At 46.8% G+C, this 950,789-nt stretch overlaps 349 protein-coding genes across 349 annotated transcripts; 168 read left to right on the forward strand and 181 right to left on the reverse strand.

The window, feature by feature from the left end:
• Window positions 1–6,348: 6,348 nt before the first annotated feature.
• On the reverse strand, window positions 6,349–6,998 carry N7471_001018 (oxidase ustYa family protein; the record flags this gene model as incomplete). The annotated part of the gene is made up of 3 exons (XM_057273739.1): window positions 6,349–6,627; window positions 6,692–6,828; window positions 6,881–6,998. 3 exons carry the CDS (start codon window positions 6,996–6,998, stop codon window positions 6,349–6,351), a joined length of 534 nt encoding a protein of 177 aa, XP_057141918.1.
• A 1,087-nt stretch (window positions 6,999–8,085) lies between these two features.
• Window positions 8,086–8,277, forward strand: N7471_001019 (uncharacterized protein; the record flags this gene model as incomplete). Its single annotated transcript, XM_057273740.1, has 1 exon — window positions 8,086–8,277. One exon carries the CDS (start codon window positions 8,086–8,088, stop codon window positions 8,275–8,277), a length of 192 nt encoding a protein of 63 aa, XP_057141919.1.
• A 1,162-nt stretch (window positions 8,278–9,439) lies between these two features.
• On the forward strand, window positions 9,440–10,913 carry N7471_001020 (Zn(II)2Cys6 transcription factor domain-containing protein; the record flags this gene model as incomplete). Its single annotated transcript, XM_057273741.1, has 2 exons — window positions 9,440–9,496; window positions 9,606–10,913. The coding sequence occupies 2 exons, from the start codon at window positions 9,440–9,442 to the stop codon at window positions 10,911–10,913; spliced, it is 1,365 nt and encodes a 454-aa protein (XP_057141920.1).
• A 1,282-nt stretch (window positions 10,914–12,195) lies between these two features.
• Window positions 12,196–14,136, reverse strand: N7471_001021 (GMC family oxidoreductase; the record flags this gene model as incomplete). Its single annotated transcript, XM_057273742.1, has 1 exon — window positions 12,196–14,136. The coding sequence occupies one exon, from the start codon at window positions 14,134–14,136 to the stop codon at window positions 12,196–12,198; it is 1,941 nt and encodes a 646-aa protein (XP_057141921.1).
• A 4,136-nt stretch (window positions 14,137–18,272) lies between these two features.
• On the forward strand, window positions 18,273–20,122 carry N7471_001022 (uncharacterized protein; the record flags this gene model as incomplete). The annotated part of the gene is made up of 8 exons (XM_057273743.1): window positions 18,273–18,531; window positions 18,583–18,671; window positions 18,724–19,078; window positions 19,130–19,394; window positions 19,450–19,537; window positions 19,600–19,714; window positions 19,771–19,800; window positions 19,866–20,122. The coding sequence occupies 8 exons, from the start codon at window positions 18,273–18,275 to the stop codon at window positions 20,120–20,122; spliced, it is 1,458 nt and encodes a 485-aa protein (XP_057141922.1).
• A 1,095-nt stretch (window positions 20,123–21,217) lies between these two features.
• N7471_001023 (uncharacterized protein) lies at window positions 21,218–22,315 on the reverse strand (the record flags this gene model as incomplete). The annotated part of the gene is made up of 1 exon (XM_057273744.1): window positions 21,218–22,315. One exon carries the CDS (start codon window positions 22,313–22,315, stop codon window positions 21,218–21,220), a length of 1,098 nt encoding a protein of 365 aa, XP_057141923.1.
• A 609-nt stretch (window positions 22,316–22,924) lies between these two features.
• N7471_001024 (uncharacterized protein) lies at window positions 22,925–23,860 on the reverse strand (the record flags this gene model as incomplete). The annotated part of the gene is made up of 4 exons (XM_057273745.1): window positions 22,925–23,106; window positions 23,164–23,503; window positions 23,583–23,653; window positions 23,713–23,860. The coding sequence occupies 4 exons, from the start codon at window positions 23,858–23,860 to the stop codon at window positions 22,925–22,927; spliced, it is 741 nt and encodes a 246-aa protein (XP_057141924.1).
• Window positions 23,861–24,669: 809 nt separating this feature from the next.
• Window positions 24,670–25,113, forward strand: N7471_001025 (uncharacterized protein; the record flags this gene model as incomplete). The annotated part of the gene is made up of 1 exon (XM_057273746.1): window positions 24,670–25,113. One exon carries the CDS (start codon window positions 24,670–24,672, stop codon window positions 25,111–25,113), a length of 444 nt encoding a protein of 147 aa, XP_057141925.1.
• Window positions 25,114–26,405: 1,292 nt separating this feature from the next.
• N7471_001026 (collagen-like triple helix repeat-containing protein) lies at window positions 26,406–27,740 on the reverse strand (the record flags this gene model as incomplete). Its single annotated transcript, XM_057273747.1, has 2 exons — window positions 26,406–27,436; window positions 27,659–27,740. 2 exons carry the CDS (start codon window positions 27,738–27,740, stop codon window positions 26,406–26,408), a joined length of 1,113 nt encoding a protein of 370 aa, XP_057141926.1.
• Window positions 27,741–28,498: 758 nt separating this feature from the next.
• Window positions 28,499–29,212, forward strand: N7471_001027 (uncharacterized protein; the record flags this gene model as incomplete). The annotated part of the gene is made up of 1 exon (XM_057273748.1): window positions 28,499–29,212. One exon carries the CDS (start codon window positions 28,499–28,501, stop codon window positions 29,210–29,212), a length of 714 nt encoding a protein of 237 aa, XP_057141927.1.
• A 2,080-nt stretch (window positions 29,213–31,292) lies between these two features.
• On the reverse strand, window positions 31,293–31,660 carry N7471_001028 (uncharacterized protein; the record flags this gene model as incomplete). The annotated part of the gene is made up of 2 exons (XM_057273749.1): window positions 31,293–31,545; window positions 31,623–31,660. The coding sequence occupies 2 exons, from the start codon at window positions 31,658–31,660 to the stop codon at window positions 31,293–31,295; spliced, it is 291 nt and encodes a 96-aa protein (XP_057141928.1).
• A 2,304-nt stretch (window positions 31,661–33,964) lies between these two features.
• N7471_001029 (Aldehyde dehydrogenase N-terminal) lies at window positions 33,965–35,494 on the reverse strand (the record flags this gene model as incomplete). Its single annotated transcript, XM_057273750.1, has 4 exons — window positions 33,965–34,570; window positions 34,612–34,966; window positions 35,030–35,395; window positions 35,451–35,494. The coding sequence occupies 4 exons, from the start codon at window positions 35,492–35,494 to the stop codon at window positions 33,965–33,967; spliced, it is 1,371 nt and encodes a 456-aa protein (XP_057141929.1).
• A 990-nt stretch (window positions 35,495–36,484) lies between these two features.
• N7471_001030 (Oxoglutarate/iron-dependent dioxygenase) lies at window positions 36,485–37,696 on the reverse strand (the record flags this gene model as incomplete). The annotated part of the gene is made up of 3 exons (XM_057273751.1): window positions 36,485–37,407; window positions 37,460–37,561; window positions 37,621–37,696. 3 exons carry the CDS (start codon window positions 37,694–37,696, stop codon window positions 36,485–36,487), a joined length of 1,101 nt encoding a protein of 366 aa, XP_057141930.1.
• A 1,070-nt stretch (window positions 37,697–38,766) lies between these two features.
• N7471_001031 (cupin domain-containing protein) lies at window positions 38,767–39,156 on the forward strand (the record flags this gene model as incomplete). The annotated part of the gene is made up of 1 exon (XM_057273752.1): window positions 38,767–39,156. The coding sequence occupies one exon, from the start codon at window positions 38,767–38,769 to the stop codon at window positions 39,154–39,156; it is 390 nt and encodes a 129-aa protein (XP_057141931.1).
• Window positions 39,157–39,374: 218 nt separating this feature from the next.
• On the reverse strand, window positions 39,375–40,334 carry N7471_001032 (uncharacterized protein; the record flags this gene model as incomplete). The annotated part of the gene is made up of 2 exons (XM_057273753.1): window positions 39,375–39,984; window positions 40,034–40,334. 2 exons carry the CDS (start codon window positions 40,332–40,334, stop codon window positions 39,602–39,604), a joined length of 684 nt encoding a protein of 227 aa, XP_057141932.1. The 3' UTR covers window positions 39,375–39,601.
• Window positions 40,335–43,614: 3,280 nt separating this feature from the next.
• On the forward strand, window positions 43,615–43,818 carry N7471_001033 (uncharacterized protein; the record flags this gene model as incomplete). Its single annotated transcript, XM_057273754.1, has 1 exon — window positions 43,615–43,818. One exon carries the CDS (start codon window positions 43,615–43,617, stop codon window positions 43,816–43,818), a length of 204 nt encoding a protein of 67 aa, XP_057141933.1.
• A 518-nt stretch (window positions 43,819–44,336) lies between these two features.
• N7471_001034 (uncharacterized protein) lies at window positions 44,337–44,670 on the forward strand (the record flags this gene model as incomplete). Its single annotated transcript, XM_057273755.1, has 2 exons — window positions 44,337–44,447; window positions 44,491–44,670. 2 exons carry the CDS (start codon window positions 44,337–44,339, stop codon window positions 44,668–44,670), a joined length of 291 nt encoding a protein of 96 aa, XP_057141934.1.
• Window positions 44,671–44,742: 72 nt separating this feature from the next.
• On the reverse strand, window positions 44,743–45,012 carry N7471_001035 (uncharacterized protein; the record flags this gene model as incomplete). Its single annotated transcript, XM_057273756.1, has 1 exon — window positions 44,743–45,012. The coding sequence occupies one exon, from the start codon at window positions 45,010–45,012 to the stop codon at window positions 44,743–44,745; it is 270 nt and encodes an 89-aa protein (XP_057141935.1).
• A 672-nt stretch (window positions 45,013–45,684) lies between these two features.
• N7471_001036 (zinc finger MYND domain-containing protein) lies at window positions 45,685–46,849 on the reverse strand (the record flags this gene model as incomplete). Its single annotated transcript, XM_057273757.1, has 2 exons — window positions 45,685–46,229; window positions 46,714–46,849. The coding sequence occupies 2 exons, from the start codon at window positions 46,847–46,849 to the stop codon at window positions 45,685–45,687; spliced, it is 681 nt and encodes a 226-aa protein (XP_057141936.1).
• An 899-nt stretch (window positions 46,850–47,748) lies between these two features.
• N7471_001037 (uncharacterized protein) lies at window positions 47,749–47,940 on the forward strand (the record flags this gene model as incomplete). The annotated part of the gene is made up of 1 exon (XM_057273758.1): window positions 47,749–47,940. The coding sequence occupies one exon, from the start codon at window positions 47,749–47,751 to the stop codon at window positions 47,938–47,940; it is 192 nt and encodes a 63-aa protein (XP_057141937.1).
• A 9-nt stretch (window positions 47,941–47,949) lies between these two features.
• Window positions 47,950–48,424, forward strand: N7471_001038 (uncharacterized protein; the record flags this gene model as incomplete). Its single annotated transcript, XM_057273759.1, has 3 exons — window positions 47,950–48,130; window positions 48,194–48,287; window positions 48,337–48,424. 3 exons carry the CDS (start codon window positions 47,950–47,952, stop codon window positions 48,422–48,424), a joined length of 363 nt encoding a protein of 120 aa, XP_057141938.1.
• A 962-nt stretch (window positions 48,425–49,386) lies between these two features.
• Window positions 49,387–51,071, forward strand: N7471_001039 (uncharacterized protein; the record flags this gene model as incomplete). Its single annotated transcript, XM_057273760.1, has 5 exons — window positions 49,387–49,556; window positions 49,664–49,783; window positions 49,823–50,048; window positions 50,096–50,571; window positions 50,738–51,071. 5 exons carry the CDS (start codon window positions 49,387–49,389, stop codon window positions 51,069–51,071), a joined length of 1,326 nt encoding a protein of 441 aa, XP_057141939.1.
• Window positions 51,072–51,870: 799 nt separating this feature from the next.
• N7471_001040 (uncharacterized protein) lies at window positions 51,871–53,384 on the forward strand (the record flags this gene model as incomplete). Its single annotated transcript, XM_057273761.1, has 2 exons — window positions 51,871–53,072; window positions 53,135–53,384. The coding sequence occupies 2 exons, from the start codon at window positions 51,871–51,873 to the stop codon at window positions 53,382–53,384; spliced, it is 1,452 nt and encodes a 483-aa protein (XP_057141940.1).
• Window positions 53,385–53,999: 615 nt separating this feature from the next.
• Window positions 54,000–55,118, reverse strand: N7471_001041 (uncharacterized protein; the record flags this gene model as incomplete). Its single annotated transcript, XM_057273762.1, has 4 exons — window positions 54,000–54,254; window positions 54,306–54,630; window positions 54,681–54,710; window positions 54,760–55,118. 4 exons carry the CDS (start codon window positions 55,116–55,118, stop codon window positions 54,000–54,002), a joined length of 969 nt encoding a protein of 322 aa, XP_057141941.1.
• Window positions 55,119–56,515: 1,397 nt separating this feature from the next.
• On the forward strand, window positions 56,516–60,034 carry N7471_001042 (DEAD/DEAH box helicase; the record flags this gene model as incomplete). Its single annotated transcript, XM_057273763.1, has 1 exon — window positions 56,516–60,034. The coding sequence occupies one exon, from the start codon at window positions 56,516–56,518 to the stop codon at window positions 60,032–60,034; it is 3,519 nt and encodes a 1,172-aa protein (XP_057141942.1).
• A 1,322-nt stretch (window positions 60,035–61,356) lies between these two features.
• N7471_001043 (UDP-glucuronosyl/UDP-glucosyltransferase) lies at window positions 61,357–61,768 on the reverse strand (the record flags this gene model as incomplete). Its single annotated transcript, XM_057273764.1, has 2 exons — window positions 61,357–61,544; window positions 61,603–61,768. 2 exons carry the CDS (start codon window positions 61,766–61,768, stop codon window positions 61,357–61,359), a joined length of 354 nt encoding a protein of 117 aa, XP_057141943.1.
• Window positions 61,769–63,015: 1,247 nt separating this feature from the next.
• N7471_001044 (uncharacterized protein) lies at window positions 63,016–64,422 on the reverse strand (the record flags this gene model as incomplete). Its single annotated transcript, XM_057273765.1, has 2 exons — window positions 63,016–64,071; window positions 64,132–64,422. The coding sequence occupies 2 exons, from the start codon at window positions 64,420–64,422 to the stop codon at window positions 63,016–63,018; spliced, it is 1,347 nt and encodes a 448-aa protein (XP_057141944.1).
• A 607-nt stretch (window positions 64,423–65,029) lies between these two features.
• On the reverse strand, window positions 65,030–66,747 carry N7471_001045 (cytochrome P450; the record flags this gene model as incomplete). Its single annotated transcript, XM_057273766.1, has 4 exons — window positions 65,030–65,233; window positions 65,318–65,452; window positions 65,527–66,482; window positions 66,531–66,747. The coding sequence occupies 4 exons, from the start codon at window positions 66,745–66,747 to the stop codon at window positions 65,030–65,032; spliced, it is 1,512 nt and encodes a 503-aa protein (XP_057141945.1).
• A 1,912-nt stretch (window positions 66,748–68,659) lies between these two features.
• Window positions 68,660–70,856, forward strand: N7471_001046 (Zn(II)2Cys6 transcription factor; the record flags this gene model as incomplete). The annotated part of the gene is made up of 4 exons (XM_057273767.1): window positions 68,660–68,764; window positions 68,834–68,931; window positions 68,998–69,994; window positions 70,050–70,856. 4 exons carry the CDS (start codon window positions 68,660–68,662, stop codon window positions 70,854–70,856), a joined length of 2,007 nt encoding a protein of 668 aa, XP_057141946.1.
• Window positions 70,857–71,832: 976 nt separating this feature from the next.
• Window positions 71,833–73,480, forward strand: N7471_001047 (FAD-dependent oxidoreductase; the record flags this gene model as incomplete). Its single annotated transcript, XM_057273768.1, has 4 exons — window positions 71,833–71,971; window positions 72,088–72,656; window positions 72,710–73,050; window positions 73,168–73,480. The coding sequence occupies 4 exons, from the start codon at window positions 71,833–71,835 to the stop codon at window positions 73,478–73,480; spliced, it is 1,362 nt and encodes a 453-aa protein (XP_057141947.1).
• A 1,954-nt stretch (window positions 73,481–75,434) lies between these two features.
• On the reverse strand, window positions 75,435–77,197 carry N7471_001048 (Major facilitator superfamily domain general substrate transporter; the record flags this gene model as incomplete). The annotated part of the gene is made up of 4 exons (XM_057273769.1): window positions 75,435–75,819; window positions 75,884–76,427; window positions 76,486–76,882; window positions 76,946–77,197. 4 exons carry the CDS (start codon window positions 77,195–77,197, stop codon window positions 75,435–75,437), a joined length of 1,578 nt encoding a protein of 525 aa, XP_057141948.1.
• A 2,468-nt stretch (window positions 77,198–79,665) lies between these two features.
• On the forward strand, window positions 79,666–81,219 carry N7471_001049 (purple acid phosphatase family protein; the record flags this gene model as incomplete). The annotated part of the gene is made up of 2 exons (XM_057273770.1): window positions 79,666–79,798; window positions 79,856–81,219. The coding sequence occupies 2 exons, from the start codon at window positions 79,666–79,668 to the stop codon at window positions 81,217–81,219; spliced, it is 1,497 nt and encodes a 498-aa protein (XP_057141949.1).
• A 342-nt stretch (window positions 81,220–81,561) lies between these two features.
• N7471_001050 (uncharacterized protein) lies at window positions 81,562–82,981 on the reverse strand (the record flags this gene model as incomplete). Its single annotated transcript, XM_057273771.1, has 4 exons — window positions 81,562–82,008; window positions 82,089–82,297; window positions 82,354–82,777; window positions 82,847–82,981. The coding sequence occupies 4 exons, from the start codon at window positions 82,979–82,981 to the stop codon at window positions 81,562–81,564; spliced, it is 1,215 nt and encodes a 404-aa protein (XP_057141950.1).
• Window positions 82,982–83,650: 669 nt separating this feature from the next.
• On the forward strand, window positions 83,651–85,462 carry N7471_001051 (GMC family oxidoreductase; the record flags this gene model as incomplete). The annotated part of the gene is made up of 3 exons (XM_057273772.1): window positions 83,651–83,681; window positions 83,741–84,454; window positions 84,513–85,462. The coding sequence occupies 3 exons, from the start codon at window positions 83,651–83,653 to the stop codon at window positions 85,460–85,462; spliced, it is 1,695 nt and encodes a 564-aa protein (XP_057141951.1).
• A 2,139-nt stretch (window positions 85,463–87,601) lies between these two features.
• Window positions 87,602–88,198, reverse strand: N7471_001052 (glutathione S-transferase family protein; the record flags this gene model as incomplete). Its single annotated transcript, XM_057273773.1, has 1 exon — window positions 87,602–88,198. The coding sequence occupies one exon, from the start codon at window positions 88,196–88,198 to the stop codon at window positions 87,602–87,604; it is 597 nt and encodes a 198-aa protein (XP_057141952.1).
• Window positions 88,199–88,730: 532 nt separating this feature from the next.
• Window positions 88,731–89,213, forward strand: N7471_001053 (SRPBCC family protein; the record flags this gene model as incomplete). The annotated part of the gene is made up of 1 exon (XM_057273774.1): window positions 88,731–89,213. The coding sequence occupies one exon, from the start codon at window positions 88,731–88,733 to the stop codon at window positions 89,211–89,213; it is 483 nt and encodes a 160-aa protein (XP_057141953.1).
• Window positions 89,214–89,840: 627 nt separating this feature from the next.
• On the forward strand, window positions 89,841–90,906 carry N7471_001054 (NmrA-like family protein; the record flags this gene model as incomplete). Its single annotated transcript, XM_057273775.1, has 3 exons — window positions 89,841–90,453; window positions 90,508–90,673; window positions 90,735–90,906. The coding sequence occupies 3 exons, from the start codon at window positions 89,841–89,843 to the stop codon at window positions 90,904–90,906; spliced, it is 951 nt and encodes a 316-aa protein (XP_057141954.1).
• Window positions 90,907–91,075: 169 nt separating this feature from the next.
• On the reverse strand, window positions 91,076–91,988 carry N7471_001055 (uncharacterized protein; the record flags this gene model as incomplete). The annotated part of the gene is made up of 2 exons (XM_057273776.1): window positions 91,076–91,113; window positions 91,448–91,988. 2 exons carry the CDS (start codon window positions 91,986–91,988, stop codon window positions 91,076–91,078), a joined length of 579 nt encoding a protein of 192 aa, XP_057141955.1.
• A 673-nt stretch (window positions 91,989–92,661) lies between these two features.
• On the reverse strand, window positions 92,662–95,497 carry N7471_001056 (uncharacterized protein; the record flags this gene model as incomplete). Its single annotated transcript, XM_057273777.1, has 2 exons — window positions 92,662–95,138; window positions 95,200–95,497. 2 exons carry the CDS (start codon window positions 95,495–95,497, stop codon window positions 92,662–92,664), a joined length of 2,775 nt encoding a protein of 924 aa, XP_057141956.1.
• A 793-nt stretch (window positions 95,498–96,290) lies between these two features.
• Window positions 96,291–97,187, reverse strand: N7471_001057 (DUF3716 domain-containing protein; the record flags this gene model as incomplete). The annotated part of the gene is made up of 2 exons (XM_057273778.1): window positions 96,291–97,125; window positions 97,174–97,187. 2 exons carry the CDS (start codon window positions 97,185–97,187, stop codon window positions 96,291–96,293), a joined length of 849 nt encoding a protein of 282 aa, XP_057141957.1.
• Window positions 97,188–97,992: 805 nt separating this feature from the next.
• Window positions 97,993–98,205, reverse strand: N7471_001058 (RNA recognition motif domain-containing protein; the record flags this gene model as incomplete). The annotated part of the gene is made up of 1 exon (XM_057273779.1): window positions 97,993–98,205. The coding sequence occupies one exon, from the start codon at window positions 98,203–98,205 to the stop codon at window positions 97,993–97,995; it is 213 nt and encodes a 70-aa protein (XP_057141958.1).
• A 128-nt stretch (window positions 98,206–98,333) lies between these two features.
• On the reverse strand, window positions 98,334–99,179 carry N7471_001059 (DUF3716 domain-containing protein; the record flags this gene model as incomplete). The annotated part of the gene is made up of 1 exon (XM_057273780.1): window positions 98,334–99,179. The coding sequence occupies one exon, from the start codon at window positions 99,177–99,179 to the stop codon at window positions 98,334–98,336; it is 846 nt and encodes a 281-aa protein (XP_057141959.1).
• A 2,571-nt stretch (window positions 99,180–101,750) lies between these two features.
• N7471_001060 (HNH endonuclease signature motif containing protein) lies at window positions 101,751–102,872 on the reverse strand (the record flags this gene model as incomplete). The annotated part of the gene is made up of 2 exons (XM_057273781.1): window positions 101,751–102,515; window positions 102,573–102,872. 2 exons carry the CDS (start codon window positions 102,870–102,872, stop codon window positions 101,751–101,753), a joined length of 1,065 nt encoding a protein of 354 aa, XP_057141960.1.
• Window positions 102,873–104,084: 1,212 nt separating this feature from the next.
• N7471_001061 (uncharacterized protein) lies at window positions 104,085–105,961 on the forward strand (the record flags this gene model as incomplete). Its single annotated transcript, XM_057273782.1, has 5 exons — window positions 104,085–104,177; window positions 104,245–104,589; window positions 104,719–105,106; window positions 105,172–105,348; window positions 105,504–105,961. The coding sequence occupies 5 exons, from the start codon at window positions 104,085–104,087 to the stop codon at window positions 105,959–105,961; spliced, it is 1,461 nt and encodes a 486-aa protein (XP_057141961.1).
• A 1,405-nt stretch (window positions 105,962–107,366) lies between these two features.
• On the forward strand, window positions 107,367–108,051 carry N7471_001062 (uncharacterized protein; the record flags this gene model as incomplete). The annotated part of the gene is made up of 3 exons (XM_057273783.1): window positions 107,367–107,640; window positions 107,698–107,906; window positions 107,962–108,051. The coding sequence occupies 3 exons, from the start codon at window positions 107,367–107,369 to the stop codon at window positions 108,049–108,051; spliced, it is 573 nt and encodes a 190-aa protein (XP_057141962.1).
• Window positions 108,052–108,363: 312 nt separating this feature from the next.
• N7471_001063 (uncharacterized protein) lies at window positions 108,364–109,269 on the reverse strand (the record flags this gene model as incomplete). The annotated part of the gene is made up of 1 exon (XM_057273784.1): window positions 108,364–109,269. The coding sequence occupies one exon, from the start codon at window positions 109,267–109,269 to the stop codon at window positions 108,364–108,366; it is 906 nt and encodes a 301-aa protein (XP_057141963.1).
• A 425-nt stretch (window positions 109,270–109,694) lies between these two features.
• On the forward strand, window positions 109,695–110,337 carry N7471_001064 (hemerythrin domain-containing protein; the record flags this gene model as incomplete). The annotated part of the gene is made up of 3 exons (XM_057273785.1): window positions 109,695–109,784; window positions 109,843–109,986; window positions 110,053–110,337. 3 exons carry the CDS (start codon window positions 109,695–109,697, stop codon window positions 110,335–110,337), a joined length of 519 nt encoding a protein of 172 aa, XP_057141964.1.
• Window positions 110,338–110,832: 495 nt separating this feature from the next.
• Window positions 110,833–111,180, forward strand: N7471_001065 (uncharacterized protein; the record flags this gene model as incomplete). Its single annotated transcript, XM_057273786.1, has 2 exons — window positions 110,833–110,896; window positions 110,957–111,180. The coding sequence occupies 2 exons, from the start codon at window positions 110,833–110,835 to the stop codon at window positions 111,178–111,180; spliced, it is 288 nt and encodes a 95-aa protein (XP_057141965.1).
• Window positions 111,181–111,706: 526 nt separating this feature from the next.
• N7471_001066 (uncharacterized protein) lies at window positions 111,707–112,114 on the forward strand (the record flags this gene model as incomplete). The annotated part of the gene is made up of 2 exons (XM_057273787.1): window positions 111,707–111,780; window positions 111,922–112,114. 2 exons carry the CDS (start codon window positions 111,707–111,709, stop codon window positions 112,112–112,114), a joined length of 267 nt encoding a protein of 88 aa, XP_057141966.1.
• Window positions 112,115–113,345: 1,231 nt separating this feature from the next.
• N7471_001067 (uncharacterized protein) lies at window positions 113,346–114,250 on the forward strand (the record flags this gene model as incomplete). The annotated part of the gene is made up of 4 exons (XM_057273788.1): window positions 113,346–113,504; window positions 113,696–113,744; window positions 113,807–113,961; window positions 114,038–114,250. 4 exons carry the CDS (start codon window positions 113,346–113,348, stop codon window positions 114,248–114,250), a joined length of 576 nt encoding a protein of 191 aa, XP_057141967.1.
• Window positions 114,251–115,550: 1,300 nt separating this feature from the next.
• On the forward strand, window positions 115,551–116,058 carry N7471_001068 (uncharacterized protein; the record flags this gene model as incomplete). Its single annotated transcript, XM_057273789.1, has 2 exons — window positions 115,551–115,770; window positions 115,826–116,058. The coding sequence occupies 2 exons, from the start codon at window positions 115,551–115,553 to the stop codon at window positions 116,056–116,058; spliced, it is 453 nt and encodes a 150-aa protein (XP_057141968.1).
• Window positions 116,059–116,755: 697 nt separating this feature from the next.
• Window positions 116,756–118,962, forward strand: N7471_001069 (uncharacterized protein; the record flags this gene model as incomplete). The annotated part of the gene is made up of 2 exons (XM_057273790.1): window positions 116,756–117,322; window positions 117,409–118,962. 2 exons carry the CDS (start codon window positions 116,756–116,758, stop codon window positions 118,960–118,962), a joined length of 2,121 nt encoding a protein of 706 aa, XP_057141969.1.
• A 1,453-nt stretch (window positions 118,963–120,415) lies between these two features.
• N7471_001070 (NmrA/HSCARG family protein) lies at window positions 120,416–121,492 on the forward strand (the record flags this gene model as incomplete). Its single annotated transcript, XM_057273791.1, has 3 exons — window positions 120,416–120,589; window positions 120,694–121,105; window positions 121,164–121,492. The coding sequence occupies 3 exons, from the start codon at window positions 120,416–120,418 to the stop codon at window positions 121,490–121,492; spliced, it is 915 nt and encodes a 304-aa protein (XP_057141970.1).
• Window positions 121,493–122,059: 567 nt separating this feature from the next.
• Window positions 122,060–124,054, reverse strand: N7471_001071 (cytochrome P450; the record flags this gene model as incomplete). The annotated part of the gene is made up of 5 exons (XM_057273792.1): window positions 122,060–122,240; window positions 122,439–122,596; window positions 122,652–122,762; window positions 122,824–123,719; window positions 123,796–124,054. 5 exons carry the CDS (start codon window positions 124,052–124,054, stop codon window positions 122,060–122,062), a joined length of 1,605 nt encoding a protein of 534 aa, XP_057141971.1.
• Window positions 124,055–124,607: 553 nt separating this feature from the next.
• On the reverse strand, window positions 124,608–126,930 carry N7471_001072 (MDR family MFS transporter). Its single transcript, XM_057273793.1, has 5 exons — window positions 126,630–126,930; window positions 126,122–126,544; window positions 125,650–126,041; window positions 125,234–125,584; window positions 124,608–125,147 (listed from the first exon to the last, which is right to left on the reverse strand). Exons 1-5 carry the CDS (start codon window positions 126,840–126,842, stop codon window positions 124,826–124,828), a joined length of 1,701 nt encoding a protein of 566 aa, XP_057141972.1. The 5' UTR covers window positions 126,843–126,930; the 3' UTR covers window positions 124,608–124,825.
• Window positions 126,931–136,268: 9,338 nt separating this feature from the next.
• On the reverse strand, window positions 136,269–137,557 carry N7471_001073 (Zn(II)2Cys6 transcription factor domain-containing protein; the record flags this gene model as incomplete). Its single annotated transcript, XM_057273794.1, has 2 exons — window positions 136,269–137,381; window positions 137,441–137,557. The coding sequence occupies 2 exons, from the start codon at window positions 137,555–137,557 to the stop codon at window positions 136,269–136,271; spliced, it is 1,230 nt and encodes a 409-aa protein (XP_057141973.1).
• A 1,123-nt stretch (window positions 137,558–138,680) lies between these two features.
• Window positions 138,681–140,153, forward strand: N7471_001074 (uncharacterized protein; the record flags this gene model as incomplete). Its single annotated transcript, XM_057273795.1, has 1 exon — window positions 138,681–140,153. The coding sequence occupies one exon, from the start codon at window positions 138,681–138,683 to the stop codon at window positions 140,151–140,153; it is 1,473 nt and encodes a 490-aa protein (XP_057141974.1).
• Window positions 140,154–140,407: 254 nt separating this feature from the next.
• On the reverse strand, window positions 140,408–142,123 carry N7471_001075 (cytochrome P450; the record flags this gene model as incomplete). The annotated part of the gene is made up of 2 exons (XM_057273796.1): window positions 140,408–141,927; window positions 141,988–142,123. 2 exons carry the CDS (start codon window positions 142,121–142,123, stop codon window positions 140,408–140,410), a joined length of 1,656 nt encoding a protein of 551 aa, XP_057141975.1.
• Window positions 142,124–142,365: 242 nt separating this feature from the next.
• N7471_001076 (cytochrome b5-like heme/steroid binding domain-containing protein) lies at window positions 142,366–142,863 on the forward strand (the record flags this gene model as incomplete). Its single annotated transcript, XM_057273797.1, has 3 exons — window positions 142,366–142,447; window positions 142,498–142,664; window positions 142,720–142,863. 3 exons carry the CDS (start codon window positions 142,366–142,368, stop codon window positions 142,861–142,863), a joined length of 393 nt encoding a protein of 130 aa, XP_057141976.1.
• Window positions 142,864–143,263: 400 nt separating this feature from the next.
• N7471_001077 (uncharacterized protein) lies at window positions 143,264–144,438 on the forward strand (the record flags this gene model as incomplete). Its single annotated transcript, XM_057273798.1, has 2 exons — window positions 143,264–143,610; window positions 143,682–144,438. 2 exons carry the CDS (start codon window positions 143,264–143,266, stop codon window positions 144,436–144,438), a joined length of 1,104 nt encoding a protein of 367 aa, XP_057141977.1.
• A 176-nt stretch (window positions 144,439–144,614) lies between these two features.
• Window positions 144,615–145,555, reverse strand: N7471_001078 (uncharacterized protein; the record flags this gene model as incomplete). Its single annotated transcript, XM_057273799.1, has 2 exons — window positions 144,615–145,357; window positions 145,417–145,555. 2 exons carry the CDS (start codon window positions 145,553–145,555, stop codon window positions 144,615–144,617), a joined length of 882 nt encoding a protein of 293 aa, XP_057141978.1.
• A 589-nt stretch (window positions 145,556–146,144) lies between these two features.
• On the forward strand, window positions 146,145–153,780 carry N7471_001079 (uncharacterized protein; the record flags this gene model as incomplete). The annotated part of the gene is made up of 9 exons (XM_057273800.1): window positions 146,145–146,354; window positions 146,424–146,568; window positions 146,639–146,907; window positions 146,958–147,320; window positions 147,381–148,341; window positions 148,394–149,871; window positions 149,928–152,786; window positions 152,855–153,551; window positions 153,620–153,780. 9 exons carry the CDS (start codon window positions 146,145–146,147, stop codon window positions 153,778–153,780), a joined length of 7,143 nt encoding a protein of 2,380 aa, XP_057141979.1.
• A 304-nt stretch (window positions 153,781–154,084) lies between these two features.
• N7471_001080 (uncharacterized protein) lies at window positions 154,085–154,961 on the reverse strand (the record flags this gene model as incomplete). The annotated part of the gene is made up of 4 exons (XM_057273801.1): window positions 154,085–154,223; window positions 154,276–154,353; window positions 154,407–154,561; window positions 154,587–154,961. The coding sequence occupies 4 exons, from the start codon at window positions 154,959–154,961 to the stop codon at window positions 154,085–154,087; spliced, it is 747 nt and encodes a 248-aa protein (XP_057141980.1).
• Window positions 154,962–155,430: 469 nt separating this feature from the next.
• N7471_001081 (Endonuclease/exonuclease/phosphatase) lies at window positions 155,431–156,921 on the reverse strand (the record flags this gene model as incomplete). Its single annotated transcript, XM_057273802.1, has 1 exon — window positions 155,431–156,921. The coding sequence occupies one exon, from the start codon at window positions 156,919–156,921 to the stop codon at window positions 155,431–155,433; it is 1,491 nt and encodes a 496-aa protein (XP_057141981.1).
• Window positions 156,922–158,007: 1,086 nt separating this feature from the next.
• On the forward strand, window positions 158,008–160,354 carry N7471_001082 (Zn(II)2Cys6 transcription factor; the record flags this gene model as incomplete). The annotated part of the gene is made up of 6 exons (XM_057273803.1): window positions 158,008–158,312; window positions 158,448–158,906; window positions 159,003–159,247; window positions 159,300–159,434; window positions 159,485–159,584; window positions 159,643–160,354. 6 exons carry the CDS (start codon window positions 158,008–158,010, stop codon window positions 160,352–160,354), a joined length of 1,956 nt encoding a protein of 651 aa, XP_057141982.1.
• Window positions 160,355–160,529: 175 nt separating this feature from the next.
• Window positions 160,530–161,519, forward strand: N7471_001083 (PhzF family phenazine biosynthesis protein; the record flags this gene model as incomplete). The annotated part of the gene is made up of 1 exon (XM_057273804.1): window positions 160,530–161,519. The coding sequence occupies one exon, from the start codon at window positions 160,530–160,532 to the stop codon at window positions 161,517–161,519; it is 990 nt and encodes a 329-aa protein (XP_057141983.1).
• Window positions 161,520–161,667: 148 nt separating this feature from the next.
• On the reverse strand, window positions 161,668–163,395 carry N7471_001084 (cytochrome P450; the record flags this gene model as incomplete). The annotated part of the gene is made up of 2 exons (XM_057273805.1): window positions 161,668–163,202; window positions 163,254–163,395. 2 exons carry the CDS (start codon window positions 163,393–163,395, stop codon window positions 161,668–161,670), a joined length of 1,677 nt encoding a protein of 558 aa, XP_057141984.1.
• A 274-nt stretch (window positions 163,396–163,669) lies between these two features.
• Window positions 163,670–165,172, forward strand: N7471_001085 (Cytochrome b5; the record flags this gene model as incomplete). Its single annotated transcript, XM_057273806.1, has 2 exons — window positions 163,670–163,900; window positions 163,964–165,172. 2 exons carry the CDS (start codon window positions 163,670–163,672, stop codon window positions 165,170–165,172), a joined length of 1,440 nt encoding a protein of 479 aa, XP_057141985.1.
• A 440-nt stretch (window positions 165,173–165,612) lies between these two features.
• On the reverse strand, window positions 165,613–166,103 carry N7471_001086 (uncharacterized protein; the record flags this gene model as incomplete). Its single annotated transcript, XM_057273807.1, is given in 2 exon segments — window positions 165,613–165,940; window positions 165,958–166,103. Coding segments are annotated over 2 exon segments (474 nt in total), but the record flags the coding sequence as incomplete, so codon positions are not given.
• A 672-nt stretch (window positions 166,104–166,775) lies between these two features.
• On the forward strand, window positions 166,776–168,763 carry N7471_001087 (Dehydrogenase multihelical; the record flags this gene model as incomplete). The annotated part of the gene is made up of 3 exons (XM_057273808.1): window positions 166,776–167,431; window positions 167,507–167,772; window positions 167,820–168,763. The coding sequence occupies 3 exons, from the start codon at window positions 166,776–166,778 to the stop codon at window positions 168,761–168,763; spliced, it is 1,866 nt and encodes a 621-aa protein (XP_057141987.1).
• Window positions 168,764–169,321: 558 nt separating this feature from the next.
• N7471_001088 (lactonase family protein) lies at window positions 169,322–170,653 on the forward strand (the record flags this gene model as incomplete). Its single annotated transcript, XM_057273809.1, has 2 exons — window positions 169,322–169,713; window positions 169,822–170,653. 2 exons carry the CDS (start codon window positions 169,322–169,324, stop codon window positions 170,651–170,653), a joined length of 1,224 nt encoding a protein of 407 aa, XP_057141988.1.
• A 514-nt stretch (window positions 170,654–171,167) lies between these two features.
• On the reverse strand, window positions 171,168–172,989 carry rfeD (uncharacterized protein; the record flags this gene model as incomplete). The annotated part of the gene is made up of 5 exons (XM_057273810.1): window positions 171,168–171,848; window positions 171,903–172,316; window positions 172,391–172,542; window positions 172,605–172,773; window positions 172,876–172,989. The coding sequence occupies 5 exons, from the start codon at window positions 172,987–172,989 to the stop codon at window positions 171,168–171,170; spliced, it is 1,530 nt and encodes a 509-aa protein (XP_057141989.1).
• Window positions 172,990–175,223: 2,234 nt separating this feature from the next.
• On the reverse strand, window positions 175,224–176,222 carry N7471_001090 (type 1 glutamine amidotransferase; the record flags this gene model as incomplete). The annotated part of the gene is made up of 1 exon (XM_057273811.1): window positions 175,224–176,222. The coding sequence occupies one exon, from the start codon at window positions 176,220–176,222 to the stop codon at window positions 175,224–175,226; it is 999 nt and encodes a 332-aa protein (XP_057141990.1).
• Window positions 176,223–177,517: 1,295 nt separating this feature from the next.
• Window positions 177,518–178,922, forward strand: N7471_001091 (TauD/TfdA family dioxygenase; the record flags this gene model as incomplete). The annotated part of the gene is made up of 4 exons (XM_057273812.1): window positions 177,518–177,820; window positions 177,884–178,149; window positions 178,225–178,485; window positions 178,559–178,922. The coding sequence occupies 4 exons, from the start codon at window positions 177,518–177,520 to the stop codon at window positions 178,920–178,922; spliced, it is 1,194 nt and encodes a 397-aa protein (XP_057141991.1).
• A 672-nt stretch (window positions 178,923–179,594) lies between these two features.
• N7471_001092 (uncharacterized protein) lies at window positions 179,595–179,825 on the forward strand (the record flags this gene model as incomplete). The annotated part of the gene is made up of 1 exon (XM_057273813.1): window positions 179,595–179,825. One exon carries the CDS (start codon window positions 179,595–179,597, stop codon window positions 179,823–179,825), a length of 231 nt encoding a protein of 76 aa, XP_057141992.1.
• Window positions 179,826–180,468: 643 nt separating this feature from the next.
• N7471_001093 (anaphase promoting complex subunit 2) lies at window positions 180,469–183,304 on the reverse strand (the record flags this gene model as incomplete). Its single annotated transcript, XM_057273814.1, has 2 exons — window positions 180,469–182,757; window positions 182,816–183,304. 2 exons carry the CDS (start codon window positions 183,302–183,304, stop codon window positions 180,493–180,495), a joined length of 2,754 nt encoding a protein of 917 aa, XP_057141993.1. The 3' UTR covers window positions 180,469–180,492.
• Window positions 183,305–183,861: 557 nt separating this feature from the next.
• On the reverse strand, window positions 183,862–184,365 carry N7471_001094 (V-type ATPase assembly factor PKR1; the record flags this gene model as incomplete). Its single annotated transcript, XM_057273815.1, has 1 exon — window positions 183,862–184,365. The coding sequence occupies one exon, from the start codon at window positions 184,363–184,365 to the stop codon at window positions 183,862–183,864; it is 504 nt and encodes a 167-aa protein (XP_057141994.1).
• Window positions 184,366–185,467: 1,102 nt separating this feature from the next.
• N7471_001095 (sugar porter family MFS transporter) lies at window positions 185,468–187,383 on the forward strand (the record flags this gene model as incomplete). Its single annotated transcript, XM_057273816.1, has 5 exons — window positions 185,468–185,993; window positions 186,073–186,545; window positions 186,597–186,942; window positions 186,998–187,074; window positions 187,138–187,383. 5 exons carry the CDS (start codon window positions 185,468–185,470, stop codon window positions 187,381–187,383), a joined length of 1,668 nt encoding a protein of 555 aa, XP_057141995.1.
• An 842-nt stretch (window positions 187,384–188,225) lies between these two features.
• On the reverse strand, window positions 188,226–190,858 carry N7471_001096 (uncharacterized protein; the record flags this gene model as incomplete). Its single annotated transcript, XM_057273817.1, has 3 exons — window positions 188,226–188,714; window positions 188,783–190,480; window positions 190,541–190,858. 3 exons carry the CDS (start codon window positions 190,856–190,858, stop codon window positions 188,226–188,228), a joined length of 2,505 nt encoding a protein of 834 aa, XP_057141996.1.
• A 530-nt stretch (window positions 190,859–191,388) lies between these two features.
• On the reverse strand, window positions 191,389–193,557 carry N7471_001097 (glycoside hydrolase family 15 protein; the record flags this gene model as incomplete). Its single annotated transcript, XM_057273818.1, has 3 exons — window positions 191,389–191,601; window positions 191,675–191,739; window positions 191,793–193,557. The coding sequence occupies 3 exons, from the start codon at window positions 193,555–193,557 to the stop codon at window positions 191,389–191,391; spliced, it is 2,043 nt and encodes a 680-aa protein (XP_057141997.1).
• A 1,042-nt stretch (window positions 193,558–194,599) lies between these two features.
• N7471_001098 (putative nucleotide-sugar transporter) lies at window positions 194,600–196,454 on the forward strand (the record flags this gene model as incomplete). The annotated part of the gene is made up of 2 exons (XM_057273819.1): window positions 194,600–195,049; window positions 195,114–196,454. 2 exons carry the CDS (start codon window positions 194,600–194,602, stop codon window positions 196,452–196,454), a joined length of 1,791 nt encoding a protein of 596 aa, XP_057141998.1.
• A 389-nt stretch (window positions 196,455–196,843) lies between these two features.
• Window positions 196,844–198,898, reverse strand: N7471_001099 (DNA-(apurinic or apyrimidinic site) lyase APN1). Its single transcript, XM_057273820.1, has 5 exons — window positions 198,301–198,898; window positions 198,204–198,240; window positions 198,023–198,142; window positions 197,832–197,966; window positions 196,844–197,782 (listed from the first exon to the last, which is right to left on the reverse strand). The coding sequence occupies exons 1-5, from the start codon at window positions 198,698–198,700 to the stop codon at window positions 196,933–196,935; spliced, it is 1,542 nt and encodes a 513-aa protein (XP_057141999.1). The 5' UTR covers window positions 198,701–198,898; the 3' UTR covers window positions 196,844–196,932.
• Window positions 198,899–199,118: 220 nt separating this feature from the next.
• N7471_001100 (putative checkpoint protein kinase (SldA)) lies at window positions 199,119–202,928 on the forward strand (the record flags this gene model as incomplete). Its single annotated transcript, XM_057273821.1, has 3 exons — window positions 199,119–200,108; window positions 200,215–200,647; window positions 200,701–202,928. The coding sequence occupies 3 exons, from the start codon at window positions 199,119–199,121 to the stop codon at window positions 202,926–202,928; spliced, it is 3,651 nt and encodes a 1,216-aa protein (XP_057142000.1).
• Window positions 202,929–204,809: 1,881 nt separating this feature from the next.
• N7471_001101 (uncharacterized protein) lies at window positions 204,810–205,949 on the reverse strand (the record flags this gene model as incomplete). The annotated part of the gene is made up of 1 exon (XM_057273822.1): window positions 204,810–205,949. The coding sequence occupies one exon, from the start codon at window positions 205,947–205,949 to the stop codon at window positions 204,810–204,812; it is 1,140 nt and encodes a 379-aa protein (XP_057142001.1).
• Window positions 205,950–205,959: 10 nt separating this feature from the next.
• N7471_001102 (uncharacterized protein) lies at window positions 205,960–206,784 on the reverse strand (the record flags this gene model as incomplete). Its single annotated transcript, XM_057273823.1, has 1 exon — window positions 205,960–206,784. One exon carries the CDS (start codon window positions 206,782–206,784, stop codon window positions 205,960–205,962), a length of 825 nt encoding a protein of 274 aa, XP_057142002.1.
• A 1,974-nt stretch (window positions 206,785–208,758) lies between these two features.
• N7471_001103 (cytochrome P450) lies at window positions 208,759–210,668 on the reverse strand (the record flags this gene model as incomplete). The annotated part of the gene is made up of 6 exons (XM_057273824.1): window positions 208,759–209,195; window positions 209,308–209,919; window positions 209,975–210,043; window positions 210,108–210,210; window positions 210,262–210,378; window positions 210,444–210,668. 6 exons carry the CDS (start codon window positions 210,666–210,668, stop codon window positions 208,759–208,761), a joined length of 1,563 nt encoding a protein of 520 aa, XP_057142003.1.
• Window positions 210,669–211,539: 871 nt separating this feature from the next.
• Window positions 211,540–212,403, forward strand: N7471_001104 (putative pyroglutamyl peptidase type I; the record flags this gene model as incomplete). The annotated part of the gene is made up of 2 exons (XM_057273825.1): window positions 211,540–211,653; window positions 211,714–212,403. 2 exons carry the CDS (start codon window positions 211,540–211,542, stop codon window positions 212,401–212,403), a joined length of 804 nt encoding a protein of 267 aa, XP_057142004.1.
• Window positions 212,404–212,845: 442 nt separating this feature from the next.
• N7471_001105 (MOSC domain-containing protein) lies at window positions 212,846–213,991 on the forward strand (the record flags this gene model as incomplete). Its single annotated transcript, XM_057273826.1, has 1 exon — window positions 212,846–213,991. The coding sequence occupies one exon, from the start codon at window positions 212,846–212,848 to the stop codon at window positions 213,989–213,991; it is 1,146 nt and encodes a 381-aa protein (XP_057142005.1).
• Window positions 213,992–214,362: 371 nt separating this feature from the next.
• N7471_001106 (DNA-directed DNA polymerase POL5) lies at window positions 214,363–217,713 on the reverse strand (the record flags this gene model as incomplete). The annotated part of the gene is made up of 6 exons (XM_057273827.1): window positions 214,363–215,262; window positions 215,312–215,611; window positions 215,666–216,474; window positions 216,542–217,121; window positions 217,188–217,562; window positions 217,660–217,713. 6 exons carry the CDS (start codon window positions 217,711–217,713, stop codon window positions 214,363–214,365), a joined length of 3,018 nt encoding a protein of 1,005 aa, XP_057142006.1.
• A 5,165-nt stretch (window positions 217,714–222,878) lies between these two features.
• On the forward strand, window positions 222,879–224,721 carry nimT (putative tyrosine protein phosphatase MIH1; the record flags this gene model as incomplete). The annotated part of the gene is made up of 4 exons (XM_057273828.1): window positions 222,879–223,129; window positions 223,198–223,265; window positions 223,319–223,541; window positions 223,608–224,721. 4 exons carry the CDS (start codon window positions 222,879–222,881, stop codon window positions 224,719–224,721), a joined length of 1,656 nt encoding a protein of 551 aa, XP_057142007.1.
• Window positions 224,722–226,372: 1,651 nt separating this feature from the next.
• Window positions 226,373–227,885, forward strand: N7471_001108 (uncharacterized protein; the record flags this gene model as incomplete). The annotated part of the gene is made up of 2 exons (XM_057273829.1): window positions 226,373–226,482; window positions 226,562–227,885. 2 exons carry the CDS (start codon window positions 226,373–226,375, stop codon window positions 227,883–227,885), a joined length of 1,434 nt encoding a protein of 477 aa, XP_057142008.1.
• An 857-nt stretch (window positions 227,886–228,742) lies between these two features.
• N7471_001109 (CwfJ domain protein) lies at window positions 228,743–230,689 on the reverse strand (the record flags this gene model as incomplete). The annotated part of the gene is made up of 2 exons (XM_057273830.1): window positions 230,505–230,689; window positions 228,743–230,450 (listed from the first exon to the last, which is right to left on the reverse strand). Exons 1-2 carry the CDS (start codon window positions 230,516–230,518, stop codon window positions 228,743–228,745), a joined length of 1,722 nt encoding a protein of 573 aa, XP_057142009.1. The 5' UTR covers window positions 230,519–230,689.
• Window positions 230,690–230,900: 211 nt separating this feature from the next.
• N7471_001110 (uncharacterized protein) lies at window positions 230,901–238,772 on the forward strand (the record flags this gene model as incomplete). The annotated part of the gene is made up of 1 exon (XM_057273831.1): window positions 230,901–238,772. The coding sequence occupies one exon, from the start codon at window positions 230,901–230,903 to the stop codon at window positions 238,770–238,772; it is 7,872 nt and encodes a 2,623-aa protein (XP_057142010.1).
• Window positions 238,773–239,201: 429 nt separating this feature from the next.
• N7471_001111 (DNL-type zinc finger protein) lies at window positions 239,202–239,807 on the reverse strand (the record flags this gene model as incomplete). The annotated part of the gene is made up of 1 exon (XM_057273832.1): window positions 239,202–239,807. The coding sequence occupies one exon, from the start codon at window positions 239,805–239,807 to the stop codon at window positions 239,202–239,204; it is 606 nt and encodes a 201-aa protein (XP_057142011.1).
• Window positions 239,808–240,102: 295 nt separating this feature from the next.
• Window positions 240,103–242,746, forward strand: N7471_001112 (cullin family protein; the record flags this gene model as incomplete). Its single annotated transcript, XM_057273833.1, has 5 exons — window positions 240,103–240,147; window positions 240,204–240,486; window positions 240,546–240,592; window positions 240,646–242,516; window positions 242,575–242,746. 5 exons carry the CDS (start codon window positions 240,103–240,105, stop codon window positions 242,744–242,746), a joined length of 2,418 nt encoding a protein of 805 aa, XP_057142012.1.
• Window positions 242,747–243,138: 392 nt separating this feature from the next.
• sld5 (putative GINS DNA replication complex subunit Sld5) lies at window positions 243,139–244,028 on the reverse strand (the record flags this gene model as incomplete). The annotated part of the gene is made up of 2 exons (XM_057273834.1): window positions 243,139–243,774; window positions 243,852–244,028. 2 exons carry the CDS (start codon window positions 244,026–244,028, stop codon window positions 243,139–243,141), a joined length of 813 nt encoding a protein of 270 aa, XP_057142013.1.
• Window positions 244,029–244,665: 637 nt separating this feature from the next.
• Window positions 244,666–245,221, reverse strand: N7471_001114 (resistance to Congo red protein; the record flags this gene model as incomplete). The annotated part of the gene is made up of 3 exons (XM_057273835.1): window positions 244,666–244,975; window positions 245,039–245,146; window positions 245,196–245,221. The coding sequence occupies 3 exons, from the start codon at window positions 245,219–245,221 to the stop codon at window positions 244,666–244,668; spliced, it is 444 nt and encodes a 147-aa protein (XP_057142014.1).
• A 651-nt stretch (window positions 245,222–245,872) lies between these two features.
• On the reverse strand, window positions 245,873–247,821 carry N7471_001115 (uncharacterized protein; the record flags this gene model as incomplete). The annotated part of the gene is made up of 3 exons (XM_057273836.1): window positions 245,873–246,859; window positions 246,913–247,498; window positions 247,553–247,821. 3 exons carry the CDS (start codon window positions 247,819–247,821, stop codon window positions 245,873–245,875), a joined length of 1,842 nt encoding a protein of 613 aa, XP_057142015.1.
• A 2,470-nt stretch (window positions 247,822–250,291) lies between these two features.
• Window positions 250,292–252,264, forward strand: N7471_001116 (uncharacterized protein; the record flags this gene model as incomplete). The annotated part of the gene is made up of 6 exons (XM_057273837.1): window positions 250,292–250,751; window positions 250,804–251,044; window positions 251,106–251,121; window positions 251,179–251,346; window positions 251,398–251,551; window positions 251,627–252,264. 6 exons carry the CDS (start codon window positions 250,292–250,294, stop codon window positions 252,262–252,264), a joined length of 1,677 nt encoding a protein of 558 aa, XP_057142016.1.
• A 423-nt stretch (window positions 252,265–252,687) lies between these two features.
• On the reverse strand, window positions 252,688–254,396 carry N7471_001117 (unc-93 family MFS transporter; the record flags this gene model as incomplete). Its single annotated transcript, XM_057273838.1, has 3 exons — window positions 252,688–252,955; window positions 253,014–253,717; window positions 253,773–254,396. The coding sequence occupies 3 exons, from the start codon at window positions 254,394–254,396 to the stop codon at window positions 252,688–252,690; spliced, it is 1,596 nt and encodes a 531-aa protein (XP_057142017.1).
• A 707-nt stretch (window positions 254,397–255,103) lies between these two features.
• On the forward strand, window positions 255,104–256,534 carry N7471_001118 (N-acetylglucosamine-6-phosphate deacetylase; the record flags this gene model as incomplete). Its single annotated transcript, XM_057273839.1, has 2 exons — window positions 255,104–255,543; window positions 255,620–256,534. The coding sequence occupies exons 1-2, from the start codon at window positions 255,175–255,177 to the stop codon at window positions 256,532–256,534; spliced, it is 1,284 nt and encodes a 427-aa protein (XP_057142018.1). The 5' UTR covers window positions 255,104–255,174.
• A 477-nt stretch (window positions 256,535–257,011) lies between these two features.
• On the reverse strand, window positions 257,012–258,705 carry N7471_001119 (GMC family oxidoreductase; the record flags this gene model as incomplete). Its single annotated transcript, XM_057273840.1, has 2 exons — window positions 257,012–258,393; window positions 258,459–258,705. The coding sequence occupies 2 exons, from the start codon at window positions 258,703–258,705 to the stop codon at window positions 257,012–257,014; spliced, it is 1,629 nt and encodes a 542-aa protein (XP_057142019.1).
• An 876-nt stretch (window positions 258,706–259,581) lies between these two features.
• On the forward strand, window positions 259,582–261,142 carry N7471_001120 (betaine-aldehyde dehydrogenase; the record flags this gene model as incomplete). The annotated part of the gene is made up of 2 exons (XM_057273841.1): window positions 259,582–260,063; window positions 260,128–261,142. The coding sequence occupies 2 exons, from the start codon at window positions 259,582–259,584 to the stop codon at window positions 261,140–261,142; spliced, it is 1,497 nt and encodes a 498-aa protein (XP_057142020.1).
• Window positions 261,143–261,673: 531 nt separating this feature from the next.
• N7471_001121 (uncharacterized protein) lies at window positions 261,674–263,220 on the reverse strand (the record flags this gene model as incomplete). The annotated part of the gene is made up of 4 exons (XM_057273842.1): window positions 261,674–262,543; window positions 262,595–262,743; window positions 262,815–262,876; window positions 263,216–263,220. 4 exons carry the CDS (start codon window positions 263,218–263,220, stop codon window positions 261,674–261,676), a joined length of 1,086 nt encoding a protein of 361 aa, XP_057142021.1.
• An 837-nt stretch (window positions 263,221–264,057) lies between these two features.
• On the forward strand, window positions 264,058–267,157 carry N7471_001122 (putative beta-N-acetylglucosaminidase; the record flags this gene model as incomplete). Its single annotated transcript, XM_057273843.1, has 4 exons — window positions 264,058–264,107; window positions 264,307–264,425; window positions 264,487–266,996; window positions 267,047–267,157. The coding sequence occupies 4 exons, from the start codon at window positions 264,058–264,060 to the stop codon at window positions 267,155–267,157; spliced, it is 2,790 nt and encodes a 929-aa protein (XP_057142022.1).
• Window positions 267,158–270,287: 3,130 nt separating this feature from the next.
• Window positions 270,288–272,160, forward strand: N7471_001123 (acid phosphatase phoG-Penicillium chrysogenum; the record flags this gene model as incomplete). The annotated part of the gene is made up of 2 exons (XM_057273844.1): window positions 270,288–270,436; window positions 270,528–272,160. 2 exons carry the CDS (start codon window positions 270,288–270,290, stop codon window positions 272,158–272,160), a joined length of 1,782 nt encoding a protein of 593 aa, XP_057142023.1.
• A 729-nt stretch (window positions 272,161–272,889) lies between these two features.
• On the reverse strand, window positions 272,890–277,411 carry N7471_001124 (cleavage/polyadenylation factor CFT1; the record flags this gene model as incomplete). Its single annotated transcript, XM_057273845.1, has 7 exons — window positions 272,890–273,973; window positions 274,030–274,105; window positions 274,159–274,357; window positions 274,417–274,782; window positions 274,841–275,008; window positions 275,061–275,374; window positions 275,434–277,411. The coding sequence occupies 7 exons, from the start codon at window positions 277,409–277,411 to the stop codon at window positions 272,890–272,892; spliced, it is 4,185 nt and encodes a 1,394-aa protein (XP_057142024.1).
• Window positions 277,412–277,970: 559 nt separating this feature from the next.
• On the forward strand, window positions 277,971–279,840 carry N7471_001125 (uncharacterized protein; the record flags this gene model as incomplete). The annotated part of the gene is made up of 3 exons (XM_057273846.1): window positions 277,971–278,520; window positions 278,581–279,588; window positions 279,656–279,840. The coding sequence occupies 3 exons, from the start codon at window positions 277,971–277,973 to the stop codon at window positions 279,838–279,840; spliced, it is 1,743 nt and encodes a 580-aa protein (XP_057142025.1).
• Window positions 279,841–280,019: 179 nt separating this feature from the next.
• Window positions 280,020–280,961, reverse strand: N7471_001126 (uncharacterized protein). Its single transcript, XM_057273847.1, has 4 exons — window positions 280,563–280,961; window positions 280,451–280,509; window positions 280,327–280,391; window positions 280,020–280,266 (listed from the first exon to the last, which is right to left on the reverse strand). The coding sequence occupies exons 1-4, from the start codon at window positions 280,863–280,865 to the stop codon at window positions 280,202–280,204; spliced, it is 492 nt and encodes a 163-aa protein (XP_057142026.1). The 5' UTR covers window positions 280,866–280,961; the 3' UTR covers window positions 280,020–280,201.
• A 345-nt stretch (window positions 280,962–281,306) lies between these two features.
• Window positions 281,307–282,963, forward strand: N7471_001127 (Atg14 domain-containing protein; the record flags this gene model as incomplete). The annotated part of the gene is made up of 2 exons (XM_057273848.1): window positions 281,307–281,931; window positions 282,005–282,963. 2 exons carry the CDS (start codon window positions 281,307–281,309, stop codon window positions 282,961–282,963), a joined length of 1,584 nt encoding a protein of 527 aa, XP_057142027.1.
• Window positions 282,964–283,059: 96 nt separating this feature from the next.
• On the forward strand, window positions 283,060–284,841 carry N7471_001128 (putative ZIP family zinc transporter; the record flags this gene model as incomplete). The annotated part of the gene is made up of 3 exons (XM_057273849.1): window positions 283,060–283,381; window positions 283,436–283,615; window positions 283,679–284,841. The coding sequence occupies exons 1-3, from the start codon at window positions 283,336–283,338 to the stop codon at window positions 284,839–284,841; spliced, it is 1,389 nt and encodes a 462-aa protein (XP_057142028.1). The 5' UTR covers window positions 283,060–283,335.
• A 186-nt stretch (window positions 284,842–285,027) lies between these two features.
• On the reverse strand, window positions 285,028–285,793 carry N7471_001129 (sugar O-acetyltransferase; the record flags this gene model as incomplete). Its single annotated transcript, XM_057273850.1, has 3 exons — window positions 285,028–285,332; window positions 285,412–285,623; window positions 285,690–285,793. 3 exons carry the CDS (start codon window positions 285,791–285,793, stop codon window positions 285,028–285,030), a joined length of 621 nt encoding a protein of 206 aa, XP_057142029.1.
• Window positions 285,794–286,070: 277 nt separating this feature from the next.
• On the reverse strand, window positions 286,071–287,835 carry erg10B (acetyl-CoA C-acetyltransferase). Its single transcript, XM_057273851.1, has 5 exons — window positions 287,660–287,835; window positions 287,547–287,596; window positions 287,412–287,487; window positions 286,856–287,348; window positions 286,071–286,788 (listed from the first exon to the last, which is right to left on the reverse strand). The coding sequence occupies exons 1-5, from the start codon at window positions 287,722–287,724 to the stop codon at window positions 286,273–286,275; spliced, it is 1,200 nt and encodes a 399-aa protein (XP_057142030.1). The 5' UTR covers window positions 287,725–287,835; the 3' UTR covers window positions 286,071–286,272.
• A 156-nt stretch (window positions 287,836–287,991) lies between these two features.
• On the forward strand, window positions 287,992–291,141 carry N7471_001131 (U5 snRNP component Snu114, putative; the record flags this gene model as incomplete). Its single annotated transcript, XM_057273852.1, has 4 exons — window positions 287,992–288,011; window positions 288,061–288,206; window positions 288,268–290,496; window positions 290,579–291,141. 4 exons carry the CDS (start codon window positions 287,992–287,994, stop codon window positions 291,139–291,141), a joined length of 2,958 nt encoding a protein of 985 aa, XP_057142031.1.
• A 267-nt stretch (window positions 291,142–291,408) lies between these two features.
• On the reverse strand, window positions 291,409–292,101 carry N7471_001132 (iron-sulfur cluster assembly protein CIA2; the record flags this gene model as incomplete). Its single annotated transcript, XM_057273853.1, has 2 exons — window positions 291,409–291,782; window positions 291,891–292,101. 2 exons carry the CDS (start codon window positions 292,099–292,101, stop codon window positions 291,409–291,411), a joined length of 585 nt encoding a protein of 194 aa, XP_057142032.1.
• Window positions 292,102–293,841: 1,740 nt separating this feature from the next.
• Window positions 293,842–297,082, forward strand: N7471_001133 (Zn(II)2Cys6 transcription factor; the record flags this gene model as incomplete). Its single annotated transcript, XM_057273854.1, has 8 exons — window positions 293,842–294,139; window positions 294,204–294,248; window positions 294,305–294,820; window positions 294,888–295,229; window positions 295,284–295,565; window positions 295,622–296,175; window positions 296,237–296,688; window positions 296,758–297,082. Exons 1-8 carry the CDS (start codon window positions 294,085–294,087, stop codon window positions 297,080–297,082), a joined length of 2,571 nt encoding a protein of 856 aa, XP_057142033.1. The 5' UTR covers window positions 293,842–294,084.
• Window positions 297,083–298,285: 1,203 nt separating this feature from the next.
• Window positions 298,286–298,516, reverse strand: N7471_001134 (CDC26 family anaphase-promoting complex subunit; the record flags this gene model as incomplete). Its single annotated transcript, XM_057273855.1, has 1 exon — window positions 298,286–298,516. One exon carries the CDS (start codon window positions 298,514–298,516, stop codon window positions 298,286–298,288), a length of 231 nt encoding a protein of 76 aa, XP_057142034.1.
• A 197-nt stretch (window positions 298,517–298,713) lies between these two features.
• On the forward strand, window positions 298,714–299,876 carry N7471_001135 (uncharacterized protein; the record flags this gene model as incomplete). Its single annotated transcript, XM_057273856.1, has 2 exons — window positions 298,714–298,840; window positions 298,951–299,876. The coding sequence occupies 2 exons, from the start codon at window positions 298,714–298,716 to the stop codon at window positions 299,874–299,876; spliced, it is 1,053 nt and encodes a 350-aa protein (XP_057142035.1).
• A 199-nt stretch (window positions 299,877–300,075) lies between these two features.
• On the reverse strand, window positions 300,076–300,986 carry N7471_001136 (ribosome-recycling factor; the record flags this gene model as incomplete). The annotated part of the gene is made up of 2 exons (XM_057273857.1): window positions 300,076–300,423; window positions 300,525–300,986. The coding sequence occupies 2 exons, from the start codon at window positions 300,984–300,986 to the stop codon at window positions 300,076–300,078; spliced, it is 810 nt and encodes a 269-aa protein (XP_057142036.1).
• Window positions 300,987–301,139: 153 nt separating this feature from the next.
• Window positions 301,140–303,701, reverse strand: hscA (putative Hsp70 chaperone (HscA)). Its single transcript, XM_057273858.1, has 7 exons — window positions 303,577–303,701; window positions 303,460–303,510; window positions 303,279–303,405; window positions 303,015–303,180; window positions 302,248–302,955; window positions 301,702–302,182; window positions 301,140–301,643 (listed from the first exon to the last, which is right to left on the reverse strand). The coding sequence occupies exons 1-7, from the start codon at window positions 303,620–303,622 to the stop codon at window positions 301,375–301,377; spliced, it is 1,848 nt and encodes a 615-aa protein (XP_057142037.1). The 5' UTR covers window positions 303,623–303,701; the 3' UTR covers window positions 301,140–301,374.
• Window positions 303,702–303,984: 283 nt separating this feature from the next.
• N7471_001138 (uncharacterized protein) lies at window positions 303,985–304,569 on the reverse strand (the record flags this gene model as incomplete). The annotated part of the gene is made up of 2 exons (XM_057273859.1): window positions 303,985–304,418; window positions 304,473–304,569. 2 exons carry the CDS (start codon window positions 304,567–304,569, stop codon window positions 303,985–303,987), a joined length of 531 nt encoding a protein of 176 aa, XP_057142038.1.
• A 153-nt stretch (window positions 304,570–304,722) lies between these two features.
• On the forward strand, window positions 304,723–308,112 carry N7471_001139 (alanine--tRNA ligase; the record flags this gene model as incomplete). The annotated part of the gene is made up of 6 exons (XM_057273860.1): window positions 304,723–304,936; window positions 305,024–305,169; window positions 305,234–305,260; window positions 305,331–305,366; window positions 305,431–307,839; window positions 307,939–308,112. The coding sequence occupies 6 exons, from the start codon at window positions 304,723–304,725 to the stop codon at window positions 308,110–308,112; spliced, it is 3,006 nt and encodes a 1,001-aa protein (XP_057142039.1).
• Window positions 308,113–308,326: 214 nt separating this feature from the next.
• On the reverse strand, window positions 308,327–309,069 carry cyp3 (putative peptidyl-prolyl cis-trans isomerase; the record flags this gene model as incomplete). Its single annotated transcript, XM_057273861.1, has 4 exons — window positions 308,327–308,518; window positions 308,589–308,726; window positions 308,778–308,923; window positions 309,024–309,069. 4 exons carry the CDS (start codon window positions 309,067–309,069, stop codon window positions 308,327–308,329), a joined length of 522 nt encoding a protein of 173 aa, XP_057142040.1.
• Window positions 309,070–310,303: 1,234 nt separating this feature from the next.
• Window positions 310,304–311,710, forward strand: N7471_001141 (E3 ubiquitin-protein ligase RNF103; the record flags this gene model as incomplete). The annotated part of the gene is made up of 2 exons (XM_057273862.1): window positions 310,304–310,458; window positions 310,534–311,710. 2 exons carry the CDS (start codon window positions 310,304–310,306, stop codon window positions 311,708–311,710), a joined length of 1,332 nt encoding a protein of 443 aa, XP_057142041.1.
• A 667-nt stretch (window positions 311,711–312,377) lies between these two features.
• N7471_001142 (DUF3844 domain-containing protein) lies at window positions 312,378–313,802 on the reverse strand (the record flags this gene model as incomplete). The annotated part of the gene is made up of 4 exons (XM_057273863.1): window positions 312,378–312,965; window positions 313,035–313,178; window positions 313,238–313,416; window positions 313,469–313,802. 4 exons carry the CDS (start codon window positions 313,800–313,802, stop codon window positions 312,378–312,380), a joined length of 1,245 nt encoding a protein of 414 aa, XP_057142042.1.
• Window positions 313,803–314,253: 451 nt separating this feature from the next.
• Window positions 314,254–315,945, forward strand: N7471_001143 (uncharacterized protein). Its single transcript, XM_057273864.1, has 4 exons — window positions 314,254–314,490; window positions 314,555–314,868; window positions 314,919–315,054; window positions 315,105–315,945. Exons 1-4 carry the CDS (start codon window positions 314,360–314,362, stop codon window positions 315,733–315,735), a joined length of 1,212 nt encoding a protein of 403 aa, XP_057142043.1. The 5' UTR covers window positions 314,254–314,359; the 3' UTR covers window positions 315,736–315,945.
• A 945-nt stretch (window positions 315,946–316,890) lies between these two features.
• N7471_001144 (cyclin-dependent protein kinase regulatory subunit CKS1) lies at window positions 316,891–317,993 on the reverse strand (the record flags this gene model as incomplete). Its single annotated transcript, XM_057273865.1, has 6 exons — window positions 316,891–316,927; window positions 316,990–317,048; window positions 317,102–317,246; window positions 317,298–317,446; window positions 317,529–317,535; window positions 317,974–317,993. 6 exons carry the CDS (start codon window positions 317,991–317,993, stop codon window positions 316,891–316,893), a joined length of 417 nt encoding a protein of 138 aa, XP_057142044.1.
• Window positions 317,994–318,112: 119 nt separating this feature from the next.
• N7471_001145 (bromodomain-containing protein) lies at window positions 318,113–320,204 on the forward strand (the record flags this gene model as incomplete). Its single annotated transcript, XM_057273866.1, has 6 exons — window positions 318,113–318,357; window positions 318,548–318,732; window positions 318,784–319,045; window positions 319,109–319,607; window positions 319,686–319,754; window positions 319,804–320,204. The coding sequence occupies exons 1-6, from the start codon at window positions 318,280–318,282 to the stop codon at window positions 320,202–320,204; spliced, it is 1,494 nt and encodes a 497-aa protein (XP_057142045.1). The 5' UTR covers window positions 318,113–318,279.
• Window positions 320,205–383,124: 62,920 nt separating this feature from the next.
• Window positions 383,125–384,206, reverse strand: N7471_001146 (putative mitochondrial folate carrier protein Flx1; the record flags this gene model as incomplete). Its single annotated transcript, XM_057273867.1, has 3 exons — window positions 383,125–383,714; window positions 383,782–384,021; window positions 384,089–384,206. 3 exons carry the CDS (start codon window positions 384,204–384,206, stop codon window positions 383,125–383,127), a joined length of 948 nt encoding a protein of 315 aa, XP_057142046.1.
• Window positions 384,207–384,703: 497 nt separating this feature from the next.
• Window positions 384,704–385,249, reverse strand: N7471_001147 (mitochondrial import receptor subunit TOM7; the record flags this gene model as incomplete). The annotated part of the gene is made up of 4 exons (XM_057273868.1): window positions 385,074–385,249; window positions 384,962–385,008; window positions 384,876–384,904; window positions 384,704–384,837 (listed from the first exon to the last, which is right to left on the reverse strand). The coding sequence occupies exons 1-4, from the start codon at window positions 385,098–385,100 to the stop codon at window positions 384,704–384,706; spliced, it is 237 nt and encodes a 78-aa protein (XP_057142047.1). The 5' UTR covers window positions 385,101–385,249.
• Window positions 385,250–386,877, forward strand: N7471_001148 (U2 snRNP complex subunit HSH49). Its single transcript, XM_057273869.1, has 3 exons — window positions 385,250–385,499; window positions 385,549–385,924; window positions 385,994–386,877. The coding sequence occupies exons 1-3, from the start codon at window positions 385,480–385,482 to the stop codon at window positions 386,684–386,686; spliced, it is 1,089 nt and encodes a 362-aa protein (XP_057142048.1). The 5' UTR covers window positions 385,250–385,479; the 3' UTR covers window positions 386,687–386,877.
• Window positions 386,878–387,226: 349 nt separating this feature from the next.
• N7471_001149 (DUF2015 domain-containing protein) lies at window positions 387,227–387,678 on the reverse strand (the record flags this gene model as incomplete). Its single annotated transcript, XM_057273870.1, has 2 exons — window positions 387,227–387,546; window positions 387,624–387,678. The coding sequence occupies 2 exons, from the start codon at window positions 387,676–387,678 to the stop codon at window positions 387,227–387,229; spliced, it is 375 nt and encodes a 124-aa protein (XP_057142049.1).
• A 391-nt stretch (window positions 387,679–388,069) lies between these two features.
• N7471_001150 (uncharacterized protein) lies at window positions 388,070–389,204 on the forward strand. Its single transcript, XM_057273871.1, has 5 exons — window positions 388,070–388,239; window positions 388,325–388,419; window positions 388,503–388,526; window positions 388,608–388,729; window positions 388,825–389,204. Exons 1-5 carry the CDS (start codon window positions 388,197–388,199, stop codon window positions 388,994–388,996), a joined length of 456 nt encoding a protein of 151 aa, XP_057142050.1. The 5' UTR covers window positions 388,070–388,196; the 3' UTR covers window positions 388,997–389,204.
• Window positions 389,205–389,780: 576 nt separating this feature from the next.
• Window positions 389,781–391,281, forward strand: N7471_001151 (malate dehydrogenase; the record flags this gene model as incomplete). Its single annotated transcript, XM_057273872.1, has 9 exons — window positions 389,781–389,793; window positions 389,840–389,871; window positions 389,925–390,035; window positions 390,086–390,173; window positions 390,232–390,609; window positions 390,658–390,742; window positions 390,793–390,937; window positions 390,994–391,130; window positions 391,278–391,281. 9 exons carry the CDS (start codon window positions 389,781–389,783, stop codon window positions 391,279–391,281), a joined length of 993 nt encoding a protein of 330 aa, XP_057142051.1.
• A 329-nt stretch (window positions 391,282–391,610) lies between these two features.
• Window positions 391,611–392,401, reverse strand: N7471_001152 (trafficking protein particle complex subunit; the record flags this gene model as incomplete). The annotated part of the gene is made up of 4 exons (XM_057273873.1): window positions 391,611–391,742; window positions 391,797–391,886; window positions 391,977–392,094; window positions 392,178–392,401. The coding sequence occupies 4 exons, from the start codon at window positions 392,399–392,401 to the stop codon at window positions 391,611–391,613; spliced, it is 564 nt and encodes a 187-aa protein (XP_057142052.1).
• Window positions 392,402–392,410: 9 nt separating this feature from the next.
• Window positions 392,411–392,763, reverse strand: N7471_001153 (uncharacterized protein; the record flags this gene model as incomplete). Its single annotated transcript, XM_057273874.1, has 2 exons — window positions 392,411–392,538; window positions 392,709–392,763. 2 exons carry the CDS (start codon window positions 392,761–392,763, stop codon window positions 392,411–392,413), a joined length of 183 nt encoding a protein of 60 aa, XP_057142053.1.
• An 82-nt stretch (window positions 392,764–392,845) lies between these two features.
• On the reverse strand, window positions 392,846–394,803 carry N7471_001154 (transcriptional regulator family: Zinc finger MIZ-type; the record flags this gene model as incomplete). Its single annotated transcript, XM_057273875.1, has 6 exons — window positions 392,846–393,308; window positions 393,373–393,598; window positions 393,656–393,761; window positions 393,831–394,147; window positions 394,205–394,528; window positions 394,659–394,803. 6 exons carry the CDS (start codon window positions 394,801–394,803, stop codon window positions 392,846–392,848), a joined length of 1,581 nt encoding a protein of 526 aa, XP_057142054.1.
• Window positions 394,804–395,209: 406 nt separating this feature from the next.
• N7471_001155 (DUF2423 domain-containing protein) lies at window positions 395,210–395,696 on the forward strand (the record flags this gene model as incomplete). Its single annotated transcript, XM_057273876.1, has 3 exons — window positions 395,210–395,393; window positions 395,448–395,483; window positions 395,563–395,696. 3 exons carry the CDS (start codon window positions 395,210–395,212, stop codon window positions 395,694–395,696), a joined length of 354 nt encoding a protein of 117 aa, XP_057142055.1.
• Window positions 395,697–396,248: 552 nt separating this feature from the next.
• On the forward strand, window positions 396,249–399,201 carry las21 (mannose-ethanolamine phosphotransferase LAS21; the record flags this gene model as incomplete). Its single annotated transcript, XM_057273877.1, has 7 exons — window positions 396,249–396,445; window positions 396,507–396,551; window positions 396,615–396,903; window positions 396,970–397,097; window positions 397,149–397,519; window positions 397,583–398,575; window positions 398,639–399,201. 7 exons carry the CDS (start codon window positions 396,249–396,251, stop codon window positions 399,199–399,201), a joined length of 2,586 nt encoding a protein of 861 aa, XP_057142056.1.
• Window positions 399,202–399,306: 105 nt separating this feature from the next.
• On the reverse strand, window positions 399,307–399,902 carry N7471_001157 (uncharacterized protein; the record flags this gene model as incomplete). The annotated part of the gene is made up of 2 exons (XM_057273878.1): window positions 399,307–399,664; window positions 399,718–399,902. 2 exons carry the CDS (start codon window positions 399,900–399,902, stop codon window positions 399,307–399,309), a joined length of 543 nt encoding a protein of 180 aa, XP_057142057.1.
• An 808-nt stretch (window positions 399,903–400,710) lies between these two features.
• On the reverse strand, window positions 400,711–403,609 carry N7471_001158 (putative meiosis protein MEI2; the record flags this gene model as incomplete). The annotated part of the gene is made up of 14 exons (XM_057273879.1): window positions 400,711–400,916; window positions 400,967–401,069; window positions 401,123–401,202; window positions 401,255–401,298; window positions 401,359–401,387; window positions 401,440–401,457; window positions 401,529–401,559; window positions 401,617–401,635; window positions 401,688–401,754; window positions 401,821–401,856; window positions 401,910–402,146; window positions 402,221–402,661; window positions 402,716–403,409; window positions 403,476–403,609. 14 exons carry the CDS (start codon window positions 403,607–403,609, stop codon window positions 400,711–400,713), a joined length of 2,139 nt encoding a protein of 712 aa, XP_057142058.1.
• A 1,075-nt stretch (window positions 403,610–404,684) lies between these two features.
• On the forward strand, window positions 404,685–407,645 carry N7471_001159 (Rab GTPase-binding exocyst subunit SEC15). Its single transcript, XM_057273880.1, has 9 exons — window positions 404,685–404,839; window positions 404,900–405,892; window positions 405,977–406,108; window positions 406,164–406,265; window positions 406,315–406,424; window positions 406,485–406,620; window positions 406,674–407,123; window positions 407,182–407,432; window positions 407,492–407,645. The coding sequence occupies exons 1-9, from the start codon at window positions 404,792–404,794 to the stop codon at window positions 407,568–407,570; spliced, it is 2,301 nt and encodes a 766-aa protein (XP_057142059.1). The 5' UTR covers window positions 404,685–404,791; the 3' UTR covers window positions 407,571–407,645.
• A 668-nt stretch (window positions 407,646–408,313) lies between these two features.
• On the reverse strand, window positions 408,314–409,463 carry hapE (CCAAT-binding factor complex subunit HapE; the record flags this gene model as incomplete). The annotated part of the gene is made up of 5 exons (XM_057273881.1): window positions 408,314–408,316; window positions 408,373–409,008; window positions 409,064–409,120; window positions 409,224–409,237; window positions 409,379–409,463. 5 exons carry the CDS (start codon window positions 409,461–409,463, stop codon window positions 408,314–408,316), a joined length of 795 nt encoding a protein of 264 aa, XP_057142060.1.
• Window positions 409,464–410,244: 781 nt separating this feature from the next.
• N7471_001161 (Fcf2 domain-containing protein) lies at window positions 410,245–411,195 on the forward strand (the record flags this gene model as incomplete). The annotated part of the gene is made up of 3 exons (XM_057273882.1): window positions 410,245–410,384; window positions 410,440–410,590; window positions 410,821–411,195. 3 exons carry the CDS (start codon window positions 410,245–410,247, stop codon window positions 411,193–411,195), a joined length of 666 nt encoding a protein of 221 aa, XP_057142061.1.
• Window positions 411,196–411,360: 165 nt separating this feature from the next.
• N7471_001162 (purine-nucleoside phosphorylase) lies at window positions 411,361–412,669 on the reverse strand (the record flags this gene model as incomplete). Its single annotated transcript, XM_057273883.1, has 7 exons — window positions 411,361–411,405; window positions 411,458–411,737; window positions 411,788–411,990; window positions 412,041–412,105; window positions 412,176–412,255; window positions 412,312–412,390; window positions 412,447–412,669. 7 exons carry the CDS (start codon window positions 412,667–412,669, stop codon window positions 411,361–411,363), a joined length of 975 nt encoding a protein of 324 aa, XP_057142062.1.
• A 518-nt stretch (window positions 412,670–413,187) lies between these two features.
• Window positions 413,188–414,336, forward strand: N7471_001163 (mitochondrial 37S ribosomal protein uS10m; the record flags this gene model as incomplete). Its single annotated transcript, XM_057273884.1, has 5 exons — window positions 413,188–413,238; window positions 413,293–413,501; window positions 413,560–413,604; window positions 413,672–414,096; window positions 414,182–414,336. 5 exons carry the CDS (start codon window positions 413,188–413,190, stop codon window positions 414,334–414,336), a joined length of 885 nt encoding a protein of 294 aa, XP_057142063.1.
• Window positions 414,337–414,784: 448 nt separating this feature from the next.
• On the forward strand, window positions 414,785–416,166 carry N7471_001164 (tryptophan--tRNA ligase MSW1; the record flags this gene model as incomplete). Its single annotated transcript, XM_057273885.1, has 5 exons — window positions 414,785–415,171; window positions 415,242–415,322; window positions 415,377–415,492; window positions 415,541–415,659; window positions 415,718–416,166. The coding sequence occupies 5 exons, from the start codon at window positions 414,785–414,787 to the stop codon at window positions 416,164–416,166; spliced, it is 1,152 nt and encodes a 383-aa protein (XP_057142064.1).
• Window positions 416,167–416,874: 708 nt separating this feature from the next.
• On the forward strand, window positions 416,875–418,467 carry N7471_001165 (uncharacterized protein; the record flags this gene model as incomplete). Its single annotated transcript, XM_057273886.1, has 3 exons — window positions 416,875–417,060; window positions 417,136–417,454; window positions 417,527–418,467. 3 exons carry the CDS (start codon window positions 416,875–416,877, stop codon window positions 418,465–418,467), a joined length of 1,446 nt encoding a protein of 481 aa, XP_057142065.1.
• Window positions 418,468–419,528: 1,061 nt separating this feature from the next.
• N7471_001166 (uncharacterized protein) lies at window positions 419,529–420,007 on the forward strand (the record flags this gene model as incomplete). The annotated part of the gene is made up of 2 exons (XM_057273887.1): window positions 419,529–419,559; window positions 419,757–420,007. 2 exons carry the CDS (start codon window positions 419,529–419,531, stop codon window positions 420,005–420,007), a joined length of 282 nt encoding a protein of 93 aa, XP_057142066.1.
• Window positions 420,008–420,638: 631 nt separating this feature from the next.
• On the forward strand, window positions 420,639–421,684 carry N7471_001167 (uncharacterized protein; the record flags this gene model as incomplete). Its single annotated transcript, XM_057273888.1, has 3 exons — window positions 420,639–421,132; window positions 421,183–421,441; window positions 421,490–421,684. 3 exons carry the CDS (start codon window positions 420,639–420,641, stop codon window positions 421,682–421,684), a joined length of 948 nt encoding a protein of 315 aa, XP_057142067.1.
• Window positions 421,685–421,964: 280 nt separating this feature from the next.
• N7471_001168 (N5-glutamine methyltransferase family protein) lies at window positions 421,965–423,116 on the forward strand (the record flags this gene model as incomplete). Its single annotated transcript, XM_057273889.1, has 2 exons — window positions 421,965–422,254; window positions 422,312–423,116. The coding sequence occupies 2 exons, from the start codon at window positions 421,965–421,967 to the stop codon at window positions 423,114–423,116; spliced, it is 1,095 nt and encodes a 364-aa protein (XP_057142068.1).
• A 637-nt stretch (window positions 423,117–423,753) lies between these two features.
• Window positions 423,754–424,876, reverse strand: N7471_001169 (sterol desaturase family protein; the record flags this gene model as incomplete). The annotated part of the gene is made up of 2 exons (XM_057273890.1): window positions 423,754–424,537; window positions 424,608–424,876. 2 exons carry the CDS (start codon window positions 424,874–424,876, stop codon window positions 423,754–423,756), a joined length of 1,053 nt encoding a protein of 350 aa, XP_057142069.1.
• Window positions 424,877–426,059: 1,183 nt separating this feature from the next.
• rcoA (uncharacterized protein) lies at window positions 426,060–428,389 on the forward strand (the record flags this gene model as incomplete). The annotated part of the gene is made up of 8 exons (XM_057273891.1): window positions 426,060–426,180; window positions 426,365–426,446; window positions 426,522–426,847; window positions 426,914–427,449; window positions 427,520–427,990; window positions 428,047–428,179; window positions 428,236–428,311; window positions 428,365–428,389. The coding sequence occupies 8 exons, from the start codon at window positions 426,060–426,062 to the stop codon at window positions 428,387–428,389; spliced, it is 1,770 nt and encodes a 589-aa protein (XP_057142070.1).
• Window positions 428,390–430,534: 2,145 nt separating this feature from the next.
• On the forward strand, window positions 430,535–432,177 carry N7471_001171 (C2H2-type zinc finger protein; the record flags this gene model as incomplete). Its single annotated transcript, XM_057273892.1, has 4 exons — window positions 430,535–431,269; window positions 431,347–431,400; window positions 431,476–431,649; window positions 431,761–432,177. 4 exons carry the CDS (start codon window positions 430,535–430,537, stop codon window positions 432,175–432,177), a joined length of 1,380 nt encoding a protein of 459 aa, XP_057142071.1.
• Window positions 432,178–432,645: 468 nt separating this feature from the next.
• N7471_001172 (NCBP1 family protein) lies at window positions 432,646–435,736 on the reverse strand. The gene is made up of 7 exons (XM_057273893.1): window positions 435,611–435,736; window positions 435,452–435,546; window positions 435,261–435,367; window positions 434,937–435,204; window positions 433,986–434,881; window positions 433,747–433,928; window positions 432,646–433,691 (listed from the first exon to the last, which is right to left on the reverse strand). The coding sequence occupies exons 1-7, from the start codon at window positions 435,669–435,671 to the stop codon at window positions 432,832–432,834; spliced, it is 2,469 nt and encodes an 822-aa protein (XP_057142072.1). The 5' UTR covers window positions 435,672–435,736; the 3' UTR covers window positions 432,646–432,831.
• Window positions 435,737–436,717: 981 nt separating this feature from the next.
• Window positions 436,718–438,268, reverse strand: N7471_001173 (GSK family serine/threonine-protein kinase; the record flags this gene model as incomplete). The annotated part of the gene is made up of 7 exons (XM_057273894.1): window positions 436,718–436,851; window positions 436,904–437,108; window positions 437,158–437,351; window positions 437,417–437,765; window positions 437,853–437,936; window positions 437,997–438,169; window positions 438,223–438,268. 7 exons carry the CDS (start codon window positions 438,266–438,268, stop codon window positions 436,718–436,720), a joined length of 1,185 nt encoding a protein of 394 aa, XP_057142073.1.
• Window positions 438,269–443,278: 5,010 nt separating this feature from the next.
• On the reverse strand, window positions 443,279–444,492 carry tom40 (TOM complex pore protein TOM40; the record flags this gene model as incomplete). Its single annotated transcript, XM_057273895.1, has 3 exons — window positions 443,279–443,386; window positions 443,457–444,104; window positions 444,181–444,492. The coding sequence occupies 3 exons, from the start codon at window positions 444,490–444,492 to the stop codon at window positions 443,279–443,281; spliced, it is 1,068 nt and encodes a 355-aa protein (XP_057142074.1).
• A 726-nt stretch (window positions 444,493–445,218) lies between these two features.
• N7471_001175 (bifunctional fructose-2,6-bisphosphate 2-phosphatase/6-phosphofructo-2-kinase) lies at window positions 445,219–447,522 on the forward strand (the record flags this gene model as incomplete). Its single annotated transcript, XM_057273896.1, has 11 exons — window positions 445,219–445,232; window positions 445,419–445,607; window positions 445,670–445,705; window positions 445,763–445,860; window positions 445,914–446,083; window positions 446,148–446,228; window positions 446,283–446,390; window positions 446,438–446,557; window positions 446,612–446,986; window positions 447,040–447,216; window positions 447,271–447,522. 11 exons carry the CDS (start codon window positions 445,219–445,221, stop codon window positions 447,520–447,522), a joined length of 1,620 nt encoding a protein of 539 aa, XP_057142075.1.
• Window positions 447,523–447,660: 138 nt separating this feature from the next.
• Window positions 447,661–448,114, reverse strand: N7471_001176 (ubiquitin-related modifier 1; the record flags this gene model as incomplete). The annotated part of the gene is made up of 3 exons (XM_057273897.1): window positions 447,661–447,778; window positions 447,832–447,996; window positions 448,053–448,114. 3 exons carry the CDS (start codon window positions 448,112–448,114, stop codon window positions 447,661–447,663), a joined length of 345 nt encoding a protein of 114 aa, XP_057142076.1.
• A 220-nt stretch (window positions 448,115–448,334) lies between these two features.
• On the forward strand, window positions 448,335–450,807 carry N7471_001177 (Elongator subunit ELP2; the record flags this gene model as incomplete). Its single annotated transcript, XM_057273898.1, has 3 exons — window positions 448,335–448,370; window positions 448,409–448,462; window positions 448,522–450,807. 3 exons carry the CDS (start codon window positions 448,335–448,337, stop codon window positions 450,805–450,807), a joined length of 2,376 nt encoding a protein of 791 aa, XP_057142077.1.
• Window positions 450,808–451,391: 584 nt separating this feature from the next.
• On the forward strand, window positions 451,392–452,097 carry N7471_001178 (uncharacterized protein; the record flags this gene model as incomplete). Its single annotated transcript, XM_057273899.1, has 4 exons — window positions 451,392–451,412; window positions 451,467–451,525; window positions 451,701–451,788; window positions 452,032–452,097. The coding sequence occupies 4 exons, from the start codon at window positions 451,392–451,394 to the stop codon at window positions 452,095–452,097; spliced, it is 234 nt and encodes a 77-aa protein (XP_057142078.1).
• A 711-nt stretch (window positions 452,098–452,808) lies between these two features.
• N7471_001179 (putative ABC transporter) lies at window positions 452,809–453,708 on the reverse strand (the record flags this gene model as incomplete). The annotated part of the gene is made up of 2 exons (XM_057273900.1): window positions 452,809–453,518; window positions 453,576–453,708. 2 exons carry the CDS (start codon window positions 453,706–453,708, stop codon window positions 452,809–452,811), a joined length of 843 nt encoding a protein of 280 aa, XP_057142079.1.
• Window positions 453,709–453,933: 225 nt separating this feature from the next.
• Window positions 453,934–455,429, forward strand: N7471_001180 (tRNA dimethylallyltransferase; the record flags this gene model as incomplete). The annotated part of the gene is made up of 2 exons (XM_057273901.1): window positions 453,934–454,039; window positions 454,098–455,429. Exons 1-2 carry the CDS (start codon window positions 453,947–453,949, stop codon window positions 455,427–455,429), a joined length of 1,425 nt encoding a protein of 474 aa, XP_057142080.1. The 5' UTR covers window positions 453,934–453,946.
• Window positions 455,430–455,723: 294 nt separating this feature from the next.
• On the reverse strand, window positions 455,724–457,302 carry N7471_001181 (DXO/RAI1 family decapping nuclease; the record flags this gene model as incomplete). The annotated part of the gene is made up of 9 exons (XM_057273902.1): window positions 455,724–455,884; window positions 455,935–456,234; window positions 456,289–456,459; window positions 456,512–456,615; window positions 456,669–456,676; window positions 456,733–456,760; window positions 456,823–456,854; window positions 456,924–457,166; window positions 457,228–457,302. 9 exons carry the CDS (start codon window positions 457,300–457,302, stop codon window positions 455,724–455,726), a joined length of 1,122 nt encoding a protein of 373 aa, XP_057142081.1.
• Window positions 457,303–457,729: 427 nt separating this feature from the next.
• Window positions 457,730–459,022, forward strand: N7471_001182 (protein GET4; the record flags this gene model as incomplete). Its single annotated transcript, XM_057273903.1, has 4 exons — window positions 457,730–457,773; window positions 457,859–458,112; window positions 458,232–458,384; window positions 458,436–459,022. The coding sequence occupies 4 exons, from the start codon at window positions 457,730–457,732 to the stop codon at window positions 459,020–459,022; spliced, it is 1,038 nt and encodes a 345-aa protein (XP_057142082.1).
• A 101-nt stretch (window positions 459,023–459,123) lies between these two features.
• Window positions 459,124–459,959, reverse strand: N7471_001183 (uncharacterized protein; the record flags this gene model as incomplete). Its single annotated transcript, XM_057273904.1, has 3 exons — window positions 459,124–459,224; window positions 459,292–459,360; window positions 459,422–459,959. Coding segments are annotated over 3 exons (708 nt in total), but the record flags the coding sequence as incomplete, so codon positions are not given.
• Window positions 459,960–460,297: 338 nt separating this feature from the next.
• Window positions 460,298–461,579, forward strand: N7471_001184 (replication factor C subunit 4; the record flags this gene model as incomplete). Its single annotated transcript, XM_057273905.1, has 5 exons — window positions 460,298–460,383; window positions 460,440–460,660; window positions 460,717–460,816; window positions 460,870–461,292; window positions 461,354–461,579. 5 exons carry the CDS (start codon window positions 460,298–460,300, stop codon window positions 461,577–461,579), a joined length of 1,056 nt encoding a protein of 351 aa, XP_057142084.1.
• Window positions 461,580–461,779: 200 nt separating this feature from the next.
• On the reverse strand, window positions 461,780–463,680 carry N7471_001185 (amidase; the record flags this gene model as incomplete). Its single annotated transcript, XM_057273906.1, has 5 exons — window positions 461,780–462,688; window positions 462,764–462,958; window positions 463,015–463,287; window positions 463,358–463,379; window positions 463,436–463,680. 5 exons carry the CDS (start codon window positions 463,678–463,680, stop codon window positions 461,780–461,782), a joined length of 1,644 nt encoding a protein of 547 aa, XP_057142085.1.
• A 358-nt stretch (window positions 463,681–464,038) lies between these two features.
• Window positions 464,039–466,401, forward strand: N7471_001186 (CeGAL family transcription factor; the record flags this gene model as incomplete). Its single annotated transcript, XM_057273907.1, has 5 exons — window positions 464,039–464,189; window positions 464,252–464,343; window positions 464,397–465,398; window positions 465,452–466,049; window positions 466,135–466,401. Exons 1-5 carry the CDS (start codon window positions 464,076–464,078, stop codon window positions 466,399–466,401), a joined length of 2,073 nt encoding a protein of 690 aa, XP_057142086.1. The 5' UTR covers window positions 464,039–464,075.
• Window positions 466,402–466,683: 282 nt separating this feature from the next.
• N7471_001187 (uncharacterized protein) lies at window positions 466,684–468,567 on the reverse strand (the record flags this gene model as incomplete). Its single annotated transcript, XM_057273908.1, has 3 exons — window positions 468,147–468,567; window positions 467,798–468,094; window positions 466,684–467,742 (listed from the first exon to the last, which is right to left on the reverse strand). Exons 1-3 carry the CDS (start codon window positions 468,384–468,386, stop codon window positions 466,684–466,686), a joined length of 1,596 nt encoding a protein of 531 aa, XP_057142087.1. The 5' UTR covers window positions 468,387–468,567.
• A 362-nt stretch (window positions 468,568–468,929) lies between these two features.
• On the forward strand, window positions 468,930–470,864 carry N7471_001188 (glycoside hydrolase family 32 protein; the record flags this gene model as incomplete). Its single annotated transcript, XM_057273909.1, has 2 exons — window positions 468,930–470,439; window positions 470,506–470,864. The coding sequence occupies 2 exons, from the start codon at window positions 468,930–468,932 to the stop codon at window positions 470,862–470,864; spliced, it is 1,869 nt and encodes a 622-aa protein (XP_057142088.1).
• Window positions 470,865–471,194: 330 nt separating this feature from the next.
• Window positions 471,195–473,086, reverse strand: N7471_001189 (putative amino acid transporter; the record flags this gene model as incomplete). The annotated part of the gene is made up of 2 exons (XM_057273910.1): window positions 471,195–472,010; window positions 472,061–473,086. 2 exons carry the CDS (start codon window positions 473,084–473,086, stop codon window positions 471,195–471,197), a joined length of 1,842 nt encoding a protein of 613 aa, XP_057142089.1.
• A 295-nt stretch (window positions 473,087–473,381) lies between these two features.
• On the forward strand, window positions 473,382–474,530 carry N7471_001190 (cytochrome b5 reductase family protein; the record flags this gene model as incomplete). Its single annotated transcript, XM_057273911.1, has 1 exon — window positions 473,382–474,530. One exon carries the CDS (start codon window positions 473,382–473,384, stop codon window positions 474,528–474,530), a length of 1,149 nt encoding a protein of 382 aa, XP_057142090.1.
• A 212-nt stretch (window positions 474,531–474,742) lies between these two features.
• Window positions 474,743–476,134, reverse strand: N7471_001191 (O-phospho-L-serine:2-oxoglutarate transaminase; the record flags this gene model as incomplete). Its single annotated transcript, XM_057273912.1, has 2 exons — window positions 474,743–475,312; window positions 475,370–476,134. 2 exons carry the CDS (start codon window positions 476,132–476,134, stop codon window positions 474,743–474,745), a joined length of 1,335 nt encoding a protein of 444 aa, XP_057142091.1.
• Window positions 476,135–477,532: 1,398 nt separating this feature from the next.
• Window positions 477,533–479,608, forward strand: N7471_001192 (glycosyltransferase family 1 protein; the record flags this gene model as incomplete). The annotated part of the gene is given in 4 exon segments (XM_057273913.1): window positions 477,533–477,881; window positions 477,941–478,841; window positions 478,907–479,066; window positions 479,078–479,608. 4 exon segments carry the CDS (start codon window positions 477,809–477,811, stop codon window positions 479,606–479,608), a joined length of 1,665 nt encoding a protein of 554 aa, XP_057142092.1. The 5' UTR covers window positions 477,533–477,808.
• An 821-nt stretch (window positions 479,609–480,429) lies between these two features.
• N7471_001193 (uncharacterized protein) lies at window positions 480,430–480,819 on the forward strand (the record flags this gene model as incomplete). The annotated part of the gene is made up of 1 exon (XM_057273914.1): window positions 480,430–480,819. The coding sequence occupies one exon, from the start codon at window positions 480,430–480,432 to the stop codon at window positions 480,817–480,819; it is 390 nt and encodes a 129-aa protein (XP_057142093.1).
• A 1,920-nt stretch (window positions 480,820–482,739) lies between these two features.
• Window positions 482,740–484,703, reverse strand: N7471_001194 (tRNA modification GTPase; the record flags this gene model as incomplete). Its single annotated transcript, XM_057273915.1, has 3 exons — window positions 482,740–482,758; window positions 482,820–484,363; window positions 484,425–484,703. 3 exons carry the CDS (start codon window positions 484,701–484,703, stop codon window positions 482,740–482,742), a joined length of 1,842 nt encoding a protein of 613 aa, XP_057142094.1.
• A 776-nt stretch (window positions 484,704–485,479) lies between these two features.
• Window positions 485,480–487,492, reverse strand: N7471_001195 (formin homology family protein; the record flags this gene model as incomplete). Its single annotated transcript, XM_057273916.1, has 1 exon — window positions 485,480–487,492. One exon carries the CDS (start codon window positions 487,490–487,492, stop codon window positions 485,480–485,482), a length of 2,013 nt encoding a protein of 670 aa, XP_057142095.1.
• Window positions 487,493–487,551: 59 nt separating this feature from the next.
• On the reverse strand, window positions 487,552–491,002 carry N7471_001196 (Diaphanous autoregulatory; the record flags this gene model as incomplete). Its single annotated transcript, XM_057273917.1, has 2 exons — window positions 487,552–489,766; window positions 489,819–491,002. The coding sequence occupies 2 exons, from the start codon at window positions 491,000–491,002 to the stop codon at window positions 487,552–487,554; spliced, it is 3,399 nt and encodes a 1,132-aa protein (XP_057142096.1).
• A 1,220-nt stretch (window positions 491,003–492,222) lies between these two features.
• On the forward strand, window positions 492,223–492,904 carry N7471_001197 (uncharacterized protein; the record flags this gene model as incomplete). Its single annotated transcript, XM_057273918.1, has 2 exons — window positions 492,223–492,345; window positions 492,470–492,904. The coding sequence occupies exons 1-2, from the start codon at window positions 492,319–492,321 to the stop codon at window positions 492,902–492,904; spliced, it is 462 nt and encodes a 153-aa protein (XP_057142097.1). The 5' UTR covers window positions 492,223–492,318.
• A 593-nt stretch (window positions 492,905–493,497) lies between these two features.
• Window positions 493,498–494,862, reverse strand: fdh (formate dehydrogenase (NAD+) FDH1; the record flags this gene model as incomplete). Its single annotated transcript, XM_057273919.1, has 4 exons — window positions 493,498–494,383; window positions 494,439–494,614; window positions 494,680–494,706; window positions 494,860–494,862. 4 exons carry the CDS (start codon window positions 494,860–494,862, stop codon window positions 493,498–493,500), a joined length of 1,092 nt encoding a protein of 363 aa, XP_057142098.1.
• Window positions 494,863–497,821: 2,959 nt separating this feature from the next.
• Window positions 497,822–498,700, forward strand: N7471_001199 (alpha/beta hydrolase; the record flags this gene model as incomplete). The annotated part of the gene is made up of 3 exons (XM_057273920.1): window positions 497,822–497,882; window positions 497,949–498,325; window positions 498,386–498,700. The coding sequence occupies 3 exons, from the start codon at window positions 497,822–497,824 to the stop codon at window positions 498,698–498,700; spliced, it is 753 nt and encodes a 250-aa protein (XP_057142099.1).
• A 228-nt stretch (window positions 498,701–498,928) lies between these two features.
• N7471_001200 (sucrase/ferredoxin-like domain-containing protein) lies at window positions 498,929–500,078 on the forward strand (the record flags this gene model as incomplete). Its single annotated transcript, XM_057273921.1, has 2 exons — window positions 498,929–499,318; window positions 499,383–500,078. The coding sequence occupies 2 exons, from the start codon at window positions 498,929–498,931 to the stop codon at window positions 500,076–500,078; spliced, it is 1,086 nt and encodes a 361-aa protein (XP_057142100.1).
• Window positions 500,079–500,365: 287 nt separating this feature from the next.
• N7471_001201 (leucine--tRNA ligase NAM2) lies at window positions 500,366–503,387 on the forward strand (the record flags this gene model as incomplete). The annotated part of the gene is made up of 3 exons (XM_057273922.1): window positions 500,366–500,863; window positions 500,944–501,084; window positions 501,135–503,387. The coding sequence occupies 3 exons, from the start codon at window positions 500,366–500,368 to the stop codon at window positions 503,385–503,387; spliced, it is 2,892 nt and encodes a 963-aa protein (XP_057142101.1).
• A 2,238-nt stretch (window positions 503,388–505,625) lies between these two features.
• On the reverse strand, window positions 505,626–505,967 carry N7471_001202 (uncharacterized protein; the record flags this gene model as incomplete). The annotated part of the gene is made up of 2 exons (XM_057273923.1): window positions 505,626–505,840; window positions 505,901–505,967. The coding sequence occupies 2 exons, from the start codon at window positions 505,965–505,967 to the stop codon at window positions 505,626–505,628; spliced, it is 282 nt and encodes a 93-aa protein (XP_057142102.1).
• Window positions 505,968–507,794: 1,827 nt separating this feature from the next.
• N7471_001203 (uncharacterized protein) lies at window positions 507,795–509,796 on the reverse strand (the record flags this gene model as incomplete). Its single annotated transcript, XM_057273924.1, has 3 exons — window positions 507,795–508,622; window positions 508,669–509,155; window positions 509,474–509,796. The coding sequence occupies 3 exons, from the start codon at window positions 509,794–509,796 to the stop codon at window positions 507,795–507,797; spliced, it is 1,638 nt and encodes a 545-aa protein (XP_057142103.1).
• A 1,235-nt stretch (window positions 509,797–511,031) lies between these two features.
• Window positions 511,032–512,175, reverse strand: N7471_001204 (SDR family oxidoreductase; the record flags this gene model as incomplete). Its single annotated transcript, XM_057273925.1, has 2 exons — window positions 511,032–511,994; window positions 512,053–512,175. 2 exons carry the CDS (start codon window positions 512,173–512,175, stop codon window positions 511,032–511,034), a joined length of 1,086 nt encoding a protein of 361 aa, XP_057142104.1.
• A 209-nt stretch (window positions 512,176–512,384) lies between these two features.
• N7471_001205 (Sec1 family protein) lies at window positions 512,385–514,276 on the reverse strand (the record flags this gene model as incomplete). Its single annotated transcript, XM_057273926.1, has 3 exons — window positions 512,385–513,023; window positions 513,079–514,104; window positions 514,166–514,276. The coding sequence occupies 3 exons, from the start codon at window positions 514,274–514,276 to the stop codon at window positions 512,385–512,387; spliced, it is 1,776 nt and encodes a 591-aa protein (XP_057142105.1).
• Window positions 514,277–514,491: 215 nt separating this feature from the next.
• On the forward strand, window positions 514,492–516,633 carry N7471_001206 (lysophospholipid acyltransferase). Its single transcript, XM_057273927.1, has 4 exons — window positions 514,492–514,568; window positions 514,627–514,671; window positions 514,723–515,841; window positions 515,897–516,633. Exons 1-4 carry the CDS (start codon window positions 514,547–514,549, stop codon window positions 516,379–516,381), a joined length of 1,671 nt encoding a protein of 556 aa, XP_057142106.1. The 5' UTR covers window positions 514,492–514,546; the 3' UTR covers window positions 516,382–516,633.
• Window positions 516,634–517,245: 612 nt separating this feature from the next.
• N7471_001207 (putative serine-rich protein) lies at window positions 517,246–519,411 on the reverse strand (the record flags this gene model as incomplete). Its single annotated transcript, XM_057273928.1, has 1 exon — window positions 517,246–519,411. The coding sequence occupies one exon, from the start codon at window positions 519,409–519,411 to the stop codon at window positions 517,246–517,248; it is 2,166 nt and encodes a 721-aa protein (XP_057142107.1).
• A 1,209-nt stretch (window positions 519,412–520,620) lies between these two features.
• Window positions 520,621–522,211, forward strand: N7471_001208 (CAAX prenyl protease RCE1). Its single transcript, XM_057273929.1, has 4 exons — window positions 520,621–520,789; window positions 520,846–520,886; window positions 521,001–521,381; window positions 521,441–522,211. The coding sequence occupies exons 1-4, from the start codon at window positions 520,738–520,740 to the stop codon at window positions 521,987–521,989; spliced, it is 1,023 nt and encodes a 340-aa protein (XP_057142108.1). The 5' UTR covers window positions 520,621–520,737; the 3' UTR covers window positions 521,990–522,211.
• A 586-nt stretch (window positions 522,212–522,797) lies between these two features.
• N7471_001209 (uncharacterized protein) lies at window positions 522,798–523,858 on the reverse strand (the record flags this gene model as incomplete). Its single annotated transcript, XM_057273930.1, is given in 6 exon segments — window positions 522,798–523,007; window positions 523,139–523,154; window positions 523,165–523,490; window positions 523,515–523,664; window positions 523,682–523,762; window positions 523,814–523,858. 6 exon segments carry the CDS (start codon window positions 523,856–523,858, stop codon window positions 522,798–522,800), a joined length of 828 nt encoding a protein of 275 aa, XP_057142109.1.
• A 5,287-nt stretch (window positions 523,859–529,145) lies between these two features.
• On the reverse strand, window positions 529,146–530,888 carry N7471_001210 (GMC family oxidoreductase; the record flags this gene model as incomplete). The annotated part of the gene is made up of 1 exon (XM_057273931.1): window positions 529,146–530,888. One exon carries the CDS (start codon window positions 530,886–530,888, stop codon window positions 529,146–529,148), a length of 1,743 nt encoding a protein of 580 aa, XP_057142110.1.
• Window positions 530,889–532,348: 1,460 nt separating this feature from the next.
• Window positions 532,349–534,434, forward strand: N7471_001211 (catalase; the record flags this gene model as incomplete). Its single annotated transcript, XM_057273932.1, has 11 exons — window positions 532,349–532,382; window positions 532,434–532,563; window positions 532,635–532,658; window positions 532,711–532,921; window positions 532,991–533,083; window positions 533,136–533,143; window positions 533,197–533,320; window positions 533,377–533,664; window positions 533,720–533,804; window positions 533,869–534,297; window positions 534,358–534,434. 11 exons carry the CDS (start codon window positions 532,349–532,351, stop codon window positions 534,432–534,434), a joined length of 1,503 nt encoding a protein of 500 aa, XP_057142111.1.
• A 528-nt stretch (window positions 534,435–534,962) lies between these two features.
• On the forward strand, window positions 534,963–536,665 carry N7471_001212 (uncharacterized protein; the record flags this gene model as incomplete). Its single annotated transcript, XM_057273933.1, has 4 exons — window positions 534,963–535,371; window positions 535,427–535,731; window positions 535,791–535,912; window positions 535,966–536,665. 4 exons carry the CDS (start codon window positions 534,963–534,965, stop codon window positions 536,663–536,665), a joined length of 1,536 nt encoding a protein of 511 aa, XP_057142112.1.
• Window positions 536,666–536,832: 167 nt separating this feature from the next.
• Window positions 536,833–537,126, reverse strand: N7471_001213 (uncharacterized protein; the record flags this gene model as incomplete). Its single annotated transcript, XM_057273934.1, has 2 exons — window positions 536,833–537,053; window positions 537,117–537,126. The coding sequence occupies 2 exons, from the start codon at window positions 537,124–537,126 to the stop codon at window positions 536,833–536,835; spliced, it is 231 nt and encodes a 76-aa protein (XP_057142113.1).
• A 4,464-nt stretch (window positions 537,127–541,590) lies between these two features.
• Window positions 541,591–542,085, reverse strand: N7471_001214 (uncharacterized protein; the record flags this gene model as incomplete). Its single annotated transcript, XM_057273935.1, has 2 exons — window positions 541,591–541,739; window positions 541,803–542,085. The coding sequence occupies 2 exons, from the start codon at window positions 542,083–542,085 to the stop codon at window positions 541,591–541,593; spliced, it is 432 nt and encodes a 143-aa protein (XP_057142114.1).
• A 358-nt stretch (window positions 542,086–542,443) lies between these two features.
• N7471_001215 (uncharacterized protein) lies at window positions 542,444–546,925 on the reverse strand. Its single transcript, XM_057273936.1, has 10 exons — window positions 546,726–546,925; window positions 546,593–546,673; window positions 546,420–546,535; window positions 546,307–546,361; window positions 545,649–546,250; window positions 545,000–545,597; window positions 544,344–544,926; window positions 544,122–544,294; window positions 542,574–544,073; window positions 542,444–542,526 (listed from the first exon to the last, which is right to left on the reverse strand). Exons 1-10 carry the CDS (start codon window positions 546,828–546,830, stop codon window positions 542,494–542,496), a joined length of 3,846 nt encoding a protein of 1,281 aa, XP_057142115.1. The 5' UTR covers window positions 546,831–546,925; the 3' UTR covers window positions 542,444–542,493.
• Window positions 546,926–547,262: 337 nt separating this feature from the next.
• On the forward strand, window positions 547,263–563,377 carry N7471_001216 (uncharacterized protein; the record flags this gene model as incomplete). Its single annotated transcript, XM_057273937.1, has 3 exons — window positions 547,263–553,247; window positions 553,318–559,818; window positions 559,883–563,377. 3 exons carry the CDS (start codon window positions 547,263–547,265, stop codon window positions 563,375–563,377), a joined length of 15,981 nt encoding a protein of 5,326 aa, XP_057142116.1.
• Window positions 563,378–564,141: 764 nt separating this feature from the next.
• N7471_001217 (FAD-binding domain-containing protein) lies at window positions 564,142–564,477 on the reverse strand (the record flags this gene model as incomplete). The annotated part of the gene is given in 2 exon segments (XM_057273938.1): window positions 564,142–564,394; window positions 564,413–564,477. The coding sequence occupies 2 exon segments, from the start codon at window positions 564,475–564,477 to the stop codon at window positions 564,142–564,144; spliced, it is 318 nt and encodes a 105-aa protein (XP_057142117.1).
• A 264-nt stretch (window positions 564,478–564,741) lies between these two features.
• On the forward strand, window positions 564,742–565,898 carry N7471_001218 (short-chain dehydrogenase/reductase; the record flags this gene model as incomplete). Its single annotated transcript, XM_057273939.1, has 3 exons — window positions 564,742–565,075; window positions 565,101–565,395; window positions 565,502–565,898. The coding sequence occupies 3 exons, from the start codon at window positions 564,742–564,744 to the stop codon at window positions 565,896–565,898; spliced, it is 1,026 nt and encodes a 341-aa protein (XP_057142118.1).
• Window positions 565,899–566,072: 174 nt separating this feature from the next.
• On the forward strand, window positions 566,073–566,267 carry N7471_001219 (uncharacterized protein; the record flags this gene model as incomplete). The annotated part of the gene is made up of 1 exon (XM_057273940.1): window positions 566,073–566,267. One exon carries the CDS (start codon window positions 566,073–566,075, stop codon window positions 566,265–566,267), a length of 195 nt encoding a protein of 64 aa, XP_057142119.1.
• Window positions 566,268–566,631: 364 nt separating this feature from the next.
• On the forward strand, window positions 566,632–567,036 carry N7471_001220 (Acyl transferase/acyl hydrolase/lysophospholipase; the record flags this gene model as incomplete). Its single annotated transcript, XM_057273941.1, has 1 exon — window positions 566,632–567,036. The coding sequence occupies one exon, from the start codon at window positions 566,632–566,634 to the stop codon at window positions 567,034–567,036; it is 405 nt and encodes a 134-aa protein (XP_057142120.1).
• Window positions 567,037–567,405: 369 nt separating this feature from the next.
• On the forward strand, window positions 567,406–568,440 carry N7471_001221 (aldo/keto reductase; the record flags this gene model as incomplete). The annotated part of the gene is made up of 1 exon (XM_057273942.1): window positions 567,406–568,440. The coding sequence occupies one exon, from the start codon at window positions 567,406–567,408 to the stop codon at window positions 568,438–568,440; it is 1,035 nt and encodes a 344-aa protein (XP_057142121.1).
• Window positions 568,441–568,922: 482 nt separating this feature from the next.
• On the reverse strand, window positions 568,923–569,884 carry N7471_001222 (DUF3425 domain-containing protein; the record flags this gene model as incomplete). The annotated part of the gene is made up of 2 exons (XM_057273943.1): window positions 568,923–569,686; window positions 569,743–569,884. The coding sequence occupies 2 exons, from the start codon at window positions 569,882–569,884 to the stop codon at window positions 568,923–568,925; spliced, it is 906 nt and encodes a 301-aa protein (XP_057142122.1).
• A 629-nt stretch (window positions 569,885–570,513) lies between these two features.
• On the forward strand, window positions 570,514–572,238 carry N7471_001223 (FAD-binding oxidoreductase; the record flags this gene model as incomplete). The annotated part of the gene is made up of 5 exons (XM_057273944.1): window positions 570,514–570,612; window positions 570,659–571,129; window positions 571,185–571,618; window positions 571,677–571,891; window positions 571,958–572,238. The coding sequence occupies 5 exons, from the start codon at window positions 570,514–570,516 to the stop codon at window positions 572,236–572,238; spliced, it is 1,500 nt and encodes a 499-aa protein (XP_057142123.1).
• Window positions 572,239–572,937: 699 nt separating this feature from the next.
• Window positions 572,938–574,139, forward strand: N7471_001224 (TauD/TfdA dioxygenase family protein; the record flags this gene model as incomplete). Its single annotated transcript, XM_057273945.1, has 3 exons — window positions 572,938–572,998; window positions 573,071–573,650; window positions 573,710–574,139. Coding segments are annotated over 3 exons (1,071 nt in total), but the record flags the coding sequence as incomplete, so codon positions are not given.
• Window positions 574,140–575,000: 861 nt separating this feature from the next.
• Window positions 575,001–576,047, forward strand: N7471_001225 (alpha/beta hydrolase; the record flags this gene model as incomplete). Its single annotated transcript, XM_057273946.1, has 1 exon — window positions 575,001–576,047. The coding sequence occupies one exon, from the start codon at window positions 575,001–575,003 to the stop codon at window positions 576,045–576,047; it is 1,047 nt and encodes a 348-aa protein (XP_057142125.1).
• A 31-nt stretch (window positions 576,048–576,078) lies between these two features.
• N7471_001226 (uncharacterized protein) lies at window positions 576,079–576,304 on the forward strand (the record flags this gene model as incomplete). The annotated part of the gene is made up of 2 exons (XM_057273947.1): window positions 576,079–576,147; window positions 576,194–576,304. The coding sequence occupies 2 exons, from the start codon at window positions 576,079–576,081 to the stop codon at window positions 576,302–576,304; spliced, it is 180 nt and encodes a 59-aa protein (XP_057142126.1).
• A 169-nt stretch (window positions 576,305–576,473) lies between these two features.
• Window positions 576,474–577,621, forward strand: N7471_001227 (Short-chain dehydrogenase/reductase SDR; the record flags this gene model as incomplete). The annotated part of the gene is made up of 5 exons (XM_057273948.1): window positions 576,474–576,564; window positions 576,623–576,671; window positions 576,721–576,786; window positions 576,850–577,290; window positions 577,345–577,621. The coding sequence occupies 5 exons, from the start codon at window positions 576,474–576,476 to the stop codon at window positions 577,619–577,621; spliced, it is 924 nt and encodes a 307-aa protein (XP_057142127.1).
• A 181-nt stretch (window positions 577,622–577,802) lies between these two features.
• N7471_001228 (DUF3425 domain-containing protein) lies at window positions 577,803–578,381 on the reverse strand (the record flags this gene model as incomplete). Its single annotated transcript, XM_057273949.1, has 1 exon — window positions 577,803–578,381. One exon carries the CDS (start codon window positions 578,379–578,381, stop codon window positions 577,803–577,805), a length of 579 nt encoding a protein of 192 aa, XP_057142128.1.
• Window positions 578,381–578,728, reverse strand: N7471_001229 (uncharacterized protein; the record flags this gene model as incomplete). The annotated part of the gene is made up of 2 exons (XM_057273950.1): window positions 578,381–578,532; window positions 578,647–578,728. The coding sequence occupies 2 exons, from the start codon at window positions 578,726–578,728 to the stop codon at window positions 578,381–578,383; spliced, it is 234 nt and encodes a 77-aa protein (XP_057142129.1).
• Window positions 578,729–580,902: 2,174 nt separating this feature from the next.
• Window positions 580,903–581,897, reverse strand: N7471_001230 (glutathione S-transferase family protein; the record flags this gene model as incomplete). Its single annotated transcript, XM_057273951.1, has 4 exons — window positions 581,805–581,897; window positions 581,592–581,751; window positions 581,310–581,543; window positions 580,903–581,225 (listed from the first exon to the last, which is right to left on the reverse strand). The coding sequence occupies exons 1-4, from the start codon at window positions 581,853–581,855 to the stop codon at window positions 580,903–580,905; spliced, it is 768 nt and encodes a 255-aa protein (XP_057142130.1). The 5' UTR covers window positions 581,856–581,897.
• A 1,326-nt stretch (window positions 581,898–583,223) lies between these two features.
• N7471_001231 (OPT family oligopeptide transporter) lies at window positions 583,224–585,946 on the forward strand (the record flags this gene model as incomplete). The annotated part of the gene is made up of 7 exons (XM_057273952.1): window positions 583,224–583,514; window positions 583,568–584,128; window positions 584,230–584,346; window positions 584,399–584,950; window positions 585,013–585,190; window positions 585,260–585,549; window positions 585,608–585,946. The coding sequence occupies 7 exons, from the start codon at window positions 583,224–583,226 to the stop codon at window positions 585,944–585,946; spliced, it is 2,328 nt and encodes a 775-aa protein (XP_057142131.1).
• Window positions 585,947–586,269: 323 nt separating this feature from the next.
• On the forward strand, window positions 586,270–586,710 carry N7471_001232 (uncharacterized protein; the record flags this gene model as incomplete). The annotated part of the gene is made up of 3 exons (XM_057273953.1): window positions 586,270–586,303; window positions 586,372–586,451; window positions 586,516–586,710. 3 exons carry the CDS (start codon window positions 586,270–586,272, stop codon window positions 586,708–586,710), a joined length of 309 nt encoding a protein of 102 aa, XP_057142132.1.
• Window positions 586,711–586,836: 126 nt separating this feature from the next.
• Window positions 586,837–587,193, forward strand: N7471_001233 (AMP-dependent synthetase/ligase; the record flags this gene model as incomplete). Its single annotated transcript, XM_057273954.1, has 1 exon — window positions 586,837–587,193. The coding sequence occupies one exon, from the start codon at window positions 586,837–586,839 to the stop codon at window positions 587,191–587,193; it is 357 nt and encodes a 118-aa protein (XP_057142133.1).
• A 1,508-nt stretch (window positions 587,194–588,701) lies between these two features.
• Window positions 588,702–589,142, forward strand: N7471_001234 (uncharacterized protein; the record flags this gene model as incomplete). Its single annotated transcript, XM_057273955.1, has 1 exon — window positions 588,702–589,142. One exon carries the CDS (start codon window positions 588,702–588,704, stop codon window positions 589,140–589,142), a length of 441 nt encoding a protein of 146 aa, XP_057142134.1.
• Window positions 589,143–589,816: 674 nt separating this feature from the next.
• N7471_001235 (alpha/beta hydrolase fold protein) lies at window positions 589,817–590,175 on the reverse strand (the record flags this gene model as incomplete). The annotated part of the gene is made up of 2 exons (XM_057273956.1): window positions 589,817–589,972; window positions 590,065–590,175. 2 exons carry the CDS (start codon window positions 590,173–590,175, stop codon window positions 589,817–589,819), a joined length of 267 nt encoding a protein of 88 aa, XP_057142135.1.
• Window positions 590,176–592,440: 2,265 nt separating this feature from the next.
• On the reverse strand, window positions 592,441–592,928 carry N7471_001236 (mannoprotein; the record flags this gene model as incomplete). Its single annotated transcript, XM_057273957.1, has 2 exons — window positions 592,441–592,524; window positions 592,590–592,928. 2 exons carry the CDS (start codon window positions 592,926–592,928, stop codon window positions 592,441–592,443), a joined length of 423 nt encoding a protein of 140 aa, XP_057142136.1.
• Window positions 592,929–595,557: 2,629 nt separating this feature from the next.
• On the forward strand, window positions 595,558–603,736 carry N7471_001237 (type I polyketide synthase; the record flags this gene model as incomplete). The annotated part of the gene is given in 15 exon segments (XM_057273958.1): window positions 595,558–596,132; window positions 596,186–596,699; window positions 596,757–596,880; window positions 596,935–597,047; window positions 597,097–597,535; window positions 597,606–597,666; window positions 597,678–598,057; window positions 598,109–600,255; window positions 600,308–600,404; window positions 600,456–601,399; window positions 601,451–601,732; window positions 601,779–601,853; window positions 601,910–602,247; window positions 602,315–602,792; window positions 602,852–603,736. The coding sequence occupies 15 exon segments, from the start codon at window positions 595,558–595,560 to the stop codon at window positions 603,734–603,736; spliced, it is 7,452 nt and encodes a 2,483-aa protein (XP_057142137.1).
• A 2,570-nt stretch (window positions 603,737–606,306) lies between these two features.
• N7471_001238 (GMC family oxidoreductase) lies at window positions 606,307–608,323 on the reverse strand (the record flags this gene model as incomplete). Its single annotated transcript, XM_057273959.1, has 3 exons — window positions 606,307–606,770; window positions 606,843–608,132; window positions 608,203–608,323. The coding sequence occupies 3 exons, from the start codon at window positions 608,321–608,323 to the stop codon at window positions 606,307–606,309; spliced, it is 1,875 nt and encodes a 624-aa protein (XP_057142138.1).
• Window positions 608,324–608,356: 33 nt separating this feature from the next.
• N7471_001239 (uncharacterized protein) lies at window positions 608,357–608,687 on the reverse strand (the record flags this gene model as incomplete). The annotated part of the gene is given in 2 exon segments (XM_057273960.1): window positions 608,357–608,463; window positions 608,474–608,687. The coding sequence occupies 2 exon segments, from the start codon at window positions 608,685–608,687 to the stop codon at window positions 608,357–608,359; spliced, it is 321 nt and encodes a 106-aa protein (XP_057142139.1).
• Window positions 608,688–608,972: 285 nt separating this feature from the next.
• Window positions 608,973–610,286, forward strand: N7471_001240 (flavin monoamine oxidase family protein; the record flags this gene model as incomplete). Its single annotated transcript, XM_057273961.1, has 1 exon — window positions 608,973–610,286. The coding sequence occupies one exon, from the start codon at window positions 608,973–608,975 to the stop codon at window positions 610,284–610,286; it is 1,314 nt and encodes a 437-aa protein (XP_057142140.1).
• A 548-nt stretch (window positions 610,287–610,834) lies between these two features.
• N7471_001241 (flavin-containing monooxygenase) lies at window positions 610,835–612,832 on the reverse strand (the record flags this gene model as incomplete). The annotated part of the gene is made up of 3 exons (XM_057273962.1): window positions 610,835–612,135; window positions 612,198–612,470; window positions 612,730–612,832. 3 exons carry the CDS (start codon window positions 612,830–612,832, stop codon window positions 610,835–610,837), a joined length of 1,677 nt encoding a protein of 558 aa, XP_057142141.1.
• Window positions 612,833–613,089: 257 nt separating this feature from the next.
• Window positions 613,090–614,475, forward strand: N7471_001242 (saccharopine dehydrogenase family protein; the record flags this gene model as incomplete). Its single annotated transcript, XM_057273963.1, has 1 exon — window positions 613,090–614,475. The coding sequence occupies one exon, from the start codon at window positions 613,090–613,092 to the stop codon at window positions 614,473–614,475; it is 1,386 nt and encodes a 461-aa protein (XP_057142142.1).
• A 1,057-nt stretch (window positions 614,476–615,532) lies between these two features.
• On the reverse strand, window positions 615,533–617,027 carry N7471_001243 (uncharacterized protein; the record flags this gene model as incomplete). The annotated part of the gene is made up of 4 exons (XM_057273964.1): window positions 615,533–615,717; window positions 615,790–616,114; window positions 616,174–616,418; window positions 616,499–617,027. 4 exons carry the CDS (start codon window positions 617,025–617,027, stop codon window positions 615,533–615,535), a joined length of 1,284 nt encoding a protein of 427 aa, XP_057142143.1.
• Window positions 617,028–617,956: 929 nt separating this feature from the next.
• Window positions 617,957–619,229, forward strand: N7471_001244 (alpha/beta hydrolase; the record flags this gene model as incomplete). The annotated part of the gene is made up of 4 exons (XM_057273965.1): window positions 617,957–618,174; window positions 618,222–618,367; window positions 618,455–619,032; window positions 619,092–619,229. 4 exons carry the CDS (start codon window positions 617,957–617,959, stop codon window positions 619,227–619,229), a joined length of 1,080 nt encoding a protein of 359 aa, XP_057142144.1.
• A 72-nt stretch (window positions 619,230–619,301) lies between these two features.
• N7471_001245 (Zn(II)2Cys6 transcription factor domain-containing protein) lies at window positions 619,302–621,979 on the reverse strand (the record flags this gene model as incomplete). Its single annotated transcript, XM_057273966.1, has 2 exons — window positions 619,302–619,587; window positions 619,640–621,979. The coding sequence occupies 2 exons, from the start codon at window positions 621,977–621,979 to the stop codon at window positions 619,381–619,383; spliced, it is 2,547 nt and encodes an 848-aa protein (XP_057142145.1). The 3' UTR covers window positions 619,302–619,380.
• Window positions 621,980–623,700: 1,721 nt separating this feature from the next.
• On the forward strand, window positions 623,701–624,276 carry N7471_001246 (uncharacterized protein; the record flags this gene model as incomplete). Its single annotated transcript, XM_057273967.1, has 1 exon — window positions 623,701–624,276. One exon carries the CDS (start codon window positions 623,701–623,703, stop codon window positions 624,274–624,276), a length of 576 nt encoding a protein of 191 aa, XP_057142146.1.
• Window positions 624,277–628,909: 4,633 nt separating this feature from the next.
• Window positions 628,910–633,038, reverse strand: N7471_001247 (uncharacterized protein; the record flags this gene model as incomplete). The annotated part of the gene is made up of 7 exons (XM_057273968.1): window positions 628,910–629,126; window positions 629,342–629,432; window positions 629,490–630,484; window positions 630,567–630,929; window positions 631,005–631,554; window positions 631,735–631,815; window positions 631,937–633,038. 7 exons carry the CDS (start codon window positions 633,036–633,038, stop codon window positions 628,910–628,912), a joined length of 3,399 nt encoding a protein of 1,132 aa, XP_057142147.1.
• A 1,843-nt stretch (window positions 633,039–634,881) lies between these two features.
• Window positions 634,882–635,319, reverse strand: N7471_001248 (uncharacterized protein; the record flags this gene model as incomplete). Its single annotated transcript, XM_057273969.1, has 1 exon — window positions 634,882–635,319. One exon carries the CDS (start codon window positions 635,317–635,319, stop codon window positions 634,882–634,884), a length of 438 nt encoding a protein of 145 aa, XP_057142148.1.
• Window positions 635,320–636,823: 1,504 nt separating this feature from the next.
• Window positions 636,824–637,243, reverse strand: N7471_001249 (uncharacterized protein; the record flags this gene model as incomplete). The annotated part of the gene is made up of 1 exon (XM_057273970.1): window positions 636,824–637,243. The coding sequence occupies one exon, from the start codon at window positions 637,241–637,243 to the stop codon at window positions 636,824–636,826; it is 420 nt and encodes a 139-aa protein (XP_057142149.1).
• Window positions 637,244–643,953: 6,710 nt separating this feature from the next.
• On the reverse strand, window positions 643,954–645,171 carry N7471_001250 (uncharacterized protein; the record flags this gene model as incomplete). The annotated part of the gene is made up of 5 exons (XM_057273971.1): window positions 643,954–643,996; window positions 644,053–644,109; window positions 644,169–644,295; window positions 644,353–645,042; window positions 645,102–645,171. 5 exons carry the CDS (start codon window positions 645,169–645,171, stop codon window positions 643,954–643,956), a joined length of 987 nt encoding a protein of 328 aa, XP_057142150.1.
• A 1,413-nt stretch (window positions 645,172–646,584) lies between these two features.
• On the reverse strand, window positions 646,585–648,129 carry N7471_001251 (putative nucleoside transporter; the record flags this gene model as incomplete). The annotated part of the gene is made up of 1 exon (XM_057273972.1): window positions 646,585–648,129. One exon carries the CDS (start codon window positions 648,127–648,129, stop codon window positions 646,585–646,587), a length of 1,545 nt encoding a protein of 514 aa, XP_057142151.1.
• Window positions 648,130–650,388: 2,259 nt separating this feature from the next.
• Window positions 650,389–650,936, forward strand: N7471_001252 (Mitochondrial inner membrane translocase subunit Tim17/Tim22/Tim23/peroxisomal protein PMP24; the record flags this gene model as incomplete). The annotated part of the gene is made up of 2 exons (XM_057273973.1): window positions 650,389–650,811; window positions 650,895–650,936. 2 exons carry the CDS (start codon window positions 650,389–650,391, stop codon window positions 650,934–650,936), a joined length of 465 nt encoding a protein of 154 aa, XP_057142152.1.
• Window positions 650,937–651,852: 916 nt separating this feature from the next.
• N7471_001253 (uncharacterized protein) lies at window positions 651,853–652,345 on the forward strand (the record flags this gene model as incomplete). The annotated part of the gene is made up of 3 exons (XM_057273974.1): window positions 651,853–651,957; window positions 652,013–652,132; window positions 652,190–652,345. 3 exons carry the CDS (start codon window positions 651,853–651,855, stop codon window positions 652,343–652,345), a joined length of 381 nt encoding a protein of 126 aa, XP_057142153.1.
• Window positions 652,346–652,549: 204 nt separating this feature from the next.
• N7471_001254 (uncharacterized protein) lies at window positions 652,550–655,647 on the reverse strand (the record flags this gene model as incomplete). Its single annotated transcript, XM_057273975.1, has 4 exons — window positions 652,550–653,254; window positions 653,321–654,136; window positions 654,191–655,374; window positions 655,443–655,647. 4 exons carry the CDS (start codon window positions 655,645–655,647, stop codon window positions 652,550–652,552), a joined length of 2,910 nt encoding a protein of 969 aa, XP_057142154.1.
• Window positions 655,648–656,520: 873 nt separating this feature from the next.
• Window positions 656,521–657,269, reverse strand: N7471_001255 (uncharacterized protein; the record flags this gene model as incomplete). Its single annotated transcript, XM_057273976.1, has 4 exons — window positions 656,521–656,940; window positions 656,991–657,056; window positions 657,121–657,147; window positions 657,204–657,269. The coding sequence occupies 4 exons, from the start codon at window positions 657,267–657,269 to the stop codon at window positions 656,521–656,523; spliced, it is 579 nt and encodes a 192-aa protein (XP_057142155.1).
• A 15,113-nt stretch (window positions 657,270–672,382) lies between these two features.
• On the forward strand, window positions 672,383–676,265 carry N7471_001256 (uncharacterized protein). Its single transcript, XM_057273977.1, has 15 exons — window positions 672,383–672,753; window positions 672,813–673,163; window positions 673,220–673,269; window positions 673,338–673,837; window positions 673,889–673,944; window positions 674,001–674,179; window positions 674,244–674,416; window positions 674,467–674,493; window positions 674,551–674,911; window positions 674,972–675,056; window positions 675,112–675,170; window positions 675,235–675,454; window positions 675,525–675,642; window positions 675,699–675,790; window positions 675,845–676,265. The coding sequence occupies exons 1-15, from the start codon at window positions 672,663–672,665 to the stop codon at window positions 676,168–676,170; spliced, it is 2,688 nt and encodes an 895-aa protein (XP_057142156.1). The 5' UTR covers window positions 672,383–672,662; the 3' UTR covers window positions 676,171–676,265.
• A 2,897-nt stretch (window positions 676,266–679,162) lies between these two features.
• N7471_001257 (uncharacterized protein) lies at window positions 679,163–679,636 on the forward strand (the record flags this gene model as incomplete). Its single annotated transcript, XM_057273978.1, has 1 exon — window positions 679,163–679,636. One exon carries the CDS (start codon window positions 679,163–679,165, stop codon window positions 679,634–679,636), a length of 474 nt encoding a protein of 157 aa, XP_057142157.1.
• A 1,716-nt stretch (window positions 679,637–681,352) lies between these two features.
• On the reverse strand, window positions 681,353–681,722 carry N7471_001258 (uncharacterized protein; the record flags this gene model as incomplete). Its single annotated transcript, XM_057273979.1, has 2 exons — window positions 681,353–681,362; window positions 681,412–681,722. 2 exons carry the CDS (start codon window positions 681,720–681,722, stop codon window positions 681,353–681,355), a joined length of 321 nt encoding a protein of 106 aa, XP_057142158.1.
• Window positions 681,723–682,824: 1,102 nt separating this feature from the next.
• Window positions 682,825–683,583, reverse strand: N7471_001259 (polysaccharide lyase family 20 protein; the record flags this gene model as incomplete). The annotated part of the gene is made up of 1 exon (XM_057273980.1): window positions 682,825–683,583. The coding sequence occupies one exon, from the start codon at window positions 683,581–683,583 to the stop codon at window positions 682,825–682,827; it is 759 nt and encodes a 252-aa protein (XP_057142159.1).
• Window positions 683,584–685,025: 1,442 nt separating this feature from the next.
• N7471_001260 (uncharacterized protein) lies at window positions 685,026–685,409 on the forward strand (the record flags this gene model as incomplete). The annotated part of the gene is made up of 1 exon (XM_057273981.1): window positions 685,026–685,409. One exon carries the CDS (start codon window positions 685,026–685,028, stop codon window positions 685,407–685,409), a length of 384 nt encoding a protein of 127 aa, XP_057142160.1.
• A 368-nt stretch (window positions 685,410–685,777) lies between these two features.
• Window positions 685,778–688,064, reverse strand: N7471_001261 (uncharacterized protein). Its single transcript, XM_057273982.1, has 4 exons — window positions 687,710–688,064; window positions 687,584–687,654; window positions 686,953–687,530; window positions 685,778–686,740 (listed from the first exon to the last, which is right to left on the reverse strand). The coding sequence occupies exons 1-4, from the start codon at window positions 687,848–687,850 to the stop codon at window positions 685,953–685,955; spliced, it is 1,578 nt and encodes a 525-aa protein (XP_057142161.1). The 5' UTR covers window positions 687,851–688,064; the 3' UTR covers window positions 685,778–685,952.
• Window positions 688,065–688,992: 928 nt separating this feature from the next.
• On the forward strand, window positions 688,993–690,325 carry N7471_001262 (uncharacterized protein; the record flags this gene model as incomplete). The annotated part of the gene is made up of 5 exons (XM_057273983.1): window positions 688,993–689,193; window positions 689,263–689,367; window positions 689,420–689,641; window positions 689,692–689,834; window positions 689,899–690,325. 5 exons carry the CDS (start codon window positions 688,993–688,995, stop codon window positions 690,323–690,325), a joined length of 1,098 nt encoding a protein of 365 aa, XP_057142162.1.
• Window positions 690,326–690,687: 362 nt separating this feature from the next.
• On the reverse strand, window positions 690,688–692,092 carry N7471_001263 (uncharacterized protein; the record flags this gene model as incomplete). The annotated part of the gene is made up of 2 exons (XM_057273984.1): window positions 690,688–691,758; window positions 691,811–692,092. Coding segments are annotated over 2 exons (1,353 nt in total), but the record flags the coding sequence as incomplete, so codon positions are not given.
• Window positions 692,093–692,711: 619 nt separating this feature from the next.
• N7471_001264 (RraA family protein) lies at window positions 692,712–694,097 on the forward strand (the record flags this gene model as incomplete). The annotated part of the gene is made up of 1 exon (XM_057273985.1): window positions 692,712–694,097. One exon carries the CDS (start codon window positions 692,712–692,714, stop codon window positions 694,095–694,097), a length of 1,386 nt encoding a protein of 461 aa, XP_057142164.1.
• Window positions 694,098–694,440: 343 nt separating this feature from the next.
• Window positions 694,441–695,392, reverse strand: N7471_001265 (HpcH/HpaI aldolase family protein; the record flags this gene model as incomplete). Its single annotated transcript, XM_057273986.1, has 4 exons — window positions 694,441–694,703; window positions 694,754–694,989; window positions 695,039–695,190; window positions 695,243–695,392. The coding sequence occupies 4 exons, from the start codon at window positions 695,390–695,392 to the stop codon at window positions 694,441–694,443; spliced, it is 801 nt and encodes a 266-aa protein (XP_057142165.1).
• A 1,443-nt stretch (window positions 695,393–696,835) lies between these two features.
• Window positions 696,836–698,077, reverse strand: N7471_001266 (Globin; the record flags this gene model as incomplete). Its single annotated transcript, XM_057273987.1, has 1 exon — window positions 696,836–698,077. One exon carries the CDS (start codon window positions 698,075–698,077, stop codon window positions 696,836–696,838), a length of 1,242 nt encoding a protein of 413 aa, XP_057142166.1.
• A 696-nt stretch (window positions 698,078–698,773) lies between these two features.
• Window positions 698,774–699,874, reverse strand: N7471_001267 (nitronate monooxygenase; the record flags this gene model as incomplete). The annotated part of the gene is made up of 1 exon (XM_057273988.1): window positions 698,774–699,874. One exon carries the CDS (start codon window positions 699,872–699,874, stop codon window positions 698,774–698,776), a length of 1,101 nt encoding a protein of 366 aa, XP_057142167.1.
• A 538-nt stretch (window positions 699,875–700,412) lies between these two features.
• N7471_001268 (CoA-acylating methylmalonate-semialdehyde dehydrogenase) lies at window positions 700,413–702,037 on the forward strand (the record flags this gene model as incomplete). The annotated part of the gene is made up of 2 exons (XM_057273989.1): window positions 700,413–701,567; window positions 701,624–702,037. 2 exons carry the CDS (start codon window positions 700,413–700,415, stop codon window positions 702,035–702,037), a joined length of 1,569 nt encoding a protein of 522 aa, XP_057142168.1.
• A 1,114-nt stretch (window positions 702,038–703,151) lies between these two features.
• On the forward strand, window positions 703,152–704,221 carry N7471_001269 (GPR1/FUN34/yaaH family-domain-containing protein; the record flags this gene model as incomplete). The annotated part of the gene is made up of 5 exons (XM_057273990.1): window positions 703,152–703,420; window positions 703,475–703,575; window positions 703,627–703,746; window positions 703,799–703,974; window positions 704,054–704,221. The coding sequence occupies 5 exons, from the start codon at window positions 703,152–703,154 to the stop codon at window positions 704,219–704,221; spliced, it is 834 nt and encodes a 277-aa protein (XP_057142169.1).
• Window positions 704,222–705,989: 1,768 nt separating this feature from the next.
• On the forward strand, window positions 705,990–706,434 carry N7471_001270 (tautomerase family protein; the record flags this gene model as incomplete). Its single annotated transcript, XM_057273991.1, has 2 exons — window positions 705,990–706,115; window positions 706,168–706,434. 2 exons carry the CDS (start codon window positions 705,990–705,992, stop codon window positions 706,432–706,434), a joined length of 393 nt encoding a protein of 130 aa, XP_057142170.1.
• A 359-nt stretch (window positions 706,435–706,793) lies between these two features.
• On the reverse strand, window positions 706,794–707,021 carry N7471_001271 (uncharacterized protein; the record flags this gene model as incomplete). Its single annotated transcript, XM_057273992.1, has 1 exon — window positions 706,794–707,021. One exon carries the CDS (start codon window positions 707,019–707,021, stop codon window positions 706,794–706,796), a length of 228 nt encoding a protein of 75 aa, XP_057142171.1.
• Window positions 707,022–707,603: 582 nt separating this feature from the next.
• On the reverse strand, window positions 707,604–708,467 carry N7471_001272 (uncharacterized protein; the record flags this gene model as incomplete). The annotated part of the gene is made up of 5 exons (XM_057273993.1): window positions 707,604–707,756; window positions 707,780–707,790; window positions 707,865–708,167; window positions 708,231–708,368; window positions 708,413–708,467. 5 exons carry the CDS (start codon window positions 708,465–708,467, stop codon window positions 707,604–707,606), a joined length of 660 nt encoding a protein of 219 aa, XP_057142172.1.
• A 27-nt stretch (window positions 708,468–708,494) lies between these two features.
• N7471_001273 (uncharacterized protein) lies at window positions 708,495–708,774 on the reverse strand (the record flags this gene model as incomplete). The annotated part of the gene is made up of 2 exons (XM_057273994.1): window positions 708,495–708,687; window positions 708,752–708,774. The coding sequence occupies 2 exons, from the start codon at window positions 708,772–708,774 to the stop codon at window positions 708,495–708,497; spliced, it is 216 nt and encodes a 71-aa protein (XP_057142173.1).
• A 25-nt stretch (window positions 708,775–708,799) lies between these two features.
• Window positions 708,800–709,123, reverse strand: N7471_001274 (uncharacterized protein; the record flags this gene model as incomplete). The annotated part of the gene is made up of 3 exons (XM_057273995.1): window positions 708,800–708,898; window positions 708,932–709,037; window positions 709,086–709,123. The coding sequence occupies 3 exons, from the start codon at window positions 709,121–709,123 to the stop codon at window positions 708,800–708,802; spliced, it is 243 nt and encodes an 80-aa protein (XP_057142174.1).
• A 3,203-nt stretch (window positions 709,124–712,326) lies between these two features.
• N7471_001275 (serine hydrolase domain-containing protein) lies at window positions 712,327–713,580 on the reverse strand (the record flags this gene model as incomplete). Its single annotated transcript, XM_057273996.1, has 3 exons — window positions 712,327–713,007; window positions 713,048–713,436; window positions 713,490–713,580. The coding sequence occupies 3 exons, from the start codon at window positions 713,578–713,580 to the stop codon at window positions 712,327–712,329; spliced, it is 1,161 nt and encodes a 386-aa protein (XP_057142175.1).
• A 995-nt stretch (window positions 713,581–714,575) lies between these two features.
• N7471_001276 (uncharacterized protein) lies at window positions 714,576–714,972 on the forward strand (the record flags this gene model as incomplete). The annotated part of the gene is made up of 2 exons (XM_057273997.1): window positions 714,576–714,681; window positions 714,779–714,972. The coding sequence occupies 2 exons, from the start codon at window positions 714,576–714,578 to the stop codon at window positions 714,970–714,972; spliced, it is 300 nt and encodes a 99-aa protein (XP_057142176.1).
• Window positions 714,973–719,551: 4,579 nt separating this feature from the next.
• N7471_001277 (uncharacterized protein) lies at window positions 719,552–719,794 on the forward strand (the record flags this gene model as incomplete). The annotated part of the gene is made up of 1 exon (XM_057273998.1): window positions 719,552–719,794. The coding sequence occupies one exon, from the start codon at window positions 719,552–719,554 to the stop codon at window positions 719,792–719,794; it is 243 nt and encodes an 80-aa protein (XP_057142177.1).
• A 3,485-nt stretch (window positions 719,795–723,279) lies between these two features.
• On the forward strand, window positions 723,280–724,125 carry N7471_001278 (uncharacterized protein; the record flags this gene model as incomplete). Its single annotated transcript, XM_057273999.1, has 1 exon — window positions 723,280–724,125. The coding sequence occupies one exon, from the start codon at window positions 723,280–723,282 to the stop codon at window positions 724,123–724,125; it is 846 nt and encodes a 281-aa protein (XP_057142178.1).
• Window positions 724,126–728,701: 4,576 nt separating this feature from the next.
• On the reverse strand, window positions 728,702–730,344 carry N7471_001279 (Peptidoglycan-binding Lysin subgroup; the record flags this gene model as incomplete). The annotated part of the gene is made up of 4 exons (XM_057274000.1): window positions 728,702–730,005; window positions 730,061–730,138; window positions 730,185–730,247; window positions 730,296–730,344. The coding sequence occupies 4 exons, from the start codon at window positions 730,342–730,344 to the stop codon at window positions 728,702–728,704; spliced, it is 1,494 nt and encodes a 497-aa protein (XP_057142179.1).
• A 525-nt stretch (window positions 730,345–730,869) lies between these two features.
• On the forward strand, window positions 730,870–731,592 carry N7471_001280 (uncharacterized protein; the record flags this gene model as incomplete). Its single annotated transcript, XM_057274001.1, has 2 exons — window positions 730,870–731,403; window positions 731,434–731,592. The coding sequence occupies 2 exons, from the start codon at window positions 730,870–730,872 to the stop codon at window positions 731,590–731,592; spliced, it is 693 nt and encodes a 230-aa protein (XP_057142180.1).
• Window positions 731,593–731,825: 233 nt separating this feature from the next.
• N7471_001281 (uncharacterized protein) lies at window positions 731,826–733,562 on the forward strand (the record flags this gene model as incomplete). Its single annotated transcript, XM_057274002.1, has 1 exon — window positions 731,826–733,562. One exon carries the CDS (start codon window positions 731,826–731,828, stop codon window positions 733,560–733,562), a length of 1,737 nt encoding a protein of 578 aa, XP_057142181.1.
• Window positions 733,563–734,155: 593 nt separating this feature from the next.
• Window positions 734,156–734,921, forward strand: N7471_001282 (LysM peptidoglycan-binding domain-containing protein; the record flags this gene model as incomplete). Its single annotated transcript, XM_057274003.1, has 3 exons — window positions 734,156–734,425; window positions 734,475–734,807; window positions 734,859–734,921. 3 exons carry the CDS (start codon window positions 734,156–734,158, stop codon window positions 734,919–734,921), a joined length of 666 nt encoding a protein of 221 aa, XP_057142182.1.
• Window positions 734,922–735,405: 484 nt separating this feature from the next.
• N7471_001283 (uncharacterized protein) lies at window positions 735,406–737,024 on the reverse strand (the record flags this gene model as incomplete). Its single annotated transcript, XM_057274004.1, has 3 exons — window positions 735,406–736,525; window positions 736,580–736,638; window positions 736,692–737,024. Coding segments are annotated over 3 exons (1,512 nt in total), but the record flags the coding sequence as incomplete, so codon positions are not given.
• A 755-nt stretch (window positions 737,025–737,779) lies between these two features.
• N7471_001284 (uncharacterized protein) lies at window positions 737,780–739,990 on the reverse strand (the record flags this gene model as incomplete). The annotated part of the gene is made up of 3 exons (XM_057274005.1): window positions 737,780–738,275; window positions 738,340–739,642; window positions 739,693–739,990. 3 exons carry the CDS (start codon window positions 739,988–739,990, stop codon window positions 737,780–737,782), a joined length of 2,097 nt encoding a protein of 698 aa, XP_057142184.1.
• Window positions 739,991–740,475: 485 nt separating this feature from the next.
• On the reverse strand, window positions 740,476–741,438 carry N7471_001285 (thioesterase family protein; the record flags this gene model as incomplete). The annotated part of the gene is made up of 1 exon (XM_057274006.1): window positions 740,476–741,438. The coding sequence occupies one exon, from the start codon at window positions 741,436–741,438 to the stop codon at window positions 740,476–740,478; it is 963 nt and encodes a 320-aa protein (XP_057142185.1).
• A 2,612-nt stretch (window positions 741,439–744,050) lies between these two features.
• Window positions 744,051–745,635, reverse strand: N7471_001286 (cytochrome P450; the record flags this gene model as incomplete). The annotated part of the gene is made up of 2 exons (XM_057274007.1): window positions 744,051–744,469; window positions 744,531–745,635. 2 exons carry the CDS (start codon window positions 745,633–745,635, stop codon window positions 744,051–744,053), a joined length of 1,524 nt encoding a protein of 507 aa, XP_057142186.1.
• Window positions 745,636–747,419: 1,784 nt separating this feature from the next.
• Window positions 747,420–748,418, forward strand: N7471_001287 (4-hydroxybenzoate octaprenyltransferase; the record flags this gene model as incomplete). Its single annotated transcript, XM_057274008.1, has 1 exon — window positions 747,420–748,418. The coding sequence occupies one exon, from the start codon at window positions 747,420–747,422 to the stop codon at window positions 748,416–748,418; it is 999 nt and encodes a 332-aa protein (XP_057142187.1).
• Window positions 748,419–748,899: 481 nt separating this feature from the next.
• On the reverse strand, window positions 748,900–750,652 carry N7471_001288 (cytochrome P450; the record flags this gene model as incomplete). The annotated part of the gene is made up of 4 exons (XM_057274009.1): window positions 748,900–749,080; window positions 749,136–749,791; window positions 749,848–750,486; window positions 750,554–750,652. The coding sequence occupies 4 exons, from the start codon at window positions 750,650–750,652 to the stop codon at window positions 748,900–748,902; spliced, it is 1,575 nt and encodes a 524-aa protein (XP_057142188.1).
• Window positions 750,653–751,156: 504 nt separating this feature from the next.
• On the forward strand, window positions 751,157–753,099 carry N7471_001289 (class I adenylate-forming enzyme family protein; the record flags this gene model as incomplete). Its single annotated transcript, XM_057274010.1, has 5 exons — window positions 751,157–751,472; window positions 751,532–752,271; window positions 752,333–752,427; window positions 752,479–752,597; window positions 752,687–753,099. 5 exons carry the CDS (start codon window positions 751,157–751,159, stop codon window positions 753,097–753,099), a joined length of 1,683 nt encoding a protein of 560 aa, XP_057142189.1.
• A 202-nt stretch (window positions 753,100–753,301) lies between these two features.
• On the reverse strand, window positions 753,302–754,692 carry N7471_001290 (putative MFS multidrug transporter; the record flags this gene model as incomplete). The annotated part of the gene is made up of 2 exons (XM_057274011.1): window positions 753,302–754,522; window positions 754,579–754,692. The coding sequence occupies 2 exons, from the start codon at window positions 754,690–754,692 to the stop codon at window positions 753,302–753,304; spliced, it is 1,335 nt and encodes a 444-aa protein (XP_057142190.1).
• A 1,161-nt stretch (window positions 754,693–755,853) lies between these two features.
• On the forward strand, window positions 755,854–757,861 carry N7471_001291 (class I adenylate-forming enzyme family protein; the record flags this gene model as incomplete). The annotated part of the gene is made up of 5 exons (XM_057274012.1): window positions 755,854–756,163; window positions 756,226–756,968; window positions 757,073–757,167; window positions 757,230–757,351; window positions 757,443–757,861. 5 exons carry the CDS (start codon window positions 755,854–755,856, stop codon window positions 757,859–757,861), a joined length of 1,689 nt encoding a protein of 562 aa, XP_057142191.1.
• Window positions 757,862–761,382: 3,521 nt separating this feature from the next.
• On the forward strand, window positions 761,383–762,657 carry N7471_001292 (MFS-type transporter sphD; the record flags this gene model as incomplete). The annotated part of the gene is made up of 1 exon (XM_057274013.1): window positions 761,383–762,657. One exon carries the CDS (start codon window positions 761,383–761,385, stop codon window positions 762,655–762,657), a length of 1,275 nt encoding a protein of 424 aa, XP_057142192.1.
• A 360-nt stretch (window positions 762,658–763,017) lies between these two features.
• On the reverse strand, window positions 763,018–764,814 carry N7471_001293 (uncharacterized protein; the record flags this gene model as incomplete). The annotated part of the gene is made up of 2 exons (XM_057274014.1): window positions 763,018–763,769; window positions 763,842–764,814. 2 exons carry the CDS (start codon window positions 764,812–764,814, stop codon window positions 763,018–763,020), a joined length of 1,725 nt encoding a protein of 574 aa, XP_057142193.1.
• Window positions 764,815–767,122: 2,308 nt separating this feature from the next.
• On the reverse strand, window positions 767,123–767,974 carry N7471_001294 (uncharacterized protein; the record flags this gene model as incomplete). The annotated part of the gene is made up of 3 exons (XM_057274015.1): window positions 767,123–767,341; window positions 767,392–767,520; window positions 767,576–767,974. 3 exons carry the CDS (start codon window positions 767,972–767,974, stop codon window positions 767,123–767,125), a joined length of 747 nt encoding a protein of 248 aa, XP_057142194.1.
• A 295-nt stretch (window positions 767,975–768,269) lies between these two features.
• On the reverse strand, window positions 768,270–770,146 carry N7471_001295 (CoA-acylating methylmalonate-semialdehyde dehydrogenase). Its single transcript, XM_057274016.1, has 2 exons — window positions 768,977–770,146; window positions 768,270–768,904 (listed from the first exon to the last, which is right to left on the reverse strand). The coding sequence occupies exons 1-2, from the start codon at window positions 770,117–770,119 to the stop codon at window positions 768,497–768,499; spliced, it is 1,551 nt and encodes a 516-aa protein (XP_057142195.1). The 5' UTR covers window positions 770,120–770,146; the 3' UTR covers window positions 768,270–768,496.
• An 845-nt stretch (window positions 770,147–770,991) lies between these two features.
• N7471_001296 (uncharacterized protein) lies at window positions 770,992–773,079 on the reverse strand (the record flags this gene model as incomplete). Its single annotated transcript, XM_057274017.1, has 1 exon — window positions 770,992–773,079. The coding sequence occupies one exon, from the start codon at window positions 773,077–773,079 to the stop codon at window positions 770,992–770,994; it is 2,088 nt and encodes a 695-aa protein (XP_057142196.1).
• A 1,889-nt stretch (window positions 773,080–774,968) lies between these two features.
• On the forward strand, window positions 774,969–775,786 carry N7471_001297 (uncharacterized protein; the record flags this gene model as incomplete). The annotated part of the gene is made up of 3 exons (XM_057274018.1): window positions 774,969–774,995; window positions 775,019–775,359; window positions 775,432–775,786. The coding sequence occupies 3 exons, from the start codon at window positions 774,969–774,971 to the stop codon at window positions 775,784–775,786; spliced, it is 723 nt and encodes a 240-aa protein (XP_057142197.1).
• Window positions 775,787–776,409: 623 nt separating this feature from the next.
• N7471_001298 (TRAPPII-specific subunit TRS120) lies at window positions 776,410–781,031 on the reverse strand (the record flags this gene model as incomplete). The annotated part of the gene is made up of 3 exons (XM_057274019.1): window positions 780,789–781,031; window positions 779,747–780,717; window positions 776,410–779,676 (listed from the first exon to the last, which is right to left on the reverse strand). The coding sequence occupies exons 1-3, from the start codon at window positions 780,952–780,954 to the stop codon at window positions 776,410–776,412; spliced, it is 4,404 nt and encodes a 1,467-aa protein (XP_057142198.1). The 5' UTR covers window positions 780,955–781,031.
• A 465-nt stretch (window positions 781,032–781,496) lies between these two features.
• Window positions 781,497–786,801, forward strand: N7471_001299 (histidine kinase-like ATPase domain-containing protein; the record flags this gene model as incomplete). Its single annotated transcript, XM_057274020.1, has 3 exons — window positions 781,497–781,624; window positions 781,687–785,461; window positions 785,485–786,801. The coding sequence occupies 3 exons, from the start codon at window positions 781,497–781,499 to the stop codon at window positions 786,799–786,801; spliced, it is 5,220 nt and encodes a 1,739-aa protein (XP_057142199.1).
• A 945-nt stretch (window positions 786,802–787,746) lies between these two features.
• On the forward strand, window positions 787,747–790,164 carry pabA (aminodeoxychorismate synthase pabA; the record flags this gene model as incomplete). Its single annotated transcript, XM_057274021.1, has 1 exon — window positions 787,747–790,164. The coding sequence occupies one exon, from the start codon at window positions 787,747–787,749 to the stop codon at window positions 790,162–790,164; it is 2,418 nt and encodes an 805-aa protein (XP_057142200.1).
• A 422-nt stretch (window positions 790,165–790,586) lies between these two features.
• On the forward strand, window positions 790,587–791,725 carry med6 (mediator complex subunit MED6; the record flags this gene model as incomplete). Its single annotated transcript, XM_057274022.1, has 3 exons — window positions 790,587–790,677; window positions 790,733–791,094; window positions 791,162–791,725. The coding sequence occupies 3 exons, from the start codon at window positions 790,587–790,589 to the stop codon at window positions 791,723–791,725; spliced, it is 1,017 nt and encodes a 338-aa protein (XP_057142201.1).
• A 430-nt stretch (window positions 791,726–792,155) lies between these two features.
• N7471_001302 (Helicase C-terminal) lies at window positions 792,156–793,203 on the reverse strand (the record flags this gene model as incomplete). Its single annotated transcript, XM_057274023.1, has 5 exons — window positions 792,156–792,277; window positions 792,374–792,693; window positions 792,749–792,879; window positions 793,111–793,115; window positions 793,167–793,203. The coding sequence occupies 5 exons, from the start codon at window positions 793,201–793,203 to the stop codon at window positions 792,156–792,158; spliced, it is 615 nt and encodes a 204-aa protein (XP_057142202.1).
• A 1,565-nt stretch (window positions 793,204–794,768) lies between these two features.
• N7471_001303 (uncharacterized protein) lies at window positions 794,769–795,173 on the forward strand (the record flags this gene model as incomplete). The annotated part of the gene is made up of 1 exon (XM_057274024.1): window positions 794,769–795,173. One exon carries the CDS (start codon window positions 794,769–794,771, stop codon window positions 795,171–795,173), a length of 405 nt encoding a protein of 134 aa, XP_057142203.1.
• Window positions 795,174–796,320: 1,147 nt separating this feature from the next.
• N7471_001304 (LOG family protein) lies at window positions 796,321–797,212 on the forward strand (the record flags this gene model as incomplete). Its single annotated transcript, XM_057274025.1, has 2 exons — window positions 796,321–796,361; window positions 796,516–797,212. 2 exons carry the CDS (start codon window positions 796,321–796,323, stop codon window positions 797,210–797,212), a joined length of 738 nt encoding a protein of 245 aa, XP_057142204.1.
• Window positions 797,213–797,467: 255 nt separating this feature from the next.
• Window positions 797,468–798,367, reverse strand: pre5 (proteasome core particle subunit alpha 6; the record flags this gene model as incomplete). The annotated part of the gene is made up of 3 exons (XM_057274026.1): window positions 797,468–798,091; window positions 798,159–798,270; window positions 798,330–798,367. The coding sequence occupies 3 exons, from the start codon at window positions 798,365–798,367 to the stop codon at window positions 797,468–797,470; spliced, it is 774 nt and encodes a 257-aa protein (XP_057142205.1).
• Window positions 798,368–798,768: 401 nt separating this feature from the next.
• On the forward strand, window positions 798,769–799,359 carry N7471_001306 (Vps55 family protein; the record flags this gene model as incomplete). Its single annotated transcript, XM_057274027.1, has 3 exons — window positions 798,769–798,807; window positions 798,864–799,077; window positions 799,226–799,359. The coding sequence occupies 3 exons, from the start codon at window positions 798,769–798,771 to the stop codon at window positions 799,357–799,359; spliced, it is 387 nt and encodes a 128-aa protein (XP_057142206.1).
• A 474-nt stretch (window positions 799,360–799,833) lies between these two features.
• On the forward strand, window positions 799,834–801,304 carry N7471_001307 (uncharacterized protein; the record flags this gene model as incomplete). Its single annotated transcript, XM_057274028.1, has 2 exons — window positions 799,834–799,885; window positions 799,935–801,304. The coding sequence occupies 2 exons, from the start codon at window positions 799,834–799,836 to the stop codon at window positions 801,302–801,304; spliced, it is 1,422 nt and encodes a 473-aa protein (XP_057142207.1).
• A 232-nt stretch (window positions 801,305–801,536) lies between these two features.
• Window positions 801,537–802,578, reverse strand: N7471_001308 (UPF0220 family protein). The gene is made up of 4 exons (XM_057274029.1): window positions 802,457–802,578; window positions 802,025–802,285; window positions 801,827–801,924; window positions 801,537–801,746 (listed from the first exon to the last, which is right to left on the reverse strand). The coding sequence occupies exons 1-4, from the start codon at window positions 802,553–802,555 to the stop codon at window positions 801,683–801,685; spliced, it is 522 nt and encodes a 173-aa protein (XP_057142208.1). The 5' UTR covers window positions 802,556–802,578; the 3' UTR covers window positions 801,537–801,682.
• Window positions 802,579–803,446: 868 nt separating this feature from the next.
• On the reverse strand, window positions 803,447–804,156 carry fes1 (Hsp70 nucleotide exchange factor FES1; the record flags this gene model as incomplete). The annotated part of the gene is made up of 2 exons (XM_057274030.1): window positions 803,447–803,692; window positions 803,755–804,156. 2 exons carry the CDS (start codon window positions 804,154–804,156, stop codon window positions 803,447–803,449), a joined length of 648 nt encoding a protein of 215 aa, XP_057142209.1.
• A 1,830-nt stretch (window positions 804,157–805,986) lies between these two features.
• act1 (actin) lies at window positions 805,987–807,735 on the forward strand (the record flags this gene model as incomplete). The annotated part of the gene is made up of 6 exons (XM_057274031.1): window positions 805,987–805,993; window positions 806,109–806,139; window positions 806,343–806,398; window positions 806,542–806,572; window positions 806,671–807,442; window positions 807,505–807,735. 6 exons carry the CDS (start codon window positions 805,987–805,989, stop codon window positions 807,733–807,735), a joined length of 1,128 nt encoding a protein of 375 aa, XP_057142210.1.
• Window positions 807,736–808,609: 874 nt separating this feature from the next.
• Window positions 808,610–808,900, reverse strand: N7471_001311 (uncharacterized protein; the record flags this gene model as incomplete). The annotated part of the gene is made up of 1 exon (XM_057274032.1): window positions 808,610–808,900. One exon carries the CDS (start codon window positions 808,898–808,900, stop codon window positions 808,610–808,612), a length of 291 nt encoding a protein of 96 aa, XP_057142211.1.
• Window positions 808,901–810,339: 1,439 nt separating this feature from the next.
• ade1 (bifunctional aminoimidazole ribotide synthase/glycinamide ribotide synthase) lies at window positions 810,340–812,904 on the reverse strand (the record flags this gene model as incomplete). Its single annotated transcript, XM_057274033.1, has 3 exons — window positions 810,340–811,943; window positions 811,996–812,523; window positions 812,625–812,904. 3 exons carry the CDS (start codon window positions 812,902–812,904, stop codon window positions 810,340–810,342), a joined length of 2,412 nt encoding a protein of 803 aa, XP_057142212.1.
• Window positions 812,905–813,756: 852 nt separating this feature from the next.
• Window positions 813,757–816,656, forward strand: N7471_001313 (Pet127 family protein; the record flags this gene model as incomplete). Its single annotated transcript, XM_057274034.1, has 4 exons — window positions 813,757–813,954; window positions 814,008–814,698; window positions 814,753–814,816; window positions 814,868–816,656. The coding sequence occupies 4 exons, from the start codon at window positions 813,757–813,759 to the stop codon at window positions 816,654–816,656; spliced, it is 2,742 nt and encodes a 913-aa protein (XP_057142213.1).
• A 1,032-nt stretch (window positions 816,657–817,688) lies between these two features.
• N7471_001314 (uncharacterized protein) lies at window positions 817,689–821,579 on the reverse strand (the record flags this gene model as incomplete). Its single annotated transcript, XM_057274035.1, has 1 exon — window positions 817,689–821,579. The coding sequence occupies one exon, from the start codon at window positions 821,577–821,579 to the stop codon at window positions 817,689–817,691; it is 3,891 nt and encodes a 1,296-aa protein (XP_057142214.1).
• Window positions 821,580–822,543: 964 nt separating this feature from the next.
• Window positions 822,544–823,786, reverse strand: N7471_001315 (uncharacterized protein). Its single transcript, XM_057274036.1, has 2 exons — window positions 823,446–823,786; window positions 822,544–823,389 (listed from the first exon to the last, which is right to left on the reverse strand). The coding sequence occupies exons 1-2, from the start codon at window positions 823,536–823,538 to the stop codon at window positions 823,021–823,023; spliced, it is 462 nt and encodes a 153-aa protein (XP_057142215.1). The 5' UTR covers window positions 823,539–823,786; the 3' UTR covers window positions 822,544–823,020.
• Window positions 823,787–823,962: 176 nt separating this feature from the next.
• Window positions 823,963–824,788, forward strand: his3 (imidazoleglycerol-phosphate dehydratase HIS3; the record flags this gene model as incomplete). The annotated part of the gene is made up of 2 exons (XM_057274037.1): window positions 823,963–824,281; window positions 824,373–824,788. The coding sequence occupies 2 exons, from the start codon at window positions 823,963–823,965 to the stop codon at window positions 824,786–824,788; spliced, it is 735 nt and encodes a 244-aa protein (XP_057142216.1).
• A 347-nt stretch (window positions 824,789–825,135) lies between these two features.
• On the reverse strand, window positions 825,136–825,909 carry N7471_001317 (uncharacterized protein; the record flags this gene model as incomplete). The annotated part of the gene is made up of 2 exons (XM_057274038.1): window positions 825,555–825,909; window positions 825,136–825,443 (listed from the first exon to the last, which is right to left on the reverse strand). Exons 1-2 carry the CDS (start codon window positions 825,886–825,888, stop codon window positions 825,136–825,138), a joined length of 642 nt encoding a protein of 213 aa, XP_057142217.1. The 5' UTR covers window positions 825,889–825,909.
• A 608-nt stretch (window positions 825,910–826,517) lies between these two features.
• Window positions 826,518–828,166, reverse strand: N7471_001318 (glycosyltransferase family 32 protein; the record flags this gene model as incomplete). The annotated part of the gene is made up of 4 exons (XM_057274039.1): window positions 826,518–827,206; window positions 827,260–827,619; window positions 827,673–827,828; window positions 827,888–828,166. The coding sequence occupies 4 exons, from the start codon at window positions 828,164–828,166 to the stop codon at window positions 826,928–826,930; spliced, it is 1,074 nt and encodes a 357-aa protein (XP_057142218.1). The 3' UTR covers window positions 826,518–826,927.
• A 2,012-nt stretch (window positions 828,167–830,178) lies between these two features.
• On the forward strand, window positions 830,179–830,442 carry N7471_001319 (uncharacterized protein; the record flags this gene model as incomplete). Its single annotated transcript, XM_057274040.1, has 2 exons — window positions 830,179–830,232; window positions 830,308–830,442. The coding sequence occupies 2 exons, from the start codon at window positions 830,179–830,181 to the stop codon at window positions 830,440–830,442; spliced, it is 189 nt and encodes a 62-aa protein (XP_057142219.1).
• A 1,672-nt stretch (window positions 830,443–832,114) lies between these two features.
• derA (putative ER-associated proteolytic system protein Der1) lies at window positions 832,115–832,861 on the reverse strand (the record flags this gene model as incomplete). The annotated part of the gene is made up of 1 exon (XM_057274041.1): window positions 832,115–832,861. The coding sequence occupies one exon, from the start codon at window positions 832,859–832,861 to the stop codon at window positions 832,115–832,117; it is 747 nt and encodes a 248-aa protein (XP_057142220.1).
• Window positions 832,862–833,362: 501 nt separating this feature from the next.
• On the forward strand, window positions 833,363–833,993 carry N7471_001321 (histone H3 family protein; the record flags this gene model as incomplete). The annotated part of the gene is made up of 2 exons (XM_057274042.1): window positions 833,363–833,531; window positions 833,647–833,993. 2 exons carry the CDS (start codon window positions 833,363–833,365, stop codon window positions 833,991–833,993), a joined length of 516 nt encoding a protein of 171 aa, XP_057142221.1.
• Window positions 833,994–834,642: 649 nt separating this feature from the next.
• Window positions 834,643–836,912, reverse strand: N7471_001322 (uncharacterized protein; the record flags this gene model as incomplete). The annotated part of the gene is made up of 4 exons (XM_057274043.1): window positions 834,643–836,137; window positions 836,186–836,301; window positions 836,425–836,535; window positions 836,595–836,912. 4 exons carry the CDS (start codon window positions 836,910–836,912, stop codon window positions 834,643–834,645), a joined length of 2,040 nt encoding a protein of 679 aa, XP_057142222.1.
• Window positions 836,913–838,273: 1,361 nt separating this feature from the next.
• Window positions 838,274–839,479, reverse strand: N7471_001323 (uncharacterized protein; the record flags this gene model as incomplete). Its single annotated transcript, XM_057274044.1, has 1 exon — window positions 838,274–839,479. The coding sequence occupies one exon, from the start codon at window positions 839,477–839,479 to the stop codon at window positions 838,274–838,276; it is 1,206 nt and encodes a 401-aa protein (XP_057142223.1).
• A 1,026-nt stretch (window positions 839,480–840,505) lies between these two features.
• N7471_001324 (putative hydrolase, alpha/beta fold family) lies at window positions 840,506–842,242 on the forward strand (the record flags this gene model as incomplete). The annotated part of the gene is made up of 6 exons (XM_057274045.1): window positions 840,506–841,282; window positions 841,337–841,497; window positions 841,554–841,634; window positions 841,689–841,812; window positions 841,865–841,993; window positions 842,057–842,242. 6 exons carry the CDS (start codon window positions 840,506–840,508, stop codon window positions 842,240–842,242), a joined length of 1,458 nt encoding a protein of 485 aa, XP_057142224.1.
• Window positions 842,243–842,462: 220 nt separating this feature from the next.
• Window positions 842,463–843,131, reverse strand: loc1 (the record flags this gene model as incomplete). Its single annotated transcript, XM_057274046.1, has 2 exons — window positions 842,463–842,744; window positions 842,820–843,131. 2 exons carry the CDS (start codon window positions 843,129–843,131, stop codon window positions 842,463–842,465), a joined length of 594 nt encoding a protein of 197 aa, XP_057142225.1.
• A 314-nt stretch (window positions 843,132–843,445) lies between these two features.
• On the forward strand, window positions 843,446–844,516 carry N7471_001326 (NADH dehydrogenase [ubiquinone] 1 alpha subcomplex subunit 6). Its single transcript, XM_057274047.1, has 4 exons — window positions 843,446–843,576; window positions 843,683–843,744; window positions 843,918–844,064; window positions 844,243–844,516. The coding sequence occupies exons 1-4, from the start codon at window positions 843,534–843,536 to the stop codon at window positions 844,360–844,362; spliced, it is 372 nt and encodes a 123-aa protein (XP_057142226.1). The 5' UTR covers window positions 843,446–843,533; the 3' UTR covers window positions 844,363–844,516.
• Window positions 844,517–844,715: 199 nt separating this feature from the next.
• N7471_001327 (DNA-directed RNA polymerase core subunit RPC19) lies at window positions 844,716–845,462 on the reverse strand (the record flags this gene model as incomplete). The annotated part of the gene is made up of 4 exons (XM_057274048.1): window positions 844,716–844,895; window positions 844,962–845,038; window positions 845,157–845,248; window positions 845,349–845,462. 4 exons carry the CDS (start codon window positions 845,460–845,462, stop codon window positions 844,762–844,764), a joined length of 417 nt encoding a protein of 138 aa, XP_057142227.1. The 3' UTR covers window positions 844,716–844,761.
• Window positions 845,463–846,616: 1,154 nt separating this feature from the next.
• N7471_001328 (SDR family oxidoreductase) lies at window positions 846,617–847,641 on the reverse strand (the record flags this gene model as incomplete). Its single annotated transcript, XM_057274049.1, has 5 exons — window positions 846,617–846,685; window positions 846,752–846,869; window positions 846,936–847,038; window positions 847,127–847,555; window positions 847,605–847,641. The coding sequence occupies 5 exons, from the start codon at window positions 847,639–847,641 to the stop codon at window positions 846,617–846,619; spliced, it is 756 nt and encodes a 251-aa protein (XP_057142228.1).
• A 521-nt stretch (window positions 847,642–848,162) lies between these two features.
• N7471_001329 (Zn(II)2Cys6 transcription factor domain-containing protein) lies at window positions 848,163–849,413 on the forward strand (the record flags this gene model as incomplete). The annotated part of the gene is made up of 1 exon (XM_057274050.1): window positions 848,163–849,413. The coding sequence occupies one exon, from the start codon at window positions 848,163–848,165 to the stop codon at window positions 849,411–849,413; it is 1,251 nt and encodes a 416-aa protein (XP_057142229.1).
• Window positions 849,414–849,710: 297 nt separating this feature from the next.
• N7471_001330 (uncharacterized protein) lies at window positions 849,711–850,171 on the forward strand (the record flags this gene model as incomplete). Its single annotated transcript, XM_057274051.1, has 2 exons — window positions 849,711–849,838; window positions 849,886–850,171. The coding sequence occupies 2 exons, from the start codon at window positions 849,711–849,713 to the stop codon at window positions 850,169–850,171; spliced, it is 414 nt and encodes a 137-aa protein (XP_057142230.1).
• Window positions 850,172–852,150: 1,979 nt separating this feature from the next.
• On the forward strand, window positions 852,151–853,607 carry N7471_001331 (uncharacterized protein; the record flags this gene model as incomplete). The annotated part of the gene is made up of 2 exons (XM_057274052.1): window positions 852,151–852,353; window positions 852,407–853,607. 2 exons carry the CDS (start codon window positions 852,151–852,153, stop codon window positions 853,605–853,607), a joined length of 1,404 nt encoding a protein of 467 aa, XP_057142231.1.
• Window positions 853,608–854,374: 767 nt separating this feature from the next.
• On the reverse strand, window positions 854,375–855,477 carry rrp36 (putative pre-rRNA processing protein; the record flags this gene model as incomplete). The annotated part of the gene is made up of 2 exons (XM_057274053.1): window positions 854,375–855,292; window positions 855,343–855,477. The coding sequence occupies 2 exons, from the start codon at window positions 855,475–855,477 to the stop codon at window positions 854,375–854,377; spliced, it is 1,053 nt and encodes a 350-aa protein (XP_057142232.1).
• A 536-nt stretch (window positions 855,478–856,013) lies between these two features.
• N7471_001333 (NIF domain protein) lies at window positions 856,014–858,290 on the forward strand (the record flags this gene model as incomplete). The annotated part of the gene is made up of 1 exon (XM_057274054.1): window positions 856,014–858,290. One exon carries the CDS (start codon window positions 856,014–856,016, stop codon window positions 858,288–858,290), a length of 2,277 nt encoding a protein of 758 aa, XP_057142233.1.
• Window positions 858,291–860,076: 1,786 nt separating this feature from the next.
• Window positions 860,077–860,363, forward strand: N7471_001334 (uncharacterized protein; the record flags this gene model as incomplete). The annotated part of the gene is made up of 2 exons (XM_057274055.1): window positions 860,077–860,144; window positions 860,195–860,363. The coding sequence occupies 2 exons, from the start codon at window positions 860,077–860,079 to the stop codon at window positions 860,361–860,363; spliced, it is 237 nt and encodes a 78-aa protein (XP_057142234.1).
• A 774-nt stretch (window positions 860,364–861,137) lies between these two features.
• Window positions 861,138–861,362, reverse strand: N7471_001335 (uncharacterized protein; the record flags this gene model as incomplete). The annotated part of the gene is made up of 1 exon (XM_057274056.1): window positions 861,138–861,362. One exon carries the CDS (start codon window positions 861,360–861,362, stop codon window positions 861,138–861,140), a length of 225 nt encoding a protein of 74 aa, XP_057142235.1.
• Window positions 861,363–862,338: 976 nt separating this feature from the next.
• On the reverse strand, window positions 862,339–863,928 carry N7471_001336 (putative translation elongation factor eEF-1 subunit gamma; the record flags this gene model as incomplete). The annotated part of the gene is made up of 3 exons (XM_057274057.1): window positions 862,339–863,339; window positions 863,643–863,844; window positions 863,899–863,928. 3 exons carry the CDS (start codon window positions 863,926–863,928, stop codon window positions 862,339–862,341), a joined length of 1,233 nt encoding a protein of 410 aa, XP_057142236.1.
• A 237-nt stretch (window positions 863,929–864,165) lies between these two features.
• N7471_001337 (mitochondrial 37S ribosomal protein uS9m) lies at window positions 864,166–865,160 on the forward strand (the record flags this gene model as incomplete). The annotated part of the gene is made up of 2 exons (XM_057274058.1): window positions 864,166–864,997; window positions 865,069–865,160. The coding sequence occupies 2 exons, from the start codon at window positions 864,166–864,168 to the stop codon at window positions 865,158–865,160; spliced, it is 924 nt and encodes a 307-aa protein (XP_057142237.1).
• Window positions 865,161–866,600: 1,440 nt separating this feature from the next.
• On the reverse strand, window positions 866,601–867,946 carry N7471_001338 (uncharacterized protein; the record flags this gene model as incomplete). Its single annotated transcript, XM_057274059.1, has 3 exons — window positions 866,601–866,692; window positions 866,752–867,018; window positions 867,277–867,946. 3 exons carry the CDS (start codon window positions 867,944–867,946, stop codon window positions 866,601–866,603), a joined length of 1,029 nt encoding a protein of 342 aa, XP_057142238.1.
• Window positions 867,947–871,742: 3,796 nt separating this feature from the next.
• Window positions 871,743–873,002, reverse strand: cnaB (calcineurin regulatory subunit B). The gene is made up of 5 exons (XM_057274060.1): window positions 872,717–873,002; window positions 872,594–872,646; window positions 872,463–872,536; window positions 872,029–872,363; window positions 871,743–871,977 (listed from the first exon to the last, which is right to left on the reverse strand). Exons 1-5 carry the CDS (start codon window positions 872,832–872,834, stop codon window positions 871,967–871,969), a joined length of 591 nt encoding a protein of 196 aa, XP_057142239.1. The 5' UTR covers window positions 872,835–873,002; the 3' UTR covers window positions 871,743–871,966.
• Window positions 873,003–873,291: 289 nt separating this feature from the next.
• On the forward strand, window positions 873,292–875,230 carry N7471_001340 (uncharacterized protein; the record flags this gene model as incomplete). Its single annotated transcript, XM_057274061.1, has 4 exons — window positions 873,292–873,450; window positions 873,567–874,052; window positions 874,109–874,405; window positions 874,463–875,230. The coding sequence occupies 4 exons, from the start codon at window positions 873,292–873,294 to the stop codon at window positions 875,228–875,230; spliced, it is 1,710 nt and encodes a 569-aa protein (XP_057142240.1).
• A 417-nt stretch (window positions 875,231–875,647) lies between these two features.
• Window positions 875,648–877,469, reverse strand: N7471_001341 (ribosomal lysine N-methyltransferase). The gene is made up of 3 exons (XM_057274062.1): window positions 877,247–877,469; window positions 876,526–877,130; window positions 875,648–876,470 (listed from the first exon to the last, which is right to left on the reverse strand). The coding sequence occupies exons 1-3, from the start codon at window positions 877,395–877,397 to the stop codon at window positions 875,763–875,765; spliced, it is 1,464 nt and encodes a 487-aa protein (XP_057142241.1). The 5' UTR covers window positions 877,398–877,469; the 3' UTR covers window positions 875,648–875,762.
• Window positions 877,470–877,714: 245 nt separating this feature from the next.
• kae1 (O-sialoglycoprotein endopeptidase) lies at window positions 877,715–878,896 on the forward strand (the record flags this gene model as incomplete). The annotated part of the gene is made up of 2 exons (XM_057274063.1): window positions 877,715–878,066; window positions 878,154–878,896. 2 exons carry the CDS (start codon window positions 877,715–877,717, stop codon window positions 878,894–878,896), a joined length of 1,095 nt encoding a protein of 364 aa, XP_057142242.1.
• Window positions 878,897–879,458: 562 nt separating this feature from the next.
• Window positions 879,459–880,928, reverse strand: N7471_001343 (putative Snf1 kinase complex beta-subunit Gal83; the record flags this gene model as incomplete). The annotated part of the gene is made up of 3 exons (XM_057274064.1): window positions 879,459–879,506; window positions 879,560–880,136; window positions 880,189–880,928. The coding sequence occupies 3 exons, from the start codon at window positions 880,926–880,928 to the stop codon at window positions 879,459–879,461; spliced, it is 1,365 nt and encodes a 454-aa protein (XP_057142243.1).
• A 323-nt stretch (window positions 880,929–881,251) lies between these two features.
• On the forward strand, window positions 881,252–881,772 carry N7471_001344 (uncharacterized protein; the record flags this gene model as incomplete). The annotated part of the gene is made up of 2 exons (XM_057274065.1): window positions 881,252–881,425; window positions 881,509–881,772. The coding sequence occupies 2 exons, from the start codon at window positions 881,252–881,254 to the stop codon at window positions 881,770–881,772; spliced, it is 438 nt and encodes a 145-aa protein (XP_057142244.1).
• A 613-nt stretch (window positions 881,773–882,385) lies between these two features.
• On the forward strand, window positions 882,386–884,867 carry N7471_001345 (fungal specific transcription factor domain-containing protein; the record flags this gene model as incomplete). Its single annotated transcript, XM_057274066.1, has 4 exons — window positions 882,386–882,577; window positions 882,639–883,282; window positions 883,419–884,497; window positions 884,608–884,867. The coding sequence occupies 4 exons, from the start codon at window positions 882,386–882,388 to the stop codon at window positions 884,865–884,867; spliced, it is 2,175 nt and encodes a 724-aa protein (XP_057142245.1).
• A 244-nt stretch (window positions 884,868–885,111) lies between these two features.
• N7471_001346 (2,4'-dihydroxyacetophenone dioxygenase family protein) lies at window positions 885,112–885,654 on the reverse strand (the record flags this gene model as incomplete). Its single annotated transcript, XM_057274067.1, has 1 exon — window positions 885,112–885,654. The coding sequence occupies one exon, from the start codon at window positions 885,652–885,654 to the stop codon at window positions 885,112–885,114; it is 543 nt and encodes a 180-aa protein (XP_057142246.1).
• Window positions 885,655–886,697: 1,043 nt separating this feature from the next.
• Window positions 886,698–887,701, reverse strand: N7471_001347 (uncharacterized protein; the record flags this gene model as incomplete). Its single annotated transcript, XM_057274068.1, has 2 exons — window positions 886,698–887,381; window positions 887,441–887,701. 2 exons carry the CDS (start codon window positions 887,699–887,701, stop codon window positions 886,698–886,700), a joined length of 945 nt encoding a protein of 314 aa, XP_057142247.1.
• Window positions 887,702–889,672: 1,971 nt separating this feature from the next.
• N7471_001348 (Pfs NACHT and ankyrin domain protein) lies at window positions 889,673–894,743 on the reverse strand (the record flags this gene model as incomplete). The annotated part of the gene is made up of 3 exons (XM_057274069.1): window positions 889,673–892,625; window positions 892,680–893,523; window positions 893,627–894,743. 3 exons carry the CDS (start codon window positions 894,741–894,743, stop codon window positions 889,673–889,675), a joined length of 4,914 nt encoding a protein of 1,637 aa, XP_057142248.1.
• A 4,097-nt stretch (window positions 894,744–898,840) lies between these two features.
• Window positions 898,841–900,161, forward strand: N7471_001349 (putative aminotransferase; the record flags this gene model as incomplete). The annotated part of the gene is made up of 3 exons (XM_057274070.1): window positions 898,841–898,873; window positions 898,930–899,390; window positions 899,447–900,161. The coding sequence occupies 3 exons, from the start codon at window positions 898,841–898,843 to the stop codon at window positions 900,159–900,161; spliced, it is 1,209 nt and encodes a 402-aa protein (XP_057142249.1).
• Window positions 900,162–900,544: 383 nt separating this feature from the next.
• Window positions 900,545–907,465, reverse strand: N7471_001350 (type I polyketide synthase; the record flags this gene model as incomplete). Its single annotated transcript, XM_057274071.1, has 9 exons — window positions 900,545–900,595; window positions 900,671–903,016; window positions 903,082–904,704; window positions 904,764–904,848; window positions 904,902–905,020; window positions 905,076–905,099; window positions 905,158–905,736; window positions 905,795–906,148; window positions 906,203–907,465. 9 exons carry the CDS (start codon window positions 907,463–907,465, stop codon window positions 900,545–900,547), a joined length of 6,444 nt encoding a protein of 2,147 aa, XP_057142250.1.
• Window positions 907,466–908,289: 824 nt separating this feature from the next.
• Window positions 908,290–909,777, reverse strand: N7471_001351 (cytochrome P450; the record flags this gene model as incomplete). Its single annotated transcript, XM_057274072.1, has 4 exons — window positions 908,290–908,699; window positions 908,752–909,345; window positions 909,396–909,555; window positions 909,604–909,777. 4 exons carry the CDS (start codon window positions 909,775–909,777, stop codon window positions 908,290–908,292), a joined length of 1,338 nt encoding a protein of 445 aa, XP_057142251.1.
• A 671-nt stretch (window positions 909,778–910,448) lies between these two features.
• On the forward strand, window positions 910,449–911,892 carry N7471_001352 (uncharacterized protein; the record flags this gene model as incomplete). The annotated part of the gene is made up of 3 exons (XM_057274073.1): window positions 910,449–910,648; window positions 910,702–911,439; window positions 911,490–911,892. 3 exons carry the CDS (start codon window positions 910,449–910,451, stop codon window positions 911,890–911,892), a joined length of 1,341 nt encoding a protein of 446 aa, XP_057142252.1.
• Window positions 911,893–913,842: 1,950 nt separating this feature from the next.
• N7471_001353 (uncharacterized protein) lies at window positions 913,843–915,552 on the reverse strand (the record flags this gene model as incomplete). The annotated part of the gene is made up of 4 exons (XM_057274074.1): window positions 913,843–914,086; window positions 914,148–914,987; window positions 915,041–915,282; window positions 915,337–915,552. 4 exons carry the CDS (start codon window positions 915,550–915,552, stop codon window positions 913,843–913,845), a joined length of 1,542 nt encoding a protein of 513 aa, XP_057142253.1.
• Window positions 915,553–916,138: 586 nt separating this feature from the next.
• On the forward strand, window positions 916,139–916,568 carry N7471_001354 (DUF427 domain-containing protein; the record flags this gene model as incomplete). Its single annotated transcript, XM_057274075.1, has 3 exons — window positions 916,139–916,219; window positions 916,269–916,455; window positions 916,534–916,568. 3 exons carry the CDS (start codon window positions 916,139–916,141, stop codon window positions 916,566–916,568), a joined length of 303 nt encoding a protein of 100 aa, XP_057142254.1.
• A 440-nt stretch (window positions 916,569–917,008) lies between these two features.
• Window positions 917,009–917,268, reverse strand: N7471_001355 (uncharacterized protein; the record flags this gene model as incomplete). Its single annotated transcript, XM_057274076.1, has 2 exons — window positions 917,009–917,065; window positions 917,122–917,268. 2 exons carry the CDS (start codon window positions 917,266–917,268, stop codon window positions 917,009–917,011), a joined length of 204 nt encoding a protein of 67 aa, XP_057142255.1.
• A 2,377-nt stretch (window positions 917,269–919,645) lies between these two features.
• On the forward strand, window positions 919,646–923,700 carry N7471_001356 (uncharacterized protein; the record flags this gene model as incomplete). Its single annotated transcript, XM_057274077.1, has 3 exons — window positions 919,646–919,730; window positions 919,791–919,941; window positions 919,998–923,700. The coding sequence occupies 3 exons, from the start codon at window positions 919,646–919,648 to the stop codon at window positions 923,698–923,700; spliced, it is 3,939 nt and encodes a 1,312-aa protein (XP_057142256.1).
• Window positions 923,701–925,138: 1,438 nt separating this feature from the next.
• Window positions 925,139–928,492, reverse strand: N7471_001357 (uncharacterized protein; the record flags this gene model as incomplete). Its single annotated transcript, XM_057274078.1, has 7 exons — window positions 925,139–926,436; window positions 926,492–926,969; window positions 927,022–927,350; window positions 927,407–927,685; window positions 927,792–927,957; window positions 928,012–928,309; window positions 928,365–928,492. 7 exons carry the CDS (start codon window positions 928,490–928,492, stop codon window positions 925,139–925,141), a joined length of 2,976 nt encoding a protein of 991 aa, XP_057142257.1.
• Window positions 928,493–929,635: 1,143 nt separating this feature from the next.
• On the reverse strand, window positions 929,636–930,265 carry N7471_001358 (alpha/beta fold hydrolase; the record flags this gene model as incomplete). The annotated part of the gene is made up of 1 exon (XM_057274079.1): window positions 929,636–930,265. The coding sequence occupies one exon, from the start codon at window positions 930,263–930,265 to the stop codon at window positions 929,636–929,638; it is 630 nt and encodes a 209-aa protein (XP_057142258.1).
• A 1,923-nt stretch (window positions 930,266–932,188) lies between these two features.
• Window positions 932,189–932,470, forward strand: N7471_001359 (uncharacterized protein; the record flags this gene model as incomplete). Its single annotated transcript, XM_057274080.1, has 2 exons — window positions 932,189–932,243; window positions 932,307–932,470. The coding sequence occupies 2 exons, from the start codon at window positions 932,189–932,191 to the stop codon at window positions 932,468–932,470; spliced, it is 219 nt and encodes a 72-aa protein (XP_057142259.1).
• A 164-nt stretch (window positions 932,471–932,634) lies between these two features.
• N7471_001360 (uncharacterized protein) lies at window positions 932,635–934,128 on the reverse strand (the record flags this gene model as incomplete). The annotated part of the gene is made up of 1 exon (XM_057274081.1): window positions 932,635–934,128. One exon carries the CDS (start codon window positions 934,126–934,128, stop codon window positions 932,635–932,637), a length of 1,494 nt encoding a protein of 497 aa, XP_057142260.1.
• A 2,162-nt stretch (window positions 934,129–936,290) lies between these two features.
• N7471_001361 (uncharacterized protein) lies at window positions 936,291–936,557 on the reverse strand (the record flags this gene model as incomplete). The annotated part of the gene is made up of 1 exon (XM_057274082.1): window positions 936,291–936,557. One exon carries the CDS (start codon window positions 936,555–936,557, stop codon window positions 936,291–936,293), a length of 267 nt encoding a protein of 88 aa, XP_057142261.1.
• Window positions 936,558–938,014: 1,457 nt separating this feature from the next.
• N7471_001362 (uncharacterized protein) lies at window positions 938,015–938,485 on the reverse strand (the record flags this gene model as incomplete). Its single annotated transcript, XM_057274083.1, has 1 exon — window positions 938,015–938,485. The coding sequence occupies one exon, from the start codon at window positions 938,483–938,485 to the stop codon at window positions 938,015–938,017; it is 471 nt and encodes a 156-aa protein (XP_057142262.1).
• A 1,033-nt stretch (window positions 938,486–939,518) lies between these two features.
• Window positions 939,519–940,055, forward strand: N7471_001363 (uncharacterized protein; the record flags this gene model as incomplete). The annotated part of the gene is made up of 3 exons (XM_057274084.1): window positions 939,519–939,537; window positions 939,595–939,749; window positions 939,813–940,055. The coding sequence occupies 3 exons, from the start codon at window positions 939,519–939,521 to the stop codon at window positions 940,053–940,055; spliced, it is 417 nt and encodes a 138-aa protein (XP_057142263.1).
• A 1,135-nt stretch (window positions 940,056–941,190) lies between these two features.
• N7471_001364 (lipase family protein) lies at window positions 941,191–942,271 on the forward strand (the record flags this gene model as incomplete). The annotated part of the gene is made up of 4 exons (XM_057274085.1): window positions 941,191–941,278; window positions 941,326–941,491; window positions 941,541–941,877; window positions 941,942–942,271. 4 exons carry the CDS (start codon window positions 941,191–941,193, stop codon window positions 942,269–942,271), a joined length of 921 nt encoding a protein of 306 aa, XP_057142264.1.
• A 505-nt stretch (window positions 942,272–942,776) lies between these two features.
• On the reverse strand, window positions 942,777–943,096 carry N7471_001365 (uncharacterized protein; the record flags this gene model as incomplete). The annotated part of the gene is made up of 2 exons (XM_057274086.1): window positions 942,777–942,952; window positions 943,006–943,096. 2 exons carry the CDS (start codon window positions 943,094–943,096, stop codon window positions 942,777–942,779), a joined length of 267 nt encoding a protein of 88 aa, XP_057142265.1.
• Window positions 943,097–944,571: 1,475 nt separating this feature from the next.
• Window positions 944,572–945,174, reverse strand: N7471_001366 (uncharacterized protein; the record flags this gene model as incomplete). Its single annotated transcript, XM_057274087.1, has 1 exon — window positions 944,572–945,174. One exon carries the CDS (start codon window positions 945,172–945,174, stop codon window positions 944,572–944,574), a length of 603 nt encoding a protein of 200 aa, XP_057142266.1.
• Between the last annotated feature and the right edge of the window lie 5,615 nt (window positions 945,175–950,789).

Genomic DNA, 950,789 nt, shown 5'->3' on the forward strand with positions numbered 1-950,789 from the left:
TGCAGAGTAAACAGTTGTCAACATATCGTTTCACATCGGTAACCCAACCTAGCCAATAGTATCGGTTAGAGATCAACTTTTTCAACTTCTCAATTCTAGGGTGGGCTATTAATGGTTGACGATATATATCGTCCAGTAGTCTTACACGCAAATCCTGATGATCTGGAACTTCTAGTCGACCTTCATATAAGAGCAATCCTTCTTATAGAGTCCATCTCTTATTACCAGCTTTAGCAATTTGTCGGAACTCATCAAGTTCGACACTTTGACGGTTTGCTTCTTTCACTCGCTCAGTGATTTCTTGCGTCTACAGATCTTCTAGATCGATAGGAACCAAGTCAACTAGACGAACACCTTCTTCGAGACAGTCTTTAGGTAACATGGTAAACTATCGGCTGTTATCGGTGTAGGGTAAATCCTTCCGTGAAAGTACGTCTACAATGATATTCTTCTTCCTAGGGCGGTATTTAATTAAGAAATAGAATTGCGAGAGGAATTCACTCCATCTTACTTGTCGTTAATTCATCTATCGAGTCGTTATAAAGTATTCGAGAGACTGATGATCAGTGAGGATTTCGAAACGATCCTTCCGTGAAAGTCCTTCTAGTTCTGGTCGCCATTCTTATAAAGCGCGGATAATTGCTAGCAGCTCCTTATCCCGTACTTCGTAATTCAACTCAGCCGGTTGCATTGTTTTTGAGTAGAAAGCCACTAGGTGCTAAAAGTCGCTTTCTTCGTAGTACTGGGATAGGACTACACCTAAAACACCGTTCGAGGCATCTGTTTCAACTCTTATACGTCGAATCGGATCGTAATGTCGAAGAACTGGTGTATTAACCAATTTCTTCTTTAGAAGTAGGAACGCGTCTTTATAATCGGTGGACCATTCGAACGGAACATCTTGTCTAGTCAACCGGTGTAAAGGCTTTGAAATAGCGCTATATCCCTGGATAAATCGACGATAGAAGTTATAGAATCCGAGGAATGACTATACTCCTTTTACGGTGGTGGGTGTTATCCATGACTAAATCACCTTGATCTTCTCGGGATTAACTATAATACCATCCGTGCTCACAATAAACCCTAAGAACTTGGTCTTGCTCACTGAGAATTCACACTTTGGTAGTGCGACTTAAAGGCCTGCTTCTTTCAAACGTTAGAGCACTTCTCTAACTTAACGACGATGATCTTATATGTTCTCGCTGTAAATCAAAATGTTATCCACGAAGGCGATTGCGTATTCATCTATACACTCTCTAAGAACGTTGTTCATGAATCTTTGGAAGGTCGCTGGACCATTTGTCAATCCAAACGGCATGACTTTATACTTGAAAGACCCGTATCTTATACGGAAAGTGGTGAGTTCTTCAGCCTTCGGAGTTAGACGAATCCGGTGGAAACCTTGCTAAATATCGAGTTTTATGAAAATCTTGGCTTTACTGGTTCGCTATAGTACCTCATCGATCAAAGGTAAGGGATAACAGTCTTTCTTCGTGATTGCGTTTAACCTTCTGAAATCCACGTAGAAGCGAAGTCCTCCACCCGGTTTCTTAGCTATTAAGATCGGCGATGCATAGGGAGCTGAGCTAGGGACGATAAAGCCTTTTTTCAAATTGTCGAGTATGTATTTTTTCGCTGCCTTCAACTCGTCGAGAGAGAGTTTGTAAAGAGGACAATACCTAGGTGTAGCTTCTGCCTTAAGAATGATATCGTGATCTACTCTAGGTCTATAGGGTGGTAGTTCGTCGGATTTCTTCTTCGAGAAGACTTCGGCCAAATCGTGGTACTCTTCTGGAAGAGCCTATAGGATTTCTTCGATTTCGGGATCCTTAATCGGGGTGCTCTTCATATCAATGATATGGTCAATCTCGTAAAGTGAAGTGGCAAAGATTTCGACTTCTTTATCTATCTTTCCTTTTTCTTAGAGACGGTTGAACCCCGCACGTCTAATGGCACTTATATCGATTGGAGGAAGCTCCTCATTTGACTCCCTATCTCTAGAAGTTGTCACCTTGACTTCATCGTTTAAGTTTCGAACCATTTTCCTCTATTCCTCCGTTTGCTAATGTCCGTACTAACGCTCTCTAGCATGTCGAAATTCGCTCTTCTCAACTATTTTTTGGTCTTTCTGTTCAAAGAGACGATCTTATCGATCTGCGTCTGCTTGGTGAAAGCTATCATGCTTAGGCTTCTGAAGTATAGCAGTTGGTATTAGAACTGCTAACTTACTCGCTATATCATCGAAAAGAGTCTTCTCATCCGGCCAAATCATTCGGTGTCGACGACAATCAAGTAGGATATCATGTTCTGCGAACCATTTTCGACCGAGGATCATATCGTATCTTCCTAAGTCTATAAGGAGCATAGGAACCTATCGTTATATTCGTCCGTCCACACAAATAGTGAGAAATGTGATATAGGTAATCGGTTCGCTAGGGGTTCCGTCGAAGCCCCGGACCGGACATTCTTGATCGAGTCGTTCTACTCGGATTCTAAATCGCTTTCTAAGTAGTAAAATCGTTGCTAAGTTTATGAAGATATAACCATTTGCTCTGGTGTCACCAAGTGCTAAAATAGAAAAAGAGCGTCTATTATGCATTAGTTGAGTGTTAAAAACTAAACTATCTCTAGGACCTCCGATTAACTTTTATAAATCCAGCGAGTAAAGTGAGACCTTACGACCACCTAGGTAGGAGACTTCGCCTAGGCACTAGCTTTTCCCTAGTCGTCTTCGAGTTCTTGAATTTCGACGACACGTGGAGTTGGAGTGATAGCCGCGACCAAGGTATTCGACTTCTTCTTTGGGCATTCACGAGTCATATATCCTTGTTCTTTACAGTTAAAGCATCGACCTTCCTTTATAAGAGTCTCTCGTTCGGTAGCGGATAAACTGGTAGATATAGCGCTTCCTTCACGCTTCACATAGGGAGTGTATTGACTAGTGGCTATTCCGGTTCCACTACCACTCCTAGTTGGAACGGTAGAACGAGAACGGGAGGTGTTCTTCGATTCTTGCTATAGGTTGATTTCGTGAGACATACTCTAACAATTCTAAGTGAAGGTTTTAAAGGGAACGGAGTCCTGGTTCACGGCCCATATCACTTGGCTTTGAAGCAGGTATGGAAGTTTTAAGTATAGGTCGCGCTTTCGGTTTTCTTCGACGATAACAGCCTCCTCGGCAAGCTGTATAAATTCAGCGAGGAAATCAGTGAAGCTGTCCTTCGGTTTCATCTTCAGTTTGTGGTACGTAGTGTAGGCTTCGGCACGACGATTCGGGTTCGCGAAAACGGTTTTCAGATGAGCGATCATATCGTTAGCATTAGCGTATAGGGCACTCGACTTAGCACTCAGACGAGGTGCGATATATAACTGAGCTTTTCCTTCATAACGACTCTGTATATAGAGCTTGCGATGAACTGGCAATGGGTAATGATCTACATTTGCCTCGAGCTTCTATCGGACGACGGTTTCCCATGTTTTAAAACGAACTTCTTTACCATCGCTAAGCATTAGAGCGTCAGGCATCTTAGTGGATTTGTGGGTAGCAACGGCCTCCACAATCGGTGCGCCGGAGCTAGTCTGGTTCGAGTTCTGCTACAGACTCAAGAGTTAAAATGTAAGACGATCCCTCTCACAAGCCGTATGATCACGATGAGTAACTACTTCCTCTCTCTCTTAAGTGAGCTGAGTGATCAGGATTTCGGTTTCAACTTTATCGGCTTGGAGGACAGTCACTTCGTCCTCGAGATCTCGGTTTCTCTCTTTCAGCTTAGTGTATTCACGAGCAAGTTCATAGAATCGCTCTTTGGTCGGAGTCTTATATAGTCGTTCGCGCATAGAAGAACCTTCTCCAGCATTGTCATCTTTATCAAGTTCACCAGTGTCAACTAGTCTCGGGGTTTCGGGATCTTGAGCAACTGCTTCCTGCTCAATACTATCTTCTTCATCTGGCACAGCAACAACGGGTTGCTTACCACGGTTCGTGGGTGGGTTTCGTTTCGGTCCGACCATTTTGATTGGTGGATTTTGAGTTCGAGGTCGAGTCAAGTCTTGGCTGTACGATGCCAAGGAACGAAAGTGGAGATGAAGCGGGACCGAGACCAATCACAATGATGGTCCGTACGGTCGTGCTGCTTTGTTTGGAAATGGAAGTGGTACTTAGTATTATGTTACGAGCTAGTTCTTTGAACAGAAAGAGTGCATTCAACGAAAATACTAAGTACAGAGAGAGAGAAGAGAAAGAAAAAGGGGATTGGTTGGCCCAAGGCCTTTTGTGGGGCCTTGGTGCAAAACTTGCAAACACCATCCTCCAAGTGGCTCAACCTGGCAGGCGGTCAGCAACGGCAGAACTACAGTCGTCAACTCTAGATCGTGACAAGGTCAACTTTTTTTATATAAATGAGGGCCGATGAGGGCCGCTCGAGGGCGGCCCTCAGAGGGCGGAGGGTCGGGCGAGGGCAGGCAAGTATCAGCCCTCCGCCCGCGAGGGTCGGGCGGAGGGCGGGAGATGCCGGCCCTCTAAATGTTTTTAATGAGGTCTAATTATCATAATAAGGAATGGGAAATATTTGGAAATTCTGGTGAATTAAGGTTTATCTTAGATATCTTAGTATGAAAACTAAGCTTTATAACGCGTAAACTTATAAGGTAGTATCGTCGCGATAACGCTAGCCTTTTATAAATTCGGGATTAATTATCACCTAACGTATTAAGCATCCCCTTTCCTTACTCTATTTAAGATAAAATGAAAGGTGCTAATAATTATTAGTTAGTTTTAATATAATTAGGAATAATATTCATTAAGATATAAACCCTATAATATAAGCATTTATTTGACTTATAATAAGCACTTAATTCGATGATAGCCCCTACTCTTACACCCGAGCTAGTAAATAAAGAGAGAGAACTTCCGGTCTACACGCGTACTCTCTTATATATATAATCGTGATAGTTATCTATAAATAGGTGTTAAAGTAGGTAATCTATATCCTTTCCGTTAACTAGGAAGCGCTCTCTAGGTTTTATAGGGAGCTTATATTTCACTATTAGTTCGGTTCTAATAAACTATTGTTTTTTTAATTAGCTACGAGCTCTAGAAAAGGATAATTATTACCCCTTACGTTAAGAACGTCGTCCTTAACTTCCTTAGGAAGGGATTAAGAAGTTTCTCGCTCCCACTTTAACGTAAAGCTAGTGAAGTGACTATAAGCCGAAGTTTAAGACGGAACTTTTTTATATGATTTAATATACAACTCTACGAAAAGTTTTAGAAGCTTAGGAGTCGGAATAGGTAGGTTAGGAAAATCTAGGTTAGTAGACTCATTACGAGAAATCCTCTATCTACTAATAATTAGGAACTAAGATCGGTAAAATATAAGTCAAACGTATAGAGCCTAATTACTAACTATATAGTCGTATTTCTCTAGTGTAGTAGGCGCTAGCTTAGGGTGGCATATAGTATTACCCTCTTTTTCCTTCTCGTCTTAGTATTCACGTATAAAGCCACGTGATATAGAACGTGTAAGACGCTGTCGAATACTAAGATTGAATACATGGTGGAAACAAGGTATAATACCCAGAAAATCATGTGACAACTGGTACCACCCATACCATACAAAAGTGCATATTACAGTTAGTCATCTATGTCCGCCCAGATTGTTGAAAACGCGGGTTTTGTCATTTTAGTTAGTTAGAGATTCCAATATATCTGATTTTGCCCATACGTTGTCATACAGCCAGATTTCTGTCAGACGCTCCTAGAGTGCTTTCGGGATATTCTATTCGGAGAACATATTTTGAGTGGTAAAGAAAATCAAAGAAAATCATGGCAGAGTAACAAAAGGGCCTTTAGGCTTGTATTATATATTGCTCTTAGAGCGGGTATAGGCTTGGAGTGAGTTGGCCCCTATCACCCTTAGGGTGAGAATTGTCACCCCGTTCTCACCTCTCTCACCCTAGTCTTAAGACTTCTCACCCATATCACCCGCACTCACCCTAGAGTGCCGCTGAGGTGCTAAGGGCGCATTGAGTATTGACTGTGCAGAATAATGGGCTTAAGTACGGCTGAGCGGACGGGAAGCCCTGTTTTCCACACCCTATGGTCGTATGTAACATATAACGTGTAAGAGAGAATTATAGTATGTAACTGGTGATTGGGATGACGTTTGACCTTGGAGCCCTAAATAACTCTTGAGGCTTACCTAGGTGAGAAGAGTCTAGCATCAGCCCTCCATATTCTACCGCACAGCATAGAACACTCGAATGTCGTAGAACACGAAAGTGACGTGGTGCGGATGGCTCTTAAGCTTCACCTCGGGAATTTTGTATGGGCAGTGTGAATAGTCAACTTTAAGACTCCTCTGTTGGCACAGCGTGCATCTCCATCCATTCGGTTAACTTATTGAATCGGCGACATTTGTGGTGGGTCGAGAAATCTGCCTCGGCCCCTAGCGGCTTCGACTCATCCAGCCTCACCAGCACGGGCGTCACATCACCTGCACACATGAGATGAATACGCAGCGTCTCGATGCAGTGGTCGACATGTATTCTTGACATCTCCGGCGATCTCTGAAATCCTTCCGGTGGCACTTCGTAGGAGTCTAGGTACGTGTATTGTCGAATCAAGTTCTAACACGAAAAATCAAAATCAGTCACCCAAATCAGATACATAGGTAGGTCATTATCCACATACCAGACAATGTAGCTGATGGAACACTTCTACGTTAGCTTCGGCGCCTCCGCCATATTGCATGGGTGTTTGCTTCCAATTCGTATCCACCGACCGATTGAGCGAGGATAACTTGTTTAAAGGAACGTTGATGTCGTTATCTAGGCATCTTTAGCGGGTTGACCGGAGGCTAAAATCTACTGTAATACTTACGTCTCCAAAGACGATCCCATGCGATTTCTAACTTTGGAGTCGGCGATCCCCGATAGATAGACTCCTGAAGGAACTCGTTCGCCCAGTCGACCTCGTAATATTCCACTGCCTCTAGCATTGGGGCTAAAATGGTTGCAATTAGTAAATCTTTCAAGGGGGTTCGGATCACTCGACCAGGCAACTTAGAACCCACAGTAAGATGATAACTGTATCGCACATTTATGATCACTGGGTGCAAGAATGATGAGCGATGCAGCAAATAGCAAGCAGGCCCCTCCAAACAATGCAATAGAAATGGCCGTTAGGAGCGGGGCCTGGCAGCAACATCGATGGATGTGGGATTTCTTTATCCTGCTAAGAGCCAAGTTCTGTTGCTCTCCACGTTCTTCCACTGAGAGGTCTTTTTGAGATTGCGATACCCTCATATAAGACGATGCGGCCACCATTTCGCTTTTTGTTCAAATATTAGATGCCTTTTCCTCTTAAGAGTAAACCTGTGGGGTGTTAGGAAGTAACTATAACAGAGTGAAAGAAGGAGCTGGCAGCTTCGGCCGATTATCTACCACGACTCCCAAAGCCTGAAGTAAGTGAGAATCCTCGAGATGCTTATTGAAAGCCTTACAAGGGTCTGCCATTCTGAATTTGGCTAGATATCCCGCTACAAATAAGTTATCTATCTTTCCGCATGAGGCATGCATAATTTCTCCTCTCCAGTGGAATCCGTATCTACCACTAGTCATACAACCGAAGGACGTGTGGCCGTATCACACAACTGCGTACGGAGTATTTGTTTTTATTTAGCGCTTGTGGGCCATGCAGGTTTACTGGCATTGATGTTCATGCATTGTAACCCTGATTATCGTACTAGAAATCATGCCCAAGAGAACATCCCCGTAATGGTGTTGCCAACCCTGCAATTGACGCCAAACGCTGCATGTTGGTATCAAGATAGCAAAAATATGGTGACACCGGCTTCCCTGCTAGCCTCGTATTTCTCAATCATAAAGAGAGCATTGGTGGAACATGTACTTCTGTCTAGTTAGGTATTGATAGGTCACTCCAGTAAGTGCATTTGCTTCTGGACTTCAGAGACGCGACTATAAAGAGCGGCTATTTCCTATGCTCTTTCACGCCCAATCTGCTTTTTCATTCTATCCAATATACACACATATCAAAGCCTAGATTTTCTCTCTCATATTGTCAAAATGAGATTCTCGTCTGCTTTGCTTGTTATGCTCTCTGCTTCTTTTGTAGTTGCAGTCCCTGTTAGCTCACCCAAGGAAGAAGCCGCTGCGGCTTATTGGTTCAACAATGCCTACGTGGAGACAAGCTCTCCTGAGGAGGACGCCGCTGGCGCTGAGCGGTTCGGCAAGGCCTACGTGGAGGCGTCGAAATAAGCCACAGCAAAGGTTGGCTTATTGTCTATTACCTTTTACTGGAATTGGTTGCTGACTGGAGCACTAGAGCTCAGCCTGTTGGTACACCTATTGTGCGATCATGCCGAGTAATTTAACGTGACGATCGATGTATGACAACGGGCTTTTATGAGAGTTTGAGGGCCTTCCTTTCATGAATATGAGTTCTCATTTACGTTGCAGTACAAAGCCATTCATTTGATTTGAAATTTCTCGTTTTTATCTACAAGTCGTTCACAGGTGCTATTTAGTTATTCAAATAGCTGCAGATAAATTTCAACCCATATCTCGAGGTACACGAAACTCGATATTGATGGCGACAGACAGAAAGGCCCATTGCAATGTTATTTGGCTATCTCAAAGTGTATTTCTTCCGGCACTCCAATTCATCCGTAATTGCATCGTTGCGTTGTAGCTTCGTCCCTTATGGTGGGACAGGGGGAAAAAATACAAAAAAGAAGACCGAGTGTGGAACACGACAACCTGATTTGCAACCAGACATTCGAACACTAAATTATCGGTGCAGCAGCAACCTAAAACGCTAGGCTATCGGGGCTGATTAGTATTTATTTTAAGGTCTAGAAAATAGAGCATAAATATAGCTAGCGTCACATCCTAAGCTATATATCGTCTAGGGTAAATTGGCGCAGCACGAGATAAAGGATGTCTCTTAGAGGTACAGTGACGGTCCATAGTATCAATGTTATGCGGGGTAATCCGGTTTCGAATATGCCAGTACAGTGGTATCTGTGGTGTCCCCAGGCACCAATCTCCGCAAGAACCTTAATATTTTTCTACTTGGACATTACCATGTAAAATATTTTCGAGTCTACAGGGTAGATAAGATCATGAAAAGCACAATGTAATGTATTGTGGAGTTGTGTGTTAAACTACGAAAGTGAGATAGGAGGAAAGGAGATGGTAATCTACCATGGGATCATGTGATCAGAGATTCGAACAAAATAACAATTAAATCCTCGGCTTTTAATATTTTCTGCCGGAGCGGTGTGGTGAAAGCCTAGTTAAGGGAGAAAGCCCCCCTATTATGCCCATCTCATATATCAATTCGAGGTAGAATTTCATACTATCAACCCTTTAGTTCCTAGCTATCTTGTGCGCTCTGGGACAACCAGATAGAACAAGAATGGTGGGCGTACCTCATAGTAAAGGATGTTTGCAGTGTATAAGCCGCAAGGTCAAGGTTAGTGTTGATATATTGCAGTACCATGTCATTCCGAACCTCTCATCCGTTTTCTCTGCAAGAGGAATCTTAACAGAAAGTCCGGTAACATGAACTAAAGCATACATAGTGCGATAACAGTCGTCCGGAATGTCTGCGGTGTATCAACTGGGGTTCGGAATGCCCGGGCTATGATCGTGGTCACAAATTCAAGGACCAGACGCGATATATAACCCTAAAACACGGTCGACCAACAATGGACGAGGCCTTTGCTCCAAATTTGACCTACGAGGCGATCAATGTCCAAACGCAGGAATCATTCGAAGTATGGTTGGACTACCATTTTCCAAGTTACCTCGCTTCCTTCAACTCCCGCGTGGAGATGAATTGGATGAGGTTTATACGAAGCAGGTGGTCCACATTTCCCCAGGAACTGATCTGGGCAGTCCGCGCCTTAACTTCTTTGCGCATGGGGGCGGCACGAGGCAATGAAGAAGCCATAGTGTGCGCTCGTCATATGTATGGTCGGGGTATAAACCATCTGGCCTCTCTCCTACATACTCGGGCCGCACTAGCAGATGAGACACTTGCAGCTGCGATTTTGCTAGGGGGCTATGAGGTTCTAGATGGTAGTAGTGATCGCTCGTGGATCATTCATTCACATGGCATCCGTCAGCTGTTCTGCGCCCGTGGCCCTTCAGCACATACACATGGCATGGGTCGGACTCTTCTCATTTCTTGGCGGCCTTACCTAGTCGCAGATGCCTTTATCCATGCGGAGCCTTGTTTCTTGGGTGGTTTGGAGTGGACGTGCGTATCAACTATCCAGGAGATTCCCAGGGCAGAAGACCGGTGGCAGGAAAGTAGTCTACTGGGTCAGACGATGGACTATGCATTTAATGAAGTCGCCAAATGCCCTGGATACTATGCAATGACAAAATACTTTACGACGTCGGACACATATATCGATCAATCCATACTGACTGGCCTGGTGAGCTGTATTCTCAAATCAAGAGAAAGTCTTGTTCAGTTTCACGGCATGCTCATGGAAACGGATCCCCCAGCGTCCTTTGTTGGAGTGATTCCATCGACTTACGCAACAACCCTGGTACAGGGAACTCGCGATGGAATCAATTCTGCTGTCGCACTACTCGACCAATTAATGACGTTGCTTAAGTCTCATCTAAATAGGAGAACCAAACCTATATTAATGGCAGACTTCGATGATAAGCGCCAGGAAGACCCATGGCGTCTTTTTGCGGGAGTTCAGGCTCCCAGAACCAATACGAATCAATCACTCCTTTCTCGAGATCAAAACGACCCGAGTTTAAGTATCTATGCTATCAGGGATCAGTTGGATAAATTTTCGTTAACAATGGGCATGGGTAGTCTGGTACCAGATGCATGCGGTTGCCCACAATTCTCAGCGCATATCTGACGGAACATCATTCCAGACCCTTTCTTCTCATTGGCCCTGGTGCCTTCTCTTTGCAAATAATCTGGTTCGGATCGACCTCACCTCATAAGTACGACATAAGTACGACATGGATAGTCGAGTCAATGGAACATAGCGAAAAGAAATCTACAAAGACACTTCGTGTTACCCTTCAGATACTGAGCCCCACAACTTAGGTTTCAAGGGGCATAGAATGTAGCGCCATGATAGACATACCAATCAATTTTTGTACAAAAAGACAAAAACATACAACAGTGAGGATTCGCTGGTGGTCACCCACCCAACTACTAACTCACCGGCGTGTGGCTTAAGTACGGCTGAGCGGACGGGAAGCCCTGTTTTCCACACCCTATGGTCGTATGTATTAGGTTACCTGTGGGAGAGAATTATAGCATACAAGACTAGAAGTAATTGGTTGGCTTGTAAATCTTGGTCAGAGAAGGTTGTTGGGTGTGTGAGCGTAGTACTTTGTAGCTGGAGTGGACAGTTTCTAATGTCACTTACCAAAGACTGGTCTCTATACAATGTAGGGGGCCGATTAGTCCTTACCCTTGTCTGAGAGCTGGCTCAGTTGCACGTCATGAATCTCAGAACCAAGCAAGGGCGTAGCCTCCTCGACCTCGGCCTGGCCCTTGAGTAGGAGGTTTGGGGAGGAAGCATCGGCGCCTTTGCCGTAGTCGTAGTGCTTACCATGCTCAAGAGGATGGTATTTGAAGGGCGTTAGTTGTGATAGCCATGGGGCATTCGAGCCTTATTCATGAGAACCCTGTGCTTCAGTGCCAGTTGATTTGCCCTAAAATTCTATAATTTATAGACTAAAGGATTGATTTATAAATTTTTTCATTTTCGCATGTCTAGGGGAATAGACAATTGAATTTTACTTCCATATTCATACTTTCTAGACAGCCTTTACGTGCTGGATTCCTTTAGTTCCACTGCATTAACTTAACTAGCGCATCTTGCTTTTCAAGACAACGCGATTTGCCGACCTCGCTGTCGTCATTAAAGCGAAGACTATGCAAATGTTTCGAGTAGTAGACAGCATGTAAATTGTGAATGAATCAATCCTCCGGCAAGCTAGGTAGAGAAAGTCAAGAAATATGAACTTATCCAGCAGGATTATGTACAAGATCTTTGTATTTGATAAACGACCTATTAAAAATATATAATAATGAATGGGCTCACAACCGTCAGACCAAACATATTTCCATCCACAAGAACCAAAAAGCTCCAAACTTGGTGTATATGCGTACATCTAAATCAATTAAGAGCTAGCCTCAAGCTCGCTCAGAATCTCATCAGCAGCCTTCTCGGCAACCATGTAAGTAGACACAGCGGTGAAAGTACCGGGGATCTTGGGGTAAACGGAAGCATCAACGACACGAAGACCAGAGACACCGCGTACACGGAATTTGGAGTCCAAGACAGCTCTTGGGTCATCGTTGGCACCAATGGGGCAAGTGCAAGAGGCATGGTGGCCCCAAGCGCCATCCTTGATGTAGTCCTTGATATCTTCCTCGGATTGGACATCAGCACCGGGGAGAACCTCGGTGACGTTGACGAGCTGGCGCTTGAACGCGTCACGGGCAAGCTCGATGGCTTCGTAGAGCGCAGTGAGATCAGCATCGTAGTCGCCGACACCGGTGTCGAAGTAGTTGAAGGTGATCTTAGGCATGTCGAGGGGATTAGCGGACTGGAGAGCGACGGTACCGGCGGAGTTGCGGGGGTGAGCCTTGAGAATAGCCCAGGTGAACCAGTTGTGCTCGTCAGTCGCGTTGATGCTGTAGTCGGGGAAGTAACCACGGAAGTTGACGGGGCCACCGAATTCGAAGATGTCGAAGTCATCGCCGGCCGTGGAACTTTTGTACAGCATAGTGGCGGCGAGACCGGGGGATGAGTAGATGCCGTGGTCGCCAAGAATAGGAGTCTCCCAGTCCTTGATACAAGGGTCGTCCTGGCCGCGAATGCTAAAGGTGCACTTGTCCAAGCAGGAGAAGTCCTCCTCAACCTTGCCCTGGACGGAGATCTCATAGTGGTCTTGGAGGTTGGTGCCGACACCGGGGAGATCCTTGATAACCTTGATGCCAAACTTCTTGAGTTCTTCGGCGGGTCCGACACCACTCAGCTTGAGGATCTGGGGAGAGTTGTATACTCCGCCGGAAACGATGACTTCACGAGAAGCGGTGGCGGAACCGGGGGTACCGGGAAGAGCGGATTTCGACATGGGGCTGGCCTTGTAGAGGTGCTCGCCGTCGAGGAACTCCACACCTGTGGCGCGCGGTGGGGTTTCGCTCTCGTCGAAGGTCACCTTAGTGACGTGGGTGTTCATCCGGACATCAAGAGGGTACTTCTTGGAGCCATCGAAGTTCTTGGCATCGCGTACAGCGATGATGAACTCGCGGGGACCATTACGGTGGGCATCATCGGTGGCAATAGGGATCTGGTAGTAGCCGGGCTCGGTGTCACGGGTCTTCTCATCAGCATTAGCATCGCCAAGGAGCAGAGTGCCAATGTTCATAAGGTGATCGGTGAAGTTACCAAGCGCAAAGGCACCACCGGTGAGCATGCTCAGTAGCTGGGTATCCTTCAACACAATGCTGAGGGGAGCGGTTTCAGTCGATAACCAGCCGTCGTAACCGTGGCCCTTGGCTGCCGGAAGCGAGTAGCCGTTGTTCTCCAGCTTAGTGAAATATTTGCGCATGTTGTCGGGTGTCCAAGAGTTATCGCCGGTGATAGTCTCAATGTATTCAAAGTCAGACTGGTGGGGGTAGACTGCAATTAAGGCGTTGTGGGCAGTGCAACCACCGAGGGTACCTGTACGAGGGTAGAGAGTTCCCTTCAAGGTCGAGCCCTCGGGAGGGCTCAGACCGGTGTATATCCCGCCATCAGGCGTATCGTAGCTAGCTTTCCAATCGCGAGCCTGACGCTCTTCGTCTTCGTAGTGGTGAACGAAAAAGTTCCACGCAAGCTTCTCGTCCTCGGAGGCTCTGGCGGAGTAGGCAGGGATGGTGTAGTTGTAAGTTTCACCCTGGTCATCACCAGCCTCAAGGAGCAGTGTCTTGTGCCCGGCTAAAGCGAGGCGGGCGGCCAGAGGACCACCACCAGCACCAGAACCGACAACGACATATTCATAACCGGTGATGTTAACGGCCTTGGCCAGGCCGGACGTGGCGACCAGCAGGCCAAAGATATAAGAAAGAATCATATTGATAAAGAATGACTATGAGTGAGTTGGCCTTCCAAAAGAGGGATCATCCGGCTTTTATGCACCGTTTTCCCCCTAAACAACGGGGATGTTCGCATCGTTCTCCATTTTTACCAAAGCCGTTGAAGACTTGGCCAGCGTGCCGCGGCCGCCACTAGCCCATGGCGATCAACACGCAGGTAGCTCAGCCTAGTACTTTTCCAGGATCAATTCCCGAACGATCATCGGTAGTTTAATTCGCACTTCGTACATTACTGCTGATCATCAAACCGTATCCACAATTTTCGGGGGTTTCTCCTTTCCTGAACAAAGCCTGGCCGGCAGTTCGCTCTGCCAAGACATTGCGGATAATTTTTTTTAAAGGAGATTCATTGCAATCCCTGTCATCCATAGGCTCAATATGTTATATGCCAGGTCCTAATCAAAAGAGTGCAGTCAATTTAAGATACTATAGTTAGGGAGCGAAGGAAGAGAAGTGGAGGGAGGGCTAACCCAGAAGGGCAAAGGTAGCAAACCCTACTTCTGCAAACCATGCAAACATTCCATAAACGAGCAAACAAGCCCTGGAGTGGACAAATAAAGAAAGATCATCTGCCATGTGACAGGGGTACGACAGGGGTGACATGTGTCACGGCCCTTACCGAGCCCACCACGGCCAACTCCACCCGAACCAGCAGAACTGCCAGGCTATACATGTCAGACTCCATTTTCACTATCCCTGAAGAAGACTATTTTCAACGGAGAAAGAAAGCGGGTATCTGATATTGGCCAGCGTCTGTACTGCGCAGAAGCAGAGCTCAGCCACGTGGGCAGCCTTGGCTGCTTCCTGCTAGATTCAATATGAGTGTCGCTCTGCAAACGTCTGGTGGATATTGTGAAAAGAGGATCGCGTATCAACTGTAAGATGTGCGACACACGTTCAATTGACAGAAATGGGAGTAGTTCCCCAGGAAGAAATCAAAAAAAGCTTACGAGGAGAGGGGCGGTGCCTTTCAACTACGTGACCTTGTCTCAATGCAATCACCTGCCCGTAAGACTTCACCTTGAAAGATTCATAAGGTCCATGATCTACCAATCAACAAAACTGTTAAACGTTCACTGGTAGGCTCTCCTTTTCAAGTAAATGTAGCTTATAACTGAACTTAATCTGAGCATTCAATAAAAGCTTTCTAGAGGCAGTCTCTTTATGTTATGTAGCCAGTGAGTCTGCATGACAGACAAAATTTATCAGAGGCGAGATAGGTCTCGGTCAACCTAAAGCTCGCAATTTATTTTACCAAGGAACATTCGAAGCTATCAAATTAAACCTCGAAGAGTGGTCAATATCTGCCATTGGGAGAGGTAAGAGCGTAACCGATGTAGCAAAGCAGCCCGCCTAGTGAGTAGTCGGACGAAGATCAGCAGACCACAAAGACGACACGGGTTGGGAAAGATTAGACAAGCTTAACTTTGTTTGACCTATCGTCAAAATAGATGGTTATCCATGGGAAGGTTCCAAGGTTGCTATAGACTTCAAGCCATTTGCGGTCGTGACCTCATGACATTGGGACATAAATCTCGAGTCTCGATTAATCTGCAGGTACCCCTGAATACGGTCGAATACCACTATTTATGACATTGCGGCGTTGTGTCATTCGAACTCTCTGCTGTGCGGGCGGGCTGTCAAATCCTGTCAACGTGTGGGTGTCCGACTTCCTATGGAAATACGGAAGATCATCACATGCATGAAGTAGAGTTTGTAAAGCATAGATATTAGGCTGGAAGTCCCTTACTGGGAAAGGAAATAAATCACCAACTAAATATCGAAGAGGATGGGGACCGCAGGAGATGGCTACTGAAGCCGGGAGGGTACGACAACGTATCTCCAAGCAATGCGAGGTTATGGAAGTGACACCGTTCCCACGTTCATAGGGTGATTATGATAGGATTTCAGTACCCAACGGGATGTCCCGTCTGAGAGGTTGGGGTATGGATTTGTTTTCTTATTTTGTTTTTGTCTCTTTTTGTTGATACTGACGAGTGGATCTTCAGATAATGGTACAATGGTTTTGCCGTGTCTAAACTCACTACGGAGTACCAGGAACTGACACACTTGTGGAACTGACACACTTGTGGAATGTGACCACACTCCCATCCAGGACGATCATTTTGACATTCAGTTTTGCAACTGCAAAACCAAATATTTATTTGACACAAGTAATTGCTTGGAGGATGACCTTGGAAACAAAACCGAAAGAACACTAGTAGCTACACGCCTACAGTATTTACCGAGTCCGCCTTGGCCTGAGTTATGAGTGAATTTATTCTCAAAAGACTAAAGTAGTAAAGTAGCAAAGTAAGAGCAACCCTTTGAAGTACATGCGGAATCCATACTAAACTATTCTGGACAAAGGCTTCCATGGTAAACCCTAAATTTTAGTTGTGGCGGATTTAACCTTCCATGAATCAAGTACATACCAGTATATTTTGGGAAGGTGAAAGTCAAATATTATGTTTTCTTTTACTGGTAATTGGACTCGATCACATGGGCATGGTTGAATAGGGCATAGTAGCAATCCATTGCCAAAGGCCGCAAAGGCAACATATAATGGACCCATCCTTCCCTTTCTTTCTCCGAATTTTCCTTCCTGCAACCATCCTGTCCAGCTATCCAATACCCCTACCATCGTTACCCATCTGCTTTATCATGACTCTTCCATGACTTGAAGATAATAACGTCCTTTCACTGAGTTTGAGGGTGAAGAACGCAAGGCACTCAATGCCTTGAGCATATTGTATTTATAGTGCAGACCAACCCGAGCCTGAGACTATCAGAGTCGGAATCGCACGAGCAAACTGACTGGGTTCCGGTAAGAGTACCTCGTCTGTCTTAATCTGACCAGTCCCTATCCAGATAGGTTGTTCCCTGCCGCCCTCGGATTATGAAGCCTATTCGCCAGCATCCATAGGGGACTTCGACAAATCTGGCGGCACAGAAGAACCAGGACATCCGACCGGGGGGTCGGTTTGAGGTAGCTGCAAAGATTCTGAGGTGACAGCCGAGTGGCCGAGTGAAAACTTCAAATCGTCGACGGAGACGTGATGGACATCGAGCGAGTCTGAAACTTGATCACACTCAGCATACAGGTTCGCCAATCCGTCACAGGTCCTGGATTTGCAACGAAGGCTAACTCGCGTTACTACAATCCAGAGAGCTATTGGCTACAAAGACCACTAGAGACCACGACCCCAACTGAGATTCTGCAAGACGTGTGTCTGCAGTGCCCGACACGCAGCGACCGCGACCCCGACCCCGGCGAGAGTGAGACTTGCTAGACGTGTGTCTGCATTGCCCGAATCGCAGCGACCCCGACCCCAGCCCGAGTGGGATATTGCTAGATGTGTGTCTGCATTGAAGCCTGAGTGCACAGCGAGCGAATATCATACGACACCCGGGTTAGCTCTCACAAGGAGTAACTCGGCCGGTCTTCCTAGAAGACCGGGGTCCCCTGGGAAGCAGCAGGCTCTCAGGGGATCCAACAGCCGCGAGCTTGGACCTCTACGTGGTGCTGTTGACTAGTAGCCTTTTGGTGAAGCCAACGAAAGCTCATATTCCTTTCCCCTTTCCATCCCTCTTACAGTATCCTGCCATTTCTAGACTGAAGCATCTCTCGGAATAGACAGGGGAGACTACACAGTTCCTTGGTCCTTATTCTCATGAAATAGACGGAGAATCATGTTCCGTTGCCCGCTAGCCTGCTCGATACATCCAATAAGATGATTGGAACTTACAGGGGTGCTTGGCATTTGGGAGCCTTTTCCCGCGTTGGTAACAATTATTTTCATAACACCAGGATAATGTAGTATGCATGAATGGGGCATCTGGATGCACATTTGGATTATATTGACTGACTATGCATGTATTACGTACGTACCTTCTAGGCGCAAAAAGGGGGTATAACAAAGTCATCAGGGGAAATATTTCGAAAGCCAAACTAGTATTCATGCCAAGATGAATAAAACAACGTCTTCTTTTTACCCCGCAATATCGGTATAATAGAGACCGACAACTAGATGACGCTATAAAGTAACTCGAATTTGAAAATTGACATAGTTTCTGACATCTCAAGGAAATCAGTTGGCACGACATCATCAAGATGCGACTGTTATCGGTTTGTCTGGCCACCCTTCTGGCTGTCTCGGCCAAAAGTAAATACATTGTCCCGGGAGGTAGATGGCGCGACACAAATGGGAACTTCATTAATGCGCACGGTGCCGGAATCACCTTTGACCAGAAGTCCGGCCGCTTCTGGTGGTTCGGCGAATATAAGACAGAAGATGAGCCGGAGGGGGGAGGCGTCTCTGTTTATAGTTCGGAGGATCTGAGTACCTGGAAATCGGGGGGACTGGCCCTAGGTGACTCTCCCTGGCCCTGCTGGAGATATGTTGATATTCTAACACGTACAGCTCCAATCAAGGGACACCCTTATATCGCTCCAGGTGGTGTTATCCAACGACCTAAAGTGGCCTACAGCCCGGAGACTGAGGATTATCATGTATGCATGCAAACTTCTTTTATTTTATTGCATTTTGAGGCTAATTGAACAGATGTGGTGGCATGCAGATAACTCCACCTACGGGATCCTTCTCCAAGGCCACGCGGTGTCCTCCACGATCGCCGGGCCGTACACTTTCGTTGACGCAACAGCGCCCCTTGGAAACTGGTCTCAGGATTTTGGCTTGTTTACCGACTACAAGGACGGCCGATCCTATGCCCTCTACTCGAACGGGGATAGTCAAGATGGACGAGATGTATACATCTCCAGCATGAACAATAACCTCACGGCGCTCGATAAGGTCGTGCATCGATTCCCAAAATTCGATCTTGAGGCTCCTACTATTGTGCAGACAGAGAAGAGCTACTGGGCACTTATGAGCCATAAGACGGGATATAGGCCGAACAGTAAGAGATCCACTTCACGATCATGTATGGATTATTTGACTAACGTTTCAGACGTGGTGGCATTTCGGGCCGACTCGCTAAGCGGTCCCTGGTCGCAGCCGTTTATTGTTGCACCGTTGAATACTAGGACTTTCAACTCGCAGTCTGGATACTCGCTCAGAATCGAGGGGACGAAAAAGACAACGCACCTATACATTGGAGACCAATGGGACTCCAATTCTGTTTGGGACAGTCGTTATATCTGGTTACCAATTCAGACTGATGAGTCTAAGAAGACTCTCGAGTTAGAGTGGCACGATGTTTACGATCTTGATGTGTACGTATCCTTTTTGTGATTTTTCACTATGGCATACATACTAACTGAACACTAGCAAAACTGGGGACTGGAAACCTGTCAAAGGAACAACATACACTGCGAAAAAGGCAAAGACGCACGGTGATACATATAAGCAAGAAGCTGTGAGTATAGTTCTACTATTTCAGACACCAGACTAACTGTGGCTAATATGATATTCTGAAAGAACTTTGCTACCGATGGCATTATTCTCACTGGAATATATGGGAACGACAGCACTGTTACGTTTGAAAATATTGAGGGATCTGGAAAACCCCAATGGGTGTCGTTCTACTATCAAAGTACGTTTGTGATTTTTGATTTCTATCTCCCTATCCAATACTAACATTATTATTAGACACTGACGATTTGGGTTTCGGCGACCAACGTAATTAAACTTCCCTTGATGTCTAGAGCTAAGTCATGGTTCTGATATTCTAACACGTTCAATAGCAGGAGGTACCCCAGACAGAATCGGCGGTTCATGGCAACTACGTCGGATTAGCAGTGTGGTGGTCAACGGAGACCCTTCGAGCATACAAACTCTATACCAACGAGATACCCACAAAGGTGTCATCCTCTCCACTCCGCTGCAGCTGACACTGAAAAGGGGGAAGAAGAACACCATTACAGTCGGGGGGCTATATAATGGGTTTGATTACAAGGGTGCGGATTTGGATCGGATAATTGTGTATCCTACTGAGAGGTAATATTGGGGAGATCTACGTGAGAACGTTAGTTAGGAAAGGTAATTAGCAATCTCTAGACCTATAGTCGCAAAAGGGTGTTTGACCACAGTCGTTTTTTTTGTCTCTAAGACTGGGGTATATATATCGGCTAGCCTCAGTATGTTCTCTGACGATTCAATCATTCATTTCCCCGCTCGGTCGCTCGCTCTCCCGGGCGCGGGACACCTCATATGTTCGGTGTCCGCCAGGCAAGTCAATAATGGGATCGCGACTTAGTTCTCGACCTGTCTATTGCGAACTTACCTTTCTTACGCGTGATGCTAAACTTACTAGTTGATTCTCAATCACTTTCATTATATGATTTCTTCCTTCACATAATATGGTACATACGACCATAGGGTGTGGAAAACAAGGCTTCCCGTCTGCTCCGCCGCACTTAAGCCACGTATTTAGTCTTAGGTCACTAATATAATCAACCCTACCATAAATAATAGCCTCCAGGCTAGCCTTCGCCCTACTGTATAAGAGAACTTCACTATAAAGGGAATCGATATTAATATATTAACATGTATGTCTAAGTTGGTAGCTCTAGCATGTCTAGTCTCTACCGTTATATCGGCCGAGATATATAACTAAGGTATTAACTCTCTCGCCCTAATTTTAGCTCGATGTACTATAAAGGCTATAGATCTACTAGGATATATAAGTGCCTACTATATATATATCTCATACTAGGGTGTCGAGACCTGGGTAAACTATATCCGATTCCTTTCAACACTCCGTATAAAGATAGAGGACTCCTTCTCGCCGATTTGGGTAATCGCCTAATTTGGGACTTTGAGGTTAGGCAGAGTAGCAACCTCAGCATGTAATTGCTAACTACAGCACAAAAGCTGGTAAATCCGTAGGAAATTATACAACGGAGAGAAAGTTGTAACAAGAAGAAGAGAGAAATGAGAGGGAGAAAAGAGACAGAAAATAGTAGGTACACAAAATGTAAACAGAACTAAGAGTAATAAAATCATGAGGTCCGAATTGCAGCCATCAACTTCTTCCAAATGTGCCAATATCGGAATGCCCAAATGTGCTGCTTGATCCCCATAGCAAGTAGATAGATCAATTGACCACTGGCTTAGGCACAGTATCTTCGAGGTTTGCACCCTCCCCTTGGGCAATACCTGTCTGGTCACTAGGCTTTGGCACATTGTCATCGTACTTTGCATCATCTCCGCTGGCGATTCCGTTTTCTGCCACTGGAGGTATAGAGTTCCCAAGTGCTGGATCCTTGCCATTGGCAATTCCATTTTGGACAGCGGGGGTGGGCAGATTTTGATCGAAATTTGCGCCATTCCCATCGGCAATTCCGTTGCCGCTCGTAGGAGGTACAGTCTCTTGAAACTTTGCACCATCTCCTTTGGCGATTCCTCCAGGATGTAGGCCTTGATCTTTCCCTGAATCTGGCTTTGCACACCCTGAAGTACAAGGGAGCCCAACAGGGCCCTGTTTTCCATCAGCACCAGGGGGACCCCTGACACCCTGATCACCCTGCTTCCCTTGAGGCCCTTGCTGCCCCTGAGCACCCACTTGTCCCTGCGGCCCTGGAGACCCCTGTGGCCCTTGTGGACCAGCAGGTCCCTGAGGACAAATACTACAAACCTGTGGCTGTACAGGTTGAGGCAGAATAACTGGCTGTATAGGTTGAGGCTGAGTGACTGGCTGTATAGGTTGAGGCTGAGTGACTGGCTGAGTGACTGGCTGTACAGGCTGAGGCTGAATGACTGGCTGTATAGGTTGAGGCTGAGTGACTGGCTGTATAGGTTGAGGCTGAGTGACTGGCTGAGTGACTGGCTGTACAGGCTGAGGCTGAGTGACTGGCTGTATAGGTTGAGGCTGAGTGACTGGCTGAGTGACTGGCTGTACAGGCTGAGGCTGAGTGACTGGCTGTATAGGTTGAGGCTGAATGACTATATGTACAGGTTGAAGCTGAATAAATTGCCCACCGGGAATAACCTGGGGTGGGTACAGCATATGATGTTGCTCAAGTCCAAATAGCGGTCCTTGACCGCCCATATTCAGCATACCGATGAATGAAGGTTGCTGGGGTGGGAGGAAATTTGGCAGGCTAGGACCGCCGAGTGAACATATGCAGGGTCCACCTTGGCCATTTCCAAATTGAGGGAAGGGATTTTGCATGCCGACTATTGGTTGCTGCATTGAGTTGAGGCATGGTTGTTGGCCTGGTTGAGATAGAGAGACGGGCGTGCATAGTGTGTTAGATGTGCAGATGTAGGCGACTTGAGCCAAGGAGAAATCAATGAATATGAGGAATGCGATTGAAGTCGTTGAAGTGTCTATAATCTTCATTTCCTCCTTGATATGAAATGTTAGATAATGGGTGAAAATGTGCTGGATTAGGGCTTGGTGAGTTTGTATTGACAGGAATGAGTAGCTCAATATTCGCAGTTAAGATGTATCTATCTAAAGTATGTAGCAGATAAGTAGAAACGAATAATAATCTTATAATCTTAACGGATGGTTACAAGCCGGAAACGGGCATACGAAAGTTATGGGGACCAGTTGTTGACACGACGAGACGGCCATTTCCGTGTCCGAGAGGCCACATACCACGTTGCATGCACGTCGCACAGAGCATCGGAGTGTGGAGGCATTACAACGCTAGGGGCAGATGAAGACGGATTTAGTGAAAAATACTCCGCCAAAATATTCATATGAGCATTCGTGAATGTAAGAAACTGCGTAGTAGAAGTCCAATAGTATGATTCTTGCTCAGTTTCCGTCGAGATCCTCCTTAAGAAAGCGATCCTAACTAGTGCTGTGTAAGATATAACCATACTTGTCCTGCACAGGAATGACAGGCAGCTGCATAGTCTTCTCATCAACTGGGTTGAAGAACAACTTGTTGGCATAGTCCTTGTATCTATTGACTCGCTCCAAATCGTCCGGCCCGACACCATGAGGGAAAATGAAGATCTGTGGATGAGGACCTGTTTCAAGTCAGATAGAGGAAAGGTATAGTATGAAGAAAGGTAAATTTTGCATACGTGGATCCTTGGAGTTCTCTCTGCTCTTTTTGTAATACTCCTGATAGTCTTGCATCACCTGGCCGAAATATGCATGGGCAGTGAATGCATTCTCGAAGATCAGAACCCATTTGGGACGAACCTTCTGCCCGACACTCTGCATGCCATATGCATAGAATGCATTGAGGCGACCTGCTATCAGGTCTTCTTCCGCCTTTTGCTTTGTATTCTTGTCGTTCTTTTGATTATCCTTGATCTTTTGCTTCTCCTCCTCAACTGTACTGTTGTTCTCTCTAGCACGCCTTGCGGCCAGAACGTCGATCTTTGCTTCACCCTGCTGGCCTCCTACACCAACGAGTTTCTGTCCGTAGTCATTTAATTAGCCTTCTTTTATCGAGATCTTTGAGTCATATAGTCATGCATCTCTCAGTATAGCGTACCTTTTGATTGTCTAGGTCAAGATTGAGAATTTGATCAATACCAAGACCCTGAACTGTCTCTCCCAAGCCCCCTGCCGACAGGTTAATACGTCTTTTATCCATTCATCGGTATAGGGATGGGAGACCTCACCTGTTGCACCAAGTCCAGGTAGAGCCTTACCAAGCCCTCCACCACCTGCGCTGTCCGCTCCCGGCACATCCAGGCCACTCACTACTCCAAATAGATATGCTAGAAGAAGGCCAAGGGCCGTGAGTTTTAGGCTGGAAAGAACAGGCATTTTACCTATAAATAGCTCTTTTTCCGTGATATAAAAGGCAAAATCCGAGGGGGGAGCTCGGGATATCTGTAGTTCAACAGCCTTAGGATAGAAAGCGGCTTATAATAAGGAGAAAGACAGCAGCACGGTAAATTCTAAAAATGGGGGTAAGTCTACTGCCTATCTACAGACTCACACTGTAGATTGTCATGAATCATAGAATATAAATAAATGGGTCACGTCATACAACTCTGTGAGCGTTAGAATTTGACAAGACGGTAAATTAACTATATGTACTATTGCCTTCCCCTTCCAATCACATAGGTGAGTTAGCCGGTAGGCTTATAGGGCTTTTAAAGAGGTCGTAGCTGAGTGGGTTTGGAGCCCTAAAACGTCCTTCCCACTTCCACACCACCTTGCATCCGTCATTCTGAGTCTGTTTTCGGCAGTATGGGCCGTCTTTAGAGTTGAAGAAACATAGACTCGTATGAATGGATGTTGAAAAAGGGTCTTGGACCGAGCCGAAAGTCATACTTAATCCTGGGTCCGTGCGCAGCCCTTAATGATAGGGATGGGTATAACGTAGGGAACGAATGCGGCTGTGACAGCTTGTGACAGCTCATCTAGACCTGGTAAGTTAAACTTTGGCAACGGATATGCCGGATACTTACGTGGGACCAAGGGAAGAAAAGTATAAATCACCGCATTTATGTCAATGGACAACCTTTCTTTCCTCAGCCACAAGGGTGTTCCTATCACTTCATTTCCCCATCACTTCCCGTGCAGAAATGCAGGCCAATTTCCTTTTACTATGGGCTTTTATTTTTAATATGCATAGTGCCACTGCGCAATTCTATACTGGATGTATTGCTCCCCCTTGCTACCCACCAGGGTACGCCTCTTACTGCAGTGTTGTTCCCAATACACCGTTATGTCTTAGTCCTGGGAATTTGGGGGGGCTCCCCTTCCTCTTGGATGGAATGGAAATGGAATGGGCTACCAAGAATATCATAATCAGCATCTGTATCCTCATCATCAAATACGGCCACCGCCACCACCTCCGCCGCCGCCGCCTGGATACCAACATCCTTATCCTGTGCAACAACCCTATCCACCACCACCACCACCACCGCCGCCGCCGCCGCCGCCTGGATACCAACATCCTTATCCTATGCCTCCTTATTATCCTATGCCTGCTCCTTATCCCCTTTACCCACAACCACCCCGAGAACCAGATCGTCCGCCAGCTCCTAAACCTGATTCATGCCCTGTGAGCTCTGAGTGCAAGAGGGGGGACAAGGGCGAGAAAGGAGAAAAGGGAGAAAAGGGAGAAAAGGGAGAAAAGGGGGATAGAGGTGAAAAAGGGGAATGTGACTGTAAAATAAACAAATGAGGGATTGTGGAAAGCACTTAGAGCTACATATGAATCTCCCACAAAGATATTGTATCAAACAATCACATGTTTCTTCTTTAGACTGAGAGAACACCAAGTGCTCTCAATAAGCTGTTTGAAAGGCAACTGAAGAATGGCCGTTTGATATTGGGTAATTGTCCAAACAAAAACTGCCTTTATCTCTTTACAATAGCATAGTGACACCTATATGATATCCGCTATGCATAATTTCTACTTCCAAATGTTCTATGGCTTGTGGGTGAGGTTATGCACTCCGTTTGCAGATTGAACGCTGTAAAGCGCCTTTCAGGTGCTACAATGCTGATATGACTATGATAAGTGGATGATTTCATAGAAGGTGGGGTTAAACCGTACTTGTATGCCCAGTTATAGGATAATGTTCACTAGGAAAGCAATGTGGCTTCCTAATTACATGTGTCTTTATTCCCTCACTATATCAACAGTACCTCATACTTCTTCCACCGAAGAAGCTGGGTATAGGGACATTACATGCAGAACAGAACGTCTTGATTAATGCTTCTATAGTGGTATGAAACGTTTGGATAGGCATGCCATGCTATGTTATATTATGCATACATTACATTCGAAAACAAGCCCCCCCCCCCCCCCCCCCGGGACTAAAGCTTGTGGCATATGAATGGCAATAAGAATGGGGTGCGAGAACATGCAGATATGCCATAAATCAAATTTTAAATTACAATAATATTTCCGAAACTGGCACCTGCAACATTCCCCGGTATGCGTTAGTCCGGTCCGGGCCATGCTGATTTACAACGCGTTCACTGCCAACGAACATTTCTGGCAAGTCACCCCCGACTATCAGCCACGGGCCATTAAAAATGAATTTCAGATTCAGCTGAAGCTTGAAACGTTGTTTACGAGAGGGTCCCCATGGCTGGACTGAGCTGCATGCATCACTGGCAGCAACCGTCATTGATTCGCCGAGGATGTGGAACTAGGCTCTAAGCTAAAGTCTATTAACTTTTGATTCCGGCCATAATATAGCATTCCTCGGTACATGTTTGTACATGGCGCTGGTGGAATGCAAATGTGGCACAAGTCTTCAACGATTTAGAATTTTCTAGCTAAGTTACTGCATGAGAATGAAGGACATGACCTATACCAATACTCAGCTAGTATTTTCAAAGCCAATTAGCCCCTATTCATAGCACGAGCGACCCAATAGATCCTACTCTCTCCTCTATCGTTTTCAAACCCTGACTCCTGCCTGTCAGAAATTGAGCACTTCTGTGTAGGCCCTGTTGGTGCAATAACTCTGCAGGTTGACACTGAAGAGCATAGTGCAAGACATTCAAAAAGATTTTTCTCCGCACTCATTGTTTTCACGGGGTTTTTGAGCGTGTCCCTCTTGCTTGTGCAGAAGATTTCATATTTGACGCCACCCACATCCAATGTTGATTCATGGATATCTGGGCATTCGCTCTCTCGCGCCTTCTTGATGTTTTGTGGGATATCTTTCGATGGTCGAGCCTGCATTGCGACAGCAACAATTCCTTCAGGTGATGGGGCTGTTTCGACATCACGATTGGGGTTCCATGTGACGATGGAGCTGCCGCTAGCGCCAACTGCTTCACAGCCGGGCAAGGTTGAACAAATGACCATAGCCTCTTCAAGATGATGAGTGTTGAATACACTGTACTTTTCCCCAGCAATGACTCGCCGACAGGTTATCTTATATGTTACGCCACCAACCTTGACTTCTTTGCCATCGGTATTTGACTTAGGCTGGCAAAGCCGAAGGGTTTCGAGCTCCAAGAGTGACAAGTCTTGTTGAGTTGTGCTATTATTAGGACGTTGGTTGCCACCTTTGTCGTCCTTGTCATCTTTGTCGCCCTTGTCACCTTTGTCACCTTTGTCACCTTTGTCGCCTTTTTCGCCTTTGTCGCCGTTATCACCCTTGTCGCCTTTATCACCCCTGTCACCCTTGTCGCCTTTGTCGCCGTCATCTCCCTTTGGTCCATATTCACCTTGTTTCCCCTCTGGGCCCTGTTCACCTCTCGGCCCTGAATCACCCCTGTCCCCTTTAGGCCCAGGAGGACATTTCTTGCAATTGTCATTTGGTGGCCGAGGCCAATTGGGATTTGGCTGGGGAGATCCCTGTCCTTGATGTGTAAGGAAATGAAACCATGCATCATAGTAGCTCCGATCGGGGTATCCCGATCCTAGATGATTGAGTTAGTTCCCTGCACCTGGTGGTGGATGGAGAAGGACTCTCAGTACCAAAGGGATGTTCAAACCCGGGAGGGTAGAAAGGGGGCCTTAAGCCAGAAGGGCCGAATCCATTCACAGGCCCTGATAGTGGATGGAAATGGTAGCCAGGTTGAAGAGGGTTCCGATAGCCGGATGGATAATGGTAAAAAGGGTTCTCTGTCCCAGAATAGTACCCGGGTGGATATATTTGACTCCCGCATGGCTGAAATCCAGTGCCACCCCCGTAAGGATAATGCGGACAGTGTGCAGCACCATCGTTGCTTGTATGACAAGTGTTACCTGCACATAGCTGTACATGGATGGTGGAAATAAATGATATCAAGATCAGCAGGGATCTCATGGCTCAATAGATGTGGTTTGGGGTAGGGAGAAATACAAAAAGGAAAAGTCAAAGATCAACAATTGGGGAAGCACAATGATAGATTTGAGGTATTTTATTTGTTATTGAAGTAACAGCAGGATTTCAAGCAGCCATTGACTAGTAATAAGTCAAGGGCTAAAGGACGACCTGCCTCTCATTTTAGGCGCAGAATGCATCATTGGGAAGATTGATCATGATTCATCGAGTTTGTTAGAAGCTGCAAACAACATTAAATACCTTCATATTTTCTTGAATGAAATTCCTTTGATTGACCCCACCTAACAATGAAACCATAAAGGTTTTGAAGAAGCTCTGATTTAACTTTGTCCCAGAAAAGGCTTTCTGAACATGCATGTCCTTATGACACTAACACTTTACAACCATCACTCGCTATACCTACTTTCTGCTGCAGTCGTACCATGGGGATATCCAGGTGGAAGTCCTAGCTTTACGCATGATGTCAGTGTACCCTAAAGCTCGCTAATCAGTTGTCTTTTGATATTTCCACTGGTTGGGCCTACGCCAGAATATTTAAACCCGTCCTTTTTCCAGACAATAGACAGGCAGATTAACACTCTAGCAGCACATAACATTACCAACAACTCCTTCATCCAACCAGTCCCCAATCCTACCAAGTGGTCATTACGTCAATATGCCTCAACTATCTCTATACCTCAACTTCCTCCTAGCATTTTTCCTCATTCATCCTGTCCACAGTGCTCCATCAACCCCAATTCTACCCCTCCCGGGCCTCCACAACCTCTTCACCCCATGCCATGATTCTCCCATGGCACCAATCCAACCACAAAAGGACGAGCTAGGCCTCTATTATGGCAAATGCTACCGACTTGAAAACAACAAAAAGCAGAAGCTAGGCTACCAACAAGGCGCATACTACCAGTATGACGCAGACGATAACCGGCGCCCATTCCGCATCTGCCGCTCCACCCGAGGATCTTGCAAGCGTGAGCAAGACGACCAAAATGTGTACAAAAACGACCGGTTTTATCTCTGGGATGGGCACGGCTCGGCTTGGTCCAAGGGTCCGACCTGGATTGGTTTCAGTGGAGTGTTTTTGTATCCGAATATTTACCGCGACATCGAGAACTATATTGCGCCATTCAAGGCGCATCAGAGTTGTGATCGCGATAATTTTATTCAGGGGGATGATTTGGATGAGCAGAAGAACAAGTGTTTGCTTTGTGTTAATTTGAAAAACAGCTACAATAACTACAATGGGCTGGCGACATACCCAACAGGATATATTTACCAGACCGCGAATCCAACTGATTGTGTTTATTGGGTGTTTAAAGAGGTGGATTGTCCGGATGATGATTATATGGTGGAGGATGAGGAAGAGCTGTGAAGGAACTTCGGTTGGTTCTATCCGGTGCGGGAAAGGCTATTTATGAGGGAGATACGTTCAGGCAAATGTTGTTCACATTGATTGATTATATGACATTTTTTTTCTAGTTAAAGTTTGTCAGGCTGATTAGTAGTGCTTTCAAAATGGGTTGATTAAGCTTCTATTGTTCTTTATCAAGTCTTTTGTATATAGCATGGACAGATTAGATTATGTCGTGGATTTAGAGTAGGTCACCATCCCTCTATCTGCTAAGAAGGCTATTAATACCACACGTTTTAAATGACCCTCGAATGTTTAGAGCGTTTCGCCAGTATTAAGGTTCTAGAGTGTGATCGAATTATTCTTATAGTCGGAAAATAATAGGTTTTGACTTTATAGGTAGAAGTTTATAGAGGTTAATATATCTATATTAGGCTTCCGCACGACCCAATTTGGGTCGAAGGTCTTGACCCAAACCCTCTGGGTCTGGGTCGAAAGCTTATAACCCATACCCAACCCAGAACCAGTGACTAGGGCCCCAGAAAACCCAGTTTAGGTCCAGTTCGAACCAGTTTTTACATAAATAGGCGTCTTGGCTGTCATAAACCTGCAAATCAGCAGAATTATACACATAATTAGCGTGCTTGTTTAGTTTGTAACCCAATTTGGGGTCCCAGACCCAGTACTGGGTTACCTTGTCCGACCCAGACCCATTACTAGGTCGAAGGGCTCGACCCAAAACCCAACCCAGACTGGGTTGGGTCTGGGTTGGGTCTGGGTTTTACTGGGTCGTGCGGAAGACTAATCTATATTACCTTCGAGAATTTTGAGCTCTTCACCTATATTAGTATATAAAGCGATATAGCGCAATATCAGCTAGGAACAAGGCGCTTATATCCTTATCACTATCCTTATTATGTGTAGACCTTGACTTTATTTCCGTTAAAGGTAATAGTTATAAGCTTCACCAAGGAATTCCCGTACTATAAAGCGTTTGATCCTTTGAAATACTTCTACAATTTATTTCATGACTAACTAGTATACTAGCTTGGACAAACTCCCTAAATTATTCTAGAAAAAGTTCCTATTATAGATATGGTTGTATAAAGCAACGCCTTGGCGTCGCGCGACCTGGGGCGATTCTCACCCTAATTCTCACCCTGTCTATAGCGCACTTACCCTTCTCAACCCCGGTCGCGCGACGCTAAAGCGGGGCTCACCCATTTCTCACCCGGGCAACACCCACCCAACTATTGACCGCACATAAACCACACGCCGGTGAGTTAGTAGTTGGGTGGGTGACCACCAGCGAATCCTCACTGTTTTTGTTTTTTTGTTTTTTATAAATTGTTCTGTTACCACTACTCACTCTCTGTGCATGGAAACTATCAATGCGCCCTCGCCAAGCGGCACTCTATCTAAGCTGCTAAGCACAACATATAGATTTAAGCTCCGGGGCACTTGTTTTACTGTACTATAATTTACTATAATTTACTCTATTCTTGAAAAATATCGAGAAAGATCTCGAGGAACGTATAATATATACTACATTATGTATACTTATAGGTAAGTATTAAAGTAAGAAGGGACACGAAGATAAATATTCTCTACTACCGCGAGCTAGTGCCTACTAGACTAGAAAATTAGGATTATATAGCACTTAACTAGACTCTATTAGTTTCAATCTTATATTTTACCTTATATTCTTAATTATTAGTAGATAGAGGTCTAGGGGGGTTTAGGAATCTGTTTGGTACTAAGCATCATGACTGCTAACGATACATCATTTTTAGATGATCGATGCAATAGAACAAGCATGCAACCAACTAGCTATGTGGAATATCTATGGCACAAAGTATAGATAGTGGCTGCGAGAATATGTTATGAGCCTACAGATGAAACTTACTTGAACTAAGCTTAGTCAATTGGAGCAAAGATAGCAGTAACTAAAGAGCGTGAGGATATAGAAAAGATTGTGCACGATCTTAACATATATCCCAAACATCGACTGGCACGCAAGGCCTCTCTTTCCGGCCCAACTTCCTCCAATATAAAAGTGCCACGTAGAGCGATGGTTAATTCTACCAAAGCTTCCTCAGATTTAGATGCAGCACTTCCAGGCTCCACTAGGGCATCCGAAGTCCCAGAAGACACTTCTTCTGTTGGACGGGCAGTTGCCCTTGTAGCACATAGCCGGCTTGCTGGATGTACCTTGCTGGTAGCAACCGAGGTCTCGAGCCTGGACGGCTTCGGATCTCTCGATGAGAGGCTCAACTGCCTCAATGGATTCGGCGGCCAAAGTTTCTGTGATTGTCAGCAGGATGCGAGGAATGAATAGTAGGGGTGAACTGACGCTGGGCGGTGAAACTGGGAAAATTCGTGTTAGTCTTACATCTCTCCCCTGTTCATATCAGAATAAAGAATGACATACCCGAGGATGGCAAGAGCGACAGTGGAACTGAACTTCATTTTGGTAGTGGATAGTGTCTGGCTTCTCACTGATATGACTTGAATTGTAGGATTTGCGATTTTGGATGATGAATGATTATGAGCAAGATTCGTGGAGAGGACGTGTAGTATTTATACCTGACAGTTGGACATCCTGCTCTGCTAATTGAATACAATCAAACGTAAATGTCCGGCCACATAGAATGTGAATACGATTATTTTCATCACGAGAGCCAATCCGGATCCTACGTAGGGTGCCCGATGTTGAAACTATGCAAGTAACCACCCACTTCTCGTATCCGACTTCGCCGCCGGTGTTTAGACTGGCTTTTTTACCTGTCTGAGTATTATCTTGCGAAATTCACGAAGCCCAGTGTAACCTTTGGCTCGTTTTACAATGCATTGGGCTCGCACATTCGTTTTCTTGGCCATTGCACCCACTATAACGACCGTCCCGCAAATGCCATTTCTATATTTGTTATGCTTTTAATGAACCCATACCTCGCTATGCGTCTTTTGTACTTTTTCTTTTACAATGAACATATTCCAGGTTACCCATACAACTGTCAGTGCCGCTAGTTTATGGGCAGACGTGCCTGTTGATCAAGGTGGCTTTGGTTTGCATTGTACGGCTTGCGGGGCGCGAGGACTTGGCTGAAGCGGAGTCAATCTTGGCATCTCAACCTTCCTACAACAGGCCAATCCTATCGTGGCCTGTAAGAATGATCTACATTCCTATTGTCGTACCAGCACTTAACTCGTATTGTCCAACCTATTGGAGAACTAAAGCGAAGCCCTGACTAGACTCAATCAGGTTTAAGGGATGCCAAATAATCACATAGAATAGTTGTTTTCCCCCACCCGATATTCAGCCGTTTGGAGAGAGTTACATCAGGGCTGCAGTATAATACGAGTTCTTGACTAAGAGTTTCCTGCACATTTCCCAGACAGCGATGACAGGTGGACGCGCCACATATCCTCTACATTCCCACATGTGTAGTGGTAGAAATTCTTATCCAACCTGTGTAGCATCGTCTAATTTGTATCTTCCTCAATACAGCCCTCCATTGACTGATGACCGTGTGCTAGTTGCTTATCAATTTAGCCGTTGAGGTCTGGTTCTCGGTTCCTTGTATACTACTCCCTCGTCAACAGAGAGATTACCTGGTCAATCCTCTTCTCCAGCGAGTAGACCCCGATATAAGAGATTCTCGCCGTTCAAAGCAATTCCCATATGCTGGTTCCATATGTCGCAATTTGGTTCCCCTTTTAGACTGGGAACCAGATCGGTGAACTTGGGGTCCGTTGGACCGCGTGATTCAGTCATCTTGACTGAGGTGTAAACGTAGATGTAATCGAATCTTGATTGTGTCAATGAATGGAAGGAGGGGTAGTCAACGTTGACTACGCTAGAAGTGAAGTCGAGATTCACTGTTCAGACTGCGAGCCTCCGATATCGAGGGTTTAAATGATGGAAATCCCAGGTTGAAAATACTTGTCGAGAGATGAAGATCTCAGATTGATCGAGGATACTAAGGGTTAAAGAAAGCCTCAGAAAGGCTTATTCCGGTAAAAAGGAGGCTATTTCCAGATCTTGAGATGCTGACATGATGGCGTTGATGAAATTCGATGAATATCGATGATATTAATCATGAAAAGGATATATGAAGACGGAAGCGATACAAGCTGCTGAGAAGCAGAGATGAGAGAGTTATGTAGAGAAAACTCTGTTGGCGAGGTTGCTAGGTAAACAAGCAAACACCACCCGATTATGGTTTTGCCCCAAGATGGCAACCTCGCCGCCTAGTAGAAATCTCTGTGTAGGGACACTACATGTCACCCTGTCAGGTTCGACATAACAACGTAAATCTGAGACTATTTGGACTACCTAAATAGGTAATTCTCCAGGCTTGGCGAAGGTGCGAATTGGTGCTTGTTGGATGTGGATCCCGAGGTTTCAGCTGGATCGTGTAGGGCTTGGCACGACCCCGTGCACTATACATAGCGCCGAGGATATTGATCAATTGTGATATTGGTTCAATAGCGAGTTCCCCGGGCTCATAACCTGAGCGAGTCTACTAGTTAGTAGGAGAGATCACGAAGAGACAATACGATGATATTGTTATATGTGTGTAGCTGTAAAGCTATGTGCAGTGAGACAGGATGAACGAAACACTGAACTAGTATTATGGAGAGTCATGTGGCCTATGGGAAATTCAAACACTTGAATCAACGGCTATACCTACCTCCATGTAACAGCATTCATGAATGCACGAGGATGAATTGCACGTTCAACCAGACAATAAGGGGAAAAGGTCCTTCTGTCTAGGTGATGTTCATCAGAATAGCCTTAATATTAGAATATGCCTCCAATCCTGCCTGTCCAAGCTCCCTCCCAATTCCACTTTGCTTCACACCCCCAAACGGCACCCGGAAGTCACTATTATTGGTAGCATTAACAGACACCATACCAACCTTGAGTTGTGGCACAATGCGGTGAATCCTTGCATTGTCACGAGTATAGATAGCAGCAGCGAGGCCATAATCTGTATCGTTGGCCATTTTGATAACGTCCTTCTCATCATTGAACTTGATGAAGACACCGAATGGCCCGAATATTTCTTCTCGGTACACGCGCATGCTGGACTTGACATTCCCCACAACAGTCGGCGAGATGAAATACCCTTTGTTATTCGGTCTGTTCTCTGCTACTGTACCCCCTGAAACAATAGTAGCGCCTTCTTCCTTTGCAGCCTGGACATACGCCAGGATCTTGTCGAACTGCTGTTTCGAAACCTGGGCTCCCTGGGACGTGTTATTGTCAAATGGGTCGCCTATAACGTTGACACTAGTGGCATAAGCGACAAATGCGTCCATGAACGAATCGTAGATGTGCTCGTGCACGAAAACTCGAGATGTTGCTGTGCATATCTGGCCCATGTTTCCCATCACGCCAAAGTGAGCGCTTTGACGGCATTTTCGAGCGGGGCGTCGTCGAAGATAAGTAGGGGACTTTTGCCGCCAGTTTCCAGGGTGATATTCTTCAATGTTTTGCTAGCTAACTTCATAATCTGCTTGCCGGTAGCTGTGCTTCCGGTGAAGGCGACCTTATCGACTTCAGGGTGCTGGACGAGTGCGGCGCCGGCTTCGGATCCGTGGCCTTTGATAATGTTAAGAACGCCTGGCGGGAATCCGGCTTCTGCAACCAGGTTGGCGAAATACAGAATCGACAGTGGTGTTTGCTCCGAAGCTTTGATGACAATCGTATTGCCGCAGGCAAGGGCTGGACCAAGCTTCCATGAAGCCATTCCGATGGGATAGTTCCATCTACGTTGCATAGATCAGTCAAATGGATTTCCATCATATCCTGGGAGCGAGGGAACCACATACGGTATAATCTGGCTGCAGACACCGATAGGCTCACGGACTGTGTACGTGAACTTTGCGCGAGACGTCTCGATGGTCTGACCATAGTTCTTGTCGGCCCAACCTGCATAGTAGCGCAAGACACTGCACACTTCTTCTATATCCCCCAGGGCCTTGCTGTAGGGCTTTCCATTATCCAAGGATTCAATGGTTGCAAGAACTGTTTGGTTACGCTGGACAATGTCGGCAAGTTTCATCATAAGCTGCCCGCGCCCAGTGCCGTCTGTGCCATGCCATGCCTCGCTCTCAAACGCTGAACGGGCTGCACGGACTGCTGAATCAACATCCTCTTCCGTCGCGGCATAGACTGAAACGATCTCAGACTCGGTTCTACCCTCAAAAGATTTAGTAGTGATATAGGTGCCCGGTGTTTTTGTAAACTTACGTCGGGTTGATAGAGACAAGCTTCTGGCCGTTGCTTGATGTCATCCATTTGTTGTTGATGAACAACCCGAGGGGTTGCTCATAGGTGACCCCATTCGGAGCGGTGACCTTCTGGAATAGATTTTGATTGCATTTTGACAACAGGGTCGTGTAGGGACTTTCAATGACTGCAGCTTCTCGCACCAGAAAAGAAAATATTTCACAGACACTTGGATGGGAGATGATGCTCCATAAGTCTTGTCACACTTTAAAAAACAAATAATCCTGGTTTGCAAAAGATATGTACCCCCCTTAGTAACAATTCTGTCCATGTGGATCATGTTGATCTTTTTTACTAGTATCTTTCTTGTTTCATAGCAATCGAGTACTGTATTTTATACTAATTACAGATCTCTCTCTCTTCTCTCCTGGCTATCTAGATCAATGATAATACTAAATAGGAAGGCTTGATCTTAATGATTAATAACCTGACCTTCTAGTATGATCTCATTGATTGATTTTATTGCTTGCAAAGTGGTATAAAAGGCATATCCCCCTTCAAAGTAGCAGTGAGGTAATAGTATAGTGGTACATGCAATACACAACGCTAGCAAGGATTAGGGTAGTCTTGGCCGATCCACATGGACAGAATTGTTACTTTTGGGGTGGGGGGGGTACAGTATTCGTAAATACGCCTTCAGTGACGTGGTCTCCTCATGCACGAAAAGGATAGTAAGCAACCCTTGATCTCCAACTTCAGCCCGTGCAGCTGCAAGTAATCGAAAACTCTCCGATTCTTTCCTTGCCATTCATATACGTGTTCTTATTACTAAGTGCATCCCACTTTGACTGTCTATCTGCGAGACACAGGAAGGTCCAGAAAGTTCTAATGAGACGAGAGGATGGAGGAAAACCAGTAATATGTGTGCGACTATGGGAAGAAACTATATCTATAAGCTAGTTAGTTAACTAAGTCAAACACCTAGGTGGTGGCCTAAACCATGAGGCTCTCTCCCTCAACAAGTTCCATTAACTAGACAAGACGAATCTTCGAAATTAATCATGGAAATGCTTCACCGAAAACCCAGCCATCTGTGTTCCCGCATTGGGATCTGTAGGCGATCGTGACCAATTCTTCATGATCCGCGCTCGCGTCCACTCTGGAGCGGGGATATCAATTTCATTATTCTTGCCCTCCTCGTAGTACCCCAAGCGACGTAAGAGGGGACTATCAAAGCTTTTCAAAACCAGTCGATCGCTAGGCCGCACAAAGTACAGAAGTCCTAAACGGTCCTGCGCCTGTTGGTCTTTGGGAGGTACCGTGACGCGATGCACGCCACTTTTCAAGTACCCGTTGGAGAGGATGGACAGCATATCAGCGATGTTGACAGACAAGGTGCCTTCGGGAATCCGAATCCACTCCCAAGGGGAATCATCGTACTTCTTGACTTGGAGGGCTGCAACAGGCTGCTGAAAAAGGAACGTAATTGTGCCGTTGTCAGTGTGACCGCGAGAATAGAGGTGCTTGAACTGCTCGTTCACCTCTGCCGGACGGGCGCGGTACATCATGTAGCGGAGGCCGCTATCACAATTCGACTCGTAAAGATGACCTTTTGAGATCTGGTCTTCGGGGAGCTCCAGGATTATGGCGAGAAGCTGTAGTAATTTGTACCCGACATTCTCGTGGACGTGGTGATGGAAGCGTTCAATCTCGCTCCAGTGCTGACGGAATACTTCTGGATGTTCGCGTTCATACTGCGGCAAGAATTTCATGATGTTGTAGAATTCAATGTTGTCCCATAGCCCCGGGAGGACCTGGATAGATCCCAGTGGCCGGTAGCCATTGTATATGCCCTCTTCGAGAGGTGCTCGATAGGACTTACGCAGGTCCTCCGGGAGGGCGAAGAATTCGCGCCCGATCGCGTATTGACGATTGATTTCGTCTTGACTTAAGCCGAAGTTCGTGACATAGAAGAATCCTTTTTGTGTTAGAACCAATAGAACTCTGCTGGTTGACAGGGGCTTACTTACCTTCGTTGTGCGCCGCATCTTTCAACTGAGCTGCTAGTCTTTCTTTACCTCCAGGTTTATCGAATTCGCCAAGATCTATGATGGTCAAGTCTGCATAGTTCACTATTTCACCATCATATATGAGCCCAAGAAAAGGAAATACCGATTAAATTAGGACTTACAGGGCTCTTCGCTCTCTGGTGGATGGGCATATGGCTGGAGGGAACTGGGTTGAGTCTGGGTTGTTTGCGTAGCCATATCCTTGGAATTGAATGGTCCTGACTGGAAGGGCATGGAAGGGCTGGTAGGAAGTAAAACAGGTATACCTGACAGTAAACTTATATCTACAATATCTAGCAATTACAACATAGGCGTAAAAAGTGGAAAGAGGGAAACACCGATCAGTGCTATGAGAAACTAAGGCGAGTTGCATACATCATGCAGCTCAATGTCATCAATGCCTCCTCAATCAAAAACAATCGACGTAAATTGAGGGATGCTCCAGCTCGTCCCAACAGCTAATCCGTCTATCGACAGTTACTTAAGTAGTCGGTCATGTTTCTTCTCCTCTACAGACACAACAATCATTATTGTTCTGTTGAAATTGACCTCACGGAAGCAGATACCTCGCAGTGCAGGACTCGCACTTTTCTGACTTACAATCCATATTCCACTAGGATAATAACGCAATTGTGGGCCCGTAATAGTTGCTGCAATTGTCTCAGCCAGCCACGAGGACAAGTATGGCCTACGATCTCTGATTCAGCCAGCCACGGGGAAAAGTATGCAATCATTGCCAAGAACCAGGTACTGCATGTGAGGAAAAAAGATCGGCAAAATACATTAGTGGCCTAGAGTGCAGATGGTGCCCGTAACTAAGGCCAATCAAGTCATTGTGCCCTAGATGTTGACCTTTATTTGGGAAGCTCACATGCTTCACGGACCTCAGTGAGGAGGTGGATGCAGGATCAACCCGTCCCTACGTCATGCGCTAATGTACGAAGTAGGCCATAGCCACAAACAGTGGGGATGTGGGTATTTGGGACCTATCCAAGTTTTTATAAATTCTCGATTACCGTACGTGGACGAGACCTATAGTGCATGCGTAATAAATTGGCCGGTCATCAGCATTAGCGCTAGTATTATTACCCAAAGTCTTTTGTCGAGGGCAGAGCGATACGCGGGGTCCAGCCTTTGGCAAACTATTACAAAAACATAATAAGAACACACAGTAACGGAGATTCTTCGAAGTATCAGACTAAATCCATCTTCACCCTCCTCATCGTGTCCATTTGTCCACTACAGCACCCGACTGTTTAGAGTCCATAATGACTATCATTACCGCAGCCCAGTCGCGCGAACCCTCATTCACAAAAGAAACTCTGGGGACTTTCAGCGGCGATGTGTATTTCAATCACCTGCACAAAGACGAGCATGTATCAATTCTCGATGTCAAGTTTTCTCCATGTGCTCGGACACATTGGCATGGTCATGAGAAAGGCCAACTCCTTGAAATAACCACTGGATCTGGGTGGGTATGTGATAAAGGACAGGAGCCCCGGAGAGTCAAAGCTGGCGATACTGTTTGGTGCCCCCCTGGTACGATTCACTGGCATGGGGCGGATGAAGGCAGTTCGATGATCCATCGTGCAATTTCATTTGGGGGCATGGACTGGCAAGATCCAGTTTCAGAAACCGACTTGAAGGGTACCCATTAAGTAGGCACAATTTTCCCATTGTCGTTGTCGTTTCCCCACTGCGTCGGATGCTGACCTGCCCAGCCCTGTCAATCTTGGTACGCCCAAAAATATGTTTGAAGTCAATGTAATCTACACACCGCCCGGAACGATGGGTAATCTGTATGTAAATTTCAAGAAAAGCCAATAAGCGAGGGGACAAAATTAGCATTCTCTACTCAATCCGTGAGCAGTGCTGGTTCAGCTGTGCGATACCTGAACTTCTGCCATTGCAAGAACATAGACTTTATGATTAGAATACACGAAATCATTTCATATTCTCCATAGCCATGATATACATTCCCGATGAGTGGAGATAGACAGAGAGGGGAGCGGAAAAGGGAGCGAGGAAAACATGCCAATAGAACTTGAAGCAGCAACCCGGACAAATTCAAGCTTCACCTTTTATATTGAATCGGTAGGGGGGCTATCGTAGTAAAACGGACTGAACGCCATTTGCAAATAGCAACTTGGCATATATATAATGAAACCATCGGAAAAGCGTTGTTCCCGATGGTCGATTCCTCTGAGGGTTGCAATGGAAGCCTTGTAGCTCGAGCTGCACCAGGGGCTTACCGCTTGTGGGCAGTAGCCGAGTAATTTGGAAACGGTGACAACCCGCAAATTGAAACTCATCTGACCCAAAGCCATAATCAATGTAGCTGGTGTACTGGCCTGATGTTTTCAAGGATATTTGCTTGTCCAGTACTTTAAATGCCCCGAAAAGACAGCTACCCACTGGAGGGAAGTTGAGAGTAGAAAGCTCGGAGGCATTCCAGATCCCTATTGGGCTGGAATCGTCTTTAAAGCCTGTAGATCTATATTAGCAAGTGAACAAGCAAACTCAAAAAATTATCACCTGTATAACGCGCTGGTAACAACCTCCAGCCCCCTATTCGTAGTGCAGTCCTTTCGAACCCGAAGATAAAGCCACCAAAGAACCCACAACTAAATAACGCTAGTACTTCCTCGTCACTGAGTCCGGCTACTACAGACTCCGGAAATACCTGACTGACAGTATCCGTGCCCGTTACATGATGGCGTGGATTGACAAATTGGAAGGAGGAGGATGCGAGGAACTCGGATCGCACAGACAGAGTAGATTGAGAAATGCAAAGAGATCGAAAGAAAGAAAGACGAGGATACCACCGAGAAACCATGTGTAGTTCGAATATGGTATGGATAGGTAGGTGGGTTTAGGCTGTGTTGTCTGCCCGGAATAAGATAACTAATTGATGAGAGAGAGAAAAATTAATATTTATAGAAGAAGGCTTATTGATTCGACCTTTATTAAGTACTCATGCACATAGCTAGGTGTGAGTCAGAAGTGTCTACTCGATAACTAGACGGAAGACTGTAGACCCGGTACTACCCGGAGAGAAGTGGATAGTGTCAGGTAATTGGTCTTTGCCATGAGCTGGAATTTAGACATCAGAGCAAACATAACTTGGTAGTAATATTCTAATTATTCTACGAAGTGGGCTAGGGATGTTATTGATTTTATAATATCCTATTTTAACTGAATATTGTGGAAAATGAAATAGTACATAAATTAACTAAAGCAATTATACACGCCAATTAAATATTTTTCTTTGGTTGTACGTGAATTGTGCTCAAAATCTTCAACATTACCGAATCATTCAGTCTGCTGATTCTCACCCTACCTTCTCAACCCCCCCGGACGCTTGCAAGACAAAGTCACCAATTCATTATAAATTTCTACTGTATATTTAGTTCATTTCAACACGAATTCTGATACATACGACCATAGGGTGTGGAAAACAGGGCTTCCCGTCCGCTCAGCCGTACTTAAGCCACACGCCGGTGAGTTAGTAGTTGGGTGGGTGACCACCAGCGAATCCTCACTGTTGTATGTTTTTCTTTTTTTCCAACAAGAATAGTTGGCCGCATATTCGGCCTTGTCACATCTTTTTGGTAGTCTTTTTGGGGGCTCTTCTTAGTGGTTTTTTTGGTGTCTCCCCTTGTTAGTGCATTGGTCGATCCTAATGGGATATGTTATATAATAGTCAAAGTGAAGGCGTAAGCTGTTGATGAGAAGTCAATAAGCCCTGTGTTAATGTAATAAGGTCTTGAGATCTGGCGTGGATCGCCACAATGCGGCGTATTACAAAGACTGGCGCCGCGGCGAAAAATTGTGAAACCATGATAATAAATTGGTAGGCTCTACCGGCATAGGACATAAGAAGCACAACTGATTAATGGCCTACAGGTGGATCATACTCGCGTAGTACACAACGGATATATATGTCATTGTCGTGGAGGCGCCCAAAGAATACCTGGAGTATATAGCTTAAGGGACCACGCCTAGAAATCTATTAGACCTGAGCTTTCCATATCCGATGACCTAGAGTTCCATGAATAGATTATGTCGACAAAGGTCCGATCACCTACGCTTTCACGACGATAGATTGGAATCACAGCTGTTGAACGCAACAATGGGGAGGGAAAGACGTGAAGACATATCAAATTCCTTGCCACAGTCTGGAGGTTCTTGGTTGTGGGTCTGATCGTGCGGTTTGAGGTGGCAACGGGCTTTCGTCCCAAGCGCTGGGATACGCACAGTCTAGCGGCCGTGGGATCTCCAAATATGCAGTTTGGCAGACTATGTTGGGGCTTGTAGCACGTGGCTCACAGTCATCGAGGTTTGTATCCTGGATCGTGAATGTTAGCCTACAAAATGCCAAGCAAGTCGTGGTGGGAGTGCTACCTAGGTAGATTGATGATTATGGGGTAATCGGACGCCAGCGATATGATGGAACCGGTGGACACAAAGAGGCTGTCAAAGGTCTGTGTTAGGCAATGTCGGTCACCCCATAGATGCCTTTGTCTAGTCATCTCATTGGTGCCTCCATGTGTTTGCAGACTGAGCCTGTCTTTGTTAGATGACAGCCTTTGTTTGGCAGGGTATAAATCCCCTGCTTCAGATAGAATGAATAGATCATGATTCTTCTTCCTCTCTCTCCCCATAGTTAGTAGCCCAACAGGTTATGACGCCCTTTTTCTTCCTCTGAACCCTGAATCATCACTTAGTTTCATCAATATCTCATCACTTCCATCAAGATCATCAGTTATCTTGACATCTTTCATTAGGGTGAGCACTCCAGAGTGCTGTACCATCAATATTTCCACCAAGAATAGCACCGGAGGTGGTATATCTTGTGTTGGAAGCTTCACTTGTCCACTAGGAATAGCACCGGAAGTGCCTTTCATGCAGTATCCCGACAACTGAGCACTGAATGCTCCATTTTCAGATCATTTTTTCAAAGATCTATCACGTTGATTGAGATTATCATTCATCGTCAATATGGCTGACGCTCAACAACAACAACAATCACCGCCGGTCGAAGACGACAACAACGACTGGCACAATGACAGCGAAGCACCCGAGATAACCAACCAATCTGTTGGCTTTCCTGACATGGGAAGCTTCAACCTCTACAAAATCACCCCGCCTCTCAAAGAAAGAGAGGACCTTGACATGTGGATTGACAAGATCGAGAAGATCCTGGAAGGACACAACCTGCACAACTTGATCAATAGCTCGATCCCCAGGCCGATGAAAAGAAACCCCGACGGCCGGAAATGGAAGACTCTATCAAAGCAAGTGAGAAGCTGGTTGTCTAGTAGTATAGATAACGACTTGATGCAGGGAATCAATAGACGCGGCAATACATTGAATTCGCCGACGAACTTTTTGACGAACTGAAGAAGCATATGAAAGGAGAAGGACATAGTGCTTTAAAGAAGGCAACGTTGAAATTCAGATTCATCCCCTCCCCCCTTTCTTTTTCCTCTTCCTCTCTTCCTCTCTCCTCCTCTCTCCAGTTCTATTTGAAACCATGGCAGAGTAATATATATCTAGCTTTCCAACCCCCCAAATTCAACGCGGGGCCATCCAGCTCCCCCCAGGGGACTGGGCCCGGCTTGCCCGAACTCTTTCCCCCTATGACTCCTGAATCATCACGTGAAATACGCCCTTGAACGCACGGCTATTTAACATTCCGATCATTGATCTCCTGATCATCCGTCAAAGGCTGAAAAAGCAGTTCGTCGATGTCCTTGACGCGGAGGTATTCGCACGTATACTGTTTAAACCAACAGAACATATTGGCAAGAGAAATAGAATAGTGAGTGTCACGGAGTTTGAGGGATTGTTCCATCTGAGACGAATACATCACTGACATTCCGACAGTCATGGAAGACCCAGGGCCAGATCATCTCCCAGAGGGGAAGTTGCCTCAAGCGCAATCAAAGAGTCACTACCATGGAGGTTGAAGAATTGGGCTGTTTGAGATCAATTCAAAAGCGATGTTACCAGCGCGAATAACAATATCAACCAGTGGATCTCACAGTTGATAGGATCTGCGTCGCTCGGAATAAACTCTAAGCTGACATTTTAACGGATATAAATATTCCTACATGGAACAAACCAGGCCAGGGGTGAGGCCATCTATAACCCCCGCTCCCGCCCCCGCCCCCCGACGGCAGAATGATGCCTGGTCTGTCAGAAACGAATCCGAAGGTGAGGAGCTCACACACCTCCCTCGACCTGCGTACGGCAATATGAACGACGCCGACTTGGATGTCGGATATTGGGCCCGGCGGGCGAAAGCCTGCCAATAGAGTGTCGCCATCAAGCAGCTTACCGACGACAACAGCCTTCTCAGTAGGATCATCCTTCTGCCTCCGAAGCGCGATGTGGTCCTACAGGGCTAAAAGAACCAGAGAAGAGGGTATTTGCACGGGCCAAAACTGGACGAGTAGCTGGCGCACTATGCCTACAACATTGAGGCTCTGCTCGGCTTTGTGGTAGGGGAGAGGGTCTACGGAAAGGCCGCCTGCAAACATTACAGGCAGTTTGATGGTCGCTTCGCCGCTTACGTGCGAATTACTGGCAAGAAGCAGTGTGCTGGATGTCACTGGGGCTTCTAGTCTCACCGGTGTAGCTTTCTGGAGGACGCACCGCAACAATACCAGTCAAAAGAGGCTAAGCCGTATGGCCAACTTGTCTCCATGAGGAATGACTTTATTGAAACATTGACAAAAGCATGGAGGGGTTGGAAGACGTCAAGAAAGCTCTCGAGGCGAGGTAAACTGCCACAGGATTGCAAATGGTCATGGAGGTGATTCGATATACAACCATGGCGCTTAAGAGTCAAAAGGCGAGACAGAAAATTCACTTCATGCGCTTTGGTTCCTGGGCAATCATACTGCACCAATTGCTTGTGGCCAAATCAAGCGGAGCGCTGCGAGTTTGATACAAGCACCGAATGTATATCAAAACGATCTACGAAGACACCGAAGAGGAACATTGAGGAGAAACCACACGAGGCCAATATGCCGGCGAAGAAACGCGGAGTTTTGGGTGAACTGGACAGCATTATAGCCAGTATGGAGCGGAACGTATGCTGCCAGAGAGAAACATTCGAGGCTGAAAAGGAACAGTTACGCAAGATCAAGGCGCACCGTCAGTAAATCGTGGAAGAGCCAGAGCTTTGAATCTCTTATAATATACCAAAAGCAAAACAGGATAATTCGATACCCTCGTCACCTTGAGGTCCAGCCATACCTGTCCGTAGAATTGTAGTCGTTGTAGCCTAAGCGAACAGTTGAATCTTGGGAAGAGCCGAAGAAGACTTTGTGCAGGCCTGATCGGCGGGAAGCCTTTCCCCCCACAGTGTGGGCTAACAACGCATCGGCGGTATATAAGAACTGTGTAATCTGGCCATTGAAAGCCTCGCCGTCGACGATTTTGCGCTTGTTGTTCTTGGAGTTGCTCTGAAGCATTGGCTCCCTTAACAAAATCATACCCACCATGCGGTGTAGTAGACTGCTTTCTATGTGTAACGCGTTGAAACACCTCCCCTATAGGGCTTCCTACACTTTTTGCCTAGAAAGGTGGACCACTCTCTATATCCCTAAACGCCCCATATACCGGGTCGGGATATTTGATTCCGTTCTTTAGCCCGTCGGGCGGATGTTCGGCGATCGGAGCGGGGGCTTCTAGAGCCTCTTCTAGTTACATTCTACTGTCAAACTGTTAATATCATATTCTTTTTGAGCCACTAAATTCTACAAGTTCATGGGACCCACTACTATGGCTGCTGTGGCCTCAAATATAATCTGTTATATGCTTATTGTGATTGGGCCTCGGATCTTTGAGAGTGAGCCTTTGTTCAAAATATCAGAAGTGCGTTCGTCTTGGGCCATTGACTTCTTGTAACTCCATGAGGCTCTTACCAATGTACCCCGATCTTGATCAAGTGAGTATGAGGTAATATAATCTGAGTTGAGTGTTGGATGTGATGATATATGCATGTTTCCATTGTGTGGTCCATATGGATTATTGCCATTTCTAATATTTGGTTATGTTTCTTTTAGGAAAAGGGCCTTCCCAGGAGCAATTGCACCTATCACGATAATAACGGCGACTCCCATTCCTCGACTCTGCCTCAATAGCCACTTTCAAGTATCCTAAGTAACTTGGAATCAGAATGCATCGCCGTGGACTATCGCATAAATGATCTCAAGCGCGCCAAAGGTCTCATTCCACGCTTGCCAGGTCGACATAATAGTCGCTTGCATCTTCTCCTTACTTCCAGGCGAGTACATCGAAGGCGCAGCATTCAAGTTCTCGTCAGGGTTAATAAGCTCCGGCCAAAGGTACGGGTTCGCTTTGTTGACAATGTCGTACAGTTTGCGAATCTGAGCCTTAACCTTCTCAATTCCAGGCTCAGCTTCAAGACATGTCAGATTGGCAACGTGTGGATTTCTAGCGATTGTCGAATCCTTGAGTTTCATCATCCCATCCATGATCTTGCGGTTCTTTTCTGTTGCTGTTTCATATGATCCATTGGCTCTATGGGTGGCGAGCAAGACGAAATACAGCTTAACTTTGACGAGAACCAGTGCAACGATGTGGGAAAGATCTGGTCTTCCACAGAGGAAAAGGTCGATCGGCTCAAGTGGATTTGCATCCTTGATGTCCAGGTATGGCAGGGTTACATCGCCCCAATCGTACTGGGGGTCATTGGCTGATGTTGCCCACCATTTCAAGAAATCGTAGCATTCCTGATCCTTGTTCAAGCGTGTTTGAATATCTCTCATGTCACATGACTCTTCATAGTACAGGTAGTCCAGCTTCCTACTTTCCTCCTCTTCTTCTAGATAGTTCTCACCACTTACAATATCATCATATTGTGCATTCTCATGCTCTCCTCTACCCTGTAGACTCAAACAAAGCGGATCATTAAGCCAGGAACGAGATCTCTGGATCCAATTCTATCGCCACGGCAGAGTCGCAGGTTCTCCATGAGGGCATCGAGCTGCACTTGAACTGATTTGACATTCCTAACGAATATCAGAGCAGCTCTGTAATCAAGACGAGAGTTCATTAAGGGCGTGTAGGGAGAATTTTCCAAAATCGACCGACATCATATATAAAGTCGTCATCTGGATGATCGCACAAAGCCTGTTCTTTGGCTTCCATGTCAACGCGACACTTTTTGATCCTATTACAATCAGATTTGTGAGCTGCGCGGTGGGCAGTTTGATGCTCAACACTGCAGTATAGCATCACTTTGCAGCCAGAGCAGAGGCGGAACCCATCGTTTTTCCCGTAGAGGCCACAGCCAGAGGGAAGAGCCACTTTCATTTGAGACATCTAAAAGGGTTGAAATAAGGAGGAGTGAGATGATACGGTGATGGGAAGAGGGTGTAGAACGATGATAAATGATGAATTCGAACCTGTAGATCAACCTTCTAAGGTTGTAAGATGAAAAACAATATGATAGTGTAACAGGTGATTGGTGGATGTCGAATACCATGGTAAATGCGGGGTAGTTAATTTACCCGGAAAAACATGAGCCAAATTCGGGATCCACACAGAAGTCCACGGGTCCCCGGGTGCATATATTGTTTACTAAGCATGTCTGTTGGAATTCCTGGAGATTTCCATATAACTATCTGAATTTTACCATACATTGTCGTACTGCCAGATATTTGTCATGTTATTATTCGTTGCTCTATTCAAATACAAACGGTCTGAATTACACATAATACATAGATCGCTTTTCCTAATTTCACAATATAGTATGTATCCTATTTCTAGATGGCTGGTTATGGATATATATAACCCACACCTTCTATACTATAGGACGTTGTTTTTCAACTTCTACCTCGTAATCCGTAAGGGGGTGCCTTAGGCACGGGGAGAGATACTTCTATAAGCACCCCTAGTATTAAAGACTAGATTAAGCTACTCATTCGTTTTGAGGCTCAGAACTACATAATTGTATTTATTATTGTTTACTCTATTGAAACGTAAACGGTATTTCCCTATAGTATTTCAAATATTTAGCTACATAATCCTTATACATAAGCCGGTCGCCATCGACTACGAGACAAACAAAGGTGAGGCTGAGCCCACGAGCATCACCCCTGGGAATATAAGAACAAAGAGCTTAGCGGGTTCCAGGTAATATTGATTCATCAGCCCTTTTTTTTACTTTAACTTGGATAAGGTGCCTCACTTCAATACGCAAGCCTCCAACCATGTATTTCCCACCAGGACCACCACTAGGCGAACTTCGCGTTGCCAAACCATCTGACATCATGCGACTTGGAATTATTGCGGCCGCAGGGTTTCATTATTCGCCCCTTTCCCGATGGGAGAGACCTGATCACGAGGATTTCCCCGAAGACACATTGCTTTTATATCGTACACAGTTCAGCGAGGCTCTCTAGAAAGTAGAAATGATTATCCTGGATGCCGAGGACGCTTTCAAATCCAATGAAGACGGGTCCACAGAAGCCATAATCCCATCCAACAACGGCTGGACGCCTCCTTCTGATGGTAAAAAGGTGATTGTTGGAGTTGCGAGCATCAAGCTAGAGCCGTCGTCGAAGCGTCTCGGCCAATTCAACTCGAATGAAGGTACAGGAAACCCAATAATCAAGACTTATTCACCTGGAAACAATATCTGATAAGTCCCTGTAGGTAAACACCCAGAGCTACCGCCAAACCTAGGCCGTGACCTCAATAAGAAGCATTACAATTCCTGGGGTCATATTTCTAGTGCTACGAAGAAGAGGTTGGTCTTAAATTTTACTTCACCTTGAGCATTTCTAACCATGACTCAGATACTGCCTCGGATTCTTGATAATGGACATGCTCGTCGTGCACCCTGCCTACTGGAAGCGAGGCCATGGGACTAAGCTTGTTAATTAGGGTATCGCCCTTTCCAAGCTCGATAACGTCACTCAAGGAGTGGGCGCCGCCGAGATGGGAGCCAAGCTGTATAAGAATCTTGGATATACTTCCATCTGCGATATGGCGGAGGAGGGCGATGAAGATGATCCTAAGGGAGTTTCTACTGAGCTCCTCGAGTTCGTTCCATAGCTTGCGTTGCCTTAATCAAATGAATCCTGAGTTCCCTCCAGATGCCACGGCAGTTATAACCAGCTGTGTAGGCTGCTTACCATCAATAGTGCAATACATCTGACAGGGTAAGAAACGGTCTCACGAGCGTGTTTCGCACACAAGTCTAGCCCTTTCGGTAATAGCCTCAATATCTGGCAAAATGTTATGGTAAGGTTATGTTATCCTTGCGCATCCTGTAGAGAGAAGGGAAAAAGAAGAGGCTAGATGAGCGACTTTCCCCAATAACGTCATTTTGGATGGAATTTATGTACCCAGAGTGAGCAGGGCGAGTGCATAATAGATAGGGTGAGAGCTGGCACACAGGCCACTCAGCCATTCTGTGGATATGGCAGAGTATTGGACATGTCTGTGGCTCTCAAGCACTGGTGTTTTGACATCTGCAGCCACAGAGGTTTGTTGATTGGTTGACAAACAATTATGTCTCAAAATCTCCTGTGACACATAGTTTTCGATTAAAGTCGGTACACGATAGGACAGAAATCGCGAACGACACTGCATCATCGTGTCTCATCCACAATGAATCTCCTTTCGCAACGATATATTTTCGGCGTGGCCAAAAGGTTGGGGTGCAGATTGATCGGTCCGGGTTCGGCCTCCCCCACAAATATGCGGATGTCGGACCGAAGTTGTGGGGTCCCGGAGAAAGAGCTCGGACACTTGATATTGTTTATAAAGTGATGGACCTGATATTTCCTATAGGCTTATCTGTTTCTTTTGAGACACCATTCCTTGACATATCGCCTCACACTATGGCTGTTACTTTTACCACAGATCCAAATGGCAGAGATGTCTCAGTTCTTCGCAAGCCATTATTTGCAGCAGACCCACCATTGGGCGCAGATGGAAGACCGATGATACAGAAAGTGTTGATCGCCAACCGTGGTGAAATTGCCTGTCGCATTATCCAAACATGCATCAAGTGAATATCGCATCCGTTGCGGTATATATCGATGAGTAGGTGCTCACGCTATCTTGAACTCATGCCGCCGACATATCATCAAGGCCGCTGCTAACATGATTATCCAGAGATGCATCCTCCCGCAATACGTGTGAGGCAGATGAAGCCATCAACATCGGCAGCATTGACCGCAGTACTCGCAACCCGTTTCTCGACATCGAACTACTAGTTCAAACGGCTATTTCAACGTGTGCTCAAGCTGTTCACCCAGGATATGGCTAACTGAGTGAAAATGCAGAGTTTGCCCAGCGCGATCACGATGCAGGTCTTATCTTCATCGGCCCCAGCCCTAGTGCCATGTCTACCCTCGGCGACAAACGATCGTCAAAAGATTATTTGCACGCTGTCCTTGTGATGAATGGAGATATTAGAGGGCTCCAGGATCTATTTGCCTCCAGGAAAGCATCACCCTTCGACCGAGTCGATAGCCCGAATGGGGAATCACTACTTCATGTAAGCACTTTGAGCAAGTAACGCATTGACTTACGACGCACTGACAGATAACCAGGTTTGTCAGCCGCAAAAATAGGACTGAGATGATATCCTTTCTCTTGGACCAAGGAGCTGAATTGAACTCCTCAAAACATCTGCCAATTTGCAGCCAAGCATACGAGTCAGCGTCTACCACACCTGAGTTGGATTCATTGATTCCATCAATGCGTGTCGTGCTCCGCCATATAGATATGAGCCATGAGTTTACGGAAGAATGGGTAATCTATGTCTTCAATACATTTTACGGAACACCAGAGGAGGTTGCTTTCTTATTACAGCACTTTTGTCCTTCTTTTTACCAAGTATCAAAAGAGATCCGTCTCCGAGTGGCCATTTCCCTAGCGAGGTGCTTGACGGAGCGCTGGATGCCCGTTGATTTCACATCAAAGATTATTCAAATGGTCTTAAGAATGGATGCGTTGGAACCTGATGATTTCAAGTTTTGCGAAGGAATAAGTTCAACGCTAATTCATTGTATAGCGAGGTAAATTGGGGCTAGTCAACGACGTATTGAAAGACCGGATGGGGTCCGTGAATATGAATCGCAAATCGGCGCTTGGATTGACCTCTGTCATGAATTTCTGAGTGTTGGAATCGACATACATCATCTAAACGATTGCGGAACAACACCCTTTATATCATGCATCGAGTGATGTCTGTCGGATTGGGTTCAGTTCGCGCCCAATCAATTTGCCATCCAACTCTGGTTGGAAAATCTGGAAGCTGTTGGTATTGATCTGGGTTGAATATGGCAAAGCGGAGGATTTCATTTGGAAAAATCGGATGATCCGGCGAGAATTATTTATGTGGGATACAACTCTGGTAGTGGCCTCAACGATAAGAGTGATTGGATTTTCCTATGGCGCCTCTCCCAAAGATTGGCATCTATGGCTGTCTGACCCAACTGATTGTTTCGTGGGAGAATTTTGGGATATGATTGCGCGGCCAGTGGAAGTGATGCCCGGTTCTTGGCCGCAAGAATGAAATCTATAGGTATCGTGATAAACTGCACCCCCTTACATGTATCTAGCTAGCAATCGCAGAGCCGTCGAATTCGATATCGTCGTGGCGGGCTAGATCGACTAGGTTGAAGGCTGATTTGTTGCCCGTTGTTGTTAGGTTGAAGGAGATGGCTTGGTTGAAGATTTCGTCGAAGGCGGTTGGGAGGTAGTTGTAGGCTTTTGAGACTGCTGTGCGGAGGGTTGCGAGGTCGATTTCTTTTCCTGAGCGTTGGGAGGTAGTTGTGGTTTGCGAGGGCGTTTAGACCTGGGCAGGGGGAGCGGCCTGTTTCAAGTTGGTTTAGTATTTCTGTATGGGTGAGTGAGGTAGGGTTGGGTACTTGCTGGGGGGAACTTATTTGGGCTTACTAGGTAGCTCTATCAAATACTTTATGGTGGGAAGACACAGTTGGGTTTATACCCAGAATCGAATCACAAGATCCTTTCGTTCGAAATGTGTCCCTAGCAATGTTTAATCATCGTTTGTCTACGAAATATGATCATGTTTTATTTCCTTATCAGTAGAATGATTTCGACTATGATTAGTACCAGTCAGACCCTCTTCTATAATGGCAGGTGGTCAGTTACTGCCTCATTTGAGCACATGCCTAATTAGTGATGGAGCCTTTCTCACCTTTTACTTTGTTTACCTTCTTCCTCTTCCTTTCTTCTTCCTTCCACTACACCTCATCACCTTGATTAAGCCCTCAACAACATACCTGTCTCGTGTTGTCTCGTGCTGTCTCGTGCTGTCTCTTTCCTCTACTCTCCATCAGAACCAGCCCATGACGGGCGGTTCATCGAAACACCCACCAACAGACCCGACATCCGCGCCCAGTATGGATCAGTCGACTGGTAGCAAGCGTCGGTCGTCCTATGGCCTGCGACCGCCCAAGCCCGAGGAGAATAAGATGGAGCTGGGAGTACCTGACAGACCCTATATATGGTCGAAAGAAGCAACCAGGGAAATGATTACTGAGCCGAGGCCCGACAGACCCCATGGTCATAGCCTGCCCCTTGGGGAGCAACCGCTGAACGTTCCATTACGAGAGCTATCGGGCTGGAATTCGGCTTCCAAAATTGGGACCCAGTACGGCCATTTCCTCACCACAAAGATCCTCTGGAAGTATTCCCAGGTTGAAGACCTGGCAAACATGAATACTGCGGTCTGCGAGGCTCTGGATATCCCCAATTGGGCAAAAGCGACGGCTTATGAGTATGTCTCCGGTTATGAAGATTGGAGTCGGTTTATCGATCACATCGCCAAATATCCGATCGCAAAGCCTGGAAACCCCATTCTCATTGGAGCATTCTCGAATATTCGAGATCAGCAGTCGCGAATAGAAGGAGCTTGTGTTGAGTTGTTTGGAGACAGACCACCCTCCCCGATTGCCAAAAAGCGCAGAAGAGTCACCAACATGTCTTTCCCCGGCCAGCTCATGACGAGCGGCACGCCCAATGCCTCCCCCGACCAGCTCATGACGAGCGGCAGTACAACCCCCTTTACCGCGGAAAAACTGGAGCGGATCACAAGGAGATTACAAAACCTGACTCTAGAGAGCAGGGAAACCGATAATACTGGAGGTTTCACGGCGCTGGTGACTTCCATTGGAGTAAAGACGCCGTTTGGCAATTCCGAAGCCAAGAAGCGAACGCATGAAGCGAAGATCAATATGAGCTTCGTCAATTTTCTTTACACAATCTGCTTATTACTGCCGACCGAGTTGAAGTGGGACAGTATCCAGCATCATCTCAAATTGCATGTCGGTGAGGCTGAATACAAAGCAATCGTCGATGGTGGTCTGGTAGATCCCGATGCGGAAATGCAGGTCTTACTTGAAGTCAAGGCTATGCATCTGTCATCGAGTTCGGTAAAGGAAGTCTTGATGCAACAGGGACTTGAAATGCTAGCATGGATTACCACAACGCTCGGTATTCAAGGGTCAAAGGGACCAAGAGTTCAAATAATCGATTCACCGATCAGAAGGTAGGTTTGATCATGATCACTATACCAATGCTTGAGAAACATCGCTAATCAGTTGCGTATAGATGGGTGATGTTAGCACAATACGCTACACAGATATATTTTGTTGTCGCTGAGCTGCATGAAGAGTACATCGAGTACCTGGTTAAAGGCACACGCTCTAGGAACCCCTTCGATAGGAACGCACATCTAACAATGCGGCTACTGGGACCCTTCAGCATTTATTCCGCCGAAGAGATGCGGGCCTTTGGTTTTCTTGTTGTCGCGCTTACCGTTGTCCAGCACCGGGATTGGAAGAAGAGTAAGGAGGATTAGATAGGAAATGAAAGATATATTCTTCCTAACATAGACTCCAGGACCTTGAAATCAAAGATACATATTCCCCTAATTTGTTTGAGTAAACCCTCTTTGGAAAAAACTACAATTCCCCCTTCTGCCCAGAATCATCATGGGAGACAGTGGCAACCCCTGACCCTTGTCCCAAGGACCCAGTTGACGGGACTAGCTGAGTCAACGCCTGGCTGACGCATAAGCCACCGAGGAGACCATTAAGTCTTTCAAGTCGTGACCACGGCACACCTCCCCTCAGGCGGCTAGTTATCATCACGGCACGAACTGGCGGTTATCCAACTTCCGCAAAGAAATCACAAACTTATATGTTATCCCGGGAAACTGGTCCGTAGATCTCGCCCACCATCCACCTGAGCAGTTCATAGGCAATTTATCCTCGACACCACTGTATATTTTTCAGCTACATTACCGATTTTCTTTGATGCAATTACTGGTACTAAGGTGACAGGTATAATGTGAAAGCCATCACGAAAGAAGGATTCTTAACAGGGTATTCATTTTCTTAGAGCAACGTCAACCTTGAAAATAAGCAAACCAGGATATCCAGCAAAATCAGCCAAGCAAAATCATCCCAGCAAATCAATTGCCACAAGTCCTTGGAACATTTGCAACGGTGTTTCCTTGTGGAATAGGCCATGCCCATTTTAGAAGCAGGTTCAACTTCTCCAGAAAGTCTTTTCTGTCAACCATATCAAAGTATTTTTCCCCGTAAGCAGGCACGGCAATCATATGTCCTAGATCTAGGAGCTCCGAGAATTGAACATGAAGCTTGCCATCAAAATATGATTGGAACATACGGCATCCGCCAAATTTGTCCATCAGAAATACTAAATGCTAATGATATGTTAGTAAAAGACTAACGATACCCAAGAAGGAAAGACAAACCGGGAAAGTAAAGTAGCACTCGTCCGACCGATCCTCATCCGACCGACTTTCATCCGACCGATTCTTATACGACCTTTCCCGATCAACCTTGGTCATTTCTCGGTGGGTTAATGCGGCGATCGCAAAGAGCTCCATCGAGGAAGGCCGTTTATCACCACATTTCTCCTGGTTGCGGAACCCGACTATTGAGCGCTGGTGGCCCTTGTGCTCATGGCAGCTCAGTGAATCCAGAGGAAATTCCAGCTTCTCGGTATTTGTACATTCAAAGTCGAGAAACTTTCGGCAGACTGAGAGTAGTGCATCTCCAAGAAGAAAATGCGTGTCACTGGAGTGCAAGTTAGCATTTGAGAGATATGAGATACTTCATCCACTAACCGGTCTACTACCCATCCGCCATTGGGAATCCTAGAAGACTATTAGTAACAAGTTTATGAAGGCCAAGACGTATACAAACCCTTCATGGTGAAATTCCTTGAATGAAAAACCACTCCCTGTAAAGGTAAAATAGTTATATTGATCGGTCATCATATCTGGAAACATGACCATCTCGAATGACTCAAGAATCCATGGGTTGCGGAGAGAACCTGGCACTTCAGACCAGCTTGCAATCTCTAGGAAGGGTGAAGCTGCTAGATCTGAATCGAGAACATCTCGAAAATCAACCCGAGGTAGGAAGTAGCTTGTAACCGATGGCGAAGAAATTGTACCAGTGCGGATATCAAACTGATGAAAATCGACTCCGAGGTCTGAAAGCTGCTCGTCTGTCATAGGAAGCTTCCTATTTTCGCGAAGGGTATTGTAGATCCGTTCCATTGTTCGAAACTGGCTTTTAGCGCAGTTAGATCTTGGAGTGCAAGAGAAGTAGAGAGTAGAGAGGAGTGTAAGAATAACGATGGACGCAGTATGTTTGCCGCCTTCCAAACAGGTCATGTGAAATTCGGCTATCCAATCACGTTTTCCTGACCGATTTTTCTGAAAAGTTCAACTGGTATTGATGACGTTTTGGCCTGGAAGGACTAATAAAAGACTATGTATCGTAGGTTGCTACGTTGAGTGATTACCAAATCCACCTTGAAAGGTGTCGGAGCTGTGTCCAGCCCGGGAGGTGCCGCTTGTATACGGACCGTGGAACACTTCCATGGTTCTTCTCCATATCATATTCAATGCAGAAGTATCACCATTCCCCAAGAGTTTACGGGCCTTGCTTTCGTGCGTTTGCCTCTTCTTTTCCGTAGCACGCATCGTCGGTATCTTCTTGCACCTCGCTGTCGCTATCCATACTCCATTACTCGATCCCCCCTTCTCACGATTCCTTCTTTCGGAGCCCTCGCACATCTTCCATACCATTGTACAATCCTTTATCTGGCTCCACTAGAGACATCATGCAACCAAACAGGTTCTGCCTTTACCTCCGATGCAATCGATGGAACTATATCTTAATCTCTTCGGCTCCAGGTAACACTGTAAATGGTAGAATGTTGTGAATAGAATAGTATTCAGAGAAGACAAAGGAAGGGAACAGCATCCAAGATGCTATTCACCACCTATTCAGTGAATTATCTCACTTCTCATTCATGACATGGTATTGTATTCACTCCCTATTAGTGACTGACCTCTATTGAGTTACCTCTCACTTGTCATACTCATTGTTCGCAGCCTGCTATTCACCGTTGACAACTTTGGGTGCCTTGAGCTCAGTCTATAAAAGCCCCCGCTCCCACCATCCTTCCTCTCTTCTTCCTCTTCTTCTTTATCACTCTCAATGATCACTCTTCATCAACTCTTCAACTCAACTCTACCTACAGCTGACAGACCTTGTACGTACATACTCATTCCTTCTTGTCCACCCTGAACTCATGTACACTTCAACTCTTGTGACTCACTTGTCTCCCTGCCTTCGGTGAAGCTGCACAACAACAGCTGCAGTGGAGCGCATCTCAAGGACCACGGCTTCATTCAAGACCATCTCACTCCACATCAATTCCACATTCTCACAGCAAGAGTCTGGATCCAGTTCTGACACGTTTCATCTAGTTTTCAGCTCTTTTCACCTGAGTATCGCGATCCACCCCTCCACTCTCCGTGATCTGCAGTCGTCCGTGAAGGACGACTCTCAACAAACCTCAACACCTTTCATCCGATTACAATTTTCGTCTAAATAACCGACGATCCACTCTATTCAACGCAGCTTAAGGGAGCTTGCTTTCATGATGACCACCACATTCAACTTTTCTAACGAACTGAAGAGAGATGAGAGGTGGTATGATGGCTTCGAGCCACATAAAGTGGACATATCTTCCCTCAAACGGAAGAGTATGTTACAGCTTCGAGCTCGTGCCTGGACACTTCACCAGTACCAGATTTTCTCTCAGGATGTTGTCTGTGGACTCATGTTCTGGTATGCTGGCGGGAAAGAGCCCACCCACATTCATTCTCGTCCCGATGCGCAACTGAACTTTTTTATCTCTGGTGGTGTGGAGATTCCTCACTTGGGACTCAATTTGCGCCTGAGATACAAAGACGATCCGAAGTCGAAAAAAGATCAGTATCTGAAACTTGCCATCATATGGACCGCGTGGGACGGAAGTGACCTGCATCAGAGAGAGACAACAACCACCCCAGAACGGGCAAGCGGCCCCGGAACAGAGGACCATACCTTCTCCGCCAGACTGCGTCAAGTGAGTCTCACACCAATCAGCCTCACGGAAGCGCAGGCCAGCTCTTGCCAAGGAAATGCCGGCGCAGATGGATACCAGGCTCGCTGGGCATCCAAGGTTGTCCCCTACGTCTATGGGTTTGATGTAGCCAAGTCATCGCTGGAATGGTTTAATGAGGCGCAAAAGAAATCCATGGAACTCTTCATCAACGCTTCATACGGGGATCGTTTCAAGCTGTACACGCGGGTCCGGGCTGCTGCTCTTCGTGAAAACTGGAACACGCTTAAGTCTATGCCGATGCTAACCTACCCGCCGTTTCCACTCTATGATTGCCGTTGGCACACCCAGGCGAAGAGATTCGAGAGAATGGAAGAAATCCCTGACATTGACGACCTCCGTGTCCAAATTCACCATCGAAGACGAGAGCGAGACTGGTCTCACATTACCGCAGAGGGCCATTGCTTCACCGATAAGTTCGAAATACCTGGCCTTGACGCGGATAAACACATCACCTTTATCAACGAACGCGAGTATCAGGCAATCAAATCTATTGGGCTGTTACGGGAAGTTGCTGCAAATGAGCGTCGATATGATCACCAATTCAATCGCGATTACACTTTCGACATGATTCCGGCCTCTGAGGTTGAAATCGCAGCGACTTCATCATCGACTGAAACATACTATGTCGCATTCGAAATCCAGCCCCAACAAGGAGACAGTGACGTGGAGCAAACCCTGCAACTCCCAGATGTGGGAACGCCGGTGAGAGTCACACCAAAGGGACGCGACACAAAGCAAAGCAATAAGCAGATTTGGCCCTGGCCGAAGCCGAAACTCGCAAAGTCATCTGGAGCCCAGCCATCGGCCAGTGGAGAACGAACTTTGGTTGTCGGTATGAGCCGCAAGTCCCAGCAATCTTATTCATCCGGTGGTCCATCCAGCCAACACACTGCTATCGCTCGACAGGGCCAATCCTCCCCCGGTAAATCCCATTTCGGAAAGGCATCCAAAACCCCAATTTGGCACGGCCACGTCGTTTCCTCGTCCTTAGCAGACATAAAATCGCTCGGTGCGCCAACCAATCTTTTGTTTGCCAAGATCCACAAGCCTCACGATGAAATGTCTCGAGGTCGCGTTTTGAACATGACAGCCCGTGTTACCTTTGGACAGCCAAATTTACCGCGAGTGGCACCCAGGAAAGCAATTCAGAATGTCATGTGGGGCAATGAAGGCCTTGGTATTCCAACGTCTAGCAAGATGAAGGCGTTGTTTTTGGCGCATGAAAACCACGTCATGAAGTTCTTGCCGCCAGACAATGAAAACCTTGATGATACAAGAATCCCCAGCTTCCTCAGTTGGCTGAAGGATAGTCGAAATCCATTGCAAAAGAGAGCAATTCGAGAGGCTCTGTCTCCCCATGGAGGCTTCATGAAACTGATCACGGGACCGCCAGGAACAGGCAAAACGGCTGTCTCCACAGCCATCATCAGGTATTGCTACGTTACCCAAGCACCAATCCTAGTGATCTGTGGACAGAATCAAGGTCTCGATGTAGTAGCACAACGTTATTCGTCTCTTTACGAAAATGACAATGCCAATATCTCCCAAGTCTATCGACTGGGAACAGAGTTCGCTGAATCAGTGGATATGCATTTCAAAGAGGATCAGGAGCTCACAACGCATCGGGTGTCTGGTCTGCGTGAAAATTTCAAAAGAGCTGTTCATGAATTGAGCCGAGCAGACATCGCTGAAAGAATCGTTGGCAGTCTTGAAGCCTCCCTCACCGGCATGGGTGTAAACCTGCAGCACCTCTCCTTGGGCAGGTTCATCATGTCCCGCGTTAAGAACGAAATTAGTTTGCAGGGTTCGCCAGGGAGGGAAACAAATCAAGAGTCAGAACTGCTCATGGAATTTGCTTGCTGGCAACAAGTCATACGGATGATGGACAAGCTGCAGGTGGAGCCAATCGATCCAACAAGCACGAGCGCCCACAATTTCTCTGCTGAACAACGAGAGCTGCAAGCCGGCTTCCAAAAGCTGTGGGGAAAGCTCCAGGAGTTCTATCTTAAGAAGGCCCGTGTCGTCTTTTGTACCGCGAACACCGCGGCGCGACATATCCTTCGTGGGTTCCGCCCTCGCTTTGTTTTGATTGAGGAGGCTTCGCATATTTCAGAGACAACTTGCTTGGTCCCAATTATGGCTAACTACGTAGGCCTGGAGAGGGTCATTTTGAGTGGAGACACAGCGCAGCTACCACCGACTGTTATCTCCAGGAATGAAAACGAGTGCGGCCAGATCGAACAAGTCTCCCTTTTCGAGAGAATGATTCTCTCCGGACATCCCGACATACAACTGCGAACGCAGTACCGTATGATGGCTGGAATTTGCAAGTTCGTTAGCACGGAATTCTACAACAGTACTCTGGAGACCGTGGAGTCAGCTCCGAATAGAGCGACGTCAAAAACCCTCTCAAATTTCATGGCTACTCGATACAAGTGCTCGCCAGGTTCCTCGTTTTTCCTCTCTCTATCTGGCACAACAGTCGTCCGACGTCAGGGAGGAACCTCGGTCCTAAATCCCGAGTATGTGAGTCATATTGCTGACCTCGTTGATGCTCTGGCCAAGAAGGTTCCCAATCTCCCGCAGGAGGACATTCTGGTGCTCTCGTATTACAACGAGGAGCGCCGGGTCCTATCTGAGCTGCTTCAAAAGCTCGGCCACTCAAAGGTGAGTGTTAAAAGCGTGGACTCCTCACAGGGCTCCGAAAGCCCTGTGGTGATACTTTCAACTACTCGGCCAGGTGGGCAATGGGGTCTGGGGTTCATCACAGATCGGAAGAGAAGCTGTGTCGCATTGAGTCGTGCTCAAAGCTGTCTCATTGTCGTTGGATTTGAGAAGATGGGAATGGCCACGCAAGTTGGCTCAGGTCAGGGATTCCAGGTCTGGGAACGCCTTGTGAAGCAACACGAGCAGACTTCTACTTTGTGTCGCGTGAAGGGTAGTTCAGCCCTTCTCAAGCAGCAACTCGGGATCTCCGAAGGAAGTTCTGGATATGAGCGTGCTCTTCGTTGAAAAGGTCCGGGCGATGAGTCGTGGTGGCGCGATGGAAGGGTTAGCAGATGGGCTCGTTAGGTGAAAATGGATGAGGATGAATTTCGCGTTTTTTTATCTTTCAGAAAGCTTTTATTCTTAGTCACAGCTGGAGATGAATTATTTGCCAGTTTTTATCTATTCATATGCTCTATGTAGTCTGGCCCATTTCAAGCTTGAAGCTTCTCTATTTTACGCTACGACACCAAGGAACGTTCTGAACGGCGAGCGGCAAACATAGAGCCGTATGAACCTTTTTTCACCTCTGAATTATATATCTCGAAATCCACATTGCATTCAATTGCAAATCAACAGCGCCGGGAATACATTTTCATAATCAAAAGGTGCGAACATACTTCCTCAGTACTTGAACCCTGATAGAAACATTGATTACGAGTCTGGGTATATGCGATCCAATTCCAACTTGATCTCGAGTATGTCAGTTGTCAGTTGCTTGGTAACCAAAAGCATCAAACGGTCAGAAAATATGCTCCTGCAGGCGCGTGTAAGGAGCTTCGACTCTAGGGATCTCACTGAAAGAGTGGAAAAGAACGTAATCGACATCACTAGTCGAAGACATTATTCGTTCTTGGCGAAAGTGATAGGTTTGTGCCAGAAGCTCATTTTGTATAGTGGCTATATTTGTTTGATTATCAATGCAAGCCTGACAGACCGGAATCTGTCCCACACCCTTGTGGGAGATCCTCCTGTAGATTGATCTGAGCGAATCCTCGGGGTCACTGAAAACTACAAGAGTCTCTCAATCCGTCGGACACGATGGAAAAGATGAACTATCCGATTAATTAATTGTAACAAGGGTGATGGATTGATCAAAATAAAAGAACTACTGAAACAAATTGAGCGGGGCAAGGACCCACGCCCGGAGAACGAGAGCGGTGATCCCACTAAAATACATTTTCTTTTTCTGTTTTCTCTTTTCTCTACCCCTGCAAAGCCCTCTCTTTCTATATCGATGATGTAAGATCCATGCAATGAACATGAACGATCTCGCTTCATGGACGAAATCAGCTCCGGAGATAAACCTTAGCAGACTCTCCCCATATGGTGGCCCTCTTATAGAAGTGAAACCCGGGCGCATTCCCTTCCTTCAATCCATCAATAGCATCTGCCAGAGCATCGCAAAGCCCTTCGCTCTTTATTTCGGTGAGGGTATAAAGATAAGTCTCAAACGAGAAAAGTAGCGCGCGAGTTTCTGGTAGACGGTGCAGCATCTGTCGCTCACAACGAACACGAGCCTGGAAAGATTTAGTACGGCCATGCAATAGAGGGCTGGAATATTAGGCTCACGATTTCAATGCGAATGCCTTCAGTATCTCACCTCGCTCTTCGTGGGTCATTTGCATTCTGCTCATCTGATAATACCCATTTTTCAGTCGCGCACTTACAATAGCCTTGCGCGTTTTTGTCCGAAAAGCGGCCTCAATGCTTTTCGTAATGCCCTGGAAAGGGTATGCCACCAGTCTAAGACCCGCTTGAACCAAACACCCAAGTTAGTTTGATTCTGCTGCAAAAGTGACGACATTGCTTACTAGACGGGACTTTTGTGGCAAGTCCAATGGATCCCTTGGCGAACCCCTTGACAGCACCTATAGCACCTTCTTCCCTTGCTCCGTTGATAGGTTGTGTGATAAGTCTAGTGAAACCATCCGATATCCCATCAACGAAATTTCTACTAGTAAACATAGCCCTAGACATCCACTTCTGAATGGCGCCGTATTCCTTCGGTGTATCTCTATATAATCGAGGAACTTATCTAAATCCCTCTACTGCTGTATGTGGAATGTCGACTACTATCCCTTTGAAGTAGTGCCCGGTGAACTTTCTAAATCCTTTCATGGTCGCTCCTACTATACTGCCTGTAATAAGAAAGCCATTCCTATTTTAAGTAGACTCATTTTGAGTAGAGAGGGACTGGTCATCGTGCGAGCTTGCTTTATCTATGATAGATGCCCTTGTTGAAGAAGGATCTCGTGAAAGTGAGCTACCGGGGAATGCCGGAACTGGTAACCTTCTAGCTGACGGATTCGGGGAGCGACCACGTTTATATTCTTTGTATAAGTTATAGATTATATCGGCGGTGTTTTGTAGTATTATAGATCTAGTAGCTGTAGTCGCTACCAATATTACGGGGTCCTATCGGCGATATTCAATAATGATTGGGTTGACGAGATACCTAATTCGCTTAAAATTAGTATTACTATGGATTAGAGGCACTAGGAGTGCTTATAGCTATAGATTTTTCGAGTCTATTTTTAAATGCTCGATTAAAATATGCAAGGCTTCTTTAGATAGCCTTATGGACCTTTTACCTTTTTTATATATCCACACTACAAGCAACCAGGTGATTTCATCAGCTTGTATTATAGCAAGCCTATTGCAAGTGATACTGCACACTCTTCGAATAAAAAGGGCTAGTATAGCATCAAGCTCGACAAGGCCACCTCGATTGACCGTGTTGTGTTCATAGAGGATCAGACGAATGGCCAAGTGATTCGGTCATTCAAAGTACATGCGAAGATCGTTTACGGTCAAGATGCCAATAGTGCCACAGATGTACCTTTCAAGCTTGTTTCAAATGGAATAAGTATAGGCTATAAGAAGATTGATAGATTTGACAAGGCCATTTCGGGAACAGAAGTTTTGGTCAACACTACATATGTGGATACTCAAAATGGCGATTCGTTTCGCTTTATCTCTGTGATTGATTAGTCTGAAATGACACTTCAATAGACACGACCGGGTGATTATTTAAGTTCATTGAGGACTGTAATCCGAATCATCAAGTCCATAGAATTATTTCTTGGACACATGAAGAATACATATGTTTTTGACCTCAAGGTTTATAATCCCACTAAAATGTAGTGGCACTTGCGTATCAGCCATTGTTAGATAGTCCGCAATATTCACTAGGTCTGTAGGGTGCAAAGGTAGGTTGACAGAGGTTACAAGAACTTCATACGCCTCGCAACATAAGTTCCCCCACCCACAACGCCTGTAACGCCAGTGAAAGCAATCAAAGATCCATATCCACTCCCATATCCATACCCGGCGTTCCCCTCCCACGGCATTCCCTTGATAAGAGCCTCACTAAGGGGCCCGGAAACCAAATTCCCGACGCCTCTTCCGGCCGCGAGACATGCAAAGACCATGCTTGATTCAGCGGAGGGTTTGTGGCGCACTACCTCGCGCATAATACCAGGCCAGGTGCTGGTGTATGAGCCTGCGAAGAGACCGTATACGATTGAGAAGATGAACAGAGGAGCAAGGGACGTAGAGAACCCCCAGATAAGAAAGACGCCGATAGAGGATCCGACAGTTGAAATCAGGATGCAAAGCGTCACGTCCAGCTTGTCGATGATAGCGCCCATAAGCACGCAGCCGACAACGGAGGCTAAGTTGAAGAGTATAACAGTCAGTGCTTGGAGGGAGGTCGAGGCACCAAGCATGCCTGCGTAAGTTGGGAGGTAGATAGATGGTAAGAAAAACCCGAGCGCCTCGATAGTATTGCAAAACTCGAAGAGGGCAAACGTGGACGTAAACATGAACCGGAAGTTCGGGGGTGACGGACTGGGTTGGTTATCTGCAATCGGCACGCGCGGTTTGACGAAGTAGACCAGCGGCGCAGTGAGAATAAACAACACAACCGCGAAGCCACGCAAGGTAATTCGGAACCCGTACTTGCCCAGCAGCTGTTCCATGACAATAGGGAGGACGACACCGCCGATTCCAGTGCCGGCCCACATGACGCCGAAGGCGAGGCCCTTTCGTCGGTCGAACCACTCTTCCATGAGGAGGATGCAGGGGGCGTAGGCGATGCTGCCGCCGAGTGCATAGAAGATTCCTTGAGTTACGATGAGGTGATTGGTATTTGTGGCGAGGGAGCTTAGGCCAAGAGCGGCGCACATTAGTAACACACCTAGACCGCAGCCGAAGCGTTGATATTTGGGCCATTGTCTGTAGGCGGCGAAGACAAGAGGGAGGTCGAGATACATGATTCCCTGGCGTATAACTATAGGTTAGCTCGGGTTGGGTTGGAACATGAGATATTCAATTTTTACCATAGCGCAGGTTCCGACAACGGCGATATTACCGGAGTCCTTGAATTGGGGAATATCGCTGTAATACGCTTGGAAGACGCCATAGGTGAATGCAAATCCCCAGACGAGAGCCTCCATAACGAAGCACGCAGCGAGGAACAGCCAGGCATTCATTCCGCCATCGATGGGCGGGAGTTGCGTGCCATAGTCAACATTTGACACGTGAGTACCGTCAGCCGTCCCCTCTAGCGGAGCTTGAAGCCCCTTTTCAGTCTCGTTTGTTGAGGAGTATGAGCCGATTACTTCCTCCATTCTCAGAGCCAGGGTCGACGGCGACCGAAGAAAGAACAAGTAGGGATATATTCCCTAGGCGACGAAACAGAATCTGTGAACTGGTTCAAATGCTAGAAAATTCAATAATGCTTAGCTCACGATAAAACACATGTTGGAAGGAATCTTGGAAGGTTTCAGGAGCCAATTTAAGAAAGATAAGATGCCAAGCCGCATAGAGCAATCATCCGCAGGGCGTGGACAGGATCCATCATCCCGTGGTCGTGTCATTGACTGGACCAATCAGCGTTGGTTGGGAAGACGCATATGTTGTAGGTAATATGCAAAGGTACCTAGTTAGGTATCCACTAGTGATTAGTAACCATGGAAGACACCCGTGGACTCGGGGCCACATCCATGGCTAACTCCAGGTAGAGTTAACCCGTGGACATAGTAGCTCTATTAATAATCTCATATGGGAATGGTCTCCTCAAAGATTCGTAGGTAGGCAATTCCAATTTCTCCACAATCACAAAAGGAGGCCAGAAGAACTCATGTTTCTTATCTACCCAAAATGTGCTCCGCCAGAGATTAAAGAAAAATATCCCGCTTTCAGTAGTTCTTCGCTATCCTAAGCCCGCGCCAAATCTCAAGACCGAGATGTTTTTGTCTCATGTTCTCTGTCAACGATTCTTACTTGAATATTTGGCTTGACAAACCATCCACTACTAGTCGTCCACTGGCTGTCGCCGGTAGGGACAAAGTCAAACCGCCGCACGAGCTGCGGTAAAAGTTTTGTCATTTCGAGGAGTGAGATGTTCTTGCCGATGCATGTTCTTGCACCGGCACCAAACTGTAGACCGTATCAGAACGACTCCCATTTTTTTCACGTAATACCATCGTTTGATACCATCAGACAGCAAAAGAAGGGACGTACCGCCAAGAAATATCGATCTAAGAAGGCAAGTTGTTCTTTGCCAACCAACCAACGCTCAGGTCGAAACTCGTGTACATCTTTGCCCCAGATGGTTTCATCGCTATGGATCACCCATGCATTCACGCCCACCACCGTCTGTCAGCGATTGTATGGTTAGTAGTTGTCTCTGAATGGGGTTGGGCAGCTTGTCGGAGTTGCTTGGAACCTACACCTTGTGGGAAGTGTCTACCAGCGATCTGTGCGCCGCCCTCAGGAACCACTCGGCTGAGAATCTGGCCGACTGCTGGATGCAGCCTCAATGCTTCTTTAATGGTAGCTTGCAAGTATGAAAGCTTTTGACCTTCTTGGAAAGTAGCGGGGTCAGAAAGATTTCCTTGCCCCGTGGCCGTCTCAATCTCATCACGGAGCTTCTGTAAGCAATCAGGATGCTTCATGAGGAAGTAGATAATAGCACTCATGCTGATGCCAGTTGTGTCGGAGCCAGCGCCGATGTTGGCACCGATCACATTATTGATCGTGGTCTGATCCAGCTTGCGAGCGTTGTTCAATTCGACACACTTCGCCAGGAAGTCCTTGCGATCGCTGGTACTGACGCCCTTCATTCTGGCACCAATCTCACTCTCTATAACTCTTTGTATGACTCTCCAATGACTCTCGATTGGTACGAGGTTTTGAAACCAGTGGTACCATAGATGAATCTCAGGAACAAGCCCCACCATGGAACCGTAACTTATTGACCCGACATGAACAGCATGCAGAAGTCTGTCCTTGTCGTGGCCGACTTTAAGCAAGCCAAATGATCGCCCTAGGGTTATTTCACCAATTACATCGAATGCGTAAAACTGCATCCAGGTGAATAAATCGAACGCCTGACCGTGCTGGGCATGGTCGGCCAATGCGGCCATGAATTCGCCACCCACTTTGTCTACGAATGGCTCGTAGGACACCAAAGAGCTCATGGCGTACAAGTTAGAGGTCCTCTTGCGCTCTAGCGCATGTTTCTCATTGCTTGTCTCCGAAAAGACGTCCTTGTGGTCCATAGAAGATGAACCAAAGGGGGTGTAAAATTCAGATTTGCTGAACTTTGAACCGGGGCCGTAAATGGTGCGAATTGCCGTCGGGTCGCTAATGCTGTAACGATTAGGTGCCAGCCGGACAATAGGGCCTATAAGAATTTAGTTTATACAAATCTCTGTTGGGTGAGGCGACCTACCATATTGTTTATGCAAAGCAACTGTGACATGTTCCAATTGGCCTTGCCAGTTCTTGTACAGCTCCCACAAACGAGTATATCGCGCGAGTGTTGGGCCTTTGATATCCCGGAGAGTGCTGAAAAGACCCACAGGCAGATAATACAGGATCAAAAGGGCGCTTGCTGCGGCGATGAGCACCGGCACATCATATGGCAGGTATACGAGTTGGGAAATCATATTGCGAAAATTCCAGTGCCAGTGGAAACTCGGACGATAGAATACAATAGAACTGAGGTAAATCAGAATCATTATCTACATAATTAATTACCATCTACCGCAAGTGGTTTCCGATGATTCCGCGGTGAGGATGTACAAAAGGTGGAGATGCAGGACTCTACGGAACAGACCCGCGGAAAGCATCAACCTTGGAAACGACGTCGGAATATATTCGCAGACTTGAGACACCTACGAGCGCTCGGGTGTTCACGGAAATAACAGTCAGCTCATTCATTGAGCTTGACCTTCGTGTTCGATAAAGAGCATTATGTGTTTCCTAGCAATCCTGGAGGAACACCGAAGGCAAGATCGATGACGTCAAGTTTGGACTAGACAGATAGATTTAGGCGAGGGGGTTTTGTTTATATGCTCGTTAGATCTTCTCTTAGAAGCTAAAAACTTTTTATAAAAAAGATCAAATACATCCGTAAGCTGACATCGGACATGTCAATTTTTGAAGGGTGGAAGCCTTAGTTCATAACTGTTTCCTAGAATATCTCACCACCTGGCCTCAACATCTTTTCGAACAACGCCTGCCTGCTCAATAGGCACACATTCGACTGATTTGGGAGGGTTGAATTATCTCTATTTACATGAGATTTATAGTATGCATATAGCTAAGGCGAGGGTTCAGTATAAACGGTATTCACCTCTCTACCTGCCTATCCACTGCAGCATGCCCTCTACAGCCAGCTGAGTTGTCCCTAATTTGGGACATTTGAAGGTCATAAACTTATCTGCAAGGTGCCTAGGTGAGGTCTACATACAAAGGATACATAATTCCCCGGTCTGGTCAGACTGTATCCAAGCAGCTCCAAGAAAAATTCACAGGCCGAGTTTAGGTATGCCCTTGATGTTGCCGGGTTACAACATAGAATATGATAGTCACCGTAGCGAAGACACACAATAAAGCAGGAGAGGAAGAGGAATCAAGATCTGTTCGATCTACCTATTTATTGCCATGGAGCTCTCTTTATAGCTCCATGGAGACAAAGGGAGGTCTGACAAACTAGAGCAACCAAGCAATCAAAGCCTCGCTGCCTTGCTGACTTGCACCAACCGGCCTTATCGATCAACTTGCTCATAAACCATAAGGGTACCTACGTAATCATACGACGTCATTAGGTATGTAACTCCCCTTGTTTCCTTTTGTTTCTTTGCGTTGCTTTTCAAAGGTTCTCTTCCTCTATTCCCGTTCGTTCTTGTTTGCTTGGCTCTTAGCATAATAACGTTCTTTTAAAGGTAGAAAACTTCGTTGACACTTCCGAGAGAGGAGACTAAATTCCGTTCATCTGACAGAGAATCGAAGTCAGTGCTGATTCTTTTAGCTGATCAGTCGGTTGCCTGGGATTGGGCTTTGTGTGGGTGATTAGAATACCAGAGCTGGTCACTCATGAAAGGCGACTATTAGAACAAGTCCGTGGTGCATTCTGGATGGGCTCTTATCCACTATATACACTTCAAAAGCGGCCGACAAAGACTCTTTGATATTCGGTTCACTCCAGCCCAAAGCTTCTTTTGTCTCGACCCGTGTGGGGTACACGGGTATACGGGTAACGTCTTGCTCTGTTCCAGGATTGCTAGTTATATATATTGCGAGGGTCCAAGGCTGTTGGTAGATGAGGTCAGCGATAGCCACGTGAATCTGTTTATTTTCAAACTCAATACAAGTGGGGCCGTAGATGACCCCTATTTCTTCGTTCAAGCTGACCCCACTTTCGTTCTGCATAAAGATGACGAGCCTGGATTAGTTATAATATGTAAGGAGTGCGGGGAGTGGGTATCCGGCGCCACCCTTAAAAGCGGAAGAAGCGGGCTCATCCCCTCACCGTGGCTTAAGATTTCTTTTTCTGTCCTTCAATTTTATGGCAATATGAAAGTTGGCACATCTTCAGCTCCAACTCGGAGTAAAAGGTCGCCGGGCGCTCTTCGCGAGCCCCGGCCTCGGAAAAAGGGAGAAGTATGCAACAAGGGCCTGGTAGGTTCTGTCCCCTTCATGCATTATTAAAAGGCTAGGCTACTTACTCTCAATAGCTCCCTGTGCAAGGTACGAAAGGTTAAGTGCAGCGGCAACCAACCGTGCAGCCGGTGCGAGGAGCTGCATAGCAAATGTACCTACAACGAACCATTTCAGGCTGATATTGAGTATGCCCCTTGGATATGATGGGCTGTCATCCCAGTCGTTGATTCTGTAAACTAATCACCAGGCAGCAGCTTTGACCGATCCCCGGCCGACCAAGACCTTGAGGTCACGGTCGCGCGAATGAACAGGATCTGTGATCAGATGCAACAATCGATGGGCCGGTTTGGCCTAGCTTATCCGAGCGGGTCCTACCTACAACGAAGACAAGCGAACGACAACGTACCCCAGCCGAGTAAACCCCTCACCCCTACGGACTTCCGACACAACTTGAGTCTCACGCGAGATGCTATAAGCGCAAAGGGCCTGCCATCTCCTCTACACTCCCAATATGGCCCTCACTCTGTCACTAGAGACGCATTAAAATCCCCAGACGCTTTGATCAACTTAATGCAAGCTGCACGACCCGTTTTGGAACTCGGCCACGAGAAGGTCACTCAGGTTTTTACAATATTCAAGGACGAGATCTACCCTCTATATCCTTGCATCAGCTTAGAACTTGGCTATGAGGCTGTCAACGGTGTCTTTTCGCTTTTGAAAGATGCTTCATACGGGGTTACGTTGAACGTGGATATAATCGATGTCGAAATCATGAAAGCGGTTGTGGCAATCGTCTTGCTGGTTAGAGGTGACACAGAAAACCCACTGGCCTCTGATCTTGAAGCCCAGTTGGTGTGGGGTGTAGATTCGTGTTTCGATCAAGTGAAGCCCCAGGTTGAGGATATCGTCATAGCAACTTTGCTGGTAAGCTACTTAGCCCGTCTCCAGATACGCACGTCCTCTGCTGATAAATGGGGATTCCTGGTTCTCACACAGTCGATTTATTTATACCTCAAGCAAAGACCAGTCAAAGCATGGCGGTTAGCTGGAGTGGCCGCGAAGTTGTGTCTCGAGCTCGGTCTCCACCGAGAAACGTTCTTTGAAGATCTTAAAGTGCTCCCACAGCGGATTGTCGACTGGAAGCGTCTGTTCGCCTGTGTTTATCGTCTGGATAGGCAATGCAGTTTCTATTCGGGCCTACCGTGGACACTACACGACAGAGAGATCAATGTCTCTGCACTTATAGTAGTAAGGCTCTCCATTAGTATATTAGAGTATATGCAGCTAACATGTCCGGGTCTAGGAACCACAAGAGTCCTATATATCATCTATGATCTCCTTGGACAGAAATCTCTCTGAGATATGGACTCTCGTCAACGCTCCGTCATCTCAACCTAAAAGTAATAAAGAACAGATTGAGTTCCTCAACTTTCAACTACAAAAGCTTGTCGACAAGATGCCGACAGAAGAATTCAAGTCCCTAGAGCCAACGGTAGTTCCACCATCATGGCTACAGGCTGAACTGAAACAGTTTTACCGCCTTCGCGCGCACCACATCGGGATCCTCGCACATATTGGGACATCCGGCTCAATACGGGATTCTATATCTGACCCAAAGTTGACTAGAACTCTAGTGGCTGCAGCTGCACAATCGGTCGATCTGCACGTGGAAATGGTTAATACGGGCAAAATTAGCCCACTCGTGTTGCTCACGGCGATGAAACTGCTCCTGGGCTCTCTATCTATTATGCTGTTTGCTGTCTCGCACTATCCTGAGGAGTACGAATCGCTGTATAGCAAGCCCTTCCAAGCTGCTATTGATATTCTTAGTGACGTGCAGAACTACATCAAAGATCCGGACCTGAACATCTGGGGTACCTTGGAGGTATTGGAGAAGATTGTGGAAACGAGTCAGACGTCACAATCTCAGAGGTCAGCGCCGTTGATCGATCGCAAGAAAGCCACTAGCAACGTCTACCATGGAGAGGGCTTCGGTAAAGGGAGCTTGTTTGAGGAACTCCCTACGCCGGACTCGGAATTGTTCTCCATGTTAGGAGATTTCAATATGGCAGCAACTGATATATCACACATTGGCAATATATTTGGGTAATCGCAGCAGAAAGGGTTCAAACTGAACACCCGGTTCCTGCCCAGGTGCTTGTGCTATGTACATATTGATGATTAGTCTACGGAAGCTTGAATGTCACGAGGCAATTGATATTCTCCCTAATAAATGATATATGTACATGCGTACCTTTTTACAGTCTACTCCGTAGTACGGAAAGAGATGTCAATGTCCTTCTACCAACTGGTGAAGACGGGAGTGCTGACCGGTCGGGAAGCCGGCGGATATTCCGACTATGATTTGTGCACAACTTCAGCCGAGACACCCGTTTACCGTCGGACCTCCAGACGAAAGTGGTACTAAGGTGCATGTTCTAGCTCGGAGGAAAATCGAGAAGCTTCTTCCAAGAGGATATTTGTTTATACTAGAGGTATTTTGTGTAACAGGAAGTTGATCGTCCTTGGCTAACGAACTTTGTGACCTCGGGAGTTCCGAATGCCGCTTACTAAGAGGAACCAGTCGCCCGGGCGGGGCCCTGGGGATTGTTACCTAATTAGGTATGTAGCTGTATTGAGAGCATGCACCTTTTGTCTACGGAGGGTGTCTGGCCAGTTCCTTTTCACTTGGTACGACAGTCTAACACTTTTCTTGAATTGTCCACATCTGAATCATGTTTTCCACGCTCTGGATAACAGTAGATGTGGATTCTCATTTGACTTCTCACTTGCCCGCGCGGATATAACTATTGCTTTTCCAACATTGTTTCAGTACTTAGCTAATTCCGCGGGATATTCCACGATATTCGGCCCGTAGTTCGGGATCCCTTGGCTAGCGCTAACTAGATGTCCACCCGGGTACGGAGCTGGCCTCGTCCGCTCCGTGTTCATTCCCGTGAGATCCGACTTCTCAATGCTTTTCTGTATGGACCATATATATTAGAAGCCGACCCAAAACAAAGTATTCAAGTCAAACAACAACTTTTCCTTCAAAGAGTTACTGGTCAGCACCGTCAACATCAGCCATGAAGCGAGAACAAGACACCGGAATCTCCATTCTTGTTGTTGGAGGTGGCATTGCGGGTTTAACCTTTGCTATTGAGGCTCATCGGAAGGGCCACAGTGTCCGGATAATCGAACGGCGACCCCGCGGAGAGACTTTTGGTAAGCACAGAACAAACAAGAAGCGGTTGTCGACTTCCTCCCAGACTTGAGATGAATCACCAAAATATAAATTGAACGTACTGGCTGACCAAGCGGCACATCGACTCTTGATGCAGGCGAAATGATCGTGATCACGACTCCAGCTCTCCATACCCCAAAGAAATGGCCGGGCTTTATGGAGCGGGTGAGGCAAGAGTCCGTTGCTCCAGTGATCAATATGAAGAAATTCGACGGCACCCTGATCGGGACCTTCCCCATTGGTGACCCGAACAACCCATCCCTAGCTATCTACCGTTCAAAGCTGCATAATGTTCTCCACGACTATGTCTCGCAGCTCGGCATACCGATCGAATTCTCCGCGACCGCTTCGGATTTCTTTGAGGCAGAGGACCATGGTGGTGTGATCCTGTCCGACGGCCGCAGGCTCACAGCAGACGTAGTGGTGGCTGCCGATGGAGTCGGCACCAAATCTTGGGCATTGGTTGTCGGCAGTAAAGATGCCCCCATTAGCTCGGGATTCATCATGTATCGAGTCACCTTCCCCGCGGGACCGGCGCTCGAGAACCCAGTTATCGCGAAGGAGCTTCAAGGATTCAAGGACCGTGCATTCCTTCATGCCGGGCCCGGGGCGCACGTCGTTACTTGCAAGTCGGAAAATGAGATTTGTTGGCTGCTCACTCGCAGGGTATATATATCCACGCATCAAGCTTGATCTAATTCGATATTAATGTCATTTAGGAAGACGGAGGTGATGACGACGAAGACTGGGCCAAAGCCGCGTCAATTCAGAAGGCCCTCAAGGCCGTCGAGGGCTGGGAGCCGTTCATGACCGAGATCATTAATGCGACACCCAATGGCACCGTTCTTGAATGGAAGCTGGTTTGGCGTAACCCTCAACCGCGGTGGGCATCACCTGGCGGGCGCGTTGTCCAGATAGGCGATGCCGCACATCCATTTTTGCCTACCTCGGCTAGCGGCGGGACTATGGCCATGGAGGATGCGTATTCCCTGGCCGCCTGCTTACAACTTGCTGGGAAGAACGACGTGCCTGTCGCAACGAAGGTGCATAACCACTTGAGGTATGTAATGAAGCCGTGAAGTCTAAGCATTTGTGGCCAGTCCTGGATTAAATACGCACAGAAAGGGATTACCTAGGTAGATATTACAGAGGCTAATCATACACGCGCTGATGACAGGTTCGAACGAGTCTCTTGCGCTCAGAAGATGGGATTCAAGAACCGCGAGGTATTCCACAATACTGATTGGGATGCCGTCGCTAAGAATCCGGAGGTTATGGGCAAGATGGTCGGAAACTGGCTGGTGCATCACGACCCAGAGCAGTACGCGAATGAGAACTACGGCAAGTGTGCAGAGCACCTCCTCAGGGGTGCACCATTTGAGAACACAAACTCCGTCCCTGGCTACACGTACAAGCCGTGGACAGTCCAGGAACTCCTAGACGCTTCGGAGAGAGGCGAGGTTCTTCAAGATGAAGGAGACTGGTCCTAGATAGATAGTGAGCTTAGCACAATAACCAGGACACTACAATTGATAAAAATACCTCGGAATCGTTATACCGCATGATGCAGCATCTCGAATGCTACAGTGAAGTGGGAATAGGAGAATCCTTGCTTGGCAAACACCTTGTTCTGGGTTAAAACCTAGGATATTCCCAACCAGGTGTCGCGTTGAACCCTATTCGTGGCGTCCAGTGACTCCATTACTATCGCTGGGTAGGTCTAATACACCGGAAACCCGATGGAAATACACTCATATATTTTTAAAAGTAATGGAGTGGTAATCGAAAGGCTACGTTACACTTTAAACGTAGCAGAGTGTAGGTATCATTAAGTGTATCCTATGAGAGAGTGACATGCTACTATATAGATATGACCGGAGAGGCCTCCTTCAGAACATTGTTACTCCGAGGCTCGGATGACCTTCTTTAGCACACCGATGTTCACCGTCTCACTCGAGGAAGGACTAGTCTCCCATGGGGGAGAATGCAATTCTCTCCGTCAAACCTTTGTGGAAGCCTATCACCACCCTCATGGCGCATTGGGGGGTATAATCCCGGAAGTATTCACAGACCCAATCTCAAGAGTGATAGTTTGCCCCTTGCCAAACAGATATGCTGTTGGATATAGGGGGATGAGCACACTGTAGACTTTGCCCGAAACAACGGTCGATTTGGAAGCAATGGCCTGACTGAGAACACGCTCCTGTCTGGATTTATTTGCAGCTTCGTCGCGGTGAGAGAGGCGGAAATACCCCCTTGCGAAATTGTTCATTGGCTCACCGTGGTTGCCAAGAAGAGTAATGGTCTTTCCATTTCTGTCAATCGCACGAATATAGATGAACAGGTCCAGGTCCTTCGCTTTTGTGCTAACCCGAATTTGTATAGAAGTGCATGCCTCTGTGGTGAGGCTGTGACAAGAATAGGAAAAACCCACTAGCCCGAGCGAATTGCACAGCGCATATTCCGACGCTGCTAGAAGCTCCCCAGATAAGAAGCGCGTCGGCGGCTTTCTGCTTTCGGGGTTGTTAGCCAGATGCGTCTTGAGGGAGTGAAAATCTGAAAAGATTGTACAATGCATCAGCTGCAGTCATAGCGACCACGGGTAAGCAGGCGGCATGCTCCAGGGCGAGATTTGAAGGAACCGAGAAAGCCATCCGCTCAGGACAAATCATGTGGTTTTGGTGTGACCCGTACTTAAGCGGCCGGCCTAATCATGTCGGGGTATAACCAGTTACGGTTTCTCCAATTCCGAAAGCTGAACCAGCAGATGCCTGGATGACTTTCCCGCAGAAATCATACCCAAGGCAAGCAGGGTAGATGTCCAGGAAGTTGGCATGCTTGACGTCCGCTGGGTTTGCACCTGAGAAAAGTGTCTCGACCAAAAGTTCTCCATTGCCCGGTTTGGGCACTCCGATGTCCCGACGGACCCCAAAGGCTAGATTCTCATCGACATGGAGTGATGTGTTCGTGGTTTTATTATCAGTTCCAGGTGCATAGTGCTTTCAGCACCTAGCCGACTCCATTACAGACACTAATGGACATCAATGCAATATTTTTCCGTTCAACCTCGTCGAATATTTCAGAAGCCATCTGACAGTCGAATTCCATCTTGCCTTGACAGTCCATATTAGGCTCTCGGTCGGTCTCCGCTATTAGAAAAGCGCAGGTGGATTTTGAGCACCGCGAAGGATCTTGAATCAATCTGAAAGTCCGTTGGATTGCATTTGGGGAACATGCTGCCATTTTGGATCAAACTATGATGAGACAACTACGTAGTAGTGGATTTCGACAGTGACGTTTCTGAATATTTCGGGTACTTGCACGCTGAAACGAATCTATCTAACTATCTATCTATACTAAGGAATCACATTACCCGCGCTAACATTCGGATCTAGACCTGCAGTCATCATATCAAAGCCCAGGTCGCACCATGACACTTTCCTCTCAATATACGTACTCGAAATTCGGGTTTTGTTTATCAGTCAGATCAGCAAAGGCCGTGGAATCAGCCATAAGTTCAGCCTCGCCCCCTCTCTCCCGCAATTCGTCGCGCATCTCCTGCTTCCGTCGGTTCTCCCAGATAAAAACGTAGCGAAGCACAAAGAAAAGCATGAGCTCAAGGCAGTTGGCAACCAGCAGAGAGCCAATCCCCAGGGGGTATGCCGGCGCTTGCTCAGATTTGTAAAAGAAGGGACTAGCAATGTTGCCTATGCATGCTCCAAACCATATCATACCGGATACAATCATTTTCTTCGACTGTCCACCAGTGTTGGAGGTAATAAGGGAAAGAGATATCACGAAGGAAGCTTGATAAGACCCAGTGAGATAGCTAGATATTGGGGGATTAATCGGTGACTGATTTTTAAGCGCAAGCTTCAGTTAGATAGACTCACAAGCAGATCAGTCGGCCGACGTATGCATTATGGGGGGCAAGCAAGAAGCCGAGGGCGCCCGCAATAGTCGGGATCATGAACAGTGCGCAGACTAAGGTACGGCTATTCTTCGGCATGTATTGGTTGGCATATGCTCCAAGCACAATCCAAATGACCACGATTACTCCCTGGGGTATACCAAGAAGTGCCGTATTGAGTGTATCGAATCCGAGGCCTTGGATGACCAAAGTGGAAAAGTTGGATATTCCGCCGTTTGGAATGTTGGCAACAAAGCCTAAGATGGTGAATAGCCAAGTCTTATAATCAAGATATGCCTCTTTGACTTGACCCCAGTTAACCTTCCGTCCCTCGATACCGGTCTGATTTGATCGCAGTCGTGCAATCATCATGAGCTTCTCATCACGACTGAAGCCCCAGAATGTTGCTGGCGAGTTAGGCAACAGCAGACCCAGTGCAATTCCCCAGGCAGCGCAAACAGCGCCGATAATGAGAAATTCGTAGCGCCAGGATTGAAGACCACCTTTGATATTGCCGATTCCATAACCTAAACATCACAATAAGCGTTTACTACTCAATTTAGTACAATCATGAATGAAACATACCAATAAGACCGCCGCCGGCGACACCGATACCATTCCATAAATAGTATGCCGAGATACGCCAAGGTTGCTCGGCACGGGTGTAGTATGTGGAGACGACAAGCATAAACGCAGGATCAGCAATCGCCTCAAACGCGCCAGAAATGATCCGGAGTGCCGCAAGTGCGCCGAAGTTCTGCGATGCAGCCTCGCACATAAGAAGCACGCCCCACATGAAGATATTGAAGGCGAGATACCAAGCCATCCGGCTCCGTTGCATGAGGAGGTTAGACGGGATTGCCCAAACTAACCATCCAAAATAAAAGATACTTGACAACCACGAGTATTCTGTACCGGATAGATGGAGGTCCTCTTTGATGCCAAAGATTGCTGCGTAGGAAAGTGTCGTCTTGTCGACATACTATTAAAAACAAATGATGTTAGCTGTGCCCTAAACAGAACGAAGATGATACGACAAACATACATAAAAGAAGTAGCATATGCCAAGAAGTGGAATGAGGTGCAGGTCAAGCTTGCGTTTCAACCTCCTTTCTGCCTCTTTATCGATGGCCTCATCATTAGGATATCTCTGAATTGCTTCGAGATATAGTTCACTATCTTCTCCTTGGTTGATTTTGCCTGCCACCGACAACTTGAGGTTCTCCTCTATGTGCTGGACATCCTGTCCACTCTGCGGGTCCAGTACCTTTGGAAGGTTTTCTTTCTTGTCCTCCATACCGAAGCGCTGAGCCTTTTACTCAAGATCGGTGTTCATTGGTGTAATCAGTGGAAGGGGTACTGAAGAATAATCATCTAGCAGTAACAATATATAGGACGACCAGCACAATATGGAGCCCCCGCTTAGAAAGGTGGCCATCGGCAATCGAAGTTGGGCACAAGCCTCATTGGTGGAATAATCTTTGCGGGGATGTGGGATCAGCGCAAGGTTGGGGTCGAGTCATTGGGGCGACTGTGCTTCACTTTGTACACTGCAAGGAACTATCTCTGTGTGTAACATAGAGGGATTTGACAGCTTGCAGCTTTGATGAATTCCCCTGTGGTTATGCTAATCATGACAAATAATCATGATTATAAGAGCAGAATAGGAAAAAGGCGTTTTTCCGATAGGCTTTCAAGCCGTAGCGAAGTCGGACAATGTCCGAGTACTGATGCCAAAACGATTACAATACGAAAGCCAACGATGACATTCCTAGCTCGCGCTCGTCCCCAGATTCATCCGAGTACATATTGCAACTGTGCGCCCCGCTGGGGTATTTCAAAGATATTAGAATAGGCGTATGTTTTTCGATAAGTATATCTGTAGCATATGGAGGTGGGAAACGTGCACGCGCAGCCTTGAGTTGCCATAGGCGGCCACAATGTGATATAAATATCTTAATTCCATGTCTGCGGTTAGAACCTCCGCAATTTCTAGTTATGGGTGGGGTGTAGATATGTGTGGGGGAATTGCGTTGGAAAAAGGAACGTGGGGGCCGGGGAATTCCCCAGGTGACGGCCACTGCCGAAAAATGGTTATGATCGGGAATAATTGTCGAGCAACCGCCTCTTGCAGCCACAATATCCACAATGGACCTTTTCAGCAATTGGTGACAGAGATCGGCATATGAATTAGTCCTTCGGCGTTTGGGTGTCACCAATAGTCACATGAACCGGCGTCGATAGTATCAAGCGGTCCACCCGATACACCCTAAAATGGGTCAGAAAGCTCCAATAAAGCCACTGGGAAATTCAGCTGACCGAAGAAGTTGGCTTTCATCCAGGATGGATGGATCTTTGTCGTTAGTAAGCCAGCCACTACCCCTGCCCAGAGCCAGGGTGCCGGTCTTCGCCAAGAAAGCCAAGAAACCCAAAAATCCCAACCCCTTTAACCCAACACCCGGGGTTGGATTTCTTGGCGAGGACCGGGTAGAGGCTCATCTCATCCAGTCTTTCGGATTTTTGGATTTTTGGATGACCTCTCTATCAACTATATATAGTTAGTTGTATCTATATGATAGAAATTTAGATGATACACCGGCATGTGGTGATGTTATATTCGGGTTTAGTGGTCGAGATGATTCTAGTTTATATCGTTTGCAACAGCGATATCTGATACTGTTAGTAGACCGCTCAATTGCCACTCCCGCTGACAGCTGGGATGCGGGATGTGAAGGCACATGAGATGTATGTGGTAAGGTTGATCTTCGTGGATGGCAGATATTTGGTTGTGGAAGTCACATCTCCCTGAGCATCCAAAGATATCGAGTTACTACCCTGGTTGTTGAAAATAAAACTGACAAGGAGAGCGGAGCGCAGAGAATGCATTGTAGTCGGCTTCCTTTGATCTATGCGATGTGCTTCTTCAGTTGCTCAGTTAACGCCAGCTCTTGAATCGAATATTCAGCGTGATTTTAGACAGCTTGATTTGGGTGTTGCAAGATGTCATCCTTTCTTCTAGTGCAACCAACACTCAAAAGTCCATTCGGTTAAGATGTCTGGGACCCAGAGATCAGACCTGGCTTTTGTTGTTTGCTGTCTCCGAGCCTAGAAAAGGCTCATGGATCACGTGCCATTTTGGTTGTTTATGCCTGATCTGTCAGGCCACAGAATGGCTGCACGTGTTTGTTTGAGAGGGTGAAAGCATCTCTTCCTCTCCGCTTCCTCCTCTTGGTTCTTGCTCTCTGCACGCACTATGTTGTAGACACCACGTGCATCACTTTCAGAAATATGTGTTTCAGTAGAAGTTCATAATAAGCAATCACATGCGCAAATTAACAAATTTGACACTATATTCCCCGAAAAGCCAACGGATCGATCATGTTTTCACACGTGCACACTAAACCAGGTCGGCCTATAAGTTTCCTCCGACATCTAACCATCCGTCGCCGAAAGTTGGCCCATCTCCGAATTTTCGCTCTCTATTGTATCTACACTAATCCTACAAGGCTATAGTGGATATTTGTGCCAAACGAAAGTCGTGGATGCATGTGAAAATGCATAAAAACTATCTGCAGACTGAGCGACGTGCGTTGCCTTTTGGGCATGATTGGCCCTGATTGCATTTCATCTAACGCAACCTTGAAAATATGTTATGCTTACGGTGCCTGAGCCGAGACACGAAATTATATATAGAGCTGAATCATGGAGTGTTTGTGACATAGATTTAAGATTTCAGATTCTGTGAATCAATTGCATTATTTGGCTATGGGCGGAATTTTGTCGCTCAAATTGCTGCCCTTCGTGGCTAGCTGCGCCTTTGCTGGTTTCAAGTATCCAGAAATTCCTACAGACTTGACTACACCATTCCAGCAACGATTGACAGTCTATGGACCTGATGGTAAGAAAGCTGCTAGGTATAGTGAATTTGAATGAGGACTGACTTGTTCGTCTGTAGCTGTGTCTGTTGGTTGGAACACCTATGCAGAACTGAAACAGAGTTGCGTGTATTATGGCTTGTCAGATAGCAACCTGAATACCAAAGCTTGCTCATCCTCGTCGACCACCTACGATCCCTCCCGGACGTGGTCGAACGTCGCCGTCCTAACAGGCCTGACCCCCGCGACAACCTACTACTATAAGATCGAGTCCACCAACTCGACAATAGGCCATTTTCTCAGCCCTCGCAAGCCCGGAGATAAAACTGCCTTCAATATGGACGTGATCATTGATCTAGGTGTCTACGGCAAAGACGGCTTCACAAGCAAAAACACAAAAAAGGACACGATCCCAGTCATTGAGCCAGAATTAAATCACACCACAATTGGTCGCCTCGCGCAAACAGTAGACGACTACGAGCTTGTCATCCACCCTGGAGATTTCGCTTACGCCGACGACTGGTACCTCAAATTCTCAAACCTGCTCGATGGCAAAGAAGCCTATGAGTCCATTATCGAACAATTCTACGACCAACTCGCACCAATCGCAGGTCGCAAGCTCTACATGGCCAGTCCGGGAAACCACGAAGCAGACTGCTCAGAGATTCCATACTTGAATGGCCTCTGTCCAAAAGGCCAAAACAACTTCACTGAGTTCATGCATCGGTACGAGAAAACCATGCCCCGGTCTTTTATCTCCTCGTCATCCAACGCAAGAGCCAAAACCTTGGCGCAAACGGCCCGAAGCCTTTCAAACCCGCCCTTTTGGTATTCCTTCGAATACGGCATGGCCCATGTCGTGATGATCGACACCGAAACAGATTTCCCTAATGCACCAAGCGGCAAAGATGGCTCCGCCAAGCTGAACGGCGGGCCGTTTGGCAGTGCGAACCAGCAAATCGAGTTCCTCAAGGCTGATCTCGCTTCGGTCGACCGATCTGTCACGCCCTGGCTAATCGTCGCCGGGCACAGACCCTGGTACTCAACTGGTACATCTTCGAACGTTTGCGGTCCCTGCCAAGAGGCGTTCGAGGGCCTATTTTACCAGTACGGCGTTGACCTCGGTGTTTTTGGCCATGTGCATAACTCGCAGCGGTTTATGCCTGTTGTCAATGGTACCGCCGACCCCAATGGCATGCAGGATCCCAAGGCGCCCATGTATATTGTTGCTGGGGGTCCGGGTAATATTGAGGGCTTGAGCGCCGTTGGCAGTAAGCCTGCTTATACGGAGTTTGCGTATGCCGATGACTATAGCTACAGTACGCTTAGGTTCTTGGATGAGCAGCATTTGCAGGTCGATTTTGTGAGGTCTTCTACTGGTGAGATCTTGGATTCTAGCACTTTGTATAAGAAACATGCGACCGATTTTGTGGAGCAGTTATAAAGGTTTGAGGATAAAATATATATCGCATGTGACGAGCTAGTCTGTGTTAATGAAATCCTGTAATTTCTTTTTCATTAGGAAAATACGTAGTATGAAGACCTAATCCCGTAAAGAAGAGATAGAGTGCATTTTTATACGGAACCTAGTATGCAAAGAAAGGAAATGGAGAAAGAAATAAAGAAACCCTATCAATGCTAAAAATTCTCAGATGCCATCCAGTATCCACAAGGATCCACCCCATAAATTATTTATATACACCTTGGTCCGTATAACCCTATATTCATCAAGAATCTAACGGAACTAATTATTAAAGTATAACATCTCATTCTGGATATGTGGCTGTCATCGATGCGACACCTGACTCTTCCACTCCTTCGGGGGCGTTGTCGAACTACCCACGCCGGACCCTTCCTGGAAGGCCCATGGCTCACTCTGCACGACAGTCTCCGAGACAACAGTGATATCCTTGGAGGAAGGCTCGGACTGAGCGAGAATATGCTCATCGCTGCCCCATGCGGAACTCTGCATATGCGTCGGCGCAGCAGCGCTCGTCTTACTCTTCTTAGTATCGCCTTCGCCGTGGTTTGTCAAGGTCTTTAAACCTCGGCTGGAGAGCTGGTATGGCTGTCCTGATTTTTTCTCCGAGGAACTGAAGACGTGGGAGAGACCGATCTTCCTGAAGCCTTTGCGGATAAGTGGTTGAATGATGGGCAGGTTGGAGACAACGATTGAGACAAATGTCTCACGACAGGCCCATTTCGAGCCAGACAAGGCGCCATCAGGGCTGGACTATAGTACATGTGTCAGGTATATGGTAAATAATAGGCGTGTGTTTCTGTATAGGTATATTATTATTGCATGGGACTTACCTTCATAATCGTAGCGGCCCGAATAATTCCCGCTATCATGACAAATGTAGCGCCAGAAAATAGAGCCATAAGAGGTATCTTTCGTTTCAGGTTGAGGTTGACAGTCCAGAGAAGGGGGAGCGGGATTAAGAGAAGATAGATGTCAGTGACAATGTTGAGTACCACGACAACGAAAACATAAACACGGGAATTGGTTGGCTGACAGAGATCTGTGAAAATATAGTAAGATAAGAGCAGTATTATATCTGATGGCGGTGTAACTCACTGCCGGGGTCAGGGTAAATTTGCCAAAACGCATGGAAAGGCTGGCATGACAGCAAGATGGACAATGCTGTTGCGACGTATGTCACACCTAGAATGATATATCCCAGCCGAACTCGGGTGGGGGAGGTGTTGGAGGCCAGTCCTGTGATATGCTTAGCGCATTGGTTATTTATATCCAAGGTTATATGTGAAGCGCACGTCAATCGAGAGTAGAAGACTGCCAAGCTAAATTTGACCAACCAGAGAATAGCCACGTATAATGACCATCCAATGACCTGGATTTTGGATCCAGCAACACGGTTGGACCACTCAGTCGAATGAGGGTCGAGATTTGCTCGCTGCTCAGACGTCATGTAGCTATTAGTCATGCCCTGGAATTTGGCACCGACGAGGTACGCCGCTACTGTTTCAAGTATGAAGAGGATCTATCCAAGAGCATCATGTTAATTATACCTTCTTTCAATGGTGTTTACAGGACAGGCGAAAGAACATACTCCCGCCAATGGCATGAGATAATCATCAAGTTGGAAATTAGACGGCCCAACGAGCTTCCATCGTACTCCGACACGCACTAAGATTGTTATAAGAGCCAAGGACAACAAGGTCCATGCCTCGACATTAGCGGGCATTCTTGCGAGTCGTCGGTAGTCAGAAAAGCAGAGGACGAAACAACGGAAGATGAGGACGGGAGTTGGAGGGAATTAAAAAGAAAGGGCTCCAGCGAGACCGGCCCACTGGGAATCTCCGGGACGTAAAGATCTACAATGCACGGAGTAATGTTTATACAACTAACTAGTTTGGCAGGCTAACCACATAGTGCGAATGTCAACCCCCTGGAAGATCATCCATGTAAATTTGCGTCACCTCCACCAGCTCCACCGGCTCCACCCCGCCTAAGAGGGGCAGACCCCTGTAATTGGCGCGGGGCCGACGATCCGTATACCTAACACGGGAGGCATGTCCAGACCCACAGGCCATGCCTCGAAACCGTTACAGGCATTGAATATTGTGGGAATATGTTACGAGCTTACTTATCATTGGCCAATTCGTGAAGCAGCTTGGTCACGACGTTATACTTTGTAGAGCTTCAAGAATTCCATAAATTACCACATTAGGAATAGGGTCCCCCTATTGTTCTCCGCTGTTCTCCGCTGGAAATCACGTATTTATTCTTCCTTTCCTCCGAATAATTTCAAACCCAAATTTCTTTATTTCTTTATTAGTGCTAGTCTTTTTGGTGATTTCCAAGGTTCACTCCCATCCAACATCCACACCGTGTCACCAGGTCATTACGCACTATGTCCACCTTTGACTTTATTGTCGTCGGGAGTGAGTGACCTTGATTTGGCCCAAATTTCATTAGCCCTAGCCTTTAACATATCTCGTAGGTGGCCCGTCCGGCTGCGCCCTCGCCGCCGGCCTCGCTAATTCGACCGCAAAACCCCGCGTCCTCCTCCTCGAAGCAGGCGACAACAAGGAAAATCGCAACCTTCGTGTCGACGGCCAGCGATGGCTCACCTTCCAGGACCAGTCAATGAACTGGGGATTCAAGACTACTCCGCAGGCGGATTGCAACAACCGTGAGATCGACTACAGTCGCGGCCGGTGCATGGGCGGGTCAAGCTCAATCAATTTCGGCGTTTACAGTATCGGCGCACGCGACGATTACCAGGAGTGGGCGAGAATTGTTGGCGATGAGACTTTCGCGTGGGGAGGTGTTCAGCAAAGGTTTAAGGGTCTGGAGACGTTCCATGGGGAAATCCCCGAGGGCATAGATAGAAAGTATGTGGATCCGAAGATGGAGAATCATGGAAGTGAGGGCCCGTTGCATGTGGGCTTTGCGCGGGAGTGGGAGCGAGATTTAACAGACCTCTTGGATGTCTTCGAGCAGGCTGGGTTTCCGTTGAACCCAGATCATAATTCGGGGAATCCGATTGGAATGTCGGTGCTGATTAGCTCGGCGCATAAGGGGTTGCGCTCAACAGCGGGTGATCTGGTTAAAGAGAAGCTGGATAATTTGACTATTGTTACTGGGGCCCCTGTGCAGCGTGTCCTCCTGGAGGGGAAAAAGGCTGTTGGCGTTGAGTCGAATGGGAATAAATGTGAAGACGCGAGCCTACCCCTGCTGCGAGTGACCTAGTTACTAATAGTTGTGCACAGACTACGCCACAAAGGAAGTCGTCCTATCCGCCGGCGCGCTAAATGACCCCCGGATTCTGATGCACTCAGGCATAGGCCCCGCCGCCCAACTCCAGCAATACGAGATCCCCGTCGTCCACGATGTACCCGCCATCGGCCAGGGGCTCCGCGACCATTGCTTCGTGCCGATGGTGAACACCCGCACAGAAACTAGCACGGACCGAAAGGCCTTTTATGGTGACAAATCCGCCATGGACGCCGCGCAGAAGCAATGGGAAGAAGACGGGACAGGCCCTTGGGCGAAATTTGCCTGCGAGCTGGGCATCGGCTGGTTTAAGCTGACCGAGCGGCTCACTTCCTCGCCAGAGTTCAAGGCGCTCCCAGCAGACGAACAGAAGTATCTTCTACAAGAGACCGTGCCGCACTATGAGGTTCTCACCCATTTCCCCGTTCATTGGGTCATTCCGGATTTCCCGAACGAGGCTTTGAACTACTCCTGTCTGCTCGTCTTCTTGTTCAACGCGCAGACTCGCGGAGAGGTCACATTGCAATCATCAGATCCTGACTCTCCGCTCTCTTTCAACCCCAAGTTCCTGGCCCACCCGTTCGACCGCCGACTCGCGATCGAGGCCTTGCGCGACTCGTTCCGCGTCGCCAAGCACGAATCCTACACAAAGGATAACGTGGCAGAGCTCGCAATGCCCAAAGGCGAATCAGACGAGGATCTGCTGGAGTACTGGCGGCAGAACATCTCGTCCAGCTGGCACATGACAGGGACGGTGAAGATGGGCAGGAAAGGCGATGTGGACGCGGTTGTGGATCCGGATTTCAGGGTGACAGGTATTGAGAATCTGCGTGTCGCTGATATGTCGGTTGTGCCGGTGTTGGTGAATGCGCATGTGCAGGCCGTTGCGTATGTCACTGGTGCGATTTGTGCGGAAAAGTTAGTGAGAGAGTATAGCCTTGGTTAGATTCAAAAACACCTATCAGTGTTGGTGGACCCTAGTCAATACGGATTCCCACTCAGTATAAATTTTACATTGTGTATGGTATCCTTGTATCAAAGGTACACATGTTTTTCTCAACCCTCTGAAAGTGAAGTTTTAATTTTGTGGAAAGCCAAACTTGGAAAATGGTGTTTGTTCCAAGGTTCGTTCAAAGGTTGTTATCCGAGGTGGAGAACTTTCCAAAGTTCTGGGTGCCAATAAACTTAAAACTTTTGATTATTCCTATTGTTGTCACCAGTAATATATAATGGGGCAGCATAATACATACTAGATCATACTAGATACTAACCGCATATGTAGGTCGGTATATGTGGCGTGGCGTAGGGGATTATACCAATTGGGTAAGTGGTAGGAAGTTTACTTCGTATGCGTATGCACATCAAATCTCGATTTCAACGGGGGATCGTCGGAGAGCAAATTACGAAACTTAAAGGGGTTTCTAACTTGGCGAAGGGTCTTGGCATAGGGTTATATAATGTGTCATTTTTGCATTATATTCCTGGTTATACATAGCAAAATCCTTCGTACTGTTTACACTTTCTCCCACCTTTTCACGCCATCTAGCTAAAAAAACCAAGAAGGGGGAGAAGGTATCTAAAAAAAAGACATCTAAAAAGACCACCGAAAACATGACAAGGCCGAATAATAAGCGGCGGACTATTGTTGCAATCCGAGGTTCCGAGGTCGAATTATGTATTATCTAAGCAGATCAATCTACCCTAGGTTCGTGGTAGGAGCGCAAATTCATCAAAACTATCGACGTTTACCAGAAAGTGGGTTTGACTGTACCCACCTAGGTACATAGCGGGGCTAGCAATTTAGGCGATCTGAGAGTTCTCAATATGTACACTTATCAGCCAGCACAGTACATATCTTGTCGGCTTATTGTTAGAGCAGCGTTGCACTTAATTTAATATTAGCGCGTACCAGAGCAGCCTACGTTACCTACATTGTATAATTTAGACTGTGATAGAACCCATAAGTGTCGAATACTCCCGCCCAGGAACCAACTCAGGACCCATTGTGCGGCCTGCGTCACAAAGCCGCTAATGCATCCTAATAAAATAGTGTTATTTACCACTGTTCTAGTCACCTCCATTAAAATCTGAAACTACATCACATAGTAAATTTAAGAAAACTATTTCCTAGATGGATAAAGCACTGCTAACAAGTTAGCATCGTTATCAATTTCAAGTATTCACGACTATATGAAGTGGGTGTTTGGTGTTTATGTGATGCTGTACCTGGTTCTATATATTGGTGCCAGTCAGCAGTACATTTTGCAGCAGCGACTGCATCGCTCAAATGATCGTGTAGTACATATACAACAAGTCGGGTCACGATCACAGGCTATCACATGCTAGATGATCGTTCTTTGTTGGGTTGTTTGCTTAGTTTGTACTTGGTTAGTCATACAGATAGATGCCCGGACCCAGGTGTTTGATTGTTTCCAAGGTTTGACGAAGTGGCCTTCACCTTTGTATACCTTTGGCAGCTTCTGGCGACTTCCCAAAGCAGAAGACCAAGTGAATAAGTTATCAACATAAAAGAACCCAAATATTGCGTCAATTACTAAGTGTAATGCTAATGAGTATCGAGCTCCGCAGAATCATGGGCAGGAGCTGCAGGCAAGGTTAAACAAGGATGTTGTTGAGTCTGATGGGCCAGTCTCTTTCATCGACATCTCGAGGTTGGGAAGGTTGCTTACATGATTCACAATACTGCTGTTTTGGGTTCTCGTGCTGGTCAAGGCTCCGAGGCTGTGTCGCAGGGACATGATGTCCAAGAGTCGCCGAATAGCAAACGACCGAATGAAAACAACGTGCCTGATGAAGTCACCAAGAAATGAAGGCTGAAGGAGGACAAAGTGGAGAAGGCGGAGAGGCGAGAAAAATATGAGACTTGAGCACTGAGAAATGAGGAGTGTATACCTTGAAGGATTTCTTAGTTGGTATGTATACTGTGTTCAATATTCACTCTTGCAATTTCTTCGTCATTTATCTCTGCTATACCATTACTGCGCAAGCTAATGTTGAACTCTAGTCAAGCCTATCTCATTGTGCTCTCCGGGAACAATAAACCTGCATATAGATAAATAACCTATCACAGCTTCTTGGGCGCCTCAGACTTCACACCCAGCCCAGTGATAACCGAAGGCCGCGACTTCAACCTACTCAGCCATGCATGAACATTGGGAAATTCCTTCTCCAAATCAACTCTATCGCCCGCCGCCCACGGCACAACCTCAAACCACGAAACAAAAACAAGATCCGCATAACTGCATTTGTCATCCACCAGGTACTCGCGGCCCTGCAAGACTCCATTCAGCACACCTGAGACACGGCGAATCTCATTGATGTACCGATCAACAGCAGACTGCAGCTGTTCTTGATGGTGGATTTTGAACCACACAGCTTGACCAAAATATGGGCCCTGTCCCGATGCTTGGAAGTGGAGCCATTGTTTGGCATGGTAGGATTCCGGGGTATCAGCTTGGAAGCTGATCACCCTGTTCTTGTCGTATTTCTCGACCAAGTATTCGATAATTGCTCCAGATTCCCACAAAGTGATTCCCGTGTTAGGATCTTCAATCGCGGGAACTCGTCCGTTGGGGTTGATCTTTTCGTATGCGGGTTGTTTCATCTCCGGGAATTCGAGGAGCTTGATTTCGTACGGAATTTTGAGTTCTTCAAGGACCATCAGCACTTTTTTTCGGGTTGGGGCCAGCGTGGTGGCCGTAGAGGAGGATGGACTTCATATTGAGTGAGAAGAGGAGAATTGGTAGTAATCCGGTAGATGTAGTAGGCTGGTAGTTGGTGAGTTTTGAAATCTCAGCGATTCAGCGTGGTTAATTTATTCTTTTATTCTTATCCCGAATTCGCTTCGGTCTCGCTTTCGGGGTTGGATTATACAACAGACCGAAGCTGACAATAAACCATGGGCGATTCTAGCTCAGCTCCAACCATGGTACAGTTGAGGCGGTAGTAGTTGATAGGCCAGTTGCCTCCTGGTGGATCCTAAATCTGATTAGTGTTGAGATCCGAGCTGTCCACTGCCACACCTCGCTCTTCGGTCTATGCTGACTGTGTCATTACGCGATACGACTTACCTTCCCAGCACTCGCGACCTTGGCAACACCTTTCTCGTTTTTTACTTCCTCTACATATAACACCTTTCAAATATCCACGGTGACACATTCCACCCAAGTACTTCAAAAATTGATCATATCACCATGTCTACACATAACATCGCCTTCACTGCCCCCATCAACCCCGCTGGCGCGAGCCCAAAGCTCCACCAAGACCAAATTTGGGCGGGGCTTCGCCTAAAAGTCCGATCTGCAGAAACCTTCGTCCCGAAAGCCATCCAAGCCACCACTGTGATCTCCGACTCAATAGATCCAACCACGGGGAACGAAGTCACTGTTCGCGAGGTCATTTTCGTTGAAGATCAGCGCAAAGTCCAGGAGACAGTCACAGCGTACAAGCCTTCCAGGGCCGTCTTTGTCCAGCCTGATGGCAGCACCATTGTCAATATCGTTAGCGAGGGCGCTAACGGGGAGCTCTACATGACCTACACCTTTGAATGGAGACATCCAGGGGCCTCCAAGGAGGAACTCGCAACATTTTTGGAGAAGGAGAAGAATATGAGTAGGATGGCTGTGGAGGGGACGGTTACTGTTCTGCGGGAATTGGCCAAGAATGGGAAGATCTGAGGGTTAACAAATTACATTTGTATGCTTAGTGGAGAGTTTGTCAATAATACATCGATTCATATATTTGAGCTTTGGAAAGACTGACACCAGAAAACCGGTTGGGATTTAATTGTTTCCATGAATTATTGCTAGATACTAGCTCCAATGTGGTTTTTGCTTTTCCTTTGCTAATATGTTCTGTTGAAAGAGGAGTATATGTCTTCTTGCGAGGTAAGCCTAGATACCAACGCTAGTGGATCAAATTGCAATTCGGCATTGCTCGATTCTCCAATGTGATTATATGTTCTAAACGCATGTAGTATATGGCCAACCATATAGTGGACATCGACTCAAGTTAGAACCCAGCGACTTCATCTCCGATGAAGCATCCTGATAGTTACACGCCACTGTACCACAAAATTCAATGTGGGACCCCCGGCATTGTGGGGTCACCTCTAATCTCCAGTTATCTCGGCATTGGCTGCAGCGCCGACGGGACCGATCTGTCAGCCGGGGATCGCAAGTCGGCGCTCCGACTCTCCGAGTCGCGCCGTACCTTGCATAGTATTTTTTTTATAGCTATATTTAAATAAACAATGTTGAGGACATTTTCGGAGCTGTGAACCTAAATTCTACAAGATCTTCAATATGACTCCTATCACAGTTGGTATTGCCGGTATTACGGGCAAATTCGCCCGTTGCGTTGTTGGTCACCTTTTGAAGCACCCGAACGTCACTATCAAGGGATATTGTCGCGACCCAACTAAACTTCCCGCTGCCCTCCTTGCATCCCCGAGAATTAGCATCACCCAAGGCCAATCAGACGATAAAACGGCTTTGCAAACATTTGCTAAAGGAAACGATGTAGTGGTTTGCTGTTATCTCGGTGACCACAACCTCATGATCAACGGTCAAAAGTCGTTGATCGATGCTTGTGAGTCTGAGGGAGTCAGTCGCTACGTGGCAAGCGACTACAGCCTAGACTTCACGAAGCTAGAGCTTGGGCAGCTTCCCGCCAAGGACCCCATGAAGCATGTTCAAGAATATCTGAAGAGCAAGAACGTGCAAGGAGTCCATGTTTTGATTGGCATTTTCATGGAAACTTTCTTCACCACTTTCTTTAATGCCTGGAATGCCAAGGAATCCTCATTCTCCTACTGGGGCTCTGGTGAGGAAATGTGGGAGTCAACATCCTACGACAATGCGGCCCAGTTTGTCGCAGCTGTCGCCCAAGATCCTACTGCGATTGGTGTTCAGAGATGTGAGATACCCCTTCTCAATCTATGTACTTGGAATGAGATACTAACCTTTATAGTCCTCGGCGATCGTAAGAGCATTCAACAAATCGCTACGGCATTTGAAATCCAGTACAAGGTCAAGCCACAGTTGAACAGACTTGGATCTCTGGACGAGCTCTACACACATATGCAACAAGTCAGAGACAACGACCCAAACAACTTTATGGCGGCTTGGATTCCTCTGTAAGTTGTCAAATATGTGAACTCAAGCCTGAGAGATTCTAACATGCCTTGGATATTCTAGGTTCTATAAGTTTTACTGCACCAACGGACAGACTTATCTCACCCCAGATGTCGATGCTTCCAAATATTCCGAAGTCCCACGACTGACCTTTAACGACTTCTTCAAACACAATTCCCCAGACTCTCTTTCAACTGCAGCTTGGGGTGTTGGTTCGAACGTCTCGGCACAGTAATGGGGGCTGCACAATGAACGCTGCATTGTACAATTGGGTTCAGCACTGACGTAGACCTGAGAGACAACATGAAAATAAAATAGCTCCTACAATAGTCAGATTGAATAGTGGTAGTATAAAATTCCCACATAAGACTGAGCTCCTTTTAGTGTGCATTGACCCTTGCCACTTAGATATCTGTAGCGATGAAGTCACTTGCCCCGAATCCTTTCCTATATAAACAGACTTCGGTGCTCCCTAAGAAGTTCAATTTCTATTTACTTGTGACACGATTTCCAGGATGCCAAGATCAATTTCTGTTGAGCTACTAACTATGGGGAAAGAGAGGAAGAAGAATCATGATCTATTCAACCTATCTGAAGCAGGGGATTTATACCCTGCGAAACAAAGAAAGACAGGCTCAGTCGGCAAACAAATGGAGGCATCAATGAGATGACTAGACAAAAGCATCAACGGGATGACCGACATAGTCCAACAATTGCAATTATTGCCGGTGCAGGGCCAGGAACGGGCAGCGCCATTGCCCGCCGGGTATGCATACCGGCGGGGTAAATGTACTGTCTGTGCTGGGCCCAGCTGGGAATTGATCTTATATAAGCCTTATCTTCAATCCCACCTTTCCAAGGTTCCTCTGCTGTTGGTAGGTCCTTGGCTGCCTGCCTTGCGGGCGGTGATTGTTGGTACGACTGTCCGTCCGGGAAATTCTCTCGGGCGACGCTCATACCGAGCCACTGGCTGTAGCGACGGTCCAGTTGCTGCATGAAGTTGTCGACCGTTGTGGTCTCGGTGGGCTCTGGGATGTCGCGCTGTACGGCAGGATCGATCTTCACCCAGATCATGCGAAGTTGCTGCGTGGTGTCGCCGAAGCCTGCAGCCTGTGCCATTCGCAAGAAGTTTTGCGCCCACGCGGATGCTGGACGCGCGTGTCTCACGTCGATCCAGAAATAGGTGGCTTGCTGCAGTTGCACTGTGGCCGTGGTTGCGTGCGGTTTGAAACGTCTCTTAAGGGTTGCGAACCATCCTTCAGGGTGGTTCACGTCGACGCTGGAGACGGAGATGGTGCCGGTGATAAGCTTGGTCATGGTGTCGATGAATATGACGACGATGGTCACAGCGACCACGATTAAGGATGACCACAATGATCACGGTGACGATGAAGATAACCACGACGGTCTCGGTGACGACGACGATGAACATGTGGCTGCATAGACTGTGATTCGTGTGGAGACTTTTTCTGGGGCGCTTGTGCCCTTATGGTTCCGTTCTTCTTTTTTTCTTTTTTTGTATTTGAACGTTTTGTTGATCCAGTCCCTTCTGGGAAGCTCGTTCTACTCTGTCACAGAGTAAATAATGTAATATCGTGCTTTTTTATTGGTTCTGCATAGCTGTAAGCTCCTAAATAGCCGCAAGTGATCATAAAATGGTCATTAATATCTACCTTTTTCTTTGGCGCCCTTTCATGCATCTACCTCGAAAATCTCCTTAGCATCAAGACATCTCTTGCCTACTGCCTGGGATCATAGATAGACATGTTCAAAAACGGCGAGCAGCGGCTCTTTCACCGCGCATACCTCGCTGCAATGTGATGTGAATATGATTTATGACTGCATTGTTGGTGTGGCAATATATTAGGTATATATATATACATGCTATATAATTTAATACCTGCTCGTCTATAGATAAACACAATGATGATAATCCCTCTGCAGCCATGCCTCACTAACCGTTATCGATGCCCTGAAATCCACATCAGCACTAGTGGCCCCTCAAGCGCTTCTTCTCTGGTTGATCCGCTGCTTTCTCTGCTCTTTCGCCCTCTTCCCCAGTGTACACATCACGCTTGCGAGATTTGTTGAGTACCCGTGACTCCCTCACAATTGTTTCAAATTGTGTCTTTTCATCAATCAAGGCGTTGGCGTCCTCTGCAGTCATATTGTGCTGCTTGGAAGTCAAATGCGCAAGCATCTTAGACCGTCTGGCCCAGATGACTTTAGATTCGCAGCCGTCTATTATGCAAATCTGCTTGACCCATCGAAGTACGGACGGAAGCGATGGAAGATACCGACGTTGCTCTGTTTTGTCGGTAATATTGTGGGCAGAAGCCAGGTGATAGGACAGTGAACTTTGAGATTTGAAGCTCGTGGCGCTCTCGCATCCCGGATACAGACATGAGCTGGGCCAGCGGCCACTGTGACGGGCAATGCGGTGCTCCTCGTATCGGTGCTTTGTTGTATAGATGGTCAATGGGTCGCAGCCATGCTCACATGGCCTCGCCGCCCAGTCATGGGTGCCTTTTATGTGGACGTTCAGAGTTTTCTGGGATGTAAAAGTGCTGTGACAGCCTTCGCGCGGGCATTTGAAGTGGGAAGATCCATCCTGGCGCTCTCTTATAGTCTCAGCGAGAGCTTCGCTGCAGACATCTTGGTGCTGCCCGAGGGAACGCTTTTGGGTAGTCTGAAACGGACAATTTGGCGTCTTCTGGCAGCGGTAGATATAAGGGGTTGGGTCGTCCCGAGAATGGCCTCTGACTGAAACCAAACCTATTGTGTCATCGAAAGGTTTGCCCGATGAATAGGATGGCCACTTGCGTGCGAAGGTTGTGGAATTGACGACGTTGATTCGCGCGTAGTTGTCAATGAAGCTCTCAGCACTGGGGGCTTTCGTTCCGTCATCCGCACCGAGTAAAATCCGATCGCCCTCTTCTTCAATTGAGGTGATGTCGTTGTGGCCAATTGGGCCAGACAAAGTCGCTTCGCTAAGCTCATCGCCTTGTGTTGCGAATAACGTAGTATGCAGAAGGTGGAGATCCATAGCGGGCACTTGAATTTGTTCAAAAGAGTCATCTTCGAAAAGGGCTGGGTCGATGTTGGTATGGGTGGGAATTTCGGAATTGGTTGGGACCGAGACTGTCGATGGAGGCAACTGACGGGCATTGATAGCGCTGGCGGTTCTAGAAGCAAGGGTGACGAGATTTCTAGGTTCCGGCTTCTGTTGAAAGGGATTTTCGGGCTCGGCGTTCATCTCGAAACTCGCAAGGCGTTCGCGCCGGATGATTTTCCTGATGCGAATTTTATCGCTTGAGTCTTTGTACTTCTTCCCTTGTCCACCACTTGAAGGTTCGTTCCTCTCTTTCCATTCTCGGACCTCTTGATCAGTCACGGGAGCTTTGACTAGATCCATAGCCGATGTGGAGCTAAAACGTGGCTCTCGACGATGGGGTTTAGACTTGTTCGCTGCACGGGCATTGTATAGCTCTTGCGTGTGGCCCCCAACGTAATTTTCAGTAAGACCCTTACTGAACGACGTTGTACTGTGCTGCATGACCTGACGGTGTTCGTCGGTAACGTACCCGAAAGTTTCGTTGCTCTTTGGGAGGTGAGCGATGTCCCGTATAGCCCCAAGCCTTGTTGCATGTGTATAGACACGACACAAGATGTTCGATACCAGCCCCATTTGTTTGATTGTTGCAAGAAGCTGGCCGGGACGGGCGGGTTTAGCCAAGTCGCAGCGTATCGAGCTATCATGCGTGAAGGCTGGTAGCACGGGTAAGGTTGGCTGTGTCCATTCGATCAGTCGGTCCGGTCTGATAAATGCTCGGTCGAGGACCTCTGGTAGTGTATTTCCATACACTAGTCCGTTTCGTAAAGCGTGAACAAGAAGCCAAATAATTGGACAGACGTGCTGGCTTTCGGTCTCGTCCAGCGTTCTCAAATAGTGAACCACATCTGCATTGCGGACGTCTTTAAACCCTTTTGTGCTTTCCAGTGTGATAACGCCTCGAACATTGCGGAGGTTGGTAGTCTCCCCCTCAATGGTGAGCTGGATATGACGAAACAGCAAGCATTCGAGATTCTCGTATTTTGGGGAAAGCGCCAGATCTCCGGAGCGGCAACCAAGCGCACCGACTAGCGTGACTGCAAGGCACTTGGCGACGATGATGTCCCAGCTAACGCACCCCTTGTCCAGGTAGTGCTCAAGGAACGCTCGAACCATCCGGGATAGTGTAACAAAGCCCAACCAGGTACGCTTTCTCCAACTGCCTTTTGTCAGACGGCCGGCTTTGACGGCATCGTCGATGAAGGTCTGTAGTCGAAGTGAATCATGACGGGTGATCTTGAACCCATCGCTCTCGGCCCAGGTGAAGTGGCCATAGACCAGAAGTATTTTAACAGCGTTCGTAACCAGTTGGACGTTTGGACCTGGCTTGCCAGTATCAGATAGCTTCACAATGCCTACCATGAACGATTTGTTAGCTAAACGGACGGTAACGAGCGAGAATGGATTCATTCTTACTAATGATTGAATCAAAGAAGCGTATCAGGTCCTCTCCAGTAAAGGGAACGGAGGGATCCTGGCGCAGAGTGTGTTGGCGATAAGAATTGAAGCGCCTCACCCATAGATCCTGTTTCTCGCGGGTCCCTGGAGCTCCATGGCCGAATTGTAGCTGCTTCACTGTTCTTTTTGATGCAAGCCGATTTCGAGCTGAATTCTCTATTATTGAATCAATAGAATCCTGTCCGATGAGGTAGCTGCGTTTGTCATTCTCTGGGGACCCGAATTCGACATCAGAAGAGTTGAACTCGTCGTTCATGGTGATGATGGTTCCACTCCCTGAGGAGTGGGAGTAGTTCAAACAAATGCCTTGGTGTTAGGAGAGCTCCTAGTGTGTAGCGAATCAGACAGTAGGCAGCCACAGCTCATACACAGTGTGAGTACGTGACTGTTGTTCGCACCCAGTGGTAATGTAGTGGTCGTGTGGAGGGAGACGCTGAAAGCAGAGGGGAAGCGTAGGAGCTGAAAGCTATCTAGAGAAATTGGTGCTACCATGTCTACAGCGCGGCAACCATAGATTAGCCAGAGTGCCCTGCAATCGGTCTTACCGCTGCAACTACATAGCAACCAACCACTCTCGTTCTCTCAATTTTTATCAAACACCAGCTCTAGAGCTCCAGCATAACCACCAAGCGTCAATTCTCCCAGCAGCACCAGCTCCAGAGCTCCAGAATTACCCCGAAGCGAAAATTCTCAATGCCATATACCTCCTTTGCTGCACTTTACACTTCTACTTATCGCTCATGTTGTGCTTAGTGAAGAATGTGTTTCATTGCGTTTCAGCCATAGGGGCTCCATTTACACTGGCAGACGCCAGAAACCCTTTAAGAATAGAAAATGAAAACATAAAACGCGGTGGAACTCCTCAATTTCCTCCTGTAGATTGCTCACGGTGGTCAAGCTGGTCTGGCGACGTGCTGCAAGTCTCGGGTGACTACCGGTAGAACTGCCGAATGTGATCCTCCATGCGGGTAAGAATAGCCTCAATTTCCTCCTGTAGATTGTTCACGGTGGTCAAGCTGGTCTGGCGACGTGCTGCAAGTCTCGGGTGACTACCGGTAGAACTGCCGAATGTGATCCTCCATGCGGGTAAGAATAGCCTCAATTTCCTCCTGTAGATTGTTCACGGTGGCCAAGCTGGTCTGTACGGTCCGGCCCTGGGTCCTTCCCCGCTGGGCGACGCGCTGTAAGTCTCGGGTGTCCCTTTCGCGTAGGACGCGGCCTTGCTGAGCGACGAGGGCGGAAGTAGTGGTATTAAGGGTACTCCACGCGGTCGAATTCGACGTAACACTCTCTTGAACACTGTCGTTGCCTCGCTTGAGTAGGTTGAAGGCGGCACGTAATTCAACAATGTCCTGCGAAATTGTAGCGCGGTCTCGGTTGCTAGAGCCCCGGGAGCCTTGACCGAACTGTCTGGAGATAGTTCGTTGCGCGGACAGAGAGGATTCAACCTGGGCTTTAGAACATTCGTAATTGTCCCAGTAGCAGTTAGCACACTTCACATGGCCATCTGCAAGGTCAACGGTGACGCAGAAGGGGAAAACTCCCCTGTCCCGCTGGCAAGTGTCACACTCCACATCGGCAATCCGACCAACCATGAATATATACATGGCTTCGACGTGTTTGAGACTACTACCGAGTTCGAATTCGAGGGCTACCCCAGTCATAGGAACACCGTAACGAAGCATAGGCTCACGGCGGGGTTGGCGATCGACCAGCTCCCTAAGCAATGCTGACTTGATAAAACGACCTTCTACCGCGCAAGGAAATGCAAGTTTGACAAGATGGTCGGCCCAGTCGCCCGGGGGCTCCTCGCGAGTCCCGGTGATCGGGGCGGGAAGGGAACTGTCCTCACCGAGGCGGTGATACGCGGGACCGGGGGCCCGGCTAGAAATGTTAGTGTAGCTCCCTCATAACTAAGAAGAGGACCCTTACAAGGAATTATCCATTATTGAATAGTCGAAGATAGTAGGGGTGCTTTTGTTGAGGCGAGGGAGAGAACGGAGAAGAGAAAGAAAAAGAAGAAGAGAAAGGAAAGGAAGAAGAGAAAGGAGACCAGGATAGTGGTTTAGAACAACAATAGCAGTCATTCCATTCTTACATACACCAGCAGACCCACTGACCAAGAAGCTCAGTTTCCCGAGGTCACCCTTTTCTCGATATTATTTCGACGTTTAACAAACTAACATTATGCCTAACGTCTACACCCTTGACTACTCGATCAGACCAGAAACCTGCACCTTCAAGCGCGGTATGGAGGACAGGAGGACAGGCTGGCATAAACTGGGTGGTATGGTTTGGTCCTCTATATGCCCAGGATCTTACGTCCATATCTGATGGACTATCTATGTTGTTTGCTAGGCCCGTTCTTGGCCTATTATTATGTGTCTGTTATGTGTCTGTTATGTGTCTGTTATGTGTCTGTTATGTGTCTGTTATGTGTCTGTTATGTGTCTGTTATGTGTCTGTTATGTGTCTGTTATGTGTCTGTTATGGGGCTGCTATGGGGCTGCTATGGGGCTGCTATGGGGCTGCTATGGGGCTGTTATGTGTCTGTTATGGGGCTGCTATGGGGCTGCTATGGGGCTGCTATTGGGCTGCTATAGGCTGCTATGTATCGGCGTGTGTATCCCCTGTATCCTCTGTGGGCTGGCCAGATGTGTATATCTCACAGTGAGTGGCCTCCACCAGGTATACAAAATTTCCAGTGCTAATGAAAGGGTAGTCGCAAAAATGCATGTTTCAATTTGCAGATTATGTAAATAACTGCCACGATGATTCCTCAAGATTCCGATGATTCCTCAAGATTCTTCGTCCGGTACTTCTTGGCCTGCGCCTGGGGAAAATCTCCTTGCCATTGAGCAGCGACTTGGCTTGCACGGCGCTGTCAAGGCGATCGAAGTTGACAAATCCGCAGTTCTTGTGAGTTAGAACACGGGCCGACTCGAACTCGATCTTTCCGTACATGCCTAAGATGGCCTCCAGGGACTTAACAATAGTGGGTACCGGAATGATAACAATCCAAAGTGCCCGGGTAGGTCCATCCTGGTTGTTCTAATCTGCCATCCTGTCGGCGATCCATAGCAGGAATACCGTTACCGCCGAGATGCATCAGCTGAACTGCCTCGGACAAGCATGCTTTTGAAGGTGGCCCTCAGTGCCTTGCGCTCCTTCTGCGATGCCTTGCGCTCTTTCTGGAATGACTTGCGCTCCTTCTGCAGTGCCTTGCGCTCCTTCTTGAACGCCTTGCGGTCTCTCTTCATAGCCCGCATAATGTCTTGGAGGGCTTTCAGATCGTTATTCCCAGGTGTATTGGCCTCTGAAGCGTCGTTCACCCGTAGGTCTAGCACATTGTCCTGCTTAGTCGTGTTCACCTCTGAGGCATTATTCCCAGGTGTATTGGACTCCGGGGTGTCGTTGTCCCGCAGTTCCTGCATATTGTCCTGCTCAGAGGCATCATTCAAGCTGCATCTGTGGTTTTGTTCTCGCCAGTGGCAGCACGTGCAGTGCTGTTGTCCGGGCACCCAGACGCACGATACAAACTTTCCATCGCCCTGTGTGCAATTCACGCATTCCTCTCCCGGCTTCATCTTTTCCCCTACTGCGTGGGCCAGGAGGGCTTCGCCGTTTGCGAGCCTCTTTCCCACTTGTTGGTCGAAATGGGATCCATGCACGCATTTCATCTTTCCTCGTTTCATTGGTTGACGAAGGATTGGCTCTCTTGTCAATTCCATACCCCGGAGGGAGTATAGCAGGCTTGTTGGGTTTGCGGCTGCCTTTCTGGTTCTTGGCCATATGCATTGCTTCGCCCTGTTGGCCCAAAATCCGGGGGGGCCCTCCACATCTTGCTCCGTGCCATATACTGGGTCTTCTATCGTGGGGATCTCAAGCTTCTGAGCGAGGGTACCCTGGGCCTCGAGGCCTTGGTCTGAATGCCCCATTTCTGCCGAACGTTAGTGTTTTCACTTCAACTCACTGCCTGCAACTCCCCAACACTCACAGTGTATCCCCTTTGCGAGTTCCTCTAATGCGCGTATGAAGAATAGATATATGAAAGATGTGTCAATGAGTGAAAATGGGAAAAAGTATATGCATGATCTTTTAAAGAGTGAGAGTTAGAGAAGTTGAATAAACGATGTTCTGAAGGTAAAATGTGAGAATAGCTTCAAATTTGATATGGGTAAGTTCCAACTGATTGCTATTTCCTCACTTCAGTAAAAAATCATATATGTACGCTACATTCTTCTACTAATTCGTACTTTTTCGTTATCTACTTATCATCAGATGAAACCAGTTATGGCGCACTAGGGGTTAGAGACCGCCGCACCCTGGACCCAATCTTATAGCGCTTAGTGTTCAAAACACCTTTTTGGAAGGCGTTGATGCCTGAATGCCTTATTTTAGAACAGCAGAAAAATTAAAATAGAAAATAGACTAGTAATCGGGCCTAATTATTTTGTGCCGGCATGTAGTAAACCACCTGAAAAATGGAGATGCATGGATTCGTATGGGATGAAAAGGTTCGTTTTTTTTGGACTTGAAAACTACCCAGAAATGTGGAGATGCATGAATTTGTATGGTATCAAAAGCTTTATATTTACATACTGTATAGAACGATGTAGAAAGCGGTGCTAATCCAGGCATTTAGGCATCAAGTCACTTACTAGAAGGGGGCAACTCTCCAGGTAGCTACCTACATATGTACATATGTAAAATGATAAGAACAAGAATTTCAACCGACAACCTTAGTAACCATAATGTGCACTTTCGTGTGGGATTCGCCAAACCAATATGATATATGATTTTCCGGGTAAAATACTCGGTATTCCATTAGGCATATACTAGGATTCAGCCATGGTATTCGACAAAAACTTTAATTATGATCTATTACTATATAGTTACACCTACTAGGTACCCGGAGGGGGGGAGTTTCTGTTGGTTTAAACGGTATACGTGCGAAGGGAATGATATATGTATTTATTTTGAGAATAGGAAGAGAGAATACGGTAAATGCTGATGTATCTTCAGGTTGCAACCGAAAGGAAGTAAGAATAACCTCAAGTTCTGTAATTTCTGTCAAATTTGGAGCCCATGACCACGGTTTTTCTCACTCATGCAAATGGGTCCCATGCCTTAGTTGTCTATCTGGCAGTGGATGCAATTTACCGGCGCTCGTTCTTTACAGATGGACTGCAAATACCCAGAGACATCTTTGGCCTGTCTTTATAATACCATTGATGCCGACCTCGATAGTGATATGAACTTTGATTTGCTTCTCCTACTCGCAAGGTGGGATGGTGTCATGTTACAATTAACCTGAGTTGGGGACAGAGCGAAAGACATCTTACGAGAATAAAGCTAATTCTCATTTTCGCAGATCACACGATGATCTCATTGACTGCAGAGGAAGAACTTTTGGATCGCCCAGTCACTCGATGTCAGCTTCATTCGTTTCGTTTGGTCTCAGTGGATCCGCATAAGGCATCGACCGGATCTGCGCAAAACTGAGACAGCAAAGAGGTGATGGATCTGAAGTGTTCAAGATTCAGAACCAGCAATGTCTATTCGGCGCGGCAATTCCACCTCTTGAGTCCTCGAATTTTTGCATCCTCGATCTCCGGGTCTGTCCTATCCACTAAGCTAGGTCAAGCTTCCGCGAGTTCCTCCTCAATCTTCCAGTCGACAATGTCCAACACCGCTAGCATCACCAGCACTAGCAGCTCATCCACCTTCCCCGACCTGCTCATCCAGGAGCTCCCCATATATCGTGACCATATCAGTATTGGCAATCCCTTGTAGAGGGACTGGGCGCGGCCATCGAGCAAATCAAAAACAACCACACCTCATCCCACCAATCCGAAGCGAATACGTCCGCGTCAAGGACATCGACGAACTGCTTTTTCAGCCTCTGACGGATGATCAGGAGATCTTCTGAGTCATGAGGACCTCTGTTCAGTGTACTCAATGCCAAATTCTATAGAACTACGTCAAACGCCCAACACGAGAGCCGAAGAAGACTTGGGAAGAGTTGAAGCAGATTTGGGAAGACCTCCTGGGCACACCCCACACATTACTAATACTCTGGGGAAGGTCCAGTCTGGGTTGGGTTTTGGGTCGAAGGTTCCGACCCAAAATGGGTTCTGCGGAAGTCTACTCCCTACGTTGGTCACTAAATAAAACAAGAATGAACGAGAGTGGCACTCTAGCCTTGTCGAGAATGTCGTGGTCACAACTTGGAAGTTAAGATCTAGAGTGAAAACTAGGAATTCATATCAAAGGGTTCAATTGAAGACTAGAATACAGGGTAAAAGAAGAGCAATAGAAGAGGACTTAATGGGAGTGGCTTTCGGCAGCCGTAGACAGCTGAGTTGCCGTCCGGTGACCGGACCGGAACACCGTGTTACAACTTGGCAAACGTTGTGACCACAAAGGGAATAAGAAAAAGAAAATATAGTCTCGGCGCAATGCAGAGAGACCAGGCATACGAGCATAGCGATGAACTGGTAGAGCCGTTAATGATGAGCAAATACAGGAGCATAGCGACAAATGACTTCTTGCGTGGTTAGATCGGGTCCTAAAACCCACTCGTCTTTGAAAGCCCGGCCGCGGTTCTGCTGGTGGTTGAAGTTGTTGCCATCTGTGTCCTCGGGCTTATCCATCCTGGTCGGATCCTGTTTAACCCTCTTGCTTTCAAGTTGCCCCTCGTCACCATCCGCGGGTCGCTTCTCGCCTTGATGGTCTGGTAGGGGTCGACTGCTCCGGATGTTGACTGGGTTGTCTTCTGTCGGCCGGAAGTATAGATCACGAAGTGTCTGCAGTTGATTGACTGTAGCTTCGTCAAGGGAGGTGATCCTCGGACTCCCGAGGGCCATAATGCCTCGTCGCAACGTTGCAATTGGTGCCCCATGCCACTGTTTGGAAGTCGTAACGCCGAGATCCTCCGGAGAGATAAGGCCTGGGTGTAGGTAATCTTTAAGAAAAATTCGACGGTAGAGTCCACTAGTCGCACCTTCTAAGATCTTGTTGTTCTTCATCAAATGGTCCTTGTACATGACACTCGTTGGGACCTTTCGATCAAGAACGCTGCTAGTGGTAGATCTCCGCTTTCTATCATCAAGTTCAAAATCGATAAAGTACTTCAAGTCGGTCGGTATGAATATGAAACCTGGGTCGTGATCTCGATCAAATTGCGTGTGACAGCTTCCACAGAGCGGGATCCCATTTGCTGCCGATGTCAAGCTGAAGTCGATGAGGCCCGCGTTCAACCAAAGGTCCACCTATCCAAACATGGTTAGCCATATTCCATTCGAACCAGCAGCAATAGTATCACGCACCTGCTTGTCTTCTTTTCCGATCACATGGCAGATCTGAGGGTCTGTAGACTGACACACCCAGCAGGAATCTCCAGCGAGCCGTTTGATCTCAGTTTTTGTGGCGGTCGAAAAGACGTCAGATTTCGCACAAGACTCAGTTGATGCCAACGACATGGCAGAGGAAGATTTTGTGTGCCTAGATGCAAGAGACCTGGCGGTATGAGGGCGACGTGAGGATGAACTGAGCTCAGATGATTGTCTTCGGCCGCCTGGCGAGGGTGGCGGTGGCATTGCCTCACGCTCGGGACCTGGTTCAGTCATGTTTTGGTCAGTTGTGTTGTGTTTCATCGAGAGGGATGTGTTTGGGGTCACCTACACCAGAGAAAGGAAGTTGGAATGGTTTGGTACACAGGTCGGTCCTTCCTCGAAGCAAGTCATGATGGTGAGGTAGTCGCAGCTGAGGGACAGAACCACGGTTCCGAGGCTGAATATAGCCAAGGCAAAGTTCACGCTCATCTGTTGACGATGAACTCACATCAACTAGGCGTAAGGCGGCAAGAGATCACCATGGGGTCGATGCACAAGAATGTAACTACACAGTAGTTCGAACTCCACCATGTCGCGGGAGAAGGTACCTAGATAAGAGGGTTTTTGACCAGCAGATATTATATAATCATGGGGGTGTGGGCCAGGGGTGTAAAAACTTATGTCCAGTCACTGTACCTCGTTTGATGTACGAGGACGCCCAGTCCTCAAGGTGTCGGCAGGCCGGAGCGGTGGAACGAGGAAGTCATCACGTGACTTCGTTAGAGCCGACCAACAAGACTCCGAAGCTCATTCGAACTGCGTACCAGCTACGCCACAGATATAACCATTCCAATCCGCATCAAGACATCTTCGAACCATTGCTTCTGGCACGCATTCGGTTCTTCACAAGCCGGTACCACGCCTACCAAGGGCATCGAACACGGGACTTCTTGATCCTCCAGACTGGGCCTTTGAGACGACGTGTCAGCTGAAGAGGGCAGTCAAGGACTTCGTCCGCCTTACAGGCAGGCTGACGACCGGTCTCACAGACGGCTTCCCGGCATCCCTGACTACAGCGAACAGCGAAGGCCCGGCGCCTCGGACGCCGAAGCCGGCTACTCCAAGGCCAACAACACCGCCTTCAAAAATGTCGTTTCACACCTTCTCGTTAGTTGTTTTTGGAGGCCGGGTGTTCGACCCGGCTTGCAGAAGCTGATGCCGTGTGTACCCGCTTGGCCCCGCGGATCGAAAGATCGTCGACGATATGTTCGATCGACTCCACAGAGAGGGCAAATGGGTGGTCAACACGGCACGCACCTACCGGGTTCCCTGTTTTCGTCGTGCACCATAAAGTGGTCGCACCGGATGGGACTGTCGTCGACAAGACTCGGCCAGTCGTCGATATCTGGGGTCTGAGAAAAGCCTCTCAATTGGACATCTACCCAATGCGGACGCAAGACGAGATTGTTCGCATGTGCCAGGGCGCCAGGTTCATTTCTGTCCTGGATGCTAAGGGTTTTTTTCTACCAATGGCGTGTCAAACCTGAGCACGGCGAGCGCCTAGCGGTCATCTCGCACAGAGGTCAGGAGTATTTCAAGGTAGCGATCATGGGCTACTGCAACTCAGTCGCCTATGTCCAAAGACAGACGGACCTGATCCTAAAAGGCTTCTTTTCAATGGTGCCGCATATACCTCGACGACATTGTCGTCTGCTCCACGACCTTCGTCGACCACCTTTCGCATTTACATCTTTTGTTCCGACGGCTACAAGACTACGGTATCCGGCTGGAACCCAAAAAAACGTTACCCCCGGCACTACAACGGCCCCGCGTGACTTTACGCCCGGGCACGAACTACAATTCCATCTTCGGCCCACGACCGTTCTCCAGGTCTATCTTTGGGCCGCGACCGCCGTCCACGTTCGGCCAATACCGGGAGACCACCGACCCCTCTTCTCCGTCGCAGGCAGCGAGCGTTGAACCGCCCCTAGACGCTGACGACCACAGGCTCGTGCCAACAAATCAAACTCTTGACGACAACGAAACCCTAGCTCAGATCTTTCAGGAGAGCTGCAGCATCTACAAAGACGACGAAAGCATGACATCGTTACAACAGACGGCCCAAACGGCTCTGCCGTAGGCCGCAGACACCCAACATGCCGTGCAGGATGCACCGGCACAACAATCCAATCCCCTTCACCCCACCGTCGAAGACGTCACCGGACAACAGGGGCAAGCTACGCCGAGTGAGGTACCCTCCGAGAAATACCCACCCCACTCTACCCCCCAACTCTCGAAGGCTGTACGACGCCATACGCCGCCATGTTTCTCCACAACAGTTCGCCAACATCACGGCGGCCATGGCAGCTTCGCAGCCAGAGATAACGCAGACAGCCACCCAGGTGTTCCCATAACCGACAATTCAACCACAATCATACCGCGCGCAGCATGCCCTGCCACCCACGTCGGGGCCACAGACGTATACGGCGCCGACGGTTCCGCTGTGGGCCACGTCGTACCATGCCCCGGTAGCCGCGACTACCACCGGCATGGAAGATCCACCCAGTAATTAGCGTGCAACACTTGGAACCAGCCCCGTCCCCAGATCCGTTTGACCGCGAACCGGCGGATCTAGAGCCGGCGTACGACAAGTTCCCTGACGAGCAAGATCGTCACGACGTGGCCGCCGTCCTGGACATGCGCGTCCGTCATCTGGGACGGTATAGGACACTAGTGAAAGAATACCTAATCCAGTGGCAAGGAGAAGCACGTGGGTCAAGGAGCGGAACGTCATAGGCGCAGAGCAGAAGATAGCAGAGTTCGAGGAGCGTCGACGTACAATTGACACGGCGCAAGACCAAGCAAACCCGGCTTAATTGCCACCAGTCACCCCCATTATCCGCTTACTTAGAAATATCACTTAAGAAAACGATCTGCCCCAGAGACAACCGCGCCGGACGCTAAAAGACCTATCGCCGTCCAGCGATAATGACCAAGCGACCAACTGGACTGCGCCGACCTCTGAGGTCTGCCGCCTTATGGGCGGGTTCAGCGAGGATATCGTACTCATGTGCGATAACGTAGACGGCCTCTCCAGACGGCTACATTACATCAACAAGACCCAGGAACTTCTAAGCACTCCACGGGCCAGGCAGATCCTGCAGGTGGCAGACGAACCCGCCAGCCTACACGATGAATATGAAAACGCAGCCACCGCCATGAAGACACAGTTGCAGGAGAATGGCAACGACGTCGCTGGTTACATCCTAGGCAACATCTTGCGCTGCATTCAAAAGGACGCCGCCACCATCTTGGCCGGGCGCCAAACCGACCAATCCCCATCAACGACGCCAGTAGCAACCAAGCGCCCGACCACACAGTGACGGCACAGGACACAGCGGCACAGACCACCGAGTCCGCTACAACGCAGGAAGACGACAACCACACTGAGTTCGGCACAGACGAAGGGGGCCGCGAGCAGTCTTAGATCGATCGTCTTGGTACAGTTTTAAGATGGTGCTCTCGGACGCTGCGTCCCGGAGGATGGTTCTTACATGGTTCTTACACTTGCTATTACTTTTGCGCGAAAAGGGTTTACGAGCCTTTCTGTGCTGCCGGACGTTGCGTTCGACCGACACAGGTATGGCCTGGAAGACGGTTCTTTGCTAGCACCTTTATGGTTCGAAGCCTTTCTATGATCGCGGACGTCGCGTCCAACGAACATAGGTATGGCTTGAGGAGGACATTCACACTTACGTTTAACACATTTGCAATTACATTTCGCATGTACTTAGTTTTCACGGCCCACTTGCAACGCAGGCCGTCTATGAGCGTCGACCGAGGACGGTCGACACCTCAGGGTGTCGGCAGATGTCACTGTCAGGTGACTCTGCCACGTTGACGACCCCTGCTCATAGAACAGCCGTGGTAGACATAATGAATACATCATCTTTGCTTCCCCTTAGCTTTCAGCGCTTACAAGAAATGTGGAGATGCATGAATTTGTATGGTATCAAAAGTTTCATATTTACATTACACTGTATAGAACGGCGTAGAAAGCGGTGCTAATCCAGGCATTCAAGCATCAAGTCACTTACCAAAAGGAGGCAACTCTCTAGGTAGCTACCTAGATATGTACATATTGTAGTGGGGGACATAGTCCTCCCTCACTATGTATTGGCCTTGCCTGCCCTTCCTTTCTTTCCAAGGTTTTGAAGTTTGGTTATGTAAGTATCGATGTACAGAGGTTTAAAGTAGCAGATAGTTACAGATTGACAATACACACTCCTACACCCATCTGAATTCACTTCCTGGACTGCCGTCCCAGTTCTCTTTGTATGCTTTGGTTGGTATGAAGCTGAATTACGAGTGCTGAATCGACCCGTATGCCAGAGAGCATACTGCCTAGAGCGTTCCCCTCTTCAATATGTACATAACTAGTTATATAAAATGATAAGAACAAGAATTTCAACGGACAACTTTAGTAACCATAATGTGCACTTTTGTGTGGGATTCGCCAAACCAGTATGATATATGATTTCGGCTTCGCTGGCTAGGGGTAAATGATATGTACCATGGACCTTTTTCTCGCTCTCTGATAGCTTAGGTAACCTAGTGATCATCCATAGAATGATATTGATTAATCCCTCTAGCTTTTATAATGTCTTTATAGAATAGTTCCTAGTATCATGAATCTTACTAGTTTACTACCCAGTGGTACTACTTGCTCGATCGCAATCGTCTCTTGACCCTTTGGTTTCTCAAATTACGCAAAGCGGCGGCTCTGCCATGGGCGTCCCTACGGACGTCAGCAACTCTACAAGCATGACCTCGACAATCGACCAAATCAAGGCCAAGTTTGGTCCTGATTTCACAATCGCCGCGGCCATTTACAACGTGGCAAGCAAATTCACGAGAAAACCTTTCTTGGAACAAAGCCAGGAAGACTTTCTCGGGAGCCTTGAGCCATCTGTTAAGGGTGCTTTTAACTTCGCCCAGGCTACACTGCCCCTGATGCTCAATGCCGAAAAGGGACAGTCTCCGCCCACTCTCATTTTCACCGGTATCGGATACTTTTCCTAATTGATTTGACCAAACATTTTCTTACTAATTCTAATAGGCGCAACGGCTGCACTGAAAGGAGGATCCGGGCTTTCCGGCTTTGCTATGAGCAAGTTTGGAATCCGTGCTATGTCACAGTCTCTCGCGCGTGAATTCGGCCCGAAGGGTGTTCATGTCTCACATGCGATTATTGATGGCATCATTGACACCGAGAAGACCAAGGGCTATCTTAGTGATGTCCCAGATGGAAAAATCGATCCTGAATGGGTAAGTGAAATGGGATCTAAAGGCGACCAGTTCTCACACTAATCAACAATCACAGATTGCGGAATCTTACTGGTTTTTGCACTCACAGCCAAGGACTTCGTTTACTCATGAGATTGATCTCAGACCGTATGCAGAGACTTGGTGAGAAACTAAAGATTGATCAGGATGATTGTCTTTTATAACCAGTGCCTTTTAATTGAGAGTGATCTTTATAGTGTAACCAATCGAAAGCTTATGCAGCTAAAGCGAGATGTAGTGCCAAACTAGGAAATTGATTCAAAAATTAAAATACAAAATTATGATATCCTTACCTTAGTGAGAAACACAAGCGACATATCACCAACCAAGCCAGCGCCGACCACATTATCACTCGCAATTAATAGAACGGACATCTAGTTGGACAGATGTTCAACAGATAGACACGTTCCAATTACCTCTCCAAAATGCTGACAGACACTCATGCCTTGTTCTTATGCTCTCGGAAGAAATCCTCCACTTTAGTCCAAGTCAGGTCGGGGTATCGGTCATTATCGAGCGGGTCAAGTTTCCCGGCCCCAGAAAACATATTCGCCATGTACTGCATGCCCTGCCAAGCAGGGAATACATCATTCTCACCACCAAACAGACGCATAACCCGAATCATGAATTCCATGGATCCCACGGTCCCCATCCATGAGGGCTTATATTGCGTACCTTCGACATTGGTCTGCGCCTGGGCGATGTCCTTCACGTTGACGGTATCGCTAGCAATGCGAAGGAAATTGGGCGTGGGGTTGGGGTCTGCGGCCACAGCAGCTGTGTACGCAGCCGTGTCCACCATGGTAGTAAAATCGAGCAGCTGTGTCGTCTGCCCGATATATGCGACCTTACGGCTCTTATGATTGATCATGGGCCAGTCGCCGACCAAGAGATCCATGAAGCCGCCGTTGAGTATACTCGTCCATTTGATACCGGACTTCTTCAACTGGGCATGGAACTCGCGGCGGAGGTCGAGGTTGCGGTTGGATCCAGGCTTTGTCTTGGTGAAGTCAAGAGAAAAGTCCGAAGGGATGAATCTAGGCACCTTTGCGGCTACAGAGGCCTCGAGAAGTTTGCCCTGAACGCCGTGGATGACATCTCTCAATCCCTGGAGCGTAGACACGACACACATGGCTCCATTTAGTTCGCGGGTCAGAGCTGGGACCGCGGAGAGATCCACCGGGGCGATGGTCACGCCGGCGTCACGGAGCTTTTGGGTGCGGGAGGGATCGGTGTTGGGGCGGACGAGAGCTTTCACGGCCACACCTCGTTTGATCAGTGCCATTGCGACAAGCTGGCCTAGACCACCGGAGGCACCGGCGACGGCGACAAATGGCGAAGTCATTTTGGTTCTCTTTATCGATCAGCTAAGGAAAGCGCCTTTTTATCTGCATAAATAATTCTAAGCTACTCGATTACCACGCAAAATTTGCCTTCAAATTCTCAACTCCAAAGGGGCTCGCTAGCGACTTAGTCATGACGGTGGTTCGGGCCCGAGATGAACCCCGGGGACCCGAAGTGGCCACGCTCATAAATAGAGATCTTATTGAAGATAGAATATAGCGAGTCATGCAGAATCTGATTATGTCAACTCGGCCTATCGCCTTTATGCGATTACCGATTTACCAATTCCATTCTTGGTTCCTTTATCACACACCAAGAACCAGGATTCAAATCAGGTCTGGTATCACATCATTACAAAATAGAAATAAAAGAGGAAGAGTATCGACAGGAATTATCCCGACTATTTATCAACTCTCCCACTTCACAATGGCCAGTCACTCCTCCTCGGGTCTTCCGCCCCTAAGCGACCATGAATATAAGCTATACAACCGCATGGCGGATAATATGCAAGCATTGGTGCGTGCCCTGTCTACAGCGTTTATACTCTAAACGGTTGCGCTAATTAACTCCACAGCATCAGTGGTTTCGTGTGCGATGGAACATAATTTACGACGTGGCAGCATCATCACAACGCCCCGCTGGCATGTCTATCAAGAGCTACCTTAACATGTGTTTGGAATTTTGTGAAAATCTCGAGACACACCACAAGATTGAAGAGGTAATAACTCATAGAAAACAGTTCCTACTTGATGATACTTGGCTCGGTTGAGTAACAAATTTGCAGATCCGTGTCTTTCCATACCTCGCGACGCGCATGCCTGCTTTTGCCAACCGGGATCAATTGATTGAGCAGCATAAAGTCATTCATAAAGGCCTCGAAAGATTCGAGTCGCATGTTCGCAATTGCTTACAAGGTAATGCCGATCTACGGTGGAATGAGATTAAAGGGATCTTGGATGCGTTCGGAACGACACTCTGGGATCATTTGGACGATGAGGTCAGGGAATTGGGGGCTGAGCAGACTCGGAAGTACTGGTCAAAGGAGGAAATGAGTAGAATGCCGATGTGAATTATATTATCACCAAATATTAGAGATTCATAAATATTGAATTTGCACTCCAGCATTGAACAGAAACATCAAGGGATTATGCTAAGGGGAAGCTTTGCGTTATCTCATTGATCATATACAAGTTACCAGCTTTTCGTTCACATGGTGATAGGAGTGCTCGTTGTTCGGTGTTTACTTTGTACTGCACGATCTTATATACTATGTAACCGGCCCATACCGGCTCTCGTAATTTTGGTAGTGGCTTTTGTGGCGAGGGTCTGTAACTTTCGTAAGAGGATTACAAGAGCACAGACCTCAGACATTTAGTCGGGGCTCGGCATTACAGTTGAGGCCGATGTATTTATCGGAAGGCTGGGTCCACCGGGACCTTTACCATCAACATTAACAAACCTTTGCCCGTTGTATCTTATATTGTTCTACAATAATAAGTGGATTTAGAGGAAATTTCTCATGCCTCTTCCTATGAGAAATATCATGAAACCTATCCCAATTATAATGTGCGGCAAATCTGCGCATGTTGCCGTTGGTGTGAAGGAAGGCATCAGACCGGCATATGAAGGTGAGCTATTGACTCCAGATAGTTCTGTTTTGATCATTCCAATAGCTAACCAACTTAAAGCGCTCCATGTGGTTCAGTCTGTGGAAGCTGGGGTGAGGGACATTCCATCCCTTTTGGAAGGACTCGCTCCTCCATCCAAGGAGTGGGCAAACCTTGGAACTCAGGAGTACGGAAAAAAGTCGCAGCAGTCGTCGCTGGAGGTGGATACAACAATGAGGACTTTGAACGGCTACGAAAGGCTGGGGAGGGGAAAAGCAGTATACCGTGGCTGCGTCACGATATAAGCAAGGAGATTGACCCAAGGCAACCTAGGCCCAAAGTTGGGGTTGACTACGGCGAGCAGGTTGCGAAGAAAATTGTGAAGTGCTTACAAGACCTGGAAAAAGATAAAAAGATGAATAAGGATGGTGTATATTGGTTTTAGGCAATATTATACAACTCTTTCTTTCGAACAGAGCTGGATTCACCTCAGGTGAACACAATACATTCCGGCAGGCTTCCAAAATAATTCTCAAGCTGCCAACAGGATAGTTCTCCTTCTCCTCTCCGGCCTCTCGACTTAATGAAAAGTTTCCCCGCCACTCACATCGAAAATTTGTCCACTGATAAATGAAGCCTCGGGGCTGGAAACTAAGCAGAGAAGGCGTGCGCAATGTCGTCGGCAGCAGACGGCCACGGATCATGAAAAAAAAGTCTGGCTCCTTGCTTGAAGTACGATACGGGCCATTAGGAAACTTGAGGGCTGTGTTTATTAGCCTCAAGTGCCCACTGAAGGGGTAAACTGTATTATTTACTCGTTCCAGATTCTCCATGGATCATCTCCTCTTCGTATCGCGCGATAGCTCCAGTTATACCCCAGTTGAACAATTGATTGTAAAGCCACGGTTGGATGCAGTTTTGTATTGCTGTAGGCATAGTGAGCACTCTTAGCACATCCGCCGTGCTGTTGTACGTCTTTCTAGTAGTGCTAATTTTAGTGAGACGATACATAGAGGTAGTTATAGTTTCTAGGACTTACCGCGCAGAAACACCCTCGTCAAAGACCTCGAACGCAGTGTCTTCCTAGCCACGAGGGACGTCGTGGAAGACAAATTCGCGGTATTCCTGCACTTGGGCAATGGAAGCGAGGCAATCTTTGAAAGACTCAAGATCTTCGAAGTCTTCGCACGATTGCTGTGTGATCAACGAGGATGGCTGAGGAGGAGGGGTATCGTCTGACATGGTGAGGAGAGTAAAGGTGAACAGCAGCAGGGTTTTGTGAAGTGGAAAAGGACCCAGTTAGTCAAAAGGGAAAGAACGTCGTCAAACTGGAAAGAATGTGGACTCTGGAAACCTGAGGTAATGACTAGGGCCAGAATGAATCACAGCCCCCGATGCTTGGGTTATCAAGTTGAGGTGAGGTGTATAGGCAGGAGGTGTGGAAGGAAGAAACGAGACGATGCTGTAACTTGCTCCCCCCCTTCCGGGTACCTAGCAGGTGTAACTACATAGTAATAGATCATAATTAAATTAAAGTTTTTGTCGAATACCATGGCTAAATCCTAGTACATGCCCAATGGAATACCGAGTATTTTACCCGGAAAATCACATATCACCTTGGTTTGGCGAATCCCACACAAAGCGCACATTATGGTATTATGGTTACTAAGGTTGTCCGTTGAAATTCTTGTTCTAATCATTTTATATAGTTATGTACATATGTACATATGTAGGTAGCTACCTAGAGAGTTGCCCCCTTTTAGTAAGTGACTTGATGCCTGAATGCCTGGATTAGCACAGCTTTCTACTCCGTTCTATACAGTGTAATGTAAATATGAAGCTTTTGATACCATACGAATCCATGCATCTCCATTTTTCAGGTGGTTTACTACATGCCGGCACAAAATAACTAGGCCCGATTACTAGTCTAGTTTGATTTTTTCTCCCGTTCTAAAATAAGGCATTCGGGCATCAACACCTTCCTAAAAGGGGGTTTGAACCCTAAGCGCTATAAGATTGGGTCCAGGGTACGGCAGTCTCTAACCCCAGTGCGCCATAACTGATTTCATCTGATTATAAGTAGACAAGAGAAAAAAAGGGACGAATTGGTAGAAGAATGTAGCGTACATATATGATTTTTACTGAAGTGAGGAAATAGCAATCAGCTGGAACTTACCAGTATCAAATTTGAATCTATTCTCACATTTTACTTTCAGAACATCGTTTATACAACTTCTCTAACTCTCACTCTTTGAAAGGTCATGCATATACTTTCTCCCATTTTCACTCATATACGCTCAAAAAGAGGGTGTGATCCATCTGACTGGACTCCCGAATTCCACACCTGATCCGTTGTGATCAATCCCGGCTTCAACGGAAGTACCGCGCACCAAGCCTATGATAGCCGCCCTGGCTCAAGGAATGTGGACGACGAGGTGTGGATAATAGGTCTGTATCCAGATCTCTGTATATGAGGAAGGATAGCACGAGTGAGATGAAAGGCGGCGTCAAGATTTACCGACATCATGCGGCGATAGGTTTCGGTCGTCATGTCGTTGAAAAGATAGAACAGATAGATTCTAGCAATGTTGGCAAGGATGTCGATCTTTTGGAATTGACGATCTCTGCCGTAGGTTTTCTAGGTATAAATACCTATCCCCTCACCTTTCCTTTCCTTTCCTTTCTCTCTCCACTCTCTATGCTATCCGTCCGTCTTTTTCTTTTAGCGCGTAGCAGAACCCCTGCTAACAACCCGTTTCTAAGTGGGATTCATCCATATGATTACCTTTTGAATACTACTAAACACTAATAACCCTATAGAATCAAAGGTTAGTCCACCTCTTCTTTTCCCTCTTCTCTTCCCTTCCCGGTAAGATGAACGAGTAAGACCCTACTCGATTCCTATACGAGCTACACTAATACCTCGAGTAGAGCACCTGCTGTCCCTAGGCGACGTGGAACTCCCACCAGGCGAATGGGCCGAGTATGCTATCTCCCTTCTATGGGATGCCGCGAGACGCGGCACCTACGTCCGAACCGACCTCCTCGCAATCCTCCGTGGCCATGAACTTCAACGCGAGGTGGTGGTCTGAATGCCCCATTTCTGCCGAACGTTAGTGTTTTCACTTCAACTCACTGCCTGCAACTCCGTAACACTTACAGTGTATCCCCCTTGCGAGTTCCTCTAATGCGTGTATGAAGAATGGATATATGAATGATTCTACGACAGTCAACCAACAACTCGTCTTTAAACGACGTGATCTTCTTGGGCCAGGGTATGATAATCCCAACGGTTCCCTCTTCTTCGATCTTGATCTTTTACCAGACTTTGCAAGTCGTGCTCTTGAACGTATGAACCTTGTACCCGCCATTTAAAGGGGTTTCGGCTTCGCTGGCTAGGGATAAATGATGTGTACCATGGACTATTTTCTCGCTCTATTAGCTTAGGTGACCTAGTGGTTATCCACAGAATGATACCGATTAATCCCTCTGGCTTTATAATGTCTGTATAGAATATTTCCTGGTATCATTAATCTTGCTGGTATACTATACGTATTTTAGCGATGTTGCCCTGGCCATGTCCGAAAATCAAGTTATGGCCGCCTAAGGCGTCACTCACACCACTACGAGCAAAAAAGCTTGAAGATATCATGCCAGATTCTATTCTCTGCGAAACATCAAAGATAGATGACAATAGACAAGCGGCTAGTGGATTGGAAGACATGTTTAGGGGTATGAAGTATGGGTTGAATGAGACAACCGAACTTTGTTTCTTGATGAATAGCTAACCGCAATCACAGTTCCATGAAACGACTGCATTGTTAACAGATTTGTGGGTGACTGGGTTTATTAGATACGACAGGACTCGAGACTGCGACATGGATAATTGGAAAAGTCGGATGCAACCGAGAGAAATACATTCGGACGTAAAGATTCTAGTTCGTACAAAAAGGGTTCAGTTTGCTTAATTCACGTGACGGTAGTGAGGGTAGTAGGATGGACCGTCTTGCTACCATGCAACAAACCCACTAACTCCTGTAGGTGGGTTTGGTTGAGCGCGTAGTTTTGAGGATAGGCTGGATGTGATTGAGATAAATCAACCACACTAGGCTGGGCATAAAGTTTCTGCCCTGAAGCAAATTGAATTGGTGGTCGGGAGATAAGAGGCACCGAAACGGCCTCAGCCACGCTAGTTGAGCTGGTCCGATGTGTTTCTATGTCGTTAATCGAAGAATGACGGGCACGAATGTGTCGAGTGAGTGTCACTAACCTATTCAGCACTCAGTTGATACTTAGGTAGGAATGAGATTATTAGATAACACATACTTGCGACCAAACAACTTGCCACAGCTTTCCCAGGCGAACGGGTTCTCCCGGGCGTGAGAGCGCAGATGTCTCGTCAAATGTTCCTTTTTGGAAAACAGGTTAGAACACAATGAGCAGGCATGATTGCGTCTTGACTTTCCCATATCAGCCATAGAGGTGCGGTATGCAGCAGAGAAGGTGTTCACGATTTGGCCTTCGCATTTTGTCAGCCGCCGCTCTTCGGCATTCTGTTCTATGCCGAGCAACACACGCCTCAAGAAACTATTGTCTATTTTTGTTTTTCGTCTCGATATATATCCAGGTCAGTGAGCGTGAGCCACACAATTTCTCAATTTCTTTCTCTTTCAAGATGGCTGACAAGAAGCTAAAGGATAACCTGTCGCGTGTCAAAGCTCCGTCTCCTCTAGGCAAGTCGATCTTTGTCGGACTTCGTTTGACAGATGCAGTTTGGCAATACGCATTTCTCCATCGTGGTTGGGCATCTCGGCTAGTTAAACGACTTGGTGGAATGCTTCTACAGGTTCTGGATGCCTCTAGTGGCCGGCTGAACCCTTACTACCAGTCTTGTTGTCATTGCCCTCATCTCAGAGCAAGAGCTTTCTAGTGGACTAGGCCTCGGTATAGGGTCCTTCAACACCGTCTTCAACTCGACAAACATCCTTCTTTCCGTCTGGTCCCTCACCTCCCAATCGCCTTCCGATGGTTCCCTTCGTGTCCAGCTCACGGCCTCAGTAGCTATCGGCGTTTGCGCTTACACTATCGGTATCTTGACGGAGTTGGTATCCGAACTCCAGCCCCGTCCCTTCAAGAAAGACACTAGCAACAAAGGAAAGCCGTATAGAGGCGGACTGTTCTAGCTCGCGACAAATATCAACTACGGAGCCTATACATTGTGGCGTGCTGGATTTGCGCTGGCAACTGGAGGCTGGGCATGGGGACTATTTAACTTTTCCATTTTCTTCTATGACTTCGTTACTCGTGGAGTCCCAGTCCTCGACGAGTATTGCACTCAAAGAGTATACTTGTTTCCCCCCCCGGGGGGGTTAATCACCTTGTCCTCTGATTTACTTGCTTACCATCGGATTATTTGTACGGAGAGCCTTGGACAGAAATAAGAAATAAAAACACGCCTTCATTACCGCTTGTTGCCGGGGATATATTAAAGAATACAAAGAGGAACTGAGGACCAAATGGATCAAATGGATCAAGGTTGGTTGTGTATGCCCGGGGGGTATAAATGGGCCAATAGAGTCGAGGGGATTGGCCTGTCCAATGTTTACACAATGAATTTTGAATTATTTCAGTGCCATTCCTTTTTTTGTAGTACTCATGTATAACAATTCGATTATAGGTGATAACTACCAGTAGCCTATTGGGGGTCCGGGGTGAAGATCCCCGGGCTCTACCTAGGGCTCCGTGAATAATTACATAATCAAAGAACGGGCCCGCGGGCACAAAGCCGTGGACGTCATAAAACAAATTATTGCAAGGATTATATCTTGGCGTTTCAAACATCTTCAACTCTCTCCAGGGTCAAATCATGATGCTTACCAAATGGTCCAACCAGCCAATCCTGTGAACTCCAATCTTCCCCGCGAAGGAGTATCGACCTTACTCCATCGCAGTTGCAATGCCTGCAATCGTAGGAAGGTCCGATGCAACAAGAAATCTCCGTGCGATAACTGCGTGAGACTCGGATTTGAGTGTACATTTCCACCACCTGGACGCAAGGCCCGGACAAAACCAACAAAAACATCTAAGTCTGAGTTGATCTCGCGATTAAGCCTATTGGAGCAGGAAGTCCAGAAGCTCGGCGCGCAAAACGTTGGGGGTGATATCCCTGTGGACAACCTGGAATATCAGGACATCGAAGAGACCCCGGAGAGCAGCCACACTGCAACTTCAGGGCCATTGAAGGCCCCTGTGGATGTAGAAGCGGAGGCTGAAGAGGGGGTTGAAGAGGAGGGAACTGGGATCCATGGGGGTCATGCTTCACCAGCGCCGGCCCCCGGCACATTGGAAAACACATTGGGACACCAATTTGGACGGCTGGTCATCGACAGAAGCAGTGGGACAAGCCGATATGTTGACCATCGGGTTCTGACAGATCTGGGAGATCAGGTAAATTGTGCCCCTCTCTCCCTACGTATACCGTATCGAGGCTTTACAAACAACTTGCTGAGTTCCTTTCGTGATCGGCTCTGAAGATTAAGGAACTACGTGATGCTTTCGATTCCCCATCATCGCCCACACCATCGTTCGAGGAAGATACTTCATCTCCAGGTTCCACTGCGGCGTACTCGGAAACACATAGCCCTTTCATATTCGGTTATCGTTCTTCAGTTTCTTCGCTACTCGAATACCATCCGTCGCCAACCGTGAGCCATCTACTTTTGGAGGTATTCGAAGAGAACATAGCACCTATAATCTCAATCATTCACAAACCAGCTTTGAGGACCCTTATCCAAACATCATGCACAAATCCTGAGGAGCTTGATCGAAGCTCGGAAGCATTGGTCTTTTCTGTGTACTTCGCTGCAGCCTCGAGCATGACACCGGAACAATGTCTCTCCAAGTTAGCTGAAGATCACGCTGTCGTGGTCAAGCGATACCGCTTCACTGTTGAGCAGGCTCTAGCGCGCGCAGGCTTCTTCCATACTCACAAACTGCTTGTGTTGCAAGCAGCCGTCCTTTTCTTAACCTGTGCTTGTCATCCAAAAGACACACAATTCGTGTGGACCATGATAGCCGTGGTTACCCGGCTTGGGCTTGGTCTAGGGCTCCATCGTGACGGTAGTCACTTTGGCCTTAGTCCCTACGAAACAGAAATGCGGCGCCGAGTCTGGTGGTACATTTATCTATTAGATGTTCAATCATGCGAGTTTCAAGCAACGAGTCCCCAGATTCGAGAAGGGGACTACGACACGCGATTACCGTTGAATATAAACGATGATGACTTGTCTCCGGATATCGTGGATATTCCGCAAGAACGGACTGGCTTTACGGAAATGACATTAACCCTGGTCCGCTGTGAGATACTAATCTCCCGTCGCAAATCCATGCAAATGACAAGCCCAGGGCCTGATGGACCGAACATTTTGTTTAAGAACCGCAATCTTGCAATAGATGAGTCCAAGCGGCTCCTTGACGAACGATATCTCCAGTTTTGTGACCTCAGCATCCCTATTCATTGGGTGGCAGCAACGATTGCACGAGTTGCACTTGCAAGGCTATGGCTGGTTTCACATTTCTCGCTCCTGACCGCGCAAGGCTTCGAAGCAAACAAGTGGCCCGACCGATGCGAAATTCTTATCTTAACGGCCATCGAGGTCCTCGAGTTCGTCTATTTGCTTGAGACCAATGAGAACACCGCCAAATGGTCCTGGCTTTTCCAGGGGTATGTGCAATGGCAACTGTTTGCATTTGTTTTATCGGAACTCTGTGTACGCCAGGGCTCCTCGTTGTCCGATCGTGCGTGGACCGTTGTAAACCGGGTTTGGGAGCGGTGGAATCAGACAAGGACTCACAAAGGTGGGCTGATCATGCGACCACTCGAACGTCTGATGAAACGGGCTTCTGCGATGCGGACTCGTCAGCTAAATTTGGAGCTGGCTCCTTCTATTGGTCCCAACCCGACCGACATGGAAATCGCAGACTCGGTAATGATGGATCAATTAGACGACTTGCCTGGTGATTTTATGGCTGTGGATGCCGCATCCTTGGACATATTCAGGGACGTGGTGACTAATTTGGGGCTATGACACGGCGATGGGCAATCCACTGGCCGGAACATGGCTTGGTGTAAAGAAGGAAGGGATCCTTGGGGGACTACCGTATGCATGGGCGGAATCTAATGGATACCTAGAACTGGTTAGTTTGTGCCCGGTCCTTCGGGACTGTTCTGAGTCCCGACTATAATTAACGTGTATTGCCGATCCCGAGGCCCCGATCTCGGAGACTGATGCATCATGTACGGGGTTACTTCGTACATAGTTAACACTGCCAAGCTGCACATCTAGCCCATATACTAGATTTAGAAGCATTTATCCCACTAAAACACTATTACGTTAATAAAACTACAAGTAGCTATCTAGGTCTATCTAGAATGTCTTTCGTGGGCAGCGCGTAATTCACTGTTTTCGTTTGCCAAAATTGTGACTCCTTGTATTGCGGTGCTAGCAGCCTTTCACTGCCCGATTAAGCGCGCGAACGGACGGGCTTAGTAGACTCCTTGGTCTCTCACGAAGTAATGCTTTTGAAGATACTTACCGACGTTGCTGCTTTGGCGTTTGAGGTGTTAGTCGAAAACACCGTAATAGAGCGGATATCAAGAGGCTGTAGAGGAAATGATGAATATACGATTTGTAGACTGGAATTATATCGTTTTAATTGTAAAGTTGGTTGAATTTTGGTGTTACTTAATTGACTTCCGTGAGAGTATCAAACGTCGATACCCTCCCTCAAGCTTTTTGGGTCATCAAAGGTCTGTATGCTCGCACTCATCCTGAAGCGCTAGTCGATTGCTCCCCTAGTTCAGTCAATATATGACAATTGGCGCATGTCTCGCTACGCATATTTATACCGCGGAGATCTCTCTGCCTTGGTGCCTCGAATTCAAGGATCCAAGGCTGCCATATTATGGCCTGAGGCACCACACGTGCCGAGATAGCTAACGTAAATATATACGTCATCCTTGGGGCACGTGAAGAACTGAGATCTACGCTCGGTGCTCGGGACTGGCCTCAAGGCCGGGGGTGATGAAGCAACAACCACCCAGCTTCCCATCTTAGACAAATCAAATGCGAAATTGTCGCTGTAGTTTCGCTCCCGTGGGTTTTCTCACGAGGGGTGACAATATGACAGGCCTTACGATAACGCTATACGAGGGAGGTAACCGTGAACTTTTACAGGCCTTGCCACGTCCTCGGCCGTCCAGATCCCGATCGACCAATTCCTCAGCTTCAGGTTACTGCGGGGTCTTGCTAAGGTGGTCGGTTTCGAGCTGACGCCGAGCTTATTCACTGATATATTTGCCCGAGAGGGCTCATTCGCCTGTGGCCAAATTTAGCATTTGGAGCTGGACATTAAAATTATAAAAGCTTCCTCGATTCCTAGACTACCTGGACTATATCTTCAACTCACACTGACTGCTTTACTCTGCCTCATATCGCCCAAGTTTCTCTATCCTCTAAGCAAATTTATCAATTCTCCGCCATGTCTAAAGTCATCACTGTTTTCGGTGCCACCGGCAACCAGGGTGGTTCCGTGATCGACGCCATTCTCGCCGATACCCAGCTCTCGAAGGAATTCAAGATCCGGGGTATCACCCGCGACACCACCAAGAAAAAGGCACAAGACCTGGCCAAGCGCGGTGTTGATGTTGTCTCGGTAAGCTTGGATGTTTATTTTTATTTTTATTTTTTTATTCTTCGGTTCTTCCTTGCTCGTCATGTTGGAACATTTATCATGGGTATAGACTGACACTCAAACAGGCCGATCTGGGCTCTGTTGACTCTCTCACCGCGGCGCTGAAGGGATCCCACACTGTGTTCCTCGTCACCAACTACTGGGAGACCATGAACGCCGACATCGAGTACTCCCAAGGCAAGAATGTCACTGATGTCTCCAAGGCCGTTGGTGTTTCCCACCTGATCTTCTCATCTCTCCACCATGTCACGGAGGAGACCAAGGGTCGTCTCACCAATGTTCCTCACTTCGATAGCAAGGCCAATATCGAGAAGTACATTCGTGCTTCTGGCGTTGGATGCAGCTTTGTCCTTCCCGGTTACTACATGAGCAACTTCACCCAGATGCTCGTCCGTGCTGAGGATGGGTCGTACCAGCTCTTCTTCCCGGTTGGAAAGCAGGCCCAGTTCCCTCTCTTTGATGCTGCCCAGGATACAGGTACGACCTCTATTCACTCCCTTCCTCTTTGATATACATTAGCTCACATATCCCCTAGGTCTCTTCGTGAGAGCTGCCCTCAAGCACGGCAACCAGCTAAAGAACAAGCAGATCTTGGCCGCTGCCAAGTACTACACCCCGGAGGAGATCGTGGACACCTTCTCCAAGGTCACTGGCAAGAAGGCCGTCTTTATCCAAGTCTCTGCCGAGCAATACAAAGCCTCCCTACCTGCGGCTATAGCTGATGAGTACCTCGAGAACCAGCTGTTTGTGGAGGAGCCTGGTTACTACCTCGGGGAGCCCCTCGAGCCCAGCCTGAGCCTTCTCGATGCTAAGCCTACCACCTGGGAGGAGTTTGTGAAGAAGAACGTCTCCGCTTGGAAATAGGCCACCTGAAATCGGAATTTGATGTTAATCTGTATCTATCTATCGTTTAACTCAACGTCTTTGATGTGAATTTGCTCAAGTGTTAATTAAATATCAAGTCATGATTATTCAACGAATTTGAATTCGTCAAAAGAAGTACCACTGTATGATATGTAGTCACACAGATGCATATGCAAGGGCAAGAGTCACACTACACTATAAAAAGAAATGGAGGGGGAAAACATGACTCCAAATTACTCCAACATCCATCTTTCTATATGTGGTGTTGTTTCTTTCTCGGTAGTTGAAAACAACCATCAGCGTGGGACGCCTTATACGTCAAAACGCGATCGTACATCTACCTCTCTTGCACAAAGGCTAGAAACCAGTAATAGATGGCATTCATATCAATTGGACCGCCTTGCCCGATAACTCTACGACCTCGACGTATAGCCTTCGATACTAACTCTCATAAACGCGATCAATCAATGTGTTCATATTGATCCGTCCACAGGTGTCATGAAATTCATGACCAAGAGCCCACTTCCTGAGGATTGCCTCTTCACACCTCGACTATTCTCCTTCCTCTCAACCCCCCAAGGCATCGCGAGTAATTTTGACCCGGATACCAGGGCTCGATAGATCAGTCACACCGATGAAACAATCATGGGAGATTTCCACGTCTCGTTCCCAGATTGTGTCGTATAGCTCGAGTTCAAACCGCGTGATTAGATGGGCGATTGTCAGGTATAACTCCGCGTGTGCCAGGCTAATAATGTAGGTTAGTTATTATATACCATTATACACTGATCTCGCTTTCGGAAGAGAGATAAGAAGGGATGGAAAGAAGAAGGCGAAAGGAAAAGGAAAGGAAAGAAGGCGAAAGGAAAGGAAAGGAAAGGAAAGGAAAGGAAAGGAAAGGAAAGGAAAGGAAAGGAAAGGAAAGGAAAGGAAAGGAAAAACGTACTTGATTCCCAAACAAGATCTCGACCCCCGTCCCCATGCCATCAGATATCGCGGCTTCAGCTTGGGGTCATCAATCCATCGCTGTGGATTGAAGCGGAAGGGCTCAGGGAATATTTGAGGGTTTGTGTGGTGGAGGTAGAGGGATTGCATGACAGGTGTCTGATCATAATATCTTTTAGTAATGTTGCGTCTGGAGTAGAAAATGTATACTCACGCCCCGTGGAATCACCCATTGCTTGTAGACAAGTTCCTCTTCCGTTGCGATGCGTGGCATGCGGCTCGAGGCGCCATGAGCTAGTCTGAGACCCTCATTGATGACGGCCGACTGATAGAATAGCCAAACGTTAGTCCTCTAGCACAAATAGACGGCCAAGGTAAATTCATACAAAATAAGGCAAAGCCTCCAGTTCCGTCAGTGTAACAGGCGAATCAGCCGCCGGCATGACAGTACTCAACTCAGCGCGTAGCTTGTCCAAGACATCCTTGTTATGCAACAGATAATAGATCATTACAGCCAGGTTTCTGGCCGTAGTCTCGGTTCCAGCTCCAAGTGCGAGACCAGCCTCCGCATTGAGTCGCTCCGGCGTCTTCTCACTCGCCGGTAAGTCACTGTTCACAATATCCTGAAAGATAGTCCGCGAGTTAGCAGATAACAGACCCTCCTTTTTCGAATTGCCACCTTTCTTCCGACGTTCTTCCGTGGCAACCTGAATAATCTCAATCGGATACTGCAGTTTCTTGGTGAGATTCGCCGTCTCAGGACTAATCCACTTCACAACCTCCGGCGACAGATTATTCAACAGCGGATTCATGAACCAGCTAAACTGCCTTCCCATGGGTCTCATCAATCCCACTGTCCGGAATGCCTCAAGCCAATCTGAACCCCAGTCTTCGCGACCGAGATTACCTATGTCGCCGCCAAGCGCATACGACGAGATGACGTCCATGGTCAGCGCGGCCGTGGCATTGGTCAAATTGACCACCTCACCGCGGGCAAAAGAAGCTGCCAGCCGGCTCTCAAGGCGCTTGACTTTCTCAACTACCATACCTTCCAAGGACTGGATAGCACGCTTGCTGAAGAAGGGGTTTAGGGCTGCGCGTCGCACACGATGCAAGTCGTGGTCCATGGATTGTAGGAGCGACCAGCTCATAGTTCCAGTCTTGGATGCGTGCATGTACCAGGTGTCACGGTCGCGCTTGCGGCGACCACCGGCGTAAATGTCATCAAAGTAGTCTGGGTCATGGATGTGGATGTGGTTCGGGTTGATGCGCACAATAGGGCCTAGCCGTTCTTTTAGTACACGGATACACACTAATATATATATATATTGGTTCTCAACCGGTTCAAGGGAATTTACCGTAGATGTCATGAAGCTCCTTGATCTTCCAGAGGTAGCGATGCTTATATGGCCACAAGTCATAGTATGCCTCGTACCAGAAGCTGGCGGCCGCAAGCTTGGGGCCGGGAAACTTGGCCAGAGGGTGAAGGGTAAGACGATATACATAGAGCAGAATTGCATAGAATGTATATGAGACAAGGAAAAGGCCAATGGCACTCAACGTGGTGAGAGATCCAATTTGGCCCAGGAGGCTTGATTGGGGGGTGTCGTTCCCCATCCTGCTTAATCTTGTGGAGATATAAAGCTACCGTTCAGCTTCAACTCTAGTAGAATTATACTCTCATTATGGCCATTTAGTTGGCGATAGATAGTTCTTACTTGAGCATATCACTTCGCACTATCCCATATTCACCCAGAGCCATCATGCAATTTGTCAGATTGTGGGTTGATCAGCGCATCGGAAGCTACTGAAAGAAGCAGCTTCCGGGCTACGGCAGGGTTTGGCGTGCGAAATTTTGAGACAGGACATCTACCATATGCATCAAGTGTATTCAATTAATAATGTTCGTGCAGATATTGGGATGCAATTCTCATGAGCTGTCAATATGGTGAGGATATAACCGCCGTGGCTCAAAGCGTCCATAGATTCATGTCTAAAGCCTCAACATCCAATTAACTTATTACAACCTTCAAACTTGTTCATTGTATATATCTCGCATTTAGTTCTACAGTATCGGATTGACTTTCATGTTGCTGGTTATAGTAAAGGAATCTGTAACGATTGATATCATCTATATTGGTTTCCTCACTTGTTACTTGGCAATAGGAACTTTTATGAAATCAAATTTTTTTTCTTTAGATTTTTAACCCAATAAACCATGTGTGTAAGTGACTATTAAACGATTCAAGATATAAATAAACAAAAGAAACCCTCTAGAGAGCGTGGGCGGGATACAGACAAGCCATACAAACTCCGCCAACAACCATCAATGACTATCCAAAACCAATCTCAAGTCCAACAGTATGATCCAATATACTATGCCAAGCCTCAAGCCTCCACTGACGGTGACGCCGACGCCGACTCCTCCTTAGTCTCCTTCTCGTGCCCCCGAATTTTACGTCGCTCAACGGTCAGAGCACCAATGATACTAATGCAACATAAAGCCAGAGGCAACAACCACATATCCACCATTGCCTTATTAAAGGCATTGAGGATGGTGGTCTTGTCTGCCCCGTGTAGCCCCTTGGTCAGAGTGGTGACACCTCCGCTCATGATTTTACTGGTGTCGATACCGGAGACATGTGTCTTTTCGATGTTTCGGTCTAGATGATTGATGAAGAGGGATTGAGCAACAGCAGTGAGGATTGCACTGTCAAAAATATGTCAGTAATTTTATCCCTTTAACCATTTTCACCTTTCGGTTCATTTCTGTGGATAGATTCCAGCAACACTTACCCTGCCATAGTCTGAACAAACATCACAATACCTGATCCAATCGGAATATCCGCCAAATCAAGCACATTTTGGGCGACCATAACGGGCGTTTGAGCGGCAAGACCCATACCCAAGCCATAGATGATTTGGTACCCAATCCATTTTCCAGTGCCGATGTTAATCGAAAATGTGGTGAACAAACCTGCTCCGAGGGAGATGAACGTGGAGGAGAAAACAAGGAACGGCCAGATGTACCCCACCATTCCGATTAGAATACCACCAAGCAATGATGATACAGCATTGGCAATGACCAGAGGAAGGGTGTCCACACCAGAGCCGAAGGGACTCGTTCCTAGAGCTCCTTGGAACCAACTATAAATTCGTTAGCGAGTCTGTCCTCTTGCAACATGGAAGGCATGGAGTGGGCTGAAACATACATTGGAATGTAATAAAGCAGCAAGAATGAGGCACCACTTGAGCAGAAGCAGAAGAGACAAGCGGCGGCTACACTGCGTTGTTTGAGGACACGTGCAGGCAACATACTCCTTTCATCTTGCCAGAGCTCCAGAGCGATGAATGCAATTCCCAGTAAAGCAAAAATGACGAGCAGAGCGATGATCCTGCCACTATTCCAGGGGTAGGTAGCCCCACCCCATTGCAGCGCTAGAAGGAGACATATGACGCTTCCAGTGAGGGTAATGAGGCCGATGAAGTCGAATCCCTTGAAGAATTCAACCAGAGAAGGAGGCTTGGTCTGGGGCTTGGGCGGGCGCACAAACAGCAGGAAAATGCCATAACTGAACGCGCCAATTGGAAGATTAATGTAGAACTAGATCATTCGAGCTGGGTTAGCCTAGATTACAAAGCAAGTTGAATTCCCCCGAGGGGAAGATAATGGATGCAACTCACATTCCATCGCCAGGTGACATGCTCGGTGAATGCGCCACCAATCAATGGTCCAGTGGCATATCCAATGCCCATTGTGCCACCGATCAATCCCATGAACAAAGGGGCCTTTGACGGATGGGCAATGAAAGGCACAAGAGAAAAGGTGCCAACGAGCAAGCCCGAGCATCCAATTCCTGCCACAGCACGGCCGACAATCAGGGCTGGAGAGTTTGGAGCCGCGCCACAAATGGCCGAGCCAGCCAAGAAAAATACCATGGCCACTGTGTAGATATATTGAATGGGGTACCAAGTATAGAGCTTTCCATACAGCAACTGCGTGATGGACGTGGTCATAAAATACACACTACTGTACCAACCAATGTCTTTGATGGAATTGAACTGGTCGGAAATCACGGGGACTGCTGTTGCCAGGACGGTGCTGTCCTAAATATGAGGAATGTAAGGTCAGTTTATGACTCGTATACAAAAGAAATATATATGTAGGATGAGGATGAATGAATATACTCACCAAAGTAATAACAAAGATGATTAGGCATAATGAAAAAGTAACTAATGCAAATTTGAAAGGGCCTGGAAATTGCTGCTCCGGTGCAGCCTCAGCTTCAGTGCTTGTGTCTGCTGGGTTTTCAGACGCTTTGGAATCTGGAGCTGATGTGCTATCAGCACTATCAGCAGCGTTGAAGGGCGTCTTTTCAAGGACGTGGTCGTCAGGAGAAGCCATGGCAGGAGAGGTAACACTTGTCACAATCTTCAAATGACTAGGTAAAACTAAAACTTTTCATGGTGTAAACAGCAAAGGTCGAGCAAGAAACTTTCCTATGTACTCTGTACATTGCCAGGGGAGATTGGATTTATAATCGGAGCGCTTAGAAATCCACCCCAAAGAAAAAAAAGAAACAACGTGCAGGGGTCTTGCAAGGGTACAAAGGGTAGCAGCACGATAGAATATGTGAACGGAGGGTTTTGATTGGTTCAAGTCTAAAGTTGCCCATAGATGAATTTGCTTAGTAACTCCGGCTAAATCCATGGATTTTCGCGGGAGAAAAGCTTGGAAGTTCCACCGATCGGCGGAGGAACCGAGGTCAACTTACCTACACATGTAGTATGGAGTAACCTAGTCGAATAAAAGTCAAAACCAACTGTCAACCACTGCTAAAAAAAAAAAAGACAACTGGAGAAGATCGATGAGATTGGCTGAACAAGTGATACCTAATCTGACCATAAACATCCTTGTCACTTTCCCCCCCCCTTTTTAGCTGGACCACTATAGGCTGACCTGCAGCTGTTTAGTGGATCTCTAGGGCTGTAATTTCCTCCCGAGACTGCTTAGGTAAAGAGACTATAGCTGAAATGAGTTTAGTCTTGACCTGCGATTGACCCAAACGGGAACCTTCCGAGCTGATATACCTAGGTACCCACTAGGAAGGTTCCGAGCCTCAATAAGGTGAAACTGCAGGATAATGACACCTTGAAAGATATTGGAGAGGCCACCAATATTTCGTATATAGAGACAACGAGTATGAGAGATAGGATTATTAATGTCTATCATAAAAGTCTATGCCCAATCAACGAGAAGCAGGGAATAGAGTGGTGTGATTTAAGCAATTAACACAGAACGCACGATGACCATAGATTCTGGACCCGATGCGGCCCGACGCGACACGTATACCAATGGAAGGCACCAACCTAAGCCTGAGACAAGCACTATGCCGATCGCCATCATTGGCATGGCCTGCCGGTTGGGTGGAGACGCCAGCAGCCCGTCTAAGCTATGGGAGATGTGCACTTCGGCTCGAGATGCCTGGAGTCCTATCCCACAGGAGCGCTTCAACGCTAAAGCACTATACCATCCCAACAGGGAGCGAGTCGGTCGAGTAAGTCACTTTCCAGCTCCTTCTACTGTGTGTTCTTTAACAAATATTTTTTTTCCTAGAATCACGCGGTCGGCGGGTATTTTCTTAACGAAGATGTTGCCCTTTTTGATGCGGGATTCTTCAATTTCTCCGGGGATGTGGCTAGTGTAAGTCGAGTTCATCCGGACGGAAATCTATCCCGATTTCACTATGGAGGCTGATCAATGGGCTCGTAGGCAATGGATCCCCAGATTAGACTGCTACTTGAAACCGTTTACGAGACCTTGGAAGATGGTCAGTTTATTCCTGTCCCGATCGATTAATATCTCTACTCCGGGAAATTGTCCTAACCGAAGAATGCAAATGCATAGCCGGAATTCCATTGGAAAAGATCGCTAGCACAGACACATCGGTCTTCACCGGCTGCTACGGCAAAGACTATCATGACCTACACACAAGGGATCCGGAACAGTTCCCTGCCTCATTCCTAACGGGAAACGGTACGGCAGTTTTATCCAACCGGATCTCCCACTTCTTCGACTTGCAGGGTGCTAGCATGTCCATTGATACGGGCTGTTCAGCCGGCATGGTCGCATTGCACCAGGCGTGTCAGACGATCCGATCAGGACAGTCATCAATGTCTGTAGTAGGGGCAACCAGCACCATGCTGAACCCGGATCTCTTCGTTATTATGTCCACACTCGGGTAGGAACCTGCACCGTTTTGCCTCCATTGGTAATCTCCTTGCTAGAGATCTAACTAACGAACCTCATTAGGTTAATTGGCGCCGACGGGAAATGCTACGCCTGGGACTCACGTGCCGAGGGATACGGCCGAGGAGAGGGCGTAGCAGCATTTCTCCTGAAGCCTTTAGACGAGGCCCTTAAAGACGGCGACCACATTCATGCCGTGATTCGGGAAACAGGGTTAAATCAAGACGGTAAAACGACAACGATCACGTCACCGTCCGTGGAGTCCCAGGTGAAGTTAATTCGAGATTGCTATGAGCGTGCGGGATTAGACCTTTCGGATACAGGTTATGTTGAGGCACACATGACCGGTACTAAGACGGGAGATCTGGCGGAGGCGCAGGCACTCGCGAGGACGTTTGGCGCGAGTCGGGAGCCTGGAGATTCTGTTCTTGTTGGTTCAATCAAGACTAATATTGGCCATACGGAGCCAGTTAGTGGATTGGCAGCCTTGATTAAGGCGGTTTTTGCTGTGGAAACCGGGGTGGTGCCTCCTAACCTGAACTATGATAATCCCAATCCGACAATTCTCCTAAAAGAGTGGAATCTCCAGGTGAGTTTTCAATTCCAGATGATAGAAAGAATGATCCAAGCTCATGTTGTCGACAGGTACCTACTTCGCTTACTGCGTGGCCGAGTGACAAGCCTCGCCGAGCCTCCATCAACAATTTCGGATATGGAGGTAGTAACTCTCACGCGATTATCGAAAGAGCCCCAGCAGTGTCGCGCAAGTCCGACCGAAATGTGGTTGCCATCGCGAATGGTCACCATCACCAAAACGGCAACAATCACGCAGAAGAAGAAGACCCAGCAAGGATATATTTCTTGAGCGCAAAGGACTCCACTGCTGCTCAAGGAATGGCCAACCGATTCTCTGAGTACTTACGCGATGCCATCAAGAAAGGCAATGCACCATCTGCTGAGGATCTGGCATATACGCTAGCAAATCGGCGATCGCGTCTTCCCTGGACAACTGCAGTCAGTGCCAGGAGTCTGGAGGAATTAGCGGATCGTTGGGCCAATTCATCGGTCGCCGTTACTCAAAGCTCCAAGCACCCAAGACTGGGGTTTGTGTTTAACGGTCAAGGCGCGCAGTGGTTTGCCATGGGACGAGAGCTGATTGGGGCATATCCCGTGTTTCGAAGCAGCCTAGAAAAGGCGGATCAGTTGCTGCGAAGCTTGGGGGCGAGTTGGTCCCTACGCGGTAAGTGCTTCTGGCAATCGATGTTTCTGCTCTCGTGCTAACATAGAGGTATAAACTTACAGATGAGCTCATGCGTGACTCCAAGACGACCAGGGTGGGCGAAATCAATCTCAGTCAGCCGATCAGTGTGGCCCTGCAAATGTGCCTGGTCGACTTGCTGAAATCATGGGACATCACTCCTTCAGCGGTGACGAGTCATTCCAGTGGAGAGATTGCCGCTGCCTACGCCGTTGGACTTCTATCCTTCAGCGAAGCCCTGGCTGTGGTTTACTATCGCGGCGAGCTAGCCAAGAAGCATCAGAAGCTAGCATCAGTCAGCGGCGGGATGCTAGCCGCTGGCGTCAGTCGGGAGCGGGCAGAAAGCTACATCTCGAACACCAGTAGTGGCCGTGTTGTTGTCGCTTGTGTGAACAGCCCAGGCAGCGTGACATTGTCTGGCGATATGGACGGTATCGATGAGGTAGCTGCACTACTAGAAAAAGACGGGCTGTTTGCCAGAAAGCTCAAGGTACCTTTAGCCTATCACTCTCATCATATGCTCAGTATGGCCCAAGACTATACGGATGCTCTTGAGAAGACTCTGTCAACGGCCAATCCCACCTGGAACAAAGATATTCTGTTCGCATCCCCCGTCACGGGCAAGGTCGAAACGACGGCGGACGTCTTCACCCCCGAACATTGGGTCCGTAATTTAACGAGCCCAGTCCTATTTAGCCAAGCCTTCGAAGACATGTGCTTTTACCAAGAAACGCAAAGCCCAACCTCGCACTCACGAAATGTGGACATGGTCCTCGAGATTGGAGCCCACAGTACCCTCGAAGGACCAATCCGACAGATTCTCGGCGAAAGAAAACTGCCATATGCATCCTGTCTCAAACGATCAGTAAATGCGGTAGAAACCATGCAGAACTTGGCGGGCGAGCTACTGGGTGAAGGCTATGGCGTCTCATTGGAAGCTATTAACTTCCCACGCGGAGGCAGCGGTACCTTTGTTCCTGGTCTGCCAACGTATGCCTGGAATCACTCGACCAGATACTGGCTAGAGCCCAGAATCAATCGTGAAATTCGACAACAAAGTCTTCCGCCACATGAGCTACTTGGAACGATATTGCCTGGCTCCAATGGGCTGTATCCGACTTGGCGCAACTTCCTTCGCTTGTCGGATGTCGCATGGCTCGTCGATCATCAGCTGGACTCCAATATCGTTTTACCCGGTGCTGGCTACGTCGCCATGGCTATTGAGGCGATCCGGCTTCTTCAGAATTCAGACGGAGCCTCAGTGACTGGGTATCATGTTCGCGATGTCGACATCCTGAGTGCCTTGATCATCCCGGAGTCAGGGACGACCGGAGTCGAGATTCAATTCAGCCTACGGCCGTGTAGTGGCAAGGTCTCGCCCAGTAATGAGGGTTTCTACGAGTTTGAGCTCAGCTCACCAGGACCGCGAGACACCTGGATTGTGAACTGCCACGGCTATGTTTCCGTCGAGACCACCGAAGCACCTGCGCCCTTGAACCTCCCAGAAGAGGGCCTGTTCTTCCCCAATGGATCGAAGATTCAGAATATCGAAGCTAAAACTGTCTTTGCTGGGCTCCGTGAAATGGGATTATATCATGGCCCAATTTTCCAGAATCTATATGACAGCCGTGTCGCCGCCAAAAAGGCCGTGACGGACATGGTCATCGCGCCGGTGGCTTCCGAGGCAGATGAATATATTCTACACCCGACAACACTTGATTCAATCATTCAAGCGACCTACAACGGCTTGCCTAAGGCCTCTCGTCAAGGATTCATGGTGATTCCTCGAGCAATAAAATCCCTTTTTGTGCCCCGTGGATTTAAAAGGCACGGGGGTGACAGGCTTCAAGCTTTTAGTGAGCTTCAACAGTCAGCTAAGACCGGCTTCACATCTTCGGTGACAGTGCGCAGTATCGGTGATGCGGTGGCGACGTCAGCAATCCATATCGAAGGGTTCTTTGCTCAGGCGGTACCAAGAGGTATCATTGACGATTCCAAGGAGGAGACGCCATCCATCTGTTACAAGAGCGTATGGGAGCAAGATATTACACACGGTGTAAATTCTTCGAGCCGAGAAACTATGAAGATCGAACTAAGCGACCAAGAGCGGGACTTCGAGCGAAAGCTGATCCGCGCATCCTATCACTCAATCCACGACGCAGTCGCGGAACTCGAAGGCGAGGAGCAGAGTGGCTGGGAATGGCACCATAAGATCTATTACGGCTGGATGAAAGAGATCGTTGCACAGGCATCTCGTGGGGAACTGGCCCCTAATAGTGCACGGTGGGCAAAGAGCGGCAGGGGAATGAAGCTGAGACTCATCGATGAGTTAAACGCTGGTGATGCCTCTGGGAAGCTTGTCGTGCGTGTTGGTCAGAAGCTGGCTGATATTGTCCGTGGGCATATCACCCCGCTCGAGCTTATGATGGAGGGGGGCTTGTTAAATGAATATTATATGGCTCTCCCTCGCCTAGAGAACCGCAGCTATCACCATCTCGCACAGATCGTTCAGCTATATGCTGCCAAGGAGCCTGGGGCCAATATTCTGGAAATTGGTGCAGGCACCGGTGGTGCAACAGGGACAGTCCTTGGAGCATTTGAGGCAAAGAGCCACGGCCCCGGTACCCTGGTAGGCTCTTACACGTTCACCGATATTTCATCAGGTTTCTTTGAAGCAGCTCGGCGCAAGCTTGCCGCCTGGAGTGGCATATTAGATTTCAAGAAACTCAATATTGAGTCAGATCCCTTGGACCAGTCCTTTACCTCCGGAAGCTATGACCTTATTGTCGCATCGATGGTCCTTCACGCTACTAAGAGTCTCGACCGGACCATGTCCCATGTTCGGAGGTTGTTGAAGCCCACCGGCAAACTTCTGCTCATTGAGGCGACGCAGGACAGCCTGGACAGCCAACTTATCTTTGGAACGCTGCCTGGTTGGTGGTTGAGTGAAGAGCCCGACCGAAAAATGAGCCCCAATGCCTCCCTAGAGGTATGGGATACGGTGCTCAAGAGGACAGGCTTCTCAGGAGTTCAGTTTGAGATTGGCGATTGCGAAGAGAAGGAGTTCCAGTCCACCAGTATTATCCTCACAAGTGCTGTGCCAGACTCCAAATACCCTACTTCCATATCCATCATCCACAATGAGCAAAGCTCTGCAGACTGGCTCGATCGTTTGGGTCAAGCTATTCAAGCAGAAACACAGGTTAACCCCACAATCGAGACTATCGACGACATTAAACCAGACGGCAGTACGGTGTACATTGTTGCATCTGAGTTGTCTCGCTCTTTTGTGGAAAATATTAGCGAGAGTTCCTTTACGAATCTCCAGAAATTACTCGTCAACAGCCGAGGCACTTTATGGCTCACCCAGGGGAGTGTCGTAGATGCGGAGCAGCCACTTTTTGAACAAATATCCGGTCTCCTTCGAACTCTAAGACAGGAAGATTCAGGCTCGCGACATATCCGACTCGATTTTGAACTGGATGCAGAAGAGTTGACAGATAGCCATGTCCGCCACGTCGTCGAGGTTTTTCAACAGGGCTTTGATTTCAGCGTGGCTCCAACAGACCTTGAGTGGGAGTACGGAGTGAAGGATGGAGTTCGCTATGTTCCTCGCGTGTATCCGAATGGGGTACAAGATGCCGAGGTGCTGAAAGATTGGACAGTTCCAACACCGGTGTTGGCTTCCTTCCAGGCCCCTCAACGAACACTCGTCTGGAGCGCTGAGGCCTTGAGCGAGGCGCACTTTGCGGAAGTAGCAGATAACACAGACCTACCGGAAGGGATGGTGGAGGTAGAAGCCAAGGCATTTGGCCTCAACCACCGTGATATATCGTCGGCCGAGAATACTCTCGTCGGACATGATTTCGCAGGTATTGTCAAACGCCTGGGGCCTTCTGTTGAGAACAGTGATCTTCGAATTGGTGACCGTGTGGCAGGGATTGCCCAGGGAAGCTTTGCCAACAAAGCACAGGCGCTTTATACCAGTGTAGCCAAGATCCCCGAAAGCGTGGGATGGGCAGAAGCTGCTGCACTTCCGTCGCCTTTCATAGCGGCCTACTACGCACTGATCAGTCTTGCTGCTCTCCAGTCCGGGGAGTCTGTACTCATCCAGGATGCTGCCAGTGACGTTGGCCAGGCTGCGATAGTCGTCAGTCAAAAATTGGGCGCAACCATCTTTACACTCAGCAAGTCTTCGGCCGAGGCAGAACATCTCACCAAAACACACCATCTTGCGGCTGGCCACAACTTCTCCAAGGATGACACCGGTCTTTCTGCCATCATTGGGGCTCAAACCGACGGCTTGGGGGTACATGTTGTCTTCAACGCGCTATCGGGTCCTCTGGTGGATTCAACATGGGATTGCGTTCGTCGTTTTGGTCGATATGTCGACCTGAATGGCGGCTCCCCCCTTCATCCAAGGCCGCTCAAAAATGTGCTACCTACAGTACCTTCGATGTGCTTCAAGTACTTGAGTATCGAGGATCTGCAGCACAAGCAGCTCTCGTTGAAGGCATCCGCATCTCTCACGAGAGGACAGAAGTTCCCATATTACCCCTTGTTACTTGGCCAATCAGCGACCTTGATCGGGCATTGACTCGTCTCGAAAGCCAGGACCAATTAGGCAAGATAGTAGTTGTACCTGGCGAGAATGATCAGGTCAAGGTTAGTCTATCAGACTCTTCTATTTATGTTTATTGTCACAGGATACTAACACCACTCCTCAGATTCTTCCGAGACCGAATATATTCTCCCTTGACGACACAAATAGCACATACCTCATTGTGGGTGGTTTGGGTGGAATCGCCTACACGGTGGCCTCTTGGATGCTGCAGAAGGGGGCCAAACATTTGGTCATACTTTCTCGTCATGCCGCTCAGCATCCCAAGGCGGCTGAGCTTCAGGCCGTCGCAAAATCTCAAGGCAGTGCCTTACAAATCCGGAGTTGCGATGCGTCAAACGAGGGAGACCTATTGGCCCATCTGGCCGAAGTTTCTCAGAGCTTCCCCCCTATTAAAGGTGTAATCAACGGAGCCATGGTGCTTGAGGTAAATATCACCTCATATTATACTCTTGGCAAAACGCGTGCTAACTGAGCGAATAGGATTCCATCTGGGAACGCATGACACATACCCAATGGCAACGCGCTGTTGCGGCCAAGGTAGCCGTGACCACTAACCTTGACCGATCACTATCGAATCTGTCATTCTTCATCCTACTTTCATCTCTGACTGGTGTGATCGGGTCCGCTTCGCAAGCCAACTATGCAGCCGGAGGCGCCTTCCAAGACTCCCTGGCCCGCCACCGAACGGCCAACAGCCTCCCTGCCGTTGCCTTGGACCTCAGTGCCGTCGAGTCAGTCGGGTTTGTGGCGGAGACAGGAGATGATGCGCGACAACATATTGAGCGACTGGGCTCCGACTCAGTCAGCATCGAAACAGTGTTGCAATTGATCGAGGCCGCTATCCGGGATCCACTTCGCCAATCTCCCGCGGAGAGTCAAGTCATTGTGGGACTCACATTATGGGACCGTCTAGCTGAGGACACTGCCACGAGACGTGACCGACGATTCAGTACCCTGCGAGTGGGTAGTAAGCGGGCGACAGCAGATGCCGGGATTTCATCCGGTGATGAAGCTGGGGGGAGCAATTCCTCGGCAGCCTTGATTCGGAAACTGGCTGAAGGCAACCTAGCAGCCACAGAGGCACAAGGGCTCTTCCTTGATGTCATCGCTGGTAAGCTGGCTAGTATCTTCAACATCGATGCTGCAGGACTTGACCGAGAGGCTCCGCTGGCGCAGTTTGGTGTAGATTCTCTGGTGGCAGTGGACCTGCGCAATTGGCTCGGGACGTCGGTCAAGGCGAAGGTGTCAATCTTTGAAATTTTGCAGAGTCCGTCGTTGCGAGAGTTTGCGAGTTTCGTGGCGCAGCGCAGCGAATGGATGTCGCGAGGATGATTTATATGTGCATAGACCGCAGACTACTTTCCTGTTGCAAGGTTACCTAGGTGGAACCTCAATGAAGATAAAGTTTACACGAAAACTCTATTAAGTGGAGTTGGTCAACCTAAAATTTCGTATTTATATCCGGGGTGCAGACAATTTTTAGACCAATAATGAGTCAAAAATGAAGAGAACAATGTTTGTTTGGCGGCCTGTTTGTTGCTTCCTCGTGATCCAACCATCCCGCCACTATATGATTATTGTATAAATTCATGGTCTGGTTTCGCCTAAGCGAAGATTCTGCATAATGAGTTAGGTATATATCAATGTATATATATATGTATGTGTCTTCGAAAAACATGCTCCAACAGTCTACAAAATATCATCTACCCTCCGATGTCCCACGAATAGCCAAGCAAATCCTCGACGCCGTCTCCTCCGCCGCTGCCACCTGCTGCAATGCCAGCCGATTCGACGCCAGTTTATTTTTCATTAAATGCAATAACTGTCTTAGCTCAGTCAAATGCATTGCACCCAGCTCCTGGACCAATTTAAATCGTTTTTCGGAGGATTCGATGCGATATCGCCCGACCCAGATGGCCCCATCTAGTACCTCCCCCGTGGATCCATTCTCCCATCCCAGCGGCTCGGCCCTTGACGGAACCACCTCCCGCGGTTGACCCAGGCATAACCGGCCAATTTCTTCGGCGATAGTCACCAGTGACTGAGCGATAGTAGCTAGAAGAATGGAGTTCTGGGAGTCGGTGCTGCACCTCCCACATGAGATTGTCTCTTGGCACGTGCGAACAGCTGATCCTAGACATAGCAGCTGGATGTCGACACCGCCCGAGTCAACTTGTTGTACCCCAAGTTTCTCTAACAGCTCGACGAGGTTTGACAGGCAGTTGCATTCCCGCATTAAGCCCATGGATAGGCGCTCCCCTATTCCTGACCTGTCTGGAAACGCAGCTCCATCGGACAGGGTACGGGTGGGAGCAGGTCGGGGCGGCATAGTTGTCCCATTTGATAGGTGAGCCGGGTCGGTGAGAAAATTTGCATCACTTGTGGAAAGCTGCGATGATGAGGACAGAAATTGACTGTCTAGGGCGGGGTCCACGAGATAGGATGTTTTGTCTGGGGTAAGGTTGTCGCCGAGGTCGAAGAATTCCGATCCCTCGAGATTCATGAACATGCACGTGTCTATATCAAAAGGTGTGTCATAAGTCAAAGAATCTTGTTGCTGTGCAGAGGATGGCCGAGTTTGGAGGCCAGGCATTTGTTGGTCCTCTGAGCTGGTTCCGTTGACGGAACGAGACCGCAGACGAGACGGAGAGTCAGACGCGGAAGTAGAATCAGGTGGAGTCCACTGCTTGTTATTGCATGCCCTCTTGGGTTGGGTGCCATTGTTGCCAAAATTCATCGTGTAGGTGCATGGGATTGAGGACGCTCGACATCGATCACAAGCGCCACCTTCACCTTCCCCGCTGCATTTGAGCTATTCAACCCGATATCAGTCAGTCATCTTCTCTGGTGGAAATACGTATTCAGACACACCTTGCGTGAGCGACATATATCACAGGCTACGAGCGTATATCCGCGAGCATCTTGCCCGCGTCCGGCGGTGGAGAGACTGACGTGGTCGTAGTGGCTGGTCTGCTTATTCAATCGCATAGTGCCAAACATTCTCTTTCGCACTTCTCGTATCACTCTATTTCTTGTATTAAGACCAGTAAGCCGAGCCGATCAGGAACATGAAACGTGATGGATGAATAGAAGCTAGAGGCACTGGTGATCAATATATCTAGATTAGACTCCTGAGTAGCTTTCCCAGCCAAGTTGTGAGATCTATAACCTCTTATTAGACATAAGTCGCGGCTTCTGGTAATCTTGTACTTAAGCCGGGTGGAGGGAGATCTCCCGCCGAAAAAAACAGAAACTCGGGGGCCATAAATGCCGCTTTCCCATAGGCCATCGCCAGTACGATGTAGACTAGTCGCAAACTGATAACGTCGACGCCCACGGACCCAGAGGTAATCAGAGAGTAAGCACTAGATAAGCAGCTCCCGCAAGGACACCCGACTGTGGCTTTTTATGTTTTTCCCCAAGATGCATTGATTAATTCTTGTGGGTGGAGATTGGGGAAGGCCGGTACCACCTTTAAGATGAAATACAACCAAGACCCTATTTCCTGCAATGAGGAAAGGATGAATACGGGGGAGCATTTGTTTACGGAGTGGCTGTAGACACTAGCTCGAATATATCTCTTGAAGGTTGCATTCTAAGCCTTAGGGAGGCCTTGGCAATCACCTGCAGAATGAAGGGATTACTAATACGACATCTGCACCTGTGGGCACCTGCCGGTGCCTGGTGGGCACAGCCCCCAAGGATAGGAAGAGCCAATAGAAACTGCAGAAGTGTATCCAACAATTGTACAATGACAATAAGAAACTCTTAGGCTAACGGCAATAGGCTCTACAAAGTGCAGGAGGAGCCGTGCGCATATTCATCCATTTCGAGTAAAAGATTGGGAGGCAAATGTATGACCACGTTGTTACATACATTGCACCATCACCCCAGACTTTCTGCAGGGATTCAGTTCGGCTACAACCCCACAACCGGAGAACCTTTTGAAAGTCCTATAGGTTGATTATAGGATCCCTGCCTATTCGGAATGCCCCAATTAAGCAACATCCGAGGCGATTTGGTATGAATGCACTGGGTGCCATCGCTTTATTCACAGGAGGAGTGAAGAGTGAATTAATATCCCAGAGCATAATTGGTCACACCATCAACTATGGCGTCTTCGGCAAAACTCATTCACGTACCCCTCAGCCCACTCGACCACATCCCGCCTCAGAATTATGTGAAGATCGGCCTGTATCTGCCCCTCCGACCAAGTGTCCGTGCCGAGGATGCGTTTCACAATCTGCAAGATGGGTTGCACCGCAGCTTTATGCAGATTCCGTGGCTAGGCGGCAAAGTCTACTGGCAGCATCAGGATGCTCCCGGCTGGCGGCCTAGCCAGTTAGAGATCCGATACAACCCCATATCCCCAGATAGCCCGCGACCCTATCAACTCAAGCTTCACGTACTAGATGCTTCATACGAGGATCTGCAAGATCGGGGGTTTCCGACAGATGAATTCTCCGATGAAGATCTGCTCTGGGCTCCCTTCTTCGCTGACATCAACGCCGGCGCAGAGGTTTTCGTTGCGCAGGCCAACTTCATGGAAGATGGATGTCTACTCACCATGTCAACATGTCACCCATCTGCCGACGGCACCGCCATGATAACCATCCTGAAACTATGGGCGCAACACTGCCGTCGTCTTCAGGGAGAGACAGACGACGAACCGTTATTCGACATCACCCCGGAGAGCTCCGATCGCAACATTTTAGATCGACTGTGGAAACAGGAACAAAGCTCCCATTCGACGGAAGAAATGGACCCCGCAGCATGGCATATGGTGGGTCTGGACCATCCTAATGATGCCAAATCTATTTCGACTTCCTCCCCACCGCCCCCGGTGCCATCACCCGAGACCCCATCACGCGTCATGCGCTCAGCCGTCTTTTACATACCCGCGGAGCGCTTCACAGCCCTGCGCGCGCAATGCACCAAGGACAATGGCGGGGCGAGCGATCTCTCGAGCAACGATATTGTGACAGCTCTAATCTGGCGCAGCCTGATGACGGCGCGGCAAGCCGCGCGATCGAGCGAGGATATCACGAGCACGCTCGCAGAGCTCGAAATGACCGTCGACGGCCGTCCTGATTTCTCTCACTTCCTGCCCGAAACGTACCTGGGCAATGTGGTACTGATCAACCGGCCGACCTTACCGCTTGAGAAATTAATCGACCCATCCACGCCGCTAGGGACCGTAGCACAAACAATTCGAGACACTGCGCGCGTAATCCACCATGAGAATATGATGGACGCCTACTCCCTCCTTCGAGGGGTATCGGACTTCAGCGAGCGCAAGCTGCGGTTCACGACGGTTGAGGGCTCGTCGATGCTGATCACGTCGTTACTGGCGTTTCCTATCGAGGAGATCTGTTTTGGGGACCAATTCTTCGGACGTGGGGGTCGGCCCGAGGCCTTCAGGCCATTGATGAGTTCTTTTAATCATCTCTTCCGGATTAGTTTTATTTTGCCGAGGGCGAGAAATGGTGGGGTAGAGTTTGTAGTTAGCCTGTTTGACGAGGAGATGGGGGCATTGGAGGGAAATGAGGAGTTCTCAGAGTATGCGGTGCTGTTGTCGGATTGATTATTTTTTAACAGTGGCTTCAGATGAATGGTTACATCAAGGTATAAACTCGCCTAGTATGCCCTCTGGAATGTGCAGAACGTAGTCTGACACATGAGCCGATCTTCTCTATCTAATCAATCTTCTCGATCTAATCAATCTTCTATGGAGTAAACTAGTGTATGCTAGCAGAAAAGAATAGTATACCAACAATATCCTCCTCTATTGGTAAATGGAAATGCAAACTCAAGTCAAAAGCAATTCCATTGTCCATTCTACGCCCCCTTATCGGGCCAACTAGTCCGCCTGACAGCCCTCACATAAGAATTAATCGGCCTGACAACCAAAAATTCGGGATCATACATCATAGGTTCTTTTGAAACATCACAAATCTCATATCTCAGCACCAACAAAGCTAACACCAGCCTTGCCTCCACGTGGGCAATATTAAACCCGACGCATCCGCGTGGTCCCGCTGCAAAAGGTGTATATGCCAAGCGATGTTTCTTCACATCCGCCGCTAGCCAGCGGTCCGGATCAAAACGATCTGGATTATCCCAGTAGTCCTGGTGTCGGTGGATAGAAGGGAAAGTAGGGATAACGACTGAGTCAGCCGGGATCAGCCATCCGCCGGGGACTATGACGTCCTTTTTAGTATTGCGGGCTGTTTGAAAGGCGGGCCCGTGGAGGCGGAGACTTTCTTTGACGAAGCGGTCAAGGAACGGGAGGTTCATTAAGTTGTCGTAGGTCCATTTTGTGTCTTGGGTTACGTCGTGGTCGATAAGTTCCTGTAGGATTCTTTCTTGTATGCCGGGGTATTTGGTGAGGGCATAAAGAAGGAGGGAGAGCATGGAGGAGGAAGTGGTGAGTCCGGCGCCTAGGAGGCTGACGATGTTGGAGAGGAGGTATTTGTGGGGTAGCTTTTGGCCGGCATCGTCGATGGCGCGCTTGAGATAATCCGCTATACACGTGGACTCTAGTGCTGCTTGTGCAATGGGTAAATCTGGGGCATCAGGTAAGGGCCATGCGGCAGCGGCTTGGTCGATGAGTGCCCACAGACGCTCTTGAACAATGGATAGCCGGCGTGAGGAACTGAAAGGCAGGTACTTAAACCATGGAGGACTGAGAGAGGTCTGCTTCATCAGAGCTAGATACTCGCCCATTAGTCGGATTATCTCGTGCGGGTGTGTGTCGACAGTGTCAAAGTGGCCGACATCCTGACCTAGGATAACCTTGCAGACAATTTGGCCCCCTAGTTTGAACATGTACTGGTAGGTATGCCACGCTTGTTTGCGGTCATCCAGTTCATCAAAAACGGCAAAGGAGGCCTCAGCGGCACGTTGTAGCGTCGGGACGTAGTGCTTAGCCGCTTTAGTGGACATACTGGGAGGCACAAATCGGTGGGCCATTTTGAAGGCAGGAGCAGCAGTGTCGCAGGTGAAGAGTGCCGTGTTGTCGTTCATCCAAAAAAGCGGATGGTTGGAGTTAGACGTCTTCTTGGTGAAGAATTCATTTTCGCCTAGGACTATTTCTGAGACTCTCGGGTCATTGGTGAAGTAGACGGTCGTACCCATGTTGACCGTCTTGATCACGCTCCCATACCGCCGAAAGAGTCGATCATGGTTGCCGATGTGGTCAGGATGAATCTCGAAATAGCTTCCAACAAGGGGAATTTCAGGCGGGCTAAGAGGCTCCCGAATAAGGTGGCTATCGACGCGAACCCCTATTTTGGTCGTCGTCTGGCGGATCTCGTCGATGGTAGAGAGAAGGCCTGATTCGCCATGGAATGAAAGAGCTGTAGTTCAATATCTCAGCCTACTGTCTGTGGCTTCCTTGAATACCAGTATACTCTTACATTTGGAGTCTGCGATTGAGAACAATTTGGCAATACCATATCGCAACTCATCTAGAGTCTCCACCCCTGATACATCTACCGAGGACGGTATTTCCTCTGGCGAACGGCCCCCCAGGTAAATCGATTTGGCGGACATCGTGCATTCCAGTGCTAGGGATCAACTACAATCTGAAACAAGCACCAGATAATAATAGTCTGACGTGATAGTCGTATAAACTGCCCGGTTCTTTGATACGCAGTCTTCGGAGCCTTCCGCATTAGGGCACCGAGTATGGATCGGAACATGCCTGAATAATCCATAATCTATCCCACGCACCCATTGTATATCGACTTCTCTAGCCATCATTCTATGACAAAGCCCTAGCTTTGGAAAGCAGAATGACAGTGAATAACTTTAGCCTGGAGCAGATAGCCCAGCACAATACCCTAGAGGATGCGTGGGTCATCATCCACGGGAAGGGTCAGTCCATCATTCACTATTAGTTGTATGAGAGCTAACCGACTTACAAGTCTACGATGTCACGACCTATCTTGATGACCATCCTGGGGGTCGGAATGTTCTGACTGAGGTCGCTGGGACAGATGCAACGGATGACTTTGATTACGTGGATCATTCGGATGACGCCCTACGGAAAATGGAAACCTTTCAAGTCGGAATCCTCTCAGGCTGGACGAAGGTGAGCTTTTCTATTTTTTTTTTCAAGATTGGTACCTTTGAATTTCATGCTGAAGGTCTCGGCGGTAGACACCGAAACCCACCTTTGCCGAATCGCTGCCGGTCAGCGCGAAACCAACAGCGTCGAAGCCAACACGACGCGGTCCCATATTCACCTGGGCACTGGTATCCGTGTGTGGCTTGATACTACTAGGATATGAATGGCAATCTACTGCAGCGGGAATTTTGAATAACAACTATGGGTTTTGGTCCGGTGTTGCCGTGGCGTTGGTAGCCACGATGACCATTGGGGGAGCTGTGGTCCTTTCAGCAACAAAAAGGTTTTTTGACCATGGAAAAGGGGTATTTCAGTATAAACCGTACTATGACCAACCTTCTCTGCCATAGATATAATGCATATAACAAATGTTGATGACAATGTATCCAAAATTTAATCTGATTAATGAAATCATGTAATAAAATACGGACAGGGATTACATACATACATACACCTTGCCAAAAATAGTCACCTCCGACACATCGAAATGTTCCTGAGAAGTACATAAGACCCAGATTCCCGTTACTTCGACTGGAGGCCTTTTACCAAAGGGAAAAATCACTATGGCAAGCACCGGTTCTCATACATACTTCCTCGGCCTCGCCGCATATGGCTTCGATGCCTTGTGGGGCTCCATGATGCGCAATGGCGCCGTGCAAGCTATTGGAGCCATCAAATCAACGGGAATTCTTCCCAGCGGCGACAGTCTGGTTACCAATATGACGGGAGTTCCGTCGTTGGATGGGTTTCTTTTGTCTCCGGTAATCTTCTACGATACCCTGATGTATGAGAGGCATCCAGTGCATCGATCCCTACTGGTTTCTCTGTTCACCAGCATGCAAGCGACTGCCATAGGGATGTTGATTAATGGAATCAACATCGATAAAAATGTAAATATTTGGTCTTTGGTGTACGTATAGCTCAACTTGAAGCTCGGATTACCATTTCATTAAGTAATAGAACTAACTATACGGACTTTAGAGAGCACACAGCCTGGGGAATCTTCAATCAAGCCTATGGCGCTGCATTTGTTTACCCCTTGTATTGCCTTGCCACCGTTTACAAAGCCGTCCAGTCACCAACTGAAGGGGTAAACGAGAAGAAAGAGTCTGGAGAAAAACATTTGCCAGATATCGCCGACCGCGAAGCAATAGTATACACCAGCATTGCCATCGCCGCCGCACCCCTATGGCTTCTTTATCCAGCGTTTTTTCAGTGCAGTAGCATAACTCGCCAGCTCTTGATAGCCAGTTACCGTGTCTCTCCCGCTTTACTGGCTTCGCTACATCCTATTTTGGCCTTCATCCTACGTCGGCTATGGCCTGAGAAAACAGTTACAGCGGATAAGGCTCATTCTCAAAAATTGGTACAAGCTTCATTGCTAGTCGGGGCTACTACAGCGGCTCTGGGCCATCTATATGCTATACTGACAGGAATACTGTCCCATCGCGCATCCTTCGCTCAGGTATTCTTCCCGTGGGCAGCTGGGACTGGGCTAAAATGGAGCGCCCAGCAATTCCTACAAAAGGATATCTTTGTCATAATTGCCACTCTGGCCCCTTATTCAGCTCTCCTGCTACGTCCTAATAGTGGGAATGTTCCCACGGAGAAAGAATCGGCCCGCAAGAGGTGGACGGAGCGGATCTCCAACATGAACTTCATGCCGCGAGTGGTGGTTTTGACTGGGCTTGCATTCATTTTTTCTCCTGGGTTTGTATATAATTTGTCGATGGCGTAGTAGCAGAGTCTGTGAAATATCCTGAGCCTCCAAATAAATAGTTGTTGTGATATATATAGTCAACGGATGGGACTGAGAGGATCTAAATGCACGGAAATATTTGATGGAAATTTTCATTCCATAGACGTAAAGGCGAATTTAAATATATAATCGAAAGCAAAGATCGTTCAACTCATCTAAATCTTAAATCCAGCCCGATGCAGCGCCGTCCGATCCCTTCCTCGCTCGGCAGCCCACTCGATTGACACCGCTAGATCTTTTATCTCATTCACCTTCAAAGGCAGACTATGTCCACCCTGATGGCGGTGGGCGCGTAGCATTGACTCATCGCATAGTCCCTGAACGATTCGAGATTGATGCACCATCGATGTGTTATCTTTCCTTCCCGTCACATGTACTGTGGGAATGCTAATGCGGTCTTTAACCAGCATGGGATGAAAAAGCCGCGGGACAGAATCTACGTCGAGAGTCTTGAAAAAGTCCAACTCAATGGTCGGCTTTTTGATCCCGATCGCCTTGATCGCCAGATGAACGAGGGCGAGGTACTCGGCGAAGACGCGTTCGGTTGGTCCAACCAACTCGAAGTCGCATCGCGGAAAATCGGTTCTGAATGCGAACGGCGAGTGTTCCACCAGATTCCGAATCAAGCTCTCGAGGCAGCTAGGGTCGGCGGCGCATGCTCCCACAGAGGAAATTAGGACTGCGAAGCTAAACGCCGCGGGAAGATTGGGCTCTCGCGTCTGGCGGTCGATGATATACGCAGCGGCGATCGATGCCCCTTGACTAAAACCTAGAACTCCATCAAAGGGTCCATTTTCCTCGATAAAGTCATCTAAGTCCTCGAGGGCTTCTTGCATCTCGGCGGGTGAATAACCCGTCACATATGAGTAAAATGGACCAGAGAACCATTCGGGCATGCCTTGATTTACGTTAGCTTGTTGTTGAGGGGTATGAAACTGGAGCCTCAATAGTACATACCCGGTCCACGATTGCAGGATACTGCACCGTCGAAGAATGTGAATTGGTAGGTTTGTCCCAGTTGGCCGGCCAGCGGACTCAACTGTTCCTTGAGCATAGCTCCCGAAGAGCCCACCCCGTGTAGTGCAAGAATTCTCATTGGGAACGATTGTATACAGGCTAGTATGGGGAAGAGACTATCAAAAGCATAGAGTGTTATAATAACAGTGTGGGAAGGGAAGTGTGGGAAAACCTCAACCACAAAAGCGTATAATCAACCAGCACAGCCCCAACTGGTACCTAACATTGCCAGCGATAAGCGGAACATCAACTGGCTTATGCCGAAAATGGCGATATCTGTTACTTTCCAGAGCTAAATCTAGATAGTATGAGATTACCAGCACCAATCGGAACGTGCTGCAGGGGTATTGCTCAAACCTGGCCGATCGGATATTTCTAAATTGGGTAGCATCCGAACTAGCCCTAAGTCAGCCATCTACCTCGGTATAGGCTTATGTCGGTACAGTCATGATGGCTACATGCTAGCCAGTTATGAGGGTTACAAGAGCTCCGTATGACAGTCCAATATAGATTCCTGGTTAAGTAAAGTTATTCAGGAGTACCATTTCTTTTGCCGGGCAGCAATACTAAAGCATACATTTACCACGTGGAGCCTCACAACAGCCCCCCTGTCGCCAATAGAGCTTACATAACGACAAGTTGCATGCAAAGAATAGACATTCAGAATCATGATCTTGACGCCTATCTCATCGGAGAATGGCGGAGGTGATGATCCCATTGTCGTGGTGGGTACGGCGTGTCGTCTCCCTGGGGAGGCGACCTCCCTCCAAGCATTATGGGATATGATGAGCAATGAACGAACGGGTCATGTACCTGTTCCAGCTGAGCGATGGGATGCAGATGCCTGGTACCATCCAGATCCAGATCGAAAGGGCGCGGTATGTCTGCTACTAGCGTTTTTATACCACAATTTCATTGCGCACAAACTTATTGAGCTACCCGCATAGATCACATCAAAAGCCGGATTCTTTCTAAAAGAGGATATTGCAGCATTTGATGCACCATTCTTTTCTGTCACATCTAAAGAGGCAGAGGGAATGGACCCGGCTAAGCGACTTCTTTTAGAGGTATCATATGAGGCTTTAGAAAACGGTACGTGGATTTTATGAGAAGTATACCAAGACTTAAACTCGATTCCCTTCATACTAACTACCTACCATAGCTGGGATGCCGATGGAGAGGGTGGCTGGTTCGAGAACTGGCGTCTATGTTGGATGTATGACGAGTGACTACGAAGATATGTCCACTCATGACATTTATGACCTGGCACATAATGCCGCAGCTGGTGTTAGTGAGGCCATGACTGCCAACCGCGTCTCGTGGTTCTTCGACTTCCGCGGGCCTAGTCTTACTGTTGATACGGCATGTTCATCGAGTCTGTACGCACTGCACCTAGCGTGCCAGTCGTTGCAACTCGGTGAAACAGATATGGTATGCCGTCATCCCCAGAAACCTTCGTTTTGATCTAATTGGTTTTACAGAATCTGGTCGCAGGCGTAAACGTCATTTTATACCCCAATGCGATGAGCCAGCTAACGGCTATGCACATGCTTAGCCCCGAAGGACTCTCTCATTCATTTGACCACCGAGCTAATGGGTATGGTCGCGGCGAGGGAACAGGAGTCATAGTTCTCAAACGTCTTTCTGATGCGCTTCGAGATGGGGATGTAATTCGTGCCGTTATCCGGGCCTCGGCTACCAACGTTGACGGGCGAACACCGAGTGTCACGATGCCTAGCTCAGAAGCCCAAGAAGATTTGATTCGCACGACTTATAAGCGAGCCGGGCTTCCGATCAGCGAGACATCCTATGTTGAGCTTCATGGTACCGGTACGCCGGTAGGAGTATGTATCTCAGCCCAATCCGAAGGAACTAATTCCAATATGAAATGCTAATGTATGCAGGACCCCATCGAACTGTCTGCCATTGCAGCGACATTCGGCGCTTCTCGGAGTCAGCCCGTCTATGTGGGAAGTATCAAGCCAAATGTCGGCCACACTGAAGGCTGTGCAGGCATTGCTGGTGTGCTGCGTGCCATCGCCTCCTTGGAAAAGGGGGAAATCCTCCCCACCGCTGAGATTGAAAAAGTCAATCCACGGCTTACATTTGATGACTGGAATTTGGCCTTGCCCTCAAAAGTTTTGCCATGGCCTGCGGTAGGAACTCGTCGCGTTAGTGTCAATAGCTTTGGCTTCGGAGGAGCCAATGCACATGTTATCATGGACGATGCATACCATTACTTGAAAGAACACGACCTCACCGGATTTCATTCGACTACACTTCCAAAAACAGATGAACTGGAAGAGGCAAATGGCCAAGCTAGTGAAACAGCGGCCAAGAAGCTCCTGGTCGTCAGCTCTCGAGACCAACAGGGACTGCAGCGAATCGCAAAACAGTATGGAAGCCTGAATAAATATCAGCCATCTGTCGCAATTTCTGACCTAGCTCATACCTTCTCTAATAAACGCTCGTTCTTCGATTACCGATCTTTTGTCGCTGCGGACACATTACAAGAACTTTCTCTGCGACTGGAGCGGCCACTGCCGATATTTCGGCGCCCTACCAAGTTAAATGGTATTGTGTTTGTCTTCACGGGTCAGGGTGCCCAGTGGGCTGGCATGGGTAAAGAACTCATTGACTTCCCTGTCTTCGCCGAAAGTATTACCAAGAGCGGAGCTTATTTGACCTCCCTGGGCTGTTTATTTGATCTGCGGCAGGAACTACAAAACACATATGATAGCAAGATCGATTCTCCGGAATACAGCCAGCCTATTTGTTCAGCTGTTCAAATTGCCTTGGTAGACCTACTGCGAGACTGGTCTATTACACCTCGCGCGGTGATCGGGCATTCTAGTGGAGAGATTGGTAAGTCCGGACTTGCTCTTCTCGTCGACAATCTGCTAACAGAGACCTGCAGCGGCTTCATATGCGGCTGGAATCACTACTCACGAAGATGCAATTAAGGTCGCATATTTCCGTGGGATTTACTCCCTTCGCGTTGCAGAGAGCTCCCGACGAGGTGGCATGCTGGCTGCAGGAATCTCCGCCGAAGAGGCCCAAGAGTACCTGAAGGCAGTGCCAAAGGGAAGCGTGGTGACAGCATGTGTTAACAGTCCAAACAGTGTTACCCTCTCAGGGGACGTCGACCGAGTCACTGATCTGGAGAAGCTCATCTCCAATGAAGGGAAATTCGCCCGCAAGCTTCGCGTATCGACTGCCTACCACTCGCCCCATATGCAGAGTGTTGCGAGCGAATGTTTGGCTGCCATGGATAGATCAGGCTTTTCCAAGCCCCAGAAGTCTTCTGTATTGATGTTCTCATCGGTGACGGGAGCCCTCGTGGACCCTCAAACAGTGGATACCTCTTACTGGATTCGCAACATGTGCCAATCGGTCCTGTTCTCCCCGGCTCTAGATGCACTTCTCACATACTCGCCCAATCGACGAAGCACTCGTCGCTTGCCGTACAAGTGGAATTCTGTCCTGGAGATCGGCCCACATTCTGCGCTCAAAGCGCCCATCGTTCAGACCATGGAAGGAGTCGAGAAGAACCTTCCTGCAGATCTTCCCTATATTTCCATGCTCACACGAAAGGAGCATGCAATTGACACTGCACTCAAGGCCGCTGGAGGACTGTGGGCACTTGGAAATCCCATCTTGCTAAACCGAGTAAACCGGGAGGAGGGCGATGCCAACACTCAGACCTTAGTAAATCTTCCTCCATACCCCTGGAATCATGAGAACCGTTATTGGCATGAAGCGAGCAACACACGATCCGAACGACTCAAGAAACAACCTCGGTCGGACCTTCTCGGCGTCCCTGTCCCTAATCAGAACCCCTTTGAGCCGCAATGGAAAAATTATCTGCGTCTGCGGGAGAATCCTTGGATTTCTGACCACGCCATCACCGGAACAACATTGTATCCCGGGGCTGGAATGTTGATTATGGTCCTGGAAGCGGCTCAGCAGATCGTATCTAAGGGAACAAAAATTGAAGGAATTGAATTTATCGACGTTCATTTTGAGCGTGGGCTAGTCGTCCCAAGCGAGGGCGCTGTGGAGACACGCCTCAGCATCAATCTGTCCGAGGGTAACGATGAGAGCCACGGCTTTGCCATCTTCTCGGTCACGGGAAATTCTAGCTGGACCAAGCATTGCTATGGCTACTTCAGTATCCAGAAGAGCAGTGATGGCGTTCAAAGCGAATCAGCTACGCTAGACTGGGAGCGACGGCTCGGTCAGCTTCATGCCGTCAAGAAGGACGCATCGCAGACGGTCAACATCGATAAACTCTATCAAGATCTCCACAAAGTGGGTATGGAATACGGTGATACCTTCCGCAACCTGACCTCTTTGGCGGCCACTCCAGATGCGAGCCAATGCTACGGGACTGTGGTATGTCTTCATTTCTGTCAATCTGATACAGAGCAATTATCTGACTGGCCTGATAGAAAATCCCCGATACCAAGTCTGTAATGCCATTTGAATTCGAGTACCCTCATATCATCCACCCCGCTACATTGGACGCGATCTTCCATTTGATGGTCCATGTTGTGTCAGATGGAGGAACGTGGACGGATGCAGCCGTACCCTATAGACTGCAAAGGTTGTTCATTGCGACTGATCAGCCCCAAAATGCTGGCACTCTATTCTCGGGATACGCCGGTCGTCATAACAAGACTGACAACGGCCTCCTGGGTGCAGATCTAGTTGTGTCAGATGAATCTTGGCAGACACCCAAGATCATCGTGGATGGATTATTGATGAAGAAGGTCACTGCTTCTGGGCCAAGCTCTAGTGAAGCTAGAGAAAACGAAATTGCTAAGAGATGCACTGTTTTGACGTGGGAGCTGGACCCCACTAGTTTCGTTCACTCTCCTGACTCCTCTTCTCTCTCCATTGAGAACATCAACACATTGCAGGACTGGCTACAGATTGAATGCCACAAAACACCGGGACTGACAGTATTGATTGATGGCAACGCGCTGGGGCCAATACTGACGGATGAGCTGCTTCCTTTCATCTCCGGGGCCTCCCAATACCGCACTATATCACAGCTCACCATCACAGGATCGAACGAAGAGACCTTGGATCCCTGGCGCAAGGCCATTGCAGATGTTGAGGCTGATTCCCAAGTCACATTCCACGTTAGTGGGAAAGAATCTGGCTATTCTCTCGATGATGCCAAATTCCATTTGATCATCACCGCGTCAAGTGGACACTCGGCGGAGTCATCCGCTGCACCTTGGGTCCCTGCTCTCCAGCAAGAAGGTCGTTTGCTTATATTGTCTCAAGGGAAGCCTGATTTGGGTGCAGAGAAACCTGTGACCAACGGCTTCTCGTATCCAAAGGTCCAGGCTCGAAGCATATCATTGAAGGCAGGAACCATAGACATCATCGCCGTGCCGCGAGAACCCTGTCTTAACCGGGGAGGAGTCTGCCTACTTCTTCCGAGAACGTACATCGATTCCCAGGCTGCTTCTCTGGAAATAGAGCTGGAAAGAAGTCTTCTTAATCGCGGGATCTCTGTCCGAAAGGCGTTCGCAGACATGGCCGACGATCTCACTGATCAGCATATCATTTCCCTTCTAGACCTCGGTCAGCCTGCTGGGTTTTTGTCTCACTGGACAAAGGACGAATTTGAATCTTTCAAGACTCTGTTGAACACTGTCAAACATTTATGTTGGCTTTCCCGTGCGGGGCAGATGCTGTCGCCCGGTGAGGCTGGGCTTGGCAGTGCTCCCACGACTGGGTTCCTTCGCGTCCTGCGAAATGAACTGCCACAGGTCACCATCACACATGTGGATCTGACAACGAGTTTTAACTCATCCAAGGCTGAGGCAATCCTGAACCTCTGGATTCCTCTTTCGCTAGATGAAGCCGACTCCGCTGATCTGGAGTATGCTGAGTGCAAAGGAGAATTCTATATTCCCCGTACGGTACCTGCGCCATCGTTCGATTCGGAGATTGCCTTAGCGACAGGAGCTGCCCCTGCCGAACCCACATTACTTGGGAGCGCAGGCCATCTCCAGCTGGTAAATGAGGAGGGTGCTGCTCTTGTATGGAAGCTTTTGCCCGGGTCAGAGACCAAAATCTCAGCAGAAGAGGTGGACATTAAGGTGACCAATGTTTCCACCACCGTCGGTCGTTCTTTCACTATCTCCTCGCCGCAGGCGCTCTGGACTCAGACGACTGGCATTGTTTCTGCGTGCGGCTCGAGTGTTTCCGAGTTATCCCCGGGTGATCATGTCGTTGTCCTGGGACCATCAAACTGCCAGAATAAGCTGCGGGTGCATTGGTCCAAGGCCCACAAAGTGCCCGTGGGAGTCGCCCTTGATGCGGCGGCAACGACCATTTGGCTCTATGCGCTAGCTCTATACATTCTCGAGCATGTCGTCCGTCTTCAGGTCGGTGAGAACATCCTCGTTTGCGATGGCTTGACCCCCCTCACTCAAGCCTTGCTCTCACTATCCAGCACAACCGGCGCAAATATCTTCACTACGGTGTCGAGCCAAGCTGACAAGAAGATCATTGAAAGCCTGGGTATTCCTGTCAATGTTATCGTGGATTTCAATTCAACTGGAGTATCATCTTACCTCCTCCATGAAACCGGCGGTCGAGGAATCGATGCACTCATTGCTCCGGCACACATTGTCACCAAGGACCCATCAGCCTTTATGGCAGACTTCGGGCGAATTGCGACGATTATCGGAACAGGAGATGATCATGGCCTGCCGCGCAGTCTGGGAAGAAGGAACCTGACCTACTCGTTGGTGCAGCCAGCGCAGATCCTGGAAGAGCACCCGGAAACCGTTACGCGATTGTTGAGAAAACGCGCCAGTCTGTTGAATGCTGTTTTACCCGCCTCCAAGTTCACACCTGCCCTACAGGTATTCTCTGTATCTCAGCTCCCTGAAGCAGCAGAGCGATGTGGCAGCTCAAAGGAGGATGGTATCGTGTCTGTTGCGTTTGCTGATGATGCGTTGGTTCCCGTATTACCCCCTAAGCCACAGACACTAGAGCTCCCTGCAGATGGCACATATGTTCTAGCGGGAGGGTTAGGCTCGCTGGGCCTTCGAATCGCCAAGTTGATGGCCCAGCATGGAGCTCGCCATATCGTTCTTCTATCTCGCTCTGGAAAAAATCCCAAGTGGGATGGGGAGATTGCGGTTGTGGAATCGATTGGAGCGTCGGTGGAGGTGCTCAAGTGTGACGTTACCAAGGCGGATGAGGTAGAAGACGCAATGAACTCGTTATACCTGGTCGGCAGAAGGATCCGTGGCGTTGTGCAGTGTGCCATGGTCTTGCAGGTAAGTACTTCGATTTTTCCCGAGCCCGAAGAATAGGGACTTTCAACTTACCGTGGTCCAAAATTCAGGACAGTATATTCAGCACAATGACCCACGACCAGTGGCAGAAGGCATTCACCCCAAAGGTAGCAGGGACATGGCATCTTCACAATTCACTCACCACCACGATTGACTTCTTCATTCTCCTCTCATCGGTCGTATCGGTCATTGGCAACGTCTCACAAGCCAACTATGCTGCCGGAAACGCCTGGATGGACGCATTTGCCCACTACCGTCGCAGTCTAGGCAAAGCCGCCGTATCTTTGAACGTAGGTTTAGTGCGGGACTCGGACCACACGATTGACGGAACAAACATGGACTCGTACCTCGATCGCTTTGGTCACATGGCCAGTGTCAGCACGACACTGGATGAGCTAGATATTGGACTCTTGGCCTGTATGCGCGGTCATACGGCGGATGGTTCCCCCATCCCGCCTCAGGTGGTGTACGGCATGACAGATGTGCTGCGTCGCGAGGGACCGGTCGTGGACCAGTGGACTCGCGACCGTAAATTCGATCATCGCGTTTCCAGGCTCAATAGTTCCGCAGGGGCAGCCACGGGCGATGGCGCGTCCGGGGCTGAGGTGAAGGCAGCCCTGGGCAATGCAAAATCCGGACCAGAGGCAGGGCAAGTGGTGATAGATGCATTCAAGAGGCTCCTGGCTCCTGGGTTGGGAGTCCAGCCGGCTGCTATTGGTGATGATCAACCGATGTTTGAGCTAGGAGGTGAGTTCCATCCCAGCGTATGATCGATCCACTAGCGACGAGAAACCTAACCCATTTCGCACCCTTAGTTGATTCGTTTAAAGCGGTGGAAATCCGCAATCACGTCTTCCGGGAATTGAAGAGCGAGATATCGGTCTTTGAGATTCTCAGCTCCAAACCGTTGGAGGAGTTGTCCATCCTCATCGCCATGAGGAGTCAGCTGGTGACGGCCGAGGCAAAAGCAGCATAGGCCTTTTTAGTTGCCTGTTTTGCAGCCAATTTCAGGTCCAATAACAAAGTAAATTGTGTCAAAGAAGCCGTTTATGGCCAATCATTGATTGGGTGTTCATTTGTCTGGTTCGTAGAGTGGGTCTTGGGGACTTGTAGTCGCAATGTCATTTAATTGGCACAACCCCATTCTGACTTTGGTGTTGTATTGTTGACAGGCCCCTGCGCCTGTGCTAGAGCCGCAACAGCAAGGAAACATTGCCTCAATGGCACACCTGGTGTAGCCAGGAGATCGCCCAGGTCCGTCTTGAATTTCACTTCGCTGTTCACCAAGTCCACCCTGTGGGATCCTTGACCCAGTCCGTCTTCGGAGATGGCTTGGCCAAATGAAACAGAACGTAGGACTTGTCATGCCACTCTTCGTTTGTATCAGTACGGCCCGCGCCTCTAAAACCTGAGAAATGCCTAATTGTTGTCAGCTTATAGTGCTCGCTACTCAACAACGGATAGAGCGTACATATCCCCGGTGGCCTTGTCATAGATGATCTTCGACATGGTTGACATAAGCGGTAGGTAACCATACTTCTTCAGCGTTCTGGTTTTCATATCAATTAAGAGCACGCTAGGTGGAGAGTTCTGTAAACTTACGGGAAGGCTTCACGAAATTTAATGCGGATCGCTTGGCGTGACTCAAGATCTAGCTCCCAGAATTCCTCTGCGTTTAGAGGCTCCCCAGGGACTTTGTCCCAGACCACATAAGTGATATAACCTCCCGGAACGATACTGTCTTCGCCTTGCTCTCCCTCTTGGTAAGCAAGAAGGAGGCACAACGTCGCATCCCAATTTCTTGAGCTCTTTCAAGGCCGTCAACTCAACGTGTGACTGTGGCTTAGCAGCCTGCTTTCGTCGAATCTGAAGGGTTTGATATTGAGTTCCAACGACAGGAATTTGAAGATAAATCCGCATAAAAGCCTTCTTGCTAGGGTCTTCCTTGCGATGGCATAAAAACTTAGCGGCCGCGAACGGATGTCCAAGGCCATCAGTAACGTCCTCCTGCGTCATCCACTGAGGTCGTTCAGAGAGCTTCTTGTCGATCACCCAGGTTTGGCGGGGCAGGTGGAAAGGCGGCTCGGACGGTGGATCGAGAGTGACGTCCGTGCCTTCGAGGCCGCACAAGAACTCTGCAGTTTCGGGATTGTCCATGCTGGCTTGATGAGTTTTGAGTTTTGCGATGGATGAATACGTATTATTGGCGAATAAATGCCTAGTAAAGCTGTCGTTTGGATGGGAGTGAAGATGGTGAGAGTTGTTGATGGGAAAAGTGATTGCAAAACAGAAATGCAAAGCTTATTCGTCTTCCCGCCCTAGCCCCAACCTTGGAAAGGTGCGCTAATTATATAATAGCCTGTAGAGTATGACAATAGTATGACAGTACTATTGGATCTTTCTATTATATGAATATACGAATTGGTTGAAGATGACTATGATAATTATTATTTCTATATTTCCATTCTTTTGATTTCTCGATCTCAATATACATACAGCTCTCCATGCCGAGTGAAGCTGCGCCTTTGATTCATTGCAAGATAGCTCTCCCTGTGCGCAAGGAGAGCAAAAACACCACCTCAAAAAGCGGAAGGTCTGGGACGACTTCAAAAAAAACCATTGAATGTTAAGTTGAAATCTTAAACGTGACAAGGACGCCCTTGTGATCGGTGGGCCACTCGTTATCGAAGTGGTCCGGCTCGGGCTTAGGGTCGCCAACCATGTAAGTCTCAGACTTCTCGGGAGTCAGGTTTCCCTTATAGTAGACAAAGTCGAGGCGGTCCATAGGCTCCTTACGGCCATTGTAATCATCGTTGTTAAGATAGATGGGAGACCAAGTGTTGGCGGGGTCAGCGGCAGGATCTGGATGGAGCTCGCGGTAGGCGTCGGTCAAGCCGGCGTCAATAGGCACCTTGGAGGTGGGCCAGTCAAACTGCCCAATGCCGCAGTGAGAGGAATTTGTCGCATCGGTCCAGTCGAGGTGAGAGGGCGCATTGAAGTCGCCGGTAAGAAGCACGGGGACTTTGTCAGCGTTGTCGAGGGCGTCCGCCATAGCGCCGATAATGGCTTCAATCTGACGGATGCGGCTGGCCCTCTTCTCAGTGTCCATTATGGCGTCGGCGTCTTTTCCGTCGAAACAAGGATCATAAGGCCCATAGGGGTAGGCGTAAGGGTGGCAGTTGTGGATGATGACCTGATTATTGTCACCGTCGAGAGCAACTCGCACAGCAACACTGGTTTCGGTGACTGCGCCGTACTTTTCAGATATGGGATACCGGCTGATGATGCTGGAATCCCCGCCCTGCCACGATTGCCAACCAAGCGCGTCTGCAATCTGAGTTGCGTGGCCATGGGTGCTTTCTTGGAGACCGACGATGTCAGCACCAGAGTTGGCAATGGCTGAAATTTGCTTGCGGTTGTAGTCGTCGACCTTAGTGCCTCCGTACCAAAGATTCAGGGACAGAACTTTAAGCTCAGTGACAAGGGGTTTGCCAGAGGCAACTACTGGAACAGTGACGTCGACTGTGGCAGTAGATCCGTCAGAAGTAGCAGCCCTAATGGTGATCTTGAAGCTACCACTGCCGCTAGGGGTTCCGGAGATGATACCATTCTCGGATACACTGGCCCAGTCGGCGTCAGAGCTTTCCTTGCTGTACTTGGTGTTGGGGTTCGGGGCGTGGTGTAAAAGGCCGCTCACACGAGCTTCAAACTTCTCTCCCTCACGGGCATTCTGAGTCGTGAATTCTCCAACATTAAACGAGATAGGTCCGTCACCGGAAATAAAAACGTCAATGGGACCAGCAAGCACCGTGTACCCACTATCAACCAGGAAGTAGGCTTTATAGGCGCCCCAGTTGAGGTGGGCGTCATCAACTCGTTTGGTTTCTTCCGACTCCCGCATCCAGTCCCAATATATGGGGTCCTCTTTGCCAGGACCCTCGCCATAAATACTGTAAATACCGATCCAGTTATTCTCCGAGGGTCGATCGGTTTTATAGTGAAAGGTGAAGAAGGGACCATCGACAAGTTCGAAGGAGCTGCCGCGCCTTGAGAGGGCAGCTGAGGCAACGAGGGAAACCCCGGATAGAGCTGTGAAGAGGATAGATTGAAAAAGCATGGTCTTTCGTTTTCTGTGCGTGATAGAGGGACAACGATGGTAAAACAGGTTGTCTAGAAAGATGGGGTCTCACCCCTCTTAAGCAAAACAAGTAAATCGCTCGATGTACCCTGCCTCTCAGCGTCTAGATTTATGACGATGCGCTCAATCTTGTTCGCTTGTACAGCGAAGATGGCCAGGTTGGTGGCGAAAGGATCAGCGCCTGGTGCAGCCTTGAAGGAATCAGGAACAATGCAGCAGTCTGATGTTGTAGTACAACGTATGGATAAGGCAGAATTGTAAATACGTGACTTCCAGCGAAAATTGAGTAAGATGAAGCAGTCAGAGATATTGGGATCCGCAAAGACCCCAAAATATTACTTGTACATATGCAGCTGATGTGGGATTTTCACCTGTCTCTACAAAGTACTTAGCCCGAGTAGCTGTGGAGCCCAATGCCCGGTCTGTGGACAACTAAGATTGTTTAAAGATGGCTCGAAATATTATATATCTAGTACTTTGGGGCCAAAACCATCGAATATAAATCACAGATATACCGGTCTATTGAAGAGAAACCCTTTCACTCATTGCCCTCCATTCGTCAAAGGCCTTCTAGATACAATCATCATTCCAGGCAGTTGTTAACTTACTGGGATTTCTTTATTTACATATACATCATCGACGCGATCGCCCGGGCAACGGGAAGTGATTATGCGCTAAGGTGGCCCTAGGACCCAGTACTTGGCATTTATTGGGCGCCACAACTATTAAATAATCCACCTACATATCCATGGATGTACAAAAGTACTTTCTCCAAATAAAACACTGTGTCAAGGTCACATTATACTCTAAATAAAGCAAAAATAAGGTAAAGTATAGTAAAATACCACAAAACTATATAAAATTCCCAATTTGTAGGTAAAAGTGGGGCAACCAGATGGCGGTCAGATCTTTCAACAAATCAGAACAGAGTAAATGTCATAAATGTCACTCTCCCTGATTACCGAGTTCACGAAGTCTGCAACGAATTTGTATATGAAAGGAATATACACAAGTTCATTTTGAATTATTGCCCGTCTTTGACATATCCTGCAAAGATCTCTCCATATGGACCCATCCAATTCCCAGGGCTCAAATCAAACCCCATATCCATACGACACAAACCACATCAGTGAACTGCTTAAGCGCAAGCGCCGCACCCGCGGCATCAAGTCATGTTTCCCTTGTCGTCATAGGAAAGTCCGCTGTGATGGTAATATGCCATGCTCTAGTTGTGTGCAGCGTCATCACCCAGAGCTATGCTGTTTGCCTCCTAGCTCAGGGCATCAGCCGCCTGCTTCCGATGGGAGGGCTAGCCCTTTATATATGAATAGGGATGGGGATGAAGAAATGCAAGGAACTAGCACTAACAGGTATGATTCAACACTTTTTACCCTACAATTTCCGGGCTCTTGTATTGCTTTGCGGTGTCTTCGGACGCCATGGAGATACGATAATATCTGATACCTTCAAGGGCTTAGAACAATCACTGACAACGGAACCAACAGTATTTCCGGCGAAGGTCAATCAGTATATTTAAATGAAAATAACAATCATGCCCCGGGCATTGATCTTATTCTCAACCGACTTGAGAAGATGGATAAGCAGATCTCTTCCCTCAAGGAAGAGCTTCGACAGACCCGCTCAAGTGCTGGGTCAGGCACAATTTCCCAAGCCAACTCAGCATATGCTGCATCACCATTTATGGGGAAAGGCTCTACACTTGCTAAATATCCCGGAAAGCACTTTGTCGAAGACGCCACCGGCGCTACCATCTTCCTGGGCAGCCATTCGGATCCACCAGTCGCTCTGGGATGCCGACAAGCTGGGAGTGACCCAATGCTTAACGATGCAATGCTCTTGGACCAACTTGTTCCGCGGACATATCCGTTTACGAACCTGTGGAAGCAAGAGCCTGGGGCTGGTGAGATCTGTGAGACTTTGCCTGACGAGTCGGATATTATCCGGTATGTATTACGGCTGACGAATGAACGGTTATCATTGGCTGCTCACATAATACTGGAATAATTGCTTGGATATTTGTACTGATTGAATGGTCTCAGATATTGGCAAGTCTATCAAACCAACGTACACCCCTTTTACCCAGCGCTGGTGACCTACGAGCAATTCAATACCTCGCTATTTGCGTTCCTAAACAGGCGCACAGTGATATTGCTGGAAAATGAGACCTCAAGATTAGATGACGTGGATTCCTCATGGCTTGCACTACTTTTTGCTGTGCTTGCCTGTGGAGTGCAGTTCTCGAATGATCCCATCAAGGAACGGGATCTACGCTGCAAAGTGTTCAGTAAGTCCAACGCGAACCCTCTTTCTTCCACATATGCATCTAATTGTTTCAGTCTGCTCATCTTTCCAATGCCTCCGGGCCTCAAATTTCTTCAACAACACGAACATGAACCAGATCCAGGCCAAGGCGTTGATCGGAAATTGCCTGCGCAACAATCTCGATACAAACAGTGCCTGGATTTTGATGGGTATGTGTCTCATCCAGTCAGAACCAGATGACAGGACTAACTAGTTACAGGATCAACGATACGTCTTGCGCAGAGTATCGGACTACACGAAGAAACAGCTTCAGACACGCAAAGTTCCACCGTGGAACAATTCCAGCGACAACGCCTATGGTACGTGCTCAACATTTACCAAACTCGACACAATAACTCCCATTAACTCAAACTCCAGGTGGATGCTGTTATGGCAAGATACTTTCCTCTCATTCACCTACGATCGCCCACCAAACATAAACAAGCTAAGCAGCAGCATCCCCCATGACCCAGACGCAGGCCCGGGACGGTCCTTCGCAGAATGCGTCTGCGCCATATGCCAAGTCCTCCTTGAACGCGCACGACAAGACAACACCGAAACTCCCGCCAAAACTATATCCTTCAAAAGCCGAATGGCAGCTATATTCGAGGATGCCGCCCCATTCCTTCGCGACAAAGTCCACTGTCGCAGCCTGCAAGATCACCTCGAGCGTCTAGCCCTGAATATCCACATCTGCTACACAATCTGTCGTCTCTGCCGGCTGATTCTAGACACTAAATCCGATGAGGCTTATAGTCCGGCTGTGGATGTCGATTCTATCAAGGTGGAATGTATTGACTGTGCTTCTCAGGCTGTTGGGGGTTTCTTGGATATGCACCGTCTTGCGGCGACGGTGTGTCGCTCATGGGCGTTTGTTCATAATGCTGTTAGTTGTGCGCTCACGCTTCAGAGCTTGGTAGATTCTGGTCCGCAGCGCTCGCGTGCTGATGTGCTGGTTAACCGGTTGATTGACGTTTTAGAGCGCGAGGAACAGCAGTCTGTGTGGGAGGATACGGATACTAATGTAAGATACTTTGGTCCGTATTCTCGAGCTTTGAAGGCCTTGCGGGAGACTAGTGATGGCCAGTGAACATATGGGATATCATATACGAGGTAGCATGAGCGGGGGCTTGATCCAAGACGGAAGAATGTGACGAATACGAGAGGAAATACGAGAAAGATTTCTAATTTCTCTTATAATAAAGGAGTCTCATCAGCTGCATTAAATAGGCTACATTTTGTTTATTTTGTTTACAAATCCCGCAATGTCTAAACTCCGCTACTATATAATCGACGTCTTCTCATCCATTGCCTACCAAGGCAACCCCCTCGCAGTGGTAGACACCACATCCACTACTCTCACCTCGACTCAGATGAAACTGCTAGCAAGACAATTCAACCTATCCGAAACCACCTTCATCTGTCCCCCAGCAGACCCCAAAGCTACCTGGCGCCTGCGATCATTTCTACCCAATGAAGTAGAGGTTTTTGGGGCTGGTCACAACTCACTCGGTGCCTGGTGGTGGATTGCAGATTCAGGGCTTTTGGGAGACATCGCACAAGATACAAAATCCAGTCAGATCTACTTCCAACAACTAGGCAATAATGTTCTACCGGTTGAGATGTCGCGATCAAATCTAGGAGATCTTGTTGTCTCCATGCGCCAGGGTCAACCGCAGTTCTTGAATCAGCATACCAACCATCAATCCCTTGCTACATCTCTTGGAATCGACGCCTGTGATATTGGACTAAGATATTCCGATGTTATACTCGACCGGGCAATGGTGGTTACCACTTCACCTGCTCGTCATCTCTTGGTTCCAGTTCGAAGCCTTGATGTCCTGAAAAGTGTCAGCTTTACCGATAAAGAGGGGATTTCGAAGGAGCTTGCTAGTACTGAAAGCTATAACAGTGGGATATATGTGTTCACATCTGCAGAGAATGATTCCGAATCAAAGATACCGAGATTTGAGGCCCGTTTTTTCAGTCCGGGGATGTCAATGGAAGACCCGGCTACGGGTTCGGCTGCTGGGCCTTTGGCTGCTTACTTGTGGGCGAACAATGTCCTGACTTCTGTGGAGAATGGAGTATCTCGGGTTGAAGTTGTGCAGGGTGTACAGACTGGCAGGAGATGTTTCATGAACTTGAGTATTGAACCGAATAATGAAGATTCGGTTAGCATCACGATTTCCGGAACTGGTGTGCTGGTTGCCGATGGAAATATTATGATTCCTAGTTCTGAGGTTTCGTTTTGAGAGAGCCTTCGTTACGCAGTCATAAGATATCAAATGTTCAAAGTGTAAATTCTTCTATACATAGCATTACCTGCCATGTAATAATCTAATGAACAATAACCAATCCGTATCAACGCCAAACCAACCTAAATAATAGTGCTCCAACACTCTAAATAGTAGCAGTTCTCTTTTTAGCGCGAACATAGAAGTTCAAGGGCCGAATCAACTGGAACTCAGGATCATACTCGACAGCTTCAAGACCCTCGCGGGTAAACTCATAGCGCGAGACAAGCTCCGACAACAAGATTTTAACCTCAAGCAGCGCAAAGTTGAATCCAATACAGCCACGGGGCCCCGTACCGAAAGGAATGTAAGCGCAGCGATGCTTGTTCTTAGTCTCTTCGGCAGTCCAGCGATCCGGATCGAAGCGGAAGGGATCGCGCCAGACTTCAGGGTTAGTGTGGATACTGTACAGGTTGGGGACAATAACGCTGTCAGGAGGCAGGCGGTATCCACCGGGCAGGACAACGTCGGTTTTCGTCGTGCGGCCGGGCTGGAAGGAGGCATTGTGCAGGCGCTGTGTCTCCTTGACGAAACAGTCGAGGAAGGTCAGGCTGTGGGCAAACTCTGGTGTCCATTCGACGGTCTTGTCGGTGTTGGCGACGCCGCGCTCACACAGTTCCTCGTAGAGACGGTCTTGGGTGCCTTCGTAGCTGACCAGACAGTAAAGCAGCCATGACATCAAGGCAGAGGTGGTTGTGAAGCCGGCGCCGGTGACGATGAGCATGTTTGCGACGATCAGGTCTTCGGGGAACTTTTGGCCGGATTCGTCGACGGTGTTGAGCAGGTAGTCGACCACGCAAGAGGCTTCGACTGCGGCTTGGTTCATGGGCATGCCGTCAATGCCGGAGCCCTTGACGAGGTCGATCTTCCCCTGGAGGAGGGAGTAGATTGTGCGCTGGACAAGCTTTAGACGGGCGGGATCGCCGAAGGGAAGGTGGCGGTACCATTCACCTCGGGAGGTGATCTTCTTATTAAGAGACAGTAGACTGGCGATGTTGGTGACGATCGGGTGCAAAGAGGCGTCGACATCGGTGAAGTGTTCGAAGTCGGTTCCCAGAGAGAACTTTCCAATAGTTTGCGATGCAAGCTTCACCATGTACTGGTATACATTCCAGGACTTGCCGCGGGCATCGAGTTCATCGAAGACTGCGAAAGACTTGCGCACACACTCCTGCATCAACGGGATGTAGTGGCGCACTGCCTTGGGACCCATCGCTGGTGGTAAGAATTTGTGAGCCAAGCGCCAGTTCTCAGTCTCGGTATCTCCGATGAAGATTGCTGTGTTGTCCTTGACACCCCACAGAGGGTGGTTCTCGTTGATCTTCTTGGTCATGTAGACCGACTCGGTCAGGGCAACGGCTGCAACTTCGGGGCTATCGGTCAGATATGTTGTCTTGCCCATGTTGGTAGTCTTGATAACATGGCCGTATTTGCGGAAGAGTCGGTAGTGGTTGCCCAGATGGTCGGGGAAAACCTCGTAGAAGCTGCCCACGAGTGGGAGACCCTCGGGTCCTTGGGGGCTCTGAACTGCCTGGCCATCGACACGAAGACCGATAGGTGTGGTTCGTGATGAGGATGCGCTAAGGATTTCATCTACTGAGAAGAGTTCTTGTTCGTTTTCTCCGAGGTGGAAGGTCAAGCCTGATCACGTTAGCATAAGGAATGTCCAATATATTGACTCGCAACCCATACCAAGTGGTGCAGCGACATGAAAGGTAGCTCCTACAGCACGCTTGACCTCTTCAATCTTCCATTTGGAATCGAGAGTTACAGGCTGTGCTGTTGATACTTCATCTCCGATCAAGTAGAACACAGGATCTAGTGCGACAGGCATGATGAGTTTTAGTTAATATTTTAGAAGACAATTCATTCGAACATTATCATCTTAAATATCTTCACTCTCTTATAGGTAATATCCGAATTATCCAGTGGAACCTTGGATCTTCATTAGAATAAGACGATCTGCGGTAAATCCGACCTTCGGGCGAAGTTCGTACGAGAATGTCCGATATAGGGGATTGACATATTTTATATTGACATTATACTGACATAAATTTATATAAATGGTTTGGGGGACTTCAAGTTAAGCCTGTTAATTATCTCACAAAATGTGCACCCTTGAACAAGTTCAAAAACATAACAAGCCAGACGACGCCTGGATTGTTCTTCACAATAAAGTCTACGATGTCACCAAATACCTCGAAGACCACCCTGGTGGCAGGGCCATCTTGATTGAGGTCGCTGGCACAGATGCTACTGAGGCATTTGAAGAGACTGGTCACTCTGACGAGGCTCGTGACGAGTTGGTGCAATATCATGTTGGCGACCTGCCATCAGAGGTATGTGCTTCAAACCCTATCAGACCAACATATAGAGAACTGAACTAACCTGACTTGATTTAGGAACACGCCGAATCAATCGAGATCTACCGTCCCACCTTTGAACAAGTTGCGCAGACAGCCGTTGTATCTGTCAAGCCCTCTCCAGGCCGCGTTCCCTCGTTGGCCCTCTCATTGCTCAAACTTGGCATGACTGGCGCTTTAGGAGGCGTGGCTTTCGCCGGCTACAGCAACGGATGGGAACAATTTGCCCCGGTCTTCAAGAAGCTGTCGGAGAGTGCCTCAACTGTTATGGCCAACCGCCCCAACCCCTCCGGCCAGTTCTGGTCCGGATTCGGAATCGCCAGTGTCGCCCAGCTGTCCATCACCTTTGGAGTGGCGATGTGGATTTCATCCAAGTTGGACGTCCAGCAAGAGTTCACCCATCACTTGCCCCATCGCACATCTCGCTCCGACAGACTCATCTTCCGCAAGAAGGCCCCATCAACTATCAAGAAGGCTCCCACCAAGACCCTCTCCACAACCCCCCTCGACCCGCGGCAGTTCAAGAGCTTCCCTCTCACCCACAAAGAAGTCGTCTCCCCCAACGTTTATCGATTCACCTTCGGCCTCCCCAATAGAGACGATGTCCTCGGTCTCCCCACAGGCCAGCACATTGCCCTGCGCGCCACCATCAACGGAAAGAGTGTCTCCCGTTCTTATACACCCGTCTCCAACAACACCGATCTGGGCCGCATCGAGCTCCTCGTCAAGGTATACTCCCAAGGCCAGATGACCAAGTACCTTGAGCAAATGAACATCGGCGACACTATCGAGATCCGCGGGCCCAAGGGCGCAATGCAGTATACCACCTCCTACGCGAACCACATCGGTATGATTGCTGGTGGTACCGGTATTACCCCCATATACCAGCTGATCCGGGTGATCTGTGACGACAAATCCGATACTACCAAGATGAGCTTGCTGTATGCGAATAACACCGAGGAGGACATTTTGCTGCGCAAGGAGCTGGATGAGTTTGCTCGCGAGAATCCGGACAAGTTCTCTGTGCAGTATGTGCTCTCACAGGCTGGTGAGGATTGGACTGGTCATCGTGGCTTTGTCTCGCAGGATCTGATCCAGACTTACTTGGCGCCGGCTGGTAAGGACAATAAGATGTTGCTGTGCGGCCCGCCGCCTATGATTAATGCGATGAAGAAGACTCTCGCTGGGCTAGGCTGGAAGGATCCAAGTGCTGTTTCCAAGGCTACTGATCAGATATTCCTTTTTTAAAGGCTTTATGATAGTATCCGGCGTTGGGTGGGATCTAAATTGCATGAAAGTTTTGAATTCGATATAGACATAGAGATACAATATCAGCAATTAGTTACATCTTCAGTCTCTAGCTCACTTCTTTTGTATACATTTGGTGGTTTTGGGTGGCTAGATATCTTTATTACGGCCTGGTAGCACGCATCTTCACATCCAACGTGAAGATGTTACCAAGTATATCAAGTTTGATGCCTCACTTTGATCTCTTAAAAATGACGACGCCGTCTTCTCAACCCTCCGATATAAATCACATTCTTCCTCCGCGCTTCTAGAGGGATTACCCAACTGGATCGACTGATACTAAGTCACTAATAGTCAATATTATTAAGTGAAGTACAGGCTACGAAGTCTGGCTAGGGCCCTGGAGTTCCACCCGCGACAACAAGCCGAACATAATGCACTCTCAACCAATGCTCCATATCCTCCGTACAATTGCCCGTCCGATCAGTCGTAATGTTTTCAATAATGCCTAGCATTGTCGGCGCGAAGATGAAATGCGCGCACGTCCCGATCAGTCCCGCCAAAAACAACTTCCGACTGCCTTTCGAAATGGTCACATCGCTCACATTCAGTAGGGTGAGGACTGCCGTCGCCGTAGAGATGGTAACCATGTTCAACCCAATAAGAAGATAGATGTTCTGATCGAAGACGCGCTGGAACCAGCGTGGAAGCAAGGCATTAGATTTGGCGCGGATCGGGGGGTGGGTGAAGGCGGAGTAGAAGAAGAGGCTTCGCAGCCCGCATACATGAGGGGCCCCGTGCTGGTGACCAGCGGGGTCAGGAGGAGGAGTTTACGATAGTCTGTGAATAGTCCGGAGGCCACTTTCGAAGCTCTTGCTTGAACTTGAAAGGAAAGCAGTGGGTTTGGAGTGGGAGAGGGGGGTGGTATCATTGTTTTCTCTGGGGCCACCCTTTCTCCTTTTGATAGTTTGGTTTTGCAAATAGTAGGTATAGAGTTATCAATTTTAACAGCTAGTTTACACCGGACTGAACGGCAATAGTTCCTGTGTCCAACAAAATAAAGAATCCGCAGCATCTTCAAGCTTGTTTAGAATCAACGTTTTGCAAGTTCCTCCGAACTGTTTCCGACCTGTTTCCGGGATGATTCCGTCGCGAATCCGAGCCGAAAAGCGTTTCTCCATCCGAATTCCCTCCGATGTAGGTAAATCCCGAATGAATCTACTTCTCGAGGCATTTTATTGGCCTTGACAACACTACAACACTACAGCCGTGATATCCGCGAGTCTTTCTTTTCTTGGGAACTCATACCTATGATGCCGGCTTCCGGTAGCGGAGCCCTAACTTGTCCAATGGCCTTGGGATGGTATATTGCGACCCAAGTGTATAGAAAGCCTCCTCATGATTACCATCGTAAATTCCGATCCTAGATTGAAAAAGAAATATATAAAAGAGCCTCTACTCAACTGTTGCCCTGGTTATTTTGTCCTATATAAAGTCCACGCTTTTCCCCCTCTCCACGTCATATCTACATACCTTTGATATACCAACACCCATCTACATTGCCACCTCCCTCCCCTCATACCCCTACCTACCTACCTCCAATATGGGTGTTAAGCCCAGAACCGACCGCCCCGTCGCAGTCATCGGCGCCGGCGTCCTCGGCCGCCGCATTGGTTGTGTCTTCATCGCTGCTGGCTACCATGTCCACATCCGGGATACCTCGCCGGCGGCTCTCCGCGATGCAGCAGAGTACATCGATCACCACAAAGCCGAGTTCTCGTTGATGCCACGCATTCACAAGGCACGCGACGAAGATGATGAGGGAAAAGAGGACGACCCCAAGGGTGGGGCCTCCATTTCCCAGGTTGAACTCGAGTCGTATACGTCCGCGCCCTATAGTATCTGCAAGACGTTCACCAATCTCGAATCCGCTGTTTCCAATGCTTGGTTGATTGTCGAGGCTGTGCCTGAAGTCCTGCAGTTGAAGATCGATACTTTGGCGGCTTTGGATAAGTGCGCTCCGGCGGATTGTTACATCGGCTCCAACAGCTCCTCTATGAAAACAAACTTGATGCTTGTCAAGGTCTCCGCCAAGCGCCAACGCAAAGTCTTCAATATTCACTTCGCTATGCCTCCTTCTATCCGCATGGTCGAGCTCATGACCTGTGGTAAGACCGATCCCGCGATCTTCCCTTACCTGGAGACTGTGTTGGGCGAGTGTGGCATGCTGCCAGTGACAGCTCGCCGCGAATCGACCGGGTATGTATTATTCTTTCAAAAACAAAAAGAAAACCTCCTATATCAGCACATCAGACTGACTCGAGAACTATATAGATTCATCTTCAATCGCATTTGGGCAGCAGTCAAGCGCGAAATCATGCAAATTCTTGCCGAAGGCGTCAGCGACCCCAGCGAAATCGACCTACTCTGGGAACACATGTTCAAAAACGGCCCTCTCCCCTGCCAACTGATGGATCAAATCGGCCTCGACACCGTCGCCTACATCGAAGACAACTACATCCAAGAGAGGGGACTCCCCTCCACAGCCGTCGACTGGATACGCAAAGAATACATCGAGCAAGGCCGCCTTGGCAAGAAGAGTGAAAAGGGCGGCCTCTACCCCCACTCGCGAAATCCTCTTCCGCAGAAGCATCCCCAGCACACCCGCACAGCGCCGCAAAGGACATCTACCTGCTGGACGTCGGGCTCGGCGGAAATACCAAGGATGTCTCGCAGGTGCACTCGAACGGCAAAATCCTGCGCCTCAACCTCGCAACCCAGAAACTCACCCCCGTCGTCGTCGGTCAGAACCTGCCCGACGGCATCGACGTGTCACTGGAGACGCAGCGCGTCTTCTGGACGAATATGGGCCGCAGCACGGCCGCCTGTGATGGCTCCGTCTGGTCGGCTGAAATGGACGGCGGCGATATTGCCTGTCTTGTCCCCGTTGGAGAGGTACACACGCCCAAGCAGCTTGCGGTTAACGAGTTGCGGAAACAAATTTACTTCTGTGATCGTGAGGGTACAAGTGTGCATCGCTGTGATTATGACGGGAATAACCACGTTATTCTGGTACAGCGCCGTGTGGAGCCTGGCTCGAGTCTGTTGGAGCAGATGACGCTTTGGTGTGTGGGTATTGCTGTCGATGCTCAGCGCGGTCTCTTGTACTGGACACAGAAAGGACCTTGCAAGGGTGGTCGTGGTCAGATCTTCTGCGCTGGCTTGGATATTCCTGCCGGTGAGACTGCTGAGAATCGGACTGATATCCGGCGTCTGTGGAACAACCTCCCTGAGCCTATTGATATTGAGTTGGATGGCGACAGTCAGACTCTGTACTGGACAGATCGGGGTGAGCACCCTTTCGGTTGCACGCTAAACCGCGCGTATGTTGGTGGTGAAGAGATGGATATGGAAAAGGTTATTCTGGCGCGTCACTTCCACGAGCCTATTGGCTTGAAGTTGGATAAGGCGAACAACATTGTGTATGTGGCTGACCTAGGTGGTAGCCTGTACTCGGTGTCGTTGGAGGATGGACTTAAGACTGAGCTTGTGCGCAATGATGTTTGCTATACTGGGTTGACTCTTGTTTAGAGAAACATATATATGAATATAGAATAGATTTCATTTCGATCTACCCCCTGTTTCAATAACGGAGAGAACCCCCACGCAACATGGGGGTGAAACAAGCCAAGCAAGTAAGAAATACATGCATAGTACGTTGCATTTCTAATAATATATGCATGTAACCGCGATAAAAGTGGTGATCTCGTAGCTTTATGACGATGTGGCTGGGGAAGAATAAATACCCAATCCACTTAACCCTAATTAATTCCGAAGCCATGTATGTATGTAGTTTTAACTAGTCAACATGCACGATATAAGCAGAGATATGCACAATATGCATAGCTGAAACAGACTAAAGCAATACAACCTAAACGCAATGTCACCCTTTCGTCCCCTCTCTCCCCCTGATCCATTCCTGCACTGCCAGGGACTGCCGATCCCCCATCGCGTCTTTCCCGTACTTTGTACTCTTCTCCCCCCCCCCCCAAAATCTACGGAGTACATCCACTCCATCTACTACTACCTATATACAACTATCCATCCCACGCCAAATTGCATAGGTAGCAACACCTATCAACCCGCAAAATGCATCTCCAAACCCTCCTCCCCATCCTTTCCGCCTTAGGAACAACAACAGCAGCCATTGCCTCCAAACCAGCCCACCTCTGGGCAACCCACTACAATGGCAACGTCTACTCCCTAACGCTGAATAACAATGACCTCTCCCTATCGCAAACCCTCCACACCTGCGGCGACATGCCAAGCTGGCTAACCCTAGACACGAACACGCGCACCGTCTACTGCTCCGACGAGAGCGGCACTGCCGATGCTTCCACGCACGGCTCGCTGACAGCCCTGCATGTCAAACCAGACGGCACGCTGCGCGAAGACGCTGTCGCGAAGACTGTGGGTGGCGGCGTGAATAGTGTTATATATGAGTCGGATGCGGGGAAGAAATTTATTGCAATTGCGCATTAGTATGTTGATTGTTTCTTTCTTTCTCACCCACATTCCCACGGTCTTGGTCTTGCTTTGCGTTGATTATGGTTGTTCTGGATGTGGGCCTTATACTAACAATCCAACAGTGAAGGCTCGGCCATCTCAACCTTCGCCTTACCCATCAAACAAAACCAACCGGCCCTGCAAGCCTTCCATTTCAACTTGACCAGACCGGGCAAAGTCGCCCAGCAGGACTCGCCGCACCCGCACGAAGTCTTCCTCGACCCGACCGGCTCGTTCATTGTCAGTCCGGACTTAGGTGCGGACCTGCTGCGCGTGTACGCGATCGACGGCCCGTCGGGCAAGCTGTCAGAGTGTCCGAGCTTGAACATTACCTTCGGCAGTGGGCCGCGACACGGCGTGTTCTGGACGGATGGCACCGACCGTTCGGCCGGGGTGACGCATTCGCGGAAGATGGCGGCTGTCGGCGAGACAATGTTGTATCTTGCTAATGAGATCGGTGGCACGCTGATGGTGTTTGATGTCTCGTATTCGAGGTCTGGGTGTTTGTCTTTTGAGAAGACGCAGACTGTGGTGCCCTATCCCGGGGGTGTTATGCCTGAGGGTGCGACGCCGGCTGAAATTAGTAGAATTGGGGATGAGTTTTATGTCTCAATTCGGAGTGATCAGGGGTTCGAGCCGAGTGATTCCATGGTTGTGCTTGATCGGTCGCCGGCGGATGGGTCTGTTGAGTTGCGGGACTCGTCTTCTGCATTTGGCAAGGTGCCGCGGACTTTTGTGATTAATCGGGCCGGGGATCTGGTTGCTATTGGGAACCAGGCTTCTGCGACGGTTGCGATTGTGCGTCGGGATCCGAAGACAGGAAATTTGGGTGAGGAGGTTGCTTCTCTACAGGTTGGCGAGCCTGGGAAGGTGGGGACTGCGGAGGGTCTCAGCAGTGTCATCTGGGATGAGTAGATTGGTAGTTATATAAATCAAGAATTGGATGGTGTGGGAGGACACAGCTGCCTCCCACGACCACAGCTCTCCTCTATAAACAGCGCAGCAGAATGAAATCATTGCAGTACAAGTTCGCATCACATGAAAGACTTGAAAAAGCATCAAAAGCATATACCTCATGACCAAAAGATGTGTCCACATGAACCCAGAATGCGGAAAGAAAGAAAATGTAGACCTTTGAATGTTGAAGACCAGCTTCTTCGGGTTTTTTTGTTGACTGTCGGAAACCTGCACCGAAAAGACCTGGTCTGGAAAAAGCAACTCCTGCAACATCGTCTGATGGATCCTGCCAGCTCGTAGTGAAAAAAAAAAAAAAAAAAGAAAACCAGAAAACCAGAAAACCAGAAACCCAGAAACCCAGAAATGCCGATCGAATGATAAAGAATAAATGACAATATAGGAATGAACGTGTATCAAACATCAGTCGTAAAATGCGTAATGCCAAAATTGTAGGCGGTCTTATTGAAGTCGTTCACTTGATGTCGATTTGGAAGGCCTTCCATTTGCCTCCCACCGTTCGACATCGTGGACACCCGCGAGGACCAGGGTAACTTGTTGGTCCTTGTGACGGGGCGTTATTTAATGGCCCATTGCCTGGAGTTCGGAATGAGGCGGGCGGACTTGAAATGAACATGCCCACGCAGTCGCGGCAGACTCCACAGATGCACTCCGTACAGGCATAGCACTCATTCAGTGCGGAGGGTCGTTTGCACTGAGCGCAAAACACCTGAACCTCTTTGTTGCGGAAAGACGCCGGAGTAGGATTGGAGAATCGGTGGTGTTGGCGCTGGGACATGGACGGGATAAGATTCATAACTGGGCTGGAATCAGAGTTTATGGATGGCGCGACTCCCGAAACCGATGACGCAAAATTTCTGCCAGATGCTGAAGACATGGAATCGAGCGATGATTCAATAGATGGGAATGGTTCCAAGTCGCTCTCACGGCTGCGGTGGTTCTCGTATGGTGGCGGGGTCAATGATTTGTGCAAAGGCGAGGCGGCGTATGAATGCGGTGGAAATGGCCGATGTGAAGAGATAGGAGGCAATCCTCCAGATTGGAAAGCGGGTGGAAGCGAGGACCGATTTTTCACCCCAGAGGGAGCAGACGTCACGTTGGAAAGTAGTGGGGCAATCGTCGGAGACCGACCAGCCTTAAATTGGCCCATCAGCACCGAAAAAAAGTCCGGAATTGCGTTCAAACTCACCTCTGAATAGGGCTCATCGTCTACTTCGGTTGCCGACGTCGCGGCTTCAATCAAATCCTCCCAGCGCTTGCCTTGCGCCCAGGCCGCGGTTTGCGGCTCTGCTGAAAGGGCTTTGCGGTCACCGAGGCTTGGTCGCCGCCCGAATTCCTTTGACTTGGGCCGATCCTGCTTGGGCTTCCGGGCAGATTGGGTGATGGAGGATTTGCGTGGGCGGCAAAATTTGTCTCTCCGCTGGATTGGCGGTAATGTGGTTGAGCGACCGGGCGGGGAGTGATTGAGGATGGATGGAAGAAGCTCGCGAGGACGAGGCGTAAACGGCGGAAGAGATTCCTGCTTGAAATGGTCGCGGAGTGGGGGAAGTTCAATAGCTCCGCGCATGCGAGGATGACTCAAGTCGGTATCCGAATGGGTATCCTGGGGAAATGCGGGTCAGTGCCACTGTGGAGAGACTCAGGCTTCGAAGCCCACAACAGCCCGGAGCGACAAACCATGTCTGTATCCCAGTCCGAGGCCAGTCGATGGTGATGCAGTTGTGCCAGAGCAACCGCTGCAGTGGCTGCAGCTGGGTGGGGTTCATCCATAGCTCGAGGGGTAGCCGGGGAGCCGTCAGCGACATAGATGTCCCTTTCGGGCGCCACATCTGTGGGTAGCCGTCAGTATGTGTAGCGAGAAAGCAAGGCAAGAGAAAAGCAAAAGACTAACCATGAGGTCGCCGGGGTTGAGCGGGTTCGGGGGGTGACAGCTGCACCCGTTGCTCGAGCGGGGTGTTCACCATCATCAGGAAGCTCTCCTCGGTAGCCGGGAGCTTCGGGATGTAGTGATTCGGGTGCGCACGTCGAATGTGCTCCTGCATGGAGCGGTAGCGTTTTTCCTAGAGCACCAACCGGATTAGTTTATGTTGAACTCAAGAGTTGCACGGGTCATATAGCTTTCGCAGGCCAGGTGATAGGTGGGGTTCGGGGGAAATACTCACGCCTAGACATCTTTTGCGACAATTGGAACCATCGTTGTTCTTCAAGGGACAGACCACCTCATTATTGGCATCGGTTACCGAGAAAGAGCTAGTTAATGAGCTTCGAGGAGGCATGGTGCATATGTTCATCCGAGATCCCGAGGGTTGAGATAAAAAAAGGAGGGGCGAATAAAGAGATCAGCCAAGCACAGACAGGGTTTATGTGAACAATAGACAGAAATGCAGTTCAACATGCTCTGTGTGTAAAAGAGAAGAAGGGGAAGAATTGGAAAAAGGGAAAAAAAGGAAAGAGGGCGGCTCATACATTCAGAGTACTTCGAGGGCTTGTGGGTGAAAGTCACTGGGGGTATTACGGGTAATTACGCAGAGTTCGCCTTACTCGATTTTTTGCTCCGTACTTCTTTTTTTTTACTATGGGCTTTTTATTATTATTTCTTATTCTAAATTCCAGTTCTGGTAGTTCTATACATTCTAGTCAGGAACGGATTTATTCTGATCTACTTTATAAAGTCGTTACTCTACAGCTCGCATACGTGGCTATCGTCCCTATCGAGTATCGATAACCAAAAAGAGGGGCGTGCAGCTCTGAGCTTCCCTTGTAAGAAAAAACCCCCATTCTTGGAATGTTCCACGCTATTAAAATGAAATTTAAATGAAATTAAAGAGGGAAAATTGGGAGGGGAAAAAAAAAAAAAGGAAGAAACCGTACGGTATAGACTGGTATTTAAATACCGAATAGCACGGCTTTTCGGAAACCCCGGTGGAACACCGAGCTCTAACGATTTTCATTGCATTTTTACATTCTCTACATTTTTTCATGTGACATCTATGGATGTTTCTAATGTTTTATTCGGACAATTAATAAAAGATATCTATACAAAGATATAATTCACAGCTTCGGGCAAAAGGAAAGAAAAAAATGTGTCGCGATAGGCGCTATCAGCGGCCCCTCCGAAGCTCTCCCCAGCTCCTGAGCTTCATTCCAGAAGGGAGGGAAGCTCCGGGTGGCGAACTAGCGCCACGTTACAGTGTAATATTACGTTTGGTATTTTTCGTTTCCACGGTTTTATTTTCTTTCTAATTTTATACTATACTATTACTACTAATAGTATAAATAGTCTAAGATTGAACACAATGCAAGCAACTGAAGAAGCTGGAGGGGAGGTGTACTCACGATGTATGCTAAGCGCGTGACTCATATACCCTACCCTACCCTACCTAAGGATAACTTCTAGGCATAACTATTCACTAATGTACTATATATCTCTCGAGTATCATTCTATAAGTACCTGTCTCAGCTCCGACCTCCTCCGTTTACCCTTAGCTCTCTAATCGAATAAAGGCACAGGTTTCCAGATTAGTTTAATGCCTAAATACCAAAATACCCCCAATACCTTGTATAACCAACTGCCGATGAAGAACATCCCAAAGCAGCCTGATTGGCCCCAAAACTCCACTGAGTCACCAATTACCTCCATCCTCATTGGTTGCAACTCACACGCCATCCTGGTTCTGGGTGGCCGTGCAGGGGGGATCAACGGAAAAGTCTGAGATTTCAAGTTCAGGGTTTTGGTATGCTGTATGGTTTACGTTGTATAAGTACTATGTACTAGTAATATCTGCTAATAGTATGTAGACCTCGGGAATATACAAAATAGTACAATAAAGCCGTTATCAGACCTGTACAGTATATATCCATACACTGGAGATGTCAAGCATGTCACGCTCCACTTAATATAACAAGGTGGAGAGCTTGCGAGTCGAGACTTTATTCTGGACAGCTATTAACACAATGTATCTTCCTAGGTTATCTGCATCGCTTAGAATTCATGTAAGGTGCGTCTAGCTTTCATGCAGCTTATTATTATACTCCATTGTCCTACCTCTAATTCTATCCGATCTCTCGGATCTAACTATGACCATTGTACTCCACCTCGTAATCCTATTTCCATCCTTGTTTAGAAAGACCGCATTGATCCCTTCCTGCAGACCAGCATACCAGCTGCGTGTCAGCCATACAGGGTCCAACATCTTCATGGTAACCCATTATGTTGCCACTAAGGGGTGGCTGAGAGCTGACCAACTATAATTGTATACTCGTAAGTCCTGTTCGGGTCCCATGCTCGGCACCATCTGAAACCCTTGCCGCGCGATTTGCCTTCAAGGGATTCAACCTGAACAAATCGCTCAACCGCAGAAATGCAGAAACGCAGATACTAGCTTGGACTCAATGTACCCAATACTGGATAGAAAAGCGTAGCTCTCCAGCTAATACCAGCTAATACCGCTAAATACCATACATATCCAAGCATGGTCACATCTCACTTCGACCGTAAAAAACCCCCCAATCAATACTGGGGAGGTGTAGTACCACCACCACACCCCATCAAATCCACATCCTCCCCAGCAAAGAATAACAAAACTGCGTCAGCCGCAGCCTTAGCATCATCATCATCCTCCAACCCAGGAACCCCCGAGCGATAAATCTGCTCCAAATACTCTCCCACAACGGTCGCCGACCAACCCGCACGACGCCCAAACTCTTGCGCAAGCTCCCCATTAACAAAAGTATCGAATTCAAAGTGACCCTGGTACGTCAGGACCCGGCCAGGGTTATAAAGACCCTGAATTGCGCACTGCGCACTACTCCCGATACTAGACCACGGTGCCGGCAGCGAGACTCCCGCCTGGTTCGCGGCAGCTTCAGCCTCGGGCGTGGGCATCACCACGTCGCTGTGGATCAGCTGGATGCGGAATGGGCTCTGAGCTGTGGCGCGTGCGAGAGGCGGGAAGCGCGCGGTGAAGGAGGGATGGAGGGTGATGGGCTGGATGCCCATTTCATAGCCGGCGGGGGAGTGCGCGACGTGGAATGTTGATGTTGGTGCGGTGTTGGGGTTTGCGTTGGTGCTGAGGAGGGCTTGGGCGATTATCTGGTGCCCGAAACAGGAGCCGAAGATTTTTATGTTTGGGTAGTGGATGTGCACTGTTTGGAGGTAGGATTGCATTGCGTGAATCCAGGGTTGGTCTTCATAGGCTGAGGATGCTGAGCCCGTGATTAGGATTGCGTCTATTGGACTCAATGGTCCGCCGGCGTGAGGCTCGCCTGGGGACTGAGGTTTGGTTCGTAGGGTTTCCAGAGGAGGTAGGGACCCGCCTACGGCATCGAAGGCTGTTACATGGACAGCCAGCTGACCTTTTTGGAGGGTTTCTGGTGTTATGTTTAGGCGTTGAGCGGCTGCTTGCAGGAGGACGCGGAATTGAGAGCTGTATAGACCCCGCGCTCTGTATACTGAGAGGCAGGGGATGTCGGCATCTAACACGGCCACGTGGATCTTGTGTTGGGCCATGAGTTTAGGTATCGTCTATTCAAATGAACGCAATGTACCGAACGAGAGAATGTGATATGCGAGTCTACAAATATAAAAACCGAAAAACTTCGATGTCAAAGGGCGTAAGGTTCGCATCGCCACGCCCGATAAGGATTTGAGTAATCTAGTGGGGCTTCCCAAAGAGGAAACTGAATCCTTGTCTGCAGAAGACCTGATGAAGAATAGCATCAGGGACGACTTCAAAAGAGACAGAAGTCAGAAAATATTTAGGCTGAATGGAAAGCTTGAAGGAGACAGTGAAAAGGAGAGATAGTAAAAGAAAAGGAAAAATTTGTTGAAATAGTGCATCCAAAGACCATTAAGAGGTAAAATATCACGAAGTGCGAAAGCAAGAACAATCTTCATGCAATGTTCGAAGGTGGCTATATAAGGAGGTAATCATTTTAAGATATATTCATGGATATGGCGTGAATTATCAATTATGACAGAAGAGACCACCCGAGTGGTTAAGAATCAAGGAACGGATCTCTGACATGTGCTTCCCCAAGCCCTAAGACCAACTCATATTTAAGGTAAAACGTGAAGAGAACTTAAACCCTCTCGTCCGATAGATTATCTCATGTATGAGTCCCAAGGTCGATAGATGAGATCTGCCTGGAGCACTTCTTCTTTTGGATTTAAACAACCCGACCAGCCGGTTCATGCACGACTGCCGGTGCGATCGGCTGTAGTCAGAATATGTTGTGCCAGAGGATAATGGGATAACCTTAGTCTATCGGCCGAGACTGTGACTGGTTGGATGTTAGAGATGTGCATGATGTACTTTGTATATTAAGTATGTACTGTGTGAATAGCCTTAGGGGTAGGTACTAGAAGGCTCGTGTATCTCTTATTTCAACGTCAATTGCTATATTACTACTTCACTTCACAACTAGGAATTTAGCATATTCCCATCTTCTATATACTATTTATTTTCTTATTTCTCTTCAGCACAACATATATGTACTTCCGAAATATCTCGAAGCCAATTCGTGATCCCCCACTGCCATCACAACATCCAACCCCGCAAATTGCGCCATCCCGGCCCTTCAACCCCCAATCAGCTTCACTTCTTTAGTAGCGGCACTCATTCCGCTATACAAGAATACTCTTTGGATACTACCTAGGTATTTCGTAAAATTATCGGATCTCGTCACGCCATATAATCCACTACATTGCTCACCATTTACATAGAAGTGACAATATATAAATATAAACCAACGGCCCTGCATTTATTGCTTCATCCGTGCATATTTCCCTCTTTAATAACCATCATGGCTCCCGCTGCTACCTCCTCTCTCCCAACTGCCCCTCACGACCTTACAGGGCCCATTTCATGGGATCTATTCCCAGATGGACTAAAAACCACCGGCCAACATCCCCCACTATACGACCACATCATCCCCTTCGACAAGTTCCCTAAACAAATCACCGGCTCAACAGTCTGGAAGGCCGAGGACTACCGCGAGAACCCAGAAAAATGGACACACGTCTTCACCCAGGACCAGATCGATGAGCTGAGCTCGGCATCGGATGCTTTCCTCGCATCCAAGACCCCGCTGACCGGAATCTCAAAGGTGAGAACAATACAATCCATATCTAGAAACCTATAAAACCAAAACTAATCATATCTTCAATAGACCAACTTCCAACTCCCCAATCTAGCCGCCTACCTGCACGACCTGCGCTCAGACCTCATCGACGGCAAAGGCTTCATCCTCTTCAAGGGCTTCCCCGTCGAGAAATGGGGCAACCACAAGTCCGCCGTGGCATACATGGGTCTCGGCACATATCTCGGCTACTTCGTCAGCCAGAACAGCCGCGGCCACGTCCTCGGCCACGTCAAGGATCTCGGCGAGGACTCGACCCAGATTGACAAAGTGCGCATCTACCGCACCAATGCTCGGTTAGTTTGATAGTCTCAATCTCCAGTGAATGCGCATTCACAAGCAACGAACAATCAACTAATCCCCAAGCTCAGCCAATACTTCCATGCCGATGACTCCGACATCGTCGGCCTCCTCTGCATCGCCAAGGCCCTCGAAGGCGGCGAATCAGACCTCGTCTCCTCCCACAACGTCTACAACGCCCTCGCCACAGAACGCCCAGACGTCCTCAAGACCCTCACCGAACCAATCTGGTACTTCGACCGCAAGGGCGAGACAAGCAAGGGACAGGAAGATTACATCCGCACCAGCGTGATATACCTCGAGCGCGGCGAGAACGCCCGTGTCTACACAAAGTATGTCTCACCAGCCCGATCCATAGCCACCCCCACCCATAATCTCCATTCCAGTGTCTGACAATAATACCAGATGGGACCCATACTACGTCCGCTCCCTCAGCCGCTTCAGCGATGCAGGAATTATCCCCCCGCTGTCAGAGGCGCAACAAGAAGCCCTGCGCGTGCTGGAAGAAACCTGTGTACGCTTGTCGCTGCACATGATCCTCGATATTGGTGATATTCAGTTCTTGTCAAATGCGCACGTCCTGCATGCCCGCACCGCATACACGGATCATGCGCCCCCTGCCCCGCGTCGCCATCTTATGCGTCTTTGGCTGGCGACGCCTGAGAATGAGGGTGGCTGGAAGTTGCCGTTCTGGGATAGTAATGAGAAGAAGAGGGGTGGGATTCAGGTTGATGATCAGGCTCCTGTTGCGCTTTTGGATGCGGAATGAGGTTTAGTCTAGTCTGGTTGGTTGCGGGGTTTATAGATTTGAATGATACCTTTTGTCTTTTTTTTCCCTTTTTTCTCTGGGTTACTTGAGGATTGGTGGGTCTTTCCCATATCATCGCGGTATAAAAGTAGTTTCAATAGTATTTAAAGTACTCTCAAGGTAAGAGCCTTCACTCCTAATAACCAGGTCCAATTCGACGCCTCTACCGTTCTTCTAGTCTTGCCTTTTCTTTGTTTCTTGTGATACCTCCTATCCTATTGCTACTGTAAGAATAGTCGGCCGCGTACGCAATAGTAACCTAATTCATTTGACTTGATATGATTTTAGAGCCCTTATATTTGAGAGAATTCTGAGATATCTCTTATCTAGGAAAAGCAAGAAACCGAAGAACAAAAGGCACATGAATGTGGTTTAATGGCAGACCACCCCAGGGCAAGCCCAACGTCTGTTCTGGATTGGTCGAAGAAAGAGCCCTGGAGCACTGGAGAGGATATTAGTAGCTACCTGGGCACTTCTTGGAGGCTCGACAGTCCCCAGATTATCGTCTCTTGTTCTTATTTTGGGTTCCTTAAACCACTGGGTATAAATACCCACCTGTCCGAAAATCCAGCTCCTGTACTTCGACTTCGACCTATTATCAAGCTATTCTTCTTCTTTTACTACCTCGGCTTAATGGTCTCTACGCACTCCGTCTATACCATTTACTGGTGTCAGTCTCGCAAGAATGTGGACAACCACGTGGAATGTCCACCACCGTCCAGACCGTCACCATCCAACAGACAGCGATTAGGACCACACACCATACGCTTCCTACAGCTACAGAAGTTCCCTTTTATGAGTTTGAGTGCTATGCTCATTTTCAAACTTGCCAAGAAGAAGGCCACACTAGAGGAGGTGGCATAAGTTCAGAAGGTTGTACGCCAGGCTTGGCCAGTCCGTTCTAGTCCCTAGCAGCGGGGCCTACGACACCGCCACGAGTACTAATGCCCTAGAGGTGTCCCGCCTGGTTAGTCGCACTCGATGTAACCACGCCGCTAATATCAGGAACATTGTCGAATCATTCCACGATCTCACCTCAAGAACCAACTCGAGACCTACGTGGAAGCATCTTAACCTCCGCTCAGTCTCAACGAAGATACGAAGGTGACCACGTTGATCGGCAATTCGTATAGGTGCTTCACTGGGCCGACGACCTCGCCGAACCAGAAGCCGCGGTACGGTAGGGCGTTGCCCTTTCTTCCGGTTTACGGTGAGTACTACTTACTTCGCGGCACGTACCTATGCCATTATCTCTGGCAGCTCAACAGAAAGACTAAGCTTCAAAGAGAACGACCCCACGACAGTGTCCCTATGGAGGCCTAAGAATCGTCGCCTCGATGACGCAGGCGTTATTTACGCCCTGTTGACGGTCCCCGCAAGGTATAGAACCTCCGTTGTATGGATTTACCTAATTGAGCTAATGAATCATTCATAAATCATATTCTTGTAAGGGTATTTTGTACATCTGTTCCAGCAACGCCAAAGGAAGAAAAAAAACCCCTCTCACTCGACAGACGCCCCGTAGCCGATGCTAATGCACGATCTTGTAATTACCCCCGTTAACAATCTCTAACTTGCCCTTCGAAACCATACCACCTAAAAACTCGCGCAGCTCCTCGTTGCTGAACGGGAACCCGCCAGGAACGGCTATCTTCAGCATCATGACAATGCGATTCAGAGCCATAGGTCCTTGATTCGTGAGCATGCCCACAATAAACTGCCAATGCACATTCATTTTCTCCATGGCAGCTGCCTCGGCGGATTCCTTTGCTGCTGCGGCGGCTGCTGCTTCAGCCGCTGCCGCTGCGTTGGCCGTGTCGCCTGCTTCGCTGTCCGAGGCGTCACTGTCCTCGCCGGCTCCGTGCGCATGGTGTCCCTCGTCCTCTGTGGGGAGGATTTCCAACACGCGGAAGGTGTCGCGTTGTACTTCGGTGAGAATGCGTTTGCTGACCCAGAAGAGACAGGCGCTGCGTACGAGGGGAGGTGTCATCTCGAGCTCGTCGGCGAGTTCCGGGATTGTTCTTGTGGCGGGTTCGCTCGAGTCGGACTGGAAGGCATAGATTACGGTTGCTTGCCAGGTTGTCACTTCGTCTTTGAAGGTGTGGTTCTCTAACTCCAGCTCGACGGTGACCTGACCCAGGCCGTTGCGCCACATGAGCTTGCGTGAGTCCTTGCGCTTTTCGAAGCAGGTCGCGTACCGCTCTTGTAGTTTGGTGATTTCATCGGGGACCTTGAATTCTTGTTCTTGGAACTCCGGCCAGAAGAAGCGTGACAGAATTTTGGCGTGGAGTTTTCCGACGCCTGCTTGCTTCCGATATCCGGACAATATCTGATCATTCCGCACGGTGAGGTCGAGACGTCGCGAGTCGGAGATATCTTTCAGCATCACCTCACATGCCTGTAGTGCCGAATCACCGAATCGGACCTTCAGGAGCTCTAGTACTGTAATTTCTTGGTCGTAGTTCTGGCGTTTCTGGATGAGGCGGTCTGCGAGAAGAGTCTGCATTTCCTTCACGAAAGTCTCCTTCGAGTCGAATAAGCTAATCAGACTGTCAATGACATCTGCGCTCTTCGACTTTTTGTAGTCGGGAGCGGCATCAACTGGATCGGGCAACCAGTACAAATCGTCATAGTCTAGCTCGCTCCTATTGTTTTGCATGGAATGCTGATGGACCTTGGTCAGCTCTGCCGCCAGCTCTGCCAAGGTGTCGCCACTAGCTGTCGGTCCATCGGCTGTCGCGGGGTCCGCCAATAGACCACTAACAATCACCTTGATGGTGTCCTCGCGGTCTCTCAAGTATCGCCGGATTGGTCGAGCGATTCGATCCAGCAGAACACCCTTGGGGTCCAATATATGGAATGCTCGAATGATCGAGATGTAAACCTGCAAGATCTCGACGGTAGAAGCACCGGGATGCAACAACCGCTGGAGCAAGTTTATAGAAAAGAAATGCGTCACATACAATCGTGCTATAGACGAGTTGTTTGTGAAACGTCGCAGATCCTCCACCGCTCCGCTGCTTGCAGGCCAATCAACAACCACATCGAAGAGTTCGCTGACTCGAAGCTTTCCCAGCCGGGCAATACCCATCACTCGCCACTTTTCCACGTCGCGAAAGCTCACTTCCATAGCCCCAGATTGAGTTCCAGCGGGGTCAGAATGGATGATGGCCAGAACCTGCACAGCGAGCCGTGCATAGACATTTTCAACCCATTGTTCCAGGTGTTGCGGCGCGGTCGAGGGTGACTCCCATTCACCAGCATACGCGGCACGAATGAAGTCTCCCATCATGATGTTCATCACGTTGGCGAACACCTTCTGGGCCTGGTCGCCGCCAAGCCCGACAAGCTGCAGGCCGTTGAGAAACGCTAAAAGTCGATCCCGTGCAATGGTCACACAGCCATCTTCGCCTTCGACCATCATGTGTGCCTGGGCTTCGGGTGATTCTTGTCTCCAGTCTTTGTACGAGACAGAGTATGCCCTTTCCATCTCTGTTCCGTCGAGACTCATTCTGTCCGCATCGAAATCTTCGTCCAGGGTATCAATACCTAAGATAATCACAGCATCTTGCGTAAGCTCTCTGGCAAGAAGCGGTGAAATCTTCTTCCATGGTAGACTGTATTGGACCACCGTATGAAAGGCACGCTGTAGTTGAGCCAAGAGGCCTCCTTGGTGGGGAGTAGTTATCAATGGAAGTAGGTGGTGTACGACGGGGGCGAGATAAATTCGACGCGCAAGCTGTAAGCAGTCCACGATTGTCCGGAGCAGACCTTCTTCCCCGGGGGACTTTAACAACTAAAAGGCCGTTAGCACGGACAGACAACCAAATCCAAACGACGTACAGCGTCCATACCTTAGATAGCCCAGTCCGAAGATTGACCAGAAAATGCCTCCGAATATCATTCCCATACCATTCAAACAATGTCCAGGGAGAAGTTCGCATAAGATACTCTAGCGCCTCGGCCGTCTCCTTCGACGGAGGGCTAAGCCGGTTCCATTCTTTCAATGCCTGACTCCCGTCGGTGTTCCGGAAGTTGTAAAGCAACTCGAAGCCCAGATTGGGCACAGATAGAAACTCTTTCGCCGTCTGCCGCGCCTGGTTTAATGTGTCTTCTTCTGGAGATGCAGCGTCCGTCGACCCCCCAATCGTCGCGAATGAGGTTGATTGCGAGTCTGCTTTGAAGGTTGACGAGGAGTCGGTTGATTCTTGGAACGATGCGACTGGTGTCTGCTCGCGTTGGAAATCCCAGGTCGACTTCGGGTGAGCTTCGAGAGACGCGGGGGAGAAGACGGAGCCGCAGACGCGCCTACGTCCCACATTGAGGGGTACGGTTGAGAGCATTTTGATCAAGGGACATCGGGCATTGTGAGATACAGCTAGTGTTTTTTTTTTGGTTGCTGCTTGGGTCGTGTTCGATGGTTGCCTCTGTTATGTTGCGACGGAGTTCAATGTTTGGATTGGAGGCAGATCACGTGGGTGTTTTGCTCAAGCTTCAGCTCCACCGGTTCTGTTTACTTTGTTTTATACAGTCGATGGGAGTTGTTTTGGATGTTATTGTTAATGAATGTATTCAGAGAGAAGGAGGATATTAAGCTCCTGCCAGAATCAAAACCAAGCGCGAGCTGCTGTAAACTGCACAATCTACATAGTATGGGGTATCGCTCCGAAACAAACAGACAAGAGGGCATTGCGTATATACGAATCCAAATCCGAAATCAAATCCAGGTCCCAGTCAAGGCATGCAAAAGGTCGACACAGAGTTTGCATCACCATAAACGCGTCCTACGCATTCGTTGAGGAGTCCGGGACCTGGTGAGCATGCAATGTGCAACCGTGTTCCACCGACAGTGTAGATATTTCGAAGCAAGGTGTGTGTATCCTTGAGTGCCAAGTATCCCTCAAGATTTAGTATCATCAACCTTCTCCCACTCGCTATCAGTGCTCCCATACCCAGACCCCTCACCACCAGTGCTGGGTCGCTTCTTAGGATCGCGTGCCGTGGGCAGCAACTCGGACGTTGCACTCCCGGTCGCGACAGCAGCAGACTTGTCATCTGTCTTCTTGGTGACGAGAGTTTCAGTCTCCGTTTCGCTGCCGGCGCTTTCTCTGACAGCGGGACTCTTCCGCGTCTTTGCGTCATCCTCCTCTTGTTTTTGTTTTTCCTTCTCAGCTTCCTGCGCCTGTTGGGCAAGTTGCACCTCGGCAGCGAACCAGTTGATGGACCACCATAGTCCAGCACTGATGATAGATAGGGCGACGAAGTGGAGGCTGTAGGTGGCTAAGAGGAGGGCGAGGAAGATAAGCTGGAGTGCGGCGAAGGTGACGTTGGTCGCGATCAGGAGGGTCGGGGTGGGTCCGGGGGTGAAGATGCTGGACCACAGGTCTTCCATGAAGGAAGCCATTTTCAAAATGAAGTGGGAAATCTGTAGGTTGCAGGTTGAGAGTGGGCGGGGGTACCGGGAACTGGAATCCGTGGGGGGAAAATGGTTACCGGAATGGACACCGCTCAGGTTGGGAAAGTGGATGAAAGGTGGACAACGAATTCCGATTTTTATCAAAAGGTGGAATTTTTTGGAAAATCTATCCGTTCTCCCCCGTGGGGAATCTGGTCTGAATATGTCTGGATATTATCTAGAATGTATTCTACCTATCTTTATTCTTAATTCAGTCAGATGAAGGGATCAGGCCTATGTCTTACACTATACTATAACATGACTACCATCACGGGATAAGATCGGCTCACAGTCACTTGACTTTCCGAAGGCATGTCCGGCCCGAAAATGATAGAGTTCGACTATACCTAGGTACATATGTAACTTCGTATGTTCCAAGGTTGTACTTGGCACCACTGTGATAGGTGATGGGTGAATCCCTGTGAGTGTTTGAACTAGCTATATCAATAGACACAATATAGAAAGGACATAAGCTTATTTCAACTCTGAATAAAGTGAACATGTCTAGGGCTCAAAGCAAAAGTACAATATTACACGGATGAGCCTGTCTTTCATGACTTGATCTATGCCTATTTCGTATGCAAAAGATACCCGGTCTGGCCAGACACAAGATTGCTCTAAGAACCTTATCTCTCAAAGGCCGAGTACAGACCCAAGAGGAAGTTGAAACGTCCCTGAACAATGCCAATAGCCGCTGCCAATTGAAGACGTGCTATTATGTGTCTTCTCCGTGTTTTCCCCACAATCGCAATAGCGCCGATCCTCCCCAAACCCGCCAACCGAACCGTCTACTCCGTCATCTACCCCGACTTGTATCCCACGCCTTTGCCTCATTGGCTTTCCGGACCGGGGACCCCCCGACTTCCTACTGGACCCGATCCACGGAGGGAACAAACCTTGTATACTATCCCGGCTAGGTTACTAGGGAAAATGGGTATAAATATCCCCGGAGTGCCTCCGAGGTAGAGTTGGAATATCAGAGCGTTTTGCCGCTTCGATCAACAAAATCATCTTCTAGTTTCTTCAACTTGTCTCCAAATCTTCTTTCAAAATGGCTGACGATATCCCCGTAACGAAAGAACTATCCCATGATCCAGTGGTAGAAGGCTTCTCTCACCATGCCGACAATATTGCCTCAGACCGCGAGCCCTATGGCCCACCCGGTCTGCGTGGCCTAGCAGCTAACCCATTCGTGGTCCTGTGTGCCGCCTGCTCAACGCTGGGTGGTTTGCTCTTTGGTTACGACCAAGGTGTTGTGTCGGTGATTCTGGTCATGGACCAGTTCTTGACGGAATTCCCGCAGATAGACGAGGGGAACCCAGGCTCGGGCTTTGCGAAAGGATTGTTGACGGCGATGATTGAGCTGGGCGCTTTGATTGGTGCTCTCAACCAGGGCTGGATTGCGGATAAGATCTCGCGACGGTATTCAATTCTCGTCGCGGTTGCTATCTTCACTCTTGGCTCTGTGCTTCAGACTGCTGCCTATGGTTATCCTATGTTGACGGTGGCACGGCTGATTGGTGGTGTCGGAATCGGAATGTTGTCGATGGTTGCACCACTGTACATCTCCGAAATCAGTATGTCTTCCTTTTCGGAGGGGGGTTTTTTTTCCTTCCTCACACATGTGATATCAATGCTTATTCCATCTCCTATTAGGTCCCCCCGAATGCCGTGGAACCCTGTTGGTTATGGAAGAATGGTGTATCGTCCTCGGTATTGTGATTGCCTTTTGGATTACTTATGGCACACGGTACATGGTCGGTGAATGGGCCTGGCGCCTCCCTTTCCTGCTCCAATTGATCCCGGGTTTTGTCCTCGCTGCCGGTGTATACGCTCTTCCATTCTCGCCCCGTTGGCTAGCTTCAAAAGGTCGCGATGAGGAAGCTCTTGACAGTCTTTGCAGACTCCGTTCTCTGCCAGCCTCCGACAGACGCGTTCGCCAGGAACTTATGGATATCCAGGCCGAAGTGCGCTTCCACCAGCAAATGAACAGGGAAAATCACCCAGATTTGCAAGGTGGTGGCACAAAGAACTCCATTCTGCAGGAGCTTTCATCGTGGGCTGATTGCTTCAGGAAGGGCTGCTGGCGTCGGACTCACATCGGTATTGGACTGGGATTCTTCCAACAGGTGAGCTATTTATATGTGGAGATAATCGACGTATGCTAATAATATGGATAGTTCATCGGTATCAACGCTCTTATTTACTACTCTCCAACCCTCTTTGCGACGATGGGTCTCGACAAGAGCATGCAACTTATCATGTCCGGCGTTCTCAACATTGTCCAGTTAGTGGGTGTTACTACCAGTATCTGGACCATGGACGTTGTCGGTCGTCGCAAGTTGCTTCTAGGTGGTGCAGCCCTCATGGCTTTATCCCACATTATTATTGCTGCTTTGGTCGGGATTTACTCGGATGATTGGCCGTCCCACAAAGCAGAAGGGTGGACCAGTGTGGCCTTCCTACTATTCTACATGCTTTCCTTTGGGGCTACCTGGGGTCCTATCCCATGGGCTATGCCTTCTGGTACGTCTCTTTCTCCTTCTATCCTGTTAATAAGCCATCAATCTGACATTTTCAGAAATCTTCCCTTCTTCCCTTCGTGCCAAGGGTGTTGCTCTTTCAACTTGCTCCAACTGGCTCAACAACTTCATCATTGTAAGATTCTCGTTACCATTATTTGGTCGCTCGATGTGTCAAGCATACTAATTACCTCTGTAGGGTCTCATCACCCCGCCTCTCGTCCAAGACACTGGCTACGGTGCTTACGTCTTCTTCGCCGTCTTTTGCTTGCTCGCCGGAGTGTGGACTTACTTCTTTGTGCCAGAAACCAAGGGCCGAACCCTCGAGCAGATGGACCATGTGTTCAAAGACAATTCTAGCGAAGAAGAAAAGGCCAAGAGGCGCGTGATCGAGAACGAGCTGATTCGTGCCCAATATGAGAATGTGCATCGAGAGTTTGCATAAACCAATCTGTCTCACCATAAATATTTCAATTGAACACTAGCGCACTCTCTTCAATACCCATTGTTTCATATTACTTAGCATAAACAAGGAAATCCTACGATATTATGATTACATGTGTGGAAAGCAAATAAATCATCAACCCGACACTTGCCCAGCGTGGCCGATACCTGAACCGAATCGGTGAAAGCTTAAACTTCGTTGCAAGAACGCTACATCGTGGCATACAGTACCTATATGCAGGTATATATGGTTATATTCTGGGGAATTGTCTACAAAGAGAAGTATACTTACAGTGCTGTACCTCACCACATAAAGCGCTTCTATGCATCTGTACCCCTGTAGACCTTTAGTGGCGTCTACCATTATTTCCAGTATCTGTAGCACAATGTACCACTCTCGGTGTTAAGCAATCTCTCAAGTGTAGCATTAGGAGCAAGCTTGCCAATGTTGACCTCGAAGTCAAGGGACATGCGATTTATAACCGTCTTTTTGTCGGTGGGACCGCATTAGGTCATGTCATTGTCATTGAGATCAAAGGCTAGTTGTGCCAAGTATACTTTATCACATTACTATTTGCAGCAGCACTAGAGCTGGACGTTCTACATATTGTATATACCCCCATCGCTACCACGCTACCACTTTGACCCACTTAGTGGCCCCACTCAACACAACCTTAAACTCAAAAAAAAAAAAGTGTCATTCCAAGGTTGACAAACAACTTTAGTGCTAAGCTAAACAGCCATGGTATCTCCCAAGGTCGTAGGTGCAAACTCTCTGTTCCCCCTTAAACGCCGCAAATGGTCCGAACGACTCCTGATATAAGAATGCAAGCCAAGATAAGATCACAAAACACCATGACGCGCCTTGAAAATTGATACCTTTTCATCGTAAAATAGAATCTCCTGTAGCCGGTACCGAATCGGCGAAGCACCCTGTTCTTCGTCGGGTTCGGTGTCATAGTCGCCCGGGTCACTGGAAAGGAGGTCTGTGTCAGCGGCCCCCGAGGCATCGTCGGAATCATCGCTGTCTTCTTCAGATTCGTGGTTGGGGTTGGCCCACACTTCATCCTCATCTTCGCTGTGTGCCGGGGAATGATCAAGCGCCGGATTGTCGTCGAAATCTAGTGGGTTATCGTCATGTCTTGCTTCAAGGATTTGGTAGCATTTGATGTGGAGACCAATGTAGGCGATCTTCAGATCTGGACGTATGCTGACGATGTCCAAAACTTGCAGCGCAAGCTCTTTCAAGTCGCGGTGAACGGTATGGTGAATGTGTGGTAGATACAAAGCACGAAGCTGGGGCATATTCGGCAATCTCTGGAGGAAGAAATGCTGCGGAGTCATCATTAGTACAAGGAGATATGGTCGAAAATATCCAATGCTGGTGGTTAATCTCTTACCCAATCGCGATAATGCATCGCCATTCCCAGCTCTTTCAACTGCGGCATCTTTCCACTTGTGACAAATGATACCATGTCGTGGTTGAACATCCACTTGTGCCATCGCGTGCGCGAATATCCGGCGCCAATTATACGGTCAGTAGCGTCAATCAGCACCTTTCGCAGACTCTGCCTGTGCTTTCGCAGAATGTGCTTGTAAATAGCGTCGATATGCACGGCAGATTCATGACCTGGGGCTTCATGCAAATAAACACTCTCCAGGGTATTCGGAGCGAGCGCATCCTTGATAAACAGTATAAGATAAGGCGAGACAGTGTCCGTGCGAATATGTTTCAAATTTAGTGAATATTCAACTGAGCTGGCGCTTGCTCGACGTTCTGCATCCTGTGGACGTTTTGCCGGCATCGCAGGAGGAGCATACTTCCGACGGAGAGCCCTCCAAAGCTTTTCATGATCCTCGCATCGCATGATGGTGAGAGTAGTCAATCCAGTCCAGTCAACAGCCGGTAGTAGTGTTGGCACAGAAAGAGGTACACGTTCCAGCTCGAGTATTTTGAGGTAAAGTATCTCACCGTCGGGTTTATAGGAGGGTGGCTGTGAGCGGGCACTCCGGTTGGGCACTCCAGAGCTTGGTGGGGACTTTTTGTCCTTGGTGGTGCTAAGAGGCTGCTGCTCGCCACTTGGAGTCAATGGAGCCGCGCTTTCGGTAGAGTTTGGTGACTTGTTTATCGAACCCTCAGATGGCATCGACTTATCTTCAAGGGAGGCAGTTATAGCATTGTCCTGGTTTTTGTCAAGATGCGGCCGTGTCAAGATGCCAAGTACACCATCCGCTCTAGGCCAACTCGTTGAGCCATCAGAGTCCTTCCCACACAGCAGCCACGGACTCATATGGGCCTTTTCAGCAATACCAATTCGGAGTTCGGACAGACGGGGACGTGACCGCTCAATGAGAAGTGCCAGCTCCTCCACATAAGCGGGTTCATCTATGTCAAGAACAGCTACGCTCTTAAGCGGAGGCAGTACTGACAAGGAAGGATGTTCCACATGTTTGTATTTCTGGAAGAGCCTCGTTGCCGCCGCTGACGAACTGCGTAAAGCATTCTCCGAATTGTCATGCCAGCGCACCCAAATGCGCTCCAGGCGACAATCATGTCCTGGCCGATCTGCCAACGACGCAAGCGCCAGCCAAATTTCGCGGACCACTCCAGTCGGCATGTCCCAAACAAAGGCTTCGAGATTCACCATCCGTGCAACTGCTAAGGCGACCAGCGTCCCAAGCATCTTACCCACTTCTTTGGTCACCGAGTATTCTTGTACCCAGCTGAGCGGGCCATTTCCAATAGAGAATGTGCGGGTATACTGTGCATAATGATTGCCTCGTCGCGACCGGAAGCGCACTCCGTTGTTCCCAGGGTCCGGGTCCGGCTGATGATGGAGGTTATCGCAACCACAGTTCGCACAACTATTTTTGATTTGGCCAGACTGAAACAGCGGCAGACGATTGAATACATCCTCGCCCATGACCAATGTGGACAGACCATAAGACAGAGCATCCACCCCCGAGTAGTCATCTGTTGATGGGTTCAGCGACTCGGGCCAGACGATGTCGAAACGGGAGTACATGTGCGGAATGGCTAGGGAATGAAGAGCTGAGCATGTAAGAGCGAGCGAGGTCAGGTCAGTCGTATGGGTCACCTATTGTATACCAGAACTGTTAGCTATCTATTCACGATCTGCGGGGAAGACCGGTGTTACCTCTTTGATGATCTCCTTCAAAATGTCCAAAGGTAAGTCCAGCAGCTGCAGAGGGTTGTTGGCCATTTCCGGTTCTGGGGGGGTTTGATTTGGGCCTTCTGTGCGGGGAGTTGTTGGAGTCGCGTCCTGTTCGAAGGATTGATTCAAGCCCTCTTGCTCCAAGCGCAACTTCCCCAAAGCCAGTGTCAGATTCTGCTTAGCAGCACCTTCAAGCTCCCTTGAAGCAGTGCTTGGGCTGGAAACAAAGTCCTCTTCATCCGACGACAAGGCAAGATCGGCGTTAGGCTTATCAGCCCAATCCAAGCTGGCGCCTGCCATTAGACAAGTGGGGATTGTAAGATCACGGGAGTAGTAAGGCACGATGGGTTGGCGAAGAACATCTCCAGCTAGAAGCTGAAGAGAAACACACCCCGGCAGTTCCTTTGTTCAGATATGTTTGTTTTGCACGAAGACAGTCAAAGATGATAATAAAGAGAATCTGGGGTAGCCACACATGGAGCTCCCGGGTGATCATCTGGTCCATTATGTAAGCATTTGCCTCCACCTGGGTCAGACGTGAAGTTAAAGAATAACTGACCCTTTCATAAATTACATTTAATACAGACCCTCGCAAGCGATGGTCTGTAATTTTGGTAAATTTTGGTACAAAAATGTAAGGGCCGGTTATATGCTATATTGAACTATATTGGCTATGAATTGCAACTGAAATACCGAAAAAGGAACAAAGTTGTATTCTGTTTTCTAACTGTAAGCAAAAATTATAGAATTGCATTAAACAATTTTTTTTTCCAAAAACAACAGTATCATAGTCAGTCTATAACTGCCACCGACTTGAGCGAGAGATGACTCTAGTCACCAACTCGTCCAACTCTTCCCAGATTAATTGCAGCGCTGACACATGCCAGGTGGCTGAAAGCCTGTGGGGAGTTGCCCATCTGCTCACCAGAAATGGCAACTTCTTCAGAAAACATGCCCAGGTGATTCGCGTAGGACAGGATGTTATCAAAGTGCGAAAGTGCGAGTTTCCAGATGTTTGGAATAGGCACATCATATTTGGCAGCCTGGATTTCCAATTCCAGTCCAGGTCAGTATAGTTCAATGTTTCTTATTTGGGGTTGGTTCCATAAAACATACACGAGCCATGGCTTCGACAAGCCAGAAGGTTACCATGATGAAGGCACCCTCACCTCCTGCCATACCTGTGCAGAGTATCAGGACTCATTCCAGAGTTATAGTAAAAAGAGATACCTACCGTCGTTGGCTTTCTCGTGGTCATATCGGAACACCATCTTAGCGCTGGATAGACCCTCCTTCTCGGGGCTTTGCAAAATTCTCTTCAGCGTGCTGATGAATCGCGGATCATTGGGCGCAACGAAGAATACCAAGGGCGCAATCAAGATGGACGCATCCAAGACCTCGCGACTCTCATAACTCTGGCAGAAATGGCCACGCTCTTCGTTGTACCCCTTGGTCATGATTTCATCGTACATCTCGTCACGGACCCTAATCCATTCAAAGCGATCCGGGCATGGCAAGCTAGCACGCTTCTCCGCAAGGCGGATTCCGCGATCCAGGGCCACCCACATCATGATCTTCGAATAGATAAAGTTTTGGATCTGGCCACGCGATTCCCAAATGGACATATCCTTCTGGTTCCGAACACCGACGACGTAGTTGATCATACGCCGGATAGAGTTCCATTGGTCATAGGTGATGGGATTTCCGTGCTTGTTGTACAGGTAGATACTGTCCAACAATTCACCATATATGTCCAGCTGCGTGTGGAAGACGGCAGCATTGCCGATGCGAACAGGCTTGCTGCCTTTGTACCCATCGAGGTGGTCCAGTTCCACCTCGGGGATGTCGTACTCGCCCCGGATAGTGAACATCAGCGGCAAGAAGGGTTTCTTGCTGTTGGGGTCAATGTCTCGCGAAGCATGCGGGAAGACCCGCTCGAAGATGAAGTTGACATACGCCTCCGCTTCTTGGCTGTAGCCCATTTTGAGAAAGACATACAGCGTGAAGGCTGTGTCACGCACCCAGGAATACCGATAATCCCAGTTCCTGGCGCCTCCCACATTTTCTGGGAGCGAGAAGGTGGGCGCCGCGACGATTGCACCCGTCGGTTTGTAGGTCAACAGCTTCAGAATGAGGAGACTGCGCTCGACTGTCTCTCGGTAATGACCACGGAAGGCACACTTGCGTGTCCAATCGGTCCAATAGTCAGAAGTTTCCTCCTCCATTTTCAAGAGGTAGGCTGCCATGGTGGCTGAGCTGGGGACAGCTTTCTCGGGACTGTGCAACACCAGATGAATTGTCTGACCCTCCGACAGACGGATCCAGGCCACGAATCCGCGGCCACGGAGGCCGTCTCGTTCTTCCAGTCTCAAAGACGCCGAGGGGAAACCAAGCTTATCTGGCTCCCGTGAATCGGCAAAGATCTCGAGTTGCAGCCGCTCTGACTCACTCTCGAAGTGGATAGTCTGCAGCCGGTGCTTGAACAAGTCGTCTTCCAGCTTTGCACGGGTGTTGTGCGATTCTCGTGCATAATTAAAAGCTGGGAACAGCTGCACTTGCACTTCCATCGAGCCACGGCTACACTCCAGCTTTCTCACCAGGCCCGAGTGCTGCAGTCCCGACTTGAAGCGATTGGTCCCCGGTTCATTGCAAGGACAGTATCCCGACAACAACCGGGACGACTGAGCACCCTTTTTAGGCGTGACGGGAAAGTAGTCCAGCAATGTCGCGACGCCATCCTCGTTGGTCCACCTGGTTTCAAGCAAGTTCGAGTATGGAAGATACCGCTGCTTGCTGTGAGCATCTACCACCGTCTTGTAGGGCTTCACGGAGAAAAACCCTCCTTTCTTGTCGTCCAGCAGGCTACAGAAAATGGTAGGAGAGTCAAAGACTGGCCAGCACATGTAATCCAAACTACCGGCCTTGCTAATCAGGGCACAGGTGTGCATGTCTCCGATCAGGCCGTAGTCCTCAATAGCATTGTACGCAGGTTCACTCATGGTGGCAACGCGATTGAACCAGCAAGAAATCCGATGCAAGTTCAGAATACCAGTGAAGCTTTTGATGAAGATCAAATGCTATTTTGCAGCATCAAACCAAAGAAGATGGAAGAGAAGAAGGTGGTGAAGAAGAAAAAAATTGAACCCAGATGAGGTAGATGCAATACCTCCCATTGTCACTCATCATCGGAACTTATGGGAGACACCACGACATGATGATGATAATGGTTGGATCTGAGGTCATGGCTATGCCGGGTGGATTTAGGGCTTCTTCTTCATGGGAGATAAACTTGATGAGCTCGACCAGAGACAGATTATCGTTTTCCCAAATAGACTCATCTTGAGACTAGTGAGAATCTGGCCTTTTCTGTCAACAACAGGCCCATATCAATCTCAGGTCACCGAGCCAAGTGAAATGATTAAGGGAGGTTGGACTTCCATACACTGCTCGGAGTCAAGGTCGGAGGTTTCAGTCCACCAATGAGAATCAAAACCAGAGAAGATTCCTTAGCCTTCTCAAACTGCTCAAACCAGTCAATATCGGAAATATTGAAATCCTGAAATCCTGAAATCTCGAAATTATTCCACATATCTTTTTCCCCTTGACCCCGGATCGACCGGACAGCGGAGACCGGTATTAAAATGTGTAACCAATGAGAGTGTTGTTGAAGGGGAAAGGCGAGAAAGGAGAAGAAGAGACCTGAAGGGAAATGAGAAACATCACCGCCCTTCAATTTCCCCAATTTTTGCCATTTCTCTGAATTCCTTTGGACTCATTTTTTGACCTGTTCTCTCATTTTCATTCCTTTTTATTTCATTTTCTTGTTTTGAGCTTTCACTTGGATTTTCCAAGTTAGACTTACTATCAGACTCCTCCCGTCTTTGTTTCTTTGTCAGCATATTCCGCTGCCCAGCTGCCAACTCCCGAGGCTTTTTGCCCTCGTGCACTGTTGTGTGACACTCTTATTCCATCCACGTTAATGGAGATACATCTCAGCTCCGCTCTTTTACTTTCTACCTCGTAACTGTCCCAGTTATTAGAATGGGGCTCTCCGCCGGCACCCACCACCGTCGGCGAAGCTCCATGCTTACCGGGACAGGGCGGGCCTCACAACCAATTTCGACAGAGCGCAATGACACACTCTGGTCGCATGGAGATGGAGGAAATAACAAACGCGAGGAACAAGAACCTCTGACTGCCGAAGATGACACCGATGCGTCCGATATCTTATCCGCTACAGAGACTCTGGAGCTGGACCCGATGAGTTCGGATGATGACCAATATGACGAGGAAACCGGACTCACAACACATCAAAAGCGTCAGCGACGTCGACGGCGAAAGCAGCGCCGCAAGTTGGACGCTCGAATCGCAGACGTCAAGGGCCAAGGTTCTATTCGCGAGATTCTGTCGGACAGAAACGTGGTCAAGAAGCTGCTAATCAACGGCGGGCTGATCTTGCTATGGTATCTCTTCTCGCTGTCCATTTCAATAGTGAGTGGTTCTTTGGCAGTGGTTTTGCAAGTCGAGAAGGAACTGACAATTGTCGTGTTTGCAGTACAACAAATGGATGTTCTCCGAGAGCGATATCGTCTTTCCTTTCCCTCTTTTCACAACGAGCTTGCACATGGCTGTCCAATTCTCTCTCTCCGTTATAATACTCTGGATCTTTCCATCGCTCCGTCCACGACAACCGCCAGGGTCTGCGGCTACATCTCCCATTAATGGCCCCGAAGAACCACAACCTCTCATGTCCAAATTGTTCTACTTCACTCGCCTCGTGCCGTGTGGTGCAGCCACCTCCCTTGACGTTGGACTCGGAAATATGTCCTTGAAGTTCATCTCTCTTACTTTCTTAACCATGTGCAAATCGTCTGCACTTGCCTTCGTCCTGTTATTTGCTTTCCTTTTCCGTCTCGAAACACCTTCAACAAAATTAATCATCATCATTGCCACAATGACAATAGGTGTCGTGATGATGGTCGCTGGAGAGACAGCTTTCAATGCGCTTGGCTTCGCACTCGTCATTGCGTCAGCGTTCTTTTCGGGCTTCCGATGGGGTCTAACACAAATTCTATTGCTTCGCCACCCGGCTACTTCAAATCCATTCTCAACTCTCTTTCTCCTGACTCCTATCATGTTTTTCTCGCTCATCACCATCGCGCTATCTATCGAGGGTCCTCGTGAGATTTACCAAGGATATCTCGCGCTCGCCAACAAACATGGGAACTTATTTGGCTCGTTCCTTCTGATTTTCCCTGGAGTACTTGCATTCTGCATGATTTCCTCCGAGTTTGCGCTTCTAAAGCGTTCCTCGGTTGTCACACTGAGTATCTGCGGTATCTTCAAGGAAGTAGTGACAATCAGCGCAGCAGGCATTATCTTCCACGATAAGCTCACAGCGGTCAATGTGACCGGTTTGATCGTCACTATCAGCAGCATCGCTGCGTACAACTACATGAAAATTGCAGGAATGCGCAGCGAGCTACCGGAAGATGATTCATGGAGTCGCGAGTCGAGTCCTACATCTGACACCGATGAAGGTGAGCATAGCAGTGGCGATCCGGAGGATTATCGTCGAGTTGCCCATCAGGACTCCAGCATCATTAGCCCTGCACCGGGTGGTTACCTCAACGATGATCCCCAATCATCATCGTCCGGTGACCAACGGCGCTCCTTCCGAGTGCGCTCCAGTGGTGCCAGGCGCGGTCTCTCAATTTCGACTTCTATCATTCTAGAAGATGATGGCCTGCCTTCTCCTCTTAAATCAGCACCTGCAACGATCACTACAATGGCTGAGGCAGGGTTCCCTCACTTACATGCCCCTGATCGCGAAGCATCCCCGGGCGTGCAATCGAGCTCGTCTGTTTCGCCCATTCGGAGCCAAAATTTCACCTAGCACTAACATTTCACACTCATTCTTAACTACTCCTCTCTTATCTTCATTTACCTATATTGCACATGCATGTAATGATTTGTTTTCACGTCGCCTATACTCTCTTCGATCTTGGATGGTCTGTGACCTACTCGAAAAGAACCTAGTGTGGCTGTTGGAATCGCATGTCTACTCTCACAGATATGAATTGGTCGAACTCTCGATTGACCAGAACACAATTTCTTATTTCTGTTTGCATGAAAGGGTTGTTCGGATTTTGGCTTTGGCTTATCTGATACCATCAATTGAATTTCTTACTTTCCACAGCTATATAAAGGTTGCATCTTTGCTGGTTTTTATTTGAGACCTTCAAGTGTTGTAGTGATTTTGTACTTCATTATTATTTAGTCCAAAGAATGATGTAGAAAGTACAAAGAAACCCAGCAAGTATTCCTCATCACATTGGCAAACCTATGCTCTGAGCTCAAGAAATAATACATGTCTACTCCTTCGCAGCGCCACCCTTCATCATGTCCATAAGACTCTTCTGTCCCTTGGCCTTTCCAGGTCCCTTCGCTTTCTTTTTCTCGTCCGCCTCGAGCTTACGATCATACTGATCCTGGTGTTTCTCGCGCTCTGCACGACCCTCCTCCGAAAGGCGAGCCTCAAGAGCTCGGAATTCTTCTCCCTCAGGGTCCATACCAATCAGCGACTCAAGTAGTTTGATCTCACCCGCCCACACACCCGGATCGGGAACAGCAGCTGCACCCGCACCAGCAGGTCTCTTGGGACCCTTCTTTGGTTTTTTCTTCTTTTCAGACTCGCTCTCACTGCCATCAGCTGTATCGTCTCCAGTAGCTTCTTTCTGCCCCGGGACACGGTCAATAGGCGTCTCAAGGACCATAGGCAGCCCTTCAAACCGCGACTCGTTCATGACATTGTGGAACGCGCGCAGACCGAGGAACCCCGTGCCGATATTGGCGTGCAGGTCGCGCTTGCTTCCGCGCGGTGCTTTTGAGTCATTGAGGTGCAGAGCTCGGAGGAACTGGATTCCGATTAGTTCGTCGAATTCGTCGAGGAAGGCTTTGAATCCGGCTGGGGATGTCAGGTCGTAGCCGGCGGCAAAGCTGTGGCAGGTGTCGACGCAGATGCCAATGCGGGAGTGATGCTCTTTCGGAATTAGAGCTAGCAAGTCACGGAATTCGGACAGTGCACCGCCAATTGAGTTGCCGTGGCCGCACATTGTTTCCAGGACGGGAATTACGGTCGTCGTTTCATTGATGGCCTGAACTAACATCTCTGCCAGGCGGGAAAGTGCTTCGGGCAGAGGTGTCTGATTGGTACTTCCGGGGCTTGGGGGTGTTAGTATGAGCTGAGGTGGTTGGCAGACGGTCGACTCACTGGAAGTTGTAAAGTGTAATTCCAAGTGCCTCGCACCGGCGCAGATCATCCAGGAAGGAAGTGTATGCTTGCTTGGATTTGACTTTATCGTTTTGAGCCAGATTGACAAGGTATGAGCCATGAGGAAGAACGTGTCTGGGTAGCAGATGTTAGTGATCCATTCGGGTCCAATCAAATAGGGTCATATTCACTTGGCTGCATCATAACCCTTTTCTGCGCAAAGTTTACGGAATTGATCACAATGGTCGTCCTGGAGAGCTGGGTTGTCCCATTTGCGCTGAGACTTCAAGAACAAGGCGAATGCATTTCCTCTAATTGTAATATTAGAATCAATTTCAAACATGGATGAAATTGGAATACCCTCAAACTTACCCAATATTCTCGGTATTATGTATGGAATTAAAGATACCTGCTCGATAAGCATTGAGTTATTATCGAATGGAGAGGATGAGTTATCCAGAACACTGACCTTTTGCAGCACTGACGTGAGCGCCAACGAACATACGGAGACCCTTAGTCCGCGGTGCCAAAGGCATACTCTCGAGTTCTTGGTCTTTCTTAGACTTTCTCGCCGTTTTAGGTTTGACGCCTTCGTTGGACTTCTTAACTGGTCCCTTCTTTTTCTTCTCCTTGGCAGTATCAACCAGGGGTTTGTCGTCAGCCTCTTTTTTCACTGCAGGAGTAGATTCTTCAGCCTCTGACTCTGAGGCTTCTGGAGAAGAGAGTTCTTTCAAATTCGTAGTGGATTTCTGTCGTTTGGATCGTCTGGGTGGCGAGAGCTCAGATGTTCCATTGCTGAGGTTCCGTTTATGGTTGACTTTGGATCCAGAGTCTTCGCACGTTGGCGAGTCAGATTCTTGGCAACACATAGCACTGAAAGTGTCACAGTGTACAAAGTCTCTTGAGCTGGGCGGGTACCCTGATCGAAGACCTGAAGAAGTTGATATTGCCAAGTTTCGTGGATCAAGTTGGGACCCAACACACTCTAAAGACTCACGATGACCGAAATACAGATGAAGTCTGTGATCCTGGAACAAATTAGAGCTTGTAGAATAGCTTAACTTGAGTATTCTATGCTCCGATGCTGTCAGTAGAGTATAACGCAAGGAATCCATGGAAGTACTTACCACGTGACTGTCCCCCTGGCAACAGTCATGTGATGTTTATCGATAACCAAAGAATCTCCTTGCAGCCCCGCCAGAGTTATTGCTTGCCCTCTTTGAACTTTTGGTCGTGGACAGAATCTGGGATCTGTGTGATCTCATCTCATCTGTCATTGTCGCTAACATGGCAGCCTCTGACGAGTTGGTCGATTTCGATATCATCGAAGCACAAAAGGAAAACGTCCAATCACTCCCTGGTGGCCGATCAGCCAGAGAACTCGCCCGGATATTTTCAGCCGGCAGCAACGGCGACAAGATCCCCTCGCCATCGCCAAATGGCACCAGGACCATCAACGATGCTATGCGCCAAGAATTCGAAAGTGAATTGCAGTCGATAGGAGAATCGGACGATCCACTCGATGTTTATGATCGTTATGTCAAATGGACCCTGAACGCATATCCGTCCGCACAAGCGACCACAGAATCCGGTCTTCTCCCCTTATTGGAACGGGCAACGAAGTCATTCCTTTCGTCCTCACACTACAGAAATGACCCTCGGTATCTACGATTATGGCTTCATTATGTGCGACTCTTCTCCGATGCCCCACGCGAAACATTTGCATTCCTTGCGCGTCATCAAATCGGTGAAAGCCTGGCTCTTTTCTATGAGGAATTTGCCGGGTGGCTAGAGGGTGCTGGTCGGTGGTCACAAGCTGATGAGGTGTACAGGCTCGGTATGGATCGTGAGGCGCGACCAGTCGAGAGATTGGCACGGAAGTACAGCGAGTTTCAATTCCGATACGACCAGCGTCCACAAGATACCGGGCCCTCGTCGCCTGCTTTGCCGACTGTCCGTCCCGCGCTGGCCGCCAAGATGAACCCGTTCGCGCCATCAGATGACTCTGCTGACCCGCAAGGTCCACGGCCCTCGCCTCAGACGGGTGGTCCCGCTAAAACCAAGTCCGGAAAGCCTAAGATGGCTATCTTCTCAGATGCTGACTCTGCTGCGCCGGGTCCCGCAACTGGCGGGTCGACAAAAGGATGGGAAAGCATTGGATCGATTCGGGACCGCAAGAAGGAGAATGAAGTGGAGGCAAAGCCATGGGCAGGAGAAACCTTAAAGGTTGGGAAGAAAGCAGCGCCAACACAAAAGATGGCTATCTTCAGGGACGAGGTGAGTTCCCATTTCAGGGTGCCCTTTCCCTCTTCAGACCTCCACATATTTACGATCACAGGACTAATTGCTGGCATGAACCTATGGTGTTTTATTATGTATTCAGTCCAATCCAGATCTTCCTTCCAAAGAACCAATGCCACCCAAAGAAGTACCCGAACATCACGTAAGGGAAGCAATTAACCCGCGGACCGGCCGACGCGAACGTGTATTTGTCGACTTGGAATCTGTATACCCTGACCGCGCCAACCCTGCGCATGAGATGAGTTTCGAAGAGCTCAGGGCGGTCAAGCGTGGCTGGATGGGCAAGAATTGGCGGCAACAAAAGGAGCCCTTGCAACAGATCTCTGGGAATGCAGGCAGTATCGAGTCCCTGCTAGGGAAATCTCATTCGCCAGAGGAATTGCCAGAGCATTTAGGCCAAAATCTCACCACAGCTAGTCACGCTCAATCTCAACATCAAGACGAAGGCCATGGAGGCAAATCTGGCAAAGCGAGTCGTACCAAAATCAAAGGGGAAACAACACAGACACAAACAGGTGAGTTGTATCAGTTTTTCATTTTTGGGCAGATTAAACTCACACCTGTGTAGTCAAAATGAAGTTTGACTCCCCGTCCAATAATAAAAAGGTCCGGCGAAAGAGTACTCGGGAACCGACCATGACCATGCACACTCGTGCAGCGACGGATGAGATCTATAGCATTTTCAATCAGCCATTGAAGGCAGAGACCGAAGATGACGCAGATAGCTTCTGCGGTAGCGATTACGAAGATGACGACTGCGCCAGTACTGAGGATAGTACAGGCACAGGGCACATATCAGCGGCCTCGAGCGACTTTGGAGACGAGGAGACCCAAACGTTCCACAAATCCTACGATGACACCGACTATGCCAACACCACACGAGCTGAGAGCGTCGATGGCGATGGCAGCGATTGGACGGAGTTCAACCCAGATCGTGATATCCCGGATATTGAAAATGCTGAAGTCACCTCACATTCTGTCGTTAGTAATGGAGAGGAAGGTAGCTCGACACAAGGAACACCGGAGAGGAAAGTATTCATACCAGAAATGCCCGAGGACTATGCTCCTCCATGGGGGACCTACCGTGACCCTGCGATCATGGCCCAGAACCGCCTTCCCTTTATGACACCTATCGTGGAGCGAACGGAATCCATTCCTTCTCTGACAGCCGCTCGAAACAGCATTTATAACGCGAAAACACCTTCGAAGCCTCGATCACCGGCTGGTAACCTTTTGCTTTCCAGTCCACTGGGGACAAATACGCCATACCAAGGAGATCATACTATTGCGTCTACGGCTGATGTACCATTCAGTCCCGTGGCCTTCAAGGCCCTCGCGCCCAAGCTCCGGAGACGGGAACCGATAATTAGGGATGCGCAGTGCAATCCGACTGACAAGGGCATTCGCAACACAATTCTCAATTCCCTGGAAAAACCACTTGCGACGTACACGGGTTATCATGGTCATGTTGATGATAGCAACTATGCTTCGATGATCCAGAAATTCGTCAAAACTAACACCAGACGATCAAAGAGTGGCGGGGATGACGCATCTGACACTCCTATCCTCGAATTTCCAGGAGCGGAGCGAAGCTACATTATCAGACGTGAGCTAGGAGCCGGTGCATATGCCCCCGTTTATCTCGCCGAGAGTGTCGACAGTCTTGAATCCTACGACTCCGACTCCGATGATAGCACAAGCCCTAACGGCAAAACTTCCCAACTGAGAAAGTCAAACGCTTATGAGACTCCCCGGTTCCCCTTCGAAGCAGTCAAGGTCGAAAATGGACCATCAAGCGCGTGGGAGTTTTACATGATTCGCACAGCTTATAGCCGTCTACGACAATCTACGGATCATTCTCGCGCCACCGATAGCATTGTTCGCGCACACGAACTGCATGTCCATCAACGTGAAAGTTTCCTGGTGGAAGATTATCGAGGACAAGGCACCATACTCGACCTCGTCAACATCGTCCGCAATGAAGCCATCAACCCCAACCATACTTCTGAAGGCGGTCTCGAGGAGGCCCTAGCAATGTTCTTCTCCGTCGAGCTATTCCGCACTGTCGAAGCACTCCACGCCAACGGCGTCCTCCACGGTGACATCAAAGCCGACAACTGCCTCGTCCGCCTAGACGACCACAATCCCAATGAACCACCCTCCAAGGCCCTCTCCCTGCTCGACCTTGATGCCGATGAAAGCGCCTTCGATCCCCGCGAAAGCATCCACTACTCCCCAAGCGGCTCCCACGGCTGGCAACAAAAGGGCCTAGCCCTGATCGACTTCGGCCGCAGCATCGACATGCAAGCCTTCTCGCCAGCCGTGCAATTCATCGCTGACTGGGAAACCGGTGCGCACGAGTGCAACGAGATCCGCGAGATGCGCCCCTGGACCCACCATATCGATCTATACGGTATTGCCGGCGTGATCCATGTCCTGTTATTCGGCAAATACATCGAATCCACCGCCATCGACGGCAACAACGAAAACGCATCATCCCGCACCTATCGCATCCGCGAGTCTCTGAAACGATACTGGGACCGTGAACTCTGGGCGGGTGTCTTCGATCTCTTGCTGAACCCCGGCGCCGAGCGCTGGCAGCGCATCGAGCGCGAGAACGGAGTCGATGCAGGTCTGTCATCTGCGCCTATTCTACCTGTCTTGCATTCCATGCGGCATGTTCGCCGCGGCATGGAGGAGTGGCTCCTTGCCAATGCCGAGAAAAAGGGTCTTGCTCTTCAAATTCGGAAAATTGAAGTTCTGCTTGCTGAGCGGAAGAAGAAATTGGAGAAGTGATTGTTTTTTTCCGCTTCTTGTTGTGTTGAATTCCCCATTGCAGATATCTTTATAACTTATACCCCCCATCTTCTTCTCATGTTAGCTGTTGCTTGTTACTCTTCTTCTGGTTTACTATTGTTTGTTGATATGTTTGTCTGATCTGTAGATAATATCTGATATTGATTCTTTATTACATTAAGGCTAGCTATTCATTGATTATCCAAGGATCTTGAGTTCGTCTTGCTCACTTCTGTTGGAAACTTGCGCAAGTAATGTAAGTATAACAAACCAAGGGTGAACGGACGAAACTAGAGCTTACCTAGCTAGTATAGATGGGACCTAAGGCCGGTCAAGCCTGGTATAAAAGAGCAAGCATAATTCGTATGTGTTTCAAGCGAGAGGCGGTCTATCCACTGCCAAGTGCACATTGAGAATCTGTGATAAAAGTGCAGCCCGGCAAGAATTAGGGGATCTGCTCGAGTAGCCAGGTACAAAGTCACGAGGTAATCGGTAACCTACAACCGAAAAAACAAGATGAAAATGGAAAAGATGATAATTCAATTGGCGGATCAGTTCGATCAAACAAAGCCATTGCTCTAAAAGATCAACCCTCGCAGAAGAAAGATAAATCAGGAAAAAAATAGATAAAACGGCCAAACTCTCACAAGCTCCAGAGGAAGATCACAAAGATCCAGCAAAAAAAGGCTCTGAAAAAAAAAAGACAGACATCCATACGCCATGAGACGCAGAAGAGGCAAGAAAAAAGACCGGAGAAAAAGACACGCGATTATCCGGATGCAAACCCAATAAGGCTCGCCACAAGGGGAATCATGGAGCGCGAGCTGAATCAAATCGAGAATCGAAAGCATGGGGTAAATCGTGAATCACCAATCAAGAAGTGCAATTATCCGGGAAATCAGCTTCAAGATTGAGATCATGAGATGCGAATTAAGAAGAAATGGGGATCGCTGGCAAAAGAAAACCAAACACCTCGCTTGCGTATCAGGGATGTCGTTGGTCAACTGCAATATTCATGCGCGTTCGTTTCGTTTCAGTTCGTCTATGTACTTGCATATGTATCGTTGCACATTCGCTTTTAGGGGGGTTTGCCATCTATGTTGACTGACGAGGGTCAACATAGAGGCAGGGAGTCGTTTCCATGTGTGACGGGTAATTCGAAAGGCGACCACTGTCAGGTCGGGTCGCATCTCCAAAATAACATGATCGGAAAGGCATGTTGTACCATGTAGGAGATGCAGTGGATGAACGACTAGACAAGGTCTGAGAAAAGAAGATAAAAGAGATATGTAAGGAACGTGGGCCGCAAAAATAGCGAACGGTTGCTGATTGCTGACAGCAGATGTGGGTTTTCGGTTGTTTTCAACTTTTTTTTGTGTGTTTGGGTTATTTTGTTCGAGGTGAAAGCCCCGTTGGAAGAAAAGGAAATGAGGTTGGGAGTGAATGAATGATGAAACTGTGCTAGTTTCACGAGTAAAAGGTGCGAAACACAACCACACACACATACAAGGTGGTTGTTGTTACGAGACAAACGAGGTCAATGTTCGTAGGCAGGTAACCAACAGCCAGATGCCGATGTACTGTGCGGGTTTCGACCAAATGAAAAGCGGAAAGACCCATCACTTTTTTTGGATTTTTTTGTCGTTAGGTGGTTCGGTATTGCGATTTTTTGAGGGTTGAGCGTGAGGGAAACGTTCAAACGTATCGTTACAGTCGTGGATGGTGTAGCTGTCGTTAAAAGGCTGGAAATGCAAGGGCCGTACCAGGGCCCTGTCGGTATCTCGTTCAAGTCATAATGCAAAGGGGATAAAATCTCGCAAAGAAATCGACGCCACGATGAAACGGATACTTGGAAATTCGACAGCAAAAAAAGGCTGCAACTTAGTTGCGTGTGAATGGCATATTCAAGATTTGCCGGCGGATGCGCTCAGCATCAGAAAGGCCATCTTCTGACGCATTGTATGGCAAAGTACCCAGGGCTTTATCGTGTACTTGAGCCGGAGAAACCTGCATGGGAGAAGTATTGTCATCGGGTCCGACATATGAAGGGCCACCGCTCGAGAATGGATCAGACAGTGAAAGTGCTTGTCTAGTGACCCGCTTCGGGGCTTCGCGACGCTTGTGTCCTCCTTCGATCCGGAAGGGTGAGCCAAGGCGTTTAATGTTTTCACCCAGGTCTAACAATGGGTTCATGGGGGGTTTCAAAACAGGTGTAGTCTCCTCGGGTTCAATTGGGCCCGAGTTGAGGGACGAGGGCGGAGAGAAAAGTTGATCCATATCTCTGGGATTGACAGCGCTAGTAGTAGCTCCACGATTGCGAATGCGGATTCGACCATGGCCCATGTCTTGGAACTTATTGTCACGAACATAGTCCTCCAAGCGACGTTCAACTTCTTGATCGGAAGGATTCTTGTGCTCCCTAGATACGCTCGCGAATACATCGTCAGTATCGGGCAAAGACTGGTCGAAGTATGTGTTGCGTCGGGCACGATAACCCGGAACATGAACGGTCTCACGTCGAGCATTGGGATCATGGACCTGGCGATTTAATCCACCGGGGCCCCAAGTGCTGTACACGAATGGAGATCCCAAACGAGGAATGCTAGGGGCAGATTCGACACGAAGATGCTGACTAGGAGTCTTGGCCACTGGTGGCTCGACATGAGCAGACACGGGGTTGTTAAACCAGTCCGTAGTCGACGGCAAGTCTTGTGTAACCCGAGAAAGTGGAGTCGGCTCGGAGGAGGTGACAAGAGAAACGCCGAGGTCACGAGTAGTGTAGGCCGAGTTATCAGCAAAGTCTTTAACGCGGGTATCGGTAGGAGGGCCGAACATCTCGGTAACAGGCTCGGGAGTGCGAGACTGCATGATGCGCTGATAGTGGGGAGAAATTGAGAATTTGCGTCGACATAGCATCTTGAGGCGTCGTCGAGTCTTGGAGTCAGACTTGGGCCAGGCTGGTTGCAACTCTTCGTCCATGGCCTTGGGTGTAGAAATTTCAACAGGATCAACAGACTTCATCGAGACAGATTCAATAATGCGACTGCTCTTTTGCCCCCATGTCTTCTTGGCGCGTCGCGCAACACGCGAGGTGACTCCCAGAGAGGGGGATACTGCCAGGGGTCATCTTGAATGGGGTCATAGTAGGGTCTTGAAGGTAGATTTGATAGGTATTCCATAAGTGGGTATCCATCTCGCGGGTCCAGGACTTCTTGGACACTTTGACATTCGCCGACTGCTTCTGGGGTCGCGAAGGCGACTCAATCTCGGGTTCTTTGGACATCTCTAAAGGGAAGTACGAGTCAAACAGGTCGCTCTCGACACTAGTGAAACTTCCTACAGACGGTCGCGATGCGAACGTTTCAATGGATTCAATCGAAGAATTTGAGAGACTCGAGCAGGCCGAGTCTGGGCGCCTGATGTTGTTTGGGCCAGGCGTCTGGTCCCACGATGGCCATGGGTTGCCAGTGTCGCAGGTGTCAAAAGGCGTGCCGCGGATCTGCGCAGGTGGCGTCTTAAAATCCATTCGCACGCGAGGAGGCGCAAGATATCCCTCATCGTTGGCAAAATCACGAAATAAAGGCGCTTCGAAGTTGGTAGTCGATTGGGGCACTTCAATTGAAGGCAGAGGAACATCGGAGCCATGGAATTGGAACATATCCATGTCCATGCGAGCGCAAACATTGGTACCAGCGCGAGCCCGAACTCTGGGTAGACGGCCGCTGGAGATTGAGTGGCGAGGTGGAGGAGGCACATTCATAGAGGTACTAGGGCGCTCGGGAGTCTTAGGTTCATTGTCACCGAGGGAGAAGGTAAAGTTCTTCGGCAGAGTGCGCGAAAGTTGACGTTGAGCCATACTGGCGATCTTGCGGTCTTGCGAACCGCAGAATGTGGATCAATGCGACTTCTGGAAGGAAATTGAGGACGTGTCGGGGGAAGTTGAGAGAGTAGATGAGTTCGGCGCGGCTTCGAGTCGAAGCGCGCAGCGTCGCGTCAATGTCGTGAATCGTGAAGGGGAGAAAAAGGAAAAGATGCAAGAGCAATAGATGCAGGAGTAACGTGAAAATAGAAGGAAAAAAACCGAGGTCTCGGTGTGCGTGATGTGCTTCCTGAGGAATGCGGCAACTTGAAATCGGGGATCACCAGATCACATCTGCGGCTCCATCCCGTCCGAGTAGTAGGGAATGAAGGATTTCGTCATTACCCGGAAAAAAATAACACAAAAGAAAAGAATCTCCTCAAACGGAGAAAGGTGCGAGAAAATATCTCGCGATAATGGTGGAAAAGGGTTGGTAGAGAGAGAGAAGGAAGAAGAGGAAGAAGATGGGGGGTTTGGGCGTAGGGTGAGGCGGGAGGAGTACTTGGTACCTGTGTTCCCCGTGATGGACTGCCCACTGGACTTGGTACCCGGTACTTGTGGACTTTGGTTAACGGCCCACTGTGAAAATCTTATGCGTTGTTCACTAAAACTTCTTAACATGAAGTCTTTCAATTGATTCTAATTTCTTCCTTTTCTTTACAGAAGGATGTTTTGTTTAGATTTTCTTGAGTCTTTCCTATATAGAATGGCTGTGGACACATCTGGGCCTTGCTTGATGCATGCAACTGTGGACAAATAATTTGGCCGGGCTTTGGAGAGAACCACCTTGGGAGGTAAGGACACCTTGAGCAAGTAACCAGTGCTTTTTGCTCTAGCTTTGCTCTCGGCTTCGAAGGTACAAGGTAGGCTGTAAGCTGTAAGCTGTACTCTGTACTCTGTACCCTGTGTTGTACCTAGGCCTCATAAAAGAGGGGGCTGGTGTTTGGGATCAGGTACCATGTACGGAGTACTCCGTATGGTAGATCGGTTCTCCATCTTCAAGACATCGTCTCCAGCCGTTCACTCCATACCTGCAAGGGCTCGTACAGAACAGAACGGAGAACGGCCAGGCTGCGTATAGAAGTGCAGCTGATGGTCGTCTGCACTGATATTCTTCAGCTCATTTTTCTTTTTTTTAACTTCCAATCATGCTTGGAGTGGCTCGGGCCTCGGAAAGTAAAAGACCTTCTCTTTTTCCCTTTCAACGTGAATTGGTTTGTTGCGTTCAAAGAAACCCGGGAAAACCATATTGGTACGGGTACCTGGTGTACCGTAGATCAGCGGTCACATTTTCTCATTGTGCGGTCTGGATCTCTGGAGCCCTGGAGCCCGAGCTACCCAACGAGAGACAGGGCCAAAGGACCCATATAACCCCATTGGGACGGGGGTGGTGGAGGCGTTGCGGTTAGAGAAGCTTCACGTTCATCTTTCCCCACTGACGCCCGACGCGTCCAACACACGTGTTGAAAATTACGGTATACTTACTGTATACTTACCAGTCACGTGGTTTTCCAACATTTGAACCCTAAAAGGGGCCATCTACTTCCTTTATATCATTACTACGGAGTATATGTATAACTTACGCACCCTTGAACATTCTGCATTGAAACATGTGATTGTTGCTGAATCCTCTGATTCAGGGATCCATTCTCAACAGATTTAGTAACAAAGATCTCATCTCGCTTACAATGAATAGCCACAGTATACCCGCAGAACTGTGGGCCAGATGCCAATCAACTCCACTTTCGAACAGCCGAGTATTGCCTATCTACTTCGAAGACTTGGACTTGACCTTTTTCAATGACTCGATAATATTCCAGGGGCACTCAATAAAAAGTAAGAAAGTCCAGCTTGTGCCACACCTCATAAATAACATCATTTCCATATTGATTAAAACACACAAAACCTAGCGATATCCAATAGTTATGTATAGAACGACAGTGGGAAGAAGCCCCTACTTAGAGCCATCCACTACTCTCCTAGGAAACTTAGGTCAACATCCGACTCACGCGATCGGAACAGAACCTGAACTCGTGGGTCGGTGATAGACTCAACACCATTCTCAATGTTCGGAGGTCGACCGCCGCTCTGCAGTTTCCAATCGTACTTCAGGAGCAAATGAAGAAGCATAATTTTGGTTTCATTGGCAGCGAAGAACCGGCCAGGGCAGGCGTGAACACCATGGCCGAAGACGAAGTGCTCGCTTGTCGTCGCGACAAACTGATGCCTATGTTCGTTGCCGGGCTGCTTGCGTTTGTTGTAAAACCGGTAACCATCATAAGTGGCAGCATTAGGGTAGACACTGTCATCTTCCAATGTTTTCGTAGAAACAAACATGTTGGCGCCTTTGGGGATCACAGTCCCATCGGAGAGCACAATCTGCTTAAGGGCGAGGCGGTTCATGGAAGCTATTGTGGAGTGTCAACAAGTCATTCTTTCGCAAAAAGAGGTTTGAACGAATAAGCGTCGAATGAACATTCAAAGATATCGAAAGATATGGAAAGCATGCGGATAACTTACTCAATGAGAGTGGGTTAGTACGCTGCGATTCCTTCATCACACTGTCCATCAACTTCAACTTGAGCAAACTAGTCTTCTTCAGAACTTCATCCTCGGCAGCAACCGCACGAATCTCATCACGCAGCGGCTGGATGTACTCCGGATACGCCGCGAGGTCATACATGACGTTAGTTAACAAGTTCGACGTGGTATGAATGGCCGCCAGCGCCAATCCAACCTGAGCACAAGACTGGTCAAATGTCAGGTTATTCCGGGCTTCGGCGGTCTCGCGATACCAGTCCAAAGCGTCAGGTCCACGAGGTGGATCATCTGCAGGGAGTTTTCCCGCGCGAATCAACGCCCGCCTATCTATCTCGCGGCTGATTATGGAGCGAGCCATTTCCAAGTGCGTGCGTAGCTTTTGGGTAGAGGGCAAGAACCAGTGTACGACCGGATGGAGAATGGATGGCCATTCTCGTAGATCGCGCATAGCCATAAACGCATCGATGGCATAGTTCACGGAAACGTCGATCCACTCATCATCGTGGGAGATGGTCTCTCCAACAAATATCAGAGAAGACAGGCGGGCTACCATGTACGGGACCTTTTGCGCGAGGTGGTAGGGCTTCCATTCTGCCAAGAGAGGAGGCGTCAGTGAGAGGGTTGCAAATGGGGTGCTTTAGCATACCATCGGTGGGGGGCAAGGATTCCTTCAATATCGAACTTGACTCCTTTGAGAGCCGAAGTGAAATGGACCCTGTTCAAATGTAAAAGGTAAGTCAATTCTGTCTCTCAGGTGAGATATATCAAAACATGCATACCAAGAGCCTGGGTCAAACTGGTCCGCACAATCTCCACGGTAGCTTTTAAAGCAGTGCCATTATGAAATGGTTCAAACCCAGCAATTCGATTCTCAAAAAATGTCTACTAGCAAGTTAGCCATGGTCACGAATTATTTCCGGTTTCATAACCTGCCTTTTTGATGGAGTCATCAAAACTCAGATCTGGGTTGTTCTTGATTTCATCGACAAACTTCGGGTGCAATACAACTATCGGGCTTGTGGCTCCGATGATCTGGAAGACATTGACTCCCTACAAAGGCCTGTTAGTATATTTGAGGGTATATGATGCTGTCATCTATTCCTGTTAAGACTCACCTTTGCAAAGCCTTCAGCAATTAGCCCACGACATGACCGAGTAAAGCGTTGCCGGGCCTTTTTGTTGGTAAAATCCCCCCACGTCTTCCCAACCAAAGGAATGTCTCTATGGGGAATCTCGTTTGCTATGTCTGCCCAAACACTTGTTATGAACACCGCCACTAGGGCGATGCACACACTCTGTACAACATAGGGACTGTTGAGCAATTCAGTGATGACTGCCATAGTAAATGTCAAGACTGAAAAGGGGGAAAAGGGAGGACAATAGAAGCGACACCCCAGGTTTCTACAACATAAGACCTGATATTCTCCGAGGACTTTCTCATTTATAATAGTTCCCGAGCCATCAGCCAGTCAGGGAAAGTCCATTTTTCTCCCAACCGACCTTGGACTAGATATTCAGACCAGGGGGGCCCACATAAGTATCAAATGCTGCCAAGTTGAACCGAAGCGAGCCAAAGCCAAGCAACGTTGGAAAGCGACAGGTCCAATAAAATCTACAACACTGACCAACTATTTTCACCAGAACGTCAAAGCTCCAAAAAAAAGGTATTCTTGGCCCACATCGATGTATAGTTACCTAGCCTAAATGCGAGAACGAGAGCCAAATTAAGCGATCCTTACCCGAACAGGCAATTCTTGAATGGGGTCTCTATTCCGTCTGGATCCACTTGCATATGCAGATGTTTTCCAATCTATAAGCGTGCCAATGATAATAGAAGGCTTGCAAAACCTGCAAGTTGAACGGTAGAATCGTTAGAGTGGAAACCAGCTCTGTACTCCGTGGTACAAGAATAAGAAAGTCTCGGTAACCCAGCACTAGAAGAGAAATCTCTTTTGGAGATCGGACAAGCAACACTAACAAAGATCTAACGAAGATCTAACAAGCTAATGAGCTAATGACCTACAACATATGATAAGCCTAAAACATGAAGTCCTAACTGGCTGCCACTGATATAGCTTAACGGAATTAGGCTAGTAGAATCCATGGGTTGCATTTCGCCAAGACCCCGCATTCATCTCAGTGTCTTCCAAGGTTAAACTTCCCCGCTTCAAAGTCGTCTTCTTCTCAACTTTCACATCGAGAACCGTGAATATGGGTGACTCCGGCACCGCTGCTCCGTATATACTCCCCACCCCTGTCGGCAACAGCCCGCCACAGCCCTCGGCCTCGCTTAAAGAGATATCCGTCCTGATAACAGGCTTTGGTGTAAGTGATCTGCACTTCGGATGCTGCTCGTATCCGACCCGAAACTAACAGTGTAACCAGCCCTTCAAGACCAACCTCGTGAATGCGTCATACCTGATCGCTTCATCTCTTCCATCGTCTTTTCTTTTCCCGTCGCCTAAGGACCATGACTCGGACCCGCGTCGAGTCTCACTCCATGTGCATCCCACTCCAATTCCAGTAGCATATTCCACTGTTCGAGAGGCTCTTCCTTTAATTCTGGAGGAGTTTGCTGCCTCTCATGGTGGTCGCAGACCTGATCTCATTATTCATATCGGCATCGCAGCTCCGCGGCAATATTACTCCGTCGAAAGTTTGGCTCACCGAGATGACTATAACATCACCGATGTCGATGGTCGCCCCGGCTATGTGGACGGCGAGAAGCGATGGAAAGGGTTGGGTTTGCCGCCGATTCTGACCCCAGGTCGTGCTACAGATGATCCCTCCTCTGCTTCGCCTTACCAACCCGACGACCAGTTCCTGGAGACGTGGCGCTCGTTTGCTCCCGAGTCGGATCTCCGGATTTCCAAGGACGCGGGTCACTACCTGTGTGACTTCATTTTCTACACCAGCCTGTCCTTGGCCCAATTACAGGGCCAGGACCGCAATGTCCTGTTTCTCCATGTCCCTGGGGCGTCTGAGGATGCGAATATTGAGCAAGGCCGGGTTGTCACACTCGCCCTAATTAAGGCAATGGTCGCGTGTTGGTTTGATAAGAAGCATTCGACATAACCAGATTGCAGCATCGCAGTCCCTTTTGTCTTTGACATATACCCCTTCAGGGGTCTACCTAGGTGCATGTTGTTGGTTGTTTTTAAAAGCCAGTATTTGGCTTCAACGGTTGCTTTTCCTGGACTTACATGCATTATCAGTTCCTTGCCATCTCGTTTATTGCATATTTACGCGCGCACGGTGTTTGCGGGCGGCATTCCCCAGATACAATGTGTCTAATTTAGTTCTATCATACCTAAGGCAGCTACCATATATGAATAATAGGATAAGGCCATATCAACAGAACACTATAATAACAAACTGAAGGTACCACATCTCCCTGACCTAAGCACCTCACAAAATGCTGTAACATCATATGAAAGGCGGCACCCCTTGGCAAAAACAGACTTGTCACCTCGGTAGCCTGTATAACCCTAACACCCTCCCAAACCAAACAGCAAGCATGCTCCAGTCGCACAACATGGCGTCGGCGGTAATATTAGGCCTCATACTCCTAATTCCAATTATCCTGATTCTTCGCTTCACAGGATGGCCCAAATCAGTCCAATCGCCAACCAAACTTCGCCTATGGCGCCAGCGCCCCAAACAATCCAGCGAGATCGTCTCGTTGCGCATGTACCCCATAAAATCCTGCCGAGGCCTAGAAGTCCAATCAACAGTCCTAAAACAGCACGGTCTTGACCTCGACCGCCGCTGGATGCTCATCGACGCATCCTCAAATACTTTCCTAACAATCCGCCAAATCCCCGACATGACTTGCATCCGCACCGCCCTAAGTGCTGACGGCGACGAGTTGGTCGTGAGTATCCCAAAACCTGGACCCAATGAACCTACCCAAGATCAAGACCAAGCGCATCAATTCCACACAATCCGGATCCCTTCCCATCCATCCCCACAATGGCTAGCGAAAAATACAAATATGGGCCCCGTCCACATCTGGGGCACGGAGACAGACGGGTACAGGTACAGCGATGAAATCAACGCCCCTTTCTCCGCCTTCCTGCGCTGCGACGTCGCCCTCGTCTACAAGGGCCCGACCCCGCGCGTACTGAAGGGTAACGGTGCCCCCCGCCGTCTAGGCCGCGTCCAGACGACTGGATTTCCAGACGTGCATCCGGTACTGATTGCGTCGGAGTCTTCGCTAGCAGAGCTCAATGTTCGTCTGGGAAGGGTGGGCATGGACCCGATTACTGTCGAGCGGTTCCGTCCGAATATCGTTGTTCGCGGCGGGGCGCCGTGGAGTGAGGATACGTGGAAGTTGGTTCGCATTACTGGTCGGAAGGCTGGCGGTGTTCTTGGTGATTCTGCTGGTGATGGCAAGGCTGTTATTCAGTCTCCGCTTGATCTGGATATTGTGGCTCGCTGTGCGCGCTGCCAGGTGCCTAATGTTGATCCAGATACCGCGCTCAAGCATAAGAAGCAGCCGTGGGATACGCTTGTTTCGTACCGTAGGGTTGATGAGGGGATGAAGTACAAGCCTTGTTTCGGGATGTTGAGTGCGCCGCGTAATGAGGGGGCTATTGAGGTTGGCATGAAGTTGGAGGTTTTGGAGGAGACGACTGAGCATCGATACATTACTGGTTCCTAGGGGAGTTTTTTATGATTCGTTGTGATCTGAGGTAGCATGTAGAAATAGAATAGGGCATTGTAAGTTCAAAAGTTGAAATGGCAAAACATGACATATTTTTAATCCCCCCGGTCTTCGTGATATATCTTGGAGTATATCCATGGGCACATCTTTTCTAGGCTTGGTAATGGATGTCCTTTTATTTGAATACGACTCTCCAAGCTGATGTTTAGTTGATACATATATTCGACGATAGATCCTGATATAAACATCGGGGAGGTAGTGATTTGATGGTGGACCACATAGAACCCCTGAATAAACATGATAATGACATTGACATTGAAAACTAGGGACAGATAATACTCGCAATCTCTATACAAAAGAACCCAACCTCACTTCAACTGTTTGCTCGCAGAGACACACCAGTTATTCCACTCTGAAAAGAATGACGGCTGCACATGACACTTAGTGCTCATGAGCTGATCCTTGCGAGTGGCAGCGTAAACATCCACAACGCCCGCAATAGCATCCTTATCATGCGCAACAAGCACTTTAGTAACAAGCAAACTAGCCTGGCTGCAAGCATTCGCATGACCCATAGGTCCACTGTGGCTAGCCTCCTTATGAACAGACCGGAGCAGCTCCCAGAGCGCCTCCGCCTGCGCATCGTCCTCGATCTTCGGGAGCGAATTGCCCTTGCACACCTTCGTATACTCGCGCAGCACTCCGTTGGCCTTGGTGGCGATCTGCTTCACGCTGGTCCGGCGAGATAGTCGGAGCAACGGCAGGAGGATATCTAGCGCGAGCGGGCGGGTGTGGCTCTTCTTCACGAAAATCTCTAGCAGGTCCAGGACGCGGTTCTTGAAGTTCACCATGTTCTCGCGTGCGTCTTTCTTGTCTTTGCGGTGGGAGGTTTCTTGGCGACGCGCGCGGAATACTTGCACCAATTTGTCGTCTAGCTCGTCCATCTCGTCGTCGTTCATGTCGGCGTCCGAGTCGGACTCGTCTTCGTCTGCGCGGTGTGTGCCGAGAGCTGCGGCTAGTTTTGCTTCGAAGGCGGCGACTTCCTTTGCGTCTTCTTCGTTGTCTTCTTCTTCTTCTTCTTCCTCCTCGTCGTCGTCAGAGTCGGAGCCGGAGCCGCCGGCTTCGATGACCTCGACATCGCTGTCGAGCTCATCCTCGTCGACATCCATCATCTCGTCATCGTCACCTTCTCCTTCTTCCTCGCCTTCATCGTCTTGCTCTTCGAACATCTCTTGCTGTCCAGCGAGACTCTCCTTGGCCTCCAGAATCTGGGTCTAGTTAGAAAATGTATGTTTGACAGAAGTTGAGGCTACATACCGAGGTCAAAGATTCCAATCCATTCTCGGTGATCTGGTTAGCAAATGCGCCAAAGACCTGCTCACTCATACGACGGAACAGCTGCGATTGCTTGGATGCGAAACTGAGAAGGATCTCAACCAACGCATCCGAGGCGTCGCCGGCGTCTTCCGTCTTGGTTTCCTTGTCACCCAGGAACTTGGTATAACAGAACTCCAGCTCATCAAGCATGGATACCGCGTCTGCGTCTCCGTTGTACACCTGCATGATAGTCATAGAGTAAAGCAGCTTGAATGCGGCCATGCCCTTCTCCTTCTTCTCCTATGTCATAGTCAGTATAAGTGGTCAAAAGGCCTACGAGGGGAGAAATCATACCCTGCTGGACAACTTCTTCAGAGATTTGAAAGCAGCCTTCACGGATTCCGACAGCTTCTCATCGATAGCGATGATGAACTTGCCGAATTCGCCAGACTTGGCTGCATCGCGAATTTGCTTCACCACGGCATACGGGAGTGTAGCGGCGAACTTTTGGTTGGAAATAAGGCTGTTCAAGCAGGAGTTGATTCGATTGCGCAGGAGTTCTTGTGTCGCCGATGAGAGAGGAGGCTCAGGGGCAGTGGAGCCCTTGCCGGCATCCATGAAGTACGCAAAGCGCACGAAGATGGACAGAATCTGCTCAAGGCTCGCTTGGAGGTCTTCGGCATCGTCTTCGCTGGCAGAAGCCTTGGAGCGTACAATTGTCAAAAGGAGACCAGCGACGAATTGACGGTTGGATGCGGCGGTTTTCTCCTCGGTTGTGCCGGGATTTTGAATAAGTCGTTCGAAGAATGGGACAATCTCTTCCAATGCCTCGTGGTTGGCTTCGGCAACAATCTTCTCGACCGTCTTGGTCTTTGTAGCCTGGTCGAAGTTCAGCGTGCCGCTGGTTCCCATCAAGCCACGGATGGCCGCCGCTGCGAATTCAGGCTCCTTGGAGACACGGGCCTGAATTGCCTTGGCCACCTTAACGGCCATTCGGTGCAAGTACCGGTCCTCCACGGCGAGCTGGTTCGTCAAGCATCGCATAAGATTCTTGGTGAAAATCTGAGAGGCCTGCTGTGACCCGCCATCGTTGAGAATTCTGTTGAAAAGAAGGAAGCCCCAGTATTTACGCTCGTCCGAGGACACAGCAGCAAACAATCCATCTGTAAAGAGTTTTTTTGTCAGTTCCATTTGTTCCACGTATAATTGCACCGCTGGATAGGTACTCACTGTCCACAACCTCAGTCCAGAAATCAGCGAAGGTCATACGAGATTTCTTCGACTTGTCCTTCGCCTCAACACTGGTACGGGACAGAACCGCATCCCAGGCGAAGTGAAGCTTGTTGTTCCAGACACCAGAGGACTTCGCAGTGTTCACCTTAGTCTCGCCTTCGCTGGGCGCAGCACCCGATTCCTTCATGATCTTCGACATGCTGCTGCGCTCCTTCGTGTCCAGGGGATCGTCATGCTTCCAGACCTTGCTCGGGAAGGTGGCATTGGGGAACATATCCTTCGCCGCCAACCAGATAGCAACACCCTCGGGCGACCGGGCGAGGTCGCGCACGCAGAGCTGTTCCAGCGCAGACTGGATGTACTTGGGTTCCATCTTGCGCGCGGCCAGGTCATAGACACACTGGTAGATAATCCATCCACACTCTTCGCGGATCCATGGCTTCTTCTGTGCGAGCTCGAAGACAAGATCGACGACCTGGGTCCATTGCTCGAAGGGCACGGTGGGCTGGAATAGAACGGAGGATTTAATGATCGCTTCAGCGCCGAAAAGACGGCCAAAAAGGTGGTCGCGTTGTTCCTATATGAAACGAAAGAATATCCAAATTAGCGCATGCGACGTTTTAAATCATGTGTGGCCACCAACCTGTCCCGACTCACTGCCGTAGGAACTCGACTGAGACTCCCAGAGGTTCAGAGCATCGGAGAAGCCGAAGCGCGATGTCTCTCTCGGCGTTGAGAAGACCTGACTCAGAATCTCTGTCAAGGCAATTGAGAATCCGATTCGAGCAGCTTTGCGGCTACTGCAGAGACCGCGGAAGAGTCTTGACAGCACCTTCTGGATCTGTTCATCGGCAGGGTTCTGGTCCGGAGTAAATTGCGACACTAGGGCTTGGGCAGCCTTGAGTCGGATGTCATCCTTTTCGCTAGCAAGATCCTCGTAAAGTTCCACCAGCTTCACGTCGACATTGTGAGGTTCGCGGCGGCGCTTCTTTGAACCGGCGAAGGGGGGGGCCCATTGCTGAGTCCGGGGGTTTTTTGAGATGGCGGATAGGTGCGAGGTTCAATTAACGATCGAATTATCCGCTCTGAGGCCTTGACAATGGAGATCTGCAAACCAAAGGCACGTTTAACACTCCTTGCGGCCGTTCCAGTTGCTTAGAAAAATTCATGCTTTAGCCTATTTAGGACTAGTGTGTACCGATAAGCCGATAAGAATTTTGATGCTCCAACCTTGGAAGAGACCGGGGTTGAACGGGCAAACGACCTCTTTAAACGTGCATATTTACTAAAGTCTTTAAAAGGATATCTAGAACTCATGATTTATTGAGCATGTTAGGAAACCAAGAGTGGTGGTGCGAAGGTATGTAGAAAGGTTCTAGGGTATATATAGATTGTACCATCTGACCCATTCTCAGCAAGACCAACATCTGCTCACAGCATCCTGGAGGAAGATTCAAAACCACCAATTCAAATGCTACCTCCCCAGCCTACGATCCTAGCCAAGTAAAAAAAACCAGCCCCCAAAGCCACAAGACCTAGACTGTCTCCAAGTATACGGAGTACTCCGTAGCTCAAACGTACTTTGTAGCCCCTGGAAGCCGCAGCAAAGATACCTCAAAAACCACGCAACAGATCGGGCATGGCAACATGCAACCAGCGTTTCAATAGACAAAATAGCATGATGTATTCGAAGCTGTCAGAGAAACCGGGATCAAAAAGAAGTCCGGACTGATTCAGGGGTAATGACGAATCCCAAAAACGAGATCACCAAAGTTCCAGGCCATCAACCTCAAACCAGCCCAGACGCAGAACTATCGTGTTGTCAAAGGCAACCGGGAAACCAGCACCCATTTATACAATCGCATGTCGCCGAGGAAAACCCGCTAATTGCGCTGGATCCGAGCTTCAGGATCCGGGCTCCGCTTGAGCTGATTTCGCGGATGCACCGACCCGCCTCGGGCTGATCTGTATACGAGTATACCGGACAAAGCGACAGTATTGGTAGGTCGGGTCGATAGGGAAAGCAGGAACCATGCATCAAACTATCAATTTGGCTTGGGCGAGGCCATTTGACATCTGACAGGATCAATATTATGGAGTGGGGAGAAAATTACCTCTGTATCAGAATTGATGTGTTGGAATGGATGGGGGATCGTCTGCCGTGGATCTGCATGGTTTAAGTAGTTTTTAGTTTTAGGTAGTCGTCGTGCTAGTAACATGTGGAATGGATTTCGTGGGAATTGCGCAGGTGGTTTTGATGTAGGCGGATGGATCTCGGAGTGATAATATATGGAGTCCGGCGTCTTGGTGGGCCTGGGAGTCCTGGCAACCGTTGTGATAGATGGAGAGTCGGGTGTCAGATTTTGCGTTTTTTTTCAGGGGCTTCGTGGGTTGCCTGATTATGCAACTGCCACCATATTATACGGCTTTGTGTGATGGCGTTGTGAGACTTGGGAGGTTGTACAGAGGTTCGAAGTGGAATTTGGTTGGAATTTGGTTGAGTACTGGGATTGGGGAGTGCACACGGTGTTTAAGTAAAGACGGGCTTGGCTATGGGTTTAGCATAAGGTGGTCTGGACACAGTTTAAAAAAAAGAATATACTATATTGATCAAAAGAGGGTATTCTGTGCTACGAAAGAAAGTCTGGACCGGTAGAATGTGGTTGTAGAATATACCAGTCCAGTGGCGTCTAAGTAGGCCTCTCGATCTATCACGCTGGGCGGGTGCATTTGACAGAGATATGGACCGCAATCGGAGCTGTGTGATATGGGGAGTCACCAGCTTCCAAATAGGGAGTAGGGCATCGCTAAGAAGTGATAGCACCGAGAGAGGGGAGCTGACAGGCACGAAGCCGATGAGGCGGCGCATAAATGGCCGGGGGGTGCCAATAGCGGCGCAGATCGGGGTCTCCGAGCCGTGAGAATAATAATTTGACAAATATAGAAAAGACCAAGGGAAATATAGGGTAAGGGTATTTCAAGTACTGACGGAGCGTATAATACCAAAATACAGATCAAATCCTCGTTGAGAGAGGTCGGAAATCTTGATCTGGGAAGTTTCTCTTTGATGTCATGTGCGATCACGGGACAACGCATTAGTTTCGTGGAAGCTGGTTTGCTTTGTTTACTTGAAGCTCCACGCGCCATCAACAATCAACAAGATCGTGACATCACAAGAAGAGGGGAAAAAACTTGGAACACAGAGGGGGAAAAGGCCTAGACAACCCTAACCATGCAGGTCTATCTGGCAAGGACACGAGCTGAAATGTGATGAACCCCGCAGCGACGAAGCAGTCGGCTGGAGAGCTGACATGACTGGCCCCATCGCACATGGCGTTGTGATGCAATTGACCGGTCACATAATCGGGGTCCTCTCCGACCCCACCTTAGCTGCGACTCTGCAGCCGTGGCGCAGACTTAAATCGGAGCAATTGGGCTGATACAGTCAGCATATGAGAGTTTCGCATCTGCAAGCGCCTGGAAAGAGGATGCTTTCTGATTCGTGAATATCTGTTCCAGTGTTATGGTCAACACATCAAAACAACGACGCGACCCCGAGGCACCTCCCACCCTTGGAAGGTTTCAAGACTGAGTCTTTAACTTCCAAGATTAATAATGAGTATTATTAGGACATCAGGTTTGCAAATGTGCACGGAGCACAGATTGATGTTCCGTACCTAGGTAGATATGACGTAGAATCACGGGCCAATAGAATCCTCCGAACGCGTCGTGAAGTTGCACACCGCATCGTCTGCCACGGGGGGAGAGGTGTGTAACAATGCCTTTGAGATATGCATATACAACATACAACATAGAGGGCAGCCAATTGTAAATATTGATAGGACCGGGGGTTGATGCATCTCGGATTGATCGGATATACCAGGATGACCCAGTGAGGCTTGAGGTTCCCGTGTTTCACGAAATGGTCTAGAATAGCACACCGTGGGGTGCAGTAGTGAATACTGAGCCGAGTGTCCACTATGAGTGGATGACTATAGCCGGCTCCAGCGACGACTCCAGTTTCATATAACATGCTTTGTACAAAGTACACAGCCGACGGTGGCGAATCTGAGATCTTGCTGTACGGAGTAAATATCGCATCTGATAGCCCGAATGGGACCCGACTGAGATCTGTGATAAACTTGTTTAAGGTGTTGACGAACCATGGTCTGCACAGTTGGGTTGTCACGTCAATCGCATAAATCTTGACCCATTGTCCTTACTGCCGTTAGTAGTAGCCCTAGCTCTGGAGCAATTCAGATGCAATTGCTCTCGGAATTGCTCTGGTTGTCAGGTTGTAAAAAAAAAGTGCACTGAAGGCCATCAGACGGGAAGGTTTCAATAGAACTACCCTTAGGCAATGAATGTATATTGAAGTCAAACATCCTACCAAGGGGGATGGAAGGGATGCGCGACATTGGAGGTCATCGCGAACCCTTGATCAACAAGAATGCCGGTACAAGTAAGGGCAGCACGGGTATGTATGAGCAGAGCATTATAGCGTCTTCAATGTCAAGGAAGAGGAAGAATGAGATAATCTACCATTCCTTACTCGATACTACGTTGTACGTTAATTGAACTGAAATTTAGTGCGATATACCGCAATGTTCTCCATACTCCGTACGGAGTACAACATACAACATAGAGAGATTCCAATCTCAGATCGGCTCTTGATATCACCTAATAGGGCCAAGATAGTGCGAACTCTTTTTTGTTATTTTCGGAGATGACGAGATCTTGAGATTCCACGCCCGCTCCGACGTGGCCAATCAATACCTCGGTAAGATGATCACAGGGCTTCTTATCGGGCTAGTTTGAGTCGATCGAGCACTATATTGCACTATAATTGTGTGAATGGATCCAGTTTGCAAGTCGGGGTATTTCTTACAATTGAAGCATATCGTGACGTTGGAGTCAAATAAAAAAGAAGCCGTTCAATCGAAGCGCCCTTACTTCCCATCACTTGCTTCCTATCACTTGCAGAAGCTTTAAATTTTTTTTTCTCCCGAGAACAGAAAAAGTGGATATTTTGTATGAGACTCGATCTCTTTGGCTCCGTTTTTTTTTTCAGCTCACCTGTGGTTCATTTGGTGACGGGCACGGGAAAGAAAAAGTTTTTTGGTGGATACTAGTACTATTCTGCGTAAGAACCAAGGATTATGGAAAGGAAATTTAAGTATACGGTAAGTAATAGAGAGACAATCCTCCTTCCATAGAGCAGGGGAGACAAAGCTAAACCCAAGACATTATAGGGTGAGTAGCTATACTCCGTACATACATAGGTACTCGGTAGTAAGAAAATGGATGAGCTGTGATAGGCGCTGGGTTGCTGCGGCAAGGGAGCCCCGGGCAACCAGACCAAAAAGTATTTGGCCCCTAGCCAGAGCATGGGGACCGTCTATCCTTTACTCTCTATGGTTACTACCATTGCATACCTAGTCTTTTTTTTCCCCAGTTTGAAATATATATATATTTTATTCCTTTTTTGGTTAACTTGGCATATTACCATACAGGTTTATAAGGAACTAGCTGTTTTAGATTCCCCATACCTTTATTACTACCATATTACTGCCAGATTACTCCCAGATTACTTCCAGATTACGTCTATTACGTCGATTACGTCGATTACCTCTAATACCCATCCCAAATCTAACAATCTAAACCTTTTTTTTAATATTAAAAATTCCCGGTTACAGGAAAATCGGAGCAGTATTACTCAATACTTGTACATTCGGAGATCCTCCCCACCTGCGTTGCCCATTGCAACAAGCCCATCCCTTCAGCTTCACGACTTCTTTCTTCAAACCGCTTTGTTCCTACTTTTTCTCTTCTTCTTAACTACTCTCGACATCCTCACTCGACATTGTGAGAATCAATTTTGTTATTCAGTTCATTCGCCGAACACATATCATATCATATTGTTGGACCTTCCCCTCAGTCCTGCAGCACCCACGAGCTGCCCCCGACCCCTCCAATCACGACCGACATATTCACCATATTCACCCCCCAAAAACCTCCGATATCTTGCCATGGACCAATAAATCCTGTGTCTTCACAAATTACAACTCTCGCCGTTGGTGGTTAGGGTCTGGGACCTGGGTTTTTTTTTTCCGGACTGGTTGTCACGGCGATCGTGGGGACCCATAACGTCGAAATTGCAAACGTGGAGACGTGCGTTGAGACTTTTTTTTTGAACCTCAGTTTGTAGGACCTAGTACTGGATAGACATCTGTGGCTAGGGCCTGATTTGATTGCCTTTGTTCCATCTGTTCCGGTTGCTTTCCCAGAAAACTGTACAACGTCGGCTTTTTGGTCCAGTTGCAATCCGTCGGCCATGGAGCACTCTTCGCCTCTCGCTGCCATGCAGCCTCCATCAGTCATGTTCGGCCATTGCTTTCATTCAGAAGCACCGACTTCTTATCCCCTGGGTTCAATGTCCGGGTTTGGTGGGAACCCGTTCAATTTCAAAGAATTGTCGATGAAGAAGTCTAGTTCGGACTACTTTAACATGAAACCCATTCGAGGTTCTTCCCCCACAGCAAGCTTGGCTGCTGATCTTTCTCAGAACTTCCATATTGATCAAAGGTATGTGGAGCTTCTTCCATGGTTTCATGAGGTTCAAAGGAACAAATCCCGGCTAACTCTATATTTAGTCCCCAATTAGCCACCCCACGGCGGTCTTTGTTCACAGCTAGTATGCTCGGTCAAGCCAATGGACGTGGTAAGCAATGACCCAGAATGACATGGCGGAGTAATTACTGATACGTTATATAGATGATGTGATGACCACCCCACCCCTCCCATCATCTTCACCAGCTCCGGCTATGGACGTTATGGAAATGTCTCCACTGCCTCACAAGCCTGCATTTTTTGTCACTGCCGAGATCGAGATACAGTCTCCCACCCCTGGGGGCAGTCCTATGGAATCACCAATGGTGTCTCCGCTACCAAGCCCTCTCCAAGCGTCTCCAATGGAGTCTCCTCTATGCCCACCTGAGTAAGTGCACGTGATATTCAGCCAGCCACCAAATCAGTTCCGCTAACATGAATTTCTATCTGACAGGAGAAAGCGGCCCACTTTCCTGCGTCCTAGTCTGGCCAGGAGTAAGGCTCACTCTTTCCAGCTTGGACTGCCCCGGCCTGCGCCGGAGAGCAAAGCACCGCCTTTCCGATTTGGAACTGGAGCCAAGACATCTCTTAGCACCTCCACTTCTTTGGAAGATATGTTCGGGGATTCGCCTCCCCATGAGCGTCCAATCTCTCGCAACAATTCTTCCACTCACCTGGCGCTGCCCCGTATGCGGCCATCACTCCACCATGCCCGTAGCACCGGCTCGCCTGCCCCCAGTTCAATCCGCAAACCATCTCATCCTTTGATGCGTCCTCGCAAGCAATGCCGGCGATCATTGAGCATGTTTGAGAACCCAGCAGATGTTATTGCCGATAAAGAGGCCAAGGTAGCGACAAATACACCCGTCCAGTCCATTAGTGACATTTCGAGTCCGCCCAGCATGAAGCTGCCTCACTTCATCCCTGAGGATCGCGCGGACTCTCTACCTCGCATCGACAAAAGCACTCTTCTGGAACTCATGAACGGCAAGTTCAATGACCAGTTCGACAACATTCTCATTATCGACTGCCGCTTCGAGTACGAGTATGAGGGTGGCCACATCACTGGCGCATTGAACTATAACGACAAGGAACGTCTCGCCGGTGAACTCTTTAGTGTCCCCCAGGCTCGCACTGCGCTTATCTTGCACTGCGAGTACTCTGCCCACCGGGCTCCCATCATGGCCAAGTACCTGCGTCACCATGATCGCGCCATCAATGTTGATACTTACCCTAACCTGTCATACCCCGATATGTACATTCTGGATGGTGGATACAGCTCATTCTTCGCTGAACACCGCTCTTTCTGTTTCCCTCAGAACTATGTCGAAATGAGTGCCAAGGAGCACGAATTCGCTTGCGAGCGTGGACTTGGCAAGGTCAAGCAGCGCTCCAAGCTGAACCGCGCCCAGACTTTTGCTTTTGGTGAACAATCACCCCAAATGGAAGACAGCCCAACTGGTCGTTGCCGACTTGGCGACAACGAGCGAAACCGCTATCTAAGCTCTCCTTTTTCTCAAAGCCCCGTCCCTGCCCGGACTCCCGGCCGCCGGATGCTTTCCTACTAAATCGACTAGTAGCTTTCCTTTTTTGGTGCATTGCATTTTTTTTTCTTGCATATGTGTTTTTTCTCGTCTTGTCCTTGGAGCGTGGTGTTTGGCTGATGCATTCCAAGATGCTTTATGGCGGCTTTTTCTTTTCTTTTCACCCTCAACTTCTCTCGACCATCTCAGTCCTGCTGAGGTCTGATTTGTGTTGGCGTGCTGGATCACCTGCGCTATTTACCTTTTCCCTCATCTCTTTGATACCTGCTATCAGTATCGTCCTCTCTTTCGCTGGCCCTGTTTACCTCATGGGTTCCTGCTTTTCCAATATTTCCTTTGCGTGGCATTCCGCCGCATCTCTCTATGACCATTGCCCCGGATCTTCCTGGGTAATCGACTCTCATGACCCATTCGAATCTGAGTGTTCCATTTCATATGTCTATTTACGACCTCGCAACTTCGAACCCGAAAATGCGCACGAAAACGCGGCCTATCATCGCCAGATTTCCATTTTCTCATACCTCTTCCGTGGGTCCTTTTTCCCGCGAAAACAATACCCCCAACGACGATTTTCATCGAACATTGTGCCGACACTTTGCCATCTCCTTTTCTCTCCGAACATTCTTTTGACACCATTATCGCCCTTTAATCCATTATTTGGTCCTTCTCTGTACAGACTTTTTACTGTGGATGAATCGTCATTCCACGCTGTACCAAATCTGCGTCTCGATGCTCAACAGTCTCTTTACTGGCTGAATTCTTCAGGAGCATTTGTATTTCAATGCATTGTTCGATAATATCCCCCTTTGAACCGTGTCATTGGGGTAGTGCGGAGGATCTTGAGGATGTAATATTGCATCGAGAGTGGACCTTTACAGCTGTACATAACGAGAATTGTCTGTGTATTACAGGCAATTTCTCTCTGGATGTGTTTCCTGAGCTTTTAATGGTCTGGAAAGGGTAATCGGAGGAGACAACCAGTTTACAAATGTTTGATTTCCCTTTGTGAGAATGAAAAAAAAAATATTCAAAATACCTTCAAGTTCTCTTAAAAAAAATTAAACTGATCGACAGAGTCCGTTAATGAGGATTGTCGTTTCAAGTCCTTTTGGTGAATGTGATAGGCGGAAAGCGGGGGGAACTATGGGGTTGTGCCTCCCTGTCAAACCTCCTCGCTCGAACTCTTAGTGTTTCAGCAATTTCACTCTCTCCCTCTTCAAGGCTCTTCTCCAGTGCAAAGCGCCCATTTGGCCGTTTCCATCGTTTGGAGACCCTGCGCCTCATCGTTCAGTCGTTCCTTGGATCCCTCTCTAGGGTCTCACTCCACAGTCTTTATTCGTCAGTGTTCTATTTTGGTAACTTGCTGCCTGTTCGATCCACCATCTTGAACTAGCATCTATTTACTACATACGGACGTCTTCGCTCATTGATATTTAATTTACGGTGTGACTTCGCATCTACTCTATTATCGCAACACTCGGACGCGCGCCCCCTCTCGCTACCTCCGAACCCGGCACGATTGTACATCTCACTCATTCGCGCTACAGTTCACACTGGACTGCGTCTAGTTTCAATCAGATTGGTTCGGAGAATCTGGCCCAAGGCTGTTCCTCAGTCATTGGCAATCGAATGATTCCATTTCTATCGCCTTGCGCACCCGCTATTCATTTCCAAGATGAGTCCAGCAAATATTACACTATGGGCCCGAGACACCGCGAGTGATCTCGAGTCGGTTCCAAACACCTTTTCTAGCTGGGACACATGTATGGCTAAATCGTACTGCAAGTGAGTTCCTTCTGAGGGATGTGCGCCCTCCCTTCCCATTTGCGCATGGTCTGGCATGATACTAATTAATTGGCGCAAGGTGGCCGGTCATCGTTGGTATCATCATCGGTTCGGTGGTTCTACTCGCCGTGTTAGGTTGCATCGTCAATTGTCTCTGTTGCGGCTATCAATGCTGCAAGTGCTGCTGTAGCTGTTGCTGTCCGTCAGGCAGGCGCAGGAACAAAACGCCTAAACACTTTGATGACCCTCCGTTCCACCAGCCTCCACCACCAGCTGCAAATCCGGTCTATCAATCGCCACCAGCCCCACCTTCATATCGGGGCGCGCAACAGAGAGCGCCCTCGTTCCGCGGCGGGCAGCAGACTGCGCATTTCGACGCGCCTAAGTCTCCGGCCGCTCATGTCAATGAAGACGCCCTGCCTGAGATGCCTACCTGGGCCGGTGCCGTTGACAAGCATGTTGAAGACCCGAATCATCACGACGACGTCGAAATGGAGCCATTGAATCCCCCGGACCGAAAGCAGGGTGCCGGTACACCTGGTGCCGCTTACTCTGACTATTCACCCAACCCAACCATGGGCGCGGCCGCGGCGGGATACAGAGGATTTGGGCCTACCGATCCGCGTGCACGTCGGTCTCCCGGCCCGGGAGCAGCATTGAATCCCGTTCAAGACCCCTATGGCCGAAGTTCGCCAGGCATGCCTTCCCCTGGGGGAGCCATTGATCCTTATGCGAGAAGATCCCCGGGCCCGGCGGCACTCAGTGCTGCCCAGGATCCATACGGACGACGTTCCCCCGGCCCAGCAGCAGCGCTGGCTGCCACTCACGATCCGTACGGGCGGCGCTCGCCTGGTATGTCACACCAAGCCCCAGCACCTGGCTATAGCGCCGCAGCCCATGATCCCTACGGTCCGCGCTCTCCGGGCCTGACATCGCCTGTCGGCGCACCAGTCCACAACCCTTACGACCAGCAACAATACCAAGACTCGTACGACGACCACTCCTACGGCGCAGGCAATGGCTACCACGCCGTGACCGCACCCTCCCCTGTCGCTGCATACAAGCCGCACACCAATTACAGCCCCGTGCCAATGGCTTTCTCCCCGTCCTCGGAGATGGACCATTCCGCAGCCGCGGCCCCAACACCAGGTTTCCAGCGCCAGCCATCTTTCGGCTCTAGCCAGTATCCCCCAACATACACCTCCCAGCCTCCATACCGCGGCTTCTCTCCCGGTGCTCCTTCTTCGCCCCCTCCTGCTTTCCCGGCTCCTTCGCCTTCAGAGTACACTACCTATAACCCCCACGCCAACACCACCCCCATTCCCGAGTCCGGCAACACCAGACCTCCGAGTCTGTTGCAGAGCGGTAAAAAGCCTACCGTCAATGCTTCTAGCAACTTTTGAGTATGACCCTCGTCGATCGAGGCGGTTTCATGAACAGAACGTTTCTTTTTCTTTCTCTCTCACGTTTTTCTTTTGATACCATTCTCAGGCTGTATTTGGTCTTCTTTCTTCTTACATACTTACGTACCATGATCCCGGGCTAAATTTGGGCTTGAGATTAAAGAGTTTTCCTTTTCTTTCATCATTTCCTTCACTTGGACTCTTTTGCATCGACTAGTTCGATACTCTTGTATGGCAGCCTTTTTGGGACAATTTGCACTTTAGCCTAGCAGAAAATGACCCACCCTTTGACTCATTTTGGTGGAATTGATGATACTCCGAGCTTTGAGAAGTTCTACGTAGTTGATTGGGATATGCTGGGTTTGCACTATGTAGACGTGGTAGGTGAAAGTAACAACAACAACGTATGGCCACTTGACTGGCCTCGCACTGGAACCTATGGATCAGGCGTTGATTCTTGAGGGGATCGTGATCTGGGCCTAGGACTGTTAGGCTGCGATTGGCCGCGCAGGCATCTTGGCACATCGAGCATCCGAGCATAGCCCAACAGGTTTGGCACCGCTAGAATCTTTGTTGGGGGCATTATCAAGAGATATTTCTTGATGTTTTGCATTTCTAACCGGAGCAGCCTGGGAAGACGCGTTAATATGAGGATCTCTTACATGCGTTCCGCGCGGAATCTGTAAGATTTCCGAATTTTGGCTTCAGTTTTGAACTCATTTGTCACATTTCATCGTACTGTACACGAAGAGGAAGCTTTCTAAAGATGCTCCCCGTCGAAAGACTCCTTGATCACCATATCACACATTTGTCATGCGTGAACCTGGGAAAGAAGAAGAAATTTGCTGATCTCAAATTCACTCCTCAATCTCCATTGCGAAATCATGTTTCTTAAAAGCCTCCTTGAAAGCCTCCGCATCCTTCGCCTCCTCGTCGTCCGTCTGCACACAATCTCTCCAGTTAATACGCTCATCTAGATAGAGCACCTTACCCATAACTCGACGACCAAACTGCAGATCAAACCGGTTCTCCGGCAGGATTTTCATAATGATAACATTCTCTTCTCCAGATTCAGTCTTCCAAACGCCTTTGTGCTCAGGTGAAGACCAATTATCGGCTTCGGCTTCGGCTTCACTGCTGGGCGCAGGCGTCCAAATAAAGACTCGGAAATAATCAATCATATGGTGATTGTGGATTTCGTCCGGGTTTGGCACGGTCTTGAACGTCGAATATTCCAGGTTCGAGGCTTCCTTCTTGAATGCCATTTCCACAAGCCGAGAGCGGATCTTCTCCACTGGCATCGGCAGGAATTGCCAATGTGTGTGGATACCGTTCGAGCGGCTGACTTCCCATGTGACAGCACCCAGCTTGCCTCCTGATCGCTCGTTCAACATTTGGTGCAGGGATTCACGATACCGTTGCATCTCGGCGAAGGTCGAGGCTCGGATGGCCGGGTCGAAGATTAGGTCGACGGTCGGGCTGTGTTCGAAGGGGATGATGAGCATATGGCCCGGGAAGCCCAGGGAAGGGTAGAAGTTGGTTGTGGGTAAAGGTCCTTTGGCGGTGGTGACGTAGCTGTCATTGCCGATTGAGGTGATGAGATGGGTGGCGATGTTGGGGTTCGAGAGGCAGAAGAAACAATTCTCTGGGCCTGGCGGAGGGGCGCGTTCTTTGTGTCGGCGCTGGTGTCCCGGATCTCTATCTTTCTCGGAGGGGGCGTATCGCTGGTATGATTCGTTTTGGCTTGGGAGAATTTTGCGCTTGCTTTGCGCCGCCGACCAAGGGCAGATGGTGGAGCCTGTGGGGATGATGTTTGGGAAAGGTGCTGTTGGGTCCAAGGTAAAGGCATAAATAGCATTCTTCGTCGAGCCGAAAGTAGGCAACGAGATAAACCGAGTGAGTTGGTAGACATCCTGACCCTCCTCCGTTGGCATGTGGAAGAAGGGTTCACGCTCGAAGAAAGCACCGTCTGACCGAGAAAAGTGATACCGGGGCTTCAGGGTTGCGCAGACATCAGCAATGCATTGTAATTCAGATGGCACAGTCTCCTTATCCCCAGAGACCTCGCAGCTAGATCCTAGACGGACATCCTTCGGCCATTGATTGGTGATAAGAATGTCTGTTTTGTGAATCCCAAAGAGTGCACGAGCATCGGATTCACTGTATGTCGGCTGGAACTTGCCGCTAGCATTGCTCTCGGGTTTGGATCTACCCTCTGCCTCTCCCATGGTTCCACCGAGAGCGACAATACGGATACCATCTTTTGTCTTCAGGGTTCCTCGCTTTCCCAGGAAGAACAAATTGGGGCACACTTCATCAGTAGCTTCAATCTTTTCGACCACTTGAGGGGGAAGTGGTCGGTTACCAAGGGTGAAGTAGGTTGGGCATGCCACGGTGATGTTCCCCTGTATCAAGGCGGTAATATCTTCGAGCTCGTCTTCAGTCGAGCCATCACCGAAGAGGTCGCCAAGAATGATCGCAAAGGAGAAATCTTGTTTTGACTGCAGCTTGGCTAGCTTGGTGAACACGGGCTGTATCTGACCGTTCAAGCTGCCAATGACAATACTACATATGGATTGGGTTAGTGACTGTAATACATGCAGACCTGAACATACATACCATTTGGGAGCCATTTTTGGGTCTGTCTTGAGGGTAGGTTGAGTTGGTACAGGAAAGGGTTGAAAAAGACCGGTGGAAAGTTGATAAAAAGATGGTGGAAAATAGGAAACAGGAAGACGGGAGACCCCGAAAAGGATGGAATTTTTTTTCAAACACCCAACTGTCCAAAGATGCTACCAGAGATCAACTACATGCGACTAGATGCAGGATAGAACATCTCGGGTTCTCGAAAGCAGGAGCTTGGGCCATCTTATCAGCACGTGACGTACGTAGATATCTGCTTCGGAATAATAAATTCCCGTCCCGAAGAACTTTTTTGTATTCCATGCGGACCAGCCAAAAAAAAAGTGACCAGTACCTTTCTCACGAACAGTGCTGCTCGTCAGACCCGTCAAGATGGTGGGGACAGGCTCAAAACCAAAGCCTGTTAGGCGCCTGAAAACGGGCACCGAAACCACAAAAAACCACCGATTCGAGGGCTTTTCATCACGGATCACCAAGCTCAAAATCGACCCGATCCACCGCGTGCGCCGCGCCAGTTTCGGCGAAGATGAAGACGAAACATCTTCTTATTTCCGAGCAGCCCTCGATCACTGGTTCGAGATGAACCTTTCAGACAACTTTACACAATTCGTACGGCGTGTCAACCCTCTTTCCGAGAGCTTTGCGCAAGTTCTGTATCATGAAGAAAAGATTATGGGTCTATTGGTGGAATTCATCGAGAAGAGAGACCAGCTCTCGATGGAGCCGCTATTGAGCTTGCTTGCGCAATTCGCTCGGGATCTGGGCGTCAAGTTCGAAAAACATTTCGCTACGGCGGTGACACTGGTGTCGTCCGTTGCGGCAACACATCCGGATATTGAGGTCGTTGAATGGAGTTTTACCTGTCTTGCATGGATCTTCAAATTCCTTTCTCGTCTGTTGGTACCGGACCTGCGACAGCTGCTGAGTATCATGACTCCATATCTCGGAAAAGAACGACAAAAGCCATTTGTGGCGAGGTTCGCCGCTGAGTCGATGTCGTTCCTTATCAGAAAGGCCGGCCTTGTTTATTACAAAAACAAAGCACCCCTCGAGACTGCCGTCTCATTCCTCTTTGACGATATCTCGAAAGCCGCCGACGATAACAAGGATACTGAGAACTACAGGGAAGGTCTGATGACGATGTTCTCTGATGCTATCAGAGGAGTCAACAACGGGCTTCACTCCAATGGCATGGATATCCTCAATTGTGTTCTAAGTCAGATCCCGCCGACTAGTAAGAATCACAATGATCCTGCAGAAGTTATATTTGGTCTGGTCGTCAGTCTTGTCCACGCCACGACTCCCGATACCTTCGGACCCATCCTCGACACGGCCAAGGCTTATATCGAAGATCGCTCAAAATCAACCCTGAATCCCAACCTCTCAGAGTGCTGCCGTATAATATTCTTGCTTGTGACAACTCGCAAGGGTGTCAGAATCCAAAACTGGAAGATCGTTCATCAGATCCACGTGTCCCTGCTTCAGCAGGTGTCGAAGTCTGATGTATCATCAGCAACGATATCACAGATCCTTACAAGCGTCGCATACGCCTTTCAGATGTCCCCCATGGACGAGTTGCTACCTTTCCTTCGCCCTATTATGGACCTGGTGTCCACAGGCCCGCTTTCGAAATATTTCCTATTCTTCTGCGCAACATTCTCAGAGTGGGGATCAGAGCGATTCCAGAGCTTGCTTCTTTCGCCTTTCCAGAAGTTTATCAACTCATCATGGCAAAAGTCAGAGTGGGAGACTTGTTTCACCCTGCTACGCCTGCATGAGGCTGGATGCATCACCTCCGAGACCTCGCAACCTGGCTATATTTCCTGCCCAGATGCCTTCAAATCTCGCATCACTGATTCATTGGAGTACCCCACAAAAGATGAAGCATTCTTGAATGCGCTGGTGAAGCTCCCAGCCGCCATCTCTTTGTTTGCAGATTCTGCTACAATGTCCAAGATGGTTTCTAAGCTGCATGGTAACCTCCTATCAGCGTTCCAAGATGGTGCAGCCGAAGGCAATAACGCCCAGACGAAGGGCCTGGTGTTTTTCCTTGGTCAAGGATTCAAGACATATGTCGAACTCGCTAACAAAGTTGGAGAGCTGGACTCGAGTCTCTTGAAACCGATCATCGCCACTGCTACAAAATTCTCCCGCCTGCCAGTCTTTTTGGAGGGTGCCCTTGCTTTCATATCCTCTCTCCCAGAGTCCGCGGACCTTGAACATCCCACCCTGGAAGACTTTGCCCAAGACTTAATTGTGAATCTGGCAAGCCCGTCGCACAGGCTGAGGCTGGTATCTCTTCAGATTCTACGGGAATTAATTGTTCGCATTGCCAAAGACGACCCCTCTCCCGTGGAATTGGCCATCGAAGTCGAAGAAAGCCCGCTGACAATGGACTCTGTGAGAACCATCTCTATGCATATCCGCAAACTTGCAATTCTCTACCCCCAAATTGCTCACCGCAGATGGATGGCCACCCTGGTCCCTTACTTTTGTTTCGGATTGTTCTCCAAGAAGTTGGCCCCATTGTGGGATGACTCTGCTGCTGCATTGAAAACTATTAGTGAAAATCCCCAGGGAGAGAAGATCGTGTCCGATTTGTCCATCCAGTGGCTGTCAGAACGGGATGCCGAAGCGCCCAGCGACGCTCCAACAGAAGACGATGAAAGCTCTTTCGTCAAGAGCCACTTCAAGTGTTACAATGTTGCGAAGGTCGAAAAAATACTCGCCGCAAATACCAAGAGCACAGAGGATCCCTATCATGTCCTATCTCAACAATTCAAACAGGACCACACAGTCGCAGACATCCTTCCCGCTTGTCCGCGAACCCATGCACTTCGTGTCTTGAACGCTGCACCGGGCGTTGCTGAGAAACGCTCGCGCCAGATTGTGCCATTGTTCTTGTCCTGGGCATTGCGTGAGGATCAAGATGACGCGCCCCCAACTGGCGAGGCGAAGATCGAAGATGCTGAGATTGGTGATGCTGAGACTGGTGATGCGCAAGTGCGTTGGGGATTCCGGGATCGATTGTCCATGCTTGCTTTGTTCGCGCGGTTCCTCAACCCCATTGTCTTGTTTAAAGCACCCGAGGTCCATGCGGCAGTTCTGGGACTCCTCTGCCATGGTAACTCCGACTTGCAGAAACATGCGCTCAAAGTCCTTTTCACGTGGAAAGACCCAAATGTGCGCCCATATCAGGAAAACTTACTTAATCTCTTGGATGAGGCCAGATTCAAGGATGAGCTTGCTGTGTTCGTGCATGTCGGCGACGAAGAAAGTCTAATTCAACAAGAGCACCGCGCTGTTCTCCTCCCCGTGGTCCTTCGACTACTCTATGGTCGAATGATCTCTAAGGCTGGTTCGGCCGCCGCTGGCCAAGCCGGTAGACGAAAGACCATTCTTCGAACTATCTCGCACCTCTCAGAGCATGACTTTGGACTTTTCATGCAGCTCTCCTTTGGTCCTCTTGCAAACGTGCATGTTGTCAAAGCCAACGATGAGTGCGATCCGACTGCCTTCCAGGAAGAGTTGACAAGCCCAAGAAGACAGCTGGGTCTGCTTAAGCTGATTGATACTGTCTTTGAGACCCTTCAAACCCGTATGACTGAATTTGCATCGCAGACGATGGATGTGGTTGTCTACTGTTTGGTGCGAGCATGTCGGGCGATTTACAACGAGGGTAGCGATCGCCCAGATGAACGCCTCTTGCCTGTGCTCCACAATATTCGTTCAGCGTGTATTCGCTGTCTCAATCTGGTCTTCTCGATTGTCCCGAACCAGGATTGGACTCCCTACGTCCGTATCATCTTCAAGGAGATGATCGACAGCAGACTGGATCAGTTCCCTATTGAGACAGCACAGGGTGTTTCAGGCCTTCTACGATTGTTCTCCACCTGGGCCGCTGCCCCAAGGTCAACGTTCTACTTGGTGCAACACAATGAGAAGGTCTTGACTAAGGTGATTGACTGCCTCGCGGTCGAGTCTGCCCGCGATGAAGTCAAGAACTTTATCCTGGATGAGGTTCTCATACCGTTGGTTGAGCAGTCTACGGGTAAAAAGTTGCAGGAAACCGAAGAGATGCCTGACTTCCCAGCCGAGCAAATTAAATCTGAAGTCCTCTCTCCCTACTTGGAGCACGCTCTCTTCCATCTCGGTCGTCTTCTCAAGAGAGGCCCCTCGAAGCCCGTTCTTTACTCCGGAGTCAATGCCCTTTCCCTGATCGCCCCCTGCGTCGAATCTTCCAAAGAGACCGCTAGTCTTGTCGGAATTACGACATATATGCTTCGTCAGCCCGCGGATCGTGTCAGCCCCCGAACCAAGTCTGGTTTGTTAAAGATTCTCGAACACTTTTTGCCCTTGTGGGACCCCAAGGAAGATGCCGAGCTTGCCCAACAAGTGTTTGATGCGGTGTGCTCGATGTTCGACTACTTCAAGGATGACGCGAACAGAGAAGTATTGGCCCGGGTTTTTGGTGCTCTTGCTACGCAGGACGAGAACCTGAAGATTGTTGCCGACTTGTGTGCAGATCTAAACTCTCGCTCAACTAAAAGACTTGAACCCGATTATGCGAGACGTTTGCAGGCTTTCAGAATAGTCAGCGACGAACTGTCTCAGACTTTGAGCGCGAGGCAGTGGAAGCCTCTTCTCTACAACATGCTTTTCCATTTGAGGGATGAAGATGAGCTTGCTATCCGATCCAGCGCCTCCTTTGGTCTCAGACGATTCATCGACAGAGCGTCCACGGAACCAGACGTAGACTTTGAGGCACTTATTAATGATGTTCTGTTCCCCTCTTTGCAATACGGCATCCGTCAGAAGTCTGAACTTATTCGCTCCGAGGTCGTCGCTGTCATTGGTTACTTCGTCAAACTCAACCCCACCAGACCATCTGTGCAGGACATGCACGTTCTTCTCGTCGGTGATGATGAGGAAGCCTCTTTCTTCACCAACATTCTCCACATCCAACAGCACCGCCGGCAACGTGCATTGCGACGTCTGGCTGGAGACGCAGCTCAAGGCAGCATTCAGGCTACGAATCTGGGCACCATTTTCATTCCCCTCATTGAGCATTTCATCTTCGAGGATGCTGCTGATGAAAATGCCCATAACCTGATTGCCGAAGGTGTTGCGACCCTTGGCGTTCTCTCAGAATGGTTGGAATGGGGTCAATTCCGAGCAAACTTCCGGAGATACCGCAGCTACATGACAAGCAAGCCTGAAAAGGAGAAGAACATTCTCAGACTGCTGGGCCGCATGTCCGATGCGCTGTCTAGCGCAATGAACCGGAAGAAGGGGACAGAGAACGAGACTGATGGTGAAGTTGACAAGATGGATGTTGTCGAGCAGCCCATGTGCACGCTCGCCAAGAGTGTTCCTTCTCTTGCGAAGGTTTCAACGGAATTGACCACAAACTTCATTCCTTTCCTGACCAAGTATATCCACCACAAGCAGGAGAAGGAGATGAGTATGCGTCTGCCAGCGTCAATTACGACGGTCAAGCTTCTCAAGATTCTCCCCGAGGAAGAACTGGCTATTCGTCTCCCGCCGGTCCTGCTGGATGTCTGCACAACCCTCAAGAGTAAAGCACAGGATTCTCGTGACACTGCACGCAAAACACTCAATGAGCTCGCTCTCCTTTTGGGTCCTGTTTATTTCGGCTACATCCTCAAGGAACTTCGTAACGTTCTCGCACGAGGCTACCAGCTTCACGTTCTCTCATTCACCGTTCATTCCATGCTTGTGACCACCACTGATCACTTTAAGCAAGGAGATTTGGATTACTGTTTGAAAGAACTGGTTGCGGTCGTGATGGATGATACTTTTGGCACAGTCGGCCAAGAAAAGGACGCCGAAGGATACACCAGCAAAATGCAGGAGGTTAAGAGCAGCAAGAGCTACGACTCTATGGAGCTTCTTGCTAAGGTCTCAACTATCAGCCAATTGTCAAACCTGGTTAGGCCTCTGCAGGCACTCCTACGCGAAAAGCTCAATTCGAAGCTCGTCAACAAGCTTGATGAGCTTATGCGAAGAATCGGCATCGGTCTTCTGAGAAACCCTGATGCCGAAAGCCGCGATATGTTGGTCTTCTGCTACGAGGTCATCAAAGAGGCCTATCGGGATAATGCCCCAGATGCGGGCCCAGCTGCGCCCAAGACCAGGTACGAGGAGCGGTTCTTGATCCGATTGCAAGGAGCCAAACGGGGCGAGCACAGGGGTACGACATCTTCTCATGTTTACAAGTTGACCCGGTTCTCGCTGGATGTGCTTCGTGCTATCCTCAACAAGTTCAATTCGTTGTTGACAGCTTCTAACTTGTCGGGCTTCATTCCCATTATTGGTGATGCCCTTGTTCAGTCTCAGGAAGAAGTGAAGGTTTCTGCTCTCCGTTTGCTCTCCACGATCATCAAGCTTCCGCTGCCAGAAATCGACGAGAATTCACACGTCTATTTCACCGAAGCAGTCAAACTTGTCAAGGAGTCTCCTAGCACCAACTCCGAAGCGGCACAGGCGTCCCTGAAGTTGATTTCTTCCATGCTACGTGAACGAATGGACACCAAGCTCCGTGACGGACATCTTGCATACTTGCTCAAGCGTCTGGCCTCCGACATTGAGGAGCCAGATCGCCAAGGTGTGACTTTCAACTTCGTCCGCGCAGTCATGTCCCGGAAGCTCGTCGTTCCTGAGATGTATGAGCTTATGGACAACGTCGCGACCATGATGGTGACAAACCAGACCCGGTCTGCCCGGGATCTTGCCCGCGGTACCTACGTCCATTTCCTGATCGAGTACCCGCAGGCAAAGAGTCGCTGGACCAAACAGCTCGCTTTCTTCGCAAAGAACCTGGATTACAAGCATCAGTCGGGACGGCAGTCTGTTATGGAGGCGATGCACGCACTCCTTTCAAAGACCGGCCCAGAATTGGCACAGGATATCATCAGCACCTTCTTCCTGCCTATCGTGCTTGCTATGGCGAACGACGAGTCACCGGAATGCCGCGAGTTGGCGGGTACATTGCTAGGAGAGTTCTTCAACCGTGCGGATCGGGAGCAGATGAAGACTATCCTTACTCCCCTTCGGTCGTGGTTGGAGCAGACCAACAACATGGCTCTATGCAGTATTGGATTGCAGGCCATGCGGATCTACTTCGAGGCCGAGCAGACCGAGAAGGATAAACAGGCTCGTTTCGTCATTGAAATCCTCCCCGGCTTGATGCAGCCTGTTCTTGATGACCATGAGAATGGCAATTGGGAAGCTCTTTACTATGCCCTGCAACTTTTCACAAAGCTTTGCAAGACGGCTTCCACGCTTGCTCTGAGCCCGGAATGCGCTTCTATCTGGACTTCCGTCCAAGAGTGTTTGTTCTTCCCCCACACATGGGTCAAGACCTGTGCTGCAAACCTTGTAGGCTTGTGGATGGCTGATCTGGCCAAGACAAATTCCACTGATGGTTACGCTTCCCTTCCCTTGACTGGAAGTTCCGGTCTCGCCATGGACAAGCCGGCCATGCTGCAGCTTCTTCGTGCCAGTCTCCGAAGTTTGCGCACCCCGGGCATTGCCGAGGAACTTGCTATGCAGAGTGTACGCAATACTGTCTTCCTTGGACGTTGCTGTTCCCAAAACGGACTCGAACTTCCAAAGCTGGCAGGCGAAGATGTTGAATCCGAAGATGAGGACGAGGATGAGGATGCCGGCAGTGAAGCTGAAGCAGAGGCAAAGGAGGAAACTAAGGTGGAATACAATAGATCTGCCATCCACTACATCTTTAAGCAGGTCTCCTCCCTTTTGCGGCGGGAAACTATCTCCGGCCGAGCAAACGCTCTCATCCCCAAGACAGCCTCTATCACACTCCTTGCCGCGCTCATCCGCCACATCGAGGTTGAGCAGATCCGTCCTTCTCTGCGCGTCATTCTCATTCCCCTCCAGCATCTGACGGATCCATCCATCCCGGCGCCACGCTCCTCGGATGAGGCCTTCCAGAACACGTACAAGTCTCTCGTCTCCAACTGCCACGAGGTCTTGGATCTTCTCCAGAAGAAACTCGGCACCACCGAGTATGTGGAGCAGATTTCTAGGGTTCAGGCGGCTATCAAGGAACGTCGTGAAGGACGACGGGCGAAGCGTCGCATCGACGCTGTTGCTGACCCTGAGAAGCACGGACGTGATAAGATGAAGAAGAACGAGCGGAAGAGAGACAAGCGCCGTGAGAAGGGCTTGGAGCACCGTGGAAAGAGACGCGGTTGGTAGAAGATTTGGCATTTATTTGCATGTCTCATGGCATGTCCCATGAAATGGTGTTATTGGCATACAAAAAAATGGGCGTTTTGGTGGAATGGATTACTATATTATACTTGCATTGTATATACCTTTTCAGAACAATTTGATTTCTTCTGTACAAATCTCGTGTTTTCTCAATATATGTAGACTTTTTGAAGATCGAGTTATCCTTGAAATTAAGGGAGTTGACTGAGAATCCAGTCAAAGTGATTTCTAATGTACAAAGTCTCCAATATATCCTTTTTCTCGTCGATGCTTGGATCCTGCCATGCTGAGAGTAGAGAGTCTTTCATCGCCATAATATACACGCCTTTCCAACAAGACAAACAAAACACCGGATATGCACCGAATCCACCAAATCCACCAAGAACCCATGCAGGAACCTCACTTCAAATGAACTCAAGTCGACTTATCATCATCGCGTGCTCCCAGTATCTCCTTACCCTCTAGGTCATAACTCTTCACAGACCCATCTTCCCAGAATTCCAGGTTGCCCTCTGTATGGCCGTGGGTCAATGTCTGACCCTTCTCCTTCAAAAGATCTTCCAAGGTTGTCTTCTTTTCAAAGAAGACACCAAGGTGATCACTCATGACATGGCGCGAGTCACATGAAGGACATTGGATAAGGACAGTTCCACGGTGGTAGCCTTGTTTGGACATGCGGTGCGCAGAGCGATGACCGCACGGCTTGCAGGTGAATGTAATGCGGTAGGCTTCCTCATCCTTGCGACGCTCCTGGTTCTGTGCTTCCCATTCTGCCTCTTGCTCCGTCTGGCTCTTGGGTGATTCGGTGAGAGGGCGAGGAGCGCGGGAGTTGTATCGGAGTTGGGTCTGGGCGAGTATGCGCTGCGAGCGAGGGAGAAGAGATGATGGGCGAGCTGAGTGTAGAGAGAGGGATCGTGTTGAGAGGAAGCGTGAGGATTGTGTGCGCGCAACAGTAGTGTATGACTGTGCTTGCGACACAAGGGCATTCAATGGGCGGAGACCCGAGGTGAAAAGGCGCATGGTGATAAGTGTGTGTGAAGGTATTTAGAAGCTGATTGAGAAAGAATTTCAAGAAGTTCAAAGATAGTAGAGATATCTGCAACTCAAAGAGAAACTATTCAGGAAAGCCTCAGACAAAACTCGAAAGGAAAAAAAAAGACACTGGTGAAATGACGATGCTCGGTCAGCGACAGACGGAACTTTAGAATTTCCGGGGTTGACCTCCGCGGAGAGAAGAGCGCAGTTCTCCTTCACCTTTTTTTTTCTTGAGTTTTCTATTTACTCACTTTCTCTTGATTTTACTGTGGCCTTCAAGATGGCAGCAATGAGGGCTCGTCATAAGATTCGAGCTCCCCGAAGGGTTCGTTGACACCGCGGGGTCAAAACTATGAAGCTATCCACTAACTATACTTCTAGGGAGTCTCCCATGCCAATACCGAAGATTTCGATTCTATATGGACAGTCCTCTCATCATCATTGACTGAAATCAATACTAAAAATGCCTCAACCCTGGCATTCGAAGAGATCTACCGGCATGCCTACAAGATCGTGTTGATGATGCGGGCACCTGATCTTTACGAGCAAGTCAAACAACTGGAGCAGGACTGGCTGAAAACGAACGTCCGAACACTCATTGTCGATTCAATTTCTTCGAGCCTCGTGCGTGCGCAAAAATCCGCCGATGCGCAGGACCAGTCGAGTGAGAGGAGGAGGAGGCGGGGGAGAAGTTCCTCACTGTCCTAAAGGATGCTTGGGAAGATCATCAATTGGGCATGGGCATGGTTACCGATGTTCTGATGTACATGGTAAGTTTCTTACGCTCTAAGGTATTATTACAATGCTCTAACTTCTTACGCAGGACCGTATGGTAGCAAGCCGTACTCACCCACCCATCTACGTGGCCTGCATGGCTCTATTCCGAGACCATATCCTGCGAGCTCCCGTCCGTGCCGGCTCTTCTTTGACTGTTATGGATGTGCTCGAATCCACCATACTCTTCATGATCCAACTGGAACGTTCTGGGCACATTATTGAGCGGCCGCTCATTCGGCATTGCATCCAAATGCTGGAGGGCCTCTACGAAACTGCTACAGAGGAGGAGAGCTCAAAGCTTTATCTAACTGAGTTTGAACCAGCCTTTCTCGAAACGAGTAAGGACTTCTACCAGGCAGAAGGGCAACGGCTGTTGGAAATGGGAGATGCTGCCACGTTTTGCCGACTCGCAACCCAGCGGATCGCTGAAGAGGAGGAGCGGTGCCGTTATGTGTTGTCGGTCACGACGGAGCCAAAGGTCCTTGAGTTGCTTGACGAGCAGCTCATTCGGAACAATATTGACGAAGTCGTCAATCTCGAGGGAACCGGTGTCCGGCGCATGCTAGATCACGATCAGTTGGAGGGGTTACGGAATGTTTACATGCTCAATAAAAGAGTTGACAAAAAGAAGCAAGCTTTGACGAACATGGTCAACAAGCGGATTGTGGAAATGGGAAAAGAAATCAATGCTTCGTCTATACTCTTACCACAAGCCCCAGCCCCATCGGCAGAGAAAGATGGTGAAAAAGAGAAAAAGCCCGAGAAGGGGAAAGACAAAGAAAAGCCTCAGAATCAACAAACTATGTCAGCAATCCGCTGGGTCGATGACATTCTCGGCCTCAAGCGGAAATTTGATGACATTTGGGAGAATGCCTTCGCCTCCGACCAGGGCATGCAGGGCTCAATTGGGGCCAGCTTCGCCAACTTCATCAACATAAACTCACGAAACTCCGAGTACCTGTCTCTCTTCTTTGATGAAAACTTGAAGAAGGGGATTAAGGGAAAGACAGAAAGCGAGGTAGACGTTCTCCTGGACAACGGTATCACACTGTTGCGCTACATCAAGGACAAGGATCTATTTGAGACCTATTATAAAAAACATCTATCACGCCGTCTTTTGATGAAACGGTCTGTCAGCATGGATGCAGAGAGACAGATGATTTCCAAGATGAAGTTGGAGGTCGGTAACCAGTTTACTCAACGCATTGAGTCCATGTTCAAGGATATGACCATCTCGGAAGACCTTACCACCAATTACAAGGAGCATATTGCGCGCAGTGGTGATCCGGACCAGAAACCCGTGGACCTGGAGATCAACGTTCTCACCAGTACCATGTGGCCGATGGAAATAATGGCAAGCAAAGAGGGAATGGTCCAATTGCCTTGCATTTTCCCACGGGAGATTGATACACTGAAGCAAAGCTTTGAGAGGTTTTATCTCGACAAGCACAGTGGCCGCAAACTGTCGTGGCAAGCTAGCATGGGCACTGGCGATCTTCGAGCCACTTTTTTACGCTCCAATGGCAAAGTCCAGCGCTATGAACTCAACGTGTCAACATACGCCATGGTCATCCTGCTATTATTCAACGACATCCCAGACGGCGAAGCTCTCACATACGACGAAATCAAAACTCGCACACGAATTCAAGACCACGACCTAATCCGCAACTTGCAATCGCTCGCGGTTGCCCCAAAGACTCGAGTTCTAAAGAAGGATCCTATGAGCAAGGACGTGAAGCCCACGGACCGCTTCCTTTTCAACCATGATTTCCACAGCCCCTTTGTGAAAGTGCGTATCGGAGTTGTCAGCGGCGGTGCGAACAAAGTTGAGAACCAAGATCAACGCAAGGTCACTGAAAAGAAGATGAACGACGAGCGCAACGGTACCATCGAAGCTGCCATCGTCCGCATTATGAAGTATGTCTCTTTCTCCATATAACCCTCGTATATCATCTGACGAACTAACCTTTGGCAGACAACGCAAAACGCTTACTCATTCTCAACTAATGACCGAGACCCTTTCGCAACTCTCCGCTCGCTTTGTTCCAGACGTGAACATGATCAAGCGTCGCATTGAGAGTCTGATTGACCGCGAATACCTGGAGCGAGTCTCTGAAGAGCCACCCACCTACGGGTATGTCGCATAAAGTCAGACCATATCATTGATCGTGGCATCTGCCTTCTGGTCTATTCATTTGCTCTTGTTTGTTATGATTTTATGATCTGGGGTGTCCTCGCATCTCGGTGTTTGTGTGTTTGCTTTCCAGGTTGTGCTTGCGTTTCTCTGAGCTTAGCGATTGGCGTCTTTTAAGGGATTGAAGGAAATGAAATATTTATAGAAAACCATCTGATTTGATGTTTGGTGTTTACTGCCTTTGGCAGGACATGCATAGTATCTCTCAACTCTCTACATCGTAGAAGTCCCAAACATAGAAATAAGAAAATATATCATAAAATATGTTGTAAACATCCAAATAACGCCACTCCGCTATGATGAAGTCGAATATCAAACCCCCAAATCCAAAAAGATTCAAAATAATCACAATAATTCCACCTCCCCTCTCCCCCAAGCTCCCTTCACCCCTTCCCATCTCACAACCCAAACATCCCCCATCCGCATCGTAACCCCCGTCTCATATTGCTCCTCCTCCCCGCCAACAACAACAGGAACCTCCGCCCCAAGACACCGAACAAAAACAACCTCCTTCAACTCCGGCCCCTGGATCATACTCGTTCCACCGGCATTATCATCCAACCGCCTCAGCTGCCGCGGGAACGCCCCCATAAACGACCCCGCATAGTGGCCCGCCAGGAGCGTCTGGTGTGCATGCAGGAACGACGATTCCGGCTCCGACAGCGGCGTCAGATCCGTCAGTTCTGATATATCCGGCACGGAGTCCTCGGGCTGTTGGTTCGGGTTCTGCGAGGAAGCGGTTGATTGTGTTTGCGATGCGAGGGGGTTTTTGTTGCGCGAGGCGAGCAGGACTAGGTAGTGCATGCTGTATTTTGTTATTTTAGCTAGTCGGGCTCGCAAAAGACTGCGCACTATGTATTGGCTGCGGGCGAGGTCGGTTTGGAGGATTGAGAGGCGGAGGTTGAGATTGGGGTTGTGCGTGTTTGCGGTTGTTGGGAGGGTTGTTTCTGACGACGCGGCTAGATCTTCGATTGTTTCAATCTGTAGGTGCCGGATTATATATTAGCAATATGTTTTAGGGAGCATTGCTGTGTAGCTGCTATGTAGGTGCTGTGTACCTGTATCCGCACGCGGTCCATTATCCGCTCCATCAGTGGCGCCGGCCACGGCAGTACCTCCGACACGGCGCGTTCGGCTACCCAGAAGCGCGTGAGCAGCTGGTGATCCAGAGCTGCAGACTCCGGGCTGGCACCTGGACCGCGGTCCACCGACGCGAGAATGTCGTCGATATCCATGGGCTTGGAGGTTGTCGCATTGAGGAAAATGCAGGGCGGAGCGCGATATAGGGCGGAGATGGGGTGCCTGGGGCACTAATCAGCCCGCTCTATCAAGATATCAATATAAATACATGTTCATGTATCTGCAAGGCTGGTTTACAGTCGATAATTGAGTTGTTGAATTGGCGAGTTCAACTAGCTCGATCTCAAAGCATTTGCCAATTGGACCTTTTGTTCTGAAACTGGGTGATACTGGGTGATCGACAACTTGTACGATATCCCAGTGAATCAATTAGAGCCAGCCAACTTTGAAAGCGCAATTCTAATCTGTATCCTTTTATTCAAGCCCATTTGGCCGTTCAAGATATATCATTAGAGAGAACGATGTACGAGAGAACTCAGAATTTCATAAACCGCAAGTCCCATTCTTTCAGGGATCTAAATGTGACATGAAAGACATGAGGAAGCATTAAGTAGTAAAAGAAAGAAAAAAACATCCACCCATGCGGGTATGCGATCAAATAAAAAACAAGGCCATATTTCGCAGTTGACAACGCCGTAAACCATTAACTTCCGGCACATTTATCGAGAGACATGCAATATCGGAAGACCTTTAAAGCCATGTTCATTAAGCTTTGGAAAGATGCGCATGAGTCTAGTCCTTGCGGCCATTGGGTGGCGGGCCAGGAGGCGGCGCATATCCGCTGGCACCGTACGCATTCGGAGGCTGCTGCAACTCGATTCCTTGCTGCTGTGGTGGTGCGTTTTGCGCGCCAAAGTAGCCGTGGTGCTGAGGGTTCGGGCTGTATTGAGGGGGCGCGTTTTGTTGGTAGTAAGGGTCGCCGTAGGGGGGTTGCTGGTAGATGGGTTGGTTTGGCGGAGGAGGTCCCGGGGGAGGAGCCATCCACCCAGTTCCTGTGAGAGGGCGTTGGCCATGAGTTCGGCGGCGTCGTGCGTTGAAGCATCTGGAACAAGGCTTGTTAGGATCGAGAGATATCGCACGGAAGAGAAGGGGGTGTAGAACTCACGCGAAACTGAAGAAAAGGAGGAAGGCTACACCGACGATTACGGCGAACGCTACCCAGCGACCCCAAGAGTCCCAGGTAGAATAGCAGTCATTACCCCCATAGTAAGAGCTGTAAGGGATCAGTAAGATGTCTCTTGAGGGGTCATCATAGTACTCACCAGTATCGAGGGTATAGGACTGGCATGAGGGGCTAATTATTTGACAGAAGAGATGTGAAAATCCGAAATCTAGAGAGAGAAGAATGCAATCTCAAGGATGTGAGATGTTCGACGTCAACGGGGGCTGGTGGGAGCGGTGGGTCCTTGGCACTTTAGGCTGCAGTTTCGTGCTGAGAAGGTACTGTGACTTGTCTGGCCACTTTATTTTGTATGGTGATGTTGGTATCAGTACTTAATACTTTGGAAGGAAATTGTGCTTAGATGAAAGGAAATTAATAAGAATAGAAGAGGAACATCATTCCAATATCATTCCAATATTATAGAAAAAAGAAAACAAAAGACCTTGGAAGTGAAAGAGCAGGGTGGCGCAGTTGGGGGGCGCAGGGCTGACGGAGACACACGACGAATTGGGGGACCTCGGGACAGACCTCGGTATATACTATTATAGGTTATATTCTTATATTCTTATATTCATATATTAAATATTGAATATGCACAGGGCTGTGCATATTCAGGTTAATTCTCTATAATTCTCTATAATTCTACATCTCTATTAAGTGATGATGTGCTTCCTCAACCTTAAGCACAGTCAACCAATCTAGATCGATGCTCCAATGCAATCTGTATAATAACAAAGTCAGCAATTATTAACATACAAATCCCTTTTATTAATTTTATTAACTAACCGGTGGAATCGATGGCGGCACAGCCGGCAACGCAGTGATACTCGACCCGAGTTCACTTTTCAAGTCTAAACTCGCCTCTCTCTCAGCCACCCCGTTAGCGTCCTCATGGGTCATCTGCACCGATAGAACATGGATCCGGGGTGACATGTCAGGTTTCGTTTTGAATGAGTATGTAGGTAATACGTCGAATGTCTCCTGTACCCAGGACATCTGCCTGTCCAGGTCCGGCCCGGAGAGGCTTGTGTCGTTGCCCTTATTTTCTAGGGTAGAAGACTTGGTTCGGAAAATGCTGCTGGGCCAACCTTTCGTCTTGGTGATCGGGAGTGTACAGCAAGCGTTCTTGGATACGCTATCCCAGGCTTCGATCACGCGGTCCGTCTTGAGGAACTGGGATATCTGTTCCTTCATGGTCTCTCCGCCGTTGAGTTTGTTGTGGGCCTCCTGTCGTGCTTGTGTGGGTGATTGGACTGTGGATTGTCCGGTTCGAGGGCGTGGGGTGGTGCAGAATGCCCGGAGTTGTTCTATGGAGATGTTGCGTGAGAGTCGTGAGGGTTGTGAAGGTGCTGTTTTCGGTCGACCTTGGGCCAAGCCGATTTTCTCGCTGGCAGATCGTTTGGGTAGGAAGGGCTTGGAGAGCTTGCGTTTAAGCCTTCCGGATGTCGATGGAAGGGGAGGTGGTGCTTCCTTGGCGCCTGCGCCTGCATCGGCTTCTGCTATAAGAGCACTGCATGATTTGGCCCGACTCATGATCCTGCGCCGAATGCCATCGCTCGGGATGGGTAGGTCCGCAGGGGTGTGGGTTTGATCTTTAACTGTGGCAGGACTCTCAAACTGCGTGGAAGCCGTTGGCGTCCTCTTTGGCTTCGATAATGGATCGCGAGGAAGAGGTTTTTCTGATGTGGGCCGTTCTTTATCAAAGAGTCTTTGTTTGACTGACTTGTTTCGATTTGCCTTGCTGGTCTGTTTAATAAACGATCGCTGTGATAGTTAGCGCTGGAAACTAAAAACCAACCAAGGGCCTGTCAACTTACCACATCCTTTCTACTCGCTACTCCCACTCGTCGTTGCATTTCTGTAGTCGCCAAGCCAAGTTGGGCCAGTGCCTTTTGAAGAGCAGTGCCCCGTCGACGAAGTTTGGAGATAGCGACAATCCAACCCTCCATATTGTCCATCATGGCCTGATGAAAAGCCTTGAGGCTCTCGGACTTGAAGCAATCTTCGTCTGTGAGTTTCCGGAAGTGGAACCACAGTGCACCCATGGCCTCCTTTGCCTTTTGTAGGTCTTTGAGCGAGTCTGTGATGGCAAGGGTGAATCTCTCAATGGAATGTTCGATCTGATCATTATAGGCGACAACTGATAACCGGAAATTCCGGTCTTCCAGCATCTCATCGAAGACATCGAGGTTTCCCAGCGGTAGACTGAGATACTGAATTCGAGTGCGAACGTCTAGTCGGACGATCAAAAAGTCTTCGGTGGTCCTTTCCAAAAAACCATCCAACTCATTCACATGTTTCTGTAGAATCTTCATGACTGAGACTTCGGATTTCGCCAGGCTCTTGGCTAGGAGATGAACTCCAAAGACCATTTGGGAAATTAATTTCCAAAAAGGATGATATCTGCATGGGTTAGTTCAGTCCGATCATCATACTTGACGGAGTATGAATTCTCACTTTTCAGAGGCCCTTTGGCGCCATTTTCGCCCACAAAGCCGCTCGTATTCATCATTCTCTAATAGATCGCGCCGCCGTGTTTGGGCGTCAATGTCAACGACCCATTTAGTTCCTGAGCCATCGGTTGTTTCGATAATTGATTCCTCAAACGGACCCTGGAGCTGAACAATGGGATGGGATGGGTAAGGACTGGATATCTTTTGGGTGACTGGTTGCTCGTCCTCAACATCCTCGGACGTGTGAACAGGAGGCTCCGGCGTAGAATCCATGATCTATCACACGCGCACGGTGTCCCAAGTATACAACGTAGACAGGTCTCCAAAGTCGAGGATTGCACACTTTAGATATAAGAAGTCCCAAGTTGCAAATTAGACCGCAATAGTTTTGAAGCTTTGATATACTGCAATGCCCTTATCCATTTATAAAATCACAATCGCAACCAGCCCAAAGTGGCTCATGATGAAGATGGGCTGGACTGGAGATGGCTGGTGTAATCATGCAAGGTATTACTTTATATCGGATTAGAAAGATAGAGAATCAATAGAAGTGGATCTGACTTACTCTGAATAATCGTGGGAAGTCTGAGAACAGTTTTCACCAGTGAAACACAGTTTACATGTAAATAGGGAGAGAATAAACGATGTTATGGCCCCTTTCAACAAAGAATATCGGAGAAGATGCCATGAGAGAAAATCACTACCTATGTTGTAGGTACTCCGTAACATAAATTCTTTTTGCCTAAATTTTAATCTTTTTTTTTTGGTCTTTGTTTATTATGGGGCTGTTATTACGTGGTAGGGGGGTTGACGCCCGTCTTTGTTCGGCATATTTCCACTTATTTCCCACTTGACACACGAAATTAGCCAATGACCATCCACCGATGCATCGTGGAAATGAATCAAATCAGCTGCAAGAGCTGGGCTGGGGACGATCTGGGAGTCTGAGACCACGGCACTTAATTTCGGATCAATGGCTTTTCCGGTTTTAGTTCCCAGGCCCTATAGAAGACCGTCTTCTTCTCCCCTTGCAAAGTACACACTGTGCAGGGTCATCCTTCAAATACCCATGGATTGTTAGGAGTGTGAAACATGGCAAATACAAAACTTGGCATGATGTGGGACATCAAGGCAGTTTGCGATAACCTTACTGTACCAAATTAAACTCTCGTAGTTATTTATAATCCTTGAGTTCTCAATCAAATAGGAAATGATATGCGGGAAGTCTGGCCATTCTAGTGAGATCGGCAACTCTAGAAGCAGTCCATTTTAGAACTCGATGACTACAAAATATCATACAATACAATTGTTTCGATTAAGTGAAGGCCTCAGGTTTCTACATAGGTTCCCATATGGTGCGGAAACTTCCACTTTGTATAGTACAAAAGCAACATATCACGTACATCAAATCATATATAGTTCTGTCATATTCTCATGCATTATGATTATCTATTGTACAAATGGAAATCAACATACTAACCATATATACGAAACCATATATAGTTCTGTCATGCTATCATACTAGGTACTGCTTCGTTTGCTTGCTTTGTCATCTATATGGGTATTTGATTGGTTTGCATTGGAGTAACATTATCCTCTCGGGGTTTTGTTTCCCCCACTTCTCCTTATCTCTCTTTCTCTCTCCATCTTTTATATTTTTTGAATTGACTGCACTCTTTATTTAAAGAACTGACACATAACGCGTCAGATAAGCTTTTGGTTCGTCGACTCTAAAATCCAATTCCAAGTCTATCGACTAGCCTGTTTTGCCCTGTTTTGGCCTTATATCCAAGAACCTTCCCACTTAGGAACGACTGGCTTTGCGGTAACGCTCCTTGGCATTGGCTTTCAGCTTGGCTGTGAGAGCCGCAACCGCGCTGGTGATGGAGCCAAGGTATATAAACATCGCTTATTGTGACTACAATCTACAGTCTAGTCCTCTATTCACGTCAAGTACATCGGCTTTTTCATATTTCGCAATAGCATGATCACAGTAACTACTTCACAGCCATGATTTTACTAACCTACTACTCATATCATTGATATGGCGGAAATTTTATATAGTAGCATGACTCTGGATGTTATCGATATTGCTACGGGTATTCAGGTGAGCACGGTTGTCTTGTTGATTCAATGACTACGTAGGTAGTATATAATATATATGATCGCGTGTGGATTGGCTGTTGATATACATGCAGCGAGCGGCGATCGTTTGGTTAATATAGGAATTCTGGAGTGCAGGTAATACCACGTTTATATGGCGCGATGTTATTCTCCTAAATCATCCATGGATATAGTATTTCACAAAGTCCCATAAACACAGCACGTCATAATCATTTTCTTTGCGAAAAAAAAAAACATCCTTGTCTCGTTGGAGCCTACGGAGTACAGCTCTTGGCAGCCAATTGAGATCCCTGCTCCTTTGTTGTTAAAGACACAACCAACAGGGTACAGCCTAGCGCAGTCGATCTTTTCCCTTCCACGCCCAACTCGGTCGAATGACTGAACTTCCAACAACTCCTAGTGGAGCTTTGACTCTTTTCCCCTCTTAACCGCGATGCTACCTCCCCCGGAGCTCCTACGGAGATCGATTAAATGCCCGGATTACCTTGCAGCTTTTTTCTCCGAATTGCGTGAACTCGTTATGCACATATGTAGTTTATTTCCCCTCTTCTGGGACTATAAGTATCCCCGCAAGTACCCCCTGTAACCTGTACTTCTCGTAACGGTGAAATAACCCATTATGCGTGTCTCCCATTGGATTCCATTACTCCCGGCTGTAGCGGCGCTTGCGGTGCCATCGGATGGCTTGGAGGGCTTGGAGGCCTTATTCCGCCGCCAGCTGCCCAAGCACCCAACAGACGTCAAGACTATCAAGACGGCTAATAATGTCACTATTCGCTATAAAGAGCCTGGAAAAGAGGGCGTTTGTGAAACTACCCCGGGTGTCAACTCTTATGCGGGTTATGTGGACCTATCGCCCACAGAGCACACTTTCTTCTGGTTTTTCGAGGCTCGCCATGACCCTGAAAATGCGCCAATCACCTTGTGGTTAAACGGTGGACCGGGTAGTGACTCTTTGATTGGATTGTTCGAGGAATTGGGTCCTTGTGGTGTCAACAAGAATAATGAATCTTATATCAACAAGAACTCGTGGAATGAGGTCTCAAATATGCTATTCCTCTCTCAGCCATTGGGTGTTGGTATGAAGATATTTCTATTCTCTTTCTAAACATCTGGCTAATATTATCATAGGTTTCTCCTACGCCGAGAAAGCCGCCGGCACCCTTAACCCTATCACAGGTGCATATGAAGACCCGTCCTTTGCAGGCATTGATGGCCGCTACCCGGTCATCAACGCCACCGCAATTGATACGACTGTTCTCGCTGCCAAAGCTACCTGGGAAGTCCTGCAGGGATTCCTAGGTGGTCTCCCCAAGCTGGACTCGAAGATCAAGTCCAAGAGCTTCAATTTGTGGACAGAAAGCTATGGAGGGTGAGTTCGCTCTAGTGCCTTTAAAATATATGTTGATGTATCCATTACTGACTTCTTTCAGACATTATGGCCCTGCCGTAAGTCGACTGCCTCTCTAACTCATATTCCATTCGCGAAAGTTCTAACACTGGCAGTTCTTCGATCACTTCTATGAGGAGAACCTTAAGATTGCCAACGGCACCCAGGATGGCATTCAACTCGACTTCAACACTTTGGGTATCATCAATGGTATCATCGATGAAGGAATTCAAGCCAAGTACTACCCTGAATTTGCCGTGAACAACAGCTATGGCATTAAGGCTGTAAGTCTTCAAAGGTACCACGATATAGTTTCACACTAACAAAGAATATAGATCAACGAGACAGTTTACAACTACATGAAATTCGCCAACGAAATGCCAAACGGCTGCCAGGATCAAATCGCATCTTGCAAACTCACAAACCGCACCTCGGTATCCGACCTCGCACTTTGCACCGAGGCAGCCAATATGTGCCGGGACAACGTCGGTATGTAGACCGTACCCATATACCCTGACTACATATAACATCTACCCAAGATCGCTAACAAAACCCGCTATCCAGAGAGCCCCTACTACGTCTTCAGCGGCCGAGGCACCTACGACATCCGTCATCCGAGCGACGACCCAACCCCAGAAGGCTACTACTCAAACTACCTCGCCAAAGACTCAGTAATGAACGCCCTAGGCGTCGACGTGAACTACACACAATCCAATAACGAAGTCTATTTCGCCTTCCAACAAACCGGCGACTTCGTCTGGCCCAACTTCCTTGAAGACCTAGAAGACATCCTCTCCCGCCCCGTCCGCGTCGCCCTCATCTACGGTGACGCAGACTACATCTGCAACTGGTTCGGTGGCGAGGCCATCTCCCTCGCGGCAAAGTACAAGCACAGCAAGCAATTCCAGAAGGCGGGCTATGAGCCCTTCCTCGTCGATGGTGTCGAGTATGGCGAAACGAGGGAGTACGGTAATTTCTCTTTCACCCGTGTCTATGAGGCTGGTCATGAGGTGCCGTACTATCAGCCAGAGGCTTCGTTGCAGCTGTTTAATCGTACGCTGAATGGGTGGGAATTGCCTAGGGGAGAGAAGAAGGTGAAGCATAATTCTGGCTCGACTGGGCCGAAGTCGGCGACTCATACACAGTCTTCCGTGCCGTTACCTACAGCCACGAAGGCTCCTAGGTTCGGTGAGTTATCGTGAAAGAGGTCCATGGGTGGACCTAACTGAATATTGATAATATTCAATAGCATTGTGGGTTGGGATATTACATTATGTACGCATTGAGATAGACTACTCCCCCATAACTATAGCAGACCTAAAGCATACCCCGAATGAGGGCCACTGGCATCCAGAGAGCAGAGCTAACCCAGATAATGTACAAGATCATTAAATAAAATGGAGTTGACTGACGTTGAGTATTTGTTGAATATGATCCTCACGGCCCCGTGGTGTAGTTGTGGGGATTTCGCGAGTATAAAAAAAGTCACACGCCTCGTAGACGCGGGTATTTCATCACACTGTAGTGAGAATAAAGGTGATTCAAGAAGGTGATTAAATCAAATATTGACCGCGTGGTGATACATATGATCGGCGAGGATTGTTGGGTCCCTCACCGGCAATTCATTATTTGGTGGTGGTCTCCTCGTGAGAGTCGCGGAGAGTCTCGGTAGGAGTGTGGTTTTCGGCATGAGGCTTATCCATATCAGACATTTCATTGGTATGGCCCAGGACCTCGGCGGCGGTTTCATCGGAGAATCGCAGATCGTCCTCAACGGCAGTGCTATCCTTGACCTTGAAGAAAATCACAGGTGAGGCAACAAGCATACTACCGACCAGCATACCCCAGCAAGAGGCGAATTCTGTCATGTATGAGGTCTCCTGTGCATCCAAGCTGAACGGATGTTAGTTACGGGAAAAGTAGAGAGGAAAAAAAAGCAGGGGTTGCTTACCTCCACATTCCGGCAGCGCCAGCAGACTGGATGCCCTTGTAGAAACCAGCAAAGTTGGCCAACTTGCGGCTGTTGTTGGAGAGAGAACCCATGTACCAATAAGTGCAGGTCTGGAAAGCGGCGTCGTAGAATCCGTAGAACATGTACAGGAACATAGGTCCAATGTAGCCACTATCGGTGAAATCCGTGCCGAGACCCTTGGTTTCTCTGGTATAACGCTTCTGGAATGCATACCCTCCACCCCAGATGGCCATGGTGATAGCGAGCAGAATGCCAAAGTTGAGCTTGGCGCGCCACGGACGCGAGAGGCCCTTCAAATCCAACAACTGGCCGAAGACGAACGCACCCACCATCTGCATCAGCCAGTACAGAAGACTGTTCAGGGCTCGAGTGCGAACATTGAAATACGCGAGATTGACTGCGTTGAAATGGTACGCGTAGAACCAGTTGCTGGCCAGAAACATGGGGAACATCAGGACAATGTACGAATCGTGGATCAGTGTCTCCCAAAGACCCAAAAACTCAGACTTCCAGGTTGGGTTCTTGATCACAATAACGCGCGAGCCGTCCTTGCGCTTGACGTGCTTGCAATCGACGAGACACCAACAGAGAACGGAGCCAATGGCCATCAGAACAAGGAAGGCAATGTAAGTGCCATTGTTGACGTTGCCGGAGGTCGAGTGCATATTTTGGCCGAGAGGGACCTGTTGATATTAGTATATTGTTTTGGTGAGATTCCAGGTGTGCAAGTGAACGTACCAAGCTACCAATGACACCACCCAAATTGAAAATCACCCAGAAGATAGCAATGTATTTTCCCTTCTCGTGTTCATGTGGATAACTCAACATGACCGCACCCTGAGCACACCATAGCAGACCAGCACATACACCGAGCAAGGCTCCGGCGAAAACGAGGAACCCTGCATTTTCGTTGATATTGTATGAGAGGAGCGAAGCAACGTAAAGGAAGTACCCGAACCCACCCAGGGAGAGGGTGAGTCGCAGACCAATGCGATTGGCAATGGAGCCGGCGAAGAAACCGACGACTGCAAAGGTACTGTATAGTGCAGTGTTGGCGTTGTTCACATCGTGGGTGTTGATTTGACCGCCGCCACCGAGACCGCTAACTGCATTGAACATTCCAGGACATAAAAAGCAGACAAATGATACCAGATATAGTTGCATCTCCGGTGAGGCAAAGTAAGGAGCCTCCCATTTGCCTATCTTGAATAGTGGCTTGTACATCCATGCAGGTCCTATCACCGCTTGGTCCACGCCTGACTCCGGGTCCTGCGGAGCAGACACCGACGTAGACATTGATGCATGTTGTTCTGTCGGCAGCTCTGCGTGCTTCTCGGCTTCTTGCTTCTCCGGCTCAGTCATGGTTGTAGGGAACAAGATCTACAGGGGCAAAAGCCAAAAAAAAATAAAAATTGTAGAAATCAACAAGCGAGTCAAGGGGCCCAAAGAATGTTCTCCACGTGAGAAACAAGCTGAAGAATGGTGAAGAATGTAGATACTAATCTCTTCGCCAAGGTAAACTCTGAAATAGGAAGAGGATTTTTTAGGACGAAGCTAAGGCTTTTTAGTAGACAAACTAATATAACCGAGTCACACGACTGTCTTATCTTAGGATCCATTTTTCTCAATGCGACATACACACGGTATAACCGATGTTGAGGGGAAGGTTGCGGGGATAAGAAAAGATGGAGTCATCATCTGGAGAAGGGAAATTAGAAAAGTGTCATAGTGACATATTATAATGAAAGGTGAGAGACGTTCATCCACTTTGCAATGCGACGAAGAGAGATGTTGCATTGAAGAAAAAGGAAACCCGCATGCGGAGTGTAGCATGCGGGGACTGGATACGGTTTTGTCAAAGCCGGTTATGGTAATTTACGGGCCGAGTATTAATATGTATGGAATATTACACTAGTACAATAGTACAATAGTACAGCAACTATGTACTATCGACTATGTACCTCCGTACTATACTATATTATTATTGTATACCACATCGGCATGCCGAATGTCACGCAGTCTACGGTTACATCATCGTACCTGGATCTTTATGTACTGGGATTTTCCCCCTCTTCTTCTATCTGTTTTCTTTCGAGCTACCTAACTTGATCTGATCTGATAGGAACATTTCCAATAAACAATGCCGGGTAAGACTTCTACCCCGCGCATTACCAAGTTCACCAACTGTCGCCTGGTGTGCGGCTTGAACTTGGTTGAGCAAGATCTCTGGATTGACTCTCTGACTGGAAAGATCCTGAAGGATCAAGAGGCTTTCTATGGATTGCACCTGTCCCCCGATGAGATCATCGACCTTGGTGGCCGTATCATTGCCCCGGGTATGATCGATGTCCAGTTGAACGGTGCTCATGGCTTTGATTTCTCCGTACCCTGTGAGACAAAGGAGAAATATGACGAGGGTTTGCACATGGTAAACCGTGGATTGGCCCGAACCGGTGTCACTTCCTACCTGCCGACACTCGTGAGCTCCACCCCCGAGGTGTACTGGAAGGTAAGCAACTCGAACTTCCCCCCACGAACCCCCCCCCACCAAAAAAGGTATTAATCTTCATTCTTCATTCTTTCAGGTACTCCCCTCCCTCGGCCCAACGGCAGCAACCCATACGCCCCAAGATGGCGCCGAGTCACTAGGCGCACACGCCGAAGGCCCCTTCATCAGCCCCGGCCGTAACGGCGTCCACAAGCCCGAAGTGCTGCGCGCCGCGGAAACCTTCGACGACCTCATCCACTGCTACGGCGCTGACAACATGGGCAGCGCCAGCCCAATCAAGATGATCACAGCCGCCCCCGAAGTGGGCAACATGATGGCCCACATTCCCGAAATCGCCAAGCGCAACATCATCTACGCAATCGGCCATTCCGACGCAACTTACGAGCAGGCTGTCGCAGCCACGCACAAGGGCGCCCGCATGATCACACACCTATTCAACGCCATGCGGCCCTTTTACCACCGCAACCCAGGTATCTTCGGTCTGCTGGGACAGAGTGAGCGCCGCAGGCCGTTTTACGGTGTTATCGCCGACGGCATCCATTTGCATCCCACTTCCATCAAGATCGCGTACAATGCGCACCCGGATGGGTTGATCTTGGTTACCGATGCTATGCGTCTGTGTGGTCTGCCTGACGGTGTCTATGAGTGGACGAATGGGGAGCGGATTGTTAAGACCGGTGCGCGGTTGACGCTGGAGGGCTCTGATAAGATTGCTGGGTCTTCAGCTACACTTATCGAGTGTGTTAACAACTTCCGTCGTTGGTCGGGTGCGTCGACGGCTGCGGCTATCAATGCTGTCACTGCTGCGCCGGCGCGTCTGCTTGGCTTGGAGGGTGTGAAGGGGTCGTTGGAAAGCGGTGCGGATGCCGATCTCATCGTGTTGGGTGAGATTGAGGATCCCTTCACTGGGCCGACCTTGACGGTTGATCAGGTGTGGAAGCTGGGTGCTAAGATCCACGACACTGACAAGGCTGCCGCTGTGACTGTATGAGGTGGTTTTCGATCTTGGATGCGATCTGTTTCTTTTTCGGGGTTCTTTGGTTTTCGTTATTCCAGTCATGTGTTCAACAGCTCTTTCATCTTGGTTACAGGCGTTTTGAGGTTGTGATTTCTGCATTGAACATAAAATGCAAGCGCATGGTCATAGCGCCAGCTCCATCTTCAGTGCGAATCTTTACTTAGATTTTTAATTCCCAAATTTTTCCAAAACTTATATTCGGATATCAAGTCTATCCATCATCAATTGTATATGTGGCAGATAAATAAAAGATCCAGGTCTGTCTCGCAGACTCTGGGGAGAACCAGACTCGGAAAGATGCCCACATTCAAAGGCGATCCTCCGCGCCCGACTCCGACGGAGCTATGCGCCGCTCGCTCATATGCTATAATAAAACCAAAATAGGACCAAAATGAAGAAATAACCTTTTTACATGCATATCAGATCTTTGACGCGTAAGAAGCCCCTGCTTTACAGACGGGGCTGGTTGCGAGACCAACCGGCCTCGCCAGCAATCAGCTCGGCGGCACGCTCACCAATGGTCAGGACCGTCAGCATAGGGTTAATGCTAGGCATGTCAGGGAAGACACCGGCATCGGCAATACGGATGCCCTTCAGGCCGCGGACCTTCAGCGTGGGGTCCACAACCGCCATTGGGTCGGTAGCAACGTTACCCATCTTGGTAGTACCAGCGGGGTGGTACACGGTGTGGGCGACACGACGGCCATACTCCGACAGCTCCTCGTCAGTCTGCACCTTAGGGCCGGGGGCAACCTCGCGCTTGATCCACTCCTTGAAGGGAGACTGCTTGGCAATCTCACGAGCGGCCTTGAGACCCGCCACGATGGTGGCGGCGTCATAGCCCTCGGGGTCGGTGAAGTAGCGGAAGTCCAGCGAGGGCTTCACGGAGGGGTCGGCGGAGGTCAAGAAGAGACGACCGCGGGAGCGGGGGCGGGGAATGTTGGGGGTCATGCAGAAGGCGTTCAAGGGCTCGTCGTAGCCGAGACGAGTGGTGTTAAGGGTGAACGGAATCTGGTAGCAGTGCATCATCACGTCGGCGATCTTGCCATCGAATCCGGCGGCATCGGGCAGCTCGCGGCGCAAGAAGATACCGGCGTCAGAGTCCATGGTGGTCATGTTATGATCCACGGGGCTGTTGAGCTCCCACATGATGATGCTCTCGGGGTGATCCAGCAGGTTCTCACCAACACCGGGGAGATCCTTCACAACGGGAATGCCGAGTGCGGACAGCTGCTCACGGGGACCAAGACCGGAGAGCATCATCAGACGAGGGGTGTCGACAGCTCCGGCACACAGAACGGTCTCCTTCTTGGCACGCAGAGTGTGCTTGACACCAGACTGCAGAGTAACGTCAACACCGGTCACGGTATCACCCTTAATGTTAATCTTGTTAACCCAAGCGTTGGTGAGAATGGTCAAGTTAGGACGCTTCTCATCACCACGGAGAATGGGGTGGATGTAGGCAACACTGGCACTGCTGCGGCGGCCATCATCGGGGTTGTAGGAGATGTTGAAGAAGCCGACACCCTCAGTCAGCTCACCGGTCTTGCGGATGTCATCGTTGAAGTTCTCAATGACAGGGATTTTCATGGCGCTAGAGCAGGCCTGGATCCAGTCCTTGCACAGCTGGTTACGGTGGCGGGCATGCACCGGCTGGACAGTGTTGCGCAGGTTATCAATGATGCGGGTGAAGGTCTCGAAGTCCCAGCCCTTGCAACCCTTGGACACCCATTGACGGCAATCATACTCGAAGGGACGGAAAGAGATGAGAGTGTTGTGGCTAGAGCAACCACCCAGGACCTTTGCACGGGAGTGGCGGATATGACTGTTACCTGCGGGGACAGTCAGCACAAGGTTATTTCCAAGGTTAGAATTTTTAAGGAAAATTGTGTCTTACCCATGGGCTGCTCGGTGGTACCGTAGTCGTAGTCAAGCTCACCTCCGAGCAGGCTGAGCCATTCCTTCAGGTTCAGAACGCGGTCGTCCATGAAATCACTGGGACCTCCCTCAATAACCAGAGTCCGCTTGTTAGGGAGGTACTCGGCGAGGCGTGCTGCGATCACACAGCCGGCGGTACCGCCGCCAACGACAATGTAGTCGTAGCTGTTAACATCGACGGCGGGGAGCTCGTTAGTGGTGGCCATGTTGAATACCGGGAGGAATAGGTAATGTCCGATGGGGTGAGGAGAAGATTGGAGAAGAAGGGACCGCCTTTTACTAAAAGAGAATTTTCAAGAAGGCTGTTCGGGGGGTGGTCTGATCGGAGAAAGGCCTTGGATCCAATTTCTGGTGATTGCCCAGCTTCCCTTCATTCTTCTTTTTTTTTTTTTTTTTTTTTTTTTCTTTTTACCGTTAGACTCGGCGAACCTTGGGGGCCTCTGAGTGGTGGCGATCGATAGAAGTGGAGAGAAGTCAGAAATGACCCGGATAATGAGGTCCACCGACTCTTAACGGCCTAGTATGTACATATCGGCATACTTCCTATATTCAAAGTGTGTCCGTTGATATGTGCAGATTAGAGAAAAGAGGAGGTCCATGATAGGAATTCCCTTCCGATGATAGGTTCAAGAAGATAGAGCGTACGTAAGTTTTCGCCTGTGCTTGGCTAAGAAATGCCATTCTTAGTATGAAATTCCCGGGGGGAGGGACTTTCGAGCCATAGAGAGCAAGTGGAAGAAGTTTAAGACGAATCTGGTCAAAGATAACCTAGTAACCCCGCGCAGAACTAATGTTCAGCCCATTTTCAAGCCACCTTCAGCCGCTGACCGGAATGGCGTACTTAGTACTTGGCTGTTACGTATTAATTATCCTAGGCAGCCGAGTACCGAGTACAACATACCTAATCAAAGGTGCGTTCAACATAATGTACATAACCGCCCCGCTTTTTTTTTCTTTTTCTTTTTACGGAGAAACCTATAAGGCGGTGTAGGTTATTCTTTCCCGAGGTCTCTATCACTTCTCTTATCTCTAGGTTTGTTCCCGTATTACCTTAAGGTACCTTAGTTATAATTCATATCATCATGTCCCTCTCATTCCCACCTCGTCAGCTCTATTACGACGGCAAGGCCCAAGCTGCGACCTCCGGCAAATCATTCCAGACTATCAATCCCGCCACTGCAACTCCGTTGGCCGATATCCAGATTGCCTCCAACGCGGATGTTGATGCCGCCATTGCTTCTGCCGATCGCGCATTCCCCTCGTGGGCGCAGACCCCGCTGATTGCTCGCGCCCGAATTCTCCACAAGGCCGCTGCTCTGTTACGGGAGCGGAACGATGAAATTGCACGCATCGAGACTTTGGATTCCGGCAAGGCCTTTACTGAGACTAGCACCGTCGACGTCACCACTGGCGCCGATGTTTTGGAGTACTATGCCAACTTCATTGGTGGAGGTGGTCTGAACGGCGAGACTACTCAACTCCGCGAGGATGCCTGGGTATACACTAAGAAGTCCCCGCTGGGTGTGTGTGCCGGCATTGGAGCTTGGAACTACCCCATCCAGATGTAAGTTCTTCAATCCTGCGTTTGCAACAGCAAAGAAAAAGAAGCTGACTTGGATATGTTTTAGTGCCCTTTGGAAATCCGCTGCCTGTTTGGCCGCCGGTAACACAATGATCTATAAACCAAGCGAATACACCCCACTTCACGGTCAGACTCTCGCAGAAATCTACTCCGAGGCCGGCCTCCCCGACGGTGTCTTCAACGTGATCAACGGTGCCGGTGATGTCGGTGCCTATCTGACTGGTCACCCACTCATCGCCAAGGTCTCCTTCACCGGCCAAGTGGCAACCGGTATGAAGGTCGCAGGCGCCGCCTCGGGCAGCATGAAATACGTGACAATGGAGCTAGGCGGCAAGAGCCCCTTGATTGTCTGCCCGGATGCTGAGTTGGAGAGCGCCGTCGATGGCGCCATGATGGCCAACTTCTACAGCACAGGTCAGGTCTGCACCAACGGCACCCGGGTTTTCGTTCCGCGCACCATGAAGACTGCTTTCGAGAAGAGCCTGCTCGAGAAAATCCAATATGTGCGGGCTGGCCCTCTCTTTGACGAGCAGACCAACTACGGTCCCCTCAGCTCCAAAGCCCACTACGACAAGGTCGTTGAATACATTCGCCACGGTATTGAGTCTGACCGCGCTACCCTGCTCTGTGGTGGTCTCGAGAAGCCCTCCGTGCCTAAGGATCTGCAGGCCGGTTTCTGGGTCCAGCCAACCGTTTTCACCGACTGCACTGACTCTATGAGAATCGTTAAAGAGGAGATCTTCGGTCCCGTTATGTCCATCCTGTATTATGACACCGTCGAGGAGGCCGTGCGACGCGCCAACACCACTGAGCTCGGTCTTGCTGCTGGTGTCTTCACTAAGGATTTGAACCAGGCTCACCGCGTCATTGACCAGCTGCAGGCTGGTATCACTTGGGTAAACACGTGGGGCGAGAGCCCTGCTGAGATGGCCGTCGGTGGCTGGAAGAAGAGCGGTCTGGGCGTGGAGAACGGTCGCCGCGGTATTGAGGCTTGGCTGCAGAACAAGAGCACTCTGGTTGATATGAGCGGTGCCGTGGTCAGTGTCTTCGCCAAGCTATAATGTTAATATATCATGCAATGTACCACCCAAAAGCAAGGAGCATAAGATGTACAGAACATAGAATAATTTGAGCGCCACAATTTTATTCTAGCTCTTTCTATATACTCATTCTATTACTCTGCCATCTATATGTATTTCCGTGCTGAAAGTCTACATAGAAAGGCCCCGACAAGGTTCCAGCACTCTTTAACGTATATATGTGGAATGACATCACGCTACGCAAGTACGTATAAATTTGAAAATTTAGATTAATTGTACATAGCTTGAATTATCCATAGTTAAAATCTTTGATAATATCACTTGACTCCTAGAAAACGCATCGCATCTATCAAATCGGGAATAATCGAAATGACCAGCGAAACTCCTTAGATAACACCCATGGATCCTGTAAGCTAAAGCAGTAAAAGAGACCATGCAAAGATGAATTGCAAAGACAGAACCCATATTTCCCGTTCTCCCATAACAAATTAAACCGAAAAGAGAAAATAAAACACCGAATGAAAATGCCACAAGTTCGAGAGGTCTCCACCATCAGAGTGTGGTAATTCTGGTGCCCATGCGGTCAAAGATAAGGTCGCTCTTCAGCGCACCATCAATACCGCCAATGGCCGAGTCGACCAGACGCGAGGACATGCTATCTGGGGTGAGCTCCTCTTCCTCCAGTGCGCGGCGTTGCAGCTCAGTGTTGATGCGGAGGTCCTTGGGCACCTTCTCGGGAGTGCGATCGGGAGTAGGCTGCTGGGACTTGGGTGTCTTAGTTGGTAGTGGGGCCGGGACGTAAGTCCGAGGACGGTAAACGAGAGCCGGTCCCTGGGTCCGGGCATCGGTGCCGGCCTGCTCGATCGATTCGAAGTACCGCACAGTCTTGACCTTGAGTTCGAGAGTGGCGTCACGATCGCAGACGATGAGCGGGTGCTGGTGCAGCTGCAGAGCGGAGAGGGTCCACATGTGGTTCACGCCATCCTCGAGGCCCTTTTGCACGGCAAAAGCCTTGTGGGCTCCGGTGGCTACAATCACCACTTCACGGGAATCCATGATAGTCTGAATGCCAACAGTCATAGCCATGCGGGGCACCTTGTCCGTGTCGCCGCCGAAGAAGCGGGAGTTTGCCAGGATGGTGTCGTAGGCCAGTGTCTTGACGCGCGTGCGGCTGTTCAGCGACGAGCCCGGCTCGTTGAAGGCGATGTGGCCGTCTGGTCCGACTCCGCCCAGGAAGAGCTCGATGCCACCGTAGCGGGCGATCCGTGCTTCGAATGATGCACACTCGGCTACAAGATCGGTCGCGGTGCCGTCCAGGATGTTAATGTTCTGCGGTGGGATGTCCACGTGGGAAAAGAAGTGCTTGTACATGAAGCTGTGGTAGGACTCGGGGTGATCGCGAGGCAGACCGACATATTCATCCTGTATTGGGGATCAGTTGGTTGATTTCTTCGTGATTGTTGTTGTGCATACCATGTTGAAAGTCACGACATTCTTGAAGGAGATCTCGCCGGCGCGATGACGCTGCACGAGGATCTTGTAGATGAGCTCAGGGCTGCTACCAGTAGGCAAACCAAGCACGAATGGCTGCTCGGGCGTCGGGTTGAAGGACTTGATGCGGCCTAAGATGGAAGAGTTAGTCTCAGCATGGGCTGTGCATAACAGCGCATCGATGATCTGGGCTTCGGCTTACTGATAATGTAGTCTGCGATATACACAGACACCTCACGAGAGTCTTCTCTGATAATGACACGCCTATATCGAGAAGCCAGCAGGTTAGTATAGAGCCAGAATGAGATATATGAAAGATATCACCCACATGATTACGTCACGACTCTTTGGATTGGAGATAGGGCTAAGAAGTATGGGAGAAGAAGAAAGGGAAGGAGAAAGCTATCTAAGGGAAAGAAAAGAGAAGATTAAGGGAAAAGGAACCATATGGGTTACAGTCTCGGGTGTACGACACAAAAAAATAACGTCGTATAGAGAGAGAGCCACGTGCGATACGGTTGCCTCCTCTATGACTGGGCCTAAGGTAGGGTAGGGTGTAGGGTTCTTTGGATTGGGTGACTTGGTTGACGTTCTACGGGTTACCGCATCTCGGACAGGGAAGATTCCACCTCAGATAGCTATTGACTTCATATCGGCCGATTCCACGGTTTCGATCAAAAGGTCCACTCGGGTGTGTTCCATGTGGCCCAACAATCAAACCAAGAGTACGATGACGCCGGAAAAAAAGGAAACAGGCAGTTTGATTGGAGTATGGAGCTCCATAGCGCACATGGTGGTCTGAAGGTTCCATTTGAGAAGTGTAGGAGTTGCATCCGGTGATGTCGGTAAAAAGCTGGAGAGCATACAGAGATATAGTGCTCAGTGCAACCCTGGACGTTGTAGCGTCGTAGCCCGGTATGGTATTGGTATTGGGGGCGTATGACACGTGACTGGGAATTGGATCCGGATTACAGTTACATACCGATCACGTGATTATCGTTTCGGGTGTACATACTAGTAGTATATATATCCATCGATGGATAGTATTATGATTATCAATAATCCATACTAGTATATATGAATTATGTACTTCATATTTACTTCTGAATATAAATCATACATAACTATATGTACATAATGTAGAATATGTCAAGGTCCCGTGACCCTTCTAACAGCGGAGAATCCATGGATACTAAGCTCACTATCTCCTTATCTCTCTAGTCCCAATTCTTCCCCGACATTTGCGGCTCTGGGGGAGACAAAGCTCCCGAGGTCCATTTTTTGACTCCTGCAACCCTTTTAACCCCCTGTCACCTGACTACGCGTGCACTGGCTTCATATTCCTTACCTGTCAGACGTTTGCGGTGTCCACACCTTGGATCTCCCGACACTGCACCCTCTGCATCCTACCTCTCTGGGCCGCTGCAGGCATTCCTCCTCGGGCCATGGCCCGGAAAGAGGACATGCTGCCCCCGGGTTGGGACGACCTAGATAGGTATGTCGATCTTCTTTTTCCGCTTGGCTCATCCCCTATCGGCGTTAATCTTCACCCCCCTTCCCCCTTTCCCAAAAAATCTGCCTGTCAGGGTATCTCCCTTCACTGTGGAACCTAACTGTCAATCTGGGGATGAGGGTCATTTAGACTATTTCCACTTTAGGAAATCTGACACCTCAGGTACGCTGACATGGCATAGGCAGATGGGTCAGCTCTTTATGATGGGCTTTGATGGAACTTCGGTCAATCCACAGATTCGATCACTCATTGAGAATTACCACCTGGGCGCCGTGCTGCTATCTGCTAAAAATCTGAAATGTATCTTTTAAAGGAGCCCTTCCATCACTAGCAACTTGGACAGTCACTGACGCGTTTACAGCGGCCGAGGATACAACCAGATTGGTTCTGGAATTACAGACCATTGCGCGTGATGCAGGCCATCCCGTTCCGTTACTAATTGCCTTGGACCAAGAGAATGGTGGTGTCAACAGTTTATATGATGAGATATATATTCGCCAATTCCCTAGTACCATGGGCATTGCAGCCACTGGGTCCAAAACTTTAGCCCACGAGGTGGCTGTCGCGACAGCACAGGAGCTCAAGGCCGTTGGGGTCAATTGGATATTAGGCCCCGTTTTGGATGTTTTGACGAATGTGCGAAATCAACCATTAGGCGTTCGTACCGCCGGCGATGATCCCCAAGAGGCGTCTCAATATGGTGTCCAGTTCATGAGGGGGTATCAAGAAGCAGGTTTAGTAACCTGTGGAAAACACTTTCCATCCTATGGTAATTTGGAATTTCTCGGTTCCCAGACGGATGTTCCAATTATTACGGAATCCCTGGAGCAACTCAGTCTTAGCGCGCTTGTACCCTTTCGCAACGCTATAAGTCAGGGCCTGGACGCCATGATGGTGGGCGGTGTCTCATTATCATCTGCTGGGATGAACGTGATGCACGCCTGCCTGAGTGATCAGGTGGTTGACGAGCTGTTGAGAAAGGATCTCCAATTTCAAGGGGTGGTCGTTTCCGAATGCTTGGAAATGGAGGCGCTCACACATAACATTGGAGTAGGAGGTGGCACAGTGATGGCGAAGAACGCCGGCTGCGATGTCATCCTTTTATGTCGTTCATTCCCGGTCCAGCAAGAAGCCATCAATGGGCTGAAACTCGGCGTGGAGAACGGTATCATCGGCCGTCAGCGAATTGAACAATCGTTGCGCCGCGTTTTGGATTTGAAGGCACGGTGTACTTCGTGGGAACAGGCACTGAACCCTCCGGGGCTTTCTTCACTTACACAGATGCAACCCTCGCACACCAACCTTTCCACCCGAGCCTACAACTCTTCCATCACAGTGATGAGAGATAAGAATAATTTACTTCCGTTGTCCAATGTCATCGAGGCAGACGAGGAACTTTTGCTTCTGACTCCGCTAGTCAAGCCACTCCCAACATCAGCGGTTTCTCTCTCGGTCGCAGAGTCTGCACATGGGTCACTAGATCCATTATCTTCCGAACGAACCTCCTCGATTCTGAGTGGGGAGGGTGTCTTCAAAGAACTTGGACGATCACTCTCGCGGCAGAGGAACGGGCGTGTGTTGCACACCTCCTATACTTCCAATGGCGTGCGTCCCATCCACGAAGATCTCATCCAAAGAGCGAGTGCTGTAGTCGTTGTCACGGCAGATGCAAATCGCAATCTATATCAGCAAGGGTTCTCAAAACACGTCTCCATGATGTGCCAATCGCAGTATACCTCATCTGGCGAACGCCGCGAGAGGCCATTGATTGTGGTGGCAGTTAGCTCGCCATATGATTTTGCCATGGATTCCTCAATCGGTACTTATATATGCACGTATGACTTTACGGAAACAGCCCTCCAGGCACTGGTCAAGGTCTTGTATGGCGACTTGACTCCCTCAGCGGCCCTGCCCGGCTCCATTGGTCGAACGCAGAAGATTCATCAGTCTCGACAGCACTGGCTTGTCGAAAATTGGAATGAGGATCGCGACTCTTTCGCGTTGGATGCTCTGCTCGACACTATCCGTGCCGATTGTGCACTAGGTCAACCATCAGAACTTCTTGGAGCCACCACTAGCAGCTTCCTGCTACGAAAGGAGGATATCGACGAAGCCCATTTCGTTGTTCGGAACAGTAGTACGCATGCCCTCTATGGGTTCTGCGCGACCTACTTCTTTCGGTCAACAGGCACCGGTGTGCTGGCATGTCTGATCGTGGATCCCTCTCGAAGAAAACTATCAATCGGACATTCTCTCCACAGCCGCGCGATTCGGACTCTACTACAACGGAGCGGGATGAAACGCTTCCAGCTAGGATCCCGATTACCAGGGATCTATCTTGGTATCCCGACCGTCAACCCTGTTGAGCGCAAGCGGCTACGGCAATGGTTCGCGGACATGGGTTGGAACACCGCGCTTTCGCGACCAGTGTGCAGCGTGATCCTGCGCAACCTGTCGACATGGGTGCCCCCCGAGGGACTCACTGCAACCCTGCAGAGTGCCGAGGTCACGTACGACCTCGTGTATGGCTGGGACTTTGCGCCCGCGATCCTCAATCACATTAAAACATATGCGCGGCAAGGGGTGGCCGACATCTACCGCATGGCTCTAGGCGGCGCGCCTAACTGCGGGATCATCCGGGCCAAGCGGCCCTCCGACGGGGTTATACTCGGGAGTATCGTGATCTACAATGAGCGATCTGCCTTGGCGGAGCACATGCCCGTGCTGCGCGCCACCCAGGCTTCTGTCGGAGGCATTTCGTCTCCGGTCATTTCTCCTTGTGAAGATTACTCTACGGTAATGCAGGGCCTGATCCTGTTGGCTATCAAGCAGATCCGGAAGTTGAGTGCCAATGCCGTGGTCATGGACTGTGTATGTTCTTCACTTCCTTTATGTTTCGTTTATCCTCTAACAAAACCTAGGTTGACGGCGACGGGAACTTTGACAATCTCTCCACGATGGGCTTCACTATGCTACACAGCTTTGAGGAAGTGAACTGTGACGCAGCTACGTGGACGATGATGCACGCGTAGTAGAAGAGACCAGACTTGATTCGATTTCCGCTTTTCATTTTCATTTTACTCCTTTCGGTTCTGTTTTCCTCACGTCTTATGATATCCATATCGCATTGGGTTTGGCATTTATTTTCTCCTGTTTTCTCTTTGTTTCTTTCTTCTTTTTTTCAATTGGATTTGGTCCATTTTCTTTGTTTCACACGCTCCGGTAACGGTTTCTTCCGAGGAGTTTCTTTTCACACATATTTTCTATTTTTTGATTCTTTGGGGGACTGGTCGGGGGTAGGACAGAGCCTTGGAAAGTCCTGGCATCATTTGGTCCAATCAAATAAATACTTCTATGATCACAGGGTTCCCACTGGCGATTACCAGAGATACACATCTGGATTATAGATGTGGAATATTCAAATGTTATGTATATCTTCTTTACAGATGGAATGAATCGGTCTACATCCATGGACCAAGGAAAAACCCGTGTATACTTCGTACCAATGTAGTCCGTTATGAGTTCCACACTTCCAAACTTCCGGGAGTATGTCCAAGATTAATTAAGCCTGTGGAAATATTAATTCTAATTACCTTTAGCCTTCAGAAGGCATCACAATTAAAGCCGAGATCTTACTGGACCGGAGGTCCGTTGGAGGTACCTAACTTGGCTATACTACTAGATTTATGTACTCCATATTCCGTACTATGCACACATCTAACTTCAGGGTTTTATGGGGGAAATTGTGGGAATTGTGGGAATTCTGGGAAGGGCTTAGAACGGAACTCCGCTTTGGCGCCGGAGACAAAAGTCAACCCACTTTTTTTTGGTCAAAAAGAATAAGAAATGAAAAACAGGGTCTCTGTTATGAGGGTAGTATTTTGTTTTTGTCTTAGTCTTGATTGTTCAAAATGTGACATTAGAAGGGAACTGGTATATAAAGAGGAACTATTCTCTCTCTTCCCAAGGTTGTGGGTTTCTATATAAAATCAAAGAATCGAAACCCCAAACGGGTTTCTCGGGCCTCGGGGCCTAACTTTGACCCGGGCCAATGAGTTTCATTTCAGAGTTTTGAACCAATTTAGTTTTCTGTTTGCGTCAAAAAATCCCTCAGTTGTACAAGCGGAGCTTCTTTTTTACTCTGAACTAGGAGTTTCCTAGAGGTTTACATTCCTGATCTATGATCCCGGGAATGTTGCAGAGATATTCTTCGGGTACAGTGGTACATACCCATAGATACAATGAAGCTTTTCGGGATGGCCCAAACCCAAAGGTTCGGCACCATTGAAAGACCTCGGAGCTTCCAGCCCTCCAACCTTGGAACATTAGAACCTTGGAACGAGGGCGCCATGTCCAACCGTGCATGGCTCCCGTGGTCACAACCTTGGTATACTTTTATACTTAGGCTGCATCGGGAAACGCGCCGGAAGAAGAATTAAAAAAGGAAAAAAAAAGGAAAAAGAAAAAAATGAAAGAGATCATCACCTCGGTAATAATCAAATCGGGTAAATGCACAGACTCTTTGCACATGCGAGAACGAGGAAGCTTCTCTTTTACTCTCTCGCCACTCAATCTCCCAGTCTCTTACCGTCTGACAACCCCCTGGAGCTGTATCTCCTTCCACAACGGATTTTGTTTTTATGAAACATAGAGGATTTTCCAAAATTACTAAAGAAAAAAAGTGCACATGTACCGTGGATAGGAAATACACATATTGTACTAACAAAGTATATGAAGTATGAGCTTTGAGCTTTGAACTTTGTACTCTGTAGATCCACGGACATCGCCGGGTCCGAAACCAAACAGTTCCTCAAGGCTACCGACCTCGGGAGGTACATAGGTACTTATCTAAATGCTCAAAATATTACATGCATGATAACATTGCAGATTGTAGATTGCAGATTGCAGATTGCAGATTATTATTGCCGTTTCCAGTGGGGCGCTAATAGCCAAAAGTACAGGGTCCAGCAGAGTAAACCCCGGGGGGGGGGGAAAACCGCTTTCTGATTCAATGTACTCCGTACCGCATATTCTGATTGGATGTCGGTTGGCCCCTACAGCTGCATGTCAGACGGTCGATGATGATCATCCTTGAGGCGAATGTGATCGCATGGAATTATGTAGATGCAATTCTACATGCCTTGATTGGAATACTGGAACAATTATAGACAACTATATATTCATTCAGAACCTACACAGTAGACACAAGGTGCATTAAATACTCCATTCTCCCAATATTCCAAGGTTGACTCTAATATTATTATTAATATGTGGCGTTTTCAGGAGGGTCGACCCGAAGCAGTAGTACCTTAATAGGCAGGTGGGTATGTGTCGTTAAAGTGAATTTAATCTCAGATTCTACAGACTACTTGCAGTATCAGACTAGGGAGTACCCCGTATACAATATAGATGCTATATTGGGAATTATTATATATAACAATATCAACTTGATCTTCAGGGCCCAGCGAGAGATGATTGCCGAGAGCCGGCGATCAAGTCTTACCCCATCGGTGTTGAGGGATTTGCATGTTAATTGTTATTGGATATGATTGTCTGAGATACTCCGTACTACTCCGTACCGAAAATGATTAAAAAGATTAATATAAATGTATTTAAACATTAAACATTCAATATTAAACATAGTATTAAACATAAAACATAAAACATAAAACATTTTATCTATAGAAATATAAAAATAATAAAAAGGATGACTCAGCGCTGCGTTCGTTCTCCGCAAAAACTGCGGCTCCACTATTCCCCGAATCCGTTGATCGTTTGGGTGCAGAAGGTCGAGATTCCTCTCCCTCTCTCTCTCTCCGGCTCTGGTGATTTGCTCTTTCTCTCTGTACACTCTAATACCTCTCCCTATACCTTCTATCCACTATAATCCTGTTCCATTTCCGTCTCAAATGTCCTCTCCGCCTTCACTCCCGCCTTAGCCTATCTTTCCGCTCCGTTGCTTGCAGCATTCCCCAGGTCTTGTCTACTCATCCTTGGCTTCTCTTCGACCTCTTTCTCTTGCCCTTTTCCTCTCTTTATTCTACTTCTTTCCTCTCTCCTCTTTCTCCTTGCTCGACTGCCTTTATATAAGAGGCAATCCTATAACTCTTCCTCCCCCGCATCGTCCACGGGTGTGCCTCCGTATCGCATAACCTCTTTACCATGGAGGGCTTCGATACTATGGCGATGCCACCATACTTGGCCAGTCCATTGTCACTTGGGAATCTGCAGAGTACCGACTATCTCAATGCGATGTCCGGCCTGGATCTACCGGATCACCGTTCTAACTTCGATTCCGAGACCTTTGTTAGGTGGGTGATTAGATCTCCAAGTGGGACGAGAGGGGTGGATCATCCACTCCGCTCGACTGTGAAATTGTTTTGCTAATTTGATATACATTAGTGAGGATCTCGCTAACTTCGCGCCTCCTAATTTGTCACATCAACTGAGGCGGTTCTCTTCCGCATATGATGACCCTTTCACCGAGATGGTGGCGCCCTTTGACCCAGCGCCCCAGGAACAACCCCAAGACTCGTCGATCGACCACAACAACAAGCTGTTAAGCTTCTCGCTACCGGTATATCACTTTACGCTCCTTGACTATTCCATGCGCCGTACCTCCTTATCGGTGTCGGCGCAGTTGCACGGGATGTTCTTTCTCGCCGAGTCTCCCTATACAACATCCCCTTCGGAAAATGCCCCACCACAACAAGGTGCCGAGTTGACGTGTTATCGTCGCAATTTGTTCCAAATTACCGGTTCAGTAACTTTGCCCCGCGGGATGCGCTATATCATGACCGACCAAGGCGGCCGAATTCCCATCCTTGCCCAGGAACTCACCGTATCAGCCACAGAATCCGTGGAAGGAAACCCGGTGAAGATTATCTCGGTGCCATGGAAGACCCCCTCGGCGGCTGCCGCTAATTCTGGCACGGCGCCCGAGGAGAACAATCCTAGCACTGGTGCTAAGATTGAGAAGGAGCCCCCCCCAATTCCCTTGGACATCATGGCGGGTCAGGACCTGGACTCGGATTACGCAACCTTCCCTATCGCTTGGAAACGTCTACAATTCCGTGTCGCAACCGCCAACAATGGTCGCCGAAAGGAGCTACAGCAACACTTCGTCGTCCGACTCAAGGTGGTCGCGACTTTGTCCACTGGCGCGAAGATCCCCATCTCAGAGGTGCAATCAGGTCCCGTCATCGTTCGTGGCCGCAGCCCACGCAACTTCCAGTCACGCAAAGATCTCCCCCTTAGTGGGAGTGCTGCCGCTTCGCGAAAGAATGCTCAGGCCAACTCCTCGAATTCCGCCATGAACCGCACGCCAACAAGCGACTCCGTCCCGCGTCGTGCCAGCGTGACTCCAGCCAAAACGAAGCCAGCCGCCCAGAGCAGCTCCCCTGAAACAACGTCCGTTCCCCCGCCGAGCATTATGCAGCAGACCAAAGCGACACCGGATTGGACTCCCATCCCACAGTCTACCTCTAACAATGTCATGTCTCATGCCCCAAAGTCCATGTTCCGTCATTCCAGCCCGGAGCAACTCTCCCAGGCGACGGACTCGCATCGCCGAGTCAGTTCCACAACAGCGGCCGCTGCACCAATCAATTTGTCGCTGCTAGACGAGGAAGAAGGCGGTGACCCTAATCTCCATCTAGACCAAAAGATGATGTCCCCTTTCGCTGCCGAGTTGTCACATCAGCGATCGCTAAGTCTCGACCAATCTGCCCCGCCTTCTAAGATGCGCAAGCTCTCTCATGCTGTCTCTCAGACCCCCTCGCGGAGCGTTGCTTCATCAATGCCGTTTCTAGAGACTGCCAACTTGCCCCAATCATTTGCATCGTCGCTCCCCTTCCCGAACGAAAGCACTGATCTTCTTTACGAGTACTTTCCCCTCGGGATGGATGACTGGCAAGCCCCCGTTGACGCTGTCTACCGACCACATGTAGTGCATCACACCAACATGCCGGAGATGAAATTCGTGGCCTCCAGAGGCCGGAGCAAACGGTACTTTGCCGCAGAAGATGTGTTCTGACCTTCCCAGGACTGGGATGTTGGGCTAATGGCGCTGGGTGGTGTTTATCTTTTCCTTCTCACATCTGCATTGTCACTCTGGGATGAGGTGTTTCTTGACTTTTTTTTTCTTTTTGGTTTTACTGCTTTTTTAGACTTGACTTTGTGTGTTTGGCTATAAAACACAGAGCACAAAACATGGTTGATTCCAAGCTGACCTGCCGGATGTGTTACTGATATTGATGCTCATTGAGGGGGCACGGATGATTCTAAGGAACTGATTCTCATCTTTGAATTTGAATCGTGCACGGCGAAAATGGCGAATGCGGCGTGCTGAGGTGTTTTGATTTATTCTCTTTTGTTTTGGGGAGTGGTGGATTTGGGGATTGGATTTGGGATTTACTAGGATTTACTTGGATTACCCACGTTGGGACTGGATTGGGATTGGCACTGCGGTCTGTTTTTGTTTCTCTTTTTTATCTACTTTTGGTTGTGGTTTAGTTATATCCCATTGTCTTATGATATCACGCTATTTACTTGATCGTGGTGGGGTTTCTTCGGTGCAGGCTGAGAAAACCTTCAGCTATACATGTTCTCGATATATTGAAATTCCATCTAGGGTTGACTACTTCTCTTTTATCTTCAAGAGACGTAGACATAATAGAATCAAATTGCAAGAGTAAGCTCACTCAGTGAGGCGGTTTTTGTAATTTCCTTAAACTAATGCACCGAAAGGCGTCTGTTTCCGGCATCATAGATATCCGAGTCCATCACCGCCAATAGTCTCCAGATCAGCCTTGATCTCCCACTCCGTCGCGCCGACCCGGCCCGCAATCTCAGCCTGCCGCTGCTTACCCATATTTAGCCATAAACGTAATAGATTGCCATCAACCATACCCCGGCCCGCAGCGCCATCACTTTCAATAGCCCGGAAAGCACGCGCGTTCAAACCGGCAGGATGGTCGACAGTGTTGATCAGCTGAGACTGTAGTGCTGATAGTCGACGGTATGACTCCTCAGCAACCGACGTCACAAGGGCCAAAGACCCGTTTTGCGAAGCGATGAGAACTTGGTGTTTGGCAAAGGTCTCATCCACGTCCATTGCTTCTTCGGATGACTCGGTGAGCTCCGATGAAACTGCTGTGCGAGGCAGAAGAGTTACCGATGATGCAAAGTTGCCGGTGTAGAATTTGCTTCGGCTGAGGAGTCGATCGCCGTTGGAGGACTTGGGGTCTTCTGGGTCGTATTGCAGGACGTGCAGGTTGCAGTCGCTGTCAGCGACTAGCATGTATAGCTTGTTCCCGTCCGGGAGGAAGTCGGCTGCCACCACCTCCAGGTATTCGGGGTCTTTGCCGAAGAGTGTCATTCTATATGGCTCCTCTGAGTAGCCGGCGAACCAGAGTCCTTTCACGGCATCTCCCAGGATAACCATGCCCGTGCCCTTGAGCTCTTTCGCGACATTGACGTAGCATTGCATGTCCATGAACGCAACGGGAAGAAGGCTCCCGTCTTCTTTGAGACCGCGGACCATGCACTTCTGCCCCTGGGCCACGATTATGAACCCTTGACCACCGATGCCAGACAGTGCCGTCACTGCCCCCTTCACTGACTCCTTGCCAATTAGCTTGAGTTTGCGGCCTGTCTCTGGCTTTTCGGGGTCTGGGGCCACTTTGATCACATCAAAGACATAGATCGTCCCGCGAGCTGGCATATCTTCCCCTTTAGCAATGGCGGTTCCGACGACGATTAGATCCCTCCGCTCGTGCGTATTTTCCGAAACCTCAATGTTCACGTTTTTCACCGCTGTCACCTGCTCATCGGGATCCAGAGGGTAACTATAAATATTAGTTCGGACTCGTCACGTCTCAAGTTTTGTTGGGTGGGGGCTTACCTGTCAATGATGGTCCATGTCTTGGGACTAACAACCTTGATACTGCTCTCGGGGATTTTCGGACAGAATGATAGTTCTTGGTATTAAATTAGCACAGCGTGATGGGAAACGCTTGAATCAGTCACGAACCTTCATTCCGCCACTCGGGGTGGAGGTCATCACCCTCCGGCAACTTGAAGTCTCCCTGGCGGCTTGTGCCGAGAACATACGTCTCGGAAGATGTCGAGTAGGCCAAGAAATCGACTTGCTCTTCAATTGGAATTTTGCGCAATGTCCACGTATAGTCAAATTGAGTTTGGGGGGGTAGTTGACAAGCCCGGATACAGCTCTACAAAGAGAGAATTAGTAAATGTAGATGGCATCACAACTGTGAATGGAGAGTCTCACCTGAGAATCAATGTAAATGAACCCATTTTCACAGCCAGTGTCGGCCGAATCAAAGGAACTTAGCCAACGTGTAAAGCCTCCTCGCAGACGAATGATGTGCGGTGAGCTCTTTGCTGTCCTGAAGACAAAGCTTGACGAAGCTCCCGGCATAAAGATGGTGCTAAATCCTGAAATATTAGGAAGAACCCTCAACGGTCTGAATCGCTGTTTCTTCTGTATTTGAGAGGATATTTCCCCTGAAGGGCTTTTTGGTAGAACATGATTTGACTCTCGGAATAATTGCAAGCGACGACTCGATCCATGACCAGCATTTGCCGGGACTAGGCTTGGTTTGTAGAACACGAGATCGTCGTTTTCGGTTCGAACCTAGAATGTTTGAGTTAGAGAATATAAAAAAAGTCATGGACTGACAACAAACTCTTACAATCAAATAAGGTGAAAGGCTAGAACTATCACCAAGATTGGCAACAATAAATTCTGTCAGGGTTTCCCGAGTATTAGATCGTTTGGGCGGCTCAGTCGACAATACGGGTGGTAAGCAGTCGACGCCTTCAATGATCGCGATCAACTTCATGTCAGAAAGTCGGAAGATCTGTGTTGCAAGTCAGCACCAATGTCTGAATTTTTCTTTCGCGACAACCTACTGATAGCTTATACTCCAGATTCAATAGGAATAGAAGCACCTCGCCTTCTGAAGAGTCCTTCGACGATGGGCCTGCAACGCTGAATGACTGTGAATTATCGTGATAAAGACATCCGGAGCGCCATTGTGATGAGCTAATCTCATTTGAAAGCGGAACTTCATCGAGGTCACCACTCTCATCCGCCTGCAGAAGCAATACCGATGAATCATCCCGAATAATCACAAGATAAGGATCAATAAAGCTTGCGCTCACAGCCACGCGCTCATCACTGGTGTCTTCATCCCAAACGGGGTAAATTTGTGACAATCCGAGGTCTGTAGAGTTTCACCATTAGCTTATGCAATGTTTGCTAGCGCACTGGAGAAGAAAGTACCTATGTCGTAGCTTCTGACTTCATTCCGCAGAACCTGAACCAGACGAGTATCGCCTGCCAAAGATCCAATATCAACCGTACAGTCTTCGTTCGGGTTGAACTCGGGTGCCTTAAAAGGCTTCAAGCTTTGTTCCTCCACCACGAAGACGTCGTTCACCTCCTGCTCCGAATCTGTAGACCGAGAGATAACCACGTATTGACAAGAGGGGTTGTCTGTGCTGGAAGCCCCTCTCCTTTTTGTGACGCTTGCTGACCAAACACCGTCCGCATCATCGACTTTCAAAGACATGGTAGTCAAAGGATCAATTTCGCGCTTGATGACTACTAAGCCACCGCCTCTGTCTGAGCCCTGAGATGCCACCAACTCCAGTTCTGCGGCAACAGTTTCACTTGTAGCTTGGCTTTTGCGATTCGTATTCGAGAAAGCTTTGCCCAAAGTGATGTCCCTCAGTGGCCCAATGCTAGGGAGTTGATCGTTCAGTCGAAAGTTATAAAACTTGGGGGTTGAGTTGTCGGTTCCCATGCGATTATCGACTTGTGTCGGCCCAGGCGCCGAGGAATAAAGGTCGTCATCCTCCATCTGGTCATCATCATCCGACAGATCATCAAGACCATCGGCTGTTTGTTTTGACTCAAGCCGAGCTTTTTTCGTAGAGGCGGATGAATGCGACCATTCTAGGAGCACCGAGTCTGCATCTTCGCTGCCGATAAAGACGTTTCCATCCCCGAGACAGGTGGAGCATGAGGCGGCCGACTTCAAAATATCTCCACCTGCATGCGCCGGAAGGGAGTGAACAGTGATACCGGAGACAGACCGACCATCAAGTTTGAATTTGATCAGTGCCATGTCGCCGGATGCAAGTGCCAGGAGTAGGTCACCGCTATCACCGCCAAGTCGCTCAACCACGCAGCCTTCGAGACGGAACGCCAAGTCCGATTGGTCGGTCATTGAAAATGAAGAAACCTGTCTTGAAAATTCGTTGACTCCCACCGCATTGGTTTTACCGGCTTGGTCCACATGAACAATTTCATTTGAGCCAAGAAGCAAGGCACCTCCTACTGGAAGTGGGAGTGCCACGACTTTGAACAGATCACTAGGAAGACGAGATACCGAAAGAAGGGTGGTAGAAGCTCGCTGCTCAAGGTCCAGTGTAAACACAGCGTAGAATACCACGTCCTTTCTTTCATGAAGAAGGGCAGTCGAGGCTGCGACTTGAGAATATAAGATTCCAAACGTCGGCTCCCTGTATTCGTATAGGAACGCAAGACTTATGGGGTGTAGCAATGAAGGATCTAAGGTAGTCAATGGCAGGACGAAAGACGAGGAGTAGGGTGTTTGGTGCGCTGGTTCTTCTTTGCTCTTCTCGATCTGTGCTCCTCCACCAGAGTTCTGATTTGGGTGTTCTCCGTCAAGCTCCGAATCGTAGTCATCCATCACCAAGTCATCACCCGCCTGATGGAAGGGCAAAATCGCGAGGTTGCGAATGCCAAAGTTGTACACCGCGCATCTACTGCTTGGGTCAACGCTCAGAATGCTCCCACACTGGCTCAGGTCAGGCACCCAGGGGCTGCGGGTCAGATCATCCCGCTCATAGTAATGGATGGAAATTGTTGAGATTCCATGACGCTCAGGGTCCCACTCAATCAAGCTGAGCTTGGCATTGCGAACTGCAATCAATATGGCTTCTCCGCCACTCTTGGTGTTCAAGATTTTGACTCGGCTTAAATCAGTCACGGTTCCGGATAGCGGGTATTCTTTTTCCAGTACTAATTTCGTTTCTGGTTGAGAAAATTGTGAAGAATGAGGCTCTGAACCTTCTTTCTGTGGTGGTTGAGAGGAGACGACCTTAACGAGCGAGAAAACCTGCAATAGAGAGGTTCTGACAACAATCAAATTGCTGGCGGTTGCTGAGGTGAAAGGAACTGCCAAGGCATGGGTGACCCCCGTGGGGGGTAATAGCTCTGTGTAGCACTGCATTTGAAGATTTCGTCCACCGTCAAAGCTCGTGAAAGGCTTGATACTGCTAGGAAACCGCCAATGAGCTAAATTGTGTTTTTGATATGGCCTGAGATGCACATTGCAATTGCAAACCCAGGGGCAGAAAACCGAGATTGTGAAGCCTTGTAAGCACAAAAAGAGATAACACAGATAAAAATTTCAATATAAACACGAGAAGCGATCAAGGTCAAGATCAAGTTGATCTCTGCCTTGTGCAGTCAAGTTTGTAGCTCCTTTGAAGCGGAAGCAAAGCGGAGATGGGAGTGGGTCAGCTGACTGGTCTGGCAGAATCGAGCGGTCAATATTTTCTGCCTGATAAAATTTTACCGCCCTTTGCTGTAGAGGCCTCAAAATGGTTTAGCGTCGAATAATCAATGACGACACAGGCGATCGCCAGCTTCGGAAAGGGAAGATCATTTTTCTTGATTTGGTATTAATTGTAAGTCTCATTCCTGGCATCATTCCTTCAGTGTTTTTCTGGGAGTGTTGATGCAGACCTCACAATCAATGTGCACAGTGTGAACTGCTATCCTTCAATATGGCACTCCTTCAGACTTCCCTTATCTGGGCTGTGTATGGGGTGGTGGTAGCTATTCTACTGGCAGTGGCGTCAGTGTTTATCTATGTCTACCAAACTCCCCGCGACCGCTCTCCTTCAGTTACTCTGGCTTGCATTATCTCAATTACCTGTCTTCTCGCAACAGTGCTCTTGCTGCCTGTCGATGTCGCTTTGGTATCATCGACTACGTCGTCCAAGCTAGGCCAGCGAAAGGACTGGGCAACACAGGATGTGGTGGACAGAATCACTTATTCCTTGACCATCATTTATTATCTTCTTTACTCCTTGGATGCCTTGCTCTGTCTTCTGGTCATCCCCTTCACATATTTCTGGTATGAGGAATATGATGAGGTTGCGACCGAGGAAGGGGACCAGACTTTGGGCCAACGGATTTGGGGTGCCCTCAAATACACGCTCTCATTCGTTGCAGTCGTTGTGATCTTGTTCCTAGTTGGTTTCTTCGTCCCAGTGTCACAGGGAAAGAATGACATGGATCTGGATTACTTCAAGCGCTTACTGACCGAAAACCGTGAGTATTCGAGTATCCTGGCGTTGAACAGAACTGTGAAGCTGACATAACTTTGAAAAGATGGCGAGCGTGCTCTCACTTTCGCTCTTGGTCTGTTGATGACAATTGGACTCTGTCTTTATGTCTTATACACATCCGTGGGACTGGCCCTTCTGCCAATCAGCTTGATCAAGACTGCACCATCAATCTCTAGTGCTACCTTGCGAGCGAGCACTACGCAACAACTTGACATAAACCAAGAGCGGCAACGGCAGCTGGAGGGACGATGTGCTGGAGATCCCGAGCTTCTGTCGTCCAAGGACCGCCGAGAACTTGATACACTGGTACGGGAAGAGAGAACCCTGATTCGACGCCAACGTCTAGCCGAAGAATCCCAAGGCGGAGGCCGCAGCTGGTTGATAAGGGCATGGTACAAACTCGGGGCAGTGCTCCGTCCCTTCAAGCTCCTGGGAGGCATCTTGCTGCTATTCATTGCTTTCCTCACGTGGGTATCCATGCTCTTGACGGCAATTGACAAAGCAAAGAACTCGATTTGCAAGCATCGTTGTGGATACATTCTCGCACATGTCAACATCTTTAACCCCGTCAACTGGGCACTTGTTAAATCCGCCAGGTTCTTTCCCATTGACTATGCTATATTCACAGCACTTATATTGCTGTTTTTCTGCAGTTCTGTGGTTGGAATTGCTGTGGTCGGAATCCGCTTCCTATGGATTAGGATTTTCCAAATCAGAAATGGCCACACATCTCCCCAGGCCCTACTCTTAGCCACCGCCATGTTGATGCTGATTATTTTAGCGCTGAATTATTCCATTTCGATGATAGTAGCCCCCCAGTATGCCACATTCGGCCCACAGACATTCTGTGATCGCGCCCCGGGAACCTTTATCGGAAAGCCAGATTGCTCAAACAACAAAGAACTTATCAAGCCATGCTCAGAGTTGGCAAAGAATCCTGCTGCGCAGCAAGTCTGCACACCTAGTGTTGTGAGCACTTTCTTGAACCGGGTCACCCTGAACTACCCATTCTTTGGAGTAGTGTTCTTTTGGGCTCAATTCCTCTTCCTAGGTAAGTCTAAATACTGTTGCCTTCCTACCAGAATTCCATGTTCATTGATCTAACACCAACACCACAGCCTTATATCTGATTGTCTTTGTTACTTCCCTTCTCCGTTCACCTCGGTTGGACGAAGCGCAACTCGATGACGATGCAGAGGAAGCCGAGGAGGAAGGTTTATTGGCCAATACCGGCAGACGTTTCAACGCCAGCTGGCAAGACATCACAGGGAGAGCTGCCCGGAGTGAACGCTCTCGGGGATAACCGCTGGGGCCTTACAAATGACGGTGACTACCTAGGTAGAGTCCGAAGCCTCGTAGTCACCGAGACCACGTGATAAATTAACTTGTAATTCTTTTACCTGCAATACTGATTATTGGTGATGTTCCAGCAGTCCCATTTGAATGACTCCAAGGATTTCGATAGTCTTTTTCTTTATTTGTAGTACATTTGTTTTTCATTTTTCATTTTTCATCTTAAGCCATCATATAAGTGAGGAAATACATAATGGATGACTTTTTGATGGCTTTTTGCATACTGATTCAATTCCTGTCTTGGAAGATCGATTCCCTGGGGGAAGGGTTACATAAACTCATAATTCATAAACATCGTATCGATCATGTGCCTAAAGCTTCATTTGATCGTTTAGCAAGGCGAGAGCATTTTGGAAAGCCTTTACTACTTCCGCATCTTTAGACATATGAGCGATCAGACCTTGTTTTCAAGTCAAAAGGACAAGAGGAGACTTACAATGCTTCTTTTTGTTTTCCACATTGATTTCGGAATTTTGAACGTGCTGCATTTGGGTCTTGAACCTATAGAAAGTTAATTATTCGTTCATTGATATATTAGGCCAAATCTGGGTTGATCGTACCTTTTCAAAGCCCTGTTCTCATCTTGCGAAACGGTAGTTTGAGACCATGCCATGAAAACCTACCGGTTGCTCAGACACGAAACTGCAAGTAGAACGTGCTTCTGTAACTTACTTCAAGAAGCTTGGCTGTTCCAACACGAAGATTCTCTTCGACTCGGCTGTGTTCCTCCATTGCATCGGCATATTTCCCCTGGAGTTGTTCCCAGTTGCAGTCCTCAAGTCCTTGTGTCAACCCAGAGACAAGTGGGATCTCATCATGAATAGGGGCAGATGTAAGAGCTTCAACTGGTGATTGAGCGCTTTTGTTCCCTTGGAAGCTCCCACTGCCTGGAGGGCTTTTGCTTCCTTGACTGACACGGGGTGACATTGTCCCCCGTCGAGGGATTTTACTGGTCCTGTTTGGTGTTGACTGCATATTGGATTGGCTGGCTTGGTATGAAGATGTGTCAGAACAAAGCCATATCAAAAGCAATGATTGTTTTCAGTGGAATTTGGAGTCACTTTTGTTTTGATTCGTGGATGTTCCTATCCAACATTGAAATGAGAGATAAGATTGCGATAACGGAGTGTCAGGTGACGTCGACAAGTGCATGTGCACATCATCCCGTCTTTTCTTCTCTTCCTTTTCTCTAAAGAAATATTGGCTAAAGGTGATGTCTTGAGGCCGGTCGTATCCTTTATATCAGCATATTATTTGAGTCATGTGGGATTTGCATCTCTTTAATGACCCCTTCTCACTCCTCTATATGGTTCTCGGCGGCGACTCAAGTAGCACCAATAATTATCCTGGAACGCAACATGGAAATTCCCCTTACGCTCTCAAAGAACAGCTGAAAATAAAATCAAATTGTCTGCGATGAGCTGTTCCATATGCTCACGTGCCCCCCATTCCCGCCTTTCTTTCCACTGTCCGACATGTGCCCGCAATCAGCTATATCAACTACGAATCGACAGCACTCAAGTTCTTCTGGAGAAAGAAGTCCTTGGAAAGCAAATCGAAACCGCTATTACCTGTGGTAGCTCCTGGGATAAGCCTTCCCCGAATGGACAAGACCTGCTCGATACGGAAGCTTGCTCTCCCCGCTGGGTCCTGCAGATGATAAGCACTCGACATGCAGTGTCTTTGGCAAAAAGGGAGTTGGTTTCGCATCAGCTTGAGGCTTTGAAATTAGAGGTCGAAGCCAAAAAAGCCGAGATTGCCAAGCAAAAAGAAGCCCTAGCTCGCAGACGCTCAGATGCTGAATCTGCCAAATTTCAACTAGAAGAGCGGGAAACTGGAATCCTGGCGGGCGTTCAAAATACCAGCAAACGGGCGGAGCACGTTTGGCATTCCCTCCATAGCAAGACGGCGGAGTCACGTATTTATCTTTGCCGAGAAGTTGCCAATCTCTATGGCCTACGGAAGGCTACGAAGAAGGGCCAAGGTCGGGAGACATATGTGCTTGGATGTGGTTTTATCATTGACTTGAGGGATATGAATGGCAAGTTTACATCGCCCCGATGTCGCTTTCAAGCAGTTATTCATCCCGTGGAATACTAACAAGGCGAGTACAGGTATTCCACAGGAACAGATATCCACATCTTTTTCTAACATCGCTCATCTTCTGATCATTGTCTCACACTATCTCTCCTTGAGACTTCCCGCGGAAATTACACTGCCTCACAAAAACTATCCTGTGCCTACGATCTACACCCCCTCAGCATCATATCGCTCGCGCGACAGTCACGATGGAGCTGATTACCAGTCTTCGTCGAGTCCAGCTGCATCAAGGACGGTGGACCCGCGCACCCACACACCACGCCCGCGGCCTCTCTTCATTGACAAGCCGCTACCCCGGTTAGCGAAGGAGGATCCCGCAACATACGCCTTCTTTCTCGAAGGAGCCACCCTCCTAGCATGGAATGTTGCATGGTTATGTCGAACTCAAGGAATAAACCTCTCATCGGACTCTTGGGAGGAGGTCTGCGATATTGGAAAGAGCTTGTGGCAACTGCTAGTTGCTCCACCAGCCCATCCTTCAACACTGATGCGAGCTTTTGCCGGCCGAGAAACGCAGACACAAATGAAATCTGCCAAAGACTCTCCCAGAACCACGATTCAGCGGACAACTTCTTTTCCCATGTTGGGTCACTATTCTCATGGCACGGCACATTCTTTCCTGGGAGCATCGGAAGGAGTTGAATTCATGCGAATATGGAAACTCCCAACCCCAACCAAGATTGTAGATAAATTGAAGTCCAATCTTCTAGGGGAAATGGCCAGTGCGGAATGGGAATTACTAGAAGAAAAAGAATGGGATGATACGTCCATGGATTCCCCTCAGCCATCTGTTCCGCAAAGCCCCAAGGTCATTGTTTCGGGCTCTCAATCCGGATCGGTGGAAACAGACAGAACTACTTCAAAAACACGTTTTGGGAGGACTCAAGGCCATGAGGATGCCTCTTCCTCGCGACCCAAAGGCACCAAAGGATGGACTAAGGTAGCAGGTAGAGGACATGGATCGGCTGTCTAATATTTATTCCATGTATCACATATCATTTCCTCACTTCCTCACTTCATTTCAATAAATTACACAAATCCCAGGACTTGTATTGCCCACGTGGGAGCCCTGGAGGTATCCAGTATGTATGACTAAGCGAAGGGGCAAGAGTTGAGACTCACTTTATCGCGTGTCCGAAAACCACCCTTGGCCTTTCTGGTTTAAAATTATATCTATGCTTGTGTTATTGTCTTTCTCCCCGATCTACTATTCTGTGCAATCTCATCTTTGTCTTAACTCAATTGCGTGACTACCTATATCTCTTCGACGTTACCTGGCCTACAAACATTCCCCTCTCCAACTGGGGATGTGGTTACAGCTCAACAGATTCGAGACGATACCAAAATGCAGAATGCCCAGGACTGGCAGACTGCAAAGGATTTACCCTCAGGTTAGCCATCTTTAAAAATTGATCGTGGTCGGTTTCTAACCAAGTTCCGAGCAGACTTGAAGCGTGCCCTCTCCGCAATTTCAGAAATCCCCGATGCTCTCTTGCGAGCAGAACTTCTTCGGCGAGATGGAGCTTCAGATGATACGCCGGCATGCGGATCCAAACAGAGGGGGGCATATAATACCCCGTTGCATGTTATGGCACTGTTCCTCATCCTTGGGTTGAGTACATTCGGTATGCACTAGCTTCTCTCGGATCTCCCAAGTTGGCCATTGCTAATGGCTGAAACTACAACAGCTTGCTCTTTTCCGGTTCTGGCGCGCCGTTTCCCTCGTCTCCCAATTCCCCGTCGGTTCCTCTTTATATCAAGACATTTTGGAACGGGTGTATTAATTGCGACGGCATTCGTCCATCTGCTTCCCACAGCATTCGTCTCTCTGACCGATCCCTGTCTCCCTCGATTTTGGAGTCAAACATATCGTGCTATGCCAGGGTTTGTTGCAATGATATCGGTCTTTGCAGTCGTTATCGTGGAAATGTTCTTTGCGATGAAAGGCGCAAAGCACGTGCACGGAAGCGAATATGATAATCTCATTGGTGAGGTTGGGCGTGACTCAATACGTGATGGGGGAAGCCCAGATGTCGATTACTCGAGGCTAGAGGCCCTGCAGGTTTCAGATGATATCAATCTAGATAGCATGGGACACAACTCCAAGTTGCGGGCGACGAGAGCTTCGGGCTCGTCCCATGAATCGGACCGCCTTCACCTGGCGGACTCATCACCGGATAAAGAAGACGACGAGGATGACCTTGATGGGCTGGATGACTACATGGATGACGACGGACTCATCAGTGGACAGGCAGCCCATGCTGCGCGGTCACAGTCTGTCCACCGGCATCGACCCCGTGTAAGCGAAAGCCACCGACAGCAGACTGACACAGATACGCCAATCCAGAATCCGCAACGTCAGCTTCTACAATGCCTGCTCTTGGAAGCTGGCATTTTGTTTCACAGCATATTCATCGGAATGGCGCTCAGTGTTGCAACTGGCACCTCTTTCGTCGTCCTGTTAATTGCAATCAGTTTTCATCAGACCTTTGAAGGTTTTGCCCTGGGGTCTCGGATTGCGTCACTCATACCGGATCTCTTCGCTCCGAATTCAATGAAACCATGGCTTATGTCACTGGCATACGGAACGACAACTCCCCTTGGCCAAGCTATCGGTTTGGTTCTACACAATCTCTACGATCCAGCCAGCGCAACAGGCCTGCTGATGGTTGGCATCACCAATGCCATTAGCAGCGGTCTTTTGCTCTTCGCGGGCCTGGTGGAACTCCTCGCTGAGGACTTCCTGAGTGAGTCAAGTTATGAGACCCTCAAGGGCAGACGACGTGTTGAGGCTTGTGTGTCTGTTGCCTGCGGTGCTCTCCTCATGGCATTCGTCGGAGCCTTTGCTTGAAAGCTTAATTATTGTTCTGTGGGATTTCTCGATTATAATGTCGGATAGATTAACGAAGCAAGCGATCTTTCCTTTCTCTAAGTGTATACCAAATAATACTCTATTCATTTCAGGAATTATATGTGGATATATACTACATCCCGGGGGATTCTCATGGAACACATGAGACACACTTGAGTCATCTTTTCATGCCGACCTAATGACTCGAGCAGGACTACCCATTGCAACACTCAAAGCTGGTATATCCCGTTTCACCACGGAGCCAGCACCGATGGAAGATCCATGGCCAATGGTGACTCCAGCCAGGACCGTCACATTAGCTCCAATCCAGCAATCATCTCCAATAACAATGAGTCCCGTAAACTCCAGTCCTTTATGTGCCTTTCGCGTTTCGATCCCCGTCTCGTGTTCTCCCGTGATGATGTTGACATTAGGCCCAATCATGACATTTTCCCCAATGGAAACTAAGCCACAGTCCAGTACAGTGAAGACTTGAGGGGACTTTAGATTTGGTTGTTTTCTTCCACAACAGAAGTTCGACTCAATGAAAGTTGGCATAGAATCCGCTACCTATACTGATATTGCAACCATAATCCACGAATAGCGGAGGCTCAATGTATACTCCTGGCCCAACACGACCAAAGAGGTCTCGAAGTATGTCTTCTCGCTGAGAGACTACTTGCGATGTGGAGGCTTCCAATAAAAGCGGTGCGTTGAATATCGCCATTAAACGTCTTGCTCGAGACCTGCCCTCTATGAGTTCGGGGCCTAGAGGGTTGTATCTGTATATAAGTTAGAACCCTTTGATTTTGGATTGAAGTCTATACTAGAAGAGAGGTATCTCTTACAGCATCCCCGATATCATTCGTTCATATTCCTCTCCCCAAAACCGATTATGGAGGGTCTTAGCCTGCTCAATGCTCTCATTGTCTTTTTCGGTTTTAGGTATCATGGCTGAGGTCCTAAACGGTGTGGGCTATCGAGGGTAATATTCTCACCTGGGCAGAGTGACTGCTTTATAAGTATTCCGGGACCATCAAAATAACTCCATCTCTATTTTGAAATATATTGGTGCCGTCCAATGTTCCAGTGACCAATGGGTGTAGTAGAAATGGCAATATAGAATACGAACTGAGTGCTTTGGCGTTAGAAGTGCTGGAAGATCGGCCCTCAAACCCGACTCTGTCTTCATCTCAGACCAACACGAAGCAACCAAGTGGAAAGCAGGATATAAACACACAAGGATATTTCATTAACTATTCTAGATACCGAGAAAACGGTACTGATACTGCGAATGTTCGTCGCTGCAGGATGGGGTATGTCTGCAGACAACCGCCGAGTATCTTCCCCGTCAAAAATGGACTTGGTATTTCATATGCAAAGATAGAAGGTCGTTTCACATCTCCGTTTTTCGTTAACAGAGTTTACTCTTTAAATGGACTCAATCACCAGGGCGCTGGCACCGCCACCACCGTTACAGATACCAACGCAGCCAAGCTTGCCACCCTTGGCGCTCAAGACACCGAGCAGGGTAGACACAATACGGGCACCACTGGCACCGAGAGGGTGTCCAATGGCGACTGCACCACCGTGGATGTTGACCTTGTCCTCGGAGAGACCAAGGAGCTTCAGATTGGCAAGGGCCACAACACTGAAGGCCTCGTTGATCTCAAAGGCGTCGATGGAGTCCTGGGTCACACCGGCGTGCTTGAGAGCCTTGGGAATAGCCAAAGCAGGAGCGGTGGTGAACTTGCTGGGCTTCTGCTCAGCATCACCCCAACCCAGAATCTTGGCAATAGGCTTCAGACCGAGCTCCTTCACCTTAGCCTCGGAAACCAAGACAACAGCGGCGGAACCGTCGTTCAGGGGCGAAGAGTTGGGGGCGGTCACGGTTCCAGTGCCGGGGATGAAGGCGGGCTTCATGGCGCGGAGCTTCTCAGGGTTGAGCTATAAGCCGAAAGGAATGGTCAGTCAAAGTCACAATAATCTAGCGCAGAGAACAAGAGGTACTCACGTTCTTGGGCTCATCATCCTGAGAAATAGTCACACCAGGCTTGCCACGGAAGCCGGGGATCTCAATAGGGGCAATCTCGTAGTCGAAAGCACCGGCCTTCTGGGCAGCCTGGGCCTTCTCGTAGCTGCGGATAGCATAGTCATCCTGCTGGGCACGGTTGAAGCCATGATCCTCGGCGCACTCCTCGGCAGCAACACCCATAAGATCCTGCTTGCCGTAGGCATCAGTCAAACCATCCTTCTGGATACCGTCAACTAGGGTCTGGCTGCCAAACTTGGTACCGCTGCGAGAAGTTTGGAGGTAGTGAGGGGTGTTCGACATGGACTCAGTTCCACCAGCGACAACAATATCGGCGTTTCCAGTCATGATAGTCTGGGCACCGAGAATGATGGCCTTCAGGCCAGAAGCGCAGACCTTGTTGACAGTGGTACAGACGGTAGAATCGCTAAGGCCAGCACCGATGGCGCACTGTCTGGCGGGGTTCTGTCCAACACTATAAACGAAAAAAAAAAGGTCAGTCTCAATTGCAGTATAGGATGTAGCAAAGACAACTTACCCAGCAGACAAGACATTACCGAAGAAAACCTCTTCGACATCAGAGGCATTGATACCCTCAGCCCGCTCGACAGCCGCTGCAAATTATTATTAGCATTGAAGATGGGTGTGGTATTATTTGGGGTATATGCCATACCCTTGATGGCATGTGCACCAAGCTGGGGAGCAGTCAAGCTGGAGAGGGAGCTACAGTAACCAATGTCAGATCAAGTCTTCAGGGGAGGAAAAGAAGAATAGAGGAATGCTCACCCCAGAAAAGAGCCCACGGGAGTACGGGCAGTAGAAACGATGTAAACGGGAGGAAGAGAAGACATTTTGGGGGAAAAAAGTGGAAGTGGAGAGGATAAGAAAGGATATACAAAAGTAGAGAGAAGTAAAGTAAAGATCCAAGAGATCAAAGAGGGAGGGGCATCTATAAGAGTAAATTGTATGGTGGGGAGTGAGGAGCTGTACGGTGTAGGCACGAGTACTCCAAAAGACGCTCGGACCAAGTGAAAGTTGAGATCCTCAACTTCTCCGGCACGCGTCTGGAGCTACGCTCTTTTTTTTTAACCTTCATACGTTCACTTTCTCTTTTCATTATGGATGACCTCTATGATGAGTATGTTTATTCAACTCTCTAAATCCACAATCTTACTAATTGTACCTAGGTTTGGTAACTACATCGGCGATGCGGAATCCGACGAGGAGCATCATGAAGATGTCCAGCCTCAAGCCTTCAAGTTCGATGAGGCTTTCGATGATGATGAAGAAGAGGAGGAGGAGATAAATGATCAACAGTTGATGGAAGTCGATGGTATGTCGATATGTCTTATTCAAGGTCTGCAATTTCACTAATCTTGCGCCTTCTTCCGCAGAGGGTCCTTCGAATGCGGTCATATTGCATGAAGACAAGCAATACTACCCCAGCGCACAACAAGTCTACGGCGAGGATGTCGAAACTATGGTCCAGGAGGAAGATGCCCAGCCATTATCAGAGCCCATCATTGCCCCCGTCCAGCAGAAGAAATTTGCGATCGCAGAGACCGAACTCCCACATGTACACTTCTCTCGGGAATTCATGTCTGATCTCCTGAGCTTCCCAGCACAGACAAGGAACGTCGCAATTGTTGGTCACCTGCACCATGGAAAGACTGCTTTCATGGATATGCTGGTCAAACAGACGCACGACCTAACAGAGCGGCTGGAGAAGCGCACAGGACGGAAGAGGGAGGAACAACTGCGATACACTGATGTTCATTTCCTAGAGAGAGAGCGCGGTCTCTCAATCAAGTCGGCACCGATGAGTCTCGTTCTCCCAAGCACCAAAGGCAAATCTCACCTGCTCAACCTCCTTGATACCCCCGGGCATGTGAATTTTGTCGATGAGGTGGCTGCCTCTATCCGCCTAGCGGATGGTGTGGTACTGGTTGTGGATGTTGTCGAAGGTGTTCAGGCGAACACTGAGCAAATTATCAAGCATGCAGTATTGGAAGATCTTCCCTTGACCTTGGTCGTCAACAAGATGGATCGACTCATTCTCGAGCTCAAACTTCCTCCCAATGATGCCTATTTCAAGTTGAAGCATGTGATTGAAGAGGTCAATACGATTATCGAGAACATTTTGCCAGGGCAAGGCGAGCGACGACGACTAAGCCCCGAGAAGGGCAATGTTGCATTCGCATCAAGCTCGATGAACTGGTGCTTTACATTGCAGTCATTTTCCCGGATGTATGCAGACAATTACCCGAGCTTGGACGCGACAGAATTTGCCGCGCGACTTTGGGGTGACATCTTCTACAATCCCAAGAGCCGAAAGTTCACTCGCAAGGGAGTGGAGGAAAACGCAAAGCGGTCATTCGTCAAGTTTGTCTTGGAGCCGGTCTACAAGCTCTACTCTCACACACTAAGTGAGAGTCCCGAGGATTTGAAACAGACTCTGGCTAGCGTCGGTGTCAATTTGAAGCCATCTCAGCTCAAGACCGATGCCAAGGAGCTGCTCAGCCTTGTCTGCGAGAAATTCTTTGGGCCGGCCACTGGCTTTGTGGACATGGTTGTTCAGCACGTTCCTTCCCCGGTGGAAGGTGCCCGAAGAGCATTGGAGCGATACTACACTGGGCCTGTGGATACCAAGATTGGGGCCTCAATGGTTGCTTGTGATCAAGACGGACCTTTGGTTATCCATGTCACCAAACTCTTCAGCAGTACCGATGCCGGAAGCTTCTACTCCTTTGGAAGAATTATGAGTGGCACAGCGCGGCCTGGTCAGCAGGTCCGTGTCCTCGGCGAGGGCTACACGCCGGAAGACGAAGAAGACATGGTGGTAGCAACCATCTCCGACACGTGGATTGCGGAGACGCGTTACAACATCCCAACCAACGGTGTCCCTGCCGGAAACTGGGTTCTTTTGGGTGGCGTGGACAACTCCATTGTCAAGACTGCGACGCTGATGCCCCTGAAGCTTGAAGATGACGAGGAGGTCTACATCTTCCGCCCGATTCGGCACATGACTGAATCAGTGTTTAAGGTCGCCGTTGAGCCGGTCAATCCATCAGAACTTCCCAAGATGTTGGATGGATTGCGGAAAATCAACAAGAGCTACCCCCTCATCTCAACCAAGGTTGAGGAGTCTGGTGAGCATGTGGTTCTAGGAACTGGCGAGCTTTACATGGACTGTGTGCTCCATGACCTCCGGAAACTATACTCAGAGATGGAGATCAAGGTCTCCGACCCCGTTACACGCTTCTGTGAGACTGTGGTGGAAACCTCTGCCATCATGTGTTACTCAATCACTCCGAATAAGAAGAATAAAATCACGATGATTGCGGAGCCTTTAGATGATGGGATTGCAGAGGATATTGAAAGTGGTAAGGTCAGTATCAAGGACCCCATTCGGAAGGTTGCTCGATACTTCGAGGACAATTACGATTGGGATAAGCTTGCAGCCCGAAGCATCTGGGCGTTTGGACCGGATGAAATGGGCCCCAATATTCTCCAAGATGACACTTTACCCTCTCAAGTGGATAAGAAGCTTCTCGGTACTGTTAGGGACTCTATCACTCAAGGCTTCAGCTGGGGTACACGGGAAGGCCCTCTTTGTGAAGAACGTAAGTTTTGACTTCCCCCTCATTCGCCAATGATCTTGCAGTCTCGGCGCAGATGATGAATGTGACACTAATTGAAGTTTAGCCATTCGAAACACAAAGTTCAGGCTCACAGACGTGTCCCTGGCCGATCAGGCTATCTACCGCGGTGGAGGCCAGATCATCCCTACAGCCCGCCGTGCTGTATACTCGTCGTTCCTTATGGCATCTCCGCGTCTCATGGAGCCGATCTATTCTGTCACAATGACAGGACCTGCAGACTCCGTGGCTTCGGTGTATACAGTCTTGTCCCGCCGAAGAGGTCACGTCCTGTCAGACGGCCCCATTGCGGGAACGCCTCTTTACTCCGTGCGTGGTTTGATCCCAGTGATTGACTCATTTGGATTTGAAACCGATCTCCGGATTCACACACAAGGTCAAGCTATGGTAAACCTTGCGTTTGATAAGTGGAGTGTGGTTCCTGGTGATCCACTGGACCGTGATGTCAAGCTCAAGCCCTTGGAGATGGCCCCTGCCATGGCCACTGCCCGGGACTTTGTCTTGAAAACACGGAGGCGCAAGGGTCTGGCCGAAGATGTTACTGTGAGTAAATTTTTGGAGCCGGAGCTCTGGAAGGGTTTGAAGGAATGTGGCGTGCTAGACTCATGATCTCAAAATTTTCACTACTCGAAATAGGGTTGGCTACGGGGGAGGGGAGTCCTTTGATCCGGTGTAAACAATCTTATGGTAGCAAAGTTCATATGTACTTCTAATACTCAATCCAATGCACGTCATTCAAAATCTAGAAAGTCATTCATCGTAGGCGGTCGTCACACGAGAGGGCCTGGTCTATCTGCCGGTGATAGGTCGTTACCTAGGTATTTGCATCACCAATGGAATCAGACCCCGCTTATAGTACAAGGGGGATTTGAAAGCTCAGTGGCAAGTCTCCATCATTTTGGCAATGACCCCCATCAACGCACCATTCTCCAAGGCCGCGGCAACCCGCTCCTTATCGGCGAGCTGCTTGTTGACTTCATCTCCGGTACTGTGTGTACCTTCCTTAATACGTACATCCATTCTGAATCTTGAGGGGAGAGACTGTTCCAGACGAACGCGGACGCCAAGACCGATGACGGTTGCGAGACTGCAGTGAGTGATTGTGGGCGTGATAAGTACGGTGACAGTTTGCAGAGGCGAATCAGGGACGTCAGGGAGGGTTGGCTTGATCGCGATATCTGGGAGAGAGACCACGGCTAATTCACCGAGCGAGATGGGATGTTCCGGGTCGGAGATTGACGAGATGAGATCTGATCATTTTAGTGTTAGTGGACTGAGCTAGGGAATCATCTCCGGGGACATATAGGCTTTTTTTTTGCTTTTTCTTTTTCTCGGAGATGTATATGAGAGAGTCTTACCATATATTTCCTGTTCATCAATAGGCTCCTCCAGCAGGTTGTCATCCTCTGAGTCAGATGACGGGGCACTCTCGAAGTCTACTGGGGCGAGGGGCAGGGCCGATGTGAAGATACCAGCATATTCAGACTTGCGAGTGACGGTGGGTCGCAACCGCGTGGGGAGATCAGCGGCATTGAGGATCGTGGGGTTTGAATTTTGCATTTCCGCCATGATGAAATAGGGGGTACAAGGACCAGGTAGAGTGTGATCGAGTCAGGTAGTGGTAGTTGAGAGGGGGAAAATTGCCGATGCGATAACGTTTATCAATCACGTTCACGTGCGAGTCCTCCAGGCTCGGTAAGGACTCTGTACGGAGTACGAAGTACAAGTCTGTACAGTCTTTACTTTTTCAAGGGTTTTAATATATTAATATATACATTCTCAGAGGTTTAATAGTCATAGAGGATATAGATGCACTATTCCCTATTATTAGGGATCTATTATTAATATTCCTATATCCCTAATAATAGGGCTAAAGTACATACTCTGTACTCCGTATGTAACCTGACAATCGCAGCGGCTCGGGATGATCGACAAGCCGAGTTTGGCTTTAAAATCATTTTTTTGTCCGAAGTCTCCCCGGCAATTTTGGCCTAATTCTACTAAAGGTTTCACAGAACGTGTCTTTTTCCAAATAATCGGGTCTGTTTCAGAAAAGTTTAGGGTCTTATTTGTTTATGTGTTTATTTCGTGCTCATTTACTTATTTGCTTTTTCTATGTGACACGATTACATCATGCACGAGCTATATAGGTGTACTCCATATATCCGCCTCTATATAAGTACCTGTACATAATGATAATCATAATAGCATAAATAAACAACCCTGGAAGGTACTACTGATTCACTAAGGTAACAGTATCACTCCTAAGTGGAGACACTCTCATCCCTTATTCACCTACTATATAACCCTACTAGTACCTTATATATGTATGTTGTATGTTATACGACTAAACCAACTGGAATAATTACTTGCTGTATCTTACTGAATAAATCAAGTATTAGATCTCCATAATCTACATATGTAAGTACTAAAATATATAGAACACAAATCCAGATCGCCCCTCCACCCTGGGAAAATCCACAGCGGCGGGGGCGCTATTGGATCCTCTTCCACACTTGGCACCGGGTACCTCCCACCCCTCAGCTTCTGATCTTCTCTCTCTCTCTCCCTCTCTCTCTCTCACACAAGCTTTAATTTTCCCCTTTTCTTTTTTTTTCCTTCTTAAAATACTACAGTCTATTCGCCAATGTCCCTATGTCTCCACTTGTGAACCTGGGTTGCTCTTCCTAATGCTCCGCGCTTCTTTCACATATTCCCTCCCAATTGAGATGCAATGCGCCAGACTCATTGATTCGAATGCGGAGTACATTGCGACATTAATATCGATGGATATGCACCCGAAACCCTTCCACTTACCCGAATTGTAAGCAGTTGCCTTTTGGGGCTTGATGTGCTTCTATGTGATCTTATTTGACCTGCATTATATGTGTGGGAACCGACGCTAATTCGCTCTGTACTTATTGCAGCAATCAACTATTTATTCACCACATAAATTCGAGCCCCAAGGCAACCTGATTTTCTTTCTGTGTCCAGCCTCACGCACTTGATATACGTTGCATTCGGTTTGCCGAGAGCGCAAATCTTCCAAACCACAACAGCCTTGCAGAACATCTGCACGTCTTGGGACTTTTGCGACTTCTGCCGATCAATTTTCCGCGGAGCCTCGGCAAGTCGGTCGCAGCCTTTGGACAACCTGGAACCTGGCGTCTGTCATTGAACAGCGTCTCTAGGGCTTGTTGCAACCATAACTGTGGTCTGCCCCGATTAATCCGCTTGGGCCTCGACTAATCCGGCATCCCGCGATCCTGCCTTTGCTCTTCATTCGGCCTTATCGTCTCTTGGCGCAGTTGGATCACTCGCGACAAATCCCCATCTCGCAGAGCGAGGTTCGACTTCTACCTTCTCTCTCACATACCGACAAACGTCCTTCAATATCCCGAGGCAGGTCCTTGTGGATAGAACTCCCAGCACAGTCTTTTTTTCTTCTTCCTTTCTTGATACCCTGATAGCCCCAATACGAGCTTGAGTTACCTCTACCGTCACACTCTACACCGTTTTACAAACCCGACACTTGTTATCAAACGGGCAAGCATGCAAGGTTATTCGTTTGCGCCCCCAGCGGGCCCCCCGAGAGAAGGCCAGAAAAGTATGACTCTTAAGCACCATCCGTTCCTTGCATGTTGCATTGGCAACTAATCATTCATCGGTAGACTATGTATTCGTTGATGAGCATAACCGACATAAGAGGCTGAAGGGTATGAAATGCGTCCATCACAAGTCAATAATAAATACTGACAAGCCTGATGTTTAGTGATGCGAGCCTGTAATGGTTGCCGGAAAAGGAAAATTAAGTGTGACGCAGCTACGACAAATACGTGGCCTTGTTCTGCATGCACTCGTCTAAAGCTGGTCTGTGTCCCTCCGACCATTGGGCAAGATGGAGACTTTCTCCCTGATGGCCAGGGCGAGTCTACTCTAGAGACCGGAGGACCCTCCAGCGCACCCGAGGGTTCTCATACATTTCCAGTGGCCCCGGTCTTCAAGGACAGCAGTCAAGCAACCATGAACACTATCCCCCCGTATGATCAAATGAGCATGTATTCCCAATTCGTCCCTCCTCAGGCTCAACCCAGCATCTACAACGATATTCAGTCAGCCCAAATGGCAATGTCGCACCAAACTTTTCAACAGCCTCAAATGTTTCCGGGGCCGCAAACTCCGTCTATGGGATCATCAGACCGGAATGTGTATGCTGATAACGATCAGTCGACTGCGGAAAACCTCAGTGATGTACTTGGGGAGTTGAAGATTGACGAGAGTGGGATTGGTATGGCATATTGCCCTTCTACCGATTTTCCCGCGACTAATAGCTAACACTCCACCCCCTTCGATAGCCCCATACATTAGAAGGCAACGCACCGATCGAATTGAGCCCGACGCTCCTGTCCAGGACGACGTTGAAGAGCAATTTCCACCTCTCAGAACCGGATCGGGCGTGACGATTCGAATTCCCCCTGAGCTCATGCCTGCAGAAGACGACGTTATGGCTTATTTCAAGATCTACTTTGATGAGATACATCCCTATGTTCCTGTCGTATCTCGTGCCCACCTGTACTACCAATGGCAGCATGATCGCCATTCCATTTCTCCCCTTCTTCTCGAGGCCCTTTTTGCCTGTGCGGGCCGTTTATCTGATGAGCCCGCAGAAGGCGCTCAGTGGCTTGCCTTGGCTAACAGTGAGTCAATACTGAACATTCGTCCAGCCATCTTCAAAAACTGACATCTCCTAGGGCACGAGACTAGCTTTATGGATGTACCGCGTCTGAGTACTATTCAAGCATTACTTCTGCTACTAAAAGCAAGGGAATCTTTGCCAAAGAAAGGGTACTATTATCGGTCCTGGCAGACTGTCAAAACTATTGTCTCAATGGCGAAAGATTTGGACATTCACGAACATTATAGCAATCATGCTGAAGGCAAGCCGTGTGGACTCGGTCCAATTGAGTGCTTGGTGCACACCAGAGTGTGGCAGGCTCTCTTGGTGGTTGAGGTGATGATCGGTGGGCCCCAAGGTAAGTCTATTCCATCCCATCCTTTATTAAAATCAACCAGCTTCTGATCAAAGTAGGCCGTTCGGATTACGGGGTCGATCCTGAGACGGTGGACATGCGTCCGACGCTAGATATCAGAGGTCTCGATCATTACGAGATCGACCGCTCAAGACAATATGCCTATTTTGTTCGCAACGCACATCACATTCGCATCATTACAGATATCTATCACAAAGTCAAGAAGCAAAAGGACTGGGGCGCAGATGCCCGATTTGTACAAAGCAACCCGCTTTTCGCAGATTGGCTTCGCAACCTTCCTCCAGACCTACAGGTCAATTATCCTGCCGATGGCTCTCCACCGTGGCTTCCATCTCATTTTGTAGGCAATATGCATTCTCATTGCCACCTCGCCATTATTATGCTACATCGCCCTCAACTTTTCGCTTCTCAATCTTTTGCAGCCGGCGGTGAATGGAAGATCCATATGTCATTGTGCTACTCCTCGGCAAAAAGCCTCTGTCGACTACAAGAAGCCATCTTGCAAAGGTTCGGGCTACCTGGCCTACTTTACATGCAAAGAGGCATCAATTTTGCCATATATTGTATCCTGACTTGTACGATGCTGCACCTGGTAAGCATTCAACAATTTGTGGGGGTTTTCTTTCGTAGCAAAGCCATTCTAATACGAGCAGGTTGCAATTACCTCTCCCGATCCCGAGTTCAATTCAGATGCCCGTGAATTCTTCACCCGTCATATGAGAATTCTCGAGACTTGCTCCACCGCCTGGCCCATGCCCGAGATTCAAGCTCAGATCGATTCATTAAGACTGGCTTTCTCCGCCGACATGCATCGTCCTTTCGAGTTGAAGCCCAGTTTCCCATACGGGAGTCCCTCGGAGCCCTACCATCCCAGCCCACCTATGGATGCGCACTACCATCCGCACTTGAATCATCTGCAATCCAGAGTGCGTTACAATCCGCTTCCGGTAACCCCTCCGATTTCGGCTGGTGCTGAAGACTCGAAGTCCGACACATCTTCTCAGATACAATCCCTCGGAATGGTTGCCCATCAGCCTCCAACAACTCATCCTCTAGATGCCCCTTCGGTCGATGAAAACCACTGGGACCCGACCCGAATCATTACGTACGTACATGATTCACTTTTCTCAACAACGCGACTCTCGCTTGGTCTCTTACTAATCTTTCTCTCTAGTCAATGGGACATGGCCTTCTCCGTGAACCCCTCTACCGTCAGCGCAAACTCCCCGCCAATGCCTATAAACAATTCAGTGCCGGGTGTACAAAATGTTATGAATTCCCAATACCCCATCCAGTACGAGACACCTAACAAAGTACCCTCTGTTACATCTACCCAGTCTCTCTCGCCTTCCCAGTTCCAGGCACCCCCAGTTGTGTTTTCGGCACGAGACTGGCAGCAAAGTGTTGCTAGTGTGTATGACCCACAAGGGCTGAAACGGCGATGGAATTATCCAGTTGATGTTAGCCCTGACAATATGTCCAAGCGCCAAAGAGGATGAGACGCACAAATACCCAAATCATCTATGGTCTTGTTTCTCTCCCATTCAGTCGCCCGGATTTTCCTCTTTTTTGGCCTGCTGGTTCTTGTCTAACTATCCCAGGCAACCATTGCTATTGTTACTTTATATTCCCTATATTCTTTTGTTATTTGCGATATCTTCCCCAGTATTTTTTTTTACAATACAAGCGCCAGGGCATATAAGCATGGCTCAATGGGGAAAAAGGTTGAGGTAGAGAGGTCCAACCATCATGACGTCTAACCGGCTGGGATGATAGTTGATGCATGAATCCTGCTGTACATCATAAGCTTGCTTCAATTGGTCTCTTTGGTAGACTGGATTCAGAAAAAAATCAAAGGTTATACATAGAAAAGTCCATTTCACAAATTAAGCCTTTTTCACCTTTTTCTGGGGTCCAACTAACAAACTGAAGAGGAGAAAATATCTATAAAGACATACAAAAAGACTACCATAAAAAGACATTATTTAGTATTGGGCATGTCGGTAGAGCAGTGGTAAAATAGCACTTGTTCTATACTCGAAGGGATTCTCATTTTGTCCTCTCTCATCGGTATCTTTGCTTTTTTGTCCATTGTTAACCTACAGCCTCTGATCAGAACAAACAAGTCTCGAAATACGCCAAGGGAGAGAGGTCACGCAGAGCATCAGTTCTTGCCAAGATGTCCGATAGATGTGATCTAGATAAACAAAGTAGTATGCAATGTTTTCTGTTTTGTCGAGAAGATATTCCAATATGCCATCTCACTTCTCCATTGTTGAATCGACGTCCTAGCCAATGGGTCACCATATGGGGAAATAGTGAGATGTGCTAGGATATTGGTAGATGTGGGCAGAGGGAAACCCATATCCTAACAATGTCATGATTGTCTGGTGCTTAAAAGGCACCACGCTCTATGATTGTTCGATCGTTCGCTGTCGTACGCTGTCATACAGGGAAGATGGTGTGTGATGGATGGGATAGGTGTTATGTTTTCAATGCGAAAGATCCTGCACTATTTGGTTCTTGTTAATGATGAATTATGTGACCTAGAGAGGGATTCAAGTGATTCAAGGGTCAAGAAATACATGCAAGCATATCACGATTGGGTTATGTACCTCATATCCAAGTGTCGTGGTGTGGAACAAGTCATTCATTCCAACATGCAACGGTGGTCTAGGGGTTCGGGGTGGCGGTGTAGACAGTCAAGCACGTCGACTAATGCCTATTCTTTCTTCACGAGTCCGGACAATCCTAGCCTTGTCACCTGGAAGTGGTTTCAGCTCATCGCTGGGGTCAAGGTTGACATTGGAGGTCCCCTTTGCGTGCTGTTCTGGGTGTTTGTTTTCTTCAGACAGTTTGCGAAGTCTGGCTTCTTCAAAGGCAGTAATATCCTCAGAAGTGATAGCAATAGCTGTTGGCTTTCGACGAAGCATTTTGGCAGTGAAAGGTATTGCGATTGCAATGAATCAAAGGAAGACTTGACGATGGCCTGTGTTTACTTGGAGCGGAGCCCAGAAGGCGGTACCTCACGTGACTGTAATTCTTCATTCAATCTTTCCGCGTCGAACAGTATTGAGTCCTCTTTACCAAAACGTTCTAGGGACACGACCTGGTTCATTCAGAATACAATATGTTTCGGCCACAGTTGAGGCAGATCTCGCTGCACTGTGAACGGGCAAAACTCGGTCTTTCTACACCTGCTCGCCAGTTCTCCTATACTCGTACAGTGGCCGCCGAAGATCGAAATCAGCCATCCGGTAGGTACATCCAAGGGAATCAGGCATTGAGCAAAGATAAATGCAGTTGTGCAATTGCGCCTCAAATATTTGGGCCATTGGGAGTTTGGATTCTAACACACGCCCATTAGACAACCGTAAACCCAATACCCGCCCTCCACCGGCGCAACTTACCTACCGGCCTCGCAATCCCAATGGCCCTCCAGCTCGCACCAACCAGTATCAAGCTCGTCCTCCTCGAGTGATTGACGCTAGATCTTTTGCGGCGGCACGAGCTAGCGGTGGAGAGCAACCTAAGATTATCCGCAGCCCGAGATCGCGCGACGTTCGAGGCGGCAACCAACCCCCAAATCGCAAACCCAACCTCTCCGCCAGAGCCGCCAAAGCTGCCAAATTTGGCGCCAAGGGTAACCGAAATGGCCCGCGCAAGAATGCAAGATCTTCCGAGGATGAGGAGGGCGAAGATGCCGCAGCGGCGAATATCGACCAAGTTCTGCAAGAGCAAATCATCAAATCACGGCCAACCCCTATTCGCTATGAGCCCCAGGAGATCAACTACTCTACTTTGAAACAGACCTGGCCTTCAATTCCCACAGACGTGAACTCGCGCTCGGCTGCTGTCTATGAAAAGCTTTCCAGCCTAGGCGGCCGCGTTGCCAATGGTTATATCCCGCCCTATGAGCTTGGAAGGCGCCTATGGAAGGGCCAGAGCGTTCTGTTCGACAACGAGAATGAGAAGGCCGAGGCTTTGGAAGAGACCAAGCGATTGGCTCAGCTTCGTGCCGATCGAATTTCACAGCGCAAGGGTGACCTTGTGGAGCCTCGGAATGTCGAGTTTAGTCCCCTCGACGCAGAAAACACCAAGTCTCTCATGGAAATGTTTGTTCAGGGGAACTATCCCCCATCTGAAGTCGGGAAAGATGGGCATGCCGTATTGGGAGAGGTGTCGAAGAACCTCAGGAACAACGGGACCTACCAGACAACCGGAAAGACCTCACAGTTTATGGTCAAGATTGAATCTCTTGTCTCTGCTGGCCGCAAGACCAAGAGCGTCTAAGGATATGTGAATTAGTGCTAGAAGTGATTTGTATTATATTTGTTTCGTTGATCGGGTTCATTTTCCTATATTCTCCCCATATCTTCCCCAATTATGCCTATGGCCTCTACCTAGATTTACAAAGTCTTATTTTACAAACGCCCATTGCCATAGACTATGGTTTTTCATAATTTTTCCTTGCCTTTGCCAATTGGGCTTCTTATGCCTGTTCCAATGTCTTCTTGGCCCCTTCGAATGCATCCTTCACCTCCTTTTGGCCCTGGTCTGTAACCTTCTCCATCTGATCGTGAGCTTTGCGCACGTCATCTGGCCGAGCTAGTTTCTTCTTCTGCATATCCTGGAGACGTTTATGCATGGCACCCCTAGAGTCACGTACTACACCGGCAGCCTTTTCGAATGCTTGCTTGGCAGCTTGGACGTTCTTGTCCCGGGATTCTTTTGTAGGTGGTGGGATAGGAATGTTAAGCTGGAGGGCGTTGTGAGGATCGGGCTGTGGGGTCAAGGAAAGGTTTGAGGAGACGATCGCTGAAGTAAGAGGTTTCAAATGCTGCTCAAAATGTATTAGAGTTAGTTCGTTGGGACAGCAATAGAAGGCTCACGCCCCAGCAAGGAAAGAAAAATCGGAGTGGTCGAGCATCATGAACTTACATCCTCTTCGGCCGCCAATAGAGTAACCATGCGTCCTCCCTTGGGCACAACCTGCGCCAGATCTCCTAATTTGATCGAATCTTTGCTGTCTTTGCTCAGCTGGACTCTCAAGCTTTCTAGGACTGCGGTATTGAACCGCCCTCCTGCACGAAGCTTGGACAGATCATCTTTTAGCCGAGCAACAGCCGTGGAAATGCCATTGTGTAATTGTGAAAGATCAAAGGGATCTTCGGAAGGAGCACTAGAGCTTTCCTCTGGCTCAGATGCAGAAGCAGAAGCTTTCTTGGCCTTGTCCTTTTTTTTGTATAAGGCAGGCGAACTGGCAAACTCACGCCGGTTCAGAGGAACGGCGCGCTGGGCTCGGGGTAGGAGACATAAAGGCCGAAACGCTTGAGTCCCTTGAGGGTGTGCAACAAGACGAGGGCAAGAGGAGCGAATTGATTGGGTTATAATACGTTGCATGGTGGAAGCGATTGTTGTAAAAAGTTATAAGTGGAGGCGCACAGTTCAAGAAGTCTCTCTCACGTTACCCGCCCTTCCGCCTCGTGGCCAAAAGAACACACATATTACCATGTCGAACTACCAAGTATTCCCAATTATTACAATGAGAGGAGATCATCACAATGTCATTAAATTGCAGATGGCGAACTTCGTCTACAAAAAACAAAACAAATCATACTTTTCAAGAAAAGAAAACTGCGCCCAAGTTGCCCGGCTTCATAAACAAAGCGTGACAGAGACCAACTCTGCCCAAGGTCTACATGGTGCAGATTCCCTGAGAAGTAGAGTCCCGGGAAAGAGGAAAATTCGTTGGCCATAAGTCTATGTTCATGTCTTCCCATGTATGCATTTACCGTGTGGCCATAGCCTTGGTGATCAGACGCTTGAGAGCAAGCTCCTTCTTCTTGAGGTCCTCGGGAGTGGAGTCCTCAACCTCGAGCTGGGCCATGGCGTCGCTGAGGGCGGACTCAATACGCTCCTTGTTGCCGCGCTTGAGCTTCATGGACATGCCAGGGTCGGAGACAATCTCCTCAACACGGGAGATGTAAGACTCGAGCTGCTGGCGAGACTCGAAGCGCTTGGTGAAAGCCTCATCGCTAGTCTTGAACTTGGCAGCATCTACAAATTGTTGAGTCAGTATATAGTCAAAAGATTACAGTCAGCAGGAGAAACATACCGTCAACCATCTGGTCGATCTCGGAGCTGGAAAGCTTGCCGACAGCGTTGGAGATGGTGATGTTGGCAGTGCGGCCAGAGGTCTTCTCAGTGGCGGTGACCTTCAGGATACCGTTGACGTCAACCTCGAAGACACACTCGAGAGCGGCCTCACCGGCACGCATGGGAGGAAGGGGAGCAAGAGTGAACTCGCCCAGGGAGGTGTTGTCAGCACAGTTGGTACGCTCACCCTGGTAGACGGGGAACTGAACAGTGCTCTGGTTGTCGACAACAGTGGTGAAGGTGCGCTTCTTGATAGTGGGGACAGTCTGGCCACGGTTGACAACGGGGGCGAAGATGTTGCCCTCCATGGCAACACCAAGGGAAAGAGGAACAACGTCAAGAAGGAGCAGGTCGGCGGTCTCGGCCGAGGTGGCCTTGCCGGAGAGGATACCGGCCTGAACGGCAGCACCGTAGGCAACAGCCTCATCGGGGTTGATGCTCTATAGAAAGAAAAAGATAAGTAACTGGTGTTGACGTTAGATCAAGTAGTGCTGTTTTGTCTTACCTTCTCGAGCTTCTTGCCATCGAAGAAGTCGCTCAGGAGCTTCTGGATACGAGGAATACGGGTGGAGCCACCAACGAGGACGATCTCGTCAACCTTGTTCTTAGGCATGCCAGAGTCCTTGAGGACCTGCTGGACGGGGTCGAGGGTGCCAGAGAAAGCCTTGGCGTTAAGGTCCTCGAAACGGGCACGGGTGATAGAGGAGTTGAGGTCCTCACCGTCGAAGAGAGAGTCAATCTCGACAGTGGTCTGGGTAGCGTTGGACAGGGTACGCTTAGCACGCTCGCAAGCAGTGCGGAGACGACGGAGAGCACGAGCATCACCGGAGAGATCCTTGCCAGTCTTGCGCTGGAACTCCTTCTTGAAGTGCTCAAGGAGGTTAGTATCGAAATCCTGACCACCAAGGTGAGTGTCACCAGCGGTGGCCTTAACAGTGAAGACACCACCCTGGATGTTCAGCAGGGACACATCGAAGGTACCACCACCGAGATCGTAGATGAGGACGTTGCGCTCCTTCTCAGACTTGCCGGCGCCGAGACCGTAGGCGATAGCGGCAGCAGTAGGCTCGTTGATAATACGGAGGACGTTCAGGCCAGCGATGGCACCGGCATCCTTGGTGGCCTGACGCTGGTTGTCGTTGAAGTAGGCGGGCACGGTGATGACAGCCTTCTCAACCTTCTTGCCGAGCTTGATCTCAGCGACCTCTTTCATCTGTTCTCAACCAGTCAGCAAACAAATCCCACAAATATGAAGTATATATTTTGCCATACCTTCATGAGGACCATGGAGGAGATCTCCTGGGGAGAGAAGATCTTGGTCTCGTTAAGGTACTCAACCTGGACAACGGGGTTGCCACCCTGGTCGATGACCTTGAAGGGCCAGGACTCGACATCCTTCTTGACGATGGGGTCCTCGAAGCGGCGACCGATCAGACGCCTGTTCCATTTGAGTCAGAACGAATTTGGAATTGTGGAGAATGCGCATATCTCGAATTGATAGGCTGCGCAAGATTTTTTATTTTTTTTCCAACTCACTTGATATCGAAGACAGTGTTGGCAGGGTTCATGGCGGCCTGGTTCTTGGCGGCATCACCAATCAGACGCTCCTTGTCGGTGAAAGAGACGAAGGAGGGGGTAGTGTAGCTACCCTGGTCGTTGGCAACTGATCAAATAGTCAGTATTTGAGAGAAAGATCGAAATTTTGGGGAAAGCGTACTGATCTCGACATTAGTGCCCTCGTAGTTGGCAACGCAAGAGTAGGTAGTGCCTATAGAAAAACAAAAAAAAGGCAATTAGCAGCTGTGCGATCGAATTTAGTAGAGCAAAAACACACCAAGATCGATGCCGACGGCACCGTCGTAAACCTCAGAATCGGCCATTATGAAATTTTAGATGTGATTTTGAGGGAGGGATGGGAAGAGGGATGGTGGGGGAGAGAGGAAATTTTTTTTTATCAAGCCGAGTGCATATTTAGTCGGAGCCACACAAAAAACCAGAAAATTTTTCGGGAGCGGTGAGTCACGTGGTTCCGGTTATCTTCAATACTCATACCGTGTATATTACATACTAAATACATATGTACTACGTCCCCAAAATAGTTAGTTAATAGTCAGTTAACTAAATGCAAAGTACTACAATGTACATCAAATGCACATTATATACGTTTGAATACCCAAAAGGTACACAATTATACAATTATACACTTCGCTAATCCTTATTACCCATATTGCACTTCAGAACTTCAACTATCAATATCCATTGGATCATCATATAAATCTTCCCTAACTTTGTTCTCTCTAGCTCGTGCTCGAGATTCAAGAATTGCCCTTCGAACATTATCTTTTTCCTTGGGAACCGTGAGGGAAGCTGGTTCCGTATAAAGAACAAGTTCTTTCCCTGAGGGTATCGAGTCGGATAGAACGGATTGAGGGACTGAGAGGACTTTCTCCGCGAATGGTAAAAACACCAAACCAGGAGAGTCGGCTTCCATTAATTCTTGATCCAGGTTGTAAATGTAAGTCGTATGCTTGGTGTCATCCAAGATCATTGCATCGTTTGGGGAAGAAAGCTTTTGGTTATGTTGGGTATGTTGGTGATCAATGTAGTCATGTTGATGCTGGTTATGCTGAATATGCCCCTTGGGTTTGGCCCGAGCGGAGATTGGCACGCTATTATCTACAAATATGTTAACTTGACAACTTCCACAACTTTTCAAGTTCAATTGCCTACCTATTCGTAGGTGTCCAAATCTCTTCGTTAACGGTTGCGCGCCATCGGGGTCAGCTTCGGCCGGGCGCTTCTTCCCGTGACCTTCCTCACCCGCCATCCACACTTTCTATCTGTCTCTCTCTCTCTCTCTCTCTCTCTCTCCCTCTCTCTCGAGTATTTGGAAGTGCGTGATAATATAAAAAAAAGGGGGGGGGGAAGAAGTGGTTGAATTAAGTGCACAGATCCGGGGTCAAGTTCATTTCGTTGCTCGATGCGGGTTTCTGGGGTGGTGACGAACGGGGAACGGGCTTTGACTCATCTCTTTCGCAGAAATCAACCCAGAACATTCTCCCTTTGTTTTGTTCGCTCCCTGTCAACCAAACCTCCCACATTCGACAGGATGAGTTCTCTAGGTTCGGAATGGACTGCTCAGCGAGTCCGAGACACATTTTTAGATTATTTTAAACAAAATGGCCATACATTCGGTACGTTGAGCCCATTTTTTTTTTTCCCGCCTACCCCTCCACCCCCGCCAACGACATGGACTGACCTGAAGTAATTCTTGTATACAGTCCCTTCTTCCCCTGTCGCTCCTCTATCGGATCCAACTCTTCTTTTCACCAATGCGGGAATGAACCAGTTCAAGTCCATCTTCCTGGGCACTGTTGACGCCTCGTCGGACTTTGGAAAGATGAAGCGCGCAACGAACTCGCAAAAGGTATTGGATATTTCACTATCACCAAAATATCCGACTTGGAACTGTTGCTGATACAATTAAATAGTGCCTCCGTGCCGGTGGAAAACATAACGTGGGTGTGCCTTGTAAAACCCTAGAGGGCTCTGAAGAGGGGCTTTGGTACACTGACTGACCTGACACAGGATCTGGATGATGTTGGCAAGGATAGTTATCACCATGTCAGTGTTTAAACCCTACCCGCTTGCTATCATTCACCGGAAGAAGTGCTGACCAAGTCTCTAGACCTTCTTTGAGATGCTCGGCAACTGGAGTTTTGGCGACTACTTCAAGAAAGAAGCTATCACTTATTCGTGGACCCTATTGACGGAGGTCTACGGGCTAGATCCCGATCGCCTCTACGTTACTTACTTTGAAGGTAATGAAGCGGGTGGATTGGAACCGGATCTGGAAGCCAAAGAGCTATGGAAATCGGTGGGCGTTCCTGAATCTCACATTCTTCCTGGAGATATGAAAGACAACTTCTGGGAAATGGGTGATCAAGGCCCATGTGGACCTTGCAGTGAAGTGCACTATGATCGGATCGGTGGGCGCAACGCTGCTCATCTCGTCAATGAAGACGACCCAAATGTGCTGGAAATCTGGAACAACGTCTTCATCCAATATAACCGCGAGTCGGATAGCTCCTTGAGATCCCTTCCCAACAAACACGTTGACACCGGAATGGGCTTCGAAAGACTAGTGTCCATTCTCCAGGACAAACCTTCCAACTACGATACCGATGTCTTCACTCCGATCTTCCAGGCTATCCAGAATACCACTGGGGCCCGGGAATACCGCGGCCACTTTGGCGCCGATGATGCCGATGGAATTGACACCGCCTACCGTGTTGTTGCAGACCACGTGCGGACTTTGATGTTCGCTATCTCGGATGGTGTCATTCCCAACAACGAGGGCCGTGGCTATGTGATTCGCCGTGTCCTACGCCGAGGAGCTCGGTATGCCCGGAAATATTTCCAGGTCGATATTGGGAATTTCTTCGCTAAGCTAGTGCCGACTGTTGTGGATCAATTGGGTGAAATGTTCCCTGAACTCAAGCGCAAGCAGCAAGATGTCATCGAAATCTTGGACGAGGAAGAGTTATCATTTGCCAAGACCTTGGATAGAGGTGAGCGGCAATTTGAGCAATACGCCCAACAGGCCAAAGTTAAGGGCACCGATATGCTCCATGGTGCCGATGTTTGGAGACTGTACGACACCTTTGGCTTCCCTGTTGACCTGACTCGAATCATGGCCGAGGAACGTGGTCTCCGCATTGATGATGTCGAGTTTGAAGAGGCTCGCTTGAAGGCGAAGGAAGCCAGCAAGGGTCAGAAGAAGGCTGCCGAGAACACAGTTAAGCTTGATGTCCACGACCTAGGCAAGCTGGAGAAAATGAACGACGTACAAAAAACGGATGATTCGCCTAAATTTGGCCGAGGTAACATCACTTCTCACGTCAAGGCTATCTACCACGGGAAAGCTTTCCACAATAGCACTGACGATGTTCCTGAGGGGGCACAGCTTGGCGTCATTCTCGACTGCACGAACTTCTATGCCGAACAGGGTGGTCAGGAAAATGATACAGGGAAAATCATCATTGACGGACAAGCGGAGCTTGAAGTTGGCGATGTACAGTCTTACGCCGGATACGTTCTACACACCGGCTTCATGAAATACGGATCATTCACTGTCGGAAATTCTGTCATTTGCGAGTACGATGAACTCCGACGCTGGCCCATCCGGAATAACCATACCGGAACACATATCCTGAATTTTGCACTGAAGGAAATCCTAGGCGATGGTGTTGATCAGAAGGGTTCCCTGGTGGCCGCCGAGAAGCTTCGATTTGACTTCTCCCACAAGAGCGCAATCTCTGACGCCGAGCTCGAGAAGATCGAAGCCAAGGCAACTGATTATATTCGACAGAACTGTGCTGTTTACTCTCAAGAACTTCCGCTCGCCACTGCCCAGCAAATTTCCGGTGTTCGGGCCGTATTCGGCGAGACTTACCCCGATCCTGTTCGTGTTGTCTCTGTCGGTGTGGAATTAGAGGAAATCCTAAAGAATGTCAAAGATCCCCGTTGGCAAGAAGTCAGCATTGAGTTCTGCGGAGGAACTCATGTGCAGAAGACAGGCGATATCAAGGATTTGATCATCCTGGAGGAGAATGGCATTGCCAAGGGAATTCGACGAATTATTGCCGTCACTGGTGAGGATGCACATGAGGTGCAGAGAGTTGCCGAGGAATTCGGACAGCGCCTTGATCGGCTCAACGCATTGCCTCTGGGTTCCAAAAAGGAGCAGGAGGCTAAGCAAGTCCAGGTGGATCTCAACCAGCTTGCAATCTCCGCCGTCCAAAAGGCCAAGTTCCGCGAACGTTTTGCCAAGATCAATAAGCAGGTCCTCGATGGCCAAAAAGCCCAACAAAAACTGGAATCGAAGAAAGCGGTCGACACTATCACCTCCTATTTCGAGGCTCCTGAAAATAAAGACAAGTCGTGGCTTGTGGTCCAGCTTCCGATTTCTGCCAATGCCAAGGCTGTCAGTGAATCTCTCAACCATGTCAAGTCTAAGATGCAGGGCAAGAGTGTCTATCTTTTGGCGGCCGACTCTGAACAAGGTCGGGTTTCACACGGATGTTACATTTCTCAGGTGAGTAACAGGACATATCAGTCTTACCCTTCATGGATTTGGGGAAAACAGATGGTGAAATATTACTACTTATGGATTCTTATACTGATTTGGACATAGGAACTGAGTGACCAAGGTGCTTCGGCAAGTGACTGGGCAGCCGTCGTCTCTGGCACCGTGGGAGGAAAAGCAGGAGGAAAGGGGCCTACTTCCATTGGTAACGGTACCAACGCTGACAAGGTCGAGGAGGCTATCTCACTGGCTGCGGATTATCTGAATAAGTTCAAGCTCTAAACCTGAGGACAGGATTCTGTGAACACTTTTTTTTTGGTTCGGAGGTATCACGTCTGTGCCGATCACTATGAAGTATCAAAAAAGTTCCTGGTTACTAAAGCCATATGAAATTGATATATCTCCATGATTCAAAGTCTTTTCCTGCATTGTTTGGAGCTATGGATTTGTAGGACATGGCTGTTTCCTGGATATCAGCCCATTTGTGTAGTTGTTATTACATCTCTCCACATTGTACAATCGTTACATCTTGGTTGGGCTTGTCTTTAGTGGTACGGGTGTGTTCAAGCATCTTAACGATATCCATCCCATCAATCACCCGGCCGAAGACCACATGCTTGTTGTTCAAGAATGGTGTGGCCGTAGTTGTTATAAAGAATTGGCAACCATTGGTGTTTGGGCCCGAATTCTGTTGCTGTTAGTGAAAAGTCCTTTCTAGGTAGACAAGCCCCCCCAAGTCTCGAGGTGTTCAGACTTACAGCCATACTTAATAAACCGGGACGGTCATGTGTGAGGGTGAAATTTTCATCGGCAAATTTCGAGGTGCCGTAGATGGTACATGACCCAGTCCCATCGCCATTGATGAAATCTCCACCCTGGATCATGAAATCTTTGATCTGCAGCGAGCATTAGTTTCACATCGATATCTAAGGAGCTTTATCACATGCCACTCGATGGAATTTGCTCCCCTTGTAGCCCTGGGGCTGTCCCTTGGGGTTCTTGCTCTCGCCGGTGCAGAATTGGCGGAAATTCTCTGCGGTTCGTGGGGTGACATTGGCAAACAACTCCATTTTCACTCGACCTAGAGATTCGCCTGTATGGGATTATATTACTTAGCAGAGTTCGCCATGTCGTCAGGTTACTCAGGTGTCTATGCCACCAGAGCTGATATGCAAATAGCGAAACCGACTTACCTCCAAGGGCAATATCAAAGAATACCACTGGATTAGGTTCGTCCATAGTGAGACTTGGGGGGCGGGGAGTGCAGATGTGGAGAAGGAAGTTTGCATTTAGATAGATCTCTGATGTCCCTCGCAGGTGAACCAGGGGTTTCGGGAATTACGGAGCGGTGTAGCGGCCATGTGAGACTTTATATTGACCACCTTTTCTAGGATATATATGATTATATATTGTAGTAGGTCTTTCTTCTTTCACTTTAGAACTAGTAGGAAGTAAGGTAATTGGGCTTTTTAGATGGAGGACTATATACTACAGAACTACCTTACTATATCAACATTTCTTACCTAGGTACAATTTGGTTTAAAATTATAAGAATTCTAAGCATCTTTAAAAACCGATGAATTGATATAGATTTCATCAATTACAATGCACTTGAGGCTATTTGTTTATAAATTGGTGGGGTTACTAAATATTACATATCATACGTATACATACATATGTAGTACCTAAACCAGCTGTATTTACAGTACCAGATAGTCGCCGGCCATTTTATGTCCGTTAAAGGTGGCTAAGCAGTAAAAATATGCAATACCCAACAATTTATTTACAAATAAATAAAAGAAAAAGAAGAGAGGGGGAAAAAAGGAGGCAGGTAAATAGCCCTGCTCTCATCCCCTGTGCATGTATTCAGAAGTACCTTACACCTCTGATTCAGTTCTAAACCCCTGTCAATCAGAGGTATCCGAGACTTTAACAGTACGAAGTCCCGTGATTCATAACCTCAGGCGTCAGACTCCGCATGCATCCTTAAATCAACCAGGAGCCTGGCCTCCATCCTGCCCTGATCCACTCTCTCTCCATCTCTCTATCTCTCTATCTTCCTTTCTCTTTTTCTCTCTGTCCCTCTATCTCTCTTCACCTCTGCCCAGGTTTCTTCTGGTCTTGCTACTGATAATGATATGAGATCGACCCTCGGCATTCACCTTCTCTTCGCAGGAAGTTCTGTGTGTTCTGCTTACGGTTGATCATCCATGACAGGCCATCAAGTTTAATCTCCAAATATTGAGTCTATCGCATGGGGTAAATACTCCTGGATCGTTTCTATCCACCTTCTGCTCGCCTCGGACTTAATCTGCTGGAGTCTAGCCCGAAATTTACATACAGGGTTGCCCTGTACACACAACTCAAGGCATGAAGGATCGACCTTGGGGCAACTGAGACTCCAACAATAATCGAGTGACCGCGTTCCGAGTGGGATCAGTGCGGTCATTTTCATATCACATTTCTAGTCGGAATGTCTTCAACACCAACATCAGCCTCTAGCAGTGCTGCCACCACTACTGCTAGTAGCGGCGGAGAGGGTTCGGGTTCGGGTTCGAATAATGCTACAAGCTCACCTTTATTATTCTTCGTCGCTCTTGGGTTTGGTGTTGTGTTCACAAATCTATGGTATGTCGCTTCATATGCCCTCTGTCCAGGCCAGCCTTCCAGCATTTCAGGTATGGCATCTGACGGTCATCGCAGGATCATTGTTGGAGTCAAATACTGCTTTCGATATAACCAACGCAACCGTCAGCTCCGCAGTGAGGAAGTAGGAGAGCCCATAGACTTGGTCACCATGCCACGAGCTCATCGCAGGAGAAGGGAGAAAAGGCTAATGACGATGGATGAAGTCAACGGGCGGTTTCCACTTGTCAAGTACAAAGTGTGGAGATCATCTCGGGCCAACCAGGGTCTTTCAACAGAAGGAGGTATCACAGCTCCGAATAGCAGACCACAGAGCCTAAAAGATGAAAGTGATATCATGGCGACAGCGGTTGGGGTTCACACGGCTGCAAATTTACCCCCCACCAAGAGCCATGGACGGGTGGATTCCAATGATACATCACAAACTCCCATTCAAGACCTACAAGATGACCCTCCAGTGCAGACTTCGGAGGAGAAGGGCCCTACAGTATCTGGGATGCCTTCTACTCAGCAATCCACTGGTGCAGGTATCCAGAAAGAGAAATGGCAGCATTCTTTGACCAATGAAAACATGAACATTGATCTTGAGGACCATGATGATGGTGCCTACATTCGTAATGCTGTTCCTGCTGATCTTCTGCCCAACCCTGGCGATTCTTGCGCGATTTGCCTAGACATCATCGAGGACGATGATGATATCCGGGGACTTGCATGTGGACATGCTTTCCATGCCTCATGTGTCGACCCCTGGCTGACTAGCAGAAGGGCATGTTGCCCTCTGTGCAAGGCCGATTACTATATCCCCAAACCCCGTGCCCAGACTGAAGCACAGTCTGTCACAGATCGCCAGGGCCGTCGTACAGCCTCGACCCACCCGGATGCAATTCTCAGACCTCCTCGAGTTGCTTGGAACGGTGGCAGGGCAAATGGATTCCGGGTCCAGATGGGATTGCCTAGCCGAATATTTCAATCGACATCTCCAGAGGAAAGAGACATATCGCCAACTCGAGAACAGGATGTGCGGAGTGGGCATGACCAGCTTTGGGACCCAGTCCATGCCTCGGGTTCTTCGGGTCAGTCCACGTGGTCTCGATTCATTCCCACTCGACTCCGCCAGATTTCCTTCCATTTGCCCTCGTCAAGAAGACCACCACCTGCAGTTGGGACTTCGCCTGTGGATCCGCTGCCTTCGGAAGGACGCACACCTCGTCAAGTCGAAGCTGGTACCACATGATACATCTTTGACTATCCTTTTTCATACCCCTTCACGATTTGACTAATCTTCAAAATCACTTTCATGCCGTGACCACATCTGGAATGTTGGCTGGAGTTTTTCCTTGTTTATTATGACTTGATATGTGTAATTTATCGATTTCTGCGCAACTTGGACTGGGGCGCATGTGAATCATGGGGAACCTTCATTCTTTCAGCTGGTGATTCACGAATTGTCTTTTGTCTCCCTTTTACCTTATTTTATGCCATGAGGAAGTTTGTCCTATGGTGGTACTGGCAGACACAGTGTTTCTCAGCCGATTCTTGGTCCATTTAGCGGGCTGAATGGGTTGTGTATTGGTTGAATATCTATATATCTCTTAGTGCGCAACACCATAGTACATACATAGTACTGTTTTGTACATGCCATACAATATATTCTTTTGATATAGTCGAGTGCCCCCTAAAATAGTTTGCGCCACCTTACATGTATGTACTGCTGCATTAAACCAGAAGTTTGCCCTTGATGCAGTGTAGGGAGTAATCAGAAACGAAGTAAAGCAAAATTTGCTTAGATGTTGAGGGATAAATGAGGTAAAGAACATGAAGCCCTGCCCCCTAAAAAGACGGCAAAAGGGGAAAAAATAAAAGAAAAACACACCCTAACACCTATACAGCTTTCCATATGCTCACATCTGAGACTTGGGACCTCCTACACCAGCACTAATGACACTGGGTAACTCCTGTGAGCCCATACTGAAAATCATTCCAATCGCACTACCAACCAGAACGATGGCAAGCAGACTGACGCCCGCAACGAGGAAGAAAGGTGAGCTGATGTCTCTTTTCTGGCAAGCCGGCCCACCCCACTGAACTGTCTTGGTGGTGCCATCGCTATTCCGAACAACACTTTGCTTGCATTGGCATGCATAACAATTGCCCGTAGTTCCCTCAACACCCGAGCCGTATTTCAGATAGCAAGAACCGTGTCCGGAGCAGTCATTGGTAGATTCAGCACACGAGGAGTTTGAAGAATGACAGACAGGCGCTAGGGTTGACTGCAGCGCAGAATTCTGCATCGACCTCCTGAAGGCATTATGTTGGGTGACTGGTGCCGATGATTGCTTCGCGCCTCGGCGGATGAGTCCTTCTGAGTTAACACCAGCGGGTAGAACCACGGTCGTGATTTCCCGGTTGCTGGTCGACGATATTTTAGCTAGGTGAAGAAGCAATGTCTCTAGGCGCTTGGTTCCAAGAAGAGAATCACCAGAGGCATTCTGCAATTGGTGACGTGGAATCAGAAATCATTCAAATCATTCACTAGTCAGGTAGGGGAAACTCGATACCTTAAAGGACAACTTCAAAGCTGAGTCCTTGTGATCCTTGCTTATCCAGGATTCCACCGAATCAACTAGTGTAAGGAAGTCACGGGCAAGCATATCAGACCCATCAGCAAACATGGGGTCCCTAGATAGGCATTCCTTAGGAGTCTGGTATAATTTAAAGATTAGCGAGGGAACCTGAAAATCGTTAGAGATGGCTTTGCTACCTGGGATGTCGATGATGCAGCCCTGATAGCATCGTTGTGGTATGTACAGATTTGTCCACGGTCCCCTTTCGGAGTGGGGCTGCTTTGGATAAATGATTCCAGGAGATCAAATCCAATAAAGGGAGAGGAAATTTGAGGAATATGAAGATGGTTTGGTTGGGCTTTTTGCATGACTAGGGCTGCAGGGACATTAGCTAAAGTTTCCAGACAAGTGAGTCCGCTTCCACTTACCAACTTCCTGGTCGATCCCTTCCAGAATAAATATGCTTTTCTTAAGAGCAATCCCCTCAGTAGCTCCCCCAAACAGAGTGAGATCATCCCGAGCAAAATGATTCAAGCGGTTCACAGTGTCTGCATCCACCATTCCGAGGACCGATGCTACAGAGGACTTCATGCGAAGCTCCAAGACAAGCCGGGCCTCAGCTTCTGATATTGTTTGTTGTTGGGTATTAGCAGTTGGGGAGGTTGCAGTCTTGGGAGGAAACGTGAAGATTGTAGCATCCAGTGCATTTGCTTGCAATGCACCTGTTAATGCCAGGGCAAGGAAGGCGGATACCCAGCGCATATTGCTAGAATCGGGAGGGCCGGAGGTAAAGCAAGACTATTTTGGCAGACGTGACGATGCCCACATCAAGATTCTCCTCTGGCGGTATCTGGAGTTTTGTTGGATACAACAGCGAGGAGTCAAGGACAGAATACCATTTGGCTACGGACGACTTGGGGGCATCCGATAAGATATCACTAAGCTATCACGTGGTCTAGTATTTAGTATTAGTATGTACGTTCGTACCTTGTGTGCTCAACCAAATATTACCGGTACATGCAATGTCCAATGTCATCAATTTCTAGCCCAAGAGTTTGCTCTGGTAGTAATACTATTCATTCTGGGAGATCATCATATGTACCTATATGTATGTAGTAGTTACGTGTATGGTAGGCCGCCGATGCTGCAACACCGCAATGTTACATAATCCACCAAACCGCCGAGCCCTTCGCCGTTGACAAACTCGCAACACAAATCCTCGTGCATATCAGGCTTCAAGTATTCTGTCCATTCCTTTTTTTTTTTTCAAATTGAGATGATACTCTAGTGAGAATCATTGCAGGGATTGGCTTTTCCCAATGCTCTGGCTCAGGTATCTGCTTCGAAGTCCTCACGCACGCTCGTCTCTTTTCAGTTCTACACACGCTCGTTCCAACTTCTCGAAACCGCAAAATGTGCGACATGTGAGGTTTAGACGGCCTTGGATTAGGTAAGGAGCCCCCTTTGAAGCCAAATCAAGGGCTCTTTGGTCAGACTGACGTAGAATCTCACAGGTCGTTCATATCAAAAGGTCTCCTGTACGGCACCGCATTCCACCTCTGGAGCACCTTCGTGCTGATACGATTTGATGACGATACCGACGATGCTGATCTACCTCCCGTGGCCAACCTAGAGGAGACAGCCCCGCGTCAAACCTCCTTGGGAAGCGGCGAAATCACCGGGAAAGAGGTCGAAAACGAGGGAGTGCTGTTCATACCGCTTGCCTGGTCCCGTTTGCAACAAGGCGAGCTATACACTACATCAGATCCAGAGTGGCAAGAATTTGTGAAGTTATCCAAGGATCGGAAGAAGCTTCAGAAGCTTAGGGGTGAGAAATCGATTCAATCCCCGCTCAAGATCGTTCGCTTACGAGTTTAGATGAACTCGCCACAATCGTTTTAGATAATGCGGGGAGGCAGATGTCACAGATACTCGGGGAGCCTCTCTCCCTCACAGGATTCTGGCTTGTCCATCAGTTTCCAAACCGTGCCCCTCCTGGATATGTGCGATCGGGGTATGTACTGCTAATATCTAAAGAGCTTGTCTTATACTGACAGTAGGCAGGGTGGAGATTAAAAACAACAGTATATCGTGGGTTGCAAAGCCGATGGACCCCGAGATAGGTGACAGGTTACAGAACTTCATGAAACCAGTTCATGTTGCTCTAGCAATCAGAGATGCGTATCTGGTACTATTACTAAGGCAACTGGATCGTTTCAGGAAACCCGCAGGGGAGCCGCTGGATGCCTTTGATTTGTTAAATGATTCTTCTGCCTGGCCTGGTGACAAGAGAGGGAACTGGGTTGGACAAAATGATCAATCTAAGCTACAACCACCCCTGACCGACGGGCTCAAGGAAAATATGCCCCCTAATACTGAGAATTCCAACTATCACCCATCCTCCCTTATATCTTTATTACAGCGGCTACCGTTACCAGACCTCGGCCCGGGGTCGGATCTGCACTTGGCATCACAGGCATTCAAATTACGATTGAACCACGAACGGGCCCAAATACCAGGGTCTGCTCGCCGCGGAGCCTTCTTTATCGCGGGCCCAGTTGGGTTGAAGGGACCTAATGGGTTTTGTCGATTTGAGGTGAAAGGCGAGTATGATCCAGCCAAGCGTGAATGGCGAACAGTGGAAATGACGCTGAAGGATCTGAACATGAGGAGACAGAAGGCATTAGGAAGTTGATCACATATACCCTGGGATTTTAAGGGGTTTTCATCTCAAGGGCCAAGCCATATATGTCTCCCTTCAGGTTCACGGAATGTGTGTTGAGCTCAATATTCACCTTGCCCTCTGTATGAATATCATGTACATACATGTTTTCCGCAGTGATTTAAGGAATCACCACAAATTCAATATGCATAAGCAGCCATGGCTATAAGGGTTATTAACATACTGTGCCCGTGTCTCGCCCAGATGTGGATATCTAAAGTACTAGGAGGCCCGCCTCTTCGATGCAAACAAAGACGACCGAACCCGGGCTTAAATGGCCTTTTCAAGAAGTTATTTACAATATGCATATATATTCTATATTAGTGCTGAGACGTTGTAGTACCTATAGTACCCTGTATTATACTTAATCAGCTCAAGAGATCCTCTTTTCAGTCACTACCTAGTACAATACACCATGTTCTTCGAGTGTGATAAATTAGATGCGCAGCCAAAAATGCCATGCGGCCAACTAGCAAAAGTTGCAGGCAGCGTGGGAATGAATGAGAGAGCCTTGGAAGAAGTTACTTGATTTGCTAACCATAAGCGAAATACCTAGGGAGGCAACTAAAGCTGGAAACCAAATGACTAACGACATCAAGTGGATGGTCCAGGTATTCAGCTATCTGTCCATCCCCTTTGTAGATACTTGGTTTGTTTTCCCTTTAGATTGACTAGAGGGACCAAGCAGAGGTCCATGTCTCGCCCACAGCATTCTTCAATGTAGGATGACTTGACTGGGATGATATTTCAAGATTCTCACATCAAGTTAGGGGAGTGGGGAAACTCGACATAATTAGCAGCCTCACCACTGTCTAGTAGGGAGAATGACTGGCCAAAAAACGCGATTTAAGGGTCACGCTAGAACAGTCCAGGTGTCTGTGATAAGACAGACATTGGTCTTCCATATGGTATAACAGATAGAGAGAGAGCCTGGTCTAGCGTGTCAATGAAAATGGCGGGCAAGGAGAAAATGAAACTTGGTCTCATTCCAGAACTTCAATTATGAAGCTTTTGTGGACGCTAATGAGCAATATTGCGAACGCGTGTGCCTGCCATGAACGAAAATAAAGGGATGTCTTCTCAACTGCTCATATTTTCCAAGCACAACGCCGCCAATCAATGGCTAACCTATTGTTGCAGAGGGGGTTGGTAGTTAAGAGGGCGCCTACACGACGGTTAGTGATACATCCAAGGGAGTAGTTAGGGAGTAGTTCGCAAATAACTGACTTGAACAATAAGATGTGAGGTTCAGGTTCATGCACCTCATAATGCTCCCATCCCAAGCTCTGCGCGCACGTTGTTAGAACCCATGCACATCTTCAAGTTATGTTCAACATACTTGTGTAATACCCAGGGCTCGCCATTCCTCCTCCCAAAGCAATTTCAGAGTCCCCTTAGAGCTGTCAAAGTAGTCCGTGGGAATTTTTTTGAGCATATTCTTTGGGAGCTGCACATGGCGGTACTCGAATTTGTCATCGTTGTATCTATATGGAGGAGTCAATGGAGAGTCTACCGCACTGGTATGGGGTCCTCACCTTGCCGAGTAGTGAATAGAGTCCACAAATTCATCAAGCTTCTCGCGCTCCGTCTCCAAGAGGAGACGGGGCTTTTTGTTGCGCCTAGCTGGGTCGATGTCCATTGGGATAGTGGAATGGGAAGGAATGGCAGTATGAAGATCTGTCGGCTATACAGATTATCAATATCAGTCTGTTCCGTGTGTTCAAGCAACAAGGCCAGTAGATAAGTAGCTTGAGGATGCGACTCACAATGTGGCTGAATGATTATCGCATGTAGCGACAACTGCAAACGTACGCTCGCAGGGCTCTTGTAGGGGCCCTAAGGTTGTATAAGATGATCTGATATCGAGAAATCAAAGGTACCGGGGATGAGGTTCAGGTGAGAATAAGAGTGTGACGCGATAGAGAAAATAGTAGGTGTGAGTTGTCGAAACAACAATCACCGGACTTGTTTTGCGGGACTCGGGAAAATAGTGGGGGAGGGAAACAACCAATGGGTGCCTCAGGTGTCAATCCAATCGCCGCTGATTTTATCACGTGATCGTGGTTAATACATACAGAGTACTAGATGAATACAGTACGAAATTGGTACCAAAGTTACATTGTGGTAAAAGCCGGTATGCTGTATTTGCACTTCAATGTTGTTTTGACATGACATGTACGGAATACATGCGGACTCCGTACAAACATTTACTAGTAGTTGATACCTGTCATTATGGTTCCATTCTGTATTATATAATACCCGTAGACCCACCAGTCTTACCTAAGGCGGGATGACTCCGTCCACGGGTGGACGCGTCTGCAACACGTCTGAGACGAGGAATGTCTATGCGGATATCTCCCTTTGCCATACTCTATCACTACTTGTAATTCTTTCAATCAATTTGACCCTTTGTTTATTAAATCTGTATTTCCAGTCCCCCTGTTCTTCAGTCACAAATTACTATCTTCAATGTGTGACTTGACTCGCGATTTGGGACGTTATCAGAACTAATCCGAGATGACCTCAAAACGACGGGCGGCTGCCGCAGCTTCCCCAGATATGAAGTTTCGTAGAACGAAACGCCGAAAGGTTTCCGTAAGTATCAATTTATTACATTAATACATCCATGGATATCGATTGGCCCTTGACACTCGAATGGAGGCCACTCGCAGTTCGACCTACACTGTTCATGTCTAATTACTGTCCTATGTCGTTGCTTTGCTTTGCGCATATAGATCGAATCACATGTTTCAATCGCTAATTCAAGCTGCGGTGCGTGTGATAGGACGATGATCTCATTATTCCCGAAGAGTCCAATCGTGCGTCGTCGCATCTAGACTCAGAGCCACCAGGGGAAGCAGATCGAACCGCGGAGTCGCAGGCCGAGTCCGAGGCAGATTTTCAAGGTGATAGTCTCCAGACTGCACAGGACAAGATTATGTCGGAGTTGACCCGGCTCAAGGATTCTGAGTAGGTATCACTGATCCCGATCCTTTTCTTAAGGCTGATGCCCCGAACTAGTGGCCAGGAGGTTTCTTACCCGTTTATTGGGAAACCAGACCGGAATCTGTACCGGGATTATTATGAGATCATTCAACATCCCGTGTCCTTACGAAGCATTCAAAAGAGAGTTCGTGGTACAGACAGTAGGAAGAATTTATCCAAAACCACCGCATATCCTACATGGCAGTCCTTTGAAGAGGAGGTCAGCTATGTATGGCGAAATGCTAGAGAGTATAACGAAGACGGCAGCGATATCGCTATTCTCGCGGGAGTTTTGGAGGTAGGCTTATACCGCGACGGTCTTGCCACCTGTCCCCTTCGGCATGCTGACATTGGAGCCTAGGATCACTTCCACCGACGGGTTGCCGAAGCCAAAAAGCTTGTTCCGAATCCCCTTGAGGTAGATGCAACCCCCGAGATGTCTCGCGTGAAATTGAAAGTGGGCACTGCTGTGCCTCCAATAGCGCAGAGGTTAACCTTGAAAATGCCTGGGCAGAGCTCCGATACACTATCCAAAAACGATGGACAACCCTCCGATGTCACATTCAATAACGAATTCCAAGGCCATAAGCAAAATATTGCCGGGGCTGGATTATCAAGTGAAGAAATCAGTAGATCTCCTCGAGGAAGGTCTCTTAGGGGGCAACTTGACAGTCCCAGGTCGAGCACCACAAACACACCATCTGGCTCAGAGGAACAACATAACAGTTCCATGAGTGCGCAAGGCTTACTGAGCTCGGTGACCAACGCAACCACTCTGGCAATGTCCACTTCGCAAAATCCCCCCAATGCGTCGTTTGATGTCTCTTCGGATGTCACTCGACATTCATCTTCGGCTTCAGGTACGTTAGGCTTAGTAGACATTTTGTCGCCTGGCGAGAGAGTTGATCGGCTTCCGGCCTTTGCTGACCCCTTGTTAGCCCATGCTCCCTACCAGCCGCATTTTGGTTCATCGCCTATAGATTCGCTTCTGAGGCGATCAGGCCAAGGTTTGACTCCCGTTGAGAATTACAGGACTTCCAGCTAACTAAAAACCAGACCCAAGGATGGCTTTGATTCGCAATGTTCGAATTCTTACACATGCCTCTTTGTCGTTGGAACCGGACTTCTGCCTAGATGTCCCGCCTTCGTCACTTGTTTCGCAACAGAATATCACAGTCCATCTTCCTCCGTCGCATAATATACTAACGGTCAGGCCTCGTTTAGCGGCTAGTACTTCCCAGCGACAAGTAAAAATTGTTACGCTCATGGGTATGCAGCATCTTCACTCATCTGGTGATGCAACTACACTTTCATATGATATTCATCTGCACCCTGGCATGACAAAGGTTGATTTGGAAGCTATTGCTGGGCCGGCTAGAGGAGTCCCAAAATCTGGCCCCCCTGGGTCAGATGTTGATTATGAACGTGTTACTCTATTCTTTAATCTGCTACGTTAATAGTTATGTCAAATAAATCAAAGGTTATATATAGAAAAGTCCATTTCACAAATTAAGCCCTTCCCCGCCTTTTTCTGCCGTCTACATAACAAACTGAGAATGAGGAGAAACCTATAAAAACAGGTGAGAAAGGCTACGGACCCAGCATTTGGACTAGTAACACAAATCGACTAGCGACTTCGGGTATGTCCGCCGCTGGCCGCTATTATCAATTAACCGACCCTTACATTTTTTACCAAAATTACAGACCCTCGCAAACGAAGGTCCGCCACCCATACATATATAGTACGGATCACCCAATTAGCACATTTTTTATATATTATATACTTCAACCACCATTTACTACCTTACAACATAGCAATTTAATTAATTAAAAATAATAGATAAATCAATTAGCCATTTTACTACTATAATATAAAAACAATTTAATCCCGCCGGCCTTTTTTAGCTCTTCTATACTTCCTAATTTCGATTAATACCTTCTTCCACTTCCGCTTCATCTTTTCTTAATCGGCCTTCTCACTTAATTTATATTCTTTGTACTTTATCTCTTTAACCTAGGTGGAATTAATAATACTAGTGATTTATATATAACTGCGATAATTATTATATCTAGTATGGCGTGCCCCTATAATAGCCTAACCAAATTCCCGCTATAGCTAGAGAGCTAACGTAGCCTACGCTTTAATACCCTTTGTAAGCTTTACTGGCCCTTCTTTAAAACGCTAAGTGGTAGGACCGTACTAATTAAGACGATAGCTAATTCTTCGAATTCTCTTAGCTATTTTATAGTGCTAAATTCGGTATTTTAAAGGCTAGTTAATAGGGTATCTAACTAGGGTAAATTACTATAGTATAGATCGCACGACTCTAATTCATTAGTAATAAGCTTAAATATATACGGCTGGAAGGTTTTTTTGTCTAATTTCGCTAAATAAGTATAGGAATTCATCCTTCGAGAATTTAGGAGGTTACAGGGGTTAATTGTAGGAAGGAAAAACAAGATAAAATGTAAGAAGGCAAAGAGATTTAAAAGGTGGTATTTTTAATTGAAGTGTATTCAATATAGAGATGTCCTATATGTTAGAAAGATTATTATCTCGGTGGTTATGGCCTATCATATTTAATATGTTACATATAATAAAAATGGATAATAATATTTAAATATGTTACATATAATATGGATATTAATATTGTATATAGTTAAGTTTAATGCTCCTAATAAAATGTAAGTGATTTAGTATATAACTATATAATGCATTTTAAATCTACTATTATAACGATAAGACATTTAATTAGATCTATCTAGATCTATTTTTAAAAGAGATAAATAAGACTATAACTACCGAGATAATAATTTTTTAGAATATAGTTAATATCTTCTTTATATTAAATATACTTTAATTAACTAAATATAACATTTTTATGTCTTTACTTTCTTACCTTTTATCTTTAGTTTTTCCTTCCTACTATCTAACCCCTATAACCTAGAGGTTATAAGCCCGGCTTATTTTTTTATACTAGTATTACCTTATTAATCTAGTAATTACTTATTTTTAACTTTTATATATAGAAATATGCTTTTTCTTTCTATATAAATCCTTCTCTATAATAATTAATCCTTTTCGAACTGCCGAACTACGACTAACTATATACTTTAATAGTAAGGTATATAATATTATAGCCTCTCTTAAAAAAGTATAAATTCTAAAATTATATAGCTTAGAAAATTACTCTATCTAGTATATTAGAGTAAAAGCTATTTTAATTAAGGAAGATTTAGTAGGAGCTATTTATTAAGCACCTACTATAAGTAATAAAAATAATAGAGCCCTCTCTATTATTAAATTACTATATAATAACGGCCTACTACTATATATTAAAGATATAATAGATATAAAAGAGGTATAGGATAAACTCTAAGATATTTATAATCTCAAGGGATTTACTACTAAGCTTTTAACCTTTAAAGAATTCTTTAATATTACCTTAGATAATTTTTATATTATAGAAGAATATTTTAATAAGGTTAAAATCTTAGTAGATAATCTTATAAGTAAAGAAATTATACTACTAAAGTAATTAGTAATTATATAGGTTTTAAATAGTCTTAGTAAGGAATATAAAATAATTATTTATTTAATCCTTATAAAAAGATGTCGAATACTAAGATTGAATACATGGTGGAAACAGGGTAAAATACCCTGAATATCATGTGACACCTGGTACCACCCATACCATACAAAAGTGCATATTACAGTTAGTCATCTATGTCCGCCCAGATTGTTGAAAGGGCGGGTTTTGTCATTTTAGTTAGAGATTCCAATATATCTGATTTTGTCCATACGTTGTCATACAGCCAGATTTCTGTCAAAAGACCTAAATTTATATACTATAGAAATGCTTTTTTAAGCCTAATTAATAAATTAAGTGGTATTAAATAAGTGAATAATAAGCTTATATTTATATAAAGGAGGATACTACTAGGACAGCGATTTTACTACGTACTAGGATAGTGGTCTAAACCCCTTTTAGGAAGGGCTTTCTTGGCACTTCATTCTTAATACAGATGCCATTTTCTATAGTATCGCTATAGTAAAAAATATAGCCTTCTAACCACCCTAGCTATATAGTACTTCTATAATAGCTCTATATTAATTCCCTATATTATTAATTAATCTAATCCCCGCTAGTTATCTATACATTTATTAAATTATATAATCTATATAGGGCTAATTTAATATAAATTAAAATTAGCCCTACTTCCTACTACCACTACTACTATTTAATCCGATTTTTTAAAATATAATTTTAGTACTATTAAAAAGCCCTATTAATTCTAGCTACCATATTATTTTTTAAATATTAATTAGAGCTATATTTATAGAGTAATAGGTAGTTAAAAACTATAGATTTTAAGAAAAGGGGGAATATAGAGTTTTTATCCTAATTCCCTACCTAAAATAGTCTTTATTTTTAAAGATACTTCTAATTAATAGATCTTACGCTCAGAGATCTCTATTATATAACTACTTATCTTTTACCTATATCTTTACTTATAATATATCTTTAACTAAGTATACCCCTAATCCTACTACTAAATATATAGGCTTATAGCCTATACTACTACTACCTACTAACCGATCTTTCGCTAATATATAAGAAGCTATAGATTAGATTAATAACTAGATAGTAGTATAGGGGTATAGCGTTTTAAAAAAGTCGTTATAAAAAAATATTAAGGGTTTCGTACCTACTATATAGCTTCGCAACTAATATAATAAGCTATATAAAGATCGTTATACTAAGAAGGTCCGGAAAACTATATATCTTTCTACTAGCTACCCTTTTACTAGCGAGCTTTATCGAAATAACTTTACTAGTCGCCATACTATAACTGTTACTAGTTATACCTATAACTACCTAGGATTACTAGCGTTAATATAAACTACCTACTACTAGCGAGAGATACGATAAAACCGGCTAGAGATTATTAGGTTAATAGAGTAATACATTCTAAATTACTTTATCTTTAATTCTTATTATATAATAGCTACTAATATCTCTAATACTATTATTACTAATAATACTACATCACCTACCATATGTTGTTACCCACTCCACTTTTTTCGACTCCCCATGCAAAATATATATATCACTTTCACAGTATATAGCACCACCATTATATGGTCTATAATATTATAATTAAATTTGAAGCTTGCTTAATAATAGCACAATAAAAATTTCGCTTAATATTTTGTATAATAACCCCTGGCCTTCCGTACTGCCCTCAAACGTCTACCCATACTCAATATCAGTGCATCTATCTTCGACTGAGGTAATGCGTTCCATGCAACCACCAGGCATTTTTTAAAATTAAGCCAGTCTGCCTTCGATCTTCCCTGGTCAATAAGCTCTGGAAAGATCTCAAAGAGTTTTTGTTTTAACTAGCGCCAGACCGGTTCAATCGGGTTTAAATCGGGTGAGTGTGCGGGCCAGTCTTCGACGTATACTCCGTGAGTTTCAAACCACTCTTTCGTGTCCTTCGCTAGATGAATCTTCGCGTTATCTTGCTGAAATACTATCCCGGGTGTGTAGAATGGTAGCAGACCTTTTTCGAGCGTTTCCATATACGATTTTGTAGTATAACCCCTCCCCGAAGGCGAGTCTTCGTCCCGTTCCATAATTATTAATTCTGTTCGACCTCTAAGCCAGATTCTAGCCCAAACCATTTGTGAAATATCTTTAACGTGAACCTTTGCATTCACAAGATCTTTTCGAAGGCCCTCCGAGGTCGTACGGAAGCACCATTGTGGTCCAAAGTTCGAGGTTCGTTGCACCGAACACTCGTCCGAAAAGATCCACGATTGGAAGCTTTCCCGCCGCCATTTTCTTGCGAATCTTAGCCGTTTCTTAGCAAGAGGAGGCTTAATTGGAATCTTCTGTCTCGATCGCCGTTTTCCGAGTCCGAATCGCTTTAAAATTCGACGTATAGTGGAGGGTGACGGATGCTGAGCTGTAGCAGCACTTAGCTGTTTATAGGTCCAAAACGGATGCCGACGTGCCTGTAAATAGAGATGATGGCAAGCGCGCTCACTAATAAGTGAGGGACGGCCGCTTTTTTCGCGATTTTCAAGCTTTTCGCCTTCCGAATAGCGCTTAAGCGTATTGAAGATTGTCTTGCGCGTACAGCCAAAATCATTAGCTAATTGAACCTGCGTTGCACCATTACTATGAGCATATATAATAGCTGACCTTTGTACAGTAGAAAGTTGCGCCTTTTTGCTAATTTTCGGTCCTATTTTCATTGAAATCGGAGCAATGTGGGAGGTGTAGGAGGGAAAAGAAAAACGTGAATTGGTTGTTGGGCCAATATAGTGGGGTGGGGTGGGTAACTACATTTGACTAGTATCTGTACCTCTAATACTACTACCTCTAATACTACTACTATTAACTAGGCGAGCTATATAATAAAGAGAGATATAAATAATATAAAGTAGCGCTAGTAGGAAGCGAGGCTTAGATTATATATTATAATCTAAGCACTACTTAATTAATTACTATAGGATAGTAGCTAGATTATACGGTATACTATTAATAAATCCTAGAGGTTAAATATACTAATTGTTACTAGCTAGTTCTTTAAATAAAAAGAGTGCATTTAACGAAAATACTAAGTATACAGAGTAAAAGAAAAGGAAGAAGAGGATTAGCGGGTATAAGGTCTTTTATAGGGCCGTAGTATAAACTATATAAACACTAGGCTTCTCTAGAACCCAATTGGACCCGGACCCAACCCAACCCAACCCAACTTTAGGTTGGGTTTTGGGGCCAAACCTTGGACCTAAGCTGGGTTCTAGGTTATTCTAGATAACCTAACCCAACCCCTAGGTACCCAATTGGGTAACAAATATAATAAATATACTAAGATCCTATAGCTATATAACTTATATATTTTAGAGCTATACTTTTATATATTTCACTTTTAACTTTTATCTCGAATTTCGACCTTATAGCCAGATTAATATAATATTATATTTTAAATTCATTTATAAAACTATAATCCGCACTCCGATTTCTTAAAGAATAGATTATTTATAAATAACCCTAATAATACTTAAATATATTATCCTCCCTATATTTCCGCTTTCTCCCTAAGACCCGGATTTAGGTATTAGTCTCTAGTAGTGCTAGCCTATCCTTATCTTCCTTATCCTAGGCCTTATTAACGTCTATTAGGTTATAAGACCTATTATCCGGCTCCTTAGTATCACTAATAAGATCTATCTTAATATTATTAGGCCTATCGTCCTTTTCTTCTTTTACTACTTTAATCTCGTTAAGAGAAAAGAATCTTTCGAGCCCTTTCGCCTCCTACTCTTTAATATTAAACCTTAAAGTATAAAGAAATATTATTAGCTCCTTAATTATTTCGGACTTTATACTACTATTAAGGTATTATATCGCTTTATCTCCGACTAGCTTTACCTATAATTTATACCCACTTAATATCTTATTAAGCCTCGAACTTAGCCTTAATATAATATAAGAGCCTATCGCGCTTAGAGTATTCGATAGATACTCTTAATAAGGAGTGAGAGCTACTTAGAAGGCGCTCCGGTATTTATCCCGCTATAACTTATCCTAATCATCTAAAAGGAAGAATTAGAACCGATTATTAGGAGCTAGTATAGCACTAATCGTATAGATATATCCTCGAACTTTATCTATCTATAAGTAGTACTTATTTAGCTTTAATCGGCTAGCTTTAAGAGACCTAAGTATATACTTTTTCTATAGAACCCGCTTCCGCTAGAGCTACTTTATTAACTTTTTAAGATACTTAAATAATATATTATAAATTTTAAATATAAGATATAGTATTATATCCTAAGTCTTTAAGATCTTAGTTATATATTTAAAGAATGGCTTAGTGAGATATAGTAGATAGTCGATTTAACGCTATTCCTTATTATTTAGTAGTATTTCTTTATAGTTATACTCTATATAGAAGGGTAGAAAGACCGCACGGAGTTTTTTTACTCGATAAAGTATTAGATATATTAAATTCTACTAAGTCCTTATATCTTATATTAGGATAACTTTAGGCTCCTTTATTTAGAGGCTATTAAATATCTTATACCGTTAAGGGCTTATATAGATATATATCGCGAGATAGCGGACCTTATTTAAGGTATAAGAGATCTTATAACTCTACCGCTTTATATTAGTCTAGGCTAATATTAATTATCTTTCGGTCTATTTAGTCTAAGTAGTATTATTTAAAGGGACTACCTTAAGATAATCTAGAAGCTAGTTAAGACTAAGCTAAATAATATAAGTAAGGTAAGGAGTTTAGATAATATATATATTATTAGGTAAAGCTTACTAGAGGGAATTAGCTAATATCTTATTATTAGATATATTATTAGTTATTAATCTAAATATCCGATCTTCTATCTTATATTTAAGTAATATATTAAGAAGGATATTACTAAGATTTAAGCTAGTATACGAACCGGAAAGTGGCTTAAAATTAAGAAGAACTTCTCGATAAACCTAGTCTATATTAATAAAATAGCTAGTTATAGCTATAAATACCTATAAAAACGGAGAAGTCTAGTAATTAAGTGTAATAGAAATCTTATAATTTAGTGGTAGTAGTTAAAAGATAGCTTATTAGCGGTCTATAACTAGGCCTTATAGTCGCTAATAGATTATATTTATAGATAGGATTATTAGAGGGGAGGGTATAAAGCGAGCCTTATAGATTAGATTATAGAAGGTCGGATACTTAATAAGATAGAAAGGGAGCCGGTTAAGGGTAAGAAACTATATAATCTCTTCCTCTAACTCTAGTTATAAGAAAGGAACGGTAGTTAGTATTTATTACTATTTAAATTAGAATATATTAGTATAGTAGGAATAAAGCGATTATTAAGAATATACTCTATTTTTTAGAAAACCTATAATATCTATATCCTTCCGCCTAACGGACCTTTAATAGCTTATAGATTTTAGATACTTTACTATAGTCGATATACTATAATAGCCTATTTAACCTAGCCTAATAGAACAAGGGTGCTTAAGAATATTCTTATAGCGCTTATATATAACCTTTAGTACGCTATCTATAATCTAAGTAACTTAGTAGAACTTACTCTAAAGAGTAGACTAGTAGGCTATATCCTAATAGATCTTACTTTTCCTCCTATAATTAGTTTATAGCTACCACTCAACCTATTTAGTATATTCTACTATATTATAAAGAAAAAACGCTTTTCTCCGGTCCGGTCTAATATAGGTAAGAGAGGGAGGAAGAGGTAGAGGGTGATCTAGTCGAAGAAAATCGTAGTAAAAGTTAGGTAGTATAGCCTAGCTACTAGATAGAGTTACTAGATAATTAGATAGTATAAGGTAGGATAAATTACCTATATCTCTATTATAAATTAAGGATAGAAAGTTAGAGTGCTAGCTTTAAGATATAATAAGGCTTTTAAGATGATCGGAGATATAAAAAAGGTAAGGGGGAGGGGGAATACCTATAATATTAGATAGACTAGCTTAGATAAAATTATTAAGTAGAAGAGAAAAGGAGGTATATTAAAAGGAATATACTAAGATAGTTATTAATTAGTTAGATTATAGATATTTATATAGGTCTAACCTAATCGGACCTAATAAATACCTAAGAGAACCTAATAAATACCTAAAAGAACCTAAGCAAACCTAATTCCTCCCCTAATTCCTTCTAGAGATCCTTAAAAATATTTTATATAGGTAGAGTAGGATATACTTTATCTTAGTAGTCTTACTAGGTTAGCTAAATAGCTATTATAATAGATAAATATACCTAAATAAAGAAGACTAGCTTTTATTTTATATAGAAAAATTAATGATTTAGAGTAGAAATTAATATATTTAAATTTATATTTCCTCTTATTAAAAAATACTACCACTTCTATATAAGTTAAATATATATTTCTCTATATTCCTAATAATATTTTGCCTATTTTAAGCAAATAGTACTATAAGAAATAAATCTATAATTCTATAAAGTAAATAATTTAAAACTAGGCTTTCTCACTTCTATTTTGTAGAGATTACTTAAAATTTCCTACTATAGTAGGTAAGGTTATTAGTAGGGAAACTAGAATAAGTATAAAAAACAGTATTTTATTTCGATAACTTCGTAGGGTTATAAACGCTAAGAGCTCTATTTTATACAAAATTAGGTTTTCCTAGGGCCCTAATAGGTACCTAGTATTAGGTCTTAGGTTGGGTTAGGTTATAGGAGTCGGACCCAAAACCCATATAGGTTGGGTCTTAGGTCCAAAGTTTGGACCTAAGTTGGGTTTTGGAGAAGACTAATAAACACTATCCTCTAAGTGTCTTAACCCGATAGGCGGTTAGTAGCGGCAGAACTATAGTTATCAACTTTAGATCGTATCACTAATTTCCTTAATTTTATAGGTTTTCCCCTATACGAATACTATACTCTATACCTAGTATATCCTTAATAATATCGAGAAATATATAAAACCGGCGATCTATAAATACATTAAGAATATACTCCGAATACTTAAGGGTAGGGCCTTTTAAATTAAATTGAATAAATAATAGGAGACTATAAAGATAAAGTAGCTCTAGATAGTATCTATATATAATATTAACGATATAGATACTCTCTAGGATACCTTTCGGGATTACTATAATGATCCTATTTTTAATACCTTTATTAGTTATCTCTCTATAGAGTAGCTTTCCCTAGTTTCTAGTTATCTAAAGGCTTTTTTATACTATTATATAAAGCACTACTTCTACCTTAACGAAACTACTACTTCTTAGGTTAAAGGTAAATATTAAAGCTTAAAAGAAACCTTTAATTTAGTAGGATATAATCTCTATATTATAGCTTATTTAATTAGTACGGTAGTTATATAATAAAATATTTATATACTCTAGAAAATTAAATAGGAAAAAATCGATTTTTAGTTATTACCGCTCTCTATTTTTAAAGATATTAAACGTCTTATCTTATATAAGGCGATTAATCGGACTATAACGTATTTCACAAGCGAGTGGCCACTACAAGCGAGTGGCCACCCCAACCAAATATATTAATTTCAAATGCATATACCTCAACCAAAACTCCATTAAATTAAATACACTAAATTCATCTATCTAGCTGGGCATCTATTGATCTTATGCCCTATTTCTCCACAACCACTGCACTTTGGTGGCGCCCGTGTACGTGGTTGTAAAGCCGGCGAAGGGCTTCTTCGTGGAGGGGAGGAAGGTGCTTTATCTGCTTCCACCGGCTCAGTAATCAATTGAGAAGCTTCTTGAACTGTGAGCCCTACTTCAGCTGGTATCTGCTGTCGGGATCGAGTACGCTTTTGCTTCTGCTTCTCGTTGGCGGCGCGTAATTCCTTGTTTTCTTTCGCGAGTAAGATAGCACCTTGCATTGTAAGACGGAAGCCTTTTACAAGCTAGTTTAATACACGATCTGACGGGCTAGGTGGACTTCGAGATCTTGTACGAAGTAAAGCTTTGATTGATGAAGTCTACCGACGTAGTTCTTTCTCTATAGCTGGCGTTTTTGGTGTAAAATTTCGACTTGATTCACTACCACGGCTAGGAGGGGGGGTAGGCGTTCGAAGCCGGATATTAAGCCTTAAAATCACTTGATCTAGTGCAAATGGCACTAAACCGGTAGCTCGGAAGCTGCTTTTAATTGTCTTCGGTTTAAAAGCTTCAATTCGTGCCTTTAGGTATGCTTTAAGAAAGTCAAGTTTCTCAATATGGTTGATCCCGTTCCGCATCTTCGTTTCAACCGCCCGACTATAAGACCGTTTTAAGACCGCAAAATAGCCGACATCGAGAGGTTGTAAAAGATGGGATAAATGAGTAGGCATATAAATTAGTATCACCTTATTTTGCTCGCAAATTTGATCAAATTTCGGCGTTAAATGACTTCTATGTCCGTCAAGTATTAAAAGCCGATACCCCCCTTCGTACGTGAAGAAGTAGTAGGAATAAAGAGCTTTTCAAGCTAGCGAAGTCCAATTTCATCCGAAGTCCAACCATTAGGACTCACTTCAAAACGCCAATCGTTAGGAAGGCCGGTAAACCAGGATTTAAGGAAGACCTTTCCTTTAAAAATCACACACGGAGGAAGCACCCAGCCAGAAGCATTCGTACATTCAATCACCGTCACCCACTCTCGATTTCTAGGTTGTTTAAGTGCTCTCCGCCCGGAGTATTCACTCCTCGTAATAACCCTCGTAGGTGTCGTTAATCCCAAAGCAAAACTAGTCTCGTCAAAGTTATAAACATCATCGGGGTCGATCCCAAATTAAAGGATTGTTTTTTGAACTAAATCAAACCACTCCCTAATGATTTTCGGGTCTTCACATTTCGCGCGCTCGTAGTTATACCGTTTCGAGAATCGGGAGGAGAGAAGAGGGTGCCTTTTAACAAAATTCGTAACCCAATTTTCGCCGACCGAAGTAACCGGGGTGGTTCCACGTTGTTGAAGAAGAAGATTGGCCATCTCTCGAACCATAGAAGGCCGGGGCGCTGATCCACGAGAATCCATAGAGAGTATCCATTTTTGAAGTGATTCCTCTTCAGTTATAGTCAATTTATGCGAATTGGCGCGAGAAATCGCGCGGTGTTGCATTCCATTAATTCGGTTGCGGAGAGTTGTACGCGGGACGTTAAAGGTACGCGCAGCAAGAGAAATAGAGCTGATATCTCCATTTTTAAAAGCCTGGATAGCTAACAAAAGCCTACCCTCTTGCTCTATTGAATTTCTAGAGGATTGAGAGCGAATTGGTGGCATGGTGAGTGGTTGAAGAAGCAGGGTTTAAATTAACTGACGCGTTTTGGTTGGGGTGGCCACTCGCTTGTAGTGGCCACTCGCTTGTAGTGGCCACTCGCTTGTGAAATACGTTAGTAATATATACTAAGTATTATATAGTACCTAGTTTAATATATAATTATTTACTACCTAACTATATAGGCCTTACCTTAGTAGGTAGAGGCTTACTATATAAATATACTATTTTCTCGGCCTAAAAGAGGGGTAAAGCCTCTTTCTAGCCGATTTCTACCTATATTAGTATTTTAATACCCTAGATATTAATAAACTAGTCCCTATTTATTTATATATCTATAATCTAGAGGTTATGTAGGGTCGCGGCTATCTAATAGTAGTATCTTAGTACGCTTTATAATTAACTTAAAATAGAATACTATTATCTTCTTAATCTTTAAATTTAATATAGTAAGATCTAATCTTTATAAAAATACTCCGATAAGGCGAGGAAATAGTAGTATAGCGATCGGAGTAGGAAAGGCGAGCGAGATAGCTTTATAATAATAAAATAATATAAAGGGAGACTACTAATAATAAGCTTAGTTAATAAGTATAAAGAAGGGTAGCCCCTTATACTATATAGTATAGAAGGGGGAGGGGAAGGGGAAGGGGAGGGGAAGGGGAAACTAAGGTCTCTTTATTAGTAGGGTTTTTAAAAATAACCTCTATTTTCTTATTTATATAGTAAAAATACACTTTAAATTTAATACTTTTATTTATCGAAATATAGAGTATAAAAATATAGGTTTTACTATAAGGGACTAGAATTATCTATATATCTTCTATATATAGAGTTTTTATTATAGGATACTCGGCTAACCCTAGTAAATTACCCCTATATAGATTATATGATTTAATAAAGGTATAGATAGCGGGGATCGGATTAATTAATAATATAGGGAATTAATATAGAGCTAGGGTGGTTAGAAGGCTATATCTTTTACTATAGCGATACCATAGAAAATAGCATCTATATTAAAAATGAAGTGCTAAGAAAGCCCTTCCTAAAAGGGGTTTAGACTACTATCCTCCATCTATAATTAGGACTATTCGAAATTAAAGAAAAATTAGGATTAGTTAATTATCGCTTAAGGCTACCGAAAGTATATAAAAACTCTATCTAGTATTTTATATTTTATTATTTAAATCTATACTAAATAATATTAAACTTATAATAAATATAGAAATTAAAGAAGAAACCGAAAATAAATATAAGGTTAAAGAAATTCTAGAAATAAAATAAATAAGCGGAAAGCCTTACTATCTAGTAAGGTAGGAGAGGTATAATATCTCTAAGAATATATAGGAATCTATTAAGAACCTAAAGGGCTATCTCTAGCTAGTTTAATAGTTCTATTAGAAGAATCGCTAATTAGGAAGGCTAAGTCTATCTCCTTTAAAATAAAAGGGGATAAGGGACTAAATATCTAGATTAGAATAGGATTCTCTAATATAGTAATAAGAATCTAAATATTATACACTTTAATAAGACAATCTAGCTTAGCCAGGTCTTTAATAAATAGAGGATCTTTAGTATCTAACTACTCTATAATTACTAAGTTATAATTTAATATCTAATTACTATAATCCTTAAAAAACTATTATTATTTTTAAAGGCGAAGTATTTTTAATACCGCCTAATTTATTCGCTATAAATATTTAAGCTATTATTTTTAGGCTTACTCTAATTCTACCGCTACCTTCTAACGATTATATTAGTATAATCTATTTTTTTTTATATATCTTATTAGAAACTATGTAGTAAGGAGATAATATTAAGAAAAAAAATATTACTAACCTAAAAGGGACTATAGATTAATAAGTCTTAGAGATAACACTTCTAGGAAAGGGGGAGATAATATTATAGATATACTAGTTACTAATTAATTATAGGGGTTATAACTACTAATGGGCTATTAAGAGCTAACTAAACGATCTATTATTAGATTATATATAATATCTTATACCTTATAATACCTAGATATTTAGAGAAAAGAGAAACTATAATTATACTTAGTAAGTAAAAGTATAAGCCGCCCTAATTAGACCTATCTCTTAGGGGTTTTCTATTATATATATTATTATCTATAATAATATAGCCCTACTATTAAAGGAGCTAGAACCGGCCTCCTATTAGCTATCTCGAAGTATACCTCTTTAGGTAATACCATAGTTAGCTATTATATAATTATAACTTCTAAATCTACTCTATAGGGGCATATCTAGGACTTACTAGTAACTCTAGTAGTAATTCTAAAGGAGTCACTTAGGAAGTAGGATATAAAAGATATATAAGGACACTCTCTTATATACTTAGTTTAGTTCTTCATCTTTAATTATATATTATTACTTATATAACCGGGTCGTCGAACTGCGGCCACCGCCTTCGCGGTGTCCGGGTTCCCGGGTCTAATTGCATTCCGGGTCTAATTGCATTTTTTCCCAACCACCTACTTTTAAAAATTTACTACACCCTCAATTCTTTATATTATGTCTCCAGATTTAGAAGACCGTATTACCAATGCCTTAGCAGCTTGCCATGCTAAAAAGAAGCCAAATGTCAAGGCCATCGCCGAGGAATTCGGCATTAGCTACGGCATGTTAAGAGGACGGCTTAAAGGTCGCAAGTCTCGAAACGACCGTACCTCACCCAACAAAGCATTGGAAACCGAGTAAGAAAAGGCATTAATTCTATGGATTGATACCTTAGATCAGGCTTATTCTCCACCATCTATAGCCCAAATTCAATGTGCTGCTTTACAAATTGTTCGGCGTCACGACCCCGCCCGCACGCTCGGAAAAAACTGGGCTTACAATTTTATTGCTCGTCTACCACCACGCTTTGAGCATCTTACCCAAAAACCAATGGAGAAAGCACGGTTTCAGGCTACGGAACCTGGTTATATTATCACTTGGTACGATCGTCTACAAATTACGCTCAAAAGCTATAACATTAGCCCGAGAAATCTATACAATTTCGACGAAACCGGGTTTCGAATTGGCGAAGGGAAGGCTTAAAAGGTTGTTTCAGCCCGGGGCAATTCATATAATAGTACCGGTGGTCAAGCCGAATCGCTTACCGGTATTGAATGTGTCTTAGCTACGGGTTGGGTTATGCCGCTATGGTTCTTAGTCAAGGGACAATTCCATATGGAAAGTTGGTTTATCGACACCAATTTACCAGATAACTACACAATTTGTCCAACCCCAAATGGCTGGACTGATGAAATCATTAGTTTTGCATGGCTCCAAGTATTCGATGAATTTACATCATTGCGTATTAAAAAGGGGGAATATCGTCTTCTTTTAATAGATAATCATGGTTCACATTTGACCTATGATTTCATTGAATTTTGTTGGAGAAAACGCATTATTCCTTACTACTTTATTCCACATACAACATATGGTTGCCAACCTCTCGATGATACACCTTTCTCGGTCTTGAAGCATTACTATAAACAATATAACAACGAGACTGCTTTTTAGGGTGGTGATGCGAAATATAAAGCCAATTTTTTCGCGGGTATTCATGATATACGCACACGATCATTAACCGAGCGGACAATTCGACACGGGTTCCGAGAAACTGGTATTTGGCCGATTAATTCGGACAAAGGCCTTAAGAAATTAGGCTTGGATAACGATGATCTTCCCGAAATGCCTGGTTTTATAGTTCATGATATTGCTTCCGGAACTACACCACCCCCACCATCAAGTTCACTACCAAATTCACCACCTACGATAGTTCAAAAACTCCGAAAAGCGAGTAGTAAGGTCGTGAAGCATATACAAAACGATACTACAATTTCTCCGAAGGTGCGGGATAGCCTTACTCGCATTTTAGAAGGCGGGCTCGCTCTTGCCGAGGTTGGTGCTTAATTCGCGGAGGACAATGTTCGCATTTTACGACGGAAAAAACAGTCCGATACTGCTAGAACAAAGCGTAGGCTTCCTGAACTAGGCCCTCGCTTAGTTAAGGACTATAAAAAACATATATCTGACCGCGCCGACCGAGAAAGGCTGCAGATGTTCAACCGATCTAAGAAATCATGGCGGGATGCAGCTATTTTGAAAGCAATTGAGGACGGCGACATTGAAGATTCAGGAGAAATTCAGGGCGAAACAGGCGCAGAAATGGCCAATGAATGGATAGATGGCCTTTATTATGTTGATTTAGAAGGCGAACCTATTTAAATTCAATGAATTAGTTGGTGTTGGTGGACAAAAATGCAATTAGACCCGGAATGCAATTAGACCCGGGAACCCGGACACCGCAAAGGCGGTGGCCGCAGTTCGACGACCCGGTTATACCTTTAGAAATTTAGTGACTCTTTACTTAATTATAACTTAATAATACCTATAAGTAGACTAATACTCTAGTATAGATCTACTCGGCGCTCTACCTAGTATCGTTCCTTAATACCTTAATAGGACCTACCCTATAGTAAGGCCTATTAGGCAATAGTACGGTTAAGAGAACAGATCGTTAACGTTAGATACCCGAGAAGTATAAGGCAAGTATAACCGAACCCTTCTAACCTAACTATAACTAGTTAGTAGTGCGTAGACTTCGCTATAAATCGCAATTAGGGCCAAACCCTCGCCCCAACCCCTAAACCGCGTTAGGTGCGGTTTGGAATCGGCTAAACCGTAACCGCACTACAGTTTTTAATAGGTTCTGTTAGGGCCCCAAAAAAACCATTTAAACCCCATTTTTGCATAATTTTGTATAATTTCATATAAAATTCATTATAATTAATTACCGTATTATAATCTACTAGTACCGATGATATTTTTATCACCTATAATCTTAAATTACTACTAAATTAATGATATATTTAGATTTATATATATATAAGATTTACCAAAATTACTAGGCCTATAATTAATAAACCACTTAGGGCCCTAAGAACCATTGCGGTTTAAAAGTAAAAACCTATAAACCGTTGCGGTTTATAGCGAAGTCTAGTAGTGCGTAACACTACTATTAGGATATTATTAAAAAAGCGATTTTCTACCTTTCTATCGCCGGCGTAGTCGGTATATAGGAACCGCAAATTCTCACGTAGTTTTCGTGATATTAGGCTTTATCTACTTAGATATAGAGTTAAGAGCTAGTAGAAGCTATTTCTCTATATCTCTATTATTTTTATGCATTTTTAGTAGTATAGGTAGTGAGGGGGTAAAAGTGTAATTTTTAAAAAGAAACGTTACATTTAGATAGAGTATTTATTATATATAGTTAGCGGACCCTCGCTTACGAGGGTCTATAATTATAGTAAAAAATGGAAGCGCTATTACTAGCTAGTTCTTTTAATAAAAGAATGTATTTTAACTAGAATACTAAATATAGAGAGTAGAAGAGAAAGAAGAAAAGGATTAGTTAGCGTAAGGTCCTTTATAGGGCCTTTATATAAACTATATAAATATAATCCTCTAAGTTCCCTAACCCGGTAGGCGGTTAGTAACGGTAGAACTAAAGTTAATATATCTAGATTATAATATAACCCCTAGCTAAGAACGTATTTAGTCCCTAAAGACTAGTTTATTATTATTAATATAATCGTTTAGAAAGTTATTATACTATACCGCTTTAATCTATTCCTATAGATATAGGGGACGGCCTAGTTTTAATAGGTATTAATTATAGAATTCTTATAATTTCTATAGTATATATTTAAAATTACTAGTAGAGTACTATTATAAGTCTATATTATAATCTAGCTATTATACTTAGTATTATAGCTTTTAGTAGTAAGTTCTTATATTAAGTATTTTTTTAACTTCCTACTTATCTTTTTTATTAATTTCTATTAGTAGGGGAGGATTAGGATATTATTCTTTTAGCGGTTTGATTATTATAGCCTTCTATAGTTTATTTAAATAGAAGATAGGGTGTATTTAAATTAAATCTAGTAAGTTGAGTTTATATAAGTTCCTAACTTTCTTAATAATCTTATATAAACTACTAGCTAAATAAGCTAGCTTCTAATTTAAATAGATAAAATACTAATTTACTATTATAATAAAAATATAATTATCTATACTAAATTCCTCTTTTTATTAATATTTATTTACTTATTAAATCTATAATTACTAGAATTTAATAATTTACTTTTTAGTTTCTTTCTAGATATTTTATAATTAAGATAGTATACTTACTATATCCTACTTATTCTATATTAAAGTATTCTAATCCCTTTAATTAAATAATATAGCTAATTTATATTTATATTTAATAAAAAAGGGATTATTTTATTATATTCTAAAAGAGGATTAAAGCTATAAAGTTAACTATTAGTAAGATCTCTAACTAGTTATTCTAGTTATATTCGATATATAAATATAGTCTTTAAGCTATATATTAGTTTATAATCTTACTTTAACTATTAGTTAGGGGATAGTAGGCTATTAATAGTTTTCTTCTAATCTTAAATATATAATAGAATTTAGCCTAGAATTCTAAGATAAACTAACCTCCTCTATCTAATATAGTTATTTTTAGAATACTAATAATTTAAATAATATTATTAATAAAAGTCGAGCTATATTTTTTATATTTATATCTTTATAATAAAGGATAGATACTAGTCTTTTATTTAGATAGTTAACTATTATAAAAACTATATTATATCTATAATAATCTTTTAAGAATAAATAAAAATCTATTAATATTTATTATTATAAGCGATCTAAAACTAGAAGAGGATAAAGTAGTCTAAACGTCTTATCTCTCTATATTTTTATTTATTTATAGAGTAAATAGTTATTAATATATCGTTTTATATTAGTAATCTAATCTAGCTAACAGCATTAGTTAGAGATTAACTTTTTTAACTTCTTAATTCTAAAATAGGCTATTAATAGTTAATAATATATATTATCTAGGAGTCTTATATATAAATCCTACTAATCTAGAACTTTTAGTTAATCTATATCTAAAAGTAATCTTTTTTATAGAGTCTATCTCCTATTATTAGCTTTAGTAATTTACTAGAACTTATTAAGTTCGATACTTTAATAAATTTACTTCTTTTATTTATTTAATAATTTCTTATATCTATAGATCTTCTAAATCGATAAGAACTAAATTAATTAAATAAATACTTTTTTAAGATAGTCTTCATTTAAATAATATAGTAAACTATCGGCTATTATTAATATAAAATAAATATTTCTATAAAAGTATATCTATAATAATATTCTTCTTTTTAAAGCGATATTTAATTTAAAAATAGAATTACAAAAGGAATTTACTCTATCTTACTTATTATTAATTTATTTATTAAGTGATTATAAAGTATTTAAAAGACTAATAATTAGTAAGGATTTTAAAATAATCCTTTTATAAAAGTCTTTTAAGTTATAATCGCTATTTTTATAAAACGCGGATAATTACTAAAAGCTCTTTATCTTATACTTCATAATTTAGTTTAGTTAGTTATATTATTTTTAAATAGAAGGCTATTAAATACTAGAAATCGGTTTTTTTATAGTATTAGAATGGGACTATACCTAAAATACTATTTAAGATATCTATTTTAACTCTTATATATTAAATTAGATTATAATATTAAAGGACTAGTATATTAACTAATTTCTTCTTTAGAAATAGGAATATATCTTTATAATTAGTAGACTATTTAAATAGAATATCTTATCTAGTTAGCTAATATAAAGGCTTTAAAATAGTACTATATCTTTAGATAAATTAATAATAAAATCTAAAAAATAAATATACTCCCTTTATAATATTATTTATACTTATAATAAACCTTAAGAACTTAGACTTATTTATTAAGAATTTATACTTTAGTAATATAATTTAAGGACCTACTTCCTTTAAATATTAGATTACTTCTCTAATCTAATAATAATAATCTTATATATTCTTACTATAAATTAAAATATTATTTATAAATCTTTAAAAGATCGCTAGACTATTTATTAATCTAAATAGTATAATTTTATATTAAAAGACCTATATTTTATATAAAAAATAGTAAGTTCTTTAGCCTTTAGAGTTAGATAAATCTAGTAGAAACCTTACTAAATATCGAGTTTTATAAAAATCTTAGCTTTACTAGTTCGCTATAATACCTTATCGATTAAAGGTAAGGGATAATAGTCTTTCTTTATAATTACGTTTAACCTTCTAAAGTCTATATAGAAATAAAGTCCTCTACCTAGTTTCTTAGCTATTAAGATCGGCGATATATAGGGAGCTAAGCTAGGGACGATAAAGCCTTTTTTTAAATTATCGAGCATATATTTTTTCGCTACCTTTAACTTATTAAGAGAGAGTTTATAAAGAGGATAATATCTAGGTATAGCTTTTACTTTAAGAATAATATTATAATCTACTCTAGATCTATAGGGTAGTAGTTCGTCGGATTTCTTCTTTAAAAAGACTTCGGCTAAATCATAATACTCTTCTAGAAGAGTCTATAGGATTTCTTCGATTTTAGGATCCTTAATCGGAGTGCTTTTTATATTAATACCCTATTAAGTATCTAGAAGGTAGATAAAGGGTAGAAGAAAATATTTAAGCCCTAGAACCGGATTATATACGCTATTTTACCTCAATTTATAAGTTAGTAGTAGGAATACTTTAAAGATAAATATAATAATCTAATCTTCTAGCTATTAATTAATTATATTTAAAAGGCGTAGCTTAATAACTACGCTAAGCGGGTTCTGGTATTAATTAATAATCTTCTAGTTATCCTATAATATTTTAAGCGAGTTATTAAGCTTTAATTTATTAAGATTACTAATAAGATTTAAAGGCTAACTAATATTTTATAATTATACCGCCTACTATCTAGATAAATCTTTTTTAAAGCTATTTAATATACTAAAGATATTTATAATAGATATCTTCTAGAAGAATAGGAAGATAAACCTCTAATTCTACTATTATATATTTATAATTCGAAGAATATATCTAGCTTCTTAAGAATAAGAGCCTTAACCCTAAGCTTTTCTACTAGTATTAGTATTTATATAGTATATCTACTCTAATAATTAATCCTATCCTTCTACTCTAAGATCCTCTTTAGATTTAACGATAATAGCGTCTATAAAGAGCGAGGAACTTTATTATCTAGTAAGCTATTTAGTTAAATATCTAATCTTTAGTAGATCCGCTTATTTAAGATTAGAATCGATTAACCTAGCGAGACCCTTTAGGGTTCGAATATATACTCTTATAGGAAAGTAGATATAAACGCGGTTATAGATAGGGATAGGGATAGAGATATAGATATAGATATAAAACTACTAGTACTAAACCTATAAGCACCGAAGGATAGGGATATAGTTAAGAATAGAGATACGGAGGAAAACGCGCGCGGGGGGGTATATACGAAGTAGGATAATTAATATATAGATTTTTATAGTAGGAATTAGATAGAATATACGATTTTTTATTATTAAAATATAGGGCTTTTTACTATATAAACTAGAATTATATAGTAGTAGTAGAGTATATAGTAGAAAAGTATAGTAGTATTTAGTATCGCACCCGACTAAGAAGGCGGTAGTATTAATACCTAATTCTTCGGGTGGAAGGGGAGGGGGGTGGCTATATCAATCCCCTTATATTATAGCTATATATTTCGATTAGCTTTCCTATTATTTAAATTATTATTATAGCTCTCTATCTATTATATACCCTTAATATTAGGCTTTTAATCCTCTTCTTTATTATTACTTATTAGCTTAAGAGTTTTAAGCTAGGGTATTACTTTCTAAGTTTAATCTAATTATATAGCTTTTATAATAGAAAGATATTTCTTTATAATATCTATCTCCTTTTACTTAACCTTAAATTTAATAGCGAACTAATAAAGTATTAATCTTAAATTATATTTAGTTTTAATTAACTATAATAATAGTAATAAATATTATAAGTATAATTAAATAATCCTTTAACACTTATACTACCAGCTAGAATTAAAAAAATATCTTATACTATCCTTATAGGAATAGGAAACTTATATTTATACTCTTTCTAGAATATTTAGGGCTTCTATCTTTTAATCCTGTATATAAGATACCTTATAATCTTAGTATCTTTAAGATTTAAAGGCTTATTTTATAGCTAATTCTAAAAAGTATAAGCGGTATTAAAAGTATAATAATTATTATTTAAGGCCTCTCTAGTATTACCTTATAAGACTAAAATATCTAAACTATGGTAAATTATCTCTTTATATTAATAAAACTCTCGCTAAAAAGCTCTATAATAGTATTTCATATAGTTAATTTTATCTTATTAGTCTAATAATATAAAATATCGAAGTTTCTTTAATAGATAAAAGATTATTATAAATATATAGATGTTACTATATAATTTATAATTAGTAGTAGGATAATACTTACTTTAAAAGCTTCCTTTTTATAGTCTAAAGAGCCTAGAATATACGTTTTTTCTAGATAAATCCTTTATTCTTTAACTTACTCTTAGCTTTATTAAGATAAGAGAAAAGCTTATTATAAATACTATAGATATTATATATAGTAATATCTTTAGTCTTTAATAATATAGTAGTAAAGTTAAAGAAAGGCTTTAGAAAAAGAAGAAGATATTTAATCTATCGCCACTCTTTTTAATCGAGTTTAGAGTAGAGATATTAATAATCTATATAATACTAATTATAGAATAGTTATAGCCTTTTAGTATAATTAAATATTATAAAGATTAAGTTCTATTAGGTTTAGATATCTTAAATAGAGATTAAATAAGGCTCTTTAGTTTACAGAGCTATAAATATCTACTAGCGCTATAAGCTTATTTAAGCTTAACTAAATTATATATATAATATATAGAATTTAGAAGATTAAAGTATCCGATCGCCTTTATAACTAGATAGTCTTTTAGATATTTATTATTAAAGTATTATTATTAGTTATATTATCTATGACTTATATTATCTATAGTTATAGATAATATATAATTAGTAATTCTATAATAGCTAAAAAACTAAGTTATAATTTTATTTAGATTCTTACTAGTATATAATCTATAAAGATACTTAAATCTAAGAAGAACTTTATAGTAATTCTAATTCTAATTAAAGAAGTAACCTATAATAGTTATAAATACTTACTAGAATAGTAATATCTAATAATTAAATACTATTAAAAGTCGACTTCTATCTAAAAATCTTCTAAATATCTCTTTATAGATACTTTCGACTATAGAGTTAAGATAATATTATATATTTTATATAAATAGGATATTAATCTTATTTTAGGCTTATTAAATAACCTCTATTAGATTTTTAAACTAGATATATTTAATAATTTAAAAGAGAATATAAATAATAGAGATAAAGTCTAATATCGCTTTAATTAGATACTCCTAAAAAGGAGATGGGCTTTATAGGAGAGTTAGCTTTAAAATAGTATATAAAAATTAGTAAAAGAGGTATAAGAGTCTAAATTATAAAAGAATAATATACTATCTATTTTAATAGCTAATTAACCCTCTATATAGGCTTCCGAGTATAGATACCTACTTTAATATATATATTTATTAGTAATAACCTAGTTTAGCGATCTTTTAAATAAATATATATATAAAGATACTTAGTATATATAATCTTTAGCTTGTTAGTCTTTTTATATAGGGAATTGATATATCGATACCCCCCGGCCTGAAAATTTAGTTACCGCCTTCTATATCTGGTGCGACACCGAATTCTGCCACCACTATATAATTCTAGTTTATATAGTAAAAAAGCATATATTTTAATCGTAAATAATCGTATATTTTATTGATTTCTATATTGATCTACTCTACAAATTGTATATACTTCTTTTTATATACCTCCCCGCGCGCGTTTTCCTCTATATCCTCGTCCTCTACCACGTCCCTATCCTCTAGCCTTAGTATTACTACCGCTAGTTTTACTACTACTTATTCTATACCTACGTCCCCTTCCCCTTCCCTATCCCCGCCCCTATCCCTATCTACCTTCCTATAAAAGTATATATTCGAATCCGGAGGGGTCTCTTTAAGTCGATCGATCCTAAGTGAGAGGGTTAGGGGAAGACTATATAGTTTACTAGATAGCTTACTCGCTAGAAATAAAGTTCTAGGCCCCTTAAGGTCGCCCCTATTATCGAACTAGGAGAGGGTCTTAGAGTAGGAGTATAGGGTCGATTAGTAGAGTGTTCTTAACACTATATAAATACTAATACTAATAGAAAAGGTCTAGTTCGAGTAGCTTCTTCTTATTATTATACCGCTTTAGTATATAGATATATAGGAATCTAGAAGTGCCCTTTAAATTATAGGTATAAACTAAAGGAATTTAGGGTTTATCTTCCCCTTCTAGAAGATACTATATATAAACCTCTTTTATAAGTTATATTACCTATAGCGATATTCGATTTATAAGAAGCGTATATAATAGTAGAACTCGCTATATTAGCTTTACTATCCGCTATATAGTAATTTTATACTTAATCTTTATAAACTAGCGGTTAACTACACGCTTAAAATTACGGAGTACTATAAGTAAATCGTTAGTCGATACCTAGAGATCTTTCTTAATTAACTAATAAGTAGCCTCTATATAAGAGGTAGTAATCTTATTAAGATAAAGGTATTTCGATGTATAGAAATAAAAGAACTACTTAGGGTAATTATCGATCTATTCGGTCTATATATAATCGAGAAGAGGATTAAAAATTAGATTAGTATATCTCTCTTTAAATACTACCTATTATATATTAAACTTATTAAATATAATAGTATAGACGACTTAGTTCTATCGTTTAAGTATCTATTTCTATCCCTTATCGATCTTTTTTTAGAGTTCTTTTACTTTCTAAGTCTTTATATAGCGGTAGGAGGTAGAACTAGTATTCTAAATAGCGGAATTAGCCTAGATAGCGGAATTAGCTTCTTAGAGGGCTTACTTAAGTTACTCTATAAGAAGTGGGCGAGTAGCCTTTATAATTATCATATTTAAAAGTTAATACTTCTACTATTATAATCCTATTAATATAACATGTAAGTGATTTAAACTATACAATGCATTTCAAATCTATCATTATGACGATAACACATTTAATTAGATCTATCTAGATCTATTTTCAAAAGAGATAAATAAGACTATAACCACCGAGATAATAATCTTTTTTACAACACGGTTAATATCTTCTTTATATTGAATATACTTCAATTAACTAAATACAACCTTTTTATCTCTTTACTTTCTTACCTTTCATCTTTAGTTTTTCTCTCCTACCATCTAACCCCTATAACCTCCTAGAATAATATTTATATTAATATACTAAATATAAATTATATCCTTAATAGTAGGAAAGATCGTTTTAATAGTATTTATTAAGGCTTTTTCTTTATTAGTTAGAATTATATAGGGAGTATCGAGGCTAAGGGATTTATATACTTTAGTAAGGTAGGAAAGTATAACTTCGTATATATCCACTTTCTTATCCTATATAAATATAAACCTAAGATAGAATATTAATCCTATTAAAGTAAAGCTAATAATATTAAGTAAAGGAAGGCTATATTAATTTATCTTATAGGTATAGTCTATTAAGATAACCTAAGGGTTCTTCTAAAGTATTATAACACTTAACTTATATAAATAGAATAAGGCCGATATATAGTTATTATTATTAACTTTTTACTTAAAGATCTAATTACCTTACTTTAGGAGCTCTTATAGTAACGCTTAGAGAGGTATTCTACTAATAAGAAAGATATCACTTAGCTTTTTCTAGGTATTATAGATCTTATACGGAATAATAGCACTCTTTAGATCGGCTTCGCGTATATTAGTAAGGATCTAGCGTATTATATAGCCCTACTAAAGCGTATTCTTAACCGTATCCTTCTTATAAGTGAGCTTAAGCGCCTATTAGATAAGATAGGTAGATAGCGGTAATAACTAATAGTTATAGGTAGGGTTCTTAAGGGTTAGATACTAAAGGTTTAATTGGAGATTAAAGCGAAGCGTAATAGAAAAGGGGTATTTAAGTATAAGTGTATAAGTATTACGCCTTTTTACCTAAAGGGAGCGATTAGGCTAAACCTTTCGACTATAGTTATAGTATAGGTAGACTATCTTTTTAACCCCTTTCTTCGTAACCTTTAAACTTTAGGATATAACTATATAGCTATATAAGCGCGCGAACTTATTAATAGCTATAATCGCTTCCTTTAGTATACCGAATTACTAGTTAAGTAGGGGAAGCGGAAATATAAAGGTTTAGGAGCTTAGTATTATAGGAGGAGAGGACTTAGGACCTTAGTGCTTAGCGCGGTAATTAGCTAGGCGGGTAGAGACTTAGGGACGATCTCCAGATCGGAATCTAGATCTAAATCTAGATATTTAAGGCCTAAGGAGGCTATATTATCGATAGTGACGATACATTTAGCGAAGAAAGTGATAAAAAAATAGGTAGGAAGAAGGCAGGTTAATATATATAAACTAGAATTAGAGTATCAATTTATTTGATCCTATCTATATATATATACGGGGTGTTATATAATAAAAGTGACTTAATTCTTATATAGGGTTTATATATAAATTGTAGGTATCTGCCGTATTACTAGTATTATTTAGGGAGTTTAACACTAAGGCGGTGTAGAAGGCGGTCAGCTAGACCCTGAATTTTCAGGCCCCAGGGGGGGGGGGGTCGATATATCAATTCCCTTTATATATATTTTAGTTAAAGTTATTTTAGATATTAGATATATTTTTTCCTATCTAATAGATAGAGTCTTATATATTAGATTTTAATTTAAACTTAATAGTTAACTACTATTTTATAAAGCTCTTATAAGATTTATATATTTCGCTATTAGATTTAAAGGAATAAAGGATCTAATACTTCTAAATATAAGGGCTAATATAAAAAACTAAGGGGGAATAGTTAGAGATAAAACTTATAATATAGATATTAATAGAGTTTAGCTACTAATAAAATTAGAGATATTATTTAAATAAAGTAGGTAAGGATTTAGATCTAGATCTAAATTAATATAAAAGGAGTACTAGGACTAAGATACCTATAAATAAGATATATTATACTTGATTATAGATTATATAGAAATAAAAATTTAAAGAAAGAGAGAGAGAAATATATATATAGGACTAGCTAAGAATATTAGGCGTATAGTAGTCGCGATTTATAGGCGCGTTTTCGATATATCTCTAACTTTTAATAGCGATAATTTGCTAATTACTAACTACTAGTATAGATATTTAAAGATATTCAAAGGTATCTATAATATATGCTTAATTATCTTTAGATATTAGTTTTAAAAGAAAATAAAATCACTAAGTCATATAATATTAGAACTTCTAACTAGGATTTCTATATAGTATTATAAGAAAATATAGTCTAAAAATTTAATATAATTTAATAATAGGCTTAGACCATTTATTTTATATTAAACTTATTAGATTTAACTAAGAATTAGCGATTTTAATTATATATACTCTATTTAGCTAAGATACCCTATAATACTATATAGAGCTAATATATATTTCTATTATAAAGTATAAAGAACGATAAAATCTTACTTATATCTTCTAATATATACTAGAAAATAAAATCGACACTATAAAGAATAACTAAATAATAAATATTATATAATATAAGACTACTACTTAATATTTAATTAAGGAATAAGGTAAATAAGGTCGTTATTATAGTTAGGACCGAATATAAGTATCTTTTATTCTAAATATAAATTAATAAGCTATATAAGAGGTATATAATTAAGTGAGAGTTATACTATTGCGGATATCCGCAAAATATCCTTATATCCTCGCGGATATATATAAATAATAATACTAAATATATTTTAATATATTAGCTATATATAAAGATCCTATATATATACGTAACTTAATAACTTAATTATAAGAATATATTAAAATTAAAGAAATAGGACCTATATCTATATTCCTAGGAAATAAGATACAAATAAAAAATAAAACCCTATATATTATACAAACTAAATATATAGAGAAACTACTAACTAAATTTTAAACATACGTTTAATAAATATTTGTACTGGAGTCTTAGGCTTTATTTTAATTTATAAATAGGCTTTTTTAGATAATAATATCACGCTTTATTATTATAAATACCTATTAGTAGTATAGTATAAATATTAGTATATATAAATATCGTATTATAAATATATTTTTAATATCGTATTATACTATAATTAATAGTATATACTATATCTTAGTTCTATATATTATAGAAAAGGTTTCTAAAAATTTAAAATTTAAAATCTATTCTTTAGTAGAATCCTTCTATAACCTATCTAGCTTTATAGCGATATATCTTAGTTTTATCTATAATATATATCTTTATATTTTAAAGGATTATAGATTAGTTTTATCTTAAAAAAACTACCTTCCTTATATAGATATTACTCGGCCCAAATGCTTGGCCCAACAACCCAAACGGGTTGTTGGGCCGCACCACACTAATCATAATTTCACACTAATTATAATTTAAACCAACCCACCTATTTCAAAAAATTCCTATACCACCAAATATACCTAAAAATACCTAAGAATTGGAAGATCGCATTCAAATTGCCTTATAAGCATATGCTAAAATGGAGAAGCCAAAAATCGCTAAATTAGCGCGGGAATTCGACGTTCCGTACTAATTGCTTTATAGCCGGGTGTAGGGTCGTAAATCTCTAAAGTGCCGTACTAGCCCTAGTAAAGCACTAGAGCTAGAGTAATAATAGGTATTAATTTATTAGATTTATACTTTAAATACTACTAATTTACCGCTAACTACCGATATAATTCGTGACTACGCCGTCTAAATACTTCGCCGGTATAGTATAGAGCGGGGTCTTAGTTATAACTAGGCATACCGGTTTATTAAGCCCCTCCCCGATAACTACCTCTATATTAAGTAAAAACTAATAGAAAAAGATCGGATAGAAGTAGTTACACCTAGGTATTTAAATGCTTAGTACGATCGACTTGCTAATACCCTTTAGTAATATAATATTCAGCTAAAAAATCTATATAACTTTAACGAAAGCGGCTTTTATATTAGCGAAGGGAGGTAGTAAAAGGTCGTCTCTACCTATAGAAAATATACTAATACTAATATTAGTACCGGGGGCCCTACTAAATCCCTTACTACTATTAAATGTATTTCCGCCGATAGTTAGGTTATACCACCTTAGTTTTTAGTGAAGGCTATAGTTTATATAGAGAATTAGTATCGTGAAACTAACCTTCCGGATAACTATTAGGTAGTACCTACCCTAAATAGTTAGATTAATAATATTACTACTTTTAAATGGTTACAATCTTTTAAAGCTTTAATAAAAACCCGGGTTATAAATGGTGAATTCCGTATACTTTTAATAGATAACTATAAGTCTTATTTAATATATAAATTCATTAAATTTTACTAGGATAATTTAATAATTCTATATTATTTTATACCCTATACGATATATATATACTAACCGCTTAATAATATTCCTTTCTAGGTGTTAAAACACTATTTTTAAAAGAATAATAATACGGCGGTTTAATAGGGTGGATCGGTTAAATTAAAGTCCGATTTTTTCGCTAATATCCACTAAATACGGCTTTTAAATACTAAAAGCCGTATAATATAGTATAGCTTCGTCGAATATAGAATCTACCCTATTAATTCCGAAAAAGGCCTTATAAAAATGGGGTGGGAACTAGAGCTTCTAACTAATCTAGTTCTTCAAATCTTCGACGGCGATAACCCTCCTCCCTAGTCAAGCTTAGTATATAGTTCGCTAATTAAAACTATAGAAAAGCTCCGGTCCCGAATCGTTAAATTCAAAATAAAAGGGCCTAAAATTGAGTCATTTTCATTAAAGATATAGCGTCAATTAGACCCTATTTTATAGGGTGGTCTTACCCTAGCGGAAGCGGGCGCCTAGTACGCTAGTGACAATGTCGAAATTTTGGACTACAAAAATCGCCGGGAAGCTAAAAAGTCGAAGCGATAGGTTAATATAGGTGGCGCTCAATCTGTTTATGATTCAAAAAGGCATATAAAAACAAGGGATAAGGATAAAAGGCGCCGAATAATTCACTAGGCTCGAAAACAGTATATAGCAACTATAACTGCTAGAGCTGCTCTCTCTATACAACAGCATGAAGAAGATGAGATCAATAGCTAGGGGGGTAAAGCGGAAGCTAAGGAACCTGTACAATATAAATTTATCATAGATACTATAGGTGAATAGCTTCAAATTGAAGGTTTTATTATACAGCTCTTCAAAAATTATGATCAGTATGAAATTATGATTAGTGTGGTGCGGCCCCAAACCCCGAAGGGGTTAGGGGCGAAAGCGAAGGGCCGAGTATATCTTATAGTATATATATTTTATTAGAAGCTATTTTATTATAGACGCTATTTATTTAATATAAGGTTAGTATTACGATCTAAAGTTGATAACTATAGTTCTGCCGCTACTAACCGCCTATCGGGTTAAGACATTTAGAGGATAGTGTTTATATAGTTTGCACTAAGGCCCTATAAAGGACCTTGTTAAAATACACTCTTTCGTTTAAAGAACTAGCTAGTAATATAATACTAAGTACTACTTTTATTTTTAAATACGTAGTACGACTATGTAGACTATTATTATAATTAGTCTTAGTCCCGCTTTATCTCTACTTTCGTTGTAAGCTTAGTATTATATAGCTAAGATTTAACTCGATCCCGAACTTAATCTCTAACTAATTAAAATAGTCGGACTAAAACGAAATATATCTATAAACTATAGTAAATAACCTATTATTACTATATTAGATAAAGAAGATAGTATTAAGTAGGAAATAGTTACTTATAATCTTAAAACCTTAAGATTAGTTAATATTAGTAAACTTAATAAAGATAATAATACTAGAGAGGGTTCTTTTATACGCGAACGACTATATAAGACTCTAACTAAAGAGTAATTCTATAAACTTACTCGCGAGTATAATAAGCTAAAAGAAAAAAATTAAAATCTTAAAGATAAAGTAACTATCCTTTTAAACTAATAAAATTAAAATCTTAAAGATAAAGTAACTATCCTTTTAAACTAATAAAATTAAAACCGAAATCCTAATTATTTAACTTATTTAAAAGAGTGAGGAAGTAGGTACTTATTATAATTATATAATTTATAAAGGAGATTATCTTATATTCTAACTTTTAAGCTTATAATAAAACTTGAATTATAATAGCTCTAACGTATTAATTATAAAGGCTATTACTATTTATAAATCTACTAAGATATCTAATACTCTAATATTTAGTTGATAGAAATCTGGCTGTATGACAACGTATGGACAATTTCAGATATATTGGAATCTCTAACTAACTAAAATGACAAAACCCGCGTTTTTAACAATCTGGGCGGATATAGATGACTAACTGTAATATGCACTTTTTGTATGGTATGGTTGGTACCAATGGTCATATGATTTTCTGGGTAATATACCCTATTTCCACCATATATACAACCTTAGTATTCGACACACCCCCTAGTTTTTGGAGATTGATTTTTCTGGCTCTATATCATATTTAAAAGTTAATACTTCTACTATTATAATCCTATTAATATAACATGTAAGTGATTTAAACTATACAGTGCATTTTAGTTTAAAAATGCAACATTACAAATAATGATTTAATAATATAACCATACAATGTAAAATATAATATGAACATACAATGCATTATGCAACATTACAATATAACCATACAATGCATTTATTAAAATGCAACATTACAAATAATGATTTAATAAATATAAACCATATATGAATTTATTAAAATGCAACATTACATATGATTTAATAATATAACTATACAATGCATTTTAAATCTATCATTATGACGATAACACATTTAATTAGATCTATCTAGATCTATTTTCAAAAGAGATAAATAAGACTATAACCACCGAGATAATAATATTTTTACAACACGGTTAATATCTTCTTTATATTGAATATACTTCAATTAACTAAATACAACTTTTTATCTCTTTACTTTCTTACCTTTCATCTTTAGTTTTTCTTTCCTACCATCTAACCCCTATAACCTCCTAGACTCTAAGAACTGCCAATTCCTTCATTTCTGGCCTTTCTTTAAAATAGCCTCTGTTTTCTTAAGATAACTAATCTCTTTTCTCGTTGATCAGTTGACTAATCTCTCTTTCTTTCAATCTCTCTTGTTAATTAGATGACTGATCTCTCGCATACCGATTATCTCTCTAAAGATCGCCTACTTCTATTTTCGATCCCGAATTATACGTATATTTAGGAACTAGCTAGTATCTAGCTCTCTTAATTCCCACTACTTTTTTATTTCTTAATCTAGATTAGTAGCTTTCTTTATATAGACTAGATCTAGGTGGTTTACTATAATGATATCGTCTATATAAAAGAAGACGATAATACTATCGGCGGTAAAAATATAGGGATCTTCTAGAACTAGAGTAAGGCCTAGTTTTACTAGAACCCTTATTACTTCTTACTACTATAGTCTAGATAAAAGACGTAGGCCGTATAATACTTTATAGAGTAGCTAGTAATAGCCTGATTTTTTAAAGCCTAGCGGGCACTTAGTATAAACCTTAGTTTATAATACTAAATTTAGGAATATAGTAATAATATCTCTCTATACTATATTAAGATTAAATGCTACCACTAATACAAATATAGCTCCCGTAGTTTTAACGGTAAGGGTAGTAGCTCTCTTTTCCTCTATAGATAGCCACTATAGATCTCCTCTTATATAGATTCTAGCTTTATATTTCTCTAGATAGCTATTAGCATTAAATTTGTAGGTAAATACCCACTTTAATAGTAATACCTATATACCTTTTATATTCGGCGTTAGAATATGACTTAGTGTCCCTTTCTTATCTAGTGTCCCGACTTCGAAGCTAGCTACCACTTTAAATTCCTTACTATATAGATAGGCTTCTAATTCTACCTAGTTCTTTAGCTCTAGTGGCAATTGATCTCTATAAAGCCTAGCCTAGCCGAATCTTGCTCTTATACTTGTTATAAAAGTATAGAGTATGCTAGGTGTTTCTTTTTAGTGGGTTTCTAGAGATAGGTATATATGGTTATAGTCTACCCTTGGTTTTCTATTTCTTCTTCCGGTAATAATATTTGATATATTAATATCACTAGATATATCCCTTAGTGCTAGTGCTCTTTCTTCTAGCTCTCTATTTAGTGACGGTTAGGATAAGAGTTCTCGTTAAATCTATCTTTACACTTCCTCTTCTTCTTCGTCTATCTCCACTTCTACCCCCCTAGTTTCGATCGATAGTATCATTAAGATCGAATCTAGCGACGATGAAGGCTCGTTCTAGTTAGGAAACGGCTAGTTTAGGGTATATATAGGTAGAGTAGGGGTCGTATTCGATAGAATCGACGGCGACGGTAATGAATTTAATGAATTTGGCGACGGTAAGGTTAGTGGTAGAGGTGGAGAAGATAGAATATTCGCTAGAAAGCTTCCTAGTAGGCTATCTATGCTTGCTTACTCTCTATTTGTTAACTACCTAGGCGTTAATCCTAATATTGACTATAGGGTTAAAGGAAAAATAGTATCTATTTTTAAAAAGGGCGCTAATAGCGTTATCTCTCTAGTTTCTAGATCTCCATTTTTATTAACTATCTCTATATCTTTATTTATTTCTACCTCGCCGGCTTTATTTCTAGCACCCTCTCCTTACTTAGTATACTTAGTTTGTTCGTATAGTGCGATCCTCGCTACTAATATAGGTATCTTCAACCTAGTATTTAGTTTATCCTAGGCTTCTTCTATTATAAGCACTATCGGCTAGTTATCTTAGCCTTCGACTAGATAGTCGATTAATATGCTAATAGCGTTTTCTTCTGTTAAAATCGGCTTACTAGGTGAATACTAGCGGGATTTATTAATAATAGTATCTCTAACGACGTCTATCCTTCCTATTCCGGTTACTCTTCCTTTCTATAGGAACTATACTTTGTATAGGTTCTTTAATATATATCCTATAAGATAGCCGATCTCTACTCTTAGTGCTATTTTATCTGACTACACTCGCTTAATAATTCTTAAATATACTAAGCTGCCGTATATCCTAAGATTTAATAGATCGACGGTTTAAATTCTATCTAGCGCGGTATACTTTATAAGCTCTTTCTAAGGTATAATCTATTAGTTATTATTACTTAATTTCGTTAGGGTACGGTTTAGTATATATACCGCTATATATATAGCTTCCGGCTATAGTTTAGGTGGAAGATTAGTATCTTAGATCTAGACCCTTACCGTTCTAACTATTATACTCCTAGATCTCTCGGCTGGACCGTTTATTTCTAGTAAGCTAGGTGGTGAATGCTTAATAGTGTATCCTTCGGCTTAGATTATAAATTTAACTTTATTTCTAGCACTTCTTTCGTTATTATAGTGGAAGACCCTAATCTTAATCTTTAGCTAGTTCTTAATTAATACTAAGAACCGCCTAACTACTATCTAAGAGTCGTTTTTCTTAATATAAATGAATATAAAGTGGTATCTAATACTATCTAGGTAAAAATGCGTTAACTAGATATATCCGTTATATACTAGTTTCAATTGAACTAGATCGAAGTACACTCTTCCAAGTACACTATATATCTATCTAATTCGGCGTTAAGATATCTTTCTAGGTGTATCTACTAACTAGTAAGCTTTATATACCTACCCCTTAGGGTTAGGGTTACTACTAGTTATATTTATACCCTCTATCATTTCTACTAATTTAGTAATACGCTCTAGTCTAATATAACCTAGGCGTTTATACTATATTTCGAAAGTAGCCTCTATTTTTAGCTCCTATTCCGATTTCTTAGTGGTAAAAGCCACTTCTTCTTACTTTATTATTTAAAGCTCTTTTTCCGGGTGTAAAAGCTAGGGTAGTTATTAATCTTAATAGATCCTAAATACTAGCTTTCCGCTATTAATTATCTTAATATAATTGCTCCTAAAATTCATTAATACCCCCCCACCTTTATTATCAATCTATAGGATATTAGATTACTATAGAAATTGGGAGAGTATCTAGCATTCTTTAGCTCTAATTTGACTAGTTTTCCGTTAACTAGGCTGACTCTATAGATAACTATAGTGCTAACGCCGTCTATTTTCGTCTCTATATCTCCTACCCGGACGCTACTTTATACACCTACGAAGGTTTGAAGTAACCGACGATCGTTATATATATACACTTACGACCCGGTGTTAATAACCTATCTTTCTTTTACCGGCTTTATACCGTTTTCCTAGGTGGATATAACCTTAGTAGAAGGAGCTTTAGTTTGAAGAGCTTCTTTCTATATACTCCTAGCTAGAATAGTATCTATTATAAAGAAGCTAAAGTTATCGATTTCGAAGGTTATATTTATATGCTTTAACTTTTCTTCTTATCTTTTCTTCTTAATAAAGGCTTTCTAGGCTGGGTTTATATTAATAACTACGTTATACTTCTTTTTAGCACCTATATTTGGCTTATATAACGAAGGACGGTCGACCGTCTTTATAGACGTCCTAGCATTTCTATATAGGATGCTTACTAAAGTTTTTACTATATAGGCATTATTTCTTCTATATTAGTACGTTTTCCTACCTAGCTTCCTTAGCCTTTAATAGTTTAGGCTTTGCTTCTTTATGGTTTTGCTAGGTTAAAAATGCCGCTTTCGATAGGCTCTTTTATAAAACCTACTTTATATAGGTGATTAACTAGTGAGCTTTATACCGAGTAATAAGCTTACTAAATTCAACCTTCCTACCTTCTAATATTACTAACTATTAATTATAAAAGTATAGTGATATAACTGATATAGTTAGTATCTAGGAAGTGTATATTAGTATCCTTCGCTTTAGTGATACCTACCTTTATATATCGAGTATAAAGGGTTTCCTAGTTTAATAGCTATATATTAATATCGGTATTTCTATCTAGCCCTCGGTCTAGATTTCTCTATTAGTGACGAAGCTTAGTAAGGTATATTAGATCGTAGTCTAGTGAGAATCTTAACCTTAGATTTTGAAGCAATTTATATGCTAAATCCTAAGAGATAATAAAGGCTTAGAAGCTTAGGTGAATGCTATTTCTTATAGCTATAACTATAATGCTTAATCCTTTCCTCTTCTTTATATATCTATTATCGGCGATCGACCAAACTAACTACTTAGCCTTTAAGTTCTTATACCAATCTTATCCTAGCGTCGTTACTCGTTCTCGAACCTCTTGAGATTAGGTTCTTAAGGTTATATTAGAGTAGCTAGCTCTTTTTCTTTTAAAGGATCATATAGCTCCTAGACGTTAAATTGATCGGCAATTCCTCTAATATTAGCAAGCTATAGTTCCTATATTGTTATATCTTATAGGATAACGCGGGTAGAGGCCGCGGAGAGAGTATAATCTGCTATTCGTTGTCTTTCTCGTAGACAGAAATCCGAAATGACAAAACCCGCGTTTTCAACAATCTGGGCGGACATAGATGACTAACTATAATATGCACTTTTTGTATGGTATGGTTGGTACCAATGGTCACATGATTTTCTGGGTAATATACCCTGTTTCCACCATATATGCAACCTTAGTATTCGACATTTAGTAATAGTAAAGAAGTTTATTTTAAAACCTAAGAAACTATTATTAAATAAAAGCTTAAAATAAATATAGACTACTATTTACTACTAGTTTATTATAAGTTCTATATATAAAGTCGATATAAAGGAAAAGCTTAATTATATATTATATTATACCTAAATATTAAGCTAAATACCTTATACGCAAATATGAATAATATAATCGCTTATCTAAAAACTATTTTTATAAATCTAAATTATTATACTAAAGCTTATACTATATATTATAAACTATAGATAAAACTAAAGGATAGCTTTACTAATTTCCTTACTAAATTTATATAGCTTATTAAAGAGGCTATTATTATTAAAGAAAACTAAAAGTATAATCTATATTTAAAACTTTTATACCTACTTTAAAGCTAAGTAATATAGGCTATTAATTAGGATTCTATTTCCTTTAAAAACAAAATTTAAAACTATTAGAGTATATCTTATAAAATTAATCTTTAGTAAGAATTAAAGAATACCTCTTATTTCTATTCTATTATTCTAGATAAAAGTAATAGAGGTACTAGAATAGCTACTAGTTAATATATTCTTTATATAAAGTATAAAGGAAGTGCTATTTCTACTAGTTTATTGTCAAGAATACTAGTTTTTAGGATAGTACCTATTAGTTAGGTAGGTAATATAGAGGAGAATAGAATGTATTCTTTATATATAGACTAATCCTTACTAAGGGGAAGTTATAGAGATGATCTAGTTCGTATAGATCTCTCTACCGAATTATATATATATTCTATATACTTCTTCTAAGAAGTGTGGCCATTTAATTCTCGCTACCTTACTAAAAGATACGAAGCTCTTAATCGCCCTTAACTACTAGATATCGCCTTTTTAGTAAGTATTTATAGCGATTATAGGGTAGGAAAGAAAAACTAAAGATGAAAGGTAAGAAAGTAAAGAGATAAAAAGGTTGTATTTAGTTAATTGAAGTATATTCAATATAAAGAAGATATTAACCATATTCCAAAAAAGATTATTATCTCGGTGGTTATAGTCTTATTTATCTCTTTTGAAAATATATCTAGATAGATCTAATTAAATGTGTTATCGTCATAATGATAGATTTAAAATGCATTATATAGTTATATTATTAAATCATTATTTTGTAATGTTGCATTTTAATTTATTAAATCATTATTTGTAATGTTGCATTTTTAAACTAAAATGCATTGTATAGTTTAAATCACTTACATGTTATATTAATAGGATTATAATAGTAGAAGTATTAACTTTTAAATATGATACCTAGATATAGTGCTTTTAAATATCCGAAAGGTAGTTTAAGTCCTAACTAATCTTACTCTTAGATCTATAGTCGGTTTATAACCACTATTCTACCTAGTCGGTATAACTTATTTTATTATAAAGTATATATAGCCTTCTCCTATTAGGTCTAATATATTTAAACGTTGAAGGGGCTATAAGAGGAATAGACGGTTAGAGGAAGGAGTTTTTAAGTATATTAAAAGTCTATTAGCTACTAAAAGGGGTAACGTATTTCACCACCGAGTGGCCACCCCACCTAAAAAGTGTCAATTAATTTAACCCTTTCTTCTTTAGCCACCCACTATGCCACCAATTCGCTCCCGATCCTCTAGTAATTTAGCAGAGTAAGAGGGTAGGATCTTATTAGCTATCTAGGCTATAAAGAATCAAGAAATCTATAATATTGCTCTCGCTACCCGCACTTTTAATATACCACGTTCAACTCTCCGCAACCGAATTAATAGAATATAATACCGCGCGTCTTCACGCGCTAATTTATATAAATTGATAGCAATTAAAGAGGAATCGCTTTAAAAATGGATTCTATCTATAGATTCTCGTGGAGTAGCCCCCCGGCCTTCTATAGTTCGAGAAATAGCGGATCTTCTTCTCGTATAGCGTGGAACTACCCCGGTTCTTTCGGTCGGCGAAAATTAGGTTACGAAATTTATAAAACGGCATCCTCTCCTTTCCTCCTAGTTCTCGAAACGGTATAATTATAAGCACGCGAAATATAAAGACCCGAAAATCATTAGGGAGTGGTTTAATCTAGTTTAAAAAACGATCCTTTAATTTAGAATCGACCCTAATAACGTCTATAACTTTAACGAGACTAGTTTCGCGTTAGGATTAATAGTAACCGCGAAGGTTATTATAAGAAGTGATATATACGGTTAATATAAAGTTTTATCACCTAGAAATCGCGATTAGTCGACTATAATCGAGTGTACGAATACTTCGGGGTAGGCACTTCCCCTATATATAATTTTTAAAGGTAAAGTCTTCCTCGAATCTTAGTTCGACGGCCTCCTAGGAGATTAGCGACTCGAAGTTAGCCCGAACGGATAGACCTCTAATAAAATTAGACTTTAGTAGCTTAAAAAGCTCTTTATTCCTTCGACTTATTTATATACGAAGGGGAAGTATCGACTTCTAGTACTCGATAGTCACGGAAGTTATTTAACCCTAAAATTCGACGAAATTTATAAGTAAAATAGTATTATACTAATTTATATACCTCCTCACTCCTCTTACCTTTTATAACCTCTCGATATCGGTTATTTTATAGTGTTAAAACGATCATATAGTTAGCTAGTTAATATAAAAATAAGATACGGAATCAACTATATCGATTAACTTAACTTCCTTAAAGCGTACTCCGCCGTACGAATTAAAGCTTTTAAATTAGAGACTATTATAAATAGCTTCGGAGTAGCTAGTTTAGTACCTTTTAGACCCGATCGAGTGATCTCGAAGCTAAATATTCGTCTTCGAACCCTAACCCCCCCTCTAAGCTAGGGGAGCGAATTAAGCTAGAATTTTACACTAAAAACACTAGCTATAGAGAAAGAACTACGTCGATAGACTTTATTAATTAAAGATTTACTTTATATAAGATCTCGAAGCCCGCCTAGCCTATCAGATCGTATATTAAACCAGCTTATAAAGGGCTTCCGTCTTATAATATAAGGCGCTATTTTACTAGCGAAAGAAAACAAGGAATTACGCGCTAAAAACGAGAAGAAGAAATAAAAGCGCACCCGATCTAGAAGGCATATACCTTCCGAAGAAGGCCTCTCAGTTTAAGAAGCCTCTACTTTAATTATATAGACGGGGGAAGCAATTAAGGCACCTCTCCCTAGCGCCGGCATATAGGGAGAATCGGCTATTCAGCCACATACGCGGCCCCCCCCGGGGGTGTGGAATATGCAGATTGCCAGGGTATAGAAGAGAAACATGTCCAGATAGACCAATTAGTTAATTTAATTAATTTAATGGTGTTTTGGTTGAAATAAATGCATTTAAATTTAATAGGTTGGGATAGGGTGGCCACTCGGTGGTGAAATACGTTAGTAGGGTAGTTAGTTAGAGTAAGATATACTAAATTATCGAATTCTATATTATATAAAGATAATATAAACTCGGATTACTAACTTTAGGATATCGTAATATAAGTAAAAAGTATAATAGTAAGGGGTAAGAACAGAAGGATAAGGGGGGATATATTATAAAGTGTTAAAGCTCACTATACTAATATAATAGGTAGATAATAAATCTATATATCGAACGAAAACACTCACTAGGTTCTTATTAGATAAATAGTATAGATTAAGTGGATATAGCCTATTAAAGGCCTATTGAAAGCCTATAAAGCCTATAAAGCCTATTCCTAGCCTATTCCTAGCCTATTTAATAGCGATTTTCTTAAAAATATTTCACCTAGTCGGATAAGGGATATCTATAAACGTGTATAATTCGCGTACTAGGTAAGTTATTAGATATATTAAATAAGGATAAAAGAAAAGAGAAAAGGGGCTTTCTTTTAATATTAATTATATAGAAAATAAAGTAAGAATAAGAGATTTTTATTTATATTTATATTTATTCTAGAGTATATATATACTCCCCTCTACTATAAATATATATTTCTAGTAGTCTATAGTTAATAAATACTCGAATTAATATAATACCACTATAAGATAATAAATATAGATTTTTTATTAGTAATTAATAGAATATAAAGCCTACTAGCCTTATATTTAGAGTATTTTTATAAAATTTCCAACTTATTCTAGTGAAAATATAGTAATATTGAATAGAAAAACTAGAATAGTTATAAAAAATAGTCATTTATTTTAATGACTTAGTGGCTTTATAAACGCTAAGACTAGCTTTTTATATGATTATAGGCTTTCGTGGGGGCCTAATAGGGGACTACGATAGGCTAGGGGTTAGGCTTTAGGCCTAAAGGTTCGACCCCCGGCCCACTATAGGTTAGGCTTTACGGAAGCCTAACTATTTTATCTTTCTACCTTTAATTATAAATTCTCCTACTAAATTTTATCTTATTTAAATATTAATTATAAGATCTTTTATTTAGGTTTATTAGAAACCTTTAGATTTATATAAAATATAGCTCTAAATAGCAATTAAAGATTATAACCCTATTTAAACTAGAGTTTAAAACTATTAAGACTTTATTATAAATTATAAGGGTAACCTTTATATTTTATAGATAACTCGGTAGGTAGCCCTTATAACCTATAAATATATAGCTAATTAGCGATAAAATTAAACTAACGTAGGTCTATAGATATAATATATCTATCTATAGTAACTAGGATACTAAAATCTATAGTTAGTCCTATTATATATTTATTTAAAGTCTATAGTTATAAAAAAAGAGTATATTTTTAATTCCTTTATCTATTACTTAATTATATTAGAAATATATGTAATTATTATATTTTAATGTTCGCTTTTCTCTAATTTATAGTTATCTCTTTATAATAATAATAGTTAGCTTAATAATACCTTATTCAACTTTACTAATAATCTATTAGTTCCTTAGCTCTAGATATTTAAATCTATAAGGAGCTAAAGCTCTTTACCTCCTTCCGATTTCGCGCGATCTTTATTACCCCCTTCTATCCCTAATAACCTATAATAGGTTAGTCCTAATTATATAAAATAATACGGTCTTTAGATAATAGAAGATAATACCGACTTTATAACCTAATAAATCTATATATATTTTAGGAAATAGAAGAAGGTAAAGTAAGATAGAAAATATTCCGCTAAATACTAGGGTAAATTCGACTAAATAGCCGATATTTATAATAGAAAACCTTATATAATATATAGGAATTATAGTTAACTCCTTAATTAACTAGGAGCTAGCTATAGTAGAAGAGAGATGCTATAGACACGCGAAAAATGCTACCGACACGTTAGCCGCTAGGCTACTTTTAGTATACCTACCGCTAGCCGTAGTTTTTAACTAGCTTATATAATTTAATATAGTATCCCTATAGTATTTTTAATAGCTATTAAATGATTTATAACCTTACTATAACGCTATCTAAGTATACCTATTAAGCTTTCTATATTATTAGTCCTATATGAATTATAATTAGCCCTACTTCCTACTACCACTACTACTATTTAACCTAATTTCTTTAAAATATAAGATTAGTACTATTAAAAAGCCCTATTAATTCTAACAATTATAGTATTTTTTAATTATTAATTAGAGCTATATTTATAGAGTAATAGGCGGTTAAAAACTATAGGTTTATATAGAAGAAGTGTAGGGGAAAAGGGATAATTTATAAAGGGGGTACCCTATTAAAATTTAATTCTACCACTTTTATATAATTTATATACTACTAAAAATATAGTTTTTAAGGATCTAAAAACGGTATATTAAATATAGATAGCTAATTTATATAGATTAATTATCTCCGGTCGGTTTATTCCGCTTTTTAGGGGTAAAATAGAAGGTTAAAATAATAGGTTTTAGGATAATAAAAAAAGAAGGGGGGGGGGGGGTGGGGGTAGAGTTTTTATACCGAATAATCTAGGAACTATCTTTAGGTAGATAATAGTTCTATCTTAGTTTTAATATAATATAGTAGGTTCGGCTACTTTAGTACTATCATATTAAATAAAATAAGCAACATTGTAAATAATGATTCAATATAACAATGCATTATTAAAATATAACCATACAATGCATTTTAAAACAAAAATGTAACATTACAAATAATGATTTAATATAATATAACCATACAATGCATTATTAAAATGCAACATTACAATATAACCATACAATGCATTTATTAAAATGCAACATTACAAAATAATGATTTAATAATATAACTATACAATGCATTTTAAATCTATCATTATGACGATAAGACATTTAATTAGATCTATCTAGATCTATTTTCAAAAAGAGATAAATAAGACTATAACCACCGAGATAATAATCTTTTTTATAACACGGTTAATATCTTCTTTATATTGAATATACTTCAATTAACTAAATATTAGCTTTTTATCTCTTTACTTTCTTACCTTTCATCTTTAGTTTTTCCTTCCTACCATCTAACCCCTATAACCTCCTAGAAGTACTAAGCTTATAATCTAGTCGTCTATTTAAAGCGTCTATTTAGCTATTCTCTATCCCCTTATAGTATATAATTATAAAATCGTATTATATAAGAGTTTTAGCCTAGCGCGTTTATCGTCATATAAGGACCTTTATAGTTATAATAAATATAAGGTTCCTATAATTGGTTTATACTATTATAGTATATTTTACTCCTTTTAAATATACTCTCTAGACTTAAAATACTAATACTATAGCTAATAGTTCCTTATTATATATATTATAATTAAGCTTTATAAAGATTATCTTTTTAGACTAGAATATAATTAGTTAGGAGGTCCTTTTTCTTCTTAAGTTAGTCTAGCTTTAAAAGTATAGTCTTAGGCGTTTATTTCTAATATAATTAGTAGATTATAATTAAAAGTAGCTATAATTATTTATTTATTAAATAGTTTCTTTAGTTTTTAAAACGATTTTTCTATTATATTATCCTATATAAATATCTATCTCTTTTTTTAGTAGTAGCCTATTTATTATATTAGTATACCTATCGATAATTTTCCGATAGTAATTTATAAGTCTAAGGAATTATTATACTTTTTTAATATTTTTAGATATAAGCTATTCTATAATATTTTTAATCTTATCTTCTTTTATACCTAATTTATCTAGGCTAATATAATATCTAAAGAATCCTATTTCCTAGATATAAAACTTATATTTCTTAAGTTTAAAAGTACCCTTTATAGCTCTTAACTTATATAGTACTAGCTTATTATATTTAATATAATCTTTAAGCGTTTTAGAGAATATTAAGATATTATCTAAATATATAATAACGAAGATATTAAGATACTCTTCTAATATACTAAAGATAAAGTACTAAAAATTACTAGTATATTAATAAAGCTAAATTATATAATTATATACTTATAATATCTATATTTAATTCTAAATACTATTTTCTACTTATAGCCTAGTTTAATCCGAATATAATAATATATATTAGTAATATTATACTTTAAAAATTATTTTACTCTTTAAATCCGATCCTAAATCTTATAGATTAAAGGTAATAGATATTAATCTTTAATAGTAATCGAATTTAGATATCGATAGTCTATATAAAGTTAAAAACTCTTTCTTATCCTTCTTTAGTATAAAGATAATTAGATATCCTACTAGTAATTTAGAGGCGCGGATATAATCTTTCTATAGATTTTTATCGATATAATCCTTAAGTACTCTAGATTCCTTTTAAAATAGTTAATAGATAGATTTAAAAGTAGGTTCTCTACCCTCTATTATATTAATCTTATTATTAAAGATCTTATATTCTAGTAGTACTTTATTATTTAGGAGGTTATAGGGGTTAGATGGTAGGAAGGAAAAACTAAAGATAAAAGGTAAGAAAGCAAAGAGATAAAAAGGTTATATTTAGTTAATTAAAGTAAATATTATTCAATATAAAAAAGATATTAACTATATTCTAAAAAAAATTATTATCTCGGTAGTTATAGTCTTATTTATCTCTTTTAAAGATAGATCTAGATAGATCTAATTAAATGTCTTATCCTTATAATAATAGATTTAAAATGCATTATATAGTTATATTATTAAATCATTATTTTATAATATTGCATTTTAATAAATTCATTATACGGTTATCTTTATTAAATCATTATTTGTAATGTTGCATTTATTAAAATGTATTATATGGTTATATTATATTATATTAAATGTAATGTTGCATTTTAATAATGTATTGTATATTATATTATATTAAATGTATTATAATAAATCATTATTTGTGATATATACATTTTAGTTTATATTATATAGTTTAAATCACTTATATGTTATATTAATATGATTATAATAGTGGAATCGTGGAATTAACTATATACAATATTATAGTCCACTTTTATTTAAATATGATATATTAGCTAGTACTATAAAGATATCCCTAAACTCTTCATATTCGTTTAGAATCGTAGATTTATCGCTAGTTATATATAGCTTTTTATATTCAATAATTATATATTCCGCTAACTCTTAATCGGATATATCTAGTAACTATTCTATTATATCTAAGGCGATACCTATAACTAATGTCGAATACTAAAGGTTATATATATAGTGGAAATAGGTATTAATACCTAGGAAAATCATATAACTAATAGTACTATCCATACTATATAAAAGTGTATATTATAGTTATCTATATCCGTACAGATTGTTAATAACGCGGGTTTTGTCATTTTTAGTTAGTTAGGGATTCTAATATATCTGATTTTGTCTATACGTTATTATATAGCCAGATTTCTGCTAGTTATAAGCCCGGAATCGTTTAATAATATGATCTATATTTGTTAAGCTTAATAAACCTCGCTATCGCCGGTTAATACTAAGTTGAAAATTTAACCACCTACCGTCGAAGTAGCCCCTAAATCGAAAATCGGATTTCTATCTATAAAAAAGATAATAAATGGCAGATTATACTCTTTCCGCGGCCTCTACCCGCGTTATCCTATAAGATATAATAATATAGGAACTATAGCTTACTAATATTAGAGGAATTACCGATCAATTTAACGTCTAGGAGCTATATAATCCTTTATAAGAAAAAGAGCTAGCTACTCTAATATAACCTTAATAACTAGATCTTAAAGAAGTTTTAAAAGAAAGTATAAGAATAGAATTAAGATTAGTATAAAACCCTAAAGGCGAAGTAGATGATTTAGTAGATCGCTAACGATAAATATCTAAAGAAAAAGAGAGGATTAAACACTATAGTAATAGCTATACGAAATAGTATTAACCTAAGTTTTTAAGCCTTTATTATCTCTTAGGATTTAGTATATAAATTACGCCGAAAACTAAGGATAAGATTCTTACTAGACTATAATCCGATATACCTTATAAAGCTTCGCTACTAATAGAGAAATCTAGACTAAGGGCTAGATAGAAATATAGATATCAATATATAGCTATTAAACTAGGAAACCCTTTATACTCGCTATATAAAGGTAGGTATTACTAAAGTAAAGGATACTAATATTTAATTCCTAGATACTATATTAGTTATATGACTATACTTTTAAAACTAATAGATAATAATACTCGAGGGTAGGGAGGTTAAATTTAGTAAGCTTATTACTAGGTATAAAGCTCACTAGTTAATCACCTATATAAAGTAAGTTTCGAAAAATAATGTCGAAAGCGGCTTTTTTAACCTAGTAAAACTATAAAGAAGTAAAGCCTAAATCGTTAGGAAAACTAGAGAAGAAATCGCTAAACGAAGATATACTAATATTTAAAAGACCATACCTATATGGTAGAAATCTTAGTAGGCATCCTATATAGAGATACTAGGATATCTATAAAAAAGATAGGCTAGCTTTATACTAGATTAATAAAGACCGGAAGAAGAAATATAAAGCTACTATTAATATAGACCTAGCCTAGAAGGTATATATTAATAAGAAAGTATAGGAAGAAGGGTAGTTTAAAATAGATAAAAAGTAAGTAAATATACCCTTCGAAATCGATAACTTTAGCTTCTTTATAATAGATACTATTCTAGCTAGGAGTATAAAGAAAGAAGCTCTTTAAACTAAAGCTCTCCCTACTAATATTATATCTATCTAAATGACCTAAGAAAACGATATAAAGCTGGTAAAAGAAATATAGGTTATTAATACTAGGTTATAGGTGTATATATATAACGATCGTTAGTTATTTTAAACCTTCGTAAATATAAAAAGTAGCGTCCGGGTGGGAGATATAGAGACGAAAATAGACGGCGTTAGCACTATAGTAATCTATAGAGTTAGCCTAGCTAACGGAAAACCTATTAAGATAGAGCTTAAGAATACCAGATATTCTCCTAATTTCTATAGTAATCTAATATCCTATAGATTGATAATAAAGAGGGGGGGGGGGGGGGGGGGGGGTATTAATAAATTTTAGGAGCAATTATATTAAGACAATTAATAGCGGAAAGCTAGTATTTAGAATCTACTAAGATTAATAACTACCCTAGCTTTTACACCTAGAAGAAGAGCTTTAAATAATAAAGTAGAAGAAGTGGCTTTTACCACTAAGAAATCGGAATAGGAGCTAAAAATAGAGGCTACTTTCGAAATATAGTATAAACGCCTAGGTTATATTAGACTAGAGTTCTAGGAGGTTATAGGGGTTAGATGGTAGGAAAGAAAAACTAAAGATGAAAGGTAAGAAAGTAAAGAGATAAAAAGGTTGTATTTAGTTAATTGAAGTATATTCAATATAAAGAAGATTAAAAACCATGTTATAAAAAAGATTATTATCTCGGTGGTTATAGTCTTATTTATCTCTTTTGAAAATAGATCTAGATAGATCTAATTAAATGTGTTATCGTCATAATGATGGGTTTAAAATGCATTGTATTGTTATATTATGAAATCATTATTTTGTAATGTTGCATTTTAATAAATGCATTGTATGGTTATATTGTAATGTTGCATAATGCATTGTATGTTCATATTATATTTTACATTGTATGGTTATATTATTAAATCATTATTTGTAATGTTGCATTTTAGTTTAAAATGCATTGTATAGTTTAAATCACTTACATGTTATATTAATAGGATTATAATAGTAGAAGTATTAACTTTTAAATATGATATCCCCCCTTAATGTATATAATAATTATTTATTATATAGATTAGGTTTTTATATATATTTTTAGTTTGTTAATCTTGCTAGTTCCACAAAGCTCTTATGTAGATTTAAAGGCACATTTTTAGTAAGAAAATCAGCCAATTGATATTTAGTAGGGATATATATTAATGCTATCTTTTTATTTAATATAGCTTGTCTTGTAAAATGGAAATTTAGATCAATATGTTTTGTCCTTTTGTGGAATTTAGGGTTTTCAGCTAATCTTTTTGCAGAAAGGCTATCTAGCAATATTTTAGGAATTGAATGGGTGTATTTTAGTTGTAGGTTTGTATTTATATAATTAAAAATACTACTTAGATAGATAGCTTCTTTCGTAGCTTCCCTAAGTGACATATATTCAGCTTCGCAAGTGCTAATAGTAGCCGATTTTTGTAATTGTGAATTCCATGATATAGGATTATTAATTCCAATATTATATGATAAGCTAAATAGATATCCTGAGGTAGATTTTCTATCATTTAGATCATTTGCCCAGTCAGCGTCACAATATCCTTTTAGTATTAAATCACTACCGGAGCAGTCATAATTTAAACCGAGCTTATCTGTATATAGTAAATATTTCCATATTTTTAATAGAGTATTAAAGTGATCCTTATTTGGATTACTTATAAATCTAGAGCAATAGATAGTTGCAAATGTCATATCTGGTCTAGTTTTTAGTACTAGATATAGTAAGGATCCCACTTGCTTTTGATATTCAGTTATATCCTTCGTATTAGCTTGGTTTGTATTTTTATATAATTTTATACCTGGCTCTCCTGGAATTTTAACCGGTTTAATTTGGTTATTATTATATATATTAAATTTAGTTAGTAGTTTCTCTATATATTTAGTTTGTGTAATATGTAGGGTTTTATTTTTTATTTGTATCTCATTTCCTAAGAATGTAGATATAGGCCCCATTTCTTCAATTTTAATATATTCTCGTAGTTGTGTCATCAAGTTACGTATATATATAGGATCTTTATGTATAGCTAATATGTCATCTACATGACATATTAAAATACATTTAGTGTCATTATTTATATATACGCCTTCATCGTAAGGTAATACTTTGAAATTAAATTTTAATAGTGTATTTGATAGATATTTATACCAGAGTCTTGGACTTTGTTTTAAACCATAAATAGCCTTCTTTAAATGGCAACATTGCGATTTATCATTATAAATACCTATTGGTAGTATAGTATAAATATTAGCATCTATATTAGCATGTACGAATGCATTTTTAACATCGTATTGTAATATAACCCATCCTTTATTTATTGCTATAATTAATAGCATATGCCATGTCTCCGTTCTACATGTTGTAGAAAAGGTCTCTAAAAAGTCAACACCTATTCTTTGGTGGAAGCCTTGTATAACCCATCTAGCCTTATAGCGATAAGTCTTATTTCTATCTGTAATATATGAATCTTTTATATTTAAAGGGTCAGAAATTGGTTTTTTCTTAAAAACCCATCTTCCTTTAATAGGTATTATATCTTGTGGTATATTAATTTTATCATATGTTTCTTGAATTTCTAATTCTTTAACTTCTTCTAAGCAGGCCTTATACCATTCCTTATTTTCAGGGCTCTCCATTGCTTCTTTAAAAGTATTAGGTTCTAATAGAGTTGAAGTAGTTAGGAGAAAACCAGTAGTATTATTAATACTTTGAATTAAATTTTCTAATTCAGTATCTTTTATAGTATATAAAATCGTATTTTCTTTATATGGAATTTGAACTTCTATTTTATGATTTGGATCACTAGCTATTTCGTTATAATCTTTATATAATATAAGATTATGTATATTATTAGGTTCATTATATTTTAATTCTTTAGCTATAAATTTATTTTCGCATATAGATGAATCTCTAGTCCAAATTGCTTTATTTTTATTGAAATCCTATATTTTATAGTGATTTGTATCGTTAAAACCTATTAAGATAGCTTCATCTTTTCTCGGTTCTAGCTTTGTTTTATATTTATTTGTATGGTAGTATATTGTTGATCCCCATACTCTTATATTTTTAATATATGGTTTTACACTATTATATAGTTCATATGGAGTTTTATAATTTAGTGATTTATATGGTGTTCTATTATATAAATATACGGATGCTTTTAATGCTTCACCCCATAGATAGGTGGGTGCTCCAGATTGAATTAATATAGCTCTTACTTTATTTAAAAGGGTTAGATTAATTCTTTCAATTAAACCATTTGGTTCTTTTGTATACGTAGGCGTTAATTTGTGCATTATACCATATTTTATTAAAGCTATTTTAAACTTCTTATTAACGTATTCTTTTCCGTTATCTGTAAAGAACTCTTTTATACGTCCATTTTTATTATTTTCAATCTGAGCCTTTAATTTTTCAAAAGCATCATATGCTTCATTTTTCGTCTGTAGTAGGAATACCCATATAAATCTAGACTTTTTATCTAAAAATGTTATATAGTATTTCTTTTTATCATATGTGGTGGGTAGTGGGCCACCTAGATCACTATGTATTCTTTCAATTAAATCATATTTAATTGGATTATTACTTTCTTTATTTATATATCTATTATTTTTAGATAGTAGGCATATTTTACATTTATTAACTTGTTCTGAATAACTTGCTTTTGTTATAGAGATATTTAAGAACTTCATAAATGCCTGTAAAGATTCAAAAGAAATATGTCCTAGTCTTTCATGCCATTGTTTTATAAGAGAGTTCTCAATTCTATTAGTTATTAAGATTTGTCTATTTAGTTTTGGTTTATAGGACATATTTTTAGTTATATATAGATTTTGTATCTTTTTTCCAATAGATATTAATTTATCTTCTTTATATAACATAGCTTTTTCTTTTGTAAATATTGCTTTTATATTGTTTAATTTATTTATACTTAGTAAATTTATTCCTAATTCTGGAATATAGTATACTTCTTCTAATAAATATTGAAGTCCTGTATTTGTTTTCATTATTATATTTCCTTTATATTTTGCATTTAAGGTATTAGCTTGTCCCCATTTAACCTTTATATTTGTAGTTTCATATTGGTAGAAATAGCTTAAATTATAAATTGTATGAATTGTAGCAGCAGTATCAATAACGAAATTAAACATTAAACCTTGCTTATAGGCTGTGTCCCCTTTTAAACAATCTGGTTTATATTTAGTTTTTAATTCATTATTATAAATTAATGGGCTGCATACCTCATTTTCAGCAACGTCAAAATCATCATCAGATATAGTTGAAAAATCTGGCATCGTTTCATCTTCCTCAATTTCTGTAGTGTTAGTTGATTCAGTTGAATCAACTATAGAAATAAGGGCATTTTCGGGTTTTTTAGGGTTTTTTGCCCTTTGAAACTTAGGTTTTTCAATCTTATAGTTTTTTATAGTATTGGTTGTATTATTGTTTTGACGGCGGGGTTGCCAGCTTTGTGGGGCTTTATCTGGAAATAGAAACCAGCAGTTGCTAGTTGTATGTGTAGTCAACTTGCAATGCTCACAATAGGGGCTATTATAAGGTTTTTTTTTCCATGAATTCTTAGCTTTAGTTTTTTGTGTAAACATAAGCTTATTATTCACTTGTTCAATGCCTCTTGATTCATCAATTAGGCTTGAAAAAAGCATTTCTGTAGTATATGAATTTGGATCTTTTCGTAAGGATTGAACAATTGATTGTATCAATGTTTCATATTCCTCACTAAGACTATTCAAAACCCATGCAATTACCAATTGCTTTGGTAGCATAATTTCCTTGCTTGTAAGGTCATCTACTAAGATTTTAACCTTATTAAGATATTCTTCCATGGTATGAAAATCATCCAAGGTGGTATTAAAGAATTCTTTAAAGGTTAAAAGCTCAGTAGTAAATCCCTTGGGATTATAAATATCTTGGAGTTTATCCCATGCTTCTTTTGCATCTAATATATCTTTGATATATAGTAGCGGGCCGTCATCACAGAGTAATTGAATAATAGAGAGGGCTCTATCATTTTTATTACCTGTAGTAGATGCTTGACGAATAGCTCCTACTAGATCTTCCTTAGTTAAAATGGCTTTTACTCTGATACACCAGATAGAGTAGTTTTCTGAGCCACGTAACTTTGGAATTTGGACTTTTTCAAGAGAGGCGATGATACTATATACCTTGCTATCAAAGTATATAGATAGTCGTAATTCGGCGGTTCGAAAAGGATCAATTGTTATAGAGAAAGGTTTATATAGAAAGAAAAAAGGATCTTTCTATATATAAAAGTTAAAAAGATAAGTAGGGGTAAAAAAGAATATAGGAAGTTACTAGATTAACAAAGTAATACTAGTATAAAAAATGAGCCGGGCTCATAACCTCTAGGAGGTTATAGGGGTTAGATGGTAGGAAAGAAAAACTAAAGATGAAAGGTAAGAAAGTAAAGAGATAAAAAGTTGTATTTAGTTAATTGAAGTATATTCAATATAAAGAAGATATTAACCGTGTTGTTAAAAGATTATTATCTCGGTGGTTATAGTCTTATTTATCTCTTTTGAAAATAGATCTAGATAGATCTAATTAAATGTGTTATCGTCATAATGATAGATTTAAAATGCATTGTATAGTTATATTATTAAATCATATGTAATGTTGCATTTTAATAAATTCATATATGGTTTATATTTATTAAATCATTATTTGTAATGTTGCATTTTAATAAATGCATTCATTGTATGGTTATATTGTAATGTTGCATAATGCATTGTATGTTCATATTATATTTTACATTGTATGGTTATATTATTAAATCATTATTTGTAATGTTGCATTTTTAAACTAAAATGCACTGTATAGTTTAAATCACTTACATGTTATATTAATAGGATTATAATAGTAGAAGTATTAACTTTTAAATATGATATATATAAACCAGAATTATATAGTGGTGGCAGAATATATGGCAGAAAACTCTATAGTGGTAGGAAAGTATGGCAGAATTTAGTGTCGCACCTAATCGGGAAGGCGGTAGTGTTAATGCCTAATTGTTTAGGTAGGGGGGATGCGAGTAATAATTCCCTATTTATATAGTACTTAAAGCTTTTAATCTATTTTTAAAAGTTAGTTAATACGAATTTTAGTAACGTATTTCACTACCGAGCCGGCCACACCACCGAGCCGGCCACCCCACCTAAAACGCGTCTATGAATTAGCACTTACTCAATTCAACCACCAACCATGCCACCAATTCGCTCCCGAAGCTCTAGAAATTTAATAGAGTAAGAGGGTAGGATTTTATTAGCTATCTAGGCTTTTAAAAATCAAGAAATATCTTCAATTCGTGAAGTGGCGCGCCGTTTTAATATACCACGTCCAACCCTCTAAGACCGACTACGCGGCTACTAATACCGCGCGATTTCGCGCGCTAATTATTATAAATTAATAGAAACTAAAGAGGAATCGCTTTAAAAATAGATTCTCTCTATAGATTCTTATAGAGTAGCCCCCCGGCCTTCTATAGTTCGAGAAATAGCGGATCTTCTTCTTTAATAATATAGAACCACCCTAGTTATTTTAGTCGGCGAAAATTAGGTTATAAAATTCGTTAAACGGCACCCTCTCCTCTCCTCCCGATTCTCGAAACGGTATAACTACGAGCGCGCGAAATATAAAGACCCGAAAATTATTAGGGAGTGGTTTAATTTAGTTTAAAAAATAATCCTTTAATTTAGAATCCACCCTAATAACGTTTATAACTTTAATAAGACTAGTTTTACTCTAGGAGTAATAGTAACTATAAAGGTTATTATAAAGAGTGAATACTATAGCTAAAGAACACTTTTATAACCTAGAACTTAAAAGTAGGTAACTATAATTAAATATACGAATACTTCTAGCTAGGTGCTTCCTCCTTATATAATTTTTAAAGGAAAGGTCTTCCTTAAATCCTAGTTTAAAGGCCTTCTAGGCGATTAGCGCTTTAAAGTGAGCCCTAATAGTTAGACTTCTAATAAAATTAGACTTCGCTAGCTTAAAAAGCTCTTTATTCCTACTACTTCTTTATATATAAAGGGGGGGGGGATCGGCTTTTAAAACTTAATAGATATAGAAGTTATTTAACACCGAAATTTAATTAAATTTACGAGTAAAATAAGGTAATACTAATTTATATACCTACTTATTTATCCTATCTTTTATAACCTCTCGATATCGGCTATTTTATAGTCCTAAAACGGTCTTATAGTTAGGAGGTTAAAACGAAGATACGGAATAGGATTAATTATATTAAGAAACTTAACTTTCTTAAAGTATACCTAAAGGTATAAATTAAAGCCTTTAAACCGGAGATAATTAAAAGTAGCTTCTAATCTACCGGTTTAGTTCCTTTTTCACTAGATTAAGTACTTTTAAAGCTTAATATCCGGCTTCGAATACCTACCCCCCCTCTAAGCCGGGGGAGCGAATTAAGCCGGAATTTTACACTAAAAACACTAGCTATAGAGAAAGAACTACGTCGGTAGGCTTTATTAATTAAAGCTTTACTTCGTATAAGATCTTAAAGTCTACCTAGCCCGTTAGATCGTATATTAAACTAGCTTATAAAAGGCTTCCGTCTTATAATATAAGGTGCTATCTTACTTACGAAAGAAAATAAGGAATTACGCGCCGCTAATAAGAAGTAGAAGTAAAAGCGCACTCGATCCTAAAGGCAGATACTAGCTAAAGTAGGGCTTATAGTTTAAGAAGCTTCTCAATTAATTACTAAGCCGGTAGAAGCAGATAAAGCACCTCCCTCCCCTCTATAAAGAAGCCCTTCGCCGGCTTTATAACCGCGTACACGGGCGCCACCAAAGTGTAGTGGTTGTGGATAAATAGGGTATAAAATCAATAGATGCCCAGCTAGATAGATGATTTTAGTGTATTTAATTTAATGGAGTTTTGGTTGAGATATATATATTTTAAATTGGTAGGTTGGTTTGGGTGGCCGGCTCGGTGGTGTGGCCGGCTCGGTAGTGAAATACGTTATATTTATTAGTATAGTAGGAAAGAGGAATTAGTTATTTTAATTATTATTTATAAGATAATAAAAGAACGCTAATATAAGAATATTTAGCTTAGGGCTAAGAATATTTAGCTTAGGGCTAATAATAGAAAGAGCTTGATAAATAGGATATATATAATACTTATACTTATAACTTAATATTTAGTACCTTTAATACTATTTCTCCTTCTTATATTTTTAAGGTTAAAAATACTTATAGAGTATATAAGATCCTTTACTTTAAATATAGTACGCTATTATAATAGACTAATTTTAAATGCTTTAAAGTCCTTCATAACTTATAATATAAGGGTAATAAGCCTTAGGACTTTATTAGCTATTTTAAAAAAGCTTCTCTTTAAGATTTATTAATATAGTTTAAAGCTAGATACTACTCGGCCCTTCGCTTTCGCCCCTAACCCCTTCGGGGTTTGGGGCCGCACCACACTAATCATAATTTCATACTGATCATATTAAACGGTCGAGGGTAATAACGTATTTCACCAGCGAGTGGGCCACCACTAGCGAGTGGGCCACCCATCCTAACCTACCGATTTTAAATGCATATATCTCAACCAAAACGCCATTAAATTAATTCAACTAACTGATTTGTCTATCTAGATATATTTCTCTTCTATGCCCTAGCAATCTATATATTCCACATCCCTAGGGGGGCCGCGTACGTGGCTAAATAGCCGATTCTCTATATATACCGGCACTAGGGGGAGGTGCTTTATCTGCTTCCCCTAGCCTAGTAATCAATTGAGAAGCTTCTTAAACGGAGAGGCCTTCTTCGGCGGGGATCTACCTTTTAGATCTAGCTCGCTTTTACTTCTACTTCTCGTTAGCGGCACGTAATTCCTTATTTTCTTTAGCGAGTAAGATAGCACCTTATATTATAAGACGGAAGCCTTTTATAAGCTAGTTTAATACACGATCTAACGGGCTAGGTAGGCTTTAAGATCTTATACGAAGTAAAGCTTTAAGTGATAAAGCCTACCGATATAGTTCTTTCTCTATAGCTAGCGTTTTTAGTGTAAAATTTCAACTTAATTCACTACCCTAGCTAGGGGGGGGGTAGGTGTTCGAAGCCGGATATTAAGCTTTAAAATCACTTGATCTAGTATAAAGGGCACTAAACCGGTAGACCGGAAGCTACTTTTAATTGTCTCCGGTTTAAAAGCTTCAATTCGTGCCTCTCGGTATACTTTAAGAAAGTTAAGTTTATTAATATAGTTAATCCCGTTCCGTATCGTTATTTTAACTTTCCGACTATAAGACCGTTTTAAGACCGTAAAATAGCCGATATTAAGAGGTTATAAAAGATAGGATAAATATATAGGTATATAAATTAGTATCACCTTATTTTACTTACAAATTTTATCAAATTTCGGCGTTAAATAACTTCTATATCCGTTAAGTATTAAAAGCCGATACCCCCCCTTTGTACGTAAAGAAGTAGTAGGAATAAAGAGCTTTTTAAGCGAGCGAAGTCTAATTTTATCCGAAGTCTAACTATTAGGGCTCACTTTAAGGCGCCAATCTTTCGGAAGGCCGGTAAACTAGGATTTAAGGAAGACCTTTCCTTTAAAAATTATATATAGAGGAAGCACCTAGCTAGAAGCATTTATATATTTAATCACTATCACCCACTCTCGATTTCTAGGTTATAGAAGTGCTCGCCGACTATAGACTTCGCTTCTCGAAATCACCCTTATAGTAGTAGTAGTAGTTAAGCCTATCGCGAAACTAGTCTCGTTAAAGTTATAAACGTCATTAGGGTCGATTCCAAATTAAAGGATCGTTTTTTAAACTAAATTAAACCACTCCCTAATAAGTTTCGGGTCTTCACATTTCACGCGCTCGTAGTTATACCGTTTCGAGAATCGGGAGGAGAGGAGAGGATACTATTATACGAATTTCGTAACCTAATTTTCGCCGACTAAAAGAACTAGGGTAGTTCCACGCTTTTAAAGAAGAAGATCCGCCATTTCTCGTATAGAAGAGGGCCCGGGGGGGGGGGGGGGGGGGGGGGGTGCTCTATAAGAATCTATAGAGAGTATCCGTTTTTAAAGCGATTCCTCCTTAGTTTTAGTTAACTTATAGTTATTAGCGCGTGTTTTAGGACGAAAGGTATCACCGGCGAGGCGGCGTTATAAGGTAGAGCGGGGGACTTCGAAACGGCGCGCCACTTCACGAATTAAAGATATTTCTTGATTCTTAAAAACCTAGATAGCTAGTAAGATCCTACCCTCTTACTCTATTAAATTTCTAGAGCGTTGAGAGCGAATTGGTGGCATAGTGGGTGGTTGAAGAAGAAGGGTTTAAATTAATTGACGCGTTTTGGATGGGTGGCCCACTCGCTGGTGAAATACGTTAGTCGACAAATTAGATTAAAGAACGGCTAGTAATTTCGACAGTTAACTAATAATATTATACACTATAGAATATAGAGTACGGTAGGGTATATAAGGGTAGTTAGAATTAACTAGTAAAAACTCTAATCTATAGGATTAAAAGCGGGGTAGTACGACGTAATACACTAATCGGAGGAAAGGGGCTAGAAAGGCTTATAGTAAACGATGGCTTTAATAGTAAAGGGCCTTATAACCTAAGAGAGAGAGAGTCTAGAGATCTACAATAAAGAATAGTAGATAGCTCTAGAAAATCTCTAAATACGTGGAGAGAGGAAGAAACTATCTATAGGCTATCTAGGACTAAAAGGCTAGGAGCAAACAGGGGGTCACGTGACATCTAACAAATAGGCTATATACCTTATTTTTAGTAATATTAAAATTATTATTAAATATAGTTTAAAAATCTAGTATCGTTTAATCTTCTTTAATTTTTATAGGATTAGTTAATTTAGTTAAATTAACTATAAAAATAAGGGTATTTTCGGGTTTTTTTATTTAACCTTATAGTTTTTTATAGTATTAGTTATATTAGTTATATTATTTTAATAGCGCGGTTACTAGCTTTATAGGGCTTTATCTATAAATAAAAACTAGTATTTACTAGTTATATATATAGTTAACTTATAATACTTATAATAGGGGCTATTATATATTTTTTTCTTCTATAAATTCTTAGCTTTAGCTTTTTATATAAATATAAGCTCATTATTCACTTGTTTAATATCTCTTAATTTATTAATTAGGCTTAAAAAAAGAATTTCTATAGTATATAAATTTAGATCTTTTTATAAGGATTAAATAATTAATTATATTAATATTTTATATTCTTTACTAAGACTATTTAAAATCTATATAATTACTAATTACTTTAGTAGTATAATTTCTTTACTTATAAGACTATCTACTAAGATTTTAACCTTATTAAAATATTCTTCTATAATATAAAAATTATCTAAGGTAATATTAAAGAATTCTTTAAAGGTTAAAAGCTTAGTAGTAAATCCCTTAGAATTATAAATATCTTAGAGTTTATCTTATACCTCTTTTATATCTATTATTTTTATTACCTATAGTAGGTACTTAACAAATAGCTCCTACTAAATCTTCTCTAGTTAAAATAGCTTTTACTCTAATATATTAGATAGAGTAATTTTCTAAGCTATATAACTTTAGAATTTAGACTTTTTTAAAGAGAGGCTATAATACTATATACCTTACTATTAAAGTATATAGATAGTTATAGTTCGGTAGTTCGAAAAGAATTAATTTTATAGAGAAGGGTTTATATAAAAAGAAAAAAGGATCTTTCTATATATAAAAGTTGAAAAAAATAAGTAGGGGTAAAATAAAATAAAAGTAATTACTAGATTAATAAAGTAATACTAGTATAAAAAAATAAGCCGGGCCTATAACCTCTAGGTTATAGGGGTTAGATAGTAGGAAGCAAAAAATAAAGATAAAAGGTAAGAAAGTAAAGAGATAAAAAGGTTATATTTTGTTAATTAAAGTATATTTAATATAAAGAAGATATTAACTATATTATAAAAAAAAGATTATTATCTCTTTTAAAAACAGATCTAGATAGATCTAATTAAATGTCTTATCGTTATAATAATAGATTTAAAATGTATTATATACTTATATTATTAAATCATTATTTGTAATGATATATTTTAGTTTTAAAATGCATTATATAGTTTAAATCACTTTATATATTATATTAATAGGATTATAATAGTAGAAGCATTAAATTTAACTATATACAATATTATAGTCCACTTTTATTTATTTAAATATGATAGGCCCTAATTACGGTTTATGGCGAAGTCTATTTTAGACTATAACCCTAATTTCTAATTATATATTAAAGATAGCATTTAGAAAGGGAGGTCTTAATAGTACTTACACGCCTTAAAAAACTAAGGAAACTTGGAGAGATACTATAGAAATATAGGCGAAGTACTATAATAAATACAGTCAGTGGACATAAGTTTCTACACCCCTGGCCCCACACCCCCATGATTATATAATATACTGCCGGTCGAAAACCTCTATGAATTCATACTATGAAATCTAGTATGGCGTATACCACCCCTAGCTCTCAATAATAGCTTCCACTCGGTGCGGCATCGTCTCAGAGAGATACTCTAAGTGCCGTAGCTCCAATTCATCCCATGCCTGCTACGCCGTCGCCACCAGAATCTCCTTTGTAGTGTCATTGTTCCGTATATATAGAAGATCAGGTCGAAGCTCGTATATCTTAGCTTTTAGTAACGCCCAGAGGTTCTCAATTAGATTTAAATTAGGGGAATAAGGAGGCTATTCCATAACTTCAATCTACATTTCAGCTAATGCATCCCGTACAACATACGCGGTATATGTAGGAGCATTATCATGCTAGAAAATGCTATCTTGATTCACGATCAAGATAGGTAGGATCCGGCGGTATAATTCCTTAATAACTAAGCTAGTAATACTAGTACGCTTAGCAGTAGGATCCCTAAATAGTGGGATAAGCCCCGTACGCCGGGTAGCGCTAGAAAATGTAGCCTAAAACATCTACTTCACTTGTTTCCCCCGTGAAGGTAAGCCTTAATATTGTCCCTCTGGGAGGTTATAGGGGTTAGATGGTAGGAAGAAAAAACTAAAGATGAAAGGTAAGAAAGTAAGAGATAAAAAGGTTGTATTTTAGTTAATTGAAGTATATTCAATATAAAGAAGATATTGACCATGTTCCGAAAAAGATTATTATCTCGGTGGTTATAGTCTTATTTATCTCTTTTGAAAATAGATCTAGATAGATCTAATTAAATGTGTTATCGTCATAATGATAGATTTAAAATGCATTGTATAGTTATATTATTAAATCATATGTAATGTTGCATTTTAATAAATTCATATATGGTTTATATTTATTAAATCATTATTTGTAATGTTGCATTTTAATAAATGCATTGTATGGTTATATTGTAATGTTGCATAATGCATTATATGTTCATATTATATTTTACATTGTATGGTTATATTATTAAATCATTATTTGTAATGTTGCATTTTTAAACTAAAATGCATTGTATAGTTTAAATCACCTACATGTTATATTAATAGGATTATAACAGTAGAAGTATTAACTTTTAAATATGATAACCTTTAATAGCTTATAGATTTTAGATATTTTACTATAGTTAATATACTATAATAGCCTATTTAACCTAGTCTAATAGAATAAGGGTACTTAAGAATCTTCTTATAGCGCTTATATATAACCTTTAATACGCTATCTATAATCTAAGTAATTTAGTAGAACTTACTCTAAAGAGTAGACTAGCGGGCTATATCCTAATAGATCTTACTTTTCCTCCTATAATTAGTTTATAGCTACTACTTAACCTATTTAATATATTCTACTATATTATAAAGAAAAAACGCTTTTCTCCGGTCTAGTCTAATATAGGTAAGAGAGAGAGCAAGAGATAGAGGGTAATCTAGTCGAAGAAAATTATAGTAAAAGTTAGATAGTATAACTTAACTACTAGATAGAGTTACTAGATAATTAAATAGTATAAGGTAGGATAAATTACCTATATCTCTATTATAAATTAAGGATAGAAAGTTAGAGTACTAGCTTTAAGATATAATAGGGCTTTTAATAGGATTAGAGATATAAAAAAGGTAAGGGGGGGGGGGGGAATACCTATAATATTAGATAGACTAGCTTAGATAAAATTATTAAGTAGAAGAGAAAAGGAGGTATATTAAAAGGAATATACTAAGATAGTTATTAATTAGTTAGATTATAGATATTTATATAGGTCTAACCTAATTAGACCTAAGAGAACCTAATTAGACCTAATAAATACCTAAAAGAACCTAAGAAAACCTAATTCCTACCCTAATTCCTTCTAGAGATCCTTAAAAATATTTCGTATAGGTAGAGTAGGATATACTTTATCTTAGTAGTCTTACTAGGTTAGCTAAATAGCTATTATAATAGATAAATATACCTAAATAGAGAAGACTAGCTTTCATTTTATATAGAAATTTAATGATTTAGAGTAGAAATTAATATATTTATATTTATATTTCCTCTTATTAAAAAAATACTACCACTTCTATATAAGTTAAATATATATTTCTCTATATTCTTAATAATATTTTTCCTATTTTAGGCAAATAGTACTATAAGAAATAAATCTATAATTCTATAAAGTAAATAATTTAAAACTAGGCTTTCTCACTTCTATTTTATAGAGATTACTTAAAATTTCCTACTATAGTAGGTGAGGTTATTAAGAATATAGTAGGGAAACTAGAATAAGTGTAAAAAATAGTATTTTATTTCGATAACTTCGTAGGGTTATAAACGCTAAGAGCTCTATTTTATACAAAATTAGGTTTTCCTAGGGCCCTAATAGGTACCTAGTATTAGGTCTTAGGTTAGGTTAGGTTATAGAAGTCGCACCTAAAACCCATATAGGTTAGGTCTTAGGTCCAAAGTTTGGACCCAAGTTGGGTTTTAGACAAGACTATCTAAGGCTATTTTATTAATACCTTAGGACCTTTATATAACGTATCTTATATGCGAGCTGCGCACACAAGCGAGCTGCGCAGCTAAAATACTATAATAAATGCGATATGTGCTATACTCACATCTCAACAACCAACGTTTGTTTATTATTTTTTTTCAAAATGCCGATGGCCAGTGATAAGTATTTTAAGTATTATATATCAATTTTGAATAGATCGAAAGCGTGTATTGTTATGGTATCAAAAATTACATCTTTAAAGCCTCTGAATATATATATCTCAATCATCAAGTTCTTAAATTTCCTGAAACTTCCTAAAGTGACAAAATACTGTATAATAAGCATTAGTCTATAAGGAAAACCTTATATAGACATGTATTGTTAGGATATCCAGTTGTAATTTATCGCATTTAGTATGTGTATCGGACTGCGCAGCTCGCTTGTGTGCGCAGCTCGCATGTGAAATACGTTATAGAGTTCTTTTATTATTATAGGGATATAATAACTACACTTCTTAGAAGAAGTATATAGAAGATATATAGAATTAGAATCGTTATCGTTATATATATAATTCGGTAGAGAGATCTACACAAACCAGATTATCCCTATAACTTCCCCTTAGTAAGGATTAGTCTATATATAAAGAATACATTATATTCTCCTCTCTATCATTATATTACCTGCCTGACCAATAGGTACTATCCTGAAAACTAGTATTATTGACAGTTTTCCTACCGGGCGAATCCACTAATAGGGGTGGAAGTCTGCCTAGGTGAGGCTCTAACCCCTCTCCTAGGTATGGTTAATACGATAAATATATTAAATACCCCTAGTATTCACTGATTAGCCTAAATATTCCCTCTAGATAGCTAGTTTAGCTTCACTTAGTGGTATTCTATCTCGATTAATCCTCTCTTCTCTTTTCTCTTCTCTTTTCTCTTCCCTTATTTATACTTGAAATTCTGAATAAAATATACTCTTTTCTTTAAAGAACTAATAGGTAATATATAATACTCTATTTAGTAGTTAGGATATAATCTTAATCTATATATTATAGTAAGTAGTATCTAGTAAGTAATTTTAAGAATATACCTAAGAAAATTAAGGAATTCTATACTTAATACCCTTCGAAGCCTAGCCCACTATCAAAGCTAATAAAACTAGATGAAAGCGGTATAAGATAATAGTATACTATATAATTATAAGGATAAGAATAAGCCGGCATTTAGGGACTAAATATAGTTTTAGCCGGGGGGTATATAACGATCTAGTTCAAGGAGATATGATTCTACTAGATAAGACCGTCTACCTAGAAAGGAAGTTAGGTTTTTATCTAACTAGTTTGCATTATTTGCACGTGGGAGACCCTATAAGAGGTTTCGCTTCGACCAATCCTTTCCCCTTTCTTTCTTTCTTTCGTCCCTTCTTTATACTTAGTATTCTGAATGAAATGCACTCCTTTTCTCCAAACAACTGGCAGGTAATAGCCCAGGTCTCCCTCTCCGCTCCGAATACTACAAGAATGCAAACCACAACAACTGACAACCGGAAAAAGCAGGCAGAAATCCTTTAGGTCGTCACAAGGAGGGGGCGGTAGGGAGAGAGAGATGTAGACATCTACCTAAGTTAGGTCCCTGTCAGGTGGTGCGTTCGATATGCATCCTAACAAGTTAAATTGTAAATCGATGAATATACCGGAGGTTGCTGTAGACTTAATCTAAGGCAGGTGGTCTCTAGTAAGATCAAATTGATACAAGCATGAGCAGGAATTAGTAGGAAGTATTCCATGGATTTTGCGCCAGCCGGGATAGGTAGACCTTGGTATTCTCATATACCAGGAAGGTCACCCACGTGCTTGGAAGTACCCGGAACAGATTTGGACCAAGACCCTTATAAAAACCTGCGATCCCTTCTTGGGCCCATACCTGGGAAAAGACATCAATGGCCCCACGGTAGATCAGATGGGCCTCGTAAGTTTGCAACCGGGACCTAATTACTTGGTAAGGATACGTTACACTGCCAGCGAAGACTTTTGATAGACCGGAGATGGCAAAAAAATCAACATTACCCAGCACCCGTTCGGCGCCCACATGACTGCTCTCAATTGAGCCCATGGTATTCATCGACCGCAATCTGAAAAGTTTCAACTGTTCGTATGCCATAAACTGAAGGGCACCATGGCTGACGCCAAATAGGGCTGGTATGAGGCCTCGGTAGAAGCCTGGTATTCCTTCCATCTGGTATATTTGTTTTGCTCCAGAGGCAAACGAAGAATATGCCCCTGGGGCATGGGAACCCGTTGACAACATGCGAGTTTTAATCACCCAGATTGGATTGGTGAGGACCGACGTAATCACGCCTATGGAAATCCACAGGTTAATCGAGGAACGGCAAACGATGCTGAATTGGACATGATATGTGGATACCTGCACTGCCAGATGCGAGAAGATAATCAGACGATGTGAGAATCTGTTCTCTATCCTTGCGATAGATTTGAATCGTATCCTTCAAGCTGCTGTAGCATAAAAAGTACAAACCCCAGCTGGTGGAGTTTCCGATAAGATTGGGGGTAAGTCCCCGGTAGAAAGCGGCACAGCCACCCTCATGATAGAAGATCTTGCGAATGATTCGCAGTGAACCCCCAAATCGGGAAGATGATCGATCGACTAAACATACCAAAACAGAGTTAGTAACTCTAAACCCCAAGGGAACCAAGATAACATCGAAGCTTGCCTTGTAGCCTTGTTTTGACCATGTCAAGAGGATGTAGCGACAGAGTTGACACGATTCCCGCTGTGAACCCTGCTACGGTCTCCACAAAGGATGACGAGAAGCCATCTTGTCTAGTCATGAACCTGCCTTAGACGAAGATAGGAAATTCGAACACACAGAGCCAGAGACAGAGATAGAGACAAGGAAGATTGTGTATGGAGAACGTTGACAGAGAAGGGGAGGGAAGATAAAGAGAGAAGACGAGATGGGGAGAATATTCCCAGAATATCAGAACATGTGACCGCCGAGTAACTCCGTACATACTAGCCCTCCAGGGCTGCACTATAACATACCAACGTCCAGAATTTCTTTTTTAGATTTCTTTATACAAAGATCAGCTGTTTATTCCGAATTATTACAGGGTTACAGCATTTCCGTACCAAAGCGGAAAAATATTCGGCCAAAGACTTAAAAATACAAAATCATCCAGCTTTCACAAGCTTCAAGAAGTGATATCCAGATATTGAAACCCATCATCCCTCACGGAGAGACTAATCGAAAGGTTGTTCAAGAATATACTGGACCATATCCATCCCATCCATATATCCCGTATCATTTCTCCAGTCAACGCGTAGTTTACGCAAGAGGCGAGAACAATCTAGGTATCAGGTTAGTCATAACAGCTAGAATCCAAGGAGTTGAAGCGTACCTGAACAATGTTGGCTTGGGCTCGCTATAGGTGTAGCCTGTTTTTTTGGGGGTTTTGTTAACTTATTGTGTTGAGAACGCCAAAGAGGTATATACATACCCAGATAGACAATCAGAGGCAAGTATCCGCTAGATGGTTATCGCCGGTCAGCTCGGAGGATGGCATGAAGGTGCTATGAGGCTCACTAGTGAATTGCAACCCGAGAAATATCAATGACCTTTGAGACGCGCTCCTAAATAGAATAAAAAGAGAGAGTTAGAAACCCGGTCTCAAGGAGGATCGGGGGTTGCAACTAACCTTGGTCTCCTCGGAGAATTGAACCATTCTGAGTTTATGAAAGTGAATTTGGGAAGGGTTCCAAGGAGATCAACAAGAAGATAATTTGAAATTGGTTCAAGATCGATTCAAGTGAATAAGTGGGAGATGTGGTTGATAGATGAAGTGGAAACAGGGAGGATTTGCGGAATCAAAAGTTTTCGGAAAAGGTCACTGATCATCCCTCAGCTCCGGCTTTCCTTCACTTCAACACTTTCACACCTCATTACCTCTCCACTTCCACTCAAATTAGTCTACTTTGTTGGTCCAAATTTACCAAGACTTTCACAGCTTATTGATTTATTTTACTTGGATCTTTGAGTCCTTCTCCTTTAGGGGGAGCTTTTTTCCCATCTCTCTCTCTCTATCCAATTAATTCACTGGCACCATGTCTAACGCAAGGCATTGGTAAGACCCTCTCTCCCCACCACAGGGTCCCGATGCTAATTTAACCTAGGGAACAAGATAAAGAGGCAACTGTGTACATCGGAAACCTTGATGAACGGGTCTCCGACAGCCTAGTATGGGAGCTGATGCTGCAGGCTGGGCGCATCGTTAACGTCCATCTGCCTAAAGACCGGGTCACGCAGTTACACCAGGGGTATGGATTTGTTGAGTTCATCAGCGAGGAAGATGCCGAATATGCATCGAAGATCATGAATGGAATCCGTCTCCATGGCAAGCCTATTCGTGTTAACAAGGCATCAGCCGATAAACAAAAGACTGTGGAAATTGGCGCAGAGCTGTTTGTGGGTAATCTTGATCCTATGGTTGCCGAGCAGGTTCTCTTTGATACATTCAGCCGGTTTGGCAATCTTGTCAATCCGCCTAAAGTGAGATCTCCCCCTAATACAAACAAGATGGACACTGTTAACAGCCTTTTTTATTTTTTATCATTACAGATTGCTCGTGATGACAACAATCTCTCTAAGGGATATGGATTTGTTTCTTTTGCCGATTTCGAATCCTCGGACGCGGCCATCTCCAATATGAATGGCCAGTACCTGATGAACAAACAGGTTTCGGTACAGTATGCATACAAGAAGGATGGGAAAGGCGAGAGACATGGCGATGAAGCGGAGCGAATGCTGGCAGCCCAGGCTCGCAAGCATAATATACAGCCACCGACCCAGCAACCTTCGCAGTTCCCTGGCGCTGCGCCAGGCGTATCAGCAACGCCTGTCATGTCGAACGGCGACAGCTCTCGACCCTTGAGCACAGCCCCGCCACAGACACCCGATCTAGGCATGAACCGGGGTATGCCGCCAGCTATGCCGCCAGCTATGCCCTACCAGAGTGCACCCCCTCCAATGCCCTACCAGAGCGTTCCCCCTCCAAACCGACATGCCCCACCTCCCGTCCCTTCACTCAATACTCCACCCCCCGGGCTCCCAGCCCGACCTCCGCCTTCCCAAGCTGGCTACGGCGGTCCACAGACCTTTTTACCACCTGGATTCAACGGTGCAGGTCAACCGCCCTTCGTCCCACAGGCTGCAGCTCCCCCTGGGTTTGGGCCGCCTGGATTTGGACCTCCAGCTGGGGCCCCTTCATTGCCACCGGGCTTCCAACAGCCCGGATACGGAAGCAGTCGGTGATTCCTGGTGGCCTTCAGTCTTGAGACCCCCTCTCCTCCCAAAAGCTATGCCCTTGTCACTATACGAGGTTTGGGGGATTTTTTTTTTTGATATGATTTGATGACCCAAGGACCAAAGCGCTGGCCCATGTGTTTGATGTTCTCCTCTTGCTTGGCTACCTCGAACGTGTTTAGTGTTTATGTGGGGTTTTTGGTGGGGGGGAGAGATCAAACTGTGCCTTGGCGCTGGCTGGCTACTGGCAGCGCTGGATGGTCATATGTAATATTAAGTGTCTATTGGACACGGACAAAACAGACAGACTTGTTGTATTTCGATAACATGTCAACTTAATAGGTTTCAATTGCCAAGGATCATTCACAGACACAAGAAATGCACCGACCAAAGTGGTAAACCGTAGTACCCCAAGCGCTCCGACAGCACAGATGAGATATTACTGGGCAAAAGCCGTGATCTCTATTTGTACGGGTTCTGCTAGCGAGATGTCCGCTCGGACAATGGCCAAGAAAGCACGCTAGGACTGGTGATATGATTGTAGGCGAATCACGAAAATGAGACGAATTTGGGGTCCCTCGGCCGGCCGTCAGGTCCGATGTTATTCTTTGCAAACCGTTGCTCCGTGTAGATCCGCCGTGCTTCATCGAAATTGACCTTTCGACTCTTCATAATCTTCATCACTTCGGACTTTGCTCGTTGATCCAAGCCAGCCCTCGAATCCCCGTCTGCAAGATTGGCAGTAATGTCGAATTGTGACGAGCTCAGGCCGGCCTCGAGATCGGCGGTAAAACTTGAGGGAAGGCGATGATAGAGATAATCAGGCACTTGGACTAACGGGATCCATCGTGACCGAGTGAGGTATAACGCTACAGTGCAATTAGACCCAAATTCGTTATGAATGATTGCTTTGTTTCCTTTGGAGTTGGAAAGACACTTGACTTACCTGTCCCGCCGATGATAACTGAAAAGAGTAGGAAATAAAAGAGAATGTAGGTCATGATGATGAGTGGTACCGGTGAAGATTCCGGCGTGGAGTTGTAACTTAGTATAGAGCTTTGCGATATTGCAGTGTAAGGAGAAGTTAGCACTCCTGAGAGTATATCGCCAAAGAAGAACTAAGAGATGACGTGTCCCATCAGGCAATTAGCCGTTGATGAAGAAGGCATAGGAAGATTAGAGTGGTTGTCACTAGAGAGGAGAGTTTTGGAGGGGGCAACGTCAGCATCGCCGTTCATATTATTGGCAGCCTGGAGGTCGCCGGAAGCTCTCAGTTCTGCCTTGCTGAACGGGCAACGAGGAATCCAGGCATTAAGGCACTAAGGCACACAGACACTCAGGCATACATAAATCAAGGCATCAAGGCATCAAATCTATTCCTAAAGTAGCCGCCTTAGCGAGACCCCGTCCAATCTGAGGTCTTGGCATTCGAGACACACACAATTTGATCGACGTGAAGACGGTTTTGATAGCGATTTCGATCTTTCAATTCTCCAACTCAACATCCCCTCTCATCACAATGGCCTCAAACATCTCCAACGATCTGGTCTGGCAGATCACCCGTACGTCCGACCCTCCGCATTTTTCCTATTCGAATTTTTGTCAAAGCTTCGAAACCGAACTCTAGCTCATCAATCTTTGGAATAGGCAACCAGAACTCCTTCCTGGTTAACCGCAACTCCGGCGGTGGCTCCCAGTTCTCCCGGGACCCCCTGAACCTGCTGAACAAGCACTCCTACAAGGTACGGGCCTCGGGGATTAGACGGAATAGATGATCCTCTCCGGGAATGCATGGCTAACGACGGTCTCTTTTGGCGCATTATAGTATGCCGGTTATGCCAACACCAAGGTAATTAAGCTTTACACTGCTGGTGTTTTCCTTTCTTTTCTTGAAACGAAAGATCTGTGGCGCTAACCATTTTACCTTCAGGCTGTCGGTGTCCAGGCTACTGAGAACGGTGTCGCCGTGACCACCAAGAAGCCCAGCAACCCCCAGCAGCCCGCTCAGAACCTGGTCACTGTGACTTACGGTCCCAGCACCTCCACCCGCAAGTAAGCGAAACCCGATTTCGATTTTTTTTTTTTTTTCAAGACATACGGTGTATGTTGCTTTCACGACCTAGTGCTAATCATTATCTGCTCTCCAGGATCTACAAGGGTGTTGCGGACAAGACCGCCAAGAACAGCTACCGCGCTGATCTCCGCGAGGAGGCCGTCGCCCGTGTGAGCGCCGTCCGCCGCTCGCAGCTCCCCAAGAAGGATGCTCCTGTCCGGAAGGCCCGTGGCTCCAAGGCCACCAAGGCCGAGGAGTCTGAGTAGATTTGTCTCGAGATGAGGCTACATTGTGGACCATGAAGGACCGGGGATTTGGGGAGAAGACTTGATAGGCGTATGTAAAACGCCATGCTGGACTTGGAAACCATGTATTCTAGCAGTCTTACTCCTAAGGACAGGGGAAAAAAAATCAGTCTCCTGTCTGAGACCTTCCAAAGCAAGAGAAAACAGATTTTCCGCCCAAAAAACAAGAACAATTTCCTACTACTAATCGGAACGGAAAATAAATCAGCCAAGGGTATAGTAAAATTGATTCACAACCGACTGGTCGGCCCGAGCCACAAGGTCCGGGTTGTATATGAGAATATATAGTCCGCCTTTTCCCGATATCACAACCCGGTAGTCCCGGGGAAGTGTGGAACAATCTTAAAGGGACGAGAATTGCCGGAGAAAGTCTGGAGAAAGGTCCAGAGCTTTTGCTCTGCCTTTTGGTGAAAGCATTCCTTATATAGAGAGAGATGAGAGAGACAGAGAGTATAATAGGGGATTGAAGGACCTACATTGAAAAGATATAATAATAGAAGGTAGTAAAGATATAGCAAAATAAAGTAAAATAAAGGTGAAGCAAGGTAAACAAAAGTACAGAGTAAATAAAGGTGAATTTCGTCACTTCACATGTGGAAATCCAACACTCCGTATTCCGGGGTTGCCCCTCTCAGCACTTGCCCCTCTTATAAATCGGCCGGTCCCCTCTCTAAGCTTCTCTCCTCCCCATTTCTCCCCTATCTTCTTTCTTTCTCTCTCTACACATACACACATATAATTCACCATGGTTAAAGCTGGTATGTTATTCAACTGTTTTGTCTATCATTTGCTGATTCGTTGTAGTTGTTCTCGGAGCTGCTGGTGGCATTGGCCAGGTATGTCTCCCCTCCTTTCAATACTTATGAGCCTCAGCTAATCCATCCTCTAGCCTCTCTCCCTCTTGCTCAAGGCTTGCCCTCTCGTTGATGACCTTGCCCTCTATGATGTTGTCAACACCCCCGGTGTGGCTGCAGATCTCTCTCACATCTCCTCGGTCGCCGTACGTACTCACCGAAGCATTGTGAATAAGCCTGCTAACAAATGGTCTAGAAAATCACTGGTTACCTCCCCAAGGATGATGGATTGAAGCTTGCTCTGACCGGTGCTGACGTTGTTGTCATCCCCGCCGGCATTCCCCGTTAGTAGATCCGCAGATCGGGATGTGGTGTTTTGCTAACGTCCATGGTTACATCTAGGCAAGCCTGGTATGACCCGTGACGACCTTTTCAAGGTCAATGCCGGAATTGTGAAGGGTCTCGTCGAGAACATCGCCGAGTTTGCCCCCAAGGCTTTCATCCTCGTTATCTCCAACCCTGTGAACTCCACCGTCCCCATTGCCGCCGAGGTCCTCAAGGCTGCCGGTGTCTTCGATCCCAAGCGTCTGTTCGGTGTGACAACCCTGGACGTTGTTCGTGCCGAGACCTTCACCCAGGAGTTCTCCGGCGTGAAGAATGCCGCTGACGCCACCGTTCCCGTTATTGGTGGCCACTCTGGCGAGACTATTGTTCCTCTGTTCAGCAAGGTTTCCCCCAGCTTCCAGATCCCCGCTGACCGTTACGATGCTCTTGTCAACCGTATGTGAACAGTCCTTTCCGTGGGAGGCATTTGCTGATATTTCACAGGTGTCCAATTCGGAGGTGACGAGGTCGTTAAGGCCAAGGACGGTGCTGGTTCCGCTACTCTGTCTATGGCTTTTGCCGGTTTCAGGTATGTTTCACCCACTAATCCGGAGCTACCATGGTGCTTACCAATATTAGATTCGCCGAGGCTGTCATCAAGGCTTCCAAGGGCGAGAAGGGCATTGTTGAGCCTACTTTCGTCTACCTGCCCGGTGTTGCTGGTGGTGATGAGATTGCCAAGGCTACCGGTCTTGACTTCTTCTCCACTCCCGTGGAACTCGGTGTAAGTCTTCAATTTTCCAGTGTATTAAGACAACTAACTGACAATGCTCAATCCAGCCCAACGGTGCTGAGAAGGCCATCAACATCCTTGACGGTGTGACCGAGCAGGAGAAGAAGCTCCTCGAGGCTTGCATCAAGGGACTTCAGGGCAACATCGAGAAGGGCGTTGAGTTCGCCAAGAACTCCCCACCAAAGTAAGGCCCCCCCCCCCCCCCTGTCCGTTGTGCACCATGTATATCGGGTGGGTCTCTTTGTGTCGGTAGATTTCTCGCTGGTTTCTCCACGGCTGCGATGACACCGGAAAATGGCAGAGCGTTGCTAATCAATATTCTCCCGGAAAGATAGGCTTTAAAATGTGAGACCACGAGTTTATGAACAATGAGCAGACACGAGTAGTGTACGGTCCGAAATCAGATGGGTAGGTTTGGCACACAAATATAGTATCCAACCTGCAAATGGAAAGAAGTACAGGTTTCACTGTTCATATTTGCGCGTTTTCGGTATCCTGTCTCATGTAGCCAAGAGACTTGGAACGATCAATGATCCTTGTAGTAAACTGAAGGAACTGCAAGGTCTTTTGCAAGATGGAACTGTCATAAGTCATAGAGTAGGCGTAAATTGGTTGAGTAAAAAGGCTAGCCCTAGCCCCGGCCCAGGCGCAACCATTTTAATGTTCAAGGCCGAGGCTGGAGAGTTTTGATCTGGAAAGTTGCACCTGGTAGATCCGAGGTCTCGGCCTGCACGGTCGTGTTGATACCCAAATTCGCTAACGCGCCCCGGATGATACCGCAAGGAAACCAAAGGTACTAGATCAATTTATAAGCCGAGATATCCTCATTGATTGAAAAGGTGATGCTTACTGCCTGCGCCATGGATATTGCTTCACTTCGCACCGCCATGCTCATCCTACCAAATGGCCGGAACGCGCTATCGGTCAAAACATAGACTCCCTATTTATTGGTATTAGTTTCATGGACATCGCTGCGCAAGTGCAGCTATGTCGCATCTCCCCGACACAACTGTTTCTGTATTGCACATACCCGATGGTTCGTTTTCAAATTATCCACCTGTTTCTTGAATAGGACCGTCCACAAATCCTTGCAGAGAAACTTGATCACATCTAGATTATCGGTAAATCGAGGACGGTCTCGGGCAAAGCTATAGAGATTGATACAGGTTAGCGCGCTGTAGGACTGCAAAATAAAAGCAAAGGGGCTGTGAAGGGAGATGTTCATGCTTACCGCTCCGCAAGGCCTTGCCCAACACGATAACCCAGAGACTCTAGACGAAAGAATGTCGTCTCTCTAACCTCTTCGTCTTCTGTTTCCTTTCCCTCGGTCACAAGTTCTTTTGCCATACGCTCGGCCATTGGCACCAATTCTATGAGTAGGAAGTCGAAGCATGAGGAGCTGAAGACGCGGGCATTTGGATCGGTATTTAACAGGGAAGTTGAATCGAATGACATTATGAAGAGTCAAAGGTGACCAAATCCAGGGGAGAGGCGAACGAACAAGGAATCCAGCCGATGTACGAAACGAGGGCGTGTTGATGGGAAGGACTGGAAAATGGGGGGAGTTGGGGGAGTTCGGGGAGTTGGGGAGTCTAAGCCAACTCCAGGCCGGAATGCACCTGATATTGGCCGTTTTGATATATACAAGAAAATATAAATTCTTATGTTTTTTGTGTTATTTAAAAATAAGAGTAAGAGTAATAGTCAATATATTTCCAGCTAATTAACCGGTCACAACCAGAATGATACACTTCCTAGATACATAGCCACTTGTGATATCTTAAACACTCCCCCCACCCCCGCGCCAGAAACTCCATGGAAATGTGCATCAGAAAGAGAAATGACCAATGTTTTTGGTCGTCAGCTTGATACAAACTTGGCTAGAATAAAAATCTAAATTCATGGTGGGTACGACCCGCCATTCAGAGGGCTGCTGGCAGGCGGGATATGGTACTCCTGACGAGAAAAGGCTCGGGATGGTAGACTTGAAGCTAGCCTTTTAGGAGGTGGAGCAGGGGACTCTTCATCTTCATCGCCGCTTTCAGTAAGGTCAATGACCTGAGCAATAGGTCGCTTTTTGCTGGACATGCGCATCGCAGAGGACGGGGTTGATGCCTCTCGTGACTGTGACTGTGCAGGTGTTCGCTCCAGGGCGATGTTGGTGGGCCCCGGTTCCTGTTTTACAATGGGCATCCCTGGTTCGCTGATTTCGATCAAGTCGTCGTCATCGTCATCTGACGCGGGAGTCATCCCTCCCAATTTTGTTGCGTCGGAATCAGTGGGGCTTGACCATACACCGTCGGGTTCAACGGTGACTTGGTCGATATCTGGTGACGTTGACTGAAGGATGTCATCAACGTACCTATGCGATCAGTCAGAAAAAAAAAAAAAAAAAAACCATGGCAAGGAAGGGGGTGTGGACTTACTGGTCGACTTGCAGAGACTCAAAACTAGTCGATTTGGAACACACAGGGCAGGTCCAAGTTGGAGCTTGTTTTTGCAATTCAAGGAATGAAGAGGCATCGAAGCATTGGTTGTGTGTGCAAACGATAGAGCGGCAAGGAACTTCAATGCGCAGAGTAGATAGAGGGCATTTAAGTGACATGACACTTGACGTTGCGACAATGTCTGAGTCGTTTGCGCGATTTTGCACTGGAGATCTAGATTAGCATAGTTTAATTCAAGGAAGGGAACAGGAAGGGTTCTTACTTTCGCGTAAGACTTGCTCCTTCGAGATGAGTTTCCGTGTCTTCAACTGCGAGACAAGATCATCAGTCGGATGCTGCTTCACGAGGTTGGCAAGCGCAAAGAATTTCTGTGCAAGAACGAGTTAGTCAATCGGCCTAACAGATGATCTACCAAGTAGAAACGGAATGAGCTCAACCTTTTGCGTCAATGCGTAAGTCATGACGATATTATTTGGGTAATTGGGCTTTTTGCGGATCCAGTTGGTTACATCTGCAGGTTGTGTTGTCCCCGGCCTATTTTTCAGACCTCTGAGATTGGCTTTGACTTCATCGAGATTTACTTTGAGCTCCACCTGATGTGGAAATGCGATGTCCGACTTGGTGTATTGTGTGAGGCCTGAATCACCGGCGCAATAAACCATCACTCGAAGATTTGAGTCCGTTTGCAGCCTATAGGCAACTTGCTGAGATAGCATGACCTTCAGTTCAACACTATCCCGTGTTTGTTCACGAACTGGATAAAATTAGATATAGATGTTCAACAAGGTTTCAAAAATACATAGTAACATACCTTTACATTCCACGACTGCAGTTAAAGGCTCCAGGATTGTGTAAAATGGACTTTCTTTGAAAATCAAAGGACCTGGAGATTTATGAGCGGCCGCAGGAGGTTTCATGAGAGGAGCACTCGGACCAGAGGCATATGGGTGAGGTGACATGGAAACCCCGAGCGGTGCAGATCGAGCCTGTGCAGGAGATTGAGAGACAGGCGATGGCTGGTATTGTGGTCTATTGGGTGATTGATATGGCACAGTGTTTGGGAAAGCAGTGGCACGGATGCGCCTAGCTAGAGCATCGAAACTGACAGGGTCAGATTCCGCGAGGGATTGGATTCCTATTTCGTTGGTCAGTGTACGGATTCCCGCAAGAATGGGTTGCAAAACAGAGAGTTGGAGAAAATATTGTAAAATATGCAGAGGATAGAATGAACAAGTCATGACAAGAGTCAGGGAGAATTGACGAACGTTGAATAATGCGGAACTGTAGGGTTGCCTTCAACCCGGATACCTGGAGGCCCTCATACCTCAACAAATCTTTCAGTTGTGGATTTGTGAGGGGTTTGATGAAGGCTGTCAGTGTTGCGACCTCTGACGACAGGCTGGTCGACATGACTGCTTCACAGATAAGAGAAGTGCGAAAGCAATCAAGGTGGACTTGGTTCAGGGTTCCTCGAAAGACAAGGGTCCGATTCAGCCAGGCCAATTGTAAGGGCTCTGCATCGATACATCTCTTGACTGGAGTGAAATGTGAGGGAAAGGCCACAAACCCCAGTCATAAAAGGGTGAGGTCAAGTTGACCCTCGGAGGTGAACCTTGGAAGTGCGGTCTCCGGATGACATAAGACGAGCCTATCGGAAAGAAAAAAAAGTTGATTGTGTTATCAGTAGCCATTTTATTTCCCACCCGACATCAGTTCATCAACTTTAACGTTCTTGGTCTATATCCTCAAGTCTTGATTCCTTATTTACCTCGTTTACCTCATTTTCCCCTTTCTATTTCTCTTCTATCCTCATACAATGGCGAAAAGTGTCCGAGCCAGCGTTTCTAAGCGCAACAGAGCCAATTTGCGCAAGAAGGTCTTTGGCCCACTGGTCGATGCCAGAACCGAGAGACTCGCTGCCAAACTACAGGAGCTTGCATCACAGCCACGGCCTGAGGCCCCTGTGAAATCAAAGAAGGACCTAGCCGAGGACGAGGCTGGTACGTATATTACCAAGACCTTTCAAGGATACCGACTCATCTCATATCTATTAGCCGAATCAGCCAAGGCCCAGACTGGTGACAGCGAAGGTTAGTCTATGGCAATCCAAATTTTGAATCGCACTTTTCTTTTGCTTTGAACTGCAGAACGCTTACCCGCCCAACACAGAGATGGATATCGACACAATTAAGAGCTCCAAGAAGAAGCAGGCACGTGTGCAAAAGCGCAACCAGAAGCCTCGCAACTCGATTGTTTTCCAAAAGCGTCTATCTACAGTCAAGAAGGGTCCCAAGAGAAAGTGAGGCTTGTGCCGAGTGAGGGGCAATGAATGGATTATTTGACGAGATGCTGTGGCGGAGAAGAAAAAGGCGTTTGGGAGTCCACAATTACACCTGCGATTCACGTACATATGTTTCATAGTCTGTGCCTGATATACCATACCTTTCATTAAAGGCTTGAGATATTACTTGGATTTTGCTCAGTGGAAAAAAATAACCCTAGTGTGGCCGAAGGAGTTGGTTGATATATGGGTTGCTCTAATTTCAAATCACCGACAAGCAATCCTAGTCAAGATTAATTAGCTAATTTATACCTTCATCTAGCACCGTTAACTTCTAGTTCATTAATAGAAGGGTCAATTTGTTGAAGTAAATGTTGGATGTACAATATTACAATATAGTTATAACTAACTAGTTACAAGGTACTCGAGAAGGCGGTGTGGTGATCCGCGTCGATCATAAACACGATTCTGCCTCCCTTTGGGATCCCCCCGGACAGTTCGACATGTGCAGTTGATTTGGGGTTCTTTACATAAAAGTTGTTCTGCCAGAGCTCACGCCAAGTCGATTTGCAAAATGGCGGGCTTCCGCAGCTGGACGACAGTCATTGCCAATTTGTTGTTGCCTGTGGGCATACTCACCTTCTCTTCAGGATTCTTCCCTTATAAACCGTTAATCCCTGGATTAGCGACTTTTGATGAAACAGGCGAGAATGTCACAGCACCTGCGGTCTTTGATAAAGTTATCTTCATGGTGGTCGATGCGCTAAGAAGGTATGGTTTGAATAATTCACCTCCGAGCTATACCAGTAACTCACAAGGTTCTCACATATAGCGACTTTGTATATTCGAACGACTCGGGTTTCTTGTTTACACAGAGGTTAGTGTCACTTTCGACATCCGCCACTCGATTGTTCGAAATAAATTACTGATTGGATACTAGCTTGATCCGGTCCGGTGGTGCATTGCCTTTCACTGCCCATGCGAGCGCTCCGACTGTCACAATGCCTCGATTAAAAGCCATCACAACTGGTTCAGTTCCATCCTTTCTGGATGTTATTCTCAACATCGCAGAATCAGATACCACATCAACACTGGCATACCAGGACACCTGGTTGGCGCAATTAAAGGCCACAGGAGGACGGCTTGTGATGTATGGGGACGACACCTGGCTCAAGCTCTTCCCAGGGATGTTTGATCGAGCTGATGGAACTACAAGCTTCTTCGTGTCGGTCAGTTGTACTTTAGGTGTTTGTGTATCCGCAGTATTAGTATTGAAACTGAGATTCTTCTCGCAGGACTTCACGGAAGTAGACAATAATGTGACTCGACACGTTCCTAACGAACTTGCCCAGGATGACTGGTCTGCTTTGATCATGCATTACCTGGGTCTGGATCACATAGGACATAAGGCTGGCCCGAAAAGGTAAATACAGCTCCTTATCTCATTATTAACTCTAACCTCCAACTCTCATAGTCCCTTCATGATACCGAAACAACATGAGATGGACTCTGTGGTGACTGAAATCTATACCGCAATGCAGCAACAAGACCATCTTCAATCCACGCTTTTCGTGTTGTGCGGAGATCATGGCATGAACGAGGCTGGAAACCACGGCGGGTCCTCTGCTGGGGAAACTTCCCCCGCGTTGCTTTTCATGTCACCCAAGTTTGAAGCCCTGGGTGGCCGAAGAGAAAGTCCCGTGAAACCGTCAGGCGATATGCAGTACTACCAGATGGTTGAGCAAGCGGACATTGCTCCAACCTTGGCGGGGCTTCTTGGTATCCCAATTCCTTTAAACAGTCTTGGTGTATTCATCCCCGACTTTTTAGAGATGTGGGATCATGGTATGCGCTCTGTTCCTAACCAACGGTCAAGCGAAAGATGACCAGGAACTGACTCGGAAACAGGTTCTCATAAGCTTCGAATCTTACATCAAAATGCCGAGCAGCTGCTGAACACGCTGACAACTACATTTCCTGGATCTATGTTTGGTCCCGATAGTACTACATCTTGTGCTTCAGGAGTTACATCGGGTATTGAGGCAGCTCAATGTGCTTGGGCTCGAGTCCAGCAACTTCTCTCTGGTAGGGATGAAGCAGATGATTCTTACTCTACAGCCGGCCCCGCTCTGTTGCAGTTCTTAAGGATTGCACAGGAGGTCATGAGCCGTACTGCTAGTAACTACGATGTCTCCAGACTCCTTTTGGGCCTTTTGATCACGGGGGTTGCAGGCATGCTTGTACTTCCGGCCACATACAAGGAATGCACACGTCACGGATCTTCCGGGATGTTTTTGATGCTCATGATCATCACCTGTGGGATGATGATGTTCGCGAGTAGTTATGTGGAAGAAGAGCAACAGTTCTGGTATTGGATCTGCTCAGGATGGATTGTCTACCTGCATATCAAATCACAATCATCTGCAAAACAGATCTCACGCAAACGCTATGGGCCATTAGTATATTGGTCTGGCAAATGCATCATTCTTGTGCTCGCAATCACCCAGCGGCTCTTGCGACGATGGAACCAGACGGGACAGAAATTCGCGGCCGAGCCTGATATTGCTCGCACGTTCTTTGCACGCCACCCAGAAATCTTCTGGGTTTTTTTTATCCTCACGTACGTGGATGCCGGTCGTCATCTTCTCAAGAGTGTACCAATTTCTGGAATATTGAAGCTCGGTGCTTTGGCCCCTGCCGTGTTGGCCTTGACGTTCAAATTGCACTTTGTGACTTCGGAATCCCCCGAACTCCTTGATGGGACGTTCATCTCGCAAATCATGAAGGAATGGCCCTACAGTCTATCATTGGTTTTACATGCCCGGCTTGTGTTTTATGGACTTACTGTCGTTGTCCTGCTAGCGCTCTTTGTTGGAAAACTACCAAGAGTCCTCCCCCTAGGTAAGCCCACACATGCCCTAGATTGCTTCTGAGCTTGGAGTCGTTACTGACCAGAATCTTTAGCACCACATGATACAATCCATGAAGCTCTGCACATCTTCCTAATGACGCAGTCCCGTGCTACTAACGTCCCCCTGTTCCTGATTTTCCGAATCCAGGCCGGCATTCTCTCTTCCATGAACCTCACAGGGATCGAAGTGACAATCACAACCTTGATCTTCCAATATATGACGTTCTTCGCGTTTGGTGGCTCCAATGCAATCTCCTCTGTGGACCTTGCCAGTGGATATAACGGTGTTGACAGCTACAGCATGGTGCTAGTGGGAATTCTCACCTTCGCTAGCAACTGGGCAGGACCTATCTGGTGGGCTTCACAAAGCCATCGTCTCCGGCCGAAGAATCCTGCAGAACAAGACCCCTCGGCACTGTTGACCTTCCATGTTGCCATGTCCTTGATTTCTGTCATGGCCGCCTGTACAGCCCTCCGGACGCATCTTTTTATTTGGACCGTTTTCTCCCCCAAATATCTCTACAGTATGGCGTGGGCCACTGCCAATCATGTTGCTGTCAATTTACTGGGCGAGGTTATTTTCTCTCGATCTCGATCGCGATGTCATTATTCATAAAACAATATTTAGCTTGGAAATACATGTCTGGACATCCCCTTGGAATCCGTAAAAAAATAAAAATAAAAACATCAAAGTAACACCGTACATAAAGGGGTATGAGATTCAAAACAAACCGCTGAACAAATCATCGATAGCGTTCTTCTTCTTTTTCTTTTTCGATGTACTTTTTGAAACGTCCTCTGTAAGCTTTTCCGTGGGCTCCGAAACCTTGGAGGCCTTAGAGAACTTGGAGACTTTGGAATCAGAGGAAATCTTGACCGGAGGGAGTGGCGCATTGTCAATCCGACGAATGCGTTCCCCAAGATCTTCCTTCGCGACGATAGGAGTAAACTTGGACTTGCTTGTCACAGGTTGCTTCAGCTCACTGATCCCGGTGATTTTGGACAGTCGTGCCAACGCAGCTAGAAGCACGATTCCAAGGGTAGAGAACTGGTTATCGGCAACGACAGTTGAGAAAGCGCTAAGAAAACAGTTAGCCTGATTGTTCAACGTAATACCTTTTTTCTTTCATACATGTAACACCTTGGGATTACGTGCGTGGCCAGGTGAGATTTTACCCCCGATCGGGCGAGATCCAAGGTGGCGCGTTTCAAGATGGATAGCCATTTCCACCATTTAGTTCGACGATGTTGATTCTTGTTGCGATGAAAGATCAGATGCAGTATTGAGTGGACTGCCAGGATTTCCTTGGAGTCCATGTTTTGTGTGAGATGGAAAAGATGAAAAGTGGGTTTTCCCGTACTTTTTACTGGACTCTACTATGTAACTACTAGACACTCTACATAACTACATGTAGTACTATTGAGAAAATATTTTCATTTGGCTAACTAACTCCCCAATGTTTTTGAATTTCCCTGATTTTTGAAAAGAGCAAAATAGCAAAAGCAGACGCAGAAACGAAGAAACGCAGAAAACGCATGAGAAAAGCAAAAGCAATTAATTGTGCTTGAGCACAATTAATGGCACAATTCCGAAATAAAACAGTCGCATCGGAATGTGCGATACAAAGGCGAATCCCAAGTAGCAAGCAAGGATTGTGCCTAGAGGAATCCGTTTGTGGTTGTTTCCTCTGAGTCCCTCTGTCGTGTGGTAGAGGAACATTGGACCGAAGATGAAAGGAAGAAGAGAAGATAATGCACTCAATTTCAAGCAAAGCCTGAGGGGACATGGTGTTCCAGAACCTTACTGCGCAAGAGCCCAGTTGTCAACGGCAGTGTAGCGTCCATTCTTTAGGTAGCATCTTGTTGAATTGAATTGAGTTGTTGATTTTGGATTTTCGAAATTTTTTTTTTTTTTGAATGTGTGGTTGATTCTTGCTGATATTCAGGTGTTGAACAAGACAAATATGGATTGTCGGATAATTGAATGATTAGACAAAGCGCGAGACTCAATGTCTGCTATTTTGTAAGTATGAAACAGCCTGATCAGTCAGAAACTATTGGCTTACAAAATGGCATGTCCAGTTGCTGCGGTAGTTTCCCTTCGCATAACCCTTGTCGGAAGGGCTTAATTCCTCGGCGAGATGAATTGACGGTCCTCTGCCTGCATCGAAGAAAATTCGCCAGGGGCGTGCTGGACCGATCGTCCACCAGAATGCCGGGGAGTGCGGATTGATGCTCGACCTCGTGGAGTCTGGCTAAACGACTGGGATTGGGGCCGGGTGCGGTTGGCCCGAGGAGTAGTGGGAGCTCGGTTCCGGGGTGCAAAGAGGCCTGTGAAAGAGTCAGAACATGTCCACAAGCCAAAGGGCACGATGTCCTACCTTGCTGAGTGGTGCTAGCAACCGAACGACGGAGCTTACTGGCATCATTGGGGCCGGGAAAAGCTGCTTCGGTACCTGCACGAGGGCCGTCGATATGGAAGAGCTATATTCAGTCAATATCGGCACCGAAATGGAACAACAAAGGATTGAACTCACTCGAGGTCGCTCTTCGTGAGGACGGGTCATAACGTTACTGTTTCGGAACTTGTTCACGAGAGCCTCCTTCCCTTGAAGTGCTATTGAAACTTGTTAGACATCATTCCCATTAACCGTGGATGGGACACAAACTGGCATAAGAAACCTCAGCCCTCTTCTCGGAGATGCAGTCGGGCCTGTAATTGTCTCGAGTCAGCGAACGTGCACTTTTCTGAGGAATATAGGGAGGAACATACCAAGTCTTGCCCTGTCGAGCGTGCACGAGCTAAGGAACACGGGTAAGTACATGTCACACACTGACCCAAGATATAACTCACATTTACAATGTCAATTGCCTGTAGAATATGTTAGTAAATTATCGAACAGAAGGGATATCAGGTGAAAATAGAGCAGCAGAAATACTCACATCACCGAAGTTCATGAACGCATAACCAACGCTAGAAGGACAAAGGGTGAGTAACATCGAAAGTCAACAATGAGCAATCAGAACATACTTGCAACGATGGGTAAAATCTGTGGATCGAATTAGCCTGAACAAAAGAATAAATCATCGAGAAGCACTTACCCATGCGCAGGTAAAGAAAGTCATACTTCCCATAACTGGACTCGTCCAGGATACTTTTCAACTGGTCCTATTGAATTATCACATCGAATTAGCCTTTATGAAGTTTTTCAAACGAAGATGGAGATAATCATACGGAGGTAATTTTGTTGGGAATGTTGCGGATCATGACCTGTAACGAGACATGTAAGAAATCAGTCTTGAAGCAGATGGAAGAAAACTTACAGTGCTGCGAACATCTAGTCCCTGCCTGATTCGATCAAGATTGATAGCATGCTCTGCACTCGTCTGACCCTCCTCGGAAGCCGGGGAAATGTCGACCTTCTCCTCGATCTCGTTCTCCTTGGACACGAGGTGATACGGAGTCACGGGGCTCTGAGGGGAGCCAAAGCTGGTCGTTCGAAGGTGAGCCAAAACAGGAATATCTTCTGCTGCATCAATGGAGACATCGAAACGAAGACTCTGCAGAAAACCAATATTAGCATTGCACTTTCAAGAACACAAAAGCAAAAAGAAGAAAAAAGAAAAAAAGATACATCGAGTCTAAACCCACCGAGACATGAAAAAGCATAAGCCGCATGACGCTTGTTAAAATATTCAACTTGGTATCGACTCATGTTCGTTCCATTCTCGATAAGTTTGCAAGAACGCAGGGTGCCAAGAGAAGAGACAACATGTTTAACAATCTCTTCCATGGGTTCCATGAGCCACTGGCTTGGAATGGTGTACACAGAAAGCAGGAATGCACCATCCCGAGGAACAGTAACAGAGGAAGCGGCTCCTTTGGTGCTATTGGTTCCATTGAAATTGGCAATTTCTTCCAAACTGGCCGGGAAGACACGCCAGGTAGGACGGGTTAGGCGAATTTTGTTCATGGCCTGGATCGCCTCTCGAAGATCCCCAAACGAAAACGAGAACACGCCCCTAGCCTCAAGGTGCTGGAGACAAACTTCTTCAAGGGAAGGATATTCATCAATCTAAATAAAATCAGCTTTGATCTGTCCCATGATCAGGTTAGTATAGCAACTTACGGGGAACAGCATAACAATAGACCGGTGGGAGGTGTCGAGAGGGACATGATGCACGATAAAGCTTCGATGTTTTTCAGTAGCATCATGAGTTCCACCGGAGAGGGATCTCGAAGTGGCGATACCAGCTTGGTTACCCCGGGAAATATGAGTCCGTGCATCCGTAGAGGCAACATTGGCATCTCCAACGGTGGGATCGTAAGTGGTTGCGAACAAGCTAGAGATGAAATCCGGGGTTGGGCTGTATTCGTAACTGATTTCTCCACGGGATGGTGAGTACCGAGCATTGGCAATACCTGTCTGGACAGGAGAGAGCGGGTACTGAGATGCTCCCAAATGCGCCTGAGTGTGAGTTGACGAACGAGGCGAGTATTGCATTTGCTCCAGCGACCGAGATGCCTGGGCATGGGAAGGCGAGTATCGCATTTCACCAGGACCAGCATTTGCAGGAGACAATTGAGGTGAACCAGATGACTGTTGGAATGGGCCGATTGGTAAGGTGTGAGCTGCATTAAAAGTGCGACCCAGCTGAGGAGAAACAGATGAGTACTCGTTGGTTGATGTGTGAGTGTTTACCTGGTCAAGGGCGAGGGGTGTTGAATAGGCATAGCAAGCAGCAGAGCTTGCAGGGGTCGTTTGAGACGAAGGAATGCTAGGCGCAGACCCTGTCTCATTGAGCCAACCGGCAAACGGGTCACTGCAAAGCATTAACGCATTTAGGGCTTTTTGGTCTTTAATTTATAAACGAGGACAAATAACTTACCCAGTCGGACGGATTGTCGCCATTCCGGAAAAAGAGGCAGGGTTTGCTCGGTGAGCAATAGCCTCATATCCCATCGGGTTGAATGCAGTAAGCTGCTCCGATGGCGATCCTCGAGTTGGAGAAAACCTCTCCATGTTCAGTACTGAAGTAATAAGAAGGTGAGCCGAGAATGGACAATCATATTTAAAAAGGCAAGTCGACATACAAGCTAGCAATCTTGACCTATGCAGCGAGGGGGCGAGGGGCGCGGTGTGCGCTTGGTGATAATATGTTAGCAGCTAGGGTGCAGATGAAGAGCGACGGGAAAATAAAAGAAATGGCTGGCGAAAGAAAAGATCAATCCTTTTATATTCCAAGGCCGACTCATACTTCTAGCATACTTCTAGAAGTATGTTGAATGGACCAATAGAACGACTCGATTGCACAAACAACACGCGACTAATCGATCAATCGATCGAGGACTCCAGGGCTCCAGGGCCAAATAAACCCCAACCAAAACCCAACGAACCAACGAGCCAACAACGGGGTTGATGTTCAACCAGATCCTTGGAACATTGAACCATGTTTAGGCGAGCGCGCGACTTAGTAGGTACTAGGTAGTAGATCTCTCTAGCTGCCTTCACCTATCATAGTGTCTCCAATTTGCTTTCATGCTAAGCCTTGTGGAGTGACTCACTGTGATCCTGTATCAGCGATTTATCACAGTAAAGGGTCGTGCTAGGTAGGGGCTTGTTCACGATTACAGACCAATCATAGAGGAAATCACTGCCATTGAATGCATATCTTTCTCAATGAGAAGTTTCAATGTGGCTAGTCAGCAGGGTGGGAGACCACTTGGGCACCCGTCTGCTCTCTGTCTTACTGTACAAAAGAAGGTGGGTTATCAGACGTGTTGTTTTCACGGTCTTTCAGTTGCTGAGAAGATAGATGAAGTTATCATAGAAAGATGCTAGAGAACAAACAAATTAGATCATTGTGTATTTAAAAAAATGGGAAAAGGAAAGGAAAGATAGTCAAATGGTCAAATTGGAAACTAGATAGATGTCTTGCGCAGGTGCAATTGTCAGGTGCAATTGTCGTATACATTTTGATATTGGCCAAGGTTTACGCTAGTTACCACACTAACACAAATTGGGATTAGCCTTTCAAAAGCGGTCATGCACATAGATGGCAGAACATCTGACCGCCTATGGACGTCAACGAGTACCTATAAGCTGGAGATCATCTACCCTGGATAACCTTGGAAGGTTGCAAGCCTAGCAAGTGGGAAGTATTAAGAATATTTAGCTTCTCTCTGGCTATGAAGCTGAGCCATTATGCCACCCATGGCTCCAATACTCAATGAGCCACATGTCTTGAATCAAGTGAGCCAGCCTATACACGTTAGACAATGTACCCAAACAAAACTGACTTCTTGTCCTTAGATTATCATCTCACCCTCTGACACAGACTATCTGGACCAGCTCATTCCATCAATCAGAGACTACAGTGTTGGAAACCGCACTCCACAACTCCTGCAGTCACTATCCCGGTTCGCGGGCGACAAGGAGTCCGAGATCGAAAGCATATGCAACACAAATCACCAGGAGTTTGTCTCATCTGTCAATTCACTGCTTCGGATTCGAGAGGGGACAGTGAGCTTGACAGCAGAGATTCTGGACTTGAATCAATCCATTCAAACCAGTACCGAACGCTTGGCCGAGCAGAAGAAAGCGCTGGTGGAGTCGCGTGGCCACCGTCAGAACATTGATGAGACCAGTCGCGCCATTCAGGATTGCTTGGAGGTGCTGCGTCTAGCTAACCAAGTCCATGATCTCTTGGCAAAGAAGAACCACTACGCAGCGCTGCGGGCGCTGGAGGAATTGCAAAATGTCCACTTGAAAGGGGTGACGCAATACAAAATTGCAGTCATGATACAACGCTCAGTTCCAGCGACACAGAGAGCTATCGCGGAAGCGGTGATGTCAGATCTCAACACCTGGCTTTACCGCATTCGAGAAATGTCTCAATACCTTGGGGAAATTGCGCTCTTCCACACAGACCAGCGGAAAACAAGACAAAAACAAAGAGCGGAAAAAATCCCTTATCTAGAACATTTCAATTTAAACTCTGCGATCGAATTGGTGTCTGATGAAGATGAAGAGTATGATCTGCTCCAGAATGAAGATCTTCAAGTCGACTTCACACCGCTGTTCGAGTGCTTGCATATCCATCAATCTTTGGGACACATGGATAAATTCCGAATTGAATACGCGACCACCCGTCGAAGACAAAAAGAGCTCTTGCTTCCGTCTTCTATCACCCTTGTTGATGAAGATGGTTCTAGTTTGCACAATCTCTTGGAAGAGATGGCTGGATTTGCTATTGTTGAACGGGCCACAATGAAAAGAGCCCCCGATCTCAGGTCATCTGTTGATGTAAGGAAATATATCCCCCTTCCCTTTAGCCTCTTTTCAAGGAGAGGCCTTTTAGGAATGATCTGACCTTATGCCTCCAAATAGATTGACGAGCTGTGGGATTCGATGTGCCAAGGGGCTGTAGTGTTGATATCAAAAGCACTTCATGAAGTCGACAACGCTGAAAGCATTCTCAACATCAAGAATCTGATTGCTCTATTCATGCAGACGATGAATGTGGGCAGGCCCATCTCTATTATTTTGGGCTCAAAAGCTGATATCCATTTAACAGACGTGGAACTTCCCTGTGCGGGTCTTTGATGACTTCTTGTTGACACTCTTTGGCAAATATGCCGAACTTCTGAAGAAGAGATTCAGTGATGATTTCCAGGAGGTAGGGCTATTTCCCCTTATCAATCTATTACAAATACTGACACCGCCAGATTGTATCAACGGATGATTATATGCCCATGCCCATACAGACCCAAGAGGAGCATGACAAAGTCCTCAACGTTAGCTGGTACAGCCCCGAACAACCTCGTGAGGAACAAGTGTAAGTCGTGAATCAGCCTGGGCCGATTGGTTCTTATTCAGACCTAACTGATCATTGTAGATTCCCATGCATATTACCATTTTCCCGAATGTACCCGCTGTGTTGTATTGATATCCGGAATTTCCTGAACCAGTTCTATTTCTTCGCAAATGATGGTTTCGCAAACACAAATGTGATTGATGAAACACTGAAGAATGTGAGTTCGAACCAACACGCTCAAGACCCATGACTCGGCAACTAACCTAGCAGGATCTGGATGACCTCCTTTCCCAAAAAGTCTGCGACACCTTAGTGGAGCGTCTTTCCTCGCAATATCTAGGCCAAATCGTTCAAATTCTTATTAACCTGGAACACTTCGAGCTAGCTTGCCGCGAGCTGGAACTCTTATTGGCAGCAGCCCGATCACAGAACTCCACCGGCACCTCAATCGCGTTGAGGGCTACTGAAAAGTTCAAAAGTAACAAGAAGGCAGCCGAGAAGCGTATCTTCGAGGTGGTCAATTCCAAAATCGATGACCTTATCGAGACAGCAGAGTACGAGTGGATGTCCCCTACACCTCCCACAGAGCCGAGCAATTACATGCAAACCTTGACTCGATTCTTGTCCAACATCATGAACTCCACGTTGTTAGGTCTACCAACGGAAATCAAAGAGCTCATCTACTTTGATGCCCTTAGTCATGCTGCTAACATGATTCTGGTGGGTTTTCTATGGACCCCAATCGGTTGAAACGAAGACTTACTGACTGACCATACAGGCGCAACCATTGTCCCCAGATGTGAAGAAAATTAATCCCAACGGAGTGGCAGCATTAGCAAAAGATGTTGAATATCTCGCTGAATTTGTGGACAGCTTAAATGTCCCAATTCTTCGTGAGAACCTCGACGAGTTACAGCAAACCGTGCAATTGATGCAAGCGGAAAGCGCAGACGAGTTTTACGACATTTCCACGAGGAACAAGAAATATGGACGAGTTGATGCCATGCAAGGGCCCATTTTGCTTGAAAAGTACGGTTCGAAATCTACATCTCATTGCCCTAAACCACCTACTAACTGGTTATGAATAGGCTTACACGCAGTGTTCAAGCCCCCACCAAGGTGGATAAGTTTGCGACTCTTTCATCACGCTTCAAGAAGACTGGATAAATCTATGAGTGTGTTATGTGTATTGCAATATTTAACTACAAGAATAGTCGGCCGCTTATGCGGCCTTGTCAAGTATTTTTCTTGGTAGTCTTTTATTGTAGTCTCCTCAGGTAGTCTTTTTAGAAAGTTTCTTAGATGGTCTTTTTAGATGTCTGCCCTTTCTCAAGTTGTTAGCTATACGACGGAAAAAGGCGGGAAAAGACTCAATTTGCGAAATGGACTTTTGTATGTATAACGTTTGACAACAATCAAGTACCTCTTGGGACCTACAAAATACTGCTACAAGCATACCCAGCATATCCAGAACTGGTAAAAAGGCCATATGAAACAACTTTGGACCGTCTGGGGATGTCTCTTGCGTCTCAGCTTGTAACCTCAGCTTACCCCAAGACCCGCAAGAGATGTAGATTTGATTTATTGCACGAGATGTAGGAATATACATGATACTGCTAACAATCACCAAAGTAAATCACACACAACCTTCCGAATGCCACATGTGGTTTCCTCTTTTCTAGCCAGGATCAAAACTCATTCCGCACATAAGAGATTCCCGAAAGATCAGAGAGATCGGGAGTCCTCAGTCATCACTCTACAGCGTTGCCATTGCCTTGCGTGGGAAAATAAAACAGTAAGAGAATCAAATAAAACAGTAAGAAACAAAAAAGAAAACGGACCAAAATTCGCCTTAAAACGCACATGAACTAAATTGAAATGACGGACTAGACCATGTGCTGATAACACGTTCACTTGACGATCAAAATTAGCTTGTCTACAGAAGATGAGATATATGACAACTACGTACCTGCTGGGGAGGGAGATGCGGGTAGGCGTACATCCCCTCGAACATTTGGGATTGAGGCTGACCATATGCCGCAGTTGGGTCTGATTGAACGGCTCCGGGATACATGGCAGGTTGCGGGCGGTACTCCTGGTCCTGAGGCATACCGTGCTGGCCAAGAGAGGCATAGTCGGCAGGGCCCATGTGCTGATGCGGTTGAACTCCATGCGGGGCAGGGGGCAACTGACCGGGGGCAGCAGAAGGTCCTGGGGCGGTACCGGCAGCCTGACTCGACCGCTTGGCATGAGAGGTTGCCTCCTCGCGGGGAACTATGTCAATGAGGAAGTCAAACATGTCCGATTTGGACAGAGCGGCCGCAATGTCGGATCGCTGGAGGGTACGCCGTTTGTTGTCCTCGGCGTGAATCCAGGCACGCATAGTCAGCTCGGTGATGAAAATATCACAGCCCTTAGCGAACAAGATGGGTGCTTCTGCAGATATCATCTTGACCTCCGGGTCCGCCTTCATCACCTTCTTGATACGTGCCAATGGCAACTGGTGGATCTTGTAGTCGTGGTTGTCTGACTCCAGGTGGTTGATAACATGCTGCCAGTAGGTCGTCAGGATATCACGCGCGGTTCCTTGAAGTCCTTGGTTTACCTAGTTCTGGTGAGTATCAGAGCTTAGCATTTGTCTGGTCATCTCGGGAGCTTACGTTGGCCCAGGTACCAGTGTACAACTCGGCAACTGGCGCATAACCTTGTGCTGACAGCTATTTTAACCCAACTTTCATTAGTTGCTCCTCAAGACATTTCGCGCGATCGTTGTAGAGAGAAGGAAGGTAAAGCCCGCGCGGCTCACCGCAATAGACATACCGCTGCGCTAGCACCTATAAATAACAGCTGTTGTCAGTCTCATATTTAAATCGATTGTGTAGCCGAGATAGAGCAACTCAGAGCAGCCCTTTAACGGAGCTCAGCGCGTAGTTTTGGCGCATAGCTTTTGGCGCAATGATAAACTTGGAGCTTACCATAATGACCCCCATTTCTAACATCATAAATCGGCTGCGGCTGCTGTCTGCCCTGCTGTGCAGAGCCTTGAGGGGATTGCTCCATGCTCGCTTTGGGGTTGAGCTATATGGGCCTCTGGGGGGTGTCGGGCAGATGGTGCACTGGGAGGGACCGATGCGACGCGACGAGGTGTGAGATGCGGTGAGGTGGGGTGGAGGACCTAAGAACAAAGAACGAATGGACGCGATACAAAAACGATAATCAGATGAGTGTCACAGTCGAAGACTATGTGAAGCTTGTTGTGTTCTAGGTCAAGGCGCGTTGGGTGCCAAGCTAGAGGAGCTGTCTGACGTTCCGGGGCCACCCCTCCGAGCTCGACGTATAATACCTATACAATGTACTTATGTATGGATGTGATATAGGGGTTTATATCTAAGATGGTAAGACGAGTTTCTCTTGCATATAATTAGGTCTAATTTAAAACAGTAGAAGGGTAAAGCATTGTATTACTCTATTGCAATAATAGTAATGTACATTTGTATATATACCCTGGGAATATTTAGACAATTACCTCTGATACCTCTGATAGGTGAATTCCTTGGGGCCTTTGACTTTCAATACATGAGCTGTACCATTCAGGCAGTACTTTATCAGTAGGTACTAGTACTTAACAATTTCATACTAAACAGGCCTATTTACTTGTACCTAATACTGATAGCAAAAGTATATAAAGTCACATGACCCACTCCACTCTCGCACTAAGCAGAAATTTCTCATAAACGTTTGTCCGGTCGGGAAGCAGCAGAGCAAAGCTAAGAAAAAATATAAATTCTCTCCACTCACCTTAAACCTCTTGAGCTTTTGCTACCCTCCCTATTCACCAGGGATGGCTGACTCAACATGTGTGAAGGATGTTCAGGAAGACCTGACTGATGATCAGATTCAGCAGTTGCTTCTCGAGGCAGAGACTCGACTGAAGGCTCCCAATGCGCTAAGCAACCAGGTCGATGATCTGGCATCTCTTAGGTATGGAACCCTTTTTAACATTAATCGGCTTCGAGCTAAGCTAACCCCCTCCTAGAATCCCGAAATTGTCACCTGGATCTTCGCTGGAATCATACATTCGCCAGGGAGATGATGTTGCTATTGTCGATGCTGCAAAGATCACCGATCAAAAGCAGAAGGAGTTGGCCAACTCTCTTCGCGCGGTTGAGATCAAGAAAGTGAATACCGTGAGTCACCAAATTACCTCCTTGCTATCTTTCCTTTTCTTTTTTTTTTGCTATGAGGAAAATATTCCCAACGCGAAGCGCTTGATGCGGCGTAACCAGTCCGTCTTGGGCTGTGCTGCACCAGTGAGAGCCTTTTTATTCATAGTTACTCTGAGCATTCATCAAAATTACTATCTTTTCTCGGTGTGCAATATTTGTGGGCAATTGCTAACAATTCTCGCCTTTGATAGGACAAGCCTACTGCTGGACCCGAGTGGTTCAACCTCCCGAAGACAGAAATGACCCCAGAGCTTAAGAGAGATCTGCAGCTCATCCGGATGCGTTCTGTGCTTGACCCCAAGCGTCACTACAAGAAGGAAAATGGCAAGGCCAAACCGCCAGAATATTCCCAGGTTGGAACCATCATCGAGGGCCCTACCGAGTTCTTCAGCAATCGTATCACCAAGAAGGACCGCAAGAAGAACTTCGTCGAGGAAACATTGGCACTTGAGCGTGGCACCAAGCGCTTCCAGGCCAAATACAGGGATATTCAAGCCAACAAATCAAGCGGAAAGAAGTCCTTCTACAAGGACCTGCAGGCAAAGAGAACCCGGAAGAACAAGTGAAATTTCGGTCTCATACTTTCGTCAAAATATGCCAGGGATGGCAACCACCCCATGTTGGCCATGGCCGACATCTCAACAAAATGGCCTCTGCTAGGATCCTAATAAGCTGGAACCAGATCTTCACGATCTGAGATCATCATATGCATTCTGTGTAATGCCCAGTCTTTAAACACTATCAAAGACATCCACAAGGGTTTCGACAACCAGTTTCTGGATCGATGTCAATTTCATCTTCTTCCATGGATTGATGCAACAATCTTACCTGCATGTCAATGGCTGCCGCGCGACCGGCTTCAAGAACCTCTTCGTGTCCTGCCATGCCCTCCTCTAGAAGAGCGCTCAGTTCGCCTGCTGCTTTATTCTGGAGCAAATCGTCATCTCCGCGAGGCACAGGAGACAACACTGCCTTATTAGTGACCAAACTAAAGGCAAGCACTCGCAGGCCACAATGTCTGGCGGTGACAATCTCCGGTACTGTGGACATTCCAACCACATCGGCACCGAGCATTCGAAGCATCCGGCTTTCCGCTCTTGTCTCGTAGCTTGATGCTATCAGAATGGGATTCAAAGGGATTGTGTTGAGGTGACTTACGTGGGACCTCCGCAGAATGCATATACACCCTCGTGCAACTTTCTCTTGCTTTCCGGCGATATGACTTTCTTCCATGACTGATGCACATGGCGACGGAGCTCAAGGTCATAGGCGTCAGACAGGGGTGGGAAGCGCACTCCAAATTCATCTTCATTGGCTCCTCTCAATGGATGAGTTCCTGCCAGACCTGCGAGGAAGAGATGCTGTAACCCGATGTTAGAATAACCCCGCTCGATAGCCTGATTTCTCTTACATCATTCAATAGAACGATATCCCCCACAGCATACTCAGAATTCAAACCTCCGGCCGCATTCGTCACTACCAAACATCATTATTTCTCGTTCTGTAACGTCAATCTTCGTATGACTAAGGATCCTGTAGAACATACAGACAACCGTATTCACTTGCAACTGCTTGAACACTCGAATTGGGAATGCCACCTGATCAATCGAGTGCCCCTCGTAATAACTAGGCCAAGGTCAGCTGTGATATTACAAGCAGAATGAGGGCTTAAGCAGGCTTACTGAGCACGGCCAACCATCAACACCGCAGGGATTTTCTGGCCGAGAAGACCAAAAACCAACTTTCCAGCATGACCAACGACTGTGGAATGTTAGAACCTCTTCCCTGACCTCAGGAGTTCGAAGAAGATGACCAACCTGTTGAGCGAGGGAAGTGGGGGATGGATGCATAGTCAAATTCAACCCGTGACTCGGGTTGAATGGTATCTGCAAGCCCTCCTAGTCCTGAGCCACATACAATTGCGACCTGAGGCTTTTGCAGGGTCTCTGGCAACTTGGTTCTGAGATAAGAAACCGCTTCATTGGCCCGCTCGAACGAGGACAGGTCTATCTTTGTCATTTTTGCGGTATTAAGTGTCATATGCACTCAAAGAAGTAGAATATATAAAGTGGAAAGTAGGAGTGAAAAAAAGCGACGTTTCCAAGTGCGGAGTCACATGGTTCCATTGCCCAGGTCGCTAGTTTGGCGGGGGCGCAATGATCCGATTTATAGAAAACATTTGAGATAAGCAAGTCTTGGAGGATAACCATGTCTAATAATTCATTGAATTGAGTATCCAATCTAAAAGCCTGGAGTAAGAGAGCTGATCACCTATGAGGGAACACATCCATGTATATAGACGGCAACATGGGGAATTGGTTGCACAAACTCGTTTTAACCATAAATTGGATCAATCATGAATCCCTAAGAGCTGGTCTATCTGCCTTTTGTCATTATTGTATCAATATGTAGTATAATAGTGTGATAGTATATCACTGTACAGTGTAGCTTCAGGCGCTTTCTCTATATCCAAATTCCCCACTCACCGCCCTGGACTCGCTCCCCGAAAAAACCCATCCGCTAACAACAACGGATCTTCCTCAAAATCACGATTAACAATGTTCTCATACACATCGCGCTCCTTAATTGGAGTGGGCAAGCACCTCAGGGTATGTTCTCATTTTGTTTGATTCATAATTCCCGCGCTAACAGCTCCTTGGAAGGCGCCTGTGCCATTCCGCTCTCTATCATCCCCAACCCAGCCAACTCCGCCGGAGCAAGAGAAGACACCCGTTCAAGACCCAACACCCACCTCTACACCAGTTGCTCCTGCAGAAGCTGCCCCTGTGGCCCCTACACCTGCTGCTACGCCCATCGCAACTCCCGCCGCTACCCCCGCCGCTACTGCCCCTGCATCGACTGCTCCAGTAGCGTAAGATACTCCTCAAATCTAGTATGATTTGGGTTTGTCGCTAATTGAGACAATTCAGATCGACGGAAGCCGAGCAAATTACTGAGCCTAGCGTGAAAGAATGGTCAGTATCCAAGGCAATTGGCTCAATGCCAAAATATATCCAAGATCACTGCTCACAGTTTGGTTAGGTCTGAACGGTTAGGAGCATTCGGTGAGGAGAGCCGACTTCCACGAAGTGTGCAAGCTATATACCTACGGCCTTTGCGGAGGAAGGTGGAGTACGGCCTCCCAGTCTGCGACCTTCAACTGCGGTCATACAGCGTCCGTAACGTGGAGTTCTTCACGGACTTTGCCATCCGCGCTGCTTACTACCTCAACCTTCCCGTGTCCGGGCCTGTGCCTCTTCCCCGTATCGTTGAACGCTGGACCGTACCCCGAAGCAACTTCGTACACAAGAAGAGCCAGGAAAACTTCGAACGAATCACCCTCCGTCGACTGGTTCAGATCAAGGATGGAAACCCACAAGCGGTGCAGGCATGGCTTGCATTCCTCCGGAAGCACGCCTTTTATGGAGTCGGTATGAAGGCAAATGTCTGGGAACACGACAGTCTCGGTATGGGTTACACTTTCTTTTCTTTCTTTTTAGCCTGGACGGCGTCTTCCAATGATCAGGGTACTAACCGTCATAACTATACTAGATGCTAGTAAGGCCATGGATGCTTCTGTTGCCGAGGTGGAAGAAGCTCTTCGCCCTGAGCTCGCGCAATTCGGTCAGCGGAAGGATAACTCGGCCCCGGGCACGATATTCGATACTTTAAACAGTGAGCGATTCGCAGAGCGCAAGCGTCTATAGATGGAAATGGTGATCTACTGCTGAACTTGTATACCCGTGAACATCCGGACTTGGTGTCTTTGCTGCAGGCGCTGTTTTCGTTATATTCAAAGGGCCTTTTTGATCTAGGCCATATGTATTTTACTGTTTTACTATTCTCATTTAAGCCCAGATGAAAGGAAGCTTATGTATACTGAAATGGGGTTACTCGCCACAATTTGATCCCCAATAGACGTGCTACTACTTTGATGATCTGTGGAATATGCGGGATTTGCCCATCATAGGTGTAGACAATGATGTCCAGTAACTACAGTTTTATGCCGACCATTGTACGATATCGATCACGTGATGCATTTCGCGTTTCGCGTTTTTCAGGGTCATTGAGGACTGCGGCAGTACGAAGTGATTGCACCTAAAATTTTCCATTCTTGTACCAATTTGGTGTTTGTTGGAGATGTCTACCAACGCGATGCGTCATGAATTTGCCTCGCTGAGGTCATTGCGTGCGAAACACCTCCGTATCCGTCCAGGCAGGCTCTCCCTTCTCACAAAGAGATGTCATCGATGTAACAGCTCAAACACTACGCCGCCAGTGCAAGAGCCCATTATATTTTCTGGGATCCAGCCAACTGGCGTGCCTCATTTGGGCAATTATCTAGGAGCTTTACATCAATGGGTGAAGCTCCAGCAAAATGCAGCCGAAGGAACCAAGCTATTTTTCTCTATTGTTGATCTACATGCATTGACAGTACCGCAAGACCCAGCCCAATTGAAGAGATGGAGGAAGGAGGCCTTTGCAACGTTGCTTGCTGTTGGCCTGGATCCTAAGCGCTCTACAATATTCTACCAGTCCGGTGTAAGTTCCGTTCCGCCTTATAGCTGTCTGCTGCTAAGCACAATAGTGACTTTATATTAACATTCATCAGGTGCCGGCACATACTGAGTTGATGTGGATTCTCAGCACGGTGGCTTCCATGGGGTATCTGTCGCGTATGACACAGTGGAAGGTGAGCGGCCCTGTAATTTTTATATACAAAGAGCCTTCTATTGATACTCTTCAGAGTAAGCTACAGTTGCCAGACGACGCCACGCTTGATGATTCGACGGCACGGGCACAACTGCGACTTGGTCTTTTCTCCTATCCAGTACTACAAGCTGCTGATATCCTTGTGCATAGGTATGTTCCTCGTCTACATTAGTGCGTTCTTTACTAATGATCACCAAGAGCTACCCATGTACCGGTTGGAGAAGACCAAAGACAGCACCTGGAGTTTTCCAGATACACTGCGAACAGCTTCAACCACCTCTATGGGCCCATATTCCCCATCCCAGAGGCATTGATATGTAAGATAACAGTTGCTAGAAGGAACAGAAGGAACGGAACAAACACTAACTTGACCAGCCCCTGCCAAGCGAGTGATGTCCCTTAAGGAACCCACCTCAAAGATGTCTAAATCGCACGCCGATGAGAAATCCCGGATCATCCTTACCGACTCGCCGGCCGAAATCCACAAGAAGGTCAAGGTAGCCCTGACAGACTCGGAAGCAAGCATCACTTACGACCCGACCTATCGGCCTGGGGTGTCTAATCTCATCGAGATCCTAAGCCATTTGGAAGGTTTATCATGCGAGGATATTGCGGCTGACTTCCACAGTGCAAGTCTCCGATCACTCAAGGAACATGTTGCTGACCGGATCGCCTATCATTTGCAGGAGATCCGGGATCGGTATATTACAATCATGGAGGATAAGACTGGGTACCTGGAGTCAGTGGCTGAGGAGGGAGCCGAAGCAGCGCGGGCCAACAGTCGGGTGACCATGCAGCAAATTCGGGATGCGATGGGTCTGTAAGTGGCGAGTAGGCTGGGCTGTATAGTAGAGTAATTTGTATAATAAGATGTACAAAATATATAACCTTGGAAGTATCAGGGTCAGATGTGTGTTAAAGCCCAAAGAGGGCTGAAGTGGAGTCCACCGCGTCATCACCTCCACAATGTAACTATGGATGTCGTGTACAAAGTACGTATGCTAATTAACTCTAGGGATTTCTAAGGCTTGTTCTGTTTGAATTTCGAGGGGTTTGAATAATTTGAATTAAAAACTTGGATTATACTGGACAAACTACATAGTATGTTTCATAAAAAGAGGGTTATACGGAGTACTGTGGTGTAAGCTGTACTGTTGCACAGGTTTATGCTTGGTGACGACAGCACTTGCAGACTTCCGCCTAGAAATATGTTCTATACAACCCTGGAATACAGATCTTGTATGGTTCTGCTTACTAGTAGATTAGGTATACCTAGGTAATCCGGTTGGAGCCGAGTACCATAGTCATCCCATTGGCACGTCCACTGGAAAGACACTCATTTCTCTTTTTCCCTCTTTACTTCTGCTTTTGCTTTCAAAACTTCTTCCAATTCCTTCAACTTGCTCCAATTCGCTACTCACCAATCCAACCCACCCCTAGGACATCATCTCTTAAGCAGTTCAAAAACAAAAAAAAACGAATACCTGATCTCTCACTTTCGGACCGAATCGGGGAGGACAATCGTCGCTATCATGAAGAATGAATGGATCCTATTGGTCACTGGCCTGGTGCTGCCAGTCTGGGGCATAACCCTTCATCGAAGAGATAACCCCGCCGTGGTGCAAATGGATATTCAACGAAAGGATGTTCTCGATCCCGTCGCTAGAGATCAAGCAAGGAGGAAACGTTCGACAGTCAGTTCGGCATTGGACAATGAGGTACACATGATATCAATTGATGTTATTTATAGGTATATAATCTTACGGAACTTTGATACTAATGTTTCTGCCTAGGAAACTTTATACTTCTGTAATGTCACTCTGGGTACCCCGGAACAGAGCGTACGTCTGGTTCTCGACACTGGAAGTAGTGATTTGTGGTGCAATACGCCAAATTCTACTCTCTGTACATCCAGCATAGACGCTTGCACCGAATCCGGTACTTATGACTCGAGCTCTTCCTCTTCATATTCATTTGTGAACTCGGACTTCAATATCAGCTATGCCGACGGATCCGGCGCCGTCGGAGATTATGTTACCGATACTCTTACCATCGGGGGCACAACTATTAAAGACTTCCAATTTGGCATTGGGTTTTTGTCTGGCTCTTCAGGTGAGTGATCTGTGTCCGGTATAACGATATAACGCCAATTACCACAGATCTGACATGGATGTTTGTGTACAGAGGGTGTGCTGGGTATAGGATATACTGCGAATGAAGTTCAGGTTGGCAGAAATGGAGAATCGGCATATGCCAACCTACCAAAGACAATGGTCAACAAAGGAATAATCCAATCAAATGCCTACAGTCTTTGGCTGAACGACCTAGATGCGAGCACAGGCTCAATTTTGTTTGGTGGAGTCAACACTAAGAAATACCACGGCGCCCTGCAAACAGTCCCCATCCAGAAGGTCCGCGGACAGTACTCGGAGTTCATCATTGCCCTCACTGGATTTTCCCTCACCAATTCTTCCGGCAAAAATACCTATTCTTCGAGTTCCATTCCCGCGGGTGTGTTATTGGACTCGGGAAGTTCTCTTACGTACCTTCCGGACCCCCTTGTTAAGGAAATCTACGATGACCTCGGGGTATCTTACGAGTCGGACAGTGGCATTGGCTATGTTGAATGCAGCATGGCAGAGCAGAGCATAACCCTCGGTTACACGTTCTCATCCCCGACGATTAACGTGGACATATCAGAGATGATTATCGATGTTGGCGATCTCTATTTCCGGAACGGCAAGCGGGCCTGCATTTTCGGTATTGTTCCTGCGGGAAGCAGCTCGGCAGTCCTGGGAGATACGTTCCTTCGCAGTGCGTACGTGGTATACGATCTCGCCAATAATGAGATCTCTCTCGCCAGCACCAACTTCAACACCACGGAGAATGATATCTTGGAGATCGGGACTGGCACTGATTCCGTCCCCGGCGCGACTGCAGTCTCGAACCCAGTGACTACCGCGCCAGTCGGTGGCGCCGCTGCTCGCATCGGAGGTCCGCATGGAGGAACCGGCCTTTTTGGCACGGCTTCTGCCACTGGGAATATGGCCATTCCTAGGGCGACCACTATGCCGAAACACCTGGCTGTCGGCCTTGCCGGAGTAGGGGCTCTTCTGGCTCTTTAAAATCTCTTTTGGATGATCACGTACTTTTTCTTCTTATATATATGTCTTGCATACTATGGTGTATTTGGAGTCTGGGAAGGCTATACCTAGAACTCTTTTCCGTCATGGTCTCAATTATCTAGTTCTTATGTGTTATGAAATGGACAGCGAATGATTCAATATTTGATCCAAATATAGCAGTGTACATGTGGAGTACAGTCTGCATACATATCCTTGTAATCTTTGTGTTTCTAGCACCTTTTGCACTGCACATAGCTTTGACTGATCACACATGACGGTCCAAGAATATAGGCTATAGGCCGCTAGGTCCTGACGCATATGGATTCGGGGGCCTGGTCCAGTAATGGACACTGCAATCGGATTCTGGACAGGCCTTCTATATGAATGCTTTCTTCATCATTTGTGTAATATGTACATGTCTAACAGGAGAGATACACATACCTAGTATTGGTTAATAGGATTTTTTATTGCAATTTTATAAATTTTGATAGAAATTAGATGTCTTCTTTCCCTTCCAAGGCTATAAGGTTGATTGATACTATTGGTATTCCTTCCAAGGTTCCTCATTTAGATGTATCTCTTTCTCACCTTCTCACCTCTTCCTCACCTCTCACCTCTCACCTGTCCAATCATCAATATCAACTCTAATCCCATGCATTCCACTCCAATTTACAAACCCTCCACACTTTCATAACCACAAAACCCTCCGAAATCAACATTCGAAGGTCAACAATCGCCACCGAACGTGAAGAGGTGCCATATGCGGCAGTTACGAAGGACGAGCAGACTGTCAATGATACTTTATTGCAATACCTCAGAGCTCTTACACTTCCGATCCCCAACGTGCAGTGCCGGTAGTCTTCCAATCGTCCTCCATTTGATAAAGTTGATTTCGGCGAGAACCAGATGACCGCACGCGTCGACGGCTACCTAAAAGGAATTGGCATAAAGCACTAGTGAGATCCTTGCTATTCTCGAGGCAAAATCTCGACGGCGAGACCAAGCCAAACATCCGAAAATTCTGTGGCAAGAGACAGCAGAAATGGTTGCATGGATGATGCATGATCAAGAATGGCGGGGAGTCAATCGCCGGTGAGTTAAGCCTGATCATTTCTATGCCCAATGATTTTGTTCTGACGACTGCGTAGATGTCTGCTGATCTCACAAGATCATCAAGGCAAACCATCAGGTTTCGCTTTTTATATACTTGGGGGATCCAAGACAACTGGTGTGCGTGCAAACTGCGATATACAAGAACCAGGATATATGCTAACTGTGAATAATTATAGTGAGCCCAGTTGCCACTACCCAGGGTAGCCCTGGTGTGGATCCTGGTCTGCTTTCGAGATTCGAGCATGTCTCTCGGTCTGAAGCAGTGCGCATGCTTCAGTTCCTGGATAAGATCAGGAACGATGGCAGTGCCTGCGAGGACCTCGTAGGGAAGCTCGCAATTGAGGACGAACCAGGCCTGGTGGAAACCACCCAAAGCCCCTGTAGTTCGCCAGGCAAGGATGGTGATAAGATAATGCGGGAGTCGTAGTTTCTTGGGCCGGAGGTTTTTTTTCTCTCTCAATCATAAGATAATGCAGTCAAGGTGTATGATGTCCCTTCACTTCCCATGTAAAACATAAATTTTGAGAAATATAAACGCGTTCTCTCAACACTTGGATGAAAATCAAGTGTATCTAAATAAGGGATTATACATCGTAGAGTTATACATGTAATGTTAGTAAAAATCGGACCCGATTGTCAACCCGTAGATTTCTATGAAAATCCATGTAATAGAGTATCGCTCAAATAGATTTAGAAGCATATAAGATGAACGCTGGATATTAGATCCAATTGCTTAAGGGACATCTCTCCGTTTATTCTATTGGGATGATCTCGTAAAGCCGACTATATCGTTGAACGCAATGACTTTTACGGTTTTTACGCCTTTTCATCTATAAAATTGAGGGAAAAGATAATCCAAGACATAGTGTGTGTCTTTTAAATATACAAGGACAGAGTATAAAAGGCTTTTCTTCCATAACCTTGGAATGTTCAAAGCTTCTTTGAAACCAGTCCTATTCTGATCAAAATGATGTTTGAATGTGTATTCTCATTACTTTCTCACTTCTCATCACTTTGCCTTCCATCGTTTATCATTTACCTCTAAATTAAACCCCATCATGGATTCCAAATCTCAAGATAAAGGCCATGTCCTCAACTCCCTCTACCTAAAACTCAAGGACTATCAGTCAATATTTCTCACTGTCGAGGACCTCGAACTTCTCGGGGTCAAAGCTTCCCAAGTGGAAATATCCGATGGACAACTGCAATTCGACCCTTGCTTCTTCCAGCCACGCCCAGAGAAAGTTCTTGACAAATATCCAATCGGAAATCCAAAGGACATTGCTATGCTTGATTGTCCACCAACATTGGGTAACTTTCTAGACGAGGCAAAAGAGCTCTCTGCGGACGAAAAGGAGCAACTTACCATCGCGAAGTCTAGGCATAAAGCATATTATGAGGAGTTCACTCGTTGCGGGTGTTATGACAATGCTCTAGAGGTTTATCGATATGTTGACTCGCAACTTACCCAATTACGAAGGAGAAATCCAAATGATGCGAATTTTCGGGACTGGTTCTATCTAATTTCCCTCACTGATCTCGAGTACTTTGAGTAGGTGGATATTCAAGATATTACTTGGTAATAGTGCTGACCTTTTCTAGCTGGGATAAAGGGTGGAAGGAAGGTGACCCCCCGTCGTACGAGTATTTCAGACCCAATCTTTTTTGGAAAGTGCATTGCGCTTACCGACCTTGGGATAATGGCAACCGCACGAAGCCACATTGCATTATTGCAGCCTCCTCGAGTGCATATGCGAGTGCCGAAGATCAAAGTCTGACCATTCATGAGCTGAAGGCTATTGTAAATCTAATGCTCCCCCGAGTGGTTCGTGGCCGATTTTGCAAAGCCGATATCCATCCCGTAAGTCTTTCTCTATAATTATTTCAGGATATACTAATATATGATTAGCTTTTGCTCGTTTCATATACTGGCTTTAAGCACGGCCGAATCATCCAAGCCTCTTATGATGGGAAGCAACTCACATTACAATACTCAGAGCTGTGGAGCTTCGAGCGAGAGAAGACTGCACCGGTGGAGTTATTCTGTCGTTACATGTTGAGTGAAGCAGTTGGTCTAGAGACTTGTACGCTTTGTGTCGGATAAATATGATTTTCTGGTTGGGTTGTTTTTGCTCAAATGGCTTTTTTTTTTTTTTTTATAGATAGCTAGGTAGCTAGGATACCTTGACTCTTAGCTAAGACACATTGCTATTATGCCCAGATGATTTCCTTGTCTATCTACCGGTCTTTAATTTGTAGATCAAATCCATTAGATGTTAATATTTCCCGAGGCCTTTCTATAAATGTATATATATCTTGGCACGGGTGCAATCTCTTGGCACCAAAGTTCCTTGACTACATGTAACCACCCGGGTATTCCCATAATGCCCCGAATCCCCTTTTCTGTCATCTTAAAAGCCCAACGGGAAAACCATCTCTTACCCATACTCCTCAAAGAATGCCGCACAATCGATTCTGCTCGCAATGAACTTCGCTGGCTACGCGAGCGGGCAGTTCGCGATAGCCAGTCTCTTTCAACAAAGGCAGGATGGAGAAGCCGATTGAGATCTATGTGTCAGATGCGATCTAGAGGATATCCTCTCCAATATATCCTTGGAGATCAACCATTTGGCGACTTGGAAATTCTTTGCCGAAGAGGCGTTCTGATCCCAAGGTCTGCCTATCAGATATTTTTTCAAAAGCGACATCTCTTGCTGACAACATTTTGTAGGCCAGAAACTGAATCATATACGTATCAAGCGGCCAAATTAGTCCGTCAAATGGCCCTGGACCGTAATGACAAGTCCAAGTCTCCCAACCAAGCGAGACCCTTGCGCGTCATTGACCTTTGCACTGGCACAGGTTGCATACCACTTCTTCTGCACGCATTACTTGCTCATTTCCAGCAGCTGGAGATAACAGGAGTGGACATCAGTCCTACGGCCTTAGGCCTAGCCCAGGAGAACCTTGAGCATAACCTGCAACTGGGCCAGTTGGCACCCAGCGCAGGCACAGACATTCGCTTTTATCGCGCCGATGTCCTCGGACATGGCAGCGATAATTTAGTACCGTCCATTGAGTCAATACTCCAGACTCAAATCCCTACTTTTGGAGCATCGGACATCTCATCGCCCGACCAAGAAAGCGGATATGATCTATTAATCTCCAACCCGCCGTACATATCCCAAACGGAGTTCCACAACGGCACCACTGCGCGCAGTGTACGGCGCTTTGAGCCCAAGCTGGCACTTGTGCCTCCATACTCGGGCTCCGTGATGGAAGACTGCATGCCTGAGGATATCTTCTACCACCGCATTCTCATTCTGGCCTTCAAGTTGAGGGCCAAGCTCACGGTGCTGGAGTGTGGGGATTCTCACCAGGCCAATCGAGTGGTTGCTCTTCACAGGCGACTTGCTTCTGCTGAATCCGGGCAGTTCAGTGCGGAGGTCTGGCCGAGTCGAGAGCAGGATTTGGCTGATAATGGGTTCCATGCGACTGACGGATCGCGAGGTGTTATCATACAGACTCTCCGATAGCGAGCGCAAGGTGGCCCATCATTTGAGACAAAGACCAGGTGGTCTGGTCTATTAGGTTTCAGCCGGCCATTCTTCCAAGGGATGCCTGAATATTCGGGGCTACAGTACTCCATGGAAACAGAAGATGGGTATGGATTATGATTCTCAATATTAATTTCGATCTTATGAATAAATTTGAACTAGTTTGGTATTTCTTGTTTCATAGATTCAAAAGTATCGTACATATATGCATGGATTTTCGGCCTTGGAGGAGCGTGCCAACATATAAGAAAAATGTACAGGAAGTCCTAAGAAAGACCTAACCAAGTGCATTTGGACCGCCCATAGAGAAAAAGAAGAAAAAAATGAACATTATGTACAGAATGGGATAGCCACCAGCAGGCAAGAATGCTTGCGGTCAGTTTTGGCGGTATTAAAACAGATAAGAAATGCACAAGGTGAATTAATGTACTTGAATTAGCGTAAAAAAATGGCAGAAACCACAGGGAGATGCAAAAGTCCAAACCCAAAACACAGGCAAAGAAAGCGAAGACATACAGCCCGTCTATCGAGGAGCTCTGCAATGGGTCTCGATTGATCCCTGTAGTCTAGAACCAAGTAAGCATTGTGAAGTCGTGAAGAATATGATGCCGTCATTTCAAAGGTTCTTCTTCTTGTCGGAGGAGTAGCTGCGATCGTCTTCGCCCTCGACATCCTTGAGGATCGACTCCATCTCCTTGGCCTGTCGCTTCCATTCCTTGTCACCCATCTTCGTCTCTCTGCGGAAAAGCTCCTCGTTGGGCTTGCGGTAGCTGCCACCCAGTCGGTCCCACAGAGTGGTAAACTGTCCGTAGTTGTAGTTGAAGTACAAGTGGTGCATAGTGTGGCAGGCCGCACCGTTCACGATGGGGCTGTTGGCAACGTACTCGCCGTCATGAATGAAGACGGTCCAGAGGTTGATGAAGCCGAACAGGAAGACGTAGGCGAACTTCTGCAGGGGGAAGATGAAGGGGAAGACATGGTACGGGACACTCTGGGACCAGCCATCGAGCGGGTGGAAGGCGTGCGAGGCATAAGGGCTCGGCATGATCCACTTGTGGTGAGGCTTGTGCAGGGTCTTGTAGACACGGGGGTGGTGTAGGCCACGGTGGATCCAGTAGATGAAGAAATCGGTAAAGCAGATGAAGAAGGGGATTTGGATAAGACTGTAGAACGGGAAGGGCTCTTCGGCGGTGGTGTCGTAGAGTTTGGCGTATCCGCGGACCTCAAGAACGAAGAAAGGAGCTGTCAATAGGGACATTGGGGGCATTGCGCCCATGGCCTGTCTGATCTCCAGACCGATCTGGTTCTTGAGGAATTTGGGGTGGTTGTAGGTTGTCTTGTCCCAGATAAAGACGTATGAAAGCGTTGCGACCAAGAAGTAGACGAGAAGACCAAACAGCCTAATTGAGTGTTAGTTCTTGTGCCGGAAAAAGTGGCGATATGGAAATCTCCAAGGAACTGGCGCATTACCAAGTAATCAGGAAAAAGCTTGTAAATTGACGGTAGATGTTGTTCCGGGGCCAAGCACTCAGGTATGCGTATTTCGAGGGTTCCAGGTAGATCATCTGTGTAGCCTGTTCATAGACATAGGGTTCCGGACCGAAAAGGGCCATTGAAGTGTTTGCGGCCGCATTGACGAAGGCCGGCAGCGAGACGGACGAGGAGAGCGAGGTGGGGAGGAGTGTCGAATAGAGGCGATCACCAATAAAGGTGTCCCATAATTCCAGAATGATATCCATGATTGAGGGCACACAGATAAGGTGGGGGCAAGGAGAAAGGGAAGAATGGGAAGTACTTGAAGGAACAAAAAAAAAGGAGACGGCGAATAACAAAGTAGTCACACCAGCGCGGAACCGCCACAGCCGTTGCGATGCCACCTTTTCTTAATAAGCCAATTGATCCAGGGGCAATGGTCTGATGCGGGATTATTATATAGTTATCTTATGAGTGGATAGTGATATAGTATATAAAAGTACTTAGATTATTTTTTTATATATTTCCTTGTTTTTATCACTTCATATATATCTTCATGGTCTATAGAGTACTTCGTATGTTGTACTAAGAAAAAAAAAAGAAGAAACTTTAAAAGAACCCCTGGTTTGCCACAGTTGATACCTTAATGCCTTAATGCCTTGATGCCTGGAGCATAACCTGGCTATCAGGCAATAACAAAAAGTACATTACACAATCCAACCTTGGAATCATAAAGTAACCACAATACTAAATTGGTACTGCACGGGCCAGTTCCACTTCTTCCCGTACTCAGAGGTACCTCCACTGCCCGCACTTGCGGGTGTAGATCCAAGTATTCCGTATTCCGGGTGTCATTATTGGAATAATACCAGTTTTATGCGAACCTCACGATCTGGGCCTATGGATGTACATGTACGCATTTAGCCCTCTACAAAAGTACTTTGGACCAAAAATCTTAAGACATTTTGATTTAATTTCTGCATGTAATTTCTGTATGTAAATAGTACTCATCTAATTGTCATCAATTGATCTTGTCATCTTCAACATTTTGCATGTTATACAAAGTATTATATTATGTAGATTAAAAAGTGTGTCTACGGTAAAACCCGCGCTTCTCGCCTATGACCTCGCTTCACGCGTCAACCACTGCCGCCCTCCCCCCCAAACTCAAACCTTCCCGCTTTAAAGTGTCATCTGCCAGCCTCTTCCACCCCTCTTACCGCTACACCCCCATTCTCATCTCCCAGCTTATATTGTATCGCCCACTATCGCTGTGGCTAGCTGCGTGGTGCTATCCACCAAGCATTGAAGCCTCAGTGATCAAGATCATTGAGTCCAGGTCAAAACCTTGGTTGCGATCCCATTCGCTGACCTAGATCTGCCCTCCGAACATCGCTTTTGCCCTTCTGTGACTTGTGAAAAACAAGAAGAAAAAAAAAATATCTTACCATGTACAACGCTCATCGCGGGATGGTGCCTGCTCCCAACTCCCGTCTGACGGAGTTGCTGGATCAACTGCGCCAGGAGTTTGAGAGCCAGTCGCGAAACACCGGTGAATTTGAGCATCAGTGTATGTTACTATCCCTTTCAACATATGGGTACCCCTCTCTTATGCTCAGGCCATTTGCGCCTTGAGCTCCCTTCCCCTTATCCAATCATTTCATACAAGCAGCTGCCAGCTCATTTCCCCAGTGACTGCAGCTCCATGGGTTCTGACATTCGCTGAAATGTTATCTAACTGACAGATCATGCAGTGACTGGTCAACTCCAGGAGATGGAGATGATCCGTCAGAAGGTCTATCAACTGGAACAGGCGCAGATCAAGATCAAGCAAGAGTTCGTCCCTTTTCCTTCTTGAGAGCTCGAATTACCTTCTCTGACATCGCCTTTTTTTTCTCTTCTTTTTTATAGCTATGAAGCTGAGATTCGAATGCTGCGACACGAACTTGAATCGCGTGGCGTGCAAACCATCCCTTCCCACATCGGCGGACCCCCTGCGGCTCATACAGCTCCCTCCCAGGCTCCCCCACCTGCCTTGGGCCACGGCCCCAGCAATCTGTTTGGCGGTATCATGACCAACCCACCAGGTAGTGGCCCCGGTCTTGCACCTTCCCTCCCCCAGGATCAGCAGCCTCCCCAGCATCCCCTTCAACAGCCTGCTTCGGTCGCTCAGCCTGGCGCACCGCAACCCCAGCAGAGCTCCTTTGGAGGATATCCGGCTGGCGCTGCTGTGAACGGTATGTCGTTGTGTTTATGAAAGTCGTCGCCCAGTCCGCTGACCCGTTGGATCGTTCCTCTCCCAGGCTATGGCCCGCCTCCACCTCCTACTGCATCCCCAGGCCCCGGTAAGGGCCGTGGTCGCGTTCCCCCAGGCCCCGGTACCCCCCAGCAAACGCACATCGCCTACCCGGATCCTCGTGCGTCCCCTCAGATCCCTCGCCCGACTCCTCCGAACCCCCCTCTCGGCCGCACAGCTGAACGTCCGGGAAACATGCTGGCAAACTGGAACCCCGATGATTTGCCTCCGTCGCAGAAGCGTGAGGGTTCCGATTGGTACGCCGTGTTCAACCCCGAGGTCCAGCGTGTCCTCGATGTGGAACTGGTGCATCATTTGAACCACGATAGCGTCGTTTGCTGTGTGCGCTTCAGCCGTGATGGCAAGTACTTGGCTACGGGCTGCAACCGCTCGGCTCAAATTTTCGACGTGACCACCGGTCAGAATGTGGCCACTCTTCAGGATGAGAACGTCGACAAGGACGGCGACCTGTACATTCGCAGCGTTTGCTTCAGTCCGGATGGCAAATATCTTGCGACTGGTGCTGAGGATAAGCAGATTCGGGTAAGTTTCAGATTATATGGAACTAAGTAGCATGTGGGAAGATCACTGACTGAATCGTGATTGGCTCTAGGTTTGGGATATCAACCAGCGCACCATCAAGCATATCTTCAGTGGACACGAGCAGGACATCTACTCTTTGGACTTTGCTGGCAACGGTCGCTTCATTGCCTCTGGTAGTGGAGACAAGACCGTGCGCCTTTGGGATATTCTCGATGGCAAGCTTGTCTACACCCTTAGCATTGAGGATGGTGTCACTACTGTGGCTATGTCTCCAGATGGCCGTTACGTGGCTGCCGGTTCATTGGATAAGAGCGTGCGCGTTTGGGACACTACAACTGGATACCTGGTGGAGCGCCTGGAGAACCCAGATGGCCACAAGGACAGTGTCTACTCGGTCGCGTTCGCGCCCAATGGCCGTGACCTTGTCAGTGGCAGTCTGGACAAGACTATCAAGCTCTGGGAGCTCACCGTTCCCCGGGGCATGCACCCTCACAGTGCCATCAAGGGCGGCAAGTGTATTCGTACATTCGAGGGCCACAAGGTTAGATCTGAGATTACTTGAGACTGACAGAAAAAAGCTAACTTTTTACAATACAGGACTTTGTTCTCAGTGTGTGCCTGACACCCGACGGTGCCTGGGTGATGAGTGGTTCCAAGGACCGTGGTGTTCAGTTCTGGGACCCAGTGACTGGAAATGCCCAGATGATGCTTCAAGGCCACAAGAACTCTGGTGAGTTTCATTCAATCTTGACTTGCATTGTCATCTCTAACTCTAACTCCAAATAGTCATCTCGGTTGCACCCAGTCCTACTGGCAACCTGTTCGCGACCGGCAGTGGAGACATGCGTGCACGCATCTGGAGGTGAGTGTTTTTCCTGACTGTGTTTCAGATCATAAGCTGACTTTTTTTTCTAGATACTCGGCGTACACTGGACGATGAAAGGGTTGATCCTTTGGGCGCAATATGACGTTTTTGCTTTGGTTATGGGCTTTATTTATTCCGAATTTTGTTTTTTTCACTTTATACACTTTGGTGTATACGTGAACTCCTTTTCAATTCCAAAATTGCCATTCTCTACACCTGGTATAGGTTGTGTGTGTTGTAGTAACTAGTTATGTACATATGTACATAGTATGTTGTAGACGTAAAAAAGGTGACACGGGCATTCTGGAACGAGCTGAATCTCCCAACAACATCATCCCTGTCCGTCTGAATCACCACAGAGCCTCTCACTTTTCGAATACTCCGAATATGAATACTTTGAACATTTTGTGGAGACGGTAATATACACCTCAAATCCCCTACGGAGATGTACAATGCTGATCCAAATCTCATCATAGCACCTACCGATCTAGGCTTAACGCGGCGCATGCATAGTCTAGGTGCCTTCGCCCATTCAGGAAGTAGTTCGTGAGGACTAGTCGCATCCCTGCAGGAACCATTCTCGACAAGTCCCAATACCTCATCTCGACGCAGGACGTGCAGGGTTACCACTCGTGTCAGACTGCCATGGCTGTCACTTCCCGAATCGCCCCCAGTATGGAGCTAAGGCCACGAGTGGCCATGATCAACATGAACGAACCCATGAGCCAAGCCATTTGGTGCAGTTTAAGGGGGGGAAATACTCCGTACATCGAGACAAGACCAAAGCCCGGGCTGACTCCTCCTATTGGGGGGGGGGGGGGGGGATGGATTCCCACTTGCCCCAAAAAAAAAAGAGAGAGAGACAATTTGATTGGGTCTCCAAGAGGAGATTCAGATCACCCGACTGAATTTTCCAGGGCCTTGGGCGGCTAACTGGGATATTCGATGGGCTGAGATCGGACACTATTGGCGACTATCGGGATGGCGCATCCTAGTACTCGTAATTACGGCCCAGCTGGCCATTGAGCGATTGCTGACTCCGAGATCGACTGAATAATCTACATGTCGACTGCAGGTCGATCACGGTCCACTTGGGAATTCATTTGAAGGCCCGGCCCGTTCTCCTCGAGGTGAGATGCACAGCACGATGAGTTTGCGTGTTTCCTTTCTTTTTTTTTTTGAGAGAGAGATTTTAAGTCTGACAGATGTCAGTCTCTTCAGCAATATCAGTTACAAAAATATACAGAGTACGAGGAATGGAAGAAGTAGGGGAACGAGAAGGCTTTCGTCGCCAGTCGCGGCTGCGAGTATATCTTCCCCGTGTGACTGACACACATTTTCACACCGAATGTGTCGAAATACATTACCACTAATGAGAATTACTATTCCTCGTGGTACAGGAAATTGATGCATCCAAAATGCATCTCATGGACCATGCAATGCACCTGTATGCTCCAGTGCTTCAGGGCAGGGCCAGGGCTCGGGCTTCTAGGACTCCCAGGGCTCCAGGAACCCCAGGAACTCCAGTTCGTCCCCGATTTGATTTGAATTCTTTTTCTTTTTCATATTTCCCGGTGGAGTCAGGTCGCCTCAATCGCCCAGGATCCCCCACGGAGATCGTCGAATCAAACACTTTGGTATACACAGTACGGAAGTACATTGCATGTATCTCTGGCCTTGAACTGCCCTTCTTCCCCCTTTTTTTACACCCATTATCTATTTTATTACTAAACGTCATACAGACGATCAAAATGGGGCTTTTTAACTATCTTCTCACCGGCTGACTCCCCCTGTCGCCCCCGCCATTACATTGGGCCCTGGTATATCTAGATCGGGAGGCGCCACGGTCGATGCGGAAGATCATCGCTAGTTGTCAATCATTATATTCCTCGCTCTTCACGGCATGACCTGCATATATTTGCTATTTTCTTTCTCCATCTCATATCCAGATCTATAGATTGTGCTTTGGCCGGCCGGTTTGCCTATTTTCCCTATCCTTGCTTCTTCTTGAAAACTCGCTGCCAGCCAGAACCAAAATACCACCGGGGATTGGGTTTCAGAACATAGTCAAAGACTACACAGAAAGAAAAAAAAAACAGCACACCCCGAGGACAAGTATACATTGAGATACATTGGTATCTCGTGGGAGATCCGGAGGAAGAAGGTATCCTTGCCTTTCTGAAAGATACTGAGAGAGGAAGACCTCGAACAGTGACCAAGATGGAGACCGCAGAGCCCGTCTCTTATGAGTTCCCTGGCCATGCCGTGGGTGCGTTTGCACACAGACGCATGGACTCGACCATGAGCCAGAACTTTCCCTTCTATTCGCACCAAACAGCATCATACTCGCTGCCTTACCAGACCCCAAGTAGCTTGCCGTACAGCTTCGGTCACTCCGTGGGTCACACACATGCACACTCGAATCCCTATCAGCAATACTTTGTTCCTAGTCAGCACCCAATACAGCCGCAACCACTGCGCCTTACAACGGAACAACCGTTGCAGTCTCTTCCAGAGATTCGCCCGGCGAAGAACGCCATCAGCCAGACAGTAAAGTCTACTCCCGACCATGGTCCACGGGTGCAGCTTTCGACTGGAGGTCATAGTTCACCAGTCGGGGCAACAAACGAGACGAAGCAAACCCCCGCTGACATCGCCTTCTCAACCAACGTGGATGTTTTGATGAAGGCAATCCAGGCCAAGCATACTTCGTCACCGACCCAGCAATCGCTGCCACCACTCCAACATCTGGCAGCACCGGCAGCACAGGCCTACCCCGTATCCTACCCGACTGCCTCGCCCACACCACCGCGCTGCTACCATGCCAACGAAGGCCTATCACGCTCAGGCAAGAAGCGTAAGTACAACTGCAGCCTCCCAGGCTGCGGCAAAAGCTTCGCACAGAAAACACACCTGGACATCCACATCAGGGCACACACGGGCGACAAGCCATTTGTGAGTACACACATCATAATTCTATCTAAACAGAATTTAGTGTTAGGATCAGCCACTAATACTTTTGGATGTGGCAGGTATGCAAGGAGCCCTCATGCGGGCAGCGCTTCTCGCAGCAAGGCAACCTCAAGGTAAGCACATCAACAGCTGCCGCGCCATGTGATTACGACGCACGAGGCAGACACTAACATTCATTTAAAATATAGACCCATCAGCGGCGACACACGGGCGAAAAGCCCTTCCAATGTGAAATCTGCCACAAGCGATTCGCTCAGCGAGGCAACGTCCGCGCTCACAAGCTCACCCATGATCAATCGAAACGGTTTGACTGCCGTCTAGATGAATGTGGCAAACAGTTCACCCAGTTAGGCAACCTCAAGGTAAGTCCCTGTCCTCCCTTCCTTATTCCTCTCCTATGTCAACATCATCATTTACATCCATCGCCATCGTTTAAACCAACCCAAGCTAACCAACCCTTTACCCAAAAACAGTCGCACCAAAACAAATTCCACGCAGCCACACTCCACAATCTAACTGTTCGGTTCTCGCAAATGGGCGAGAACGGACCGATGAACATGAACGCGGCAGACCGCGAGCTTTGGATATATTTCGCCGGATTATACAAAAATAGCAACAAGGGCATCAAGGGCCGTGGCAAGGACCGGCGAATCTCGACAACAAAACGATCTGATGCACAGAGTAGCTGTGACTCCATGGATCGAATACAGTCTGTTGAGTCTGAAGAGGGTATTTCGAAGATGCAGATGCAGATGCAGATGCGCCGCGGGAGCTTTGAGGATGGCTTCTCCGTTTATAATGCTTCTAGCAGTGATGGCGATGATGGGGAGCCTTATTACATTGATCGCAGGGTTCATGGTCATGGTCATGGTCATGTTCATGGGCCTTGATTGGGTTTTGTCTCGGGTTATCTTCTTCTTTCCTCTTTTTATATCGCCTGGTCTTATTTCTTGCTGATTCCCCTGTGATTCCCATTGCTAATTCCCTTTTTATTTTTATTCTATCTTATTTTCTTCTGGGGGTCCTGAGAAATGCGCGGTACACAGGAAGGGGATCCAGGGTTGGATGTCTTATTCTCACCCTTTTTCTATCTCTCTCTATTTCTCTCTTTTCCTTTAGGGTTTATCAAGATGTACACGATTTCATGAGGACTTTTCATATATATTTTGGACTTGGGATATCCCCGTGCTAGGGTTGTACGGCTGAATCAACAGGGTCTTGGGGAGTGTTTCTTTTCGTTTCTTTTTAGTTCTGTACAACTTAGTTACGTAGGTCGGCAAGGCCGCAGATCAATAACGTCTCGAAATGATTCGAGAGAGGTTTACTTGGAATAATCGGAGAGAGATTTTCATATTTCTGTCGGCCTTATTCGAAGACCCGGAGTTAAAGTGTACAATACAGAGGAAAGATGGAAAAAAAAAAGCAGGAAAGGAAAGGCTCTCCGGGACATAAGTCATTTAATGAAACAGTTCAAAGAGATCAAATGCGAGAACGCAGCATGCGTAAGCTGATACCTGATCGAGATGGCATCCATATATGTGACACTATTGCGCATCGGCATCGGCAATATCCAAATCTCCATCTGCAGCATCCTCCCGCTCAGAAACAGGCGGGGCCTGGGTGCCAAGAGGAGTAGCGTTAGCCAGGGCATCAGAGATGAAGGATTCCTCGACGGCAGCCTTTCTCCGGAACACCCGGAGCCAGCGACGGCCCCATTGGCGGATGATGGCGTCCTCGGGAAGATTGCCGCTGCCATCGCCGCGCTCCATCTGTTCGTCGTTGCTTCCAGCAGCGATGGAGACGATGGAGTCCTCGATGTACTTGAAGAGGGCTTGCATATCTGTGCGCTCACGAGTGAGTGTCTCATCGATGACGCTAAGCTGGGGCTCGTAGAGGCCGGGCTGGGCGCGGGCGGCAACGATCTGGCGCATGCGGTTGGTGACCTTGCCGACGGTGGCGGAGATCATCTCGAAGACGTGGGGCTTTGAGAGGATAGTTCCTGCCGCCACAGACTCGGAGAGGGCCCATTCAAGGACGGAGAGCGGGCTGAGGATGGTGTAATTAAGCAGCTTGTCGATAATGTTGATGGCAATACCGGGCTGGTCGACCCAGTAGTCCATGACGGAGGTGATGATTTGGCAGCGGGCGTGCTGAGATTCCGTGCCGATGGCCAGGAGACGATCTTTGCTCCGTTCGATGCATGACAGGACATGAGAGAGCGATTTGGATCCGACGAAGCAGAGTGAGGTTACGAAAGCATCTGTCGAGGGAATCTTGGGGTCGTCGACGCCTTGGCTCTTGGCCTGGTCTTCGATGGCGGTGATGACGGGCTGAATCTCTTTGTCGCTAGCCTTCTTCCGAATAAGCTGCATGAGTTCTTGTCCTTCTTTAGAGTAAGGTGCCACTGGAGACTCTAGTTAGCAACTGTTCTCTACCATTTGGTCACGAGGTAAACTTACTTTCAGAGGAATACTTGAACTCGGGAGTATCCTTCTCTTTGCCTGCTGTGATCAACTTGGGGTAGGGATCAGGGAGAGTTCCCTTAATGCGCTGGGCGAAGCTCAACCGAATTTCCTTGTCCAAAGCACCATGGATGAACGCCATTCTTGGATCAATGGCGGGCAGATCAAGATCGTCAGTCCTGTGAAATTGTTAGATCACTGATTACTACGTGTGGAAGCTGACATTTTCGACTTACCACTCGCTCCATTTCCATGTGAACCCGAAGTTGCTCAAGTGGTGAGCGAACCAATCCAGGAAACGGTTGCTAAGCTCCAAATCCATTGTCTCCAGGCTGTTGTACAAGAATCGGATTGCACGGCCCAAACTTGGTGCAATTGCCGCAGGGGCAATCTTGCAGCACTCGGTGAGAACAGAGTGATAGTAGACGAGTTTGTGCTCCGACGCTGGCAATTGGAATAGCTGCGAGAACACGGCGTCCACTGCCACATCCTCGGGCTTCCACGGCTGCACCTCTCCTATGAGCTCGCGCATGCGGTCGAAAGGCGTGGCACGCTTCACGAATGTGGTAGAGGTAAAATAGCAGTCGATATCGATCAGGAACTTGGCCGTAGCAACACGGTTGAAGTCAAGGAGGTTAATAGTATCAACCAGTGCGTCCCGAATAAGCGAAGAGGATATGTCTGTGATCGCGGGAACGGTGTCTACTTCTTGGTTGGCATACACCGAAAGGTAGACCTCCGGGAAGAGAGGACGCGCGCCATTCGGTACAGGGTTAGGCACAGTGATCGTGGGGAAAGGAACCTTGGTCACCGATTCGAAAGACTTGGACTCATCTGTCTCGGTGTCCTGGACGTCTTTCCAAGGACGAGGAAGGCACTTAAGCTCCCAGCCCTGGTTGGCCTCCCCTTGAAGTTGAGTCTGCATCAAACTGATAACACTTTGACCAGCTGCTTCCTGGTTCTCCTCGGGGCTGAATGTGTTCACCAAATCGACGAGGGCGTGCGGCGTAGATGCAATAATGTCGGTCTTCTCCAGAAGCGCGGAAGCCTGGGCCTCAAAGCCAGTGGCGGGAGACAGCATGACATAAGGAATGGTGAACTGAATAATCTTCACCAATTCAAGGCCGAGAAGCTGAGAAATGCCGTTAGACGAGGTTCATAATCACGGGTCAATTAATCCAACTTACATCTTCCGAAGAGGCAGTCTGGAGATCGACTGCACGAGCGAACAGCTCTTCCAGAAGAGGGAAGATGCCGTCACCCTCATAGATCGGCTGGAGAATACCCAGGAAGCGAATAAGAAGCTTGACTTCACGCCATGCGCCAATATCAATATACTTCTGCAAGGCCTCAGCTGCCTTGCTCAAAACCTCCGATCCAAGCTCGGGCTTGAGACTATGTGCGACTAGGACCGTGCCGGCAATAAAAGGAATTTTCATGGGTTGCTCGAGGACGCTGCACATATCTGAGTTAGTAATATTCCGAAGTGAATTGAGTACACCGACACGTACAGATCAAGGGCGATGTTGACAAAGTCGCGACGGATCTCCTCGTCGTCGTAGTTATCCGTGACTGTCTTCGCAATACCCTGGACGTCATCTTCTGCTCTGCGAGCAGCCTATCAATGAGACATAAGCGTTAGTTCATGTCGTCCATTTGTAGAGCGCAATGCGCGCGGCGGAAAAAAAAACGAGGCCCGTACTGATTCCGCGATGGTCAACAACTGCCGTCGGACCTGGACGAACAATGGCTCCTCATATCTGCGCCTTTGGGGGCGGCGATCAAGGTCATCATCCTCTGTGAGAACCACAAGCCAAGTTAGCGTGTTGCCCGGGCAGCTTGTCAGATCCATGTCTCTCACCTCTGTAGCGGCGTTTGCGCCCACCCCTGTAGCCCTGGTTTCGACGGTCGTTTTCGGCCATTATGTTCTGGAATCAATCCAATGAGCCAGTATAATACCAGATTTTTATCGTAGATACAGTGATCCTGGGAAAATGGAAAGCGAGGGTGACAGCTTGAGAGCTTGAGGTGAATGGGGAGCTCGGAATGGGAAATTGAAGTTCCGGACCCGTTGCCCCTGCGTACTTCAAGTATCTCTAGTTACATCGGACAATACGTGTAGAATTGAATACATTCCACCTTCCTTCGTACACAGTACACAATTACACTGTTCAACTGCCATTTATTCTTTACGCATCACTACCAAAAAAAAAGTAAAGAAAATCGTCTGCTTGAGAACTGGGATGACATATAGCTCATGGCCGGTAAGTCGGAGGACCGGGGAACCAGCCGAGCCCGATGAATCTGATACAAGGATATTGCGAACAAAAAAAAAAAAGAAAGCAAGGACGCAAATGGAAGAACGAACGGGGATTCTAGCGCTGCAAGACGAGAGATTGACCATCATAGAAAGGGTCCTCCCTAAACGTGTATCCAAAGAAATCTTCAAGATCTCCGATGCATTTGTGGGAAGATTCACCCCTCCATCCGGGGTCGAGATCGACTTGCTGCGTCTGGGGGTTCTTCCCCTCGACCGGTGAAACTATGCAGTTTCCGACCCCCAAAGGCAGACGTACACAGAAAGGGTATCACTTTTTCCTCCCAAGAGCTGTCTCAGACACCTCAAAATAAACTCCAGGCCATGACCTCCCATTGCGTGAAAACCATCAACCCTTACCACCCCGAAGAAACATGGTTTCCGCTTCCCAGCCATTAAAGGATGCACTTTTCCCACTTCATACCATTCCCTGCTCATTCACCAGTTCCCAAGGTTCCACCATGTCCGGGGTTGAGGCATACCGAGTCCCCAAAGAAAAAGAAGAAAAAAAGACAAGGCAGTGCACTCTCAATTCAGAGCTCGAGATCATGATGGAACTTGGTTGGCAGGTCGAATTTCACGCAAGTGCAGATGGCGGCACAACGAACAGACGTATCCTTCGCGGAGGGCGGAGGACACACACTGGTCAACTCAGTCAAGGTGTGCAAGCATCTCGTCCTTGGTAAGGGGTTTGAAGGTATCGAGGCCGAGACCGCGAGCTTCGAGGGCTGGGCGAGCGTGAGGGGGAATCATCTGGGCATTGAGATCAGGGGCAATCGAAAGTTCTAAATGTTGATTAGTGAGGTTTTCGTCTCTACAGAGGGTGAGATATCTTACCATGTTGTGAGAAATCGAAAAGGGCGGGGAGATCCTTGGAGGGGTTATTGTGGTGGCGGGAGTCCGGTAGCCGGGTGTTCGGGTCGCGGAGCTCATCAAAGAATGGGTGGCACATCGCTTCAACCGCGGACAACCGTTGTGTCGGGGTATATTCCAGAAGGGCGGAGATGAGGTCAATAGCCTCCGGTGGTGCCTTACGGAAAACCTAGTTCGGTCAGCACCATTACAGACCGGGGGTACGGAGTGGAAGATACCTTGTTGAAGGGATGGGGCTTGATTTGAGGGAACTTGTGCTCCATATAGTTGGGGTTCATGGTGCGGATTTGTTCCCGAGTTGGGGTGCCCAAAACCTTGATGATTTCTACCAGCTGGTCAATGCCCGATTCACCGGGGAAGAGGGGTTGTCCAAGCATCAATTCTGCCATCACACAACCAGTCGACCAAACATCTAGAGAAAAAAAGAAGTATATGTTAGTACTCAATATGACTTTCTGCAGAAAAAGGGATATTTACCAATCTTTGTTGTGTAGTTGGTCGCGCCAAAGATTAATTCGGGCGCCCGGTAGTAGCGAGAGCAGATGTATGAAACGTTAGGCTCGTTTTCGATTAGAATCTTCGCGGATCCGAAATCGCAGAGTTTCAGGATACCTGTAGCGGGATCCAAAAGAAGGTTCTGGGGCTTAATATCACGGTGGCAGATACCCTGAGAATGGATGTAGGCCAGCGACCGGAAGAGTTGGTAGATGTAAAGTTTGACCTCTAACATGGGCATCGTAGTCTTGAGTTTGTTGAAGTAACGCGATGCGCGGTAAACCGTCTCCGGGACATACTCGAGGACGAGGTTGAGGTAGACTTCATCTTTCTATTTGAGGGGAAATCGGGGGCACGGTCAGCCCACGGGAACGGGGGACGGAAAGACGATCGGGCGGGACACCCAGGAGACACATACCCTGTCGCCGTTGGAGTAGTAAAAGGCTTTGAGTTCGACAATGTTAGGATGGCGCACAATCCGCATGATCTGAAGCTCACGGTTCTAGAGAGAGAGACTGGGTTAGTGATCCGACACACACAGATCCCAAGGTAACCCATTTACCTTGAACCGCTTATCCTGGAGGACTCTCTTGATGGCAGCATCTTCCCCGCTCGGAGCCATCTTGGTCTGAAACACAACACCGAAGGAGCCATTGCCTACGATCTTACACTGAGTGTAGGAGATCTCCTTGGATTCGCCGGTGAGTCCATCTTGGACCTTCTCCCGGATGACCTCTGGGGAAAGGTCAGTTTTCCACACCATTGAAAACCAGATCAATATATCTTACCACCCATGCGCAAAGTCGGGAACAACCCGGGTCGATTCTGTGACATCGCGGAAATAGATAGATATGTGAAGTTGTGAAGACCGTTTTGGGTGGTTAAACCGGGGTGGAGTAGGGAGGGGCGGAAGGACCGATGGGAAAAGGAAGCAAAATGGCACCCGGGAGCCAAGAATGTCAGGTAAAAGTAGGGAAGAGGAAGAAGAATGAGAGGAGAAGGTGGGCAACTTTGCGTAGAGAATGTTCAACCAATAAAGTCGAATCGAGTGAAATAAGACGGGTTAGACTAGGGAAGGTTAGGTAAAATTGGGGCGGGTTCAGGGCGAAAGAAAGGTGACGTTGATGGAATGAATTTCCTCTTTTTTTTTGTTTTGCTTTCGTTTCTTTCACTCTTTTTTGTAATGGGGGGTTTTTTATTATCTGATTCTTGTTTTTTCAAAGAAACAGATAAATAAGGGAAATCCGAAAATGAAAGCCAATGTCTTACGGGGTGAGCAATTCGGGAAGGGGGGGGAAAAGAGGAAAAAGAGAGGGGCGGGAGAGCTACAAGTTCAAGTTGAAATCCAACTTTCTCAGGTAATTGCTCTTTATGGTCGTTTTTTTATTATTTTTCCTTTTTTCTACTTTTTTTTAAAATGTCTAGTTATAAGCTATACATACATATATTTATTTAACTAGGTATGTTATATATATATCTCATAGAATAGAAGATATAATAATATATTTTCTTCCATTTACAGTATAGGTACTGTAACTTACTGTCATTTTACCAAAGTTCGGGAGATGATATCATAGGTACGGGTGTTATTGCAGTAATTACCAATACCAGCCGGTGTACGAAATCCGGGAAACATTGAAAGGGAAAAAAAAAGAACTTGGAGAAAGCGGAGTCTCCGGGGTAGTGGGAATATAGTCAAGCTATACATAGTATACTATACTATACTAGCAGTATACTATATCTGTTTATAGCTATACACCCCTATAATATCCCCCCCCAATAATAGTGTAAATGAAAGAGGATGTCGGGTGACCCAACGGTGATTTTCCCTGGAACCACTATCATTGGTTGAAATTACTGTACTGTAATCTTTTCTATCACGAGACCAGCTGACCTCGAAAAAAAAAAAGAAGCTTGGGCCGAGTAATGGTCCAAGCTGCAATTGGAGCTGGACCCGGTCCTCTACCTATTCCAGGTTCTATACTAATAATATCTACTAGTATACTCTACTACGACTAACTATCATTTTGGCTTTTTTTTAATCTGCTGACTTTCTCTGCATAGCTCCAGGGGCATTCCGAGGGAGAAAAAAAAAACAAGAAAACAAAAATGACACACCGGGAATTGGGAACTAGACCGAGCGGTTGGAAAGCCATATACATAAACTAGAAAGCTATTCGGCCCGGAAAATCCATCGGAATAGAAAGGGGGCTCCCGTTCCACTTCCATCCTTTCGAGGATCTCGATGCCAAAGTGTGCACCGGCGCAGGGATCCCTTGGCATGTGAGTCGAAGCTATCTCAGCCGACGCCCAGCTTCGGGACAATCATTGGGATCCCAGCCGTAGTTCCGTCCATGCAGTCTCTTGTACCAGACACCTGGACCGGCAGATGAACCCCGACTCGGCATCCACAAACATCGAGATGTATCAGAAAAGGGCTAGGAGCCAATAAAATATCAAAAGAAAGCGAAAAAAAAGAGAGACTGAACAATCAAGTGGAAAAGGAACCCACCCATCTTATCCTTGAAGGGGTTTAGGAATGTTGGTTCCTGGCACAAGCAAGCACCCGACTCAGGTACTAAAAAAGGATGTTCCCTCAACTCTGAACTTGGCCCCTGCACTGTAGGGATGCACCTGGCTCAAAAGGTTAACGTTGAGAAGCTACCTCCAGGGCTACTTGCGTGCATTTACCGTGTACTGTTTTGGTATTGGTATTGGTAATTACATGGTATTTCATCGTTTGCATTTAACATTTTAACATCTAACATTTATCAACCGTCAATTAGTTAGCATTTAGGGCACTTTGAAAGACGCTATATCAATTTGTATATCTCATTCATAGTATCATTTACATCTAAGAAATATCTATATTCTCTATATCTACTAATACTCTGTAGATCTAAACTATGAGCTTCCCCTCATCGACGTCACCAGACCTCGTGAGCAGGTGACCATGGCTTGGGGATCGGAATCGCCACAGTTTGGTTCAAGCTGTCATGCGACTTTGTCAATCTTGACACGAGGGAATAAAATGACGCCCCCTCAGCAGGGGGTCTGACGCCGGCAACTTCAAAGAGAAGAAAAAAAGAGGAATCCATCTCATATCCAGAATAAGCACGACTACATATGTACACTCGGGATTCCGAAGTGTCCATCGGGTCTCGGCAAACAATATGCCCAGCTATTTGCTGACTCTACAGCTCAATATCAATCACTGATTGATCGAACTGCTTGTTCTTTTGATGGATCAGAGTGGATTCAATTCAATATTCATACCAGAGGTAGCCCTAGAACTTACATACAATAGAGCCATTGGACGTTCATACCCGTAGTATACATCCTCGACAATGTATAAAATTGCACAATGCACATACCCGTAGCACTATCGTTTCACGGACCCGGGATGAGGAGCCGGGTGTGTTCCTGGCAAAAGCAACACTTCCCGGCTGGCACTGGCATGATGTTTAAAATGTCGATGCATATGCACGGGAGGAAACCGGCGGAATGTCCAGCCCAATAGTGCGCCATCGGCATGTACGGATCGTAAAAGCATGGAAGCAAGGAACGGCATTCCGTTCTACGGTCTCTCTGTCAGACACGTGGGCTACACTACCTCTCAGAATAGCGAGCAAAATAGAGCGATATAAGCTATACAGAATAGAACTTGTTGACATCTTCCCAGGTCGAAATTGGAATTGACATACTCATACGATGTACATCGTAGTACCCAAGGAATTCGGGAATGCACCAAGCAAATATGCGAATCATCTTGGAGGCTATTGGTTCAATCTCGAAAATTGGGTCCAGTCTGCCCACGCTATGGCTAGATCTGCCATGTTCATCACGATCTAAATCTACCGTCCGATCTGTACAAAAAAGCACACATTGCGTCTATTCATATTCATCCCGTAACCTGGAGAATTTAATGGGGGATACCTATACTGCTTTAGGGTTGAATGGATTATAGGATTGTATGATTCTCGTCAACCCGAGGAATACAACAATAACCCATCCAGAATAGGTACACAATGAACCTTGGGCAAGACCTCCATGGAACAGGTAGAGAGAAATACAAAACGATTCTCAGAAATTGCCCCAATCTACCAATGAATTCCAATCAGGGGAATGAATTTGCCTTGTGGTCACGCTCCCCACATTCATTCCAAGGGAAATTATATTATTCAAGCGAACAGCATGTACTCCGTACGTTGTAGGTATATTACCAAAACTACTACGGAGTTAAAGAGCCTGTCAGTTGGGCCGAGACTCTCGGACCCTCTCTTAAAACTGTAATTTTCATTTCCATTTTCATTTCATTTCATTCTTCATTTTTGATTCGTCTAGAATATCATCCCGGGTCAGCCATTTATCCGGGACATACATCCCTAGGTGCATCCCAGACATCGAAGATAACTGGTCAGTTTCTTATATAGTAGGGAACCCGGGAAGAGATTTACGAAAAAGAAAGCCCTAAAAAAGGGTTGAACGGGGAATATGATGTCACTGGAGTCTGATAATCAACGTCCGAACGCCGACTATCAGCGGGACTTCCCAATCGCGAGGCAGCAATCAGACCCAGCCACACTCGAAGCAGGGAACTGCCCATCAAGACTTCACAACTAAGATGGATTTAGGTATTCAGACTTAGAATATGGAGTAAGTGGCTGAGGATCCCACATGCCATATTGGGCGAGAAAGTACCATAGCGCTTTCAATGCCTAAACTAATGTCGTATACAACATTTTATGTACTCCTTCATTTTCTATTACAGGACACAACTCCACAATCACCCTCCGTATCATTTTCGAGAGCGAAACATGGGAGACCCAACATATAAACGAACCCACTTTACCGAGAAACTTAGTCCCAGAATTGGGTGGAGAATGAAGCAGAAACGGTTCCATTCTAGGAGATGCACAAGGCCATTGCTGCACTCCGGAGTCTTCGACCAATTGAATGAGTTGCTCCAGTGCCCACAGCCATATAGTGGAGCAATATTGTATGGTTGATTCATTTGATTTGTTGTGTCTTAGAAGATATGCCGTCGTTCGTCCCGGTCACCGCTTTGGGTATATACGGGCATTATCTGGGATTATTTTCCTCTCCGCTTTGGTTTGTGTGTCTGGGCAAGGTCTTGTTTTGATATCCATGGATGTTAATTATATATGGATGGAACAAAATAGAGCCTTGTCTTTATTACATATCTTGAACCTGAAGGATTTATAGTTCATTCAAAAAAGGTCTAACTAAATGTCTTACAGCCTGATTGTTACGGCAATGTCAACACATACATTGATATCCACTGGGCAGACAAAGACCTGACCTTGTACCCGTGGGCATCCTTTCATTGGCGAAAGCTTTGGTGAAAAATAAGTAGAAACATTGAAGACATATTACAATAAAATCATTACAACTGAATCAACTTAATCAAAACTTGTTTTACATTGGCCCGTCTATGATGCGAAAAACATAACCAGAGCTGTCTGCAGGCGCAGCCATACATCCCAGACCTGGCAATCCCATAGACCCAAAACATGGCCATGCAAGGAAATGAACTGGAAAGATAGCAAGGAGACACAAGATATCAGACCACAAGCCAAACAGAGATGCAGCATCAGGTGGTAATGGAAAAGGAAATCAAAGAACCGGAGTGTGAATCTATACAAAAAAAAGTTGAAATCTCCATGGCGCCAAACAACTGGCCACCTGCACCAGCAACCCAAATTCAAGAGGATATACCGAGGAAGAGAGACAACATATGTCATTCCAGACATGGAGAGTGAAGAACTACTAAAACATGGGGGGCGAAAGGGTTATTATCTCGGGCGATGCGAGAGGAGAGCTTTAGAAGGGAGGAGGAATCATGCTGGCGGGGTCAACCTTGTCCTGCTGCTCCATGACATCCTCACCAGCAAGCTCAAGGGAGACGGCAAGACCGAGCTTAGCCGTTTGCTAGGAAAAAAAAGAAACAAATTAGTATTGAGGTTGCGATCAAAAAAAAAAAAAGACGGATGTCGCTTACCTTGGCCTGGTCGATCTCACCAGCGAAGGAGAGAGAGATGGGCATGGCAATACGCTTCTCGAGGAGGCAGCTGACCTTGCCGGTGCTGTCAACCTGGGCGCGGAACGAAGAGGCACGGAAGTCGTACTTGGCACCAATGGCAGTGGTACCGTCACGAGCAGGGCCACCCATCATAAGAGTAGCGGGAGAGGGCTGGAGTTGGAGGTTCATGTCAATACCGGCCTCAACACGCTCGGACAGCTTGCGCCAGTAAGTGGCGTTGAAAGTGCCCTGGGCCTGCAGCTGAGCGGTACCAATCCAGTCATCACCCTTATACTTGGCGGAGTAGGACAGAGCGGTCTCGGGACGAGCGGTGATGCCCTGGCGTTGCCAGATGGCCTCGAAACCAAGAGCGAGACTGGGGGTGATGGACTGCAGGTAACTGCCGACGAAGATACCGGTAAGACCACCCTCGAGGCAAGAGGGGTTGAAGGCCTTGAGAGACGCAGAGAAGTCACGGCCAGTGTAGTCGTTATCGATCTGGACCAAGCCCTGGGTACCACCGTTCATGATCTGAGCATTGGTCTTGGTGACAAGGGCCTGGTTCCAGCGGTAGTTGGCGACGGCGGCGAGCGCACCGTCGCTTCCGTAGTTACCTTGCATAAACACCTACCGGAGAACGATATGTTAGATACTGAGAATTGCAGTGATCGGCACACGGATTGCATGGAATAGTTGTCCTTACCCTGGGGCTTCCGTACATGGCGGAGAAAGCATATGGAGGCAGGTTGCCAGTTGAGCCCATAGAGAACGCATGCGACACACGGAAGAGAGGGGACATGCCGAAGACCTTGGTCAAGTCCGCCCGGAGACCGGAGAACATGAAGTTGGTCAAGAGAACATCCTTCTGCACTTCCCTGGCGAGGTTATCGACAGTGCCGGGGTTGGGCAGGTTGAGCAAGGCCCTTCGGTCGGAGAACGAGGAGTATGCATCGTTGACAGCCGCGGCGGCAGGGTTCTCTGTGAGAAAGGAGAGGGATGATAGGTAATCGGCCATTTTGGTTGAGATCTGATAAATTGACGAATATATTAGGTGTCGTCACGCGTGTTAGTCCCAGTTGAGACTCGGAGGAAAACACAAAGGATTGAGAATAAAAGGGATTGAGACCAGCCCGAGGATCTGGGACGAACAAACGTCTCAGATGACCTTGATAAAATAGTGTAAAAAGGGCTGGATCTGATGCGCTCAGGAGTGTAGGGGAAGCAATTCAAGACTTTCCAAGCTGTGAAAAATGCTAGTCACCTGCCTCAGCGTCTTTGGTTGCTGTCGTTCGCCGGGATGTTACATAAGCTTTTTCGGGCTTTCCCGGTTCAAGGCAAGACCGGGGGGAAGGATTGGGGGTGATTGGGGGTGATTGGGGGGTATCTAACTTGATATTAATTTACTTTTGAAGGGATTCTTTCTTTTGCATTCTATTTGGTGTTAAATTGTTCTCGAATCGGGGTTTCGTTTGGACTGCTTCGCATATTGCAGCCTGAAAAACAAGGCAACAAAAGCCAATGATCTGCACCTGATATCTGGGCCTGATCGATTACCTATACCGCCTCTCAGGTACCCTTTCTTGTTTCTTGCTTCCTTGCTTCACTATCTTGCTATCGGGTTGACGTGACTCGAAATATCTCTGAGTTATCTCAGTACTACCTATCGATAATCCTGACACGCTCAATACTGAATCTTGTGATATCTTGATATCTCAACGTTGCGTCACCCCGACATCCCACTATGGACACCTTACTGTAAGCTTGCCTTTCCCGCGTCAGGATTTCATCTTCTCTCCCATGAAAGTTTTTTTTTGTGTGCTTTTTGCTTGATAACACTGGCAAAAAAAGAAAGAAAGAAAGAACGAGCCATGCACACTGTCTAGTCTTGAACAGGCTGAAGAGTGAAGCCTGATAGTAGATTTGAACTGACATCATATATAGCACCGCTGAGATTGTGGCCAACTCCCCACGATTCCGTCGCAAGTCATCAATTTTTGTCGATGCAATTCATGACTTGCCGGAAAAGGCCGATCTGGCTCCGGCCCAGCTGTACAGCACCGAATCTGGTCGTCTTTTTCACTCGGGCCGCATTGTGATCATCACCGTCGGCTTGCCTGCCAGAGGCAAAACGTATGACAATTTTTATATTGAGATTAGTGTTGCTCAGTGAGCTAATTTTAAATCCACGACAGACATATCTCAGTAGCTTTGGCACGATACCTGCGATGGTATGCTTTCTTCCTGTGATTTGCGCATTTATAGAGGTATGCTAATGTAATTGATAGGCTTGGTGTCAAAACCAGAATCTTCCATCTGGGCGACTACCGTCGTGCTACGATCCCATTTGGCGAGGACATGCCAGATGATTATTTCTATGTCAATGGTAGGCATGGTATCCTCATCTACCTGAACGACCACATTGACATTTCTGTTTAGCGACTGCCAAGTCCGTTCTTCTACGCCAAAAGATTGTGAGAAAATGTCGAGAAGACATCTATCACTTTTTGAATCACGAAAATGGTCAAATAGCGATATATGATGCCGTCAACCCGCTAGCCTCAGGACGGCGCTCGCTTGCCAAGGAGTTTGCAAAGCATGATATCGAGGTAAGTTAGAATTGATCATTTGAATATTTGACAATAGACTAATTATCGATATTTCTTTTACCAGACCCTGTTCATTGAGTCTTGGTGTGACGACGAACGCATCATTGAAGAGAATGTTCGCAGAGTCAAGATATCCTCCCCTGATGTGAGTCTCATGTATATCCTGACATCGAACGGAAACTCTGACCATCATGGTTAGTACGTCTCATGGAAGTCAGAAGATGCCGTGAAGCATTACTTGAACCGTATCTATTCTCGCATCCCCCAATTCCAGACCATGGAGGAAAAGGACTTGAACTTTATCAAGGTACGCGCAACTGATTTTGTCCCATTGCCATTACTCACCCAATACAGATGATCAACGCCGGCGAGAGACTGATTGTCAACAATCGAAGCTTTGGTTACCTTTCTAACCGTATAGTCTTCTATCTTCTAAATCTCCACATCAAATCGAGACGCACATACTTTGCTCGGGTAGGTCATCTAGTGTCCATATTGCTACAATGAAAAACCTAACATTTTATTTAGGCTGGAGTCTCGCTAGACGCAGATTCATACAAAGCCGATGCTTCGTTGTCAGAACAGGGAGAAGACTACGCCAAGAAAATGACGGCACGTCTACTAGCTCACCGGGAAGAAGAGAAGCAAGCAATGATTGAGCGAGGAGAGACTGGCTATGAGTCAAGGCCCTTGAAAGTTTGGACTTCTACACGGCGCAGGACAGTGGAAACCGCGCAATACCTCCATGAAAACGGATATAAAATCCGGCAAAGGTCTCAATTGAGCCAACTGCACCCTGGTGTTTGTGAGAAGATGTCTGAGGATCGCATCCGAGCAGAGTTTGGGGACGAGGTTGCTAAGCACGAGCTTGATCCCTACCACCACCGTTATCCCCGGGCAGAGGTAAGCCTTACCCCAACCCTTCAAAGTGTGTAGCTGCTGACCATTTGCACTAGTCATATCATGACTTGGCTGTTCGCCTCGAGCCAATTATCCTTGAATTGGAGAGGGAGCAAACCGATCTGCTCATCATTGCACACGAAAGTGTTTTGAGGGTTTTGTATGGCTATCTCATGGCCTGCAATGCTGCGGATATTCCGTTCCTTGAGTTCCCTCGCGATGAAATCATTGAGGTAAATTGGATTTTGGGTTGGATTCATATCTATGGTAAATTAACACTATTCCAGATTGTTCCCGAGAGCTATCAGAACGAGGCACAGCGGATCCATATCCCCGACCTCCCCGAAGAGATTATCCCGGACTCTCCAGAGGACTTGAAGATTCCAGTGCCCCCAAGCGGGGTGGTATCACCGACGCAAGGGCTTGGTAGCCCGGAAGGTCAAGTAACACCACAGAGTGGTCATCGAACACCCAGTGGAATCCGAACACCGCGCGAGCGCGAACGGATCTCACAACAGCATGTTGAAGATGTGGTCTAGGTAAAAGTCCACATTAATTCGCTTCGCTTGCCCGGCAAGACCACCCATTATGTTGCTCCCGAATTCTTCCAGCCACACTTCGAATCAAGTTGGTTTTTTTCTTAGTTGCGTTGATAACATCAATACAATCCATCATGTTTAACCGCCGTGTAAAGTCGAGACAAAAACAATGTTATCTCCTTGTTGAAGTTCGTATGTCTCTTCACCTTCGAGTTCCCAATCGGCATCGTTGATGAGGACGAGAATGCCTGGTCGTCTGTCGAAGTCATTAGTACTGTTTGAATAAAACCCAAAGTTGTGTTGACATACACATTGTCCTCCATGATGAACATGTCTATCCTCTGATCTTTCATGAGGTTGTCGACGAGATATTTAAGCAGGTATGAGATGTTGGGCGTGCTGCCATCCTCTAAACGAGGAGGCAAAACGACCTTATGCTTGCGCTCATTCCCGAACAGCAATTCTAAGCCGCCGCTATCGAGATCAATTATCAGCAGAGGTTGATCAATTGAAGGAAAGATTTGACGTACGTAAACTCGACGGTGATAGGGATTGGGAATTCTCCCTGGCCCGCATTTGAAGTATCAGCCATGGCGTTGCAGACGAAGGGAAATACAGAGCATATAACACTTATTGGGAACGAATGAAAAGAGATCACAAGTCGAGTCTGTTGAAGATGGAGGGGCTAGGCGGAGACAGAACCTCTTATCGATAAGCCCCAATCTTCCCGCAATTTCTTTGCGGCTTCTCTCCAATTGATTCCCAGTACAGCAGCACAGACAAAAGGGTTCACAAAACCCTCATAATACTCCATGGTCGCCGTCGAAACAGACTACATTAGCGTGGGGGTAACCGGCATCCTGGTGCCGCGGATTGGGATGTGCAGACAGGCGTACTTGCCTTCGGTGCGGACAACAATGTCGCCTTATGGGATCCTCTAGTAGGTCCATTGAGAACAACTGCGCATTCATAACAAGGAAGAGCTGACACTTATTCAAGGACAAGAATGATCGTGGTATCTATGCCCTACTTGTTGGTCATACCGACAAAGTCAGCGTCGTTCGATTTTATACATGCCCCGCCTCAGGAACGAGATTTATTGTCACCGGCTCCGTCGACCGCACAATACGGGTATGGCAAAAAGACAATGCCGATCCCCACAACTATGTCCTTGCATCTACCCTTGAGGGTCACACGGGCTCAGTGAACGCGATTGCCGTCGCCGATGGCACAAACATCATCGCATCTGGAGCGGCTGATGGGACAGTTCGGACCTGGAGAATAAATGCAGAGGACGGATTGAAGTGCGAGCTACTTGAAACTATCACAATGACACCACGGTTTTTCCCGCTGTCTCTGTCATTGCAGGGACTTGAAGGCGACTCGGATAAGCCATTGGTGTTGGCCGTTGCAGGTACAACGACCAAGGTTCAGATCTACGTCTCGGAAACCTCCATCGGCAAGCCAGAGTTCAAGCGCCAGGCTGTGCTTGCGGGACATGAAGCCTGGATCAAGGCTCTTTCGTTCACCCAGGACAAGCAGAACAACGGTGATATCCTGTTAGCGTCTGCAAGTCAAGACAGATACATCCGTCTTTGGCGACTGCGTCGGGGTGAAGCAAGTGCCCCTGCTCCGATAGATGATACGGATCCTCTGCTTGGAGGAATGGAACCTACGCTATCCAACAAAGCCCATGAGTTCGAGGCTGCAGGATCGAAATACTCCATTACTTTCGAAGCTCTTCTCTTTGGACACGAAGACTGGATCTATACTATTGCATGGAATCCTGATTCGAACCGACAACAGCTTCTCTCGGCATCGGCTGATAATACCATCACAATTTGGGAACAAGACCAAGCATCAGGCGTTTGGATGTCCGCAGAGAGAATGGGAGAGATCAGTGTCCAAAAAGGATCTACCACGGCGACTGGTAGTGCAGGTGGCTTCTGGATTGGGCTCTGGTCACCAGATGGAAAGCAGGTGGTGAGTCTTGGCCGGACAGGTAGTTGGAGAGTCTGGCGACATGATTCCGACTCGGATCTTTGGATACAGAGGTTCGGTATTTCGGGCCATGTGCGCCCCGCGAACGGTGTACAATGGGAGCCCACTGGAGGCTACCTGCTTTCAACCAGTTCAGACCAAACCACCCGACTTCATGCAAAGTGGGTGCGGGGAAATACAGGTTCCTGGCATGAGTTTTCTCGCCCTCAGATTCACGGGTACGATTTGAACTGTGTCGACACACTGGGTCCCTCACAGTTTGTGACTGGCGCAGAGGAGAAGCTCCTGCGTGTGTTCAATGAGCCCAAACCAATTGCTCAGTTGCTCGAGAGACTCACTGGGTTCAAACAATCGAATGACGAGGACCTCCCAGACACTGCTGAAATCCCAGTGCTGGGTCTCTCGAATAAGGCACTTGGGGATGAGGCGCCAGTGGAAGAGGACGAGCAAAAAGCCCCAACTGAGGCGCCAATCGCTTCTGCCTCGCTGGCTGCCAACCACCCGCCACTGGAGGATCAGTTGTCTCGTTACACATTGTGGCCGGAGCATGAGAAGCTCTACGGCCATGGTTATGAGATTTCAGCAGTGGCAGTGAGCCATGACCGTAAGGTCATTGCTACGGCCTGCAAGGCCAGCTCGATTGACCATGCGGTGATTCGCCTGTATGATACGTCAGACTGGCATGAGATCAAACCTTCCCTCACTGCACACTCGTTGACCATCACGGACCTTTCATTCTCGAGTGACGATCGCTATCTTCTCAGTGTTGGACGAGATCGCCAATGGGCGGTCTTCCAGCAGAGCGATGCAGACCCAACTACGTTTACAAGCCTCAGCTTAAACCCCAAGGGTCATTCTAGAATGATCCTAGGTGCAGCCTGGGCCCCAGCTACCACAGACCATGTCTTTGCCACGGCAGGACGTGACAAATCTGTGAAGATCTGGCAAAAGTCCGAAGACACTTTTGTCAGCAAGACAACCGTAGCCCTAACATCGGCCGTCTCAGCGATTGCTTTTTTGCCCGCAACATACAAAGGCACATATGTTATTGCTGTCGGCGAGGACAACGGTGTCATTTCTATCCACCGAATTGCCGCTGACACTCTCGAAGCACAGCACATCGTGACTATTGACAAAGTGGCCTCGCCCTCGAAGACAATTACTCAATTATCATGGCGACCAGTGCCGGCTGCAGAGGCGGATAGCAGGGATCAGTTCGAATTGGCGGTGGCAAGCGAGGACACGTCCACCCGGATATATGCTATCTCGAACATGCTCTCATGATTTGTATAAAAAAAAGCAATATGGGTTTTTACCTAGGTAACCCCCCTTATGAGTCATGATGGTTGAGATCCCTTTTTAATGTCTTTGTAGATGAATTTCAAATGTCTTTTGAGATGTCTTCCAAGTTGAATATACCCTGTAAACCTTAGAAGACTGTTGGGGTCCTGATATAAAGCCATCAAGTGTGTTTGGAAAGAGCCCTGGAGCTCCTGCCACATTAGGATATGAAGGCAGTCCTGTCTCTCTCCTCTCTCTTCCTCTTCCTTCCTCTCCCTTCCTCTCTTTTCTTCCTCTCCCTCCTCCCTCCTCCCCCTCGCCCACGCACCGTAAAAGACCAAAACAACCTCGGACCCCCCTAGGGCCAGATTCTTTGCGTTTTCGTCTTTCTTTATTCCAAAGAGGAGTAAAAAAAATGCCCGACAAGGGCAAGAAACGAGCTGCGGTAAGTGAGACCGAGTTACAAGGTTCTCGTCGCGTTGAATCGCCTCGAAGCGTGTCGTGAACCTATCAACACCTACCCTCACGGGTGACCACACCCGAGAGGATTGCCAAGAGACACGGGCATGGCCAACAATGCCGCCATAATGGCAGCATACAAGCCCCAGGTAAGGACCCTATAGAATATTCTGAGGGCCACATTACTAATAGATTTTTGATAGCACAAGCGCAAGGGCCGCAAGAAGGCCCGTCGCCACCACCGTGGTGGCCGGAAGGGTAGGTATGTCTTCCAGTTTGAACCTTCATACATCCAACCCTACCTTGAGCTGGATTCCTTGGAACATGTTGTTTGCCTTGCAATCTGCATTGAAACAACTGAATCAGTTACTCGACACCATTTGATCAGTGGATGGTATCAAAAGCCATCGAAACATATACTGACAATATGTACTTAGACAAGGAGCCCGCCGCGTCGCCCCACCCACCACCCCCCTTTACTTCAGCGGAGGCTGCCCCGCCACCCCTCCCGCTCCTCCTTGTCTGGTACGTGAACCTTTCCGATCTATATATCTCCGAGCGTCGTCTTGTATGGGTTAGGCCTGTGGTTGCAGTCTATAGGCTCAGCCTGTGCCTGTTACTAAGATGATCTGCCAATTCAATGAGTCGAGGTTTGAATCGTGCATTTATGACCCAAACCCACCCCCAACATCCATAGCGCTAGCATTATTCAAAGGATATATGCTAACTTGTAAGTATAGTGAAATATACTGCCACTACACATGGTAGCCTTGGTGTGGAGCCTGGCCTGCTTTCGAGATTAGGGCAGGAGGAACTCACCCAGGGCCGCTGTGAAGAACCACGTAGTGATGATGAGGTCAAAAGCAGGAATCTTAGGACGACTGGGATCGGTTCCTACATATGTATACGATGTTCTTTTTTTTTTACCTTAGGGTAATCCAATCACCTTGTATGATGTCCCTTCACTTCCCACGTAAAACATAGATTTTGAACAGTCGTTTCGTAGGAATTGTGCATTAGTTTGCAGCTGATTTTCCAAATAGATATTTATAGGCATCTTAAAAGACATGCCAAAAGATATTAAAATTATCCAAGTCCGCAGTGGTATGCTCTGCAATACCCATTGTTTATATCACATCCCCGTAGTTGCATCCATCGTCTTTTATTTTATCTACACTTACGTGGTGTTAGCCTCGTCATAGCTCAATTATCATAGATCAGGGGTCAGTTCGAATTGGTGACGAGCGATGGCACGTCTACACGTATATATGCTATCTCGAACATGATCTCATGATTTGTACAAAAGAAAACAAAGTAATTGTAGCCCCCTATGAGTTATGATGGTTGAAAAACTCCCAAATGTTGAATAAATCCCCCCTGTAGATGCAGATGCCAATCCATAAACCCCATCTATGCTGTGTGGTTGAACCCAATTGTTGTTGAATGGCACATTAAATGACCCCTGGCATCAGTGATCGCCTGCAAAAATAGAATAAAAGGAACAGGAAAAACAAAAAGTCTCAGATCTCTTTCCAGGTTATTTTCTCAGTCGTGTTTTTCCAGTCCGTAACCTCCAATACCTTCAAGTGACTGGTAGGTCTTGGCCTGATTACCACGACCATTCCGGGGACCTCTGGCCTGCATATCCTCCTTGAGCCACTTAAGAACCAACTCTCCAAGGCGACTATTCTCCGAAGTCCACTCAGGAACTTCTTCATGGAACGATTCAACACTACCCAGCGCCTTGACCTTGCCCAAGTGCATGTGGGACAGATGGGTAGGCCACTGGGCGAGGTTATCCAAGATATGGGTAGCATAAACAATAGTGCAAGCACGGGTCTCAGTCTCCCGCTTTAGGAAAGCCAGGAAATTGCTCCGGGACAAAAGGTCCAAGTCGACAGTGATCTCGTCGAGCAGCAGAACCTGCCAGGGCCGCAGCAAGCCCATGGCCAGCTGCACGCGGCGGCGTTCTCCGTCCGAGACGGCATGCATGCGCCAGCGCAGATCGACATCAAGGATATCGATCAGCTCATCCCGGCGTTCTGGGTAGGCATTTCCGCCGACGGAGGCAAGCAGCGTCGGCACATCGATGTCTGTGCGGACGATGCTGTTCAACACCCACTCGACTCCCAGGTAGGTCACGCCATCTAGACTGTCTTTGAAGGGATCCTTGCCGCCAATGGCGATGGTGTTATTGGGTGCAAGGCGCTTCCCTGATAGGAGGCGGAGGAGGGTGGTCTTCCCCGCTCCATTTGCTGTGTGTTTGGGTTAGTCTTCGAGATTAATCTGGAATTGGGATGGGTTTGACTCACCGCCGATAAGTAGAGTGCGGCTTCCAGCTGGTAGGCTCATGGTTACGTTCTCCAGGCCACTGGAGCCATCTTGGAACTTGTACGAGAGGTTTTGTACCTCAATGGATGGGGGAGTGGAATTGACATCCGCCATGACGAATGTGGGAGAAGGAAAGCACTGAGAGGACCGCGGATTTGACGAAATTGGAAGGAAGATGGAGATAAAATGAGTCAGACAATACTGTTAATTCGTGATTATCTAGACCGAATTGATGCTAGCGCTCATGTAATATGAGATGATCCCGGGTCGGGACGCCATGGATGAGGTAACCCGCATGATAACCGATAACAACTTTTTTCTCCCCCCGCGTTGTTGGAATGAGCATCGCGGTATGCTCTCGGCTTTGCGATCTATTTGGCACGGTCAAAGAATCATGAATCCGTTCATAGCAGTCGTCGGCGCCACAGGCACAGGCAAGTCAAAGGTAATGACTCCAAGTACCGGCACTTCCTCCGGACAGAATGACTGATAGCTGTAGACAGCTTGCAGTGGATTTGGCCTCTCGATTCAATGGTGAAATCATCAATGGCGACGCGATGCAGATGTACCGCGGTTTACCGATCATAACGAACCAGATTCCGACAGAGGAACGGAACGGCATCCCTCACCACCTCCTCAGTTGCATCGACCTAGACGCGGAACCATGGCGCATAGGGCTGTTCAAACGAGAAGCCCTGCGAGTCATTGAAGACATCCGCGCCCGTGGCAAGGTCCCGATCCTTGTTGGTGGCACCCACTATTATACCCAAGCAGTACTGTTCAAAGAGCAGCTTGTGGGCGAGGGGATGGACGACGAAGGCGAGCGGGAGCAGATCACGGAGTTCACCTCAACCTCGAAGCAATGGCCGATTCTGGATTCGGCGCCTGAGGTTCTCTTGGAGAAGCTGCGCGAGGTGGATCCTGTCATGGCTGCGCGATGGCATCCGAAAGATGCACGGAAAATCCGGCGGTCATTGGAAATTTATTTTCAGACAGGGCGGAAAGCCTCGGAGATATATAAAGAGCAGTTCTCTCAAAAAAGAAAGGCGATAGACCAGGAGGAAGGACTGCTACGGTTCGAGAATACGTTGGTGTTTTGGGTACACGCGGAGAAGGAGGTCCTCAATGCGCGCCTGGATGCGCGTGTCGATGACATGGTCAAGCAGGGCTTGATGACCGAGGCCGAGAAGATGTCGGACTACTTGCAGGAAAAAGCCTCGCAGGGGATTGAAGTTGACCAAACACGGGGAGTTTGGGTGTCCATTGGATTCAAGGAATTGGCGCCATACTTCAAGGCTATCCGGGACGGGGAAGCAAGCGAGAAAGAGATCGAAGATCTCAAACGAAACTCTCTTGAATTAATTCGGATCGCCACACGGCAGTACGGAACATCCCAGGTCAAATGGATCCGCAATAAACTCTGGCAAGCACTCACTGAAGCCGGAGAGACACGTCGTCTTTATCTCCTGGATAGTTCCACTGTCAGCGACTGGAGCAAGTGCATCACTGGGCCGTCTGAGGAGATTGTGCAATTGATGCAGCAAAACAAGCCGACTCCGGATCCCAAATCGCTGTCTCAGTTGGCAACGACGGAGTTCGGCGCGAAGGAAGCACAGGCCCAAAAGCGTGTACAAACAGACCCAATCGGGAAGTGCTATACCTGTGACGTCTGTCAGAAGACTATGGCGTCGGAGGACCAGTGGCATATTCATCTGAACAGTCACCAGCATAAAAAGGGACTCAAGTCTGCGAGTAGGAGGGCACAGCGAGATGAATATTTCCGAAAAAAGGGAATTGGAAGCTCAGGGGATCCAGGCTCCCGGAACCGAACCTGAGCCATGAGTTATTGCATTGCGTGGTCAAATATATATCAAGGATCATAGATATACCCAAGATGCTTCGGTTATTTTAAATAGTTAAGAATGATCTTCCGTCTAAAACTCAGGTGTAGGTAGTCACTACGACGCCTCTCCTTGGGGGATCGCCGGACCGCAGGTCGCCTCGCGTAAGATCAATTGGGGGTTTGTAGTAGGTTGAAACAAGAGGCCGCTGAAAGATTTCATTCATTGCAATGATACACAAGCGATAAAAGTACATTAGCACTACCCAAAATACATTAGACCTTGCAATCACGAACTTGCAGAGGTCGTGGTCGATCGCCAGGCCTTGAAAGCAGGCGAGAGAATATCGCCATGTCCTTGCTCCTCAACTTGATAGACCTCGATGACCGGAGACTTCTCCTTCTTCCGAATTCTCCACGTCCCCTCCTGATTGATAGTCTTCTTAAGCCCTGGAAGGTGTCAGTGCTGCTATAAAGTCATGAAGAACAAGAACACCCACACTCCAAGAATGCACCGGTGAAATTAATGCAAACGTTTCCATCCCAAGAACGGCGGCCGACACTCAACACTTTCCCGGGAATACTGGCTGTGTCCAGTTCCTCCAAGCTATGGCAAATGCCATTTTCATCACGGAACCCCACGATGATCTTAGGCACACCGAGCAGGAATGACTGTGCCCAAAACTTGAGCAATTTCCGCTCATACTTTATCATATCGCGTTCATTGCGGATCTGAGCTGATGTCTTCAGCTCAACCCAATTAATGGGGCTTTCTTTTCGCGATGGCTTGCTGTCCCAGACTAGAAAAAAGAGGTTAGAATTGGGTATAGCCACGATAATCAAGGTAAACATACTGGCATCAACCTCTCCGCCGAGAATCATACGCACGTTACCGATCCCGGTGCGGACAACCGAACAGTACTGTGCTGCGTTGTTGACAACTTCGTTCTCGCGGCCTTCGATCTCTTCACGGGTTGATTCATCCCACGTCTTTGGAAGTACAGCCAGCTTTTCGAATTTGTAGCCTAGAATTGTTAGTTAGCCTAGATATATATTTGCATGGATTGTTTTACACACCCCAATACATCATGAGTTCCTGCGGTGCCATTCCAGGTGGCGATCCTCGCTTGCGTTGGATCTCTTTCTGTTGGTTCTTGTACTCGTTGTTTTCTTCGATGAATCTAGAACAAGTCAGCACTTTATATAGCGATTTTGCTAGCTCAATATTACACACATGGTGCCCTATAATCGATATTAGATCATGAAAGTAGATAGTTTTGCTGAGATTGATATCGTACCTGGAAACAAGTTGCATTCATCTCGAAGCTAGAGATAGCATGGGGTTAGAAAAACAGCTTGCTATGTTTGTAATATATCAGGCTACGAACCCATTCATATTATCAAAGGGAGCCGTTAGAATCTGTACATAAAAGTCAGAATTTGGCTCGAAATCAGATGATAAACCGCGCCAGCCTTCAACTCAACACACCTTGGTCATCATTCCTCTCCACGTGACGATGTCTACCTCACACTTCTTCTCCGTTTCTTTCTCATGAGCAACAAGGGTATCAAGTAAAGCATCCAAATGCTCATCCGGGACATCATTGAGCTTCTGGAATGTCTCATAGCCCTTGTTCAGGTCTGCAGGGAGAGCCGGCGTGTAGTAGTAGGCCATGGACGAATCGCTCAGCAAAAAACGACGCTGGTCATCATAAGAGAAGCAAGCAATTTCCTAGCACCAGGTGAGCTATTCGTTTTCATTTGTTTGACATAGCGCCAGGTCTTTGGCTTACCCTTGGTCTCCGGATAGAGGTATTTGCGCCGCCGAAGCGGTGCAGGGGCTGGATATTAAAAGTAGACTGGTTCATGATGAATTTGTCGCACTATTGAGCGATGGACATGGTCGATTGAAGAAAAGTGATTGCTCGATCCTTGATATAGATTGTCGCGACCTAGTTAGGTAGCTTGTATAGTCGTTAGGGATGCCCGTAATAGCGTAGTATTATCGTAATATCGCCGGAAACAGGGGTCAATAGGACGAACAGATTCCAAACAGCAGAAATTGCAGATTTCGCGTGAAAACAAAGCTAGTAGTTCCAGCTATAAAGCGACCATAAGGTATTTCTGAGGAGATGACGATGCCATGTTCTCCAGTGCTCTGGACGAATTGCCGCGTCCCCACCAAATCTCAACCAACTCCCCGCGAACGTTCTTGCACTGCGCAACCTGCTTGATAGCGTCCTCGATTCTACCTTTCTTTTGATTTATTTGATCAGCGCTTCATTTTAGTCGACAATGTCATCCCGGATTGATAAGGTCATCGCCCGCCAGCGAGAAAAGTGAGAATCCCACCTGGCCCGTACCCACCTTGGACCACCTTGGACCTCGAAACATCCCACTCTGACTGTTTGTTGCTGTCTATAGGATTGCTGATGGCGCCTACTATGAGGCCCACCAGCAACTTCGTGTTATTGCTGTCCGGTATATCAAGCAGTCCAACTACGATGCTGCGGCGGAGATCCTGGCTGGTGGCGCGAAGGAGCTATTGAAAGCTGGTTCTCAGCAGGGTGCATCGGCCAGTGGTGGAGACTTGGCCATTATGTTGGTGCTCGAGGTATACAACAAAGCCGAATGGGAGATCTCAGGCAATGATGATGCAGAGGGTCGGGCTCGGAAGAGTGAGTCTATCCAACATCTTTTTACTACTGGGGGTTGATTACTGCAGTGTGATGCTTCGGGTTGCCCCAGTAGCTACCACAAACTGAGCATTGCTAACTTATATATTTTTATTATTCAGAGCGCCTGATCGAGCTGCTGCGCGAATTCCCGTCAGATGAACCTACACGAAAGAGATTCATCCAAGAAATGATTGGATGGAGTGCGAAGTTTGGACCACTTGAACGAGGAGATCCAGATTTACATCATGCTGTTGGCTCAGTATACGCCGAAGGTGAGTGATGTCTGAGCACAATGTTTGATGCATTCTAATCTAGTGTCTCAGATAACGAGCCATACGATGCCGAGAAACATCTCATCCTAGGAACCTCCGAATCAGCCGAGACCCTTGCAAAGCTCGAGTATGAGTGGTACACCAGCGACGAGCCGCACACCGCAGCGATCTATGCGTCACGCGCAGTCTTCCCATACCTCCTCACCGGAAATCTCCGCAGCGCGAATAAAGCCCTGCTTATTTTCACTTCGCGGCTTTCAGCTGCCAATCCTCAGCTTGGTGTGCAGGATGTCAGCAGTGCCAGCTCCGATGCCCGGGTGTTCCCTGCCCTTCCTTTGGTGAACTTCATCAGCATGTTGCTGTTGGCCATCCAGCGCGGAAGTGCCGATCTCTTCCGACAGCTCACTGCACACTATGCGGCCCAAATTCGAGAAGTTGGTATCTGGGATGATGCTCTGGCTCAGATTGGCGAGCAGTACTTTGCCATCAAGATCCCGCGTCAAGGAAACCCCTTGATGGACATGATGAGCGGTATGTTGTTTGGAGGAGGTCAGAACAAGACAGGTGGCAGAGGAGCATCGCAATCCAGAGCTGCGAAGAAGGTTGAGGCACCGCCGTCGAGCATGGAGCTCGATTAAGGAGACCAGATGCGTGGGTCTTTTGAAGCAGGCCTTTGCAGGAAACATATCCAACTGATAGTGTAATGAGATCAAGATGCATGCAGCAAGCGCAGCCCTGTCTAGTTAGAAATCGAGTCCTTCTCAGGCTCAAACATCCAATTATCGTCATCCAATGATGCTACCTTTTTGCGTAGGCTCTCGTGCACCATATCTAGAATCTCTGTTTCGGATCAGTATATAATCACAGACACGACCGTCAAACTCAATCCAGCCAGATTGCAACTTACCATCAGGTTCACCGTTGGATTGTCTGGTCCGGTGCCGAACCATCATCTCCACAAGAGCTGCCTCGAACTCTGTGTCAAGTATTAGCAGGCTATACTTCGCAGAAGAAACAGCACCGGGTCAAAAACATACTCTCTTTGTCATGTCCAGTGAGATCTGAAGAATCGAATCCTCCACCCTCTGGCGCAAGCTCAGCCAGCTCCTCTCCATCCTCTCCAACCAGAGCATGCGGCAATGTCGGAATCTCAAGCTTGTAGCTGCCATTCTTGTCCCGAACCACAATATCTTTGTTCTCCACAGTTTTGAATGGTCGAGTATGCGGCCCCGAGTCTGAGGATGTAGGCTTCAGCCGGTGTGAGGGGCGATTGGAAAGGCCGCTGTGGTTCTGAGGGATCGCGCCATTGGGTGGTCCTGCGGAGGCAGGTCGGCGGCTGAGGTTCCCATGGAAGAGGTTGCGGCGCACAGAGCTCTGGTTCATAATTCCAGATGTTTGCATGACTGTACACACCACGGCTTGTGCTTTCTCTGTTGTGTTTGGCCGGAGGTTCAGAGTATGCGGGGAGCCGTGCGCGTCACAAAGTGGAAGCGTGTATGTTTCGAGGAGCGGGTTGATTCCAGGTATGCGTGTTAGGATGTGTGAAATAGAGGGAATGGAGTCATTTTCCAGCTTCTAGGTATTAAGAATAATTGTTGGGGTGAAGAGAGGAAGAAAGGCGCGGAATGAAGTAGATGAGAAAAAGAATGACCACGACAACGCCAGAATTGAACTGAACTACGCGTGCAGCAGTCAGTATATTAGGACCAATTAACTACTAAGGCTCTCATAGAGATTATACAATATAAAAATAAACAAAATAACAAAATAACAGCTTTAGTGCCTCAGTGCACACACATCACCGTGAAGTGCACAGGCCAGCTGATAAGCCGTTATCGCGATTCCCACGCGTGCTTCTTTCGCGTCTCCCCTTCACTGCACTTCTTCACTTTGGAATCACCAAATTACTCACAATGGTTCAAGCGGAATCTTCCTCTGCTTCTCGCAACGGTGCCAAGTCAAACACTGCTGGCGCCCCTGTGGACTATGAGCTCCCCTGGTAAGCTTTCCTTTCACGAGAACATCAGGTAGAGCTAACCTTTGGCTTGTCAATAGGGTCGAGAAATATCGCCCAACCTTCCTCGATGATATTGTCGGCAACACTGAGACAGTGGAACGGTTAAAGATCATTGCCAAAGATGGTAATATGCCACACGTTATCATCTCCGGCATGCCGGGTATTGGAAAGACCACTTCAGTACTATGTCTGGCGCGGCAAATGCTGGGAGATGCATACAAGGAGGCAGTTCTGGAGCTGAATGCAAGTGATGAGAGAGGTTAGTTTTTGCATCATTGTTTTCATGACTTGGTTGATACTGATGCTGTGGTCTAGGTATCGATGTGGTGCGGAACCGGATCAAAGGTTTTGCCCAAAAGAAGGTTACACTGCCCCAAGGACGCCATAAATTGGTTATCCTTGATGAAGCCGACAGGTTTGTTCTCGTCAGAGTTTTGTTTTGGTCATTGGACTCACATCTACCCGCAGCATGACCGCCGGTGCTCAACAAGCCCTGCGACGTACTATGGAAATCTATTCCTCCACCACACGATTTGCCTTTGCCTGTAACCAGTCGAACAAGATCATCGAACCCATTCAATCCCGTTGCGCCATTCTCCGTTACGCCCGGTTGACAGATGCTCAGGTTGTGAAACGGTTGATGCAGATTTGCGAGGCGGAGAAGGTCCAGCACTCCGAGGATGGCATTGCTGCACTTGTTTTCAGTGCAGAGGGTGACATGCGTCAGGCTATCAACAACCTGCAGAGTACTTGGTCCGGTTTCGGTTTTGTCAGCGGAGACAATGTTTTCCGTGTAGTTGACAGTCCGCACCCAGTCAAAGTTCAGGCCATGATCAAGGCTTGCTGGGAAGGCAAAGTGGATGTGGCATTGGAGGGGCTGAACGAGCTATGGTATGTTATGAATGTATTGGTTTTGAGGTGCTGGAGGTTTCTAACCATTTTATATCTACAGGACCCTGGGTTACTCTTCTCACGATATCATCAGTACCATGTTCCGAGTCACCAAGACCATCCCAACATTGTCCGAACATTCCAAGTTGGAGTTCATTCGGGAGATTGGATTCACGCATATGCGTATCTTAGATGGTGTGCAGTCACTGCTTCAACTGAGCGGCTGTGTGGCGAAGCTTTGCAAGATTAACATGAAACCCGATCTGTTCGAGCCTCCCAAGGCTTGAGACTCAAGAGTGCTTGTCTTGTTGCATATTCCCACGGCGTTTGTCATTTAAGTGACTCTGGAGGCAGATATCCCATCAAGCTGCATAATGAGTTACGTCTACCATATTTATCCCAAAAATCAGTCCAATCAACGGTGATATACGTCATTTAGTCTGCGAGTTGACCCAACTTCATATTCTGTCTATACGTCCCAGGTAGCTTAATTGGATTTGTCGACATGGCTTTTCCAGAGCTTCTCAATAACTGTAGTAGCCCCCAGGACCTTCTCTTCGTGAAGTTTCTTCCCGATGATCTGCAGATTCACCGGATATCCATCCGCCTGTTGCGCATCGAAAAGATTCCAATTCCACTCATCGAGACTGTTTCTTGGGACATAAGGCTCCGAGGGCAACACGTCCAGCTCAGCCCTCACCTTATCCACTGGGAATGTCAAAGCCGGATAGTCCAGCAAATTCCAAATCTTAGTATAGCCAACCCAACGGAATTTCCGATGAGGTACAGTCGTATGCGGCAAAGTAGGACTCAACAGAACATCGACAGCCCGACCCGACGGAGACCGCAACGCATTCCATTTATCCAGATACTTCTTTTGCACTGCAGTTTTCCGCTTGTTCAACTGCCAATACTCATAAACCGAGATAGCCTTGTCACGGTTAACCAGCCCTTCAACGTGAGGAATAAACGGCTCGCCGGCAGCAGCTATATCCCGACGAATATCCTCACCCCCGTCGACCGTGTAGAAGAGATCCATAATCTCAATGCATCCCGCATGGTCAGATGTATCCCAGACCACAACCTCATGGCCATGTGCTTTAAGCACTGCTGAGAGTTCTAGCAGGGCGCGCGCAATAGGCGGATGGACCTTTACCACGCCGTCATCCAGGATCAAGCCGATGACCATAGGTCGGTCTTGGAGTTCTTGGAATGCAGTGTCGTTCCAGGGAAGAGGCGCGCATCGCGGATCGACATCCCAGGGTTGGCTGTTTGCTATCAGACGGCTCATGTAGCAGATAGACGAGAGATCTCGGGCCATCGGGCCGATAGAAGACGGGACATGTTCTTGGCCTTCGGTGGAGACGGGTACGCCCTGGTAGGGGAGTCGAGCGCTCTGTTTTTAGGAATCATAAGGACATATACCAGTGAAGAGAAAGAAGCTTGTCTGCTCATGGGGGTTGGTATTTACACTTGGTTTGAAGCCATACAAGCCCACTGTAGACTGTGGGATTCTTACGCTTCCACCGATATCCGTTCCGAATCCGAATAGTGATCCATGCAATGTCAACAAAGCGGCTTCGCCGCCGGTTGAGCCACCGGGTGAAAAAATTGGATTGCGAGGATTAGTCGTGAGTCCCCAGAGAGGATTCTCGGTTTCGGCCCACTGGAGGTAGAGTCAATCTCCGAATCAGATCCTGCCAGTGATAATCTCGGACGAACCATGATACTCTGTGGGAGGTTTGTCTTGGCGATGACGATGGCACCCATGTTCTTCAAGATCTGTACAAGCACTGCGTCTTCCTGGGCCGGGGCGAAGGACCTGCCCACATATCCCAGGGTTGTGTCAACGCCTTTGACGTTGAACTGGTCTTTCAGCGTGATTGGAATTCCATGCAAGGGACCTTTAAACTTTCCTGTTTCTGCAAAGTTGGCGTCTAGCTGCTTGGCCTGTTCTAGGGCATCTTCAAAAAGAACCTCGGTCAGGCTGTTTGTCTATCCATGCCAGATTGTATCAATGAGTCCGTCGGGGATGGAAATAGAAACGAAGATGCAAGGCACATACCAATTGATGTGCTACCACAGCCCTACCGATGATATTAGTATATGGCCTGTTCCAACCCCGGATTAAAAAAAGTCATACCGTTGGATATATGCCTTGATCACCTGTTCTGCTTGGAACTCCCCTTTCTGCAGGCATTCGAGTAGGGTAGCGACATTGTCAATATCTGTAATCTTCTGAAACAAGTGATCTTCTAGTCGAGTACGTTCCTCGGCATTCTGTATTTGCGGCAGACGTTGAGCTATATCGACTAAGTACGGTGCGATGAGTTGGTCTCTGATGACCCGTTTCTGGGAAACAATCTCTTCCCAAGTCTGTGAGCCCATTTTTTTTTGGCTATTATGAACACTCGCACGAGCCGTTTTGGAGGTCAAGACTAGCTTAATATAGTCTCGGACTGCAGTCCGAGGGCCACTCTTATCAAGTGGGGACGCAGTCAACTGCCCATATTTGGAGTAATTTCTTTTTTTCTTTTTTCTAGCCGAGTTCCGTATTTTCCCCAATTAATTTGGGGTCCATTTTCAATATGATCTTGAGTCTGTGCAAAATATTCAGAGAGAAAGAGAGAAGAGAGAAGATGAAGATGAAGAAACACGGAGAGCGGGGAAGGGGGCCAATTGGCCATGTGGGTCAAACCTTCGACCTCACTAGATTTTATGTCCGAACAATCTCCCTGTGAGAGAGAGAGAGCGCGCGCGATTGCTCTAAACAGCTACACTCCATGATGGAAAGAAGATCTCCTGGCATCACTGCCACTGCTACCGGCGCTATCCGATCAAATAAATCTGCTATCGCCAAGAGGGCGTGCGACCAATGCAAATTCCGCAAGATCAAGGTAAGACATCCCCCCCCCTTTTATGTATTAAAATCACAATGAGTGTACTGACTGGCCTCCAGTGTAGCTTGTCACAACCCTGCAAGGCTTGTGAGTCTATGGGATTCGAATGTACATTCCTTCAACCACAGAAGAAGCGCGGACCAACCGGGCAGTGAGTACCTAGGTAATCGCCCAATGTGAATAATATCACTGACTGGGATGAAGTCGCGTGTCGCAAATTCGACAGCAGCAAACTGTCATAACTCCCCAAGAGGAATCTAAGAATGGCTTCCAGTTCCAAACTCCAACCTCGGCGGTGGAGTCCGGACAAGCCGGTCCTTTGCCCGGAGCACCTTGGACCCCCACTCATGGTCCAGCCACGATGCCCCTAGAGGGGGCCGGAGGATTACCGCCTGCAGGTATACCACCTCCAATGGCACCCTGGGGTGAGGAAACCACATCTATAGATTCTCACAGCAACAGCGCCATGAGCTGGAACGATCGAAATGACGTCGAGTACTGGCTTCCAGATAATCTGGATTCTCAAGTCCCCGTCTTCGAATATCCAGGAAGTAATGTATATCTCCGGCCATCTCTCCCGTCTATCATTCAACCTGTCCCCGATGCTGCGTCCATGGGAATGCCTCCGCAGGAAGCTCCAAGTATGCCATACTCACCAACCGTGGGATCTCTGCACTCAGATACCCAGGAGACGGATGCAGTGTGGCCATCCACAATCAGTGAAGCCAATATGATCCCTTGGATTGACGTCTACTTTGATCGGCTCCATCCGACCATACCCGTTCTCAACCGATCAACCCTGTACACTTCAATGATCACACAGGAACATCGCAAGAACTCTCAGTTCGGGGCCATGCTCTTGTCGTTATGTGCATTCTCACTCACACAACCAATTGAGATCAACGAGCGGCCGACAACCTCATCTCGGGCTCTGCAGGCACGAGCCATGATGAACGAAGCGACCAAAATGCGAAGCTGTTCGGATTTTGGCGAGAATCCAACCATTGAAGCTGTTCTAACAAGCTTTTTCCTCTTTGGCTGTTTGTTTGGAAGTAACCAGCACAATGCAGCGTGGCTTCGGATCCGGGAGGCACTGGATCTTGCGGCCACACTGGGATTGAATGATCCCGAGTCATATCAGGATCTGTCTGGGGAAGAGAAAGGCCAGCGGCTACGGACGTATCTCGTCCTCTCTATCACAGAAAGGTAAGTAAATGGCTAGCCCTCTCAAAATCAACTCGCTGACCATAAAATATCAGAGCTTACGCTTTGCAACGGCGACACCCAATAACCTTCTGGGGGAAGCCGGGATTCACTATGCGGTCAGTGCATGACTTCATCCACAGCGCCACGCATAGCGTTGTCTCTGGAATTATGGTCCACAACGAGAAAGACGCCGAGGGGATGATGGGTCTTGCACGAATGATGGAACTATTCGATGCCATTGACGAAGATGTCATCGACTGCTGGAACCGCCGATGCGATAGCAGCAACGGGTACTGCCAGCGACTCACCGAAATCAAGGCACTCGCCATCCACCAAAATCTCAATCGAATCAACCAAGCCGAACGATATCGTGGCTATGACTGGTTCGAGCGAGCCAAAGGAGGCCGTGGCGAATCCAACAACATCACATTTGCCATGGGCCTACGAGAGACCCAAGCAGCGGACGTTTTTATCACCCAGAAATGGCTCCAGAACCGTGTCTGGCTCCTCTCCTCAACCCACGGGCTTCTGAGTGCCCATTCGGAACATCCCGAGCTAAGCTTCGGATATGCCGTATCCATTGCTGAATCCACTCTCCAGCTATGCCGGTCATTACGGTTGAGCTCCATGGAAGCCCATGGCATTGGTCTGGTATGTAACTTGCTCTCATCTATAACCTGTAGATGTGTAGGTTCGGATTGTGAACTGGACCCCATACTAACAACCCAACATCTAGACCGAAAAACTGTACGATATCGCAATCTGCGCAACAAACATTCTATGCAACACAAGCCCATCTTATGTGGTTGGCCTGAATATGCCCGTCAATTTCACCGAAAGAATACCACCAACTACAACTTCTACGCCCCAGAGTCTCGCAGAAGACTTTTTGTTACTTATGACCAGCTTCCGCGGTGGAAATCATCCCTATCTGGAGAAGTACAGAGCTCACCTACGCTCGCTGCAGATTATGGAACCCAAAGCTCCGGAGTGGGCGCAGTGATGATTGAGGTTCTGAGAAGGAGTGTTTGATTTGGTCTGGGTTGTGATCCTTCCAACTCATTGTACGAAACGGATCTTCAAGTTGTATACGATTTAACATTTTGAGACCTCATTGGCTCATGTTGTACATGGAAACCCCCATTTTCACTGGATTCTACAGTGTAACAATATAGCGAGTTTAACTATACCCAAGTTTACATATGTCCACGGTACAATGCGAAGAGCACAAAATATTTGCTCAATTATATTACAGACTTCAATTGAAAAGATGACTGGGGCTATGTCACAATCCCTTTGACGCACGGGACCTCAACTCAAATGAAGTCTCATACGACCTCCACTTCCACATAGGGATCTTAGCCGCATACATCTCATCGATCTCCGAAAAAGTCCGACCACGCGTCTCCGGCATGAAAAAGTAGAAAAAGACAATGATGGCAGCCATGCAGCCCGCGAAGATGAGATAAGTCTTCGCGCCAAGATTAGCTGCATCCGCCGAAGTCAGCTGCGGAACGACGAGAGTGGTGATAACGGCGGTTGTTTGCGCACAGGCAACTGTGTAGGCCATGGTGTGGTGGCGGAGTTTGGGAGTTGCCATTTCGGAGGGCATGAGGTTCGACAGTGAGAAGAAGGAAGACGCCCAGAAGAAGTTAAATACAAAGGACAAAGCGGCGATGCCCATAGTGGCTTTCTTGTTGCCTCTGTCAAAGGCTAAGCCACCGGCCACGACATCGATTATGAACAGAATCCCCATTCCGATGAATGCTGTGGGACGTCGACCGGCACGGTCAATGACGAAGGGTGCGGCAATAGTGCCGGCTAAGGTGCAGCAGGATGAGATGATTGTCAGAGCGAAGGCGTCTGCAACGCCCAATGCTGTGAGGAAGACGGTTGTATATGTTGTTGAAAGAATGACGCCTGATATTTGATTAAGCGAGAAAAATGAGCCTGCAGTCAGGGTACGCTTAAGATGCTGTCGCTGGAATATGTGCCAGAACTTTGTCTGGGCGTGTAGCTCGCGCTCATTTTCTTCAGACAGCCTCATGAGACGAAGTTCCTCTTCAACCTCGTCGTCGCTGGACCCACGCAGTTTCCGCAGGTTGCGTCGAGCGTCTTCTATATTTCCCTTCCCGGCCAGCCATTGGGGGCTTTCTGGAAGGGACACTGTCAGGAAGAGAAGAAGTACAGGCAGAACACACTGTACAGCCATTGGGATCTGGTATGATAGGCTCCCATCGATCTTTTCCGTTCTGAAAACCACCACGGTACCTACCACGCCAGCCGTTAAATTCAATATATTCATTGAACTGACGCATCTTCCGCGTATAGAGGCGGGAACCACCTATGAGTAAGAATGAGCGAGATTGAACATCGAACAAGCGGCAAAGGACCAATACCTCGGAGATATACAAAGGGGCAGTTGCATTTATCATGCCCAAAGCAACCGAATTGATAGAACGACCTCCCACAAAGGCCCCCAAATTCGGAGCAAAGACCTGCAGCAGTCCACCACCCACAGATACGATATATGCAACAATCAAAGGCCATTTGCGACCAAGGTGGAAATTCATTGGCGAAGCAAGCAGACCTCCGATCACAGATCCCACCAATGGAAGGGAGAAGACCAGATTTTGATTGCGAGCCGTGAGGACATATTTCCCAGTGACTGGGTTAGGTCCTTGGAATTTCCCAACCTGCATTGGAATCAGCTGGGATTATTTTTTGTTATGATGCAGCAGCACCCACAAAATCCGGCAATGCAGCAACCGGAGAAATGATCTTGTCATCGAATCCGAACAGGAATGAGGCAGCACCAAACACTGTACAGGCGAATATTAACTGGAAATTGATCTTGTGGGACTTTCGAGGCGCGTGCGAGTCCGAGTAGTCGACATGTTGTGTTTCAGTCGAACCACACTTAAAAGACATGATGCAGATTCGAATCCGAAAGAATGTGAGCCTACACCCTTGAAGACACACTTCCATAAGGATGCCTATGGCAATGTGTATCGAATCATGTTGAATAGGGGGATGTGGAAAGGAAGTTCCCCGGATCCCCCGGATTTCCTTTTCCCAAAGGCTAACCCCCCGGATTTATTTGGGAAGTTTCCCCGAGATTTCCCATTTCAGTCGATTAGGTACTGAGTGTGCAGACGACAAGGTGATATATCTCATTTTGCCTATATATAGTCCATTACCCCATCGATCATCTACCCCATCTACTCATCTGCTAGTTTATTTGGATTTATTTGGATTTCGCCGACAATCCTCCTGCAAATGCCGAAACTATTCCCGATTAACCCCCGAATCGGGAAATCGTTCTTGAAGATCAGGCCTTTTTCAAGATCTCCTGTGAATCACATCCTCAGACTATAATTTTGGAAAGTCTCAGCGAATACCTCTTACGGAATACTGCACGTGTTTGGACGAAGTGGCCAAGTTTGAACTGTGATAGATATCGGGAGTATCTCTCCTCCTGGCCATCTGACGACTCCATTTTCAACCTTTGCATCATATCCAATATTAAACATGTCTGCTCCTGTCATCACAAAGTTGGAGCTTGTCCTCAATCATCTGCAACACACCGGGCAATCTCCTTGCAAAACCCATGAAGTTAATGACGTATCTCGTGAAAAGAAGAAATTACCAGGGAATCTTTCACAATGGAAACCATCATTCCATGTCACAGCACCATCAGGATGGATGAATGACCCATCTGGATTGGGATACGATCCAAAAACAGGGTTGTACCATTTATGCTTCCAATGGAACCCGCACGGGAATGACTGGGGTAATATGTCCTGGGGCCATGCTACATCTCCAGACTTGGTATCATGGAAGACATCCACCGATCCCATCCTGACGCCCTCTGTTGAATACGATCGCCTGGGCGTCTTTACGGGATGTCTACAAGCAACCGGTGTATCCGGACAGCCGGGAGCTCTCACAATCATATACACCTCCGTGAGACATCTCCCAATCCATTATACGCTTCCATATACACTTGGAAGTGAGACTCTCAGTTTAGCTGTCTCGCAAGATGGAGGCGAGACCTGGGCACGCCAGGACTGCAACCCGGTTCTCACTGGCCCACCTTCACATCTTAACGTGACGGGTTGGAGAGATCCTTTTATCACAACTTGGGCCGAGGGGCCTCTTTCTAAACACACACCGTCAACACTATATGGCTTTATATCAGGAGGAATTTCCAAGAAAACCCCAACGGTTTTTGTTTACACTGTCCAAGCAACAGACCTCAGCAAGTGGGATTTCATTGGCCCATTGATGGACGTCGGTCTCAATCTACGACCATCTCGCTGGTCTGGCGACTACGGCGTGAACTGGGAAGTCGTCAATCTGATGACCCTGACCAATGACACCGACACGTCTCGGGACTTCATCGTCATGGGAGCCGAGGGCTGTGTGCCGTTGGACAGTTCGAACCAAGACGGGGCCCAAGAAGCACGTCGGAGACGAGTAGCCCGAAGCCAGCTCTGGATGTCTGTCAAATCCAACAGAGAAAAGAAATCCACATCCACAGACAGTGCTCTGGCCTCATATGCATTCTCTGGTATCTTCGATCACGGCTGCTATTATGCGGCCAACTCGTTTTACGACCCGAAAACCTCGCAACATATCGTCTATGGCTGGATCACAGAAGAGGACCTGTCCGATTCTCTGCGTCATCGCCAAGGATTCAGCGGCTTGGTTTCACTTCCTCGTGTGGTGGGATTGATGGCATTGAAAAATGTCAAGAAGGCGCGAATCTCGGGGTTGAGTTCGATTACTTCAATCGACGCAGTCCCCAATGCACCTGGTACTGGTACCTTCACGATCCATACATTGAAGATCAGCCCAGATAGCCGACTTAGGCGGCTGAGACAAAGTGCTTGGGAGAGCCAACTCGCTGGCGTTGCCCTGTCCACATCACCTTCACAAAGTGCTACGCTGCTCGGGACATCTAAATGGGAAATCGACGCCGAATTTTCCGTTAGCAAATCTTGTGCACGTGTGGGAATCAAGATTCCACACACTTCTGGTAAGACATTGATTTTGATTCTGATTCTTTGGATGTATCGTACATATACTGATACTATTCTTCTAGATGGTCAAAACTGTACGACCCTTTCCTGGGATCCACGAAGTGAGACCTTTGAAATCCATCGACCACTGAGTGACGACGCCGAAGTAAACCACGGCTATGAAACTGCCCCACACACGCTATTCACTTTCTTGAATGAATGTGGTGAAGAGGTTGAAGAGACGCTTCGAGTACACGCCTTCTTTGACGCTAGTGTGTTGGAAGTGTTTGTCAATGACAGAACGGTCATATCTACACGAATATATCATCCAGCAGACCATTGCCTCGGACCACTGTTCTTCGCAGAGTCTGATGCTGGGGATGATGAGCAGCCAGCGGCGGTTCTCGAGCGAGCTTCTATCTGGGATGGTCTTGGTGTTTGAAGAATTGCAATATGCAAAGATAATGAACATTATGTATAGTATGCAACCCATGTAGTATGCAGCGCACTAGAACTCAGTAATAAAACAGGGTAGAAGTAGATGTGGCGGGGATCATGAAACCAGCAAGAAGATGAAGCAATCAAAATGCACCCGCCTAGAGCCATGGTCATCACATCGTCGCCAAAAAGACTTCTATTGCAAACGCAAATAGACACACAAACACCAAACACAGCTTTCACTTCGTACCAAATACACCCCCAGCTATATATGCATGGGTATCACAATCATAAGAGCAAACAAGATCAGAGCGGGTGGAAAGTTCCCCCGAACTTATCGGGAACCGCGCTTCCAGAATTTCCAGCTAGGAAGGTCGATCCGACCATCTCGCTGGTAGATACGCCAGTAGTAGACGGGTACGCCGGTGACGATGAACGCAACGACGATGAGCGTTTGTAGGGGCTCGGAGATGACAGCTCGGCTGAGGAGGAACAGGCTCACGCAGCAGAAGATGATGGGTGTGGTGATCCAGGTGCGGTAGGGACGTTCCAGTTTGGGTTCACGAATACGGAGGACGATCAGGCCGAGAACGGTGAGGAAGTAAAAGGTGTATCCGGCTACACCGTAGAAAGTGACGAGAGTGCCGAACTCGCCGACGACGATGTAAATGGCTGTCAGGGAACTGTTAAAGGCCATGGCATAGATCGGCGTGAAGCCAAGTCTGGAGTCATCGCCGAAGAGACGGGAAAGGGACTTGCGGGCCCAGGAGCGGCGGCGTAGTCGACTGCTTGCTGGAGGGCCTGGCAAGGGGGAGGCGTGGAGACCGATGCGGCCGAATATTGAGGGGAGATACCCTTCCTTGCCGGCTGCGTAGACTAATCGGCCGCTTGTGAAGGTGGTTGCGTTGAGAGCTCCGAAGCAGCTGGCTGAGACGACGAGAGCTAGAATCAGGGCTCCGGCGGCGCCGAATACTTTTGCGCCGAATTGTACGGCGACGGTGTTGCTTGCCTCAATGGTGGAATGAGGGAGAACGAGGAAATATGAGACATTGGCGAGTAGATAGGACAGGATGACCAGTGGCATCGCGGTGTGGATGACTCGTGGCAGATCGCGGTTTGGGTTCTTGAATTCGCCCGTCACGTAGTTGGTCTGCAATGTGTGAGTAGAAGCATTTTAGAATTAATTGAGCGCCAACTTACATTGTCCCAGCCGTCAAATGCCCAGAGACCTGCATACAGGGCCACTGCAAAATCAGAGATCTCGGTGTTGGTTCCTTCGAACCATCCTGTTGTCTTCCATTCTTCATTTGCGTTTCCTCCAGTCGAGAAGCCAGTCACAGCGACTATAATACCGATGACTGTAACACCCAGCAGAGCAATGAACTTGAAGAACATAAAGAAATCGCCAATGCGGGTAGCGAACTTGGTGGAGATGCAGTTGAGCAGAGTCACTGCCACAAGCCCTCCAAATGCAACACCCTTGTTGATCCAAGGATTGACATCGCCCACATCAGCGCCCACAAATGCGCGAACGACGTACTCGCCAAAGATGAGAGAGATAATCGCCGCCGACCCAGGTTTCAGTACTAACACGGCACACCACGCGAAAAGGAAGCCCGTCAGCTCTCCAAATATCTTAGACAGATAGATCTGCGAGCCTCCATTCAATGGAATCGCTCCTCCCAACTCTGCATAGCTAGCAGCTCCCGTCCAGGCCAATAGACCAGCCACGGCCCAAACGATGAGCGAGGCGCCCGGCGACCCCGCGTTTGCATTGACCTGACTTGGCGACGAGAAGATACCAGATCCAATAATCAGCCCGACGATGAGTGACAGCCCGTTCAGATATGTCAATGTCTTGTTCCGCTCCAATGATCCATCTGTGAATCCTGGTCTGTCCGCAGACGGAGTACCTAGGGGCGCGTAGCCACCCTGTGTTTGCGACAGCGGGAATAGAGTGCGCCCGAAATCGAAAGCTGAGGATATGGAAAACGAGCTCTGAGCTCTATGGCGGCCTGTTCCTAGCTGGGCATCTGTGTGCGATTCTGCGAGAGGATCTTCGTCCTCGAGGGAGAGCTTGCGGGATGAGGAGATGCCGTCGGGGGAGGAGGAGCGTGAGGACCCGCCTACGGAGCCGGGGGATGAGGATGCGAGGGAGGCGAGTTCTAGCGAATCTCGAGGCGCGGCGAGACTGCCATTCCTGTTGCCTTGATATGTATTCGACATATTCTCTTTGTGTCCGTGTGGTATAAGTCGTCAAGAAGAGAGAGAGGGGAGGATGGCGGAAAAGTATGTCGTCAGGAGTGGCCAAGGGGAGTCTCCATTGCCTGACGAGAATGACGAGAATGTTGAGAATGTCAAGTCCGTAGGAGAGAGAAATCCCCAAAGTGAGTTGAAGTGAAGAAGAAGAGAACCGCCAAGGGGGTGCATTTTCTTGTCGATCGCCCAATCGGCTCTCTCTTGGCCTCGACCTTCGAGTTTCCGCCCGCGATTTCTTTTTCTCTTCAATTGCACTTCCCACATGAACAACCTACCCTCTTTATGCTGTAGAAACAGCCAAGGTCTCAGAGCTGTAGCTCGGCCTGTACGCTATGCTTCAACCTCGGCAACCTCAACGTCATCGAAGTCTTCCCGTTCCAAGTCGCGCCGCTGGCTAAGCATCGTCTTCGTGGGCGCAACAGCAGCAGGTGCAGGCGCCTATATCCGATCTCAAAACACATCATCCGCAACCTTGAATCCCGAAACATTCACCAAATACAGCCTTGTATCACGCGAGCCCGTGTCAGCAACCAGCAGCCTTTTCACCCTGCGACCACGCAAACCCAGCGACAGCAACTACGATGTTTACGAGGAAGCATGGCAGACAGGGGTCTGGAGTGTGATGTTCAAACAACCACAATTACAAATCGGACGGGATTACACGCCGTTGCCCACGACGGCGGCGACATCACTAAGCGTCGACGACGAGAACGAGGGCTGTTTGCGGTTCTTTATTCGGAAGGATCCCTTTGGAGAGGTCTCGCGATACCTTCATAACATCGACGTAGGCGCTGACGTCGAGATGCGTGGACCTAAGATCGAATGCGCGATCCCGAAGGAAACGGAGGAGATTCTCTTTATTGCTGGTGGGACGGGGATTGCGCCGGCTCTGCAGGCTGGGTATTGTCTTTTGAATCGCACGCATACTGAACGTCGGCCGAGGATCCATATCTTGTGGGCGAATCGGTTGAAGGATGACTGTGCTGGCGGTCATAGTGACTCGCTGAAGCCGCAGCCACGCCGGGGCTGGTTCTCTGGGTGGTTTGGCTCGTCAAAGAGTCAGGAAACTACGTTGGAAAATGCTAGGGATGTTGTACGAACAGAAGACACTTCTATTATTGTGCGAGAGCTAGAGGCGCTCAAGTCCCAGTATCCCGGGCAGGTCACTGTGGATTACTATTTGGACGAGGAAAACACGTTCATTAAAAAGGAAGATATCCGAGGTGCTATTGCACCAGCGTCAACGAACGACTCTCGCAAGAGCAAGTTGATTTTGGTTTCCGGTCCTGAGGGATTCATCAGCTACATGGCTGGGCCTAAGCTGTGGGCACAAGGTCAGGAGCTACAGGGCCCCCTAAAAGGAGTCATTAAGGAACTTGATCTCAAAGAATGGGGTGTGTGGAAGCTCTGAGTGCTTTCTCTTGGGCTTTTGTACCAATATCGGAACCTTTTTTTGTCATTAAAGCATATATATAGCATGGATATACTGGGAGTTATGTTGAATAAACAGTCGCAACTGTCCTGGACACATTCTAGCGTCCTATTTCGTTACCCATCACACATTCCTGGCCGAAAGCCCCAGGTTGAATTCGCTCAAACACCGATATTATATCCAAACACAATCTACTGTGCTGTAGCAAAGTCCTCGAGGTACTTCACCAGCTTCTGCACGTTCTCCAATGGAACTGCATTGTAGTTGCTGGCGCGCATACCGCCTACACTCCGGTGGCCCTTGAGGCCCTGGAGAAGACGCTTCTCGGCGCCAGCGATGAACTCCTTCTCCTTTGCATCATCGCCGCCGCTGACACGGAAGCAGATGTTCATGCGGCTGCGGACGCTGGCGTCAGGAACAACCTGGTATAATTGCGGGAACTTGTCCAAAGCACCGTAAATGAGCTGCGCCTTCTTGTTGGCGACTTCCTCTTGTCCGCTGACCTTTTGAGCGCTGAACTCGGCCATCAGGTCGGCCATGACCTGGCCGGCGATCCAAAGGTTGAAAATGGGGAGGGTGTTGTAGAGGGAGTTGTTCTTTGCGATGGTTGCGTAGTCGAGAACGATTGGGCCGGGGAGACCGCCAATGTTCAACCGGTGCAGGAGAGCAGGGGGAGGAGTCGCGGTCTGGGGAGGGAGGAGATCCTTGCGAACGATGGCAATGGTGATACCGGTGACACCGATGTTCTTCTGTGCGCCGCCCTGTATATATTGTTAGTGCACCACTCCCATAATATGGAGAGATTGCAGCCAACGTACGAAAATGACAGCGTATTTGCTGACATCAACCTTTCGGCTGATGAAGTTGGAGCTCATATCGGCGATGACAAGACGCTCATCTTCGGCATCCTGACCCTGAGCCTCCAATGACTTAGGGAACTGCTGGAACTCGACACCATCGACGGTCTCGTTGTCGCAGAAGTAGACAAACGCAGAGCCCTTGCCGCCCTCCTTCTTGGTAGGAGTCAACGACCAGGAATCCTCGGCGGGGATTTTTCCAAACTTCCCATCGTTGGCCTTGCGAGAATCAAGGGCAACATTCACGTATTTCGAGCCGATCAGTCTGCTCGCTTCCTGGGAAGCCTTGAGCGACCAAGATCCAGTCACGAGGTAATCCAGCTTAAGCTCCTCGTCGACCTCCTTCTGAAGTCGCTGGAAGACCAATTCGTCGACCTGGGACTGTTCCGCACCAGGCTGTGCCTTCTTCACGTCGACCTCGGCCCTGCGGCGGCGGCGCTCAATCCAGACGGGGACAAGGTTCTGCACGACAGCGCTGAACTCACCACTGCCTCCGGCCTGCATGAAAAGGATCTCATAGTTATCGGGGATATCGAGGAGAGCGGCGAGGTTGGCTTTGGCATCGTTAAGGATCTTGTTGGCGGTTGGTGAGCGGTGCGAGATCTCGCCGAGTCCAAGTCCGGCGTCGTTGAAGTTGACGAATGCCTTTGCGCCGGCCTCGACGACTGAAGTCGGGAGGGGGGCTGGACCAGCTCCAAAGTAGGAGACTTCTTGTCGGGAAGGCATGATGTGATTAATTGAGGTGAACTGAGGTAGAAGGAAAAGAAAGAAGCGGGAGAGAAAAACCTCCAAGTGTGGACCGCAGTGGATCAACCTTGCGGGAAAAGTATGAAGAGATATAGCTATTTATATGTTCAAATGACAGGATTGACTAGAATTTCAATGCGTAGCCTAATATATTCACCGGATCTACGTTTACACGTCCAATTGACGGTTTTATAGGTCAATCCTGGCAATGGCGGGGTATGAGTCAATTCGGTATGGTCCATTGAGTCACTATCTCAAAAGTTGAAGATGCTAAAACGATATCTTTGAATGGTTTGTTCTAAATAAATACGCAGTAGAGGCATATCACAGACTTACCTAGGTATATCGCAAATTGTCTACAAAGTAGGATCTAATCAGTTATTCGAGATCAACGTGGGAATGGCGGGGTTGATCGACATATACAAGGCTGTATAGTATGGAATGGTTATTCTGGTAAGGTGTATGTACAAGGTGCATATGAGGCGAATCTCTCGTTCTCTTCCTAGACCTAGTTTCTCTTTTCGTAGAGTCTATTCTTACTCTGTACTGAGTACATGTAGTGAGGATATAGCTAAATGAACCTTGGAAGACCGACATCGGCGGGTCACGTGCTATAATAGACTGGTTTGCAGTGTTTGTCTCTCCGAAGTATACGGGGTCAACTATATAAATCGACAGAAATATGCAGTACAATGTATGGAAATATAACCTCTTGAATTGCTATAGCCGGGCAGACGAGGAGGCAATTATATACTTCTGGAATGATGTGAAAGATGTGACCAAGAAGTACGGCACCCACAACATACACTTTTTGGAATCACAATTCTTGCTTTGGAAATCACTTGTGAGTTGGGATTCGGAGAAGGCACGGCTAATGATCGAGAAGCTCGGATGCCTTTGTCGGGAGCTTCAACTTGAAAATGAGTTAGAGCTCGTATGGTTGGAGGAATTGAAAGAGTTCGTGGAACCTTGGAATATTTCTCTGATTACAAAAAGCGGCGATTGAGAAAAGAAGAAAAGCGGTTTTATAAATGGCCTAGACGAAGCGAAAGATGTGATACAAGATTGTTTAAATCTAGCTAGTAGATGAGATTATGAAGTCACAATATTGTATTATGGAAGCTATAGAACTATGTAAAAGATAGGAAGAAAGGAAGACTACATCTGTAGACTATGTAACTCATAGTATGGGAAGTCATATGCCCACGATTATAGGAATATGTATCTGATAAAAAGAAAACCTTCTATACTCCATTCTTCTAAGAAAGGCTGAAATATCACTTCAAAGTGCAATATAAATTATAACCAATTAGTAGCCACTTGACGCAATTGATAATTTCTATCCCAGTGGGCCCATCCGCTACATCTATTTGTCGGGTTCAGCACTCGGGATTTGCTTAACTCTTCAACTCTTATTCAAGGGTGAGACTTTTAGAATGGCCGTTACATCAATGGATTATAGAACGTGAGCTTGCACGAAAATAAAGAGACAGTTTATACTCGGCGGGATTTGTTTGGAAATCCCCGAACTCCGTCGGGGGCCGTTCCTGCGGGATTTTAGGTACGTATGTACATACATTAGTTGAGTGCTTCGCCCTTTGCTGTCATTTTAGGGTCGAAAATAATTATTCCTCGGCACCTCGTTCTCTCACAATGAGTCAGTCCCAAGTGCATCCATCTCGAAAGATCTTGCTGGTGGTTACCACGGGGGGATTCACACATGCCGGTAAACTGCGGAAACTTGAAACATGACAGATATAGACACTAAATAAAGAACCTACACAGCTCCTGTTTTGGAAATTGGCCGGGTACTCGCGGATCGTGGCCACGAAATTGAATTTGCAACACTCGAGGGACAAGAGAGTTGGGTGAAACCCGAGTATGACTTTGTCAACAAGCTTCATCAGTTAGGCCCCGGACCAACCCCGGAGCAACTCGATGGTCACTATCGGCGTATGCAGGCATGGGATATCTCCAAGGGGGTCGGGCAAGCTATGGGATCCAAATACTTGTTCGATTCCTTCTGGCCTCAAACCTACCATCGTCTCAAAGAGATCATGGATGACCCTGCGACTCGACCGGACATGATAGTCGCAGATTTCTTTGTCGAGGCAGCCAACGATATTCACTTTGAGTATAAGTTACCAATCGCGGTCGTCTGTCCCAATATGCCTTCATTCCAATTACCCTGTCCATACATCCCAGGCCAGCCAGGCTTCCAGCTTCCAGGGACCATGACATCCGAGGATACTCCGATGTGGCTACGTATTATGAACGAGATCTTCTTCTTCCCGGATCTTCCAACTATCATACGTGCAAGGAAATGGAGCAAGAAGATGCGAAGCGATAATGGCGTCTTCCATCCTCCTCACAAGCCTAGCAAACCAGACTATCTCATCTTTGTCAATTCCTTCTTTGGCCTGGAGATCCCGCGCGACCTACCTCCAACCGCTGTTCCTGTGGGACCTCTCTTAAGCCCGACTTACCCGCCACTAGACCAGGAGTGTGGGGAATTCCTGGCCAGACATAAATCAGTCCTTTATATCGCCCTTGGTACTCATATCATCCTGCCCCATAAGGATGCTGCGAAGATAGTGAAGGCCGCAAATCGTCTCCAAGAGGATGGATTAATTGATGGTGTGATCTGGGCTATGGGCAAGACATGTCGAGCAGACCTTGACCGCAGGTAAGAAACTTACCACTAATGAGAAATAAATATCTCTCGTTCACTGACAGCTGAAAAGTTGCTAGCGCATCCTTCCCATTCAGAAACGACGATTCGAATGAAATCACCCTGGGAGATCTACTTGAAAACAAACATCCGGATTGGCTCTTCCCATTTTCGCACCTCAACGTGCTATCCTCGACAGCGAGTCAACCAAGCTCTACTTCACTCACGGTGGAGGATCTAGTGCTAACGAGGGTCTCTACCATGGAAAGCCAATGTTATCGATGGGTATCTTCTCAGACCAAATCGCCAACACCGCTCGACTGGTCGCAGGAGGTGTCGCCGAGTCTTTGAGTAAACTTGGCTTTACATCGGATGAGGTCTACGCCAAAGCCAAGAAGATTCTCAAATCAGAAAATGAGACATACAGTCAGAACGTGCTACGGCTGCAGCGCATTGCTCATGTTGCTGCTCGTCGGAAATACCATGCCGCCGATCTGATCGAGGAGCTCATGTACGACAATGAGCTACGGTTCAAAGACGGCAAGGAATTACGACCCATGCACTTGCAGACGGCTGATATGCGTATGTCTGCCTTTAAGGCCAAGAACTGGGATATCTACGCTGTCAGTGGATTGGCTCTAGCTGCGGTTGTGGGATCGACGTGGTTGGCTGGTCGCTTTGCGTGGCGGTATCGCGGCCCTGTGATCGGACAATTCCGATCCCTTGCGCTTGCAAGTTGGGAATCTCTGAAGAATACTGTCAGCAAAGTAGGGTTTGTCTAAGGAATATCTCACTGCCGATCTCTTGACATGGTCGAGTAAATAGTCAAACTGGCCTGTTTTCGGTTCAATAAATACCGGGCTGCTCATTTGCATTGAGAAATATAAATATGGATATGATTCTGGCGCAAATCCGGTAGTGTAGGCCTTTGCTATGTAAATCATGGTCTGTTGTAAATGGTTTCGAGATTGGACCTTGGAACATTCGAAGGTTAAAGGTGGTAGTATATGGAATGAGGTAGAGTCATATACAGGATTCGACCTTGTCAAAGCAAAGGCCTGTTTTGTGCAGCTTAGGCCATAGCTCCCTATAAACGATCCAAGCATTTTGAGACTCAGTATTCCTTGGAATACTGGGACTGCATTTCCAAGGTGTAGCGGTTTGTCCTTTCTAGTTCGAATGAAGTTCTGTTATATCGGTGATATCCTCTAGGGTCTCCCTGCTCTCGACATGTAGCGAGATACTAGTGTTTAGTGATTGTGAAGTGCATCTTCTACTATCTGAACTCCATATTGATAAAAACAACCTGAGGACAAGGGGTATTCAAGACCGAGAAGAGAAGAAAAAGAGATATCAGAGAAGGGAAATCACACAAATAGAAGATGCCGTAAGAGAAGTTGTCAACCTTGGAAGATCCCAAAACAGCAAGTACTCTCTGACTATAAAACAAACACTCCTCTTTCTCTTTCACTTTCACTCTTTCACTGTCCCTCACCATCCCTCATCTTCCATCCAACGTCCATCAACCGCTGACCATATCGTCGAGACAAAATTCACTTTCAACCATCAAATTTACATACATCCACGTCCTCAACCGCGCACCATGTATCACCACCCCGCAGCAGAGCAGAACCGGGACAACCCCCTGGGTCTTCCAATATACGAATGTTGGTTCTGCCCAACGAGCTGGATTGGATTCTCAGGTCTGCTGTTCCACCTTGAAGGAGGTCGCTGCGTGAAGCGTGACCGCATCCGCACCCTCGCCTTTGAGACTCCTGAGTACGGGTTTTACGGAAACCGACTTACCGACGAGAACCCTTTCTTCTGCTACCAATGTCGCACCCAGTTCCCACAGGTTTCTTACCTGTACCATCATGCAGAACACAGCCCTTCCTGCGCGTACTTACTCAACACCTCTGAGTGCCTCGGTGTTCTCCGTGACTTCTACATTGAGTATTATGAGTGCCCTGGCTCCGACTACGTTCACTTTTAAGTCGCTTTCGTCGTGAATGCCGATGTCAACCTGCCATTGGAATTGGGGTGCGCTGCTTGGTATGATGTGAGGGCTTTGAAGATCCGTTTTTTTCGATTTGAGAGAAGGAGATAAGATATCAGACATGGTTTGTGATTCTTTTTCCATTTGTTAGGGGGATGAAGTGAGCTACAGTGAGGTGAGGCGTTGTGGATTGTTTCTGGTACGGAACGGCAATGCAATATCCATGGGTAGATAGCTTACATCGCCAAATAACATCCAATGTTTGGTTGAACTCTTCCATTTCGTGTTTGTATATCAGTATTGCCATTCGTAGAAACTATATGAGATGAGGCTCTTTATATATTAGGTTTATAGTCTGTGCTCAATTGTCAAACTGCGCTGTATCCAAAGACCCTACAATAGACAACAGAAATAACACAAAGGCGAAAGAAACACGAAAAAGAAAGGTTAAACAAACCCCTTAACAGGAAGTAAGTATCACTGAATAAAGCTAAATAGACCCGACAGGAAGAAGCCATGTGGACAGACAGGGATGATGAAGCTATTCACGCACAACCAGGCATCGGTGGTTATCCGGCCTATCATCTACATCCCACCAGCCCCCATGAGGCTATTAGCTTATTATAGACTAGAAATAATCTTTTTTTTATTCTCTCCAAGCCAAAATAGGGGTCCAAATAGTCCAGTTACATTCTTGTCCAAGGCTGCAAGGTACTTGTCAGCCCCGGTGACAGGGTAATGGGATGACGTTGTGAGTTCTGCAGGAGCATAACGTGGGTTTCTTATTTTATTTTCGTGGCATTTCTCTTTTCTCTTTTCTCTTTTTCTGTTATTATTTTCTATTTTGATTGAATTTACAATCCTTCTAGAAGGAATCTCTTGCTATGCAGCTATCCCGCTATTCTTAGATCTGACATGATTGAAACATTGAAACATTGAAACCCCGAAATAATATCTTAGTCGAATAGCAAATAAAGAGACGAAATAGCCAATAGAAAAACAAACAAAAATAACAAGTATAGAAATATCTAAAATGTAAGTAATCACAATGATCGACGCCCAGGAAGCATGTTTCAACCTCAAACTCGTCTCTCTACAGGACTACAGGGCTAGAGCTGAAGCTCGCCTCAGCATTGGAATTCTTCATGATACCGTAGCATCCCTGACGACAATAATAACTCCCAAGGCTCAATGTAATAATTTAGGGCGTGCTATGTTGTGTTTCGGTATCGGATACATCTGGCCTAACCGAGACACGCAGAAAGGCGAGTATCCTAGGTACCTTGCGGAGACCGGATCCGGATCCTGACTCAGATAGATCGTTCATGTTTGACAGACTTCTCTGCATCTTTGACAAGGACAATGGGAGTCTGGTGGCTAATTTTCGGGAATGAACCCGGCGGGTTCGTTCCTGGGTGCCTGGGATGATGATGAATGGGGCCACGGCAACCAAGGCAGACAATTTTGGGATCCCTTATTCTTATAAGTAGAGGGTTGCTGATCGGTAGAGGTGGTTCTTGTGTTTTATCATTGCATACATTATTAGTCTATTGAGCTGCTATTCATACACAATTGCATCGGCTTCTTCCAACTTCTTCGCCGATACATCACCCCCCGTCTACCGCTTTGAAGCTATTCCAGCAGTTATCTCTGCCTAAATCATTCATCATGGTATCTCCTGCAATGGGTCGAGGAGGGTACAATACCCCCGCCAACCGACCATGTCCCAAGCTTCTGTCTGGCCAAAATTAGGCCGTCCAGAATATGTATGATGGACAATGCACTCTGAGCAATCATTCCAGTCACCTCAATTGCAACCTGTAACCAGTTGATATCATGACTCTTGCCGGACAAGTCATCGTGGGACAGCAGTTGCAAGTCAACCTCGTCATCGGAGCCATACTTGAATCGGACTCTTCACTTGCCAACACAGAATCTACAACAGTCAGCTCGCCATCCGGAACAGCACACCAAAGCCAAGATCCTCCATTACTTACTTCTCAAAGACAACTCCCAACACATCCTCGACATCTCCACTCTCGCCTTTTCCTGTGATCTTGGCCAGCATATCAGCCGCAAAGCGCAGATGTTCCGCAGCAGTGACGATATCAACTTCAGATTCAGCATGGGAATCAAAAGAGCCGAGTTCTTTTTCGCGCGAGGAATCACCAGCATATTCAGCAGAAGAGGCTTGGGATAGGAAGTCGTCCAGATGATCAAGACATCTTTGCAGATTAGAGCTTTGGCGATGCGTGACACCTAGAGAATCTTCCCAATACGACAGGTCATATTTACCTCCATCTCCGTCCACGCCAAGGGGCGAGGCAATCTGCTCAAAAGTTGTAATTAGTCCACGTAGAAAGACCTGGAGATTACCCGGGTCTGTAGTGGTATCGAGAGATGATGCTCCCCGCTGGGCTTCCTCGCAGGAAATCGCAAACACTCGGTCCACCGGGACCGAAGGGAAGATGTCGTGGATCGTATCGAACAATGACTGCGGTACACCACTTTCCAAGGCAGTGTGTAGCTTATCGCACTTGTTGATGGCGACAACGAGACATTTGCCCGCCTTCACGCAATCATTAACAGCACCAAGCACCTCCGGCTCAACGAACAGCCGGACACCGGTGGCCGTGTCTTCCAGCGAAACAACCACAATAACAACATCAGACTCCAAGGCCCTCTCTCTAGCCCGGCGAATACCCTCTTTCTCAACAGCCCCAATAACAAGCCTCTCACCATCACCAGAACCACCCTCAGCCCGAATCCCCGCCATATCCCCAAGCTTACAATACCATCCCCCAACATCAACCCCAACATCAACAATATCCCTCGTAGTCCCCTGCTCAGTACTAACAATAGCAGCCTCCTTCCCAACAACCCGATTCAGCAACGAGCTCTTCCCAGCATTCGGCGCACCCAACAGCGCAACCCGAATCCCATTCCTAAGCAACTCCCCGCGCGACGCATTAGCAATATGGAACCCGATCTGCACGCTCAGCGCGCGGACCTGGCCCGCAACAGACGAAACAAGCTCCTCAGTCGACTCATCGAAATGCTGATCCTCAGAGAAATCAATCAACGCCTCCAGCTCGCCGCGCGCATACAGCAGACCCTGCCGCCAGCGCTCGTACCGGTTCAGCAATGCATCACTCGAGCCGCGCACAGCTAGTCGTCGCTGCTGCTCGGTATCGGCGGAGAGTGTGTCGCCGAGGGCTTCGATCTGAGGCAGGCTGAGACGGTCGTTCATGAAAGCGCGACGGGTGAATTCGCCTGGTTCGGCGTAGCGCACTGTTTGTTCTGGGGTGTTGGTCTGGGCGATTGCTGAGAGGACGGCTTTTGTTATTGCTGGTCCGCCGTGGATGTGGAGTTCGAGGATGTCTTCGCCTGTTGCGGTTCGTGGGGAGGGGAAGTAGAGGACTAAGGCGCCGGCATCGAGGATTGTGTTTGTGGTTGGGGGTTGGGTTGGGTCGTAGAGGGTGCGGAGGGTTGCAAAGCGTGGTTTTGGGAGGGGGTGGTTTGGGCAGAGGCTTTTGTATATCTGGATAGGTTTGTTAGTCTGGTGGTTTGGTGGTTTTGGTTGTCTTTCAGGGAATACATACCGAGGCACAGGCTGGACCCGATATGCGTACAACTGCAATGGCTGCTCGACCGGTTGCAGTGGAGAGTGCATATATTGTAGAGTCTCCATCTAGCATGAATCTAGCAGGGCGAGTCGACGAGAAAGCTCGAGCTTGTCCGAGAGTCCGCCGGGGGACTGGAGATTCGGAGAAAAAGCCATGACGTCGGATATAGGATTTATTGGGTATCGTTTGCCATGGTTGACCTGTTGATGAGCTGAAGGGAGAAGCCCAACGCAGTACTCGGCGAGATGCTCGCATGCGCAATATCAAAACCAACGAAATATTGGTAGATGTCGAGAGAGTTCAAATGTTCAAATGTTGGTCCGATGTTTATCTTGAGATAAGGAATGCACGTGATTGATAAAGAACTATATAAATACGAGTACGAACTACAAGTGTGACAACATTGGAAGAGATCGGAACATAGATTTTGTCTAACTGGCGGGTATTTAAATCCTGATCCCGAAAAGCACAAGCAATAGCAGTCCATCTAATGCGGCTCTAGTCAAGGATACACAGCAGATATAAAACTTGGTCACGCCTCGCTCCGAAGTAGGAAGTAAAGAACAAGGCGACAATGCAGGAAACATTGAACATCAAGCTCAATATGCAATTCGATGATACGCCCTCCAATCATGGCGACATTTCCATGGCAGAGAGCCTTTGATGAAGTCGGGGGGGGGGAGGGAAAGGGATTATGTACAAGGAGAGAGAGAGACAGGATGTCGGTGTCAAGTGGGTATGCGGAAGTGGATAACGAAAAGAAAAGAGACAATGATTGCACATGAAGGGATAGTCTTAGGAGGAAATGAAAAAGAAGAAACAAAGAAAGGTATCATCACACCATGCTCGGCTCGTCAAATCAAGGAGGGCGGCTCAAAGAGTAGTGTAGGTAGGGAATGGGTATTATACAATCGAGGGCGGTTGTAGTAGTAGGGGTGTTGATGGCGATGGAGATCATTTGGGTTTGGGTCCAATGCGCCATCAATGGGAATCGATAAAACATTAATTTAAATCGACTGTCGGTGATTGACTCAATCCGACAAATCAGTTGGTTTGCGAGGAGAGGAACCGTCGATTGAGGGATCCTGTGATAATGAGTCGCCTTGCTCCGACACGACAATTGAAGGTGGAGGTTGAGACTCGTTGGGTGAGCTGGGGAGTTGTTGGTCGTCTGTGATCATTGAGTCTGTCTGTGAAGGAGAAGCAGGCTCTTGAACTGTGGCAAGACCACTAGAGCCATCCGCGCTATCTTTGCTCCCGCTTGTCGCGGGATTGCGGCGTCTCATGCGGCGATTACGACGCTCTTCATCTGCGCTCTCTCTTCTCCGTCTCTGGCGCTCGCCACCGCCTGCATCGGAATTACTTCTCAGACCGAGAAGCATGCTGGCCGCACGATCGGCAACGTCTTCGCCTTCAGACACTTGACCTTCTTGCTTTCCATCTTCATCTGCGGTGGCTGGAGGGCTGAGAAGACCGTTCTCGTCATTGTTCTCGCCACTGGCTGTGTTCTCAGCTCCCTCTTCGCCTTCTTCCACTTCACCCGAATCAGGTGGTGGCTTGGAGCCCGAAGTTACACGGACGTTATGTCGCTCCTTTAGACGAGCACGACGGCGGCGGTCTCGTTGATCCTTAGCTTGAGGTGCTGCAGCACGCAACTTCTCAAGTAACGAGTCCATGGCACCACTTGAAGCAGGCGACTGTGCTGTCTCTGCGGTGGGAGTGCTGTTGGCGAGGTTGACATTGATTCGCTTGCGGGCGAGGGATGCTTCTGTGCGCCTTCTGGATTCTTCTAAAGATGTGTTCTTCTCCCTGGATTTCTTCCACTCGATCAGGAACGAGCTCAACTTAGCGAAGAACTCTCGTCTAGCATTCTCATCTGCATTGTCTTCACCGTAGAAGACCATAATGTCGTCATAAGCCTTCACCATCTCATCCAGGTAGAGCTGCAGCTGCTCAGCCTTCCGTCTAGCATCCTTCATGGATCGCTGGACGACTTGGCTGACACGATCCTGGGGGTGGAACCTCTTAGGGTCACTCAGGTTACCAGCGTCCAAGCTCGACTGTACGTTCTTAATGTTGCCAATGTACTTGATAGCATCAGTGCGAAGCTGATCGACGTTAATCTTTTGCAGGCCAATGACACCACTGATCTCGTCGAGGAAGCCCTCCCATTCCGGGTACTGGTTGCGTACGATACGCTCGACCAGATCGGCAAAGGTAGTCTCATTCTTGTCGTCTTTCACCATACCCAGCCGGGCGAGGGAGCTCAGCTTGAAACCCTGGGCCTGCTTGTTGGCGTCGTTCATGAAGTTTCCAATGTCAAGAATCAGACCGAGCACGTTCATCAATGACACAGAGTCCCGCAAGGACTCGCTGACTCGTGCGACTTCTATTAGTCTTGTGGAGATGTGCTCGTACTCTGGTTCGTAGGTGCGGGTCAGTGCAAGTGCTCTGTTTCTTGCTTTCCAGTAGTGATTTAGCTCAAATGCAGTGTAGAGATAGATCTGATCCTCCCGAGTGATCTCGGAGGGATCCTGTTCACGATCGGAAGTAGCGGCGCCAGGACCCGTCCAATCCATACTATATGGTGCCATGAGCTTGGCAACGTTCTCTGGAATACTGCACATTTCGTCTCTTTGCAAGAAGTCCATAACGACATTGTTATCCAGAATGTCCTTGTCACAGTGGATGATCATGCGAGTCACCTCTTCGGCCGGGTATTGAGAGAACTTGGACAGAGCAATCTGGAAGTTCTTGGATAGATCATTCGAGATGATCTGTTTCTTGGCCGTCCGCTGCTTCGCACCAGTGCTGGCTCCAAAGATCTTCGTTTCTTTGGCCATGAACAATCGCTCAACTTCGTCCAATACACCCTTCTTGGCAAGCTCGGTATATTTTTCTTCCTTCTGCTCAGCGGTCGGTGCGTGACCAGCCCAAACAGTCACTTGAGGAGTGTCGACCTTGTCCCAATGCAGAGCCTTAAGCTTCTTCTTAGGTCGAATGGATGGCATGTGGATTGTAGACGGCGAAACATCTCCAACCATGTATGCCGGTCTCCAGCCCGAACCCAAGGCGGCGCTGGGGGGTGGAGGCGGGGGGATCATCAGGCCCTTGGCTCCGGGAATAGGGGGAGGAGGTGGAGGAGCGATTCCACCACCACCTGGAGGAGGCGGCGGAGGCAATCCAACTCTGCCACCGGGGGGGGAGGTGGAGGCGGCAATCCAGGAACACCCTTGGCACCACCTGGCGGAGGCGGCGGTGGGAGAGCCATTCCGCCAGGCGGTGGGGGAGGAGGCAGACCAACTTTTCCACCCGGGGGAGGCGGCGGTGGGAGAACGAAGCCCCCTGGTGGAGGTGGAGGTGGAAGAATCTTGCCTCCTGGTGGCGGGGGTGGGGGAAGAGCCATAACTCCCGGCGGCGGCGGAGGCGGAGGAACAATCTTGCCTCCTGGAGGAGGGGGGGGAGGTGGCATAGCCTTTGTAGCAGCTTCATTATCTTCTAGCTTGGGTACCTCTTCCTCTTCAGCAGCATCGGAATCTTCAGCATCAAACTTAGGAACCTTGGAAGCAATCTCGCCTAGCAAGCCGGTAGCCTGGGCAGCGTTCAAACGAGGTCGATGCATTTCCACCAGACGAGGCCTCTCGTACATCGGCTCGCCATTGCTATCTACTGGGATGTCCTCATCGTCTTCCAGAGTCGAGTCCATCGTAGGGATATGGCTGCGCTTGCGGTAAACAGATCCCAAAGAACCAGGGTCGAGGTGTCGGCGGGTAGTTTCAGCAAAGTCCTCACTGTCATCCCCTTCGCCTTCCATCTTCTCGCGCAGCTCGCGGAGTCGATCTGATGGTCCATGCTGGCCCCAAACCTTACCCTCCAGCTTGAACTGGGTCTTAGTCCGCTCGAGCTGGCGTTCCAGACGTTCCATGAGTCGTTCGCGGTCCATGATACCGGGCATCTGGGATGGATCTGCTGCCTCCACCGTCTCAGGGTTGTTGGCCTTTCGGGCATTGGAAGCGGCGATATCCTGGGCATCTCGGAGCATGAGGTATAGTTCTCGGGTTTCCAGCTCATTGCGCTGCAATTCCTGAGCACGCAGCCGTTGTACTTCTGCAACTTCAGCCTTGAAGGATTCATTTTGCCTTTGTTGCAGCTCGATAATTCCAGCCTGTTCATCAATTTGCTTTTGCAATTTCAAGACTAAGCCTTCTGCGCCGAGCTCGACCTGCGCTCGCATCTCATCGCGCTCAGCAATCGCAGCCTCGGCGATCTGCCGAGCCTCAAGAGACTCATCGTATACCCGTCTTGCCTCTGCATCCGTGTGCAGCCGATCTAGCAGACTCTGTACGGTGAAGGTCAGACCCTGCCGAAGATCAAGGTCGGGCAGTCTCCGATCCATGGCCACGTAGCTCAGCATGGCATCTACTAGCTGGAACATACGCAGCCCTTCCTCGCCGGAGTTCTCCCGGATGAGGAGCATATGCTGCATAGCCGAGAGGAAGTAGTCATGGGACCGACTGCCGTTGAGCTTGGACGTGATTGCATCGACGATTTGCATAGGATCGCTCATGTCCTTGACTTCGCCCTCGATGCTATCCTTCATACTGCTGCCTTCCCGCTGGAGGAGGTCCTCGTAATCGATGGCCTCATTCTCGCGGAACCGCTCGATTTGCTTGTCAATAACCTCATACTGGAATCCCTCCATCTTCGTCAACAGACGCTTGATTCCACATGATGTGAATTGGGCGCGGATGTGGCAACGCAGCTGTAGGTCCGTTTCTGCTCCGTCCACCAGCATATTGATGAGGATCATGGTTGAGACCGCGTACTCCATAAGGAGGTTCTCCATTCCAATGCCTCCGCTGCGGTACTCTTCACTGGCACCGACCAGACTTCCCATCTTTCCACGGCCGTCGATGGTAACCTCGACAATACGCATCCAAGCATCGAAGCGACCGGTTTCGTTGTGATCATGTTTGACCTTGTCCATGGATTGCAGTACTTTTTGGTGGCCTTGTCCATCACCCCAGTGGCACAAGAAAGTGAGGACCTCGCTGACAAGTTTCCGAGTATTGAGACGAGGCGATGATAATGAGCTGACGAGTGCAACTAGCACATTTTGATGTTCTAGAGCATCATCTGCGCCATACTTGTTGTTCATCAGACCTTTCAAACATTTGGCAATATCGTATTCCCGGTCTAGATCTTTATCGCCTGTAGGGGGAGCCGGGACAGGACCAGAGGCTTTTCTTCTGTTGATCTTCAAGAGGACATTGGTTAAAGCGATTTGACCTTGGGCTTCAACAAAGGCTTTCACCCAACTGTGTAGTTATTAGTGATCTGCATAATATCGAGAAAAAAGGCAGTTCATACCTGATTGGCTGTGTCCGCAAGCTAACACTCAAACTAGCAAGCTGCTTGGAAGTAATGGTGTCATCCATCACCTTCTTCACATACCATTCCGGGCTACCTTCTTCATCGGCACGTTCAAGCAAACCAGACAAACCGTCATGGCCATGGGTTTGTCGCGCATTTTGTCGTCTTTTTTGCTCTCCTTGCAACTCTGTCAAGCGATCCTGGTGTACCAATGTCCATTTCTTTGAAGCGGGGTACGACAGCATCTGCCGTTTGGCTTGTTCGGGGAGGTTTTGCCATCCTCGCTTCTGCATCAGTTCTAGAAACAGTTGATCCACAATGCGGTCATCCCTCGGTCGAGTGAGGTAGTTATCTTGTGGCCGGGGGACAGCGGCGGGTACAGAGATCTGGTGGGAGGATCCCGCATTTGACAAACGACCCGAGCTAGAGCTAGGGAACATGGTAGTGCGGTCACTAGAATGCGAGGTTGTGAGAGTGCGTGAGGAATTGTCCGAGGAGAAGTAGCTCGAACCGCGCGTGTTAGAAGAAACGGAGGAGTAAATGCTGGCTTGGTCGAGGGAGGTGCGGGAGTTGGAGGACGAATCAATAGAAGAGGAGTTGTGGTTAGGCCCACTGTTCGCTGCGGAGCTGCCTGGTCGTCCCCATTGTTGCTGTGGCTGTTGTTGTCTGGCACCTCGATCGCCGGAGTTGCTGCTGGTCATGGTGTTGTTTGAGCCGTGCGGGGGCGGACGGGGCCCAGAAGGATGTGGGGCGTACCCATTTGGCGCAGATGTAGAGGTCACGGTCGGATATTGATGATAGTCACCTCCAGATTTGCCCACATGGTTGGGCGAAGGCTCGTGGCGCGATGAGCCAGGGCGAGCCATGTTGTCGATTGGAATCGGGGTCCTGGTATCGGTGGGAAGGCTTTCAAAGGGGATGGAGGTGATAACGCCTGAGGTGTGTGCGATACTGCCTGGGTCCAAATCATGGGTCATGTCGACAGATTGAATCGAAGACCGCTTCGAATAGCGGGACGAGCGTGAGCCCGCGGCGCTTCCCGGAGGGGCCAGGCTGTCGTAGGAACCTGCATAATTCTCGTATCGTTCCTCTGTCGGTTTCTCTTTGTACAACTTCCGTCCGAAGAATGACTTTCCACTCGATGTTTGCCTAGATTTGTCGGCTTGTGAACTGGTTGGCATTTTGGCGGGCGTCGCTAAGATGAGGCAGGGCGCAGCATAAGGGCCCCTCCAACACTCTCGGGAACAGTATTAAATAAGGATGTCCAGTGTCGCGATAAGGTGCTGTCGATCGAAAGAATATGGGAGAAGACGATGACATTCAAATTGGGCGAAAGTGGCTCTCTGTTTTGTCCCTCCCTGGCTAGTTAGTATACCCGTTGCGACGGCGGAGTCGCGAGAGACTGAGGGGTAAGGGGATTTCTTCACGGCACTCACCCCACAAGGAAAGCAAAATAGGAGAAAAGGAAATTAACATGCAAGCTTTTTGCAAATGTCAAGTCCAGTTTGACGCCAGGATCAAAGCCCGAGCGTTCTTCTAATCAGTCTATTGATATTAGGGGGCTTGTCCCGGAGAAACTCCCCGACCGCGCACGTGATCGTCAAGGTCACGTAAGCTTATACTGGGGCCCTTTCGAGGTTGACATTCACTGGGCCATCAACTTGGAATGAATGGAGTTTCAAAAAGAAAGTGTGATCAAACACTCATTATTGAAGTTGAGCATCTATACTCATACTGTCAGCCATATATTAGTGTCATTTGAAGAGTAATCACTTTATAATCTCATGGACAGTATGGGAAATATAGATACAGTAGATTCATGATAGTGAGATATATATTAGAGAAAGAGGACGCAACCAAGGTGCTGAAACACTCCAGCGAATTCGAACCGAGGACCGTGAAGAGCGAAAAGGAACGTGCGAAAGAAATTCGGGATTCACCAAAGAGAATATCACTATCCTGGGCATCAACAGGGTCACAGCTGCCCTACCTGCTGTTGATCGTTCATATTAGCGAGTGATGAGCAGAGGGGCTAAACGAGAAAACGAGAAAGGGCAAAGACATGAGAAGCCTTTAGAAGTATCATCGACTGTTCGAGGTACCCCTACTAGCCTGGTACTAGTTAGACTCATCCAATATCACAGCTGTTCAACATCGGCGTGGACCTTCCAATAGTTAACCATCATGTTGTTGTTAAGTGCCTTGTGGATCAGGCCACAAACCATGTGTTGTCAGTTACATAGCTTTCTATGAAACCGATACTAATTTGAGGAACAAGGGTGATGTGAAGTATAAAAGAATATAAAAGAATATTTCAAAAAGTGACGACACCTCCGATATCCCGAGCCGATTGTCGATCTGCCGATCCCCTGCCGCGTGTGCTCTTCAGACCCGTGGAACCCCCGGACCTCCGCAATCTCTCGTGACCCCCAAACCTCACAACACTCTACCATCCTCTCTTAGGCGCGCTCCAAAGCCTGATTTCCCAGCACCCAGCATGGGATCAACAAGTGTCTTTGCCAAGGTGCGCGCAAACCCCCTATCCCGACGCGCAAGCCACACACCACACCACCGTCATCTCTAGGCACACTCCATGACCAAGACGAAGACCAAAAAGAACCCAAATTAACATACCCAACCACACGCAGACAATCCTCATCCCAGCCGCAATCGCACTATCAATCTACATCCTAGCGTCATGTGTGATAATCCCCTTCTTCCGCCGGTACCACCAGCGCTACTCGCAATATCTCCCGCTACACAGTATATCCGCACACACACTATCCCTTCGCGACCGCATAGCGGATAAAGTGATGCATTTCTTCCTTCCGTCTCGGTGGCGATGGGGGGCGCACATACCAGACCACGATACGGAGAGTATTGATGATGAGGAAGGGGAGATCTTGGTTGGGATGGATATGGATTCTGTGAGGCGGGGTGCGCTGGAGCAACGGAGACGTGATACACTGGCTGAGACGGAGAGTCGTTTGAGTCGGGATTTGGAGGAGGGGTTTATGGATGATAGTGATGATAGTGATGAGGAGAGTGAGGGACGTGGGAATCGACAGGGAGGGAGGCTTTGAATTGTTGAAGATCACGTTCGTATATACATATCTGCATTCTTGGGGTTGGGGTTTTTGTCTAGGGATGTTTTGCAAGCCTGGATGGTCTGGTGTTCCATGCATGGCTACTTTGTGAATAGAGTTTTTTTTTTTTTTTTTTTTTTTTTGTAATTGCATGTAGTAGACTTGAGTTATTAGAACAATTGATATATATGTACATATTTGGACCCTATTGCTACTACTTATACTTGGTCATCAAGAATGTCTAAAAAAAGATATCAGCTCTACACGTTCTAGACTCCACCGAAGGGAAGGGCTGGGCTCAATTAATCCGGTGAGATCGACATAGCTCCACCGATCATCAGGCACAACTCTGCATATTGTACGGAGTACGGAGTACTCCATATGGAGTACAGAAACCTCAAATACAAGTCAAAGTGGAAAGAAGCAAAGGTTATAAATATTATTCATTGGTATCGTGAAAGATGCTACCTTTTTCAGCATCGCCCATGCCATCTGAGCAAGTGGGACTGTTATGAACAAGAAAAACATAAATATGAAAGGAAGTCTCTCAACCAGAGAATACTTCACACTGCGTCATGCAAGAACACTTTCTACTTGCGCTGACCGTAGGCCTTGGTGGCGTAGTCGCCCTTGTGGACAATCAAGTCCTCAGGACGGTAGTCCTCACGACCGGAGAAGTAGCTCTCGAGGATGTTCTTGGTACCATTGGCGTAGCGGACCTGAGCATCGATGGAGGTACCGGACATGTGGGGAACCATGGCATTGCCGCCACCCCAGGGGTGCTCGGCGTAGCGGAGAGGGTGATCCTTGGGGGCGGGCTGGGGGAACCAGACATCACCACCGTAGCCACGGAGGTGGCCAGACTTGAGGGCCTCAGCGACATCCTCCTTGACGACGATGGCACCGCGGGCGGTGTTGACGAGCCAAGCACCGGGCTTCATCTTAGAGATGAGGTCCTTGTTGAAGAGACCGCGGGTCTTCTCGTGCAGGGGGCAGTTAATAGTGACGACATCACACTGGGCGAGCATCTCCTCGAGATTATCGACGCGACGGCAACCGATCTCCTTCTCGGCCTCGGGGGAGAGGGGCTGGTAGTCGTAGTAGAGGAGCTCCTTGCAGTCGAAGGGCTTGAGGCGGCGGAGGACGCGCTCACCGATACGACCGACGGCGACGGTACCGACGACCTTTCCCTCGAGATCGAACTCGTTCTTGGCGACGGCGGCAACGTTCCAGTCGCCGTTCTTGATCTGCTCGTGGGCAGGGACGAAGTTGCGGACCAGGAGGAGGATGGTCATGACGACGTGCTCAGCGACCGAGACGACATTGGAGCCGGTGACCTCGGCAACGGTGATACCACCGTTGGTGGTGTTGGCGGCGTTCAGGTCAACGTGATCAGAACCAATACCGGCAGTGACGGCGAGCTTGAGCTTCTTGGCCTTGGCCAGACGCTCAGCGGTGAGGTAACCGGGGTGGAAGCTAATTTTTTTATCGTTAGTGGGAGTTTTTGAAAGTCCGTGCATGAGAAACGAACGGAGTAGTGATGATGACTTCAGCGTCGACGAGCTCCTTGTCGAAGGTGGAGTTCTCGCCCTCCTTGTCGGAGGTGGTGACTAGGGTGTGACCCTGGTCCTCGAGCCACTTGCGGATGCCGAGCTCGTTCTCGGTGGTACCGAGCAGCTTAGGCTGCTGCTGGGAGTGCTCACCACCCTATATTGCAGAAAAGACCGGATCAGCGATTGAAGTATGCAAAGTATGAATTGAGAATGACTTACATCGTAGAGAACCAAAAGAACTTTGCCCTGGAGATTCGTAGTTGCGGTTAGTGTACGTGCACCGGAAATAGAGCTAGCCAAAGGTGAAGCCCGAGTGAATGGGCTGGAGGCAACAGTTGGCTTGAGAGAGCTCGAAAGGAAGGGCCGTCGCAATTGACGGGAAAGAGAGCGGATAAATACCATTGTGAAGGATTATAAAATATTTTCAAGATGTTGCTAGAAAAAGGGTCAGCGCTCTGTTATATCCATATATAGATGATGAGGTCAATGTCCAAAAACGGCGTTGGACAAAACCGGATGTAAGCTCTGAACGGGGAGAAGTGGGGAATATTGCAGGCCAAGAGATGTGATCTGGCTGACTATAGAAGGGAAATAATAAAAGATAGACTTACAGTTAGAGTAGAGAAGAGTAGAACAGATGAGAGTTGGATAGGGAAGAAAGAAAGCATCCGAACAGAAAATGGAGCTGGTTATATATATCCCCTCTCTACAACCCTGGAAAGACAGGTATCATCCCCTCAAAAGTCAAAAAGTCGACTGGGACGCATAGCAACGGGAGAGCCGGACTGGGCTGGGAATCCACTTGGAGATCTCTCCGCATGAGGGAGGGGGGGGGAAACCAACATAGTACATTGTACATTTCGGGTTTCAAGATTATGGCCAATCATAATTGGACTTACATACCTAAGTAGCTTGCTATGTATCCACATGTTAGTACATACATTCTACATGATGTACATTCTACATGTAGAATGTATGTACTAACATGCAACTATGTAGTACTACTACCTTAACCTTGGAAAGCTTCTCTAGATGAACGTGCGGGGGCACTTTTGTAATGTAGTATACAGTTCTGTACAGCTATACACATAGCTAGCACAGAATAAAATGCCTAGCAATCTCTCTCTCTCTCTCTTCACTGTAATATTCCAAATTACTATCTATGTAGTTATTCCCATCATCTCACCCTCCATCAGCCCACCAAAAATTGAAAATGTTACCCCGCAGCGGGGTAACTAACATAATGAGGGGTAAGCCCAATCCAACCCAAATGCAACTATAGACAACCATACAGAACATACAGAACCAACCCCAATTAACACCCCAATTGTTACAATAATCAGCATCTCCAACCTGCAGGCTCATGTAAATCCTATCCCACAAGGTACTAAAACACTCCAAGTTCCCCAGCACATCCTCCTGCTACGGAAGCCATGCCGAACAATTCCCGCCCTTCTGCCGAAATTCGGCCTCTGTGCCACCTTCTCCAACTCCGGCCCCGCTACTTCTGTACAGAGCTACCCATGATGTACATTGCCTCCTCGCGAGGAGGTTTTGGAGAAACATCCCGGTTCCACTAATAATGGATGTTCCGGATCAGATCATGGACAATATCACGGAAAGCATGACCGCATCAAGAAAAGCAGGATGGGTGGACTTTTTTAATCCATCGTATCCCGGGTCGAGGACCCGATATGTTCGTCTCTTCACTGCGCGTTTGTTCTCGTTTCCTGGACTGCAGATCAATTGGGACACTGCAATGCATATTTTGATTGTGATTGCTCTCCGGTCGGACATTGGATCTCATTGCTACCACGTGGTGTACTACGTTGAGTGTCGAAAAACTACTGAATAATGATCAGAAAACCCTCAAAACATTTATCCCAGACTGATGTTATAGTTATGAGCCACCCTCCGATCGCAGGTAAAAAGACTGTACATCATTGTTTTCGCGGGATGCCGACCTACGATATACATACTTACCATTCCAACCCACCATCCCAAAATTACCTACTCGAATTTCGGCCCATGCAACTGATCAGAATAATCGCCATGAACTTTCGTTGGAAGTTGCATATGTGATACGATGGTCCGCTCGGGGCTTTGGCGCATATATTTGTCGCATGACCAGTGCGGGGGCCGTTCGATTGCATTTGTTACCACCGAACCTGCGGGAAGCGCGTCAGCCTATTTCTGTGTGCTATCGCCAGCAATGTGGAATCGTGATGTGATTTCTTTTCAAAATCAGGCAGTCTGCAGTTTTCAGAGTTTCGACCATTGTACATGCACAACATCCATTGACATCTCTGTCCCATTTAACACATTCGCGGTTAGACTCGAACACGAAGCTCCGCTAACTAACTGATGAACTGCCTCCGCCTCAACAAAGACCTCATCCAAAATCTCGCCATCCATAATAAGCCCATTACCAGCAACCCTCATCCTCTGATAGTCCTGTGTCAGCACGGGATTCTTCCATATCAATCCGCCCCGTAGCGCCTCAACACGTCGACTATGCACATAATGGCGCGAGTCCGCATAATTCCCTACCTCAATCATACTCCCCTTGAACAAAAATGACCGCCACCATATAACGCAGACAATAACCGCAGTCCGCAGGAATACCATGTCCCTCAACCAGCACGAGCTTGTAAGACACCATCTCCATAACTGACGACCCAAGAGGCGAAACCTGCAAAGCCTTGCCACCGAACCATATTTTGACAACGCCCAATTAATTGGGATCATCCAAGGCAGCGAAGACATCAGGTTGGCCTACTTGCGCGAGTTGACATATTTGCAAAGCATTCAGGCAATCAGCAGCTGTCTAGCTGTCCAGCAGTATCAGATGTTTTGGGAAATGAGCAGGAACCCTTTCATGGGCTGGATCTACTTCCAAAATGAAAAGCAGATCTGAAGATCCATTTTAGAAATTTACGTTCAAATGATGATGCAAGATCAGGACTGGTGTATATTCTAGACCCGTGTGTCGATCTTAGGAAAATGACAGTCTGCATCTCCTGTGCAACATAGGGCCCATGTAATTAAAGTATAATCCTTCTGAAAAGGGAAAGTTGCAGACATTATCTGTCAAGTTCTGCAAACGCACCTTATCTAACTTTTACAGATTCGATGAACCTATCACTAAACTGCACAGTGTTAACCAAGCTATGTCACTCGACGACGATCTACATTGCACAACAGGCTATGTGCAACCCACACTATTGTATCTGCATTTGGCCCTAGAATAGATATGGCGTCAAACAAGACCAAGCCCCTATTAAAGAAGATATGAACACCCGGTAGGATCGCTAACGAAGCACAAGATTGCCGAACTCTTTAATATCTTGAAGCTATCACCATGAGCTCAACTTCACTATCTGATCAGTCCCCGTCATGTGGTAAAATCCTCATGTTGCATGGTAAGAGCGCTGCGCTTTTATCTTTCCTGTAGAAGCCGAACAGCAGTCTGACTCACATGCTTTTAGGGCACGGCCAATCTGGACAGTTTTTCCAATGCAAAACTCGATTTATGCGACAGTATATAGAGCAAACCGTGCTCAAAACCCTGCAGCAGGACAGTACTCGCCAAATCAGCAGGATCGAGTTCCATTACCCTTCAGGTCAACTGCCAGCCGATCCGGAAAATTGGAATGAAGACGACGACATGCGGGCATGGGGTCATGGAGACCCAGAGACAGAGCATATCGAAGGTCTTGAGGAGTCCGTCCAATATATTTCTGGTATTCTTGAGAGACATGGCCCTTTTATCGGGATCATGGGATTTTCAACAGGCGCCACCATGGCTGCTATTGTCACATCCCTTCTCGAAAAGAGGAGATCGATCTGCAACTTCAATATTACAGTAAGTACACCCAAGTATTGGCCGCTATTTGTTGGTAACAATATGATTTCCGTTTTCTAGCGAGATCACCCCCCGATGGAGTTTGCTATTTGCCTGAGCGGTTTTCAGCTGGCACAGCCTGAGTATGCGCCGATATATTATCCCAAGATCGAAACTCCAATACTTCATGCCATAGGATCTTTAGATCCAATGATTGATCCATCTCGGTCCTTGTGGTTGGCAAAGAATTGCGCTAATGCCGAGATTTACCAATTCTGGGGAACTCATTATGTTCCTAGAACGGGAGACTTCTTGGAGGTTGTTGGCCAATTTATTGAAGGGATTTTGATTGGCAGCGATGATGAGGATGATTGGGAGTATTGCGATGATAACTAGATGCTATAAGTACCTAGGTACCTAGGTAGTAGAATAAACTCGGAATTGTTATGATCTTGCAGATTAGACAAATCAACGGCAGCGATTGATAATCTCCGAATATCCGATTTCTCGGACTCGGCGCTCGGACATATCAGATCTCTGTTTTATTTATTTTCGGGATTTTCTGGGCATCTCTTTAAATTTGTCTACCTTCTACCAGTTTATACAAGGTCGTCATAACGTCCAATGCGACCAATACTCGCGCAATCGCTCACGCGCGACTGGAGCGGGCGAACCTATCGAAACTGCCAAACCATCCGCCTACTGTCCAGTACCCCTCAACGCAGCAGCAGACTCCGCGCGCGCCTGAAAATCCCCCCTCCCTTCCCCGTTACCAAGACCTGCCCTGAAACAAGCTGCAATTGTCCGCCCACGCCCGCCCTACCGGAGGGTTTACCGATCGATCATGAACAAGCCTTAAATGGCACGATGGTTGCCTACGCGCAGCAGCTTCTTGTGTGCACAGGACAGCAAGACTGGACGAGCCGCATTGAGGATGATGGCGAAAATAAAGGCTGGGGCAACCTTGTGAGAGGACTGAAGAGCCTGCTAGGTCGTGGCGGGCCATATCTTGATGTAAGTGGATCATATAACCCGTCAATGGATGAACTGTTACTGATTCGAGATCTCATTGCTCTAGCCTTTCAACAATATATTGGTCACGAATTCATCTATCGCGCCACCTACAAGCTCCTCCCCCGCCTCAGCTTCGGCATTCCTCTTCCCCAGCTTCAAATACATCCCCTCAATACCCGTGAACACGGCCTCATCACCCGGTCAAACAACCGATCTAACGACCTTCGTACGAGCATATCTTCTCCCCGAACGACTCCACGACATGCACTCCTCTCTCCCCGCAACCAAACAAGCAGACATGACCCGATCCCCGGAGCTAGCATCAAACTTCCCAGGAGTAATCGACATCAACCACTCTCCGACAGTGTTAATATGCGGACATGGAGGTCGCGATATGCGCTGTGGTGTCATGGCCCCTGCCTTGGAAAGCGAGTTCAAGCGCGTGCTGCAGGCGCGAGGATTCACCTCCGCGGACAGCGGTGGAACCACGGTGGATGGCCTTAACCATGCTAATATTGGTCTAATGAGTCATGTTGGAGGACACAAATATGCAGGCAATGTGATTGTTTATATCCCGCCGAAGATGACAGTGAGAACTTCTTCAGAGCCTCACCCGCTGGCGGGTAAGGGGATCTGGTATGGCCGCATTGAGCCTAAGCATGTGGAGGGGCTTGTCGAGGAGACTATTCTCGGCGGGAAAGTGGTTGCGGATCATTTCCGGGGTGGCATTGACAGGAATGGTGATATTTTGAGGATGTAGACTTAGAATAGAACTAAAGTGTACGATACATAGTGATTTAAGTGTGGAATATGCATATTCATTGAACATGAAATAAAATACTAAAAGACCTCAGCATCTTCACAGCTTCTAGAAATATGTCCAAAGCTAGCGCTAATACGCTAGCCCAAATCGGGGCTAAAGCTACCCGGGCTCCGGGGAAGTTTTGAAGATGCGCGAAACAGTCATACCTTCAAATCGCGGACATGATCAATCCCTCCAATTACTCCAATCTCTAAAAATTCCAGACACATAATGATTAGCTAGCCATGCAATCCCTCTCCCGACTCCGATTAACCAGCGCCGTCGCGCCTGGCCGCATTCACACGCGTCCAACCCTACGAGCCCTCTCACCAGTCTACACCCTAACCCGACTATCCAGCACCTCACCGCGCCGACTAGACCTCCCTGCCCTGGACAAAAAATGGCACGCAAAATGGGAAAGCGACCGCGCCGCGCCGCGCTCAACACCCGACGAAACACATAAACCCAAACCCAAATCCTACATCCTATCCATGTTCCCATACCCGTCCGGCACGCTGCACATGGGCCATCTGCGCGTATACACGATCTCCGATGTGATCTCGCGGTTCTATAAAATGCGCGGACATGACGTGCTTCATCCTATGGGGTGGGATGCATTTGGGCTGCCGGCGGAGAACGCGGCGATTGAGAGGGGGATTGATCCTGCGGTCTGGACGCTGGAGAATATTTCGAAGATGAAGGAGCAGTTGAGGTGTATTTCGGCGGAGTTTGATTGGGATCGGGTATGTTCGTGTGGATTATTGGATTCGGCGGGTTGGGTCGTGAGTTTGGTTATGGATGGCTAATTGATACTTGTGGCTAGGAACTGGCTACATGTTCCCCGGACTTCTATGAGCATACTCAGCGTATCTTTTTGATGCTGTATCAGAAAGATTTGGCATACCAGGCGGAAGCGCTGGTTAATTATGACCCTGTTGATAAGACTGTTTTGGCAAATGAGCAGGTGAGTCGAGATCAGAGGGTAGATTTTGATTTGATCTGATTTTCGTCCAGGTTGATGCCAATGGATTCTCCTGGAGATCTGGGGCTAAGGTTGAGAAGTTGAACTTGAAGCAGTGGTTCTTTAAGATCACTGATTTCAAGGAAGCACTTCTGAAAGACCTCGATTCTCTTGCTGGGGGATGGCCGGAGCGTGTCCTGTCAATGCAGCGCAATTGGCTTGGAAAGTCTTATGGGGCCAAGGTCACATTCCCTGTGACCGTCGGAGACGCGGGTGACCAAATCGATGTGAATGTATTCACTACCCGACCAGACACTTTGTATGGTGTGGAGTATCTGGCACTCTCTTTGAATCACCCTATTGCGTTGAAGGCTGCCGAGAAAGACGAGGCACTTCGCAAATTCCTGAGTGATGCATCGTCGCTTGCACCGGACTCCAAAGTAGGATACCGGCTATCCGACATTGAGGTGTCTCATCCATTGTGCAAAATCGACACAGAAACCCCCCACTTGTTGAGGAAGCTTCCTGTCTTTGTGGCTCCTTACGTCCTTAGTGATTATGGCGAGGGAGCAGTCATGGGTGTTCCGGGCCATGACACCAGGGACATGGCGTTCTTTAAGGAAAATGTGAACACCGACTCGATCCCTGTTATCGAGGCTGAGCCAACTGGCAAAGAGGCAAACAGCAGTGTCATCCCGACGTCAGACACAAAACCTTTCACACAAGAGGGCTTCTTGACCTCGCGCTGCGGAAAGTACCAAGGGTTACACTCCAAGGAGGCATCAAAACTGATTGTCAATGACCTGGAGCAGGTCGGTCAGGCTGCGTTCATCGAGAGCTGGCGCCTACGGGATTGGTTGATCAGTCGCCAGCGATACTGGGGTGCGCCCATCCCCATCATTCACTGCGGGGACTGTGGTCCTGTGCCGGTGCCCGACAAGGACCTTCCAGTAAAACTGCCGAAGATCGAGGGAGAGTGGCTCAAGGGAAAGAAGGGAAACCCTCTAGAGTCCTCAGAGGAATGGCTCCACACAAAATGCCCCAGTTGCAATGGTCCCGCTCGACGCGACACAGACACCATGGACACTTTCGTGGACTCGTCCTGGTACTTCTTGCGGTTCTTGGATTCTGCTAACAAGGAAGCTCCGTTCTCTCCTGCAGCGATGCAGCCGGTGGATGTGTACATCGGTGGTGTCGAGCATGCCATTCTGCATCTTCTCTACGCTCGATTCATTTACAAGTTCCTTTCTCAATCTGAGCTGCTTCCAGCTATGAACTCTGATGCACCCGCAGAACCATTCAAAGTGCTCCTCAGCCAGGGCATGGTCCACGGAAAGACCTTCACTGAGCCCTCGACAGGCCGCTTCCTTCTTCCGTCGGAAGTTGATCTGACCAATCCAGACAAGCCTTTAATAAAGGGAACACAGGTTGCCCCTAATATTTCTTTCGAAAAGATGTCCAAGAGCAAGTACAACGGCGTGGACCCTACTATCACCACATCAAAGTACGGCGCCGACGCAACTCGCGCACACATCCTGTTCTCCGCACCCGTCAGCGAAGTTCTAGAATGGGACGAAACCAAGGTTGTCGGCGTCGAGCGCTGGTTCGGCCGACTCTGGAAACTCGTCCAAGACACCCAGCAGACCCTAACGGAGGCATCATTCTCCGTCTCGGAAGCAGATCTGAAATCCTCTACCCACGTCGCTCCCCTCCCGTCATCACTACAGGACCTGAGTGACTCCGACGCAGACGCAATCCTAGCCACCCACAACACCATCGCATCTGTCACCACCTGCATCGAAAGCGACCCCTACGGTCTGAACACAGTCATCTCAGACCTAACCAAGCTGACCAACACCCTGGCCTCAACCCCCGCCTCCTCCCCTCTCATCCTATACCTATCCATCTCCTCCCTCCTCCGTCTGCTAGCCCCCATCGCCCCGGCCTTAGCCTCTGAATCATGGGAAGTCCTGCACGCAACCACAAAAACCACCTCTACAAAACCAGTGCCGTCAATTCTCTCATCACCCTGGCCCAGCACCCTCCTCACACCCTCCCAAGCCGAAACCCTCTCCTCTCGCGGCGGCCAAACGGTCGCCGTCCAGATCAACGGAAAGCTCCGCTGTGCTGTGACCATCCCGCGAATGGAGTCGGCGCCAGCGTCGCAGGGCAAGAATGCTCCTTCGCAGGAAGAACAGGATTGGATTGTCAGTCGAGTGTTGGAGACTGCTGAGGGGAAGACGTGGCTTCGGGAGAAGAATGACTGGGAGAAGAGACGACGGGTTATTGTTGTTAAGGGGGGGTAAACTTGTCAATGTTGTTTTCTAATTTCCCCTTTCTATACCTTAGTATTAGATGTGGGATTTGTATTACTATCTTGGATAGACTTGTATATTATTTTTATTGCACAGAGCTTTCTCTTCTCGCTTGGATTCTGTCTGTTTTGGGTATATAGGGACAGGAAAGAAATACAAAGAAAGTACCAAATATGCTATCAGTCAAGTCCAGGTTGACTCCTCTTTTCTGGAGATGGGATGGTTGATATTTCCTTTTCCTTCATAACCATACCCTTGTACCCTTGATCACCCCCTTCACATTTCTTCTGGTACAAGGACTCCAACGTTGATCAAATCGGTCTGCCGCTGCGAGTCCTCCTCCAGCTGTGAGATTCGCCTGTGCAGCATGCTTAGTTCCGGTCTGCAACTACTTGGACCGTAACTTGCAAAACGAGTGCGTCCCAGCTCGGGGATACTGCGCAGGCGATGGACATCCCTCGTTAGATAGAGCAATGCTCCTAGTTGTCTTGGGGCTAGACCGGAGCTAACGGCACTGAATCCTTCTCGCGTCGACCGTCAGAGTCAGAATCCACCTCCTCGTCCCCGCGGTCCATCTTCCCTTGCCTTTCGATGGTCCTCATACAGACGGCGCTTAGACCGTCCAAATTGTGCGCGGTGGTCACGGTGAAAGGTCAGACTTCAGAAATCGTCGACTGCCCGCGATTAGAGGCTGAATGTGCTAGAGTTGGTGAATTAATTGTCTTCGGGCTTGCTTCCCACCTGGGCATTAGCAAGCTTAAATGCTTGCCTTCACTCTAGCAGCTTTGATCGAAGCGAAACATAGTGTGGAGCTCAATATGCCGGAGAAATGATACAGAATTTGGGAGTTACGAAGAAAGCAGGTATTCATATGGTGTACAGTATGTCCCCTTCTAAAAAATAGTAGACTAATTATACGCCCTAGAGCCAATTTTTAATATCTAGAATTAGTTCAGTAAGAATAGGATTATCTACCTTTTTTTAAAGTATTAACACCGTATAGTGTATGGGTAGTAGTCCATTCCATCGCTACCACCCACCTACCACCCCTTCGCAAGCCAATTTCGACTAACAATCAAAAACAATCAAAAGTAAAAAACATACAACAGCATGTCTAAGGTCGTGGTCACCTAGCACCCACGGTTCGGGCATGGGCGGCTCGCCGCTCTATTCAGGGCACTTAGGGCGGTTATTCAGCCCGTATAGCAAAAGGTACATTTCCCCGTCATGACCGAAAAAGCTATAAGCACCCTTCTTTTTCCCTCCGCTTTCATCTCTCTAGCCTGGCTTTATCACTCTAATGATGTTGCTTGTTGTCATCCTTATTCGTTAGGATAGCAGAGATTTTAGCGGCTTTATCGTCATCATATAGATCTTTAGGACTAGTTGGTGCTCTTTGAATAGGCTTTGATCTTATATTATTGTCCTTATTATCTCCGGGCTGAGGAAAGTCAATATCCCGGGAAACGACCACCTTCCTAGTGGCGGGATTCCATACTTTGAAAATATGACCTCTATCCCCTTTATAGCTAACGAGTCTTCATTTCTAAGCTCTCGGTGTAGCCTTTCTTGCCTGAGTTCTCTTTACCTTCGGAATGTGAACGTAAGCGGTTGCTCCCTATGGTCTCAGATGCTTTAATGAGGGTTTAGGGTTTCTTATAGGCCGTCACCTTGTTGACGAAGCCAGTCTCGTCTTATAAATCGGTGGTCGATCCAGCTTAGTCCTGTCCCAGACTCTCCTAGTCTTCCTTCGGACTGATAAGGTATGGGACGCTAGTGGTTGTGTCCGTATAACCGACGATCTTGCCCTAACCTTCAGTCAGCTGCTTTGTGCGGGTATCGTATGAAATGTCCCGCTCTTTAAGCAGTTTCTACATGCAAAACAGCTTGCCGTGTCCTTCAGGACTGTAGTATCCGGTAGTCAGGAAAGTGTAGGTGCCCTTGCCCCCTGGTAGGGCGGCTTTGACCATAATCTCTCCTTTCCTAAGGTAACCACTCGTTTGCCAGAGTAGTCCTTGTAGGCATACGTAACACTAGGATGATCCAGTTCGTATGTTTAGAAATCATCGAAATCATGCGTTAGGGTTTATCTGAACCAGTATCAAGGAGCTAGCCATTGACTCTGTCAACTGAGCTTGCTGCGGCGACAACTATGTTGTTTTGACCTTCGTTGTTTCTCTGCTCCCTCTGTATCGCTTTGGAATATGCCCATAAATTACCTATAGGCTCCTAGGTGTCAGGCGGGGACTTATCCAGATAGGCATAGTTCTTAGTAGAGTGAGGCCCGAAGCCACAGAATGCGCATATGCCGCTATCGTCTTTCTGTGTCCCGGTACGCTTCTCGCGAGTGTAGTCATATATGTCCTTTCTAGCAGTTGGTTGCTTGCGGAGAGGCTTCTCTTTCTTCTTGCCATCGTTACCGGCATTGGTAAGGGCATTGTCGTCTTTATTTTTGTCGTTGTTATCTTAGGTCATATCGTTGCCGGATCCGCTGTTGTAGCCACTTCCCCGATTTCCACCACGACTGCGGCCTCTACCTACGTGGTAGGCTGCATTTGTGACACCATCCATGTCGGCAACTGCCTAGAGTCCCCTCCAGTACTCCTCCACATTCTTAAGTGTCATCTTCCTAGGCTCCAATCTGGCAACCTCTTCACTAATAAACTGAACCTTCTGGATCTCCGATTCGAGGTTCTGAAGCACTTGGGAAAGCGTATAGGCTGGGTGCGGTCCTGCTTTAAATCTAGCTAGCATATAATACTATTTCTGATACTCCTCGATATATTCACTTGCTGAATTGAAATCGGATCGTTTCATCTTGTCGAATTTGCGTATCTCAATAAATGCGGTCTATATCTTGTCACTCCCTTAGGTCATCACTATAAGTTCATCAAATAAATCATGGGCGTACTTCGGGGGTTTGGTGAGATTTTGGAGCTTATCCTATAATGTCGTATCGATCTGGTTGAACATCTATCCTGCTATAATGCGAGACTAATACTTCCATTTGGCGTACGTTGGGTGTCCCTTCTTCGGATGGGGCAGATCACTGTTGATCAGGTGCTCCAGCCATAGAGGCGTCAGTTGGTATATCAATACCTACGTCCATCCTCGTGGGTTCTTGGAATTGTATTCTAGCATCCTGACCTTCTGCAGCTTCGCCAACGCGATCTCAGGTAGACCTTGGCCTTGGTGTGAATATCTTGAGCAGCAATTTCATTTAGTTAAATCAACAAATTTCTCTGGCTGCCTGCTCTCAAACAATTCTTGCTCTAGCTCACTGTCAGAACCTTCCAGTGTGTGCTTTCTTCCGTCCTCAATATTAACCGAGGCAATATGTTCGATTTGCCGTGGGTATTGTCGCCGCAGAAACCTTCTTCCTTCCTCCCAGGAACCAAAGTGAATAACAAGCTCATCCCCTGCTATTTTTGAAGTTCGCCGCAATGGAGCACTTGGTAAATATGGAGTTTGCTTTGTACCATGTTGCCTAGCTATAAGCCTGGCCAAATCAGACGTGGTTTGATAATTACCCCAAGGCTTATGCTGCAGCATGAGTGAAGCTTCGTCTTCTGAGTGACCGATACTTAAAAGGAACATAAAGCTTTGGTTGTGCTCCCACTCAGAAAATAGGATATCCTGTCTAGAAGCTCGGGCATGACCTCTCAACTCAAGAACCCAGTCCGTGATTCGCAATATTTCTTTGTCGGAAATGGAACGATATGGCAGGGGCAAATTGCATTTAATCTCATCTGGATAGCATTGAGAATGCTCGGGGTTCGATTTAATGGTGTGAAATATGAGGGACTCGGGTAGTGTCATTTCTTCAATCATCGAAGCAATAGAATGGTTGTCTCGAATACCATCAAGTTCGCCTAATCCGAAAACGCATATATCGGCGCGCACAATAGACCTAGCCGGATTATTGTTTTCCAATGAGACTAGAATAACCGTTTGGTGGGCTGATATCACGGGTAGATTCCGCCTATCCAAATATCCATGGCCAAATTGTGATTTGTGTCGTTCAAGGCTCAGAATGCATCTAACACAATGTTCATGCAAATGACCTTCGGCCTTCACAATATGTTTCTGACATTCTGATATACGCTTGAACGACATGTCTGTATGTCTGGGACGTCTATCCCGTTTCGAGGCGAAAACCTCCTCAGCTGTCATCCCGCTCCGCAGAGCAGCGTTCATTTCTTGACGTGAGACAGTTACATGCTTCTTCGGAGCCCACATCTTTCGACATAAAATTCTTTGGATAAAGGGCTGCACTCTTGCCTCTCGAATGTATCCAAACCCGAGAGCCTCCAGTGCAGGCGTGAAATCATGTCTTTTCCGCAACGGGAATGGGTAGATTGTGACAAGAGTGCAAGAAATAGCAGCAAGCAGAACCTGCTATGAAGATGCGGATGTCAGGCAGTCGACCAAATCTCGTATTGCCTTTTCGTGACAAATCCGTTCAGACCGTTCAAGTTTGTCGATACCTTTGTGTTTGACTCTGAAGTTGGCGGTCTTTTTCAACACATCAAAAGCTGTTCTGGAGATCGCCAAGCATGAGATTTCTCGCTTAATATCCCAAGAAGTACTGAAATACCAACTCGTCTCCATGATAACAAAGAATTCCTCGGGATAAACCTCGGGGCTCGAATGACTGACTCCAGTCCAGAGCATCTCAAGCAACTCAAGATTCCTCCCCGACATCACCAACACCTCGTCAAACTGTGTAACGAAATTTATCAGCCGTCGAGCAACCGATTCAATGTTGGCTCTGGTCTCATATTTGCCTCCGATCATTTCCAGTAGACTTGGGACCAAATCAGATGTGATGTAAAGACAAACAAAGCGAAAATTCGAAATAAAGGCAGAGCGAAGAGATCCAAGCTCCGTATTTGGAATCGGGGCATTTAGCATTGCTTCATGGGTTGACAAACTCGATTCGAATTGATCCCGGCTCGCTGTGAAACTTGATTCTGCAATGTCCTCAGCTGCGATACTTCGCGGAGGTGGGATCCAGTTGAAGACACTTCCGCATGTAGAAAAGATATCGCTATCTTGGAAGCTCATTTGGTCTGAGATTTGTCCAGTGACAATGGATTTGAGATGTCTCACAATCTCAAGGCGGTAGATATCGCGGGCCCAATCCATAATATAGTCAACAATCAGCACAAGTTGCAGAGCCTGATCTTTATGTAACAAAGAGCCAGACCATAGTAGGGATATTTCCTTCACGTGTTAGTCTTTAATTAAGCTATGCACCCGCTGTACTCACATAGAAAGTTGGGCTTTCGTTTTGTCCAGGGGCTAGGTAAGCCCCATAGACCCTCCACGCATCACCCCGACATGCAAGGAACCAGACTAGCGGAGCCATTGCGGGATCGGATATAGGGGAACTAGACTGTAAATCCTCTTGCAACTTCAAGAGGGCCCGAATTGGAAAAGCAGACTGTATTTGTATGGCATCAAATCCGCTGTTGCTAGATTCGGACTTCGCCTCAAGGACTAAAAAAGGAAAAAGCAGAGGATCAACATCCGAGCTGAATGGAGTGTGTTTTATCACGTCAGCAACAGTATCGCCAGGCTCGTTTGCAAGTTCCGGCGGTGCTAGGCTGGAGAGCAGAGAGTCAAGATTCCTTGTATTCTTCAGCCCGTAGACACGGTCCGGGCCTTGTTTCTTCAGTTCTGATCGCAGGATCCCTTCATAAAGAATGAATTCTTCGGCCCGATCCTCAAACAGATTGTTCGTTCCGGTCTCATAGCTAGGAAAAAGAGCAGATATTAGCAGATTAATCGATGACTGTCATTCAAGAGGCAGCGTAAGGTTTTTCTCACAAGTCATAGAGATGTTTTCCGTAAGAGCACTCGCAAGGCTTCCGTGAATTCTGACGTTCTTCAAGCCGCTTTGAATAATGTTCGTTGTTTTTTATTGTTGCCTGAATTTCCGATTTCCAAATTCTAGCTCTACACTTTGGGCTGTTTCTTGTTAGCCAATTCGCGTTGAGTGTGACCAGGTCGCAATGAGGATTGCAATGATGAAAGCAGAATTTCATGGCCCGGAAAATCAATAGAGTGCCTACCATGCTACTTCAACAGCAAACCTTCGCAATACATCGTTCTCTAGTCCAAAACGCCAGCCTGCTTCATTGCGATTTTGCTTGAACAACCTCGCAGCTCGATGAGCCAGCCATTCGGCCCGAGATTTGGTTTGCCGAGCCCAGGGCTCTTCAGCAGATCTAATGCTGGCATTTTCAGCATATGTCTCGAATCGATAACTTCCCAACTCTTCGATGTTCTTGAATGTGTCAGCGTGACAGTCGGGCAATGGTTCGCTGGGAAGGCGAAAACGGATGTTGTATTTCTTCGCCAAACGTCTCAAATTCTTTAAATTGTTTTCTGCCATCAGAGACAGAGAGGCTGTTCTCGAGGGGAAGACTTCGGCGTGCGTGGAAAACTCAAATAGAAATACAGTTCAGAATATTCTAGGGAAGGGGGAGTTTTTGTTCCTATAGGCATACTTGTCTCAGCGCATTGCTCATGTGTCGCAGTTAGCGCCGAGGCTATTTTAGGCGATTTTTCTCCAGTTTAGAGGGGGGTGGGCTGTGCCTGGCCGTGCAGATCCAAAAACAATGTAACCTATGAAGAGCGGTCGAGATAATGCGATGCGATGGTCTGAGCCCTGCCTAAACCCTGCGAAACATTGAAGGATGTATGAGATACTCATGCGCTGGTGTCTATATTAAAAGCCTCTAGCAAATCTGACCAACACTGATGTCCGGGCGTGCTAAAGGCACCCCACCGAAATCCCGTTTGGTCTGATAGAGGCAAATGACAGTCGGCCAGGGCAAGTGTTAGGGGCTACAGAGTAGGCACTAGAGATCAGAAGGGAGAGAGTTGTATTGGGAAGAGAGGAGCGAGCTCCCAAACAACTATCCAGCTACGAGTGTTCGTGCCTGAGGCACCAAGGCATCCACCATAACAGTACTGCCTCGAAAGGGTACCGACTGGTAGCAGAGTTGTGAGCAAAACAATACACCTGCGAGAAAAAATCAGTATGGGAGGGGAAGGACACGTCAGCGGTTCAGGGGCGTGCAGGATATTCAGGTGTAGAATCGTGGTGTTCAGGGCATTCAGGTGAATGGGCCGAAGGGGCTGAAGAGTAGGGCGGCAAAAGGGACTTTCCAAATGAATTCAAAACAACAAAATAAAAACAAAAAACATACAACAGTGAGGATTCGCTGGTGGTCACCCACCCAACTACTAACTCACCGGCGTGTGGCTTAAGTACGGCTGAGCGGACGGGAAGCCCTGTTTTCCACACCCTATGGTCGTATGTATCAGGTTATGTGTGGGAGGGAATTATAGAGTGCGATTAGAGAGCGGTAGGCGAGTAGGGAAGGGAGAAGTGTGATATTATATACTAGGCAATTGCTCTATTTCGATATTCTTCAACATAGCAAAGTGCGTGAGTTTCCTTTTGCGATAGAAGAAACTCTATGGAGGGCCATACATTCCTACGACATAGGGAACCCCTACGCCTGGGAATATGTAGGTCGGCTATCCTCGAAGAAGCTCCTTGATCAGGTTTGGGTATCATATAACATACAGGACATTGACAAAATCCAACAGAATCATCCATTACCCTGATTGACTCCCTTCAGCTCCCTCGGCAAAAGAAGATCTCTCACGTCCACCCCCAACCGGCAGATGCGTCTCACCCATTGGAAAACTAAGATATTTCCAATCCTCAATCTCCTCAATAATACACTTCAACCGATCACGCACACTCTCAACCGCATACGTCCCCAGAATCAGCCTCAGAGGCGGGTAAGCGCAATGCCCAAGCTGCCAAACCAAATGCGCCGCCTTAACTGCACTAGCAGGCTGCTTATCACCGAGCCACATGAGCATACGACGCGCATGCGCCGCCGGCGACGTAGTCGTATTATACGGCTCACTGGGCGGCTTAACCAAAAAATGACCGTAGAGCGGCAAAGGCGCCGAAAGCTGATGTTCGGATGGGTTCGGCGCATGCGCAGACGACGAAACCAAATCCCCGATATCATCCCGACGCATATGCCCCGGCTCAACGAGCGTACCCTTAATATTAAAGCTATCCACCTCATACAACATACTCTCCATCAAGCCCTCGACGGCGTATTTGGAAGCACAGTATGGTCCAAGCCCGGGAACGCCGAGCGCACCAGACGTCGAGCTGAAAATGAGATATCTCCCCGAGCGACGCTGGCGGAAATGTGGCAGCGATAGCTGGATCATATTCAGTGTTCCTGTGAAGTTTGTTTCGAATTGGTTGCGGATGTCGAATTCGTCTTGGTCTTCGCAGGCGCCGATGACGCCGTAGCCGGAGCAATTGGCGATTATGTCGATCCGGCCGAAGTGGCTTATTGTCTGGTCGATTACGCGTTTCACGGTCTCGCGCGCTCGTACGTCGCAGAGGAGGCCGATGCAGTTGGGTGATTCCAGCTCTTTCATGGCTGCGGGGCTGTTTTCGAATGTCCGTCCGACGGCTGCTACTAGGTCATTGTTCGCAAGGGCGGTTTTTACAAGGGAGCGGCCCATGTGGCCGGTTGCGCCGAAGATCTAGGGAGGGTTGTTAGTTTGTTGGGTGGTTTTTGTTGCTGGGGGAGGGCTTGTATACCAGCCATACGAGGGGTTTGGCGGGATTCTGGGGGCCCGGTGGATCGGTTGTTGAAGGGAGATGGAGACTTGGTTCGCGTGATACTGGAGAGGAGGGCCCTCCTTTGGGGGATGACTGCTCCATGATGTGGCTCTTAGGTGAGGGGAGAAAGAGGTCGATGAATCTCTCCGCATTTGGGGTCTCTCTCTCTACGGAAGACTGTAGTGACACACATGAAATAAGTTGCCGTTAACTGTTTTCTGTTCTGATTTTGATGAAATTGACTATTACTTGCAGGCTTTACTTCATATAATGCTATTCCATTACCCATATACACACTAACTAAAACACAATTATCGTCCCACCTCCCGTCGCAGCCGTCCCGCAGCCGTCGTAGGTCCTGGTTCGGGCCAACTGCCCACTGCATCGTCAACCTCTTCCAAGAAGGTTGCACTGTTATGAATGGAAGTGCCGCCGAGAACGACTCGCACGCCTGGGGAGCTGGCATTGACCTGCGCTACCATCTTGGCCTCCTCGTATGTGGTGCCGCCAACCATAAAGATGATGATGTCTTGCGGCTTGTCCCGCGTGTGTCCACTACCCTCAAGGAAGGGGTATTGCAGTTCCTTCAGGCGGCCTTTGATGAGGTTTTGGAGAGTCACTTCCAGTCGAGGGGAGTGTTGGGTGTAGACGTTCTCGACGCCTTTAAGGCCCTTGAAGCGGCTGCTTGCGCCGGAGAAGAAGGAGGTTGATTCGAAGAGGTCGGAGAACCCGCCTGCGACTGGAGGGGCTTGGAGGGAGTGGTGATAGGCAAGGAGCTTGGGGATGATATTTACGCGGTTAGATGAGACTTCGCCCGCTGTGACGAGGAGATCAAGGAGAATTGGCAGCGCGCTATTGGGTTGCTTATCATAGCGAAGGGCGTAGAGAGCCACTAGGCGCAGCTTATTATCTGAGGGCACGTTTGGTAGCGCGATGATACGTTGTAGTGACTGGAGAAGAGTGAGTCAGTAAGCAAAGCATGATCAGTTTAAAATTTGAACATACCCTAAGATCATTGGAGTGGTTATCATTGCATGCCAGGCTCTGCTCCAACTCGCTCACATCGAGAAGGGTATCCTCGCCGACGCGCCGACTGAGTTCGCCCACCAGGGTAACGTGCTTGCTCACATTACCTGCCAGCTTGCGGAATTCGGGATAATCCTCCACAAAACGTTTCATATCCGCAATGGACTCGATATTCGCAGTGCTTTGGGTTTTGGTTTGGTACTGCTCCACATATTCTTTAATGTTCTGGCCCAGATCACCAAAGTTCTGATACATATTCTTCTTGAAAAACGGGTCCTGGTCCTGAGCCAAGACAATCTCTTTCAGTTCTGGTCGGATGTCTGGCACATCCTGCAGATCAACGCGGCCATTATTGATACCAAGCATCTCATGTACCATCGCCTGGTACGTCCACTGGGTAAGCAACGGGGTGATGGGATCATCGCGGCGGTCAAGAACGAGCAGGATAGGCGGTGTATCCGTCCGGCGGAAATTAAATAGCTGCTCCTCCTGCGTGATATGGTATCGGACCTCCGTCGCCAATTTCCGGGCCAATAGGCTGTTCTTCTCATAGCGAATAAGGGGGTTCTTCTTCAACGCGAGAAGCAGGGCCAGGACCCCCTCCGTGGCTCTTTGTAGTGAATCCGGGTTCCATAAGTCTGGTGAATGGCTCCATATCCGTTGCAATGGGAAACCCATCCCCAAAGAGCAAAGGTCCGGGTTGATAACGAGGAAGTCGGCAAACTGTTCCTGGACCGACTGCACGACCTCGTGGCTGTCCGCTTCTGCAAGCCGCTCGAGGGCGGATTTTCGGATGATGTTGCTAAGGTAGATGTAATATTCGCCATATTTAGGTTCTCGAAGCTCGTCGATCAAAAATTGAATAGAGGTGGGTGATGGGCGCACGAAGCACAGGCATCGCAGATGTCGCATCTTCTCGCGCGCGACGTTGTCTAAGCGGTCGATGAGGTAGACCTCATGATTGAGAAGGGCGGATTGGGTAATGGCGGTCGAAACAATAGGGACCTATAACGATAGGAGTTAGCGATCGAGATCGATATATTGCTAGCAGGGTAAAATCACCCACTGTCTCACTATCAAGAAGCAAGATCTTCATCTTGGATGACGACGCTCCTGCCGACTCACCCACCGTGACCATCTTGGAGATGTACCCCGAGGCGGCCGCGACGACGTCCATGGTGGGGAGATACCAAGAAATCAGTTCAAAGTATTGACTATATTAGCTCCTGATTGAAGCTGTTCAAGCTGTTGAAGATCGAGGGGGTTGAATGTGGAGAGGGCGGGAAGTTGTTGGGGGAGGAATTCCACTTTCCACATGACAAGCTGGTTTTCTTTTTCTTCAGCCCTTTTTTTTTTTTTGCTTCTTTTTCTTCTCTTCCCTGCTTTGGTCTGTTTTCTTCTTCTTCTTTCTGTTTTGTCTGTTTTGTCTTTCTACAAGGTCAACATCATGTTGCCCTATGTAGACCAGAGTATGTCAACTCCCATAGCTCTCAAGCTCCTCGGTCCAACTAACACTTCTCCCCGCAGTATTTGAGGTGCCAGCTCAACTCACTGGCGCATCGACTGATGAGCGTACGATCTTCTATTTCCATAAGCTTACTAGTTTCTGACCTCCAGCTACAGTCAAGCTTATCGGCTCGTTCCTCCTCTCCTACCCACTGGCCGCCCTCCTCAAACGTATCCCCGATGGCCAACCCTGGAAAAAGAATGTCTTTATTATCGCCGTGTCGTTGTTCTATATTGTCGGACTCTTCGACCTCTGGGATGGTCTACGCACTCTACTATACAGTGCCGCGGCCACCTATGCAATCGCCTACTACGTGGATGGATCACTGATGCCGTGGATTGGGTTCCTTTACCTGATGGGCCACATGTCGATTAACCACATCGAACGTCAGAGGGCCAACGATAAATCGGCCGTTGACATTACTGGAGCGCAGATGGTCATGGTCATGAAACTTACCTCCTTCTGCTGGAACGTTCATGACGGCCGTCTGCCCAAGGACCAACTCTCGGACCCGCAGAAATACTCTGCTATTACGAAGTTCCCGGGTATTGTAGACTATCTGGGCTATGTCTTCTTCTTCCCTTCTCTCTTTGCCGGTCCTTCCTTTGAATATGTGCACTACCGTCGTTGGATCGACACTACGCTTTTCGAAGTCCCACCGGGCACTGATCCATCCAAGGTGCCACCCACCCGAAAGAAGCGCAAGATCCCTCGCAGCGGAAGACCTGCCGCAATGAAGGCCGCCGCCGGACTGATCTGGATCTTCGCCTTCATCCAACTGAGCTCATACTTCACCACCGACTTTGTGCTTTCAGACGAGTTCTTGCAGTATTCCTTCCTGCGTCGCATTTTCACCGTGCACATGCTTGGTTTTACCTCTCGCACCAAGTACTACGGCGTCTGGGCTCTGACCGAGGGTGCCTGTATCCTATCCGGCATGGGATACAACAGCTTCGACCCGAAAACAGGCAAGGTCTTCTGGAATCGACTGCAGAATGTGGATCCGTGGGCCATGGAGACGGCGCAGAACTCGCATGCTTACCTGGGCAACTGGAACAAGAATACCAACCACTGGCTGCGCAACTACATCTACCTCCGCGTCACGCCCAAGGGCAAGAAACCCGGCTTCCGCGCCAGCATGGCTACCTTCGCCACCAGTGCCCTCTGGCACGGTTTCCACCCAGGATACTACATGACCTTTGTATTGGGCTCATTCGTTCAGACCGTGGCAAAGAGTAAGCATCAATACATCTCCATAATCCAATCCTCCCATAACTAACCATACAATAGACTTCCGCCGCTACGTGCGCCCCTTCTTCCTCACACCAGACGGCACCAAGCCAACACCAAACAAGCGCTACTACGATATTCTCAGCTGGCTAGCAACACAGCTAACCCTCTCCTTCACCGTCATCCCCTTCATCATCCTTAACTTCGACAACTCCGTCACTGTCTGGTCCCGCGTCTACTTTTACGGTATCATCAACTGCGCTGTCTCCCTAGTCGCCTTTGCCTCCTTCTCCCCGCTCAGAAAATACCTCGTCTCCAAACTGAAGAGCCGCAACCGTCCTCACGTCACTCGCACCGCTAGTACCGAGCCCCAGCGTCCGCCTGTCCTTGGGCTGCCCTATGATCCTGAGCGTGACTTTGACGAGGCTGTTGCTGAGATCAAGGCTGAGATTGAGTTCCGTGGTAGACGGGGAAGTACGGTTAAGATGCCTACTGGCGAGGAGTTGAAGGCTGCTGTTGAGCAGAAGATTGGGCGGAAGTTGTAAGCTATGGCAGTTTTGGCTGAGAACTAAATCTGCCCAGGTGTGAGTGGAGTGGTGGATGCATTGGATAGAAGGGAAACAGCCGTTGGATCGGCTTTTTCAGTTTTCTCCGCTTTGTTATACAAATAATTAGGAGTGTTTCGTTTTTATTCTATTTAATAGTGACTTGGTCGAGATTGGTCTCATCTAGGTCGGAAGTGTCTATAGCTACCCCAGGGGATGGGTTGGTTAAGGAATAGCAAGCTTTGATTAAACTACAATTACTTTCAAAGTAGAGCAGTGAAGAAGTTTAGTATAGCATAAATAAATTTTGATACAACATAGAATATGCTCAAGAGAAGAGTTCAAGTAAAAAACAAAACAACAAGAAACATATATCCATTACACCGACGTATAGCATAAATGCAAACAAAGGCAGTCGCCATGCATAGAACGCACTTCCAGCAAACATATGAAGCCATAGACAAGTATTGTTAGTCTGAAGGCAAATGTTGAAATGTCGAGAAAAATGTAAAACAGAAGAGGATATTTATGTGCGTTGAAGTCGTGGAGTCGTTCAGAACAAATGTGCAGGCAGAGAAGGGGAAGAAAAAGAAAAAGAATAAAAGGGGGAGGCTGAATAGTCAATAATCAAGAGAAGAGATCACAGCAAAGGAGAATGTGTCTGCAGTATCAGTGAACAAGGAGAAAAGAAACCAGTCGACTGGTTGATCAGGGGACTCAACCCCGAAGAAAAAGAAAAAAAGAAAAAGAAGAGCATCAAAGATGGTCCCAAATGTAGAAAGTCCAAGTCGTAAGAGCGTAAAAGAAAGATCGCAATGGAAACGCAGTGCAGTGCAGTCTCAGTCCGAGATGCAATAAATAACCCTAAAAACCCGTGGTAGTCCCAATAACAGCCAAGACAATAATAACAACCAGAATAACAACTCCAAGGGAAATCATCCACCGATTAAGATTCCTCCACCAACGTGCATTATCCCTCCTCCTCTGCTGCAAATTAACACACTGCGCCTCAAGCGCCATCCCAACATCGGGACCAGCCTCAAACTCGACCATCTGCGCGACCTTCGGTTTAGGCGGCAGGGGCAGGAATGCGGCCACACACCACGCCGGCGGGAAAATGAACCCCACGCAGAAAGAATAGACCTGGATATTTCGACGGCCGAGGACAGGTTCGTAGCGGGAGTCGAGGGATGGCGGTCGCCATCGACTCGTCGAGCGCTGTAAAACACGTTTGTCTGGGATGAGATGTGGGGACCAGCTGTGTCGGAGACGGTGGAGGTGGCTGCCAGTGAACTCGCCGTCTTCAGGTTGTGGGGATGGGACCCAGTGGGCGCGTGGATCACGGGGGTCACTTTCTATACGGCGTTGGGGGATGGGGTTGCGTTGTGGGGAGGGTGGTCTGGTTGTTCGTTCTGGGGAGCGGGGACGGGGGATGTTGAGGGGTCCTGGGACTAGGTTGAAGACGCTTGAGTTTGAAGTTCCGGGACGGGTTGATGGTGGACGGGAGGCGTCTATCATGGATAGAGTTGAGTTTAGGCCCATTGGTTCGCGGAGGTAGTAGACTTTTGCCCAGGTTGGGAGGATGTTGAGGATTGTGCTTGATCCTGTGCCTGGGCGTTGGAGGCTGCGGGTGCTGTTGCTTCGCTTTGAACCGGAGGAGAGGCTTTGGGAGAAGATTGTGCGGGTGGGGAGGTTGGTTAGGCTGTCGAGGCGTTCGTCTTCGCTGTCGTTGGAGGGGTCGACGAGCCAGACGGAGGATCTGGTTGTTTCTGTTGCTAGGGCTGCTGGTGGTGGTGGGGTTGGCTCTGCCATTTCGCGGTCTGAGTCTGTGTCTGGCTCGCCGGCGAGGTTGGTCGCTTCATCGGCGGACCAGATGGAGGAGACTGTTGATAGATGCGGGTTCCAGCGTCCTGATGCCAAGTGGGGATTGCAACGTCCGGATGCAGGGCCGGGGGTGAAGTCGCGTTCTGAGGAAACTGATGTGCCGGCGCGGGAGCTTGAAGATGATGGCGCGCGAATACGTGGGTATTGAATAGGAACGCCATTATCGATGGCTGCCTGCAAGTCAGAAGCGGAGCGGAGGCTGCGCGAAGATGATGTCGCTGATTGGGAACGGCTGCCTGATGGTGCCCTAGATGACGAGTGGAACGAGGCTATGGATTGCGCGAGCGGGCTCGAGTGGAATGAGGCTATGGACTGCGCGGGCGGGCTGGAGTGGAATGACGGGGATGCATAGCTCGAATGCTCGGATGAGGCTGGCTGGAAGGCGTTCTGGAACCAGGGTGCAGAGCCCACGTGTCTGACGACGGTTCCTCGTGAGTTATACGAAGAGAGCGAGTTCGTTCGTGGGTCTGACTCCGAGGATGCTGTAGCCGGACGGTGGAAGTTCATACTCGAGTTATCCAGCATCACAAAGTTGGGACTTGACGGGGCCCCGATTTGTTCGAGGATGGGGCTGGAGTAGCCTACGGACTCTGCAGAGGACTTTGGCGACATGGATGGCTCGGAGAGCACGGCTTTTATAGTTGGGGTGGTCGTCGGCAAGACCATCATCTCGTCATCTGAGAACTCGGCTTCTGAACTCTCGGATCCATAGTCTGGTGCTTTCCCCGAGACGCCTGGCAGCGATGACTTGCTAGAGGATGGGTCATCGTCCCACAACTGCGGAGGCGAGTTACCGGTATCCACGGTGGAGGATACATCCCAGCTACCAATTGAGTGATCTCTCGGGCTGTTGGGTGCTGGTGGGCTGAAGGTCGGCGGGGAATACGCTGATGTGGATGGTCCCAGGTGGTGATCTGAATAGCTGAAACCGATGTCTGATATGTATTGTTGTTGACCTTTGCCGGGGAGAGGTAACAGGATCTGCTCGGGCTTGGTCGGGAATGGGGTCGCGGTGTACATATCGAGCTCTTCATCCGGCACCATCCGCAATGACCGGGTTGGTGATCTTTCATTTGAGTGAGAGGGGGTACGCTCGTGTAATGCCCTTCGCGCGCGTGGCGAGGTCGAGCGAGCGGGAAAAGACATTATTTGGACACACTTAGAGCATTGATTGAAAAGACGGGATCGAATAAAAGCAAAGGCGAAGGCAGTTGTCAAACCAAAATGTGTAAACAAGGTCGGATCGAAGATCAAAAGAGTGGATTGTTGTTGTTTTTCGAGTATTCGAGTATTTCGATGTAAAGAATGTGGTACCCTTGGATATCCAGGGTTCTATAGGCTGATGTTCATCTAAAAAGAGCGTGGGTAGACGTGCAGAGGTTCGTCAGAATTAGTTCGTTTCAAACATCCAAGGCCATTAAGAGAGTGACTGGCGAAAAACAATCATTAAAACGTTTCAAAACAAAAAAGGACAAAAAGCACAAGCACAAGAACAAGGAGAAGCAGAAAGCAAAATTTGAGACACTTTGAGCGAAGGGGGGAAGGAATTTTGGTTGCCAGCGGTGAGCGTCTAAGCAGGTGAGATCTTAGACCGCAGGGGGTGATGCAGCCTGCATGGACTGGAGAGAATTGCGAGAATTGACACTTGTTGGCTCTTAACGATTGGTCCAGACGCGATCAAAAGTACCTAGTGGTGGGTGACTGGATTGATTTTGTTTTTTTTCTCTGGTTGTTCTGGTCCTGATTCCTGTGTTTATATTTTTTCTATATCGTTCTTGGTACGGTGATCATGTTTAATATGTAAAATCCATATTAATGCGGAGAATCCGTCAATTGAGGACCACAATGGACTCCTTCAAACGTATTTCTCATTTAATCGCATGTTTTAGGTGGAGACTGTGTGCGTTGTCCCGGATGAACTGCCACTAGTTGATAGCGCCAGTCTGGATCTGACGCCCTGGCAGAACATCGATAATAAGATGCTCATTGCCAATAATATATCAATGTTTCCAAGGTTCCTCGTGATCGGAGAATAACTGTCCACGATCCCTCGCATCGACATTTAAAATGAAGACTCAAGGGGGTGAGAGCTCACATCCTGTTTTTTTTTTTGCACGGTCCACCAGTTCGAATCAGGTTTTGCCTTTTAAGGAACCCTGTTGAAACTGGTCAGACTGTTGAGGCTGGTTATACTGTTCAAAAATATATATATATATAGACCCTAATATAAGCCAATATATGCGAATATAGGTCAATATCAAAAAAGAACACCTGTAACGAATTCCCATTGATTCCCCTGTATCAGTCCATGGTGCAATATGACAGTACCATACTGTAATATACCACTTCCAACCAATCACTACCTCTCTCTGTGTACGGTACCTGGAACAAAGAACACCCCAGACCCTTTTCCCTTAAAGAAATCCCATCTCATAAATAGTAACCTCCAGGGACCACCCAACTCTGCAGATCATGGCGCCGGTAGGGATAATGGCTCGACTCAAGAGTCTATACTCCAAGCAGGGTAAGTCAGGGGGAAACCCTAAAAAAGAAGTTTTGTCTCAACTAACGCAAACCCAGATGAACCTGCCCTTTCAGAACAGACGGTCGCTTTTCTATCTGTATGTAGAACAACTCCTAGAAACACCAGAAACATCAAGAACACAACCAGATGAAAAGAAAAAAACAAAAAAACAAGACCCATCTTTACATCTCTTATCTAATCCCCCATCCAGGTCCTCCTCACACTACTCTACGTGGTACCATTCTATCTCTCCCCAACAACCCGTCCATCCCCAACTCTCAGTCGCGATGCGCCCTCCGTCATTCGCGCCCGCATCCGCGCCGTCACGGGCTCCTGTATCGTGAGCTCCGTCCTGGTCCTCTGGCTCATCGTCGAGGAAGACAATTCCTCCCTTGGCGCCGGTTTCAGGCTTCTCGGCTGGTGGCCCGTCGGCCTGCTAGAGACCCTTCGGAGTCTTTTCCTAACCGCGATTCTGTTCCTCGGCCCGCTCTTCGAGCGTGGCATTGTCGAGGGCGAGTGGAAGTACTGGTTCCGTCGTAGTAAGCTCTCTGAGAGTCTCGGTGGCTGGATTGGCTGGAGGAATTATGTCGCGGTATGCACTTCTCTTTCTTTCTTTTTTATGTCAAAAAACCCAATCTAATATCCTCCTAGGGCCCCTTCACAGAAGAAGTCATGTTCCGATCCGCGATGGTCCCGCTACATTTACTAGCGCACACCTCGCCAGGTCGAATCGTGTTTCTCGCACCGCTGTATTTCGGCATCGCGCACGTACACCACTTCTACGAGTTCTGTCTGACGCACCCAGACACGCCGGCTCTGGCCGCGCTGTTGCGGTCGCTCTTCCAGTTCGGCTACACGACTATCTTCGGCTGGTATGCGACTTTCGTGTATTTACGGACGGGCTCGTTGCTGGCCGTTGTTGTCCTCCATAGTTTCTGTAACTGGTGTGGATTGCCGCGGTTTTGGGGACGTGTTGAGGCTGGTGAGACTATTGGTCCCCCTGTGATGAGGGGTAAGGAGGATGCTGATGATGATGATATCAAAGTTGGGGTCAGGGGTAGTAACGAGGGGTTGAGTATTGGGTGGACGGTTGCTTATTATGTGCTTCTTGTTGCTGGGGCGGTTGGTTTTGCTCAGGGGTTGTGGCCGTTGACTGAGTCTTATCATGCTCTGGTTTCGTTTTCGGGGAAGTCGAATTAGGTTGGGTGTAGCTTGTGACTTTCGGTCCAGGCTTGGTACATTTTGGTTTGCTTCCGGCGTCATCTTTATAAGGGCTTGTTGTATTTGGTGTTTTGTTTATATGTTACGTCGTGGACCAAACCTATGTATGCGGAATAGGGGTTCCCTGGCGGGTGATACACACCCTTTGCCTGTATAGCATAACTTATATAGCACTTTGAGTCGATACATGTTATCTATTTCGCTCACTATCATTTTGCTACGGGTATGGTTTTGTGTTTACCTACAAGCCTTTGAGCTTGAATGTTTGATTGCTGTCCATGAAATCCAGGTGCCATTTCTGAAATATATATCCGTAATCTGGTCTTGCCTTGTATAATAAATGTGCATCTCGGCATGCATAATACATTTAGTTGACTCGGAACGTCCCAGATATATACCAATAAGACTGCCATAGCGGCAGTAAATATAAAATTTTAGAAAGCAAGCTCGTGAGATCTACAATGTGCCTTTGCCCAATGCGCTAAGCGTGCATAGTCTAGCTATGCAAGCTGTCGTGTTCATGCTAGTCGCGGTGGCGTGGATATGGAGTCTTCCATTCGAGTATCAGGAGCTAAGGGATCATTGGAACTGGACCACCTTTTATATGTGGTATACGTATGTCGGATGGGTTATTGTGAACGCCTTTGTCTTTGCCCTGGGCCAGACAGCGCTCCTAGTAATGGCTTTGCGCCACTCGCCCGCAGCTAATTCCATACAACATGGTGAGACAGAGCCGCTTTTGGGGTGATGACGAATAGACAGTGCATGTCGAGTATTTTTCTTGTATTTACACAAGAGTCTCAATCAAACAATGTAAATTCCACCGCATTGCTAGCTGGCATAACAACCGTGGGTCTGCCTTCATTGTATTTAGGATCTTGAACCTTGGCCCGAAGCCACCTAGGCACCCAAACCACGGTGTCTTCATGGTCTTCGAAATTGCCCTAATTCCACCAGTCAAGCGTAGCTCCTTTAAATAGATACCGGAATCTATCACCTAGAGCTGCATCGTTTGGAAATTTAGTCACTTCACGGGTGAACGACTAGGATTCCCCGGGTTTTAGGGTTTAGAAGTCATTCTCGTTATTGCGGCCAACATTGAGTGGTATAGGTTTAGCGATTATAAACCCCTCTAGTGCGTCCTCTATTCATACGGAGTCCACCTATTATTTCCTCCCCTATACAGTCTGTAGCCCTCGTTATGATCATCGGGTTGCTTGAAGATGAATGAACGGAATATTAATAGTCTGCCACTATGTGGTAAATCTGCCTCTACATTATATAAGACGGTGATAGTGAGAGGGTGCCGCGGCATTGAGGAAGGTTGATCTTTCATTAATAGGGTAGCAGGGCCGGCGATTCTGACATAAAGAACGGGCGCACCGTTTACATGGGCAGATGGCGAAAGGGCGCGCGGTGAAGGTGGAGGCGGATCCTCAAAATATTTAGGATCGCTCTCGTAAATAAACGTCATAAGAGACTAGTATAAGGGACCGGGAAGTACTATCGGGGTGGATTTGGGAACTAGTGTGCGTCCGCTATATTCCGCTAGCGTCCCCCAGTCCCAAATAGGGATTTGACCACCGGGCCAGAGGATTAAATAGGGTACTTGTGGACCGGAATCGTCAAAATACACAGCTGGTAAGAGCGCCTTCTAGGAAACGCTACTACCCGGGACGAGCTATTTAAAGTAAGGATCCAACGCGGCTGCTTCTCGTGGGATGAGAAGTTTCGTAGGCAATTTTTCACGGTCTACCTCTTTGAGTTGCAGACCCTCGTCTCCATGGTAAAACAATATCGTACCCGACTCATTACAGCATTCTCGATAGGGTTCAGTGAATGATGCATAGTTGTGTGTGCGGAACGGTTGTAGCCCGCGTGATTGTGAAGCGGACATTGTAAATCGGGTCGTCCATCTGCACATCCACAATTGGATCTCCTGTAATTGTGCGAGTGAGGTGGGGTGTGTCTGGTCTGTTCTGATTAGTCTCCTTTTTGCTGGCTTCGAGGGATCTCCTTACACTCTGTCTTTGTCGGAATATTTCACAAAGGGTAGCAACTGTTGATCCATAACTTCTTCCATGAGGAGATGTTACCAGCCGCGGGGTGTTCAGCGTTGGAGATGTCAGTGGTCAATTGCCACTACTCGGCCTAATACACGGCCCAACAACCCAAAAGGGCCGAGTAGAACCCATTTTGGACAGGATCCACGGGAGATGAGCTTGCTAAGAAGCAAGCCCCCGAGTTTCAGTATGTATACAGGATCGACATTAAGAGCAGACAGCTGCTGATTGATAATCCATTTTGCTACCTAGGTACGTACGAGACCTTACAAATTCACCGGTCAGCAAAAATGATGGCCTTCCATGCGCCTCAACCACCCCAAAGCTATATGGTATTCGCCATGGTTGAATACATGCGCTTTTTCCTAAAAACTAGCTAATAATCTTTTTAGAAACACTACCCCTATATTAAGGTTGTAGCTCCGCCTAAGCCCACGCCTAAAGGAAAGTGATAGCGCCATCCCTCTAGCTCCTAACAATCTATACCAAATTAGTATATTCGTAGATAATGCTATCACCGCCTCGCCTCGCTAGCAAATATTATAAGCCTTAGTATAGGTTTCCCCTCTACGGGGTTTCCCCTATATTCTAGGGTGAATATAAAGGCAAGGAATTGTTTCTCAGCATTGTTTTGATCTTAGAGGATGTTTGAGCCTTAGAGGTATCTAAGAATTAGATACCTCTGGTTTTCATATCTTCAATCAATTTCCTCTCCTTACACTATCATTCAACATATCTTCCCCTTCATCATTACTGATGGAGTAGTATTCGAGATCAGATACGATATCGTAGGTAAGAGGGTAGATGAGGGTGAGGCGAGGAAGTTCATTCAACGAGACACGGTATAAGGGCCTTTATATAACGACCCCTGCAAAATTTCTCTGGTCAGCTAGGAGTGTAAACTATCACTTAGCCGACAGGGGCATAGCAAACACACGGCAGCATCAATTCCTTGCCGACACTGTGGAGGTCCTGCAGAGAGTCCTTGGATTCCTGATCCTAGGAACCCCAGATGCTTCGTAATAGTGTGGTCTACGTCAGATCCCAAATCGATCATGAGGCTAATTCGCGAATACATGAAAGAGTCAATGAAGGTGAGATTTTTTTATCTCATACAAATTATAGCCATTCTACCTAACCACACACGCTCTGGAGAGTCCGCCTATGGAGTGTCCGCCTAAATCTAAATCCCCAGTCATCCATCACCTTATTATAAAATACTACTTTACCTTAGCCAGTCCAGTTCGGATGGCACAATATAATATATAAAAGTATTTGTTCGAGCTTCCTGTCAGACAAAAAAGGAATTTGTTGAATGAGTAGAGTAAAAAAATGAGCGACGCAGGGATCGAACCTGCAATTTTCTGAGAAGTGTTAGAGCACAAAACTCTACCGAAATCAGACGCCTTACCATTAGGCCAGCCGCCCTAGATTATATAAGAAAATCTACCTCCGGCGCGCTGTATTTAGGGTTGTATTTATAATCTTTTACAAGAATATGCTATTTGCTCAGTAATACGTATGAAAACTTTTTTGAGATGCAAATAAATACCTGAGAATACTTAATTATTTTTAGAACAACTTGGAATACCGGTGTTGTATTAGGTAGGAATTACGGATGGAAGAATACGTGTATATTCGGACAGGGTCCCTCTAGGGCTTTAGGTACCACCTCTCCCTCTACTTTCTTTCCAAGGAACAGAATACTCCGCTGCCTCTTAACGTATTTCACATGCGAGCTGCGTACACAAGCGAGCTGCGCAGTCCGATACACATACTAAATGCGATAAATTATAACTAGATATCCTAACAATACATGTTTATATGAGCTTTTCCTTGTAGCCTGATGCTTATTATATAATATTTTGTCACTTTAGGAAGTTTCAGGAAATTTAAGAACTTGATGATTGAGATATATATATTCAGAGGCTTTGAAGATGTAATTTTGATACCACAACAATGCACGCTTTCGATCTATTCAAAATTGATATATACTACTTAAAATACTTATCAATGGCTATCGGCATTTTAAAAAATAATAAACAGACGTTGGTTGTTGAGATGTGAGTATAGCATATATCGCATTTATTATGGTGTTTCAGCTGCACAGCTCGCTTGTGTGCGCAGCTCGCATGTGAAATACGTGAGTAGGGACAACGTACAGTAACTAAGTAGATAGATACTAGGAAAAAGTAAAAAATAGTGTAATTAGATGTTTAATTAATTATTTATCTCCCTCTCTCTATCCCTCCATATGTCACATAATTAACGGAGGGAGGGCCCACGGATGGGTGCTACCCTGAATAAATGATATACCTTCTGGCTAAGCTAATGTAATAATTAATGTACAAGAGAAAGGAATTTACCAAATGAAGATAGAAAAAACAGAAGGAAAAAAAAGAATGAGCGACGCAGGGATCGAACCTGCAGTCTCTTGAGCCGAAATCAAGCGCCTTACCATTAGGCCAGCCGCCCAGGTTAGATTAAACCACGTATTTGGATTAAGAGGTCGGAAATTGACCCCGGGAATACTTTAAGGATTATGCCAAATCGTATTCAAAGCAATAAATTATAAGGTTTGGTTGGCTACATAATGCGATAACTTATAACAGTTGTCTATATGAACTATTCCTTGTTGTCTAATGACTTTTATATGATATCTAGCCACTTTGTTGCGAACGAAGTGAGCATTTACTCACCAGCCTTTTCTGTTGAGACCATGGATTCTCCAATACACAGGCTGTTCAATGCCGTCCCCAACTACCGGCTGCACTTCTAGGAATCAAGTAAAGTACTTGCCTCTAGGACATAAAGCTTTCGTCACTCGCACGCTGGTTTTTGTTAAAGTATTACAAGATGAATGAATACTGTATGACATATGTAACCAGATGTAAAGGGAGGAACATTCAACAATGTCTGTGTATAATTGGAATTGTGAAAATTAGCCGTTTCTTATATAGAAGAGGGCTAGAGGGCTACTCTATATAGATCTATTATTAAGAGAATATATTTTTAAGAGATTCTTCCTCAATTCAAGTTAATTTATACAAATTAGGGCGATAAATCGCGCGGGATTTAGTCCTACGAAGACGTGTCCGGAGGGAAGATTCGGGTACATCAAAATAGCGAGCTACTTTAGGAATAGCGCTAATTTCTTTATTCTTAATGGCCTAGATGGCTAATAAGATCCTACCTTCTTACTCTATTAATCTTGTATAGGATTAAGAGCGTATTAGTGGCATAGTGGGTGGTTGAATTAACAAAGTGCTAATTCCTAGATGCGTTTTAGGTGGGATACGCAGCTCGCTTACTGAACACGTTATTATACATATGCCTACTTAACGCCTAATCAGCTAGGCACCTATAGGACAGATCCTATTTGCCAGATAGATGGTATAGATAGCTGTCTGTCTCTCCTTCTCTCCTTCTCCTCTCCGTCCCTTTCGCTCCCGTCGGAATCGATTACATTGTTTCTCCGTCCAGATCTCCATTGTAATACGATTCCTAAGATTGAGATTATATTCTCGATGAAGATCTTCCAAGATTTATATCCACCCTTGGATTTCCCGTTCTTACGTGACGTGACCTTGGGCATTACGTTGTTTTATATTTCTCTTTTTAAAATCACCATAGTGAGAGTGAGATCCTACAGGTAGCATGTAAGCTTTGTTGTTTTAGAAGAACTAATGATAAGAGCCCAGGACACGGTTCTGTACATGAAAAGAACCTTTTTCCCCTCTTCGAAACTGTGTGGATATGTAGGTACGCCCAGAAAACAAAAACCCGAGAAAATAAAGCAAAACAAAAGCAGAGACTAGGGAAGAAGATCATCCGATACAATCTCTGAATGAGAGATTCAGAAACATCGTCTTCAGGAAGCGCCTCCGGATCAGTTATTTCAATGCTTTTTCGACCATCCTGAAGTTTCGCCGATCGTCGTGGCAATCACTGGGATTGTGTGAGAGATAACCCTTCAAGAGAATCAACGAAGCGATTTATATGGAAGACTGCCATCTTTCCTTTGGTGTATGGCCAGGCCCAGTAATATTCGCCCCCTCTCTCAAGTCTCACTGCAACTATGAGCCTGCTAGCGGGATCTGTGGCGAGGGCTTCACGTGCGAAAGGGAATCTCTGGGGAGCTTGAGAGAGAAGTGGGCGGAAATACAACCTGTCGTTAGGCTTGCAGGGAAAAATTCCACGCAGAGCCTTTGAAAGAGGAAAGTGAAAACCATGCCCACCCCAATTGAAAAACGGTCTTGGTAAACTTTAACACTTGTGCGCAAGGCGTCTAGTGACCATTGGATCAGTTTCATGTCGTTTCCTGGAGGTCACAAAAGGGAAACTACAACTGGTAGTTCTTCTGTTTCGCCCGTAATAAGAGACTGATAAGATATTTGAGAGACTGGAAAATATGAGTAAGTAAATGAGGATTCACGAGGTTCAACGTATATGCCGATCTAAAAAAGGTTAAAGAAAGACCTAAGAGGACTTACTCGGGATAGTAAGTTCGGGAGCTCCTAATATCGCTGCAAGGAACGTTGATCGAATACCAGTCATCGTGAATATCAGCCTTGAAGGTAGGCTACACCAATCACTACATACTCACTAATTGCATTCTATAAATCTCTCTCACACATAAAAGATAATACATACGACCATAGGGTGTGGAAAACAGGGCTTCCCGTCCGCTCAGCCGTACTTAAGCCACACGCCGGTGAGTTAGTAGTTGGGTGGGTGACCACCAGCGAATCCTCACTGTTGTATGTTTTTTTTTACTTTTGTTTGTTTTTGATTTACTTCTCTTTTAAAGATTGTCTCCGATATGATCGGTCGTCGACTCGTGAATCATACAAGTTGGGGCCAGGATAAACAAAGCTCTTTTCGTCCAAGAGGGGGACAAGAACGGGCTAAGGCGAAGACTTCAGATTGAGAAGTACAAGCAATATTGATTGGAAAAGAAAAAAAAATCTTATTCACTAAACTGATTGGTTACGGCACAATTTCATAAGTCAAAATCACGTCATATCGGACCTTCATACTATAAAAAGCTCTGCTCATCCCAGCTAACTAGCTTATTTGTAGAAGTCGGTGTGGTCACGCTTAATGGCATCGGCACCCTTCTCACCAATCATGTAAACGGAGTTCTGGATCCGACAGTCGGGAATGACGGGGATGACAGATGCGTCAATCACACGGAGGTTCTTAATGCCGTGGACCTTGAGGTTGGGGTCGACCACGCCCTGCTGGATGTTCTTAGACAGACGGGCAGTACCGCAAGGGTGGAAGGAGGTCTGGGAGCGGTCCAGCACGGCCCTCTTCATGAGATTGTCATCATGCAGAGGCATCTCCCAGGGATACTCGCCCTCAATAATATCCTTAAAGCCGGGACCGTTCAGGACATCGTAGGAATACCTGATACCCTCGCGGATGGCGATGATGTCGAGGTCGTTGTTGAAGTAGTTCAGGTTGATGTTAGGTTGCTGCAGCGGGTCGGCGCTGTTGAGGGTGACCTCACCGGGTTCGGAGACAGGGCGGACAAGATCAACCATGACGGTCATATAGTTGCCCTTGTTTGGGGTGGGATAGTGCCACTGGAATGCGCTACCGAAAAGACAGACGAAGTCGAGCTCGAAGTGAGGCTGGCCGTACGGACAAAATGGGTCCTTATTGTCGTTCGAGGCCTTAGCCGCGCGGTACTGAGGGTCCTTTTCCAAGTACTTGTCGATTCTGGGGAATCCGACCATCTCGAGGAAGCCAGAGCCTAATGGACCACCGTGGTTGTTCTGGTAGGCTTGGATGGCCTTATTGTTGTGGGGGGTTCCCTGGCGCAGGACGTAGTCATCCATACCGAAGCCATCCTTGACGCGAAGGACGAAAGGAACACCAGGGTGATCCAGGAGATGCTGGCCAACGTGGGCGTTATCGAGGATCACCGGGATGCCGTGCTTCTTGAGCTCTGCGCTAGGCCCGATACCACTAAGCATCAACAGCTTAGGGGACTCGAAGACACCCTGGGAGACGATGACTTCGCGGGTAGCATAGAGGTTGAGTTCCTGGCCAGAGCCCGTGATGACAGTCACACCTTTGCAGGTCTTATCAGCATTGTCGATGATAAGCTTCTTCGAGTGCACCTCGGCAAGGATGGTGATATTTGGCTTGTTGGTGACACAAAGGAAACTGCCAGAGCGGCGACCCTTGTAAATGGAGTTGACACTATAGGTCAGGCCAACCATTTCACCGTCGAAGATGTTCTCTCTGATTGGCTGACCACTCGCCTTCCACGCAGTGGTGAGGAGGTCACGGAAAGGTTGCATCTCGGGAATAAGTTCAGAGTGGGAAATATCAATCGGACCATTTCCGCCGATATTTTTCAGTTCTGGCGCGTATGCCTTGGCATCATCATGGTAGGTCGCACTCTTTCGCAGGTAGGGAACGAGAGGGTCCCAAGTCCACTCCTTTCCACCATACTCCTCCCACATATCAAAGGTACCCTTGGATCCAGGAGCCCAGGTGAAGTAGTTCAGGGACGAACTACCACCAAGGGCCTTGCCGCGGGTGTTGGGTTTCTCAACACGTTCATAGTCATCTCGCTTGATCATGGTTGTCTTGTAGGCCCAGTCATACTGGCTGTTACGAAGCTGCATAGCTTCCGAGGGGGTTCTGATCTCTTCGATGTCTATCGAGTTGGCAACACCAGCTTCAACAATTAAGATTTTAGCATTGGGGTTCTCAGCCAGGCGGCCGGCGACAACGTTGCCGGCAGTACCACCACCAACGACAATAAAGTCGAATCTGGCATTGTCCTGGACAGGCATAATGAAGGGAGGGATGAAGGGAGGACAATTGAAAGATATTGCAGATGATTGAAGGGGTTTGAAAGAGACAAAAGGATGGTTTTCTTAGTCCATCAGCTTATGAGACGACTTCTACAAGCCTTTTATAAGTGAGGTGATGGGCTTCTAGGAGAGACCAGACTCTTCATGCAGTATAGAAGACTCGTATCGGACTGTCTGACCCCTCAGTGACCGTCATAGACTTGGGCGCAAGCAACGAAGCAGTAGTTCCACGTATCTAGTTCACGTATCTAGGAATTCAGACTTTGTTCGATAATTTCCTATTGGCCTGATAGTATTTCCATATTGGGATGCATGGGATGAGTTGCACTGGTTCTGAGTCCAATATCCGGCACTCCCTTGCACTCCCACCCATGCCACCCTAAACGCGTCCCGATTTCGACAACTACAATTGGATTCATTGAAATGGTAGTCTCTCGCCGGCCGGGACGGTCGTATCTCGGATAGATCTACAAAGCTCTGACTAGATTTGAAAAGCTCTACACTATGTGGTTGGCTGACCGAAATCGCGCAGTGGGCTCTGTCTTAACTGAGGGGCGCAAAGAGCAAATTCCTACCAATGGATCCGCTGGGTTACCTCGGCATGACATCTGCTGCATCCATGCCTGCAAGCCTAGTTTGCATCAAGATACGAGCTAAATGGAATGCGTTTAATTTTCTCCTGGCCGGTTCTATGGAAGAATGACGAGAATAGATCCGCAAGCTCCGGATCCAAAAAATGGCCAGCACCAAATATGCTAAGTTTTGGCCAAGATGAAATTCTACAGCTCGACCATTGGTCCAAATCTTGGAAATATCTTATGCGGCTCCAACGGAGTTTGAATGTAGTTGGAAGCTAAAGGGCGCAGCAGGCTTTGCAGGGAATCCATCTCAACAGGATGTACTTGCATTCAGCACGATCCATGGATAACGCTAAGCCCTATTAAGCTTTCAAGACTTCCAAGGGTCAAGCGCAGTGGGTCCACGGATACGGGTGCTGGCGCCGATCTGCACTAACCAGATTTGGTAGTGGTATTTGACCAATCAGACGTTTGACATTGGGGTGGAGACCTCGGAAGCTTTCCAAGGTTAAGATTGCGACTTACGTAGGTAGTAGTCTGGACCTCCGGCTTCTTACACTCAACTTTACGCCTTGGCTATTGGACATCATCACTGCATTCCTGCGTCAACTCATGTGGAGAGGGATATATGTACTGAATGAGGGGTTATTGGCAGTGGACCCTTCCTTGCTGTCGACAAAGCTCCAATGAGTGTAAGCGTAATACTAAGAGCCAATTCAAAACTATCTCAAACCAGAAAGCTTTTCCCCAGAGTTCGGACTATATAAACTGCACACCTCGAGCGAGCCCAACCCAGTAATCGCACATACACTCTTTCTGTCTTATCTGACCTATTACCATTACCCCCAATTCTCAGTCAGCATGGATGAAAACAAATATTACACTTTGGCCGAAGGTACAAGACCTTTCTGATCTTGGATTTGTGCTTATGTCTGACTATTTATAGGCTGCCCTTTTGCAAGCAACAAAACGGCTGTTCTGATGCGGGATAGACAGGGCGGCGGGCTCGGATTGCTTCAGGATACTCAGCTCATTGAGACCTTGGCTCATTTCTCTCGCGAGAGAATTCCGGAGCGGTAAGTGTCTTGTCCAATTGATCGGTTACCTTGAGGTTCCTACAGTATACTGACATTGGAACCTTGAATAGAGTCGTTCATGCCAAAGCTGTTGGGTAAGCTGTTAAGGCTCCCCCGAAAAGTTTCTCCAGTTGACACTCTGTGTAGGTCTTATGGCGAGTTTGAAGCCACCCGCGATTGTTCCGACTTTACCTGTGCCAGCTTTCTCAACAAGGTTGGAAAGAAAACATCGGTGCTTCAGCGCGTGTCAACGGTTGGGGGCGAGGCAGGATCTGCTGATACCTCTCGCGATGTGCACGGATGGTCAATGAAGCTCTACACAGACGAAGGAAACCTCGACTGGGTTTTCAACAACACGGTATGCTCGGTCGCGATCTCGGTCATGTTTTTAATGATTAGTTCTAACTTGTATTAATTACCACCTCAGCCTGTCTTTTTCATTCGCGATCCGATCAAGTTCCCGTCAATGAACCGATCCCACAAGCGGCACCCCCAAAGCCATCTTCCTGACGCAACCATGGTAAGCCCTACTTTTGACCGGTGATGAGCAAATCTAATGAGAAGAATCGCAGTTCTGGGAGTATGTCTCTTTCTCGAACTCCAATCGGTGAATCAGACTCTAATCCAATTTAGTTTCCACGTCGGCAACCCTGAAGGCATACATCAACTTATGGTTCTATTCAGCGACCGTGGCACTCCAAAATCGCCTCGCTACATGAATTCGTACAGTGGACACACATATAAGTTCACCAAAGCGGTAAGCGATGATGATTACCAGATGCTAAAACTTTCTCTCACTAAGCTTGTGTCTAGGATGGCTCGTTCAAATATGCCAAAATCCACGTCAAAACGCAGCAAGGAATACAGAATTTCACCAGCGAAGAAGCTACCAAGGTTGCCGGAGAGAACCCTGACTATATGATCCAGGACATGTTTGAGGCCATCGAGAGAGGCGATTATCCTGTTTGGAATGTCTACGTCCAGCTGATGAGCCCCGAAGAGGCCGAGAGATACGAAGTAAATATCTTCGATATGACCAAGGTCTGGTCGCATAAGGATTTCCCTCTGCAGCAGATTGGTCGTTTGACTATGAACCGCAACGTAAGTCTTCATAATTGTTCTCCAATATTCAGTCACAGTGGCTGAACTCGAACAGCCGCAAAACTATTTCGCAGATATTGAGCAAGCTGCATTTTCGCCATCGACGATGGTTCCGGGATTCGCTGCGTCCGCTGATCCAGGTAAGTCGACAGAGCCCATCCAATTCTTTCTCCTTGGATTCCCCGAAGCTAACCTGTGATTAAGTGCTGCAAGCACGACTCTTCGCATACCCCGACGCGGCCCGTTACCGACTTGGTGTGAACTACCAGCAACTCCCAACCAACGCTGCTAAGGTCCAAGTCTACTGTCCTTTCCAGAGGGACGGAAAGATGCGATTTGACAACAACTATGGCAGCGACCCTAGTTACGTTGGCTCCTCGATCAAGCCCACTAAGTTCTACCAAGACGTGAAAGGATCAAACCCTGGAGCGTTGTACCTACACACCGATCATGAAAAGTGGGCGGGAGAGGTTTCGGCCTATTCCAGCGAGATCACTGACGCAGACTTTGTCCAGCCCGCAGCATTGTGGGAGGTTATTGGCCGGGAGCCTGGTCACCAAGATAGGCTTATTGACAATCTCTGCTCCAACGTCAAGGGTGTTAAGTACCCCGAATTGCGCAAAGCTGTCTATAGTACGTGCTCTACTGGTATCTTCGAAGTGATCTGTCCACCAAGTCTAACACCGAATACAGGCCTTTTTAGTCGTGTCAACAAGGAGCTCGGGTTAAAGTTGCAAGAGCGTACCGAAACCGCAATCAAGGCCGCATGAGATCGATCTGCTTCTCTAGTATTTCTGCTGCGCTCTCTGGAAGGCAATACAAATGCGATTGGATGATTTTGATATGATTTGTGTTTTATGATAAATGGAAAATGATAAAACCACATGATAGTTAAATAGAAAATTTGCCTACTTACATAAAAATTGACCTTTCTTTTTTTCTTTGTCTATTCACTAAACCATCGTTGCACAACCGATTACACCGCTGATGCACAGGGACCGAGGCGTGTGGCGACGGCTCAGATTCCATGGATCCGTAAAAGGACACCCATGGACATAACCCTGCAAGCTGTGGCGAATGACATACCGCGCTTAATGCAGAACCAAGCTTCTATTGGATGTTTGTATTACTACCCCACATGAAACCAAACCCTGCCTTCAGCTGAGAGTGGATTTCCGAATCGCACTTTAATCTGAATGTTCTGGGTAGAGCCCATCATGTGATCTCCATCTCCCATCCCACATTTCAATCCGTCAACTTCGTGTCCAACAGCGCCTCCTTATGGCCATAAAAGAACAATGTCTCCGCGGGCCTCCAGCTCCTCCAGTAGAACACCCCAGTTCACATTCGTGACGGGGAACATCCAATCGGAAGCTCGGAGCCATGCTATGAGGGAGCACTGGAAGCGGCGACATCAGCACAATCAGGAGGCGAAGACATATCACCAGAGGAGACTATCGCGACCTTTACCTCTCCGTTCGAAGAGCGGCATCAATGAAGATATTTCACCACCAGCAGATGCGATTAGCCCTTCATGGTTGCCACCGAACGAGGACATGGACGTGGTCAATATTCGAGAGAAACATCTCAGCATTCCCGCTCAGCTGTTATATGGTGTGACTTGTGCGTTGTCGAGCTCGAGGCCCGACCCGTTCCAGACGTGTCCTGTTCACTTGACGAGCCAGCATCAGAAACTTTTGCATCACTGTGCGTATAATTGATTTAATTACTCCTTGTGGAAATTTTGCTGACAGAATTGTAGGGATTGGCACCCATGCGGCTATGATGTTCGAAGATCTAGACGTCACGGAGTTTAATCCGATGAAGGATGTTTGGTTCCCGCTGGACCTTTCCAATGCTTCGTCTTTCAACTGCATCATGGCGCATTCAGCTGCGCACTTATCTCATCTATACGCTGGCACTCCCCCGCGACGAGGATCGAATTCTTCTGATGCCTTGAAATATAAGATCGAGGCTGTGAGGATACTACGCCTTTGGCTTGGTGATCCCGAGAAGGAACTAAGCGACGACTCTTTCGCTGCTGTTGTTCGTCTGCTCACGTTTGAGGTATGTTAAGCAAGTGCGAGTATCTCCGTGGGAAACTCGCTGATCACCTTTTTACTCAGCGATACTGGGGTACAGAGAAAGATTGGAAAATCCACCGTGATGGCTTACAAAGAATGATTGAAGCGAAAGGTGGAGTTGAAGCGCTCCACGAAAACTGGCGCTTGGAACTTGTGGTTTACCTGTGGGTGCAGCTTGCGACAAGTATAAATAATCTGCGATACTGACAACTTCCAGTGTCTCGTTAATGTCGCGGCCGTCATGGCTCGAGTCCACGAACAACCTCGAACGAATCTCTCGTCCTCTTTTCTCACCCCCCATTATGCAACACACCCCATCTTGCGATATTCAAAAGGTCCGCTGCCTTTGGTTGATATCATTCATCCAAGATATGAGAACGTTCATGGGGTCTGTTTATACCAGAGGACTTTCTTCGTTCCCCTGTACTCATGCCGCAGTCGGACTTCTGCGTCATAACTTCCAGCTCTCTATTGAGACTTCTGCCTATGGCGCTTACATCACGGAGTGGGAAGACGAAATGCTAGGATGTTTATTTTCCATTAGTGTCCTAATACAGGAGTCAATTTCCGCCCTGTCCAATGGAGATTCGACAATACCCACTGGACCGAGCATACTTGACGGATTAGAGATATCCTTACAACATTCTCGGCATATGTGGGGACGTTCAATGCACAACTTGCGCTCTATCTTATATGAAAGCCTGACAAGGCTCTTTGAGAACGGAGAATTCAAGGTGAATTATGTTATGGACCTGGTGCAGGTTCTTGGCACGTTGAGTTTGGAAGCGCGACAGGGAGTCGAGAGATGCCTTCTTAATTTGCTTTACTGCCTCGGGAACAAAAACAACAACAACAGACTATTAACAGATGACGGTTGGTCGCCAGATTCGCTTTTATCATCAATGCACGGACATTAGCGCATGCAGTCATGAAGCTTCGCATTTAGTTCAATGAGTTATTAGGTCAAGAAATAAGTGAGCAGACCCTGGTGATAGCAGAATTTCCTAGTCATATTTCCTAATTGTTCGTGGAGGCATATACATAGTCATAAGGAAGGACACAGTGCCTAGCAAAGGCAAGAGAACTACATCAAGCCTCCATAGGTTCGACCCTCTTCTTCGAGCTCCTTGTCCTCTTTGAGGTATTGCTTGAGGCCTTCCTCGTCTTTTTTCAGCTCGGAATGCAGCCCGCCCTCGCTGCCCTGAGGCTTGTCCTCGGCGGCCTGGCCCTCGTTTCCATGCTTGTGGTGGTGGCCGAGGATCTTCTCAAAGAAGGACTCCTTGTGCTCGGTCGGCTGCTGAGTTTCTGCCATCGAATCTCTGGTTAATATTTGGGATAGAAGGCTAAATGAGTGACGAAGTCACGAACCTTGAGGCATCTTGACCAAATTTGATGGAAATATCGGTATATGGTCTAGGGTTATGGATGTTCGATGTCACTTGGGGTTTAAGAATTCTCGGCTAGATAATGTTGAACACTGTTCATCTACTATATACCTCCCAATAGAAATATACTTCCTGTGCAAATGGAACTGTGGGGACAAACCTTGGAAATGACGCGTCGATCCTCGATCTGCCTTCTGAATCCGGTAATACTAATCAACCAATCAGAGGACGTATGTGCCATGGCCGAGAGCATGCCGATCCTTGGGACCCGCCAGCAAGGGGATTGATATACAAAGTAAGAAATATTGTCAATATGTCATAGTTTATTGTGTCATGGTTTACAGATCTACTTACTCCGAGTCGACCGATACTGTAAATTTGGAGATAACCTACCGAGTGCTTGGATGACCTCATAGGGAAAATTCATTCATCAGCATGATTGCAGAGGAAATGGCATCTATGATATAAATGACTATCTTCAAGTAGCTTGTAGTACAAAATCATCTCAGGATCCGGTAGGGGATACCGCATAATATGTAAATTACAGACGCGAATATCCAGAGGGAATAGTATAGGCAAGAATGACCGTGTCAACTGGCTAGTCTGCATTGTTTCCGGGGAAGTTGAATTAGGTTGGGTATAGATTGAGCTTGGTGATACATTTTGTTTGCTTCGGGCGTCTTCTTTTTTAGTGCCGTTATATTTGGTGTTCTGTTTATATATAATGCCGTGAACTAGACATATGTATACAGAATGGGGAATTTCCTAGCGGGTGTGGGTGATAGACGCGCTGTGTTTGTAACTACTCGGCCCAACGCACGGCCCAACTCCCTCCGGGAGTTGGGCCGCACGGGTTGAATGCAAAACCTCACCCACCCACCATTTTTAACCTCTATTTACTACCACTGAAAATGCCTTTTTCATCCCAAAAATTGGAAGATCGGATCTCTAGTGCTTTGCAAGCCTACTATGAAAATGATAAGCCTGTAATTTCAGTATTGGCGCGGGAATTTGATGTTCCATACCATACCCTAAGGGGTAGAATCAACGGTCGCAAATCTAAAACTGGCCATGCTGGCGCCAACAAAGCATTAGGGACTGAGCAAGAGCAGGCATTAATTCATTGGATCGATACCTTGAATTCTGCAAATGCTCCTCTAACTGCAGATATGATCCAGAAGTGTGCACGTCAAATTCTTCATCGGCATAATCCAGATGTATGCCTTGGTATGAATTGGGCCTACCGTTTTATTAAACGACTACCCGATAAATACACCTATATCAAGCAAAAACCAATGGAAAAGGACCGCCTAGAAGCAGTTACACCTGGTCATCTTACTACGTGGTATACTCGCCTAGGTGATACTATTCAGCGGTTAAAAATCGGATCGAAGAATATCTATAACTTTGACGAAAGCGGCTTCAAAATTGGCGAAGGCAAACCCCGGAAAGTCGTTTCAACTAAGGCTGGTCAATCTACTAGTATTGGAACTGGCGGGCCTAGTGAATCGCTCACTTCAATTGAATGTATTGCTGCCGATGGCTAGGTAATGCCACCTTGGTTTTTAGTTAAGGGTGAATTCCATATAGAGAATTGGTATAGGACTACTAACCTCCCCGACGACTATTGGATTACTCCTACACCTAATGGTTGGACCGACGATACTATAGCCTTTCAATAGCTTCAATCATTCGAAGAAAGCACTAAAAATCGCTATATAAAGACGGGTTTTCGGCTTCTTCTTATAGATAATCATGGCTCCTATCTCACCTATGAATTTATCAAATTCTGCAAGAATAATCTGATTATTCCATACTGTTTTATCCCACATACAACGCATATATGTTAGCCGCTTGACGATGTGCCGTTTCAGGTGCTAAAGCATTATTTTCGTAAGAATAATAATGATATAGTACAGTGGGGTGGTTCAGTAAAGCAAAAATCGGACTTTTTTTCTAGCATCCATAGGGTTCGGAACCAAGCATTTAAAAGCCGTACAATACGCTCTAGCTTTGAAAAATGCGGTATCTATCCTTTAAATGCAGATACTGCTTTAGAGAAGCTAGGTTGGAATGACGATCCTAATCTTCTAGAGCCAGTATTAGAGATATGGGATGGTGATACCCCCCTCCAGAGTCAAGCTCTATACCAAATTCGCCGGTAATAGACGTTAAAACCTTCCGGAAATACGCTGAAAAAATCAAAAAAAACCGACGAGATTGGAAATGAGATCGATGCTATTTCTCTAAAGCTACGCCGTCAACTAGCTCTATTTTTAGCTGGTGCGCTTACCTTAGTGGAAGCGGGCGCTCAGTATGCGCATGACAATGCCAACATATTGGACCTAAAACGCCGGAAGGAAGCTAGTAAAAGCAAGCGAAGGGTGAATATGGGTGGTCCTCTCACTTCATTAGATGCAAATAGGCATATAAAAGTGAGAGATGAAACAGAGAGGAAGAATTTAATCCAGCAAGCGAGGAAGAAGTGGATTGGAACTGCTACTACAGAGGCAGCTCTCGCCGCCAGGAAGTCGAAATTGGAGGATTTAAATAGTTCAGAAGAAAGCGCGGGACCAGGTGAATCTGTAAATATTAAATATACTATAGATACCATAGGGGAAGGTTGTTAAATGAGAGGTTTAAATTGGTAGGTTGATCAATTTTTGCATTCAACCCGTTTTTGCATTCAACCCGTTTTTGCATTCAACCCGTTTTTGCATTCAACCCGTGCGGTCCAATTCCCGGTGTGGGAATTGGACCGTGCGTTGGGTCGAGTATAGCATAACCTGGCACCTGGGGTCGATGTATTATTAGCCAGTACAATTATTTCGCTACCAACTTGCTACAGGTATGGCCCGGTTTTACAAGCCTTTTAGCTCAAGTATTCCATTCTCATGAAATCCACACGTCATTTCTGGAATGTATACCTCAACTATATCTTTTGTATAGAATCTCCAAAAGATAATTGACACAACATAACCATGACACCCGCACTATCCCAAGGAAATCTAAAAAGATACAAATCTAATTAAAATTTGGTAACACTAAGATCCTAGATATATGATATAAAAGTGTAAAGAGCACCTTCAAAAACATCGTATATAAATATTAGATAGATGCTTACCCAACCTCTATACTCGGTCCCAGATACACTAATAATGACACTGTCATAGCGGTAGTATGAACTACTAGCTAGAACAAAACAAAAACAAAAACATACAACAGTGAGGATTCGCTGGTGGTCACCCACCCAACTACTAACTCACCGGCGTGTGGCTTAAGTACGGCTGAGCGGACGGGAAGCCCTGTTTTCCACACCCTATGGTCGTATGTATCAGGTTACATACTAAATGGGAAGATATACATAGTGCAAGTAAATGGGTCGTAGAAAGGAGAGCGTCGCGCGACTAGGGGTGAGAAAAAGGGGGGGGGGCGCGCTATAGACAGGGTGAGAAGCCGGGTGAGCATCACCCCGAGTCCGCGACCCCCGCACTCACCCTCTCAACTGAACTATAATGTAACATTTTTGGATGCCTGATTCTACTTAAAACATTACGTCTCTTGGCATCTGCACACAGCCACGATATGAGTTGGAGGGAGGTTGAACAGGGCCAGAAAGGATGCCACGTAGGAGGAAATATGGCTCTTTCATCTAATGTTACGATTCTACAGTCATAATGCTACACCCTCAACTCTCTAGCAGATTAGCACCGGTTCGAGGAACTCTTATCTTTTATTGTCTATACCGACATGACGAAATCGATTTCATTGCGTGTTGGTTGATCTGGCCCTTGGTTGCGGGAATACTTACTGTTTTACCGGCTTCACCAAAATTGGCATGGCTTGGTTTTTGAGAACGCCAATAGTTACCAACTATCCTTCTCCTGGCAAACAGGAACTGTTAACCCTCTTGACCCTTTTCTAGGAGGGAGCATTGTGGACGCTTTGCTGACCCCGACGATCGCAAAAACCTTGAGCTTCTACGCCCCCTAAAATGCCCAGCTTTTGAGCATGATCAATGCGTTATTAAAGCCTATATGGTGCAGGGGCTCGAATTAAGCTTCTGTGAATCATTCACGACTTAATATGTTCTTGCTGTGTGTGTCCTTAATTAGGTGAGAGTTCTATGGTTTGTAACAAGGAGAATGCTTCAGGCATTTCGGACAAGCTGAGTAGTTATTGGGAATCGTAATAAATTCATGGAATTTGTACCATGGCGTGGGTTGCCCCTAATAATACGCCTTCATTTGTGAGGTCTAGTACATATGCCCACAGGGCGTGGAAACAGGGCTGCACGCCTGATCAGCTGTGTCTGGACAAGAGTTCAGGAACTTATTTGTAACAAGAAATCATCTTCACATTATGATGTACAAACAGGACCAGCTCTATTTACCTGGAATTTAGCAACTTCACTGCGCTGCAGGTGCACTGCACAACGCCCAAACATACAGAGTATGTTATAACTCTTCCCTCGAGATGTCGATGTTGTTCTTGAGGACACTTGCCTCTTGGCGGAGGAACGACGGTCGTTCCTCACCCTGAACAGGAGTTATCGTTCGATACCAGTTCGTTTTTGGATGACCCAAGCAATCTCCAACAGTAACCGCTGTTATTATATTAAGACGTGGATCATAACACCAACTGAGCACATAGCACGGGGTATACATACGGGTTAGCTTGCTGTCATGAATAGCTTCCAACATTCGTGGAATCAGCCAGTGAACAGTATGACCAAGGACGTCATATGCGAGAGTAATTGTACCTCCATGCTGCATCCTATCTTTGAATTCTTCAAGGCTCCTCTCTGCGTCACCGAATTCGAAATCTCCTGTGTCAATACTACTGTCGATGACATGGTAACCGAGTTCCTTCAAGGTAGGAGTACTTGAGTACCGTAATAAATGTAACGGGGCCGGTTTCCCCCATAATGTATGAGTGGAACATAGGTGCATGTTATAATAGCCGGTCATATTAATACATGACAGGGTTGCGATTGAGATCAATGATATATTTCTGCCATCTAATCCTCACACACCTTCCATCTGTCGTGGGAAGGCACACGAAGCTGACATCAGGTCAGCCCGTGTAACTTTTTGCCTATTAAGTGGAAATCTCATTCAACATACCTGTGACGACCTTTCTCTCCGAAGATTAGCCATCTGGCCTTCAGCTCCACTGCAGTGACTGGAAATATTCCCGCTCACTCGCAGAATTGCCTGTACCCGAGCTACAGATATCTGCCCGAAAAGTGATCTTTTACTCACCTTATTGTTCAGAATATGTATTAAGCAGCGAGAGCATCTTGCAGGTACTGAAAATAATTATATTCCTTGCTTTTTTTGCCACAACTTGTTTCAAAGTTAGACTTGTTGGTCCAGAGCTTGTGCTTGACACTGCTAACTGTCAGCTGCTTGAAATTCACACTTGAGAGGATACACACCATCTGCCAATAAGGACCCCTGTTCTGCAGTAGCTCTTGATGCGTCCCTCGTTCAAGAATACCCGATCCCTGACCAGTCCCATACTCGCCAACTACAAAGATCCTATCTGCCTTTTGAATCGTAGCCAGTCGGTGTGCAACGGAGATAATGGTCATGTCACGTTTTGCAGCGAGCTGCTCCATGGCACCTTGAACGAGCTTCTCAGATTGCGAATCCAGACTGGATGTTGCCTCGTCCAATAGAAGCAGTGAAGGTTTTCGGATCAGTGCTCGTGCGATACACAAGCGTTGTTTCTGACCACCACTGAGCGATGTCTGTGCACTAACACCAAGTTCTGTCTCATAGCCCTGCGGGAGAGATATTATGAAATCGTGAATCTCAGCATCTTTGCAAGCCTGGACTGTCTGTTCCTCGAGGAGAGTGTCGTCTGTGGTTTCGAGGCCAAGAAGTAAATTATCGCGGATACTCCCTTCGAATAGTTTTGGCTCTTGTGGGACCAGAGATAGAGCATGACGGTAGGAAGAAAGCTCAATAGAGCGGACATCATGCCCACTGAAAAAGATCGCACCATGAGTAGGCTCATAGAACCTCTCCAGCAATGAAATTATGGTGGACTTGCCACAGCCAGAGGGTCCGACGAATGCGACAAATTGACCGCTTTGGATAGTAATGTTGACATTAAGAAGTGTCGGGTAATTGCAAGTAGGATAGTTGAAGGTGACCTCTTTCAGCTCGACTTTAGCATTGAGGTTGGCAGACGAAATTTGCGCCGTAGGCTGACTTTGAAGCTGATATTCAGAAGCAGATTGTGATTGCATAATACGACTGGCCGAGGCTTTAGCTTGAGCGATGTTGGGACCAAAGCTGAAGAACTGCCCGGCAGATTGGCCCCCTTGTATGATAGCAATATATACCACGAAGAAGGCGACGGTGTCGTATTCCCGGGAGGCTAGAAGTTGCCCTCCGTACCAAAAAGTGAGCGCCATTGCGCATAGCTCTACACTGTCCGAAAAGGCAAAGACAAGCGTCGCATACCATGCCTTTCTGATGGCCTTTTGTCTCTGCTGTTTTAACAACTTTGAATACCTTTGGATAATGTGATCCTCCATGGTTAGCGCAGTAACAGTTCTAAACGCTCTAATGGCTTCTGCCGCGAACTTAGAGCTGTCTTTATAAACCTCCGCGTTCATCGATTCAAACATGATTTCATATCGAATCCGCATAAAAGCCGCAAGGAAAAGGAATGGCATTGCGGCGAAGAAAGTGACTGCGGCCAGCTTCCAGCCAAAGGCAAACGAAATGGCAACACACCCCATGACATTAAAAATCGAGATGAGAGGGAACACGCCGGTAGGACCGAACAGCTCTTGAATCTGCCTCGGATCAGTGGATAGTCGAGAGGTCAAGCTACCGGAGGCGTTTTCATCACGATCAAAGAACTCGATGGGCTTTCGGATAAGGTTGAAGAAGTAATCTTTGCGGCATGATGATACAACAAACTGCTTTGTTTAGAGGATGTGGAAAATGGGATAGGGATCTGTTCATACCATAGAGAGGGAATTCGAGGCCAAGCCCAGTATAAAATAAAAGAAAGCCATGGCAAGAGCAAGAACAAAAAATATTAACGACCAGAAATTCGCAGCATCAGAGAGCTTTTGGCCTGTGAACTGGAACACCTGAACCAACTTGGCAAAGAGCCAGCTTTGCAATGAAAAACCGGCTATGAAAAAGTCAGCTTTGTCGAGGATATGTAGTTGATGAGATCTTACATCCCGCCCCGACAGCTCCCACAATGATCAAAATGAATAGAAACCAATGTTCACGATGCTTGTAGGCAGCTGATCCAAAGCTCCGGAAAAGGCCTACAGTCTTGGCTTTCTTGCCACTCTTCTCGGGTTCACCATCCTCACCATCTTGATCGGACATAGAGTAGTCTTGTTCTTGCGCTCGAATCTCCTTGTTCCCAATATCAAGAATGTCCCCAAGGTTTTCCTTAGGCTCAGCCCATGAATCTAGCTTCTGGGCATGGACCAGACTGTGGTATACTCCCCCTTTGAGCGTAAGATCGTCATGGGTCCCTTCCTCGATGTTGGTTCCGTCTTTCATGACGATAATATTATCTGCTCTGCGGACGGTCGACAAGCGATGGGCAATCATAATGGTAGTACGGTTTTGGGACACCCGGTCAAGAGCAGCCTGAACCACCTTCTCTCCACGGACATCAATTGAACTGGTCGCTTCATCCAGGATTAGAATTACCGGTTGTTTGACGATGCTACGAGCGATGGCGAGTCTCTGGCGTTGGCCACCGCTCAGATTTGTGCCGTATTCTCCAATCATTGTAGCATAGCCCTTCATAAGGTGAAGTCAGTATATAGTGCATCCAAAGAGATGAAGTGCAGCGTAAGAAGCAAACCTGACATACCATAGGAAGCCGCTCGATGAATTCATCCGCAAAAGCCTCTTTGCACGCCGCACTGACCAGTTCCATCTTCACACTCTCGCTCTCGTTCTCCCATTTGGACCGGATCAGACCAAATGCAACATTGCTGTAGATCGAATCATTGAACAGACATGGTTCCTGCTGAACGAGCCCAATCTGGGACCGCCACCACTTCACATCAAGGTCATTGATATGGTGGTCGTCCACAAGAATTTTGCCTTGGGCCGCTTCACGATCGCTCGACAGTTGGTACCATCTCTCAATTAAGCCAACGACTGTACTTTTTCCAGACCCAGACGACCCAACCAATGCTGTCGTCTTGCCTGTCTGAAAGCGGGCCGTGAAATTATTCAACACAAACTTGCTAGGCCGTTCCGGATATGCAAAGCTGACATTGTCAAACACAATATCGGCCTGGCTAGATATATCGGGGTCTCGGAGGCCAGAGAATGGGGTCCGATGTTCTGCATCAATCACGTCAAAGAATGGACCAGAGGCACTGATCGCTTTGGAGATGATCATAAGTGGTGATGCGATACTTCCGAGAACCGTGACGACAAGTAGAACGGAAAAGAAAACACTAGATGAGCATCAGCAAAACCCCCTAACAAATGAAGAAAAGGTCACATACGTGATGACGGTATTAATATTTTCAATGTGACCTTCACGATAGAGCTTCAAACCAAACCAAAATGCCAATGCAAAGCTAACATACATGGCAAAGAAAAGCATGCCCAAGTGAATACCGGTCATCGGTGACATCCTGAGGCCTCGTCTCTGGGCCTCTTCAGTCCACCATGAATATTTTCTGTACAGTGAATTCTCGGCCCCAAGAGATATCACGGTTCTGATAGAGCCGAAAGTATCTGCCGCTACAGATGCATGTTTGTGCTCCGCTTGTTCAATGCTGTGCTGTGCCTTTACCAAGAAAGGCACAGTGATGCTGAAGCCGATGATCACAAACAAGATGGCTGCACTGACGACTAGGGTAAGCGCCCATGAGTATCGGAAGGCGATTGCATATGCCGAAATGAGTAGGGCCAGAGACTGAAACAGAATTGCCAATCGATCTGAAACACTTTGCTGAATGGTGTTCGACTGTGCGGTAATGGTGTGAGTGACGGAGCCAACTGATATTTCATCTAGTCTGTTGACGGGGAGTGCGAACAAAGCATGAGTGTATTCCAGACGCAATGCGGCCGAAGCTTTAAGGCTAATCAATCGAAAGCAGATCTGGTAGTAATGTGAGCAAATTAACATATGGAACGACAGACAAGGAATGTATTCACCATAGAGATATAGGTCAATGCAAATTTGCCAATAAACAAGTACACTATGTAAAGACTAGAAAGCCATTAGCTACCTGCTGTTAAGCTAGGCTTGAGATCCTGTGATATCTTGCCTGCTTTTATTGACCTTGGATCGAAACGTTTGTTCGCTGAGGCCGGAGCCTGGGACAAAGTATTGATTGAAGTCCCCGACCAGTTTACCAAACACAATGGTCATCAAAGGAAGCGCCTAAGTTGGATTGTCAGTATGTTCATTTGACTAGAAACAATCCACCGCCAGTCTTACAATTCCTGAGCCCAGAGCGCATATTAACCCGAGGATCATGGCAAATATTCCACCATTCCTAGAACCATAGGATAGAATTCGCTAATAGTAATTAGTGACAATCACAAGGGAAGATGTAGAAAAGAACAATCACCAGATAGTTGGCGGTCAATGATGGCGATTTAGTTCCTCGACGTTCATCTGTCGAGCCTTCGACATGCTCGTCACGACTGACGAATTCATCATCCCTGGAAGCCATTTGGAGAGGATATGGCGCACGTATTGATCAAATCCCTGCATGTAAGTTGTGAAGGGTCTCTGATGGGCAAGCGGACCATCACATCACGTTGATTTTCTCGATTGCTGAGAATGCTGAAGTCATAAGTTGCGTTCTCTTTCTCTGTAAAATAACTATCAAGTGGGTCCAAGTGGGTCCAAGCGGGTCCAATGTAACGACACTGCAAACCATGGAACCCGCGGAACCACAGGACAAAGTAAACTTTGTCGGATATAGACAGATTTTCCAAATGCAGAAAGAAAACACCGTCATGGACTGTCGTCTGTTGACATCAAGAATTGAATTTTAAGATTTTCACTGCCGTTGGTTCTGAGTTTTGCCATTACCCTACTTAATACCTAATGTACTCGGTCTTATTCTAATATTCTTTTGTTTTCATGATTTGATCTCACTATGCACACCAAAACAATGATTCCAGATCCTCGTCCCAATGGAGAAAAGGGCGCATTTCTGGAAAAATTAGAGCAACGAAATGCCCACCATGCCGAAGCTGCCAGTGGTAGCGCTGAAGCCAGTGGCATTGTTGAGGAAAAAGAAGAAGTGTGCAATCTCGAAGCCAGCACGTACATATCGGTTCCCAAAGAGCCGTTCTCTTCGCGATCGAGGGATTTCAACGATGAGATATATTCTGAGGTAGCCACCCAGTGCCACTGCTCCATAGAGGAGTTAGAAGATGTCTATGCGTGTACTGCGCTTCAAGAAGGAATGATGGCACTCACCTTCAAAGATTCATCGGCATACACGATTGAACATGAGTACCACCTGCCTCCTGGTATAGATTTCAACCGGTTATATGAAGCGTGGAATGATACTGCTCAGGCCAATCCGATTCTTCGGACTCGCATTGTTCCCACCACGCAGCGTGGTTGTACCCAGGCCGTGATTCGTGGCACCATCCCATGGCAGGTTGAGTCCGATGATGATGGAATGCCGGGCACAACCAGCAAGGTGACCTGGCAGACAGGAAAGCCTCTGGCATACTTCTTCCTCAACATAACTCGACACACCCTGACTGTGGTGATCCATCACTCTATTTGTGATGACTGGTCCATGGCACTTCTTCTACGTCAAGCCAACGCAGCCTACCGTGGTGAAAATCTCGTCTCTCGTCCGTTTCGGCCCCTTGTCGAATATGTACAGGGCACTCGCGCCCAAGCCGACGCTTTCTGGGAAGCTGAGTTTCGCGATGCGCATTTGGCGCCGATGAAGGCATTCCCTCCTTTACCCACGGCAGGATATGTACCCCGTCCTACCAGTCGGTTAGAGCGAACTTGTGACATCAAGCCTGGCACCAATGCCGCCTTTACTGCCAACACAAAGCTACGACTAGCCTGGGCAGTGCTCCAGTCTCTTTACACTGGCTCCGAAGATACTTTATTTGGGGCTGTTAACGCGGGCCGTGGAGTGTCAGTACCGGGAGTTCAAGAGCTGTGCGGTCCAGCCTTGGCCAGCATTCCAGTGCGGATTCAGCTGTGCCCACAGAACACTATTGCTGAGGCCCTCGGCGCAGTGCAGGAGCGATGGGCGGCTACTATGGACTTTGAGCATGTCGGATTGCAGAATTTACTTCACTTGGGCCAAGGCCCAGAGGCAGCATGTCAGTTCCAAACCTTGCTGTCCGTTGAACCCAGAGACGGCCATAAAATTCCATCCCTCTTTTCACAACATCGATCCGTACAGAAGACATACGATTTGTACTCTTTGATTCTCCGCTGCAGACCACTGACAGGCGGGATGTGGATCGAAGCTCGATTCGACCCAAACGTGATCGATGGTCATCAGATCAAGCGAATTCTCAACCAGTTCACTCATATATATGACCAGATTGAGAAGGAGCCTCATCGTGTCATCTCAGACATTGATTCCGTGAGCCCAGAAGATAGGGAGGAGCTCACACGTTGGAATGTATCAACGGTTGCCCCTGTTGGTCCATCCTGCGTGCATGATCTCATCCAACAAAGCACGCTCCAGAGTCCGCACGCAACGGCGATTAGCAGCTGGGAAGGTGATATCTCTTACCAAACCCTGGATAACCTGTCCTCTGCACTGGCTGTATACCTCTTTCAGCATTCTGTGGGTCCCGGATTCTACGTGCCGTTATGTCTGGAGAAATCCAAATGGACTGCAGTGGCAATGCTTGGTGTCATGAAAGCCGGTGCGGCATTTGTCCTATTGGATCCGACCTACCCTGTGCCACGTTTGCAAGTAATGATTCAAACAATCAAGGCAACTCTGATTGTGGCCTCCAAGCAGCATGCCCATGTGATATCCCAGCTTGGAGTGCCTACCATTCTCAACGTCGACACTCTCGACTTGGAGAAAGAAAGCGATAACGCATTCCGCAGCCCGTCACCAGCCACGCCCATGGATCCCATATATGCCACCTTTACCTCTGGGTCTACAGGTACCCCAAAGGGTGTTATTGTCAATCATGCCGGCTATGTCGCGAGTGCCTTGGCTCATGGAGCACCTTATTCCTTCACACCGAAGTCCCGTGTGCTGCAGTTTGCATCCCCTGCTTTTGATTCATGTATCATTGAGCATCTCACCACTCTGATATTGGGAGGTTGCGTCTGTGTTCCCTCAGCTTCCTACTGTCACAGCAATCTAGAAAAAGCTATTAATCAGTTCGCTGTGAATGTCGCCTGCTTGACTCCCACTGTAACAAGGATTGTGCAGCCAGATCGCCTTCCGACACTTGAAGTTCTCGTGTTCGTTGGAGAAGCAGTATTGGCTAGCGATGTGTCTCGCTGGGAACCATTTGTGCAGGTTCGCAATGCGTATGGCCCTGCTGAATGTTCTGCTGTCTTCAGTGTACAGCCGAGGCTCCAGCACCACGACCCTGCAAATATTGGTTTTGCTACTGGTAGCGTTGGATGGGTAGTGGATCCACACAACCACGAGCGTCTGATGCCTGTCGGATGCCCAGGGGAATTGCTGATCGAGGGATTGACTGTTGGGGATGGTTATCTTTCAAATCCCGACCAAACAGCGCAAGTCTTCATTGAAGCCCCTTCATGGCGTTCTCAATTTGGAGCTTATCCCACACTCCGAGCTTACAAAACCGGAGATCTGGTCCAGTGCGCTGGCGATGGCAGTTTCCGTTATCTCGGGCGCAAAGACAATCAGGTGAAGCTGCACGGCCAACGCCTCGAGTTGGCTGACATTGAACACCATTTGCGTGATGCGTTTCCACAGGCCAGCCAGGCGGTCGTGGAGATACTACGGTTGTCTGAAAGGAATAATAGCGATCAAAAGGATCAGCGACCGGAGGCTTTGGTCACGGCATTTGTCTGCCTCCCTTCAACAGAAACACTGGGAGAGAAGGATATGCAGAAAGACTTGATTTTCCCTCCAAATGACGAATTCCGCGCCTCGTGTGCGATGGCAGAATCACACTTGTCCGATGCTTTACCGTCCTTCATGGTCCCCGGTGTCTTTTTACCATTATCCCACATGCCTCTGACACCGTCTGGGAAGACGGACCATCGCAACCTTCGCAAACAGGCAGAACAGTTGTCTTGGGATGAGATGCAGGCTTACCGAGTTTCTCAGGTGCAGCCTCAGCTGCCATCGAGTTCACGCGAGGAGAAGTTGCAACAAATATGGGCACAGACACTGAACCAACCTCTCGACAAGATTAGTGTCAACGAAAGTTTCTTCCGTTTAGGTGGCGATTCGGTCAGCGCAATGCAAATGGCAGCAAGTTGCCAATCAGCCGGGTTCAACATTGTGGTAGCCGACATCTTTCGATTCCCAAGCATTCTCAAATTGAGCCAGAAGATTCAGGAATCAAGCAGTCAATCTTCGCCTTCCCCAAGTTTTGATGAAGATCTTTCAGATACCTGGATTGAACTTTCTCCTATCCAACAACTGTTCTTCGAGTATGTTCCCGAAGGACACAACAAGTTCACTCAAGAGTTTCTGCTCCGTATATCACGGCCCACATCCGCTTCTAAGCTTCAAAAGGCAGCTCAGACGATGACTGCGCGGCACTCGATGTTTCAGGCTAGGTTTGAACAACAGGAGAACGATGAGTGGGCTCAGATCGTCGATCGGGAAGCCAAAGATAGTCTCCAGTTTCGGAAGCACTGGCTGCGGTCAATCGACGACCAGGAAGGTATCCAGAAGATCTTCTCTGAAAGTCAGAACAAACTTGATATCAATAAAGGAACATTGATAATCATCGATTTTATCGAGACAGAATCACAAGAACAGTATCTGGGCCTTATGGCCCATCATCTTGTGATGGATTTAGTCTCCTGGCGTGTTTTGTTACAAGATCTGGAAGACATCCTTACTGCTGGACATCCATTGCAGCCTGCATCGATCTCGTTCCAACAATGGTGCCGGTTGCAGAAAGATTATGCCCAAGAATCTCTTGATCCTGAACAGGTACTTCCAGCGAGCATCCCAGCACCTCCTCTTGCATACTGGGGACCACCGGCAAGCTGGATTGGCAATACATGGGGTGAGGCGGTACAGCGATCCATCACGATATCCCAGGATGCAACCCAAGCAATATTCGGCCCCGCAAACGATGCTTTTCATACTAGGCCGGTTGAGATTATCCATACAGCTGTTCTCCATGCTTTTTCCCGGGCTTTTGATAACCGGCCCACGCCGACGGTATTTAGCGAGGGCCATGGCCGCGAGCCATGGGACCCAAGAATTGATATCTCTCGCACCGTCGGATGGTTTACCACCATTGCCCCTCTCTTTGTCAAAGTAAAAAAAGGCCAGCATGTTACAGAGCTGCTAAAGCTGATCAAAGATGGTCGGCGAGACATCCCGCGCAATGGATGGGCATACTTTGCGTCGCGATATCTCCACCCGGAAGGCATGAACTTTTGCCAAGGGCATTCCCCCATGGAAATCTTGTTTAATTATACGGGTCTCTTCCAGCAACTGGAACGTCCGGGTGCACTTCTTCAGTTGGCATCGGTACCAGACCAGGGGCTTGTCCCCATGCCACCAGACCTCCCGCGTTTTGCTCTTGTTGATGTAACTGCAACAGTCATGCATGGCAGACTCAATTTGTCATTTGTGCATAATCGAAAAACTAAGCATCAGGACCGATTGCAAAAATGGATTGATACAACCTTGGAAACCCTCGAGGAGTTGCCAAAGATTCTGCAGCAAGACCAACGACCCACAATTTCGGACTTTCCACTGTTAGCCTTGACAACGGACGACCAGCTTCGAGATTTGCTGCATCAGATATCTGGTCAGCTTGATGTGTCACCTTCCATGATCCAAGATATCTACCCTTGCTCGCCAATTCAGCTGGGCATGTGGCTCAGCCAAGTGAAGAACCCCCATATGTATTGGTCACATATTCGCTGGTCAGTCCATGCACTGCTAGGTACATCTGCCTCTGTCGATGTAGTTAAGATCAAACAAGCGTGGCAACAAGTGGTTGACCGTCATCCAATCCTCCGCACCGTGTTTACTGACAGCACTGGTGAGCATAGCCATCCTGTGCAAGTTGTTGTGAAGCCAGCTCCTGCGAACATACAAGTGGTTTTGGAATCTGAGTCTGGGGATGAATCCCAAAATTCTCCTATACCAGATCAGCCCCTCTTCACCAATCGGCATGGCAACAAAAAGGGTCAACCCCCTCATCAACTCAATCTGGCAGTTCAACCCGGAGGGGGAGTCTCCTGCGAACTGGTTATCCATCACATGCTGGTTGATGGCGTCACTGGTCAGACTTTGCTGTCCGATTTCCACCGTGCATATCATGGGCAGCTGGGGAATTCACCACCAGGCCTATACAGAACATATCTTGAGTATCTGCAAGGTCATCGCCAATCAGGCTCGGAAGCGTACTGGAAGCAATATTTGGATGGTGTATACCCGTGTTTATTCCCTTCTTTGGGATCTAATACCGACGGTGCAAATCCAGCCGCCCTGAAATTACTTCCATTCAGATTTGATTTCGGACGGCATCTACGATCATTCGGTCAGTATCATGGTATAACGATCTCTAGCCTCTTGCAGGTAGCATGGGGTGTCGTTCTCCGTGTGTACACAGGATCCGACTCGGTGTGCTTTGGGTATCTGAATTCTTGTCGAGATATCCCAATGCGAGATGCCCGTGAGATTTGCGGGCCCATGATCAATCTACTCGTTTGCCGCTTGTTCCTAGCCGACGATGTATCAGTTCTGTCAACACTTCTAGATAACCAGGATGCATATGCGCGCAGTATTGACCACCAACACTGCTCTCTAGCGGAGGTTATGCACTCTCTAAATCTTGCAGGGCAACCCTTGTTCAACACCGCGATGTCCTTGCAGAAAGAGGCTGCAGATCCAATGCCGGGCCATCCCCCTCAAATTACCCTAGAGTCTGGACGAGGAATTGATTTCACCGAGGTCAGTTGTTTCCAGTGTCTTTCCCAGGTTCCCGTGCGTCTTCAAAATAATGAGCTGACTGTCAGATCAGTATGCGTTGACCGTTAACGTAACCACCGGCGAAAACAATATACATGGTGACTTAACATACTGGAGCAATGCTGTGGATGATTCACAGGCAGAGTTAATTGCTGACACATTATACCATGTTGTCTGGCAACTCATGGATCCTGCCAACACTCGCCTCAACCACCTCAATTTCTTCAGTGGAAAGAATAAGTCTCGGATCATTGAGCTAAGTAGTGGTGTACCAAGCGCAGTTGAGTCTTGCATTCATAGTGATATTCAGCGAAATTGCCAAGCGACTCCGGAACGTTGTGCGGTGTCCGCCTGCGATGGCAGCTTCACCTACGGAGAGCTAAATCGGATCTCATCCTACATAGCACTGCATCTATCTCATTTCGATGTGGGTCCTGATGCTTTTGTGCCAATATGTTTTGAAAAGTCGCGCTGGGTAGTTGTTGCACTGCTGGCTGTCTTGAAGGCGGGTGGCGCTTTCATCCTTCTCGACCCAGCCTATCCAGCAGAACGATTGCAGAAGATGATACAGGACGACTTCCATTGCCCTGTTATACTCACCTCCCGAAGGTTCGCGGGACTTGCGGCCAGTATTGTGCCGAAGACCATCGTCGTCCAAGATATAGAGCCGGAATCAGTCTCGAATCAACAACCTGCAAGAAAGACATCAACGCCAGTTTCCCCTCGGTCAGCAGCCTACGCAATGTTTACATCGGGATCCACCGGAAAACCGAAAGCAAGCATAATTGAACACCAGTCTTTCCGTTCAGCAGCTGAAGCTCACCATCAACTGCTTCGTTTGGATGAGCATTCACGGGTGCTTCAATTTGCCTCATATGCATTTGATGCCAGCATCGTGGAGATATTTACAACACTATTGACGGGCGGGTGCATTTGCATTCCTTCGGAAAGTGCCCGGCATGAAAATCTGGCCGAGGCGATCCGGGAATTGAACGTCAATTGGGCATTACTGACACCTTCCGTTGCACGCATCCTTGATCCCAAGAAAGTTGCGACTTTAAAAACCCTTGTGCTTGGAGGAGAAGGTATGAGTGACGATGACGTCCGTCGGTGGTCACCGTACCTCTTCCTGATGAACGCGTATGGCCCCTCAGAATGTTCCGTTATTGCCACGGCTCAAACGTCTGCCCAATCCCTTGCATGTGACACAGCAAACATTGGATACTCCGCAGGAGGCGTGACATGGGTCATCAATTCACAAGAGCCGAATAACCTGATGCCTGTGGGTGCCGTGGGTGAGCTAGTCATCGAGGGACCTATTGTCGGCCGTGGCTACGTAAATCGCCCAGATCACATGGTCGCTGCTTTCCTCCCATACCCTGCTTGGCTACAGGAGATTCGTGGCCGCCAAAATGGTACTCTATACAGGACAGGAGATCTGGTGCGTCTTTTGTCCGATGGATCTATTCGATACATTGGACGCAAAGATCGACAAGTGAAACTGCGTGGTCAGCGCATCGAGCTTAATGAAATCGAGTACCATGTTCAGCAGTGCTTTTCAGGAAGTACCCCGGAGGTTTATGCTGATATTGTGACTCTTCCAAATTCCGACAAGTCATACTTGGTTGCCAGTGTAGTCCAGCCGCCGCACAATGGCAAAGATCAAGCTTTTGAGGCTACGGTGGAGAAGACCAGGGCCAATCTTGAACAACAAGTGCCAAACTTTCTTATCCCCTCTGCCTTCTTTTCGGTCGATGAAGTGCCACGACTGGTAAACGGAAAAGTCAACCGACGTCGATTGCAGCAAGAAGCATTGCAGGCCATGCAACAGCAGTTAGATCATTCCGAAGCTAGTCGAGCTTTGAGAAATACCAAGGATATGACAACAGAGGAGAAATTATTGCAGAGCCTGTGGGCCCAGGTTCTTGAGCGGCCGATTGAGACTGTCGGGCAGGAAGACAACTTTTTCCGCTTGGGGGGAGACTCAATTGCAGTGATGAAACTAGCATCAACTGCTGTGTCGCAAGGTTTGAAGCTTGCTGTTCCGGACGTTTTCCTACATCCCAAGCTTGAAGACCTAGCACGGCTGTACTCCCTTCCCCCAAAGGCAGAGCCACCTTTGCCCAAGCCAAAATCTCGCGAAGACGACCAAATTGCCCCCTTCTCACTTCTTCCTCCGGAAGAGCTAGTAGAGGCTCAAACAAAGGCAATGGCTCAGTGTGGGGTTTCCATGGACCAAATCGAAGATATATATCCCTGTACTGCGTTGCAGATCGGCTTGGCGGCCCTCACTGCTGAAAGACCCGGGTCATACATCGCGAACCACCATTTCCGTCTCACCCCGAACACCGATCTAGACAAGTTGAGGTGGGCTTGGGAGAAGGTATCAGCCACGAATGCCATCCTTCGCACCCGACTCATCGAAACGGACCTAGGTTGTCTTCAGGTAGTACTTCGGGACGACAAACTTCACTGGATTACGCAAGATACAAAAGCAGATCAAAAATTGACTTGGGAGGTGCTTTTTGGTCAGCCGTTGGCCCAGTTCGAGATTATCCCAGGCCCCAGTCACCCGCCACAGCAGTTTGATTTGATGGTGACATTGCATCATGCAGTTTATGATGCCTGGTCACTGCCTCTCCTCCTACAGAGGGCACAACTAGCCTACCACGACCCCGAATCACCGGCATTGAACTCAATCCCGTTCCAAAGACTCATCAAATACTCCATAGCCCAAACCAAGGGAGCGAAAAAGTTTTGGACTGCTGAATTCAATGGTCTTGATGCAGAGCCATTCCCTCCCTTGCAATCTTCGTCCTACCGGCCCAATGCGTCAGAGAGAATGCAAGTTCATATACAAACCGGGGCCTTGGTGGATGATTGCATCTCCCGAAGCACCGCAACTAGGCTGGCCTGGGCGATAGTTCAGTCTCAGTATCAAAGCAGCGATGATATTATCTTTGGTGTTGTATCTCCTGGACGGACTGCGCCTGTACGTGGAATTGAAACAATGGCAGCACCAACAATCGCGACAATCCCTTTGCGGGTTCTACTTGACCGCGACGTGACCGTATCGCAGGCACTTGCCGACTTACAAGAGCGTGCCATGCAGCGAATTCCTTTTGAGCAAGTTGGGTTACCCCATATTGCCTCGCTAGGACCAAATGCAGCGCGCGCATGTTCATTCCAGACTCTTCTCATTGAAGGGCGAGGGGAAGTTGGCAACACGCCGACGAACATGGATATTTTGCAACCCGTGGACACTTGTTATGAAGATGGAGCATCCAATACATACGCGTTGCAGGTAACCATAATTTTGAAACAAAATGAGCTCACTGTCGAGGCCGCATTCGATGGGGTTGTTCTACCCAAATGGCAGATGCAGTGTATGCTGAACCAGTTTGGTCACATTTTGCAGCAGGTCCACAGCCATCCTCAGCGACTGATGCGAGAGATCCTGACTCTCAACTCTCAAGATGTGCAGCGTTTGAAATCTTGGAATGCAGAGATCCCACCTCTTTCTACAATGGCAGTGATTGACGCCATCAGTCAACACTGTACCTCGCAACCATTGGCACCAGCCATCTGCGCCTGGGACGGCAATCTCTCCTACGAAGATTTGAATGTGATGTCAGACAATCTAGTGCCTTCCTTAATATCTCATGGAGTGGGGCCAAATAAGTTCATCCCCATTTATCTTGATCGCTCACGTTGGACGGCTATTGCTGTTGTCGCGGTGCTGAAGACCGGGGCTGCATTTGTTCTTCTGGACACCTTACACCCCCAAGGGCGGCTTCGAACTGTCTGTCAGGAAATAAATGCTACTCTTGTTGTCACATCAAAAAAACTTCAAGACATAGCCCACGCCCTAGTACCAAATGTTGTGGTTGTCGATGAGAACATCAATATCCAGCCTTTCCTGAAAGTCGATTTACCCCGTCATGATCCACACCACGCTCTATATGCGGTGTTTACCTCCGGATCTACAGGGAAGCCAAAAGGCGCCGTTGTCGAGAATGGTTCGTTTGCAACCATGGCTGTTCCGTATGCTGAGAAGGTTGGTCTTCATTCGAACAGCCGAGTACTCCACTTTGCATCCTATGCCTTTGATGTCAGCATCCTTGAGATCCTGGGCACATTATTCGTGGGTGCTTGCATATGCGTTTTGTCTGAGTCGGAACGCAGAGACCACTTAGCCTCAGCAGCCACCACACTACAACCAAGCCACGTTATATTTACGCCATCTGTCTTACGTGCGGTGACTCCTGATGATCTATCATCAGTCAACACAATTATGCTGATTGGAGAGCCGGTACGCACAAGTGATGTCCAGCTATGGGCGCCGCGTGTGCATCTGCTGAATACATACGGGCCTGCGGAATGTACAGTCGTTTTCACTATGCGACCATCAATCCAGGCTGATTCCCAGGCCGCAAATATCGGGTTCTCAATTGCAGGGGCAGGATGGGTAACAGACCCACGAGACCCTAGCAGGTTGGTACCCGTGGGAGCTGTGGGCGAGCTTCTTCTGCAGGGGCCTCTTGTAGGCCGTGGATATTTGAACAATGAAGAGCAAACCGCAGCGGCATTCATTCCCAACCTGCCTTGGATCCGGGATGTCGGACTTGCAGATGACAGGAGGAACACTCGGTTGTACCGAACAGGTGATCTAGTCCGTTACGAAAGAGACGGGTCTCTCTGCTTTGTTGGGCGCCGAGACTTCCAGGTCAAGTTGCGAGGCCAAAGATTTGAGCTTGGAGAAGTCGAAAAGCAGGTGCAAGAAGTTTTCGACGGCGATTTGGAGGACGTGGTGGCACAAATCATCACACCAGCGGCAGCGGTACAATCGCCATGCTTGGTCGTGTTCATTGTTCCGAAAGATGGCCTTACAGCTTCTGCACCAAAATCCTCGCCAATCCCAGGACTAGACGTGATTGCGCCAGCGAAATTTAAACACAAGGTTGCGAATGCTCAACTCAAACTTGGCAACGTTCTTCCTGACTACATGTTACCGACGGCTTTTGTACCACTCCGGAAAATGCCCCAAACCATTGGTGGCAAATTGAATCGAAGCCACCTCCTTCAGTCCGTGGCTACCATTGCACGAGAGCAATTGGAGTCTTCTTTTGCCCCCAAAGCTCCAGGCAAGCGTGCCACCGCCACGGAAGCGGAGCGTACACTGCAAAGCATCTGGTCTCGGGCGCTGGGCATCCCAGCAGATCAGATTGGAGTGGAAGATAGCTTCTTCCGTCTGGGTGGCGATTCCATTTCCGCTTTGCAAGCAACGTCTCAGGCTCGTGCTGTTGGAATCGACCACTCAGTCGGAGATTTATTCCGGTGGAGAACGATCCTACAGGTTGCCAATCACTATGCTCAGTCGCCTGAGCTTGATCGATCCAAGAACCCTAACGTGGAAGCAGTTTACCCCTGCACTCCGGCTCAGCGTGGCATTTTGTTAAGCCAAATGAGGAATGATACTAACTATGTGACTCATTTTATATGGGAAGTCAATGATCTACTGTCACCCCAGCAGGATGGACCGGCAGTGGATGTTCATCGCCTAGCGAGTGCATGGAAACAAGTGGTGTCCTGGCATGCTGCTCTGCGAGCTGCCTTCCAACCGGACTTTACCAAGGACAGTCAGTTTGAGCAAGTCATTTTCCGAAATGTCGAACCTCCGATGGTTGTGCTTCAAGTGGGGGTGCACGACGATCAACCAGGAGTACCCCCTGCATTCAATACATCCTGTGCCACGGTGACCCGCCATGACGGCCAGGTTGTTCCACATCAATTCACTATTTGCATCACCCCCAGCGGCCGCGTTGTTTGCAGGCTTGATATTAATCATGTCATTATTGATGCCATGTCTTTGGCCGTCCTTCGGCGTGATTTATGCCGTGCATATTCCGAACCAGCGAGAGGAGGGATATCCAGCAATGCATACCAAAAGTATATCACGTTTGTCCAAGAGCAGCCACGAGAAGAAGCCGTCGAATACTGGCGTTCCTATCTGGAAGACATGCAACCTGTGAGCCTTCCAGCGCCAAGGGCTACCACCGAGGACATATGCCCCGAATCTCTTGACTTGTTGGAGATCACCCTTAGTCACCGAGGGTCCGATCTCGAGACCTTCTGTCGGTCGACTGACTGGACTGCTCCCAATCTCCTGTATTTGGCATGGGCACTCACACTTGGCGCCTTCACCGGGGCCGATGACGTCTGCTTTGGCACCTTGACTTCTGGACGAATGATATCTATTCCACACCTTGATGAGGAAGTTGGGCAATTTTCCAACATGTCAATATGTCGAATGCGCTTGGCAAGCCAGCTTACCTTTGACCAAATAGCGTTGAGCTTACAGCAAAACTATTCCGAGGTTCTCTCTTATCAAACCTTCCCGCTGGCGGATATTGCGACAGCCGCCGGAGTAACCATGGAGGACTTGGCATCAACCGCAGTCAATGTTCAATATGCGACCTCAACCGACCCATCCAAGCAAGACAAAAGGCCCTCGCTTCACCTGACACCTCTGCATGGACTGGACCCAATTCTTGTAAGTTATCTATTACATGTGATCTTTTTTTAGTATTTGACTTCTAATCCTTCTTCTTCTATAGCAAGACATCATGATGTACGCCGAGTTCCAGGAAGATGGCCAGATCCAAGTGGCTATGACCTACCGCCCATCACGCGTGTCCCCGTCTCTCGCTTCACAGTTGGCTGATTACTTCGACCTGGCCGTTTCAACAATTATCTCCCACAAACATAACACACTGGGGGATTTGAGTCTCCTGAGCGTTCAAGACCGACGGCGCCTCCGTCGGTGGAACCCAAGGATTCCAGAGCCTCCGAGTTTGTGTGTCCACGAAGTCATCCAGCAAAGAGCAGAGGAACATCCAGGCCACTTGGCAGTCTCAGGATCAAATGGGAATTTCACATATAAAGAGCTAGATCAACTTTCTTCACAGTTGGCTTTAGTCCTCATAGAAAGAGGGATATCAATGGCACAGCTAATACCTCTTTGCTTTGAGAAGTCGGGCTGGGTTATTGTTGCTATGCTGGGAGTGATGAAAGCAGGTGGAACGATCGTTCCTTTGGATCCAACCCAGCCAATTACCAGACTTCACGACATCTGTCGTCGGACGAAAGCCAGTCTGGTAGTATCATCCACCACTCAAGCACCCCTCGCCCGAGATCTCGCTGACGAAGTTATGGAAATCGGTGATAAGAGGATGCCCAGCCTCTGGTGTACACAGTACGGTGATGATAGACATTCTCATGTTGTCCAAACTGTCAACCCAGAACAGGCAGCATATATCCTCTTCACGTCCGGAACCACAGGCTCTCCGAAGGGTGTTATGGTTTCCCATTTGGCTTATACGCATGCAGCAGAAGCCCAAATTGGTGCCTTCTCATTAAACAAATCTTCTCGTGTCCTTCAGATCTCATCTTTCGCATTTGATGTGTCATTGATGGAAATCCTGACCACACTGATAGCCGGGGCCACCGTTTGTGTTATCTCCGAGCCTGAGCAAAGTCAGATGATGTTAGAGGGCATTTGCCCATTCGCTGTGTCACATGCGTTTTTGACACCGTCTTTGGCTAGTGGTCTGGACGCCAGCAAGGCATCCTCATGGGTACAGACCGTGGCTCTCCAAGGAGAACCTATGTCGAGCACACATATCACCCAATGGGGCGAGAACTGCAATCTTATTAATGGATACGGCCCGACCGAATGTGCAGTCATCAATACAGTCTCACCAGGGCTCCTTCCGGGAGATGATCCTCGCAATATTGGACGGGCTATAGGGATTAATTGCTGGGTTGTGGACCAGCATGATCACAACAGGCTTCTTCCCCTTGGTGCCATTGGAGAGCTTCTTCTTTCCGGCCCGTCTGTGGGCGATGGCTATCTGAATGACCAAGAAAGAACAACGCAAGCTTTTATTTGGGGACCAAAGTGGCTACAAGACGTGAACCCGGAGCAAGGCTTAAACTCGCGCCTGTATAAAACAGGTGATCTTGTGCGTTTTGAGATTTCTGATGGATCTCTTCGCTTTGAGGGCCGGAAGGATCGACAGATCAAGGTCCGTGGACAGCGCGTGGAGCTAGAGGATATAGAGCATCACGCATGGCGTTATTTCCCAGGGGCCAGGGAAGCAGTGGTCGAGCAGGTGATGATCTCCGAACACTGGGACATCAACGATGTATCGCCCTCGGTAGTTTCACGGCTTGTGGCTTGCATATGGGTTCGGTCAAACGATTCAACAGCTACAGCTGATAATTCCAAAGCCCAGGATATGTCTGATCAAGATCTGCTGCGCATCCCCGGCGAGGAATTCCATTCTCACGCTGCAGCGACTCTACGAGACCTTCGAAATGATCTTCCTGGATATATGGTTCCAGATTTGTTTATTCCCGTTGCCCAAATGCCACGAACAGCATCGGGAAAGATGGATCGAACAAAACTGCGCCAGATCATTCGGACAATTCCACCCCATGACTGGCGCCTATACTCGACAGTACAAGGAACCCGACGGGCTGTGGAGAGTGGTACCGCGAGTAAATTCCACAGAATTCTTACCAGGCTACTCAATGTTCCCATGGAAGCAGTAGGGACGAATGACAGTTTCCTTCACTTTGGAGGCGACTCAATTCTCGCTATGAAGATTGCTGCGACCTCTCGAGCTGAGGGATTGGAGATAAGCTCACACGACATTCTTCGTCACCCAACTATCTCGGAATGGGCCGATATTGTGGACAGCCATTGCGGGACTAGTTCTTCCTCTAGGCAATATTCCCCATACTCACTTGTGACAGATGGCGAGCGTATCGGTATTCTTTCCTCGTTCTCCTCAAAATATGGGCCCTTCAACTCAGACAATGTTGAGGATATCCTCCCTGCTCTCGACTTTCAAAAATTCTACATCACCCACTCATCACCCGTATACACAGCTCACGTGTTCCCGGCTGAGTTGGACATTGATCGACTCCGCTCCGCGTGCATGCGAGTTATGTCCCACCACAGCATCTTGCGGACAGTGTTTGCGAGCTTTGAGGAGAAGCTGTTCCAAATTATCTTACGGGAAGTCGAGCCAGCGTTTGAAGTCGTAGTTTGTGATGATCCCGAGGCATACACCATCCAGGAATCGCAACGCAAGCGGGAAACATCCACAGCGCAAGGATCGATACCTGTTGGTTTCACCGTTGTGACAAATGTTTCCCGGGAGAACTTTGTCTTCATTGCCAGCATATCACATGCCCAGTATGACGGGTCCTCTCTGCCCTTCCTGTGGGATGCAATTGCGACAGCTTACCAGGGCCATGTTCTGCCAAAGACCGTGCAATTCAAAGACGTGGTCTACAATCGACTGAGTGACGGCAACACAGAGGCCTTCTCGTTTTGGAGCAATTATCTTCAAAATGCCCCGGCGCTGGCATTCGATCCTCTTGGTATTACCGATATCCCACTGTCGACCAAAAATGACACCAGCGCAAGACGAGAGATCAACCATCCCACCCTTTTGCCAGACACGACACTTTCAACCCTCGTCAAAGCCGCATTTTCTTGGGTTTTGTCCGTGCATGTCGCAACCTCCGACATCGTTTTAGGCCAGGTTGTTCATGGGCGGGGGGCTCCGCTTCCAGATGTAGACAAGGCTCTCGGGCCTTGTATCAACCTCCTACCTGTCCGAATCAACATCAAACCGGAGTGGACCGTGGAAGACCTGGTACGGCATGTCCAGAACCAACAGCTGGAAACCTTCCCTTACGACTATGTGTCATTCGAGAACATTGTTGAACGGTGTACCAACTGGCCTGCGCGTTCGAAACTCGGCTGTCTCGTCCATCACCAGGGTATGGAAACCGCAGAGCAATTTGAGATGGGCGGCCTCCGCTCCTCCTCTAGTTCGAGTTGGGCCAGCTCAAAGCTAGCGCAAGGCCAGTTGGGTGTAATTTCCATGGAGCGTGGCCCGTGTCTCGACATTATGATCGCTGCAGCCGAAGACACAATGGATCACCCCACAGCTGATCGGTTGGCTGAGAAGCTTGCGAAGACTATTGAACTGTTCTCCAGCTGCCCCAGCTCTTCTCTAGCAGCTTTGGGGTGAGAGGCAAACAGGAAAGCGCTTCATCTCGATTTGTTGGCCGAGTCGTAACGCGGCATTAAAGTACACACCACACCACGGAAGAAAGGAAAAACAGAAAAAAAAAAAAAAAAAAGAAAACAGAAAACCCAAGGGGTAGGAGGAATTTGGGCCCAGATGGAGAGGAAAGAGAGGTAAAATTGTATCGGAGGAAAGAGTGAAAGTTCGTTCGCCGCTTGTATTGTTAATGATCGATCTACAGTCAAATTTTGTATAGTCATTAATCGCTGGACCTGCTATTTGACTTGCTTGCTTGTGAGCCGTCGCTGGTATCATCGTTGGTAATAAATGTACATTTAATGAGCATGTCCCCAACTGGCCATTCTGCGAAGGCCGACCCAGGCATTAAATAAGTGCGCTTAACCAGCTAAACGGTGCATCTCTATGTAAGACGCAGCATGATCAGCTACAATATTTGTGCGAGGGTCGCACCTTCTAGAGTGATTCTTACCCTAGTGACTCTTGACCTTTTTTTACAGCAGGTAGGTAGGTTGACTGCGTGGTCGCGATGCAAACGCTATGTGGGCTACCAGGATGATAGAAATGGTATGCAGGGTGTGTACGTATCCTGTCCCTTGCATTCGGCCAAGAGATGAAGTAGCTGATTTGGCGCCACAGATTTCTTCAACTACCAGGCTAAACCGAGCACATGGCTTGCGTGGGCATTAGGCATTTCGTTTCCCGGGATGTTTCTGGTACATGCCAAATATGTCAGCTTTCTTACCTACTTAGGTATACCAATGAACAGCAAGCCCCGCAGAGTAGCAAGCCCCCGTCGCCGACGTTCCCATCGCGACCGCCGGCAACGACGCGCCCGTGCTCCCGCAGCGCCCCGTACAGCAGATATTTCCAATGGCCCCCGGCCCGATCTCGACGGACTCCGTGCCGGGGTTATAGCGGGTCCAATCTAGCAACCCCGAGTCGATGGTGACCCCGTTCCCGTCAATGTCATTGGCGCCAGCATACTGCGTGTAGCCCCCACTGTGGATGACGAATTACCGGCTAAGCATGCATGAGACCTTTCTTTGGTTTGGGTTAGCCCCATAGGCATCCCAGTCAGACATCATGGATGTCTTCTAGCCCCGGCTGCGAGTTGTCCCGCTCTCCGTCGGTGTCGGGTGTACTCTCACAAAAGGAAAGTAGGTGAAAGGGGCAAGGTAGTCTGTTAATACCCCTACGATTATCGTCTAAATCTCTTGAGGTGCTTGAAGTCAAATTATTAATCGCGACGTCAACGGGTCTATTTAGGTATACATCTGACCCATATGATTCTCTTGTACCATCCCATCAATTTCCCCATTTCCTAATCTATTTCGACCCCGTACACGATGTCCTCCGCCTCCAATCAGGAGGACTTCCCCATCAGCCCTAATCTCGGCACGGGGCTTCGTCTCTTCTTCTACTCGCAGTTCTTCGTCACCCCCCAGTGTCCAACCCACTCCTTTGCCAAGCAAACCGTGATCGTCACCGGCGCCAACTCCGGGCTGGGCCTCGAAGCCGCCCAGCACTTCTACCGGCTCCACTGCGATCGATTGATCCTCGCCGTACGCACAATCGCCAAGGCCAAGAGGCCAAAGAGTATATTTTACGGGGCAACCCGCAGCGGTCCGATCCGAAAGCCATCGAGATATGGTCCCTCGACCTCTCGAGCACCACGTCGACGTTGGCATTTGCTGACCGCGTGAAGACGGAACTGCCGCGGTTGGACGTTTTGTAAACAACGCCGGCATCAATCCGCCAGAGTGGAAGCTCTACGAGGACTATGAGCAAGCTGTCCAGGTCAACGTCCTTAACACCTTTATACTGGCGTTGTCCCTGTTGCCCAAGCTGGAAGCGAGTGCCGCGCTGGCGGAAAAGGAATCACCGCCGCATTTGGTGATTGTGAGCTCCGAGGCGCATCGGTTGACTAAGTTTCCGGAGATTAATGCGCCCGATCTTTATGCGAAGCTGAATGAGAAGAGTAGTTTTAGTCAACAACCGAGGTCGGTTTTCTTTTTGCCTTACTTCTTTCTTTTGGGGGGGGTTCACTTTCCCGTAAAAGGGTGGAAAATATAGAGTTACTGACATCAACCTCATACCTTATTACAGATACCAAGTCACCAAGCTCATGGAAGTCCTCTTCACGCGTGAACTCGTCGCCCGCCTCGGTGCCTCCACCCGCGTGATCGTCAATATCGTCAACCCTGGGCTATGCACTTCCAACCTGGAGCGCAACAGCGGTGAAGCCCCCGTGGTCATGCGCCTGGTGCGGCGTCTCTTGGATCGCACCACGGAGGTCGGCAGCCGCACTCTCGTCCTCGGCGCGTCAGCGCCCGCCAGCTCGCACGGCGAGTTTCAGAGCGATGGGGTGAACCAGGATGTGGAGGCGTGGACCGATACGGAGGTTGGACAGCGGGCGCAGAAGAAGGTGTTTGAGCAGACGCTGCGGATTCTGGAGGTGAGGAGGCCAGGGATTGCGTGTGAGGCGGGATTGCGCGAGGTTTGAGCGAGATGGAGTTGGAGAGCATGGTTGTTGAATGGGATTAATTTAATGAGACAGAGAGAGAAAGAGAATGAGATTGTATCCTGGGTCTGGGTAACGTAGTGTGTTGGAGTTTTAGGCTGGCTTATTTTATACCTTGAGCGATTTTCCCCAAAGAATTACCCCCAGTTTATGTTCATGGACGACGTCAGGCAAGTGGCCTCAATAACCTCAGTGGACTCCATGGATACGAAGTCGCCCGTGGTGTGGATGAGACTCCGAAAGCTGCAAGGACACCCAATCTGGCTCGGTGCTCTGTATAACCCCCCGAACCCGGTCACCATGCTGCTGACCATCTCTGGAGACCCCTGGTCGACATCGCACCACCAATAGGCCCCGGAAACACCACCTCACGTCATTCGTTTCCATGAGATGCACCCACGCTGCCATCGACGCTCACAGACTCACTGAAGGCGATCCGGACCGTACCCACCACGAAGCTGGCGGTCAATTTAAAGAATAACGGCGCTGCCCAGTCGGTCGTGATAGTGCTGAATGAACTTTTCAAGCCGGTGCTGGCATAGCTCAGTAAAACCCAATGGGAGTTCGTGTTAATTCACTCCGCAGCCGGCGGCGTGGGACTAGGCGCTATCTAGGTGGAACGGCATAAGAAGTGCGACATATTTGTCACCGTCACCGTCAGCACTGAAGAGAAGCGCCATTTTCTGGCGCGCATGTTCGTCGGCCCGAGAATCGCATGTTCACCTCTCGTACTGCCAGATTCGCCGAAGAGATCCGCCGCGAGACGAATGGGCGCGGCGTGGATCTCATCCTTAACTCCCTGACCGGTGATCTCTTCAACAAATCCTGGCAACCGACTGCCGATGGAGGCATCATGGCCGAGATCGGCAAGCGGGATATCGTCGACTGCAATAGCCTGACCATGGTGTCATTTGACTGCAACTGCTCATTCCGCGCTGTCAACCTGTCCGACACCCGCGAGATCACCAATACGCTGGTCGGGGACCTCCTGGGCGAGGTATTCGACCTGATAAATGGGGTCGTGTTGGATCGATCCATCCCATCACCCGCTACCCCTTTGACGAGGCCATGCCCGCCCTGTCGTATATGCGCGGCGGCAAGCACATGGGCAAGGGGCTAGTTCACAGTTTTCTTTTTTGGGAATTGATTGCATTGTCAAACGGTTTTCTGAAATATAAGTGTAGGTACTCAGAAATCTACAACACTGGAATGTCGCCGGATACACTGCCGAGGTCGACACCAAGTCAACCTTGGAATGACTCAAGATCCACTAATTTGAAAATGTGACCAATGAGGTGCGACATGTCATCATGTTGCATGAAGAGTATAACTAACTAGCACATTTCATTTCAAGTTTTCCCAGAGGAATTGTAAAGATTGTTTATCCCCTAACTCCGTCTATAAGGTATAAAAATCTGATCGGTCCTCAGAATGAGTCCCCCAACCCAACACTCTTTCTTTCTACTCCATCCTCCTTGAACAAGCCAACATGAAATACGTTCAACTCGGAAACAGCGGCCTTCGCATCGCCCCGATTGGCGTGGGATGCATGAGTTTTGGAAATCCCGAGGGCCGCTTCAAGTGGTCGATCCCGGAAGAAGAGGCACTGCCCGTACTTAACCACTGCTACGAATCTGGTCTCAACTTTTTCGACACAGCAAATGCCTATTCCAACGGGATCTCCGAGGAGATCCTAGGCAAGGCAATCAAGAAATACAATTGGCGCCGCGAAAATCTCGTCATCGCAACCAAACTATGGGCACCCGTCGGCCGCGGTGTCGAGCAACCGATGGCGATGACAGATGACGAAAAAGATAACTCTGGCTACGTCAATCAGTACGGTTTGAGCCGGAAGCATATCTTCGAGAGCATCGATGCTAGTCTGAAGAGGCTCGAGCTGCCCTACGTCGACTTGCTGCAGATCCATCGCTTCGATCCCAGAACCCCCGTTAAGGAAACGATGGAAGCACTTCATGATGTCGTCAAGTCAGGCAAGGTGCGGTATATCGGCGCTTCGTCTATGTGGGCTCATCAACTCCTTGAGTACCAGTATACCGCTCGCATTCATGGTTGGACGGAGTTTATCTCGATGCAGAACCTTCACAATGCCATTTACCGCGAGGAGGAACGGGAGATGTACCCTGCGTGTGCCAAATTCGGAATGGGTGGCATCCCCTGGAGCCCCATTGCGATGGGCTTTCTGGCCCGGCCTTGGTGTGATTTCTCTATTACCACACGCGGGGAAGGGCAGGGTCAGGGTTTCCTTGGCCAGCCTATCACAGAGGCAGATAAAAAAGTCAACGAACAGGTTGAGAGAATTGCCAAGCAGCACGGTGTGTCGATGGCGACTGTGGCAATTGCCTGGTCCTTATCCAAACCCTTTATCACAGCTCCGATTCTGGGAATGAGTAAGAAGGAGAGGGTTGATGAAGCAGTCCGCGCTATCTCCTTCGAGCTTACTCCCGAAGAATTAAAGAGTATCGATGACCTGTATGAGCCTAAGAAGGTTATTGGCCATCAATGAGACTGCATTATTGGACTGATGGGGGAGAGTCATGTTATTACAAAATAGTCTAATATATCAAGCGAGAATTCACAGAAATTTGGGGAATCACGCTCGAGACTTGTTGCTAGTTAGTGTTTGATCGAATGGAGTATCCCCGTTCATTTTCATGTTATTACGTGGCTCTCGTACCACATCACTAAGAACTAAAGTAACCTTTTGATGAGATCAAAGACGAATTAAACACCGTTTTATTTTATGCATATAATGAGGAAGCCATTCCGGCATTTCCCACACCAACTCCTTTTGCTTAGCCCCAATAAGCAGCGTGGCGTTGCGGGTAAATGTCTACATAAAAGAAACCTGGCGACACTTACGCTCTTATAGCCCCTCTGGTTTTCCCACGCATGTCATCAAGCTGCATAGATCGACAATTAGTGGAGTCTTTTCCGATCTAGACTTGTATGTTCATTTCAATACCAGGAAGATACACATCATCCAGATCAACTCATACGAAACAGGGGTCTTTCATTCCGCATTGCCCGCCACCGGTTTGTGGAATAGGCCAAGTCAAAACAGTCCTTGATAACCCAGCCCCAAGAACGAGCAAAAGACTCCGTAACTTCCCACCCCGCCGGATCCCAAGGGTCGCTCCAAACAATAATACCATTTTTCTCCGAGCCTGCATTTCCACTTCCCTTCATATCAAGGCAGAGCTGGGTTTCCTCCTCGAAGTCTCCAGCTCGGATCAAATTATCCCTCATGTGGGGAACAGGAAGCAGGTCTAACCAGGGGTGGTGTGGGATAGAGCGCTGGATAATGGTAGGCTGGAGACTGGGTGGAAGCCAACTCTCAAAGTCATATTGCCATGGGCCAGTGGTATTAAATGGTGAAATGGCATCGTCGTGTAGCTGTTCTGATGTGAGGCCCAAGATCGTGGTGTTTTCCATGAGTGCTCTGGTGAAATTGAACTGAATCAGGTGAAGTAGAAGATCAGTGCGTGGAGACCCCATCATGTGATATTGGCGTGCCGTCATCTCTAGATATTGCATCTTGATTTTTGTAGTTATTGAATGGGAGTCGAGAATATGCACATCCTCAATTTCTTCCAAGGGAATGTGTGAGATCACGTCAATCGCGGCATATGTTGCTGATGTATGTTCACGTGCCCGCCGTGTAACAGCATGTTCTTTAGCAGTGAGAGAGATGATGTCATGTTGGTCCTTTTTGTCCTCCAAGGGCTTTGCTAGTTCTTTGTTCTGTAGACCTGTATTTAGGGTCAATTTGATGCTTGCTGGGTGATAGGGTAGGGATTAGACTCACGTCGAGCTCTTTGATTCAGGCGATTTTGCAACCTTCGGCGTGTTTTTGGGTCAGTTATACCCGACCAGTCCTCATCCGGCCATGCGCAGAGGCGCTCTGAGAACGGTTGTAAAGCGATCCGCTTTTTAGAGTGTTCATTCATCTCTGCAATTTTGTACTCCTTATGCACCTTGATGACAATAATTCGGGACACTAGTAAAGGGGTGCCGTAAGAAGTAGGGATAGCGTGAAGAGTGAAGAAAGCTACAGGTCCTGGAAGAATACCTAAATTATAATTGTACGGAACCTTGGGACTACCCCACAAGGTTGGACCAATGGCACGCCCCGGTTGACCCACCCTGTCATCAACCTGCATGACGCTTATCCATATTAGGAATAACTAGATATCCTTGGAATATATAGCCGAAGTTTCCCCGTGAATACCCATGGATCGATGTATACACTGTCAGCAGCTTCAGGCTAAGCCATGCAGTACTCCGCTCTTGCACAGAATGTTGCCCCTTGCAAGTTCACACCTCATGATACTGCGATAACCATGCATATTCCCTTGGCATCGAATGATGTTCAGGTCGGATGCCGCCGGCATCGATAATTGCACCGACTCTTGACTTGGCCGACGTTATTATTCTTGGCTGCGACGATCCTTGTTGGAGTAGAAAACGATATATAAAGGTCCAAGTCTCCCCGTAATCAATGATATAGGGGAGAAAGCTTCAAGGTTCTTCTGTCTACCGCAAGTACCATCTTATATTTTATGTGCGCTGCGTTCCAATGTTGCAAACTACTGTTTGGTTGGTCTCTCTGTTTGCTGTGGCAAACGCAGGGGAAACTGTCAAACCCACCACAGCCCCCGCAAACTGTCAACAAGCAGTATGTTTGTCAAAAATCCTCTGCTTCCAATATTAACTATCTGCAGTGTGCCCGACTGTCCACGATCTTCGGATCTGCGGTCCACTACCCTGATGATGATGATAATTTCATCATCTGGGATGCGAAGCAGCAGGAGATTCACCCATCTTGTCGCATTGAGCCTAGCAGTGCCTCTGATGTGGCCAAATTATTGAACGTCCTCGTTGACCACTGGTGCTACTTTTCAGTGAAAGGTGGCGGCCACTCTAGGAATTCGGGAGACTCTAATTCTGATGGTGGTGTTACTGTGGACCTGGACCTCTTGACACAGGTTGAGGTCCTAGAAAATGGCAGCAAGGCACGTGTTGGTGGTGGTACAACTAGCATTCAAGTGTATCGTGCCCTGGAATCTCAGAATTTGTCCTATGTCGGCGGGAGAGTGGCCAGTGTGGGTATGGGTGGATTTACACTCGGTGGAGGAACATCCCCATTCTCGAACAAGTACGGATGGGCGTTGGACAATGTCTTCGAATATGAGGTGTGTTTTGCTTTGAGATTACCCGCACACTTGATTATCGCTAACACATTTTTAGGTTGTCCTTGCCAATGGTACAATTACCACCGCCTCCGAGACTCATAATCAAGATCTCTATTTCGCTCTCCGTGGGGGAGGCAACAACTTCGCCATTGTTACAGCCTTCACGATCCGCACATTTTCCCAAGGCCCTGTCTTCACCGGGCAGACATCCTACTCTCCGAATCAGACGGAGCAAGTTCTCGACAAAGTCTACGACTTATTCACAGATAGGGCTCTTACCAGTGACGAGGAAATGGGTTATGACCTATACTATAGCTACGCCTCAGGCAGTGAAGACTTCACCTTGATGGGCACACAGCGCTACGGGAAGGCAATTCAGAATCCCCTGGTCTTCCGCGAAATTGATCAAATCCCTACATTGAGCAGGACTACAGCCATAAGACCCATGAGCGCGGTGTCGAACGGATCTATCGCAATGGGTACGACTCGGTAAGTGCTGATATGTTGACATTTGTCTTTTCTTTGTTTATTAATTCTTGTGTGGCAGAAACTTATTTGCTACACTGACCGTGTCCCCGTCTCGCTCCCTGCTCTCACAGGGCCTCGAAGTCTTCCGGCAAGAGGTGGATGCTATTAAGGCCGTGCCCGGCATAAGGACCAACTTCATCTGCTATCCGATGCAAAGGAATGCCATCGCAGCCATGAAGCAAAGAGGCGGTAATGCTCTGGGCATCGATCTTGAGCGTGATGAACCTCTTTTCAGTATGTGCCTCTCCATCCTTGTGTCCAAAAATGCTTTTTACTATGAATACTAACACGTTTTTTTAGTTATTTTGCTCTCCACAGCCTGGACAGATGCAACTGATGATATTGCCATTAACAAGATGACCACGAACGCCATTCGCAGGATTGAGTTGGCAGCCCAGAATCTGGGTGTTGCGAACCGGTATAAGTATATCAACTACGCATCGGCTCAGCAAGCCAGGGAGGTGTTCTCCGGCTATGGCGAAGACAACTTGCAAAGGCTAAAGGAGATCCAAAAGGCAGTGGATCCTCGTGGAATCTTCACCTCCAAGGGTCTGTGGACCGGATTTGTGAAACTGCTTTAGTTTAACGGCCAAGCGACCTAAATATTTGCCCCGCAGAAGACAAATCTTTTGACAGCGTCTGATGTACACAAAAGGAAGTTGAATATTTTCTACCTAGATGAAGCTTGGTTGTTTTAAGCAAGAATTGCTCTAGTCATTATTCACAATCAGTAAACGCACGAGTCTTGGAAACAATCGAGATATTTGTTATATAAGAACAATGCATGTGTATTCCGAGGTTATGATACGTGGACTCAAGCATGTAATATTATATATTGCCATACGCATACTGGAACCAGGGTGCATCCTCAAAATTGCTGCGTCATATGCAATAGAGATCTGCAGTCTTGAGACCCATGTACTTCGAAAGTTGCACCTTCATTCCATCCCTTTGTTTACCAAAGAGCCGCTTCGGGGCACTGCTACAGTAAATTTTAAGTAAACTTTTACCATATGTTAGACGATTCCGTTGACTGAAATCCGCCGAACTACATGAACACCACCCTAGTCTATGCTAAAAGAAACGCGTAATGCAATCTAAGGTAATCATGCAAGAATACTACACCGCTGTTTGTGGGCATAAAAATAAATTTGCAATGAAAATCTCAAGCCCTACTGCTATATAAAGCCAAATCCCCCAACTGGCTTGCAAGCCTCTCTCAGTTGATGGAACTCACTATATCATCAGCCACAATGATTATCCAGCCTTTATAAAAAGTACCCGGGTCCGCAGTGGATTTCGGCGTGGAGATTGAGAACGTGAGTTTAGAAAATTTGACTGGTAAGCACTGATGTTGGATAGCCTGTAAAGAGCGCCATCGCTAACATATTCTACTGTATTCTACTTTGACAGATGAGGAATTTTCCATAATTAGAAAACAGCTCTATCAAAATCAGCTTATCCTGTTCAAAAATCAGCAGAATCTCTCTCCTAAGGCCCAATACGAGTTAAATAAGCGCTTTGATCCCACCGCACAACAATATGGCCACGGAGATAGAGCTCACGGGGACCAAAGTGCGATCCATCGCCATATGAAGCCAATACCACACCAGCCTGAGGTTATGATCAAGGGAAATGGTTTTGTTGAGTCATATGAAGGACTTCAGGACCTACACCTGCGTCATTCTAATCATCGATTGGCACACCGCGATCCTATTCCCGATGAAAACGACTACACGGTCACTCGATTTTTACGCTGGCATATTGATGCCGCTCTATATGAGCTTTACCCTCCCAGGGTTACTACATTGATGGCCGTGAAAGTGCCTAAGCACCGTTCGCAGACGATAGTGTATGATGATGGATCTGGAGAGACATTGGATGCGTCATTAGCACCAACTGCATTTGTCAGCGGTCAAAAGATGTTCGACATGCTGTCAATCGAGGACCAGGAGTTTGTGCAGACAAGCAGGGTTGAATATGCTCCACATCCGTATGATATCCGAGAGAATACAGCTATTATACATACTTTACTCACTCTGGATGACATAGCTACAACTGGATATTGCGGGCTCGATCCCGTTCGAACGGACTAGGGCTACATTCGGAAGGCCGGGAACTTTCCGAGTCAGAGCTGCCTGATTTTGATGAGAACAAAATCCTTGTCTTACCCATGGCCTGGAAGAACCGTGCGACAGGGAAACTAGCCCTCCAGATTCACCCAGCTGCCATCCGCAGGCTACATATTGCAGACGGCACGACGATCGATGACCTTCCTCGGATTCGAGACATTGTCTACCGGTTGCAGCGCCCCGGTATCTGTCCACAATACGTGTATGCACACAAATGGGACGAGGGAGATGTGGTGCTGTTCGATAATCAAAGCTTGATGCATTCAGTGGTGGGCACGCTACGTCCACATGAAATTCGCTTGTTTCGGCAGTGTAACCTAGCGTCGTCAGAACCACCTTTGGGGCCATGATATATTTCCTCTGTTCCTAAATTTTCCTTGGTCTTTGCAGTCCCCTCAATTTGGAAAAAGTCCAGAATGTATCTCGGTTTTATCAAGGTTGCTTGCTGGGAATTTATATAAGCTGTGCTCCGCTTACATGTGATGTCCTTCACTCGTCGTGGTGTTTATCCGTGGTCGCAAAGAGGTAAGAGTAAGCTCGCAGAAAAATCTTCCAAGTTGGAGCTAATACGAAGCTCTCGTGCAGGTAAAGAGAAATTTTCTCGGGCTGAGCTTTAATGGCATATTAGACATGGCTTCCTACTGCGTATCGAGAAGTGCCGATGGCGAATCATTTTCGGACTCTCAAGCATAGCTCATCGTGATTTATCTTTAGTAACTTGCATTAAATTATTGAGATAATGCTCGTAACAACTCGCTGACCGATAATGGGGCTTAGCATGATCGTCACCGAGTGGCGAACCATGATTGTGATTCGCTACTGTTAGGAATATAAGCAACTTGCATTAGTGAAACACATAGTATTTCTCCACTATTCTCCAAGGCTGTCTCTAAAGCCACAACTATGCAACCTTTGCAAGGTTGGAATGGATCTTGGCATACACGGTGTCAGCACCGGAGATAACCACGGAAGTTGCACCACATTTTGGCGGATTCCTAACTGGCTGGATTCACAAATGAAATCAGCTTTCCAACGATATGTCTTGGCATGACGACGCCAGCCTTGGTTTTGTCTCCAATATCGCGATGTACCAGTCCTATTGCCCATCTTATGAAATATAAAGGCATACACAAATCCTATCTAGAGGTATTCCATATCCAAGCATTCTCGTTTTCCTTGCTGCAAAGACGTGTGTAGCGAACAGCAGCAACATGAAAATCGTGGGAGGCAGCGTCGCCGCGTTTGGCATGGCAATGGCCCATATCATGTCAGCTATGGCACAGAATATGTCATACGGAGCGGACAATTTCTACCGCAGTGACAATGTGTCAGTTCACAAGATCACCTTCCCAAGCCAATATCAGACGACTATCGCGGGCAATCTTTTCACCCCCAACAACCTCAACCCCAGTGCCCCCGCTCCAGCCATTGTCATTGGCCACCCAATGGGTGCAGTGAAGGAGCAGAGCGCGAACCTCTACGCCACAAAATTGGCCGAACAAGGCTTCGTTACGGTGTCACTTGACCTGCCATTCTGGGGCGCCAGCCAGGGTAGACCTCTCAATGCCGTGTCGGCAGAACTGTATGCAGAGGCATTCAGTGCAGCAATAGACTACCTTGGGTCGCAGAAGTTGACGAGCGTGGATCGTGAGCGAATCGGTGGTCTCGGTATCTGTGGCAGCGGCTCCTTCATAATCAGCGCAGCGAAGATCGACCCACGCATCAAAGCCATCGCAACATCATCAATGTATAACATGGGAGCTGTCAACAGAGACGGACTACAGAAGTCACAAGTCCTCGCTGAGCGCAAGGAGGTCATCGCTGCGGCGGCGCAGCAACGCTGGATCGAGGTGGATGGTGGCAGAACTGAGTACACGGGCGGCACTCCGAATATACTCACGGCGAACTCGACTGCAGTGGACCGTGAGTTCTATGACTACTACCGAACCTCGCGTGGCCAATTTACGTCTAAGTGCACGACTCCGAATCTCACGACGCACCCGACGCTCTCGACAAACACAAAGTTCATGAATTTCTACCCATTCAACGATATCGAAACCATCTCGCCACGTCCGATGCTTTTTATCTCCGGTGACCAGGCACACTCACGCGAGTTCAGCGAAGATGCTTATGCGCGTGCGGGCGAGCCAAAGGAGCTGTTTTGGGTTTTTGGCGCTGGTCACGTTGACCTTTATGATCGCACGGATATGATTCCATTCGCTAAACTCACTCACTTCTTCCAAGCAAACCTCAGCTAGAGTGAGTGAGTAGCAACGCAAGCTGAAAGATATGGAATACTACTCTAGCTCGCAATACTTGGTGTATATAGGAATTCTCGACTTCGTCAATTTAGGTCACGTAAGCTGGATGGTATGCTTACGCTTCCTAACTAGAGATGGATTAGTCCGACGTCTATGTGGATCTCTCCCGAAAATTTGACTCCATTTTTACGGCAATTATAGTGACTAGTAGTATGGCAAGAGTGTATAACTGGGCCCGACCTCAGCAGTGTTGAACCTTAGATGTAAGCAACTGGCATTAGCACCGGAATTCTTGTGTGCCCATATCCGATGACCATAAAGACAATGTGTAAATATTTGTGATTATAAAGTCTTCTTTTCGTCTCAATTATCAAACGTGCGAATTTTCAGTATCTATCGATCTACATACAAACTATCGAGAAAATGCATGAATACACCCATACGGGGCCTGTTGATTGTAACAGGCCAATAAATGTGGCGAACCTCAAGGGGAAAACAGCAATTGTCACTGGTGGTGCGTCGTTTATTGGAACATTCAATTGAAAATGGAGCATTTACTGATTGTAAGACAGGTGCCAATGGCTTGGGAGAAGCCTATGTTCGAGCTCTGGCTGCCGCAGGGTATGAGACGATGCCAGAGAAACGAAGCGTTAACTAACAATATGACCAGAGCCAAAGTCTGCATCGGTGACCCTGACGTTCAAAAGGGAAGCAAACTGGAACAAGAACTCTCTGGGTATGTGCACGGTTCGATTTAGATGTCTGTGCTTCACGCTCATCTCGTGTATTGTCTCAAAAGGACCAAATTCTTTCCCTGCGACGTCACCAAGTGGAGTGATCAGGTCTACCTTTTTCGCCAAGCTGTTCTCTTCTCTCTAACAGGAAGGATTTCCCATGTCATAGCCAACGCGGGTATTCATCGCCTGGACGAAGTCTTTTCTTACTCTGGTGACGATCAGGAGCCAGAAGAGCCCGATTTGAGCGTCATCGATGTCAACATCAGGGGTACTCTTTATACCGCGAAATTGGCCGCACATTATTTCATCCGCCAGAATGGCACAGAAGCATCGCAAAAGCAGGAGGATTCTTCCTTGGTTTTGATCGGATCGGGTGCGGCTTTCCTGGACTGTCCACGGAGTCCTCAGTACAGTGCGAGCAAATGGGCCATGCGTGGAATCATGCACTCATTGAGAAGAACCGCTCATTTCTACGGTAGTCGGGTCAACATCATCTCACCATGGTAAGCGTCAATATTGTTGACTGTTGCATACTTTTATTACTAACAAGGCATCAGGTACGTCAAAACGAACATTTTATCCGATGATGATTTCAACCATGTATACAATGTGGGAGTTGAGTTTGCAAAAGCGGAAGATGCAGGCCAATGCCTGCTGAGGGTCCTCGGCGACGTCAATATCAACGGGCACTCGTTGTTCGTTTCAGGAAGGAAGTGGGCTCCTAATGGATACTTTGATCTCGATTTGGAGGATTACCCGCAGAATGTACTGATCCAGGAGATACAAGAAGATCAAATGAAATCGGCACCGGTCTCTTTGGGCTTGTTTGTGTGAACGAGTGACAAATCAAGGTAGAGTCGGAATCCAAAACTGTCTGGGTCAAACGTCTTGAATAACTTCCATGCTAGCAAATTTATTTGGGAAAATATCGAAAGGTGCAGACTTTCATGGTCACTCAGCAGATGAAATCAAAAATATTTGCCAGCTCAAATCGTTTGAGATATGATACAATTGCCTATTCATTAGGCGATCGGTATATCAAAGCTAATGTTGTTTTCCAATCAAGAGGCTTCTCGCCTCTCTTCGCTCTCCAACGATTAGTATTCATCACTAGCTCTTCACAACCTTTGAGCAGAAATCCCCACTTCAGTAGAAAGGCCGGCGTGACTTCCCAGCTTTCCGGCTCCCAAGAAGGACCCCACACCAGCAAAGTAGCCCCGGTATTTCTCGTATCCCAGAACGCCATCAAATCATGACACAAATCATCATCATCAATAATGTCTTGGACGGCTATAAGATTGTCACGCATATTGTGAAAGGGAAAGAAATCCAGCCAGGGGTGATGAGGAATGCGCCGTTGGCATTCTGTTGGTCGAAGACTCGGGGGTATTAAAGAAAGCGAGAATCCAGGTATTGGGGCGTTGAAAATGGAGATAGCATCATCACGTTGCATCCACTCCATTGTCATGCCAATCGAGCGTGTATTCTCGGTGATTGCACGGTGGATATTTAGTTTGGAGAGGGAGAGGAGGTGGTCAATGTTGGGGGAGTTGTGAATGTAGCTTTCCAATGCCAGGGACTCGATTTGCTGCATCATTGAGTTCGCATGGGGGGTGCGATTGTGCATGTGAACCCCGTTTCATCTCGGTCGATCAGAATAGGAGTGGAGCTCGGTGGTACAACAATGGCTTTGTTGCTGTGGAGCTGTGCCTTGTCCTCTGTGCTTTGGGTCTGCTGTCGCATCCCTGACAGTGTCAGTGGTTATGGTATAATGCGAGTGGAGCAAGGAGGAAGCGTACGATATGTTCTTTGGTTGAGGCGATTCTGTAATTTTCTCCGTTCAGTCCGATCTATCGTACCGGTCCAATCATCCTCAGGTTTCCGGATAGCCGCCTGTTGTGACATCCGGATCAGTTGAATTCGTTCATTGTTGGGGACCATATTTGATGACATGGGGAATGGGGGCGATCATGGCGGCGACATGGTTTTTTAAAGATGTAGTGTGCTTATGCCAAGCCTGAATGTGATTGGCTTACCTTAAATTAGAGTACGCTAATGCAAGTTGCTTACATGGCCTAACCTAATCTGGACTAGGCCTGACAAATCCATGGGTCGGTTAATTCCTTCCATTGGTTAAAGCGTTTCTTCCGAACGGCCATGAGGCAACAGGATTTTGGATGCTGTCTGCTTGTTGTGACTGTGGTACTCTCTTCTATTATATATCTGATGGATGTGTTCAGCTACGTCTCTACAAAATGGAAGCAAGAAAGTGATCAACAGAAAATTAATGCAGACGATGATCTACCTACTGCCATGGAGCTCTCTATATAGCTCTATGGGGACAAAGATAGAGGTCTGACTAACTGCAGGCAACCAAGCAAGGCCTAACTGGCTTGGTGCCTTAGTGCATCAATATCACTTCTATCTCGGGCCAAAAAACTGACTGATTTGATACATTAGTTACGGCCCTTGCAGTCGCGACTTACCGATGGGCTACCGAGAGACAACCAATATCTTCCAGCGGCTTACGTGCAGAATGCAATACCAGGTGTCTCCAGGAATTCTGGGAAAAGAGAAACACAATCATGCTCACTGAGTCAGAGTATGATCTGCCCTGGTTAAACTCACCCATCAGGGGCTTTCTGGTATGTATTCCCACGTTGTCCAACGTCAACAATTCTGTCTTGCGACCGTGGTGTGGCCTTATAGGCATTATTGGGCTAAATTCTTCTGAGGACATCGAGGAACGATGCCAGGTAGTGCGCAAAATAGCTCAATACCGAGGGTGAGTGTAGTCGAGATATAATTAAGGGAGAGTCTTCCGAATATTGAAAACTAAACACAAGCAACCTGAAGACTAAACTAAATATATGAATGATGTCCTTATATAAATATCATTCGCAGTTATCCCCTGTCTCTCAGTTTGGTATGCTGTGTTTCTTTTCCCAGTAGTCCCGGTGATATACCACTGAATATATATACCATGCCTCGGCACTGCAGTAGATATGGTATACTGCTTAGTCGAGTTGCCATCAACCAGCACTCACCGTGTAAAGAGTTATCAATGTACACGGCGTCCACAACAAGCCCCTATTCAGCACAGACTCTATGGGCAACATTACATATATCCGTTGCTTTCAGGTGCAGCTCGGAAACCCTGGACATCGAGAACGTTCAATCGCATTGCTAAAGGGATTGGAGGATAATGAGCTAAGATCCAGTGAAGAATCCCTCTACGATACTAAAACATAGTATAAACTTTGAGATCTACAGTATAATGCTTGATCCTGAATTTCAATACCATGCTCTAGGAAAGTGTCAAGTCTAAAGACGCAAGCTTGAAAAATAGGGAGAGTACATATCTTGGAACTAGGTTTACAATCTCGCAACGAGGGAATTATGTTATGTGCTGTTTTTAAAAGAAAGAAAGCATCAATTCCAAGTACTACATATGGGAAGACAGAGAGCCTTGGAGCGAAGAGGTGGGGGGAACCCGGGAGACCTCGGGAGCCCACACTTGCAAACCAAGCAAATCCCCATGGGATGACAATATTGAAGACTGCTTGCAAAGCAAGCCCAGTGGGCAAAAAACAAGTGATAATGCATGATCGTAACAAATCTAACCCGCTCCTAGCAAGAGCTATCCGCGCCATAACACGCGACGACGATATGATGACTTTATTAATCCACATTGTCAGCAAGTCCTCGAGCAATATACCGATTACGCTAAGGAAACTTGTGTTAACTCATGAGAAATTGGACCAAGTCACCGAGCAAAAAGGCTTGAAGATATCGTGCCCAATTTTGTTCTCTGAGAAAGATATCGAACATAGTTGACGACAGGCAAACGCTTGGATTGACGCGTATGGCGAATCCGACAAGCTCCGAACGCAAGTCATTCAGCACGATGGCTGGGTCTCTCACGAGAACTATGAGGAAGCTATGCGCAACTGAGAGTATTATAGACCCACAGTAAAATAATTGCAACAGCGGCTAAAAACACTGTTTTAAGGTACAGGGGTTTAAATTTCGAATATCATTATTGGCCCCTGGAGTGGCAAGTCTTGGAAGCGCATACTTGGCACTATACTAGACTATTTCGATACCTAATTCGTTTATTCACTAGCAGTACTAACGAGTAGTTCAGGATGAATCTCCTCGTCGTAAATATCACTAGTTCCCCTCTGTACAGCTGGTCGGGATTCAATCCGGCCTATCCATTCCTTCAGGTGTGGGTAACCCTCCATCTCCTCTTCTGAAATTCTGCTACGTTTCCACCCCCGGATCCAGGGATATGCATTAATATCAGCAATACTAAACTTGCCAAGACCATTTCCAGCAAGGTATTCACGAGGCTGGCAGGTCAGGCTTCCAGAAAGATGGAGCTCAAGTACATTGTAAACGCGGAGTGTCTCGGCCTTGAATCTCTGGATGGCATCTGCAGATATTAAGTAATTAATCAAATGTTCCAAGGTTTGCTCTACGCTGTCTGCGCCAGTATTTATTGGAGAGGTCTACCTACAAGGTATCTGTTCAGGAGCAAATCTTCCAAAGTGGTTCAGTTGGCCTTGGTTAGGCTGACCTGAAGCATGCCAGAAGATAAGCCACTGCATCATCTGGGACTGTTCCTTGGAATCGGAGAAGCTCAAGTGATGGTCTTTATCCACCATGTCTACAAGATAGAGTAGCTCCGCTGATGACTCTATGACGGGGAAAGGTTGTTGTCCAGTGTTATCAATGAGAACGGGGATTCTCCCTATAATATGTAAGAAATTATACAATCCCGCATTTTGGATTAACCTACCATTTGGGTTGAGCTTTAGAAACCACGGTTTCTTCTGTTCATTGGTGTCGATATCTATCAAGGAAGTTGTCCACTCTAGCCCGTAAATATCTTTCAACTCCTCAAGAAAGATCTGGACTTTCTTTCCGTTGGGAGTTAAGCAAGTAATAAGGTGTAAGCCCTGATTTCATCGTCAACATCCAGGCAAAGTGATATGACCATGAGGCCCAATACCTTGGCATTCCTGACCGCTGCTGGGGTTATTTCTGTATACAAGCTAGCCATTTTATGGCGAACTCGGAGTGAAATGGTGGATTTAAATTGCTGCCTGCCTTTCTATGTCATATCGCGACTACTTAGCTCAAAGGTGGCTTTTTTATCAGGAACGTGTGATATATTCGCCTTAGGCAGGAAAGCCTTGGCTACCTCCGCAATGTTTCAGATTTTCGCTAAATGTAACCTAAAGCTGTGGTGTAATCGTTAGTAGGACGCTTAATCAAACTCAATGGCATTTTAGCCTAATTAATCAATTCTGTGATAAATGCTTGGTTATGAGTGAATAAGAAACGGCCTATAGCCCTTCTGTTTATTTGACTGTGAAATTGATTTGACCTCACTTGAATTTCACAAAAACGACATTTAGAGAAAGTCGGGAGTAACACTACTAGTAGTTCAAGAGAGACAACCATGTACTATTGGCTCGAGGAGAAACCGGACGGGGAGAAAGAAGGACGGGGACGCGAAGCGCGCGAAGGAAAAAATAGCGAATACTCATTTCCCCATTGTCGACTGTCTGGGGCCTCGGCACAGACCGAGAACTCTAAATAAAAAAATAAAAAAGCCGAACGAACATCACATCTGAGCACAAGGCCGGAAAAAAGCAGGAAACCACAACCCTAGCTCCGGGGAGCCGATTCTAGCATAGGTGTTCCGTCGGAATTCCGACTGCCAAGTGGCTACCAGCTGATTAAAGCAGGGGTTTTTCCAGGTAATCCGGAATCAAAGTGGCGTGCATTGGCTAAAAGAGTGCGCAAGGATCGGACAAACAACGCGATAGGTTAGCGCCAAAACTCCAACAAATTAGCATCAAAGGCCGTAGCTTATCTAGAGAATGCCCCCAAAACTCGGTGGATACGCACAGCGGGATCTCACTGAATATGATAGTGTATGTTTTTTGTATTCTGCTTGGATACTGGTATTATTTTACATATATTACAACAATCCCGAGTCTTCTAGGGCTGGAGTCTTCTAGGGCTGGGAATGCTGCTAACCTGAAGAAAAATCAATTGGAACATTAGACGGGCGTTATGGAACCCAATGGGAAGTGAAGGGTCCGAGCTTTCTAGGGCTGGTATGTTAACATCTTAGGGGAAATGTTACCATCGGGGTCAAATAGCGACTCTTAAAAAAAAATATCAGGGCTCAATTGGTTTTTATTGAGGTGTGAGACAAATACTGTTCTGTGGCTTCAAGCATAGTGGCTCATTTTAAGGCTGCATGGTATCATAACAATACTCGCCACCGTGGTCCGATAACAATCTATTTTCTCCGATATTGGATTATAAGAGGTCCGTAGGGCCTAGGAACAAACATGCGCGATCAGCTCTACAGCCATACCCCCACCCCCTTGGAACAGAGAGTCATTTATATGATATGTCTCCAAGTATGCCCGAGTCGCCGGTAGAGACCAGTGATATCTCGGTGGTTAGCCAGGAAGCCATCGGTGAAAAGACCCCTGCTACTGTGCTTGCTACCAAAGATGAGCATTCACTCGATGACAATGACTCCGACAGCAATCCGGATGCGATCATCCGTACTGGTGCTGACGCAGCTCTTCATCTGCTGTCTCTTCGAGATGACTTTGACAATGTCTTAACCTTTCGCAGTATATTACTTGCGTCTGGCCTTGCGTGTTTCCAGGCTGTGATGAACCAGATCTATCAGGTAACTTCCAATCCATTTATTTCCCGCATATACACTAATGACTCGATCCATAGTTCAAACCGACTCTGGTTACGATTCAGGGAACCTTCATCGTGCTCATCTCTTACTTCATCGGTAATGCCTGGGCTAAATTTCTTCCCCGTGGCGACAAATTCGAAGCTCGCTGGAGGGCGAAAGGTGGCCAGGGAAACCTACCTTGGTTGATCAAGGTGATCAAATTTGTTAATAATGGGCCATGGAGTCTGAAAGAGCACGCAATCTGTTCAATCACTGCTACATCGGCCTCGAATGCTGCGCCTACCTCAACTGTGTTTGCAGCACAGGATCTATTCTACAATCTTCCCCTGAGCGCTGCAACTGTGATATTGAGTACTATCTCCATCGGCCTATTTGGCTACGGGATCTGCGGAATTCTGCGTCCTATTGCTGTCTGGCACACCGAGGCAGTCTACTGGAGTAGTTTGCCTACCGTCAAGACTCTCCAGGGACTTCATTGGCAGGAAGTCAAAAACTCGAAACCGCTTCGATACTTCTGGTATGCATTCACTGGCATGTCGATATACGAGATTATTCCTGCCTACATCTTCCCGTGGCTAAACTCTGTTTCCATTCCTGTACGTGGTTTGCTTATTTCATTCTCGTCTTGGTCTCGGATAAATCCTTCTGATTATGGGAATTTCATCGGAACAAAAGTTATTGACTTCAGACTTTATAGTGTCTGGCTGCACAAAAGGCCACTGGTGAAACTGCTGCCGTACTCAACAATATCTTCGGTGGAGCTACCAACAATCAGGGCCTTGGCCTGTTCACGTTTTCATTCGATTGGCAATATGTGAGATGATACCCCCTATACCCGCACATTGATCTAGCAAGTCATCTAACAGAAGCAGCTCACATCTTTCCAAACCTCGCTCCCTCTCAAACTACAAATTCATCAAGCCGTCGGACTCTTTTCCTGTTTTATTATTATGATTGGCATATATTACGGCAATGGCTGGAATTCGAGATCACTCCCATTCATGTCGTCGAGACTGCTTACAAACGAAGGCACCAGATACCCCCTGACGGAAGTTTTCCCCGGTGGTGTCCTCGACGAGGCCGCCCTTCTTAAAAATGGCTTGCCGAGGATCACTGGAACGTTCGCATTCGCGCTTTTCATGGCCAACGCAGCAATGGGTGCCTTGATCGTTCATTGCTTCATATTCTGGGGCAAGGATATCCGGCGGGCATATAAAAGCGCGAGAGAGGGTAGATATGATGATAGACACCATTCGCACATGGCAAAGAATTATAAAGAGGCTCCGTGGTGGTGGTATATCATCGTCCTTGTTGGCAGCTTTATTCTCGGTATCATTGTGACTGTGAAAGAGAACATCACCTTGTCAGTTTGGGCATATGTTATCGCACTGCTGCTAGGATGCATTATCGCCCCCTTTGTGAGTACAATATCCTCCATACTGATATTCATACAGCAACGCTGACTATGACCGTGGTATAGAGTGTCATCCTCTTTTCTCGCTACGGCAATGGTATTGCTACCAATAATTTGTCAAAAATGCTGGCTGGACTCATCCTTCCTGGACGCCCGATAGGTAACATGTACTTCGCTGCTTGGTCGCATAACGTCATTTCAAATGCGGTTAATCTTTCCAATGATCTGAAGATGGGCGAATACCGTGAGTATCTCTGCCGTTATTTCCAAGGTTTGATTACAAGCTGACATTTGTTTTGAACTTATCTTTTAGTGAAAATCCCTCCTCGTATCATGTTCCTAACGCAAATATATGGAACAGTTCTTGGTGGCTTCGTGAACTACGCCATTATGAGCTCTATTGTGTCAAGCAATCGAGATCTTCTCGTCGATGGTAATGGAAACTCCTCTTGGAGTGGTGCAACTATACAATCTTACAACACCAATGCCGCATCGTGGGCTCTGGCTCCCTATATCTATAAGGTCGGTACCCCATATGGGGCTGTACCTCTAGGTCTGGCCGCTGGCGCTGCTGCTGTGGTTATTCACCGTATCTTTTATCACGTAAGTATTCCCACATCTTCCCTACTCTACTTGAAGCTGACGCCTGATTGACTTTTAGTTTGTGCCGAAAATTGGGAAGTTTGACGTCTCGGATATCAATCTACCACAGTTCATCCAATACGCCGGATTTATTCCCTACAACCAAACCCAGACCTGCGTCATTTTCACCTGGATCACTGCCGGGTTCTACGTTCAGTATTATCTCCGGAACTACCGACCGCGAATTTTCAAGGACTATTCATATCTGATTACGGGTGCCTTTGATGGCGCTAGTCTGACGGTTCTCTTCGTCCTCTCATTTGCTGTTTTCGGGGCTGGTGGAGTTTCGCACCCATTCCCAGCGTGGTGGGGAAACAACGAGAATGGGAACTATGATTGGTGTCCTGTAGCAGAGTAGGGGAAGTGAGTCGGACAATAGGGATTTTGAATACACGGAGAAAGCTGGTCACAGGAGTATGAATGGTGCCATCGCAGATCGAATGTTATATAGCATATGACTGATACCCAAACTTGGCAGAACAATGTCATTAATTATTACCGTTCCCGGGATCCACGTGGATCTGTACCATATTTATCGTATATCGCCCCATAAGGACTTCATCTTAATCTCATAAGCAAGACCCGAGAGCCTCTTTTTGACTTGTCTCATCGCTATTCCATTTCTCTGCCCGTATCTCATCATCCATCTCTCCCTCTCCTAACACCCAATTTCTTACCAACATGCCTCCCTCCAAGACGTCCACCGTACTTGTGAGTATACCGCACTCTGCTACTGGATTAAGTTGTGTCGCTGATTTCTTTTTGGATGGACAACCCACCTAGGCCCACCTCGCCCACCACCCACCAAGTCACCCACCGAGTCCCGCACCGAGTTGCCCGCTCATAGTGCCTCCCTACCACTAGTAAGAATATCCCAGTTGCCTACCACGCTTTGAGTCGGGTCACTAACATCACTTGTCTTGCTAGTTTACCGTTCCTGTGGGCTGGACTACCAATCCCCCAAGTCCGGCGTACAAAGGAGAGTGGGAGGGCCCCGAATCGGAGGGTCAGATGATGGCTCGGTACTTTGGGCTTGGACGAGGAAGACCGAGCATGGAGAATACTGTCATTGCGCGACACGATATTTTCCGATCGCTTGATTGCGCACAAGGGTCGCAGTAAGTTCGGATTATGAGTCGTTTGTGACCTAAAGTACGTTATGTCTCGGATATTAATATCCAACAAACAATCAATTACAACTTCGATCTCTCTAAAGGTTTTCCCATCCGCATCTATCTCTCACTCGATATGCTCCTCTTGGTTGCTTCTCACATCATCCCACACTTGATATCTCTCCAGACAGTACTACGAGAGGTGGAACTGGCTGTCAAGGGCGGTCGCCTCCCACCAGTGACCCTACGATTTAAAGATACCACACGCTGGAATCAGCCTGTCGCTTCAGATGATCTCGAGTTCTGGGATGCTTCTTTGCGTGGTCTGCCTTTGTATCCAACCCCGAACCGAACCAACTTCCATGGAACTTCCCGGGTGTATAAGCTCCCCGAAGAGGTCATGTACAACATAACAGAATACAGTATACAACACGGAGTTAAATTCCACCAGCTCTGTCTCACCGCTATTTCACTATGCCTGCGTCAAAATTGACCCTCATATCAACCAGTGGTATTGGGGGCGCCGTTCCTCAATCGAGGGCTGGACGACCTTGATGTAGTTGGCCTGTTTCTCGAGCCATTACCTATGCGCATCGGTGCCCCTTCCGATGGAACTGGAATCACATATGTACGCGATACGCAATAATCAAGCCGAGATTCTCTCTCCCACGCCATCCCATGGCACGCTCTTCTATATCATTTCGACATTCATCCAGATCACCCAAATGTCCCTTTCATCGAGGCCATTGTGATATTCCATGATTATCCGGCGGTCCGAATTTTTGACGTTCCGGGGTAGCGCCACTGATGACCTGGTGTCAGGGCGCAAAGTTCAACTTAATGATGGAATTTTGTGCTCAGAGAGATGGTTCTTTTTTTCTACACATTGAGTATGACGATGTGAACTAAGGGGGGAGCAACCTCGATGCGTTTCAGCATTCTATAATGTTAGTGCTCATAAGGTTGACTCGGGGTTTGGATATTGCCAGTATTCAGACAGATCTTGATACTATGTCCGAGGTGCCACCGTATAAAGGTGATCAGTATTTTGGTATGCGGAGTTTGGATGTTTAGTCGAGGACACATAATTCTTGATTAAAAGCGCAAAGGAAAATCTAAGTAGTGACACGGGAACCTGCTAAATATGTGTCAAACACTACAGTTGAATATATGGTTAAATATAGGGTATTCTACCCGGAAAATCATAGGACGTTGAATTAGCGAATCCCACACATATTATGCTTTGTCAGTTTGTCCCTTGAATTTTCGTTCTTGTCACTTTAGTTGGAGAATTACATATCTGTGGGATACATGTTGAAGAGGGGAACGCTCTAGGTAGTATGCTCTTTTGGCATACGGGTCGATTCAGCACTCGCAATTCAGCGCCATACCCACCGAGGCATACAAAGAGAACTGGAACGTCAGTCCAAGACGTGAATTCAGAGACGTGTAGGAGTGTGTATTGTCAATCTGTAACTATCTGCTACTTGTAACCTCTCCAGTGCATCAATGCTTACATAACAAAACTGCGAAAAGAAGGAAATGACAGGCGAGGCTAATAGAGGCTAATACGTAGTGAGGACCATGTTCCCCACTACAATGTGTATACCATAAATTGTTGTACTGCCAGATTTCTGTCACAAAATTGTACCATTTTCGACTTGTTTCTACCTCACACGAAAAATGTCCTTTCAATCCTTTTAACAAAGAAGACACAATGTCATCTAATTTAGGAAGACATAATGCTAGCTATTTTAGGCTAGTGAAAGAGATTATAGAAAGCCTTTGTGAAGAATTATAGAAAGTCTTTGTAAAGGAACTCGGGTGATCAAGACTGAGGTTTTATTAATCTGCACTTAACGAAGGATTTTTTTATAACCCATTGTATAAACTACGAGTTGATGGACTCGACAGAGGTCTATAAGAATGATCAAGTCCTCGCTCGGAATAAACTCGATCATCACAACAAACAATCTTCTAGAAACCTTCCATATCGCAACCATGCCTAGTCAAGGATCAATCCATTACGGCCACTGTGAGCTCTACGTTCAAATTTGCTACCCGGGGGATGACGGTGCCATCCATTGGATGATCGTTATGAAGTATACAGGTGCTGACCGTGGCACCCGGCTCCACAGCATTGGCTACAAGGGTCATCGTACATTGGCTATAGAACCTGGCAAAAGATTTGATAGCCAGTCAGTCGAACACACACACTATCTCGGTAGAATTCATGAAGCCGATAGTGGTATTGTCATACAAGAGGCTGAAAAGATTCCACTACAGAGCTGCCAACTATGGGCTTGTTACCTGTTGCTTAGACTTGAGCGCAAGAGACGGCTCCCAAAGGGGACCTACGACCATTATATGAACTGTTACAGGCATAGACGTGATGAAGATTATGGACCTGGTGATGATCAATGCCCGGTTCATGGACATTAGTTCTCGATTTCTCCCCCTTTTTATCCTCAAATTTGTTCTTTGATTTTGTTTCTTTGTTTTCTTTTGTGTTGATTTCAGTGTCTTTGTGCAGGATCTATATCTAGTTATTGCTCTTCAAAGTAAATTAGCTAATAAAGATACTTGAAAAACCTTTGTTCTAATTTCGTGTATTCCTCAATTAGGGATCGTAGTGGTGGTGGTGGTGGTAGTTGCGATCCGGTCGCTTATGATGATATCAAGGTGCGATACATCCATAAATAGGGGGTGGATTTTAAATTATCTCGCTAATTTTGAAAATGGACCCTCGAGCATGAGGTTCTTGGAATCTTCGAAACAGTGTTGAGCTTGTGCCATCCTCTTGTCTTCAGCATCCCCGTGTTGTCCTGCAAAATGTGTGAAGCCATGCTTGGCTCCTGCTATCAGTTTCCATCTAACCCCATCTTCGTCAAATGCAAGTTTTATCTCTTGGTTTGCTTTCCAGTCTACTTTTTCATCTCGATTCGCGAGTTTTCTTGCCATCCTCCAAGCTTCGTGACAAAGTATGTCATGCTCAGCCCCGAAAATCAAAATGCGATCCGGAAGATGTGTTCGGTCGGTAAACAGAACGCTCAAACGCGAATCATAACAATCTTGGCCCGAAACAAGGTACGCTTCTCTTATTAGAGGAATCTGCGCTAAAAGTGGATCGACTTCGCCGACAGAGTCATACGGACGGAGGCAAGCTTTGGGGGCCGGGTTGTCGGAAAAGTCGGTGGCTGGGTACCAGGCGACTGCTGCTGCAATTGAAGTTTAGGGTTTTGTGTAACTGAAATCGCGAGATTCCCTCCTGCCTGTGATAGAGTCAGTGTACAAATTTCTTAATCTAGAACCTATTCAATGAGAAGGTAAATTATCCCGCGTGTTGGGAGTGGCAAATGCTTACAGAATAGCGCCCAACGGCTACCCGACGTTCGTCGAAAGTCAACTCGGGATCGGCAAAGACGTCTAGAGTTGTATCGACAATATTATTTGTGGCGGTCGGGAACTTAGCCATAGGAGCTTTGCTGTAGTCACAGGATATGACAATGCAGCCAAGTTCCCTGCGAACTTGGTCATTATCACCATCGTCGATACAAGGTTCGCTAATGATAAATCCCCAAAAAGCAATGGTGGCTTATCTCCTTTTCGATAATCTGGAGGGTAGAAGATGCGATTCTGCAATTTTGGATGTGACCTGAACGCTTTGATTTTGTCGGGTTTCGGAATTCCAAATCTATACGCAATGTAGCGAGCAAAGACGTAAAAGTAGGCACGTATGCATGCTGCTTTCATCCATAGAATGAGGCCAGAGTACCGATCTTGTGAGGACGCTCGTATTTCTTCACATGTACCCATCTTTCTCGGAGGTGATATGGTGTGAAAGGCGAGGGCAGAGATTAGGGCAGGTTAGAAGCTTATACAGAAGGATTACCCGAAGTTTAGCCGGCCGGCCCCCGGGTTACTTTGGGGGGGGGGGGGGCCTGGGGGGTAACTTAGAGCAGGATTAAGGATTGCAAGGATTAGCCAGTAACCAATCATGTCCAGCTGGGCAGCTATCTAACACCAACCACTTCCAATTATTTACTTCATGATATTTGGTCCCTCCTAAGATAATACATACGACCATAGGGTGTGGAAAACAGGGCTTCCCGTCCGCTCAGCCGTACTTAAGCCACACGCCGGTGAGTTAGTAGTTGGGTGGGTGACCACCAGCGAATCCTCACTGTTGTATGTTTTTTTTTTTGCTTGTGAACATATGAAGAGCATAGTTATATATCATCATCATTATGAAATCAATCATCGAAACTTATACATAGAAAAGTCGTTTCCTCCCAATTTCACCGCCTATATTCTAGCCACAACACTAATAAGGGGGAAAAACGATATTTGAAAAGAACATCTGACAATATCTAACAAGACTACCTACCAAAAAACACCTTAGAAGGCCGCATAAACGGCCGACTATTCTTGTATTATTATTATTATTATTATAGCGAAAAGATGCAGAGAAGATCTAGAAATTTGGATTCTCGACGTACCCTCACCCTTATCTATAAATTCGTATCTGTTCTGGAATCCTACTTTATCAGGAATAATAAAGGGAGAAGATTAAATGATAGTGTAAGATGCAATTGATTGACGATATGAAAACCCGGGCTATCCAAAAATTAGACATTTCCAAGGCTCGAACATCCCCTAACATCAAAACAATGCCGAGAAATAATTCTCACGCATACCTTATATAAATCCTTGCCTTTGCATTCACACTAGAATACAGGGAAACCCCCGTTAGGGCAAAAACTGTACTAAGGCTCATAACATCCGCCAGCGAGACGGGGATGGCATCATCCTCGAATGTACCAATTTGGTGCGAATCGTTAGGCGCCGGAGGGGTGGTGCTATCAGTTTCCCGTGGGCTTAGGCTTAGGCGTAGCTGCGGCCTTGATCTGGGGCCGGTGTCTCTGAAGAGATTATTAACTGGTGTTTAGAAATTAAGTGAGGCTGAGTACTTTGTCTTGAAGTTCTGCAATTGCTCTTTCGTTGGATAAAGGGTGGCTGGAAGTATGAGGACAGGGGAACTCAACAAGGGTCTAGTTCCTTCCAAGACCATCATTCCTTGCAATATTAGAGTTTACTGTAAAGAGACATTGTTCCTCATGGATCGGCATATTTACTCCCCGTGGATTCCTCGCAGGCATACTCAACAGCTCGTTACCTCGGCTTGCTCGAGATCTGTTTACAAATTTTACAAACCGAGCTGTACATAATATGCATGGTGGAAATTCTGGGGCCTGATCAATGCTCCCGAGAAGATGTGTTTGTAGGATCAATTGACATATGACCAGGCCTACATGGTTGAAAACTTATTGTCTTCCCCGGAATGTACTTCGTAATATCATAGCGCTATATCGAGATTGGTCCTTCGCTTGGCACAGTCTTGGTCCTAACTCCGAATAGAGAAAGTTTCTACAGAACGGTCACGGAATTTATAACAGTATGGTGGAAATCTGTTGCAGAGAACAAAACTTTAATTAAGTGCATTAAGAGGACCGATTGACCACTGCTGAGCCCACAATTGGCTCGTTACTTGTTTACTCACGACGAGGCTCGGGCACACTAGAAGCAAAGTGTGAAACCGAGCCGCACTATCCACCTAGGCTAGTCAAATGCCAATCACTGTAATGCCCGATCTGCCTCGTCGAATGCAGTGCTGATCTCGTCAATCGAAGGCTGAGACTTGCGAAAGGTTTCCTCCGGGACCTTGTTCTTGGCCTCGGATTCAAAAAAGTCTCTTTTCGCTGTGCAGATTGCCCAGATATGTGCGAGCTTCAGGGCCCAATCCGGCCTTTTTGAAAAGGGGGGCCTACATAAGAGTTCCGTAAGCATTTCCAATCGAAAATTAAAGTTTGTGGAACCATAAAAACAAACCTTGTCTTTAGCAGAGTGAATAGCATCGAGCAGGACAGGGACCATTCGCGAATAGGAATCATAGTATTGATTGCCTTCTTCAGCTGTCATTCTGTCCTCGTCCGCTAGTTTCTCGCGGGCTTCGCGAGTGGATGTTTGCGCAACCATGATGGATCTGGCAACCCCAAGCGAGGATGGGATACCGCCGCTGTAGTTATTCAGCGAGTCTCTCGCGGCTCCGATCTTTTCGGTCATAGTATCCATGTATTCGATCTGTTGTGCAACATTTGCCGCGCCTGAGACCTGTGACAGTGCACAGAGGCCGCTCACAAGGAGCATGTTGACTTTAGTCCACAGCATGGTGGTGAGGAGGTTGCGAAAAATGGAGTTGAAGCGCCAATAAATGGTGGACTAAGGATGAACAAAGAACAATGGGGCAGATAGGGCAACTTAAATACCTATGAGCACTGGACGATGGAGGAGGATGACCGATCAAGATACCTAGAGATACCACGTAGGGAGGAATGTTATTCCCAAGGTTGTATTTATTGCATTCCCATAGGAGATCTATCGATAGTCGACATGCTGAAATGCTTGCATCATCGCAATATAACGACGAAAGTCCGGGCGCTTTTGGGGGATCTCCGTAGGGCAATATCCGGAAAGGTGTAGATCTACGATGAACCGCCTTTCACACATATTAGACTAAGGTATTTCTTTTACCTAGCAGATAAATAAGCCTTCAAAGGACTCCTAGACGGCTTGTGAAAAAGATGTGGAGATGATTCTCGTCAATATTCTCTATTAATCTTGACACTGGGCTCATTAAAGGTACATATCCTTGAAGTACAACCTGTCAGTACGAGCGTCAATCCTCTCCAGAGTTCATATGAAGTATAATTATTGATTATCAACTTGACCTGTGCATTCTGACACAAACCAGAGGGATCAAATTGCTGGAAACGTAAGTCAGGGGGCTTTGCATTCCTGGTTTAGAATTACGAAAACATCACTCCCCTTTGTTTTTATCCTCTACTCAAAAAACTATTTTACTACTAAATAAAACATTAATCTGTTTGACACTCCCGAGGTCTCATATCAGTAATTGTTTAGATTTCACTAACGAAATATTGATAACAAGTGTAGTTTACCCTGGACGCTATAGTATTTGAAAGTATTGCAATAGGCTTCTAGAAGAACTTATAAGGTAGGGCGACAAAAGAAGGCCAAAAAGTCATTACCTTACAGGGCACGCACCGAGTTGGGGGAGGTTACTACTTATGCCAAGCCAGGGTGCCCACAGTAAACTCGGCCACGGTGACCTCCCTCAGATCGTGGACTTGGAGGTCACAGTGACCACTTTATTTCCGATAACTATTATTATTAAAATATTCTGTTCGACTTTTATTTGTGTCTCCCCTTTTAATCCTTCGGTCCGCCTATACTTCCATAACTACATAATATACTAATATGTATCCTTATAATACACCCTTCTATATTATATATATGTTTTCTTATTATAAGAATATAATAAATAAAACGTAAATAGTAAGATAAAATATTAATATTAGAGAACGAACGTTAGTAGTAGTATATATGGTAGTGGAATAGAGTAGTAGTACGGAGTAGTGGTAAGGAATATATATATTTATTATTTTAGCATTTAACCACTTACAAATATTAACAAATTCGAGGAAAATAAAATAAATTGCTATTCTATAAGATACAAATATATTATAGCAAGTAGAATCAAAAATTAATTGATTATTCTATATAATATAAGTAAATATTGAAGAGGGGAACGCTCAAGGCAGTATGCTCTCTGGCATACGGGTCGATTCAGCACTCGCAATTCAGCTTCATACCAACCAAAGCATACAAAGAGAACTGGGACATCAGTCCAGGAAGTGAATTCAGAGAGGTGTAGGAGTGTGTATTTTCAATCTGTAACTATCTGCTACTTTAAACCTCTCCAGGGCTGCACGTCGGTATTTACATAACTAAACTCCAAAAAGAAAGGCAGGCAAGGCTAATGTGCAGTGGGGGACATAGTCCCCCACTACATTGTATATTGTAGTAGGATTGGTGACATGTAGTTATATATTGTAGTTACAATGTATGTTATACTATGTAGAATAAAGGGTGCGGTTTAGTGTGGTAGGTTTACGCTAAGCCTCTAAGTTAACTTAATACGGAAAACCCCTTGATTATATAATAATAAAATGGTCACGGTGACCTCTCCCAAGTACCCCCCTTGGCAACAATTCTGTCAATGTAAATCCCGCCGATCAGTTTGCGCTAGTAATAATATAGTTTTTAAACAACCGAGTACAATAAATTGCATAGTTAGCAAGGCCTAATCTTGATGATATTTGGCATAGAAGTTCGAGTATTTTTCGTGAATGAATACTTATTAGTATATAAAGCCTACCATCGATTCAACCATGGAAGATATACAGATTTATATAGTATCTAGTATTTCATAGTAAATGCATTACCGAGTGTAATTGAAAAGTAGCTTAGGCTTGGCGGATCCACATTAACAGAATTGTTACCAGGGTACTGGAGTTGAGGGAGGTCACCGTGGCCGGTTTTAGTGTGGGTACCCTGGCTTGGCATAAGTAGTAACCTCCCCCAACTGGAACCCGTACCTTACATCAAGCATCCTAGTACGCTATTTGACGAGCCCCCTGATCTGTAAATAGTAATGATCACATAATGGTCCGAGGCGATTTTTCGACCTTGCGTGAGCTACGCAAGGGGTATGGAGTGAAAATATGTGATCTACAATCATAGAATTGTGACCACTACTAGATCGAATTCCTAGTGCGTTTGCTCTCTCAGCTCTGTAAACTCAACATTCAAATTTGCACCGCGAGATCGAAAGAAAAGGAAAAATGACTGCGACCGGTTTAACCAAACCAGACAGAATCAGGTATCCAAATCCATCGATAGTAGGTACACTCTAAATATTGATAAAGGGAAACCGATGGACAATGCCAACACCAAGCAGAAAAAACATGTCGGCTCTTTAGAATGTGGTAAAGATAGAACCGTTCAAGCACCAGCCGTTCCACCGGTCGCTATTGTTGGGATGGGGATGCGACTTCCTGGAGATGTTCGAACAGGCGACGAGTTCTGGGATCTTCTTATCAGTAAACGGGACTGTTCTTCTGAAGTTCCAAAGAGTCGCTATAACATTGATGCCTTCTATCATCCCGACAAGCCCCAATCAGTGAAGACAAGACGCGGTTATTTTCTCAGTGACGATTACACGCAGAAGTCTGACAAGTCGTTCTTTGCCGAAATACCAGGTTTCAACATCTCCGAACTCGATCCACAGCAAATGTCGCTCATGGAGGTGGTTTGGGAATGCATGGAGAACGCAGGACAGACCAACTGGCGAGGAGAACAGATCGGATGCTATGTGGGAGTTTTTGGAGAGGACTGGCATGAGCTGACAGCCAAAGAACCGCAGGACATTCCCCGCGTGCATACATTTGCGAACGGAGGTTTCACTTTATCAAATCGAATTTCCTACGAGTTTGACTTAAAAGGGCCCAGGTATTTGTCCTCATTAACCAAAATGACTACTAGTTCCTAATATGAGACTGCAGTGCGACCATTCTCACTGCATGTTCATCCTCACTGGTTGCATTGCATGAAGCTTGCCAGGCTCTTTACAGTGGAAGCTGCTCCTCAGCTGTGGTGGCAGGAACTAACATGCTGTTAACGCCTTCTACAAGCGTCGACATGTCCCAGAACATGGTCCTCTCCCCAGACGGCTACTGCAAAGTTTTTGATGAAAGTGCAAACGGCTACGGTCGTGGAGAAGCGGTAAATGCTATTTTTATCAAACCTCTAGATCAAGCGATCGCAGATGGTGACAATATCCGGGCCATCGTTCGAGGCACATCCGCGAATTATGACGGAAGGACAGCAAAGTTTTACGCACCGGATGTGAAAAGCCAAGAGCGGCTCATCCGAGAGGCATATTCAAGAGCTCAGATTCGTGATATCTCGCAAACAGCTTTTGTGGAGTGTCATGGAACCGGCACACAAGTGGGGGATATCGTGGAGACAACTGCCATTAGTCAGGCCTTTGAGGGGAAGGGCGTTTTCATCGGATCTGTAAGAGGCAGCTATTTCCAACAGCATATTTTTGTTTGTGCTAATATCTCCACTTAGGTGAAATCAAACGTTGGACATGGTGAGGGTGCGTCGGGGTTGACGGCCATCATCAAGGCCGTGTTGGCCTTGGAACATTCCACAATCCCCCCGAATCTGCATTTTATGCGTCCCAACCCAAGAAGTAAAAACCCGATGACTTCCTCATGAAATCGCATCTCTAACACACGTCACTCAGTTCCGTTCGAAAAAGGTGGGCTTCAGGTCCCCACTGATCCCATTCCCTGGCCCCTCGATCGCGAGAAACGCGTCAGCGTGAACTGTTTTGGTATTGGAGGGAGTAACGCCCATGTCAGTGTGGCTATCCCCATGTCAATGCTTTGGCTAACAAAATACACAGGCCATCTTGGAAGCAGCCCCTGATATCGATGATACCGATAGAAAAATTATAGACCTGCCGCTCATCCCTCGCATTCTCGCCGTGTCAGCTCAGAGCAAACCAGCGCTTATGTCACGACTTGCGGGCATACAAGAGTACATGAAGAAGAAACCACATACGATACACGATCTTGCATACACTCTGGGAGCTTGCCGCGATAATCTGTCCCATCGAGGATATCTGATCTGTGATGGTAAAAATGGCACATCTGAAAATCAATCAATCAATCCAGCAGGCACAGGACTTCCATGTGTAGTATTCGCATTCACTGGACAGGGTGCTCAGTGGCCGGGTATGGGAACGGAGCTGATGAGCTACTTTGAGATCTTCCAGCGTGATATCCGCACTATGGACCAGATATTGCAAGAGATAGAGTCGCCACCCTCGTGGAGCATTGAAGGTACCAATTCATATCAGATCACTCTCGATTTTGTTTTAATCTTGCTTGACACTAACAAAATCTCGTATAGAGGAGCTTTTGAAGCCAGAGATCTCCAGCTGCGTCGATAAGACGGAGTACTCTCAGACATTGTGTGCTGCAGTTCAGATCGCTTTAGTCAACCTTATAACTTAGGCTGGGGAATTAGCCCGTCGGCTGTGATTGGATACTCCAGTGGCGAGGTTGTTGCTGCATATGCAGCGAAGGCAATATCGATGCGTACTGCTATCATCATTGCGCATTTCCGAGGACAATGTAACCAGTCCACCTCACACGGTGGAGGGATGACAGTTATTGGTCTTGGAAAGGAAACTGTCAACCAATATTTGATTGACGGCGTGGTTATTGCGTGTGAGAACAGTCCTCAGAGTGTTAATATTTCAGGATCCATGCCACTGTTGAGGAAAGTCATTGATCGCATCGTGGAAAAGATGCCAGAAACATTCATCCGACACCTGCCCGTCGAAGTTGCTTATCATTCTCGTGAGCTTTGCCTTTGTGAACAATCGTATTCTTGATACTAATAGAGCGCAGCGGACATGATGGATGCTGGCGTGCTTTTTGAGTCCACTATTGCCTCTCAAATTGCTCACAGTGACACGATGCTTCCTCTTTATTCGACCGTCACAGGCACCATCTTATCTGACCCGCATGACCTAGATGCTGCTTACTGGCGAAGAAGTCTAGAATCACCGGTTCTGTTCTCTGCGGCGGTTCAGGCTTTGCTTGATCACCAAAAGGATCGGGCAACCGTGTTTGTAGAAATTGGGACTCACTCTACCCTGGCCGGACCTATCCGTCAGATCGTGTCACCTCAGTCGGTCCAGACCTACTATCTCCCCACGCTTATTAGGATGGAAGACCAGACACAATCCCTCTTGAGAACACTCGGGGAGCTGTATTGTCATGGACACCCTGTCGACTTCGCAGCGATAAACGGCACGGGAAATGTTCTCCACGATCTTCCACCCTATCCCTGGGATAGACAAAGCATTGATTGGAAAGAAAGTCGTCTAAGCCACAATTGGAGATTCCGCAAACATCCTCATCATGAACTGCTCGGCTCTCGCATGTTGGAAGCTAGTGATATTGAGCCAGCGTGGAGGAATTTGCTCAAAGCAAGAGCCGTTCCGTGGCTTAGCGATCATCAAGTGTTAGGAGATGTCGTGTTTCCCTGCGCGGGTTATATCGCAATGATCAACGAAGCAATGCTCCAGCTGTTCAACACCCAAGATTGCACAATTCGCAATCTGCAAATCAAGGTACCGCTTGTCGTGCCGACAACCGAGGGTAATAATGTTGAGATTGTGACCACGATGCGGCCATTGCGGATAAATGACCGACTTGATTCCAAATGGTTCGAATTTACCATCGCATGCTATGATGGAAATGTGTGGACTAAGCATACGACTGGACAAGTGGTGGCAGGTGCCGAGAATTTAATGGCTGATGTTCCAGCCACACACCGGTTTCAAAGGTCGGTTAATTCAAAGTCCTGGTACGGCTCGCTCGCAAAAGTTGGACTACAATACGGACCACACTTTCAAGGCTTAGAGGACATCACTACAGATCCTATCAGCTTCACGGCCAACGCCACGGTTCACGGAATATTCAAAGGAAGCGAAAACAGCCATGCCGTCCACCCTACTGCCATTGACCAGTGTTTGCAACTATTCAGCGTCGCAGCCTGCAAAGGAAGGGCAAGATATCTGACAAAACTCTTCATTCCGATGTTCATCGACGAAATTTCTCTCGGTCAAAATGGTGATTTAATGAAGGCCGAAGTCACTGGGGAAAGCTTTACCGGAACTCAAGCCAAATGTAGTATTTCGTTGAGCGACGGGATGAAGACGGTGCTCACAATGCGCGGGGTGACCCTAGCTCAGTTGGACCAAAGTCTTGGGGACGAGACCTCCGGAATTCCTTTGCTCTCAGAAGTGGAGTGGCTTCCGGACCTTGATCTCCTTCCTGGGCATCTTCAGCTGCCCAGTGAAAAGGACAGGGACAATACACTTGGGTTGTTGACCAGGGCTTCTGTGTTGTCTATGATCTGCGTGCATCGGAACATTGCCCAATTAGAACCATGCTCAGAACATCTTGAATGCTATAAACACTGGTTATCAAACAAAATCATGCAATTGAAGACAGAGGGGATACCTGCTGTTCCTGAGGCGCAATCATGGGCCCAAATGGACAGTGACAGCCTGAAGACACAGAGACTCACACTGGATAAGCAGCTTGAGACTGAGGGACTGGGCTTCATTTCCGAACTCAGCAAAGTGACAGTAAGAGAGATGACAGCCCTTGTTGAAGGATCAAGTTGCTCCTCATTGGCCTCGAGAAAGGTCAAACAGGTACAGAAACTTGATAACTGGATTAAGTCTCTCAGTGACCTACAGGAGTGGTTTTCTCTTCTTTGCCACGCCAACCCGAACCTTCGTATCCTCGCGGTTGGTGACGATACGGGATCATTCTCTTCCTCTGTTCTTCAATATCTTACTTCCGACGGAAAAGTCCTCTGTGCCCAGTACACGTTGGCAGCAACACCTGACATTGACGGTGCTCTCAAAGATCGATTCAAAGATAATAATCTAGTAGAGTTCAAGCCGTTGGATCTCAACAAAGATCCGCTTCAGCAAAACTTCAATGTGGCTCATTATGACTTAGTCATTGCATCGAATGTGAGTAGTCCACAATCGATGCCTATAGCGGCGATAGCTGACAACCATCAAGATTGGCCCTCGGATGTCTGGTGTGACACCAGCATTGAAGAATATTGGGAAGCTTCTGGCTCCTGGCGGAAGACTTCTAGTTCGTGAACACTGTCCCGGTAAGCTGCTTTGTTTGCCCAGTGAACGACCAGGCTTTTAACACAATCTAGAACTACCGGTGGTGCACTATCTATCAGTAAGCAGTCACAAAACCGATCTTGGCAGAGAAGACCTATTAACCTGCTTCAAGAACCCGTCAAAAACCCAAATGTTTGATGAGCCCCAAGTGGATATCGATACCACGCATATGTCAATCGAGGAGTGGGACGAAGAACTTCGACATGCTGGCTTCGGCGGTGTCGAGGCAAAAGGTGGTGACGGCAGAGCGCCTTATCGTCTCTATCGAAACTTGATCGCACGTATTCCACCCAAGAGCTATCTGCAAGGAAACACTGTTTATCTTCTTTGTCCGAGTGAGAAGCATCGATATCCCTGGTTGATTGAAGTTGAAAATTCTTTCATCGAGAACGGCCACACAGTCAAACGCTGTACCAAAGAAGAAGGGATACCACACGGGCAACGGGTGATCTCATTCCTCGACTTTGAGAGCCCGTTCTTCCATAATACGAGTGAGAAAGACTGGGTAATGTTTCAGCAGCTTATGAACTCCGCTCCACAGATACTATGGGTTACCAACTCTGTCGAGTTAAAGTGTGCAGATCCAAACTTTTCGCTCGTAATGGGGGTTTCCCGTACGGCACGGCAAGAACAGGAAATCCAATTTGGAACCTTTCAAGTCGACAACTTTGACAGCGTCGCGACAGAAGCACTACTCAAAATATCGATGAAATTCTTCAGAAAAGGGGATCTAACTGGGTTGGATGATGTGGACTACGAATTTGCCCTCCACGACGGCTGCGTTTACATCCCCCGAATGCGATGGAGTTCACTTTCGGATAGACTGCTATATTCACCTGACATCGATGCACCCATGAAGCTGGACATTGCCTCCTATGGAACTCTGGACTCGCTGTCTTGGCGAGAACATGAGCTTGGCTCGCCCGAGGCAGACGAGATCGAAGTTGAGGTCAAGTTTGTTGGGGTTAACTTCCGTGTAAGTCCTCAATCTTAACCGCTGAATATTAGCAGATACTAAACGACATAGGATGTGATGATTGCGATGGGTTTTATGGCAAACAAAGAGGAAATGGGAATAGAGGCAAGTGGAATTGTGCAAAGATGTGGTACCGGAGTGACCGAGTTTAAGAAGGGTGATCGAATCATGATAATGCAGCCTGGGCTGTTTCGCACACGCGTGATAGTATCTGCCTCCCGGTGTGTGCATGTGCGACCGTCGATTTCGTTGGAAGAGGCTGCATCGATGTCTGTGGTTTACGGGACAGCGCTCTATTGTATAATGGACATTGGGAGATTGGAGAAAGGACAGGTACGTCGAATGCCCATTACTTTACTTCTAACTAACGTATCTTTAGTCTGTTTTGATTCACGCAGCATGTGGAGGAGTAGGCCTTGCTGCAATTCAACTTTGTCGGATGATTGGGGCAAAGGTAAGAGATGATTATATGTATTGGGAGACAAATGACTAACTCATTCTTCTTTAAAGGTCTATGTAACTGTGGGAAGTGAGAGAAAGGCACAGTATTTGATAGATAATTTTGGCCTTCCTCGAATTCATATTTTCAGCTCTCGCGATGCCTCCTTCTATCCCAACCTGATGAAGCAGACTGAAGGTCAGGGCGTCGATATTGTGCTGAATTGCCTTGCCGGTGATCTCCTCCACGCGTCATGGAAATGCGTCGCAGAATTCGGCAAGATGATCGAGATTGGAAAGCGAGACTTCCTAGAGCATGGAACCCTGGGTTTGGAAGGATTTGGGGGAAATCGGGCATTCTTCGGCGTTGATTTGATTCGGCTTGCAGAAAAGCCAAAGATTATTACAAGGTATTTAACATTTTAGCACTTCTCACAACAGGAAAGATCTAAATCCGACTGACTTTGGAAAATCAAGACTCTTCCGTCAAGTCATAGACTTCTACGATACAGGGAAAATCACCCCAGTTCGTCCCTTGAATGTTTTCTCCAGCATTGATACGCACAAGGCATTCCGTCAGCTTCAGCAGGGACTTCATATGGGAAAACTTGTTGTGAGGATGCCAGAAATATCCGAGCAAGGCTTGATTGCCAAGTCGCGCTGCAGGTCAATGTTCTCACCAGGGCTATCATATGTCCTCGTTGGTGGTCTAGGGGGTATTGGACGAGCGATAGCAACTTGGATGGTAGAACGAGGTGCACGAATCTTGGTATTCTTGTCCCGATCGGCAGGAGCCACCAGTCACGACCGGTCATTTCGTCGTGAGCTTGAGCTGCAAGGCTGTACAGTTATCATGGTAAAATGTGACGTGACAATCCAAGAGGAGGTTCAAGCTGCCATACACGCCTGCACTCATCCGGTTGGAGGTATTCTTCAGCTCTCCATGATAGTTCGGGTAAGTATCATACCCCCGTATGCTACAAGTTCTTGAACTAAAATTGCTGACTACCGAAGGACTCTTTTATTCCAGATATGTCTCACAAGAATTGGCAGGACGTGCTTTCTGCAAAGGTAACCGGAACATGGAACCTTCACAATGCGCTGCATGGGAAAGATGGCGATCTCCAATTCTTTGTCGTCTGTGGTTCCATAACCGGCGTCATGGGCAACGCTGGCCAAGTCAACTACTCAGCAGCAAATACTTTTCTCTCCTCATTTGCCCAGTATCGGCTACAAAATGGACTACCGGCCTCTGTTGTGAATCTTGGAGGAGTCGACGATGTAGGATTCCTCGCGACACAGGATAACACGCTTCGAGAGCGAATGCGCTCAGCCTCTGTGAGATTGCTAAACGAACAGGAAGTTCTGGATGCATTTGAGCTTGCCATATTCAGTGGCGATCTTAGAAAGACCTCAAAGTCCTCGGGATCGCTGCAGATACCAAACAATCTGATTGTTGGCATGAGCAGCACAAAGTCTCTTGCCGATGCCACCGTTCGTCCGCTTTGGGGGCAAGATGCACGTTTCCGAGCCTACTCACATGTGGACTTCGACCCTGAATCACCTGCCGATGCCTCCAAATTTTCCCAGAGTATTCGATACATGATCTCCCTTCTCGAAAAGGAGCCCGAGACTCTAGATGGACCAGCTTGGAAGGAGCAAACAATGGCAGAGATCGTGAAGACTCTGCAGAAATATTCAACTTTTACCAGCGGGCAAGACTCCGCGCAGGTCGCTTCCATACATATCGACTCTCTTATGACGGTTGAGATCCGAAACTGGTGTCGTCGTCATTTTGATTTAGACCTGTCACTGATTGCGATAACTAAGGCAGCGACTCTTGGAGGACTAGGGGATTTGATTACTGAGACGCTACGCTCCAAGTACATAAAGAAATAGTTAGGTGCGACCCTGTGAAGCCTTCCATTTTCTGGTTGGGCCTGTTAGAGGACTTTTTATTAGAAATCCAGTGCAATATTTCTTCCAACTATGAAATACCAGTAAAATCTCGCGTGCTTTCAAACAAACTGGGGTTGAAATAAAACTCAAGCTCAGCATGGAAGTATACTGGTCTTTTTCGGCCTTTTTTTTCAATATTCTTTGGTTCCTATCTAACGTCAGAAATACCTTGTGCAATGAAATGAAAAAAAAAGAGCAGCTATTTATTTTCTAATATCGATTGAGCATGTCAAGTCCAGTGTCAGCTGTTTCCAGACCTATAGACCGAATGTAGTCTGCCCTTCCAGATATTACCTACTCCAATCAGTCCGGAGGTCGGACCTAATTCTTGAATTCAAACACAAAAGAATCATCTTATTATCGTTCGTAAATACTGATTCCTACACACATCGCCCATTTTGCAAACAACCTTTCACTTCATGGTACTATCGCACACGTAATATGATACATACGACCATAGGGTGTGGAAAACAGGGCTTCCCGTCCGCTCAGCCGTACTTAAGCCACACGCCGGTGAGTTAGTAGTTGGGTGGGTGACCACCAGCGAATCCTCACTGTTGTATGTTTTTATTTTTTGCATTTCGCTACTTTTTGAACTATAGCTCAGTGGGAAAGATAGGCGTGTCTGTGATGAATGATTCTCTCGTTTCCCTTAACAGTTGGTATAAAATGACGATGATAAAAATGCAAACAATAAACATACTATAACATCCATAGTATAAGACGTATGTTGAGCCAACCCTAAACTGGCAAAAAGGTGACCACATAACTACCCCTTCAAAAATGAAAATCAAGACGGGAAATTGGTCGATTTGAGCGGCCAGCTCATTCAATTCTTTTTCTGATGAATTTTGTGCGAGAGAAGTGGCTCGTGGACTAAGTTGCACCGGGTTGAGCTGTAAATTCTGCGAGGTCGGTAGCACTCCGTTTTCTCCAATTTGGGTTGAATGCATTGAGAAATGGGGCTGACTGTGGCCCGGCGCTGATATTTGGTCTTTCGGGGATATGAGGACGGGATCTCGGGCGACTGCCGGGACTACTTTGATTGTCCCTGGCCCAGGCCGGAGATTCCGTGGTGGAAGAGGCGGCGGTGGCAGTTTGTAAATGACCAAAGACTTGGATTAGGAATGCAAAATCGAGTCACTTGCGGCTCGATTTGGAAGTGGTGGCGCGCGCATCGTGAGCCAGGTAGGCGGCGTGATGAATCCAGCTGATTTGGATATTTTGCCGGTCGAGCTTCAGTGAGGACGGCAGTTTTCGCACGGAAGACGGGTGTTTCTGTGTGTTCCGAGATCCTGAGGCCGTCACTCTTTGAGTTAAAACAGTGTCTCTTTGGGATCTCGCAGGACATCCAGTTTCATTACTGGACTTCCTCCCCAGCCAAAGCTTTCGCCTTAGCTCCCCAAACTTTCTCCTAAACCCTTCCTCTAAACGGAACTTACGGCGAGATTTCCTCATGAAGAATCTTCGATTCGAAATTCATACATGCAGAGGTCAGTTGACTCTTCGATTGCCTTGAGTTTCTATCTGGCATCAAATTGCCACATCTTGTCCGCCTTTTCTATTGTCATATCCACCCCAAGAGCATCGGCCTCTTTGGCAGTCTGTATCCATTCATTTATACGCCGCGCGATGGGCAACCCTCACAGCGTCCCTTGCATTATTTGGAATCCCATCCGTCACGGTTTGTATCAAGAGTGCTTTTGAGCCATGATTTGAGTGCTTGGACGGCCTCAAAATCTTCATAGTTTCGAGCATGCGCCCTTAATTCCGCTTCCGTAGGTGAGAATGGACATGAGCCCACGAGGCCCAATTTCATCCAGCTCTTGGCGACAGGAGCAGCAGAGTCTCGGCATGTTGTGTGACAGTAGTGGAAAAGTCGGAAGAGAGTCGGATCAAGTAATCTTGCAGAGCGTATCTTGGGTATAAGAGCTGTCATCACCAAAATATATGGTTGAGGACAGATGGCTGCATTTTTGAAGTCTCGTGCTTGTTGTTTAGAAATTTCCGTTTCACTTGGCTCGTTATCAGGTGAATCATTGTCGGGAATAGTCGGCAGCGCAGAAAAACCAGGTGTCTCAGAAACGAGGGCTCAATGCTCGCTGATTGGAAATCTATCAGGCTCGTAATAACGGTGGGCTCTTCGGCCAAGACGTAGATGTTCCTCTTTTGGAAATCCGGGTAAAGGAGAGCGGGAGCAGCGGCGTCCTTGATGCGTTGGTCGTGAATCAATTTTTGCAGTACCCCTCGACTGACTTCCAATAGAAGGATGCGATCGTGAATTGACCCTTATTGGGGCAAATCTTCGCGACCCTTGATGTCCGTTTTAAGCAAACGAGAGAGACCGGTCTTTCCAGTCTCGGTAATAATTTGGTCATATTCAGCCGATATTCATGGTTATGTATGTGTTCGATTCAAGTTTCATCTAATCAGAATTACTTCCAATATTGCGAGAAGATAGATTTGAGAAAATAATTTTATACAAGAGATAACGGTTCCGTACAACCTTTCTACAAATGTGCACCGAGAGGAGTAGCCACGCCGCTGCGTTCCTTGATCATCTCACTCAGCTTGGCAGCCATGGCAGCAATAGGAGCGGTGGGGTGTCCACTGATCTGTTCTGGGAATACACTGGCATCCATCACACGGAGACCCTTAACACCATGGACCCGGCATTCAAGGTCGACGGCGCTCGTAGTAGGCGACGGGCCCATGCGGGCCGAGCCGACAGGATGGTACAGTGTGAAGGCCTTCTTATCCATAAAGTGTAGGAGTTGCTCGTCGGTAACCTTGTCAATATTACTGCTCGAGTAGGGCCACCAGTATGAGCTCGGATCGTCGTTCATGGGGACAGCCTCAAAATATTTCTTGAAAGCCGGGCTGTGGACGATCTTGAGACACACGCGGAGGGCGACCAGGAGAACATTTCGGTCGTTGCTGCATTCGTCGCTTAGGTACTTCGGGTCGATAATCGCTGTAATCATTCATTGTCTGGTTATTTCGATTCAAACATCCAATCGGACGACACGTAGGGAAGGGGGCTTACGTGCATCAAAGACATCTCGGCTCTTCAGGGTGATTGTGCCGTGACTCTGTGGGCGAAGACCAATCGGGATGATGCTGAAGACACTGCTTCCATCGATTGCTTTCTCTTCACCATGATGGATAAAGGCGATTGGGGCGCCAATAAGCTCGATGTCCGGTGCGGAACCACCAGACGTATGATCGTTGGGAGCGTTCTTCGTCTGAGGGAAGCGGTAGTCCGTGGACCGGATGAACGCAGCCGCCTCGCCGATGTTACTGGACAGCGGGCCGCCGCCCGTGAGCATCCAGCGCGCTAGAGCCGGAATGGCCTTGACATTGTTTCCCAAGTAATCAAGAGTGGCACTGTCCTTGGCCTTGCCTATAACTGGCGTTGTGCAGAGATGATCTTTGAGGTTGTGACCGACCGCATCGTTCTCTTGGATGACGGGGATCCCGTGGGCCTTCAGCTCGTCAGCAGGACCGATGCCGCTCAGCAACAGCGTCTGCGGCGTGTTGACCGCTCCTCCACAGAGGAGGACCTCTCGTCGCGCGTGGACCTGGAAGCGTTCACCACCACGGCTAGTCTGGAACTCAACGCCAATCACGGTCGGCTCCTTGGTCGTGATTTGATCAACAAGCACGCGAGTCACTCGGGCGTTACATGCAACATACAGATTCGGCCGTGCCAACACCTCCGGCGTGAGGAAGGCCGTGGCAAGCGACGAGCGCTGTCCCTTGGGATCGATAAAGGTCTGGAGTCTCGTCACGCCCACGCTGCCCTGACGGGTATTAATGTCCGCGATGGGAGGAATCTGGGCGTCGTGACAGGCGGGCAGGAACCCCTTTTCGACAATCTCTGACAGCCACGTATAACCCGTCTGCCATTGCCCAACGGTGCCGCGATGCTGGACGTCGATGGCTGGGCGATCTGGATTGGCGGTAAAGCGCTCCATGCCCCGAAGGTAGGGGGCTAGCTCATCATAGTCCCACCCCGCACAGCCATACGCCGAGGCCCATTCGTCAAAATCGGATTTGGAGCAGTGGTGATAAATCATAGCGTTGAGCGAGGTCGAACCTCCAATAATCTTCCCCCGGGGCCAGTATAGCTGGCGATTGGCGAGCCCCGGCTGTTCCACCGTGTAGTAGTCCCAATCATTCTGCGTATGAAACAGTTTGGAAAACAGTAGAGGCACTTTGGTTTCGAAGACCTTGGCGTTGTCGCTTCCAGCTTCGAGAAGGAGCACTGAGACATTCTTGTCCTCGGAGAGTTTGTTAGCCAGGACACAGCCTGCTGCACCGGCGCCAATGATCACTTTTTTGACCCAAGCCAGTGAGTATTCGGTGAAGATTTCTAGGACTTTGGTAATACGCCTGCGACATACCGTAATCATATGTGACAAGGCCCCTCTCGGCGGCCGCGTATGTTACCGGGGGCCCGGTGCGCAGTTGTAGTGTTGCATATTGCAGCGGATTCGTAAGCGGGTTGCGATGGCACCGGCCCATGATGAAGTGTGGGAGGATCGGAAGAAACGGTAATCAAACTCGAGTAGGTCTAGGCAACGACGGTTTGCAGTAGGATTTCCGCCGGCCTCCCTTTATACTTGCGAATTTGCGGGGTTCGTTGCTGTGCTCGTCCTCAAGCCCTACACATACTGCATTGCATATGATTGACTTCCGCAACCCCTGCATTTCCCCAGTCCCCGCAAATCCTTCCTGGTACCCGATCGGCGTGGGGGAACCTAATTTCCCCAGAACCACAGCGCAGAGCATATTCCGGAGGTGGAGAGCGGTTCCGTATGGCCACGCCAGGCTCACTATCGGTGCCCGCGGTACCCAGCGGAGCCGCGTCCCACCCCGCCCCTTTCATGATGTCCTCCCACGGATCCGATATACCGCCATTATGGTTGCCTGAAATAGTGGATGGGATGGTGGACCTGGGAGTATGCAGAACGGATTATATTCTGCCGATATTCAGGGTTACGTATGATATGAAAAGGTTCGCCTTGTTATTAGAGCGGAGCGGTCGCACTGCGTTGGACTTGGATAATAACACAGGTCTTTAAATTTTTAATTGCTCAGTGATCCCTTTCTCAGTGATCAAATTTTCCACCAAATCACTACCCCAAGTTTTCTGCGCCGCAGAGAAGACACCATGGAGAAGTTTGACATCGCCGTCATTGGAGCCGGGATTGCGGGAATCACCGCGGCCCGCGACCTCAGCAAGAAGGGCTTTTCGGTGGTCCTACTCGAAGCGCGAGACAGAGTGGGCGGCCGAACCTATCTAGAAAAGGGCCTTGGGGACGAGATCGAGCTCGGTGGTGCCTATGTGCACTGGACCCAGCCGCATGTGTGGCACGAACTGCAAAAGCATGCCATCGGGCTGTTGCCTCCCCTCCCCAGCATCAAGGCTTACTGGATGGCGGATGGGAAAATTCATTCTGGGACGGAGGAGGAATACTACGAGATCCTCGGCCCCGCGATGGCGCAGCTCTTCGCCGACGCCCGCGCGCGCTTCCCGCTGCCTTGGATGATCAACACTGTGGACAACTGCGACATAGAACGCGAAAGCATCGAGGACCGCATCAACTCGTTGGGGCTTGACTCCTATCATCGGGATGTCCTCGAGGGAGCCTTGGCTGGCGTGGTTCACAAATATAAGGACCACGGCATTGCACAGCTGCTTCGCAATGTGGCAACCTACTTCGGTGATTACAAAGCCTTCTTCGAGACGGCAAGCTTCTGGGCCATTGAAGGGGGCACTAAATCCCTCATCGACGCTATTCTGTCCGAATCGACCGCTGAGCTCCGCCTCTCGACCCCCGTCAGCACTATACAGGATCATGGCTCGAAGGTATCGATTACCACGTGTGCCGGCCAGAAGATCCTGGTGCGTGCAGCAATTGTTGCAGTGCCCGTTGGCACTCTCGGCGATATCAAAATCTCGCCTAGCCTCCCCCATGCTGCGAGCTCTATGGTCGCGGAAAGGAACCCCGTCATGGCAAGCAAAATCTGGGCTCGAGTGCGAGGCCAGATCGAGCCCTTTACTGGGTTCGCCCCCGCTGGCAAACACTCCCTCAACGCAGTCCGGACGGAGCGCTACCATAATGGCGACACGCTCATCATGTGTATTTGCTCGGACGCGGCCACAATCCGCGCCGATGACCAAAAGGCCGTGCAGGCTGCGTTGCGAAAATTCATTCCTGGCATCGAAGTGGTCGATACCGCCTCCTACAGCTGGGCCGAAGATGAATTCTCGAAGGGCGGCTGGATGATGCACCGGCCCGGGCATATAACCGGTGGCGCAGTTCAAATCCGCCAGGGTCATGGTTGCATTCGCTTTTGCGGCAGTGACATTGCAGCCCTCGAGACCGGCGCTATCGAGGGTGCCATGGAGTCTGCTGCTGCTGCTGCTCGCGACACTGCTGCTGCGCTGTCCGTTGCAAACACGAGAAGCTCTTGCCTGTAAGATCCTGTGTGGTGCTCTACCTATTGAAGTTGAATTATCTAGCTTTGTATATTTTAGATTGCTGTTCTTTTACTGCATATTCAACAGCGCAAGGCTTGTTTTAAATGAGAGTTTATTACCAGATCACACGCACTAATACCGAAGAAACCAATTGAAACAAGTGATTGAAAAACTCAGGAAATTACTGTTGAAAGAATCTATAGTCTAAGAGACCAGTATTGGCATGCTACAAGTAGGGTACTTTGAGTTGACCCGATCTACCATGAAAATCAATTAGGGAGATTTGATGGACGGTGAATCGTCCTGTTTGTAGCTGTAAAACATCAACGTTCAGTTCGTCATCTATTCCCACCACTCCAAAAAGGCACAAACCAACTCAGTCTAAATAACATGTCTGAGGTGAATTAAATCATCTTGTAAGTTACATTGGATAGGAAAAGAAATACATAGCACAGTTTCACGCCCCGAAGTGTCAAGTACTACTAGTAAGGGTTGCTCAAAAACAGAATCACACCCACTCACCACCTCCCAGAAAGCAAACGCCATGCTCATAGTGTCCACTCTAAACCTTTCTGGAGACTCCCGTACACGGCTACCGTAAGGTCCCTCCAATAGTAGGATCTTGGTTTCCAGACAGAGAGGTCTCCCAAGTTTGGAACCACATTCTGTGCTTCTCGGACATAGGTAGCTTTCAAGTCTAGGAATGGCAACTTCGTGATGTGCTCCTTTTCCTCGGCTCCCATTCGTGGTACCACCATCGTAGCACGGTCCTTGTTCATCTTTCTGAGCAATCGGCATGCCAAGATGGCGGCGACGTCCGCCCCGAGAGTCCAGCTGGCGTCAATATATCCGAATGCAAACACGGCGTTCGGCAAGTTGTTCATCATCGCAAACTTCCACATGAAGTTGTCGCCAATGTCATACTGCGATCCGTCGACAAAGATCTTAATGCCGCCGGCGATGCATAACTTCAGACCAGTAGCCGTGACAATAATGTCGGGATGCAGCTTCTCACCTGATTTGAGTTGAATGCTCCTTTCGTCCACATTCTCAATCACGTCCGTCTTCACCTCGGCCTTGCCATTCCGCATACTTTCGTAGAAGTCAGACTCCGGGCACATGCACAACCGCTGCTCCCACGGGTTATAGTTAGGAGTGAAGTTAGGGTCCAGAGGCATGCCCTTGGGAAGCTCTTTGGCAGTTAATATCATCAGCGACTTCCGGGCCAGGCGAGGAAAGCTCCGACAGAAATTGACCATCAAAAGTGGGACAAGAATCCATTTGAACCGGATGAGCTTCCCGGCCAACATCCTGGGGAGCAGGAGTCGAATCAGTTTTTCGACAAAGTCCTCGTTCGGGACCGATAAAATATAGCTCGGGGAGCGCTGTAGCATCGTCACATGCCCTGCCTCCTTTGCAATGTTTGGAAGCAATGTGATGGCTGTTGCGCCAGATCCAATAATGACGACATTCTTGTCCTTGTAGTCCAGGTCTTTGGGCCAGTACTGCGGATGTACCAGGGTTCCGGTGAAATTCTGAATTCCAGGGATATCCGCCTGAAGCGGCTGGTGATAGTCGTAGTAGCCCGTCCCAAAGAGGACAAACCGGCTCCGGAGGGTGCTAGAAGTTGTCTTGTCTACGGTCAGGTCCAGAGTCCAGGCTTTAGAACTGGTAGACCAGGACATTTTGTTGACTCGGTGATTAAGCTTAATATTTGTGTCGATGCCTTCCTCTGCCACGCAGTTCCGCATATACTCCGCGATTAGTGAGCCGTGCGCGATCGACTGCTTCCTGGTCCAGGGCCGCCATGCGAACCCGAAGGTGAACAGGTCCGAGTCCGATCGGATGCCTAAGGGGCGTGAAATTTAGTCGTTGGTTTTTAAAGGAGAACTTCCGCAGAATTTAACTCACCAGGGTATTGGAATAGACTCCATGTGCCTCCGATTTCATGGCGTTCTTCCAAAATACAGTAGCTCAATTCCGGATTGCGTTCTTGCAACCGGTACGCAAAGTTGATGCCGGAGATTCCGGCGCCGACTATGATAACATCGTAATCCACATCTTGCTCCTTTGCATGCATTGTGACAGCAATTCGATCTTTTTCGCGAGAAGGGAAGTGTTCGTCTCTGTCACTCAAACGATTCCACCAATTTGAAGGGAAGGTCTGGCGCTCAATGTCGCTTTCTGGGTAATATACAGGTTGAAGCTTTCACTCGACGTAGAGTCTATCTCAGCAAATGCGGGAAAATGGAAAATGGTATTTCTTTCCCCGGGGGCTTTGCAGTATAAAAGATAGTCTCCGAGAACCGGATTTAAATCAATGCGGGAGCGATTGATCTCCACGCCAGCCACAGAAAAGAAACAAAAAGAGGTTATTGGAAACGGACTAAGCCATGAGATAGCAATGTGCATTTTCAGTTGCATTTTTAATTACCTTACTCACCCACAATAACGATCTCGGGACCCGCCGAATCCGACTCGCTGCGTGTCGCGTTGCGGGAATCGGAGCCGCGGAGCCGCAGCATCCATTTCCCTAGAATCGCCATTATGGGTGGAAGGGCCCATGACACATGTCACGACGGAAGCTTTGAATATTCTATCTGGATTACCGAGTAGTGAGGAGTCACCGGCTGCGTCGGGTCGTACCACTAGGGAAAAGAAAGTTGCTCGTTAAACACATCAAGAGCGTGGTTGGATATAAAAGCAGCAGTACGGGTCTGGTATTATGGTCATACCCAAACACCACTTCCACTCCGAATAACCTCTCTTGAAAAGCTCACTCTAATACACATCATTTTTCGCTATGGCCTCCTTCTCTAGCCCCAAGCGGATTGTCTTCATCGGCGCCGCTGGCGAGATGTGTCGTATTGCTGTCGAGCGCTTTGCGGCAGCCACGGACGTTTCGCTCGTCCTTACCGATATTAATGTGGCTCCTATTGAGCTTCTGGCGGCTAAATTTCCTGCCGGACGGGCAACTACCCTGAAGCTGGATCTCTATGATCGTTCTGCCCTGCTCGCCATCACCAAGGGCGCCTCCCTCGTCGTCCTCGGCGCCGGTCCTTATGCCAAGACTAGCGAACCCGTTCTTACGGCCTGTATTGAGAACAAAGTTCCCTACCTTGACTTCGACGATGATGTGGAAAGCACTACTGCAGCCCTTGCCTTGCACGAGAAAGCAAAGACCGCCGGCGTGTCCTGCTTTATTGGCTGCGGTGCCTCTCCCGGCATGACGAATGTCATGGCCGTCGATGCGGCCAAGGGAATCGAGAAGGTGGATACGATTGATGTCTGCTGGCTGGTTGGTGATGAGCGACCGGGAATTGGCAAGGCCGTACTGGAGCACCTGATGCACGTTGCCGCCGGCCCCTGCCTCACCTGGGTGAATGGAAAGGCTACTGTCAATGAATCGTGGGTCGAGACCGCCTATGCACCGATGTATGGTGACCACGGAGAGACACTTCTGCACGAAACTGCCCACCCGGAGCCTGTGACCCTCCCCCGTCTCTTCCCAGACGCCAACCGCATCCGCTGCCTCGGTGGCCTACACCCCGCACCATTTAATGGCGTTGCCCGTGGCCTTGGTAGCGCTGTTAGGAGGCAACAGATCACGCTTGAAGAGGCCGTTGACTTTCTGCTGAATCTGATTAACAATCCAAACCCTATCAACGGCTGGCAGGCCGCTCTGGGTGAGGCCAGCGGGTACCTCCGCGGCGGCGAAGTCACGCTCAACGAGCTATGGCAGATCCTTGCCCACACCTCCAGTGCTCTTGGACCGTGGCGCTATGCTACCTATGGAATGCTTGACCAGATCAGGACTGGTGAATGTACCACTGGAGATGTGCTCAGCTTCCTTCTCGACTCTGCTCGTGGGAAGATCGCACCTTATCGCGCAGGCCTGACTGTTCGTGTCGCCGGTACTCGGAATGGCATGCCAGTCGTTCAGATAAAGCGCTCGGGCACGTGTGGTGAGGGCTCTGTTCTTTTTAAGAATATGGCTGCCATCACCGGAGGCGCTTGTGCCGCGTTTATGGTTCTGGCACTGGAGCATGAGTCCAAGCTTAGTGGCGTCTTCGCTCCCGAGGACTGGGTTGACCCACAAGCTTTCTATAAGGCTCTAGGTCGTGTTGGTGTGCCGCACAATGAGCTCGCTCATCTGCTTGAGGACTCGGAAGCCAAGTCGCACCTGTAGATGGGGTACAATGCCGGAGATATTATGCCTGGATTTGCAATTTCAATGTACATAGTTACAGTAGTGTGGCGACACGTTTAGGCTGCGATCACTACTTCCCATACATGTTTCTTTTGATCACCAGGAGCTGCCACTTTAATCAATGGTGTTACTGCTGTAGGCACTGCATCATAACCATAATATTCACTCCACCAGTCGGTGGATTTTAGCAATTATCAATAGGTTTGTTACTTAGCATATTGCTCTATGGGATTCTTTTGGTTTTGCGTTTTGAGCAGCTGAGACCCTGGCAGGAGTTTCGCGAGGGATTCCCAGGCAGGTAAAACACGCCACCAAACCATACTGTACACTGAAGATCCACATGTACTCAATCACATGCAATCTTTGTGCTGAAGACTCTGGCAACTGGTACAAAACAAGCACATGAATGTAGCAGAAATGTAGAATCTGGGTACGCATGTTGTGTCTTTCAATTAGTAAAGATGGAAATGAACGATGGCAGTCTGGCATAGCTGACATGTCGGCAGGCGAGGAAAACAACCCACACACCCGCCCCTATAGCAGTCTTGAGGTGTATGAGGATAAGACTGTTTATGACAGGACACATGTGGACACCTGATACCTACGGCACTAAGATACAGTCGAGGTAAACTACTGAAAATGTTCCATCATGCTTGTATTGTTTATGGTTTGTCCTCAGTCAGCTGTAAAATCCATATAAAATGCTAGAGGAAGGGGCAATAGAAGACAGAGTTTGATGTATTTCTATGGGCTGGTGAGCACCACAGTTCAACTGGCACTTATTCCGCAGATAGCAATCACCGTGAGCGATTCCACCACTGCCTTAGTCAGATTTCGTGGTTCCGTAACCAAGTGTCTTAAGGAGAAATCGCCCACAGTACTCCACCGTTAAGTTTTGTAGGAGAAGTAAAATCCTGCATGAATGCATTCTGGCATTAACCTTGACGCTATAGGTTACTTATTCATCTGAAGAGAGCTCTGAACTATTGTACGTAATCGTAGAAACAGCCGGCGTGTGAGCAACTTGCTGAGTTGTTCAAGCAATGGCCTTTCGAGAAACGAGAAGGCGGGTAATCAAGTATAAAACACTGGCAGTAGCTAAGAACACCCCCGTAAACAGTTGCATGGTGCGATAGCTAGTGCCGCCCGTGTTGTCCAACAGCTTTCCGGCGATTGGTCCCATGCCGAGCACAGCGAACGAGAATATACTGATGCATAGCCCTAGTTGAATATTGTTAGGACACAGTCAAGTTTCTAGACTGTTTATAAAGCAAAAGTGGTCTATATGCTTACCGTTCCATGTACCAATCAATCCTGGCTCTGGTGCCAATTGGGAGATACACGGCGAAAAAAGCGCTTGGAGGGCGCCCGAGAAGAGACCGTAAATAATACTCCACACAATCATTCCAGCATTGGCCCTGGCACCAATCCAGCCAAAGGCCGTCCCAGCACAACCCAAGGCCGCCGCCGTAAGTAAATTGAAGGGGCCAATCCCGTGATCGGATGCAACGCCGAATAAGTAACAACCGAGAAAGGCGCCAGCATTCAAGATCGACGACATGTAGAATGCCATATTCAGGGACGCACCCCATTGCATCGCATAGGGAGTGATATAAAACTTCATGAACGGGGCCTGTCAGTATTGCAAGCTATTTAAGCGAGGATCCGAGTACACACATAAGGAATGTAGATCCCGAAGAAAAGGATAAATGTGGAGAAAGTAAATATGCAGGTCCGTTTATCAGCTAGGAACCGCTTCATTGGAATCGGCTCTCGAGGGATCTGCGGAAAGCGTGGATGAACCAGCAATGTGGCGGCGACCATAAGGAACAACTGCATGAAGCCAATGGTTCGCAGCGTCCACCCCAGTGACAATTTGTACGTGTTGATGAGCCGGTCTACGATGACTGGCCAGATGACACCTATCGGAATAGATACTCAGTTCAGCAACGGTGTCTTCTTAGCCATCTCCTAAGAACCTGATCTGGGCATTTCCACTCACCGCCGATGTTTTGGCCTGACATGACCAAGCCGACCATGAATCCGCGTTTCTTCAGGAACCATTGGGATTGAACCGCTAACGCTGGGGTGAAGACCAAACCGAAGCCGATGGCGCAGCAGACCCCCTGCGAGAGGACGAATTGATAGTAGGAGGATGAAATCGACGCCATCATCGTTCCCAAGACCATGAAAAAGGTGCCTAGGGCGAGGGGCAACTTGGGACCTCGCTGGTCGGACAACCTACCGGCACCTAATCCTAGGAAGAAGCAACCGAAAATCTGCAGGCTACCGATCCAGGCGATTTCACTGGAGCTTGAGTTGGGCAGTGTTACCTGGCTATAGTAGCTCTGGAAGACGGAAAACGCGCTCAGAAACCCGATGCTTGAAATCTGTGCCAGCAGTCCCCCAGCCACTGTGAGCCAAGCCTTCCATCCCCCATCTGGAAATGCGTCCTCCATGGAGGTGACTTCTAGGGACTGTAACTCTGCCTCGGCAAGGGCTTCCTGGTCGCGGATCTTTTTGTCTATCATGGTGCACAATTGGCCAGGGTCAACAAGGGTAGAAGTGAATGAAAATCGGAGTGGTAATTCCGACAGAGCTGGGTATTTCGAGTCCGACCTGGAAGTTATACTTGCTACCCCGGATCTCACAGACCGTTCTCGTCAATCCGAGAGATAAGCTTCGCTCTAAGAAGTGACTATCGTATACCCACCTCCCCCGCATTTGGGACCAGCCAATCTCCTGTTGCTGCCAGATCCACCGGCTGCGGGACCGCAGCTCGGAACAACTCGTTACTCGTTCCCGTATTTGGGAAGTAGGAAGCTTTCCAAAAGAGTGGGGCTGGGTGCAGTGACCTTGTAATCGGAGCGCAGGGGAGGAGAGGTGGAGGGTCGGCACATCAAACCCCATAAATTGCGTGGAACAAACGAGATGTTTCTGCGCATTGAAAATGGTTCCTCCAATCCAGATTCAAGAACTTGGTGGCTGTCCCACTGGCCCAAACCTTCCCCAGAACACTCCATTCAGGACTGATTGACCAGTTCATTCAGTTCGGATCTCTGAATCCCGGTTATCAAGTCTATTCCTCCCTCTTCTTCTGATCCACCAGAAGCTAAGATAAGGTTAGCGCGTGGACAATGCCCTCCCGCTGCGGGGGAGCGGAACCGCTGGCGGAGCCGCCCTGACGCTGCGAACCAGGGAGTGGACGTCGGATACCGAGTGATGGTTACCAGCAGTATTCCCCATTGTCAATCACAGGATTAATAATTTATCGCCTCGGGTCGGAGGACTGGTTTCCAGCATAGTGGATAGAGATGGCAACCATGAACTTTCGGTTCTAGTAATGCGGCTAGTATCTGAGCCGTGCAGAGGGCGATTGCTGTGCGTATACCAGCGATAAACTGCTTGCCTTCTTAAGCTGCAGTAACTATTTTGGAGGGAAAAAAAAATCAAAAGCAGGATGTTCAAGACTGGAAAGCCAAGTTCTTCCTCGACACGTCTGTCGTTGATACAGAAGCTCGATTTGCTCCCAGCATTGGTCTCAATCCTGTCGGTTGCTTTTCTATCACTCGGTACAGGCCTCGTGCGAGGTAAAAGGGGGGCACCAAGCCTCCACCTTCACGTCGCCTATGCCATTTTGCGGAAGGCGACAACTCGCCTATCCCCACTACAGCTACAGTAAGCGTTTTCCTACCGGGGGCGGATCAGGTGCTAAGCGAAGACAGATTTGCTTCTCCGTCGACAGAGGCTACGTATCTGCAATATGTCCGGTCGGCGCGACTGCCTCCCCAGACGGTAGATTTAGGCGGCGGTGCCAAGGGCCACTGGCTCGGGCACAAGAATGCGAAGAAAGTGTTGGTCTGGTATCACGGTATGTATACATCGAGGGTTTGAAATTTACACCTTCAACACCCCCCCACCCTTCCCTTTTGTACCACTAATGCGAACCCAAATCCAGGAGGCGGCTTCTGCCTACCGGCCAACATTGGCTATTTCAAGTTCTTCGAGGACTTGATCTGGTCACCTGCCATCTCCGGCCATGACTGCGCGGTCTTCGTCATCTCCTACACCCTAGCCCCACACATGCGGTACCCGGGACAACTGGGTCAGGCGGTCGAAGCGCTGCGGTATATCGTGATGCAAACGCACCGTAGCCCGGCGGACGTGCTAGTTGGTGGAGACTCAGCGGGAGGAAATCTAGCCATCGGTGTGCTGTCGCATCTGTCTCATGTGCATCCTGCTATCTCGGAGCTGAAGCTGGAGGAGCCACTCGCAGGTGTCGTCCTGATTTCACCCTGGACATCCCTCGATGTGAGCCCTGCTGTATCTAACAACATTGGGGATCTGATCACGACACAAGTTGGTGGCCCGTGGTCGAGCGCATATCTCAATGGCGCTAAGAGAGACCACTACACTGACGCCTCTAATGCTCCCTCTACCTGGTTTAAAAACCTCCTGGTCAAGGAAATACTGGTGCTGGGAGGGGGTAATGAGATTATGAGGTCCATGATTGAAGATTTCGTACAGAAAGTCAAGGTACCGCACCTATCCAATGATCTATTAGATTCAGAATCTAACAGAGCGAACTGCAATAGGTCTCCTTCCCTTCGGTCGAGCTATTTATCGGAGACCGAGAGGCTCACGTTGCGCCTGTTTTTAATTTGTACGTAGGATGTAAGAAGGAGACACAACAAGGGAAGAAACTGAAGGAGTGGCTCAAGAAGATTCTCTAGAGAAGCTTTATCTGCTTGTGGAATCATATCATGTAGGTACAACAATGGATAAATATTGGAGGCGAGTTAAAATTATGAGATCGATTCCACTATGTATTATTCATATTTTGAGATGGCTAAAGGCAAGCTTTGACGACAGCCATGAAGTTATTCATACCACCGTCAGGCAATCATACCTTGATAGATCTGGGAAAGTTACTAAACTCTCTTCTAATCCACTCAAGGCCCGAAGACATGTGTCTAATCCTGTAGTCATCTCAGAAGCTCCCTTCATATCCATTCTAGTTACCCGAGCATGAAGCTCATCAGCGAAGGCCTTGGCGGCCAAGGTGTGCGCTTGCACCACCATTGTAGGATACTTGTATTCAGCTATTAGCGGAAGAATAGATCAGCGCTTTGGGGGTACTCACTGGGTGTGCTCCCATATCTTGAACGCTTGACTTCAGGCCGTTGCTCCCTTGAAGCCCAGGACTCGATATCCCTTGTGATATCGAGGCAAGGGTACAAACCTGCGTAGCACTCATCAGCCGATGTGCCTTGCGGCTGCATTTTGTCAATTCAATGGTGCTATAGATGCGATCCTTTTCCGGTGTCGGCTTTTGGAGTGCTAAGTCCATCTCTAGTCTCTGAATAGCGTCATGAAAAGCCAACACAGCCAGATCTCCATCGTTCAAACAAAATGCAACAATACGTCGGGTATCTGATGGTAACTGCTCCAGGTGTGCTTTAGTAATGTCATCAAATACCCCAATGCTTGATCTCCACAATTTCACAAGCTTCAATGTGGCCTCGAAGTGACATTGAAACCGATCGAAGCCAGCACTCCCTTTGTCAAAATCCCTGATGCTTAAGATCAATAAAGCAAGTGACATCCAAAGAAGGACCACAAGAGAGCCACACTGTCTCACTATCTTCTCCAACCTGTCGCCTGAGAGGCCGTTGCCGCATATCGTCATCAACGTTTGCTCGGCCACAACCCGAGATACGATTGAATCATGAATTTCTTCATCTTTTACTACTGCCCTAGGCATGATAGACATTTCCAATGACTGGATGGAGTACCGGTTCATAACTGGGCTTCCAAGGCTGTCGTCATATTTTCCTGGTAACACCGGACAGGTTTCTCCGCGTGATGTGGCAATAACAACAGCGTTTGTCATCTTAGCCAGCCATTCGATGGCACCAATGAGCTCCATGACATTCTCTTTCATATCATTTGGTAGCTTTTGGATGGGATTTGGTCTTTCTCCCATGTTTTCCGATGCCGCTGTACAATTGGTCTTTTGTGTATCGCAAACACTATCGCGTGCACTGGCGCACAGTGTCATAAGACGACGAATCCCCTCAAACAAAGCGTACGTGGCATCCTCTTCAAAGCGAGTACCTTCATTAGACGACTTTTCAGGGCAAATTATGAAGCCAAATAGTACAAGAGACAAGGACTGACGAAATGAACCAGTAGCTGCGATGTTCTTGAACACCATATCTCTGGCTTTACGCCATGTCGCACATGCGAGATCACGACTATGAAATGTCGCCTTCCTCGCGTCACATACTTTGAGGGAAAACTGGGCGGCTGTTGCTATTGCGACACATTTGTACGCGTCGTTGATTGATGCATCGCGCGACGGGGATGAAGCGAAGCGTTGCCCGATTTTTCCCTGGAATAAGGAGTCAAGGAGACTGACCGAGCGAAACGCATGTGGGGCCACTGCAGTCGAAGACCATGAGGTCGAATTCATTTCCCAACAACTTTGAATCCACGTGTTGGCCTTCTCCAGGTAAGTGTTTAAATGGACGCTGTTGCTCAACGGCGTCAGAGCGGCGATACCCAAGGAATAGCGCGGTGGCATGCAGCCGTGCAGAAGACTTTGAGAAATTGGCATATCGCATACATCGACATAGAGGTTGAATTGCTGGAGACAGAGCTCGCGCGCATTCAGTTGTCGGAACAACTCCCCTTCCATAACTGCGGGTAGTCGTTGGCTCTTCAGTAACCTAGAATGCACCCGTTCCTCCCGGTCGGCAGGTGGAAGGACGTCGACCGCATCGTTTGAGGCCTCCACATCAAGGCCATCAGACTCAGTACGCGTTCGTTTCCTGGCATGTTGTTCCGAGTTCTTGCTTGTCAACCATGCGACCGTACATTTCAGGCCACGTATGTTGCAGGTGGAGCAGGGTCTCAAAGGTTTTTGCTGGTGAATTTTGGTATTCAGAGGCAGATTGCAAGCTTTCTTCGATGACCGGCATTGATCGCACGCATGATTCTGTCTGCGTGGGTGCCGCATTCCCCTCTTAGAAAGGGAGGCGCCCGTGGTTGTGCCCAGCTCACTGGGAACGGATATGGGGTTGAATGAAATAGACTGGCCATTGCTATCGTGGAGTTCCTGGTGGTTGCCGGTATTTGACACTTGCGATTCTCTTGATTCTTTATCGATGTCAGACATCACACGAGGAAGTCGTTGGCGGAAGACCTGGTTGGAGATGGCACTACAATCCTCATCCTCATACCTGCCGGCTGGCTGTGTCTCCGCCTGGCTTCCAAAGAGAGCAAGATAGTTGGAAAATGGATCTGTTTCTGTGGGAATGGTTCCAACAATTCCGTTGTAGTCGAGATCGCTGAGCATTTCAGACATCTCAATTGGGAGTTGTGGTGTGAAGCTTGCTGGTAACACATCAAGGCTATCCCCTCTATGATGAGCAAACAGCACATCGATAGGAAAGTCATTGTTTGAGTTATTTGAGCTCATGGTGGCATTCCTGAATTCGAAAATTGAAAGTGAAGAGAAATGTGAGCTGCACAGGCGTGGGAGCTCATTGCAAGATCTAAGATGCCTGACCAGATAACGGACCAGACGGAATAAATAGACTCACATCACGCGCTTGGCATCTCTACCTACACCGCAGGTTGAAGGTAAGTTGACGTGTAAGGCTATTGGTTGCTTGTTTTTTGACTTTTGTGGAGTAGAAGGGAAGAGGGGGAAGTGAGGGCTGGTGGCGGGTTGCTCGCCATCTAGTACGTACTACTACCTAGGTAAGTTCGGGCCTAACCGTGGAAGACCCGGCTTTTCCTTCGGTGATGAATCCAATGAGACTATTTCAAGCTTGCCGTAAGCGGCATACTATATAGGAGGAAAAAATAAAGCGTGAGGTGTTCGTCTTATTTGAGGTACATTCCTATCAGATATATTCTTGGTAACTCGGGAGGACTCCATACTTAGAATATCTGAATTTTTCTCTCGAGGAGTGTCGACAACCTCTCCATCTCTCAGTAATATACCGAGGCAACTTGGCTTAGAAGCTTTTGCTGTCATAGAATAATTCGCGTATAAAGTCATTGGGTGCTCGCCTTGCCATGACATCATCTAGAGTCGGAGCCGCGGAGCCGCGAAGCTGCGGGCCCCGACTCGGGGCCCGCGGGGTCCGCAACTTACTTCATGAGGCACTAATTAACTAGTTGACTGATAGTGGCAACGTTAACTAGTGGAGCTTGGAGAAAATGCCGAAAAACCAGTCAACTATCGATCAAGAGAGCGACTAGTCTGCAGGAAAGCGCGATTCTGTCAATTAATTGTCCATATTGGATTTGTTGCCGTGTTTATAATTTTCATGGCCCTCATTCTGGATCGAAATAGTCGTTAGATTCACAGATCGTTTGACAAACTGCGTTCTGTGCCTGATCGAAAGCGATACCTTACTCCTCCTGGCTTAATCATATGGCCAATCAGGTGATCAAATCGTCGCGGGCGGGTAAATCTTGCCAAGGAACTTGGCATGTAAACAGGCACAGTCGATCTTTGACATTTAGATAGATGATAATGCATTCTTGTATACTTAACACATCTACTGATGGAAATTAAGATGGGAGTCGTGGGCTAAGTGCCCCACAAGTTCTACTTAGAAATAATCCCCATCCCATAGATCCGGGAATCCAGTTCACTCGTCTTATGAGTGGCCTGACTCGACTGTCGCGCAAAGATCGATCATGTATGGCCCCTGCGGGCTCTGCGCTGCTAGTGCATCTTGGCAGAATTAAGCATCATTTTTGTTTCTAGTTAGAATAAAACCGTTCTAGAAGTAGCCTCCTAGCATAATCAACCCACTGTACCTTGCTTACAAGTGTTGGTTCCTGCGATACTAGCCGGTACGCATCGCCGTCAGGTCGACAGGGTGAGCTGTCGCCACGGTCCTGAAATCAGCGGTTCCGCACGCGGCTCCGCTCTGGTTAATATATATTATCGAACTGGCTCATCAAAAGATTGCCCGTTTATATTTCGCCTGGTTGAAGCTATTGTATCGAGATATTCCCCCGTAATTCTGCTCACAGTCAATTCCGCTATCCTCTCAAGTCCCGTTTGGTCCATTTCGACAGCATACAGTGAGAATCTCCCCATATCACCAGAAGAAGCCGGCCATCATGACGAATCGTACCATGGAAAGAGAAGATCTACGCCCCAGAAAGCGAGCAAAAATGAACAACGACCCGTGTCTTGACTCTTCACCCAATACAATAGTCGTCTTGAATCCTTACCTTCAATCTGGGTCCCCGGCAGGCAAAATAAAAATTTCGAAATTCCCACAGGAGTTGTCGATCCTACTGAATGGAGTCGACATTCGCGTTAGGCTGCCGGGAAAGAGACAGGTCTCCAACCCAGGGCAAATGATGAGAATCAGATTCCACAATCCCCTTCTGTCCTCCAACTACTATGGGTGCTACGATCACTCGAAGTCCTTGATGGAGGAGACCTCTGAGCTCGAAACACCAGAATCATCGAAGAAAAACGCAGCACCAAACGCCGATGAATCAAAGGAAACCATCAACAGTGACTGTATGGGGCTTTTGAATAGCGTTCGGACTACGCCAGACGAGCACGGCTTTCTACGATTCATGTTAGACTCGCCCCCTGTTTCAGAAGAGAGAATGTCCATCTCACCTCAGGGCAGTTCCTTCCCAGAGACTCGTTTTAACGAGTCACTGCCGTCGGAGTATAATCCATTTATCCTCGGTGGGGAAAGGCCAACAGAGGACAATTTTGTGGCCTTTTGAGACGCGGCGGACTTTTCATTGAATTTTCATTTGCACTATAATCTAACTTTCGTTCTTCATCTCCTTAGAAATTTCGTTTTACAATTCTACCGCTTAACCCCTATAATTGAAAACATTATTGTCAGAATCAGCCACTCTGCTCATCAGATCCGCGGCTGGTACGGGATAGAGAATACCCCACACAGCCATCTTGCGAAGAGACCCCTTTTTCTACAGCCGACGAGCTTTTTTGGGGCTCATCAAAGGCTCTCAAGGGGCCATGGCTAGTTAATTACAACATCAACCTTCACTAAATTCCTGCAAGTACCGACTGATGGCAACGATTTCTTCTGCAATGGTGGGTATCTGTGAGCGGAGATTATATCAAAAGCTTGGGAATGTGTAAATTGTCTGGAATTAAACCTCTGGGGCGGCGGGTGCGTCTAGATTCCGCCTAGACAACGCCTAGTCAAATGATCGCTAGTTGACAAGCTGTCAGGTCGTTGATAATACCGCGCAAACTAGTATTCATGAATTCAATTGAGAGGGTTGAGCGTGTCTTCATTATCTGCTGTGGTTGAGTGCTATATAGAGGCGCCAGGCGTTCAGTGGGCCGGTGAGGTACATGATGCCTAGAGACCTAGGCTGAAATGGCTGGTGCTGAAATGACTGGTAATAGTAAATTACACCCCATTTAACGCGAAATTAGGCTTTGGTAGCCCGTGGTTGACGCCACGTCCCATTGCTTCCGACAATACGGTTCTTAAATAAAGTTTTGACTCTCCTACTGATATATTTTGCCGCCCCCTCACTAGATCCAGTTAAAATCAACTTCATTGATTATTTACATAACGAGGGCGTCAGTGCGTCAGGGGCTCAGATAAAACCCAGCCTCCTGCAAATGCCAAAGCATCAATTTTGTCACCGAATCTGTTGCTGATCCTTAACAGCTCATATATAATGACAGGACCAACAACAATCCCTCATTACACTGGTTGTAGGACCTGCTTTTCCAGCCTTGAAGCTATATTCAGAAGTCTTGACGGTCGCGGCCTAATGCAATGCGAGCTGTGTCTGCAGCAACGGTCATTGTAGGTGGAACTTGATCAGGGGTTTGTTAATACAAACATCGTTGCTGTAGGCTGTTGAATGGGCATTAGTTGGCCTCTGTCTCGTGTTGATCCTAGCTCGTCTTTATCTTCGACTACATTTGCAGCAGAAGAAGCTGATCCTTAGTGATTATCTTATCTGCCTTGCATGGTTCAGTGGCACATGGGCAGGTGCACTCGACATTGAATTGAAGAAGCTTGGCTGGCTGAATTCAAGTTCTACCTGGTACAATTTTCTTGATAACACAAACAACGCTCTGTTGACGGAAAAGGCAAGCACCAGAAATCACCATCTAAGTTGTGTCGCTGATCCTTTAATAGATAGTATTCGTCAGCTGGTTCCCATATTTAACTACACAATATCTCAGCAAGGCCGCTCTTCTCTCTTTCTTTTTTAATATATTCCCACTCATTCTGCGGTCGTTCTTCTTTTCGCTCTGCGCAGTCACAACTTACACCGCACTGTCATATATTGCATCTGTACTTTGCGTGGCTCTAATTTGTGTCAATAGTCAGACAACTGAGTACGTGAAATATCTCCTGAATTTCCCATTAATCACACGCCATTAACAAACAAATAGATTTCGTCTCGCTTCTTGTAGCGCACGGAGTTCTCTAATTGCCTGGGTCACTACCTGGGCTCTCCACTTCACATCTGACTTGTTAATTTTTATTTTGCCCTTCTTTTTCTTACACATTCTCCGACTTGACTGGAAGAGAAAGCTTGGTTTATATATCACGTTTGGTTTTGCGATATTGAGCATAGTCGCCTGCCTCGTTCGCTTTCTGATCGTTGTGTCGACATACCCCAATGTGCCCATTACCAATATTGAACTTTTGTGTGCCATTGATTCCTACACTGGGTTGATAGTGGCTTGTATTCCCTCTTTGCGACCTTATGTTAAAGTGAAACAGGCAAAGTCATACCAGGTGCCACTCAGGGATAATTCCAGCGCGCAGGACACTACTGAAATATCCATGGAATTGCCTTCTTGACTCTGCCTTTAGCCCAAAAATATATGGCCCTGGAAGCCCTTGCCATATGATCGTGATGGCTTTAATTATCTCCAGTTCATGAATCGACTGGATTGACCGATTGCATTTCATTGTCGCATCAGCGAATATTAGAATGACCATCTGGCTCTCATGTGATGGCCTAATATAGTTTAGTGTTGGGTACAAAAAAACCTAACCTTTAAAAAACAGGGCACCAGGGGCTCTCACGTGATGGCCTAATATGGCTTAGTGTCCGGTACGAATAAACGCAACCTTTGATTTTGACCGGCAGAATCGAGTTCGGTTCGACAAAACTGCGGAACACCACTATTACGGATTGTTTGACGTCAACTTAGAACGCAAGCGCCTATTGCACTTGTCGCAACAAATTCCTCGCCTCGTCCTTCAAATCACACGAGACAATGGCGCAGACACAGACTAACGCGAGTCGGCCTATCCACCCTTTAGCATTGAGCCTCCAGGCTTGCATGACTGACGATATATCCCTAATGGCTCAAGCCATTTCAATTGCGTCTAACCCCGAATCACGTAATATAGTGCAAGAAGTCATTTAGAATGGCCTTAGGCGCTCCGTTGCGAGAAGTGCAACCTAAGTACTGTCCTACCTCCTCGATTAGGGTGCGGAAATTAGCACGATAACCGCCGGAGCGATTATAAGTAAGGATAAATTAGTTAAACCTTCGCGAGAGGTGCTTAAGATACTTATTACACACGGCTAGGACATTAATAGCCGGGGGCCTAATAGCACTAATTAGCCCTTGCTATAGTACGTCATAAGGTACCCCGACCTTCTTAAGTGGTCCCTTGCCTATAGAGCTAGCGTGGATCTACCCGGCGACACTCCGCTAGTCCTTAAAATCGCTACGGCGGAGGGTTCGGTCGCGACGTTTAAGCTACTATAAGCCAGAGGTGCGCCCTTAGGCCGACGGACGCTACACCGAGCCGTCGAGCAAGCGGCCGTTTACGCACTATCTAATAACTCTTTCCGCACCGCGCTATTCGAATAGCGTATAGACATAGTGCGGCACCTAGTGGACATTATTAGGCTTAACGTAAACGCTATAGAACCTTAGCCAGGCAAGTTTTGTAGCACGCCGTTATACTACGTGGCTTCTCGTAATAATGGTAAGGATGCCAAAGAGCTGATCTAGTTCTTACTCGATCGCGGAGCGGATCCAAACCGTGCTAGGCCTTTAGTTGAAGATATAAGGCTTCCTAGTGCCCTTAAGCATACCTAGTCCAGCCGCAATACACGCTTTTTAGAGGCTGTAAGGGAGTGGCAATCACTATAGTATAATAATACGACTACATAAATTTTTAGAGACTTCTATTATTTGAGATATTACTAAGAGTCTCTCCTATATACACTTATTTCTTTACACGTCCTACATTAGAGCTAGAAATGTGACACTCGTTATCTTCGAGCACTTTATCACACTATTCTCCACCCCTTCCCCTAGGCTATCCCAACTCAACATGCTAGGGCACGGCGATTAATCCTACTAGCTACCCTAGCCTCTAAGTCGAACAATTCTAGCCTATATTCATCATTACGCTTCGCCGTGCCATTCTGGAGTACTCCTACGTAGACTCCGTTGTACGCTAACTCTATAGTAATATATTCCGCTAGGCTAGTGGTTATATAGCAGCCCGTCCGGACCTACCCACCTACTCCGCTACACCCACCGCCGACCTCGTTATTATAGCTATAACCTATACTTATAGTAATAACGAAGGTAGGCCACTCGTAGAACCCTATCGAGCCGTGATAGCTATAATGCGTAGTGGTGCCGACGATATAACTATTAATTAGAGTATCATACTTCTAATAGCCAGATAAGTAATAATCATACGTTCCAGATCCTAATAAGTCTTGACACTACTATAGGATCAGCGTTATATATACTTAGAACACAATTGATAGGCTTACCTTCGAGTCGCTAAAGAGGATAATCGAACTTAGTGAGGCTAAGCTAGGAGGTGGAGTCGACGAGGTAGATATAGTGGTGGTGGAAGTTAACGTGGTTGTGGTTATAGGCGTGGGCGAGGGACAAAGACTCCTAGCTTAACGCTTTTCGTTCGCTAGATATAACCCCGTTTAGCTAAGATCGTGTTAGCACGCGGAATTACGTGTGTTATAACTTAAATGTCAATCGCAACGGCAGTAGGACGCGATCGCGTGTGGACTTACCTAGGCAAGGCTTCCTAAAGGTCGCTTCCCATTAGTTGGCCCTATATCTAACACTACCAAACTGCTCTTTATAGTGGTTCTAATAGATCACCACTCATCGGATCATCCTTTTAGTTGTTACTATATAAAATCTACGAAGGGGCCGTTAGTATCAAACCTCATCGTAGGTTTTATAGGTGTGAGCTCTAAGAGAGAGCAAGGTATAGGATCCACTTACTATCGCGGCACCGTAGGCACCATTTACTAAGAGCGAATCGATGGTTTACCGCCTATAGACGAATTATTTGATTGGCACGCCTAGCATTAACTAGCCCAGAAATGTAGTGATTATATCGAGTCAATCCACGTTTCTAGGCGGCGAAGTGCCGAAGAGCGGAGGGTTGTTACCGTTCGTAAGAGTACCGGCTATACCGATAGTGCCTACATTTAAATCGAGGTCTATAATTGCCGGCGTTATAATAAAGATATTCGTGGTCGCGGTGTCACCGAAGATACCACCCTGTACGAGCGCCCCGAGAGGCTCGGTGTTGTCTTCACCGCCAGACCGACCTATCCTATAAGTGAAAGTCAGCGAGTGTAAGACGAGTGTCTTGCTTTTATGATTACGTAGATCGCTCACTCGTTGCTCGCTAGAGCAAGGGAGAAAGACGACTTAACCGCCCCGACACAAAACAGCGTAAGGCTGGTTGGCTCGGAAATGCAGTCTTAAAGCAAATTCGAACACACAACTGGGTAAGAGCATGGAAAAATATAAGACATTGCAACGTACCGTAAGTAGTCAATAACATCCGCAGTGAATGTCGCGCTTGGTCCATCATTGTTGAAGGTTGGACCTTCCCAAAAGTGGGTAACGTATGCCCCTATTATTGAGAGTTTCAGGCAGTGTCGGATGGCGGAGAGAACGAGAGGCAACTTACCCAATCGTGAAACCACCACAATGGAGGTACAGCCTCTTAGGCCTTGAACCATGAGATTAAACTCGGATGCATCGAAGTAGGAGAATCGTGAGCTCGAAATGCCGCGCAACGTGGTTTGGTCATGTGGCGCTTGAATCGTGTTTGCCGCACCCCTTACCTCAGAGTATAGCTCAGAAATACCATCTACGTATAGTGAACTAGGGATGTCACGCTCATAGAACGTCAAATTTTGGCCGTAATGGAACAAGTTCTTTGTCTCGCCCTTCCCTGCTGTTGCAGTGGGAAGTGCTGCCGCTGCCGTGGTTATTGGGACATCGCGGCGAGCATTGCAACTTGCACAATTGCCAGCCGTGCAATAGAAAGCGTATCCTGCAGCGGTAGTAGACGTGGCGACGGTCCCAGAGACCGTACAACCTGTGACTTGGGACGAGTAGGTCGAGTATGTCTCGGTGGCAACCGTGGATCCGGAGTAGTCAGTACCGTACGATACATAGTATGTAATTCGAGTTGCAGTCTCGGTGCTACATGATTCAGACGTTGCGGTCGATTCATAAGTCGGATCGTCATCCGGTTCTATGGTAATTGGTGGGAAAGGAGTTGGAAGTCCCGCAGGAGGTCTGTAATAGAATAAGCGATCTGCTGGAATCATAAAGGGAAGGCTAACTCGCCCTCCACCAGGGTATACTCCCGGCCCAGGCCATCCGAAAAGAACGATCCCATTGGACCCAGGAGGACAAAACCAGCATCCGGGCCAAGGGCCAAGAACAGGGTGGCCCGAAGAGTCATGTGTATTCGACGCAACAGATGTGGTAGACCAAGAGATGCTGGTTGGAAACGTCGTGTAGGTTGTGAAACGAGCGGTTGCGGAAGATGTCGAAGTCGCTCCTTCGGTAATAGTGCCAGTGAAGACGGAGCCTGCTGAATTTGTTCCTGTGGTCACGATCAGAGTCTCAGTTATACCACCTATGACCGTTGTCTCGCCACCGGTTATAGTCCTGGAATTGAGCATTAGCATGTAGAGCTGACACGAAGGGTTCGGTTTCCATATGCATGAGGGCAGCGTTCTGTCTAACTTACGTTGTCCCACCAATGACGGTAGTAAACCCAGAACCTCCGCCCCCTCCCTCCGGAGGTATAGTGAAGGTCGCTCCTCCCGGACACCACGATGGTGCCGCAGGGCATGTTGGCCCTGGGCTCCCCTCAGTAACAGTGCTGGTGGGAGAAGGCGCAATGCTTGATGGACCCATCTCCGACTCTTCATTGCCGTTGAAAGCGGAGAGGGCAAATGCGTAATTCCATACTCCAGGGATGAGAAAGTAGTCGTCAACGCAGGTAGACTCTGTTACATTAGCCATGATAGTCCACTCACTGCCGGTATGGTTAATATTCTTTGACCAGACTTGATATCCTCCCGTCGAGCTAGAGCCTGACCAGGTAATGCTAAAGCGAAGACGGTGACATTAGCGAAAGTTCGTCATATCAACCTTTTCTTTTTCCGTAGCGATATGTACTCACTGCACGGTGGTTGGGTCATTGGAATTGACCGACGGAGCACCTGGTACGGGAGGAATACCTGCTCCAGGAACAGCATTCTGAGCAATAAAAGGCCAACCCTGTCCATTTTCGTTCCAAGTCACAACAGCGATTAAGTAATTAGTCCCTGGAGTCAGTCCGTCAATAACCGCCGGCGAAGACTTAAATGCAGCGCCGGCAAGATATTGGCAGTCAGAGGGATTCCGGTCCCAATAGATCACGTTGTATTCAACGATACTGTCCGTATAAGGCCCAGTGGGCGGGTCCCATGTTACTGTAAACCCCGTGGCTGTGGGGGTAACAACGACATTGGATGGCGGTGGTGCCAGTTGAGGTTGCGCCACTGCTGACTCGGTTGCAGTATAGTCCCCTACCCTAGTGTCACCAGCTCTCGCTCGAACGGAGACAGCATACTTCCATCCAGCTTGTAACCATTGACAATCCCATCTATTGAATGACGATGTCGTTGGTGAAAAGGTATTTGCACCGCCGTTAATGGACACCTGAATGTCGTAGCTGTACGCGCCGTAAACTGTATAGGGTCAACCGTATGTTCTCATGTTTCGTGGCTGGGCTGGGCACTTGCCTGCATCCCAGGTCGCAGAAACACCTTGAGGACTGTTGAAAACTTGGAAGTTCGAAGGAACTGGAAGATCTCTGACAAGACTTGGGTCGTTTGCTTCAGGTACTGCAAGAGGCACAGCACCCATACCAAAGTTATTGACCAGGGTTTGCGAAAAGGCGCTGGCTATCTGGTACTCGCCCCAGGCATTAGGGTGTAGGCCATCGTAGCCTGTAGCACATTAGCCTCATTAGAAATGAACGTCGCTATCTCCAAGTTCTGTACTTGATAAGTTGGACAGTTGACTTCATTGTCATGTGTCTTTCGGCACAAGGAAAAATAGACTACATACCTGCTGGACAATCGCCAGGCTGACAGTCGTAATTCTTCTCAAGCTCAACAAGATAGATCGGAGATTGTTCAGTCGTTAACTTAGAGATTGCACCTGGTAACAAGCCGTTATATGTGACGGTGTTATCGACCAGGTCTTGCCTTCCGCCGATAAAGCTGCGTTGTGGTACATTCGCAATGGCGAACTTAAGATTCGGATTCACAGCCCGAGCATTAGAGACCAAAGTCTCGATACTGTCAATCGTGCCTGGAGCATCGCTATAAAACCAACCCATGTCATTGAAACCCAGCATCAGCAGCATCATATCTGCAGGATTTTGTTGTAACACGCCTTCGATGAGGCCCTTATCTACAGCCGCCGCACGACCCCACGCGGCAAAGTGGTTGCAGTTCGAGAGAAACGCAGAGTCAACGTCCTGAGCATATCTTCCAACTGTTCCAGCCATAGGTGATGTCGTGGTAGTGCCGTAGAGTGGTGGAGGCTGCGGTACAGAGGCAGTAGCCGGTGGTACGGTCCCCCAGTATGGGCCAACAAAGTCAACAGCAATATCGTTCTCTTGGAACCACTGCCAGATTCGATACCTCCAGGTAAAGTCACCCTGTTGGCCCTGTGACATAGAGTCTCCAACGATCATCACCCTAAGGCTGCTTTGTCGTCCGGCTATTGAGTCTCTAGTCGAGGATACATTACTCCAGGAGATAAGATCGGAAATCATGCTTTCGGCGGATGGAAACTCTACACCTGCCTGTACTATAGGTAAGCCCGGAGCCAGTTTACTGACTGCTTGATACTCGGGAATAGCCGTGATATTCGTTGGAATTGGAATAGCAGGAGTAGTCGCAACCTGCTCTAGTTGCCATTGGACAGAGGATGCCAATTGGACGGCCGACGAGAATGCTATAGTCCTGGTTGCATTGTATGCGAGTAGGCTAGAAGTGATAGCCAAAGTGCGATTGTCAGGCGTGGCATTCAGGGTGTCGGCGGCTGCGGCGCCGGAAGCCACTATAAGAAAACATGAGAGGAAGTAGAAGATGGTCATAGACCTTGTGGAAAGATATTTTTGCCACCACCCACGCAGCATTTCAAAGTATTCGAATATCATCATGAAACTTGCGATTCAGGTAGATGGGGGAGTACGGGCACTCGTTCTGCACCTCTTCCTGATATGTGAGGGAAGTCGCTTTCATTTAACGGCTCCTGTATCACCATAGCGGAGTGTTTCCGGATAGTGCACATGATGGCAGCACATAAATCTACTCGTTTTTAAACCAATTGGAAATACAGCCGCAGCGCTAGGCCCGTCTTCTGACTCGAAGCGCCTGTCACGTTGCGGGCCTAGATCATCGAAGCGGGAATCTCGATTTGTCACAGCGTGACATCGCGCGCCAGACAGCAGGCGCTTAACCAGATTGCCGGGACTGGTTGTCGATAAGGATCCCGAATGTTGGCCAACCAGAGCATCGCGTCCTCATCCAGATAGGCTGTGAGAACAAGGATCACCATCCTTCTTTGTTCGGAGCCGATGCCTTAATTTCGGTCCCAAGCCTGATAGTGGATCTAACGTCACATTGCTCAAACCGGTAAATGTGCGGGATAGCATAGAATGTGTTTTAGTAGTAAGTCTTCGACACTGAGCGGTCGTAGACTGGAACGAGTATGGTAACGCGATTTGCTGTGCCTGATTCCTAAAACTGAAATAGCCACGCGAGGTGCCTGCAAGCGTTCCACCGACCTTAGCCCGGGGTGATGTGACGGATTGTACATTTTGGGATACAAAGACAAGTGTTATTGGTTGTGTTTCATGCAGAAGCCCTAAAGTCCTTGTTCTGATAATAGGGGTAGCCTTGACAATGAGGTTAATAGGCGTAAATGAGAACAAAGAAATTGTCTGTCCAGATGGTCTCAATGGAACGAGTACTTGCGGCACAGTCACCCCTTAATAGTAAGAGGGGTCATGGGGACGCTAAGGAGGATGATAGGGCCGATCTTTGGTTGCGTTTCCTCTTAGACAAATGCACCATCGATACATACGTACTAAAATAAACTAAAGTATTCCGTTCTACTTCTTTCTACACAGTTTTTCCTTTTCCGTGTCAGGAAAGACCCTTTATATGCTAACACAAATGAGGGGGCTTAGGCGGTTAACAAGAAGCTGTTATTGGCCTGACGGCGCAAACTTCAAAAGCACACCAATCATGGCATGTTATACTTGCGCCTATCTATTCTGCTAGCTCTTTTTTCAGTGTTAAGTCTGCCTGAAGTTGTTGACAGTTGATATTATGGATGATAGTAACGCTGACGAAAACACTTTTATGCGCCGAGGTCCATTTCCTATTTCATCATTATGTCAGATAACACTTTCTCTTTATCTTTGGGGTTAAGATAGCCGCCCGCCAGGTGCTTCGCGGTTAATACCTAAATCTATTTGCATTACTATGATTACATGGAGTGATAGCCTACGTAGACCTCGTCAAAATCATTTCGAGGGCCGGTATCTCCCGCCCTCCGCCCGGCCCTCCGCCCTTATAAGGGCAGATAAGGGCGGCCCTATCCCACGGGGGGGTGTGCAGTCAGGGCCGACTAAAGGTGAAACCTTATTCTTTACTATGGGCGGGAAAAGTGGGGCCGACCTGACTGCAGGTGAACTTCTCGACCCCACTGCCGAGGTCTAGAGGCCTCCGATCGGTCTCAAACTTTAGTAAGTTAAAACTAGGGTATTGTTAATTACACCCCCCTTTGGATAATCTCACCCCCCCTGCCTGAAATTTTAGGTGCACAGTTTTACCGCCTTCCCGATCGGGTGCGACACTGAATACTGCCATCCATTTCTGCCACTACGGACTTTTCTGCCATATATTCTGCCACCACCATATAATTCTGGTTTACATAGTAAAAAACCCTGCATTTTAATGAGAAAAAATCGTACATTCTGCCTGATTCCTGCCTTAAAAATCTACATATTGATCATCCTGCTTCTTAGGCACCCTCACGTCCCCTTCCACGTCCTTGGCTACTGGCAGGTTCACCACTGCTAGGTTCACCACTGCTTGTTCCACGTCCACGTCCCCTTCCACGTCCCCTTCCACGTCCACGTCCACGTCCACGTTCCTACGATAGTACGTGCTCGAATGCTGATGGTTCTCGCCGGGTGGATCGATCCTAAGTGAGGGAATCCGGCGAAGAGAGGATATCCTAGATGCTCTGCTGGGTGGCTTGCTGAGTGGTTGACTGGCTAATGAAGTTTCTCGCTCCTCGTGGACGCCCTCGTCGTCGAACCTGTAGAGGATCTTGGAGTAGAAGGAGAGGATTGATTGGTGGAGCAGACACACTATATAAATGCCAATGCTGGTGGAATAGCTCGGGGTCAAGGCTCTTGTTCTCATCTTCATACTCCTTAATAATGTGAATATATGGGATGCCAGATGTGTTCTTCGAATTGCAAGTGTATAATAGTGGAATTAGAGCTTTATCTTCCTATCCTTCTGGAAGATATCTGTCGTAAATGTCCTTCGTATACTGAATTGCCTTTATTAAGATCCGCTTAGCTAGAGAGTTGTATAGGTTCTGAGAGTTGGTTGGCCTTCTGATCTTCTCATTCTCGATTTGAGTAGTGATCTTATTGAATTGTAGATTAATAACGCGATGGAAATTCTGGAGAACAACGAGGAGATCATTTCTTACAACCTATAGATCCTACTTAAGCAGCCAGTGTCCTCCCTCTGTACGAGAAGTCGCAATCTTAAGGAGATGGAGATATTGAGCGGTATAGCAATGAAGAAAACGCTCTGGGCAGTCATCAAGCCACTCTTTTTGAATGTAGTCAATTAACGGCTGGAAGATTGGATCGTTATACTTCTCTTTGAAGATTTCCCACTGCTGGTTCATAACCTTAGAGGAAGTAGCGTACACAATTCGGTTCCAGCGCTTTAGCATTTTCTCCCAGCCTTTGTCAACCTTCTGGGTGAGCTCCCTCTCTCGCTAGGCCTTTGTTTGACGCTATATACTTGGCTGGGTGCTACTTGGCTGGGTGCTGCTTAGCTGGGTGCTACTTGGCTGGGTGCTGCTTGGCTGGGTGCTGCTTGGCTAGGTGCTGCTTGGCTGGGTGGTGTTCGACTAGGTGGTGTTCGACTAGGTGGTGTTCGACTAGGTGCTTAACTCGCTCCGTGCTTTTGCGATCTAATCCCGAAGAATTGGCCGGGCCTTTTTCAAGATATTTATATTGATATGCCAGATGCAAATCATGCTCTTTATTAGAGGAAAGACAGCTTCAATTGCATTTATCAGCGCTTCTTCTTTATCTATAAGAATTGTATAGGGGGGATTGAGACCTAGGGAGTTGTATACTTCGGCGAGGCAGTTAAGGATAACTTCGTACGAGTCCTAGTGCTCGTCCTTCATAAATGCAAAGCCAAGATGGAAAGTAGCTCCGGTGGCAGTAAAGCCAACGATGTCAAGTAATAGTAGCCCGTACCGGTTTGTCTTATACGTACAATCTATAGAAATGACCTAGGGGTTGGATTTTAGCATAGCAACACCAGATTTATGCATACAAAACAAAGTAGTAATATAGTTGTTATCATCCACTTCGTACCGGAAGATCTAGTCGCCGTTTTTCGGGAGCTCTATTAACAACGCTTGTAGGGGGGTACGACCGGCTAGGAACTCTATATGGACCTGCCGCCGGAAGTTGTAGATATCCCGAGGGATAATATATGAATCTAGGTTTTCGTTGCGAATGCTAGTGAGAATTTGGCGAGTGGGAAGGCCTTGTTCTAGCTGCTTCTAGATATCCGCCTTGATGGATGAAAGTTTATTGCTTCGTTGAACGGCGTGAGTTAATATAGGGGAAGGTCGATGGTTATGTGATGCATTTTCGACCGTAAGAAACTAGGCACTCGTTGTCTGGTTTAGTCGAAGCGATATACCGAAGGGACACTCATTTTGTAGTGTGGTAGTCTGTCGTTTCCGCTCTGGGCCGTCGTTAGGCCGATCTCTTAGTACGAGACCTCGGTCGTAGCGGAGGCGTATAGTCTTTTTCACGCCCTTTTTGGTGAATTTGGTCCGAATTGATGAAACCGCATACCCATGTGTACGGCCGAGATCATTGATAGCGGCGAGACCTTCCTCTGGCGTACTATACTCTGAACCAATAGGGGGGAGAGGCATAGTATAAAGCACGGGGGACTCGGTGCTTGGCATGGCGGGAGAGAAAGACTCGGTGCTTGGCACGGCCGGTGGAGACTCGGGGACGATCTCCGGATCGGAATCTGGATCTGATTCCAGATATACAAGGCCTAGGGAGGCCATATTGACGGTTTTGGCGATAAAATCGATGAAATTGAGGCAGAAAGTGATGAAAAAATGGGTTTGAAGAAGGTAGGTTAATGTATGTAAACCAGAATTGGAGTATCAATTTCTTTGATCCTATCTACATGTATGTACGGGGTGTTATGTGACAAAAGTGACTTAATTTTGTTAGTGGTTTATATACAAATTGTAGGTATCTGCCGTCTTGCTAGTATTATATGGGTTGTTTGACACGAAGGCGGTGTACAAAATTGGAAGGCGGTGAGGAAGGCGGTCTATGAAGCCTGGATTTTCAGGCAGGGGGGGGTGAGATTATCCAAAGGGGGGTGTAATTAACAATACCCTAAAACTAAGTATATCAAATATCTCCCATTTGCTCCGGAGTATGTATAGCCTTTTGGTTGTTAAGAAAATGGCGATTGAAAATCAGAATGTTTTGATAGGGTGCGGGCAAGTTAGTTAGCTGGAGTTTGTGTCGGCGCAGTAACACCGGCATACCGGAGGATTTATTAATCCTATGTGTTTTCGTAATTTATGTTATGTAATCGAGGCTCTATATAAATTGTGTAGAGAGCCGATACAGAAATACAGAGAGTTGAATACCATTGATTGGACCCTACATTTTTACAATACGGAATCCACCGACAGTTATGAGCCCGGTTCGCACTGAATAAGACTACTATATCGGTATATAGTATCTAGCACGCAGCTAGAAGTTGTCTTGCAACCCTGAAGCTATACTAAGCTATCATCCCTTGATTCATTGTTCAAAATATTGAAGCATCTAGCAATGGAGGCAGCATCAATCCTCTCCGCCATGAAGGGCGAAAAACTGAAGGATGCACCGCAATGGCTCACCTGGTTTGTAAAGGTGCAGTTATATGCAATGCAAAAGAACGTCTGGGACCACTATAACCTGGATACCCTATCAACCGAACGACCCGATACCCTAAAGGAACCGGTGGAACCGGAATACCCTAAGGAGGGTGACGAAAGGAATCGAAGGGTCTGGCGAGATCGAATGGACGTGTATAAAGTGAAGAACGCATAGTGGGAGAAATAAGTAAAGGGACTAAGTGATGTAAATGAATACATCCTCACGTATCTTGACCTAATACACCACCTCGCTCTGATAGAATATCGTACTCCGTATGATAGACTTGTGTATCTGAAGTCTCGTTTCGTAAGATCGACCGCGTATAAGGAGGAGATTCGAATGAATTGGAAGGTGTTTACGATGTAGAAGCCGATGGGAGATATCGAGTAATAGCTTTAAAAGTGGAATTCGCTAAGGGAGTAGGCGATTAGCCTTAGTATTAACGATAGAGATGCTAATAGGGACTTCCTACACGCTATAAAAGAAGTACTACCGATCTGGTGGCAAGGCAAATACCAGGAGATTATCATAGATAAAAAGGCGTATAATACTCGAGATCTTCTCGAATCGTTTCGCGTAATAAACCGTGAGATAGGTGTTAAGACTATCACCTCGACCACTCCTCCGAAAGGCGCCTTTTCAACCTAGTAAGGGCACTAGGAAGTAAAGTAAGAAAGGCAAGAGAAGCTTCCTTTTGAAAAGAGAGATTGTCCATATAGGAGATCTAGTTTAAAGTATAAGGTTACCACTTGCTAGATTATGAACGAAGCCACCCGACCAGAAGGCTTCATCCCATATAAAGAGAAGCTGGAGAGAGTAAAGAAGGTGCTAGAGAAGGACCTAGGCTAGAAGAAATGGGTTGATAAGGTGGTAGCTAATGCTAAGCCTAAGCAGACTGAGTATGTAAACTAAGTTAGTTTCGCAACCACCTACCAAAGCTAGCACTACGGCTAGCACTACGGCTAGCACTACGGCTAGCACCACGGCTAGCACCACTGCTAGCACTAAGGTAAGTCGCTAGGTGAAGCTATATAGATTAGCAAGCATATGCTATCTATAGTAAAGGCCGGTGATCTCTCTCTCTATAATCGATGGATTCTTGATACCGGATCAAGCACGCACGTTTATAATAATCGAGATCTATTTGTCGACTTTATAGCAGATATTATAGATTTGATAACTAGAGATAGTACCACGTAGGTGCTAGGCAGAGGTAAGGTTCGCCTAATTAGGAGACACCTAGTTAAAGGAAGGATGGAGATTATATTGAGTGATGCTCTATACTCACCTAGTTTCCACACGAATCTCGTGTCGTATACGATACTGAAGAAGAAAGGTGGGCTTTAGTGCTAACGTACGAATTGTATACGGGATCTAAACGATAGACCTATCGTCTATATGAACCTATAGGATTAATTCAATCTCTAGATCTTTGACGAGCTAGGTGAAGCTCCACCACAATAAGTATATGCTATACAGCTAATATAAAGGAGATCAGTGAAGCCGAAGGAATTAAAGGCTTCCGCCGAGGTATAGTACCGGCGCCTAGCCCACATTAAATCACGGACTATAGTAAAGCTTGCTACTATGGTGGATGGCGTCGTCCTTGAGGATAAAGGAGCGAAATCGACGGAGGAGTAGGAATCACTATACTAAACCTATTATCTTAGGCGAGTACCAAAGTAGATATCACGACGGCTAATTGGACGCACCTTTGGACGATTTGGAAGAGTCTATTTTGACTTGATATAACTGCCACCGGCGTATAATAAGCATCGATAGATCTCTCACTTCTATATAGAAGGACCGAGATTCTATTGGATTATGACGCACGAACTAAAGCCTAAATGTTAAGTGGCTATCAACTAGTTTATATAGCTAGTAAGGAATTAGTGGAAGCTGCTAATTAAGGCCTTTCACTATAATAATGAAGTAGTAGCTAGTAAAGTATCGGAGTATAGCTTAATAAGCGATGGTATCTTGATATATTATACTCCACCCGGCCACTCCGAGATGAATGGCTATACCGAGAGATCTGGCGGTATGATTATTACTCGTATATAGATGCTCGCCCTCGAAGGGAAGCTTCCTAAAGATCTATAGCCAGAATTTGTAAGCGCCGCCGTATGGTTATTGAACCGTACACTATCATATATTGCTTCCGAGAATAGGTGGTTGATACCATGGGAGGAAGTGAGAAAGGAATTTGCGCCGGTAATGCCGAGGATTAACCTAGCAAATGTTAGGTTATATGGAAGCCTAGTATACTATAGGATTGAAAAGTAAGTGTAGTCAGATAAGATGAATCCTCGTGTAGAGGTTGGTTTCTTGGTTGGATATCTCGCTTCCAATATTTATAAGATCTGGTTTCTACACACTAGTAAGGTGAAGTATATTAGAGATATAGTTATTGATGAAGGCCGTAAGTACTCACCCGAGTATGAGAGATCTTAACTAGTTCCACTACCACTAGTGAGAGAACTAGAAGAGCTCACCGTTGAAGAGATCACCTAGGTGATCAACTATGAGATTACTAGTTAAGAAGAGACTAGTATACCGGAATAGGATAACTAGTAAGATCACGAGGTAGAGGATGATCCCTAAGGTGGAATACGGGAAGTAAGTGACGCCGTTAATATATAACGGGATACCACCCTATTATAGGGGGTGAATGAGGAAGCATATCTACTAACACCGAGCGCTCTATATATAGCGTAAGCGGGTGAAATGCTTTATAAAAAGGATTAGGAAGATCTATTACCACGTATAGCACTACCAGGTGCTTTTCCGGATGATTAGGACCCACCACCACCAATCACGCCGCCACAAGAAGCGAGTACTAGTCCGGGTCAGGGGGTGGATATATATGATCAAGATGATCAATTGCTAGCTAGGGACCAGGCCTAGCAGCATGAAAATGAAGCTATTCCCATTAAAGAAGACGAGCTAGAAAGACAGCTCTAGGCAGAATTGCTAGCACCAAGCCTAGCACCAAGCAGGGAGATCACTAGCAATGTAGATGCCGGTAACATACTAAGTGGTCGTCGAACACACAGAGCAAGACAAGATAATGATTTTATATATGTAACCACTATAGTATAGGATAAAGAGCCACCGGCTCTACTACATGCTTTCGCAGCTGGCTTATACGCCGAGAAACTAGGCATTCGACGCTATCGAGACGATCTCCCACTACCACTAAAGTACTAGAAAGATATCATAAACCATCCGTTTCAGGGAGGTTTTCTTATAGCAATGAGGAAAGAGATCAACTCCTTAAGTGCGAAGGAGACATTTGAAGTGATTGAGAAACCAAGGGACCGAGGAAAGCAGATCCTCCCCTTACTATAGGTTTTCTTATATAAATTTGACTAGGACGGTTACCTTCTAAAGCTAAAGGCCCGTATCTATATACGTGGAGATCTTAAAACGATTTCGTATAAAGAAAAGAGAGCTACTACACTAGCAGCTAGGACCGCTAGGATGATCTTTACACTAGTAGCTACCTTTAATCTAGATCTCCGCTAGCGAGATGCTGTCATTACATTTCTAAATAGCAAGCTAGACTAAGAAACGTATACGTATATACCAGAAGGGTTTTAAGTACTAGGCAAATGCTGGAAGCTCCGTCGAGCATTATACGGCTTACGGATCTCGCCACGACTTTAGCAATAAGAAGTAGCTAGCGTACTATGTAAGCTAGGGTTGTAGTAAGCACCAGAAGACCCCTACGTCTTTATTAGAGAAGGGCTACTAGTCTTCTTCTATATGGATGATATCCTAATTGTAAGCCATCCCTCTATAAAGATATAAGCTAAGCAACTAGAGCGAGATCTAGAAGCGTATTGGGAGCTTATAGATTATGGAGAAGCGGTATGGTTTCTTAATATCCGAATCCTTCGGGATAGGAAGTAAAAGAAGCTTTGGCTATGTTAAGATAGCTATATGATAAGCATTGCTACCCGGTATAACTTGATAGATCGTCCACCTATATACACACCACTACTAGTTGACGAATTGAAGCCATACTAAGGTGTAGCCACACCGAGAGAGATCTATCTCTACTAGTAAAAGGTTGGATCTGCCGGCTATACCACCACTATTACGAGACCGGATACGGCGAAAGTAACTACTAGGCTAGCGCAATTTCTTACTAACCCTGGTCCTTAATATTATGAAGCGGTAGATAGAGTCATTTCTTACCTCTATACTACCCGGAACCTAGCAATTGAGTATAGTGCTGGAGTAGTAAGTGCCGGAATGGACTCGGTACAATTTGTAAGTGATGCCTCGTATGGGGATCACCCTGATAGAAAGAGCTTAGCAGGCTATATTTGCTAGGTATATGGGGGTCTAGTTGACTGGAAAGCTAGCAAGCAACCCACTGTAACAACTTTAACTACCGAAGTAGAGCTTCTTAGCCTATCAGAGGTAGGAAAGCAGCTTTAATGGTGGCGTCGACTCCTTGATCACCTTGGCTTTATCCCCTCCCACGATATGACAATCGATTGTGATAACGAGAGAACGATTAGCTTGTTAATAAGCGAGGACACGGCGTTTGAAACGAAGCTTCGATATATAGATATTTATCGCCATTGGTTGAGATAGGAGGTTAGAGAGGGACGTATTTAGGTGAAATGGGTTCCAACGGCGAGTATGGTTGCCGATGGACTCACCAAATTACTCTCTCGATAGAAGTATGAAAGCTTTATACGGATGCTTAGGATGGTGGATATAGGCTATCTAATAGCCTAGAAGGAAGCAGATCTATAGGGTCCAGCAATCCCATACTGGGATCGCTGAGGGGGTGTGTCAGCGCAGTAACACCGGCATACCGGAGGATTTATTAATCCTATGTGTTTTCGTAATTTATGTTATGTAATCGAGGCTCCATATAAATTGTGTAGAGAGCCGATACAGAAATACAGAGAGTTGAATACCATTGATTGGACCCTACATTTTTACAATACGGAATCCACCGACAGTTTGCCGCGGCCTAAGGCATCACTTCAGGGTTTGGGATGAATTATATGCGTAGTTGTCAGTAAGTCAAACCTTCAGGGCGATGCGATCGAAGAAATTTCCATCAATGGCTAAATTTTCGGTGCCTAAGAAGGAATCCGTTGCCAGGCATTTCTTTCCGTGGGTGAATCTTTGTCCACAAAATCCACATTTACTAAATTGCTGGAAAGTTTTGCTAGACAAAACCACTTGGGATCCTGAAGTAAACGCGCTCGCTGATGTTTGCGGAATCAGTATTCGATAATCCCCTACTTATAGGTCTTTATAATAATAGAATTAAAATAGGGGGAAAATGTAATTATGGTCGGCATAAGTGTTGTTCCTACGCAGAGCGAGGAACTCTATGACTACAATTTGTATAACTACATAGATTGTACAATAGCAATGTAGGCATAACGTAGTTGACTCGGGGTGGCGACCTGGCGGTGATTAGAAGAGGTCTTGACTATTCTAAGAGAGTGTCTATAAAATAATTGATTAAACTGAAGGGGTATATCTAACCCTAAAAAAAAAACTAGATCTTGTACAGATGGCCACTTGTAGGAATATGATAGGGAAACTGGCTATATAGTCAAATTCCGTGCGACGGGGTAAGATCCACGATGGAATCTCATTTTCCCGTCCTACAGCCATCCTAGCCTCTTATGATCCCTAGAGCTTCATTGGCTTTAGATAAAAAGACTTATGCTCGTTTTTCCGTCTTTTCTTATACTCGCAGCCGGTCCTCCCCCGAGTACGATTAGTTGGTTCAAGTTTGCACTTATAGGTCTCCAAGATAGAAAAAAGAGTATAGAATCATTTCTGCTGTCCATTAGCCATATTTCTGCACCAAATCTCTCATGACATCAAGGACCCTGTTGAGCTCATTAGCCGCCAAACTAGATAGACTATGTGCTCGGAATAGTCTCACTGTGTTCGAAGTGTCTTCTTATCGACAAAAAGCGCTGATACATGTGTGTCAAACCTCCTAGCTTAATATTAGCTACGTAGACCAGGAAGAATGGAACGAGTCTCTGAGTATCTCACAGCCTATAGAGGTCTAGACGGCCTTGGAAGTCCTCTTCCGGCGGGGAAATCTGAGCGAATGTGTTGTAGGCAGCAACGTACTCATCCCCAAACCTATTGCAAGCTGGTTGCCACTGGCCAAACTCATCTTCAATTTTAATGTGTTTAGCATGAGCAACCGCAAGTGTTTCGTAGGAGAACGTACATTCGTTGTGCGCATAGAAGCTGCACGCATCGAAGACAAGAGGCTGGTCGGTGTCAACATTAATCCCTGCATTTGCGTACCAAAGGTCCCCGTGAACAAGTGAAGGCTTCACTGTTCGGCCGTCACTTTCGAGAGGCCTTAGGAGCCTCGGGATAACCTTTTCGAATAAAGCTCTAGAGAGGACATCGAGCTCCTCACTAGGCCCTTTCCTTTCAATCTCTAGGTCAAGCGCCTGTTTCATTGTCTTAGAAAAGAACACTTCCCAGCTTTCTTCCCATCCGATGAACTGGGGTAGGTTTCCTGCGTAGGTGGTGACGTGGAACCCGAACTTGCCGGTAGGCGATACACTTTTCTGATATAGAGTTGACAGAAGAGCGGTGAATTTGTGAGGGTCAGGCATATCGTCAGTCATTTCTTGAAACTCGCAGAGGAAGAAGTGGGTGTCTGGCATCGTTCTGTAGGTACCGCAAGCGATGGGCCTTGGGACAAATCTTGGTAGAACGTGATGCATCGCGCTTATTGACTGAAATTCACCCCTGGTCATATTCATGCCTAGTTCTCCCGAAAGAACTTTGATGAAGAAGGACTGTGGTTTACTATCGCGGAGCAAGACATCGATGCGACCCGTCTGTGCCCAGAAGCTTACGCCATGGTTCTCGGTCGATGTGACCTTGCAGCCTTCCGGCAGTTCTTGGGACGTAGTTAATATAAGTACGAGCTTATGAGTTCGCCGGGGTCTTATATATTACCCCTTAATATAGCTGGGTCGATGTTGGTATTGCCCGCCTCGAATCTAAGGCTGTTGTCGTTGTAGTCCATTTCCTATGTAACCTTGGAAGGTCCCGAACGAAAATGAATCAGCGCGAGAACAAGATAGAACACGATATCAACCCTTGATAAACTTGAGAATATCGCTGGGTGACGAAAAGGAGGGGTAATTATAAAAGCAACAGAGGCTTCAATAGTTGTATCGAGTGGGATCTGGACTTTATATAAACCAATAGCAAACCCACCCGTGGGGTCTCCCGAGTCCCGGGGGGGGGGAGGGGCAACATCCATCCGCGACCATGAAATCAAAGAAATTATTGGCTAATATTAGCAAGAAATTGGCTGATCCTACAGATGCGTATGTTGTGGAAAGCTATAAGGAGGAAAATGGGTATGTATATGAAGATAAAAGGCTGTGCGATCAACTTGGTCAATATACCCCTGGCTTTCGAGAAGCCGAGGATCTAGATAATGGTCTAGTGGTGGAGTAGGATTCGCAAATAATACTTTCGGATAAGTGAATATTATCTGATCATAAGTATTCATTTATGAAAGGAGTCAGTCGTCTTCTATGGTGCCTTTGTTGGTGTGCACCGATGGAGTGGAGGAATATACTACCTCTGCATAGAGGTAAATAGGTTTGATTATCAAATACGCTACATATTTTGGTTTACGGTCTTCTTTGTTCTTGTTTCGATCAGCGGCCATTCATAGATAGTGCCATGGAGATGAAAGGGTTTCAAAACCTCAAAAAGCTTTGAGAACCCAATTTTCTGGAATTCTTCTCCACATCTTTTCGTAATGTCCTACGAATAATAGCCAGCGCTATAACACAACATAGCCAAAAAAATTACCAAAAACATACAACAGTGAGGATTCGCTGGTGGTCACCCACCCAACTACTAACTCACCGGCGTGTGGCTTAAGTACGGCTGAGCGGACGGGAAGCCCTGTTTTCCACACCCTATGGTCGTATGTATCATGTTACGTATGCGATAGTCCCATAGCAAGACAAAATATTGATTGAAATTGAGTGCAATATCCACAGCCAGTGGTCGTTTTTTGAAGAAGTATTGGCTGCCTGCAGTCGCAGTTAGTGTGTATATTCGGTTTTCAGGTTGTTTTCGAAGGAATCGAGATAGGTGGTGAATGATGAAAGCTGAAAGACTAATTTTCCCGAGTTCGTCTATTCTCAAATACTCAAGATATATATATATATCTATACGTATGTAATTAAAGCTATATAGTCGATAAAACTATATTTTCTTTTCATGCAAGCCTTGGTGTTTTCTAAGATATTACCGAAACAGGCAAACCCGAGCGCGGCTGAGCGTCTATATGCGAACCTTGGAATACAGGGCCGTGATATATCTTATCTGATTCTAAGACCAAGAGTGGGAGAAACATAAAACATCAGGAAGGGTAATATTAGAGCAAGCGCACCACCAGTTCTGTATACACGATTTATCGACCGAAGTACTTGAGCTCCAAGTATCTTGCCGGTAGATAAGTCAAAGCCGTCACAACGAATGTAAACTCGTTGGCAACATCACCACCGTAATCTCCAATCACGCGGGCAAGGGGACCGATAAACCAAGTCTCATCCATGCCCATGCACCATGCCACAACCCCAAGGGCAAACGCCACACTCGCGCCAATTCCCAACGGAAGCCTAGCCGGGTCGTTCCATCCTTCGAGATCATAGTTTTCAAAGTTGCCCTTGCGGAAGATATAGTGTTCCTGGAACAGGATAATGGCATAACTCGTGCACCAGTATCCCAGCAGACTCAAGAAATTTTGAAGGTATTCGTTCAGCTTTTGCCGACCACCAATTGACAAGGCGATGATACAGGCGAAGCAGAACAATGTCCAAAGAGACCGAGGAATGCGAGCGAAGGGTCGGGCAAGTTGCTGAAAGGAGATGGCGGAACTATAAATGCTGATGACGTTGACGTTGATACCGGACAAAACGAGGAGCGTAAGGAGGAACTTGGCGAATCCGCGAGGATGGAGCATCTCTTGAATGAGATAGCCAATCCCTTTCTCGTATGCGGCGGACCAGTCGGGCTTAGTGTTCAAAGCGGACGCGACCATGCAGCCAGCGACCATGCCGATCGAGGTGGGAATCGAGATACCAAAGGTTGTCATGAGGAAAATCTTCAAACGAGACGTGTTGGCAGGATAGTGAACATAGTAGTCGCTAGCCATTGTGCACCACGAGGCACTGGATCCGTAAACAACGGCCATTAGACTGAGAACGGCACCGGAGAAATTCGAACCAGTCACGGTAGCCGGGGCCGCATTGTCTGCATATTCACCGGTCTCGCCGTAGATGATCAGGAAAATAATTAAAAAGACCATCCAGGCCCATCTCTCGTAAATCAAAATGGCCTTCAACCCGACGCAAGAAATGAACAGGGCCACGACAGCCAAAATAACAATTCCAAGAATCAACGAGACGTGGCCATCGGATACTGCCGTCAACGCAAGACCTCCAGTGATGCATGCGACAGCAGCCCATCCCATTTGCTGGATACCGTTCAGCAAGGCGACCAGCTTATTAGGCCACCAACCAAAGCTGTACCGACTAACACTGATTTGACGTAAGCCAGTCACAGCGCCAAAGGTCGCACAGAACCCACTCAGTGATGCAGCCAAGATTGAAACAAAGATGGTAATGAGGATCGATTGTTTCATAGTCAGGCCAAATTCCCAGCCGAGGAAGCCAGTCGCAAAGCAGGAGGTGTTCATCGTGCCACTCGCCCACAGAGCCGCCATTGATATCTCCTCCACCCAATGCACCTCTCTTTTATCTTCAGCACGCTTGCGCTCGATGGCATCAGACTCTATACCGAGTTTCTTATCCAGTCTAGCCTCCAGGGCGCGAATCCTAACCAGGATACCGGTCTCGTGAGAGGCAGCATCGTCAACTGAGATCACCTCAGGTGAACTGTATTTTTCAGTTGGGTGCTGGCCTGTTGCATGGCCTTTCTCCGGATCATAGGCCATGATTCCTGATGGATTGAGAAGCAGCGATGGGAAAACAAGGGGCGGCACTCTATGGACACCTGGGGAATCGGTGAATTTTTAAGGCTGTGGGGAAAAAAGATAAGGCTTGTATGGGAGAAGGTTTCCCAGCTCCACCCCGGCGCTGTTTCCCAATCTGGTACATAAGTACATATGTAGTTAGCGGGTTCGGTACATTGGCCCCATGTAACTGGTTAGTTTGAATCTTGGTTTCCTTTCGGTTGATATTTCCTACCAACACACGCTACACGGGCCCCTTAGTTATTGCGTGGGGCCACCGGGCTATCTACGGACTCCGCTTATCGAAAAATGTAATAAGAATCGGGTGTAGGATTTCGCGAGTGGTAAATCTATATGCTATTTTATATACAATACAACGATTGGCCTATATTTAGGGCGGAGCAGTTCAAAACTCGTAAATATTGGAGTTGTCGATGACGGAAATAATGGCGTACGACAATATCCATTCTCGTATGTCAATGGGTCAGTGTCAGAACGGATAACAAGCCTTGCCCAGAAACTTGGCTCGGCTACCTAGGTAGGCTAATCTCACCCGCTCTTATCTGGTACTCGTGAAGCCACGTGATACGGCACGAGCAATACGCTCACCCTCTGGAGATCTTTATGGAATATCGTTATCGCTAGGAAAGGAAATACAAGCTGGAATCAAGGCCCCGGCGAGATTTATCACCCTAGGTGTGTAGGCGGGCGGAGACCTCTATCACCTTAGGTGAGAATTGTCACCCCCTTCTCACCCACACTCACCGTAAGTCAAATTCCCTGCCCACTTTAGTGTCTAAGGCACCTCAAGAATTGGCCGCGTAGATTATCTAAATAAAAAGCAAAAAAACATACAACAGTGAGGATTCGCTGGTGGTCACCCACCCAACTACTAACTCACCGGCGTGTGGCTTGAGTACGGCTGAGCGGACGGGAAGCCCTATTTTCCACACCCTATGGTCGTATGTATCAGATTCCATATGGGAGAGAAATACATAGTGCAATTAATTGGGTTGTGGAAAGGAGAGCGTCGCACAACTAGGGGTGAGAAGGGTGAGTGCGCTATAGACAGTGTGAGAACACCCTGGGTCGCGCGACGGCCGGACTGCTCCAGACAGGCAAGGTAAAATGAGGCTTTTCATACTTTAAAAAATTCATGTGCCTTCATTTTTGGGGCGGTTTTACTTCACTTCTGCTAATTTCTGCTACACTTCTACTCTATGAAGCTTTTATACCATACAAAATTCATACCTATTTACAGAAGTGCAGTCCGACCACCTAAAATATGGAGATGCATGAATGAAGGGCCCATACCCTATAGAAAACGCGTGTTTATTGCGGGATATTTAGAGCCCCGCCACCCTCTATACATATTCAATATCAGACAACCATCCGGAAATCATGTAGCCGAGTCAATTTAAATTCCAGAGGAGTTTCTGTGATCGAGAATTCGGCAACTCCAAGCTTGTGCAACGGATGGGATGTAGAAATAAAATGAAGCTCGGATCTATATATTTTGAGCGAGCCTAAAGCTTGGGCGCCTTGCATGCGATCTCCCGAATATTTCTGTTAATGACCGTACTCCCGAAGCGGGGAAGGAGGAGGGTTGTGAGTGTGATGGGATCAACCTTGGGGCATGGTGAGGTGAACTTTGTTTTGTTGTAGGTAGATAAAGAAGTGAAGCCGTAGAACCTCATTCTTTTAGAAGGCAGAATAGTCCCAAGGTAGTAGAATCTATGATCTCCGATTGGCTCTATTGGCCCCTCCCAAAACAATGACAATTAAAGAGCCGTGTACTATAGATTATCAAATTGACGCAGGAACGAAGAAATTTTCTGATGACCTCAAGACATCATGCAGGGATGAGTGGCCGGAATATTCTCGTCCCCGGGTTCCCAGCCCGGGGATTCCTGACCCGAACGAATGATATTGCGAAAATAAGAATAAACACGGGGGACATCGTAGAAATCAAAGAGTTCGGTGGCGACCGGGTCGAACCTTAGTGGTCACGTGCAACCCGACATGGCAAAGAAAAAGTCCTCGACCCGCCCTTATCTTGTTATCGCATCTCTCACTCGGCTTGTCAATCTTCGACCTTAACAACCCTCACGCCTTTCACAACCGGCTTCTTTCTCTCATTGGGATTGTTTCGACCTCCACCCTCGCACCTTTCAAAATTGGTCTCTATACAGCCCATCCGCCTTTACATCCCCGACTCTCAACTCGACTCACTCACACATTATGGACCACACACGCGATCCCTGCCCCTGGGTTGCTCTGAGCGACTTCGGCGGTGCTTTTTGCATGGGTGCCATCGGTGGTGCCGTTTGGCACGGTGTCAAGGGTTTCCGCAATAGTCCCTACGGTGAGCGCCGGATAGGTGCTCTCACAGCTATCAAGGCGCGCGCCCCCGTCCTCGGTGGTAACTTCGGCTGTTGGGGAGGACTTTTCAGTATATACGACTGTTCAATCAAGGGAATTCGCAAGAAGGAGGATCCTTATAATGCTATCATCGCTGGTTTCTTCACCGGTGGTTCCCTCGCCATCCGTGGTGGTTACAAGGCCGCCCGAAACTCCGCTATTATGTGTGCCGTCTTCCTTGCTGTGATTGAGGGTGTCGGTATTGGTTTCCAGCGTATGATGGCTGATAACACAAAGCTCGAGGTACGATGAAGTCCTTCCCCTCGAAATGATCCGTTTCGAGTTAGAGTCAAGACGTGTCTGCTAACCACGAATTTCCAAAACAGCTTCCTCCCCCACCTCCATCTGAGCATAAGGCTCTGGCTTAAACTCTCTCTTTTCTCCATTCACCAACACGAGCGACCTATCTACATTTGATCGCCCTCAACCCATCCTCCCTTCCATCTCTTTCTTCATAACGACATCCCCACATTGAGTCTCTTTTCTCGACTGTTCGGTTTTGGTCATCATATTTAAACGACATAGCATCGAGGTTCCTGTTTTCTTTACTCGTTTTTAATACCGCCTCTCACAGCCTGTGTTTTTAGAGCATTGTATTTTATGGATGGCGGATTTGTTCTTATGGCTGGTACTGAGACCGGCGTGTCTCTTTCTGTGGCCAGGTGGCCGAATAGAAGAATATCTCCACTACTCATCCTGCTAAAAAGCGTTCACGACGGGACTGTCTTGGATTTTTGTATATTAATTTACGGCTAACAAGCATGAGACGCATTTATTCTGTGTATATTGAGTTTGGTTTACTCCCTGCATCGAGAACATATCGAGTCCGAGTAGGAACTATGACTTTTCATAAACCGAGTCCGCACACCGATTCGGGCTTGCATAACATAGATATAGCATAAGCTGAGTTTTACTATATGCCTTGATGATTGCTCCACTTCATCTATGACTATTACTACACCTGGGGTTCATATTTCCCTTATTCATGGCCAACCCTGCCCTGATGGTCTTGCCGGTTTAGTTGGTACGGAAAGACTGTTTCATGTGCTCATTGCCGGGCCGGAGGGTGACCAATAGGACGAGAGCGGTGGGCGCCCGTCCAGAAAGACCTGCAAATTCAGCAGGCGGTGTATCCGAACGGTCCACTCTTGAAAAGTTTCATGCTCATCTTCCACTTGACTTCAACCTACACATCACTTCTTTTCCGTTTCAATTAATACACGGCCGTGATCCACCGAGTGAGCCATTTCTTAAGATCTGGTTTTTGAATTCCCAACTACAACAATGGCCGAAGATACCAGCGCAGCGTGGCCCATCGCCGATGAGGCCCTCGCCCAGAGCCTCCTCGACCTTGTGCAGCAGGCCCAGCATTATCGCCAACTGAAGAAGGTTTGTTTTTATGTGCTTTGAACTATTTCTAAGCTTAAGCTAAGCGTCGTCTTAGGGCGCCAACGAGTGCACTAAGTCCCTTAACCGGGGTACTAGTGAAATTGTCATCATGGCAGCTGATACTAGCCCCCTCGCCATTGTGCTTCACTTGCCTCTTCTGGCTGAGGATAAGAACGTGAGTTAAATACCCTAGAGCCATACGCCGAGAATCTAGACTAATCATTTAAATTAGGTCCCCTACGTCTACGTTCCTAGCAAGATGGCTCTAGGCCGTGCTACTGGTGTTTCCCGCCCCGTGATCGCTGCCTCTATCACCACCAACGAGGCTAGTGACCTGACCGCTCAGATCCGTGCTATCAAGAACCAGGTCGAGCGTCTCATGATCTAGATGTCCATCTTAGACATGATCGGGAGGGTTGGATACTGATTTTTGGGTTGGCTAGTGATCTGCTTAACTGCTGATCACAAACAATTAGCCAAATTTCTCTGTACGAAGTAAACCCTGAAGGTCTTCTATAGAAACCAATGAACGTGAAATTTCGTGATACGTGTCGTTACTTTTGTAGACCAGATATAATCCAGGATAGACGAGCTAAACGCTCATTGAGTCATTCAGCCCAGTCTTCCTTCCCGCAGGCCAGCCACTTGTAATCCAATTCTTTGTTGACAATCCAGAGGGCCCTTCAATGTGATTATTCGTCCAGTTCCCGCGCAAAACAGCCGAGCCAGATCTCGCCGCTAGCGTAGAATCATACGTCCAAAAAGCGTCGAAAGCCTCTCGAATCCGATCCACCTGAAACGCAACCAACAAGACGATCGTAATAATGCCCACTGTTAGCGGGGCGGAGATGGCCCAAAACAGCGTCTGCGAGCTGTTCGTGTTGCGGATGTCAGTGGTGTTCATGCCGAGATAGCTGGTCACAAATGATAACGGCATAAACACCACGGTCACGATAGTGAAGACAAGAATGGCCTTTCCTTGATCTTCCTGTCGCACATCTACCCCACTGCGCGTCTGGTTGGCCAATGAGTCAAGTTTTATGTTGAGAAGTGAGATTGCGCTGAGCTCGGCGTTCAGCTGGCCGATGAGCTTGTTTAACCTTGCTTTCTCGAGTTCGAATGAGGAGACCCGGGACTCGGTGGTGATGCGGAAAGAATGTGGGTTTATGACGTTCAGGTAGTTTCCGAGAACAAGGCGCTGTCTCTCGGAAGCCTTCTGGATTATTTCTAGCTCCTCGCGGACGAGGTAGATTTCCTGTAGTAGGCGTCGCTGGGGATTCTGACTCGCTTTGAATTGCTAAGAAGGCATGGATTTGTTAGTAACATTGGGACTAGTGGCAGGGATCGAGAAAGGGATACGGACCAGATTGCGGACGTATTCACGATAGATCTCGAGCAAGTTAACCGGATTGCTTTGCGAGTCTCTGCAGCGGACGTCCCCCATGATAAGAGTGAGGACCAATCCGGGACCCACGGCTTCGTAGGTCACGACATCGGATAGCTCGTCGGTATAGGTCATCAAAACGATGTCTCTCATGGCACTTTCCATAGCCGTCTCTGCCGCTACCCCAGCATCCGTGACCCTGTCCAACTCTGATAGCATCAAGAAAGTCCCCGGCGGGTCGGAACTTGTGTAAGTTTCGCGCTTCTTATGACAAGACTTCACGAGATGTGCGCTAGTCACGACCATCATCAGGAGATCCTGAAAGGCATCAACCAAACTCGATGGGATGCGGTATGTGTCCCAGTCAAACTTTCCATCAGCTGACACCCCGTGCTGGATCTGAGCTGCCATCGTTTCCAAGCTTGTCAGAAAGTCTTCTAGCTCGGTGATTATTATCTGATCAGCTCCCCGGCAAATGTATGTCAGATACTCTTCAAAATCCATCACCCATGGTGATTGCGAGCTCTTCACCGAGCGTTGTTCGGGGCAAACAACGGAAACATGCGTAAACAGATGGTCGAGGGCATCCGACCGAGTAGAGTATTGACGGGATGCAATGCATTTTTCGCAATTCGCGACGCTGAAAGCCAGTTGTTCTAGCTCGTCCTTGTCGGGGATGTTAGCGTAATCAGTGCGGCCGAGGTTGGCTATAAAGAAGGTCTCTGGTATCCGCTGATGACGCGGCCGGTTGGCCAGCTCCTTCATGTAGGATGTGTCCCAATATTGGGGGACGGTCTGCAAATCTAGGCATTAGAAGTTGTAGAGATAGAGGGAGTGGATGTTCCTCACGGCGAGAAGATCATGAACCGCTCCCCAGAACTTGCCGCTGACAGCGCATGGATATGAAAGCGGGGCAAAGAAGTTGAACAGTCGACATAGCCTACTGACAACATCTTTCAAGTCCACCATTTCTGGCGAGAATAAGTCGGGGACACTCTCAGCTTGTTCCGCGATCAATGTGGGAAGAGAAACGGCATATCTTTGTGTAATAGCCCGGTCCACATCGAAGTAGGATTTTGTCGTCGCTTGTTTATATATTTCCCAACTATCTCCATCGGTAGGCTCGAGCAGCTCATTATTGATATGCGCGGAGACGTGCTTTATTGTGTCTTCGTCCACGCTCAAAATCCCAGGTGGCTTATTTGGAGACTGAACATTCGACTTGGAATGATCCGGGCTGGGGTTATCGAGAGGGCTGTTTGCTTTCGAGATCGCGCTCTCTTTCATCGACGGCTTTTTCTTTGTCTGCCAGGTAAAAACTGGCGGAAATTCCAAGTTGATAGTGGGTCTATGAGCAGGGGAAGAGGTCTGGGAGGCAGATGAACTTCCAGGTAAGGATTCGGATGTCGTGGAACGATGACCATGATCGATCTGCTCTTCTGGATCTGCTGCCTTGGGAAGAATATCTTGATCAATAGACTCATTATCCGAAGAGAGGATGGGCTTGGTTGGTTCGAAGTAAATGTTCGAAGGAGCGGATATGTCGTCAACAGGTACCTGGTTGATCACCACGCCGGGCAAAGATGAGAAAGATTTCACCCTGATGGGCCGTCGCAAGCGATGGCTTGCTCCGGTATAGCGAGCCTCATCCAGCTCCTTATTGTGGTAGTCCCAATCTTCTTGGTAATCCTCGGTGGATTCTTCCGTCTCGTGCGAACCCCGTTCATCTTCATCTATCTCTGGTTGAACCTGTTCATCTGTCTCGGGCAAATCATGCTTTTTCTCAGACTGATCCTGTTCATCTGTCTCGGGCGGATCATTCTTTTTCTCAGACTGATCATCTTTATCTGTTTCCGATAGGCTCTGTTCACCTCCCTTTGCTTTACGAGCTGTCTCATCGAACATTCTCTCCATTTTCTCCTTTTCTTTATCATTTCGGAACTTCCCTTTTTTCTCTTTACCCCGGCGCTCCTCTGATATCTCCGGTATAAAGGTCTCGATGTGAATGCGAAGAAGTGTCGATGTGCATGATGCTGTTACTTTAGCCCAATCCTCTGCTCTGATCGGAAACTTGTCTTCGGTAAACATTTTAAAATCATACAGGCCTTCATGCCTGTCACCTCCATACTTACGACCTTCATACTCACGGCCTCCATAACCACGGGCTTCATAACCACGGGCTTCATAACCACGGGCTTCATAACCACGAGGTTCATAGCCACGAGGTTCATAGCCACGAGGTTCATAGCCACGAGGTTCATAACCACGGGCTTCATACCTGCGGTCTTCATACCCGTGGTTGTCATAGCTGCGGCCTTTGCTTTCCGGTAGGCAGTACCTGAAAATCTTGTCTCTCATTGCCTGGTAAATAAACATCAACACCCTGAGTCCCGGTTAAAGGCTATAAGTGAAATAGATGCCATACAAAAAATGTCTTGCAGTGCTCCATGGGAAAGAAGAACACACGCCGGTCGGAATTAATGACACAAACGTTGGAAGGAGATGACGACATGGGCGTTGGCGGGCTCATGATCTCCAAAGAAGGACTCGCTCCATCCATAAGAGGTATGGGTGCACTGGTAATGATGAATTCTATGCTCCCTATGTGTCAGTATGTTGTGATTGACTCATGAGAAAGGGTGTTCACGAACGGAAATTGACAATCACTGCCCACAATTCGGAGACATGAATAATATGGTTCTTTGGAAAGACTCCTGATTTTCGAATTACTTGCTGCAGGTCACGATTCCGGGTAGACTCCAGGTTGTAAAAATACTGCAGGAGGCTGCGCGTGGAATGGGCGGATTTGCGAAAGGATTGGGCTGCATCTATTTTCTGGGTTGAATAATAAGGAAGACGGAGGAAGATGGCCGACTTTTCGGTGCGGTTTTGAGTGGAATTAGAGCCAACACAGCGCATCACATAGTGTGGCTCACTCAATCCGGGGGGATCCTGCTGTGCTCTCTTTAGAAGAGACACGATGAGAGCCCTATCTTCATCTACTAGATTCGGCACATTTGATGCAAAGCGCTACACTGTTAGTGAAAAGTATAGTCCAATGCATAGATAAGATATATACCAAGAAATGATCGAAGCTCTTCGTGTCGGTTTGCGTATGGCTAATGCTCAATGCGTTAATGAGTATATTATATCTTCTAATGATTGAACGGTTTGAAATCTCACGTCCATGAGAACTGAGGGTCCTGCCCCTCATTGACTGTTGCATCTGTTCGATAAAGAACCACTTTTCCATACCCCGGCATCCGCGAACTAACGACGTCAAGTCTTTGGCCGACATGTCCCCGGTGGGATGGGTCAGCTCTGAAACCGTCCACAGATCGCTTGACAGTGGACGATTTGAGACCGATATCAAAGCTCAGTGGTACACCGAGTGATACGCACTTAGGCGGCTGATAATTCAAATTTTGATCGGGATTGAAGGGACCGGAAGGATTGAAAGGATTCACGTCCTGCCAGGGGGACTGCTCTGCATAACTCTGAATCTTGTTGCCCTCCTTGAGTCGTCTTGTGTGTGCAAAAAGCTCCTCTAGGATATCATCAGTGATAGACTTTTTGATCACAATATAATTCGGGTCCGTCTATATTCCGTCAGTATCTTATACAAATCCTCGATACGTATTTGACTTGCCTCCAAATAATCCCACGGCAAACCGAAGTCAATAAGAGTTTCTGGGAGCAAGTACTTGCGATCGATCTTCCAAAGGCAAGTACATCAGATTAATTGGCCTCGCGTTGGAATGGGGATGCTGATTAGTTACTTGGAACCAAGTGACATTATCTCCGTTCTGGTCAGATGTAGGTTAAAAACTATTCCTCTTAGATATGCCCATGTATTATTAACCTGGTACCGAGTATCCTCCTCTCTCATTTTTGGGTAGCTCTTATAGCTCTCGCCGTCTCCGATCATGTTGTAAAATTGCGTAGGAAATGAGACGTAGACTAGTTTTGGCTTTCAACACCAGAGTCATCGGTGCCACGTGTTTTACGACATTTTAGTGGTCTGTGCGGCAGAATATGGGGGGCTGGCGCTAGACTCCTCTCACCAAGTAAGCCTTGGTCTTTAGGGTTCCAGCGTTATGAAGTCTCACTAGACCCCCAAGGTCACTCCTTGCATTTTATAATTCTTTCTCACACCTAATCTGGTACATACGACCATAGGGTGTGGAAAACAGGGCTTCCCGTCCGCTCAGCCGTACTTAAGCCACACGCCGGTGAGTTAGTAGTTGGGTGGGTGACCACCAGCGAATCCTCACTGTTGTATGTTTTCTTTTTTTTAAAATGATTTTTGTTCATTTGGAAAGTCCCTTTTGCCGCCCTACTCTCAGCCTCTTCAGCCCATTCACCTAAATGCCCTGAACACCACTATTCTATACCTGAATATCCTACACGCCCCTGAACCGCTGACGTGTCCTTCCCCTCCCCCTCTCCCTCTAAGCTGATTTCGGAAGGAGAAAAATCCCCTAAAATAGCATCGGCGCTAACTACGACACATAAGCAATTCGCCGAGACATGTATGCCTATAGGAACGTAAAACTCCCCCTTCCCCAGAATATTCTGAACTATATTTCCATTTGAGTTTTCCACGCACGCCTAAGTCTTCCCCTTAAGAATAGCCTCTATCTCTTATAGCAGAAAACAATTTAAAGAATTTGAGACGGTTGGCGAAGAAATATAACATCCGTTTTCGCCTTCCCTCTGAACCATTTCCCGACTATCATACTGATATATTTAAGAATATCGAAGAGTTAGGAAGTTATCGATTCGAGATATATACTAAAAATGCTAGCATTAGATCTGCTAAAGAGCCCTAGGCTTAGTAAACTAATGTTACGCACTGCTAACTGGTCACAGTTAGGTTAGAAGGTTTCCAGGTTATACTTGCCTTATGCTTCTCAGGTTTCCAACGTCAACGATCTGTACTCTCAACCGTACTGTTGCCTAACAGGCCTTACTGCAGGATGGGTCCTATTGAGGTATCGAGGAACGATGCTAGGTAGAGCGCCGAGTAGATCTATACCGGAGTATTGGTCTGCTCGTGAGTGTTATCAAGTTATAATCAAGTTAAAGAGTCACTGAAGTTCCAAAGGTATACATAAGTAACAATGTAGGATTGAAGACGAAGAACTAAACTAGATATATGAATGAGTGTCCTTATATATCCCTAAGTTCTTCCTATATAGAATGGTAGATAGTAGAATAGTAGAATCCCTCTACTACTTCTACCGCCGACCGTTCTACTACTTGTATGATCACGTGGTGATTGCCTAATCGTGGTAGTAGAGGTTTACTAGTCCATATAGTAACATATATACCGGATATCCTCTAGAAGTGGGTCCTACTTAGGGCTGATCATGCTCTTGCTCACTAAGCATGATCACGGTTTCTCTTTTCCCTAAACACCTAGGTATCCTAGAGTATAGGATGGTACACGTGATCTGATAATAGATCGTTCGGTTAGCTCTCGGTGGCCTATTAGTAGTTACGGTCCCTATAACTAATTGGTGACTAGTATGTCTATAATATCACCTCCCCTCTTCCTAGGAGTTTCGTCCCTAAGACTTATAAATCTGCGGTCCCCCCTTAGGTAGGTGATAGATTTTTCTTTTTCTCAAAATAATGCGTTCTCGTTATACCTAAACGTAAGGCTAATTTTCTTCCGGAGTGTCCTTCGAAATCCGCTTGCCCGTCGACCGTAATCTATAACCGGTAGGCTGATTATATTGAATTGTATAGTTTTATGACTTCAACTCCTTATAACCATTATCGTGACCTTAGTGTTAATTGTGTGATGGATTAGTCGGACAAGTATTCGAAGTGTGCGTCGTGTACGCGTGCGGGTCGTTTATACAAACGGGAGTTCCACACTAACAACGAGTGGGATTTGTTAAAATCCGCTAAATAGAAAATTACGGCCGATCTTTCCGAGGCCGATGATAAGTTAGAGCTATTAGAGCCCGAGTTAAAACTTATCTAGGATCGTCTGGCAGAAGTTTAACAAAAGATCAATAAAACACTAGCGCGCCATACGCGTTTGCGAAAACAATAGAAATTCTTAAAGGAACGTGGTTTCAAAATGTCTCATCACGATACCGAGCTTCTTAAAATTCTCGACGAAAGATAGACGTCCCTAGGGTAGGCTTCTCCTTCCGCCCTTAACTTCGAGTAGCTCGCTACTACTACTAAGTATCCGAACTTTGATTAGATGCTAGCGGAGATTGCTAATCTTCCGGTGTCTTTCTAGGACGGCCCGGCTTTCTCCGCTACTAGTGTTAGTGGAACTATTAAACTAGCTAGGAGCAGCCCCTTAGGTTCTTAATAGGTTCCTATATATTCTTAGAGGTATCGTACCCCTTCCATCTCACTAAGTAGTGAGGCTTTCCGCTTATTCGTTTTATTTCTAGAATTTCCTTAACCTTATATTCGTTTTCGGTTTCTTCCTCTATTTCTACATTTATCGCGAGTTTAGCGTTATTTGGTGCGGGTTCGAGTAACGAGATATAGAACACTAGGTGGAGTTTTTATATACTTTCCGGTAGCCTTAAGCGATAATTGACCGGTCCTAATTTTTCTTCAATTTCGAATGGTCCTAACTGTAGGTGGTCCAATTTATTGCTAGGTCGCTTGGTTTTGATATTACGGCGTAAAAGATAAACCTTTTCCCCCCTCTTTAGGTTAGGTCCCTCCTAGTGTTATTAGTCGTAGTACTTTTTTATACGTATATTGACGAAGTTAATATCTCTAGATAGTTATAGGTGCAACTATTTTAATCCGCTAGCTTTTAGCCTTACTAATTCTACCACGGCTGTTTTACCAATTAGTTCTCTAAATATTATAGGGTTATACCTATAGTTTACGAAGAATGGTGATTCTCGTGTTATAGAGTGTACTACATTATTATATACTAGTTATGCTATTAGTAATAGTCCTACCTAGTCGTCTTACTAGTAGTTCACGTAGTGCTATAGGTACTATTTTAACGTTTGGTTCACTCTTTCTATTTATCCGTTAGTTTATAGATAGTATACGGTAGAGAGTCTAAGCTTAATACCTATCTAATCCGCAAATGATTACTATATCTTCGATATAAATAACTTATCTCTATCTAATATAATCTTACTTAGCATTCTATGGTTCGCGACTATATATTATAGCACGATATTTGCCATTTAATCGGTATCGATAGTCTCTATAGTTGGAATTATATAGGCGTACTTCGTGAGCCTATCGACTATAACTATGATCATATCGTGTCCTTCTAAGACTAGTAGCTTCGTGATAAAGTCTATAGTGATCTATTCCTATAGAGTATTTAGTGTCTCCGATAGTTATAATTGCCCGTATAGTGCGTGTCGTGCTAGCTTATTCCTTTAGCACGTATCGTATCCCTAGATATAGAATCGGACCTTACGGTTCATATTTAGAAAATAGTAGTTTCGCGAAATATATTCCACTATCTTTTCTACCCCTATATATCCGTATACGAGGTCGTTATAATGTCTTCGGATAACCTTATTTCTGAATTATAGCGGGATATATATCAATCCGTGCGTGTAGACCATTCCGGTCTCATCTGTGGTAAATTGTGGTTAGGTGTATAACCCGTCCCTAACTAACTTTAATACCACGTCGTTATCTTACGCTACTCGGATTTATTATAAAAGATCGTCGTCCTTAACTTCGATCGTCGCGGCCAAGATCTATTTGTTATATAAGATGGTTCTATCTTAGTTTTATTTTAGTATAGCGGGTTCCGCTACCTTAGTGCTAAGCTTATAATCTAGTCGCCTACTTAAAGCGTCTACTTGGCTGTTCTCTATCCCTTTATAGTGTATGATACTAAAATCGTATTATACTAGGGTTTCAGCCTATCGCGCTTATCGTCGTGTGAGAACTTAGTCGTTATAAAGAACGTGAGGTTCTTATAATCGGTCCGTACCGTTATAGTGTGTTTTACTCCTTCTAGATATACTCTCTAGACTTAGAATGCTAACACTATAGCTAATAGTTCCTTATCGTGTATATCGTAATTAAGTTCTATAGGGATCATTTTCCTAGACTAGAATACGACCGGTTAGGAAGTCCCGTTTTCTTCTTGAGTTAGTCTAGCTCCGAGAGTGTAGTCTAAGGCGTCCGTTTCTAACACGATTAGTAGATCGTAGTTAAATATAGCCACAATCGTTCGTTTACTAAATAGTTTCTTTAGTTCCTAAAACGATGTCTCTGCTACGTCGTCCTATATAAATATTTGTCCTTTCTTAGTGAATCGGTAAAGTCCGGTTACTATGCTAGTATACCCGTCGATAATCTTCCGATAGTAGTTTATAAGTCTAAGGAATTATTGCACTTCCTTAACGTTTCTAGGTATAGGCTATTCTATAATGCTTCTGACCTTATCTTCTTCTATACCTAATCCGTCTAGGCTAATACGATATCTAAGGAATCCCGTTTCCTAGATATAAAACTCGCACTTCTTAAGTTTAAGAGTGACCTTTATAGCTCTCAACTTGTGTAGTACTAGCTTATTATATTTGATATGATCTTCGAGCGTTTTAGAGAATACTAGGATGTTATCTAGATACGCGATAACGAAGATATTAAGATACTCTTCTAGTACGCTAAAGATAAAGTGTTAGAAAGTGGCTAGTACGTTAGTGAGGCCGAATAGTATAACTATATACTTATAGTGTCCGTACTTAGTTCTAAATACCGTTTTCTATTTGTGGCCTAGCTTGATCCGAATGCGATGATACGTATTAGTAATATTATACTTCGAAAAGTACTTTGCTCCTTAAATTCGATCCTAAATCTCGTGAATCAAAGGTAGTGGGTGTCGATCTTTAATGGTAATCGAATTTAATTATCGATAGTCCACGTAAAGTCGAAGGCTCCTATCCTTCTTTAGTACGAAGATGATCGGATATCCCGCTAGTGACTTAGAGGCGCGGATATAACCTTTTTATAGGTTTTTATCGATATAATCCTTAAGTGCTCCGGATTCCTTCTAAGATAATTGATAGATTGGTATGAAAGTAGGTTCTATACCCTCCTTCGTGTTAATCTTATAGTTAAAGGTTCCGTGTTCTAGTAGCACTCTATCGGCCGGTGCTATAAAGATATCTCTAAACTCCTAGTATTCGTCTAGAATCCTAGATTTATCGCTAGTTACGTATAGCTTTTCGTGTTTAATAATCATATATTCCGCTAATTTATAGTCGGATATATCTAGTGACTATTCCATTATATCTAGGGCGACGCCTATAACCGATACCCTAGTCCTCTTTTTATAGGACTAGTTGTTACTACTATCGGTTCGTTAGGCAGACTTCTTTCGACGCGTTTCGTAGTCGTCGTATTATTTCGTATATTCATATCTATCGAATGAGATACGCCCTATTTACTAGTTAATGCTCGGGTTGTGCTTCCTAAGCTATAGAATGCCTAAAACGATATTATAGTCTCCTATTTCTAAGATATTGAACTTGATTAATTCTAGGTGTCTATAGACAGATATAGGTAGAGTGATAGTTTCTTTACTAACTCCTCCGGAGAGAACTTCTCCGTCGAGTCCTAAAACTAGTATCACTTATAATAACTTTTTGGTCGATATTTATCGGTCCTCCTAAAACCTTAGGTTTATAAAATTGTTAGTGGCACCCGAGTTGATTAGGGTCCACGCCTTTCCTATAGGTAAGATCACGAATAGCTTAATATAAGTTCCTAATAAGGTTGCGGCTAACTATATCGTTAGACGATTATCGTAATCGTATAGTTATCTTCCGTTATACCAAATTCCTTAGTAAACTTGCTTCTATTATAGCTTCTTTATCCACCGTAGTGGTCTTGGTTCGATGCCGTAATCTAACTTTACTAACCTATAGGTTATACACGTCTCGTTATAGTATATAATACTAGCCATTCTGCTATGCCCTAGGTATCGTGTATATCCTTTACACGCGTAAGTGGAATCTTCGTAAGGGCATCCTATTAGGTCGTCGCCTTCCTTAATTGCTATAATAAGGTGCTAATCTAACCTACTAGTCCAAATCTTATCCTAGAGATAACTAATAAGCTCGTCGGCTTCTTTATCGTTACTTATTTGACGATGGTTCCTAGGACTTTCTGGTAGTGTTTCTAGGATTACTTAGTCTATTCCTAGGGACGTGCTTAGCGTTCCTAGGTTAATAGTGGTTTTAGGGAATATGACTAGCGTTCCTAGGAGCCCTATATCTAGCTCTTAGAGTCCGTGGCGGTCTTAAGACCCGTCTAGCCGTGTGTCCGCGGCCTATAGTCCTAGCGAGCCCTAGGGCTACTAACTAGCGTCCTCCTAGGATTTATAGCCTACTAAGTTATAAATCTAGTGCCGAGGATCGTGTTATATCTATCCTTAACTCTCCACTATATCCCAATCGATCTCTAGATAATCGATATTCTACTCGTCGGCTAACCCTTCAATTTATAGGTTGCCCGCTACTATCTCTTCTAGGCTTAGGTTTTCCTATCTTACTAAGAGATCTTCTAAGCTTTCTTTACTTAGGTAGTCCTTTCTAGATTCTCGAGTCGTACGTAGTTCTTCGCGTGTCGCTCGTATATATTACCGTTTCTCGTACGGTTTCTTCTACTTATATTCCCTTACACGGTGTCCTAGTTTCCTATATATAAAGCAGAGATTCTTTTTACGACGCTCGTTTTACTTATCTTAAGTGGCGTCCAATTCTATTAGTTTAGGGCCGTATAGGTCGGAGTCCTATAGTGGTCCCTAGTCGCGGCGCCCGTTACTAAATCGGTTGAATCTGTGGCTCTTACCCTTCTTCTATTATTCTATCTCTCGACGTTCATATCGTCGCTCGTTATTACGATTGTCGATCTTGACTAAGACCTTAATAAGCTGGTCTAGCGTTTCTAGTCGATCGATTCGCGCTAGTTCGTCCTTAACGTCAGATCTAAGTAAGAGATGATCTATAAGAACTTAGAGGCGTAGCTCGAAGTCGAGGTGGTCTATCGGATACGTTATAGCTTCTTTTCTACTATTCTCGCTATATCGATGTCGCCGAACGTGTTCTCGAGATATTCGCGGAAATGACGGTATACACTAAAGATATTTATCGTGGTCGCTAACCATTCTTCAGGATCCTTTCTATAATAATCACGGATATATGGTTCGAACTAATCCTATACTTGGCCGTGTAAGTAGGTTGATATAAAAATCACCTTACCGGCTTCGTTAGGGATCTTAGTACTATTCACGTCTAGATATATATCTATCTAAGTGAGGAATCCTCGAAGCTTAGTTCGGTTTCCTTCAAAACACTTAGCCTTAGGTAGTTATAGTGCCTAGATAGCGCTAATAGGCGTAGAAGCGTTGACTTAAACTTTGATTTATTCGAGGTACTCGTCGACTTCACTAAACTTAGTACCGCTTTTTTCGCCCAAGTTGCTAAGCTAATCTATAACTTTCTTAAGGTTGTGCTCGAGTTCGTTGATCTTCTTCTTCTACTCCGTAATAGTGTTATCGCGCTCGGTATTAGAGTCAAGGTCCTCTACGGGTGGAGTGGCCTACTTCTTTCTAGCACTAACGTGAGATATGTTATTTATTATAACTCGAAACTTGATTCGAGACGGTCTTCAATATATTACGCACTACTAACTAGTCATAGTTAGGTTAGAAGGTTTCTAGGTTATACTTGCCTTATACTTCTCAGGTTTCTAACGTTAACGATCTGTACTCTCAACCGTACTATTGCCTAATAGGCCTTACTATAGGATGGGTCCTATTGAGGTATCGAGGAACGATGCTAGGTAGAGCGCCGAGTAGATCTATACCGGAGTATTAGTCTGCTCGTGAGTGTTATCAAGTTATAATCAAGTTAAAGAGTCACTAAAGTTCTAAAGGTATATATAAGTAACAATGTAGGATTGTGTAAAGGTATACTGTTTTCAGGTGTAAGGCCTGTCAACCGGGTAAGATACTATGACTGAGAGGGGAACACAATGTATTGTAGAGTGTGCCAAGACTAATTCTTGCCAGAATGCAAAGGATCCTTTGGGGGTCCTTGACTATAGGGAAACCAACATGATAGTGCTGACATTGATATCACCTGACGAACCCCTCTCGGATCGACATCGAATCGATGTCGATCTATTGATAGATCATTGATATGGCCCGCTCTGGGTATTCCAGTTGTAAGGATCTTTTATCCGTTACAGATTGAAGACGAAGAACTAAACTAGATATATGAATGAGTGTCCTTATATATCCCTGAGTTCTTCCTATGTAGAATGGTAGATAGTAGAATAGTAGAATCCCTCTACTACTTCTACCGCCGACCGTTCTACTACTTGCATGATCACGTGGTGATTGCCTAATCGTGGTGGCAGAGGTTTGCTGGTCCATACAGTAACATATATACCGGATATCCTCTAGAAGTGGGTCCTGCTTAGGGCTGATCATGCTCTTGCTCACTGAGCATGATCACGGTTTCTCTTTTCCCTAAACACCCGGGTATCCCAGAGTATAGGATGGTGCACGTGATCTGATGACAGATCGTTCGGTTGGCTCTCGGTGGCCCATCAGTAGTTGCGGTCCCCACAACTGATTGGTGACTAGCATGTCCGTAACAACTAAATCTCGGACCGAATGGCTGGCTTATCGAGCTACGAGGTTATTTAAGTAAAATCGTAATAAAGTAGGTTAGCGTTTTAGACTAGAGAACAATATATTACGAAGGTTTGCTATTAAAGTAGTATGATAGGCACTCTATTAATTTTCTGGGCTATAAAATTCTGCTTTCATTATTACAATCTCTTATTACGACCTATCACACTTAACGCGAATTAGCTGATAAGAAATAGCCTAAAGTGTAGAGCTAGAATTTGGAAATCGGAAATTTAGATAATAATAAAAAATAACGAACACTATTTAAAGCGGCTTAAAGAAAGTTAGAATTTATAGAAGCCTTACGAGTGCTCTTATAGAAAAAATCTCTGACTTATAAGAAAAAACCTTACGCTACCTCTTAAGTGATAGTTATCGATTAATCTACTAATATCTGCTCTTTTTCCTAGCTATAAGACTAGAACGAAAATCTATTTAAGGATCGGGCCGAAGAATTCATTCTTTATAAAGGGATCCTACGATCAGAACTAAAGAAATAAGGCCTAGACCGTATCTATAGGCTAAAGAATATAAGGAATCTTAACTCTCTACTCTCTAGCCTAGCGATACTATTACTAATATGATAAAACACACTCTATTTAGCTTAGATATTAAACCTCTACTTTTTCCTTTTTTAGTCCTTAAGGCGAAGTCCGAATCTAGTAATAGCGGATTTGATACTATATAAATATAGTCTACTTTTCTAATTCGGGCCCTCTTAAAGTTATAAGAGGATTTATAATCTAGCTCCCCTATATCCGATCCTATAATAGCTCCGCTAGTCTGGTTCCTTATATATTAGGGTGATTCGTAGAGGGTCTATAGGGCTTACCTAGCCTCTAGATAAAATAAAAGCCTAACCTTCTATATAAGTATAGCGGGTGTATAGCTTAATTAAAGACTAACTCTTAAAGGAAATATCCCTACTATAGTCTAGCTCTTTATTATATAAAGATTAGGCTCTATAACTTATACTAATTATTAACTATATTATAGATTAGGCCCACGATATCTACCGCCTTAAGATTTTAAGATATCTTAAATCTATTATCACTAGATAAATCTTAGACTAAATAAGCTTTTAAGATAGCGATATCTTTTCTATATATAGAAGTGTCTTTAACTAGATCCTACCTCCGCGAAGTATCGTAGCTAAGGAGGACATTATAGAATCAAGTTTTATAGCGAACTAGGATCAATTCGAATCGAGTTTATCAACCTATAAAGTAACGCTAAATGCCCTAATTCTAAATACGGAGCTTAGATCTCTTCGCTCTACCTTCATTTCGAATTTTCGCTTTATTTATCTTTATATTATATCTAATTTAGTCCTACATCTACTAGAAATAATCGGAGGTAAATGTAAGACTAGAGCTAACATTAAATCGGTTACTCGACGGCTAATAAATTTCGTTATATAGTTTAATAAGGTGTTAGTGATATTAGGGAGGGATCTTAAATTACTTAAGATACTCTAGACTAGAGTTAGTCATTCGAGCACGGAGGCTTATCCTAAAGAATTCTTTATTACTATAGAAACGAGTTAGTACTTTAGTACTTCTTAGGATATTAAGCGATAAATCTTATACTTAGCGATCTCTAGAATAGCTTTTAATATATTAAAAAAGACCGCTAACTTTAGAGTTAAATATAAAGGTATCGATAAACTTACACGGTCTAAACGGATTTATTACGAAAAGGTAATATAAGATTTAGTCGACTACCTAATATCTATATCTTTATAGTAGGTTCTACTTACTACTATTTCTTACACTCTTATTATAATCTATCTATTTCCGTTATAGAAAAGATATGATTTCACTCCTACACTAGAGGCTCTTAGGTTTAGGTATATTCGAGAGATAAGAGTATAGCCCTTTATCTAACGAATTTCATCTTAAAAGATATAGGCCCTAAAGAAGTATATAACTATCTTATATTAAGAAATAAGGGCTACTCTATAGAGCGGGATAATAGCTAAGGAGGTTTTTACCTCGAAACGGGATAGACGTCCTAGATATATAGATATATCGTTTAAGGGTATATTAGAATGTTAGAAATATATTATAAAGGCCGAAGGTCATTTATATAAGCACTATACTAGATATATTCTAAGCCTTAAAGGATATAAATCACAATTTAGCTATAAATATTTGGATAGGCGGAATCTACTGTAAAGGTATACTGTTTTCAGGTGTAAGGCCTGTCAACCGGGTAAGATACTATGACTGAGAGGGGAACACAATGTATTGTAGAGTGTGCCAAGACTAATTCTTGCCAGAAAGCAAAGGATCCTTTGGGGGTCCTTGACTATAGGGAAACCAACATGATAGTGCTGACATTGATATCACCTGACGAACCCCTCTCAGATCGACATCGAATCGATGTCGATCTATTGATAGATCATTGATATGGCCCGCTCTGGGTATTCCAGTTGTAAGGATCTTTTATCCGTTACATCTACCTATAATATCAGCCTATAAAACGGTCATTCTAGTCTTATTAGAAAATAATAATCCGCCTAAGTCTTTTATAGGCGCCGATATATATATTTTCGGATTAGGCGAACTTAGTGGTATTCGAGATAACCACTCTATTACTTTAATGATTAAAGAAATAACACTACCTAAGTCCCTTATCTTCCACACTATTAAATCGAACCCTAAGCATTTTTAATACTACCTAGATAAGATTAAATGTAATTTGCCCCTACTATATCGTTCTATTTCCGATAAAGAAAGATTGCGAATCACGGACTAGGTTCTTAAATTAAGAGGTTATATCCGATCTTCTAGATAGGATATCCTATATTCTAAGTGGGAGTATAGCCAAAGATTTATATCCCTTTTAAGTATCGGCCACTTATAACACGAAGCTTCACTTATACTACAGCATAAGCCTTAGGGTAATTATCAAACCATATCTGATTTGTTGTTATTCCCTTGGTTCCTGGGAGGAAGGAACAAGGTTTCTATGGCGACAATACCCACGGCAAATCGAACATATTGCCTCGGTTAATCGTGCAGACCGAAGAAAGAACACACGGGAAGATTCTGACAGTGAGCTAGAGCAACAGTTGTCTGAAAGCAGGTAGAGAAATTTGTTGATTTAACTAGATGAAAATGCTGCTCAAGGTATGCAAACTCCGGAGGTTTTTGAGCTCTTATGCAAGACCTCACATTATATAGGGTAGCAAAGTCTGTTGACACTTGAAAATCGCCTTGTTTTAACAACCAATATTTTTGTCAGTTTAGTCCCGTACGGGGCCGTAGGGCTATATATAGAGGCTAACTATATAAATTATATAGGAAAAGGGGCTTCTAGGATCTTATCCTCCCCTATTAAGCGGGAATTAGTCCTCCGTCTCTCCTAGTGTTTCATATAAGGTAATCTTCGAGTCTTAGGAGTAAAATCTAATAAGCGGTCGTGTATAATCGAATCCGTTTAGAGATATATAGTCGTATATATATAAATAAAAGGGCTTCCTTACCAAGGCCTTCTAGGAATGGCTTTATAAGGACCTTTAAAGGGTTTTTCATCCTTTTAGAGCTTCGTTAGGTAATAAAGGGCTAAAATAGTGTAAAGAGGTATAAAAATAGCTTCTTTGAAAGGGGATAAAGAGTAAATAAAGGAGGTAAAGATATCATTTACATAAAGAAAGGCTCTTTAATAGGTTATAAGGATCGTTCTATAAAGCTAGAAGTCCTTTCTAGATCTATATAAGCTTTTACTACGGCCGTTTAGGGTTATTCTAAGCCTATCACTATAGCGGAGCCTATTTCGACTACTATATATGTACACTATAATACGGAGCCTGACCTATAGGATATGGAACTAGCTATAGCCGTATAGACTAAAGAATAGGCTATTAAGATACGTGCTATAATAGATAATCTAGACCTATCTCGACCGGTCGATATTTCCGTTATAAGCCTTATAATCGTATACTCCCTTATAGGAGGCGTATATAGTAAATCGTTTAAGGTTATAGCCTTATAAAACGCTTAGGAGATATTAGACGTATATAGTGACTTTCCTCTCCCCCTAAGTCCTCCCGCGCCTTTTAGTAAGGCTCCATTCAGTTGAACTCGCTGTCGGCATTTACTTTGGCCGCCACCATTAGGTATGATGCTGCATGCGCTTTATCTACTAGCACTCGGTTTCGAGCTAAGATATATCTAAAATGAAGCAAACTGCGAATAGTGTTTTTAGGCGCATTGATATCTAGCACTTGCAAATATAAAAAGGCCGCGTAGTGCGGGATGTCTCATTCCAGATCACTGCTGGTCTATTGCGACGAACATATATTAGTGGAATGGCCGGCTGCTACTATAGGTAGCATAGTTAGCAAGCTTGCGAGTTGCCTATGGAAATTTCGAAGTGTGTGTTAGGTTGTAATTCGCTTCAAGGAACTGAAAGCTCTCGATGTGACAGGTGGTATACGTGTTTCGCACGTCAAGATTCCAATTCCCGGGAGCCATTGACATATTTTTAGTAATAATTTGGGGGTTCCTAGGGTTTAAGGTCCAGAGATTTGAGGGTCTTACGTATACATAGAGGGGGACAGCTTCTTCCATATGGTTAATGGATTTTGAGAACAACTATAGTTGACCTTAGATACGAGACGTAGGGCAAGGAAGCAGAAGAAAGACGCCTTCTCGCGTTTAGGGGTTCTGAACCCTGCTGCATCATGTTGGTCCGTATAAGATTTCTCCTTGCATCGCGTATGCTTCATGTATAGCCTTAAAAATGCGACTAGAGCTCCCAGGAACCAACGTCTTCTTTTCCGGAACGGGACGAAAAACTTTGGTGGCCAACTAAGCCCAGACTTCATTGCTCAGGCATGTAATAGGGACCCAGCGAGATGAAATGCCTCACTGCCTGCTTTCTCAAGCATCTATATATTGCGATCTTCCTACATGATCACAGTTACCACTCAAGAATATATATCTTCAACTGGAAGACTAGACCCCGAATCTCGCATCACCCCGAACGCATTTATATTTAATTTCCTCATCATGGCCTGGAACCCTACTCACCTCCCACGAGTATTGGGCCAAGTGTTGGGCGATCCCCTGCACTGTGAGCTATTCTTCGAGCAGAATGCGGTGATGGGAAGCGCCGTGAGGCGTGAGCGCGACCACCGATCATGAGCGGGGCTTAAATGAGGGAAAGTAATTAGCCGGGGGCTGCAATTCTGATTTGAGCCACCAGCGGGATAATACGCAAAAGTGATTCTGTCAAAAGGGAAGCTAGCTATAGAATTTATTGGTTTTAGACTGCCGCGCAGCGCCATCGAGAGATGGCCGCATGTCGTAACCCGTGAGGGAGAAGTTTATCAATCCATCACTTCGGAATTTCGCACTTGGCTGATCACTCCTTATCTGACTATTTCCATATCAGCTTTAGCAGAGCAAGGGTCCACCTTCCGACTGTTCCGAAATTATTCGACCCTTAGCTTCTTTCGTAACGATCTTCCCAACTTTGCTCCAATATTAATTGAGTTCGGTTCCGGGAGAAGCCTTCCGGGTGTTCCAGGCCATCCTGCGGCTCAAAACTGTAGCTTTACTTCTTCGGATCATCAAAAGGAGGACAGAACCAGTATTACGCTGGCTAAGTCAAAACACGTCGAGCGAAAGCACATGTTTTTCGGTAATCAGACCTCGTAAAGAGGTATTTGAAAACAAATTACCCCCTAGACACTCTCGTTTTCTTTCTCAAAGACTCGGTAATGGGCCAGGTTGAAATCGCCAATGTTTTAAAATACAACACGGCCAATCATACATCTATATTGCCTCCAAAAGGAAACAATGTCTACTGGTATATAGCGTAGCGTTGCCATAGTGGGGCTATGAAATGACGTTAACTTGGGATCAGCAGCCATTTGCTCCCTGATTGGTGGGTCAACAGCCAAAGTACCTTATGTTTCAAGTTTCATGGGATCCATTGGTTACTAACAATGCACTTAAGAGTTCGCGGCCTTTTGTTACAGGGATGAAATGCACGCGCGCGAGCCAACTCGTGGGGGCTAAAAGTGGCCCAAGGGACCTACAAATCTATGGAACCGATTATAACATCTGTTCGCTATGCAAAATTACCAAAATAAATACGGCTGTCTGTTTTGATTATCTTAAGAAGGGCCCAAGTTCAAGTTCAAGTGAAGCCCTAGGCCTAAGGTAGCCAAATATTGTGATCCGCGACTAAAACAGTGCCAACCGAGGGCGCAGCATCGTGCATGAAGGGGGGGAGGGGGCGGGGCACCAGTGTTACAAGTGCTGGAAATAGGCGCCAGGGGATGCTAGCCTTATCACAAAGATTTCACTTAATAGACGGCAGGATCCCAAGAACGTAGTTGACAAGAGACTCAACCGATTTCAATCAAAATGAGTATCCCTTCATCGGGAGGCACCTTCTCTACTGCTTCTGAGTCGGGAAGAATACTCACACCCACCTCGTCTCAAGATGGCCGTGGCAGTGAGAGAGGTTTGCCAATTCGGCAAGCCTCGAGCGTACCCAGAACCTTGCCCATAGCTCAACCACCGATAAGTCTCTTTCAAAACCTGCAACCAGATCAAACATCATCAATCACTACCCCTCGACGAAGCTCACCAAATTCACAATTGAGTCCCGGTCGGTCGCCATCCACGTATGCTGATCAACACAATGCCTCCCCAAGTCCAAGGGCGAGACGCATACACCCTTGCCGTCCGAGGCGAAGAACCGGAGAAAACGCCTCTCGGTCATTAAGTACCAGCCAAGTCGGTAGGGGATTGAGTAGCTCAAGCCTACAATCTGTAGCTGCTTCTGTGCATACCGAAGACGTACAAGTTCCCAGAGCTTTTCCAGCAGGTAGTGGTAGTACTTCAGCGGTTACTTCATCTCATGAGAATGAGGACGAGAACGAGGTGATATCCAATGATATCCGGGACGAAACTCTCCCCCCAGCCCCAATCTACAATAATAGGCTTCAGGATGGACTGAAAGCCGTTAAGGGCCACCTGGCCAGTCTCGCCAGCGCAATGCGTCTTTCGGAATTGACACAAGATCAATCGACGAGCTTGTACACTCTGTATAAGCGTACTGAAAAGATGAGCAGATTCCAGTATCCGGTCACACGTACTGTGGGCTTTATTGGAGACTCTGGAGTTGGTATTGAATTTTTCCGGCATTCTCATATTTGGGTTCCGTCTCTAATGTTGTTATAGGCAAGAGTTCGCTGATCAACTCACTACTTGACCAGAAGATAGCACGATCCGTATGTGAATGCTCTCATTTCGGTTCTCCGTTTATCCTGAAATTCCTTTCACTGACACCTAATTTCAGAGCAGAGAGGGATCTGCCTGCACCTGTGTGGTGACGGAATTCCGTCACACCAATCAAGACCATACCGGTCCATTTAGCATCGAAGCAGAGTTCATGAACAGAGAGGAAAGGGGAAACTTACTTGAGCATCTCCTGCTAGACTTCCGAAAATACTACGTTAGTTCCATCTACAGGGAGCTTCAGACAATCGAGGAACAACGAAAATGCCAAGATGCAGCTGTTAAATCATGGGAAACACTTCACTCGCTTTTCAAGACTCAGCCAAGACTTACAATTGAGTTTTTATCAGATGAGTCTGAGGGTGCACACTCTGAGATCCTTGCGCTGCTGGAAGGCTGGGCATACGCCGGCTTAATAAACCGACAAGGTGGGTCTGATGCGCTCGAATACTCAGTCATTGCCGGTGACGTTGAAGAATGTAAATCTATTCTCGACCATCTTGCTGCTGATAACCCGGAGGGCGGTGGCCCTGCATTATGGCCTTTTATCAAGTTGATTAGGTTCGCTGAGCATTGTCTTCTATAACGAACTTTGATCTGATGCTTTTGCAGGGTATATCTCAGTTCACCTATCTTGAGGACTGGATTGGTTTTGACTGATCTGCCTGGTATGTATTGAAACTATATAGAGGTTCACACATTGGCCTTGACTAATGCGTTATAGGACTCCGAGATCTGAATTTTGCAAGAGTGCGAGCAACTGAGAGATACCTTGCTCATCAATGCGATGAGGTTTTTATTGTGGCAAACATCTCTCGAGCTGGGACTGACGAATCTGTTGGTGACATCATGAGAAGATGTAGACAGAATCAGCCTCGAAGAATTATTTGCACAAACTCAGAGGTGTGTATAGTTTCTCTAAGCTCACCCATTTATTCCGGCACAAGTCCTTCTGACTGTATTATAGGATGTTTCACCAGAAGAGGTCTCCCGTGAGCAAGGGCCAGACGGCCGACGCGTCCGGGAAATGAACAAAGAGCTCGAGAAGGTCAATGCCCAAAAGATGAAGGCTAAGTCGCAAAGAATAAAATCACAGGGAGATGATCGGCTCCAATGGTCACTGAACGAGTCAGAACTCAGGTGACTATCGCTTTCCCTTATTGCCATGACCCATGTTGACTCCAGGACAGTGACCAGGTTGACGAATTGGACTTTGAGTAAGTCAATGCCTTGATCATCAATTATACCAACTTTAACACTAACTTGTAACGCAGCATTACGCGCTTCCTCATCAACCGGCGAAACCTCAACGTTTCACGCGAGCTTCGCAGGAAATATGACGACATCCAGGTATTCTGTGTCAGCAACACACTATACTCTGAGCATCGGAACAGCGACCCAACCCAGGCAGATAGGTATCTCGAGCTGACTGGTATACGAGAGCTGCGCCGCTATTGCCAGCTAGTCCCAGCTGAAGCTCAATTGCGCGCAACAACAGCGTTCCTAGAAGATGAAGTCCCGGCAATGGTGGGCTCAATTCGTCAATGGGCGCTTTCTGGTACAGACCCGGTCACTGCAGAAAAGGCTGCCCAACTTCGCCGTGTTTTGGGTGATTCTCAAGATGCTCTTCGTCGGGTATGCCTAGAAACAAGAATGCTTTGAATGGCTCAGGCTTCTTTTTCTGATATTTAACAGGATTTTCAATCATCGGAAGACCATGTAGCTTGCATGTTTCGAGACTTGAGAGAGCGTTTTGACAATTCTATTATCTTCTGTATCGGTAAGCAGAATCACCTCGCCGTACCTTCGCTAGCTCTGACATCTTCATAAAACAGATACATCTCGAGCTCAGTGGAAACAAGAAAGCCTCAACACCAGTCAGCGCTGGGTAAAGGTAATTTTCACCTTTTGACAGATATTTTGAAAAATATTTCGCACATTACTGAATGATCTTTTAGTGGCACTTCAGCTCATATGCTGCATTCTGTCGACACTATGGTACGTGGAGCACGGAAGCACAACGAAATGAGCGGCCCTGGAATGAGCAATTCATGCAGCGAACCCGTGAAGCATTGGATCCCGCATGGGAAGACATAATGGATTGGCTGGAGTCAGGAATTGAAATTTTGACTGATGGGGTTGACCTGTCATTTCAATTGCTACGTTTCGAGATCCAAGGCAAGTCGTTATTCTCTTTTGAAAACACTCATTTTTTAATGTCTCGTTCTAATATCCTGCATATTTACAGAGCATCAGCATCTTGCACCCCACGCGCTGCAAAACATCATTGTCAACATGGGACATAGACGAGAGAATATCAATACACACATCAAGAATGAGATGAGAAACCTCATCCTAAAGACACAGTATGGCAAACCTCACCTGAACATAGAGTGAAGCAACGGGTCTAACAATCTCTCAGAATTACCAAGCGAGACATGCTAGAGCATCACACTGATTCATTTATCTCGATGCTCATGGAGCCATGTTATAATCATTGTAACAGTGAGGGAGGTACGCGAAAATTCACCTTGGCAACATCATCTTTAGTCATTAACCGTATATCAGGACCAGGTTGTGACAAACGACGAAAGAGTCACATGGAAGACCACTTGAGAAACTCCAGGTTATTTTCCAAATACTCTACACATGCCAAGAATGTCTACGGTGGAGTCATGGCCGAAAGCCTCAAATCACTACAAGAAGAAATTGATAACCAGATAGAAGGCATAGTGCTAGACTTCCACGCCGTGGTAGTCGATGAAGGAGAAATACCAGAGGCGGAGCGGGCACCTTCACTGGCGAATGAACTGAGATCCCTCATTCAGAGTGGACAGGCTACTATTGATGATACCAAGGGATTCGCCCAACAGCTCAATGGGCGCAGTGACTGAATAGTGGACCTTTTTCAACGGAAACTAGTGTTGCTTGGGGGAAATGCAGGTCAGATAAGCCTTCAAATTATAACTCGGCGAAATATATTCTGATTGAATCCAGTTTTTGGCTTCATGTACATGTAACGTAAAGACAGCCCACGATATACAATATTAAATACCAAATAGAGGAAGCTGTGCAACTAGAGCCACTAGTCGTCCTCGAACAGCCAGCAGGACAAGGATACTCCGAGTCATACTGCCACAAGAAACCACCCATAAGCCGCGACTGAGTCGGCAGATAATACGAAGCCTGAATGATACCATGGACGAGATACGGACATGTCCACAGCCCTTTTGGATGAGTGTGTCCATTGAGGTTCCGTAGATGGATTATCTGAATCCGGCCCATCGGATTGCGGAGGCGCACTTGTCATTGTTAGCTATGAACCAGCAAGGTATGTCTCACAATGTGACAATTGTTGTGTCCCACTTACCATCGGAGAACTCTCAGCATTAGTATACAACGTCAAATCAGTAAAAGCAGCCTGTGCCTCCGATGCCGTCATGCGGTATTTTCCATTTGGATCTGTTTAGATGGCGGTGCAATTCTTTATAGCAGCGATTTCGCATATACAATTCCCTCTCCCACGTTACCTCCTGTTCTTTGCAATTGCAGTGAATTTGTTGGATCGAACCTTGTAACGATGGATTCCCCGTCTTTCCACTCTCGTAAACCTCCAAACAAAAAGATCCCGGCGCTTCAATTAAACAAATCAAAGCACCCAGTTCAAACCCCCTCGATTCTCTTCAATATCTATGTACTTTCTGGGTTGATCATCTGCAGAGTGTGGAGGCTAGATATGAGCAAGTTGGTCTTTTCGACGATGGTGCCGTTTTACGAATTCTTACGGCAACATTTTCTCCACTGGATTGAGGCCTTGAGTCTTATGCAGGAATTTCATTTTGCCGGGCTCTCAATTAAGAAACTAATCAGTCTTTTATCGGTAAGTACTGCTCAATTTAATACGCCGTCCGCTCTGACTTTCGTTTAGGGCAAGCCTCCATCGCCATAATGACGATTTGTTGCACGCTTCTTTTCACTATTCCGCCTATCTGTGCCTGCCTCTAGGTCTGAAATTCTTCGACTTTTGCAGGACTTCCCTCGATTCATCCTGTCTAGCCGAAAAGGGTCATCGAAGACTACCCCTTGCAAATCTACTCCTCTGCGCTCGTATCTGCCCCTGCTCACTCTCTCACCCGGACACTCTTCATGCAGGAGGTGCCAAGATGGATTACTAAAGGTCCGGTGATTGAAAACGAGTGGAATGCCTGCGTACACACTTTTCCCTTGCCTTGCAGATTTGGGAATCCCACATCTGATGGCACGAAGGTGGCACTATCCCAAGGGGATGGCTCTATCGAGGTCTTCGATATGGATAGTGGTCGTCAACTAAAGATAATGGTTGAGCCAGTCGGCCGCGTCACATCTATTTAGCAAATAACCTTTCTTCTGGACGGGCTGATAGCATCTGCTTCTAACCATGGTATCATCCAAAAATGGGACACCAACAGCCAACAGCCGCGAGTGTGTCTCTACTACCTTGGAAGATGTAACCTTTCTCCTCGGTCTATTGGTATGGTTGGGACTATTGAATTGCCAGATTGCGAAAAAGCCCGGACGTTCAGGCGGCCAGAGTATACATAAAACAGTCGCCTTTCTTGCTCTGTCATAATTTTATTTTCTCCCTGGCACCATGGACACAGAAGCAGATGATAAATGAAAGGACTTTAAAAATTATTGAGGAACGCAAGAAGCTTGCTAGTTATATCACGTTCACTCTGGAGTACCAGAATACAACGAAAAAGAAGAGAACAAAATCTGCCATACCACATAAAGAGCTGGCACCTGCTATATACGTAAAATACAACAATGCGGCATTACTTGGGACACTGTAAGTCGGACGAAAGGCTCACTTCGTTTTGGATGTGAAACAAGTCGGTATGCCAATACGATACAGTGAAAGGTGCACTATAGTACATACGTCATCGCTATTCAGCAAGCATAGTCAGCAAATTATTAACTGGTCGCTAGACAGTCCAAATCCAGGATATTCTCTAGAGTCGGACTTGGCTCGGGTGGCAAGATTTCGATTCAGTGCAACTGGAAGTTTCGCACTTCCCTACCATATTGCCATGCAATGATAGGTATTCGCGCCAAAATAACCGATCGGCTCAAAAGTTTTCACGATTTTCACAATATCAGCCTGAATTAAATTGATGTATGGTCGACGCTGGACTCACTATAGCGGTTACTGACTATAAAATATACTCTATTCCTTTAGTGTAAATCTTGTTGCGTTTCACTTTGATCGCCGACAAACAAAGCTAATAACTATAGATCTACGGAGTATCCATATTTTAAATATCATCTCATGCAACTATTCAATAGTCCCAACCATGCCAATAGACTGCGGAGAAAGCGATTGACAAAGACTATTTTCACTAGCGAGCGGAACCCAAACACACTATCTAACAGAACTACACCCGACCCTGGCTTAAATCAAGTGGTTTGTTCCCTCCACTATGGACCCTGTCCAAGACTGCTATCAACCTGTTATATCGCGACATATCCTGTTGATTGTTCTTCCCAGCATTCAAGCTGGTTGTTCGGTTGAGACAATGTTGCATGATCTACTCAAACCCACAACTTGTAAAGCTGAAATTTCAATAGCCCAAAGATGTACTTTAATTATTTCCGTATTCTATATCATTGACCTACCATCTACCAAAACTTCCTTCAATATAGAGAACAAATTAATAAACCAGTTTGTAGTAGGAAATAAAGCCTTGCTATAAAGACCCGATCCCATCATCAGATATATCAACAATCCGCATCTGTTACATCCACCCTTCTACTTCATCAACATTTTCAAATCCAGATCTTATAACAACCACCATCATGCAGTTGCGATTCTTTTCCGCTTTTCTTCTTATATTCTCTGGCTTTTCAATGGGGATCGGTCTCCCGCACCCGACATGCCTGAATACTTTGGAGGGGCTCGGCGACAAGGCCGAGGCGGAATTATGGCCAGGCTTCAATCGCGATGTTTGTCTCAAGGGCAAGAATCCTGGCGCAGATGATTTTCCACTTGTGGAGAAGCACTTGCTCATTCCTCTATACGAAAAATCGCAGAAGATGGGGTTAAAATTACCACCTTACAAGACAATAAAGCCATTAGTGCATTCGATTGTGAAGGACTGTGCGAAGAAGCAGAAGATAAATTTCTGCAAGAAAGCCGACCTTGAGAAAATGAAGTCTTGTGCGGTCGGCAAATTGATGGAGTTCATTATGGGGCACTTGGACTTCGCGGACAAGTACGGGAACGAAGCCAATTGCAAAATGTTCAAGAAAATCGTGGAAGATGAAAAAATGTGGGATTGGGCGAAAAGAGTTGTCGGAAATATCGCAAAGACCATTACTTGAAAAAATCACATGCTGAAAAGTTTACGAGGTAAGAGAAGACTGTCTTCCAGATTATCCTCCAACGCAACGGCATATTAACTAGCATATGCACCAGGACCTCGATTGACCTTCTTTTTACTTCCAGACCATGGGTGATTGCGTGGGATTACGATGTAAGTGATTTACCTTGGCTCGTGGTATACCCAATATAATATGATGCTAACTAAGATCTGATCTCTAGTGAGAGCTATTTGATGTCCAGGCTGCAAAGTGGTAGCTTTGAAACATGAGACCAATATGAATGCTGTTTCTGATCTTATGGCAGCTATTGCACCGACGTCCACTTGATAGCGTGTTTTGTCTACAGCACATTGTCCTCTATTGCCGCAATATTTGCTTTTCCTGTTTTATCTGTCTTCGCATAGGTTCCCTTATTCAGGTTTTGCTATGTAGTTATGCAAATTCAAAGGCTCAATCTCTGACCATACTAGTGGATTCCCCGTTTTATCCACGTCGTATACTCGTAAAATCATTACAGGTAGTATGATATATTAAACACAGCGATTAGTACCACCAATCACCTTTGCACTTAGCGAATATCATGAAAAGTGTCTCAATTGATATATAAATTACTAGGCCTCGAGAAGAAGCACAAGAGCCGCGAACTGCACCGCACCGCCCCGCGGAGGGGCGGTTCGGTCTACCTGCCACTTGGAAGTCTCGGCTCCAGAATCCATCATTAGTCACAAAAGGAGAGCGAAGGAAGCCCCATGTCACTAGAGTGATTAATGACTGTGGCAAATTTGGAAGAGGAAGCAGGCCATGAGCCTGGACAGCTCCGCTTGGCCTCTATCTGAGACTATCTCCGTGGTGGCACTATGATTTGCTGTTTTAAAAACTTGATTCCGCGACCTAGTCATCAGGGATGTCAACAGAGCAACACCCCACAAGGGTCCCCAAATTTAATTAAGCTGCCTGGATCCCCGACCGATTAATACTATTTGAAAAATGGTTGTTTCCCAACTCCAAGGTCGGGCCGGTCCGGAGCACTATGATTGTCCTGTGAGAAAGGAGTTCTGGACCTTGTCTTTGTAATCCTGACATTACATTGATGAGCCCAGTCCTGCCATGCCCTTGCGAGTGGGCACTCTATTCTAATCAGATATGAAAATTTCCTATGTGCCTGCCTTCGTGGATAAGAGCGGTGATAGGGTGAGACCTCACTGACTGTGCTCCAAGACTTAACTCGAAGGCCTAGTGGTTAGATAGATCCTTACCTGGAAAGTGAGTGCCTTTGTCTATCAAGGTTGCCCTGTGACCAGGCAGCAAACAAGGGTACTGACCAATCGGGCTGCCCGGGGCGACTTTCGACCACGTCGCCTGTTCGCCTAACGTCGGCGGTCTTAGCTGTATAAAGAAGCAGGCTCCCCACCAGGCTAAGCGCTGAGATCTAGCACCGAACCTCACCACACCCCTGTTTAGCACGAGAGTCTTATATCCTTGCCCGCTAGTAGCAGCTAGGATCAAGCCCGCTGCTTCCCAACATATTAATATCTTCATTTCCTAGAGGATTAGCGCCTGCCACCTTCCCCTTTACACTCACCAAATACCCTTCTAGTATTATTCCTACGTGAGTTTTAAAGGTACGAAATCCCCTTCTTCCCATCTTTCTTTCTTGATCAGCCCTCTTTTGCTCTTCGTCTTCCTTTTTCTTTTTTTTTTTTTCTCTTAGGCTAACTACACCACTCTATAAGGTCATCGCCTGATCCAACTCCAATATGAAACCCCTCACCTACCTCTCCCTCCTCCTTAGCATCTCTGCAACCACTGCTCTTGCCGCTCTCCGCCCAGACGCAACCTCCGACGAGGTCGCCGCGGCGGAAGCTGAGTGCGGGTCCTTAGGCGTGATGAGGATCGACCCAGCAGAGCTGCCCGAGGGCGTTACGATGGCCGACGTCCGCATGTGCGCCGACCATCCGCTCGGCCCCGGGGCGTACCTGGGTCCGGGTCCTGGTGCTTTCGCCAGGTTCCGTCGGTTCTTGCCGAGTTGGGTATTTTGAGAGGACAGCCCAGGGGCTGGGTCGAGGCCCTGTAGGTAGTCCAGCATGCAGGCTTCTTCTGCTCACGCGCGGGCTAGTTTTTCATACCCAGACTGGTTGCCTACGCTGTGCGGTGGGAGCAGCTGTTTGGGAATGAAACTCGTGGAAATGTATGGTGTTGTCTAATATTGATTTTTGGAACAAGCTTGATTGATATAGTCTAGCTGGAGGATAGTATTCAGATATAACAACATATAAAATTCAATGATAATGACATTTTAGCAATTTCCATTAAGTAGTAGATTAACTATTTCCATATCGGCCTAGTAATCACTCACCCGCGCAGCGTATATAGAAGGGTTGGTCTGGTTTGGCCCCAATTGCGGTTTATGGCGAAGTCTAGCGGCGAGCCGCCCACGCCCAAACCGTGGGCGCTAGGTGACCACCACCTTAGACATGCTATTGTATGTTTTTACTTTTTTATAAAGTTATATAACTATATATCTTTTTAGTTAACTAACTAGTGTTGTTTGGTTCGTCGGAAAGTCCCTTTTGCCGCCCTACTACTCTTCAGCCCCATCAGCCCATTTACCTGAATGCCCTGACATCACTATTTTACACCTGAATATCCTACACGCCCCTGAACTGCTGACGTGTCCTTCCCCTCCCATGCTGGATTTTAAATCAATGATATTACCCTCTTTTTTTGAGACATCAACGTCCAGACTCCACAATAACTACACTATAGATTCAGGTCACAATATGAAGGGAATTTAACCCTATAGCTCATACGGAGGGAAGACAATTACAGATACTCAAAACCGCGTCCTTTGACCCCAGTGGCGCAAACTCGTGCGCCTTTCAGGGAGAAGATCAAAAGTCATGGGCAGTCTTCCGCACGTTGCTGGTAGGTAATCCTTTTTGGAGTTGTTTAGGCTATTTATCTCAGTCTGATGTCTGGGTAAATGGAATGGTAGGATTTGACTCTTTTCCCTTTGTACTGGAGTGCGAATTGATAGCAGTACTGGGGTGTATCCAAAATAGACATGATTCCATTGGTGATAATCAAACAATGATACCACTTTCACCGTTCCTTGAACACAGCAGGTTCCAATGGACAACATCAACGAAAATGGACAGAGTTCACTCTCTATTGCCCAAGCGGGTCAATCACCACTGATCAGGATCCGCATCGGCAAACGCAGTCCCAGTAGCAATCTCATCATACCAAACCGACCTAGTACCCTGAGTGCCCTTCATCCCCTTATCATCATGCCACCCATTAGCATAAAGGCCAACTCGGAACTGGAAAGCCCGATCATCATCAATGGTAGTCGCAAGGCCCGTCTTATCCAACATCTTATTTCCATCCAACCACAACTTATATTGGCCAGTGCCATCCGACTTCCAAGTAGCCTGGATCTCGACCTTATGCCAGACGCCCGCACTGATAGTTGCTAGGCTGGGGAAAGTCACAGTCTTCTGCGAGCAGATACTACCCTGCTTGACGCGCGTGTAGAGCTGGTCACCTACAAGCCATACCATGCTGGAGGGCATGTAATCGTCGCAGCCGGTATCGCTGAAGTCGGCGATGAATTGGGCGATGTTGTATGACTGGGCTGGGGAGAATTGCCAGTTATCTTGCAGGCGGAAGGCGAAGCCGTAGAAGCCTGTGTCGCCGCGTTTGTAGACGTTGTTCTTGACCACTTCCGAGTGGTACCGGCCTGTGTAGCTGGAGTCGTAGATTTGGGTCATTTTCAGGGCGGTTGGGCCTTGGTAGACTACGTTCGTCACTTGTTGCACGGTGCCGGAGTGCTCTTTGTTGGTGGAGTCCCAGCCGGAGGTTGTGCCTGTGTTGCTGAAGATTTGGGTGGCCTGGGCTGTTAGGCTGAGGGCCAGCAGCTCTGCTAAGGGGAGTCTGCCGAACATTTTGGTAGAAGATGGAGGGTTGATTATCGTGGTACTGATTTGCAGCGGATTGATGGGCTTTATAAACATATTGGACTTTCCGGGACTCCTTCCGTAAGCAATAAATTGAGCAAAACATGCCGATGCGCTGGTGAAGTTCATTGGACAATTGTTAGTGATGTTTTATGTTCGTAAGAATTCCCTAAAAGTGAATTCAGCTGGAGCAGCCATGATCTTGGTTCATGCTACCACGGCAAGGTTTTTCCGTAGTAGGTAGTAGTTAAGTAGCAGAAACTGGGCCCAGCTGAGTGTTATTGGGTAGAGCAACGGGGTTGACCTGCAGTTTGGAGACCTTGACCCGCAATTCTGCAGATCATGCAAGAGGAATTAGGTATTGATTGGCCAGCCCCCACAGCGTTACATTTCAAGTGCGGAGGCTGACAAAGGTGGGCTTGCGGCTAACTTTTATAGGAAAAGGCTTTGGGTTGTGATGGAAATACAAGTGTCAAGTAGATGAAAGTAGATGAAGGAGGTAGATACGGGAGGCCTAGCGTGACTTGCCTTTGTTCAGGCACGAGCTGTTTGCCTTCTTAGGGGAGCTTCTCCGCAACTTCGTCAACCGTGATCAAAAAAGATGATTTCGCGGATCAAGTCAGGTCATTCACGGTTCTGTCTACATGATAAGTTAATTACTAGCTCCCGTACACTCTTGCCCTTCCTTCTTCACTACAAAAAGTTGTTAATAATGTGGACATGGATTTAGGTGCCGGTAGGCTTGGCAGATATAGTGTGGCGGCTTTATAGAATATGATTCGCGGAATAATAGTCTATAGATATAATTTAACGTTTAGGCACGAGCTGTTTGCCTTCTTACTGGAGCTTCTCCGCAACTTCCTCAACCGTGATCAAAAAAGATGATTTCACGGATAAAGTCAGGTCATTCACGGTTCTGTCTTCATAATAAGTTAATTACCATCTCCCGTACACTCTTGCCCTTCCTTCTTCACTACAAAAAGTTGTTGATGATACTAACTCCCGTACACTCTTGTCCTTCCTTCTTCACTATAAAAATTGTTGATGATATAGATATTGGTTTAGGTGCCGGCAGGGTTAGCAGATATAGTGTGGCGGCTCTACAGAATGTGATTCGCGGAATAATAGTCTATAGATTTACTTCTCTACTTCTAGGGCTAAGTTTTACTTATCGAAAATAAATAACTTATAACCATAACTAGACTCTATTTTGTTTGAATCTCTCATGTCACATGACTCTCTCTCCATAGTAGTAGATTAGTATCTGCTTTCCTCCTATCTTCTAAGCGACAAGGCTATTAAGTGGGCTACCTGGAAATATAAACCAGGTTTCCGTCCTGAAAACTGTCACCAAATGGCGTCACCTCTTTACAGAGATATAACAAGCATACCCTTACAAAGAGAGAGTCTCGTCTCTACACGCCATTCACATGTTCCTTCATACTATGGGTAACAACACTGCCTACCAATACAAGCTGAATACGGTCTCAATTTGTGAGGACTGGTCTTACGACCGGAATTTACAACACATCTTCGGAGACTTCGTTACTTCTGAATGCCGTTGCATTGGCAATTATCGTAATAACCAGCAAGTTTCTTCCAATGCTGTCTCAGATAATAAGAAGAAGAAGAAGGACAACAACAAAGACAACAAGGATTCCAACAAGGACTCCAATCAGGAGAAGAAGCAATACCAGTCGTTCTGGTGCAAGAAGAAGCTTGGCCACAAGCCAGTTGAATGCTCTCTGAATCCTAAGAACAAGAAGGATGCCAAGCCAGCTTCTGCAGCTACGGCATCAACTAACAACCTCTAGGTATCTGCCACCTACATTGGTGCTAGCAAGAAGCGCTAGCGCAGCCGGCGTACCACCCTAAAGGCCTCCTTTAAATATTTCGACACCAACGGTGTTACTCACGATCTTCATGAATTTGATGACTTCTCAGTCGATGCAACTACTCCTGATATCTCGGTCAACGACCAAGACGATGCTCCACATCCAGACAAATAGATGATAGATTCTGGCTGCTCAGCCCATATGACCCTTGCCGCAGTGTTTTCCAAACTTTTACCGCTCATCGCCTACCAATTCACTCAGCTACAGGTGAAACCTTCTATGCAGAGGGTTATAGTGACGTTGTAATTGATATTGCTGAGTAATACCACAACGTTGATGATCAGGTTGGGGGTGTGCGGTTACTATATGCCTAAATATATTTAAGTTATGCCCCACGAACACCGAATGGGGTGATCTCACGGCTATTAACAATTGTGGTAGGTACATGTGTAAAAGTAACTAGTTACATATATAAAAAAGAAACAAGACCCAGGTCATAACATGGGTTAGCTAAAAACTAATCTAGTCCTCATGTTTGACATCCACGGCTGGGCCAGAATACTCTTTCCGTCCCTTGATGACATACATGATGAGACTAAGAATGAAAACCGCCCCAAAGATCACGACACTCCAGTTGAAATTTTCAGCGGTGACCGGCAGCTCACCTGGCCAGAATGACCAAAACATCGCGAAAACAGAGTAACACAGGCCAATGATGTTCACAGCCAACCCCCAGTTCCGCCCCATATCCCACCGACGAACAGGCAGGGTGTCGGGATGCCAGATCTTTCGCCAGATCACACAGGTGATTGAGATCACGTACGTGTACATCAAGGCAGCAGTGTTAAGAGAGATGATGGCGTTGAATGCAGTATCAGAGCCGATGTTGATCAGAGAAAGTAAGCAGCTGAACATGCAAGAGAGGGCGATAGCATTGACGGGGATCTTGCGCTTAGGATCAATTTTAGAAATCCATCGAGAACAGGGAAGACCCTTATCACGAGCAAAAGCCCAAGTTTGGCGAGAGGTGGAGGCATTAAACATAATGTTGCTGAAAATAACAGGTAATAAGATGATGGCTGTTAGCCCGTTAACTCCTGCCGTGTTGGTAGCCTGCTTGAACACGTAGAGGAATGGGAATCCGGTAGCGTCATTAAGAGAATCCTCGACGGATGGGGTGGCGAAGAGGTAGGCAATCAGCAAGATAGCAGCCATGATTCCATTAATAAAATACCCCCAGGCCATAGCCCGTGGTACGTTCCGGCCGGCGTCCTTTATTTCTTCCGACATATGCGCACACGCATCGGAACCTAAGGGCTAGTCAGTCTCTTTTCCACCGAATTTGCTTTGCATAAATAATTGCTAGGCCATCCCATAGATGGATGTTTGCTAGCAGACTGAGCGTGGTTGAGGTGGTTTTCCAGGGTATAAATACCCTGGCTTTGCTAGTTGAATAGATCATGTTTGTCCCCTCTCTCTCTTCTTTTGCCAGTTGTAGAAGAATAAGATTAGTGAAACTTACTAAGACAACCGTAGATAGCTGAGATTTGTCCAACCATCACACTCACTCCCATTGTAGGTAACCCTCCTAGATTTTTCCAATCCGAGACGAAAACAGCTTCAGCAGATCGGTGAGGAGACATAGCCCATAGGACGATCAAGATTACTGCCCAGGAAAGGACGTGAAGAATCATCAAGATGTTACTCAAGATTGGCATCAGGTCTGACGCATATACATTGAAAATGTATGTCACCAAAACCATTGAGAACACAAGTAGAGTGCCTTGCCAGCCTTTAGGATCGTAATCCGGATTGCGGACACTAATCAATCCCTGGATGATGGTGCCGGTGAGGAAGGATCCAGAAGCTGTTCCGGCTTGCCATGCTAGTACGGACATCCAGCCAGTGACGTAGCTGAGGAATTTCTGGTATCGAGGGGAGCAAAACTCCGACACCCAATGGTATTGGCCTCCATCGGTAGGTGCCATCGAAGCCATTTCCGACAAAGACACAATAATAAATCCGAATCCGATAAATGTCCAAATGTATGACCAGAACATGCCTGCTAGGCCTCCATTCTCCAATCCCTGGTAGTCCGAACTGGAAGGAGTTAATACCTATCGCTCGGAGAAAGGATATTTCAATTGCCTCACATGATCAGATATTCCCAAGTGGCTTGCAAGACTGATGCAAAGCTCAATGCCGCAAGAGGTCGCATGTTTCTCTATTTGAAGCAGAACATTAGCTGTGGATGTGATACCTACAAAAGGCGAACAAACCTTGAACTCTTGAACTTTTCCCATGCGATGCATTTCATCGTCGTCCAGTGCTGTCCCGCCTTGTCGGGAGGCCCCTGGATTCCTGCCATCTATACCCATGTCCAGCGTCTCCAGCGCGGTCGCTTTGATTGAGGTTTCCATGATCCGATGAATACCGATCCAGGCAAAAGAGTGACAGAGATGGAATTGGACTCACAAGGATTAAGGGGCCGTGGGAGTAAAGTATTAAATTCTGCTTCGATGGAGGGCCGGAATACCCGTGAAAGAATGGATCCCTTACAGTCCTCGTGCCCTGTGCTGCCCCACCGAGGGGAACGGGGAAAACAGGCAAAGCACTCTAAAGCTTCCATTTCGGCTAATTACTATTCAGTTGGCCGCGTGTTTCGCTTTAAAATCACAACATAATTTGAACCTCTTATCGGGGCCTAGAGCGGCTTCTGTTTCAAAAAAAGCATGTTTTTGCGGCACTAGGCCAGGGGCTGCATGGACCAATTCCTTAGCACCTTTACTAAGTGGGGAATATATGGCACAATGTAACAATGTTCGGAAGACAAAGTACATACATACCAAAAGCCGCCAAGACATTATTATGGGGTTATAGAATCTCGAACAACATATGTTGTAGAGTGATGTTCTCCACAGGCCACATGTTCATTGGTTTCACTCGTGCCGGGCCCGAGTCGTGCCCGGCCGGTGTATGACCCCCGATTGGACTTACTGGGACGGGAGCGGGAGGGTAGATAACCTTGAAAGTCCTTCCACTGTAACCATTGTCTATTTTCTACTCTGAACCGTGCATCTAGAAACAGTTCATCAAAGTGGCATGTCGAAACTCTTCAAAGCCAACTTGGAAGCTGCCTGAAGTGGAATGGGGGACGCCTCATCTAAAACGAGGAAATTGAAACCTAATTGACGGCGTTTACTCCTTTTCGCGTCCCCTGGCCTTGATCCCTGCAAACCCCTGCAACCCGGTTGGTTTACTACGTATAAACCCTGCTTTTTTCCATGAGAATCCCGGTCATGTTTGGTGCTACTGTGGCGCACTAGAGGCCCTCATATAGTCGCTTAATAACTCCTGCATTTCTAGCAAACATTAGGTGGGTTGATGGCCGTAGGAGTCTTTTTGGCCATTCGGCCCTAAGAACTTCCCATTTGACGATGTGTATTTCCCTCCCGATTCAATAATTGAAAATGCCTTTAACCATCCCTCTCATGTTTCAAATGTGAAAATTTTTGGTTCCAATTTCTTTTCCCGCTGGTGTTTACACGGCTCCTAGCTTGTCATGTCGACCATTTCGAAGCCATGGCCTTCGGGTGTGAGCCCTCCTCTTACGACGGATAATGACCATAACCATAGTGGACTGGTTGTGGTTATCACAGCGGTCAACTTGTGTCTGGTTTTACTTTCTCTCGCAGGGCGCACCTTCTCTTCGTACCACAGGAATAGCCTGCAGCGAGATGATTACACATTTGGGGCTCTCGTGGTACAGTACTATCCCCATTATAAACTGACAATGCTTGAGCTTCTTGCCTCAGGATTAACAAAGTAATAGCTTGCAGCAATTGTCCAGATTGCAATCGTGTTTTGCCAGGTCCACTATGGGTGGGGGACTCCGATCGACGACATCGAGACCACAAGCAAAGAGCAAATGTTGAAGGTAAGTCGTTGTGGAGGAATTTAAATCTTCTAGGATAGTTAACATTACGAAGATAGTATACGCTGCCGACATCTTCTCCATTATTGTGCTCGGCCTTTCAAAGATGACAGCCTGCATGTTCTATGCCGGCCTATTCTCCCAGATACAACGTCGAATTTCCTATGTTATTCTTCTGGTAATGGTCGCGTGGACAATAATATCCGCGTTCCTGTTGGGGATTCGGTGTTCTTCTAATCCCTGGTCCGAAATCAGTGCCGCTGAGTGCAGTGGATTGGTATGACTTGCCTCTACCGCAAATGAGTATAAGCACTGACTAGGCTACAGCGTTCCCGCTGGGAAGTCATCACAGCCCTCGACATTTCTACTGAGATTTTACTTCTTGTGTATGCGGCACTTGCAATCCATAAAGTTAGGATCTCGACAAAGAAAAAGATCGTCGTGTTTTGCGCTCTCGAGAGTCGGATATTGTAGGTCCCTTCACTAGACGATTGATTTAGGGACTTTTTTGTTGACACCATCATAATTGGACAGGCTCATCCCCATCGCGGCAGTTCGTCTGCACTTCATCCTGGTCCAACTCTCCTCGGAAGATCCATCTCTCCTCGGGTCCTTCGCCACGGTCTCAACGGAGATATACATAGGGCTAAGTGCCATCTGCCTCTTGACGGCCTTTCTCAAGTCTTTCGTTGCAGTCTACGAGGATGATATGGGGATAACATATACGTATCGGGGGGCGTTGAAGTCTGATTCTCGGTCGAGAACTGAGGATACACCGTCTCACGGGCTCTCCCGTAGTGTGAGAACAGAGCGAAGAATAAAGGGCTGGGAGCGAGAAGAAGACCCAATCATCGAATCACCTGAGCGTATTCAAGGGTTACAAATTATGAAAACTGTACAGTTAAGCATGCAAGACGAGTCTATAGAGCTATCAGAGCGAAGGGGAACTACAGGTGTCTAAAAAAACTCTTCTTCCGGTCTATCGCATTTGTAAAATTTGATCTCGGGAGTGAGGTTGAACCTTGGAAGGTCGAAGATAACGAGGAGTGTTCTACTCGGCTTAGCTCTAAAAGGAGATCTGTCTAGTAGTTATATAATCCTTGATGAGACCGATCAGGATCAGGATGAATTAACAAGATATCCCCAAGCTGCAAATTATCACTTCTACATTTTCAAAATCTCCTACCGCTATATCAATCTCTATCTCACCAATCCATTTACCTGGCCGCCTTAGTAGGCGCATTCATTTCGCATCCTGTTCCCCTTCCTACAGCTTACCTAAAATACGAATTGTAGAATTGTACGTGGTATTTCTGGATTCAACTAAGCAGACATCACACCTGCTTGTTTGACAACTTCACCAACAGCATGCACCACGTAATCGATATTACCCTCATTCAGTCCACACACACTCATCCGACCCGAGGGCAACAGATAGACATGAAACTCCCTTTGAAGTCGAGACACCTGCTTCTCAGTCAGCCCGGTATAGCTGAACATCCCAATTTGCATCTCAATATGTGACCAATCCCGCAACGTCTCCTTCTCCAGCCTTTGCCTCAGCAAGCGCCTCATCCTCTGGATCCGTGAGCTCATTGTATCCAAGTCTGCTTTCCACTGAGCCCTCAGGCCCTGATCTCCAAGGACAGTCTCAACAATACTCGCCCCAAACCGCGGCGGATTGGAGTATTCCGCCCTCGAAATCAACATCAGTTCAGATAGCGCACCCTTTGCCGAAAGATGCCGCGGTACAACCAGGTGTAGGGCACCCACACGCTCGCCGTACAGACCGAAGTTCTTCGAAAACGACTGCGCGACACACAGACCCGGATGCGTCTCAGATGCGAGGACACTTTCTACGAAATGGCGAACCGCCCACGCATCACCGTCGACGTCGCCCGTCGCAAAGCCCTGGTATGCACTGTCGAAGATGGCGAAGAGTTTTTTCCGCTGGACGAGGTCAGCGACCTCCGTCCACTGGGACTTTGACAAGTCCACGCCGGTGGGGTTGTGCGCGCAGGCTTGAAGGATGACGACGTCATTGGGTTCGGCGTTGTCCAGGGCGTCCAGCATCCCGGTTATATCTACTTCTCTCGTGTCACAGGAGTAGTACGGATACTCCACAACCGCAACGCCGGTCATCTCCCATATAGACTTGTGATTGATCCACGTTGGGGAGGGGATGAAGACGCGATTCGGGCGGAGGTGGCGGGCCAGGAAGGTGGCTGCGAGGTGGTTTGCGCCTGTACCGGAAACTGTTTGGATTGATACTGCGTTGTCTTGGAAGCTGGATGCAATGGGTCCGAAGATGAGGTCATTTGCCAGCTTGGTGAAGGTTGGCGAGCCTGCTATGCCTAGGTATTCGTGCGTGGTTTTGCTGAGGCGTTCCTTTGCCTAGACTAGTCGTTAATTGCTGTTTTACTCTGCAAAGCGATTTTGGAAGTACCTCTTTGACGCTTGGCAGGATCCAGGGCTCTCCATTCTCGTTGCGATATGCTCCGGCGATCAAGGAGACTTTCTTTGGGTGAGGGTCTGCTTCAAACTCGGCCATCAGACCGAACGCAATGTCCGCAGGGGCAATCGGGAGGTCAAGATATTGCTTTGCCATTGTTGAGCTTGGTCTTTGAGTTGGTGCCTTTTCAAGCGGTGGTCCCTGTTGAACGTGGGTTTGACTAGGTCGCACCTTATAGCCAAAAGATTGCGTTGGTAGTTCGGTGTAGTTCGGTGGACCTGGAGAGGATGATCTGTTTAAAATAATGAAGTTTGGACGCTAGACCATGTGCTGTCACCGTGTAATTGAGCAAGTATTATGACGTTGGGCGCAAAACGGCATAGTCGTCAGTTACCGAGTCATCAGGTCGGGATGGTGATATTTGACGTTGCCGTCCAACTCTGTCCAGCAACGAAACAATATGGGGGGAGATGTCGGCAAGTGCTCTTTACACCGATTTGGGTGTTCAAGATCGATATTACATCATGCCTATAGAATGGAAGAAACTGAAATGTGGATGCGCAAGTACATCCAAATCGGCGTAATAGTACCTTGCCGACATCCCTCGAGCGAACACCCAATCCCTCGCCTTGGAAATTTTTCTCAGTCCGGGGTACAAGCGGTGCATATTCATGACTTCGCATATTTGGCAGACAGTGCCTGATTACTGAGATGATCGGTGCAGCTCTGATTGCTTTCTTCTCCAAGCTGAATCGTATAACTCGATCACCTACATATAGCTGGTCGTGGGTTTTTTTTGCCCATTTCATTTCTATCTCTTCCTTTCATACGAGCCACTTACCTTCGACCATTTTTCAATATTTCAATTATCTACCTACTCATCACAATTTACACAATGAGCGAGTCCACCATTTTAGACCGGCTTTCGGCGCTCGACACCAATACAGTGTCTGATGCCTTGGACTTTCTCAGTCTCAAAGGAGCCACATACGGCTTACGACCACTCTGGGACTGCCCTAAGATTGTTGGACGCGCCAGCACAGTCAAAGTGGGCCCAAAGACTGATGCTGCTCCCACAGCCCATCTACTCACCCCGGTCATAGATGCGGTAACTACGGATGATCGCATTCTCGTCATCTCCGGCGGCATAGATGGCGTCTCATGCTGGGGCGATATCCTCGCCAATGCCTCGAAAATCACGCGAATTCGTGGAACCATCATCGATGGCATGAGTCGTGACATTGACGGGAGCCGCGAGGTCAGCTATCCCGTTTACGGCCGTGGCGTAACCATGATCAGCGCGCGTAACCGCGTGGTCCAAGTTGACTCCGGCACACCGTTACAGATGCAAGGCGTGACGGTCCATCAGGACGACTATGTTATTGCGGATCGCTGCGGGACAGTGTTCGTCCCAGCCAAGCACATTGAAGATGTCCTGGAATACGGCGAGCGCATCGACCGTCGTCAGGCCCTTATGGTACAGGCTGTTCGAGCTGGTCACCCGGTGTCGGAGGTTATGCACGACACGCAATTCGAAGCCATTCGCGAGGGTACACCGTCACAGACAGCTGCAAAAACCATAGCAGCTGAGCCATCCTTCAATAAAAATCCAAAGAAAGCTAGCACCGAGGACCAAGAGTTGGTGGCACTGTTTGCCGATTCAGACACTCCTGCTGTTTCTGACGCGCTTGATAAACTTGGCATTTCTGGACAGGCGTTCGGTATTATGCCTTTGACCAATTACAAGAAGACTACCGTCGGGCCAGCCTTCACTGTACGTTACGTACCCTCCAGCGACCCGCCAGGAAGTGTTGGTGATTTCATCGATGATGTTGCCGTAGGTGATGTCGTAGTCATCGACAATGGCGGTCGCACAGATTGTACCGTTTGGGGCGACATTATGACTCAATATGCCAGCTTACGGGGTATTGCTGGATCAGTTATAGACGGTGTGTGCCGCGATGTGAACCGTGCGATCAGCGATGACTACCCTCTCTTTACCGCTGGGCGTTGGATGCGAACCGGTAAGGATCGGGTTCAAGTGGGAGGCGTCAACCAGTCGATTGGTATTGGAAAGGTACTTGTCGAACCTCGCGACATTGTTGTTGCCGATGCAGATGGTGTCGTTGTTGTTCCTCGAGATCAAGCCCGTGAGGTGGCCGAAGTCGCGCGAAAGGTTGAGGAAAGCGAAGCTGGCATCCGGGAAATGATTGCTGGCGGAGCCACAATCGCTGAGGCGCGTGAGCAGCTCGGTTATCACACGCTACAGCGTAAGGGATAATGATTAGTTGAAGAATTTTCTTGTACACGGCGAAGTGATTTTGTTCCATAATCTGCCTCCCTGACTTAATCCAATTGCTTTATATTCTTGGGTGGCCTGAGGAATTCATCAAAGGCCCGTTTTTATTTTTTGCTGGGGTCTATCCTTATAATTTCACCATGTATATCGAGATACATTATTTGTAAGTTGGGCTGGATGATCAAATCCCCACTTTTGATGTTGATGAGCTACATCGTTTGTCAAAGGCTAAGCCCCGTGTGGCTGGCTCAATCCAAGCTGTATAGATGGATTCTATATGTAAGTTTTCCATAATCGATGTAGATATGTGTCAAGATATAAGCTATCATGAGCGCGCGATTTGCAACTCAGCTGTATACCAGTTTTGCATCGCCCGAATATCGTAACTCATCGCTACGGTATCGAACACTTTCAGATGTTCCTTGCACAAAGCCCCGTTGTTTGATAATCGACCGACCCATTTGCCATGTTTTCTGGCTGCGACCACGATCTTTTCGATTGCTTCAACAAAGTCAGGCTCGTTCCCTTTTGCGGGGAGATAGCCAAGGACCGATAGAGCAAGGTCGTTTGGCCCAATAAAAATCATATCTTGACGAATATTAGCAAAACCATTATTAGGATTGGGGTCAGTCACTTACCGATACCAGGTACAGCGCAGATAGCGTCAACGTTCTCGACTCCCGCTTTTGATTCAATTTGAATACAGGTGATAATCGTTTCGTTCGCTGTTTTTAGGTATGTCGGTATATCGATACCATGGGCGATGGCCGGAAACGCTGATCCTTGCCCTCGAAGCCCTTGTGGAGGGAATTTTGAATAGGACACAACGGTCCTGGCTTCTTCGGCAGTATTGATTTGAGGAACAACGATACCGCTTGTCACATGGTTAGTAAGAGAATGGTAGAATTGGTGTTTTCACTTACTGTGCACCAGCATCTAAAGCTCTTTTAATCAAATCCGGGTGGGTCATTCTAAGACGAACAAGCGGCGACACCCCCAAAGCAGCGATAGCGGCAGTCGAGTTGTGCATGGAATCATCGCTGATATTTCCATGCTCACAATCGATAATGATGCCCTTCATGACCATCAGTATGAAAATCCATCTATTGAAGCGGAGAAATGCTGACATCAACGCCGGTCTGAGCCACAACTTGGGCTGTGCGGAAGGACGGAAGGCCCAAAAATGTCATAATAGGTTTCGAGCCAGCTCGAAGAGCATTGAGCACGCGTAACTGGGGGTTTTGAATTAAGGTCGTCATGGCTGATGGGTATGACATCTTGGGATAAGAGTGTTCTTCAATAGTTTAACCAAAGCCTATAAAACCGTTGTCTTGACGTCGTCCAGAGAAGACAGCGATGAGATATAAAGAAAGAGGCACAATAGGCAGCTATATTGATATTGAGAATAGCGTGGAAATTAAATCTGGAAAAGTCGCAATGAAACAATAGGAGTCGTTGTTCAGTATCGGGAAATCAGATTTATCCCGAGCGGCGGACCTTAACGCTGACGGCGAAACCAGATCCAACCGAGCAACGTTCTAGCAGGGTCGCGGGCAAAATTGTTCCAAAAATTGTGGTTTTGAAGCTCAATTCATCATTCTCGGTGATACAGCAGCTACACCGAGCCGTCTACTCAAACTTGGTCAATAGCATCTAAAAACCACAACTACTATCATCACTCAGACAGACTGAAGCAAAAGTATTAAAAATGATCATAAAAACATACAACAGTGAGGATTCGCTGGTGGTCACCCACCCAACTACTAACTCACCGGCGTGTGGCTTAAGTACGGCTGAGCGGACGGGAAGCCCTGTTTTCCACACCCTATGGTCGTATGTAGTATTTTACAGGTGGCAGCAAATCATAACTAGCTAACTAGCACGCAGCTTATGATGATACCCGTATCTAATGACTTACTTCCCGAGGTCCATACCTGCTTTTAAATAGCTTCATCTACCATCCAGGTATCTATTTGGTTACCATATACAGTTTTGCTTAGGATCGGGCTGCGAACGGATTCTTGCAGGCGCCTTTGCAGCACTTGGAATTTTGCCCTTCTTCACAAAAAAAACGAGGTGACTCGGGAAGGAAAAAGAGACCGACAGCGTGGATAGTGGACTACAAGAATTGAATACCGATGGGGATGCGATAAGATCCTGTGTCATCGCGGTCTTTCGGGCGCGATCTCTGACACGTACAAGATGATAATTACGGAGATAAATCCGACCCCTAGACCAGCAATAAAACAGCCGGTAACCATGAGAGGCAATGCCGTGGAGGTGATTTCACAAACTGCTCCCACAGAAACGTGTTGGGCTACTAACTATGGGGGAGAGAGAAGAAGAAGAAGAAGAAGAAGAAGAGGAATCATGATCTATTCAATCTACCTGAGCAGGGGAGTTAGACCCTGCCAAACAAAGAAAGACAGGCTCATTCGGCAAACAAATGGAGGCATCAATGGGATGACCGACATTGTCCAACAAAAAGATACCACAGCCCAAAATAATTGTAGGTCGACGGCCATATTCATTGTCAGTAAACTAATTTATTTCGCTCTCACATTCCATTTGGTTAATATGCAGCTCCTGGCGCGCTATATGTAGCTGCAAGACAAAGACAAATCCAGGATTTACAGTATTTTATGCGTTTTTATCCTCTATTTTTCATTCCCGGCACAATATAACTTGAAGAAAGAATCGATAAGATGTATTTGAGAGGCTTACAAACGTGCCTGGGACTTGGTTTCAACAAAGCCACCAGCGCCAAAGACCTCCATCCTGATCTTGGATGACTTTACTCTTTTATTGAGTAAAGAGTTTTTAACCATTTCGAGGAATGGAGACGGACCGCATATGTAGTACTCCGTAAGCGGGTCACTCAAGAAAAGATCCCGATGCGCATCCAGGCGTTGCAGGTCGATGCGACCTAGGTGATGGTAGTCGCTACCAGCCTTGTCGCTAGCCTCGGGAAATTCGACAAAGAACGTCACTCTGGCTGTAGCATCGGAGCGACTGGCTTCAATTATTTCCTTGAAGAAGGCCCGTGCAGCCGTGGTTCTTGTAGCGTAGATGAGATGTACGGGACGCTGCACGGTGGATCCAGTTGACGTGAGGAACTTCAACATAGACAACAATGGGGTTATACCAACGCCACCTGCAATGAGAACAATTGGTGTGCGCTCACGGATGCTGTTCAAGAGAAAGTCACCTCCAGGATGTGAGACCTGCACGATTCCGCCTGGGGCATCAATGTCGTGGAGAGCATTTGACAGTACACCGGGGGCAAATTGCTGACCCCGTTCTTTCTTCACACTAATCCGATAGTATTTAGATGAGGGGATATCGCTCATTGAGTATTGTCGTGCCTGCATGTAGCCCATTTCCGGTATATAGACACGCACGGAGACGTATTGGCCAGGTACGAAGGTTGGAAGGGGTTTGCTATCAACAGGGAAGAGATAAAACGAGGAAATCTCCTCGGATTCATGGAAAATAGTGACGATGCGAAAGTCCCTCCAGTCTTTCCATTCCTCATGCTGGCCATAGAGCGAGCTCTCTTTCTGAATCATGAGGCTCGCGAGTTGGCCATAAGCGGAAGTCCAGGCATCTTGCACGTTTGGTGTGAAGTCGTCTCCTAAAACTTCTTTCATCGCCTTGATCAGATACAAGCCGACGATATCGTACTGATCCGCAGTGATTTGTAAAGATGCATGTTTGTGACAAATCAATTCTAGCATTGGACCTAGTGCGTCTAAGTTGTTGAGATTCGCTCCGTAAGCGTAGAGGGCTCCAGCAAGAACCTTTGCCTGGTGTCCAGTTTGCTGGTTTGTCATATTGAACACGCTCTTCAGCTCCGGGTGGGCGGCAAGCATATTCCTATAAAATGCTTTGGTGATACTCTCCCCGTATTGCTCCAGGAACGGAAGAGTTTGAGCTATCACGGCAATCTGTTCTGGAGTCATGTTTGAGTGCAGAGAAGAATGAAATGACAGGAGAAGGTCGTAGGGTAGGTATTCTTGATATTGGGACTTTAAGATAACCGGGTGAAAGGAATGGACAAGCCTCTTTAAGCAAGCCAGAAACTTCCGAAAGTATAGTGGGAAACATCAAAACCCTTCTGAAGTTTCGGCTGATTTTCCATGCGAAGGATTGACTATTAGGAGCTCTGCTACTCCTTCCGCAATACCCGCCCCGCCCCGCGATTCCTTCGGGTTAGCATTAAGGTTCTGCGGGCAAGAGGCCTCATCGCGACAAGACCTTTTTAAGTTGTGTTTCTCCGCGGATGTATGAACAGTAAGTTCTCCGCATGTTTCAAATCGCAGCCCTTCTCAGCCCCTTTGAAAGTGCCGAGCACTGCTAGGCTGCCTCGCACACGTATCTGTCGTTTACTAGTCTACTTCTCAAACCGATCGAACCAAGGACTCATATAATCAAAAGCTTCTATAATGAAGATTCTTGAGGTCGTTGAGAAGCTTGGGTGCATTGAATACTATGTAAGAGGATCTCTTTCTCAAAAATCAGAATGTATCCAATTTCCAGTCGGGATCTGTTCACTTTGTTGTGTATTAAGCCGGAGGGTCCATATTTTATAGCAGTATATATGAAAAGATATCAGAATTTAAAGTTGAGATATACTATCCCCAAACAACTACTCTGCCCTAAAGTTTGGATTGATGCTGCCCAGACAGAATGTTGCGAGCACCTTCACGCAAAGACTTGACGATGTCCCCGGCGGGGATTAGTTCCCTGATGAGCCCAACCCCGGTCCCGGCATATGTGGTAAGTCTCCCATTTGGTCTGTATCCCTCGTCTCCTCGATTCAACTCTTCACGGTAGAGTTCGCGATTTTTGACTTCACACATACCACCAAGATGATCAAGGAAGGTCTTGTTTATCAGACCACGGCCATCGTAGCCCTCTGGCCAGCCATGAATGTCGCGAACTTTGTCATAAATAGTTGTCCGAACGGTACTAATGCCTCCATCCGCGGCATCTATAATTGCCTTTTGATAGCCACGAGCGATCATGGATTCGGGACTCGCGAGAAAACGAGTTCCGAGAACACAACCCTGGGCACCAAGAGCCATAGCCGCGACGACACCTCGACTGTCACTGATTCCACCGGCAGCTAGAACATCAGCTCGCTTCTGAGGGTAAGGGCGAAGCTCCCGAAGTTTGTCGTTGATTTCTGGCAATAGAGAAATAATGCTGGCTCCTCGGGCTAGTGAATGCCCGCCAGCGTCAAGTCCCTGGACCACGATGACATCCGGATCGACTGCCTCGACTACCTCAACGGCATCGGACACAGAGCCGACTTGCACCCAGATCTTGGTCCTCGACGAGGTGGCCCCTCTGATTTTGGTGGCCCAGGGAATAAGGTCCTGAAAGCCGTTTGGTGGAGCAAATAGCCAAACAGCAGCAGGGCAGTATCTGGAAAAACAGGGGAGTGCCTTGTCTAAGGAGGCACTCCAAGTTATGAAACCCACTCCGATAGGTAGGAACTTCGGAATGGCTCTCTCACTCTCCACTCGAGCATCTGCGGCTTCTTCCTCGAGCAGATCTTCGGCTTCCTCCAGCAGGTCCTCAAGATGGTCGCTGTGATATCCTGCTGCAATAAACCCTAAACCCCCGACCTTGGAGACAGTCACGGCAAGTTTGGGCATGGCGACTTTGGCCATGGGTGCCGATACGATGAGCGGGGTCGCTGTCCAAGGATAGTCAGCACGCATGTTATTCGGCAAGCTGTCAAGGAGATGCATGTTGAGTATGATGCGAGGCAATATGGAGAAGGAGAAAGTATGTCAGCTCTTATGAGAATAGGAATGCAAGCAATAGTAAATAGGTGAACAAGTCTCGACGAGAAAACTATATATCTCAGCAAATGGCTATGATGAAGAGGCTAAGAACCGAACCCAGCCCGTTTTGAGACTGTTTTCCCCACAAATCATTTCCCCACAAATTCCCCGGATCTCGAATGTTTAGCTGGCGCAATAGGGGGCACGAGAACGAAACTGGCATCCTGCAATCCCGCAATACCCGAACTGTTTCCATGCCCGAATGGGCGTAATTGGACCGGGCTAAGGGAGCTTTTCCAAAGAGCCCGCAATATCCGTTTCACGAGCAACTCCTCGGGCAACCATTTAACCCACTCGCCGAGTATTGTCCTCCTATACCCTTTTAAACACTATATAGCGCTCAAGCACCACGTTCAAAAGTCTCATTGTCTGCTCAATTTGAAGGATAACTTCACCTGAACGTTCTGATACCTAATATATCATTGGCATTCTGTCGTTAAAAATGACTTCCAACACCGCCGGGACTGCCTCAACAGGCTTAACAGTGCGCATGTCACATGAACCCATCACTCGGCCCACCGACACACCCAATTTCATTGACAATAATTTCATAGCCTCCAAGGCAACTGAGTGGATTCCCCTCTTTGATCCAGCTACGAACAATCTTGTCACCCGTGTCCCTCAGTCCACCCCTGAGGAACTCTCTGCGGCAGTTTCCTCTGCTCAAAAGGCATTTCCGGCATGGCGGGGAATGAGTATCATTGCCCGACAGCAGATACTATTCCGCTTTACACATCTCATCAAAGAAAGCTGGGACCGCCTAGCTGCATCGATTACTTTGGAGCAAGGAAAAACGTTCAAAGACGCCAGAGGAGACGTCCTACGTGGACTACAGGTGGCTGAGACTGCCTGTGGTATCACTACTCAGCTTCCTGGGGAGGTTCTCGAAGTTGCTCGAGACATGGAAACAAGAAGCTATCGAGAGCCCCTTGGTGTTGTCGCTGCTATCTGTCCATTCAATTTTCCTGCGATGATTCCCCTCTGGTGTATTCCGATTGCGGTTGTTACTGGAAACACGATGGTTTTGAAGCCGTCCGAAAGAGATCCTGGCGCTGCTTTGATTCTTGCCGAACTTGCTCGAGAGGCAGGGTTCCCTAAAGGAGTCTTGAATATCATCCATGGTTCTGTTGACACTGTCAACTTCATCCTTGACGAGCCCGCAATTCGCGCAATCAGCTTCGTCGGTAGCAATCGCGCTGGAGAATATATCTACTCTAGGGGCTCGGCTAATGGGAAACGAGTCCAGGCGAATCTCGGCGCAAAGAACCATGCCGTCCTTCTCCCAGACGCAGACAAAAATGCCGCTCTCGATGCCATCGTTGGTGCTGCCTTTGGGGCTGCAGGGCAGCGTTGCATGGCATTGAGTGTACTTGTTACAGTTGGTGAGAGCTCCGGTTATATACCCGAACTTGTTGAGAAGGCTCGAGCGCTGGTTGTGTCTGCCGGCTTTGACAAAAACGCCGACGTTGGTCCCGTTATTAGTCCCGCAAGCATGGCTAGGATTGAGTCCATAGTCGCCAGTGCTGAACGTGACGGGGCGACAATCGTCCTGGATGGCAGAGGGTACAAACCACCGAATTTCCCCAATGGTAACTTTGTACGCGAAAGACCTATACTGATTATTCTCGTTCTTGCGTTGTTAACTGGCTTTAGGTGGCACCCACGGTTATTACAAACGTAAAAACGAACATGGAATGTTACAGGGAGGAGATATTCGGCCCCGTTTTGGTTTGTATTTCTGTACAGACACTCGAAGAAGCTATCAAACTTCTGAATTCGAATGAGTATGGCAACGGTGCATGTATTTTTACCAAGTCAGGCGTATCAGCTTCATATTTCCAAAAAAATATCGAAGCTGGACAAGTCGGCATCAATGTCCCACTCCCGGTCCCACTTCCCATGTTCTCCTTCACGGGGAATAAGAAGAGCATCGCAGGCGGGGGTGCAAGTACATTTTACGGAAAGCCTGGATTGATGTTCTACACCCAGCAGAAAACGGTCACTAGCCTTTGGCGCCGAGAGAATGTCGATGCGGGCAAACAGGTTGTCATGCCCTCTCACCTGTGAAATATTTCATTACATATACTGGGTACTGGGACGACAAGAGCATCCCTCGGAGAAGTTGGAGTATACCTTGGAAGGAGAGCCTACCCGACTTATTTGTTATTCAATTTAACGGTAGCGTCCAGTGGGTCAACATCTATTCTAAATAAAAGTTGTTGGATACCTGCATCATGGCAGGTTTCAATGTAGTTTCATCGATAGTGTTTTTGATAATAGGCGCATCAGTCTCTTAGACCCAGTTATCGTGAAGCCAGTGGTCTAGGTATTCCCTCGGGTATTACTTTGTTGTTTCGTAGATCAATATTACTTCAGTCCGCAGCCATGGTAACAGATCTAGACTACAGCCATTCATTCTTGACCGGCGCCCTTTGGGATGGGGGTACGGTTTCTGATTGAAAATAGCTTCACGTGGTCCAGCCACAGACACTGTCTCGGGCCTCTTCGGCCCATCCTGACTCCTTTGGCGCTCCTGCGCAGGCAAAACTCTTAACTGAATGCACCCATCATTTGCCCAGCTATCCAGCCGCTGGGTCAGTTCCCACGTTTCGGAATGGCGGGTATTGCGGAAATGGGTTTTGAATACAAAGGCTAGGAATGGTATCTCGCTCAAGGTGTGCGCCAACACGCCACCAGGTGTGAGAGCGAGAATGCAATATGAAATGAGCATTATTAATTAACCCTTTGGTGTATTTCCCCCGCCACCATCACAGGTAACGCGAAATTTGTGCTAGGACGCTGAAACTTGTGATAAATTATATTTCACTTATTGTTGCAAGTAGGGTCAAATTTAGCATACCATGGGCATCCTACTTGATCCAAACAATATATGCCGCCTAATAAGTCCCCATGAGGATGTTACGGAACCTATTTCTACTGCTACTCCATTGAGGCGCGTGGCGTTTACAAAAACCAGCTCCGCGGAGTTTGTCTGGTAAAATTTGGGCGCAACCCGGAGTATGGGGTATCAATAGATTCAATTGCGGGGTAGAGGAACCCTTTCCTCGTGTTCTCCATATATCTATGGCGTCGCCGAGCTCTGAACAGGGACACAAAAGGAATAGGCATTGAACCAACACTCATTCTCCCTCTACAACCCTCCAAACGTCAACTTTAAAATATGTCCGGTAAAGCTATGAATGAACACGTGGAAGGCAACACGGAGATACTGTCTCACATACGCACTGCAGAGAGTGTCATGCTGCCCATTCCCCGGGATACCTTTGAGAAGCTCTACCTGACCCCTAAGATGCCCATCGCAGGAAACTTGCGGCGCACTTTTGGTAACCCAACCCCTATATCATTGATGGGTTTCTTAGTGTCTGCCACACCCAATGCAATGCTTCATATGGGTTGGAGAGGTGCTGGCGGAGATGGAGGGGCCATCTTGTAAGATCAAACTCCGCCAAGAGGGTCCAAAACCAAGTACCAATCCAAACATAGCCCAGCATATATCTTTTTCGGTGGCATAGTCCAGATCATTGGCGCCTTGGGGGAATGGATTCTTGGGAATACCTTTTCCTGCGCTGTTTTCTTCACATATGGTCAAAATTCCTAATCATTTTAACTGGAATCAAGAAACTAATAAATAACAGGAGCTTTTTGGCTAGCAGAGGGGGCCTCCTTGATGCCATTTTTCGAAGTGGGTGCCAAATATTCCTCCACAGGTAACAGCTTTGAGGGTATGAAGACAGCTGGGTACCACGCAACTACAGGTAAGTCCAACATGGAGGATAGACCAAAGGTGCATTTCTAATAATCGAAAAGGTCTATATTACGTTGTCTTGGCTGTGGTCACTTTCATCTATCTTATTTGTTCCATCCGCACAAATGCGTGTCTGTTTCTTGCTCTCCTGTTCTTGGTGGCAGCATATAATCTCTATGCAGCTGTGCATTTCTATATTGCGCTAGGAAACGAAGCTCTGGCAGCTAAGATGGAAATGGTATGTGATGAAAATTTGAATTTGAAGTTTACTTTTGTATTATGTTGCTGTAGGAACGTTGCTAATTTCTAGCTTCAAGGCTGCGGGTGCCTGCAATTTTATACTTTGCATCCCGATATGGTACATCTTCGTGGCCCAAATGTTGGAGTCGATTGACTTCCCACTCGTCCTACCAGTTGGAGATTTGAGTGAGCTCATTCAAGGAAGGAATCGAAAGGCGCAGAAAAGGACGGAGAATGATGCATAGATCACGCTCTCCATGTCGTACCATCCGAACTTCTACCTGGCTTCTTCTCAAACTGTTCAGAAAGTTCTGATCTTGTTCGGCCTTCAGTTTCCTCTTCCCGTCTGCAAGTCTCATGATGTCTATACATACCTATGCATTCATGTACCCAAGAATGAACTTTTTTTTGTTTATAATTATCATGCGCATTTTGACTGTGGATTTGAGGGGATTAGAGGAAAACTAAAGTGTAATCGTCTCCAATCTTGCCGCCCTACCTCTTTGTGAGGACGCTAACCTACTGCGAAGTAAGTCGTGCGTAGAGCGAACACATAAAGACCTAATATTGTGCTCACCACTCCTCAAACACCGCATCATTTCATCAAAAACCTAACTCAATGACCACTATAAGGTCTCTTGCAAAGGCAGCCTTATTTGGGTGGACGAATTTGCAAGTATGCGAGGTTTCCCGCATTCGCCACTACCCTTAGCATGCGGGTATTGCGGAAAGGAAATCCCACTGGTGAGTGACTCTAGTTAGCTTTTGGCACACCAGTGCTTCTCGCTGTGTCCACTGCAAATTGGTCGCAAATCATTTGAAAATTCTAATTTGCGGGGTTCCAGAAACATCCAAAATCAGCCTAGTAAAAGGCACAAGTTCATATAAATAATCCGTTCTATATAGGTGGTGGACCCTCGCTATGCAAGACGCTCGCATAGCGAGGGTCTATAATTTTGGTAAAAAATTTAAAGGCCGGTTATATGGTAAAATAAAGCTTTTTGACACAATATAAATTCAAGTATCAACTTTTTGGGTGGTTTATAGGCTCTCTCTCGCCCTATATGAAAATGAAGCCTTTTGAGGTTATCCTAAAAAGTGGAGATGTAGGATTTTGATAGTTAGAGCCAAAAGCTTTATTGAGAGCTGTAAACCACCAAAAAGAATGGTAATACATCAATTTGTATGGGATAAAAAGCTTCATTTTCATATATAGGGAGAGAGCTTATAAACCACCCAAAAAGTTGATATATGAATTTGTATGGTGTCAAAAAGCTTTATTGAGGCCAGTAAACCACCCAAAAAAAATGGAGATACATTGATTTGTATGGTGCAAAAAGCGTCATATTAGAATGAATAATTTACATTACATTGTACCGAGCAGTGTACTAGGCCAAAATCAGGCATTAGAGCACCAACTCTAAGCCTAAATGGGGGTTTGACCCCTGGCGCCTATGGGACTGCGTACATAGTAGCGAAACCGGGCTGAAATACGATCTGACCACCTTGTACGCGCTATGAATGAGAGTAAATTCCAGAGACGCACACGATCCAATCGGTAAATAGCACATGAAGGAGGCCTGATAGTCAAAGAGGGGTTATAGCCTGTTCAGCAAGTCAGGTAGTTAATTACACCGTGCGCCTAAGGTACAGAAACTGCTGGTCAAACTAGTTAACAGCTCGGGGACCTGGAGAGCATCTGACGTCGGGCTTTGAATCCTAGGTTCTTTGGGTCGCGGTCGCCAGGGTCTAGCCGGCTTTACTGGTTAATCGGGATCTTGAAGATGATGTCTCATGGGGCGGATGTTGCGGAAGCTGCGGGCTTTTCTCCCGCACCACCCCGGTCGTCACCGATGGTTCTCGTTGGGTCAGTCATACTATTCGCACTAGGGCGGTCCTACTACTTACATATGCTGCTCGGTCACCCTTTGTGATCGGTTGAGCAGCCCTGTGTCCATATTAACATACGCACGAATCACACATTTACATCCAATTTTTCAAAACAACCCCAGCATGCCGCTTGTCAAAATTGATGTTATTCGAGGCGCGTGGTCCACCAACGAACTCAGATTGATCGCGGACGTCATCCAGCAGGTGATGATGACCCATTTTAATGCTCCTAAACGGGACAGATACCAGGTAAGATGTGAATATATAGCCCTCGAATATGTGTTACTCACATCACACCTAGATCATTACCCAGCACGAAGATTATGAGCTCATTTGCGAGGACACCAATCTGGGCTACACTCGAACCAAAAGAATAGTGATCATTCAGATCTTGCAACAAGGCCGGAATGCGGAGAAAAAACAGCAGGTCTTTAAAGCATTGTCTGAGAATCTGTGGGAAAAGTGCTCCGTGGCTGGTGAAGATTTGATTATCACCTGCGCTGAAAACACCCAGGCAGACTGGAGCTTCGGGATGGGCATCGCACAGTTTGTCACTGGACAGCTGTGAGGGTTTGATGTGATCTGAACACCGGTTCTCCTGACCGGTTACGATACTTTACGTACAGATATCGATAGCCGAAGATATGAGCGTACTTCACAAGTCGGAAATTCTACGCTATGCTTTTGAGGGGTCCAGGAAGATCTTTGTTGTACTCATGAGTACAAATGTCTATCACATATTTTGCGCCAAGGAAACATGTTGTGTTAGCAAGTAGGGTGGAAGATGAGCAACTAGCATTCGGAGTCTACATGTTCTATAGGGGAGCGGGGACACTACTCCTCCATCCTTGACATTCACACTTACCTAATTGGCTACCCACGTAAAGAGTACGAACTAGAACCTAGAACAAAACGTAGGAGTCACGCTCAGCGGATATTGGAACTCCCCACAAATAAATCCTCTTCGATAGTGATTTCCTCCAAACTCGGCAATCCACCCACAAAGTCCATCAACCACGAAACCTCTTCAATACAGTCTGCAAGGTAATCCTTGTGAACTGAAGCCTGTGCGAGAGCGTGAGCAGCAATGTCAGGCTGCTTGAACTCAATCCCAAACCCAAGATGAATGATAGGGTGAACAAGTCCTGCGAACATCCGAGAGAGGAGATATTTGGTTGGCTAGCTCGTCACCGCTGAAAAGATACTCATTCAGAACCACTGTGAGACGTCGTGGGTGAGGTCCAAAGCTAAATCCTGTATTATTGTATGCGGTATCTTGTATATCTTGGCCAGACTTATGTAAATCGTGAGCAGCTAAACGCCCAAGATAGAATGCTCGGTGCAAATGCTTCCAGTGGATCAAATACGTCGCAAAAGCCTGAAAGGATTCCCACTTTCCGGCCTTTATTGAGATTGGATCTTCCTGATTTCTGAGCAAGGGGTGAATCGGGTTTTTTTAAATCAATCTTGTGAGAATTCGGTGTATGACAAGGATCCGATGTACTTCAAAATGTATACATGTATTTAGAGCAGAATTTTTCGTCCGGCCTCGAGATCTTTAGTCTGCTTTTGCAATCTGTGACGCTTTCTCCGAACGGACAATTCCTCCCCCGCTATATGTTCCAATTGCTCATTAGAAAGGCAGTAGACCCAAGATGGTGAGAATATATTCATTGGGGCCTTAGGTCCAGTGACCAGATAAAAGTCCGCCGCTTGCATGCACATATTGTCAACGAATCATTTTCGTGCGACCTTGTAGTATGATTTCAAAATGTCATGGATGTCCTCGACCGTCTGCTTCGAATTACTCATGTGATGAATTCGTACGAGACCAGAAACCTGAAAACACTCTCGCTTTGAGCCATCAGGCATATCCACAGGGAATAAAGTCTTCTTAACAGCAGACGAAATACGTTCCTAGCGACTGAAATCCGAGTTGCTCAATAAGTTGCAATCAATATAGGGTTAGATAAAATACTCACCACTTTTGTGAATTACTATTTAAGTAATGGTTTTGACTTATCGGTGTTCCCTCTCTTTCGATTTTAAGGAGAAAGTCCGTCATTGAAAGAGATTTCCGATACCTCTCGATCAGCCCGTCTATTAAAAACGGGAGAATATTTGAGCGGAGTCTGTGATCACGACAGGATATTGTTAAGGCTATACTAATAAAATTGTGAACGATAGATATGATATCGCAGATATAACCTTCGGCCAGAGAAGGCCATTTGGCAGGTTGTTTCTTCAGGACGCTAGAAAGTATAGAAGAGCTGAATGTTCCTAGCTCAAATCCACGGGATTCTAGATAGAGATTCTAGATCTAAGGGAGGATACCTTATGCTCTTAAACACTCTATTTGGACACCATCATACAGAATGTCCTCAATATAGTGGCAAATGTTAAGTTTCCTGCTAGGTATAGTATTAAGCTCGTCGTTGTCTTCCTTCTCCTCATAATCATCTTCCCCAACATAGGCGCCGACAGAACTCGGTAGGGAGGTCACTAATATTTTAGGGTCCTTATCCGAATCGTCATTATAACCATACGCTTTAAAGCAGTAGACATGTCCTTAGGTGGAAAATTCGTCAGAAAATTGCGCATTGCGGTTAGCCACTAGAGTTGCCAGTCTTAAGCTAGGGTATTCATCAAAAGAATCCTAGGATCCGTAATTCGTATAGAGAGCATTCTCCGTGATACGCTAGAACTTAGACACAACTTCGAGCAGATATTTGCTTTACTGCTTAGGGGACTCGCGTTCTCCTCTAAGGCTTTCAAAGGCCTTTCTACATTCTTTAAGGCGCTTGGAGACTTCAGATCGTACCTATCATCCAATTAGCTCAGACGGATATAATAGGTCAATATTTGTCTCTATACGTGAAGCTCACCTTAAGGAATTCCCGCCGCACATTTGAGGCTAGAAGAGCTTAGAGTCGCTATCTAAGGGCTTCAATACTATAGTTATCCTTAGAGAGGCGGCTCCAAGGGGGTGAATTTCTGAATTTCTCTTCAGTGTCACGAATCTTAGACGTGCCCTAGAGATACTTTTGTCTAAGGTTCTTAACTACCACCCAACCTAGCTCTTGTGCCTCTAGTTTTTCCTCAACAAGATCAATGATTTTATCTTCTACTCCTTTATCGACAAGATCTAGCTTAGTGAGGATCCGCAATGTCCTCTATCCATCAGGGTCAAGCTCTCTAGCGATTTCAATAATTTCTTACGTTGTAATGTCCACATTTGCTGGAACAACTACAAGCATTATGGAGCGGGGATTGCGCATATAATTTAGCACTATATCTCTTACTAGGACAATGTCTGCTTTGGTGGTCAGTCTAGGGGTGGTCGTTTGAAGATTCCAGGAACATTAATAACACTGAGGTGATTCTCATGTGGTCTGTGGATCTCTAATTGAAAAATATCGTGGGAGAAAGTGGGTAGGCTATCGTCGAGTGAAGTTGATAAGCCCATTGCTTTATAAACCTTAAGCGAAGTCAGCACCATACTCATTACGCTTGAAGACTCGGTCTCACCTCATTCATCATATTCCCGAACTCTCCTTCACCCAATGCCTCGATGTCAGACATACTCCAATCAACAGTCTCATTTTCCTCCTCATGCGTTGTTGAAATGATCGAACCAGTTACTTTGCGTGTGGCCAAGTTGGGAGCCCTTCTGAAGATAATCTGAGTGGCGAATCGAGTACACAGACCACTATTCCTAGGAAATTTCAATTTCGTCAGGCCTTCCAAAAGGAGCTCTTTCCGCTAGACTGATCTCCGACGACGACCAATTGTGGTAAATTGATATTTTAACGGTGTCCGTATCTTTCAAGTGGATCGTTAAGCTTTATGTAGTTGACAAGTATGTTCTCGACGATACTATGCGGCGCTTTTCCGCCTTAATGGGTGTATAAGTCGGTTAAGGGTGTCCCAGCCCGGGGTAAGTTCATCGCTATGTTCGCTTCATCTGTTAACGGAGAATCGGTTGGTATGCCTCCTTCTAGAGGTGGTACGGTATCATTCATCCCTTGCGACATTTCTTTAAGAGTAGTCTTGTCTTTCGCCTTAACTTTGTTCTTCCTTTTCTTCTTATAAGACGGTATATCTAGCCCCGTGTAGTCCGCTCTACTCCGTTTTTCAGGTGTGGGGAGGAACCGATAAGAGCCTCGCTTTGCTTTAGGATCCGGACTAGCTATGGGAGTAGGAAGAGGTGGTAGATCTGTTATTCCTACCTGCTATCTTATTTGGCGGACTTTACGTGTCAGTGGAAATAGTTGCTCGAACAGCAGTCTGGGGGCTCACTGAAGTCAGAAATGCCAAGTATGTGTTGCTTGATAGGCTCATCGCTGTAGGTACTGATTCCGCAGATTACTAGCAGCTCCTGGATTCTCTCCGCTGTCAAAGACTGAAAGATTTCCTCCATGGTGTGTTGTGCTCTAGATGTAAGCTCCAACTAGGAGATTTGGGGAGAGAAGTCAGGCTGCCGCTATTTTCGGTCACATAGGTAACACTAATCTGTATTGGGAAATATGGGGTCTAGACCGTGGCTAGCAGAATGAGACGGAAAGAAAGGGAAACGAACTTTTCTAAGCAGACCATATTGTAACTAGTATCTTGCACTGTATCATCTCACTGCTGGTAATTTGTTTGCGTGCTCTTCCTGCCACAGCGTTGCTTTAGTGATGGCGCATCATGCAGGTTTCTTTGTGACGGATTGTGGAAGCGAGACAGATTGTTCCTGAGCTCTCTACGTTGGATCCTGGAGCCACACCCGTCCGTTCACGGGAGCGTTGATTACTTCGGGGAGCAACTGTTTTGCTGCCCGCAATTATTGCCTGCGTTTTAGATCCCACTTATTATCTCGAAGACCCACGTTTCTAGGATCATATCCGGCCCTAGGATCCATGTCAGGGATATACATGAAGCATACAGGATGTTTGGAGAAATGATCTGCGGGACCCACATGGTACATATGGGTTCCCCTGAACGCGAGGAAGCCCTACTCCAAGGTGGAGAAAGGAGTAACCGCGAGCCAATCATAAATTAGAAACGCTTTGCCCGAGCGGCCCAACTCCTCCGGGAGTTGGGCCGTGCGTTGGGCCGAGTGATATAAAGTTTAAATGTTGGAGACGGGGAATATTTAATCCGTTCCTGGCCACTTGGCTTAATTTGAAATCGTCACTTGTTCTGGGGACCAAGGTATGTAGCCGCTTTTTGGCCATTATATTCACATAAGCGGGCAGCAAAAAAATAAAGCGGACAGCCCTTGAGGAGGGATGTTATCCAGGCTTTCGTTTGGAAGAAGATGAACTCAAAAAATTTGAAGGCTCCGACTCTGATCATTTCGCGTTGGGTGGCGGTGGTTTGGGTGCTCCAGTTCCTGAGTTCCACGACTCACACCTTGGGAGGCTGAATTCTCGCCATGAGATCACCGTTGCCATAGCCAGCGATCGAGTACAGCAGACTCGTGATGACCGACCGTGGGTCGAAGAGCATCAAGCTTTCGAAAATATGTTTCATGAGGCAGTAAAAGACTCGCTAGATGTACCGAGTGATTCTAAGTGGATAGTAGTTTATAGCCAACTCGTTAAATCAACGGCTTCAAATCTTTCTTGCCCCCAAGTTGCTTGGCGATTCTAACCTAGACAAATATTAAGTGGTCATGTTTTCAGCATGCTGATCGACGTGCTGTTTTGAGCAGATGAACTTAGATCTCCTAGCTGAAGATCATCTCGATTACTTGGGTCACACCATGACAAGATACGTGAGGGCCGCTGGAGAAGACCTCTGATTGTATGCGGTATTCATAAACGGCCGCGGTCAACCAGCGACACGAGGCAACTGATATCCGCACGTTTCGCTGTTGCACTGCCGTTTGTATCACTAGGCAACGCCACATTAATCTTCTCATGGGCGAGCGAAACCCACTATTTGAGGGGGTAAAAAAGAAGAAAGAAAATTATCTTTTGAACACTCTTCCGCAACAATGCATCACAAGGGTGAGGTTGAAACTTGAGGGTCTAATACTGTATCAAACTACCAAAGCTGCTACATATTTTGTGTTGCAGTATTCCGTATTGTAAATGTAGGGGTCCAATCAATGGTATTTGTTGGGGCTGCTAACTATGGGGGGAGAGAGAGAAGAAGAAGAATCATGATCTATTCAATCTATCTAGAGCAGGGGATTTATACCCTGCCAAACAAAGAAAGGCTCAGTCTGCAAACAAATGGAGGCATCAATGGGATGACCGACATAGTCCAACAGTATTCAACTCTCTGTGTTGCTGTATCGGCTCTGCTAACAATTTATATGGAGCCTTGATTACATAAATCCTCTGGTATACCGGCGTCACTGCGCCGACATTTTGTTCCTGCCTAACATGCTCAAGGCTAGCCACCCCATCCAAGCAATGGAAGCCACTTCTGTTTAAGTGAGCAAAACGGAACTTAGTAGTATTTATAACTATTTGCTCGAAGCTAACGAAAATATATGATCAATAAATTGCAGCGCCAAGTCAAAGCACTTGGCATCACCCGGTGGCAGGAGTTGGCTAGCAAATATCCCGGCAACGCCGCGTTCTCTGTTGGCAAACCAGACCAGATTCGCCATTCCGCCCCAGACTAATGTGTTCTTCTTCATGACGCCGACATCTTCTGTCATGTACACGCTACCAAGGCTCCAGGTAACGCCAGCTGAGATATCCGAAATGCCGGTCATAGTGGCAATGACCTGTGAAACTGAGGGATCCTTCAACATTGCCGATTCCGCCGTGATTTGCGGGGTGCACATCAGGTCAACTGTTTCCTTCTTCAGGATAATAGGATTGTCGCTGATAAGATCAGCGAGGACTTTCATATAGTCTGGCACAGAGGAATAAATTCCCGCTCCTCCACTGTCTTCTTCAGCGTCGATTGGCCACGGGCTTTGTGCTGGTTGAAAGCTTCCATCTTCCTGTCTCTGCGACATGGCCGCTAAATGTGTCGTAATCTCAGTGTGCTTCGCGGCCCGAAATGTCGTTGTTTTCATGCCTAATGGCTGGAATAGGTGCTGCTGCATATACTCTTCCAGTGTGATGCCTCCGTTCAAACGACAAACTAGGACCCCTGCCCAGTCATATCCACCCCCCATATATCCATTTTTCACCTGGCTCGCATAGTAGCGGGACCGAGAATGCTTCTATCACCTTCCCACTCAAGCCCATAGGTGATTCTCCTCTGGATGCGCGCCATGCGAGCAGCTCTGGGTGAACCATGTCATAAGCAATACCACTTGTATTGGTGAGTAGATGCCAGAGCGTAATGTTCTTTGCTGCGGGTCTCAACATGAAGGAAATGCTCGTTTGGCTGGTTCCATCTCCGACCGATGAGATGATTTGGGGCTCAGCAAGTTCGGGAAGGACCTTGGAGACCGATTCATCCAAGGCGATTTGGCCGCGTTCCACGCATTGCAGAGCTGCAATGGTAGTTAGTAGTTTGGTGCAACTGGCTGCCCAGAAGGTTGCATTTGCCTCCATTGGAGTAGCATCCTCGGTGACGGAGCTGACTCCAGCAGCTTTGAGATAGAAAGGCTCTCCTAGATTGGTGTAAGACACGTGACCAACAAAAAGTGTAAGTACTGTACTGTACCGGATTTATCAACCGCTCCCAGGATGCAGCCAGGTACGATATTGGCCCCTCGGGCTGTGCTTGCCGCCACGATCTTATTGAAGTTCTCCATCGTCTGGATTTGACGACGAAAATCGAATTTGTAGATATACTGATATCATAACCTGTTAACTGGTGGCCCAAAAGAAATATACCATACGGGGCTATCAATATCATTACCGTGCTTAAGCCTTGTGAGTTTGTGAATAACAGAGAATGTGCTGCGATTTAGTGCCTCATACTGAAGCCTCTCCCCCTGGTAAAGTTGAAACCGGAACCTGTCCTATTTATGCCTCTTTGAATTACCTTGTCGCCCTTGCTCGTGAGGTGCTCTATCCAATATTCACTCTCTGATGCCTAACACGGCCGAGTTTCCAAGGCTGGTCCCGGGCTTGGCAACAACTAAACTACACGGAATACGGGCTCTCTTGAAGCAACTAGACAGAGGGTATCCACTCTTATGCGTAAATACATACTTTATGTGAACCGTGTCTCAGTTCACGAGCCCAAGACCCAAAATTTGTTGATTCTGTCAGTAGGTGATATCCGCGAATAGTTGATCCTCAAACCATACCTGGTGGTTGAAGGCATTCTGCACGGCGTTTCTTGCAAGAATCCTTACTTTGATTGGCTCTTTAGGATTTCCATATAACGTAATGTATATAAAATTATCAAATCTCTAACCAAATTTGGGTAGTAGAGCTTAATAGAGTTGTAGAAGTGGAGGGATGGTTGTACGTACGTCATCGCTAGGAATACGGTGTGGCGCATCACAACACGAAGTGTATTCCGTAGGTGCACCCGAACTGTCTTGCACCTCATTCATCTGTTGGCTTGCGAGTACCACACGGGGCGACCCCTTTTTCGTTTCCACACGGAACGATGTTACGCAACACGTTAGAGTGATTCGAAATCCACCAAGGTCAATATACTCTGGTCCATCCCGTCGATTTTACCCGTGGGTCGGGTTCTAGAATCGCGCTAAAATCCGACTAAATTCCTAATTAGGCAGGCGGTTTTGTTCACCGTGTTCCTATAACGTAATTCACCCCCCCGTTGCGTGGCAAAATGCCGGTGAAACGCAGCGATCGCGGACGGAACGCGTCCAACCACGCGTCTGATCTTCCCAGTCCCGACGCAGCACCCGCTCTACCCAACCACGAGGTCCGGCCTGGTTCGCCAGGTGCCAGGCCCTAGGGTACAACCCAGGGCCTAGCGCAACAGATCCTGAAATATCTTCAACCGATCCTACGAGCAAACACCGGAATTAGGGTGGAATGCAAACGCATCTCAGAACATCTCAGAAGCATATAAGAATGTGGAGGCCGTCGCGGCCGAAGTAGCGCTTTATCGCAAGGAACTGGAAGAATCGCAGAAAGAGGTCAATCAGCTCCACAAGAAGATCGCCGACCTAAAAGAACTCGTTCAGTCAGTTACCGTTAGGGATACCCACTACGTTGCCTAGCACGCGGGTCCATAGCCCAGGGAGGGCAAAGCTGGGCATCAATTTCACAGTCGTCCTTCGTGTCGTCTAATCCTTGCGCGACGCGCACCAGACTTGGCCTGCCTGCTGTGATATTGGACCTCCGTTCTGCTGGAGAGAAGACCAAGGCGCTAGTAGACAACCTCACGCAGATACGGGAGAAGACCCGTATCGTACTCCAAAGCGAGACGACAACTGCAAGCGCAGATTTTATGAGGATTAAGCTCACCTCTCGGACTAACAGTCCCGAAGAGTACTCACACCGCTCCTGCTGTTGGTCCTCCGGGGCCCAACGCGAATTTTGCCCCCAACGCAACATTTCAAGCTATTCATCTCTCTCAGCAGCCACATTATGGCTTTTGCATAGATACAGGGGTAATTATAGGCTGCAACTGCACTCTGATAGGTGTTTCTGGCATTGCATCATCCGAGGGCACAGCGACCGTAGAAGGTGCCTCTGAAGCTGCCACTCTCGCGATCTTCCGTGTAGCGGCAGCATTCTCTTTCTCTGCCCTATCCCCAATCCTTCGTTTTGCATCCTTTGTAGCAAGTGCCCCGAATTTACCGACTTGGCGCATTGATTTTCGAGCAGTTTGAGGGCATCGCAGGGAGTTGATGTTGAATTGTGGTGTTTAGAAGGCTAAAATCCTGGGTGAACTGGACACCTATTCGGCCAACCCGATTGAGCTGGTTGATTTAACGAGTTGGCTATAAAACACTATCCACTGGAAACGGAACATATAGCTAGCCAATGATATCTAGCATTTGCCACCCCTGCTTTGGGTTGGCAATCAAGGTCTCCGTAAATCTCCATATGTAGTCTTCTTCCTTACGAAGCCCTCTTCCATACGGAGCCCTCTTCCGTTTGGGGAACTACTGCGTATCGAAAATTAGTACGTATGGAAACCATCTTTGGACTGTCAACAGTTATTTTCTTAGTAAAGTCCGGGTGGGCGGCTTAAATAACTCAAGGCGACACAAGTATTAGTCATAGCAATTGGATGATTCCATAGAGATGCAGGCTATATTCCTAGGAACCAAATCTAAACAAATTCCATGTACTGTGGGTCCAAAACTATGTACTCGTCAGTTGGAGCTATAAGGCGCTTAAGCAAAGGAGAGAGAGAGCTATCAGACTAGGCTAGGCGAGGCCATAGGTGGCGCCACTGTCGGCGCAGTGACACCGGCATACTGGAGGATTTATTAATCCTACATGTTTTGTAATTTATGTTATGTAATCGAGGCTCCATGTTATAAATTGTTAGGAAAGTCGATACAGCAATACAGAGAGTTGAACACCATTGATTGGACCCTACATTTTGACAATACGGCCCACGCCGACAGTTATGAGCCCGGTTCGCACTGAATGAGACTACTATAGTTGGTATATAGTATCTAGCACGCAGCTAGAATTGTCTCGCAACCCCTGAAGCTATCTGAAGCTATACAAACCTACCCTTGAATCCAGCAATGGAGGCAGCATCAATTTTCTCCGCCATGAAGGGCGAAAAACTGAAGGACTCGCCGCAATGGGTCACCTGGTTTGCAAAGGTGCAGCTATACGCAATGCAAAAGAATGTATGGGATCTATGCAATCCAGACCTCACGACGACAACCGATACCTAGTTAATGAAACGACCTGATCCTCTACAAGAACCGGTGGAACCGGAATACCCCGAGGAAGGCGATGACAACGACCGAGGGATCTGGCGAGATCGGATGGATGTGTATAAGATGAAGTACACAAAATAGGAGAAACAGGCGAAAGGACTGAGTGATGTAAATGAGTATATCCTCACCTACCTTGATCCAATGCATCATTTTGCTTTGATCACATATCGTACACCGTATGATAGGCTTGTGTATCTGAAGACTCGATTTGCTCGGTCGACTGCGTACGAAGAGGAGATTCGTATGAATTGGAAGGTCTTTGCAATGCAGAAGCCGACGGGAGATATTGAGCAATGGCTTCAAAAGTGGAATTCACTAAGAGAGCAAGCAGTTAGTCTTGGTATCAATGATGGAGATGCTAATAGAGACTTCTTACATGCAGTGAAAGTGTTGCCAATCTGGTGGTAAGGGAAATATCAAGAGATTGTCATAGACAAAAAGACGCTCGATACTCGAGATCTTCTCGAATCGTTCCGCGCTATGAATCGTGAAATTGGCATTCAAACTGTGTGCTCGACGAATGCTCTAAAAAGCGCTTTCTCAACCTGGCAATGTCACTAAGAAGCGAAGCCGGAAGCAAGGCCGAAGCAAGAGAAGCTTCCATTTGAGAAGAGAGACTGCCCCTGCGGTAGGACTCACCCGAAGCATAAGGTTGCCACTTGCTATGTTATGAATGAAGCAATTCGACCGGAAGGATACGTTCTTAATGAGAGTACGCTGGAGAAAATAAAGAAGAAGCTAGCTAAGGATCAAGCCTGGAAGTAATGGGTGGACAAAGTGGTGGCGGAAGCGAAGCCTAAGCAGGCGGAGTACGCCAACCAAGTCAGCTTTGCAACCGCCTACCAAGCCTAAGGCAAGCCCTAAGGCAGGCCCTAGAGTGAAGCTATACATATTAGCAAGTATGTGCTATCTGTAGTAAAGGACGGCGAACTCTCTCTCTACGATTGATGGATTCTTGATACTGGATCAAGCTCCTATGTCTGCAACGATAGGAGCTTATTCATTGACTTCACTCCTGATATCATAGAATTGACAACTGGAGATAGCACTACGAAGGTGCTAGGAAGAGGTAAGGTTCAGCTTATAGGAAGACACCTAGAGAAAGGGAGGATGGAGATCACATTGAGTGATGCTCTATGCTCACCTAGCCTCCACACAAATCTAGTGTCGTACGCGATGCTAAGGAAGAGAGGTGGCATATGGTGCCAGAAGACAGACTGTATACGGGATCCTAATGATAGGCCTGTCGTCAATGTTCACCTATGGGATCAATGCAACCTTTGGATTTTTGATAAGCCTGATGAAGATCTACTACAGCAAGCATATGCCGTACAAAGGAGATCAATAAAGCCGTAGGAATCAAAGGCTTCTACCGAGATCTGGCACCGTCGTGTTGCTCATATTGAGCCACGTACTATAGCAAAGCTTGCTACAATAGTCGATGGTGTTACCATTAAAGATAGAGAGAAGCATGAACCTCTATGTCAAACCTGTTATCTTGGTAGAGCACCGAAGCAGATATCACGACGGCCAGTTGGACGTACCTTTGGACGATTTGGAAGGGTCCATTTCGATCTAATACAACTGCCACCGGCGTACAAAAAGCATCGATGGATTTCTCACTTCTATATAGAAGGACCAAGGTTCCATTGGATCATGACGCACGAATTGAAGCCTGAATGTCAAGCGGCAATCAATCAGTTCGTACGACTAGCAAGTAATCAGTGGAAGCTGCCGATCAAAGCCTTTCACTATGATAATGAAGCAGCAGCTGGCAAAGCAGCGGAGTACAGCTTGACAAGCGATGGTATCTTGATATATCATAGTCCCCCCGGGCACTCCGAGATGAATGGGTATGCCGAGAGATCGGGTGGTATGATTATCACTCGGATGCGTATGCTAGCGCTCGATGGGAAGCTCCCTAAGGATTTGTGGCCGGAATTTGCGAGTGCCGCGGTATGGTTATTGAATCGTACGCCGTCGTATATCGCTACCGAGAACCGCTGGGTGGTGCCGTAGGAGGAAGTACGAAAGGAATTCGTGGCCGGTACGACGATGCCAAGGATCAATCTGTCAAATGTTAAGCTGTATGGAAGCATGGCATACTGTAGGATTGATAAGCAAGTGCAGTCAGATAAGATGCATCCTCGAGCTGAAATTGGCTTCCTGGTTGGATACCAAGCCTCTAATATCTGGAAGATCTGGTTTCCACATTGTGGGAAGGTGAAGCATATCCGTGATGCGGTCATTGATGAAGGCCGGAAGTATGCACCAGGTTACGAACGATACCAACCGATCCCACTACCACTGGTGAAAGAGCCACAGGAACCCACCGATGAAGAGATCACCCAAGTGATCAACTATGAGATTGCTAGTCAAGAGCAGACTAGCATACCGGAGCAAGATGATCCCCAGGAGCAAGATGAACATGATCACCAAGATCAGCAGGATGACCAGCCCGAGGTCCAGGAAGAAGCTGAAGTCGTACGAGACACCACCCCATTTCAGGGGGTGAATAAGGAAGCATACTGGCCAACACCCGGTGCGCAGCACAATGAGAGTTTTCTTGATCACAGTGCTATCAGGGATGCGAAATACAAATTTAGCCTTCAGAATAGAGAAATGATAGTCAAAAGTTAATTTCATGCTTAGCTAGGAAGACTTCTGAGGTAGGATCTATGTACTGTATAACCTATTGAGAGACATTCTGGGATGCAACCGAAGATACAAACGAAAAAAAACCACCCGTAAGACCACAAAATAAACAGTGGCCCTTGAAGGCTCAAAAGGACTATTTACCGCTTTCCACTTTTGTAACTCTGGCAAATTGCTACAATCCGATAGTCACTAAGGCTTAACGCCACCCGATAGCCCAACGAAGGAGTTGACTATGCCTCCTACCACCTTGAAGGATCTGATGCTTCTCTTTGGTGTGTTTCTTAAGAACGCGCTACGCAATCTTACCCACCAAGAACCTCCAAACACTCCCGTCTCCCAGAACCAATCCCCACCAGGCCTCGATATAGTTCGACTGAAGCGGTTGATAGTCAAGCTCACCCACGATGAATATGCGTCAGCTGAACCCTCCTTAGCAACTAAGCCTGCTCGGTCTTCTTCTGCCAGCAATGAATAGGAAGAGAATTTTCAGGCGGTAGACGAGATTGATCTCGAAAGTCCGATCTGTACCACATCAGATGATTTCAAGTCGTTTGAGAAATGGGCATCAAAATCCCAATTCAAAATAGTTATGGAAACGTATGAGCCACCAGCCGCCAACCACCCCTTCCATTTTTTCAGATAACTGACACGGGTCTAGTAACCGGATCCCAGATCCTGACTGTATAATCATCCGACGCTGATGCAAGTCGACTGCCATCTTCCGCCTTGGCAATCGAACAGACCCTACCGCTTAGTGGCTCGAGGATCGACAAGCATTGCCCGGTGGCCGGATCCCGGATCCTAACTGTCTTCTTAGAGGACGCCGGTGCGAGTCGACTTCTATCTTGCGACTAGGCGATCGAGCTGACCTATCTCACAGGCGTGTTAAGGGATAATGTGCACTTACCGGTAGCCGGATCCCAGATCTTGACTGTCTTATCAAAAGACGTTGATACGAGTCGACTACCATCTTACGCCCAGGCAATCGAGTAGACCTAGCTACTATGTCCTCTACAAAGACGGACAAATTTCCACCTCCGCACCCGGACACTGAGACCGGGACAAAAGCTTCTAGCACCCCAGCCAGTGTTGTCATCATTCAGTGAATGATTCCAAAGCTCTGTCTTTTTTGGGGCCGCTGAGAAGTGAAGATGAGAAACCAGCAACATGAGGATACGCCCACTTTTAATAGCTCCGAGTGAGAAGAAAAGCAATATTGTCCCAGGTTCCCTCAGCTCTCCCATTGCAAGTGAATGAGAGAATGAGTGGGAGATAGTGAGGATTGAAGAGATGAATAATGGAAAACGCATCAAAGCTCAGCCAAAAGATAATTCTGGTTCAGGAACTAGCATGTCCCCCAGAAATCCAATTTCTCACACATTTTCACCAACTGGGCTTCTCAATTAATTACTAAGCCGGTGAAAGTTGTTGAAGCACCTCCCCCCCCCGGGGGGGGGGGGAAGAAGCGCTTCGCCCGCTTTCCAGCCACGTGTACGGGCTACACCAAGGTGTAGTGAGTGTAATAAAACAGGGCATACATTTAGTATGTGCCCAGATAGGGTATTCATTTTAGTGTATTTAATTTAATAAATGCATTTAAAAACTATACACTGGGGTAGGTGGCCCACTCGCTTATGAAATACGTTAGTCGGGACGCGCTCTATGCTGATTTAGCGATAGAGTCTATTATACAAGCGATTTCTCTTTATTTCTTTTTATTTTATCATTATTAGCGCGTGTTTCTGAGTGTGAAGTTGTTTTATTAAGTCGACGACGTAGAATTGTATGTGAGATATTAAAGACACGCGCAGCTTCACGAATTGAGTATATTTCTTGGTTTTCAATAGCAGATATTGCAAGTATAAGTCGCCCCTCTTCCTCAATTAATTCTTTTGAATTTTTAAGCGCTTTTGGTGGGATGGTTCGTGGTTGATTTAGGTGGACTTTTTGTCCATGGTCAAAAGGCGTGGGGTGCTATTAAAGTTTGTTAGATCCACTAGTGCGGCATTTCCTTTCGTACTTGCATATTCGGGTCGCTGATCCCCAACCTTCAAACTCTGTGCTTTTCCTGCTCACTTCTATTGCTCGGTATTACCCGGTTCTTGCCAAGCAACCCAACCCCTAACCTCCTTTCGGGGGTTGGGTTGCTTGGCAAGAACCGGGTAATTCAATACCACCCATTGAAAGACCCGGCTGGACGAGTTATACGGTATATGGTATATACCAAGGTATGCAATGGCCATTAGGTACCATGGCACCACCTCAGGGCTTCATTTCTGTTTGGTACGAAGCAAACATATCTAAGCATGAAGGTGATGTACTCGAGGACCTACTTTCTGAATATTCGTTGAATAATGGTTACAGAAGCTCGCCCCACTGAGCACTAGCGGCTACCCGACAGACCCACCACGTGACATGGTCTATAGATGGGTATATAGACTGGACTACGGTATACGGTATATGGTATATACCAAGGTATACAAGATAGTATAAGACCAAGGGATATATAGTTAAGGACACTCTTTCATATACTTAGTTTAGTTCTTTATAATCAATTTAAATTGTCACTACAGAGTTATCTTTAGTATCAATAGACCAGCATCAACTCGTTTGTACTCTTTTAACTATCCTGTAACATAGACCTTGCCTGACACAGAAGTGTTAAGGCGGTGATTCAGGCTAAGGGCTGGTATACTAAATACGCTTAGTTCTGCTGTTTTTGGTTTTTACATAATTATACTCTTCGGTTATTAGAATATCATATATTTCAATATTAGGCCCTTACTGCTAAAAACGCTGAAAACATATATATTTTAATATGGTAGGTAAAATAGGACAGGCTTCCGAAAACATGCCGAGTATACTCAGACTTATCGCCTAACTATAACTAGAATACGCTGATAATGCGCGTCCTTATATATCCGCGTCTATCATGTTTTTGCCACGATATTTAATGCCCATGACATCTCCTGATCACGTCATTATGTAATTACATTAATGAGTGTAGTTCCACATTAGCGTAATCTTCGTCGTTTGGTGCAATGTGGTAATACAATATCTATCTTTACTTGGTATTCAATAGTACGGAGTACCTCCAGAGAAACTCGCGAATCCCATTTCCTACAACTAGGAATATATTAAAGGGTTAAATTATGCAAATTCCTACACCGCTAGTTTTAGCGTTAGTGAATTTCATTAGGGTAGAGTGGACCAAAATACGAATCCGCACCCAGGGTAGTGGGTTGTGTTTTAGAATCGAACTCCCCCATAAACCATAAACGCTTGGCTGGGCGCACGTATGAAGCTCTGCTGCCTGGCTGTGTGGCCAATCATAGGCCGTCTTCTGGTGGCTCTGGGTGCTTAAGAACGCAAACTGTGAGGATCGACTACGCGCTCAGAGGTCGCGCAACCCGAGCTTCTGCTCGTAACCAGTTGATTTAACCACGAGACCAAAATACGAATCCGCACCCAGCCTAGTAGGTTGTGGTTTAGAATCCAACTTAGGAGGGGCCAGGGTAAGTGAATTATACACAGACACACACTGTACTACCGGTTTCCTGTCCACTTCATGTCAATTTTAAGAAGGTTAGGGAACAAAAATATCTTCTGGTCTAGAATTGATCATTTTGACTTTTCAAACTATTCACCAGTTCTGTCTCACATAGACTTTCTTGAAAGTTCTGGGTACTATAATTCAACTTTGTTTAGTCCAGATTTATAATTTTGTCTCAGTGTAATGGCCTTGGCTGCCACCTTAATGGAGCATAGCCACATGAGGATCTGAATCACAACAGAGATATTTCGGCGAGTGCAAAAATATACCGTTGCTGGCTAAATATAAAGCTGACACCACTTCCAGTTTACATTGACATTCTCTATAAGTCTCACACTTTTCTCAAGACATAAGAACTCCATTCTGCTACCTGCCTTTACGTACAACTTCTTTGTACATCTACCAAGATGATTCCCGGGCCTCTCGTTGCCGTCATCCTCTTTGCCGTGCACGCCTACAGCGCCGCAACAGATCTAAACAAGGTCGAACAGGATCCAGAAGTTTTGATTTTGCCAACCTTGACCAAGATCAAGGAAGGCTTCACAATCGACGCTAAGAATCCACCGTACCAGGACACAGAATGGTCGTGGGAAGCAACCTGCATTGAGCACTTCGGACAGTGCACCCAAGCTGCGTTCTTCCATCGCAATTTTCTGTCAGAGGGAACCCCGAACGTCACCTACACGAGGTTTGTCGAAACAGCCCAACTCAACTCGGTCAATGGCCAGTCCAAACTGTCTATGAAAACCTCGACGTCAGTGCTGGACTCCACGACTGAAGGCTGGACCATTGGTGCAAAGCTGTCTCTATCAGGCGGCTCTGATAAAGTGACGGGAGGAGCTGAGGTCTCAGCGACATATTCCAGCACCACCACCAAAAGCAAGACATTTGTAAAAGAGTTTTTACATGAGGCTCCCTGCGATCCTGGATACACCTGCAGCATTGAGACCTGGACATTCCATATTGAAGTTGATGGATTATGCAACCCCCACGGCATGATAAATTGCCGCGACCTTGGCACGTGGGATCAATGTGCTGATCAGGCCGGTCGCTGCGCACAGTTCAGCAACTTCTATGACTGGAATTGTGTCAATGTACCCAAGGCTGCGTGCAAGGTCAAGACCCCAGTCCTTGACGAGTCTGAGAAGCCGGTTAGCCAAGTCGTGCTCGTGGCTGAGCGTGATAACGCGACGACGAAGAGATCCGAGTCCGAGCCCAACATGCCCAAGATGATGTATAAGATTATCGGCTGAAGTTTTGGTCAGGAGAAAAGTTGCTGCGCATCTCATGACTGCGAGCTTTTTCTTCATTTTTGTCTGGTTCGAGTTATCAGATGTTCGACGAGTCTGACCTGATCTCTCTAAATCCAGTGCTTACCACGCTTGTATTTACATTTCCTATTCTTGTTTTTACTATACCGACCTCAATTCACTCCTTTGAAACATGTACTTAGTTGTTTTCGTTGATCTTAAGAGAGATAAATTCTGATTAATTCTGTTGGACTATGTCGGTCATCTCATTGATGCCTCCATTTGTTTGCAGACTGAGCCTTTCTTTGTTTGGCAGGGTATAAATCCCCTGCTCTAGATAGATTGAATAGATCATGATTCTTCCTCTTCTCTCTCTCTCTCCCCATAGTTAGCAGCCTCAACAAATTCTCTATATTGCTTTCAGAGCTCTAATTAAGACGGCTATCTAGAATAAAGAAATAAATCGCATGTGCGATTTCAAGGAAGGGGGGCAACCAGTTACGTTCTCTTGGAGGAATGCTGAAACCATAGGCCATTTTGCGACTTGCTGGAGGAGAGCAGTTTATATGTATGCAGCCCCCCTTAAGCCCCCCTTCACCCTAGGCTCGCAAACCCCATTGTGTCGGACGAATAACACAAATAATGCGATGTAGAACTTCATTCCGCCGAGACTAAGGCGGAGTACGCTATCACGGCGGAGTATTGTAATTCTGGAATAGGACTGGGGGTGATCTTAGCGCCCTTTTGGTTTAAATGTTACTAAGGCTTTATAAGGTACGGTCACGATACTTAATCCCGCCGCCTCTCCGGAGCTCTAACTATGTATTTATACTATTAACTTACTGTTACGCACTGCAAACTGGTCACAGTTAGGTTAGATGGGTTCCGGGTATACTTGCCTTAATACTCCTCAGTATCCAACGTTAACGATCTGTTCTCTCAACCGTACTGTTGCCTAACAGGCCTTACTGTAGGATAGGTCCTTTTGAGGTATCGAGGAACGATGCCAAGTAGAGCGCCGAGTAGATCTATACCGAAGCATTGGTCTGCTCGTGAGTGTTGTTAAGTTATAATTAGGCTTCCGCAAAACTCATTTTGGGTCGAAGGTCTCGACCCAAAACCCAGTCGTATCAAAATATATAACCCAGTTTTAGGCATAAAAATACATAAAACCGCCAAGACCTTCTTAATTAGGCCTACTTATGTATATTTATGCATGAAACTGAGTCGAAACTGGGATACTGGGTTCTTGGCAATGCTAAGAACTGGGTCGAAAACTGGGTTCTGCGGAAGTCTAGTTATAATCAAGTAAAGAGTCATAGTAATCCAAAGGTAAACACAAGTAACAATATATGATTGAAGACGAAGAACTAAACTAAGTATATGAGGGAGTGTCCTTATATATCCTTCGTAGACTGCGCCAAAAACCGCAATTGGGGGCAAAACCTCACCCCAACCCCCAAACCGCACCCAAACCATAAACCGCACTGGGTCCCCATTGGGGCCCCAAGAAAAACCATCATTGCATAAATGTAGGTCTTGGCATTGATAAAACAGCTGATTTATCATATTAGATTACTGTTATTTACCGCTGTTCCAGTCACCATTCTACTCGACATGATAATTCTGCTATAAAACAGACGAAATCAATTGAAATTTAATTGTATACTTAATAATTGACTAAGGTAATAACTTATTTCTTACCTCTTTACTACTCCTAGCCGTAGGGTAGATTATTCTCTGATTTGGTGTGAAAATATATTTTTGACATAGTATCTAAGGTGGACATCTTTCAAAAAATATCATATTTATTTACAGGTGTGCAGCTTTTATAGCTACGAGGTCATAATTGATAGCAAGCCTATCCTGCGAGACACAGTTGATAACGCAGAGCCCATCCTGTGAGGTACAGTTGTTATCGCAGAGCCTATCCTGCGAGACAAATTTTTACAGTCACAGGGCTCATTGACTGTGAGGGAGCGCAAATCTTACATCGCTGGGCTTGTGGCAGCGACAGCCGTGGTCACGGAAGCTCTGAAGTCCTTGGTTGCGCAGCTCTTCCCTGCGAGGGTTGTTGTTCACGCAGACCTATCCTGCGAAGCACCTTTTTACACTCGCGGGGCTCGTGGCAGCGACAGCCGTGGTCACGAAAGCTCTCAAGCCCGCAGGCAAAAGAGGGACACTATGACGCATCAAAGTGTGAGGACCGAAGTCCTGATTTTTTTGGGCTACGTCTCTTCCAAGCAACCAGTTGCGTAGATGGTAGCGAGAATCACTGTCTTGCGAGCTTCACATTGCCGATCCCTTCTATTATATAGAAATATATGTAGGCCATACAAGGTTGATCACACCCTTCACAATTCACGTCGAGCTATCCTTCATAGCTATTTTTCAAAAAGCTCCATCCTAAGCGTGCAGTCCTTGATTCAAAGCAAAGTCGACAAGCTTGCTGGAAGGCTTAGCCTGGCTTATTATCATCAAGGCACAGTCGTACAACTTGATTCTGCATTGTCTGCTTCCGCTACGAATATTATATCCGAGTCTCTCCCGGCCCTGATTTTCAAAGACAAGGATTATCATCATACTCTCTACAGAGTGAAGACATAAGTTTCTAAAATATAATTAAAAAATTAAAAAAACATACAACAGTGAGGATTCGCTGGTGGTCACCCACCCAACTACTAACTCACCGGCGTGTGGCTTAAGTACGGCTGAGCGGACGGGAAGCCCTGTTTTCCACACCCTATGGTCGTATGTATCAATTTGCGTGTGAATGGGAGCAAATGATAGCATGCAGCTTATAATGATACCCGTACCTTGACCTAGTTCCCGAGGTCCATACCTGCTTCTAAATAGCTTCATCTACCATCCAGGTATCTACTTGGTTACCATACAGTGTCTTTTAGGATCGAAGAGGATACGATAGTGGAGCGAGATTGCATTGATCTGCCGCGAAAAGATTGACCATATTGAAGGTCTTCGAATAAAAAAAATCCAGTATCCATCTGAAATAAAGGTCAGACAAAAAGTTACTGCGAGGGCAGGTTCTCTTGAATCCACTCCAGCTCCTCCTTGGCGTCATCAAAAGTCCGAGTGAGAGTGTTGAGCGCGGAATTAATGCGGTTGGCAGAGCTCACCATCGCATTGATACTGTCCTGGATATGAATAACATCAATCCTACGAATTGGGAGGCTACCGTTAGCCCGGACCTGAGCTACGTTAAACTCACGAGCGATGGTGGCAGTCGCAGTCATATGCTCTTCCACATATGTCTTAAAGTGGTTCTCTCTAAATTCACTTCTTGGGCGGACGTCTGAGTCCACTTTGCATGTCTTGGTGGGTACGACTTTGAATTCTCCTCTTAATATATAACTAGGATATCAATTCCTCGGGACACATCTTCTTGGGCACTACGCTATGTAGGGGCCAAAGGAGAGGAGGGAGAGAGTTGTTCCTAAGGGAAGAAGCGAGCTTCCAACTATCTATCTAGCTAGCAAACGAGGGTTTGATGCCTGAGGCCACCACAACACATCTTATCCTTCTTGTTGGAATTTCTTGTTGTAACGTTGCACCTCCCTTACATGGGCGTAATGGGAGCATATTGAGACAGAACTTTATACCCAGTCTTCTTTCAAAAAAAACTGCTTTTAAAATGCTACCTGTCACCGCAGTGTTCCAACCTTGATATCGCCCACGTTTAATTTTTCATTCTTCTGAGTAAGACCCTCGCATTCTTGAGATCATATCCGGGCCCAGGATCCATAGCATGGTTCCTAGGCACGCTCTTTGCCGTCCTAGCAGCGTGACATGACGATGTCGACGATGTTGATGACGCGGACGACAGCGAGGGCACAGAAGATGCAGAGTCATTCGATAGAAGAGTGAGGTAGGGTTGGAGTAATAGCGTTTGGTAGAGACGTAGTACTTCAGGGCTGGATGGAATAGTAAATTTGCGAGAACGTACAATCATGGGACCAATATATTTCTTTTGTAGTCTATTGGCATAGCTGTATTCTTCAATGTTCTCATAATTTGACTATCGAGGTACTCGTCCCCAAGGTCCTTGGGGCATGACACCATATAGGGACAGCTTCATGGTCCACAGTTAACATGACGGATTTGATGGGTTATTAAAGTCGATCTCTGAGGACTTTAGGGATGTTGGACCCTTTTGGATCTAATATTTGAACATTTCTGTTGCAATTTTGCTGAGATTTACGATGCAGGCTTGACGAGATTTTAATTATATGTTTGATTTCTGGGATATATATCTTGGTAGCTACATAGGTTCAACTCAGTATGACAACACTGTACATCACAGGAAGAACTAAAAAGATACAAAGACATTTCAAGTAGATTAGCCAAAAAATAAAAACCAAAGTAAACCATTTTAACCCCCACTCTCCTATATACACTTTAGAAGACTTTTTTCTCCTTTTCCCTGAATCGTGCACGATGCGTTTATCTGACTCCCAGAAAGCCAAGTACTGTCATATTAATGAGTTCTTCTAACCCCTTTAATGGGTTCTTCTTGAATTTCATTTGTGAGGCGTAGCCGAACGAGAGAAAAAAGTGCGAATCAGAGCCGACACACATCCTTAATGTTGCTGATTTTGCTCAGCCTCTCGTTCAGACCTTCGCCCAGTTTAGATACATCATCCGCAGACATGGAACGGCGAGCACTGGCAGCTCGGCCGATGGCCACTGCATCTGTAAGAGCCAATGGGGAGAGAATAAGGCCAAACATAGCCAATGGTGCGTTATCGGGGTCGCTAACGATGGTGTAAATGTCCAGGGCGACATTACCGACTTCACCCAACAGCGCGACAATTCGGCCTATAGCTACCATGGAACTGACAGCACCAGCAACTTCACCAATGACTGGAATAAAGAAGAAGATGGCAGTCAGGAAAGCCATTAGAATCGCCTCCTGCTTGGCCTCCTCTATTTCCTCTCCAATTTCCTTGACCTTCTCCATGCTATCAACGGCATCCGCAACCATAGAGATTGGAAGCGACAATGCGTCTACCAAATCATCAGCATCGAGTGAGAAAGACCCCTTAGTCATAAGATCCAGAGCCCTAGTCATCTCAGAGCTGAGAAGTGTGACATTCTTGTGAGCGTCTGACACAACGTCTTTCGGGTTGAGTACGTCTTCCTTGTCATACCCGTCGGGCACAGGGAAGTTATAATCCCAGTCTCGGTATGCACATGTATCGTCGGTAGGCGCACACTCCCAATGATGGACATTTTTCCATTTAATATTCTCCTGATCAATGCCTTTCGTGGTGTACAAGTCTGCCCAGAAACCCTTGGCCTTGGAGGCCACTAGATGCCAGTACACCGACTGTGACCAGCGCGAATCTTGTGGAGGTGTCTGCGCGCGCAATGAGTAATCGGGCGGACATGGCTCCGTCACGTTCTTGTACCTGTCCTCTACACCGTCACAGAAGACCTCGGGCTCGTCACAAATTGGGTCCCAGCCATTGTCGTAATCCTCGCAGTAACGACAGTAGACGTCACTGTCTTTCCCCCACTGGTCTTCGCAAAAGCCACAGGCGGGAACCATCTCGGTCACAATGCAGGTGAAGTAGTTCGATCCATTCTGGTACATGAAGCTTTCGACCTGATCCCGTCCACTGTCGACCACGGCTTGGGCGTAGTAGTCGAAGTCTTTGTCATAGTCGTCTGCTATCATGCTGTCGTAACGTTTCAAGGCGTCATCAAGAGTGCCTTTCAAGACCTTAAGTATGTATTGGGACACACAGTCTCTGGGTATTTTGGCTATTTCTGCTTGAATGGCATCCATAGTAGTGTATAACCCTTTGCATTCAGGTAAGTCCGGCATTGGGAAGCCATCGTTCATATTATCGCCATCGGGGCCTGCGAAGTCATCGTCTGTGTATTTCCTGCAGATCGACTGCCCAATCAATGGTACCGGCAAAGTTCATGCCTTCCCAGTAAGAGCGACGGCTGCCTTTGGTGGCTGGGGACATATATGCGACCCATTCAGTGTCTAATCCGATCAGTAAGGGCCAAGACAATCATGAAGGAAAACGTACTGCGAAGACAATTTCCCTCAGAACAACCCTCTGTGGTCCACTGGTTACCAGCATCCCATTGTCCTGCATAGATTAGCCCTGTTCCTCGACTGAAGAAAGAATCCGACATACCGTGCAAGTCGTACGTCATGTAAACAATGTAGTCAAGCTGCTTGGCCATGTTCTTGATGGGAAATGATTTGAGATACCAGTAGGATGCAGGAGCAGCAATAGACAAGCAACCCCGTGTAAATGTTTTATTAGTTACTAATATATGTTTATGTTGGACTATGTCGGTCATCCCATTGATGCCTTTGTCTAGCCATCTCATTGATGCCTTTGTCTAGCCATCTCATTGATGCCTTTGTCTAGCCATCTCATTGATGCCTCCATTTGTTTGCAGACTGAGCCTGTCTTTCTTTGTTTGGCAGGGTATAAATCCCCTGCTTCAGATAGATTGAATAGATCATGATTCTTCTTCTTCCTCTCTCTCTCCCCATAGTTAGCAGCCCCAACAGTTTACAGTGCTTTTTACTTTTCGACATACGTGTCAGAGGAAATATTTACGGACGCAAGCAAGCGCACTGTCGCCACAGGCTGCGAGGGGACCCGGAAAGGGCTACGTGATCAGCCAAAGCGCTGTACTTTCATGGAATTTTGTGATCATCTTTGGCATAAAACTGAAATCAACCCAACAACTCATGAAATGGACAAAAGGCCCGATATTACGAAGACGTATATGGGAACGGCTATGGACAAGAATAAGCTCAGTCTCAACAACTACGACCCAGTAAAAATGCGTGACGGCATCATGAACCTGCGAATGAATCTTGACGATGGCAAAACCATAAATGTCCCAAAATGGGGATACTCCGGAGATCTGAACATTGCGAATCTCGTTGCGGGGGGTACAGCAGAAAATTATTTCGACAAAGTGGGCGAGGAGTTCGCCGAGCGCTATTGGAAGGCCAAGCTGGAGTTTGATGAAGTCTCTAAGCTCACGGGTGACGATAAGCTGAGTGATGACCAAACGAAGTTGTTCAAGGCTTGGAACAATCATGCGGTGGAATCGTCTAAGATGTCCTACGCTTATCGGGAAAAAGAACTTCGAATGCAAGAGCCAGCAGCCATAAAATCAGCTCTCAAAACGAAATATACCGACCCGGAGAAGAAAAAGCTGATCAAAGTTGAAACCAGGATGCTTGACAAAAGCGAGGTGGTGTGGGGAGAGCCTTACAAAGTGTATGACAAGGATGCTACGGCCACCTAGTTGGCAGGCGCAGGGCTGAGGTTGACCAAAGCAGAGGCTCTCACTCTGCTCACGAATGTTTACAATGAACTTCAAGAAACGAATAGAGTCAAGGAGCATCAAAGGGCACTGGCGGGAGCCAAAAAGGCAATGAATGTGGCGAAAAACGGATGTATCTAGACCTGAAACCAATTTTTGGTAATAAGTTATCAAAATGATTAGTATGAGTTTTATCTTTTATTGAGAAAACGGAGTACATTCCGAGCTTATAGGAGTAGGAGTTAGTCCGATGAGGTTAGGGCTATGTCCGACTATTTTACCACATGATCAAGCGACTTTGTTAATATTGGTAATATTATCTGGCCACTTGTTTTTTTACAGCCTATCTATTTCCATTAATCATTCAAAACATCATGGATACACTAGCACGGCTAGACACACTTCCCGCTGAGCTTCTAGATGCGCTCACATCGCACTTGAGAGATCGTGATTTGGCATCTCTATTAGCCACAAACAGACAGCTATATCTCCAGCTTGGCCCAATATTCTACGGCAGAGAGCATGTCATGGACCTCGCAATGGGCTGGGCGTGCTCGCGTGGAAATTCCCAAGCCATTGGTCGCCTAGTCTCCTTAGGTGCATCCCCTAGTGTGGTTCACGTGAGCACTAGTTCTTCGGAGTGTTACATCAAAACATCCACGTTACATCTGGCAGCCACCAAAAAGCAAGTTGAGGCTTTCCGGTACCTGCTTGATATTGGCGCACGGCTCGATCATCCTGATGTGGACAACGGGGCCATCCGTCATTTCGTCAGCCGCATTTGCAGCCCCGCACATGATTGGGCTCTGCTGCACCTCTACCTGGATGCCGGCCTCGACCATCAGCTTCGTATGGGACACTATCGACACCATCCCCCCTCTACCATACCTTTGCTAGGGGTAATCTCCCAATCGGCATCGGCCTCTCTGCTAGGTCCGGTGCGCCTTTTACTGGACCGCGGTGGCAACCCCAATGAGATATTCTCCTTCTATGGCAACCGACTAGTGACTCCCCTGACTGTGGCAATTCGGAAGGCCCACACTGCAGTTCTGGACCTCCTGATCGAGAAAGGAGGAATCATTCATGGACCCCATGTTACTCGTCCTGTCCGTCAGCCTTGGCATATTCCCATCATGGCCGCTGCGGCATGCATGTCAAGCCAGGGGACAGCCGTGATTGAGCGATGCTTACACCATGGCGCAGACATCAACCATCCAGCACCGAAGATATCCGAAGAAGACTGCCAAGGATGCAGACCCTACCGATACATGAGTCCTGCGCTTGTCTATGTTGATTCCATTCACAACTGGGACGAACCGAGGCATGCCATGCACCCAGTGGATGGACTCGTATTTCTGGCTAGCCGAGGGGCACTCCTTCAACAGCCCATTCCCATTCCAGATCGTGGAGACCTCGAGCGAATACACCGTGCGCCTTGGGTGCGGTGCCATTGGAGCCCTTCCCCAATGTGTCTGGACTTTATCCTCGAGAAGTGGGGACTAATCAAATTTACCACGAGTCCAGGTCTTCTCCTGACTGTGCAGTATCTGATCCGGCACGCGGTCAGTATTGGCACGCTTGCTGAGTCCCTCGCTTCCTACGACTCTAAAATTTCAGTTTTTGGGGATCCACCAGTCCAAGTTTCAGCGGCATGGCAAGGTCTCTTGACGTATGTACTGGAGGATTTGAAGGTGAACCCTACCATACTATTGAGCCAGTACATCCTACAAAAGGGCTTATGCATATGGAATAAGCCCCTACAGAAAATTGGCCGCGCCACAATTGAGAGGCTTTTGGCGTCGGGGGCCAACATCAATGCCCGCATGGGGACCGAGGACGGACCAACGGCTTTGCATGCGGTATGCGAAGCATTTAGCAAAGAGCTCCTGAAATTGGAAGGAAGATTTCACTCTTATCATTGGAGGGAGAAGCTCGATATACAGGCCACGTATCTTGAGTACTTAGCAAGTCGAGGAGCTGATTCTTCCATCCGCATTGGTGGTCAAACAGCCAGTGAGACTCTCCTAGTGAATCAGGCGGATATGCCATTGGCGGTTCGGCAAAACATGCTGTCTGTGTCCAAAATTATGCAGGAGGGCAATGTAATTTAAAATGCTAGGCTAGGGAAAAGTTAAACGATTGGCATTTCGTCCACTTCTGCAATGTACATCCGGAACGGGCCGAACAATGTCATTTTAATAAAAACTTTGAAAGGGTCACTGCGTAAGGTTCCGAGATCCCGAGGTCGTTAAGAGGCTTAAACCACGGACCCGGTGGCCAGGGGCTGCCAAGCCATCTTTCTGGCATCGCAGGGCTTGGCATGGGGGCGCTCTCTTCTCTTTCTTATAATCTCTCGGCTCATCTAACCTCCGTGTTCTTCTTGGCCAAAGGCGGAATCCATTTCTCTCAAAGGATGGTTACATCGTCCCTATTGGCGCCGGCGTTAGATGTCAGGTCTCACTCTCTTTATTGTTATCTCAATTCTTTACTTCGTACTCCGTACACAAAAGACATCTAGCTCTGTAATTGACGGCACTAACCTCATTAAAGGAAATTAATCAATAGTTCAGCCATGTGTGATTCAGTGGAGAAGACTTGGACAACGGCGATGTCCATAAGCGTTGTCCATAAGCGTATAAATCACAGCAGGCGACCATGACAGAAGAATTTCCCTACAGGATAATCACTCAGAGCATCAACCATTATGCTTTCGTCTAACCTGTATCTTCTGGCCACGGGCTTGACTCTGTCAACAGCCTTTGCCAGGCCAAATGTGGTCCGCCGCGACGAGACTCCCCAACTACCCTATGATCCAAACACTACTCCATACTGCACATGGTGGGTAGACGATGATGGTTCAAGCTACGATGATGGTTCAAGCTACGATGATGGTTCAAGCTACGATGATGGTTCAAGCAAGTGCGCTGGTATCCCTGCCTATTGGGCTATATTGATGGAAGACTTTGTCCGATGGGTAAGTTCCTTCCTCCGAACTATCTTTTTCTAATGACTGATCTCTCCAGAACCCATCCGTCGGTAGCGACTGCGCAGGATATGTTTCCGGCAAGTCTTACTGTGTTGAAGCATACGGAGAACCAACTCCTGGTACTGGCACAACTACTACTAAAGTCACGACCACTTCAAGTGCCACCACTCCAAGCACCACTACAACTGGTGGTGCCCCGGGACCTACCCAGTCAGGACAAGTGACCAACTGCAACAAATGGGATCTCGTTCAATCCGGAGACACATGCAGCGTCTACCTGGCCAAGTATCCCGGCCTGACCTTGGCCAACCTCGTCGCATGGAATCCCGCCATTGGGTCCCAGCGCCAGTCTCTTTGGGTAGACACATATGTAAGACCGGCGAGTTCAATTTGCACGGAGTAATGTTAACCATTCGAGCAGATATGCACCGGTGTAACCGGCTGGACCCCTAGCCCGACCACTACCAAGGCTACCAGGAATTAGACCACCTATATAAAGTTTATCCCGATTGGCTTCCAAATTGGAAAGTCTTGGCTCTCTGTACAATTCATGGAGTCTTTTTCTTGTAGACACAGAAATGAAGAAAAAGAAATTATAATATATGAAAGACAGAATATTTGCAAGGGGGAATAACAAATCACCAAAAGCCGCCGAAAAAAAAAAAAAAGTAAAGCAAGAGAAACATAACGAAATATACTCCAAACGCAGAGTCAAACAACCTCCAAACCTACGCCTAACACGAAAACACTTATTTATGCCATTTCTTCGTCTTCGTCCCAGGCTTCGCCCTTCACGCACGCCACATCCAATGATCGGTTCTCACCCAGATTCTCACACTGTCTCTAGCGCACTCACCCTTCTCACCCTCCAGTGGAATAGAATAGCTTTGGATTCCCCCGCAGAGCAGCTAACTGTCTTGAACCCTTGATACCTCCAGACTCATGGTTTTTGAATTACTCTGATGTACCACCACTTGGTTCTCTGCGATCCCAGAGCTCTCTTCATCCAACCTAGCTGGAATATTGGACGGTGCGTCGTATCCGTATCTAGCCAGTTGGGTGTTTCGTCGTCCCCACCAAAGCATACCAAGTTGAACAAAGATAGACGAGAAAATAAAGGCAGTCGCGAGAGGGAATCCGATCGGATAACGAGGCGAGTCACTCGTCCTCCAAACGCGGATCGGAATTGTGGCATGGCCAATGTATACAATTGTCACCGTCAGTGCAACAATGATAGACCGCGCTTCCGGTTCTTTTTTGAGGAGTTCAGCCATCCAAGCCAAAAGTGATGGACTTCCTGCATTTGTCGCATATGTAAGGAAATAAAAGGTGATAATGACCTTCCAATCTGAGGGCCAGGCGCTCAATACACTGAGCACAATGCCGAGCAGAAAGGCCGGCGCAACACTGATCTGCCAGCGCCAGTGCTTCCAATCAGATAGCGAATTCACACCCAAATTAATGAGGATCTGGAGAGCATAGCCGCCCATAGGAATAACGTTGACTTGGTATGTACTGAAACGAAGGTGTCCTGACGAGTCTTCCAGTGCCTTGAGATAAAGAGTAAAATAAGAATTTGCTCGGTTTGCCCAGGCCTGCAAAGCAAAAGCAGCCAAGAAGAAGTATGTCACAGGGTGTAAGATGAGTTTCCGCAACTTCTGCACGACAACCTTGGTAGGAATCATGTTTGAGGTATTGGCGCCAAAGTCAGCCATACGCTTTCGTGCAAGGCGTTTTTCCGTATCGGTAAGCCAGATAGCGCGAGTTAGAACTGGTGAGTCTGGGATAATAACGAGGCCGAGTAGTCCTTGCCCAATAGTTACTGTACCCGAGACAATGAATAGCCATTGCCATCCGGTGATACCATGCACGCCATTCATGTTGGTGTAAAGGGCGGCTTGAAGCGCGCTTAAGAACATACCACCTGCTGCATCTGATACGTTGAAGAAGGCGATTCTTTTGGCTAGCTCCGCTGGTGTGTACCAGTTGAAGATCATAGATACAGCGGTAGGCCAGAAGACCGCAGAAAATAATCCAAGCAGGACTCGCAATGCGTATATTGTTTTGGCGTTTGGTGCCTGGGCAATACTATTCAAAGTCGTCAGTATGTGTTGAATAGTAATTTGACTTCTCTCTACTTACCAAGTGACCAGGATTCCCCATGATATCTCACAGAATGGAAGAAAAATAGATGGGCGAACCTTGAAAATGGTTAGTGTGTGAGTTAATTTGTCGAAATTCCGAGACTACTCACCTTGGTCTGGATAAGTTGACCTGGAATCAAACCGATAGCATATCCAACAGAGAAGAATGTATTGAAGTTGATCAATTCATTTCCATATAAATTCAACGACTCCTTCATCCCAGAAACGTAAGCTTGAGCAGTCGCACTTTGGTCCATTTCTTTCAAAATTCCAGCAATAAAAGTCCATGCCAACAACAAGCAGTCAAGCTTAAAAACCAAGACATGTTGCGGGTTGCGAAAGTAGGGCACATAGCGCGCCAATACCTTAAACAGCCCTGCTTGAGGAGGTTGTTGATCCTCATCGAACCCCGGGCTGGGTTCACCTTTGGATAAATGTTCCATATTTATTTTCTTGATTCTATAAGTCGCGTATGCTCTTCATTAAATAATTGAAGGTACTTTTTCAACAATCGCTTCGTGCCTACATCATCGTGAGGGGCGATCACGAAATTTACTTGGCACTGTATGGCGAAACTTTCTAAATCCCCGTGATCGTCAAAATAGCTGTTAGAGGTTGCGATGCTTAACATTTGAAATGGGCATCATACTGACCTAAGGGAGAGAATTCACCTTGGCTAAGAAGAGCAAGATGCCGATTCCAAAATAGGCAAATTCGGTCGGCCAGGCTCCAACAAATCAGACGAAGTGAAACCTGTATATTAATTGCGCCATTTGAAATCAAAGCAACCAAGAAACCGTGCCAAGTGTCCAGCACACACGCCTCAGTAGATCCCCAATTCTCGCCAGATACCCAATCTACAAATTATGTATCTTTTGTATGACTTGCCCATACAAAATATACTTAAGATGGGCCATCAGCCTGGAATGCCCGCTTATGACCCGGAACGACAATAGTCGGGTTCAAGGCAGCAATCAAATATCACGGTTGATTCGACACGAAACAGCCGCGCCGCGCGCCGCAATGGTACTACGAAGAAATCGCAGGGTGTCAACTCCTTCTGCATCTGGCAGTGGCTTCTCATTGTTGTAGCTCTTCCACGCCACAGATCTAACGCAGTAGGGCTGGTTGATATACAAAAAAATGGTTTCCTTAAATTAAAGAGACCCCTCCTTCCTCATTCCCTCGACCTTTCCTGCTAGGTTGGGATCCTTCTTTTGAGAAATTCCACAAAGCTATCCATCATATGGGTCTTGATGGCATTTCTCTCCTTCCACGGCTCAACTTGACTGGGCACCGTCGGCCCCGTATATACCTTCAACGGATGGTCCCGCGCCTGCAGCCAGAGATGCTGTAGTCCCACAGACTGCAGCATGAGCATAGGATAGAGCTCGCTCCAGACGAGGTTACCCAGGATGCGCATCTGGCCCTGGTATGGGAGGGCTTCCTCCTGGGGGTCTTCCTTGGCCGTGCCGTCTGCACTTTCGCTTGCAGTGGCACTCTCATCGAAGTCTGGGTCGACGGCTAGGACGAGGCCTTGGAAGTCGCCTTTGAGGAGGCCTTTGTCCTTTGTGTAGGAGGTGGTGAATGCGTCGTCGGTATATGAGCCCACGCCCATGTGATCGATGAGAAGGAAAACAGATGGTGCTAGTTTATGGCTCCACTCCTCCGAGGACCGGATTTCTTGGTAGTGTCTATGAGAAGCATTAGTCTCTGGTTCATGTGAATCTTGGAATGGAGAATTCAGGGCCCACGAACCTCCTTGCTGCTGGGACGGGTTTTGTTGCGTCGAAGCCTAGTTCCTTGCCGTCAAACCAATGCAGTTTGAGTAGTGGTTTCAGCTCGTCAGCGCGCTGGACGCCGTCACTCCATGTCGAGAAGTGAGCTTCCACGTCCCGTTGTAGCCTTTCCCACTTCTCATCGGAGACGTTGTGCGCTGCGCGGTAGATTGCCAATCCGAAGCCATAGTCTTGTCTCTCCGACGGGTCCAAGCTCAGGGTCGCCTCTTGCGCCCGAAGGAGTTGCTGGATCCAGGGCTGCGCAGGTGGCTGCGGCGATGGCGTACGGCCGCGTATCTTTTCACGCAGTTCATCCTGTACTACTGTGCTAATAGAAACGCGCTCGCGGCGGGCCGCGTCACTCTCCGTCGCGCTTGGTCCTTGAACCTTCGCAGCCTCGTTCTGAGCCTCGACACATTTTGTGAGTCGGTCCATCAGGAGCTTGGAAAATCCAGAGTTCATGTCTTGGTTCTTTAGGTCAGGATTGTGTAGCCCAGCGACGATGTCGGAGGGCGCATGGTAGCCGTTGTACCCGTCCATGGACATCCAAATGTTGAAATCTGCCATCGAAGTGACGTTAATGAGGTCAGTCCACCGCTGCGTGAAAAGTTCCATCTCTGGGGTTTTTGCTTCCTCCACCTGGATCGCAGTGAAGCTGTCCAATGTCCGTTCACGCAATTCGGCAACGTGGGCCAGGACCCAGGAATGGGCGGTGCTGGTCATGACTTCGTACTGTGCGCGAATGAATTGTTCCCAAAGAGCAGTAAGGTCGACCTCGGCAGAAAGGCCCCGGGTTTTGCGCCGGGCATTCAGCGCGTCCTGCATTTCTCCAAAGTCACCAGATATCTTGTTGAAGGTGTCGCACATGTTAGTCCGGATCTGAGGAAGATTGAGATACTCGAAGACGGCAATCACGGAGGTCAGGTATTCATAGGCGATCGCGAAATGCTCCGGGTTGTTGAGATCTTTTTCGCGCCATCGCGATGCGGGCACGGGGGCAAGGCCTCCCCAGAGGCGCCGTTTGAGGAAGTGAATATTATGCCCAACTCGGCACAATCCGCTCAAATCCTCCGGGCCGGTGATCCGCTGGATTGCCTTTTGCACAATTGGGATATCGGCCGTGTTGAACGGCGCAGGCGCCCACTGTGAACTCGGGGCCATGAATAGTGCGAATTCATCTGCATTGAGCAAAGTTAAATCGGTCTTCTTCCCGTTCGGCAGGATGCCAGATGTGATGAATTCGACGAAATGCAAGACAGCTTGCGGTTCAATCAATGCGTCCACTGGTCTGGTTAGCGAGGCCACAATAACACATTGACAACTAGGACCGCACCAGCTCCTACTTCGTGGTCCATCCAATGTTTCTCCGTAACGCTCGATCCCTTGTAACCGGTAGCGTCGAGAATGCCAACCTCTGGTTCCACCGATGAGCCAGAATCTGTATGGGAAAATCGCGCGATATTGGCCTGTTTTACGCGGCAGGTCCAAGGCGCGACGTTCCGGGTATTGCGATGTGCTACCAAGCCAGCACGGGCACTAAGGTTCGCAACGCGAGGTATCGCGCGGGACGATAACCTAGTGAAAACATGGCGATTGACCTGTGGCAGGCTTCGGGAAAGCCTGGCTGCCATGATGCGTTGGTTGTGATAGGCTTGCAGGTGGCGATCTCCGTAGATAAACTCGGGAGCTCGGGAGTCCGGGATAGCTCTGGAGCCCCTTTTTTTAATCAGCAACAGAAATAGAACACTTTAGTGCTAGCCGATCAACGTTAGCCACTTTCTCCAATCTCTACTTGTTCTGGCGATATCAATTTCAAAATCCCAATACCTAGTATATTAACTAGAAAGGGATTGATCTAGAAATTGAATATCAAGATTATCAAAAAGCTTACCAAATTACAGTTGCACGCGACCTGCTGGTACTTGGCGGTTGGTTTGGCGCGCGATTATATTACTAAGCCACTCGCTGGCCCGTGGACCCGTGGACCCGGGGGCGGCCCCCGGGGGCCAATAAGACTTCCAAGGTTCGGATCAACTCCTCGACAGTGCCATTAAAACATCGTATATTCTATAGAGCAGAGAAAAAAAAACTAGGGGGAAAGAGACAATGGCTAACTTTAGATCTTTGCACCTTTGGCAGGAACTCGCAAAATTGACTGCTGTGTCATGGAAGCCACCAGGTTCCCTCCCTCATCCCACAATTTACTCTCACTGTATGTGCGGCCGTTGCCAGCATGGTGATTGATTATCTCTCTCAAGTGCCACTCATCCAATTTGGGCCGCGGCGTAAAGATACGCAGAGCGAAATCCAAGCTCGAACACGCACCAGCGTCCTCGAAAAACATGTGGTTATGTGCCAAAGGCAAAAATGCCAGAACGCCATCCATAACGAACCCCAAGCTAGCCATTTGTTCTCCTTCTGTTTGTAGAGGGTGTTTGACTCGAAGCCAGTCCCCTGACGACTTCGCTGTCGGAGACAATTCCTCCTGGGTGGTTTTGACGGTCTTAGCCATCCCCATCAGATTTTGGGCGGTGACTCCTTCCGGACAGAGGCGACCTTCATAGACGTCCCGGGATAGCCCGAATAAAGTGTTGAAAGCTTTGAACTGTAACTCTGATATTTTCCCAGCTTTGGCCCAATCCTCCACAAGCCGGTCCGAGGGCACACAGTCCCGCCAGTGACTATAACTCTTAGTGGGTTCACTCGAGAATGTGAGGAGAGACGGCTCATCCCTGTGAAAGTCGGCTAGGAGTTCCATACACAGGTGCAGCCGGCCAGTCGATGGGTCCTTCTGTTCGACGGCAACGCGATATGTTACGAAACTCTTCGATTGGCGGAGTTTGACAGGCGTGCATATCAAATTGGCTTCAGTGCTTGCCGGTCGGAGGTAATGTCCAAACACCGAGTACAAGTGAAATCCATCAGGGGTGGTATTACACGCAGCGTGTATCGCGAAAGCGATAGCGTAGCCTCCGTACGCGATGGGTGCCAAATTCCCCATCTTTTGGGGAAGGTGCGCGGAGACATAATGATCATGAACCTTTTGCAGCGATACATGCTCAGCTAAAGTGGTCGCCATGGTTGTGACCGAAGTATTTCAAGACACTGTTAATGCGCGAAGAAGACATGGTAGGTGGTGGTAATTCAGAATTAAATATATTATTATACAAATGGGAACAGAAACTTAGCCTGCAATTTCCCCCGGGGGCAGTGATACCTCGGTTCAATAGCTCGAAGGCCGAGGCCGTCTGTGGGTAACTATTAACGGGCAATGATGGCAGGAAAATTGAGATTTGATTTGCATATGGGAATCCTGGAGCATGTGGGCGAATTTTGTTTGGTGATCTTAGATCCACTATATCCACTTTGCTTTCAACCGGAATGCCGATAGGAAAAAATTTGTGTCTGAGGAACGGATACTCGACAGAAAACCGGCATCTTATTCGCATATTATGCCGGGGACATTGGTATATCAGCCAAAACGTACATGTAGACGAAAGAGATGGGTACAATGTAAGGATTCGTAGCGTATGGCTCTTAACAATTAGTATATCCCTCTGTATCAATTTCAACCACTTGTATATCCTAACCGCCAAGCAAATTCTGGAAGTCTTTAGGCATGTCACAAATGTTGTTTCTTTTACATATATGTTTAGTGAAAAGATATCCTGCGCATCACGCAATTCCATGCATCACTGTGCGAAATATTTAGCGCCTTTTTCTGTCTAACTTGTTCATATGGTCCAGGTGAAGTACCTTGAGTTCTCCCAGGCTCGATATTTGTAGTTTCTAGCCAAATTATGCTGTTCCCACCAAATACGCGTGTTTTCTCGTAACCCTCAGATATTGGCTGCAGACTGTGTGATCCCGAAGGAAACGACGAATTGACGTTCGAGGAGGGGGTGGAAACTGAAAGTGAAGGTTTGTGCAACATCGATGCTCTTGTGTCAATATATATTAAGTACTAAAAATATTGAGGTGGTTTTCTAGCCGGACAATAACTAGAGGCTGTGGTAATTGCGGAGGGCTAATTATTAATGATGCACTTCCTTGAGGTATACAGAGTAGGTATTTGGTAAAAGAAGAAACCGAACACATTTATTGAATGGAGAAACTGATATATAGGCTTCCTTCCAGGACTCTTTCCACAACCCATTCCTGCTTACCATCGTTCCGCGTGTGCCACGCAGGTGAACCCTGGCGTGTCCGATCGCAAACCGATCTTGCCCGATACCTCCTTTCCACTTGTTGTGCAAAATAATAAAGGGCCACTTCTAACAACCGCCATGGCGCTTTTCGGCGAAGCATCTTTCATACCTATTCGTTTGGCGAATCCAAATGGCTACCCGTACAACTTAAGCGAGTCAGTCAAGACAAATGTCACCTACTGCATCGAACAAATTCCTCTAGGATTTTTTATGATGGATTAACATGCCAATGCTAAGCCACGTGATGCCGTCTGCACACTAAATACTAGAGTCCGGGGGATACATTCCACACCACATGGCCATCGAGTTTCTTCTACTAGAAGCGCGAGAAAGCCCTAGCTATACTCCGGTCGTATAGAGTGGTCTACAGCGATAGTGAGTGGCGTAATATATTATAAGATGACCTGGGTAGTAGTTTGGTTATTATTGACTTAGAGGACGTGAAATAGCTAAAGCGCCCTCGGGCTCTTAAGCCAACCTCTGGCAACACGCGGCGTGGTCATTACGTCGGGGCATGGAAAAGCAGATAAAGGCTCCTATCCAGCTCAATTGCTATCTATATATAACGGCCACCAGACCTATAGACGACTACGTCAGTTGATAGCTAACGTCTACACCTTCAGGTCACGTCATATGCTCGTGATATCTTAGGGGAGGGAAGTATAGCATCGATAGAGGTAACGCCTTATTTTCGCCAAGCAATTCATAGATCGAATAAGGAAACCAAAGCCTTAGGGATCATCTACAAAGACCTTCCGCGTGACAATACTCTTTAGAATTCAGAGCTAGGAGGGGCGTTGATTATCGACTTCATTATAACATCGGCCAAGTTCAAAGCGGCTATAAACAGCGAAAATACAACCGTATCGGATAGAATCAGGAGATATAAAACGTTTACACGTTTTATAAAAGTATGTTTGATTAATTTTGTTCGATCAGCGATTGCATATATAATACATGATAATAATAAAGCGTTCTTACAATAGAGCGAAGGCAAAAAAAGAGAGAACAAATAACTTCACGGATCGTCCGGTCTCAAATTAGTAACCAGATTAGCTGACGCTGCCGAAACGGACGGCCTCAAATTTCTTAAGAAATATTCCTCTTTCCTTTCATTCTATCGACCCTCTGCTTAACTTTTTCGCTTCTTTATATCCCGCTTTGACTTTATCGCTTCCTCTTCGATAACCAGGGACCGCTTGATACTGTAGCTCAATAAGCACCTAGCTACATTGGCTGTTACTCAAGCTATTGTCCACCTCGATTATAGACAGGGCTTGATTTCCAACAACAAGATAATTGACTGCGTCTTGGCCTGTTGGCAGGTTTTGGATCTCCCAGATCAACGATGATATCTCCTCCGGCGTTCCAGAGCGCAGCTTGGCAGCCATTCGGCAAAAGGCGACACGGAAGTTTAACAGATCGGCGGTATGAGCCTTACGTCTCCGATCACGGGCTGGATCACTTAAACCCCTTCTGACTGTTAAGTCGACGCTAGACCCACCTTAGTCCCATTTCGAGATCTTAACGTCATTGAAAGGCTCTCCTCCCACTCCCCCGGATCACGACTCTCGAGCTTACGGAATCGCTGCGCCAGCCGGACGGTCACGTATCCAGCCTCTGCCAAAGCATACTGCTGGCCCAGGCAGATTCGCGGACCACCATTGAAAGGAAGATAGCCCCATCCCGGCTGAATGGAGTCCCACCGCTCAGGCCAGAATTCATTGGAATTGGGCCCGTATAGATCATCTCGTCGATGCATTGAATACACGCTGTATATGACCATGGTGTCTTTGGGAACAAATACCGGTGATTTTGCATCGGGGCCACCGCCGACTGGGAGACATGTATCGATTTTTGCGAGCCTGCCGTTAATTGGCACCACGGGATATAGTCGGAGAGCTATAGTGAGATGTTAACTTTTATACGTGTAGCTACTGGGCATGGGAGAGCAAAAACGGACCCTCATTCAAGCAATATCGGAGAAATTTCATCTGGCGCAGATCTTCATAGCTCGGAAGACGGCCATTGAGTGTCCTGTTGACCTCATCCTGCAGTTTAGTCCATGCCTCTTGGTGTTTGGCTAGCAAAAAAAATAGATTGCTCAGGAGACCGGCGGTGGTGTCTCTACCGGCAATTAGGCCATTGATTAGCTCATCCCGGATTTGACGCCTGTTGTTGGTCTGGCGCACCAGCTCGTCGACGACCCGATACTTTTGTTTCTGTCCAGAGTCACCGGTAGCAATGGGAATTGCGTCTCTCCGTTGCACTGCAGAATCAATGATCCTCTCGGCAAACTGATGACAGATCTTAAAGCTTCGCGTTGCTTTACGATCAAAATGGAGGACACGCAGGGAACCCAACCGGGACCGCATGGTAATTGCCTCCATGGCATAGTTGAACGCCTTCCCAACCTCAAACCCCGACTCGCTATCAGGGTGTGATCTTCTTAGTGTATGAAGGGAATGTCCGAACAAGAACTCCGTCGCAGAGTCCAAGGTATACGAGAAAAAAAGCTCTTGTAGGTCAACCGTGGCACCATTTGGGGGGATGAGGGCGAAAAGGTCTTGTATCTTCTCCTCGAATAGGGTAAGGTCCGATACCTGGGCGCGCGTGAAATTAGGTCGGAGTAGAGCACGAGAACGAGCCCACCGGTCGCCATCCGATGTGAAAATGCCATTCCCGAGGAGTGGCCCTTGTGCGTGAATACGATGTCCAACTGTGAAGTCCTGAAACTGTTGCGAAACGATGGTCTTCACATTCTCAGGCTCGCAGGTGATGATGGCCGGGCGTCCAAGTCGTTTGTCAGCTACGGTGTTGCCGAAACGTTGGAAGGTGCTTTGGTTTGTTTCAAGGATTCGGTGTTGCTTGGCCGTTCGAACGTTGGAGAGAATTCGCCTAAGGTTGCTGAATCTGCCCTTTGAGGGAACCTTAGCTGCTGGTTGACAGCCATGAAGACTTATAAAACGGCGTTGAGTGAGATTGCGTTGGATGAGTCTATATGCACTATGAATAACTAGTGATATCGCAACCCCAACAAGGAAGACGAGATAATTGGGGTATTGCATGGTCTTAACAAGACGATGACAATGACCACACAACGACGGGATCTAGTATGAGGAACCATTAGCCAACATACTATGTTAAGGGGTGCTAGGATTTCCCCTAAGACCAGACAAATTCTCACAAGTCTAGCAGGTTGGTGTCATTGGCCACGTACACTAATAGCCTAGTGTGAAGTGTTTGCAAAGAAACCAAGATATACTAAATCAATTTATGCTTCCCGTGGAGAAAGAATGTCAACCTATGATGCTATTGACCCGCCAATAATCGTATGGCACATTTATGCCTCAATCAGCATCGTACATATGAAATGAAGCAAGGGTTATTTAGTACCCCGTCCGCTTACAGGCCAGGAAATACTCCTTATATTAAATACAAGACGATACAGCCGTTTTCATACAGTAACAGAGTGACTTTGTACTGAGCCTGTACTGACAGCCAAATAGGATTCAGGATGATTCAATTACAATGTGATATGTCGACTGGTTTCAATCGACTTCGTAAAACTCAAACACAATATACCACTTCCACAAAAGTAATTTGAAATAATATAATAACCTGGAGCTAATATTGGGGGGTTCCGAGATTACTATCAACTTAATCCTTCAATCTGCCCTCGCATAGACTGTCAACACATAGTAGGACATTTACCTATAACAAGCAAAGGCAAGGCAAACTCAATCTTTCAAACTAGGTCAGACGGATTTCGGGTTCGAAATTAACAATGTTCTACCGCATAATTAAGGTGTAACATGCTGAGAGCAAGCGCAGGTGTATAGTCTGTTAGGAGACATGATCTTGGGCAAGTGGGAATCGAAAGCCTGAACATCTGCCGGAAATGCATTATCTGGCGTGATTAGTAAAAGCGAAAAGTATTTTTGAGCATGTCGGACATGATCATTCACCGGAGGGCATTCGTGAGATCCTCATCAATGCACAGAAGAAATAGGATCTCTTGATCTCGTTTCGCCATTTAAAACGTCAGGTGGAAGAAACTGACATAGATACTGCCGAAACAAAGACACATCTTGCAATAGCTGGCTGTAGGGCATGAAGAACGGTACCTGCTTTTCTGTAAATGAGGAGGCCTCTGATGTGACCTGCCTGCAGGCTAGATATGGAAATGGGGACGGCACAATGGCGGTCTGGCAAAATAGACAGGTCGAAATCAATGAAGCGAGCACACAAACAACCACTCTCATGGCACATAGTAGAGTGTAAGAGTGGTCCCCGAAGGCGTAGATCGTACTGCTCTTAATGATAAATCATGAATGAAAGAATTTGGCGAGTGGGAGAATTGCTGATTTTTTTTCTAATTTCCGTTATGTAGCTACTAGCAATATAGGTGCCTAGGTGCCTCTGGATGCGGTATAAATGCCGTATGTAGAGTCCTAAACTTCTGCAGGGCCTTGAAGGCTGGAAAGGAAAGGGCGGTCTAGGCTTGGCAATAATCCATTTCTCCTTAGCCCTAGTAGGGCCATACTGCTGAAGCTGAACTCTATTCCTGCCGCAATATGCTAGCCTATCACATTTATTGTATTGTTCAAGTATTTAAGTTTTGTTAGGCCGGGTGTACCCAACAATGGCCTTTACGTGCACATATGATGGGTACCAGGGAATTCGCCACGTGGATGCTGCTGTATCTTAAGAATTATAGTATAAGAATCGCGTACTCATTGTGGCTTACAGATCTCACGCTTTCCAGCCAATTGAACTCTCCATTCGTTAGGCTGCCATTGAACTTCAACCAATTCCGTCTTTTTATATTTTTATCAAATTGTACACTGTCATGGGAGCCTCGAATGAATATAAACCACCAACTCAAGGCATCTTCGCTCTTCTGCCCTCCGCATTGACTCCGTACGCTGAGCTTATGCGACTGCATCGACTGGCCGGATGTTATTTCTACTACTGCCACTATGTTATCGGGCTGAGCTTTGCTGCCTGTGTGGCCCCATCCCCTCCGAAACCATGGCTACTCATCGTCCAGGCCTCATACTTCATGGCCTGGGTATTGATTTTGCGTGGGGCTATGTGCACTTGGAACGACAATGTTGATCACGACCTTGATCGTCAGGTTGCTCGAACTCGGCTGCGACCTATTGCCCGAGGTTCAGTGAGCCCCGTTCAAGGTCATGTCTTCCTTCTACTGCAGCTCGTCGTTGGCGCCATAATACTCCAAGTTCTGCCCACGTCCTGCCTCTTCTACGCAGCCATCACCACATTAGCAGCACTTTTCTATCCGTTTTGCAAACGTGTAACACATTTACCGCAAGTATTTCTGGGCCTTGGCTTCGGCCTAGCTATCTTTATGACCGGCGCAGCCCTCAACGTGGACTTCATTCTACAGCATTCATCCAATGACGGCGATGGCCATCACCGTCTACTCGCAGCTCTGTGTCTCTATGCTGCCAGCGTCCTATACACCGTTATTGTGGATACTCTGTATGCTTACCAAGACATGGAGGATGACATCAAGGCTGGCGTAGGCTCGCTAGCGGTTCGCCTTGGAAGAACTCCGAAATTGGTTTTTTCGTTCATGGCGGCCGCGCAAGTCGTATTTCTAGTCGTTGTTGGTATTCTCAGCCAGTTTTCAGTCATTTACTTTGTGGGATCATGTGGCACAACGGCTCTTGTTCTGGTTTCTATGGTCTCTCTGGTCAATTTGACCGACCCTGCCAGTTGTGCTTGGTGGTTTGGTCCGGGTTCTTGCATTTTAGGGGCTTCGATGGCGATAGGCATGATTGGGGAGTATGCTAAACGACAAGTATCAAGTGCGTACTTATGAGTCAATATTGGCGAGCAAGCATGTTTGCCCTGTGTTTCATACCTCTTCTTTGAGTTCTTCCTATAAGCTCTCTCTCTTATATAGAAAGAATTCATCGTCCTCATACATCTCTTTATGTGCTGTATTAAATATGTGAGTTCTCAAAAGAGATAAGTTAACTTTCAGGATATATTACTCAGGGTCTGCTTTCCCTCAAAACTCGGCGCCTACCAGTATCAATCTGAAAAATATGAAACAATTAATGTAATAACGTAAAGACCCAAGTTACATCCTAATATGCAATTCTGTTGAGATAGCGTACCCACTCGGGTCATGTGCCCTGATAAATCTGAGCCCTAGTGGCATGGAAACAGCATGAAGCGCTTCCTCCTCTCCCTCTCTCTCGTCCGACCGAATATCAATTTATTGGCATACATTCCTCTTCTTCCCCCCTCTAGAAATTTTCATATCGCTGTCTTTCCGCTTGCCTCAAAGCATGTATTTAACAGTCTGATGTTTTCTCTCCTTGCTCCTGTGCCAGTCTAACCTTGACTCTCAGCGGGCACCGATCCCAGACAATGTAGGTGCGTTGCGCTTCCCACTCCTCGTGGTTAGTGAGAAGTTCCATATCGAACTTCCACAACAAACGCGCAAATATCATACGGAGCTCAACCTTGGCAAAGCTAGACCAGATTTAATAAGTGAAAAATTAGTCATCAAACTACAGGTTTTACGCACCTCATCCCAAGACAGTTCCGCGGGCCCACATTAAACGGCTGAAACGCGGCTTTTTTGTCATCCTTGAACTGCTGATTCTCTCCTTCCAGCCATCTTTCTGGCAGGAACTCCTCTGGGCGGGTGAAATTCAGCTCTGACCGATATGACGACCACTGGTGCACTCCGACTTTGGTTCCATTAGGAACCCAGTTTCCATCGATAAAGCAGCCGTGGCTTATGCGTGGAAGGCTCGATGGGATTGCTGGCCAGATTCGCATTGTTTCTTGTAGTACGGCAATCATGTACTTGCAGTTGTTGACCGCTATGATGTTGATGTCCTCTTCTCTTTCGAAGCTCGCTCTCACCTCTTCTTTCAACCGGGCGTATATCTGTGGGTGGGAAAGAACAAAGTAATTGGCGGATGTCAGGACACTGGCAGTAGTTTCGGATCCGGCAATCATGAGTGATCCCACTGTTGAGCGAAGCTGCCCTATTGAGAAGCCTTGGGGTCCACCTAAATGAGGCATTACGAGAGTGAGAAGATCAGGTCGCTTGTCATCAGCACTCGAATCGAGACGGCGGTCCAATGCAGCGATGTTGCTCTGGTGGAATTTCACTGTAGCACTCGGGAATAACACCGGGAATAGCGAACTGATTGTGGTCACGAAGAAAGAGACCTGTTATATCTATCAATGAATGCCTTGTTTGCTTACTGAAGAGCCGGCTGACTTACATATTTAGTGACAACGCGGGAAGTAATGCGTGCTTTTACCATGGGCATAACGAAACCAATCCAGTCGGTCTCCTGCTCAAGCGTGTTGGCACTCTCTCCGAAGGTCAGATCAGTTATGATATCATAGGTTGTAGCGTTCAACAGGAGTGACATATTGGCCTCTCTAGTTCCTGGACCCTCTTTCTGAGTATCAAGGACCCGCTCCCTGAGCCTTACCACCAGTTGGCTGATATGTCGTGTCAAAAGGTTCTCTTGCGCCCTGACACTTCTCTCACTGAAGCCTGAAACCAGCTCGCGCCTCATCCGGGCATGGTCCGTATCACTAGGGGTGTTGGCCATCCCGTTCACACCCCCTGCAGGGCTCGCAGTAATTTCAGGGTGCTTCTTCAGCTGAGGATTCCTGCAAGCGTATATATCATCCCACGCCTGGGCGCTGATGTACGAGAGCTGGTCTGGTGACACTCGGACTACTGGTCCATAGCGGCGATGAAACTCGGCATGCCAGAGATGGGTTGTTCCCTTCATAAGAGCAATTTTGTAAGGAATAAAAGTTGAGGTCCAGATAATTGGGCCAGGGTAACGAGCCAGTGGATGGAAAATTGCGTTGTAAATGGATCGTAGAATCGTGAGGATGAAAACCTAGTTAGTTGCGTCTAATGAGCTTCGATGGCAACACTATTAATCGAATCGAATCGCTTTCACTTACACTTCCTAGAAGCACAAAGCCCATGAACCCCCAGGAAAGACCCAAAAAAACCACAAATGTTTCTTCAAGAGACTTCATATCGAACGTCCAAGAAGCCATTGTCATGCTGGTTTGATTTAGTCCGGGGGTTGCGTTGATGGAAAACTTCCAATTTGAGCACGGGCTAGAATGTGACCTGGCAAGTTTCTGACACGTGCTTTATAGTCGAACAAGCTGAACACCTAATTTCGAAAAATTACAGTCGTAATATGTTTTTGAAAAGGACCCATTCTTGATCACATTTTGCATGGAGTCAAAGCGTTTCTTTTTGCTGTGGGTCCATACAATAGTGACTGATCATATAGATCTTCCCTGGCAATACACAATACATCGTTCTGGTTCCTGTATGCAGCATGGTATTGTGTAATATCTTATCTTTCTGTGAGCTGTGTACAACCAACCAGGAGTCGGCTGCAATGTACTTAATAGGAAGAGATTATCCCTCAGGTTTGCTGTGTGTGCCACGAATCGATACGTTACCGGCGAAAGACTCCTCAAGCATATTTAATCCCTGATTATTGGCCGTCAGTCAATATATCGAATCTTGCAGCGAAACTCGTTAGGATGTCTGACCACTGGCAAAGCACCGTCTTTCCCAACGAGCCAATTTTCAAATTGTTGCTAGAAGCTGCGCGGGAGAACCGACATGTCGCAGTTTCCGATTCTATTCGGGGAGTGAATGCCAGCTATGCTCAGCTCCTGGTCGATATTTGCACCATGCACGAGGAGATTAGAAAGCGGATCCCACAGTCCATGTTTGACGCACGAGGACTGATGCCACTCGAAGCAACGTGCATTTTCATCCTTGGTCCAGCGAGCTATGTTTTTATTTTGGCTTCCTTCACCGCTCTCTCTCTAGGCGGTGCAATTTGTCCACTGGGTAGGTCCAACAAAGGGGCGCTGTCTACTACTAGCATTAACGCATCTCCGTGTGTACAGGTACGGGAGCAAGTCCGTCAGATGCGTACCGACTCTTACAAAAAACGCAATCTTCAATAATCTTAGCAGACCCACTTTACCTAAATCATGCTCTAGAGATCAAAAAATACGCCGATGGGGAAGGGACTGATCTCTATGTAGTACCGACCACCTTCAATATTGCCTCCTCAGAAAGTCCTTTGAACTTCAATGTCGAGATCAATCAGGACTTGGTGGTCGAACAGACTCGGCCTGGGTTATTTATCTCTACTTCTGGCACAACAGGACCCCCTAAGCTGGTCATACATGGACGAGGTGTCTTTGTACCTGGCGCAGGTTACCAGAGTGGTGATGTCTTTTTGTGTCATCGCTCTCCAGTATGGTTTGGTGGGTTGAGGCCGCTCATCTCCGTTGTTCTCGCTCGGGCAAAGCTGAGAATCGTGGCAAGAGATGCGTCCGTTATTTGGGAATCCCTTCGCAGTGACCAAATTACTTTCCTGAGTACAGTCCCGGCCGTTTGGACACAACTTATGGAATACTATCAGAGTCATATCAGCAAGTTAGCGCGCGAACAAGCGGAAACCTACCGGCAAGGAGTTCAAAACTTGCGCAGGGCTATTGTCAGCTCAAGCTCGCTGCTGCCGTCTGTTCAGACATTTTGGGTAGACAAGATGCAAAGGCCACTGATGGTCGTTTATGGGGCAACAGAGCTAGGTGGTGCCGCACTTGTGAGGGCTTCAGCTCCGTTCCCAGACGAAGCGGTGAGCTGCAGTTCTTTTCCTTGTGTTATTGTGGTGGCATACTAATGATCTATTGTGGTAGCGCCGCATTGGGAAGCCGTCGCCTGGGGTTTTAGTGAAGTTGTCGGAAGGAGACCATGGCCAGCTGCTAATCAAGAGTCCATTGGCTTTTCTACGGTATGCTTCGAGGGGATGCCGTATACTCTAGGACTAAATTAACTTCGCTAGATATCATGGGAATCCAGAAGCAACAGAAAATGCTTTTGACAAGGACGGTTACTACAAATCTGACGACTTTGCGCATCGAGAGGGGGATGAATACATACTCGACGGTAGGATGATTGACTGTAAGTGATGGTAGTGCACGTGATAGTTTCTTCATTCTCAACCTATAGGTTCAAAGATGGGTGGGGACCTGACAAACATGACGATACAGATATACGATACTACGGGTATAAGATAATGACCCACGAAGTTGAAGCCCCCATGGCTGTCCTCCCGTATATTTCCGAGGCATGCGTTCTAGCAGTTCCCGTTGCCAATAATGCGTTTACCACAGAAAGAGTTGGAGCTCTTGTGCGCCTTCAATCTTCTCATCTGATACCTTCCAATTCCCCGTGTTGGGATTGTCGTTCGACACTGGAGAGGTTGAGAACAGACCTCTCTAGAGATTTGGCATTCCATATGCTTCCCACCGTGGTTCACCTGCTCCATGATGGTGAACAGATCCCGAGGACAGTGTCTGAGAAGGTCAATAGACGAGAGGTTGTGGAGAAATACTTCAAGCCAGGAAGTTTTAACCTACTGCAGGACGTAAAGGTGTGGGATTTCAAGTGCCAGAATTCTTAGATTCCTATGGTTGGGGAACGTTCTGCATTATGTCCTATAAATACATAGCTTTAGGTCTATAGGAATTCAAACAAAACTTCCTCAGTAAACAAGTCTTTTACAGCAAAAAGTGTGATCTTTGTGCGTTATGTATATGAGCCGCTGAGTAAAATAGTTTCAAAATCAACTCTCTAGATTCGTGGTACTAAAGTAAACCCAGCTCCTATTCTGTACCACCGTGCTGTCTCCATTCCTCTCCTTTAAAATACACAACCCACAGCATTGATGATGACATAGACCATAAACCTGCAATGATCGTTCCTAGCCAGCCAAATCCAATAGTTTGAATAAGGAGCGGTACGATGGCAACAACCCCAGCCCCAGGAAGGAATCCACATAACGACATGGCTGCTCGTGCCATCCCTGGCCGGGTTGCGTTAAGGTCCATGATCAATGCCGCGGCCATGTTGGTTACACCGGCGGCTGCGTTCCCCAGAAAGAATAGCATGATTAGAGGTCCCGACGGATGGACGTTGTACGTCAACACCCAGCTGTACCCCAGAAGAAACAGCGACGCGCAATATATTGCTGGCAAGGCTATTTGCAATCGAACCTTCTCCAGTGGCATCAGAGAAAGCTGTTCCTTCGATTGCTGATTTCGTTCGATATTCACGCCCATCTGGCGACCATGGCGTCTGAAGTTCCAGTCTGCTAGTAATCCCACAGTCCAGCGAGCTGTTATGCTGCCAAAAGCGTATGGGACATAGCATAGGCCAATTTCCAAGGTGTTGAATTGGTATTTCTCTTCCATAAGCATCGGAATACTGATCATCACAGCCGCGATACCCCACTTCATGAGAGAGATGAACAAGATCAGTTGTCCAATCTGCTTATCAAGCAAAATCCTGAGACTGTCAAGGATACTAGGCCTCTTAGAGAACCTTGTTCGCGTCTCCACTTCCGGGGGGCATGTTTGTCGTGGGCGTAGGAGCGGCTGGTTCCACGGCTGAGGAGGGAGACTGCCATTTCCGACGACTGCGCGGCAGGTTTCAGGTTGGAATATGATAATAATAGCGACCATTATGCCTGCCAATATGGCAAGAAACCAAAAGATGCTTCGCCAGCCAAGAAAATGGGTCAGTACTCCACCTAGAACTGGGCCTATAGAGGCTCCAATAGTGGTACCGATGGAGGTATAGGCCATATATTTCCCACGTTCGGATCGGGTGATAACATCCACGACGGTACCCCCAGTGACTGAGGCAACGCCGCTGCTGCCAAGGCTCTGTAAACATCGCAACGTCGTCAGAGCGACGAAGTTAGTTTGACACGCAAGTCCCACGTTCACGCCAATTGAGGCAAGCAGGCAGATTAAAAAGACGGGCCGACGCCCGTATTGGTCTGAGAGGTTCCCGGTCAATAACGGAGTGAGACCCTGTGCGAGCTATTCGACGATTAGCGTTTCATTTTACTTGGCTCGGTGATACAGGCTCGTCGTACCATATAAGAGGTAACAGTCAGATTAATCTTGACTTTGGACACATGCAAGGCCTCCGACAAAGGAATCATGGCTGGGTAATAGAGTCCTCCCGCAAAAAATGCGATCATTCTCATGGATGAAGCAGTGATGATCGTAAAGATCTTCTTTTTCTCGCTCATTACTGTATACATCCGCGTTGGCTCACTTGCTAAACAAGAAGCCATGCCATTTGTTTCAACAGCCGCATCATGGGTAGTAGATGCATTAGTGTCCAACCCAGCACAATTGCTTGTCTTTGTCTGTGGGAACATAATATTGCAACGTATCATTTGCTGGTGTGTGAGCCCAGTTGCCACTCAATTCGGTGAGTATTGCAGAGATACATACCTATACGGTAGTCATTGGGGGATTGATGCCCTCTTACCATCCCATGTGTTGACAAAACAGATCGCTGTCTCGTGCTTATATGGGTCACAAACAAGGGATGAGAAGTAAAATAATGTAGATCACAAGCAAGGGGTGGGATGATATCCCAGGCCAAAAGGTAATCCCTATTGAAGAAGCTTTCTCATAGGCTGAATCTTTGTCTAGATAAAACTGCCATTATGAGCACTACCCGTAACCACTTACCATGCACCACACTTACTCTGGTTGTGTTTTCCCGAAGAATATAAAGCTGTCAAGGAGACCCCAAAGGAGGTGTAAACGGTGGTAATTGCTTCCATTTTACATACGAGTTCTGCTTCAGCCTTTAAAGTAGAGCCAGGGAAAAGTAATAGATGCAAATATTATCCGTTCGTGGTGGATTGTATTAGCTGATCTGTCTGTCAGAATGGGCTGCAAGGGATAATGGCCACCCAAAAGCAGCAGGCGTTTTGGTCACACTTATCAGGGGAAAGAAAAAAGAAAGAAAAAGAAAAAGACATGGAAATGAGAACAAAAGTGCTAATATCATGCCGATCAATCGGCCTAACTCAAGGTTCCGCTGGTGACGGCGTTCTTGGCTCGTACAAAAGTGGTTAATGAGCAACACATGTGAGAAGGCAATGATAGTATTAATGTGTAACGCATTGAATTGAATTAAGGGGGCATAAAAATTCTCGGAGGGACCTCGATTGTCGTGATGAATTGTCTATTTAAAGCTCTTTCAATGGGTATACTGTATATGGTGGGGGAATTGCTTACTGCATGAACCAGCGGTGTATCGGGTCCCTCCTTGGAGTTCCCCTTTTCCATAGTGTACATGAGTCTTTCTCTTAATCAACCCACTTGACTATCCCTCTCCCTCCCTAATTATGGAGATTAAAAACACAAAATTACCAAACGAGCCTGCATTCGTCCATCTTCTCAAAGTCGCTCGGGAAGTTAAAGATGTCATCTTCCATGATCCAACTCATGGGGTCGAGTCGGACTTCGATCAGCTTCTTACCGACATAGTGCGAACCCGAAACTTGCTGCTAGAATCTATTCCAAGCTTGATGTTTGATCAGAGACACATTCTTCGGGGCCAAAACCCATATATCTTTCTTTTGACAGATATGAAGTACGACTACACCGTCGGCGCCCTTGCTATCCTCTCCATCGGGGGTGCATTCATACCATTGCGTACGTTATTTTTAGAAGACTACTAATGCAGTGAGTTGCTAAATTCAGGATTTTATCGACAGCAAACAATGTTATGCCGGAGGAGGTATTAGAGCACATCCGTCGCAGCAAATCCAAAGTCATCCTTGCCAGCGACACTTGCATGTCACTTGTAGAAAACATTCAGAGACATGGATGCCTTCATGACTTGCAGGTGATTTCGTCTCCGATTTGCGTCAAGATTTCCCCCATATTGGACGGAGGTGTAACCTCTATTGGGATTGATGAAAAAGCAATAGTCCCCCTGGAGCGCCCAAGCATGGTACTATTCACATCGGGCACCAGCGGGCCACCAAAAGGTGTTGTGCATACTCGAAAGCTGTTCAATGGCTTCCCTTCTCTCATTGGTCCTGGGGATGTCGTTCTACATCATCAGCACCCAAGTTGGGTTGCCGGTGCATTACCCTTAATCAGACATCCCTTATCAGGGGCACGACTAGAAGTTATATCTTCTGATCCGGCAGTAATATGGAAACGCCTTCACCAAGGGGGAGTAACCATTCTGACAGGTAACCCACGTATTTGGAATGGTCTAATGAGATACTTCAAACGTCACCTCTGCTCTTTACCATCCAAAGAATTGAATCAGTATATCGCCGCAGCTCAAAAAATCCGACTAGCACAAAGTGGTGGGATGGTACCCTCTTCTTCGTTGATGAAGTTTTGGCGAGAGGAAATCGATCTAGCTCTAAGGAACTCCTATGGAGCGACAGAGCTCGGAGGACGAGGGCTGTGTACGTCGCCTGACACGGACGTAGAACTTCAGGTGTGTCCCTTAAGACTTAGAGCCCCTTTGTGAACTTGATATTCCTAATCCCTTCACTTGCTTCTTTTCTTCAACTCCCTCCATTTACTTACTCCATATAACAGTTCTGCATCGGGCGGCCTCGCCGAACTGTAGAAGTTAAGCTCTCGGATGGAGATCATGGAGAGATCCTGATTAAAAACCCGGTTATGTTCTCTCAGTAAGTTATTTCGTTGTTCATCCTCGTGCATTATGCGTTGGCTAATTACTAGATCATACTAGTTACCTGGGTGATGAGTCTGCAACTGAAGCTGCGTTCACCGAAGACAGATTCTTTCGAACGGGGGACATCGCTCGTAAAGTCGGGGAAGATTATGTTCTCGAGGGACGGGGGGAAAGAGACAGTAAGATCTGACTCTCAGCTCTTTGCCCCATCTCAAGCAATTATACTAACACTGTACTCTTTGTCAGTCATAAAAAATGGCACTTATAAAGTTTCTCTGCTGGAGGTAGAGCAGCAGCTGCTCAATCTTCCCTTTATCCAAGAAGGGTGCATCGTATCTGTGATGGATTCCCACAATGTTTCCCGAGTGGCCGCTCTCGTGCGCTTCGAAAAGCCCAACAAATGCCGTGAAATTGAATTCCATCGCCCGGATGAGCCATCGCTGGACTTCATCAGAGACCAGCTGGCGACCAATCTCCCAGTTTATATGTTGCCGACTGCTTTGCGAATCTTACGTGAGGGAGAGTACATACCACAAACTGCAAGTCACAAAGTCATCAAAGCTCAGGCTGTACAGCAATACTTCCAGCTCTCGGATGATTCTGAGCTTTTTAGTAGCGTTGAACTGTGTGATATCGACGCATGCAAACCTACAGTAAGATCCCGGGCTTGGGATGCAGCCGGCAAGTAGTGCCGAGAACATGAAACTATTCGTGATGGGAACCAGAAATGCACATCGTTTAACACCCTGTTGAAGCGACAAAGACTAAATGAGACAGGAAGAAGGTGTCCGTAGATTTTTGCACGATAGATTTACCTACCAAGATAATGTTTAAAATCTATCTGGTCATCCAGCATGACACAGTTTAGGTTTTGCAACCATGGAGCTTAGGGCTTCTCCCACTGCTTGCAAGTGGCAGTGCTCCGCCACATAGCTCCTATAAAAGTAGAACCATAGAATATGAAAGTTTTGTGCCTGATATAATATAGAATCATACCCAGCAGCAAGCTTGTAGTTAAGTACATGAAACATGTACATTATCTACTATATATATATAGATACTTGACAGAGGTCGGCCTGTTCTGGGTTTAGCGCGACCCGCTCTGCGTCAGTTCCTGGCCCTCCCATTCGTTGGTCTGCTCTGTTTGTCGCTTTACCATTGGTTATGGGAAAAACTGCATACGCATCTTCGTTGGCCTATTTGATGGAGAATCTACGATGTGATGATCCAGAGATGGAGAAACAGAGCAGTAGATTCAACTGGGAACAAAAGGGACGGACAGGAAGAGGAGAGAGAGAGAGAGAGAGAGAGCTATCTGGCTATCTACTACTATCGGGATCTGTCCATGTGGGACCTGCTGCCTGAGGCAGAATCAGGCACCCAACACTATTCCAATCTTGCCCATCTTGCCAAATAGTCCTTCTTGGTTTGCATCTATAGAGTATATCGCATGCTGTGCCTTTGTTGAGATGTTGATTTGATATGCTGCCAGCTTTCTTCACTTGTCTTCCAGCATCTTCAGCCTCCTATGGCGCTTCATATATGTCGAATCTCGCCCATCCGATGCCACCCCGTGAACATTCTGCCGCTGATTTGAACTCCCGTCCGTCTACTAAGTGCTGTAGCCGCTGCCATAACATTCGGCCGTTGACTACGTTCATCAACGACAGAAATATCGAGCTTAAAACCTGCCACAGATGCTGTCGTCCCCAACCGCGACAGGTCGAGTGCGAGACTACTTCGTCTGCCACTGCCGGCGATACAGATGATTCTTTGGTCCGCTGCAGTCGGTGCATGTGCTATCTTCCGCGTTCTATGTTTCTATCTGCCGCCGGTAGGCGCTCCAAGATAAGCTTTAATTGCCGAGTGTGTTCTCTATCAGGCCCGCTATTTGAATATACTAACCGCAATAGGAGAGACAACGTGCTGTGCCGATGATATCGATCTATCCGGATACCCCGGCCCTGGCCCAACGCCTAACAAACTCAATAAACACCCCTGCTTTTGCGACTATACCTACGGGTGCCGTTAGTACTGCACAACATGACGTGATACCGGAGGTGGCCCAGACTCACCAGTGCACTTGCTGCGGCGGCATATACCCATTATCAGTTTTCATGGATCAGTCGCGCCGCCCTGAGCCCTTCACCAATTGCGCTACATGCAGACTGGAGATTGGCCGAGTCCCCCCACCAGGCCGCACCGGTATGAAATCATGTTCACGATGTGGTGATCTGCTCCCTCTAGCCCAGTTTATCGACCTAGGGTGATTCTCACCCGCTTGTCACCCCGATTCTCACCCTGTCTATAGCTCACTCACCCTTCTCACTGTTAGGATGGATGCCTTGTTTGCCAGGCTTCAACCAGCTACATAAGTAGCTCTCTGTTTGTTTGTAGAGAAATCAATCCTTCTTCTCTCTCTTTCCGCTCCCAGTAGCTAGATCACTCACCCCTGGTCGCGCGACCGTAAAGCGGCGCTCACCCATTTCTCACCCAGGCGACACCCACCCGACTAATGACTGCACATAAGCCACACGCCGGTGAGTTAGTAGTTGGGTGGGTGACTACCAGCGAATCCTCACTGTTGTATGTTTTTGTATCTTTTTTTGTTGACTATATATCATCTACTTATATAGTATTCGGCATTCCTAACTAATTACGATATCCCTAATATACAAGGAAAGCACTAAAAGTCAAACTAGTGGCCTAATTTTTTTCCAAAATTTAGCCTCCACCACGAGCTCCAACAACCATGTCAAAGCAATACTATCCATGCCAGTCAATTCACAATTGTCCACAGATCAAATGTGATAAGGAATAGGATTACCTAGTAGTATCTTGGTTTATGGAAAATACGGGTTGGAGACAATTATGAAAATCATGACAAGATGTACGCTTCTCCCAAGAACACATCTGCCTCATCCAGAAATTTTAGTTATTGAGCGCCCGCTGTTTGCCGGGAAGTCTGCTCTCTGTTACCCGGGCCTCTTTCCCTCATAGTCTTCATCGTAACAAACATATTGACGGCTCTACGTGAGTCGCACCAAGCCCAATCATGCCGACTGGGCAAAAAAACACAGTATCGCCTAGTGTGAGTTTGAAACACCACATTAGAGCTCTAGATGATGCTTAACTAAAGCAAGAAGAGGTCGTGGGGTGTTCTCGTTCTTACTAGGAGATACCGCTTCCTAGTCCTGCCCTTATTCATTAGGCCTCACCATTCTCACACTTGCCCACTTACTACATGCAGGCATAATTGTTAAAGATGTCCAAGAAGTCCCAGCTAGAGGTTTCTACACAATTGTTACAGATTTCGGTTCTCATATCACTGTATCAACCAAGATGGCAGCAGTTGAGCCGGGGTCAGTCTCAACCTCCTATTGTTGATTGTGTCGCTGAGAGTTTTGGGTAGCGACTGAGTCAATAAGATAATCTTAACGATGTGCAGATCCATGAGCTGGGCGAACGAGGGGTTGAACCCAATGCCACACGTGGTAAAAGTTGGGAGAACGTTTAAACTTAAGATATTATTTTTAGTCCCCACCCCATCCGCGCGCTAGGCCGCCAAGCGCCGCCAAAGTCCAGACTGATGTGCCGGTCGATCACGCTCATCTCTACGACCTCTACTTTCACTCTTTTATAAATGTCACTTAACCGGATTGAATAATCAGTCAACGTGGTCCGAACTTCCATACACCAGCAATGGGCCATTCCGAGGCCAATATTAGCCCAAGGACCGAGATCTCTCCGGCAGTCATCCCAAACCTAGGAGAACCGGACCTGGAACGAAACCCAGAAAAGCCGAAGACATATATACGGCAACTGAGGAACTACACACCCCGCAAGAGCGAGATGTAGTTAACAACACAGCAAAAAAATCACTCTCCTTCAAACTCGCCTTCGCAGGGCTTGCGGCCAGCCTTTTTGTTTTTCAGCTGGATGCAACCTGCCTAGGTATTGCCCTTCCAGTGAGCCATAACACCCTCTATAGTCTGTATCCCACTTGCATCAATGACTAATTTCCACCACTAGACTATAGCTGGCGACCTGAAGGGCTCAAGTTTAGAGTCATTCTGGGCGAATCTGGCTTACACCCTATGTGGACTAGTCACGCAACCAGTATGGGGCCAGTATCTCCAACGCGTTCGGTCGAAAGCCACCTCTATACGTATCTATGTGTCTATTCTCTATCGGTTCCATCGTTTTCGCTATGGCACAAAACATGAATACTATAATTGTCGGACGGGTCCTCCAAGGTCTCGGTGGTGGAGGAATTGACCTTTTGGCGATGGTGATTCTCGCGGATATGACGGCGCTAGAAGAACGCTCGAAATATCTCGGCTTAATGGCCATTCCCTCGGCCATTGGCAATATCATGGGGCCCGTCGTCGGTGCGCTTTTCTCGACATATGCTACATGGAGATGGATTGGATGGATCAATTTACCATTGTTAGGAATTGGCACACCATTAGTGTTTTTCTTCCTCAAACTTCGACCCGTCCCGCTCGATGCAACGCTCTCTAGGAACTTGAACCGCCTCGACTGGATCGGTATGGCGCTTGTCGTTATTGGCATTACAATTTTCGTCGTACCTCTCAGTTGGGCGGGCTCCTTATTTCCATGGGCCTCTTGGCAGACTCTCGTTCCACTGTTATTGGGAGTTGCGGTGCTTGTCACCTTTGCCTTCTACGAGGCGAAGCCCGCGGCACCTATCATTCCTCATCGAATTTTCCACTCCAAGACAGGAAACGTAACGCTGCTAGGAGCCTTCATCCACGGCATGGTTTTAGTATCCCTATTACAGTACTTGCCCTTGCTATACCAAGCCGTGGAGCTCGAGACTGCTATTTCATCAGCTCTCTCCCTGCTGCCCACTGTCATTATAAGCGTCGTAGCCGCAGCCGTCTCAATGATGATGGTCCCATTGTTCGGAGGATACGTATGGATTCTAAGAATTTCATGGGTTGTTCTTACGCTGGGAACCGGCTTGCTGGCCCTCTTCGGCGTAGGGTCCTCGACATCTATGCGTTACGGGCTTCCTATTCTCTGGGGGCAAGGTGTCGCGCTACTACGTCTCAATATTCTTCCCATGCAAGCAAGTGTCAAGAATGTTGACGACACCAGCCTAGCTATTGGACAGTTTCTTGCTATTCGCTTATTTGGAGGCCTTGTTGGCCTTACTATCTCTTCGGCTATTTTTAACAATGTTTTCTCGGCGTCCATTTCTAATACTACCATTCAGCTAACTGGAGCTTTGGCGCCTCTGAAAGACGCCTCCAATGCTGTGAACTTTATTGGCGAGTTAAGATCACTGGAAGTATCTTTTACGACGCTAGATCGGGTTTTGGGAGTCTATCTGAAGTGCTTCCACACAATCTTTTATATAATGACCGGCCTCAGTGCATTGGGCTTGGTGACTTCATTGTTTCTGGATGAGATTGATCTAACGGGGCAGGATCTTGGGAATCAGGGCTTCGAGGAATAGTCACAGTCGGGGGAGAATCATTCTCCCTCGGTATTCACTTGTACACTAATATATAATAGAGATAGTAACTGTAATTGACTTGCGAACAATTTATTCTTACCATTTTCGAGTCATCATGGTGATTTTATTGCCTATAGGCCGCAGCAGTAAGTCCGCATTTATGGGAAGTGAGTGTCAGAAATATGGCTCTGGTGTAATCATTTTCTTCAGCCTCTACAGATTCAACAATGCATGCAGTAGTAGTCAAAGTTGAGGATCCATTTATCAAACATTCATGCTAAATACCAAGCAGACATAGGACAACGGTATTTAAAAAGAAGGCTAATATGATAAGCCTGGCATATGTCAGTCTTAGTTCCCTCAAGATAGCCTGATATCATACCTCTTCACTGTTGTTGCCTGTTCAATGAATTCTCTGCTTTCTTTGGTTTGGCGAGTTGCTAACGCTTCTTGTTTCTTGCTGTTCTTCATATCGAGTAAATGCTGGGTTTCAGAGAGAAGATTGCCCATCTGCGATCGTATGTAGATGTACTTCTCCATCGTCTCATCTAATGTTCGAACAGAGTCGAGACCCTTGGTGGAGGATCCTATTTTCGCCGCCCGCAAATCAAGTTTCAACCGCTGGCATTCACCATCCAATGACGAGATATAGCGAAGAATAGCACTTTTTATCCCTTCTTCATCGATCAGTCCATCGACTGTGTGGTTTTCCTCATCTGAATCCTGTGGATCTTCATTGTGTGTCGTGCCTCGATGGAATAAGCTTTGAAGACTGAGGTCTTCAAGCTGGTCTTTCAATGTCTGCAGACGATCAAACCACGCATTTAAAGCATAAGATCGTATAAGGTGGATAGTCTCTGCTGGGTTTCTGGGTGTACCGGGTTGATTCCCAATGACAATATCTTTGGCAAAGATTTCAACATCTTGAGACGTAGCCCGTCGAGATGCCGTAGATCCTTCAGCGGGTGCATGGTCCTTTTTCTCCCGATTTCGACAGAAATCCTTGAATGATTTGGTAATTTCTTGCTTGGTCAGAGGATCAAGAAAAACATGAGGATCGTTGTCTGTATTGTCTCCATCAAGGTTCGGACAGGGTGGAAATAAAACCAAGACTACCAACATTAGTAAATTACTAGATTTTGCACTCTCTATAATATGTTGCACACAGAGTCATCCATCCATACCTTGTTGAAGTTCGGGATTGAGACTGTCGTTTATGACATGAATGGTAATGTTCTGTAGAATGTCCAGGCCGTTTTGTGAATATCGTTCCCCTTGGTCGCAGAACATACTATCATCCACAAATCGCTCCCGAGCAATGCGACGGTTCAACACTCGGTCTTGTAGCGCCAACACTCTTGCACGTAGGCTTCTTCCAGTAGTCTGTGTTCTGTCGTCCTCGGATTGATATCCTTGCACATATATCGTTCGTGGTACATCCACAGAAAATGTGATTGGTTGACCTTGAAGATGGTAGATAGACTTGACAATCGAGTCCCGAGTCGTGAGATCTTTTGCATGCTCCACATTGGCAATGGAAAGTCGCCCTAGGTGCCCTTTGAGGATTTGTAGATTTTTCTCGTACTCAAAGGTACCAACAGATGAAGGGATCTGTTCGATCTTTGTGTTGCAGAGCTTATAGATACCCGTGCTCTTTTCAATGTCCTTGAATGATGTCCCGATATGGTGGCTGAAGACATTAGGGTCTAAAGAAAGCCCGGTGCCCAACGCCTCCATGCTCAAGCAAGTGATATGTTGTGCACAGATAATGCGAAAGCGCTGGCGATCTTCGGAATCGGTATCCGCGTTGGAAAGATGTGATTCTAGCTCTCTCATGGATTCAGGGTCCGTTCCATCATAGTGGCTATGATCCGTAACTCGATCGTTCTCGCCGATATCCATCACTATCACGGGAGAGGACATAAGAGAAATCTCAGAATGGTACGACAGGCTATGAGGGGTATGTTCAGAAAAACGCCAGATCCGGTCGTATCGGGAATATGTCAACAAATGATCATAAGCGGGAGAGAGCGTTTGCAAATATTGATCGTAAAGCCCCGTGGGGGTACTAGGAAGCCATGCTGAAATAACTTCTCCCAACCTTTGTGCGGTGGGATTCTGAGGCTTTGACCCATTGGGGAATTGAGAATCGGCCATGGAAACGGGGTGTCCAAATTTCGGTCGAGCGAAAGTGCGGGTAGAGGTTGAGAATGAACGGAGGCTCCATTTAAACAAACAACCTTTAGGCCGCGCGCCTAAAGATATAACATTTGGACAGCACACCATGGTGATGATACAAGGTATATGCAGATGTTAAAAGACGGTGTGTTTCAGAAAGTGTTGTATCCAAAGGGCTCGAATCATTGACCAGTTGAAGGGTCAGTGCGGCGGCAGTCGTGTTACTTGGTGCTTTCCACCTGGCTTTTTCCACACCCTATTTATACGGATATCGAATAGACCACGCTTTTTTTGTCACCTACCTTACATCTAAACTGCAGCATTGTGTTATCCCCGGTTGTCAGAATCTGTCAAGATTATGCGGTCCCAACTGAAACCGGAGCTACCTTACAGTGTATATCATTGTTTCTCAGATGCATGTTTGCGGATATAGAGTTTATTTTTCTCTAAATAATTCAAGATAACTTTCCACGGAGGACCTTCGAATGGATTCCTTCCATACGAGATATATAGATCTAATAGTGCCTCAGCTTTACTATTTGTAGAACCAATCCTGTGCATTTCATTTTCTCAAACAAACACAAAATTACTGCTTGAGGGTGGTTATAGTATTTCCTTGTATTCAAAAAGATATAATGAGGATACCTATACTGCTATATAGTTTTGTCAATAATTGATATTTTCAAAGTTTGCCAGTTGTTACTGCGACCAGGGGACGCAACCTTCGAGTTCCGTGGTTTCAACCTGAGGTTAATTGTTGATTAGGTAATACATAACGCCAAGACTCCACCAAGGTTTCGCCGGAGCCGGCAGCCCTAAGTGGATCTTGAAAACCCATCAATCCCATGCAAAAAAAATTTGAAAAGAGCAAAAAAGAAATCTCAGGTTTGGTTTTTAGGAATAGCCGAACGCGGGGGTCGAACCCGCAGCCTTAAGATTAAGAGTCTTACGCTCTACCGATTGAGCTAGCCCGGCTGGGCTGTTGAAAGACGACAGTTTCAGTGATACTTAGCTGGTTCTGCCAAGATACAAAAATCACACTGCTAATTTGCTAGTGTCTATGAACTCAAATTGTATACCACATTTGCCCTGCCCCTTCGCATTGCGAATTATACCACTCGCTTGTCTATTAGTATCACTTCTGAGGTCACTCGGGTAATTGTATGTTATTGTCTGTCGTAGAATGTAAAATTCGGCTTATTCTCCGATTCTTAACCTCGAATATATATAGTGTGACCCTAACACATCCTCTCCAATTTATCTATATCATCTGATGATCCAGAATGTATAATATCATAAACCATGGTATTGCTACGTGTAGCATCATAAACGGAAACAGAAGAATCATAGGACGAGGGTTCATTTGCTTCCAGGTAGAAATTGTGTTGTCGTGGCGGTCCCCCAACGCCGCCGTAGTTCTCACCACCCTTGCTCTCACTGCGGCCCTTACTCCCCCAATATCGGGCCAGTAGAATACTAAAAAGTGCAATATTCGTACTAAGATAGTTGTTTGAGGCGCAAATATATAAATAGGGAAGCCGAGGAGAAACCACACCGGACAGAAAGAAGACAAGGGCTTGGCGATCAGCACAGTGACATTTCTAGTAAATCGAACGTCCAGTCTTCAACTTTGCAGGAAGACCTGCAGCTTCCATGCCCCTTTCAACTATATCTGCAAGAATTAGATCGGTTCCTATAATGCCAATGTTAACTCAAGGCGGGCGTTAAAGACAGAGAACAACATACCCGGCGGTCCCAGCACCGATGCTGCAATTGGCAATGGCTCTTCTCGGTCAGTCACGTTAGAGTTGTATGGAACATGACCAACTATGAGACTTGTGATTAGGGCGGTAATAATAACTTTGAGACTGCCCACCTATGGTCGTGAGCTTAGGTCCTCGATAGAGAAGTTTTTGGAAACTTCCCTAGCCCAAGAATGTTAGCAATTTGGCTATCTACTCTTTGAGAGAAAGTGGATTTAGCTTACCACTGCTAATGCATAGCTCTATGTGCTAGTTATGATGCCCCTTAGTGGAGAAAGGTGCGCTAGTACAGTTGCGGCCCGTAGTGGAGCCATCGGTTATACTTCGAAGGTTATCAGTGGATATTCTAATATTGGATTACTGAATTAGGGTAATTCCATGATCCATCTTTATTTCTCTGACAGCAATTAAGAAACCAAAGTGTATCTTTTAGTACAGAAGTCTTCAATCACTTCAACACAGAATAGGATGACCAGTCATTGAGCAAATGAAAGCAAATAGATACCAGCCACGTACATTCCAACTCAAGCCAGAGTGGATTCGGAGTCTTTTGTTGATGTCGACTCATTATCCTCTTCGTCCACACTCGATGACTCGGCTTTCCTACTACCAAACAACGGAAAGACTGGCGATTCGTCGATCATATCGAATGGGCTTTCACAGCTATCCGCGAGTAGCCCCCAGAACGCAGCCAATTCAATCCGTGCATAAGAGTTCCGTGGCCCGCGATAATCGTAATAACTCTGCATAAGGTATTGCTATTCCTTCGAGAGGTCAAAACCCCGAGCTTTACGACAACATCCGCACGCAAGAGTACAATGTCCAACTCCAATACTACGCGTCGGATCGATTGGACGGTTAACACAACACCCACAATCTCGAGAACAACATCCTTGCTTTGCAACACAATCTTCAACAAGAACTTGATGTATATACCATCTAGGATGTGAGCGCCATAGATCGAATGCCCTCTTTACGACTCCTCCCCCAAATTCATTCTTCAGCATCCACCATTCTCGCGATGCCATCCAAAGAAGCTTGCCCTGAGTTCTAAGCTCCTCCTGTACCTCTTCTGACTGGTCGCTTCTTTCACGTAGGGATAACTCTAGCTGAAAGTGATGTCGGAAATCTTCTTCTGCCTCGAGAAGCTGCGTTATTGGAGGCTGATGCTCGTATGTGGTTCCGTGGTGGAATTCATATCGATATCGCTGGAGCGCGTTTAAATCGCCGGCCTCTTCGAGCGCAATTTCCTCTGCGCTCTTCTCGCCATCGATGGGATTTTTCGGTATCCGGGATTTGGGGATTTGGGATTTGGGGCTTGGTCGATGATAGGGTGACCAACGCGTGGTAAAGTTGGCAGAAGCAGATGAAGACATTCTGCGCCTAGTTCATAGGTGGTGGTGTGAGTTAATACATTCAAGGGATATATGAAGTATTTGTTTTAAGTCAACGATTCATCCTGATGTCAGTCGTCGACGGGGAAACTGTCAGCCATATGGTCAACCTTTTGTCCATATACTTCCCTGGTTATACATAGAAAAGTCTACAGTTTATGCTTTTTACGTATATTGTACATCATAAGCCCAGTGTCTACTCCGCGCTATTATCCGTATTTATATCCCCATATACAGCAGTATTTCTACTTATAACTATTTATTATTTTTCTAGCTATGACACCGCGAAGACAAAAGACCTTACAAAAGACACCTAGAATGACAACTAAAATGATATCCAAGAAAGATATCCATGGATGCACCTACCTACCCTATGTATCTTCATCACATGCAATGATGTCCAAGGCCAAAAATGCCCGACATGTCTGCGCCTATCAAGGTCTCCCAAACTAATCCCGAGATATGTTTTTCCAGGTCCGCCGTATGCAAGTTATTAATCACAAATCAAATCATCGAGGTTGGCTTCTCAAGCTCAGTAGCATCTTCAGTTCTCCAAAGCGACGTGACAGTCTTCCACTGTGTATAGAATCGGATACCATCCTTGCCGTAGAAGTTGAGCAGTCCCGTTCCTGCCACACTTCGCTTATTACCGGTGAAGGAGAACATGGGAAGAGGAACGGGGATGGGAACGTTAATTCCAACCTGTCCGGACTCAACGCGCTTCTGGAAGTGTGTGGCGCTAGATCCCGACTGGGTGAAGATGACTGCGCCGTTGCCCCATTCGTTGCTATTGATTATGTCAATCGCGCTGTTGATTGTATCGGCTTCAATGCAAAGTAGCACAGGGCCGAATATCTCCTCTCGGTAGCATCTCATCTCGGGTTTTACTCCGGTGATAATAGTCGGGCCGACCTATTAAATTAACATGTTAGCAGGAGAGTTCATAGGAGTTGAAGTCAACACGGGGACTCGGGACTTCCATACCCAGTTTCCATTAGGGAAACCCTCAGGTTTCTGGCCACGACCATCCAAGGCGATAGTAGCACCCTCCTTCTCCGCACTGGAGATGAGGTCTACAACGCGATCCCGGCTTTGGGGTGTAATCAATGGACCCAGGTCAGATCGCGCGTTGAACCCACTTCCAGCCTGGTATCCCTTGGCGGTCTCAATCAATTCCGGGAGCCATTCGCGCGCCTTACCAACAGTGATCAAGACGCTTAGCGCCATGCAACGCTGACCGGCCGCTCCAAACGCAGCACCGGCGATGGCGTTCAAAGCATGCTTCTTATTACTATCCGGCAGAAGTGCTGCGTGATTTTTGGCTCCCAGATTCGCCTGCACACGCTTCCCGTTCGCGGTGCCACGGTTGTAGATATATTCGCCAACCTTATTCGAGCCGACGAAGGAAATAGCCTTGATCTCTGGTGCGTCCAAGATAAAGTCAACAGCTGGCTTTGATCCATGAATAACGTTCACAACACCCGGTGGAAATCCCGCTTTCTTGCATAGTTCAGCGATGATCATAGAAGCACCTGGTGCGCGCTCGGTCGGCTTCAGAATCAGGCAGTTACCAGTCACGATGGCAATCGGGAGACTCCAAAGGGGGATCATGGCGGGGAAGTTGAATGGGCAGATGGCTGCGACGACTCCGAGGGGGAGACGGTAGGAACGGGTTTCCATATCCTTGGCTACCTCGAGGACCTCGCCGGGAAGCTGTGTGGTGATTCCGCAGGCGGTTTCGCAGACTTGTAATCCTCGGAGAACGTCGCCCTTTGCGTCGGCGAAGGTCTTGCCTTGTTCTGTGACAATGGAAATTGCTAGGGAATCCATGTTCTCGCGAACCAAGTTGGTTAGCTTGAAGATCATTTCCTGTCGCTTCATGATGCTGGTGTCTCGCCAGGCGGGGAATGCGGTTTGGGCTGAGATTACGGCGGCTTTGCATTCCTCGAGGGTTGTTTCTGGGACTCGAGAGACTACATTGTTTGTTGCGGGGTCGTGGATTTCGATCCATGTGGTTGTTTTGGAGCCAATGAATTCATTGTCGATGAAGTTTTGGGTGTCATGGATGGTATCAGGCTTGTTGTGGTCACCTTTATAGTTTAAAGTAAGGAGGTTAGTTTGGGCCATGATTGCGAGTATAGAGAGAGAGAGAGAGAGAGAGAGAGATGAATCTCCAGGTAAGGAAATGGGGGGTTCCAAGGTTATGTAAATCGGTGAAGTGCGGGGAAAGGCCGATTGTAGTGGTCACCTGGATAAAGCCCCGCATTCAACACATTCCGATATCTCGATGGAATTGAATATGAGGATTCCAAGTTTATTACCTACTATAGTCCTTATCTGTTTGGTAAATCCCAGAGTTATCTAGAAACATTTGAACCTGGGATGATTCCCATATCATCTATATGCTAGCTATATGACCAATTCTAAGGCAACATATCGACCTAGGGGGTATTCCGTGAACACAGAGACATATCTACTACTAGTAGCAATATCCTTGGAGATGGCCTTTTACCCTTTTCAGCAAGATAATCATACGGCACCTCCCGAGGTGGGCATTTGTCGACCCCAGGCATGTTCTCTAATTTCTATTGGCTGAGGTTATACTCCACTATCCCACCCCCGTAGACTACTTGTCCGTGCACTGTGCCGCAGTGGAGCTGATAGAACTTCCTTTGATGTACAATAGAGTACATGACTCGGGGTGGTTTAGACATGTAATTTGTTGAGACCACTATGTAGTAGAGGGTTCAGAAAGAGAGGGTGAGAGTTGATTCCAATGGGAAGCAAGCTTCCCGACTATCTATACATGGAGGGAATGGATGTCTGAGGCAACAATACTGACGGCCTAAGGCCGCACCACCACATAATTGATTTGAAGAACCTCATTTTTCATCCCTATCCTGAACATCGCACTCCCATCAACTTCATAGTGTATGCACAATTTGACTGATGGACTCAGCTTGAATTTTCACCCGTTCGTTGATTTACCCACATATCTATTAGCGCAGTACAGCGTTAGGAGGGCATATGGTGAGATCATAGCAGGTAGGGACAATCGTCAAAATGCAATTAGCTCCATCCCAAGTTGACCCCTGCGGGCAGATCTTGTGGTTGACATAAACACAGCCTCCATCATGGTAGGCAAACGGCGGCGGGCAACCTGGCTGTGAGGCCGACGTGCACTTTCCGTTCTCCAAACGCATGCCCAACGGGCATCTCGGGGGGTCGATGGCGATGCAAATCTGACCGTTCCACTTGGTACCAGATGGGCATTCTGGTGCTGTCTTGGAGACACACTTGTCACCGACAAGGACCGTGTAATCCGGACACTTGGGGCTGTGATTTGTGAGGCAGATCTTTCCGTCCCAGACGCCTGGGGCCGGGCACCTGATAGTTTCGAAATTGACACAGTTGGTTCCATCAAAGACCATTCCTGGTGGACACTGGACCGCCCTAAAGAGAAGACATTTGTTTCCCTGGCGGGTGTATGGGGGTAGACATTCGGGCTGGCGTTCGATCTTGCACCGGGATCCGTCCCAGATTGTGTTGGGGGGGCATCTTAGCCCATCGTTGCCGAGGCATCTGTTGCCTTGTTGAACATATCCCTTCGGACAAAGAGGGGGGGTTTCGAGTACGCAGTCTTTCCCGTTGAATGTTCCCTTTTGGCAACGTGGAGTTTCCTTGAGCACGCAAAGGTCTCCGCTTAGCGTTGAGCCTTCAGGGCAACCAGGACGGCCAGTGACACAGAGTCGACCGTTGAATTTTGTATCAAATGGACAGAATGGGTTGGAGTTGATGACACAGAAGCCATCCTGAAGAACGGAGTTTTCAGGACAAATGAGCTGGCCCTGGAGGACACAAACAGAGCCGCTGAGCACTGTAGTCTCAGGGCATTTGGGAGCCTCATTCAAAATGCAGCCACCTTTGCCATCGTAAATTCCACCCTGGCAGATAGGCTTGATTTCCAACACGCAGTGGCCGGAGGTCAAGACACCCTGGTCACACTTTGGCTTCAGGTCAAAGAAGCAGCGCTTTCCGTCGAAGATATCATCGGGATCACATTGGGGGGTGTGGTCCGGGGTAAAAACACACTCGTTACCTTGGAGTTGGGCCCCGGAGGGGCATGCGCCGTTTGTGTTGGGCGTAGACTTGCAGAGGCCACCGGAGAGCGTCGAGTCAAACGGACAGCAGGCCAGATTACCACTCACGTTGTCGGTCGCAAGGTTGTAGCCGGCCTCACAGGCTGCAGGCTTTTCATTGACGCACAAGTCGCCCTCAACATTGTAACCCATTGAACAAAACGGCTTTGAAGTCGAGATACAGAAGCCATCTTTATAGACGCCCGTCGTGCATTGCGGAGAGATCGTTAACCGACAGACCTTGCCGTCAAAGTTTGCATTTGGACCACAGTCGGGCTTGATGGTGCTCACGCAGGAGTTGTCCTGGAAGATAAAGTTTGATGGGCACTCAGGCTTCTCGCTGGTGACGCATACCCCATTTTTGAATATTCCCTTCTCGCACGTTGGCTCCTGCTTGTGGACGCACAGCTGGGAAGCATTTTCGAAGTAAGTATTCGCCGGACACTGAAGCTGGCTTTGGGAGCTGCAGACACTTCCACTGAACGAATACCCCGTAGGACATTGAGGGTCTTGTTGAGTAACGCAGTTGACGCCATTAAACCATCCTTCATCACAAGTAGGCTCTTGTTTGTGAATGCAAGTGCTGGTTGCAGCGTCCCACTGAGAAGGGGACGGGCAGAGCGCACCTGTGTTGTCGACGCAGGATCCATCGAACAACTCCGAACCCGGAGGACAATCAATGGGCTTCTCGAAGATGCAAACACCGTCCTGCAATGAAAACCCTGGAGGACATGCGCCCTGATTAGGGAAGACGCAGTTTTTTCCGTCGAAGAGGGTTCCGATAGGACAGCACTTTATCAGACCGGTGCTTTCATCTGTCTGAGGGGTAATGTCGTTCAAAGTGATTCTCGACGAGGTTTTGTTGGATTGGTAGGAGAGTGGATTGACAGCATCCTGGGCGAGCGTGAATGCCGCCAAGGTAAGAGCACCCAGAGGAAGGAGGAACATCTTCGTTGTCGTATGGCAAAGCCAAGTGAGTTCAGCGAGTGGAATATCCGTTTATATATCTTTACTGAATATCCTCACCAAGCCTACAGGTTCCGGTGGCTAGCTGAGAATCCTACTGCTGCGTCATATGGCTGCCACCAACTGATGATCGCCTTCTTCTCAAGTTAGTGGCGTAAAAATCGGGCAATTTCATTGATGGCTTATCAAACTTAATTTTGCATGAATTAGCGGCGGTTCTTCCGAAAAGTTCCCCCTTGTCCATCCAGACAACCCTAAGAAGACATTGGTTCCAAGATTTCAGCTCTCCAGCAATACGGGATGGGATCAACACTAACAAGAATAGCGGATATTACTCGACCAACATGACGTTCCACTTTTGCGAGATTGACATGCCCTAATCTATGTATCTAGTACGGTCTAAGACAAAATCCCCACACCCTTCGTAGGCTTCATCTCTAGTTCAGCTGAGCTGCCTGACCGGGTCTCGGTCTAATGAATCCCGTCTTCATCTTCAGCGAACTGAGCCCATATGTACTCCATATAGCACTCCCCATTCCAGAACGGTGTTTATTAATTGATAGGGGATCAAAAGTGTTGATAATATCTCAGAGAACCAGACTGCAATGTCGCGAATACGTAGTGTGAAAACAGAGTTATTCCGAACATATACGGTGGAACATTGCACAGTACTTTGTACAAGGTGCGAAACCGGATTATTCTGCAGATCTAGTGGTTCGTGTTGCCTTCGGGCCTGTGGGTAAGGTTGCGGGGAAGAGGTGGCCATAGTGGTTCGGAAGGGAGGCTTCCCGCAAGGTCCATATCATTGCCTATTGCAGTGTTAAGCAGGCATTATCATTGGTGATCGGCGACTTAAATCTGACTTAGGGTTTCCATTCGATGCAGTGTGATATGTGATTCAAAGGTGCAGTTGAAATGTGGCGGCCGAAGAACTCCACAGACCCACTCTCTTGCATCGAGTTCGATTGCTGACGTGTAAACATTACCTACAACATACCTACAACACAGGTAGGAAGCTAGTAACCTTGGAAGTAAAATGAGGGCACGGTAAGTCTGAATTTACCAATGCAGTTTAGCCACGTTCTCGGTAGGTATCTCGGTAGGTATCTCGGTAGCTCTATAGAGTTAGTGTGGATGACCCCTAGTACTAGACTCTTAACTGTATGGAGTAATTGTCCGACCTTCCTTCAATACGGTTAGTCGAGCTGGAATATGAAATCCTATGGGGAACAATATCTTGACGATAATTACTTTATGCTAACTCTATTATTACTTTGTATATCTACCAAATAGCAAAAATACCTCATCACACTCATCACACTACTCCGTAAGGGAATTGAGATCAGCAACATTGCTTCTGTTTCAGCTCCCTTAGAAAATAATCAGCTTTGGCCTCATGAGATCAACATCGCTACGTCATAACCCTGCAGTAGCTGAGGATTGAGGACACAGAATTCTGGAATCGAGGCATCTTCAGCTAAGCCCTCGTGGATGTAGAGTGATGTCTTCTTAGTAGATGAATAATGAGGGTCTCTGCCAAGTTTCTGTCCAAAGTCATATAAGGACACTCGTCAACCCGCCAAAATCGAATCATTATCAACTCAATCACTCCCAATCAATCACTCCCAATCAATCACTCCCAATCAATCACTCCCAATCAATCACTCCCAATCAATCACTCCCAATCAATCACTCCCAATCAATCACTCCCAATCAATCACTCCCAATCAATCACTCCCAATCAATCACTCCCAATCAATCACTCCCAATCAATCACTCCCAATCAATCACTCCCAATCAATCACTCCCAATCAATCACTCCCAATCAATCACTCCCAATCAATCACTCTCAATCAATCAACTCGTCCAGAATGGTTTTTCACGCACAGATTATCTCCGTACGTTTCATTACTTTTACTAGAAAACGCCTCAACATCAAGATACTGACAATGATGGACCTGTTCAGACCGATAGATTCGACCACTGGCGTGTTTTGCTGGTTGCCCCCTCGCTGGAGGTCCTGGATGAATGGTGGCGTCTTACCGACGACTCAAAGAAATATAAAAGCGTCAAGCGAATCACACCCGAGTGGTATACGTACGCGCGCTCAGAACTCGATGTGTACTACACCATCCAGAAAGGCGGACCCGCCGAAAGCCTCGCCAGTCTGGTCGTGCCCATGCTCCAGGCTGACTGGGGTGGCCGTCAGTGGAACATGATCGACTCCCAGCAGCGCGCAACCGACCAGCGCAGCGGCAATGTGTGAGTAAATCTTAATCCTGACCTCGGGAGTACTTGCTCTTTAAACGATTACACGTTCTAACCTTAACGCAGTTTCTACATCCGTTCCAGCGCAGACCCCCGTCTGTTCTGGTACCACTCCGAGCGTGACAACACCATCCAGCTATTCGAAGGTCGTGGAACTCCCTTTAAGATCAGCATCGCTAAGTCTGGCGACGAGGGCAAGGTCATGATCGACTCAGACCCAATCAACATCTCCGTTTTGACCAAGGGTTCCAATGAAAACGGAAATGCCGTTTCGGCCGGTGACGATGGCGTCTTGCATGTAGGCACCAAGCCGGATACTTTCCACTTCTCGGATCTTAGGGGTGGATTCCTGGCTCCTAGTTCATCGGACAAGCGTATTAGCAAGGTCTCAGTTGGACAGAACTTTGAGTTGGTCCAGTAAGCTTGAGAGGGCGTTGTCTCTATTTGCTATGAATTGCTATGAAAGCTAGTTACAGGAAATTCACCAGTGGATATCATAGATTGGAGCTTCGTCTACTTTCCCAATACTATTCTCTCCCTTGTCTCCCTTTAGTCCGTCAGTTTCCTCTGCTTCCGCTGCTCGCTTAGTATATCATCGCTCGCTATATACATTTCTTGGTTGTTACCTAGGAAATTCTCCTGATCATGGACCCCGCTTGAGCTCTAAGACCTGATGGACAGAGAATCGTCTAGATCAAACAAAGAAACGTAGTCGGTAGACCCACCTTCGGGTAATACTTCCAAGGTTACCCGAACCCATTCCGAGGTTAGTCCAATCAGAGCCGATCTCATCAGAACCTTGGATGGACCTCATCAATTGATCCTTTCACATGAAATATATTTACAATTCATCAGAGAAATAGGTCACGTTTGAATCATCTAGACAGAGCTTTGCACAGAAGGGTGTTGGGGTATGTATGCTACATGGTCATCATCGAATTATGCTAAAAGAAGGGAAAAAAACAGAAGCTATACAAGATCTATGATGTCTAAACTCATGTTCAAATAACACGAGAACCAGACCAGAACAATCAAGCACCAAGATCATACGTCACTTGCATTTATGATGCATAGCTCCTTCGCATGCCAAATGCGTCGGCGCCGCACGACATCCGCACCAAAGGTATCCATGATACCATCGTCGTTGTAGCGAGCAGCGGAATCACCATCACCATCGAAAGACGGACGTAAAAGTCGGGCTTCCTCGACGCTTGCGCCGAACTCGTATTCGCCGCGGCAGAGGACCGTGACGCCGATGGAGGCATGGGTGGACTCACCACTTGCCAGGATAGGGAGTGCTTGTTGCAGCATCCCAGTCCACACGAGACGACGGGTTAGATCTAGGGCGATGTTGTTTGCTTGGTGGCGGAGGCTGGGTTGGAGACGGAGGAGGGGGTGGATGGGGCGGGAGGAGCGGTTGTGAACGGTGACATTTAAGGTGAGGAGGTCGTCTGTCTTGACGCGGAAGCGTGAGCGACCCGTTTGTTCCACTGCGTCGGAAGTCTCGGGTGAAGATGATGGCGAGGTCAGAGAGAATTTCATTTCGACGTCTTCGAGGCGCATGGCTTCGACCATACGGTTGTTCAGTCGGACATTTCGGAGATCAATGGATCCCTCACGGCCTGTGGCGGGTTCCTTCCAGCCTCCGAGGACTCTCTTGAGGAGCTCTTCCCGGAACCAGAAGGCTTCGCGCGAGGCCGCCTCGGCTTCGAATGATAGTTTGTTGGCGCTGACGACGAATTGTCTCCGGGTGCCGGTGTTGACGACGGGGATAGAGGCATGGGGGTTGTCTAAGTAGACACGAGGCAGAACTAGAACAAATCGACAAACCTGCCCGGGTTGGAGCTCTCCGTCGACAGAGTACTTGCCCTCAGGATCATCTTTGGTTGTCGCATTCAGTGGGAGAGTTGCCATTGTTTGCTCACTTACGCGCAACCACACTGACAGAGGACTCGGCCAGGCGTTGCGCAGGTCAAGTAATACGATGCAGTGATCAGGTCCGTAAGCCCCGTTGCCGAGACGCCCGAGGACTTCTGAAAAGGGGTCGTTGTCAGAGGTGGAGAGCAACGCATCTGGCTTTTGTATAGAGTCGACGGGTGGTTCAATATGGTTCTTCCAGGCGAAGTCACCGCTAAATGGAAGAATGTCACAGCGGGCGACCTCCACGCTCGCATTAACCGTGACCGTCAACGGCACAAATAGTTGTCTGGTATAGAATATATCAGGTAATTCACCCGGAGCTGCCCCAACGCAGGAATAGTCGATCTGGACTGTTGTGTCCTGCAAACCAGGCTTTCCGAGAACGTCGACAGTAAAAGTTGCCTTCTGGCCTGCTGCAATCGAACAATCACTAGGGTCCTCGCCCTGCCGGCGCCAACGCAAAGCGGGCTTGCTTGCTAATTTGAGTTCCAGCTCGTAGATCTCGACTGGCAATAGATCCCTGTTGCTCAGTGCAGACTGTAGCTGTTTGGTGGTTGAATCTTGGAAAGTGAATAGGACAAAGTCCACGGGGCACGAAGAGGCGTTTTGAAGTGTAATGGTGAAGGTTTTGACTTCACCCTCAAGGACCATCATGGCCGACTGCGATAGAGACATGGATTCGATGACAAGTGACGGTTGTTTGGCGATGACCTTGACTTCACATGTTGATGTTTCAGGACCTTTCTTGACATCAACCTTGCCATCCTTTGAGGTCGTTGAGCTCCAGGAAACCGGGCGCTCTGTAAGAGGCTTCTTTGCCCCCAGACCTGTTCGCTTAAACTTGACCTCAGGCTCAGGTTTCCAGAATGACTTGAAGATGGGGAATCTTCGCGTTCGACAGTGTCGCACTTTCACGATACATCCCGTGATCTGAAGGCTGCCTTCCCCATAAGCGACACCAAGAACAGTGATATCCTGCACAGAGAGGGGAGCGATGACAAAATTCTCTGCCACTGCATCAAACGACACACCACTGCTCTCTAAGCGCAGATGTTCAATCTCAATCTCAAATTCGTATGGGTTTTGCAGAGTTACTTGGAACGGCGCAGGTTCATCAGCGACAGTGAGCATTTCCAATGCCTTGCTGGTAGGCTTGGCGAAGGGGTTGTACAAGAACGGGTCCTTTTTCGCTTTGTCCGAACTGGTGGTAACTGCATCCAGTTCTGTTTTGGACCGCCGAACAGGTCTTTTAGGATCTGGCAATGACAATAACTGGATATCACGTACTAAGAAGTCATCCCAGTACTCTGCCACCATATCAGAAATACCTAGTCTGGTCCCTGCGCCCACGGTGCGCTTAATGTTGTTCAAAAGACGGACTTGTTCGTCTTGTGGTAGGTACGGCGGGGATCTGTATGCTTCACCCAGCATCATATCTCCTCGAATGGTCTGCAAAAGCTCAACTGTGAAACGGAGAACTCCATTGAAATCCGGAAGGGCTTCGCAGCAGTTGATGCAGGCTTTCAAGACATCAATTTTCAAGTTCAGATCACCGTAACGATCAAGAACTACATGTCGGAATGCCCGCTCGGCAATACTAGCAACCGAATCATATTCAGCGCCTTCATGAAGCCCGCTCACTCGAGATGATTGGCTTTTTCTCTTCTCCCATTCGTAGAACGATGAAGGTTGAACACCGTAGATTTCTCCAATGGTCGCAAGAAGGAGACGCACACTTGATTCCATATTCCCGGGACCTGTGTCCAAGGCGTTGACGTCAAATGCAGTGTCGCTGAGAGATGCCAACCCGGCGGCGGGATGAATGCCTACCTCCGCGGCACCAATTTTGCGTGCTTGCACTAGACTTGGTACCATTACTGAAAGAAGCTCACGCAGAATGAATGCTTTCTTGCGAGGCAGCTCAAGAATATTAAGGACAGCAACAACACCAACGATGATGGGAACAGCGTCAGTCGCAGGTAGGTCCGCACCAGGAGCAAGCGGCAAAGCCCGGTATAAGAAGTTGGCAATCTCGGACTTTCGGAGCAAAACAGTCCCCCGAGGAAGCTCTAGCTGGAGCAATGGAACCAAGTGTTCATTCATCACGATGTGCTTCAAAGCATTGTCATCCAAAGCTCCATCACGAACGCGAGCTGACACCATCAGCCGCGCCAATCGAATCACCGTCTCCGAGAACACCAGCTGCGGAAGAGGTTCATCTGTGATATTGGCGGCGCGGGTATAAAGATTTAAGATGTTGTTTGAGAGATCTGGAAGGAGATTGGCCAGGTTGTGTAGAGAGATGATCCTGTTCCCGGCGCTACTAGGGGTCGTTGAGTCGCGGGAAGGTTTGGAAGATTTGTCTGCAGCAGGGTACAGAACTGATGGAATCTAGTAAGCAAGTAAGCGATCTGGCACAAGTACCCAGGGTATTCGATGGCGTTGTTAGCCATTCACATACCTGGAAGTCCATGCCTGCCCAGCCAAACATCAGGAGACAAAGAAGAATCGTTTCGAGCGCTTTTGCGTGCCAGATATAGTCGCTGCTTGCTCGGGCATTATTAACTGCTTCGGTCAGTTCCTTGAGGGCATCGGGCCACCTTCCCGCCTGCAGGAAAAGAGTTCCAATGATAACCCCGGCACGACCCTTGATCCGGTTCTTAGTTCTGTCAGTAGCACTCATACCACTGACAGACATCCGGTCGCGGCTATGCTCCTTCGGCGATGCTACTGAAGGTGTTCTGCTGCCCGAGTTTGTACGACTGGATAGGTGAATTGCCCGAGTGATCTCATCGAAAGTTGTAGGAGTCTCATGGTCGCTAGGAGCTGGGGAGCTGGCATTGGAGCTCAATGGAGTACCATCATGTGTGCCGTGTGGACTCGATGGTAGCTGTGCAGGCAGAGTCATACGATTCAAAAGTCGGTCTACTGGCCGCGGCCGTAGTTCTGGGTTCCGGTGCGGGCCCCATGAAGATGCTTTAGGTGACTCGATTGACGGTATGCTTTGAATAGTCTTTGCAAATCCATCCAATTCGGAGAGTAAAACAGACGTAATATCGCATAGAACTGTCTTCATTGTCGTGGCCTTGGAGACCTGGGGCGGAGGAACCCAAAGGACATTATCCGGTCCATTCGCGATCTTATCCAAGCCATGATGATCAAAGACCAAGAGTTGGTTTACCAAAGCCCGTGGGTTCCTCTCCTTCACCCCTTCGAGCTCTTCCAATAATTGATCTAGTCCCTCCGGAGTGGGGTGCTTCTGCTCGTCGCCAGTGCTCTCGGGCAGTTCGGACCCATCTGCGACCGCAATGATCACCAATGGTTCTCTGTATAGTTCAAAAGGAAATAGTTCAAGATGCGAAGTTGGGGGGACCGAGAAGGAAAGGTCATAAAGAATCAATCCGGTAGGAAATGCCAGCGGTGAGAACATATCTAAACAACAGCGGGTTAGAATATATGGTAGCAATATCCACAAGCTTCTCGCGATCATGAGTAGGTCATACTTCTGTTTGGCCGCGCATCGGGACTAATATCCCCTAGTCGAACTACATTTTCAGCTTGTAGTCGAGCAGCGAAGCTCAAAAAGCGCGAACGCTTGATCTTGCCGATGGGAAGGAGGAGCGCCCTGAGGCGCACGGGCGCAATTGGGGACAGAGGGTCAACACCCATCCTGTCAGTTGAGAGCGATTGATGGTATTAAGCCCACATCCACACAATTACCTATGCAAGCTTCCGGGCGGCATGCGATAGGGGAGAATGCGAGGGACTGAACGAGAAGCGGGTCCGGGGTCTCCTATGAATGTGTACACATGGAGATGGGACGAAGGCGGAGAGTGGTGGCAATTATATAGCTGATAAGATAAGCCCGACGTAAACTCCGCGGTCTCCAAATATTTGCCCTCTTTCCACCCATTAATCTTCCTTTGTTTTGTTGTTTCTTTGTCTTTGCCGAATTCTAAACTCTGCTGCTCAGCGTTCTATCATTTTGCTTTCTCGGCCTCGATCGCGCCCCTCACGATCTATGCGAACAGTGCGCCCGAGTCCACAACCTCCACGGCAGCCTAGACGACCTTCGATATTATTTGTCAATACTCATCTGCTTTCATACGGACGCGTATATGAACTTTTCTACCTGATCCAGATAAAAGGCCTGAACATAACCAGATAAAAGGCCTGGGCATAACTAGATAAAAGAATACATCCACGGCAAGATGGCTATGAATGTGGATTTCAACGCGTTGAAGGCGCGGACCATGGGGTCTGGTGCCGATGAGGAAGCTGTGACTGTCGATACAAGAGGATTGATTTCGAAAGTGCTTGCTCGATATTCCGGAAAATGGTAAGGACTGGGTGCTCTTATATCTTGAGATTCAAATATTAACCTACTTATGTTGTGAACAGGACGGTCCTCCGAGAAATGATTCAAAATGCCGCCGATGCCTCTGCAACGAAGGTAACGATCAAGTTTGAGACCCTTCCATCGACCACAATACCGTCACCTTCATCGAATGATCCCACCGCACATCTGAAACATACCATCACCAACCACACCCTTCGACGTGTTCTGATCTCCAACAACGGCGCTCCATTCAGTGAAAAGGATTGGGCAAGATTGAAGCGGATCGCAGACGGAAATCCAGATGAAACCAAGATCGGCGCATTTGGAGTGGGATTTTATAGTGTTTTCGATGATTGCGAGGAGCCTTTTGTGTCTTCTGGTAGCCAAGCTATGGCCTTCTACTGGAAGGGGAATGCGTTGTTTACCCGCCGACTGGACCTCGGCGAAGCCGCAAGTCAAGACACCACTTTTGTCTTGGACTACCGCAATGATTCCTCCCCAGTACCATCGTTGCTGCAGCTCTGTCAATTTCTGTCGAGCAGTTTGACGTTTGTCTCATTACAAGAGATTGAACTTTGGTTGGATGATTGGAACCTTCTAAGGCTATCAAAAAAGACGGCTCCCAGTGTCGATGTCCCGATTCCGAGAGACATTGACACCAAAACTGCAGAAGGTTTGATGAAAATTGTCAATGTCACTCGGGAAATTGCCCAGGTAGACGCTTCATGGATGCGAATTGTGGAATGGAATCCCAATGCAAGCTTGTTCCGCCTTGATAATCTTCGAGATACAACCAGTTCGCTGAGGAGTTTCTTCTCTAAGTTCACGCAAGGTACACCCGAGAAACAATCCAATGCCCAGAACCCGGAACCCGAACGCCGGGAAGACTCGGGCAACATGAATACTATGCTTTCAGCGTCGGTCTTTTTGCATATCAACACCGCATCGCTCCAGCCATCTATTAGTAGAGATCTGAGCAAAGAATTGGAACGGGCCACACGGAAGCCTCCACCCAAGAGAGCAACCCTCGCAATTCTGACACCTTCTTACGATGCCAACATGGCGACTGGAGCGTCCTCATCGCAGTCAGAAGTTCTTTCATCGATCTTACCTTCGAAAGGTGGAAGAGTCTTTATTGGGTTCCCTACACAGCAGACGACTGGCTTGAATGCCCATGTCTCTGCTCCATCAGTCATTCCTACTGTGGAGCGAGAGAGCATAGATTTAAACACTCGGTACATCAGCAAATGGAATCTCGAGATGTTGCGTGCAGTTGGTATTGTTTGTCGAATTGCGTGGTCTGCCGAGATGGCTACCATAAAATCGAAACTCGCATCCAGAGTTGGACCATCACGCTCGTCTAAGATTCGGAAAGAAGACATTGTGGATGTACTACCAGAGGCTATTCATACTGCAAATCAATTTGCATTCCGTGAATCTACCCCATCTTCTGTTCTGGGACAGACAATCGAAGATGCATTCTGGATGTGCAACAAAAATGCATCTATTGAGGTCCTTTCCACCTGCGGTGTCATCCCCAGTCATCAAACGCGCATCGCACCCAAAGATCTCAGCTTCATGGATACAATTCCTGCATTGCCTGAAGACTTTGTGCAGGGCGCTAAAGATTTTGTCAAACGGCTGACAGATTTCGGGTTGGTCACGGAAGTAACGGTATCAGACATCAAACGTGAATTAGAGTCTAATACTTTGCGATCTAACCAAATTTTGGAATTCATTTCATGGCTTGGCCGTAAAACAGTCGCTGGCCAACTTGATAGGTCTTCAGTCCAGAGTCTACTACGCGTAGCAGTGGCTAATGATGATGACAAAGAAGGGGTTCCAACTCGTTTGATCATCTTTGCGGACATCACCTGTTTTTTGAACCCTCAGCGCATTCCAGCGGACCTGCCCGTACCACCTAGCGTGGTACCTTTCAGGTTCACCAAGTCTTTAGACAAGTATGAACTGGAAGCACTTGGCTGGGTCGAGCTGCAAATCGTTCCTTGGCTTGGCTGGATTGTCAATAATTGCGGAGATCGCAATATTTTCTCAATAGATCAAGATATCACGCAGTCGGCAACCTTTGCGGGCCAGGTATTGCCTGTTTTGTCAAAGCAGTGGGAGACTCTGAGTCAAACTTCAAAGCAAAGTGTTGTCGCAAAGCTTCAACCCCAGACTGTGATCCCCACGAAACTTGGAATGAAGCAACCTGGGCAGACATATTTTGCTTCTGTGCGTCTCTTTGACGACCTCCCTGTGGTTCATGGCCTGAATGGCGTCAAAGAGAAAATCTTGGTCCAACTTGGAGTTCGCAAAACCGTGGAGCTTGGTGTGATCTTTGATCGTCTGATCAACACCCCAATCTCTAGTGATGTGAAAGGTCCGGCGTCCAGGAAATGGAGCCACGTTGATCTCATCCGATACCTCGCCTCTGTACGAGAGGACATCCCTGCGAGCGACATCCAGAGACTAAAGGGGACGAGCATCTGTACTGCCGAAAGTGGGAGCGGCACCGAGGGCACACGTCACAAGATTTCCGAGCTTTATGAGCCTAAGGATGCGCTCCGAGCTCTCGGCTTACCGATTATTGAATGGCCGGGAATTTATAGCAGCAACAGCAATGAGGGTAAATTCCTTACGATGATGGGGCTCAAGAGTTACCCACCAGCTTCTGAACTCGTTATGCTCATGTCAGCCGGGAGCACAGAGAAAGATAGTCGAGCAAGCAAGGCTCTGTCATATTTCCTCGGCGAGTATTACACAAATGAGTATGCTTCGTTTGAGATCAGTGCGGTGACAGTGCCATTCCTCCCCATTGAAGGATCTGATAGCTTAAGCGTTCCGAAGAAGTGCTTTACCGATGAAGGTGCTGCCTTGTTTGGTTTCAAACTTCTCAGAAACAATCTCCACCGCCATGCCTCCAGACTGGGAGTCAAGCCTCATCCTCCCATGACGGACTGTCTTCAAATACTCGCAACGCAGCCCCCAAACACCCAGAGAGATGCGCGGATTGTGTTTAAATACCTGGCAGGCAGGGTGGCCGATTTAAGACAGCAAGATATAAACCGCATTAGCCAAGCTCCTATCATCCCAATCCCCATCCGCGATCAATCAGAGAAGAAAGCCAGACACCGGTTTGTGGCCCCTAGGCTGTGCTATCTTGGAGATGGGGAGGACTACAAGGACATATTTGACTTTGTCGATTTTGGACAGGAGGCGAATCTCTTCCTCATGGCCATCGGCTCAAAACGAGAACCAACTAAGATCGAGATTGCACGCATTCTGGTCCACGAGCCCGCACGCATATCTGCTGCATTCCAAAGTTCCGAGAAATACCTCATGCTTCTCAGGACTCTCGCGGAGGTGCTCCCGGTGCTGAAGAAGGATAAGGATCTTTTCGCTGAGATGCGGAGAGCAAAATTCCTTCTCGCCAGTCGAGATATCCCGCCCACTACGTCACGTCCTGGTGGCAAAGAAAAGTCGTCTGTGAAAGAATTCCACGACGAGGAGGATGATATGGACATCAAAGAATGGAGCCTCGCCTCTGCCAAGGACATTGTCGTGGTTGATGATTTCCAAAGTTTCAACCTCTTCAAAGAACACATCTTTGCTGCCCCACAAGAAGAGGCACTGGAGGACTTCTACGCTGCTCTTGGGGCTATACCCTTAAGTGGACTCGTTGAAGAGCAATCACGAATTGGCAATATCACCTCTGATCAAACCGCTGCATACAAACTGGAGAAATTGATCCTAGAACGTGCGCGGCTTTTCTTGCATGATCAGCCCGCAGACTATATTCTGCATGGAGCCCGATGGCTGGAGCAATCCTTCAAAGTCCATGTTGTGACGTCGATCAGTCTTACGAGATCGCTGAAGGGACGACGGGTGTCGCAAACGCAGAAAAAAATGCGATTGTCGCACAGCTGGCCTCGGGCGTGAGCATGTGCATCTGTCCGGATCGATACGACCTGTATGAGATCAGCCAGTCCTTGGTGCAGTTGATTTTGAAGCGACCGAAGCTGCACTCGACCCTCACATTGGAAATGCTGTTGAAGACCGATCTCTTAGAACTCCGGGCTCGAGGTTACAACGTGGAACGTATTCTAAGACAAAAAGCCCAAGAAGCTCGGATCGCGGAAGATAAGCGCCAAAAACAGGTCGAGGAGGAGAGGCGTGTCTTGCAGGAGAGAGAAGCTGCCTGGGCGGCGGGTCAAGCCCAGCGTGACTCTCAGCGGGCCGACGAAGAGAGGGCCGAAGCACAGGCGCAGAATGCGATGCCTGGCGTTTTCCCGGAGTCGCCGGAAAGTAACAAGAGCTTGTCGGAAGAAGCACCTGCCGTTCCTCCACAGAAACCACCGGTGCGACCCAGTGGAAGCATGTTTGTCAACCTGTCGAAACGGTTTGGCTTAAATGGTAAAAAGTCTAGCTCAAACTCCGGCACTGAAGAACAATCCCGGTCTCTTCTTCCCGAGTCTTCCACACCTCCGCCACCGCCTTACTCCCCCAATGACCCCCAAAGTCAACAAAAGCGCCCAGAGCAATCTGTAAATGCCAATTCACCTCACCGATTGAACTCTGAGCTTCTTTCCGCTGTCCAAGCGTGCCGACCTCACGGATCTTCCGACGTGTACAGTCGGCCAGAGACAAACGAAATCCAAGAAAGCAAGTCCTACTGTGACGAGCGCCCCAGCCACGACCTGGAATTCGTCGCGACGCTGCCTAGCAGTGGCGTGAACGTCCTCTTCACGAAGGCAGTCACTGAACGATCCGCCTTCCTCTCGAAAAACCGCGTTGGGTTTAACCTCTTTGCTTCTATTCTCCTTGATTGTGGCACGATCTTCTCGATGCGAGCTGATAGCCTGACCATCTTCTATGACCCGGGCGGCAAGACGATCGCATTCAACCGCGCGGGCAGTATTTTCTGCAACTACTTTTACTTCCAGTCTTTGCAGGAGCAGGAGCTGCTCAAGAGCGCGAGCCCAAATCGCGCTGATGCTATTGTTTATTGGTGGGTGATTTTGTGCCATGAGCTGGCGCACAACTTGGTCGGAGATCACAGCTCTGCGCACAGTTACTACACGGAGGGCTTTGTGGCGCAGTATTTCCCTAAGGTTGTTGTCAAACTCGCTTCGCTGCAGGTCCCAGCTCCAGTTCCTCAACCTGGACAGTCTTGATGTTTTGCCATGTTGAATACCCTCTAGTCTCTCTGTTCGGATGTACAGTGCATTACATTAGCCTTGCTAGCAATTTCGGTTCTTTTCTTTGAGTCCGTTCAATGATATGTCCTGTAAAAAGAAATTTCAGTAAAAAGAAATATATGTTGTAGGATTTTCATACTCGTCTACAAAATACGGTTGACTAGTGCGTGCCATGTGGTTATATTGCTACGGGTAGGGCCGCAACTTGACAGGTATCATGCACTCTTTGGTCATTTATTCCTCATTCTCTATCGTCTGACGTTTACTAGCTCTTTCTGGCTAGCGTTATGCGATGGTGTGTATACAGGTAGGATGAGACGACCCAGTAATAATGTTTATCTATAGGTCTAACTTCGGGGCTATATATACATCTTCTGTCATTAAGGGACCTATAAAAAGTACTATATGATATATGATATATTACATTATTCTTCTCACCGACATTTTAGTATTCAAGAGCTTCAAGTTAAATAATCTAGATCTTGTTCTCATAAAAAGTTCCAATATCAAAATCCATTGCCCTCCATTGCCACATCGGTGAAACTTCCGTCGATACCCGCTTTTGACCTTTCAATTTATCTCCAACCTTAATTTTTTTTTTTTCTCCTTTGCGTCAACGACAATGCATTGTTAGCTCACTTACATCCCTGGTTGCAGGTTCAAAATCATCATTTGAAAGATATACTTTTGAAGGTCTTTTTTTATTTTCTTCATTGGGGCATATTCTGAACATATTGCCACTCTCCGATCTCGTCCGTCAGATAAGCGGCGAACTCGTTCCGAGCGGCTAATTCAAGGCTAAGAATTGAAGATCTACTATGCATATGAGCTTTGATCTCTTGGATTTCATTTGATCACAAGGCTTGTTCCAGGACCGTCGGAATTCTCCGGTACATCCCGCCATCAAATTCAAACGTCAGCATGGCACCAATGCTAGGTGATTGGGATGCCCCAAACAATGAAAAGACAGTGCCACAACTTGATCCCAGCTCCTCGACTAAGAGCGTCCTTTATGTCGATGCCTATGACTCATTCTCTTACAATGTTGTTGCCATGCTGGAGGAGACTCTGGGGGTCAAAGTCACAGTAATGACCATCGACTCAAAATGGCCCGATTCCAATATGAACGAGTTTCTCCAGCACTACGAGGCTGTCGTTCTTGGACCAGGACCAGGAGATCCCAACGTCCCTACTGATGTCGGTATCATGAGAGACATCTGGAACCTTCACGACTCAGAGCTCCTTCCCGTTCTTGGTATCTGTCTGGGTTTTCAAAGCCTTTGCCTTCATCACGGCGTTCCTATCGAGCGACTCCCGTACCCGATTCATGGCCAGATCCACAAAATTTCCACGTCAGCGAAGGATATCTTTGAACAGATACCGGAGGTAGAGGTGACGCTTTACCACTCGCTCTATGCCAACTCGGCTTCTTCAACATCGACCGATTTGGAATATTTGGCTTGGTTGTCTCTGAAGGACCGCCCGAAAGTACAGATACCAATGGCAGTTCGCCATCTTAAGAAGCCATTCTGGGGTGTTCAGTTCCACCCGGAGTCCTGCAAATCAGAAATCAATGCCTGCAAGGCACTGCTCCGAAATTGGTGGAAGATGGCTCTTGGATACAATAAGATTGTTGGACGCGGGGGATATTGTTCCCTTCCCAGCACAGTCATCAGCCCCCTGACAGCCCCCAGTCCATTCTCTGATGCTGCTTATGAAATGCTCAACTGGAGCAAGTCAACTTCGAAAATTTCGGCTTTCCGGTCCCTTGACCGGCCCGACTTGACCGCAGAGGCTATAAGTGAATTGTTCAACAAAGCAGGTTCACCATCAGTCCTTTTCCAATCCAATGGCCAATACAGCATCGCTTCGGTGCCGAGCCCTGGCTCATGGCGGTTCGAATACAATGTTGAGACCCATAAACTTCGATTGCTCCAGCTGTATGGCGACTGCAAAGAGGTTGAGAGTTATCTTACCGTTATTCAATTGTGGGATGCCTTGCGGTATTTGATGGAAATGAAGAAAGTTGATTCAGGGAACTCTCAGGTGCCATTTTGGGGTGGCTTCTTGGGTTATCTCTCCTTCGAACTGGGTCTCACTTGTCTTCCCCACCCAAGCCACGCGCAAGCTTCCGAGTCACCAAAGCCCTCCAGCACTGGGAAATCTTCATCTGATTCTTCCTTTGCGGATCCACCCGATGTCAGCTTTTTGTGGTGTGAAAGAAGTATCGTGGTTGACAATACTACTGGCGCCGTTGTTATTCAATCCACTCGCGATGCTGATGCGGGTTGGCTTGACGAGACACTGCAGCAGCTGCAAAACTTCTCGGACGGTGGCAATGATACATCTGCGGATCGGGGCTTGGATTCAATTCTCCGGGAAAGCAAAATTAAGTTCCCTGAGGAAATGGAGTACAAACGGAAAATCGAGTCATGCAAAGCAGAGCTGGAAGCCGGTGAATCTTATGAACTATGCCTAACCTCTGAGACGTCAATTACCCTACCAGTTCCAGAAACGGAGTCGGATCGCGTGACATTCCCCTGGAAGCTGTACAAGCGACTAAAATCATACAACCCTGCTGCATTCAGCGCTTTCGCAGATTTGGGAGATACAAAGATCGCCAGCAGCAGCCCAGAGTGTTTTCTCAATTGGGACCGTGAATCGACATTGGAGATGAAGCCAATGAAAGGGACAGTCCGAAAATCACCAGGCATGACCATGGAGAAGGCATGTGAGATCCTCGGCTCCACGAAAGAGATGGCGGAAAACCTGATGATCGCGGATTTGATCCGGCATGATCTGTACGGCATCTGTGGATCAGGTGGCGTCCATGTCGAGAAGCTGCTCGAAGTCGCAGATTATGGCCGAGTCTACTCGATGATCACTCACATCAAGGGCAAGATCCGCCCCAACCACCCTGGTTTTGCTGTGCGACATATGTCTCAGCTGAATACCCCCAACATGTCTGTTCACGGCCTGACCACCCTCCAGCGGTGCCTCCCACCGGGTTCCATGACTGGTGCGCCCAAGGAACGCTCTTGCATGCATCTTCGCACGATTGAGAATCGCAAGCGTAGCATTTACTCCGGTGTGATGGGTTTCTTGGACCTTGGCGGAGGTGGAAGCTTCTCGGTTCTGATTCGTTCGGCATTCGCTTGTTATGGTGGTCGAGATTACACCGAGAATAAGCAGCAGACCTGGCGAATCGGCGCCGGGGGTGCCATCACCACACTCAGCACAGCGGAGGGCGAATGGGATGAGATGTTGACCAAACTGCGTGTAGTTTGCAACGTTTTCACGCCACTTGATGCAGGCGAGAAATCAGCTCCGACCTCTTAACTACTCGGTACAGTTTTGATCATTGGCCACTATGACAGTTATGCGTGATGGCCTCATGATCGATGCTTTTCCTTGCTTTCAACATCTGGATCCATGCGTTGGGATAGAGATTCGATTCAACATTCAGCGCCGGCGTTTTGGTTTGCCTTTTGCCTTTGTACAATTACCTTTCATTTTGTCTATAAACCCCATTCAACAACTATAGAAACTAGAAATGAAAATATTCCACTCTCTCAACTATTTCTTCCCCGTCGTCATCGTTTATTGTCAAGATGCAAACAAAGCAAACATCATTTTCTCCGCAGCTTCAACTTCCGAGCTGCGTCTTTCCTTCAAACCTCTTTCGCAATTTTCAAAAATAAAAGCTTGTCACGAGCTTCGATAGACCGGAGTCGACTCGGTCTATCATTCCAGAGTCGCAAATGGCGAGCCAAGATGCCTCAATGGAGGAGATCCTCTGGCGGTCTCCCCCGCACGTCCAGATGATGGGGGGTTTCCTTCATTCCAACAACAGTGAGTTGCACACCTTGCCACGCCTGGACGTGAGATTGATTATCTGGTCAATTAGTTTTGTTTTACTTTGCCGAATCCCCCTTCTTTGATTCGACCTCCAACAACGCCTCGCTAGCCATCCAAGCCAACTACAACGATGCCTTCCGGCATTTCGTCGAGACGCGCGAAGCATTCGAAGCCCGACTGAAAACAATGCAGGGTCTGGAGTTTATTGTGTCATATGACCCCCTCCAAGCAGCGGCGCAGACAGACAACCGCTTCGCGCACGAGCCATCCAACATCTGGGTGATCCGCAAGCAGAACCGGCGGAAGAGGAGCGGCATGGACGACGAGGTGACCGTGATATCTACGTACTTCATAGTCGGCGACTGCATCTACATGGCTCCTTCAGTGGCGAGTGTCGTAGGCAATCGAATTGTATGTATTATCTCGGAACTCATCAACCACTCCGAGACAATCATTCTAATGAATCCTCCCCCCACAGCTATCAGCCGTCACATCCCTAACCCAACTCATGAAATCTGCCGCGACATTACCAACATTCACCGCCTCCCACGGACACACCTACTTGCCACCGGGAGTTCGCAGCAAAGAAACCCCCGGAACCAGCCAAGCCTCCCAGAGCAAAGAAGCAACACCCATGCCAGACGTATCCTTCCCAACGACCGAATCCTCACAATCAACCAGTAAATCAAGCCTGGGCGGCTCAACTACAAGCTCCAAATATCAAGATACGCGCAGTCTAGCCGAATCATTCAGCCTGCTCACGCGCTACGGCAACGAATTCATGGACGAGAGTCCCCTCGTCGGCGAACCAGGCTCGTTCATCCTATCCCGGACTGGCGCCGAGACTACCGGCTCAGCTATTAAGGGTGCGCCAAAAATCGCTGCTAATGCGGCGACGACTGGTACGCCTGCTGCCTTGCCTGTCAGGGCGTCGACACCGCAGGTCCGCGTCGAGACGCCCGGTAAGGCTTCTGAGAAGAGTTCGCCGCCTAGCTCTGCTGGTGATAAGGGGAAGAGGAAGAAAAGCCGGATCGTTAGCTGAGTTGCTTTCTTGATACCCTTTTTTTTTTGGTTGCATCTCTGGGCGTTTGGGGGATTGGGCATAGCGTTTACGGGGACTACTCTGTTGGTATCTAGGAGCTGGCTATCGGCTGAGTTTGGCATGTACGTCTTGGCCTGATTGCTGAGTTCTGACTCAATATTTCTGAGACTACCTAGGTATGTAAACACTGTAGCTCATATTTTTCTTTTTGCAACTCTATGTGGGGAGGGGGTGATTCTCATTGATTCTCGACATTTACATGAGAGCACCCACCACATCCTGATGTTATAAAGATATGCCTATTACACTGCCGTAATTTGCTTCGGCCTTTTTTTTGGAAAATGCCTTCACATAAGAAGTACATTCATCATCTCGATATCCTTTTTACAAGCACAGGATCATGTCAAACATCTTCATCAGACACGAATCGCTATGGATCGTTATAGGCCGCAATGGGATAACAGTGTGAACCAGGGTCCAACTGTTGGCACATCAGCACACTTCCAGGGAATGTGTGTGGTGAGAGAGAACGATTGATTTGACAACCATTATCTATAAATTAGTCAACCCGCAATATTAATCTGGATTTGGAAGATTCCGTAGGAGGATCGAGGGTCATGGAGGGGATAAAAAGGACATTTGACATACTCGAAGCGCGCGTCCTGCTGAGCTTCTTGGCTCCAGCTCCTACCTGGCAAAGTGAGAATAACACAGTTGCAAGCTTTGTGCAAATTGAGTCTGAGCCAACATCATATGTGGTAATCAGCACTTTCAAATCACCTGGATCATTGAATTTCTTGACCAACTGATCCCGCTCGTGTTGGTCAAGTGATGAATGTAATGTTTGTGCATCAAAAAGAGCAGCCCGAAGGACCTTCTCGATATACCAAGCATTGATTGGGACTGAGTCCACGATCAAAACCTTTTGATGATGGCCATGTCGCTTTTTAATCAAGAGGTTGCATAACCTTGGAACCACCAGTTAGTATCAGAATAACCTGCCAAGAACCTATGAGTACTCACGGCTCGAGACACCACTTCACAAGAGGAATTATCACCCTTAGGGCTAGAAGACATGGAGAAGGGTGAGAAACCTCGGCTTCATCGGCTCTAGGCCTCGTGGTCTCCGGTGATATCACAGCCGAGTTCTCGGGCTGGTTTAGCTAGCCAACATCTTGCAAAAACAGTTGCATTTCTTCCTTCATCGGAGCAGTTCCGTCGGTTTGATAATTGTGCCGGTGTAAGTATAATTTGTAGTGTAATCAGAACAGTCGTTATTGTCAGGAGATGCGAAGTTTGTCTCTTCCTTGGCCCACTAGTCGCCGCAAACAACCCAACTCGCTCTGGGTTTCTTTGTGCCTCGTTGGGTATAGCTGCAAGCGTACCTTCTCTGTGATCATGGTTAGAGATAACCAGAGATGATTTTGGGCAAATAACCAACCAGATCCTCGGCTTCTTCGCCACTTAGCGGAACACATGGAGGTATTCGACATAGAGAAGAGTGGAAATGAAAGAAGGGAGAGGTAGCCATAGCAAAAGATAGAAAGAGGAGTATCGAAATCAAGAAAGGGCGTATTAGGGCCTTGTGAACAAACTGACTCCACTCTACTATTTGATCACCGTCTTTGTGGGCTCCGTATTGCGATAGAGCCCCATTTGATAATATCAAGAGAGGAGAATGGGCACCGACATCAAGATATCCCGTGTGAAGATACTGGCTAATATGAATGCCTTCCATGAGTGGACCTTAAGGAACAGTGCTCATGGTTAAGAGCTCCAAGAGGTTGGAGCTAGGAAGACAAGCTTTTTTCTTCCTACAATTTCCATGTCCGAATCATCAGGTTCTGAAACTGTGTCGAAATAGACACATACCCGAAGGATGAGAGACAGAAGGAGCCATAGCGTTCGCAGACGCAGCAAACCCAGGGGATGGGGGACTCAGCATCGGTCCACCGGGCCAGTCAGGAAGCTGCGAAGAAGAAGGCATGTTCAAATACCTGTCACACATTGCATAGTTGTCAGTTATTGTTTGCGAAATAAAAGAGAGATCACTGATCAGGCATCCATATTCACCTTTCTGGTGTCCATACCACCCATATTCTGCACCCGGACAGCTTCATGTTCTCACTCTTCACCAATCGATGTGGGGATCCATCAATTGCACATTGAAAGACAGAGGTTGGGAACAAGAAGATTCTGGAAGAAACTCTGTAGATGTATGGAGAGAAGAGGAGCTATCTATAGAGGTGAGAGGACCCTATAGCCTGAGACAAATATATATAAGGGTAATAAATGACTTTTGGCAGTACTTCGAGATAATAGAAATTTAAATAATCAACATATCGTGAGAAGTTAGCAAGAAAGAGAAATAACCGCAAGTGACTAGCTATATATAGACCCTAGGAGACAACAATAAATCCATCGATAAGGGAAAACACTTCTAGAGGTTTCCATGCATGATGCATGATGCTCAATACATACATACTGGACAGCCTTTGTTCAAAGCTATGCCAAATGAAGTCAACCAAACCATTTAACTCAATAACCTCTTCTTTCTTGCTTTGAGCGCATTCCAGTCTTTCCACCCATGTAACGAACATTCCTTACAGGCCGGTGATGAGAAAGCTGCTTTGGACCATGTCCACAATGTTATATCTAAAGCCAGCCAGCAAAGTATCTTTAGAGATTCCGACACAACCGAAACAGATGACCATCTTTCTTGGATGCCGGCCATTTTATGGAAAGCCACCTGGCTGGACATGCCTCGCCTTGTCGGTGTTCTTCTAGAGAACAAGACATCAGCCGATATCTCAGAAAACAACCCATCCCGTTTCCCCTCTCCATTATATCTGGCATCCTATCTGGGTCACACGCGCGTTGTTCGTGTCTTGCTGCAGCACGGGGCAGACAGTCGCGTTCGCCGGGAAGGAAAGTACGAGGTATGTTGGGTCGTGCTGGTCGAGGATCGACTCCGCAACAATTTGACAGAAACAGGTTTAAACTCCTGCCCGCCACTGTCTATAGGAGCTGTGGCACTAGCATGATGGTGACGCAACTCCCTGAAGGAACGGAAGTTCCGCGCCAGGAAGTCACTGTTTCTGGTAAAGACGACCACCCCAACGAACAAAATCAGTGGGACTCGGGCTCCAACATCAGGAAGGAAGAGTATCTATCATTGCGAGTGTTATGGTCATACAAAGAGAGACTCGACCCCAACTCCCGAACGATACTGGGCTTGGATACGCCCTTCAAAATGGCGACTCAATGGCTACAACGGTTCCCTCCTTTTAGTGCATACCCTTCATTACATTCTCCCGAGCGTCCTCAAAGTTTAGAAAGTTCGTTTGCGCAGACTATTGCGGATCTTGGAAACTTGAAGTCGACATGGTTGTATCCGTGGGGGCTTATGACTTTAGAAAATATTCTTATGCCGCCTATCGATGATTAGGCATGAAAAGGAAAGTCAAGTTCTTTTTTATTCTGTTACTTTTGTTTTGGCTACAAGATGTGTTCCTACTACAATATCAATCTTTTTTTTAGCCCTAGTTGGCCTGGTTTCATTTACTTTCCAATCGCAAGAAACGCGTTGGCAGACTTTTGTGGTGTAGTGTAGCTTAAGAATTAAATTGTAGTCTTTTTATATATCTTTTTAGATGTATTTTTTGGTAGTCTCCTCAGGTAGTCTTTTTATTGTCTTCTGCGTGAAGATTAAGGTACTTCATCTGAATTTTCTCTTCTTGTGTCTGATTTCTCAGACGCCTCCAAATTCAAGTACACGGTCATGATATAGATGATCAATGGTATTGGGGTTTCTTTTTTTTGGATTTCTTATGTCACATTTTTCTATAGAAGAGCAAAATGGCATCCTTCCGACAAATATTTGAAGAACAAAGTGAAAATATGGCAATATCAGCCAGTTCGATGGTCTGCGAAAAAGCTACTAAGATGGTAAGCTTCAAGTTTGTACTTTGTACCTACATAGAGCTGTTGTCGGTTCGTCATTACTCGTCACTACTTAATTGATACGTCAAGGTTGAAGGATATATTAGCTTTTCATACAATACAATATTGAAGCGGTGCCTCATATATTTTCTCCGGGTATCTCTTCAAATTAAGTCGAGTGTAGTCGGAATCTACATAAATTTGGCCTTTTAGGGACAACCTAACAGTATAAATCTGTACAAAAGTTTGTGTAGGAAATAGTACTCAAAATAAGCTATGATCACATACTATGTAACAGTGAATGCTTGGTTTTCCTGCAAAAAGCCCGATTGTTGTCTACACCACGAAAAGCTGCTGTACACAAGCCCTAATCAGTCCGAATTCTCGAGTTGTTCTAATTTAAATTAGCTGATTGAGGTATTTATTTGTAAAATCTTAGCTACGTGACGAAAAAGTACTTCGGAGAGGAAAGTTGGAGTCGGCCCTCACAGCCCTGACGTTATACTCCGCTATCTCTTATCGGAGTGGGGGGTTTACCTGTTCGGTCCCACGTTCCCTCCTGCGTCAAGCCCCCTTTCTTCATTCTCCTCTGATCAAGATCCTTTCAAGACTTCTTATCTGTTCATACACTCAACCCTAAATTACATACCAACATGGCAGACTCGGAGACCAAACCCGCCGTCGTCTGTGTATTGTGAGTCATACCCCTCCCTCACCACCACTTTCAAGGTCACAACCACACCATATCGTCTATTGATGTGGCGTGTATATGCCCAGAGTCTATATATTCCACCTACCACCTCCTTCCTTGAACCATTGAACTAACAATCTCCCCCTCGGGTCCCCAGCTGCGGCTCCGTCCCAGGCAACAGCCCAGTCCACATGGAAGCAGCCCGAGCCCTGGCCGAAGAATTCCACAAGCACAACGTGCAACTTGTCTACGGCGGCGGCACAACGGGCCTGATGGGCGAAGTAGCACGCGCACTGGTCTCTCTTTCCGGCCCGAAAGCCGTGCACGGCATCATCCCACGCGCACTAGTCAAGGTCGCAACAGTCAACGGAATGCGCGAGCACACCCCGGTGGGTGATGCCAGTGCCAAAGTAGCCGGAAAAGCCGCCGAGCGGGTTGTTAGCTCTGTTGATGCTATTAGTGCCAATGGAATCCCCGAGTCGGAGTACGGCGTTACAACCATTGTCGCTGATATGCATACGCGCAAGCGTCTGATGGCGGAGAAGGTCCTTGAGGGTGGGCCTGGGTCTGGGTTTGTTTCGCTGGCTGGTGGGTTTGGAACTATTGAGGAGGTTATGGAGATGACGACGTGGAATCAGTTGGGGATTCATAAGGTTGCTGTTGTGTTGTTGAATATCAATGGGTACTGGGATGGATTGTTGGCTTGGGTGCGCAATGCTGTCAAGGAGGGGTATATCAGTGCTAGTAATGGGGAGATTCTTGCGGAGGCTAAGGATGTTTCTGAGGTCTGGCCGAAGTTGCGGGCCTATCAGGTCAGTAATGGGCGGATGCAGTTGAACTGGGGAGAGGAGTGAAGCTGCGTTGTTTGATCATCAAACAAATGGGATACGAGTATATAGATGTCGTTGCGTTTGTTTGAGGTTTGTTTCGGGTCTGCTCGGGTTTCGGCAGTGGAAAACTTCAGGCATATAAACGTACACAAGTAGATTACTTCGTTAGAAGAGCCTTATGAATTGATGACTGAATAACTGAGATCATTGGACGCAAACACAAGACAAAGCATAATCAGGATTTCATGTCTATGCGAATCATTAAACCAAACTAGACGATTATGAATCAACCTCCATGGACTCGCCCTCCGCACCAGCGGACTCACGCTGCTCCAGCACCTCAAGCAGCGCAGCCGTGTCCTGACCCTCGTACAGCTTGAAGCTCTCCTTCTTGCCATTAGTCACACCGACAACACCAACAGAAGTATTGTCCACCGTAAGCTCCTTATCCTGAGACAGTGTCTCCTTTAGCGCGCTCAACCCATGCTGGATCAGCTCGTCACGACTGCAGTCCTCGAACTTGTCAAGGTTTCGCTCCAAATACGTACGTGCCATCTGCGAACGGGCACCGATGGCACAAGCAACCATCTCGTGTGTCAGTCCGGAGGGCTGGAACTCGAACAGGTGCGGGCCAGCCTCGTCAACACCGGCAACCAACAGACCCACACCGTACGGCCGTTTCCCGTAGTGCTGGGTGTTGGTCTGCGCGCGGTCGCCGATCTGGGCAACGATTCGGTCCAGGGGGATGGGCCGGCCGTAGGTCATCTTTGAGCCGAGGGATTGCTGCTTCATGAAGTTTGAGAGGACGCGGGCGTCTGATGCGAGGCCGGCGATGGCGATCGCCATGTGCGAGTCGATCTCGATGATCTTCTTCTGGTACGAGGAGAGCTCTTCTGCGTTGCGCTAGAGGGTGTTCAAATGTTAGTTTTGACGGTTTGATCTGTTCGTTTTCTGTTGTAGGTCTGCGAACCTTGAGTCCAACTAGCACGGCATGTGTCTTATTCACCAATCCCACGACGACGGATCCTTGCTTCACTGCTTCCTGTGCATATTCCACTTGAAATATCCGACCCTGTGGAGAGCTGAGTACCTTCGAGTTAGCAACTGATGAATCCGAGGGAGGTCGGGGACCTGGTCTTACAAGGTGACGGCATCGTTGTCGTAATTGTTTCTGAACATCGCGGCGGAAAGGGTGGGATAGATATCAAAGCAAACAGAGAAATTGGATTCTTGTTGATAAATAGAGATTCAGGAACAGCAACTCAAGAATCCGAGGGATAATCCGGTGATGGAGGGAGAATGGGGGAGCTGGAGTAGGCAGTAAAGTGACGCGGTGTGAAGCATGAGCTGTTGGTGCCTGAGGCCCCAATATCCAGTGACCTTCAGGCGCCAACGTCACTCGTTCTCGAGCTCATCTCCAGCTTGTCGCTCTACTGTCCTTCTTTGATTTCCTGCACTCGGCCAATGGGGCTGTCATTATTGATCTGCTCTTGATATTGTCTCCTGGTTTCACCCAGTTCAACAACTCCTACCCCTCCCACCTTTAGTCTCATCGACCGGCATTCGGCGTCTCCGCAATCATGGCCGCTGGACTCAAGACCATCATTGCCCTCTCCTTTGTACGCTTCGTTTCGCTGTTCGCCTGACTTCTAATTATTTGCTAACATATGACCAGGTTCTCGCAATTGGCTTCCTCCTCGTTATCCTCTCTTCCGCGCTATGGCACAGATACTGGCCGCTGCTGGTGGTCGGCATCTACGTTGTTGCGCCGCTTCCCAACTGGATCTGCCAACGATGCGCAAACCCAGATGATTTCATGGACAGCTCGAGCAACTCCGCGATGGACTTTGGACGGTTCATGACCGGATTTTTGGTTCTTACTGGCATCGGTACGTCGTTGGTTCAACAACAACAACCCCTCTTGTGGGACATATCATCCCTCGACCGGTCGGCTCTTGGTGTCTAGACCACACTATGTCTAAACTACTTGCCTCATCATTGCGCCATTGATGATTATTCAACTGACCTGTCCCCTAGCACTTCCTATCGTCCTCGCCCGCAGCGGCGCAATCGAGATCCCAGCAATGATCATGTCGATTATCGGAGGCCTATTGATTTATGGCACCATTATTAGTTTCTCAATGTTCTTCCAGGAACAGGAGGAGTTCTGATCGCCCAGACTGGATGAGGCGCGGGGTTGCCAAGGACTATACCTATACTGTAGGCCAGTGGGCCTCGCGACATCCGGCCTTCATGATGATATCTGTTTTTCTACTGCTTCTTTTGATTTCAGCGTATGCTTGATATGCTATGTATGAGTGATTTGGTGCGGGGTGTGCCTCACTTTAAATGGCGATGGCTCCAATACCTGGTTGTGCTACTCTAGGTGTACTATAACCCAATGGATATAGAGATTTCTTCCGAAAATTGAGGAATCCGAATATACATAGCTTTTAAAATTATTCACAATCATTCCCTATTAACTGGTGCATTTAGTCTGATCTATGGTCCACGTGACCGCGCGCGGATTCGGCGCGTGCAGAGATTCGGAGATAACAGCAGATCAGCTTGGACACAACACAACTATACAAATTGATTCACTATGCTGAACCCATGAAAGGTCTTTCCGGGACCCAGATAACAAGATGAATGTCTGGTCAGGATCCATTCCTCTCAGCTCGGGCTCCAAGTTAGAAGGTAAGCCATACGCGTATCGCATCTTATTCCTCGCTGACCACTTGACCAGGGATTCGACTGGTCGATCCGCATTCCTACTGGCAGTCCGAGCTATCCAAAGAGTCCCAGCTCAGTCTCCGCAGCTTTGTCAACCCAGCACTCATCCCACTGCATGCACGCGCCGGTCCCAACCTCGAGCTACACACATCCCACGCGGAGACATCAAAATGGCTCCAGAGGAAGCTAACAGGCGCCCTCTGGCTAAATGAAGAAGATCCAGCACTCCAACAATCCTTCCAATGCCCAGTCGGTCTGCTAGTCAGCGTCGAAGGCAACACTAAATCAGGCAACGCAACCACAACAAGCCTATTAGTCTACGGCGTGTTATCGAGCGCAGCATCATGCACACGACCACCCACCCCACCACATTCATCCCCCTCCGAGATACCCGGTCACAGCAATACATCACAGCGTGCTCCCTATGAACTCAGAATCTACGCCGCACCACTATCAACTTCAAGACTCACCCAAGCCCAAGCCTACCCATCTCCACCACCCTCCAACCCAGACCAACCCGTCACCAATCCGCGCTGCGCAGAGTTCCTACCAGACATAAGCTCACCCAGCCCCAAACGCAAAAGAGTAGCAACACTCTTCGAAGTAGCCGCACAGCACCACCGCCGCGTCCGCCAACGAGGCGGCGAAGCCGTCTCACAACTAATGGCATCTTCACGACCTCTCTCCTCATCCCAGAACCTTCAAACACTCCGCATCAAGCGCGAGCCCGAAGAAGATGGTCCCACCCTCCCATCCCTCGACCGGATCGTCTCTCACCGCTCCCGATCCGTCTCTATCGGAACAGGTCTTCATCGCCCAGGAAGCGTACGCGGCCGCGCAACGCCAGCCCTGAACGCCGATCCACAAAAGCGCGCACCAACACCGAACCCGTTCTTAGATTCCGGCCCGCGCCGTGGAGCCCAGATTCAGGGCCAGGGCCCGTCGTCTCTTTCGGTCTCCGAGGAGAAACCGGTGTCTGCGCCCGGCTCACCGGCTAAGGATCCTGATACAGTCATTGCGGAGAACAAGAACCTCATCACGCGCACGATCTTGACTTGTATGCGTCTGTATGGATTCCACCGTGCGAATATGCGCTCTGCGTCGATGATCAAGCCGCCAGGTGGTGCTGCTGCGGAGAATGAACCTGATGTCTCGGGCACGACGCCAGCGCCGGAAGCTTTGCGTGCTGAAACGCCTGCGCCGGGGAGCACTGCCGATGATGATGAGTTCAAGGCTATGTACCATGCGACGTACAAGGCGGCTGCTTTTGCCCTCCGCAGGTATTTGAAGCAGGCGCCGGGGTTGGCGCCTTCAGTCTTGGAGAAGGAGAAGGCTATGACTTGTATTGATGAGTTATTGAGGTTGTTCTGCGAGGAACACTGAGGGGTTTGGAGGTAATGTGGATAATGGGGATTTTTACGATTTTATGAATGCATATCTGGGGTTTGGTGTTCAAGGAGCGGTTCTGCTTAGGGCATTTGTTTTTCTGTGCATAGCTGCAATGATACTTTTCTCTCGATAATGTTTACTTCTAACATTTACTTAAATACCTATGGTATTCCAGGCATCTCAAAGGTTGTCCAGATTGATATTCCTAATTCGAGACCACGCGAAACGTAAGAGAAATGTAAATGAATTCATGCTAAAGCGCCAATCCCAGCCAAAGATGCGGATGCAATAATGCATCCTGGCAAAAAGTCATCAGAGCAAGGAAATCGAGTAGAATACAGAAAGACGAGTTATAGATTGAAACAGCCTGCCTCACAGTGCCAGATTGTAGGTGTAGTCATCTTCGATGTTCTGAGAGACCCAGAGTACGATCGAGCTAAAATGGGAATAGCATTGTTAGCACGCAAGCACAACTTCACGCCGAATGAAATCGAATCAGACAAGTAAAACACATACCTGAGCATAACAAGACCATTCGCCACAATATTCGCAATTCCAAAGTAAAGCGTCTGGATAGGATAATCCTTGATGAGATACTTCAGGACCATAACCGTCTGCGGAGAAGCGAGTCAGTAAACCAACCCCCAATACCTACACCCTACCTACCCCACAGGGGCAGAGGTAGTAGAATAAAAAAAGGATACATATACATACCACACTCCCAGCTAAACCACCAGCAAGCAGCGCAAAACCCAAAAACAGCACGAATCTCGCCTTCCACGCAACCCCACTCCCGCTGTAACTAAAGCTATCAGCCTGCAGGCGGCTCTTCTCAATCGAGTTGATAACCAGCATCCCCAGCGCGGAGCAGATACCGGGGATCCAGTCGACGAATTTGATATGCACGTCTGAGCCGTTGCGCGGGCTGCGCGAGAATGAGGCGACATCGACTAGGAAGAAGAAGCCTGCTGCGAACTATTGTAAGGGTGGTTTTGTTAGCTTTTGATTCTGAGGATCTTTTGGGTTTGGTTTGAGGTAGAGCTGAGATTCAATTCCATTTCATTTTGCTTTGGCTTCGAGCTTGGGGTATCGCGACGAGCGAGTTGGTCTCGGGTGGAGGTGGAGGAGGGTGGATCGGATGCTTACCAGGGCGCCTGCGACGTAGACGCCGCCATTGCGGACGGCGGAGTTATTCAGCCATTCTGGCTTGGGGAAGCGGAAGAGTCGGTTGCTTGAGCTGTCCATTTTTGGGATGTGTGGGGGATGGGGGCTTGGTTGAGGGGATGTTGCTGGTGAGAGCTGGAGTCTAATGACGATGTCTGGGTGGAGAAATGTTGTTCCGGGATATCTATGGATATCGTCAAGCAAGGGCAATATGAGTTCTAATCTGTAGTAAATTGATTTCTGTTTCTGCTTTTCTTGAGATCTCTCATTAATAAGCTACGGTATAGTATGTATTTGTGTTCTCTAGGGTATACTGTCATAGCAGCAACATAGTCTAAGTTAGGTAGCATAGGGACCGAACGTAGATACATAGATTTAGGAATTGGGATTTCAGATTGATAGTCGACAAGAATAGTCGGCCGCTTATGCAGCCTCTGTCCTTGACGACCTAAGACTTTAATAGTCTGATGTATTTGGACCAAGATGATATTAGGGATGTTATATGTAAGGACTCTCCGATTTGTTAATGTCTTTTTGGTATCTTTTCTGAGGTGTATACGAAGGCGCCGACTTTTCTATGTTAATCTTTGAAACTCATGATTGCATTTAATGTAGGACAAAAGCCTATGGGTATGTACAATTAAATATATGCTTAGACCACAAAAAATCAGGTTGTTCGATCATGCTGATGCAACCCTAAGGCAACCAAGTAACCAGGGACCAGTGCAGAACCATTTCGGGCATCCGCGCATCAAATGATAGCCGGTATTCACCAGCAGTGAAGCCTAGCGTCGTCATCACAGTGCTCAACGCAGATGCAGTAACAGCCTAGGTGCCTGTCGCACTGCGAGCGCCGCCCTTGGCACGACACAAGGCCAGTCCCAAAGGACGGACTCGTGTTCAGTGGGTATCTTGCTGCCCCTGTGTCTTTGTGTATTCTGACTCTTACAGTCCAGTCACCACTCACTCCATTCATGCAGAGACATCGATCTGGTGGGACCGCAGCTTATCCATGATAACATCAATGCCGTCCATGTCCGCGGCGTCGGTCTTATCGGTGGGATAGCCGTCAGGCAGGCTCTTGTTCAGCGCATCCAAGGCGGGCTGGTGGTTACGGACTGCGGAGGAGATGGCATAAATGGCCTTCTTGCGGGCTGCGGGGTTGGATTCTGTAGTGGCGAGGTTGACAAGAGTAGGGATTTCGTTTAGTTCGACGAGCTGGCGAATGTGTTAGTCATTGTGATTGTCATGCTTGGTGGGTCAATGGGAGTGTTTCATACCTTGTCCTGCGCCTTGGGGTTGTTCTGCACGGCTGTTCCCACACACCAGGCCGCCATGCGTCTGATCTCGGCCTCGTCGTGCTTAAGCAGCTCGACAAGCGGCTTCCATAGATTGAGCGGGACGAGATTGTTCGCATTGTCAATTCCCTCAATCATCTGTTCGAAGTTGTCAAATGCGATCAACTTGTTCTCCAGGTCGGACTCGTTGTCGTGCACGACCTCCATCGCGGCCCGCATCAGGTCAGCCTCGGAGGGGCCGCCAAAGAGTGTGTTAACCATTTGCGGGGTCAGGTTTGACGCAGATGCCGGGAGATTCTGGGCACTGCCCTCGCCATCGGCGCCTGCAGATGCCTGAGAGTTGGCGACACTCCATTTGAGGAGCTTGTTCATTTCGGGGTCCATGGTGGGCTGGCGGGGTAATTGGTTGCTGGCGTGTAGGGTGTATTGCTTTTGGGGGAGGTTGAAGAAGAAGAGATTAGGAATAGAGTGTATGTAGGGTCGAAGGTCAGGAATTGATTTGTTGTATATCACACAGTATTCTTGCAGTGGCGATCTTCTATCAATACTTTTCTACAGTTGGAAAAAAAACCAGCTGACATAATCTGACATCTCGGCCAGGGAGGGAGTGCTCTGGGCGATTCGCGCAGCGACCAGCGGATTCGATCATGTGACCCTACTAAAACCTTGGAAAAGGAACTTGGACTGCATAGTAGACTACAATATAGAAGATGATATTCCCACATGAAGAAGCCTTACATCACAAAGGCGAGATCCATAGTTTCCATCCCAAATTGTTGAGCTACAAACACTATCAACCATATGTGATTCGAGTCTTGGCCTATGTAATGCCACTGATATTTGATCCATATTCGGATGTCACTGGAAACCTGAAGCAGAGACAGACGCCTTCTAGTCCATTCATGGCAATGACCGAAATAAGAGGATCTAAAAGAATGCTACCACCAAATTTTGTTTCGGTTTGAATAGTGCTAGCATGAGTGTGATTGCCAATGGCTTATCGGTAGTTTGCTGAACCGTTGGAACGGATAGCTTGGTGGGCCTAGCTATCTCAGACTCGAAACTAGGCAAGTGACTATGGTATTTTCATTTTAAGGATGTAGAATCAAAGCCAAGTTGACTGCTGCTTGTCTTTTCCGGTAGTTTATCAAAGTAGGGAGTACCTTGGAATGTACTAGAATCTGGTTATCAACGCCGAGTCTCTCTGCCAAGATATATTTTCCAAGGGGCTTAAAGTTCAAATTCGAAGAACTTTGTTGCCAATGGAGGGGTCAAATGGCAATATTTTCTGCCAGGGAGGTGGTTAAAGTGGGCTGACTTATTGGGCTGACTTATGAATACCATTCTAATATATGTATAATCAGGAGATGCATAGAATAAGACAAAGTCAGGGGTACTTTGTCGTGGTCAGGTTAGAAAAGAGAATGTACAATTCGTACTTCCCAAGATGTCACGTGACACTAACTCACCGCCTCACCGTCACAAGAGGCTTAGCTGTTCTCCTAAGGCCCCCGGGGGCCCTAGAGGGAAATGGCGGTAACAAGCTGGATAAATTGTCTGACAGTCTGACGGTCTGAGACTCTCCGGCCGTATTATCCCTTATAGGCCTTATATATGTGTGTGCGTGTCCACTTCCAATAACCTTGGAACGGGTGTCTACCCCAAGGGCTGAAGTCTGGGTCTGTCCTATACTTAGAACACCTACGCCACGGGGAATCCAGCAGCCTACATAGGCATTTGGACTACAATTGTAATGCCTTTTGTATGCCTTGACATGGTCATTGTAATAACTGTAATACAAGTAAACACTCTAAAGTGCCTTAACCCGGTCAAGGTACGTGTCCCCCGTACCCAGAAAGGTCTGGAGGCTCACGCCCCCCCAAGATCGTCCACGCAATGCTTTAGGTAGACAAGATTGAAGGAATCAAAGAGACAAATTCGAATGAAAAATAGTTCTGCCTTATTTCTTATTAACTTACTTTGTATATAAAAAAGGAAGAAAATAGCCCAAAAGGTAGATCGGAGGGGGTCAAAATCGAAGGCCTCAGGCAGCGCACAATCCCAGCCATCACAAACCCCCTCTCCACTCTTCTCTCTCACTCTCTTCCTTCTTCCCTTCTCCCCTAATCCCAACTATATCTCCCTCTAACCTCATTCCATCTTTCTTTTCTTTTTCCCCCCTTCTCCCCCAGGTTCCTTGTTTAATCTGTCACAATGGAGGGTATGTTATTATTGATGTGGCCACATCAGCAGCTTCCCCGGAAGCTGCCCCCCCTGTTGCCACAGCTTTGAAACCATATTTGCGAATGACAACTAACCGGTATATCTCATTATAGAAGAAGTTGCTGCTCTCGTCATCGACAATGGGTATGTGCTATGCTTTTCCCCCGGAGCTTCTGCCTTGTGTTTGGGGCTGGTCGCCAAACCAGCCCGGTCGCGGTCGTCGCCACCCCTAATCCGCCCACGACCGCAGATGAAATCCATCCCAATGGCTTTCAATCTCCATCCACAACTACCAGATGGCGCTCCAAAAACTACAAGAACTATGATACTGATGATTTGCGATGTAGTTCGGGTATGTGTAAGGCCGGTTTCGCCGGTGACGACGCACCACGAGCTGTCTTCCGTAAGTCCAACCCCACAGAATATGACACCCCTCCTTTGCGAAGGCCGCCATCCCACCAACCCTTGCGTCGGATGGCTTCCCCTCTTTGCTCGGCTGGGAAGAACCTTGAATCCGAGAATCAAATAACTGACAAAATTCAACAGCCTCCATTGTCGGTCGTCCCCGTCACCATGGGTAAATAATCCCCCCCTTTTTGGCTCGTTTTGGACGTATGCGCCATATACAGCCAATTCGATCACCAAATGAAGCAAAACATACTAACATGGGCGCAGTATCATGATTGGTATGGGTCAGAAGGACTCCTACGTTGGTGATGAGGCACAGTCCAAGCGTGGTATCCTCACACTCCGTTACCCCATTGAGCACGGTGTTGTCACCAACTGGGACGACATGGAGAAGATCTGGCACCACACCTTCTACAACGAGCTCCGTGTTGCCCCCGAAGAGCACCCCATTCTCTTGACCGAAGCTCCCATCAACCCCAAGTCCAACCGTGAGAAGATGACCCAGATCGTGTTCGAGACCTTCAACGCACCCGCCTTCTACGTCTCCATCCAGGCCGTTCTGTCCCTGTACGCCTCGGGTCGTACCACTGGTATCGTTCTCGACTCCGGTGACGGTGTCACCCACGTTGTCCCCATCTACGAGGGTTTCTCTCTGCCCCACGCTATCTCGCGTGTCGACATGGCTGGCCGTGATTTGACCGACTACCTGATGAAGATCCTCGCTGAGCGTGGTTACACTTTCTCCACCACCGCCGAGCGTGAAATCGTCCGTGACATCAAGGAGAAGCTTTGCTACGTCGCTCTCGACTTCGAGCAGGAGATCCAGACCGCTTCCCAGAGCTCCAGCCTCGAGAAGTCCTACGAGCTTCCCGATGGACAGGTCATCACTATTGGCAACGAGCGCTTCCGTGCTCCCGAGGCTCTGTTCCAGCCAAACGTTCTTGGCCTTGAGTCTGGCGGTATCCACGTCACCACCTTCAACTCCATCATGAAGTGTGATGTTGATGTCCGTAAGGATCTGTACGGCAACATTGTCATGGTAAGAAAACCCTCCAGTCACAAACTTTACAGGGTTCCCATTAACAATATATCACTTTTTAGTCTGGTGGTACCACCATGTACCCCGGTATCTCCGACCGTATGCAGAAGGAGATCACTGCTCTTGCTCCTTCTTCCATGAAGGTCAAGATCATCGCTCCCCCCGAGCGCAAGTACTCCGTCTGGATCGGTGGATCCATCCTGGCCTCCCTGTCGACCTTCCAGCAGATGTGGATCTCGAAGCAGGAGTACGACGAGAGCGGTCCTTCCATCGTTCACCGCAAGTGCTTCTAAGCTTCTTGCAACACTTTTCTACTCGTATTCGCTCGTACTTTCCTGGTGTATCAAAAAGCAGGATGGAGGCACTGGTGGATTGCAAGCGTTGTTGGACTCGCATTATCAAGCGGATAGCCTGAAAATGGAATCTCGATTTTAGTGGAATAGAGTCGGTCGTTTTCTTTTTGTTACTCTTTACCTTACTCTTTACCTCGATCTCTCTATCCATCCATCTCTGCTTTGAACCATTTTACCTTTACCCTTCCATTTTTTTTTCTTCCCACTCAAATCCGCTGTCCCGTCCACCTCTCTGATTGTTTTGTCTGGACGGGTCTCTGGCGCTGCGGCGAGAACAGTGTACCTGTAGGGCGAGGATGTATATGGAGTTGGTTGGCTATAGGGATTAGGTTGTCTTTTTCCTTTTCTCGACGTCTTCGACGTCTGTCTTTGTTCTAGCCCCTTGCCTTGTTTTCAACTAAATTGCCCGACTTTGTAGTTTTTAACGTGACTTTGACCTTCAAATCTTCCTTGCACTGCTTTCTTGTATTCAACACGTTTCTACGATTGGAATGTAAATGGAATCAGGCCGACGGCTAAAAAAAAAAATTTGATATTGTAGTATGAACACATCCTGCAGCCAAAACAAAAGTAACAGAATAAAAAAAAGAATACTCCGTACTGACTTGCCTTTTCATCCCTGAACTATAAGAATATTTCCAAAAGTTATGAGCCCCCACGGATACCAATCATGTTAGCTTCAAGTACCCTTGGGCATTTTTCAAAATCTGTTTTCCAATGTTCGTAAGAACCTGTTTAAGAGAACTTGAGTAGACAGGCCTTGATCTTGTTGGAGGGGTGTCTGCAATTGTTGCAGAAAGTTCTCGACTTGGGGCTAGCAAGGCTTCTTCAATGCCTCCCCATACGTTTCCTCATCCTCGCACTCGTTTGCCCTGAGGGTAACGTCCAATCTGAAGTGGGAAATCGAAGGGCCCATCATTGTGGACGTGGTCAAATCCCATTCATCCCTCAAAATATTGCAGGGCAAATCCTCGTCATGGATGGGAGACGTGTATCTCATCATCACCGAGTGCAAATTGAGTCCCAGCTCACGGCAATTGTACATGGCGCGAATGTAATCGCGGAACATTGCCACCGTAGTGAATGCACATGGTTCCTTGTTCATTTTCCGTACTTCGGAGGGGATGGCTAACCCCTTCTCCTCAGCCTCTATAGGAGCTGACTCAAGGCCCTACAGTCCAGGGAACCGCTTGCTACGGTGCCAATGCACGGTGGTTTCGATAGGATGGTATGCGTCGTGTGTCTGATGGGGGCCGAGCACTGATTTCACAACGTCCTTCGGGGCTCTCATCCATGGCGGCAGGTGTGCGTCATATACGACGGCAGCCTTCTTCATTGCTTCAACGCTCTCGACATGACTCCATACGTTTGCCGTGTGAATGAGTCAGGAGAAATCATATTGTGGCCAGTGATGATACGAGGAACAGACATTTGAAGCAGTTCGTTTGGAGGATCAACGCCTCGGGCTTAAAACGGTAGTATTAGTATCTAAAAGCTCGAGATTCACTGTGTATAGGTGTTTGTCTTACTTGGATTGTGGCGTGAGCGCAAGTAATCAAATGCGAACGTTGTGTTGGGAGAATGGGCCATTTCACCTAGGTTCTCATCGGATGGTTTTCTATATAGAGACCCCAAGATTAGTATAAAGAAGATCTTGTTATGGTTATCCAGGCTCAACTTACTGCTTTGCTTTATATCGCAGCCGAAAGATATAACCGACGATGCCGGCAATGACAAGCAAAACAAAGCCAGCAACAGCCAGGAACTGCTTTATGGCAGCAGAAGGGAGGTTAGGAGGAGTGGTGTGAGAGGAGGGGTTGGAAAGGATTCAGTGAAGTTTTGAATGAGAGTATAGGTGGTTAGAGAAAAAGCTAGGTGAGAGTAGAGTGAGGGGAAAGTGAGAAGGGCTAGGAAGGAGAAGGGGTGAGGAAGGGAAGGTGGCAGGTGTAGACTCAATGAGCTAAGTTTCTGCTTTGGGGAGTTGCTCTGATTGATATAATAGGAGCAAGTTGGAGTATCAACTCAGCGTTATAGCACACCGGTACATCAAAGATTATGCATAGAAAAGTGCTTTTTACACCTTCATATACACCTAAGAGGACATCAAAAAAGACATATAAGAAGAGCATCCAAACACAACACTGGAAGGTTCTTACATAAAACATCCCTAATATCACCTTGGTTCAAATAATCAGACTGTTAAATTTTTAGGTCGTCAAGGACAGACAGAGGCCGCATAAGCGGCCGACTATTCTTGTATGTAGATCAATGGAATTCTTTCCAAACAGTATATACATATGTATAATTTCATGCATCATGTAGAAAAACTGGCGTTAGTTCGGGACGCATCCAAAAGCCCTATATTATGATGGGCAGCCAGGGAAGAAAGACGGGGAATACGAAGAACCAGAAAAAAAGAAGCAGTAAACAAAAAAATCTATAATATAGATAACCCAGGCAAATCATTTTCTCCATCCATATATAAAAAGCATCACGCATCAACATCACCATCAACATCAAATTTTAACGTCAATATCGTAGATATTACGCAGACCAAGACTCAAGTCCAGACAGCACACAACCCTCTTCACCCTCGGCGCGAGCACGCAGTTCACCAACCCGGTAAACAGACTCACCAGCAGCCTCGAAGGTCTGACGGATAGCGGCCTCATGGGCTGGGTCAACGGCAATGATCATACCAACACCGCAGTTGAAGGCACGAGCCATCTCAACAGAGGAGACGTTACCGGCACGCTGGAGCCAAGTGAAGACGGAAGGCTGGGCCCAGGTGCTAACGTCAACCTGAGCGGTGAGGGTATCGGGGAGCATGCGGGGGATGTTCTCAGTGAGACCACCGCCGGTGATATGGGCGAGACCCTTGATGGCAGAGCCGTGAGTGTTCAGTGCGCCGAGGATGGACTTGACGTAGATGCGGGTAGGGGTGAGGAGGGCACGGCCAACGGAGACGCCGGCGTCAAGACCGGGCATGGAGAAAGGTGCAGTGTCGGTGTAGCTCAGGCCGGCACGCTCGACAATCTTCCGGACGAGAGAGTAGCCGTTGGAGTGGGGGCCGGACGAGCCGAGGGCGAGAAGGACATCGCCGGAGCGCATGTTTTCTGTGTGGGGGAGGATGGCGCGAGCGTTGTCGCCAGTGGTGTTGATAGCACCGACGGCGGCACCGACGGCGTCGTAGGAGTCGTCAACGAAGAGGCCGGGCATCTCGGCGGTCTCACCGCCGATCAGGGCGCAACCGGCTTGGACACAGCCCTCGGCAACACCGGTGACGAAGGCTGCAGCAGTGGGCACGTCAAGGTGACCGCAGGAGTAGCAGTCCAGGAAGAAGAGGGGCTCGGCACCTTGGACGACGAGATCGTTGACGTTCATGGCGACGAGATCGATACCGACGGTGTCGTGGATGCCGATTGAGTGGGCGATCTTGAGCTTGGTGCCGACTCCGTCAATGGCTCCGATTAGGGTTGGCGAGTGAGGGTGGTAGACGGAGTTGGCAGCAGGCAGAGAGAAGAGGCCGCCGAAGCCGCCGATGACGGCGTCAGTGCCGGGGCGCTTGGTGCGGCGGACGGAGCTCTTGATCTGGTTGACGAGCTCGTTACCGGCGTCGATGGAAACACCGGCCTGGGCGTAGGTGAGCGAGGTGTTGGCGGTCTGGCGGAACGCGCGGTGGGCAATGTCCTTGCGGTAGAACATGTCCTCAAAGCTGATGGTCTTGATGCCCTCATAACTCTTAGCAACGGCCTCCTCAAGGGTTGGGGCGGTGGCCGTGGAGGCGATAACACGGCCTCCAGAGGTTTGCAACTCGTTTCCAGACAGAGTTGTGCCAGCGTGGAAGATGAGGGTTCCAGCAGGTTCGGGAGCCAGAGTGATGGTCTTGCCCTTGGCGTAAGCGTTGGGGTAGCCGCCAGCAACAGCAATGACGGTGGTGGAGAAGTTGGGCTCGATCTTGATCGAGACACCGTCCAGCCAGTGGTCGGCACAGGCCACCATGATCTGTGCAAGATCGGTGTCCTTGCTGAGCAGGGGCAGCAGAGTCTGGGTCTCTGGGTCTCCACCGCGGACGTTGTATTCAAGGACCTTAGGTCCGTTCTTGGTCATCATGAGACCGGTGAACAAGATACCAACGAAGGGGAAGCCTAGACAAAATTAGCAACATGCTTTGGGAATGCATATTTTAATCAAACGTACCATCCTTTCGCATTCCGTCAACGGAAGGCTGGATGATGGTCCGGTCAATCTCATCCACAACCTCCTTTGGCGCAATGCGCGTAGGCGCATAGCAGCCCATGCCACCAGTGTTAGGGCCCTGGTCTCCATCGAAGATGCGCTTGTGGTCCTGCGCTGGAGGAAGCGAGCGAATAGTATAACCGTCACTGAAAGTGAGGATACTCAGCTCATCACCCTCCAAGCACTCCTCGATCACGACCTCGTTGCCAGCCTCGCCGAACTGGTGGTCCACCATCATTTCCTTCAAGGCCTTGTGGGCCTCCTCTTTGGTAGTGGGCATGATCACACCCTTACCACCAGCCAGACCGTCAGCCTTGATCACCACATTGTGCGACACAGAGTCGAGGTAGCGACGTGCGGACTCGTAGTCAGAGAAGTTTCCGAATTCGGCGGTGGGGATCTGGTGACGCTGCATGAAGTCCTTGGAGAAGGTCTTGGAGCCCTCCATGCGGGCAGCAGCCTTGGAGGGACCGAAGCATCGAATGCCGACTGTTTTTGAAAGCCATTGTTAGAATTATTCAAAGCAATTGGTACAATGGAGGAAAAAAAAAGATCGAAAAAAAAAGAAAAAGGTGGCATGCGTGACTCACCAGCCTGGAAATAACCCTGGATGCCATCAACGAGAGGTGCCTCGGGGCCTGGTACCACGAGGTTCACCTGGTTCTTCTGTGCGAATGCCACGAGGCCGGGGTAGTCGTCGCCCTTGACATTGGCATTGGTGATCTTGCTGTTGGTACCCATGCCTGTGCCACCGTTTCCGGGAGCGACATAGACAATGTCGACCAAGGGGGACTCGCTCAGCTTCCAGGCGTAGGCATGCTCACGGCCACCATTGCCGACAATGAGGATGCGCAATTGTTCGGAGGCCATGGTTGGAGAAGCGTCTCGACTATGGTAGTGTTAGTATTTAGTATGTAGAGAACCTCCGCGGGGTATGTAGTGCCCCTCCATTAAGGAAAGTGAGTCTTGGAGCAATGGAACTGGGCCAACAATTGGGAAAGACTTGAGAATAAGAAAATCCACACTTTACTCACCTCACAGAGACCTGAGAAGCAACTTCCAAGGTTGTATGGGGGAATGGGAAGATCGAAGATGTTAAACTTTCAACTTTTTTTCTGCCCTCCGGCTGGGTGTTTCTCCGACCCCAGAAATTCTAGCGATCTCGGGCAAATATTTTATAGTTATAATTAAAGGTGGATATTAAATGGATCGAATGTATTTGAATGCATTTGAATGGATCTGACAGTTTAGGACAGATTTTATATGTTTTATATTATAGTATTAAGACTAGATAATTATCAAGTGCAGGATTCTATACAATTGCAAATGAATAACTCTTGTACAATATAAGTCTAAGAGATGTCGTATTTGTAGTCATTTCATAGCACTATAGTACACTTGAGCTCAATTGAAATATGAAATATACACATATATCAACAAAAACCCAATATCCAATCCTCCTACCGTCGTCTCATCATTTCCACTTTACAAAGTATTTTCTCTCCGATATCAAATATTGACACCTCAGGCATTCAGGCACCAAGATAACAAAGCGGTGACCCTAATCTTCCGGCAGAAAAAAAAACCGGAGAGGCAATTCCCAAGGTTCGCCCGGCGGCCTATTGACGGCGTTCTTGAATTCTCGAATTCTCGATTCGACTACATTTCGGGGACTTCTACATTTATACCCTTTCCCAAACTATCCGTCGACAGTTGACCTGAATGCTTCGGACCTCTTTGCGGTCTGTGTCAGGCCCTTCAAGCCGACATGTTCGTCTCTCCTGTCTAGCGCGCCCTGGCGCGCTCAATTTGCGCCAGTTTCACCGCATACCTGCACTCCGTACCGATTCAGGCGAACTCAAGCCGGAAACCAATTCATTTGACGCGTTGACCGAGCCTTCAGTGCCACTGCCGCCCAAGGTATGTTCTCCGATCCAAAGTACAACGTGAGATCCTGACAGTGTGTGCTATAGGGTCGGATTCCAGAGACAGAAGATGCCGCCTCTTCTAAACCCCAGAAACCCCAGCTGTTGCCACGTAAAGCAAGACAGCTCACTGCTTCTGTATGGGCTGGGATGACTACCTCACAAAAAAATAATTACAAACAACGGCATACCTCAGAATTTCGCAAGTTCAGGAAGTCAATGATAGCCGACAGAAATATTACACTCACCCAAGCAATAAAGTTGGAACTGGAGCGGGTCAAATCAATACAGTCAGAGGCAACACCGTCAGAGACTGCCCTATCAGACGCCGCATCGTTAGAGACCGCACCGTCAGAGGCCGCACCGTCAGAGGCTGCCCCGTCAGAAGCAGCACGGGTGGAAGCAGAAAAAATCAAGGCCTTGCAACGAAAGGTTATGGCAACGGATATGGAAGCCAAGCGGGAAAGAAAGGCCAAAATTAAGGAGGAAAAACGGCTGGCTAATGCCAAAATTGAGGCTACAGACGGCCCAGCAGATACGCCAGCAGTCAGTGCACCCAAGAAGAGCACACTCAACTTGAAGTCCACTAGCAATGTTGTGGCTCAAATATTGGAAACCAGCTCCAAGAACGTACCCAAGGAGGAGAACGAGAGGGAAATTCTTGATTTTATCAAAGCCCACATTACGTCTAAGGACCGCGGGTATCTTTCCTCAATGGACCCTGACCTGAACTTAAAAAGTGAGTTTTGTGCTCTGACATAACTGTTGAATGTGGGCTAATCTTGTACTCAAGAGGTGCCTGTCCCCATGTCTCCTGTCCCACGCGTCGCCTTTGGTCTCGACCGAGTGCTTTTCAAGTGAGTTATTGAGTCTACCCTATTACTGATCGATATACTAACAGCGGACAGTCCCGGTGTCTACCAGCTACGTGACCCTCGGTCTCTTGTCTACAATTTCGACCCCTACCTGGATCAGATCATGCCCGTGACGGAATTTGACTTCGATACCTTGAAGCCGTACGTCACCTCCTCTCAAGATGTGACGGCTTGCGAAATGACCAAGAAAAATGAAAAGAAGTACTACGGCTCCTCGTCGAGCATGACTTCAGTTCTCGCTCATTTCCATTATCTTCTGTCCGCGTGGCGGCCCGTCGACACTAGCAAAATTTCTCGGGGTTTCGAGGACAAGCAGCAGACCTTCACCCGTCTCCTTCGAGCGCCGACTGCAATGTTCCTCCGTTATAAGGAAAAGGAGGATGTCTACGCCATTGACGCGGACAAGGAATACGACTACGCTAATATTCTTATGAATCTGGGCAAGTCAATGGAGAAGCAACTCACACTGCCAAAGGATCAGTTTGAGCGCTACCGCCGCAGTGATGCAAACAAGATCACTGCTGAGGAAGAAGCAAGCATCCCGGAGTCATACCACTACAGCACCTCAGGCAAGTTCCTCTTGCGGTCGCAACTCGACGCATACGATCCCAGACTGCCAGGTACTGGCATGTTCGACTTGAAAACACGTGCGGTGGTTTCGATCCGCATGGAAGCCACGGAGCATACGCGTGGGATGGGCTACGAGATCAGACGCCGCTTTGGCAAGTGGGAGTCCTACGAACGCGAATACTTCGACATGATCCGCGCCGCCTTCCTCAAGTATTCCCTGCAGGTGCGCGTTGGCCGCATGGACGGCATCTTTGTCGCGTATCACAACATTGAGCGCATCTTCGGTTTCCAATACATCCCTCTCGACGAAATGGATCAGGCTTTGCACGGCACGAGCAACACCTCACTCGGAGACAGAGAATTCGAACTGAGTCTCGGCCTGTGGGAGAAGATCCTAGACAAAGCAACGCAGAAGTTCCCCAAGAAGTCTCTCCGTTTCCACTTTGAGACCCGCGAGGGTGCCACACCCTACATGTACATCGTGGCGGAGCCCGTCACGGAGGAGCAGATTGATGCCATCCAGACATCGAACAAAGCCCACATCGATGCCATCCAGGACCGCCTCCTCAACCCGAATCACTTCGTCGACAAGAGCGCAGAAGCAGCCGTGGGGTCAGCCGAGGAGCTAGTCGATGATCCAGAGGAGCTAGCCGAAGACGAATCCCTCTATCCAGACGAGGACTTAGCCGAACCCGAATCCCTCTATACAGAGGAGTCATCACCACCCGAACCCATCTATCTAAAGGAGGATCCCTCAGCCCCATCCCTGGCGGACACGCTCTTCCCCAAAGAGGAAGGCGAGGAAGAATCCGAAGCCGAAGCGTCAGAACACGACCCCTCCCTCGAGCACCCGGAAGCCGAGACGGACCCCTTGGACAACACCAAGACCATACCCCTGCGCCCTGAATTCGACGAGAACGACCACGGCGAGAACATACTCGGGATGACACTCGTCGTGCGTAGCAAGGTGAACGGACAACCCGTGGAGCGGCCGACGCGGTTCACTGCGTCAGATAATTGGACGATTGACTACGAGCTTAACGAGCTTGATGTGGAGGAGACTGAAAATGTTCTGCGGGGGTGCAAGAAGCGTCGCAATAACGCATTGAGAAAGAACGTGCAAGATCATGAGGCTAGTTTCTTCACGGTTTTGAAAAGGGTGACTCAAAGAGGGCGTGCCTGGCGGAAGCGTATGGACGAGAAGGACCGTGAGCGTGGGATTCTTGTTTATAAGAGTGCTAGTGAGTCGTGATTTCTATAACTAGGTGCACAGACTTGTGCCTAGGAGAGGATTGGGAGTGAGATGGGAATCCCTTTTGTAAAGTATTAGATTAATTCCTCTCCCATTGTACTATATATGAGTTGGCTTAGATATACATTCATGGCGTTGGTTTTCCTACATTGTGAGACTGAATGCTTTTTGGTTGGATCTTTTTTGTTCTTGTTCAACTATGTACAGATATCGGTGCCTGTTGGGGATCTGAAATATATATGGGATTGATATTATATATTAACCATTGGGCTTTTCCATTCTTTTCTTGTGGACTTAAGATGTACAAATATAAGACGTATAAATATGAAGGTTGTGTTTTATAGCATCTATCTACCATGCAACTCTCCAGACAAAATACGCCCAAACTACTCAGTCTCACCCGAGACCAGGAAACCAAATAGAAAGGAACAATGGTGTTTTAATGTCTATCCAAACAGTATCCAAGCCAGAGCGAGGAACAAGCACGAGAAAACACCCCCACAATGAATATCAAACAGCCTCAGCCCCAGTCCCAATTAACATTAGCCATGCACGCACAGGCGCCACGAACTCGCAAAACGAGGACAGTTTCCAATAAGAGTAAGAGAGCAAAGAACAACAGGCCGAGCGATAAAACTGATTGGAGGATATTGATTGGAGGATATCGATTTCGTTTGTAAGAGAGATATTGGCAAATGGAATTGGAAATTGAAAATGAGTAAGTATGGAACGCCAGGAGAATGCGGTGTCTCTGTAAAACGAAATTGGAACGCCAGGGTATCAGTGCCGACTGGCCGGTTTCGAGAAATGGGAATTTGGATGGGGTTGGTGGGATATGAGTTATGAGTTAATGGGTAAAATAAAATATGCTTCACAGGAAGAAAAAGAACAAGGGTATGCAATCGAAACCTGGTTCGTCGTATATATGTACTGCAAGAGCCAGACTTTGTTTCGTGTTGGGTTGAGGTGTGGAGGATGCTGTACAAGGTGGAAGAGGAGGTATTTTGATGGGTTGATGGGGTGTAAGGAAGGCTACTGGAGCCCTCCCAAGTCAAGCTTTGGTGGTGCCCAGTCTAGCTGAGGCGGCTTGTCATTGTTGACGCACACAGGCGAGGGACGCACTGCATCTGCACGGCGACGTTCCCTCAACGCGGTCCCGCTGAGAAAGCCTCTAAGTGTAGATGAGGCGACGCCGTAGGCGCTTCGAGTACTGCCAGCGCCTATTGAGGCATTGCTGGAAGAACTGCGTGCACTGCGGACGCTCTCTGCCTTTCCGACTGCCGGGGGCACGGCTGGAACCGGGAGAGCTAGGCGAGAGGTTGAGGTCGAAGAACCATGACTGGATGGAGCGAATTGTGTAGGGGCGGCGGTTTGAGGGCGGCGGGTATTGGATGGAAGGCGTTTTGGTTGGATGGAGGTGGGCTCGATGTTCGACGAGGACTGGGATCGGGTGTCGGATGCCTCTGAGAGTCGGATGACAGCAGGAGACTCGTCTGGTGGCGATGATGTTCGGATCTCATCTGCCGACACGGACACGTCGAATTTGAGATTGTCAAGCATCGTACCCAGGCTCGCTGCTGTTCCGGGTCGTCCATCGCTGGCAGCATCATCAATTTCCTCAATCCCATGGGTAATGTTGTAATTGCGGAGGAGGTATCGATTAAGCCGGGACACCTCAGCGTCCCATTTCTCGTTCAGAGACTGCAAGACTAGTTCAACGTTGTGGTTGGCGAATGGAGAGTTTTCCAAGGCTGAGGCGACACTAGGCGGCGGTGCTTTGCTCAGTCTGTGCCCTTGCCCTCCTTGACCAACGCTCATCGCTGCATATAGAGAGCGACGGACCGAGTTCGCAGTGGAAGATTGATTGCTGTTGCTAGCCTCCCACCGAACATTATCAACCTCTCGGCGTACTTTGTCCAGTGACAGGACTCGATCCCGGTCCATGCAGGAGAGAGTGAGAAGGGAGCGGTTGCACCGAAGGCCGTTGACCAACACCGTAAAGGATTGCAGGTTGATATCGTTGTTCTCACAGTGTACTTCACGTAGCGAATCATTCTCCTCTAAGACCGAGGCAAGCGTATTGGCACCCTGGAGACCGAGTTTCTGGTGTTCAATTCTCAGGACCTTGAGAGATGTGTTTCTCTTAAGGCCAGTCAGTGCAAGATTAAGACCAATGCCGAAGCGTGCAACATCAAGGTGCGCATTATCACCGCTAATATCCAAAGCCTCAAGAGTCTCATTCTCCTCGAGCATCACCTGCAACGATCGGCAAGTCTCAGGGCTAGCATCGTATGGGAGGGAAGCCTTCGAAATATCCAGGAACTTGAGGGTGCTGTTCTGCCGAACCGAGTCCACCAGCTGACGGAAATGGTCCTCTTTCTTGAAATCGATCATGCGCATTGACAGATGCGAGGGGGTCTGATTCTTCGCAATAGCGTTGAAAACGTGAGAGCAGCCGTTGTCAATGCGGTTCTCATTAACATGCAGATGCAGACTGCGCGGGGAATCAGGTCCAACGGACATCGAGTGCATGAACATAGCTACGTCTTCTCCGGTCAAACCACACTGATCAAGACGAAGCACACGAAGGTTTCGAGAGCGATCGCTAGCCAGGTAAGTAGCAATGGCATCCACGGTCTCGCGGTTGACAACCGTCCGACTGAGAGCCAGCTCTTCGAGTCGCCAGTTGAACAGCATTTCGGCCGTGATGAGCGGGTCGGTACCAGACGTCCGTGAGATGCGAGATAAGTTGATTTTGCGGATTTGTCCAAAGTAGCCGATGTATTGCTGGAGTACATCGGGATTCAATCGGCCCTGCACGCCTGAGATGTTGATTGCCTCGAGTGTTGATTCTTGTGCGACGATAGTCGACAGAAGAAGGTCTAGGTCATGCACGGATAATCCACAGTCCCCGACCTCCAGAGCTCGCAGGTGACTACGTCTTTGTGACGCCGCATCGACAAGATAGTCCAGATCCGACTCACCCAGCTTGATGCCGTTGAGCACAACCCAGTCTACGCTTGTCAATTCTCCTCGGCGGCACACGGGGAAGATCGCTTCTGGAATCCCACAACCTGGGTCACGAGTACCCTTGTCGAGAGTTGGTGTCGGTATCCGTGTAAGGCAGTAAGAGAAGTCGAGTCGGCGCAGCCATTTGCTCTTGAGAGCTAAAGCTCGAACCTCTTGCGAGAGAACAGTCAGATTCGCCTGGCCTGGAATGTGCACGGAGGCGCCCCCTCGGTCGAGATGGACGTCGGAATCCACACCATGAACATCACGAAGGCCCTGCAATGCATCGAGATTGACTCCGCGGAACGAGATTGACCGGAAGAATTCATTATAGCGAAGTGTGCGCATGACCGCAATGAGTTCTAAAGCGTTGTACCGCGGAGTTTTTGGGGAAGCAGGCTTCAGGAGACGGAAGCATGGAGCGTCCTCGCATTCCTGGTCGATTGTGTATCGAATATTCGATGTGTCGATGTCATAACTGGCGGAGTAGGCGACCAACGTTCTATCGAAGCATCCATAATCTTCATCTAAAGCAACAGGCGGGAAGTTGTCGTCATTTTGCAGTTCTTTCGGAACAACGAATTCGTACGGCTGTCTGATCCACAATGGACGGAGATATTCAGTATGTTGTCTGATCCAACAAGCGACTTCAACGGAATGGACAGAGGCCAAGAACACATTGAATGATTTCTTGAGAGGAACCCTAAAGGTCAGATGCAGGCTGTCGTCACCGTACTCCATGGACAAACCAGTCAGGTTCATCAGACCAAACGAAGTACCGGCCTCCCAGTCTGACAAGGATACGACCGATGATCGATTGGTTGTCTTCTGCATGGGCAGCAGATGAAGCTTGTGTGCGCCAATGGCAAGATAACAGCCCGTGGGCGACAGCTTGGTCAGGTCCTCAGAGGAAGAGCGGGTGATTGACTTGCTGGACGCGATTTGAATGACCCGGAACATGCGGAACACCTCCGGGTCGTAATCTCGCTCGTGTTCTAGCATACGAGTTACATACTCAATTGATCCCCTGCCAAATGGCATTGGAGAATTTGCTCTAGCCATCTGGGCGGCTTGGCGAATGCCCACCATCCAAAGGTTCAATTCCTGCAGATCAGATGTCTGCATTTGAACCAACGTGGCTTTGTTCGTGCGCTCATCGAGATAGGCCACTTCAACCGATGGGGATAATCGTGCATCCTCCAACATGTAGACCGCAATTATGCTGTTTAATGGGATTCCGGCCGATGCATCTCCAGACGCCATGAATTGCATGTCCTGCAGAGAACTGACTGAAGCCACTGATTGACGATGGGAAGCTGGAGCCCGGGTATAAGAAGCAGGAATAGAACCAAAGACATCGGCGGCTTTGCCTTGGTTCTTAAAGCGAATGAGGTGGGTATCCGTAAGGACCAAATATTGACTCTTTTTCCTCCACATGCCTCCAGTCGTCTGAACTTCCCCGTGGTGGAGGATTGCAGATGACCAGATCCCATTTCGGGGACTGGCCATGGTTTGCTCATCTGTCACCGAGCCGACGGAGGCACTCAGAGGTTCATCATCTTCCCATGAGTGCAATGACCTCAGGGATCCAAAAACCGAGGTTCTCTTTTTCTGCAGCGACTTCCTCCGCGGGCGAGGTGTTGTTTCATTGACGGGTGTGGATGCTGACCAGCCAGCGGTGTCGGAGCCTGCCGTCCCAGGGCGGCGGTTATTCGATCCATCGGACCCTATATTAGGACTGTGAGACCGGCCGAAGAAGCCAGAATTCCGTCGGGTTTTCTTGTTTCGGGTCAAGATATCATCCGAGGGTGTTCGGTCATGGAGTGGAGGCCGGAGGGAGGTCGATACTGTGAGAGATGGACTGAACACGCTCAGGCTCTTTCTTCGTTGTCGTTTGCCGATGATTTCAGCCATGTCTGGTTCGGTGGGGGGAACTAGTGGTACAGAAGCAGGGGCGAGTTGTGTAAGGTGTTGGGAGAGTAGCGGCGCGAGTGTACTGAGAAAGGAAGCTTATCTCATCGACGACCTCAACGTCGTTCGTACTAATTCAATTAGCAGTTTGAAATGTCATGACAGGCAATATCGAAAGTGTGAGAGGGAGGAAGAATGGAGCGGAGAAAGAATGAGGGGAAGGTAGCACATACTGCAGACTGTCACAGCGCCATGAGAAGCAATTAGCATGCAATTGCTAGAAAAATTATTCCCTATATCTATGATAGGTCTTTCCCCAGACAACAGGGAGCTGTCAACAATGCGATGAAGTGATGGTTGCGGAAGGGGAAAATCCACAAATATTGTTGATATCAGGCAAATCAGTGATCTTGATGTGATTTGATAGGGTACTATTCCCGGTATGAGAACAGTACAGGGGAAGATAAGAGGGAATCAGATTGAATGCGTAAAACGAAAACGGCAAAATGAATTCATAGGCATCAGAAAAAGAGAGAGAGGAAAGGAGGAAATAGAGGAATGGACGGATGCAGTCAGGTCCAAATGTAACGATCAACTGGAGATGTTTCAGCTGTGTTTTTTTTTTTTTAACTACATGTAATTTTCTAGTTTGTCCGGTCTTTTTTAAATTATTTTTTAAATTTCTATTCGTCTTTAACGGTTAAACTTACATTTGTAACATATATCGCTTATTTACACCCCAAAAGTGACCAAAAACGAGAAAAACCTAAGACATGCGTTCACGACTCGTATATCTCTAGTACATTTCTAGTACGAAGAGTACCACGTAAGAGGCGCTCCACTAGACTTGATAGTGCCGCTATAGTTGGGATTACAAGCATTAGTGCATTAGAAACTAAATTGGACTCCTCTTTGGTAACCATCTTCGGCATATCAATGGTGATCATTGATCTTTCTTTGTACTCCAGAACAACCTTAGAAGCAACTTCATACATACGATGTATCCATACATCGTTAATCTCCTGTATACGATCTACACTCCAAATTGACAACAGAGCATCATAGGTCCAATCCTAGGATCCACCCCCAAAGGATGATCGGCGTTTACGGCACTCCAGGATGCTGCTTTCGTAGGGGTTGATGTCTTGGGCCCACGCGAAAAGGAGATCATAATAGATCAGCATGGCAATCAGGGGGGATATCCCCAGGAACCTGGCGTCATCGGTGACGAAGTTTCATTCGGGATCAGCAGTTGACAGGGACAGCTACAAATTATTCGCCTCAACTCTGCGCCTTGCAGGAATGGGAAATTACTGAGAAATGAGACTCAACCCATCCGGTGTTCCGACGATGCGGCGGATATATTGCGTCCGGTGGCGGAAAGTTTAAGTTCCAAGCTCACATCGTTCAAAACCAGTGGGCGATTATCTCTTGAAGCTCTTCATTATCGACGATTCCCCTCCGCCCTTTCAGCCTCCAGTCGCTCCGTTCGTTTGATCCGTCTCACCAGCTCGATATATTCCGTCACGCGTTTCTCTTGCCAGATACAACCACCCAGAGTCATAGCCGCAACTTGTAGGAAGACCTTGAACTGTGGCGTCAGACCGCGGTAGACACGGGAACCGGGCGATATCCAGCTTGAGAAACCCTCCAGGGGACGGTGGAAGAGTCGTGAGCGGAGATAGTCGCGGGAGAAGATTGATGGGCGTGGACGGGGTTGTGTCGCGGGATACGCGGGCGGACTTGGTGCGGAGAAGACAAAGGGGTGGGGCATGGCAAGAATCATATGAGCCAAGATGGACACAGAGCCAAACTTGAGGATATTAGCGATTGCACTGGACTTTACGGATTGCAGGTCCGGTTGCTTACCCGGAACACGCCGGTCATGAAGCCTTGGGCGGCTACCCAGGTGATTTCCTCCGGGGGTTCGACATCACCCCTGTGGTTGGATGGTGCTGGCATTCTGGGATGTATATGTACAGTCGTAATGGTATGGCGAACAAGAGGGGCAAGTTTTGGCTTGGGAAAGGTATTGAGATGGATGTCGGTCCTTATCGAAGCCGAGTTCGCCGAGACGATAAACAAAGTAAAGACAAAAGGAAGACGTCTGTTTCAGACTCCAATGGCAATATCAAAGACAATATTGATATCAAGGATGTTGAGAACAAAAGCATGGACCAGCCAGTGTCTTAAAGCCTGCTAACCTTAACTCTTAACTAAGTGTAACTATCTTCCAAGGTTATGTCCTCCATACCATAGTACGGATCAACGATTCTCCAGCGGACGAGTCATACAAAAAAGAACTCCGATTATCAACCCTCTACCCCGTATAAACACCGCTCAATTCAATTGCCAATTCGACCTACACCATATCCCTAAACTCACAATGTCCCTCACCGCACGCACAGCGACCCTCTCCCGGTCCACCAACGAGACCAAAATCCAAATCTCCCTCTCCCTAGACGGCGGCGTCCTCCCACCCTATGAACCCTCAACCCACTTCCCCGCGCCAACAGACCCCAAAGAGCTCGAAGCCTCCAAGAAAGGCATTGTGCCACCCAAGGAGGCCAGCCATGCAACACAATTCACCCCGACGCAGCAAATCACCATCAGCACCGGTATCGGGTTCCTAGACCACATGCTGCACGCGCTTGCCAAGCACGGCGGGATGAGTCTTGCGGTTCGGGCGAAGGGTGATTTGTACAGTGAGTTTCTCCCTGAACACCATACACATAGGATAAACCCTACAATATGGAACACCAATGCCAATGTCAATGCCAATACTAATCCCACCAGTCGACGACCACCACACAACAGAAGACACCTTCCTCGCGCTAGGCGAAGCCTTCACAGCAGCACTTGGCGCACGACAATCCCTCGAGCGATTCGGTCGGGGCGATGCACCTCTCGACGAGGCTCTCTCATGGGCCGTGATTGACCTCTCAAGCCGGCCGTGGGCGGTTATCAACCTTGGCTTCAAGCGCGAGAAGATCGGCGACTTGAGTACGGAGATGATCACGCATGGATTGCAGAGCTTTGCGCAGGCGGCGGGCGTTACGTTGCATGTTGGTTGCACTTATGGTGATAATGACCACCACCGCGCGGAGAGTGCGTTTAAGGCGCTTGCGGTTGCTATTCGCAATGCTTGTAAGCGTAGGGTTGCGGGTGATGTTGGTGCGGGTGATGTTGTTAGTACTAAGGGTGTTTTGTAAGGGTTGGTGTGTTAGATATATAAAATTGTGTTATGGATGACATGAGATGGATGTACAGTGTGGTCTATACCCATTACAGAGCGGTGCAGTCGTATGGCTGGCTATGAAATGAAATGTAATAAGATTGGGTATTTCGAATAAATTCCATTTCTGTTGTACCTAGGTATACTAATCCTACACCATAATCCATAATCCATCAATCATCAAATATCAAATATCAAATACCCAACCTGGCAAACAAAAGAACCAACACTGACATCGAAGAACCAGCTCCGAGAACCCAACGGAGCAATCCCAATTCCCAAAACACAATAATCATAAACCCCAAATCCCTAACCCTTCCCAATCTAAACACCAATAGCCTTCACAGCCCTCTCCCAATACTCCCTCCGTTCATCCGTAACAGAAGTCCCCACACAATCCGAGATATACCGCTGCCACCCAGTCTCGGAACCATCAGCAAGCGCACTCCGCACCTCCTTCGAGCACTGCGTAGTAAGGAACCAAGCACCAGAACCAAAGTCCGTAGCGCCGTCGCTGCGCAGGAGGTCGAGTAGATCTGCCGGGCTGTTGCTCACGCCGGCGAGTTTGTCTTTTAGTTCGGGTAGGGACGAGGCGTATTTTTTGTTGAAGGATGGGGATTGCATGTTTCGTGCTGGAAGATTTGGTTAGTATATATATATAGAGGGGGAAAAAAAGGATTTGTATGCATGTATGGAAGATGGATGTGGATATTGCGGGAATAATTAGGGTTAGGTGAACTCACTACCCTGCCCAGCAACGCCTGGGAAATGATTCTTGTTATACTTGAAATCATCAGTTTCGAAAGCCATCAAACTGATTATGGCAGCCTGCTCTGCTTTCGAGGTGACTTCGTATTTATCGAAAGATTGGGATGTGAATTTGGCTGCTTGTTTTGCTGTTGCACATTCGCCTTCTGCTGGGGCGTCTGTGCAGGATTCGGATGTGGGGGCGATGGTGATGAGTTGGGATTCTGTCAGAGCTGCGTCGCGGGTGAAGAGGGAGATTGGGAGTGGTGTTGCGGTTGTTTGGATTGTGAGGGTTAGGGTTAGGGAGAGGAGGAGGGTTTGGAGGTGCATTTTGTAGATTATGGATTGAGTAGATATAGGTAGTATGTAAGAATGGGTGATGAGTGAACGGGTAACTATGTCACGTAGGAATCAATAGTCAAAAGGTTGAATGGTTGTTATAGATGGATAGTATCGAAAGTGTTCTTGGTTGTGTGGGACCAAAGAGCAGCACTGTAGATCGTCTTTATAAGTCCTCGAACATGTCTGTAAGAGGCAGAAGGGGCATGAAACAGGGGGTTGCATTGTCCAAGGCAGCTGGGACATACAAAGGGGAGGCGTACCCCGTTGTCAGTATGTACATTGTAGGCTAGACGCGGAGAATGCTAGTGGACTGAAGTATGTCAGATGACGGATGCCAATATCAGGGAAGAACACCCAATGATGAGATGACCTATTTACTTCAACAAAGGACATGCTACACAAGGTACTATATTTTTTTAAAAAAGACCAGGGCTCCAGACTTGATAGGACGACTTGGAAAGCTTGTCATGTGGCGATGCAAGGCACAGTGTTGTCATTGGAGGGAGAACTTAGGGTTTCAGGATTGCTGTTTGAGGTTGGCGTTTCAGATTTTAGGGGTTTCAGACATGATTGCACGGACTATCTGACTAGTTATCTACCTTAGATTTTATATTTGGCAAAGTTTCAAGGCATTATTGATTCATCATTCCCCCCGGAGATATCTGATCCGAGTGCATAGAGGCATGTCCATATAATTCCACTGTCTCCCGAGAAGCGAAATCTAACTTGTTTACAAATCAATAGACAAAAAATAATAAAAATGGGGAACAGTGAAACAGGATCACACACAAAGGTCTGCGCATATGTCCAAAAGCAAACCCAATTGCTCCAGGTGAGCATTCAATCCAGGATCCCGTCACAGGATTGAGACACCATGCATAATGCGCTCCTAAACACAGAAAGAAAAGAGCAAAAGTTGTACAATAAATGCTGATGCAGAGATCATGTCCGAGGCCGTATCGTTACAGACAAATACACAAGCTGTAAAATGGCGAAGTTGCGAGTCGAGAAGTCAATCTCTAGATCTCTAGTCATCGCGACGTCCAAGTTCGTACGAGGTCTCTGTGACACCACCTGCCTCTTCGTCTTCTTTGAAGCTGACGCGTCGCAGGAGTGTCGGGACTGAGAGTCGCGAGCGTCGTGTTGGCGACGTCGAGAGTCGCGATGGGTTGGGCACTTTGGAGTAGCGGTAGCGGTACTTGGCCCCCAGGAGCATGACACGTCCATAGCTCCACCAGAGGCAGAATCCAACGACTCCGGCGAGGAGGAAGCCGCAGACAGTGAGGAAGACCCAATGTTGACCCATCTGTGAGATATTAGCGTTGATTCAGTATTTCGATACCAGACTTTGTTACTTACCCAGAAGATCAAGTGCGCATCCTTGCCGTGCCAGCTGTTACCCCGGTGGTGGGTGAAGAAGCTCCAAGAGAACTTGTTGTACTCGTCCTGCATGAGGATGCGCACGCGCCCAGCCTCGCTCGGTCCATCGCGCATGTACTCTTTCCAGATGACAGACAGGAACAGCGGTCCGGTCGAGTACATGACCGTGATGTATGGGAGGAGCCAGTGACGATCGTACTGTTGCAGCACTTCGATGGTACGGAGGAAGAATGGGTGCTGCGGTACGGAACCCATAGCGTCATTGGAGATACCGGTAGGTGCAGTGCGGCGTACCCAGGCAGGATAAGCCAGGAGAGGATCCAAGCGACGGTTGCAGCCCTAATTGATGGCGTTAGAAACGAAACACCATGGTCTCTCGGGGGTATACTCACGTCGTCGAGGTCAATGTATGTTCCACCGAAGTGCGCGAGAATGAAGTATCGAATAGTATCCGCGCGCTGAATAGGATAACTGTAGCCATCGAAGGTGTCCAAGAACCAAGGGTATTCGGCGGCGATAAAGTCTCGCGATTTCTCGTTTGTCCAGAGCTAATGACACACGTTAGTCACCTTGAATTGGGCAGATCGGGTGGGGGCCATGGATGTACAATATATTCATAATCCGGGTGCAAGTCAATGCAACTCTGTTGAGCTTCTACCCAGACCTCTGGGATGGTCTCATTCTTGTATGTCTGGTGAATGATCTTTGGAATAATCTGGGGGCGTTGTTCGATCAGGCTCGAATTCGGCGAGGGTAGCTCCGCGCGGTGTATAGCGTCGGCAGCGGCATCTTCGACTAGTAGTGCCAGAAGCGTCGAGACACTACGGATGAGCAAGGAGAGAATGATGAGGTTGACGAGGAGGAAGATGAAGAGACCGCGCCGCATGATGAAGGCGAAGGCGAAAGCCAAGGACCAAATAGGAGCGTGATAACCAATTGAAACCCCAACAATTCGTTTTATGTCGTAAAAATCGTATTAAGAATTGATTCACGGACCCTCAGGCCGTAGATAGGTTAAAAGTACGGAAATGCAACGGTTCATAAGAATCGGATAATAGACGATAAAAGGGAGAAAAGAGTATTTAAAAAGGGGAGACTTCACGATAATAAGGAGTGACGGGAGTGGGGAGACTAAAGCTAAAGAAGGAAAGGGGAGACCTCGGGAGCGTTAAAAAATGGAAAATGAGGCAAAAAAAAAAAGGGAAAGTAAAAGAAAAGTAGTATAATACAACCTTGGGAAGGGACCAGAGGTTGAGAACATTTACGGAGGCTGAGCAGAGGGGTGGCTGTGGTTCGGCTTGGTCGGCTTGGTCGGTTTGTGATTGGTGGGTTGACAGTGGGGCAACTAAGGGGAATTCTTTTAACCTTTTTCTTTTTCAACAAAAAAACCACATTGTATGGATGAAGGTGCTGGATTTTGGCTTAGATTTAGTACTATTAGAATTACCTCTTCAAAATTGTTATTCGTATAATATAACATTCACTACTCCGTACATACATAGCTACTGGAAATATCTACGAGTGTATAGCTCTCAACGTCGCTAAAATAATCTAAGTTTGGCGCAAGGACTCGTCATCGTATTGTAAATATAGCGCCGTGGGGAAAAAACCCCAACGTGAGCACCGTGTATTGAACTAGTCCTATTTAGGCATGTACTCTACCGTACCTTTCTTGGCCTCGGGAGGCTAGTGGTAGTTTGCATCTGCTAGTCCCGAGGTCTGTTACCAAGGTAATTAATTTACTAGTTAAAAATTAAAGGAGCACGGAAGGACTATAATGATACCGTGTATAACTAACTATAACTAATAATAATGTACATTGTATATTTATTATACGTGTATTTCGCTACCGCCACATGTGTGGCGTGGACTGTACACGTAGGCCTTTGATAAGAGCAGTTTAGTTATGACACTATATGTTACAGAATATATTTTTTATGAATCCAATCCCACGCGTAAAAAGAAAGAACCAAGCCTTGGACACTTTGGCCACAGACTTGGCCAAGGTTATTCCAGCCCGAGAGGTAGGAATAGGCACCGATTTGCCAGGTGAACCGCCACCGCGTGCCACGGGATGGGGCGTGCACGGTACAATTACTCGATTCGAGGTTTCCATTGCCTCCATTATTGCCCCCATTATTGGCCTTATTAATCGTATTCGTACTCCGTATATTGTAAGTATTTTGCTTGTACTCCGTAGTGTATGGAATGAATATCGAGAAGTGCAACATGGGAATATTTCTGACCAATGAAACCTTTGAATAGTTTTCATCAACTGTGCACAAGTACAATTAGTTATGTATAACCCATTACCATGGGAACTGTCACAGAACACCCCACTAGACCCCCCATAATCGCCAAGCAATGGTACGCCAAAACTCCCATCCATAAACCCACGGTTCACCACGTTGGATGTTGGTACTATCTCGATTCAACACTTATTAAACGCGGGTGCCTATCACTCGTCATAGCATACCATCAGAAGATCGGTACTCTGAAGCTTCTCCAGTTTTTGATTCTAAGATCAGCATCGGATGTGACGTGGGTGGTTCTTGCCCCAACCATTAATCTCAATATACATAGGGGATTGGCATAGGGAACCCCCCTTCCTGTAATGGGACCCCCCTGTCTGATTTCTTAGGCTTAATACTTACCGCCTTCCAATTTCATACACCGCCTTCATGTTAAACTCGCTATACAATTGTACTAATCAGACGGCAGCTACCTGCAATTTGTATATAAACCCCTAACAAAATTAAGTCACTCTTGTCACATAAACTAGATCAAACAAATTGATACTCCAATTCTGGTTTACATACATTAACCTGCCTTCTTCCTGCCCATTTTTCCATCACTTTCTTCGTCAATTTCATCGATTTCATCGCCAAAACCGTCAATATGGCCTCCCTAGGCCTTGATTATCTAGACTCAGATCCAGATTCCGACTCTAAGGTTGTTCCAGAGTCCCCACCCTACTAATGCTAAGCACCCAGAATACCCAGTCTTCCCCCGATCTATTAACACAAGATAGCTCTATTCACCGGGATCCATCATCATAGGAAGCAAGCCGAGGCCGGGTGCGTGGTAGAGGACGGGGACGGAGACGGGGACGGGGACGGAGACGGCGCGCGGGGAGGGGTGCGTAAGAAGCAGGATACCTAATTTGTAGAGTAGATCAATGCAGAGATCAATGAAATGTACGATTTTTTCTCATTAAAATGCAGGGCTTTTTACTATGTAAACCAGAATTATATGGTGGTGGCAGAATATATAGCAGAATTCAGTATCGCACCCGATAGGGAAGGCGGTAGTGAATATGCCCCTAAAATTTCAGGGAGGGGGTCCCTATAACTAGTTAGTTACCAATCCCCTATACATACGTACCTCTCTATAACTAATATACCAGTACAGCCTACGATATATGTATATTGTATGTTATAAACCCCTTTCAAACATCCTATTAAACCCACTTATCACTTCTAAAGTACTCCGTACAAGCATTGCGCAGATCGCTTGCCGTGTCATGCTTATCAGCGGGACGTGGGCGCGAAAAACGGCTACGAATTACTCCTTTGGTACAAATCTGATATTAACTCGCAATGCGCGCCTAACGCACCTTCATACTTTATCCTCTATTATCAAGGTAATATGTGCGTAGCAAGTATACATATACGGAGTATGGAGTCCTGTACTGCCATTTACTAATCCTGGGATATACGTAGCTCTTGCTCAGCTAGGAAGCTCGCGCCCGGGGCCCTAATTAAAAGCGCTGCATAGCACCATATTGGTTTTACTGAAATATGGGGCAAATACATGAAATGCACGGGGCGCTGGGCACTGGGCACTGGGCACTGTACGCTGTACGCTGTACGATGTACGATTATATTGCCTCGTGGCATCCTTGGTCTGACGTCGTCCTCCACATCGTGGTACAACACCTCTTTCTAATAATAATCGAGCACTTGTGATGTGAGATGACTAGGCTGACTATATTGTATGATGCTGCCTGTTGATACTACCTATGCATATGCAAGATCGAGGCTGTACAGCCCGGTACTTGACTTGGCATACCTAAACATAGCATGATCATGCATGGCTGCCTTCTGTAAGGAGTTTTGAGGCTGGTACGGAGTAATGCATGCGGTATCATTTTACTTTATTTTACTTTAACGCATGTGAAAGTAAACAAACATGGGGTGCGTTTGAGTTTACGAGGGACGGAGCGAAGTCAAATTGCTCTCGGACTTGGTCCTGGAGGTCATGGCGAGGGTTTGATACCCCGTACATTTCGTCATCTTAAGGTCTGTGTCTGCATGCAGCTCTAAGCGGTATAGCAGTAAAATGAAAAATAATTCGGGTATCTGTGGCTATTCCAATGTAAAAAAATATGCACGCTCTTGTAAACACAAAAAACCGAGTCCTAGTCCTTGCTTCTTTGGGATAGATCACATTGAGCGGACTGTGCCGGGCAACGTCCCACATCAGATAAAAGTGAGCGCTAGTCTCCCTCGTACCACTTTTGGACACAGCTCTGACGTGGCCACCAGTCTCCATGTTCAACCAGTATCTCATCAAAACTCGCGGAATAATGTTGAATGCTCTCATCCGGCGTGATTTAGATGAAAAGCGTCACCAAGAGACTCGGTGTCCAGCTTCCTCCTCACTTGAGCAGATATCAAGGCTAGAATCGGACCCATCGCACCCTGGGCTCTACTTATACTAGTGAGACCTGTCGTTTGTTGACTGCGGTCTAGTTTCAATTTCCGATCGATGCCACAAACGACCTCGATATTCCGTTCGGAAAAGCGACGCTTGATCAATAAAAGAGTACAGCTCACCGAACCTCGGGCGCCGCCGCAGCCACAAACTCGCGGTTCACATTAGCCGCACCGGTTGCACGCTCGTTTGGCCCAGGCGCAGGCTCAAACAGTCGCCGCCACCAGCGAGGCGGGTCAAACGGACGGTGGCCACCATGTAGAGGCGGGTAGACATCGTTGAAGAAGTACCAGATATGACCGACGACAACACCGAGCATCTCATCCTTCGGCACGATCTTATGCACAATCACACTGAATCCCATCAGCACCCAGGGTAAGTAGGGAGCGGTGAAGACAAGCAGGCCCAACAAACTGAGGCGGGTGTCTGGGTTGCGCCGGGCCCAGATGTAGACTAGGCTTGATGAAAGCGCGCTTCCCAGGAAGGGTATTGAGAGGAAAGGCGAGATGATGAGGAGAGTTGTCATGGCGTAGAAGATCAGCCATGCGAAGTGGGCCGGGGAGCGGCCGGATGTTTCTTCCAGAAGACGTGAGTAGCGCTGCAGGAAGAAGACGTGGAATAATAGGTCGAGATTGAGGGGCCCGAAATAGAGGAATGTCGAGAGTAGTCGCCAGTACTGCGATTTAACGTAGACAGAGCGGAAGCTGTAGAACAGCTGGAATGGGGTCACGATGTTGCACTGCACCAAGACTGAGGTTGCGACGGTGGCTACTGTCCACCATCGGGTGACGGGTGGCATCTCATAGAACCATTGCTCGAGGGGAAACTGGCCTGGTTGCCCATTGTTCTCCCAGAGGGCGGCCATGATGTGTGGTAGTTGTGACTTCTGATAAGGATGGAAATCAGAGAGAAGCGGGAGTGAGGGCGGATGATCACCACGAGCACAGAGAGCTCTCCAAAGTGCCTCCGGGGTATATTCAACGTATGACGGAGATAAGAACAGGTAGGCCAGTTTATCGTCACGTGCCAGACACGAGACGCGTGTTTACGTGAGAATCACGGGGGGCTGGGACGCTAAGGCCCGAATAGTTCATATTGACAGCTCCCCAGCCTTCCCTTCGCAACAAAGACTGTCTAATTATTAGCAGATAGGATTTAATCCCAATCCCTTCGGTTGAACCTCGTGTGCAAGCTGTGCAAGCCTAAGTCTCCTCGATACTCGAACACGGTTCCTGCAAGGGGCAATCTCGACACAAACGCGGAAATTCGCAGAACGCTGGTTGCTAGGCGATAAACCTCCCAATTGATCGCTTTCCAACACCCCACTACCCAAAAAAATCACACAGCGCGTTTCTCCTCTCCCACAATGCCACCCAAGCAAGCCCGCAAGACAGTACCAGGCAGCGCACAAAAAGGCAAAGGGCGCAAGACAGCCGCCGCGCCCGCCGCCGATGGAGATGGAACACCAACCAAAGCACGCAAGACGAAGGGAGGAAAGCAATCAAAAGTCGCAAAGACCACTGCCAACGTCCAACGTACGTTCTACCTTTTTCCTACCACCACCACAATGAGCGCCTTACATTACTCTACATGCGCAATTCCCCAACCATCTCCCCACAAACTCAATCTCTCAATCTAACAATCCCCTAGCCGGAGACCCAACCCCCACAGGCCGCCGCCGCCGCTACAAGCCCGGCACCGTCGCATTGAAAGAAATCCGCCGCTACCAACGCTCCTACGACCTCCTCATCGCAAAACTGCCCTTTGCGCGCTTAGTCCGCGAAGTCGCGCTCGATCTCCTCCCCGCCGACGTCGGCGCCGAGTTGCGCTGGCAGTCGCATGCTATCCAAGCTCTGCAGGAGGCCGCTGAGGCTTTTCTCGTCCACCTATTCGAGGATACGAATCTCTGCGCGCTGCACGCGAAGCGCGTTACTATTATGCAGAAAGATATCCAGCTTGCGCGGAGAATTCGCGGTGTCTGGGCTGGGCTTGGTTGAGCTGTTCCATTGACTGTTTCGACTATTTCGATTTTTGCGAGTTTAATATTAATTTCGCGGTGTGAAGGGGGCTTTTCTTCTCCTGCGCATGAGAAGGGAGACCTTAGCGGACATTGCTGGCGTACTGTGGGGCATGGAGTTGACTTCGGCGGGTGCTGTTGTCCTTGTTCCTTTTTTTTCGATGTTTCGTCCAGCGGGATTCCGCTGGTGGAGCTTGTGCCTGAGCCTGTGACGGCAGGCTGGTTTATACCATAGTGTTTGTACATTACGCATGGATGTCGGGTGTTCATGTTCTTTTTTATAGGGAGCGAACCAACTCATGATCTTCCTAGGGTGGTGTGATATACACGCCCGGAGCTGAATCCTATCAATGTTTTCAAGTCAACGATTCCTACGCTACATATATCACTAGGCAAATTTCCGTGCTTAGGGTATCGAAAAGGTATTTCTTGATTCGCCAATAACATCATTTACCGGCTCGCATCACTGTCAATAACCGCAGGAGATATCAAACGCCTTCCCTGGTAGCCATCAAATGGTATCATAAACGAGCGCCTCCCTAGGAACACTTTTGAAACAAACGCCAAGGGGAAAGACGTAAAAAAAAACAAAAAGGTATATCATGTTGATAGCAATAGACAAAAGCCAATCAGACCGAACGTCTCAGACGGGGCGGAAGACCCGAGACCAAGCGTTGACCTTCCTCACGGACGCTCTGCGCTTCCTCGCCCTTGCCCTGTCGCTCCAGAGTCTCAGCCAGCATGTCGTCGGTGACGCTCGCCCACATACGGTCATTAGCTCGTTTAGCCATTGCACGGCCGGCTCGAGCGCTTTTCTCGGCTTGCTCGCCGACCACCCCGCGGAAATACTTCCAGCTCATGAATGTTAGGGTCATGCAGGTGATTTGGCTGTTGCTGATTGCGGTGGCGGATTGCAGAGCTTGCTGGAGGTACTGTTTTGTTTGGATCGTTGACTCGGAGTGAACGGTTGCACAGACTAGGAAGTAGGCAGCTTGTATGTACTTGTTTGGACTGCTTTGGCAGAAGGGTTCGAGGGTTGCTAGAACGCCACTGAGCAGGGAGTGCGACGGGTGGCTTGGGTCACGGAGAATGAGGACTGTGTTGAGACCGGCGAGAATCCGCGTATCACGACAGGGGTCATTGCGTCCTGTCTTGCTGGTAGCGGGATCTAGTGTCAGAACTACTGATTGGAATATGTTCAGCGCGGCCTTGAGATCGCCAGTTGCCTGTGCGATGGTTCCGGCGGCATATTCCATCAGACATTCGATGGTGTCCGGAAGGTTGGAACCAAGCTCCTGGAAGACTTGTCGGAGGTCGTTGAGAGTCTGGCTGGCAAGATCCCAATCAGTGCGAGCGCAGGCCAGGAAGACTCGTTGGAGGAGAAGATTGCAGTAGAGGGACTGACGCCACTGAACCCGACGGTTGGCATTGACCATGGATTCTGAAATTTCTTGAGGGGCCTTGAAATTGCCTTGAACCATTCGAAGCCCTTCCTCGAGATATTTCTCTGCTTTCCGGCCATCATATGAGTTCTTGGCACTGAGCGTGATTGAGCTTAGGAAATAGCAAAGCGCATAAAGATCGTGCTGAGGAAGCCAGTTGAAGCTTAACAGCAACGTTCCATTATGAACCTGCAAGATGTCACCTGTGTCAATAGATGACGGCCCGGCGGATTTACCATTGAGTGGGACCGAAAATGACCCATCGGGACGCCAGTTGCTGTCGCTCAGAGTTTCGTCCATCAAAGCCTGCATGACCTTCAACTTCTGTCCAGATTGGTTGACGTCGTACTCTAGAAGACTGCAGCAGATATCGACCATTTGAATCAAGGTTGTAAGTTGAGGTATATGGCGAAGTTCATCGTTCAGTTGATGGCTTCGCGCGGCAGCCACGGCGCGCTGCGCCTGCTCGATAGAATCGGAATTTGTCGCTTGTTGCAAGTGTGTAAGTGATTCGATGACAGCGGCCATTGCTGAAACAGCCTTATCCCCGTTACGACTAGCCATAGCCGTGATTTTGTGGAGATGCTGTAACGCTTGCACGGAGTCTTGGTGTGACGGAGATGACAACGAGAGTGATACTCGAAGGAAACGAAATGCGTACTCCCATGCGGCATGACGGTACCTATAGCTATTAGTATTCCGTGGTCAAAGGGATTGGTATGGTACATACGCTTCCACATCCTGAATCATCCCATCGACCGCTTTTAAGGAAGCTTTAGGGTTCCTCTTGTGGAGCATTCGTGCCAAGAGGTGCTGCATGCTGTATTTCAAGTCAAGCATACGGTTCTATAACAGTCAGAGATCGAAACAAATTCACTATCAAGGTTTGGTTGACTGACTCTTTCACAAAGATCGATCTGCTCAAGTTAGTGACTTTTTCTGGAATAGAGGGGGAAGACAAATACACACCCCTTTACTCAATGCTGTTTCCGCTTCGATGTCATTGTCGGTTTCCTCGAACAATGTACGCGCATAGCGAAGTCTAACAAGAGCTTCTTTGCGAGGTTGCAATCGCCAGTTCTACCATATCATTTGCTTAGCATGAGTGCGGAATTTCTCCAACGGAGCAGTTCACCAACCTTCAAGACAGCCTCCAAACAGCCCAATCCGGTAGCAACCAGCTTGTAATATTCCTCAACGTCTGTCTCGCCAGCAGTCAATGAGGTGGTTGTTCCACGAGCATGAGCTGCATTTAGATATTCATCAGCCAGGGACAACAGCAGAACCTGATAGTCGACTGGAGGCTTCGTAGATTTGGCAGGCATGGGCTTCCCATGCTTTTCGGCATTTGGTTGACTCGGCTGTCTCTTCTTTTCAATATGTTGTGGTTGAGGTTGCTTCTTCGGAGTCTGGTTTTGAATTCTTGCCTGAATAAGTGGGGAAGGAGCTGGGATCATAATTTGCGGAGTAGAGTGTGTCACTGGCGATGGAGCAGGCTGGGGTCGTTTCGGCGTCGCAATAGGTGTAGAAGGCTTTTTCTGAGGCTCTACTTTAGGAGAGATCTTGGATGGCGTGGGTTCGGTTTTGATTATAGGGTGTGCTTGTGGTGTATGAATATTGGCTTGTGCTTTGTTGCTTTGGGTGTTTGGTTTAGGAGTAATAGGAGACGGGGCAGGAGCAACGTGAACAGGCTTGACTTGCGGCGGAGCTGGCAAAGAAACCGGTGGTAATTTGGAAGGACTAGCACTCGGGATGAAAGATGGTTCGCCATACTGAGGAGAGAGTTGGGTGTATCGGGATCGCGGAGCAGTAGGCAGAGGTTGTTGTACAAACAATTGAGCCGGATTGACAAACTGATGTTGCAGCTCTTCTTGTTGAATTTGAGGCGGAGGCGGAGGCGGGGGAGGAGGCGGCTGAGGTGGAGGGGGGATTGTAGTTGAGGGAGAAGCTGTGGTCCTGGTTGTGGCCCTGGCTGTGGTCGTGGTTGGAGAGTCTGTGGTAATTGAAGCGGCTGCTGCGGGGGAGTTTGCGGCGGAGGACGCGTCTGCTGCTGCTGCTGCTGCTGTGATTGTGGCTGTGGAGTATATGTCGATGGGTATGAAGGATATGGGATCAAAGCCGAAGGATACATTGCTGGCTTGCCATAGGCATCGTATGGGGGCGGCGGAGGAACGGCATTATTGTACAGTATCTGCGGGGGGATTTGCCCGTGTTGATACTGTGGCGGTGGTAGATAATGCGGGTATTGGCCGGGACCAGGTGGTGGGAAGCTCATCGCCCCGAGAAACAGACAATACTCGTATAAATCGAGTATGAAGTCGAACGCGCGAGATGGTGAGCGTGGATCCTCGTGTCGGTCCGGAGAAACCCCAGGGCGGTCAGCTGATAAGGGATGTTGTGATTACCTCGACTCTTCTCCATCGAGGTACATGTTCTACATCTGAAAAGTTATCTCGTCTTTGACAATTTACAATTTTGTTTTGAGTTTTGGGTGTGTTTTCGGTCAATGAGATACTTGGATAAGACAAAGAAGATATATATCCAAAAGACTTCAACAAAGGACCTTACGAAAGATGTTAAAAGAGGAGCCGTTTTATTAGTGGCCGTTACTTCTTGTCTGAATGATTGAATTATTGAATTATAGGGATCATGCCTAGATACATGATGCTAACCAAAAGATTAATCTAACGCGCTGAAACGATGCTCTCTATACAACATGTACTGACAAAATCCAGAAACGAGAGAAGAAATGAACCCCAATTGGTCCACCAACTCCTTACGATCTTGCCAAGGCCTCTCTTGCAGCTGAACAAATTGGTTAAACCATGTTGATGTATGTGTACAGTTGGTTGATGGGTTGGTTACCTATTCCAGAATCGATAATTTCCTGTTCTATACTCGGCGCAAATGAAAGCGCAGGATGTTCGCGCACTGTCCAAGGACACAACTCGTTGCAGTTTTCAACACTGACTGAAGGTTCGGCTGGATGGATTCTTTGTGCTCCCCAAGCCGGATCAGGAACTGGACCCGTCCCTCCGAGGCTTCTTTGCGTCCAGAATGAATATGTTGCTCTGCCAGACTTTTCAGAATGGAATGGTGATTTTCGTGGACAGGTCAGCGTCGTATCGCATGCGCTGCAGACCGATATACGTTTGCAGGATGAGCAGAGAGAGTCGAAAAGGCGGCATATAGTGGTTTGGTGAACACTCGAGAGCCACAGGTCGACCGATCGATGTGCACACCCGAAGCGTGGTGTCATATAATCTTCCTTGCCAACTTGGCCCGACTCGGTGGTGAGTTGGTATTCCGTGCGAATAACCAGCTGGTTGTCGGCATTGATTTCTGGAAACAAAGATGTCTGCAGCTCGGTTGGGCCATACTGCTCGGTGCATGTATGCCAGCAGTAGCGGTCATCAACGGCCTTCCCAAATTGTAATTTCAAGGGTTGCAGCGTCACCTGCCGCACTCGAACATGATCCGCGAGGTCAAGTTTGTCGCGGAAAGTTAATTTCTTGCATGGGCACAAATCGACAACCCCTGCTAACTCTCCAACATTGCATGTTCGATTCTCTGGCTTCCGCCTCAGCTCTCTGGAGGAGAATGCGGCTCGAGGGTGGAGTTTCAAGCACTTGGAGCATAGTTTCCAGCGGGAGTTTTCCAATAAGTTGAGGAATGACCACCGGGGTGTGACAAAGTTATGATCATTGCGGTAATGGTGGAAAAGCGGCGCAAAGTCCCGACTGAATCGAAGGGATTTCGAGAGCAGGATCTCTCCAGAGATTGCGAACATGCGCTTGTTGGTCAGTGCCAGCGCAGCCTCCGGCAGCACTGTCAGATGGGATATGATCTCCAGCAACAGCTCGGTGGGTAATTCCATTAGGTAGCAACGGCCTTGGCCATTTTCCTGTTGCTTCTTGGCTCGTTTCGGGGACCAGGTTCTCATCTTGATCATGGTTTTAAACTTCTTTGTGGCACGGTATAGACGATCAGACATGTCGGACGGGGACTCCCCTATTAAAGTCATGGGTGCTTGGATCAAAGGTCGTTCAAAAGATGTTTGGTGACCAGGCCTCATGAGAGATTGTGAATCAACAATATGGACAGTGGCGTTTCGACTGTTACTATCATGCTGTAGTAGAGAAGCGCATCGTGTGACGAACAGTGCTGCATCACCTTCAAAGGGAAAAGAGAAAAGGTATGGATCCTTTGACCTTGAAATAGTCTGCTGGAAAATAAAGATTCCCGGAAACGGACCATGGGACTGGGTCAGAAAAGATGGGAGTTAATGCTATCAGCATTACATATAAAGAATAAGAGGAACTGATCATTGGTGGCTCAGCCGTTCTTTGTCCGATGATCCATATGCAGAGCACCGGATATCTCAATATTTTAACCCTACATTTATCTTGATCAGTTTTAAGAAGGACATTGCTATTGTCGGAAGACATGGGGATTTCTCCCTGTGCTTCACGCCGGAAGTGCACTTAGGGCTTCCGCATGCGGAAAGCAAATTGCCGCATTGAGCATCATATCATTATCACTTCATATTCGGCGGAATGTCCCCAACATCTTCCTAACTACACCAGATAAGGATTCTTTCCTGCATCAAATCTGAGCTCAGGCCTTGTATGCGCTATGACATCGTCAACTGACTTCTGGCGTATGACAAAAACAAAAACGCCCGCATGTTGTCAGGTGTGCCCGTGCAACCCGGTGCAACCTTCCATAATCGTGACTAAGCCACCTTGAGGCTCAGATCACCTGACAACATGTATAACTATGTGTATCACGTGCAATGGGATAAAATTGGATTAGTCAGATCGAACCATGGGTAGAATACTGGGGCCTGGGCGGAAAATCTAAACATAACTTTTTGCCGAGGTCTGTCTGTTATCAATCGTCTTGGGCTGGATCCTGGATTTTTGCATCGTGCTTTTCAAGCCAGTTTTTTTTTCTTTGTCAAGAGCATATAGAAGTTGAACGACTTTCATTGCGATATCGATTTGTCTGTTTGCTTAATTTCAGCATTCTTTTGTGCTTGATACCCCTCATGCTCGACCTCATCTCAGCGCTTCTGAACTCATTTCCCCTATCGGTCCTCTTATCTGGGCTGATCGCTATGGGCTTGATTTCATGGCTTCGTCCCAAGGGCCGCATAGCTTTCCATCACGCCAAGGACAATAAGTTGACATTGACCAAAGTTTCTGGCGCCGCAGGTGCTAAGGAACAAACCACGTTCGTGGATGTCTGTCGGTCTGCAACACCAGAAACATGCAACCTAAACCCTTTCTTGTTCAATGGACACCTACAGACGTGCTGGACCACTCTGAAATATGACAATGTTCCCGTTTACTACAAACGTAAAATGTTCGAGTCAGATAGCCCCGCATTCACTGGCCATTATGCCATGGATTTTGTGGTTCAACCGTACGACATTCCTCAAGACCCGGAGCTTATTGATCGAGCGAGAAAGTATACGCAAAAGTCCGGTATGCCGCCACGCACTTCGTTTTTCTCTCAAGGCGAATTTGCTGCGTTGCCCTCGGATGACACCAAACCCATGCTTGTCGTTCTTCACGGTCTGAGTGGTGGCTCCCATGAAGTTTACTTGCGGGAAGTCCTCGCACCGCTTGTGAAAGATGGCGCTTGGGAAGCATGTGTTGTCAATTCGAGAGGATGTGCGGAGACAACCATCAGTACCGGTGTTCTCTACAACGCCCGAGCTACCTGGGATGTTCGCCAGTCTGTGAAGTGGCTCAGGAAGCAGTTCCCCAATCGCCCACTTTTTGGAATTGGCTTCTCACTTGGAGCCAACATCCTCACTAATGTATGGCCCCCCTGCAAAGCTGACTATCTACACCCCCACTGACAAACTGTGTAGTATCTAGGAGAGGAAGGTGATGCCTGTCAATTGAAGGCAGCCGTGATTTGTGCGAGCCCGTGGAACTTGGATGTTGGTTCTACGATTTTGCAAAGCACATGGATTGGCAAGGAAGTATACAGCAGAACCATGGGGACAAGTATGAAGAAGCTCTTTGAGGCGTAAGTACCTGTCTGTTCGGCTGATGTGAAATGTTAACTAACCCTCTGGAAAACAGACATGTTGATCAAGTCTCCAAAAACCCTCGCATCGATGTTGAGACGATAAGAAACATTACCTACCTCCATGAGTTCGACCGGTAAGAAGAATATGTTCTGAATCTCAAAACGAATACAATTCTAACATGCAACAGAGCTCTGCAATGCCCGACCTGGGGCTACCCCACCGAGGGAGCATATTACCGTGATGCCACCTCCACCGAGTCCATGCTTGCTATTAGGATTCCTTTCCTTAGCATTCAAGCAGAGGATGATCCTGTAAGTTTAAAGTCTTCCACGTCAACCGTGAAAATCTCGCTGACTTTATTAGATTGCTTGCCGAGAGGCTCTGCCCTACCAGGAAATGACCCAAACGCCATATGGAGTCATGTTGACTACCTCGTGGGGTGGCCATCTAGGCTGGTTCGAGCTTGGAGGATCCAGGTGGTTTGTCAAGCCGGTATGTAACTCGCAATTGACTACTGACATCGAAAATGAGCTTAATACTAACCCTTTTCTTCAGGTGGCGAACTTCTTGAACAAAATGGCAAGGGAAATTGACACTAATATCCCTGGTGTTGTCGAACACCCTGAAAGACTCCCTGGAAATATTGCCAGCCACACCGGCGCCAACAAAGAGCCCGACCTCGCACCTAAGCCTGAATTCGTCTCGATGCGACGCAAACTCGCACTACCTCTGGGGCAATAATTGGCTGCCCCTCAAACATTCTGCCCTCCCAACCAACTGCTACAATCGCCATATTCGAAAGCGACAGGTCTGGTTTACAATGGGGGAACCATTTTCGGTGTTTTTTTTGTAAATGATGTTTCTGTTCCGATAGACATAGATTGATAAACCGGTGAAAACGCCGAACCCCGACATCTAAATACATAATCAAAGTATAGACACAAATCTTCAGACTTTTTTTTCAAGCAAATGCAACGGTCTTCTTCTTTGATCGCCCGGGCTTCGAGATACTATCCTTGATACTCGTGGGCTCCGCAGACTTGTCACCACCCCTGCCCTTCTTCTTTTGACGGATGGAATCCTTGACGTCGTCGAATTTGTTCTTCCTATCCTTCATGCGGGCCTCGGCCTCGGCCCTCTTTGCCTCGCGGATCTCTTCTAATTGACGTGCCTTCATCATCTTGGACTCGATCTGGCCTTCCTTCTCGGCGTTCACAATGGCGAGAATTGTCATCATGCCCTCCTGTATATGATAGTATTAGTACCAGGCTTCCATAGAGTGCAATCAGGAGAACAGAGCATGAGAAACAAAACGTACCGCATCATCGACAAAAGTCTTGCCCTTCTTCTTGCCCTTGGGCTTGATCACTCCAACAGGTGTGATTTGGTTCAACTCGGGCAGATCCAGCTCCTTCTCGGTGTATACTCTCTTCTTCTTTTTCTTCAAGTTTTCGTTGGCAGTCCGGGACTTGGTCTTCTGTTCCTTAGGCGGGGGACGCTTGGGACCATCTTTCTTGGCCGATTTGCTGACGCGCGAGGCAGAGGACAGGCTGGAAGACTTGCCTCCCTTTGCACCTCCCTTTGCACCTCCCTTTGCGCCTCCCTTAGCACCTCCAACGTTAGGAGCCATTTCGTAGTGCTTGAGGAATTGAACGGTTGATTGAGTTGAGACGAGGCGGACTGAGAGTGGGAAGAATGCAAAGATTGATAGAGTGGCGAGAAATGAGTTGCAATTACTTCAACAACCCAAGGAGAATCGAATAACCCCGCGACAGAATCAGAGATATCGAAAAAAGATTCGACGGAAAAAAAACAAGAGCAGAGAAACGTCGCGCAGACGGTCCGATAATCCCCAAATTCGCAAAGATTTTTTTTGAAAAGGCAGGCGGTGAGCCCGGCCCATTCCACCACCAACCTCAGATCGAAACCTCCACCCTCATAGCTCAGGAACCCACGTTCAATTCCCTCCCGTCTTTCTGCACCCAGTGATTGAACCGCACTGGATTGAGTGGGCACTCAACTCTCCTCCAATATGACTATCAACCCTACTTATCTGGCGCAGCGCACGCGCTCCTGTACGTCTCTTCCACGCCCGATGCGTTCCGCCGTCCACCCGGCGGGATCGTCAATAGAGTCTATTCCACCTGCGAAAAGGTGCTAATATACATATTTGTCTTCTAGCTGTCAACTGGGGCGATGCGAAATACCGAGTCCTGAAGTCGTACCGCGAATGGCTCCGCGCGGTCAGTTTACCCCGAGATCCCAGCCCGATACACTTTCTCCCTTGATATGCTCTTTTCCTCCGTTCCAGGCGGATATCGCATGAGGGATTGATTAGTGACTCTTTTTTCTCTGGCTTAAAAGCTACAATTTGACCCCGCAACGGACTCAGCTAACGTGATACCACCAAATACAGTCCCCGGAGATCCAGACCATGTACTCCCTGGGCATGCCCGTATCCGCCATCCGCACGAAGATCCGCCAGGAGTTCGAGAAGCACCGCTACGTCAGCCAATTGTCCGTCGTGGATGTGCTGTTGTACCAGAGCCACGCCGAGTTCCAGGTTAGTCCAGGTCCACCTTTTCTGTCCGGATATATGATATGCCTTTTCGACATGCGGATTCTTTCATGAAGAGAATTATGAGAAGCAAATGCTGCTTCTGCTTTGTCTCTATTTGATTGTTCATTATTGCAGTCACCCCGCAATTCCAGGATCAAATACTGACATCATTTCAATGCAGGAAACCCTTAACTACTGGAAGCAGCTTTCTCATGTTATGAAGTACTTCCGCCCAGAAGAAGACCCTGGCGCGCGGCTACCCCGCAACTTCGTCTCCGGTTTCCTCGAGGGCCGCAATTAAACCCCTCTTTCTGCCCCTTCTTTCTCTCTCATTTCCTATCCTCTTCATCTCGTTTCTGGTCCGCGATGTGGCAGTTAAAGGAACTGCGCCATCGATAGACATGATGTGTATATATTGTCTGAATAAGCCATTCCATTATCTTATATCGTTCCTATCTAGTTTCTGCATACGCCTAGCTTCGAGACTTGATACTCGGCCTATGACAGCACAACCTTCGTAGCAATATTAGTTTCGTAGAACATCTCATATGAATAACTCCTCTATCTTCATCAAGTATTTCTTATAAATATATATACCAAAGAAACCAAAAACAAGCACTTCTCATGCCCGAGATAGGTAAATGTACTTTTCCCTCTACCCAGAACGCCAATTAAATAATACATATGCAAATAAACAACCTCATGCCTCCATACGGTTTCCACTCTCCGCATTGAACTGATCACGCGAAGCAGTGAACTTCTCCGTTACGACATCGCACAGGTCCATCAGATCATTGAAGCCCTTCTCCAGAGCCTCGAGAGCAGTAGTAGTATCTGAAGCCAGACAGTCAGTAAACATTCCTCCATTCCTCCAATAGACAAGACAGTAGCAAGACATACCGTTAGTCTGGATACGGACGTTCATCTTCGGATCCGAGGGGTGGGGGATAGTGTAACCGCAGAACTCAACGGCGGGGCTATTCAATAAGTCAGTGACGATGTTCTCCCCCAGACTAGATCGGGGATTTCAATGCCGAGAAAATATCCGGTACGGAAGCCGAATCTAGCCTCGCAATCACAGCAAGATACACTCACTTCTTCATAATTGCGTACCGCAGCGCATTGCCCATGGTGTGGCCTTCGCCTTCGAACTGGAATGAAGCGGCGGTGTCGGTGGCGCCGGGGAGCTGAGAAAGTATTGTATTAGCTTGGTGTTTTCTCTTTGAACATATCCAGAGATATATTAATCCTGAGATCAATTCGCATATCCGCAGATCGGATACATACCACGACAATCTGTCTCTCCTCGAGGATGGGGTCGTTGGACTGGGGGAGCTCGGTGGGCTGCTCTGCGTCGACCATGGACTGGTCCAGGTCTTGGGAGTGGACGGACTCAGGCATTGTGTTGGATTTGGTGAGAGGTGTGAGGTATGTAGGTGATTTAATAAGTTTGACGCTTCGTCGAGGGCTGTTCGAGTGGATGCGGGGATTAGGAGGGATGGTTGGTGGCTTGGCTGGGTCGGGATTTGCAAGACAGTAGGTTGATGTCCTTGCTGGCGTTTGGCTTAAGAAGTTCGGTCGGACTTTTAGCCTAAGAAATTTGCGCGATCTGGATCTGGATCTCCAAGTCGAAGATTATCGCGAAGAAAAAAAGGTGGGTTATCGATAGTCGGCTCTCACCGCCTGCTGTTTTTGTCATCTATAAAATTGTATTGTGTGTCGTCTTTTGTAGAAATAAAGGGTGTGATGATTCTTTCTAGAAGCTTGTGAAAATCAGATTTGTATGACAATGTATTTATGTATTCTTATGTGTCGAAAAAGTCCCCCAACCTATATATGTTCTCGCAATACAGTGATCGCTACAGCCTGTGCCTATTAACCATCGTCCATATAACCGTGCCAAGCGCCCAACACACTCCGCTATGTGGCTCTAGAACCGAATTTATAGCTATTAGTCTAATACTAACTGCGATAAAGTAACTAGATTATTAAATTAAATTTAAGAACAAGCACTAGTTAGCTAGGTTAGAATCCTAGATAACTTCCATACCTCGCTACCCCTAGATCTAGTTAAAAAGGCCGCTAATCGGCTTTTAAAAAAGGCTAGTTCGGATTAGGTTATTAGCTATAACTAGGCGTACCGCTTCCTTATAAGACTACCCTCTTGGCTTAATTATATTAACTAGAAACCAAAGAAAAATCGAGGGTTAATAACGAGAATTGCTGGTTTTAATCAGATTGCAAATGAAAATGACACGATCGATCAACCCCTGAGGCAGGACATCTTTCGGTGTACATAACTTGAGCTATAAGTACTCGTTACCTTGTTTCCATAGATAGTTGAATATCAATCCTTCTTCGCTTTACCTGCTTGACTGAGCTTCTCCTTGCGAGGCCTTGAAAATGGAGGGGACAAGCTCAAGAAACTGTGCCCAAGCGTTGGATTTCTTCCCACGACCTTCAAAGATTGACAGTTACTACTCATGTCAACGGGAGGACGAGGACTAGATTCCGCTTCCCCCCGCATTTCCCCACGATATTAGCCGTTCAACTTTCTACCACGTCAACTCTGAGCCATCATGGTCGAGGAACTTCCCGCTCATCTCCGCAGTCGCACCGTCAATCTGTTAAGTTATCAGTCAGTCGCTTCAATCACATTCACATCTCATTCTACACCCGATCACACATACCACGTTCTTGATTGCACGCGCACTTTCTTCGGGAGGGGTAAAGGACACTGAAGACAGATCCAACCCTAAACTCTTTGAGAGATCGAGACCATCTCGAGCCATATCAGTGTCCACATTTCTATCCACGGAATGTAATTAGCAGCTTTCACTCCTAAGAGGTGATGTTTGAAGTAAAAATACACACCCGGGATTTTGTGCCCAAATAATCACATCCTTATTTTCCAACGCCAGCCATTTGAAAAGGAAATTAGCTAGAGCCTTGCTCGCCCCGTACGCGGAGATAGGCACTTAATGTGGAGGTACAAAGTCAGCGTTCTACCTCAGAAGCAGTTAATCTGACAAGATACACCGACTTAACACTGGGACATCACCTACTGAAGTTGTACATAGCCGTCAAACTTCCGCCGGCGCTCGAGATCAAGACAAATTTCGCCTTGTTCTCTGCACCGGAAGAGCGTAGAAGAGAGAGCACAGCTTTGAATAGCTCGAACGGGCCGTATGCGTTCACATCAATGTACTTTTGGAGCTCAGAGACAGGTGCTTCAACCAGACTTTTGGTCGGCCCAGAGATTCCAGCATTTGCAATGACAACGTCGATAGCACCAATGTTGTGGGTCTTCAACGTGTCTATAGCGGTTGCTATAGAGTCTGCAGACGCTATCTCAAGCTTGACAATAAACAGGGTGGATCCCAAGGCCTTAGGAAGAGCAGACAGAGACTCGGACTTGGATAGGTCACGGACCGTCGCTATCACCGTGGTGTTTGGAGTAGATAGGTAAGTGGCTACGAGTCCCTTGCCAAGTCCTGTGGAAATGATGAGAAGGGCACAAGAAAGAGGGGCAAAGGTGCATACCGCGGTTCCCACCCGTGATCAGGATGGTGGTAGGCATGCCTGATTTGACGCTAGATAGAGAAGATGCTCGGTAGTGGGAAATATTATAGTCTGAAGCAGAAGTTTCTGAAGGTAGAAGACTTGGAGGTGAGACTTCAGTGTTGGGCAAGATGACGGCAATAAAAAGCTGTAGTGGCCTTTATAGACATCGACTCTATTTTAAATCCTTCCGCCTCCTTTACTTTCTCCCCTAAAAGCGCCGGCATCTCCGATCTCCGATTCAAACTATGCATTTATAAGCGCATATATGGATGTAGGCCAAGATATTCCGCTCGGAACGTTGAATTGCCGCATCAGGCGTCGGACCAATAGGCCTTGAGGACACCAGATATCTCGCTGTGTTTGTGCCAGCCCACTTTGTGACCAAGCTCCGACTGCTAGCGGTGGAAAGCTTAAATCCCGCGCCAAACTCCGCCAAACTCCGCAACATTACCTCATCAACCCTAACTACTCTGGAGCAACAAGTGCGGACTTCATCAACCCCCCCGCACTAATACTGATGGAAAAGTATTTGCTACGATGCTCCCGTCACGGCAGAAGTCTTGTCTTGCATGCGTTCAGTCCAAGCGAAAATGTGACAAAGGACTACCCAAATGCCAACGCTGCCTTGCAAAGAAGACTGACTGCGAATACCACGGCCAATATCCTGACCGACTGCGGCAAACTACGGGAAGAAATGTAGACGAAAATGTTGCCTTTGCGGAGCCCTTTGCGGAAGGACTATCCAGTGATTGGCAACTGCAGCGGAGTCCCGCGCTACCGTCGGCTGCAATACTCTCGCCCCGCACGAATGATGCATTCTTCAACTTCGGTAATGATCCATTCAATCTGGCAAGCATACCTCAAGATGATTTCTTTAGCTCTGCTGTCATCGAAGATATCGTCGCTCGGCAAAACTCGAACGGTATCGGGCAAATGATATCGGATACAACTTCACAAGCTCGCGTGGAGTTTGTAGCAAAGAGGTTAGCTGTGGTTCCGAAGACTTTTTCCGAATCAGGGCAAACGATGTTCATCCACCGTCTCTTGTTCCAAGAGAGAAGCCCTCCGGCTTTACAGGATGCGCTCAGCGCTTGCGCTTTGTATTGCATGAAAAACACGGAGAATCAGCTGCTAATATTTCGCAACTTGGAGCACAGACGGCAACAGCTGATCGCCAACACCGATCCGCTCCTCGCTTCCAAGATGAATCTCCTTGAGGCGCTGCAAGCGCTGATACTATACCAGATAATAAGACTGTTCGACGGTGACATTCGCCTTAGGGCCCAAGCGGAAGCGGACGAGCCAGTTCTCATAATGTGGGCGGCACAACTTAGGTTACGCACGCATCAAGTGCAGCTTTCTTCACCGGCTCCAGCGGAGGCGCGACTTCTGCCGGGAAGCACTTTTAGGGACTGGCAGCGCTGGCTGATCGAGGAGAGCTGCCGACGGACAGTAATAACAGCATTTATGTTGAAAGGAGTATACGAATTCTTGAAGCTCGGCTACGACACAGTTCCAGACTTGCGAATGAGCTTCACGGCCCAAGCGGCGCTTTGGAATTCGCAGTCAGAAATTAGCTGGCGGAAAGCATACAGCGAGAGGGAGCGGCTCGAAGTGCGGGTGACACATTGGGATGAGGCAATAGCAAAGGCGAAGCCAGGTGATTTAGAGGAGCTCGGTGTACTGATAATGGCCATGTTAAAGGGGATAGAGGCCACCGGGGAATGGTTGGGGCATACCCACTTTATTAGATATGGTTTAGAGGGAGCAGGGAACAGCTCGATTTGAAGTCCGAAAGAACGAAGTCAAATTCTCAGAACTGCCCAATGGTGATTTTCGAAACTCCGCAACTCCGCAAATCCGCAGACGCTGGCGGACCTTAGGGAACGGGAACGATTTCAGGTCAAAGCGACCCAGAGGAAAATGTTTAGGATTCTGGAAGCCGATGGGCATAAAATACGGCCTACCTCCACCTTGCAAACTTCAACCACGCTCTTCAGCCCTCCACTTCAGACACAATCATTTCCGTAGGTGTGCAACACAACTTTACCGTGGCGATGTGCTCACAACATCTAGCAACAGAAAATGTCGGCTCAACAGCAATCTCTCAGTCAGTGGGTGACACAGATCAACGATACTTTGTTCATCCAACCGAACGACGAGATTGCCCTCAAGGCTGTCCATGACCAAGTTGATCCAAGCCTAGAAGTCAGGTACACTGCCCTAGCTCCGTACATTTTGATAAACACATCTGACCCAGTCACATCGCCAGGATTAACCACAACGTCTACAGTTATGACCAATTTAAAGCAGGTCTCCAATACGCCCGCGGCTCAAGTACATCGATTCAAGACGAATTTTCTGTGATACTCCAATGGGAGAACCCGGAGAAACCAGACGGCGTGGTGGCGGTTCTTAGTAAATGGACGACCAAGGATAAGGCAACGGGCAAGAAGACCAAGAAGACCAATGTTATTCTCTGGGAGGTCAAGTGGATTGGTGGCAAGAGAAAGCTTACGGGGCAGACTGAGGTGGAAGCTATGTGAGAGCAAGTCTGGCGTTGGTCTGTTAGCTTCAAGAGCTTCATATGAGCTGCCATTGGCACAAGTGACCTTCGATTCTTTGTGCTAGTATCAGCCCGATGAGCTACAATTAGCTTTCGTCATATACCTCTTCCGTTTGTTAAACAATGGGGGCAGGCAGATACATCTAGGTAGTAGGAGTATGTAAACGTAGTAATATGTCGACGTAGTGAATTTGATGGGGTGGCCGCCTTCGGGTAAATTGCCATCGGAAAGCATACCGCCCTTATATAACTACCTAGGTAGTGGAGGGGATTACGTACTAAGCCGGGTTTCAGGAAGTACAGAGGAAGGAAGAGGAGGAAGAGGATACGATGCCCACTGGTAGTTCCAAGGTTGTTACACGAATATTCCAAGGTTCCTCTCAGATAGGTTGATAATATCCTGACTTGTATAAAAAGTTCGAATAGTCCCAATAGTAAGAGATTTATGAAACAAAAACAATATTGGGTTTCATACTTTAAGACCCAAAGGATTTCCAAGGCTGGGCGGAAGCCCAGGTGGATCTTTGGGGGAAATATAAGCCATTTGTCAAATATAAGCCATTTGTCATCTTTCATCTCATCCGGCCACCCGCACGGTATGTACTTTGTACCTAGATATCGGCAACACCTATTTAAGAACTGCACAGATGATATGCAACTCAAAGGCACGCACCCCTGGTCTGTGCATTCACACCGAACGTAGGGCCGTGGGAGAAAGGCCAAGTGGGCACCTCCAATTTCAGTGGCAGACCAGAGTCTATTGGATGGTGTTAGTGTATTACTCTATATGGAATAGTCATTCTCGAAATAGGGTAATCGAGCAACGTTTACTCAGTACTCCGTAGACTGAATCAAATGTTTTTTTTTGGGCTTTCAGTTTCAGTTTCATTGGTGTTTAGGGTGTCGCATGGGACAGGTGTTGACTTGTGTGGACGCCACTAGTGGCCCCTTTTGATATAAGCGCCCGCTGCGCCTTGTTTGACATATAACGCCGTGCGAGTGGATGGAGGTGATGTGACTTGTTTTTTTTTTTTCTTTGTGTGCCACGGGATTGTGTTGGGTGGGGGGATGTGATTCGATAAATTGGAACAGGAGCTAGTAATTATTTGCTTGTTATACTACTGTTAGAGAAGGGGATCCACAATTTCAATAGACGAATTATAGAAGTAAAAGTAAATGGGGCTGGAAATAATAACTATATTTCTTAGGTGTCAGTGTCAGAACTATTGAATGGGGAGTTAATAGTACGGAGATTTATATAAAAGATAATATACTTACTCTACTCCGTACTCTACACTATTCTACTCTATAAATATGTAGTTACTATGATGTACTCCATAAGTATACATCTTTTTACTAAGTACAATATATAAAATAATAAAATGAACGGTGGATCCCCCTGGAACACCCATCTCCCAGAAACACATCGTGTCTCAGTTAGGTCCACCGGGGCCGGGTATCTGGTACTTAGCTGGGGTGACTCGTGATACCTCTTTCCCCTCCTTGTACTTGTTGAGATCAACGTACTGTGTACTTTACCTTAACTCCGTACCCTTTTTGAACATCCCCCCTGGATAGCTTGGGCGATCTCATCTTCCTCTTTTTTTTTTTTTTTTTACCAGGGCCCAGACTGCTGAAACCCCCCTCTCTCCGACTTTCTCCATTTGTCGTCCATTTCTCTCGCTTGTAACTCTGGACTCTTGTCACACTGCCGCCTGACGCCTAACCGCCCTACTCTCCATCTCCTTTGTCTGGGAGATTCTCTGGTCTCCAACTTGGATATATCGAGGCCGATCCCACGTTTCGATCCGCTTTCCGGACCTTACCCGCATCAACTCCAGATGCCCTTGCATCCTGCGAAGGAGATTTATCAAGTCAATACACAGTGAAAGTACTTTGTACTTGCGCCATAATTTGCGTCGGGATACCCTAGAGGAACTCGAATCATCTCCGTCGACCATGTCCACCGCAGTTGCATCCGCAGCGGCGGCCCCCTTGTCGTCACCACACCCTACTCGCAACCCCAGCCCGAGAAACCTCCCGTCTTTGGCTCCTCCGAATAATACCCCGTCCAATTTCTCTCCGCCCCGGATGTCCAAAAGCCCCAAAAATGGATCCGCGGTACACGGTTCCCCGACCGAGGAGAGAGGTCCAGCGTCTCCGTAAGTCGAGAGATTCATGGAATCGGAGCTTGGAAAACTAACATTATCTTCAGATCCCAAGATGGCAGCGGAGGCCCACAAATTACTGTAAAGAAGGAACCGGGATCCTCCCCACGGATGCAGAGTCGGCCCCGGCCTCGGAAATTGGACCTTTCGACTAGTCTTCCATCCTCCAGTGGTTTGTCGGTCCGCGCTCCAGGAGGGCCTTTAACAGCTTCGATGCAACATGTAGGCCTGGCATGCCTCTCGCCTGGCTTCCAGACCCACGATCCGATCATGCGGGAACAGCTGCAGCGCAGCCTCTCCGTGCGGGATCAGCAGCGGTCGATCATTGAACAGCGCATGCAGAGATCCGCCAAGGATGATGGTCCGGACGGTATTAAACCTTCCGAGTCGAATTTGATGGGTATGCCCAAGACTGCAAAGCGCAGACCTCCTGCCGGCCTATCTATCATCCCCCCATCGGCCTCCCAGTTCGCAAACGAGCGAGTCATCCAATCTGCTCCGCTACACCAGACTTTCACTGGCAGGTACCAGCCACAGCCATTGACCCGCCATATTGTCAACCAGAGCCCGACCTTGGGCTCGACCTCCCACATGCATCAGATGCCGGCAACCCAAACAAACAATCGTCTTCCTCCCCTCTCCGACGTCTTCGGTTCCGATGCATTGGGTCGCGACCGGGATTCTGGCCTCGCTAATATCCACTTGAATGCATCGAGCACCAACTCCTCCCAATCCAACAACTTGGCGCCGATGCCTTCCCCTGGTCTGCCGGGTAGCGTGGCCCATACCCCCAACCGACCGCGCGAATACCACTCCGCCGAAGAGGCCGTGCAAGAGATGTCCGGTGGACGAGAGGAGCTGCTGCCTCGCATTGTCCACTATGGAGGTCACCAACCTCCCACTCCGCCATCCCCACAAATACTTCACGCCGGCTCCAAGACTGCGCCTCTTGCCCCAGAACCCCAAGCGCCCCACGGTCCGCCTCCTGCCTCCTTTGGTATGTTCGCCCCGTCTGATGTTACGGCACGTCGGCGCCCCCGGAGCGAGTATGAACGTGACAACGGAAGTCCGCCGCTGGGTCACGGCCCCGACTCTCAATACCGGCCCAACCCAGCTGCCATGCCCGGTCCACATGCTTCGTTCCCTGGACCTTTCGGTGCAGGAAGAGACTCGCCCGAGACGCAGCGGAGAAAGAAGGATGAGTTCCTGGGTCTCTGTGCACGGGCTTGGGATCTGTTCCACTCGTGATACGACATTGCTCTGTCAGGTTCAGAAACAATGCCTCTTGCAGAGGCCTAGAATCGGCTCTGCTTCGCAAGTTTCAAAGTAATGATGGAATTTGCTTGAACCTACTTCCTAGCAGACGTCCGACCCAACAGATCATCCCGATGCCATCATCTTATATATTATCACATCTGAGGAATTTGCTGCCTTGGAATGCAAATACCTTAATTTGATGCTATCAAGTCCCAGGCACTAATTTGGTCACATTGGCAAGTCCAACCCCAAACGATTCAATGCCTGGGCAAATGTGAATGTCCACTATCCCTCGACTCATCCTGGACGATCGAGTCGGGAAACCCTTCCCACGCCAATGATGCTTGCATCAATATCATGTTATCTATGCTACGACAGTATCGACAGGGCACCTTGGCACCCTGTAAAATTTTGTGTTCGGGTTATTTTCTGCATCAAGTTTGCTTTGGGCGTTGGGGGTTCCATACTTCGTACTATACCTTTTGAAATTGTTTTTGGGAGATAAAGCATTATGGTAATGAGTTCTCTGCCTCTTATTGGCCTGTTTCGAATGCCTTCTTTTCTTCTTTTCGCAGCATTTTGCTATTGCTGCCATATTGGTCCTCAGCTCCGAGACTGGTAATCCTAATGCACCTCACTCGAGATCATACATACAACATACCCATGGACATGTAGACAGATATTCAATATTCATATGTATAATACTATGTGCTTTTCATTCCCAGATAGATCAACGCCCTAACCCAATACAAAAAGGTCTATTCCATCCTCCGCCTCTTTCCTCCATTAGGCATGCCTCCATCCTCACCACCACCACCCTCCGCCCCTCTCCTCTCCCAAGGCATTTCCTTCCGCTCCTTAGAAGTCATCTTCTTGCGCCTCCTCTCAAGCGCCTTAGCACGCTCCCGCGATCCCATCTCCTCATACTTCCGCTCAAGAACCTGCTTCTGCAACTCCGAGTTCTTGAGATAGTACGGACTAGCCTTCTTACCCTCCCGAATCAGCTGCTTCTCCCGCTTCTTATGCTCAGCCTGCACATCCGCCTCACGCTTCTTATTCTGCGCAGACCGCAGCTTATCCTGCGCCCGTCGGATCTCCCCCTTAAGCTTCTCCTTCTGCTGGAGATTCTTCGTCTTCCTCATCTGCTCCTTCAAATCATTAAGCTCAGACGCCCGGTACTCATCCAGGAACGCATACGCCGTCCCGCCATGCGGGTGTTTCCCAACACCACTGTGGCCCATGACGGCCGCGTCGAAGCGCGGGTCTCGGGACCGCGGCGCGGGTGGGAGTTCCACTGCTGTGCGCTTGCGCGTCACGGCCCGTTTGGATGATTGCTCCATGGGCGCGTGCTTGGAGGATCGGCTTTTCTTTTCTTTGGATTTGGATTTCGCGGCCGCTTCGAGCTTTTGTTCGCGTGCTTCGCGGAGCTTCGCGCGGATGTCGTCTACCGTTGAGGCTGCCGCGGAGTCGTCTTTCGGTGTGCGCTTGTCTTTGCGGTTCTTCTCGCGCATGGAGGCTTGGGCTTTGGCGAGGGCGCCGAACGAAATGTCTGCTAGTGAGGCTTTGAAGTCGTCGCCGTCGTCGTGCTCGGATTCGGGCTCTTCTTCTATATCTGAGTTGCTGGCTTCGGAATCAGAGCCTGTGCCTGCGTCTTCGGCGTCGGAGTCATCTGGTGGCTGGATTGTTTGTTAGCTGTAATTCTAAAGTAAATGTATGGTTGGCTTACTGGTTGGGCGGAGCCGTTGGATTCGGCATCAGAGCCATCCTGTGAACCCTCGTCGGAACCTGATGCCTCGGAGTAGACCTCGTCATCTTCTGGCCGAGCTCGCACTCGGCGATTGAGCAGATCGGTAATAGCCATTTTGTTGTTGCTGTAGTTGGAAAACCCCGCGGAGGAAGAAGAAACCGTCAAAAAGAAAAATATTGCCGCTCAGGGCGGTCAACGCGATAAGAACTGATTAGATATTTTTCGCGATGCCCCGATGTTGGCGACGAACGTTCTTAACCAATTTGCGTTTGTTGTATAAATGTCCCTGCATTTTCCGCGTGGCCGAGCGTTCCTTCATTTCCCATTCATAAATTTCTCATCGCCTCACTCTCAGCTTCTTCCCAGAGCAGCCAATCAGGTATTGCCTCCACCACTATCCGCTACGTGGATAGCATGTTTGCCAATTGTTGATTTATTCTGACTTTGCCTTTAAATAGCTTCTCGCAGTGTCAAATTCTGGCACTCTGAAATCCCGACTGAGATTCTCCACTCTCCTCTCGTCACGGCCCACGTCCTTCAAGCTGTCTCGCGCATACAAAAGACCGAAGCGTGCGTCCAACGCCGCTGGTCTTCAAGACCAGTCGAATTCGATCCCACAGTATGCCAATTCAGCATATTATGTGGTGAACATGAACTCTGGATCAACACAGAATGGACGGGGGGCCAGCCGGCGGGCTCCCTCACACGGCTCTTGGGACCGCAATGCGCCCTCTCGGGATACACCTCGCAGTGTGGGATACGAGGACTATCCTGTGCAAGGCAATCCTCCACCGTCGCAGTACACTCCTATGCCGAACATGAACTCCAATTTTGGGTATCAGATTCCACAGGCCAATCAAACATCACAAGCCTATCAATCTCGGGGCCACGCTCCTGCCATGCAACAACACCAACCACCAATGCCTTCAGGACATGGCCAACAGCAATTTGGCGCTTTTAATACTTTTCCACAAGACCCGATGAGCATGGATCAAACTTTCTTCCAAATGGCACAGAATATGCCCTGGATGTATCCGGGCTTTGATAGCGGGATGCCATTTCCACCCCCATTTCCTCTCCTCCCTTTCGATATGAATACCCCACTACCCTTCCAAAACACCCGACCCATGAGCACGATGGCCCGTGGCGCAGGACAACGGTTCACACCCGATCTCCAGAGACAAAGATCGCCAACACCACCAGTCAAAGTCCCGCTTCCAACATTGCAATACACAAATCAAGCTTCACTGAAGCCAGAGAAGACAGAAAAGCGACCACTTCTCGTTATTCTCGATCTCAACGGCACCCTCATCTACCGCAAGCTTCGCAAATTTCCGCCAAAATTCGCCAGACGCACCGGTCTAGATCACTTCCTAGAGACGCTAATTAAAGACTACAAAGTTATGATCTGGTCCAGCTCCCAACCTCAGACCGTAAACGCAGTCTGCGAGCAGATCTTCCCAGGTCCCATGCACGACGCCATCGTCGCTCTATGGGGACGCGACAAATTCGGCCTCACCGCCGGCCAATACAACAAAAAGCTCCAGGTCTACAAGGAACTGCACAAAGTCTGGGCGGTGGCAGATATCCAAGGCGCATTCCCAGGCAACGAGCATCTACAAGACCCCCCGGCCTCATCACCAGGCACCAATCTACCACGCAAGAACCGCGAGCAAAGGCTTCGCGTATCTGAGGCTGCAAAGCTCCCTGCCGGACACCGCTGGGACCAGACCAACACTATCCTCATCGATGACAGCAAAATCAAGGCTTCCAGCGAGCCGTTCAATATCCTCGAGATCCCGGAGTTCAATGGCGACTCCAATATCGATGAGACGAAGCTCTTTGCTAAGGTCCTCAGCCGCCTCGATTATCTCGCCCACCATGACGACGTGAGCAAAGTCCTCCGCGTCTGGAACGAGCGCGTAGACAAGGGCGAGGGCACTATTCTTGAATTGGATATTGGGCTCCATGAGGATTCCGTCGACAATGAGGACGGCGGCACGAGTCTCCTCCCAAAGCAGTTGAATGCGGACTCTATTGGCGATCTTATAACGTTTGATGGTGCAGGGGATGTCCCTGCTCCTGCAACCGCGAAGTCCAAGCCCAAGAAAAATAAGAAGGCTAAGGCTAGAGCAAAAGCGGCAGCCGCGAATAATATAACCCCGAACACTGCAGCTACCAAGCCCGCAACTGCCAGTACTACAACTACCAATCCAAACCCGCCTGCCACAAAACCAACAGCGCAACCCCAACAAAAAACAGAAGAGCAAAGAACGGAAATCAGACTGTCCCGCAAGGCACGCAAAAGAGCCAAAGATGCCGCCGCTGTCGCCGCCGCCGCCACCGCTACAGCCACTGCGGAGGCCGAATACCGAAAGACCCACGGTATTCCCACACCGAGCTATGACAATGTAACGAGCAACCAAGTCGTCGCTAGTATCGAGCCAGACGTACACGGTCACGTTCACGCTCAAGTTGGCACAAGCGAGAAATCAATTCGCCGCAGACAGAAGGCCGCCAACAGAAGGGCTCAGTGGGAAGTTGATCCCCCCACGCCTCCCCCCGGGTCTGAGACTGCACAGCAAAGATATAACTTCCGGAAGAGGAGTATTGCTGCTCCTACTCCCAATCTTAATGCAGAATCTGCTTCTGCTTCTGGTCCCGGGGCGGTATTCGAGTCCGCCTCTGCAGCTGCCCACGCTGCCAATGCTGCTCACATCATCACAAGCGGATTATCACCCGAGTACCTCCCTCCAGATGCGGATGTAACTGTGGGTATGGAATTGGATGTTGATGCGTATGTTCCGCCGGATGTTGTGCCTGTGTCGGGAGCTAAGCACAACCGATCACCGTCGCCAGCTTCGTCGGTTGGGTCGAGGAATTCGTTGCTTGATCGTCTTGAGGAGGGGCTTGGGATGAAGCGTTGAGGCTTGAGGTGTGTTTAGCGTTTAGCTGTTACCAAGGTTGATGTGGATTCTGAGCGTAAGGATCTTTTTGTTCGGTCTTCCGTTGTTTTTGTTTCATAGATATCCCGTCCTTTGCATTGTTACCTTTTTTAGAGGTTTTGATTTGGTAGTTTGTCATGTTCGATGACTTTGTCGAGGAATACTACATGCATGTATAGTCAAGGCATTGGCTCTACCATACCATACCAGTCTCGTTTGTTTATTATGTAGAGTGAAGTAGACTAATTAATAAGCCTAAAAGAATAGTAGGTTACCTAGGTGCTATATATATATATATATATATAGTATTATAGTAAAGGAACATAGGAGACGAAAAGAAAAATCAATAAAATAACATAGTATATATCCTCCTATCATATATATATAGAGTTGAAGAACAGGATATTGAAACCGCACACAGCTTGAATTGTAGGGAGAGGGTCAGACCCCCATTCCCACCAGCAGCGATGGGCTTGTAGCGCATAGGGTTATCAGTTGCTCGATCTGTTCAAAATAGAACGTTGAGATTAGGAACACCCATGAAGTTCAATAAAAGATTGCCTTCACGATGTCTTGATTTGCACAAAACTTACCACTTTCATGAATATCTCGAAGAAGTACCACAGAGTTGTGTGGGTGAAGAATCGATTTTGTGAATCAGCGAACGGACTTGACTTACGTGGGTGCTCCTTTAAAGATACCCCCTGGTACAACGACCTCTGCCACAGCAATTCCCTGCACTCGATTCGTATCTGGATAGATAAGGAAGCGGTAACAAAATGAGAAATGAATGAAGTGGAAAGTCGAGATAATCAGTTTCCGGGAAGACTCTGAATCGGATGTCGAACCACTGGGCACGATGTGAGGGATATCCCTGATTTTATCCATACGATGCGTCGGCACATGACTGCAGCACCAGCGAGCCAACCCTGGTAATTAGGCAGAGGGAGATGATGCACAAGGCGATCCCCAGCATTCCTTTACCAAAAGTTCCTTGGGACCTTTTTTGTTTTCAATTCCCGGATGGTCCTGGCCGAACAGGAGCGGAAATTCTTGTCTCGTCAGAACATACCATATAAGCCAGGAAGAGCCGAACAATACGCCCCATATGAGAACAACAAAAGATAACGAGCCATGTACCTCCATGTTATCGGCCTCGAAGTGTTGTGGTCACGTTTTGGGCACGTTTTGAACAAAACAGTTGGAATCCAGCCCCTTTGCCCCCGGATGACTGGATGCTGCAACGTGTATGAGAAATTAGATACGCCTCCTCAATCTTTGCTTTCGGGGATTTTAGCTTGGGAGAAACACGTTTTTTAGCTTTTCTTTGGCCTTCTGGACTGTGTTGGCATGGTTAGCACGAACAGTGCTGTGAGGGTCGGCCCGTCTCTTTTCTAATGTTTATTCCGGGCCATACTTGTAGCTGTGTAGGGAGGAGCAGTTGAGTTTTGCAAGCCGCGCAGGATGTTGATCTGTCTAGAGGTCAGCTGACTTGTAGTGGACTTGGTGTGATACCTTTACTTATCATACTGATTTGAGGAACAGAGGATCAAGAGACTAATATGGGCAGAGTCAGGTTATGGCGAGGGGGCTTTTTAGAGCGGTTGAGTGCCGCGGAGGGTAGGTAGCTGGTTCTTGCGGTACTCTTCAGAATTTCGGTGGGCTGTTGTGTTTCCACCATAGAGACGTGCGAACAGTTTTGCTTGATTGACACCTGCCAGTCATATCTGGAGATTTGTCGCTCCCATAACCCTAACCAGGACCCATCATGCCGTGGCAGAAGTTGAACTTAGCACATCGATGGTTGCGAGAGACGAGAAAACCAGTAGTGAACGGGTATGTCTCTATGATCAATATGCATGTGGCTTCCCAAACTCTCTGGCCAGCGGACGGGTCCCGGGAGAATACTCTGCCGTCGATTTCGTATATGAAACTCGTGATGAAGATGAAGCTGTCACTTTCATGTCGCAAAGTCCTAACTCGCTTGTATATGTTGGATTGGAAGGGTTGATTTTGCGCTTCGATGTCTGGAACCTGAAAGCGTGCGAGGCCTAGGGCGCTGTAGCGGATGCATTGTGGCGAATGGTATGTGATCTCCAATGCATATATGGTTTGGGGTGCCTTTCAAATGATGCTGAGACGGAGCAGGTCAGGTCGGTGGGTCTACTTGCCAGTCAAAGCGAGCGATTTGTCTTTCCCATCAGACGAACCAGAACTCATGCCTTCGGGAAATTAAACTTGGCACAAAGACGTTTTGCGCAGGGGGTATATTATCTCGGATGCCTTTGAATGATGCTGAGAGGGGGCAGATGTGTGGGTCGGCCTTTCTCTTTGCCTGGGCTCTTGTACGATTTGCGAGGACCAGCTCGGTTGGTGGCCGTGGTTGTTTGCGGGTTTCCTGTGGACTTCCGTATGGCCTGCGTCCTTCTTCGTTTTCACGATATGGTTGTGCCATTTTCGAGCCTTATAGACGACCAGCTCGTGTTCGGTATTGGATTTGGCAGGTCTGCGGGTCCGCCTTGCGTTTGGCCTGGGCTCTTGGCTGCTTTGCAAGGACCAGCTCGATATCTGGCTGTAGTTGCCTGCGGGGCGTTTCGTGGATTTCCATGTGATCCTCGTCTTTCTTCTTTTTGGCTGTACTTCCGAACCCTGTAGAGGATCAGCTCGTGTTCGGTATTGGCTTTGGCAGGTCTGGAGATGGTTGTGGCAGTTTGGCTCAGCCAGCTTGTTGTGGAAGAGGTAGACAGGTAGACATGGGAATCGAGACTTGAAGTAAAAGAGGAGTGATACTCAAAGTGACATAACACTCATTCCTGCAACGTAGAATGATCAACGATCAAGCACCACGAACATGGAGGCCGGAGGTTGGTATATATTGGGAGGGTCTATCTCAGAAACCAGAAAGAGGAACCGGGGAACATGAATGCGGTTCATGTGCGCACTGCGCCAATTTGTTCGGGCCCACTTGCCCTGAGCCCATGGAGAAGGGTCGAGGGCAGAGCAGACAGCCTGCTCTTCCGTTTCTTGGGCCCCTCCGGTATTTCCAGTTGCCATCTCAACAATGTATATAACTATGGAGTCTGTAGTCTGTGATGTTGCAAGTTAGTCAAATATCATTGACTTTACTCTCAGATCTGACTCAACTCACCACAATACCTGTGCTCAGAACATCATCTGTTGCCAGCCAGCACCGAGAACAACTAGAGACGGTCTGCTAGATCTTTATATGTATCACCCATGAACAAGAAACATGAGACCACTTGTGGTTCCCATATATAGTGATGAAGACGGGGGATAGTACATGTGAAACCTGAGATCTGAAATGGAAGTAAGGAATGATGATGAAAGCTAAGTGAAATGTAAGAGAATATATACAGCTCGATGGAAGACCGCTTGATTGACAGATAGACGAGAAGAACGATGAAGACGATAAAGGTGCAAGAGGAGGATGGTTGTAGAAGGAAGAAGCAGCAAGTAGCCGTAGCCAGTATTTATACCCGTCGGTAGGCAAACAAATGTTAAGACTCATGTGTAGGCAAACAACAAAGGGAATGTGGAAAGGGAGAGGAAGAACATCAGGAGTCACGATGTGCACTGGGAAGTGTCACAACTTGGCCTGGCTTTGAGCAAGCTGGATAGTTCCATGACCTATTTCTACTACTACTACGTGATAAGTTAAGAGCTACATAGGAAAATTAATTTGTACTCAAGAAATCAGAGAACAGCCTCTGTTCTTCATTGCTAGAACTAAACTAGCAGCGACCTGGCCGGCTGGGATTGTCATAGTAGCAAAACCCAAACCAGCTCAGTCGATCATCATTCCGCGTCGCAACGTATTCATAAACGTGATTCAACATCAGCACGTAAGACCATAGGTCAAAGATATTTGGAAAATCCCAAAAGATTTCAGGCAGAGGAAAGAAGAGAATGGACGTGAGGCGTACGATGTCTTCAAGCACAGCACGTCCACTGGGGTATTGGGGGATGAAATTTTATAGGAGATGGGGAGGGTGGATAGGGGCGAACACGCTTATTTGAAGACGTGACCATCGGTCCACTCCTTGACCTGGCCGTCAACGGTGACGGGAACGTCCTGGGACCACATATCCTCAACGAGCTTGCGGTCAGCCTCGTTGGAGGGGTCGAGCTTGGTGAACTCGTAACCCTCGAAGTCGGGGCCGACAGTGAAAGCGGGCTCCCACTCCTGGCCGCGGGTCATGTAGGCACCGTAGACGACACAGTTGTAGTTCTCGCCGTAGACGGACTGGGCACCGAAGAGGTACTTGCGGGAAGCCTCAAGACGGGTCTGGAAGCCACCAATCAAGTTGTTGGCCATGAAGGTGAGCTTGAGCTCGTTGTTGTAACGGTAGTTGACCTTCCAGAGAGAGTACTCATCGGCCTTGAAATGCTCCCAGAACCAGGGCATGGCGACGGTGCGGGGGTCCTCGTTGGAGAACTTGCGCTTCCAGTCATCAAGGATGAGAGTGGGCTTGCCAAGAGCCTCAAGGGGGTGCTTGGCCTTGGGGGCCTCAGCGGCGGGGGCCTCGGCAGGGGCGGCAGCAGCAGGGGCAGCGGCCTTGGGCTTGGGCTCCTTCTTAGGGGCGACGTACTTGATCACCTCCTCAGCGAACTTGGGGCTGGGGACGACAGCCTTGAAGGCGTCCTGGTTGATAATGGTGTTGTACCACCGGGTGGTGGCGGGGTTGGCCTCGCGCCAGGTCTTGTCAAGGACAGTGGCGAAAGCGCGGGTAAGGAGGGAGGCAGCGAAGATATCGGCCAGAGTGATACGCTCACCAACAAGGTAGGTGTTGGCAGTGAGGTGGGTCTCGAAGGGAGCAATGGCCTTGAGGGCAACCTTGGCGGTCTCATCGACAGTCTTCTTGTTGTAGGGATCGAGACCGAGCAAGGGGCGGTACCAGCCACCGAACTTGGGCAGAACCTCGGTGTTGGTGAAGGACAACCAGCGGAGGATGGAAGCGTAGTCCTGCTTGGTCTTGCCGAGGAGGGTAGTCTTCTCGTTCTGGGAGGTGACTATGAACAGGACGTGTTAGTCAAGTTGCTTTGAAACTCAATTGGATCCAACAGTAGAGCAATCAGAGGTGCCAATGGCACAATGTGTCCATTTCAAAAAAGGGGGGGTTCGAGTCCAAATTTTTCCCGCAGAGCGGGGTAGCCAATATTTTTTTCAGAGTTGTTTTTTCTCAACAGTTGTTATAACAATAGTTATAATTCAGACAGGGATAACTAATGGTATCTCATCATAAAGAAGAGAGGCAAAAAGATGGAACGAGGGGTGTGGTGGAATGTATTTGAAGGGAATAAATTTTCACATACCATAGACGGCGATGGCAATCGCCTCAGACAGAGTGAAGCCATTGGCACCCTCGAAGGCAGGGATCTTGCCAGTGGGGTTGATCTTGAGGTACTCAGCGCTGGTGTTGAATTCAGCGGCAGAGTTAGCCTCAGTCTTAACCAGCTCCAAATCGAGGTCGTTGTGCTTAGCAGCGACCAGGATGGAGATGGTGCGACCGTTGTCCTAGAGAATGTTAGGTATTGAATCAAAGCAATAGAGACAAAGAGAGAAACATACAGGCAGACCGTAGAGCTTTCCGAAGGCCATCTTGAATGTAATGTGTGGAAGATGAAGAGAGAAAAAAGAAAGAAAGAAGAGAAAGGAGAGGGGCGAACAAGAATTTTGTGCTGGCGGGACGACTTCGGTGCTCGGAGGAACAGATATTGCCGGTGGTCACGTCACATGACCCAACAAAAAACATGACACTCGGAGACCATCAACGGCCTCCATTCAGGACCTCAAATCCGAGTTCCAGCCCCGAATTCCCCGCCAATTCTCCCAGCCATGGCGTGGCACAAACCAAAAAGCCTTGCACAGGCGATGCAATCCCTCCGCCTAACCTCCACCCTCACAAAACCCTCAACCCAAGCCTCCCGAACAACCCTCAACACCCTCCGCACGCGCACCTACGCAACAGAAGCCGAAACCGTCCCTGCGCGCGCAGCCCCCGAAATCAACTTTGGCTCATTCACCAAAAGCCCCGCCCGCATCATCCCCGCCTCCCCATCCTACTTCTCCGGCAGCCCGCGGTTCATCGACCACGTCCTTCGGCTGGAATCTCTGTTAGCGAAGCACGCCGCACTCCCTATAGTGGCCACCAGCGAGGCGCCACGCATGGCGTGGTTCAAGCTCGCACAGTTCCGCGACTACGTGGGCGAGCCCGTGCCCATGAAGAAATACAAGTCCCTGGTCAAGATCCTGCAGCGGCTGAACCGCATCCAGCCCGATATGGTTCCTGTCGAGGTGCGCGATACTCTCGCCGCGTTCTTGCGTCCTGGTAACCCGTATGCGGTGGAGAATGTACCCCGGACGGTGGATGAGAATGGGCGCGCTCGCGGGAAGGGAAAGAGGAAGGAGTCTACGGCTGTTGTACAGCTTGTTGAGGGTGAGGGTGAGGTGCTGGTTAACGGCAAGAGTCTGGTCGAGGCGTTTAAGCGGGTTCATGATCGTGAGAGTGCGCTTTGGGCGCTGCGGTGTACGCAGCGCTTGGATAAGTATAATGCTTGGATTCGGGTGCAGGGTGGTGGTGTTACTGGTCAGGCTGAGGCGATTACGTTGGCTCTTGGTCGGGCTTTGCTGTTGCATGAGCCTGGGTTGAAGGCGGTTCTGAGGAAGGGTATGTTCTCGTTTCCATTCTTATATCTTATTCCATTCCTGACACAGTTGCTAACTTGAATTTCTTTATAGCCGGTGCCATCACAGTCGACGCCCGTCGGGTCGAGAGAAAGAAGCCCGGTCACGTCAAGGCCCGCAAGATGCCTACCTGGGTCAAGCGTTAAAGTGGCGAGATCGTTCGAGCATTTCCTATTTCCTATTTGTTTCAATACTGTATTATTCCACAACGGCACCCCGAGTTCGCGACTTGTTTTATATCCTGTACTCTCAATGCATATGGGGCATCAATTCTAAGGTTTACATTGAATTTGAGTTGAATGATTAGATCAGCGTGCTGTGCATCCATTCGAGCTCCAGAGTTTTAATATCTCATTTAATACATGATAACAAGTATGAATCGTGAGTGATGGAGTCCACCTGGGTATTCTATAGCACAGATGTGGTGGCAGCAGGATGGATATGGTAACCGACTATTACGCACCAATTAGGGCATAAATTGAGCTTTATAGCCTACATTTTGAACCAGCACTACAAATCCCATCTCCAATGTAGCTCGTTACGACCCCAAATATCCAAACCCTGAACAGTGAAAATGATTGATATTTGATATCAAGTAGATCAACTCCGTCTCAAATCCAACTAATCCTTGGAAGGGTATGCTAGCGAGAGATAGAAATTCAAAATGCCGAAATCCACGATGAACCATTTATATCGCATACCGAAGCAACAAGCAGCATAGACTACTCAGCAGACCAAAGAGAAATGAAATGAAACGACCCCAAACCCCAAATCCAAGCCCAAGCCCAATTCCCAAACGGGAACACAAAGGTCCCGTTCCAATTTTGCGCCAGATGCCCTTCGCCCTTTTTTCGTTTTGCCCACGCTCCAATTGCAAAGCCAGTTCAGATCGATTCAATACAAAGAATAGAGATGGTGATAGAATATAGAAAAGGTGGAAATGAGATAGGAAAGAATAACAGAAGCCAAAGAGAACCACCCACAGACAGAAGATCATGAGACTATGTACAACTCGTCAAATTCGTCATTAGGTTATGGTAAGCGAGGAACTAGAAGATGTGTGATGATTGTGATAGTGGCCCTGGTGATGACGAGAATGCGAAAATGGATTTCGCACAGCCACCTCGTTAGCCCAGGTTAGATAGGCGATAGATATAATTTGAAAGGATCAAGCGCTGATGGCCAAGATAGAGGCAGCAAATGATCGCCCCTCTCAAGAGGGGAATTGAGGACCGATGACCGAAGACGGAAGGAGGGGGCTGGTCGATCTCTCATAAGAGCGAATGGGAGATTGAGTACTCCGTACTCCGTAGTGCCCAACGAGGTCAGAGGTGACAGGTTACCTCTTCGCGATGTCAAATATCAACATCGGGGTTGGCGCGACGCTAGTAGGCAATAGCCTCCCTGTGGCGGTAGCGCTTGGTTGATATTGGCTCAATGCGTATAGTCTCCGATCGTCACGGTCGTGTCTTTCTTATTTGGGAGTGGACCCAATTTGAAGTGACGTTTGGGGTAATTGGTTTTTTCTTTTTTGCGGTTTTCTTTTTTCACTTTTCTGCTCTTCTTCTGTTTCCTTGGGACTTGGTTCATGGTCGTGGTACTGCCGTGGCTTCGGGTCTGGCAGAGATGTGGTGGAGGTCGGGTCTACTGTCCATGAGATCAAGGCATTGGCCCAAGACTGGGGTTTGGTATGATTAGGAGGTAATATAGGTGTATTGGAGTATAGCGCAAACTCACCAGACAGTATCTCTTCTTCCCAGATGCCCATTTGATAATCCACTAACCCGTGGGGTTCGAGTTGATCGCAAAGCTGAATTAGGTCCCTTCCCATAGTCTCCATGCGGTCTCGTCGAATTAGACTCGTATGCGCAGGTTGCTGACTTGTCGCAATCACTTCTAGCATCAAATCCTTTTGCTTTTGACAGAAGGCTAGCCAACATAGATTGAATTCGCTCCAGAGCTTCAGACGGTCGGAGTAATGGATGCTGTCGTCATGGAGGAGGCCTGCATATCAAAGAAGGATTAGCCTCTCACTGTAGACCCATCAAGGTGTCAGATGATGCTTGCATGACGCGCGCCTGCAGGCTCAAAGACAAACATTAGGGGGCAAAAAGAACAAGAAAAAGAAGGGTCCAGTTGGGAGTGCGACTTCTGTGCTACTAGACGAGGTTGTAAACCGTAGACACTTGTTCCCCAGTCTTCTCCAACGGGGCAAAAAAAAACAATAACAAATAATGTTGGCGAAAAGGAACTGCATCTTACCAAGATCCCGTGCATTGGTCACAAGCCACTCGGAAATTTCAAGTAGCGATACTCCAGCCTCTACCAATCTTCCGGCTCGCGTTTGATCAAAGGTGCGGCGCAGGATGCGTTGGTATCGTCCGATGGCCTCCTCCAGGCTGGGCTGATCCGACTGCTGTTGCTGGGGCTCTGTTTGGGGCTGATCCAATCGGTTCATGGACCCGGAACCCACTGCAGTGAAATCAGAGATGGGTGCAGGAAAGGACTGGGTGGTGTTCGGGCGTGCCATGGGACCCGGTTGGTTATAAGGCTGGAGTTGCGCATTTAGATAAGGCGAGAGTCCTGCGACCCCAGACCCTGCAGATTCCTCTGGCGTAAAATACTGTGGAACGGCAAATTGGTTCGGCAGGACATCAATAGCTGCAGACTGCCGTGTCTGGTACTGTGGCACAACCTCGAAGTGTCCTTGGGTTGGACCCTGCTGACTGAACCCGTACAGCATGGAAGAATCATAAGGTGAGAAAGCAGCCGGATCCTGAGGCGGCGCGCGCCGTCGCTGATGTTGAATAGCCGGCGATTGTTGAGGTCGTTGACCCCGTACATAGTCCTGGGGTTGATAGTTCTGTAATTCGTTTGACTGCAGGGAACCGCCGTGAAAGGAGCTGCCTGTGTATCCGTAGTCGTAGGACATCGGGACTTGCTCCCGGGGGTTGCAACATCCCCGTTTGGTCTCCACGTGGTTGTATGGCCGGGTCAAAACTATCTGTTGCACGACCAGATGCTCTGCGAGCGGCATTTCCAGACCGAGACATTAACCTTTCATTCTGCTTCATACGTTGATCGCCATCCATGGGGCTGTCCCAGGATCGGTGCAGATCAAGCTCAGCCCAATGCTTGGGGGACAGCGGTGGGCTTGCGTAGGATGCCAGCTTGGATGATTGTTAAGGCGGATTCCAGGAATCTTTTTCCACAGATGAAGTCTTTCCCCTTGTTGGGGGTGGGGGAGAGAGAGATAGGAGGGAAAGAAAGGATGAGACGTGATCCTTGCGGTTCAAGTAGACATTCAAATCTTGTCCTCTGATGCAGCCGCGACACAGATTTAAGTAACAGAGAAAACAAAATAATAACACAATAATAGAAAAGGAAAAAAAATTAAGAAAAAAAAAGCAGGAGAAGAAAGAAGGGAGAAAAGCGGAATTATATGTAATTAGGCAGGAAATCAGGGCAAAGTCAGGTAGATAGAGATATTAGAAAGCCGAGTGATGGATCTCAAAAGAACAAGATGACGAGCTGATCGAAAGGACTTCACGAATATGAGTAAGATAGATAGATCAAGTATATGTATATAGTCCAGTCCTTGAATTGGTCTAGTATAGTATAGAAAGGGTATAAGGGTATATATGAGTGGATAGTATCAGTAAAAAAGGGAAAACACCAAGGGGGAAACAGAAGAAACTAGGGCTTTTTCCGGGCATAGAGTCAAAATATAACCCAAATATCAAATATCAAATATAAAACATTAAGCCCTAAAGCCATATAATATGATCGACGATCGAGGATCTACACCTAAACTCCATTTGGCGCTATAATCGGGAACCCGGTGCAATGGTTCTTGGCCACTCCCGAGGGATTTTTGACATTTATTGGATTTTTTTTTGTTTTATTATTATTTCCTATTTATTTAGGGGTTCAGCTCTCCAGGTCAGGTGGTATAATACTTCTTCTTTTTTTTTCTTTTTCTTTCGCTCTCTCCCTCTCTGTTCATTTTCTAGTGTGTAACACTGTCTATGTTGCCTGGGGCTGATAATGAAAGGAGAGTAACATGAGACAAAATATTTTCCCCTTGCGTAGAGTGTAGAAAGGGAAAGGAAAAAAAAAAAGCAAAAGTCCCCAAAGTATAACTAAACGCAACTAAGCGCAACTAAACAAAATAGTTGAAAAAAAGGGGATGCTATTTACATTCCGGGGAGATTAGCCGGGCAGCTGCTGGAAACCTCGCGGAGATGCATACTTGAGGCTGATATGGGGGTAGAATAATCAGGGATAATAATAGGATAATAACAGCATAATAGTATAATAGTATAAGATCAGAGTCATCTGATTATTGCATATTTTCTACCTAGGTATACATTATACATGAAACTACCCTACTAGTCCAATATAAATCAATTCAAATAGCTGTGGAGCATTGTTTGCCCGATTGGATCTGCAAAAGCCCTGACGGCCACCTACATACGTCAGTTTCCTTTTCCTCGGGTTTCTGATTGCTCAGGTCTCAAGGGGGAGAAAAGCAATTACTGTTAATATGAAGTACTGGACAAAGGTATTTGTTTGTTTACTTACTATTTACTCCGTACCTTCACACCAAATACCCTAATTGTCCCTGTCATATTCCACCCTAAACTGGATCCGACACTCTGGTTGGGATGGGGAGAATCCACTCCACTATCGCTGCGGATGCGACCTCATAGATCCGGCTGATTTTTGTGAAGTAAAGCTGTTTATACTTTTCTCTAGCCCGGCAATGATCTACCTAGACATTAACCTTACCTGTTAACATTTAACCTAGTTACGGAGTACATAAATGTACCTATGTGGGTACCTGTCGTAGGTAGGGTACTCCGTCCTTAATATGTACTTAATACTAGCGTATCTTTTAAATCCTCCACTCACAAGCTCAGATTGAACCCCGAAACAGGATAGGATGATGCAATCTGCGGATGTACGACATATGAAATAAATCAAATTTTCTTGAACGAAAAAAAAGAAGAAACTACCAAAAACAAATTAAACCATTGGCCAGGCAGATAGACTCGCGTGTACACGGAATTCTAGATCACTGTGCTTCTCGGTATATCGCCCGCAACCAGGAGCCCAACACGTTGGATAGACCAGCCGGTAGCACAAAACACGAGGCTGGAACTGGGTAATATGGGCTTGGGAATTTGTAATGGGGCGAAAAAAGGAACAATACTACATTGTTATTGTTGAAACAATCGCCTTTTGACTTCCATCCGCACATATGTACGGAGTACTCCGTACTATATGCTGTTATCGGGCAACCATATCTCCAACCATGTCTACATACATAGAGCCATGACCCTGTTTCAGGTTTAGATATCTTCAAACATGTCAGACGAAACATGCACTAATATCTAATATTAGAATCCACAGAAAAAGCTTGGACCAAAAACAAAATCTCCCTATGTTGTATTTCACTCTCCCAATCCCATGACCGAGGCTTAGATTAGACAACCCAAGGGGTGTCTCTAGGTAACAAATCTCCCAGCTGAAACACGACAAACAGACTACTGCGACCTACATCGGATGTTTTATGTAGAGGGTAAGTAGACCGAAAGTAACATGACCCCCTCCAATGTTCTCCCTTCCCTTCTATTCCTCCTCCCCGTTGTCCTTCTCCCCCCCCCCCCCCTACCCTCGTAAATAAGAAAATTCTATTAACAAGTAGAAACCACCATTCCCTCGAAACAACAGTGCCTCGCCTTGTACGACTTCCATCTCGGACTGCAGACCCAGCGAATCCAGTGCCTCGGAATTCCGAAATCATCGTCTCACCACGCTCATCCAGTCCGGTTGCCCGGTCATGAGCACAGACGTCGCCGAGACGGGGTGGACGATGGATGGGAATGGCGTGTCGATAAGAGTTGTGTAGGTGCAATACGTATATATGTACATAGTTAGTAGCCACAGACGTATGTACTAGCGATTGTATATATATGCGGAACAATTTCCCCAACGGTGATGTATGTGTACATATACCCAAGTATACCTGCTTTTTTTGCCTTTACCTTTACCTTCCACGCTTTTCTTCTTCTTTTATACATACCGGCGTGGCCACATGCACAGACTACATATGTTGTATGCAACAGGGATGTGACGGGAGCCGGGGTTCGGGAGAACGGCAAGAACAATGTAGAACAGCAGAATGGGGCGTGTGTACTGCGTATGGTTTGTGGACTGCAGAAGGTTAAGGCAATAGTAAGATGCAAGATGCACCATCTCGACCCGCAATGTGCTGGGCGAACAAGGATTTGTCATTGTGGCTGCTCCCGTACCCGACTTGTGGGTTGGGAGTCATCCGGTCCACGAGACTGCGGTCCAGAAGGAAAGCGATGGTTCGAGGGAGGGGAACAGGTGTTTACCGAGGTTATTTTGTTGCGTGGAAAATCAGGGTTGGTCCGGATGGGAACGGGGGTTGTTGCTCATGCGGCTGAAACGTCAAGGCTTTGTTTTGGGCGTTGGTTGTTGGGGTTGATGTTGAAGCGTGTGTTGGCCAGACATGCTGATATGAGGTAGGGACCGGGGTGTTTGGGTGATTTGTTGGAGGTAAAGTTGTTGAGTTGAGAAGGATGTTGTTGTATAGTTTGTGGAAGGGGCTGGGGTGGCGATACTATACTTTAATATACCTTGGTTTTTGATGCATATACTTTCCAGGGTAGCATTATGCACCGCCATTGACACTGGTTGTCTGAGCTGATGGGAAATTGATAGGCGGAAGAAAGACAGCCGGGAGAAAAAGGTCATGGGGAAGATAATTTCCATATGTCCTTCCCATATCGGGAGAAATAAACTACAAACACGTCGCTGATCATTGAGTCATGTCATGTCGAGACCAAGAAAGAGAAAACCGAGCACCAAAAACAAACACCATCCACTGAATATATTGCCACTCAATCAGTGAGAAGGGCAATCATATTTGATCTGAGCCACAGTCAGTACGAAACCCCCAAGACAAACCGGATCAAAACATACTCAGTGTCATACTGAGGCTCACGTCTGTATTCTCCACCATATCCGTGAACTCCTCAAAGCTGATTTTTCCATCCTGGTCCTTATCAGCCTCCATGATCGTCTTGTCGACGATCTGCTGCAGCTGCACGTCCTTGAGGTTATTGCCGACCATCATCTTCAGCACGATGAACAGCTCGCCATTGGAAATGTAGCCGTCACGGTCGATGTCGTACACCTTGAATGCGAACCGTAGTTTCTCTTGCTTGTTTCCCTTCGAGCTGAATGCTGATAGGCCGGTCACGAATTCCTGGAAATCGACGTCACCGCCACCGTCTTCGTCGAAGATGGCGATCATCCTATCATAAAAGAGATGTATCAGGGACTAGTCTGTATATATATGCAGACCGTAGATCGTGGGTAGGGGTGTGGATGTGGATGTTTGGGGAGCAACGAACCTCGTGGCGAGCGGGTTGGACGACACTTGGGGGAGGGAGAGGAACTCATCACGGTCGATAGTGCCGGAGGCATTCTGTAGACTGTTTAGTATGCTAGAGCCTCCTCTGACAGTATGTACTGCGCAACTAACCTTATCCAGCTTCATGAAGCGCTTGCGCAGGCGATCCACTTCGTCCCGGTTGACTGTTGTCGCGATGTCAGCCACAAGCCCGATCCATCGCCTTGACACCTTATCCGACCGTGGAAAACGTACAGTTGGATGTAGAAACAATGTTATCGAGAAGCTGAGTGGTACCCACGGAGCCCCGGCGTCTCCGCGCATCGTAAATCGCAGCAGCATTGGGCTCGTTGGTGGAGGAGGGTTGGTCCATGGTGGGTGGTTGGAGAGGGAAACGAGATGCAGCGACGAGGTGGAGTGACGATTTATGCGATGGAGGTATAAAATAAAGGTCGTAGGGCTAGTGGAACAGCAAATACAAAGAACCAGATCAAGCAAGATAGCAAAAGAGGAGGCAGAAGAGTTGTTATTGCCAAGGGCCCGGGGAATCTGATATCGCCCAGCCCCGCACTAACCGGAAGCGGACAGGCAAGCGAGCCCCTGAGGCCGTGCACTCGGCCAAAACAGGCCACCGCCGGCTGACATTACAACGTCAACCCAACCGCGAGCCGTGAATCACCTCATCTTCAATCGTCAATATCTCCCCCCCCTCCATCAAATTTCATCTCAAAAATACGTCTACGAGAAAGCGCATGAACATACCTTTCTTCTGATTCCCATTTTACCCCGTCCTCGCCCATGGTCGTTGCCCTATTGCGCGTCCCGACGCTATGACTCGGTACGGGGGCCTGGGGAGGACGCGCCCTAAAAAGCTCACCTCCAAGGCATCCATCCCCGTTGTCCGGGAGTCAGAGATTGATGCCATCGACGATGAAATCCAGAGCTCTCTACAGCAGATCGAAACTGGCGTCGAAAAGGCCGAGGAGTCGGTGAGTCCCTAATTTTAGCCTCATCCCTATCCCAGTCACGTGACAATATCGCCAAAATGACACGAGATTTTCACCCCAATATAAAATGATCGCGTGCTGACCTCGGATTGTGTTAGGAAATTCACCTGCAACGCGCAATTAATGCCACTGCCCAGGGCAAAGTAAACGAGGCACACATCCCTACTCCCGAGACCATTCTCAGTAATCTTCAATATGACGAACTCTATCCTCCCATCTTCTCGCAACCTGCGACGTACATTCGTTTCTCCTCGACCGTCGAGGACTGTTGCGGATGCCCGTACAACATGACTGAGGAGGATGATGTCTTCCTTAAGATCATGAACCAGAAGCGCGATCCATCTGCTGGTCGTTGCACAGAGGATATCTTTGAGGAGGTCATGAATTTCTTTGAGGAGACGGCGCAGATGAAGCAGCCATATGCATCCATCGATAACCCCCCGGTGTTATCCTTCGCAGAGATGCAAGACATGATCGATGCCAGATTAGAAGATCCCATGAAGATGTTTGCCAAGGAGATATATGAGCACTGGAAGTCGCGTCGGATGTCTGTTCAGAATAACGCACTTGTACCGCAGCTCAAGGTACGTTATTATCCCATGCCATTGGCCATGCACATCACTAACTTCGATCCCCGCAGTTTGAAACTGGACAAGACACCGACGACAGTGATCCATTTGTTTGTTTCCGTAGACGCGAGGTTCGTCAGATCCGCAAGACTCGTGGTAGAGATGCGCAGAGTGCCGAAAAGCTCAGACGTCTTCGCAAAGAGCTGGAAGATGCTCGCGAGCTTGTTGCTTTGGTGCGCCAGCGTGAGGTTGCTCGGAAGGAAATGCTCTCCACGGAGCGACAACTCTTCAAGCAGCGTGCTGAGGTCAAGGAGATGAAGCGCAAGCTCAACATCAAGGACGATGATGAGGACCTCATCAACCAAAAGGTAAGCATGGGTACTGCGATCGCTCAATATATGCATATGCTAACCATTCTCCCACAGCCGAAAAAGAGAGTGCTCGATATGCCACCCCAACGTCCCAATGCTCCTCAACTTCGCATGCCCCTCAAGGCTGGCCAAGGTGCAGAGGATTTGCAACTCCTGGAGGACGTCCAGGCCGAGAAAGAGAACGAGATTCTGCGCGATATCAAGCAGAACATCACCAAGCACATCAAGTGGAACGAGGGATACGTGGATCACACCCGCGCACCACTCTCTCCTTCTCCAGAAAGGACATTCGATTTGGCTACCTTCCGACCCGCATTCACGGCACAGCTGCCCACTCCTCCATCATCAGAATCATCTGGCGAGATGGATACTTCCTTAGACGCCACCAGCCCGCTATTCTCTAGAGACAAGCTTGTTGGATCGCACGCCATGGAACTGCACGACGAACCACACCGAATGCCATCTTTCCGACGACGAGTTGGACGTGGTGGTCGGTTGATGATCGATCGTCGAAACATGGGAGCCCGTAAAGTCGAGATGGATCCAATCAAGGCTGATCGATTCAAGTTCGACCAAGAAGATTCTGACGAGGAGCACGATTATGATACCGATGCATACAGCATTCAAATCATGCAGCACCGGGCTATCACAATGGCCAAGGCACGCGAACAGGCTGCAGTGGCTGCCCAAGCTCATGCGCAGGCGCAAGCACAGGCAGCCCAAGTACAGGCTCAGCGACGACTGCTGGAGCAAAACGGTCAGCACCAAGGCTCTATGGGGTCGAATCTCGGACCAGCTGCTGTGGCAGTGTCAGAGACCTGAACGACTCTTTCCCTTTTTCCTCTTTCACAGCATTTGGCGGGCGTTTTCTTCGTGGCTCTATTTTCCTCATCCCTTCCTCTCTTTGTCTTCCCCCCTTTTACCACACTTGTAGTTTTAGTACTCCCTCATGTTTCGATGATTTCCGCGGGCAGGCTGGCTTGACGCCCGATTTCTCTTCTTTTTTTCCACGTTTCCGCCCACCTCTTTCTCACACATCTCTTTCTCGACATCTCGTTTCGACGCAGGTGCTTGCTACTCGTGGCTGAGCGCGTCTGAATTTGTTAGTGTACATAGTATCTTTTTTTCTCCCGAGTCTCGGTGGTGTTGGCTGGTGTCGGGCAGCCTTTGTATGATGGATAACCGAAGTTATGATGCAAGCGACGAATGGGAGGGCAAAGAAAAGGCTCAAAAACATTCAGAAAATCTAAAACAATTTAATCACTCGCAAAAAGCACTTTTTTTTGGTTCTGTTGGGGTTCAGTAGAACAGACTGATACCGGTCGTAGTAAATGGAAGCAAGAGCAAAAGGCTTTCACACCCTCTGTGTCTTGAACTGTCGTGATTCATCATCATCGCCATTGGCAGAACGTTTCAATGAACCAGAAGTAGCGGGCTGCAGCATGCCCAAGACAGCCTGCAAGACCTCCTTCTCGCCGATGCGGACCTGCAAGGCCATCCGTACTCGACGAGTCCCCTCATCCACGTCACCGGTTTCGGGCAACGGAGAAAGCGAAGCCCTGAATTGCAGATCCGAGGGCAGAGATGTAGCGTATTGCGCCTGTCGCTTTTGCAGCGCCTTGATCAAGATAGCGGTCGCATTGGCGTCCAAGACTGGCCTGGGAGCCTTGTCCTTCGACACGCGCTGCTGGAACTCCTCGGGGGAGAGAGCCAGCGTAGCCAGAAGAACAACCAACTCGGCTGGTAGTATGTCTTCCAAAGACGGGTTGGCGTTGACAGGTCTGGGGATTACATAGCCGTCCTCGAGGATGTCGAGGCTTGAGAGGAACTCAAGTCGGGGTTGGGACTCGGTATCTGCGTTGGAAAGTCCTGCGGCTTCACAGACAGTTTCCAATGATAGCTCAAGTACGTCGTAAACAGCGTAGTTATCGGTCACATAGCCGTATCGGCGGAGGAGATCTGCGCGGGGGATCTCTCCGTAATCATTGAAGATTTCCTCGCCTGGCTGAATTGGCTTGATTGCCTTCATGACTAGGGCACCTTCTTCCTGGTAGAGACGGGCCTAATGAAAGCGGGTTACAATTAGGGTTGAAAAAAAATATCATGTCCAAACTCACGTTGTTTCGGTCCGCATCAGCGTTAAGCAGATCCGCGAGCGGGACCATACCCTTAGGCAGCTGCTCCTCCTCTTCGTCATCAGTCATGTAACTCTCATCACTGGCCTCTCCTTCATCGTCATCGTCCTCAGCCTTTTCGATATCAAAGGCATAGGCCATAATGAGGGACCCCATGACATGGCCCACTTGAATGAGGGCAGCGTCACCAGCATCGCCCTCCCAAGACGCGAGACCATAAGGAGGCGGGAAGAGATCCGGCCTCTTTGCCAAGACAGGAGCGATGGAATCCCTAATTGACTGCTCGGCGTTTGACCGACCAATCTTCTCGACAATAGTGCTAGCTTGCAGCTCCTGCAGCTCGGCAGGCGACCAAAACATCAGGGTGTCAAAACGAGAAGGCAAAACTCTGAAATACGGAGCCCATCTCGAATTATCTCCTTGCAGGTATTCATACACCATGACCAGCATCAGGGAAAGCCACGGACCCATCTGCTCCTCTAGATTCTCCCCGAGCAGGGTCCTCAGCTCCGAGTTCTGCACGGTGAGGATCATGGCGCGCGGGATCGAGAATAGTTCTTCACCTTCCGGGATGTTGCTTTGTGCCACTAGAGCCCAGACAATATATTAGAGACTGGTTATAACAATTATGAAACCTTCATTTTTGGTGAAGACCCCGTAGACGCTTTTGTGTGGTTGGGGAATAGATTTTTTGAACACTTACCGACACCACGTCCAGCTCCAGTTGCTCGAAGATCTGCGAGTCTGAGCTTGGGGTTGAGCTGCACACCTGGGCTGGCTTGCAACCATGACATGAAGTTGTCAGACTGTTGTTGAAAGCCCTCGGCGTCGGGGAAATGGGCTGTCGAAGACATGCCGGGGGAGATCCCTTTTTGGGGAGGGAAAGGAGGAGTAGGGGGAGGGTGTAAATGAGGAAACGAATGAAGTGGATACCAGTATGGAAGAAGAAAATAATGGAGAAGAGGGGAAAGAAGAAGAGAGTCGGGGGTATGCAAACTAAAGTCGAGAAGGGTAGCTCGGGTTTAGTTCGGGCCAACCGACGGGTGCCGCTTTAACTGCTGATAACGATAACGAAAATCATAGCAGAGGTCTCCCGATGTTCATACATTGCGTATGATTTTACTGCCTTTCTCCTGTACACTCTCATTGATATCTTGAAATACCGCCCATAATGATCGCAATTGGCATGGAAGGCTCCGCCAACAAATTGGGCATCGGCATCATGCTGCATCCCAAGGACGGTAGCCCCCCGCAGGTCCTCGCCAATATCAGACACACTTATGTCTCCCCGCCAGGCGAGGGTTTCTTGCCCAAGGATACTGCGCGCCATCACCGATCATGGGTTGTGAAGCTGGTCAAACAAGCTCTTAAAGAAGCCAAGGTCTCCGTTGACGATGTGGACTGCATTTGCTTCACCAAGGGACCCGGAATGGGTGCCCCGCTACAGAGTGTGGTGGTCGCCGCGCGGATGTTGAGTCTGCTTTGGGGCAAAGAGCTAGTCGGGGTGAACCACTGTGTCGGACGTATGTATTTATACACACCACGCCATAGACGGTGCCTCCTATTTGGAGTTGGGACTCGAACAAACCGCTGACAGTGTGAATCTCCAGACATTGAAATGGGCCGCCTCATCACCGGCGCAACAAATCCAGTCGTCTTATACGTCTCCGGCGGTAACACACAAGTCATTGCATACAGCTCGCAGCGGTATCGCATCTTCGGCGAGACCCTCGATATGGCAGTAGGAAACTGTCTAGATCGGTTCGCGCGCACACTGCACATCTCCAACGACCCAGCACCAGGATATAACATTGAACAGCTAGCGAAGCAAGGAAAGCAGCTAGTCGATCTACCCTACGTCGTGAAGGGCATGGACTGTTCATTCTCCGGGATCCTGGCTGCGATCGATGGCCTCGCTAAGCAGTGGGGGTTAGGCGGGGAAGAGAAGGCGCGGGAAGATGAGCAGAAAATCGTTGATTCTACCACCACCGTGGACGATTCATTGGAAGACAAGCCAACACGCGCAGATTTATGCTTCTCCCTCCAGGAAACCGTCTTCTCCATGCTTGTTGAGATCACCGAGCGCGCAATGGCGCATGTTGGATCGAAGCAGGTTCTTATTGTAGGTGGTGTTGGCTCGAATGAGCGTTTACAGGAGATGATGGGTATCATGGCACGGGATCGGGGTGGAAGCGTCTATGCGACGGATGAGCGGTTCTGCATCGATAACGGGATTATGATTGCACAGGCTGGTATGCTGGCATACGGGACCGGGTTCCGGACCCCTTTGAGCGAGAGTACTTGTACCCAGCGGTTCCGTACGGATGAAGTGTTTGTGAAGTGGCGGGATTGATATGAACTGATGTCTTGTCTGAACCAAAAAATATATCTATCATGTGTTATGAATTGAGCGAGTCAGATCCGATATCCTTTGAATTCGGTTAGATAAATTTGGAAAAAGTTATTCAACATTCACCACTCATCTCAAGTGGGCTTTCCAGACATTTGTAATATTCTTGCATAAATCCAAGCGCCTGTACAGCTGTATGATTTGCCCATGCTCAAATCCCAAATCCTGTCCCAACACCCAACACGAAAGTAACGCCTGAGAAAATATGCAGTATGTGGTGATCTCACTGAGACGTATTGTTCAACGCACATTCATGTGTGTTGGCTGTGGTCAATGACTGGGCGATCTAGTAGTAGGATCTAGTTGCCATTATGGACGAGGAACCCGAGAACATCTGGACAGACAGGAAGCAAACTGGCGAGGGAAAATGAGTCGAACAAGGCAGGAACTTGCTTGTAGATCCTTTTATCTCTGCAAATCAGACAGACCACAACATGTCCGAGGCAGTATTCAGTAAAAAAATGTATGCATGCAATTAAAAACCGCCTATATGTTTGGACATAGCTCATTCTGTGATATCGCCAGTCGGTTTGTATAAAATGGTCGTGACATACTGTAGAGACGAGATTAGTTAACCCACGAAAAGCGTATAAAGCAGTGACTTACTTTTCTTTTATACCTGGTTGTCACACTTGTAGCCAGGACACCGTTCTTGATACTGCTCGTGGCAAGGTGATTCAGGACAGTGTGGTTCGGGTAGTTCAAAACACTGCTATCGTCTTTCATGGGAGTCGTGCCGTTGAGAATTGACTTACCCAAGAATAGAGGGAGACTGGGAGGGGTAGCCGTATCTCCAATGACATTGGCGGCCTGGACATAGGCCGGGCTATCTTCTTCCTTATCCAGATCGGCGAGAAATTGAGGAATGGCCGCACCGAAATCACCAGGTGGTACCTCTTCCTCGATTTCTTCCTTTTCTAGAGGGTGGTCCTCAGTGTCTCCTGGATCCTGCTTAGAGGCATCCGGCACCGTGTGTGGAGGGTGAGCTCCCTGCAGAACGGCCGAGTCCTTGTCATGAGCATCATCTGCACTGATTTCAATGTAGTTGACCAGATGATTAGTGAAGTCGACGGCAGTCGGAAGATTATCCGCAGCGCGCATTGTGCCATCGACAATGAATTTCAAGTGGTGCGTGCCAGGTCGAAGGTTCAGAGTAGTGGACATAACGGACGGATTTTTTTCACTATTGAGTGTTAGTCGAGTCCCGGGAATTCCAACCTAGTCATTTAACCAACCTTCTGTGCAGGCGGAACTTCTTCTCCCAGTTAACAAAAGTTCCAGTAACATAGACCTTCTGTGCAGGCGCTGTCCATTCGATAACGACCGGGACGGCCTTGCCCGCGCCACTGATGGTGTATGGCTGGAGCTCATCAAGCAACTCCTCTTCTTCAATTGTTGTATGACCTGAAGCCAGAGTCCCCGGATCCATCTGTTCATCCAAAAGCCGATCCGCGGGGAGCGACTGGATATGCGAGTCCTCAGGGCCGGCGACGGGCGATCCGGGTGTGGTGTTGGCATCACCAATTGGCAATGGCAAGCGCGGTGGATGTTGTAGGTGAGCCGATGCGCTATAGTACGAGTTGAGGGGCGGGGCCGATGGTGCCACAGGATCGCGCCCCGGGACATTGCGCGAGATCGGGACCTGGACCGGGTTGGAGTGGTCGCGGGATGGGATGTCCTTGATCGGGGAGGGCTCGGCTCGACGTGCATCTTGTGGCGGAGCCTTCTCTATGTTCTTGGCTGAAGATTCGGGGACATTTCGGGATTGTAGACGCTCTTGCACGGATCCTTGGTATCCCGCCGAGTGCCCAGCGGCTGTCTCCTTTGTGGCTGAAGGATCGGACGCGGTGGCCTTGGGGGCAGAGATCGCATTGAGTGAGGATCTACGGGCGACTTTTCGGTCGCTTGTAGAGCTGTGGTGGGCATGGGCCGGCGGCGTGTCGCCCACCGGGCCTTTGGAAGGGTTGTTGCCCATCGAAGGCGGGGAAAGGTGTGATGATTTTGGGCCGAGTTTTTGCTGGGAGTTGGGAAAAGAGAAGGGTCAAACTAAGTCACAATGGCGGGTTGAAGAAAGACACTTCCGATGCCAGCTCAAAGTAAGGATTGGCGGTGGGCAGTAATTAATGTCGTTTGATGTACTCACATTGTCAAAGTACAGTAGAACGCCGATGACGCCGGAAGCCCAATCTGGTAACATAGGGCTTAGGGCTTGGCAGTTTGACCACGGCGCGTGTTACTTGGATATCATAACAGAGTCGAGATGCATAGATTGATTTGCTACATACGTTCATAATAGTCATGGGCTGGGTATCGATCCTGAAATATCCTTTGTCGCTCGTTCTTGGCTTGACAATCCAATTACTGTCCTACTTGTTGTCAACCATTCTCTTCCTCGCATCGCCATTGATCTACGTCGGACATGTTGTCTTATACCTTGCTCTGCTTCCATTGCGTATCCTCATTAAATTAGAGGTATGTTGATAGACAAGCATCTATGCTATCTCATTTCCCCATATCGTAGCTCGTTGGTGGTAGCATTTACTAAGCTCTAACAGGCATTCATCTATTTCATGACTGGGGCTGTGCTTGTCGGAGCCACTATAGGCATTATCCTACATTTCACCGGCAGCACCATATCACAACTCCTGCAAATTGAAGACTCAGATGAGCCACGGCAGCCTCGTGTGAAGCATGAGCTTCTAGATTCTCAACCCCAGAATCCATCCTTCGACTATCTAGAAGCGCAGACGGAGGATCGCAAGTTTCTGCCCTACTCAACAATTTTAGAGGAGGAAGAGAACAGCCAAGAGTCAGGTTGATGTACAGATATCTCTTCAGTCTAGTGCATAATATGTCCGTAATATGTCCAATCTCTTGCGCAACATTATAGGGGCCCGGGGGTGCTGCCTGCGGATTATGTAAGGTACGGGCGGACACCCCGGGCCCCGTAGAAAAAGAACTCGGGGTAAATCTATCCCGGGTTCGCGGGAGCACGCCTGCGTTGGTAGTCGGAAATAGCACTTTGCTTCACGCGTCGTGTGCCAACTTTGTAACATGCAAGATACTGGTACTCCAGGGTCCGGGGCGTCTGTTAGTGAAGCGCAAGATCCGCACTTTTCAAGCACAAGGCATGCGCAAGTCAGATCGTTGGGCAGCCGTCGACATGCGTGCGATCGCTGTCGTAGACAGAAACTGAAGGTAGAGACGGTCGATAGAATATTCTTATGAATACCTGGTTAATGACAGACCTTCCTCTAGTGTGATGTTGAAAAGCCATGCTCTCTATGCCTTCGGTCTGGCTTTCTCTGTGAGACAACATCAGCTCCGTTGCGGTACGTTGTTCAATATTTGTCATAGACCAGCATAGCCTAGGTATTTTAAAGGAAATACTGAGTGATTGCTTATAGAAAGTCCAAAAGATCTGCAAAAAATATGGATGAGCGGCGCAGAAGCGTTCAACGCATCCAGCCCGATATGCCCGCAACCTCAAGGTCAAGCCTTCGAGGGTCGTTAAACGGCGCCCAGACTAGCGCAAGTATTCCTTCGGATACTGATGGGCGGGCTGAGCCTCCTCGGCAGTCGCATATATATGCCCAAGCATCTGCAGTGGAATTGACAGATGAGGTATTTTGCTGTTTTCCGCCGGAAACTGCCCTTTGAATGCGGATGTTAACTTGTATGCTAGATTTTTCATCTGCACAATCAGGGATCGGTCATTTCACCTACAACACACAGCAATACTTCCGCCCTTCCTGGTGGGACCTTCGTCAATAGTCGCATACCTGACAACCGGGAAGATGATGGAAAGACTAGCCTTTCTTCACACTTTCCTGGGTTAGATCTCCCACCCCGCCCAATCTGCGACTTCCTGCTGCAGTCTTACTGGAGATCTGTGCATTGGTTCATGATGCTTTTCTATAAGCCTTCCTTTGAACAAGAGTATAGGCAAATCATTGGCAATCGATATGTGACTGCTCGGCAACGGGGCACATCAGTGTTGATTCTGATGGTTCTTGCCATAGGGGCAAGATATGCCTCGGATGAGCAACGCTCGAAAGCTGGCATATCCAAGGAAGAGTTATCCTCTCTTCAGGGAGATATGCTCAACCAGGTTCGATTGCACTATTTCGATGTTTTGGACACTGGGGCCATAGAATGTGTTCAATTGTGCATTTTGCTGAGCACCTATTATCTTTACAATGGCAAGCCAAATTTAGCGTTGCCTATCCTTGGTGCGGGGATCCAAAGTGCCCAGGCACAGGGACTACATAAGGAGAGACTTTGGGGCCCCGCAACTGAGATCGTTCTCGAAGTTCGCAAGCGAACTTGGTGGGCTCTATATGTCCTCGACAGGTGCCGTAATTCCCAGTGATTGACCATCATACTTTATCTAATCGTCTGTCAGGTACGCTTCTATCACCTATGGCCGGCCATCATTAATTAATGACGCCTATTGTGCTGTGAGCATGCCACGAGACATGGATGACATCCTGACTGTGCATCCATTGCTAAATTCGCTTGAGAGCCCTGAGAGCCAGTCCACAGCCCGAGTCACACTGGGTTCATATCAACGACACAAATTCAATCTATACTCTATTGCAAACCCCGTCGTTGGCAATATTCATAATGTGCATGTCTCCAGTTCGCAGACTGCAATGAACCAAGCCGCAGAGATCAACACCAAGCTGGTACACTGGTTTGACCGACTCCCTGTGGAGCTAAAGCTGGAGCACAATGTCGATTTGGACATGGGGAGTTTGACAAGCGCTGAGGCTGAGATCTGCCAGCTATTTCAACTGCAGGCACTGGTCCTTCAGCTGGCCTATGATAACATCCAAATAATTCTACACCGTCCGTTTATTCGATGTACTCGCCGTTTACTCATGCCTTCCAGCTTGCGCGACTCGGATGCGCGCCCAACAAGTTTCGAACAGTGCAAGCACTGTGCTCGCCGCACCTGCAGTATACTTCCACGATATGCTAAACTTCTCTATTTAGCCCAAACCACTCATGCAACTGCATATATTGCCATACAAAATTTTACTGCAGGTGTCACCCTGGCAATGGTGGCGCTGTCTGACCCCGGCTCGGAACAATCTCTCGATGCCAAAAAAGGTGTCGCGAATTCAATATCGTTGCAACAAACACTCGCTGCATCGTCTATTGTTTCATCGCAGACGGTCAAAGTTCTCGAAGGGCTCTTCCAGCTAATGTTCAAGCATGAAATGCAGTCATTGCTCCGGAGCTCGTCTCTTGATTTGAACAATCCCAGCCCGATAGGCGGGCCACCGAGCCAAGCACGTGAGCCCGATGATTTTCACGCGTCTGTCAGTAAGAATCTTCCTATGGACCGGCGATTTAATCAGACACTCTCACGTGGAGGCCAGGAGGAATCACAGCTGTTATCAAGCATCATTGAAACCGACCAAAGACCCCAAGTTCCCCTCAGCGATCAGGCAGCGATGAACCCCGATCTTGATCAGGATTTTCCCGTTTTGTCCTTCCATTCGGGGATTGATCAAGCACTAGAGTCGGTGCAGCAAGGTATGCCTCTATCTTAGAAACACTTCGTATCGATTCTTTCGGGAGATTTTCGTTAATTGTGCGAGTGTACCATTTCATGGAGCTCTCTTGCTGATCGCTGTGGCCTACAGTACTATGGAAGAACTGCGATGCTATGGGACATCCAGGGGCTTATGTCCCGGAAGTTTCCGGCCCGCAGGATGATATTTACGGACAATCGAGGTCCTTCGTAGGCAATTTCGCAGAAGAAAACATTCGCCTCTCCCCGCCGAATCCACTGGTCTCAATGGCTGACCCTGCTAGCCAGGCTCTGAACACTCTGAATAACTCCTTCCTAGGTCAGAGCTGGGTATGGAACCAGCCAGACTTTGACAGGCTGCGAGAACAGTAACTTATACTGTTGCGATCCCCATCATTTTGTTTGTGGCTCAACGGAGGAAAATAGGAAATATTCGATGTTTTAGTAGTTGGATCATATATTTCGCGGAAAACCAATCAATAAATTATGTACAAATGAATGAATTCTAACATGAGCCAATAGTATTCATGGCTGCCGAGGAGAATATCTCTGACTAGGCCGCAAAACGGATATTGCTATGATGCTTAAGACAGAAAGTCCGAGTGGAAACTTGAGTTCAACGAATGAACTGGTCCACATAATCAGCACCAAGCCCAACCTCCTCGTAATGGGCCTTTGCGGTGGCCAGCTTTGAGAAAACATCCTCCACCCCCAAAGGAACACCCATAGGGTCGACATAAATGTACGATCCAGTGACGTGGAACAAGGTGATCATTTCTTCAACGCCATCTGGCACCTCGAGGGTGTGAATATCACCGGGGGGCTCAAAAGCATGGCTTCCCTCAGTTGCCCACCAGTCGTGCTCAAGATAATGCCACTTGCCGCGGAGAACCGTGGCGTGAACGGGTCCACAGTGACGGTGGCGGGACAAAATCCCAGAACGACGCACACGGAGGAGGTTGACAAAATAGCCCTGTGTGACATTGAAAAGGATAGGTCTGAACCAGACATCCGGGCCCTGGGGAACCCAAAGTCTCTCGTCGAAGTCCAGGTTCACAATGTTGGGGACTACAAGGTCCTGCGGAACGTTTGGTAGAGGTTTCCCCTGATAGGGGATAGCCTCCGGCTTGAGTCGATGGTCGGCTGAGGCAGAAGTCATAGTTAAATTTATACTCAGGTACCGAAAGTAGAAGGTAACGAAGCAGAGGCAAGTATCTTAGTTGAAATTGGGATTTGTGAGCACTAGAATGATTACCTGTCAAAATGAGTTCCTTATATACTCGACAATTATCATTGCGCCGATCAGGCAGAAGGCATTATGCAAACCAAATGTGTGGTAATTGGAGGCCACACCCGACTACATCTTGCTTTAGTCCAGAAGTTCCACTTTTACTCCGAGTCCGGTGGATGTCCGACCGTCTTAGCGTTAGCATATAATACAGAACAAAGCTTGTCAAGATCTATCTTGGAGGTTGGTCGAAGATTCTGGACGTTTCAATGCAACTTGACCGATTCATCTTCAATTCGTCCAACCTTTAAGGGTATTTGGTTAGCAGGAATCACTGCGAGGTATATTGGAATGGGGGCAATGAGCCTCATTAGTCGGACTCTGCCCGAGTTTGTGAACCGTATGGGACTTAGACAACATGTGGATGAGTTCTAGATCTACCAAGACTTTATGCCATCAAAGCAATGAAGCAATGTAACGAATTTTGAATTATATGGCTGTGTTTGTGGTAGAACAAGAACCCTCTAGGGCAGGGATATAGGTACTACATTAACTTGCAATGGGTGACTTCCAACGACAAGAAGTGTTTACGGGGTTTGGTCGATGTGATTCTGAATCCATCACCTCTCCATACTGACTGACTACGGATGATAGTCTTAATAACTGGACCAATCGAGACAAAAATGGTAAGCTAAACGAAGAAACTTCATCCGTATAGTCACCTAGTTTGTCCATAGTAATGTGGTGGTGGGCACGTTGACTCAGGGATATATATATATATATATATATATATAGTAGACCTAGAGTGTGGGAGTTTCCCATTCGACCAAAAAGCCTACAATTGCAGTAGTCGAGGCTCTTTCTAGCATTTTCAACATAGAGCGTAATACCAATTCGATCATCTCTTTTTCCAAATGGACTTTCTCCATTTTTAAATACATAGTCCTGAATTTCAGTAACCCTTTCCCGCCTACTCACGTCGAAAGCATGTTCTTTACAGTTGTTTCAAACTGCTCAGGTTCCCGGCCAAGTATTTGAGCCAGATTTGGGGTAACTACTGCACATTCGCCATCGCGGATCCCATCAAAAGCAGTCGCCCAGAGAGGCGCCCAGTTGCCACCACCATATGTGAGACCAGCTTGGACCTGTGGCTGTTTGACGTACTCGTCCACATCTACCTGGCGGACCTTGATCGGCATATTGAGCACGCGGCTGAATACATCCGCTGTTTCATTGAGAGACAAAGCACGAGGGCCCGAGAGAAGGACAGTTTTGTTTAAATGAGGGAAAGCAGCGGGATCTTGGGCGTGTTGTGCAATAAGTTTTGCGGTTGCTTCCCCCAACTCGTCTTGCTTAGCCCAAGCAAGGCCAGGTCCCGAGCCATCGTGAGGGATACAAATCTCGTTAGACGGAGCTTTGAGATCGAAGAAGGCAGTATAGAGTGGGAAGGACTCTGAATACAACCCTTGGCGGATGACAGTGTACGTGAACTGTGGGTCCTGGGCATGTAGCTCGGCCAGATACTTCTCTGTTGCAAGGTGGGCAAGCATGACTTGGGCCTTAGTATCGAGGTTTCCATCACCAGCAAACGCAAGAGACGAGTAAAAGATATGCTTAACGCCACTCTTCCGAGCTGCATCAATCGCGGATTTATGTACCTATAGAACCAGATTAACTCCTAGCCGTCAAATGGTAGTATGGGGAATGTAAATTATACCTTGAATCGATACTCGTGTTGAATACTAGCATAAGAGATCAAGTTCAGAGACGAAATCCCGTCAAACGCATGGTCGAGTGTCTGGGTATTGTCGTAATCGGCCTTGCGGATGATAGCTCCGGCAGCTTTCTCTTTGCTGAGTTTCTCTGGGCTGCGAGCGACGAGCACCACTTCATTGGCTGGGACTAGCCCAAGAAGGTGCTTAAGGGTACTGCCTCCTAGGCCACCAGAGGCCGGGAATATGCCAATTTTGTTTACCATCGCTGAATCACTGAGGAAGTTCGTAAAGAGGAAGTTAAATGAAACTTACTATGCTGTTTTTATAGCTAGTTAATTTATAATCAGACTTTAAAAGTATCCGACTCGGATGAATCAATGTCGACTTCTCGCCGGGTTCTTTAGATGGCATCGTCTTTTCCGGAACTCAACGGCTGATTAGTCAACTTCCTGCATGACCTCATACCTAGGTAGCATCCATCCTATGTTGCAAGTTGTCCACAATGAAAATTTCGCCTGGTAGTCCACTGTAGCGCAGACTAATTATTTAGGAACCCTCCAGAAAATGATTACCTAAGTCTATGTGTGTGAGATCCGACTCCGGTGGACTCGGACATGAAGTTTGTCAAGAGGTGGGTCTCCGCCAGCTCAAAGTTGTGGCACTAAACAAGCCTCTCGGAGAGATTTGAATATTTTTCCATTATAGTTTGAGATCGGCGCCGGAATATAAATGCATTGAGAGTTGACTACGCTCTGGAGAGAATCCCAAGTCGAGCCACTGCGAAGCATAATGGAGCTTGTGCATGGCTAGGAGGGTATTGACATTCAGTTGGCACATGTCGGATGCAAATCAAGCACTGTTGAACTCTGCTACGTTCTCTCGACTCTGATCAAGAATCTCTCTTAAGTATAGTGCATAATATTATAAGAAGTTGCAGTTCAGCCTGCCATCCGTGGCGGGCCAGACACAAACTTGTCATTAAATTGCCCAGGAATCTTATTAGGCAATGGAAGCGACCTGTCCAATCTTTTCACGACATTATATTCAACTTGAGACAGAAATGTTTACAGGGCCGCTCGAAATCAGTTTCACCACTTGAACACAGACATTCTTTCTCGAGGCCCCACTTTACAACCCGCTAATCTATATATAGCTAATTTTAGTTTCAAGGGGCTGAATCGTATTGAAAGACGGTTATATGGAAGACTGGATCTGATGAATGATGTGAAATACCATTACTATTAATACAAAGTAACGTCATTCCTCAGCTCGCTCGTGGAGTCTTGGCCCCCTTGGCAACGACATTCGCCAGGACTTTGAAGTGGAGTCCTTCACCTTGCTCTGCAGTATAACGTTAATATGGGTGAACTCATTCTACAGCGGATTTCGAGAACAGTTTACCCCCCCAGACACACACGCTTTCTTTCCCAGCGCCCCACTCAGAATGCGCTAATCTAACTTTGGCTAGCTGAGGTACCTTTTTTGAGGCGTCACACCGTATTATTGGTTGCGGGGGAATCTGAGACCCAGCGATCCGGACTAGACGTCCTTGTGGGTCTCTGGGAAAGAAAACGTGTGTGTCTGGGGGGTAAACTGTTTTTGAAATCCTCTGTAACAATTGGGAAATAAAGTCGAAATCGCACCCTTAATGTGGTTTATTCAAGCACTTGTCATACTTAAACAGGGACATCCAGCGCCTCTGCTTTCCAAGCCAGCATACAGAAACTTGGCCATCCTAGCAGGGAGCGTAGGCGAGACTCATCTAATGGTACGATCAAAGACTGTAGAAATACGTAGGTGACCCGTTGTGACTAAATTATTCTCTTTTTGTCCCTCTCAACTACGTGAGTCCACTAATAAATTGTCATGAATTTGACTAGCCACAGCTAGATTTCATGATTCCGTAAGGGTGATGAGTTCTGAAGCTAGGTAATTGCTGAACACCATCTTAGAGGCTATAAAAGGAATTGCCAAAGGTCGACCAGAAATTTCAGAGACCACGAGAGGGAACTTCTTCACCTATTTGATTGGAGTCCTACAGTAGAGCCAGGCTTCTTTCTGAACGATGAAATAGCGCCCTTTCTGTAGAGAAGTCATACCGTCTCTTGATAGCCTTGTGATGAATCGGCCAGCCTAAAGAGCATTGCCATATTCGCTGCCAGTGCATTGATACTGTAGCTACTCCCTTATCTAAGAGCGATGTTGATTATCTCGAATTCGTTGTGATAAGGGGGCTAAGGGTAGTTGCAGTAGAGGCTGTCGTGCGCGCTAATATCCGCTCCCCTGTCCAAGAGTAGTTTGACAATCTCTTGATGGCCTTTTGACGAGGCGACCTGGAGAGCGCTGCCGTATTCGCCGCCCTGTGCGTTAACGTCCGCTCCCTGGCCTAAGAGTAGTTTAACAAGCTCTTGATAGCCTTCTGACGAGGCGGCCTGGAGAGCGCTACCGTAGATGCCGCCCTGTGCGTTGACGTCCGCTCCCTGGTCTAAGAGTAGTTTAACAAGCTCTTGATAGCCTTCTGACGAGGCGGCCTGGAGAGCGCTGCCGTAGAAGCCGCCCTGTGCGTTGACGTCCGCTCCCTGGTCTAAGAGTAGTTTAATAAGCTCTTGATAGCCTTCTGACGAGGCGATCTGGAGAGCGCTACCGAATACGCCGCACTTCGCGTTGATGTCCGCTCCCTGGTCTAAGAGTAGTTTGATAATCTCTTGATAGCCACTTAAGGAGGCGATCTGGAGAGCGCTACCGTATTCGCCGCCCTGTGCGTTAACGTCCGCTCCCTGGTCTAAGAGTAGTTTGATAATCTCTTGATGGCCTTTAGAGGAGGCGGCCTGGAGAGCGCTACCGTATTCGCCGCCCTGTGCGTTGACGTCCGCTCCGTGGTCTAAGAGTAGTTTGACAATCTCTTGATAGTCTCTTAAGGAGGCGGCTTGTAGAGCGTAGCCTAATTCGTTGCCCTGCGCGTTAACGTCCGCTCCCTGGTCTAAGAGTAGTTTGACAATCTCTTGATGCCCTCTTAAGGAGGCGGCCTGGAGAGCGCTGCTGTATTTGCCGCCCTGTGCGTTGACGTCCGCTCCGTGGCCTAAGAGTAGTTTGATAATCTCTTGATGGCCTTTAGAGGAGGCGGCCTGGAGAGCGCCGCCGTATTTGCCGCCCTGCGCGTTGACGTCCGCTCTGTGGCCTAAGAGTAGTTTGACAATCTCTTGATGCCCTCTTAAGGAGGCGGCCTGGAGAGCGCTGCCGTATTTGCCGCCCTGTGCGTTGACGTCCGCTCTGTGGCCTAAGAGTAGTTTGATAATCTCTTGATGGCCTTCAGAGGAGGCGGCCTGGAGAGCGCTGCCGTATTTGCCGCCCTGTGCGTTGACGTCCGCTCCGTGGTCTAAGAGTAGTTTGATAATCTCTTGATGGTCTCTTAAGGAGGCGGCTTGTAGAGCGTAGCCTAATTCGTTGCCCTGCGCGTTAACGTCCGCTCCGTGGTCTAAGAGTAGTTTGACAATCTCTTGATGCCCTCTTAAGGAGGCGGCCTGGAGAGCGCAGCCTAATTCACTGCCCTGCGCGTTAACGTCCGCTCCCTGGTCTAAGAGTAGTTTGACAAGCTCTTGATGCCCTCTCAAGGAGGCGGCCTGGAGAGCGCTGCTATATTCACCGCCCTGTACGTTGACGTCCGCTCCCTGGCCTAAGAGTAGTTTGACAATCTCTTGATGGCCTTCTGACGAGGCGGCCTGGAGAGCGCTGCCGTAGAAGCCGCCCTGCGCGTTGACATCCGCTCCCTGGCCTAAGAGTAGTTTGACAATCTCTTGATGCCCTCTTAAGGAGGCGGCCTGGAGAGCGCTGCCGTATTCGCCGCCCTGTGCGTTGACGTCCGCTCCGTGGCCTAAGAGTAGTTTGATAATCTCTTGATGCCCTCTTAAGGAGGCGGCCTGGAGAGCGCTGCTATATTCACCGCCCTGTACGTTGAAGTCCGCTCCCTGGCTTAAGAGTAGTTTGAAAAGCTCTTGATCGCGTTCTAACGAGGCGACCTGGAAAGCGCTGCTATAGAAGCCGCCCTGTGCGTTGACGTCCGCTCCCTGGTCTAAGAGTAGTTTGACAATCACTTGATAGCCTTGTAACGAGGCGATATATAGAGCGCTGCCGAATCTACCGCCCTGCGTGTTGACGTCCGCTCCCTGTTCTAAGAGTAGTTTGACAATCTCTTGATGGCCTTTTAAGGAGGCGGCTTGTAGAGCGCAGCCTAATTCACTGCCCTGCGCGTTAACGTCCGCTCCCTGGTCTAAGAGTAGTTTGACAAGCTCTTGATGCCCTCTCAAGGAGGCGGCCTGGAGAGCGCTGCTATATTCACCGCCCTGTACGTTGACGTCCGCTCCCTGGCCTAAGAGTAGTTTGACAATCTCTTGATGGCCTTCTGACGAGGCGGCCTGGAGAGCGCTGCCGTAGAAGCCGCCCTGCGCGTTGACATCCGCTTCCCTGCTAATAAGATCCCGTGCGGGCGCCAAGAGCCCATTGAAGCAAGCATAGTAGAGCCTGGAACCTCGCGGTGGACCAGGGTTATTCTCCCAATTCCTATCAGCCTGATACAAACGACCCCATCGTAGGAATGTCACCTCCTCTTCTAGGAACTTGACCGTCATCCGAACTATATCTTCGGAAGCCTGAGCCAACGCAGCATGACCTGCCCAGCTTTCTGCCGCATATCTTGCCATCGGGAAATCCTGCGTGATCTCTTTGTCGCCACCGTTGATATCTGTCAGGTATTTTAGGCACGTCCTTGTGATGGAAATGCTGGCAATCTCCGTCATGAAATGGTCCTGTTGGAGGAGGTACTCTTTGACGGAAAAGTGGGCAAGATGTAACTCTTTATCCGTGGCGTGAACGATTGTCGCTAAGCCGGGACAGTAATCCAAGAGATCAGTTTCGTAGAACAACCGACGCTTGATGTCAAATCCTCTCGACTCGTTTTCAATCTGCGTCGCTATTACTTCTTTAGCCTCTGCTAGCGTGAGAGGTCGCTTAGAGTGCACTAAAAATTGTAGCAGGCGTATTGCATCCATTTTTCGCTCCACCGGTATGCTCTTCATCATGCGCTCATATGTTTCATTCAGGTTAATAGGTAAAGATACGAGAGCCTCCTCTATAGCTGCCTCGTGACGACATCGAGCTAGGCTGTCTAATTGACAGAATGCCCACCTAAACCTGAGTAAGACGTTAGCAAACTATTGTATGTCAATCAAAATAGTAACATCTCACATTCCGTCTGCCCCGTCGCCAACCTTCTTCCGTATTTCCTCCAGAAGACCCTGTGACAAGGGTTTCTCTGTAAACTCACGCCGTTGAGAGAGTTGTTCTGAGACCCATGAACGGATATCGGAGTTGACAGCCTGCTCATTGAGTGGTAGGCAACCTTCCTCTCCTATCAAAATTGGAATGTGGCGCAGAAACTCGGACTCGGGTCGACTGGTATAGAGCAGCTGGACATGGGCCAACTCTGGCCTAGATATTATGTCCTCGATCCACTTGAGAATATCATCCCTTGAAGTTGATTCATCTAATGCGTCCAGAACGATAGAGACACTCTTCTGGACTCTGAGCATGTTATAAAAGATGACCCAGAGAACCTCTGTCTTAGGTTGGTATTTGCCATTCTGATGTGCTTGAAATGACGCATCAAGATGAATTGCAGAGTCAACCCCGCCTTGGTATAGCTGGAAAGCAAGCGACCGCAGCATGTTTTCATAGGTCTGCTTTTTGGTGTCGCTAAAGTCAAAGAAAAAGTTGAGGATAGGACCGTCGTTTCCTTTTGCGAGATGATCAAGCACAGTTGTGCTGAGAACGGTCTTTCCACATCCCGCGAGCCCGTGCAGCCATACATGTCGACGCGACCCCGAGTACCACAACCGGAAGACGGGGTTCTCTAGGAGCCACACGCCTGTCCCCTTGTGGTGGAGCGCCCTCGCGTGGTTGGCGTTCGTAGATGGGTCCGCGGGATCAAGCCAGCCTTTGATCTGATGAGTACGAAGGTCAGATTTAATAGAATCGGTAGTAGCTTTCATTGCGACTGTCGTTCGCTGCACATTTTCGATCTGTTTATTGACTATTCGCAGTCAGGGCATATTCTAAGCTCAAACATTTGTCTCCGGTATTTGCTGGTACTTTAGAAACCTGCAGCCGAAATAATCAGGGAGGCAGATACTAACCCTTTTCCAACATAGCTTTCGCTGAATCCTCGGCATCAACAACACTAGGCTGCACACATCCCAAAAGTTCCTTTGCGTATGCAGCGGCCACGGCTGCAGCATATTCTTGCCAGGTTTTCTCTTTCCCTGGCTCCGCATAATCACAAATGCCTCGGATGACAATACATGGAAAATCATTCATAAGCCCGGCTGCCTCCATCTCGACACACAACAAGTGCCCGCCAAATGCTTTATCGAGGGAGTCTCGAGACTGGGCGTCCTTAACCACTTTGTTCCCGGATGCGATCAGGCCATGATGTATCCTCACTTCTCTTTGGGTCCGTGCTTCCTCTGCCTTCTCTGACAGCCGCTTATTCTCTTCAATTACTGGGCTAATAGCCCATGAGCCAAGAAGATATGCAATCATTGTGATGACCGCCTGCCATAGGCTAGACAGAAAATGGTCTTCGGTCGAAGTCCGACGTCCCCTCTTTGATACCAACAATGGGTCTTCCAAGCACTCACGCCTGGTATATTTCGGCGCCAGTCGCGGGAATCTCCTTTCCACATCATCCAGATACTCATTTATCTTCGACCCGTACATCTCATAATTACTTTTCAGCTGATTCGACGCATTAAGAAGCGCGTTCGGAGGTCTGTTCAGCGAGCCCGTGTGGACGAACTGCCCACCCCGTTCCAGCTTCCCCATATCCCATTGTACTACCCCGTGGTAGTCCGCAACAGGTTGGCTGACCACCACATCACCCAGATTGACCTTCGATGGAATTCCGCCGCCAATCCCTACCATCAGCCCGAATCTGATCGATTGGAACGTGTTTATCATAGAGGTCGCGACAGTCGCGGCAGGGTTGGTTCCCATATTAGGTAGGCAGGCTATGACGACATTGTGGCCGCATATTGAGCCAAGGGTATATGCATTATGGTCGTTGCGAGGGGTCGGAAGAGGTTCGTGCTCTTCATCTAGCATGGCTCTCGCTGCGGTCTGTTCTTTTGGAATGGCGCATACCCATCCGATGGTATAGGCATCGTGTCGAAGGCGCTTTCGGTAAGGGGATGTTTCGGGACTAGTATTATTTTGTGGTGACACTGATTGCTCTAGCTGTGATGGGGGAGCCATCTTCAATGGAGGACGACTCGACGAAGCAGAGTGTCTAGACGAGCGGGATATTACTGGATAGTTCAATCAAGAACTCACCCTCTCTCTCCTAGCACAATAAGAGATCTTGGCCCTTCTTGTCTAAAAAAGAGGTCGGCAAACTGAAAAGCTGATGGAGGGCATTGCTGAGGACGGGCAGGGGTAAAACAAAATTGGCCAATTCAGGTAAACTATGATTGCCACGTCAATCTTCTGGACCTGAGCTGAAAGAGGGGTACGTCCTCAGCCTCTTCATCATGTGCCTTTCCGCCCACCACACCGCTTCCTGAATGGCTTTCTGTTGATCATGTTTCCCTGTGGTGGGGCCAGTGCCGTTCCTAGGAACGGATCGACCCGATCCAGAATAGTCAAATCCAGCAAGGTTCGCGATAAACCAGCCAAAGTTTTTCGGATAAAAACGCTTTAACCTCAGCACCAGAAGAGCCTCTTGCTTCTCGGCGATTTTTGCACATATCTAGAGAACAAACAGACTACAGTTTGTGATTGATACTGATTGATCGAGAGATGATGCGCCGGTCTTTCAATCACCTTTTTGAGGGCCGCAGCTTTGAGAGGGCCGCAAAGCTCCTAGGAACCCCAACATGGCCACGTCACGTGTATATCCTAGTATCTAGCATCCCCCCAGACTTTTCGGCCAAAATCTTTTCACCTGCTTCCTGAGCAGAGGGGTGAGCAAGGTGAGCAAATGAATTGGTTTTCCTTCACATTCGGTGGTTTCCCGCCCGTCTCTTTCACCAAATCCCACCTCCCCCAACGTTCTGATCCTTGTACCGTCTTTCTATGTACAACATGGCACCAAGGCTGCCCCTCTCAATGCTTGAGATGATCCAAGATATGATATTGAGCGAATCACTAACCACCTCACAAATGGCCAAAGCTGCTGAATGCAGCAAGCGATCAGTCATTAACATCAGCAACAACCTTCGCTGGTTCGGAAATGTCAGAGCACCCCCAACTCAGGTCGGTCGACGATGAAGCGTAACTCCTCCGATGCTACAGGCCTTGTGCGATCATCTACTGTAAAAGCCAGGGCTATATGTCGACGAGATGACAATCTTTTTATGGGACGAATTCCGTGTCCAAGTGACAAATTCCAGTATCAAGCGAGCTCTCGCTTCGGTCGGTTGGTCAAAGAAGGTGGCTCGACAGAGAGCAAAGGAGCAGAGTCCCGACTCGAGAGACTTCTACCTACATAACCTATCGGATTTTCAGTCGTATCACTTCGTCTATGTGGATGAATCTGGATGTGATAAGCGAATTGGGTTCAGACGGACAGGCTGGTCTCCGTTAGGCGTAGCACCATTGCAGGTAGCCAACTTCCATCGTGATCAGCGCTACCAGATACTGCCTGCATATTCTCAGGATGGAATCGTGCTCTCTCGGGGTTTTCAAGGCTCCACCGATGCTGCTCTATTCGAAGATTTTATTGACCAGCTGCTGAGGCATTGTGGAAGGTGGCCTGAGCCAAAATCCGTCCTAATTATGGATAACGCATCTTTGCATCACTCTGATCGTATAAAAGAGATGTGCGCCGATGCAGGAGTAAAGCTAGTATACTTACCACCTTACGCCCCTGACTTGAATCCGATCGAGGAGTTCTTCTCCGAGTTAAAAGCATTTATTAGACGGAGCTGGGTGCGGTATGAAGAAGACCTAGAACAAGGGTTTCCAACTTTTCTCGAATGGTGTATCGAAGTTGTTGGATCACGAAAGCAAAAAGCGCTTTAGGCCATTTTAGACATTCTGGTGTGGATATTGAAGATAGTTGTCGTTAGATTTAAAACAGCCTGGCGTTGAATCTTATCATGAGCTTACCAAACCTACTTTATGTCCTAATCATTCTACGTACGCCTCATTCTACGCTTTACTAAAGAAGTTTATTAAAGGGGTAGATTTAAATTATGAAGCACAGGTAATTCAATAATAAATATAACGTCTAAACGAGCGCCACTGCACGCCCTCAGAGAGCTGCCTGCGCCCTCTTCTCTATTGACATTCCTCACGCTCCGAACCCATTTGACGATATCTCTTACAAACTGGCGAGCAATACCTACCACGATCCCTTTATCGATAAAAAACGATGGGTTTTGGTCCTCATATATCAGTTGAAGATCTAGACCATTTGCCAGAGCAACATCGCGCGCTCCTCGAAATTGGGCTTTCAAATTGTCATCACCGACATTTGTTTCATGCCAAGCGCTGTACTCCTGAACAGCCTCATCTCGAAGTCCAAGGATGTTAAAGTCGTCACTGGATAGGCCATTTGGTGACGGAAGCATTGCTGGGGTTGCGAGTGAATTGAGCGCCTCTGGTTGAGGGGAAGGTTGTACCCCATTAAAGTTAAAATTTATAGGAGGACAACTTCCCGGGGTGTCAGTCATCTTGTTATTTCTGGATTGTTGACTCTCCAGTCTGTGTCGCTCTTCCATATATAAGTCTTCACGAATATTGTCTGGGACGTCGTCATGGGATTGCACGGTCCCCCTTTCTCCACAAAGGCAATTAGACGTTTTAAATGATGGGTTCTCAGTCCATAGTGTTTTTTCCCGTGAGGGTCTTGCCAGCAATATCGGCCTAGATGGCATGATGAGGAAGGACAACGCATCAGGTTGTAAACACTCCGCCAGACAGACTCTTCCCCAGAAGCATTTTCTTCGGCATCCAGTTGGGCATATCGCTCGTTGAGCATTCTTTTAGTAACAGATGACCGTCCTCTTTTCTCAACCCTTCCCGAGGTATTTCCGGGGAGGCGGTCATCCTCAACGTATTTAAAGGTAATACTTAGCCTCAGTTTCTTACCTCGACAAAAGAGTTCCCCCCATCTAAGCAGCTCTTTTTCCACAGCGGTCCAATCGATGTTGAGATTCTCAAATCGCTTCGTCAGGTCGCGTTGGGAACGATCGTTGACCGACACAACGATCGAGGTATCATCCGACCTTACCCTCCCGGCACGGGAGGTTTTCCCTTCTAGCAACTTCTCCAACTTGGGCCTCAAGTTGACCGGCCAGTAGGCACTCGGAGTCAGGGCTACGTCCTCTTCTGTGTCTCGTGAGATGACCTTCCTATTCAGCATAACCTTCCACTCTAACATATACTGGATGCAGCTTGCCGGAAGCTCATCATTTTGTAATTCCTCGTCCCACTCGGAGAGCTGGAGTAGTTTGGGTTTTTCCGCGTCGACTTGGCATAACTCTGCGAGACCGTTCTGGGTGGAATAGCCGGGGGAAGGACTAAGCCCGCATCGTGGCTCAGGTGTGCAACCGAAGTATCCTGGAGTGGGGGCATATTGCAAATCCTGGTCCGACGCTTCTAGCTCATAGGAGGATCGAAGATCATTACCGTTGCAATACGAGTCAACAGTCATCGTCGCTGTTCTAACGGTTCTACCGATTCTAACGTCAGCACGATTTCGGACACGCAGTCTGGCGGGTACAGGCCCCAATCAGAATGCCAGCATTGTTACACAACGTATAGGAAAGCGTTCACCAAACCAATGTCGCCTCTATACACGTCGTTCTTTCACAGTGGTCACTCCTGCGGATGCTGAGTAGTTGATAGAGGGGAGAAGTCGAATTCAGGCCAGATAACCACACTGACAAGGAGAATTGCCTTCTGTTTGCCTTGTTTGCATGATCAACGCTCTAGAAACCCCGGAGACCATACAAGCTTAATACGGATGCTATTTTTACGCTGTTATTTACAGCCGTACTGGAATACTGCCAAGAAAGGGGTTCAGGGGTTGATTAACTGTAATAGGTATAGCGCAGTTTCAAAAGAGGGGTTAAGAAAGAATCTCTGTGTGTAGGCGGTGAATCTGATTTCGATCCATGCTGTACCAATTTGCAGCGACTTCGCGGTCCGGTAGACCAGGGCCCCCATATTACCTAACCGGGCCATATATGCGATCCAGCCAATCACATCATCCACATCCAGTCTCCAACAATACCAGGTACGATGTATATAAATTTTATCAAAATCCATCATCCGAGTCTCAAAATTCTTTACTCTTCTTTCATCTCCCAAACTCCCCCTATTTTCAATACCTTTCCCTGCCCAAAATGGTCCGAATCAACGCGTTCGCCGTGGAGCAAGTAAGCAACCCTCCAGCCCCATTCTGCCTAATTACACAGAAACTAACACCCCAAAGTGGATGGACCTCTACGAAACCAGTGCAAAGCACAACCTCGCCGAAACATGCTGCGCATCCATCTCCCTCAACGACCTGCTAGCCCTGTCCCCAAAAAAGGATCTGGTAGACTACACGCAGAAGCAAGTCTACGGCGCAATCAGGGGATCCGAGGCGCTGAGAACCAATATCGCGAACTTGTATTCGCAATCTGGATCCACCGAGGCCAGCCCCGTCTCTGCTGATCGAGTCCTCGTCACAAACGGTGCCATCCAGGCTAATTTCTTGGCGCTTTATACTCATGTCGGGCCGGAGGATCATGTTATTTGTCAGTATCCGACCTATCAGCAATTATACTCTGTTCCTGAATCTTTCGGGGCGGAGGTTAGTCTATGGCTGTCGGATGAGGAGAATGGGTGGGGGATGGATTTGGAGAAGTTGAGGTCTTTGATTAAGCCGAACACGAAGATGATTATTCTAAAGTACGTATGGCTTCTGGTGGTTTATTGACTGGATGTGTACTGATTGGAGTCTATAGCAACCCCCAGAATCCCACTGGCGCGATTCTTCGTCGGGATGAATTACAGGGGATTGTGGATATCGCGCGTGAGCATGGCATCCTGATTCATTCCGATGAGGTTTATCGGCCTCTGTTCCATTCTCTCGACTCCGATCAAGAGGTTCCTCCGTCTATTCTCGAATTTGGGTATGAGAATGTCGTTGCAACGGGTTCCATGTCCAAAGCTTTCAGCTTGGCCGGGATCCGATTGGGTTGGATTGCGTCGCCGAATCCTGAGATTATCGAAGCTTGTGCCTCTGCTCGTGATTATACCCTGATATCGGTTAGCCAAATCGATGACAGCGTGGCAGCTCATGCGTTGTCCAATCCGTGCGTGGAAAACCTGTTGCAGCGCAATCTTCGCCTGTCTCGGCAGAATCTTGATGTCCTTGAAGCATTCATCGAAGAGTACAACTGGGCTATGAAATGGACAAAGCCAATGGCCGGAACGACTGCGTTCATTAAATTCGTTGACAGGGAAGGTAGGGCAATTGACGATGTCGTGTTCTGCCAGCGACTCCAGGAAATGACCGGGGTGATGCTGGTCCCTGGGAGCCAGTGCTTTGGGGGTGGGGTGGATTTCCGCGGATATGTCAGATTAGGCTATGTCCAGGATAACCTGGTGATAGTTGATGGATTGAACACTCTGAGACAGTTCATGCGTGATGAGTATGAGAAGCTGCCGCTAGCTTAGGATAACTATGTAGACAATGTTCAGGCATTTGATTTGATTCATGATACTATCCAAGCCGGAAATGGTGACTTGGGCATTTGGGAGTATTCGAAGAGTCAAAAAGAGTTAAAGAAGTGAATAATCGGTTTAAAGATTGGCGTAGAAATGGATATGTCTGTAGCGAGACATTGTTACAATACGTGTCGAATTTACTAGTACCGTGTATTCTCTGCTTGTTAACGTAAGAAATACTCTTACTCAGGCTACAGGAAACCCCTGGATATGGATTAAAAGAGCCACGTATTCAAGAAAACGAAATCTATAGACAAGTAAAATCAAACTATCTGACACCCAAGTTCCCCAAGTAATCCAATCTATTAGAAATAACAGATGACCGGCATCTGCTATTTGGCGGAAGCTAGAATGAACTTCAACTTCTTGGAGAGCTCTCCAATCTACAAACCGTAAGTTAGCATTGGGAAGATGACAAAGAGTCTTCAAACAAGTACTGGGGAAGGGAGAATACTCACATTTGAAGGTTGCATCATGCTGAAATGATTCCCGGGGACAGAGAAGGAGGAAATGTTGTTGGTCGATAGAAGGGATTCCCATCCTCGGGGGCCGGAATCAGTGCGTTGGTCTAGAATCCAGCTCGCAGTGGCATCGGCAGCTAGTGAAGGGTTTGCTTTCCGCCTTGGGTCATTCAATCCATCACACACACCTTCTTGAGCCCATATAATGGATGTCCGAGGCGATGAACCAACCGATCCTGGGGAGCGAGTTGGATCGTAGACACCTAGGTTCTTGACAGTCGCGTCAAAGTGGTCAAGAAGTCGGCGCTTTGAATCTGGAAGTGCGGAGCCATCAGTTTGAGTTTGGCCCAGCACGCCGAGAGAACTGAGAAACTCGATAAGAGAAGTAGACATGGGTGATAGAACTGTGGGACATGGTGAATCGATAAGAACCAGGTCGTGCACTCTCTCGCCAGCGTCTATAAGTTGTTTGGATGCTTCATACGCAAGAACACCACCAACAGACCAGCCACCAAGATGGTATGGACCCGAAGGAGTGTTCCTTCTGATTGTAGACAAATATAATTTAACGACGTCCTCGATACCGTTGGTGTAGAGATCCGGATCGTTGACGAAAGGGCAGATTAGACCATAAACATCAAAGTCCGCGTGAAGCTGTTCTAGTCCCGCATAGGACGCCGGGGATCCTGACCCATCGGGAAACAAAAACAGGGTTTTGCTGCTTGCTGGGTTAGACCGTCTCTGGAGAAGAATAGACTTTGCTTCAGGGCTTTTCGAATCAGTGGGCGGCAAAATGTCTTCGGGCCGCGGAACATCGTTGCCGCTAGCCAGAGCCAGTGAAACCTCGTTCATTGTCGTGTGATGCAGGAAAAAATCCATAGGGAGTTCAACGCCCTCTTCTCGAAGCTTCCCTAGGACGGTCAGGCTCATCAAAGAATCGATTCCCAAAGAGGCAAGGTCTGCGGTTACTTCTAGCTCATCCTCAGAGAGACCGGTCTCTTCCAGGATGATGTGTCTCACGAGATGTAAGGCATCGTCGGCTGAGTTATCTGGTGTGATGACCTCAACAAAAGAAGATCCTGAACTTGGAGAAGAGCTGTAGTGAGCAGCAGCCTGATCATTCAAGGGGCTCTCGCCCACTAGATCGTTCGAGACAGCATTTGGCACCTCATTCAAAGAATCCAAAAGTTGAGAGATGGTAGACAGTTCAAGAAACCTGCTGTGGGTAATATCAAGGTCCATCTCCTCGCGAAGTCGGCTAACCAGTGTCAAAGCCATGAGGGAGTCAACTCCGAGCTCACTCAGGTTATCGCTGGGAGATATTTCGGATGCCGCTAGACCAAGCTCTCCGGCGATCAAGTCGAGCAGGGAGTTAGCTGACTGTTTAGATTGTCGTTTGACCTTCTTGGTTGTGTTGCTATTGACCTGCGTGAGTGGAGCTTGAGCCTTTGGAATAACCGGTTGCGAATGTTTCTTGTTCGGTGCGACTTGTTTGGCGGTCTCTTTGGCGGCATTCACTCCAACCGGCGGGAGAAGCATATCAAGAATGCTTCGTGGGACGCGTTGGAATCGAAGATCTTCGATCACACCGACAATTTCTCCCTCGTGCAAAATCCAGACGTCGCCCCCAAACATCGTTTTATCAACCGGTAACATTCGAACGTAGGTTTGGTATTGACCACCAGAAACGAGGTTCTTGGCAAAGCGCATACTCTCCCATCCATGAGATATGTAAACAGCATCCTGGTAGTTGATGTTCTCATTGCCATTCATGACAAATCCTGACAGGTGGGCCAAAGAATCAATCCAGTAAGGACTGCATTGGAACGAGGCGTCATTGCCCCGCTCATCCAGGCTGACCGTGGCGGAAGCTTCATAAAGATTGCTCGCCAGGAGAACCTGACTCATTCGTTGGTACTCAGGCGCATAGTCCACCAGGCTGCTGAAAAGTCGATACGCCAGACGACTGGTGACTTTATTAATTTCTCCCAGATTCGCCTTGTTTTCCAGTTCCTTGATGTGTCCTTGTACCAAATGAAGGCTATGCGACCAACGTCGAAGCCACTTTTCTGGCGAGCCATACTCGACAACACAATTGGCATGCTTGGTTACTGCCTTTTGCCCTAAGGCAGTAGAAGTATATTCAAGACGTACTTGCTGCGATGTTTTGTCGACGTGTGCAATCACTCGCAAGATGCGATTCTCGAGTTGTCTGGGCGACTTAATAATCAATGGCTGTGTTACCTCCATACCAGTGACGTTTAGACCGGGCAATTTAATACCGGCTTGACTCTGCTGCTGGATGTGATAGGCGATAGTCTGAGCAACATCTGCGTAGATGGACTATGTATCCATATTAGTTATTGCCATTTTGTTTGGGAGTTTGTTCAAAGAGAGGATTGACTGACAGATGGACAAAGAGCGGAACCATTGACACGATGTCCACTAACGGCGGCGTGAATTTGGGGATCCCAGAGATCAGTTTCGAAAACCGTGATCGGATCAGATCCATTATAGTTCTCTTCCACGACCCGATGAACAGAGCTTGTCAGCTTCTTCGGAGATGGTTCAACTTCGTGCTCGGAGGGTTGAATGGTGGGCAAAGCATCCCCCTTGCGCAGCGTCCAGTCATTCCGGTATTCCTGCCAGTATCGCTTGTTGTCAAAGGCATAGGAAGGAAGAGAGAGAAGGCGATGCGTGTGGTCGAAATCGCGGTGATACTCGGACCAGTTTATCGAGAATCCCTGGTCATGCAAGGAAGCTAGACCGCTCACGATTATTTTCCATGGCTTCTCCTTTCGCTTCAATGTTGGAACCTTGAGATGTGTGTCGCCCAATACACCTCGAATCATGCCCAGACAAATTGGATGCGGGCCGATCTCAATAAACACCGAGGCTTCATTGACCAGGCCCTGATCTTGCGATGACTGCACAGCATTGGCAAATTGGACCGTGTGCCGGCAGTGTTGGCGAATATAATTCGCATCAATTCGTTCATCCGCAGCGAGAGGACGGCCAAGATAAGAGCTCAAGATAGTAATTTGCGGCGCACCGAAATTAATCGCCTTGGCAACCTCTTCTAGGTTATCAAGAATGGGATCGACCTGGGCCGTGTGGAACGCAAAAGGAACTTGCAGCTTAGTACAACGAATGTTTGCTCCAGATAAATGCACCTCCAACTTATCGATCACTTCTCTTTTGCCGGCAAAGACGGTTTCCCGGAGACTGTTGGAGCAAGCAATTTCAACTTCTTCAGAGAAAGTGGACAGCAGCCCCCCAACAACAGCTGATGATTCTGATACGGCCAGCATAGATTGGGTATACGGCTGACAGTGAGTCTCTAGCAGACGCGCCCGGTGGCCAACGAGGAAAATGGCATCGCTGATAGAAAGGACACCAGCCACTTGAAGAGCCGCGTACTCACCGAGGCTGTGACCGATGACTGCAGTGGGCTTTACCCCCCATGAGCGCCACAGACGAGCGAGCGCAATTTGAATGGACACTAGTCCGACCTGGGTTTGAATAGCCGATAGCTGATTGATATCGGAGACCGTCCCATCAACCAGGGGAATGAAAGACGGGTATCCTTGCTGCCTTGCAATCCCGTCAAATAGCGAGATATCAGCGCGGAATTGAGTCGACGTTGCGTGCAGCTCCTGAGCCAGGGCAGCATAGGTTGCACCCTGGCCAGTGAACAAAAAGATCACTGAGAGTTTGTGGCTTGACAGAAGTGAGTTATATGGAGCCAGTCCCTGTTTGTTTTGCAGAGCCACTCGGATTCGTTCAATGGTCGGCTCAGCGACTGTTACTCGAAAAGGGTAATGGGTTCGACGAGCAGTTGTCGTATAGCTCAAGTCTCCTGGCGAGATATCTGGGTCGCTGATGGTGTATGCGATCAGTCTTTCCAGGTTGTTCTTCAACGCCAACGCTGTATGCCCGGAGACTGTGACTGCGTGCGAGGGACGAAGGTCCTCTTCCTCGCGGGCACCGGGCTTGGGGGGTTCTTGAATCAACAGTGCAGTATTGCCACCCTGTTTAATTTTGTGGTCAGCATATGTGACTCTTTCTGTATTTCAGTAGAGGAACTTACAGCGGCGCTGAAATTATTGACGAGCACCGTTCGCTTCGGGCCTCTAGGTGCCGGCAAGGGGGTTTTGGCCGTCGCGATTCGGACACTGTCAGAAAATGTCAGAGATGGCCATGTAAATATTGTCAAGGAAAGTCTTACTTTCTTGCTTCGAGATCTGGAAACCCCTTGTTGATCTCATTTTTGATCCCAACATGTGGTGGAATAACCCCTTTCTTGAACATCAGGATGGACTTTATCAAGGATGCGACTCCAGATGACTGTAGTCGAATTAGCCTTCCTCGAATAAAAATGGAAGAATGGCGCAGTGCTTACAGCTTCTCCATGCCCTATGTTTGCCTGAATTACGGAGTTATTATCAGATTCAACCACCAATATGAGAATTGGATCGACTCACCTTGATAGCCCCCACATACAATGGATTATTTGCTGGTCGGGCAGGACGAGCAGGAGCAAATACATCCGTCACTGAGCGCATCTCTGTTCCATCACCGGCCTGCGTCCCAGTGCCATGCATCTCAACATAACCAACATCGAAAGGGTCCACACCTGACTGCTGAAGAATCTCACGATACAAGTTAGACTGTGTTCCAGCATGTGGGTGCGTAATGCTGATTGCCTGTGCCGAATGGTTCGTAGCAGCACCGAGAATCACTGCAAGAACATTGTCATTGTCGAGCTCAGCGTCACAAAGCCTTTTAATGACAACTGTTCCGACGCCATCTGCGCGACAATAGCCGTCGGCATCATTGTCAAATGTCTTGCATGACCCGGTTTTCGAGAGGAACTGGCCTCGACTCAAGCCCGAGAAGAGGTCGGGCGATGTGAGCACGCTCAATCCACCGGCTACTGCTGTGTCACAATCACCGCTCCAGAGAGACGTACATCCAAGCTGAATTGCGGCCAAGCTGGAGGAACAGGCAGTATCGACGTTGAAGCTTGGGCCCTCGAATTTGAAATAGTAATTGATTCGTCCCTGAAAGAGTGAGTCATCTTGAAAGGTAGAAGCAAGGAATAAGTATTCGGACACTTACAGGTCCAAATGCGCGAATTCCACCAGTGATGAAATAAGTTCCAATATCCTGTGATGAGTTCACATCACGGTAGTCATCACTAGTCTGGCCATAGAAGGTTCCAATGCGATTCAAAGCCGTTGATCGTGTTCTGTTGGGAACATATCCGGACATTTCCAATGCCTCATAAGCTGTAACAAGAGCCAATCGTTGCATGGGATCCGTCTGCAGGGCTTCTTTTGGGGACATGTTGAAAAATCGAGGATCGAAGTCCCCAGGTCGGTCAATGAAGCAGCCGTATGGTGTCCAACTGGTGTTCTTTGCCTTACCGTTCGGGTCTACATGCTTCTCAGCATCGAATCGGTCTTTAGGAATCTACCTTGACCCATCAGCGCCTCATCAATGTGACTGACGGCGAGGTGTGCTTACCACTCGATGCATGTCAAGACCGGCCTCCAAAATACTCCACAACTCTTCAACACTTTCTGCGCCAGGGAATCGACCCGACACACCAACGATAGCAAGGGGGGCATTGTTGTATGCTCCCGATGGCTGAAACTGGTCCTTCCGGGAATCAAGTGTGATCAAATCCCGAGTAACGACGGCAGCTTCCGTTCTCGACCTAAGTGCCGATGCAAGGCCCTCGGCCGCTGTATTTGGTCCAACCACATGCAATCCCACGGAGGTGGTGCCATTTGCTTTGATTTGGGCGACTAATTCGTCAGCCACCAGGTCGAAGCGCAATGGTGCTTGTAATGTGTGATGTACGACACTCTTAAACAAACCAAGAGAGTTTGGAGCATCGACCGGCCTTCCTGTCAAAGGACAAAGGAGAGTCTTCCGCATTGGGAAGCTAGCCAAAAATTCCGGGTTGACACCCGCTCGGTTGAGGAAACTGGGAAAGTCCAACACTCCGTGTATGTGTGAAGCATGGTATGCTCCGTAGATCGGGAGCTCTCTCACCCTCTTGCTGGGATCAGACTCGGTCAAGCTTTCCGTGAACTGACGCAAGGCAGGTGGTGATCCACTGACTGTGACACCGTTGAGGCCAATGGCACTGATAAAACATCGATGGCGGAGAGATAAAAGACCGCCGGCGTCATAGACCTTAAGAGCCGAAAGTACTTCATCCTCGCTCATTTTCGAGATGGCCGTTGACCAGCTTTCCAGTGTTGTACCCTGCTCATGCAGCATACTGCTGGCAGTTGCTACCTGCAACCCCATCTGAAAGGCGATGGAAACTGTAGGCACAGCCAGAGCTTTGAGATCGTCAAGTGATGCGCAGCAAGCATATGCTGCAGCAACCAGGGATCCGGTGCAGAGACCAACGACTGAGATTTCGTCGTGATTCTCGGGTTGACGAGCCCTTGCTTCATAATATCTAAATAGTTGCAAGAACTGAACAATGGCCAGAAGAGTACTGGAGATGGCAGGATGACACGCCCCATTGCTTTCGTGATATATAGTTGCGAGATTATGGATAGTATCAAAGCGTGGTAGGTGTTCCCGATGAAACGGACGAAGTCGATCACTTAAGAGGCTCAGCGTGGTGCTCACATCTCGAACAAAATCGCTCTGAGCAACACTCTGGGGGGCGTCTAACAATAGTCTCTTCGCCAGCGAAGAAACATTGGCCACTTGGTCCCCGAGGAGAACCAGGTGACATTCTTGTGTTTGATTTGGCCGACGCATGGTATGTGCAAAATGTACAAAATATGATGAGGGTATTGATGCTGGTGGTTCAGCTCCTAATTGATCTTAGGCCATACGCTGGGCTTTATAATAGAGTATCAGCAACATTGGCCGTCGGCACAACTATCATCGTTATCTCTTAGCTTTGATTTTCATCTCGAGTCCAAAGCTCGTATTCTGTGCATTGGACTACCTTGCGCCATACGCCCTTTCGATTGCATTCTCTCCGTTCTTCACAATGAGGTCTAGAATACCTGTCAAGCCAACCTCCAGGGGCAAGGAATCGTATAGACAGCGCTTTCGTTGCAAATAGATCCTATCACCTCATCCACGTGTCGCACGATCTTACGCCTCGCTTGTGTCATTGCCTCTGCCTGAAAGAGGGGCCGTAATTTCACTGCTTGATGATGGTATCGGAGGATAGCATGAGGTAAATAACAGGAGATGAAACGAGGCGTTTAAATCCTCCGAAAGTCTAATTTTGATCGGAATCTACTCTTCGTCCGTGTCGAATCTTATCCGTACGTTCCCTGAAGTTCCCTTCGGGCCGATATTTGAGTTTCTTGCACAAAGGTCTTCCTATTCTATTTTGAGGTGTACCCTGCCTACAGAAATACTCAGTCGATTACATACTAAGGCACTGGTTGTAGGGGCCAGTGGTTTCCCGTAAAAGCATTTAGGATCTACGTATACACAATGACTTAGAACAAAAAATGTTTCAATTTGCTGTAACTTGGAATAATATCTCTCTAGAAGCGGAAAACACCGAAAGTCAATCTAAGGCAAAGAACGTCAAAAGGACCAGCAGCATCGGGTTACAAATCTTAACGACCGCGGAAAAGAACACGCGCGGTTTGGTTAGGCTTTCGAGAACGATCAAACCAAGAACCCTCAGGCAGCGTAGTTGGATCTTCAAGTCGTATATCATATTCCTGCAAAGCATGAGCCAACAATAGTTTTATCTCCTGTGCTGCAAAGAAGCGTCCAGGACATGCATGCTTGCCATGTCCAAAGTTGATGTGTGTCGGAGATGTAGTCACAAACTGGTGTCGATTTTCGTGGCCGGGCTGCTCTCGAAGCTTAGAAAAGCGGAACGCATCAAAGGTCGATGCATCGTGATAGATATCGTTATCCAAATACATCGCATACATTGGTGCCAGGACGTAGGAGCCTTTAGGGACTGTGGTGCCGTCAGAGAATGTAAAGTCTTGTATCACCGCGCGAGTCAGTTGGGCTGGAAAATAAGATGTTAGCTGTGAATTTTGATCCAGAAATATGAAACTCACAGCTGGCAAGAGGTGAAAGCCTCTGGCTTTCAGTCAAAAAGCTGTCGAGCTTCCGCATTTGACTCAATGCTCGCCCCGACCATCCGTGCTCCTGGACTGCGCTATCAATCTCGGTTCGCAGCTCTTCATGAATTTCAGTATGGAAGGCCAAATCCAACATGGCGTTGAGATAAGTGACACTGGTTGTATGCACTGCCGCCACATTCAAGTGCAATAGACGAAACATCAGCCGCTCTGGGTCTCTTTCGCCGGAATTTGGTGCCGCGTCCATGACCCATTGAAGGGAATCAACAGGAGGCTTCTCGATAAATCCATCACTTTCTTCCTGTAATCGAGCTTTGATGTACGGGATGAGATGTTTTCGAGCTACCCGCTGCCGTTCCTTGACGTTGGTCACAAACTGTGTGACTGTTGAACGAAGGAACTTAGGCCACGCGCGAAGCTTGTCAGCTCCTCCAAATACATCTATCGTATACTTGATGGACATATCGAGATACTCCTCATTCCGACACAACGGTGCCCCGACGAGTAGTCTATTGGCAGTTCGGGTTGCGATCCGATGAGCTGCTCTAGACATCACGACCGCCGTCCAATCTACATAAGGATGAGAAAAGGCCTTTGGTTGACGGGGTCTGGAATCTCACCGGTTGGGTTTCCTATCTCGTCACCAAACGACAATTTGATTTCGTCGCGAATATCATCGATTTTGTTCTCCAGGTTGGGCGTGAGATGTGTCTTGACAATGTGGAAATGAAATTTCTCTGCCTCGACGATTGGGGACACTGTGTATCTAGTTTGAAGCACCTGACACTTTGGTGAGCTGAGTTCCCTCATTCTGTAGGCTCTACTCACATCGTTTGCCGACTCTTTAGCACTCAAATGCGTTGGGGGTGCGGTACGAATCTCATCCACAAGTTTAGGCGGCACAACTACAATCCACCGAATGGGCGTCCGAAGTTGAAAGAACTGTCCATGGCGAGAGAACTGAATTGATGGCTGGTGAGTATCGATTTTCTGCGACGACATTTTGAAGTTACCTTTTCATAGCCAGCTCTCAACGTTCCAGCACTGTCGTGAAGATAGTGCAACGAGTCTTTCCAGCGACCTCGCCAGCCCGAATACCTACTATAGACAGGAACATTGGCCCTACGAGGGATCAATCGGATGCCAATGGTAATAGCGACAGATACCAATACTAAAATTGGCCAGTTGCCCTGGAGGAAAGCCCCAACTGTTGGATCTCTCACGATAGCCATGTTGATCTCAATTGCAGAAGAATCGAATGCATGTCAATCGGGGAGTCACTTGATGTATACTTAGTATACCCAGTATACTCTGTTTGTTTCTTTTGCCGTGATACTCGCCATGTTTGTCTCGAGCGCCACAATTCCCCATGGAGGAATGAATGGATGATCGCCTCGCTTTGGCCTCTCGCGATTCACAAGATAGAGTTTCCTCTACTCAGGAGCCCTACAAACGCTATTTTGGGCTTTTGCTGATGCAGACGATGAAGAATCCTGATGATAACATTCATGCAATCATTTGTGACATCGTATTTCCCCTGTTGTGTTGGGAAACGTAATTGCGGGACCTTTCTCGATATATTTCTTCGGATTGTAGTTCAACTCATTATCCCATCCCGCATTCTCAACTTCCCGACCGAACACAGCAACTCAGCATTGAAGACAAAAAAAGGAATGGCCGACTCTGTTGAAGACAAGCTGTCAATTAAAATTCCCGATATTGAGGCAAACAGCACCCAACCGTCTGATGCGGAAGGAGAGAAAGAAGCCAGCCCATCTCCACCACCAGGTCCTTTGGTCCCTCCTCCACCAAATGGCGGACGTAAAGCATGGCTACAAGTGGCAGGAAGCTTCTTGCTTGTTTTGAATACCTGGTGAGTGACATTATCTTTAAGATTGTTTAAAACCAATTGTGCTGATAATTTAGGGGACTTGCAAACTCATTCGGCATCTTCCAAGCCTACTATACAACAACACTCCTACCTGAGTCCACCCCCTCCGCCATCTCATGGATCGGTTCTATTCAAGGCTTCTTGCTTCTTTTCGTCGGAGTTCTATGCGGACGTGCATTCGATGCTGGGTACTTCTTCCCGGTCTTGTCACTGGGTATCTTTCTCGAAGTGTTTGGAATGATGATGACCTCCCTGAGCACAAAGTACTATCAGATTTTCCTCGCTCAAGGCCTTTGCGTTGGCATTGGATCTGGATGTCTTTTCACGCCCGCCATATCGCTGGTAGGCACTTACTTTTCGACTCGACGCAGTCTTGCAACTGGAATCGCTGCCAGCGGGAGCAGCGTTGGCGGTATTTTGTATCCTATCATTGTTCGCCGGCTAATTGTGCAAGTCGGGTTCCCTTGGGCCGTTCGCGCTATGGCATTTATCATGCTGGGTACTCTGGGCATCGGACTTGCCCTGCTCAGACCACGATTGCCGCCTCGTCGGTCGGGCCCTTTGGTAGACTTTGCAGCGTTCAAGGATCCTGCCTACGCGACCTTTGTTGTTGGGTTGGCTTTGGGATTCACCGCGTTTTTCATTCCGTTTTTCTATGCGGAGAGCTATGCGCTTAACGTCGGAGTCGACTCCGAGCTGTCATTCTATATCCTGAGCATTATGAATGCAGGAGGCATGATCGGACGAATGCTACCCAATGCTATCGCAGACAAGTAAGGTTATATTTCCCTTCAGCTATTCAGCCAGAAATTAACAGTCATAGAATCGGTAATTTGAACGTCATCGTACCCTGTGGCTATATATCTGGTATTATCGTGCTGGCCTGGGTGTCAGTTAAAAGCCAAGCCAATCTCATCGCCACTTCCTTCCTGTACTCCTTCTTTTCGGGAGGCTTGATGGCGCTACCACCAGCCGTTCTCATTGGTTTAACGCCTGATCTCAGTCAAATCGGTGTGCGAGTTGGCATGGCTCTCACTGTTGGGTCATTGGGTGTGCTGATCGGCTCTCCCATTGCGGGTGCCATTCTATCCAGCGAGAGTCATCCAGAAGAGCGCTTGGACTTTACAGGAACTCTAATCTTCACAGGCATTGTACTACTTGCAACCGGGGCGTTTATGAATGCCACTCGCTTCTTCAAGCATGGATTCAAGTCAGGCAAAGTCTGAGCTTCGAGCCGCAGACTGTGTGGACGGACGTAGGTAGATGACATCTTTGTGTGGGCAATTGAATTAGACGGATACTTGACAGCGGTATATGGGATCAAAATATGTTCAAGTGACATTGTCTTAGACCGATATTATATAGAAAGCAGAATGTACCGGGTACCTCTCAGTATACAGACGAAGAAATTCCATGAAAATCGCCTCGTTAGTTCTATAATTCTATCTCAAAAATACTATGAATGTATGTCTGTCATTACAACCCGAAAATCAGCTATCAATGAGCTCCGCATCATATTATAAAGGTCCAACCCGTCCGTCTCATCAAGATTGCAAGCCCTCTGATCGAGTCTCTCCAACAATCGGGGAACCTTTCCAACATCAAGAAGAAAGATTTGCTTTTTCAACGACCTTTCATCTGCTTCATCTAACTGGTACGAGCCCAATGTAAGTCGAGTAGCCTGAGGTGGACTTTCGAGGTGTTTCTCTGCATGTGGATGAACCAAAAGGTTGAAATAATCGGACTGACCACTTGACGTAGGTGAAATCGATAAAGCCGGATTGGCCACGTGTATAGAATATGGGGCTGACGCGGGATGCATCTCTGGTGTATTGATAGACTTCGCACTGAGTCGCAGATGGAAGAGTATTTGGTAAAGCTTGAGGGATTTTCGAAGAAGTATTAGAATGAGGAGTCGGGTAGTGCTGTCATGCGAAATAGAGCATTTAATCGAGTTGCAGACTGTAAGCAGCGCATCCTTGTTATGTCGGAGCGCGACATCCAGGCCCAAAGATTGTAGATCAGTTCTCTGGGCCTTTTCCAAGGCTTGCAAAGTTGATCCAAAGCATGCGCAAGATTTCTTATCATTGCCAAAATCGTTAAATTGTCGATCGGTGGGCGTTGAGAACGGTAGTCTCGTTGCGAACTCAGGAAACGCGATAACTGACTCTCCATAAAGAGCCTCGCTGATTGAAAGAGGGTCCATAGAGACCCATCCGTTCAATGGTGTATCGAGTGTTGCCGTTTCAGGAAGAACATCGTCGCCAGTGAGGCCCTTTAGTGACAGATGTAAGTCGCCAGGCTCATCGTCCTCTTCGCCCTGAACCGGAGTGGACGTGGTTGACGCTTCTGGGTTGAATAGAGGATTCCTCGCAATTGGAACTCGACCCGGTCGACCGGGGGGACTGTGAAAACAGGGAGAATACAAGCTAATACATCTTTGGCATCCAGATGGTGTTGGAACGCATTTTACTTTGGCTTGGTAGCAGTTATCGCACGCGGCCCGCAATGAGGGTTTCGGGGCGCTCATATCGAGACAGATATATCTGGGAATTCCAGAATGAATTGTGTTGGATATGACTTTGGCATTTTTTTTAAATTCTTGTTCTTGGTACCCTGCGACGCTATAAACAGCAAGGTCTTTGACCACACACAGAATGTCGTGCTTGAACAGGTACGGGTTTCAAATGAAGCTAAATCGTATTTTTTATCACGCATTGCATTATTGATGCGATATATATTAATGTTTATTGGTCTGTTCCCTGGTTAATATGATTTAACTCAAGGCTAATACCATAGGCCAGGGACAAAGAGGTTAGTGGTATGTGCAGAAACTGTTGAGGTATGTGCGCCCTATCTTGAAAAGATTTATCAAGATACGAATGACGCCATAATAGCCCCCAATGCCATTCTGCAGCTGAATACGAGAAATGGAAATTCAAATTTAACTATTATCGATGTTTGATTGCCCCTGGTTGAGGTTTCTTGGTTTTTACTAACAATCTAGATTGAAAATGGCCAGGTTGAACATTCCGCTTATTCGTAACTTAATTATCTATCTCACACCCTGAAAATCAAGTGAAGTATCACCGTCTATCTTCTACGAAGCAATCTCAAACCTTCGTCCATCACTAACATACCCTCCCAGCTCTTCCGTGCAATTTCACTTTCTCCGCCTATTGCGCTCTCTTCCCGCGACTTTCGAAAGGCAGTAGCACGCTGAGAATGATAAGAAGCGCGTACAGAGCAGCACAGACGAAAAGAGGCGTGGTTGTTTCGACGTTCGCGTAGCTTCCCACAATAACTCCGACAATGCCTCCGACGCGGTTGAATATCACACAGATGGCATACCCAGTGGCGCGGTGCGCCGACGGCAAAATCTCCGGAGTGTACGCATACATAGTTCCATAATAAATATTCCTGTGACCAGCTAGTTAGACATGATGAGAAAAAAAAGTTAAAAAATGAGCTTATCACTTACGTCGCAGCAGATATGGCAGCAGACACGCCGACGTTTTGGGCTGGGGTCTTAATTTGGGTATACCCAAACTGTAAAACCATGGTCAAGAGTGCGCCCAAAGCCATGGTGCCTCGACGGCCAAACAGTTTGGTTTCAACCAAAACTCCAGCAATGACAGGACCAACCAGGCCAACGACTTGATTGATGGCATAGTTTCTCCAAGTAAGATAGTTGGAGCTGCTATTGACTTTCACTCCCTGGGATTTGAGATAATATGGAAGGAAAACATGATACAAAGGGCTGACAATCCCAATCACGAACCAGTTGAGCATGATCACCAAGAATGACCAAGTCAACCGCTTGGTTCGAAAGAGACCACTGAAGTGTGCCTTGATCCGGACCACGGACCAGACTGACTTTTCCGTGTTCTTCACATCCCCTTCGCTGCGGAGTTCTTCCAGAGTAAGATCAAATTGTCGGTTATATTTTACCGACAAATCTCTCAAGAACTGTATTACCTCTTCATCACGATTTTGAGAAACAAGCCATCGAGGCGTTTGCACGATGCGAATTAAAAGGACTCGCAATAAGCTCAACACGAGCGTAACGCCACCAATGGTGAAATGCAAGTACCGCCATCCCATATTGTCTTGGTAGGCACATGTCCCTAGCGCAGCAGAAGAGGAACATGTGTAGTTGCTCATAAATGCCCATGCAAGCAGGCCTGTAATGGTGTATCCCACTGCCCACCAAATGGACATGAAGGTCACCAGCCAGGATTTATTCGCGGGCAGAAATTCCAGGAGAGTAACCGAGTCCAGGATGTAATTCCCGCCAACGGCCGCGGAGTAGAGCGCAACCCTATTAATAACATTAACAGACCATTACGGCGCATGAAGCAGGGTAAAACCAACAATGTCGCGAACGAAATGTATCCGGGCATCCCACCCGCGATAATTGTAAATATCGCCGCCAGTAACAAGGAAGAGTTGAAAGCAAGTCGGCGACCGATGATATCTGCCGATAAACCCCAAATAGCCGCGCCCACCAGAAGACCGATTTGGGACGCCAGGGCAATCCCCTTCAGGCTTTTGTCTGGGCTGCCGTATTGCATGGTAACTGCAGGCATTGCTATGGACTGACATATTACCAAGAGCTGGAAGATATTGTTAGCGGTCTTTTTGTCTGACCATGAATGCAAGGCTCTTACTGAGTCAACCGTGTAGCCAAAGCCGTTGAGGAAGAAAAGCTTCCATTGGAATGGAGTCATGCCAATTTTGTCGATGGCAGTGTTGATAAGTGCCAGCTTTTTAGCCAAAACGGGGTCAAAGACGGAACTATCGAACACATCTTTGGATTCGACGACATAGTTCGTAGCTTCTTTGCTGGCTGGCTCCGAGGAGACAGGTTTTTCAGTTCCTGGCATGGTGTGCCTGTGCTTTCGCGAGTAACAGGTGTTAAACAAAAAGTGAAGCTTTTCAGAACATGTTCAATGGTTCTAATATATGTCTTCCATCAAGCAATATATTAACCACCCAGACGCGCGCATGGAGCAACGCACAAGCACACTATAGCGCCATCGAAAAAGTCTAGCTTAACCTTAGATTACTTCCGCGTCTTCGCACCATTAAGCTATCCCAGTTGAAAAAGTGACATGTGAGAAAAAGGCGCCATCAACGCGCAATATGAGTGCTAGATTTGTTAGTTTAAGCCTTTTCGATCCCCAGGCGCTGTAAGATAGGTGCCTGCAGGTCGTTCCCATCCTATCCGCTGTCGGAGCTTTGAATCGGAGGGTTGCAATGGCGCCAACGGGGGATTCGCATTGGCCCGCTCTTAGCGTGAGCACTGTCCCTCTCCGATGGCACACGTCCGTTTTGTTGAGTTGTATTCAAGAACAACAATATAGGAGAATTCCCATATAATTTGCCGTACTATATTGAAAATTCGAGATTCCGCCACTCGATAATCCAAAACCCAAACCGGCTTCACCTTCCTTTTCCCGAACCATCACCATGCCCCGAGCACTCGCCAAAGTAGGCGACCGCATCATCGCAGAGACAGCGAGTTGGAAGACTGTGGAGAACAACATCTATGTAAGTTTTCCGATATTCAATTCGCAATACTGGCTAACTTCAAATATAGTTTCCCCGCTCAGCAATCATCGATGATTCTATTTTGCAAGACTCCGATCATTCGACCTTTTGCTCTTGGAAAGGCTACGCCTCTTACTGGCATGTGAGGGTGGACGGGCAGACCCTTGAAAATGCAGCATGGTATTACCGGGAACCCTACGATGCAGCGGCGGATATCAAGGATCATGTTGCTTTTTGTAAGTCACTTTTCGTCCTTTAGTTGGTCTTTGGTCGCGATTTCTTGCTATATCTCACACTCTATTTTGGATAAACAGATGGTAACAGTGTCGAGATATCACAAGAGCCTTGATAAGGAGGAATAGCATGTAGTAAGGTTGATTGGTGTGTGAACATCAATGGTGAGCATGCTGCATTGGAAGTTTTTCATTCCGCAGACCGGCCCCGGCGGCATTATGAGGGTTAGGGCAATCATGTATAGAAATCTTTGATGTACGTCCCTACGCTATCTCTAGTATCGCTGGTTTCCTCGCTATTGGTAGCTTTGAACTAATAGTAGCTTTTGGCAGCCGGTACCAACAATTAGGAGTTTTTAGGCATCTTCTTTGGTCTCTTCGGAGAACTGGCATTTTTGTACTCCTTTTGACATGGATATAAATATCTAGATTAAAATAATAAGATGTATTTAAACCGCTATGCCAACATCTATTACCGAGATCTAACAGGGTGAGATCTCTTGAGCGGTTGCAAAGATGGGAAGTGGTGGTCATATTGTGTGTGAGAACAGTATCACTACGCGTAGAAAAAGATGCGTGATTCATCCGCCTTCCCTTTCTCATGATCAGCTGTCTATTGATAAAACTTAGAAAGAAATTCACCATAGATATCTTTGGGCCACAGCTCACCAGACATATTGTGAAATCAACGACAACCTCTTCCTCCTGCTCAATAAGATCCTTTTGTTTGGCAGTGAGTTGACCTTCATCGTATTTCTTAGCTTGGTCAAAATTTATCCAAACCACCCTCTCTGGGGTATCTTTAACAACCATCATATTGCGTGGATTTTACGTCTCGATGTCGTACTAGGGCTTTGTTTGTTTCTCGAATACCCTCCACGGGATTATTTGCCCGTTTCTGTGTGTAATTATTCAAACTGATCATCTCCAGGTAGGCTACTGATCATCTCCAGGTAGGCTATGTGCTCCAAAAATATGGCATTAGGGAGGTATTCGTCTTCTAGAAACATTTTCAAGTGAGATTGACACAGTGATGGATGAAACTTTCTCATAGAGCCCAGGAAGTTCGGCACAATTCCTCAATCACAAAGCCCTCGGTGGTTGAGTCGGGTGTAAGCAGTGCATTCAAGTACATGAAGATCCAATTCACGACATTCAGGTTCATACCAGCGTCTGGGTCCTCTTCCATGGTGCTTCTTTTATCAGTACAGTTAAACAAGGCCGCTTGTATCCACCCGACTTACTACTTTCATAACACATGTCTGATGGCGAACACTGGCTACGCTATCTAAGGCGGCACTCAGCTATAACCATCTCAGTGATCCTACATAAATTAATTTTATAATTTTCTCTAAAACGTAACCGGATACATACGACCATAGGGTGTGGAAAACAGGGCTTCCCGTCCGCTCAGCCGTACTTAAGCCACACGCCGGTGAGTTAGTAGTTGGGTGGGTGACCACCAGCGAATCCTCACTGTTGTATGTTTTTGCTTTTGGTAATTTACCTGTTCTTTTTGGTTTCTAGGGAACTGCCCGTGTCGCCCTACTCTTCAGTCCGTCTCTTCAAAGATATATGCCAGTATGGGAATGAGAGGGGAATGAAGGGGCAGCAAGGTAGCATTATATAGGAGCTACGCGTGGTATACAGTATTTTACGATATTCAGTCGTTCTGTTTTTCAATGGGTCTATTCTTGGGAAATTAGTTTTTACATTTTTTTCCCAATATAGGCTAACCTATACGCTGGTACGGGCCGAGAAAAACGCCAGAGTCCGAGGGTAATCTATTTTCGACATCGACTGTACCATGGAGTAGAAACTCCAAGTGAATAGCCGTTCGGTGTCAGAGCATACGGAGCAGGAGGTAGCCCTGACCCAAACCGCTTACTGGGCCATCTGTGATGGATTGAAGGACTTGCTAAATATCAAATCACGGATCATCTCTAGTTTCAATTTTGGGAGGGTCGGCGCCATTTCGCTGAACGACAGTGCAAAGATCAGGTTGTTGGTGGTGGAAGCCTCCTGACTGGTTGACCGATGGCGTTGTTGGCAACGTAGGTTATTTCTCCATGCTCAACCCTGGTCACCTTTCTGCTCTTTCTGCTCGGTGAGCAGAGCAGACGAAATGATTTTCCATTGAAGGTCGGGGGTCGGGGGGGAGGGAGGGAGGATGCTGGGATATTGGTAAACAAAAGTGACCTCACAGTCTCATAGTTCCTTGGAGCTTGGGTGTGTCTAAAAGAGTTGACCAATCTGGAAATTGCGGAGCTTCGGTTTCTGCCAGGTAGGGTACCCAGATAAGCACGCACAAAGACATAGACAATAGTAGATCTTGCGCTTGTTATATCGAAGGTGATTGACTAGGTGTATCAATGTACTGATCTATAGTATCTAGCTCCGAAACTCTAAAGCTTAATAACATCGCTTTGGTAACCATAATTTCGAAGACCTACGTTTTAGATACTTTTATCTGTCAAAAATTATTCAAGGGAAGGAGTGTGGACTATTTATAACGCGACCTACAAGAAAAGGGTAGAAATTTGACGCAATATGGATGCTAATTAATGGCCGTAATAGGGCTTCTTTCAGTGAGCACGAGAAATATAATAGAGTAGTGAAGAAGGGAGATAAATGCGAAGATATATATAGTGGTTTCACACAAAACATGAAAATACATCCTCTGCTGCACCTGAATGTCCAGATGAAGAATATTCAGTTGGGTGAACGGGTGCCCTGATTCCCCTAAAGAGTGCCGCTATAGCGCCGAGCCGCCTACGACCTCGATTCGTGAGCGCTAGGTGACCACCACCACCACCATACTTATTGTATGTTTCTTATTTTCATAATTAAACTTTTTTTTTGATTCGTCGCGGATACTCCCGTTGCGCCCTGGTATTCGATCCGTTCAGTCCTTTCACCTGAATGCCCTGCACACCACTATTTTGCACCTGAATATCCTGCATGCCCCTGAAGCGCTGACGTGTCCTTCCCCGCCCGTGCTGATTCTTTGTGGGCGTCGCCCAGGTGCGTTCGATACGAGGGTATCAGCGACGCCGCCACATTGACCCTCCTCGCGGCACGTGCAAGTCAATTTGATGTGTCAGAAATGGGCTGACTTTCACCATCTGCTGGGACTCCGCAGGCTCCAGACAATCGAGCCCACTCCTCTTTTGAATCATTCATTCCCGATATAATGGCCAGCATTTCTTTTGGGAACATAAACAGCGGTTTTCAAGTTGGAATTAACCACGGACAAATATACGCCCCCGGTCCTATAGGTAAGATAAAATAGCATGCGAGGACACCCTCATAATATTCTAATTGCGACTACTTCCTAGAGCGACCTCATACCCCCACCAAGTCCGCTTTCACAGTCCCATTTCATCGTGATGGTGATTTCGTTGTTAACCAGCAGCTGCTGGACTTAGTTACTGAAAAGCTCTCAGCTTCAGGGTCTTTGATAGCCCTTGTTGGGTGTGGTGGTGCGGGGTATGTTAACGAAATCGAAGTATCCATTGACAACGAGCGGGTACTAATTTGAACAGAAAATCCCATTTCGCCATAGAATACATATACCGAATTCGTCATCTGTCACCTACAACCTTGATATTTTGGATCTATGCGAGTAGCGCAGCTCGATTGGATCAATGCTACCGCGACATAGCTGACCAGTTTGACATCCCTCACCGCAATGATCCAGACACGAATATCTTCCGAATTGTCCACGATTGGCTCGAGGTGAACGAAGAGAAATGGGTCATGGTGCTTGATGGTATGGACTATGATTTTGATTTCTTCGAAATGTCTACACCGGGAAATCAAGAGGGTGGGTCGAAAGATGACAATGGCCGCCAATCTAAACCCCATCGAACTTATACTCCTCAAAGTGCAAACGGTTCAATAATTGTGACCACGAGAAACCTAAATGTCGCAGAGAAACTTGCTCCTGACGGCATTATTGAAATTGGGCCAATGGAGGAGTCTCTCGCAATGACCCTCTTCCAGTGGAAACTGAGGAGACCTGCCAAGGAAGATGATATTATGTCTCTTGCAAGGCTGCTCGGCTTCCAACCACTTGCAATTGTACAAGCAGCCGCTTCTATCAAATCCAGATCTCCTCACTCGAGTTCAAGTTTATCGCAGTTTCATGAAGAGCTAAATGCCTGTCTGTCAAATACGGATGATTCGTTAATTCATTGTACAATTCGTGCCACTTCACAGATTGCCTTCAATCATATAAGGCAGGACAGCTCGACAGCTTGGGACTTACTCTGTTTAATGAGCTTCCTTGACCCACAGGAGTTCTCTCAAGGCTTACTTCGTAGCCTGAGTAAAAGGCACTCCTTTGTCAGTGGAAATGTAACACAGGTTTTCTTCAACAACGACCACTTTGACAACGAGATTGCAACACTGCAAGATTTTACGCTGATACATATCAGACAAGACACACAAACAATAGGGATGAGCAGCTTAGTTCAAAATGAAGTGAGAAAGTGGGTTGAAGCCCACGAGCAAGCCGATCAGTGGAAGACACAGTTTATCAGAAATCTTCTTCTTGAATTTCCGAGTGACCTCGAGAGCCAGAGAAAGTCTCGGTCCTTGTTCCCACATGTGAAGGCTGCAATGCTCCAACGCCCCAATCCGCTCCTCGAGGACTCACTTCTGGAGTGGGCTACTCTCATGCATGGAGGTGCACGTTATGCTGGGAAGATTGGCCAAACTGGAGACATGGAACACATGGCTTTAGAAGCGATGGAGGTGAAGAAACACCTATTAGGTCCTGATGACCCAGAAACGATAGATGTCTCGATGACATTGACATTGGCATATCTGCTGGAGGGTCGATGGAAAGAGGCAGAGCATTTGGCAGAGGTGCAAGCCGAGCGGTGCAGCCGAGTGCTTGGCGTGAAGCACCCTACTTCATTCTCAGCTACTGGCTACTTGGCATTGTCAAAATGGTATCAAGGGCGATGGCACGAAGCAGAGATACCGAGTTTGAAGCTCCTTGAGATAGCCCGGCATGCCTTTGGCACAGAACACCCAGACACATTGACCGTCATGAGTAACCTTGCAGCAACATATGAAAGTCAAGGGCGATGGAAAGATGCAGAGGAGATGAACTCTAAAGTGGTTCAGATAAGCACACGCACGTTAGGCCCGGAGCATCCAAGCACCTTGACTAGTATGAACAACCTGGCAGTGATCTTCCAAAATCAAGGTCGATTGGAAGAGGCGGAGAAGATAAGCCTGGAAGTACTCCAGACACGCATTCGTGTTCTAGCTGCTGAGCATCCAAGCACTTTAGCTAGTATGACAAACCTGGCGTCAGTCTACTACGCCCAGACGCAATTCACAAAGGCTGAGGAGCTCTACATCAAAGTCCTTGACATCTTCAATAAAGGTCGGGGGTCTGAGCATCGGGATACATTATTGGCAATGGATAATTTGGCAGCAATATATCGAGAACAGGGACGATGGGCCGAAGCAGAGGTTCTCCAAACTCAGGTGCTTCAAGGCCGTCAGAGAATTCTTGATACTGATCATCCCGATACCCTGAAAAGTATGGTAAACTTGGCAGAAACCTATTGGCATCGAGGCTGGTGGGAAGATGCCAAAGCCATCCAGAACAAAGCGATCGAAATTCAAAAGAGGGTACTTGGTCCCGACCATCCAGATGTGCATTCGAGTATGGACTTTCTAGGGTTGATCTACAGAAGTCAGGGAGAGCTACTGAAGGCTGAAGCAATCCACCGCCAAGTGATAGAATATCGCCAGACATTTCATGGGCCAGAGCATCCAAGCACGCTGGGTAGCATGGCGCAGTTGGCTCTGGTTCTTCTTGGCCAAGGCCGGTCTGAAGAGGCCAGAAAGATACAGACGACTGTACTCGAAAAGCAGACCGATGTATATGGCGCGGATCATCAGGCGGTTCTGTCGAGTTTAAATACCTTGGCTCTCATTGATAGAAGTGAGAAAAGATTGGAAGATGCTGAGAAGACTTTACGCAAAGTGATAGACTTTCGTCAAAGGATCTTCGGGTTGGACCACTCATATACGCTGGCTAGTATGGAGGATCTGGCATCTGTGCTATTCGAATCGGACCAATGGAAAGAGGCAGAAGCACTAGCGAGAAAGGTCAACCAGACACGAGAGAAGCTTCTACGAGAGGACCACCCAGATACACTGAGAGTGGCTAAACTGCTTGAGCAAATTTCTGAGATGAAACTCGCCAAATGGATATTCGATGACGAGGATGACGGTTCAGGCATGTCAGACTTTGGGTCTATCGTTAGCAGCTTCTCTTTAGCAGCAAGTCAATCTTCTGCTACAACGCTTGATAACGCCACTGTCTGGTCTGCGGTTAAACTTTTCACGGATTTACTTTTGGAGATGGACAGTTTCAAACAGTTATGCAGGATTGCGCTTGAGAGCGACATATCGAAGGTTCGTATCCAGAGAAACCTGGGGAAAGTTCTTCGACTTTTTGCATCTCATTTGTCTCACGAGGCAAAACTGGCCGATCATGCAAAAGTTATCAGATTTGTTCGCGGATCGTCGTCTAGAATCGCAAGTCAAACTATACTGAGTCTCGGCATTGCAAGCACCTCGGGACTCGAGGAATCTGATATTCGACAGGTCGAAGAGGAAAGCTCAAGAGCCAAAATACTGGAGTATCTTGGGGGGCAAGACACAACTAAGCCTGCCTTATTCGAGAACGTCTCCAAAATGGGTTCAGAGGAAAAAACACCAAAGGAACCGGAGGGCCATGAGCAGGTCGTTTCCGATTCTGACTCCGATTCTGACGCGAATTCGATTCAAGATGCATTAGAGACACAGCAACCGACAACAGTGAATGATCTCCAGAGTATAGAGACTATCATTTTCAAGACGAACGCTTTTGAAATCATGCAAACTGAATTTTTTGATTTTCTTTTCCCATCCCTGCGATCCATTCTGATGAAATGGATTTCCAAGCAGCGGCGAGCTGGGGCATTAACGAGCAAGCAGCTACGGGACCTTGAGATGATAGTGAGTGAGTTGCAACACGTTGCACATGACCAAATATCCTTCACTCTTCATGATCCTGGTTCGATCATCAACAGTATCAAGGGTAAATGGAAAGGATTCACATCAGAAACATGGGATTGGTGGCCCTTGAGCCCGTACATGCGCCCTCTCGCAAATGAGGAGGTTCGCATGCAGTGGCGTTGCGTAAGCTTACCTGACTCTCTAATATTTCATCACTAAGGACCAAGCCTAGGGTTGTGGCCGAGCTCGTTGGGCCGAAGTCCCTGTTTCCTTTGCCAAGCAGGTTATCAATGCTTCCCCAAATTTAGACGCAGCAAATAGGACCCAGAATAGCCTAGGGCTTCAGACCCCAAGCCCTGCGCCAGTTGAGCCAGGTCAGTCGGGATCCCAAACCCAGGGAGGTGATGATAATTCTTCGCCGTGTCCACCTCAAGCAGTATCTCGATTTACCTCCTGCCGGTTAAAACCAGAAAGAGAAATGAATCTCCATGTATTTCTCGTTGTCACGCACTCGTCGCTCTTTCGGAGGTCAAGACGCCTTGCCCAAACATCCGTGAATGCTATGAACGATGAAGAATTTTTCTCGTGGATTCGCACCTCGTATTACCGTCATCGAGGTTTTTTCGCAACCTGGTTTGGGGTCCACAGATACTCGCATTGCGAATTTTTCAAGGTACGTCTAGGTTCATATCTTAAATGAACCTAATTTTGTTTCAATCACTAAAATTGGAGCAGTTTGAAAAATACAAACAGGATGGCTATGCCCCTTTAGTTCCAGAATTTCCATCTCCGCAGGAAATATCGTATCATTTTTATCCAAAGCCTATCTCTCCTGAACCACCTGTCACCCCACACGAGTTCAATCACTGGTTTCTAGATCAAGTTTGGTACATTGTGCTTTTCCAACGTATCTCCAAAAGGATATCGAAGGCAATGTCATCCAATGCAGGATCTGAGTATGCTGTTGTTGATGAAAGGCTTCCAAAGCGGGATAGGCGTATTGAGGAACAGGATTCCGCACGCGAGGTTTTTTGGGGGTTGTACATTGTCGAGCGTCGGTCGACATTGATGTTGGTACTTTACAGCTTTATTTTTCTGGTTCCTTCGTTCTATTTTTTCTTTGCGTGGCTGTTTCAATGGGGTCATTCTGGTGATCTTCAGAATGCTTCCGTTCCATTTACTGTGGCATTTGGCTCACTGGGCACTTTTTGGGTAATTATTTCTTTGAAGTCACCACGGTTTGAAGGACACCTGAAAATCGACTGAATATAACGAGTTTGTGGACCACTGAGAAAACTGAAAATAGGAATAAGAATAACTGACACGACGAGTCAATAATTGTAAACCGGAATTGAAAATTTTGTGGTATGAATGACATTATTAGACTAAGAGGTAATTCGATTGTCATGCATTGTTCGCCCTCTCATGTGACGAGGAAAGGACCGATCCAGAGAGAAATATGTCCATTCACAAAAGGGATTGCAGCTAATGGGGGAAAGAGCGAAGAAAAAGGCCATAGCTAGACTGAATCTAACCTTTGTTGTAGATATTTTCTCAATTAAATGGAACTTTCTCCACCCTAGGAACCACAGATAAAAGCCAAAGGGCAAGGATAGGAAATTTTCTGTATAACAATGGCAACCCAATACATCATCATCTAGTCTAAGTTTAATTTCTCGCCGATCACCCAATCAATGCCCACAGGCCCCAAAAGCCCATAGATTTGCCTCTCAGCATTTGCATAAGTCGGTGCAATTTTCGACAATGGAAGTCCAATAGCAAGGAGACTGTCTGCATCTGCCCTGATCCGATTATACAAAGTCGTAGTAACCTCAACCTTGATCTCATTTTCTTTTCCCCGAGAAATGAACCCACTGATATCCGTTCTTGCATTATCAGCCGGAAAGGTAGGCAGAGGATTACCATTAACCCAGACACGCATCGTGTTCAGAATTGGGCCGACGTAGAGATATGCCCCTATGTTGGGGATGTCCGGGACTGTGAAGGTCGTGGTGTAAGTGCCCACCCCGCTCACATTCTCCAGTGACTTTCTGAGGTCTTTCCAGGGTAGTAGGATTTGGCCTTGAGATTTGTGTGATGTTATCAAGGTTTCGATGGAGGCTGTGTTATTGGGGTCCCCGTGCCAGTCTTCAATTTCGATGTCCCATCTCGACAGATTGACATTGCCCGGAGGCGTGACGTTGAATTTGTAGCTAGTGCCGTTGTTCAGGAGTATCGTGGACGGGCCTTTTAGGTTCGCCACGAGTTGTTTCCCAGACATGTATTTCACTTCTTCGACAGCGCCTGTAACATCTGTTACCCAGATGCACGTTTCCAGCTCCGAATGCGTAAAAGCGATGATAATGGTCTCATCGGGATTGAGAGTCAGTGGAATGCGGATACCAGTGTCTGTCAACTGGTACCTTCCAAGCGGTGTGATATCGCCGTTCCATGCATTCAGTAAGAATGGCTTCAGGCCTTTATCGACATGGAATTCGGCAACGAATGTCGAGGAGGTATTTCCGTCATTGAACAGCCAGACATATTCCCCTCCAGTACTGAGATCGGCCCGCTGTACTGAATAAACCGATTCTATAGGTGCAACAAAGGAAACCCGCGGTTCAATCATTAGCTGCGACAAGATATCCGGTAGCTGACTGATGGACCTTATGTGGTGAATATTCTTTCCGTGCCTGATCAGACCATCGAGCGCTGATACAGTTTCGTCTTGGCTCGGAGCTCGTGGTAATGAATATTGTGATGTTCCGATAAAGATGATAGGGAGACCAGCTTCATCATATTCTCTGATCTTTGACAAAACCCTGTCGTTGATACGCGTGGTATTGGGAAAGATAAGCGCTTGGTAGCCAGGTCCATCTGGTGCAAGAATTCCCTGCGACACATGGGCAGCAGGAAGATGCAGATTGTCAGGACCAACAAAGTTGTATGTAAAGCCTAGAAAGTATGGTCAGCACTCTCCTCCAACTAAAGCATGATATCATAGCCGCACCTCTTTGTTGAAGATTGTCCGAGTCATAGATGACAGACGTCTCCCACTCGGTCCTTGAATCAAAGATTGCCAGATCGACTCGCGGTATTCCCATCTTGAGAACATGTTGTGTCCTACCCATGTACCCAATGATATCTGAAAGATGCCTCCATGCCGGCTGAATTCTGCTCCAGGAGTCGGTAGTTTGATAGCCAAATGGCTGAAAGCCCGGCCACGATGTATTAGCATAAGCTCCACTGTATGCCATTCCATGCAAAACCATCATTGTTAGTCCTCCCGCATAAGACCTTTTAACCGACCTCAGTAGCTCCGGGATGGTTTGACTGTAGGCTGGTTTGAATTCTGCGCCACATTCTGAGGAAATGTCACTTTTTCCGGCCAGCTGTGCGGGTCCCGATAGTGTACGGTATGCATCTATGATGTCCTTAAATCCAAGTGATTCCCCTTCCGGCGCATCGACGGACGGAACCTCATTTAACTGGTCAAATTAGAAGGTGGGCCAAGTGTGTTTTGAGGGGTGTATCACATACAAAGCTAAGGGGTAGGTTGTAGGAGGGTTGAGCTGAATACCCAATCCCCAACGAGTGTGCCCAAGCTGTATGGTATCCGAGATAGTCACGATAACACTCACTGAGAGTCTCACGGAATTTGACATTGTGGATGCTCATCCCAGACTCGGTGTAATTTCCGTAGGAATATTCCTCTGTGTAGGGAGAAGAAGCCGCAGTCCATGAATTCCCCTTATTAAAGAGGAGGGGTAAATACTTGACGAGGCTATACCCATGGGTGGATTGGAAACGCTCTAAGAACCCGCGTGTCCATGGGACAACAAACAGCAATTCCATGCTATCTTCCCATGCTGATTTTTTAAAAGTTTAGTTGGTGTATATGGGGGGAAAGGGGTTCTTAGCATACCGTAGTTCCCATTTGACTTCAAATTCGCCCTAATATTCTCACTGTTCAGGATATGATTCTCGAAAAAGTCTGTGTGGACTTCCGCCCCCCTTTTGCTGAAATGGTCCACAACGTAAGATCCTTTTTCGACAGGCGTCGTTCCATTACCACCATTAGAGCAGGATAACTGATTCGTGTGGCCTTCCCAAAACGCGAAAAGCCTCCACATGCCATTCCCTGGAGGGGCATCCCATGAGAGTGCTCCGTTCTGCACATGATGGGTCAAATCCACGATCGACTCTTCATCCAAATATACCAATTAGGGTTTAGCGATTGTCTCGTTTGATTCATGCTCTGTTTGAATAGTCAGTAAGAGATCCGAGTGTGCATATATGGGCCAGCATACCGGAATGTACTTTCGCAGCTATGACTCCCTTCAAGTGTCCTCGGTCAGGGTCGGTCAAACCATGCATAAAGCCGCCCCCAGACCGCAGGGAACCTGTCAGCTCTTGTGGTCCAGGGACAGGCGCAGAAAAGGAGGCACCGGCCTTTACGGATTCAACTCCGAGTTGCTATACAGTATCAATTAGTAATACAGAGCCTTCAGGTTCAAAGCGAATCCAAACCAGGTGTATAGAGAGGCCCTCTGTCCCTGCTCTCACAGGTGATCCCTGTCCTTCACTAGCACCGAGGCTGAAATCCATGAGCAACTCATTATCAACGGCGGCTTGGAGAGTTTGGTCAAAAACATTCTGAAAAGGCTTCATGCCAAATCCAAACTTTGTCCAGTCCGTAGGTGTGTGTGAGTCGCTTGGATTGCCGTAAAAGTAGAAGGGAACTAGCTCGAGTCCACCAGAACCAACGGCAGCTAAATCGGAGACATCGCGCCGGACACTCTGAATAGATACACTAGCGTCAGGAATCCTATGGCAGGTCAGTGACATTCAATAATTTGTTAGGTAGTCACAGAAGCAAATACCAGTAACGAAACTTTGGACGAGATTCTGCAGGGGGGCTTTGGAACGATTTATCAAAGCCTGGATCCTGTAGGTGTGCACTCCAGGCTGCACGGAAGAGCCCAAACAAGAGAATTGAATGAAAGATCATATTTGAAAAAAAAGGCACACAATTTGGATCTTTAGAAACATCATTTCTCAGGATGAACTGTGTTATTTTATATTTTCAGGTTGGTCTTCTTAATCCGTAATTCTATAATACTATATATTTTTGTATATTTTTACGGATACGTCTAGCACCTGATTGGATGACAGAATACGTCGTATTCGCTATCCGTCCCAACGATCATATTGTTGGCTTGTGTCATTAGAAAGGTGATTGACTCCCAGAAGGTCATTATACTCTTTTCCTTGACGATCGATTTTGAAAGCCCCGTTTTTTAAAAATTTTAAAAAAATCTCGTTTCTGTCGAATTGATTTCTTATCCAAGCTGGTGACTATAGATCGTCTACGAGGTGCCTTGGACATTATGATATACATATAACATCTCTATACCATCTTGGTCCAAAACACGAGAATGAAGTTTACTCCTACGCTATCTAAGGCGACACTCGGCTATAACCATCTCAATGATCCTACATAAATCAATTTCATTCTATAGTTTTCTCTAAGACATAACCGGATACATACGACCATAGGGTGTGGAAAACAGGGCTTCCCGTCCGCTCAGCCGTACTTAAGCCACACGCCGGTGAGTTAGTAGTTGGGTGGGTGACCACCAGCGAATCCTCACTGTTGTATGTTTTTGGTTTTGTTTTTTTGCATATTAAATAGATTCCAGTAAGAATGTTCTTTTTCTTTATCTTCAAAAATGGATGCTATTCTTGCATGATCTTTTTGTTACTGATATATTCGAAAACAGATACCCCAGCATGCTCCTTGCATCTACATTGGAATGTACCTTCGATGAGTCATGATAAAATACAGTAATTACAATCACCTATTGACAATCTACTATAGAATACTCATCGGGCAGATTATAATCAACCATGTCAATTTCACGGTCTTGTTCTCCTTACATGGATCCCGATTTATATTTGAGGTGCGCTATGCTATGGCTTTCATGGCGAGCACTATTTGAATACTGCTTGCCGCAAAAAGATATGGTAGTCATGGCTTTTGTATCTATGGATAACCACTTTGAGATCTTTGGCTATCTAGAGCCAATTATCCATGGATGGCCGGTGAAAACCTGCCAATCACCATATGTTGGAAGGTGCGTCCAATGGAATTTCACTCTGTTCGGTTTGCCTCCAAAAACTCCAGCAGTCTGTGCGCGACAGCATATGGTTGCTCTTCGGGGAGAAAGTGCCCACAATCATGAATAGCGCCCCCGGAAACGTTGGTCGCGAAGTTTTGGACCAAATGAATTATATCCGAACCGACAGAGCTAGCCCCACCTAAAGCTAAGACAGGAATATCGAGTGGTGTCTTTGCATATTCCAGATTCTGTTTCGCACTTGTTCCATAAGCTCGATAATACTCGAACCCCCGACTCATCGCTCCTGGTCTTGAATAGGCTTGGATATAACGTTCAAAATGATCTTTGGGTAGACCATCTGTATGAACCGTCTTCAAATTAAAGAACCAGGTCAGTAGCTCCCGCTCACGACCGCGAGTCAGAATTTCAGGTAATTCAGGAAGCGCGTTGAATGAGAATTGCCAAAGACGCATGTTGGTCTGATGAGGCAACGGAAACTGAAGCTGGGGCATGAAACCCGGCACTGCTGCGTCCAGGATACTGAGCGATTTGATTCTCGATTGAAATTGAGCGGCCCAAGGATAAGCAATCCATCCGCCCACATCATGGCCAACTAGATGGTACGGTTTTTCTTTCAAGATATCGTGAATCGCTTCGGCCATGACTTTGCTCACGTTCGCAGTATCATAGCCATTGAGGGGAGGAAGCGAATCACCCAAGCCCGGGGGTCGAGCGCGAAAAACTGATAATGTTTTGAAAGGGGCTCAAAGATATCGCTAAACGCCTCTGCTGTTTGTGGCCAGCCTGGGATGAGAACCAAAGGGGGACCTTGACCGCCAACTATGGCTCGGACTCCGTGGAGGAGACGTGTGACTTGCCATTTTGGTGTCATGGTGTTGACGTCGGCTGGGTCAAGTGTGCGGATGAAGACTCCCTCCGACGGGCGGGTAATTAATTGTAGGCACAGTAGTCTCATGCATGTTAGGGATTTTGCGGATTTATATCATTTTGTAATGAGTCATAGAGTACGTACTCAGACCCTCGCTTTCGCTCCAAACTCCCAAAAGGGGTTCGGGGGGTTTTGGGGCGAAAGCGAAGGGCCGAGTAAATGATGAATCGGGGCAAGGTGTTAGTTCAGGTCGTTACGTACCCACATGAATCGCGGTCGATTCAAATCTGTGATGGGCAAAGGTCATCTAATTTCCGTACTATAAGCCCTTCATACGAGAACACTCGTTAATGCTATAAGCTCAAAATATCATGCACTCCTATTAGAAATGGTACAGAAAGCCAACTTGTCTATTTTACATCCCCACCTTCGGCAAATGCGAGGCCGATATATCCGTGATCATCTTGTTCAGTCGAAGTTGGGTCTAATTGAATGCTATGATTGGATGAACTTATTATTTCCCTAATCCTTAATGTGAAACAAAATACAGCGTATTTTACCACTAGACCATAACAAAAACCAAGGTACTTGTTTAGGGCCTAGCGGGGCCATATCTGTCCTATTTCTTGTTTGACACTTAACTCGCTCCCCTGCTGAAAAGCAGGTGAGACTGGGGCATGGGAAGTGTATGAGTTAAAGCTAGCCAAGGCCGCCGATTTTTATTTAAAATAAACCACCTTAGGTAGAATTCTCTTCAGATATCTTATCTTTCGCGCTCGTCTCCCGATAGCCAGATTAACTGCCATCTGGGGCGCATTATTAATTCTGATTAGTCTTATCATTGAGGGGGTATGCCTTTCGCATGCGATTACCGTTAGTTGGGTTCGCAGTGCGTATAGTAAACATGGGCCTGTAAATAGCTATATATGCTTATATAATTGTTGTGGTCCACCTTGTTCCTATCGTCCTGTTAACTACGGTTTTCTAGTTTAAAATGGAGAAAGCTTCGACCACAGCCGTCTCTAAATGCAGAAACTACCCACATTATATGAGTCGATGAGTCGCTAGAATTGTTAAGAGGTTTTATATTTTCTAAAGATACCTATATAAATAGCAATTCGTCTATATATTATCTGTCCTATAATGTGCCAAGTAATAAGGTATCTCCGATATATAAAACGCTGTAATCGTGCCAAGCCCACCAACACTGGTTTGGGCTTGCCACTATTATTATACCTAGTAGTAAATTTAGACAACGATTATGGTAAGTAACTTACGATCGTAATCACTTAGGATGAAATTATGGCTCAAGCCCATCTTATAGATCACATTGATTTTTGGTGGATCCTTCGATTACATGTAACCCTATATAAAACAAGAATAGTCGGCCGCTTATGCGGCCTCTGTCCTTGACGACCTAAGACTTCATTGATCTGATCTACTTAGACCAAGATGGTATCGGGGATGTTATATGTAAGAACCTTCCGATATGCTTTTTTGATGTCTTTTTGATGTCTTCTTAGGTGTATACGAAGGCGGTACAAAGCATACTTTGTGCAGACGACTTTCTATATATAACCAGGGATACTAGTGAATACTATCTAAAAAGAATTACCCTACGAGTGCACGCCAAATGGCACTCCCACAAATTCCACCTCCGTAGGCCGCCGCTAAGCAGCGTAAGAAGTTCGAAAAGATGCAGAAGAAGAAGTGGTGGGCCTGGCCGTGGTTTCACCAATGCCCCACACAACGTGAGTTATGCGAAAAGCACTTTTAGGAAGGGTGATATACTAACCATCAGTGTCGGTATATAGCCACAGCCAAAACCACCATCTCCCTCGAGCCCAACGGAACTCCAAAGGTTGTGACCACCGTTTCTACGCCAGGCCCCCAGGCGCCCCCACGTCTTCCGATTTATGTGGAGTGGGCGGATTCTGTGCAAGTTCCAGAAGAATCTCGGACCAAAGCGTCCCACTAGGACTGGAATCATAGTGATATCCCACTCGGATTCATGGCTCCGCCCGCAGGCATTCACCCCCCCCCCCCCCCCCAAAGGCAAAGGAAGTGTCAAACTTCCTAGACATGCTCCGAGGAACGAAGGGATAGTTGTCCCACGACATTATCCGTCCTACTTCTTACATCTCACTTACACCACATCTGTCGTGGAGTAATGTCATGGCAGTTTGTCGCGTTCTCCCATGTTTCTTCACCTCCATCCGCCCGTCGAACCATTTCAACAATATCCTCACTAACATTTATAGTCCCAGCTAAGTAATGTAAAGCGGTATTGCCGTCGACATCCTCTGCCCTGACATCAATCCTTCCCCATTCCAATAAAAGCCGAATAGTTGCATTTTGTGCCTGTTGCTGGGAATCCGTCAGTGGCTGTGGTTTTCGGGAGCCTTCCTGTGGCTTTGGGAACTGGATATGCAGAGGGCTTGGCATTCTATAAGGAAACCACCTAGAATCAAGGGTGCGGGCACAATGTATACTGTCCGCGACATCTGGATTATAAAGTGCAGTCTGATTAGAAGTGAAAGGCAACGAAGCAATGTGGAGTAGCGTATGTCCTAGAGCCGTTGTCCCCGCACTACCAAGTCCACCGGGGATGGAAGCTGCCAACCATGAAAGAAGGTCTGGATCATGATGTGCGGTTGCAAAGTGGAGGACATGCACGTTAAAGATAGGTGTGCGCAAATTGGGCTTGAGCTGAGGGTGGGATAGTAGATCTACCAGACAGCGCTGCACGCCGATATTGCTTAAATCACAACGGGCGACGATATATGACAGCGGTGGGAGACTGATGGTTGGAGCCGCGCGAGGAAGATAGTTGGGAGAATACCCGCAGGAGGAGAGAAGGTGCCGGAACATAGATTGATTGCCAGACTCAATGGCCTCATGGACAGGCGAAGATGTGGAAAGAGTTGATACCGAGTAGCTTGCTTCCTGCACTTGGACTTCTTCGTTATCCAACGTGGGTTCCACCCACGCAGACTCATCTGCTCCAGCCGCACGAAGGATGTCAAATATTTCAAGACTGCCTATCTTCGCAGCAACCTCTAGTCCTGTCAAAGCCCGGTCCATCCTAAGTCTTTGACCGGGGAGATTTGGCTCCGTCCAGAAACGAGGAAACCCATGGCGCCGTTCATCGAGCTCCGTCTGGGTCAAAGGGCAGAGCTGGCGACTGATGCCTTTCGTTTGTGCTTGTTCTAAAACAAGAGCACGACGAGCGCACATATGAAAGCTAGATACATCGTCTTTAAAATGGCGACCACGAATGAACCGGACTGAATAGTCCTCCATATCCCTCAGTTGAATGCCGTTAGGATCTGCGCCCGCAGCCAGAAGAAGTCGAACATTGTGTGGCAGATTGGCGCGAATAGCAGCTGTTAAGGGAGACTCCCAGAGACCATGAATTGCTCCCGATATCGTGTAATTTGGTGAGAGTTTCTCTGTTTGATGGCGTTTCGGATCAGGCAGGCTTTCATCATTGCCATATGTTGCGTAATAAGCCAAAATGGCTTCCAGAAATGCAGGATCGGATTTCTCCGCGGCGCGGATGGTTGGGGTTTCATCTTGTTTGTCCCAGTCGAGTTGATCGATGGAGAAATGATCATTGATTTTGAATTGATCCATATGTACTTCGGAATGTGGAACTAGAGAGGGATAAATTTCGGAGAAGATTAAAAGATGGAGGATAAACATTGCGGAGGCCAGAAATCACTTGGCGCTTCGGTTGGAGGCCTGGGGAATATGGCAAAAAGGGAACATGCGTAATATTTTCTAGCAACATGCTGTATTTCAAGCCGTATTGCTGTTGCTATAAGCAACATGAAGGTCCGCGGGCCCTCTCTTCCAGTATCTTTTGACCCTCCCTGCAGACTCGAGGCGATGTGACGGGCCCCTGAGTTCCTTTTCTAACCACCCACCTCAAAGCTCCGAGCTTATGCTTGGACGATTTTTCATATTCTCCGTTCATCTCCTAGATAATTTGCAGTTGGGTTTGTTCGTGGTACCGTGGGGCTCATCGACGAGTGCCGGAATGAACGGCGGGGTGTGGGGGAAACCACTCTACTCTCCGACAACATTCGTTGCATTGCTCGAACTGGCAGCCACCCAAAGGAACACCAAGGGGACTGAAAGAAAGTGGTCGTTTTAGCCAACCCTTTGGAGTGAGTAGTGAATTCGAAATCATCACACCGCTGCGCTTGCTCCCTAGCGTCCCGTTAGGATGAACCGAACAGGGCCTCAACAGGACCGAAAGTGTCACACATGTGACAAGATATTCTCCAAGAAAGAACATCTCACCAGACACATCCGTGGACATAAAAAGGAAAAACCATTTGGATATCCCCTCTGTGGCAAGTTATACTCGCGAAGGTACACGCTTTAGGTTTTGAAGAGAATACATAACCGTCACTGACAATGCCAGTGATGTTTTACGTCGACACGAGCGAAGTCACCGTGAGAAAGGTCAAAGTCTAGATGAACTGATATTTGATCTATCACCTCGGCAATTCGAAGCCCACTCTGCACTTCCCACACCTCCACCTGCGGTTGATTCGTCCAGGGCTTTCTCTGACGTACCCTCCGCCTCAAAAGGCTACGGTCCTGCACATTTATCTGATATCATTAGCTTTAATATCTATTTTACGTCAGTACTATAAGTAAAAATATTAGGGGTGCTTAAGCTTCCTAATATAAAGAACTCCTCACTCGTATATCCATGGATATTAGCTAACCTAAGTAAGCGAAATTATCATGTAATACATGGATACTGGGCATCAATCTGAAGAATAAAGGAGACTTGGATAAAGGCGTTATACGAGTCCTTCTAGGGGATTGCATATGAAAGTTAAGAAAATGGAATGTACAGAAAGGGGCCAAATGGAACGACAAAGCGTATGCGCTAATTGAGAGACGGGATCCCATGGTCAGCTAGTAGGTTAGTGGAAACGGGAAATACGAAATACTGTCCATATTCGGAGAACGTTTTGGTATTGGAAGGGACATCTATAGCTGTGCGCGCTCTCTTGAACCGGCAAAATCGAACGCAAGTTTGCGTTGCGGACATGTCCACCTGCGGCACCACTGATAGTTATTTTTCGCCACAATTGTCCCATAAAGCTAAAATGCTCGATGAAAACCCAGTATGATAGGTTGGCTGCTAGTTTCCTGGTTTGGGGGGCGCGGGGAGGTGACCTAACTGCTATTTGTAAGAAAACTACTAAAAGAAAATACAGCTTGGAGCTATATAAAATATGTAGTCATGCTTCTTCCTATATTTGCACTATTTGCCGACTCATATGGGTTTCGATAGGGCCCCATCGGTTACCCACCTCGCCCCCAAACCCAACCCATTTGCAGGTTGGGTCGGGATGGGTTTTGGGTTTTGGGTTTTGGCGATGTCTACTGTCGATCACTCCCTTCTCTTCTCCCTCTTAGACACGTAGGACTACGTGCAACATATTTAGAATGGATATATCATTGAACAATGTGTCAATTCTTGTGATCAACCCTAATGGTGAACGGCGATTAAACACAACTTGCTCGGTCCTCGAATGATTCTCGGCAAGGGTTTATCCAATACACGCGTGAAATATTCAAAAAAGACAGTAAAACAGCGTGGAGAAAAAGAGCGGCTTCCTCATCCGTGGAGGATGGGATAGATATTTGCATTGAAGAAAGCAACGATATTGGCTCTGACATTCCTGTTCTATGCAATTAGCAAGCTAGAATAGGTAATATGGCTTTCGGTAACTGACCATTGCCTGCCGAGGCATTAACTGGATATGGGCTTAACAGGCCGCATAATACCATCCAGGGTCCGCTTCACAGTCATCTTGAAACGTTTTCACATCGGCACCACTCGCAAGGGAGCAGTAATCCTCAGCTGCCCCATAGCAATAGCACATATCTGCGCCATTACCTATTTCTGCGCAGATCTCGCTAGTTCTGCTATAGTCACCAGATTTAGATCCCTGGGCCTTCTTACACCGGAAGGCAGGGCCACTGCAGGCAGAGACAGCCGCAGTAAACATAACCAAAGTAAGTAGAAGGTTCATGATGAAGACAAAGAAGTGGGTAATTGATTGTTTTAGAAGAAACAAATTATGACTTTCAATTGCTTTGTAGCCTGTATTGGACTCCGTATGCTGCTTCATGTGGCAGAAGGCCGACTTTATAGTTTTATCTTTCCCATCAAAAGCCCTCACTTGCTAAGCATGCACAGGCGCTAGAGTAAGGCGGGGGACTGCAGAGTGTTTGCTGGAGCTCAGAGACCAAGAGGAGCAGTGATGGATACAGATAGGGTCTGCTCTTACCAGAATGACGAAGTGGGCGGTGGCGATGTGAGCCCCAAGGCGCATAGTGGCCTAGATTGACATGTTTGGCACACTTACAGTCTTTGCTGCGCGCCTTACAGGGTGGAGATAGCCTTGCGCCTGATTGGCTTCATAGAGCGTACAAATGACCAGTCTGCTCTTCCAGTGCGCACGGTATGGACACCAATTGGACTAATAACCGGGTAGCAATTCAAGCCTGCTTTGAATAACAAGATATTCAACAGCTAGACCGATTTTGTATCGGAACCTTTGGGTTTTTGGGTACCCACGAATTAAATCATCAAGATTTTGTATTGAGAATGCTGTTGGAGTTATTTTAACAGCAGACCTTTGGGCCATAATCTAAGCAGAATGTGGAATGTTGCACAGTACATTCTGGTCATCGACTTTAGGTAAGATTATCTGAAAAATAACCAAACCCGCTATCAGAAAACCGGAACGGAAAGTTTAATCGGGGTCTGTAGATAATCCTATGACTTGCTGTATATGAGGGTAACAGGTTTGATGAGCCTAACCCGTGATATTTAAGTCACCCGACACTGAGGATCAAACTGAGTGCGGAGTCTTATTTCTAATTCCGGCCCAGTCCCGGCTGCATTCGGGAACCCCTCAATGTGGGGGTAGGATTGCCCCATAATATCGCCTGAATGCACCCACCATTTAAGAGCCCTGATTAAACATGTGGGAAGTCTATCCAAGGCCACAAAGGCAGTGTAACATCAAATTATCTGACATCAGGATGTTATGTTTTTAGAGGTTGCATGACAAGTGCAGGCAAATATACAAGTGTAGATACTTTCAACTTGCGTACAGTATGTATACTTGATCATGAATGAGGCTCCACCGCACCTAATTCATAAATAAAAGGGAAAATAACGGCGTCATGAAGAATGAAGATTATCAGAGACCGGACCATATCGGTGCACCCTGCGAATGTGTTCCTTCATATTGTCACGTCTGTTGAACCACTTCTGGCAACCATCGCCTAGACAGCAGTGGATGGCCTTGCTGATATGTACCGCCTTCAAGTGCCGCAACAAGTCGCTCTGTCGTCCAAAGGTACCAGAATATTGGCATCCCTCCCATTTGCACCGAAGTTCTGCAGCATGACTTCCAAGGCCAATGTTTAGAGATTCAGCTAGAACTAACACGTAAATATCTGAAATAAAGGCACAAGCTCACCTCTTTTCACACTCTTCAAGATGGAATGATCCTTTACGGGATTTTTCACTGCCATAGCTTGAATTCTCAGCAGAGAATTCCGCTGTAGCATCTGATTTGATACCTTTGTGGACCTGGTGGTTGGATTTGCGTTCCATCTCGCCATGGGCATCATACTCATTGACAATGAAGCTAGAGCCAATGCCGTTAACATATTGTGTGCCCATCAGGTCATTGTCACATGGGAATTGAACGTCTTCCATCGTTTGGAACTGCGAGGAATCACTAAAATCAAATCCAGTGCCTGTATTGTTAGGAAAGAAAGGCATGCTGGCGGAAAAGTCTTTTGGTATATCACTCAAAAGGTATTGAGAGGCGTCCATTGCTGTCGAGTCTCCCTGGGAAGAGCTTAATTCTGGTAGGTTGGGAGACATGGATTCGGGAGTGTATTGAATATTCTCCAACTTGGTTGGATGGAAAGCGGACATGTTGCCATAAGGTAGGTCAGTTAAAATTATTAGCGGAGGAGGCTTTGAGGACGTAGAAGCATTAGCGCAAATGCATGACTTAAGCTTGATTAAATAGAAGCTGTTCTTAAGAATATCCTGTGACGTATACCGAATTCTTCTCAATAGTCCAATAAAGAGTGGTGCTTAAATTGCGTCAATGACTGGAACTGGAAATCATTTTCATGGCTGTCAATAGAATAGCAGCCGACAACTAGTAATGTAGTAGTGCCTTGACCTAACCACTATCTGATGAATCCATTGCTTGAACATCTTAGAAATTTTGAAGACTCCTCGGCGAGGACATAGGCCTACACTACATTATGTCTTTGGAGAGATACTGAATACTCTGTCCACATGCTTGAATATTAATATACCATTATGGGCTTTTCCTCCAGATGAAATAATTAGTAAAAAGCAGCAAGTCCTTTCCACGGAATTGCTAACACTATCATGCACATAGTTCGAGGAGGTACTTTTGAATGATAAATTTGACGGATCAAGATAGAACAAACTCAGTCGCCTTGAAAGAAAGTGTCACAAGTAAAGAGAAATCCTCTAGGCCTTGGATTTGAGCCTTGCGCCGCGCGCCTGATTCCTTTACGTTGCGGGAAACGAACTTAAATCGCCACCCTCATAATAAACGATTTACTATTGCTACTTTGTACTGTTCTAGATCCAGCCACTCTGCATCTAGCAAGAAATAGACAATTTCGGTTCCGGGCACAAGGGTTGGGGCAGCGCCTGATGGTTATATCACTACGAAATGATTCTTTGTAACGTTTTTTGCGGGAGCACTAAAGAGGGCCCTCTGAAGGCTGGGTCCAGTTCTCGGCCGTTTCCACCCAGAAAGTACCTCTATGAAGGCGATGATTGACCTGCCTCTTAGCGAGATCTAAACTATAAAGTCACGCAGGTCAGCAGGCTTCTGGCTGCTTCAACTCATGAACACTTCTTCATTAATCCAAACCATTTGAGTCAACAAAATCCCGATATTCTGCAAAGCAAGAACAAAATGTCCGGCTATGTTGAAGGTGATCAGGCTGCTATTACTGAAATACGTCCTTGATACTCACACTTGTGGACTCTAGGCGCCGTTGTCAAACTCAACCAGCCAGCAACTGGTATTTATTATGCTACACAGATATCTGATGCAGAAGCTACTGCATCTTCTCTCAAGGCTGTATCGCCACAACCTGAAGCCCGTATCAACTTCGGGCCAATCAGCTTTTTCGGAGTTCTCACTGTGAATATTCAATCTCTTTTTCTACTCTAGAATATTGGTCGCTTACACCATGCTAATTAATAGGTCTCCGGCTACGTCGATACTGGCACTTACGAGGCCTCAATTTCAGTTGCCGTACTCGGAATTAGCCTGGGCACTCTGACCGGAAGCCTTAAGACTGGGATCTCCGTCCAGGTTAACCTAATTGCTGTCAAGGGCGAAATACGGTTTTACCTGCAGAATTCGAATGAACTCTGGGTTCATTTTGATCTCAGTGTGGTTTTCGACGGACATTACGTAGATGATGTCAAAATAATCACTCTCTAGTCGTGGTATTGGTTCAAAGGGCTTGTTCTGCTTTTCGTCTAATTTAAGGTGGACCTCGGTATAGGTTTTTCTCCTTACTCTGTTGGGTTTTCCCTATACCGTGATGCAAATGCAGAGGTTCATACAGTATTTTCGCTGCTTGATATTACACTGTTTCAAAATAAGTCATATCTTAGTTACAAAGATCAGGTGTATGTCTAAAACACTAAGGTGTCCGCAGTTTGTACGCTGATATCAACAAGGCATCATCATTTGTGACAGTTCTTGCTCATTGTAAACTCATCATAAAGTCATCACAAAAGCTGCTTTCACTCTGGTGACAATATATAATCAGCCAAGGTTCTTCAAAATGAGCATTATACAACCATAAATCTTGGTAGTCAATGAAACCTGACATCGCTTGTCCGGCAGCTTACACTTTTGGATTATAACGAACGCCTTTAGTTGTCTATAGATGGGATAGTCTTTGATTCCAACAGACATCTGGTACGTACACCATATATTACAGTTACTGAGAGCGGGTACTGTACTTGAAAAAACCCAGGCTTGTCTTTTGCCAGAAACAGTTTTCCGATAATTACGTCTTAGCCAAAGCCTCCAAGCTATTTCGTAAAAGTCATCGACTCTACAGAGTTTCCGCCCTGCGCCTCATCAAAGCGACTCAAAATATCCTAAACCAAAAGATAAGGCGTAGTCGATTATGTTGAGCCTCCATCAACAAGGATCAAATTGGGATCCAACACCCACTGTATTATTCCCAATTAGCACACGTAGACGTAGAAAACGCCTAACGAAGCCCCAAGTACCGAACGGAAGAGAGGTCATGAGGCAGTACAAGGCGCAAAAGCGCGATCCCAACCGTGTATTGAGCCCATGCTTTTAACCTGTTAGTGCAAAGTTTCGAGGAGTTTTCAACAGCCTGGTGACATCAATGTCTGTTGACCAAGGCGCGGTAGTCGCCTCCACAACCTCCTCTGAGCCTATTATTTCCGGGCTTTGTGCCTCAAGTATATTTAGCCACTTTTCGCATGGTTCTCTAGCACCACATCAGTCCAACATTATATGTACTATTTCAACAAGAATTATTGGAAATTGTTCCTCCAAGGTACCAAGTCACGATTATCTTTGTTCAAAAATGTTTCTGGAAACCGTACTTTATGGTGTTCTTCTTTTCTCACTGGGTTTCGCAATGATGCCTGCACATGCTTGTCCGGGAGGCCAAGGTCAGTGGAAAGGCACTTCACTTTTTCAATACTAACCGTCAACCTAGATGTTTCCGCTGCAATTTTAGCCGATTTGACTCTATTTTCTGAATATTGCGCTGCAGCTACTTGTGCAGCAAACTTTAACTCAAAAGGGACAGGGGTTGTATGCGATCCAGGTGTATGCCCGACCCTAGAGCAGACAGAGACAACCATCATAACTGGATTCAAGGGGTATGGCAGCTATCACATCGACATAGACTTGAAGGCTAATGTTATATAGACTTAATCCGGGTGACACCACTGGCTTCCTAGCACTTGATAGGACCAATAAGCTGATCGTTCTGTCATTCCGGGGCACCCGAACGCCAGGAAACATCATCACAGATCTTGAATATCAGCAGGTGCCTATCGATGAAATTATTTGTCCAAATTGCCAAGTTCATCGTGGTTTCTATTACGCCTGGGGGAACTTCTCACAATTCATAATGCCGTCTATCGACCATGTAGCTGCTGAATATCCAGATTACAGTATCGTTTTTACTGGTCACAGTCTTGGAGGCGCCCTTGCTACATTTGGGGCAGTACTTGAAGGAAGTGCCAACAGACCCATCGGTCTCGTAAGTACCACAGCGAAATCAAGATATGAAAATCTATCCGGACAAAGCGCTAATGAGACATTAGTATACTTTTGGATGTCCTCAACTGGGGAATTATAGTTTTTCTGAATTTGTCACTGGTCAAACATTAGACACCGGATGGAGGGTGACTCATACCGATGATCCGGTGCCTAGAATCCTATCTACGACTGCTATGGTCAACAAGACCTGGCAGTATAGTACAACATCCCCAGAATACTGGATTACCTCACCTAATGGCGCACCAGTCACAACCACTGATATCCAGGTGATTGTGGGCATTGATAACAAATCTGGGAACCTCGGCCAAACCACATTTGATCTCGCAGCCCATAATTGGTACATTGGGAACATGAGTGGGTGTTCAATGAAGTAAATCTCGGTCACTTGGATCAGTTTGAAGAATAGTGCTGTTTCCACCATGGTGTCAAGAATGGGGTAGTGCAACGTTTCCTTAGGAGTAGAAAGATGGACGTGGACAGAAAAAGCTTCGAAGGTTTAACATTATGCTGGGCCGCAAATGTTGACAATGAGGAGGTACTGGAATTGGGAACGGGTGAGAGTGGTGGTAGAAGGAAGTGACATCTTTGCCAGATTGCCAGATTCTCAAGGCCCATTCCAACTCCTGATGTTTGACTTGTTCACATTGATATGGAAAGTTCCAACTACCCCATATAGTAATGAGACATAAGGTACATGTCACGCTAGAAAAGAAACAAGAAGACAGCTAGGGAGAGGTGAGGAGTTATAGTGAAGAACCACTTCTCGCGTTCTAATCTTAGTACTAAACTTGAAAGGTCTTCTTTGCATACGCGGGGACTCATAGGCTTTTGTTCACTACTATGTATTCAATTCATGTCACCTCCCGATCCAGTCCTAGCTCATACTGCACATTCTGATTTCCCATCAACAGGCAAAAGGCACTTGACATTATGCTTGAGGGCTGCAATCGCGCAACTCACACTCATCTCTGAAATTGAGTCCGGCCCCAGGCTGTTCCGGATCTTGTCCTTGGAAGCAATTCCGCATGGCCCAAATAATTTGACACTGTAAATTACTGTTAGTAGTACAAAAAGAAAGTGAGGTGTCATTTCTTACCTGTTCAATCACATCCAGCCACATCAAAAAGCTCATGCCCAGTGCCAGTCCAAAAAGGAGCAATTTCACAGAAGGGCAGGTTGAAACCAAAAAACTTCGCCATATTTTTGGGTGAGGTTTCGCCCCCAATTGGGGTTTGCAGCGCAGTCTAAGCGGGTGAGCGGGAAGAATGTGTGTGTCTGTATACGGAGTACGTAGTCTGTACACTGTATCTTGATGCCTTGATGCCAATTTATGTCCCCAGTTCCTGCCAAGGCCCACCCCCACACGGGATTAAGTGGGTCTAAAACGTCCATGCACCCACAATGGTTCTTAGGGCCCCAAATGATTTATTACTAGTAATTTTGGTAAACATTATACATATATAAATCTAGATATATCTTTAATTTAGTAGTAATTTAAGGTCGTAGGTGATAAAAATATGGTAATTAATTATGATAAATCTTATGTAAAATTATGCAAAATAGTTTATTTATTGGTTTTTTTGGGGCCCCAATCGGGCCCAGTAAAATCCGCCGGTGCGGTTGCGGTTTGGGGGTTGGGGCGAGGGTTTGGCCCCAATTGCGGTTTATGGCGAAGTCTACCCTACCCTCAGCGAGGAACGGTTTTTAAACACCTTAGTGCTAGGCTCGACATGTGATGTGAAATCGCGGTGGTTTGGACAACAATGACTTAGCTAGATCCCTATAGCTTTCTGATTTTCTGATTGGTAACTCGCGTAGTCTCGTATTTTGCCAATGTGCTAGAGCTAAACTGCAAGGTTACCCATGCCTCTTACACAATTTTAGCTCAAATTGCCGGTTCTAGCTCTATGGTTGCATTTAAAAAAGCATTACAGTGCTCAAGTTCATGGCCTCAGGTTCAGAATTGGAGAGTCTCCGACTATGCCACATGATACGAAAAATTCGCAATCATTGAAAACCTAAAAGGTTTGGGAAATTTACTGCACTCTTCTCCACAGGTATCATGTAATGGAGTTGTTTCGAAAATGCGGTTATGTGCACAGGAAGAGAATCGTAGCCTTATCGATGAAGCCAATGTGACAGACAGAATGATGAAACGGGTATTTCCAAGCCTTCAACCTGGATGCAAAGACTACGAGTCTAGGAAAAGATCTATTTCTCGTCTTTAGCTAAAATCATCTGAACGTAATGTTCATGATCAAGCTGCTTTCCTACGTGCGAAGCGCACTACACCTAGAAACAGACTGCCGTAGAAAATTTTGCATAGAATATATCGTGCCAAAAACGGATTCAACACGTCATAGCCTTTTTTTTGTCCAGGCATCATTGAGTAAGTAACCGACCTAGTATGTTGTTATAAAGCTGAGATAAAAACTTTGAGTTTGGTGTGATCGCAATCCTATTCCAATATCAAAAGAAGCATTCTCGAATGATTCATTGCCTCTGCATTTGCATAACAGTACGGGAAAACCCACTTGTAGGACAAAACCCATACCAAGGCAGGAAAAGACACAGTAGGAAATACACAACCATCCCTTTCACATATACAATCAAGTTGACAGTGTCCCCATATCTTCTGTCCTCTCCAACCTCTCAGCGAATATCTTGTTGAAGATTATTGCGTAGTCGAAATCAAGGTGATGGTAAAATTGTTGTCACCATCGTCTTCATGCTTGAGCTGGTTCTTCGGCCAGCCTTCCTGATCCAAAATCACAACTTTCTGCTTGTCATTGTCCCATTGAAAATAGATTGATCCGATGACAACATATACACCACTCTTCTTATCCCGGACATACAAGGCGGTTGTTACCTTTGTACCATCCCGGGGAATAGTACCGGCAATCGAGTATTTGTCCGACTCGTCTGACCAGACTGTAACATCACCAATTTGGGCGAGTTTCAATAGAAGAGAATATTGACCCTTTTCCCCGCCAGTGGCATCCTTAAAACGGACCCTAACGACAGAAGTGGTGCCTGCAAGGACTTGATAACACTGCACGTGTTTGTCGGCTGGGAGGTTTGGCTGGTCGCTGTGCAATTCTTTGCTATCGGAGTAGTCGCTGTGATTCCACACAAGTAGCTTCGTTCCATCTCCAAGTTTGCCGGAGAGATAGCTAGTTCCTAATTTCTGATGCTCGACTTCTCTGAGATTGGCGGTTTTCGCCGGGCTCTCGTAGTTTGCCTTAGCGTAGAAATCAACTGTATTGGCAGCCACCATTTTGTTGTGGTTTTTGGGTTCACTGTAAGTAGGATTATATTAAGAGGTCAGACGATAATGTTCTTGACGTTCATCAGAGAAGCAGAAGGTGAAGAAAGATAAGATTGTTGGGCAGAGGGACAGATTAAATATTACTTATATTTATATCTCGTATACCCCATATTGACTGAGTATAATTAGCGGAGATGCACGGAAAAGGTATGATATTATACTCATAGTCTTCTACATCATGATTTTGTCCAAAAGAACTAAAATAGTAGTATGTTAACTAAAGTTTATCTTAAAACCTAAACTTCTTCCAATGCCAGCTGGAGAGTGGCCATGGATTTCTATCATAGATTTCCGTCATGGCTTGGTTGCAGCTTCGACCACCCGGAGAGGCGGCCACAAGGCACGTAAGAGAGGCAACGGTATGAATAGACCTGATGTCACCATGTAACATAAACCCCGCGCGTCATCCACGTTCTTCTTCATCCAATGCCTATGAAGCACTCATTTTATCACCGTGAAAATATCTCTGGTTCGAAACCCCAATACTTATATTAAGTTGAGCCTAGGCCTTGACAAGACTCGCCCCGCGATCAAATGGTTACAACCGGCACGCGTCAGGCGGCCGGCCCCACTACGGCCGCTACGGCAGTCGCCACCCGCCCCAACCTCAAACTCAAACCCTATTTTACTATACATTAATTTTACCGCCTTGGCTATTAGCTTCAATTTCTATCAAAGTGGACAGAGTATCATCAGTACAATAAACGTCCCTTCCACTGAGTCCGGTCTTTCGGACACCAGGTCAAGAATCTCAAGACATCGTTTGATATCAGTAATCTTTTCCATGCGTTTTAGCTCCCCCCAGTTCCGCCTTCGGATTATTGGTTGTAACGATAACACCCCCTGTCGAACCTGAGGAAAGAAGTCGTTGAGATAAGCTCTGAGGTTGTAGGCCAAATGAATAATGTTCTTGTATATTGTAGCCGTCATACACTAACAGTCGTCGATCATTTATTGGTAAGCTGAACTGGCGGTTGATTGCATTTACGGTCATGGTTGCATCCTCCGCTGCAACGTATCTCTTGTAAGTCCGTGAAGAATTTGTTGGCTGCTCTTGTCCGCTGGTGCCAATCCAAATACCGAAGGTAATAGATTTCGAATGTCATTGTTTTGGATGAGGTCTCCTATACCTCCCTATGGCATTACACCCACATACTGGAGAGCATAAATAAATACGGTATTTATTGTCCATCAAAACAAATACTACACGTAATACCTAGAGTCTTCATCATAATCAGAGCTTCTTTAGCCGGGTCGTCCTCGTCGCCAAACAGATTGTCCTTGTCTTCGGCAGCAGACCCAGCCGCCTCTTCGTTCAGAGTCAACAACCATCTCACTGCTCTTGTACTTGCCAGGCTTCTCAAACTTGGCACTACTCCGCATTTACCCCAGGGAGCTCCTGAACCGTATTCCTAAGCGTACTCTTGATGAGTTCTACCCCCGTTCCACTCGCAAGATTACTAGCAAGGATGCCCACACCTTGACCGAGCAGCAGAATACCTTAGTGCAGCAAGGTACCACCCTGATAGATACGGCTACGTAAATGTGTTGTGTTCATAGGCCAGTAGTATGGGGCTAGCCCACGTTCGATAACTCCATTCTTTCTGATAATTTACTATCTATCGCTGTCTTATTGCTTTGTGTACGATCTTTCTTCTGTTCCTTCCTACGGATTTTGAAATTTTGAAGTCTTATAGAACCTGTCCCTAGAATGACGTCGTCTCTTCTATCGTAAGTATTTAGAATCCCAGTTAATTCCTAGCAATTTACATGGAATAGGATCTCAACGCTAGCCCTAATTCAAAGTGCCTTATGGACTATGAATCACAATGCAATTCTTGCATACCAGGAATTCCAACATCCTGCAGAATCGAGATCAGCGTTTAAATTACTGACTGCAGGAATTGTTTGAAGTCCGATTTCAGGATTTCAAGGCTCATTTCAAATTTCTTTTCAAGCTGCCAAATTTCAGGAATTTCGAAATTTCGAAATTTCATTTTTGACTTCCCTAGTCAAAGGTCTACATACAAACAAGGCAAACACTAATTAGGAGTGAAACCGACCTGGCAATGTTAGAGCGACCGCCCTTTGCCGGCGTTCCAACTGCTTTGCACTCCCCAGGGCATCATACTGTAGCCGTAGTTAAGGCTCTATTTCATCCAACTGGCTTCCAACAGGGGACGCTTACTGAGCATAAAGTATTTGTACTGAGCGGTGACCTTGGTTAGCTGAGCTTACTTTGCAGACGTTAATCGGCGCCTCGTGCGGAATGATTGCGTCACTATTGCAGTGAGCAACACCGTACCAAGACGACACGTTAAAACGGACCCAGCCAATGATTGTTATCGATGGCCGCTCCGGTATTATATATGTGGTCACCAGCCAAGTCAACCTATGTTTGAAGGATCAAGCCCGGGCCAACGCCACCATCGTACGGATGAGATTAAGTTTTTAGTAGTCACTTTCTCAGCAGTGCACGAGTGACCACTCTAGAACGAATTCGCTAGCTCGAGTAGCGGCGAAATGATTTGCAAATCTTGGTTTAAATAATGAACAAGTCGTTCAACCGTTCTTAGTTCTCTTCGCTTGGACAAAATCTCGATTGATGCTGTCCCAGAAGCATCGCAATATGTTCGGGATAGCCCGATTGAGCGCCTTTAGAAAGAAAGCTTCTATACTGATTGAAGCGCCTAGGATTCGCTTTTCTTCTTTTCATTCTTTCCCTGATGTTAAAAAACGCAATTCCGGCCAATACTACTACGATTACGGCGACATCCCAAAAATATCCATACCTCTCCATGATTCCACTGAAGGCAACATTCAAATAAACAAGGATGGCCTCCAGGAATGGTTCGGGGTTAGCGAGTCCACGCTGCCTCATCTGCCAAAATTCCTGATAAAGCCTCCACTCACTGCCAGCTTTGGGGGGGCACTACCCGGAGATATGGAGTTTTTTCGACACCCTGGTATAATGTCAGTGGCGAAATGGTTGTCTACAAGCCTGTTGAATGGGTGGTCCATGTCACTGAATTGAGCCGAAATCCGAAATCCCGATTTAAAACTGAATCTTTTCAAGAGACGACAACCATAACTCGAAAGGATATTTACGGGCACGTCGGGACTATCTTTCAACTTTCTGCTGACCCAAATTATATGGGTATGAAGGTGGAAGCGACAATTGACGCGAATGCTCGTGCAGAATTGCGAAAAAGCAAAGAAAACATCAAGAAAATACGTCAGACAGGAGAACTTGGGGATAAACCGGTCTCTGAAGTCGTCCTCGGAATGCTTATAAGAGTTGAAGAGGTATATAGTCATTCAATAAGACTCGAGATGGATAACAGAGGCACCTCCAAATCTTTGCATTGGACTGCGGAACAAGACTGGTCGCAAGTGGAGGTTCCCCATCAGCACTTGTCGGAAGTCAAGGGATTGCAATTTCCGCCCGTTGTGCCAATGTCTGGAGACAGCCAGGTCACGAAGCTATGGATCCAGACTCTTCCGGTCTTAGACAAGCATCACGAAATATGTGACTTACACATTGCCGTGTCTTCAACTGGTTGGTCGAACTGGTATGCTTACACTGAGGCTCATAGAGGAACGAGTAAAGGCAGGGAGATAGTGGCGTGGCCAGCTCATCAGCCTGCAATGGCGTTCATTGAGGTAGGGCAAAAACCTCAATTTTGACTTTATCTATATCAAGCTACTGCTTATTAGTTTGTCGCTGTTCTTTTCACAACCCTTCTTTTGTAGTTAGCGAAACTGTTCTCAAAATCGATAGTCAAATGTTTCTAAGAGTAACTATGTCCATGAGGCCGCGGTTATTGAGAAGGCTAGTAATCAATATGTTTCTTGGCAGCTGTACCTATGGCCGCGTTTGTAGACGACAGATCCAATCTAGAAGCGAGAGAAAGTCCCTATAGAGAGCAAACGAACAGAACGCTGATTTGCAAGTCTCTTACCTGCTTAATTGGCCGGGATTTCAATCACACCAGCTCGACTATGTGGACGGAGTCCGGGTGGTTGGCAGAGGTGAGAATTCCAAGGTGCCCAGCTGGCTAGACACCTTTCAGACCTTCCGCAAACGGCCACGAGGAAAGAGGTAAATAAGTTTACTAGCCTATATGACGCCACTCTGGGAAGTAGAGAAACCAGTAGTAAATTGGCCAAAATTTGTCTCCAATTAAATAATATGCCCATCATTCAGACGTCTATTGAAAACCATGGTATTTGTCTCAGAAGTGTTCATTTGCCACCTAGTTAACATATATAATCTAACATGTTTCTGGCTTCGAATATTTAACTTCCGGCTTCCTAGTTTTTACAGCCTAATATAATACAAATGTCGCAATATAACCTGAACCCGCTTTCTCAAAATACTGCAAGCCAGGAACCAAAATATTATCTCAATAAAGTCGATATCGATGTTTGCGGATCCACTCTTACTCCTGACAAAGACATTTTTCTTACTTGGACCTTCACTGGCACTCCCGGATATGAGGAATGTTATGCTGCTGTCCGCCCGATTGCAGATCTTCGCTCAAACGGAGCTATAGTTGCGGAAGTGGATAAACCACACCCGCAATGTGGAGGATCATCGACAAATATTAAAATTCCTAGGCAACCTATCAATCCATCTTACCCTTTTGATGGAAGTCAGTTCATTGTGAGAGTGAACACAAATTGGACCAATGGGATATATGCAGATTCTTGCACATTCAGGTACGTAGTTTATTTCACATCATTGTATAAAAGGCTTAGTTCTAGCTAATACTTTCTAGAATTGCTGAGACATATAGCCCTTCCCCACCTTGGGCTATTATAATCAGCGCGATAAGTTTAGGTGTCTCACTTTTTGCGAGCGTATTCCTCCTGGCTGGATGTTTCAAGTGGTTGGATGTCAAGAGGGACAAGAAGAAGGAGCAGTTGAAACACGATGTCAAAACCGACCTTGAAAGAGAGATTGGAGACATTTCGAGTGGCATGAGTCGGGCTATTAATGGCCGAGTTGAGGAGTCATTTGGCATACAGATGCAAAATCTGGGCTCATCTAGACAGGGTTTTACAAGCCCTCCACCAGGGAGCAGCGGAGGTGATGAAGTAGAACAGCGAGGGTCGCCGAATGCCACTGAGCCTTTCATTGGGGTTTAAGTAAGTGCTGATTCCGTACCTACTTCTGAAAGTATATAAGACAAGAATAGTCGGCCGCTTATGCGGCCTTGTCAAGTCGTTTTTTAGTAGTCTTTTTAGTAGTCTTTTTAGTAGTCTTTTTAGTAGTCTTTTTAGTAGTCTTTTTAGTAGTCTTTTTAGTAGTCTTTTTAGTAGTCTTTTATGGTAGTCTTTTCAGATGTCTTTTTAAATGTCTTTTTTGGTGGTACTGTCTGAGACTTCTCAGTTATTCTTCTCAGTTAGTCTTTTTGGATGTCTAAATGGGCTGATTTGTCGAGCGACTGGATTATTGCGCTCTTCTTCGCGATCGTCAATAGCTAGTGTAAGCCTGACAACCAGCCCTGGAGCTCTCAACACTGTAGCCAGGCGTGAATCTCGAGGCCCTTCTCTTAATA

The sequence above is a fragment of the Penicillium samsonianum genome, assembly GCF_028829775.1.
Source record: "Penicillium samsonianum strain IBT 33392 chromosome Unknown utg000001l_segment0_segment0, whole genome shotgun sequence".
Lineage (NCBI taxonomy): Eukaryota > Fungi > Ascomycota > Eurotiomycetes > Eurotiales > Aspergillaceae > Penicillium > Penicillium samsonianum.

Coding starts and splice junctions, on each gene's coding strand:
- N7471_001072 (XM_057273793.1), bottom strand. CDS start 126,842: ATGGCTTCTCCTGACGACCACGTCCTTGAAAAGACGCCCTTCAACGCT. Junction 126,545..126,629: donor TCATCTTTGTTATTACTTTG/GTGAGTATATTC, acceptor CCTCATATTTAG/GACAGCACCGTCCTGGCAAC. Junction 126,042..126,121: donor ATGTCACCTGGCGATGGAAT/GTGAGTTGCATC, acceptor CGAATGATCTAG/TTCTACATTAATCTTCCAAT.
- N7471_001099 (XM_057273820.1), bottom strand. CDS start 198,700: ATGTGTTGCCAAGAATCTGACTCGCCAACGTGCGAAGACTCTGGATCC. Junction 197,967..198,022: donor AAGGGTTATGATGCAGCCAA/GTGAATATGACC, acceptor TCTGCTACCCAG/ACACGTTCTTCCTCATGGCT. Junction 197,783..197,831: donor ATTACACTTTACAACTTCCA/GTGAGTCGACCG, acceptor AACACCCCCAAG/CCCCGGAAGTACCAATCAGA.
- N7471_001126 (XM_057273847.1), bottom strand. CDS start 280,865: ATGCAGTCAACACCAAACAGGACCAGTAAAATCCCTCGACGGGGGACA. Junction 280,510..280,562: donor GAACAGCCAAGCTTCTTGAA/GTAAGTTACAGA, acceptor AGCAACCGGTAG/GTTTTCATGGCATGGTCTCA. Junction 280,267..280,326: donor GGAAAACAAAAAGAAGCATT/GTAAGTCTCCTC, acceptor ATATGTCTAAAG/ATGCGGAAGTAGTAAAGGCT.
- erg10B (XM_057273851.1), bottom strand. CDS start 287,724: ATGTCTTCTCTTCCTCCCGTTTACATCGTTTCTACTGCCCGTACTCCC. Junction 287,488..287,546: donor TGGTGCACATGCCATCAAGG/GTATGGCATATA, acceptor AATAATTTGCAG/CGGCTGTCGAGCGGGCTGAG. Junction 287,349..287,411: donor GGTAATGTCTTGTCTGCTGG/GTAAGTTGTCTT, acceptor TTTCGTTTATAG/TGTTGGACAGAACCCCGCCA.
- hscA (XM_057273858.1), bottom strand. CDS start 303,622: ATGGCCGATTCTGAGGTTTACGACGGTGCCGTCGGCATCGATCTTG. Junction 302,956..303,014: donor CCTCCATGGTCCTCATGAAG/GTATGGCAAAAT, acceptor GGTTGAGAACAG/ATGAAAGAGGTCGCTGAGAT. Junction 302,183..302,247: donor ATGGCAAGAAGCTCGAGAAG/GTAAGACAAAAC, acceptor TTCTTTCTATAG/AGCATCAACCCCGATGAGGC.
- N7471_001143 (XM_057273864.1), top strand. CDS start 314,360: ATGCTCTGGCTCAGGTATCTGCTTCGAAGTCCTCACGCACGCTCGTCT. Junction 314,491..314,554: donor TTTAGACGGCCTTGGATTAG/GTAAGGAGCCCC, acceptor AGAATCTCACAG/GTCGTTCATATCAAAAGGTC. Junction 314,869..314,918: donor GAAGCTTCAGAAGCTTAGGG/GTGAGAAATCGA, acceptor TTACGAGTTTAG/ATGAACTCGCCACAATCGTT.
- N7471_001148 (XM_057273869.1), top strand. CDS start 385,480: ATGTCTAACGCAAGGCATTG. Junction 385,500..385,548: donor ATGTCTAACGCAAGGCATTG/GTAAGACCCTCT, acceptor AATTTAACCTAG/GGAACAAGATAAAGAGGCAA. Junction 385,925..385,993: donor ATCTTGTCAATCCGCCTAAA/GTGAGATCTCCC, acceptor TTATCATTACAG/ATTGCTCGTGATGACAACAA.
- N7471_001150 (XM_057273871.1), top strand. CDS start 388,197: ATGGCCTCAAACATCTCCAACGATCTGGTCTGGCAGATCACCC. Junction 388,527..388,607: donor CCGGTTATGCCAACACCAAG/GTAATTAAGCTT, acceptor TTTTACCTTCAG/GCTGTCGGTGTCCAGGCTAC. Junction 388,730..388,824: donor CCCAGCACCTCCACCCGCAA/GTAAGCGAAACC, acceptor TCTGCTCTCCAG/GATCTACAAGGGTGTTGCGG.
- N7471_001159 (XM_057273880.1), top strand. CDS start 404,792: ATGCCACCCATGGCTCCAATACTCAATGAGCCACATGTCTTGAATCAA. Junction 404,840..404,899: donor AGCCACATGTCTTGAATCAA/GTGAGCCAGCCT, acceptor TCTTGTCCTTAG/ATTATCATCTCACCCTCTGA. Junction 406,266..406,314: donor TCAGTGATGATTTCCAGGAG/GTAGGGCTATTT, acceptor TGACACCGCCAG/ATTGTATCAACGGATGATTA.
- N7471_001172 (XM_057273893.1), bottom strand. CDS start 435,671: ATGGCCGAAAACGACCGTCGAAACCAGGGCTACAGGGGTGGGCGCAAA. Junction 434,882..434,936: donor AGACTGCCTCTTCGGAAGAT/GTAAGTTGGATT, acceptor GGCATTTCTCAG/CTTCTCGGCCTTGAATTGGT. Junction 433,929..433,985: donor ACATGGAAATGGAGCGAGTG/GTAAGTCGAAAA, acceptor ACAATTTCACAG/GACTGACGATCTTGATCTGC.
- N7471_001206 (XM_057273927.1), top strand. CDS start 514,547: ATGTTGCCCTATGTAGACCAGA. Junction 514,672..514,722: donor TGGCGCATCGACTGATGAGC/GTACGATCTTCT, acceptor CTCCAGCTACAG/TCAAGCTTATCGGCTCGTTC. Junction 515,842..515,896: donor CGTTCAGACCGTGGCAAAGA/GTAAGCATCAAT, acceptor ACCATACAATAG/ACTTCCGCCGCTACGTGCGC.
- N7471_001208 (XM_057273929.1), top strand. CDS start 520,738: ATGGCGCCGGTAGGGATAATGGCTCGACTCAAGAGTCTATACTCCAAG. Junction 520,790..520,845: donor GAGTCTATACTCCAAGCAGG/GTAAGTCAGGGG, acceptor ACGCAAACCCAG/ATGAACCTGCCCTTTCAGAA. Junction 520,887..521,000: donor AGACGGTCGCTTTTCTATCT/GTATGTAGAACA, acceptor TCCCCCATCCAG/GTCCTCCTCACACTACTCTA.
- N7471_001215 (XM_057273936.1), bottom strand. CDS start 546,830: ATGGCTTCCAGGGATGATGAATTCGTCAGTCGTGACGAGCATGTCGAA. Junction 546,251..546,306: donor CATTGACCTATATCTCTATG/GTGAATACATTC, acceptor CATTACTACCAG/ATCTGCTTTCGATTGATTAG. Junction 545,598..545,648: donor AATATTAATACCGTCATCAC/GTATGTGACCTT, acceptor ATGCTCATCTAG/TGTTTTCTTTTCCGTTCTAC.
- N7471_001256 (XM_057273977.1), top strand. CDS start 672,663: ATGCTGATCAACACAATGCCTCCCCAAGTCCAAGGGCGAGACGCATAC. Junction 673,838..673,888: donor CCTTTTATCAAGTTGATTAG/GTTCGCTGAGCA, acceptor ATGCTTTTGCAG/GGTATATCTCAGTTCACCTA. Junction 675,643..675,698: donor AACCTCATCCTAAAGACACA/GTATGGCAAACC, acceptor ACAATCTCTCAG/AATTACCAAGCGAGACATGC.
- N7471_001261 (XM_057273982.1), bottom strand. CDS start 687,850: ATGGAAACCTCAATCAAAGCGACCGCGCTGGAGACGCTGGACATGGGT. Junction 687,655..687,709: donor GAAAAGTTCAAGAGTTCAAG/GTTTGTTCGCCT, acceptor TGCTTCAAATAG/AGAAACATGCGACCTCTTGC. Junction 687,531..687,583: donor ACTTGGGAATATCTGATCAT/GTGAGGCAATTG, acceptor AACTCCTTCCAG/TTCGGACTACCAGGGATTGG.
- N7471_001295 (XM_057274016.1), bottom strand. CDS start 770,119: ATGGCCCAAACTAACCTCCTTACTTTAAACTATAAAGGTGACCACAAC. Junction 768,905..768,976: donor GTTTCCCTAATGGAAACTGG/GTATGGAAGTCC, acceptor TTAATTTAATAG/GTCGGCCCGACTATTATCAC.
- N7471_001308 (XM_057274029.1), bottom strand. CDS start 802,555: ATGGACAGCTCAAGCAACCGACTCTTCCGCTTCCCCAAGCCAGAATGG. Junction 802,286..802,456: donor TCTACGTCGCAGGCGCCCTG/GTAAGCATCCGA, acceptor CCCTTACAATAG/TTCGCAGCAGGCTTCTTCTT. Junction 801,925..802,024: donor GTGGTTTAGCTGGGAGTGTG/GTATGTATATGT, acceptor GCTTCTCCGCAG/ACGGTTATGGTCCTGAAGTA.
- N7471_001315 (XM_057274036.1), bottom strand. CDS start 823,538: ATGCCAGCACCATCCAACCACAGGGGTGATGTCGAACCCCCGGAGGAA. Junction 823,390..823,445: donor TCATGACCGGCGTGTTCCGG/GTAAGCAACCGG, acceptor AATATCCTCAAG/TTTGGCTCTGTGTCCATCTT.
- N7471_001326 (XM_057274047.1), top strand. CDS start 843,534: ATGACTATCAACCCTACTTATCTGGCGCAGCGCACGCGCTCCT. Junction 843,745..843,917: donor ACCGCGAATGGCTCCGCGCG/GTCAGTTTACCC, acceptor CACCAAATACAG/TCCCCGGAGATCCAGACCAT. Junction 844,065..844,242: donor AGAGCCACGCCGAGTTCCAG/GTTAGTCCAGGT, acceptor ATTTCAATGCAG/GAAACCCTTAACTACTGGAA.
- cnaB (XM_057274060.1), bottom strand. CDS start 872,834: ATGGACCAACCCTCCTCCACCAACGAGCCCAATGCTGCTGCGATTTAC. Junction 872,647..872,716: donor CATTGTTTCTACATCCAACT/GTACGTTTTCCA, acceptor TCGCGACAACAG/TCAACCGGGACGAAGTGGAT. Junction 872,364..872,462: donor TCCAACCCGCTCGCCACGAG/GTTCGTTGCTCC, acceptor CTTTTATGATAG/GATGATCGCCATCTTCGACG.
- N7471_001341 (XM_057274062.1), bottom strand. CDS start 877,397: ATGTCTTCGACAGCCCATTTCCCCGACGCCGAGGGCTTTCAACAACAG. Junction 877,131..877,246: donor TGGAGCTGGACGTGGTGTCG/GTAAGTGTTCAA, acceptor TCTGGGCTCTAG/TGGCACAAAGCAACATCCCG. Junction 876,471..876,525: donor CTGATGCGGACCGAAACAAC/GTGAGTTTGGAC, acceptor CGCTTTCATTAG/GCCCGTCTCTACCAGGAAGA.